Below are 997576 nucleotides of genomic sequence, written 5' to 3'. Positions count from 1 at the left end.
AAGAAGTATTTACATGTCATAACAGTTAATGTATTTGAAATATGTAAAATGTCTGGTAATGGATCTTTTAAAATGTTTAATGTCTCTGCTAATTCTTTAGTGGTATTATGTCGATTGTTTGTATATATATAATACACCAATCTGATTACTTTTAACAGTGAGAAATCTGGCTATAGCAGTTCACCAGAGTCCATAACTGCGAAAAGACCAGTTTTCGTTCTTCGCGCATCTCCAGTACGCATCTTCGTCCTGATTGGCGATACTCCCGAACGAAGTGGAAAGCGATTAGCAGAGAGCTCGCTGCGTTCCCCCACCATCTTCCAACCTGCGCGTCGCAGTTATGGACTCTGGTGAACTGCGGTATAATTACATCTTTTACAGTAAAATCTGTACTACTCTGTTTTTGGATATGAATAGCACTTTTATCTTTTCAAAGCATTAAGTGTTAAAATATATTTTCTGTTCTTCCATTTTTAAATCAATTATACACAAATCTGATTATTGAAATGTTTATGATGGTTTTGAAATTCAGGTGAAAATATTAGAAAAATAATCATGCATAATTTATAGGTTATAATGTGGTCGATAATGCAGAAGCTCAATCACTTTTATTTGTCAATACAAAATTGAATCAACTTTTGATTCAATCCAATACAATGTGTAAATTATTTTTGATCGAACTATTTTATAACAAAATTCTTTTGAAGTTATGAGATTTTATCAGTTTGTTTGGCTAAAAATGTCTAAAACAATCTTTATCTTTTTAAAAATGATTTAAATTTTATAATGAATGATGGCAGTAACATTTACAAATAGTTGACTAGCAAATATCTTACATGTGTAATATAGATTATTGAGGCTTTAAAATGTTCTGAAGGAGGAATTTAAATTATGCTCTTATAATGATTATAATCTATATATACTTGATAATCAGCTGTTATATTAATAGTGTTTCAAGTATAGCAAGTTTATTGATAAGAAAGAGATAGATTAATTAATTAAAGATTATTCATAGAAATTAATGATAGATTAATTGATTAGAAATATTTAATTAACCTTAATGGAGGCTTTACTGGAAAATATCAAATACTGGGACCGGAATAAGACTTTGTAAGATATATACAGACACAATAATATCAACTTTCATGGAATTTGTAAATGTCAGCATTTTGCTAGTGTTACTGTCATCTCTAACTGATTCTGTGACTCTGTTGAACTATTAATAAAAATGTAATTTATTTATTGTAAATAAAAAACATATATTTCTAAACAGTTTTATATTACATAAACTACATTAATACACATTTAACAAAACTTTGGTACACAGATGTGAAAGAATTAATTAATTTAAAATGTATGAAGAGTTGCAAAATGTATTGGAATTAATACCATAGTTTTCTATGATAGTATTGCAAGCATAAAAGTACAACTTTATGAATTACATGGTATGGGAATAAATATTTAATTTGCAATAAATTTGTATTACTTTATTAAAAATTGTAATCCTTACAATAAATATTAACATACATCATTCATCCTCATAAGCTCTTTCAAAATTCACCCATTTATTATTTCTAAAGTGGGGAAAAATATACGAAGGTTTAAATATTGTACAATATCGCAACGTTCCCTTAATCTAGTGGTTCCATTAATGCTATATTAAATAAACTTATCTTGCATCAAATACAACAACTATATATTATTAAGGAAAATAAGTTAGTTACTATGCATTATATAAAATCACATATTATTTGCTTTGCAAAATGAACTGAAATTTTAATTACAAAAGGATACGTCTCTTTGTGCGTTTTTTGTACATAATTCTGTATCCACATTCTCTACATCGAATTGGGTCTCTAGGTCGTATTTCATTATCATGATGACACTCTATAAAACAACAGAAATATTAGAATACATGTGTATATAATAAAATTTTTTTATAATCGATCGATCATTATCAATGACAATCACAATATCCATAACCTATACATAAAATGTGAGAAATTACAAGCTATTATTTACATTATACACATTACCTCCACAAATATATACCATAGCCTGTTTTGGAGTTGAATCTGATTTATTGGATTCCATTTTAAATAATTTTTCAAATACAGTTACAAGATACTTTCAAACCCATGCAATGTTTATAACGCTGACAACGTGTAAAGTGATGTAAAGTTCGTTAATCATGTAAACACAACCCAGGGAGTACACATACAAAAAAGGTTGAATATGCTTTTGATCTCGAGGGGTCCTAGATACCCCACGCTCCCCCTGTGGCTGGGGGGTTTAGAATACAGCCACGGTATCCCCTGCCTGTCGTAGGAGGCGACTAAAAGGGGGCGCAAGCGAAAAGAGTGAAGGCTAAAAGTATCGCGAAACAAGTATGTAGAGCTAAAAGTATGGCAAAATGTGAAACGAATGTAATGTAAATTTGAAAATGGCGCCCAAAAGGATTGGCAGTGACATCAACCTTGTCGGCGCGCGTGGCCGACAATTTTCGGTGGGCAAAAAGGGACCGCCTGATCCTAGAGTACGCCACCTCTATGGAAAGGGGAAAACTGTAAAGTAAAGTAAGTACAAGGTCTGCACGCTTGGCGTCCCTTTAGGCAAAATGGCGGTCTAAGTCAGCGGCGAAGGTATCCCCATCACTGGGTATGATGCTTCGAGCCAGCAGGCATTATGTTCAACTCGCAGCAGATACTTTTGTATTCGAGAAAAAACAAAATTTTCGTAAACAGCTAGTTGCTAAAGCGAGTCGATTCAATAATTAACCACTAAAATGAATAATGAGTTCGACCATATATCACTTACATCGCCGCAACCCTTCTCTGCATTTCTCACATTCTTGCACCCCTTTAATCCCCCTATGCTTTATACCCCTTTATCCCCTGCAACACTGCAACCCTTATATCTCTGCATTTCTTACATCTCAGCAACCCAGACATCTCTGCATTGCATTTCAACTAAAGTGCAGATGTACACGTAGGTGTTAGAGAAATTGTTTATTTATCACAATAAACTTGGGCACAACAATAAATTTATAACATATAAATGTGGTAGAAAAATGGGTTGGAAAGAAATTGGGAACTAAAATTAAAAACAAATAGCAGCATATGGGGAAGGGACACAAGGTAGTGGGCGAGGACAATAAGCTGGTAGACAAGAGGGTGTACATGGTGAACATGGCGATACACATGGTGATAGACAAAGTGGAGGGCATGATGGTAGACACGGAGGTGGACAAAGTGGCGGGCAAGGTGGTGGACATGGTGGAGGACATGGTGGAGGGCATGGTGGAGGGCATCGCGGACGGAATCTTGGTGGGGGTGGTGGTGGGCATAATGGTAGAATTGGTGGGCAGGGTGGTGGAACAGGTGGAGGGCATAGTGGTGGGCATGGTGGTAGGCATCGTGGTGGACAGGGTGGTGGACAGGGTAGTGGGCAAGGTGGTGGACATATTTGTAGACATGGTGGACAGGGTGGAGGACAAGGTGGACATGGTGGTGGGCAAAGGGGTAGGCACCGTGGTGTGCACGGTGGTGGACACGGCGGTGGGCATGGTGGACAGCAAGGTGGTGGGCATGGTGGACAACAGGGTGGTGGGCATGGTGGACAACAGGGTGGTGGGCATGGTGGACAACAGGGCGGTGGGCATGGTGGACAACAGGGTGGTGGACATGATATTATGCACGGTGGTGGGCACGGTGGTGCACATGGTGGCGGACAAGGTGGTGGACAGCATGGTAAGCACGGTGAACAGCATGGTACGCACGGTGAGCATGGTGGGCACGGTGAGCATGGTGGGCATGGTGAGCATGGTGGGCATGGTGAGCATGGTGAGCATGGCAGGCATGGCAGGCATGGTGAGCATGGCGGGCATGGTGAACATGGCGGGCATGGAGAACATGGCGGACATGGAGAACATGGCGGACATGGAGAACATGGCGGGCATGGAGAACATGGCGGACATGGAGAACATGGCGGACATGGCGAACATGGCGGGCATGGTGGTGGACACGGTGGTGGGCAAGGAGAGCAAATATTATAAGTTGTACAAGGTGACATACAACAAGGTTCGCCACAAGGAGGGCTACAAACTACTCTTTGCTCATTCGGGCAGCACGGATTTTTATTCTTATTGCAAGTCATTGTGCAATATGTAGCTAAAGCATCTTTTCTAGCTTGATCGGCACAGAAGAATTTTCGTAAAGCAGATTCCACATCATCTAATTCCATTAATTTCATTAACGCATTGCGTCCTGGACAGCAAATAGGATATAACTTTGTCATACACGCTGGTCTACCCAAGCAGTGCCACATCATACATCTATCTTGTAAACCATTTCTCTTGATGCACTCGCATCTGTATATAATGCTTGTTCGAAAATCGAAGCTTTTACAGCGTTTAAGAGGATTCTGTAAATTTAAATATATAACTTAAGAAGTAGGTATATTTAGAGGAGTTTCAGACTTTCCTCACTCCATATTTTTGCTCCTCATTTGAGACGAATAAATTTAAAAATCAGTAGATACTCACACAACAGAGGTACTCATAGTTGCAAGGTGCAGGAGGCTCGTCCCATTCGCATGGTTTTCTATAATAAATGATTTTTAAATTTATAAATATATCTACGTTTATTAATGTAATCTAAATATACTTACTGCATTTCCATTGATGAAATTAAACATTTTAGTTCACCTAATAATGCTCGTCTTCTTTCACAATTTGGATTCTTTCCATCGCAGGGCATTTTTAATCCGGATTATATCGAAGCAATCAACAAAAAATTTTTATTTTACTTTAATTTATGTAGAAATCGTAGAATTTAGATTTTTTTATGCGTTCATGCTGCACTTTAATGTACTTTTTACTCGATTAATTTAGAATTTAAACGTAAGGTCAAAATGGTTTAATTCCAGGAAAAAATCATAATTACTCTGAACATATTTACAATATGTAACAAGTGAATAATAATTTTATCTAAATATCAGTTGTTTGGCATTATTTTATATGAAAATTAGTTGTCAAAATTTGAAGTTCTTCTAACAGAACATAAATTTAAAAGAGAAAAAAATAGAAAAATGTCTTGTGGAAATCCTTGCCCAAATCCTTGTTCTCCATGCTGCCCACCTGTTGTCCAGTATTGCTTACCAACATGTTCATCGTGTGTATCTTACTCATGTTATCCGCCACGTTGCATAGCATGCCCACCACCGTGTAGAATTACAATATGCACACCTCCAGTGCCGTGCGGACCCTGTCCACCAAAATGTATCCCATATTGCCCTCCGCCATGCGCAACGACATGTCTAACTAGGACTGCAATGTGTCCTGTAAAGTGGACGTTTTAAATGTACATTCCTTAAATTTTATCATTTTGTCCGCTCGGCACGTAAGAACAACTGCAATTGATAGAATATATTATGATGGTTTTATTAAACAGGAATCCGATTACTGTACCTGCTCCACCTCTTCCACAACCAAAATACTACGTACCTAAACGACCTTGCCAAAGACCTAATTGTCTTCATAAACCAGGACCAATATGCTGCTTTTATTTGCATTGGCGTTTGCCGTGTAAAGCAGACTGTTTTGAAGTGTAAAAGCAAACAACTAACAATTTTGGTGTACATTTATTTTATGCTACTGAAGAATACAAAACTGTACATCAACTATATTAAAATACTGTTGGATTGAACATACACATTTAAGGAATATTTCCGATTATTCGAACAACATAAATTATTTAGATTACATATGTAAGTACTTCGTTATGTACAATGTATGTACAGAGTCGTGCAACTTAGATTTCTCTTAAAGAGAAGTGTAAAGAAAGAAATGTCCGACCCATTTGTCTACATTTTATGTTAGAAAAGTAAGATTAGCAAGAAATAAACTTGAAAGTATTGCTATTAGTTTTCAATAAAATACCACTTTCGTTTAATTTTGAAATAAGCTCTGCAAAATTATCTACCAGAATTTTGTTATCCAACGCGATTTCTTGTAGCCTTTTTATAGAAAATATTGTATTGCTGTCACGAAGAGTTTCTTCCCTTAATATTTTTATAATTTTTCTGACCTTTAAAAAAAACATTTTCGTTATGATGTTAACTAATCGTTAGTTTTTATTATTGTAAATTTATATAAAATTTGGTTTACCTGTTTCTTATCTGTTACTTTTTTATTACCCAAAGATTGCCAATCAATGATTTCATTATCAAATGTATAGCGTAGAATTTCTATTACATCCATAGCATCTGTTTCTATAGCTTCGGTGCGTAATTCCAATTTTGCTCTAGCCTGTAATTTTAAATTGATTTTTCTCAAAAAACAGAATGTGCATATTTGAAATTTATGTAAATGTTTAATAAATTTAAACCTCGGTTAATCTTATCATAGCTTCTAGTTGTCTATTATACACTGGTAAGCCACAATATTTATTGTTTTTCTTTCGAAGTTCTAAATAATAATTTTGCAATACTGCTGCTGCCTCTTTAGTTAATTTTGGTTTAACGTATTGTCGAGCATACGCAATATATTTTCGAAGAATTACATGTGGAATAGTACTCGTGTTTTCGTTTAAAAAGAATACAAGTCTGTCTCTAAAAGAGTATGCTTCAATAAAAATGATGTATTATAAAGAATGATTATTTGTATAAAATTACTTTTAATTACCTCAATGAAACATTCATTGTATCTGACATATTGGTATTTTGAAATGTACTATCTTGCGTGCCTTTAATTGTATTTAAGTCATTGTGGACTGACATCACATGCTTACACAAGAAATTATCTATATCCTAGATTGCAAATAAAATACGTAATGTTTCTGGATAATTATTACTAACGTTTCAAATTAATATTAATAAATACGCACTCTATTTGGTTGATCTAATAACAAAAATATTAAATCAAAACGTGACAACAGAGGTGGGCTCATTTTTAAATTTTGTAATAATGTTTTATTTCTATGAAATCGACCACTAATTGGATTTGCGGCAGCAAGAACTGAAGTTCTACTAGGGAGAGAACAAATTACCCCTGATTTAGCAACACTTACACTCTGCTGTTCCATTGATTCTAATAAAGCCTATAATCGAAAAATTTTGTTTTTACGAAAACTGTACTAATCATAAGTATTTAATTTAATATTTAAGGTAATAATTATACCGCATGTTGTTTGGATATTTTATCAAATTCATCAACACAGCAGCAACCCCTATCTGCTAAAACTAATGCACCTGGCTCTAATGAAAAGTTATTACTTTTATTTTCTTTTATAAGTGTTATTGTCAGGCCAGAAGATGTACTAGAGTTTCCACATACATATACACCTTTAAAAATTATTTTTGTAAATTATACAAAAATATGATCCAACAGGAATAGGATTAAGATAACTGAAATATACCTTTTGCAGCAACTCTTGAACATGCTTGTAACATTTGCGATTTTCCAAGACCAGGATCACCCACCATTAATACATGTATGTTTTCTCTTAACTCTAAATGTTCTGCATTTCCACTAAACAAACTTAATATTAATCCAGCTTTGACCATTTCATGACCATATATGTTTGGAGAAAGTGAATGTACCAAGAGTGAAAAAATATTCGGTGTATTATATACTTCCTATCGTAAATAATAAAAAGCATAAATATTAAATCATATCAAAAGCCCATTAAAGTGTAATAAATGTTCTGTATACCTTTATTGCTAAATAATCCTTTACCGACATTTCGTCGCTCATAATATTTTTATTTTGAAACTTTTGTTTATTATTCATTATGGTAATAGCTTCCATGTATAAAGTAAATTGACTTTTATTTTGTGTTTTAGCTGTATTGTTTCCCTAAACATGTAACATTAAATACGAAATTAATTATAAAATGTACGCGCATTTAATGTATACTTTACCTTTATAATTCCAGTTAAAGTGATATCATCCCCGGGCATACAAGTACTCACTAAATCATCTCTTAATTCAATATCGAATATCCGTGGCATGCTACCCTTACTGTTCTAAGTATGGAAGAAAGGAGAAGATTATATTAATTTCTACTCAAATACAATGATAGTAAAAATGTTTCACTTATATTAATAATGACCTGTTCGTCGCTCGAAAGTTCTTGTATCTTAATAATTTGAAAGGAAACAGTTCTTATTAATGGAGAATCTAATATTACACGAAATTTGGACACACCACATATACTACATTTCTTTGGGACTGTATAAATTCCCAGTGGCTGTTTAACCATTTTTTGCAAGTTACATTTGCGACACATAAATACAATCCATTCTGGGAGATGTTTCACATGACCTACTCTTATTACACAGCCCCTAACAGATATCAACTTTCCTGTTAAAAAAGATTTAGCTTTTAAAATGTTTTCTTTGCAGAATACCATATAAATACATACCATATAAACTTGCTTTCAAGTCTTGCAAGGATATAACTGGTTTATAATTTAATATATTTAATCTAACAGTAGACAATGTATTTATAATGTTTAAAAAACTTAAACTTTGCGTAGGTATTGTATTTAATACTTTCTGAAAATAAAATTAAATGACATATTTATTCAATGGATATATCCGTACCTTAAAATTATTAGTTATAAAAATTACCTGATGCATAGCAAGCTTAAAACAATTTAATGTATGTACAGGATTTTCATATATGTTTCTTTTAAAATCAGGCCACTCAGTTAAAAAATCTTGATCATTGTATAATTCACATATATCAATAACAAAAACTATCCCATTTTCTAAATTTTCTAATGAAAGCATAGTTGATAATCGTTGATGTCTATTTATAAAGTGTTCTACTGTCTGAACTTTTTTAACAGTATCAGAATTCTCTTCATATTCTGAAAGATAAATTATTTAATAGATATAATAAAAATATAATGTCCAAAGAAGTTACAGAAACATTTATAAATTAAAAATCATTCTCTATTGCAATTTTATCACATAAAGATGTTCCTACCTTCATCATAAAAAAATAACTTCCATCCATAGTAAGAAATATCAAAATTGATATAAGTGTCATATGTATTTAATAAATTGTTTGTCTCAATAGGGTCTAAAAATCGACATAGCTTTTGATTACTTTGTCTGTTTCCATCATCAGATTCTGCAAGTATTATAAATATATGTATATATATAGAAATATTCTTATAAATTAAAATCATATCATAGAAAAATCTTACTACGAGATTTGTTGGATATTTTTTTACTTGGGTACCACTTATTTCTATAAAAATCTTTTCGGCTTTTATCACCCATGTTTATAAATATTTATTATTATTCATTGCGTTTAAATGTTACATTAGCGCTATATAAGAAAGTGTGTTGAACAGTGACTACAGAGGCAAAAGACTGGACATGTCTTCACTTTCAAGGGGTTATAATTTAGGGGGTGCTAGACACCCCTAGACACTTCCTTTGATTCTTGTTATTTTACTCATTATTTTATCCCCCCTTATGGTCTCAAGTCCACCCCTTTCAATTATTAATTATTTTATTCTCCTTTATGGGTCAAACCCACGCTTCCTAATTATATATTATTTATTTCTCTTTATGGGCCTCGCAGGGCCCACCCTTCCCAGTTATTGTTTATCTTATTCCTACTCTTTATGGACCAAGACTTCCCTTTACAGCTATTTATTTTTTTTATTCTTTTCATGGATCTCGCAGGGACTACCTCCCAGAACTTCTTATATCACTGCATTCCTTACATCTCGGCATCCCTTACATCTCGGCATCCCTTACATCTCGGCATCCCTTACATCTCGGCAACCCTTATATCTCGGCATCCCTTATATTCCTATGTCTTTTATATCGCTGCATTAATTATACCCCCGCATCCCTTACAACAATGCAACCCTTACATCCCTGCATTCCTTAGATCCATGAGTTCTTTACATCCTTGCTTTCTTTACATTCCTCGAACCCTTGTATCTCCACAACCCTTATAAAAAATATATTATAATTATAATAAAACATTATGGTTCCAGTAAAGGTAAGTAAAGGTAAGTAAAGTCTCGTGAAAAATAATTTTTAATTGAAATTTTTGTGCAAAATTTAGTTCCCCTTTTCGCCGCCAGATGGCGCTGATCCGAGATCGAAATTTTAGTTCACATATTTCCCGCTAGAGGGCCAAAATTCCGACATGATATAGTTCCTTTTTTCGCCACCAGATGGCGCTGACTCGAGATCGAAATTTTAGTTCACATATTTCCCGCTAGAGGGCCAAAATTCCGACATGATATAGTTCCTTTTTTCGCCACCAGATGGCGCTGACTCGAGGTCGAAATTTTAGTTCACATTTTTCCCGCTAGAGGGCCAAAATTCTGACATGATATAGTTCCTTTTTTGGCCACCAGATGGCGCTGATTCGAGGTCGAAAATTTAGTTCGCATTTTTCCCGCTAGAGGGCCAAAATTTTAGGTTGATTTAGTTCCTTTTTTGGCCACCAGATGGCGCTGATTCGAGGTCGAAAATTTAGTTCGCATTTTTGCCTCTAGAGGGCCAAAATTTTAGGTTGATTTAGTTCCTTTTCCTACCGCCAGAGGGCCCTATGATGGGACGTAAGGGATGCAAGGACATGAAGCAAGCAGGAATGTAAAGGATGCAGTGATGTAAGGAATGTAGAGATGTAAGGGATGCAGGGATGTAAGGAATGCAGGGAAGTAAGGAATGCAGAGGTGTAAGGAATGTAGAGATGTAAGGGATGCAGGAATGTAAGGAATTTTTTTTGTAAAGGATTTTTTTTTTTTTTTTTAACGTGGGGAAATCTTGCATAAGACCCCCCACCGACCCCTGGGGGAGGGCGGCGGGGGAGTGTCAGATTCCTACTGACTAAAACCCCACGGCGACCAACACTGGCGCTAAAGGAGGACTCTGGGACCTTATGTACATTGTATATTACTCCAGAGCCCTCCACGCCTGCCATATTGGTACCCATCTGGGGTGCCTAGCATATGGCCGACACCGGGGGTCGCACCCTGTGCCGGCCTTTACTTACTTGAGCCGCATGTAAAGGCGTCTGGAGCCCCCACTCCCGACGCCAAGGGCCCGCTTTTGGTGGTGAAGCCATCATATCTAGTGTTGAGAGAAGGGCCCTACCTCTACCTCTACACCCTACCTCTTTGACGTCCGAAGACAGACTGACGCGCTTTAGCGCGAAGCGGCTAACTTATAGCAGTGACTACACATTCAACAAATATGGCAGCCCTAAGTTCGAGACCATTCGTGACATTAAATGATGGGGTTTAATCGTTTGGTATCAAAGCAATCTGCTATTACCATCAACGTGTGTTTAGAGTCTAAATTTTAAATTGTTCCATTGAGAAGTGTTTTACGTTTTTTATAGTAAGATAAGAGTCAATCGAAGTTTTGGGGGCACTTCAGACCCCTCGAATACAAAGGCATGTCCAATCTTATTGAATGTATAGTCACAGTCCTGTGTTTATTATTTTCAATATGACGTGCAATTGAATACACGTGTTGTGAATGAGAAATTCGAAGATTTATAACAGTGAAGTGTTAAATACATACCTTGTTTAATTGAAATATATTATAAACTGTGTACCACTGCATATATTTCACGGTAATCATAAAGAAATATTTCATTAAGATATAATATTGAAATATAACCTCAAAATTTGCCGATTTTGTTATATGTATATTTAAAATTGATGACTTATTATTTATGAACATTATCTTGCAACCCTCTTTATACAGATGCTTAAACAACGTGAGCCAATATCAGCATTCGCAATGTATGCTATGAAACGTAAGAATGTAGAACTATCTTCAAAATCAAAGAAATTAAAAAAAAGGCATGCTTCTCCTGGGAAAAAAAGCATTTCAAAGAATAATATTAAACGTGAAGTACAGGAGAAGACAAAGCAAACAGCTGCACAAAGAACTGTTCAACGCGCAAATAAAGTTCCTACAAATAAGATTCAAATCACAAAGAAAAAGAATGTTGTATCTAAAAAACCTAATCGCTCTGTCACTTCTAAGAAAAATAAAGTAGTTCATAAAGTAATACATAATAAGAAAAATAACAATGTACCAGTAGCCACTAGTCTAAAAGAAAAGGAATCAAAGAAGAAAGGAAAAGGTTCCCTTTTAACCATGAATACAGGTGTTGCAAAAATGAAACAAATTACACACAAGCAAAATAAAAGCAGAAAATTGAAAAAGGATGATGAACAAAAAGCTTACACTAAAAATGAAGTATCTGAAGAAGATCATCAGAATCCATTGATAACCAGCCACGTTATATTTGGATGGTTAATACACCCAATGAAAGTAGAGGATTTCTTTGAGTAAGTTCTAAACATACCTCTAACTTTTTTATTTTAATAAATAATCTATAATTCTAATTTCAGAAACAATTGGGAAAAAACACCAGTTCACATTAAGCGGAAATTTCCAAATTACTACAAATCACTCATGTCCACTCCAATGTTAGATAAAATATTAAGAGAATCTTATATAATGTTCACCAAAAATATTGACATCACCTCGTACGAAAACGGTGTTAGAGAAACACATAATCCTGTTGGTCGTGCGGTACCTAGTGTTGTTTGGGATTATTATATGAATGGATGCTCTGTTAGAATGTTGAATCCACAAACGTACATACCAGACTTATATAAATTAAATGGTAATCACCGTTTTAAAAATAAGTATGTAATTGTCGTAGACTGTAGTATATAATAGCGTGACTGTAATATTTTGTATTTTTAGCTGTCCTTCAAGAATTTTTTGGTTGTTTCGTCGGTGCAAATTCTTACTTAACACCGCCTAATAGCCAAGGATTTGCACCCCATTACGACGACATCGAAGCTTTTATATTACAAGTTGAAGGAAAGAAAAGATGGCGACTGTACAAACCGCGAAACGAAAGCGAATATTTAGCGAGGTATTCCTCAGAGAACTTCTCGCAAACTGAAATTGGTGAACCGATATTGGATACAATTGTAAACGAAGGAGATTTGTTATACTTTCCTCGAGGGACCATTCATCAAGGTGAAACCTTGGACGACACGCACAGTCTCCATATCACGTTGAGTGTGTATCAAAAAAATAGTTGGGGCGATTATTTAGAGAAACTGCTTCCTGAAGCGTTAAACACCGCCATAAGAACCGACAGTGAATTTCGAAAAGGATTGCCTCTTGATTATTTAAGACACACTGGCTACGTGCATTCTGGAAATCAGAGCAATAGCAAAGAAGAATTCAAAGCGAAAATAAAAAATTTATTTAACAAGTTGATAGATCATATGGACATGGACAAAGCTGCAGATATGATGGCTAAGGGTCATGTATACGATTTTCTACCACCAGCTCTGTTTGAAATTGAACGAGAATGTTCGGTTGTTGAAGATGGTGAGCAGATGACTGCAAATGGAGCAGTCAAAAATAGAGTAGAGATAGAACCCGATACTAGGATACGATTAATGAGATCTCATTGTATAAGGTATGATTTAACGAAGACTGAAATTAATACTGAACTGAAAAATATATATTATATATTGTTTTTAGATTGATTAAAGAAGATGAAACATTTAGAATATACTATTCCACCGAAAATTCAAAAGAGTATCATGAGTACGAACCACAATTTTTAGAAGTTAGCAAAGAATTCGTACCTGCTGTACAAGAAATAATATTGCAATATCCTGAGTTTATACGAGTCGAAGATTTGCCAGTTGAGGGTGAACATAATAAGGTAAGTTGAGAAATATAGTCAAGTCATTTATAAGAATATATGATTATTTTTTTTTGACAGGTACAAATAGCCAAAGACCTCTGGGAGAAATGTCTTGTCGTAACAGAGAATCCATTATGCGTTTTGGAGTGAATACATGATTTTACCTAATTTGTAAAAGAATTCAGTGACAAAATAAATACAGTAATTTGAAGATTTTTTTAAATGTTTAGTATTTTAATTTTGATATTTGTATACAAGGAATACCGACTGATATGCCGTTTAAATAAATATTTGTAACATGGTATTAGTATCTTAATTTTGTGATTAAAATTTCCAGATATTATAAGATAAATTAATCCCAACACATTAGTAAATTTCCTTTATTAATATATATATATGAAGCGCATTTTAGGTGTACAAAGTTTGTATTAGTTTGAGTGGTGAAAATATATTTAGGTCATTATTCAAATATGAATTTGAAATTCATAATTAATTTACGAGTCACTCTGTCAATTGAAAATGTATGAAATTATGTACACAGTATTATTTGATTTATATACAAACATACAATAGATATTTTGCGCTACAGGTAGATAAAAAATAAAATCGTTTTATCTTACCGATTAAAATTATATTAAAATTTATATTGTTCGTATATTTTAGAACAGTTAGAAATAAGTTGAATAAAGAAAATTAAAAAATACTGCTTTGAATGTGTTTTAGGCATGTCCCTTACCAATATATACCATTTATTAAAAACTTTTCAGTTTTCAATTTTCACTTTGTCATTTCTTTTTGCCTGAGAAATATGGTCTCTTTGTCTTCCAAGTACATATTCAACATATCCAAGGTACCCATCATTATCTACATCATCCTCCTTTAGTACCTTGTCTATCAGTTCTTGATAACAATAGATGAAAATAATTTATTAGATCGTTCAGATAAATAATTATTCACGTACCTACTATCCAAGGCAAATCATCTTCGCAATCCGCGCTTTTCGTCTCCTCGCTGAAGCCTTCACCTTTATTATTGGTCACTTTATTTTCGTGAAATGTATGTTGGATTGCATGGAGGATTTCTAATCCATCCAACTTGGCATTATTATCGACGTCGTGCACTCTATGATTAATACAGTAATTAATTTTCTACAATTATTTAAAAACTGGCTAAAAACATACTTAAAATAGTGGAATTCTATTTCTTGTTCAGTCATGTTTGAAAAATCTAATTGATCTGCCATGGATCCCATGTCTTCTTTCAAATGGCTGAAATTACATACTTATAGCTTTCATTTTCATTAAATGACATTAAAATGAACATGTATTAATATAGAATAATTGTAACAAGTAAATAAAAATTTAAGAAAAGAATTAGAAAAAAAAAGAAGAAAATTATTTTGATAGGGGTAGCAGTGATATTTAGGTCTAAGTGAAATAAAAAGAAACAATGTATGATAAAACAACGAACACATACTTAAATAAAATTGATATCGAAGGAATGAGTTAAGTGTGAACTAACGTAGCATCCTGAAGTAAATTTGCATCCTGCGTTATTTTAATGTTTTTCTGGGGAGAATAATGATGATGAGAAATGTCGCTTCGCGGATGATGTGGTCCACGAAAACCATTAGAAGATCCAATACATAGACCGATGAAAAGTGTGGTTAGCATTTGATCGTCTGAAACAATGTAAGAGATCAAAAATTTCAATTTTGAGAGATAAAAACAATTTTCAAATGTATTTGAGAAAAGTAAGGAAAGGGAGAATTGAATTAATTTGAATATTTGTAGTATCATGTATTTTTGCATAGACAAGTGGGGCACATAAATTAAAAAAGATGCGTGAATGACACCGCACGATACTTCTTGCCATGCTCAATGACAATAGGACCTGCTGGGACATATTCATCGTGTGTGTCGCCGTGGCACAGCCTACTGCCACTTCTAAGGGTTGAACAGCCCTTAGCTAGTGACAGATGGGCGGTAGAGGGGGTCCTAGTAATTATTATGCGATTACCCACAAGCCGATTGATTTAGATTGGACCCCGGGGGGTGCACGGTGCACGGCACTGGGCCCGTCTTCAAATTTGTTACACATCATTCGTCAGAAACTTCTGCAGTCGTTTGTAGAGTTACCGAAGATTCAGAGATTCTCTAATCCATATTCACCGTGTTTAATTGTCACATTGGGAATATTTATTGGACTTAGAATTTTTGTTAAGAAAAATATAAAATTGTGTATATTTTAATTTAAAGATAAATTTAAAAATAAATATAATATACAGTCTTTGAACAAAGTCAGTAGAGAATCATTTTATGAAAAAAGAAAACGAACAAACAGAAGGGGTATCGTTTTTCTCAGTCATGTTTGCCTGGTAAATTTGACACTCGAATATATGAAGAGAACAAACGAAAGATAAGTGAGAATAGTGTTAAAAGACGCGCGAGATTGACAGAAATCCAGGGTACTTAGGAATCAATTTTATATAGGCTTACGGTGGTTGAGCGAGAATACATATGTTGTGTAGGGGGCCTCAAGGGGCTTTCGATGCAAGTGGACCCCCACGGGGGGACGCGCACCCCATGTTCGTACGGAACACCCTCGATTTTTCCTCCTCGGTCTGGTGTCGAAATCTATAAATAATTTATATCATTTGGTCCATTCAACAAGAGAGCCCATATGTACCTGTGTCGACTTACAAGGGACCTGTGACCGTTTCAGATTTTTTTTTTTCTAGTATTAAGTACAGTGAAGAGCAAAACTGAACCAACAATAGAGTAATCGATAATAATATAGAGTAATAAGTATAATAAAATTAAGAAAAACAGTATCGTAGAATGATTTTGTAAATGTGATTTCAAATATCCCGCCTCTGAGCTCCAACATGTTGCAACGATCAAAACTACCTTTATATGAGGTTAGGTTAGTCTAACCTAACATGGAAACGAAGCCGGAGATTGTCATTCCACCCTGAATTCGTGTCAATTTAAAATGTATTAAGAAATCAATGAATAAAATATGTTCTTTACCTGAAGTCGAAAAGAAGAATTGATTAATTATCGATCCTCAAATTCCTACTTGATTTTTGTTTGTCAATATTTTTTGACAAGTGTTTTCGACTGGGAATTCTACAACGAGGAAAGCGCGTGACATTTATCGACTTTCTTCACAGAGTTTGCGTATTCGAAGAGTTGCTCGATGCTGATTTCTCCTCGGAGCGGGCTATTTTATTTTTGAATTTCATGCGGGATCGAAGATCAACGATTCTACTGAATTTTATTACGATTTAAAAATTAAATTTTGCAAATCTTAACTGCAATAGGTTCTCAAGAATAATTACACAACGGATTTTTATATTTAAGACCTGATACGTTCAAAATAAAATAAACTGTTAAATTTTTAATTAGCTATCTTGAATTACTATTATAATATAATAGTAATGGTAGATAAAACTCTTCAATTACACAATTCAATTGTACTTAATGAGTTGGTCACCTGTGAGCTCCATAGCAGTTTACAGGTTAATTATACTCTGTCTGACTATACATTGATATTACTACTGTGGTAGTCCAAGTAGAAACAGCTATATCTAGTAGATCACACCATAATACAAATTATCAAATATATTATAATTGAATCTTTCAATATAATGTTCAATTATTAGTATTCTTCAGTATGTCTGACTAAACCTGTATATTTTCACTGTGGCACTCAAAGTGAAAATGTGCACCTATAGTCAGACATATCAATATATTAATTATTAAACATACTATTGTTGAGGTAAAATATAAAAATTATAAATACTTTATACAGAGAAATAATGCATGAAACGAGAGGAAGAGAGAGGAAGAGAAGTGAAAAGAATCCATTGGCATACAAAAGATGCATGCAACTACCATAAGACAAAGATGAAAACCAGATATAGGGACAAAGGTGACAAAGGTATGAAAATAAAGAAAAAGAGTGTCGTTTGAGTTGGGAAAAGAGAATAGATACGCGTGTAGGAGAGAAATTGAAAGAGAGAAACCGCGAGAAGAACGAAGAGGGTGAAGTGGGTGGCGAGGAAGAGAGAGAAACAGGGTACACGGATGGGTCTCTAGTTGCCATGGTGACCACCGTCGCCTAAAGCTATGCTTTTATTGATTCCAAGCCGCAAACAATGTACAGGAGTGGATGTTTCGCTCTGTTCTCTCTCTATCCGTCTAGATAGTGAGGTATTAACGTATCCCAAAATACCGATACCCATGGGCACGTGGCCCAGAAAAGCAGGGTCAACCCGAAGTGAGCCCTTCGATTAATTTACAGGGAACAGGAGTCTAGCCTTTGCATCGAGATACGGTCACTTTAAACCTGCAAACTGCATTGGAATAACCAAATTCTTTGAAATTATTTCAGATTTCTTATTCGAACACAGTTGAACCTAAAGTAACAGGTGTAATTTAAAAACATATCGTAAATTAAATCAATCACTATTATATTAATAATATAAAATTAGTACAATTAAAATTAGAATTAGATTGTACATACAAAATCTGAAATTTTCTGAAAAATGCATCTTTGGAAAATAAAATTAGCAGCCTGTCAGGATCTTGATTAGGGGTGGATATAAAAGAAAAAGCGAATCAATTGACAAATCTTTTCTCTTTATCCGCAAGCACCTATTCAAAATCGAATCAATAACAATGAGTGAAACTACTGATGCGAAAGTCAGATCGCGATTGAGTTTTCTACCCGATTACAACGAACCAGGACCTCCTATCGTGATATCTGGACGAACCATGTACCATTCGGTTTTGTTCGTATAACAAAAAACAAATTCTTTTTTCGTATATCATTTATAAGGTAGCGGAAGGGGTGGTATTACCCTTTATCTTCACCTTTTATCACTTCTAGCCTCATCAAATTACCTACATTTTAAGCAAACTTCGAAGCAGTTTAAATTATGAATCAAAGTGTAAGGAGAAATATAAAACTGGAGGGTGGCATAGATCACTGTATGAAACTCGAATATACATAAGTCGCATATACTTTATCAAAGTGTTTTATTAATTAAGAATATATGTAGATATATTTTTTTTTATTTCGTGGCAGCTGGTCGATTGAGGCATGTCGCATTCTGACGCATGAAAATGGCCCAAAGGGATGCGCCAGCCATGATCGATGCTCCATCCGATCGGAGACTACCGAAACTGCCCGTCAAATAATATATTCATAGCTTCCGGATGGTTGAACGCGACTCTCGAAATCCACCCCCACTATCACTCTGCAACTACCCTCTATTTCACGTATCATCCTACGCTGCAGCCGCACGCAAATAGACTGTCGAATAATTATCGAAATACACTCTTTTCATCCCCCTATTTAAATAATCATCTCTGGCTAACATCTACGAATTAACCCTTTAAGATATAAATTGTCTTATCGTTTATCTCAAAGAAAATCCAGTTAATTTTTTTAAATCCACAATGTTTTACCTATAAATATTAGCGCACTGTGTCCCAACCCCCATATTGGTCCCTCGATCAAAGTGATTATAAATTTAAAGGGTGAAATTTTCCCGAAGATTGGCGGTCGTCTCCCAAGACCCGGCGGTTTTTCGTTGTCTATGGACAACGAAAGATTAGTGTCAACGAGGGTGAAGAAAAAAAAAAAAGAATGCGAGAGAAGGGTGTAAAAACCGCGGCAAGTCGAAAAACCACGATGCGGCATTACCAATTCTTTTCACTCGCACGCGTCCCTCCTTTTAGGTACGCACAAGGTGGATGGGCTTAGCTTTCAGGCTAACCTGGTTAAGAAAATATTTTTAAAATCATTTTCCGCGTACCTCGATGCAACAAGCTGGAAGGAGGAACGTGAATCAAGTGAAAGAAGAAGAGAGAAAAATATAGGGGGAGGTTTTATAAAATCATGTGTCTTCAATTTTGATCATTAATAACATTAATACGGTACCCCTTCGATAATTCCCTACTTTCTGGGTTCTACAGGCTGGCCTTTCTATAAACGGGAAATTATCGAACGTCTACTATAAAGTATACTATTTGTATAGAAATGTTTAATGTAATTTTTTGTACGAAAAATGGGAGAAATTTTTAAGATAATTTATCCAATTAATATTTATATTTATTTATCTAATAAAGTATCAGTAAACCGATCTCCTACCATCTCAGTTTTATATTTTACAGCAGTAACTGTATGTCCTTCGCGCACCTTTCCCATTTCACGTACTTTTAAACCAACCTCCCTCTCGCTTCAACCCCCTACCCCTTCGATGCTTTTTACGCTACGCTTTTCTCTTATTTTGAACCTCTCGTTGCTTTGGCCAAGAGTTTCCAGTCAGCGTTACGTAGAAAACGTTGAACTTGTTCGAGAGCTTTTTTCTCGAAAAAGAAAAAGCAGTAGCAGAGAAATCGAGGATATATGTGGAAGGAAAATGTCAAACAAATTTATCGCATTTTCGAGACGTTAAACCGTAAAAAGAAATTTTCCTTTCTTTATCGTTCCAAGCTGAGTAAAACGTATAATTAATTTTATTTAATTAATTTTCATTTTCATTAATAACTTTTCTACACGTAATATAGAATTTATCTGCTTTTAGATATTGTTGTGGAAACGAACGATTATTCTCTTTTTCTTTTTAACGTTTCTGTTTATTTGTTGGACGATATCAGTTTCAACCATAAGGTCGATCAAAATATCTTCATCGAATACTTAATTACTTTGATATCGCTATCTTGTAGATGGCTTGCTCTAACAGCCATGTACATTATATACAAGGAAGACTTATGATGGGGTTCCAATTTGCCGCGGGGCGCCGTCAGGCTGCGTTTAACAACTTTTTAATGGAGGCTTGGCGACCATCGCCTCGTCCTCCGCGTTGAAACATTAATTCTAACGGGTGTCGTCTTAAAAATAACTTTCTTATCGAATCTCTTAACATCAACATAGTATTTGTATAAATATCAATCTTCATAATTTTTACACAAATTTTAACATTTCAGTCTATTCATGAATCTGTCTCAGGGGTGAAAACATCCCCCTCGACAAAATTTTGTATCTTTACCAAAGTATAAAATAAAATTGATAATTTATTTAAATTAGTAGAAAATTTATCTCACGATTTTATAAAAATTACACTAAAAAGAATTTTATGGAATAATGAAATGTATTGTAAATAATTTTACACGAAACAATGAGAAAAATTTAATAACGAGTATCGAAGGTTTCTTTATCTTCGATGACTATTCCATTTATGGTGGAATGGTATCTGTCGATGGTTTGCCATGTCGAACGTGCCCATCGATTTTTCGTCCATGCACGCATGTACGGACGCATGCACGCACGCACAGATCCACAGAAGCTCACATTCGGGCCGAGCCATCGCTCGAAGCCCTCGTAGAATCAACCCCCGAACCCCAACCGACCACCCGCCCCCGCTTCGGCGACAATTCTCCACCCCTGATAAGCGTCCACTTTCCCTCCTGCCTCGTCCCTATCGAGCTACCCTTTGCTATCCAGCCAAGCCAGACCTGGATACCGTACATTCGGTACCCTACCCCTCTGTTACACTCTTCTCCTCACCCATCCACGAATCTTTCACCCTCCTCCACTTTCTGCATGGTAACTCGATGGAAGTGAAAACAAATTCTATTTTCAATGATATATCGCTGAAGATATGTGAATTTCAGTTTCCTTTTTCAGATCTTTCAAATGGAAATGATAGAGAAAAAATATTTGGAAATTTGTTTATCATTTAAAGGGTTCCAAGGGTGCAAACATATTTTTATTATTTTGATATATTATTTTTAAACATTCCAAGTTATTACCACACCCTGTATAGATTCATCCCTGAGCGAACTCTCTTTTTCCTCGATATTTCTCTCCCTCTCTCTTTCCTGTTTCCTTCATCCCTCCTCGCCCCCGCCCTTTCTAGCCGCCCTCCATCGTCCGCCCACGCCGCGTTCTCCACCTAACCTACCTAGCACAGCATCCGCGTTCTGGAGCTGCTCTCGCAGCTCTCGTAATCGCATTTGACGTCGCTATGTTTTTGTTTCAGAGCTGTACGTGACGCTTCCGCCCATGAGGGCTCTTGGCAAAACACGCGAGCAAGGAAAAAAGTACACCGAGAGGTAGCTGGGTGGAAAAAAGAGAAGGGAAAAGAAAACCGAAGCACGAGAAAGAATGACGATGACAATGAACGGTCGAAGGGAAGGAAAAGGTGGAAAGAGGAACTGTTGGAGGATCGAGAGATCGATGCTGAGTTACTTTCCGGATCGTTTGTACACCTCGTTTCTTTGCACCGTTCGAAGATGCTTTTCGACGTTCTCCAAGGATTTTTATTTTTACTTTTATTAGCACGCTTAGCTGCCGTCCAATTTTCCATTAAATTGAAAATTCTTTTTCATTTCTTTGGGGAAATATATCAGAAAGAAATAATGAATGAAAAAGTAAATGATTTTTGGGGGTCAATGGTGTCTGATATTTGATTAATTAAAAGAATGCAATGGAAAAATATTATTCTGAATAGCATTGGTAATTTTATAAATTTAATTTGGATGATAAATAATATATTAATTTTTATTTATATGACCCTGTCCATCATCCTGTATTCTTTGAAAAATGTCATCAACTTTTTAGTTGACCTAATGGAAAGAAATTCTATGCCAGCCCGTGACAAGGCATCAGGTTTGTCGGTGGCTAGTGTGACAGATTTCGACCACGCCCTGTCGATATGGTGTGAACCCCCTTTTCAGGATACCCCTGCACCCTCGATCGGGTGCATCGAAAATTCACCGGCTTTGATCTGTACCTACCGCCTCTTCTCAGATCGTATTTATCCTCTCCGTTGAGACGAATGCACGTCAAAGACAACCGAGGACAAACCCGTTCGATCGAGCCTTCGCGTCAATTTACATTGGAAAAATTAAATGGAAAAATGCGCTCAGATATTTTTGCAAATTTTGCAGAAATTAGATAAAGATTTTCCAAGTTTCGCTTCGTTAGGGGATGAAATTTCGGTAACGAATGAAAATCGAAACGATGGTTAAAGATTAACAATTACGATACTTTTCAAGGGGGAGAAAAATAGGCGTGTTTGGAGCTTTATTTTCATAAATTGCCCTATTCAAATAGCGAGCAATATTTTGACGCGGTTTTATCGGTGACACGTGCGGGGAACAAATTAGCAAGCACGTGTCGCTTGACTCTCTGACTTTTCGATAATAGACGCTTTTGTTCAATTTAAACCTTCCCTTGACTGTCAAAATGCCACACGTACCATTTTACCAGAGATATGTAATTACCATTCCCACTATTCTACCTCCTTTTTTATACCAACGTTGTCGGAACGTTTTGGCAAAAAAATGTTAATTCAATGTAGGAAACATTTTTTACTGCCAGCTGGATGTAAAATTGAATATTAAATTTCCTTTGAAAAAAGGAAAGAGTATCATGAAAAAATAAGTAAGTTTATCTTTACCTTTGTATCTTACTATGGGGGGTAGTTGAGCACCCTTATAAACCATGAGCTGCATATGGTCCATGCAAACCATAAAGTTGCCTTTCCAATCTCTAAGATCTGATCTAATCTATGTGATCTACCCTTTATAAATTAGATCGTTCAAACTGTATAGTCACAAACAGTGGTTTGACGTTACATGGAAATCCATGTGGAATTCGTATTGAATGCAAACGACTACACTTTAGAAACTCATATGTTATATTATACATGTAAAATTATTATTATTCTAGCAATTTGTTTAAAAAGAAATATATAACATTGCAAATACATTGAATTATCATTTTAACATAATGCAATAATGCAATAAAGGGTTAATGATTCTAATTAAAAATTCTCAAAAATAGAAATATAAAAATTGCAAAGTTGAATCATGGGAACATCACCCTGAAGAATAGCTACCAGATGAATAATAATGAAAAGAATAAGAGAAACCTCAATGGGGATGATTCTGCCCACTTGAATGTAAGTTTCTTCACAATCGTCAACGAAAATTACAGCCTTCGAAAACGGTGACACGCGTGCAAAGGGTGAGTTCATGTCCTTTTTTTTTTTTCATAGAGACTCGAAATTGCTCTCCTTCTACTACGGGATTTAACAAAAGGTGCACGTTTATCAAAGTTTCACCGTTCGATAACTATTGTGTCCCTGGCTGGAACGCGTTTTCCTGAAAATTTACGTCGGCAGAAAAGCGAAATTGTAGGCGGTAAAACAAAAGCCATGGAGAGAGAGTTTCTGCTAAAATATTCGACATAACTATGTAACTGCATTACGTTACGCTGATGCGATACACGGATACGTGTGTGTAACAGATGCTCTATCGAACAGCTCTGCGAACCATTATTCTATTTCGAAATCGTTTTTTCCATCCGTGCGTCGATAATATTTTCCATTCAATTTCATTAACTTCTAATTAAATCGATTCGATTAATGATTTTAATTGTTTTTAATAGCTTGAACAGTGAAGTATAGGTGAATCGTGAGTTACAAAATATATACAAGGATATTAACATAAAGTTAAATGATAAAATTGGGACTCTCTCCATGGTCCGCCATCCGAGGGGGTTAAGCTTGTTGCTTCCCAATTGATTTCACCTGGGTCATTTGAAATGGTGATTGAAATATTGAATTGAATTTTTGAGATGCCATTCAAGGGGCCATTTTTCAAACTAGGAATGATCTTAATTTATGACCTAAATACGAATAACATAACTAACGAACTGATTTTTCCCGTTACAGCGAAAGTGATGACCAAGTTTCTTCCTTTTTTTCACGAAACTTTTAAGAACTTCGAAGACGCTGAAGCTTTCGAAACTTTACGTTTCTCCTTTATAGAAGCTCCTCCTCGTACTCTTTGGTTGCTTCTTAGAACCCCACCCACCCTTGCTTCTTTCATTTTAGTTTCTTCATTCGAAGAGAACGTCAAACAGACGAATCAAAAGATTCCACCTTAAATTAAACAAATATCTTCCATTAGAAATTAGAATTCATCCTTAAACGAAAATATCAACGATCTAAAATTTCGATTAGAATTTCGAAGCTTACAACGAGATACAAAAAAAAAACGTGTCTAAAGAAGACGAAAGCGAATTAAAAAAGCTATCTACGATGGTCGGATAAAAAGTAAGGCAAGTCGAGTGAGAAGAAGTAGAAGAAAAAGATAAGGGCTGGTAAAGAGGGTGTCGAGTAGAGAGATGACACGAGAGAAGACGATAGAAAGGAAGGCGGAGAAGAGAGTTGGTGGAAGGTGTGCGAGTTTGATAGAAGGTACCGTCCCTCGGTTTGTCTGGTGTTAGTGGCAATGGCACACATCGGGCCATTCGTATGTGCGAGTGAGTTGGAAAAGGTAGACGACGGGCTAGGTGGAAAAGAAAATCGCTCGCAGGCTATTTTCCCGAGGAATTTTTATTGGTAGATCCGCCATCTTGGTAGCGAGAGTGGGGGCAGAGGGTAGTAGCACGGAGAGAAGGCGCGATTGGCGGTCGCCCGGGTAACGCATCTCTCGCATCGTCCAATAGGACCAGGCAACGAGAGTGCCTCGTGCTTTCTCGTTGCTTATCACAAAGGGTGGGGGAGGGGGGGATTTGAAAAGGGTACGCGTTCGGTTCTAGGCAACAACCTCTCTCTCCTCTGCCACTCGTACGGGGGTAGCAACCCCTCTAAACGTTCTCTGCTCCCCCCTCGGCAGCGAGGATAACTGCATTTCGCGGACAGAATCCCACAAGAACTCACGGCGAGCGGTCGCCCCTCTAACACGGCCGACTCTCCTATCGTTTCGGGTCTTTTTCATCAACGTAACGTGTACCCGAAGGAAGGGCGCGAAAATAGTCATCGCCGGACGTTTATCCGTCCCCGTGAATCTCGTAAATACAACTGGCTCGCGGCTCAGTTACCGTTCCACACCGGTCACGCGCCATTTCTCTAAACAATTATTTCGATATTTCAATTTTCAAGGGCGCACACCACCTTTGTACACCCTTCCCGAGACCCCCCTCCATCCTTCTCCTTCTACCAGCCATCCGACTCCACCTAATGCCATCCACCAGATAATAACATTTGAATTTCGAATCGAGGCCAGCTTACGATTAACCGTGTTCCTCTTCGGCTTCTCCTACTTGAACCCTCGTCGATCGTTCAGCAACCTCCACGTGACCGTTATCCTCGATCATCTTCCGTAGGAAGAATAGAAGTTAGTTTTTTCCTTCCATCTTTATTTCTCAGATATTTCGTCGTTTTACCTGGAAGAGTATTTCGTTAATCGTTGATTGGAAAAGACACCGAGGAAGAAAGACTTTGATTGTGAATGGGAAGTTGAAAGAAATTTGGAGAACCGAGGATAAGAAGCCTTCGATTTTCAAGAGGATTTTGAAAGATCGAAGAGGAGCTTGAAGGAAGATCATCTGGATTAGTTTCTCGGACAGTGTCGTCGGTATTGTGTTGAAGTGAACCTAAATGTGGTGACTGGAAGAACTGTTCCTCAGGTTCTAATATTCTGGATAATCGAAGGTATCTTTGAACAAAATCTATCATTACTGAAACATCGATCTGATTTTATGAAGATTAATTGATTTGTAAATGACATCAGCGGGATATTGAAGAAGTTCAAAGTGAATAATTATCGCTTGACGAAGAAAATTTTGATTAAGAAGGAAAGGAACCAATTGATCTTGTGGATTCTTTACAAGAAGTACTATTAAAAAATACTGTGAATATTAAAAATAAATCTGAAATTAAATTGGTATGTACATTTCATCAGAGGGGTGACTATTGATACAGAAGCAAAAAGACAGATTAAGGAAACACTAAAAAATCTTGTGAATTTATTGATATTAATTGATACTAATTAATAATCCTACTTGGAAGAAGAAGAAGTTATATTATCTTAGTGGTTCGTTCACAAACAGGACAATTAAAGAACCCTGTAAATATAAAATAACCAACCTCAAACCTGCCAATACTAACTTTCCCCTGGAATTTCATAATTAACGAAAACTCCTAATTACAAATAAGAGAAACCATTCGTACTCATCACCATCTTGCTTCCACGAAGATTAACCTTGTGAATATAAAAGAATAAACCTCATACCTGCCAGTACTAATTACATTCTTCAGGAATTGAATAATTAATGAAAAATTCTGATTAAAATTGAACCTTGTGAACCAATAACATTTACTTAAACAATCTTCCACTATCGAGATACTAATCTCCGATTGAAGTATATTTTTGAAAGAATAACCGATCTGGGGATAAAACTGCATAATTAGAAAGAAGTTGTTCCGCTTCCTCGAGAAGGGGGAGAACGTAGGATGTTCTAGTAGGTCGACGAAGAACGTTGTTAATCCTCTCGAAAGACCTCGACAAGGTCACCCCGGCATCACCCTGGCTAACGACCTGTCCGGAGGTACCGGGGGTCCCGGTTCAGGCGGCGTCGGTTCCGTCGGTGGCACCTCCGTCGGCGGAGGTGGTGGCGGCGGTTCCTCTCTGCCGACCACCGCCTTGAGCCTCGATCATCAACAGTTCAACATATTTCCGGCGATCTTCAGCCGTCAGTTGAACTTTTCCGCGGCGGCTGCCGCCAACTGCGGTCAGAACAAGCTGATGGACGAGTTAAGGCCGAACCTTGGATTGCTCGGCGTCGGCCTCGTCGAGAACGAAAGCTTTCATCTGAATCACAATCAAGAGAAGAGAAAGTGTAGCAGCACCAGCTCGAACGAGCAAGATTTTAGTCTGTACGGGGTACATCAGGGACTTGAAGCCAGCCCGCCAACGCCCGCCGCGACGCCCGGAAGGAGCAGCGTCGGGGCGACATCCACCGTTGGTAAGTATCATCTATTTTATCTATTTTCTATTCTATTCCGTTGATATTTGATGCTGGGGGAAATTGTAACCCAATTCAAAGTAAACAAGGATCCTCGAAAATTATTAATGGTTGTTTGATTTATGCATCGATGATGACTTTGATAGAAAAATGGACATCGTGTCGTCTCGATATAGACGAATTTTCCGCTTGTTGAGCTTCGAGTACACATGTTCGTCGACAATACGATCAGCCTAGGTGTTGACAATAGGGAGCGAGGGATAGACCATATGGTGGTACCTGTTCTGTGGGCTATTATTATGTGCCACTAGGGTTTAAAAGGGCTTAGCACTAAAGCTGTGATAATGGGGTTCGCACAAAGCGTTTTCATGTACACGTATGTCGAGTGTTGTCATCAAAAGTGTATTCTACCCAAATGAAACATAGTTCTGATTTAAAGGGCCATTTTTGATATTGGGCTTCAAATGGTCAATTTTTTTATTCCAAAATAGGAATTCTAAATGTTAGGATTCTAATTGAGCAATTAGTAATTTTGTATTGAAAATTTTAATGAAGGATTTAGGTAATTATTTTCGTTAAAGTTTGAACTTTAAATGTTATTTTTAATACTTTTATGTCAACAAATTATCTTAAATTTTCTATGCTCTGAAATCCCTCGTTTTTAAAAAATAGAAGAGTTTCAAGAAGAATTAAAGTTTCGTATAATAACCTACTAGTTTAACCGAAGAAAGTCCGGCATTTTGTTTTCCTCCCAAGGTCGGCCTTTCCGGAAACCGGATGAAACTAACTGGTAGCATTCTAATGCAAATGAAGTCTCTGCAATGTTGAATTAAGTGAGAGAGGAGGGAAGAGAGAAAAAAAATGAAAGAAAAGAAGCTGAAGAAAAAAGAGAAAGATTAATGTTGTTAACCGACGGGGAAAGGTTGCATCAGTGGATGAACGGATTGGGGTCAATTCTGACCCTGTTTTGAAAATAGATTACTAAGTACATCTACAATTAACACAAATAAATATAGAAAAATTTAAAAAATAATAGAATACTTTTTTAAATAACCAAATCTTCGGTGGTTACTTTATATTCGAATTCCAGTTTTAACCCTCGCGCGCGGACCATGGAGAGATCAAGGGATAATTAGCAATATCATGGACTTTCCGTGTCATTAAACATTCACGATCAATTTATACTACAATTCGTGGAAAAATAAATGGATAAATTGGCATTTTTCACACTAACTGGAATTTAACGGCAGATGTCAGCGATGGGCAGCTGCGTGGATTATAGAAATGTGCATCACTAGTAATCCCATGGAAAATGTCACTCCTTATGGAACGAGTTTCACCTCGTTAAAATTGTCAGTAATTATTTCTACCACGGTATTAGAGGCAGATGGTGCTTCAAATACAGTGATTTAGAAAAAGAAGACATTAGATGCTTGAAATAACCACCAAATAACTAATTAACATAAATCCTATAATCAACCCCTTTAATACTGATTGAATTTGATGACATAAAAGTATTTTCAAATACCACTTATAATACATCAAATTAAAGCTTAAATTATAACAAAAATAACTGTATAAATGTATCATTAATATTCTTAATACAAAATGGCTGATCATCAATTATAATAAACAATGATCAATTTCAAAATGTATAAAGTCCAATACATTTTAATGATATAAAAGTATGCTAATTTATGTTTCATTCCTTATTTATTCCTTTTTTTTGTAATCGTGTATGTATCGAACGTCGGTAGATCTACTATTGATGTATATAAAGGGTTAGTATTTAGATTGATAGAAATGGTGGAGGGATCAATCTTCAAGGAAGCGATCGTAAAATCCTCCTTGTCTTCTCGTTGAACTTGACCGAGTTTCACTGTTCACCGGGTAACGGGGCAAGGTATGTAAAGTGGACAGCATTCATCCTTGAACATTGAATCAGCATGTAACATGATTAGGTCATTAACGCCCTAACCAAGTTAGCATAGTGCGAGGGACTTCGCTCGCCACCGTTACCTCGACCGTATGTTCGTATGTTCGTTCATAAAGCCGATACCGTGAAAGGACCAAGACAAACCCGCGTTTCTCTCAATCCAGATCCTCCGTCTTATCGACAGTTTCTTGCATTCGAGACTTGACACCTTCGAATGCATAATTCTCTCATTTACCCACATTCTTTAATGCAATGGACATTTTCACAAGGACGTTTCTTTTTCTCTTGAAATCACTACAGATATTAATTTCATTTTTTTATTGAAAGTTTTTTATAAAATATTAATTGGACATGAAGAAATATTGTAATAGATAATAAAAATATCTAATGAAATTTGAAATGATTAACAATCAAATAGAAGCGTTAATTTTGGACATGTTCTTTTGCACAATTAAAAATAAAATGTAATTAGTGATTATTAAAGCACTGAATTAAAATTCTATTGGAAAATTATAATAGAAATAAGTGTATATGATTAATTCTCGCACGGCGGACCATGGAGAGAGGCTCCTCTGTTCAAGGGTTAATAGAAGGGTTACTTCTTGCACCATGATTTCATGACATAAAAGTATCACAAATGATTACTTAGGGCATATCAAATTAAAGCTTAAACTTTCCCGAATATAACTACATAAACCCTTCATGAATATCTTCCGTATAAATGGCTGATCGTTCGACTACAGAAAGCAATGACCAATTTCGAACTATATCGAGTTTGACACGATTTAATGACTTAAAAGAATCGTAAAATGGTACTTGTGGCATATCACTGTGAAGCTTAAAATTTGATATGTTGTAATTCTAGGGGCGGAAGGGGCTTTCAAAAAGTTAAAACCCGACCCTTGTGCTTCGAGTCCTCACATCGGTCATACTCCTACCACCGCCAGTTGTCCAACGCCTGCTCGACGACGGCACAGGACTACTTTCACACAGGTTTGTTTATTATTTTATTTTTCAACACCTGCTAATGACTAAGAGTTCACGATCAATCATGTAATATTGAGTGATCGGACCTTCAATGGTTAACGACAGCGAAAGTGTTTCAAACATAAGATCACTGGAGCAATTAGGGTGACTCTGGCTCTCCTCGTATAATCTTATTATAATTGCAACATGCAATGCAATTAAATGCAAACTAAATGCATACAATAATTAAAAGTAAGAAATAAAAATTGTCAGTAAAATTAGAGGATTCATTTTAAAGAAACATCCTAATTATATCAAAAGGGTGGTAATGTGGCTTTTTGTTATAATATAAAAATAATCAAGGGGTGATAATATGAAATTTTGTTGTAACATAAAAATAATCAACGGTGCCATAATAACGCCCTTTCATTTACCATTACAAATTACGAAACGAATGGTTAACTTACCTTCCATTCCACATTCGTTCTATGTTTTTTTCTTTTTCTCGGATAATAGTGTTTCAATTACCCCGATCCCGGTGCTTCCGTATAACGCTTCAAATTTCCCGTCGAGGTAGTTCTGATCGGTTGTACTACGGCCTTTCAATTGTTTCGCAGGAGCAGCTGGCAGAATTGGAATCGGCATTCGCAAAATCTCATTATCCGGACATATACTGCAGGGAGGAATTGGCGCGGTCCACCAAATTGAACGAAGCCAGAATTCAGGTGGGTGGTGCACTTTCTAATTGATTCAAAAGAAAGAACGAGTTAAGATGATTAACGTCCCACTTTCGTCGTGCAAAATAGCGACATGGAATTTCAGTGAGTTTTCCTATTATTAAAAGTTGTCATTAAAGAAAATTTTCCGCTTTCTTGCACGACGATTATTTTAATGTTCAAGATTCAAAGTAAATTTTTTTACTTTGCTCCTCGACACTGTACACATTTTTAGTACATCCTTTTCGATCATGACTCACAGGATAATTGAGTCAAAGATGCATGTGGGGTGATAGAATGAAATTACGCGCACAAATGTCGATCCAAGACACCCTCTGTCTTTCGAGGGGTCGCAGAACCGATCGCAGAGAATACAAGTATAATTATTTTTCTCGAAAAACATCCTTGCATGATGGTTAATAAAAAATAGAATTCTAGATATATTTCTAAAGTTTGAAAATTTGCGACGGACCATGGAGAGAGCCCTAGAAATATTGCTAAAATTTGAAAATTAATTTCTTTGAATCTACCTTGGACGGCGGACCATGGAGAGAGCCCTAGAAATATTGCTAAAATTTGAAAATTAATTTCTTTGAATCTACCTTGGACGGCGGACCATGGAGAGAGCCCTAGAAATATTTCTAAAATTTCAAAATTAATTTCTTTGAGCCCGAATTTTAATTAAAAATGAAATATTTTATAAGTTTGAATCACGATTGATCAAGGCACCGCTGTGCACGGGTTAAATACCATAAAAGAAAGGAGATAATTACACCTGAAAGCATCAGAGCGTAAGATAAAAGGTATAATAACAAACTATAGGGCAGCAAGTGCGGTTTCCGTCGACATTAAAGAAAGATGGACAGGGAGATAGAATATACCATCCATGTTTTGCTGCGAGCATTGCTAGCCCTCGAATTCTACACCGGGTACATATTAAAACAGTCAGTTCGCCGGTGCGTTTCGTTCTTTTGATATATAATGCAGGACGGTGTTGTTTGAGTTAAAAGCCCAGGAACCGCGGCGACTTAACCCTGTTAAACTGCGATGCCAAGTAAAACGCGGTTTGCTTTTACTCGTTGGTTATAATCCATGCACAAAGTGTCCAGGCCAGGAAGTGGCTTCGCCGATGCGCCGGAGACTTTCGAAATCATTCACATCCGCTTGAAACGTAAAACTGTCTCGCATGATGAAATATCATTTAAACAAAGATTGGTCTTAAAAATTTTTCCATCCATCGCAGCCACTGAAAATTTTGGATATTTTTATAAAATTTTTGAAAATTTTTCTTCCTCAATGACGAATAGTTATGGAATGTTTAAAGTTGCCGCGGTATTCGGGGTGTTCTGTGTATCGAAAGATGGCGGCATGCGAATAGGGTGTTCTTGGATGAAAGAGAAATAGGCAGGGAAGGACGGTGGCAAAGTTGAGATGAGTCGTGGGGGGTGAGCGAAGGGTGGTTGGGTGGCGCTGTACCGGAGGCTGCCATTATATCTGAGCCGCCATTTTAAATTGAATTTTCTCCACCCTAGATAGATCTGAAACGTCTCGGTCTTGCCGAGGTTCTTCCTTCGACGAGGGGTAGGAAATAAGGAAAAGAGAAGGTACGAAGGGAACCCTGCTACGGCTTATGTCCCTACCTTTTTCTTATCCGCGCAACCCCTCGGCTGAGATGGATACCCTTCATCCTTATCATCCTCGATAAATAAGCTCGGGAGAATGTTCGCCAGGACCCTTACGTGCACATACGCCGATCTGAAAAAAATATCGAAAAGTTAGATAGAAAAAGTATTTTGAAAAATTTTGTAAAATAATTTCTCTCTGTAACTTTAAAAGGGTTGGTTTAAATTATATATGAATAGTTTATTTTTGATTGAATATAAAATAGAATTTGTTCAAAACAACCCCTTTGAAATAAACCCTTTTCTCAGAATGAAATCATTCAAATTGAATTTCAGAATATGTTGTTAAGGTAATGTTTGAAATAACTGGTTGAAATGGTTTGAAGAAATAGACGAGAATCAATTTAAGAAGCGACGATAATATCCGCGATAATGATAATGATAAAAAAAGGGGTAGCAGCATCGTGGTAAGAGAATAATTCTCGAATCACCGCACAAGAAATCCCATTACGCCGAGTAAAAAGAAAGGTGAATCCGACCCACGATATTGAGTTAGCTGAGTTTTCATTCGACCTTTTTACTTCGATTCGACTTCCGATCGAAGAAGCCTATCTGTCGGCCGTTTTACAAGAAAATCAATCTCTCATCGAACGGAAAGCAAGTGAATTCATGAAAGAACAACAACCAACAGTGTAATTTTTACTGAATTAAAACTGAAAAATTTTCTAATTATAAAATTAACCATTTTTATTTTTAATTTCAATAAGTTAAAAAATCAGAAAATTAATAAATAGAATTTAATCTAGATTTGTCTATACTTTTGCAATTTGTATTTTGCAAAAGAGAATTCATTTTCTATCTTTCAAGCATAGAGAAGGATAGTTTTCACGATGATAGCGATGAAAGTAGCAGACATTTTCAGCTGTTCTCCCCTTGAGAAGTAACTGTATATACTTTCGCTATCCCATCTCCTTGTACTATCTTTCTCTATGTAGCGAGAGGGTAGTTGGGAGGAGAAAAGGAGGGTTGGGAGAGCACGGTTATTGAATTACGAACTCTTAGCTTTCCAGTTCTTGTAGGGTGCACGCCTTAAGGGACGCACAAGTATGTTCGCAAAAAGCTCTTCCAGAGAAGTTGCAAATAAAAGGAGTCATCCACTTTTACCGGATCTCTTTGGAAAAAAGACCTGTCTCTATCCGGTTAAATGTATCCATCAATTTATTCGTAACATATGCAGAGGATAGATACTACATTTTTCAACTCTCCTTTTCTAAACATCATCGAATCAGAGATTTTTCTATAATTTTTAATCTTTAAATTAACATGCCACGAGTGCCATTTTTTAATAATTTTATGTCATCTTTCTGTCACTCTAACGAAGTCAATTAAGCGAAGATATTATGTTATCCGACTAATGATATTAAAATAATTTCAGTCAAGTAATGTCCAAGTCTAGCGCGAATTAATGACTCAGGGTGATACGTAAATTGAAATTATGCAGGATACAAGTATCTTTTGTGCAAGTGCAAATCGGCTCGTGTGCAGTGAATTCAAATGCGACTCGCAATTGGTTATGCGCGGTGCTTCGCTTGTTCCCTGATTTCCATATGTGCAGTTTAAAATGATGTACCTAGGTACATATGTACAGAGAATATTCGTCGTAACGATTGCCAAGATTTTTAACACACTTTTGATAATCTGAGAAAAAAAAAAAATGTATCAGCCCTTAGTTGACAATAAATTACAATATTAAGTTGAATGATGAAATTAAAATAATATTAATACAATTAAAAATTTTTTTTAATTGCAGTTGAATTAGGAAAACTAATAATTTCCAGTGTCTATAAAATGAAACCCTCGAATCAAATTATTAAATATAACATCTGCAATGAATACTTTACTCTTTCAACTGTTTATTATCTGCTAATAAACCAAACTCAATAATTTCCCTAAAAAAAAAAAGAAAAAATGAAAACTCTTTCCATGGGTGACAGTTTCATCCCCTACGTATACTCCGCAATTCTTACTCGATTTTTCTTCTAACATTTCCTCTGGCGGAGCAGTTCGTGATAAAAAGAAAGCTAGAACAAGCGAACCGGAAGTATAGAAAGAGATAAAGGAAATAGAGGAAGCAAGAGGGTAAAGAGCCACCCCTCGTATGTCACCTACTTCACCACGCGATACTCTATATACTGAAGAGAGACAGGGACACAGAGTAGAAATGTCGATAAAACGTGTTGGCCAATGAGGAAGCTCCGAGTGACGTCATAGTCATGGCATTGGCCAATCAGGAGGCAGCAGTAACATCACTACGAGAGTGGAAACAAATCGACCTCAACCAAGGGGGAGGCTTTTCTGTTTCTAGGGGATGCTTTCGAAAGAGGGGTTTGGTTTTCGACGGTGGTAGGGTATGTGAAGAAGCGGTGGTAGGGAGGAGGGGGGGGAGGTCGGGAAGGGAAGAACCGGAGGGCGTTGAGAATATACGTGGGTGTAGGAGATTCATGGATTCGATGTGGATGCCTGGGTGTCGCTGGTGGCGGTTCAGGCAACCCCCAATATGGGTTTACTAATCCCGCGAAACAATGGAAATTGCCCGATGCAAAATGGCGATAGGTAAACTACTCTACCCTCGGGGAGTTCGATGAAAGATGGAATACATAGTATGTTTGAAATAAACGTGGATATTGATGAAACAAATTCACTGCCAATCTGACTTCTTTGTTTCAACAAAATTAACGTTGCCTGTCAAAATGTTAATTCTTACTTTCTGGAACAAAGAAATATTAAGTTTTACCTTTTTTTCTTCTGTTAATAGGTCTGGTTTCAGAACAGAAGGGCGAAATATAGGAAACAAGAAAAACAACTGCAGAAGGCATTGACTCCAATTCCGGCTTGCCAAGGTGCCATGATGAGGAATATCTATCCTGGTGCTAGCAGAGGATATCAGCCGTACCCTCATCCTCACAATAGCATAAATGGAATAAATCGCTATCCCCAGGTAACGCCTCCACATCTGAAACAAAAACATTCAATTTTGTTAGTATGGTAATTCTACAATTTTCAGTGCCCTTTTACCTAACTTTATCATCACATTACCAGAATAAAAATTAATATAAAAATGAAAGAAATAAAATAAATGAAATTATTAATATTTCACTGTATGTTTATATAAATTCAAGATTCATAATTTATTGGACAATTGATACGTCATAGCCAATAGGCAAATCCTGTTCCTACGAATGAATTCGATGCGTTTCTCGTTAATGATTTTAACCGAGGTATTAAATTGAAGCGCAGCTGAGCGTACATCCGGCGCATCGTTATCGGTCGATGTAGCTAAATTGCATTTCGACTGATTAGTTGGGTCGGACGGATTACCGAATGTCTACCGGTTTAATTAAGCCAATAATTCGTTGAGCGTATCGGTTTGCCAGAAAAAAAAGGGCTCAGAGGTTCCTCTTAATTGATCTTCGAAGTTCAAATTCCAGTATGGCCAAATCATGTATTTGGCTTAACATATCTTTTGTTGTCGTTTAACCTTTGGGAAATTGATTTCAATTTTATAAACTAATCATTTCCAAGAAATAAATAAAATTTGTTAAATAATGTCTAATTAAATATTTCCAGATGGGCACAACGTCCTATCCAAGTATGACCCAACCATTCTCTATGTCGCATTCAGCGTCGAATATGTCTGCAGTTACCGGTATGAGACAAGATGCAATGGGTGAGTGTACATAATTTTTAAAATTCTTAAAATTTCATCTTATTCCGTGTAAATAAATTTCTAATTAGATTATCGATACTAATGAATGGAAAATACCAATTAATTAACAGAAATACATAGCAAGAAAAATATATTTTCTTTGCGAATAAAAGATAATAGCAACTTGCTTGGATTTTCCCGTGACTCTTCCAGATACCTCGAGGTATTGGCGCGAGATTATCGAATGACTTTGCAAAACATCAGAACGGAAATAACGGGAATCGGACGTCGGTGCAAACGTTCGTTTCGTTCAGTCCAAGACGTTCTCTCCATTTCCGCTCGAGCACCGTCTTATATCATTTCCGGCGCAAGATGGAATATCGCTTTTAAATCGAATCAAGACTATTCGCAAATTGCCTTGCTGCTTCTCTTCGACTTGTTCGAGGCTTCAGTATAGATAGTAGCTCTATTAATATCCCAGCTTCTTGTAACGATTTAACGTCTTAAATGCGGCTGCAAATTAGTTGAAAGCTGGTTAAAATTGATTGAATTTATTAGTTTCGAAAGAAGAGAAAAGAAATTGAATTTCCATCTTTCGATCTCGAATAAATTTAATTTTAGATTAGAAAATTTGTCAATACTAATTTCCAAACAACCAATTACCTTATTTCAGGAATGTCAGCCGAGGACGAATGGTACAACAAGAGTATCTCTGCTCTGAGAATGAATACAGCTCATCACCCTAATCTAGCTGCTCCGATGCTGCAATATCAAACATAATTGTAATCCTATAGAAATTCGAACACAATTATTTGAGTGTGCATCCATGTTGCGAGACAAATTCTCGGCACCGTTCAAATGTGTTGCTTAAACGAGACAAAGGAAAAAGCTCGTTTAAACGAGCACGTGAGAGGAAGATAGCGAAGGGAAAAATAAAACGAAGGGCGTTTTGAAATTTTCGATAGGACTTACCAAGAGTATCGATATTATGATAAGGAATTTCAGCATTGATTATTCGCGCTCTCGTTCATAATCGTCTGACGTTTCTATCGTAATGTTAACGATATTTTTGGTAAATTAACATTGTTAATATCATTTGATATTGGTTATTTAAGAGTATTCGTGTGCGCCGCTATACATACACGCGAGTGGTACGTATATTCAAATTAAGTACACATATTCGCACCATACACCTAATTATTAGTGAAAACGTTTATGTACAGTAGCGAGCATGGAGGCTTTCCTAGAGGAAATGGTACTTTAGGGGAAAAAAGCTTCACCACTCGCGTGGCGCTATTATTAGTATTTTTTTTAGATTTTGAAACTTCCAAATTTTAGTTCTGAAACTTCAACATTTGAATTTGGGAATTTTTCTCTATAGTACCTTTTTCTCTAAGGAAGTCTACCATGCTCGGTACTGTACAGAAACTTTAATTATTCTGTACAAAGTATAACGTATCTTCATATTATTTATCAATTTGTTTTTTAAATTCATTCGTAGGCTCGATATTTCACTGTCAAGTTAAAAATTCTTTATTCTTTCTTTTATATTTCGTTATTGGTGTATAAAGTTTCGATGTTAAGCGACTAGGAAAGTATTTTGTTGTTTTGCATATTTATAGTATATGCAAAAAGGAAGTGGAACCAGACACATTCCACGCGAATCTTTAGTTTCTCAACAACGATTTAAAAAAAAGAAAGAAATGAGACACATTTTCGTTAATGAAGATTGTAAATAAAAGCGAGGGGTACATACACACACTGTAATCGACAGATATCCTAGAATATGCGATTTTTCAATGTCCTTTTAAAAATGTAAGCATACCTACCCTTAGTGGAAATATTAGGCATTGATTTGTGTGCTTATGTTGGCCAGAATTTGAAATAGAGGGTGGGAGGGCTGAACAAGGGTGAATAATACCTTGCGTTCAAAATTTGAGAGGCGCCAGGGGTTCGATTATAAATATCAAATTATTTTTTCTCATACGATAGAATTATTTTAATAAGGGAACATAGAAAAATAATTATCTAAAAATTTATAACACTAGAATCACCTAGATTAAAAATAAATTTAAAAAAATTGCTAATTTGTTTTCCACCCCTTGTTTTATTTTTAATTTAAAAGAGGTGACTCTGGTGTTAAATTCTAATTATGAAAAATTAAAATCACCATGGGAAACATAATTAAAAAATGATAAACATCCTCTTTTCAAGCTTAATATTTGAAAGATCCATAACTGTGAAAAGAATTATTTTCATTTGTAAAAGAATGATCGGTTTTCCCTGGCGCCTTTCAGTGGTGATATTTGGATCTGTCCAATCAACATTCGTCTATATTGGTGTCATTTTCTGATAACTGTCTAATCAATATATTGATCAAGAATCGAGCTGCAGACGACTACATTGTTTTTCGTGTAGTTAAATACTGCAATCTTAATACTAATATCGCTCGCGCTGTTCCACGCGAAATGTTCCTAAAAATTTGTAACATATCACACAGGACACACGCACAAATACACACTCGCATAAAATCAAACATGTGTATGCAATTACAATGTCATGCACATGTAAAACGTATACGTACACGTAACACTTTCACACGAACCGAAGTACATATGTCGAGGAGTAAAGATTTAAGTGAAATTAAAAAAGAAATGATTAAGTGGAAATGCATACCGGGCGAGCGTAATATAGTTTTAAGCAAGGGTCACGTATTGTACGTATGTGTTGTACATAGACTAAATAAAACTTACATTTAAAACTACAAGCTGTTGTAAAAATATTTCCTTCACAAAATTATTGGCACGTCTAAAAGAATTGACGTCTTGTGACGCCATCCGTTCGTAGGGTATGTCGTCTTATGACGCCATCCGTTCGGGAGGGATGTCGTCATATGACGACACCCGGACAGAAAGTGTAAAGAGTGGTTTTCTCTGAAAGTATATGAGGTATTGGATGTGTTTTAATAGATATTTATTAAATGAACTTTCGTCTACAATTTTAAGATTATAGACGTGAAAAAAATCAACAAAATGGCGACGCAGGAGCTTGAATGGCAGAGTCTTACTCTTTATGCAAGCTTTTGCACTGCGAAATCATAAAAATTGCAAACACAATTTTTTAATATTAAATTTTCTATAAATCTCTATCTCATCTTTTTTTTTTCATAATAACAGTAACTTTATACAATGTTTCAAAAGATCTTTCATTTATAAACACACATACCACTATTATACAAATTCTTTACAAATATATATTCTTTTTAATAAATAACTTTCATCGCTCATCATATGAAAAACACGACGAGTGTTTTACACATACTATAAAATATGTTCAATTTACAGTAATTAATTGAATAATAATTATGAAAATAAATTTCGAATAAATATGAAGCAACATTCTAACACACTCTTCTCATTTTATATAGTAACTATTTACATTTATCTTAACAGGTAATTAAATTTCCTCTGGATTGTCACTGTATTTTAAAAGGCACTGTTAAAATTTTGAATTTAATTTTAATTTTCTTTGTTTGAATTTAGTGACCAAATCAAAGTGACCCTGTAATCGTCGTACAGGGGTATCATATACAAGAATGTCAGATGAACATTTACACGTAACTTACACATCGGTTACACGTTCAATTACATCTTCATTTATCCTAGGCCTAAAACGTACTTAGGTAAATTGTACGCAAACCGAGGAATTGCCATAAAAACAGATACTCTGCAAAACAAGAGATAAAAAAAAAAGTAGACAAACATTATTTTCACTGTGGACAAGGAAAAAAATCATAAAATATATATTAACGTTGCAAATATTAATTTAAAAAGCATTAAATCAGACGTATTCAAAAAGTTACATACCTATTATAAGCGGTGTATGATAGCATCAGAGGGTTTAGATTTCAACCACCATGTTACAGCTTCCACCACCATAAATAATTATCTGTTATTAAATCTTGGGGTGATATCTGCTAGTGCAGGTATGTACAGGGTGCTCATTTTAATTTATCAACACAACTTAATATATTTACAGTATGTGTTACTTAATAAACTAATAAGGTAAATAATTCTTACCACGGATTTTTATAAATTTATAACAGCGTTAAAAATATACAAGCATTAATTTAATTACATTTAATATCTCTATCGTAAGTGTTTGCACTGCATCTATATTAATAACAAAATCTTTTTTTTTAATATCATATTCTTTGGTATAATCTGGAATAAAATATATACTAATGCTGCGCACTGGATTTCTGTTGCAAAAATTATGAAGCTACTTGCTTAGCAAGGAAACCTCTGGAACATTCGAATAAGATATGTATCTGATGTAATATGTTCATTGAATTATTTTATTAAGACAGCATGTTGGCATGCATTCATTAATCATCAATAGACGAAACTTCGAACTCATTACAGTTTGTTGCCACCTTCTCTGGTGGGTTACATAAATCATTTTTATCGGAACAAGACAAGGAAATACAAATGAAGAATTAAACAGACAGTAAATTGTGTACATATTTACAATGTGCAGATTAGTTAATTTACAATAATTGTTGCAACACGTTTAAGAACTTAATTTCTAAGTATTGTCATCAAGATTAGAGTGTTATAAAATATGGTTAATAGTTATAGATATTGTAATAATAATATAATGGAATAATTGAAACGATATTTAGCTATTTTAAAAGTTAAATTCTGTACCTATACGCATAATGAATACTTTTTTGACAATCGTTACCTATATTTCTTATTTGTTATTTAATTTTCTTTTGGAAACAACGAACTCGAGAGTTAATAACAAAAAAGAAAATTCGGATATAACGATTGCCACAGAAAGAGGTGTCCGCTACCTTAGAAGATAATTATTAATAGCCATGAATAATAGGTAGTATATTAGGAGTATACAAAGTATTAAAAAAAAAAAAGAAAATTTGTACATACTCCTAATTAATCTATATACAGAAAGATTATTTATTCTTCTCAGGTAAGTGCTCCGGTTGCGTGTAATGTGTATTAGTACTTAAAAGCATGTATCCATTTACTAACCACTAGGTAACAGCCATATTTGAGCAATAAGTGTGCAATAAACTTATCTAAAAATTAAACGTCAACCCGGTTTGTTTCGATATCGCCGGAATAAGAACGAATCCACCAATTCTGTACGTACGATAATGCTAGTCCATTGTAGATCCATGCCCTCCAACCTGTCCTTGTTTCACCATCTATCCTAGACTCGAGACTCTGACACAACGCTCTGCGATCGTGGCTTCTTCCACTTCGCAAATCACAAAGCAATCGCTTTCGACAGTCGTCGTTGCACGTCGGTCTTACAGGAGAATTTTTATAATAATTTCTGTAAAATAATACATGCCACAAAATGGTAAATAAATTTGCAAGTGGAAGAGTCTAAGAGTATTCCAGGTGAAGGAATTAATATTCAGGAGAATAACCTTATAGATACCGATACATACTTATAATAAAGATCAAAGAGCGATGGTTCATTACTCATTTTATCTATCAAAGAATCCCAATCTTTAGGTAATAACGACGGCATTTGATATGCCTGTCGTGCACTGTACATTTTATGCCAAATGGGATAATCGTACAAATTCGCCTCCTTTAAATTCATTACCCAACTTTCGTGATCCACGACCATCTATAACAAAATAAATGTATTTTTTTTTTAACTGATTATTTTAAGGTATTATTATAGAACATCCCACTGTTCTAATTTAAACTTACTCTAGTAGTCTTCGCATGATCACCATCTACATAGTATATCCTGTACCCTGGATTGAGATCAAAATAAGGGGTAACCGATGGCCCTATATAAGCTATACTGACAGCTCTTCCTAAATCAGCGACATCATAAAATAGTTCAAATTCGTCGTAGTGAGTGTGTCCAAAGAATTGGGCCGTGATTGTTGATTCGTACCTAGTTTCAAATTATTTATACAGTGTTATTAATAGTATATTTAATTATACGAGAACTTTATTATTTCGTTTTATCATCATTATACTAACCGGTTTATGATCTGATAATAATTTCTAGACCAGACTTTCAAACAGTCCGAGTGTCCAGGTGGTATATGACCGATAATATGAACTTTCTCGCCGTTCATCTCGGCACCTTGTAATTCATACACCAGCCACTGTAATTCGCTGACCGGGTCTGTGCTATTTATTAACAGCCACCAATTTTTATTGTTACAATAATTCATGTTCACAGAGAGAATTCTGAAGCCAGGACGAACTAGGACCGAATAAAATGCACCGCGTCTGACCGTGTGCGAGACACCGGCTGGTAACCAACGTCGCCAATTTTTATCCAGTGCATCGTACAACCACGATATGTCGTTATCTTTTGGGACAAACGGCGGTGGAAAGCTGAAAACGTTTATAAATCAATTACAATAATCAATTACAATCAATTGCAAATACAATAAATCAATTACAAATAACTGTTGATCATCTGAGAGTGATTAACTGGTGATTAACATTACAAAACTGAAAGAAACAGAATCGATTATAAACGCTGTTCAGAAAATAAAATTAGGAAAGAAAAACTCGTGAAATGTAGGTAAGGAGAGGGAAGCTATTTTTATTCTTTATTTCAAAACACTATTTCACCCACCGATGGTTTATGAGTTTCTGGAAAAAGATAATAAATAAACAAACTAACGTACCTATTAACTGGAGCACTTTCATGGTTTCCAAGAGCTGGAAAGATCGGTATTCCAGGAAACATTTCAATGAGCTGGTTCACCGTTTCGTGCAAAACTTTCAGATTTTCTTCTCGCGTTTGGTTCCATACGTCGTGTGGTGGCAAATCACCGGTCCATAGTATGTAATCTATATCCTAACAGTTAATCAATTTTATTAATTACGCTCTGTCGGTAAACTTATTGACATTGGAAAAGAATTATATTAAAAATACTTACAGAATGTGTATCGACAATGTGTTTGAGCATATGTTCAACGGTTCTTTTAGGGGTGTCACATTTTCTATAGTCACCCCATCGGCCAGCAGCTGCGGCCGGAGTCAGGGGTGCTCCGTTGGTCAATCTGCAGCATAATGGTTCGCTACATTCCGCATTGGCACCCTCTTGATAATATGGATCGTAGTGGGTATCTGATATATGAAGTACTTTGAAGGTCGGCGCACCTTCTTGAGGCGGTATAGGAGGTTTAACAGGTGGTTTGTTCACCGGCGGGAATGCCACTTCCCATTCGTGAAGAGGATTATAAGCGTCGTCGCACGCATCGCCGATCACGAAGCTACAAATCTGATTTGGTCCCATATTAACTTGTTTCAAAACATAGATGACTTCACCCTGAAAAAACGACCAACGTTGAATGTCTTGTCAAGAATCTCTGAAAGGTCCACGAAGAAACTTACCCCGAAGAGCAACGTCACTCCTTGACATACCCGTGGACTTTGTATATTAAGAGATACACAAAATTGGTAAATACTGTTCATTATTTCCTCGTCGCTCTTGCCGACCTTGGTGTAATGCTGAAGAAGACCCGCGCCAACCTTGCACGCTGTACAGGACACTTTTGACATTACCGACGTCTCGACTTCCATCATTACTTGCCTTAAATCTAACAACTTTAGAGCTTTATCTACAAATCCTGAGAGATGTCCACTCGACTGGGCGGACTCCATTTCCCATAGCATTCTTGAGTAATTATACTGAAAAATATAAATTTCTCCGGTTATTATGGAGAAATTTTTAGAATCGTTGTAGAAATTTATTTGAAAAAATAAATCTAAATTCCTCCAAGGAAAATCTAACTACGTTAAAACTTTCCGTGGGGAAAGTGGCTGACATTGGGTTACACGTATACCTGTAAACACGAATAAGAAAGATAGCAGCCGATCAACTTGGTGAAAGTATTTTGGCACTGAAAGTGAGAGTCGGCGACATCGTCACCGTTGAACATGAAAAATACTCGAGAAAATACGGAAGAATCGACTGTTAAATTCAATTTAACATTCGACACACTAGGGAATAAGAAAATGAATCTATCGTCTGAAGATCCCTTTGAATCTGATGTCTCCTGATAGTCTAATTGAATAGAGGAAAATGATTGATCTGAATGAATGGAATTTCCTGTTACCCGTGTAAGTTGGTCAGGACTGGTGCCATTAATGACCACAGTCTCAGCTGTTGGTGGTAGATCTCTGAGTTTATCAGTCAGAGGCAGAACAGTAACATCGAATCTTTCTGCGACTCTTGCTCTGGCAGCGAACCATTCGTCGGCAAGTTGCGTCCAGTTGGTTGCCATTATTTCCGCTTCTCTTTTCGACCTGTCTCTGATGGGATTTCCTACGTGAAAAGAAAATAAAGAAACTTTACCTTTTGTTGTTCGTTTACAAATAGAAAGATTACAAATTGTCTGACTATCAACGAAACTCGTCCTTTACGTAAGAAGCACAAATATAGGAAACGCAGTTTTATTTGTTCAAAACTGTTTACTCGAGTGATATTTTTGGTATTCGAATGTCATGCACTGACGATACGTACATTTTTTAATTTGTAATATTTTGCAATTATTTCTGCTACCATTAATTATCTTATCTCTGTAACACGTTCAGAATAATGAGAATGATTTGTTCAGATTTTAGAAAAGTCGTGTCACCGATGGTCACGTTTTTATCGCAGACACTTTCATTGTTGCAATTCTTAACTGCGAGAGATAAGAAACTTATCACTCTAAAAACAAAAGGAGGAAAACAACTGTAAAGAGCTTCGGACAGACAATATACAGGATGTTCCATGTAAGTGGGTCGTGCTTTAAAATGGTAGAGTAAAGATAAAACTAAAATGGTATTAAATGGAGCATCACCTGATGCATCCGTTGCTTCCGGAAGTGGAGGCGTTCCAAAGATTTCAGGGTCGCCTTCACTTTTTAAAATGAAATTATATACTTTTCTACACGTCAAAAGAAGCGTCTTTTTATTATCTATAAAAAATTAAGGCACTTGGGTCGAAAAGATAGGGAGAGAGTTCTCTCAATTTGAAAAATTTTTTCGGGAATTTTTAATTTCCCTTGGTGCCAATTGTTGCATCTTATTATTCTTTATAAAAAATTACTAAGGTACTTGGGTCAAAAATTGAATAGTTGGAAAGATATCTTAGGGAGAGACTTGGGTTCTCCCAATTTGAAAAATTTTTTCTGGAATTTTTAACTTCCCTTGGTGCCAATTGTTGCATCTTATTATTCTTTATAAAAAATTACTAAGGTACGTAGGTCAAAAATTGAATAGTTGGAAAGATATCTTAGGGAGAGACTTGGGTTCTCCCAATTTGAAAAATTGTTTCTGGAATTTTTAACTTCCCTTGGTGTCAATTGTTGCATCTTATTATTCTTTATAAAAAATTACTAAGGTACCTAGGTCAAAAATTGAATAATTGAAAAGATATCTTAGGGAGAGACTTGGGTTCTCCCAATTTGAAAAATTTTTTCTGGAATTTTTAACTTCCCTTGGTGCCAATTGTTGTATCTTATTATTCTTTATAAAAAATTACTAAGGTACGTAGGTCAAAAATTGAATAGTTGAAAAGATATCTTAGGGAGAGACGAGGGAGCTTAGAATTCTCTATCTTTATATTTATTGACGATACATTTCATATTGATAATCAATGATATACGATAAAAAGAAACTTTGTCAATACTAAAAACATTTACTATCTATTAAACCATCTCATCAATATTTTACATATTCAACCACGCGTTCAATAATATTGATCTGTTAATGTAAAATATTTAGAAAACAATGTACGTACCAATACCGGACTTCAACGTCCCAACAAGAAGAAGGATAATGATATTCTTTATAATCCATGTTTGATTTGGCATGCTACTTCAGACTCTGGTATTGTCAACTGCAACATACATAAATTAATCGTGTTATTTAATATAAATAACCCTTTCCCTAGGAAATATCATTGTAAAAATATCATTCAGTTGTATCATCGATACTAGGACACCTCGTATTCTGATAAATGTGTCATTGATTGAGGAGGATGTTTTAAATTTTGTACGGTGTCTGTGACTAACTGTTACTCTCAATGTAGGACACCGATGCATACTTATTTGCTTAAGATTTTTATTCGATCAATCATCACGAAACAATCGCTTCTTTTGCATGAAATTTTGGATCATTGTGAAAAAGAATATTCTAGAAATTATAAAGATTTTTAAAAATTTTTTTCGGAAAAACTTTCCAGGATCAGGGACATTTATTAAATGCCAAATGGAACTTCTGTTTCGAGCTATTAATACGTTAAATAGAGGAGCATGCAAAGTAGTCTATGAAATTGCATACTGAACGCATGTTCTTTCGATCGTAACGCGGTTATCGCTTTGCAGTGGGTCAGTGGGATCTGTTTTGGCGAAAGTTTCGATCGTATTTAACCGAGATTTCCTCGACATTTTCACAACGTTTACGACCAGCGAACGCGTTCAACGATTGTTAACAAACGAATCGGATGTTTGTTAAAAAAGTTTCTTTCCGTAGGGGGCCATCCGTGAACGGCACCACAGATATAATAATTCACTTACAAAACAGAGAAAGGATACTTTCACATAACCAGCACATCTCGATACATTAAGATGTGGTATAATTTTTCAAATTTTACAAACTTTTCAGGTCGCTTTTATGAATAAACTTGAATGGCACGAAATGAATAATTAGTCGAATTCAAGCCATCTGGCGAAATAGGCCTTTGATGTTTCCGGTATTCTATTAAAATTAATAGTAAATAAAATTTCAAAGGAAAGTTCATTGAATGGTACAAATGAACCGTGTTATTGATAATGAATAATTTCCAAGGGTACCATTCACTTGCCACGCAATTACTGTCATTCATTTCACTTCACTCTGCAAAAAGAGAATGAAAAAGAGAAATGGATGGAGAGAGAGAGAGTTTCACATCCGTTTTACCAATTTATACAAATAATATCCTATTCGTTCCGTGCACAAACGTTTCTTTATGAAAACAAAATTTTTTATCGCTTTTTAATTAAATAATGTTAAGATCACCCAATTAAGACATGTCAGGAGCAATTACTGTAAATCTTTATTAATTAACCAGATGTATCGATTATATTTTATTAATTATAATCATGAAAAAAGACATCGAGTTCAAAAGAAGAGAAAGAAATAAACGTATTTCAAAGTTTGGTGTTCTATTTTATTGAACAACTTATCGATTCAGGCTCGTCAATAAAAATAACTGTGCACCGAATTTATTAGTAGGAAAAGAATTTTAAAGGTTTGTCTGATGAATCAAACGGTAGGAATGAGCAAAAGAGCCAACTGGAATGAGCGGTTCACCGTTATTCGACCCACCAAGGGACATTGCTGTTGAAACAAGGCACTTTGGTTATGCTCGTGTTTCGTCCATTCGAAACGAAATCGTCGCGCAGAATACCTTTCGTAACACCTATTAAACTCCCCACCATCTAACTCAACTGTAAATAATCCATCCCGAGAAGTAATTTTAACTCCTAAAGCGAGCCTCGCGCCGTACACGGTATTCGAGATTCAAAAATCTGGCGCGCCTGCGCGCGACGCTTCTGCGCATCGGCGCCAAATTTAAATCTTAAATCACCTTTCATCGTTGAAGGTAAAATGATCTTTTAATGGGATCGATTAAAGAAACGTCGTTAGTGGAATCATTTTCATATCGATGGACGATAAAATCAAGTAATTAAATATAAGATTAAATAAATTTTCAAAACAAAAATGTACCTTATGTCGCAAGTTTTTATTGTCTCTATCAGTGTGTTAATAACCCCACTGTTTGGGTTGATATAAACTTTCACTGTGCTTCCTGGAAGTGATACAACGAATTGCATGGAAATACTATACTGAGAACTATCATGAAACAGAGGACATTCCTGTCATAGAATGGTATCACTTTCAAAGGAAGTTTATGAGCTATGCCCATGCCAATTTTCAAGTGAATCAGTTCAAGTAGTTGGTAAAAAAATATGAACAAAGAGGACTAATATGGTTTCATTATTTTCTTATCTCAAATCATTACCATATCAATGAAAGGCTTTGTTCTTTCATATAAATGATATGAATCTACTATCAGCTTTCAACAATGCAAATTGATATTTTCATAAATATTTATTGTATGTTGAAAAAAAAAATGATTATCAGAAATGAACGTCTTTGAATATTATTGAAGACCACAATTTCTCATGATAAACACACAATTGAATAAAGCATGGTCTTACTGTTATGTGAAAATTTCCCTTGCCCGTATTCGTCGGTGTAGATTGTAATTATGACGCCTCTAATAATTAGCTACGTACGTGAAATGTTCACACGAATCCTTTCAACGGTCGTGAAAGGTCTTCCTACACCTTAACTGTTTATGGGTCCACGTTCTCCAAAAATATCGTAGACAATTTTATTATTAATTATCCACAAGTGAAGTATAAGAAACAATACTGCCACTATTATTAATTATTAAATGTATATTCCCTCTATTTTGATTAATATCCTTTCGTTCTGAGACGTGTACGTTTTTCACGTTGAGAAGCAACTGTGGAATTCTCTAACAACCATATTCGTCCCTATAGTAACTAAAACAAAATCTGATTCTATCGCTTTGTCATCGCACACATGTTACAAAACACAATGCAGTAGAACGTATACTTATCTGAACTAAAGATCACGGCTTTTGAAGTTGTACAATTAATAAAACACGTGTACGGAACACGTGTTACTTTAAGTGGGGAGAGTTCTGGTTTTTCTCAATTTTGTAATTTTGAAATTTTGTAAATTTGAAGTTTTGGACTCTTGGAATTTTACAAATTTTAGATTTTGGACTTTTGGAATTTTGCAAATTTTAAATTTTGGACTTCTGGAATTTTCCAAATCTAAGATTTGAGACCTCATTAATTTTGCAAATTTGAGGTTTTACACTTCTAAAATTTTAAAATCTTAAAATTTTTAAATTAGACCAGGCCAACTGTGGTCTCTAGTCACACCAATGCATCGACGTCACTATATTTAATTGAAATAAAGGATTGATTGTATTCGGACATAATATGATATATATTCGGACAAAGAGAGATTTTCTTTTCAGCTCGATTAAAGAGTCATTGAATAATGCAGCTGAATGACATTTAAACAGGAAGCGGTAAATTTCATTGCTCGAGGTCAGTACACACGTGTCTAGTTCGTTCCTTTACATCACCCTATTACTGGAATTACACAAAAGCAGATGTGACATTGATCGTTTCTTCCTGAAATCAGGATTTCTTTATACTACAATTTCTTTCCTTGACTCTCAGTACAATTATGTATCCTTATCGATGAATAAGAGTAATGAGTACTCTTATGATAATTAAAGTTCAATAACTGACCATGTAACCTTTATACAGGGTAATTGAGATAATTAGTTGATTAATTGAATCAGCTTAACTGAAAGATATCCTTAATTACTACAATAAAAAGAGGGGGAAATTATGCAATGGGCTATTATTCTAACATTTTTTCAACATCGTTTAGAAGATTCTGCTATTATTTCTAAAGTATGCAATTAAAAAAATTAATTTTTTTTCAAAGAAAAATAGTTTTATACTATTCATTCAACGAATCGTTCTTGTGACCATCAACCAATCGTCCAGTGTCCGAAGTATCTAACCTACTTAATCCTCGCTCTCTCTCTCCGTGACGTCAGTCACTACTATCGTGAGTATCTTTATCAAGACCCTGAAGAGGAAGACTTTGGAGACCTGTTCAAAACTTGCTCCAAGATGTGGTATTTATGACAGACAAGAGTTACCTAACTGATATACTTAACACAGAAATTGCTCATTGTCATATTTCTTGCAGAAGAAACTAAGTCATTAGTGATTTTAATTCTTTTCATTGGAATTAATAAATGTTCCAATTACGATGATGCATTTTAATTCAGGTCACTTGAGTAACTTTTTACTGATTTGCAAGAAATATTCAAAGCGGACGATGACGGACTACATTGAATACAGTGGACTCTCGTTATATTGCCACCTGAGCGATTTGACTTTCAAGCGTATTAGTGCTACTCTTCTACCATCATAGCCTGCGAAAATGGTACAATTTTATTTTCCTATTCTTCTCCAATTGAAAATTTGAATCGCCCCATTTACGGCAATATAACGAGAGTCTACTGTATTTGATGTTATCTACTCTGATAATTATATTATCGACAATTTCCAATCTCACGTGGGAAATAAAGATGACTAATCAATTTCAAGCGATCTCTTAATCATTTCTATACCATTTTTAGTCAATTGCACAGCTTTGTCTCATTCCACAAATTCCAATACCCCAATTTGGAATTTTTTAATGAACTAGAATCATTTTAACAATACCGAGTACTGTGCATTCGACTTTTGTATCGTTAGTAGACTGTTAAGATGATTATAGTAATTCAAAGAGAAAGTAATTTCATTATTGCATAGAAGTTTGTTTCTATTCCCAGCTAAGAATTCATATCAGGTATAACTCGAAAAGAATTCCTAACAATATGGATGCAACATCGCTTTTATTAAATCAAATGAAGTAATCGCGTGTTTGTAGATATGCATCGCGTGTGATCATCAAATGACATGTTGGACTGTTGCCAACGTTACAAATAGGATATTACACCGTCCTCCGCTCACAAGAAAACGTGTAGGACGAAACAAGGGCAAAAGGGGTACTACGCGAACATCCACTGACTTCCTGCTTATATAGGAGCCTGATTAGTACACGTGACCGCTTCGACCAATCGTACGGGAGCTGGGGTGAGGCGCGACCAATCAGATCGCGTTTTTCTCAGGGGGCTTCTTCCCAGTGGAAGACAGTAATACCCTTATAAATTATACTTAAATACTTATTTGAATCTCAAATAAAAATCGAATTTTCAAATTTCAATGGGTTCACGAATATTCAAATATCCCAAAGATGTAATATCTTACACAATCAGCTTAATGCTTCATTGGCGCAATAATACGATTAATTTGCTAAACGTAAAAACATTACGAAACACTATTTGACCGTATACCTCTTTCGTTACGCGTGTTGAAAACTAAAAGGATTGCTGAAATGTTGAGTTGTGTGTTTTCAAAAAATCCGTACGTGGCTTCTTTTACACATGGGTAAACGTGTTTGATTGAAGCGCACGTTTCGAAAGTACCGTGTCGCATGAGTAAACGCTCGTTAAGAAAAGAAAAAAAATTCTTCAACGTGAAAACATGCCAACGCACATTCCATCCCTTTCAAATTGAACCGTTGAGAAGCAATTTCACTGTAGCCCGAATGATGGAGGTCTGGGCAACTCGCGTACCCGCGGGCACAGAAATTAAATAATTGCAGTACCAGAGTTCAAAACTCTCGGTACCTTATATGTTATTACGTGGCTACTGCTCTCTACGATAAAATAAATAATACGCTCTTAGGGGCACCGAGCTCTAATAATAAGATTAACCTTAAATTGACGGTCAACGGACATTTAAATAATTATGTAACAAAACGTGGTACAATACCACTTAAATAATTATCAAGCCTTTTAAATGCCCAAGGATAATCTGTTTCCACTGACAAATTGCAATCACATGTTACTCTTTCGTTAATAATCGGCTATTGCGAACGAAACTTATATCGATTTTTAAAACGTATATTCCTGATAACTGGAGAAACGTAAATAAAGTCAACAAACACAGATATATAATACTTATTAAAACAAACGATTAAATCAGCAAACTGTGACAAATGTATGTAAACAATATGTATAGCATACTTATGAATTTTTAGATGCAGAAAACAGCACGTGGTGCATAAATATATTTTCAAAGTTGCAAGTTCAAGGATGAAGTTGAATGCTTGAAAGAAACTTGGTTTTCTTCCTGTCAGATTTAATTTCGTGACATTGCAGGAATCACCCGAACGTTCGGCACGTTTTCTAGATCACCGAAGACAAGACGCACACTCACACGTGTTCGGTGCACAACACAGTACCTGCCGGAGGAAGACAACTCTCTTTCTTTGTTCCTGCTCCCCTCTCTTTTGATTGTTTTCACACACGCGCGGCAATTTCTCCGACCCATGCACTTGACGACCCTGCCGCGGTGACGTCTCAGCGTACACTGAGCGACGCGCACGCTCGGTTCCCCTAGTCATAAATTAATCTCCCCCCACCACTCGCCAACTCGGCCGATACAACGATTCGTTGCTTCGTCACCTGATATCCCTAGCGCTAATATTTTATTTATATTATTGTTATAAAACGAATGTTAACCCTTGCATTAATTATTTTTTGTTTCATTTGTTTATTCAGATTTTCTTGCGCATAAATACCAGTGCTATTTAATGTGATATTGTGCTCGAATCTGCTTTTATTTTTTGGTGACGATAGCAACGTGGAGATAGAAAGATGGCATGTGATGTTTTTTTTAGAAAAACCGCCAAGAAACATTAGCAACGCGCGCCAGCTAACGACAAACTATTGAAATACGTTTATACTTTAGATCAATTGTAAAATAGTAGATGGCGCGTGTTGTTAAAGATAAAAAGGCACTGTTACCTACAGTCACTGCCTTTCTTTAGTTACTTCCGCTATTTGTTGTTAGATGTCACCTGCGATATATTTTTAAAATGTATTAAAAAAGGAAATTAATAAATTAACATAAAAATGAGGATTATATAATATTTTCGACGCATCAGGTTAATAACTTTTAAATATATAATGTTCTCTATTAATATCGTTAAAATTTATATGGTTACACTACGATTAATGGAATCTTGATAATATGAATTCCGTGACAATTTTCAAGCATTATTGAAATATGTATAAACAACTATCACTTATCAATTTCATCAGCGGGACAGTAGGTAACAATTATCTTACGATTTCAAATTCAACATTCATACCATAAAGTTCTATAGGTACCTTGCACATTCACGAAATGTCATAGAATGCCCTCAGCGTGTGAAAAGTAACAGTTGTAACGTGTTGATTCAAAGGTAGAACGGTAAACTAGTATGAAAACCAGTATTCTCAACAAATCTATGTGAAACCTTATTTAGATAGTGTAAAACAGTGAAAGCTAGAGGTGTTCTACAAGGGTTAATATTTGAATGAGGTAACACTAAATATTTGACATTTTTAAGGAAACTAAGGAATTGGTTCACCATCTATTAAGCGTGCCATCTTATGATGACAAAGGGGTTGTTATGACAGTGTAATATGGATTTAGTAAATTAATAAACTAATGATTACAAAGACCCAGGAACTACTCTACACGAGGTCAATGCGTATTTTAAGTTATTTCGTAAGAAACCAGAAATGACGAATAATTTATAATTTCTTACTTCAATTTCTTAGTTTCTTCTGTTTACAAAATTGAACTGAAGAAGCGGTTCTGTTTATTCAAATTAGGAAGAGGTTCACGGTTATCGTGTAAAGGAACCACCGATGGAAAAAAATAGAAGGTTATTATATAAGATTTCTGGATATGACTCTTGATATTTTTACTCTTGCACAATCGAAATAAAATAAATATCAAGGTTCCCCGTTTAGCGCGGGTGCAATACCATTTCAATATTCATGTTGTGTAACCTTGTGCAAATATTAAAGGTGATTATACAGAAAAGAAAAGAAAAATTATTACCAAACAGCATTCCTATTATACTAACTATACCTGAAAATTAATTATTCCTATCCTTAATGATTCAACATCTAATTTTTAAAATATAAGAAAAAAATATCTTTTTCAAGAGAATCATTTATAAAGAAAAAAATAAATAAATTTATTCTAAGTTGAAAATTATTCTACTAAGTGTTCAAATACCACCCTTATAAAGGACACCTCGTACATTTTATTATGACCAACTTCTTCAGTTTTAAAGTGTTACTCGCGATTACACAAGCAATAAATTTAGGCAACGTAGAAATGTCAGAGCGATGAATAAATTTTGTCGAGGATCCTCTTTCTCTATGGTGGTGGTGGTTCGAGGATTATCTCCTTCCTTTTCTATCCTTCGGTAGGAAGTCGAATGTATTATTTTAAATAGCAGCATATTTGGGGAAAGTGAATCTTAGAGTTTCGTATAAAAGCACACTGGTATCATTCAGGGGACAGATTTGAAACCGCAGCTCTCAGTGGATTGTGTGATACCTCTGATTTTTCAAAATGAAGTTCTTCGTGAGTGTTTTTCACATTTTCATAGCTTTCTTCGTTAACAATTTGTGCTTCTTTAAAACATAGAAATAAGATCATTGTACTATTTTTACTTACTGTTACTATTTCTTCTCAAACCCTGTTTCTAAGTGTACGTTGAAGAAAACTAAAATCTCTGTTTCAGGTTGTTTCCTTCGCCCTTCTGGTCGTTGCCTCAGCCGACGTGGCTCGTCAACCACCCGCAGCTATTCTGAAACAGACCAACGAAGTATCACCAGACGGAACCTATTCTTTCTCCTACGAGACCGATAACGGAATTTATCACGGAGAAACTGGAACATTGGTAGCATCGAATAGTAAGGACGCAACCCCTGTCGTAGCCACTCAAGGACAATATCAATACACATCTCCTGATGGCACACCGATCGCAGTAACATACGTTGCTGACCAGAATGGTTTCCAACCTCAAGGTGAACACATACCGCAAATATCTCCTCTGATCCAGAAGGCTATCGAGTACATCAAAGCGCATCCACAACAAACCGAACGTCCCAAGCTATAAACTCAATCTTGATATCCCACTATCCTCATTAAATTGTGTTTCTTTTATAGAACATTGGTTAATATAAATATTTCTGAAAAGAAAAAAAGTTTTTATTTTTGTCTGATACTTATCCCTGCTTCCATAACATTTCTATATATTTTTAATTACCATCGATTGTCGGAGGATGAAATTTATAGGGACGTCCATTCAGTGATTCTCACAGCATTACTATACAAGGTAGAAGATTTGAATTAAAAATAAAATTGAAATGATTATATTACCAATTAATCGTAATTACGGTATATCTTACCAGGCGCGCCAGCTAACGTGATAATCATCGAATTTGTCGGGCCGATGATGTGTAGACTGGAAAAACCTACGGAAACAATGAAAATTAATGTGGTAAATTCTGTCAGTAGAATCTCGTAATCGCATTCTTCTGTCCATCGATTACTTTGAACGTTGGAAGTTTTCGCGCCTCGGTGTGTGCACGATTCAAGAACCGACTAAGCAATTGCAAAGGAAACTGGGAGATGATGAGAAACGATAGTCCGGTCTCCTTAGAAAGGGAGGAACCCGGGACTGTTGCGATTTTTATCTTCATCCTTTTGTTTACGTGAAACACGAGTGTGGACGTCGTTCATTAGAGCGTAACGTTTACGTATTTACAGATTTGGAAGAACGATCCTTAAATTCCAAATACGTCGAATTATAAATCTTTCCTGGTACAATAAGATACGTTCTCTAATGGATCTTCTAATACGTGAAAATAAGAAAGGATGAATCCGAGGGCGAATTATGTTAGATGCTCTTCTTACATTGGCCAATCCTGTACTGCATAACTGAGAGGTCGTATCACGCCTAAGCACGAGATTTGTATTTTCCCGACCCACCCATCTTCATTCGATATAGATTATCGATGATCCTTGAATTTATTCACCCTTTTAAATCCTCAGCATCTTCGGTCATTGTTCCTTTAGAAATAAACGCCTCTGGTATAAATTAGATTTTTTCAATTTAACATACAACAAGGTTTAATTAAAGTCTAATTAAATCATCATTTGTATTCGAACGATTCCTGACTCTCGGACGGCGGACCATGGAGAGAGCCCGAATACCCTTGGATATATTTTGGGAATCTGGGTCGCGATTGACTCAGCCTTTACTGTTCAAGGGTTAAACAAATGTAATGAAATTTATAGCGACTGTACGTTGGAATGTACGCATAAGAATGTACAGAGATATGCATAAATATCGGCGAATAATATGCGATTGTCTTAGGTAACAGAGATGAAGGATGATCATAATTGCGTTTTCATACAATTAGGTAAGGCGAGTATAGATCCGAGGGCGGTACTCTGTAAAACCTCGCGATGCTTTGATTCAACCTTTATTCGCGCGATACTTCCATAGAATCATATACAAGGTGTTCCATTAAATGCAAAATTGAATAGAAGTTAAATTTGTTAAAAAATGAACACCTTGTGTATTTTATAAAGATGTTCAGATTTAAATTGATACGCCACATGTGTGGGATTTTGCAATAATTTTGTGTGCAAGAATTTCTATGATTGAACAGATGAAACAATAACACATTTCTTACAAAACAACGAGACAAATGAGTAGAAAACAATGAGACAAATTGTCTGAGAGAATAATTTAATTTATACGCGTGTAGGCTCAAGTGTCACGATTTAGAAATTGATCGTTCATGACCAGTTTTACGTTTGCCCTCCCTTTAATGCCAGCCCATCAATTGTGTATTATAGGTTGGATATAACTAATAAAGTGGAAGAAATTCAGGCCTATTGAAATGCAAATATCGTTGGGCATAATAATGCCACGACGAGGCTTATAAATAGCAATTATAATTTCCTCATTTATTATTGCGAGTATCGATTAGCTATAGAATCCGATGTCCATTGGACCTAATCTAAAACTTCATACGTGACGTCTTATGACGACACCCGTCCATGGCGTTTGCCATCTTATGACGACATCCGTGTCGACTCTTTGGAATAAAAGGAAAGCAGTTGGTTCGTAAAAATGAAAAGAGAAACGAAAAATTCGAAAGGGTCAGAATGTGTCGGTGTTCAAAACAGGGAGTGTCGTAAGAATCGTCGATGCGGTGCAACGATTCGTTGGATCGTGCATCCTGCTCGTAACAGACGTCTAGTGAAAGGAATACGCCCTGTGATGATCCGTGGCAAATCTGACGATCTGAATCTTGTGCCGAGGTCATAGTGACCCGTGTTTTTACGAGACATTGCAAACTGGCTGATCTAATAACAGCCATTTGGCAGTCTGTATTAAGGGGTCATTCGGGTAATTAGGTTTCGAACAAACGAAGAATGTACGAACCTTGGAGGATACACTGAGGAATTTGGGAGACTTCTGAGAGACTTCAGAAAAAGCGAACTTTTTTTAAAATAAAATTAGCCTTCCCTTAATTAGAAGAAAATATAAGGGAAGGAGTATCCATTAGCAAAAAGTTTGCACTATTTATTAGTATTTCAAGGTCCTAAATTTTAAGTTAAACTAGGTAAAAGTAGAGCGAGATTCCTCGGTCAGGCCGGAAGTGGCAAAATAAAAAGATTCGGCTATTCTTTGAGATTTTGACCCACTAAACACAATGGCACATTTTCGATAGCTCCGTTTGGCCAGTACAAAAGTGATAGAGAGTCTAAATGCTTTAACCCCTTCTCAAGATTTTCAGTCCTAGGGGTGGGTAATAAGTAGGATCTTCCTTCTGAACTGGGCCAGATCCCTTTGCTTTATTAACATAATTAGGGTTCAATATCTTGCATTAGAATATTTGGAACCTGAAACATTGAAATCTTAGAATTATAAGGAATTCAGTCCACATTTTTGGTTTAAAGTTTCACTTTAGATACGTTGCAAAATGAATAACATTTCAATTGGCATTAGCATTTAAAAAAGTTCATCAAGGATTAAGAGATTCGCAAAGATGCACCTAAGCGTTCATATCTGCCCCCTCCAGTTATGAAGTTCATGAAGATGATCATAGATACAATCATCTTCTGTCTTATGAATAGACGAATATTTAAAACATATTCTCCCCTACAATTTCTTCGAAACAGTGGCGGGGCGGAAAGGATACAGAAGCAAAGTACTCTTGCCGCTTATAAAGCCTCATCGTGACACGTCTACTCGCGTACTTCTGGACATTGCCACACAGAACGAGCTCTTGTTAAGTCTCTTTACGAATAATTACAATTGAACCGAATCAAATTTCGTCAATCGTCCAGATTTCTCGTTTCGTTACGTGATAGATCCAGGAATTTCAATTTTAATCATTGTGCGGTCATCATGAAAAGTTTTGTAAGTGTTCATATTATTCTGTTTTTACCCAGTCAAAAATTAATTTCTTTTTCTGTGATTATGTGAATCAAAGGATAGGAGTGTTATAAAATATTTAAACTGTGCATAAGAGTTAGTAAAATATTTTTAAATTAATTTGTTTCATTTTTAATTAAAGATACCCCTTGGATTAATCCTACCGCGGATGGCGGACCATGGAGAGAGACCCAATTTTAATTTAATCTTGCATTTCATTTTCTATTTTCTTATTATTCAAATTTAATTTATCATAATTTTAGCTTCTTCGAATATAAATTTATCCTATGACAAAGTGACTACTGCAATTTAAATGAATTGTGATTGCTCCTGATGATACTATCATTTTAATTATATTTTCTATGTTTCAGATCGTTCTGGTGGGTTTTCTAACAATGGGTTATGCGCAACTCAATAGATATCCGTACAATCCCGATTATTATGGCCGACGTTTCGCCATATTGCGACAATCACAAGACTCCTCTCCGGATGGATCGTATTCCTACAGGTGAGATCGTCCTTCCACATCGTCGTGAACGTCGACAGACACGATAAGCGACGTCGAGGTACGTTTCCTCCAAAGCGATCTCGACACGCTCGGAGAATCTCATTTGTTCTCAATTTGAAAAACACCTACTCCTTATACAAGGTGTTCACCTTAACGCTGCATACAAATTTACCGTTCCAAGGTGAAAAAAAGAAAAATTAGGAAACTGAATTCTAAATCCAAAAATTAACACGTTGAATATTATGGGAGCCTTGGGTGACCAGCACCATGAATTTGGATAAATTACAACTCTTTAACGCAACTTCGCTTTCCGACACGTCCGACTTCCTTCGATGGTAATTGACCAGGTGCGTCAAGGACGGAGACATTTAAGGTCAACCTACTCAGGATGATGAAAAATATTGAACCTCTATTATCTCAATGAGAATGCAATCTTCTCAGTAGCCATTATCAATTTTTCCGGTAAAAATTCCACGTGGTAAATCGTCATTTTCTCACCGTGTACTTCCTCTGGCCGTTTTCATTCTTATATCAGATGAGTCAGGTTTCATTCAGAATATCATTTCTACAGTGTGTACCATAATACACGGTCAACATTGTCCCCGAGTGTTTGGCATCGGTAATAACGTTGGATGAAAAGGTTCTCTAATTAAATTGAATGTGAAAAACAAAAGGATAATGTAGAATATGAAAGCATGAAATGAAAAATAAAGAGAGAAAGATCTACAGTATAGTTAGCTGTGGAAAGATATATAATTAACTGTGATGTTAATCATTTGTGTTAGTCGACTGCGCAGTTAGCAATAATACATTGCACAATGGAATAATTACAATCGACCTAGCTACCTACTTTGTAGTCAGCATTATGTTAGTTCACTGAAACGTCCGTGTCTAGGACTTGGCCCCACCTATCCAATCTGTTGTTTGGCGAATCGGATAAAGCATCACCTTACGTGCTATGCGCAACGCCTTCCGTCAAGTCATTTGTCAGATCAATCATCTCGGTAGAGTCATGCAACGTTTCAAATTCCACCCTATCAATGGAAGATACTTTTTTATTTTATTTACAGTCATCGCAAAATGTTGTCACTCGTATGGTTCAAGAATTTCGACTGTAATTAGGGAGATGAACAAAGGCATAGGAACCTAAGTACCGTGCGTCGCCGACTTTCCGGACGGATAGTTGGTATCTATAGGGAAAGATAGTGCTAGGAATAAATTGACAGAAAAAAGAATTTCTATGTCCTCTATCACTAATTTTGAGAATTGGGACTTGGAAATTTTAAGTCCCAAAGTCAGAAGCCTAAGTACCGTGCGTCGTCGACTCTCCGGACGGATACTTGGTACCTATAGGGAAGCATAGTGCTAAGGGCAAGTTGATAGAGAAAAGAATTTCTATGTCCCCATTTCACTAATTTTGAGAATTGGGACTTGGAAATTTTAAGTCCCAAAGTCAGAAGCCTAAGTACCGTGCGTCGCCGACTCTCCGGACGGATACTTGGGGAAACATAGTGCTAGGAGCAGGTTGATAGAGAAAAGAATTTCTATGTCCTCATTTCACTAATTTTGAGAATTAGGACTTGGAAATTTTAAGTTCTAAAATCCGAAGCCTAAGTACCGTGCGTCGCCGACTCTTCGGACGGACAGTTGGTACCTATAGGGAAGCTAATACCTATAGTGCTAAGGGCAAGTTGATAGAGAAAATAATTTCTATGTCTCCATTTCACTAATTTTGAGAATTAGGACTTGGAAATTTTAAGTCCCAAAGTCCGAAGCCTAAGACGGATCCTCCTACAGAGAAGCGTAGTTCGAGGATCCTTGGTATCGGTAGAAAAATTCTAAAGTATTTACTTTGTTACTTAAATTAATTTTTTTCTTTCAGTTACGATACGGAGAACGGCATATCAGTAGCGGAACAAGGAGTCCCAAAATACTCCCCACCGAATCAAATCGAATCTGTACGAGGGCAATTCAGCTACACTGCACCGGATGGTACACCAATTTTGGTCACTTATACAGCGGATGAAAATGGTTTCCAAGCTAGCGGTGCCCATCTACCAACACCACCACCGATACCAGTCGCGATACAACGCGCACTGGCTCATAATGCAGCCCACCCTGAAGAGGATGAACTTTACAGAAGATACTAGAAGATCCTGTCACGTGTCACGGTTATAGGAAACGGCTCGTACAAAGCAGATTAACCCTTGTGTTAATTAACCGTTTTTATATAACACGAAGATGAGATAAATGTGAAAATTCGAAATGGAATTTCAGTGAAATTAGATTAAAAAGTAATTTAGAATAATTTGAATGCTTCAGTTATTGACACAAGGGTTAAAACAGTATAATGTTAACAAATATTGCTATTATGTATCATTTCTTGCCTATTTGTTGTTTATCATTGTTTATAAATAAACAGCCTTGAGAAAAGAAATATTAACAGGATTTACGTATAATGATATGTAAATAACTCTTTATGTACCTACAGTATGAAACAGGTATATTTTATAAATATACCGAAAGTCCGGAAATTATGTTATTACAATGCTTATAAATATTATTACGCTTTTATATAGTATCTAAGTACCGTGCGTCGCCGACTCTCCGGCGGACCCTTGGTATGTATCTATTTCCTTAAATTAATTTAAATATTATACAATAAACTATTTAAACAAGAACATAAATTTATTTTCTTTGTTTCTGAAAATTCCTAAACCCTGTACGACTATAAGACAATCGATTCAACAGAGTGAATCAGGGAAAGAATTTTGGATGACTGAAATATTTTTCGAATACTAAAAAATTTTAAGCTGTTAATTACGATGCTTTAATAAGCAGAAGATTTTAGGAAGAGCCGAAATGCCAGTTAGACTAACGTTAATGGTAATCGTAATATCACGCTAAAGGTGAGTCAGTGAAAGCAAATCATCGGTCTCTTGTCCATTACACAACGATCGACCGACCATCGACCAACCACCGACCAATCGAATGTTATAGCAGAAGGATTTGACGCATCCTTTCGATCCATAAATCAAATTTCATATTTTCAAAAATTACAAATTTCAACCTCTTCCCATTTATATTTATACCTACTCTTTCACTCCACAATTTCCTGTCCCTAACAATCTGAAACCACGAAACTAACATAGTTTGTTAAATAAGAAAAAAAATTAAATATTTTACTGTAATATTTCATCAATTATTAATACTAAACATTTCAAATGAAAATTTAAAAAAAAATACAAACTTTGAAAGTCCCATATGTATAAAAATATGAATTTGCATAAAAGAAGAAAAGAAAAATATTTTTTTTAAATTAATATTCCATTGAAGACTAAATCTGAATACGCCAAATGCTTCGCCAACAATGCAATTCAGTCAAGAATGATGCTACAGGTTGATAGTTCACTGGGCGTGAATATGACAGGATGAATTCCTTTCATCTTTCGTCACGTAATAACAAAAAAAAAGAGAGAAGAAGGGTAGAGCAGAAACGAACGAGTCGTTTGAATACCAGTTTGATTTCATAATTTATATATGGGTGGCATTCGTAGAAATTAAAGCATTCGCGCAAGTTATTCGTACGTCATCGATAGTTATCCTGATTCCCATGATGATTTTCTTTCATCATGAATTTTCATTCATCGAACCTTGACCCTTCCTCCTAAAGGGAAAAAGGAATGGTACAAGTGGTGATTAGTTCCTGACTGCCCTAATTATAATCAGAAAAATGATTTTTAATTTCTTAAATAATTGCAAATTAATAATATTCCAAATTTTAATCAAGGTGAAATATTTCGGCTTAATATCACGGTCAAATATCAAGGGGTCGCTTAAATCCAGTTTGACCTTTCTAATTTTATTAACCATGTCTGCTCAGGTATGCCCCATCATCTCAAAGGCTCATAAAGATACGAATGGAAGCGCATACCGTTGGAGTCCTGTCAGATCAACAATCTACTTACAAAATTATGTCAATAGAAACATTTAACTTTATTACCACCTTTGTAGTATACTAAATGCTCCAACCCTTAATTACATGACACTTTAGAAATTTATTTAATGATATGAAATTTGATTTCTAAAAAATTCTATTTCACCCCATGCTTAATAAAAATTAAATTTTTGCAATTTAAAAAAGAAATTGCAATTATAAGAAATTTATTAATGAAACCCCAAATTTGTACCTGAGAGGTCAATATGAGGGTTGAATTCAAAGGGTTAATTAAATTCAAAGTGACAAATTGCTTACTAATTGACTCACAACGATAGGCATACCATTCATACATGGTTAACATTAATTCTAATATGTAAGATGATGAGGAACAGAGTTAAGGTGGGGCAAAATTGTGAGGGCGAGTGTGGAAACTATGAAGAGAGAATGGTTAAACGTTATAGGGGAAGGGAAAATCTTCTTCAACGGCTTCATATAAATGTCGGCTCTACTTCTCCACCATACTGCAGATTCGATCTTGTTCAAATCGACAACAAACCGTCGTCATGCAGCACTTAGTGAGTGATTGTTATAGAAATTAATCGAAGAAGAATGAAAGTGTATCAGATTTTAACCCTTCGTTAACGTAACGTTCCATATTTCACTGTGTCGTATTTCTTGTCTTTGCATTATTTTCAAGAAATTTTTCAAGTAAAAAAGTGTTAATTATAATTATTTCTTTTCAAATCGTATGATTGCAGTTATTGGTCCTTGGTTTATTTGGCTGCGCGCTAGGTCAGTACGGTGGTTTTCGTGGTTTCCCGAATCAAAATGCCTACCGACCGACACCTCGACCAAATTTCCAGCAACCGACGCCTCAGTACAGGTAAGTAGAAGCAATCGTTCGAAAATGAAAATTTATGGAGATCCTAAATAGATCCTTGTTATTACCATTTTTTTAAATTAAAATGCTCTAATCAACGTTCATGTCTTTTCTATATCTTCAACTATTAATAATTAACTAACGGAACGTTTGCTGGTTCTTACAGTAGTCCTGGAAGATTTATAGCTATCCGCAGTCAATCGAAGGATTCGTATCCAGACGGTACTTATACGTTCAGCTACGACACCGAGAACGGGATTTCCGTTGCCGAAAGTGGACGTCCTCAAGGTGCTCCGCCAGGACAAGCCGAGGTAATACTGTTATCTGAAACAGTGAAATTATTTTCTTAAATTCTCCAGGTGTAAGTAATGTCCTTGAAAGAATTATAGAACAGATTGCTCTATATTTACATTCTGGATAATTAATCAATTGAAAAATGAAATCAAGTGGTAGAACCCTAGTCTCTATCTGGGACCAAAGTTAACTAATGAAAGATTCCTCCCTCTACTAATTATGTATGATTTTTTTAGATTGTTCAAGGTAGATTTTCCTACACCGCCCCTGATGGAACCCCCGTCACCTTGGAATACACAGCCGATGAAAATGGTTTCCATCCCCAAGGAGCACATTTGCCAACACCGCCACCTATTCCCGAAGCTATCAGACGAGCTCTAGCCGCCAATCCACCTGGTCCCGATAATTCAGACTACAGACAACCCTATAATAACAATATTTACTCAAGATATTAAATAAAAATTAATAACGAGTTCCAGCCTAATTATCCGACGTGATATCTGTACATACGTATGTGATTTTAAAAAAAAAATTTTTAAAATATTGATATCAACCTATCGCAGTCATTAAATAATACACGAATAAACTTTTCTATTTTGTTAACCTTATTTTGTATTATTTCCCATCGTTGTACCGAGAGGGCGTTTTAACGGTGTAATGTGACAAATGTATGCGAAAGAGAAATAAATGATATTTATTTTATGCATGTACCTATATGTAGTTTCTTTTTTGTACCTTAACATTGTGATAATTTTTTTATAGTACTTTATAATAGATAAAGAATCTGAAATCTTATTCATTGAAACCCAGAATGATAGATACGAATCGTAAGTCACGAACTTGTGTATCAATAGTAGAAGAAACCACGCTGGTTGAACTTCAATTACGTCACGCCTTTGACTGACACGTAAGAGTTGCGATAAAGGAACAGCAATCAGTTGAATACAGGTGAAAGTGTTCCATTGGATCTTCCAATATCTTATATTTTTCTACGGATTACCCTGGTCAAGGACTAACGCGAACGATCCAACTTGGGCGGTTCCTGCACTTCCTTTAAAAAGTTCATTCACATGTATAAGTAACAATGTACCGGTACATTTATATCGCGCGTGTTATATCACGATTCGTATTGTATCCATCAATTACATTCACGCAATTCGTATAAAGCGTCCCAGTTTATCTCCTGAACTATTTGTTTTTCAATAAACTTTGGTATCTTTTTTATTTAAAGGAAGCGGGAAGGAAAGAATGTCTCAACACTTACTTTATTTTTATTAAGGGAGGAAGTTCCAGATTAGGCTCTCCTAAGCTCTTCAAGACTCTTGATAATTCAATCAATTTCTAAATCAAAAATTTTAATTTTATAAAATTTCAATTAAAAATTCTTTTGAAATTTTTAATTTCTTCAATCTCCCAAAATCTCCCAACTCTCCCAGACTCGTCCAAGCTATCCTAAAATCAGGGCCGACCCTGGACCTAGGTCCAGGGCCCCCATAAGACGATTTTGATGTAAATGTAATGTTTACTCTTTACTGAGTAAATACTGATTACTCTTTGAAGAGATTTACTTTACTATAAACCGCTAAGAACGCCACCGCATTTATCTACACGATTGCCCCAAGAAAATAGTTCATAAATGAAATACAGAGGTCAGTGATAAAAGTTGTCGATTTTGCTTGTAATGTAACCAACATATAACCTAAGTTCTGACTTTAGTCAGTATCTTTAGAACGTAAACTAAACTTATTCGTTAAATACTCAAAAGAGATCAGTAAATACAAAAATGCCCGATCATTTAGGAGAAGATATGCGCAAAGTGAAAAGCGACGAGGATAAAGAAGAGAAAGAAATAAAATGTAAGCTATAAAGTTAAGTGATCTTGCTCATGCTTATTTCTCACTGTTCATCGTGTTTAATTAATTTTTAGCACTGGATGAAGGAGATATTGCTTTACTTAAAACTTATGTAAGTGTAAAAATATTGTAATACTTGTAATAATGAATTCAAGTTCATAAATTACTGAAATTAATGTATAAATTATACACAGGGGCAAGGACAGTATACTAAAAGTATTAAAACCGTCGAAGAGGACATACAAACGATAATAAAACGCGTTAATGAATTGACAGGAATCAAAGAATCTGATACTGGTTTAGCACCACCTGCTCTTTGGGATTTAGCTGCAGACAAACAAACCTTACAGAATGAACAGCCTTTACAAGTGGCTCGTTGTACTAAAATAATTAATGCAGATTCTGAGGATCCAAAGTACATAATAAATGTAAAACAATTTGCAAAGTTTGTAGTAGATTTAGCAGATTCAGTTGCTCCAACTGATATTGAAGAAGGCATGAGAGTAGGAGTGGATCGTAACAAATATCAGATTCATATCCCATTACCTCCAAAAATTGATCCAACTGTAACAATGATGCAAGTTGAAGAGAAGCCTGATGTTACGTATAGCGATGTCGGCGGTTGCAAGGAACAAATTGAGAAGCTAAGAGAAGTCGTTGAAACTCCTCTCCTTCATGTTAGTACCCTGTAATTAATCATTCATTTATGTATACACAATGAAATAATCACAAACATTCTATTACAGCCAGAAAAATTCGTTAATTTGGGCATTGAGCCACCTAAAGGTGTACTGTTGTTCGGTCCACCAGGCACAGGTAAAACCTTGTGTGCTAGAGCTGTAGCAAATAGAACGGATGCTTGTTTCATTCGAGTTATTGGTTCTGAATTAGTCCAAAAATACGTTGGTGAGGTATGTATAATAAAAATGTGGAAGATACTTAATTATATGCTGATTTATAAAATAAATGTCTGATGATAGGGCGCGCGTATGGTAAGAGAATTATTTGAAATGGCACGTAGCAAAAAGGCATGTTTAATATTTTTCGATGAAATCGACGCCATTGGAGGAGCTCGTTTCGATGATGGAGCCGGTGGTGATAATGAAGTACAGCGTACCATGTTGGAGCTTATAAATCAATTAGACGGGTAAATAATATTTTCTTCTTCAAATTTTTGATAATACAAGTAACGTTAAATATATATTACCTGAAACTTTGCAGTTTCGATCCAAGGGGTAATATCAAGGTTTTGATGGCAACGAACAGACCGGATACACTGGATCCAGCGTTAATGAGACCAGGACGTTTGGACAGGAAAGTAGAATTCGGTCTACCGGACTTGGAAGGACGAACACATATTTTCAAAATTCACGCACGGTCGATGAGCGTCGAAAGAGATATCAGATTCGAACTTCTTGCTCGTCTGTGTCCTAACAGTACCGGTGCCGAGATTCGTTCGGTTTGCACCGAAGCTGGTATGTTCGCGATTCGTGCACGTCGTAAAGTAGCGACGGAAAAAGATTTTCTAGAAGCAGTGAACAAAGTAATTAAATCGTACGCTAAATTCTCTGCAACTCCCAAATATATGACTTACAACTAAGCTCGTTATAAACTTCAGTAATTGGTTCCGAAATAAATATTTATATAAATGCCGTATCGTTGTATTGCTGGTTGATAAAATAATAAATTGAAACATCATTTTCCTTAATACTGCATTTCTTTTTATAAATGTTTTTAAATTTTATCAAAACTTAACTTCACTGGGCCACTCGGTTTGTTAATTAGTAAAGATATCATACCAAGTTCATCTCCATGCCAAGAAAATTTCAAGCGCCTACATATCTGCAGAAGATGAAACAATTTTCAGAAATATTAAAATGGTATTATAAAATGAAAATGTAAAAGGATTTACCTGCAATAATAAGACTTGCATGTTTTGTTCTGCAAAACGTCTAGCAATACAAGAACGAGGACCATGACCAAAGGGTAATAATACATACGGATGTACAGATTTTCCTTTCCTATCTACATTTTCGCGAAGCCATCTTTCTGGTATAAATGTATCTGGCTCGTTAAAATATTCAGGAAGTCGACAAATGATTTGATTCTGTGTTACAACCACGGTCTATAAACACAAATGACCAAGAAATCAAGCCAGTCCTTTATTGTATTTCGGTTTTCCAGTAAACTTACCCCTTTAGGCACCTGGTATCCATTAAGATTAACATCAGTCTGCAAAATACGCCCTATTCCTACAGAAATAGGATTTAAACGCAAACTCTCTTTAATAACAGCTTTGGTATAACTTGCATTTCTTAAAACATCTGCTGTTACTGGTTGATTGCATTCAGGTAATAATTGCATGGCTTCTGATCTCAATTTATCTTGAGTACTCGGATTTCTTGCAAGATGATACAAAGCAAAAGCAGTACTGTAGGTAGTCTAAAAGATTACAAATTTACTATTTAATTTGAACTCTTCCTAATTTTTATATATTATGAAGCAATGATATTTACAGTGTCTATACCAGCAAGCAGCATATCACAAGCCATGCCTACAATGTCCTTAATATTTAGAGCAGGATTTTCCAAATAAGCAGTTAGAAATGATTTCTTACAACACCTTGCTTGCATATCCTTCTGTTTACTTGATACCAGTTCCAATGCAATCCTAATTGTATCAATGAAACATAAAATCTATTGTACAATTTTATCATGAGAGTATTTAAACAATACTCACGTCTCCATGAATGTTTGTGCTTTACGTAATTTTTGGTACAACGGTGTGTCGAAAAAACGCCAAAATTGCAAACCATTGTCTAATTTTAAGATTGCACTATTTGTTGTGTAAGCAGCTTCAATTAATTTTGAACTTATAGAATCCTTACACCTTTCTTTTTCTGAGAAACTATTCAGTCTTACATCAAACACAATTAAACATGTTACTGAAAGAAGAAATATACAAATATGTAACATGTTAATAATAATTAAATTGAAACTACTATTAACAGAATATTACATTCAAGAAATAGTCGTGATAGAATTTCTAGAAAATCCTCAAATCTTTCATTGTTGCATAGTTCAACAAACTCTTGAACAACACAATTTGTTTCTTCCAGATAATTAATTATATCTTGAGGTTTGCTGGTAACTTTTTGAAACTCTTTTCGCAGTCGCCACCATTCTGGTCCATTCCTAAAATTCATAAAATAAAAATATGAATTCCATTCAAATGAAAATAAAGTTTTCAATCTTAATCCAGATATAGTTACGTGGGTAAGAGGCCCCCAGTGCTGTACACGTCGCTACGATCTTTTCGGTATTTCAGAAGAGCTAAATGACTTCTTCTTTCCGGATGTAAACCAGATTCGGCCCTGAAGATCTCAGCTATGTCCTCTGGCCGATAAACCCACACAACGTTTACATTCGGCACTATTTCTTCGCGTACCAAAGGACCGAAACGATTCAATTTTTTTCTTCCACTATCGTACAACTTTGTAAAACTATATTCACCTATATAATACAATTTCAATTAACATAAATTTAATCAAATCACATTGAAAATCTTATTTTATAAACAAAGCAACAACTATGGGAGCTAATATTTTTCAATCCACTGTATTAATTCTCTCACCAATTAACGGTAGATATTTATAAAGCGTTCCAATGATAGGCAATGATCTCGGTCCAGGAATATCTTTGAAAAGTTTCCCTTCAATTTCACACTTTCCTGGATTATCCGAATAAAATCGAACGTATACCTCCTTTCTTATTACACCGTTGCTACATTTCTTCAGTCGTCTATACATTATGCTTCAACAGGTTTTAAAATAAAAGAAAAAAGAGACACAGTGTTTGACAGCGATACAGAAGCAGAGTAGTCAGATCTGAGAGTTTGAGAGCTGAAACGTGTTCAAGAAAGTCCTCTCTTCCATTCTTCTCTTTCTTTTCCTCTTTCTTCTTCAGCTCGATTCGTACCTCTTCCAGGTCGCACATAGAATTCCAATGTGCTGCGTACCTTTGCATAAATTCGATACGTTCGCGATAAAATCGTTCGTTTATAGGTTTTCCTTTCCTGATAAATTCTTGAATAAAATTTGGATGTAGAAGCTCTGCTAAAAATCTTTTCAAATAAACTGAAATTCAAACTTAAGCTTCTCGTTCACTATTTTACATTATTACAATCCTAAGTTTCTTAGAATGTTTTAGTTTTCTTTTTTAAATAGTTTGATCTTGAAGAAAAATTGATCTAGTCCACGATATAACGTGCTCAGTAATGAACACAGTAATGTCAAGGACTGACTATGTTAATTTATAGACTATGAAGAAGATCTATGGTAATATGTATAATTATACAACTAACGATCTCGTTACAGATTCCATGATCCACATAGTTAGGTCTAGGCAAGTGCGAAACATGTTCAAGGACAAAGTGAAGGTAAAGTCAAGAGTGGCAAGGAAATCTATTTCGCTCAGAATAACACTGACGTAATTTCATTCATTTCTATGTTACTCTACTAACGATCAACTGAATTATAAATTAAATTTTTACAGGAAGATATACACTTCTGATGATCTATCATAATTATTCTTCATAGTCACTATTTTTTCAAAAATTACAAAAATTGATCAACGCTATATTCAACAGAGATAATGAGGTATCATCTAAAAACAATTATGCAGCGATGATTCATTATACAAAGAGAATATGAAATTAAGACTGAGAAATGTAATAGCAGGTTCCGTTTCACAGGGAACTACATCATCTATTTTGGCGAGAATAGTCACCAAAAATTTTAAATATTAAAAAAATGATCAGTCTATCCTAGAAAATGTTTACCGCCATCTGATCTTCAGTTCGAACGTTTTATAATATTTTCATTTGATTACGTCTATCGATCTACAGTTTGCGCGATGCTGTGTACCATGTCTCGGATTGTATAATAAAATCTGTAAAGGAAAATTGCGAAGGCGTAGCTCCGGTCTGCTCTCCCAAGTACGGATCCAAGTACGGGCACGTAGGCTTGTTCATGTGGGATTTTAACTGTGATTTGGCTTCGGCATGGTCGTCATTCGATCAGTAGTCGGATGTGATTACATGTGAGAGGATTGGTCTCTCTACCTCTGGATCCTTTCAGTCAGTAATAAGTGGTTCACTGATGTCCACTGTAACACCATTGAAAAAATGCCATCAGTACAATTTTTATTATTCCTTCTGGTAAGTTATCAAACATGATTTCATTAAATTTTCAACATGAGAAAAAATATACATTCCTAGAACAATAGCTACAACTTGCCACTCACTCTGACAGCTTTCTGCTGATATAGTGTATAGTAGGGTACAATGTAGGCTTCTATTGGGTGAAGGTAAGTCTAAGGGGAAGACATTTCCATCACTTGGCTTCAGTGTTGGGAGAACCCAGAGAAACAGTAGGGAGAGACAGGGAGAGACATTGTACTCCCAAATTACATTACATTTAAAATACAAAAATAAATAATAATAATAATTTATCTTATCTTCTAGAAATTTAGATCCTATTTAAATTTGTATTTGAATATTGAATTATGCCAAATATTACATCTTATAGATGTGATACCTGGTATACCAAGGATATAAAAGTTTCACTGTCAAAGACAAGGTTTCGTGTACACAAACACGTTCATTCAGCATACACACGATGTACCACAGAGCCGTAAAAGTGAAAGCGGTGCAAACGAGGGAGAAAATATGATCGCGAAACTCGGTCAATTGATCGCTATAAGATGAATTGGGTTTTCTTATACGCGTTTTTTGATCATGTTCGTCAGCTTTCGTCGGGCTTGGAATCACCTGAAATGAAAGAAAAAGTTTTAACTGTATTTTAAACATCTTTTTCTTCGTTTTAAAGAAAGTGTAATTAATTAAGTTCTACAATGTAAATAAGTGTAGGTAATTAGGATTTGCACAAATACAGTGGTGACCAAAGTTGAACTATGATCCATATGACACTCAAATATAAATAGCTAATTTTTCTAATTTGCATATTCATAAGAAGAGAATTTGCAAATTAATTATTTTTGGAAAATAATCAATGTCAATTATCATTGCCTCGGTCACCAGAGGGTTGATGACTTTCACTGTGCCTTTCCATCTGAAGAAAAGTTAATTTTCTTTATCTTTCCCCTTTCGCGGTACGTTCTTTGAGAATCGCTGCTCTAGTGTTAAAAGTGTCGTTTAATTGTAGAGCGACTATCTGCACCGGTACGTGGGCGCGGTTTTACTCGTTGGGAAAAGCGTTCTGAAGAAGAAGGGGTACGATAGCTCTGAAAACATAAAGCATCTATTCTGTTTCAGTTCCCGTATCGCGTCCTTTGTGCTCACTTCGCTGATATTCGCGCAGGTGATACATACGACATCAATAAAATAAGATAGGATAATTAATTAGAATCTTAATCGCTAATAACCCAGCCTAAAAGCTGATGCGATATTAAAATAAATACCTTTTCTTCATTTTCTTCTACATCTTCAGCAATTTTTTTTTAAATACAAAATTAGTATTTGTTCCATTTTTTATTATTTAATTGCATCTACTATTAAAATTCTATTAAAGAAAATGAAGCTGTGTAATATAAAATTATTAATTAATTTAAAAATTTTCTTCTAATTAATTAATCTCATTTGAAGGATACGTGTGATTTTTTTAGAAGTTTTATAAGGACGTTTTATAAAAATGGTGATTTATGTTATACTTCGACAATTATTATAACGACTATGCTTCTGCGGACGTTGAGTTGTCTGAACCTGTTAACGGTAGGTTTCTATATAAATATCTTAATAGCGTTAAAAATTTTTCTGAAAATTGTCTTTTGTATCTCTGGTACGATAACGTTCCAACGCCCACGCATTGTCACACTAAACAATGAAACTTCGATGATCATAATATACGAACAATTAATGAAACGTGTTGCGCATGTGAATTCAGAGCATTGAAGGACGTAATTTCATATGAAGAATAAACGGAACGCTTGGTGAATACGTATTTCATTAATGAATAAGATCATTACTGTGACACACATTCGAATGTTTAAGTAGAAACACCGTTGATGACGAATAGCGCGTACCGGAATGCGTTACCGATTCTATTAACGCGTCCATTAGCGTGAGGGTCATCATTGACCCTGCACCACAAATAAGCGACGCACCTATTTACATTCTACTGATTTAAAAGTAATCTTATAATATAGCGAAGAAAATTAAAATTTTTCTAATAGAAAATCAATTTGTCGAGTTAGGCTCTCCCTAGGCTCTCCTTAGGGTGCACGTCCTCTCTCAAATAAAACTCGCGCGAGTAATCCTCGAGAGCATTTCGCATACCTAGGCACTGTATTGAGAATGGTTGTAATATTTTATCTAAAAAAAGAAGAATATTTGAGATTACTGAAACGATTGGGAAGTGACGGAAAAATCAAGGTAAACTTAATATTCCCTGCCATTGTGTCGACAAATGATTTCCTCGAATGATACCTAAATCAAGCATTACAGATGAGAAATTACAATTACCAAGGTATTGTTCCCATAGTAGCTGTCGGTCATGGTATTTTCACCGTCACTTTTGCCTCACTTCCGTTGTCCTCAATATTCTGTGGGTCCCACAATTCTTTCAAATGCCTTTCTTCTTCTTGTAAACAATGTACGCCACTAGCGTTCTAAGAAGATAAGATACGTCACATCCTTTTAAACACATGACGCACCTGGTGAGTCGGCTACATATACTTTTGTTACAGGTTTCAGTTTCGTGTCTAAGCACGAGATTATCGGAAGCTGAGCAAAGTGGTTGGAGCTTCGATCCGAACACACAGTACCATATTCAAACGGACGAGGGACCAGAAAGGTATTTACGTTTCCAAACGTTAAACGGTCAGTATAGAAAGGAGAAAAGATTGGTCGATGGTACGGTGATCGGTACGGAGGGATGGTTGGACCCATTGGGTTATTTACGTCTTAAGGATTACATAGCTGACCACAATGGATACCGGATATTAAGGTAAACTACAAAACACAAAATGATAATTAGTGAAATTTTCAATGAAATTTCTTTGCTTTTTAATCAGGTCCAAAATGGTGTACGTAGGTAGGAACAGACCTATTTACAATGCTGTGAAAGAAACGAAAACGGTTCCTGCTCAGACTGGAATTCTAGTAGAACCGACCAGACCACCGAATCCTTTCAGGTACTCGAAACATTTATGCAATCATTTTGAAAAAATCTTTGGCTTTAAATTGATATATCACGAGTGGTATTTCGTGGTCCTCTTCATTCTGAAAAAAAAAAATAAATGAAGTTAGTGTTGAAAGAAACGTCACTGAAAGTAGATAGTGTGAAAGCATTCATTTCCGACAATAATAACTCGTCGGCGGTGAACAATCGGTGGAGATGCGGATCTCTGGCGTGACAAAACTGTGAAAGCACGCATTAGCGTTAATGGTTTCTATTTGTAGCGTATTTTACTTCTTGTCATAGAAAGCGATCAATTTGAAACGATATAAGCTGGCAAATAGAAAGCTTGAAATTTTCAAATCAACCTATGTTTAATTTCAATAATTGAAATTAATAATCATTTCTTTCTTTTCTAGACAATCGGATACGAATTATGTTCGTCCCTTACTGAGCAACGATATTAACTCGAATTATTACATCAGTTCAACAGCAAAACCAAAAGTGGACCTTTCTCCGGCATCGAACGACGATTATTACTATAATTCGAATCCTACGAGTCTTCCATCTAGTCCGCGAAATTTGAAAAATAATCAAGTTCAAAATAGTCGTTACAATTTCCTACCACGTTCGAACGAGCCATCCAGTAGGGTACCGCCGTACGATGGTACCCATACTGTTGCTAATGGGTTTCAGTATTATTTAAAAAGACAATACCACGAGGAACAACAAGATCCATCTGGTACCAACATTGGTTCCTTTGGATACGTTGATCCTTTTGGTATTAGAAGAGTTATCTACTACAAAACAGATCCACGAAACAATGGTTTTCTTTATGAACAAAATAATAAGTATGTAGGTTTGACGGGAACACCATACGATCCATCCTTAGCTAATTTATACGGACGGAAATTGAGAAACAATTAAATAATAAATTATTTCATTTTATGTACACTTGCGATCAAATTGGGGTTCCTAGAAAACATGGGGAAGCACGACCTTTTCAGCCTTCCCCATGCGCATCCACGGGAAGAATGCCGCTGCCGCGAAAGGGGCTCTCCTATATATAGGCCTGTGGCGGACCGCTACCGCTTGCGCGCAAGCGTCTGCGCGGGGAAATTTGAATTATCATTTACCTCCTTTTTGGTACTTTACAGTTATATACTAAATTACATAATATTTAATATTTAAAAGTTGTATTATTTGTTATTTGAAATTATCTTTTATGTTAATATAGTCAGAAATAAGTCTGATTTGATCGCCAGTGTACTATTACATTCATAATGAATAACAAGTATTTCAAATATATCAGCTTCGAGGCATCGGTTTATATTTCTACGATATATTTATGTGGGCATTTAGGGTAAAGTATTTTTTTTTATCATTATCAATAACAAAATAATTTGAAATGATTAAATTAGCTAGGACACGTTACTCTGACAAGTTACCCTAATTGCCTTAAGGCTTAAGCTTTGAAGCTTTATTTGAACGACACTTGACGAAGAGAGATCCTACGATTTCTCGAAACATCAACAAATATTGGGTGCCATGCTAAGTCAGTTTATACATTATTTATAATAAACATACATAATATTTAAGTTTTTAATGATTTAGAAATCCAATCTGCTGAGAAGGAATAAAAAGTTAACAAGTTAACGTGTAGAGTAATATCAATATAAGTAACTTTTTAAATAATTCATTCTTTTATCCTGGGTCACAATTGACCCAAGGTCCACCGTTTGAGGGTTAAGAACAAGTATAGGGGGAGAAATCACCCGTTTGATTTTTATACAGCAATTAGTATCAATAAAGTATCGATCACTGATCACTTAGACTGTTAATTAAAATTGTTGACTATTCTAAAATCTGTCACCCAAACATTGTTATTCCTAACCAGGAAAAAGAAGCGAATTCGCTATGTCATTTATTAAAAATATGTACATAATCAAATTGTGCATACAACATGGTAAAATAATCTTAATTCAACAACTTAATTATTTGATCTCAAACGTCCTATGTATCGAATATATAATTAACAGAGTAATCGTTTTTCATTTCCTTCGCATTTAAAATTTCTTATCGTAATTATCTCGTCGATCAATTTGTTGGCTTAAGGGTTGTGGTAGTTTCTGAGCTGCTTCGCGTGCATCCGCTTCCTGGAACACGAGAACAATTAAAAATTATAACAAATTTATCAGACATTAAGATAATAAAAATAAAAATATTCGAATACTTTCGTATATCAATGTATCCGTAGGCGTAGATTTAAAAAGTAGGAATTAAACACTCGAACGCGAAGAAAAGAAAGAGTTGCGTAGGCGAGAAAAAGTGACAGGAGAAAGGAAGAATCAGAAAGTTAAAAAAAAAAGTAGTGTGGGATGTACACTCTGGTCCAGAAGTCAAAGGGCACCATAGGCTACACTTTATCTTTAAAAAATCATAACTGTCTTAATATTACAATTACAAATTCTAAACTTTAATTTTAAAAAATTAGTACAAATGAATATATAGAATTATCAAACTTATAAAAAATTTCAAATGGTTAATTAGTAGCGTTGATTTGGACTGAAGATGGTAGCAGTAAGTTTTACGAGTTAGATGGTTTGTACCTCTTGCTGACGAATGCCAGCATAGATGAGGTCGAGGCCTTTCTGGATCTCTTCACTGACTGGCGGTGGCGTGGGAATGTGATCACCGGTCGCGTGAAAGCCAGTTTCATCGGCCGTATAATGAATGGTGATCAGTGTACCCTCAGGACTCGTGTAAGAGAAGCTTCCTTGTTGAACCAGAGCCTCTCCTTGATCCGCTCCTTCGCCTACTTTCTTGATGTAACCGCTCTCCTCAGCGATGATATTGTTTCCCGTTTCGTAACTATGAAGCAACGTTATTTGTCAAATTCCTTTAGAATAAAATTCTACATACCACTTATGTAAATTTGACACTGATGCAATAAATATTTCCACTGTCCTAAATTCAATTTTATTCCTCGAACATTTCTAAACGCCTTATGGTGTTGCACAATCTATTCATTCATGAAGCATCAAAGCCATGCAATTATGCAACGCATCGGTTGCAACATTTTTCGAATACAGAAATATAATTGTTACCTTGTTTTATAGGTGCCGTCGTGTTCTTGCTGTTTGTTCCAATGTAGGATTGGAATAGGTGTGGTGATAGATGATGCTTTTCTGTCATCGACAGGAGGATTTTGTCTCTCATCGTGGTAATTGTTACCACTGCGATAATTTGAATCCTGTGCTATCGCTAGTCCTACCAGTGTGATCAATACCTGATGCAATACAATTTTATTTCATTAATTTTACACATTTTCTATCATTTGAAAATTTTAATACAAAATTGTACTATTTTTATACTATTCTATTATAAAATACCGACGGTTTGTTAAAATGAATTTTAAATAGGGATGAGTCTTATTATACACAGCATTTACCGACCTAACGTTAGGAAGATCAGTGAAAGTAAGATGCCAATGCGGGTCATTTAACTCTTGACCTATGAAGAGCCTGCAGACGCGTTTACTACTTTACAGATGATTCTATTCAAGAATTTATTACACTGAATGAAAGTAAAATTAATAATATTTCTTTTAAAAAATTGGAGGAACACTGATTACTTGAGCTCCCTATTTAAAAATAATTTATTATCACTTATATCTTCAAGATTAATATTGAAGTGACTCTGGTTTAATAGAAATATTAATAAAGTAATAATAGTTACATAGAAGAATTCATATTTCTAGGATAAAATAATAATTTTTCTTTAATAATGTGTATTAGTAATTTTTATACTAAGAAATGTTAGATTTTATATAAATTACTCACGATAACTCTCATTTTTCTAGGAACACTTTTAAAATCGTTATGAAGATGGCAATTGAATTCGATCGTTTGTGACCTCAAGGAAGTAAAGGATTCTCCTTTTATACTCTCACCTCATCCCCACTTGAAGAAGTGATGGATCTCGAAAGATACATCGCCCAGTTTATAACAATGCTCCTTATAAATACGGCATTTGATCTACATATATGGAACAATTCAACGTTCTTTCAAATATTTATTTATTTGCACATCAAATATAAAAAATGAGTCAATGAAATAAATTTTTTAATGAAAAAATTGTAGCAATTTTCTATATCAAGTTACAACTTCTCAAAAATCGACAATTCGACACTACCTTCTTTGTTTTTACTTTGACAGTATATTTATTATTTTTTTATTAATGAGGTTAAATAAAATTTTATTTCTTTGATCCTGTAATAAGTCTTCGTTATTTATTGGCATCATGCAAATTTGTTCACCTCGTCAGTAAGTAACTCTATCATATACTAATTAATTTGTTACAAATGATGGAAGTGAATAATGTTCCATATAGGTCATCCAACCAACAGCCAACAATTCTCGATGAAAAGTGGAGAATTAAAGTAAGTTAAAATAAGATTTTTAATCCTAATAAAAATCTTAATTATGTGTGTTTTTCAGAAACGTCACGATGAAAATTGCAGTTGTTGCTGTTGTATCCCTTCGCCCATATGCTACGTAAATATAAAATTGTTTGATAGTTGGATTGCTATTTTAGATTATTTATTTTCTTTCAGAAATATGTACAGCCGGAAGTACCAAAGTCCTGCGCTCCAATACGCGTGAGTTTAAATAGTTAAAATTAGAAATTTCATTTATGCTTCAGCATTCATCACCAAAATTATTTTAGCGTTATTGGAAATCAACGATACCGATGGACGATAATACTACCTACCAGCTTTCCTATTGGGAAAACCCGAGCTCAAAAGTAGAACCTATTCTTCCAAAAGATTGTTTGGTCACCGGAAGTAGCGAAATGTCTGACCAAACAACGTACAATGTATAGCAACTATAGAATTTCTTAATTATTAATATAAGTTGTATTCCTCAACTCACTGACGCCACGTTTTCATTAATTTCTCTATTATATAATATAGACCAGTTACATGGATTATTTATGTGTAAAACCTGTATCGAGTATTACACCATGTGAAAAACAATTGCTCGGCAGAGGTCCAATGCAAGATGTTACCACTCAGAAACACGATTACACGTGGAAGAGCATAGAAACAACGCCACCTTATAAAGCAAGGAACAATATATACTGCAATCCGGCACCATTACTTGGTAAAAATAATGAGAAAATTCCAAGTGATAACGTCTTAATATAAGAAAGATACTATTTCTGTTTTCAGATGACACAACGTACAGACTTAGCTACTACGAATCCTGTTGCAACTCACCTCCTGAATCTTTTGCCCCTGTACGAAGATACATCAAGTCAGACATCCCATTCGAGGACAATACTACTTATAGGCTCAGTTACTGGCCAAATATGAATCCAATGAAAGTAAGTATAACGCTAAAGTGAATGAAAAATACTATGATATAATTTCAAAAAAATAATATCGAACCTTTAGGAAAAAGCATGGAAAAAGAAACAAGAATATACACCACCTATCTATCCAATCGACGGTTGTACGACTTATAAATTAAGTTACTACCCCAGCTGCCCTGAACGGCCATCGCCAATTCTCCCTCGGTTAACCGAGAATATTTTAAACGCACAGTGTTGTAACGATAAGAACACAATCTATCGTCTTAGCTACTTTGGTTGCGAAGATGGCAGACGAGACCCGATAGTACCGCCTGGCAACATTACCTTCTCTACTTGTCCGCCTGCTTATGACACCGTTCATCGAGTAAGAAAATAGATACTGGGTTAATTGTGATCCAAACTTATCCTGCGTTAGAAAAATAATATTAAAAAAAAGAAATGAAATCGGATAGAGGATAAAATAAAAAATGATATACATTTCAGATGAGCTTCGTAGGTAACTGGAATGTAAAACCACTGGAACCAATCACACCGTGTAGCAAACAAATGTTAGGTAGAGGACAAATACAGGATGTGACTACTCAAAAGCACGATTTCACGTGGAAGCAGATCCAAATGGAACCAGGTTCTCGTCCTAAGGATAACTTGGTTCCCCCATGTGGACCTATTGAGTGTATGTACTGATAAATTTTGTGTAGGATAATATTGATCATGACAGTAGTTAATAACATAGATTGGAATGTTGAAACATGAAAAATGGCATACCAATTTCAAGCTCCTATCATCTAACATTGATCTTGTATTGATTTATACAGGTTGCACTACTCATAGAATGTCCTATTTACCAAGTGATTGTGAATCACTAAGGCCTATTCAGTCCTATGCACCTATACGTGTGTATAAACCATCAGACATTCCAATGAATGGAGAAACTGTAATGCACTTGAGTTACCAGCCAGTAGAAGCAGGTCCAGTGGAGAGGATACGTGACAAAAATGATTACCATCCTCCTGATTTTCCAATTGATGTCCATACTACATATAATACAAGGTTTCAATCTATTTTCATCAGTTTATTTCAGTAAAAACAAAGAATTTTTATTTATATAAATTTTAATCCAACTTTTCTTCAGTTACATTCCACCTGGTACACTGGAACCTTGTTGTGTAGAAACAAAGGTAAATCTGTAAATATATTAACATAATCATAGACAATTGTAAATCAGTATTTACTTTTCATTAGGTTTATACAAATTTATTATTTTTCAGCCCTGTCTACCTTCGACCCAATGCTGTTGTTAAAACAAGGAACATTGCAAAGCCGACATGACAAATTGTACTGTGATTATTTGGAAAAATATATCTTTTCATCCACCATCCTTCATTTTGAAAAAAATCCTTACATCTATGTTGACTTCCAGCCTAGAAAAAGAAATAAGATGAACCTGAAAGTCATAATGAATGACATGTATTCTTATAGTTCTCTAAATGATATTTATTTCCAATACATTTTAGAGTCTGTGAACCGTCCAGAGGACAATTCTGCAGCGAGTCAGTCGCTGAGGATACAGTAAACGTTTAGTACATTACCGTTCGTATAATATCAATATTTAGACCTGCTTCTATGTCGTCGAACGATCGCATTTAAACATTTTCTCACATAATCATGTGCTAGTTAAAATGCCAGAGGTACAAGAAATTTCTTTCGTCATAGTCTAAGAAAAAAGAAAAAGACATTTTAATCTTTCTTCACATATCTACGCGCGTTTCCGATTTTTTTTTTTTATTTTGCACCTAGCACAAGTCACTACGGAATAGTAATAAATACTTATCATCTACTTAACGCTTTTTTTTTTCTTTAAATGCATACTGTATATGTATAGTAAGTTCAGAGGACAGGACGCGCAATTGTGACCCCTGTTCTTCGCTAAGAATCTTCGTATGCTTAAAGTATAATCGCAGCAGAAATATAGCGTTTCGACATTAGAAAAAAAACACGTGTATAATTTGGGGAACGGTGATACTTCTGCGGTAATTATACAGTATTTCTTTTTCAAAATCTTTGAATAATAATTTTTATCACAGAAAAAGTGAAGAGAAGAATTTTAAAAAATCGTAATTTGAATAGGAGATTTAGTTTGCAGACTCGCTTTCATATCACTTCCCTTTTTTTTGGTATCAAAATAATATTTCTGAGCTCGATACGAGCCCCATTAAAAAATTATCACAATTATTCATCAAATATCAGAGACAGATACTTAATTTTTTTGCTAGTAGTACAACTGAATAAATTTATTGTCGTTTATCTATTACCCTCGTTTATACTACTGTATATCACAAATGGAAAATGAAAGATTTTTGTTTTCTTGTTTTTGGCAGATAGCTATGATCCCTAAATATAGGGAGTTTATAAAGTCTCCAAATATTTCTTGGTAAAATATATACATTTATCCAAAGAAATATTAGCAGTTATTAATTACATTTAAAGATAAGGTAACAATTTTAATGTACTCTTCTGAAGTTTACCTTTACCATTTTTTGAACAAATATCTTGATCAATTTTAACCCCCTCGTTGCGTTTCGACGGAAAATCGTTCACTCTGAAATTTTATAAATAATTTATTATTAATATTTAAGAGCGTATATATACGCGATTCGTAGCGAGAGGGTTAAAGGGTATAGCAGGATAAGATGGTCAAAAGTGTCCTTCAGCCGATTTTATTTTACACGAAGTTTCAACCCTGTATCTCAACCGGGAGGGTAGTTAGAGGGTAAAACACGGTTTTTGCCATATTTTCCCTATTTATTAGTATTCAAAAAATCTGAAAAAATTCTAGAATATTCTAGACATACTTCTTTATGATTATAAATTTTTTCAGATTTTTCGAATACTAATAAATAGGGAAAATATGGCAAAAACCGTGTTTTTGATTTTTCCCTCTAACTACCCTCCCAGTTGAGGTACAGAGTTGAAACTTGGTGTATAACGATTTTTTTTTATAAGCTATTAAATGGTGCATTGCTGAATAAAATCGGCTCAAGGGCACTTTTGACCATCTTATCCTGCTATACCCTTTGTAAAATGATTCCACGCAAACGAACAGGAGTCACCTCGCGGCAATCGATGTCAATCATTTCTTCTTTTTTAAATATATCCGTATAATACACATACTTAAGATTGTACGTTATCGTATGCTTAACAGTATAAACATTGATTCCTCTCTCACGGTCACGCTCATTTACTCTATACACATATGTACACTGACCAACGATGAGATCCTATGTTTTCATTCGGCACAAACGTAGGATTACCGGTTGTACCGAAGACCGCAGAGGATCAACCAAAACAAAGAGTGAAGGCAGCTTAACGCTAGATGGATTAGAATATTTAGATTGTTTTTCCCTCTTATTCTTCACCGCTGTTCTTTTATATATATATTACAGATTGGCATTACACAGCGACGAGACTATTATTCGACAAAGTTTTATCGAACCACCTTCTACTTTTAACACGTTAAAGACTGCAGTGAAAATGGACACTTTATTTTTAAACAGCTAACTTTTGGAATTTCTGACTTCAACCCTTCACTTTACCAACTGTCATTCCAAATAATATTTTCCTTGCAATTATTCCAGTGTATCTAATTTAACTCCATCGCAGCATTCAACGCGTTAACAAGAGACAAATAATATAGATAGCGTCCTAAGCACAATTTGGTATGAAAAAGTGTAACAAAATGAATGGTTAATTTACAATCACTTAGACAAATTATAATTGAAAATGTAAATTGAGCTTCGTCCTTTTCGCTGGTAAAATCGCCTCTTTGGTCTTGTGTATACAAGTAATAAAAATAATAAAATAAATTTCAATTCGCTTCCGGCACATAAATCTCGTTTAGTAGCAACACACGTACTCTATACTCGGTCCTTTTTATATTCTTTTCTTTGTTAAGTATACATATATATACTTAATGACTAATAAATTTCTAAATTTATAATTCTATTTCGCAATACGTATATTATTCGTTCAAAGAGATATCTGTTTTGCACAGCTCGGGGAGGCCCTCTACTCCTAACTTCGTCACACTTGGCAGGAAGGTTCTTCTAACTTCGCAGCATTTCACGGAAAGGTCTTCTACTCCTAACTTCGTGGAACTTTGCGGGGATTTTCTCTATTTCTAACTTTTTGACACTTTGTGATCATGCCCACGGTGGACAAAGATGCATGAATACAGAAAACACGTGATTGCTTCGAGGGTAGAAGAGTATACTGAATAAGACCACTGCGCGCGGTTGCTCAGTGCCAGAATGCGCATGCGCAGACAAAGCGCATGCGCGGACAAAGGGCATGCGCACTCAATAGAATTAATGTGCGCAGAACCGAATGACAATTCGTCGTACAAGTATGATTTCTCGTTGAACGAATAACACATGAATTTATATGTACATATATAAAAGATACCTCATGTAAAAGATATGCACTATGAAAGTTTCACCAATATTATTTCTAATGATAATCAAAAAAATTTGACCATGACAGATTTTCAATTTGTTAATATTTTTTATCTCCGTCCCCGAAGAGTTGACAGTTTTCATAATGTATATCTTTGAGACAACCTACATATGTACTTGTATATACATGTACATATATATATGTATACAATTATTATATACATACTAACAAATAATATGGCATTACAAAAATGTACATACGCTCGTAACGACGGTGATTCTTAGAAGTCGATTACGCTAATAATACTATGGGTGTCATGCAATATTTAATGTCTCAATTGTATATCCTTACAAGGACCTATTTTACTTTTCATTAGATTGTTGCATATCAAATGATAGATTTCGAAATATAGAAAGTCTAACAAGTTTAAATCATATCAGATTTTCTATACATAAAAATTCACGATGAAATATGCAACAATCCAACAGCGTCCTTCAGATCAGGCATACACGGTAGGTAGTAAAATGGGCGCCAGGCGCTCATTAGGGCAATTTCATGTGCACCCCTGCTTAATCTTATCACAAGAGTTCCTATGATTTTTCGTTTCTTTCTCTTGAAACTGGTGAGAAATATGTATAGAGTATAATCAGCGTTGGCAGTACGGAAAAGAAATGTGCGCCAGATTACTTTTAAGGACATGCGACGAATTAGAGACTGAATTATTATTCTTCTTTCTTTGCGCTCTCACGCATATACATATTGTATATATAACACACAATCATTCATACTTCTGCGATTTTATCTTTTTTCCTGTATCCTCGAAATTGTGCATATATAATTCGATTAACTTATTCTACGTAGTAGAATTGATACACTCTAGCAGCAAGATAAACCAGTATCCGCTGTAACTCGTTACAAACGAATTACCGTGATATTCACGATGGACAATATACTTTAATGATTAACACTTTGATCATGATTGTCAACGTGTTAAATAGAATTATATCAAAGCCGTTTATTTTTTCAGACTCGACAAGATTTCTTTGGATATTATTTCTCTAATATATAAACATTTTCCTTCCAGAAACTTAAGTGCTCAATGGTCGTCGATTCGTATAGGTTACGATCGACCCAGTCGTCATACTTGACAGCAATTGTCAAAGTGTTAATCACCTGTTCGACTACGAGAAAGCACGTGTTTGACCAACAGTATTCATAGCTTTTAGCGTAGAGAAATTAGTTAGTTTAAATCTGATCCGTAATGCTAATTTAATTTATATTGAAATATATCTTATATCACATTTATTGTTTAGCATCGGCCTTGAAACCGCGACTCGCCCCGAGTCTTCGATTTCCTCTTGTCTGGATCAATTTACATGAAATCATTAACTTCTCTTTCCTCTAGCACTCTGAACAACGTATTCAAAGAATTTTCAGATTTTCCAAATACAAAAGGTAATTTGTAAGCTTCTAATAATCTGCTTAAAATTTTGTTGGGACGATCCAAAAAATTGATTTGCATTCATTTTAGAGCAAAAAAATGATAGGTAGAAAAATTCATAACCTATGAACGCGTGCCAAGAGGATGAAGATACATTTATGATTAACATCAACGTCTGCCCAATGTAAACGTTGAGGTTAAACACGAATGAACCCCAATTATTTCCTCGAAATTTCTTTCTTAATCCTTTGTTTTTCTTATCCAAGACTTCCTACCAAGGCTAACGACACTCGCGGTGCTGGCAGTACTAAAGACACTTGCCAATGAGTTCAAACTTACCGAATGTTAATCTTGTAACATGTGAACGAAACTGATCGGGAACATTCCTCTTCGCTCCGGTGCCCTTTCAAGGGCACCCTCCATCCAATTGTCATCGTCGGTTTGCTCGTTCGTAACGATGATTACCTCGCCTTCGCGAAAAGACAATTCATCCTCGTTGTCTGCCTCGCAATCGTACAACGCTCTACAACGTCGTAGACCGGTTAACGTTGAAGAGGTTGGCTAAAAAAAGATAAGCAATCGGGGGGAACCAAGGTTAGAAACTAGGAGCAAAGTGAACAACGTCCATCCTTTGTCCTCCATGGTCGAAGCAAGCACTCTTTTTTACTAATTATGTCATAAGAACATTTAATCGCGAGCTGAAGAATGCCTCCTTCATCGAGGTCAGCTCGATATTGGAAATTCTAGAGAGAAATATAGAAAAAGAAAGTAGAGTCTTTTCTCGAAGACCGTATGTATGCAGACCGTGCACGATTAACTGAGTAGATTCATTTTCTTTTTGGTTTTGTTTTACTGTAATTAGTGTGTCATGCATGAGGGAAATGGAGTTTAAAGAATTAGTGTTTCTAGAGATTTTTAAGGGTGAACATTATTGCTATTTGGGAATGAGAAATAATTATAAATATACTCGTCTATGGTACATATATACAGGGTGTTTGTAGAGCCATATTTTTTTGTATTAGGCGCGTATTTATTTTGCACAGTGGCGCCATCTGATTTTGACAAGGAGAATTACAAGTTCATATTTTTTGCGCTCCCTATCGGAGAAATGAAAAAACTCATTTTGAACACCTGTCAGTAGATGGCGCCACTTATTTATGGCGGTTTTTTAACTCTTTTTTTAAACATTGAATGAGGTTTCAACAATAAAAATAACTTTGTGTCAATGGGTTATTCTAAGAAAATAAAATAACATGTTTAGTTCACTTTGGTATCTATTATACATAAAGTTAGAACTAGAATTTCCAATGATACACATTAATTTCATGCCTGCAATATCCAATTTTAAGGATTAAACATAGAAAATAGAAGACAGCTAATTATTGATATAAAAATCAAGACATATTGTTTATTAAACACTTAAAAAGCACGTGAAGGACCACTAATACGAATTTTTGGAGAACTTTTAAAAGAAATTTTGTATTTCTAAGGCAGACAGCTGGAATCACAAATGACCTAGGTGTAGTTGTTCAAAGGGTTAATAACAACAAAACTATTATACAAAAAAAGAAAAACACGAATTATAATTAATTATCCTGATCAAATATTCTATCATGAAAAAACTGTACAGACGTGTTATAGAAATCCAGAAAGCGAATTAGTTTCGAAACCAAACAAAAATAGAAATGTTACAACGAAGACGAGAATGTTGGTGATTAATTAAACAATAAGAAAGAAAACGTATTAATGTTCGTTAGAAATTATATACCCAAAGCATTGACATGGAAGAACGATGGTTGCGGACAGCACGACTGATCATGCAAAGATTTACTACACTTGAAAAGAATCTTAAGGAACGAAACCAATAAAATGCCATGGAAACATCCATTAAATTTTTTTCCCATTTTCATGTACAAAAATACTCGTCTATATTATTAAAATAAAAAAATATTCAAAAATGCTGTTATGTATTTCGCCAACCCAAGGTTTCCGGATCCGCCCCTGGAACACTCCGTGTATTTTAATGAAAAATCATTGTAAATAAAAATGGTTCGAGGTGTTACATTGTAAAGAAAAACATTTCAAGTGTAGTAAGTCGTAATGTGGGATGGCTGATGTTTACCAGATTCAGATTTGGGAGCAAAGATGAAGGCTCCTCGGCGTAGCTCTCTAGCCTGGACCGGTCCCTTCGCTGTACCAACAATGGTTAATGACAAAACCATAAAGCACTGTTTTTGAAATACATGCAATGTCTAAGTGTTTTGAGTTTCTCTAATTTTTTATCCGTCGAAAATATGATCCAATCAATAAAATTCCTAAACAAATATAAAATGTAGACACTGTTCTTTAAATTAATTACACTGATCAACTTTGGTAAAATTAATATGCTACGATTCCAATTTCGACCCGCTTAGTTTCTGAAACGACATGAACGAATGATTTATGCAACATGGGAATATGAATGTGCAATATATCGTTACAAAGGTTGTAACGATGAAAGTATGATGATTCGTGATTTGATAAACACATAAAAAATACTAACAATAAATCACAAGTAACAAGTTGTGATTAACATGATATATACAAAATACCAAAATCTAAACGAGAAATAGGTAAACACGAATCGACGAGAAACTATTTGTTAATTACTACGTGGGATACAGTGATAGGATTAAAATCGTGTTAGTAAACATTTTCTGATAATTAGTATGTAATGTTAAATGAACGATTGTTACTCGAAACGAATGTATATACATACACGTAGGTGATGTTTATGGTGTTGTTAAAAAATCTACAGCACCGATGATTGATACGTGGCAAAGAAAGTTCCAAATATAAAAATCAAAAAAAAATATAAAATCATTTTCTTTTGTATCTTTATTATATTTATTGTGCCCGTCACCGATGGCCAAAACAATTTTATAATTACTTCATCTGTCTATAAATATCCACCAAATTATTCCAACTTACCTTGCGTGGGGGTGGAATGGGATTACCCAAACCATGATCCGAGCACATGGAACTTAAAGATTCGCTGCTACGCCCGTTACTCAGTCTGGACGAATTAATACCCGATGGGGCAGGTGGTGGCGGGTTCCTTGGTCTCTGTAGGGTTGAACTGTTCACCTTGTCCGTGCCTAACGAACAGAGAAAATTAGATAAATGATCTTAAATAAAAATTATTATCGGAAACGTTGAAAGAACCGGCTGGCAAGTTCGTAGAGAAGAAGAAGAAGTTTGTGTGAATTTTCAAACGCACCGTGTCCCGTTGAAGAATCTCCACTGGGCGATCTTTTATGATGTTGACTGTTTAATGTATTTAACGCATGTGGTAGAGTGTGTAAAGAATGCCCAGCTAAGATCGGTTCACTCGTTGTACGGCTATGCGTTGACGCTGCTAAGGACGCGGACGAAGGTAGTGTACCGTAATGAGAGGAGGATATACCACCTGTACTTCCGGCCGGTGGTGGTGGAGGTGCTACACGTTTCTTCAATGATCCGTGAATATTGACTGATATATCAGGCGCCATGGGTGCAGGTACTGGAACAGGAAATTCATTTCAACATCACACCTTGTCCTCTCTCGCGTTCTATCTGAAATATTTACTATTAATATCTCACCAGCAACAGGTTTCCTTGATTGCGGAGGTGGCGGTGGAGGCATTTGCTGTCTATTCGTCGAGGAACTTGGCGAAGAACCACTTTGCAAGCTGTCGCAAGTGCTACTTCGACTTCGTAACGTCACTGGTGAATCCCCTGATCCAGGACCACCACCGCCACCCACGTAAGACGGTGGTCTACTACGAGATTTTTTCTCCGGTGTTAAGCAACCATTCTAGAATAACAGAACAAAGTGTAAACTTTGATTTCGATAAAATAATATCCTTAATATTGTCGTTGATTCAACATACCCTGTCCTCGATTATCGTTTCATCGTCGGAGAAGTCGGTCGAACCTTCATCGTGCGAAAGATTCCAATCGATGTTAACATTGTCGAACAATGTCTTTTGTCTTTGTAAAGCGTGACTTAACTAAGAATATATGAATTACAGGTTACGAATGGTATTATAATTTACTTATACAAAATGGTTATACAAAATATTAGAGTTAATAATAATACTTTACCAGTTCTTTACAGGTATGATGACCCATTTCCTGTGCAATGTCCAATGGTGTTTTATCTTGTTTATTCCGATGTGTCGGATCAGCACCGGCTCGTAGTAACAATTTCATCGCTTCAGCCCTGTCGTGCCTCGCACAAAGATGCAATGCTGTTTCACCGTCGATGGTAGTTCTATCTATACCACCTGTAGACATATTTTGCACCAGAAAATCGATTATGTGTAAACTATTTCCCATTTCTCGCAGAATGGCTAAATGTAATGCCGTTTCGCCCACGTCCTGCAAAGAAGCAATATAATCTTCACTATAATATTAATTTTAGACAAAACTCGTATCGATTATAAATACAAAATTTTACCGATGTAGGCAAAGGTGCTGCCAGATCCACATTTTCAGCAAAAACTTGCAAAAGTTGTTGGAGATCACGATTATTAACGGCATGCTCTAAATCAGAGAGGAGATCCCTTTCATCCGCGCAAGTGTTCATCACGTATCTTTTATCCACGTATTTCGCCCTTATAAAATCGTATCTTTCTTCCCTGCATTTTACAGAAAATAATGGTAACAAGCTGAAAATGAAAATATAAATATTTCCACTTACATCGTTGATGTCGGTGTTGGTTTGTGATTGTGATGTAACGTTGCTTCCATTACTTCGTTGAACGCCTGGTTAGTCATGTTTCTTGCAAGAAGTAGCTGGGCAGTGCCCACGTTGTCCAGTGTCAAAGATTGTATTCGGGATATGTGTACTCCCAAATCTCGATGAATCCCGCTGCATTCTATGCACACGATTATACCGAAATTCGTAGAAAGCCACGTGGCATCTGTAAAATAAAAATAAATACCTTTATTAGCCAACCCGCATCTAAAATTGAAAATCTTGATAAAGGGGCTGTAGCATTTAAAGTTGTTTTACCAGGAAGCCAGGAAGCTGTAAAATTTACCGTTTTGCGAGGAGCAATCACAGCACTGATCATTTCCAGGTAACCTCATGACACATCGGATTACAGCCTGTTGGAGTTCGACTAAACTTGGATTTCCGCTTCCAGCCTCCGCCTTTCCGCTCGCGTCGAATGCTCGAAGCAACGCGCGTTCCTTACAATTAACCAAAACCGACATCCACGCTCGTTGATCCGCTTCGTCTTCTGCTTGAAAGTGATACGTTCTATTGTCTGCGAAGAAATAAATTTCAATTCATTCATCTCGTTCATTATCTATTATCCATGTATTATATTACCACTTACAGCTAATGAGATCAAAGCCCCGTTTGTCGTCCGGGACTAGCTTGATTTGACAGGTTAACAGATTCACCCTGGTAGGCGGTTTATTTTCATCCGCGTGACAGATGTCTAGATAACCTTCGGCTTGAACTGCACACCTCCGTTTCTGCCAAACTCTCCTCATTTTTCCTTCGCTTTTTTTTAACAGATGCCCCGAACGAGTTACACCGTGCTGTTTATCCCCTTGAAGCTGATGGAGCGAATAGCCTGCATTCGCGTTTACATTTAACTAAAAGGTACACAGTTTTCAATTTTCCTATGAACTTTCTTTTCTCCTTTAACAGGTAGTCACAAGTCGATTTCTTTTAATTACCTCTTTGTCGCAACCTGAGCTTCTCAGGAGATTTCTTAGCTCTGTTAAACGTCTTCTCTCTTCGTCTTGCGTTTGCCTAATCTTTTGTAACTTCACGCTGAGGTCAGCCACGTACGAACCAAAATGTTCGATAGTTTTTAGGCCGTCTTGAAAATAACTGTGAACAATCGACGTGAATTTTAATTTCCATTTATATCTTCCATTTAACTGATAAACTTACTTGGTTTGCGCGTGATAATATTCGACTAGATGCTGAAGAAGTTCGATTCCTTTCTTCGTCTTGATTTCGTTCACTTTTATAAGATACTGTAAAAAGAAACAAAATACATTTTATATAAATAAATCATGCGTTTGGTTGATTTTCATTTATCATAAAATGACGAACATCGAGGAGAAAGAAGAAAAAGAAGAAGGTAGAAAGATAAGTGTTGCGAGATCCAGATGTGTTTCTCTTTTTCGCAGAGCCTCACCTCGCACATTTGCAATTGAAACAATCTTCTCTCCTTCTCCATCTCGTCGGCGATCTCAGCAGGCGTAACTTCCGTCCGAATGAGGCCAGCCTCTTTCGCGTGTTGTTTCTTCTCCTTCTCGATTTTCGCGTATTTAGCCTCGTAATCCTTCCACGCCTTTTCAAACGGCCTCTTCAAGTCACCTTTCACACCTCTCAGGTCACCCTTCAGCACCGAGTCCAAAGGGAACATCACGATGTTGTTGATGTTCTGCATCTAGTTGAAAATTGTGTTAATTAGAGAGAACGTTAATGAACGAAACGATTTCAATGAGAACAGTATTAATAATAAATATTAATAATATTGTTATATAATAATATTAATAACAGGACCGATAATAATTTATATTATTCGTACACACCAAGGTCTTCATCAGAGCGCTCAGTTCCTTGGTGACGACCGCAAACTTCAAGAACGCCGCACCGATATCCGGTTCCTGTTCCTTCAAAGCAGCGTCCCCGAGCCTCTCTAGTGCCCTTCCAAGGTATACCTCATTATCCACATGGGCTATTGGGATAAAATAATAAATTAATTTAACTGGTCAAATTAAAATATCCTATCACTCGATATCGCGAGCTGGAGAGGTAACGTTTAAAGACCATGGCACACCACTGATCAATTTTTTAAGTAGGGCAATAAACGTATCAATTCATTATATAATTACTCTGATGATCAACTTTTTTTATTTATAACTAATGAGCGTAATTTGCCATCTGTTTTTCACCTGAACTGTGAAAGCGGAGAAAACTTTTCCCGTTACATTCACGTGCGGAATACGTTACATCTGGCGTTAACGGAGTTTAAGAAAGTAAGAGGGAAAAATCTGAAAGTTTCATCGTCGATGAAAATAATTTCTTTCATCTGTCGATGCCTCACCGTTTCCAGAATTGTGGATCGCTTTGATCGCTTTCTTCAGCTTCGTAAGCCCGTCTCTGTCGAAGTCCAAGGTCTGTAACAAAACAGGTGGAAATGAATTTTCCCCTACGTCCTGATCGTTCGTTAATTAGATTTGTATGTGTTACACGTTACGGAGCGGTATGGACAGAAGTGAAAGGCTGACGAATACTTCCGCTTATGTGATACTCGAATAAAGTCGTTTCCGATTCACGTATATTACAACGCTTTGCGTTAAGAATAAATTAAGAATTTTATTTTTTAATATACAAAATATTTATTATAACAATTATCAACTCGACAAAGGACCGATGAATATTTTTCAAAGGTCTAGGTCACGATTAAACGAACGGAACCGAAATCACCGTGGTAAACGGTTAATTAAGTTAATTAAAAATTTTATTTTTTAATACACAAAATATTTATTATAACAATTATCAACTCGACAAAGGACCGATGAATATTTTTCAAAGGTCTAGGTCACGATTGAACGAACGGAACCGAAATCACCGTGGTAAACGGTTAATTAAGTTAATTAAAAATTTTATTTTTTAATACACAAAATATTTATTATAACAATTATCAACTCGACAAAGGACCGATGAATATTTTTCAAAGGTCTAGGTCACGATTAAACGAACGGAACCGGAACCGCCGTGGTAAAGGGTTAATTAAGTTAATTAAAAATAAAAATTAAGAATTTTATTTTTTAATATACAAAATATTTATTATATCAATTAACAACGCAACCAGGGACCGATGAATATTTTTCAAAGGTCTAGGTCACGATTGAACGAACGGAACCGGAACCACCGTGGTAAACGAGGGTTCGCGCGAATGCAAACTTCCGGAAGGGACGATTGTCCAACAAACAATTATTGCCACATCAGCGTAACGTGCTTAACGACGCGTCGTGATGTATCTTGTCGCGATCACCTGGTTTGAAAAAGAAAAAACACTTCCTAACCACTTGGTTACGCGATACACGCGCGTAAGTTCCTCCCCATTGTCCGCTACCTTTATCTAGCCGTCTGATACTTATCATTGTATCTCCTGTCGGCTTTCAGCATTTACCGGCTCCGAGGAACGTTTAATTACCGGTCTACCTCTTTCTGAAAATGTTTACAATCAATGTTTGCATACGCGTATCGTGAAGATGCATTAACGCGCGGGGTAGTTATTAATAGATGTTCTGAATGATTTAATCCGTTCGGGACCACCTGGGTACATTTACTCCTATGGATACACAGGGTGTCCCAGTATTGATGGTACTCTGATAGGGGTGATAATGAGTCAAAAACATGGAATCAATTTTCTTCCATTTGAAAATGGAATTTTCTACATTAATAAAGTAAATATTAATTTATTATCAATTATAAACCTAGGACATATGATTCGTATCGAAATTCGTTCCATCACGATATAATAAGTGCTAAGGTACTTGGAGAAGATTCAAAGTTAATTTTTTCAAAAATAAAGCTTTTAATGAAATATTAATGGTACTCTGATGGAGATGAAAATAAGTCGAAAATATGAAATCAATTTTCTGCATTAATAAAGTAAATATTAATTTATTATCAATTATAAACCTAGGACATATGATTCGTATCGAAATTCGTTCCATCACGATATAATAAGTGCTAAGGTACTTGGAGAAGATTCAAAGTTAATTTTTTCAAAAATAAAGCTTTCAATGAAATATTGATGGTACTCTGATGGGGGTGAAAATAAGTCGAAAATATGGAATCAATTTTCTGCATTAATAAAGTAAATATTAATTTATTATCAATTATAAACCTAGGACATATGATTCGTAGATTCAAAGTTAATTTTTTCAAAAACAAAATTTCTGATGGTAAAATTTGATTTCCATATTTTCTCATGTAGAATTATATAGGGACATCCAGTATAATTCTGCACCGGGAATGTCAGTCCAGTCTTGAACTTATCGATCATTGTAGCAGTTTATTTTTTCCCTGCGAACACTTCCAATCCGTCGAGTTACAATGTAAAAAATCCAATTACTCCTCGATTAAATCGCGTACAATTGTGTTTTTCTTAAGATCTTAAGGCTGCTCTTCGTGCAGAGATGCTCAGCTGAACGTTTGCAAATCGGTCCAGGTAAACGACTCGGATACGAACGACCTACCAAGGTCGTACGGGCAAGAGGAATTCCTTTCGTTCTTGGTAGTCTCACCTGGTCGTCAGGTGAGATAGAGAGAAACCGAGGGAGCTGGTTTAGCGGGGCTAAGGTGCGCGTTCTGGTCTCTCGGCGATTCTTCGGTGATTCATCTCCTTTTTTCGTCCCAGTGTTTGTTGCACACTCGACGTAAGTGTGTCGACTTAACCCTTTGCACGCTGGTAACAGGGTCATTCGAGGCTCGGCGTTAAATCCATCTTTAAGGGCGCAGGACCTGGTCATTTTGAAATGACTATTTTTGTAAACGATTAAAAATTTCAAGAAACACTTCTGGTTCTTCTCAAACGAATCGTACCGTCGCCCCGAGGAGTCATTGACTTTCTGTCATTTCGTTCTCCCGTTTTATTCAACCGGTTCCAACGTACACAATAGAGACGTTCATCGATCGGAACACTTCTATTCTAACTTTCCATGGATATACGTACACCCTGCGTGACGTGTCCGTTTGGCAAACAGCAAGATACCAGACTGGCTAGGGAAAGTCTGTTGATTTAACTTTCCGTGTATCGACAACTTCGATCGGTCTCGATTGAACAAATTTCATTATTGCCGATCGAACTGTGTTGTCTGTTATCAGCATCCTTGGTGTTTCGTTCCTTTCGTCGCTTCGTTAACCCTTCACACCCTGCGCCGATAGCAAAAAAGCCTTATCTTCTTCCAATTCCTTACGAAATTATATTACGAGCCTCTATTTCGTTGGAAACACGTTTGGAAATTGTCATTTATCGGGAGCTAAACGTTAACGCGGCGAAATATCAGATAATACGAAACATCCTCGAGCAATAAACGCTGATAATGCAGGGTGCAGAATTTCCGTTCGACCGATCCGATTAAAACGCTGAAATGTTTCTCTTTATTTCGCTGGAAATTGAAATTCGTTGCGTTTCAACGAATTTTTGAAATCGTATCAAGCATAAATTTTCTGAAATATTCCTTGCGATTGAAAGTTAACGTTCTGGAAAAATACGAGGCAATCTCCCTACGGTTTAATCTCTCGCACGATCAGCGCTAATTAAAATTCAATATTAAAATTTCATTTACGAACTGCAGAGGTGAATTTACAAGGAAACGCTCGAGATAGTGTGTAATTATAAAACTGTAAATAAAAAAGAAACAATCCATAAATTAATCAGTTGAATTATACTAATTTCTTTTTTATCGTCAGCCAAAGCTGAATAAATATTCAATGTTTTGTTGAATCACATTACCCTAGCTAAGTATGATCTCATGTTTTCGCAATCTAACTATTAATACTACCTACGTTCAATTATATTTTTTAAACACGCTACTGTTAATGCAATCGAATGCTTCTTACTTATCCTCGATATAAAGTGTCTTTAACCCTTTTCCAGATTCACCACCCTTTCATTCATAAAACCTACGTCTCTATTAAAAAGAAAATATCTATCTAATAAAAGAAATCTAATAAAAAGTATAATAAAACATTTACACGAAGCTAACGTAGTATATATAGAGTTAATGTAAATATAGAAGGGAGGAAGATCCAGGAAAATACAGGAGAACGTTTCAAGCTGGTTGAACAATTATCAAAAAATGATCTGGAGCGTATTTAATGTATCGGTAACATGTAAATGACCGGTTACGCAAAATCCAATAATTATGCCGATGGAAATTAGCTTATTCCTCCGCCGTCTTCCATTGCGTTTCCTTAATGTATTCTTCAGGGAACGACCCTAAGTATTAGGAAGTCGGTAAAAGGCTATATTTTCTCTAGGGAAATTTTCAAATCTACTCGCGTTAACACATTTCACCCTAGTTCAGTCGAATCGCACCTGTTACCGCGCTTCTGCCGGTTAATTCGCGCGTTATGAAAATCGGGAAAAGACGCCCGAGAGAAACCGAGACGGAAGAGGCGACTGTTCTTCCGCTGGTTCGACGCGGCATACGAGAATAGACCATGGTCCCGACGGTACCAAAATAACCCGGTACGTGAATTTTCGTCGTGCCTAGTGTCGTAAGTGAGGCTGCTAAAGCGAGAAAGTGGGTGACTTAGCAGCCCCGCTCAGGGTCAAGAGTAAACGAACACGATACTGGGTTAGGCGAATTCCGTGCGTGTAATTAACATTCGTCAGAGGTCCGTTTCCATTTGCCTCGGCTCTGATCGTACTCTATCGAGTGGCTCCAAGAGTTTCCGGAGAACAATTTTCATTCCCGGTCGAATAATCATGCTCCATATTGTACACCGGCGAGCATCGGGTTCTCCCTAGGGAAAAAGACGACATAGGGGAAAGATATCAGTGAAACGTTTATACAGTCATTTTTGAGATACTTTTAACTTGGAATTGATATACCATAAGTATCATTTCATGATACTTTTATGTCATGAAATCTTGGTTGAATTTATACGCCTCGAAGTCGGTCGCTGTTTGCTATAATCTTTAATCAGTCCTTTTGTATTCTGAATATTTATGAAACGTTTATGTAGTCGTTTTTGGGGAACCTGGAACTTCAAACTGATATATCACAAGTGTTATTTTAAGATACTTTTATGTCATCAAATCTTATCAGACTTTTCATGTTTCGTGAAAACGTTTCGTGTAATTTAAGGAAAGGACTCGTCTGTGTAAACGGGATTAAAATCAAAGCGAACACCGGCGATTTTTAACTTACTATGAAAAAGAAGGTTACTTAATTCGATCAGTATTTTTTCTTTTTTTTTTTAATGTATGTTCGTCGATTACTCCAAAATGGATGGATCAATCGGAACGAAACGTTTTGCATCTTGTAGAGTATGTCTCCTGATTGGTCCCGTGGAAAAAACATTTTGCATTTTTTCATTGCTAACGATTTCTTCTTAACAAAATGAAACTTTTAGTAAATTCCCTGCATAAACTCCACTTCCGAGCGCGTGACACACTTTCCGCGCTAAGTTCCCTCTATCTGAACGTATTACAAAATACGCCCACGATTCGATAATATGCAAAACGTAAACGCTGAAACGACAATGTTCAACCTTATCAATGTTTATTGATTATAATTTACTCTAAACACCGGCACTATAATCACGTGTGCGTTCAATGGCCCAATTTACCTCATTACACAAGATTCGATTAACTAATTATTCTCGGCTCGAGAAATCATTGACAAACACTAAAATGATAAAAAAATGTTGAAAATTAAATTAAAACGTTAATAATATTTAAACCTTGTATAGATTATAAAAATAGAAATAGAAAATTAAATTAAAATTGTGGCTCTCTCCATGGTCCGCCGTCCGAGGGTTAAGTAAGAAATTATCTTATAGAGAATTGTAAAGGTTCATAAATTAATTTTACCTTTGTATCATTAAGAAATTAGCAAATAACAATGAGAAATGTCGAAACAATTGATCAAATAAATTGCGATAACAATAGGAACGTCATAAGGTAATTACTAAGGGTCCATCTTTCTCCTCTTCGAACCAATCTTCTTCCTAGGGTTAATAACGCTTAACGGTAACAAACAGACAAATATTAGGATATATTTAATATTAACATTTATATTTTTAATAATTTCTGTGATTTTGTTCATCAAGGGGGTTAGGAACTTAATTCCCCCTATATGGGGATTATCCGTGCTATACTCGTGTTCGCTAACAAAAATCGCGTAACTTCCACCACCATGAAAATAGACCCTAAACCGACATATTTTTGCCGGTGCAATCAGCAAAGGTAACGATGGTCGTTAAATTGTGAAAGACTCGAGCAGTAACATTCTTTGACTATAATTGCGTTCGCATAAAAAGAACCATTATTTACAGCTGCATAGAAGAATCCTTTTCGTTCAAACGAAACGTTTCGGTAGGATTACAATGTTGACTGTCTTTATTATCTTGTTAATTAATCGGATTGAAAATCCCCGCAACGTGTGACGCGCAGAAAAGTCAGACACGTAACCGTATTATTATAAAAACGTGCGCATAATACGTATTTTGATGACGGTAGAGTATATAAACAAGTATGAATGATCGAACGATACGCGATTGAGAATTCGTTTCGGACCAGTTATTTTCCCCTAGCCTTACGGGGACAAAATGCAGCAGCAAAGCGTGTCAGCATACATTGCCCGAACTGGAAGTCGTAAATCGACCGTGCGCATATTTACGACATCGATACGTGGAAATTGAATGTGGATGCAGGCCAGAGCCACGGCAAAAGTGGCGTGGACTTTTAAAGACATCCACGGGGGAAAACCCGATGCACTGGGCATCTTGTATCAAAAAAAGAAAATCATTATACCTATCAAGACGTATTCATCGAGGCGATCGTGAAACGCCCACGCACATAGAGCACGCGTTCGACCACCGATCAAAATCTTCGGTAAGGTTATACATGGAAACGCGGAAAGAGGATTTATTTTGTTTCTACTTACTTCTTCGAGGGATGTGATCGTTTGCCTGCATTGTGGCATCCGCGAGACGAAAGTAGACGTTGTAGGCGAATTGTAATCCTCTCTCGTCTCCTCGACGAACTCGCTCACGGCGATTAGGCCCGGCATTTTTTCTCTCTTTCCACCTATATTGCCCGGAATGATAGCGAACCCTCTTCTTTCTATTTTTTTTCTTTTTCGCCCCGAAAATTGGCACCTGGTGCCGTTCCACTCACTCCACTTTGACACTACTCACTTCACCGTTTCTCTCGTGCGCACCATAAATTCCGCGGGAGGACTGTCACCTTCTGTCTCCTCCCAATGCCGTTTCCCGTGACGCACGGTAAACGTCGTCCCGGTGCGACGAACGGACCCAGAGAAGAGCGGCGGGAGAAGAGAAGGCCGCAACCAGGAAGAAGAGGAGGGAAGGAGAGGGGGGGTTTGGTGAGAGGAAGAGAGAGAGAATGAAACTTTGAGCACACGGTCTGTCTTCTCTACCAGCGAGAGACACTTGCGCGACACGATTATTTCCTTAACATTTTGATCGCTTGAAGTTTCCCGCAATGACCGCGAGGAAACATATTCCGTTTCTTTCGCCTGTTCGCGCGGCTCACGATGCATACACACTTTCACGCGCGTACGCGACTGCGTCCCAGAGAAAACTTCCTTTGCACCTACTCGATCTAAAATCAACCTGATCGCCCCGAAACGTTATCCTCTACGGTCAAAGTTTCACTGAGGCGGCGCTGCGTACGCCCGTACCTTCACCATTGAGCATGTAATTCAAAGATGGCTTCCATATTTTATGGACGATGGTGTCGCCGCCTGGTGACGAAATCTTATTCTAAATTCAAACACGTACACCGAGGTTTTAATGCAAACAAAGCTACCAATGTATGGATTTTTCATTTTTATTACAGAAAGAAACATATTAAAGGACGAGGGTCTCTTGCATTTTAAGTTGTTTTTTACTTTTCGCTTTCACTTGTGCTGCAATGCGATCCAAGTCTCTACGACCCTGGCTAGTTAGCTTGCGTCCACCAAGTGGAGCCTTTTCAATCAATTTCAGTTGTTCTAAGCTTTGGAGAGCTTTGCGAGCTACACCGCCAGCAGAACGACAGAAATGACTAGGGTGAGTGCCATTACGTTTGCGTCCTCCAAAGATTTTTGTCACTGCTCCTACACCAATTGGACTACGAATATAAATGTGACGTACTAAAGCAGCACATCTTATATAGTACCAATCAGGATCATAGGGAGCAAGTTCCTTGAAACGTGCGGACTTCACGATGTCAACCCATTCTGGAACTCGCATTTTACCGGTCCTAAAATTTGTAACAAGTTAACCAATAAAATTTTTATCATATACCAATAGAAAATTCTTTTTAATAGTAGATCCTTATGAAAAAGTACTCACTTCTTGAGAAACGCGGCAAAAGCCTTGACGAATCTGTGTTGATCGACGTCTTTTAATGTCACGGAAGGCATCTGAAATAAATACGTAGAAATGTCAGAAACATTTTATCATGACATATGTAATTAATAATAAAAGCAATACAGTAATAAAATATGGAACGTGCTAAAAACATTTACTGTCTTATTTTATTAACTGTGTTACTTTATTTTAAAGATATAATACACTTTGTACAGAACTGCCAAAAGTTCGCACCTTTAGTTCAGAACCTAACCAATAAAGAACGCACTGTCAAGAAGCATGAAACTTGCAAGATGGTTGGAAATAATCAAGGAATTTTAATATATAGAAAGGAAGTTCAATGAATTCAACTCTATTTTAATTGATCTATTAAATACAATTACAATTACACTTATATATCTTATTTTCACGTTTGTGAAACATTATTTCATCATTTCTGTCCATGTATACAAAAGTGATAATTCAACTTTTTACTTATATCTATATATATTTTATTACATGCAAGTTATATGAATTACATATTACTAAATAAAGTATTTAATATTTCCCAGATATGACGATAAATTTTATCTATATATTCGTCATTTTGACCTTATCCTTCCTGATGAATGGATCATGATTGCCAGTGAGAAGACGTATCTTCAAGAGGCAAGAGTGAATTGTGATTATGAGTAGAATTTTGTTCAAAAATTTATCTAATCGATACGTCAAAAATTCGTTTTCTAAATTTATTTTCATTAATAGAATGAATCATACTAAAAGTACCGCGTTGACAGAACCAATTCCTTTTTCAAAGGACTTTCTTTTTCGCCAGGTAAGTTGATAACTGCGCAAGTTATTTTACAAATAGGTATAGGAAGTTTATTTGAACGTGTCTCGTTATCGTACTTACAGCGACATCTAGCGATTAAAAATGCATTTATGGATTTAAACAATCGATTTCTATGAAACATATTTTTGTATATAGATTTCTATCTTACTATGATTCATTAAAATTTGATATTAATTTGTACTGAATCTTAAAGACATGGAGATTTTTTTTAAATTCTCAGCTCTTTGATCCAGTATCCAGCACATATACTTACCTTCTGGCTGATATCAACAGTAGAACTGCAATTTTAATTGATCCAGTCATTGAATGGGCAGAACGCGATAAAAAACTTATCGAGGAGTTGGGATTAGATTTGAAGTATGCTAGTAAGTTGAAAATCATTTTCCTATCTATTTTAAAATTCTGTTTACCTTTTCCAATTTAAATTCAAACTTTACTTAAATATTGTCGACGATTGATCTGTTTCGATCACAATAAACGAATAACTAAATTAACAATCAATTCTTCTGATCTAATTATATTATCTCATCATGCGTGGGTTAAAGATCGCAAGAAATTGAGATTTCAACGATTTAATACCCCACATTGATATATACCTCTCGTACAATAGGTCAAAACGGTTCTCGTCGGTTCAAACTTTTCAACCAGGCTCTATTGAGTTCGAATAACGGCAATTCAATAAATTAACAGAGTGCCAAGTATTATTAAGGAAACTGAGCATTTAATTATTCAAATTGGTACTCAAAGTTCATTGAAAAAAAGGAGAGAGAAAAGGGTCTCTTAAAAAACATTTAATTACGCAATTCGTACGAAACCATTCGCAAAGAAAGAGAACACATATTAATTCTTCTTTTCTCTAAATTTATGAGTATAATTGCAAAACGTAATAAATAAAATAGCGCTGTTCCTTTTTATCATTTGCTTTTATCAAAATTAATGAAAATGTCTGAAAGCATCGTGTCTCTTCAAATGTATTAATATTAAAATGAATTTCTAGGTTAGCAAACCAGTCTATTTAAGTAAAACGATTTTTACAGTAAACACACATATGCATGCTGATCATATCACCGGGACAGGGAGGTTGAAGTCTTTGTTACCTGGATGCCAGTCAATGATATCACGTAAGAGCGGAGCTAAGGCCGATATACTCTTGGATCCGGACGAGCAAATAAGCTGTGGAAGGCATAATTTGCGGGTGCTTCCTACACCCGGTCATACCGAAGGTCAAACAATTTTTTTTCTTTTGTAATACCGAGAGCACTTGCGCTCAAGAATAGGGACGAAGGGGGAGTAAGATGAAGATGCAGAGGAAAAATTACTTCAGAACTTTATACTTATTTATCGAGTACACTGATATAAATTTCCTGAGTGCGGAGCTGTTCTCGGATGCCCGGGGCGAGTGTCCTGTAAACCCAGAAACTGAAAAAGTTTTTAATCAAAAATAATATCATCTTTGTGTGTTTTAATTAGGTTGCGTGACTTATGTCTGTCACGAACAAGGGATTGCTTTCACAGGGGACGCTCTTTTAATACGCGGATGCGGTAGAACTGATTTTCAGGTTTGTATAAAAAAATTAAAAGAGGATTATTCATGAAAATTCTACGCGAATTCAGGAACTTATTTGTTACAGGGTGGCTCACCGGATGTTTTGTACAAATCTGTCCATACGAAAATTTTCACATTACCGCCGAATTACAGGCTCTATCCGGCCCACGATTACTCCGGCAGAACAGTGACTACGGTCGCCGAGGAAAAGGCTTTTAATCCCAGATTATCCAAGTCCCTAAATGAATTTGTCGACATAATGAACAACCTTAATCTGCCGTATCCAAAAATGATCGGTACACTAATTTATTCTAGCGTAAAATCTGCTTGAAGCCTCCGACAATATTTATAAAGCAATATTTTTCCACGTTATAATGAACCTTGCCATTTCGCTGATTAAATTTTCAAGCGTTCATTATGGCTGAAAATTTGTTTACTTTTTTCAGATAAAGCTGTGCCAGCCAATAAAGTTTGCGGGCTGTACGAGTTGAACCAGGAAGAGAAACCATGAGAAAAATGAAGTCCTCCTCAGCGATATTTTTATGATCATCGATCGGGCGTAGATAAATTTAATTTTGCCGTTTTACGTGCATTACGAAAGATGCTTATTATGGAGCGAATAAAATTAACAAACTGTTTCGTGGCTCTCGGTAGATATTCATTCATTATGTATCATCCTGCGGGCTGAGTACCGTGCGTCGCCGACTCTCCGGACGGGTCCTTTGGTGTCTATAGAGAACTCATCTCGAAATGCATAGCAAATTATTAATTAGAAAAATAGTGGCGTGTGTACAGTTAAACCGAACATACTGTAATACGGTCTTTATCAAGCATCTCTTGACATTTCGTTCCGTTAACAACGAGCCCTTTTGATTTTCCTGCTTTTCCTCTAAGCCACTATAGAGACCTGGTAAAATTACACATTCCCAGTGACTTTCTAACTATTTTTCCTTTTTTCTTTTCCCTCTCTCTCTTTCTCGTTTGGAAGAACATGAAAACATACGAGTAGATAGCCTTGGCCCATACCTTTGCCTGTGTGTCGGCCACCGTACCCACTGGTTACCCTGGAAACGGTATCGATTTCAACCCTCAGCTATGCAGTAGAAACCAGCGGCACACCATGGGGGTCTCTTCGTCCCGAGTTTCGACAAGACAACCCGTTTAAACTACCCGATTACACCAGCCTCCATCTCTATTACTGCTTTGCATTTTCACATGCTTCGTAAAATCAGCGCATTATGACATCGAAGGGAGCGACTTGAAATTTTCACTGCAATTCACTTCAATCGCTTGATTAATTGATCCTGACGATTTTCGTTCATTCTGTTTACTTAGAGATATGCGGACGTCTTCGCCGTAAGGGGTAGATGTACTAAGGCATACAGGCGTTACAAGTGCGTCGGACAAAAGAAATTTTGTTCAAAAATGAATCAGTAATTATTAAACCAGTCAAAGTGGTTTCCAGTCGATAACTATTAGTATCGAATAGCTTATCAATAGACTTCCGGTTGGTAAAAGTATTCGTTTCGTTTTCGACTTCCTCCTCCTCGTCCTCGCTTCTATTACGGTATCGGAGACGAATATAAATGATGCCGCATCGTTATTCATTATTTGTTGTGTATTAATAGCACCGTTACCGGTACGTAATCATGATACTGTAATAGATGTATCTTATGCATACATTGTTAGTTGGAGACTTAAAAAAATCGGTGACAGTGATTTTTCTTGGTGATGCATACAATCAATTGTATATTGTTTTTTTCTGAGAATCGAAGCGTTCTAAGTAACTTTGCCATCGATTGGCATTAGCTAAGGTTTCATTTCCATTGTCGAAATGTAAATGGATTAAATTTGACGTTTAATCGAATATTTATGCGTTGACTGTGGGTCTTATTTCTTAAAATTTATTTGAAAAATATCCTTTTGTTATTAATATTTTATTTTGCTCTTCATTGAATATTATTCATTCTACTGACTGTTTTTATAACGGTAATTCACGATTCAATGGTAAAACTCTTGTTAAGAATAATTACCCGGAAGAATCTTATATAAAATCTAACAGTTACGTGCACGAGTCAAAGTGCATCGTTTGAAATCACGATATTCCCGCCACATTATTGACTGACCACTGCGCGCATGTGAATGCACCCTTCAACGCGGTCATCCAACTAAGACGGTCTCTGATTGGTCGAATCATTTCAGCGGCATCGGCGCCGCGCTCCGTCGCCATCTTGATTTCTTGTCAAGCGACCCACCCAGCAGCAGTGTCACAGTAGTACGCTGTGCTCTCGTATACAGCGGGTGAATGGTGTCCCGGGTACAAGTAAATTTGTTCAGCGACGTTTCTGACGTTTGTTAATCGGTGCATCGTCGGATCCTGCGTAAAAGATCGCGGTGAAGCGATATCGTCAAGCAAGGAATCTCGACGAACATCTTATCGAGGGAGTTTAAAAAGGGTCAGCCAAGGAAGGAAAGATGAAGGGGATGCTGGTGCCTGCACTGCTGGGCGTCTTGATGGTCTGCCGGGTCCAGGTGAGTAACAGTATCATTTACACGTACGATCGCGAAAACACGAAGGTAACGAAAGGTGTGAAACGAACGGGAATCGATCATCGTCTCGAATAATATTTTTCTCGTTGTCAGTTTCTCATTTTTTTTTTCTTTCTTTCCTTTCTTCTTTTACCTTGTCGACGAACAAGCGACAAATGTCACGCGCAACGCGCATCACGATCGATGTAGTGGCTACGGTGCACTTGTCCCGTGAATGGTTCCTTTGAAATGCTCGCCGATTAAACCCTGCTACCTGTCAATCGATGCCTCGCGATACTCGATGCGTTCATTTCGAGTGCATTACTAAACCGTCTACCTTGTAACGATCGACAGCTTCGTAGATTCTCGACGAATGTTTGCCTACGGTGAAGACTACGCGATCAAACGCCTACCGTACTCCAACGCTCTTTCCATGCGACCGAGCGGCATTAATCGAATCTGACGTTCTACAGTCAGGGATAAAATTAAGCGTACAAGTGGTGATAATCGATATTTTTCAAACTAAATAAAAATTAGATACACTAATCAATGTAAACAGGAATTTTAGTTGTAAGATATGTAATGAGTAATTGAATTTAAAAAACGAGACAATTTTATAAATTGGAAACCTGTCAATCATATTTCTTTACAAGCTTTCAGCTTCCAATCGATATATCATACATTTCTGATATAACAAGTCCTTTGATTTGCCATGGCGTGTCACTTCCGGAGCATCCATTTTAACAGGGTTAAATATGAATTCAATCTACTTTGAAATATTTGTTGTATAGTAATTAAATTTAAATTTATAATAGACATTTTTCTGATCAACCATGAACGACACTCGTGCCCGCAACTCGTCCATTTAATTTTCTCTCCGACTGTACATCGTGTACAATATCCGTCCTCGCTACTTTGCCGGCTATTTTCATCGTTAATGTCATGTATCGTAACACGGCAATGTTAATTAGTCGTTTTTATCGAGCAACCGTTTAAGATTTTAAATCAGAAACGTAGTTTTTCCTAACGATTAGAAACATTGCAAAGGGAATTATAAGCTGTCATAAACCGGTTGATTGAACGCTCTAGCAGTTGACACTAATTAATGGCTTTCGTTGCAACGAAAAGAGATACGGTGTAATTACGCGTTTACGATCGAACGTCACCTTTAGGGTTTTTAAATATCGTTTAAATATCATAATTTAAGCATTGGTATCTTTATTTGAAACGATATACTGTCTACTTATCAGCTGCGAAGTGTCATCTTTCGAAAACCGCCATAAGGAATATGGCGGCAAATTCAAATTGACTACTTGTTGTCGGAATACCCTTTAAGTGAATTTCACGTGCATCATACATCTAACCTAACTCCATAAATCGAAATTGTTAACAATCTTACTGGGTTAGCGTGCATGTTTCTCCGCGTTCTTCTCGTTTGCTCGTAAAAAATAAGCACGGACGCTTTTTAAAACGTTTCAAAGCGCAGCCATCCCAGAGGGAAGTAACGTTGTGTATGCGCAATTTATCACGCACGAACGAACATAAGCGAAACTCCCATAAGAGGCACAGACCAACTAGAGATTGCAAATACATACCTAAAGTCGTAAAACGGATTTGCTAGCGATTTTCTTGTTAACGTTAATTCCACGAGACAGTTCAATTCACGTGGCTCGTTGCGAGCTATCCTCATGAAATAGGATCGCGTGTAATAGAGGGGAAAGTCTGTTCTCGAAAAGTGTCCCGCCCTAAAACACATAGCGCGCCAAATTTGAATAGTATTATTACAATCGAAGCATTTTATTATTAAATTTATAACTAAATCAATTTATTCGAGATTTAAATGAAAATTATTTAAATTATCAAGAAGAAAATGATTAAAGTTCCTCGAATCATTTCAATTTTAACGTTTATATTTCGCTCAGCGTAATTACGATCTTCACCTAGATTCAATTAAAAAAGGCAAACGCGTGTCGCATGATTGAAACGCACGTTCAAAGCTTTTCCCTTGCTTTTCGATGTTTCCTTATTATAACCGCGGTTTCGTTTTTACCGCACAGCCGGAGTTTTCGCCGGATGGAGGTAAAAAAGAAGGGAGGAAAAAAAAAGATGTTTCGACGCTTTAAATGCACACTTCTTGTCCCCCATGTTGCCGAACGAGAAAATGCTCTGGTAATGGAGCACAGAGTAAATGAGGACGAAAGAGTTTCAATGCATTTTTCATTTTCCACGCAGATTCTTTTTTAAGGTCACCTTTCACGACGCTGTCTTCTTTCATTTTAATACCCTATACCCGCTTTCTTCTTCTCCTCTTCTGCTTTTTTTTTTCTTTTTCCTTTAATCGGATCGCGTGTTAATTCATTAACGACACCAGGTCGTTTCCGTGAATACAGATGATTTCGTGCCAGATATTTTATGTAGTTCAACATTAATTTAAATATAAATTCAGCAAAGTTTCTGCTCCGTTCTGCGAGGGTTAAACACCTTTCATCCCGAACGTAGTCATAAGACGTCATACCGCACAGCCGGCTGGCGTCATAAGACGTCACGCTCGACGCAGCGGGGTCACCGTACAATTATCGACCAATTTAACGACCAGTATCCTTCCGAATGCTTTAAATTCCATCATTTTCCTGTTAGCCTGTCGATTAAGTATTCGTCTTTCAAGGGTTTCGCCTCGAACAAGAGAACCCGAAGCTTTTTGATCGTTTCCCTCGAACAACACTCGGTACGGCGTCGCTTTCTATTCCGCCTCTGAACGCTTCAACAAGTTTAACAATACGGTGTTAATAAATCGCCGAACAGCTCGTAAGGGTCATTCGAGTAGCAGACGGTGCTTATAAATTAACAGCTACCACGACGACCTAAATTCCACTGTTCCTACGTAATTATTAGCCATGGATGCTTCTGGACAAAGATCGTTGGTTCTGATATAAAATCTGAAATTTCTTGGATTCATCTTCCAGAACATCTTAAGAAAAAGGGAACGAGGGTTTGATTTCGGTGCGTCAGCGTCTGAAAACTGTTCAGCACCGGTGTCGCGTGTGCTCGAAGCTCCTTAAGGCTGCGGTCAGATTCGCTTTAAGTGCATTAAGTAAATCCACTTAGATCGAATCTTATATAAAACGTCCGGTAATCAGCTTTAAAGGGTTGCATTCCCAGACGCGTGTCAAAGGAAACTGTCGCGAATCTTGCCTGTTCTTATCTAGGATAGGTGTAGGGAGATGGCACCCTTAGTACCGGACATTAGCTATGTCGAAAAGAACTGAAATGTGACAAAATTGTTTCAACCGTCAAACGTTTATTTTATCATCTCCTTTATTTTGACGGTTGAAACTATTTTGTCATATTTCAGTTCTTTAAAGCTAATGTCCAACATTAGGTGCCATGCAGTCCGATACTAGGGGAACTCTTACCACATTGGCTCAATCCATAGCGATATCATGCCCGGGTTGATTTTCGGCTGAAGATCTTCTTTGGGCATTGTCGTTATTAAACTGGGAAGATGCGTAGGATGATATTCGAGAGGGAACGAGCGGAAATGGGAACAGAAACGTAGCCAGAAACCTGATTTCACTCGATCCTGCTCGCCGAGAAATGGAGATCGGTAAGAAGCCTCTCTTGTTATAGCTCGCGCGACACGCTCCCACACGCGTGAAATTATTCTATGCTGGTTAGCTTCCAGACAAAAAAGTAATGCTCGATGTATGTTCATCAATGCAGCGCAAGTGAAACATCGTTTAACCCTTTCATCGGTGAGACGGCGTACGCAGTGTCGAGACCTCGTTGAAGAACGCTCTTGAAATCCTTGGAATTCGCATGCTCAGGGTAGCATTAATGGATCAGCTGAGAACTGATGATTATTTGGGACAAGAACAGTCATTGGGCTATACATATTTAGTCAGTTACGTAACATTTTCCATTACCATGATACGGAATAATGAAATATTATTTCTTCGGTTGTATTTGACTTTCTGAATGGAAAGAGAACCGAGCTATTGTATTTAAATTAACATAATAATACCGATATGCTATATTGAAAAATGAACGGATTTGCATCCGTTTCCACGGATAATGTATTTACGTGGTAACAAACGAAAATGTAAAGTCCAATTGAATAATTTCAATCGTAAATGGTGTATTAAATATCGCGGATAAAAAAACATTTATTGTGTATTCGTTATGATAATGTTCGTTATTGGATCTGAATTATTGAATATTTTGTGGAATTTAAATAACTTACCGTACAATGTTCATATTGGGACTCTCTCCATGGTCCGCCGTCAAAATTCCATGAAACTGGAAATGAAAAATTTTTCTTTATTTATTCCAACTGTTTCTGATGAAGGGCTAGTATATATTTTGTGGGTGGTCAGGGCTATTCTAGACCCCATTTGGCTACGCCAATGGATGCAGTCAAGGTGTGGCCAACACGTTATGCGACGTAAACGTCGTCGCGAATTACATCGAGGTGTATGTCACGATCTCTCTTTGCATTCTCCTCAAGGTAGTAATAAGAGTAACTGGTGTTGCTAGACTGGAATTCTGCTGGTTGATCCGGGTTACATGTTGATGAGAGATGATCAGTTATCGGAACGCTAGAACTGGTCATCAGCTATCATGTCTGAAAGATATTAATGAAACTCCTATGTAGCCATTTTCCTCAAACTTTAAACTTTAATTTCATGTACCATAAGTGTCATTTCGCCATACTTTTATGTCATGAAATTTTATAATTAATGAAACGATCAATTCATTGATCATTTCATATTGAATATTTGAAGCTCAATGCAACGAAGGGCTAAAATGCATAATAAAATTGTTATGTATTTGATAATTAAAGTCGTCGAAGATAAGAAGATTCATTTAAAATCAACGTTCTTACAAAGTGAAGTTAAACGTACAGTCTTCTTTCACTTCCAAGAAACTTTCAACTTCTTTTAAATTAAATCACGAATTTTGATTGCCCAAGGAATTGGAAGTCAGCGAGCAAGTCCCATTAGCAGCTGAATCCTGAACCTCCGATTTCTAAAAGAGCCTTCTGCAAAATTACTTAAGTTTCTTGTGCAGTCTGTTTTTTTTAGAAGGAAGTCATCTGTTCAGTTTGTAGAAGGATTTTTAAGAGAAAGATTAATAAAAAATTAATTTAGAACTTTACAATTTCACAGTTCTTACAATTTTAGAATCTTAGAATTGGAGATGAATCTTTGTAGAAGGATACACCCACCCTCTCTCGTACCTAATCGAATGCCAAGGGGTCTAAATGGACTCAACCACCATCCAAGTATACAATCAAAAATACTTATAACCAGTTCTTTAGTTTCAACATCTAATTACCTGTGTAACTTGTTTCGAGGCCTCTAGTTTAATACCTTTTATTGTATCGATCGATCGAGCATTCGAAAGGTCGTTCAAACGGTTTAGGAATTAGGGAAACCGGAAAGAACGCGATTATAGGTCGTTACGAGGGTATTCTGAATTCTCGATGGAAAGAGGGATTTTTGTTACGAGATTACCAGAGAGAAACAGGAACGATATTTGTTCTTCGAAATGGGAAATTACAATTTGATACATTCTGGGATTTCGTTGAAATCCTTTCATCCCCCACGTTTGATGTTGTGATTTTTCTCTCTGTTTTTTCTTTTAACACGTTGAATGCCATGTCACTCATATCTCCTTTGAATTATCAAAGAAAGCCATTATTTATATTATTAGAAATTTAATTACTTATCTAATTAAAAATATTTTTATTAAGTATTTGAACAAAATATACGAAAAATAATAAATAAAATTAAAAAAAAAAAAAAAAAATATCTAATGAAATTTTCAATAGCGTTTACCTGGTAGTCAATGTGTTAAAGGGTTAATATCTGTATTTGATCGATTCTCGTTTAAATATTCAACGAACGAAATGTAGAGGAATGGTTGATAGTGAAAAATCTTAGAAGCGTATAATTTCACAGTAGTTCGAATGTCAGTGTGCTTTCTGCATTGCAGGCAGTGTCGGAGAGGCTCGAGTTGGCACCCGCTGGAGGAAGATCAGAGCCCCAGGTGAGTACCACTTCAAACTTCACGCTTCCTTTTCCTTACGAATGTCATCGAGCCCTCTACACTCGGATTTTACATCACCGCGAAATTCACTGCTACACGTGATACGTTTGAATGTCACTTCCGGTCGAAACTCATCGACTTCCCATTCATCCCTTTTTCATACACGCGACAGAATATTTTCTTCGCATTCGTCCGAGCAACCAAATGAATTCATCTAAATTGATCTGAATTAATTAAATTAGCAATTACTGTAAACGGTTTGCGAAGGTGGCCACGTTATGCGAAGCTGGAGAGGTGTATCTGGCACAACACATGGGCGAACAGGGTCGTTGGGTTTCCTCGACCGACAAGAAGAGCTGCATGACAGACAAGTTAGAGATCCTCGAATATTGCAAGAAGGTAAGGGACTAATTAACTATTCGAATTAATTTTAAGAAACAGCCATGATGGACAGAAATTTGAATAGGTTTGATAATTCTACTAATAATACACAAGATTGACTGACATGTATTGAGAAGGATCATCCATAATTTCCTGAAATAAATGAAATGACGTTTCAATTTCCTGGGAATTGTACCATTGATGGATGCTCTGATTAACCCAAGTTTGGATTTACATATTCATTTCTATTAAGATAAAATTTACCTTTTAATTACTCCAATCATTTCTGACGAAGACCACCCAAGTTACGCCAATGGTTGCAACTGCATTCGAGTGCACCGAATGAACGCTGCAATCTTCGACGCTTTCTCATCTGCAATAAAATGTTCCCGTTATTAAATCCGTAATGCGCGGTTAATGGATGATCGAATTGATATCGTGTTCTAGGCATACCCGAAGAGAGACATTACCAACATCGTCGAGTCCTCGCACTACGTGAGGGTTAGTGGATGGTGCAAGCCAGGAAGGACTAAATGTAAATTGTCGCGTTGGGTGAAGCCTTACAGATGTCTCGGTACGTATGCAAATCTACGGAGGAAAAATCAGAAGAATTATTTCAAATAACCATCAGCTTCGAGTTAACTTTACAAGCTTATCCGTGAACGACCCCAGCGAGTGACTCTGATTCTCAGTTTCTGCCGTATTGATTCCTTTGGCTCGTCGAGTATGTTGTAGCGGGAGAGCCGGTGTTAAGGGGGTTCTACTCTTTAGCTTTCTAATTAAATATACTAATTAAATATCTTATACCGTTTCTACCTTATAGTCACGAAGGTTCTTAATATTATTTTTGTCAAACTTTGTATTAAATGGTTAATCCCGTTTAGTAAATAAATAAATAAATAAATATAATAAACAATGACCGGATTTTAGAATGCAGTCGCTCTCTATTCAGGAAATACAAGAAATGTGCTTTTCTTTTCCCAGAGGGACCGTTCCAAAGTGATGCGTTACTCGTGCCAGAAGGTTGCCTCTTCGACCATCTCCACAATCAGACAAAATGTTGGGAATCTCACCGGTAAGCAAGCAAATATCAAAGAAGACACTGCAACGCCTTTATTGTATCGATTTGCCTATCCGACACCACGTAACTCTATCCATCTTGGCACACGTTTCACCTTATTGGAGTTCACAGTTCGATAATCTCCTACTTGGAGTGGCTATTGTCATTGGCGTAGCTAGGATTTTCGTCTGCGGTAGACCAAGCTTCCTAGGTTTATTAAACAGAATTATAATTTTATAATTTTCCTAATTTCAATAATAATTTATTCACCCACTGACCTGGCCAGCATTGTTATTGATACGTTTATCAAACGAGCAGTACTGTAATTCGGAAATGTCTGTTTCAGATGGAACACAACCGCGGCAGACACCTGCAGAGAGAGAAACATGAACCTGAGGAGCTTCGCGATGCTGCTACCCTGCGGTATATCCTTGTTCTCTGGTGTCGAGTTCGTGTGCTGCCCGAAACACCTGAAAGGTACGTAACGTACGTACATTCTCATTCCACCATATTCATTCATCAACGGTTCTGCGCGCTGAATAGAGCTCTCGCGTTGAATTGCATGAACGAAGCTCAAAGAAAGCATTGGAACCTGAAAGATATTTGGTAATTACGTGAATGTAGTATAAACTTAATAAATCCTTAGTAATTTTTATTTCAAGAATCCGTCCGGAGAGTCGGCGACGCATGGTACTTAGGCTCTAGGCTAGACTAGACTTGTCGATTTTCCTATAGATACCAAGGCATGCTTTCCTAATAAATATTAACAACCCATCTGAAGACTCAACGACCATGTTCTGTGTAATTACCAAATATGTTTCATTGAAAGCCGCGAGTTTTCATAGATAAGTGTATATAGCATGAAAACGTACGCGGACATCGAATCGATCATTTCAACTGAACATTTGGCGTGCAAGAGAAACAGTAGGTACGTGTTATTGTAATTCGATCGACAAATAAAGAGGGCATTATTATTACGTAGTTTGATATCCATGTCACAGATCTCTGTTACCTTGGAACGTGTTCTTTCTGGTCGTTTTGATTTCTTTACACTAGGAACGAAGATTAGAGAACTCTGTTAGAGTAAGCGATGCAATGATAAAAATTTGCAAACTTTTGGAAGAAACCGTGAAGAAACTTTTAAAAACTTTCTTTGCTGGACATAAAAATGGCAAGTTTCGGAAGATTAAAGTGATCGCTACGATGGAAAGGAAGGTGAAGAGCGAAGGGAGGGAAAAAATATTGAAATGTATTCAGTATCTATTAATTCCTCGTTCGAGCGTCAATAAAAATTCTCGTTTCCTCGGCTTTGAGCCATTTTCAATCAAGCGTTACTGTAAGTGCTCAAAGAAAATAACTGTACGGGATTATTCGAAAAGAATGTATCGATGGGTGCTTGAAATACTTGTAACATTTAAAAATGTGTAAATTGTAGAGAAAAGGTAACAAAGTCGGATCCTTGACTTATTTTATTAAAAGAATTTCTCGTCACATTGTCAAATTGAAATAATCTTTATTTTAACACAAAGTCTACTGTATGAATTTTCATAATTAATATCATAAAATAGACTTTGTATTAAAATAAGGTAACCATACAAAAATCGAATAATTTGCATTTTATTTCAATTTGAAGATGCGTGACACGCAATTTCGATAACCATATATTTCTCTTCTATTGAATTTGACTGCGTCGTATAGAAATTCGCCAATGGAATCACGGTATTTTTCAAATAAGCTTGTATCTCGATTCTCCGTCTTCTTCCCGTCAGTTTCATCCCCTGTCACTTCTATCTCCCTCGCTCTCGTACAATCAATAACCCGTCCGTCGACGACTGCGCGCAACGTAACAAACTATGGGCACTATGCCTCTTTCTCCTCGCTCCTGCGCATCTTTTCTTTTCCACGTACGATACCGAGATACCTTATAGCTAATAAACCCGATCCAATATGCTTGCCCATCGTGGGAGGGTTTGTACGCCAGCCAATTCGCTGTACATACACAGGCGACCGTGTTACCACCCTGCGTACTTTTCAAATCAATAGAAACGACCGATGAATCACCGTCTCTCATCGTCTCGTCTACGGCAATAAAACTTGAAATACACCCTTTCGACAGGGTCGCGACGACTCACCGAAATTTCATACCAAAAGTATCTTAGTCATTAACGTAATTAAGGGATGGGCCAAGTTCCCAAACGAAAAACTTAGCGCAAAAAGAGCATAAAATGAATGTATCCACTTCCAAATTTTATTATATTTTTTTTCTAAGTTAGTGTCTTTAGAATTAAGGTCCTGGGAGCTCCAGCTACCCCCGAAAGTACCGTTTCCTTTGAAGAAACGTACGTACCGTGCAGAGTAAATATTTGTCTATCGAATGAAATTCTTTGCTCGCAGGAATTTGTTTATACCGTTATTTTTAAATGAGCCGAGAGTCGAGGTGGAAGGTTTTTTACCGCGGCAATTTTCACGGACGATCGAGCAAAGCGTATTTCCTCTCTGTACGTGGAAAAGCGAAGCCCCGGTGATTGGGTTCCGTTCTTTTCGATATCGTCGATCAAATCTTCCTGTTTCTTTCTACCAAAAAAAAGGATAGCCGCAGACTTTTGTCGATATGAACAGGCGCAATATTGTATTCCGCGAGAGAGAGAGAAGGGAGAAAAAAATTGCCGTCACAACCACCGCGTGACCCAGATAAAAGGATAGCGATGAGGATACGCCGGGCAAAGCTTTTGTCTGCCTTTGCAGAACTCGAGAAGTCAGCTCATCAGCGTGTCTATTCTCGGAGAATGGAACATCTCGAGAACCTAGTTAGCCAAGACGGCTTGTCCTCTTCAACATAACAGAGACAAATTAGAGTTTTTCAGGGTGGGGAACGCAACGAAAGCCTATGCTTCGCGAATTTCCAGATCCGCCTCCTTTACACGGGAGATCGTTCGCAATTCCACCGCACGCAGGATCGTTTCATCCACTAAAATAAGCGAGAAACGTAGAGTAACATTCTTTCATATTCAGCTTCATTTTCGAGAGAATTCAATTTAATGAATTGGAATTGAGAATAGAAATTTCAACGATCGTTTCCGAATGATTTACAGAGAATATGAAAGCGAAGAAACCGATCGACTTACCGATTCCGAAAGGCGTGGACGAGGACCTGGACGAGGACGAGGACGATCTTGACGACGAGGATGACATGGATGCCGACGCGGACGACGATGACGATTCCGATGCTGATTCCGAGGACGTGCTCAACGATCAACCCGACGATGACGAGAGCGACGAAGAGTATCTGGATGATTACGACACTACGACAAGGTAAATCCTCGTTATCCCCCTTGTACGATTAATCCGAAGACCCTTGTTAATCACTTGCAACGATCTTGTAGTCGATTACCAACAACGATTTCAACGACGGAGAAGCCGAAACTGGACGCCACCGCGATGCCGCTACCGGTCAGCACCAGCACGCAACAATCCCCTCAGTCTCAGAGCACACCTGATCCGTATTTGACTCATTTCGACCCTCGTTCTGAACACCAGAGCTACAAGCAAGCACAAATGAGGCTGGAGGAGGTGCACAAGGAGAAAGTGACAAAAGTAAGCGGTTGGTGTTATCGTTTAGCTTGGCCCTTTTACAGTAGTATTGCTTAGCGAGGGACAATGAAGAGTTTTCAAAGGGCAATTCAAATCACGCGGGACACTAGTGTCGAAATCTTTGTGCTACAACGTTTTCAGGTGATGAAGGACTGGAGTGATCTCGAGGAAAAGTATCAGGACATCCGTGCGCACGACCCGGTCGCTGCTGACGCGTTCAAACGATGGATGACCACGCGATTCCAGGAGACTGTTGCTGCTCTCGAGGAAAGCGGGGCCGCTGAGAAGCATCAGCTTAGCGCTATGCATCAACAGAGAGTCCAGGTACGTTTCTTGTAAAAGAGAATCAAAGAGAATTGAATTTCGAGGAATGGTAAAAAATTTTATAGAGCTGTGTTAATGTTGCAGGAAGCCGTCAAGCAAAGAAATGACGAGGCAATGTCGTGCTACACTGCTGCTCTGAACGAGACACCACCAAACGTAGGTGCCCCATTGAATTTTCTACATTTTCAAATAATAAATACTTACAAGCTTTTCTGTCTACTTCGTTCAGATGCATCGTATCCAGAAATGCCTGCAGAAACTTCTTCGAGCTCTGCACAAAGATAGACATCACACGATCGCCCACTACAAACACCTGCTGGACAGCAGCTTGGAACAAGCTCAGCGCGAAAAGCCAGCCACGTTAGAACACTTGGCGGAAATCGATAGAATCACCAATCAGAGTCTCTTGATGCTAGAACGGTAACGTGTCAGTTTAGTGAAACGTCGCTATCACAATGTATCAACGTGCTAGATTTTGAGAATTGCGAAAGAGAGGAACGTATTTTTGCCTTATAGAATACTATATGAAGGATTTTTTCGTTCGTTATTTCATTTAGGTATCCTGATTTAAGCGCGAAAATTGGCCGCCTTATGGATGATTACGTTTTGGCCCTCAGGAGCAAAGATGAGACTCCAGGACTGCTGTTAGCGATGACGCGAGAAGCGGAAGCAGCCATTTTAGATAAATATCAGGCTGACGTTACCAGCAAACAGCAGGGTAATTATTTACTCGGAGAGTAAATTTTTATTGCAATAATTTTTATTACAATAAAAATGTATTGTTCTCTTTAGAAAAAGAGCATCAGAAGCAACTTGAACGAGCACGCAAAGAGCAACGCAAAGCAGAACGTGGAGAATTACGTACCGAACAGGCGCAGCAAGAAGAGAATGACTCGATAAATGATAATAAAGATACTGAACAACAACCAGAACAACCGTCAGCAGTAGCCGCTATGCACAGCGAAGGACTGATTAGGGCAGCACATAGTATGACACATGACATTTCTCATTCTGAACCGGTAAGATTGATTGATAAATGTAATTAGTGATTTTTACTATGACAATAATATTAATTTGACAGTCCTTGCATTATCTTCTCAAATGAAATGTTTCTTCTCTGTTTTCCTGTTAATGCAGGGTTACTCTCTTAGAAGGGAGGCTTATCACAGGGAAAGTCGATCCGTCTACTTCACACTTGCGTTTGCTGGAATTGCACTTATGGCTGCTGCGATCGTAGGTGTCGCGGTATTTAAAAGACGCAGTGCAAGGAGCCCCCACAGTCAGGTACATTTAAATAACTATATCTTACTTTAAAAAACGAACATCATTTTATGAGCAATACTGATTTAAGTATCAGGTGTACACGGAGCGCAATAAGAACACTAAATTATATTATACGCGTGATTCTTAAACAGGGTTTCATCGAGGTTGATCAAGCAGCTACACCGGAGGAACGGCATGTCGCGAACATGCAAATAAACGGATACGAAAATCCTACATACAAATACTTTGAAGTTAAAGAATAATCGAATCACCTTGGTCTACAAACATTTTAATTTTGAAACTGGTCTTTAATTGTCCGTTCTTCAAGAATCTCATAGTATTTTGTTAGTGTAAGATATCTTTCAGATCCGAGGTTCTTCCGAAGATTGAGAAAAGAAAAAGAAATATCCAGCAAAAAAAAAAGAAAAACAGTATACAAATTTACATCTTACAATTAGTGATATATGGAAATAAAATCTGTCCATAGGGAGATAGGTATATATCGCGAAAACGGAGTATCATTGTTTCGTCGTCTCTTTATATCGCTGGTGGTGTACCACGACCATATTTAACGATCTACGATATGTATAAAGCAATGTTATAATTAGATATAACATTTAAGTAGATAGAAATGATATGAGTTTATTATCTGCTCGTACCATGAGAAATTATCTACGGGACAATGTGAAAGGAAAACAACACGCCAATGTGCCATATTATGGAAAAGCGAGATAAAAAGATAATTGTCTTCGGAAGTATCTCATACACGTTGTTTTCGTTTCGTTGTCATTTACAATGTTACCGAGAGAGCAACGAAACGCAGAAAGTAGCGCTGGCAATAATGAAAATCAATTATTACACTCGGTAATATCACTCGAACCGGTGAGTATATTTATAATAAAACAGAACAATCTCTCAATTGGTTTCAAGTGATTTGCAAACGAGAGAACAATACGAGAACACGACGTCTCACCGACACAAGCGTTCACGGTATGCGTGGCAGTTGCGCTCTTTGCTGTAATTTCTGAGTTCTGATATTTTTGGAGGTAGTAAATGGCAATAATGGTTACGCAGCTTAAATAAACTACGTGGAAAAAAAAAAAATAAAATAAAATAAAAGTGGTAGCAGCGGTAGCAGCTTGCACGGCGGCAACATAAATGTATAATCCGATTTAAGAAAAATGAAAAAGAGAAAAAATGTAAAAAAAAAAAAAGATGGCATATTACCTAGCACTATACGCGAAAGAGATTAATTAACGCTATGACACTCTTTAAAAATATCAGAACGGCGATCGATGCACGTTCACCTTCGTGATGCAGCTGTTTTTTCATCTCCGTTCGATTCCCACTGCCTGATTTTTTCAGCGACCTTTCAGTACTTAACGTCTACTTAGATTATACAACTTTATACTTAAGAGATTAAAAAGAAGAGAAGAAAGAAAAATCATGAACGTATCTAAAGTTTAAAAAAACAAAAGGAGCAAGATATTTTATCATTCCATAACACAAGAGTCCACGATATCTTATCCGAGGTGCTGTCCGAATGTAATGCACGGAAAATATTCGATAGACTTGTTCGACTTGGACGAATAACGTTCGTTGGGAAAAACGAACGAAATCGGAAAGAGTCACGCCGAGGCTGTCGAATAAGAGGAACAGTTAACTGGAGTTTTTTTGAGTGGCATTAGTACCTCCGATTTAGGTCGAATAAGTGGCAACTATTTAAAGCAAGCGTTTCTCTCCTATTTTCTTTTCATTTTTTTTTTTTTTTTATTTTTCTTTACCATTTCATCGTTCCTTTTCGAAAGATGGTTCATACAATAATTATCTTAGGATATTAATATATATTATAATATTATATATATTATATATAATATATATGAACGCGTATATATATTATATATATTATAACGATAATATATTACATGTTTAATGCTTATATATTTGTATATGGTCAAATGGTAGTAGGCTGCACTTTAGCCAGGGTCGCGTGGGAAAGCATAGCTTTCAATGATACAAGATTTATTTGCATGTTTTAATTTTAAACTGTACATTATTTTTAATCGTATCCAGTCGAACGAATCGTTCTGTATGTACAATTAAAACAGTCTTTAGCCGTACAAGTATTAAGGTGACCTTAACTTCTTACCAATTTTCTGTGAACGTTGTAATTAGTTATACCTATACATATATCGTATTTGTTTAATTTCTGCGAGAAATAAATTAAGCGCTATATGCGCAAACAGAGGACACTGAATATCCTTGGATTCCTATAAGCGCACGTGAAGCAGCTGCCTTCCTATTTAACATAAAATAAAAAAAAGTTTTGTCTCACGCAACTCCGGTGGAAGGATGAGCCGATAATAAAAAAAAAAGAAAAAAAAAATAAGTATGTATACACAGGCACACACATTCGCGCATCGCTAAGTGTTAAAAATATTTTAGATATATTATAAAATGATAGCAATTAACCGTAATGTCTATGGATACAACAAAAGCATAGCATCGATGCGTTAATAATAATATTCCATGTACGCGTGTGTGTGTGCGTGTGTGTGTAATATATGAACAGAATATATACATAGATATATACATGTATACCTATCAAATTAACTATACATTATGTACCTATAGCATATAGTCGTTGAAACGAGAAGGAAACCATTGACACGTCGCGTGTGTAAAACCTGACTTGATACGAATTCACAGATGTTGAAGAGTATACAATACACGTTATAATGTTTTTTCTTCGTTCAGACTAGACACTGTACTTTTTTTCGATCGTGATTTCTATCAGTTGTAAAAAAAAAAAAAAAAAGAAAAAAACGAGAATAAAACAAAGGTGGTATGCGATCATATAATGATTGACCTACGTTAACGGATGTGTTTTTGCTAATCGTATCTCTAATGATGAAGCACCTTTGAGCTAACAATGTTTATCAATCTACGTTGATAATATACAGGTGTACAATCAGGGCCGCCCAGGGGCCCCCATAAAATAATTTTGCGTCTAAGAATGTTTACTTGAATATTAATCGAAGTAAATGCAAATCTAAATTAGTTATACAAGCTTTTTATTAATTTTATAAATTTTATTTGAGGTACTTTTCTTTATGTCATATATGTGAAGGGGCCCTTTTTCGGAGCTCGCCTCGAACCCCCGAAATCTCTGGACCGGCCCTGTGTACAATCTTCACATGAAAAGAAATGGGAAAATTTATTTATCACTTATCAATTTGTAGCTTTCTTTTCAAAATGTACACAAGAACTGGAAGATTAACTTCCGGTGCGCGCGCATTTCGTTGCAGTAAAAATGGACGAATGGAGAAATTCCATTCGTGAGTTTCCAGAGTTTGAAGAAGGACGAGGTTGAATGATCGGTTTGTGTCAGTATGCGTGTGTATTTGTCTTTTTACACGCCTTTGTCTGAATACTGACTTAGGACAATACATCGACTATCTGTTTAATCGTCATCTGTTCAAATGGCGCGCGCCAGAATTCGGTTTTCCGGTTGTTTATAGACTTTGAAAATGAAGGCGCAGATTGCGAAATAATAAAGAAATTTTCAATTGCGCTAATTGTGAATAATCTAATAATGCTTTTACATAGCGAACGAAGGAAGAGGTTAGGTTATTTTAACGACGACCGTGGCCGCGGGGAATAAAAAAGCTAACGGTAGCTGGAGATGCCCCTTTGGAAGCATATCAGTTTAGGTCTGTTAATTTGACAATGTCATCGTCATCAGACTTCAAGATATTGTGAATTTGCATCGAGCCACCCTGTATAAGTTTAAGAATTGATTTTTGTAAAGAGGTAATAAATATCTACCGAGATAATTAACTTTAGCTTAAAGAAGAAAAAAAAGACAAAAGGGAAAAACGCGAGAAGTGAGGAAACGAGAGAAAAAAAAAAATAAGGAACAAAAGAATATATACGTCCTTTGCATAGCGGTTTGGATTTAGAAGTCGGCGAAATGGGAAATAATAACGGAACTAAACTTTATTTTTGCAGTTCTTTCAGTATAATATCGATTCGTACGATTCTATCGATTTTGCGTCTTCAAACCTTGATATTGCAACAATAACTAGAGACATGCGAGAGGTCCGATTAATAAATATACATATGTGCAATATTGATACTCGGGTATACGCCTACACGCAACTCTGTTTAGTTTTCGATCTTACGTTCCAACATCCGTCGACGCTTAAACAAAGCGATTTCACGCTCAAATCAAAGTTCTCTCCGATATCGCTACATTTCGCTGCGACGTAGAAGAAAAACGCGCTGACTTTGTAAGAAACAATCAACACTAGATGGAATTAGTCAGTATCTAAATTCGATTTTAAAAAATTGACCTTTTATAACGTCCATCGGGTTGGAGAGAACGGATAGAAACGACGGATAAAGAAACACAATTTGGGTTATATAAACTCAATAAATTACATTCTTTTTTTTTTAAATAATTGTAGGATCGGAAACTACACGTTTGCCATGGAACGTTTCCATGACGTTCTTCGACGAGTAGAAAAGTTACTAAACCGGAGGATTAAACTAATCCCCCTGTATCCCACTATTTCCATCACACAAGGATTTTCTCCTCGCCACTCACAAATTTTATCGCATTATTACACTCCGTGAAAAGAACGTATTGTGTTTGTGGATATATGTAATTTTACTTATCAATAAATAAATTACAAAGATTTACTTGAGTATCAACTCCTTTATAATAGCAAAATTAATATATTAATATTATTCTCACGTTACATGCCGCGGTGAAAATCGTTTCACTTTCCAATTACCAAATGGAAAGTTTGCAGTAAGCTTTATATATTCTTTAAAAAAAGAATATGATTACAGTAAAAAAATTAGATAACGAAATTCTCAAAAAAATATTGCCATTCCTTTGTCCTGGATATCTCTACATATGATTAATTTATCCACCGCCTGGTACGTAACCATGATAACTGCAGAACTGTCAGTTGCTCATTAGCCCGACAAAGTTGCTACCGAGTTGTTTTAATTCCCATAAGAATTATAATTGCTACCGAGATAAAAGATTACACGTATAGCTGGTAAGTCCACTTCATGCTTTGAAATTGATATATTATCAATTAAGAATAAACGATTGTAAGCATTCGAGGAACTATTTCTATTAGGTCAATGAACTTTGAACTGTAATTAGCATGCAATTGGCTATTGATAATAGATATCGTTTTATTAAATTCTAAATTTTTGTTTTTGTCGCATAATTAATAATAAATATCAACGTATAACTTTGAATGTATTTTGTGCTCTTTGAACTACTTGTCCGTATACGTATTCTAAAGTTTGTTCGTTGAAAACTAATGTTTGTATAGTGATACAACGATATTGATCCAAGAAACAATATGGCGACTCCAATAGAGATCTAAGAAATGTCAAATCCAAAATAAAAGCTGATTTCTAACGTAGAATATAGTGTTCACTAAAGAACTGATTTAAAGATGCATTATGTAGTGTAAATTGACAATTCTGAATAACTTGTAAGTGATTCGTACGTTACAGCACTGTAAATATCTTAACCTTAAAATTCTTGTTTCTGTTATTTAATGCTACATATAAGTTCTTATTGATATTACAGGCTCTACAGTTATTGTCTATTTTGAAACATTTAATTAAAAGATTTATTGCTAAATGACTAAAGAGGGGGCAGCTCAAATGTCGTTTGATGATGATTTTAAGAAATTTGAAAATATAGAACCTCTGCAATGGGGAGCATTGAGAGAATTATGCCAGGCTAATGAAGAATTCTTTGTGTCGCATCAAGATGAAAATGGTGTTAGGATCAGAGGTGCAGTTTTAGCAATATTAGAACATTTAACTCAGCTGCAACCTCTGTATAAACAACTTAGCAAGATTGCACCAATGTATGATTACGATATACAAACACCTGCCAATGGATATAGAAGTTTTTTAATTTTAGTAGATAGATGTATTGCGCATTCGCGTTTAGTTTGTCATCAAATATATTGTCAAAAGGATTCTATGTTTTTTCGTAAAAGTTATCATATGAGGTAAATATTGTAACTAGACCATTTATTTCTTTTAAGAGTACTAAATATTTCAGTATTTAACTTACCTATATTTACAGAGAAATAGAGGCATGTTCACAGTTGCTGGCATCTTTGTGTACTTGTTTAGAACACTTACAAACTCTGTCTTCATGGAGCGATTCAATGATAGATGGAAAACCATCTCTTTTTATAGGAGATGCTCACAGTCCTCAGGAAATTTTAAACAAAGTAGATAGCATTAATCAGTATTGTTTTTATGGCAGGTGTTTAGGGTTTCAGGTATTAATTGAAACAGATATATATATATATATATAAATTCAATTAATTCCAAGCAATTTTTAACAGAACTGTATTGATTTTAGTTTCATGATAGCTTGAAGCCCATTTTAAAAACTATAATGGTTTGTATGGCAACATTTAGCGAGGCATTCTATGCTAATGGTACATTATTAGCACGTTGCGCTAATTCTGTTAAATACATGTTAGACCCTGAAGCAAGGGCGCGTCGTATCGTTGATATATCCCAACACGCTGATATATCATTTTGTCAAGCCTTTTGGTTCCTCAATGAATCTGGTAAAACAATTCTTTTTATATAAAAATTGTAATCGTTTGTTTTGTATATTTCATAAACTATATATATTTTAGATATAACACGCAGATTACCGAATATAACATCACCGTCTTTGGCAATAAATCAAATAATTTCAATTCCACCCGAAGGATTATCGATACTTGCATTAGATGGGACAACTGTGCAAATTCCAGTACCGCACAGTCATATTGGAAAGAAACCGATACACGTTAGATTGTTAAGCTCGAAACGTCGTTTGGGAATGGTAAAGAGATAAAAACTTTATGGAATCTAAATTATTGCGTATAGTTAGTACAATGTTTATCAATTGATATCCTTACCCGTATATTTCCTTTAATCGTGTAGAAATTTTCATAGACCATCAGTTTCACTCCTGTGTAGTATATGCTTCCCTCAGGTTGGTTCAGGTGGAGTAGGCGGAGAACTGCATAAATCATCGGACGAGTTGATTATTCATTGTCATGGTGGAGGTTTCGTTGCGCAAACTTCACTGTCTCATGAAACATACTTAAGGGCTTGGGCTATCAATCTCGATATACCAATTTTAAGTATAGACTACAGTTTAGCACCCGAAGCCCCGTTTCCTCGTGCATTCGAAGAAGTATTATACGCATATGCATGGGCTTTAAATCATGCAAGTACATTGCTTGGAAGTACTGCTAAAAAAATACTTCTTGTCGGTAAGACGCGTAGCAACCAGAGTTTGAAACAAGCTGAATGTGTTAACTTAAAAATGATAATTTCATAGGTGATTCTGCCGGAGGTAATTTAAATCTGAGCGTCACTTTGAAATGCATACTATTGAATATTCGAAAACCAGACGGTATATTTATGGCATATACACCGGTACTCGTTGATTTTGTGCTATCACCATCGCGGTTACTTTGCCTAACTGATCCACTACTGCCTATGGGATTTCTTATACGTTGCCTGAAAGCATACACCGCTTCGGATACCAAAAAAGTTACACGGTAAATTTTATAGACAATAATAAATCTGATTTAATCGTAAACATTATTTATCGTTAACATTTAGTTAATTATATTTTTAGGGAGAGAGAAGGTGATGTTGCCGAATGTACAAAGTCAGACACAGAATCTTTTGCTGAAGTAAGCGAAAGTGATTTAATAGCATTAGCTCTGAGTCCAAATGGAGATGAAACAAATGATGCACACAAGTTAGCATCTTTACCATCTGACTCTACTTTGAATTCTGTTAGTTTAACTGAAGTTGATGGTAAATAAATGAATATGTTAGATGTAAGTATTTTAAGAATATAATTGACAATTGAAATATTCTTTAATACCATAGGAACAGAACATCTACGGGAAGAAGTGAAATCTCAAGAATATATAAAAAAGTTTTTAGGAATGAATTTAAATTCATCGACACATGTAGGGAACGGTGCTGTTAATACAGATAATAATTCAAAACATGATAGATCGTGGTCATTTTTTGGTTGGTCTCTTACGGGAAGGCACAGAGAATCTAGGGAGCTTGATATAGAAAACGTGAAAAGTCCTTTGGAAGAATTTGTATTTACAGTACCCAGGGATCCATTTTTAAGTCCTTATCTTGCAGCAGATAATCTTTTAGCAAAACTACCACCTGTTACAATGCTGGTAAATTTTTTAATGTTTGTTTTTTTTTTACTCAGAGTAGTATGGAATATTAAATACTTAAATTTATAGACAATGGAGCTCGATCCGTGCCTCGATGATTCTATTATGTTTGCAAGAAAATTACGATTGCTTGGTGTATTGGTTACGCTGGACGTATTGCCAGGATTACCACACGGATTTTTAAATTTAATACCGGTAACAATTTTGTTCTTTTATATCAAATAAATGTACAGTATCGAACATAATAGGCTTTCCCCAGAAAAAATGATGTCTCGGACGTCTGGATTCCCCTTTAGCCTTTCTCGGGTTCCGAGATTCCTAGCTTCATATTTTTTCTGTAAAGCCATTTTCCCAAGGAAAGCTTACTTTGCTCGATACTGTATACAGATTATGTTAAATTAATTTTAATTAACAGGTTTCAAAAGAAGCAAGCGAAGGATCAGATTTATGTGTGAAAAGAATTCAGGAGCTACTAGCATTATAATTATACATGCATCTAGCAAAATACTCATTTAAAGTATACATGTTAATATGTGGGAACAAAATGTTTCTTTGCTATTATTGTTTTTACAGATATTAAATTATAATTGATTGTTTATGTACAAAGACTGTAATAATTTATACTATTTAAAAAAATTTGCAATATTTAAACATTAAGTCGGTATGCGAACATGATAAATGTGTTTTTTTTTATCTGTATGTTTTACATCACACATTTATATTTTATTGATAATATATGCGTCTAACGTCTAATTTAAAATCATAGCTTTCAAGCATTGTACTTAAATATTAATTGTTTGATTTGTTTTAGGACGTAAAGTCTTTTGTAATACATGAGCATCCGCCGGTTCTATTCTCTTGTAATAGTGTTCCTTTGTTTCTACTATTTCGAATCCGAACTTTTTATAAAAATCGATAGCACCTTCGTTGCTTATTTGAACGTGACTGCAAACAGAAAATATAACACACAAATAATATTAATTATATATTTATGTAAACAATGGTGAACACCTTAAATAAAATTAATTAAATACTTACAGAAATATTGAATCAAAGTTTCCATCTTTGTTAACATAATTTAAAACATGCTGTACCATTACTGTACCAATTCCTAACCTTCTGTATGGATAAAGACATCCCAAAGTCATGATATACAGCCGCCTAGAATTTTCAGAAGTATCCACTCTGCAACAAACTGCACCAACCTGAAGCAACGAAATAATTTAATCATACTTTGTGAACAATATTTTGTTCAATAATATTTATCCATAAATGTAACATACCACTATGTCATTGTAATATGCAAGTTTTGCTAGTTCACCAGCCTCCAAAACATCCTTGTAAAACTTCTCATTGTATGAGACTGGAAATACTACTTGGTTTAGAAGTTTTAGTTGCTTTATATTATGCGGTGTTACATCTCCTAACTCTATTTTTGATCTGTAATAAAAAATTTGGGACTTCCATTATGGATCAAATATATTTATAGTACATGATGTTTTAACACTATTATAACATAAACATATTATGAATGTATTTTCTCTGCTGAGAACTAGATCTTACTGGTGTACTAAACAAAATAGTATAAACATCGAAAAAATACTTAACAAATTATTTTCTTTTATATTTTTTGTACCTGAAATTTCAAATTTATAATAGAAATGCTTGAAAATTCAAACTTTCAGTTACAGATTTAAGTTTTGTAACTAAAAGGCAAATATTTAATGAATATACTGTATATTACGAACGATATAAAAATCATAGATAATATATTAAAAGTAAAAAAATTAAACAACTCCTTTTTAACACTCTCTTTGTTTCAGGTGTAAAAATATAACCTAAAAATTATTTAAATTTACCTAGTCATATTAGGAAATACCAGAACTTCAACGTTTCTAGGACAAATGGTAACAACGAATATTGATATTAAATATTTTAAAAATAAAAGTACCAATAAATAACCTTAGCGCAAGATACGTTAATACCGCGCGGGTTTGTCTTTACACTTCCACCAAACCCCCGTTTTTCAGCAGTGACTACAGAAGTAAAAGACTGGACATGCCTTCGTTTTCAAGGGGGTAGATTAGGGGGTCCTAGACACCCCAAATGACAGGTCTGTGCGCAGTCACGGGGTCCTTGATACCCCAAAGGTATTAGGTCCGTGCGCAGAATCCGGGGGTCGCTGATACCCCGAATGCGATAATGTCAGTACACAGTAAAAGCTAACGGTGCTTAGGGGTCCCAGACACCCCATGATCGAATCAGGTCGTACCCATCACTATCTCGAACAAGTGAGTTTCACGATTTGTTCGCTTTTAGAAGTGCCGCGGGGTCGTCGGAACCCCAGCCGGGGTCTGCAGAACCCCAGTGTAGTAGGGCGGGGTCCTCGGAACCCCCGCGCAGAAGTGCGGCGGGGTCGTCGAAACCCCAGCCGGGGTCCGCGGAACCCCAGTGTAGTAGGGCGGCGGGGTCCTCGGAACCCCCGTACCGTAATCCGGTCGAAGCCATCGCTATCAGCGCCATCTATCAGGAACCCGCGGAAACTACCGACTAGTTTCCGATAGATGGCGCTAGTGCTTCCCTCCTTTCGCAAAATCGATCGGTAAGTTATCGAGTAGTTTGAATCGTTTGTGTATAGATCGCACTGCGGTCGAAAATGGAGGGCACAACCACCCCCTATAGATCCAACAACACTGGATCTACACGAGAATTTAAGTGACTTAAATTCTTATATTATTCCAGCCCTTAACTTCTTTTCTGGAGCCCTACTCCCGTCGCAAATGGTCCTTACGGCCATACCGGTTTCAAATCTAGTATTGAGAGGACTGGATTACCATCAACGTGCGTTGAACTGTTGCAGTGCGAAGTATTTCACATTTTTGTACCAGGATAGAGCAGATGGCGTCCATTCTCAAGGCAGAAATTCAAAACCCTTTGAAAACAAAGGCATGTCTAATCTCGTTGGATCTGTAGTCACTGTGCAATGCAAAGTGTTTTATATTTTGATAATAAAATTGATAATAAAAGACCCTTCGAAAACAAAGGCACGTCCAGTCTTGTTAGATTTGTAGCCACTGTAGTCACTGTGTAACGTGCATTAGTTTGACCCCTGGTTCGCTTGGAGCGTTAGTGTAGCTGCTATAGTATATATGTATGTATGTACATATATACATACAGTATCACCACCATTTCAATCTATATTATTCTACTTTTTTTTTAATCACGTATACACACACTTGCATATACACATATATTCGTGTTAACTAAGAATAATCAGATAGATAAAAATAAATATATCGATATGTGTATATTAAGTGTACTAACCTTGTAAGTGTATAAGGTAAACGATAAGGTGGGAAAAAAGTAAGATAAAAGATTAAAGGAAAAAGTTGAAAAGAGAAATGGGAAAGGAAAGAGAAAGATAAAGAAAGAGAGGGAGTGAACGGTGTTTCGGTGGAGGCGCTGTGCAGTGCCAGAAGACCGCGGCGGCGGTGGTGATTCAGACTTCTTATCAACCTCGAAAAAGTCGTGGAGAAGAATAGGGAGAAATTCGACATTGGGCGTCGATTACATGTACGCGATGAGGTGCCATTGATAAGACTTAGAGCGCCGCGTGGTTCCGCCTCCGCCGTGCCCAAACGCGGCACATTACGGACGTGTGGATAAAGCGGCGCCATATATACACGAATATACAACCGTATTTTTTCTTTCGAGAGTGCTGAAATACGAGAAAAAAAGGAAAGAGTGAAATCGTCTTAAGAACGAAAGAGAAATCCGTATACGAAGCTGGTCGAGAAAGAGAGAAAAAGTAGAGGCCCGTGGATGCGGCGCGGTGTCTGCACCCGTGCGTGAATCACGCTTCGGAGGTGCTTGTGTATATCTCTTGCATTCGAGTACACCCCATACCCACGACATTGACCCGTTCGTAGACGCCGTGACTATTCGCCAAACGGACAAAAGATCTTTCATAAATTGTGTCGATTTACCTTATCGAAACTGTCACCCACGAGGAGGGGCACCTTTGTTTCGTTCGATGTTCCCCACCGGTCGTCAAGTCTTTTAACCGTGCTCCTCGTATAATGCCGGTATCCGAAACGTCTTTTCGATACATCTACTAAATTAATAAAATTCACTTCTTTTCTTCATAATAGAAGTGAATGGATCTTAGAATATCGTGTTTTCAAGGGAGAACTTGGTGCTCTTGTCAACATAAAGGATTCTTTATTTACTGTGATTCGAATCCCTAATCTTTTCAAATTTGTGTAATATAACAATAAATAAGACGACTGTGGTAGGAAGTAATAGTATTAAACCAGCCTTTAAGTAATAGACGCACAGCAACATAAGATAGATTGGCAACAAAGAGACAGAAGCAGGGACAACATGTCAGATGAAGAGGATAAACCCCCTGCACCTCCTGTGCGACTTACATCAAACAGGTAATTTAAGTTTCAAATAACATGTTCAATATTTAATAATACATATCGTACTTCCTTAGAACTATTGTTAATAGTATGAAATTTTGAAGAAAGAAATCTATTAAAATTAATAGGAGTTACATTTCAGTTGATTTTGTATTAAACTATCATAAATATAATAGTGAATTGTGTTGGATTTATATGCTATGAAAGGTTGGCTTTAAGTTATGCATTCTTATTATTTTGTCTGCAATATGTAGAAGTCTACATCTCCCCCAAAATAGAGGAACAGACACTAATTTGGTGGTTGCTAAAAATAAAATCTTACAGTTCAGACGCGATGACATTCTGATGTGGGAGACCATTTTTTTAAGTCTCCATACGCAGTTATACTAAAGTACCTTATGATTATAATGTATGATATGCATATAATTGATCCTAAATAATATGTAATTTTTAAAGAATTTTCTTATCTGAATTTATATGTAAAGAACAAACATAATGTATAAATAATAACTTGGATACATTCCACATCAATATATGTCATTACCTGTGTATAAAGTATAAAGGTAAACACAGAAAGCTATTTGATCTGATCGATTAACAATAAGTTTTAAATATATTTCAGAGGTGAATCAGCACCTAATTTACCAGTGGATATGCGTCCACTACCTAAAGAACCTGATTCTGATGAGCGTAAGAAAAAAACCTTAAAAAGCAAAATGAAGGTAAAGGAGAACAAGGACAAACCGAATATCAGTTATCCCACTAATTTTGAACATACTGTACACGTCGGATTTGATGCTGTCACTGGTGAATTTACAGTAAGTCTACTTGCTATTTGTAACTTATTATCATTGTTCAAAATGCACTCGCTTCCTGCTTTGCTATTACGACGGTATGGAATATCCAAATAAACATTGTTTAATGATACATCAACTCTGTATCAGGATAACATTGTTTTTATGGAAAATATAAAATTCAGATGGATTTTTCATACCTTGAAAAACTTAAATTTTCATCACTTGTTCACACTTGTATGGACATTGTGGAAAAGTAATTTGGTAATTTGTCTGATGCTTCTTATACCTATTATTTTTTCACATGAAAAACTAACATGACACGTATTTCTTTCAAGCTGCCATTAAAAGTAAGTAATCTCAAAATGACCACAAAGATAATTTACCTATAGTTTTTATTATACATACACTTGGTTTTACTGTTTGTTTTTGTTGCAATTAAGAGTATTGAGTTACTATTTTCTTTATTTATTTACGATTTAGGAATTATCATAGTTTAGAAGCATAATTGCTTTAGTAGATTGATAGATGCTTTAGTCAACGTTGCATTTAATATTATTGCTTTCTTGCAGAATGAAATTTAACATTCGTTTGACTGCTTAAAATCTTACTATTTCTTCCTGGTACCGATTGAATTCTCAAAATGTTTTTATATTTGCACGATTTTCTCTTAGCTTCGAAAACATTGAGATTAATAACAGTATAAACATTGTATCTAGTATCAGTTTATTCCCTCCTTAAATATGTAGATGTAACATTAATATCGATTGTTTTAAAACATAATCTTTGATCCTAGGGAATGCCAGAAGCTTGGGCCAGGTTGCTTATGTCTAGTAACATCAGTAAACAAGAACAGAAGAAGAATCCACAAGCTGTATTAGATGTTTTAAATTGGTATGATAGTAGCAGTAAAGAAACAAAAGGTTCCAAGTACATGACAACAACAAAAATGGTTGGAGTAGTTGGTAAGCTAATAATATTACTCTAAGGATCAATTTTTTACCTGTACATTAGTAATTTAAAAACACCAAATTTTCATTTTTAGCTCCTATCGAAAGAGCAAGTAGCCCTAGAAGCATGGGTATAGGTGTTGGAACAGGTGTAGGAAATATTCGTGGACAAGCAATGTCACAAGCTTCTGGAAGTTCTCATTCCCAACATTCACTGAGCAGGTGAGTCTTTTGTACTTTTAAATCTATATCTAATACAGACATATTTTAATATGTACTGAGAAACAATAAAATTACAGAGTAAGTAGCAGTAGTCCGAGTAGTACACCAACCGATGCTTGTGCAACTAGTTCTGAACAAGAGGATGAACCTCCGCCACCACCGATTTCTGCTAGGCCAGAGCGTACAAAATCAATTGTACGTAATGTTTACAATCGACAATGTACCATTTAATATTATTTTATATACTCGTATAAATATTAAAAAGTAAACTTTTTGATAACAGTATACGAAACCGATAGAAGAAGAACCACCACCACCATTAACTACTACGTTAGGATCACCTCAACGAAATGGTACACCGCAACAACCGCATCAATCGCAGCTGGATAGAAATAAGAATCAGGCAACTCCCACCTCAACGACAACTGATCAAACGAGACCAACCCAAAGTGACAAAGCTAGGAAGAAAAAAATGTCGGACGATGAAATATTAGAAAAGCTAAGAACGATCGTAAGCGTAGGTGATCCGAATAGAAAATATACAAAAATGGAAAAGATAGGACAAGGGTAAGTTACAGCATACCAGGTTCATCTCGAAGAATATCTTTAACGAGTTTAAATATTTTTCATTGTTTATTTCTTCAGTGCTTCGGGAACAGTATACACAGCAATTGAAACATCAACGGGAATGGAAGTTGCAATAAAACAAATGAACCTTTCGCAACAGCCAAAGAAAGAGTTAATAATAAATGAAATATTAGTTATGCGGGAGAACAAACATCCGAATGTTGTGAACTACCTGGATAGTTACCTCGTGGGTGAGGAATTATGGGTAGTTATGGAATATTTACCTGGTGGTAGTTTAACGGATGTTGTAACTGAGACATGTATGGACGAGGGTCAAATAGCAGCGGTGTGTAGAGAAGTGTTGCAAGCTTTGGAGTTCCTTCATTGTAACCAAGTTATACATAGGGATATTAAATCAGACAATATCCTGCTCGGGCTAGACGGCGGAGTAAAGCTAACAGATTTTGGATTTTGTGCACAAATTTCACCGGAACAAAGTAAACGAACTACGATGGTTGGTACACCATATTGGATGGCGCCAGAAGTAGTTACGAGAAAACAATATGGTCCAAAGGTAAATATATTCGCTCCGATAAGAATTGAATTGATCATATTGCAATCTTCAGAAATAATTTGAACGTAGGTTGATATTTGGTCGTTGGGTATAATGGCTATTGAAATGATAGAAGGAGAACCGCCATACTTGAACGAAAATCCTTTGAGAGCGTTGTATTTAATTGCAACAAATGGAAAACCTGAAATTAAAGAGAAAGATAAATTATCAGGAATTTTTCAAGATTTTTTAGATCAATGTTTAGAAGTTGAAGTGGAGAAACGATCGGCTGCTTCAGAATTACTCAAGGTAATTCTAACAATATACATTTGTACAGGGTACATTTATTACGTGTTACGTTTGAGCCAATTAATGAAATAAATAGTTAATAAAATTTATACTTTTATGATAAATTGCAGCATCCTTTTCTGAAACTAGCAAGGCCACTTGCTTCTTTAACACCTTTAATAATGGCGGCAAAGGAAGCTGCTAAAGGTCATTAGAAGAGTGGTGTTTGTGATCATACAACGTGATTACAAAAAAAAGTTAATAATTTTACAAGAAAATAATGAATCACCCTCCCAAAACGGAACGGCACAATAATTCAATAATATATAATAAATAATAAACATATATAAATATATAAATATACATATAATATATGTAACATATCTGTAATTCATAGATATATTATATGTATTATATGTGTATACAATATATATATAGGTCATAGATAGATAGAACTTATCCGATACCTTAAAAAAGTATCGAGAAATGGTTTCAAAGTTTTTAAATTACTCGATTCTCGCATGTTGCGAGGAGGTAAAGTTAAATCAGAACTGTGAACGATCTGACGGCAGAAATCTAGTATTCCTCGACAAGTTTTTATTGGTTACAAAGAGCTCGCTATGATGTCTTATTAAAAATAGTCTTCAAGATAAAGAATAAATTGTACGAGTAGGGTTGTTGCCTGGAGAGCTCTTCTACCAATATTAAACTGGTATCGAGGATTTTCAAGTGACTGTCAGTTATTTTCTAAAGATATAAAACTAGTATTACTGACTCTAAAATGTGAAGATCAGAGTTAGCTACAAACACACATTATTTATAGCAAAAAACCTTATTAGATAATATCATAAAGAAATGTGAACAAGTACATAGGACCTATTCTAATATATTATTATGGTTTAACAAGAAATCGTAGAAGAAGAAGAAAAATTGGTCTTCGTGTCAGACTTATATTTTTTGAACGAAGTTATGGAGAGCAGAGCAATATGTTTTCAGTCTTTGGTCTGTCAGTATGACGTAGATATAATAAGCGATAGCCTAACTTGTTTTAAACGTTCTCAAGAATCACGTTCTTGTCATTAAATGTTAGCAGACATCATTATGTGTTATATTTAAGTTGAAGTTTTAATAGATTTAAAAAAAAAAAATATTTCGACACTGCAATTTTTGCATTATGTTAATGTGTATATATAGTACAGAAGAAAAAATTGATTTCACATATAACGAAATTTATGATAAATTTTAATACATGCGAAATCTTATTTAACGCTATTCATTTATAATTGTAAGATAAGATATATAAGTAATTTTTCTCATTTGCATCGCTGATTAGACACGTTGGGATATTGACCTTGTTACTAAGATATATATATATATAATTATAAGAACATCTTTTTATGGGCTAATTGTCCAGTTACGTGTGTTCTTCGATTACAGGTCAAATGTAAGTTGTGTCTCTAACGTGTCTTGCAAGAAGTGAACGGATGATCGACGAAATTTTAAAACAAGGTTCAGATATAGGAGCATTTTGTGACACTATAAAGTGCCTGTCTTGTCATGTTTAGACACGTGAAAAAACTCGCGCTAGATTCCTTATAATCTTGAACCATCAATGAAATGATTTAATATTTTGTTTAAAGCTAAGCAAATGCATACATACAAATCAACAGAAGATTATTGTTTCATAATATTCATATATAAAGAAAAGAAGAAAAAACACAAGGTTTCTAGATGGTTGTACTACATTAAATGTAATAATGTCTTTCCTAATTGTATTATGTCTTAAACATATATTACTGAAAAAAGAAACCTTGGGATATTCTTAGTTTAAGAAATACAGATTTTCGAACTTGTCATTTCTATTCTTTATCATCTTCATTATGTATAGGATTTTATCGTACATTAATGCTAAAAGAACGCCACGTGAGAAATATAATAGCTATCGAAGAGATTAATGACATATTATGCATAAAGTAAAAGAAATAATAATAATAAAAGAAAAAAAAATGAAAAAAAAATAATGAAAGCATACATCGTTTGGTAACGAATGATCGTATATGTAATAATATATTCATTATCTATTGAGTTTATTGTTTTCGTAATATTAAAAAGCCTGATTAGTTTTTTTTATAATAATCAATAATGTCTAATTATACTTGACAGACGAAGCAGCTCAGTTTGTATTGCGCTTACACCTAAATTTGGAGCTGTATGCTGAAGGATAAATGTGTATTTACCTGTGAAAGGATCAGGGACTATATAATATTTAATTGTATGAAATTTGTCTCAGTATTGCGCGAAAATATGAACTGTTACATTACTCCATTTCAGCATCTGCTCCAAATTATTTAGGTACTGTGAGCAGTGTTTAGGAGGTATAGAAAACAAAATAACTGTGCACGTCTAGTATTAATAAATAAAAAAAAACAACATACATTTGTGTAAAAGAAACTTGCAATTCAGGGTCAAAATTGACATTTAACTCGATCAGAAGTACTGAACGAGGTCCTGCATTTTCACAAATATCTTTAGAAAAAAAAATAACGTCCATTTTATGTCATTGTATTACTGCGTCAGTTATTAAGTATATTTCAGCTACAAGCAGCTATCTATAAGATTTATTTTTATTCGCAAAACCGAGTCGAATAAGGTGCAAAGTTGACTTGTCCATATTTTTGAAAAATGAATAAACCTTAATTAGGCATACAAGTACTTTGAATATTCAGTATTTATTTATGGGATAAACAAAAGTACAAAGTTGTATTGATATGCCTTACTGTAATAAAAGTTAAGTATTATTCGCGAAATTCAAGTAATTGTTATTATTTTGTTATTGCAAAAATAAAATAGTATTACAAGACCTTAAAATATGGACAAGTATAAACTGTTTTTGCATCTTTATCTCGGTTATCGTTCCAAGTGCATTTACGTATTCCCATAAGAAATGTATTATTGTCAGTTTAGAACTATAAAATAGGTTCCTACACAAATCAGATTAAGTATGTATACGCATGTTTTCAATACTCTTTTTATGATGTTTTTGAAAATGCTTTGAGATCTCAATTATTAAAAAAAAGAAAGAAAAAGAAAATCAGGCCTAGTAATGATGTCGTTATTTTATTTACATGTGTCACCAGCAATTTTCGGCTTGCAATTTATCAATAAAAATTTCCGTTTTAACTGTACCTCTGTAAATGAAATTGGCATTCATTATTACAGGGAAACATTTGGTAAAAATCTGATTTCTCAGGAAAGCTAATACTTAACAATGTCGAATTTAAAAATAAAGAAAAGCAGTAAATGAATAATGAATTATTGTAAAAATAATGCCTAGAATTTGCGTATATATTGTACTGTAACACGTTTTAGTTTGTTTTAAAACGTTACAATATAAGGAAACATTTTATAACAAAAAAAAATTCTTGTTCTTCTAATGATATTCCTCCTTCCACTCTAATTCTATAAAATATTACACTAATACTAATAATATAAAATTAAAGATCATACTTTTTGTTTTCTTAAATACTAAAGGATTTTCTATAGCAACTACAAAATAATAATCGTTCTATATAATTTGCTGTATTAAGACAAATAAATAATAATCATTATTTACATATTATATTCATCACATATAACATGAAAAAATAATAGAATGTTTTTATAAATTACTTCTTACACATTTTACATTAACTTATCAGATCTTTTATACACGCTAAATGTTTTATCTAACGTTCATTTAGATGTACAGAATCAGATCTAGTTTAAGAGTACAGTATTGCAAAAGTTAATCTGATATATTTTATCAACCCATAATATGTAAATATACATATTTTTTTATAATGAATCTATGTTTCCTAACGCACGGAAATATACTTAGAATTCATGGCATATGGATAATAAATAATTGCTCATAGCACACATAAAATAAATGTTAATATTTTGTTGAAAAATATTTGTTGTTAACATGTTTGCTTTTTGAAAAAGTACCAAAACTTTCACAGAACAACAAAGTAATTACAGGAAAATATAATTTGAATTTCTACAAAATTAATTTGTAACATTTGAAAGTCCCATTGAAAATTTTTTCCTATCACTTTTACGATGTTGTCTTCTTCTCTTCTCCTGCTGGATGGAAGTTTATGGATGCTGAGTTGATACAAAACCGTTTCCTTGTAGGTTTCGGCCCATCGTTAAATACGTGTCCCAAATGTGCACCACACTTTGAGCAGGTCACCTCGGTCCGCACCATATCTGGGTTTGCGATCAGCAGTAGTAGATTTCCACCAACTGTACGTCAATTGTCGACGCAGTTTTCGTGTGTCAATGGTGAGAGTGAAGTGGTGGTAGCGGAGCAATAGGAATACAAAGGAAATAGAATAGAGTGTGATTAAACGTAGAGACCAACACCTTGATTTGCGCACTTTAAATGTTTTTCCAGCAATAGCAGGACCAAGACAAATGAACTAATATTAATAAAAGCAATAGATCGATTGCGATAAGTATTAAAACCACAAATCTAAATAACTTTAAGGAAAAAAATAAATTTTAATAAAAATAATACATACAAAAGAAAAAGTGGCTACATGTTCTAATCAATACCCATAACATTGGTCCTTTGTTTACTCATCCAATTGAAGTTCTCCAAAATGCTCTTCTATATTTAACTGTCTTGGTAACTTAATAAAATAACTAAAATAATATTTGTCATTTTCAAGTACAAATTATTTAAAGCACATAGAAATAATTTATATTACCTTTATTAGAAGATTTTTATTTATATTATAATATAGTAGTATCACTCAAATATCTAATTATATTTAAAAAAGAAGCTACTTCAGAATATCATAAAACATCATTTATGCTTCAAATTCATAATAATAATAATCATATTAATATCATAATGTAATGTAAAGCAGAAGCTATATGTTAAAAGACTATATAATGCAAAAATAAGAAATGTTAATTTTCTTCCTCCATATGAAATACAAAAACGTTAATTGTAATACTTAACTATGATCTTAGTATATAATATATGATGTAAGTCTAACACAAATCACACTCTAAGCGATAACATGCAAGGTAAAGGACAAAAGGAGTACTGCCTTCCTTATACCAATACAATTGGGAAAAACTTATAAAAATAATAATATTATAACTATGCAACTTATTTTATTTTTATACATTAAAAAAGATACATGTATCTGTGATAAAGAAAAAAACTGATAAAATTTGAATAATATAATTTACATGCATATATGAAGTACCATTGTAAAATGTATCATAACATTTTAATAGCTGAAATTGTAATAGTTTAACCATACATTTGTGCTATTTATAAAATATCATAAAAAATTAAATAGAATGTAATAATTGTGGAAGGCTTAGGAATATCAAAACTAAGAGTTTAGGAGAGGTCTTGTGATAGAGCGAATGTAAGAAAAAATGAAGAATGTTTAAAAATGGTAAACAGATAAAACCTTTATGGTGATAGCATTCAGTGTTATCATTTATCAACTAAATTTCACAGCAAAGTTTATCTATGTACCACTTAAGCACATACTTTGAATTAATGTAGAATTGTATGCGTAATAAATACTGTGTTATTGTACTAAGAGTCCGAGCATAATTCTAAAAGAATTATCATTAAAATTAAAATTCATATATTTGCTTACCGTGTGAGGTATCTTTGGTTAATTTGACTCGTCCCTGATCCAATACTTCATTGAACGCAGGCCAACCACAGCCACTGTCATACTTTGTATCAGAAGAAAATAATTCTTGATCACAGATTATGCAGGTATACGTGCCTTTTTCATAGAATTTGTTGTAGCAACCGGTAAAAGGTCTGTATAAGGAAATAGAAAAGGTTAGAAGCATAGAGTAGCTTGTATAGTAGGAAGTTAATTATGAAGACCTATACTTTATTTTTAAACTGCTTGGTCATGACGCAAAGTCAAGCCAACACATGCTCTTGAAAAAGTTATTTTGGTCTCATGTCAACCTAAAAGTAAACCCAGTTTCCACCATACAGACAATATTTTTGGAAAACTGTATCACGAGTGTTGTAATATATTTTAAAGTATGCAATTCAGATTTTTAATAATAGATTATTAATCAAAAGTTATGCACAAGAAATAAAAATCAATAAAATTGAAATTGTTCATCACAATTCAAAATTGTGGCATTACTCATAAATGTTGCAACACAGAAAACTTATTAATAAGTTGCATGAAATCACTTTTGAAACATATGCAATGAATACCATAATCAATCGAAAAATATTGCTTATGTAGTAATTGAAAAAGTACAAATTTCCAAAAAATCTTAGGCCATGACCATAAAAACTTCTTCATGTAAATAAAAATACTTACATGTATGTGACTTTATAAAAGAAACACGTATGAAGTGATGCATACCCAGTTCCGTAAGAGGCAAATTAAATTCACGTCACATACCTTTCGGTCCCTTTTTCCTGTGTGACGTGCCACTGTATCGGCGTCAATCGTTTTTTTAACTCTTCCTTATCGATTTCTACAGTCATTTTCCTAATCGAGCCTTTAAACAAGTTGAAAAGAATATATCAGCAACTTTAATAACAGAAAAAAAACAACGCGGATCACTTGCCGCGCTTTCCTTACAACTATGCACTTATATACCAAGAGAACAGAAACGGCACTGCCGCCTGTTTCTTCGAGGCATGGACGGTATATTTCGTGACCTTGGGCTGACCAATCAGCTTCTCCGGTGCCCTGATTTGATAATTATGCTTTTTGTAATTACACGTGGCTTTTATTGTAGAAAACTAGGTGATATGATCAAAAAACAAAATTATAGGGGCGATACCATCAAAAGTACAAACATGACATCAATATTTGACAGGTTGACTGTCATAGTAAAAACAGCCGTAGAGGACACTATACAATTATCCGGGTTACGGACGTTCCATTTTTCAATTTAAATTTTCCGCTTCTTACTTTGCATAATAAGTATAATATTAATGTTACTTTTAATTCTCTTTTAATTCCATGGTTAAATTATATCAGTCGGTCACCAAAGACCCCCATTGTACTTAACATATTAACAAACATGATCCGAAAGAAGAAGGGTACATGGTAACTCATCTCTGGAGAACTTGAATAACCATTGTATTATAATAATTATAATGATCTTCGAATTCGGATGAACAGAAAAATGATGAACAGGTAAACACGTATTTTAGGGAATACAAATTTTAGAAATACTAAACTAACAAAGGAATACCGGGAATCCGTACTCATAGATTTAGAGCTAAGGTTATACAAAATGAATGATTCAAGTATATAAAAACAATTTGTTAAATTAACATGAATTTCGTTAAATTATAATTAGTCATAATTGGGTATACGTATCTTTCAAATTTGGATATGTGCACTGAACATTTAAAAATTACAAACAAATGATTATGAAACCTGTTGTATATAAAGGTTAACCCTTTTATAATGTACCATTCATTTAATAAATACGTAAGAAATACGTAATAAAATATGTTTAATTTTCTTAACAAAACAAACCTCTTTGAAGTATTGAATTCCTCGTAATCAGGGTTAAACATCGCAGACTTATCGGCAAGTTTCTGTAAATGGTATTCATCATTAAAATACTTGAAACTTTCGGTCATAACGCGCAATGTTTACTGCAATAGTGTTCACAAATTATTTTTAATTAAAAACTATTCTATATACAGTAAAGTATTATTGCATATTATTGCTGCTACATCATTATTATGCTTTATTGTATAAATACGGTCACGCCGTTTCATAATCCACCTGAAAACATTTACATGAATCGATTCTGTTAGTTTATTTCTTTTTTTTTGAACAGTTCTAAAATAAGATGGAATTACTCGAAATTAATGATGTAGAATTTTAGAACACATCTCCGGTTCGTATTTTGTGACCAATGGTAATGTTTCGCGTATAATATATACGAGTTCTTCTTTCACAGCGACCTCGACGCGGCAAATCTCGGCGTCCGACCTGAATGAAAGCGACTTTTTGGCGGAACTTCCTATAAATATGTTGTGCTAGTATCGTGAAGGCTAAGAACGATGAGCTTCTCTAGCGATGAAGTTAATTTCTTGGTTTACCGATACCTGCAAGAGTCTGGTATGTTTTTTCGAGTACTCATAACCTCTTTCTAAGTAATTGTGTACAACGAGATTTGAATTGTTATTGTTTATATACATCTATTTTTTAAATAATCCTTATGTTTCTTTTGTGATAACTGTTTATAGTAAGTAACAACTTGTTGCTTTGTGGATTATTAAGAAATGTAAGTTAAATATGATAGAGAGATACAATTGTTTGAATACATACAGAAATGTATTTGTAATGTTCATTATAATTGTCCATTTGATCATTTTCTTATTAATTAATATTTCTTTATCTGTTTTCTATAGGATTTCAACATTCTGCATACACATTTGGTATAGAATCACATATATCACAAAGTAATATAAATGGAGCATTAGTACCACCAGCAGCACTTTTATCAATCCTTCAGAAAGGATTACAATATACAGAAGCAGAGATATCAATAGGTGAAGATGGCACTGAACAGAGAATGGTGGAATCATTGTCCCTTATTGATGCTGTTATGCCTGATGTTGTTGCATCAAGGCAGAATCAGATTAATCAGCAGAAACAACAGGTGAAAACAGAAGTACAAGACACAAATGGGGAAGAAGGTAATTTGATCTTACTCTGTCTTATATTCTAAAATTATTCTAATATCCTGGTACACCCTGGTTTATAAAAGTAATTAAATTTTATAGACCTCCTTTATACACCAGGTACATTAAAGGACAGCTTTAGTTTATGGATCTATTAGGAGCTAATATATTTTGCTATAACAGTGACAGGAGAGTTCAATAAATTTTTATGTTTTATTAATCTATTAAATGATATATGTTGTTGAGATTAGGATATACACTGATATGGCAAGATGAAGCTCAATATTAATTTATAATATGTCTGTAAACTAGGAGCAAACAATATTCTTGATACGTATAATTATAAGAAAAAGAGAAAAGAAAGACCTTTGATAATTGTTAATCTATGGATTTGTTCACAGTTGTCACCTCCAATGAAGGTGTAGGTACAAATGAGAGAGGAGGAGATAGGACAGAAATGGAAGTGGATGAACAGCAACAAGGAACAGGAACAGGAACTACCGCTAGCGCTGTTGAAATTCCAGCAAGTAAAGCTACAAAATTGCGTGGTCATGAATCAGAAGTTTTCATATGCGCATGGAATCCAACAACTGATCTTTTGGCATCTGGTTCTGGTGACAGCACAGCTCGTATTTGGGATATGTCTGATAATTCTCAGGCACCGAATCAGCTCGTTCTTCGTCACTGTATACAAAAGGGTGGTACCGAAGTCCCAAGTAACAAAGATGTTACTTCATTGGATTGGAAGGTACAATGATTGTTACTTTTATTTCTAGAATTTTTATAGGAAATACTTAAACGTTCTCTATCTTTTCAGTGCGACGGTACCTTATTAGCAACCGGAAGTTACGATGGTTATGCACGAATATGGACAACGGACGGTAGATTAGCTTCTACCTTAGGACAGCACAAAGGTCCAATTTTCGCATTAAAATGGAATAAACGCGGGAACTATATATTGAGCGCTGGTGTCGATAAAACAACAATTATATGGGATGCTGAAAGTGGACAGTGTACTCAACAATTTAGTTTTCATTGTGCGCCTGCTTTGGATGTCGATTGGCAAACAAATACATCATTTGCTAGTTGTTCCACAGATCAGTGTATTCATGTATGCAAGCTTAACGTTGATAAACCAATCAAGAGCTTCCAAGGACACACGGTCTGTACCTATAAAACAATAATACTTGTTATTATAAATCGAATTAATTAAGTAACATTTTTATTTTGTTTGCAGAACGAAGTTAATGCTATAAAATGGGATCCTCAAGGCAATCTGTTGGCCAGTTGTTCGGACGATATGAGTCTTAAAATTTGGTCAATGAAACAAGATACATGGGTGCACGATCTTCAAGCTCACAGCAAAGAAATATATACTATTAAATGGTCGCCAACTGGCCCTGGAACTCATAATCCAAATATGAATTTAACATTAGCTAGCGCATCATTTGATTCTACCGTAAGGTTATGGGATGTAGAAAGAGGTGCATGCATCCACAAACTTACGAAACACACGGAGCCAGTGTATAGTGTAGCATTTAGTCCCGATGGTAAATTTCTTGCTAGTGGAAGTTTTGACAAATGTGTTCATATTTGGTCCACTCAGGTAAGATAGCCTTTCTATACATTAATTATAACATAATTTTGTACTTACTTTATCTTGTATTTAATTCTGCAGAGTGGTCAATTGGTACACAGTTACAAAGGTACAGGAGGAATTTTCGAAGTGTGTTGGAATAGTCGAGGAGATAAAGTTGGTGCTTCTGCATCCGATGGGAGCGTGTTTGTTCTTGACCTTCGTAAACTGTGATCGCAATCGTACTATAGACTATACTTAATTTTTCGGACTCATTACGGTTCTAAGTTACCTTCATTGCTTTCTATTTTGTTTTTTTTTTATTCGGTTCTTCATTTTCGAAAATACTGGCGACGTTATACAACTATTCGAACTATTTGTGCTTGTTGAATATGATTTAATAGAGTATTAATTATTTATATATAGGACTAAAATGGTTTAATAGTTTACGAGTTGATAGAATTTGAACATATATATAATGAAAATAATAAATTTCCTTTAATTATCTTCCCGATAATCTGTTAGAAAATGTTCACAAAAATAATTGTACATTAATATTCTCGATTGTGACCATTGTACAGTTTGAAACAGTTTGACAGTCATTATATTTTCAGAGAAAAATGAAATATTATCTTCATTCGCTGGAAGTGAATGAGGCACATGTTGTAATTGTAATAATACTAAGTATTATATAAACATTGCTGATAAGTAAAAAAAGAAAATAAACTTTTATAAAGAATAGCGCAGCGATACGACTTATTTTTTACTACATTTTTTTTATATTTTAATGTATGAAAGAGGTGAAAATTATGATGCATGATAAACATATTTTAAATGAAATTTATTTCAGTTTTACTATGCATCGTTTAATTCAATTCATAGACATAAAAAATCGAGGTGAAAATAAATAAACAACAATATTGTACAATTTTTTAAAATAAATACGTTCTACCTATATTACATACAACATTTTTAGTTATTCTTATACACGTTTTTTTTTTGTTTTTAGCAACAAGTTATATAGTATAACACATAAATAATAATCATGTGTAGGTATGTCTATATTCTAATATTAACGTAAACATCAGAAGCATTAACTTGTTTCATTACTATACTGTAAATTTTCTATGTTCTCGCGATAGTCCTAAAGATCATTTATGTTCAATATACAGCCAGAGGAATGATTAGCAAAAATCAATGAAGAACCGGATTAAAATGGATAAAATGAAAAACAGAAATTACATTCAATAAATAAAAAAAAAAAAAGAAATATAATTATTCCCGATGATCACAAGTTTCTCACATTTATATTAATTGTGAAAACATTAATGTTGTTTTACATTTTTAATACAACATATTAACACTTAAGACTAAAACTAGAACATTTAACAAATAAGTTACGCTTCGATGTTCGACGTGGACATGAATACAACTTGAAGACGAATACTGGAAACACAACATATACATATATTAATTTATCATGCATACAAAAGGAACTATTGACCGATTATTTTGAGTATATCCGCAAAATATGGCATTTCTTTGGTAACACTGAAAGTAGTCGAATTCTATTGTCACAATATTTGTTTAATTATGATAATAAAATAAATGAAACAAAAGCGATTGGCGTTAAAAAGCTTGAAATGTTTCATTGGAACATTTATTTTTTGATTGAATTCATTACTATTATAAACAAAATCTGTGAAGAATATACTTTCTACACCTCATTAATAGTATTTTCTCATTACTACACGTTCAGTCCTTAAAACTTAAAACATTAACATAAAGAAACATACATTATTAAGTTACATGTACCCAACATTGGATATCAAATATTAAGCGTGGAGATTACTGTTTTGGGCAGACTGGAACAAATCACAATACATAATACTGTTCTGTTTCATGGTGTTGCATAATTGAAAAGGAAGAAATAGAATATATTTGAAGCTTGGATAATCTATATCAGCTTTAGTTATATATTTTTAATAAAATCCATGTTTCTTATTCATTTATCATTTCTATTTCCCTCCTTTTCCGAATCCACATCAGGATGCTTACAATTAAATTAGCTGTTAAAACAATTAAAATATACAGAAGAATACTGATACATTCTATCCTTTGAACTAATCCTGCTTAACTGGAAATTTGATACGAACATGCTAATAATTACTTTGTGCTCGACGTACGAGACAATTTGCATATAATTCATGAATGTAACGCTATTAAATTATGGCTCCTGCACACCGTTAAATGTACCACATACATGTAAAACCTGAGGGGTATGACGAATAATACATAAACTATACGCAATTCATTAGCTTGTTAGATAAAAAACCGTAATATAGCGATAGTTGATTTTTTTTCTTCTTTTTATATATGCCTTTCAGAGTCAATTACAGTAAATGCAATTCGTTTGCCTGTACCTGAAACACATTATCATGAAAATACAAGCTGTAAGATAAAATTCAATACCCCATACGATTATGAAAAACTACTTCACAAATAAATTACCCTTCGAGTTGGCCCATCTTGTCTTTCTCGAAAGACGGAATCGTCCCTTTGTAGCCAATCTTGAAATCCACCAGTGATTCTTTCCGGTGTTACGTTCTGATTCTTTCTTTCTTGTTCAATCATATATTCCATCCCATTCTTTCGATCACCGTTATAGACAGGTAATGATCTTTTACCAATACTTTCCAAAATACGTCGATTAGCATCAATTTGTCGTTGATCCTGCAACGCCTTGCGTCGAGCAAGTTCCAGGAGAACCCTTTGCCGTAAAACGTCCAAGGAATTCACGATTGACAAAGATCCAATTCGTTTGGTTCGAACCACCGTTGATCCAGGATCGTTGCCCGAGTCAAACATCTCGTTCTGAAAATGATCAAACTTTTCTTTAATTGTACTAATTATACTAATAGGGAAGCATAATGCACAAAAACGGAGGGAGTCTTGAAAGTCTCGAGTCCCAGAGTAAAGAATCTCCGGACTGATGCTTGATATTTATATTTGGCAAAAAACGAATCAAATGATCGATCACTTCGCTTGAATAATCGATGTTAACAATCTTTTTTTTTTTAATTAATAGTCTTGGAAGATATTCGGGAAGGATATAATTAGAATTCATTCATTTAGAGTTTGCGAGGTGATTTAAGTAATGGATCGACCGAAGCCGATGTAAATATGAAAGTATTCTTATACGATCTTTACCCTCGCTTTTTATGAAGCACTTAATTTTTACTTTGCCAGAGGGAAAAAGCGATGGACAATTTCTTTGGAATGGGACAAAAACGAAGGTCGTCTTCGTGCGCGCCTACCCCTCAATCGTGTTAAGGTATTTAACATTAATCCCTGGAGCAACGGACAACTTTCTGTATTATAATACCGCAAGATAAAATTAAAAAAAAAAAGAACGTTGTTTTCGGCTGAATTTACATAATTAGAAGGAGAAAATATAAAAAATTTCACGCGACTTAATAGTTATGACTTTCGGCATGGTTAAACCATGAAAGGAAGGAAAAGTATCACGCGTTGCAGTTAAAGTTCATTGCAAGTTATAAATGCATATTCACGAACGTAAAATAAAAAAAGCCCCCTCCTCGTGTTTATACACGGTGATACGGACCTTGCAAGCCTACCACCATGAAACATTTTCCCGCTTATACTGCCACTTTTAACGAAACTTGCATAAAAGTATACGAAGAATGTTTCGAAACGCATTCTGATAGCGTCACACGCACGTGTAAGGTCGGATATTTAAGAATCAGCCGTTTTTTAATGAGCACCTTTAAAAGTCTTTAAACCTGTTTATATCTCTTCCAACGGGCGTGTTTTATCATCATGAATTTAATTGAACGAACCGTGCAACGATTTAAGCAGGTATTTCATAAGAGAACAACTATCTTGAAAATAATAATGGCAGAGAAACGATGCTTCTGAGATCGCTAATTAAACATGAACAGAGAATGGGAAACGAGGGTTCTTCTGATACACCTGCATATATTATTCCATGGAGTGGAATGCAAGAAATCATTGTTAAACGGAATTCTAATTACATTTCCAATTATCTACCCCTTTTTCATTTTGAAAAACACTTAGCAAATTGTTCTTCAGTAAACGTAAGAACAATTCCTCTATAAAATTTGTCTATACACTGGTTACCAAAGCCATATCTTTTTTAGAAGGTTTCCAGCTGGTCCATACTTGCTGCTGTAATTCAATGATCTTTGTATAGAACGTTGAATAAAACCGGAATGCAGAGAGCTGACCGTAAAGTTTGATTTTCTATACGACTCAGGTGAGATACGACGATCCATTCACGTTCTACAATTCAATCGTATTCGCGAAGGGAATATCGTGGTCGTTTCACGTCCAACTAATAGCTGATAGACGACGATGCGATCCAAATGCCATTATTTGCTGCACGTACATCCAACTTCGAGAATGCATCATCCTCCGAGATGATACCGTGGTTATACGCTTTACCAGACAATTCGCCCTAGTCGATTATTCGTTATAGATACAAGATATAAAGTATGGAAATTGATGCGGGGACGTAGATTCTATAAATGACTAATTTTTCTGCCATTTCTTGTACAAGAGAAAAGAATAAATTAACTTAAACTTGTATCTTTAATTTAGAATTCAGTAGACTCTCGTTATATTGCCTCAGAGCGATTTGACCTGCATGGATTTTCCCCCTTCGCGGCGATATAACGAGAGTCCACTGTAATGAAGTTTTGGAATAAAACTTGTATCTTTAATTTAGAATTCAGTAGACTCTCGTTATATTGCCTCAGAGCGATTTGACCTGCATGGATTTTCCCCCTTCGCGGCGATATAACGAGAGTCCACTGTAATGAAGTTTTGGAATACTAAAGCTTACAAATGTTAAAATTTAAATTAATAAGGTAAACACTTAGAAAATGAAAATTTGTAAAAAATCATCATACCTCCAAGTCCGGAATCCGATGGTCGACCAGAAGTAAAAATGGAGAATTATCCCGGGACAATTCTTTTTCTTCATAAGTACTGTAGGACATTGGACGAGATTTAACTATGGTAACGAATAAAAGAAATATCAAGACGTTCATGAATGTCATTCTTTTTTTAAACTTTACAGGTGAACGTATCTGAAACAGAGTAAAAGCAAACGTTCAATATAACGTTCAACGTGAAACCTAATTTTATATTAGACTTATGGAAATTGCGTGGAACGAATGTTACAGAATATTCTAGTTTAACCATACGCATAAGCGACAAATGCAAACGAGCGTATAAGTTCTATTTTTTTCCTACAACTTTCCCTTTCACTCAATACCGGACCCGATTTTTCCTGACATTTCGATTGCTCGATCGCATACCGATCGTATCGAGCTACTTGAAAAAAAAAAAAAAAATCAACTATTTGTCTGATTAAATCTAACACATGCGCGAATTCATTTATTCGTGTAGAACAGCTGCTGTAATTTTCTCGAATGTTCAATCATTTGCTACAACAGAGAAATCTTGTTAACGCGCAGCACTCTAGTTAGCATCCATTTGACTATTAATTAACAATTTGCGCGACCGTCTACTAATTACAAAGTATCCGCGTGAAAAAAGGGTACTTGTTAAAAAGAAAATAGAAATACGAAGAAAATGGATTTAACAGAGACCAACGAATTTCTACAAACGACGAACCAACGTAATTGGAAAGCTGGACGAGCAACCCCTAAATTACCAGGCGCAAATGAAGCCCCGGGTGTTAATGAACCCGTCGATGATGACGTTACCGACGACATCGTCAGTATCTGTATCGGAACGCCGACCCAGTTTCATTTACTATCGAACTTGACCTTATCGTTCCTTTCTTACACGTAGAATATAGATAATTTGATATATTATCTAAGAATTTTGAAAGAAAAAATGACTACATATTTATGAAAATGCATTGTCTCCCGCTAAAAGAAGGCTTACGCGAATAACGCAATCTGATTGGTCGCGCCTCAGCCCAGCTCGCGTATGATTGGTCGAAGCGGTCACGTGTCCTAATCAGACTGGTATAAAAGCAGGAGATTACTCGGTGTGTGCTTAGTACTCCTCTTATCATTGTGATAGGAGGATAGCACTTTTTTAAATAAAAATATGTTAATTTATTAAAGAAAATTGTTAAAGAATATGCTTTGCTGGTAATGAATATGTTTCAGGCTATTTCAGGGTGGTTCCTAAGGTGGCAACACGATACACAGGTATACATTTTTAAAAGCCGGAAGAAGGTGTATCGCTGCCGGTATGCTTTCGACGTTCTCATTTTAAAGAGAACCTTAAACTCGTCTGCGAACCTTAATTACGAACCGCGACGAGAACCGGAATAGAATAAAGGGTGGGGAACAGGAAAATATTCAGCAAGTTAACAAGCGTGAAATTATTTGCAAATGGACAGACCGGAAGGTGAAGTGGCAAGAGATGCTGTTTTACTGATCGATAAGATTTTACAAAAGAAATTAGAATACCTTTGTAACTGGTCTAACATCTTGTTAACTATGTTTTTAACGAAGAAAATGAACCTTTGAAAGGGAGCCAATGGGTTACAGAAAGTTGCAACTGAAATTATATGTTTATTCATGTTTCTCGTGAAATCATTAAATTAGAATGTCCCTCATAGCTGAATTTAATAAAACAGCTTATTTCTATGCTACCAGCATAAAATTTCAGGCACGTTTAAGATTTTCCATAAAAGAAGGTCGTATTTTTTGTTCCTGAAACTTTCAAATTTATTCGCAGATGAGCCACTAGCAGCTAAGAACTTAATCACAGCCTGCATTAATCGTATACGCATTATGAATATTTAACAAAAATTTCGTGATTTAATTACCGAGTGGTATTGAGAACATAATATTTAAAGAAACGGGAATGAGAAAGAATTTTACCATCCTCTTATAATTTTTAAACAATTTCTCTCTTCTTCTTTAACGCAAAACGTTCAAATCAAAAAATTTCCTTTCGAAAATGATTCTACGGTAAAATGTGAGAAACATTGAAATTTTTGTTTATCGTTCCAAAACAAAGTTTGATGTTTTAAAATTGATATGCAAAACCCAGTGTCGATATTTAAAAACACATATCTCTCTAAACCTCAAACGCGTATTTTCTCAAAACATTGCCAGAACCGTGTACGCGATACCTGCGGCAACAATTGACGGCTCGCCTTGAAATTTCGAAAAACCAGTAATTTTCTTTTGAAGTACAATCTTGTTGAAAAAAATGTAATTGAAACTTTGAAGAGAAGGACTGCGAAAATTTTCAAAGGAACGAAATAAAACTGTGTTCAAAAAAATACATTTTTTTTTTCTTATTTTACAGAAATCAAAATAGTAAAATCGTGTACATTCTGTCCCGCTGTGCAGGTTTTAATAAAACTGTCGTGTCTCGTTCAAATATTGATACTTTTTAATACGATTTAAAGGACGGAAAGTTTGAAACAGGTTTTAATTAAGCCTTGCCCAGAATTTTCTTGGGGAAAATCTGTTCACGGAGAGAAAAAAAAAAGGAAGATTAATAATCGTTATCAAGGAGGGTACTCGGTTTCGTTTTTGAGTCGTTAAGCCGAATCCCGTCGGGTTCCATTAGCCAGGATCGTAATTGAACAAACGATCACTGTATCGTCGTGTTTCCAAGTACACCCGCGAGCATGGAAACTCACACGGATACGAATCGGTACTTTAGACGAATCTCGAAATCCTGTAAATGCAAATTTGCGTTAGATAAAGCTAATCCCATTCTCCGTTTCACGATCGCCTTTTTTTTCAGCAGGATAAAGTCTCGCCACTTATAAATACGGATTCCGTCTGTCACTGTTTGTCAGCATTAATCGTTGTTAATTCTAGAGGATCAATGATTTTTGGGAAAATTAATTATACCGAACTTATCGTACGCAGACAGTGCATCAATAATTGATTAAATACACAATTTCGCGTCATTGAAGACCAATCTTGTTTTAATTAATTTTAAAAAGGTGAGAAATATAATGTAATGCTTTTCTTCATTCTCCGACGGCGGACCATGGAGAGAGCCACAATTCTAAATTTTGCAGAACAACGAATTAATCACTGATGCACTTAACGATAAGAAGTCGTGATAGTAGTAGTAATAACAATAGTAACATTTCCAGCGTGATGAGAAATTGTCAATGCATCAAAAGCCACAATCGTTACGGTGATTATTGTAAAGTGAGGAGAATTTCACTAAGGTCACCGGAAATTCATCGCAGATGGAAAGGGCGTACGAATTAATCCGTTGTATTGATTAATCGATAACGAACCGAAACTCCTAAACAAATAACTGCCCGGCACTAGGAGGAAGATAAAATTTATTTATAACTTGAACGAGTAAATTCTCGACGAGATAATTTAAGGATAAACCATGTTTCTTTAATTTTCTTCAAGCACGCTTCGGGCAATCTTAATGAAAATTCGATAGAGTTTCTTATTAATTCGAAGAAAACTGCTTTGAAAGCGTTTGAAAAATGCTCCAAGTTATTTTTCATCCCTTTATCGGTCGATCAAACGATAATTTCATTTAACATCGTATTCGCGTGAATGTTCACGCGAGGACCGCACACGCTCGTTTAACGAGAATTTGCATTCGCAATTTACAAGATGAAATTAACACGTCGAGTGTATACCCTCGTGATTTTCTTTTTCACCTTCCCTTTCACCGCAATATCTCTCGCTGGCAAATCTCATTTCAAAATCATTTCACGTCGCTCCTGGGAGCTGGATTGACTTTTTTTATGAAGACGAACAGCTATGATTGAACTATCTGGGCGCAGATTAATAGGCGTTTGCGTATAACAAAGTCTGACTGATGTCTACGAGGACGATATAAAAATAGTAATTAGCATGAATAATTCATTAACGAGATTTTAAGAGAATCAAGTAACACGTTCGAAACTTATAACATCCATAATTATTTGGTAAAGCTTGATATCTGGTTACCGGTTCAGAGCAACACGTTGTTCCCATCCCCGTTTCTCCACCGTATGGTTGTTGCCCCGAAGGGCGTAATTCTACCAGCATCGACGAGCAAAACAGCTGACCTAGGCCCTAAATCTTAGTGTGCTTACGATGCTTTTAACGTTATTTTAATCAATCCTACGAAATAAGGAAGGAAGGAAAGGTTCTTTGAAGACTTAATCAGACTTCCTTTTCGAGAAAATGAAATTTTGAAACGTCAATTTCATAAATGATTAATGTCGCTCAGATCCATTGTTATTATCAGAATAAAGGGAGATGCTGAAAATACGTTTACAACACCGACAAAGGTATCGCGCGTACACCGTTGAAATTCATTTCAGGAAGCAGTAGTACGAGTACATTTATCGTCAGACGCTTCGAACTGTCTTTTATACCGCGAGACGAACGATCTCCTATCTCCCACGGGTGCATTTTACACCTCTTCGACTGAAGCAAAGTTTCGTAATTTACCAGGAAGTTTGCACAATGTATCCTTTCAACGACTAGAAAGTTGCTGCAAAAGCTGAATAAACTTGAAATTGAATCGTCCGATGTATGTAAAGATAACTACCAATCGTATTTATTTCCTATTCTGAATCAGCAGTCGACATAAAAAAAAAAAGAAAAAAGAAAAACCAGTTTACCGGGAAACATAAAATGGTAAAAATAACAACAGTGATCAGTTATCGTTTTCATTCGCCAGTTTCGTCCGATACGGTTAATTGTAACGAACGCGTACCGGAATAACGATACGACAACACGACCTATTTCAAACATTGATATATACGTAAAAATCTTTCCCGTTTCAGCCTTGATGAAACGATGTCGAAGGAAATCGAAGGAAATACGCGTCCAAAGAGAAATCCTTCGTTCCTTGATTCTCCGTTAAATATTAGCAAACAGTGCTACGCGGGATAATTCGTTTACATCGATTCTTATGCAGGTCATCCGCCAGAAATATATACGTATCGAGGGAATCCAAGGCAACTATTCTTTGGTAAATTGAAGGAATAACGAGGCAACCAGGTGAAATAATTCCGAACGGTCTTCGCGTCCCTGGTCATTAAAGGTTCCACTTGAAACGAGAGAAATGCGATGAGAGATAAGAGAATACAGAAGGTAATAAGATCAGTATTCGGATCGTTTCGAAAAGAATCTTTATAGATCGTAGGATGGCTAACAATTTCATTAATGAAAGAAAAGAAAAATGAAACGTATGCGACAGAGTCGCGAAAGAATAGAAATCACAGAATTTACGTGTTTAATTTCTCGCAGTAAACGAAACGTCTTTCTGCTTCTTTTATTTTCTTTATGGCAACTAATAAGAGCATCCGAGGGAACGTATTTACTACTGTTGCAGTTGAAACGATTAAACGTAACGGCGTTGACACGAGAAAAAAGGAGAACGAGGAAAATTAATTTTCATTTACCAGCTGAGACTTGTTTTGCAAAGGGGAATTAAATATTTGCTGAAACTTCACCAGCAGCGAATTTCCTTTTCACTGGAGTCTGTTTAATGAAATACCTGTACACGATGAATTTCGTCGTACCGCATCCGTTCAATTCTACACTTCCGGTTCGAAAGTTAAACCGTGTTACAATTTCTTTTTCTCCCTTTCTGCTACTAATTAAACGTTCTACAAAAAAATATACAAACGAAAGGTAACTGTTGCAATTTAATAAAAAGATATAAACTCTATTTCAAGCGCAGTATTGTAAATTCATCTTTTCCCAGGGGATTCTTGAATTCTTTGCCTCATTTGAATTTCATGGCAAGCTAAGTGACCAACACCCTTGCGTTGGCGTGCAGCGCGTGGAACAAGCGAGAGATAAAAAAATATAGACTGGGAAGATGCGAAAAGTGTTTAATGTACCACGGTCTCGCGAACAGTGCCCGGTCGTTTCTCCTCGGTAAATTAAATTCGGTCACGTCCGAATGTTGGCGATGCGGCCGTAAACCACTACACACTGCGAAATTAAATCGCAACATTGCGTATTGGAAGTTAAATTATGAATGGATACCCTTTTGCCACGATCTGGCGTAACAATGAATCGTCCGTGTAAACGGATCCTTTCAGGAAAGCAGAGTAAGAGAATCCTTGGTATCTATTAAGGAAAACATTGTGGGAGATGTAATTTCCTTACGAGAAGGAAATACTAGAGTGCCAGGATTCTGGGGTATTCGCTTTCGTAAGCACAGCGGGAAAATTCTTGGTATTCTATGGAAAAACGCGATAGAATCCTTGGTATCTCTAGGGAAGTATTGGGTGAGCAATCCTTAGAGAACTTTTACCGATAAGGGAAAAACGTAAATGTAGTCCAAGAATCCTTGGTATCTATTAAAAATAACCGTGAGAAAAAATCTTGGCTCCGTGGGATTCGAACCCAGAAATCTTAAGAACACTAAGGAACTACCTTACCCATTACCCCAGTCATTATCTTCCACAACTATCACCTGAATTTTTCAATTTTATGGGAAAAAATCTAGGACACCCTCTGTGTTTTAAACAGAAACAGTGTATTCTTTTCTATTTAAGTAATTTGCTATAGGAACAATCGAGCAAGTTGAAACACGGATGATTGATTACGTTACTCGACCCATATTTTACAACAAATTCTTGCGCGTTTTTTTCCCCCATTGGAAAAATAATCTTTCCGAAGTTGAAACTTCGGAAATAAAAGTGCATCGGAAGTGTGAATTTTGATTAGACTTGTATACTTGATACGGTATATTTTCCTAGAGAGATGGATCGCGTTATTGCTGTACGTTCCGATGACCTAAATAAATGTCCGACCGTCTGACTTCTGTGTTTCATCGAAAACAAAAGAAAAAAAGAAAAAAAAAAGGAAAAAGAAAGTGTAATAACACGAGAAAATAAAACTCGTTTCACCGTCCACTGCTACGGGAACGTTTAATTTCTTTTTACCGAGCAGTTTGTTTCCAAGCGTTAGAATTTCATTCGACGATTTGATTTCCTCCACCCTTCTGATTCCGAATATGTTCGCTCTACTGTCGCGAAAATTTCGTTCCCTGATTATTTCACGAAACTTCAATGCACCAGGGACGAACAAAAAGTCACCGGTTCGAACGATACTTGTAAATAAAATAAAGCTTTTCAGGGCAGAGACTGGTTTCTACGATTTTTAATTTTATTAATATTCGTGCGATTGTAGGGATTTTTCATCGAGTTTGAAATTTAATTTTATAGTAATTGGTTAACGCGATACCTTTTCATATTTTCGGAAAATTATTGAAACGAAAATGTAGCATCAAATAAATAAGCGATGATGTTATATAAAATTTAATATCATTCGATAGTTGTTACTTGTTTAACTTTTGTTTCTGTTGTACTTAGAAGTTGATATATGCTGACTTTGTAAGCAGTTTAGCAAATTAAATGTTCAATCAAACGCAAAAGAATTAATTAATCCCGCGTTAATTATAAACATACGCTTGCTAAGGCGAAACAGTTTTTCAAAGGAAACTGAAATGAAATTTTGTAAAAAGTCTGTTTCATTCACAGGAATGTTATATTAAAACCAAGAAATTTAATTTGATTATGAAATTTTTACATTTGCAGCTATTCAATGTAAAATCAAGTTTGAAAAGTAGGACTAATTATACTTGGTCTCAAGAGGGTTATTCGAAATGACTTTTTGTGAAGTGTAATTACACTTGAACGGGTTGTATTTAATGTAAATTGGCTAAGGATTATGAAAATTCATTCGATGCGATTCCATCCCTTTGAAAACTCTCCCCTTCTTGGTTGATGAAAATTTTTAAGCTAAAGATTATAAGTCGAGTGAAAATTTCTTCAGACACTGAATACGAAAGTCACTTTGTAACTTTCTTCTAATTAAGTGACAGAAGATGTACGTGTATATTTTTTATCGCGATTATTAAGCGGACGAAAGCAGTTCTTAAATTCAAGGATTAATTGACAGAAAAGTATAGTGGAATATTAATCTTTTGGAAACGAATAAAACTTAAAAATCACCAAACATTACTTATGAAAGATTGTAATGATGCAAAATATTTTACTGCTTCCTACCGCTTTACAAAGTTATCCAAAAAATTTTAGGAACTTTACCGCATATTGTTGCACGCAAAGTTCTACTGGGAGATCTTAAAGTGAAGTATTCATGAAACGAAATTCCATGCGAAGCTGGTCACTTTTTTAAGCATTGACATACCATTAGATCATTTACGATTAATTAAAAAATTAATCTCTTATTTTATCAAAAGAAAAGGATATTCTGCGTAAACATACATTTTCTTCATATTTCTCAAATATTTTCCATACAATTTGTTTTGCAGATCAATTCGTTCGATTTATTTATCTCTCGTATTGAATTATCTGTGGAAAATACGAGGAAAAACAGTGGGTAACAAGGTTGCGTACAATTTCAGTTTCCATTATCGTTATCTGATTTCGTAGAATAACGTCATTTCCATTTCCCTATAATTGACGAAGAATAATATATACGGCAGTCGGGGCTTTCCACACGGCAACTCGTGACACGTATATCAAAGAAATTCTTTCATCGTTTCCCGTGAAAATTGTTGCTCTATAAGTCGTGTGCTTTAATATACGTGTGCATTGATTCTGAACTTTCACGACTACATAATCAATTTCTCCCTGTCACGCATGAACGAGGCAATACTGATCCTGTTGAAATATTACTTTATATTTCCAACTGACAGGATTCTAGTAACTAAATAGACAGGGTGTTATAAAAATCATAAAATATACGAAATAATAGCAAAGTTTTGCGAACTAATATACAAATCTGATGTAAAAGTATTGAGCTACCCTAAACTCCTCCCCCCAATCACACCCACGAGGAAGGGGTTGCCCGATTCCCCCTCCCCGTGGGCTTCCTCGGGTTCCGAAGGTTCGGGTGGTTGCAGGGTTCCAGGGTTCTTGGCCCTCGCCGCGGGCCGCCCCTTCCCTGGGCTACCACCTGTCCCCTACGGCGGTCCCGAGGAGACTGGCGCCTCAGCGGAGGAGGCCCCCTTTATATAGGCCTTCGGTGTAGCTCCGCCCGCATACAAACGATTACGCGGTAAAATTTGAATTGATATTTACTTTGTTCGTATAGTAAACGGTTCTAACACACTAATATCAAGTGTTTACCTTCACTACGAATATTAAGAAGAAAAATACGACATTTTTAGTGCAGACAACGTTGTTATTAACTGTATGAAATTCCCTCTGTCCATACTGCATGAAATATGTGCTTACTTTTCGAACTTACTCAAAAGGCGCTTCGAAAGATCGATATTTTTTAATATCAACCTACTCTTCATACATTTATTTTTCCTTGTCCGTACTCTTAGGATATACCGACAAAGTTTGAATAGAAAATGGCTTAGGAAAAAATGGGAGTACGAGTGAATGAAGATGCAACAGGACGATAAAGAATAAAGTTTAAGAAAATAATATGGAGAAGAGTGAGTTAGGAGAGTAAGGTGAAATAAAATGAACGAAAAGGAACGAATGAAAGGTACGAGTCGAATAAGTAAAATTTACGAAGAAAAATTAGACGTTTGCGAATTTTAGTAAATCCAGTACTTGTTGCAGCTTTGGCTAACCAGATTTCGTGGCGTCTTGCCACAATTTTTCCACGTTAACCTGCAACGACCGATAAACCTTTACCTCCTAGCTTAACGCGACAGAATCCCATTTTCTGTCGCGGTGAACAACAAAACCTTTATAACGCATGCCCGCAAAATAGACATAGCTGCGCGTATTAACGAGTCGGTGGTAGTGTTCTTTAACATTTCGAAGTACACCTTCTCGAAACCACGTGCACGTGGAAAACACCCGAGACGAACAGCTTTTCCATTGAAAATTCATAAACCCGTGGATTAAGGACACGCGTGGGAATTGCATGTTTTCATCCAGGAAGAAAACAACCGAACGATACGCGATGTAATATCATCATGCATCATCTTTAGCACGTCTTAAAACTCGGGAGTTTTGTATGATAAAATATTGGTAAACTTCATTGCCCGACACCTTACTTACGGGCAAACTCGTTACCGTCAATTTTTATTATTTTCCCTGAAAAACTACCCTTCGCAAAGGGGAGATACATTAAGAAATTAGAGAGTTACCGCTATAAAAAACGCGGGTACTTAATGGTACATCCAGGTAGGCGGACTTGAAAGGAATTCCTCACGATTTGTTAGGTATTCAGATGTAATCGAAAATGGAAGTTGCATAGTAGTCGTGCGAACTTGGGTCATTAAATGGCTCTTAGTGACCGATAAGATTGAAGTAGAATTATTTTATTTCACGGTAATACAGCAGAATACCGCGGAAGCGAAATTTAGAGCACAGAGGGAACATTTTTAATTCGCCATCCCTTGCAATTAATTTCTAAGAAAATTGTAATTTTGTCAATGGTTCTGAACCTGGCGAATGGTGCAATTAAAAATTACGAAAGTGCATTTCCACAATGAACCAGCGATAACGATTTCAACTATTGGCGCCAATTACCACCGATAATTCAATGAAACATCACCGTTGTTCACGGTAATTGCTTCTAATTTTACGCATTTTTATCGGTCATCCGTTCTTTTTCTATCCGGCTAAACGGGTCAATCTCGTACACGTCGCAGAATGATAGCACGATTTATACGAACGTATACTGCGAAACCGGCACGATTCTCGCGAGACTAATTACCGGTCTATCTGGAAAACCAGTTAGCCGATCCGTAACGCGGCTAATCTATCCGATTATTGAGGATAATAACCAGCAGTTCGATAATGTTTCCTTCCTCTGTTTAGGTACTCCCATCGAACACCATCAACAGGTATTTTACAATAAATTTATCTATCGAATCGCTTTTACTTCGAACAAATATATAACATCGTTAATGTTTCCTCATTTTAGTCTCATTAAAACTGTAACTGCAGTTCTACCACGGTCCGCATAATGTGTTACTTAAACTTGTCACGAACAGCCGTTTTGTTACGTTTCTGGTAACAAGAAGAGGCGCGAGAAACTTTCAGGCAATTAAATGAATCTTGGAGAAAGCATACCTTAGGCGAAGATAATTTATTGATAAATAAAATAGTTACACGATGCTGTTTGGAAAAGTATAAACGTTCCTTGAATATCATCGTGTTTAGTGTTAATCTAGCTTTGGGTAAAGCCGATCTCGATAATTTTATTATAGCCGGTTGTCAGCAATGCTATTGTCGCGATGGAACAATCGACGATATTCAATACCCGATCCTGACCAACGCTTCCCGGATGGGAAATCGATGACGTTCGAAACTTTCGACGGGTTCCCGATTGTCGGTGATCAGCAGGATTGAAATCCGAAAGAAATTGGATTAACAGCGACCGGCGGGATACACGTTTCCGGAAACGCAACCGATCGGTTAGATAGAAATACAGGAATTAGAAGTGCTGAAAACTTTGAATCAAGTTCGATGAAAAGTGGACAGCAATTTCGCGAGCTACTGAGATTGCTTTGGTATTCCTTTCGAAAGTCGTATCGCTTTCAAAGGGACAGGAAAAAAAATCTCCAATTTCTCCAGGGTTTTTTTTAAACTTCTACGAAGAATTTTTAAACTTCCCAATGACGCGATAGGGCAGAGCCAGGGCAAAAAATAAGAATCGGATTTCCAATTACGACAACCCTTTTAGCAAAACGTTTAACGAACTTTTTCATTTCACATCCCTTGCCTCGGACGGCGGACCATGGAGAGAGTCCCAAGACGGACCATTGAAAAACCCGCAATTTTAAAGTAATCCAACTTTTTTGAATTATAAATTCATTATTTTTCTGTACTACAAAAATTTACAAAAATTATCCTCATTCATTAGAACGTTCCGCTCCGTACTTTAAAGGTTAAAGGTTCTTTTGACCCCTGATTTATCTTAGCAAAAAGAAAATATATTAAGGTAGCCCACTTTGCTCCACTTTCTACCTTAATTAATTCTTTTTTTTAAACAGAATAACAAAATAGTTCGCATTTTTAGTTAAGTACAAACGGTAGAAATTTAATTTCTGTTTTATCTTCTGCAATTTATAGCTTGGTCCAACCTGCTGGTACACCCTACATGTTTCGAGACTCTGGTAGATTTGGCGAACTTCGATAAACGATCGTTCTTTCGTTATGGAGTATTAAGAGCTTCGTAAAGTTCATATAATATCCTGGCAATATTAAGTGTTGCCAAAGTGATGGGACGAGGAGATATAGATAAAGGAAGAATACGTGATGGTTGTTAAAACCTTCATGGTTTCCTTCCACCTTTGATTTTATGATCAACAGGGAAAGCATAAACCAGTGGTTACAGCTTCGATAAATTTCGTTATTTGATTATCTTTTGCTTGAACAAATTCACCTCAGCGCGCATAACGTAATTTACATCATGAACAATAACGAAACCACTGTATAAATCTTTCATACCGAAAGCAATGAAATTCTTTGTTCTTCTTTGAGAAAGAAATAAAAATTTCTGTTGTTTTCGATGGTACTCGATGCTTTGAAAAATAAAATCATTCGTTTTGCTGAATACGTAACGAATTAAAAAGGGTGGAATGTGGTATCTACGATTGTTTCAGGCCATCGATCATGGGATCTCGAAATGACGTTTGAATAAGAACGACAACGAATCAAAATCGTTGAACATAAATCCGTGGTGCACGTCAATCGACGCTCCAAGTCAGGCATATGAAAGCTTTACATAGTTTTGTAGTGCAATACGTGGAGGAATCCAATATTTTCAATACCCATGGGAATGATGCGATACGCGGTCCTATTTGGATCTAAATCCAATGGCAAAAATAAAGAAGAAATCGAAACCATTTAAGATAAACGTACTTTCCTATGACTCTTCCATTTACTTTCCTCATAATTGAATTAAGAAAAATTATTAAAGAAAAATTAATATTACAAGCAATGTTCACTTTTTAAAAATTAATATCCCTCTTGAAATTTCAATTAATTATTACCAGTCTTGCAGTATTTCTTCTCAAACGCGTGCAGTATATAACTGGTTATTAATTCTTGATCTTAATTCTCAGGTAAAAAAGAGAACGTGGAACATTCCAACATAACGTATGTATTTCTGTACGCATGATTTTTCTGTTATTATCTTCGTATTCGTATATTGTAAATTATGACGAAACGTAAATTGAAGTGAGTCATCATTGTACGCAGACCCACGGTTAGAGAACGGTAAATTTTCAAGAATCAAAAATAATTTCGAATTCTGAGAACGGGTTGAAGAGAAACAAAAATAAAGACAACAACAATATTTTGAACCTGTTCGCTTATTTAACACTGACGGCTTAAATCCTATAATTGATTGCAATTCTTCGAAGTGTCCTTATCGTTACCAAAGGATTTAGGTTACACTATTTATAGACATTTCTCTTATTCGCGCGCTCGAAATATCACTCTACTATCTGATTAATTGTCGAATCAATCTAATCTGTCTTATCTTTCATCTTACCGTCTCATCTGTCGTTATAATGCAATAAAAACATTTCAACTATAAATTCGAACACTTTTCTACTTTCAAATTCAATAAACAAAATGGAGGCGAAAAAGTATACTAATTTTTAACACTGCACTACTCGACAGACGATATGCACTAACCTAAAAAAAAAAAAAACACTAACTTTCTTCTTCGACTAACGCGCACAATAACTACACAATATACAAAAATGATAATATTAAAATATTATATAAAAGAAAACTAGAGAAAGTACTGCTTTTTGGGAAAAATATTACTGACTAACAGGAAGTGAAGAAAAAATTGTGCAGCACTTACTTTGAAACGATAACGATGTCGAATTGCTTCTTCGTCACTAAAAAAAGCTTCCCTTCCGATAGAGTCGCGAGGTAACTCGAAAAAAGCAATTTGTTGCGTTTAGATGGGAATGCGGTCGACGAAGAACCTTTTGCCGCTTATCGAAGCGTGATCCTGACGAAGCAACTTCCGGTCCTTTTTCAGCCCGAACCGCTTCCAACAAGTAGAGAAGTATTTCGTTGGTAATTTTTAGTTGATTACGATTTTCCTTTCGACGTCGAGGATAACAGAGCTGTTTCGTCCAGGGATAACAGGTGGCACGTCGGAGTTCCTCACCGTGCAGAGTATTAACGACGTGTGACGTCGACGGCTCGGTGCGAGAGGGCTTTTATAGCCAGCCGACTCGACTCGACTACGCTCGACACGACTTCCCACAGAACAGCTCTTGACCCCAGAAAACGATTTCTCCCCATAATTCCCTAACTATTGTTTCCTTTCATCGTACCACCACCGCGAACAATAGACAAAAATAAACACTTCAAAGTGTTCTAATATATGTTCAAATCTTTGGATATCCTCCTTTTATTTTAACCTTAAATCTAATAACCTATTTTACAATTTTTTTTTTTTCTCATTTCTAAGTCACCATATTAATATATCTTTTTTATCATCAAATTAGAGCCATACTTTGTAATTATTTCAACGCGTTACGCATGATGAATTCATAATTTAACTATTTGCGCATTGCACCCGTTAACCAGTTGCGTTTATTATGAAAATGCAGCATCTGCGTTAGCATCAAACTTTCGGTAATGAAGTTAATCAACATTAGAACTACTACCTATTATCAAATACCATAATCAATGATGTATTAATTATATTCGATAACTGTTCTGTTTCTAATTATTATAATATTCGAATGGGTAACGATGGAAACTGGAAGGCTTTTGTTTAAATATATCAATATGTTTCGTGTAAAAACAATGTTCATGAAAATTGCACCCCTATTAATCGGGAACGATATCATATATAAACAAAGCCACGTTTCGATTCATTTCGATTTTCCATTCTATCAAAGGTATTCAAAAATTTAAAACTTTGCACTTTTATTTACCCTCAATGTTTCATAGAAATTTTCTTTTTCAATTTTTCATGAAACAAAGTATTATTGTTATTCTTTAATATTACAATTAGAGATAAATAACACAGGAGGAAGTTAACTGAAATAAAAAGGGGAAAGAAACTATGATTTCAAGTATGTAGCTGTACTGGAACATCAATTTCAATTATGAGATTTCTCGTTCGAGCATTCAATATGTTTCTCGGCCCTTTTTTGTACCGAAATCAATCGGTTTAAAATGAAGGAATCTGATTTCTTCGTCCGAATGTGATTGCAAAAAAGGAAACCCGTGAATGGATATTCCGTTCTCGATTATAGCAAAAATACAGCAAATATTTTTATTTATACTTCATCTTTCTTTAGTCGGTACAATACTGACCCGACTCCACCGTTCAGGGGGTTGAATGAAAAATCCACGATGTTCATTTGTTTGAACCACGTTTATAACTCATTGAATAAATAATTTGAGAATTACACGGGTCATCGATAGACAGTAACAACGTACAACATCCCTAATGTCAACAATAGAGAGTGCATTTGGTATGGTATATTCTGACGAACAAAATTGACCGACGATAAGAGTAATTATACACCATTAAGCGTGAATTCATGCCAGTGAACATAATTAAAGTGGATAAAATTTTACATAATTTAAATATAAATCTGTTTCATTAGACGGGTCCAAACAATGAAAATTCATTCGTCCTGAATGCTTCGTTTAAGTTGCTTAAATGTTTTTCTTTATCAACGCTTTCTCATTATCTTTGAATTTCAAATGTTAATTACATTTAAAGCTTCTGCCTTCATTCTTTCACCATCCCTATTCTTTTTATTTGTTTTTAATGCTTTCATTCGATTACTTTTAATATCATTGTACATTTGTAGCTGGTATTCAAAGTAAACATGTTAAAAAAGAATATTTCTGGTATTACAGTATACTTCCTCTCCACGTGTAACGAATAAAAGCAAAGTATTATTAATATGAATATAATGATATAATTAATCTTTCCATAAATGCATCGTTATGTTCTAAATCCAATCAAACGATAAATTAACGGATTAACAACTCAGCTTAAGTTAAGTAAGACTTTTAATCACGTGAAGAAATAAATCATATTTTTATATTATCTATGTTTCGTCATGATCGAGTTATAAATTCAAGATATTCCCAAAATAACGTTTTTATTATTGTAAAATTGTAAATAAAACAGGGGACCTGATCCGTTCTGGATAAGAATCTTAGGTACATCAATGAGCATACTTTGAATGGCGCAATTAATTGTGCTAATTGTATAGAAAATTGAAAGCGAACGAACAGATCAATTCAGGGAAATAAGCATTTACTGTTGAATCGACAGGGTAATTCGGTAGTAATCCGATGAGAGAAGACGATAAAGACCATAAACCATGCCCACTTAACACCGGTCTATCGTCCAGACCTTTGCTCGCAGATCCATCAAGAAATTCCATGCTAAAGTAATTAAACCTCTTCATCAAAATGGCATTTTGTCATCACGCCAATGTTTATGGATTTATTGAACAGCAGAGTGTTCGACAAATACCGGGACTACAGTAAAATAATTAAAATTTGCTGAAGACTAGAGTTTGGGCTGACGACTAAATTCTCACAGTGGAGTAACTATCACATTGGGCCGACGGGATCGCCTGTTGCCGTTATGTTCACTATAACATCGTCCAACGATCAATCAGTTTTAGGAACTGGTTCATTGATCTCAACTAGACGAATATGGAATAAAATAATAGAGATTTTCATTCTACTCTCGACTATTCTTCAATACTTGATAAAATAATTGACCGTTCCGAGACTTTTGATAGACACTGTATCGTGGAATAAAAATTCCTCTCGCGAATTCCTGGCGAAACGAGAGGAATTCCCGCGTGAAACCGTAAAACAAATCTCGATCCTGTACGGGATGGAGCCATACGTACCGTTAAAGGTTAACGCTTTAATGGCGTCTTAGCAATTAAGAAAATGGAAAATAACGATTTCACTCGGACGTTACAGTGGCTGGAATACAGCCTTGCTTCGAACGTTATTGGACGATATAGTGTAAGGAAACGTTCCTGGTTTATCAGCACCCATATCTAAGCAACTGTGCCATTTGTGCACGCACTTTTCAATGATTAAACTATATATTTCATTCATTAATTTTAGTGTAACTTTACTGTTTACTCTGGGGTTGATCTTATAAACGAGCAAGGAGGTGAGACATGCTCTATCGTTTTTATCAGAATCAGTATTAAAAGGACCCATAAAGGAAAAAGAATACGGTTAAAATACTGTCTACTATTTTTTTAAATTGATCAACCCTCGAACAGCAGATACGTTAAAAATTAAAATTCGGACTCTCTTCATGGTCCGCCATGATACTCAATCATGTACAAAACTACCTTCTTTGAGAGATTGATACATTTTTCTACTTTCTTTCTATACAACCTACATACAGCCATGTATAAACGAATAATAATGATTAGTTCATCCATGGCGTTCATTTGCCGAGAAACCAAATTAATCGACAGCTTGTTCCCTGGCGTTGAAGTACCTTGTAAATAAAAAATAACGATCTTACCACTTATAGCTGCCATCCATTCTTTCCCTTAATCTCGACCGAGTTGATCAAACCTAATCAACAAACGAATTCGTCTGTTGAACTATCCAGAGATTACAGCTGATCCTGTACCTACGTTGACTCCACCCTTCGTATTAACCCTTTCGCTGCGAAAGGCGTGCACATACGTGGATGATATTTGACTGAAATGAAAGAATAAATTATTAACACTGACTGTTGATAAAAATCAACGGAAATACTTGGCACTCTCTGTCGTAGTCAATGGCGAGGGAGAAATATTTCCTCGCCTCTAAATCGAACGGGGGTAAATGATTGATCCCTTTTGTTACGAGGTTCTCTCGATAAAGTTTCACGGAAGAATGTAAATAAACTATTCGACATCTGCGTACGTGACCCTTACTCGATCATACTTCGATAGTAAATTAATTTCAAAATTAAATAATTATTTAGGGATGAAGATCGTAAATGAAGAATTTAATATCCATACTTTAGCTACGAATATTCGCACCCTCGTTTTCTCATATTATGATTTTTTGTTTGACACGTTTTGAAATATATGAAAATGAAAAATTGTTTCAACTTGTATTATTTTGTTTTGTGAAAAAATGAAGTGCTCCTCGATAGAGGAATTTTCAACTGATAATAACGAAATGGTTCATGGTGTTCTTTAACGCGTGTTAGCTGAATGTTCCAACGGAAAAAGTACACCCTATTGCCGATGATAGGCGATTTAATGTATTCAGTGGAAAACAGAAATCGCAGTTGCAGGGACGACGACCCCGAAAATTTGCGTAATTCCGAAAGGATCTGCCTACGATACGCACATTTTAGCTGGTTTTAGCTGGTAATAGGCATCTAACGCGTGGGCTCGTTGTCCTGCCGATGTTATTAGCATACTAATGCCGAATTTTCCCCGAGAATCGCGGCAATCTTTAGACAAATATTACGATTATTCAACGGTTGAAATAACATTTCGTAGAACCGAGTGCCGGCTTCCAAATGGAACGAAATAAAACGAAATAAATTTTATCATTACATCCCTTACTGTTCGCGCACGCGGAAATGCTTCAACTCTTAATATCGTATGCATATGTTTTTGGTACCGAAGGCAGAATAACACAATAGAATTTAACTGGGTCAAAGTGAAATTTTTAATAATGCAAATAATTCTATTTAATTAGTCGAACACATTCCTTTGTCGGTTTTTTATATTTTAATTTTTAATAATAAACTATTCCAATTATTACAAATTTATTATTTCTAATATCTACGTTAATTTAAAAAAATTTCGACAAATGCTTCAGAAATTATTACGATTTCCTTGAAATTTTTCTGCTTCATTAACGTCACATCGAATAATTATACGATTTTATTCGAACGATGAAACCGAGCGTACCAAGAGATTCAAGAATAATACGATTAATTGTCTGGGTCAAAGAAATTGTAAATTAAAAGGGAATAAGGATAACACCCGTTTCGTTCCTTCCTTTTTTAACAACTCGCGTTGTTCATCAGCTAATTACTGAACAAAATAAAGACGAAAGTGTAATTGAAGCTTGCCGCTTCATCAAACGTCAATACAAGGCAGCTTGCAACGACGTGGAGATTTTAATTAAAAGATAAATACAAAGTAAAGAAGAACTATCAATTTTTAATCAAGAATCATTGCTCTACATTCATCAATCTACTGTTTAAACATAGAAAGTCTGGCATAAAAGTGTCGCAGAATAATACTTTCAGTGTATCAATTTATAGCTGAAAGTTAATCAATTTGTGACCAATTTGTGTCAAAGAATAATGTGAATTATTAATTGATGAAAGAAATTAATTTTTCATGATTTTGATACTCATCTGCCATCTAGTGATGGTATCTGTTACAAAAAAGTACCTGTTAACAACTGAAATGTTTTACAATTTACACCATAGATGGACCACATGGTCAATAATCAGGAATAACATCGTTTTACAAAATGAATACACTTGAAATTGCTTGTATACATCGAACTATCAACGATTCTTATCCAATTTCAGCAGTTACGAATTATTAATAACAATAAATGTATTGCATGTGTTACGCGTTTACATTTTTCAAAATATGGCTAAGTCCAATGTGTTAGGCAACGCGAAAGAACAATCTGATTTAGAGAAAAAACAAGAATCAATCGATAGAGCACCTTTTCGTCACTTAAAAATTACTGACGCTGGAATTTTAGACACAATAGAAGGTAGAGAAACATGTAAACGTTGCTATAGATCAAGAAAATTCTTTTGCTATTCCTGTTATTTACCAGTCATTAATGAAAAGTATTTTCCAAGAATAAAGGTACCAACAATTTATTTCATACGTTTTTTAAACTATGCAGATATGAGTACTTTTTCATTTTTTTAGCTACCAATTAAAATTGATATCATTAAACATGCACGTGAAATTGATGGGAAAAGCACTGCGATTCATGCTACTATACTTGCACCAGAAGATGTGAGAATATTTACATATCCTGATTTTCCAGAAATATCAGACAAAGAGAAGGTATAGTAACAACACAGTTGCAATTATTTGATTGAAATTAAAATTTGGCCCTAATAATATCATCCCTTAGACTATTTTAATCTTTCCTAGCTCAACTGCAGTAACTGTAGAGTCTTTATTCATGAAGGAGGTTAAAGTCAATGATGAAATAATTGTGAACCAAGTAAGAGACACATTTCCTATAAAAAGAGCTATTTTTATAGATAGCACATGGCATCAAACAAAAGCTATTTACAAAGATCAAAGACTAAGAGGTAAATATAAAGATACTTTAATAATATGAATGTTGTATGAGTAACATTGTATCTTTGTTTATAGATTTGCAATGTGTGATTTTAAAATCTAGAATATCACAATTTTGGCGTCATCAAAAGAAAAGTCCAAGGTGGTATTTAGCTACAATTGAAGCAATTCATCAGTTTTTGGTAGAGTTGCACGCATGTGCATTTGGTATATTACCTGAATATGCTAATTTAAACAACTCTGAAGAAGAAACACTTAATGTGGAAAATTCTATAAATGATCACGATACAAATGAAGTATCTAAATTAGATCAAAGATACAAAGGTCAATACGATGATCTTCTATATTTTTTTAAATATATGTATGACAAGATTCATACTATGTATGATCACGACCAATTATGGGCATATAAAAGGCCATTGATGTAATTCTGTGATAATGAAACAAGTATTAATGTATTATATTAAATATAACGTTGTTAATAAAAGAAATTTGTATTAAGTGATTTAAATCTTAGTCGTTCTAAACGGTAAATAAACAGAGCCATACAGTGTATTACTGTTCATAATCTTATAACAAAGATAAGAAATATGACAAATGTAAATAAAAACATGTCTAAAGTGAGTCACAAGGTGACTCAGCAAAATATGTAAATCTGCAATAGTCTGATACAATTTTATACATTAAATAAATATAAAAATATTTTGATTTTATATTGCGATTAACATTGACAAGTTACATCACCATATCAAAAGAATCATAATTATAATAAATACACGTAAAAGTATTAAAATCTTCGAACAATATGTGGAGCATCAAAATAAAAAAGCGATACTTCATAAATAGCGGTAGATGACCTAATAGGTATTCCCGGTAAATCAACATTCAAATTATCCATTCTCTCAATACCATTTCCCCCGAAAGATTATAAAATACTTACACGTGTTTCATCGAGATGTAAAACATGATGATGAAAATAAAGAAACGATCTGGATGTACAAAAATATTCTGATCGGCGTTGCAACGTTTTTTATTCGTTTATTGTGTTTGAAAATAAACAATGAACAGAGGGGGCATGTACGGGAAAAAGAACGCTCCCAAACACACGGGAGGCAGCACGCTCGGTCGTGAATAGCTCGTGGCGACGTCACAGCATCTGCGTCCCTTACGTTCCGCGTCCCGCAGTGGCCGTCAACAGTCGGCGATGAGTTTAGTTTTCAAAACAAGAGTCTGGTCGCCACTCGTTGGCCGCACTCGCGTCTAAACGAAAACTTACAATATTATTGGAGACCAGTGATACGAAAGATCGTGAGGTACCCGAGTCTCGTGCGGCCTAGTTTCTTCCGGTGTTTTCGCCTTTCTCGTTAAAACGTGACGAAAAAAAAATGGACACCCTTCGCGAACAGGTGATGATCAATCAGTTCGTGTTGGCTGCAGGTTGTGCCAGGGAGCAAGCGAAACAGTTGCTACAAGCGGCGCATTGGCAGTTCGAGGTAAGAGAATAACTTTCCGCATCTTTTTTCCACCAAACATTGAGAACTTCACTATACTTATGCCCGGTCGCGGCTCGATACTTTCTACGTAAACAAAGGAAGCGAAAATGGCCGACCGCTCGAACGATACTATCGTTGTTTTAACCGTAAAGTACAACGTATCCGTACGGATTAAACGTAAAATAAAACTCGTTTCGATCCGCCCGATCGGTATTCCTCCATCGGTTATCACGAATGTTTGCATTAAAATTCGATTAGCGATTACGATTCGTGACTGTTGATGACCCAGTCGACACATTTACTACCACACAGGATGAAGTCCATTCATAAAAATCGTACGATGTTGCTAAGAGGTTTTGTTCGTTATTGTTGTTACGTGTGGGAATGTTTGTATACAATCAAGATTCTATCGTAGTACATATACGCTATGCGAGTTGCCGTTTGTTTTCGTATACGTATTTATAATTGTATTAAGCTAGAAATCTTAGTTTTAGACTTGGCTTTTATTCACTAACGTCGGTTAAAGCGTGCATTCGTCCTGCGTAAAGTTACGCCGTCTTAAAATAGGGTCACGCGTCTATATTATAACCGATTTCTTCAAACACGCTCTGCAAACAGACTTGGCTAATAACAGTTAAGGACAATGTTGACATCACGTGCGTCAATCGTGGACAATAATTATCTTTTCGGTAGAAGGTTTCCAAGTCTATCGATTAACGAAGAATCGTTCTACTAAAATCATTCTTCGTTACATGTAAATTAGATTACATTTAGCTCGTTCGACATATGGCAAAGTCGTGAGTTACTAACGACCTTATACGCGTCATTCGGCAGGGAACAGGAGCCGTGTCTCAGCATTCGATTAGAAGAAGGTTCGGTTGTTGATTAAAATTGTAAATTACGTTATAAAATAGAACGGGTCATTTATTGATTACCATACGCGATGTAAACAGATTTTGTTGATGCACGAACACGCATACCGGTGAGCGGCAAATTTTCAATCATCTATATTGATCAATTTAAATATAAAGAAACGATTACGGATAAGGTTAGAAATATGCTGTAACTTCATTTTTTCTTCCACCGCTACGCGAAATCAATGAAGTTCGTATTTCTCTGATATACAATACACGGGGAGTATCAATATTCCGCCATTCAGCTATTATTTATTAGTATTATCCGGCTCTTCTTTTGTGAAAGGTTTACATATTTCTGACGGTGGCGTATTTAAAGAGGAAATAGAGCAGGGAAATACCATTCCAATAGCTTCAATGAGAAAAGGTACAATTTTAACTCGGAGCATATATGTTTATCCAGCGACCAGCATTAAATTGATCTATAACAGCTAAATGATAGACGGCGAGATGAAATTGGCTATTATGCGCTACGTTTACTACAGGCCGTACACGATCGCAATGTGAGGTTAGAACAGGGACGGTCGGGTAGGGCAGTCTCTTGGAACAATGCGATACATTGTAATTCAAACAAATCAGGATATGGCATGCCATTTCAATTGCATCATTTAAAAAGTAAAAACCCTGTATCATACAGTAATTGTTAAAATTGTTTCATTGTTAAAAGATGTCAGAAAAGATCAACAGTTTGTAATTGTTTATAATGGAAGCCGGTTGCCGGTGACCCTCGTGGCCGGCCATCGTTGAAATTCTAACCTTAAATAAAACTCGAAATAAGGGGAGAGTCGTGTTATCACGGTAGAACGCGGAGAAGCAAAGGGAGATGAAAATTCAGTCCGTTCGTTGAATTCGGTCTGAAAACTTTCTCTGGCTCGGCTGCTAATGTGTTTAACAACAGATTACGACATAGGTTCTAATGACTACTGGCAAGTCTCTGTGTACGTTATTCCGGTACCTTTCCAGTCTCTCCCTCTCCGTCTGGTGCCCCTCCACCGGTATAAATACACAATACCAGGAGGTGCTTTCACGAGATTATCCAATGAGCGTATAACATCTCTCGATATTGCAAACTAGTTAACCCTTACCTCTTTGATCATATTCTCATACAGTTTAACAATGAAATAGTTGGAAAGTAAAAATCTTTTGTTGAAAAGAAAAAGTAACGCGACCTAATGGGATGATACGATAATATTCGATGGGAATCCATTACGTTTGGATCTAATTGCATAGTTACCAATCAAAAATAGTAACAGGAGCATTGTTATCGTTATCGTAACACCGATCATTGAGACATGCCATTGTTATCGAAGATCCTGTTCAGAGATCAACTTCCAAGCTAGAGAAGCGGCAAGATTACGACGATCCCATTGTGGTGACATCTGGCAAAGTCCATCTGTTCTGTTTTTGTCGCCGTCAGTGTTTCTCATCGTTAACAGGCCAGTACCTTCGTTTCTATTCGACGAAGGTCAGCAAGAACTCTGCTGGACCACGATAATTTAGTCGACGCATTTACGTTTCTTTCGAAGTTCGCGAGCTGAACAGTTTCACGGCTGATATCGTTACGTATTTACGTGTAAATTTTACTTTCAATTGTTTTTTGTTATAAAACAAAGCAGCGATAAATTTTTACATCGATAGTTGGTTCGATAGACCGTTCAAATAACGCGCCGAAAGCGCTCCGCAATTGTGCACTTCTGGCGCGAATTTAGGACCAATCAGAAACGGCGACGTTTCAGGGATGTCCGCGCAGGTCAATGGGATTGATTTTTGAAATGCAATTGTATCGCGTTGTTTCAGGAAATAATTCGTATCGAATAAGGGAAAGTAATATTATTTCAAATGGATATTTCTTATTTTAGTATTAAATTGATCTAGACCCGCGGTATGTTTTGTTTGTAAATAGCGTGACGGGAAACATAAAGGCGCGCGTTTTTAATTGATGCTTTAGGCGATCGGCGCGAAAGTTTACGACCGCAGATCAATGGCTTCGTATGCGCAACGACTTTTAACCATCGACCCAATTTCTACGAAAAATTTGCACACAATTCGTGCTCGATTCACGCGTACACGCGACATTCTTACCGGAGCTTTTTAATGTCATTTCCGAGAAAAACAATCAGGTATTCCTAGAGACTTCGATCGTGTCTCATTTAATTTTCTTCGAAACTGTTGTTCCCCATTTCCAGCAGTACGAGTTCTACATTTCAAGTATATCCACATTGGTTTCATTTAATTTCTAAAAAAGGTACCGAATATCGTTGATAACAAACAGTTGAAATATTTGATTATTCGATAAAACGATCACGGTTTGTGTTGTGTGTGGAAGCTTTCCACGAGCACATCGGTCTCGATTGCCTTGTATTAAGACAATCAGCAAGATTCTTATCGCTATGCTTGTTATACTAATTGAACTATACGTACGTTCATTGTTAAACAATGACTTAAACCCTATTCCTAATTTCACGTGTACTACATCTCGTTTCGAACAAAATCCCTGATCGATTTAGCGTAGAATGGCCCCTCGTTAATTGGGTATCATGGCGGACAGGGTAAGACAAGAATCTAGTGCATTGCAGTTGAACTGCGGTTCATATTGTAGCAACAAAGTATCGAGCCAATGCTTATGCCTGTCTCTGCAGTTAAATATTTCAACATCGTGCTAAGAAAGTCACTAAAGTTTCTACGTGTGCTAATATCTTTAGCTACTGTCCGACACGCGAGCAACGTTCAAAGTAACATTGTTTCACGTACAGTCTTCTATAAAAGTATTTGTCCTCCGCTCATAAGAAGTCTCATGTGACTGCACAGAGGCACGCGGGGGTACTACGCACACATCGACTGACCCCGTACTTTTATACGCGCCTAATTGGCACACGTGACCGCTTCGACCAATCACACGTCACGACTGAAAGTGCGTAAGAGTCGAGGTAGGAGCGCGACCAATCAGATTGCGTATTCACACGGAACTTCTCGCGATTGGTGGATATGGATTACAATTTTATATTTTATTTATGAAATTGCTTCTACTTCCGATATAGGGTTGATTAACTTCTATTAATTGCCTCGATATGCTTCTATCAAAAGATTATAATAAAACTTCCCTTTATACATTTGAAAATTATAAACTGTGAAAAGAATGCTAAAGCTTTGTTGAACGAGAAATAAGAGCGGATGCTTCGTGGAGGATGAAGTTATTCAAGCAGATGCCCATCAACGTCGTCGTACTATTTTTTTTATCAATATTTCCATATTTATAAAGGGCGAGACGCTTAACGTGTTTCCCTCGCGTTAACTTTTAAATAATAAGTCTTTCTTACACTCTGTGTTATACTTGGCGTGAAATAACCATAACAGTTTTCGTCAGGGAAACAAATTTCGCACGTGTAACCATTGATCGATCGATCCATTGAAATTCCGATGAATTTGCATAGATTTCAGCATATTTTCAATGGTAACGATATACTATTGAATCGTGTTTCACCTTGTAACACGATCTTATGAAAGGAACACGGTCGTTAATTACTATTCATCTGTTGATAGAATGTCATAGTAGTAATTTTATGGTTCAATTATTGATAAATGAAATTTATATTTTCTGCGAAAAGCGCTGATTTGTTTTGTGCGTTGTAAAATATTTAAAATAGATCAAGTGGCAAGATACAAATTGTTCCATTTGGCTTACAATTAGCTAATCCCAGTTTTTTTAATTTCCAGACTGCCCTCAGTATTTTCTTCCAAGAAGCAGCGATACCTCCTTGCGCGCAAGGACCTGGTACACATTTCGGCCAAGTAAGTCGACTTGTTACGTTTTTGACAAAGATTATCGGTAGTTCAAATAAAGCTTATCGCAAGTCTTGAATACTGTTCGTATCGAATCGTTCTTGTATTCACACCTGCATACAGTGAGTCGCAAAAGTTACTTACAAGAAATTCATATTTCCTTAAACTTTCAAAAATAATAAATCAATAATAAGAGAGGTAGAATTTAGAAAAATATACACGTAATCTAAAGCTCAATTAATTATTTTATTGAGCCATAATTTTTTTCATCGACTGTAGATGCAGCTATTTTTACCCTATGACGGACAACGTGTTAATAAATTGAGTTTATAGAAGCATATAAAATCATCCATATTATGTAAATGAAGCGTTTGGTCCGTTGATACGATCTAAACGAAAACAGCCTTTAGTGTGCTCTAGTGACATCAGAGTCAAGGTAGGAGAGAAAATCAATTCCGTTGCCTGACCTTTTACAGAATCTCCTCTCTTTTCAAACAGTTTATTATTTTTCACCTTGAGCTTCTTACGTTTAAATCTTTCAGTACGTTATTTAATATTAATTACTATTTGTACTGTCCTCCGCTCATATGTAATCTCGCGAGACGGTACAGGGGTAAAAGAGGATACCCCTTTACTACGCACACATTGAATAACCCCTTACTTATATACGAGCCTAATTAGAACACGTGACCGCTTCGACCAATCACGCGTCGCGACGTAAAGTACGCGTGAGCTGGGGTGGGGCGCGACCAATCAGATCGCGGTATTTTCAATGGGACTTCTCATCGGCGGAGGACAGTACTTTGAAAACTTTTTGCGTTCACTGTAAGTAACTGTTTATCATGAATAAAAACACTCAGGCTTGGTGCGATTACGTTAACGCAGCGTGTTAGATTGAAGATTCTCTTGAAAAATCTGTGGTATCGAGTTATCGGTATCAAATAAACGTCAGACCGTCTAAGGTACACATTGCTGCATCATACCCTTGTACAGATTTAAGCAAGCAGCGTTATCAATGTTGTAATGAAAAAATAAATAAATAATGTTGCACGATGATAATGTTAGGGAGTTTATGATCATAAACGAATTTCGCAAGAACAGACGTAACGGGTTAAAATGAATCACGGTGATTCAATGATACACGGGTGATGCACTTGAAGCGGGAAACTGAAAATAGTGATTTATATTTGAAACAGGATATGAAGAAAGAAACCTCTGAATTAAGGTCAAGGTGATTTTAATATGCGACAATTCACCGTGCTTTCTGGCGTTAACTGGTTCACGCTTATTCTTTTCCTTTCTTTACAAACAAGGAAAAGAAAAACATTGTACGTCGACGCTGATTTTCAATAACGTAACATTTTTTTGAATAACAAATACAGGATTTTTATTCATTTTTCGTGTTATTGTTATTGCATCGACGAGGCAACAATATGTTTATCGGCAGAACATGTTTCGTTACCAAAAGTTCGTTGAAATGTTAATTTATCGTTAATTGAAAAGATACCGCGCGAGTGAATAACAATTACTCATTCTTGTTTTTACATTGACAATGTTTGAAAATGTTTATTACTAAGTTGGAAAGATAAAAGAATGATCGCGGTGCCAAATAGTTGAGACGTTTCAGAAGTACAGATTATAAATAGATCTGTACGCGAGGCTACTGGTGTCTAAATAAACAGACTGAATGTTATTGTAAGTTATAATCTACAGACGAGAGGGAAGTATATATACATATTTCAAAATTGAAATTCATATTCCCAGTCGAATTGGAACTTGAATTTTTACCAAAAAAATAAATTTAATTAGCTGGGCTTCAAGTTCCTAAGGGTCTCTAGGGAATTTTCTTAAACTTTTCCCCCCAGCAAGGAAGTATAGTGCAAAAATATAGGTATCTATATAGGGAAACTTAGTTTCAGAATTCTAGATATAGCAAAATCTTTTAAAATGAAAAATTTTTCGATATAAATATTTCAGACTTAATACCTACCCCGTTACCTTGTACTCTAGTGATAAAACAAAAAATTACTCTGCACCCGAGCGGCTAAACACCTATTTAATAGTTCGAGCATGAAATAACTGAATCACTTAACATATTCACGATTAAGTGGTTTCATGTAAGATTAAATATCGCTTACGGAGATTACATCATTCCAACGTAATACAGAAAGTTATTAAATAGAAATTTCTCACTTGTCTTTGTTAATATACCATGCTTGGTAAAACATGTTGATCCTCGTTGCAAATGCAGACTGGGGATATAGGAACTTTATATCATCCGATGGATGACTAATAAAAACAACTAATTATGTTTCTGGCTTGATTAAACGACTGATATACATTTTAATTGCACAGTGTTGCGTACAACAGGAAATGGAGCCGAATTAAAAATTATCATCACACGTGACGATGGTGTGATCCTATCATGATATCGAAAGTCCTGAAAATAAGGATAGAAAATTGAAAATATTAAAGTTGCAATTTTGATTTTATTATCAGAAAACAGGAAATATCGAGTCTGATTATCAACCTTATCTGTTCTTAAACAACTTTCTTTTCAGTCGATTTTATCAAGATTCTGATAAATAAAAAATAAATAAAAATTAGATTTCTATTAACACAGCGTTAATTAAATTGCAATTATTTTTGTATCATTTCTGTTCCATCTTTTCCATATTCTTTATTGCCTTTCACTCTGAAAATATAAAAAATTTCAATATTTTTATCAAAATATCATCACTCGATATCCTATCTCTGATTTTTTTTTTCCTCGATTAATTTGAGTGGAATGTAAATATATCGTATTTTTTATATCGTCGACTAAATCCTCGAATATAAACAAACTGTTTTCCTTGAAATATTTAATATATTTCGTGTCACATATGTTGGATTATTTTCAATTAACATGCAATATATTCGTCGTTGTTATTATATCGCATCGCGACATCACATCGTAATTAACCCCGATTAACCTTTCATTAAGCTCTTTATCTTTCAGCTTAAAATTTCTACCGCATACATTAAACTATTTTTAGAACAATATAGTATCGTTAATTATATTGTCAATATAGAAATGAAAATTTCTTCAATAAATCACTCCTTTCATTTGATATTTGTTAACACTAAAGATAATGCAAATCACGAAATAAGTATACTGTTAGTGAAAAAAAAAAGAAAATATTGTTATCTATATAGGGATAGTTGTGTCAACAATCGTAAATAATGCAGGCCAGATTATGGTTACATCATTTTGAAAAATTACGAGTCAGATAGGAAGACGAGTTAGATATACGTGATAATAAAATCTTTGTTTTGTTTATTTTTGTGAAAGTGAACTGCTTAAATTCTTAGCTTGTTCTGTAATAAAATACTGTTAAATTAACTTGAATTTAAAAATTCAAATCCAATTAATGTTCACTTTGAGCATTAATACATAATTTTATTTACTGGCTAAACAAAATTTTACTACGATCCACGCCTTTGTTATCACTTTTATGAAATACAAACTATACAGATGTGTAATTATATCGAATTGTTGTGTAAGATTTTGATAAGAATATCAGGAAGTTGATACCGTTGATTTTTAATATCTTCATCATTCGATGCTACTTCATTGATAGATTAAACAAAGTCACTTCTTCTGTAAACAATCTTTATTATTGGAGCGGTTATTTTTTAACCTTCATGATTCCATCATTCATTAAACAATTTACATAGTGATTGAATTTTATAAAGTTCAATATAATTACTCGTGCGCGCTGCAATATTGCGTATCAAATTTTAATTGGTTAATTTCATGCAAGCCGAGTATTAGAATCGCGATAATTTTATCGATTGTAATACTGTTGCCGTGTTACTAAACACGTATTCATTTACTAGAAATCGTATTCGCGCAGGTGTTTTATTTAACGCGATCGTCGATTCATTTACCAAAGAAGAATTGTATTAATTTCACAGTCTGTTTCCGGGCGTTTGTATAATAACGAACCGTTCGGATTAATTAAAAGGCTCGTAAAACTACGTGGCATGACCATGTTGATTCAGCAGAATGAGTTCCTTTCTTAGCTTCTGCCACTTCAGGCTCGAACACTTTTTTCATGTGTGCGTATTTTTTTCTGCTGACAGTCTCAAAAGAATTTTTTTTCTGTCTTGTACATGATAAATTGGTTTTCTTGTACAAGACAAATTTATGAACAGTCCATAACGATGATTAAAATTGTACCAAAATTTTATTGAAGAATGTACAGTGGCGAGCAAAGTAGACTTCCGTACCTAGGGAAAATGGCGTCGCAAGGGAGGAGCTCCTTCAGTATTTGAGGGAAGGAGTACTATCCTCCGCTCGCAAGAAGTCTTGCTAGACGGTAGAGAGTACGAAGGGGTACTACGCACACATTGACCGACCTCCTGCTTTTATATCATCCTATTAGCGACACGTGACCGCTTCGACCAATCATACGTCACGACCGAAAGTACGCGTGAGCTGTGGTGGGGCGCGACCAATCAGATCGCGTGATTTTCAAATTCTCATAGGACTTCTTGTTAGACGAAGACAGTACTTTAGGTTTTATTTAACTGAAGGAAATCTACATTGTAGCCAGGTGTACATATCAGTCGATTTTATTTTCCCTGCTGATATCATGAGAATATTATTCATAAAACCAATTTTATTGACAAGTCAATGATATCTTATCTACGATCGCTGGTTGTATCTCTTTACATTGGCTGCGAGCGTTCTCTTCGGTCCGTATATACTTCAGTTAGCGAACTTCGAAACATTATGAAAGGCAGAGAACCACTGTGGACAGATAGTTGCTAGGCGTGTTACTATTCTCGGTCGGCGGCATTCCGATAAGCCGTGTGCCAAATCTCTATCCGACACTGGACTAACGACAACGTTCAAATTCGAATGTGAAATTCTGGACTTTTTAAGCCATTTTTATTTAAGGGTGCATGCCTAAGGAGGGATAAAAAAAGTATACACCTTAAGGAATTTATTTTCACAAAAATCTATTAATCTGTTTTAATAAATTACTGAAAGTTATGATATATCAATTTACATAAAACAGGAACTTCACATTTTATATGTCTAACTTCTGAAGCTGGGTCAATATGACCCTCTATTTATTGTACAAGGATGAAGGATATTCTGTTTGCATTTCTCTCTGTTTATTTATGCAATCATAGTCGGCTGTCAGCACACGTGCATCTTACACATTGTTACGTTCTGTCCACCTGGTACACCGACATCGCATTCAGAACCGGAAGGTTCGACGACCTTAACAACCGACGCGAGTTCTCTCGCTCGCAGAAAGCTTACTTTTGTTCCTCTCTTTTCACCCACCTTTACCATAGATTTCTATCGCTTCGTTACACAGCTTACGTAAAACGTTCGTTCGTTATTTTTAGCTTAACATAGGAGACCAATGTCTTGGTCTCTTCGTGTATCCGAAATACAAACAGGAAAACGGACGTAACTCTAAGACGATAAAGTCTCTTTAATCGGTCTAGGACAGTTAACTGCTTGAATTAGATGAATGGAGCACGAAATATGGTTTGCTTTTGCCCTTACACGCCAAATCCAGCGTGTAAAAGAAAATTATTTAACTTATCGATTTTTAAAGAAAGAATCTATGTTTACGACTAGAATACAGTCATGCGCCCTAGTCACGACCTAAATAATCTTGCACGCAATGCATAGGGACGTAAACAAACAAATCTATAAGTCAAATACCTCGATGATATGTTACCAGAATTTATAAAGAATATTCTCTTTTTTCTTCTTCTAGATAACGCCGTGTAATACACCAGCCACCCCACCAAATTTTCCTGACGCGCTTTTAGCCTTCTCGAAAATGTCTGCGGGCGACAAAACTCCTTCGGGTAAGTCCCATTTTACTATCATCATTTTTATGTGAGCTGTTTTACTTGAGCCGAGTGTATCAAGTTCTAAGTATTTAAATGTGTTTTAACGCTTGGATGCCTGTATCACGTATTCATGAATTCTGATTACTTTATTAAATACTAATAACAATTCAATGTTTTCAATTTCAAAAAGCGATTTTCTTCTAATTGATCGAATAATTTTAATGAAAATAAGAATAGGAAAATGATAATAATTACTTTCAAATATTTGATTTTTAATATTCCATTCATTGAGTATAACCGTATCGAGTGCGCATGCGCGGCCAGAGCAATATGATTGGACGCAAAGCCTTCTCCCGCTCCTCCTCGTTCTTTGTTCAGGGTATATATAGCGTACAATTTTATACCCCCTTTCAGTATGTTACCTGATGTTTCGTCACGCCAGAATGCACCTTTAACCAGTTTGAAATAAACTCTAACATTAACAATTATTATTTTTAATTGTATCAGGGACCATTTCTATCCTTATCCATGCCTCCAATTTTTCTGTACACCGTAAAAATTCAGTCGTTAGCCTTTATAAAATCATGCTTATTAGGCTTAACGATATCATCAATTTTGCATCAATTAGATATCGATAATCAATAAACGACACCTCCAGTTCGATGCACGAAGAAAGAAAATCACCTTTCCCTTACGCCTTCCCATGATGCAACTGTATCGCATGGATGCTTGAAAACCACTAACGCTTGCAAAATGTTATCAAAGAAGAAGAGCAACTAGGATGTAGTTTATCGTCGTTCGTCACAGCAGAATGAAAGGGATTACGTCGGTATAAACAAGAAATTCGTTCTGCTATTACAGGAATGTCGCCGAGCCAAAATGGATTGCATCAGAATTCGATGCAGACGGGGACCGCGGCGCAACACCATGGGGGACGGTGTAGCGTGACTGGGAACGCGCAACAGCAAACGCAAAGTCAACAATTAGGGCTAGGAGAGCCACAGAGATAAAAGAAACTGGTTATTCGGCGGCCCGTGCTCAAGATCCCGAGGTCGCACAAGATGCACGTAAACGGTGTTTGAAACAGGAGGCATGGTTTAAACGATCGAATTGCTCCCAGGGTTGTACACTGTGCGCCGCGACCGGTTATTATTCGATATTCGCGGGCCTCGTGTATTCTCTCATCCCTAGAAGGACGCATGGATTTTCCTGAAAAAAACGTGCGCGGAGAAAAAAAAACACCCAGATTTATTTAGCGCCCGTGTAGAAGAAACAATCTCTGTTTAGAGATCCAATCATTAATTGAATCACACACGGTATACGTGGATCTCTAGAATAGCCGGATACGACCCTCGATTGTTTATTCTCGTTATTCTTTGATGGTATATCGATATCGAACCGAACGTCGATCATGGATCTAGCCTGTCGAACCTCTCGAATACTCTCTTCTTCCGTCGGATAATACAGGTCAGAGGTTATGCGTGAAAACGATAGAGGGAGTGAGAGGAAGACAGCTGAGGTTATACAAAGACTATTTCTTATTTTTTTTTTTCTCTCCTTTATAAATGTGCTGTTGGGACGGTAGTTCCTATGATTATGAAAGACAGCGATACTCCTTAGCGCTTATAAAATTAGTATGCGTCCAGAATGCCGCTTGATGTAAATGAGTAGCGAGAAGCCTCCTCCACCGTCCCGGGTATCTTCCTTGTTGTTTCTCGATCTACAGACTCGCGGCTAAATAGGAAACGTGTGTGCGGTCCGTGAATCGCGGAAGTCAATGAAAAATTGAATATCGCTTCCACATCATAGTACAAAAAAAATTGCCAGCACTGGATAAGCGCTCAGCCAAGAACACTAGTTTCTCATTTATTTTTTCTTTCTTTCCTCATAGCTAAATGATGAACATTATGAAATGAATTTCGATTTTACTTGACCGCGAGTCACTTGGCTTTTTTGGGAAACGATTGAGCTTGATCGAGAAAGAGAGAGATTTACGTAGAAATCTGAGTTTGTCGGTATTGTTTTGTTGGGAAAACAAAATTTATTATTCATCCTCGAACGAAACGAGCGATGAATGAAAATACGAGGCTAATTATAATAAATGCGGAATTACAATGAATTGTTGTGTAAAAATATGTAAAAAGAAATTTACTGATTATGCAATGTCTACATAAGTATTTATGTAATGTTATTCGAATAACTATACATTTCAAAAATCCTTTCTACAGAGAAATTACTTGCTCAGGTAATATCCAGTGTAGGTTATTTTTTTCTACAGGAAAAAATCAAGCAGTGGAGCTACGTTTAGATGAGCTGTTTCATTGTCAATTGAATTTACAAATAGGAATATGAATAGATACATATTTCATACTGTTTCACAAAAAAAAAAATCTTATACGGCAGCTCGTGTAATTTATCAGGACAGTATATATATATATATATATAATAAAAATGTGTTTCATTTAATCATTATTATAGTATAGCGATCAATAATGCATCACTAAAGTTTAGCTTCATTTTCACATAAACAATTTATTTCCTACGACAGCGTATTTAATTTTGCGATACATCTATGACTTGTAATTAGTTGAAATGGATAAAAGAAATTTCATTGTCTAAAAAGTTATATTTAAAGTTTAATTAACTAGTCACAATGTGCAGATTTCTTACTTGCAGTGGTGTTTTTTTTTTCTGGGGCACCCCTAGGGAATGACGCAAATTGGACTTGCGTAAACGTGCCAGCACCAAACGCTTGTTTCCATGAAATGGCAACACTTGCGAGGAATTTGAAAATTTATTTTATAATATCTATAGCAAGGCCAAAGTGCCCCTAGTTCGGTCTTTAGTCTGTTGACAGCAGACGTAAATTTCCCCAGATTCTCCCAGAATCTTGAGTCGTAGCGAGTGTACGCGAGTGGGTCGTCGTTAATGAACTCGAACATTATCACAGTTGTCATAGAAGTCGAAGATAATCCCAATTCTGCGTGATTTTCGTAAGTAAAGTTAAAAAGCAATTTCTAATTTTGGTAGTGTTGTCACAGCGTCTGGGAATTTGTGTAGGAAACGATCATCAACGACGATGGTTCCCTTCCGTATCCCTAGCGTTGCATAGACCGCTTTCCCGCGGTTCATGTTTTATTGTGATAGTTGTTTTAATTATGCTGATTCGTTTGAGCTAAAAGTTTTGAGCATAGAAATTAGAAAGAGATGACAAGTACATCTTACATCACTGAGGTCAATTTCCCGTTGTTCTTTAAATATACTGGCGTCTTGCCATTGGTATCCAGGGTTATAATTCACGCTAGAATTCCGGATACAAACAATATTCATGAAATATGGCGTTGAAGTCTTGGCCATACCTCGTGAATAGACTCGAATCGATAGTTGATACGATTTGTCTCTATAAATCGTCATTTTGTTTCGGATAATTGTTTTCGAAAATTAATAAAAGATTTTTCGAGTCCACGAGGTAGTGTTTTGTATCTGGTATACAGTGATGTAGCGAGCGGTAAGATAGTCCGGGATCGGGAAAATTTCAGGATGTAACTTGTTAAGTTTAAGGACGGTTAGAATTATAATCTTGACAAATGTGAGAAACGTTATGATCGATATAATTTTTAAAGATGAAATAGTTCAGATATTTGAGTTTCGCTGCAACTTCATTGTGCGTTCATTTATGTAAATATGATCAGAAATAATGTCATATAAAAATCGATATGACAAAATGTTTTTTTTTTTTAGTAAGGTATACGCTTTAATATCATTTTTTTGTTTGTATCGTATAGACTAGTGTTCCGTAATTTATTTACCACGAAATATACTTGATACATTATACTTTGTTCTCATGAATGTAAAATTGAAAGGTAAACGACTTATTGAAATTACAATAAGCATAACGCGATATTCTGTTTTTGAATTCGAATACAAATTCCGGAACACTGATCTAAACTATCATGAAAATATTATTATGTTAAAGCTCTTATTATTATTATTATTGTTTATTTGACTATCAATAATAATAAATAACGTTCATGTACATAATTCTAAATAAAACATAAATAATGGTGCTTTCATAGACTTTTATATAATTTCATGTGACTCTCATTCACGCCCTTTGTACATCGAACTTGAAGAGAGACTTGCTTATGAACTTTTAATACAAACTTATTATGTACATGTAATACAATAATCGATGAGCTAATGAATACAAATACAAATGATGTAATGTAAACGTTATATAGTTACAGAAATGATGAAAAAACTAAAACTGTACAACGAGTCCTTTCGTTACGATAATGGTAACTTCCATTTCATCACTTCTTCTTTTGTTTCATTACAAAAATGTAACAAAGCACTAATAATTCCCTACAATATTAATACACATCACATGTTTATATGCAACATTGCTTGTTACATTTGTGTCAGTTGCATAGAAAATATATGTACAATATATTTAGTATATAATATTTGTGGAAAAAATTGAAAATCTCACTACTAAAAATCATGTCTTTCATGATGTTTCTACACCTCTACCTAAACCAGACCATCTATCTGGTACCGGTAAGAAATATCGATGCATAGCAGCTATGAAACGTGCACGATATTCTTCCGGTGATATTATCGTTGGTAACTTTCCCTGGCCACCTAATATGCCTGATTTCTTTACCATTGTTTCTAATTTCTTGTCCCAAGTGAACGTTCGTATATAGTCTGCAATTGCAATAATTCATTTGACATTCCATACTGAAATATATAATTCCATAACTTACCTATTATGCCTAGAACGAGCTCGTCCGAGTTTGGTTCCAAACCTACTAATAAAGAGTAATCCATCACAGAATTATCAGCCAGGAATTTTGTGTCCTGTTCGATGGCTCTGTTTAAAACTGCTTTGGAATGTGATCTGATATAGAGCGGCGAATCACAGCTCACTGAAAATGTATCTCGTTTTTAGAACGGGGGAAAAGAATTTGCGCACAAATCAGCATCAATGTTGTACCTACTGTTCAATAAGTTTTCATCCAATAATACCAGTTCTCCTTCGTGACATGTATCCTCAGGATTAACAAGCCGATTCCTCACCGATCCTTTCAAATCAAACTTGTCTGTTATTGTTCTTTTATAAAATAAATTTTCCATCACTAGAACACTAGTGCGAAGCGCTGCGTTTGTCGTATTATTTTTAAAAGATACTCTGTAAACGCCGACTATCTTTCCCAACAGCGTTGGCTGTTTAGTTTGTTGGCATTTTTCCATATAGGAGAAATAATTTGGTGCAAAATCAAGAAATATTTGCATTTCTAGTCGAGACATCTCCTTTATGATGAACCTGTCGTCTGTTATACAAAGAGATATTTTAGCAAAGTTAACATTTAGCAGTTTGTGTAATTTTAGCGGAGGGAGAGAGGGTTTCGCCTCCCCGGACACCTTTGGTTCGGGCCGGGGACCGCTAGGTGGCGGCGAGATAATCAGTGTTCTCGCTGGCGGTCGCCCAGCATGCAGTTCAAATGTTAAATGTTTCGAATTGCGGTATAATAGGTGTCTGGGGCAGGGATCGTCTGTTCTCAGCCCCGGGTCTGACAGACGCTCCCAAGACGAAACGCATTTTTCTCCCCTCTCCTACAATATTCATATAATAATTTAATACCTCGACTTTTACAAAACGTGCTTCCACTTTTTCCACCCCTTGCAGCCCACTGCACGCTTCGGCTCATGCTTCTGGTAAAACCATCTTCTCCGCATGGTAAAACGTTTTCTCTAAAAGCAGCAAATTGTGCAGCAAAATATATTCTACAGTAAAAATTTGTTGTCGCGTCATTGAATTGTACTTCAATGTAGTTCTGTTGCTTCGCCGTTTTCTTATCTTCATCGATCTCCGCAACTGTCGATGGATTTGGCATATTAGAATCCACAGTTGAAACACTTTTATCTGAATCTATAGGAGTCGCAGAATTTGGACTATTCCCACGGAAAAATGATAGAACGGACGGTCGTTTAAATTCTCCTGATTGTGTTATATCAGTAAAATTCTCCTTATTGTCCGGAAATTTTCGTTTAATCAACGGACTAGGATTTAGATCAGGCCCTTTTGTTGAACGCATCAACTCGTGCAATGCATGTTTGTAGTCGTGTGAATCAAGTGCATATGCAATTATAGATGAAGGCTCTGATTCGTATACCACTATAGGTACAACCGACCTGTAAAAAAATATCCCTGTTTATTTTGATGATCTTTAGATCATCTGCAATTATTGATTAGAATATGAAAATTATATTAATCATACCCAAGTGGAAGTAAGTGGTGTTCTAAATTTCCCAATGGATTAGCTATTGGCTGAGCTACAGAAACCGATGGTAACAATTGTGATAAAATCGTTTTCTTCTTTTTCTTTTTATCCGGCACATCGTCTAACGCAACAGGTAACACATCAGAGTGTGATCTTTGATGCATCTTTGGAGATCCCTGAACAACAATTTCTTCAGGAATATTACTTTCCAGAACTTCATTGTCCGAGCTTTCTAAACCTTCGATTCCCTGCAAATCGTGTTGCGCTGCTGCAATAGCATCGATAGCATTGTAATCAGCTGACATAGGACTTAGATCTTCAAGTTGCGATTCCGACGCGGTGTCTTCGGTTATATACCCATCTGTATCGATTATGCTATTGCTACCAGCGGTCAAAGATCGTTCGGTAAAACGTCGTGGTCTTTCGTCCTTCTTTTTAACAGACATTTCCAATATCTTTGCGTTCCAGTTGAACACAACCTCTGATATCAGTCGTTTCAAAATCACAATTCCATCCTCTATTCTGAACATCAAAGCTTGCACCTGTTTTTCAGATACCTTACCTTCAAGCTTTTTATTCTCCAACGTTGGAGATGTCAGTTTCAATTGAATCTCTTCAATTTTGTTCTTGAAATATTGCTGATCTTTAGTTAACTGCTGTTTCACAGCATTCAAATTATCCGCATCAATTTGTAAAGTTAACAGTTTCTCTCGTATTGAGGAGAACACTTCGTCTCCTTTTAACGCTATACTCTTCATCTCTTCTATCACATCGGCGTGCTGTTTCGGATCATACACGATATTTATCAAGGGAGGCGGTAAAGAGATCTCCCATTGCGATATTCTTGTGTACTTAAATACGGCCAGCATATTTTTCTTTGTAAAATATTGATAGTGATCGTGATGAAGCGAATGTTGACAACTATCTGTACCACGTCTTGTATAAGCACTACCATGGAAACGTAATTCTAGATATTTGGCAAAGGATAAAGACCAAGTGTCGTCTGACATCGGTACCACCGGTGAGACGCTTTTACATTTCATACACTTGCTCCACATTAATATTTGATTTGCGTTCTCTTGAGAAAAAGGCTCGGTGCTCATTTCGCTTAAGCTAATATGTATGCATCCACCGTCGTGGGCGAATCGCCGAACATGCTGAGCAATTTGTGCCCGACATGCCTGAGCAGGACACTTGTATTCAGAAGTCAAACAGTATCGTTCCAAAAAACGTCCCAGGGCAATGTCGTTCCTTCCATATAAATCCATATTGACTACCCATGGATTCACACAAAACGCTGGTGTATCGTTACCGGTATGGGAAAAAACTGCAAAATAATACGGATAAACGTTGATGGCTCGCAGGATCCAAACAATCAGGCCATACCGGAGTTTGATCGTTAATTTCAGACTGCATTATAATCTGCTGTTTGTCGGATAAAACGTTATTCGTTGGATACAATCTACTACCACATGCTCTAAAATTAGCTAATAACGCTTGTACTTCTTGACTATCAACGTCGGTAGTTAATCTCGCTTGAACAAACGGATGCTGAGGCTTTAATTTTAATTTCAATAATGGATTTTCTATTCTCGATTCTATCGACATGTTAGTCGCTTTAATCTCTTTCACTTTATCCACGAATTGGACAGAATAAAAGATTTCTCTTGGAAAGAAACTTCGCAACACGCAGTTCCTTCCTGTCTCTGTTTCCAAATACGGCACAGAAAATTTTAAATAAGGCGAAACACTTAATATAGTTCCTTCAAGTGCTTTCTTAAATTTGTTTAATAGCGGTAAATCGGCAACGCTTAAATGTTGACCGTTCGGACTAGTTTGACTGAAGACATCTTCGTCGCCTTCGTTTAAATACTGATGCAACGGATCGCTATGATCGCATATGGATTCTCCATAGATACGTTTCTCTTCCGAGGAAGCTTTATCTTTTATCCTCAATCTCTCAAATTCTTCTTTAGCATTTTTATTTTTCTCGTTAGCTTTACTTCCAAACAATTCAATTGTACTATTTGGATCTTCGCTGCTATCTATTCCAAGTCCAGTAGTATTATTTGGGCCATCGTTATTGATCGACGCGTTACTTGCTACGTTATCCTCTGTACTTTTTGTACAAATCACAGAAGTTTTCGTTTTAGGCTTAAATAATTTCAAAGTATCGTAAGGATCAGCATCTTCAGACAGTATGGAAGATATTTGTTTAACAGAATTTGAATTTAATATATTTTCAGTACAAGTCTGATCTGATACTGTATCTTTTACTGGTACGTTTTCATTACCTGAAATCTCTATTTCTATACTTTGTTTACCGTTTGATATATTCTCAGAATCTTCCTGAATTTTTGTTACTTTCAAAATTTCTGTACTATCCGTATACTCTTTATGAGTCGACGATGAATCATTAACTTCGTTGCTTTTAGTATGCACTATTTTGTTGATTTTTTCAAAATCTTCGGTATCTTTGTTTAACGTTTCATCTAAGAATGAATTATCTTTAGGCGATGGTGGTCTAGCAAATTCATCCATAAGAAATGATTTTTCAAGACGCCAAGAATAAGCAGCAAATATCATCGTCGAAGTTACGTTCTTTACTTTTTTTAATTCTGGTTGAGAACCACCTCGCAACAAGATTGTAGCTCCTAGATGTGGGTTTGCACATCCCTCAAAATACATCAATGTTTTGATACCATCTGGAAGGTAGAAATTTAGATGGTTAAAAATTAAAAATTTACACAAATTCAGATCTTTCGTTACTCACTTTTCTCGCTTGAAAAATTTCGTAAATAGAATTTTTTACATGTACCAAGCATGTATCTAGCACTTATATGTGCATCGATAGTGTTCACAATATTAGCACCGGTACACCGTGCAACCCTTTCGAGAACGCTAAGTTTTACGTTTAAAACAAGCGTTACTCCACATTCTCTAAGTCTATCTTGTGCTAATCTTGATACAGAGCGATGTACGAGCACAACATCTGGACCAAGTGCAGTAATTCTAGCCACTGTATGACCTAAATACTCGTTCTCCTTTAAATTAAATATTTTTTTTTATGATACAAAGTGATAATATCGACATTTCTAATATGTGTTAAATAATTTTTATCATACTTGTAACATCACCGGCTCCAAACTTAGTAGCTTCCCTTCTACACGTTGATACATAAGTCCACACTGAAGTAATAAAATTTTTGGATGAGCTATCATTGCGTTCATTCCTCTGTGTGCAACATTTTTCGTACAAACTACACCAGACACAATTTCACAATCATCTCTACCTCCACCTGGACATTTCTTTATTTGTACATATTGTCGAATATCTAAATCATCGACATTATGATTTAAATCTGGTCTAACGTGATCAATAATTTGATGAGCAATAGGAAGTATCACTTCCGACCAGCTCTGCGATAAACCTTCTTTATTAAGAAGTTGTTTGATTAATGAATCTTCGTGTTGTTTGTATGCTGATCTGTAATTATATATCTCGTTAATTACGACTATATATGTTATTTTATTGTGTACGATACTTACGTTAAGCATTCATAAGCATGAAGTTCTCCGAATACAGTTCTCAGATTTGTTGCTTTGTGCCAACCACCTTTTTCTTTAAATTCTTGTACTTGCAATGTATCGTTTAGAAGATCATCGGCAATTTTTAAATTACATTTATGCGATTTTACTGTGATTTCTTTCTGTTCGATTACACCATCACTGCTATTTACGGAAATTGTCGTTAAATCTTCCGACGTGGGTCTTTTCAATGTAACAGTGGACGCTTCCAAGTTTAAATCTAAATAGAAACTTGAACTAGAAGATGGTAAACGTCCAGTGCCTTGTTGCATGGAATTTGAAGGTTTTGTTTCACTTTCAGAATCTGAAATTTATATGCAGCAATAGATTATCTCGTATATATTAGAAAATAAAGTTGTAAAATGAATGCATTAGATTATACCAGTGGTTGAATCGTGTTGCGGAATTGTCTTTACCCATGCAGGTTCTTGGGCATCACATGTGTTCTGAGTTTCAGTCAACAAATCCATAGTTTGTATATGTTGCAATTTCACTGGTTTAAATACAGTCGCTGTGTCGCTAAATACATTGTCAGTAACTACTGGTTCAATGAAACCTGCTTCTAATAATGCCTGCCCAATAGCAGTAGCCTGCACACTGCAAAATATTAAGTATTAATATTTTCTTTGATAGGTGTATATTTTTTATACCAATCATTTATACCGAGTGGCTGCCTTGTTTTGTGCTATCATCCAGTTCACTAATTCATTAGCTAAAAAGCAGTTGTGATAACTTTTCAGTCTAATTCTGTGCGTCTGTAGGAGAATTGCTTGACTTGATCTAAACAGCTCTTCATAAATCATTCTCAAAGAGGCGGAATTTTGTAAAGCAATAGACCGTTCCTGGGATGTCAGATAACTAGTTGCCGACCTAAAAAGTATATTTATAAAATAATCGCATATTTAAACAGTCGGATGTGAAATAGGTATAAAGCAATACCGTCCAATAGCATATTTTTCTTCCATGTATCCAACACTTGGCTTCCTGCAAATTGAAGTATCATCCTCTACAGATTCATTTGCATTTTTCTGAGTTATAGGCGGTGAATCACTTCCATATTTAACTTGGAGATCTTCTTGTAACGCTTTTAAATCTGCTGATAGGTCACTCCTCATGTCTGATGATTGTAAATAAGATAAAACTACCTTACAGCAATACGTACAAACTCTAAGATCTCCTGTAATATAAATTTATTTAATACAACATACAGAAATGACCCATAATAAATATGCATCTATTGCTTCCATACCAGTGCATCCCATAATCTTTCCAGGTATCTGATCGCAACAACATTTTGAACAAAATATTTGACCACAAACGCGACAGTGATGCCTTCTACGAAATGTTGTAAACCGTTCACCGCATTCGTAACACTGTTTGCTCACATTATCCGGCATCCAATAACTTCTTAACTGAGAATCTTTGTATGAACGTAAATTCTAAACATAATTGATAATATAGTTGATTTGAATAATTTACATTGTTCATATAATACGTAGGAAAATTTCTTACATTGCTTTTTAAAGCTACAATGTTACTAATGCGTTTTAAAACATTTGGTAAACTTCTGCCTTCGCGAGTATCCAATGGAAAGTTCATCATGCTTGAGCTATCATCTTCAGGTGTTTTTTCTGTACTTTCTGATTGCTTCCATGACTCAGAATCAGAGGAGCTTTGCTCCTCGTTAGTAGAAGAAATTGTAGAATCGTCAACATTTTGTGAACCTAAAGAAAAGATGTTTATATAGGATATTTACCATGTCTGTATACAATAATAATAATAAACGAATAACAAAAGTATTATAAATGAGTATTAGAATTAAAGCACAGTAAGAAAAGTAATACTTACTTCTAGTGAAGCTAAAAAATTTTGAAAATAAGGAAGCCACAACTGGTTGACTTTCCTCGGGGCTTAACGGAGCAAACTCCGTAAGTTTGGATGGTGAATTCATATTCTTATTCATATTGTCCGATGCTATCTTCCTCTAAACATTTTTAACATAAAGTGTTCACAAGCTACTGTTTCTGCACCTGCGCTGACGAATACACACGGGGAGAAATGTTTTTGACAGGGATGTCAGATTATCGCGTTTATTTTATTTTGATATGCTTGAGATAACTGCAGATGGCAGCGCATACACGGTACGGGTTGATAGAAATGTTTTAGGCTATGTTGGTATTTCAGATTAAACAACAATCAATAAAAAATATATATATAATGTTTTATTAACAATTTTTGAATACAATATTTGTAATATATCACAACAGCTTTATAAAACATATTCAAAGTCTGGAGTGCATTCCACCAGCAGCTACAATAGTTTCACCAGTAACATATGAAGCATCATCACTTGCTAAAAATGCAGCAACACCTGCTATTTCATTTGGTTCACCAAATCTTTGCATTGGTATCATTGATAAACTTGCTTCTCCTGCATCCCCTTCTACAATCTGTAAACAATGAACATATTATATGATATATGTTACTATATATTTATATATGATTCATAAAAATATTTATAAACACTTACTGCTTGCGAGAATTTAGTTTTTATTATACCAGGTGCTATGCAATTAACACGAATTCCTTCAGATGCAAGATCAGCAGCAGCTGCTTTAGTAATTCCTAATAATGTTGTTTTACTAACAGCATATGCTCCTAGTAACTAAAGAATAATATATATAATAATGCTATTGTAAAATAAAATGAAAAAAAATTACTTACACTAAATGGGGTATATGCACTTATTGAAGATACAATGATTATTGAAGGAGATTTACTCTTTCTTAAAAGTGGTAAAGATTCTTGCATTAAAAGATATGTACTTTTGACATTGACATCAAAGATTTTGTCCCATACTTCTTCTGGAGTATCAAGAACCGTTGAAACACTGGGATTTGTAGCTGCATTTGATACAAGAATATCTAAACCACCATATTCTTTTTCTACCTGTAATGATATGAATGAATCATTTGTTTTATTTTGATAAAAAGCAAAATTTATAAATATTAATCTATAGATACTTAAAGTTGATACTTGCATTTTCAAAAAGCTTTCCTCTATCTTCTTTTTTACCAACATGACATGTGGTACCAGAAACTTGTAATCCTTCAGATTTGAGTCGTTCTACTGCTTTCATCACATTTGATTCTTTACGACTGCTAATTACTACCTTGGCCCCTTCTTCAGCTAGACGTTTCGCTATTGAAAAACCAATACTGAACAAAAGTAAAAGATGAATTAAGTTTAAACATTACGCATAATTTGTTGCTCTTAATTATAAATCACATTGAATACGTTATTTTACCCTTGTGTTGATGCTGTTACAACTGCTACTTTTCCTTCCAATCGTTTAAGATTCATTTTTGATAAATTCTGGCTAAATTTTCGCACACTTTGATTTAAACAACTGTATATCATAATAGTAAATATATTTAAAGTATAAAATACAGATGGAATGAGCTCGATAAATAATTCGAAACCTGCTGGAGAAGTTACATTGATAAGCAATGATGTATCCACCGAACAAAAAAATTATATATGTATACATGTACGCAGAATAATCGTGACATTGCACATTTTTATCACGATGATAAAAATAATTGACATAAATTAACTTATTAATTTACTCTGTTTTCTGTGCATACAATTTAATATTCATGTATGAAGTATTCTTTATTTATTAGAATTACAATGTAACGATATATTAAAGTTCAGCAATCTGTAAATCATCCATTTTAGCATATACAAAAACCTATGGATTTTCATATAAGCATATTATATGTATATATTAAATTAATAATTCTATTTATTACATAATTATAAGTAAATAAAAGTTAAATTAAGATAGGTGTTGTCCTATTTCGACCAATCAGAATCGTCGTTCTCGGCGATGTGCGCAGGTCTGCCTAATTACGTCACTTCCTTCCACAACTTCGTTGTGAGTGCACGCGTTTATAACAAAGTGAGATTAAATCCTATTACAATATTATATTAAACGGTATATTAAATATCAGAAGTACGAAAAACAGAAGGCAAAGTTGAAGAAAAGTCAAGATTTATGTTTTTTTACATCAATTCCACGTGGTCTTCAGAAATGCTTAAGGTGAAATCTTTTTGCTCTTGTCGTGAATTCAGAATGAGACTGAATCTGAATTACTTTCCCTTTATATCAATAATTTCTTTAATATTATTACATTTTTTCATGTTTTTAATACATTTTTCTCATAATTTATTGTTATAAATTGCAATAATTGATTTCGTTATTTTTGACTATACTGCCAATATAGATACAAATTAAAATAATATATTCTTCATTTATTCTGTTTTTATCACGATAATTTATTAAATACCATTAATATCCTATTTTTTTCTACTTTCTTTCCTACATTTTCGTGTTTCAAGTTGAAAAAAAGGAATCTTGACTTTATTTCAACATGGCGTCGATAATTTTCAACGAACTTTTCCCTTATTTCGATGCAATCTCAAATTTGTATCAATGACTATGATTGGTCGTTTCATTATGGCGTCCTCTTATTTCGACCAATCAGATTCATCGTTGGAGGGTAAGGTGCGCGGAGTGTGGCGTAGTGCGTCATTCCTCTTCGAAGCTTCGTCCGTTTGCACGTGTCTGCAACAAGTGTTATTAAATTGTCTTCAAATATTGAATTAAATTGTGTTTCGAGTGTTAAAAGTAAAAGAAAAAGAAAGAATAGCCGAAGAGAAGTCCAGATTCTTGATTTATGTCATTAATTCCGCGTTTTCTCGAAAAATACGTGAGTTGAAAATTTTTGCTCTGGCCGCGAATTTACAATGAGATTAAAACAGCAGAATCCGAATTGTTTTCCCTTGCATATCGTTAATTTCCTTAACATTATTGAATGTTTTTAGTACTGTTTTTCATAATTTACTGTTTTAAATTGTGAAAATTCAATAATGTTCTTCTTTTGGCATCGTAATATTGTAAGATCTGTTCGGCATCGAACCTGCCGGTCCGAACGATTCCGAGCAGTACCGAGCGTTACCGATCGGTCTTCGTGGGGTAGGGAGGTCTCGCCATTTGGCTCGCGAACGTCGAGCTGATAAGACGTGTTCGGAACGTCATTCCATACCGGTCGTATATAGGTACGCATAGCTTACCTGTTTTTCATAAATTATAAAGTTCGATCGTTTGTTAATCATAATTATATTGCTGTTGTTTAAATTTTATTTACATAAATTTGTATTTCTTATTTGTTACAGATATTTGGTTGATATAGAAACAACGTCATGACACTTGATATTGGTTTGCAACAATTTCATAAAGAATTGGTAACATTTTGATTTATTGTAATCAATTGTTAATATTTATTATCACTTTTTTTGCTGAGTCGTTGTTAGTTGTAAGCATTTTTAATAATTAATTGATACCAAAGTCAAGGAAGGAAAGATTAAAGAAATTTCTTTTTATCGATTAACACAAAAGGGATCATTAATTTTTCATTTTATTAAATAATTTCGTGCAGTAATTTAATACATGTGTTTTAAATTAGAACAAAATTGAAACAATTTGTATTTTACTGCACACGATTGCTTCTCTTCTACAATTATTAATTTAATTTTCACTATTTTAAACAATTTGTTTTCGTTAAATCATAGTAATTATATTATAATATACAGTTTTCGGTGCAAGTTTCAATTGAAATAGAATCACGTTAATAAGTCACATGCTAATTAATTTTCGGACTTCATTTATTGAAAAGAATTTAGATAATTTATAAATCATGACGTAATACAATTTTCAACAATTTTTGGTATGCTTACAACCTTAACAACGGAAATCCTCTACTTTAATAGAATAGTCTGTTATCTTTATTACAAAATGATTTTCTATCGATGTAATATTCATTGAAATAATTATCAACAGTTATTTAAAACATTTCATTTCAATCTAGAATCAATATTCAGCTTCAACAACATTTGTGTTCATTGAAGATATTTTACGAACACAGATATTTTCATTTACAAGTCATTAATAAACATATAACAGTGTTTCCATAACGAATGCTCAATAGAAAGAATGTTGTTTTTGTACACATATTTCCACCCATCCCCAACCTCCTCGCTAATCTTTTCTTCCAGGAATTGTTGTGACCGCGCGCAAGGCGGTCGGTAGAGTCAGTGTTTGTACGAACATGTTTTGATTTTTTCAAGGGTGAACTGGCCCTGAATAGAGTTGCGTTTGTACAATTAGGAATCACGCGAAAGTAGAGTCAGTGTTTGATGCGTATTATAAAATATTTTCTAGAGCATCGCGGCTCTGATTTACCTTTTTCCATCGCGAAAGTAGAGTCTACAATTGTTCGCCGAAAATTATTCACGGTCGCGTTACTAGTACTTTATATCTTTATTTTTATTTTTAATTTTTTTTTTTTAATTGCTCGATATATCCGGTATTAGAGTCACGGCACCACTGAAGAGGAGTCTTGGGTGATGCTCCACAAGGAAAGAGTGTAAGTATCTTATTACTTTATTTAATAGCTTTTAATTAAAATAGAATAATTTACAATTTCAAAACTTGATAATTGAGAGTTTTTTTTAATTGCTAATACTTTATAAAATCGAAACTTATATATAATTTTATTAGTATTAAAACCGATAATTTGCAAAATTAACCGTAATTCTTTTCTCTTTTGTTACAGATGAATTTTTTGATTTAGCCGAGTCCCTGGATATCCTGATGATGGCTTTCTTCACGACTTCCGTCTTGGTACGTCACTTAATTGCTTTTTATTAAAATAGAGTGATTTACAATTTCAAAACTTGATAACTGAGAGTTTTTTTTAAATTGCTAATACTTTATAAAATCGAAACTTATATATAATTTTATTAGAATAAAAACCGATAATTTGCAAAATTAACCGTAATTCTTCTTTTTTTGTTACAGATGAATCTTCTCCTACAAGGCAGCCTCCTACCTGGTGTTGTCCATCCTCCTACTTGACTGTCGGAAGAAGAGTATATCTGCGAACGGTGAGTCGCATGTTTTATGGTCCCTCTAGTGCCCAATCATGTCGTAGGACGAATGGTCCGAATCGACACGGGTTACTAGTTGTATACGTAGTTAGCAAGCATAGTGACCATGGGTATGATTATACCCATGAGTAGTAACATTTTTATTGTTTCATTTCATTTAGTTTAGGCTAGGTCTTCTTGTACTCCGCATTTTAATATCATTTCAATTCCACATATTGCAATAGATATTTATGAAATATATGAGTATATGAATGCTCTTAAATGTTCTTAACTGTGGAATTAGAATATTTTAATACCGAAACAATTTTATTTAGTTTGTCTGTAATAGAGAAGTACTATCTGACTTAATTATTGCGATAGTTCAAAGCAATATAATATTGATAGTATTATGTAATATGTATACTAGATATACATATTAATGATGCTATTATATTGATTTAATTACATTTTGTACATTATAAATTCAAATATAATTTGAGAATCTTTTAAAATTTCATTCAATCAATAGCGAAGTTTAACTTATTTACACGTTCACGAAAAAATGAACAATTTATGTGCAAGAAGACAATTCGTGACGGGTAGATTTCCAAGTCAGAGTGACCTATTTCAACACATTTTGCGTATTCTTGAAAATTCACTCTGAGGAGGGAGTCGCCCGAGGATGTTTTATTAATTTTCACAATAAATTCTGTTTTCACTACAAAGAATATTGAATTAGAGACATTAAATTCTTTTTTATTAGAATTTTGCATTTCTTAAATTAGTGTTGCGAAAAATTTCCAGCGCGAGAGTAAATATGACGATGCACTGACTAGTATTCGGTGGGAATCCTTTTGGTTTTTAATCTCACTCCTATGTATTATTTAATTAATCAAATTAGTTACAAGGATTCCGCGGCCTGAGACCGTGAACACCATCTCATGGGAGACAAACCCATGCATTACTAGGCCTTTGCAGGCGCAGTTTTAGAATACGGAGCATATGCAAATATGTTACCATATTCTAAACTGTCGTCCTTTTGTCTATACTATGGGCGTCCGTCAATCTGACACCGTTGGATGCAACGTGTTGGACGGGCGGGTAGCGCTCTTAGCGAAGGGGTGCACTCTGTCCTGGCGTTACGACGTCCAGGCGGGGTGGGTGGTATGTAGCGTCTGGCGTAAGACTAGGGGGCGTGAGACCCTTCGTTGCCAGCTGATATTAGCAGTGCACCATGTTTGCGTCATAGTTGCTCTATTTTTTTTTTTTTTTCAGTATTTGTTCTTAAAGCTTTATATTTACAAAGTCGAGTCACTTTTATTAAAATCATGAAATATTAGCCCGTTAGATGTTTTATGTACTAATCATGTTTGTAGATCAGGATTTTCAGGTTTAACCCCTTCCGTGTTTATTGCCAAAGCCCATTCACGTGCCCAGGTGCTACTTGGATGGGTAGAGGCAATGGGCACGATGACCTAGTTCATAAGAATAATAATTAATAAGCGGCTGGCATTGTGTTAGTATATCGTGCACGACGTAATTTCCACATATGGTGTGTGTGTTTTTAGGCTGTGGGATTGCGTCGGTTTAATAACTTTTTCATTTACTTTTAATTTGAAATAATATTTTATTCAACAAGATGTACGATGAACGTATAAACCAAATACTATTGTTATCATTACTATTACCATGATTATTACCATTACTATGAAATATTCTATATCAAAGTAGTTAATTAAATTTTGTAATTATCATTATACGCAATGATTGCTAGCCTTGCCAGACGATTTCAGTGAAAAATGGTACGTACCGTAGAGTGTGATGTGAGATGAAACTCGGGTGACGGAGGCGTCCCGGGACGTTCTCTCTAGTGTAGGTTCTTGCGCCCGGGTGGAGTGTATGGGGGTCGTGGAATGAATTTTTGTGAGAATGTGATTTTGCCTTTTTTAAATATAGCGTTAGGTAGGTAGGTAGTAAACCTTCTGGTGTGTGTGGTAGATTGTAAGTAGGTAGGGCCGGGACAGGTTGTCACAGTCTCTTGGTCGGGTAGGCGCGATTTCGCCTGATCAACCTGTACCTGGAATATATTTGAAGAATTGACGATACGATCGATACGAATGGAGTATGCCGTTCGCCTTTGATCTATCTGTACAATTTTTCAAATTTTTGGCGACTTCATAAGTCGTCATACGCGATCGCGATGGCACGAAACGCACAAGTTCTGCTCGAGCACGGCACGTGTGCACGAACAACGACTTATATAAAGTCCTTTTTCGTCCACGTGTCAATTAGAGTTTCGCGATTTTTCTTTTTTGTTGATTGTTTTTTCTTTTGTTTTGCGAATTTGCAAGTCTCGAGCTTTAGATATAAGTTTCAGGTGGGTGGACCGCCCGAAGAAAGAAAAGGCTATATGCCGAAGCGCCCTGACAAACTGTCTTTCAAGAGGGGAACTACTAATGATTTTGCATCCTTTTGGAAAAAAGGATGGGAAATCATTATCGTTACTACTTTGTCACTGTGCTTGCCTGTAGTTGTAGTTTTGTAATTTCAGGAGAAGAGGGGGCCCGTGACCCCCATGATTTTGGGCAAATCGCGTTTTCAATTTAGTGTTGCGAATATTGATCACGGTTCAATTTAGTGTTGCGAATGAATATCGATCACGGTTCAATTTAATGTTATGTATGCATGATTATCGCGATTTTCATTTAGTGTTGCGAACTTTAAATATCGCGTTTCTTTCTTGCATTGCTTTAAAATAGAATTTAACTTTTCAATATTGATTGCTTTAAGATTTTTTAGAGTTTTGCTTTTTAATGTTCATTGCTTTAGTGTTGCGAGTAAAAGATTCACGGTTTGAGAATCCCCTTTTTTTGCATTTTAATTGCATGTCTGTTAAAGATAGCGTTGCGAATGACATTAGCGCGATTGTTTCCCAGTGTTGCGACTTATAAATACGCGATTGGTTTGCATTAGTTTATAGAGTTCCCTGCTAATTAGTGTTGCGGTACTGAATATTCGCGTTTTGCATTAGAGTTGCGATATATGATGAAATGCCCAAAAACGATCCAGTGGAGTTGCCATGGTCCATAAGGCAGCTATGGACCAGCTGCCGTGATACAGCCTTGGATTGGCTGTACCCCTTTTTTAGATTAGTGTTGCGTCTTACAAAATTCGGTATTTTTGACTGAGTAGTGTTGCGTTACAGTTCGCATTTTCTCTTTTTTCTTTTTTTCAGCTTAGCGTTGCGTATAATGGAGCAGCCTTCACGCGTACGCTTTTGTACATATTATATAATTAATGAAATTAGTGTTGCGAGTAAAAAATTCACGGTTTCAGAATCCCCCTTTTCTGCATTTTAATTGCATGTCTGTTAAAGATAGTGTTGCGAATGACATTAGCGCGATTGTTTCCCAGTGTTGCGACTTATAAATACGCGATTGATTTGCATTAGTTTATAGAGTTCCCTGCTAATTAGTGTTGCGGTAATGAATATTCGCGTTTTGCATTAGAAATGCCCAAAAACGATCCAGTGGAGTTGCCATGGTCCATAAGGCAGCTATGGACCAGCTGCCGTGGTACAGCCGTGGATTGGCTGTACCCCTTTTTTAGATTAGTGTTGCGTCTTACAAAATTCGGTAGATTTGAGTAGTGTTGCGTTACATTTCGCGTTTTTTCTTTTTCTCTTTTTTTCAGCTTAGCGTTGCGCATAATGGAGCAGCCTTCACGCGTACGCTTTTGTACATATTATATAATTAATAAAATTAGTGTTGTGAATGAATTCGCGATTGTTATTAAATTAGTGGAAGTAACTATGACTCACATTCGGTGGGAGTCCTTTTAAGGATTCCGCGGCCTGAGACCGTGAACACCATCTCATGGGAGACAAACCCATGCATTACTAGGCCTTTGCAGGCGCAGTTTTAGAATACGGAACATATGAAAATATGTTACCATATTCTAAACTGCAGTCCTTTTGTCTATACTATGAGCGTCCGTCAATCTGACACCGTTGGATGCAACGTGTTGGACGGGCGGGTAGCGCACTTAGCGAAGGGGTGCACTCTGTCCTGGCGTTACGACGTCCAGGCGGGGTGGGTGGTATGTAGCGTCTGGCGTAAGACTAGGGGGCGTGAGACCCTTCGTTGCCAGCCGGTGTTTTGTCATAGTTCAGAATGTTTGCAATTTTGAAATTAGTGTTGCGTGTGATTTCGGTTTGTTTTATAGGGTTTGCTTAGGGATTGCTCTTATGGGCAGTCAAACTTTTCTTTTCAGGTTCCCCTGTACCCTCCCTCCCACTGCTACGCCTCCATTTTTTCTTCTTTCCATTTTTTAATTTTGAAAATTTTGAGCATTCGGTTATTGGAAATACTGTTAAATAATATATGAATTTAATGTTTTCAGAATATTATTAGATACGATAAAGTTTTAAAGAGAACTTTATTCAAAGTTTTATTTAAAATGGAAATTCATTTTATTTTTTGATGATTGGTGATAATTTATTTCAAGGAATATTTGTTCATTCGAGATAACTTATTAAATTTTTATTTTACTTTATTTAAACAAATGTAGTGGATGATCGTTGTTGAAGTTGTTCAATTTTAATTTTTGATCGCGATGTTTAGTTTCAAGCTTACGGAAAAGCTAATTAAAGTAGTGTTCTTTTATAAATTTTTAAATTCTTTTCCTGTAAACTGAAGTCCAATCGCGATTTTGTTTTAGTTTTACTATTTACAACAAACTTGCACTATAAAGGTGTATTGAATAATATAATGCAATAAAGTTGGGTAGAGTCATGGTTGTACGTACATTGCAATAAAATACAATTATTTCAATTTAAAAATTGCATAGTATTTATCGATGAATGAACGAGTATTAAGTTTGATAAAATGAAATAATTAATGTTCCTAACTCAAATCATTTATTTAATGACATTATACGTTTCTAAATCTTTTTTTTCTTTATTTTGGTACTGAAATCCAATTGATTTTTCCTCTTTTCATTGGAAATGAGTTATTAACAACTACTCCAATTTTTGTAAAATTTTATTTGTACTAATGCCTCTTCTTTTCAGCCATTAAATGTTTTTTTGACTTTGTATGGATTCAATTAATAAGTTTCTGTTACAGAGAAGTACATTTATAGGAAGTATGAATTGATAATTTGAGCTGGAAGAAATTTGATATAAAATCTATGATCGAAAGATGGAATTCAGTGAATCTAATTAAGATGATGTGAAAACGATTGAAAAAGGAAGAACTGATTATTTTTGAAAATTGTCTAATTCTTTTTATTTTATTTCAGGAAGTGTCTTGATAAGGATAAGAAAACCAACAAATTTGTTATAGGTATTCATTTATATCCCTTTACATTTTTATATAGCCTGGTTGAAAATAAGTATATAATAAGTAGCCTTAAGCACTGCAGTGTTTAATTAGATTTAAGTTTTATATTTAAGTGTATTTTTAAGATGATTACGAGCGCTCGTTTAAGTAGGTATTCTTAGTATTTATACGTACGTATGACAAATATGCAATTGCATATTTATTAATTACAGATCTGTAATCAATATAAAAAAAAATGTAGTAGGATTAAAATGTAAGTAGACAAGTAGATAGGCAGGTAGTGAATAGAATAATGCTCCTTTTGCTGTTCGTTTGCACAACAATGAAAAGCGTTTTGCAAATGTGCATCAAGAGGATGATATTGTTAATTGTAAATAAAAATTTGCATAAATGGAGGGTGGATGGGATGAGGACAGGGCGGGTCTCCGCCCGCAGCAACCTCCTCGTGGTGAGACCTGGGCAATCGTTATTATTTGGTGGATAATTAATAAATGCATCATTATTTTTATGGTGCATTTATTAATTATGTAACAAATAATACGAGCGAATTGGCTGCGAGATTTGTCCTTTATTTTTCTATTTTATATTTGTTATATTTTTTCAGCAACTATGCCTTTGAAATTGCAAAGTATACCTCCAAGTGGTAATGGAGCTGTATAACTTATCGACACGCGTGACACAAATATCTGCGGTTCTTGCATTTGCTAAATCAGGTGCCGTTTATAGATTTCTATTCTTTTGCAAGAGTTGACCGCATGGTGCAGCACCAGTTGAACGCGGCAAGTAATACCCAGGGCACGAGCATTCTGTTCCTTTCTGTAAAAATAAAGTTTTGAGAATTTCTGCTTCCCCTGTAATGCTCCTTTCCCTAGGGAACCCTATGTTACTCAATACAGTTCATTCATGCTTTCCCAACGTCCATCTAACCACGAGAGCAGAAGAATTTCCCTAGGTTGTCTACAAGATTATTCTCTCCCTGAGTTCCATTACAACGACATGTATTACAAGCATTTTTATCTTTACCGTATAAAATTACGTAGCTATAGAAACATAATAAAGCACTTCAAAAAAAAAAAGTTCCTTAGTTATTGTTTTTATGAAAATGTTGATGATCGTTCGTTAATAACTGCATTGAAAACTAGCTTAAACGTAAATAGGTTGGCATGTCTTATAACGTAATATATATACGTAAGTCGTGCCACGGGGATCCGTATTTGGATTTTTGTAAGTTCGGACGCGGTTTTCTTGAATTAAAAAAATGAAAGCGAAAGTAGCATTGGCAACTGAGCTAGTATGGAACAAATTGCAGCAGTATTTCGACGCTAACGGATCGAAAATTAAAATACACGATCTCTTTCAGCAAAATCCTAAACGCTTTGAAAAATTCAAGTAAGTTTTCGTCAGTCCTTGACATATGACCTTGACTTGACCTTTTGAGGGCAATTCACTGACAACTAAATTTAAATTTCTGCAATAATATGTTTCTTTAGCTATATTTATTTATAAGATTCAAATAAATAGTTCTTTTTACTGTTTGTTGAAATACTTATTTTTTTCTTAAAATAGCTTACATCATCTAACTTTATATTTTTCTTTGAGACTTGTTATTCGGTTTTTTTTTCATATGTTATTATGCAGCACAATGTCATTGATCATATAATTTTTAATTAGTCTAGAAATTCCTACTCCTGAGGATGGTCCAATCTTACTTGATTATTCCAAAAATCGTCTTACAGAAGAAGCATTTCAGTTATTATTGGAATTGGTATATATTATAATATTATATAAGTTTTTAGATTATATTAAGTTTCTACTTCTCCAATTATGTTTGAATATTATACATTTTTCATAGCGATAATTACTTCTTATAACTAATATAATTTATTAACTTAAAGGCAAAAGCACGTGAAATAGAAAATGCAAGAGATGCTATGTTCAAGGGAGAAAAGATTAATTTTACTGAGAACAGAGCAGTTTTACATGTTGCTTTACGTAACAGAAATAATAAGCCAATATTGGTTGATAATAAGGATGTAATGCCAGATGTAAATGCTGTGCTAGAGCACATGAAACAATTTACCAATGAGGTAAAAGTTTAAATGCTATACATTCTTAATTTATGGGATTAACTGCATATTCTTTATTCCACATAGGTTCTTTCAAAAAAGTGGAAAGGTTTTACTGGTAAACCAATTGAGGATGTTGTTAACATAGGAATAGGTGGTTCAGATTTGGTATGTAATATAAATATAATGATACATTTTTTAATAATTTGTATTTGATATGTGTGTGCACGCACGCGCGTGTATACTACATAATACACATATACTGTATGTATGTAGGGACCACTGATGGTGACTGAAGCATTGAAAGCATATCATATTGGACCTCGCGTTCATTTTGTCAGTAACATAGATGGAACTCATATAGCTGAGACTCTAAAAAAATTGAATCCAGAAACAACTCTTTTCATAGTAGCATCAAAGACATTTACCACTCAGGAAACAATCACAAATGCTACTTCTGCTAAACTATGGCTTTTAAATGCCTTGAAAAATGTAAGCAAACATTAGAAGCACATAATTTCTGTATGTACATAAGTAGTGTAAGTATTTTATTGTAAAATTTACATTTCATAGGATGCAGCTGTTGCATCTCATTTTGTTGCATTATCTACCAATACGCAAAAAGTGAAAGAGTTTGGTATTGATGAGAAAAACATGTTTGGATTTTGGGATTGGGTTGGAGGACGTTATTCGTTATGGTCGGCTATCGGTTTATCAATTTGCTTAGCCATTGGATTTGCAAATTTCGAAAATTTATTGAGCGGAGCACATTTTATGGATCAACATTTTTGTAGTGCTCCATTGGAAAAAAATGCAAGTATATCTTGAAATAAAATAAATGGGTTTATTATAATATATTTAATAGAACGTTATTTTACAGGCACCAGTTATATTAGCCTTACTTGGTATATGGTATCATAATTTCCATAAGGCCGAAACACATGCATTATTACCTTATGATCAATACTTGCATAGATTTGCTGCTTATTTCCAACAGGGAGATATGGAGAGTAATGGAAAATATGTTACACGAGCCGGCACTGTTGTAAATTATTCTACAGGTATTTTAAATATTGTGTGATAGTTATAAGGAAATGCGAGTTTTAAAATTTAATACTTACAAAATTATACTTAAGGTCCAATTGTGTGGGGAGAACCAGGTACTAATGGACAACATGCATTTTATCAATTACTGCACCAAGGTACTAGACTTGTACCTGCTGACTTTATAATTCCAGTAAAATCGCATAATCAGGTATTACTGAAATTCACTGTTTCCGTTTTTAATATTGGGACAAATAATAATGCATGGAAATATTACAGGTTCAAGGAACTCTTCATCATAAAATATTACTTGCGAACTGTTTCGCACAAACCGAGGCTTTAATGAAAGGTAAAAATGAGAATGAAGCTAAAACTGAATTGCAGAAAGCAGGAATGAGTCCCGAACAAGTGCAATTATTATTGCCGCATAAGATGTTTGAAGGAAATAGACCATCTAACACCATTCTTGTTAAACAAATAACACCTTTCACTCTTGGAGCTTTAATAGGTAAATTTAATGTACTGTGATATACTTATACTAGAATGTTATTCAAAGAAATAATTTGATTTTTAAAGCGATGTACGAGCATAAAATCTTTGTACAAGGAATTATATGGGATATCAATTCATTTGATCAATGGGGGTAAGTAGTAATTTGATTTTTGTACACAAATTTTCTTCATGTGAACAGTTATTAAATTTATTAAGTTTTATCTGAATAGCGTTGAATTAGGCAAGCAATTAGCAAAAGCAATTGAACCTGAATTGGAGGGTGATGGACCAGTTACAACCCATGATTCGTCGACAAACGGATTGATCTCGTTTGTCAAAACTCATCGAAATTAAAGTATACAAGTTACTGCTGGGGTACAATTTAATAGTTATAAATTATCTCAGTTATTGAAATAAAGATCATAAAGAAAATGTTCGTATTTATGAAGGTAACTATTTAATGTTGTAGTTGGTGATTGTTCGGTATGGTTTTTATTCATTTCGATCGTAGTTTAACTATTAAATTAGCACAAATGCATTGTAAACAATTAAATGTCATAATATATCATTATTATATGCAACGATAGCCTACTGTTTTGTGTTTCTAATGTTTATTAGTTTGTTATTTTTATAAACGTTGAATAAATATTATTATATCGATACTTTCATTTATTTGTCGTGAAAAATTTAACATATGGTATCGTAACTATAAAGTGGTTATTCAATACAAATGTATTAATTTTAAAATGAGGATACATTTTGTATTGAAAAATAATAAGAATTACATAATAAAAATTAAGTCTATTGTACTTTAAGCAATTTCAGCATCTATTATGTATTGTATAATGTGTAAGAGGAAAAAGATATGCAAGAGGAAATAGTGTGACCTCTCCAGTGAGTAAAGCATACTGTTCATGTTAGAAGTGTGGGGGTGTGGTTGCTCATTTATATAGAAACGTATGTATAGTCGTACTGGATAAACAATGGAAACTTTCACAAAAAAATATTTGCATCTCGAAGAAAAAATATTACAAAGCCTGAAAAATAATGGCATAGAATGTCGGTACGTTGTTGTTATTCATATAAATTCGATGTGAATGTAACATAACGATGTGACTTAACCTCGCAATGTATCCTAATGGTTATTTTCAATAAAATGTATTAAATGGTATTCAAAATATTTTCAGGGCAAAAGCTAACAGTGGATTATGGCTTGGAACCTTAGTAGGTTTAAGCGCATTTTTAACTATATTAAAGGAAGATAATAGCTATTCTGAAATATGCCTCATTGTAGGCCTCACAGGAATTGGTCTTGTTATTAGTTCTATATGTTTATACATAAAATTATCAACAAAAATGGTTACAGTTAGAGATTTTCAAGTCATATATTTTTTACCAGCTATAGTAACATCAATGTTATATCTTCTAATAGCAAATAAAGGTATATCAATTTATAGATTATTATTTTATGTAAATGTATTTTTGAATTTATTTAATTTTTATCATATGAAAACACAGATATACATGTGATTTTAATTAAAATTATATTTCTTCATTTATTGATAAATAAGAACAGGATTACTGGTGAGTGTGATATGGGGCTTAGGTGCAGGAAGCTTAGGTACATGGGGAGTTCTTCAATTGATGTCCATGTTTCCTCGTTGTTTCACAATTGGAGAAGCAACAGCAACTATGCATGGTTGTATCTTATTTCTAATGTCTGCTGTAACAAACTTGCCATTAAGATACCATCTACCTCCTATTCATGATGATGATATTGTTACAGTTATATTACAGGTATTTTATTAGAAGTTTATCAGAAATCATGGAATCACATATAATTAATAATTTATTGATACATTTTTAGGTTGCAATGTTATATGTCATGGCAATTTGTTTAATATCTAGTTGCCTTCCAATGTTTCAATCAACTATAAACTTTTACATAATGACAATCACTCTTTTATTGATTGTAGTTTTACCAGTAATGCATATTATATTGGATCAAAATCCTATAGTTTGGATGTTTTATTTTATTTTTAATAAAACAAGCAAGGTACATACTGATTATAATTTATAATATTTATAAACACAAAACTGTTTTTAATAACTATGAATGTTACAGATTATTTTAATTGGATATTGGGCTGTATGTTTATTGCTAGGTGTGGCTGTTGTTGCATATCAGATATTATTGAACAATCAAGCAACAACTTCAATCAGAAAAATGTTTCACTTATTAGCAGTACTTGTATATGTACCTGGTTTAATTTATGAACATATATTACTGTATTTTGCTAGTGGAGTTGTTATGGGATTATTTCTATTTCTTGAGGTATATTAATTTTTTATTTATTTAAAACCGAACTAACAAGTATAGGTGAATTGATAATTTTTTACTTTTAGTTACTAAGATACTTAAGAATACCACCCCTTGGAGAAATATTACAGCAAGGATTCTCTGTGTTTGCTGATGAGAAAGATCATTTAATTTCTTTGACACCTTTATACTTATTCTGTGGTTTATCTTTCCCACTTTGGATGCCTACCAGTAATCTCCCTTTGTTAGTTTTGCTCAGTGGCATTTTATCAGTTGGAATAGGTGATACTGCTGCCAGTTTCGTTGGTTACAAATGGGGTACCCACAAGTGGAGGAATTCAGACAAGTCTATTGAAGGCACAATTGCTTGTATTCTTAGTCAGGTTGGATTCATATGTTTATTAGCGTTTATGGGTACGTATAAATTAAATGGTAAATAATAATATCAAAGGAAATTGATAAGAAAGTGAATAATATTTTTTTTAAATAGGCTACATAGATAGTGGTTGGTTACTTTTGAGAAGCCTGTGGTCAAGCGTCGTTTTGTCATTAATTGAAGCACAAACAAATCAAGTTGATAATTTAGCATTACCTTTACTAATGTACGCGTGCCTGATGGTTTAGGTGTGTAGTAAGTACAAATGACAAAGCGCACAATAAATAGTAGTAACTGTTTTCGGAATAATATTACAATTTTGTTTATTTAATGTGATATTAAATCAAAATTGTAATATTATTACATTAGATTCATATTTTTATTCGCTTCTGTATATTTAAAAGATCAGTATGTACTTCGTTTGATGTACATACTATGCCTTCCTCGAAATGTTGTAACAAATTAGTTTATTATAAACAAATCAGTTACTAGTCAAAAAAAGAAAAAAAAGAAATTGGAGAATTCTTGGCAGGTCTTGTTACTTTATTACTGTATATTTGCATATTCTTATTTTATTTAAGAATGTTATGTTTCAAATGGGAAATAGTTCTTGTTCGTGTATACCACTGTTGTTAAGTGTTAAGTATATATGAATATTTATTCAAGTCTATTTAAACAACAGAATTATATGACAACATTAATGATGTCAATTTATATTTGTACACTTAAGTGTTTTGAAAAGTGTGTATATTTATATTGTTATGTCGATTTACATAACTTTGATATTCTGTAACGCCCAATTTACTCATTCCTATCAACGCATTTGTCTATTCCAATCGGAAGAATTTGTAAATGAAATTTACTTTTATTAATAAAGTATTTTTATAATTGTGTATATATTTCTTGTGTTCGATCCCTTTTTAATTACTAATCTAATATTAAAACTTTCAATATTTTCAGAAGCAGAGGATCATCATCTTAGGAGAGATCTGAAATATCGACGTCGTCCAAAACCTAATTTTTTGAAGCTGATTTATGGCGCACTCTATGATGATTTCAAGTACTATGCTGAGTTAAATGATCATTCACCAAGCTACATACTGCCAGTAAGTAAGTACATGATAGATAAATGTAGAACACTGACATTATTCGCAGCACCGACATCGATCTCCCCTGTAACTGCTTCCGGCAATACATGGACGTATTGTAATTACCTCATCGGTATTGTTTCGAAAATTGTAATTATGTTTTATTGTTTAATTTTATTATACTTTTATTGCTTCGTTTTCCTTACTGCACACCATTCAAATCAACCTCGAGGATTTTCCGTGTTTATCATGCATCTGTTGCACTCGTTGCATTCCAGTTAAACACAAAAGCGTATCGTCTTTTTCGAAATATCTTGCTCTCGTAATTTCTACGGTACAAAAGGCATCGTATTTCACACTGGTTGCAGTAAAGCGGAAAACAGGCAAGGATATGAAAAAGTTCTTGCAGAGATTCGAGTCATTGGAAAATGGCAGCCTGTTGGAGCTGAAAGAATTACACCCTTTTGTCGTGGCGAACATTTTTCCTTGATAATACTGATATCGGCCTTTCTATAAAGAACTACTCCTTTTAGGATATTAATCGTTACACGTGAAACAGATGTTAGCTTCATCCGGATCAATAACTGTGGAAGAAAATTGAAGGATATAAAAGATAAGAAATTGATAAGATTTCTTTTAATAATTTCACTGGAAATTAAAAAAAGGAAAATTGCCAGAGCGTAGAAACATCCTTGCGTCTAGGACTTTCGAAAATTCCCAGAAATTACATAATTCCCTTATCTGCTCTCTATTTGCGCAAATACTTCATGCTCGGAATAGGAAAAACGCACGAGGCTGAACATCATGTGACTGATGTACGTTCAAGCGAGACCGAGTTCTTTATATACATTTCCTAAAACGTACACGAAAAAGCATCGTGCACGAACGCTAGCTTTTCCTTGCTCTTGTCGTTAGCAACAAACCAGCTGTATATATCCTTATAAATTATTCAACGTGTTACAAATTATTACGTAAAGAAACGACTATGTATAGAAATTTTCTATGAAGAATTATTATTCTTTTTCGAACGTCGCGTTGTTGCTAAATTATTTCACCGAAATGGGAAGCGTCGAATGATTAGCGGAGAGACGTTGCCCCCGGAATTCGAATTGAATAAATCGCTGTCACGCTCGAGGAAACCTTTTCGTACAACGTACTCGAAAGAGGTACAGAAAGGTTTCATTCTCCGTTTCCTCGTGCAATCCCCTTAACGCGAGTGGATCGAACTCGGTGCATGCTCGAGCTACTCGTGAGATCGCATCTCTTCGCGTGATATCACTATAATGTCATACGTCGTAACAATAGCGGTACAGTATGGCCCGAGACTTACCTGTCACGCTACACGTGTATCAATGCACAGGGTGTCCAGAAATAATTAGTAAATCATGTTTTAAATTATTATTCGAAGTGGAATACGAATGTACCACAAAGATCATTAGTGAACACTAAGATTCTGTAGCTCTCACAGTTCACATGTATTAACTTTTAATCAGACAACTGGGTTGACACAACCACGAAGAAATTCGAAGGTTGTTCTTTTTTAATACCTTGTCTCAATGTACAAGGCATACGGTCTTTCTCAATAATTATTTTCTTGATGCTCGACGAGCGAAGCGTGTCGTAAACCTTGCAGCGAATTTTCATCATACGAGCGCATCAAGTGTGAATGTACAGTGTTGTCTAAAAGTTTTCGAGGACATGGTACATTTCCAATCGTGTCAATTTTATCTTCTTCGATTCTTCTACCGTGTTTATAGAAGCGTTAATTTTCTTTGTTTTCCATTTAATGAAATTGAGCAAATTGATTTGGAAATTTTTATCGTTTATTCGATAAATTGAATAAATTGATAGTTTTGAACAGCAATGTACATTGTTCATGAGCGTTAAATGACTTGCACAAATACAACTCAGAGGCTAGTGCACAAATTAGGAGAAAATTCTTCGAGATTTCGCAACCCTAATTGCTCAATTTTGAACTTTGACGTCAGACTACCTTCGCGGCAATTGACATGAACGCTCTGAGAGTTGACTGTCAGAGAAAAAATTCGATATTCGAGACTCTTGGCTTTGAAATATTCACAGGCTAATCAAACTGAAAATTGGCATGATATAATTACAATAGACATTAGAAGAAACTGGTAGCAAAAAGTTGAGAATTAATAGACTTCATTAAGTAGAAATCTAATTAAGTGATAAATCGATGAGTGTTTCATTAAAATAGGTAAAAGAAATGAATTAATGAAACTTGACCGCGTGTTGATAAATTGCAAGTGAAGAGGAGGATGAAAAATGAGAATGAAACAAAGAAAAAAAAAGAAAAAAAGATGAATCGTGCAAAAATTGAGTCACAGGCATGGATTCTCAGCAAGTTAACACGTAACCTACTGGTCACAAATGAAATATGTAGAAATTGGCAAATATTTTTATGGCGTGTCTGTTGAAAACACGGATATTGGATCATCAGGATAATATCAATGGCAATAACGAAAGGTGATTCACGTTTAATCGACGATGTACACGTGGACGAATCATTGAATTTCGTGGCACTCCTCACGTGGACCAATTCCAAGTGTTGGCTATTGATGCTAGAGAACCTGCGTCATATCGTTTGCGTAATTAGCAAAAATTCTCGAGTGCAATTTTAAATGACGCGCAATATGCATGCGAATGAGGAAAAGAAAAAAAAAAATTGAACCGATCGAATCTCGCAAAGTTCCGTTTCGAAATTAATTCCAATCGATGAATAGATGATGTGGCACAATCGTTTGCAACGTCATTGTTTCCCCGTACTGAATAATTATAATAACAATGCCTCGTCGACAAAAGTGGCCTCCTCGTCAATGTTCCTATCCAATTTGCGGCTAATTTTATGGACAAAAGAATATTCAGAAATAGTCGCGCGTGTTACACGGCGCGTTATATAAATAACCTTGTTATTGGAAGGGACGCTTCGTTTTAAATTACACAGGGGCTGAAATGAAGTAACGGGCCCAGTGATTGGACCGGCCCAGTTGCTGGACACTTTCCTCGCATCTAATTGGTCGGTCATTAGGACTGTCCAAGCCCTTATGTACCGCTACCGAGCTCGTTACCTTCCAGCGTGCACGAAGGGTTGAGGAACACAGGGGCACTCGAGTATCCGAAAATTTGGGTCGGTCTCAGGTAGCCGTCAATTAAATATTAATTATGGATCAATTATTTCATCGAATAAACTTATTTTTCCAATACTTTATTCAGGAAGTTTGTTACAAAACAATATTAAAATTCAAAAGTAGATCACTTATAATTTTTTAGAAGCAGAATAATTTATGTGCTAATATTCTAAGAATACACATTGGAATAAAATTCAAAAGAAGCCATAAAAAATTCTGCTGATACACGAAACAGAAGTTCAAGCTAAATCTATTCCTGAGCTCTGTTAATTTGTTACATTTCCTTTTATATCAATTTCGATTCGCATGAATGCTCTTTCGGTACATCGTCGGAACTTATTGAAATTACAGCGAATTAATGTGCAGATTCTTCAGAAAAATCGGATCAAGGCTAATCACTTGGAGAGCTTCATTCTGCAATTGGAAAAGCACTTTTTCGCTGACGCGGACGCGTTATCTCATCGGAGAGTTTTCTCGTTTTTCTGATAACGCAACGATACAATAAAGAAATTGAGAATACTATTAATTTTGAAGTATGCGAACGTTCAGGGGGTGGAACGCGAATAGCTTGGATTGTTGAGATGTTTCGTAGCTGATAGTTTGTTGGCAGATTACGAGGATGGTACGAAGTCTCGAGGATCCCAGATTCAAATTCGATATTCGAAATATTCGCACGTGGCTAGGTTCTCACGCCTACGCTCCATCTTCTCTACTTTAACAGTTTCTCCGTTGTCAGAACTCGGCCAGGCTTGCCATTTATTTCGGTACCCACTTTATCCAAACTTATGTCACAATCGTGCCGAGACAGGGTATTTTGGATGAAATCTACCCGACAAGAGAAATTAGAAGTGCCGTATTGAAAATTTTCCTCGTCGCCCCCGCGACGAATCTAGTCGTCCAATTATTTTTGGAATTTCAGAATTCCGAAATTCCAGACCAGGGAGAGCCTGGCTCCCCCCAGGAACTTAGGTCGCACCCCTCGCTATTCCAAAATTCCATTTCTGACTTTAAAATACCTGTACTCTAAGTTACGATATTGCTTATTTTACGTTCTGTCGACACCTGTTTATATTCCCATTGAAATAAATAATCTCTGACACAGAATGACTCAAGACAAATAAATTTGAAGAAGGATTGAATAATTATTTTCTTAGATCGTTTTTTCCCCAATTTTCAGATCCTTTAGAAATGTAAATAAATATTCAATGTTCTGAAATAAGAATGATCCATAAAATCGGGGCTTTTCAGCGATTTTTGCACAATTTTTTGAAATAGTTTTTTCTATTTTTTGTTTTCTTCTGTTTTATTATCAGTGAATTTATTATCATCTTTAATCCAGTTTTTCTGGTATCGATTGTCAAACTATGATAAAAAGTGATAGGAATAAGCATAAACATCATTTTTATCGTTAATCCATGAATAAATAAATTTCAACATCTAAAGAAGTAATCTTTTTTTTATATCAAAGTTTCAATACTTATCATCGAATTGTCGGATTACTGGTAATTCTTATTGATTCTATAAAACCATCATGTATCTAGGTCAAGAAGATATACTCTATTGTAAAAGAAAATTTTCTATTAGACAATTGTTAATTCGTAGTCAAATATTTAATACATTAGCGAAACAAACTTTCTCAACGGGGTTTTTTTCTACTTTAGAAAAGAACCGGTAATCGTTTCTACTTTCCCCATTCGTTGAGTAATTATTTAGATATTCTTATCGCTTAATTATGATAGTCCTTTAAATAAAAACAATTTTACGAAATGAAGAGATCGCATTTAAATTCGATTTACACTTTCGTTTTTTTCGTTACTTAACAACGCTTGTTAGTTGCGCAATTCCGATGAATATCTAGTACTCTAGATGAAGAAAAAATTGTTCTTTAAAGGAAAGAAAAGCAGTAATGAATTCAATTTTCATTTGCTGTTTCACGATGACCTGGTGATTCTTATCAAGTCATCTTAATTATGATACGCGTCCAGCATTCCAATGCAATGGAACTACTTCTGTTTGTAGTGTAAATAAAAAAGTACCGTCCGTTCTTACATAATTATTGACAAATTATTATCTGTCATTAGGTTATGATAAATATTCAGTTAGTTAAGAAAACAATCTTACAAAATAAGGAAATTCCGCGAAGGGGAAAAGAAAAGAAGATATTTAAATTTTCATGTACATAATTGTAGAATTTATTATGAAGTACATAGTTGTACTAATAATTATTAATGTCTGTTCCTATCGCTGGCTGATCAAGTGGATTATCACTATCGTTAGCTAACTTAACAGTAACGATAATAGTATTGGTAATGGCACTGTTAATAGTAACAGTAGTGGTAATAGTAATACTCCTCTCACCTTTCCCACCCCTAAATTTTCTACCTCCAATTAATTTAGAAACGACCGATTCCTAATTAAATTTTAATCAGTTGCTTCCCACTCAACAACCTTTACCATCAACCAACAAAAGCTTCCAAGTAATCCGCCTACAGTTCCATCCAACCATTCCCAAGAAAACCACCCTTCAACCCAAAATATTATCATATCTTTTACCTCGAAATTACCTTCCCAAAAAAAGATGATATCTATATCCAATACCGGAAGAGACGACCCATCCCAAATCATTCCTATACTTTCAAATATATTTTCTCTTCCAGCAGACGTTCGTTGGATATTGTTCCCTAAGAAACGTCCCTTGTTATTTCAGGTTGATTTCAATTCTATTTGCAGATGGCTGGCGAGAACAGAGCGGTGGCATTTCGTAAATTTCACTCGTTTAACCGTATCAGGCAGGCGTCGGCGGAGACACGGAGGGCCGAGGTGACGGAGGCGGTGGACGCGTCTTCCCGACGTTGACGCGATAAAACGCGCCTCAAAGGAGGGCCGGGGAACCTGGTGGGACCCTGGATTGACGTCATTCGATGACGTCAAGCAGGACCGTGCCGAAAGCGAGTAGGAACCACGTTCAAAACCATGCCGAACATCCTTCCTACGTGACCTACTCCACCTACCCCGACCACGATGCAAGAAAAGGATCTATTTATGCATCCCCCTGAACATTCTTATATCGACCGTCTGCCTATTGTTTCGTTAGATCGTCGTTATTTCGCTGGTATACAGGGAATTTTTTCGTTATTGTTTTCCATTGAATTTCTGCGTTACACGTTGCAAAAAACACTAATTAATCATTAACCCTTGGACGGCGGACCTTGGGGAGAGCTCCAATTTTATCTATTATTTTATTTTTCAATTTTAATCTTTCTCGGAGTATAGAAATAGCTTTCAGTCTTGGCACAGGGAAAAAAGTGAGGATAATTACAAAAGAATGGAAAGCGTGATCGTAACAGGCCGGTGAAGAGAAAAAAGATGGAACGTGTGAAAACGAAGGGAAAGTCTTCTTGTGAAACATTTATTTACCGTAAATTAGAAATCTTTGGATTGCAATTGAATCAATGTTAAAGATTAAAGGGAGAAATGAGTTTCAACAGTTATCATTAATGAATGATATCGAATGAAACTATAGGTATATGTCAGCTTTAAGTTTCCTTCACATACGTCACGAGAAAGATCAATCTCTGTAATCCTATTATATCCTGATCCTATTACTAGATGTTGTAATAATCCTAATGACTAGCGTGGTAGACTCGGACTTTCCATCGGTTCAATTACGTACTTATTTCCTTCTACCTTACTATCTTAAGTACATCGTTTCATATTTGCGATTCACCGTTGTGTACGATTTTTGATAACGATATCACTGATTTTTCACCTCTACCTCTGCTATTCCAGACATCTCGAATGACTGCAGACAAGTAAACATCATTCGCTAAGGAATCGTGAAAAAAAAAAGTAGGTCATGGATGAATGACAATAGCAGTGGTATAGAAATAAAGAATAAAACTTTCGAGTAGATGAAACGATGTCGATGAAAAAGATTTGAGGTTTGCATTTCTTTTTTTTGGTACTGTCTAAGTTGCTGACGGTGAATATCATATTCCGAAAATATAATATTCTTTATGGCTGATACTGTTCGGCGTAGTATTTCGGTACCGTTCAAAATAACTTGAAATATACATTTCCATCCAATTTTGTGAAATGACAGGAAAAAGAATATCAGAGATATAAGAATTCCGAATAGTAAAGTTCAAAAATGAATATCTGATAGAAATTTTCATATTTTAATAATTTTAGCCGCGAATAAATAAATACCTACGATTCTACGTATCTCGTATTCTAACGTAAAATCCAACGTCACAAGCGAATAACAATTTATTTGTTTTACAACGTATAAAACATACCGTCAACCTTTGAAAAATCGCACGGTGAAACGCGTCTGACGCACGGAGGTGTTGCTTTCGAAAAATGAAAAAAAAAAAAAAAAGAAAATGAAAACAAAGAGATAGAGGAAAATAAAAAATCTAGCGTACGCACCGGCGCGTCGAACGAAGAAGAGATTCTATGAGAAACAAAAACTATGTCCCGCAACTTAACCGGTCAGAACTTTCTTCCGCAATCGTCACGAGCTTTCGAGTGCATCACAACGTGTTTGGGGTTCGTCTGTTTTAATTATGACGCACTTGGAGCATATTACACGGAGGACGTTCGTGGCATGGTGCCGAAAATACGTGGACGAAAGTCCCGCGATGACGCTCGAAACCGCTCGGGGAAATGCGAGATTACGTTTCGTGTAACATGAATAAATTACATACGTGCGATGTTCAAAAAGTTCTAGGAATTTTACCTACCTCTTTATTCATTTACGTGAAATTTCTTTTTTTTTTTCACGTGCCAAATATTTAGGTCGATGTGCATTGTTAACTAAAATCATAGGGTACGTTTCAGGAATATAGTCACGAGTATAGTCAGACGCAGTGAAAAGATACGAACGGACAATTTTCCTAAGTATTTCATAAATAAACTTTTCAAATTATTGACGTAAAATAGCGAATGAGATAGATGTAATCAATGCGCGATACTTGTACTTATTAGTATTCGAATAAATAATGCATAAAGCTATGATTGTAAAAAAAGATTACTACGCTGTCATCGTAATGAAAATGAGCTTGCCAATTAAGCAATTGCTTCGTCCACTTCCGGTTACAGCAATCTTAAGAAAAATTATTTGAACAGAGTATATGAATATAGTATGATTCTACTATAACTTAATTTGAAAATATTATCTAGACGATCACTTATTAAAGTAATAACTCCATAAATAAAGTCCAATACTACGCTACAATCCAATAAAAAAAAAAAAAATTAGCCGAACGATCGTTCGAGTGGATAAAAACGTATTCGTCGATAACACGTAAATTACCGCTCATTATTTCCATTATTCCTATTATCTACCGTCATTATCTATCGTTATCTAACGTTCCAGTAAGATTTCGCTCATCTTCGATTGTAGGCGTATCTAGCCTCGAATACATATAAATTATTACGGACGTAATAACGTTCGCAAATGTAGAATGCCACCGCGCATGTTAATTTTACAGGCATAACGCTGTTACATCCCTGCGTGGGAAGTTTCTCGTGTAACCTTTGCTTAACACGCGATTCATTCTATTACATATATTTCATTTTATTTGTCCAGCCATTATAACTAGAATAGTTGTAGAAGTATACATAGATAAACAAATGATATTATTATTTACGAATGCTAATCTTCCATATTTATAAAAGAGAAAATTAGACTATGGGAACATAAAGTACATATCAAGGATAGAGAAAGAAAGACGCTGACAATTATAATCTTCTTTTTTTGATATTTTATCAGTCCTGATAACGAACAGTTGAAGGGTAATCGTCGGAAGTGGCCCCTAACCTGCCGCAACAAACGGCGTGCCCAGAGAACGGACCCGATTGGTTGCCTTTTTTCGTTTGTATAATGGTTGCCGCGCCATAAAAAAAGCGCTTGATCTTAACGTGATTCACGAAACAGATATACAGTTTGCATGCTGTTAAAAAGCGCTTACAGTAAAGAAGTCTGGTTTGACGTCAATTCTTTAAAAAAAAAGTTACCAGTATTTACCAGAATTAATTATCTACGACCGTCGATGACGGGGACGATCGTCAAACCGCTGACGACCGTCGAGAAAGAAGTTATCTATATAGATAAGGTGAATTGAAAATAGTGTGTATTTTATGTAATCAAATGGAAAAGTATTTCTAATAACGAGGAATATAAAATACATACTATATAGAATTTATATTGAAAATTCAGTGTATTTAAAGTGATGGTACATTGACTCCGTTGAGCAACTGTAATACGCTTTCTCCTACCCCCGAATTGCACGGTATCTCGTTCAAGCGATGAATCAAATTGTGTTTCTATGTAGTCAGCAATCTTCTGATCAACGTACGTACGTACATCGTATCAACGAAAAAAAAATGACTCGGGAAAAGACGAAAGAGGAGGAAGTCGATCGGTCAACCACGTGGTGGCATACGGGCTATTTGCCTTGCAATTACACCCAGGAACAATTAACGATGAGACGATAGTAGCACGTACGTTGACGTCAATTGTTGAAGATAACGTGCCTGCGCGCGCGCGCGCGTGTACATTTTGTAACCGTGGGGGGAACACGATGATAGTTGGTGGGGAATAACGATGAGAGGGTGGTAGTGACGGTAGTAGTGGTAGTATTCGCTAAGAATGGCTGTGATGTAGATAAGGGACGTAGAGGGAAGAGGAAGTACAGGGGCCGGCGACTCTGGCATAGCAGGGGGGTAGCAACATGGCCGTCGGTCAGTCGGTATCGAACCGTCGTATTGCGCGAAGCTCCTACGACCCCTGTCGTGGGAACGTTACCGTTCCGAAACGAGATTCGGGATCTCGTAAACGTGAAGGACGACTTCTCACCGATGGCATCAGCTCCCCGACCTTACGCACCCGTCGAGGTCGACAGCGCCAACGCGTTTCTTTCGCTTCATAAACGGTTCTACCGGTTCGGAACGTGTTGTACCCGGTAATTCGGGCCCGGGATCGAATGTAAGTTCTAGCGAGTATCTGTCAGCCAGCGTTGCCCGTACACACTTTGCTATATTGCTCCTGTTAATTCTTGGAACCAGTTTAGCAGGGTTCGATGTTCTTGGACTCGGTCTTTTTTTTTTTGCTGCGCTCTTTTTTGTTTCTTTTATCATCTTATCGAGGACTATCGACGGGTATCGATCCTGGACCCGTCGATAGGCAAGAGGTCGTTGTCGATCCATGACGTCAGTCGAGAATACCTATTGTACTTGTTGCAGGAAGCTTTTACACTTTTGTGAGGAAGCTTCCCTTTGCAAAAGCCTCTTCTGATTTTAGTAGTTTTACGCACAATATCTCTGACGTTTTACCTTGTACGCTGCACATATAACGCGCGAGCAGCTCTCGTCGAGAATGTCCTTTCCTAACAACACTATTTCTCAAGAAGCTTTTGAATTTATGTATATATGTATGATTTATTTGTTAATTACAGTATACGAATTCTTTGTGCAATAATTAGATTGCTTAGAAGCATTAAATATTCTAATTATTATTATTTTTTTTTTCCAGTGAGTTTGGATAATTGTAAGGTACAATAAGAAAATAAACAATCATTAAAAAATTTGTTGGCAAACAAATTTATATATTCAGTAAAAATGGATTCTGGTCAAAGCAAGAAACAAATTCGTGTAGGATTTTATGACATTGAAGGAACCATTGGTAAAGGAAACTTTGCAGTGGTAAAATTAGCTAGACACCGTATTACTAAGACAGAGGTAAATATTATTCAACAACACCTGTGCTAACTTTATTTTTATTTAAAATTTAATCAAATTTTCTTTCTCCTTCCTTTTAGGTGGCTATTAAAATAATCGATAAGACTCAGTTAGATCCTACCAATCTTGAGAAAGTTTATAGAGAAGTAGAAATAATGAAGCAATTGGAACATCCGCACATTGTGAAATTATATCAAGTTATGGAAACAAAGAACATGATATACATGGTGCGTTTAAATAATTTCAAAAATGTTTCAGAGATTTAGGAAGCTGGTGTAATTTTGTATTTTCTCTAGGTGTGCGAATACGCAAGCAAAGGTGAAATATTTGACTATATTGCACGATACGGACGAATGGGCGAACCCAGAGCTCGTGCAACATTTGCTCAAATACTTTCTGCGGTTGAATACTGCCATGCAACTGGTGTAGCGCATCGTGATCTTAAAGCTGAAAATTTACTCTTAGATGCTCAGATGAACGTGAAGATTGCTGATTTTGGCTTTAGTAATAGATTTTCTCCTGGAGAAAGGCTAAGTACATGGTGCGGTAGCCCACCTTATGCTGCACCAGAAGTATTCAGAGGAAAGCATTATGCTGGTCCTGAAATTGATGTCTGGGTGAGTAGATTAGTTGGCTGAAAATATTTCTCATCAAGAGTTATATATATCATTATTTTATTTTTGCAGAGTTTAGGTGTTGTATTGTATGTATTAGTATGTGGAGCACTGCCCTTTGATGGATCTACTCTTCAGTCCTTAAGAGATCGCGTTTTGAGTGGAAGATTTAGAATTCCATACTTTATGAGCACAGGTATTTCCCTTTGAGGAGCTAATATTTTTATGAATCTTATTCGAAAAAAGATATATTTTAAATGTTTTTGCTGCAGATTGCGAAAGTTTAATACGTAAAATGTTGGTTTTGGAACCCGCTAAGCGATATACCATTCCACAAATAAAAAGGCACCGCTGGATGGCCGGATCCGCGGACACTGTTTGTTCAATGATTATAACAAGATCATCATCGTCATCCATCCAAGAACCAAACGAGCAAATACTTCGACTTATGCATAGTTTAGGCATAGATATTACACGAACTAGAGAGGTACCTTTACGTGTATTTCTTTGTTTTATCTGGTGCTTGTAATATAATAATAATTATTAATTCAAGATTGTTGTCTTTTAACAGTCATTGAGAAACAGCAGTTATGATCATCATGCTGCTATATATTTCTTACTGTTAGAAAGATTGAAGCAACATCGTATTAGCAGTACAGCGAATAATACCTGCTGGCCTGGTGTTGCAAGAACAAAAGAGGATAAATTCAAATCAAGGTAAATTCATATTAAATATTTACACGGTATTAAGCGTTGCATTAATTTTTATTTAACAAGTGTTTTACTTGACTTCCAATCCTACCAGTCGGAAAAGCTTCTAACAAACGAAATGTTAATCATACGATTTTTATTTACAGCGATAGCTTAGTGGGACATTGATCTTAATTGATGGTGATGCATGTATTGAAGATTTAATCAGGACAGGTTGGGTTGGAAGCACTTTGCTGTGACTTTATTTTTGGTAATTGTGTTATTTTATTTTATTGCTTTCATTTCATTTTAAGTTATACCAATTTTTGTTACATTATAATTTACAATTTTATATATTTGAAAAAGTAGTAACGATCGATACAGCAAATATGAGACGCAAAAATCACCTGTTCGTCGCTACAGTAAACCGTTGTCGCAGGGAACATTGTGTGTAAGATATCTCCTGTATTTTCCTTCTAGAACAAGAGAAGATGCAACTCGAGGGGGAAAAAGGTTTAGCTCGACAAGTTCTTCGACCGATGAAGGATGTTGTAGCGCGGAAGGTGATTTAGAAGAAGGTCCAAGTGGCGATGAATTAAGGGAAGCTCAAATTAAACTCGAAGAACATAGACTAGGCCTAGATCATGATATCAGTCAACGAATTGACAGTCAGATAGTCAATCGAAGATTAAGCGATTATCAACAACATTTTGATACCCCACTTATGGATTCTATTGATCCTCCCAGTCGAACAACATTATTTATCGCGGGTGGTAGCGGTAGTTCATCGTCCGAGCTTTTTGAGTCTAGTTTTGACTCTGGTTGCCCACCGGATTACTCAGGGGCAAATTCGTTCACGAGTAGCTTACCTTCTTGCACACCTCCACCGCCTATGAGCCCATCGCCGATAACCGGTCGAATATCAAGAGTTTCTCAAGGGCGTAGAGCCTCCGACGGTGGACCTAGATTGTTATTTTATCAACAAGGCGGTGGTGATAGACCAGCGAAGCAACGAAGTATTCAAGGTATTGAAAATATAAATGAAACACTCGATCGTACAAATGTTTTTACCATAAGGTATTAACAACTGTCCTGTGTTTTGTTTGTAATAGATTCGGGTAAAGCTAGAGGCCATTTAGATCTTGTTCATTTGAGACCACCGTCTACACCGCCAGAGAATCAACCACAATTCAAAATTCGAGGAGACTCCAGTACACAATTACAATTGCTGGTTCAACAACGTATGTTACAGCAAAAACGTAACTTATATCATAGACATAGAGGTGGAGGAAGTCCAACCCCGCTACCTGTATCAACAAGTACTACGAGTAGACGCACTGAGCATGTACCTCGACAGGACAGTTACAAATTAGCTCAAAGAACACAAATCTTACCACCTTTATCTCAGGGACACGTTGATAGAGACTTTGTTGATAGAGAAAGAAAACGAGACGAAGAAAGATGGAAAAGTCTGCCATCTCGACTAGCAGCAGATTGTCAGTTGGCAGAAAGGACATTGCTGTGGAGCCAACAGGTAATTCTATAAATAGAAATTTCAAAAAATCGTTCGGATTAAACTGCCTAATAAAAAAAAAAAGTTATCGGGCTGGCATAAAAGAACGCAAAATAAAACTCGTTGGTATCTGTCCAATGATCATGACGTCATTGTTCTTTTTGGAACAAATTTAAGTCGTGCCAAAATTGTGAACTCAATATAGAGTATTATGTTACCGTTCCTTTTATAATGTTAACATTGTTGTGGGCGTGTATCATGTCCACAACGATGTATCGATGTACATATTATTATTAGTATTGTTTACTACATTAGCGACTAGACGTTACTTGTGATACGAGAGCACAATTATTTGTGTTTAGATGCAAATAAACAATTATTTTTCTTTAATTTGGCAATTCATTGTTCACTCTAATTTGCCTTACGTCGTGCATGTACCAATCCTCTACTGAATATGAATGTACAGTTAACAAAAAGAAAAAAAAAAGGATCTTTATTTTTAAGAATTGCACTGCTGTTTATACGTTGTTACATATATATGCGCCTGAAATAACAAAAAGAATTTGTTTTGATAACTGTGCAATGTAATTTTAAATAGTTACTTCTTTGCCTGTTAAATACACAATAGGACAATAACACCAGTTTATGCACTGATACACCAACAACAATTCCAAATAAACTCTTATCATGTATTAGCACAATTACGATATGAAAGAGCCCCCAAACAATACAATGTTAAGCTTGAAAAATGCATATGATTTGTAGCACTTTTCCGTTATTTAGCTTCCTAGATTTTATTTTTTTAATAGTTTATATAATAAAGATATATATATATATATTGAATAGAAAAATTATATACAAAATGTAAATAATTTAAAGAAGAAAATATATCAGGTGGGCCTTAGTGGAGGAGCATCATATTTGCCACCTGGCAGTGTAGGTGGCTTTTTATGGCCCACTGGAAGCAACCCTCACTCAACCATCTTCGAAAACGTTGGAGATCCAATGGAATGAACATCTACCTTGTTGTAATTTTAGTATTGGAGATTTTGAGTCTGAAAGGCTAGATTAGATACATAAAAAAAAAAAAAAAATACAATAAGCAGTATTGCCTTCCTAGTCTTTCCATATCAGTATTTTTATTTATATAATTATGTATTTTATTATATGTATTTTCTAAGTATCCAATAACAATGTTGTATACATTTCTTTGTAGAACAATTTCCTCCATGGTACTCTAGCTTTCATACACAAAATCTTTGATTAAATGGAAGGTACATGTTACTAAATGCCAAAGATTTATTCCTTTTGAATAATCTTCTTTTCTTCTGAAACGTCTGCTTGAAAAACATTCATATCTTGTCATATGTATTTATACAATCATATAACTTCATTCATAGGAAAGTTACATGTATCAAATATATACATATGTATACATAACGAAAATGTACTGTTATTAAAAAATCTTTGTCGTGTAGTAACATGTGCACCTGCCTTATTGATTGGCTGATTTTATCAGTCAAATATCCAATTATATCATAGACTGATAATTAACAAGAGGAAACACCAACCAAATTTATATTCATGAGCAAGTGGCATATGTCTTGCTTTACAATGGATATGTTTAATTGGAAGTACAACATGTATACTTGTGCATACATGAATGATAATTAATGAAGAACGTTTTTGGTGTGCTTCCTGAATACACTTCATTAAATAATAACAATGTTTTGTTCTCACATTGTCAATGTTAATTTTATTTTCATTTAAAACAAATAAGTCTTACCAAATAAAAGATAGAAAAAAAATGGATTATCTAACTTTAAAGCACGGTATTGCAATTATGATACAAGAGATGCAGGTATGATAATCTCTGCAAGAAGAGCGGAAATGTTACTTTAAATTAGATGCAAGAACTATGCCACTTATGCTTTTTTATGCAATTAAACGAAGAGTGGAGTTAAAAAATGAAAGAAACTACGTTAAAGTTTTTTGTTACACGTTTTTATTGGCAACTATTCCAATATTGTTGTACAAAACCAGATGTTTCATTAGACTCCACTCTTCATTATGATCGTTATAGCGAACTAAGAAATGATACAAACAATAAATAGTGATAATTAGTAGCTGCTGTTCAAAGAAATAAAAAAGAAAAGTGCTGCATTCTGCACAGATGTTTAATTAAAATTGTTGTATACATATGATCTTAAACGAGTAGTAATTGTTTGTATTAAAAATTAGATATTTTGTATAATTTTTATTTATTGCAGAAAATACAAATTATTTCAACTGTTTATAGGATATTCTTTTATTCAAAAACTGAACGATTCTACTTCGTGAAGTTCTTATACTATTAAATAGAAAAAAAGGAAAAATCAGTAATAAAGAAAATGCATAGAACCGAAAAAAAATGTTTTTACATTTGTATACGAATACAGCACTTTTTAAAGCAAATATATATTAGATTCTGGTAGTCTAGTCAGTAGAAAGCAATACCGGCCGCGCACAACTGACAACGACTTTAATATTCAAATTTTCCGCAATTTTTTACCCAACAAAACAATCAAACTTCGCTCAAAAAATCTTTTGATAAGTGAGAAAAAAAGTAGCTGTTAAGTTAGCATAATCTTGTCTCGGCAAATTGTTCTTAAAAAGACAGTTCAATTAAAAATACCGCAGGAATTGAAAATCGGTTTTGAACACTGCTGCGCATCATCATCTATATTCTTTTTTCAATGAATGCAAAATTGCATTAAATAAACATTATTTATTAACGTGGAACATTGATTTACTTCAACGATATATACCAATAAATTTCGCGAAACTGTTTTTATTAATAACAATAATGATTTTTGTAACAATTACATGACGGAATTATTGTTGGCCACATACTGCAATGCGTGCAACTACTTTGTAAAGTAATTATTTACTATCAGATAGTGACGTGTTAAACAAATATTGTACAATAATCGGATAATACAAATAACAATAAATAAATTGCAGTTCAAATGAAGGATTTTCTACTAAATGAAACATGATCATCTCGAAGTCATGTATGATGGTAAATAATTATTATTTAAAATCGCAAAAATATCAACAACTGTATTAATTGCGCGTATGAACATATTGAATAAAATCATATGCAGACTGCAAAACTGGTGCTGTCTATTGTTGCTTTACTTTATATTTTTTTCATTATAAATATCTAATACAATTCAAGGTTCTTCTTTAGTAGGTGTAAATATATCTGTGCCAGTTTTTTCAGCTCTAAGCCTAGCTTCTTCAGGTGTTAATTTTTCATATTCACTAGGATTCAATGGTTCACCATCTTTATTTAATTGGTTATTTTTATAATCCTGTTTAATTTTTTCAGCATATACGAAATTGAATAAGTCTTTGGCAGTGAATTCGCGCTGTTTAACATCCATACATTTATAAGAAACATATGGCTTTAGATTAAAATTTTTCATAGAAGGAACAACAAGCTCTGGTATCATTTCTGGTATGTTAACCCATTCATTACTTATTCTTTTTCCTGTTAGTCTTGTTCCTCTTCCTGAAAACATTTTTTAAATAAAATATAAACTGCTGGTTACCTTTATTTCAGTGATACAATTAGAAATACTTACTATCAATTGGAATATCAGAATCTGGATTTTTGGCTTGCTCTTGTTTAAATAGTCGATTACCTCGTTTATTATATAACTGTATCATTCGAAAATTTCGTTTACCATGACGAACAGACGAGGTTGAAATTTGTCGGCTTATAATCATACATGTGGATGCCATTACAGTATCTATATACAAAAATAATTACATTTTATTTCAATAAAATTTGATAGTAAGGTTATGGTATGTAACGAATATACTCGATAGATCTATTTTCAATTTTTGAAAATAAATTTCACTTAATTAATATTACATACTAATAGTTTAGAAGTATTACTATGTATCAACAATTAGTTCTCAATAATTCAATTGCTTATTGAACACATAAAGTATACGTATTACGCATCATACCTTCACAAAGGTTACCAAGTTTAAAGTATTAATTAGAATATATGCTTTCAGTGGATAATAATTAACGTATTATTCAATGAATTATTATTAAAAGTTAATAAGGGACCTATAAAAACAATAACTTATTAATATCATGTAAATATTTTATTGCATCTTAAAACCCTTATCGCATGAAACAATAAGTTATTGCTAGACGATTAAATTAAAAATATAAGCAACAATGCTTACTGTATTAAAGTTTTAATATTTATTTCAATTCCGTATTACAAACATAGGATAATTAAACAATTAGTTATAATATTTATTTTGAATTCTAAGTTCAAGTCCCTGTCGTACAGCATCTGCTTCTGATAGTATATAATACTGTCTTAACTATTCATAATCATTGCTCTAAACCATTACTGAATAAAAAAATATAATTATTTTTTTACAGCACAGTAGATAAGTTCTTATAATTTATGAAGTAATAAATATTATTTTAACTGATACAATCTTTATTTAAATGGTTTTTTATTAAACTAGAATAATCAGAACTTGATACTATTTATATGTTTGTGAAATATATATTTGTACATACAAAGATTTACGAAATATAAACGTATCGAGCGTTATTCGTAGTATAATTTTATTTATCTTGCGATACATACCTTGTTTCTAAAAAAGTAATTATGTCAGGAACTGCTCCGCATACGGAAAAAGAATTAGATTTAAGTAATGCCGGCCGAGGTGTATGGCTTGTCAAAGTACCTAAATACATAGCAAATAAATGGGAAAAAGCACCTGGCAATATAGAAGTTGGAAAATTAAAAATAACGAAGTAGGTTTCCTTCAATTTTGTGTCTGTTTCAATACTGTAATTTTATGAAAATATATATATTATACTTTGAATATGTTATTAGAAATCCTGGTCAAAAAGCAGAAGTATCTCTCAGATTATCTGAAGCTGTATTAGCATTAAAAGAGCCAGGAGAAGAAGAAATTCCAAAACAACATAGATTAGATGTTACAACAGTGACAAAACAAATGTTGGGTGTATTTTCTCATGTTACACGTAAGTCACAATTAATTATTGCATCAACCATTTGATTAATTACTGTTTTACAAATGTGATTTTTCTATAGCATCAAGTAGTTCGGATTCTATTGTCCCTGAAACTGAGAAACTTTACATGGAAGGTAGAATTGTACAAAAATTGGAATGTAGACCGTATGGTAAGGAGTTCATTATAAAACATTTAAAAATCTAACATAATATTCATATATTTGCATTATTTTCAGCTGATAATTGTTATATGAAGTTGAAACTACAGAGTATTAAGAGAGCTTCTGTGCCTCAGAGACAGGTTCAACAATTAGATAGGGTAGTTCAAAATTATAAGCCTGTTTCTGATCACAAACATAATGTAAGTACTTTATTAAGAAATGTAAAATCAAAGTACATTACTTTAACATACACTAATGTTTATGTATCTTGCAGATTGAATATGCAGAAAAGAAGAAGGCCGAGGGTAAGAAGATGAGAGAAGATAAGAACACAGTATTAGATATGTTGTTTGCTGCATTTGAGAAACATCAGTATTATAACATAAGAGATCTTGTGAAAATTACAAGACAACCTATTGTAAGTACATGTATCCACTTTTAAATATCTAATTACATACACAACTTCTAATTTTGTTCATTTTATTAGGTGTACTTAAAAGAAATATTGAATGAGGTTTGTAATTATAATCTAAAAAATCCTCATAGAAACATGTGGGAGTTAAAACCGGAATACCGGCATTATAAAGACGAAGAAAAATCTTCCGAAAATGCTCAGAAAAAAGATGATGAATCAGACGACGATTAATTCATGGTATTCGTATATCATTTTTATTTAGTTTTCATTTATTTAAAGTGAAGTTAAAAGTAAAATACAATATCTTAAACTTAAGGCTGTGCAACATAAACATAACTTTGACAATTTTTTAAATATTGTACATTTATGTTCTTATTAAGAAGGGAACAAGGTAATTAAATTATTCTTCTATTTTTTGACTAAACACGATTAATAATTAAATTAATTATTTCTATTATACTACAATTAAAAATTTTTTATTATGATATAAATTGCTAGTACATAAAATAAAATTGTAATCCTGTAAAGTAAATGTTTATACTCTATATATATAAAAAAAGATGCATTGCATTATTAAAGTACAATAGTTGTTACACGAATTTTAGCTATTTCTAATCCTGTAAATAAAAGGCACTATGTGTTGTTACACACATTAAAATATTTTAAAAATTATTTTTATTCTTGTTTACTATCTTACATACAATAGAAATAAAAACAACGTTTCTAGTTTTCCATAAATAAAAACATTATGGAATGATAACTTTAAATGCTATTTAAATGGCTTAAGTTTTACGTTTTTTTTGCTATGTAGTACCATAAAATGAGAATCCACGACTTAATACAATCTGTTTGCACGTATAATAATAGTTAACATAACCTGACTAGAGTTGATTGCACATTAAATTTTGTTACTGCATTGGAATGAACAATAAAATTGTGTCTTTTCTGTATCATTATAAATAATACAAATATAAAAATACATGTTTTGACACAAGAAATGCATAAGTACATTACTGTATAAGTTGGTATACCTTTCTGAAATAGGATAGTAATCTAAAGAAAGGAAAATGATTATTTTTTATAATATAAACAAATACTATTTAACATCAATAATATTGACTGAAAATCAAAATGCATTATAATACGTGTATGGCAGGAATTGTAAATGGTAAATGCTTCCAATATAACTGAAACATGTTCGTAATTTTTATACATCCATGCATTAATATTGGAAACATGATGTATAGACACATCAACTCTACTTCCTAGTATCCGATATAAACTATGGAATGTTTCTATTCTATTAAAACGAAGAATAGTAAATAACATTTCTCAACCTTTAGTTTCAACTATAACTACTGATAAAATTCAAAGATCAAAGATTTAACAGCTTTAGCTTTAGTCTAAAAAGCATTCAAAAGTGCAATAATACTTTGTGCGTGCAATTTTACCGTTTATCACACTTTTTCTTCCGAATACTCTAAAGTTACCCTTGGAATAAATTTAATATTCCAAAGTTACCTTAAACGTTTACAAATGCTTGAAACATTAACATCGGATGACAACCGCATAAAACTTTAATTCCGATTTCTTCATTTGCAGCAATAAATATAACAGATCCCCGATAAAGAATTTTCGACGATGAAATTTCTCCTTTACCGTTTATAATGATTAAAATACTAGCTGTACTCCTCGGAATTATATTATACGAAGATCTTCCAGGAGGTATCTAAAATGTATTATCATTTTTACATTATCAGTAACTAAGTTATGAAAAACATTTTAGTAAGAAAACCTACTGTAATTTTGGCAACTGCAAAATCTGATACGGGAGGACGAAATACTTCAGTACATTCGTCCTCGCGAGAAGGTTGAAATTTTTTTGCAGAAATTGGTTCACAATTATATGTTAACATTTCAATTAATGTTGGCACATCTTTTAATTTTTGAGTCAACCCGGAACGCACTACGTTGTCAGAACATGCCATACATTCAATGCAATCTGTAAACATATTTTTCAAACTTATAATATAGTATATTATACATATGTGTCTTAATAAACTTACCACCAGAAAGATATGCATGTGGTTCATTTGGTCCAAGGTATATAGCCTCACCAGGCTGCATTGTTACAAAATTAAAAAAATAAATGCCAAAACATCCTACATCTGCAGGGTAATCTAAGTACAGTCTTTCTAGTAAACTGGCATGTAAAGTTTGTCTTAATGACTCATCTAAAAAGTTTTTTGTTTTTTAATTTAAAACATTGCATTTACTATTATTATAAATATTTATTTCTCAATAAAATTTACCTAAATTAGATAATCTATCAAGTAATTTTCTAAGTTGCAGTGCTATCAAACCAGGATCACAAGTCATTAGACTATGGAAACATGTTTTCAAAGCCTTGCTAATACCAGTTTCATCTATTGTCATAAATTTAAGTACTTTATCTTCTCCTATCACAGCACGTAATTCTGGAAGAATTTTTAAAAACTCTTTTATCTCTCTAATTGGACGGAAACCACAGAGAGCCTCAAATGGTGTTAATGCTATTGCAAGCTCAGGTTTATGATTTGCATCTTTGTAAATAGTAGGATACTGTTGATGCAACTCTATTGCTTTTTCCTGAAACAATATTTAACGTTGCACTGCAGAACAGAAATAGAACAAGTAAATATTTAATATACCTTATTTGGATGTGCCTGAATTGATAATGCTTTATTCACAGATAATACTTTAAAAAGGAATGGTAGTTGTTGGCTAAATATTTTTAGAGTATCACTGCCTAATACTTCACTATTTTGTTTTATATATTCCTCTAAAGATATATTTGAGTCTTTCATGAATGAAGGGCCATTGGGATGTGTACCCATCCATAATTCGGCGTATGGTTTTTTTTCATCTAATACAAAATCTGAATTGGCAGATTTCATTAAAGTTGCAACTGTACTATCGATACCATGTTTTCCCCAATCATAAGTCTGTACTTTACATTTAAGTTCCATGTTATAAATATTTCTAAAACAGAATAACACTGATCATTATTAAATTCTTTAATTTTGCAAAAAATTATGAGTTTTTAGAGAAAAATCTTCTGCTTGTCAACTTTTATTTTCTAATAGTATCATTACATATGTTTCCTGTTAAAACGTTTGATTTTATTATGTAAAAAATAAAAACATATGCTTATAAATGTTTATAATATTACCTATAAATAACAAACGTCGGCGTATTTAAAGAACGAACGGTTTGATAAAGTTTATATAAACAATAGAGCTGATAAAACAAAATGTATACGTACAAATATGATTATTACCAGGTGTCTTGATAACGTCAATATTTCGCTCACATCTGTTATCATATTTACAGAACAATGTTCTGATTTCACTCTCTCATTTCCTTTTTCGAGCGTTTCTCATTGATCGTATTGATTTTCTAAGACATTTTTACGCTGAAACATATTTTATTCTACGCCCTTTCATTCATTTTATAAATAAGACGAATCCGACTATTCATAATTTCCATTGTATTTCAAAATTACAAGATTTGATTACAGTCATAAAGGTTGTATTCATAAAACTATAGGTAAAAAGAAGTTGAATAATGAATAAAGGATTAGGAACAATTTTATCATTTAATTCAATAGCAAAAAATTGTATACATCCAATGATTAGATAAATCATACAGAAATCATTATTTTTTATTTGATATAGTATAATAAATACATAAATATGTTTCGTAGCAATCTCGAAATCGAAATCGGAATCGAATTTGAGCTCGAACTCGAACTCGAACTCGAACTCGAACACGAATAACTTCCGGTAGAAGAGTTTAACTAACCTTTCTTACATTTGCCGTGTTCGGTGGCACTAGGCTTGGTGTAAAGGTATTACAATTATATTTGAATATTTATTACTAATTCTTTATAAAACTATAAAAAAGCATTGATAATTGTGCATAATTATTTGTTTTTGTTATAGGTTTTATTAAACAGTAAAAATGGTTGCCCAAAAGAAACAGGTAAATACTTTTTCCAAAGCCACATGGTAGTCTTCATTTAAGACAATATTAAACGTAATTTTTATTTACTTCCATGTATATAATAACGTGTAAATGCCCGTGTTAAGACACATTTTTATTTATTTATACTTTTAAGTCAAAAGAAATGTATTTAAAAAAAATCTTTATAGTATTTTCTTTATGGAGGTTAGACTGCTCTTTGTATAAACTTAGGATTCTTATTTATATGAAATCTCTTTGGTTCTTTGTTTAAACAGAAAAAGTCCCAGGAGGGTATCAATACCAGACTAGCTCTGGTTATGAAATCAGGAAAATATGTCCTAGGCTACAAGCAGACACTGAAATCCCTTCGCCAAGGAAAAGCTAAATTAGTCATCATTGCCAATAACACTCCTCCATTAAGGTGAGACTGAGATGTAGTACTCCTTCAGTACCTATAAATCAATATGAAAATTATCAATCAGTGTTAAATAAGATCAGTCAGAAAAATTATAAGATTTATAATTTTCATATTGATTTACATATTTGTAGTAGGAGTTCTACGGAGTAGTCTCACGTCTCTGCTTGTAAGTGCAGAGACAATACATATAAGAAATTGGAAACTTAAAATTCATAAATTTTTATTTTCTTCTGATAACAGGAAATCAGAGATAGAATATTATGCTATGCTGGCGAAGACTGGTGTACATCATTATGTTGGAAACAATATAGAATTGGGTACTGCTTGCGGAAAATATTTCCGAGTATGTACCCTTTCTATTACAGATCCAGGAAATTCTGATATTATCAAATCTATGCCGCTTGGTGAACAACCATAGATATATATTTTTTATTTAATAAAATTTTAAAGAAAAATTCTTGCATTTATCCTTATACCCTAACCTTAATTTAATTACAATGAGCGATAATAGTTTCCTGATCAGTATCGTATCATGAACGAATACTGTGTAATTTGTAAAGTAGATGTCACTAGTTTCACCTGACCACTTTTAAGCGCGAGGACTCGTGGTTATGATACTCAGGATTTGTTTTCTTATTTATAATTAAAATATGTCATTAATTAGTTATATATCATTTATAATTTTTTTTTGTATCGCTTATTGTGAGGAACAATATTGTCCTATCGATAATGTTGAAGGTTGCACTACTAAAAAAGAAACTAATAACTATAAAAAAGGTACTTATAAACATAATGTTCAAAAATGATGATTTTTCTAATACTGTCCTTTTTTCAGGTTCAGATGCACAATACGATAAATACCATCATATAATTGAAGAAACAAATGAAAATTATCAATCTTGCAATAATACTAACAATGTATGTTTTAAACATGTTATTATACATGATTTGAAACCTTTTAAAGAAAAAGGTATAAACAAAAATTTAATAGATGCTGCAAAAGCTAGGTATGTGTATTAATGTCAAGTGTGATAAATTCTGTTAATTGAAATGTGATATAATTTTTAGAGGAACATTTTATCAAATAGTAGAGGGAAAGGTATATAGGCAGAAAGATTGTATGTTTCCATCAAGATGTGGTGGAGTAGAGCACTTTCTTTTAAAATTAGCTCCTAAATTACCAGATATGGATTTAGTCATAAATGTGAGAGATTATCCTCAATCAAACAAATATTTTGGTGGCCCACTACCTGTGTTTTCGTTCAGTAAGGTAAACAATTTAAATTTGTAAAATTCTATATTTTATTTGTGAAAAATTTTTGAGTATTGTAAATTATTATAGACACCACAATATTATGACATTACATATCCAGCATGGTCATTTTGGGAAGGTGGTCCTGCAATTTCTTTATATCCCCGCGGCCTTGGAAGATGGGATGAACACCGTGTATCTTTAGACAAAGCCAGTAGAAGTATACCATGGGAAAAGAAAGAGAATAAAGCATTTTTCAGAGGTTCTAGAACGAGTTCAGAGCGTGATAATTTGGTGCTATTAAGCCGCAAAAAACCTGATTTAATAGATGCTCAGTATACAAAAAATCAAGCATGGAAGTCTGATGAAGTAACAAAGCTTTAATATTTATATTTACGCTGGTTTCTCGCTTTTGAAGCGAGGAACCAGCGTACATGGGTATATACTGGAAGAATAATGTTATGTTTTATTACAGGACACATTGCATGTACCTCCAGCTTCAGAAGTTTCTTTGGAAGCTCACTGTAAATATAAATACTTATTCAATTACCGAGGTGTTGCAGCATCATTCAGGCACAAACATTTATTTTTGTGTAGATCTCTAGTATTTCATGTTGGGGACGAATGGACTGAATTTTATTACGAAGCAATGATTCCTTGGATTCATTACATACCTGTTCCTAAAGATGCTGATCAAACAGTATTAGAGTAAGATCTTATCCATTTTTACTGTTACATATAATATATTTTATAGAGCATAGTAATTTTCATATCTCTTGATGCATACAGAGAGTTGATACAATTTGCAATCGATAATGACGAATTGTCAAAAAAGATTGCCGACCATGGACGGGATTTTATATGGAATAATTTGAAGATGACTGATATCACACAGTTCTGGAAAAAGCTTCTTGAAAGGTATTCTAAACTTTTAACGTATAAAGTTACCTTAGATAAAACTTTAATTAAAATTGAAAAAAAGAAACGATCTTAATAATTAGTACATTTATTTAATATAAATAATTTTATGCACTTTTTTTTTATTAAAATTCATATTTTATAATGTAAAGTATTAAGCAATAAAAATAATTTGGTAGTGATCAGATGTTTACTTAACTTTTACAATAAATGTTAGTTAAAATAAACTAATGTTTTATTGATACTGTACAATGTCAGAGTATAGCAAAATGTGGCAAGTTTCAATGTGAATCATTTTAGTGCCCTGACAGAAAATGTAACACAGATAAAGGCCTTGTACATCACATGTTATATTTGTATACTTAAAAATTTTTATCTAAGTATTTTAAATACAAAATTTTTACATGTATTACACTTTTTCTTCCAAAAAACGATTTATTTAACAAGTATTAAAAAATTGTACAAGGCTTTTTATGCTTCATACTTAAATGCTAGGTAATTCTTAAGTACTTAACTGATTATTTATAATAAAGTTATGGAAACAGTTTTTCGAATGTAATGAAACATATGGTAATGCGATTAGGACTTCATGAACGGATATGTACTGTTTTCAAAATGACAGCAGCTGCTCTTTTTCATGTACTACAATAAATCTCACATTTTATAACATGGTCATTAAGAATTAATACGTAACTATTATCAACATTGTTTATGACAGTATTATTTTGTATGACACAAGATGAAAAGAATGAAGAAAAATTTGGTTTAAAGGTAAAAAACAATATTTCATATTAAACATTTATAAGTAGAATAAGTCTAGTTATTGTTAATAAACACTAATAACAAATTTATGCAGGAAAGCTACACTTTATAATGTTTTCAGAACATTTTAAGGCATTTACCAGGAAGATAAATATCGTTTACTGGAATCATTACAATGAGTACTATAGATGTTTCTATACATTCAAGTTTTAACGTTAATAACATAAAATTCTAAAATGCATTCTCATGCACTTTCATAACACTTTGCATTTCCTTACATTCTGACAAGTATTTATATCTTATATGAGAAAAAAAAAAAAAAATTCTATAATACTCATAATACTGGTCAGTCAAGAAACCAATTGACCATTCATTTTATTTCCTATTTGTCATGTAACAACATATTTCAGTTCTTAGAAAATTTACATTCTGCAATGAATACGCAAGATAAGTGCCTTCAACAATTACTATGTGTACAAAAAACCATGATGTACGAATAAAGAATAAATAGGCAGTGTAAAAGGGTTTGATGACACAACGTTGCATGCGACTTAAAATATTATGTATAAACATATTTTACATGTTCTCGTGTATGTTACATATGTACAGAATGCCCTGTAAGATGCGTCGAATCTAATAACGAAACGGAAACATCGTCGACTGAAACACATCTTATAAAACATACTGCAAAACGCTTACAGACTACGAATGAAGCAACAGTTTTCAACTGTTCGCGCAACATTGCTTCGAATGGAATGATTGTTTTATGAGAAATAAGATAATAAATGAACAATCTTTAATCAGCTTGTTCATTAATATCGAAGAAAAAAAATACAGCTCATTATCTGTGAGCATGAATTAGCCATTTTGGCACTGTTTTCTCTTCGCCGTGTTCAACATACTTAACACATTTCCCGTTTGAGAAGTCAGTTCAAATATGTTACTGGTGTACATCCTTTCGTCGATGATTCCATCGCTTAATGATCGATCTCCACAAACGTTTTCTACGTGGCGGCAATGATTTTAGCGATGATCATAGTCAATAAACTGAACGGAAGATACCACCATATCGACCGTTTGAAAACGCTTCCCGCCGCGGAGCCTGCATCCTGATTGGACGACGTGACTAGCTGCTCGTCCGTTTCGCCTGTCGAATTTTATTAAAATCGTAGTAGAGGGGATACACGTAATGTTAAAAGAATTGTCGCTGATTGGACGGTTCACTGCACCAACATAGGTTCGCGGGTAAAACAACAGAAGTTGAATCGTAGGTTACGATCGCAGGTCGTTGTCGTTGTTTGGAACTTAGTTATGTCTCTCGTACGACATATCCGTGAACTGTGCTTCGTGAACCCTTTTATTTAATCCCCTTGATTATTTCTTGTTCCATTTTGTTGCCTTCTAACCCGAGTTTACGACTCAACGATTCCTCGAACGAACAAGTTTTCATTCTCGTCCGTTCACTTTTTCCCGAACCCGCGCGATTCGGAGTGCAGATTGTTGTCCTCTGGAAAAGCGAGTTTTTTCCGGGTTAATGGAACTGCGACTCTTCGTGGACGCGTATTATACGCAATTCCTGTGAATGTTCGTTTCGAAATTCGTCAACGTCTTAATCACGTCACGATTTTGTCAAAATTTGACAGTGGCGTATCTGTCGGTAAGTACAACTGACAAGGTTATTCGTTTAAAATTTAAGATTTCTGTGTTTCTCGGAAATTTCGTATCCGTTAGAGGCTTTTAAGATCATTATCAGTTTGAATTAATATTGATTAAACGATCTATCTTTCGGGAATAAACAATATTGATAAAGTAGGTATTCAACACACAAAACGAGAATGTTCCTTAATAAAAAAAAAAAAAATCGAATAAAAATATTTAAGGAATAACATAACAAAATTGACATCTTTTTGTGCACAAAAATCTTGAGTAATCAAAATCTGTAATAACTTGTCTTAGAAGATTTCTTACTTAAAGAAATAAATAAAATTATGAGTAATAGTAGCTGCTACATAAACCGTACCAAGGATTACCCGAAAATATAGTGAGTGCAAAAAGAGAACCGAGGATATAACATGCCCCTTGTAACAAAATGATTACTCGTGTAACGAAATCGTAAAATTAAAATACTCGTGCAAGTAAATCGTGTGTAAGAGAAGTAAACGAAAATACGTGCACGTGGAAAGTATGTACGTGCGTAATGTATATGGGTACAAAGAAAAAAAGAAATCTTAAATAAGAAACGAAAAACAAAAGGAAAAAGAAACGGGATCGCGGAGACGAAGGTTGGTTCGGTTTACTTTTTGGTTAAGAAGCGGGAAAAGAGGGAGATTGTACTGTCCTGCGATAGATCAAGTTCCAAACAACGCAACCATCCTCCGTATAGTTTTACCATGCATCCGTTTATAGTTTTCTTTACGTGCTATACGCGTGTATGTGTTACACATACACATTTTATTGCTCGATTCGTGCTGTGATACATCCTGATGCAAAAATTCGTGCAAAATTATTGATAAATGTATAATATGCATTAAAGTGATTTGATTTAACACAAATCTGTCAACAGGTGGAGCTCTCTGGGGTATCCAACTCGCTTGTTATCGGAAGAGCAAAGTCTTATATTTATTTTAATGTCTTACAACGTATCAATCATTGAAAATGTAATAAAATTGTTTATATAAAAATTCTACAATATGAAAAGTTAAATTTACAATATGAAAAGTCAAATATGTATACGGACGAAAACAAATTTTTGTTCGCCACGTTCTGATTGGTCGTTGCTTGAATACCATGGCAACGGGACGAGAGTGGGGGAAGTGATTTGGCGCCGAGAGCTCGCGTCGACAGGTCTGATTTAATCGGTTAAGTAAAATACTATTTTGTTTGAGAAACAATTTTCAATTATTTGGTAAGTAGTTAAAAATAGTATTTATAAACGTTTACTTCTTTCAAGCTGTTACCGAGACACCAAACGAGGAGTGTTAGTGAAAACAAGGCGTGCTAAGTGTCGAATGTAAATATCGATGATTCCGGAAGTGCTTGGTAGAGACGCGATAGATGAGTTGAACTGGAATTCGTTCGAAGTGGAATGAGGATTTACAGAAGAAGAATAATCAGAGAAGAGAAGAGTGAAAGGTGAGTAAGAGAAATAAAGAAAAGTAAGATGCTCGTAATAAGCAACAAAAAAGTTTAACATTGTAATATTTACTGTTTTCAGCAAACCGGGTCCGGCGACGGTGACAGACGATACTTTTAACGGTATCCATTTTTACTAATGGTAGGCAACGCGACTAATACAAGATATGATTTTCTTTTGTTCGTCTTTCTTTGAAGATGTACAAAACTTCATTTCCAGCCTGGCTAATAAATACTTCGGGCTTTGGATCGCATGCGAATATAATTTTTCGAATGATTTTCTTATTGGAAAGTTTACTCAAAATATAAGGGGAATATGGAGGGGATGTTTATTTACCTACAGGAGAATTTGAATAAAAATAATTAAAATGATACTTTTGCATATCGGCAGAAAATAAATCAATAATTTTTTGTTTAGAAAAATCACTTTCTTTAAATGGCTGTTAATATTTCTGCTCATATGCAATTCGACAAAACACGATTGGTAAATGAAGTAACGACGTGTTAAAGTGATTTCATGAATTCATTAGCAAAATAATCTTGTTTTCAATGATGTCCAATGATTTTACGTTTGTTAATGATTCAACTTTAATATTAGTACTACCACCATGAAACTCCCAAATCAAGATGATTATTACATTTTCAATTTTCATATTCACCAAAGAAGTTTGTGCAAACTAATTTACAATTTACCTTCAAATGATTGTGTATTGTGCAGTAATTAGTATGTATCATGATAATTGGAACCTTTAATAATGATTGTTGTAATTAAGAATGAAATACCTGTATCAGTCGTGTTTTAAAATTATTATCGAGTATTGTCTGAATATTTTGTATTATTAAAAAATAGTATTTAAATGAATTATTGCATGCACAAATTTCTTCGATGATTGAAAGCCCTAGGTATATAATAGCCAGGTTTTCGAGACACCAGATACTGTATCCTCGCCTTTTTTGCTTTTATGTAATCATAGTCCACTTATTACCACTTCAAACCTCCTATATAGAAGTGGAATAAGTTTATCCACTACTGAGTGATCACAGTACTTTTGTACATCTACAGATATATACATATATTTACAATATCATCTCATTACTTGGAAATATAAATATAATTCAGGAATTAACACTTACATATTCTTGTACTCTGATCGACAAAGAAGCGAATAACAATGAATATTTCTAGGGCAAGGTAAGAATCTGGTCTGGCTCGAATGAAGCATTCGTACCTGCGTCTAAAATGATGTCCCCGACGTCACCGTCTCTATCACCGTCATCGCTAAAGTCGCCGCCGACGGACTCCAGGATGCCGGCATGCAGAAATGAATCGTCAGGATTCTCACGCAGCCCTTGGACATTACCTAATGTTCCTTTGTTCGCTGATCTACAACCGAACCACCAGTAGGCCGTTGCTCTCGGGAACGCTGGGTCAGCAACGTCCACCTAAACATTCATCATCGTCGATCAACTAAAAGTAAGTGGCTTTTATCTTAAAACCATTGAATTTATATATTTGTACTAATCATCGAATTTCAAAGATACTTACAATTTAAATATAAGAAAGGTACTCACAGAGAATGTCCTATCGTTGAATCTGTAATAAGCGTCTCCTTTGAAGAAATAAGTGTGACCATGATAGACAATAGAGGCGTCGAGATTGTCCGGAACGCCTTCCCAATTCGAGATCAGTTTAGGATATGTGTTCTTCACTGGTGGTTTCTGTGTAGGATCGAACCTCCAGAATTTGCTACCCTTGTAGAAATAGATCTTCCCGTTTCCGGTCCAAACGATCGCGGTGTCGATATTATCAGGAATTCCTGTGAAACCTTCACTGATTTCCTTCGGGTAGTCACCGTCCATTCTCTTCCCCACGTATCTCCAATATTTTGAGCCCTGTATCAACATAATCGTTTATCTTTGAACAATAAGTTCAGCATAGGAAATTAGGTGACTTTTATAAGTTCTTCTTTTCACCTTGAAGAAGTAAGTCTTCCCGTTCTTGTACGTGAACGCAGCGTCTATGTTTCCTGGCAATCCTTTCCACGAGTGTGAAATCAGTTTAGGGTAACCGACTGCCACACCATCGGCAGTTAATCTCCAGTAACGATCGCCTGAAATTTATTTATTAATTTATTCTTAAAAAATGAGCTTCTTTTTATAAAATTCTGGTACCAGGAGTTGGAGAACAATTAGAAATAGTATTCGTACCTTTGAACACATACATGTGTCCCTCGGCAGAATTGAACATCGTGTCAATCTTTGGATCCGTACAAAGTTCCGTGTCTTCTTCACTTGGAGGTGCTACAGTGGTAGTTCCGAATCTTGGTCCGGTCGGAACACCGCTGGTACTCACCGTTTTTTTTCCGTATAGAGCCTATAAAAAAGGATAGGATTTTTCTTTAATTTTTTCAAGCACACCTAGCGATGAAAGAAACGAGCGATGGTACTTGCCTGAATACCCTGAATATCGTCGTCGTCCAATCGGAAATAGGGTTCGTAGCCGCGGTAGAAGGGTGCCATTAGGGCGGACTTAACGTCGCTATGACTCAAACCAAGGGAATGGCCAAACTCGTGGGCGGCTACTTGAAAGAGATTGGTACCGCGAAAACTGTCGATGGTCCATTGTTCGGCGTCGTCGAAATGGGCATCGCCTCCGTAAACAGGGAAATAAGCGTGCGCCAAAGTGCCACCAGGTCCGTCGAAAGGATCTCCGTCACCATGTTCGCCTTTCTCAAATCTAATCTCAATATGGACCTATGGAAAATTCAATTTGGAATATATGGAATATATATATTTTTTTTAATTTTTAATCTTCTTACTCCCCCGCCACTTGATCTCACCTGGCCCGACTTTTTTTGAATGAACAAGAGATCCGTGTAATCCGACCAGACTTTGAAAGCTTTGTTCAATTCGATGTCAACTTTGTGCTGCGGTAAATTTCTTGGGTACTTGCTGATCTTGTAAGTCAGTTTCTTCACGCGCCATCTCGAACCTGTGCCAAAATGATCAGGTTAAAAAGAAACATCAAGAGTTGTTCTCGTTCATTCAAGATCATTCAGTAGACTCATGATGCTCGTCCTTCGATGATCGTCAGCCTGGTATTTTCATAATTTATCATTTTTAAGAGGAATACGTTCTTAACTGTTTATATAACGCTTTGTGCAACAATTATTGTGCAACGATTTATTATTAAACTCTGATTGAAGGAATTGTTTATCGAGCGTAGGATTTGATATTTGGAAAAATGATAGTTTTAATTACAGATGATCGTTCAAGATTGCTTCGTCATCTTCTTATAAATCTATTATCTCCAGCAAACGACAGATCCAGTAGGCAAGGTTTCACTGACCAAGGACGATCATCATTCGTGTCTCTATTATTAATTCTTTCGTTACAGCGATTTGTAACCAAAATGCATTTGTATGCGATGCACATGTAAGGCTGCAATAACAAATTTTATTATAAATAGAATGACTGGTGTAGTAAAATTTTCCAGCTCACTGATGGGCCCTTTGTGTAGACGATAAATCATTTGAAAAATGGTATTTGTAATTTTCTCATCTGCGATGGGAATCTCTAATGTCGTTCTCTAATGGGTCAAACTTAGCCCTAGTATTACATGGAATTCCATAGGATGTACGGCTGGCTGATCCGCTGGTTCACTGAATCGGCGAGCCTTTTCGCGAGGTTCAAAGTCACGGTTAGGATCCATAGATCAATGATTCCTTGTTGATTTCAACGAAAAATATCCCGGCCTTTTTCGATGCGTCAGCTGCATCGGTGAATCAAGAGTTGATGATTTTTCTCTTCTAGGAAGAACGGGTCGATGGAAAGAGAACGGTCGCCTTATAGGTTGCGATTAATTAGCGGGAATCGCTGTTATGGGAAAATTGGCGTGATTTCTCTGATCATTGTTAATTAACGGGGTCAAAGAACAATTGCGATGACTTTTCATTAACGGATTCGTGTCTGGAAGGAAATTCTCTAGAACTCTCTTTGGGTTATTAGTGATCCATGTTGATTGAGATTTCGGATGTGCATTTAGAACAAATTCGATGGTTAAAAAATGCATTCAGAGCGTCCGACAAATGGCTGCGGTATAAATGTGCATGACCTGTTTAGGGTGACTGATTCTACATTGACGATAATGAGGCAGGAAGTCAAAAGTAACACCAGTGTACTAAACAATCCTTGTACCGTGAAATATTCTATTGCTCGAATCATTTTTTCAAGTATCTATATATTTTTCTATACGGTTTTTATTATAATAGTTCTTCAGATCAAATCTCGTTTGATTGCGATTTCTTTTGAAATTTTTTATTTCACGTGTTCCTACAGACATGAGTCGATTAGGTAATCGAATAATTGGTCGAATGTTATGTGATGGGTGCAATAGCGGAACAAAGTTTCTGGGGCCCAGGGCTATCAAACCTTAAATAAAATTTAATTGCAACGAAAAGGGCGCCCCTTAGATCTCCCCTTTATCCGGCGCTGGTTTCGTGAATTTCAAAAATTTCGTGAATACCATGGAAAACTAGTTACAATTTCCTACAAAATACTAGAAAATAATAAATTATTTACCTTGAAGAGCATAACGCTTCGATCTTCCAGATCCAGGTCCAACTCTGTCCTTAACACCACACCTTGGTAGTGCCATAAGTTTATACGTTTCTTCGTCAAATTCTCCTGAAAACAGATAAAATTTTCTATTTTAATACCACCGAACGATTATTTGCTTCGTTTCTTCGCTTGTTTCAATCATTTCATTTTAGGGTCCCACTTTGACCCTTACCTATTTATGGATCTAATGTATCATTCGTGTATCAAATGTAGGTTGAAATCGTTATTGATCGCGTGTATGCACGTACCGTTTTCTATTCGCGATCATTCGTGCATCGTGTGTGTTTCCTTGTATCTTGGTGCATATGCATCAATGCAACGTATATGCAAATGCATTAAGCTCCCTGCACACTCGGGACGAAATATCAAAAGTATCATCATCGATTTCTGACCGATACCGATCAATCTACCCCTTCCGTACGAATAATTAAAACATATTAGAACAATTTTATACGGCTTCGCGTTCTTGATTCAGTACGAGATAGTTTTTATTCGATTCGATCGAGCAGGTGTGCGATACACTTTAATCGTCGCGTCACGTGCAAACGAGTATGCCGTGTCACGCGACTGGAAATTGCACGGTTTATTAATACTACCGCGAGTGGAAATTACGGTGTATTAACGGAATAATCGTCGGGATTGATTTGAATACGCTTACGAATGATCGACTGGTGTCGGATGCGAGTTCTGAGTAGAATGGAGGTCGAGAGGAAACTCAATGGAGTATGTCGTAGATCGTTGTTCTTACTTTCAGAAATTAACATTTTAGATATTAATTATGCGTTATCTACTGCTTGCAAATGAAACAGATAAGCACTGTCATCTTATAATTAGACAGCGATTAAAAATTCAAAATTGAAACCTTTACTCTCAATTTCTTTTTAATTGAAATATTAAAATATTAAGAACAGCGAAAGGAATATGGTATTTGATTACAAATTATACTTCTATACGTAAAAAAATATATAATTGTATATGAACATTTTTAATTACAAGATTGAAATACAAATCACGTTTGTAGTTGTCTGCACGAAGAATACAAAATAGTTAACGAAGTTTCAATCGTGGAAGGTGTTCCATTTAACTATGGAAAACGAATGATCATTTGTCTAGCGATAACAATGATTATGGTAATCAAAGATTAGAACACAATCGTTTTACATGTTAGTTACATGCTGATTCGTGTACCTACTCATCACGGTACTGTTAATCATTATTATACCGAACACGTGCTTATGTAAATCTTTGTTGGAACAACAATGATTATTTTTCAATCATCCTATTTCTTTCACACTCCAAAGTTTCATTCGTTTCGAAACAGGAGTTCCATTGTTCTTATCGTTTAGCTTAATTTCCTCCAATATTCAGCCGAATAGAATGAAGCAACATTAGTGAAATCCTTTCTTCACTGAAATCCCAACTTTTTTACCATTATTTTCGTAACGATCAACGAATTTTTGCGTCACTGATTGTCCGTTCTGGTCGAAGAATCCATTCTCTGGATAGAAAAACCCGACAGATTCTTTGTCAACCGATCTGTTAGAAATTATTATGCACGTTCATCTTTTCTAGTTGAAAATTGCTGCTATTGAAATATAATTTTCTTTATGCGATTAAAAAAACGTGCCCTGACGACAAGGTTTCAGTCATCACGTTGTGAATCATTTTTTTAGCGCCACTGACGAATCTACCTCATTTCACCGAACTCTGAGTCATTCGTTCAGAGTATCATCATTGAGAATCCGAGAGGGTCTGCCTGATCTGTCTGGCGTTATTTTCCTCCATAAAATAAAGCATTTCCGGTTTTCATTCTTCTTTTTACATTATTCACTCTCACGTTTGGCTGCATTTTTCTATCATTTTTAACTCTTTAGGGTTAGATGGGTTAAAAACTGTCCCACTTTTTGCTTAATCTTTGAAATGAATGTTTTTTTTTCCATTTTTTCCAAAAAAAATTCTCTGCAACAAGGGTTTTTATTTTCTTTAAAATCATGTGCCTCAAAGAGTTAACTTTTGGACGACGGACCATGGAGAGAGCCCCAATTTTAATTTAATTCCATATTTCATATCATTTTCATTTTGAATTTTCATTAGAATTCAAGTTACCAGTGAATCAATGAAACATCCAAAACAGATTGTTATCAATCAGCTGTTAGTTCTGATCATTTGGAACGATCGATGACAAAGTGGCTTTGTTATCAGCATCTAGTTAGCCGGCTAGAAAATTGCTTGTCGCTGGTGATAACGGGTTATCAGTTCGGCCGGTGCCATTCCCTCGTGCCACCTTTGAAATCAACCACGGTATCCAAAGCGGAAACAATAATTTGCTTCTTTGTTCGTCCGTGTCCGGCTTGTTTGCCCAGTCGTCGGTGTGTCAAGGCTCGAGCCTTGGCAATGCTTCTCGAAAACGCATGTTTCAATAGCCGTTCCTCGCTAAATGATCCTCTCGATATTCTCAGACGATGTTTGACGTTCGTTCGTCGATTTTCCTTCCGTTTCAATTTATCCTTTTCACCTCGAAAATCGCACACGTGTTTTCAACCGGACGAACGGTCAAACTGGTGTCCGGTCTTTCAAGGTCTAGGAACGTTTAAAATCAGCTCTTTATTCGAATCCGGTCGGGCAAGTATATTGGAAAAGTGCAAGCAGACGCGTGTGATCTTTTTCTGCATCGCAAATCGATTCGAGCCTTTCGAGGAAATTTGCTTTGTTAGAATTTCTGCTGTCGTTTTTATTCTGCATTGAAATTAATCTTAAAAATTATTTTTCGTGACTGAATCAAAATTCATCGAATCCTCTTTATTCTTCCCAAGATAATAAGATTTTTGTTTTCTTCATTCAAATCACTCGCGGATGATAATTGTTCCTTTGAATCAAGTATGACGTACTTTCATTCTTTTGACGTATACGAAACGACTCTTGGAACTGGACTCTGATACAGTGCAACGATGTTTGTCATTGCGATTTACAATTAATTTAATTACCTTCTATGTGGCAAATTTGATATTGCATCTGTCTTTAGGTGAGTCATGCGTGAACGAATGCATCCGTGGGTATGATTCACGTACATACATAAGCACCCACGACAATCGTTAAACTCAATTTACACTTAGATATAATACGAGAAGGTGATAAAGAGATCATCTTTTGTGTTTCTTAGTTTCCCACTTCTGATATTTTCTTCGTTTCGTTAATTCAATCTAACACTTACCTGTTATATTTAATCCGGCAAAAGATTGAAATTCGGCGACTGCTTTCGACAGTGTGTCTTGAGATATAATTCCACCGCTCGTTGGATTAATTGGTTGCAAATAGCCGAATTGAGATAGGTAGTTCTGCAACAAATTAAGAAAATTTAATTAGCAAGTTTCTTTGATACTGACTTAAATTTTTCATCAAAAATTTCCGAGATTCAGAGACTCAACATATTCCTGATTAATTTTATACGAATATCTAATTAATTTTATACGAAGGGAAGAAAGAGCATGGTCGAACCGCTAGATTCGCACGTTGACGAACTGTAAATGGGACAGATGATGATGTCCGAGGGGATTGACCTGGCTGGTGACTGTAACGTCGTGTGATACTGTTATTTAACCGCAACGTGTAAAGGGAATTAATATTCTGGTGAATAAAAAACGTGAGTACGTGTTTCCGTTTTCCTCGTCTATCGTTTCGATGCTGAATCATAGGAAATTTCTAACTCTTCCTCGGGTTTCTTCCTTCGTTTCATTTAGAAAATAATATAATTATAATGACTAACTTGCGATAAAAAATTTTAATTCTTTTTGAGTAAATAACGGGTGACTCATTTGTGGGTGGACTTTTTTTGTTACCCAACGATTATCTTCTAATGGAGAAAAAATGCAATGGCACAGGAAGTTAATAAATTTAAGTTAACGTTTCGGGCGATGATGTCGATTATCGATAACGTTATCAACACTGTTGTCCCTAACAATCTAATCTTCCCGACGAGTAAAATTTATTTGTTAAAAATAATCATTGCATTATGCAGAGGTACTGTTATTATAGTTTCAATGCGTTTAATTGCACCGTGACAGTGAACGAGTTGAAATGCAACTGCAACCCTGAACAGGAGAATTGCATCGTGAGTCAGACACGATGCACCAAGTGCATAAAGGAGACATTCATTCGAACATTTAAAGTGCACGCGTTGATCCAGTGCATCCTTGCTGCACTCGAGGCAAATCCATCGAGACGTAAGCCTTGGATAACTATGAATCACCCTTTCAATCAAACCATATAATTTTTCAAATTATTAGATCAAAGAATATGAAGTAATATTTTCAAAATTATTTTAATATTTTAATCCGTTTTCCATCGCGAACCTTTTGGTTGAAATTTTTCAAGAAAACTGTTTTTAACGGGTACTTTCCATTACATACAATTTTTCGTCCTTCGAGTATTGTTTTTACCGTCGAGCCACGGTACATTTCTTTCTAAACACGTAGAATTTCGAGCAGGATTCCTCGAAACGAGCGTTTCAAGTGTACGCCGCCTAGTTCGAGGGAATCGTTATGTAAATCAACCTCTGCTTCTGCTCTTATGGATCTTTAACTCGCGATACACCATACGGCTACTCGAGATCGACGAAAATAAACAGGGCGATTTGCATAGAGAAAGAGAAACAATTTTGTCCTTGTTTTGAAGAATTTTTAACCGACACGTGGCTAAAGTGCACGGATTAAAAAGGTATTTATTTCTTTGAAAAATAAAACCTCGATCACGATCCTTTCGTTTCGTCAATGATTCGAAGGTTAAGGTGGTTTCGGAAATGTTTCGTAACGTGTAGACTTAAGAATGTTCGTCAGAGCGCGAGTTCCAGGAACGCGATGATTTTTATGAATGAACGTAAGTGGAGTAGCCTCGTACTAGCGCGCCGCGTGTGTCACGCGTGAATGGACACTCCTTGCACGCCCTCGTAGTAGAATAGTACAACTACTCTTTGCTCGTAGGCGCATGGAACTACCATTTCTGAATCATCCACAGGTTTTTTTCCGTTCGTTTTAATATTAATTCAAGAATTTCATCCTTGTACCGTGTATCGAATCGCGTAGGCGAAGATACTAATGATTTGAATATTAAAATTCTGGCTCTCTCCATGGTCCGTCGTCCGAGAATTAATTATATTCTATTTCTAAAGAAGAATCTCGACGAGCTCGGGTGTTAATTACCAAATTTTCTTTCTTTCAAAGATAAAATTCTAATTGGATAAGGTGGGTGTCAGTTGAAGCAAATTCTTGTGTGATTAGATAGACGATTCTTATTTTCTTTTCGTTTCGTGACAAGCAGATTATTCGAGACGACGTAACGTGACAAATCGCGGATATTATACAAGCATTCTATTGTATCATCATAATTCCTTGATATCTCTTACGTATTACAAACATCATTAATTTCCATACGTAAATCGATAGTTCGAAATTAAATTTCTTTCAATTTTTTTCCCCTCTCAAGTTTCGTCGGTGGAAGTTTCTTCTTCTCCTTTTCTTTTTTTTTTTTAACCAAGCTGATAATGTAATTCTTGCAAATTTACAAATCGATAATCGTCGTCGTTGACGTAATTACCGCTGGCTAGCGATTAAGGCAAAGCACGATACGTTTTATGTTCGAGCTACCTTGAGAGCCGCCTCCGAACGAGAAACGTGCCGAGCACACGATACTACAGTTTTAAATTACAGGGTGCTCGATTGTTAGTTTCAATCCGTTAGCCTTGGACATTTTTGCAATAACTAGAAACTACGAATAACGTGAGAATCTTTCGCGTTAATCGTCAATCCTTTCGAAGATTATGATTTTTTTGGTAATCTTCTAAATTCGACTGATTTTGACGAGCTCGTTGCGTTGTTTAAAATAAACACCACCGATGAGTAACTAACCACGATGATAAATAATTTGAGATGATACATCATGATTCATGTAGTCTAAACAAATAAATGGAAGATAGGAAATGTGTTGTAAGAGATACACTGTTTTGGTAATGGAATGATCTAATTCCACGCTCTGTTAACACATTGAATGCTACAAGGGTCACCGGTGACCGGCACCGCAATTTACACACGCGTGAATAATTAAAAGAAAACGATAGAAAAATATTATTTTAATTTAAGTAATATTGCTATGGTACAAATAACGTGAAATGGCAAATGGAAATCTTGAACTTTGAAATTAATTATTACTATTCTTAGTAATTAGGTGTTAATTATTCTTATTAATCAACGTGTTAAAAAGTTCAAATTCAATTATTTTGAAAACGAGAAATGTTATCCACGCGTACCATTTATTTTTACATGTATACCAGAAATGGTAACTCGCTTAACCAATCCTTCGCTCATTGTCAGTAAATTCGGTCAGATCATCGTATCACGTTTACCTGTCGAAAAGTTGACATTTTGATTGTTCGAGTTTATCGGGACTGACGTACGCCCTGTTTCCATGACCCGATTTGTAACTCGCACGGAATTCGTGCCTCTACCAAACACATCGCGGTCTCTAATAATCGCCGTTTTCTGTTTCGTAATGATTCTTATCTATCGCGCCTATCTTTTTACCTTTTCATAAGCATTGTTATGCACGTATACATGTGGACGCGTAAAAGTTCGATAGAGTTAATCAATGTTCTTGTCCTCGTTGAAACGAAATCCCTTCAGAAATTCATTATTCTTTTATAGTTCGCTTCTTTCTTTTTTTTCGAGGAACTTGTTGGGACGAATCGATTTTCAGGGGAATTTCTGCGTAGGCAACGCTTGATAAATTTAATGGTGGCCAGTAACGAGGTGAACCGTGTAACTGGGTCAACCGATGCATCAAGCAGCGACCTTTCGGATTGGAAGATACCGAGACACCTGAAAGGCCAAACGTGAATTCACCAAATGTAAATTCGTGTTTGTTGATCTTGAAAAACCGTGACTTTTTCCGGAATCGTTGAAAATCACGAATTTCCTAAGCTACTCGGTTTAATCGTTAAAGATTCTTACGGTTGCTTTTTATTATGGAGTTCAATTTTAGTTCACTGTCCAAAACGCAAATAGCCTCGTCGTACTTTCGTGATACAAGTTTCAAACGATAAAAAATTCAGTATTGATTTTTGGTTATCGCACAATGAACGTCGCCGTTGAAAGGGTTAAATTTGAGAAAGGCAGCACGTTGCTTGCATAATTCCATTTATCGCGCAATCTGCCTGATAATATAGGACATCGTGTCTCACGATAGCTACGTTTGTATACCCGCGAACCTTATCGCTTCACGTTATCAGTGATAACGAGCTTATGGAAAAGCGCGTCTTTCCAGTGAAACGTAACGAGGATTGAGAAAGAATCTCTTACGGCACAACAAACACGATTCTAGCAGTCTCAGAATCTTAATTTTCACGATATTAATATTAAAAGTGATTTAGAAAGAAAAATAATACAGTTTTTAATAATTAAATATCATAAAATTTATTATATAGCTGAGAAATATTAATAATAAATAAGTTTCGGTTCAAATTCTCCCGCGTACAGGTGCGCGCGCAAGTGGTGGTCCGCCACGGGCCTATATAATGAGGCCCACTTCCCCTGGGCCGTCATTCTCCCCGGTGATGCCGAGGGGGAAAGATGGGAAGGTGGGGTGTCGCCACTTTTCCCGGGGGAAGGAAAATTCGAATTAGGTAGTTTGATACTTTTGATTAATAGTGTATACGACACTGAATCATTGTATCCGAGCGTCCTTAAAGGGTTAACGGTGCGTCAAAGGTGCAAGATAGATCAGTTACTCGAGGAGAGTAAAGAAATGCAGAATAGGTATCGAGTAGCGACCCCGACCTTGAAGAGGTCTTTGTCGACGCGAACGACATCAGTATTCAACGCCTTCGCATCTTCTGCCGGTCGTTTCTTGAATACAAAAGTTATATCTCTCTGATCGTCCCCACCGTACCATTGTACCAACGGACAATATATTTTCGCGTTAGCGTACTCTCGCGATTACCTTTGTACTAACATTTTTATTATTTCCTTTGCCAACAATCGATTGCTCCTTTGTGCCGGTAATTTTCCGCTTGATTCGTGATCTCACGTTTAGTATACTTGAAATTTTCGAGAGGAAAGAAAGTAGGGAACGATGGTAAAAATTGATTCAATCGAAGGAATTGGGATGATCGATTTTTTTGAATATTAATCGCACGGTAACAGTGTATTTATAAAGTGAGGTCAACAGACGTTCGTAAAGAATTTCCCTGTTAAATAGTGACGTAGGCAATCATGGCGAGATGGTATCTTTATTTATTGTAAATATCGTCACGTAGCCGGCACAGGAAAACGCTGATCCGAACGATTGCATTCCGTTGGAAGGAAAATTTTTATCAAATCTTGGCTAGTATTTTGAAATATCTTGCTCTATTAATAACAAATGTGTTATTAATTTTCTTGAATTCATTAGCTACGTGTTTGCTAGCTTTGATCAGCAAAAATTGCTCGAATCACCGGACATGTACAGGTGTTTGACCCTAACTGACCTTACTCGACCCAGCGGGTCAGGTAAGAGGCCAATTTAAAATCTTGCGTGCACCTGTTCGTGGAATGGCTTCGAGATAACAGATTCCCGAATAACCTCGAGGCAACTTGATGCCCGTTTTCTTAATTCCTTTTTGACTTGAATCGAAATGTAACACGTAGGAGATTCTAACAAGGTTGTTTTTTTAATTGGAATTGACAATACCAGCAAAAGTTCATTCGTGCATCGTTTCTCATTAAAGAAATGATAATAGATTTCTAGTAAAAGAAGAACATTTTCTAAGAATAGATCTATTACTTCAAAGAAGAATTGTATCATCGCACCAAACTCGGAACACGCGATTATGAATAATAATAAGTAAACATGGATTCGCTGATAGACTTTCTATAAAAGCTGAAGACTATAAAAAGTATAACGTTGTTGTTTTTATTACAACGAAACAAAGAACCATTCTAATTAAAGATATTCATCGAAAACACTTAATCACCTCCTATTAAACATCATCGAACGCGATGAATTTCTAACGATGTTTAACCTTTCTCGATAACCCTTATTTACATCCATCGTATGGCATAAAAAAAAGGAAAATGGTTCGATCCGCGTTTGGATCGTTCCATTAGCAGCAACAGTCTTTGTGCGGTCAGTTGATACGAGCTTTTCCGGAACGTTGAATCACTGCAATCTTTTTTTTACAAACATAATATGAATCATTTGGTTTTATCGGCTTCTGGACGGAGTATCGAGTTGAGATTGGAAAATGTGAGGTTGTAGGTCGACAACCTCGAGATTTTCAAATGTAAACATTGATTGGAATAATTTTTTAATTGTGCTGTAATTAACCCTTTGACAATGGCGCGTTCTAACAGAAAATTAAAAAATTGAATTATTCAAATTTTAATTCTTATTCGGTGGTATTTCTTTTGAAAATTTTAAAGTTTTAAAAGTTGAATCTTTTGAAAATTTTTCTCGGCTCTCGTCATTCGAGCTATGCCATCAGAACACCCAGTGCAGAGACGACGGGTACACGTGTGCTGGTCTTGATCTTTGCCAAACTTACGCGTCGTGACGTCAGCTGACGTGGTTTGGCAGCAAGTCAGACGTTTCTTCGACGGTGAAGTCGGTTTTGCGCAACGGCGAGATTACAGTTCTCCGTTCGATTGGTTGTTCGAGGCACGTCGGGTAATGATCAACCGCGATTAGTAATTGTAATAAGACGTCGCCAAGAGCATTGCTATCTTTGCATTGGCAACTATCTTCCGCGAAGGTCCCGATAAGACACGGAAGGCGGTTTTGTGCGAGCGACAATCGTGTTTCTGATTCAATTTTTTCGCGTCACGCAATTCAAACAAGAATCGATCTGAATTTCTCAAACAACCAGACAACTTCCTTCTATTTCGTTACATTAATTTTTAACCCTTTGATGGAATCTTTGAATTTTTGCAATTCTAATTGAAAATTAAATTCCATGATTTTATAAACATCGATAAGTCAGCGAATTTACACCACACGAAGTCTGTTAAAATTTCAAAGCACGAATGATCGATGAATCAAAGGACAATCGCGTTTCCGTCCGAAAAAAGCATCGCTAATTGAACCGGAGTGATCGAATCTCGTTCGAGAGAAGAATACTCTCGGCCAGAGGCACCCGAGAGAAAGACGAATGACAAGTAGACAGCGAAGAGGTAAAGGAGCGAACGATCGCTGGATCGAGCGACGATGAGAATATCTATTGGACGATCATTAATATTCCGATGACGGATAAATCGTGCCGCGATTCCGAATCGAGGAACACGAAGGCCAACATTCGCGATCTTGCGCCTCGTGTATTTCCGTGTCGAGGCACATACATTATTTACCATTTCCTAGTATGATCCCCGTGAGAGAAAAAAGATGCGGGGCTATCGATAACTTGACATTTCGCCAAATCTCGTCAATTCTTTCCTCTTTTTCTTTCAAATTTTCGAAACAAAGAATCGCTCTTTTGCTTTACATGGACTTTTTTTTTATTTTATCAGTGGGAATACTTTTAATCCAATGAACTTCGAACAGGCATTATGGTAACTTCAATATGGAAATATTTATCGAATACCGATATTATAATTCGATGAATCAGCAATTAGAACCGTTTGGATAATTCATTTTCATTCACTTTGTCGAAAGCGAGCTTTAAGTTCAGTGCATGGAACGTTGCCAGAAGCTGAAAATTAAAGCTCTCTGTTCAATTGAGGCCATTGACTTATTATTGCTGTGTAAATTTTTGCTAGAAATAGAATTTTGTCAAGCAGAAAATTTCAAAATTCCAACGATATTAATATTAAAAGTAATTTAGAAAAAGAAATAATATCATTTTTAATTATTAAATATTATATTAGTATACGACTGAGAAATATTAATAATAAATAATATTCAATTTAAATTTTGCCGCGTAAATGTTCACTAGCAAGTGGTGGTCCGCCACAGGTCTATATATACGATGTTCGTTCTCCTGTATCGTCATTCTCCCCCGGGACGCCGACGGGGAAGGATGGGAACGCGGGACTACTAGGTATTGTGTATTTAACCACTGATCCTTGTGAACTAGCTCAAGGTTCTACTCAACCTTCGATTCAACCATAAACTTGAGTTATCCGAGCTTGAAGCAATAAAAACTTCTTCGAAGTTGTTCCATCTTAGAATTTTAATTCTTTCTTAATTAATCCATTCTATGCATAAACACCTGTCGTTTCACAAACTTTCCTATAACGTACCAGGGCTATCAAACCGGTGTTCGTTTAACTTGGCACCTTGCCAGGAATATAAATTCCTGTCAATTACAGGTGAGATTGTAGAACAAAGTATTACATGCTAAACCGACGCGATTACAATGTAGCATTAGTCTCTAATGATCTTCTTGTATCATCGATCATTTATGTTCGATTAGAATCTTATCGATGAACATTTTGAAATGATTTTTAGAAACGAATTCGATACAAGTGATTCAAGTATCATTCTACTGCCTACGTTCTTGACTCTTACTACTTGCAACGAGCATTTAGCCTAGTTTCCTTCGACGCAATAATTCCAGCTTCATATTTCGTGATTTCGTTTTGATCAAACATTCGACAGATTCCTTTGGAGTTTCTGGTTTAAGAACACGTGGGTTGCTGAAACTTTCCTTCGATTCGCGATGTGTATTCGTTATAATCTCGAACAAAGAATGGACGAAACGTAATTAAGGGTGTGAGGTAGTTTGTCGTGCTTTTTTCGAACCTTGAAGATAAAAGTGTTGGCGTTCGTATTTACCTGAGCAGATAATTACATCGTTATCGTGGCCTGAGATTGCTTAAGCACGAAATCGACCATTTGCAAACGCGATTTCAATGATCGTCGTTTGGTCAAGGTATTAATTATAAATCCCATTTGTTATCTCTATTGATTAGCAAAAAGTTTGAACGATTTCACAGACTAAGGTTAATTAAATTTTCTACGAGTTTCTTAGTGGAAAAAGAATGGAAGTTAATTTGATCGAGTAATTAATTACAAACTTGGATAATTCTTTTTTTACGTAACACCGTTGATATGGTTGTGTAAATAGCAATCAAGTCTATCGTTATCTTTAAATTTGGATTTTCTTAGTTAATTTTGAAATAATCTAAAGGATTATTTCTAGTAATGGTAGAAATTTATCTAATCTGATCATGGTTCAAGTTCTCAAGAAATTTTGTTGAAAAAGTAGAATATCAATATTGACATTTTCACGCCTAAACATTTATAGAAACACGATTCAATTCTATCAGAATTGAAGTAGAATAACCGGTTCATGATCAGACCATCTTCACTGTCTCTAATAGTTTAGGTAACAGGTTATGATAATTGATTTTTCTAATTGGATTCCTCGACTTTAACGTTAATTCTCTCTCCATGGTCCGTCGTCCGAGGGTTGAAATTCGTCGCTTATCGGTATCGAATTCGGAATTCCTCGGTAAAAAAAATTGCCACTACCGTAAGCAATTCTTTTCAATGAATCGAAGGTCGGTAACGAGTCATCATCGCGTAGCTGAACTTTGTTAGCGAAGGTAGCCAAGTGACGTCACATTGTCCGACCTTATGTCATTACGTTGGAAACCGGTCTCGGTTTTTTCTTCTTTTTATTCTTTTCCAACACGTTGCATACCTGTCGAGATACGTCGAATAGACTAAATTATTTATGCAACATTCCACTCGTTCTCTATCTAGCATCACGAGCCACCGCGTTGTCGTTGCAAATGCAATTGCACAATCGTAATTACTAATAATAAAATAATGGATCAACATTGACGCTTCGGGTTCTTTCAATGCATGATCGATTAGATTGAAAAAAAAAACTGGGCAATTCGATAAAGAAAAAAAAGAAAAATTGCAGAGACTAAAACCAATTAACGTTAATTTCTGAAGAGAAATTTTTCACGGACCAAAGTTCGCCGGAAAAGAAAAGGAAAAGAAAATTTATTCTCTCGTTGGAAAAGTTGAACTAGCAAAATAGGAAACAAAGTGAACGACGTTCGAACGCGATCGTGAATCGTTTTCTAGATAAACCTGGTGTCCATCGTAATCTGTATATCAGTGTCACAGAGATAAACGTTTCCTCCGGAATGTTATTCGCGTGGTCGAAAGAAACACGTATGTACCTACGCTACGTATTACTCATTCACGTATGACACAGAGCGCATAAAACGCGAGATTTACCGCGAATCAATTCTCATTCCCCGCGATTAACCACCTCTGGTCAGGTATCTTTCCTCTGCGCAGTCTCCGCGGATCGACTTGTTGCGTTCGGAACGGTTTGATTTTCCAGGAACAGCCGCGAAAATACTTCCGATCGCTAACAAACCGATTGCGCAACGCTCGTTTTCACTTATTGCCGGCCATTGTCATCGTTCTACCGCTTGGCATTAAGCTAATTTCTTCGAAACATTACGAAACACCGACGTTCTTCTAATTTTACAATAATAAAAACAAGATTGAACTTGAAGGAAACGTGTACTTACAAGTTTCTTTCCTTTTGTCACTGACGTGACAAAGGTTTGGTAGAACAAAGATATCTTTTGTTTCGTTCAGAAAACTCTCGTTGTCAGTGTCTCTGATGAGACATTGACTTTTCCTATTTTTCAAGGATTAATCACTAGTTTCCTGTATGGAGGCAGGTTGGTTGTCGTCAAAGAATTATAAAATTTTGAATATCGAAGCTACCAGGGTAAAAATTTCAAATGAAAAAGCTTGCAAATAAAAAATTTGGAATATCGAAGCTTTCAAAGTAGAAATTTCAAATGAAAAAGCTTGCAAATTAAAAATTTGGAATATCAAAGCTTGCAAATTAGAAATTTGTAATATCGAACCTTTCAAGGTAGAAATTTCAAACGAAAAAACTTGAAAATTAGAAATTTGTAATATCGAAGCTTTCAAGGAAATTTCAAATACCAAGCTTCGAAATGAAAAATGTTGAATACCAAAGCCTCGAAGGTAAAAATTTCAATTGAAAAAGCTTCATTAAAGCCTAACTCTTGCAAAATCATCATCCTGTCGTTTAATCTGAATGAACACTTACCATAGCCGCGGTCTGCGAGACAGTTTGAGCCTGATCGTTGGTCCTCACCCTCGCTACGGCGAATAGTATCGCGAGCAGGACACTTGCGGCACATCTTTCCCATCGTAAAAGACCACTCCACCTGGCCATCTTCCTCTTCTCTGTCCAACAACTCCGAACAGCTTGAAGAAGTACAGAAAAGCTGGTCCTTTACCGTGGACGATCACCGAGTATCTGTCGTACGCGACACAATCCCAGACACTGTCCGCACAACACCCGGTCTTCCTCTTCAACGATATCGCAGGATAACGTGACGTTTCTTAGCTACACGTGTCCTTTCGATCATTCGAAGTTTGGTCCGCGGATCGTTCCTCCTTTGAACGTGGCCGCCCGAGAAATGCTGTCCCTCTACCCTGACGATATACGAATTCGAAGAAACTGCTCTTGTCCAGGGTAGAAAGTTACGTGTAAGTCGGAACCGTCGTTGCCACGACACTATCGATTTCGTGTGTTGTTCCCTGACGGCTGGTTAGCTGGCCACTGGTTAGTCCTCTCCGACGATTAGTACGAAACACCCGGGTTTTCAAAGCTGACAGACGAAGGCACGCGGTATACCGATACGGCGTCTCCTTGGATTCTGACCGGCTGGGACCGGGATGAAAATTTGATATTTTAGGGAAATCCGCGAGGAGGAACGACGAAGAAACGATGAAGAGGCACGGAGGAAAGGACGCGAACCGTACGGGCAACTGGTACCGGACTCTACCGCCACTCTGAATTACAATCAGTCTGCCACTGACTTTTATTGAGGCCTCCCACCACGCCACTCCACCGTCCCAGACGTCGCAAGCGTACAATGCTACGCCAGCGAGTAGCATGTCGGAGGCTCGTCGTCAACCGTATTCTCCTCAGGATCATCGGTTTGTCGTTGTTTCACCAGGTTTCAGAGGAAATCTTTCATTCTCGATGATTTCTGTAGGTACATTTGATTTTGATTAATTATTTCAGCCGTGGTCCAATATTGGATCATTTATGGGATCTTTGTTTGACGAGGTTTAAGAGACCAATTTAGGGTTCTCCAATTTAGGCTTTTCATAATTTATGCACTGTTTGAAGTGCATAGATATATTGGTTCAATGGATTTTGGGTTAATTGTTGTTTGAAAAGGTTTGAGAACGAATCTCTACTTTTTCAAGATTTTTCAGCTGGCACTTTAATTGAGTATGATTTCCTCTTCGTATACGTTTATCTGAATCGATCGCAGCATATCAGGACTATCATTTTCAGCATTGTTCCTTTAATTTTGTCGTGCCAGGAAGGAAAACGTATTGTCTATCGTAGTCGTTTTTCTTTTATTTTTCATTCTTCCTGGGGCGACTAATTACCTCGTGCAATCTACAGATCGTGGTAATTGACACAATACCTTCGGTTACGTGTTCATTTGAAGTGTATCAATTCTATGATAAAAAATATAAAATTGTTCTTTTATTTCAACTAGTGAATCTAGTAATTTAACAGATGCCCATTGCGTACCACAGTCATGAATAAATGATTTAACGATGTCAGAATAGTTTCTGAAAATAATTCGACGCAAACAAAATACGATTTACATTTTTCGTTCTTCTTCTTACATGTCGTTCGCTTTCGAGGCTTTTCCAAATATTTTTCTTTTTATCCCGAATGAATTGAAGCTATGATCGCAAGAATCGCGGTGTGATACAATCGTATAAAAACGAGCCTTGTGAAACGAGGAATTGTTGTAATCTGTCGAGCAGCCACAATGGTTTCGCTTAGCCGCGCAATATCGGTGCAAAACACTATTTCGAAAACCTGTTTAACGATTTGTCTGTTTGCTTTTCATTTTAGAAGGAAATTGATCGGATCATTTCCTTGATTTTTATCTCGTTGATGTTGCGTAGGAAACATCGCACTTCAATTTATTGAATAATTAAGTTTCATGGTTCATTAGGTCTGTACAATAGGTCGTTAATGATTATCTTTCTGTTTTTCTTATCAAATAGTTGGTGCTATTTTTGAAGGATAAAATATAAGAATGATCTGGGGTTAATTTTGGATAAACATCGCAATCTTCTAATTTGTATTCACTTCAGATCCTCCAGAAAGAAGAAATTTCGTAGAAACTTAGGGTTCTTCTAATCTTCATTTTCTTTTGCATTTTAGTCGAGGGCTAGTTTTCATATTTTCTTTTTCTGTTCCTATTCCATAATTCTTTGCTGACCCTTCTTTCTAAAGAATTGCATAAATTATAATTTGTCATTGCAACACTCCACTTTCCTATTTCTAGAATTTTTCTAAAAGATTGTAAGATTTCTGGCAAATAATATCTCGATGATCATCATAAATGATTACCTTGAAAATAAAACTTGGAAGGTTAACACAAGGAAAAGCTAATTACAAGGAAAAGACGACAATGCTCAATTGAATGTTATTGTTCAGAGATTGAACAATGAATGTTGACGAATCCCTGTACGAATTTCATTGGCACCGGTATCAAGGAAGTGGCCACCCTGTGGGTTCGCATGATACATTTGTGAATCATTCCAGCTAGCTTTTCGAGCCTTCTTTCCATTCTTTTCCAAGAATCCTTTTTGCTAGATCCGACGACCGCAGGCTTGATCCCTGAATCGGGTTTCTTGCACGAAATCCGAATGCAGATGAACCTAGCAGTGACTAATCACTAAGCAAAGTCGGTGAAATTACATTTATCCTATAAGCTAACGAGGAACCGTCGATTAAACGGCAGTATGAACATTGATACGTGTTCAGAATTCCAAAATTACAGTCAAATTAATTTGTTAAGCGATAAGAAAAAAAAGAAGTGAAGTGTTGTAATATTCTCTTATGAATATTCATTGGATGATTCATTTCTAGAACGATACGAACCTAGTTTCTACATATGATACGATTTTTCAACCGTTATCGGTTGACCATGAGGGAAATTATCGGAAAAAATTCAGCACATGTACTCTTTCGACCGGAATTATGAAAACGAGCAGTATCTCATAGAAGGAAAAGTAAGAAAATTTCCTTCGACTGATTTTCTTCTACGACATTGTAAAGTTATTACAATTCTTTTTCACTCGAAATGATACGCATTGTTTTCTGCTATTTATCGGTACGTTTATCGTATACGTGCTTGCTGTTTTGTTTTCTCAACGCAGTTCTATGAAACAATTTGTTGTAAGCAAATTGTAGCATCGTCTTTCTGAAAATGTGGGAAAATTTATGTGATTATTCCCTTTTGATATTCGTTGAAATTATTGTACCTCCCCGTATCTTTCAATATTTGAAAAATTTACAAAGAAAGATTAAATATATCAAACAACGATAAAATGTTTTGGGATTTTGAACATGAAACCTTAACATGGTTTCTATCTCAACTTTAACAAGGAGATAGCATATGACGCACTCGGTGTGTCTTTAATTTTAACATGGATTTAGCATATGACACACACGGTGCGTCGTGAATTTTAATTTGAAGATTTACAATTAGTGTTAATTTTTATAACCGTAATAGGATGTTCTATTTTGGAAAAAAAAAATCAAAGCATAGACCTGGATATCTCCTATTTCTGAATGAAAGTCTTTCCAGTGGAAGTGGACGTGAGCCACATGAAACAAACTGTCCAGACCTATTTTGAATGAAAATAGGAGGAGAAAGAGAGACAAAGGGAAGAAGAAAGAGATCGGTCAGCGAGGTTTTATTCGGACCCAAAGGACATGTTCCTCTTTTTTCTTGACCCTGGTGACCCGACGATAGCATCGTCATTTCTGAATGCATTTGCATTAATTCGGTCCTAAGCCTATTTAAATGCAGCCGAAGCAAGTTTGTAATCCTATCTGGAACGTCTTGCAGAAAGGATACGCAGAATGCCGGCGTAGGACACGGAAATTAGCGGATAAATCAATTTCTCGGAACCTGATTTCCTGCGTGGCAGATTTTCAAAGAGTGAAATATCATTTGAAGAAGAATGATATACTCGTTCAAAAGGGACGCTCTTTGTTTCGTTTCCCGTAGCGAGAAAGGATTTTTTTCCCGAGAAAATCATCAATCACCAGAAGGAATTTGTTGTTTCATTTTATCGAATTGTTGATACGGCGTCACGTGCCAGTACAGGCGCCACGACTCTGCGTTTCTAATCAAACCATTCCTGCAGATTTTCCGAATGTTTCTCGTGAAATCGCTTTACTTTCTTTCTTCTTTTGTCCGTCGAGTATTCGGAGAAGTTACATGTTGCTATGAAAATACTGCGTACTAATCTTCGTACCTTTATACCTTTATATAACTATCTAAAATGAACTAAAGCGAGATTCGCTCTAGAGCCAATCCTAGCAAAAAGTTTGCACTATTTATTAGTATTTCATTTCTAAGTATCAAGGTCCTAAATTTTAAATTAAACTAGGTAAAAGTAGAGCGAGATTCGCTTTAGAGCCAATCCAATCAGACCGGAAGTGGCAAAAAAAAAAATTTAGCCATTCGTTGAGATTTTGACCCACTAAACATAATGGCGCAAGAATTTTTTCGATAACTCTTACCGTTTGCCTTGTACAAAAGTGACAGAAAGTCTAAATGCTTTAACCCCTTCTCAAGATTTTCAATCTTAGATACGACTTGGCTAATAAAAGAAATATTTCCCATCCAGTTTGATACTTTTGGCAGATAGTATATTTCTTTTGTCGCTATTAGACGCTGAGGAGATCCTTCTCGAGTTAGAAGAGATTTATCAAGCTGACCCCTTGTGTTAGGATAACATTCCTCGGATGGATCATTCGTTATGGGTGGGAAAGGGTACGGGCAGGAAGTTTCTTTGGTGGGCGCGGAGAATTTGCAAGAAAAAAGAAGAGCTGGTTCGAAGGGAACCATGAAAGACATGGTTCGGCCGCGCCTAAAAAATCATCTTCCAGCCAACCCCTGTTTCCTTTCTCATTGCCACCATACCCGACCCGTCTAATTTAAATCGTCCATCGATCCTGTCGACTCATCCTTCGTCATACCTTTTCCTTTCTTTTTCACTTGCATTCGCGACGTTTTTCTTTGGTCAAGGCTATCGCGTGACAACGACTCGTCGAAACGCGGTGGATCCCTCTTTAAGGATGATAAACGATCGACTGATTCCATTAGGAACGATAGAGATTCAGATTGGCTGGTATGCATTCATAGCTCGCTTTCAAGAAAGGCTCGTTTGCCATGGAATTTTTAATCAAATCAAATCGATTTAAGTACCTACTGGTATCTGGAATATCCAGGGAATTCGAGAGTTAATAGGAAAAATAGAAAAATTTTATTTTTCATTTTAAAGGCTGCAAATTCTAATATAAAATTTCTACTTTGAATTTGAAAAAATTAATGCCAGTTTTTCTTCCTAGAAAAGCGTACAATTTTTCCAGGAAGCGTTTAGGTTCACACGCGAATTGATGGTAAGGCCAGATCCAAGAATCCACTTAATTTCTTCGTTCCAGTAATAAATCCCGCTCGGCCCTCGATGAATACCATTATAGGTGGAAATTACATCGAACCCTCGTTCGATGCATAATCGAATCAAGTTAGTACTTGTTGCACGATAAAAATCAAGGGAGCTTCCTTGATGGATGAATCAGCGATTATGGCATCGATTCTTCCTGCTCACGAAAGGAAGCATTCGCACCTTCCTTTCCTTTCTCTTTCCATGAACTTGATGAACTTAACACGTTGGAAAGGGTTATCTTATTCAATACTGAATTTTCGATCATGCGATATCGAGTGCTTATTTCGAATCTCGTCTTTAATTATTCAATTTTTAGTGGTGATTATTAATGATTCCCATGGTATTCAACGCGTTATCCATAAGATGTTCTTTTTTTTTCTTTTTTTTTCAATTGGTCCTCATTCATTTACGTAGATCGTCTTGTAATCTATGGACACGATGACCTTTCAAGATGATCCATCGTGTTGCATTTCAATCAAACGGGAAAGGGAAATACGATGCAGATGCATCTTGCGAGCCTTGTGCATAATCATTTGCTCGATCCTTGCATTGGAATTATTTATTAGCAGAGCACAATTGGGTTGCATGTGACCGAGGACAGGAATGATCATTTCACGTGAAAACATGTTCAAGTAAGAATGATTGCGAGGAAGAAATTTGAAATTTCAATGAAAAAACTGTCCTCAACTTCTGTACAATAGACTTATGCTAAATTCACGTAACAGAGTGTAATCATTTTAATCGTCATCTGATGGAATTACGTGCAACGTGTGTGTATACGTAACACCAGAGGCGACAGCATTTATTTTCCACGGAGGAAACAAGGCAATTAACCTACGTTCAAATGAATTACTTAATTTTTCCTCCTGGTGAACGTAGAAAGAAATATAATATTGTATACACTCGATGCACGGTTTCGTTGGAATTTCCACGAGTAAAATGGACCACGGAACGTCTGTCTCTGATTTCTGCCGCTCGAGCAATTACTTAATTGTAACAGATTTCCTGTCCCTGCCTCCAACGCGGACTAGATTTCTCGCTAAGATAAGTAGCTCGTGCGTGCAGCTCGCAATTTCCCGATGATGCCGATGGGAAATGTCTGAAACGTGATTACTTATTAGAGAAAATTCGTGGTGGAAATTGCAAGAAATTTTAGACGATTAATTTTTGATGTCGCGAGGGGACGTGGATCATTCTTAAATTATTTGATTAGAAAATTTTTAGGGAAGAAATAAATACTGTCGCGATGCATCGTCGAAAATGCGTCAGCTTTTAGCATCCACAGTTGCTAAACTCGCCAGGCTGAATGAATGACTCACAATGACAGTAAGGTTTTTTCTTTTCCTCTTCTTCTCTTTTCCATGGAAGATTTTTATCCTTGCGGAATCGTTGAATAAGCAACGTTGCTCGGAGTCCCGTGAATCTGGATGCGTCGATTCTTGAGGAATCTAAAACGATCCAATCATTGATTCATCGTATCGATAACGATCGAGGATGATCAATCATCGATCGATTTCTTTTCGAAAAGTTCCAGATTTCTGAGAGTGTATCTTAATTAGTTCCAATTAGTTTCTCTGATTTTGGGAGAGAGTCATTTGTGAAATTTCAATTAATAATAGAAAGAGGAAGAAATTATATTTCTTATTAAATTAATTGCAAAGATATATCATTATTGACATTATTATGTTTTATTACCATATTGATTCATATTGGACACATTGTACTGTCATCCTGGTTTCTCGTCATTTTATTTCCGATCGATATCACGGATCATCGCTGATTCACGCATTAAATAAATAAACTCCTCAGACGTGTCAATTATTATAAATTATCTTTTATACTTCTATGTTACACTCCGTTTCATTCAAAAAGAAAATACCATTAGAGCCATATTATAATTAAAATCTTCGTCAATTTTTCCATCAAACTATCGAATCAGAAGTAAAATATTCCAATACCTTGCGTTGCATAATCAATACATTGCAACAAGATGCTGACAATTGTTCTTCCGGCTATTTGTATTTAATCATTTTAACAGGAAACAGGGTTTTTGACTTTGGTAAGCTTTCCGGTGAGTCAGATGGATAAAACGAATCAAATATAAAATCCTCCACCCCTTTGCAGAATCTCTGGTAATGGATCGGTTAGCAACATGCGCGAAACACGTGAGTCCCGTTGCGATTTATTAACACGAAATCGGCACGCTTCAGAATTCGAAAAGCCAGGTGCAATCAGGTTTCCGCGTAGCCGATCGTTCGATAAAAGCGATCACGTAGGCACGTGCCTGCCCCGGCTCGTTCGGTTTACAGATTTATGCGAACGAATGACGGAAGTGGGTGAGAACGGTGCAGGAAATCGTGTAACGATCGTACTCTCAATGTAACCGGCCACTCGAAATTCACCGCGCGAACTGGAGGGATGAATTAACGATTCCGTCACCCTGACAAATCCGTCGGTTAATTAAATACGAAATTTTGAAAATCGAGACTGAGGCCTCTCTGTACGTGCACCGACTCTGGTAAAGGAAATTAAAATCAGACATTTCAGAAGGATTCTTGAGGATATGTTTGTTGTTTTAGAAATTGAAAAATCATCGTGTTAATCATTTTTATAATGAGGGAAGTTTGAACTCTTTTAACATTGACGCACCGTATGCGTCATGCATTTTTTTTAATAGCTGTTGAATGCAAATCTTTCGCAAATTCTCTTAGAATACTTGTTAAGTATTCTCAGCTCGTTCAGATGGACGTTTACAAGGCAGTCAAGTATAAAACAGTTGCAGCGAAATCACGCTTTCTCACATCAGCGATGATGTAACTATACTTTAATTCCGAATTTCTAATCTTCACGGTCCTATTCACAGGCATTCATCGAAATGCATAAAATTTAGCAACGTTCTCTTTAAAAATTAACCCTCGATTCATTTTTACCGAAGGTAAATTCTCGTCGATACTAATTAGAGAGAAAGAAACGTAATAATGAAAAGCAATTGAAACCACGAAAACACCTGATCCAGCGAAGGTTTTCGATCCCACTGGCGGCATTTCGAAAAGCACCAAGGGATTCCTGTAACACGGCTACTTAACCTTGCGGGAAATCATCTGAATAATTCAACGTTTAATTCAGAAACCGTCTATGGCATATCTAATTTTGATGCGCAAACGTTAGATACATATGTATCCGCATGGGTGTTGAAGTAAGAACCTCGTCTCTTTAACGAGAACGTAGCTCTCCTATTCCGTCTCCTTTATCGTGATAGAAATATCTAAACGATGGAAGTTTCACTGAAATCGGTTAAGTTTCTTCGCGTCTAACGATCTTCGGGATGGTTGAAAAATTCGTGATCGAAGGTGATCGATTCGAAGGTTGAATATCGTGGGCGCTCGTAAATTTCCTCCCACGCTCCCCTCGCCAAATAGCTTCGCTGCTCTATAATTTCCCATTTCTACCAGGATTATCCAAAGTGAAAACGTCGTTTCATTCAAACTCGTTGTTCCACGAATTTCCAACGTGTTTCCTTATAAACAAAGCGGTGTGGATGAAAGAAAAATGTCCACGAGCAGAGAACGGCCGTGTCGCATTCCGATTTCGCACACCCTCCGAACCCTCGATTCCAATGCATTTATGCAGTGATGCAGCCGAGACGCGCCTTCCTCAGCAACGGGCCACAGCCGTTTCTTTTTCGTCTGTCGAACACCCATCTTCTCGGTCCCCTTTTTTTCTTTCGTTCATCGTCATTCCCCTCGGCACCGAGCGTCAAATACAAATTTCACCTGCCACCAGGGCGAAGTCAAAACACGGGAACGACGAAACGTGCCCGCAAAGCGTAGGCTCGTTGTTTTGCAGCAGACGTGGCGCGTTGACACGACCGGCACACGCGTGTTAAGTACAACGCCTCCTTGTTTCGTGCGGTACATCGTGCAATGTAACGTTGTTTTAACACGCCGGGGGTCATTCGTGGCCAGCGACGGCTGCGTCGCGACGTCAGGTCTGATATGTAATCAGCGCGCGACGCACCGGGTGCGTCGTCATTTGTAATACGCTGGTAATGCTCGACGCACCCGGTGCGTCCTCATTTCTAATACATTAGTAACACAGGACGCAACGGGTGCGTCGTCATTTCCAATACACTGGTAACGCGCGACGCACCAGGTGCGTCGTGTCTGAAATAACAAAATCCTCAAATTTCAATATAAAAATTTCGATAATATTTAAAAGCTCGATATAGTAATGGTGTTGGAAAAAATTTTAACGATCGATCGATCATCAATAAGTACCCATCACGAGTCATGAATCGGTGATTTATGCATCCTGCCGACTTATGGTCAGGACACGTCGTTGCATCGGTATGATGGCAAGGTGCAAACACCTTCCTTCTGAACTTTTTCTTTTTTTTTTTTTACGAGCGTGTGTATCACGGTGAAACGAGCGTTTATATTGCGGGGTGGACATTATATCGTTGGTGCATGATTCGCGAAGGGAAGCAGAGACAAATGGCGATCGGTGTTGGCCATGGGTAAGTTCAGTGATCCCGTCGTGTTCGAAACGCAGATCAGCCTCGTCCGGCAACGCGAGACACAACTAGCCCTGTTGTATGTATAGCGAGAGTACATGGGTCTCTTTGCCACACTCGTGTCGCGAGCAAAGAAGAAAAGAAAAAAAGGAGAGAAGCGAACTCTTGCGCTCTTACACCGAGAACACGGCCATGACGTGAAAGCAAAAGAAGGCATGCGTTACATCCGAGGCTGGTGAATGTCAATGGCTAGGGCACTTCTTGGAATTCCGACGAAAAATCGATGATCCCGACCGGTGGATCGATCACCAAATCATCAACCTCGTCCGTTCACCTTTCCTCTTTTTATAAACCACCAAATTCGGTTCCATCGATTTCGTTAGATTCTTGCAAACAATTCGTTCCTCTCTAAGTGTCGCGGTTCAGCCCAGATCAGCGACACTTTCAGGGGTATCGTTGTATTTCATTTAAATTGAATCAAACTTGAACTTGTGCTCAAGGTACCTAGGTTCGTTTAATAATAGTTATGTTTTTTTAAATCGATGCATAAGTTGGAACTATGCATAATTATATTACCATTGTGTCCTTAAATTTATCAAGGCTTCAGCTATGCTAATGTTCTTCGTTTAAGATTAATCTTATGCACATTAGGGCATAATTCAAAAAACATAATTTTTTTAGAGGACACGTTAAAATAACTCTTCTTTATTACAATGTAAACAATAATGATTTAAGGAGAATGATGGTAATGAGGCTATAAACGTGTTTCATTGTCAGAGCCTTGAAGTTTGAATATTTTAAACGATGCATATTTTCGTATTCTTCATTTTATAGCGTATTTATACTAGTTGCTTTCAAACATTTTACTTCACATTCGTATCCTTTTTTCTTCGAAATTTAATAACTGTAATCTAGCGCAAAATCGTTTCTCATTCGCACCGATGCGAATAACAATCTATCACTTACGTAATCCGCTTGTCTAGTTAATATTTCATCCTGTTATTTTCTCATCACTAACGACACATCGGTTGCTCGTAGACAACTAACAAATAAAAATTTTCAACGTATCCGTTCGTCTGGCGCAATTAAAAGCAGAGCCAGTAATTACTGGCGATTGTAGAACGCCAGTAATTAATCCTTTGAGTGCTATGGGCGCATATATGCGTCCGGCGAAAGCTATTTGTGTGGACTATGGGCGCATATATGCGCTTGGTAAAAGTTATCAGCATGGACTAAGGGCGCATATATGCGTTTGTCATTTTTTTCGATCTTCCGCGTAGTAATATTACAATTAGCTTTATGTGAGATGAACATGTGTGTGTTCCTTAGTAACGGCAATAAACAGAAACAAATTATGGTGCGTTATAACAATTATCTGTTTCTTTCGCGAAGAGTCGTAATTGTTGTCAGTCACGAAAGCTGTGGTTGTAGCAGTTGCAAACGCGGTACAGTAGTGCAGTGTATAATTTATTATATTACATTTGATTTATGACATCCCCGAAAATGTCGAGTAATCCTGAAGAATATATTACAAGGGACGACAGTGAAATAGGAAACGATTATGATTCAAGCGCATCAATGAATAATGTGTACCAATTTGCTCCTTTATCGTCGGATTCTGATGAAGATACAGATAACATTATAAATAATCGATTAGCTGGACGGAAAAGTATAAATAGAAAACGGCCCAGATTATTGAGTACCTCTTCAGAAGAAGAAGATTCAAATTTATCTCCAAATATCGAGAACTGTGACCAGACTGGAAGATTATTGTGGTCCAAAAATAATTTGTCGCCTACACTACATATTTTTGATGAACACAATTCAGGAGTAAAAGGATATTTGAATGCACAGTCAACACCCTTAGATGCCTTTCAAATGTTCTTTTCGGAGGAATTAGTTTCACAAATTACCACGCAGACAAACAATTATTGCAAATATGTACAAGAACATACAACATATAAAATGAATTCCCGTGGTAAGAAGTGGAGGGATGCTTCAATCTCTGAAATGTACCAATTTTTATGTGTTACAATGCTAATGCCGCGTATGAAGAAACTGTCTTTGAGAGAATATTGGTCTACCGATGAAATGTTGAAAACCAATATTTTTCGCCAAATAATGGCACGAGACAGATACATGTTATTATTACAAATGTTGCACTTCAATGACAATAATATAACAAATGACGATCCATTAACAAAAATACGACCAGTAGTTGATAAACTAAAGATATCCTTTTCACAATCGTTCACGCCATACGAAAATCTGTGCATTGACGAAAGTCTTTTGCTATACAAAGGTAGATGTTATTTTAAACAGTTTATACCTTCTAAGAGAAGTAGGTTCGGTATCAAGACATTTCTCCTTTGTGACTGTAAAACTAATTATATATTGGATTTTATAATTTATACTGGAAGAAAAACAGATATTAATGAAAATAATACAGCCATTGGGATTTCCGGAAATGTTGTAATGACACTTCTTCAACCATATCTGGAAAAGGGCCATACACTAATTACGGATAATTGGTATACGAGCCCACGTTTATTTACTTTATTACATCAACACAAAACCAACGCATTTGGAACTGTTCGTAAAAATAGAAGTGAAATGCCCCATATGGAAGAAAACCTGAAGAGAGGAGAAATTTGCTACCGGTCAACCAATATTTTATTGGCAATGAAATGGCGTGACAAAAAGGACGTCTGGATATTGTCTTCTGTACACGCAGCAAGGTTGATTGAAATTCCGAAAAAAAGATTATCGTACAGGGTTAAATAAGATAAAACCATCGTGTATCGTAGATTATAATTCTAACATGGGCGCTATAGATAGAGTTGATATGATTTTAAGTACACTTAATTCTGTAAGAAAAACTATAAAATGGTATAAAAAGTTTTTTTTCCACTTATTAGATTTAGCCATATATAATGCATATATTCTATACCAACATTCTACTGGTTCGAAACAAAAATTTAATGAATTTCAACTGGCACTGATAAGAGATATTTTACGAAAATACCAAGAAAGTAGAAGTAAATCAGGAGGAGGAAAAAGAAAGTCCGAAGATTTACCGTTTCGTTTAACTGACAGACATTTTCCATCAAAATGTCCTTATCAAGAGAGTAAAGCACAATTATCAAGAAGAAAATGCGTTGTTTGTACGAAACATAAAAGAAGGAGTGATACGCGATATGAATGCAGAAAATGTGATGTCGGTTTATGTATTGATAATTGTTTTGAAATTTATCACACACAAATAAACTATTAATTTTAGTGAATTTAAAGTATTGTATTATTTTTAGCAAAATAAACTTAAGGATTTAAAAGTAAATATTTTATTGTTTAAAATATAAGTTTGAAGCTTTTCCTATTTTTGTTGTATTTATTGAGTTTAGTTTTTATTTCTTATTTTCAAGTTATTGTAAATTTTACTGTTTCTAATAAATAATTAATGCTCGAAAATAACGTTCTTCCATTAATAATTTCATGCAGAAAAATTACAATAATAACTTATTATTGTTATTATTTGACTTAGTTACGCCTTGAATAGTGAATCATCAGAGTTCATGTTAGTGAAAAAGTATTCCGGCCACAGCGATCGCCAGCGCTAGGCGCGCGCCGGCCATGCGAAGCGTATAGGCAGAAAGTATTCAGCACTCAAAGGGTTAATATCCTCTACAATTAAAGGGACACCGTTTTCCGTGAAACAGTTCCAATTCTTCGTTGAAACAACTTCAAGTGTATTTCTATTAGAAAAATTCTCATTTTTCACTATTTCTACCGTTCCCCTGTTTCTGTTATTTTCCTTTTTCCGCTGCATCGAGCAACGTATTAATTAAGAATCATCCTGCATCCGTGGAGGCTAGTTATTTACGCGACCAAGGTGAAGTTCAGGAACGATCGCGAGAATGTTTCGACGAAGCAAACATTGGCTGAGAGGCGGTTTTTCAAGTGGCATATTAATTGCAGACATCTTGTCTGATCGGTTCTGTATCGATCACTCGAATGCACTCGGGTGCATGCTCTGTCTACTTTAAACGCGTGTTTGCTCTGCGTTGAGAGATCGAGAACGTCGTGTTACCGGGACAAAAAGGACCTTGAGAATCCTGCCCGGTGTCACCGACATTCCCACAGGAGTCATCCTCTATTATATTTAAATTGGGCGAGCGTGCCTCGCGCCCAATATGCAGCTGCACGTGTGCGCAGTTGCACGTGAGTCAATACGCGGCCACGTAGCCGAGCACGGCCCACGTTCCTTCCATTTTCTCTCTTTTCCCTTCCACCTCGACAAAGGATGCACTTTCGTTCGTCATCGGACGGGTCCCCGTTCGCCGGAAGTGCGGAATGTTAATTGCACGATGCTGTCTGCGTTAATATTTATGCTAATCGCTCGTATAATTAGGTGACAGGGGTTTCTTCAGCTCTTCTTTTTTTTTCCAACACCGAATTTTTGTTTGAACTTATCCGGTAGCGTTGTGTTCAGTTTTGCGGTGAGATTTGAATATTTAACGAGAAGAAAGTCAACAGAGATGAAGTGTTTTTTAAATACTTCTTCTTTTGTTACCGAGATTTCAAATAACACCGCTTTTTTTTCCAGTGAAGAATTTTGCACCTAAACGTCCTTCTTTTATTAGTTATCCTGATTTTTGCGAATAAAAGAAAATTTTTTACCTTTCAAACCGAAGAGACTTTCTTATCGAACAACACACAGGCAGAACATTAAATTATACTTTTATTATATTCATAAAAATTAAAATGTACACACCTTATTGTTTAAGTCATACTCGTATCAGCTTCTATGCAAGTATCGCAGTATGTATAATATTTAACAATAGAGGTATAGGTACTCTCGAGACGAGACGAGAATTTACGAAACGAATACATGAATTTCCAATTTCGGTTTTCCTTTTCTTTTTTTTTTTTTGGTTGTTTCTTTTATGTTGGTTTGGAGGAGGAGGGTGATACGGTATTTTGTTTAGCTTACATCCGATAATTATTAATATTATTGACTGCTTACAAAATAATACTATTACACAGTAAGTCATCTCTCGGTTTACGACACAGTTCCGGTGTACTCCACAGAATAATTATATCATTTTAGTCCCGCGGATGGCCTACGAGATCGAATAAAGTTTTATTTCAGTAAGTATATTCTGTCTGCGTTTACGGCAATAAACGGTGGGGGGGACAAACCGCGCGATTCGCTATAAAAAAAACGAAAGGTGAAATAATAAAAGAATGATTAGCTTCCTTCGAAGAAGTTACATGGAATATATCACCTACCTACACTTTTAATCATATATTTTCTTAAATTTTTTTTTCTTTTCATTACTTTTATCTCTCTTCACCGTCTAAGCACGTCGTGCCACTAGTGCGTACGCCTGCGATCGGATTTTTCTCTGTGCGTCTGATTAACTCTGTGTGATTAAAGGTCCGTTCACTCATTAAACATAGACACATTTTTTATAAATAAAATTCTCATATTCTAAATCGAAGATCGTTCAACGAAAAAGAGTACTTTTATATTTCCACAAAGAATACAGGTATTTCGAATAATTATTATGCCACACATGTGAACGGACCTTAAGGCACCTGATAACTCGTTCGCTATTAGCATTCAAATATAACATTTTTTTTTTTTTAATTATAAAATAATATAATTTTGAACCATGTATTTTGTATTTTATATTATTTCCTTTGGACTCTACGACAGACTTACTAATTATAATTAATTTTCGCTCTTAGCGAAAGGGTTAATTTTATTAAAAAATGTGAGGCTGATAGCGAACGCGTTAAAAGGTAGTCGCTGAAAAGTGATGTTAACTAAAAAAAGAATCATATACAATGCATAAATTGTCAGAATGAAACTGGTCCATCAAGCAGTCGGATAAAGGGTGTCGATTAGTTACATATGTTTTGGTACGGTATGTGTTTACACTCGTGCAAGTGAGCGATCACGTCGTTCAGTTCACAAACGGTCTCCGGGCAACGTGCACAGTAGCAGCAGCGTGCGCGAGAAAGGTACGATGCTAATTATTATCGATCTAATTAATGGAATTTGAATTTCCGTCGACGCGACGTATTTAATCGTTCTCTTTCTCTCTCTCTCTCTCGCTCTCTAATGCGTAACACGAAATAAAAAGTCGCCTAAGCGCCTTTTTCTCATCTATGTATTCTTACTTTATATTACACTGCCGGCTGGATCGTCGCTGCGATCGTGATCGTAACAGTGATTTTACGATTCGTTGGAAACCAGTCATGGTATTAACGTATTTACATCGCACGATTCACGTGGAACGATTTTTCCCTGACCAGCTTCCTTGAATTCTGTGTACAGTCAGGTTTTCGAGTAATTTGCAATAATTAGTAATTTATCGAGGGTAGAATTTTGATACTTGATTATATAGTAATTAACGATGGCATATTTGGAAAATTTTTCATTCGTGTAATCAAGTTTTCTTGCACTTTTACGATTTCGATCAGAGCAACGTATCGTTACAATTTTAGGACGGTTCAAGTTCGATTTACTTCGTGTTCTTATTTGTCAATGTTTCTTTTTAAATGAAAAAGTTACATAATTCTATATTGCAACAGTAACAAGATCCCAATCTTCATTGAATTTAAAATCATAGTCATCGTTGAATTATCTCTATTTAACAAAAAAATTAATTGCTATTGTCAGTAGTTACGTAAAAAGAAAAAAGATTTGTACGTTTAATTGACAGTTGAATGAAGTAAGGAAAGGAAGAAATGATATTTATAATTAATTATGAAATTCAAGTGAAAAGACGGGATAATTTGATCACGCGAGTGTATAATGAAATAGCAGAACATCCCGGAACTCGTCCTTGTACCGTCCCATAGTCTTATATAAGACATCCGAATAGATATCAGTTGAATGGGAACTGACTCTAAACACGTTCTCTGCCTTTAATCACGCAATGCAAAAATAGGCTTTCCTATTTCCGGTCACCTAGGTACCGGAGGGAGTGACACAGCGAATCTACGAATCTACAGAGAATTTCCAAAAAACCTTACAATCTATGTATCGATCATTTTCTTCTCGACTAATTTCTCTTGCTCTGCACATTCGAACAGATGTTATTCTACTTTATAGTAGCGCGAATTCCCGACCCATTGAATTTATATTTTAGCATCTTGAAAGCGGTAATACCGGTATTTAAGCATGTCGAAATATGGAAATACAGGTATTCGAGAAATCCCGAATCCGAAATACCGGTATTCGAGGAGTGCAGGGTATGAAATATCGGTATTTTCGGGTTCCAGAACTGGAGATATAAAAATTCGACCATCCTAAAATAAAGAATACCGGTATTCTATCGCTCTCAAATCAGAATACCGGTATTTAAGCATGTCAAAATATGGAAATACAGATTTTCGAGAAATCTGGAATCCAAAATACCGGTATTCGAGGACTGCAAGGTATGAAATATCGGTATTTTTGGGCTCCAGAACTAGAAATATAAAAATGCGACCATTCTAAAATAAAGAATACCGGTATTCGCTCGTACTCAAGTCAGAATACCGGTATTATAGTACCATAAAATATTAAATATCTCGTTTAAAAGTGTTCAGAATGAAAAAAAACTCCTTTAACCCTTTGAGTGCTGAATACTTTCTGCCTATACGCTCCGCATGGCCGGCGCGCGCCTAGCGCTGGCGATCGCTGTGGCCGGAATACTTTTTCACTAACATGAACTCTGTTGATTCACTATTCAACAATTACGGCTCTTCGCGAAATAAACAGATAATTGTTATAACGCACCATAATTTGTTTCTGTTTATTGCCGTTATTAAGGAACACACACGTGTTCATCTCACATATAGCTACTTGTAATATTACTGCGCGGGAGATCGAAAAAAATGACAAACGCATATATGCGCCTTTAGGCTATGCTGCTAACTTTCACCAAGCGCATATATGCGCCCATAGTCCACACCAATAGCTTTCGCCGGACGCATATGTGCGTCCATAGCACTCAAAGGGTTAAACTTATTTCCAAAATACGTGGTTCTTTGAATCGGGAATTCGAGAAGGTACATACAATGAACGAAAATTGCACGGTCGACAACGCTATTTGGTCGCACCAAGTTCGACGTAATGCAATGTACAATGTCAGCCTCCTTATCGTTAATACGCTAACAATAAACGAAGGGACGATGATTAGGGAAAGGGAAAGGAAAGGGTTGTGTAATTGGGCCTGAAAGCTGGTGCACATCGTGTACTATAGTATTCTTACATACTGTGTCGATAAACGTCTAAGTACCAGTGTGGTTGATGGTATTTTTTTTACTTTGCGCACGTACGTTTTTGTCTTTTGTTATTTGCTCTTTTCATTTTTTTTTCTCTCTTTACATTACATTAAAATATAACACCAATCTCGACTCGCTTACATTATACATATACATGTGTGAGTTTTTTTTTTTTTTTTAATGTATTTTAGCGATGATCGTTCGAACAGTCTCTCACCGTGAAGCGTTTAGAAGAGTTCCGAATTCAATATTAACGTGATTGCACTTTGTCGTAATTGACGACACTGGAAAATGTAGGCTCACTGTGGATAGCATTCAAAATTTTTCTTTAGAGGAAATTTGCAAAGGAATTAAATGCTCGTTTGTGAATCATTTTTGCATAAAGAAAAACAGGCCCAAAAATTATAAAATAAAATTTTTAGACGATATAATAATTCTTATTATACTACACAAGTAATTGTAGAAATATGGCACGGAACGTTTGAAAAATGATAAGTGCATATAGAAAGAGAGTGATGATTAGAGAAACGAGAAGAGTGCAGCATAAAATAGCAAAGGATTTTCACAGCCTTTTGTTATTTAGGAGAGAAATTCGTGTAGATTTTTTTAATATTCTGAGAAACTGGACCCGTGCAAACCATTTGTTTTTATTTTATTATTTTGGAACTTAGACCGTGTCTGGTTGCATCTGTGTTGGGTAATGTTAAACTCGGAAGTCTTCCAGAGACAGTTCGTAAAACCGATTGGTCGAAAATATTATTTCTAGAATCCGTTATGGGTACAAAGTACAGTTGCGAACGATTATCACATAGATAATTATAACGATAAAAATGGACATTGTCTTATCGTGGGATGGAATAGGCTGTGTAAGCTCCGTCAATGCTAGATGCTCCGCTGCAATTAAAAAATAAACAACAAAAAAATAAAAAAAATTGATATTTTATAATGTACATAGGGTTGTTCAAAGTTAAACGATCAAATTTTATACAGAATGCAGTCGCATGATTAAAAGAAAAATATTTTACAAATTATATTTCTTGATAGTTCCATAATTTAAAAAGAGGAGCTTAGATTTTAGAATGTTAAGAATGAAAATTTATTCTTAATTACAAAAGTCACATAAAGAAATTTGTAAGTTTTATTCACATTGCATAAAATTGAAATAAATATACACCATTCTTTATAACAGCAATGTTTGATTATTTAATTTTTGAGTACCCTGTATGTACATATAAAACAAAAATAAAATAATTGTATAAAACATAGCGTGTAAAAGAAACGATTGCAAGTTGTCGAAACTTTCTCGTTAACCCTTTGAGTGTCAAATAATGATGTTACTTTCATTTATAAAAAATTTTCTCTTTAATAATAAATGAATTCCAATATGTTATTATTATGTAAAAATTTCATGAAGATCATGCATGATTGTTGAAATATTTCATCTGAAAAATAGTCTGACACTCAGAGGATTAAAACTCAACGAAACGAATAGAAAAAAAGAAACAAATGTAACGTTAAAAGAAAAACTAAAAACCTGTTGTCTGAAACGAAGAATTTTATTATATCCTATGCCAGGCAGGCATGTAGCATCACTGTGACATTTATGAGTCTTAATTTTCTTTCATCTTTAATAATCTTGAATTACCAAAAAATGGACAGAGATATTACCGTTCGATCGCGACGTTTCTTTTCTCGTACAAAGACTCTTCTTTTTTTTTTTTTCTTTTTTAATTCACGTTTGTACGCGAGAACAAGTCCCATTTTTTGTCGCAACAAAGAAACGTCACGTTACGGTGTTGTTTTTTTAATTATTTATATTCAATAAATATTACGTATAGTAATATGTTCATTATTGATAGCGTTAGTATTGTTCTAATTGGACAGAAGAGTTATTTTCTTTTTTTTGTTCTGCGGTTGTTTCGTGTTGCTGTTGTTCACAATTTCTTTTTTTTTTTCGAATGAATTTATTTGCGACTACACCTTAATCGTTCATTCCTTTACTTTTCTCCACTTCTTTGTTTCGTCTTTGCTTATCCTTCGTTATACTCCACACAATCTATTCCGTGAATTAAAAAAAATACGTTATAGTTATTTGATTTTTCCCTCAGGCGATACATACAGTTGTGATTACATATATTTCGAGAATTCGCTTTTTTTTTTTTCTTTTATCCTAAAGAAGGGATTACATTTTAGTCGATTGAACGAGATGACGTGAATATCGTTAATTCATTTTTTTTTCACTGAGCTTAAATCGCATTGAAATCTGTATCAAATATATATATGTATATTATCAGAGTTCCTCGCGATAAACGATTAGAGAAGAAATTAGAAGGGATGGTGCAACGAAGCTTATACAGGAAAAGAAAGAAATCAATATAATTACATAAACGATGAAAGTGTAATAATAAAGCAAGCTCGGTTTTCTTAGTCGTTTTCTTTTCATTGTCTACTTAGCTAAACTTATAAACCTAATATTGCGATCCTATGTAACCATGTTGCATTCGCAGAAGATTGAGTTGGCCTAAGTGTTAACGTAATTAATGTAATTAACGTAATCTAAATTAGATTCTTTGCAAATTCGATGCTTTCCAAATTGGACCTTTTAAAAATTTAATGCTTTCCAAATTGGACCTTTTAAAAATTCGATACTTTTCAAATTGGATCTTTTAAAAATTTGATTCTTTCCAAATTGGACCTTTTAAAAATTTAATGCTTTCCAAATTGGACCTTTTAAAAATTCGATACTTTTCAAATTGAACCGTTTGCAAATTAAATTCTTTGCAAATTAGAATTTTCTAAATCAGATTCCATACAAATTGAATTTCTTCTAAATCACACCATTCGCAAATTACATTTTTTCCAATTTGCATTCCTTGCAAATGAAACATTTCCCGAATAGCATATTTTTCTAGAGTTAAAAATCAGAGGCTAATACAAACTTCTTTTCACCATGCAACATCCAAGTTCGACGCATCTATAAATTAACGCGTGTCATGTTCGCGTGTAATAAACGTAATATTTGCCGGGCAAAAAGGGGTATTTATGTTACAATAAAAAGGAACTTAACGGGGTCGCGCTAAAAAAATACAATATGTATATATATATATATGAAACAATTGTATACATATAAAATCTTTAAATTAATCTACACAACAGCGCGGTGATTCGCGGTCTTTATTTTTCTTTAATTCATGAATTTTGGCTGTCCCTGTTATCGATCAATTTTTCTGATTCACTTCTCCACAATTTAAATTACCGCCTGGTAATTTTGGAGAGTGTATCTATTAATTATTATGCATGTATTTGCGTTTATATTTAAATATGCCAGATACATTCTGATTTTATTTAAATGCGATTGTTGCTTTATGGAATATTTCCCTCTTTTATTTTTTTATTTATCAAAGTCGACTCGCCATCATTCGTCTTTCTCCCTTTCTTCTTAAGAATGTACAATTAAATCGGAAATTAAACGATCACTTTCAGTTTCGTGTAAAAATTAAAATGGCTCGTCAATACCAGTCGGTGAAACGAAAATTGTGGAATGCTTACAGATCGTTCGTTCTTCTCCTTTTTTTTTTTATATATATATAATTAAACATCGTCGTCGTCGGTGACTGTCGATATATAATTAAGGGCCAACCGTGTATCGACTCCGTTCCTACGCTACTGAAAAAATGCGAAATAGATACTAAATGCTTTTTCCATCTCAACACATACCATATTTTTTTTTTTTTTTTAAAATCGTTATCGATGGATTCCAATGCTTCGTGTGTGTGTGTGTGTGAGATACACATTAATGACCTAACGTTTCAAGTAATTATTTATAAGTATTAATAATCCATAGCTGCCCTAAACGTCTAAGGGACTGAAACACTGCTGCTACACATATCAATAGGCATGTAGCAATTAGGATATTTTTTTTTTTTCTTCTTTTGTTTTCTTTAGTGGCTTAGTAGTAGAACGAAGGTTACGATGAAGCGGTGTGTGATCCGTTTACTTGCCACGTGGAGAGGATCGTGTGCCGGTTGTTGAGAGACCTTCTCCTCGGCTTCGACTTCGGTGCAAGGAATGTAAACCCTCACCTGAAAGAAACACACCCATTTCAAACTAATTAATATTCGTATATAAGTGGTCCCGGGCATTAGCTTTATCGTTGTCATTAATTTTCCTTGAGATATCTATTCGACAGATTTTTATTTCACATACCTCTGCTGACGCTTCTGCGCATCGGTGCAGATTGAGGAAGAGTAAACGTGTAGTTTCTAAGTGCTCTGCCTCGTTTGTCTTGAATTAATTTGTCCACTTTCACGAATATTCCGCATTTTGGTCGACACGTGAAGTACCTATGGCCGTTCACAGCACCATCGTTTTTACCTGAAACATAAATTGAAGAACCCTCTTTAGAAACTCTCCCCTTTCAACTTATAAATAATTCTCTTTATCTCTTCTAATATTAACTCTGGATAAGACAATTTTTAAGCGAAGGAAATCTTACCAGTAGGAGCATCAAGTTCCACTCCTATCCACGTCCCAGACGCGAATTCTGTTGGACCAACGTAAGCTATTACACCTGAATAGCTGTAAGGACGAACCAAAACTGATTCACCAACTATCACCCAGTCTGGTAGTAGTGTCTCGACTCTGCTCAAGTCGTGTCTCGAACCAAATGTTGAACTCTTTTCGCTTACATCGTCTGTTAACAAAAGGCAGAGAAGAAATTTTTAATAGATATTCATCAAAGATAAAATAGATCTAATTTTAGAGAATAGTATGTATGTACCATCGATTCTTTCTGAGGAGCTGTTATCACCGTTTTCGTAGGGCATGCTAGGTTGCATTGATTGTTCCAGTCGTGCCGCAGCTTTGCTCTCTGAAACTTGTGGACGGACCATAGGGAATGAAGCTCTGTGCTGAGAACTCGTAGGCCTTCCTGTGTTGGCAGAAGCTTTTCTTCGTCTCACCACCTGGAAATTAGAATTGTAATTCCAAAATTGAGATTCTTCCAAATCAGGTTCCTTAGAATTTTGATTTCTTCTAAATTAAATTTTCTCCAATTTGCATTCATTGCATTTATTAATCAATAATTACCTTTCCCGGTGGTAATTTTGTGTGCACAACCGAGCTACCCTCCAAAGGACTATCTTCACCGGAATTCGACGTCTGACTAATTTCCATATCGCTTTTCCTCCGATTGCTTAAACTCTGACTCGGTGCATCCTTCTTCTGAACAGTTGCATTCGTCGAGTTGCTATTCGCATCGCTGTCGCTTTTCGTCGAAGATACAGGACTGTCCATATCCGCGTCCATGTAGGCACCCGTTTCTTCCAAGTTCTTCCTAGTTCGCTCTGCAATCAATTACACATATTTAATTGAAAAATCATTTCGTGATACGAATAATCTAAAACTCATTATACCGACCCTCGTTACAACTGCTCTCCATCACGTTCAGATTACCCAAAGCGTTCGTCACCTCCCCCATGTATTCCTCCGGCGTTTCCTCCACCAAAGAGCTGTCCATTCGTTCCGGTTTCTTCCCCTCGAGTAGATTCCGATACTCCAAATCCGGCGTTTCGTCAACGCTGATCGATTTCACGGAGATCGAATCCTCGGACGTGAGGTTCGTCGTCGACACAGCTTGGGAACCGTAACCGCTGCTGCTCATGCTTGGCGTGTTGATCTTCGTCGATTGAAGTTCGACAAGAGAATCCAGTGTGCGTGAAGAAGTTAGCGGTTTTACTGGTTTCGCCGGTGCCTGAACGTAATCGTGTGTGACTTGATTGTGACAACGATGCCATTTATTCGTGGTTATAACATGTCTTGGCGATCAACACCACGAGAAGAAACAATCTTACGCGAGATTTTGTCTGATTCTGAAGTATGGTTTCGTTAGAAATTATTTATAAAATAGGCAATTTTGTTTAGAAGCTAATATTGTTTGAAAAAAAAGAAAAAAAAAGTTTCACGTTGAGTGTTTCTTCTTTGAAAAGAAATTTTTGTTTCAATGCCTTCGAGAGTTCATCAATGGGATCATATTTGCTTTATTTAGTGTCTTTCAAGAATTTTCATGTGTAAGATTACACGGAGATGGAGTTTTAGTCTTACGGTAAGGGTACGTCTGACTAACGACGCGTTGTACTACTTGCCCGCGCGCTGCGCCAGTTTCAGTAGTACGAGTCAACGATAACTCCTCCTATCTTCTAATACAGGGATGGGCAAATAGCGGCTCGTTAAGAGTTTTTTGTGGCTCGTTAAGATATTCAGAAAAATCCGCCTTGAACCCAGATTTCCAATAAAACTGCCACTATTTTATTTTATTTATATTTATTGATCTTTATTTTAAAAGGTGCGGCTCTCGAGCCAAAACAATTGCCCACCCCTGTTCTAATACATAGAGTACTTGAAATTTCGCTTCGAGCAAATGTAAAAGTGTACTCTTTTATTAATAATTGAAAAAATCAGTGATGATAGTGAAAATGGAAAGGATTCAAAGTATCTAACTAAAATCTATGTAATAATGATTCCAATATACCAAAGAACGTGTACTACCTGATACGAGTCGTATTCCGAGTAATCAGCATCGCTCTTCTCTTCGTCCTCGTCGTTGATAGGCGTCGGCAGTTGGTTTCCAACGTTCGACGTTTCCTCGTGGAGAGTTGTCATTCGTAGAGCCAGTTTACTGCCAACCATATTTGGAGATGCTAAAACGAATATCGATAAATCAGATAGGAATACAGTGACCGATGGGAAGTTCGAATTGTGATTGATCGAATATCAGGGCCGATCTGGCCAATAAAATCAATTCCATTGTTGATTACAATTATTTCTCTTCGCTGGGTCGAACACACATTCTAATGTAATAATCGGGCTTATGAGTCGATCACACTAAGGGTGCCAGGTCGGTTCTGATATACATATTAGTGATAAATATTGAACAAAAGGAGTGTCCATGCCGTTCCTAAAAAAAAAATTAAAAATAAAAGGATAAAAATATATTCCACGTATTCGGTTATTTTTCTGATTATTAGGCAATCACTGGTTGATATACCGATTGATTATACAGAGTGCAAGAAAACTTTCTCTTCGCTGTATCGTCCCAGTTTTCAGCTATTCTGTATTTCAATAAGTATAATTTTAAAAGTTTGTTTACTTATCATATATTTTCTACATGATACATGGTTGAAGTTTCTTTAATTAGAAGAATATTTCTGTCGAGTGTTTTCCATGTGTAATGAGGTGTGAATCCAAATCATTCGTCTCGATCGGCAGTTAAGTAACTAACAATAAGGCTCAGAAGATTAAGCACATACGTGGAATATAAGGCAGCCTGAAATAAATATAAAACAGAGGTGAAAGAGGTACCGATTATAATTCTAAGCGATATAAAACATCGAACATATACGGAACTATGCACTGCACCATTCGGTACAGTTAGGCTGCAAAGAACGACATTAACTACCAAAGTTTCGATTGAAATAATTTAAAAAAAGAGAAACAAAGAACAGAAGACCGTGATTCTTAATGACGTATATTTATATATCTATTGTCACACTACATTAATTATTGAAATAAGGAGTAAGGAAACCAAACAGTCTACTAATCACTACTAGAATGATCGAATGGACTCTTTCAGACTTGCAAGTATTTTAGAATTTTTTTCCAAAATATTTTTACGATTGAATTTGTTAAGAAATTTAGCTAATTTTGCTGTCCACTCGGTTCTTAAAATTTGAAAATATAATTTTCTAAAAAATATAAAACAACTACAATGCAGTTGGTCAAATATAATTTTAATTACAAAAAATTCTTTTTTTTTTTTCAAAATAAAAATTGAGCAAGTTTGAAAGAGTGGTCAACAACGAGTGTCACCTACACTTGGCAGAGGTGGATTGTTGCAGACGTGTCAATGAGTTGAGATTCAGGTTGAGATTCAGGAAAGTTGGTCTCGCTGAAAGGAGATAGACGTACTGATTACACGGCACTCTTTTATATATCATTTTTCTTTCTGGTCGTTCACTAAAAAAAACACACTACGATCTTTTTTCTCCTCTGAATGGCGAGCCTTTTAATGACAGCCTTTTTTTTTCCTCTTTTTACAGGCTTGTACAGTGATCAATCATGCCTGCAGGCTAGAAGACACTGGATAATGTGAGGCAAACCACACGAAATGTACACTTACACGTCGTTTTCTCGATGGCTGATAAACATTCATTTGCCGATACAATTACTGTACAGGTAAGTGATAATAGAAACAGCAATAAGTTTTAAATTTATATTTCTTAATTGTTGTTTCTTATCTCTTTATTTTATTCTGAGGATCGAACGTTTTCAACTCGCCATTTCAAACACAAATCCAAAATGCACAAATAAAATTTCTAACATTTTTCTAATTTCTAATGTTCTGCCTCTCGAGCATAATTTTCAAAGTGACCTCATTTCTGATATAAAATTAAATATGAAATTATAGGAGTCGAGTAGTTAAACTTTAATTTATAAATTAATTATCCATATCAATAATTAGAATTTCGAGGTCATATGCATTTTGAATTCGTTATGAATAAATTAACTCGTTTCAAGCCACTCATTTGAGAACATTAAATTTGAAATATTTATCTACATTAATTATTTTTGATACATTATTAATTTAATAAAAAAAATCTCATACTTAATATTCCCCAATGAGTACCATGAGTCGAAGGGAATTCAAATGAAGAGATTAGTTTAAAGTCAGTGGTGATTGTCTCAGTGTTTTCCAATAAAGATTTGTTATTAATAGTATAGTTAATAGCGTTAGACAGATTCTATACCTTCACAAAGCATGCTTGACTAATTCTTCAAACGATCATCTCATGCATTACTAATTACTGTTTAACTGTTTCCTAATTATTTCGTTGACTTTAAACTAATTCCTCTTTCAGACAAAGAAAATGGGAATCTTGCTAATCATACTTCATCATAAACTTATACATATACAAAAACAATAAAAATATAATTTGTTATATTTTTTCCCATTTTCTTATTTAATTATAAAAGCATCAGCTTTTTTTCCTTAATTCTTCTGAAAAACAATTCGATATCTTCAACGAATTATTTCTTTAATTATCTATTTTAATATCAATGAATTCCAAATTGTTTTTCAAAAGTGAATATCCACCTAAATCATTAATCGTATAAATAAATATTTATGTATGTATATTATGTACACATATATGATACAGTTATCCTACATCTGTTTCTAAAAAGAAATTGGCTCGATAGCACATTCACAGATAGAGACAGTGAAATTAGAACAACTTTACAAGCGACTTTCTTCTCATTTCTTTTTCATTTCTTTCTCTTTTTCTTTTAAGTTGGTCCACTTAGAATTCAGAATTCTTAACATACAGAAGAAAATATGATAATTCATTGAACCCGATTAAACGCATTCGTGCGCGTTCAACGAATTAACCAGATATAAAAAGAAAACTATAGAAATCATTTCTATTCTAATAGAAAAGAATTGTTTCATATATCCATGCTTTCAATTTTTAGAAGATCCGTAGATTCGGTAGATTAAATTCGTGAATACAGTGCCGGTGAAACAAAAAGAAATAATGATTTCTACGGCGTGGTGATTCTTTTTCTGATATGTTTTTAACTTCAATCATTTGATATGATTCGATCAGCACAGATCATCGCATAAGAGAAAAATAAAATTTTTGTGAGCGAAGATACGATTCAGTGACTAGCTGGATGCTTTGGTACATTGAAAAACCCATTCGCATGCAAATACGGTGATGGATAGATAGCGTTGCTCACGATTGCAAATGCACAACATAAACATCATTATTCAGATAGAAAAACATTAACAATGTTCAGAACTGGAGTTTCGAATTTTTGTAATACTTTTCAAATACACAGAAATGCGGAAAAATATTCAAATTTATAATAATAATTAAGAGAAATTAATTAGACCTAAAGGCAGGAAATTAATTTATTTTCAGAATAAAGTTCCAGGTTCTGAATATTATCAATGTTACAAAAGAAACGTCGTCGATCAGGCTAGAAGCATACTTTTTGATAAACCTAATAAAATTAAATAAAATTAAAACAGACAAACAGACAGACAGACTCAACCACTCACGAGACATATGTATACTAAAATAAAGTCGTCACTGCCTGTAACGGCATCGATTATTAAATATCAATCAAGACTCCATTTTACCTGAGTTCAGAATGGAGCCTTGCGTGGGCCGAAATAGTTGTAGAAGTAGTAGAGACGTAGTGTTAAAACAGAGGAACAGAAGAGACAAGTTGCATACATTAATCTTGTTGACCTCAGTTATTTTTCTATAAAATTCGCTATTCTTATAACAGCTCGTTAGAAAAATGAAAGACAGTCTTAGATACCGTAATTATAAGTGGTGGAGCTTAAGTGTCGTTGCTAAAAAAACGCTAGGCGAATTGTTGGAAAGAAACCACCCTAAAGTGTCCTCAGGTTTTTAATCAAATTTTGCATATCGATAGATAAGAAAAAAATATTACGGAACAATTTTTTTCCCACTCATTCGATATCGCGCCAGTACTAAATATCCGATCACGCGATATCGCGTGCTCGATTGCCAGTGCTTAGAGATTTTGGCACACATTGAACGGTTGGTTTCTTGGCTCTTGTAATACTAAATAAAAAAAAAGTAGAAGAACACTGGCACTAAGAATATTTAAAAGAAATAAATTCAAGAAAATTTTAAGTAGCATCAATGTTAAATTAATTCAGTAAAGTGGCAAGTGAAAAATTTTAATTAAAAAGTGTAGTCTGCATCCAAAATAATAAAAAGAGAGATTTCATATACCATGATCTATCAACATGCAAAAGCTGATTAAAATCTGAGGGTGGTACATGGGGTGGTTTCCTTATCAGAAAGAATCAAGTTTCTTTCCTTTTTTTTTCTTTTACCATGCTCAACTCTCTTTTAGCCGCAACGATGATAATCGCGGTTTATGTATGGTACGTTTCTAAGGAAGCTGTAACAATTAAGATGGGTCCAACAGATTGTGCGAAAAAGTTGAACATAGCGTGGTGACATAACAATATGATAGAAGCTGTAAATAGAATAAATACGAGATTCCAGTGTAATGGTGTTGGCCGCTAATTAGGAAATCGGTATTCGCTAAACATTTTGTAAGGACTGTGATCAGAAAGTCTTTTGATTGTGTCTGTTCTAAGTGACTGCTGTTTCCTTGCACCCTGTCTATTTTTATTGCATTCTAGTTTGAAAATTAAACTTTGCAAAAATAGATAGAAAATTCATTTTTTGATTGCTTATAAATACTTGAGAACTCAGTTCAATTGCTATTTAATAAAAGGAAAAGAAAGTTCCATTTCTTATATAAGTACAACAGAATTGTTTTTTCAGTGACAAAAATATTAAATAAAAATTTGTATATGTAAAAATTTAGAGACCTAATGCAAGGAAACGCAAACGATGAATGACATGAATTTTAACAACAAAAAAACTCAAAGAACCAAAAGGGAAACAGATGAAATGGTTATTTTCCATTATCCAATACAAAAGGAATACATAACAGTGGAATTTTCGAACAATCAAAACTAGGGTAAAATTGTAAAAAGTGACTAAATATATATCATGGCAAGGTGATAATATATATGTATATATATATATAAATATCAAAAAACACTGCATAAGCCACATTTCAAAAAATGAATCAATAGAAATCTCTTTGGTTGAATATTATTTAAGAAAGCGAAAAATCAAGGCAACGAGAAGTGATTCAATAATCTCTCTAAGGCTAAGGTTCTTAATTAAAAAACACAGTGCCATTAAAATTCATCAAAGCGTTATTATCCATTTGATAATAATTCAATCGTGATCAAAGCAAACTAAGATGTTGCATTCATTAATAATGATGAGATCTCGCATAAGATAGTAAAAAAGAAGAAAAAAACAAGTTGTCAATTCTCCAACGAAAACATTGAAACGAATTTCAATAATAAATTCATGGGGGAAAGGGGTAAAAGTAGCAATCCATTTAGCGATAATAATTCTGCGTCTGATAGCAAGCTTCTCGTATAAAAGAAAAACAGCGTGATTAAATAAAAATAGTTGTCCTTTGCTATTTCATAAAACTCCTCTAACGTTTCCAACGTTCATGGCAAAAATAATGCTTGCAGAGCAACAGAACTTTCCTTGCACATAATCTTGAAATTACCTTTTTGTTGTCGTACTTTATGGTAGTACCGTTGGTTATTGTTAAAGTTATTATGAACAATAGTAAACGTGTTAATTCGATGTTACCATTTCGAAAGGATAATTAAGAGTGATGTAATAATCGTTCGTAATTGAAAATGGATTACTACAGAAAAACGAACGGTGAAACTAATACATATGAAAATGAGAAGATGAATGTATGAGTGAATTCTGTGTGAATAATAAGAGAAAGAATTTTTCGTTGATCGTTTAGTATCGTTTTATTAATAGTACCAATTAATTTCTTCATCTTCTATGATTTCTTATATCTCATAATTGTATAAAAATCATCAACACCTTATCAACCTAATTAATTGACTAAGAATCTACGACTCAATTAAAATGAAAAATTATTCATTTCTTAAGTTACAATGCTTATTTATTTATTTTGCAAATGGTAGGATAAGGTGTTAACAATCGTCTGGATAATTTCATTTACTCAAGAAATCATAGAATATTTATTTACTGAATTTACTCGAAAATGTATCACTATCGAATTCAATAAGTGAAAGGTAAATGCATGCTTACCGATTCCGAATGGCTTCGATGGGGTGGACACAAAGTTCTCCTCGTTCCTTGTATGACCCGTGGACGCACGTCGAGAGTGTAATAAACCGTTTAATTCGGTATTGAGATCGGTTACGCTCTCGGAACGTGTCACGTTCAAAGAATCCATCGACGTGTCGGATCTCATGATCTGCAAGCAACAGCGTGTCGTATCATTCACGTTTCTAGGTAATCTGGTTACCGTTGTTCAATGCATTCTCTAAATAAATCTAAATAAATCAATGTTGAATTTGAATGAGGAACAAATCAAATAAAAAATGATCCAATAATTATTTAATCAAAATACAAAATAAAAAACCAAATGAACTGAACTAAAGGATATAAAATCTATTTCATGTAATATAAAATTAAGAAAGAAAAAACAAATTAAACGAAAAGCATACAGTGCGTCCAAGACGGCGAAGAGGCAGTAGTACCTGCGAGAAGTTGGGTACACTTGCTGTCTTGCGCATAAGTGGTTGCCCTTGTGCTTGCAGCAGTTCTTTCACAGCAACACTTTGTCGTAATCGGTCTAAAGTCAAGATACTTTCCACCGCAGAAACACCACGTGTGTATTTTTCTAAGCAAACATCAGAAGCGTTAATTTCCGGGCTACTATTCTAAAATCACCCCTAATGACACCCCTGAGGCATATAAAATTCTTCATTAAAATTTCCCTTACCAATGTACGTTTCGCCATCGCACAAACTATTATCTTCACCGCTCGCTGCTATTTGAGCCAAACTCTCACGGTCCTCCAGTTCTTCGCTCGCCTTTGGTATGTTAGATACAACTTCGTAAGTGACGCCAGTTTGGGTCAAACAGTCTGTCCGAACAATTTTCTTGAAGATTCTGTCCGTGATGCTCTGTCTTTTGTATATGTTTAAGGCCAATCGTTTACGTAGCACCAGGTCCATTGGCGCGGGATGCGACAGACGTACCGTTGTTTTTAGAATCAGGAACACTCGCTCGTTGGCTGAAATATATTTTTGTTGTAGAAGGAAAAAGATCCGGATGATCGATAATTTAGTGGATCATGAAATATAGCAACCTACCATCTGTAACTTTGTTTAGATGTATGTTGTCGTGTATACTGGAGTCCCAAGCAGCAATGGCACACACGTCCTTTTCTACGTGTCGAATTATTGGTAAACTGTAAAATTTATTCCCGTGTTCCTTGGGCAAGATCGAGTTCAGCCCTGTCACAGAAACCTCCTCTCCGGACTGGTGAGTTGAGAGGTCGTCAGCTGTAGATATTAACATAAGAAATGATTTATGGTAACAGGAATTTTCAATAGCTGTAAAGAATGTTGAAAAGTACCATTGAGATCAAGAAACAGAACTGGAATGTGTGGTTCCATGCCTGCAGGAGGATTCCAATCAGCAGGAGCACCTGGAATTCCTGATCCTGCTGCAGGAACTAACACTGCGTTTCTTTCCTCTGTCAAACTGACCCACTGATCCACCAAACTCTGTTCCCTTTCTATATCTTGCTCCGTTTTATCTGTACACAGAAAATTTCATCAGGTTATGCAATGATTGTTTAACTAATCAGCATATCTTTCTGATAAGCATACCTTGTTTGTTGATCAGCTTCTGTATCTGTTGATCCAAGTATTGTCTCCTTCTCATCAACGCCTCGCTCCATTTCTCTCTTAATATTCTCAAGTCTTCATCTTGATAACTGTCCAATGGAATTTGCAGACGATTCCTTACAGACACACTGCCAACGGCTATGTTTAATATCGACTGACAAATTATTGGCAATGTTCCTGAGTTTTGTACTGGTTTCACGCGAACTTGTATTCGCCGTTGTTGCCCTTGCCGTAATTGATAAATACCCCCTTAAAAAAGGAACAACAAGCTTTGATCTTCAGTTCTCAATTTAATTATTCATCTGAAACACATACCTGTCCACATATCTTGTTTCACTACTACGTCAACTGGTGAATATTCTCCTTGTTCATTTAATTCTTGAATCTCTACCCACAGTTCAATCTTCCTCGTTAATTCGGACCATCTATCAGCCAGTGATCTAGCTTTGGCTAATTGTTGTTCAACTTCCCAGCCAGGTTTGCTTCTCGAGAAACCGGCGCTTCGGTGTCCCCAAACTTCTATGCTTAAGGCCCCTTCTGCATAGAAAATTGAACATCGTATAAATTTTCTTAGGATTTTATGATAGAATTTTCGATTCTCAGAATGGTCCCTTTACCAGAACAGTGTTCCATGAACTCTTCCGTGATGGGCACGTTAAAATCCGTCGTGTGATCAAACTTGAACACCAAAGAGTCTCTCTGTCCCATTTGACAATTGGAATTAAGCTGTTCGGTGTTATCCACCGCCGGCACCACTATTGGTTCCGGATGTCCATAAAACATATACTGACAAAACACAAAATGACTGAGGGACAATGGTAAACCGGTGGCTTGTTTAATGGTCACGCGACAGGTGATGTGACTCGATCCGGAGTAATCTTCGGGTTCCGACGAGGTACTGTCTGCCGATGATTCCGATGCAGCCTCGCAGATACGATCCTGTGGGAAATGGCCGGATATGCGACTAATCTCGACCTGCAGTCGTCCAGCGACTTCTCCCTGTTGGCTGATTATCGGCGTGTGATAGTCTAACCGTACGTCGTGAAACAGAACCTCTAAGAAAATATTCGCTACTCCGATTAGATTATGGTTCTCCTGTGACTCGTAGAAAGGATCTTGCGTTTTCCCCGGTAGCTCGTCCTGTTCGAAATAGAAATGTTTATTCATTCTTTCATTTTCAATTTCACGTCAAGTCGATCAGCTTCGCTTCTGACACCGTTATAATTGAACTGAAGATTTACCTTCATGACAGGTGGTCGTTGACAATTAGGATCTTTTCTGTCCTCGTACATATCCCGCATGTCGACCAATTTGTTTTCTAATTTCTCCATCGTCCACACCTGGCTGCCCGTGTTGATTCTCTTCACCAGAATCGCTGGCTCGCTGACGAATGCTCCTCGCTGAAAAAATACACTCTGCATGTCGGAGAGTGTGAAAAGTAAAAGAAACAGAAATAAATAAACGAACATAAAAGAAGGAAATAATAGCAATGAAAATATAGAACATTGAAAATTTCTCAAAAATAATAAAAGAGAATTTGTAACATAAGGATCGTTTAGAAGATTCTTCAATTTTAGACTTTCAACAGAAAAGAACAGAGTTCACGTCCAGAAATCTTAATAGTAAACCATGAAAATTTCAAGGAACACTTTGCTTTTTCTCGTATATTTTACCTTTCTATTTGGACTTAAATTATTCGGCGGAATTTGTAAAGTGACGCTAAACTTGGTCTGTTTTCCCATTTCCTCAGCCAAGAAGTTAGCCTCCTGCACCAAAGCGTTCGCCTTCAGTATGTCAGCTTTTAATTGACCTAAACTCCTCTTGAACATCTCGTCCCTCTCCTGCGCCCATTTCTCAACACGCATTTGAGTGGTCGGTGTGCAAGCGTGCATTTTACCGCTTTGACTACCCCTCAGTGGGTCGTACGGTACATATGGCGAGTACGGTGTCGAAGGAGATAAAATATTGCGAAGCTGTTGAAACTGTCGTTCGTATTCCTGCCTCTGCTTCTCCAGTGCAACCTGAAGTCGAAACAAAAATATTTCTATATTCAGCAGATATATGGTCACAAAATAATTTAATATTCCAAGTGGTAGTTCAACATTCTTAATTACAAACAGAAGTTGAAAAATGAATTTAACTTAAATTAACACCAGAAGCATTTAACGAAGAAGTAGATCAATACCAAAGACAATAGGAATCTTGAAAAGAATTTTAAAAAGCAGAAGTTTCAAGCATACCTGCTTATCTTCCTCGTGCTGCTTTTCTAGTCTCGCGATGGCTCTTTGAATAGGATCGTTCGACAGCTCGTTAAGCATCAATTCTTCTCGGGCAAAGTTGTAATCAATATTCTGAGCGGGCGTTTGAGGCTCGCTGTTAATTGCTGCGAACGTAGACTCGATAAGAAGGCAATTTTCTTTTTTTTTAATTCAATTAATCAGACTCAGGAAGCATTTACCTGTTGCACTTCTCGGACAGTTCACCCGGAAGAAATGATGATTGCCCCATACGATCCTGTCCCCGTGTAGTAAGGGTGTTTTCTCCACCACCTGGGTGCCGTTTACGAAACACCTAGCACCGTTTAATGGCGTCATGTAGAGGCCAGATTCTTCTATCGTGATGACACAGTGTTCAGGGAGGATACCTAATCCGTGTAATTGAATATCCTGATCGGTTTTCGCCGAACGACCTCCCACCAGAGTTCTTTCCTACAAAGTACACAAGGCTTTAATTTGTTAGAAATACCATTTTCTTTTATTTCATCTGAGAACATCCAATCGTACTTTCAGGTAGTAAACCAACAACTCGTTCAAACTAGGATCGTCGTTCAGATTGACGAGGTAATACTTGTTCTTCTCCACTTGGATACCAGAAGCTTGAACGCTGATCCCCATTTTCTCCAGGGCTTGCTGCCTTTCGTGCTGCAACCTCTCAGTTTTTACAAGCTTCTCTTCCCACGTTTGAGACATCTCCTTCATTAATCGTTCCGATTCAGACAGCTTCTCCGTGATGTCTGTGCGTTGTTGGCCCACTATCGAACCTTGTCCCTTTTGTTTAAGAAAAAGAGAAGAAGAATTTTTATCAAACTTCTGTCTTTACTCGATGATCGAGTAATAATAGTTCAATGGAAAACGAATGAAAGGTCTATATACAGTGGGTCTGTCTTTCAATGTCTACAATTAAAATTTCATCTAAAAACGTGACTAATTATTTTAATTACTTGTAACTTCTAAATAACATACTTAAATGTACAAATGTCATATTTTAAATTTTCATTATACACTCGCATAAAAAAGTTGAAAAATTATCCTTCATTATTTTTTTTCACGATTTCGACAAACTGTAATTATTTAAAACAGCAAAAATATCTTACTAAATTAATTTTTATAGCTTCTCAAAAATCTTCAACTCATATGGTCCAATTTTAAACGAGGTACTCTGTTTTAAATGGTGTAGAAATACTTTTTGGACCCACTGTATATAATACAGCGAAGGTGTTAATGACCATTAGTTCGTTTCAACGCGTCTCGATGACTCACAGTCGCGTGTAACAGCATCTCCTTCAACGTTTCCACTTCCTGTCTCAATTCCCGTATGATCCTAGCGTTCGGATCCTCGTTGACCACCGCGTGATTCACGATCCTCTTCGCTCTGTCAGCGTATCGAAGAGTAGAAAGGGTTTCCTCGTAGTTATCCGCCGCTGGAGATATAGTAGCCACCATCACTGTTTTACTGTTTCCACCGAGATTATCCTGAATTTCAAATAACCCATTCAATATTTATGAATTCGAACGCGTTCACAGCCACTGACGTAATTTCTATTTGATTTCTATGCAAATTCTCTTTGCAGACGAATTTGATCGATCTCTCTTGGATTTTAGTATTATTTTATGTTACATCGATACCTTTAACAGCCACGTGAGAACAGAATCCCTGTACGGCACAAATTTGTCCTTATTCTTATTACTTCCGGAATTCTGATCCGCCAGCTTTGAAATGACTAGACCCAACGTCGTTAGGGATCTGAAAATATTTTTATATTATATAGAAATATTATCTTGTGCTTGGAAAATATTTCATTTTCAATCAAAGAATTTTTACTTGTTTATATTGCTTCCTTCTTTAAGCCTATCGCCTACTGCTCCAGTTTTCACAGCCCTTTCGCTCCCCGCTAAGTCCACCAAACTCATCCTGGATACCTTCTCCCCGCTCACCCCGCTCTTCGAATCCGTCAATGTCTGCGTAAGGATCACAGAGAAGACCGCGTGCGAACGAGAACTCTCGGAATTCATATTTGTCGCTGCCACCGTTCTCGATTTATTCCCCTCCGCCATCAGATTGTCAATATCCTGTCGAATTAACGATCAATTTATTTACGGTTAAAAAATCGAAAAATTTTCGTCTAATTGATGAAACGAAGAAATTAAAATTATTTATCCTAGTTCACAGTCGATAGAACAAATTGAAACATATCACGCGTTATTGGTATGTACGAAACGTGTTTGTTGCATAAAACAGCTAACCACTACCTTCGATCCATGTAAAACGACCTGATTTTACTTTCTGAAAGGATCGTGTATCATTACCTTCGTTCAGTTTAATGTTCCTACCTCGGCTGGACGATCAGTAAAAGTCAGTCGATCGATCGATCACGATCCTGACGATCCATTGTTTCCTCTTTAATTCATTCATGAATACAATTTACACGATATCGTACTATCGATGGGTCATTCGAGGTGTTAATTCATCGTTAATCATTCGAAGCTATCGTCGTTCGAAAATTAATTAAAATAAGACTCTGAGATTTTGAAATCGTTGAATTTTATTTTCAATTGCTGTTTGATATCCGATACTCAGTCCAAGCAGAATTGTCTTTGCTATAGAGTTCGATCACGCAGAATGTTGTATCGTTAAAGAAATTAAATTGCTGAAGCACTGCAACGACAGATATTGATCAACAACAGTTTCCCTTTGGAACTGAGCCAATTGTCGGTCAAAACAAGTGATAAAGAGACATTACGCCGTTTTGTGGAGAAAATGTACAAATGTATATCTCGATGATCATCGAAACAGAGATATGGTTAAATGATACTGTTCGCAGTGATGTAGGTTTCCTTGTTAATATTCCTTTTGGTTTAGTCAATGGATTATCGCATACCTGAAAGGATGTGACTGCAAGTTGACTTAGTCCATCCACGTACGGTCCTAGGACATTGTGTTCCCTCACTTTGAGCGACTGTTTGTTCGGCTTTGGATCAAGCAGGTCGTGCACCTTTTCGTTGTAGATCTCCATATACGATACTTCAACCTTGTACGTGAGTTCTAAACTCTGTTGTTTCGCGATCATGTCGAATAAGTTGTCACAAAGACGTGGTATGATGCCTTTGTTCTCGCCGCTTCCCATCATCGTGTACGATTTCCCAGACCCTTCAAAGAAATCATTCCAAAATCCCATTAACACCTTCGTTACGTTACGCTAGTGACTCTTCAATTTTCATAGGATCGAAGATTACAGAAATTTATAAATTTCCAAATTTCTAAGTCCCCAAATTTCTAAGTTCCCAAATTACCAAATTTATAAATTTCTAGGTTTCAAATTTCCAAGTTCCCGAATTACCAAATTTCCAAATTTTCAGGTCTCCAAATTTCTAAGTTCCCGAATTACCAAATTTCCTAATTTCCTCAAAGGTCCTCAAATTTCTAAGCTCCCAAATTAGGTAACTAGGTAATTTAGGAATTTGCAAATATGCAAATTAGGAAGCACCGAACTCGTTCAGTTTGGCATAAACTGAGCTTCTTCTACTATATCGTCGTCTCCAAGAATCCTCCGCTCCTAACTCGCTCTTTGGCAATATAACGAGAGTCTACCCAAGGGAAACAGATAAAGCAAGTATTTGCAATGCCTACGAAGCAAAGTTTAACCCTCAATTGACACTACACCGTATTCTCAACCCTTAACAGGTTTCTCATTCTCAACTTCTTGCCAAGTTATCTTCGTCTTCGAGTCGATAAGTGCTTTGAGAGGATGATAAGTCGAGAGGTTAAATCCGATTCGTCGATGTCAAGCGAGCACCTAAGTGAATAAGAAAGACCCGCTAGAGCCTTTAGAAGTGCATAATCTGATTCTTTTTTTTTTTTTCTCTCTATTCTCTTCTCTCCTGGAATATACAAGCACGATTGTTCACGCGACAACGTTAGTCGTCGCTTCGGTCAATGTCTCTCTGTATAAGATCAACCCACGTTTACCATCGTTGGCCCCTCTAATTGCATTACTCGTCGCGTTCAACTATACACGAGCAGACAGTTATTGCGTCGGGGTTGGAACTCTGCTCTTATCAACAGGAATTAAATGGTACGGGGAACCTAAATGGGGATCGACGCTGAAAATCTACAAAGCTGTTTCAATTTCATATTTCTCCAGATAAAGATTTTTCCAATTCTTCAATTTTCTAATTGATACACTATCGATTGATTTATTTCACGCCACAAATACACGATTTTTTGAAGGACATGTAATTCATAGATCTATGAATTTAGGGCTATCTAATCATTAGATAGTGTTAGTGTGATTTTTGGAAAAAGGGTTGATTTCGAAACTCACCAGTTTGCCCATAAGCGAAGATGCAGGCGTTGTAACCCTGGAATGCATTGTCCAAAATATCACGTCCCAGGGCGTCGAACACCACCTCCTGGCTCGCGAAATTTTCTGCACTTGGGTCCAGCGAATGGAAACAATGATCGAACGCGAACGTTTTCGGTTTGTTCCTGCAATTAGACAAATCAAGAAAATATATCATTTTCATTCGTGAAACATATCGCGATCAATATGTGCCTTCAGATTTATTCCGAAAGGGGTTAATAATAATATGGATAAAAATTGTAAAGACAACTTTATTTTTCTAGATACTTAAAATTACTTTTATTGTTTCTTTCCTCCGCCAAATATTAACACGTCACTGATGGAATTAAAGCGTCTCAGCTTTAATGCAGTCGCGATATTAATCCATATATTTGCAATAATGGAAGTCCCAGGAGGTGCAGCGCGGAACAATCACATTGTATCAATAATTACATACATCTCACGGTATCTTTCATCAATTTATAGACGCCTGGGATTTCAGCAGCAGGAAAGCTGCGAATATTGCCACGTAAAGGGGTTGATTTCAAACCCTTTCCCTGCTAAAAGTATCTTCTCTATTAAATCCATTTTTTCTCGAGGGAGTAAAATGAAACGCTCAGATATTAATTGCAATCTTTTTATAATATTCCAATAATTATCCGCGATACAATGTACATTCTTATAATAATTATTCGTTACATCAAATTATTATAAAGTGCCACTTATGGTATATCAATTTGCAGCTTAAAAATTAAGGAAAATTATTGCAGAAAAATTTGATAAATTTTTTTAAATATGAAATAATTGAAATAATGGCTGATTTAATCCTTACGTAATAAAGTGAAGTGAACATTAGACGAAAGGTAAAGGTAGAAGAAATGAGATCAGATGGGAAGTGACAAAGCAATCTTATTTTTATGTCCTTGTTGAATTATTAGAAAAGTTGTCGTTTTCCATTGCACGGGAAATACGAAGGCTTGCTAGCTGGAAATGAAAACGATTTCCTCTTGTCCTGGATATCAAAGAGCACGACCCTGTCTCAACGTCAAAAAGCTCGATCCCGTTGAAAACGAACGACGTTCTACGCATCGACTCCCTATTGATTTCCCGTCGTATTTTCTACCCGAGTAATCAGTTTCCATCGGCTTTTCCGATTCTCCACGCGGAAAAAAAAACTGGAACGTTTAGTTCACCGGCGAATCATTACGGCTTTATTACTTAAGAAAGCTTGAAACTTGTTAGACCGAACAGGCTGAGTAATTAATGAAAGGGACCAAGAAATGGCAATTGAAAGCTGAATTTCTATCTCTACCTTCCTTCATTTTTTATTTAAACTGACGTTTGTGACTTCATATTTTATGTCGAAAAATTATTTCAAACTTTTCAGTTACTGTTTATTATAATTAATAATCAGCCATTTTATATAGCAAAAATTAATTAAGCGTTTATGTAGTTATTTTCTTCAGTCTTTAAGCTTTAAATTGATATATCGTAAACGCTGTTTCGTTATATTTTTATGTCATGAAATTGTCTTAGAATTTTTACGCTCCACATTATGGTACTTGTACGTTGCGATCCACGATCGCTCATTCCGTATTAAGAATATTAACGAAACCTTTATATAGTCATTTTCATTAGATTTTAAGCTTTAAATTGATATATCGTGAGTGCCGTTTCGCGATACTTTTATGTCACGAAATTGTGTCAGACTTTATCCGATATTGTACTTCGACATTGCGAAAGATGTACAGTGAACGGTTCATCGATAATACTGAAAAATTTACCATCTCGTTGATGTACACTTTCCAACTCTGTTCTCGTCCCTTCGATGTTTTATGTAAATCCAATATTTCCAATTTTTTTACACGCTTTACTTGGACGGTACTCGTTGCAAAATCAGCGACGAAAAAACCCTTGCCGAGTTAAATGAATACGATTTCATCTGAAATAGTCGTGAAAGCCTCCCATTTCGAATCGAATGAATGCCGCGGGAAAAAAAAAACCGCCGAGCTTCTTTAATATGCATGGAAATTCCGAGTGGCTGTTTGATTCATTCAACCGAGCCGAATTTAAATTCAGATTACGCTTTTCTTTACATCTCTCGCCCCGTTGTTTTGTCTATTTAAACTCTGTTCAAAACGATTACGTTCACTGAACAAACAATTCTCTGATCGTGAAAGCAATTTTATTTCTCACCAAAAATTTGTCAACGCAATCCTTTCCTTTTTAATTTATCATTTTCCATCAAATTACTATAAAACATTCATTATTAAAAATAAAATCGAAATAACAAGAATCAAGTATCTCCTTCTCTAAAAAAAAAAAATTAAACTCGTCTTATATTTAATGATGCTCGCAATTCAAATTAGTTTGATTACTCGATCGATCGACGTAAATCGAAATTCCCCTAATGGTATCGTGTATAATAAAAGTTTCCGTTCTATCACCGAACCAGGCTATGTATTAAGAGCAAACATAATTAGTTGAGCTAGTGATGTCGCCCAGCTAAAAGTTTACCCGTGACATTCTAATTGCGAACGCAGATAAACAAGGAGAAAAAGCAAACGCGTACAGTTTCTCAGCAGTGGGACAAAGTTAATGGGGACAGGTGTGGGATCGATACTGACCCAGGTGTATCTAGAATTTTTTTTTATTTTTCTTTTTCAACACGTTTCTAATACTTACCTGAATAAAAATTTCTAATTGATGGCATTGTTTTCTGTTAATTATTGCGGTACTATATATGTACTATACTTCGCTGTATTCAACGCGTTTAATAATTCATCGATCACGCACGATATTTCCTCCCTAAACTCGGAAATTTCGTTCAACTTTGAACTTTCATTCGATTAGCAAGAAAAGTAGCCAGGGGTACTCGAAAGTTTTCGGATCGGAAATTTTACGGGACACCATAGACCTCGGTAAACGATTTCGCGTAGTTCGAAATCGATTGGAAAGTTTGTTGGAAAGGACGAGCGGCAGTAAGCAACGGTCGTTTCCCTGCGTTTTCATCGGACGATAAAACTTTCTCGATCGGCCCTGGCGAACGTGCCAACAGACGTCCTCTTGGTCGTGTCTAGCCAGAATTGTTTCGCCGATCGGCGAGGATATCAACGTTTTAATGGCGTCTTAAATCTGCGAAAACAACGCGAGCACAGAGAAAAGTAGTTTGCATAATTACCGGTGGCACGCGTTTCATTGCTACGATTAAACCCTTCTCCTCTACTAAAATAGAAAAGTTTCGGAAGAGTAACGATCCTCATATTCTTCCAGCGAATCTTACAACTGAAAATGCTCCACTTGAACGGATAGTTTCCAGAGGAATGTGCCATTATTAGGTTGTTGCATATGAAATGGCTAATTTCGAAACAGGGAGAAATTCATGACTTAAAAGTAGCGCCAAATGGTACTTGTCGTGTATCAAATTAAAGCTTAAGATTTAAGGAAAATTGCTGTCTTAACGCAAATTAGCTGAAGCTTCGTTAGAACAGACATCAAAGAAAATCTATTAACCCTTCATTGCATCCTTAATTTCCTCAATTTTAATTAAAAAATAAATACATTTCTAAATAATAATAACTTCTGGCTTCTTTTAAAAATTTTTTTAATATTGCAAATTAACTGCACCTTTTTTTAACTTCCTCCACTTCTAATATTTCCACTCTTATATCAAAAGTGTTCCAACTCCTCTGAATCATCCACAGACACATCGTAAAATACCTGTCTCGCGTCCAAAGATTCCCTCGTCGATAATATCAGGGGGATGACACAGAGGGGTCGTTCACTCCCGAAACCGTCCCAGGGGTGGAGAGGTAAAAAAAAAGGCAGGGCGTAGTGGAAGAAGGCTCACGAAAACACTTGGCACACGCAAATTGGGCCGACCTCGACGGCTCCAAGAGATTCGTTTTCGCGTTTCTGGCACGATGTTTGCGAGACTTGTGTGCTAAAGTAGACGCAGGCCGCTCGATAGTCCCTGTTTTAATCGAGACCGAGTTCCTAACGGGTTGCATAGAAGGGTTGACCATCGCGTGACCGTACCCCTTCGACCTCCATTCTACCCAGTGTCCATTAAATCACTACCGTATGTTTCTGTTTTATTAATGGTACTGTTTTCTGACTTTATTTGATGGTCAAAGAATTTTTCATAAGCCTGATAGATTTTTATGAAAATTTAAATATCATGAGTCTCGTAAGATAATTAAAGTTATTTTCAATAGAATGAACCTCCTTCCACTCAGTGTCCATTAAATCACTACCGTATGTTTCTGTTTTATTAATGGTACTGTTTTCTGACTTTATCTGATGGTCAAAGAATTTTTCATAAGCCTGATAGATTTTTATGAAAATTTAAATATCATGAGTCTCGTAAGATAATTAAAGTTATTTTCAATAGAATGAACCTCCTTCCACTCAGTGTCCATTAAATCACTACCATATGTTTCTGTTTTATTAATGGTACTGTTTTCTGACTTTATTTGATGGTCAAAGAATTTTTCATAAGCCTGATGGATTTTTATGGAAATTTAAGTATCATAGATGGGTCTCATAAGATAATTAAAGTTACTTTCAATAGAATTAATTCACCCTGTATAGCGGTGATCTTTCAGAAAGGGATACAATTTTTATTAACACCCCATGCGAATGGAAAATATAGCTTTTCTAATATAGGTGAGCTTGAACGTCCTTCGACACGCGAACCACTGCAGTGGTCAGACGATAAGTAGTAAAGGTGTACAGGTGGTCAGACGTAACCGAATTGAGTGATTCACTGCTCTAGTTCGAATCTTTACGAGCCCTTTCGTCGGCCCATATTTCTTCGCTCGTGGTATTCTTAGTAAATGATTCATAGAAAATGAAAAAAAAAAAAGAAATACAGTAAAACCTCTATAAGTCGTCATTTTCCTTTTCTCGTCATTTTTTTTACTCCGTTTAAATCGTCAAAATTTCTCGGTCCCTTGAGTGACGACTTATGAAGGTTTTACTGTAGTAGGGAATTAAAAAATTGAAAACGAAAAGGTGGTAAAAGAACAATTTGCAAGAATTTCAATTAGAGAGACAATAGCTGGAAGCCGACTAGTGGTAGTCGCACAATTGCCTCGACAAAACGAATTATCCGTGGTGGAAGGCTAGGCTTTCGAAGGGACGGATGCAAATCGGTGAAAGCGGGGGCCGATGAAGATCGCTGCAGGCGGGTCGGAAGTGGCAGGGTGAACGGTGAATCGGGGCTTTAACGAAGGTAAACTTAATTAAGGTAGTTGTCGCTGTCGCAGCACAGGCTGCGTAGGCACAGGACCAATAAATCCGGCATTTCGTTTCAATAATACACCAAACCTCTGGAACTTACATTCCTTATTTCTCATTATTAAAATATTCATTTAAAAATATTAGTATCTCAGAATTTTTAAATAATCCTAGGGCGGACCATGGAGAGAGCCTCAATTTTAATTCAATTTCATATTTCATATTATTTTGGCTCTTCGAAAATTAAATCTGAAAATCATTCTCTTTTTCTATCCCAGCTTCGAAAGGCATAGAAATAAATTATCAACCCGAAGACTTTTCGCTCTTAGCACGGAATCGGTTAATACCGATCCGATAAAGCAGGACGATGTTTAATGTTTCAAAAGCTTATGAATAAAGGATGAAAGGGGAAAGTTGTGCCGGTCGATGGAGGAGTTTTTTCAGGGACGCTTCTATCTTTCTGTCCATTCCAGTCGATAGATAGGTCGGTATAAAACGAAACGAGGGGTTGAAAATCAGCCCTAGTGTCTTGGAATTTTCATCTATCCCCGTGAAAAATGTTCGAACGCGTTACACTGCGAAACTTTCTGCTCTCGTTCATTTTATTTATTTCGCTTTTTATTGGAAATAGCGATAGTCAATTCTGATGACGAATACAGGGGATTTCCACTGACGATGAGTCAGAGTTTTCATATTTTCCCTGATCGTGCGATAATTTCTGATCGATAAACGTGGGTTGGATTTCAAATTAATTTTTCATTCGCGTGTCGCGAACAATTACCGACATTCTTTAGATAAGTAATTTGATTGTACTATTTAGAATAATAGATTGAAATGTTCCCAAGGAACATCGGTTATTTTTAATTATTTTAACAACTTGATCCGTTGCATCGAGAGGTCTAATAGGAAAGGAGTAACAGGTAGGTGGCGATACAGCCTTGATCGATCGTGTGAGAACGCATCAGCGTTGCACCGGAAGTGGAGTGAAGAGCATTTAGTAGGTAAATTACGTGGACGTCGTTCATCGTCGTGGTGAGGAAAGATTTTTATTTCGATGAAACGGGTGGTGAATGAAATAAATCTTAGAACTAATTAATTTTTCAATTCTTTATTATTATTATTTATTACATCCTTTCTACAAAATAATATTGCGTACAATTTTCTACCTTTCGAAATTTAAATTTAAAATACAAGGAACTGAAGGAAAGGATTACGTAAAGGATGAACAGAGATATTGTATTATTCATTAGCTGTTATAAATAAGCTAAATCCCAGGCAGAGAATTTCCCAACAAAATAAGGGAAATCCTATGCGGAAAATACAGTCATTTAAGGTTACCCGGTATCAGGGTGAAATGGAAAAATTCTTGATCCTTGTAAAAGAGCACGCGCTTCGTGAGGTGAATTCATTAAATTGAAATAAAGGGGTTGAAACACGTCCTCAAACTGCGGCATAATTTAAACGTGGCATTATAATTGCGCGATACTTTGACCAAAGAAATTTTCTTTTATTTTACTTCGGCCTTTATGCTTCGAATCGTTCAAGGTTTTTTTTTTTTCTTATACACATTGTGAAAACGATTCTGCATGCAAATTTAAAGCTTCCAGGTTAAAATGAATTTACGTTAAATATCAAATGAATTTTAAACAAGTTTAGATTAAAATACCGATAAACAGGTAAATATTTTCTTAATCATTTTTAGATTGATTTTTCTTCAACGATTTAGTATTCGCTTATTTTTATCTCTTTGTCCACCGTTCAGTGGAATAAAACAGGTTTATAAAATGTGGTAATCAGGGGTTGATCGATTCTCGCCCGAGAAAATACTTCTTTAGAATGAAACAATCGAACAGAAACAACAATGATACGACCACTTTGAAAAGCCTCGCGATACAATGTCTCGTTAGCATAGATACACTTTACCAGTCTGGCAAAGCTTTATACCCTTTCCAAAGATTCTTCTTTTTTCCTTTCCATTCTCCCTCCTCTAGTTCTGCACGTCGAGGCGCCGTTTGAAAGCGTCGCAAAGCACAAGGTGTTCCTTTTTTCACTGAAGGAACTTGTGGCAAGCTCTGTGTCAAGTATCTGATCTCTTGTTCGTCGTCAAGGAGTTTTTTGGCCCTCTGCCAGCCATCTCCTACGCTAATATCTACTCCTCTCCGTTACTCGATTCGTATGCTAACTTTGTATAAAGTTATTGTCAAATTGTTAGTGATTAATTTCAGAATTTCGCAATAATGCGAATTCCATTATTAACACTATCATTTTCTGTCACGCTATGTCGTGTTTGGATTCTGATTGCTTTACCACCAAAACTGGTGGGGTCGTTATCAACGATTTTCAGATATTGATATCAATAATTTCAGATATCAATCATTTTCAGATATTGGCCGTCAGGACTGCCGGCGTCAGGAGTGGGAGCTCCTGGCGCCATTGCACGCGGCTCGGTATTGGCCAGAGCCTAGCGGGTGGAAGGGCCCAGCGGCTCACATTAGGGAGTGGGGTTTTAGTGGGTAGTATATTACCCCTTCCGCGTGGGATGAGTCCCACACTGCCTGGGCCCCCTTAGCCGAATACTGCCACAGGGCAGAGCATCCACGCGTAAGTACGAAGGAATTACCCTCCATTATCAAACGGTGTAGGCCACATACTTTCATTCTGTTCATCCCTACATTTCCTTCATTCATACATCCTCTTCATCCCTACATTCCCTTCATTCATACATCCTCTTCATCCCTACATTCTCTTCATCCCTACATTCCCTTCATCCCTATATTCTCATCATCCCTACATTCTTTTCATCCCTACATCCCTTACATCTCTGCAACCCTTTCATCCCAGCATCCCTTAAATCCCTGCAAACCTTATAATAAATATATTACAAAGACTGCTTCGAGTAAAGGTAAGTAAAGGTAAGTAGTTTTTCGCCAGAAATTTTGCAAAATTTAGTTCCTTTTTCCAAAACTAGATGGCGCTGATTCGACATTGAAATTTTAGTTCGCATTTTTGCCGCTAGAGGGCCAAAAATTGAGCAAAATTTAGTTCCTTTTTCCAAAACCAGATGGCGCTGATTCGACATCGAAATTTTAGTTCACATTTTTGCCGCTAGAGGGCCAAAAATTGAGCGAAATTTAGTTCCTTTTTCCAAAACCAGATGGCGCTGATTCGACATCGAAATTTTAGTTCACATTTTTGCCGCTAGAGGGCCAAAAATTGAGCGAAATTTAGTTCCTTTTTCCAAAACCAGATGGCGCTGATTCGACATCGAAATTTTAGTTCACATTTTTGCCGCTAGAGGGCCAAAAATTGAGCATGATTTAGTTCCTTTTTCCAAAACCAGATGGCGCTGATTCGACATCGAAATTTTAGTTCACATTTTTGCCGCTAGAGGGCCAAAAATTGAGCATGATTTAGTTCCTTTTTCCAAAACCAGAGGGCGCTGATTCGACATCGAATCAGCGCCCTCTGGTGGCGAAAATTTGAACTAAATTTTGGACGATTTTTCTCTCTGTGTGCAGGGACACAAGAGATGTAGGGATGTAAGAGATATAAGGGATGCAGAAATGTAAGGAATGCAGAGATGTAAGGGATGCAGAGATGTAAGGGATGCAGAGATGTAAGGGATGCAGGGATATGGGAGATGCAGGGAAACTAAGAATTCAGGGATGTAAGAGATGCAGATGTCTAAGGGATGAACAGATGTAAAAGATGCAGGGATGTAAGGGATACGGAGATACGGGGATATTGTAATTTATGGGTGGTCCTCGTGAGGAAAGAAATTACGTGCATTAAATAAATAACTCAAAACGGAAATTGTATAAATTAAACAAATAACTCGAGAAGAAAATTGGGTGAATTAAATAAATAACTCAGTTGCTCTTTTAAAATGATTTACCAACGCACATGAAGTGAATACAAGTTTATCTTACAATTATTTTAATAATGTTTCGATCTTGTACTAGTATTCATTAATTTACAAAAATTAGAGTCATACGGAGTCCAAATTGTGTCTTCAGTTGTCACTACGATGTGTGGTAAAACTGGCACGATTATGATGCCGGCTATGTTCTCTGCATGTAGTCGTAACCTCATCTGGGGGTATTTTGGACCCCATCAAATTATGGCACCTCGAAAACAAAGGCAGATCCGTTCTTCTTGTATCTGTGTAGTCACTGGTGTTTGTGACGATATAAACGTAGCGCAAAATTATAAATAATAACTAAATAACTTAATTATTTATTAATTAAACTCATTAATCAAGATCTTCTTCACCCACGTTTCACAAACAAAGCACTTCCACCGGAAATTGCAGCCGATGCAATTTTTCAACGTCTGAAAGACACACGGAATATCTAATTTCTCGCGATAACGAGACGTTCTGAGTTTATTCATGGAAATCAGCAAATTCCACATCAGTTTCGTGCATCCCAACAAAGTGCATTCGAGTCGCCACGCGACAGCCATTCACTACCTTAATCCTCTACACTGTTGGCAATGTTTCAAACGCGTTGCTGGATCAGCAATACGACTGGCAACAGCCATCGAATCGACGCCAAAAATCTACTCTTGTCCCAGCCTGATGAATCTTCTACCTGTTTTCCAGGAGAGTTAGGTGATTCGTCACGCCATTCTGATTTACCGTGCAACTATCTTTTTGTACAAGCTTCCTTTTGTTTTATGCTTGTCTGACACGTGAAATACATTCTAGGTGATTCATGAGGATCTAACACCTTAGACCATTCATATGGAAGATAATTTATTATCCGAATAATTATTAAATTTATAGAAGATTTATTAATTTTTACTATAATAGAATTAAAAAAAGGAAGCAATATTCAATTAGAATTAATTCATTTACAATAATTACCTATAGATCATTATCACCGCCACACCCTTAATTATTAAATTTATAAAGGATTTATTAATTTTTACTATAATAGAATTAAAAAAAGGAACAACGTTCATTTTGCAATATTCAATTAGAATTAATTCACTTACAATAATTACCTATAGATCATTATCACCGCCACACCCTAAATTATCCGAATAATTATTAAATTTATAAAAGATTTATTAATTTTTACTATAATAGAATTTAAAAAAAAGAACAACGTTCATTTTGCAATATTTAATTAGAATTAATTCACTTACAATAATTATAGATCATTATCACCACCACACCCTAATCTAATAATTTACTGAAACAAGTATCATTCGCTAACTGGGACGGACAGACATCAAGTTTCACTTCCGTTCTTATCTTCATCAGCCAGCCACTCTCGCGTTCCCTCAGCCCCTTCATCTTCGATCATGATCGCGTTAATGATCGCATCGCGTTAACATCATCCCTAAATGCATCGACTGCTTCGAGCGGGTCATCTTTCACGGGACGTTGAATTCAATTAACCGTAAGACGATCGTGTCGAAGCGTCGCTGTGAAAGCGCATGTACATAGATCGTAGATCAGAAGGGGGCTGTAAATCGAGCCCCGCAATATGCCTAACCCACCCCATAAATCCATGTGCGCCAGCACACCTGACCCCTGACCTTTCCCAGGATACGATTTTATTGAATTCCAACCCTTGCCCCTCCAACCCCTGGTTCCTGAACGATTTTCCACCGAATTGTTTCCGATTTAATCGAACCTCCTATCTTCACCCATTTTTTTCCCTACTTTAATGAAATATTTAACCTACTTTCCTATCGTGTTTCTAATAAAAAGTTGATTGCGGTTTTTCGATGACACTAGGCTGGCTAACTGATACGAAAGTTGGTGTGAAAGGTAATTAGAGTAAAGGGTAATTAAAAAATTCTTCGAATATTACTTGCTAATTACCTATTTAATTAAAATACATTCTTCAAGATATCGTTTTAATTAGAATCTCAACTATTTCCGTAAATTTAATAATAATATGTTAATAGAATACTAAGAAATTAAAGTGCAGTCTTTGGATGCACTTTGTGTGCATTTGAAAATATTTCAAAGAATTGGAATTATAAATTTTCTTTTATATAGTATTAAAGTTTCGTTATTATACCAATTGTGAAATAAAAAGAATATTTTTTATCGTTTTCAGAATCATGCAACGAAGCTGCTGTTCCAAAAGTCTAGGGAGTCGAGAGGGCGTCAGAAAACAATGCCAAACGAGTTCGTTGCACCGTTCCAAAAAAGAAGGCACTCGGTGAGAAAAGAGCACAAGCTGTTGCCCGTAGAAACAGGGGATGCCTCTCGGTGTGTGTACACGGAAGTAACGATGGACGTACGGTTGTTTGCTTTTGCATTCATCAAAGTCTCACCCCGATGCATGGATGCATCGGATTCCGATTGAATCCACAGAGAAACGGGCAGGGAAATTCGTGGTATATTTATCGTCCAGCATGCTATGCTCTTTTATGCGACAAAAGGAAACCCTACGAGAAAACCTGGCTGATGTTGATTCAGTTATTATACTAATGGATAGCCTTTGAATTATTGTAACTGAATTAAATAGAAAAATAAATTTACAATATTTTTATTAAATATTATCATTAGTTTATTTAATAGATAATTCTCTCCCTGGTCCGTCCTCTGAAAGTTCTGTATTAAATTTAAAAATAAATTTACAATATTTTTATTAAATATTATCATTGGTTTATTAGTATCTCTCCCTGGTCCGTCCTCTGAAAGTTCTGTATTAAATTGACAAATAAATTTACAATATTTTTATTAAATATTATCATTGGTTTATTAGTATCTCTCCCTGGTCCGCCCTTTGAAAGTTCTGTATTAAATTGACAAATAAATTTACAATATTTTTATTAAATATTATCATTGGTTTATTAGTATCTCTCCCTGGTCCGTCCTCTGAAAATTCATTCCAGCAGCACTTAGGTAAATCGAAAATTGTAATTTATGAAGAATTTGTGAAATTTCTGGTTAAATTGAAGAATAAATTTAGCCCTTAATCGAAGTCTGAGCGAAGGAAAGAAACCACTTATCCCCCTACCTTTTTCTCAGAGACCTAAACCTGAAACGGTCATCTCGTATCACCGAATGGAAATCCTTTAATATCACGAGATTGAGGACGGGGCTTAAACCCTGGCAAGATCGACTAGGCCGAATAAACGTGAATCGCCAACTCCCACACCGTGGACCAAGCTTCTGACTTTTATCCGGTATTAAGCCGGCTTTTTCATTAAAAGAGAGCCGTGAACAGCCGGCCTATTAAAAGCGATAGAGTTCCTCCGATACCACGCTAGAACTCGATTTTTAACCAACGATCTTTCTTGATTTACAATGCAAAAACTTCTGAGATTTTCATTTAAAAAAAAAAAAAAAAGAAATAAAAATATTATATATCAAAGAATTTATAGCAATTATAATTTTTCATTGATCATTTAACCAATTGAAAATCGAAGAAAATGTTTCCGATTGAAAGGCTCGTCAAGTCTTCCCCGGATGAAAGCGAAAAAAAGAGAAACGTGTTTTAGAAAGTCGGTTCGATTTCGAAAAAGAAGTTTTTTTTTCACGGTCTATCTAGCGGAAGCCGGGAGAAGTTTGACTCGGCTCGTTCAGAGGTGAGCCGCGCGTAATTAACCCAGATTCTTAATTAGTATACGCAACTTCGTGACCCCGTGGATTTTCCAGCGTCGTTTTCCCCCCTGTAAAAGAAACCCTAAAACCCCTGTCTCGTGTGAATTTAACACGTTCAGATTCTCAAAGAGCATATGTAATTATACGAAATTTAAGTCGAGTGACTTTAAAATTTATAAATCGACTTGAGAAATAATGAAATTGCTGTTTAAACGTTCAAACGTCGTCGGACCACAATGAAAATGAACGCATTCGATTAAAATTGGCGAACTTCCAGTTCACGTTTTGTTCGTTCATTCACTGATTTTCATTTTGCTTTTTTGGTATTTCGGGAAATTCGTGAGACGAATCGTTGAGCTTGACTTTTACAGGAAATTTCACCCTTTAATTTCACTCTTAACAATCGAATTCGACGTTCTATTATTTTATTTTATTTTAATAGACGGGACGAGTCCCATTAGTGTACATAAATGAATTTTACAAAATTTTACAAATATTGTTTTTTAATTATTTCTTAATAAACGGGATTAACCCTTTTGGTACGAAATTTAACGAAAACCTTCGTGCCTATAAGATTATACTGTAAACTAAAAGGATGATAGTTTTATTATTTATGCTTCTATATTTTTCACGCGTCGATCTTTTCGAAGCATCGATCGTATCAGGAAAAATCTGATAACACCGCTCGATGCAACACCACTATGCACCATTATTTTTGCGTAGCCCGATGCAATAGTGTGCATTACTATGCGGTTATGCGGTCATCGAAGTGTGCTGCAACCACGCTCTACGGGCATTCGTCGTGTATCGATCTCGTTTCGGTGAAAATAGAACGAAATGCAAAGAAACACGCGGCTACGATAGGATTTTTCTTATTTCAATTCTTCGAAACCCTTCGTCGTATTATATCGCAGATCCTATTTTTATATTTGTAAATTGGAAAATTAATTCAAAGAAATTGTCTGCGAAACGAACCTGCCTGTTCAGAAATCTCTTATATAATCCCGAGGAGTGCAATCTCGAGACTTCCGTTTCCTTCGAGCAGCAGATCAAATTATCAAGGAGACAAATCGAACGCGAGGCCGGATAATTTTCGATCGTTCAGATTCAATCCCTTCGAGTGTTAGCATCGACGGAGGGGGAGGGTTTACGTATCGTTTTCGAAGCTCGATGGAAAGTAGAACGGCCTGGATTCGTCCAGGAAGCGGAGCAGTTCCGATAAGACTGCTTCCTCTATGTACAACCACCCCCTCTCCCTGACTAAGGAAATTTATTCGGGGAAGGGGAGGCGTCGGGGTGAGTAGTTTAAAACGATGTCGCTATGTGGGTCAACCTTCTGGAAAAGGGGCCAGGTGTATCGGTTGTTCGAGAAATGCCAGAAAAGGATCTCAACCCTGTTATACATACATTGCGTGCCACCCGACGCCATTCTTATCGCTTAACCCTTCCGCGAAACATTATACCGAGAAAGGGGGGACGAAAAATTTACATGAGAAACATTGGACTATTAGGACGTAATTTTTGTTTGACGAAATTGATTATTGGAAAAAGAAATGTTTGATTTGGTATTATAAAAGAGATGGTCTGATTTGTCAAAGGTGAATACTAATTTAATAAAAATTTTAATTCATAATCATAATAAATTATAATTCAATTTGGAATTGAATTGGAAATAATATGAAGTATAGAAATAGATTAGAATTGTGACTCTCTCCATGGTCCGCTATCCGAGAATGAAAAAACGCATATATTAGGAAAAGGGTTAATAGGGGTTGCTCTATAATTATGTAATAACATGGCATTGGAAATTAATATTAAATTAGAATTTCTAACGAGTGTCAAATGGCTTTGGTGATTAGTATTAATATTAATTACTAATAACCTAGCACTGATAATTAATACGAACTTCAACGCGAACTCGATATATAATAAAAAGATAAACTTTCCAAGGAAAAGGATAAATTTTGAAAGGTAGGTCGAAATATTCATAGAAATGTCGCCTATTGCAACGGAACAGCCTATTTGTTCATCCCCCTTTCACACATACACAACCCCCTGCAAGCGTGAAAAGGATCCCCGTTGAATCTCGCGAGCTTTTCAGACGATCTCCAGGAAGATTAAATGCGATCATCCTCTTTCCCTTTTCCCTGTGGTGACGCGGCGAAAAGCGAGACTCTTCCCTTCATTTTCGCGGCCCGTTTGTGCCCGTACGAGCTGACGAACTGCAATTTGCATTGTGCCGGATGAAAGTGCGCACAGGAAGCGGTGCGACGTTTCGAAGGAAATGAAACTCCGCCGATTAAGAGAGTGTTTTTCGCCTACTTCAACTATCCTCGTCCTTATTACATTTTTACTGGGTCGCAGAGATATTCAAATGAAATTTAAACCCTCTTTACCTTCGATTCTTATTATTCTTATTTTTCTTTCATCGAGCATTGTCCGCCTAGCCATTCCCTCCATTTGGAAATTAATATTAAATTAGAATTCCTAATTAGTGTGAAATTGGCATTGGTATATTAATCACTAATAACCTTTTTTTTGTTTGATAATGGAGGGGAAAATATTTATTTATCAACTTCAAGGAAGGGAAGAAAATTGAAACGTCTCCGTAGACTTTTGTCGACACAACGGATATTCGAAGGTTTAATCGTACTTCCGATTTAAACGCGCGACGGATGAAGCTGCAAATGACATAACGCGTAACTCTTCACAATTACATCGATACAAAGCGACAAAGTGATACAAACATGCTTCTTCCGGCGATTGTCCCTACCACGATCATTACACCGTACTACGTGAACAGATTTACAATCGATCCTGATCAATGGCGATCGAGTAACAAGTTTCGTTTTCAGGAAATTAACCCTTTGACAATGAGGTGAATTTTCAGAAAATGAATTTTCAGTGTTTTAAACGTTATAATTGAAGAAATTGGGACAAGAAATTGTTTGCAAGTTATCGGGAACTTTGGAATATCCAACAGGACGTATTTACCGTAATCGAGTTACATATTTCTGACCTACATTTCCCGTGAACTTTCCACGAACCGAGAGGCTCCTGACGAGGAGATACAATGGAGCGAGGCAAGTTTGAATTCCCAGAAAATTGGTGGATTCAGGTCCGTGGGACAACGTCAGCCTACGGCTCTACGAGTTTCCATTTTCACTCTACCGTGAAATTAATTCAATCTCTGCCTCTTTCCCCCCCCCGTCGTTTTCCCAGTACACGACGAAAGACTCGATTAAGTGGACTTGCTCTGGATGGAAAACCTATTCTTCCAGCAAATCGTTCAACCTTTCTACTGTTTCTATTCATCGACGTTTATCGTTTTCATTAGACGAACGAAAAATTTCCAGAGAAAAATCGTTGCAATTCATTTTTCCTAGTATATCAGATATTAATAACGTCGTCGAGTTGATTTTCTTCTTTTTACCTTTGTCGATGGTCAGCCGTGCGAACGCGAACGCAAATCGAACGACAATCATCGTGGAAACTCGAGCGTGAAGTATGCGAAAACCGTGTGATTACTGTGTAATTAGATGCACGCGTGATTACCTCGATCGTTTTGTCAGCACGGTCTATGATTTAACGTTTAGTTTAACCGTGAAACGATCACGCGTCGAACGACTGGCCTGTGACTGTTTCAGAATAATTCAAGAAACGAGACAAAAAGGAAAATAAATGAAACGATAATGATAAATATTTTAAAGGTTTTTATTATTTAGATATCGGAAAACTGTAACATTTTAAAACACCTACGCGTATGGATTTTAATATATTAATCATTTGAAAATGAATAATTACGATTAGTTGGAAAAATGAAAAATTAAAGACACCTGTAATTGTCTATTTTCCTAAATAAATAGAAAATATAATAAACTATAATACTATTTGAAACACAAAAGTTTTGAAAATTAAAATAATATAAAGGATAGAGATAAATTAGAATTGTGGCTCTCTCCATGGTCCGCCGTCCGAGTGTTAAATAACTCGTTAAATTATATTTATTACTCTATCAGGAAAAGGGACAATCGTTGTGCAGAGTTCAACAACTGTTACCCTATCGAGATTCTAACTAAAAAAGAAGATCATTCTTTCTAACAGAGACTGTTTGATTAACTCATTCAAAGCATCAATTCTCGATAGGAAAACGAGCAAGAGAAGGGTTAACAGCTTCATGATTTTTTCGTTCACCGAACCGTACCGTCGTAATTACCCTCTAACTACGATGAACACTGTGAAAGTAGAACTCGTCAACCGTTCTTCCTTTTTTCCTTCGATAATTACTTCAGACGAGTGTCGTTCGCGTTTTAACTGCATCATTTCTCCATTAGAAAGAATCATAGAAACAGTGATAGACAGATTCGTTCGATTTAATGATATAACAGGTGTCTTTATCATGATGAAAGAATAATAATAAAAATAGTAATTTGGTTTAAATTCGAACAAACTTACGTAACAGTTTTACTCACTGGTTCTTTCGATCACTCACCTGAAACATAAAAAGAATTCTTCTGTTAGTATGTTATTAATTATTCATTTGTTAAGAAGAAAAATTAATTCCTAGGTTATCCTAAGTTTCACCGATAAAAAATATCTCAACAGAATATTTCAGTGAACAATAAATGAAAAACATTCATTTACTAAAACATTGACATTAATGAAGTTAACGCCCATGGGTGTATAATTAATAGATAAAAATTATCATTCCAAAGTGTTAAAGGAAATATTAAGGTCGTACAAACAGAGTTCATTCGAGTTACATTCCTTCGTTTCGATAATACCAATTAAAATTCTCTTTTATGATATCGAAAGGGAGTTTCGTTTCTGTTTTATCGCGAGACGTAGCTCGTTAATCGTTCGTCGAGCTTTCTCAAATAATGTAAACAAGAGGGTGCTGTTTATCAGAATAAAGAGAAGAAGAGTTGAACGAATGGAAAGGCGAAAATACACGATGGAATCAATCTTTCTCGCTTTATTTAAGAATTTACCAAAGGAACAGTTTCTAAGTACCGTGCGTCGCCGACTCTACGGACGGATCTTAGGAACATAATTTCTAAGTCATCGTTTCACTCCTTTGAAAGTGTGAAATTCTATCGACTCTATGGTGAAAGAATAAGACATTTAATCTACACCTTGACTGAAAAAGTGAAAATTTGCACGTTCACGAGTTCTGGATAAAAGAGACGATATCATTCCATAAAACCATGTTTAACCCTTCAAATACAAATCCTTTTCGAAAAGGAAACCTCAATTCCGCGTGGCAAAAGGCGAGCTCGCCTTTTCTCAGCCTCTCGCCGCCTCGATCTCTTATTTTTCCAGCTGGAAAAGATGCGATGGAAAATGCACGAGGAAGTATCCGCGCATCGGGGTTCTCGAGCGTATTCGAAATTCATCGAAAGAATGTAAATTCGCTTAAGTGAAACGTGCTTCTTCTCCTTTCTCTTACACTCGACTAGAATATTTATAATTAACTCATAAATATTCATCCTTCGTCGATGAATTATAACAAATTAAGAAAGTCGAATTCTTTCGATAAATCGATATCAAGATTATTTGAAGAAATTGATGAAAGGAAATTAATGGGTCAAGCAAATGTACGCCACGTGTTCAACGCGCGACAATGACTGTCTCTTTGCGTAAAAGAAACAAACGGTGGCCACCGTTCCTGTCGCTTTTATGTGCCTTTGGAACCACGCCGGCTGTCACTGAAACTATTCCAACCATTTGTACGTATAATTAAGCCTGGCTTTCCATATCCACCGCTCGTAATGCTTTTAGTTCAGCAACGAAACTTGCTGCTTGCCCAGCTTCATCCATCTTCAAATATCCTAGCTGAAATTTCCCTCTGTGCATACATCTTTGTCTTCTTCCAATTTTTTCTGCAAATTAATCTAAATTAATAGAGAACAAAAAGGGGAGAATACAGAGACGTTGCGTTTCACAATTGGCTAAGTGTCAAAGTGTTGAAGAATTTTTCAAGAATATTTGAAGTAGCAATTTTCACCAACATTCGTTCTACTCGATAAAATATTCTATGTAGCATAGAATATGATGGAGGACGATAACGTTGGTTCGACGAACTCTTGGAGGGGAAAAAAGAAAAGTCAATAGCTGCCGTGCTCTCGTGGGCTGAAGAAAAATAATCCTTTTCTACGTGTGGGTCTGCGAGAAGATGTAGGCGGCAGACAAGTTTGTCTGGATTATTTAAAAAAAAAAAACTGTTTCCGAATTAGGTTCGTTTTAATTATCACGGGAAAAGTTTATCGATTGAACTTTTCCCAAGGGAAAGGAAAAAGATGAATCTAAGAAGAGCGACTAATTTTAGAATAAATGTATTTTTAGGTACTGAGATAAAAAAGAAATTGAGGGAATAAAATTTGCAGAAAATTCCAATTGCTATTAAACGGAGAAAATCTAATCCCCTGCGACAATTAGCCGTTTGATTAATCCTTATTCGATAACCAATGTCATCGTTTCAACGAATTAACACGACCGGCTAATTAAGCTTCTCTCTATGCGAAACAGCTGTTTTGCATTCGCTGGCTGCGAGCCATTCGTTATCGGACCGCTATGCTTCGTCTCATTATACTTTCATTCGAGCCTCGATTTTCTTTTGCACTTCGACCGATCGATTACTTTCGATCTTCATTATCGCGTCTTATTAACCAGTCGATTGATCCTCCAAATTGCGCCGGGCAAATGGAAAGAGAATTCTTTTCAAAAATTACTTCGTACACGGTAAACTTGGCAATTCTAAAGAACGGGGAATTATCGAGCGTCTATGATTAAAATAAATTATTTATTATTTCTTAGAACAAGTTAATAATTTTATATTAATAAAATGAATTATATTTTGTCTATCATATATACTATTTCTATCAAATTTTTTCATTAATAATAAATAAAAACAAATATATTTATAAAATAGTCAAAATCTTTATTATTTTATTATTTAATGTTAATTGTGTGAAAAAAAATTTTTTCACTCAAGTGGATTCGAACCCGGGAACCAAAGATTTGAACCTCTATACTCTATATAGAATATATGGAAGAAAGGGTTAAGGGTTAATGAGAGAAAAGCAATCAAGACAAAGATCAATCAAAAGAGCGTGACAAACTTTTTCTAATAACAATAGAGACACGACCTTATTTCACAATCTTTCACGCGTTCCGAATGGATCAAAGGTGGATTGAGAACGATAGAGCTGCCGCTAGGAAACCCTAGAATCGTCTCAGTCCACCGAACCTATCCTAACGTCGTTGCTCAATTTCCCAGAACAACGGAGAACCGTCGCCGAATGATGCTTTTCGTTTCGAATGGGAAACGTTGCGGCAGACATCTCGATAAATTTCTCAACCTCGAAACAGAACTGGAAATTGATTAACCGGCGGAGAGCCCCGGGGCTAACGTTCATCGAAATTCGATAAATGCTCCTTCTCCAATCTCGAAACGATCGCGTTGTTACAAATAACCACGTTAAATAAGCTTTCGTTATGATTTTCACCATACAGATTATTTCCTCTTTATTGGACTTTAAAACACCAAAAATAACATCAGCGGATTTAATGGGAAAAATTGTCATTTTATTGTTTCTGGAGTTTAATATGGTGGGGCTTTCAAGAAACTGAAAACCGGGAATTAGAAAATTAGGATTTGGAATTTGGAAAATTGTAAATTAGGCTTTGTAAAATTAGAAAAATTGGAAATTGGAAATTAAAATTTGAAAACTTGGAAATTAAAATTTTTTAAATTGAGAGGTTTGATAAACCCCAAAATTCGAACCGAAATAGCACAAGAAGAATAAATTACTACAACCCTCGCGAATGATCCCTTTTCAAGGGACAGCCCTTAATAGCGAACAGCAGACACAAACGGGTTGCTGGCCTAAATACCAGCTGGGTTTGACGTTAATTTAACGGCACGAGGGCACATGGGTGGCAGGTGGGCGTTTCAATATGTTCAACCTAGAGAATCCTGCACCTTCAGGCTACTCGAACAAAACGCAAGGTCTTCGTGGTTCCAGATTAATAGAGAGAACAACCCCGAGGGAAATGATGCATCGATGTCTACGGAATGACACGGAAAATGGTCCGTTGAATACTACTGCCTAATCACGAGATCTTTCAATCGATCGTCGATCAAACTCCATTTCAAAAGGAGTTCTTCTAATTTAGATATTGAAAATGAAAATTTATTTAAAAATAATCGAGGGAGGATGAAAGTTATGGAACATCATGAAACTTGCATCGGTATCCCTTTTGAACGACGTCGATAAGCAGGATGATGGAACTTTCGATCGGATAACAGGGAAAGTTCGATTAAAGCGTCGAGTTTCCTTTGCTCGAACCTCCTTCGAGAGTCGGCGAAATGAGGCTCTCTTTAATGGACTTAACGCGCTGACACAATTGCCAGCTAAGGAGACAGGGCGTCGTGTGTCGTCGCGACGAGCCTGGATCCGGGATATGAAGTTCTAACAAGCACGATATAGAAAACGAGGGGGTGAAATATAGGGTGAAACGCGAAGACAAATTCCACAGCCAAATTTTCTTGCAAGCTCCACCATAAATTCTTACCATCTTTATGATGATATTCAGAATGAAATTCTCAAAAAATTTTACAAATTAAATCAACAATCCTTGGAACAAAAGCAGGATAAAACGAGTGTAATGAAACCTAAATTCTGTGCACGCGTGAACACTTTACATTTAAATTAAAATGAAATCTGAGATTTTAATTAAACATAAAAGGGATATGGAACAACGAACCACGGAGTACCGTGGTTGTTTTATCAAGAAAGCAACCGAATGCAAAGCAACTGGTATCTCGAAACGGGGTTAGAAAAAGCCGTAGCAAAGCCGACGGGGAAAACTCTTCAGATCCCTTCAGACTGGTCCCAGAAAGCGTATGTATACGAAACGAAAGCCGTTCTCTACCTCGAACACCCTCGCGAGGTCCCTCGAAGAGGCTGACTCGGAACAAAGGGACGGGTAGCAGAGGTTGACCCGTCGCTTTGCTTCCTTTATCTTGCCAGCAGAGGGGTAAAAGTAGGAATAATGGTGGCACAGTATGCAAAGGAGAGTAGAGACAAAAGAAGAGAAGCGAATCAAAGGGAGACAGCGAGGAAAACTCGCCAGGCTAGTTCTCCTAACTACCACCTTCTTTTTTTCCCTCTTCTTCTTCTTCTTCATCATCGTGCTCCACTTTTCGAGTTCCCATCCCCCTTCAACCCCTTCGAAGAAGGCACTTGACACGCGTGCTAAGTGCACGGAACCCTCCTTGGCCTCCCTGACCATGTCGCAAACCCAGGCCCGTTACAACCCCTTCAGAATCGAGTCATCGATCCTCCTTCTGCTTCGTCTCGTCCGGTCGAGACTCTAATCATCATAGTCTAATGAGTCTTGATTAACATCAACGTTATCAACAGGGTAGTGTCTTCGAGTTAACGAGCACTTCTGACATACATTATTCGTGCCACCTTCGAGATTCAACCGACGCTGATGAAGGGGTTGGAGATGGAACTGAGGGATACAGAGCTGGGTAGAATTTAGAGGAAAATATTCAAATATTTGAAATTTTTCATATTTTAATATTTCCTAATTGAAAGGATGCCAGGCAGCTTCATTTTTATTAATTTCATAGGGACTGAAAAAAATGTTTAAAAAATTCTCTTTTAATATATAGTGAAGTGTGAAATTCTAGAAAAAATGGAGCTGCCTGGTACTTGTACCCAACCCTTCAATTCTGGTTAAAAGTCATAAAATATGTATCAAAATTTTCTGGAAATTTTATAAAGAAAAATTGTTCAAATATTTAATTAATTAATTAAAATAATTAGAGCTCTAATTATTAAGGGTAATTAGTTTCTCAAAGAATTTCTCCCACGATAATTAAGACGTTCAGAAAACTCTCAAAGAATTTTCCGCACTGAAATTCTTTATAAAATCGAATAAGATGAATTTTCTAAACCAAACGAGCTTTCGAACATGATTTATCTGTCGCCAGTGACAATGCAGTCAGAAAGAAGTTCTAATATACCGTTTACGAAGACAAATAGCCTGGCGCATATTTTAACAAGATCTCTCGCGTGACAAGCATAGCGAGGAAGCTAGAAAAAAAAATACAACAGACAGAAAATTTATGGAACCAGGGGTGAAATATTGACGAGCAAAAATCGTTCTCGTAAGGGATCGTCTTTTTCCACGTATCAAATCCCCGAAAATAGCGTTCGCCGAAGCAAACACACGGGTGCGGACTCTGAAACGTTATTCCCGCTGAAAGGGTTCGTGACTACCTTTTATTGACCACTGGGAGAATCTTCTCCTCGGGAGCTGAATCAGGTTAGCTAGCTGAATAAACTTTCCTGCTGTACAAGATTTCGTTTCGACAACAACCAGTTTCTACCACTGATACGTTTCAGAAAGGGATGAAAATTATTCGGGGGAATTTTGCCCCTCGATAGATAGCTTACAGTAATCTCTTTCACTATATCACCAGCTCCAGCGAGTTTCCTTTCACGCTGGTAACGATTTCCTACTTAGAGACTTTGGAAGGAGCTCTTTCTATATTACCAACTTACTCTAAGAATTTTAACCAGCGATATAGCGAGCATTCGTAACGCAAAGACACTCGTATCCTGGCTACGAAATGAGCGAATTTTCGCATGAAAACTAAAAGCTCTCCATTGCCAGAAACTTTAGTTTAAAACCCATTCGGGAAGTTCCCGGGATATACCATCAGCCGAAGTAACAAGCTCCGCTTCTACGGAAGGAAACGAGCCGCGACGGTAACAGAATGTTCACCCTCGTTCCTTGGAATTAGACGGGACACAAGAGTCAGGAAGTGGATGAAGGAAAAAGTGAAAAAAAAAAAAATATAGGGCATCAGGGTCGTCCTTCAATTCCTACAATTTTCGTCCTCGACCCAACCGAATCCCGCATTAAACGTCCTCCCACCCGTTTCGCCCTTTCTACGCTACTGGCCTGCTTTCGTAAGCCACCGCAAAACCCTGTTCGTATCCCTTTTACCAGCGAATCTAACGAGGATGAGAAGGAAGAAAAAGGATTCGGTGAAACGGAAATCCTTGGATAATCGCGTTTGCATCAGATCGACGCGTAAAGTAAAGTTCCACAAACGGCGGACCATGGAGAGAGCCCCGAGACCCTTCTATGCGTTTTGTAATTTTCGCTCGCGATTGACTCAGCCAAAGTTCTTCCACTTTTCAAAAAAAAATCCTATTTTTATATAGTACACTATTCGATTCACGAAGAAAGCAACAGTTCCCTTTTCTCTTCGCAAATGCGAACGAGAGAAGGAAGTCGTCGCGCTATAACATTCCAGCAGGCAAGAAGTTCGCCGGAAATTGAATCGCGTAACTAAGACAGAGCCAGACGTCCGTGACAATAGCAAAGCTACGCTTCTCGACCGATTCAATTTCCAAGTTGCACGTACGAAGAGAAGTTGGTTGCTCGCTTCGTGGACGACAACTTTCACCAATCATAAACCCGTGAAAGTTTAAACTCGATACTAATATCCATACGATTCGAGTAACGGATGTACTTTGCCTTCAATTTCTCTTGCGTAGACTATGATTTTCTACTTTGTTCAAATTTAACACCCGTTTATATTGGTATAACTGCGTGACACACCGGGTGCGTCGTATACTTGGAATATACGTGACGTACCATATGCGTCGCTCGCTAAATAAGACACACCGTGTGCGTCCTATACTTGGAATATACGTGACGCACCATATGCGTCGCTCGCTAAATAAGACACACCGTGTGCGTCCTATACTTTGAACATAAATGACGCACCTTATGCGTCGCTCGCTAAATAACCAACTAGATAACGAATCTCTTATCACGAATGCTTCGTACAGTCAGACATTATCTAAAATTACTCGTCCTACGTGGTTCGTACGAGCTTGTCAGTCATTACCAGCCACCCAACCTTTCCGCTTAATATGTACGCCCGTATGTCGTAGACGACGTAAATGGGTGCAGATTCTATTTACACGACTGCTTCGCGGAAACTCTCACCCTTTCCTCGCTGAAACTAATAACGCAGTTAAACCCGGTTCTCGGTGTACGAGCGACGGTGGCGATGCTGGAACGTTTGGCACAGTTTCTTTCCGTGCGTTTATTGCCATGGAATTTTCACCGTGGAAGAAGTGGCATAGACGTTCTATACATAGTTCCAGCTAGAGTAAATACTTGTACTCTCGCAATAAACCTTCGTGTTATTGGCAGAACTTACTATTATGCATTGGATTACTGGTTCTCTTTGGCACCATGATGCGCGGTTTATATATGTGGGTGGATGTAGTATATGACACACGTGGTGCGTCGTCTATTTTACCGCGTATATGGCATATGACGCATAGGGTGCGTCGTCTATTTTACCGCGTATATGGCATATGACGCATAAGGTGCGTCGTCTATTTTACCGCGTATATGGCATATGACGCATAAGGTGCGTCGTCTATTTTACCGTGTATATGGCATATGACGCATAAGTTGCGTCGTCTATTTTACCGCGTATATGGCATATGACGCACAAGATGCGTCGTCTATTTTACCGCGTATATGGCATATGACGCATAAGGTGCGTCGTCTATTTTACCGCGTATATGGCATATGACGCATAAGGTGCGTCGTCTATTTTACCGCGTATATGGCATATGACGCATAAGGTGCGTCGTCTATTTTACCGCGTATATGGCATATGACGCATAAGGTGCGTCGTCTATTTTACCGTGTATATGGCATATGACGCATAAGGTGCGTCGCCTATTGTACCGTGTATGAAGATAGCATATGACGCATAGGGTGTGTCATCGATATCAAACTCGTTCTAGAAACATTATTCCTGATAAAAAATATTAATCAAGACTTGCGAATTTTTATCCCTTCGCGTATGAAAATATTCGCAACGGTGAAGTGGTACTCGTGGCGCCATCGCGTTCAACGAGCTTTGTAGTTTTCGAATATTAGTCGTTCTTTATCCGGATCCCCTTGTCCGGAACGTGGCTGCGTTTTTATTGAAGGTAGCCGTGTTTTACTGGTTAAGCCGAGAGACTAGGGTGGAATACGCAACGGTCGCCGGTCGAGGGGGATGAAATTTGTCGGAGGTTTATGACACGGTCGCGAAAACGCGGCTATTTCTGGGTTAAGAGATTCGGTTTTTCCCCCGATGCGCTACGCCCTTCTATTTGCGAGATACTCGAGTTGCTTGTAAAGCGTCGAGTTCGCGTTGAATTACCTCGTACGATGTTGCTACCACCGTCGAATACGTGTCTATTTCAGTTAATTTTCGAGGGTTTTCAGTTTGGATTTTATCTTCAGGAGTGTTTTCAGTTTTATTTCGTATCGTTTGAACTCTGATTTTTACGAGATTTGAGAAATTATTATGAATTCTGTATATTAAGTACAGGACGCACCTGGTGCGTCATTAATTCTATCGCGTACAGAGTACAAGAAGGCACGGGGTGTGTCATCAATTAATTTTAAATACACCGTACCTAAGTATCTAAAAATCTAAATACCCAAATATAAAAAAATAATTTAACTTCAGTTTTAATTAATTTTCAATAGATTTCAACTCCTTTCAAGAAAATATCTGATTATCCAATTGCTTGAAAATCGTGAGAAAGTTCTAAATCAAGCCGATCCACGTTAATAGTAATGATCGGCATAGGTAAGAAGCGGCTAGTCGTATAGAAACAGAAAGGCGTGTTTGTAACGAACGTCAGCAGCGAATGAGTCACAATGAGCCCATACATCGGACAAGATACTATCCGGAAAGCCGCTTTACACCGCTGATGCTGTTTCACGAGGCTGCTTGCTAACAAAAATGCACCTGAACAGTGCGACGTTTTCAACAAAGACCAATTATTTATCGCTACAGGCTGAACGAACAATGAATGCTCGAAACGTTGAATCACTTGGGTGTTAGTCAGAGTTACGTGGAAACCGAAATTACTCTTCCTGTTGCCTTGTGCTTTGCTGCTCGATACAAGAAGCTGTTCGATTTTAATTGAACTTTAGTGAAGTGAAATTCTTTTTGCAGCTACCATTTACAAGGGAAACGAGCGTGTAATAATTATTTTATAATGGCAATTTACTACCACATCAGGTACTCCAATTACCTCCATCAACCTGATCATCGATAATCCTTAATTGACTATTTGTTAGAAAATAATTACCAAGATAATGAACCCTACTTTCTTTAGTATTAATAACGAGTAAGCACTTAGATTAAATTAAGATATAAAATGTATTCTGAATAATTACAATTTTAACGTGTCATTCTGACACTGAAAATAATTAAAATTCATAAACTTGAAATTAAGGAACTCGATAATTTATTCAGAATTTCTGACGATCTAAGCTGACAGAACTTCGAGCAAACTATTTAATCTGATTAAAACCGATTTGCAATTCAGTTTCCTCTATTTATTTTATAGAGTTTGATAGTTTGGTAAAAATGATACAAACAGCTGTTCAACCACGTGACTAGATACTTAGTAATTTCTATTTCATTGTTGGACGTAATTGAAAAGCATTGTGCTCGACTTATTACAAAACTCGTTTGATTACGTAAGAATTGAGTTTGGTTACGCTTTGAAGGTGAGGAAGAAAAAGGAAAACGTATACACGTGTGCCGAGGAAATGAGTCAGAATTCGGAAATTCACGGCGATTGTTGAAGGAAGATTTCTATTTTGCATGGACGAAAGGTATTAGAATTCAGAAATAGTGGTGGGAATTATTTAACGTGGTCACTGTCAGAATTAGAAATAGGTATTTTGGTATTTAGGTATTTGGGTACTTGGGTGCTTGGAAACCTAGATACTGAGGTATTTGGATACTTGGGTGCTAAGATACTTGGAGATCTAGATACCAAGGTATTTGGGTACTTGGGTGCTTGGAAACCTAGATACTGAGGTATTTGGATACTTGGGTGCTAAGATACTTGGAGATCTAGATACCAAGGTATTTGGGTACTTGGGTTCTTGAAAACCTAGATACTGAGGTATTTAGATACTTGGGTGCTAAGATACTTGGGAACCTAGATTCTGAGGTATTTGGATACTTGGGTGCTAAGATACTTGGAAACCTAGATTCTGAGATATTTGGATACTTGGAGACCTAGATACCAAGATATTTGGGTACCTGGGTCCTTTGGAACTTGAGTACATAGGCATTTGGATACTTGGAGACCTAGATACCAAGATATTTGGGTACCTGGATACTTAAATATTTGGGTATTTCAACACCTAAATACTTAATCATATGAGCACATAAATGATCCACGAATGGGTTAAAAGAGAAAGTACCTTGATTTTCTATTTCCTCGCCATTTAATGATCATAATCACAGATTCATCGTATAACTGTTATGAAAGAGATTGCGAACTAGGTGAAAAGCAAGCCTGGTTTCTTACTCGAACCTTAAACACGCTCGTTTTTCCTCGACAAATGAAAGCGCGAATGATTGCAATGTTTCATGTGAAAAGATTACTACAAAGTGAATTTCGAACTAGAAAATCATATTTTATTTTGCTACAATGTTGAAGTTTAACAAAAATAACGTTATAAAGTTTCTAATAACACTTTTAATACAAAATCATTAATTTTCCATTGAAGCAAACAAGGAATGAATTTCAATTGGGATATTTCGAAACAAAATTCACTGATAATTGAACGTACAATACAGTGTTAATCTGACAAATCGTACGATCAATTAAAATTGTATCACCTTCAACCATTCGTGGATTTATTAAATATAGATACACCAACATTATTTTTACCTCCACTATTTCATCCTGAATAATGTATCATTTGAATAGCTGCTTTAATTATTGCTTGATTGTCAGCGCGTTTATTATGACACAAAGGATATTGAGAATTTTAATTGCCTAATTAAACATCTATTGCACGAAGTTATTGATAGCCCCATTTTCCCAGTGAACACTTGAAAAAGAATATTATTTACTTTTCTTTCTTTTAATTATCCAATTCAAGCATTCTTATAAAATAACTGTGGAATCTAGTATCGTGTATATTTCTAATAATCATCTTCCATTTGTATGTTTAATTTACATTAATTAAATCCAGTCTCGCGTCAGACATTCAAAATTCAAACAAAACTACACCAGCAACTTTCTCTTTATTATATTACACTGTGCTACACTAGAATTGAAATTCACCACAATTGTTACCAATTTCAAAGAGAATTTTCCAGTTCGAAGGAAGATCTGCGTGTGCTTGCTAACGAATCCTACACCCCGCTGAATCTCCTTCTTTTTTATTATATTACAATTAGTGAAAACAAAGGTAGAGAGAGATTACAAAATAGAATTCTGTAAAAAATTAATTACAGAATGCACAATTCTATCCTTGCCAATATGAAATTATTTTAACCGAAGTCGATGTAAGACTTCGGAAATGGGACGCAAGGGTCTTGAAAATTTCTAGACGACGTCGTTTGAAAATGTTTTACGGGAAGGAAAACAAGCGAACCGTCCATGACACGGATGGATTCATAAAAATTGCAACGGACGAGTTTAGAAACTGATCGATGCCAGGAGAAACAATCTTGCTGCTCAACTTCTTCATCTGCTCGACTCTCGATAAAACGGTCCAATTGCATTTTTACAGACCGACAAGTGTCTTATATATTTTTTATTTTAGAATTTTATGAAACATCTAAGAATCTGAAAAATCATTTCAAACAGGCAAAAATAAAATGAAACACTTTTTCTTAATTCTTTCAATGTATTAGTGGTGCGTGTCGTTTTTAACAATGAAAGGGTTAAATTCATCTACGATTACAAAACAACGAAACCGCTATCAAGTATTGAACTTGATCCAATCACCAATGGCTCGTTACTCGCGATGCAAGGTCCGACTTCTAATGAGCCAACACGCGCACGAGTTAATAATTATGCGCTTTTTTTTTTCTAACCGTCATGCCTGTTTATCATATCTAAAGTCACGTCGAGAAATCTTACGCACGCCCACTCGCGGTTACCGCAACGCTGGTAATTAACACGTGGAATAATTAACCGTGAATAATCGGGACACGAAGGGCAGTTTCCGTAAAACGTTTCCCTAGTACTATCTTATCTTGTCTAACTTTCTTTTGCATGATTACACAGGTATAGTCCCCGGGGTTGAAAAACTTTAGACAATTAATCTGTCACACGTGCGCTCGTGAAAATATCAAGTTTTGATTAATAAATTATTGGAAAATTTTATAAATCAAAATTTAAATAGTCGTACGAAAATTGAGCAGTTAATTAGCGAGAGGTTAATTAATTAATTAACTTCTCACATGTGTACTCGTGAAAGTGTTAAATTTTGATTAATAAATTTTTGGAAAATTTTATAAATCAAAATTGAAAGAGTCGTACGAAAATTGAACAGTTAATTAGCGAGAGGTTAATTATTTAATTAACTTCTCACATGTGTACTCGTGAAAGTGTTAAATTTTGATTAATAAATTTTTGGAAAATTTTATAAATCAAAATTGAAGTAGCCATACGAAAATTGAACAGTTAATTAGCGAAAGGTTAATTAATTAATTAACTTCTCACACGTGCACTCGTGAAAGTGTTAAGGTTTCATTAATAAATTTTTGGAAAATTTTAGAAATCAAAACTGAAGTAATTGAAGGGTTAATTAACGAGTGCACTACAAAAATAGGAAGTGGTTGAAATTTAAGGAACACAACTTGCCTATCGAATACCTAGTCTCAAATGATTCAGAACGGGGTGAATCATCGATGCAGATTGGAGAAAGCTACAAGCAGTTTATATACTTTCCGAATCGAACTATTTCAAGTTGAAGGATCCAGACCATGAAAGATAAACGATACTTCCGTTAACATTAATACACGCCAGAACTGGCAACCTGTCTAGGACTTTCTATCCTCTCGGACTTGCTATATCTCCCTCAAGATTCATGGGCTCGACGTCAGCTTCAATTCCGAGGAATCAGCGAAATAGGACGTCTCTAGATGCCTGTTACATTTTTGCAGAATCTTTTTCATAGGCCAGTTTCATACAGAAACGTTTCGATGATCCGTCAACAAACTCGTTGAGAAATAAAAAAATATATAAAACGGACCTACTTTGCATATCTCGTATGCTCATCTTGTATTTTGTACTTCTTTAGAATTCTGAATATTCTCTTTAGTACACAGAAGTTTGTTTTGAAACGATGATTTAGAATCTGCATGATAATCCTACATTTTGACTCTACTTATTTGTTTTTTATTATTTAAAAAATATTCAGATTTATGTTTCCATGTAAGTTTCCAGAAATTCTTTGACAATATTTACATATTGTAACGTAGAATGAAATGGAAAAGTATTTTAGAAAAAGAAATAAATAAATATTAATTCAAATTTTCCCGCGTAAACGTTTATACGCAATTGGTCCGCCCCCGCTCTATATATATAAGGCCCCTTCGCTACACAGTCAGTATCCCTTGGGACGCCAAGGAGTAAAGATGGAAGACCGGGGCATCGCCATTTTTCTCAGGGAAACCTGATTTAATCTCAAGTGTACAGAATAAAAAATTTGTAAATTTATCTAAGTTTAATAAAGCGTTAAATTTTCCTTTTGTCTCGTAATGAAACCTTCCGACCCAGTATCCAGCTCTCGAAATTATTATTCCAAAGCGTGCATACTCGTTGAATAATTTCAACGAGCAGCCGCACAATAGTGCTATGGATCCCGTGTGAATGGCCTGACTGAGAATCGTTCAATTATGCAATAACCATTCGTCCAACTTCGACGGAGGCACGAAACAAAGCTTCTCTATTCAACTGAAATTTTCCTTTTCCAATTTTCCTCCTAACCGATCGTAATCGAATGTCGTAGATCCTGACAGGACAGATCTACGAGATTAGATATAAAAATTCGACAGGGTAGGATTTCGAAAAATCAAAGGGTTAACAAGTTCGGAACCGGGGTAACAGGTGCACCCTTATTTCTGTGATTTATCGAGAGTAGATATACCCGAAACGAACCGAGAATGGTAAGACAGATAAAATCCAAGTGTATCGATCTTACACGTCATATCTCCGCGAACATTGCCAGCACTCGAGGCTCTTTCGAAATGCACTTTTGTCCCGGATGATATGGGAAATCGTTCGAGGACGTGTCATTGCAAAGTTTCGGGGAAAACAAGAGCTGACGCTATCTACGCTCACGCGTGGGAGTAGGTGGCACCGTTTCGATGCTGAACAACGTATTGTTTCACGGTTTACAACGATATCAATAATCTTTGCAAGCGAGAATTTCACAGAAGAAAATTATTCTATAGCTGCTATGACACGGCACGTGGAACTCTATTTATATCTTACACGACTGTTATTCAAATTGAAATATTTCTACTCGAAAAGAAGATATAAAAAATTATTCTCGACCTTATATAAATATTATCCTCATCGTTAAGTTGAACCGTGGGTAATCCCACGGATGATGGAATTAAAATTACAAATTAATTTTGAACGAGGTGGAATTGAAAATCACTCACCGTTCGATTTTGTCCATCGTGGTGGGATGCTGCAAGACGGTTTGCTGTCCGGACATTTCGACCACGCATTGCGTACCGAGTTCCAGCTCTGAAACAAAGAAAAATATAAAATTAGTCGAATTGAAAATATAGGAACTTCACGGAGTATGAAATGAAAAATGATAAGTACACGTATATATACGCTAATGAGACAAATGTGCAGTGTCTGTTCGGATGAGACGCGATCGAACGAGAATCCTTCTAACGGCAAAGGAAAAAAAAGAAGCGATGAAGCAACGACAGACAAAATGAGGGATGATCGAAAGAAACAAGAAGGCGTAAGAAGCAAGGTACGATACAAGGAAGCCATGCATGTGGTAACGTCTTATGACAGTCGCGAGTCATAACGCTCATAACATTCAACTCAACGTGCATACGTAATCGTGTAAGGCAGCAAATCCATACTAAACGACCGCTCGCCTTAACTTTATTCAAACGCTCGTCCGGCCGCACAGATCGATCCGAGTAACACATTGTGTTCATTCATGACTCACTGATCGCTTCGTACGAACCTTCTTACACTTTGAAATTTTCTACCAACTTCGCTTTTTACCTCCATCCATCGCTATTATCGATCCATCCCTTCACCTCGCTTAACACATTCCCTGCCACGGAGGGACTCTCCTGCTCTAACGCCATTTCATCACAGAAAATTATTACAAAATAATACTTGCGATACGTCGATTTAAAGTTTAAAGTCTCGTGAACATCACTGTATAAATGTTTCTTTGAAATTTTCAATTTAAAACGAATGGTTATTGATTGTATCGAAAATAATAACTCTTTGCCATTTGAAGATAAAATTCATGGAATTCGTTTTTTATCGAACATTATCACGAGGAAGAAAGTTAATTAGCAGAGGACCCATTGACATTTCCATCGGTGTTCATTGACTGGATGTTCACGCGCGAGCGCGTGTCGTACGCGGCGATTTATCGAGCGTGTCCACGCATAGCGAGTACCGTCTTAGAACTTCTAATTGCTTTTCTTACCGGATGTGTCACCGCTTTGACTGATTATATTTGATGATAGCAAACTTCTTATCCAAGTAATTAACGGGTGATTGTATATTTCATCGAACGCCAGTGAAAATTATTTATATGGAAATTAGTGTGCCATGGATGGATTGCGAGAGGATTGTGAATGGGTCATAGGCGTTCCATGAGTGCACCACGAATGGAACTTGAATTATTTCAATTCTGTTTTAATCCTTCAAGAATAATGAAGGATTCAAGTGTCCTCACCGAAAATAATGCAACAAAAAAAAAGAAGGAAAATTTCCTCCTTAATTTCATTCATCCTCTTTTTCCATAAGGTTAATGTTCCAGCTCAGTGCAATTAGATATATCTTTTAATTTCGTTGTACCCTCGTAAAATGTCGGTCGACGGAACAGAGGATAAAAAAGGAAATTTTAGAGAATAAAAGGAAAGAAACTTGTTCCAAAGTCTAATTAATTGAAGGAAGCACCAGTTCCTACTCTTTTCGAGGACACAAGAAAGGTATCGAAGCAAACCGTCCAGCGACTAATGAAAATTGAAGAAAGAATTAATGGAACGTGTTAATTGGCTTCTGGAGACACAAACCACCTTGCGATGATACTAAAAATGCACAGTATCTTTATTTAACGTTTCCAATATCCTGTGACCCACATAAATATACATCTAACAGAAAAATATATTTCTGAGGGGAATAATTGCAATTTCCATGTTTCCCTCCCATCGATCACCTCATTATTTTCCTTCCAAAGAATTTTCCTCTCAGATTGCTTCGAGAAGCGAACCAAGCATCTCGAGGCATCTTAAGTAAACACGGTTTTCGTTTTCTTCGAATCCATCTGCTGATCCAGGTAGACAGGTGTTTCATACTGGTTTCAGGTCCTCGTTACGCGAGGCACTCGTGGTAGAAATTCGAATATTTTTAACCCTTTGCTAGTCTCAGCTGTACTAGAATCTTTATTTTTTAATATTTATATCAGGTCTCCTATGTTAGTTGATATATACGTATGAAAATATATCATTCTACGTTTAGAATGATATTCAAGTGCTCAGCTTTTGCTGTGCCACCCAGTACATACACTGGCTTTAAAAAAATATTCAGGTACAACAAGGTGTATGTACTGTACATAAGGGAAGGCAAAGTAAAGCCTCTTCTCTGGTAAAAAGTAAACGCGTACACACAGGGAAATTGCGGTTCTCTTTTTCAAAGGGTGTGTTTCTATGTCCTTTCTCTATTTCACCCGGGCTTTTTTTTTACAAGCGGTTAAATAGAATAGCTGCTCTTTGCGAAATACGAAAAGGTATCCATAAGTTTTCATAAAAAATTTCGATCAAAATATGTTTTCTTACTGTAAAAATGAACGACTTGAGAGAGAATGAAATTGATAAATAAATGACCTTAAATAAACTGCTATTTCAAGAAACGATAACGATATCTATGAGTAACCGCAATGATACCAATGATAGAATTATGAATAATATTTGTTATAATTAGTCTGAAAGAGTAGATATATTAAACTTGAATTAATTGTGATTTTTCAAAAAATGAATTTTAGGAAATGATTCTATGAACATTGAGGGTGATTTTCAACCCTTGGATGGTTATACTATTTTTGGCACGCGCTAGCAAAGAATATTCCCTTCCATCTTCAGTTCAAGTGGTGTTAAAAAATAACACCACTTGAAATGATTCTGGGTTTCAAAGAAAGAAACGCAGACATGCTTCTCGAGAAGAGCTTGAAAATTATCCTAATCGCTCTTGTTTCCAATTTTAACATTTTCATTTGTTAATTTTAAATCTGATGAATTCAACAAATAATGATAAATGCGAATACAATTGCTACTCCAATATTATTTTAATAATTCCAGCAGTGTAATGTTCTTCGTTAAACAGAGTGACTAATACATGTCTTATCAATTTCTGTTTTCATACAAATTAAAAATGTAGTTATGCCAGCAGATGTAGCTTATCCTATGACATTTTATTTCAGAATGTCCAATATTAACAATATAATAAAATACGTTTCATTTACACTAAAATAATATGAAATACGAAATTAAATTAAAATTCAGGCTTTCTCCATGGTCCGCCATCCGAGGGTTCAACAGAGTATTTGTTAAGAATCGAAAATTTTTCTCTGTTTAAGGAATTTCATTGCATCACTGCTTTTGCAATACGATCGATCGAAGCCTCTTATTACTTTCTGAAGTTGTTGCAATAATTAAAGTATATAGTTGGAGTTCTTGATAACACTCGAGTTTCTTATCAACCAGTAAATTGAGTCTGAACCGCTGTCGCTGTAGCTTGAATTATTAGTAAATTTATTTTTCATTTTCCGAGTACTCTATCATGCCCAATTATTTCTCAATAACTTATCATCTAAATTATTAGGTATACCAATTCATTCGGGGCCTTTTCATTTTAATTACAAAATTATTTTATTAACTCCTTCAGAATATCTATAAATTCGGCAATCTTTCATCATACCACAAAGAAAATTGAAACTGAAGTACCGTTCCCGTGAAATCGTTGTTCGAATCAGTTCAGCGAAACTTCCACGAGGAATTATTCACCTGTCGCCTCGTGTATCTATCGAGATATCACGAAATCACTGATAACGGAGCGCGTTTATCAGCGACGCTAAAGTATTCCACGTTTTTTTCACGATAACCTTTACCTGCTCGATAGACTTAATGGATCTATTGATACGCGGCGCTAACGTGAAATATCATCGTCCTTTTTCGAAATTTCGACGCTAAATATCCGCTCACCCGATATCGCGAACTTTTCAGAGACGATACCCGTGTGCCGTAACACTCGAGCATCGCCTATTTACCACGCGATACCGCGTGAACGGCATCGAACGCGTTAACGAAGGGTGAAGAGAATCGGTAGCTTTGAACCCGCGGAAACCTTCCTCGGAATCCTTGGCCCAGATATTCGCACGTGATCGAATGCCTGGTCAGCGTTTGCGCGTATATGATCGAACGAGCCGTTATAGGATGATAGATAAAATGATGACACACCGTGAAAATCACTCGTCTGTGTTCCTCGAAATGCCCGCTTCACTGATTAACAAGTCTATCAAACAAGAGGGTCCTCGAAGGTTTTGATAACCCCAGGGCCCGAGAAATCCTAATCCGCTCCTATATGTAACTATAGCAGTCTTATTTTTCCCTATGAGAAAAATTGATGTCTAGGGTGCAAATGCTTCTCTTAGTTACAATCAAGAGTAGGAAAAACCAGCCTCCATTTGCACTTAATTTTAACCCATTAGCGCCAAAAATATGCATATACAGTGTGTCCCACGTAACTGGAAACACTCCAATATTTCCTAAACTATTAAAGATACAGGAAATTGCTTTGGTGGTCATTGCATGGTAAGATGGAGCAACATCTTGACGTAGACAAATTTTCTTTTGCATCATTATTTTCAAAAATATAATGGCAAAGTATGGTTTTTTAAATAGAACTATATATTTTCTTTCGATCATTTGATAGTGCTTTTGAAATCGAATCCATTAAGCTTGCATGTATACACTTGATTTTCATTTGTTTACGAGATATTGCACTAACAAATTTGGAGATTTTTCACGGGAAAAATTCCCTTCAGTGGGAAATATCAGCAGGGGTCCTGTTCGCGCGTAAAGTGCCGCGTGTTAAGCAGTACCACTTGAAATGAATACCACGGGCGGCCAGCGGGACGGCAGGCCCAAACCTTAGATGCGAACAGGACCCCTGCTGATATTTCCCACTGAAGTGAATTTTTCCCGTGAAAAATCTCCAAATTTGTTAGTGTAATATCTCGAAAACCAATGAAAATCAAGTGTATACATGCAAGCTCAGTGAATTCGATTTCAAAAGCACTATCAAATGATCGAAAGAAAAATATATAGTTCCATTTAAAAAACCAAACTTTGCCATTATATTTTTGAAAATAATAATGCAAAAAAAAATTTGTCTACGTCAAAATGTTGCTCTATCTTATCATGCAATGACTACCAAAGCAATTTCCTGTATCTTTAATAGTTTAGGAAATATTGGAGTGTTTCCAGTTACGTGGGACACACTATATATAACTTATCCAGCCAAAAATTAAAAAAAAAAAATTTGGCAGTTAATGGGTTAAAGGAACCGAGAGAGAGCCTAATTTAAAACCTATCATTTCCCCATATAATATGATAAAGAGAAATAACTTAAAGTTCTTTTGATAATTATTCCATTATACAAGATACGAGGTATTAGTCACCGATGACCTCCCACAGTCGATGTGTTAATACTACGATGTTGACATTATTCATGTATTCATTGTACGCGCGTAAAATTCACGGGCAATGCTAATGATGATGTTTAATGACGTACGCTCATTAACCCTTTTTCTACTAGAAACGACTGTAGTCTGTCGCGGAATGGTCACCGGCTGTGATAATTAAAACAGAAAATTTGCAAATCAAATCTTATGTGATAGTTTGGCTAAACTTTAGGAATCCAATGGTCCAAAAGTTATGAATATGTAAATTTCGATATTTTTAATATACTTTCAAGGTTAGTTCGACGCTATATTAGTGAATGATCTGTCCACTGAATGATATTGCTATCTTCAGACAGAAGCACGTGGGCGACGTTCATTTTGGCGGAATAATTCAAATGTCTATCTACGTGTATTTGCGCGTCCTAGGTTAGGTTAGTTCTTTTGACAGCATTCTGATACTCGACTCCGCGGACCAATCATGTTACAGATAGAAAACAATATGGCGTCAGACTAACCTGTAAGATACGCTAAAAACCCTCAACTTTAGATACATATAACTTTTAAACCGCTGAATTCTTAAAGTTAGAAAATACATTTTTGGATTCTACGCATCGATAACCATTAAATGGCAAATAAAAAGATCAATAATTTCGTGTATCTTAAAATAAAACTTAACCTAGAAGATAATATATTACACAAATATTGTGCAAAGTATGCCGCAGTTATATTAACGAAAATAGAAATGGTATATCGAATGCTGGTAGCGAATATGTTAACGATATGCTAATCAGGAGACGAACATTACCGCCTTACGTCAAAACGATCGTTGATAAACGTGGAGACGCTATCTACCTGCTGGTATCTCCTACCTAGAATACGGTAAAACGAACAAAAACGAAAGCAGAAAAACTTAGCCAGCTGTCAGCTGTTTGGCAAAAGAGAAAAAAGACTTGGCAACAATAAGAAGGAAGCCTTATTTTTTCCTCAAACTTACAAAACTAATTCGCGATAAATCATACTCGCGTTATCGCTCTCAAACGTCGCTTCAATTGTTTACCAAAGATACACAAAGCGAAGAGCAAAATTATACCGACAAAAATTATTATTTATTGAAAATTAAATTTTAAACAATTTTTAAAACGAAGTTATCTTGGTTCAATGATTTTCTAAGCTAACAAGTCAACAACGGTCTGAAGGAAAATCAAACATTAACGCACACCGATTTGTTTTTATCGAGTCGCACTGATAATCTTCACTAGAGATAATGAAGTTTTTTTTTTTTTTTTAAGAACTCAGCCTGTTTCTGATCGGTGAAAATTCAATGTCCGAAGGTCGTGGAGAGTAACGTCACCGCTGGCATTTTGGTCACATGTTTGTTCTTTGTCACGCGGTTTTGCCGTGCGACAGATGAACAGGTACGGTGCGAGATCGTTTTGCAGGAATGCGTGAAAACGGGTGGACAAAAGACCGTGAACGCTTGAAAATCTTCCACGGATCTCGCTTGCTGCGGTATCGGTATTAACGAGTATACAAGCTAGGGAGAAGAAAACGTCGCGGATGTATGACCGTAGAATCTATACTTTGGACAAAGAAGCGACAAAGATTCAACTAGTAAACACTAGAGAAGTGGGTCTTTGAAGAGGAGGGCTTGCAATCTACACTTTATGCACGCTTCCTTTTCATCGGGACACGAAGCTTTAGATAAGAGGAACATTAAATGATAACGAAGCAGTTAATCGTTTAGCAGGTGTAAAAGAGCGATTCGTGTATACAGAACCGATGGGAAAACGTCATTCTGTCAAAACGTACTCCGATCGTAGAACGGTATCGAAGGTCGATTTCGAAATCGTCAGTGGATAATACATTACTCAGAGCATGCACGATGATTAACGTTACGATGATGGGAGAAAGTATAGGAGAGAGAGTATAATGATTTCTTTGAAAATTACATACCTCTGCGATTGAACGGCCGAACCCGAACGGCAACCTTTATTTTATCCGTAGCCATGATTTCACACCGGTAACGCACACTGTATAATTCCTCGATCACAAGGAACTAGCTCGATGCTTTTGTATACACAAATATAATATTCACACGATCTTCATAGCGCTACATTATTCTCAACCCATACCGCGAACTTTTCATATTTTCAAACGACACTACGTCTCACCGAGCCCATGACACACTTCGCCATATTGCTTGAAACTCGTCGTGCGCCAGACGACGGTCGTCCGTCCTATCGAGTGAACGTACTTTCGAGAACTGCCGCTAGGAACGCTTGCGAGCCGCGCCGCTGTGACGTCACGCCGGTGGTAGGGAGAGCGCCTAGTGGGGGAACATTGAACCGCGTTATTCGAAACGCCCATTTCAATGACGTGTATTTTAAACTTTATCTATTTAATAAACCTCCCTATTATCTATAATTTATCGTTTATTTCTTTAAAAGAATTTCTTTATTATTACATATGTATATAATACCTACTTTGATTCGCGTGTACAAAAATTTTATGGCTTAAAAGTAATCTAAATAATTGGAAATTAGTATTAATTTATTAAATATCGAATTTCATGTTTGCTTGAAATTTATAAATGATTGGAGGATATTACCTTGCGTAGGTCTTGCAAAAAACACGAAATTCGCTTATTTTATGAAAAAACTTGATTTTCTACTTTCTTAATTTCACCATTTACCGTCAGATGGTGATGCTATGTTTTTAAAGCGCGCATTTGCGTTTTATTTGACGTGTACCTACGATCTTTTTATATATTTTAACGTAATTGTGATTTTATTGAGTATTTTTTAATTATTCATGTAATACTCTTACGTATTGTTTATAGTATGTAAGCTTTATCAAATTAAATGCGCTAAACTAACTTACTATTCGCTTCCCTCCAAAACTAAAACTCGATCAGTCTGCACTTACATTCCCGCGTTATGATAAAACTATGAGAACAATGAATGTTATTATATGATAATGTAATTGTATTGAAATACAAATAAAACAGTAGATAAGCAATAAACATTTTGGATCAAATCTTTTCATTTGTTATTAAGGTATTACAAAAGAATGTAGGTTATAGTTGCACTTGATATCTACTTTGTAGTATTAAAGGCGGCATACTGAAACAATTTAATTTAGTAACACACTTATATTTTATTTTACAGATGTTGTAAATTGTGGTTCCTTCACAAGAGGACAATCAAGATCAGTAAACAATGATTATTAAACTAGTCAAAGTAATAAGTTGTTCTTCTGAACATCCATCTTACCCCGTATCTAATCTTCTTCAGCATCGTTCAAATGGGGGGTGGAGATGTGCTAAACCTGGAGAAATGCTTGCTACTGTTGTCTTTCAGTTGGCAGAACCATCATGTATCACAGGATTAGATATTGGTAATTATCGTAGTTGTGTGATAATTGTTACTGCTTCTACATCAGCAGAACCTGACAAGTGGGTCCCAATTGTAAACCATCAATTTCTGACACACGATGAAGCTGCAAATGGTAAATTCAGAGATCAAGTGCAAATATTCACAAAGAAGGAACTTAATCCAGAGACAATAAAAATAAAATTTGACCGTGTCAAAGTAACTTGTATGCAGTCTGCAAATTTAAAAGAGTTATTTGGCTTATCTTTCATTGTATTGAAAACAGAAGTTGTGGTTGATTTAGGATTGGATGTATTTGGAAGATTTAAACTGAAACAGCCAGAAGAGAACAATGCTAAATCATCTCTGAATGATTTCAAAGAGAAATACTTGAAAATGATTGATAACAAGAAAACAGATTACAAAGGAAGTTTACTTGCAAAAGTCAAAGAAACTGGGATGAGTAATTTTTCTAAGAGACAAGAAGAGGACAGGGAACCAATGAAAAGACCTTTATTAGAAAAACTGGAGGCAGGAAAAGCTGAAGAAGTGTTTGGAAAGAAAGACACAGATTCAACTTCAAATTCATCTTCATTGAATAGCTCTAAAGTCAAAGATGAAAAAACTGCAACTGATGAGTCAGTAGTGAGAACTCCATTTGGGGATATTGTACCTTCACCCTCATCCAAAACAAATAAAAAGGACACAAAAAATGAAAATGAGGCTCATAATAAAAATTCTAGGAAACGTTCCTTAACTCCGGAAGAAAGTTCGTCAAAAGAAAACATAATTAAAAAGAAGCAAAATTGCCCTCAGTGCCAAGATGAATCAAAAAACAAAATTTGTAAAAATTGTGGAAAAGTGCCTCCACCCAAGTCTGTAGATATACCAGAAAGACCTGCAAAGAAGAAAGCTGTGAAGGCACAGAAACCAAAAAAAACCATTTTCTAAACTTTTTGAGGATGTTTCATTTTCACTCAGTGGATACGTTAATCCACAAAGGGATGAAATAAGGAGAAAAGCTTTTCAAATGGGAGCAAGGTACATTGCTGATCCTAATACAACTAATAAAAAATGTACCCATCTAATTTGTGCCTTTAAAAATACTCCAAAGTATCAACAGTTAAAGGACCATTCTAAAATTGTTTCACATGATTTCATTGAAGATTGTTTTAATGAAAAAATAAGGTAAAATTATTTTTATTCTAATCATTGAAAGAAAAGCAATAAACTCATATGTACATTAAACAATATTTGTACAGATTTCCGTGGAGGCGTTACGCTTTGGATAGAAAAGCAAGAGCTGAACCTGAAAGTGAAGAAGAAATTGTAGGTAGTTCATCACCACCAAGAACATCTAATGTATTTGAAGAAGATACTGATTCGGATTCGAATTATTGAACAATCGTTCATTCATTTTGCAACATACAAAAAATAACTGCTGGCACAGAACTTTACTCAATATGTACATAATCAATTAATTTTCATGTAGAAATATTTTATTTACGGATGAAATGTAATGAATCTGTTAATATAATCTCAATTTTTGTAAGCTTTAAAATACAAGTGAATAACTATAAAATGTATTTTAATAAAAATTGTTCCCTAACTTTTGATATTCTAATAAACATTTGAATGCATTATGATTCAACTTCAGGGATTCGTTTGTTTTACGTCACGATCAATTGTCATTAAACAAACTAATTTTATTAACAAAATGTTGAAAAATTTAACGTAAATTAAGAATATGAAATTCGATATTAATTTTAAACTCGGCGATATGTAACTTAAATTATTCAAGTATTGCACTTGTTTCCGGAAATCAAAGCAGTCGCATGCAACTGTCAATGGCGTAAACTGGAGAACTTCAAAACTGTCCATCATTTACGATCAAAATGGTTGATGAAAATAATACGTTCGGTTTTGAGCTTATGCAATCGATATATGATAATCAGATAGCGAAAAAAGAGGATGTTTTAATATTGTTTGTTCACTGGTATCTGATAAAACATGGATTCAGATGCCTAGGGCTTGGTGATTCGGTAAGTTACGTTGAAAATACATTTACGCGCAATGTCGCGCAATACAAACGTTTTGTCTAATAATCTTTTATATTGTTTGTTACTATAATTAAAAAGCAAGAACTATTATATTGTTTTATATGAATTTGTAGTACGTCATTTGTAAAGGTTATATCGTTATTTTTGCAAATCTGTCAGGCTAATAAATTGTCTTTTAAAAATGAAATTTTTAATGCAATCATCTACTGTCATTGCGTAATTTAAGCAATTATAAAACCTAGAAATATGATTCTTAATGAACATATGTTTGTTTCTTTCAGAAAGCATTTAATGATTCAGAGAAAGGCTGTGAATTATTGCCAGAAGGATGGAATACACGTCCAAATTACACATTTCGTTATATAAACAATAAAAAATTATATATATTGCATGGTATAAAATCTGATGAGGATCTGCTTATAAATCTATTGGTAATTAAAAATTGTATTTATATATTAGTATTGTTATTGATACCAGATTCTATGAATAATAATGAAAGTTATTAATATTTTACTTTACAGAAGGTTGATGATCAACATGTATCCAGTGCACAGTTTCCGATAAATCAAATTGTAAATAATCTTCATGGACCATTGGAATCTTTAATATCTTCCTATCAAAGCGTCATAAATATAATTCAAAAGGAACTTATTGACCCTGTGCTTCCTAATAACACTGCAGAGGGTTCTACTCAGACAACATCAGTATGGAGAGAACCACGCAGAACTGATTCTTACAGTACTCCTGATCCTTTAAGGGTAGGACCAGGGGGCTCACGTCCTTCATCTGTACCTGGTTTACGGTAATATTCGCATCGATTCATAGAAAATGAATATATATAATTTTTGCCTGAAAACGAAGAATTTAAAAAATACATGTCGTAATAAAGGATAACAGGGAAATGATCGAAGAATCGATGCGACTTTAATATAATACATTAGTAAATAATACGTAAAACATCTTTACAGACCTCTCGTGATGATATAAACCTGGAAGACATTTTATCACAGTTCGAAATTTGAATTTCTGTCATCTATTTTCAAGCACAAAAAAGATCAATCCCTTATTTATGAAAATTATTTGAATTAGAATTCTTAATTTTAGCAAGTACAGTTGATCCTACAAGTATTAAGGGTACAAAAGTTTTCATTCTCTCCATGATCTGTTTATAATGATAAATTAGCTATTATTTTTGTATAATCTTTCAAATTCTTTGATTAATAATTAATTATTAAAGTAATCACAATTTTGTCTAATAAAATGTATGTTTGTTTCAAAGGGATCCTGCTGCGGATCCTTTGAACGTAGGATCTGCCGATTTAAATCCATTCGCTCGTGGGGGCGGTGGCATGATCTATGATCCATTTCCACCGCTTCGTAATCCGGTTAATCCACGAAGACCGGCTTTAGGAGTTCCTGGAAGACTGCCACAGTTAGTTGAAAACCATAACAGCAATACAGTAGGCGCTTGATAATTTCCCGAATGCAAAGAATTATCAAACGCTTACTGTACGACATTTTATTACAATTTCTTTTCTTACAATATATCATAAAAATGTATTTATATTGCAGAGGAGCAGTTCCTCCTCATGCAAGGTTCGATCCTTTTGGTCCTCCTGATATTGAACAACCCAGACCACGACAGGATCCAGACAATGATCATTTACCTCCTCCTGGATACGATGACATGTTCATGTAAAACTAAAACAATGTACTGACAGGAAATATATATATCAGTTTAACGTGTAGTTTGTACACAACTATCGATCTTTATCTAATTTTGTATAAAAAAAAGAGAAAACAACGATATTTAAATAAAGCATTTCTGTTGTTTGTAAAAACAATGTCATGATATAGAAATATTTTATTTCGTCAATGTAAGAAGTGACATGAAAACATGGCTTCTTCACAAAACGACTTCCATTCTTTTTTTATTTCATTACTGATGTTTTACAATATAACAAAATTCATCATTTATAATTTAATTCAATTTCGTTAATACAGCGGTAGGTAGGAAATTACATTAACAAATTAAATACAATAATAATATAGTAATTCTTGTTTAAATTGCGCTAACTCGTTAAATTTATTTTTTTTTCCTTAATCGATTCGAAAAAGAGTGACTTGTTCTTATCCCGTTTACGTCGGTTCAAAATAGAGGATATTTTCTTTGCTACCTAAGTTGTTTCTGTTCTCAGTATTCGTATGAGTCGAAAACATTTTTATTCGAACGTAAAGTAAATGAAAAAATAATTTCCATAGTCGCCATCGTTAAAAAATATGGCAATTAAACGAAAAAGTTATATATACCCTTATATTTTTTTAATGGATCGTTCCTCTGGATAATAAAACGAAAATCTGACACAACGTTTCGATTCAATTCTTCGAGAATAAAAATACTCTGCGAGTACGGGAGATATTAAATATTCAGATCAAAATACATTCCTAAATACAATTTCACAATAAGATCTACCAATGCCCATTTGATTTGAAACAGTGAATCACACGATTCTTGTTAGTCCTGAAAAATATTTCGAATATATTATATCATTTTCCCAGGTAGCTCGTTTCACTAAGCCCGATTCATTTAATCCTCTTATAATTTTCAACCATTTTTTTTTTTCGCGAAAATTGTATCACAGATAAAAAATATTCACTCATATATGTATATTTATATATATACGTAATTACTTCTGACAGAGAAGTACATCTCGCTTGAAGAAGTGAATCGACGTGCAAAATTAAATTTCACATTTTTTAAAATTCGTTGGTAACTTTTCTTTCTTTTTTCTCAATGAATCCTAAAGTATACCTAATTTAAAGTATCATCATATTACTTTAAAAGGGTTATTATTGAGAAACAAAAACAAACATTAGCAATCGTGATAATCGTAAAGAGTAAACTAAATATTAATAATAATAATAATAATAATAAATTGAACAAGTAAAAATTATTCGTTCAATTTCGGATCTAAGGCTTGATAAGTTTCTTTTTTCTTATAAGAATGTCCCTCGTCCCATCCTCTGGTAAAAAATATTGCAGTGTTTTTTTTTAACATTACAAAAAAGGAGCTGTACCAGGTTCAAATTTCATTCCTAGTCTGCGATCACAGTGAATGTACTTGGTTTACCTAAAAAAGAATAATTATGCACAAAAATGGCAAATCTTTGATCACTGGTGACGCAACGATCGCGCAATTAATTGATTAGTCAGTTTCGTAGAAAAATGTCATACCTTACATGCTAATCATGAAAAGAAAACTAACGATACAAACAGCTAACGACAGTTCACATCACTCTTGTACACAATTCTCTGCCAAGTACGAAAATATTAAAAACAATTCACATATCATAAATACATTGTAGAAACGTGCGTACATTCACGTTAAATCGACAGACGCATGAAATGAATCTAAGTATTACATTCATTATTTTAGGAGCGAATCTTCCTTTTTTTTTCCTTCTATTTTTTTTTTTGAACACAGTTTAGTGTGGCGTACAGCGTCATCGACAATTTTACCAAAATTCGTGAATTACCGTTACAATAGATGCTTCACACAAAACGCGTATGCAGCCTTTTAAAATTTGTCGAATAAAAGTGGATGTTTAAAAATATTTTGGTGAAATTGTCGTTAAGCTACGATAAAAGTGATATATAACTCTGGTGTGATTTACTTCACTTTGTTTCGCAATATTTCGATATTTCAAGTTAACGCAGATTTCAAGTCCAGTAGAAGTTAAGAATACCCATCAGTTTGGCATGCCACTGGAAATGCAACGCAATATTTTTTTCTATTGTATATCGTGCTAAAATGTTTCCGAACTGATAATCAAAGATTTGATCTACCTATGAATCCATGTATTATTGATTGTATTTTGCAATATCTCCTTAGCAGATGCAGCAGTAATTAAAATATACATTGTAATTCAACGCTAATTGGTTAATTTAAATGTTGCAATTGATTTAAAAATTAATTTGCATTGATTGTATAAAATACTTGCGAGCTATTTCAAGTAAAAATAAGTATATTGCATAAACCACGCACTGTTAAGGAGATACGGTTTTGTAATGAATACGTTACTCCGATCTTTATCTGAAAAAAATCATGTAAGTATCATAATTTTTCATTCAAGTTATATGCAAAACACCTGTAAAAAAAATCTGGTCACAGTAATCTAAAGGCAAACACATTAAATCACTTTAAAAAGTGTTGACAAGATATTTATGCATTTTTCTGTAATCAATCTTATTGGGAAAACATAACTTTTTATTGCACTAATATCTCTAAACTACGCTTCATCATGACGGCTGTGTACACTCGTAGTACTGAAAAAACCATCCTTCTTACAAAGAAAAAAAAAAGAAATCATGCTAATTTCCACGTCCTTTGCTTCGTTTTTAAAATATTTAACATAAATAACGTATTAACTACTGTTTACAAATTAATTAATCAATTAATTAATTAAGTATTGCATGTTTTATTATCTTGGACCAAGTAAATGCAGCCTTCTAGAATACCTATACGTAATAATGTTAAACGAGGCACCCAAAGTATTACCGCATAACGCATAAAGTTGATCCAATTTATTTTATTGTACAAATCACGATCAGATCCATTCTAATTTAATTAACTGTTCTGATCACGTGCAAGAAGGTCTCCCCGGCTCGTTCTGCAACGTTAATTTAGTATAAAACATAAATACAAAAATTTTCGTAAAACGAAGAATGCAAATAAATCACTTTTCAACTGTTCGATTTAGAGAATAAGACGACGAAAGAGTATGCCTGTAAAAAATTTCTTTAGTTTAAGTAGTTCGGTTGCATTTCCATTGATAGGCCTTTCAGAACAGAGTCGATACAATTATGTCTCTTGTTATCAGGCGCGAAAACCTATACAATTAGGTATACCAATCAGTATGAATTAGTAACTTTTCACAGAAAAAAAAAAGGAAAAAAAAATCGTTTGATCTATTGGACACAGCAGGAGTTCTTTTGTCCATTTTTGAGCTTCAACCGAGATTTGGGACGATACTTTTCAAGATAGGCCAGCTGCTTCGAATTGATGGCGCCTCGTCTTTTACTGGAACAAACGAAGAAAATTCTCTTATAAGTATTTTTATACGCGCGATGAAGTTTCTCGGAGAAGTTGAATAATCGCGTCATCGATAACTTACTCCCTGATTAACGTGACTGCATCCTCGTACTTTAATCCAAGCTCGATAAGAGCAAGCGCAACTAAAACCGGTGCTCTACCGAGTCCTGCAACGCAATGCACCGCCACGCATGCATCAGGTGACTCGCGGAATCGATTTTTTAGCAGTTCAAACCATTCATCGATGACCTAATAATAAGAATTTATTTATTCCCATCGAAATTTATTGCATTTCCTACACTTATTTCATAGTAACGGAGTATTTACTTCGTTCGGTGGAAAAGTGCCATCGTCAAACACCAAGTCCACCACGTTGATCCCTTCAGCTTTAAGTTCCTCAACTTTGTACGTTGGTTCGCACACCCTCACTACTTCTTTTACATTGTGCTTTTTCAGTTCCTGAAACAACGATAATGTTTAATAATTTCCAATCTCGTAGATTCATTCGAAAATATTAAGGAGCCTACTTGAATAAAAGTATGAATGGTCTGATCATTGGGCCGATCAGTGATGAGGAACTTCATGTTTTTGTATTCAATCTCGGCGGGCTCGGGCCTGATATCCTTCACCCTCATGTTGCTCATTTCCTCTTGGACAACAAGCGATAAATAAAAAAACTCCTACTCCTGTGTGTATTGTTCTATAATTTCTTCAAATGACTTCTTTGTACGACACTGTTTCTCTTTATTTCTGCAATGTGTGCCACACTATACCCAAGCGATAAAGGCTGAATTTGACAACTTAGCCCATAGATGTCAGTCTTATAAAGTTGTTTTTCATTTAACTAATTGAATACTTTGTTATTTTTTTACAGAGGACAGAACAATGGGTTTACATGTAGACCTCGGAAAGGGTTGGTAGGGTGCGAATTTCACTGAAAGAGTGAGGGCTACGTTACATTAGGCGTTGTTGATATGCGATTGATTCCCACTTGGGATCCTCGACTACAATTCGGAAGATTATCTAAAAAGAAAAAGATACATTTGTCAGTAAGAGTTCGTGCAAATGAGTACCTTATGAAAATGTTAGTAGTATTAACTCTTACCTATTTGGCACTGGGTGCGCCTGAATCAGGTGCGCTCAGTATCTACAATTCTTGCATTTAATTATGTAAATTAACAATTGATTCTATTTAATTCTTCTATGTTTCGTATGATGACTAGCTGATGATTTTTCTTTTTCTTTTTTTTAACTTTGAGGCAACGATCCCAATATTATCAAATTTTCCTTTGCCTGATTATGATGTTTTGTTGTTTTTTTTTTCTTTTTCCTTTAATAATACCTAGTTGATTCTAGGATGTTTGGGCGTGTCTCTCTATTTGTGTTGAGCCTGGCAGTATTCTGCGCTATCCAGCTGAAACTCCATGTATGTGAGGATGCACTCACCAGGAAACTGCAACAGAAATAGAAATGAAATATTAATTAAAGGATCCCTTTATAAGAGCGCCAAGTATCTTTGAAAGATTTATCAATGGCGCTAGTTGCGCCCGATCTTGGCTGAGATATTCGAAACGTTTCACCAGGCGCCGAACAAAAACGAATTTTCTTTATCTTTGGCACAAGCGTTCTGTACCTATGCCAAACGAAACAGACAGTTGAAAACGTGTACGAGTCGAAGAAGTACTTCCGTCATTTTATGAATCTGATTTGAGGGGGTTTGCACTGATCGCAAATAGAAATGTCTAGGTCACCATTCCGAGAACATAACGCGATGTTACCTACAGCTGATACACTCGCGAATATAAAGTCAGAATATGTCATTAAATATTTGATTTTAATTTTATAACACTAAAGAAGAATAAAATATTTCATGTATTGCAGGGTCGGCCCTGAGATTTCGGGGATCCGTGACGAGTTCCGAAAAGGGGCCCCTTCACATCTATGACATAAAAAAATGTACCTCAAATAAAATTTATAAAATTAACATTAAAGCTTGTATAACTAATTTAGATTTCCATTTACATCGATTAATATTCAAGTAAACTCTTCTTGCTTTTTAAACGCAAAATCGTCTTATGGGGCCCCTAGGAGGCCGCCTAGTCTGCCTAGGCCCAGGTTCGGCCCTGATGTATTGCGCCTGACATAGCTAGTTACCTTTTTCAAATTCGAATTTTTTGGCGCGGAAAAAATAGAAAAATACTCACGCGAAAAAATATATAGATTAAAAAATACTAAACTTTATTAACACTTTCTTCTTTCAGAAACTTTATAATCGCAAGCACTTCCCATTTCCGTTTCGATAGAAACTCGACCGCATAGTTGGGTTAGCTCGATCGCGTAAGTGAAAATAAGCTCTCGACTGACAGGACGTCTCTTTACGTTTGTAAATTTGAAACGCACATCGAAATAAATATAGGCATCGATACAATCAGAGGGGAGACGAATTCCACACCGGCGTCGTTCCGTCAGGATGTCGAGACGATTTACGAAATCCCCTTTTTACGTAACGAAAGCTTCTTCCGAAGCCGAAGACGGCTGTCTTCATCTTCGAACTTGCTACGACAATCGGATGACGGATAGGAAGAGAAAGTGAGAGCGCTCGAATCGACGTACCGGAATAACCCGAATAATTGGCAGCCGGTATATGATCAGTCACGAGTGCTACTCTGCACTTTACAATGATGCTTCGTTTCAAGGTCGAATCCATCTTGCCAATCTTACAGTTGTCGATTATTTAATTCTCTATAATCCTTTACTCCAAAATATCTAACACGGTATATTCCACTAGACAAACGAACGAATTCGAATCTTAAATATGGTCACGTGAAAAGATAGATGAAATAAAAAAACACCCTAGGCCCTGGGGATTTTGATACTTCGACTGGTACGGTCGCCGTCGGTGAAAGTATTCAAAGATCAGAAAGATGTATTAAAAGCTCGCATTGTTAAAAGAAATGGTTTTAAAAGTAAAGCGGTAAAGCGTGTCAACGAATGGATGTGTGTAGAGGTCGCCACGTATCCGTCGTTTTACCGTTAGCACCTTCGGTGGAAGGCTAGTGGAAAAAAAAGATTCACTGAAATCAACCTAGAAACCTACTTCCTCGACATAGAATACGTTAGTCCCAGTGAAAACGAGTACGAACACGTCGCAGACAACGTTTATCTTTGTTTTTTTACTCTCGAGACAAGTGAAACTTACGAGCAGCATACATTTAGTTGGTTACAGATCAACCCTAATATACATACGTTAACAGTATGGCGTCATATGAACTGAAGCAGTTGGGGTCCGTTGACGCCATACCGAAAATTTCATTGGATCATTTTTTACGTTATAATGAAAATAATTATTTATATCTGAATACTTAATTTTTCTAGAATTTATGCACCAACGTTAATGCGGCAAAAATGGCGGGAAAATTCAAATTGAAATCGCAAAGTGAATACAAGGTTTTCTAATTCACTGTTGTTTCCATCATACAAAGAATGCGTTGCTATACCAAGCGACGTGTGAATTCAATGAATACGCGAGAAATGCATACAGGTGTTCTCCATATTCAAACAAGATAAATCGTGTGTGGGCTCATTATGGCCGCGAGCGTGTAAATTAAGGCCGTGAAAATCTCAGGACGGCGTCGATATAGGAGGGAACAAGAACGACGGATACATTGAACTTTCACGTAGCTATTTTCACCGAAGTGTAATTCAGCGAACTATAAATACGCGACACGCTGAAACACTCTACACATCACGGACGATTCCGCGATCTAGGCTGGGGACGTCGTTCACGGAACCGTGGAATTCTTTTTCAATTTGCTTATCGACACCTTCGATACGACCATTTCCGTATCGAAGGATATAGGTATATCTATCTTCTATGCGACAACTGAAACACCGAGTAGAGAAAGATTCTCTAGGTCTAATAAGAAAATCAATAAGGGTCTAAAGGCCAGTGTTCACATTCAAGGTGGCAATTTCAATGTATTATCTAGAAAGATAAGCGGCTACAAGTGAATCAATCGTTAAGAATATCTATAGCTTAATTAAAATATAATTATAACGTGTTTCTTAACCCTCGGATGGCGGACCATGGAGAGACCCCCCACCCAAGACGGCGGACCACGGAGAGAGCTACAATCATAATTTAATTTTGTATTTCATATGATTTTCTTTTTGTTTAACAACGATACATTTAACTGTAGTTTAATTATTGTGGTGGGAGTAACAACCTTGAGAGACATAAATCTTTAGTTAAAGCTATAACACACGACACTCACTAGTGGTTTTAGCCTCGTGACACTGGATGATGCAAAGCCGGCCGATTTTAACGCAACGAAATGCGTTCGATGCGCGTCAGACCGGGAATTTTAATGACTGGACGAGATGGAAAGTCATCAATTTACTCGCTTTTGATCGCCACTCAAGAAATAAATTTCATCGCGTAGCTAACACCGATAACCGAATATCTTTCCCTCTTTAGCGAGCACTGATAAAATTTTGCAGCTAAATATAGTTGTGCGCCAAGTTTCCCAGCGAATAATTCTTCCTCTCTCCCACTCTTTCCTTTATCATCAACGTTCTGATGATACTAATTGAAGATTTGATAGAATTTCATGGATCTTTAATACCTGATGAACTAATAGAAAATATTGATTTATGTACAAGGAAAAAGATAAAATGATTGCGCGACATTTTCCTGTTTCGCTTGTGTTTTACACTCTGCCAATAAAACAAATATTTTCTCAATGTGATAATAGAGATTATTTTAATCCCTTTCCTATTTGATTATCATTTTCCGCAAAGATTACCAAGCAGGAAAATGATTTTCTTAAAACAAAATTAGCCTGATCTATATTTTAGAACACTCTACGTTGCATCTTTCGAAACAACGGTTAAAATAGATACTTTCTACCGGAAACTTCCACGATTCGTCACGCGTTCCGTCTCGTATTATCGTGGAAAAAATCCAGCTCATCGATGATGGATCAGCGTTGTATATTTCCTTGATCGATCAGCGAAACAATGAATTCCGCGAGTTGATAAAAAGAATTCGACCGTTTCCCAGGAATTTCTCACGGTGACTTTCATTCGTCATGTTTGTCGAACGATGATGTATTCGTTAGGTGACCCCATCGTCGGTCTATTCGAATAAATTAAATGATGAACCGATGACCCGTGATAGTTACCAAAAAATAAGAGATCTCAAGAAAATTTATTCGAGTGAAACAGCGTTTATTCAATGCAACAGACGACGCACCTTATGTGTCATATAAAATGCATTTTATATATTTTAATGACACACCCTATCCATAGCACTCAATGCAGTTACAAATGCACCCTATGCGTCCTATATTATGCATCGAAGCGGACGACACACCCTATTCTTTATAGCAGGGTTTCCAAACTCTTTCTACAATGGAACACTTTGCAAACCCTGAAATTTTAATGGAACACTTAGTTTATTTTTTAGGTCGGGGAATTTCTAGTAAAAATTAAAAAAAAAAAAATGTTATTAAAACACATAATTATTTAGTAATTATTTTTAAATATAAAACATAGTTTGGGAAACCCTGCTTTATAGGATTCGATGCAACTGACGACGCACCGTATGCGTCATACGCTATCTGATGCAACTGATGCACCATCCATCCGATGCATTCATACATGACCTATGCACTTGACGACGTACCACGTGTGTTCTCCATCTATACAGTGCAACTGACGAGACATATGTACAATGCGTCCTGCTCCACCCGTCCGATGTAATCAATGACGCACCAGATGCGTCCAACTCTACATGATACAATCAATGACACACCCAACGTGTCCCGCGCTGTCCGACCCAACCGAGCGTAGAATTTTAAACAAAATTTTTTTTGTTAATCAGAGTTATGTGGAGTGTACAGGAAATGTTGAAGTGTGACTGATAGAAAGGTTTAGCTACGACTAACGATCATGGACGCCATGGAATATTTATGGTTCTACAGGGGAACCATACACCCCGATCGTTCTTCGAAAAGGCAATAAAGAAATATTGCGTTACAATTGCAGGACAACAATTTTCTTTATCTATCATCATTTTATCTCGTTTCTACAACTTACCTCCTAAGATCTCGAAAGCAACAGACGAAAAGCCGTCGTTCTAAGCCGTGTTTATTCGAGTCCGATCGGTTAAGCGCAATACAAATGCGTAAATTCGATGGGATAATAGTAAACAAAATTTTATCAACCATTCCCGGTTTAAGCTGTCGGTACGCGTTGCACTTTATCTCCTTCTGTCAGCGTTTCCCTGCCTAGATATTTTAAGCCGAACTAGCGAACTTTAAATATAGCCTCTCGCTAACGCTGTTTACCCTCGAACTTTCGTCTCGTCCGCGAGATTAATTTTCACGGTAAATATCGACGTTTCAGTGCATTGTTTCGCGGAAGATCGTACGAATACTTGGTATAACGAGTAGAAAATATAATTTCGACACGTGTCGGGAAGGGAGAAATGTATGTTGTTAGCGAGAATTGGCGATGGAACAATTTGGCACGCGATACGTGGAACACGAATCGACAGAAAAATATCTATGTTGCGTTATGTCACAAGATAATACCCTACGCGTGGTCGACATTGTTCTTTGCACATCATCGACGAACAAGGACGCTGCTTTGCGCGATACAAGCCGATTAAACGACAAAAATTTATCGCGATATTTTATTCTAAAGGAGGATCAGCTTGTTGGGATATCGTTTGAATGCTACAAATGGAAACCTTTACACAGGCTCGAGTTAAGCTTCGCGAAAGTTACAGAAACCATTGTGATGTTAAACAAGGAAATCCATTGTTAATTATCGCGCGAAGAGAATTCACGGGTCAAGAGTCATTGCGAATTATCACCGTTGGAGAGTTTATCAGGGATACGCGAGAAAGAAAACGCCTATGATGAAAATGAAATTTTCTGCTTAATGAATGAACGTTATTTCAATTCAGGTTGGCAAGAAACTTGAGAAAATACTTTCATTAACATCCTCTACAATTCTGTAAAAAGAATTTCGTAATTTAACCCTTGCGGGATTAAATTAAAACTAGGGCTCTCTCCATGGTCCGCCGTCCGGGAGTGAAATGTTTAACACGGATTTCGTTTCAAGTTAATTTTTCATTTCTGAGTTTATTGTTAATTAGAGGAGAGCGAGAAACAGATATACATATCAAACCTTGAAACTAATCTGATTCTGACGTCATACTCTTTATATCAGCTTCATTTTTTTCGTATTTGTATCTTCATGGTGCTTATCTAAAGAAACGGAGAAGCCGAATAACCCGTGCCAATATTTTACACCTGTCGAGAAATTATGTACGAGTTTTTGTGAAGTGCTCGATAACAGTGATAAACTAGGTATTTGATTTATCGACGTATTTTCACGGTCACGATCAAAATCCAATTTGAACTTTGACGTGTTTGCTCGATGCTGAATAAAATGAAATTTAAATATAAAAGATAGTCATCATTTGTACGGTATAAAATTGTAAAAATAAAAATAGCAAAAGTCGATGACCGATGATTAACCACAGTGGCAAATGACATAATGATAGAAATTTCGATATCTAATTAAAAGTTTCTCATCGCACATTATTATGATTACTTCATCTTTTAATTAGAATGAATCATCGATACAGATTCTTGAAAATTTTGCTGAGCTAGGAATACACACCCATCATAGATGATTCATTATGATACACTTATATCCCAGCAAGTCATACTAAAAGTTCCCTTATCTGTTCTAATTCAACTTAATTCCTATCAGCGAGATGTGTCGCTCTATAATTAAATAATATAAATACAAAAAGTGGTAATACTTAAAATAAATACAAATTTAAAAAAACAAATTGTATATAAAATTAAAGCATGAATGGACGGAAAAACTGGCTCGTTTTCCATGAAACGGTGCACATGGTCCTGACATCTGCAACGTGATCTATATTTATTCAAAAACACGTGTTTACTGAATTGACCCGTCTTCACCCTTCATCTATAAATAATTATTTCTTTTGTCATTGACCATTGTATTCGCAGATCTACGGGGCAGCATATTTGTCCGTTTTAATTATAGACCAAACATTCTAAGTCGCAGCTTTCATTAACTCGTCATCGTGGAAAATTCATTTTCCGGACAATTAACGTGTCGTTGTATCTGGCGCTTCTATTCCACCGTGATTATGTCATCGAACGACACAGGAAGCGTAGAAGAAACGCGACGAACCAGTTTACTGCGGTAACACGAAGAATCTGAAACGGCCCCCGATCGAATGACAATATTTTCACAACGAGTTATGAAGTTTCAAGATCACGCGCCGATCGCGTATCAATGCGTCACGGGCTCAAATTACGCGTCAATAACAATAAAATAAAATATTTCAAAGAAAAACTTGCTACGCGTTTTATACAACTTATGCAATTCAATAGAGGACGCACCGTATGCGTCATACGGTCGATGCAACAGATGACGCACCGGGTGTGTCGTACGTTAACCATCCCACGCAACAGACGACGCACCGCGTGAGTCACGCGAAGAAACTACGAACAGGGTCAAATCTGACCCTAATACGATGCTTAAAGGTTAAGCGCAACGTTAGGGGTCAGGCGCAAGTTCAATGTGCTTGGAGAAGAAGCGCGGCGATAAAAATGGCGTCCGATTACTTGGATGTACCGATCGGTAATTTAAGCCCCGATAAACAGCAAATGGATACCGCGCGGCGACCACGCACACACCCACATGCCGATTCTACATTTAGCCAGAAACCAGCAGACGTTTCGAGGAGAGAAAAATCGGTTGATCGATCACGCGTTGAACACACCAGAGAGACGGCTTTAGCGAGGACGGTATAACGCAACGAGAAAACACGTCGAGACTTGTTAAGAAAAAAAGCAGACAGGAGCCGGTGGTAGGGACGCCGCTTATTTAATTTTACTTTTTGCAACGCATTCGTGATAAAAGAGACTTACGTGAAAAATCAATTACCGTGGTCAGCTGATATTCAAAGTTCGAGAGAGAAAAAATGATGGTAATGCGTTAACAAATCGTACAATGTCACTTGAAACGCAGCCATCGAAGTTGCATTGAATCACGTTCGTTCGCGAACGCTCGTTCACCGAGGAATGCCAGATACGAAGAAAAAATGGCGCGACAAGTGGCCAGGCCTGTCGTAATAAACACTTTCGTTTAAACAATTCCGCTTAATAATCGATGCCTGTTAACTCTTACGAGGTAACGAGGTCTCGCAATGCCAAGGAATGCGTGCGACCCGTATGCACCGCGAGTCATGAATGGAACCATCGGGGTTACCGTTCAGGTGAAAATTCCGCCACGTGACCAACAATAGAGAGCGAAGAAAGTGTCGTAACAATGAGAAACGTACCTTAAGGTCATTTGACGACGAGCCACGCAATCAGCGTGACAAAAGGTGTACGTTTAGCCTCCGTACCCTTGCTGCACAGCGAATACGACAGAAAAATACGTTACAACACACTGAAGTGAACTCGCGCGTCACACAGTTGTTCAAGCGTTCGAGAAACGACGTGAGGGTAGCACACACGGTACACGCCGAGAAGTCACATCTTACGAGCAGCACTTGCACACAGTGTGTGTCGTACACGATGAGATTTCACTTGGTCAGGAATCCCCGTAGGGTCATAAAAAAACACGCTCTCTCTAGAGAGAGGTTTGAGAGTGAGAAAAAGAGACGAACGAACTTTCAGCAACTTCAAGAGGTGGTACAACACAACAACAATCGCTCACCCGTATCTCGAGAAACTTCGTTTGAGGATTCGCGCGCACAAGAGACACGGTCAACGGACGGCGGCAGAAAACTTTGCCCGGAATTAATGTCGATCGAAGCAGAAGGCGTACAACGAGCCGGGAGGCCCAGCAAACTCGCAGACAACTCGAATATCACGTTCACGTCGTGACGGTCGCATCGAATCTGGGCCAGCAGTAGCGCGCCGATGAAAATAGCACAGCCGACGAGACAGCTTCGCCTTCCTCGCACGCTCGCCCCTCTTTTACTGTTCTATGTCGCGCGCGCTCTTATCCCCACCACCGCCACGACCGTGACGCTTCACCTCGCCGCCGCGCCGACCAATCACGGCTCTCCGTCTCCCCCGTGACGTCATTCGCGCCAAATAGCGATCGCTTCGAACAACGTCTGAGCGCAAACAAACTCGAGAGAGTAATCTTGGTTTACCTTGCGTAATTTATGACCCGGAATCCAGGTGAACTTGACTCGAATACACGACAACGTTCAAATATTTGAACTTGCTTGGATGCTGGGAGTTGATTTCAAAAATTCGATTGCTCTGAGTAACGAGTAACTTGCGTAATGGAATGAACTTATTATGTGATTTCTTTAAAATCTTAATGAGTTCGATCTTTTTTAAATTTCACGTATATGTTACCTATAATATTTCAAGTTTTCTCACGAATAATTGTGATACTCGTATTATCGATAGGACTCAATTCGGTTCAATGAAACAAATTATGTTCCACTTGAATTTTTAGCACTTTACAACTTCGACCTCTAGATATCTCCACCGATAATTATGTAATTCCATGATATCTTTATATAAAAAGTAACTTATCGCTTTCGTACTCAATTAAATTTTAAGAAATTAATTGTTCTTTTAAATTGTTCACTTTGCCTCTCTGCAGAATATTTAATTTTTCAACAATGAAATAACACGAGAACCTTGTAAGATTTACTCTCACAAATAAAAGTTGATTCTTCGTATTGATTTACAACGAAATAGATCCTAATTATGAGACATTTTTTTATAATTGCATAATGATTGATTCGGAAGATTTCAAGCATGCCCCACAATAACTTTTCTATTCATGGTGACATTAAAATTAAACAATCCGATCACCACAATAATTAATATTGATAAAGAAGTGGAAATCAGAAATCGCGTGATTTTAAGCGAAAATTAATTAAGATAGAGCGACGTTACGTCGCCTAAACTTTAATCAGTTCAGACGGGTCGACATCGAAATATACGATTCCACGTGTTCCGATATAGATTATCACCGATAGTTTCCAATTCATAAATAACGTCGCATGTATCTTCGTTAATACCCGTACGATTTTAATATGACAGTTTGCCAGCTGTAAATATTGTTACACAATGAAGGAACTAGGAAAGTTATAAATTTACAATAAATGCTAGTTTGATGCCAAAGAAGAAACTTTGAATATTTAATGAATCGAGTTTAATTAAACCGAGACTTTTATTTTACTCGAATTTTGAATACTAAAACCAATTAAATTTTAGGTAAAATTTATGGGTTTATTGTTAACTTATTATCTTGTCTATAGAATATCGACCACCTAATTTCTCTAAGTGTATAATTTTAATTAAAATCTGATCCACGCGTGATACACTCCACTGCTAAGAGGTAATCTTAAGTAAGGATCTCTTATCTTCCACCTTTTTATTATCATACAATCACACTGTAGTGCTGCAAATATGATTTTTGCTTGCATACAATATTTAACGAGCAAATATAAACAAGAAGCAGCTGCCACTTAAAAAAAAATTGCAAATTGCATGTTTGTTTTATATAAAAATACCTGTAATGTATATTTATCAATAGAGAAATAATACTTCTTTTTTCTTTTCTATATAAAAGAATCTCTAATAGCACTAATTCAAAAGGATGCTCAGAATATTTATAAAAAAAGCTATAGAATATACTGTCAAGTAATTATAGAATACTGACACTTTATAGAATACCAAATATTTTTATAACGTTTAAAAATATTCTGAACTTTCATTCCATCTGTAGCCTTTTTAATTACTATTTTAAATTTGAACACTTTCCCGCGTTTGTGTGTTTCAAAAGTGGCGCGACTTTTAAAAATAAATCTTCAATTAAAAGAAGAGGAATCGAATTCGATTCGATTTTTTTTCCCCACGTTATGTTTTCCCAGAAGAAAAATATTATTCTTTTGGTAAAACTGTTACGATGTTACTCAGATGAACCGTAATACTACATTTAAAAAATTGTTAAAACATTGAAGTTTTCAAACATCAGCTTCGAAGAAACACAAAGAATTATTCGAGCAAGCTGTAAGTCTGTATGTAAAGCATGAATTTTCCGTTTGTACAAGTTTTGTAAAAGTAAATGGTTGCAGTACCAGCGTGTTTTCGTAATCTAAATATGCCATTCTCTGACGTAGCATTACGTTCCTAAAAATAAGTCAATGTCGCGAATCATTGACGTAAATTTACGTCTGTCTGGGAACAATTTATACCCATTAAAAAATTATATTAAATTCTGAAACTTCTTAACAAGTGTTTGAATTGGTAGTATTATAAACACGGTACCTTTGCGGAACATTAACGTTATGCAAACTAAATTTAACGCCTGATTGTGTGATCCATTCCGACACGCTGTGTTTGTTGAACACTGACATTATGTTAATTAAATTTAACACGCGATTAACTGATCAATTCTAACACGATACCGGCTATCGATTTCTTGTTAACTAAATTTAACGCTATACCGAATTCTCCGAATCAAGCCGAGGTAATTTTAATATTATTAAAATTATAGAATTTCAAAATTATATTATAAAATTATTATCTAATTTGTATCTGAGCATGATCGAGTGAAACTGTTTAATCTTGCCGATATGCAAAACATCCATGCAATATCAAGAAGAATAATTATGAAAAGATAAAGGAAATCGAAGACTTTCTTTTATCGTCTACGATCAAATATACATATATCTACTCTTATCTACTTATTACAATTAATTATTGTATCATAGAAGACGAATTGATAAGCCAAAAGAATAGTGTAAAATTTAGAAAATGATAAAGATAAATTAAAATTCTGGCTCTCTCCATGGTCCGCCATCCAAAGGGTTAAAGCCTTTGACGATAAACCCACCCTTCCACTATCATGGTCTAAAATAATACGTTTCCATCTCTCTTCCCCCCTTTAAATAAGAATTTAAATACTTGACAAATTTTCCGCTCCTACAGTCTCATCGGCAGTGATATAACGAGAGTCTGCTGTATCATTCATAAATCATCGACTTCCAGGTACGATCTTCACCCGGTTCTAAAGTTCTCGATGCACTCTGTATAGCTTTCGAAGAAAATCCTCGGTGAATCATGATAAGTGTGTCAACGTGCACGATAGCCGTACACGGCTGACCCTTTCCAAGTTGCACGCTATTGCATGGTGTTGCATAAGATTGCATAGTTTTCAACACTGAATGCATTGCGCAGGCCTAATAAACTTCTATTATCAAGCACATATTTCTAGTCGACGCGATATTTATGTGTAAGACGCACCAGGTGCGTCGTCCTCTATGACGCACCAGGTGCGTCCCACGCTGTTTATTCAGCGCAACAGATGGCATAAGTTGCACAAATCATACGTTACGTATAATCTGATTAATAAAAGAGATATTTAGAAAATTCTTCAACTGTACATCAACTGCGATAAGTCTCAAGAAACGCATTATCTTTACCCGTAGAAATAATGTTTATGATAAAATTAGGTGAACCCACCTTGACCATTTACGTAGTCGAGTTTAGATCAATGTCGTCCTTGAGGAAAATTCGATTCAAAAGTGACCTTCTGGTAATTGTCCGAAAGAAACAAATTTAGCTCAGGTAACAAAACCTTAGGCGAACCAAACACAAATTGTTGGTCCGTGTTGGGTAAGCCCCTATCGGATATTTATAAATAGCCTCTTCGAAGGGATTAACCGATGCGTGGAAAACAGCCACGTGAAACAACGAAATGATGAGCTTTTTCAGAGAAGAACGTAGCGAAAAAAAAAGGAAATTGCAGAAATAAAATCTATTACTTAACCCTTTTCCGAACTACTCCTTTTCATCTTCGAAAACAATCAATCAGGAAAATAATCGTTCGGAACGCCCTTTATCATCGAAAAGTATCTGGCGAAACGAAATTCCTCTCAGGCTTCACCGAGTCTCGTGACGTCACGGCTAGAGGGTGGCAATGGGTGCAACAGCATTCGGGGGTGGCGCGTGGGCGTAGCAGGATGACGTCGGAACGACGTCACTAACGGTTACGTCATAGTTTGGGCTGGTGCGTGGGAGTTTCGATTCGAAGCAGGGACGAAAGGGAGGACGATTCGACCACCCCTACACCGTTCTCATCCCCTGTTCTGTCGTTCGCGAGCTTTCTAGCGCACCCTCGCCGTTCCAGACGGCCAACGGGGGATTGAACGAGCGTAGGGCGACGAACCGCGGCCATTAGGCTCCGTTCACAGCGAAACCCTTTCAATTAAAATTTCATTGTTCGCCAATTTGCCACTTTAAAAAGACCATCGTTAGAAATTTTCTAATGTTTCTAAACTGAACATTTCAACACTTGCTTCGTTTATAATTTATCCTTCACAAAGGATAATTTATGAAATCGATTTCCAAGTATCAGAAAGGTAATATACCTTTACTTGTTTCGTTGTTCTTCAAGTGTTTTATTCGCGAAAGCTTGTTTCGTTTACGAGGAAAGAAGTCACGGAACCGAGGTGCTGGTTCGAATCGATATCCCAAGTAGGACACTGGGTTATTCGGTGAACGATGATAAGGGCCACCTCGAACCAAGGATCACGGCCGATAATGGTAAGAGTCATCGTAGAAAAACGTTAGAAATAACTCTGCGGGCCTAGCCCAGAATAGACGTCCGTGAAGTTGAGAAAAAACGTGGACTTTGAGGAAACTCGAGAATGTTTCGAAGGAAACTTTTACCATTTCATCGTCCCCTTGTAGGAGGGTGGAATTTTTCGAATAGAATAAAGAAAACGCAGTACTTGGAAGGCTTGAATAAAATTCACGAAACAAGATTAATACGTTCAGATAAAACCACATTCGCAATTTTAATTGCAAACGATTAAAACTAATTTCAGAGATATTCCAAACAAAGCCTGTTTATCAGGACAGATAATCGCAACGACAAACAAAACAGGTGGAATTAAAAAATGGATAAGAATTTGATCTCATCGATTAGAACCTTTTAATCTGATAGAATGATTTGAAATAATTTAGAGCTAACGAGACTTCGATATTTGGTGAAGGATTATAAAGTACTTAAAGGATTACTTTCAATAAGATTTGAAATCTTTTGTGTGACGGCTTTAGAAAGTTAGCAGACCAAAGTTAAATCCTAATTTTACACGACTGTTAACTAAGAATTAATTAATACAAAAAGGAGTGGTTTGTGAGACAGTGAAAATTTAACTCTCTGACGACGGACCATGGAGGGAGCTCCAATTCTAAGAATAATTTTACAAAGACGACTACTATTACCATTAGTTTCACTATTTAGCTTCATACTGTTGCACTACACATTCAGCACTACATTACTGCGTTATATCCAAAGTGTTCTAACAAAATTTCTCTAGGGACATATCATCTTATCGTGTAATCTTTAAAAGTTCATGCTGAGTTCACTGAAATATTTTACTCGAAATATCGCTTCAAATTAAATATAATTTTCGATAAAAAGTATCATAAAAATTTCAAAATAAAAAGCAAGGTTTCTAACAGAATAAAAAATAAATTAGTTCCCCTTAGGTGCATTTGTAATAAACTTAATAGGTACTTAAGTGCACCTTGCTATCGTCAATGTAAGGTGCACAAGATCATGTTACGGATCACTGATTATGAAGCACAGGTTCTGATAAATCAACCGATCAATTACACATGTTCCAACATTAATTGGGATCCCGTGCAATAATAAACAAAATGGAGTTGCAAAAATCATACAATATTGCTCTTTTCAGCTCTGTTGTCTTAACATTCAGCGGCCCAAAAGCAGGGAAATAAGACATTTTAACTGAGAAGTAGATTCTCGTACATTTACTATACTTCATCGTGTATTATATTAAACGGAACTAACCCTCCCTAAAATCGAACGTTAACAGCATTAGCATCCCCCTCTGTAATCGAAGTTGACGGGGAGCCTGCAGACACAGGCGATCGTTAAGCAAGGTCAGTGACACCGGTCATCCACCCGTCTGGCATTGAATATCCTTTTCGACATCTATTCCTCTCCCCCAGGGTCAGAATATTCGTATTTCGCGGATAAAACGTTATAGAATAACTAGGAGTTTTTTGTTACCTGACAGCGAACGAGCTTACGTGTTCAGCATTTTTAACAGGAAAAAGCAAAAGAAGTAGGTATCTTAAGATCGGTCGATCAATATCCCAGGATTTAAGAAAGTTGTTTACCTGAAACGAGAAAAAAAATAAAAATTAGTTAAGTGCCTTTAAATTTAAGCTTTCTTAAATTTTAAATTTCAATATCTTCCTGCGCTTTTGTGTATTTGAATAGGATAACAATAACGATTGTTAAAGAATATTCTTGAAAATATAAGAATTCCTGCGAAATAAATGAGATACAATATGAATGATACTGGAAAGTCAGTGTGATTGAGTAATACAGTGTATAAAGGGTTAAAAGTCGAGGACCATTCATTTTCCTTCAATTCATTTCATTTATCCAGTTTCAACTGACGTCAACTAGAGTATCGCGTTGGATCAACATCGAGTAACAGAATTTCTGAAGAGGCTCGTCGCGACCACTTTAATTATCCCGTTTGTTCGATTCATAATCGAGACGAGACATCAGAGGAACCGACGAGCTCTCAGTTCCCAGTGGATGCTATTAAACCGCCACGGGCAAAAATGGAGCCGGTTAAAAATAAGAAACCCGTTCAACAGGTTTCGAAATCGTTGCCGAGATTTTTACAGACCTCCAGCTATCACAAAACGTTTCGTTCATCGGAGCAACGCGTTATCGATTCACGGAAACGAGGCCTGGGTTAAGTATACCAGCGGTCGAACCAGACTTCCCTAGGGAAAATAGCGATATAGGGGAAACGGGAATTCTTAAGATCTTAATTTTGACGATATTAATATTAAGAATAATTTAGAAAGAGAATAATACAATTTTTAATTATTAAATATAAAATTCAATAAGTTTCAATTCAAATTTTCCCGCGCAAGCTTTTACTCGCAAATGGTGGTCCGCCACAGGTCTATATATATCAGGCCCACCCACTCCATCGTCAGTCTCCCCAGGGATGCCGATGGGGAAGGATGGGAATCGGGGGCATCGCCGATTTTCTCTTTTTTTGGAAAAACAAGAATTTTTTAAATTTTCTTATTGTTAAAATAAGGAAAATATTTTATTTTCTCATTACGAAAGGTGTTCAAAGATAGAAAAAATATTGGCGCAATTGTGTAACGATGATAATTATCGCGTAGGTGGTAATTTTCACCACTGCGTCAATAAAACTTGACGCACGAGATCGTAATGTGCAACAGATGCTAATGAAAATGTTCTTTCGTACTTTTCCGAGAGAATTTAAACGTTCCCATATTGCAGTAATGTATCAATTCACCGCGTATTCAGATTACACCAGCTGTTTCTATTGTTGCTAGACTAATTACCCGTAGTTAACAGTTTAATTGACGGGTTACGTAAGAGCAAAACAATTATGTACGGACATTATCGAGGAAGAATCATCGTCGGAATGATAAGTATCAAGAAACTTTGTTGGTTTATTTGATTCTCAAGTGTTTGTTATTCTGATAATAAAAACATGCAAGAAATTGAAACGAAGAAGCAAATAAAATAAAGTTATTCTTCCGAGATGAAAACTATGTCACGGATGTGATCCAACGCTCCCCTAATTAACCTAATTAATAAGTGAAATTCAAATACTCTCACCTAGTTCGGATTTCAAGTAACTTCAGCCTTTCAATTAGCCCCGCAGTTGAAAGGTAGACGCGCAAGCACTTTGTTGGCCGATGGTAAACGACGAAACAACGTATTTTTCACGAATTCAATCGCCCGTCGTTTGCTCGGCAAACAAAGCTCGTCGAGTGGGTGGAAAAACGAAGAAAATGGGGGCAAAAAGTGTATAAAATTGCGCGACTAGTCACCGTGACGGCACGAAAGCAACTTTTTTTCTCGTTGCTGCATCGAATGAACCTCATCAGAGTTCGGAAAATAACTGGTCGCTGATCTAACACGCTTGATTTTAGTCTCGAAACTTCAGAAAATCGCTTTCCATTTTTATCTTCTCAAGATACAACCTTTCAACCCTTTCGAAGATACGCTAACTCTGCAATTGCGAAATTTCTCACTGCTCCAAATTTAACTCTATTAATGTAAATAAATTATAACCTTCGAGGCCTCTAAAAGTTTCAACACTGAAACGATATTTGAAACCAAACCGCTACAATATACAACGTCCACTCGAAATGATTGCCAACCCATCACTTCGGACACCCGTCTCTATCGGGTTTATTACCGTGTTTGCATAACACTACGATCTCGAATGACAAAAACAAAGGTGTTTGCACGTGAAACATCATCCACGCTTGTTGCGTCTCCGTTTAGAAAAGCAGCAAGGGTGGTCCGCCGACACGACTCCCTTTATCAACCCCACTGAATCGTGTATCAACAATGAAACGCTTTTGAAGTGCCGAAATTTCAACTGTTTAATCCTATTTATTTATCTTTCAGCTATTGTGGTATCACGGTGGAAAAGATAGTAAGGAAGAAGGTTCGAGAGGAGCAACAGGCTCCTCTGTCCTTCGGTGAAATAGTAGCGCGAATTGAAAAGAAGCAAAAAGGGGAGGCGACGCGTGAAAGCGAGAGTGGCCATGCGACCGTCTATTTTCGAGAGCTCTTTGTCTTACCCTTTCGGGGCACAGGTGTGTCACGTCGAGGGCGTTTCTTTCGCCGCGACTTTTCACCTCGTTCGACGAACGTTATCGCGTGTTTCCGGTAGATAGGATACAATGTTACCATAAATTGATTCGACGGCGACGTGGGTGGTAGCCCGACGCGGATATCGCTTTACAAGTGCTCGAGCTGCACCCAGTGCAACGATCCTGCTTCCTATCAGAAATATCTGTATAATTTTCTATTATTCCAAACAAAATTGTTTGCTTTTGAATTTATAATACTATGATGGTGGAAGGGTAGCAATTCGACGGCGGACCATGGAGAGAACCCCAAAACGGAGTCTATTGTGTAATAGATTTTTAGCACAAAAAATCCTACCACTTTTCTTTTCACCAGAATGCTTCCAAATTTCACAGCTACCATACGACAAAATGTTTTCACCTTTTCTTTCACGAACGACGGCAATAGGTTCCCCGAAGCGGAAGCTGTTAGATGCACCGACGAATCCCGAAGATGGGCATGGATAAACCCGAACAATGCATCCCGGAGGAATGGTTTATGACCGAAGAATCCTTGCTCTTTTCTCTCCACGCAGATCTGACACGTGTACGAAAAGAAAAGTGGCACCCAAAGGACCCAAGGAAATTTGTTTGAAATTTGTCTTCTAGATAAGATTAAACGCTTTCAAAATAAAAATTTTGAAGTGGAAAATAAATTATAGACTTCCTCTAACGTTCAATCACCTATCTTCCTAACAATAATTTTCCTTGGAAACTAACCAACCTTTTTCCCAGAAAAAAAAAGAAGAAAAGGTCATCGCGTACGAAGAGGAGTGAAAAGGAAGTTTGAAGAATCGTAACCAAAGAAGCTTGCTCGAATGATGATGCACACGGGTAACCCGTGGACCCGTCTGCTCTTGATAGTAATTTAAATCTGACACGTGGCTGTGATAAAGGAAAGAAGAAGCGTCTTGGAGAATAATCTCGAACCGGAGGGTGGTTGGTCGCGTTCGCCAGTGGAAAAACGAGACCAAGACGAGACATATATCAACCCTGAACACTCCTCGTGTTACGTGCACTCTGATGAACGCGCGTGTGCACACATTGTACCTATTTCGCGCTTCGTTTGCTCTTTTTTTCTGTCTAATCATTCTATTGCTGAGAAACCTTCGAGACGAAGGTGAAGGCTACGGAACGAGGCTCTTTTCTCCAAGTGGCCGATATTATTTCTTATTTTCGCCTTATATAGAAGAAAAATTAACCCTATGGTGTATTATCTTATAAATCTTTGCTGGATAAAATAATATCTATAATTCTGCCTTCGAAGGGCGGACCATGGAGAGAGCCCCAATTTAATTTAATTTCCTTAGAATTATTCTTCTTTTGAACGGTTAAATTAGTAATTATCTCGAGGAATATTTGCCCGTTTGAAAGGAGGCGACATTCAACGTACATTGTTATCGATTTTGAATGGGATACGCGATGAAACGTGCGTTTTGTCGCGTAACATACGATTGTGGTTAATGAGGAGCAACACGGTTAGAATTCTAGTATTAGCTTCGCGTTAGCCACTCCTCGCTTCCTGTTCCGACCGTTCACCGTTATGTAATGTAACGCAATTTACATAACAGGAAACTAGGTTCGATTCAGCGAGTTGTAGGCGTTATTGGAGGCTGTTATCACGTATCGACAACGATATGTAAAGCTGAACGATCAGCCCCCAGAATAGACTCACGCAGAAATGGAACATTTCAATTGACGCGAATAAATTTTAATTAAATCGGAATCAATCGCCAAATTGATTAACTTCAAAAAATTACAAATTTATCGATCAATTGCTTTGGAGGTACAATTTTAAAAAATTCATCAATTGAACGGTGCAGCCGGGTTGATTATGACCCAGACCTACAAAATATGCCACGTGGCACAATTTTATGAATGAAAATTCACCACGCTCCATTTGCTTTCATTTTCATCCATCCTGGTTGAAAATAAAATAAAATAAACCTGTACTCGTTCCCAATCGCATTCTACGTCTACCTCAGACCGGTAATTAAGCTTCTACATCGCGGTTTATTTCGTATCAATCGATCGTCAACCTTGACACATTTTTCTCTCATTTTATGCGTTCTGGTTTCGCAAGGTTGCCTCGAAACTAAAAGGAAGCACGTGGGACCCGTATAACAATGGCTGAACTTTACAACTCTTCCACGGATAAAAATTCGATAAGGAAACGGTTACTTCCAAAAAATGACAAATTCATACAAGCCAACCGAAAGGTACTTACGAACGTGTAAATGCGTGACACGCGTGTATTCGCAATGGTAACGAGCACCTATGTATCGGCAACAAAGAACAATAGCCCGAGAGGTGAAACAAAGGGAGCGTTTAGAAAACACTGACGAAACAATCGAGTGAATGCCGATCGATAGTCTGCGTATCTTCCAGCCCCGTTTACACTCTGACTATTAGTTTTATCCGCGAAAATCGCCATTAAAGAAGAAAAAAAAGAGATGTTGATATTCCAAAGAGAAGGATAAACTAAATTGTAACAATAGAAATTCGATAAAAAAATTTTTAAAACGACCGGTATTTAATTGATATGGTCGAAACCGATAATGAGGTACACGGTCGACGTTGATCGCGCTGAAAAAAGTAATTTTTCAAAATGGTAATTGTTCACAATGCTTTTTGACGGTCAAGACAATGAGATGCAAGATCCAGTGACGTGTGCTGAATTTAATAAGCATCACATAAGTGAAATACGACCAGCCGTAATCCGATGTCCCGCGTAAACTAGATGCGCACGTGGTCTTGTAAAGTGACACGCCAAAGAGATAACAAGATTTCTATTCAGAAAAATCATGCTCTATGTTATACGACTCCGTAAGTCCTAGATGAATTCTCTGAATGTATATCTACAAGAGTTTGCAATTAGAAAAATTTCCTGGATATGCCGTTCTATAATTTTTCCCGCGGGAACTGTACGGTAACAATCACCGTGGGCTTCTCCCGGGAGAATGACGGTGCAACAGAGATGGCCCTATATATATAGGAGCCTGTGGACCAATCACGTGCGCGCAACGTTTACGGGAGATCTGATTGGACGTTTATTGCACTATTCATACTCCTTGGTTACAAATTATATTTTGTAATATTTATTTATTGAAAATTGTATGTAATAATAAAAATATCTTTAAAATTAAGATTTAGAGAATTTCTGTTTTTCTTATAATTTTTTTTAAGGAAGTCTATTTTGCTTGGTACTACACCATTTTGTTTAACTTGATTGCTGTAAACGGATGTAGAGGAAATGCAACACCGAGTTGCTAATATTTTTTATTTAGGGAACCAGATGATATTCCACGCGTAACCGCATCCTAACTTACATGGCTTTGTAACAGTTGCACGAGGCGCAAGGTGTCTTGTAATAATGCGATTCGTGTTTATCGTTCCCAGTGACGTCAATCGAAATACGCACAAGCATGTATGAAAATAATTTCTGCCGCCGCTATGCTAATATTTTATCAGAAAAAATGAATACAACCGTATTTCCTAATATCATAAATGCCGAATATAATACCTAACCTAACCTAGACTGAAGTCGACTATTAAATTATAAATGCTACTCCTTCTCTATAATTTTTGTGCCAGTCGGTGACATTCATTTGGTGCCACTTGTGCTCGAAATAATTGCAAATTAATGGACTGCGGAATGGTTGAAAGATGCACGCACGACCTTGCGTTATTTGACGTCATACGACTGGTGAAACACGTTGGGGACCATAAATGTATTCTAATTTATTAACATGGCCGTCGAGCGAGACCCGCAACGGCCTGACATTATTTTAGTTTCACGTTTTTCAAACGATTCACAGAAACCAACTGGTTCGTTCGTGACTCAAGTATCCTGCGATATATCGATCTGATATCGATTTCGATTCTTTACGATTTTCAATAAACAGGAAATTGTATCGAAATGTAATTTCACGCGACACGCGATAGCAGTACAGCGTGAATCATTTCGCAGAATGACGCAAAATCATGACATTGGTCAACCTGATAATTTCGAAGCAACCAGTATATCTATACAATATGTTTTACATTTCTCCCTGATAATCGTTCGATCGATTCTTTCCAAGTTCAAATATAATCTATACTTTGATGCATCAAACTTTGTAGTCAAAAAATAACATACACGTTGTAATAAATGTATTCATTCAATAAATACATCCACAAGCTATGACGTTAAAATCTTTGACTACTTAACCTATAAATCTGATGTGCCACGCTTGCCAGTGAACGTTAAATTTTCATTTCAGTTCATAATATGAAATGGATTTATAATTAACTTTAATTTATGTAACAGCATGTTCGTAAATTAATGATATATTATTAGCTTTATTTTTTAAATATGCATTCGTTATACCACGTGGCATGCATTCACTAATATGTACGCAATTTTCAGAAACGTATTTAAAAGCAAAAAGGAAGTTGTAACTCACAGCTAGAAAGCGGAAGTCCCTTTTGTAACCAGATGCTCCAATGAACGATTGTTAACGCGAGGACAACGACCAGTTAAAATCGATCTCGCGATCATCGTAATGACCCATTAAACGCGAGATCACAAACTTTGCGAGAAATACACATCCACACGTTTTTCCTTCGTTTGAAACCGAACTCGCGTGATTCTGCCATCTTAATTCGCGCGTAAGGAAACAACGACGTCGAGGTTAGCTACCGTGGCAGGATATCGCGACGGTTGAAAGCGATTCGATTTCCGCGTGAAACGGGTGTGCCCGCGCGATCGATCATCGTGGATCGTTGTAATAAGTGTCTACGATGCGATGCAAAACAGAAGCACGCGTGCCCCTGGCGTGCACTCCGCGTGTTATCCATCCGTCGTTCACCACCAGCCCCGACCGCCTGTCACTCGGTACACGGGCAACGGAACGCGTTTTTTTCAGCCCCCACAATCGTCTGAACGAAGGAATGAAGGACTACTCCATCATACGTATAGCCTTCCGGCGCATGGCATGCCGTGTCGTCCGGAATCGTTCACGGAATTTGCGGCTGGTTGCCGTGAAACAATGCGGACGGTCTGGCGTGAAAGTTTTCTCGAGGGAAACAGGTCGGGGATGATCGACGAAAAGAAACGCGTCTTTTCGACGCCTACCAATGGCTAGGGATTATTTCGAAACGAAGGGAAGAACGAATGGGCAGGCTATGGTGGCGGCGGCTTTCGACGGGACGCCAGAGTTCGTCGTCCGCGCACACACGCATTTCAGAGCATGTACAAGGCGAGGGGCCGATTCGTGCACGCAAAAGCGTGTGCGCGCGCGCGCGCACACGTACGCATGAGGTCGCAAACCGAGTAGCACACGTAATGCGAATATGTATAATCTACATATATATGTATATATATAATACACACACACGCACGCACATATACAAAGAGAAGCACGCAGCCAGACGAAGGACACGCGCGTGTAACACGACGGCTGCCGCGAATGCAACGATCGACTTTTTCGTCAAACGGTCAGCCACTCGACGCGAGAACACGTTTTCGTCGGACGAATTACCTTTCTACGATACGTATTTCGTTTAAACACTCACCTGAATCGCCATACACATTGAATATGGAAGGTACGGTGGGGCGTTCGTTAGCGAAAACGCGACTCCGTAGCTGACAGAACACACTGAACACTCACGTACGTCCTCACGCTAAAGAAGCCTGTGGACAACTGACGGAAATGGCCGAACAAGGCCGCGAGGTGGCTACAGGCGTCCCGTAACGCGATTGGTCGGCCACTCGTGGCGCGCAACATTTAAACGGTCGCCTGGTGACGCACGCGATTTTGCCGACCAACAAAGTTGCGAAACGTTATCTTCGTCTGGTTTTTTTCTTATTGACCAATGGGTGACAGTTTATGCTCTCTGGCTGATCAAACGAAATTAATCGTTGCATCGTTTTCTAAGAAAGCCTTATATCGTAGAAACGATGTTGTAATAATTACACCGACCTGCGACAATTTTTTTCTAGAGTTAATGTATGTCGAATGCTAGTTTGTTCGATTAAATTTCGCGCCTTGCAACGCCCCGAATAATTATTATACATCGACGACACGTGCGCGAACCCGGCTATTTTTATTTGTTTGACGTAGGTCACCCGTACAAGGCGCGTCTAATGAACAGCGCACAAAGAATGTGCAAGTCTGATAGAGGGATAATTTTATAAAATAATTTTTAAAGAATATATCTTTAAATAGACGTTCCTTTTTATAGGTATGATTCAATAGAATGGTATGGTAATCTTTTCGGAGAAAAGTAACGTTAGTCATGCAACATTGTTCCGGTAATAATACGTCGCTTTCTGAGAAACAATTGTAATCATTAAATTTCATCAAAGCAATGACAAAAACATGAATTTACACTTCTTTAAAAATAAATTTCCCTTCTTTCTAATTTAATAATATTAATAAGGTATAGGGTTTAACAGTTTTCAAAACATTTATTCATTGTAAATACATTGTTTGTGCCTTACTTCTGAGAGAGGGAAATAAAAAGTTAAGTTTCGACCAGCGGTGCGAAATAACAACCACGATCATCGTCGTCGTTATTTTTTAATCACCGGGTCGAGGGAGAAGAATGAAATAAAAATTAATTTTTCCGATTGAATCAGTGTTCGTTATCGAACCTAAGGAAGAGATTCACGTGTTCGATACGAAAACAGAGAATATTCTCTCTAGAGAATAAAAGAAAAACCATAAAACAGTGTCTTCTCGACCGCGCACGCACAACATACTTTTCTATGTAGGATTTTAAAATTATGTTAATCGAGAAAACGATAAATCAATCGACAATACGAGATTCTCTTACATCTAACATGATTTTTATAATATATATATATATATTTTTTTCTCTGCAAATTACGATCGTCCGTCACCATTGATTTTCACGCGCCACTTGTACCATCGTCAGCGTTCCTTATGAATTACGCTTCTTTTTTTTTTTTAATCTTTCATTTTTTAAGGCATATTATTTCGAGTGTTCAACAACGGGATCGATTATGATTTTTCCATCGATTCGCGTATCAAAAAAGATTGATTTCCGATGGACAAACCACACCGACCAGGTGATTTGCTCGTCGACTAAATTCAAGCGATTTCTTTTTGTAAGAATTCGTACAATATTCGATATATAACAAAGTAACGTACAGTGTGTATGCGTGTGTATGTGTCTTTGTTCGTGTAATGAAATGGCATCGTTTTAGAAATTGCTGGAATCAGACTAAAATGCTTTCAGACTCATTCAACATAATCCTTTTCATCATTTTCAGACAAACTTTGGTCACATGGATACAGGACCACCTATGTTTTATAAGTTTATAAATAAAATCCTCCTTCCTAAGAATTTTAATCATTCCATATTGTTTTGAATCTTAATTGATCGTTCAAGGCTGCATACTGCATTCCTTTATATTTTTCCCAAATTTTGTTGCTATGGAATTTGATCAAAAATTGCTATATCTACAAATTTAATTGTAATTTTATTATAAATGTTACTCAAATTTATAATATGGGGCCTTTTATAATTTTCTAAAATTGCAATTCATAGAATCTACAAAATGTACACCAAAGTGTTAAATAAATAAGAAACCATCCCAGAACAATATTAATTTAAGATGATTTCCATTAATGGGCTCAGTCAGAAGCAGCCTTGGACGATAATTAACTTCAATTTTCGAGGCCCAAAGTATTTGACTCGCAGAAAAGATCGAATTCATTAAACGGACCTCTTCCACGAATTGTACAAAGAAAATATAATCGTTTATCATTCTTAGCAGATCGTAAACACTCGACATGGTGTACCTCTAAATTTTCTTTACTGAGCTTTTATAATATATCTCTGAATTCATAATTCTCAGGACACTCATCTCGTCTCTCCTCCCATAAGCAAACGGGTATTGCTTTTTTTTTTCTTTTTCACGAAACTTCGCATAGAACCATTTCTATTCATATCTTTATATCACTCTTATCAGTACCGTTCTAACACGTCTCATATTGTTCTGTTTATATATTATGGTCCCTACAAAAAATACATTACATCTATAAGCAGTTTATATTAATCATATACAATAGTCAATATCTATGTACACAACATTCTTTAATTTAATTTTCGTCGCTATATTTGTTTTAGAACTTCCTACCTAATACTTTAAACGCAACCCTCTCTAAACTCTGTTATATATATATAATTTTTTTTTTTTTTTATAATTTTCTTTTTCTTTTATTATTTCGCTTCTGTTCCTTTTTTTAACTGTAACTTGGGAATGTGTTACGTACAATAAATCAAAATCGTACGACCGAAAAAGAAAGGAAAAAGAAACAGAAACATATATCGTTCCTGATTAAACGTTTAATAAGCTACAAATAAACGTAATTAAACTAACTAACTAAAGATGAGTATACTAGTATAATAGATAATCAAAGCGCTGTAATAATAATAATTATAGAAATAATGATGGATAAATGAAATTGAGAATAGATATTTGTATGAACAAGTTCTGTGCCGCTTGAAATTGAAGATTCATGGCAAACCAGCATTGAAAAATATATAATGCTTGGTTGTAATAAAACTATAATTATACTATGAGTTTCTTTCACTTTGTTTCAATGTTCGATTATATTAACCCTGGTATCAAACCATCGGACGCATTTAAAATATAAGAAAAACGATTTTTGCACGCTCGCATGATTAGCTACAAAATATATAATACCGAGAAAATTATGTATAAAAAAAAAAAAATGATTTAAGTAACACGATCTATGTAAATATTGCGCGGGAGGCGATCGAATCGTTCGCACCCTCTCGACTAAAAAAATATCCTCGTAGAAACAGAACCGTGTGATCATTTGTTCGACGATCGCAAATCCTAATTGAATCGCGTACTTTACACGTAACGCGTACTCTTTCATCCCGATTTTGCTCGATAGAAAATCGTTCTAACTAATTTTCTATGTACAGTTGCGGCGGATGACGTGAACAATTGACATCCCTCCTAATCACTCGACAAGACAATGCGTGAAGGCTGATTTATATCATTTGTTTAGATAAATAGCATTTTGTAGAAAAAATAATTTTATAATATTAGCCAGGTTTTAATTTCAATAACAAGAGTGTGTAGTATAACAAGAAATGATAAAATTCCTCTGGATTTGTAAATGGTTTCAATTAGCGATTGTAAGAATACTATTTATCTGAATAAATAATATAATTCAGTCTGTAAATTGCAAATGAAATTTGATTCGACGCGCATTCCTTTCCCGCTTTCTTTCATAATTTCCTTTTCTATTATTCACAGCACATTTTTCCCTTCTTTAAATCCTCTACACACGTCCGGCAAAGCCTATCGTTCGACTTTGTTTCTATATCACAAAGTAGTTATGTATAATATAATAAGTTCTTGACAATACGCGGTTTAGGAGAGATCATCACGGCCTCTTAAAATCATTCGAACGATCGACCCTGCGGACGTTACACGATCGTTCATACATCAAAATTTTCCCTCTAAAATATATATATATATATAATAGAGTAGCGTGTAACTACACATTTTGAAAAATTGACAGTGACGCGGGTCAAACAGCGTGCGAGATATATCGGTACATATGGTTAAGTGTTTAAACGTAAGTAAATGCTGTAGACAACGTCAGCATATTAGTTTATCGAGACCGTGTAAAAATTAAGACTATACTCTTTCATTTCTCTTTGCTTCATCCTAATTTAAGCATAATGTGTGTGTGTATATATATATATATATTTATCTTGTAAAACGATTTCATACCCCGAAGCGACTGAGAAAAACGGTTGAAATCATGAATTTCATGCGAATAGAATTCTCTTATTTATCAATCTGGTTAAAACGTTCATTGTGGTAAAATTTCTTCGGTTCAACGTTACTTTGCTTAAAACAAAATTGAGCTGATAGGAGTAACATTATATTTTTCTTTTTCTTAATTTTCTCTCTTAAGCTAGGATTCCTTTTTTTGTATTTTTTTCTTTTTTTTTTGCACTTACTCGTGTCTCTTCTCTATATATCTTTCCACTGAATCAAACGGTGCTTCTTACACCCTATAGAATTTCATTTTCCTGAGTGAGTTTTCTTTTTTCTACATAGTTTCTTTCATTGTTTTGTTACATCGAAATTGATACGAGAGGCATTCAGGTACAAAACAACGAGCGGACTCTCTTTAAGAAGAAGCGAGTCCAATGGTGTAAAATCGGATTTCCTCGATTGACCCTTGCGAGGCCATCGTTCGTCAACTAAACCTCGATTGTTCCTCTTACATACATCCTTTCGTTTCGTTGCTTGGAAGCATAATTCGCTCCTACGCAGAGGACACGAAGTGTATACAAGAAAACGTAAATAAAGATTCGCACGCTTGCATTCGAAGTTCCGAAAGCTTCTTAACTTTGTAGTATCGCTCGATACGGATCGTTTCGGAAGGAAAGAAACGTTAGAGATCGTGTGTCGCTTCGTTAAAAAAAAAAAAGAAAAAAAAATAAGAAGAAAAGAAAGCGTGATTTCGTCGACTTTCCGTTTGCGAAGAATAAAAATCGTACGGCTATTGCATCGTGTCAAAAAATTATCTTGTAAACGAGTTTACGATCTTACGATCGTCGTGTTAAATTCTATTTTTTTTTTGTTCTTTTTCTTATACATTGCTACACGTTAAATTGACTACTTCATTTTTTTTTCTTTTGTTTCATGAGAAAGCCTAACGCTATAGTTATAAAATAAATCGCAGTTCTCGATCTGCAATTATAATGATATTCATATTTATAGATAGTTAAATCTATCGTTCGCTTAATCAGTTATATTTTTTTTTGTTTGTTTGTTAAATATACGTTTGTCTAGTCTTGTATTTCTTAAGGCAGGAATTTTTATATTTACAGTGTATCTCTTTTGTCCTTGTTGGCCATTCCTTTCCTAATTTTTCCTTTCGCTCGTTTTTTCTTTTTCCTTTTTCCTTTTTCAAACCGTGCAAGGCTCGTTTCATCGAAACTCGTTTCAGACAGCGCTTTTTTTAAGTTAATTTCAAGCTGCTTTGACCGAAACGAGCTGTAGTTCACCTATTAAGTTCCTACTTATTGACATATATATCGCATCACCGTAAAAATGTACACCCTAGTGATATATATATATATATATATTAGTTCCTAAAAAATAGCCAAACCATAGAAGACAAATCTGTGGCAAATCATTTCGTCCGATAAAACCAGTGTGATTCCTCTTTCACGCAAAAATATTTGTCATTCGGCGCGCCGAGTGTATGCGAGAATAGACGATTCACTTAACACCTTCAACGTAATTTAAATCTGTATTTCGATAGTGTACGGAACGATATGAGATAATTCTTTGTCTTTCGAACTCGTTAAAAAAGTATATTAGCACCATACGCTTGTGTGTGTGTGTGTACAAATCACTCGAGCACATTTTATTCAAAGTTATAATATTTTACCCCCTTAGAACCCTTTGCACTCCAAACAAGTATCTCAGGTACAATGATTTAGTTTTGAACTACATTCAGAAAATTTGTACCAGTTTTAGTATTGAAATAATGAAAAATATTCGCGAACTTGTCATTTTTCACAATCTGTATTTTCTGTAACGATCATTTTAAAATTAACCAGAATAAATGTACTATCCTGTTTGGAAAAATCGAAGTGCAAAGGGTTAATAATATAGGTACCTTGTACAAAGAGTTAAAAAGGTAATAATTATGACTTACATAGGCGATTCTCCGCACCATCTATAATTTACAAAGGAACTCGGGTCTAAAATTAATTAGGACCCTGAAACTGAAGCTCCAAGTCTAGTATATCTCTACTTATTCCACTCTTTTAAGAATGAAAGATTCTAAAGTAACTAAGATTCTATCAGAATAAACTGCTACAGTTGTGCAGAATTTTTATGGCCTTATTTCAATTTCCTGTAATACTATAGACTTTATAGGCTTCATAGTATACACACTATAATACTCTATTCTACTCTATATGGTAGAGTTGTAAGGGGTCATGCAATAAATAAAACCCCATTCACAAAAAACGCTACCATCACTTACCTAGATAACCTATTACGAAGGTGTCAGGTGTAAGCACGAAGAATTCTAAAATAAACAAGCATAGGTTATGTCTCAACCTTTTGCTTGATAATTTTCCACAGCGTTTGCTGCTTCTACATTTACCTATTTACTGCTCGTGTGATTGAACTGACGAAGAAAATTGATATGTAGTACTTAAATCGCCCTCGGCGATCCTAAATTCAGTACATTGTATTCAGAGGTACAATTGAAACTTAACCGTGCCATAATTGAAGTAAGGCCCTGTAATCAAGAATCAATAAGTAGAATAAATAGAGTTAAACTAAAATTGGACCTTCGATTCTAGAGGTGTTTGAAGGTCCGTCGTTTCTGTAAGCCATGATCATCATCTTCTTAAAGTCTCATAGTTGACCTTAAAACAATTTGCCACAGACTCGTGTTATCACCACTTTGATATATTCAATTGCATAGCCACTAACACGAGATAAACATTAAACGTTCCGTACGAGCTTCTCCGTTTGACCAGCGGTCAATGGTTTCACCTCTGTGTCTGGCTCTTCCATAGCTAGAGGTGCTTGCCTCGTGTCGGGAACATCAACGTTCATTGAATTCTTCGATCGATTCCCTGTCTCCGTCGAATCCTGCGTTTGATTCGACGAGCCAGTCTCCTCGAGATTCGTCGATTTCGTAGGCTCCGTTGGTGAAGAGATCGATGACGGTGTGGGTACCTCCGAGTTAGGAGAAACACCGTCCCCATCTCCAGTGTTGTGATGATGCGGTTTCTCTTCGAACACTGCAACATTCCGGGATAAATAATATCCAATTGCCAATTGCTACCTTATCTTACCACCTTACCAATTGGCAAATAAATATTCTCTAATCAAGTGGACTTAACTAACAGCATACTCACATTTGTCAAGACTGATAATTGACCCTACAAACTCGTTAACAGTGAAAGACGGCGCTTGGTCTTCCATCTGTCTTCTCCTCCTAACCAGCCACCAATCGATAAGGAACAAAGCCAGAGCTAAAATCTTAATGCCGGCACAAAGTCCAACATATCTGAAAACATTGAAAATGATTCGAATTGAAGTTGATTCATCGACTCAAATTATTTCCAAGAGCTTCATAACAAAAATACCTATATCTAAATTGCTCGATGTCGTAAAGAAGACATCGTCCACCTTTCTCTCCACAAGTGCTTTTCCAAAGTAAGCACGTAGAGTCAATTAAGTTACCGAATAAAATAGGAGCAGGTATGTAACCGAACAGTCTGAAGATTACGAATTGCATGCCCAAAGCAAACGACCTCTCTTCTTCCGAGACTGACCTATATTGAAAGAGAATGTTCAAAGTCATATATATAAAAAAATACAGTTTTAATAACTGCGTATAACTGTACAAGGATAAAATTCAAACTAACCGCAACACTATCATTAATAGAGGCATCTGAGTGATAGCAACGATAAAAGTCATAAAGAAAAGTAAGATTAAGAAAGGGAATATAGTTCTGCATGGCGAAGTGCAGGGACCAGCAGTGGCTACCGGTACCACAGTGACTTCCGCGAATTCTGGTGCTGCGGGAGGCAACAATGTTAAATTTCCATGTATACCTGAAATGAAAATAGAAAATTGAAAGGTAATACAGAGAGCTTACAAACTAAACTCCGCCGGAAGCGATGGAGTTTGTATCAAACTTACATGCGCAATTAGTGAAATTTGATTTCGAACTGAAGGCAGTGCAGCCTGCATGACAAGGGCTGAAATAGGTGAGACCGTTGTTTCCACAGACCGGCTCGACGTCTGTCATTCGACATTCGCAACCAAAGTTGCATGCGGCAGTGAGATTAACTTGAAAGGGCTCCGGGCCCTTCGTGCTGCTGTTGAAGTACGGAATAGTGGTCCCAGCCATCTTAACGTTGTCACAACCGAGGAAAAAGAGGAGGCCATAGCACACCAGGCATATGATGTTCGATACGAGAACGAACTGAACCGCTCCCTTCGGTCTTAATTCTAAACGTTTGAGCAAACATCCGCCAAAGAAGATTCCAATACAGGCCCCCGGTATCGCTATAGAGCCGGTGAACACACTGGCTTGACTTTTTCCCAGACTGAACTGAGTTTCCAGGTATTTGGGAAGGAAAACAACGAAGCCAGAAACGATCACTAGCTCCATGCATGCTCCCAAACACGTTACCACGTACACTGGATTGCACACCAACCTCCACATACTTCTAGGAATATCTGTAAAAAAAATTTTAATTCCACTTTGGATAATTCCTTCTCAATTTTCAGCCATTTCAATATCGGGGTAACTAGGATTCTTTTAGAGGTTGGGGTTTCTCAGCTTTATTAACAGAATTGTGAATAAAATCGAGCAGCTTTCTAGGATTTAATGAAAGGTATACAAGATAGCACCTTTCACATCTTTCCCGTAACCACTATCATCGAGTTTCTCCTTTTTTGGTTCCTTGCATGGTTCCTTCTCCTTCTGCGACGCCGATTTAGTTTTCTCGATGATTCGTATTTTCTCCTTCTCTCGTTGCAGAGTTTTTGGAAAACTGAAGAACGGAATTGCCACCAGAATCAGGAGTAAACCGCAGAGTAAGAATCCTCCCCACCACATGCCAACCCACCTATGATCACCTGGATCTACATATAATTAATTAGTAATAAAATTCTTTTATAAAATTGCAAGTTAACTGGATATTTTTCTGATTACCTATACTAATTATTGTTCCGGAAAAGGAATCCATATGAAATGATAACAAATAAGCTCCAAGAAGGAAACCTAAAACTGGTCCAAATGCTGCCATACTGTACATACAACCTGGAACAATGAAACAAATGATTTGTGTTATTTAATATTGCACGCAACGAGTTGGTGATATTTTTTTAAATAACATACATTCTTACCAATATACAATGAAGCACTTTCTGGTCGAACATGATCATCTATGTAAGTGGTACCAAGGGTAAACAAAGGAGAACCACCACAGCCTAATAATAACTGAGCAAGTACAAATAACATAACAGGGCCAGCTGTAGATGGAGATCCTTGAATGCAATTATCACCTCTTAAATTGTTGTGAGGGGCCAAAGGTGGAGATGATAATCCAGACGACAAACGACCTATGAAATCAGGCGAATTGTCTTTTTTTTTCATTCAATATCAAACTTTTTACAGATACAATGATTAATTTTTTCATTAATTATACTCTCAAGCTAACTTTAATTGGTATTAAAAATTTACCCAATCCCATGTCCTGTTCACGTAACGAGACCCCACGACAAATATTATCAGAACTGGAATTATTCGCGGCTGTCATCAAATTGGGTTCAGCTGTGAAATGTGGCACCATAAAGATCATCGATCCCAGTCCCATTATAACAGCGCCTGAAACAACCACCAATCTTATTTAAATTTCCATAAATAAATGGAACATGCAGCGCACTTCCAAATACTTGTTTTTCGAAAATAAACCTATCTATGACAGAGAAGTTTATTATATAATTTGATTTCCTTACCAATCGCTATCCACACAGGTATATGCCTCCGGCTACCTAGATAGCTGACGAAGATGACGGTGATGACATTTCCAATTTCGTAGGAGCTAGCAATGACGCCTGAAAGGCTGGACGGGATTTCGAACCTCTTCTCAATGGTTGTGATCACAGAATTAATGTAACCTGAACTAAGTGCTTGTTGCAGCGTTACGAGAAACGAGAGAAGGAACACAAACACCTACAACAAAAACCATACAGTTTCTCAGCAACAATTTAAGCCTTGAACATCGTAGCCTGGGTCAATCGTGACCCAAACTTATAAAACATATACAATGATAATTTTTAATGATTTTCAAAGGAACAAGGTCAAATTTAGAAAATGAAAATAACGTGAAGTATAAAATTAAATTAAAATAGGGGCTCTCTTCGTGGTCCGCCATCCGAGAGTTAATTGCTAACGGTGTCTATCTTTACAAATTAATTAATTTTCACGCTTTTTTAACGTGAAACGATATTGTCAATCGTTATATAATTTACCCTGTATGTCTGACTACGGACAAAAACAATTTTTTTCAAATTAAATTTAATTGGGATCGTGTAGGAAGTTCGTGTTGCTTTTGAACGAGGAGTATCTATTGTACTGGAAAAATAATAGTTCGGCTGAACACAGTGGACGTCAGGAAGGATCATCGTTAATGCGGGTTAATTAAACCTTGAACCACGGATGATGGAAGACACGTGTACAGGTAAATCAAACATATTGTGTGATGTATTTTCACTGTGGTGCTACGAGTGTCGCAAAGTCTCTGTGTATTTCAAACACTTGTGCACACAAGTGGATTAAAAATACGTACGATAAGATTGTGAACATCATCAATCTCCATGGAATAGGAACAGAGTTGTATTTTTTTTTAAAACGCGTTTCGAGACATGTGAGTGAATATTGGCACAAGATTTTTTTTATATTCAAAGCAAAGTATTTTTTTCAGCTGCTTTGGAACTTCTTTTGAAAGGAACATTAATAGTTATTTATTGTAACCTTTGGAGAAAGGAAAGAATTTTAAATTTCAAATTTAAAAAATTTAATATTCATTCATTTTTTTTAGATGTGAACTCAGAAATGTATCCTCGTGGATTTTTAATGAAACAAGGAATCCTTGAATTTCTTGTATTAAAAAAAATTCAGATTCCCATTCATTTATAAAAGCAACGTAATATTTTTGATCAACATTTTTAATTGAAAAAAAGAAAACAAAGGTAAAAGTCTTCTCTTCTTTAATGAATTACAAAAAAAAACTCATTCGGTTGATAATACCGATTTTTGCTTATATCCTTCCTGTCGGATCAAACGATTAAACCCGATTAGATAAGCAGCAGGTTTATCGATTCGATACTATTGTACCCTTGAGTGCATTTTAACTAACGAAGGTAAACGCCGCATTAACGATGATGAGAACAGGATAAAACGTTTTTCTGATAATGTTCTGCTACGCTTAATAAAACACTGGAAACGAAAATGTTTGAAGAGGAGCGTTACAGAACTTATCCTTGTTTGATTTTTCAGGCAAGTACAATCATTGTACTTGCATAACAAAGTGTTTGCTTTTAACAAATTAACAAGAAACTTGGAAATTTTAGACTTTTAAAAATTTGAAATATTTACATTTGGGAGATTTACATTAACAATCGTTATCGATGACGTTAGCCCAACTTTTGATGACTTAAAACCTCCGACGGAATGTCAGCTATATTTCAATGTCGTGTATCCTTTCCAATGGTGACTCACGACACCTGGTTTGTACATCCGTGAGTACACCGTACACGGTTAAGTCCGCTATGATACATCATCGAAGCAAAAGCTATTAACAGAGTTGGCCCTGAAATTTTGGGGGTCCGAGGCGAGTTCCGAAAAAGGGCCTCTTCACATATATGACTTGAAAAAAAGGACCTCAAATGAAATTTATAAAATTAACATTAAAACTTGGATAACTAATTTAGATTTGCATTCAAGTAGATATTACTCTTCTTGCATTCTAAGACGCAAAATCGTCTTATGGAGTCCCTGGACCTTGGAGGGCCCTATAGCTATTAACTGGTACACTGGAAATGGATCATTTTGCAACTAGATTCTCAAACGAATCCGTTTAATTAAAATTAGCGGGTTAAATTAATCCTACCTTTGGTACCATCATTTTCGAGTTAAAAAAAAATGATGAATTACAACTTAACGAACCTTTATTCCGGCGAATCTCTGTATAAAGGCCGGCCTGCAGCTCAGGATTCCACAGTCCTTCGAATCCGGATTAAATGGTGGAGTTTGTGGTCTCTCTTTCTCCGTTCTGAGTTGGTCGCAAAAAACAGAAACTTGTTAATGATTTGTAGATAATAAAGAAGGAAATGAGAAACAGGTATGCTAATTTCATTGATCCTTTGATTGCAATAAAATTATTCATTTTTTTCTTTAATTTATAGAATCATTTCATTATTCCAGCTAAAGTTATTCAAATTAAGTTAACCAGCTGTAATTCTATCAATCCTAATTCATATCTATTTTTATTCTAACTCGAGCAAGAAGGTATATGCCATCTACTTGGCGTTACTTCAAATCCTTATTTAAAACAAATCCTAAGAGCATCAAGTGAGATAATTCTTAAAAGGAAATCTGACTCTCAAGCTTCGTGTCCTTCTATCTTCTCAGATCGTATCTCGCAAGTATTATGAGTAATTGTTTAAAAATAAATCATAGTCCTTGTAAAGGTAATTTATTGCAATCTAAGGAACAGAATATGATTGAGAGACTTAGAATCAAAGGGATGCAACAAAAATATAATGTTATAAATAATTTGATTAATTAGAGTTAGTAGAAACGATACAAATTAAACATTAAATTTTTGTTCCAATCGATGCTGTTTTATTATTTATTTACAAAAACGATAGGAGATTCGTGCTGTGTTTACCTGTCCACCATGGAAGCACTTGGATTCCTGCTGTGACATTTGATGATAAAATCTCTGAAAAAGTGTAAGAAGAAGATACGGGAAGCATGAATATCTCGTGCCAAATGACGCACAATGAATGCGTGCATATAATGTGTTAATTAGACATTTCCACAAATGTTAATCGTTTAATATCTACAATAGGCCACCGGTGAGGCATGTATTAAAAACCCCAATCACAGTTGTCGAATGATTACAAAATTCTCGATTTCGCGATCAAAGAAGAAGTTTGACCGGATAGTAACAATTACAAAAGAGTCTGTAATCTATTTCGTACACGATAAATGTGTCACGGTCGTACTTTCACTGTTTGCTATTTCAGAGGGGAATTACATTGCAATTTTCAACGGACACTCATTCGTACGCCATTTCTGTACGGAAATTTGGCAAGAGAACGGTGCGTGCTGCAAAAATGTTTGATTTCGTAATAAAGAAGATCGCCGAAATATTTTTCGTCACTCGACAACAATGGCTTTCTCTTTTTCTATTTCTCTCCATTTCGTCCAAGAATGATCACGTTTTGCTCGCGTTACGCACAATCGTTATTTTACATAATCTACTTAGCGGATTCAGTGAGCAGAAACTGTTTAACTCTTCTCGCAGTGGAACGGAACGAATAACTTTGTCAGAAACATTACATTTATTGATTCAACGTTGATATTTAAAATGTACTACATTTTTTAAATACAAAATTTTATTAAAATTCGAAGATTTTATTTTTATTTATTCCTTATACAATAACGAATTTGATTCGAGGCAAATAAAACAGTTTCGAGCTAAACGCGTCGCCCGAGGCTGCTGCTAAATTGTGAAAGGGTTAAAAGCTAGAACGTACACTCGATGAAAGAAAATGCTTTCGAATGTGGTGGAAATATAATCACGAGCCTTTGTACTATCCTCGAATACTGAATGAAATAAGGGTACTATCGTAAATCTTTGTATGCTTTCTCCCTTTCTGCCAGGAACAAAAGGCATCGTAATCCTTTGCATTCAAACTGTTTCCAGATTCGTTCAGATTCATTAATTGTATAAAAAGGTGGTATAAACTCGAGGAATATTTAAGCAGAAATAATTACCTCCGGTTTCCCTTTCAATCGTTGAAATTTCATAAATAATATTATATAATAATTGATAATTGTCGACCTGGCGATGATCACCAGGAGGTGTGAAATATGTCGAAAGTGTACGACAGATTCCGTACAAGTGAGAAATTAGTTCACAGAGCAAAGGAAAACCGATTACTCGAAGCAGAACAGCTGCATCTGCTAATTAATCTTCCGAAGAAACACTTTCCTTTCGTTGGTTTATTGTTTACTCTACCAAGAAGTGTAACGATAGCTTTAAGTGTAATCCACTCCATTAAATTTAAATTTTTAAATCAAATGAATATAGAAAAATAAAATGGAGAATAAAAAGTGTTAGCAGTGAATTATTCCACCGTTTAATTTCACTCATCATTAGCTGTGTGACGCAACAACGATCATTCATGAATCACCGTGCAATTCATGCACCACTTCAACGATGCCCGAGATTTTTGGCAATGGCGCATCGAGATGTCTCTTACCTATGGTCCACGAGGCCAGAACTGGGATTTCTACTGTGACACCTGATCACAGTGTCGTGGGTCAGTCTGCTACCGGTAGCCTGTAATGGGTCCGTAGTTTCGTCAGTGGCTGTCCCTGTGCTCTCCGCATAAAGCCCCGTCATCGCGTACATGCTTTCGTTTCTTCGATGCCCGGCATGATAATTGCTGCCGGACTCGGACCTGGAAAAAAAACGTGAGAACGGGAGGGTCAGTGGACAAAGTTTCATTTAACCCTTTCGTTCCAGGATGCCTCAAAAGATGTGTGCACCGAGAATGCACTTCCGTCCGGATGGTCGGCGACGCACGGTACTTAGAAATTATTCCCTCTGTCTCGAGTGGAATTTTGATTTATTTTGAAAAAGCGATGTAACTTGAAATGAATTTTGGAATGAAAGTGAAAGAAGGAGGTTTCATTTGCTGGAAATATATCTATAATGGTATCAGTAAAAGGAAGATCTCTACAGCCTGACAAATGTAATTTTCAGTGCTTCTGTTAACGAATAAGGGTGAAAAGAATCCTAGAAGCCTCTGAAACACGCTGAACCTCTATTTAAACATTACACGTAGACCCCTTTAAGGATCGTGTTGCTTAGGAGGGTAACAGGAACCTCCCCCGTCTTACTCGAATTATCTCTGCAATGGGTACGCAAGAAAAATTCGACAATTTTTATTAATGCAATTAATTTCAAGACGTCTCGGGATTATTCTGGTAAGCGTGAAAATTGACGAGTAACGCTGCTTTCAAACTTTGTTCCATTGGAAGTGGGGGACAAAGAGGAGCGGACCAATTTCCCTGGTCCGCGAAGAACAGCCTCCTCGAGTGGCGAGAAATTCTGTTCACCGGTGTAAAATCACCTTTTGTGCCCGAAACCACCGCCGCTCTCGTTCCTCTTGTGACCACTCTCGGATCGTTTGTGGCCAAAGGCACTGGATATGCTCTCGGCCCGCTTGTGACCGCTCTCGGAACGTTTGTGGCCGATGAAACCACCGCCGGACTCGGTGCGTTTGTGGGCGAACATGCTCGAACTCGAGCCGTTCCTCTTGTGCCCGCTTGTAGACGCCATCTCGTCCTTACCTACCGCTTCCTTTCCTCCCTCGGCTTCCTTTCTAACCAGTTCGCCGAATTACCGCTTCCAACACCACATTTTTCGCCTCGTGCTTCCGCTGCCTGAAAACACAAAACGTTTCATTGTTAAATAAAATTATTCAAACCCATCCCCTTAATTCGCTCTAAACAGTGAATCAATTAATTTCATTGTAAAATAAAAATTTCTATAGTTTAATTGAATAGAAAAATAAACTTTCAAAATAGGTATAGCACATATGGATTTTTGGAACTAAGGAATGAGAGGGGAAGGAATTAGTATTTGTATACATTTCATAATTCTCTAAAATTATTTCAGTTTTTCTCTATATATAGCAATAAAATCGTAAATGAGTCAAATTGATTCGGCAATCTTAGCGTTAACAGATTTCGGTGAAAGCTGTGATGTAATTCGTTTCGTTCGTTTCTACCGGGACGACGAAACCTGTGTACGAGCCATTGAAAAAGCGAATCCGCGTGTCGACACCGTTTGATGCAATCGTGAGATCAATTGACATCTCTATATTGAACGGTTCAACGAACCTGCTTCCGTAAGGTCAGGGCCGTTCAGCAAGGCGAACGAGCCGCGAGTAAGTAGAAACTCTGTCATCTTCGTTAGAAAGAGTCACGGATAACTGTATCTGCTCAGTTGCGCCCGTCTAGCGTGTAGTTTCCAGCTAACTCGAGGTGAATTCCATTGTAAAACAACAGGAATTGTTACCAGACAAAAGAAACTCCAAAGATGCGCGAAATTAATTCAAATTTTCCCGCGTAAACGCGGTGGTCCGTCATAGGACTATATATAGGGGGTTCCTTCCCGATGCATTGCCATTGCACCCGGGGATGCCAAAGGGGTAGGACGATGCTAGGAACGATGAAATTTTTTTTGTCGCGAGTGTAACAAAAGAAACTCCAAAGTTGCGCGAAATTAATTCAAATTTTCCCGCGTAAACGCGGTGGTCCGTCATAGGACTATATATAGGGGGTTCCTTCCCGATGCATTGCCATTGCACCCGGGGATGCCAAAGGGGTAGGACGATGCTAGGAACTAAGAAATTTTTTTTGTCGCGAGAGTAACAAGCCTTTCGATTAAACTCGCGTAATTATCGCGTAATAGACTCGGTCCTATCGACGTCGCATCGATTAATTCGACGCCAATTAAAGTTCCGAAACCGACGAACTCCGGATCGGTCCAACTTCCGCAACTAATCGTTTTGGCCGCTCGTTTTCTGCGTTAATCGACCCTGATTTATTTTCGTGATCGACCCGCGCCATTTCTGGCACAATCGCGAATCTGCCACGTGTCTTTCTATATCAAGATCCATCGAAAAGTTTTTACAACGTACGCGGCTATAAACGTACTTTTTTCAACTTCCTGCCTAGTTTTTAAAGGTTGCGAGGAGACGAAAATAGATCTAGAAAAGTATATTGATATACGTTGATGTAAAATAATAATAATTAATATAGATATCTTTCTCCAACGTCCCATATGTTGCGTCAAGGAATTTCTAGGAAAATTGGATAGAAGTATCATCTAGCTAGTAGGACACTTATGTAGTTGTTCAAAAATCAATTGGTTGCTCAAGGACACTTTCTCGACAGTGAACAGCGTCACGAGTGTCTTCTTTTACAATCTCGGAAGAAACTAACTATTTCTCAATAAATTCGGAGAAAGAAATCTTGCCAAGTTTTATACCCTGTTCATTAACATAATTAATGATAAATCATTTTTTTTAATGACTGAGAATCGAGGCTGAAAAAGAAATGTACAGAAATTTTAGAAGTTTGTAAAATTATCCCCCCAATAATTGATTAAATTGCAAATTAATTATTCTAATTTTCTCCATTATTTTAGGTGTGAAAGAAAATAATTGACATGAAATAACCGGGTTCTTTAAACGACGACCATCGGTTTTATCAGCCAACAAGACACGTGGAACACGTTTTTTTTACAGATGATCGATCACTCGCGACCTTGATTTCGTACTAATGAAAAATTGAAGGAGGCTATGTTGCGCAGTATAGACAGCTAACGAATTCAAAGTCAGGGATACATCGTAATGATCGTTTGGTATAGGAAGCTCAGTGGCTGCCTTGGCTAAAACCGCATCAGCTGTTGACGTTTCATCGACTTCCGGTCAGGTCTGCTGGTTAATATTTAAAAGGCTCTATGAGAAGTGTGAAACATTGTTTCTAGACTGAAACTATGGTTTATAAATTTGAGAATAAAAAATCATTGAAAATTTTAGTAATTATGTAATTACGTAATTATTTGTTGAAACTGGTAATCAGCCATTTTATATTAACATTCTTAACGAAATATTTATATAATAATTATCGTGAAACTTGAAACTTCAAACTGATATATCGTAAGCAATATTTTATGATACTTTTATGTCATTAAATCGTATCAGACTGCTTATGTCTTGGGTTCGTCTGATATACAACAGTCTAGTACATACGTCAATGTATGACTTGATTGTCTATATGAGTCATCGAGCGAATTATCTCTGGAATATAACATTCGCCTGTTATTGTTTAGTACAGATTGCGAATAAACGTGAAAAAGAAGAAGAACAGATTGTCGAGTAAACGCGTCCGGTACAGTTATGTTGCGAATATTTGCGCTGATGAGAAAATGTATAGAAAGGAATGAAGCTGTTAACGGGAGCCATGTTCAGTCTCGTTTTAGAAACACTTTCAGCTGGCCCTGTTGGAGCACCGTTAAATTCAACAGAGATCCTTTTTTATTGTACCGTTCGATGTGTTGACTTTCGAACAGCCTTGATTCATCGTTCGCCAATTATATTAGCTCGACGAGATTCTTCTGGAAACTTTAGTCGAACCAGTTTCTTTCGAGAATATTTAATTATGGATACCTAGAAATATGGATTGACCTCATCAGCCTCCTAACATTCTAAAATTGTACTGTCCTCCGCTCACGAGAAGTCATGCCGAACGGCACAGGGGAAGACGGGGTAGTACGCACACATCGAGTAACCCCCTACTTTTATACCAGCCTAATTGGTACACGCGACCGCTTCGACCAATCATACGTCGCGACTGAAAGTACGCGCCAGATGGGGTGGGGCGCGACCAATCAGATTCCCTTATTTTCATAAGACTGCTTATCAGTGGTCGATACATTTTTTAAATTCTGAAATTCTAATATCCTGATATTTTAATACGTATTCTGAGGTTCTAAAATTCTAATAATAAAATTCTAAGATTCTAAAATTCTGAGATTCTAAAATTCTAATAATAAAATTCTGAGATTCTAACATTCTGAAATTCTAAGATCCTAAAATTATAAAATTTTAAGATTCTAAAATTCTAAAGTTCTAAGATTCTAAAATTCTAAGATTCTAAAATTCTAAAATTCTAAAATTCTAATAATAAAATTCTAAAAATAAAATTCTAAGATTCTAAGAACCCCATTGCTAATGACTTAGAAACGAATGGAAGGCAACATCCATTAAAAATAAAGCAATCACCGCAATGAACGGTTCACGGTCTTGATTGATGGAGCAAAGTGACTATGAATTAAAGGTAGAGACTCGTCGCATTTTTCCCTGTAACCCAGTTCCTGACCTTCGATCCGTTATTCCCATTGCCGGTAGGATATCGTGCGAGTGCAGGCTGGAAAAGTGTGCTCGGATTCGGCGAGAAGTTGAAATACGGCGTTGCGGTACGATATCGTGCGGTTCGCGGCCGACCGAAAGGCTGACCTAGTGCCCAACCCATCGCTACCAACTTGAAGACCTTCCAGCACGCGAGGAACCATTCGATCTACACGTGTAACGATGAACGGTCACTGCTAGCGATGGGATTCGAACCATCTCGAGACACGTTCGATCAAACGTTATTAACCCTTTCAATGCTATCCTCAAATATAGTCACCCTCGATATCACTGAAAATACAAACGCGTTTCTATCACGAAATTTCAGAAATTTTCAAATTTTATTACTTTAAGTTATGTAACCAGACGGGTTCATTACCATACACAGACGCCGTTTAAATTTCCATAAGAATCCATAAATTAACATAATTTTTAATTACAGACTAAAATTTTACACTCGAGTAACGAGGACTCCTTTCTCTAAAAAAAAAAAATCTGAATTTGAAATTTCATACAATTGATGTTATGTAAAAATTCACAGTAAAAGCGAATAACACGCGAACGAATCGAACAAACGTCAGTGATGATAATTGGCCGATCAAGAACAGAAAACTTGCTTAATTACGCGAATCACGAACAACGGCATACTCTGAGAAAAGTTCGGCAAACTTTCGTCAGCTCGAGGCTAAACAATGGGTAACATCGAGAATGAGACGTGGCTCGTAACGGGACACCCGGTATATGTACATCGACCAGGCCGGAAACTTTTGGCACCGCGATAATATATCGCAATACGGTACTGCAGAAAAATGTAATGCGACGACCTGCTGGGTTCATATAGATTATCTAGTATACCTGTACGGTTGGAGCTTGTTAATTCCCTGTTTGAAACACCGGAGACCTAAATAAAGGGAATTACCGAACACCTACTCTACCTGGGTCATAAGACATTTATTGATCCTCGATAAATCATTATGATCGTAGATATGCACCTTTTTGCCGGTACACAGATGCGACATTATTAATATTAATGACTGGCTATAAAACCGTCGCATAGAAATCAGTTGACCCGCAGTTGATTGCACGGTTAATTTATATTTAACCATTTGCATTATAACAGGGTTTCTCCATTGAATTTGCTCCCGTTTTATATTGTATGAAATATATCATACATATGTCAATATTATATTTCAGATGATTCAGAATTTTAAATGATTTACATATGATAGAAGTGAAAGAAGATTTTTCTTTCTTTCTATGGAATTTCATCTCGTTTCTTCTTGTTGCAAATTTGATAAAATTCCATACATTTATCCAACATGTTATAAATATACATCAAATGATTATTCTTCATCCCGCTAAGAAAAGGTAATTTTTGCGCAAACATTAAAGGATCAAGTGAACGTAAGCGACCGTAATATAATAATTCAATTTGATGATATAACGAAGACGAGCAACGTGACATTGAATCGTGTAAGGAAGTACGAAACGTCAGCGAAAATCCGTGAGACATCGCGAACGACAATCTTTTTAGTTACATAAACGTGTCAAATGAGGAACTATTTACGCGAAATAACTTCTATCCGATTCTTCTGAATACCTGGATAATCCTAGAAGATAATGTCGTTAAGACACTTTTCACGAATAGTTTCCTTTAACGCGACGACCATAATCAGGCCAACATTTAATTACGCAAGAGAGCAAACTATAAATGGTTCTACTTGTTAATTAAATAAAATTTCTAACTTCCAAACAGAATTTTTCGAAAGATTATCACTTACGAATGTCTACGAAGGATTTTCATGCTACTTTTACGACTAATTAAACCACCGTCCGAGTGTTTAATGTACATGAACTGAATCGCTGTGTTCAGGAATGAGCGAACGATTCGCTCGATGCCTCTCTAAATATAAATCGTTTCCTTGAGAAACTCGTACCCGAGTGGCTCACAATTACACGGGTTACTGAAATCTCTTCATTAGCGGCTGAACAAGAACCGTTCTCGTTGCTAATGTGGATCAGCCGCGACGGATGTGAACAAGATCCAATGATTTCAATGAATCCCGACGCTTATCCTACGTCGTTCAAAGTTTATATAGATTTCTTTTTAAATTCCGAATATTTTTCAAAGCTATCATAGAATTTTCCAATGCTACCCCTTTAGAATATTATTAATTCCAAATTTGATAGCTATATAATTTTTGCATAACTCAAAGATTCTAAAGGTAAGCTGTGAAATTTTCTCCAGAAATCTCCCTCGCTTTTCTGGTGAATTTGCGAATCGAGCACAGGTAGGAAGACGACAAAAGAACCGTTCGACTTTTGCGAGAAAAGGTGGATCTGTTCTGTTCGGGTTGAATCTCGAGCAGTTTAAGCGGCTTAGATTGCCTTTGAACGGGAAAACAGCCATAATTCAAGTCTATTGAAATTGGATAAAGGTCTCCCTAATGTTTCCGTAACGATCGACAATTGTTGCTTGTCGAATGCAAATTTGATTACTCCAATCGCAATGTCTAGCGAAACGTTTTTAATTCATAAAATTAAACCCTTAAACGGCGGAGTGTGGTCTCTCTCCATGGTCCGCCGTCCGAGGGTTGATTACAAAGAACATTACCCTAAATAAATCAGCGAAACTTCTATTATTTAGAAGTCACAAATTGCTACACGTGTGTCCGATTGTTCTTGCTTGATACTTTTTCACGGTCGACGACAAAACAACAGAGCTATCGAAGAAAATTACGATAGAAGCTGAACGCGAAAGAGCTGGGAAACAATCGCGTTTTTTTCTCTCCTTTTTTTTTTTACAACATATCGACAACGTGACTTGTTACAGTCGATACGAAGAGAGAGAGAGGACAAAAAAGGAGATTAATTAATGGAGCACAGAGGAAAATCTCGTTCGGTTCTTTCCACGATCGTTAGCCGTGCGATAAAAACCATGGCGCAATCTACTTCGTCCACGCATTAATCTCGTTAACTTTTACAAACTACTGATCTGGAATTAGGAACGCAGAACAGGATTAAACATGATTAGTTTCATCTCATCTGTTCAACAGATGCACCTAATCAGTCACCGGTTAGACGCTGGTAAAACCTTCGGTACGTTCTATAATTTCAAGTGCCTTCTTCAAACATCGCATCCGGATACCTGATTCATAGCAAATGAATCCGGAGAACGCGTTTCTTAAGGTGAGCAACACGGACCTACCGAAATAAGCGAAGGAAATAACTGTAAAGCGATCATTGAATCACGATGACGAGGTCGATGATTCGCAGCTAGGCATAAAGGAATAAAAGAAAAAATATTTATCTCGGTCCTCGGCAAAATTCCCGTTCATTAGCCTCTACTTCAAATTAGCATTATGAAAAGGGAACAGGGTGCTCTTGCGTACACTTAATAATTGTAAGTGTACCAAGACCTACCCAGCTGGAGGTTTGATAACGCGATATCAAACTTTTTATTCGGCTTCTTTCACCGGTAGGTGCACCCCATCAAGGGTTTTCGGTGCCTTTGGACCGGTGCCAAAACTCGCTCTGTACAATGCTAATTCCTGATCGCAATGTCTCGCGGTGCCAGGCGAAATTATGCGGCTCGCTCTGCCAACCTTATAATGCTTTATAGCCGGTGTTCGAACACTGCCACAACCGGCTTATCGTATCCGACGTCAATTCAACGAAAATACTGTTTTCATTTACGTAGTTGGCTACCCATCACCGGATACAAACACGATTGGCAAATAATTTTTTTTTCTTCTCCCAATTATAACATGGATCATAACGCTACTTAATTTTATTATCCAATAATTTTTTTTCTTTCAGATATTTATTTCAAGAAAGACTGTGATACTAAGAATTTACAGTATTATGTAAAACAGAGTCTGTAACAAAGTATTCGTTTAATAACATTTATACAAATGCTGATGTGTCTTTTGTCTTCTATCAAATATGAAAAACATATGTTTTTCATACAAAGAAACAGATGTTTTTTATGTTGCCTGATAACAATTGATAACAGTTCAATAGTTTGGAATAAAAAGATAACACTTGTATTTCATTTCTTTAGAATGTACAGTACCGAGCATGATAGTCTTCTACAAAGAAAATGGGAATGCCCCCTCCCCAGAGGTCCCATCCCTTCTCTTCGGCGGTCCCGAAAAGAATGAGGACGTAGAGAAGGGGCTTCCCATATATATAGGTTATCGCTCCTCAGCGCATGCGTATAAGCGTTGACACGGAAAAATTTGAATTGCATTAAAGGTATTGAATAATGCAGCGTATGTAACACCTATACAATAATACTTTATTTATATCGTGAATGAAAATTTCTAATTAATTCTTAAGTCGTTCGCTCTAACAGCGTAGAACTGGTATTACGTTTTAATTAGCACGAGAATCCTTAATTGACAACAACTTTCACGCCTACGAAGCTGTAACCTCGGTAAACATTTCGCGGAAAGACAAAGCTTTCGTTACTTTTTTCCATGAATCGAGAAGGTTTACTTATTTCATTCGTACAGATTACGGATAAAACTTTGTTAATGAAGCTCAGTTTATCGACAGACTGAAGTAATTAATCACCGCGTGAAAGTTCATCGGGTTTTCTATAAATTACTCCGATAAAACGTATCCTCGCTTATAAGCTGATAATATTGATTTATTAGTTTGTTAACGTAATTAAAACCAATTAAAATAAAAATCGATAGAAAATAGAAAAGTCTGATCGTTAACAGCCCTTCGATATAGCATCAATAATTTCAGCCTCCCTTTGTCCTCGTTAATTACTGTAATCAATTTCTTCTATTGTAAGGAGATAAATGCCCGTTCGCGTTTGAATACAAATAAATGTCTTGTATTAAAGGCTGGTTCGTGGAAAATCGTAAACAATGAAAGCACATAAAGGCTTATCTATCGCTTCGCTAGCAGATTCATCGGAAACGATCAATATTTTACCACACCATCCGCAAACTGTTCGAATTAATCACTTTGAAACATCTCTGCCTTGCTCCAATTAACTAAAACTGTGATCTATCTACATCGAATATTAAGCGATCAAGCCATGCTGTTTCGATTGAAAAATATTAACTGAACCAAGTCAGAAGATTGAAAAATTTAATAAAGCGGTACATTCTGTGATTACACTAGTCTAGCTTACTTAGCACCCTTGGTTTACAGGATACAGGGTGCAATCAAAGAGTTAAAAATAATGATTTTAAGAGATTGAAAAAAAGTTGCTACGTTCGAAGGAGATAGGAGGTCGTAACGATGCGTGGGTGCCACGTACCTCACACGTGTGTATACAATAGAGAAGCTGAGATTCTTGTTGGTACTGTTACGTGGGAGGCCTTTTGATTCTTTTTCTTTCACGACGGCTCGACTTATTTTTAAAACGACATACCACCCTGCCGGACAAACGACATTTCTCCTTCATAGGTCGATTGAGAAAAAGAAAGAAGCTTTGATGGAATGTGATCAACCATTGCTTATTCTGACTGTGTAACCATACGTGTACCCACGTAAATAGTCTTCCAGAGGAACGTAACGATCAATGAAAAATTTCATAAATTAAATCAATCTAATCAATTACTTTCTATGATAACTAAATAAACTTTTCTATTAGACGTATTCTTATGTGTGCGATAATATAATTCATAACTGGGTAGATGTGAATCAGATCTCCTTAGAAACTGACGTATCACTCAAGAGTGAAGAAATGGTGATTATGCAATGAATGTTGCTTTGACCTAATTTTTATTTTTACAGAGGATTGGCAAACATGAAACGTTGTATATCTTCTAGATTGAAATGCTTTGGAAAAATAATTTATTTTCATTGCTTCGATATGAAATTGTATTTTAATTATAATTAATAGTACCATAGAATTTCCTTTTTTTTTATTTTCAATATTCTAAGCTTCTCTATGGGTTCATCAATTTTCTTTCAATTCGCAGCAAATGCTCTTAAATTATGTCACTGTTATTCTTACCAATGGTACCGTAATATATCTCGCTTAATGACGACCACATTAGCTGTTCGTCCATTTTCAGCCCATTCCACGGTTACCAGTTACCATTTTATTGCCACCATCCCAGCAAATGTACGAGAAGTTAGCGTGTATGTACAAACGATTATGGCTTGAAAATAGGGCAAGCTTCAGCAACAGCAATTTTCCAATTCTGATTTTTCTATCATTATTTCCCTTCTGTTCTGGGCATATCGATTCTCGCATCGTTAACCTACCGAGTCTCGATAAATTATCCTCAACCTCGACCTACGTGCATTCGATTGCCAAGAGAAAACACGAGATTACGGTAACCGGTGAACTTTCACTAACAGAATTGCTGATCGACTTTAAATACCGTCATCGTGAGTTTTCTATTCGTTTACGAGGTTCTTCGCGTGGAACCGAAGAGATTTTTACCAAGAGATTAGCGACACGAGAAGAATACAAACCCTAATTTTAATTAATTAAGCCCTAAATCCCTACAGATCCACCGAAAGTAGATCAGGCTTTCCCAGGAAAAATGGTGATCTCCTGGGCGCCCGTCCTTCCCCTTCGGCGCCGCGGAGGAGAATGACGATGGGTGGGAGGAGGCCTCAAATATATAGACCTATGGCGGACCACCATTTGCGACTAAACGCCCACGCGGGAAAATTTGAATTACTCTGTTTATTTGTACTTATCAATTACCTACTAAATTTTATAATATTTAATAATTAACTCTCATATAATAGTCACACGATTAAAGATTAATAGATTAAAAACTGACCTGTGAAAGTGCTTTTCAGCTGTTTAAATATGGATTTTGTACCATCTTCTTTGAAGTCCTGATAAACGTTAAACAAAGATGAGTATTTTTGACTGACCTTCTTTGTAATACGCATACAATGTATCTATCAGACTTTCTCAGAAACGATAAGGTCCTTTCTAAGAACGAGAAATCACCGAACGCAAACAGTTGTAATCAATTCAGAAGCTAATGAAATGTTTGGACGCGAACGAATGGTCGTCTGGTAAGACGACGATCCGAAAGCGTCAGCTGTTACGCAAACGTTGCTGGTTTACGAAGAATCGTGAAAAGAAAATTACGGGACACTCTCCTGGATCGATTCAATAACCGATCGACCTTAGCCTCCTTTCACGATGGAATGGGGAAATCGGCAATTATGGCGAACTTGTACTTTCGCCGCGTGCGTGTTACATAGCACGCGTACATACCACCGTAACAGGTAAATACGACAGGTGGTCATGTCATTTGAACAACATTCAGTGGTAACTGTTTCGGACATCTCTTTGAGAATGATATTGCGATGACATCTGGAACAAAGATGTTATACCATAGAGTTATAATTAATTTTGAAATATTTCTCGTGCCATTTTTCAAATACAGATGCGCGGGAAAATATTCAAATTTAAAATAGTAATTAAGAAGATTCACACCTGATTCTTATCTCTAAATAAATATTAACACTGTCTATTCATGTAAGAAATAATAACGAACCGATTCGAATCGTTCAAAGACACAAAAGAGGAGTTAGACCTAGTTCAGATTGTCTTCTGGTTAATCACAACTAATTAACTGAATCGAGGCTAGGATATGAAGCTTAGGTGGATATCATGGAGCATGATGCAACGGTTTATAATGCTTCCAGCAGATAGCTACACGCGTGGATCTGGAACAGGAATGTTTCCGTACGATTGCCGAGCAATTTATCCGGAATTTTTCCCAAGCAAAGAACACGTCGATGGATAAGAATTACCACGGGCTGACAGAAGACAAACGTTTCCTGTGTCGCGGAGAATTTATTTTTGCTTTGTTAACAATGGAACAACTGGTGCTGCTTACGAAATAGTGTGCACATGAAATTTTCCATTAACATATTAATACCTGAATTTAACGTGCCTTCTGTTCCTACAAATTTTCTTTATCTTTTTTCTTTTTCAAACAAAGAGAATTTTATTCTTCTTCGAACGGTTTGTTTTGCCCAACTTGGAAACACTCCATAAAATTTCTTTCCAGCCATAAAGGAAATTGTTCTAGTACTAAAACCGAGAAGGTACCAGCAGACAATTCACCATCGTCGACTCGTAATAAATATTCCTTGGTGAATAACTGATTTCTTTGCCTGGCACAGCAGCGAACGACAGTGGAAGAGCATGAATAGCCCCGGTGCAATCGAGTGTTAAATATACGCCTATAGAATATTTTTAGGCGTAGCTTTGCCTGAAATCGTTTATTCTATTCTAAGGAATAACGCGAAGTGTAGTCGTCCGTGAAGCAAGTATTCAGTACTCGATAATCATTTATTTCGATCACCTAATTCATGACTCTGATTCTTTTGTTGATAATTCTGAACTGATAGAAAAGAACCGACTCCAATTCGTATTTTAACGCAGCGATGGGAAACTGCATCCGAGGAACAAATCGGTTTTTGCAAACTACGATGAAATTGTTTACGATAATCGAAGCAAACTATCCGGAGGAATTATAATTAGCAGAACTGCTTTCGCGGGGAAATTTCAGGTATATTACCTGGGAAATTGAGTTGCAGCTTTTCCACCGGCAACGCTGATCAGTAAACGGATATTGAATTTTCGAAGCATTACGTCGGGATTGTGGGACGTAATCATTGATTAATTGCTAATCAGAGCCAAAATTAAATCATAATTAAACTATGAAAATGGCGGCTAGTAACATCCTAGGATCCTAACATTCTATTAATTAGCAAACAACATTTCTACCGATTGTTTATATTTTTTTTTAAGCCAGGCTCAAATTACTCTATGGTTTCTTGTTGATGTTACAGGTGCAATCAGTGTCCAGAAATCACTATTTCTTAGTGGTCGATCGAAACGCGACTTTGTGAAAGGAAAAGTTTCCCGTAAAAGAACGAAGCCCTTGAAATTCTTTCTCTATACCGGCGTTGATCCCTGGCGATCGTTTTTTCACGGGAAGATGGATTATCCTGAAGGCGAGTAGGCGTTCGAGCGCTTTGTGAAAGGAGGCGGACGCGTAACATACGAACGGTTATCCTGTCCTTTCAAAACGAACGTTCTAGATACAAATATTATTCGAAGTGAATCGATACCAATAATAAAATGCTTGTGTCTTTATTGGTTCTACTTTGATCAATACCGCTGGACAATTGCTCCCTCGCGATTGGATTGTTAGAAATTTTTATTGATTATACAACATGATATTTATAAAAATTTATCCCAACGTTTAAGCGTTATTTTGTAACACTTTTATGTCACGAAATCGGGTTATAATCTACATGTTTCCTAATCGTCCATTTGATATGCAACAAGGCGAGATCCTGGAGGGAAGTTAACAATGAGAATTTTGAAGAAGTCAATCTCATTACTTTCTTTACATACCACGTATGACAATCTACTATCCTCAATTTTTCAACACGAGAATCAGGTCAAATTCTCGCTATCTCTGAAACACAATGAGGCCATGTTTGCATCGTCATCATACTGATACACTGATTAATTTGTATCGTTCAGCAATCGTTGAAAGCTTCGAGAAGCGATGCTTATGAAACGAGAATTATTTTCTAATAATATTGACAAAGTTTCGTTTTGTCGAGACAACTTTGGTTTTGATATTTTTTTTAAATATAGCAATCAGTCAATTAACAATTGTTACTTCTGCGAAAGCGACGTCGTATGACCATCAAACTGAGCGTAAAAAAATAAGAGCTACGTCTAATTTTCTCGAGCATAACGGCCTGTCGTGAAAGTCATCGCAAATACAATGACAATGGCGGTATTTCGAGCTTGTCTCGATTAATGCTGACCACGCACCACACTGGAATTAGCTTAGTCGTTTCTTCTATTCCCTTTCATAAATACCGCGGACCTTTATACAGTATGTACAGTTCCGAGCAATGTAGCCTCCCCTAGGGAATATGGCGGAAAGAAAGAATTTTCAGAATCCTAATTCTGAAGATATTAGAAAAAGTTAATATAATTTTGTAATTTTAAATATTATAATATTTATACTTATTCTTATTAGTAGGATTTTTCCCTAGAGCGCCATTTTCCCTAGGGAAGGCTACATTGCTCGGTGCTGTACAATATCAATCATAGTGTCCGTTCGTCTAGTGTATTTTATAATTTCAAATAAATTATTCAAATTCTAAATTATTGAATATTCGAAAGCTTTTATCAGATGATTATGTTAATTACTTTAACGCTTTTATTAAATAATTAGATTTATGATATTTGCTGCGGTTAAACTTGGACTCCAAAGTCAGTGCTTTTTCCCTAGACGAACGGACACTATGATTGATGTTGTACATAAATCGCAAAGAGAAAAATTCCCAAGTCTGCTTTATTAGCTTGGCAAAACAAATATTTCTGCACACTCTTTACGAAAATACATTACATAATGAAGAAATACACGACACGATAATGAAAGAATTGTTCAGGCATAGGTATACGTGACTTTCAGTTTCAATGGTGTCAGAGACGTCGAAAGTTTCGACGAGTTTGATTACTAAATCGCAAGTCGAGGCGACGTCTTCCCACGATGCACGTACACCGTGGAATTCATAAAAGTTTCTGATAAATTTTCTCAGACCTAACACCGCAATTTTTCTTTCTAAATTATATTTTGTTACCGACCGATTCGCGCCAATAGTAGCGACGCTTACTATTAGCCGGAAACGGAAGAACTTGACCTTCTCCCTTTTCCGTGTTACTAGAACCATGACGGACCGTTGCGAATAAAATCTCTCTGTACTTCATCTACAGGATTCATGAGCTAACGCACCGTGAAACCTGAACCTCAACCTTGCACGTTGAACGGACACGCATTTTTAACGACAGGTTACCGGTACCGTATCGAGTGGTAACAGCTGGCTGCTGAAAATTAACCTCTCGAAAAAGAACGCGACATCCTTTGTTCCTAATATCGACGATCATATGCTACCTTCCCATATGCGAAGGTGTACTGCACTTTGTCGCAGCGTGGCCGACGGAAGAGGCCGTTATCCTACCGTTAATTACAAAAAATACATTGAAAAACCTCAGTAACATTGAAAATGTATAGAATATGACGCTACAACTCTTCTAATTTACAAAAAAATTTAAATAATAACACTGGCACTGAGGATACACGTTTCCCGCGAAATTTGAATTTTGAGGTTAGAATCCGGAAATTCTAGATTATTCTATACCGATTCGTACATATAGAAAAACTCGGATTTTTCCCTATGTTAAAAAATTGGGATAGGTAAATTGTAAAATTGTGAAGCACGACAAAGAGAAAAGATGGCTCGCGTTTTTAACAATAGCAGGACGCAACGGTTAACCGGCCTGGTACTAGTCAACTAATTAAGCCGCCACATCGAGTTGTCAGTTTGTTAATTGGTAGACCGATTAAAAGCACCGTTGAACGCCTTGGATATCGTTTTGCATAGGGCAAGGTCAGAGTCCTAAGGACTGTACCAGACGACCGACGATACAGCCGGATTCCTCTTACCCGGTGATCCGCCGCGGTGACAGAGAACGGAGCGGATATAAAAATAGTCTTACAGACGCCGAGGTTCAAGACCTCGATGTATAGATAACGACAGTACTACGATAATCTTATCCATGTGGAATTACGGCACAGCTGTGTTTTTGCGTGTAAACAGCGGGAGAGAGGTGAACGAGATACCGTTGACGTGCGAAAACATTCGAATTTTGTGAAGATACGTATACCTCTCTCTTGTCTCGAGGATGGCTGTGACACGGGAGAGTTTCCGTTCCCTGTGTTTACCACGAATACGTGCAAACGCACACACTGCGTAAAGAAGATATAAATCTAAGGGAGAACCGTGCGCGAGATAACAAAACGCGGTTCACTCGAGTTCGAGGGGTTTCGTATGCAGGAGGAGACAACAAAAGATAACGAACGATAAGAATCTCTTTCTCAACAGGCGATACCTGTACGGAATCTCGCAACCGGATTACGAAAAGTTTCTTCTGACCTATTTCTGAAGATGCTGCACAACACACTTCCGGGGAGTTTTTTTTTTTCTTCGCTTGAAAAATATACGCCGTGTACGCGAATAGCACGAAACATTCGTCGCTCGGAGAAGCGTCTAGAGATTCGTGTTTTTCGTTTTGAATTCTGATCTTGAAAAGTAGAAGTGTGGGTAATTTCACGGACACGAAATGTAGACGTTTGTTTCAGGAAGATTCGAAAAAGGTCACTTGACTTTGAGAATAAATTGAATGTTTTCGAACGTACACGATACGAGAGAGCGAGATGCAACGAATGCTTAAATAGATGCTGTCGTAAACTTACCGAAAGGACGCTTGAAGCACCTCACGAAACTCCTTTGTATCCAGGGCAGTGAAAAATCCTCGTGGTGACACCGCGATTAACGAGTTTTGCATACATCTAAACACACTCACTAACACTAAGAGCCGAGCACTAAACGAATTTTCGCACACGTCCGCCTTGACCTCACGATCTGACCGGTAGATCGGCAAGAATTTCACGAAAATCACATTGATAACGTTCGACCGTCAGCTTGCTTCGGAGATCATAGACCAGCTGTGTTTTTGCCCGACCATTGAGGAACTCGTGCATGCGCACTAGGCTCACCGACGCCATCTTAACTTTCTCGGGAGTAGGAATATATACCGCGCGTAATTTGAACCGTGCTGCTTAGAACAGCCGATTAGTTTATCAGTACTACTTTGTTAACATACGTTATTAATTTTCTAAAATTGATGATACGAATTCCTAAGGAAAATACTACTGTTATATTTGTATTTATTATTATGCGAGAAGGGTTTTGATATTTTTAACACATTTCATTCTGTAAACGTAATGAATGCTTTAGGTTATTAATAAATGTTCAACATTAAAATAGCATCGGGCAAATTAATGCTTCAGGAACTATAAATTTAAATATCAATATTACTATATATATGAAAGCACATTCCTTTAAAAATAATAAGCTATTTATACTTCGATTACGTATAGCCGACATTTTAGCAAATTCATTTTGAATGGAAAAGTTGAATGAGATGAAATGGATGTAACAAAATGTTTTACATTATGTAATAGAATAAATGTGAGAAATGTGTTTCATAAATAAAAAAATTGGGCCCCTCCGGGATTTGAACCCGGGACCTCCTGCACCCAAAGCAGGAATCATACCCCTAGACCAAGAGGCCTCGTTGGTAAGTGTTGTAATAGCAGTATTGATAAACAACAATATCATGTACTTTTATTTATATATATCAATTATCTTTATAATCTCACTTAGAAAACCCACCTCATAATAATACTATTGTATTGAAAATATTTATAAAAATATACGATAAATCATTAGCGTCACATATTTTTGAGCTACATATTTGCAAGTCCTCATATACGTACCTTTAATAAAATGCACATACATATACTAGCACAAGGCTCAGTTATTTAAATTAAACACTTATACATTGAGTTTTCAACACTTAATTTTAATTTTAAAACTCAGAAATGTGCAGTTTCAAAACAGTACCTGTTCCGTTATCTAACGGGGAACGGAGAAACTAACGAAACTAACGAATCCAATAATTTCTTTTTTTCCAAGCAATTAAAAACGCTCATACGCTATTGAAATAAATAAAATATCCTACAATCTGAGTATAGTTAAAATAATACCACCACAGTATAATTAAAGTGTTAAATTTGACAATTAGAACACGTGCACTTACCGGAAATAAGAATTCCGCAGCCATCTAGTGGCAGACTACAGGTACTAACCATGTTGCTCACTAGTTTTTTAATTTTGTCATTAACATTACTTCCACTTTTATGGATAAAGGCATAATTGTATTACATTATTTATTCTTTATTAGGGATACTTCATTAAAAATGATACAAGGATTATTAATTGATATATTTTTTATAAATGTATATTCACAATAATAGTTAATTGATATTTTCGGGATATTAATTTTTTTGTAAGCGATAACATTATACAAGGAGTGATATAAATTTTATAAAAAGGAATTTCTTTCAGACTTATCCCTGTGAAACAACAATTTACAATTTAATTGTTGAAAGTAACAATTACACCTTACAAATAAGAGGAATACAGAGATGTGTGATCACTTTCTTTATCTCAGACATCAACTGCTACCATCTGTGGTAAATATCTTTCCTTCAGATTTAATTGACAATCGTTAAATACCACATTTATAATTATAGGATATTGACATAATAAAAATCACATTCAGAACAGACAATAGTATAATTGTAGACAATTTTGTAAGTCTTTTTCGATTCGCATATAACTGCTGCTATTAATTTCTATATCATATTACAAACAGCATAATGATATACATCTTAAGTTAATACTTGTCAGTACATTTTTATTGATATCAAAATCTAACGAATAATTATATCGAGTTAAGAAATACCGTTCAATAAACATCGAAAAAGGACTACAAAGTGCACTTGCCAATTGTTTCTCACACTTGGTACTTATAGTTTTCACATGTAGAACAGGATATATATTTCTTATCGAATTTCGATAATAAAAACAATTATCTGAGCTTTTTTACAATAGTTCTGGCAGTGAACAGCTCTTACAACACACCCTATATATTGCTATTTGTATAAATGTATCTGTACAATCCTAAACAATTGTCGAACTAAATCGTCTCACTTGAGTAGCGTAGTTTAGTTCGCTACCACCATGTTTTTATATTTCAAATTTCCCGCTAATATGCAAATTTTATTTGCACTTCCCTTATAGTAAGAATAAATTAGTGTACCTGTTACAAATCCTTTATAAAATACTTACGAGTGAAATAGCGTTTTCCCCGGTAATCGTAAACGATGACTACTAAAGAGTAATAATATTAAATAAATACCAGTCTACTTAATTTACATCGTACATCTGCTTACTTACACCGTAGCGAAATATAAACACAGTTATCAAACACGTTCATATGTATATACATACATTACATTGATTAGTCAATATATCCGCATATGAAATTTAAGTTTTTGCTATTAAAAGTACACAGCTGCGCATTTGATTAAAAATGCATTAATTCAAATTGAAACACTTTCGCGCGCAACTCCACCCGCCCCTACGTAACCTATAAATGTGGCGCAATTACATTGACTAGTAAATGTAAATGTTTATTGAAATTATACTTTTACTGCGTATATACGCTAAATTGTTTCAAATACCGTTCCATTACGAAAATATTTATGGTCTTGGCATCCTTGCTTAATTATATCTGAAAACACCAGATGTCGCACCATTGACATTTATCGTTAGTGCTCTCTGAGCAGTCCAGGTTGTAAACGGTGTTTCCCTCCATTTTTAAATAAGTCAAGAGCAAACACGTTATCTTGAAACTGCAGTTATTTTCTTCGGTAAGCTGTATTAACATTAAAAATCTTCCATTAAAACAAGATTATTTACTATATCGAATTCAATGGAATGCGGTATTGCGTTTTACGCGTCAATTATAGGATTTATTGTCGCCGGCGTGGTCGGTGTTTCGTGTGATGTATCGTTTAACATTAACGTCGTCGTTGGTTCTTCCCTTGAATTTTGATCAGCTTGTCTGCTTCCAGGTGGAATATACGTCCACCAGGCTAAGAAAAAGAAAAGAAGGGACGCTGCCTTGCCGATAAAAGCTAACGCCAGCATGTACCTGAAAAGAAGTTCAACAATGGTGAGTGCTTTATACGTATTTGCGTACAACATTTACCCTGCTTTTAAAAATCATCCGGTGCAAACCTGCTCATATATAAATTGTCATAAACGAGGCAAGCTCCTCTGCCCTCGCATGTCTCGTTCCACAAGATACAAGTATCGTCTATAAGAGCACCAAAAACCATGGGTGCTGGTATGGTGCCCAGTATCCTAACTTTAATCCACTGAATACCCAAAGCGAACGACCTTTGGTCGTCTCGAACGACCCGAAGGGTCGCCGATAGTGCTGGCATGGTGCAGAGAAATGTAATAAGCATATTGCAAAATGCTAGGGCTATAAAGGGCCACAGATAGGAACACGACGTGTTGCAAGTTGTATTTATCGCCTCGTAGGTTATAACATCGCTTCCGGTAGTTAAGTTAATCGGTGGTGCGCGTATGCAGGCGCAGTCCGAGTATACCTGTGAAATAAGAAATTTTTAAGAGATTTTTAATTTATATTCAAAGCGAGATTTCGCAACAAAATCCTCGGCAATGTTTTACCAACATAATATACAATTCCAACGAGCAAAGTGTATATTTGTATGCATACTAAATAAGATAAGGAATGTTACTGACTTCGACGTCGTTTATCCGCGTTTCCTGATAACATCCTGCATGGCACGGAGAATAGTACGTGATTCCATCCACACCGCATATTGGACTGAATTCTGATCTTGAACAACCGCAGTTGTTATTGCACGCGGCATCCAACGAGAAAGATTTTCTGAAAAATTATTCGATTATTATTTAAAATTTACATTCGAATATTATGAGTTAAACGTATAAACCCTTAAGCGACGTACTTGGTCTGGCCTGGATAGGGTACCGTAACTCCAGCAAAGTTCAAATTCGGGCAATTTAAAACGAAACACAAAGTGAAAGCGATACAGGAAGCGGTGGCCAGCAGACAGAACTTCAAAATCCCTGAACAGGGCAGATTAAAGCGTTTTATGAGATAACCACCGAGAAAAGTACCCCCGCCGCCTGCAGGCACGGTCACCAAACCTAAAAACAAAAAATCAAACGCTTTCATTTACGCGAGTCGCGTACAAGAGCTTTTGAAATTTCATGGAATCGCGTTCAAATACTGCTGGATCGTAAATATCCCTGGGGATCGAGTATGCAAAAATACGTATAACACTGGTATACACTACTGCTCAAAAGCCATTCAGGATTCACAGGTATTTAATATTTAAGCTGTTTTCAAATTGTCATCAAAAGGGACATAGAAAATACGAATCGTTTCAATGGAATTTCTAAAGCTTCTGAGAGACAATATATGTTTGATCGATAAAAATGAAAAAACGTTTAGCTATTTAGCGTAAAATATGGTCGATCGTAGATGTAACCAGGGGTGGGAACGATTTTGATTGATTATAACAGAAAGTTTCAATATTATTCACCCATTAGTAACGCGGCTGAGCTAGCGCTGACGTTGAATTGATTTTCGATCAGCTTCGGTAGAAACGCAGCGAAACCAGCTATAAGTAATCCTTCACTTGCACCTGCCAGGTTCAACATGAAAAAGCCCGGATTACCGAGCAGATCGGTCAGTGCTCGTGGCAGTTCGCGTATTTTTGAAAATGCCTCCCCGCTTTCGCTCGAGGGGGATTGCTTCGATTGCTTCTCGTGCGCTTCCGATACTCTTTCCTTGGCTAATTCCTCGGAACCTAGAAAATTGAAAAGGCTGATTTTCCTAGCATTTCATAAAAATCCTCTGTTTTCAATAAAAATATAACTTGGTACCTGGCAACGCGGGAGGAAACGCCAAGATCGGTATAGCAATGACGAAACACAAAACCGCAGCCCCTAGAAAACCTATCCACCATGCTCCGACCCACACGTTACTGTCCGGTGTTAAACCAATTCTGAAATGATCGCAGAGTTCGTTAGAAAAGAAACGCATTAGCGTAACTAGACGTTACCAAGCAAAGGGTTAAACCGATATTAAGGGAAACCCGGTGAAAAAGTAGGACGCGGTGTGCGTAAATAAAGGAACGGCGAAGGATACCCGGTGAAAAATGTAATTATCCTGAAACAGTAGCAACGGTTTCGTTCCACTGCTTGGATAGAACGGAATTACTTCTCCGGCATAGAAGTTCCGGCTTAACCGACCGATTTCCTCGCGCTTTTTTAATTGCGCCCGCTCAGAAATTCCCAACCGACCACCAGGCTTCTGCAACTTTTCCGACAAATTGCCGGTCCACGAGTATGTACAGTCGAAAGCTATTTCCTTTTTTGCACGCGTTCCTGGACCGCAACTACCCCTATCTCTCTCTGTTGCCTCGATAATTTTCCCTCCGGGCAAAAGTACGGTAATATCCGGCCGACCAGACGTTCGTGACAATCATAATCTTCGAGGCTAAACGAGGATACATCTTTTGGTTCCTCGATCGCATCAATTTTCGGCAAAATTTTTCATTAAACCCTCGTTAGATAAGTTTCTTAATTATGGGGTTGAAATTGACTCGTACCCATTGCTATTGACGATTACAAGAGATTCCTTGGAAATCTCGACGACAAATATAGGATATGCTATAGAGAAGGAAAGCGAAAAGTGAGAAGGCGGAAAACTGTGAAAAGTAGTTGGGAACGAGCTTTGAGCAAGTTGTGCTCGATGCAGCATCTGCCGTCTCAGAGAAAACTCTTTTCATTTGCCTGCGAAATTAAACGCATATACGATCTACTCTCAGACGTAAGCTTGCACAGCCGGAAGTGGCCGTAACGCAAGCAGTTACCCTTTCTTTTTTCTTCCTCTTCGTACCAACAGACGTCGCGTTGGAAGGAAAATGTAATTGCACTCGTCAAGAAATGCTATTAATTTTATTATCATATCAAAAGCGTTCGTTCTTTGATGCTGGAAAGGAATCGATGAGAAACGAGACGATTTATTTGCTAATTATTAAATTGCATCTCCCTCTGTTTCCAATAAAATCAATCATCTTTATTTCGAAGTTCTTCGAAACTTGGAATCTTTACGGATAATATTATTATATTTCATTATTATTTCTCGATTCTTTTACGCTCTAATGTTCTACCGATAAACGAAGCAGATATTAGCTTCTTCAGATGAAAGTTGCGTTTACTTCCGACGGGCTGGACTCGTTTTTTAACAGCAAAACCCGACACAAGAGGTGATTGATTGCCCGGAAATGGCTGACTAACCGTGCGATCATCCCTTAGCAAACTTAACCGCATTTGCTACACTGACACCAAGATTATCCTACTTTTCTATCCATAAGCTTCAAAAAAGAAAAAATGGATAAGAATAGTAGCACTTCTGATAAATTAAGCAATTTTACTTGTAATCAAGACAGAAAAACGTTGTATATCCACCTCTGGAAAAAGATTCCTACAGAAATACATTCCAGTTTATCTGTAACACGGTACACAAGAGAAATGACGGAAAAAAGCATACGGGAAGCGAAATCGATAGCCGAGCCATTTTAAAGTAAGATTCGAAAGGATGGAAACCGCTGTTGGAAATACTTTACACGGTCGACAATTCGATTTACCATGGTTTGCGCGACGGTGGTATACGTCTGAGCGATAAAATAGGCAAAAAATCAAATGGGGGTGGGAAGAAAAGAGAGAGAGAAGGATGGTGGGTACAGGAACGACGATTAATTCGATTCTCACGTGCATCGCGGTGGCTGGAGTGACTCAACGAAAGGGCTCGGGACGTTCCGTAGGGAGACGAGTAGACAAATGGAACTTGATTGTCCTCTAAGTGTCGGGGGATGAAGTGACAGTTTTGAAGGGTAACATCGGCGTCATCGTCAAACATTGGTTCACCGCTTGACATTTTCCCCATGGGGTGTCCGTGTACCACGGGGTTATATGCACTATTAATCGCGTCCCATTATACGCTCTAATGGGCTGCCGGGATATTTTCAACGGGGTAAGATCCTCCATCTTTTAAGACGCGCCCCCCTTTCTATTAAGGAATTTTGGAAATTACGAAAATTTCACGGACGCTTTTCTCGGATGGTCTAACGAATTGAAACAAATTAATTGGTACTGCGAGACGCGACGATAAAGAAGGGAAAAAAGAACATCGAAACGGGCATCCTCATTATCGTCTAAAGGACAAGAATCCAGTAATTAAACGTCGCAAACACGTCTAACGATGTTTCCTCGTCGCTCCGGGGAAGCGTCCTTTCAAGGCAGAGATGGATTATAAAAATTCGATACACACCGGGTTCTGTTTGCAAAGCTTTGCAGAAAGATTAATCAAATTTTTGAATAATTTTAGCCGATCTGAAATTGCTCTTTTTGTTCCAATTTTTTGATCACTAAAAATGTCCCGAGTCTGGTAACGCGTCACGAGGATCAGGAACAGGATATACTTGCATTCCACCGGATGTCAGTTATTCCATAGAGCACACACGTTTCTCGTGTAACCGGAACACGAGTGCATACCCGCACACCTATCTGTCGGACAGATCGGAGCAAACAGCCGATAAATCCTGGCGAGAATTTAATAAAGTTACCGTGACGCGCGGCTAAACTCTCCCCTCGGAGAGGAGGGAAAGAAAAAAGCGGGAAACGCGTTGAACGTGGCAACGAGAGGCGACAAATTCCGATGGTGCAACCCATTACGCGTCATTCCCCATCGGCATTCGACCGCTATGAACCCCTTTACATCGTGAAACGCATAATGAACGCGGACAACCTTCATTGTCCGTCCGCTGTAATTCTTTTTACTTGCTCCGCGAAGGCGTAGCAATTAAAATCTCCTGACGACAGAGAAAATATTTGGAAAAAATATGAATTCACACTCACTCGGACGGGTCCACCGTGAGGAAATCCGTGTACAGCTTCAACAGTTCGCCTCCAATTACGTAGCCTAACGCGGGTCCTATTATGGCCATCGTGTAGAAAATTCCTGAACAGAAGACATGTTTCTTGAAAAATTCAGATCTCAATAATGTAGGCGTTTAGTGGAAGGGGAAGACGGTGAGTCTCCCCGGACGCCATTAGCTTAGGTCAGCGACCGCCAGGTGGCAGCCAGGTGGGATTTGGGTCCTTTCTCGCTAGCGGTCCTCCACCATGAGTTCCAAAAAGCGGAGTTATAGGCGCCCGGGACAGGGATCGTCTGTCTTTTGGCAGACGATCCCGAGACGAAACGTCCTTTTCTGTTCCTACAATTCAATTTTTTGAGTGTTGGAGACCTAAAAAATTCCTTACCCACGTACACAGAGGACATTTTCTTCGACACGTTCTCGTCTATGTAGGTGACACCGAGAGTGTAAAAAGGAGCGGAACCGGCACCGTGAAGAAGTTGAGCCATTAGGAAGATAATTAAGTACAATCCACTGTACGGCTCCTGGTCTGTTTGACCCATGGATCCATTACAGGATATCTGAATAATGGGAACGCAAGGACGAGTTTATGGTTTATTAATAAATTGAAAATTATTTGGGATGCTCACTGAACGGGACGAGGTGTTATTCACCCTCTGACACATGTTTTCTGATTGCTGGCCACCTCTGTAAGGTCCGGCAAGGTAATGGGGAGACGCGAATAGCAGACTTCCTATTCCTAAGACTAGAACTCCTATACCTATATACCTGAAAAATAAATTCATCTGTAAAATTCTTCTCGATCGGAGGATATCGATCTCTACGAGGGTTATCGATTATCGATTAAGGATCGAACCGTCGAGGATACACGGGCGAGGGTAGAAAGTGTCGAGGCAAAGGAACGAAATGGAGATTAACGTCGACACTGTCGGCCCGGCTGACGTTAAGATTAATATTTATGAGAACTGCCGGGTTGAACTGATATCAGTATTAATATTAATAGGCAGGACAATGGCCTGTACACGGGCATACGTATATTTCATTATATAATCAGTCTCTTGTTATTTCACCATTCTGAAATAATGTAACTTTTTAACATAATGTTTATGAGAATACTTTTCAGCAATTTTCATCAATAATTTATCATTCGTTCATTTTTGTCAAAGTATTCTTCGCGTTTCAAAGGGTTGGTGTTGCGGATACATATTTCAAAACTAAGGGATTTAATTATTCATATTGCAAGTGTAGAATTTCTTGGTACCTTGGTTTCGATGCTTTCGAACGTCCACCTAGATAGCTAACTGGGACAAGGATCAGAAAACTAGCTATGTCGTATCCTCCTGCTATCAGACCAGTTTGCGACGACCTCAAACCAAATCTCCTTTCTATCGTGGTGATAACGACGTTTACAAAACCGTTCACCACCATTCCTGGAAAATAATAACGCACCTTGTGGGTATAAAAGAATCATCGTGCCAGTTACAGATTAAATTGAAAAATATCAAAGCAGAGATCTGGAAAATATTCCATTTCCATGACGCAATAGAATGATCTGTTAATTATGTAATAAATTTCTTAGACACGATCAACCGGTTAGACGAGAGGAATTAATGATTATGCAATTCTTAGACTATGAACTGAAAAATATTATTTCTAACCAGAAAATAGATGTTAGAAATAGCTGATGTCATTTTCAATCTATCAATCACCAACACATGGTGACTTCCTTTTGATTTATTTTATTTATTTCACAAATGAATGATCCTTTTTCAATTGGAAAGAGTTCGATTTCAAATTCAAAATCAATCACTCCAAGGCTATTTTCAAATCCAGTTGAAACCATCAGTTATTTAAACCTCTAATTATATTCAATCGTACACGTAAAAGTGAATACTCCAGGTCATACGTTCGCGTCATTGATTTCATTGCAGTTCGAAAATAGCCGTTCAATCGATACACGAGCATTTTAATAATATCCTCGATCCGTGTCCTCGTTCTCAGCCAGCGATAACGTCGGTCCAGGATAAAAGCTGTCCTCTCCCGTTTTGATCCTCTGTATTCGGCAAAGCAAATCCGCGTGCCGCGTGTAAACGAATCAGAAAGGGTAAACTAATTGAATTACGTCTCCCCTCTGCGACCCGGTATCCGCTCACCCTTCAAGAAATCGTTCTCTCGTACGTAAATCTATTAAACACTTCTTTCTCACGAATATACAGCGCTAATCGACCCCCCCCTTCAACCCTCGATCGAACTCGTTCGATATAATTCGAAGCTGCAAACAAACCATAGACGGGGCGTCGAATTACAAACAGAGAGGCAGGACACACGGTGTTCCATCGTATCGACTGACAAAAGCATTCATCTGTTTTTGATAAAAATCATTTTTGTTCGATGAATTCTACCGAAGGACCCTCTTTGGAAATTAAAAAATTTTAGTGATGATCTATTGCAATATTGCAAAATATTAAATTTCCTATGGGATCAATTGATAGCTTATTAATAATGATCGATAATATCGTTAAGACGAGCGAAGCAGAATGTAACGCGACATCCGGTCCTCGTCAAGCCGGAAAATTAACCAGCCTCGTTTTCCATTGTCCGGTTAATAGGAGAATTTTAATTAAACTCAGCCCATCGAGCGGTGGACAATTTGTTTCTCCAGCTGCGCGAGCACCAGGATCTCGATACGTGTACGTGCGTGCACTTAGGCCTGGCGAACTTACAATTCTCGACTTATACAGACTATTGCCGGCGGCCTATTGTCCGGCAATTTGTTCAATCCCGTTCGCCGCAGAGAAGGCACGAACCTCCACAGGACGATTTCTTTTGTCGTGCCCCGAAGAAGGCAGAAGGGGCACGAACAAACTTGTTTAAACTAAGTACCTCTACGCTCTGCACTGTTGTTCGCCCTTTTCTTTAACTTCCTCCCTCTCTCCCTCCCCCTTTCCTCTTCATCTTCACTGTAACATCACCCTACCTCGACCTTCGTTTCCTATACGAGTTCGTCCGTCTCCCTTCTGTCGACGTTCACCACCCTCGAACGTGCGTCAACCTCCTGCCAGCGTGCCGGAAAACTCGATTTCCGGTTATCGTCAGTCACCGTCGACTCGCCCTGCCATCCCTTTCGGATCTCCCCGTGAAAGCCTCGAAATTGCATTCGAATGCACGGCTATTAGTAACGCCAAACGGCGATATCGAGTCAATCAGCATACGCTTTCGATGGAGAGAGAAACCGGTTGGATTATGTGGGAAAAAAATCAGCGTAGATTTGTTCCCGGTATCGGGGAAATTCTGTTTGACGAATGTGACAGAGAGTTTCAGGACAGAGTGGTCTTTCGATGCGCTCGTCGTCGATGGATTTTTAATTGATCGCGATTTTAATTTATGACAGAGTGCTTCATTTTAAATAAAATTTCGATATAACGTGATACTGGAAAAAGTATTAGATATGTATTTTTTTCTTTAAGAGTAAATAGCCAAATTTTTCCTAGAGGGTGGAAATAGTCCTTACTGTAATTATTAAATCAAATTTATATTTCATACCTTGTATTGCACCTGTCCAACACAGCCAGAATAACGCCCATTTCGCGGTTCGAAATTTCTGCAAGGAGATGGGCCTGAACCATAACCAGCCACACTTTGGATTATCCGTCGACCTGTCCGATTCCTTCGGCGCGTCCGGCTTTATTTCCGGTTTCCTCGGACCGTCTCCGAACTGTTCCGGAAAACTAGACAGGGTCTCGTGCATGTCCGGCACCGCCGACTGTAAATCATATTATTCAAATGATACCTTCACCGTCCAATTGTGTCGATTAATCTTGAGACTAATAAATAATTATTAAGGATAATTAATCGAAGCTTATGCGGGTAGATTCTGATATTGAATTACAAGGGAATTGTTTAAATTACTAATTGATGAAAGAAATTCATTTATACCTATGTTTGCGATCGTTTTCAAACAGGTTAGAATTGCAAATACACTCGGGGTAATTAATTATTGGAAATTATCTGGAGGATAGCAAACAACTCGAACTAATGCATTCCTAGTTTCCAGTTTAATATCTCATATTTTATCGTCGTATCTCCGACGCGAACTCGTCGGGGCTTAACATGTTGAAATGATAAAGTCATGTATATAAATACGATGATTAACAGGTTATATTTAGCACTGTTTATTGTGAATTAATCTATGATTCATTCGATATAATTAGGTCATTACAAATGAAATTAGCAAGTTAACTAGAAAGCTGTCAACAGTTATAATTTTGTATAATACCAATGACAAAGTAAATTCAAATTTTCCCGCGTAAACGTGACAGGGCCAGATTCCTATATATACAGGGCCCACTCCCCTCCATAGTCAGTTCTCCCCGGGATGTCGACGGGGAAGGTTGGGAAACAGGGAGATCACTGTTTTTCCCGAGGAAAATTAATTTAATCGCAAGCGTTATTTATGGAATGACCCGATATCTCGCCTCCTAATTTTCTAATCAGGTCATCGAACAGTTTCCAATCACGTCCCCTATTAAAATAAACATCGATTCAATTCAGAGCACTTACGCTGAATGAAAATTTATCCCTCATGATTGTTGCTCGCTTTTCTCTCTTTAAGAACAACACAAAGAACCACCTTCTTCAATCTATCAATCCGATCGCGACATTCTTCTCTCTCCTCTTCGACCGCCAGTTAATTCTTCTTATCAAAAACAATGAAAGTTTTCTAAATGGTCCCAAAGGAAAGTTCCCTCGTGACGATCAAAAATCCATCGAGCGTGTCTCGTTCCACGAGGTTGTTTCTCATCGCGAGAGAAAGTGATCGCGTGGCGTATTGAAAACGGAACTTCCGGTCGTTGGTCACGCTCCGTTGTCCGTGAAGCTGAGAGTAACCGCGAGAAAACTCTCCATAATTATCCTCGGATCAAATGAATTCGTTTTTTCGCGACGAGGAAAAGCTTGCTTTATCGATGCTCTGTCATTTGTCAAACTTCCTGGTAGCAGACTGCATCCGTTTTCGATACAACGCGTCTTACAGTAAAAAAGGCTGGAAAAGTTACCAGGAACGTTTTTTCTCTCCCATCGAGTGGCATCGTTTATAAATCCTTCGGAAGGTAGATAAGCGAACAACCACCTACTGTTTCACCTTATCTCGCATGAAATATTCACGAGGAAAAATTTATAATTCTCCTCGAATCGCACTGAATTTTAATCCCCTCTGTTTTCTTTTTCATTGATCACAAAAACGATCTTAATTGCACCGCCACCTTTCGAGACGCTTTTCACACTTGCACTGAATTTTCTATTTTATTATCTTTCCACTAATTTTCCATTTTTATTTGCAAGTTTCACTATTCTATCGTACCAATTTCAATTTTCACCCTTTAATGATTTTCTACGAAACTAGCAAAACCTAATCACCGCCAGATTAATCGGCAAGTTCAACAGGCGATCGAGCACGACGTTGTTTCGTTCGAAACGGTTCGGAGTGCAATTTTGACCCGTACCGACTAAGGCCGCGTGTCGCACGCGACTGAGGATCGCGAGCTCGTGCTCTCAGAGTTTTCCTCGCGGAGTTAAAACGCCGTATATGCTACTACTACCGCTACTCCGATACGACAGACACCTTCTGTCCTTCTCTTTCCTTCCCCTCTCCCAACCTTTCCTATACATCTTTCTCTCTCCGATCCTATCTACCTCCTTCGTTACACTTTGTCCGTGTTTCTCCCACCTTTTCATCCCCCTCCCGATATATTTCTCTCCCTCTCACGCTTGCTCGCTCTTTTTCATCTTCATCTACCCTTCGCGCACCCTACAGACTACCTTTCCACCCCTGTTGAACCACCCCTACTAGCTGTTGCTTCGGTCAAGAAGCGAAAAAAAAAACAGCTCGCGCGCAACGATCTGATAAGACTCATTAATTCGCGTTAATTGCAGTGATAAGGCGACCAGCTGGTATTCTGAGACCTGTAAGTTGTTTAATCGCATGGTCGGCTTTGATCTTCTTTCTTGAATAATTTTATTCAAGTAAAATTGCATTACACTTTTCTCAAAGTGTAATTGAAATATTTTTATATTTTCACATAAATTCTTCATTATCTTCGATCAATTTACAAACTCCACCAAAAATAATCAATGTAGAATGAATTGCACAACAAGTAACAGGCTGGAGGAGATTAAAACCACGGTTGAATGAAACGAAACAGTTATCGTCGTTGCGTAAATTGCTTTCCTCGACTTTTGACCGCAGTAAAACGAACAATCCGAAAGCGAACTAAATAGATAGGACGCAACATCGCCGTCGGATGAGACCGATAACCCGAGTTCAAACTTTACTATTACTATTTTCCTAGCTTGCCCGCGTAACGAGTCTCTTAATGTGCCGCTGTATCGAGAAACGCATTTGTCTTCCGGCGTTCCATTAACGAACCAAGCCGGTTGCTGGTCGATTTCAGACACCAGCACCGGTGAAACGAGCGAAAAGGTGAACGCGATAAGGGTCACGGGAGGACAGTAGCTACTTACACGCGGTTCGAGGAGAAGCATGAGCGAGGAAAACGTTAGAGAAGCGAAGGGAATATTTTATAGAGACTTCCGGACGCCACGAACTTTCTCATATTTCAAGACGAGGTAGGTCAGGCATGGTATCAACCTTCGGGGACGTGTTTCGAATTTATGACGGTAATAACCCAAGTATGCAGACTCGAAAAGTTCCGAATAAATCATGCCTGATAATATTGGTCATCTTCGAGGACCACCTAGCTTTGAGATTTTGTAATCATTAGGAAAAGGTAAGTCGATGGAGAATCCTGTTCCGAGTCCTTAAATGAAAATCACTACGGTGGCTTAATTATAATTAAGCTGACTGATAAAGTGGCGAAAAAATGATTAATCTTAGGAAAGAGAATTTTTTTAATAAAAATCCCCCCTGAATCTTGGTTCCTTTTTGTCGGATGTAATCTTCTTGTAAAAACGCGATCAGAGCCGCGTGGGCGTCAACCCGGGAAGTAGATATTTGAGAAAACACAGGGGGATAAATTACTGCTGTGTAGCTGGTGCAGGAAGTGGCTCTGAGGATGACTTTAATTATGCGGCTGGAATTACCATCGTTTATATGAATAATTTTTGTTGCATTTTAAGCCGGTGGTTCCACGACCCTAAGGCTCTAAATTTCCACAGTTCCAAAATTCCAAAAAGCAAAGTTTCTCCATCAAACTTTCACGAAAGTCCCTAATTTACCAAGGTGCAAATAACACGAAAGAGACATTTGAAAAAGCAGCGTTCCAACGATGTTTCTGCCACGTTCCATGGAATACGGGAAATCTAAACAGCGAGATCGCCGAAGGCGACGAATCGAATATGTCGCGTTCATTAAATGGACATTCGTGGACGACTTGTTTGACCAACGGGCAGACATTAACGTGTGCTCGAAGAAAAAAACGCAATATACGATCGGCGTGTGTCCAGATTCGTTTGCTCAACGCAAACGTGGATCGTGCACGTTTGAAAAGCGGAGAGGGATAAATACCCTTTCGGACAGAGCAACCGGGGCACACGTTATGCCACGCGACCGTCTCGACATAAATTTCATGGATTTAATAAAGATCCATGGCTTCCGTTTTCAGGGGTGCCAGTTCACCGCCATCGTTCCGCCTCCACTGATGCAGCACTGCTGTTTCAAGCATGGAATCGACGATGCGAAAATATTATACAATTCTACTTCACCGTTTTTTAAATTTATCATGGAATTTAGAGGATTATAATATACAAAAGAGGGAAAAAATTTCAACCCCTTGTGATATATCAATCTTGATACAATACCTGTATTCAGAAATTTTTAATTTTATTATAATGTATTTTAATTAAGTTATATTAATAGCAAAAGTTAGCTTAATACATAGTATGTTTACGGCGCGTGTCACGGCTCTACACCCGTGGGTGGCCCTCAGGGTTTAAAGGAAGTTTTCAATAATTTCCTATTGAATTTATTAACGCCTACGCGTTAGGTTTCAGGGGCACGCGTTAAGTGATATGTCCCCTATATTATGTTGCTCTTCTGACAATTTACTTATTTAACGTTTGGAAAAGAAGAAACGGTAAAAGCATTTATTTCAGTTCGACAAGTTTCTTGAAATCAGGTCGATCTGTTCTGTACCCATCCGATAAATAGAATATTTTATAAGATCATGATGGATCGTAGTAGATGGTTTTTAAAAATGGAACATTATCGATTTTACCCGCGCAACAAATAATAGACGTCCATTTCATTTAATCTCTAAATAAAAATCGACATAAATTTCTGGAGAAAAATTCTTTTCTCCTTTCCCTAAAAACAACAAACAGCTGGTTCATTATCTCACCCTCGTTACGTTCGCCGAAAAAGAATAAAAGAAACACAAGTTGCATTAAAGCGTTTGTTCCCCTCCACCCATGGTTTTAATTAATCGATAGCAATACCCAAGGTACCGACACGGTTTCTCTTCTTCCCCCCCAGGTAACAGATAAGACCACGAAAGAAAAAAAGGGGTGCACGTTCCGGTGTAAAATATTTCTTCGTTCAAGTCGCGACGATCGTCGAGTGGCGAGCGACTCTGCGAGAGAAAAGCGGCAACGATATTCTTACACGGCTGGGTGTAATGGAATACATTTCTGCACTTCTCTGCTCTCCGTTTTCCTCCGGTTCCGTCGCTTCTCGTCCCTCGTTTCGCCGCTCTTTCGGCCGCACTCAACGGCTCGCTCGGTTCGAAATGAAAACGAGCCTCAAAAGAGCTTTGTACGCGTTTCCGTCACGTTCGATATTCGTGCGTTCTTTTACGCCGTCACGTTTCCCGTCCTGCAAGGATTTCTCGCCGCGGAGAAAGAAACAGAGAGAGCCCAGCTTTTTTTTTTTTTCTTCAGCAACATCTACCGACTGACGTTTGTCGCCTAAATTTCTTTTCTTCCGATCCCTTTCTCCTTTTGTCCCCGGCTTTCTTTTCGAATCGAAGCTCGCGAGGGTGGCATCGTAATTAATATTCGCCGAGAAAGCTCGCGAGTAATGAGCGACCCTTTCTCTCCTTCGTTCTCCTTGAAAAGTGGGCTCCGGGGTTGCAGCTCCCCTGGATTTTCTGAAATTTTTCTAAAATATTCTGGTATGTATTTATTTTCAGACCACTGTACCCTTTCAACTCCCTCGTTGCGCTTTTGTATTACAACACCTAGCGGAAAGTTTCCGCGGATGTTTGCACGCGTAACGGGTGGCTGTGGGCCACACCGGTGCATTCCTAACGACTCCATTCAGAAGTAACTCGATTTGTGGGCGAGTATAAAGTGAGCACGTCAAACAGCTTGTTAATCCAGATTAAATGGCGACCGAGCGGCAAGCAGCGTTTCTCGCAAAACCCGCTGCCAATTATTTTGTCGGCCGTTTCTCTTGAATCGTTCGTTCGCCACTCTGTCCCCGGCTTTTTCCCATCCTCTGTCGTTTTCATCGACTAACGAATGCTGCAACGAGCCTCTCTCTCTCTCCCTCTGATTCTCATTTTCCATTTCACACGGGACAATGGCGCGCTCGCTACTTGTCGTTGCTCCTTTCAAAGAAAAATCCAACGCGAAAAAAAAAGGAAAAAATATAGATACCCGGACGATTGATTGAAATTTTGCGGTCGATCGTGATTAATAAGCGCCACCGTGGACTTCTTCTATTTCTTCCACTCTCTTTTGATTTTCTAGTCTTCTCTGTTTTTGAGTACACAGTTTGTTTCCCGTTTTCGCGTGCACGGGACTGGTTCACCGGTTAGCCGATCAACGCGCTTGTTTCTCGGTATTCAAAGGGTTTTCGATTCGCCGCGTAAAGGGATTGCCGCGTTGATATCGAGTGGAAAATAAAGCTTCGTTTTCCCAGAGAATTCGGTGACTTTTCCAATCGGATCGAAGAGAAAGCTCGTGCAGTGTGTTTGGTCACTTGGACTATATTGGATCGGAAGGTCGTGCTTCCCAGAAATCATTTATTCAATCGCTTTCATCCTCTAATTATTCATTTGTAAATACTACCATCAAAATTATGGAACATTACTTTTTTGGGAAAAGGTCTAGAATGGAACAGGTTCGAAAGTTTAATCCGTTCTGATCCTAGCGTTCTTTGAAAACGCACCTGTGCACCCTCTGTCACGATATCGTCAATCCTAATCCTACTTTCGTAATCGTCGCCCCGTCGTTCCCACGGATTCTATTTTTTTTTTTGGCCACGGACCATTAATTTCGACGATGCTCGTCCTCCATCCGCCCATCCAGCTTCCTTTCTAACCATTATTTTTCTCTTCGACATCTTCGTGATGGCGTACCGCTACTCCTCGTAATTGCAGCACAATCGTGGCCCGCAGGCATTAACCGCGCACGACTACTATCACGGGAACAAACGGCTCGGCGAAACCGTCTCGTTCGCCACTGATAATACCGAAGGCAACGATAACAATGGCCGAGCGATGGGAAAAAATGGCTGGGTAGAGGAGGTGACGCTGTCTAAAGTATGTGGACCGCTTGAAATTTTCGTCCTATATTCCGTCGACAGATTAGACGAACAATCGTGTTGGAGAAAATTGGAACCTTCGTCGAGCGGGAACGAACAATGTCATTTTTTGGGCGTTTTCGAAGTAAAATGGTTGAAAAGTGAATTTATCAGATTCTAAGAAGAGATTCCTAATTTTTGGGGTGTGCTATGTCCCTCAGGGATAAAATTATTTTAGAATCTTAGAACGATAAGGGGTCTATTTTTTTGGAAGGGCGTAGATTCATCAAACACCACAAATTTTTCAAATTACCCAACACCATCGCAATTAGAATCTGGAAATTGCAGTTCGATCGAATCAGTCTCCATCAACCGCACCTCCCTCAACCACGGAAATGAACAATTACGCTGTTCATCTTCTCCCATAAAACACTCATAAATAGAACAACAACACGATTCTTTCATCAACAATTTTATCGTGAAAGAAAGGAAACATTTTCTCGTTTTTCTTTTGTGTGGGGGGATGTATCGAGGACGGCGCGAACTGCTTTCACAGGCTCCTCTTAAATGAAAACTAGCATCGAGATCCCAGAGCTGAATAAAAGAGGGCTTCGTAAGCTTGGAACGAGTTTACGTTGCACCGTATTGTGCTAGCCATTCAAGCTGTTCCCTTGCAATACACGTCGCCAAAGAATTCGGCTTGACTTTTATCCGTAACCACTTTCAGCTAAGAAATATTTTTTGCTCAAACATCCTGCTTGATTCTTCTTATCTTTTGGATTTTTCAATAGCCTCATTCTTCATTTACTGTTACCAAAATCTTGGGAAACTTGGAGAAACACGTGGCCTGTTATTTAATAAAGAAATAATGCCTTTTTAATGGAGTAGCTTTACGATTCAGGGTGAGAAATTAAATAATTCATAAGGGTAACTTCTTTTTTTCAAATTCCACCGTCAGGGACTTTTCAGACGATTACTTTGAAAATGATTCGAGTAAAATGTTGGCTTGGGAAACACTGTTCACTTTATCTCTCCAAGGTGTTTTTCGCAGATTTTTTCCCGAGCAAACAAAGTTCCTCCTAATCTCGCGGTTGATAAGCCAACAGTTTTGCCAAGCTGGCGTCTTTTCACGGGATATCCCATGGGTATAAACAACTGCAATATCTTGCTACGTTTTACCTATCCCAGTGGCTTCTGGCTTCGTGAAAATTTGCATTAGACTTCCTTGAAATTTGCATAAACACATAGACACTGTTTTCAAACTTCCCTCTATTCTCTCGCGAACAAAAATACTAATATTTGTTTCTATTTAACTTTCCATAAGTGTTATATCTTCCTTAAAATTTGTAATAATATTTATTCAATTAATAATCTTGCAATTTACCTGTGTTTTAGGAGCATCGTACGCAAGATTATCGACCCCAGCCATGATTCTTCTGAAAAATAAGAAAATATTGAAGTAAGTAAATATATTTATTCGTACAAGTATATCGTAACATCGTGTTCATACTGCAAAGAGAAATTCAGTGCATTCTCGAACGGTAAGACAATTGTTGAGAAGTGCGAATGAACCGTAATGGAGCCGGTATCAATCGAAGTAACAAGGTAATAGATGCTCTGGTTAAATTATTATGCAGACCATATGGAATGTCTTCGGTCAAAGTCTCGAAGGGCTTAACTTTTCTCAAGGATGAAATTATTACTCGAAATTAACAATTAAAGTATACTTTGACCCTCGTTAGTTGTTCAACATACGCCAAGTTTTAAATTAAAATATCGGAAATTTATGCCTCATTATCCTGCTCGATGTGCATAAACAAAAATATCTCTCAGACGATCAATAGGTTGTTCTTATACTGACAACGATGCTATACGACAGTAACACACAGACGAGCAGCGTGTTTATCGAGAAACTCACTTTCCCCAAGAACATCGTGAGCAAAGCCGTATTTCCGTCTTTAGTACATTCTCTCGTAACGGGATATAATCACGAAGGTATTAAAGAGCAGACATTTTGTTTCTTCATTACTAACCTAATTGTTACTTCCGGATGTATAAACATTTATTTACAAATTTAGATCATCGACAGATGATCGTACAACGAAATAAATTTGTTTAAATTTTCAAAGTTAGAGAGATTAATTGATATCATTAATTTTTTGAAATAAAGTAGCTAGAAATCTGGGAGTACACAAGTGGTAATGTGTTTCTAGTAGAATACACGAAACCACGAAAGATTAATATTTCTTTCTCCTGCCATTTTACGATAATTATCGAGAGAGACTGGAAATCTGTAGACATAGTATCGCATATATTATCAGGGAAAATCTGTTTAAATGTTTAAACTTTACGGTTCTAAAGCAAAAATTGAGGAACGGATCGAAAAAAAAGCAGCCCTGCTTCTTCGAAGTCCAAGAGCAGACTGACTGACCTCCGCGCGATGCAAGCGGCTTTATCAGATGCATCTGGCCCATTTACCTAGAGCTGGAGTAACGAGCTCTCTGATTGGCTGAGTACGAGCGATAAGACAAGCGCAGCTATCTGATTGGTCCTAAGCGTTTATTCGGTAGGACTATTGTAGAAATAGCGTATCGTAATATAACAGGCGCGAGTTTATAATTCTACGCGGAATTTATACCATCGAAATGGTTGTACATCAAAAGATATGTATTTCCTTCCTTAATCTCGTTATTCCACACAGCCATTCACCATTCTAATCCGTTGTTTCGTGCTTTTTATCATCGAAAGAAGCGACCCAGGGATTCGTGCTTTATCGCGAAAGAGAAACTGCATTCGAATCGCGCCTTGCTGACAGCACATTTTATTTATCGCTACCCATTGCAAGACCTTCTTGTTGCTTTCATTTCGTTTCGTACACAACGTGACAGGAAGACTGAAAAATATTGGACGCGTACGAAAGAATTTTCAAAGTAAACAGATAATAATGTGCACTGTAGAGAAATGAAAAATTCGAAGAAAATGACACTGTTAATAAAGCTAGGGGACTTGGAATAGACTTGACCCACCCTCAAAAAGTCCTAATTAAAAATCATTTATTTCTTACCTCAGACTTGATCACCTTTTCACGATCTTCTATCAGTTTATATCAATTCAATGAATGAACACATCACGAATAAGTGAAATTATACCACATGTATCACGATATCATGAAACAAGGTACACCGTGTTCCTTGACGGTGTTTTCAGCTTGCTCGTTAAGGTGACAAGCAAATGTGACTGGAATTTCCGGGACGATGCTTAATTGTATCACACAGCTGGGACGGATCGACACGTTAATTAATTCGCGTCCGCTCGTCGCGTTTCTTCTTCTTTTTCTCGGTGATGTCGCTAATTAGCGAGCTGACAACCACCATGAAGACATGTACCTGCACACCGTCTATTCCGACCGTTGTTCTGCTTATAGACCCAAGTTTGTTACCCCGTGCTCTCTGATGAAAATAGATCTGCTAATCGCGATACCGACGTTAATGTCACGGTCTACCTTCTCTTTTATCATCACTAGTTCGAATTAAATCATTGCACTTATCGTTAGGTCTCGGTCAAATCGAACTCGACACTGTATTTTTAGAGTAGTAGAATCTTTTTAGAACAAACTGTTAATTTTATAACAGAGATCGCTAGTTTCGTGCCAGTTGGCTGTACATCTTGACCATGGTAAAGTAGAATCGATCTGCTACGTCCTTTTACTATTCTATAGAATTATACAAAGACAGAATTAATTTATCATGAAAAAATCAATTCCTTCGCTCTTGGAAATTAAATAATTTTACTGTAGGCCTTTCAAACCTCATCAAACTCCACTAATCCTTCTCAAACTTCTTATTAAAATCACTTGATTCTAGAAAATGCACAGTGCTCTATTTCTTTATATAAAAAAGACCTTTCTGGAGGTAAACAATTCTCAAGTTATTGACGACAACTCTTCGCATTGTTCTGGATCGATGTCACACCGTCGTATCTCGTCTCGATCTTTCCTTCTTCTCACGATTTCTGTTGTGAACCGATCACATCGACGGTGTCTTACTGACTGACTAAAGTCAGCGAAGACACGACGAGCAGGGCTGTTTGCATAAGTATACAATCGTTGAACGACACTTTCAAGGTAGCTAGAATGTGTTCCCAGATATTTAGGTTTCACCAGGCTCGATAATGACCGGTTATGATGACGAAATTCTTGCTGAATCCTCGGATTCTAATTAACATTTCTGCCTTTTCAACCATTCGCAACTATCACTTTCAGGTTCATAACTTTCTTTTCGTAGGTTTTACAATTTGGAATATTTTTCAGATTTAATTTCAACGTCGAATGTTTATCTTTATTTTAATCGCATATTCATATAAGAGAACAAATTACCGCCTCTAAGAATGATTTACAAAACGTGAGACTATCTTACGTAGATACAAATGATTAATTAACGTTCGTTAAGGAGACTTCTAATTTTACAGATATCGCGGAACGTTCAAGAAGAAGGTAATTACGGTAGATTAAATTGTCGTGCAATTCTAAGCTTTCAGAGGCGAATTTTAATTAAACATTCCAGCAGATATTTGCGCGTATACTGTGTTACGCTGGTGGTTCCATTTCGATGAATGCTACAGTATTTTATTAATTACAACACTGGAATGTTATTAACAATTTGTTTATCGCGTAGCCAATTTCGAACCCTAAGATATAACATTGCTAAACGAAACTTGTTTAAAGCTTATTATACCAAATTAACTTACGTTATATTATTTGATTCGTCGATAATAATTGATAATTAAAGAATCATATAATATGAACATATTTCAACATTGAATAACCAGAGATCTGATTTAACGCCAGAATGAAATTGTCTATTTAAATTTCTCCTATATTATACGTTTACGATATTCCATTATTCGTCCAAGCTTCTTTATGCATTATTCAAGCAAATTTCACGAGCTAATTAATTGCCATCATTTTTCAGGCTTGATTTAAAGCTGATCATTTTTAAAGTAATTTCATTTAAAATTATTTTACAATGCTCTCGCGTAATTCACGTTGTACGATGATTATAACAAGTTTGTACTGTATCGTAAAGTAGGGAAAATCTAGATTCGTTTAAATGGCATAAAAATAAACAACGTAAACCACGAATAGGATAACGACGAGGAGCTAAGGGCACACCTGAAACCAATCGAGTCACCTCCAAATAGTACAAGTATTGTCCTTGCTAGCTGTGATAATGGTATCACCATTGTACGAGAATGCACAGCTGAAAACATCGTCTGTATGGCCTTCCAAGGTTTGCACGCAACGATTGTTATCTAAAGACCATAATTTCGATGTTCTATCCGAGGATGAGGTCAGCAAATGTTGCCCGTTTGGACTGAAACACACTGATTTCGAATTTTTAGATATAATCAAATGTGTATCTCATTAATTTTCTGGGATAATTAAAAATGATATTTTCATCAGTTATTGATATAATAGAAAGGGTTAAAGGGTTTTTACCTTTTGAGACTTCATCGCGATGACCTTTCATGGAAGCCAATTCCTGAAAAGAAGCGACCACGTCCCAGACCCTGGACGTGGTATCACTGCTCGCAGTCGCCAGCTTTTTCCCCTTGTTATCGAAGGTCAAGTCCAGGACCTCGTTGTCGTGACCTCGGAGAGTCGCCAAGCAGGAGTTCATCCTGGTATCCCAGACTTTTGCTGTTTTGTCCATCGACGAGGATGCAATTAAAGAGCAGTCGAAATTGTAGATGCAATTTGATAACTCTGAACGGTGTCCTATTAGTACACTCGTTCTCCTGAAGATATAATAAATTTCAGGAAATTTCTAAGAGTCCTTATTACACCTAGGGTAATGACCTTATAAGCGAAACTATATTGAATCTACCTTAGAGTTCTTACGTCCCAGATGCTGACAGTACCGTCAAAAGAACCTGTTATTATTTGATTTCCGTCGTTGTTAAAGTGCAGAGCGATCACTTCCGCTGTATGACCCTTTAACGTTCCAACTTCGTCGCCTATGAAAAATATGAAATATTAATTCTCTGCTTTCGCGGATGAAAGGAATTCTACCTGTTCCCAATTGGAAAATTTTCGACGTCATATCCAGAGATGCTGTCGCGATTTTGTTGTGGGAGGGTGAAAATTTTGCGACCACTACTTCACCCTCGTGACCCCACATTGTCGTTAAACAATGACCCGTTCGAGAGCACCAAATCCTCGCTGTTCTATCGAAAGAACCTGTTACAATTTGGTCGCTGAAAAATAAATGAATTTGTTTTTAACGTTGAAACTATCGAGCCGAAACGATGAACGATCAATGAATTTTTCTTCCTCTTATTATTTACTTAAAGAAGTCAATGCCTTCTTTTATTGCGAATTAAACGAAGTGTCGGAGAAAGGGTATATGTTCGTTTCCGGTCGACGATGGTACAAATGAACGGTAAGAGGAATACTTAAATTAGACGTACGAAGTCGGGTTGTTGAAGGACACAGCGTAGACCACATTCTTATGGCCTTCGAGAGTAAGAAGCTCTTTTCCACTCTCAATGTCCCAAACTTTACACGTTCTGTCGTAGCTGCCTGTCAGGCATCTGTAAAAATAAAAACGATAGTTAGTGTTTTAAAGAAATAACGATTTCCGATATTAATCTAAGAAAAAAGAATTTATTTCTAGAGATGCACCGGGTAACAAAGAGGCTATCTTCGTAGAAACTTCTCCGAGAATGTACAGAGTAATTCTGAAATGGATGGTCAAACTTTGGGTAGTTGTTTCACTCATATTAAGGATGAAAAACGGTCCATGAAGCTGGTGGTAAAAGTACTTCTTACTCGCAACGAGCGGAATTCCGTGACAAATTTTTTCAAAAAGTTATCTTGGAAGAATAGCGGGAAGAAACTCTTATCATTTGTAATATATCAATTCTATAAAATTAAAATTATTCCAAAATTTGACCATTTGTTTTCAAGCAACCCTGTAGATATTTCGAGGTGGCCATTTTTATTTTCTAACAAATTCCTGTTTAAAATTTCATAATTTTACACCGTCGAGGTGTTGAAACTTTGAATCAATGCTGGAACAATGTTAACCGAGAGTACCTTTTACCTAGTTTATCGAACGCGATATTCGTAAGGGGTAGAAGATGGGTCTGCAAGGTTCTGTATTTGTAGTAGCGTTTCGCGTTTGTGTCGCAAACTTTGGCTTGTAGCTTCTGCAGGGTCTCCACTAACTGCTCCATTACACTTTCGGTTATTACGGGCTCCGTCGCTTTTATACTCTCCGCTAATGCTCTTATGTCCGTTCTGCAAAACGACACGTATACAACTCCCCTTACTTCCCTTCCCAGTAATTATACAACAGCGATTTTATTATTTCTAAATAATTTTATGTTTAAATTCGAGGTTCTAATATAATTAAAAGTATTTAATTACTCTGCCGATAGATCCAGAAGATCGATCATCTTCGTCTTGACGTCACCGCCCTGTACGTACTCCAAGGCGAGACCTAAAACGGCACCGAGAAAAAGGAAAAACAGATTGCGATTCCAAAATTGGCGCGGTTGGATTGGTATACCTGGAGGGAAATAACGAAGCAAGAATTTCAACAGCTTCATGTGGACATCCCAATTAAGCGTCGCGTCCGGTGTTTTAGACAGCACCTGGATTGCCACCGCCGGGTTTTAATTATAAAACGTAATCGGTATGGCGCGACTGCGAGTCGCACGAAACTGTGGAGGTTTGTTTTTTCTGCGGTTGACAGTGTAGTGATCCGCATCCGTCGGTCGCTGACTGCCGACTGTCTTTGTCCTATCGAGTAATCGAAAAAATAGACGAATTTCAGTGCTATGCGTTACCAAGGCACGCTTGATCGATTCTACCCCTTTATCGTGTCGGAATCTCGTGACTAATTACCAGCACGGGATCCTGAACAACGCGGGAAGTATCTGAATGATCGTACACAGTCACGATTACGATGTTAGAAATTTTGATGGATTTTTTGTTCGACAGAAGGTCGTACACTGAGCTGCATGTACCTTTTGTTTTAATGAACGTGAGAATAAGTGTTTTGTTATTGATTTAGATTTTATTTCGTGCATTTTCTAATTTCGTATCGATGCGCATTTTGAAAAGAGTACCCCTAACGCCATCGGTGGCGAGTGGCGGAACTGATAGAGCAAAGTGGACATGTCGATATGTTACCGACTGTCGGCTAATAGAATGTCTTTTAAAAATATTTTTTTATTTTCATTCACACTTATTCGCGTTTATATAAAATAATTATTTTTATTTCGTGATTATTTCAGAAGGAATGGAAATAGGAAGAAAAACAGTATTGTATTGTATAATCGTTGATTGCACATTGTTAAATTATCCTTTCAATTATAAACAGCTATACATTACATAATACTATGTAAGTATTTTTTCTATTTTTTACCAATTTCAATTCATACATCAAGTTTCATTTATGTAATGAAATATAATGCTTCCTCGAGCGGTAGCCCCTGCTCGAGGGTTTCACAGGTTCGCAGCTGCGCAGGTGTATCGCCGGCACCTTCTCATTAACATCTTGGCCAAAAAGCCAGTCACGCCAGTAGAAGGATCTGGTACGGTCAAGTCATCCTATTGATCTTCATTCGCTAATACGTTTCGAACTTACGATAAGCTGTTTGATATCGGATACCCTTTGTAATCTGAGGAACCAAGGAAGTGATCGTTGAACAGGACGATGCAATGGGCGAGGGCAAAAGCGACCGTTCCAGCAAAAGGTAACGTCTTATCCTACTTACTTACTTCGAATAGCTTCGGCGGGAAACGAATTGCAGGCTATCGAACTCCTAAGGTTTAACGAACTTCTGAGGAAGAGACTTCCTCAAAAGCTATTTATAGAACTCGCTACTCTGTCTGCTTTTATGACCTCCTTACTCTTACTCGTTCAATGAAATTTTCTGGATTTATAAAGTGATCCATGACAAGAATAATAGTATCCTTCCTTTATCCCTAATTGCTTCCTAAGAATGTGAAAAATATCCTTCAAATCCAATGGACACCCTTTATTCTTATAAGCATAAAAAAAAATATTTTTCTTTACTAATAATAATTTGATGTTACCCGAAGATTGAAGAATATTGATCCTGAGGGGAATTCGGTGAAAGTAGATGTTAAATATGGAAATTGAGGGTTTCTAGAGGTTCGCTCGAATTATCATGTAAATTTATGGTGGATTCGTGTTTTCGTGGCGATCGAACAACGAAAGTAAATTCTCAATCATTTCTAATATTAGAGGATTCCTGTGGCTGACACAGATATCTTTAATCACTATGCAAATATTTTCACAATTATTTAGGATCACTTAAATGTATCAATTCTACTCGATCGCTTAAAAAGATTTCAAACAATAGATCAAATGAATACCGATAACGAGTGTCTCTAATCTATACGTTCGAATCGAAGTTTAATTTCCTGTCCTCGGTAAAAGCATCCCCCACTTCAGCTATTCATCATTCAAATAAGCGTTAAGTGCTTCCACGAGGTCTTCAAGTTATATCAGACTCTAGATGGGTGTTCAATTAACGATAAATTAAATTTTACTTTTTCTAATTTTCAATTCTTTTGAGGAGGACCTGTCCTTTATCCTGAAAAATGAGAACTGGTCTCCCCATATTCCAAACAAGCAACAACGATGTTCGATTGTCTCAATGCGATTACCGGAAAGCTTTCTAAAGCACGTGGCCTCCTTACTTCTTTAAAGTATACTCGCGTGCAAACATTGCCAACGAAATGCATCGGGAGATCAAATCACGCAAACCGGTAAAATTACTGACCATACCAGCTGGAAGAGCTGCGTGTGCGTGTGTCAACGCGCCAGTGACTATTATTTGTCCGTTCGAGTAAGAATGAACGAAAATCGGGGTCACCGGGCCACCACGTTGGACCCCACGTCGCGTTCTCCACCCTCGTGGCTAATAATTCGGCACACGAAACGGATACCGATGTAAAGAAGATAAGTCAAATTTGGATAGTAGTTATTTCTAAAAATATAAAAAATAATGGAGGCTCAGTTGCTCGATGTTTCTTCATCGCAATCTGTCCAAAAGTAATGGCAGCGATGGGATTCGAACCCATGCCTCCGAAGAGGGCCACGCTACCTTTTACCAACGCCATTTGTTTATTGCAAATTACATATAATTAATTTTTTTTCAATTAAATTAAGGACAAAATTAAAATTGTTCAAAAGGAGCTGATTAAGATGAAAAACGGTAGACGATTAAGAGAGACTCGTTCAGAATTTCAGTGTAATGCACCCTTTCGTTTAAAGTCTGGATAGAATCCAAATCCGTATCAATAATGAACAAATGCCTGGTATCGGGGCCAATTTGTAAGAGCACCGTAATTGTGTGCCAATCACGAAGGAACGTTAGTCAATTACACTCGATTCCTTATTTTGTAGGTCATGTTAGGGTATTGATTATTGAATGGGCATTTCTTTCAATTAATTACTCTCAAAAATTCTCTTTTTTTTCAATCTTATAGCATTTTAAAAAAGCACAGTAGGATGAAAGATAATAAGAAATATGTTTTGCATATTTTATCTTTTATAGATGATGCTGACTGCCCTGGGAATTAAAATAAAAATGTTTCTTATCTACAGAAACGATAACTCTTTAGAGAGGAGTCTGAAATCAAAAGCAAAAATAGCAGGAGATAAAATATGAATATTTTTATTACCCTCGATACCACACGAAAAGTTATTTAATTTTGTTTAAATAAAATTTAATTTAGAGAATAATTTAGAATACCCCCTATGTGGTAGCTGAGACTGTACTTGAATTTTGATAAGGTAGACCAATTTAATAATACTTTAGCTATCATCGATGATGTCCGGGGTAATATCTAAACGTTTCCGTGCACTTCAGTCGTTACGTTACAACGAAATTTCTTTTTCAGACCGCTCTTCGTAGATCGATGCGTCGTGTCTAGGAGGCTTGCTGTGTAAAGGCATTTAGCTTCGTACCACCCTTTTCCTGTCCCTCGTTTCACCCTCTTCGCGCAGCCCCGCCGCCCCCTTCATCATTCCACAGCTTCAGTCGAAAACCACTGAAAGATTTCAGTCCGTTCCGGGCATCCACCCGGGTCGGTGCTCCATCATTTCACGTTTACTTCGTATCAGACTCACGACAAAAGATTATTTTTACCAGCAAGTTGAAAATATGATCAGACACGATATTAAATCTATTTGGAAATTATTTTACTTAATTTGATATTTTACTTAATATCATTTTGTATTGAATTGAAATGAAACTGAAAGCAAAAAGCCGGCTCTTAAAGTCACACGTGCATACGTGCAAAGTATAAACAAGTAGAGATTATTTTTTGAACCCACGGCAAAATCGACGTAAAATGAAATAATGCTCCAGAGGAATTTAAAATTATTTATTTTTAATATCGTTTGATATCTTCCCAGGCAAAGGTCCTCCCAGAGAGCCAACAAGTCATCCTCGGACAGTGAGCTAGCGCAGGGTAAAAACAAAGGGCGGAAAAGCAAATCGAAGGAAAAATGGCCCTTACTCGAAGGGCTGACGGTCGATGAATTGGTTCGTTATCGAAGAAGACGCGTCGAAGGACAACCGAAAGACAACCTTGGAGTTTGTCCTGAAACGGAAGGCAATGATCTCGTCTCCGAATATGGTGAGGCGTTTCGTGCGAAAGGCGAGGAATCTCTAAAGGTTAGCGTTGTCCAGATATTATTTCAAAGATGTTTGTGAAATTATCGAAAAAATGAAATATATGATCTAGTTTGGATCATTGGCGTAATTGGGCAGGGGCCAAGGTGGGCCATAAATGTCGACTAGCCCCCTCGCTATTCCCCAATTCCAAAGCTCCTGATTACGCCATTGATTAATGTATACAATGTACTTCTAAATTCATTAAGCAACAATTTTCCAATTCATAGATGTACCCCTTACCGTAGGAAAGTATCTGGTTGGAAAGAAGCGAACGACTCGAGGATCTTCCGTTAAAGGATTTCGAAGAAGGTGGAAACAACACGGATGAAGAAGATCTTGATGAACAAGATAGAGAAAATATTGAGCTTCCAAGTGAATATAAAGTAACAGAAACTGCTGGGGTACAGAACAACGATAATACAATGGAGACTGATAATGCAAATTCTAAAATTATAAGCCATACCAATCAACCGTCTTTAACTAGAAGGTAAACTTGACATTCGTTGCTGTCTATAAGCATTAGGATACTTGCAACTGCTGTTAGTAATTTAGAATTCCTGTTATTTTATATTGGATCGATTGGATAAGATAATTGGATAAAGTTAAAAATCTATAATTCTATAGTTTTAAGACTCTGAAGTTCTAGTTATGCCAATGGCCATAATACTATTCCTTCCTCTACCATCTTCATCTTTAATAATTTCTTCTATAAAGTAACAGTTTAATAGGTCGAATTAATTTGAATTATAAAATAGCAGGAGAGGTGCATTAAAACGAAACGGAGAACCCTACCCCGATACGGAAACGTATTCATCGTACGTGGCTTACGAAGGTCAGCATAGACCCGAACTCGCCCGTAGACCTACCTCGTTAAAGATGGAAGGTGATATGAACACGATGACTGAAAAATGTGAAAAATTCATCGAATGGCTAAACGTCAGTCGACCGGAACTTCTGCGTGTACCGACGCACCTGAAACTCGAGGGTAATTTTGAAAGCTCCACGGAAAATCATGATAAGTATGTGCCATTTGTAGGGGTACGAAGGCCGGAATTATTGAGACGGAATACGAATTTGAAATTAGAAGGGGAATTTAATTTCGTAAAGGAGTATGCTGATGAATTCAAGAGACACGATAATAAAGGTAATTCTTGCAAATTACACCAACGCGTATACCATTTATTTTGTATTATTATTCTGTGTTACAGAACGTTTGCCACCAAAGAAATCCGATAATCACTTGAACGCTGAAAAGAATCCTCACAAAGAGAACAACACTGATAAGATGAATAACAATTCTCGTGGTAAAGAAGTGCAATTAACCATCGAGTCGAAGAAACATATAGTAGAGGAAGAAAATAAAAAACAGAAAAAAGAAATGGAGATGGATATGTTGATTTCAAAGTTAGAAGATCTGAAGAGTGAACCGCTGGAAATTCCAGAATACAAGGATGCATATAAGGCAAATTTACAATTTCTTTTTATGCCATATTAATTTTACTATTAGAATTATATAAACGAGAAATGTCTTACACGCAGGATTTCCCTAGAGAGAGACCTAAGATCGTAAAACCTGAAGATGAAATAGGACGAGCAGATGGCTCTAAAATATCTTCGTCTCCTACGCACAAATTTACAGCGAAAATTGATCAGGATCCAGAATATAAATCTAAATACTTGGATTATCAAAGAGATTATCCTGTCTATCGGAAACCACCACCATCCGTGAGATCGACGCTGATTCCTACGGAACATAGCCCTCGTTTTGTTAGACAAGGATCTAGGAGACACGATTATGAGCTTACCAGCGAGGTACAATCTCAGTACGTTCCTTACGGTCGTATACCAAGAGTTGAAACTCTAAAAATGCCAGCAAATTTACGTCTAGAAGGGAATATAGACCTTGAGCCAGAATATAGAACAGCTTATTGCACGAAACGTGATTATCAGTTATGCACCGAACCGAGAATGCATCGTAGACGAGACCGTAGTTTAAGTGCTTCCAGACATAAAGAGAATTATTGGATAAATAGTAACGTAGAACAGTTTGGTTATAAGAATGCAGCTCAAGATCAAAACGCGTTTCAAATAGTGAACACTCGAGTACACGAGGATACCATTTGCGAAAAACCACCGCCACCAACCAGTCGAAGGTTTGTATATAAATCAAAATTAATTGATATAGAAATAATTGAAATAAGAATAATTGTTATATAGAGGTTCAAGATCTTCCCAAATCCAAGCTCAAAGAGCAATGCAATCAGGTATGGTGGAGTGTAATACAAAAGATCGATCAACCAGCCCGACTTATCGACTTCACGTGTGTAATGTTGACGATGAACAGGGAGGTTTTCGACGCAGACGATCGCCACTTCAGTCTTCCGGAAGGATGTATAATCCTTCGCCTAACCATGTACTTCAAAGTGATACTACCAGACCATATTCTCCTAGTTTTGGAAAATCCGCTAAGCAACACAGTAATGATCAATCATTTGTTATTTTGGATAATCGAATTTTCGACAGGAACAAAAATGAAATTCGTAGAAGACGAGCAGATAGGAATTATAATATCGATAGTATACTTTCTCATTCTAAAGGGAAAACTAGGACATCAACAAATTGGATGCCACCGTGGTACGATAGTACAAATACTATTTAAAGCATTATAAACAATCTTTGAAACGATTAAAGAATAAAAAATAGCATCTTAGCTTTCTTCTAGTATAGATTTTTTGAGCCTCCTGTAAGTTCGACCCGATAATTATACATGTAGGCGCTTCATTAATATTCTTAATAAAAAATGGCTGAATGCCAATTACAATAAAACAATAAATATAACTTGTAATTTTCAGTCTCTTTTATGAATATTTTAAACATTTGCGATTGTAAATTGAAGAATTTGTAGTTTACTTATTTTTTAAGATTTTATTTATTTAAGGCTTTAAATTTGTAAATCGTCGCTCTTTTACGATTAATCCCAATTTATCCCAAAAGAGTAAATTATTAAATTATTATTAGACGACCATTTTCTCTAAAGAACCGTCGAATATAATTCAAATATGAATTTCAACCTTAACTGAGCGTGCGCAAATTAATTCGATTTGTATACTTTTGCCTACCTTCACGTTCCTTACCGCAAAACTATAATAGGAGTTTCGTTAGAATTGTGTGCGAGTGTTTACGACTAGAAAAACATTAAATTTCAAAGGTTTCTCAAAAATCGAATAGTTAACAACAAATACTTTTAAAAATGTCAGACCCAGAACTTGAAGCAATAAGGCAGCAACGATTAGCTCAGTTGCAATCTCAATATAAGGTAAATCAAGTATATGATTTCTGTCAAATACAGATTATTTTTAAATATTATAAATAACAAATTATATAACTATAGAGGTAAATCAGAATAATAATTGATCGTATGTAAAATCATTAGAATATCAATTTAACACTCTAGTATAGTTTCAGTTCTATGCGATTAAACTTATCTTGTTGAAGTTACTTCATCAAAATTAAGCTATTTATAATTGTTATTTAATTTTACTTCATTTAGCCTGGCAATGCAGAGAATAAACAAGCAATGGAAGAGAAAATGCAACAGATGCAAGAGATGAGAAATTCTATTCTAACCCAAGTATTAGATCAGTCAGCCAGAGCAAGATGTATGTTAATATAGTATCATTTTATATATTCAGTTATATGCAATACATATTTCTGTTTTAGTAAATACATTATCTCTTGGAAAACCTGAAAAGGGTAAAATGGTAGAAGATATGTTATTAAGCATGGCACAGAGAGGTCAGTTACCTGGTAAACTTGGAGAGAAAGAACTTATTAATTTGCTTGAAAGTATAAATCAGCAGACACAACAGAGAACTGTTGTTAAGGTAGTCATGATGTTTAACATATTTGTTTTGTCTTTTGGAAAGAAGTGAAATTAATGGTAAAAACTAAATTTCAGTTTGACAGGAGAAGAGCAGCATTGGATTCTGATGATGAAGATTTATAACACTTATAATTGTTACATGGTTTATGAAGCAGCGACAAAGCTTTTCTGATTTACTTTTTTGAATAACAATTGAGGTAACAATACACAACTATACGCTTAATTAGCTGTACATTTTTATTTTTTACAATATATTGAAATAAAAAGGAAAAAATTATGTATTGAATTAATGTTGATATTAATTTAGGTGTCATTTTCAATTATGTATATTATAACTTGTTAGTTATTTCCATTTATTTAGTTTTGTTCATTTTATTTGAGATTATTATTTAAAAAAAAGATTTAAATTATCACCTTTCTTTATTTAATATAAATAAATACATATTCAAATCACACAATAGTTTTCTGTTTTTAAGAAAAATCGTTTTTAGATGCTTTAAATCGAGCATCTAAAAAAATTTATATGTGGCAACTTACATAAACATTTCGTAGTATTTCAATATATTTATACAAACAAATATACATTTTTGGTTTCAAATACAATTTCACGGAACATTATTTACCATTCATATTCTTTACATAATTTTTTAATACGTTTTATATTTCATTTACTTACAATACAAGACAAATCCTCGGAGAGATTTAAAAAAGCTTGTTTAATTGTATAATTAGTATTGTCTTGCGAAAGTTCCGTTTACCCAAGATAATTTATTTTTAATATTATTCTATCTAACGTATAGAATATTTTCACTTTGTCAACTACGTAAACAATCGATATTACAATTTTTCACACCAAAAAATAATAAATAAAGTATCAGAAATTCAGAATTTTTTATAAATTCTAACTAAATAAAATTACGAAATGTAAAAAGCTAAATAAAATATACATCCTCTTTTCTTTAAAAAAATTTCTTAAGTCTAATACAACAATACAAGAACCAATTAGTTTTATTGTTAGTCTTTTTTCATATGATTTGCTCCTGGATGATCTACAAAATCACGCAATTAAGACACATGTATAATTTAAATATGTATACATATCAATTTTAAAAGAAAAAATTTTACCTTCTTCATCATCGTCTGCGTCTAAAATATCTGGACAACAGATACCATAACATATTAACGATAAAAATCCAGCTGGTAAACCAAATAAAACCATTGTCAAGATGGGATTACCCATCCACATCGCTGTAAGAGTTGTTTTTAGTTCGAACCATGATCTATAAATACGTATTAACCAACTGTTTCCGCCATATCGCTAAAAATTTGAAATTTTATTATTAATCTTCTATAATAACACTTCAGTATACAAAGATAATTCTTTATCTACCGGAGCACTTTCATTCCGAATCTGCTCTAGAAACAACTCTATCACGTGAGGAGTCAGTTTTTCTGTTTCGTCCTCTGGAATGTGATGGTGGTTTGTTGTAGTGTTAATAACAATTAAACTTGGTAATGGCAAAACCATCATTGCTATACTATTGACTAAATCAGGACTAGCTATCCAACCAAATTGAAAATGACTGGACAAAAAACGAAATTACAGTTAGTACTTGCAATGAAAATTTAATAAAAATATAACTATAATGGCACTTACTCGTGATATTTTCCTCGTTTACTTTTAATTATAGATTCTACCATATCTTTGAACTGTGTCATATGGGGAGGTACTTCTTCTAACTGATTTTCCTCTACCACTGCCAAGACCAGATTTTTATTTGTTAGAAACAATTGATTTATATTTCCTCGTGTAACTTTCGGAAATGTAGGAAAACGTTCTGCGTTTATCCATTTGTATACTGTTTCATTTAATTTTTCTATATCATCTATATCATGACCTATATCGTGAAGTCTTAAGATTAGTTAGTTGATATATATTTTGTAAATCTCAAATCTTTTATATGTATTACCAGTAAAATTATAATGCAAATTTTCTTTGTAAACGAACAATGCCGGAGTCTTTTTTACAGGAGCATGCTGACTGACAACATTTGGATGAGACTGATAGAAAAATGCATGTGGCTGAAACACATCTGCAGTCTTATGGTAAAATTCCTAAACATATAAATTTTTATAATTCATATTTTATATTAATTGACTAGTGAGGTATAAATTAAATTACCCATAATAATCCAGATCTTTCTCCAACGTACAAGAAATATAAATCGCGTTCGTTTTTTATTGTTTCAAAACTTTGAGTTTTTGTTATTTCTTGGACAGGTGGACCACTTACTCTCAATGCAAATTTTACTATTTCATCTCGCGTTCTATCCCCGTGATATACAAATTCTTGCTCACCTTTTAAACTGAATATAAATAAATGAATAAATGTATATTGTTATAGATACTGAATTTATAATATAGTAATGAATTTAACTTTTCTTCTTACAACAGAATTGTTGGAAATCCTTTAACTTTAAATGCATGAGCTACACTTGTAAATCTAGTACAATCAACCCGGCCTACTCTTATAGATGTTGCATGTAAATGTTGTGCAACATGAGCCCAAATTGGTTCCAAACGTTTACAGTGTGCACACCATGGTGCATACATCTAGAAAACAATACATGAAGTTTATAAATAATAATTTTACATTTATATGTAACTTATGTGTTTATACCATTACTAGCCATTGTCCATCTTTATGGATGTCCAAGAACCTACAAGATAAAAGCTTCAGTAAGAACATCAAGGTGCTTCGTATTAATAACAGTAGTACTTTGGTACTGAGTTTTACCAAATTTTTAAAGTAGAGTTAATCATTTTGTACCTGTCACTTAACTCCAGTACACGTGATGCTGTTACCTCAGTGAAAATACCTGGAAAATTTATTTACATTTTAATAATATAAATTATACTTATACTATATTGAATGTGCTGAACATTAAACAGCACTGAATTATCGATCGATCACGTTTGAAGGTTATAAAATGTACTTTATAATAAATTTTTTATCATTAAAGGGAATTGCAGTTGACAAATAGTTAATCTAAAGAAATGTATATTCACCATAGAGGGTTGCGACGAGCACGAATTTCGTTATTGTTACCATTGCAGCAACAGGACTCTTAATCGGAGAAAACCTGCTTCTTTTACCGTGTAAGGTCCAAAATATTACGTTTAAACGATTTATTTTCACATAATCATAATGATTAACATTTTTAGTTGTGTAAATTGCAACGAGAATAAAATTCAGCACATCTTTAACATGTTTTCGTTTTACAACGCCACACGATCCTCATGCCGGCTCCTTCTGAACCATCCTGAATGCTGACTTTTGTATTTTAAATCCGACGTACGAGGTCTTTATTCACTTATGAAATGCATAGAGAGGGGAATAAAAAATGCACTAATTACAAATTTAAAATAGGTGAATACCTTTTACAGAGATTATCGAAAACTACAAAATTGAAAGGCGATCAAGTGAAGAAGCAGCCACAGAAATTTTTATCATATTTGTTTTAATATGTTATTTAAAACAGTGTGGCGAAATTCAATTACAAAATATTATTAATTGAATCACTCTGCGTAATTGTGTTACCATACCAATTATTAATCTTCAGGGAATTATCCACGCTGCAAAATAAATTAATTGGTAAGTTGAATGCTAATGAAAAATGATATTTATAGAAACAGGAATTTATTTATACATTTTATAAATAAACATTGTGCACCTCGATCGAATATATGCAAATAAAATTATAAATCTTTGTCGGTTGCAAATATGAGCGTATAAAAATGTTACGAGTTATCAGATTTGATTCGTATCTTCGGTTTCCGGATTGGATTCATCATCATCATCAAAATCCTGAAAGATTTTTAATTTATCTCTTTCGCTAAAAATAATTGAAAGTCATATATTTTTTGTTTATAAATTTTTAACAACTCACGTATCAATTTAATCGATAATTGAACTATCAGTAAGATCGTTAAGTAACATTATTAGAAAAATATAGAACGAATGGACGATATTGAAGAAGAGCATAATGAAGAATATGTATACATAGCAAAAGAATAAGAAAGGTATGAAAATAATGGTAACACCAATAGTTGCCAATGTTGTCAATATACTACCCATATTATCTTTTCTTTCACGAAATTCAATTTTTAATTCATATGTAACGAATTTAGTATTAGATCGAATTTTCTAACTTCTTATTTTTTACATACTTAATGGAACATATTTTGTAATCAAAAAATTGCATACCTCTTCTTCGTTTATCGTACCAATTGTATTGATATCGATCAAGTTAAATAAGAGTATAAAATAAATTGTGAGTGCTGCGTTAGCTAAATTCGTTAGGTATAAAGAATATAAATATGTTATATATAAGAATGGAAGAACAACTAATTTCAAGTAAATTATAATTATTCCTCGTAAAAAGTGTCCCATATCCGAGATGTAAAGATTCTGTGTAGACATCGGGTTATTTAACTAGCTTCACTTATTTTTCAATCGGTACCGATTCATGTTTTCCGGAAGTAAACAATTTTTTATTTTGAATTGTTTTATTTTGAAATGTATAAAAAAATATACACATAAATAGATATAAGAAACAATAACAACACACATCTCGCAAATTATTAATTTATGTAAATATAAAATACTGAATTATGTAAAGGTACTGTATACTGAATAAAATATTTAAGCATCGAAGGTAGACTTCGAAAAATCATCCCGAACTCAGTGTTTTAATAAATTATTTTAAATCTATCTTCTTCCTAGGCTTTGGTATTGGGACTTCATTCTCTATAATAAAAGTTGCATTGCTAGCCACTGAACTATCACTGTCAGAACGCTTTGCAACATTTGATTCATTTTCTGTATCACTTAAATCTCTATCCTCAATTATTTTTATTGATTCTTTATCGATTCTTTCTACAACATAAGTCCCAGTACTACCAGATGAATTCGAATCATCATTCTTAAAACGATTATTCTTATGAAAAACTAATGACTTAAAATTATGTTCTTTGGGTTGAATAATGAAACTGGATTCCATATTTTCATGTGGTTTAGTTTTCACAGTTTCACTGTGAACTTTAGTCTTCTGATAGTTTGTTGCACTATCAGAGAAAGTCTTTGCATGATCGTCTTTAAATAGATCATGGCTTCCTATTTCTTTAGCGCTTTTTGATCTCTTCTTCCATTTTGTATCTTCCAACGTTTTGAGTTCTATTACTTCCTGTTTATCACTGCTCGTCGCAGTTGATTCCATATAAGAATTCTCATTATTTAAATATGCTGATTTGTTTTTCCTTGATTTAGTTCTATTATTCTCTACGTTTTCGCTTAAACTCGTTAAGGGTTTACTTATACTGGTTTCTTGAATGAGATTCCATCCAGACTCCACGTCACCCGGTGATTTTGATGTATTCGATAAAATTCTATCAATCTTCTCAATAATATTATACAAACGACTAGCACTTTTACTTTTTAACGTTTGTCCAGCTTCGTTTAATCGCTGAAGTTTTATTCTTGCATTGCTGTACTTATCACCTTTCTCTGAAGAAGCACCATCAGGTGATTTATAAAGACTAGAATTGTAACTATGACTAGACTGTAAGCTTCTTTCTTTTGAAGCATTCTCTGGTATTTCATCTTTATCTTTCAATCGTGCTTGCTCTCTAGATCTTACAGAGGTGTTTAAAAATCTCACAGAAATATCGTTGTTGTTTACAGTACTCTCAGTCTCTCCAAATATTTTTAAACCTACATCTTCTCCAGTAGCGTCTCTGTTAAATCGTAAAACTTTCACTGGCGCGGCATTGCCGAAAGTTGAAAAAGCTAATACATGATCGTAAGGATGATAGTCCACGCAAGTAACAGCTCGACAGTTTCTGTCAAAGGTATATTCAGCGAGCAAGTTTCCAGTTTCTAAATTCCATACGTTCAACGAGGAGTCTTCACCACCGCAAAGTATCAGACTGCCACAAGGAGAAATACAAGCTGTTGATTGTATCCTATAAGCAATATTTGAAATAAACATGATACAGTTTTTAATATAAACTTAAAGTAGTAATTAAGAAGACGTAATGCTCAAATACCTCTGATTATTTAATTCATTGTACTTTTGTAATACTACACCAGTTGCAAGATCCAACATTCTCAATCCATTGTTTCTCGAATGAACAAGAAGCCTGGATTCTAAAGGGTGTAAAACAATGGTATTGATTATGACTCCATCAATATCTCTAACTCTTATCTTTCTTGATATGTGCCATTCTTTTCTAGACGAAATTTTCCGACTTTTCTTTACCGTCCATACTATTATTATCCCAACGCTATCTGCCGTTAATAAGTTACTGTTCTTCTGAAAGCACATAGAATTTACAAAACCCTCGTGGCCTTCTAATTCTTGGCTGAGGTGACGATTTTTTAACTTTTTATCTCGTATCCAAATACGTGCTATCTGATCGTAACATCCTGTTGCTACTATAGCAGGATTTTCAAGATCAAATTTACCACAGTACACGTACAACGGATGAGGCATCATCTAGGGCAAAGGAAATCCAGTTTTAATTTAACTTCTGCTTCTTCTAAACGTGGATATTTAACCAAGTACTTGCTAACTTCTATATGTTGTACAATTTGATTTTCTACATCCCAGATACGAGCTGTTTGATCAGATGAAACAGAAAGTAGAGACTTGTCGTCGTTAGACCAGTTTAGAGAATAAACGAAAGTATTGTGTCCTGAAAATCGAACATGGATCTTCTTCGTTTCCACCTGACAACAATTATTATTATTATTATTGTTGTTACAATTATCATCATAGTGTTTTATAGTTGCATTTACCTCGTAGACAATGATAGGATAATCGTGTTCCTCGGAGAAACTACAAGCCAAATATTTACCCTCGTTGCTGAAAGCAACGTAGAAACACCCATTTTCACTGGTATCGGTTTCAAAAATAGTTTCATTTGGTATTTTGCAAGATTGCGCTGCTAATCTTGTCCATTTTGGTAAATTTATTAAGTCTGAAGAACGTACGGACGTCTTTTGTGTTTCGTTTGACGCTTTTGATAAATCATGTAAAGATAACTGTTGATAGAAAACAGGTTCTAACTTAGGTGGTTCGATGGATGCTAGAGTAATAAATAAGCTGCTGGGATATTTCTCTCTGGTGTTTGATTTCCACCATGTGTACACCTGTGAACGGTAAATTATTATTAGAAACTGAAATTCCAAGTGATGTAGGGCATGTTAATTTTACTTACTTCACACGTATGAAGATTTTCGAATTTTCTCAAGTTTTGTCGAGGTTTATACAGTTGTAATCGAACTTTTTTATTAATATGTAAAACATTATTTCGTCCTACGGGTTTCAGAAAAGCCCATGCAACTTTGCACCAGCAACCTTCGTGTCCTATGAAAATAATTCAAATAACATTAGATTTTATACATAGAAAAGAATTTAAAAACATATAAAACCTACCAAATTTATCATAATTAAAGCTTGCTTCTGCGAAACTCAAAAGATCAACGATTTCAAAAAGAATTACCACTTGTTCGTTGTCCACCTTCAAAAGTGCATCGAAATCATGTTCAAAGACCAGCTCTTCCTCCCACACTGGTATCATAGATTTATTCTCTTTAAAATCAAATTTACCAGTTATTATGGGCTGTAAATACGTAGCAGTACCATGTTCGCATTTTAAATATTTCCCATTCTCAGCATTTACAATGTGAACCTTTACCATAGGATGTTTTGTTATATAATCAACCTCTAACATATCCGCTCTATGGATCGTTACAGATATATACTTTGTATCAGTCTTTTTCTTCTTCTTTTTCTTTTTTGTATCCTCCTCGACACGAATGGACGGAGTATGCGAAGAAGAAGAAACATTTTTACCAACACTTTTCTTCTTATCCTTTCTGCTTTGTGATCTAGAGTGATGCTCTCTTCTTCTCCTATTAGATTTTAATTTATTCTCATAACAAGCTTCTGTTGCACGATTCTCATCAAGATCCTCGTTTTCAGTGGAGGATATTATACATTCGCTAGAATTTCTTAGACGATCCTTCTTAAAGTCATCCTCAGACTCAAACACCGAATGCTGTTTACGGTTCCTTTTACTTTTTCCCTTTACAAATTCTTCAGAAGAATAATTATCGTCAACTTCTTCCGAGCTCTGTGAACTATTTGAATTATCTGAGGCATCATTTTTATTGGAATGTTTCTTCTTATTCCTTCCAATAAAATTATTGAACCGCTTGTTATCTACTGCTACATTGTTCATGGAGTCGTTTAAATTTTCTACTTCATTTGAAGGATTTTTATCGCTAGAGGAATCTTGAGAACTTGGATTGTCAACTACAAGAAGCTCATCTTCCAACTGATCAACTTCTTTAATTTCAATCTTTGGGTCTTCGTGATTGTGATCGGTTTCTATTCTAAGAATTTCCTCGTTCTCTGAAAGAAACGCTTTATTATCGTAAACGGAGAATGATTTTTGAGTCGATGATTGTCGTATCGCTGGCAATGATCTCTTTCTTCTATTCCAGGGAACATTTCTCGCTTCCGGTAAACGTATCACACTGTTGTCTTTCGACCAACGCTTTCTTGCCGGCTTCTTCAACTCCTCCACAGGACTTTTTATCGTAGCCCATTGCTTTCTGCTATGAGATTTTTCCTCGACGTTTTGTTCATCTTTTTTATAAGTTGAAGACTCTTGAAATTCCTCGATTAAATCTAACGAATCGATAATCTTTATATCATCCTGTTCTTCTTCAAAGCTTTCACGTTTAGACGGACTAATATTTGATCTTCTATTTCTTTTATTCGTTTTGGAAAAATATTTTAAATTATTCAAAGATATGTCTGCAGCTTTTTTATGTGACTCAATATTTTCAATATGTCTCTCTTCTTTATATTCTCTATGAATATCTACAATAACATCCACTGACTTTGATGCCAGTTTTGATAAATCTGAAGAATCCGCGTTACTTAATTTCTTTGTTTTATTTGTGTTGAATTTTTGCATTTCATGATTGGATTTGTTTATAAATGATGTTAAATTCATGTTGTCTAAATGCTGCTTTATCTTCTTCTACTTCACTCCAAGGTGAATCATCTAAGTCAAGTTGCCAGGATGAGTTATATTTTCTTGAGATAAGAAGAAAGTTCTAAGGGATCATTATATAGTGTGCAGAACCTGCTTTCACTGTTAAAGGAAAATAAACATGAATTTACAAATAATTTATATTTTATTGCATTTTTTGAAAAGCACATTTACAACATAAAGATTTTGTATGATACAAAAGAAAATGAAGCAACTGAAATACTGCTTACTTGTTTTTCCTTTATCCAAGTAGTGCAGTAATAGAAATTAATTCAACATTTTCTTTTCTACTAATACTTACATTGAAATTATTTTATTGATACATAGTTTCCCAGTCAATACTGAGTTTTATATACAGAGGTATTGTAATTATCTTCATTTTCGTGAAAATTCCTTCTGCTGATACATAAATTAATATGATTGATTAGCTTTTTTACATCAATAAGCTTCATCATTTAAAGTTATTGCCATACCTAAAACAGTGACTACTACCGACAATATGGCACCGGGGTATCAGGGACCCCGATGTATCGGTGGCGCTCTCTGTGTACCGACATATCATTTTGGGGTGTCAGGGACCCCGCCGCTTTATTATGCTGGGGGTCTGTGGACCCCGATTGGGGTTTCGAGGACCCCGCTGTTCTACTATGCGGGGTTTTGAGGACCCCGTACTTGTAAATAATTAAGAAATTATTCACTCACAAACAATGTAAATGATATATTTGTAAATCACAAATGATTTCCAATCAATTACAGTTAATAGTTATCACAAAATCTGTTCATTATAAAAAATTACTAAAAACTTCCGGCTCACATCATGACTGAAATAAAATTGCTAATTACAAAAGAACTAATTTGTCACAAACGTTAAAAATAGACTCACAATCAATCCCAAATGAAATTTTGAACGAAATACACTAAGAAAAATTAAAAATAATCATATTTTATTATTTCTTCCGGCTAGCTTCATTATAGATATATATATACATATTTATTTACAGTTCAATATTAGTTTTGGACAAAGCTTTATGTTTAATTTATCAATATAAATCCATTTAGAGGCGTCATGATCAGTGATAATTTGATACTATAATTATAATTACAAAACAAATCATTTATAAAAGTTTTTTAACTGATTACTTCATTTGTTTCTTCTTTTAACATTTCCTAATAAAGAATAACAAATTTGTTAATCAAAATAAGGTCTTAATACTTGATTTGATGTTAAACTATATGTTTTAATGGCAATTTATTTATACTTACTGCTTTTATAGCTGTTTCATAGTCTTCTTCACAATGCTTTAATATATTATTTACATTTGAATTAAGGCATTGGGAACTTACTTTCTCTTCTGTTCTTGTATTTATTGTTGAAGAATCAATTTCAACATTGGTATTTCGAAGGGATTTCATTTTTAATCTTAATTCTCTGTTCTTAGCTTCTATTACTTTTTCCCTGCGTGTCTCTCTGTCGAGAAGCTATAAATTTTAATAAGATTAGTTTTATAATAGTAGTATTTAGTATAGCACTACAATTTTGACGAAACTTACTGCTGTAAATAGAAGCTTATCATTTTTTTGATTAGTTGTCAATGCTTCTGAGAATTCGAGTAAAAATACTGTTCCTTTTTTATTAGCAACTGCAGCTAATTGTCCTTCTTCGTGCGGTTTTACGTAAGTTAAAACTTCATCACAAACCTAATATGTATTATTTTTAAAATATTAATAACGAATATAAATAGTAATTAAAGAAACATACTTTCATGCTAAGAATTGGAGAATCTTGTTGAATCAGTAGATCCCATACATCCAGAGTTCCATCCATTTTTATTAAAAAAAATACAGAAAATCGGGTTACACTCCATGCTCCACCTGTTAAGAAATCTCTGTGACCACTAAAAAATAATTTTAATAACGTTTTAATACATAGTTTTCATGAACGTTAATAAGACAAAATAAAAAATTTTAAACACATTTACGATGTCCAAGCAATACAAGATTCCTTGCAATCTTCAGACCATATTCTCGTTGTCCAATCGCCAACAGTCAGAAAATTTTTAACAAAAGTTGGATTTCTTTCTAGACTTATCACAGGTCCATATTGTGCTTTGAATTTAGTTGCAATTTTCTCAGCTGGAGTTTTACCTTTACGATTTCCTGATATTACTATTCCTAAAAATATAAAACATTTTTATACGCAACAAACTTAAAAATACTAAATTAAACTTAAGATCATTTTACCATTTTCAAGACCACACATAAAACGTGTACCCATAGATGGTTCGAATTGCAATGCTGAAATTCCAATTGCTTTATCAACATTTTGATTATCAGGCTTGCATAAATCTATTACCAATGTTTCTGTAGGTGCTTGTAATTTTCTTATATCCCACCACATTATCTAAAATTCATACTCTCTGTTATATACTTATAATATTGTATATTTCTTTTAAGTACTTTATTTTACCTGTCCATCTTTTGAAGCGCTAAAAAATTCAGTATTAGTTTTAGAATTTATCCATAGGACTTCATTACACACATCTCTGTGACTAGACTGAATTAAACTTGTTTCAACTGGTTCTGATCCTTTCCTGATATCCCAACAAGCTACTTGTCCAGTCGTTAATCCGCTGATCAATAGATTGCTATCTTTGGGATTGTATTCAACTGTTAAACTTGGACAACATGATTTCAGTGCTATATAAGGTGTATTTGGATTTTCTACAAATTCAGGATATAGTCATTTGAACGCTTTGATTCACGTATTTTCAAAGTATCTAACTTACCCACATCCCAAATGTATGATAAAGGTTTGTCATTGACTCCATTTCTAAAATCATCAGTACAGTAACTAGCTGCAAAACGATTTCCTTGATCTGGTGACCAGGAAAGATGTGTTACTCGTCTCTTTATTGGTAACACATCACGATATACATTAACTGTCCGTGAGTATGCTCTTTGTACTAAGGAAGTTGGTTTCATATAACTAAAATACTGTTCATAGATGTTACAAGCATTATTTTGTAATACATATTGTTCCATTGGCTAGAACGAACATATTATTAGTGTTAAGCTGTAATAAAGTATTAAATATAATGGAAAATGTAATTACAGGTAACAATTGAAGCATTGTGTGAATGTACAATTCATCTTTTTCTATTTTACGCTTATATCTCACTGTCTGTTCTGTATCCTTCACATTTAAATCCTTTGGCCAGCCACCTTCAGAATGATACATTCCACTAGATTTAAATTTTGCAGTGTTTGTGTTTACCTAAAAAATATTAATGACAATAGTATTGTGTGACATAATAGCATCTATACATATACATATATCATGTAACTTTAATATTTATCTGTACCTCATGAAGAGAATATATCTTGCCACATTGAGTTCCCTGCGTTGAGGGATCTACTCGAATATAATTATTCATGTACTCTGAATGTGGTTTGATATCAGCTTCTATTTTCTGATAATTTGAAAAATTACATTGTTTTCCAAACTGCTGTCGCTTTTTTGTGTAAGTATAATTTACATTCATGTTCTTATATTTTAATATAATAAACGCGAGGTTTTAATAATTATTACAAAACACTTTATTGAAATTAACTGTTTCTTTTTTTTTTCAAAAGCTTTGATATAATTCTTAACTTAGTATCATAATTATGTTACTTATTATATATTAAAGAATTACGCTGAGATACTGTATTAAAAATCTGCATATAATATCTATTAAAACTTTTATGATTGAGACCAATACACTCAATGACTGTATATATCTATGTTTCTTAGTTACTATAGTAACATCTAGATTAATTTATAGATTTCTCAATCAAATTTCTTGAAATCTTTATTTATTTGTGCTTACTAATACTGGAATCTTTGGATTTAAACCCTGATACAGAATATAAATCATTTTATACATTTTAACATACTCTGATTGTGTAGAATCAGAAAACATTTTCATATTAGGAAGTACTTCTTTTAAAAGCATGTCAATTAAACTTTTAGAATAATGTATATGTTGTAACTGTTGTAGTAATTCAAAGAAAGATAATAAGTAATTTTTATTTGTATAACATATACAACACATCATTGACAATCCTAAAAGAAAATAACGGAATGTATATAATATTTATACTTAAAAAGAAAAAAGAAGAAAGAAACTATACCTTTAAAATTTCTAATGTAGGAAAGATCCCATATTCCATTTGACATCCATTCTGTTAAATTAAGAACAGGACATAGTGGTATTTTTTGCACATTTGATTTCAAAATATGCGCATTATCAAACTCTTTCATTCCAAACGTTTTCCATGTAGATTGTAATTCAGTATGAATTTTTTTAATAGCACTAGAGTTTAATACTTCTTCTCCGTCTTTGGAAAAAAGAATTTGAAAGAAAGACATGTATTTAGTAAGTAAAATTATATCATGAGATTTTTGTACTGAAGTTTTTTGTATAACTTTGTCCTGCAACAAACATATATGTACACATATCTATATACGTCGATATATAAATTTTATTTTTATAATAGTATGGAATTCGTCACCTACCATTTCATTAAATTTCATTAAAAATTTATTGACCATCTTTTGCCGTTTTTCATTATTAACTGACTTTTTTGAAAATTCAGTGTTTAGATATGTTTGATAAATTTTTAACGGTTTAATTATTTCTCCGGGAATATTAGATGCATTAATACTGTCTACAACATCAATAGTTACAAAATTTCGTTCATATTTAGATTGCGAAATTACATCTTCATGTGATGGACATTTTGTACTATGCATATCAGAAAATGAATTATTAGAGTTAGATGAAACTTTTTGTATTAAATATTTCAATTCACTGGTTGATGTTGCAGAAAATCTATCATCAGATTTAGTACATCTTAACTGCACAGAAAAAATCACATATTCCAAAATTATTAATTAGGAATATACAATATACTGATATAGGAAGCAATTTATGTATGTACATCCATAAAATTACCTTTGACATGGAATTAATGGATTTAGTATTCTCTCCCACCTTACAATTATTATTATTATGCTTGTTTATTTCACTCTTATTTTTAATATTGCTTTTGTTTATTACAAGAAAGTTTTTAGTTGTCATTAATTTTCCTGAGCGTGCTATCAATTGTGTATCATAACTTTTTATCTCCTCACTATTTTTTATATCTTCCCTTGCTACTTTACTTGTTGATCCTTTACTTAAATTTATTTTTAGGGTATCTTGCTTCACGGCATTAGTATCTTTGTTAAAAGGTAATTTTTTATTGGTAGTGTTTAAAGCTTTTTTCCGTTTTTGTTCTCTGTTACCTAAATTGAGCAACAGATATAATAATTAATCTTCTATTTAATAATGAGAGCAATGTTTAAAAAAATGTTACCAGCTGTTTGGGGATTATAAATTTTAGACACACTAAGACATTTCGAACTTTTTCCTTTCGTTACATTAAAATATAGTTTTTCTCGTAATTCCTGTGTTTGTAGTAATGTTCTACTAATTCCTGCAGCTATTTCTTCAACTTCAGTTTCAGCCTTTTATATAAAAATAAAATTGGTAGATATAATTTTATAATAATAGATCACATAAAATAATTATTTATGATAGTCTTACTTTAGGACAAGTGCAAATGTTTTTACTAAGCTCTTGTTGATTATTAACTTCCTTGCGCCATGGTTTTAAAGCGAAGATAGCTTCATTACAATTTGACTTTAACACATGTTTTACATCTTCTGTAAATATAAATGCTTGATGCAAGAATCCAATTAATTCTAAAAGGTCGAATGTTTGTTTCGTTTTCATCGTCAAATCTTCTTGTTCCTAATGAAGAAAAAAAAAATAAAAATGAGTAAAGAAGAGATAATTAATCATTTAATAATATACAGTAAACTATCATTAAAACATTGCATATCGCTCAAAGTGTTAACTGCACTCCTTTTACTACCGTACTACATATAATATTATATATATATATATGAGTACAAAGTATTTATATTTTACAGTTTCTCTTAATATATATGTTAAATTGTTAACCATTAAATTATCAACTGAACTATGTATTATTTATTGAAATCTGTTTATGGGAATGGTATAACTATAAATATCGTACATATTTATATATTAATATATAATAAAATTTCTTTTACAAAAATTTTACTTATTTGAACTAAAGAAACCATCAAAATCGCTTCTATTTTAAATGTTTACAAAATTATGCAATGATAGAGAATTTTAAATGCTGTAAATGGAAATGTATTTGTGAATCATAGATTTTAGTAAAACAACTCTTTAGAGTTTCTACTTTATCATAATAGAGACAATAATTTTTATTATATATGTGTTGTATGAGCGCATACGTGTATATATTTAATAAAAAACAAAATTTTCTTATAAAAATAAAATACGATTCACAACTTTACGAGAATCTTAGCTTAATAATTTTTCTCGAGTTCACCTTCATACATTCAACATCACAAGATACAGATATTGTATCTGATATTAGATTCCAAAAAGTAAAAATAAAAATTCACACAAAAGAAAGATAAGAATGATACGAGTGGCACAATCGCCTTACTCCTAAATTGTATTTTGATATAGACGTTACGTTTGTATTACATGTATATGTAAAATACATTTGAAGTATAACACATATAAAATAAATTGTTTTATCCAACTATGTGCAATTTATCACATCAGATACTCAGTCATATCGAGCACACATCGGAATAGAAGTTGCCAATCGTATGCACATTTGTTCTCATATACATGTATATATATTTCATACATACATACATACAAGATGATTTTAATAGCAAGTCATTCTCTGGTGAAAGTGAAAACAGAAAAAAAAAATTGTTTTTTCTACCATCACTTTAACAGAGTTATAGCTCGGCCAAGTTATTAAAATCATCCTATACCAACAAACCGTATGTAAAACTGCAAAGAAATACTTAATAAGTACTTGTACACTGAATATCCAATCAACTGAAGTCTGAAATAACAAAATGATGATGAATGATTAAAAAGTTTCCTATAAATTAATATCTTTCAAGCAGAAATACAAAGTTTATAAACAGCAAGTACAAGTTAAGTCTCTTTATGATGATGTATGTTTTATAATTCATCTTTTCTTGGCACATCATCATCTTCATCTTCCTCTTGAGCCTGCAAAAGACAAATGTTACAAATTTGTAATAAATATAAAAACTGGATTGATATTGATTAAATGCGTATACGAACTTCTTCAGCAGCCTGACCGTAAGTTCCGCCAGATTCAATAAACTTAGAAAGTCCTTCAAGTGTTCTCTCACCATTGTATTCTACAGCCTAGAAGTTAATATTATTTGTAATCATATTCATATCGCTAGAAGTTGATAAAAGAAAAAGCAAAATCTTTACTTCATTAGTTTCCTTTTTGAAGAGAGTAATCGTAGGGTAATTAATAATCGTTATATTTTCTAATTCATTTTCAGTAGCATCCATTTTTGCTATGACTAAATCTTCACTATCTTTGTATTTTTCTCCAAGCTGAAAATATATTAAACTTATTCCTTCTGAAGATTTCTATTAACTATGAAAATAAAATATATTGTAGTATAACATACTGCTTCATATATAGGAGCTAATTGCTGGCAGTGTCCACACCATGGAGCATAAAATTCAACTAAAACGTCCTTGTTTTTATCAAATGCAACTTCGTGGAAGTTAGTACTAACAAGAACTTTTACGGGGTTCTTATCCCAATCCTCAGGTAATTGTTGTGTAAGCAAATCTCTTGTTAATTTATCCTCAACAAAATCAGTTACAAATTGCATAACACTTTCACTAGTTAATTCGGGTTTCTCAGGTTTATACTTGATCATATCTCTTTCCAGTTTGATGATCCTCATGGTGGGTGCTGCATCTTTCTTCATACCAAAGAATTCCAAGATCCTCGAGTGATCATCCTCATCAGTATTAATTGTTACAAACAAAACCTGGATAGATGTATTCCAATAACGTATTAATATTACCGTTATCAATATTAAAATTTATATATGTTAAATTTTCACGTATTTACCTCTCCACGGAATTTCTTAGCTGGTTCCTTAACATGTTCTATGTATTCTTCAAAATGACCAGCTTCTTTACTAAGGAAGAGAAGACAGTGACTCTTGACATCACCATTGAATATTTTTTGTGCAGTCTCTTGATTAAAATCAACAACTATAGGCAATGAATGTACAGAAATAAAGCTTTGTAATTTTTTAACATCAAGTTCGTCGTTGTACTCATCTCTGCCCTCATCGAACTAAAATTCATATTAATGAAATAGAATACTAAGTTACTGGATAATTAATAATAATTATAGTTAATTACCTTCTTGAACAATATAACTTTGCCATCTTCTACTTCATATTCCTTGAAAACTTCCTCATTACTACTTATACCAAATGCATGATCATGAACAGCATTAGCAACTTCTAAAAACACCTTTGCTCCCTCAGATTCTGTATCCTAATTCATGCAATGAAAAATCAGTATTCATGTTGATATTTTATAACATAATTATATTATTTTAAATAGAATATAAATAAGAATAAAACCTTGAAAAATCCAACAATTGCAACATTATTTGCTTCAATAAATGATTTAACATCTTCAACTGTTGGTAAATCTTTAGCAGCTGGACCAGCTTTCTTTGTTACCCAATTTATAATATCATCTGCTTTACGACCACCACTATAATCAATGACATGGCCTTTACGATAAAACTTAAGGGTGGGATAACCACGAAGTCCGTGTTTCTCAGCTAATTGTGTCTCTACAGTTGCATCAACTTTAGCTAATTTTATAGGAGAATCAGTTTCTTGCAATTTCTTTGCTGCCTTGGCATATTCAGGTGCCAAAGCTTTGCAATGTCCACACCATGGAGCATCTATAATATGAAAAATTAACAATTAACAATTCGCAATTAACAAATAAATTAAATTGACAAATATAATTGGATATAAATTAATAAGTTTTCTTATTTTTCTAATTACTATGCTACTACAGATAATCAATTATAAATTGTAGCACACTGTTTTCATATAATTATTCTAATAAAAGATGAATGCCGTAAATATAAATAAATAATTCATATGTAAATTCTGAATTCAAAATTCATTGATTCATATATCAATCATATCAAGTAAGAAATTTTAATATTGTCAACAAGTGTAATCAATCTTAGGAACCGGCATCTAAATGGTGACGTGTAAGCGTTTAGCATCTGGATCAACTTCAATCATATTTTGAACATGTATATAAAAAGAAAGAATAAAATAACGATTCTATTGAAGTTTAAATGCAACTGAAACTGTTTGAAACGATCGATTATTACTTACAAAATTCAATAAGTATGTAATCATTTTGTTCGATAGCCTCCTCAATATTGTCTTTCGTCAGCACTAAAACCTCATCTTCGGTTTCAATTTTAGCAAGAGTAGCAACAAAGAATGATATTACAGTGAACGTTAACACAAAGAACTTCATGTTTAAATGAAGATAAATATTATTTGTAGATGATTAATTCTGCGGCAAGTAACAAAGACTTGTCGTTCTTATTAAAAAACTGAATTTGCCGTTATAATATTGAAATTATAGACACCAACACCATTCGTTGAGGAATACGAATAAAGTGATCAACTACAGTGATGTTGAGAACTATACAGTCAGTAGATCGTGGTTAATGCGTGGCATCACCATTCATCGTGGGAGTTGCTGATTGGCTAACATTACATTTCAGAATCTGGTAGGATGTTAACGCGAGATTACTATAGAACGTTTGATTCATCATCTCGTTCTCTATTAATGATATGAGTTTCTTATTTTATAGGAGAGATAAACATATTTTGTACTTTTTGTATGGATCCAAGTTCACGATAATATTTGTTTATTACTATATATATTTATGTTATCATGGTCACATGTGTGCAACGAAAAAGAAAACAAATGATACTTATCTGCACTATTTTAAACAAATAACAGGTTGTAATGGCTAACTGATTTTATTACTTTACAATGATTACTTAGTAATTAATAAAAAAAGTATATAAGAACTATTTTTTTGTTTTATACTCTCTCTATATATATAATTGAACATTTTGTTACTGTAAAATTTAATAATTAAAAAGAAATTTTAAACTATGTACAGCACATTTTATTCAAATTTGATTTTGAAGAAAATTATTCAATATTTACAGAAATGTTACTACATTTATATATATATATATATATATATATATATCAGTTCTAGTTTAGTTACTTCTTTTATAGTTAGTTTATTTGACTTAGGTTGAGATAATGCAAAACTTTTTCTTTTTTTGACTTTTCAAATTTTTTAAAATTGTATATAAATAATTTTGATGTTTGTCACATGTATTTGACATTTTAAATGTTGTTAATCTTTTGAATTAAAATTTCATAAATTTAGAAGACAAAATAATGCACTTATATGTATGTAATATGTGAAAACATTTTTCAAAATCAAAAATAATTTTGAAAATATGTATTTATAAGTAATAATGCATTATATAACTGCAATTAAAATATATAACTGTCTAAATGAATAGAATAAAGTCACAGTTTAGTTGTTTGCAGATAGTGGAGCTGTCTTGCATTATCTTTAAAATAAGGAAATTAATGTGAATTTGTTGGCAAAGATGACATCGTATACAGTAACATCTGAAATATTTACAGAAAATAACAATTCTTCTATAAAAATAAAAAATAATTGTAAGTTCATTGTTCACCATTATTTTTCTTATTATTTTTGTGTTCTTCTAAATACATATATTGTAACACATATTGTATATGTATATAACATGTTTCTAGGTGCAATAACTAACTTTATTTTTAAGTATCCATCTTATATGATAAAACCAAAATATATCAATGAAGGTATAATTTATGACAAAGATGATGACATAGATGTAAATAGGCAACAAAAGGGAAAATTAGGAATAGGTATAGTATTGATTTCTATAATTGACTGTATGCCTTAAAATTGCTTAACTGTTCAATACATGAAATCATATGTTTAATATTTATAGAACACTACATATCTACAGAATTGCAACATGTTGGATTACAAGTATGGCGAGGTGCCCTGTTATTAGCTGATTATATTTTATCCAATCCTGATTTGTTCAAAGATAAAGTAGTTTTAGAATTAGGTGCTGGAGTTGGCTTAACTAGCATAGTAGCCAGTTTTCTGGCTAAAGAAGTAATTTGTACAGGTAATAAAAATAGTAATCCTATTCTATTAAAATTAAACATTAACATAAAAATATTAAACCTTATTTTTATATTCTAGATGTTGATATCAAAGGGATATTGAAATTAATACGTAGAAATTTTATACGAAATAATACTTATGTTAAATCTAAACTTTATATTAAAGAATTGGATTTTTTAAATTTAAAATGGCCAACATTTTATGAAGAAAGAATAAATGAAGCAACCATTATTTTAGCTGCAGATGGTGAGTAATGAACTTACAGATTTAGGATAAAAATATAAATAAATGATTGATAAAATCTTATATTTACAGTAATTTATGATGAAAATATAACAAACGGATTCGTCCAAACATTAGCAAAGCTTCTGAATTCAGAAACATCAAAAACTGTCTACATTTCTTTAGAGAAAAGATACGTATTTACTACAGCTAACATGGATACTAGTGCACCAATGTTTGAAGAATTTCTAAACTGTATTGAAAAACAGCAATTCAATTGGCATATTGAATATATTAAAATAGATTTTCCACAATACTTTAAATATGATAGAGTAAAACAAATGATTCTTATAAAAATAGAAAACAAATAAGTGAAATAACTTAATATATGATAGTAATGTGCATGTACATATATGAACTATAATTTCAAACAGTATTAAATAAGAGGTTTAAGAAAATGTACGTGATCTAGGATATAGCTAATGGCAATAAGAAAATAATTTACATTTTCATTCATTTGTTTAATCATGACAAAAGTATATGCAATTTTATAAAAGGATGTATATATTTTTAAAATAATAAATACTTATATTTTTATGTATGTATTAAAATCATTGTTATTTATAATCGTAATAATGTTAAAACATATGATAACTTAATTAACTGTAAATTGATTTCTGTATACGTGTAAGAATTCAACTGTCAAAGGAAGTTATTTAATTACCAATAGCACTTTGTAATTTATTATTACGTTTAGAAGAATAAAGAAAGAATTTTGACGATTTCAAATAAAAATGTAAATATTTTAAGTTATTAGGTTTCCATATTTATTGTATTTTTTTTTGTATTTACAGCCTAGAATAAGTAGTAATATTAATGGACAGTGATTAAAGTCGTTCGAAGAGAACGAGATTTACTAAAAATCAATACTTGCTATGTACTTAAACAAGATCAAGAACTTCAGCTAATTAAATTACAAAGAAACGTCACGTACTACGTACGGGAATGTAAACGTTTCTTCGAACGATTATCGGCAGTAAAGTTGCGTATATTACACTTAGGATAAGTTAATTGTAATATACTAAATTTCATCCACAAGTTTGTCTGAGAGAACGACAATCGGCAAACGAATTATGTTAACTAAAAATTTTTCAACACATAAGCGAGTACAAATACTCAGTTGAAAAAAAGAAACCCTAATTGGCGATAGTCACTCTCACATTCAGATTTTTCTTGCTTCATAAAGGCACTTTTATATAACACTTCATTCCTCATTTTTTGGGTAAAACTTATAATTTACAGCCTCAGTTTTATATGGAATTAAATTTACAAGGTATATCTGAAGTAATTGTACCAAGGTCCCATCTTTCAAGAGATTATGTACTAGCTTTTCTAATTTCGTATTAACTTTAGATATTAAATTCATCTATCAAATAATTTAAATGAACATTACACAAGAACTACAATTGTTTTATCGTATAAAAGAATAAGCTATCATATCTAAGTATGAATTCAGTGCCCTTGTTTTCTGTACTTCTGTTTTTAAAATTGTAAGTATACGAGGCAATACAATTTTATTTAAGCAAATAAAAAGCTTTAGAAAATTGGAAACATAAAAAGCATTATTGACTAGACCAAGAAAGAACGGGTATATTATATTTTTATGAAATTAGGTTTTCGATTACGTATGTTCAAAAAAATAAATTTTTTTTTGTATCCACATTCAATTATTTCCAAATTTTAGTTAAAACTATGGGAATTGTTTACATTATTTTTTCTTTTTTTTTAAATTTGTTGCATACTTCATTTTTACAATTACAATTTTCAAATTCATAGAAAATTCATCTAATGGCTAGAGCAATGATTATCAAATATTAGCTAAATGTCAATCATCCTAATTATAATTATATTCTTTGCAACAAATACCGTACAAACGCGTGCGCAGTTAGGTTTCTCTCGGTTAAGGACAAGTGTAGGAGAAGAAAGATGCTTCCTATCGGACTCACCGTTATTTTTTATGTGCAGAATAGGTAACTTCCTATCATCGTCTTCCACGCTTCTTAAACCAGTAAATGGCTTCTTCCCCTACACTTCTCTTACATCTTCATTTAGCCGACAAAAGCCTTCGTTGCACGCGGCTGTACAAAAATGTACAATTAGTAGCGTATGCATACTGATTACTAATAGCTACTTCCACTTTGGGGTGGTTTTTGGTTAGCATTACCACTATTCGATACTGGATCCAAAATCAATTTTCTTCTATGATACTCGGTAGTCGCATTTTCACTGGCCATTGACTTTCGACGTAAAAGTGTCGTATTCTCTGAAATCTGAATTATCGAATTTGTACTTTTACGTCGAGTTGGTATATCACTCGCTTGTCTTCGTCCTGTTTCATTTTGATTGGATATCCCATTAGTGATTGACACTGTTGTAGAAGTTTTACTATTAGTAGTATTCGTTATACAAACTGTAGAAGCAGTTTTATTCGCACCGCTTTGCATTGATGTAAATGTATTAGCATTTTTATTAATAGAGTTTTGTATTGTACTATTATGATTTACAGTCTTATTCGATGTTGTGGACATCATGTTAGCATGTTTAGTAATATTATTATGGATAGATACCGTTGTTTTTACGGATTGCGAATTTGGTGAACCAAGAGGTAAAGAGGTTTTACGTCTTGCATTAGAATTTGATACGTCACTATTAAAATTTACTTTAGCAGTTGTACTATTTTGTTTAGTATCTAAAGATGCATGAAAACCTGAACTAAGCCATTTTTCAACTTGAGCTTCGTGCGACTTTTGTAAAACTTTTCGAATATCACTATTTTCACCTCCTTCCTTCATTATCTCTTGTAATTTTTGAATTGTTTGATATAAAACCACAGGGCTAATTAAGCCAAAATCAAACAAACTACACATATGTAGAACAAAATTACGATACAAATTTTTCATGAGCAATTCCTTTCCTTTAGTTTCTAGAAACATTTGGCAAGCCAATGGTATTTGACAGTCTCCTACATAGCCATATTTCATAACGTGTAAATTCCACATTTTCATAAGTTCTTTTTCTCCTTCGTTTACGTCTGTAAAATCATCGATCATCATCATCGTTTTAGTTTGCAACCATTTTGGATCGTTTTCTCCTTCAGAATCAATATCCATTTCTTTTGGATATATAGGCAAACATGTGACAGTATGATGATATAATCTAAAAAAAATTTGCATGTTATATTTCTTTGATTGTATAATAATTGGTAAAAGATATATTTATTATTTGTACCTATTATGTCCTGTAATGTAAGGTCTTTGGCTTTCGTACTCATTTTCATCAAGCTCCAGAAATTCTGAAAGACTTGGTTTAGTTCTTTTTGGGCGACATACTAAAATATTTGTTACACTTGTACGTCTTGTTGGCCCTGTTCTGGAAAAAGCTACGCTAGAAGGTTGTGATATCAATTCATGAGGGCTTCCTGCATAGGAGCCATCATAGCATTCGTTTATTGCTACGTCTATACGAGCACCTTGTGGAATTGGCTATTAAAATAAATATGATTTATTTTACAACAGTTTTGTAAAATTAAATATAACATGTACTGTAATGGACACCTACCACATATGTGAATGTAAATCGTGAATGACATAGTTTTAAGTGTTTTAACAACGAATAGAGCTTTCCACAATCTAACGAACACCAAGGGCAATGTAAATCTTCGCAAGCTTCTGTTTGTTGACGACTATTATTATTGTACAGGAACTGGTAAACTATTTGCTGAGTACCCGTAGAAGTGTCCAACTTTTCACTGGGTGTTGTCATTCTTGAAGAGTTAAGAGGACTAGGTGTTGGCAGTGTAGAATTGTTATTATTGTTAATACTACTATTATTATTTGTGGAAGAACGTTCTAGACCAGCTAAAACAAGGATATGAAATATAAGTTATATTTTTCTTCTTGCGTTTACTTTCATACGACGTATAAATAACTTACTATTTACTGATCGATTTTCTTTATTATCACCGTTTGGTGCTGTATGTATCGGAGATGGTCTATCAACTAAACCAGTACTCGGTTCAGTCGTCCAATTAAGTCGAAACTTTAATGTTGGTCCTTTGCTAAATACTTCAAAAGGACCGCATTCTTTGATGTCAGGTACAGACTCCCAAGAGCTGTGCTTCTTTGGGCTAGATCGAATATTGGTTTGTACTTCTTGTAAACCTAATTCATAATCGCCATCGGTCAACAAACATCTATTATGTTTGTCATATACTATCAGTTCAGAACCATACAATTTTACTTCTTCTCCTGAAGTTTTAATAGAACCAGTAGAAGACTTACGACGTTTTTGAGCCGGTTCTGAAAAATTAAAACAAATACTGTGAAACTATATTATGTAAATTAATATATGATAAGGTTTTACCAACCATCTAAATCACAGTTATGCATAAGGCAGCCAGTATTTGATGTACAATAAACTCTAAGTAAAAGCATATAGGTCTTTGCTACATGACCATTATTTAAACTGAAGCTCTCATTAGGTATAGATATAGTAGGTACTTTTGGAGGTGGTTGATTTTCACAAGGATTTATTGGAACTTCGCTTGTACCAACAGAAACCTGAAATAAAAAATAATTAAAACACATGTAGCAATAATTATTAGTTTTTATTAATTACTAAGTTTAAGAAATCATACTTGCCTGCATAATTGGTGAACTCACATCTTTTCGTTTTTTGTGACATATTTTCAATAACAATGTTTCTACTTTTACTGGATCTTGAGGTATTTCAACTAAATATCATTGCATTATCGTAAAAAAAAATTTAATTAATGGAATTGAAACTTACATATAATTAACATAAAAATTTTAACCAATTTTGATACATGTTTACCTTTCTTATCATAAAAACCTAAAAAAGTAAGAGTCATATATCCACGAACACCTGGGTTTTCCTCTTGTTTGTTTTTTGACATTAATTTTTCCAATATCATGTCAGTTTTAAATCCTCTTCGAGACTTATGACTTCTGGACATACGTTGCTTCATGTAAGTTAAATTTCTATATAGAAATATTGGCTAAAAAAATTACATAAGATATTTAAATATAAGCATATAAAAATGTGAGACAGAAAACAATCAGTAACTTCAAAAATCTATAATTTATTAAACTGAATTTAAGTTAAATTATAAAATAATAAATCTGTATACCTACCATGTACAATTATTAAAAACAAGTACATAGAAAGTATCAAAATATTTGAATAACTATAATTGCAATGTATTGCAACCATCAAAAAAAAGTTCACTAAACTATTGGTACATACAAAAACATCCAATACATGTTTTCGTTCGCTTCTTGTAATTATAAATAAATATTTATCATTTTACTTTTTATCTGGGATGTACATTATATTAAAACGTTAGAATATTCAGTTAACACTTTGAGGATAAAATAAACTATAAATAATTATAAATTAACATATAATATAAAATATAAATTAATTGATTTTTACTCACTGAAATTTGGTTTCTTGTGCGTAAAAATCGATAAATCTGGGTTGGCTCTGAAAAATAATATAAATACATTATAAAATAAAAAATTAATAATACAGATTAAATATACATTTAACTATACATAATATATAAATTTAAATATTATCTTTATGAACATAGTTATATTTTATTGCATAATAAAGTGGATAGTGTAATTAAGTTCCGCTAGGTGGCCCGGAGGTTAACGTCGTTCTCGAAAATGAAAGGATTCATGGAGAAGCTTAAAAAGCCGAATAGAGAAATGTAAAGCCGATCTTTCCGCGTTTAACAGGGAGGTGATGACACGGTATTTCTTGTTTCTATACGAGAAGCCTGCATTTTTTACGACAAAGCAGGTTAAACCTTTCTGATCCCTTAATTTTTAAATCGCAAGATTATTATATTAACAAATCATTTTTAATTTTCAAAATTATTTAAAAGTTTTAATTTGTAAATATTTTATCATTAGTTAAATTTTACAACTGCATATTTTATGAAAATGAAGATTAGTGTGCAAATTTTACAAGTTTAATTATGGAAACAACGCTAGTAAAATTTACCAGTATTCAAATTTAAATTACTAATGCATTAAAGGGAATTGTAAAAATATACATATCGGAAGCCTCGAATATATGACACGGGGCCATCAAAGCGTTAATAAAAATTATAAATAAAAGAATAAATGTACACCTTAAATGCAATTATCCATTAATGTAAAAACATTAACCTAAAACTCTGCAACCAAGAGTTTTAGTTGACATTTTAATACAAAAAATATTTAACATAGATCTTAGATGTTTAATTTTTATTTAACTGTAGCTTGACAATTATTGAATTGGTTGGTTTACAATTTTTTCTGTTTATTGCTACAATTCAATTTAACACTTATATAACGTTCATCCTTTTTCTTTACTTATAACAATTTTTACAAAATTTATTACACTGTAAAGAGTGGACGAAAAGTCGCTTTACCCATCATAACTAATACAATATAAGAGAAGTAAAAACTTATAAATTCTCAATACAGTGAAGCGATTTTTTTGGCCACCCTGTAAGAATTTATTTCAACTTTAATTAATATTCTTGAAATATATATTTTTATAATATTTCAAATAATATTAGTTTATGTGATTTTTGTAACAATTTGAAAGACGTGTAGTCTTATCAATATCAAAACAGTATTACACGTAAAAAGATTGATAATATTGAAAAAAATTAATGTCATAATATATACAATCCTCTCGTGTATATTAAAAATTTTTCATTCAATCCAGGTTTATCTAACTAAAAAACTATAAACATGATAAAAGAATGACAGGTGTCGGTATGAATTGACGTAAAAGGAGGGAACGAAAAGTAGCGACGCGAGAATCGGCGCTTGGTACATTCTAACCAAATGGGGTTATGTACGATTACAGTTAACATTGATAATAAATATTCACAAGAAAAGTAATTGTTAGCCGTTCAATCGTTAAATTTCTTGATATTAACTGATATTAAATCACGACAAAACATGGAAAAGGAAAATTATATCTGTAAATTCTTACTTTCGAAGGCCTGCAGGAATAGCTCATGATCTGCTTGTATTTGATCCATTCGAGGACCTCTTTGTCCATCCACTTCTTTCTCCCGCTTTTTCGGCGGCATTTTCACGTGATTTCTTATTAAATATCCTAAGAAAACTTATTTTGTCACGTGAAAATACAATGACAATACCCGCCCCGCGCGAAATCTGCGGCGCTCAGCCTGCAACTAAAGCGCACTCTTATATCACTATTAATTACTAACACGACCAATCATTTGTTTATCAGCGCCAAATGTAAATGCCTTATTGTAACAAACGTATATTATAAATATATCCTGCTATTATTATATTATTTATTGATATTAATAGTATAAAGACAAAAAAATTAGTATAACTTTTATATCATTTTAAGCATTCTTCTTAACCGATGTTTATGATATGTATTCTGACAGGTGCCATATCAAAAATGTATACATATGTTATAATCTATAATTTAAAATATTCTTTATTATATAAAGAATGATTAATCATTTTATACAGAACATATTTATTTCGTTTTAGGATTATTAAAATTTTCTAAAATTTCTTCTTTTATTTTTGTCATTTCATTTATTAATTAAATTTGTGTTTATTTTATCTACAAAATATGTAAAACTTTAGTATATAAGATAATATGATTAAATATAAAAACTATAAATGCAATTAAAGTATTGGAAAGTATGATACAACTGTACATATATCTATACAGAAGAATATATGTATTTGCATTATATAGTGCATATTTATACACATACCTTTAAACAACATTTTATTAATATAAAGATTAGTGAAATTCTTTTTTAATACTTTTTTTGAATTGATGAAACATCGAACATGTATCAAAAATAAAAATACTGGTTATTCATCCATCGAACGTAAGCGAAAGCGCAAATGAATTATACGCTTTCAATAACCTATTCCCGTACATTTTCGTGTTACAAGTAAATAGTGACCTTAAAAATTAGATTACTTTTTGTTGATGCATTTCTTGAAGTTATATTTTACATTTCCGTACTGTAATTTAAACTAGGATAACTTTTTACTACACTTAATGATATTTACAATAAAATTTTAATTTGTTTTATATTATAAAAAGATGAAATATAACATATTTCGTATTACAAATGTACAATTTGTGCAGAAACGTTTTTTTAAAAAACTTCAAGTAAGAGTTAGATTTGCACCTAGTCCAACTGGTATGTAAAGTGGTTATTTAACTTATGTGTTTTAACAATTCACTGTAAAATAAATTTGGAGTTGTATTAATTTTAATTCTATTATTATAAGGGACTTTGTTTTTTTATAAACAATTTATTGCCAATGTATATGAAATATTATATTTTATTTCTAGGTTTGTTACATATAGGAAGTTTACGAACTGCATTGTATAACTATTTATTTGCTCGTTCTAATAATGGCTCATTTATCTTGCGGATCGAAGATACAGATCAAGCTAGATCTGTACCTGGAGCAATAGAAAAAATTGAAAATGATTTATTATGGGCTGGGATTATACCTGATGAGGACCCAATAAGAGGTGGACCTGTTGGGCCTTATATACAATCAAAACGACTTGAAATATATAAGTATGTTGTCTAAATGTAATGTTTTTTTATATATAAACAGAAGTTGGACAGATTATCTTTAAGAACTGTGAAGAGGTAAGGAATATTGCTTCCCATTTTTGCTTCTAACACATACATTTGTTGCTACTACTATGTTAAAATAAAATAAAATGATCACTTATCACTTTGTTCTTAGAGATAATGCTACAGTAATGCACTAACCCAGTCACTGTTGTATTTCTATTAAAAGTAATGCAGTATTAAATGAAGGATGGTATTTGAAACTTTTGCTTTTATGCTGTTAAATATTTTTTAGCTTGTTTAAGATTAATCTTCAAATTGTCTTTAATGTATTATTTAAATTATTTACATTCTTAATATCCAATCAAAACTTTAATGCACAACTCATTAAATTATAGGGAAGAAGTGCTTAAACTAATAAATAATCAATCTGCATATTACTGTTTCTGCACAAAAGACAGATTGCAGTTATTGAGAAGAGAAGCTATCAAATGTGGACAAGTGCCTAGATATGATAATAGATGTCGACATTTAAGTCAGGATGAAGTAAAACAAAAACTCAATAAGGGAGATCCTTATTGTATTAGATTTAAAGTACAGTAAAATACTATTAAATAATATTATCTTACTTAACTGTAATTTCATAGGGTCATTCTTGTACATCATTGCAGTTATCTTCTGGGACAGAAAGTTTTGATGATGTAATATATGGTAAAATAGAACATGATATTGCAAGCAGGGAAGGGGATCCAATTATTATTAAAGCAGATGGTTATCCAACTTATCATTTTGCAAATGTTGTTGATGATCATCTAATGGGAATATCCCATGTGCTACGAGGAATTGAGTGGCAAGTATCCACTCCCAAACATATAATGATGTACAAGTAAGTATAATGATTACTCTATATTCACATCTTCTAAATTTCTAAGTTGCTAAAAGTTTTGAACATTATTTACTATTTATTTTAATAAAATTTATAATGAAATCCTATTTTCATAGAGCATTTAATTGGACCCCTCCAGTATATGGACATTTACCATTAATACTAAACCCCGATGGAACAAAACTATCAAAAAGACAAAACGATATAGACATTGCATATTTTAGAAAAGAAGGGATTTTTCCATTAGCAGTTCTAAATTTCGTTATTCATGCAGGTGGTGGTTTTGATAACAAAGGTGGAGCTTATTATATTGATAGTTATGAAGAACTTATTAAACAAGTATGGTTTTATATTAAAGTTTTAAAATATTTAAAATTAAACATTAGAAAAAGTTTAATAAATCATCTTATTTTATTCTATTTTTGGATTGTTTCAGTTTGATATTTCCAAAATAAAAGTGGCTTCTAATAAGCTTTTATCTGAAAAGTTATTAGAATTTAATAAGTTAGAAATATCGAAACTATTAGCAAATGAGAAAAATAATAAATTTTTAGTTGAACGAATTAAGAACCTAGTCATGGAAGCATTTCCGGAAAAGTATGGAATTATTTTTGCACATACTTTTTGTTATTATTATTATTTAATGCTTATGAAATATTTGAAAACATCGTTACAGAAAAATTGATGAAACTTTGCATTTAGATGATCATCATGTAATTAAAACATTGAAATGGGCACAGAATAGAATATCTAAGTTGAGTGATCTAGTATCTCCACATCTGGCCTTTATATGGATACTTCCAACCACATCTGTAGATAAAATTCATTCAGAATATTCAGGTATAATTTTTATTTTTTGGACTTCATTATATAATAAAACTTACTATTTTTCGTTACAGACGTACTTAAAATATTAAAGGACAAATTGCTTGAAACTGATGCTGAACATTTTAACAAAACATGGATAAATAGTTACTTAAAAGAATTTGCTAATGAGCATGGAGTTCCATTTCCAACATTGATGAAACATCTACGTCTTATTGTTAGTGGTTTAAAGGTAAATATTAAATATTGCAATTATTAATTTTAAATTATTTTATACAGCAAGAATTTTTATATTTTTAGGAGGGTCCGCCAGTTGGTGAGATGATAGAAATTTTAGGAAAAGATACTATTTTATTTAGAATAAATCGCTATATTTCCTGAAATTAAACATACCGTTAATAAATTTTTCCATGAGCAATATAATGAAATTTTATAGATATAACATCGAATAGAAAATGTTTAAATAGAATAAAAAGCTTAGATATCTAGTCAGTTTTTTAATGAAGTTTATGAAACACCGATCTTTTTTGTGTATGTTGAAAACCATCAAACCATTATGTATATATAAAATAGACCACTCTAAGTGCCATCAATTTGTCTTTAAAGTTATTAAATATATACGTTTTTTTTATTATTGCAATAATATGTTCTATATTAGTTTGATTCATTTTAACACAAAATGTACAGATTTCACAATGTACATTATTAATTATAGTTGTAAATATGACGAATATACGTTTAAATAATTTCAGACAATAATTACAGACAAAATATTAACTCAAATATTGAGTATTGGACAGGGGTTAAAACGCGTGCATAACTGTTATATCATTTATATTTTTTAAGTATTGTGAAAGATGTTGGATATACACAGAAGTATATAACAATCAAATATTTAACATTATATAATACTGTAATATTGTTACCTGAATATAACTTCGAATTTCGGCTATAAGTAGTCTTAAATGAATATCACATGCAAGTTACTTTTCTGATTGACTATTATTTACAATATCAGATATACAGTTTGGAATGCATAATACAATTTTGTAGTGCATTATAACATCATGTCAGTTAATGAAATACATTCAAGATTAGAAAATTTAAGAATAGGCACTTTTGTCTTTGCAGTTTTATGTTGAAATTAATTAATTCTTTTATATATATATACATCCATACACGCATTTACATAAAAGAGTTAATTAATTTTTGGGATTTGAATTGAGCATATTTAATAAGATTCAAAAAGGCAAGATTATAAAGCACTACATCAAATTATATAGTTTGGAAAAATTTGTTGTTATATTGCCAACATTATTACTTTATAGTTTTTATTCTAAAAAGAATGGCTAACACTATAAATTAATACCAATTAGATGGTTTCAAAAAATTAAAAAATATGATATACCATATGTTGCTATGTTGAGTTATTGATTTCTTTCTTAATATACTTTTAATATTTTTAGTTTATTGGTTAATAAAGTTCAATATGTTTCGTAAATTATTTGCACTACTAATCAAAATGATAAATGATAGGTATTGCTAAGCTGGATAAGCTTCAATAAGATTACTGACATTTAGTAAGAAGAATTTTTTTAATTTCATTGTTGCACAGCTGTAAAATTACATCACAAAGGAGGAACTATATAAAAACATCTGCTTTTGTTTTATATGTATATACATTACCTAATGATATACAATAATGTAAGATAACAGTAAAAAAGAAAAAATAATTGTAACTTTGTTACTTGTAAATTTAAAAAAACAACACTTTTTTTTATAGAGATATAGAATTTTTATAAAAAAGAGTAAACTCATACATCTTTTTACTTAATTCTGGTTACACAATCATAATTTACAAATCAATAAGAAATTAAACCGTTTTTAACATGGAGATTATGCAGATGTTATTACATAGCTTAATATTTAGATATTTAGTGACTAGTAAAAGTTATGAAAATTAAGTAAATATATATATATACACAAGTAGGATTTAAACACTGTAATATATAGAGTACATATAATTAAGAAGTAATAAATTCTGATGCCATTCCTGCTCTAATGATTCAGATAATAATAATACATCTTTGAAAGATAACAATTGTCTATTTGTGTTTATAAATTAGTAGTAATAAAAGTAGTGGCAATAGCCATTAGGTAGTGCAATACTATTAGTTTTATGTGCTTATTTATAAGAAATTATTTTCTACTTAATGAATGTACTATTTAGAAGAATTTCATATATTTAAATTTTGTCAATCGCGCCTTCCTACTTTGCCTTTATACTAACGGCATCCTCTTCAAACATATACTTACATCTTAAAAATTTGTTTTCTCTTTCTTTTCCAGTAAATTTGTACATGATATTTTTATTGCCATTGGCGGGTGTTTTACACACGTTCTTTTTACTTTATCATTGTCAATGTCATTATTATCATTATCATGATTGTTAATTTATTCTTTCAATTGTTATACAGAGCGGTGCACGTAACAGTTACAAGTAATAACTGTTTTTGCAGTGTAATTAGACAAAAAAAAATGTTGCAGGAAGGAGGTGAATAGTTAAAAATGTAAATATGTATATATATAGTTCTGTTTAAAAAAATAATACAATCGTTAAAATGCAAAAAATGTATGATCCTACAAATGTAATACTATTTGAACCATTTATCTGGTTTTTTTTAACGTTGTTTTCTAATTATACCGCAAAAAAGCTATGATTTGCAACGGTTACATAGTTTACCCTGATCATACTGATTAAATCTCACTTTCATTAGATATTGTTGTGTATTAAAAATGTTTCTTTGAGTATAATTCAAATGTGATAAAATACTGTAAGTACGAAGTATTGAACATATGTAAAAAAAAATTTCAGAACATTTTACACGTATACAGTGGGATATATATGTAAATATATGTATATATCTTTTGTATGATTAAGCACATGTGCACATATATGTATATGTGTATATACTTTATATAATATAGTTTAATATAGATTATGTGAAATTTTAAATATAAACATAATAACAATTGATTTTAGTTTACTGTTAACATTTTATGCACACAGTTGTATTAAATTTAAATATAGTTTTATTTTAAAAGTATCTTGTGTATATATTGTGTATATATATACATACATACAGTACATACACATTTATACTTTTACGTAAAAAATTAAAGTCACATCAAATTAATGTAAATTGCAAATAGAATGTACTTATATAAATTATATAATTGACAATACTTATTTCATACCTAATATTTAGAATGTAATTTTTAAATATATTAATACTGTTTTAAGTAAACTTAACATAATATATTCCGAAATTCTAAATATTTATCAAATTTATCATTATTTATCAAATGTAAAAATTGTCAAATAAAATGCAAAAACACGTATTTCTAAACTTATATATGATTTACATTAATACGTAATTTTTAAAGTCTTTAATTTTTGTACAATATACAAAGGAATAAATATAAATGATACTGTTAATTAAATTACTTTTTAATAAATTATTATACTATTAAAATCTTACTCGTTTTATAAATGCATAATGAATATTACGTTTGTGTTGTCATTGCATTTAAAGGTATTGTATTAAGTATGGATATAGCATGCTTAACATGAAGTCAATTTAACAATTTGGCACTAATAACATTATTTTGTCACAGAGTAGTGTAGAAAATAATTTTTTTTTTTTATAACACTGTTACGTCACAGTAAGTGTCCCTTTTTATCAGAATATCTACATTTTGTTTATATTGCATATTTAGTATTACATCATGTTTGCGATAACAGCGTAAATACCCACTTATTTTTCTACTTTCAAATGATTTCTGTGCACCAAAAAAATGTAGTATCATTAATGTATCTCCGTAATTCTGTATTTTCAGATAATTATTAACTAATATAATATATTATCTATTGATTGTATGATTTATACTTTGAAATATTTAATTAAGTGTCGTATACCTAATTATTTAAATCATTAATAGCTTGCAAGATTCTTTTAACGTGTCCTACTTTAGTAATACCAAGTTCTTTGAGATCTCTACGGGCTAATGATAATAATTCCCTACCTCGTATATCATGAGACACGAATTTATCAGTATATTCAACCAACTGTAGACTTTCTAGCCAAGTACAAACTTCTTGTACTCCCCATGTAGTAACTTGTTCCCGAACAGGGTGTGCTCCAGAATTACCTCCTGAACGTCGGAATTTTAACCAAAACAAACCTTTGTGTCGATTCTTTTTATCTCCCTTTTAAAAAATAAAAAAACATTGATAAATTCATATTACGTCGATTTCAGTACATATTGTACATATTATATCAAATACTAGTAATCAAATAAATTTACAAATTTAAAAACATATACCTGTTCATCTGATGGTAAATTTTGTAAGTATACTAATCCTGTACCACCTTCATCAAATGTACATTTTTTTAATTCTTGTTCCATACTGGCCAGAGAAAAAGACAAGTTATTCTCCAAACCTTCTCGTAATTTCTGTGTTATATAAATTGAAATATTAGTAAACTTTCGCAAAAATATAGAACTATAAATTATTTACCAAATTATGTGCTTTATCCCTAAGTAATTCGCACGAATCTTCGTAAAGTTGTCTTGCGCTTGATACCAATTCTGTTACAACCGGCCTTAAATTGTTCTGTTAAATAATATTTGATGCAATTGATTTGTATTTATATTTAAAAAATATTAAAAATTTAATTATAACAAAACTACTAACTCCCTGTAATATTTTTCCATCGGGATGAACTTGTTCAAGTGCCTGGGCTGTTCTTGCTGCGACTTGATACAAATCAGCTTCCAAGCTTGGATGTGATATAATAAGAAGCTTCACCCATTTAACTAAAGTTGTAACAACTTCAATAAAACCCAGTAAAATATACATTTCTTCTTCGTTCAAATGTGATGGTTTACCGATTACTGGTAAATGAGACTTTGATTGTGATTGTAATTGTAATTGTGCACTGTTTATAGTAGACACTGAATGGGATATTGCATTAAGTGTATTGCGTTGTTTTTCCTCCCACGTTTTTAAAGATGTCTCCAATGCCTGCATTTTAAAGTCTATGTTGTAATTACTTTTAAACATGCATACACCTAACGGTATCATCAATCAATATTGCTTACTCGATTTCGGTAAAGCATTTGCATACGGTTTTTATGTATAATGCGTATAATACCGGGCCTCTGAATCCATGCCTCACCATCAACTTGTATGGGTACTCCTTCCTCTCCCAAAATATTAATTTGAACCGTTTGACACTGTGCAATTCTATGATGCTGCAAATTAATAAGTCGTGATGCAGCCATTTGTACAGAACCAAACACAGCCACAACTTCTAATATGCGATCGTCAAACGAAGGCGCTAAAAACAGGTCTCCTTCTTTCGTGCCTCCCCAAAAATTTGTGCCACCCATAAAACTATAAAAGAAAATCATTTAGTAAAGTATAAATATATATAATTGTTTCTGTATTTATACCTTGGAATGTTTAATACAACGATTCCTTGTAAAGACGGTAATGGTATACGTTGACCATCACATTCTAATTGTACTCTTTGTTCAAGATTTTTATATGTTTTTTGTAACAATTGTTTGGATCCTAACACACCGTACCACATATAGTTCTTTGCCCGTGATCGGCATTTCTCAGGATGTTCTTCTCTTTTATGATGAAAATCAAGACTAATTTTTGCATCTATACCAATTCCAAAATAGTTGTTCATAACACAACGTTCAAAGTAACCTTCCCTGTATTAATTAAAGAAACAATTATTTCTATATATGATATAGACATAATAGATTTAGTTAGTTTCAATGTAACTCACATCAAAGTTTCATCAGGATCCATTAATGGTGACACTGCTGCACAAAGTGCATCTGCATTTGCAAGCAATGCTTGACTAATGAGACCTGTTCCTCCACTGACATCTGCAATTGGATAATTTTCATTAAAAAAAAATATCTAAAGCATGTTAAATACGTATTAAATAATTGAACAAATTTCTATAAAAATTTTTAAGTTGACTATTTCGCATGATTCTAATTACAATACATATACAGAAAGATATATACTGCAAAAAAGCGAAACGTTTACTTACTTGGCCACATAGGTAACTGAACTAAAGGATTAATAATTGGAAGTTTTTTAACATCTTCAGTTTTGTCAACAGATTTTACTCTTTCATGGCGTAAACTTGCATTGGAACCATCAAATCTTGCAGCTGTAGCAGCTAAAGATACTACTTCTGATGCTTTTATCAAACTTCCACTGCTAATTCGTCGAGTTGCTTGCGGAGAAAAACCTGATTCTGGTAGCTCTACACTTACTAATTATTTATGAAACCGATTAATAAACATATAATAAATAATTTATACACTAAAATAAAAATCCTCAACAATAAGGAATACAACTACAATGAAAAAATCGGGGATGGAAATGCAGAGTATTTTATACAAAAAAGGATATGTATAAGTTATAAAGTTATTGCTTATTTAATATTAAGCAACTAGGAAGCATTTTCGAAAAGATTACTGGTCTATGAATTAATGTATGAAATGTTCGTTTCCTCACATTTTTCCATGCTTTCATCATTATATCGTCTTAAATACGGACTCATTTTATATCCCCCGTCTGAATCATGTTGACTTTCAATTGATGCCGATGGACTAGGAGGATTAATTATAACACTTATCGATGGTGGAAAATTATTAGGTTTTTCATTTGTTGTCGTAGTATCTGAAGAAACATTAAAGCAACATACAGGACTTAATAAATCAGACGTTTTGCCATCTCGAGAATCTTTTAATTGGTTAATATCATTACTGTTCTGTCCAGATGATCCTATGTTATGCTTGCTTTTATTCTAATGGAAATTAATATAAGATTTAAGTTATATCTCTGCACATTTGAAATAAGAACTATATAAATGAAAAAATATATATATCTAAGTAAGCAATTTACCTCAGTTTCTATAACAGAGCTCTTTGTTATTTGTTTTCTAAATGATCGTTTAGCGATATCATTGCCTTCAACGAACTGAGCTATGCTACAATATTTCTGTGGTTTTTCCATTTGCTCAGGTTCAAGACCCTCTCTTACAGAGTCATATTTTTCCCCAATATTTGTGCTATTCACATCTTGTCCAAGAGAACTTAAATCATCGTTTAAACTTTCAGAATTTTGTACGTCGCTAGGAAGTATGTCTGAATTATCTGGAGAATCAATGTGCCCGATATCAGAACTATCAGACCTTTTTGTAGAATCAAATATGTCGCTATTTATACGAGCTAAAATAAATACATCAGAAAATTTACAAATTTTTTTTTATAGTTATCTAAACTTTTATCGATACACTTACCAATTTCACTTTCACTATTTCGTATCATATAATTCTTAAAATCCAAAGTATCAGAAATTGTACTATCTGTACTAATGATACTATTACTACAGCTACCTCTACTTGTATCAGTTTTAATTCTATTTTCAAATTTCTGAGTATGTTCTGGGGATATATGTCTAGATTGAAATGACTCTGTGTCAGGAGAAATTATAGTATCTTGCATAGTAGCATCATCTGAAGGCGAGCTCGTATCAAAGGTAGTTCTTGTAACACTAACTTGAAAATCTGAAGAAATTTCTATGTTATTAGATTCAGATAATTGTTGATCATTAGACACAAGATTTTCTATTTCTTGCTGATTGTTCATAGACTGAACTGTAGGCATATCGAAATCAAGAGAACTGAAAGCATAAGCCAATAAAAATAATTTTCATTTTCTGTTATTAATTTACATATGATGTCAAAATTAAGATACCTACTCTTGTGGTAAATTTTCACTGTTTCGTCTACTATCAGCAAAACCATCGGGAGCGGGTAATGTTAATAGCTCTTCAGGTTGAGAATCTCTCCTAAGATCAGGTATCGGACTTAAAAAAGCTACATTAGGAGTAGGGCTATTACATGTTAAGTTATCTATATTTTGTATAGAATCTATTAATGGTTCAATAGATAAATTGTCAACATGGTCCACTTTTAAACCAGGAATATCCAATTGTTTTTTACCTATAATATATTTTTTTTTATTTATAAAACCCAACAATAAATGATCAAAAGGATTATCGTTATATAAACTTACTTGATATTGAATTTAACACAGTACTATCATCTAATGAAATACTTGTATTTGGTATCTTAGTAGTATGTTTTGTGTCTGTATTAATTTGATCATCAATAGCCACTTGGGCATACTCCACTAGATGTCTTATTATCCGTTTCAAACTATTTGCTCTACAATTCAATAAAGATGACTAAACATTTTATTCAGTGTCCCAAGATAAGTACCATTTGAAATAGCACTTAAGCTACTGATTCTAATAATAGAAATATACCAGACAACGTAATATTTAGATAAAACATCAATTTCAAATGTTTATGTTTTTAATCAAAAAATAAATTAAATACTAATGAATCAATCAAGGTGTAATGTACCTTGATATTACACTTTCTTTTTCCGTAAGTTGCCTTCTTCTTTGAAGTCTTTTTAAATTTGTTATGTCTTTTTCTGGCTTTTCTAGCACTCCTTTCTCACAGCTATCAGGTGAGACAGAAATGTCAGTATTTAAAGTAATATTATCGACGTCTTCTAAATGTTCAGTTAAGTAACGTTCTTCTTTACATAATGTTTGTAACAATAAATCAAGCTTGTTTTGAAGTATTTTACATTTATCATCCATTTGTTGGTCCTCGGAGTTTACATTCTCCCTTATATATGTTGCAAAATCTTTTACTGTGTCGCACAGAATTCTGTAAATAAAATTTTTCATCTCATCATTTACCACGTCATATTTAATATACTACAATAGTGTATCCTTTGTAAAACACTTACCTAATACTAGACATAACTACGTTTTCCTGATCTGACTCCAAAATGCTTGTTAGGTGAGTAATAACATTATTCTCATATTGATGAGCAATGTTTGACTTTAACATCGTATTAGATGGACTTAACTCATTTTTTGGGAATGGTAAAGATATGCTACGTTCAAAAGTCATGATACTCCATCGATCAAGCATTTTTGTGCCCGCCTTTTCATATTTTTCTAACAATTGGGGTAAATGAGCATCATCATCACAAGAGGACCCCCAACCCAATACACGTGCTAAATCATTTCCTGTTCCCAAAGGTAGCACTCCAACTTGACACTGCTTCTATTTTAAATTTTTATGTGAAAAAAAAAAAAAATAATTATATTAAAAAATTTACAAAAACATACATTAAAAAGTAGATAACAATTATACATGTGTATAAAAATCCCAAAGTTTATGTAATAATTTATTACCGCCATGTAAATAATTATTTGATACGTATTTATGTTAGAAGGCAAAAATTATAAATACGAATAAATTACATAAGCTTTGAGAAATAATTTCTATTACTGAGTATGAAAACTTTTATTTATTATACAACATACATTACAAATAAGCAAAGCAATAATGAAACATTCAGAAAGAGATTTTTGGAAAAAAATATATTGTATAAGTTTACCAAATGCTTTCCAACATAATCACCATTTACTGCAATACATTTTTCCAACTGCTCAATCCACTTTTGAATGCCATTAAAACAAAATTTCCTGAGTATCCAGAGTACCAGAATTTTATGCTTACCGAAATAAAGATAGAAGTTTCAATTGAAATAAACCTTGTGGTAGAATGTCTCCGTGTAGTGTACAGGGAATTCCAATATAACTTCTTTAAAAATTTGAAAAGAAAAAAGACTTTCAACTTAACTTTATTCTCTGACTCAAAAATTGATGAAGGTAATAAAAAAACTTCATTGATTTCCAATATTTGTTGGTTTAAAAAATGTAATTTAGAGAAGGATAAATGTTTCTGAACAATAAACATATTTTTCAAATTACGAATAAAGAATATATATAAAAAAAACCATAATAGTAACATTTCATCTTATAATAATAAATATTCATACTATTTATTTAAAACATTCAAGAATTCTAAAGAAATGCGTGCTTGTTTTACACTTACCATCTACAAATAAAGTTAATGAAGCTTCACGCATACAAAGAATCCTAATACCAAACACCAGTATCATCTGAAATAAAATTATAAAAGAGACACGCCATGCTGTGGAAAATATTAAAGCTTTCTATTATTGTTCACTTAATCCTTCTGTGATACATAAATAATCTGTCTGATTATTTATAAACAATAAACATGAAACCTTAATTAAAAGGAAAGTAATAGGTGCAAAATATATAGAACTCTTTAGAACCTATCTTTTTTTTATTAAAACTTTGAAAAACATACAAAATATATACAATAATCCCAAATATATCAAAATAACTTTTTAAAACAAAATAATATCCTTCATTTCCTCGACCACTTCAAACACTGAATGCTAATCCATTAGAGTATCTGTGGGAAAAATTAAATTGGCAAATACTATAACACCAGTAATATACAAATTTAATTTTTGCAACTGTATTAAAACAGAAGCATAGTAAAATTTCTATAACTATGTTAGAAATAAATAAAAAATGAGCGACATAGATACTATAATTACTTATTAAAGGACCAAATGTTTCGTTAGTTTTAAATGTATATTGCATTTTGTATTAGCTACAAAACATTAAGTTAAATTTTAGTAAAAGTAAACTTTATATTATTTATTAATTGTAACAAGTAGAATATTTAATTATTTATATATTGGCTAATTAACATAAGTCACACCTATTTCACATGATTCTGAATTGTACTGAATAGTAATTGAATCTGCACAAAAGGATTAAGCAAACTACAGTATAAAAATATATGAAAGGATATTATAACATTCTAAACAATCATAATAAAATGCAAACATGCAGTGGTAGAAAACTAAACTTTATTTTTATTTTATTGCATCTGAAATGCACTTTTTTACTCATGTCATTGCACGATTTCCAAATATATTTATAATATTTAATGTTCATGCTGATGTATGTGCACATGAACAAATTTCAGTATAAATTCTAGAGAGCATTACAACCCCTACATAGCATAACCATATTTAATATAAATTCTCTCTCTATATATACAGAACGTGATTAAAATTGAAATTCATGCAATTAGTTAATATTTACAAAACCAAAAAATCATGTAATTTCCTACTTACATGCATCCCTAAACGGTCAATTTCCGAAAGAACCCAACCAACAGATCCATCCCCGCTGCATACCAAAATCCGAAATGGATCGAAATGACGAAATAATCTCAACCTATTTTATAAAAAGTTATTAATACATAAAAGTTAATTAATATGAAATTACCAAATAATTTACAACAAACCTTACCCTGGTCCTGGTCCTCCTTTTATAAGATCAAATACTTGTGCTGGATTTAATAATTGTTTGAATCTTCTAAGAAATTTAACACCTTGATTGTCACCAGATTTACTATTTACAAATACTAAAAGTGGACTGCATCCAATAGGTCTAGTAGCTTCCCAAGCTTCATCGCTACCTATTGAATATCAATGTACACCATTTAAAATTAATCTAAAATATGTTTATTATTTTCCATAGTAATGAATACTGTATTTCGAATGATTGTCAGCTTGAAACCTAATCGCAACTATTAAACAATTTTGAAAGAACAATATAACAATAAGTGTGGAGTTCAGGAAAATTCCCGGCAAGCCGAGGGTTTTGGGATCGGATTTCCCAGTAAAAATTTAAGTTTCACTTTACTCCTGTTAGATGTATTATCACAATTTTATGAATAATGTTACCTATACTATGCAATGCTGTCGGAGGAACTACACTCAATTTAGCTGGTCCTAATGGACATTTAACACCTATGACAGGTCTACATGCTGTATGTACTGTAGCTCTACACCATAAACATCTCCAATCTTGAAGTCTAAATAAATGAAGTAAGAAATGAATAAAAACTTTATAAAATAATTAATACACGATTGCTATAACAAGAATTTATACCTGAGTACAGAGCCACAAGTTTTCTCACATACTGAACATTTTGAGGATACAGGTAAATTGCCTTCCATCCACTGATGAGGCATAGTAATGTTCTAAATAAAAAAAAAAATTGAATTTTACTTACATATTATTATTTGCATTTATTTGTTTCTATAAGTTGAATTATATATTTTATACATACCCCATCTTGGTCCTCAATAATGTCCTTACCAATAGATGCCAATGTGGTCCACTTGCAATTATTTATTGCTTTTATACTACATCGTTTGTGAACCTTATATTTGCATATTTCACAACTCAAACCATGAGATGTAACACCTATGATACACGAATTAATACTTACGTATTATTTCTAATATTAATATCTAGAAAGTAGAAATTAATAATAAAATAAAAATTAATTGAAATAAATTAGTTTATACAATTTGATAATTATTTCTTTGATGTTTCTGAATGTTACAAGCTGGTACTTAACATAAAAGTTGCACATTTATTTGAAAAATAAATTTGATTTGTTGTAACCAATTTTAGGAAATTGAAATAATTGAAATAATAAAAAATTACAAATGAATGAATGAATATTTATATTTACCATAAAGAGCATCTCTGCAAACATTACAGTATATTCGTCTTGCATGACTTGTTGCATACCAATGATGATTACCATTTAGCATTTCGGCAATATCAGAATCTGTTTGAGGATGATTCTCTGTTACTGTTCTTATTGCATTCAACCAATCTTCCATTTCTTGTCTACTTTCACCACAGAGAACCAATGATCGAAATGGAGTTATCACCTAACAATGAATATATAATTTGTTATTACAATGCAAACATTATAACTAAAATGATTAAACTAAATTTATACTTTATTCGATAACTTTTTACTGCTATGATTAAATACATGTATTTCAAATTACTATCTTCAACAAAATATTTATGAAACAAGTATTACATTATTATATGATAAAAATAAGGATAAGATGCATTGTTCTCCAATGCACAAAGAATTAATTGCCTATAACATGATTTATTATGAAATACTATACAGATATAACAAATACAATAATAAGTGAAATATTTAGACTGAAACATTAACTGTCACATAAATCTATCAAATTAACCTCGTGCACGTATTTTTTGTCGTAAAATGAAACATTACCTTGAATCGAGAACGAGTTCTCTGTTGCTTTGATGACATTTGAATTGTAATTTCAGACACAACATTTGAATGCGTATGATTTGTACGTATCTTGAACAATTACAAACATTACATTTAAATAACAAAAAACGACTTTTGAACATACGAAAAGTATTATAGGAAAATGCATAGACCATCGGAACAACCAAAGCAATAGTTGTATGCGCGATGCTCTTTTCTTCTTCTTCAAGCCATTGCTGTGTCCTATTTTCCATGGCGCATGTCATGTCACCTCGTTTATAAATAAACATCTAAACGAAAACGACATACATTATCGTAGCCTTATTATAAACATAATTTCTTTCAACAGCATTTTTTTCTTAAAAGCCATTTAGTGGAAGAAAGTAATTCAGAAAACGCAGAAAAAGGGAAGGAAATACCTATTCAATGTTTAGGGATTCGAGCATTCAAAAAGGGGTTCAATAGTACCAATATAAATATACATATATTTTACTTTCAGATATTGATTATATAATTAATCTCAATTTCGAAAAAGGTAGTGTTTAAAAACTTACGGAATTTATTAAAATCAATAAGAAACGTTTTACAATTAAACGTAAAAGAAATTGGATTGATTATATCTAATACACACAGTTTATGATATTTATTTATAATACAATAAAAATACTATATTTTACAAATTTATTTAAAGAATTGATGGAACATTTGTATTAACATTAAGTAAATTGCACTAAGATGTATAAGGTTTCTTATGCTTGTTATATATTCATTTTATATGCAATATAAAATGATACATAAATATAATTATACATGAAACAACTTATACATTATATTCTTCAATATTAAAACTTTAAGTAGGAGAATAAAGTGATTAAAAAATTACAATTAAATACACACTTCAGGGAAGAATAGAATCCCGCGTCATGACGGCTTACGTCGATCGAGCGCTCTTTGTAATATATTTTCAATCCGTTAGTGGCGCAAATATCACATTTTTCTGATGATAAACTACTTACTGATTAGTTTCCGCATGTTCCCGATAGATGGCGTTCCCCTGTTTCGAAAAATCGATCGGTAAGTTGTTCAGTAGTTTGAGCCATTTTTGCATAGATGGCGCTAGGATTGAATTTTAAATATTTTAATTTATGGCGGTCTTTTTAAATCATAAGTTTGTGAATATAAGTTTGTCAAACAATTATTTAAATAATTTTCTGATCTTGTGCTGATTTTAACTGATTTCTAAAAAATAGAATCGAAGGTAGTCAAAACTGTTTTCAGATAGGAGTGCCAGGTATAGAAGAAAAGGGATTGGTAAAACTTGCACGACTATAATACTAACTGTGCTCTGTATGTACAAACCTATCCTCACCTCGGGGTGTCTGAGACCCTAAAAATCATGACCCATCGAAAAGAAAAGTTATGTTCAGTCTTTTTGTATCTGTAGTCACTGCTTTCAGAGAAAAGATTAGAAATTAGTCAGTATCGTGTATATGGTTATACTTCTGAAGAGATTAGCATTTGGTGGATTGTAACGTTACAATTAATTAATACAATATATAATAATGATCTTGTTAGAGATACATAACAGAATACTAGAGGAAACGTTAACTAATAAAATAAAAAATGCTTTGTCAGGGTAAGTAAAACGTTTCCTTTTTTAAGTTTCAGATGTTTTACATATTTCTAAGATAAAAGTTAGAGATTACAAAGTTTGGGCGGTGTCCGTTTTAAATATTAATAATTTTCGTTTATTATAATATGAGGAAATTCGTTCCAGTTAAGCACATATAAGTCCCTGTTCAAGTTAAGGCAAAGGTTTTAAACTCAACAATATTTATTTGTATTATGTCAAACAATTTTTATGACATCTATTATGCTTGATTCTTTAACTACTAATAAGAGTATTCTGATAGCAAATATATGCTTTTTATTTAATAACTAATTGTTTTTTTTTTTCAGTCACAAGCCAGAATCTACAGACGTTGTTATAGCAGATTTTGATGGAGTTTTATTTCATATTTCTAACTTAAGCGGTGATAAGTCAAAAATTAGAGTAAGTGCAAATAGAGTATAAATAATTTTCTCTACATAATAAGTTATTTGTAGTACAATAACCTCTGTAATATATTTGATTATATTTTGTTAATGTATCTAATTTTTAATAGATAAGTATTTTACTTAAATTTTATAAACAATTACAAGAACATGGAGCTGATGAATTACTTAAACGTGAATATGGCTCTTATCTGATAGCTCCTGAAAGTGGTAAGTAATTCAAATGTGAAACCATCAGATATGTATAATTATTCTATATGTAGTTATCTAAATAAATTTGTTATTTCTCTTCTTAGGCTACAATGTTTCTGTATTAATAGATTTGGAAAATTTGCCAGATGATTGGGAATCATTGGTTAAGAAAATTGCACTTTTAAAAAGACATTGTTTTGCTAGTGTTTTTGAAAAGTATTTTGACTTTCAAGAAGAGTATTATGATTCACCAGGTACACAGTTACAGAAGAGGGCAGTCATTCAATATAGAGATAAAGAAACAATGTAAGAGCATTCTTTCATCCTATAATGAAGCATAGTATAAGTAAAGAATAAAAACATATATTTCATATTAAGGTATGTTGAAGCTAAAAGTGATAGAGTGACAGTGGTATTTAGCACAATATTTAAAGATGAAGATGATATGGTTATTGGAAAATTATTTATGCAAGAGTTGAAAGAAGGAAGGCGTGCAAGTCACACAGCTCCACAAGTTCTATTTAATCATCGCGAACCACCGCTCGAATTACAAGACTCTGAAGCAGCAGTTGGAGATTGCATTGGATACATTACATTTGGTAAATATTTTAGTCTGTAAGAATAAATAGAGTTGTACAAGAAATATATTAAAATCATATGTTTATCTCTTACTTTTATCCTTTCTATTTTTATAGTACTATTTCCAAGACATACAAACAGGGAAGCTCGTAATAATACCATTGACTTAATACACATGTTTAGAAATTACTTGCACTATCATATTAAATGTAGTAAAGTATACATTCATTCAAGAATGCGCACCAAAACCACAGACTTTTTAAAGGTATTAAATCGAGCGAGGTCTCAGTCGAAAAATACTGAAAAGAAGACAATTACGTAAGTATATATTTCAAAACTATTACTCGTTGGAATTTCGTGAATATGCTACGTTTCCTGTGAACATTTTTATATTTAAAAATGTTATATTTTACAGGGGTCGAACGTTCATTAGAAAGGAATGAGTGCAAACGTAAAGTTACATTCCTAATATTGTTTTACTACAGGATAAATGACAGAAGATTCATTTATCTTTATAGATTTGCTAGAATCTCATTGATTTTCTGGCAAAACATATTGTTTGTAATGGAAGGTTTTAACCCATAAAATTAATGAGTTAGAAACTTCCGGTATTTGAGTTTTATCACTCATTGTCTCTAAACAGTACAATGTTCTGTAGAGAAGACTATATTGCTGTAAACATACTCGAATTGTTATATATGCAGCAACGAATGCATGATTAAAAAGTCATTTTATATTGAAATTCTTAAAGTAATGCTACAAGAATACACATAAAGTCTTCAGAGAAATCAGGGAATATACTATAAACGAAGTTAAGAGTTTATCTTCTGTTCCACTATTTCTGTACGTGAAAAGTACTGTTAACCTCAGAATATGTACAATTGCATGTTCTGTTTCTTTTTAAAGCATAAATGTATTTTGTGTTTATTCATTTTACGAAAATTATTTTCTATTTAGGTCCACGTATAACGAAAAATAAAAGTAAAAAAAAACGCGTGGATGTTATAAACTAATACATTGATATATCATTTGTATGTTTAACATAGCACTGTGTTTTTGGATAAATTATTTTTATTGTCCATACTCTTATTAACGTATAATTATTGTAAAATAATAAAAGTATTAATTCTGTACAATAGGTAAAATAATTATGAAACCTGTGTTCATATTAGTTGAGGAATACTTATCTAGCTTTATTACGAGAATAATTAACGTTATTGATTTGTAAATCGTAAATGATTGTAAGGGTTGGATTAGGACGCAAACAAGGGTGTGCCAGATGACTGGTATTCATTAATAACCACACCCTTTTATTTAACACTGCCGCGAAAGCTACAGTATGTGTCTCTTACAGTTTCAGTGAGAAGTGTTCTTTTAGATAGAGTATACTGCAATATCTTTTCCAAAACTTTGTTATAATAATTGTTTTTATACTTACTTTATAATTAAATGAATTTGAACTTTTCAATGTTAGTACAAATTTTGTAGTATTCAGACTAATGTGTACTATAAATTGCCATCGAATTTTTATCATAATTAAAAGCCTACACTCTTTATGATGTGTTGTTAATACAGTATTTTAAGTAAAACATATCGTTAATCATACTTAAAGGTACAATTATATATTATTTTAAATATCCTTTTTTTTTTACTACTTCATCAAATTTATTTGAAACAAATAAAACTTATTAAACAACTAAAATTTTTCAGTTACTTATTATGAAGAAAATGGATGAGGCAACTATCACATCGATTTTGTCTTCCTCATCTTTTTCACCATGTTCGCCTAATGAAATAGCTATACGTCCAGGAGACTGTGTCGAAGGTGGTGTTGAAGAATGGTTAGAAGATGAAGCATTACCAGGGTTTCGTGTTTGGCAACTTGCTGGCATTATTCTTTCTATCTTACTTAGTGTACTCATTGGACTTTGTTGTTGCTTTCGATTTAGAGTACCACGAACTAAGCAAGAAATAGAAGCTGATTATGTTAGAAAGAAGATAACAAAAAGCTTTAGACATGAATTATCCAAAATTAGTAATACAGAAATGGACGATATGGATTTGAAGAAAGGTAAAGAAACACTGCTTAAAAAGTGATATCAGTATACAGAAATGTTAATTACTCTTAATAAATATACTTTTTTTATCTATTATTAGCGTTATGTAAAATCCAAAATAAGTTTGAGATGGAAAGTCATGAAGTCCAGAGGGATCAAGAAACAACTTACGAAAGTATACATGGATTAAGATCAAGATTCAGTGCAATGTTCAACAGGATTCACTTCACTAAAGAAGAACATATTAATACTGATACTATAATTTAGTTAATTTACAGGGATAAAATTAACTACTATATGTATTTAATTCCAAATAATTAAGTTCTGTTGAATGTAATAGAATTGAAGAAACAATACATAAGTAAATTCTATACAATATTAAGTGACTAAATATAATCTTTATTTCATGATTAAAATACAGAAATCAAGTCACCTTACATGCAACAATAATCTATAGCAAAAGATAATACACTTTGGAAAGCACTTAATGGGACTATGATGTATATTACCTACCACATTATGCTTTATTCGTTTATATAATTAGCCGGTTAGTACTGTTAAAAGTGCAGATTTTTTGTTACTATCATTAAATCAAATAACTTTTTATAAATTATATGCAATGTAAGTGAAAAGAAGAGAAAATTATAGTACAAACTTTATACGATCGTTAATGACTAAAGATAATTGTTATATATTTTTTAATGATATTGTTAACATCATTCTTGCGCTTATGCAGTCAAACATTATTTACATAAGAACCAAAGTCATTTAGATGAGCTACAATTCTTATTGTCTCTCTCTATCTTTCTTTCTCTTTACCTCCTTTTTGAAAAATCAAATATTCTTATACTTTACTGCATATTCTGATAATTATAAAATTGTGCTTTATAACAATGATAAAATAACAAGTTCTGGAAATATAAAATAAAACATAATGGAATGTACGTACTCATAAAAAAACATTTATTGTTCAATAAATATAAAATTAATAGTATAACTGCAAAACTAAATCAAACATACATTTGTAGAGAGTATCACGGACAAGAATAAACTAGCAAAAAAGAGATAACAAAATGTCAATGTTATTGATAAAAATCTGAAAACTCAAGAATATAAATTAAGAAAAAAAAAAGTAAAACTCATCTAATCGTTCTTTTTAATATGAATTTGTTTGCAAATATAAATTATATTTCTCACAGAGAAATAAAATTTTGTAGAAGAAACATGACGTCATATACACATCGCTCACACAACGCTATACACGCACGCATATAGGAATGATTTGATTAATCATAGTACCTTAACTACTTTAATGCTTCTTCCATTTCAGAAAATGAATCTAAATCAATTTAATAAAGAAATCTAGATTCTTAATCTATATTTTTTTACGTTGTACAACACCAACTGGTGTATTATTTTCATATTTTTAATAATATCACATATAGTAGTTATTCACATGGAATATTTTAATTATATTTTGATGTACGCATTAAAAAGTCTAATATTTTCAGAAACTCGTATGGACCAATAAGACTTTTCTTTTGTAAATAACATCCAATTAAGAACATTATGGATGTTTAATATTTAAAAACCAGAGGAAATATATTTAACTAATTAATGAGTTTTCCATTTAAAAAAATGTTTCTTTTTAATCTGCTTGTATATATCTACTTCTTTAAAAGAAGTAATTTAACAGAAGTTTTTTGATCGCTATTGTTTCTCATTAGATCCATACTGTAACTTGATTTTTGATTTTAGTATAATAAATTTCTATAAGTAATACCGCTATAAGGGGGCGAGATTGTAATAGAATTGTTCATTTGGAGCAAAAGGTATGTGGTTTCGTTCTACTTATAAATTAGCAAACAGTAGGAAAAAGCTTCACGGACTAGAGGATCCAATAAAATCATAATATACAATATACACATTATTCAAAAAGAATTTCAAATGATTGTATATTGTGCAAAAAGATTTTCATAAAGTGAAAGAACTACTTATGCTTTTTTTAAATCTACCTGCATGCGTTCTTTCGGTACATTCCTATTTATAGTAACAAAGAGGTACAGACTGATTGACATATAAGTGTAACAATGACAGGATACCTCTAATTGATGAAGATTGGGAACTCACTACGAGGTAAGAGGTTTTCAATAGAATTTTAGCATTTAATTGCGCTACAAGACCACTAGCAACGATTATGCTAAATGGCCATTTAAGCGTACCTTCACGAGATTTTATTTCTCCACCATGAGAATTTCATTTTCGGGCTTAAGTACTGAAAGCTGATCACCGTTTGCGGAATCAACGACAATATTGGTAAGAAGTTTCCACATGTACGACTTTTTGGTTCATCGTCTAGCGATTCTGTTACAGGCTCGCTCATAATATTATGATGAGGCGTGGAATACGGATACGGTGTTGAAAGTGGATTACAAGTAATATGTACCTCCCCCATGTTCCATTTATTTTTAGTATCACTCGAGTCGTTTCCTTGAGTTGTTTCCAAAAGACATGAGAAAGGTACCTTTTTATCTGTGGAGGTGATGGAACAATTAGAAATATTAATTACACGATTTTCGGATGCTGAAACATTAGTTTTACGATGATTAAGCGCTGAATGATCTAATACAAAGTTTGATAAATTCATAGATTTTAAAGATGCTTTTCTATAGACTTTTGATCGTGTGAGGGGTTTGATTGTTAATTGTGGTGACGATACTGATCGTACAGAGTAAGGATTAGTACCTCTATTAACATCCATATGGTTCTGCGTAAGGTGCGAATCACTACTATTTGTATTTAAGCACTTATTTTTTATAGATACATCGGGATTAATGGATTCGGGTGTGGATGTAATTACTGGATTCGTGGGTTGTGTAATATTTGACACAATATTTCCTTGGGTAATTACAGAATTTTGTATAGTGCACTCGTTAGATTTTCTTTCATTATTATCTTTTATATATTGAGTAGATACAAGATCATGGTTTTTGTAAATACTTGCAGGTTTTAATATACGTATTATAGATTGATTATTATATTTCTTTGCTTCATTTATGGAATTGGATAAAGATAAAGAGGTTTGAGAAAGGTTTGTGCGCGCTTCATTTGTTCCTAACTGATTAGGATCGAATGAAGCGTCCATGAACCCTCAGCTTGGAAATCTTGAGTAAAATGCACAGGTCAAATCATAATTCTTGAAGCGGCAATATTGAACATCTGTACGCAACCAATCGCCAGAACATTTGAGATAATCAGTTTGCTCCAAATCACGTGGACAACTAGCAGCTATTGATTCTTTGTTAGCAAAGATAGTAACAACGAATTTTTGTGGTTTAAAAGTATTCAGCACACGTCGTATTATTTCCTCGTACGATGTTTCTGGAATGTTACTCTCAAATGAAACATAGGAAAATTCTGGTTCTGGTGTAATGTGAATAGTCATGTAATTTCCCTGTAAAATATTATTATTTGTACATGGGACACACTAATTGGAATTAATAAAGATGCAAATTAGCCAATTTTTAACAGAATTACTTACACTTTTAGATACTCCGTTCATTGAATATCCACACGGTTCAAACAAAAAATCGTCTATAATCATATTTGGAATAAGTTTATCAATTCCTGACTTCTGAGTTGCTTCATCTGCTGAAGAGCATACTTCTCTAGTGAAAAGAGCCATTACTTCTGGGTCCAAATGAGTCATGAGGATTTCTAAAGTTTGATCTGGTTCTGAAGGTTCATCTACTGATTTTTCTCTGTTTAAAGTATATAAGTACCAACAATCTGAATCTACAGAGCCCAGACAATAGGCTTCCCCATCTAAAAGAAAGAAAATGTGTCAATTAAATTTTATTTGACAATTTTTCTTTGTAATAATCATATCCATTACAGTGAAACTTAGATGTATGTAATATGAAAAAACATAATTACCAGGAAAGAATGTATCTAGCAAAGCAACTTCTTCTTCAAATGCTTGATGCGGGGATATCTGTAACTCCGGTTTTTTATAATTTTTTCGTGAATAAAATACATTCTGAAACAATTATGTCAATATAGTATAAATTTCTTCTGGTTTCATTTCTATTTTTTTTCTTTTTACCAAAGAAATGAATGGTTTAATCATAGAATAGTTAAAATAAAAGTAACTGGAACATATACAAATAAAGTAACATAGGAGATACTAAATTTGAAATGATTTTGGACAAATGTATTTCATGTATAGTATCATGGGTAAGAGAGATCAATAAACCAAGAGGTAGAGATGTATCCTGTATACTAGAGGTTTCCTATATATAGACATCACTTATCCATGCACTAGGTCAAGTTATATAGCTAAGTACTTTCAACTTCAATTGGTTTACAGTAAGTGATAATTGTTGTAAGCAACAATTATAAATATTATATACATATATGTATATTTATACTGTACTGTACTTGAATAGAACAATAAGTGTTACCAAAATTGATATTTTTAACCAACTGATGTTTTAACATAAAAATATTAACTGGCTGCTCAACTGAAAGAAAATCTTACCTAAAAGGATTACTTAATACAATTGAATCAATAATAAAGCAATTAATAATACAAAGTAAACAGTAATAAGACAAACTGTATACCTCCACTTCTTCGTATCCAGTATATTCTTTGACAAGCTCTAAAAGGGGTTCCAAACATTGAAGTGGTGTAGTTGTACCACATGTTTTCAATATAAGTCTGCGCTTTGATAGGAACATACTGCTCTCACTGTAAAATAACAATTTATATTTATATAGTATTTAACTATGTCAATATTGTTTTTTCTTATATAATATTGTAATATTTTGTATAATTTATATTATAAATATATAAGCAAATAAAAAGTATGCAAAAATATGAATGAATTTAAATGAATATTAAATTATGTTAATTTCTATGCATATAATCTATTAACATATTTATTTAAATTTAAATATAAAAACTTCCTGCTAATTTTCATTGTTAAAAGCTATTAAATTTTAGAAGGAATTTTAAACAATTTTAACGAATCTTTATTTACATAGGCCAATGTTTCAAATTCAGCTAAAAAGTTTACGTTATTACGTCTTCTCGTATGACATCATCGTTAATCAATATTTCAGAATAATGACGGATAAAATACACGTTTAGTTTCTAAAATCTACAATTTATTATGTCTTCCCTATCGAATATATTACTCTCAAGGCTAGTGATAAAGAATTACAGAAAAAGCATAAATATAGTTTCAATAAACATAAGTTGAAAGAAACTATGGTTGAAAAAAAAATTTCAAGCATTTTATTAAAAATCATTTTGATCCTTTCACACATGTTTTTGGTGCAAATAATGGATCGAAGGTTATCAAAGAATGAAGGATATTAAAAGACATTTATTTGGCTTCTACTGTAAAATTATTTTTAGCTTGAGATTTAGATGGTATTACGCGTGGATACAGGGAAGTGAAAATTTTGCAAATGCATCTAACATTGTAAATATTAAATAAAAAATACGATTTTATAGTTACATTAATGTATAAAGAAAGGAAATATTCAATTGCAATTGTCAAATCATCATCCTTTGATTTTTCTTTTCATCAGCACGTGATTTCTTAATCAATTTAAAATCTTTCCACATTTTAAATTGAAAGTATGCAAATAACGTAATTTTTTGCTAGAATATATTAAATACCCCATGGGGTTATCGGCAATATTTCGTATAAACATTGACCCTAGATTTTCTCCCTACAAATGCAAGATAAATGAAATACACGAAGCGGATTTATTAGTCGGAACGAAACGTGATGATAAGCGGCAGACAGATAAAACGGTAAAGTACAGTGACCATAGGCAAGATAATTGTGATATTGATTGGAAACGATAAAATACTGACTTTTTCTTTATCTACAAAGCTGAGTATTCAGCTTCAACGTTTCATTTCTTTTACATTTCCTGCAAAACAACAAATTTATTTTTTCAAAGTAAGAAACTTTCACCGTTTGAGTATAGAATTTCTTCGAACACTCTTTAGGGTACCTCGAAGACGACGATGTTAACTTTATTACAAAATTATTTTCTATTCTCTCTTATTACTTCATTGCTTAAATATAACTTCCAATCTTTTGTTTTAAAATATCGAGTCACGCTAGACACATTTGCAGCATTTAATTTTCGTTCTAATTATAATTTGTAAATCTGAAGATTGCCAAGGACAAGTTACAACCTCATGCATCCAATCAGTAAATAGCTAATTAAAAAGTATACAATTATTAAAAACAAGTATAATATACATATTACCTTTATAAAAAAAAATTTTTTACAAAGAATATACTTCCTATCTCGAACACATGATTTGTTAAGAGATGTAAACATATGTAATTGATATATGATTAAATTATTCACGCTAAATTAACGATGCATAGATTGATTCAACATATACAGCAGAGTTTAAGCCGATGATTCTTAACTTATTTTGGCCATCATACGTTAGAATGTTATTTTCTCATTTAAGTTTGCAGGTAATGTTATATATCTTTAAGGATTAAGTGAAGCCAAAAGAATAACAGAATCGCATAAGAGAGAAGCATAAAAGAAAGCGAGCATCAAGATACGAATAACTATTATGAACAATTTCAACAGATTCGAAATCCTCGTTGGTTGAAAACTAACGGGCTTAATGAAATATTTATATAATATCATTACCTGAGGACGTAAGCGTCCACTTGCTCGGTTCGGCAAATACTGATTATCTCACAACGAACGATCTTTAGTAACGACTGCCATTTCCATCTGAAAAAAGAAAACAATTCATGTTTACTAATCCTACGTTTCCATCGATTCAAGCCCACTCTATTTACGTTTGACTGTTGTACAAAACTGTGGTGCAAAATTGAGTCTATTATAAAATCGTATATCTCTGATGCTATAAAAGATAAAGAATAAAATAAAAATAAAATATAAAGATAGAGAAAAGATAATTAAAATCCAATCCAGTGATAAACGTTGACTCAATTCTGCTCCGTACGGTATGTGAACATATTATGTATAAATGTTTAAGACTCTATTGAAGGAGACGAAGAAAGTAATATGAGCTACACTGAAACGTAAATCGTCACCGATGAATATTTGCAACACCGATAACAGTCCGGCTGGGCTAGCCAAAATAAACAGAACGAATCTACAAACGAGTCAGCACTTACCAATGTTAGAACGAAGAGATTATTGTGGTTCCTGTGTATGAAGAATTGATAAGAAGAATTCCTTAAGTTATCCTTCTCAGATTTTAATAAACATTCGCGTGTTTATATAGATCCTGTTACGTGCTACGATGCCTTATTTCGATCTATCCACGCAATAAGCTACTGAACACTATTCCAATAATTATGCGATATTAAATTAAATTAAAATTATGAAAAGTTATCGCATGAATTGTAGTCTACATCTTCAATGAAGACTATTCGAGTGACCTACTTATCAGTGGGTCAAATGTGGGTACAACGTGTCCACAGAAGAGCGTGTATTTAAATTTCTACAGACAAAGAACTTAAACTTTTGGGAAATTTAAAGAAGACAGAGGTTCAGATTAGCCTTCGAAGATGCAGCCACGCAAGGCATTGGCAGTTCATTGCATGAAAGCTAGCATATATGATTAGCGATAAGACAAAAGAAGTCATGATTTAACTGAAAAACACAAGCCGTTAAACTTCAAACGAGCTTTTCGAAAAGGTGTGCATTGATGTGTCAGGCTTAAATTGACGGATTACCTTGGAATTTAAAATAAACATTGAGAAAAATGTTCGCGTACAAAGAAACATTCTCAACAGTTTTTTTCTAATTTACGTAATTCACAAATTTGTATACAACGAACTCTTCTTTTTATTCATTCAAAGCGACTCTACACCTATCATCTCTTTTCGATGATTTTAGCTTCGAGTCCCAAAATAATCTCAAATTCTAATCTCAAATTATAAAGTACCATTTTCCCGAGCATAATATTTAACTACAGATTACAATAGAATACAAGGGCTGCACGTGTTTTAATCGTTAGATATCAATTATTTTTATGATATACTCGAAATAGCTATAGATAAGTAATCAGATTAATTTATTTACGGGTTAAATTTGATCCCTTAAGACGGATCCTTTGATACAGGTTAAATTTGGCCTGTAATGATGTTATTATAATTGTATAGTGAATTTTAAATGTATACAGTGTCAATCATAGTAGGGGTCTCCAGGGAGAATGATGATGAAGGGAAACTGCCCCTCAGTATACAGAAGTCTGTGGCTCTATTAAATTTTATAATATTTAATCACTGTACAAGGGTTAATCAGTTGTTTAGAAACTTTTGGTGGATAAAGACTTGTGCTGCAAAAAAAGATTATAAGAAGAGAGTGTGCGGGAGTCTGATATCGGTAATAATCAAAGAACACGTTGAGATATGAAGCGTGAATTCTAAGAATATTTAAAATTACACAACTTCGTCGTCGTATTAACCAGGAAATCGGTTCCGACAAGCTAATGAAGTAAATGAAAAAAAGAGTTAGATAAGCAGTTCAATGAAGTGATGACTAGTTGAACGCGTTAACACGTTTTGATAGTTTGTTACCGAATTATCTACAACTGCTGACTATAAATTGTTTAATAATACAGAATTCATATAATCTAACCGTTTATACTATTTCAGGAAGATGAAAAAAATGAGGAAAAACGATTATTCAGTCTGAGGATATTATAATTAATACATTCCACGCATTTACGTTTAGATAAGATATTCTTGTTATTTGTATCAATTTTGCAAAATTTTAGCATTTTTTATATGCATTCAATAATGGATAATTATAGCACTATAAAATAATATTTTTCTATTGTAATACTATTTCTATTATAGTTAAATTTGTGTGATAAATACCAAAGAGATGTGTAAGGATCACGTGTCAAAGAAGATAAAATGATTTTCCTAATTCCACACTTTTATCTTTCTATTTTTCATTTTTCTCTTATCTTGAGAGCTTAGAAAAATTCTATTATATTTTTACCAGTTTCTCGACTATTTCAAATCGCTTTGTGTTATTTAAGAAAATTCTCACTTATATTATCAGTGATTATTTTTTTTATACAGCGAATTAACATTGTTATCAGTATTAACGATAAACCGTTGGTTTTAATCTACAAAATATTTCACACATATTTATTTTTCATGGAATAAAATACCGAATATGTATCAGTATTATTTCGGCCGCGAAAACGAAACGATCTACGTGTGTGAAAAAGAAAATGAAATTCAAATGTCAAATCTTAAAAATAAAATTTGTTTCTTCGTGGTGTCGAATTTTATTTGTTTTCTGTGAAAACGGAAACCGATATTTATTTTACGCGCGCGATGTGTAAATATTATATTTTATTTGTGCATAATAATTTACGCACTGCGTTTAATGATAGAATAACAAAACGTGTTAAAAGTAACAACAATGTATTAAATGTTTAATACTGATAATGTGAAATTGTGTACATATGTGTATTTATACGTGTTACGACCCGGTTTAAATTACGCGCCTGGAAGTTCGGCCATCTTTAATTGCTCATATCTTGAATACGTAGCCGCAGATTACAAAATGGTAACAAAATTATTCCATTTCTTCTAGTATTTTTTTAGCTGAGTAATGAAATAACTGATTATATAAAATAAAATGTTATTTTCTATATGAACTAATAATTTTACATGAAATATTAAATTAGTAATTTATTTCAGACAATTCTTATTTCTCTCAATTGGTTTTTGTAAAAATTATAATTGTCTAAAGCTAAATAATATATAAGTATTTTTCTTTTCTCGTTGAAGAGAATGGAAATAAAATAATTACCCTGACTATTTCATTATGTCTTCTTCTTTGTTCATAAAATATTTTTAAAGAATTTCTGTATATGATTTGATATGTGTAAATTGTACAAATATATTTTAAACAACTAGCGCTATGCGTTTCTCGAAAGTACTACGCTAAGTAATAATATGTGAAATTTGATAATAAAACACTAGGGAATTTTAATTAGATGTTGTGACTAAAAATAGCAAGAGATATTTATAAAATATTATAAGCTTTCAGAGGAAAGTTTAATTTATTTGCTCGTGAGAAAGTAATCGACGCGATGAGAACTGCCATTGGCGTTTATACTATCTACAACTCCCATGGTTTCAAATTTATCTACGAATTACATTATTTCGTTAAATAGACCTCTAATACATAATATATTCTGGAAGAATATTACTAATATCAGAATGATACCATAGACAAAAGCATTGTTTCACTTTGTGTATATGATATTCATTATCCTAATATCAAACCTTAACTACAGCCTACTATTATACAATTTTCATTTAACAGCATATTAAAACTATAATTCAATGATGTCGTAATATAATTGACTAAAACCAACGTGTTCTGGGTAAAATATAATAGTTGGTCATATTCAATTAAAAGAAAAGGAAAAAAGTATAAAGTATGTGTATTTGTAACACTGGTCATTCTCGAATCAATGTTTATTCCAAATGCTATTAAAATCCTAGAAAAAAGGGATAGCATCGGCGTTTATATCTATTTATATTCAATTTAAAATAAGGAGAAAAGTGATGTATATACACATCACAGTCACGTAGCCTCACTTTAAGCGCTCGGTATTACTGGAACAAGAAGGTGGGCGCATCGATCTTCGCCAAAAAACGCGACATATACACGCTACTGTACAATTCAATGTATTCAATATTAGTATGTCGTCGGATTACACCTTATTAACGAAATAATGGTTTTCTTTTCAACTAAACATTTGATGGAATGTTCAAGGATCGAATGAAAAGAAAATCACAATGACTTTCATGAAATATTAGAATTTCATAGTTGTCCCTTCCAAAAATTGACACACGTGAGAAATTAATTTTCAAGCAAGTGTTAGGTTAAGCACACTAATGATTATCAGAACATATCGCGAGGTACCGGCGATATACGATCATGGTTGCCAGGCCGGTTTTATTTGATCAAAACATTTATTTCAATTAAAGTACGTGTCATTAATAAATTGTTAAGATTTACGATACTTCGAATTATATTACGTTTTAGTAAATTAAATGCAATTTAAATAAAACTGAAAATCACGAAATTTTTACTAATTCCTCCATAGGGATACTATTATACGAGAATGAAAAATTATTCTAACATCCTATATGAATAAAGTATTTTTAATGAAAATATGGAATAGGATGGATAGCTAAATAGATTTTGAGGATTGAATGTTTTAACTTACTGTGGAATTTGCCTGAGATCGCCCTGCTTTCTGTTTATGCTATTGCTGCTTGTGAACCAAATCTCGAGCAGTTTCTCCACGCCTTCGAAGAATTGTACACTGTCGGCGGGGTCGTCTTTGGTAGTTGCCATCTTTTAGAGGCACTAAATTTGATTCACAATTACGATATATGTGAAAACAAGCAGAAATTGTTTCGTTGAGTTTGTGTTTCGCTCCAAATGTACGATGAACCACTCCTCTCAACGAACTTTGCTTTACTACTGAGAACAAGTGAACGAGCAATCATATTGGCGGTGATCTCTATCTTTCTCCTTCTATTTCGCGTGCGCAGTATAGTGACTTCTATCCTTCTATCTCTTTCTCTTTCGTGTGGCGTCCTTTTCTAATTGGACCACTAGCTAGACCAATCACATATCACATTTAACGCAGGCGCGGTCATATCATTACATTTCAAATAATACATATTTCAAGAATATACTAAAAATGAAAAACTTTATCTTTTTAATATAAATTATTGAAAATTATAGAATATATTTTTTGACGAATTCAAATATTAATTAAATGAATACCTAACCAACAAATATACGCTTCTATATTTGTTAACCTATGAATACCTAACATATTGTTATAAATACTTCATAAAAGCAATAATAACCAACAATTATTAAATAAAAAATGTTTAGATGAAGTAATAAAATCTATTGCATGTTGATAAAAAGTACATTTCAGAATCAAATTTAAATGTTATTCATTCAAAATGAATTGTTACACAATTACTGTATGATATAAATTTATCTATTTTATTTTTTTCTTTTTCTTAGGAATAAATTTTTGTTTTTGGTTTCCTTGTTTTTTAATTAATACATCATCACTCATTGGTTCGATAATTTTTCCCAAGGTAGTTTTAACAGGAGGTTTGATTAATTTCTGGAATGAATTTTCTGGTACAAAGTTTCTACCAATTGGCATTCTCAGGCTAGCTTCATAATCTTGAACAGTTGTAAACGGATGCGGCAACTCATTAACCAAATGTGCCTTTATTTTAGACTTCTCTTCTTCAAATATTATTACATCACCTTTATTCTCATCCTTACGAGGTATATCTTTTGGTACTTTTATAATAAGGCGTTTTCTTTTACGTCTTGGTGCCTTTACATTCTTTCCACCCCAATTACCCCAACCTGGTAGAGTTAAGTCAATGTCTTTCGGTCGAGACTGTTCTACCTAAATATAAAATTTATACGTTTTAAAAACAATTAATAAACAACTAATGTATAATAAAAACGTACCTCTTGTTCTTTTTCTTTTCTAAATTCTTCTACAACATCATCGTCCGCAAACGCTTCACTTATTACATTATACCTTTCTTCTTCATCTTCAACATCATCCAAAGCGTCATTACCTTCTAAAATATCAGCTGGAATATCTGTTTTTAATTGCTTAGGTTTTACATTTATGTACTTATTTGGATCTATTTCTACTTTAGACGTGTTTGATTTATTTACAAATAATACATTATCGTATTTAATATTTTTAGAATTCTGTAATTCAGTATCTAATTCTAAACTTCCGTTATTGATACTTTCGATTAAAGATGAATCTATGATAGGTCTCCGATTTTTAGCTTGAATTTCAAGTCCATCAAAATGATCTTTTTCGTCCTCGATAATATTCTTAAATTTACTCTTTCTTTTAGCTGTGATATATTTCTGAGTAACCTGTTGCAATTTCAATTTAATCTGATCATTCATTTTGTCTTCCATAACATCAAACATTTTATTTATTTTTTCAGTGTTTGAGTGACCAGATGTTAAAGAATTAGATACATTCGGTGCATGATTATTTTCTAAGAATTCCACATTCCAAGCGGAAGTAGCTGTAATATTATTTGATCCGTGTAATTTAGCTTTTTTATCCATTTTCTTATTGTTGTTAGATAATTTCCTGTTTATAGTGACATTAGATGAACTATGTTTTATAGTTTCAGTATTAGAAGCCAATATTTTTTCATTCTTCTTATGGTTTTGTTTTTTAAATGACTCCACATTACAAGTACTATTTTGATCTGTAATTTAATAATGGAGTTTATTTACCTTAAAATGTAAATATCTTTTTCACTAAACAAGGTGCCCCACTTAACTTGAACATGTTAAATATCTCTGTAGTTGATAATGTAAAAAATTATTTAAAAGTAAACATTAACAATGTTATACAAAACCCAAAGAACCATACATTTCGAAAATTGTTCCGGGCTCAAATTAAGCAGAACACTTTGTATATATTTTTAATTCTTTAAACATGCCTTGAAAAGTAGAAGTCTTTAAATGTTCTAATGGAGTTATTTGATTATTTGATTTTTGTTTTGGTATTTCTTGAACGTGTTGAATTTTGGGAGATTCTGTTTTAGAAACAGTATTGTAATGTAATGTAATGTTGGAAATATCAGAATCTTTTAAATTTTTGGAAGAAATTTCTGTTTGTTTATTTTCAATTTCAGTTTTGTTTTTATTAATGGTATCTGACTCTTGATTTTTGAATTGGCTCTTCTGATCATCCCAATATTTACGATAACTGCTAATAAACTGATCGATTTCTGATTCACTTTTAGTGTTATTAATCCATGGATTTTCTTTGTCATTCGATGATCGCAAATATGCAGTGTAATTTATATTCTCGTCTTCTTCTTCACCATCTTCTTCTCTATCAGTCGATTTTTGTAGCTTTTGTGTTAATTCTCGGCTAATTGATAATTGTTGTGCAAGTTCTTGTCTGGTCTAGTAGTAAAAAAACGGAAGTATTATCAAATAATATTTCAAAATGTTTTTTATATGTACTTACTTCTTTATCATACTTTGCCATAATTAGCTTTGATTTAGCCCATTTCCCTGTATTTTTATGTCTTAGTGACATTCGTTCTTCTGCTCTAGTTTTATCTAACTGCTCAAGCTTTTCCAATGCAGCTTCTGGATTAGTTTTTTGTAACTGTTCAAATTCTTTTAATTGTAGTTTTATTTTCTCTTTCTTTTGAACACGGTGAAATTTTTTACTTTTAATTTTGTTTTGACGACGAGCCCTTGCTTCTTTATAAGACTAAAAAGGGATAATATTAAATTTTAGAATAGAACTATATTGACAATAATTTAAATTACTGTAATATAAATATCCAAACCTGTTGTGCCCTAATTCTGGCTGCTTCTTTTCTTCTCATAATAACTTCGTTTAATGTCAATTTTAATTTATCCTCTTTCTGTTCAATATTTTCCTTTTGTGGTTCCAATAAAGCAAGCTCTTTTTCTAAGTCTGACTGTATTCTAAATCTTTTAACAAATTCTTTAGATGGTTCTAATTTCATTGATGGTTGGTTTAAAGGAAAGTGAAGGGTTTCTGCTGTTCTGTTTTTTGTTATTATAGCATTCCATTTCTTTAGTTCTTTCTTTGCATTTTCAAAACCAACTATGCGTTTTATCTAAGGATAATTTTGTCTCTTTATAGCAACATTTTAAAATATTTTATTATACATTAAACTCTTATTATACTGCTTCTTTTACAGCCCTATAGCCAGCAATATAGCAAGAATTTATTGCAGTTGGATAAGGTATAAGACAAAACATTCTTACTCTTTCTGCAGCAGGTTTTTCCAAGGGTTTCTGCAGAACACGGATCTTTCTTTTCGCAGATTCTAGGCTTTTAGTAACATCAAGATGATGACCCTTTTTACCTAACACCTTAGCTAAATCATGTACTCGAACAGTATCTACATCAGATACTCCACTTTTTACCAGATGAAATTCTGATACTTCTAATGTAGGTTCACTTCTTTCTGCCTTTTTAACCCTAACAAAGATTTAAAAGACATGATTATTTTATTTTTATTATTGGTTACTATAGGTTAAGTATCAGTTATTGCTATTTACCTTTGTCCTTTATCAAGCTGCGACACCGCATCAAGTAATTTAGAATGAAATTTTGATACATCTTGCTCTGTATCGTCTAAAAATTCTAAATCACTCATTTTTCTATTTTTCTATATAAAAATTCAAAAACACATGCTTCCGTTCTGGAAGCAGAATAAACTTACAGTCATGAAAGAATTAACACGTTGAATCCGAAGGCGCTCTCTACTCCCAAAATAAGAAAAATGTGGAAATTTTTCAATATATAATTAATTCCCTAGTATTTATTTATGAATGTAGGAATATTACAATGAATATTGTTGGTATATGTATTTTTGAACATTATAACCTTTAAACCGCTTTGTGAGTTGACATTAAAGAGCAACTTTTTAATTAAGGTTATATTTTGATTATTATTTATTAAAAGATATTATGAAATGTGAACTTTTTCTCATCATATATATAAAATGAATTTACTTATAATATCAACTATAAGTTGTGTGTTAGAATATGTTGTTCCAGCTTTAATTAAATACGTAAGTATTAAAACATAGATGATTTTATATTCTTAATCATATTCTTTTATTAATTGTTAATTTCATTGCAGATTACGTCCCGTTTTTATACAATGAATAAACAAGATATAGAATTACGAAATGAGTTAATTAACTTGAAACAGGAAATGACTGGAATATCTATTGTAGATGAATTTTCAAAGTATGCAAAACTTCAACGTAGATATAATAAATTAGAAAGTACCTTAAAAGAAAAAGGTAAAATAATTGCATTATATATAAAATATTAATAAATAATTGTCAAATTTATATGTTCATTATAACAAGTGATATTTTTCAGTAAATGAGCGACTGTCTTCCAGAAAAAAAGTACAAATGTATTTGACATACGGTTTCCGCTTATTAAATGTAAGTACCACTTTTTTATTTGTTTTATATGACTTTAGTATATGTAAGAAGTTTAATTTTACAGGGTTTATTCATGACAATTTTACTATATCAGCATAGAAATAAACCTGTAATAACTTTACCAAAAGGTACATTATGGCCAATACAAAGTTTATTAAGTTGGCCATCTTATCAAGAAGATTCAATCTCTTTGTTTATGTGGCTAATAATTGCTAAATTAGTTATATCTACGTGTAAAAAAATTGATGTAACATAATATTAAAAATTCAGGAAATTAAATTGTTTATACGCAATAGAATAAAGGTCTTTCAATATGTGCATGTATACATGAATTTACCAAAATATTTAAACAAATATAAATCAGTGTTTTAAACAAGGATAATAAGTTTTACAAATATAATAGCAAAAAAGTGACTGTATTTCGTAAAAGCTTGAGTAAAGTACATAATATATAATAATGAAATATATTTGCATAATTACTGATAAGTAATAATTCTAAATTTTAACCTAGATTTTAACAAAATTTCTGTATGTATGACAATTAATACACTTATATTTCATATAACGTAGCAAACAATATATTATTTATCTATTTTTTAGAGTATTTATGAAACATCTATTTCATAGAACCCATAAAAGAATTTATAGTTTCTTCCGTTAATTGTTTTAGGGAAATATTTATTATTTCATCAATATCCTTACTGTTTTAATTTAGTTTTCATGTTTCATTAATTTTTATTCTTTTTAGTGACTTTATGATTTAAGATGGTGACACATATCTAAATGTTATATATATAAATTGGTATCATGGGAAATTTCAATAATGCAAAAATTTAATTTTCTTTATAACTTAAATGTTGAATTACTAAATAAGGAATAAACACGTTGTTCACAACATATTTTTTAATAACAAATTGAATCATTTCACGATTTTAATAGTTTTAAGCACCAATAGTAATTAATAAATGTTCGAATTATTATATTATTACAGCACAATTTTGTGCTTACTTTATCACATTCAGATAAACATTGATTGAAAATATTTTATACATGACATATGTTATAAGACAGTTAATGAAATTGTAAATAAAAAAAAAACATATTAACTTAATTTTTAAACAAAACATTTTCAAAAACCAGTAAAATCAAACAAGCAATATGCATATCACATAGTGGTATGTTCAACAAGTCAAGTTAAACAAATACGATGCTTGTAACATTGATAATACAAACAGAAAGGTATTTGAAACATTTCAAAGAGAATATTACAGATATCAATTATCTTCTCAAACGTTTTAACATATCCATAAGTAAATGCAATAATGTGTCATGTAAATGTTATCTTCAATGTAGTATTAATTTCAAACACAGTTTGTGTAAGTTAATATGTAAAATACTGAAGTTATGTGATTGTATATAAAAGAAAAGAAAAAAAAAAATTAAATCAACAGCATTTAACAATGTTGTAATATAACGAACATTCTATGAAAAATTTATAATAATTTAGGATAGCTTAAAGTTTTTATTTCATTTTCCGTTGACAGTTCTTTTTTAACCACAGTTGCGTATTTATCTTCAAGGCATATTAATTTTTTAATTAATTCTCGCTCTCCTAATTTCGTTATAAACATTATTCATACAAAATTATTATGTTTTCGTATTATGCTATATAGTTCCGTTTCAAGAATTAACATTAAAACAAAAAGAAAATATTTAAATTTAAATAAGTTACATAGTAACCATTATAAAAATATGTTTTCTTACCACCTAAGTACTTAAATTAACGATAAACTTTTTTCGTACTATATTTAAACATCGAAAAAAATGCATTAAGCTTGTCATAACAACAATGAAATATAAAGGAAATTAGAAGAGCGAGATTATAATAATATCTCTCCCTTCCTTAACTTTTATTTTGTTAGATTATTTTAAAGCAGATCAAATATTTATAAGTGATTATTTACTTTTTTTCGTAAATACTGCTTTGTATCATGTTACGAGAAATATTTAAGCGATTTGATATGAAGTACAGAGCAATTTATAGCATATTCATTTTTTTATGGATATTTTTATAATTAACATATATGCACTGTACTATGAATGTAAAACAATTAAAATGTTAAAAACTGAAATTCATTCTAAAATAACTTTTGATGATGTTATACAATCACATAGTACAAATGCATCAACAAAAGTGTTATTTTATACGAATACATGATGAAATATTTATGATAAGAGAAATTCAACTGACTTATGTTTTAGTAATATCCATTGGTGAGCCGCCAGTTGCATTTGTAGTTGCGTTTGCAGCGATTGGTGGACCAGTTGGACTTACAATTGTTGGTGGGATTGCAGGTTTAACAAATCTATCTGATGTGCGTCTATTAGACATTACCACATGGGCCTGTTTGTCAATAATGAAATATTAAAAATTAATATGAACTTACAATATTTTACGTTTTGAATTTGTTATTTATATTATTAATATTACTACTGACATTTTATTTGATGAATTATTTGGCTAGAATGAAATATAACTCACAGTGGAAGGAGGCGATGAACTTGCAAATGGAACTGTAGTATGCTGACCACAAGCATAACATCGATTTGTATTAAATCCTTCTCTGGTCGCTGAACCTATTAAAATAACATAAAAGTATTTAAATTTTTGTATAAAATAATTACAATAATATTTGGAGAATAGTAAATTGTTAGAGTTACCTGGACTTAATGGTCTAGAGGAACTAGGTGAAGGATTGTACGGTACAGGGCTAGAAACAGTACGATTTCTTATGTTTACACCGGACATCACGATTTCATTATAGTGCCGTTCTTCTTCCATTTCCAAACTAATAAATAGGTAAAGTTTCAGATTAAAATACAATACTTTTACAATTTTTATAATGCAATTATTTACCTAGATTCTGATTCTGAAAGATGTCTACATAAAGCTTCGCGACGTTCTACTTCTAGCTGCAGTTTTCTTTGAAGTCTCAAGTTTTCTTCACGAATTTGTTTCTCTTCGTTTACATATCGTTGCATTTTCTCTGTATCTAATTTGAAAAATAACATACATTAGACAATTTAGAAACCATATTTGTTATTATTACAATTGAATTCGTATTTCTGTATGATAAAATTTCTTACGTTCTTGTTGCGAGATGAGCAATGTATGTCTTAGTCGGGCTACTTCGCTTCTTAAAGTTTGAATATGTGTACTTAGACTAGTAGCAGTATCACCATTATTAATTTCTCTCGGTGAAGCGGGATCCGATACAGGTTGATCTAATTTTATTTGAAGCATTCGTTTCTCTGCCTCTAATTTATCCATTCTTTTCCACAATTTGTTTACTAATGCTTCTTGCTCTTGCTCAAGTGTATTTTCAAGTTCAACTTTCTCTCTGCGTAATTGCTCTAAATTGCTTTGTTTAGCAAGTGTTTCAGCTTCAAGCTTTTCTATTTTTCTCATTAGTTTATTTACGAGACATTCTTGCTCTTGTTCTAAGGTTTGTTCCAAACGACATTTCTCTTGACGCAATTGATTCAACTTTCTTGACAGATCATTTGTTAAGCATTCTTCTTCTTGTTCATAATGATGTGCTAATGTTTCCTTTTCTTTCTTAAGTGCCTGAATTTTCTTTAATAATGTATTACTTATAAATTCTTCTTCCTGTTCAGCTTTAGCTTGCTATAATATAATCCAATAAACAAAACAATAATATTACTACAATATAAATATGAACAAATTAGTGTTAAATGTAATTTCTAAAATTATTTTTAAATTACAAAGTACATTTATAATACAATATAGAAATTAACATATACATGGGAAATGTGCATGCATATGTATATTAATATTACAGAAATTTTTTATTACAAGTTAACAGAATAACATTTATATTTAAATCTACAGATTAATAAACTTTTCAATATAATTATTTCATAATTTCAAATTAATGAAAAATATATCTAATTTGTATATTGAACAATATTATGCAAAATAACATTCATTACATAAATTGAAACTGTATGTCATTGATTTGTACTTCATGTGTCAATACAGAAACCATAACTGAATGAAAGATTAAAATCTAATTGTAATAAACCTGAGAAACAATAAAATCAAAAAAATGAATCTTTTTTCCAAAACATTCTGTTTCATATTAAATAAATGACTATAATTTCGTAAGAAATTATTAACTACTTATATATAACAACAGAAAATACTGAATATGAAATAGTATATGTAATCAATAAATGTGTCGATATATTACGAATTGAAATACTAAAAATACAAAAGCAACTTACTATGATGACAGAGGCTTGACGAAGACCACGATTCTCCTCCTGCAACGCCTTTACTCTTAATTTATACGTTTCAAGCTCAACTTTAAGAACTCGATTATGCTGTTGCAATGATTCAATTCTTTTTTGAAGTTGTTCTCTAGTTACAGGAGACGGTGGCATCATTATCGGTCCTCCGTCGATTGAGCTTGAGTCGCTTTCAGATGCGCTATCACGGTCAGCCATTTTTCTTAGACAAAAATTTCTTAAAAAAGAACTTACTATTCTTTCCTTTTCATTGCACGCTCAAGTGAACACGTACAATACGTTTTCTTTAACACGTAAATATGCAGTTTTTCGTTAGAACTTCATTACTTTATGAGAAAAAAGCGTTATATTACTGCATACTACCGCACGACATGTGCTCTACCATAGAACGAATCAGCTGTTTGATTCTCCATGAATTACTTGAGAAGAAGATGTCAAATTGTACTTTGAAACTGTAATTCCCTAGAGTTTAGATGACTTTTTATGAAAAATATGTTTCAAATAATGATTAAAGCAAATTACAAATTAGATTCATTACGATATCTTCATTATTTCAAACATTAATCAAGTATTTCTAAAGAAATTTACAAAAATTGCAAACAGGGCGGAACACATATTACTCTGCAACTTCAAGCTCCATAAACAAAGAAATAAGAAAGTTGTTTTTGTGATGGACGGTTTGTAAGAAATTTGTTGATTTATTATTGAGGTTATAATTTTTTTAAATAAACATGGATGCAGATTTTGAAGAATTATCAAATGATACAAATCTTATTGCAAGAGTCACACAGTTTCATGATGCAGCGATGAAAATCGAAGATACAATTAAAATGGCTACAGATCCAGAAATATATGAAAAACTCTCTGATGAAGATAAAATTCAGTATGATCTATTGATGTCTTATTGTTTAAATAGTACGTTTTGGATGTACTTGCGTGCAGAAGGTAGAGTGTATTTTTTGTTTTTACATTGATAATTTATCTATTTTTTATTTATATTTTATATTCGTTTAATTAGGAGTGGACCCAGCAAAACATCAAATAAGATCTGAAAATGAACGATTGAAAAAGTCTATGGCACGTGCAAAACAGATCAGTGATAGAAATAGTCTTATGCCTAGAGTGAATAAAGATGTTGCAAAAAGATTTGTAAGAAATTCATTATGGGAAATAAATAAGAAAAAATAACATAAAAATGACATGAATGCATTTGAACTTGGATCATAAATTAAAGTGGTTTAAATTGTTTAATGCAAAATACTTAAAATATTATGTATGTTCTATTATGTACATATTTTTGTATTTAAAGAAGGAAACAATTTCATGTATTGTATAATGTACTAGGTTCTACACAAACTCTATATTATACACTGGACATGTCATAAGTATATATAAGACACTTTTTACATTTGTTTACCATTGTAACCTTGATAAACTTTGCGATCTCGTTCAAGTCAAAAATACTTCGAAATGAGAATAACTGTAACAGTAAAGTACTCGAAAAATATATTTTTCCTTTGATACAAATTTTTCATACTCTTTTTTATTAAACAAAGAAGATACAATAATATAAGAAAAGTTGAGTGATACTTGTTTTCATAAAACAGTGAACTAAGTTTAAATATATTATAATTTCAAATAAAGGATAAAAGTTCTGAAAGAATTTTACATTTTACAACAATGGATCAGTAAGTAATTTATTAATCATACGCATGGTCATGTGTATGCATATATACATATAATTTCATGTTTTAAGGATAAATAAATGCTTGGAAGAATTAAGAATACAATCTTCAGGACAGCATAATGAAAAACAAGAGAACTATGTGGCTGGAAAAATTAATAATGTTATTAAAACATTAGATATAGTAGTTGTAAAACCATATTCTTCTAAATATCTTTTATATTTTGGAAGTCCTTTGTTTTTGAGTAGTTTAAATTATTCAGATTGTAAATCAGACTACACATTGTTAGGCTACATAGATGATATTTTTGGATCTATTGGAGAACCTATGTATTCTGTAAGTGTAAAATGTGATCTAACAAAGATTTTGGATGTTGAGGCTCCGGTATATTATTTTCCTAATAATCCAAGTACAGCACATATGTATGTGGAGTATATGCTAGATGAAACTATAAATAAAGAAAAATATAATATTAGAATGTTATCACCAATTTGATGTAGAAGATACTTTCTTTTTCATTTTTTGTACTATTACTTATATATGTACATTCTATTGAAATTTTTCAGTTATAGAACTGTATAGAACTTGTTTTATATAGAAATTGTAGAAATTTAAAACTAAATTACCATTAAATGGTTTATTTTTCTTAATGATTTGTGATCATTTCGTCATGATAATAAACATAGTACGAAATAATAATTGCTTTTATTTTTTAATATAATTCACCTATCAGACTATTTAATTCTTCAACCTATAATTTAGATCAATTTTCAATTTATATACCCATATATACATACATGATATGATTATACATTGTGTAATTATATAAAGATGTATTCTATAGAATACATACATATTTCTAAAATATAACATCATATTTTAAAAATCATCTGGCACGTATTATACAGTTATTAACTATATAACATGTCATCTGTTAAAGCGCTAGTGTCTACAATTGGCTCACAGTACCGTTAAAGCGTGCTCCGCAGCCGCTATTGCTTGGGAAGTGCCCGTCGTTCTTTATAACGTATTGTTTATTATAATTTTAAAAATTAATGACAACTTTTAGAAAATTTATACACGCCGTAATAAAATTTGAATCTGTATTTTTATGTTTAGTAAGTTCTTTTCCATTTAAATACGTAACACATTAAATTTTCATTCTGTTTGACTAACTGCCACGTATATACATAAATGTACATATAAATATACAAAAGTAAAAATTATGTCAAACGAAACTTCTGAAATCCCAAATAAACGAATAATGACGGTATGTATCGACTAAACAAGTTCTACATATATTTAAATATATTTTATGTCATAGTATATTGTTAATTTTTGTTTAAATAAAAGTTTTTTTTTATATAAGTAAATGCATTTATGTTTGTGTGTAAAAGAATAAATAAAGATATTTAAATAGTTAGAAATTTTTAAATATAATTTTTTTAAGTTTCTTGTTTAATATCTTATTTTATAAAGAATTCCATTTTTTAGACTTGTTCTAATGTATCAGAGCAAGCACATCATGTATCAAGAGCAAAAAGAGGCCAAGCAATAGGAAGCGTAAGAGGCTTTCGAGGATGCACAGTTTGGTTAACAGGGCTTTCCGGTGCTGGAAAAACTTCTATAGCTTTTCAAGTTGAAGCTATTTTAGTTAATCATGGAATTGCTGCTTATGGCCTTGATGGAGATAACGTAAGGAGTGGTTTAAACTGCAACCTTGGTTTCAGCAAAGAAGATAGGAAAGAGAACATAAGGAGAGTTGCAGAAGTAGCTAAATTATTTGCTGATAGCGGTCAAATTTGTTTATGTAGCTTTGTATCACCGTTTGAAGAAGACAGGCAAATGGCAAGACAAATTCATAAAATGTCTGATCTTCCATTTTTCGAGATCTTCGTCGATACACCCCTTAATGTATGCGAAGCTAGGGACACGAAAGGATTGTATAAAAAGGCGCGTCAAGGAGCTATTAAAGGCTTTACTGGAATAGATCAAATGTATGAGAGACCAGTAAACCCTGATTTAGTGGTAACCACTGAAAACTGTACTCCAGAAGAATCAGCTGCAACAGTTATAGATCTTCTGGAGAAACAGTGTATTATACCAGTGCTTCAAAAACCAACAATACCGATACGGGAGTTATTCGTTCCAGAATCACGAATATCTTCTGGCAAAGCAGAAGCAGCTACTCTTCAGAGCTTAGAAATTAGTGAAATAGATGTACAATGGCTGCAAGTTTTAGCAGAAGGTTGGGCTGCTCCTCTCACTGGTTTTATGCGGGAAGATCAATATTTACAAGTATGAATTTTTCTAATGATGAAATATAAAATAATAATAAAAACATAAAATACTTAAACAATATTTTTAGACTCAACATTTAAAATGTCTCCTTGATGGAGATAAGGAAGTTAATCAATCTGTTCCCATAGTTCTTGCGATACACACGGAAGATAAGGAACGTTTGGATGGGCTTTCGGCTTTCACGCTAAAGTACAAAAATAAAGCACTTGCAATATTACGTAGACCGGAATTTTATTTCCATAGAAAAGAAGAAAGATGTGGATGGCAATTTGGTACTAATAATTTAGGCCATCCGTATGTAAAAATGATTCATGATTCTGGAGATTGGTTAGTAGGTGGTGATATTGAAGTTTTTAAAAGAATTAGATGGCATGATGGTCTGGATAAATATAGACTTACACCGAATGAAATCAGAACGAAATGTAAAAAAATGAAAGCTGATGCTGTATTTGCATTTCAACTTAGAAATCCTATACATAATGGTCATGCATTATTGATGCAAGTATGTTGATTTGTTATTTACATATATGTATATTTATATAATAAATCTTTGTATTTTTTTCTACTTTTCTATAGGATACTAAAAAGCATTTATTAGAAGAAAGAGGATTTAAAAATCCTGTACTACTTTTACATCCTTTGGGTGGTTGGACAAAGGATGATGATGTACCATTACATACTAGAATTCTTCAACATGAGGCAGTACTAAGTGAAGGTGTTCTAGATAGTAATTCTACTTTATTAGCAATTTTTCCAAGTCCAATGATGTATGCTGGACCAGTTGAGGTATGAGTTATACGTATATAACTACAGTACTTTTCTCCGATTTATAATTTGTTATTTATTATTAGGTACAGTGGCATGCAAAAGCTAGAATGAATGCAGGTGCTAATTTTTACATTGTTGGAAGAGACCCAGCTGGTATACCACATCCTAACAAAACTGTAACCTTAGATGGAAATCTTTATGATCCTTCTCATGGAGCTCGAGTTCTGTCAATAGCTCGAGGTTTGCAAGATCTGGAGATCATACCATTTAAAGTTGCAGCGTATGATAAAAGGCATAAAAAAATGTCCTTTTTTGATACAGAACGAAAAGGAGATTTCGAATTTATATCGGGAACAAAAATGCGTAGTATGTATTTTTACATATATATATCTAAAGTGTTTATCTAAAATGTAATAGAATTTCAAAGAATAATATTTATAATATTCTTTTACAGCTTTAGCAAAAGTAGGTGAAAATCCACCTAATGGTTTTATGTCGCCTAAAGCATGGAGTGTTCTTGCACAATACTATCAAAATTTAGAAAAGTAAAAATTATAATTGATTATAATAGAACAATATTGGTACTTTAATTGTTAAGGATAATAAGTACAATAACGTCTTCTTTTATCAAAACGTCCATTAAGGTTTAGTTTTTGAATTATTAACGAAAAACGTCAACCAATTAGAGCGCGCATAAGGCGCATGCTCACGCGCAGAAGTGTCGGTTACGAACCAACGCGGTTTCCGAGCAGTTTGTTTCCGACCATGGTCGAGGCCGGTTGTCATTGCGAATATTCCTGCGGCTGATCCCGCTCTGATTAGTTAGTGTTTTTAATTAATAATTTAAATACTAAGCTTTAGCTAGCATTTTGGTAAAGGAAACAGTTGTTCAGAATCACCCCAGCTACCACCCCCTGAAAGGATGTTCAACCGTAGCCGGACACCCTGTAGATTTGTATGTATATTTGTACATTTTTCTTGTATAGTACAAGGATTCTAACATTTACCTCTGCATCAAATAAGTTAATACTTATTTGCATTTATTTTTAACGTAACGTATATATGTTTTTATTTTGTATAAAATACAAAATGTAATACACACTTTATCTGAATATACATAAAGTGTTTATATTTATTAAAAGAATTGTATATTGTCAACTTCAAATTATACATAATTGGAATATAAATTTATTATACGTATGCAGTAAAAATTTTTAAAATGCAACATCTAATAGAAAAATATTTGATATTCAAATTCTTTTATTGCCACAATAAAATACAGATAAGATTGATGGACAAAAAGATGAATAATATAAGAAAATAAATATAGAAATTAAAATGTGCAATTTCGTTACAATTAGGAAAGAAACAAATTTGTTAATGTATAACTTATAGTAATGTGTGTAGTTGTAAGATGAAAAGTATTCTTGTAGTTATAATTCAATTAATCATGCAGTATGTCATAATAGATTTAGTAAATATTAAATTTTCTAATGTAGTACGTAGAAATAACAAATTTAATGGCAATTTTGCAACAATAAGAAAACGAAGATTTTTAGTAGTAAAAAAATCTTCTAATTCATAATAATATAAAAATGAAATATCATTATAAAGTAATGCAAATGGTTTATTAACTAATTATACTTAATTACACCTAAGTGATGTTTAAACTAATGAGCGTTAATTTTGTAATGTATAAAATTTTTGTCTTAAACGTACAAAGTTATATTTGAAATATATATTATATGAACGTATATTACATATTGGACGATTTTCCTATGCAATCAAAAAAAGAAACCAAAAGTATTTGAGAAAATATTGGATCCCTTTTTTCACTTTGCTATATTTATAAAATGCATGAATAATGGGTAAAAATAATTATCACCCATACTTCATAAATTAGGGAATGAAAAACACTAATGAAAAAGCTTATGTAATTAGTAAATGTGACAAACTAAAGAAATTTCAATCGTATAGTTCACAAATAGGCATATGGTTATGAATAATGTCAGTTTTATTAATATCGTGAAATTTATATTTGTATTATTAAGTAAAATACTTGTTTATCTTTTATAGATTTGTACAAAATACTTTATATCCATACTACAGATATTTTTATTCATTATTTATAATGAAACAAAAAATTTTGTATTGAAAGCATTATGAGGATAAAATCTGTTGTATCATTATTTTTTACAATCTTAGCGTGATTTTACTAAGTATCTTCATACAGTAAAATAATCTTACAAAACTGCAACCTTAATAGCAAAATGTTATTTTGACCTTTGGGTGTATAGTTAATATCCTAAAAAGTTTGAAATCTATATATGTTTCAAGGAAATATACATTTTTAGAATATGCTGTATTTGGGAATGTGATTTACTTCCTACAATTTATCCCAAATAAACAGTTTTTTAAGTGTATAATTAACCACAATAAAGTTGATTATTTTTTCTTTACAAAGAATATCGCATATATAGAATACGATACTAAATTCAATTATTATACATAATAGATGCTGTAGCTAAATTGACCTCTGTATTTGCATCAGACAGATCAGGTAAAGACAGCATAACTGGGATCACTTGGATTTTTCCTGAATCATCTTCTTGCTGCAAATGAACTACAGCACCTGATTGTAGTATTTCATTTGTCATCATTTCATCTGTTATTATTTCTGCGGGTTCAATATTGTCCGCCGTTACTTCTTCAGTATAAACAGTGGTATCTTCCATGTTCATTATAACTTCCGCTGCATCCGAAGCTTCTCTAGACGTTTCTTCATATTCCTATTAAAAAGATGGGTGGATTATTAAAATTTCAATTAAAATATCAAATACTGAATATAAAATATAAAATTATGATTATAAATAATTATAATTAATACCTGTTCATATACTTGTTCATATTCTTCAGTTATTTCTTGTTCTTCAAACTTTACTATTTCCTGTTCTTCAAACTTAACTATCTGTTCTTCCTCGTACTGTTGATCTGTTTGCTCTTCGTATTCGCCCTCGACAATTTGATGCTCTGCATTAGTTAAACTTTCTTGTTCGTGCTCAGAACAGGAAGAATCTTCCTGGACTTTAGGTTTAATATTTCTCCCAGGTACTATTCTTTTGAATCCAGATCCTCCTAAACTTTCGTGTCTTCTCTCATGTTTGTTTTTGTCACCTAAATATTTAAAACGTTGCCTACACACACTACAAGAGTATGGTCGTTCATTAGTATGAGTCCTTTCATGACATACAAGAGCGCTAACTTGTTTACATCTCCAAGGACAATATCTACACTGCAACGGTCTTTCATCACTGTGTCTATTCTGGTGATGTTTAATCAATTGTATTTTCGTTTTCAAGTTAAATCCACAAATTTCACACGTGTATGGCCTCTCTTCAGAATGAGATATCATATGTGTCTTCAACCTGAGCTGATTCACAAATCTCTTCGGACAATGTGGACACGGTAATGTTCCTTCTAATCTGTTATGAGTCACCATCATATGGTGTCTTAATCTTACTTCAGAAGTAAATGTTAATTCACAATCTAAACACTTCATCGGATCTTTCTCCATATGAGTGTTTTTAATATGCGTTCTTAAAATCATTTCTGTTTTAAATGTTTTATTACAGTGATAACATGACACTCTTTTCTTTTCCAGTGCTCCATCCGTGTCTTCTTTTACAACACCAGGAAGAGACTCATTGTGTATATGAGACATATGCCATTCTAATGATCTAGTCGAGATCATTGATCTGTTACATATGTGACATGTATACTGTCTACCATCCTTGTGAACTCGATTTCTATGTATAACAAGTGTCGAGTGGTTTGGAAACTTTTCACCGCATACTTGACACGAACATTCTTTTAATCCTCTACTATCAGTTTTCTCGTGTACTCTCATATGCAATCTTAAGCCATCTCGCCTATTGAAACCAACACCACAAGTGTCACAACGATACTGACGCTGATCTTCATGAATTCTTACATGTTGTTTCAAAGTTGAACTATTCTTAAACATTTTGTCACAGTGTGGACATTGAATGGTATACGCTTTATGAGTATGCATATGCTTAGAAAGACTATAAAATGGAACTAATTTATGACAAACTGGGCATTCTCTTTTATTGCCAACCGGTTGATGTTTACGTATTCTATGATGTCTAAGACTCGCAGGATTTTTAAAGTCTGCTCCGCAATCCTCGCATAAATAGGCCCTTAATGTTGTATGTACTGACTTTAAATGAAAGCTAAGCTTCTGTTTGAATGCAAATTTTTTCGGACACTTTGGGCATTGATATATTTTCTCCCAGCTCATGTGTTGGGTTTTTACATGCTGATCTAGAGTTCCTTGATGTTTAAACTTTTCACCGCATACATCGCATAATTGTCCATACATATTATCGCAATGTTTCTGCTCATGCTGGCGTTTCTTTCCCTTTGAATCTAACATCACCTCACAGTATTTACATAATAACTTTTTTATGCAAACTACGCTGTGATTTCGTTTTGCCTTATTAGTTGGAAATTCTTCCATACAATCTTCGCAAAAATGCATAATTTTATAATCGTGCATCTTTAAATGCTCCTCGAGAATATCTTTAGAAGCAAATGTTTCTGGACAATAATCACATTCCAGATAATTTTCTTCTGGAATGTAATCTGCTGGTTGACTTTCGTCTATTAAATCAGGCAAATTGTTTTTAAGCACTGCATTATTTCTATCCTCATAAAGGGAAATAATGTCTTCGTCTTTTAATCTTGTAATTACGATTTTACGTTGCTTTAAATAATCTTGAAAATCCTGTAAATTTTTTTCTTTCTCCCCTAAAATTCTTGCCAATTTTTCAATATTTCCTTCTGTATAAGATTCGTCAAGTTCTTTCTGCAAAGACTCTTTTTTCTTCTTTGCTTCCTCCCATTTTAGTTTAAGCTTTGCTAAACGTGATAAATACTCCTCGGTATTTACATATGATTTTTCATTAGCGGATTTTTCTTTTTCTGGTTCCACAGTATCCGTACTATCATTTTCAATTTTTGGAGTACAATCATCTTCTTCTTTAATAAATTGTACGTTTGCAGTTGATTCGTTTTCCGCATGCGGAGTAAATTTCTGGCTATCTTGACTTTCGTTACGTTTGAAGTAACGAGTTTGAGTTTCTTCGGACTTTATAGGGAGTGAAATACTAGCATGTCCACCTAATACCTTCTCCCGTTTTTTCTTATATTCTTCTATTTGTTCTTCTATGATCTGTTCTCTTATTTCAGACTTTTTTGTCCGTTCTGGAAACAAATCCTTTTCTTTTGTAACAAGTGTTTCGTAGCGTTTAAAAATTTTATCCATCGGTTTAATTTCAAAAGGCTTTTTTCCCAAACATTTATCATCTTTTTTCTCAAACGGTTTATCCATTTTTTTTACTTTCACTAATAATATTTCATTCGGTTTAGATCCCTTTACTGTAACATACATAATTCCATCTTCCTGGTTACTATTAATGTTCAAAGAATTATTTACATCTAACTTTTGTACTTTAAAATCTTTATGACCACCATTTTTATCAGAAACACCAGACTGATTTTCGTCTGTTTCTTCAGACAAGTCTTTTCTAGTTTGTAATAAAAGTCTTCGTTTTAATATGTTTGGCTGTTTCGTGGATTCTTTTGTACTTTCAGCATTACATGCGGTCTCAGTCCTAATTATATTTTGTGGTTCACAAGAATGATTATTATCTTCTGTATCTTCTATTTTAATGTATGCTTTTAGAGATGAATCATACTTATATGTTGTTTGATTACAATCAGTACTCTCATTATCTGGAGCTGAGTTATAATCGCAAAGAAACATTGATGGGGGATATTGTCTTGGAATATTTTCTTTCTGAATATTTCGTCTTTTTACAGCTGGTGTTTGTACAACTACTTCATCATCAGATTCTGCTGCATCAGAACTATCAGGTTGAAAAGGAGGATCATCCGGATCGAACTCTTCTATAGATTCATTATCACTGTTTTCTTCAATTATCATTTCTTCAAAAACTTCAACTTCAGGCTTTTCTAACTCTTCAACATTCACTTTTCCTATTTTTATACAGTGTAAATTATCTTTCACTGGAATATCCTCAGGTACTTTTTGTACAAGTACCTCTTCATTATGTTCCTTACTTGTAGATGGATTGAGGAAATTATCTTCCACAATATTCTCTACATGTTTTTCAATACGTTCTACAGATTGCATCTTCTTTGCTTCTAGATTTCTTGTTGCTGTCTCAGTCAGAGTAAAATGAATGGACTTTAATTTAACTTCTGCTTTCTTAATTTGCATAAAAAATTTATAACTCATTTTCAAATCACAAATACAGTCCATACACATTTGAGTGGATAAACTGTCATATGAATTTATTTCTTCCAAATGTTTAATCTGTTGACTTAATCTCATCTGAATACCTTTCTCACTAAAAATATCAACTAATGGAAACTTTAAACCAGCACAAGTCCTACAATATTTTTTCAATTCTTGTTTAGTTTGCTCCAATATAGATAACTTTTTTTGTGCAGATATTTTGTTGTGCAACGAAATTTTAGTTAACTCATTCAAACTATTAGCATCGTGAGTCAATAATTTCACACGTGGTGTTATCTTCTTTAATTCATTTATGTCTTTAACTTGTCCAAATGTTTCTTTAGTGGATTTACACAGGGGTTTAATATCACTGTCATATGCATTTTGACTGTTACTATCACTAGATTCAAAATTATCTGGTTTTACTTCGCTATAATTATGATCCTTGTTATTAATTTCAATGCGCTGCATCTTTGATCCACTTATTTAAATTTTTTTCATTGTACATATATATGTCCTAAATATGTATGCGCAAAAGTTTTATGACCTGAATAAAGAAATACAAAATATAATTTTAATTCATACTTTAAGAATTTTATGTAACATGACATTATAAATAAAAATATCTGGCTTACCGTTGTATCATGCTGTTTATGCATGTTGTATGTTAACTACTGTATATATTGTATATCATTATTACAAATTCATTGATTCATACAAAATTGATAAAAATATGTTCAAACAACTTAATATATATTATCGTTACTTAAGAGCTGTAGTAGTTATCGATATTTCCAAAGTTCTAAATTCTACACTGTTATTTGTAAAATTGATAATATTTTGAATCTGTTCTCTTAAAAATGATTTAATATCTTTATTATCAGCATACGACAAATACGAAATTACATTTTCATAATCGCAGGTATTCATTTTTCATTTAAAATTGAGGTTAAGTAAATATAATCATAAGGAGTGTGTACTCCTGCACATAAACATAATGAAAACGTGATCGGTGTATGTTACACCGATTTTTAAATTTCTTAAATTTTACCTTACAATACTCGTCGCACGGAAGAGTAATAACGTTATTCAAAAGTTTTTCTAAACTCTTGCTAATATAATTTCTTTGTAATGTTATCCAGATGGCGCCGTTTAATGGCGCCTATGGCGTATGTTATTTTCGACCTACGCAACGGACATTCTACAGTTCCGAAATTCATGACTAGTTTTCAATAGTCATAGAGTATTTTTGTATACAATTATAACGCATTACAAAGATTCATCATAGAGTAGAATTCGAGTAATATAACTTTCGTGAATAAAAACGATTAATCTACCCGCACTAGGGAACGAGAATTCGTGCCACGTTCAACTATCGTGTTCTGAAATTCCTTTACTGATGCTATGACGTTGTTAAATTCGTAATGGCCGCGATTCTATCTTTCGTATTAAAAATACAAACGATAAAAAATCTAATTTAACTGTTATAGCACCCGTACATAGAATGATAAAATATGATTTTAATAAAGAAACAAAATTTATGTTTTCTTTATTTATTTTATTAACAGATTCAGATGTTTATCGCATGCTCGTGTAAGCAGCCGCGAAATTATGATATTTGAAAGGTTGAAATTGAAAATTTACTAGCTTTAATTGTTTGAAATAGAACGGCAAAAATAACAGTAAAATACTTATAAGAAAGTAAATAGAAAATAAATAACATAATGAAATGTGCAGGTATGGACTCAGATTTTTAGGTTTCTTTTAATTATTATTCGTTCAACGAGATCATACTCGTTATACGACGAGTTTCGTTCGTTCTGCGCATGTAAGCTCTGATTGGCTTAAGCATGCCTCGTCTGCGCAAGCGCCCCGAGGTATCGCGCATATACCCAGCGATCTTATATTCAGTATACCCTTCGACCTTCGACGTTGCTAGTTCTTTGTTCCTTGTTTTCAAATATTTTTGTGCACCATGTATACGACCACGAAGTTAGAGGCAAGAGTGGAGGGCCTTCCTGAGCTGCGCGAACAGGTATGGCCTTTCGTTATATGAATAACAACTTTGTATTTTCTTTAGCATTTATTTAAGATATTTTATTTATAAACAACACATAACATGTATTTAAACAATAAGGGTATTTTAAAATAGAAGTATTGGAATTGTTTCACAATATTTCAATGATCACAAACTTTTATGCAGCCAGGTCGAATATTATTCTAAACTTAAAAAGACAAGGAACGGTACAGTCGAACTGCATGAATTATTTAACTGAAACTACGTTATTTCTTATACAAAATTGGTCCTTCATCTTCATTTCTAATATAGTGATTTTTTATTAATAAAAGAAATAATAACATCGGTAAAAATATAGATTTAGATTGTTGCTTTTTAAAATATATATCACAATTGTATATTACAAAAGATTATGAAACCTCTAATAATATACTCAACATTATCACATATTAAATTTGGTAATTTACAAATCGAATCTATGATTTGTAAATTGAAATGAAAAGAGTTTCAGATCTTGAAAATATGTTTCTCAAACACAAATTTCATTTTGCAAGAGTAATGAATATTCTGGAATACTAAATTTTCACTGTCTTTTTTTTTAAATGTTCCATGATAATACTGTTTGTTCCTTTTTTTTGTTTGCAAGCAGTAATACCCTTACTCTTAAAAATGTAATTTTTTTTGTTCAACTTCCACTTACTTTCCAAAATTCACTTTGTGCTCGAGCAACATGTTATTTTCCGGAGGCAACGCAAGGCATGCTCTTAACATATTTTCAATCGCAGCTCGTTGTCTAAATAATGCATTTACTACTGGTGTTCCTGGGGGTACTAATGGTGCTTTGCATAGATATGATAGTATGGAAAGTACACTGTGAAATCCAACAAATTCGTCCTCCGTATCCGCTTTTTTAAAGGTCATACGTGAGCAAAGTTCCGCCAAAAGAACCAAGTCTAAAATTATTGGACTAGCTAACAAAGAGTCCTCACACGTGTTGTGTATCACAATTGTGTTCTGTCCTCCAAGTAGGATTTCTGATGTGTACTCATCCATTGCCCGTTTACTATCACCTACCAAAAGACGAACTAATTAGTCTCATATTTCATCTCATGTCTCTGGATGACATGGTAGTCAGCATATTAATACATATGCATATTTTTTCATACATACCAACATATGGAACATATTTAATAACAACACAATGATCTGGCTTCTCTCCAGGTTTGTAGAGAATTCTATTTGATTGTACCATGTCATCTACGACATTACTTTTTGAAATCTGAAAAAAGATTAGATTCCAATGTTAATATAAATTACTTTTAAGTTAAGCTTAGTAAATAAATTACCTCTTTTGATCGAAATTGTTGAGGGGCAGATAAATTATATCCATCATTATTTCCAAGGTGGTTGTAACTAACGATTGATACTGGTTTAATGCCAGCAGACACTAGAAAATCTACAAGCACAGATTTCAGTTTTGTTTGCCCAGATTTAAAGTCATCACCGCTAATAAATGTTTTGTGTTTTTCTGCTAATTCCAAGGCTCCTGGCACAAAAGTGTTCTGAGGAGAGCCATTGATATATGTACACTGGAAGAACATGAAGTATATTTTAATATATATTACTGACAACACAGTTGATAATAGAAAAGAAAAATGAACAGTTCTCTTACTCCTTCTAAAGCTGCTGCAACAGCAAAAACAGTACTGGGACTAATTTCTGGGTGGTTCTCTTTTATAGCTTTTAATAAATTTTCTGCTGTATCATTTATACCTGGAATGATCTCCGAAAATCGTTCAGTATTAGCAGTCCACAGTATAATTACTTGATCTAATTTCTTAGCTGCTTTAAAGTCTGCAATGTCTTTTCTAATCTGTTCTAAGTGTTCAAATTTTGTACCAGAAATTAAATTATTTGCTCTTTTCTCCTGGAAATATGAAAGCCATATAAAAATTTAAATTTGCTTGCAATTAATATATCAATAAATATTCATATAGATTAAATAGTAACAGAAAAAAATTAACTAAGAACACTTTACCTGATTAGAGGCAATAAAATCAGGATAATATGTACTTTTTCTTGGTTTCATATGTATCATGTGTGGTATTAATTGCTTTTGTAAGTTAATGTCCAAGACCTTTGCACGTTGCATAGCATCAGCTAAATTCATGCCTGAAATGTCCCAGCCATCAAGTTCAATATCATCTGGGTTAACCATTGGAAGCATCCAAGACATTGGAACAAAGACATCTTCTTTGTTTCTTTTTCCCAATCTGACAGTAGATGCTTGAATTAAAGATCCATACCTAGATATTTAAATAAAAAGCATACATAAACGTATTATTTTATTTAAATATAAAATAATATTACAGTTAGAATGGTAAATACCAATTCGCTTTTTGAATGCCATTCTTTGTTTCCCATGTCAAGTTAAGCTTATTTGCTAACAATGCTGCAGTAATAGTTGTACCATTATTTCCACCCCATCCTACTAACATTAATCCAAGTTTTGGAACTTTCAGTTGCGTTCTAATCAGCAACTTTGTTGACACAGGTGTCACCTATTATAATAAATACATGTTTATATTCTGTAATATATTAATTTCAAGCGTTTAAAATAAATAATATTACGCGTAGTAATTGTTAGTATTTGTATCCAAGCATTTTTCTGCTAGTACACAGTGGTGTACAACACAGCATTTTTCAAAAAATGAAAAATTCATTTCCAAAATTAAAATCATAGCGTTTGAGCAGCTGTTCATTTTTTTATTATATTTGTTCCTTTTCCCTAAAAAAGAATTTTTCAATACAAAACCTGTAAATTTGATATTTATACAATTTTTTTTTTTTGTTTTGGAAAAAACCTTCCAACCTTAAAAATATTTATTAAAGTATCAGCATTTTTTCTTGATAAAAAGATATTCTGTAAATGTATTTAATAGAGAAATTGATTCAGTTATAAATTTAAATTTCTGTTACTCATTGGACAAGACGAATTAATCATTATAATTTATTAAGGTTTTATCGCATATGTATAAAGCAAAGCCGATACATTGGAAATGCAGAAAACTGTAAACTACTAGAAGCGGGTATTTTAAAGATTTTTCTTAGTACTGTTATTATTGTAAATAGTGCAGCTTTATGTTCTATCTTAATATTATTCTTCCAAAATGTTACGAAAATGAATTTTCGCAGTGAAGAATCGTTCTACGCAAAAATATGTTTCCCTACAAGAAAAGAAATAACATTTGCTCAGAGTCACAATCAGTCTAGTGGAAACACGCTAAATTATTATTGGTCAGGTTTACCGCTAAATGTAATTACTCGATGACAATTTCAAAATGTAATGAAACCTGTTGTTACACCCATAAAAATAATTGCAGCTAAAAAGAAACACAGTTGTAGAAGGAACGTTTTTATATGCTTACCGTATATTTCATATCATCGTCTTCCTTAACGTTCGTTGTTTGATACTCGTACTGTGCCTCCATATAATCTTCTGTGTACTTCACCTTCGGCGAATCGACGCGAATTTTCAAAGCCATTTTGTATGATATTAAATTTAAACACTGACCGTAAGAGTTATGAACTGGATTTTCGAAAAATTTCTTTGGAAAATATGTGTTTCCTTAGAAATATCGAGTTCAAGGATTATAGATCGATTGGAATGAAACTGACGGTAGTGAAGTGATGTATATATATACCAACGGTAAAGCTAAGGTACCGATCAGTACAATTGCTTTTTATAAAATAATTGTTTTTCGACAGGTGATACGTGATATTTGCGATGCAAAGAATAAAGGAAGAATTCGTAGTCAAAATGAACGTAAATAACACTCGAAGGTGAATATCCAAAACGTCGTGTTCGTAGCTGAAACGTAAATGTCCGGAGAACGGACAAGCATGCGCTTTAAAAGAAATGGCGCGGCAGCCCCCTTCCACCCCCAGTTTAACTGGAACCTATTATATTTGGTTACTGCTCGCTTTTTATCAAGCTAACTGATCTAACATAAACTAAACATATGCTTCGTTTGCAACTTCGTCTTCTTTCTCATATTTTTTTTCTCCTATCACCTTATAGGCACATCCTGTTTTTACTTTATCTTCTAAATGTGTGTTAGTTGAATATTTTGACGGTTTCAATCGTTTCTCATACGTATACGTATTTCTCCAACGTTCTTTCGTTTTCCTTTTTTATCGGATCTTATTTTAAATTCCACCTTCAACCGTGTTTATACCGTTTTTGCGTTACAAATTATTCATAAATGTTATTTTAGGTAAATTAATTATCTTATCATGCAGGGAACGTATAATATTCATCTCTCTTCCGCTTTTTGTAATTGTTATAGGATACACAGAAGATCTCGAAATTCTAGAATATTTATAACGTTTCTTTTTAACAAAGAAAATCTTGCTATATCATGAAAGCTAACATATATTAACTTCCGTATTTATGTTTAATATTTTAACGTGTCATTTTATTTATAGTTTTTTTTCTTATATTATATGTATATTATACATTATAGTACATTTTTTAAAACTGCATCCATAAGTTTATTTTAATATAAATAATAAAACTATATTAAACAGTTCCATTATCAGAAATGATATCTCCTTGTTGTCGTACAACTTCCGGAATACAAACAAATGTTAGATCCTCCAATGATTTTTGTTCTGATAATCGAATAGTTATCAGCTTAATTCACCTTGAATAATACATAAATACGTTTTGTATTTTAAACGATCATTGTTGGCCGGTCTGTGAACTGTTCAATTACATCACGTGTAGCTGGAATGCATAGATTGTTTCAATCAATTGGCACTCGGTGCCTCTGGAACTTTCATAATGGGAGAATTATGTTGCCAGGCCATTCGTAAGACGACCCTCGACAAACGATTATGAACTATAATCTGTTTACAAAGGCTGATTTTATCCAACTCAACGTTACCATTCGAGCCGTTTCGTTTTCATCCCAAGAAACAAGCATCATTACCTATATAATGTACATAACAAGCATCGTCGTATGTCTGGAAGTGTTCCGGATCGATCAGTATTCGAAATATAATACTGATAACAATCTGCTGATATCGACACGTCCGTTATGACAGCAGAAACGTTCTCCAGTTAACCAGAAACACTATTTTTCCTATAAATATCTGAAAATGGATCAATAAATTAACACGTTCAACTTGGCAAATGATAATCAGAAATTCTATTTCTCATATATTCAAATAATCATCCAAGAAGTTTAATCCGTAAGATTTTAAAATTACGTAAATTTCAAGTAATTCATCAGTTTAATCCTATCTTGTGCAATTAAAAAGAAAACAAAGAATTCTTTGAAACAGCCAAGTTTATTTCATAAGGCATCATTGAGGAAATAACATAATGCCTTATTTCAGATAGTCTGTTCTTTCATATGGTAAAATGTTCATCTTTCATTTAATAATCGTAAAGGGTTACGTAATTTGAATGATATCAAAATTAATTCTATTTTATCTCGTTATGTATTTCAATTTTACTTTAAATATTTACTTTTCAAAATAAATTGAAGTATTGGAATAAATTGGTACCAATTGATACGAAGATGGTGTCGCACCATCTTTAATGATTGTTCCGATATATGTATTTAAATGTTCATAATGTATTAGAAATTTATATCGGTATATTCAAGAGTATCTTCTTTCTTTTAAATCAATTTTCTTAAATATTGAGGGTGACGGAGAAAAACATTTTGCAGATACGTAATCAGTGCATAAGTCTAGAAGGAACAGATACCTACCAGACAATATTATTAAATTGTACTTAATTAATTTATTTACGTTACAAATGAGATTACGTAAACCTATCTTAAATATTAAATGGAATTTAACCGACAGTTCAGTCCATCATTCGTGAAGGGTGATAGTTGAACTCTGTCCAATACTTAAAGTAAATTGAAGTAGAATTGGACTGTGGGAACGACCATCATCATACATGTACCAACATAATAGTCATCAACAACTACCTTCAAGTTCCGTATCCCTTCAATTTGAAATTTATGAATACTAAAATGTTTTTATATATGAAAAGTTTCATAAGATTCGCAATATTTTAATGATTTCAATATTATAAGATTTTATTGAAGAAAACAAGATGTTCCCAATTGAGATTGTTTCATTTTTCTTTTATTACTTTAATTTTCTCCTATTCATAATTATAAGTAATATTATGCTTAGATATTATGTAGTACGTATTTAAATATTTATGTATTAAAATCAATCAAATGTATTTATTGATAATCGTTTTATGTATATAAATATATAGTATACAAAAAAATAGTTTAATATAATTTTATAACAATTAATCTTCTTCAATATGCAATAAACAATTTCATGTTTATATACTCTTATGTATACAGGTAAAAAAAAGAGAAACATTTTTGTTAGGTTAGAATATTATTTGCAATCGTGTTTTGACAATGATATTAGTAACAATCCATTTAGTTATGATAATATCTCATGACAATTTACATATAATAAATGAAACAAAAACTATTGTATACATATTTGTATATTTTTCTTAAGATTATTTTATATAAATGTATAATAATGTATAACATGGCCACAAAAAGATGTCAAACTTAGTAATATTTTAGACGATTACAATAATTGGTTTCAACATTTCAATGAATGTATCACTACAATATATTTATTTATATCGAATTAAAAGATGTAAATGCAGAAAATGATAAAAAGTCAAAATTAATTTCACTTTCAATGCATAACACAGCTAGGATCTCACAACGTCATTACTCTTAATTTTACAAATTTACAATCTATTATACTTCTACTTAACATCTCTTTATCTTCAGTTTATTATTACTAAATACATCGCAAGCAAAATGAATTCATTAGTACATATTAAATAAAATTGTCACAGAAATTCATGTCTTGCTTATTTCAATAATGCGTTACATTGTATAAACATATTTAAACGTTCAAAATCGATTGTTTTAAAAATTAGTATCGTATATATTCAATTTTTACACATTTAAATAAAGATTGAAATTTTCGATTCATTACATATAATGTAAAATGTAAAAGAATAACTACGTGTTGCGTTTTGTAAGTTCAGTATGTTACAATTTTTTCATGCAAATATTTTTCAATAATTTAATCTTGAACATATACGATACATACATCTGAATATCTCAATTTTATATACTCTGCATAAAGAGTCTTTGGTTACAAATTTTTTTTCTCAGAGCAAGGGAGACTCTTATAAAACATCTTGTATTTAAGCACCATCTTTCACACAAGATGCAAACTTCTTATATTTTCTTAATGCAAATTCAGTTTCTAGTTAACCATGAAAAAGCTTTAAGAATTAAGTACGTCAATGTTAATGCATATAAAATTTTGTCTCTTTGTTGACGTTGTAACATATCAAGTTCAATAGCCATTACACGTCGATTTAATTTTCCTACTTGTCGACGTAAATGCTGTATCTCTTCACTAGGTGGAAGAGACACATCGAGTGCGCTATATGAGGGAGTTTGTTCTCTGAAAAGCAATAGTTCATATCAATTTTTGAAAAGAAAAATAGGTGTAGTTCTGTAGACAAATAAATAAATTTATACCTGACATGCCTAACTATTTGTGTTTCTGTAGGATATTGTCCATGAGATCTAGAGGATACTGAATCCTTAGCCTCTGTTAAATATGAGTTTGGATCTTCTTCATCAACAGCAGGGAAATAGTGATTATCCAATGTCAAGATTCTTGGAGGAGTCTATTGATAACATACAAAATTATATATTGCTTTATAATATATGATCTGTTAAAAGATTTTATTTGCATTTAAAAATATTTACCTGTACTCTAACTAAGCCTGGTTCAGGTGGTAATACTGCATTCTCTAATGTAATTTCTCTAGGAGGTGCTTTTGTTCCTACATGTTGCTCTTGTCCTATGTTACAAATTAATTATATCTTGTATTATTTCAATAAGATTATTGTTATTTAATTATTGATATACCCATATCAATGGGTATTAAAAAATATTGTTCTTCATATTTACCAACAACTAAAATTCTATCTGGAACATGCATCTCAAATTTTTCTGCTGCGACCATCTGATTCCAGCTAGAGCCATTTGTACCAGCTACTTCTTCATCCGTGTAATCACCGCTCACACGAATACTCTTTGGCACACGCATCTTCTTATTAATGTCCAAAGTAAAATTTGGGTCATAAAAATTGTCAGCTTCTCCATTAAAAATAGGACTATGTGCTTTTGACATTTTACTAAAAAATAAAAAACAAAACTTCAACTTAATCTTAAGTGTTATCAAAACATAAGAATCAATATGGTTAAACAATATAACAAAATCAAATTAACTGCATATTATTATTTGGAAAAATAAATGTAAAATGCTTGAAAGAAACAATGAAACATTTGTCAAGCATTATAAACCATATTCCATCAAGTGAAATGCAGATTTACATATATATTTTTTTATTACTAGTGAACTAGATAACTAAATAATAAAGTAAATTATATCTGATTAGCTATTTAACAGTATAATTATAGTAAAAGAATGCGATGACGACACAAAAGAAAATTTACTTTAACCGTTGTGTAATAACAACACAATCCAAAAAGCTGTGCCATACATAAAATTTTTTAATAATAATTAACAACAAACAGATATAAATATTGGGAACATTAATCTTACAGGTAGCTTACCTTTCAAAGCTTAACTTTTTATACTTTCTCAATCGTTGAACACAAATTCTTGGGTGAAGTTAGCCGTATAATCACAGTGTATAATGTCGTGTGCTAAATCAGTGCCGTTCACAAGACCCTTTAGGGAGCTTTTGCAAAGCAAAGTGATCCGCATATGCATATGTGTCTACATATATTTATTGCCCAATCTCACGTAGAGATTAGATATGTATTTGTTTGAAGTAGATTTGAGAAAACCACATAATTGAGAAATCGTTAGTTGTGTTAGAAAGACTTAAAAGAAAGGAGAATTTTGGGAACCAAAGGGGCTCCCCTATGTACAGCACTGTTGAGAACTGTAGCAATATAATAATCGATTTCAATCAAACTCCCGCCAAAATGACTAAAAGCACCTGCCATTGAAACCTCTAATAGTTGTTTTCATTTTCTTCTTTTTGTATATAAAATAAGAATCTTTATAACTTTTAATAGTTATTATTTGTAATACTTTCTGACACTCTAATTCTGTGAGAAACATGAGTGATGTACAATGTAAGTGTTTAAAAACTGGTTGCATTAATACCGCTTTTTCATTAAACATTAACATTTAATAAAATATATTACAAATTTGTTTAGCACCCTCAGCAAGCAGAAGTAAACGTCAAAAGATTGATAAAACTGGAAGGCTATCAGCTTTAGAAAAATTAAGACAATTGAAGGGTAGTAAACATAAATATGAGGTTGATGAATTGGAAAATGTTTATGAAGAAGTTGATGAGAAAGAATATACTAAAACTGTAATAGAAAGACAACATGATGATTGGATTATTGATGATGGTAATAACTTTAATATGTTTATAATTGTATAACAAATAACAAGGTTAATGAGTATTAAATTATTCTTTGTTTTAAAAGGAAACAGTGGTTATGTAGAGGATGGTAGAGAAATTTTTGATGATGATTTAGATGATGAAAGCATACAAGAAGCAAGAAAGCATAAGGTCACAGGACCTAAAAAAGCTAAAAAGGATAATGAGAAGAAAAGGAAAGGAAATATTCAAAGTATGATAATGAACATGCCTTCTAAAAAGAAACATGATGTTGGACTGGATCATGATAATATCTTAGGAGATTTAATGTCTGAATTGAAAAAGAATGATACTCCAAAGAAACCAGAATCAAGAACTGTCAAAAATAAATTCTGTGTTAACACTCAGTCAAATAAAACGTAATCAATTTTGTTTTATATATTTAATAGGAAATTATATTTTAATATATATGACGTTAAAATGAATTGTGATTTTAGAAATACTTGTCCAGAACAAAAACTACAGTCAATTTTGGAATCTGATAAAATACAATATCATAATCAGACTGATGATGATTTAATAATGTTTGATAAACCAAGGAAGACAAATGTATTTAAACAAACAGAATCAATTTGTCAAATACAAAGTACTTCAAATCAATCTAGCAGTCAGATAATTACAGATGATGATGAAATTATTGATAATTTAAACACAACAGTATCAGATGTAAATTCAAAAGAGAATGCTAAAAATACAAGTAGTAGTCAAGTAATTGAAAGTGAAAGTGAAGATCTTAGTCAATTTATTAGTGATGTAAGTTCTCATGTTCTATTATGGATTTTAAAATAAACAATTAATGTCATACTTGTTGCAGTTCAATACAGATTTTGAAAGTAAACATGTTGATCATGTTGAGAAGTCAGTACCATCTGTCATTCAAAAAAACGAAAAAAATAAAATGCTTAATCCACCAGAATGTAAGAAAGACATTGAAACAGAAATGTTTGATTCCGAAAGTTTTAGTAAGATGTTAGATAGTGACTTTGAAATCCAAACTCCAAATGTTGAAGTATCTACAAATACTACCGAAGTGCCTTTACCACTTGTAACTAATGCAAATAAAGAAGAAGTATTTAGATTCTATTGGTGGGATGCATATGAAGATCCATACAAACAGCCTGGAATTGTGTACTTGTTTGGAAAAGTTTTTGTACCATCTATAAAAGAATATCGTTCTTGCTGTATAACAGTAAAAAATATTCCGCGAAGAATTTATCTTCTTCCTAGAGCATATGTATGTATGAACATATTTTCTGTTACAATTTAAATTTAATAATAATGATACAAATTTCAGATAAAAACTTCTTCAGAGGAAAATAATGAAGAACAAGCAAATACGATAGAAAATGTATATAAAGAATTTAATCAATTTGCAAATAAAGTAGGAATAAAAGAATTTCGTTGCAGTAAAGTTTTAAAAAATTATGCTTTTGAGCAGGAAGGCACTCCAGCAAAGTCTGAGTACTTAGAAGTAAGATATTCTGCTCATTATCCAGTCATGCCTTCTGATTATTCTGGATTATCGATAGAACGTGTTTTTGGAACAACTGTAAATGCTTTAGAATTATTTCTGATAGAAAGAAATATAAAAGGTCCATGTTGGTTAGATATTAAGTGTCCATTGCCTACTGGTGTACAGACCAGCTGGTGCAACATAAAGGTATAATTTAATTTTTTTTTATACAAATCGGTAAAATATTAGATATTGACGATGTATTGCGCAATATAATAGGTAAATTGTATGAAAATGGAAAACATATCTGTTTTCTCTGAGTGTCAAACATTACCACCGTTAGTAATGATGACTTTGAATGTACGAACTTGTTTGAATGCTAAATCACAACAAAATGAGGTAGTTATGGTTGCTATACTCATACATTATAAATATCATATTGATAAAGAACCACCGAAACCACCGTTTCAACAACATATTTGCCGTACGTCAATTATTTTAATTATTTAACATTATAAATATGTCTTTCATGTGTAATAAATACATTGTTTCAAATAGTAATTACACATCCGCGCGACATTCCTTGGCCAAGACAAGCGCGAGAAATACTGTCAAATATTTCATATACTAAAGTAATGAAATTTGAAACAGAAACAGATTTACTTGAAGAATTATTAAAAATAATTAATACAACAGATTCGGACTGTTTAATTGGATATGATTGTGGCTTTCAATTTGATATATTAATGCATAGAATGATAACATTAAAAGTTTCAAATTGGAGTAGACTTGGAAGACTAAGACGTTCGGCACCTCCTTTTATCAAGGTATAAAACTGAAATATCTTTACAATGAGTCATATAGAAAAATAAATAAAAAACTATTTTCAGGGAAAGATAAATTTAAATCAAGTAATAGCTGGGCGTCCTACTTGTGACATACAAGTTTCAGCTAAAGAATTAAATCTCAAAGTTAGAAGTTATGATTTGTCATCTCTTTGTACTGCGGTATATATTTAACAATTTTTGAATGTTATATAAATCTTTACTAATATTTATTTGAATGAAATAATTATTTTCGTAGGTGTTAAAAAAGAAAGAAAATGAATGTAAAGAAATAAAACCAGGCGAATGCGCGTCATTTTACAATACAACAAATAAAATAGACAATTTAATTAAGATAACATTAACAGAAGCATTGTATATTCTGTCCATTGTTTTCGAACTCAATGTTCTTCCACTTGCATTGCAAATTACGTGTATTGCTGGTAGGTACATGTACATGTTTCAAACAGTGAAGTTCTATACACAGCAGATTTGTTATAAAAATAATATTTATTTAGGAAATATTATATCAAGAACGCTAACAGCAGGACGTGCCGAGAGGAATGAATATTTATTATTACATGCTTTTCATTTAAAACAATACATAACACCTGATAAACGAATTACAAAAAAAAGAAAAGGTGATGAAGGTATGTATTCAATTTTTAAACATTTGTTTATGATATCGTTATAAGTAATTAATGCTATTTATACAGAACATACGGGTAGAAAAAAAGCCGCTTATGCTGGTGGCTTAGTTCTTGAACCAAAAAAAGGATTTTATGATAAACTTATTTTATTAATGGATTTTAACTCTTTGTATCCCAGTATAATTCAGGAATATAATTTATGTTTTACCACTGTACCTGGAGCTGCATATGCTGATAGTGCGGTAAATTTATTTATTTATTACTGATCGGATACGTAATATGCTTCTATTTATAATCATATATATGCAGGACTTATCTATACCTGAATCAGGGTTGGAACCAGGTGTAATTCCAACCGAAATTCGTAAATTAGTTGAAAGCAGAGGAGAGGTGAAGAAATTAATGAAAACGCCAAATATTTCACCCGAATTAAAAATGCAGTATAATATTAGACAACTGGCTTTGAAACTTACAGCTAATTCTATGTACGGTTGCTTGGGTGCAACTCATTGTAGATTTTATGCCAAAGGACTTGCTGCTTTAGTAACAGGTAGAACATAAAATAAAATGTTGTACTTATTTCGTACTTATATATACAAGTTGTATACTTATCTTTTAAATATTATTCTAGCAAAGGGACGAGAAATTCTACAACATACAAAAAGTCTAGTTGAAAAATTGAATTATGAAGTCATATATGGAGATACCGATTCCATAATGATAAACACAAATATATTAGATTATGAAGAAGTTGTTGTTGTTGGAAGAAAGGTACTATATTGTTAACATAAATATTTAATTCGCTTAATATTAATGAAACTTATATTTAGATTAAGCAAGAGGTCAACAAGTTGTATAAACGGGTAGAGTTAGATATTGATGGCGTTTTTCGATATTTATTACTTCTACAAAAGAAAAAATATGCTGCGGTTACAATCACAAAATTGCCTAATGGGCAAATAGAATTATCCCAAGAACATAAAGGTTTAGATATTGTACGAAGAGATTGGTGTCAGTTAGCTTGTGATGTTGGGAGGTAAGTAAAACCTTTTAATAATTTAATAAAATAAAAAATTAAATAACTATGTTTAATGATTGTTAGAAAAATTTTGGATCAACTCCTTTCTGATCAATCAAATGAAAATCGATTGGAACAAATTTTCCACTTGTTACAAAATGTTGCCAAAAATGTTCGAGAAAATCAAGTTTCATTATCATCGTTAGTTATAACAAAACAATTATCAAAAAATCCACATGAATATCCAGATGCTAAACAAGCTCACGTACAAGTTGCTTTAAGATTAAACAAAGAAGGAGGTAGGATGTGGAAAGTTGGCGATACTGTTCCGTATATTATATGTGACGTATGTGTTTATTAACATTATTAATGTTTAAATTTATCAGTATCTATATTAAACATATAAGCATTTTACTAGGATGGAACAGATAAGTCTGCAACTGAAAGAGCATATCATATTGATGAATATAAGAAGAGTGATACTTTAAAAATAGATGTCAATTATTATTTGCTAAGTCAAGTTTTTCCTATTGCTCTGCGAATTTGTGAACCAATCGAAGGAATTGATGATGTTTTGCTAGCTGAAAATTTGGGTAAATTTTCATCATCTTATATAAATTATTACACATATACTATAAATAAAAACTTTCACACCAGGTTTGGAGAAAATTTATAAATCTAAAAGAATAATACACGAAGAAGAAAACAATGATATACCGTTATTGGTAAATGATGATAGATTTAAGTATTGTCTTCCTCTGAAATTCAATTGTACAAATGAAAAATGTCAATCAGAAATTATAATTAAGGATGTTCTGACTGAAACGGTGAGAAATTATCAATTTTTATTCATATATTTTGTATTTTATAAATAAATATTTTACACAATTTCTAATTATAGACATTTTACAGCCTACTGGTAATCAGTTATCACTTGCTTCGTGTTCAAATCCGGACTGTAGAGTACAACCATGGACATATGTTAATGCTATACAAAATGCGATGACACTCGCTGTACGAGAAGCAATTTCTGAATATTATGTGGGCTTGTTAGAGTGTGAAAATCCATTGTGTGGTGAACAGACACAAATACTCCCGTTAGGTTTTTGTAAAAAATATCCGACTTGTAGAAAATGTGCAGATGCTGATTTACATAGGGTGGTAAGATAAAAAGTTAATTATTGCTCTTAAGTACTTCAAATATATCAGAAAATAAAATATTATTTCCTAAAGTTTTCAGAAACAAAACTTTATAATCAAATGTGCTTTTATCTTCATCTTTTTGATGTAAGTCAGCCAAAGTACAAAAGTGAGTATTTGTAGTTTTTTGATAAAAAACAAACGCCTAACAAAAAATAATAAATACATACGTTTGTAGATTTATTGTCTCAGCGTCCACAGGGTATGAGAGAAGCATATGATTCTTTGAAGGAAGCAATGGAAAAAATACTTAGGCGAAATGGATTTTCTGTTGTATGTTTGGATACAATATTTTCATGTACTAATTCACAACAAAAAACACCAAGTTTACATAAAAGTACTTTAGATATATCAGATGGATCAGACGATGAAATGGTAAGTAAATAATAAGTAATAAATTTTCAGTATAAATAAAAAAGTAAATTATAAAATTAATTTCTTTTATTTCAGTGAAAATAATCTGTTATATTATCCAACCTATATTTATTATAAAAATAAAGGCTTCTTCTTTTAAACATCTTACAATTAACTTTGCATTGTTATATTTGAATGTTACTTTTTTAAATACTTATAACTGAAATATAAATATCTTTTTACGTATTTTGAATATTATAAGGAATAAGTCAAGTTTTAGAAGTTCGCTGTATATTTATACTTTCTAACAAGTTTTAATAATGATATCAGGTGTACTTTATTTGCGTGTATTTAGACGTAAAAAGAAAAGTACTTCAGAATTATCTAGTTTTGTATATTTATCTTAAAATAAATAATATATCAAGATAAATTTACAATTAATAATATTTTTAACGAATTTTTATATCAATAAATACATCAATATTTTGATATTGATTTTGCTCTTATAATATCAAGATATTCTGTTAGCTAACCAGAAACATATTTCATGTTTATTATTTACTATATGGTGGTAAACCAAACACTTCAGGTTGAAATTCTTCAAGACTATTTATTATTAATGTTGGATTTTCAATATAATGTTTTGGTAACCTTGGATCTGGAACCATGATAACTTGCATTCCAGCACTAAGTGCAGCCTTTACACCATTCGGAGCATCTTCAAATACAAGGCACTGAAAGAATAATTCTTGGTTTAATGATAATAGTAAAATAAAATTTATAAAGGTATAAAGATGAATTATATCAAACCATTGAAGGATCAGGATTATCAGGAAAACGTTTGGCAGCAACCAAAAATATATCTGGTGCTGGTTTACCCTGAACAACATCAGGATCAGAACCTCCAAGAACTTTATGATCAAACAAATCAAACAACTCTGTCCATCTTTGAGTTTTTAATTTAAAGTTCTCTTTGTTTGAACTGGTAGCTAATGCAATTGGAACATTATTTTCTTTTAAATGTCTTAACAATCTTTCAGCACCTATATTCAGGTAAATTTTAACATAATAATTATTGCAATTCTATTAATATAATTTATTTTTATAACTTACCAGGCATAAGATTAGCAGAGGGAAACAATTCATGATATATTTGTACTATCTCAGTTTCAAACTCTTCTACTGTCATAGGTAAATCTAACATTTCAATTGTAGCTTGGGCAACAGCTTTAGTTTTAAAGCCCATAATTTTTGCTTTGTGCTCCCATGTAAATTCTTTTCCATAGCGATTTGCAATACGATTAAAGGCTTCAGAGTAAAGTGTTTCTGTATCTATTGACATTTTAATAAGAGATTATTTACATCATTAATACATGTACTATATACAATTCATTTAATTCGCTCATAATTTATAATTTATATATTAATTTGTAGAAACTGTGTTGAAGGTAGTTTTAAAATTTTATTTTTCTTTAATAAAAATTATATGCATATCTTTTTATATATAAGGGTGTATGTACAAATTCTAACACAGCTTCTCAAAGTTAGGAGTAAAGCACGTACAAACTCACGCATGATGAGTGCTTTTTTAACCCTTTCATTGACAGTAGAATCCGCTCATACAGATGCATGGTGCATTTTAATTTATATTCCTCATATTTCTTAATAATTGCCATTGACATTTTATTCATTACTACACGTGCATAGACAAAACAAAATTACTATATTCGCATAAATATAACATTCATATACAGGTTAATTTCTGATATACAAATTATTATATGATAATCAATTTTGCAATACACATGTTCAAAACATTTTTTCTGATATGATCTCTACGTTATTTGTGTTAAACAAAAATGATCTTTAACGAATAATTGAATTATTATAACAAAGTTCACGTAACTTCATAAAGTATAAACCGCTTACCAAGTAACAATCCGTCCATATCAAAAATACAATGTGTAACATTTTTATACTGATTTCCCGACATTTTTCAATTGATTTTATATAATTATTAGAAATTTATATTGTTGAACAATTTTACTGCTAAACCAATAAAACTTATACAATTTATCTGATAATTATTAACGCTACTCGCGCCGTGCCGAATTAGGGAGTGAATTATGTAATACATATAGTATATGATATAATTCCAACAATTTGATTGGTTTCACAATTATTTTATATCATTTTCTTTGATTGCATAATAGAATATTACATATGTATTACACTCTCTTATAATCAGGATTATATTTACATATGTTACATATAATATACATATAACAAAATCTTTATTTACAACTAAACAACGATAACAATATTAATACAAACATTTTTTAACCACATCATTACTAACTATATTATATTTATTTATAAATAATGTATTTTTTATTATCGTACATTTTTCATAATATCTTAGACAATATAATTACTCTATAACTGTTAGGAATATGAAAATCGATGAAAATGGTTTATACTCTGATGATTCTTGCTAAAACTTTCAAGTTCTGCTTAGAATGACGATTTTTGGTAAGGTTGTTTCCTTGTCGATCAACGGATGACTGTTGATTACAGAGAACCAATCAGAACGATCCACGAAAAGTTATCTGGTTATAAAGAGTGAGGTAGAGAATAGAGCGATTGAACTTTATAAGAGGAGGTTGTATACGTTTCAATCATATATCTGACAGATTTATCCAGTGAATAGTTTTACAGAAGAAACTGTAAATATATGATTACTTTGCTAAGAAACATGCAAGCATTTTTAGGTACGTTTTTTAACTCAATATGCATACTCGTATATACTATTATCCTTTATAACTGTACCGTTAGGTTTTAACCGGTAGATGTTTATTTATCCACGTCAAATATTTATTTTTATTCGACTTTATGTAATATTTCAATACTTTTCCTTACGCTATTTCCGTTCAAATTAATCATTTTTATGCTTCTGTTACTTATAGGTGTCCTAATATTAATTACTGGAGCTCATTCTCTGTACTCCTCCAATTCCCATGTTATAGATCTAAAACCAAACAATTTTGATAATTTGGTATTAGACAGTGATAATGTATGGATAGTGGAATTTTATGCCCCATGGTGTGGACATTGTCAACAATTAACACCTGAATATGATAAAGCTGCCAATGCTTTAAAAGTAAGTTTTATTCTTGCAATTTATGTTTGTTTTATTGATTCTTTATTGATATGATGTCTTGTAAATGTGTATGATGAATAGGGTATTGTAAAAGTTGGTGCAGTAAATGCAGATGAGCATAAATCTCTTGGGTCAAAATATGGAATTCAAGGTTTTCCAACAATTAAGATTTTTGGTGTTGATAGTAAACCAGAAGACTATAATGGGCCAAGAACTGCAGCTGGAATTGTTGATGCTGCTTTGAATGCAGTTAGTCAGAAAGCACGTAGAGCTTTAGGTGGGAAAAGAAATGGTGGAGATTCTAAGGTAAATCTAGGTAATATATAATGAAAATGGAAAAAACAGTTAATAAATATTAATAGGTCTTCTATTTTTCTTATAGTCTAAAGATTCCAAAGATGTAATCGAATTAACAGACGATAATTTTGATAAAATGGTGATGAATTCAGAAGACATGTGGTTAGTTGAGTTTTATGCACCATGGTGTGGTCACTGCAAAAATTTAGCTCCCACCTGGGCATCTGCAGCTACAGAGCTGAAAGGAAAAGTGAAATTGGGTGCTATTGATGCTACTGTAAACAGAGTTAAAGTTAGTAATTTATCTTAAGATTAATCTTACTTAAAATTATATGTTATTCTACATATGAAATATTAATATTACAGGCTAGTCAATATGAAATAAAAGGATATCCTACTATCAAATACTTTGCACCTGGTAAAAAGTCGTTTGATTCTGTACAAGAATATGATGGTGGCCGTACAGGTAGCGACATTGTAAATTGGGCACTAGAGAAATTGGCCGAAAATGTTCCAGCGCCAGAAGTAGTTCAAATTGTAAATGAAAAAAGTTTAAGAGACGCATGCGAAGACAAACCATTGTGTGTTGTTTCAGTTTTACCACATATCTTAGATTGTCAGTCAGAATGTAGAAATCAATATTTAAAGATTTTAAATGACCTTGGAGAAAAATATAAACAAAAGATGTGGGGGTATGGATAAAACCTTTCAATATTTACTAAATGGAGAAATTTATATCTCATAAAAATATATTTTTCTTAATAGGTGGGTTTGGGCTGAAGCCGGTGCTCAGCCTTATATTGAAGAAGCATTAGAAATTGGAGGTTTTGGTTATCCAGCATTAGCTGCTGTAAATATAAAGAAAATGAAATATTCATTACTGAAGGGTAGTTTTTCGTATGATGGTATAAATGAATTCTTGCGAGATCTAAGTTATGGACGAGGTGGTACAGCTCCTTTAAAAGGAGCTCAGTTACCTCAAATTCTGGAAACAACATCGTGGGATGGTAAAGATGCTGAACCTCCCCAAGAAGAAGACATTGATCTCAGTGATGTAGATCTTGACGAGAAGGATGAATTGTAATTACAAAATCCGGGTTTTCTCAGAAACGTGTGCACCATCATATAAATGTGTTAGTAAAAATAATTCGATACTTATTTTTATATAACATCATTATTCTGAGTTAATACAACTGCATATTAATGTACAATAATGTAGCGTCATTACTATGATATCAGGAATATTCTTTTCATCTAAAACATATATATTATCATCCTGTTAGTCACGTATCAGTCCTCAGGAACCTTACATGTATTACATTAAGCGCTTAGATCAACTCTTCCACCGAAGCTAACTTGAAAAAACTTTAGTCTGTTTATTCCGGTAAAACTGAGTATAACTTGTTTTAAAATGAAATTAAACTGATACATCGTTTTTATTGTGTAGGAAACATGCATTATTAGGAATGCGTCCGAATATTTTTAAGCAATTATTTGTACATTTTTTAAATGGTAGATTATACGAAGTTGTAAGACTTCATATTAAAAGAAAAACATGTACTTGTCCTCTAATTGTATTTAAACTAAAACTTTTTTATGAAAATGTTGTAAACGTAAAATAACAATACATAACATATTAATGTGCATTCCATAAGATACTTTAGTTCTCCCTACAATGGGACCAAAGTAATTACTCTCATTACATACACAGTACTAATTTTTAGGTTTATTGAGATCTCATTATTTGACTGAGTTATGTCACGTCTTCCATCGTGATTATAGCAACAAACTTTATACCGTTACTTAAATTTATAACATAGAATGTGTTTATACTTTTCGAGAATTTAATCATTTTCTCCTTTATACTTAACTAATTGTAATCCTAGTTTAAGTTTTTATTAAATAAATTTCACTATAAACTTGTAATATATTTTATTGCTTTTTTGTTTCATTTAATTTTTGATATGTTGATTCTAATTTTTAGAAATCAGTTAAAATCTGCTCAAGACCAGAAAATTATTAAAATAATTGTTTGATAAACTTATATTTTAAAAAGACCGCCATAAATTAAATTTTTTAAAATTCGATCCCATTGCCATCTATACAAAAACGTCTGAAACTACTCAACAGTTTACCGATTGAGTTTGCGAAACAGGGGAACGCTCTCGCCACCTATTAAAAAACAGAGGAAACTACTTGTCGACTAGTTTCCGCTGTTTTCCAATAGGTGGCGCTAGCGGTCCCCTGTTTCGCAAACTCAATCGGTAAACTGTTGAGTAGTTTCAGACGTTTTTGTATAGATGGCAATGGGATCGAATTTTAAAAAATTTAATTTATGGCGGTCTTTTTAAAATATAAGTTTGTCAAACAATTATGTTGAGGGTGTTAAAATTGTTAAAGGAAGCCAAAATTGTGTATTTTCAGTTGTGAATGCGAGGTACAGTAAAAGAAGAACTGGTAAAACTAGCACGACCGTCACACTAATTGTGCTCTGTACATGTAAACTTAAGTTCGCCTGTGGGTTTCTAGGAACCCCATAATCAGTCTTTTTTGTATCTGCGGTTACTGCTCCATAGAATCTGTAGTCACTGCAAAATGCTATTTTCAAAAGGTTAAGATCTTTAAATAATGATAAACTTTTATGTTCACTTGCATTGTAAGTTTGTAATGTCATATCAAGCGTTCCGATTTACTGCTACTAAGTAAGTTTTTTAATAAAAATGGGCACAAAAACATTAAATGACATTCACAATGATATCAAGCAATTAATATCAACAATAACTTCTTTTGAGGTAAAGTTTATTTTAAACAATCTATTTTAAATGAAGATTATGAACATGATTTCACGAATAATTATAAAAAATCCTATTATATTTTTAGGAAAATGAAGAAGGATTTAGAATTTGTGAAAGATTTTGTATGATAAATATTAAACATCATCGATACCTATCTGTTAACAGCACTACTACAAAAGAAGCAATTAAAGCTCTGATCACAAAGTTTTCAATTCATGGAAAATATGATGTAGCAAAAAAATTCAAGGAACTTGTTGATATATTTTTATCCAGTTTTGATTTTGAACAACATCCACAATATGATTTGCAATGGTGTTTGTTAACTCTCCTATTGGAATTAGCTAAAGAAACTCATAAATCAGATTTAGAATGTTTGACATTAATACGTGGAGAATTTACTTTCAATGTAACAAGTGAAAATGAAAAGGAAGTTCCAGATGAGATTGATTGGGCTGAATATTTAAAAGAAGGTCATGAGAATTTTTTTGATGACTATAAAAGTGATACAGAAAGTGTAAATATTTTTCATTGGATACACTGAAAATATACTATGCGATATACCATCTTTGTATAAAATGTTTTTAACAGGAATGGTCAGAAGATGAAGAAGATACTGACAATTTGAGTACAAATTTTGAAGGATCTACAGGTGTTACAAATACAGATAAAACAATATGCATACCAAATACTGAGAAAAAAAGAAATCAATTATCATTAGCATTAAATGAGGAGCTTAAATCTAAAAACTGGTTACTATCAAATGTTCAAAATACTTGGTGGAATGAATTACAGTGGAGGAAATATCCAGTTAAAAGTAGAGTCTGTGATGCTCATCTTTGTGAAATTTGGTACTTATTTTATTTAATTTTGCTTTAACAATGTATTAAAATATTTTTCATTTACAATTAGTAATGTTAAATAGGCATAAAGCAATAGAAGGAGATTTTTACTCAATTGGAACACTTAGTGAATATTCAGTGTGTAGAGAATTGTTGTGGATGTTTCATGCTCCAATGCATATGGTAGTGTTTCAAAAAAGTGGAGAAGCAAAATTTTCCATCCATTCCAATATATCTATACCCAGTTTAACAACTGTAAGTATATAAAAGTAATTTACCAAAATATATGTTTAATGAAAATATAAATTCTGATTATTCAAAAATGTTAGTCCTAACAAATTTTAGGTTGCTTTTAACAGTATTCTCTTACCATTTTGTGAACATTTTTCAATAATATATGATATAGAAAAATTTGGAACCGATTTATATGTAGAACAGGATGGTTTAAATAAAAAACCACCTTTGACTTATGAAACATACAATTCAATTCTTAAACAACACGTAATGAAATTTAAATCTGAAATAATTGATATAGAAAAAGAACTTATGAAACAAGGTATAGTCAAAACTTTTATAAATATAAAAAGTTTCTAAAATTTGTGATGTTAATTATACTGATTTTTAGATAAAACCTATACACTTTTATCTTTATCATCAGTCTTGAAAAAAAATTTATACAATTTAAAAATTTTACATCAAGTTCACAAAAAGGCTGTATGTAATTGGAGGATTTATCCGAATTGGAAATGCGCATCAAAATTATTGTCGTCTTTGTATTTCGAAATACAGAAATCACATAATCAAGAAAGAACAAATATTTGTATCAGTTTATATTTATCTAGTCTTACTGTATATTTAAATATAATTGACACGTGGTTAAGCGAAGGACGATTTGAAGATTGGAGGGAAGAATTTATAATTGTCAGGTAAGAATGTTAAATATAAAAAGAAATTAAGAATAATAAATCGTGATTGTTTTTTCATTTTAGAGTATTGAATGATATAGCGTTAGAAAACACTGAGCAATATGAAACATTTTCTTTGAGACCTTTGGATGGCATATGTTTATCAGATCCTATAATGCGATTTTTAATAAGAAAAGTACAACATATTGGTCAAAGTATTGAGTTATTAGTATCTCTAGATCGTATTACAGATATATGGAAAATTAATATTGGAAATGATGGTATAGAATACTTTTAATTTTACTGTTCATATAATAATAATTACTACAATACTTAATATTTTTGATAGGAACAAAACCATCCCTAGTTGAAGAATTTTATACTAAATTAGATGTGGAAATTTTGAAGTATAGTAAATGTAAGCCACATAAAGAAATACCTTCAATTAATGAAGATGAAGTGAAAGAAGATAAGCATAACGAAGACATAGATAAAAATATCATACAACAATTAACTGAATTTAACAATCCATTTTTATTAAAAGCTTTAGAAGATTATCTACCTTCTGAATTATTAAACAAAAGTAGCACTGATACTTTTATAGCTAAATGTCAAAGTAACACAGTAAAGAGTAACAATATATTTAAAAGGTATTTTTGTAAGTTTAAGAAGCATTCTACTGGAGATGTTTTATTTTAAATGCAAAATATAATCTTTTAGACTTGAAGAAGTATCAGATTATATATTGCCATTCCGAAAAATATTAGAAAATATTTTAGCAGAGATTTTAGTTACACGTTATAATGGTGCCAGTAGATTAGTGAAACACATGATGTCAGAAGAATATAAATTGGAATCACATTTAACATTAATGAGATCTGTTTACATGATGGAAGCTGGTCATATCATGAACAAATTTTATCAAAAATTATTTCACGAGGTACAAATAATACATCTGTTTTTTATTCAACTTTTATTATGTATGTTTCATATTAAATTTTATTTAGATTGAAACCAACCAAATGTGGAATAACTCGTATTTTCTATCGTGTATACTTGAAGAAATCCTTTCTCAATGGTGGCCGAACTCAAGTTCGCGTTGGTCTATTACAGTTTCTAATACACCTACAAATCAAGTATTAACGGCTGTAGATAACATAACATTACATTATACTATAGGCTGGCCTATGAATATTATTTTAAATGAAAAAACTTTTATTAAGTATAATGAGATATTTAGGTTTCAGTTAAAATTAAAGTGGGCTTTATGGACGTTAAATAATTTAAGATTTAGTGGTAAGATTTGATAGGAAACATTTATTTCATGCTTTGCAAATAGCATAGTGAACTTTGATATGTTTTTAGATTTAGAAGGATCAAAATCAATGTATAAAAAGAATAAATTAGAACAATTTCATATAAGACGAATTGAAAGTTTGCGATTTTGTTTATTACATGCAATTAGCTCAATACATACGTATTTATCAGGTCAAGTGCTACAAAATTTAAGTATCATATTAGAGAAATCTTTAATGCAAACTGATAGCCTTGATGCAATTGTATCAGGTAAATTAATCTAAAAGTTCTTAAATTTATTGATATTTAAATATATATTTCAAGCATATATTCTAATTGCAGTTCATAATGAATATTTGAAAAAAGTTCATGAACATTGTTTGCTAACAACGGAATATGAAGATTTGATGGCTACTATAAATAATGTATGTATATATCGTTTTGTCATTTGAAATTGTATGTAATTCATTCTTATTAATTTGTATGTTTATTTCAGTTAATTGAAATGTGTAGTCATGTTCGATCTCGATGGAATTATAAAAAGTTAATGTTTATCAGTGAAGAATTAGATGTATTGGAAAGTAGCTATAATAAATATCACACGTATCTTGCTTTAGCTCTACACAATGCGATACAGAATAAAGATGCGAGTTACTGTAAGTCTAAAGCTATTTTAATAGTTTCATACAATACATAAATCGTGAAATTAGATATTTGGTAATTACAAAAATGTATGTTAATTGAAATCATTAAATTTTTTAAATTACTTTATTTTCAGTGACTGGTTTAAGCTCTGCATTTAACTGCAATATGTCACGTGTTTAACGCTAATACGCTTACATATTAAGTTTTCATAATTCTTTAGCATTGTGTCTATAAAGAAAAAGTAATGCTGTAGTAAACATGTATTACCATTAGAAATTTTTTAATTATTTTTTATATTAATAATATGTATTTATTGTTATCTTTACTAATGTTATAGAATGTGTTCATTCCTTGTATATTTCTACAAATTTAGATATTTATAATTTATATAGTATAATCAGTATGATTATAAATATCGTATTAAATAATTTTAAAATCTTTTGTAAAGTAAAAATAAATTTTATTTACATTTTTTTTTTAACTCATTACCTCCCTTCCAGAATCCAGCCCAATTCCTATAAATTCTTTTTCAGATGATTTAATGCTACAGTATCACATTAGCACAAAAGATGAATCGATAGAAAATGATAATCTTGTTTATCCATTTAATAATTTTAATCAGAGTCTATTAATTGAAATAGCCTATCAACATTTACCACCATCAGGGCTATCTATTCCAATTCCAAGAATAATTCATAAAACAAACTGGAATAGAAACAGGTAAAGATAAGAACAAAGAACTAACAGTAAAATATATAAATATTTAAACGTTTAAAATTTAAATGTTTCAGCTTCAATTCTGAACATTCCTTACCTAATGATATTAGTCTAAATGAATATGAACAAACGTTTTCGTACATACGGTGGTATCAATTAGAAGAAAGTATGGTTACATTTGATCTGTTGTCCACGCAAACTTTATATGAAGAAATGAAGGATCTTATTGATGATGATAATTCAGAAACCACGTGATAATAAATTGAAACAATTATTTTAGTAAATAATAATTTATTTTAATAGATATTAATGGCGTATATATATACATTTACGTGATTTGTTTAATGCAATTTCATTAAAAAAGTTGATAAGAAATAATAAAGTAATTACATCTTTTATTAAGTAAATACCTATGAAATTAAGGTATAGATAACAAGATCGTGACTTATTCGCAGCATGTAAAATAAAATGGAAAATTGATATGAACAATCTTCGTTTTTGTTTAAAAATTTAGATAAAATATTTTGTGTACAAAAATTAACTCTGTGCAATTACAATAGTACCATTTTGTCCCATTGTTCCACTTTGTGATACTGTAGGTGCATTTGAAGTTTCATTAATAGGTGGTGTTGAATGATTATTTACATTTGTAGCTGTTATAGTTTTATTACGCAATTCAAAGACTTGCTGTATGGCTTTTCGAAAACAGAGAAAGTTATAATCAATTACACCTACAAATTTAAAGAAAAATTATTAAAAATGTTTAATAATTCATGTGTTTACGTTATTCAGTAATAATGTATTATTATAATTACATTACCTTGCCTATCGAAATTATCTTCGCGTAAAATACAAACTAGGGCCAAGAATTTATTAACTTCTCTTAGATACAAAATTGTTCCATTGTTTAGTTTAATTAGGCTAGAACTCTGATTATCAAATGCTGCAGCCTCTAAATCTTCTCTTAAACTAAAATTAATATAAAGTCAATCACATGATATATATATATATATATATACATATAATGGTTTCATATAAAAGTTATTAAGGCATACCCATATATACAAGATACATCAATAACAACATCAATCATATCACAGCAAAGCTCATAACTTTGCATGTCTACAGGAGAGCTATCAGTAGCAATATAAATTTTAGATACTACATCAAATAAAAATGCCTTTTCAATTGCAGAATTCTGTAAAAAAATTGTTTATGATTTTTTCAAGAAATAGAATAAAAGGAGTTATAATTATTTTTCTTACTGATATGAGTATGTTAAGTAAATTTTCTAGAGTTGGTAACTGTGGTATCAGCTTTTGAACAACTTTACTAAATGCTTCAAATATACTATGATCATATATAGATGTCAAATGAAAGCTCAAATGTATCTGATCGCATCCTGAAATATATGCAAATTTTCATATGTTGTTAATGAAATAAAAGTGATTTTTTAGCTGCTTTTGTTTACCAGAATCTGCAAGGTCATCATTTGCTCTAGTATGTATGTCTCTTTGTGTTTCCATTTTGCAATCATCAGACAAACCATCAACTTTGTGTATGAACACCTCAAATTTTATTGCCTGATTAACTTTGTATGCTTTTGTAACTGTTAAATGAAGTTTATTAAGTGCTTCCATGTAATCATCTTGAGCATCAATTACAAAAACCAATGCTCCACAACCACCAAATATCATATCACTGTCAAAAGTAGGATCAAAGAAGTCAATTTGTCCTGGAAAGTCCCAAATTTGAAACTGAACAAAACTAGAGTTACTTATATCATCCTTAATAATCTTATTTGTGCTTTCCAAGAATAATGTTTCATTTGGTGACATTTTATGAAAGACTACTTTTTGTATTGATGATTTTCCACTTCTAAAATAATCATTCATTTCATTTAATCAATAATTGATGAAATAATATTGCAATTTTTAAATATGGTTAAAATCTAGATACCTTCTAAGTCCCATTAAAAGTATTCTAGGTTTTTGTTCCCCTGCCAAGGGATCCATTGATTCTTCTGTTTCTCCATCGAATGGAGCATATCCAAAATCTTTAGGGAAAGAACCTACATCATAACCTGCTTGATATTGATCATCATCATCCTATAATAATAATATTTTTACTTATAAAAATTATAACAAGTATTGAGTAATTATAATACTTTTAATATAGATTGTTTGCACACTATAGGAACTACTAAACATTGAACAAATAAGTTGAAAGTTATTTAAATGGTACTCAGATAACAAAGAGAAATAGTGTTAAGTAAAAATAATTTTATCAATAAATGAAATGAGCTACTTACCATATTCTTACTTTATGTATTTTAGATTATCTTTGTATTAAGGTAGACTATTTCCAGAAATTCTCACAATACTACAAATAAATTGTGTGTTAATAACAATTAAAAATCAGTACAAATTAGACATATATTTGCAAGTGCGTGGAACCATACTAAATTATATACAGTAATTATTTGATACAATATCAATACACATATCAGTATGACACATCCATACACAAAAATAAATATTCATTTTCAATCATTTAACTAATTGTAAATGAAGTTTGTCATTCATTAGAATAACATCGATACATCTTTAATGAAACAGATCATACTTTGTATTAATTGATTACAATGATCATCTTCATAGTAAGTACATGATTAAAGGAGTACAAATTACAAAATATAAGAATGTATTATAATAACTTTATTATTATACGTGATTACAGTACTGAATAAACGGTGTAATGAAAATAGACACGAATACAAATTACCAATCGTGCAACTACATATTTCTCTAACTATATCGCCATTTTTCTAACTGTACTTGTAACTTACTTCACGTATCTCATGTGTTTCTGTTTGCGCGAAAAACGTGTAGAACGGAATGAAATAAATGTGAAGAGCAACGAAATTTTACGAAGATACAATTGCATAAAATATTATAGTAAAACATGAAAGTAATTGTCGCAACTGTGTAGTTATATTTTATAAGCTAAAAAGCTAGGAAATGGCAGAAATTTCGAATTCCACTGTGTTTACAAACGATGCATCTTCTACTGGTGCTTCCGATCTTCTTCAACAAGCGTTCCAACAAGTTGTTGACGATGATGATCAGAACAATGAATTCGTCGCATTTTTACAAAATGACGACAATGATTCTCAAACCATTCACTTGACTCCGGAACAGGCAGCGGCCTTAGGGTTAACTTTCGAGGTAAATTCGGGTGAGGAGGTTATGTATCAACAGGATCAAGATAATACCATTTCAACTCTACAACAGAATGTTTCAACAAAGAATAACATTAATATACAGGACCAAAATTCGTTATCTTCTCAAGATTCTATGACAATTGATCAGTTAAATTATCAACCAGAAGAAGTACACAAGTCTAATGTTAATGAATTGATTAAAACAGAATGTATTGATTTCCAAGAATGGCATATGCAAAAAGTGCCCGATAATGAACATCTTCAAGTTCAAAAATTTGATAATGATTTATCATTAGAAGAAGTAAGCTTACATGATCAAAATCATGAAACTCAATTGATTGAACATCAAAATAATATGATTCAACAGAATTCAGGTACACAGACAATAGTTTTAGAACAATCTAAGGTACATGCAGTAAAGACAGATGTTGCACACATTAAAAATATTCATGAGAATGATTTACAATATACTATTGAAGACAGCGTAGCACAAAATCAACTTAATACAATACCTAATTCTCAGGCACAAATCTTACAGAAACTGCCTGTGATTTTACCATCTTCACAATTTATTATAAAACCTGCACAAACTATACTCAAGCCAGCTAAAAATATTAGATTATTTCAAGGTTCAAACAAACTTACTAATGCCACTGTTAATCCTATTAGTACTGTACATTCGCTTAATGCCAATTCTAATCCTAATTCTGTGTTACTTTCAAAGGCAACTATATTAAATAACTTGTCCCCACAAATAATAAAAGCCACTCCCATAACAGCTCAGTTATTAAATACCAGTGGTATATCTGCACAGCTTTTGAACACTTCTCAGATAATAACGGGTACTTGTGAAATACAGAATCAGTCTGTCAGTACACCGCATATTACTAATACTATAGTAAATTCAATGTCTGGAACAACACAGAATCTTGTTACTTCGCAAATACGTTTATCGCCGATTGTAAAAACATCTCAACCTCTTCAGAGAGGAAATGTTCAACAATTTTTAACTCCGGTACTAAAAAGTACATCAAGTGTGCTTCCAAAGACTAACCAAATTATAAACAATACAAGTGTAGCAACAGCTATTCCTGCACAATTTTTGAAGTCAGTACAAATTCATCCCCAATTAATTAAAACAAAAGCCACGATTAGTAAGAAAACTGCTATAGCAACTGGAATGCCAAAAGCTACAGTTAATTCAAGCGCACCGGTTGTGCTTCGTGCTGCATCAATCGTTAAAAGTCAAGATTTGAAAACCGCGACGACAAGTTCTACATCTATTTTAAAACCAACTCAAATTTCTTCAACACCAATATCTATCTTGAAACCTCAAGCAAAAATTGCATTTAATAATTCAACCAAGCAAAATGTAACTGTGACAACTCAAAATGATACTAACATTTCAAACAACTCTGTAAATGTTTCACCAAAATCATCTATTGTCCAACAAACTGGTGTACTCGAATCTGGTAAACCACTGCAGAATGAGGCTATTAAACATAAACTTAATCTCATAGTAAATGGCACAAATCTTAAAATGAATAAAAAAATTAAAACTACTCCAATTAAATCAACAGTACTAAGTGAATCTTCGGACGCATCTAAACCACTTGGATCTAGTGAGAATCCGATACAAATAGTACAACAAGGACAAACATTTCATAGGTATTTAAATAATTCATGTATAATACGTTTTTAGTTCTTTTTTAATGACACTGTTTATATTTATTTCAGTATGCAACGTTTGACACCAACACAATTGAAACAAATAGCACATGTGTTGCAACAACGCAGTCAAGAAGCAGCTGCTTCAAATGAAAGGGTTGTATATAGGTTAGTACATACATATATAATGTATTAACCTTTATAACTAAACAATTAATATGTCTTCAGAGTTGTATTTCCTGAAGAACTGGATTTGCGAATTAGAAATCCTAATAACTTATTAAAAAGCCGTGGTGGAAAAAGAGGCAGACCGAAAAAAAGTGCTGTTAGACCTTCTTCCTTGTTACCACCTAAGCCACCACCGATTCCTGATGAAGAACAAGAAGAAATAAAAGTATAAACGATTTACGCCTTTCGTAAATAAAAATACATTCTGCGATTTTAATGTAATAATATTTTCTTCAGGATGAAAGAAAAAAGGTTGTAGCCAGAACACGATCTGGCAGACTTTCTCGGCCTCCAAGGCACATGGTACGAGATTACAAACATTTACATCATTTAGATTTCCTGCAACCTGATTTAGACGATTCAGACGGTGGTTACAGTGATTATAATACTAATAACGATAAACTCGAAGAAGAAGAGTCTCCTAAGGAACTATTAACAGGCTTAGAAGTACCAAAACGAAAAATATCAGATCATTTTAGATGTCCTACGTGTAATAAAATATATTTAGGACGCACTCGTATGGCGAGGCACTTTGAAATGCATCCTGATCATGGTAGTCCCGAACAACTACCTCCCCCAACGCCTGAACCTGAATTAAAACAAAGCGGAGGACAAGATCCTTTGAAACGTAAGGGAAAGAAGCGGGGCCCTTGGGCATACGTTACACCGGAAGCTAAGTCAGAAAGACGTCAGATAAAGTTAAGAGAAGCTATTTCTGTATGCGAAGATCTTGAGATAATAAAGATAGCAGCAAAGCCAGTACTTAATGCACAATCACTGTTTGATCTGTTAGTACTAAAATCAGAAAATAATGTAAGAAATTTTTTGGATGAATTAAAGCAATTAATGGACAAAATACGGGAAAAGGCTGGAACAATGTTAACAAGTATGAATAGCGACGAAGAATCAAATAAGGATTTGATTGACATCAGTGAAGAATCTCTTTGTGATGCTTTGGGTCTTAATCCTGGTTTATATAAAATTAATAACGAAGCTCTGAAGAAGGTTGAGACTCCTATTTGTAGTACATATGATAGCCGGGAACCTCCGCACAAGTTACAGAAAATAGACAATTCTGAGGATGGTAAAGAAAATTTGGAAGAACGAATGTCTAGTGGATTTTCTGAAAGTTCAGATCTCAGTGTCTCAGACTTTTTGACTGATAGAAGAACCGAGGCTGTAACAAATCCTACTTGCCCAGAGGTACTCTCTGCTTTAACTTTGATGAGAAGAAATCCCAGTCCTGTAAATAGTACAGAGAATAATAAATCTAACAACGTCTCGAAACTTTTAATCTCAAATCCAGAGATTCAGAATCAAATATCAGATAATCCCGGTTTTCAAAAGGTCGATATCAGTTCGTCAAAAATTTCGAACTACCAAAAACCAGAAATTCGTAAAGAAAGTTTTACGAAATTAGGGAACAGTTTAGGATCAACAGATTTCTGTAAAGTTGATGGTAATTATGAACAATCTAAGTTAGAGCATATAGAGCAAACTTTCATTAAATTAGAACCGCCAGAACAGGGTTTTGTTAAGTTAGAAAATGGTGCTATGGAAACGTATCCAAAACAAAATGATTTGAACAGTATAGAAAATAGCACTCAGAACTTGGCTAAAGGGTTTCAAAAGTTAGTCTCGAAAATAATTCCTATGACTTCGTCGGATATGAATTGCATTAAAACTGTATCATCTGATACAAGTTCTAAAGTAATGCCTGCTACATCTAGTTGCAAAATTTCAGACAACCTAACTATGCTTCAAGATACGGTACCAATAATTTCCAATAATTGTGATACTAATATATTTGGTAGTTCAGAAAATTTGGATATGTCAAAAATAACTCAGTACGACCATATTGCACACTTAGATATTTTAAGTACAAGTGGAGTGATAGACAAAAATCTATTAATCGATGAAAAATTAGTTGAACAACTGCATCTAGTAGATCAATCAAATTTAGTCGATGAATTAGTATCGGAACGACTAAAAAATATTATGCCAGATAATATATTAGAAAATAATTTGATACCAAATAATTCAAATTTAGACGCGGATCTTGATTTCGAAGCGTTAAGCGAAGAATTTAATAGGAATACCAGAAGTTGATTCTTGGATAATTTCCAGCAAGATGTTCCTAAAGAAATTGAATTAATATGTATAGTGTATAATAATGTTAAACTTATTATACAATTGAAATTGTATAATATGTATGCATATAATTACACAATGGTGTAGATATTTTTTTATAGAATTTCTGACAGTATAACAATAACACTGTAACTTCCATAATTGAACAGAGAATATCAAATATTAAAGTAATATAATACATTATTCTCATATGTGTATGTAAATAAGACTGTTTCTGTTATATTTATTGTGGATAATGTATATTTCGTATTCAGAAATGACATTAAAAAATTATTCATAGCATATAAAGAAACTTTACTATGTTGTATATTTTTTCAGTGTAAACGAATTTTTATTATTACACATAAATATTTTTTTTTATTTTTCGGTAAACGGTCTTTATAATCATACACATAATGCAGTGAATATTTTCAGTTTAAGATTAGTTTGTAAAAAGACTCGTATGTAATTGAATCAAGAAGTAAGGAACTAAATCTACTAGAATGATGAATTGCATATTATAAAACATGCATGCACTCATTCATATAACTCCCACTCCCACATTCAGACATACGTGTATATATATATATTTTCTGTAAATATAATTTTTTGTAGTTACTAGTTATACAATCAGATGAAAATATATTATCATAATTTTTTTTAGTTACAGTACTATTAAAATGATCATGCACAAATTATTTTCTGAATCAATTTTAGCTTTCTGCACCTATGATTGCAACCTATTAATTTTTTAATGATATTTAACAATATTTACTACTTTCAGTGACTATGTAAATTGATAAATAAAATAAATTATATTTATACTGTATTAATAATTTTATTACGTTGAAAAGATAAAAAAATAATAACATTGAAAATTACAAACAACTATTAATGAATTACACTGAATTGTCTATAGCTTTCGTATAAAATATTATACAACTAAAAATACTTTAAACATCAAGAAAATAATTCCATCCACATTGTTATAGCATTTATGTATAGCAGAAATGATTAATTTTGTATCTATCTGTAAATATGTATTATACATATATAAAAAATGTATTGATACAATTAAAGGTTAATGGTACTAGTAGTATTAGATTAATGACAAACTATAATCAATTGCAATTTATCATAAACTACATAATTTTACAGACTTAGTTCCTTGTGTTGAAGATACATTATCCAATTTGTCTACATTTGTAAACCAATGTATACCACATTCATACTACTTTTTTGTGATCTCAGATACCAATTACAAATAAAATTTTCAATTACATACTTCTTTTTTTGTGAAATTATATAAATGGTGTTTGAAAAGCCACAAATAAATGATCATTCTGTTAATCTTTGTTTTATTTCAATAGTTATAAGTTATTATATAAATACAAAAAGAAATAATTATAAACATGGAATCGTTTTTAAGATAAGAAAATACTTACCCAAATAAATACCAACAATAATTATCTATGCCCAGTTTCTATCAATAATGATTCCAAAGATGTTGTCAAATTTTCTGGTACTAATGGTTGATGCACCCAGGTAGCAAGAAACAACATTTTCCAAGATTCTGTGTAATAATGAGCTACATCTTCCAAAATTTTACGTTTTATCTTTGCTTCTTGATAGTATGTGTTGTATATTAATTCTGCTACTTGTTCTAAAAAACAGATATATAAATTACCTTTTTATACCAGTTATGTTTATGAAATAATTTCATATTTATTTGAAAGATAGCATATAGCTTTTTATTAATGGAACATGATCATATGTACCAAATTTTATATTTGGCCATGTTACAAATAGCTTATCCTTGGGTGTTTCTAAAGATGCTGTTACTTTTATTTGATACGCAATATCACCTAGACTCTTCACAGTATTATCCTGTGGAAAAAAGTCTGCTTAAATTGTTTCTCTTTTAATACAAAGATGTATATTTAAAACATGTTTTACCAGTGCATCACAAACATCTTCCAATTTATTGCATAATTCTTGTAGAGTTTGAGAATACGATTCATCTTGTTTTAGCTGAGATATGTTTTTTAATAATGTTACTCCTTGTAAATGAAATGTATTCCAGTTTTGTATATTTCCATGAATATCTGCAGCTAAATCTCGTATATGACGAACAGAACCTGTTAAGTTTCTTCCTTGTGTTGATTTTGGAGATGAAATTTCTGTAAGTTTAATTGAAGAAAGATTTTTATATTCGTTCCTACATTACATATAATTTTTAGTACAAATTGTTTGTACTTATTTACGTAAATTATTTAATTTACAAAGAATTATTTGAAAGAAAAATTAATTACTTACTACTGACAGGTGAAAATTGTTCTTTATTCATTATGCCTGTACAAACCTCTTTCTTGTTAATATCACCTGTTGTGATAAAATTGAATTATTATGTTTCCAAATACAAAATTAATGAAATAAAAGAAACAATAATTCATATATAATACTTATGTAATCAAAAATAAAATATAACAAGAACAAAGTTTCTTGTAGTATAATTATTACAATGTAAAATATTGTGTGATGATACAAAATACATGAGTATATAATTACTTTCGATATTACAATACTAATAAATCGTAAAAATTAGAGATTAAGTTTTCTATTTACAATAATATATTTACAAAAGGTTCGAAATACCATCTTACTGGTTATTTATTATGAAATAAAGTATTATGGAGAAGCAACCAATGACAATAGTGCTTCTAAACAATCCGCTTATGAAGACATTAATTATAAGAATAACACAAAATATTACAACATTTTAAATATAATCTGATTGTATTAGACATGTAAAATATACAATCGATCGTGTTTTCTTTTAAATTTTTACGATAATTGCAGAGAATTTGCCTTGTATTTAAAAAATGTTGAAAGTATATCATGCAGATGGCGCAATGGTACACTTATGCGGTAAAATTGAATTTAAAATTAGATGCGCGTAATTTAAAAGCAACGAACAAGCATGCGAAATATTAATATACAAAAAAGTGACTGTCCTTTCATACAAAATTAGATTTTAAATAATTTTTACACTAAATAAGGTACAATGTATTCTTAACTTTAACATTTTTCAAGATACACATTTTCTTTCAATGTACTAAATACAAAGAAAATTTAATTAACAATGATACATATCATGTCATGTGAAAATCAAATGAGAATTAAATTGCGTATAATTGTCTCCGTTGTCGTTCCTGGAAATGTGACATTGACAATATAACTTAAAAATAAATGCAGCATAATGCATGCCGATTGTTTCCAGTTTGGTCAGTAACCAAATTAAGAATCTTAAATATCTTGGTTAAAGTTCAAACTACGAAAGGAATGTTACACGCGTGATAAGACAAAAGTCAGGAACGTCTGTTCGATGCATCGTGTTGGCTCTGTTACTTTTGTTCGAGGAACGGCCGGGGAACAAGGTCACGCAGGTAAAATGGCAGTCGCCGAGCGAACTACGACCGCGTCTCGATCGTAACTCCGTGACTTGATAAACGAAGAAGAATGAACGTGTTTCTTGTATTTCGAGAATTTGTTTCGAAATCGGCCTCCCGTTCACGGGCCACGCAATAACGTACCGGCATCTCTTGACCGTGGTTTCTCGAGGCTCGACCAATCTGGTTAGGCGTATTCCAAACGAGTCGCTGCGAACACGATTCAGGTTCTCCCGTGTTCGTGCAAATCTACCGGTGTAAGATCGGAATCGATCAAGCCACAACGAAGCTTTCGAGTCGCGGAAGGAAGTGGAAAGTATTGTACTTGTGAGACGTGTCCGTCGTCGAAACCGGATTCGTTTGGTTAGCGGTCGGAAGAGGCTGGATGGTGCTCGACTTTTTTCGGTGATTCGAATTCGGAACAGTTCTTTTTCGAACAGGTGCGAAAGAAAAGAGTTCCGACCGGTGACGTAACTACGCGGAATGATAATAGATACAGAGGTTAACCGCTTGCGTTCACGATCAGATAAACAGATCGAAATCGTGCTTCGTGTTCGGCAACTCGTATCAAAAGGTGCGCCCAATAAAAGGTTTCGCTGGTGTTCGGTACTCTGTGCGAGATCTTCACTGTTACAACAATGAAAATGGAGGTAAGTGTCCTGGATGGATTGTCTTTGATATACTATCAAACGATTATTTCCAATCAACAATATATATCATATGAATTAACTTCTTTTTTAAAGCGCGCAACACCTGACTGACGCTCAGGTGTCACTGTATTCAATATTTATGTCTAACGTTAGGTACCGTTTGAATTGATCGGTTGGTAGAGCGGTACTTTTCGATGCTAATGAAACGAAGGAACGATATTAGAATTGGTAATTTCTCTGACGAATTTTTAAGAAGATAACTTCGAACAGACGTCGCGTATCATTTGTCTAAACAGAATTCAAAGATGCAGGGAATTCAGTCGTTCGCGAACGACTGGTCAGACGGCTATTCAAATCAGTTTGTACGCTATTTTCGAATGAGAGCATTTGTTTTCAAAAAAACGGTGACGAAGATAATAATAATATCGAGTCTGATGGAAATTTGATCAAATACCGGAAAAGGAGGGTTCAGATGAAAAATGCTAATTAACGGTTGCGATAAGTTTACAGTTTGTGGACAAAATTGATCCATACGCAAACTCATCGTTAACCTCGTGATTGCACTTGTACGCGTTGAGAAAAGAACCGGTATTGTACAGCTCCTCGACATAACGTAACAGAGCAATTTTTTACACGCGACGAATTATGTAGCTCGCGATAGGACGCAAGACCCGAGGTGTTTCACACCGTACCCGCAAATTGGTACCGTTTGAATATTTATTAAATTCCGCGGGCTTAATTGCTGCAACTTGAAGAGTTGCGTTTCACGGCTACATTCGATGCTGGTTTAATTTAATTACATATAAGGTATGTGGGTCGTCGTCGTCGACTGTAAACGTGGTTAGTCCCGTTTCTAAAAGCAGTTCGACAGATGTTTCGATGATAAAGGTAGAAGAAATTAAAACAGCTGTTGCGCTCCCGTTTTCTTAACGACGATGACAGTGTTTGAGGAAACAGGCCCATATACACTACCGTCAAAAAGTTTGGAAACACTCTTTAAAATAAATATCTCATTTAAAATTGGACCAAATCACTCGAGGTTTTTTGAGAAGTTATACAAATTAATTTACTAAGATATACAATTTGTCGAAATCTTCGAGAAACCTCAAGTCATTTGGTCCAATTTTAAACGAAGTGCGAATACTTCTGTGTATAGCTGTATATTTCTTTCTTAACAAACCAGCAGTGGTTCCCAATTTTGAAAGAAGCTAATTTCATCTACAGACGAATATTTTCTTCTTATATTTATAATAAAAAAATATCTCGATCCATCCTTTCAGAACAATGATTCCCAATTCAATTAATTATATATCTTGATCATTTTTACCGGGTGTATCTTTGAAACTAAAGAAGTTGCGCGAAGTGAAAATTTGTAATCCTTCGTTGAAATCGAGCGTGTATCATCGAACAGGAATTTTAAGTCGGTCATCGATACAGATAAAAACGGGGGATTCTATCGAAAGAAGATAGGAGATGCAGCAAGACTCGTGGCTCATTTTTCTCTTCCCATTTTTTTCTTTTTTTTTTTTTAGAAAGGAAACAGACACGAGTTACAGTTAAGCAGTCGTACTAGTCGGTGTTCAGTTTTCAATGAGCAGCATTCCTAACTGCTCGAGTACAGCTGCTCACCTGGAAACCCTTCAAGAACTCGTTTCAGTAATATTCGGTTCCTACGCGGAAGCGCGGGTGAAACACCTGAGTGAACTTGCTTCCTACCTGTGAACCACAAAACCATCGGTTTCTTTCTTTCGGACACATATTCTGATAAATATTCATTTAATCGTCGCGATGGGAATGGTACAAGTGAAATGATTCGATGAGACCGTAAAACTGTGATGAAATCGTGTTCGAAGTTTCTAAGGTAATTGTCATAGAGATGATCCGTTTCACTGAGCTTCTAATTATTCATGCCTAACGCATCTTGCGATTTCCATTCAATGAGATCGTTCTCTTTGCGTGAGAACTCTTGCTAAACCGATAAAAAAAACGTTCGAATCGCCTTTTCTGTATAACGCAGGGGAACGAACTGAATTTCATGGATGAAAGAAATACCGCGGTTAAAGAACAGTAATTGTTCTACTTAACGTTTAATTTATGAACAACACTAGGACTTTTAATCTATTACATCGGTGAAATATTTTATTCAGTAAAAATGCGAAGTAATGTCAATAAAAAATATTTATCTTAAATTGTAGAAAAGAAGATATTTCGAATCAGAATCTTATCGTTATTTATTGTCTAGTGAGTCACCTGAGAGGCTCATTGAAAAGAAATTCGCGATCATCTGTCGATCGGTAATAAAATTGACCTTGATTTTCATATACGGTTCCTCGTTTCAAAGCGTTAAATGAAAAATATCAATTGGGTGATATTCTTTATTAATGTCTCTCTTTAACCAGTCACTGAAAATCAAACAACAGTCATCGATTGCGATATCAATTGATAAAACTTGATTAAGAACGGTCAGCGTAGATAAAGCGTAAACTAACAGTTCGATTGTTCGTTGAAACAAAGTCCGGCAATACGCGGATTCGTGTTACCCGTTCGGTAAGTTGGAAAAACAATTTCTCATTCGGTTCTCGTTTTACGACGTAGATTAAATAACACGGCGGAACATTGTAACAACCGTGGCGCAATAAACGGTCAACAACAAACATACAATAGAAGGTGTGCATCTTATTTATTCTTCCGAAAAGTGAAGTAATAATTAAGATAGTTCTTAGCCAACGCATTAGATTTCTTGTATAATGCAAAGATTTTCAAATATCCATTATTAATTAAGATGGATCCCTTAAAGAACAATCTTAGATCACGTAAACAAGCCACGTTTATGATAGACGTTCGTTCTCGATCAGAAAATCTAATTAGCCTGGTTGCGATAAAAGTTTTGATGGATCGGAATCGGTGAACACGAACGCGGTTGTGTTCGGCTAGTTTTCTGGAATTTGCTTCCCGTTAGCGGGACGCAAAGGTAGCCTGGAATTTGATTCGTCTCGTGGTTTCTATTTTTTTTTTTCTCTGTATCTCTCCCTACGGACAAGTCAGGGATCCAGGGACCCTCTGGTACCGCATTGAAAATCCCTCGACCGCGAAGGTGTACGGAAAGCGACGTTTAGACCGGTCGCACGGTTCACGTTGAAATTAGAATGAAGGTCCAGAGGGTCAGATTGCGTAGCCGTTAATCCGACTTGAAACACTGACTTCTGTAATTACGAGGATCATCAGGAATCGCAATCATCCGACGTGCGGTTGAACGAACCCTTGCATCTTCTAAGATGCAAGGTAATTTTTGATAGAAATATGATGTAATCACTGTTATTAGCGTAACTAGAGATCCAGGCTGAAAATGTGGATTTCTTCTGGTTAATCGAATTCCATTTGGTTGCATACGCAGGCAGAGCATAGGTTGGAGCAGCTGAAGAAGGCGACTGACAGAATACAGAAAGAGATCGAAGAGGTCACGGAGAGGGAGCACGAGCTGAGGAACGTGGGCAGCATTAAAACCACATCCCACGAGACGGTTGATTCCAAGGTACGCCTCGGTGTACACTCAGGTGCAACGTGGGCTTCTCTTGGTTAAGGGTAGAAGTAGTGGGATCTTCCATCATTTGCTTTTGATCTTGAGAGAATCCTGTATTTGCTAAGGGTTTAAGTTCTTCCAGAGTTCTCCTAAGATCCGAAGCAAATGGTGAAAGGATTCCTCCTGATACCTTCTCCCTTAACTATGAGAAGGCTACATTTCCCCTGAACGTAAACCTTGATTATGAATAAGTATAGAGGAAGGAGCTTCCCACCACTTGCCGTCATTAACATAGAACCTCCTATCTTTACAGATAAAGAATATGGACAAATAAGGCGAGTGATGGATTCTTCCTTCTCCTACACTTCCCTTAACTAAGAAAAGCCTTAGTTTCACGATACTGTACATACGTATATTCTTGCTCAAGGTCGTTGAATGAAAGAGAGAAAAAGTATACGGCTGATGGTATCCTTATAGGGACGAAATGCATCAGATCATCGTATAGGAGATGTCCGTGAACGACAAGGACGATTATATACGCTCGGTTACCGATTTAATGATTCACGATCCGTACAGTATTTCAATCTTGTTAGCCGCGTGATCGGAATAATTTTCATCTTTCGTCTTTAAAAAATTTCTTCTCCTAACGAGTATCACGATATCTCACGCAGAGTTCTTCTTTTTAGATATTTCTTTAATATAGTTTGAAAGCAAAGGACAGAAAACGAATCTGTTGTTAAACTATAGTAAATTTTGTTATTGCTTCAGCAATACAACGAATCTATTTTATTATTATATTTATAATCGCAGTGTAATTGCATTACAAAAGCGTACATTTATTTTCGTAACACGGTTGGAGTTTGATGGACATATCTTATCTGCTGATACGTTAAAGTGTATGTAATGCCGTTTACCGTAAAACTGTCTTTTTCGTACATGACGCGGCTATTGTCGCCGATAATAATGATTAAAAATGCAGTTTTCCCGGTAATCTATGCTCGCGAAGAGTCTACCGTAAGTTACAAAGGTTGTTTTATTTAGTACGCGTTACACTTTCTCGTGCACTCTTTTTAAAATAACTGAAAATAATAGATAACAAATTCTGGCGTTACAGGTACGACGAATGCCGCAAGCTTTAACTTCAGGAAAGTTAAAGAGAACAACGTCCACCCCGCAAATTCTGGAAGCAGTTAGTTTAACTCCATCGACACCACCTTTAACGCCAAAGATGACGAACGGAGTGATATCCAGTCGCACAACACCGACACCTTTACGTTTCGCGACAGCACCCAGCCAAAAAGGGTTGATGCATAGGTATAGTTTTACTCGTTAATTCTATCGATATTCTACTCGACACGTTCAAATCAGAAGCATCCAATATTTACTTGTGCCAATTTCATAGGTTTTTGGCTACCCGAGGGAAAATTTACAAACCGAAATCCACTGTTAACGACACACTGACACCACCTACCACACCTACTATCACACTGAATCCATTGAGTATTAAAGCTTTCAACAAGAGTCTGGAAATTCAATTCGAACCGGACGACGAACCTAAGAAGCCGCCGGTCAGGAAAGGATACGTTCCGGTGGAAGAAAAGATTCAGAAAGAATTGCATGAAATGAAAGAGCGAGAAAATGAGCTCAGGTACTGATCTGTTTTGTTAACTCGTTAATTACCGTAAAGATATTTATTACAGGAAGAAAAGAAACATAAGTGTATTGTTGTCTTTAGAATTTTTTTTTGTACTTTAGGAGTATTAATACATTATATTTACAATATCATTTTTCTTACAATTATGCGTTTTCGGATCTAATGTATCATTGAGGTAAATTATGAGGTGATACTTATATACACTACCTTCGTTTACTCAGAAAATCATAACGTACGTGTACGTATTTTTAGATTAATGCGGTCGCAGATGCTGGCGAAATCGCAACCAAATTTATTAGATATTGGAAACGACAATGATTCGGACATATATGATGGTTCGAGCTCTTTAAGAAGTGGCACCTCGTCTAACACTTTAAATGAGGATGAACTAGAAAAGGAAGCTAAAGGAAAGCACAAGGTATAGAAATATTTATTTTTATAACGTGTCTAATACGTATTTCTCATACGTTGAAATGTTTTAACTGATATGTACATTCAATAATTCATTAGCCTAATCCACGACGCCGAAGCACCCTCATCGCGCAATGGGAAAATTTGATAGCTGCAAAAAAGGAATCGAACGATAAGAACAATGAGAACGATTTAAATTTCTAAAAAGTTTCTACGCATTGTAAAAACTAAACAATCAATTTTTATCATCGTTCTTTGAAAGTCGCTAACAGGTATGGTAAGATCAGCTGAAACATTTCCATTACCCTCAGCATTCAAACCTAACACAGTACCACCCTTACTATACTGATATTTATCAGTCTGATAAAACAACCTTTTTCATATCAGTATGTAACTCACCATAAGTATAATACGATGAGCATATAATGTTTTATTCTTAAAATAATTATACGCATCATGCATTTTCGGGCGACGCAACAATGCATGTCACGATTTATAAAAATACTTAACAGGCACACCAATACACGTATTAAGCAAAAACTTATCATAATGACGATTAATGTATCTACCGCAGTGTTGTTGTCGGTGTCCATATCAGTTCCAGTAAAATCCATAATTTAATCAAAATTTTTACTATTTTTTCTTGTTGGTCTTTATTTAATTTTTTTGATCCACTTGGTTTTGATCTGTTGTATTTTTTTCTTCATCAGAGAGTTCGAATTATATTTACCTTTAGTTGGGTATTGTCTCTGGAGCTGTGTGGAGAAGACTGATATGAAACTAAACATTTAAGTCATATTTATACTACCCGCTACTGCCGCCGCCTGTCCTCCTCCACGCAGATTTTTATAGCTTACAAATGCGCGCGTGCGACAATGGGTTTTCATTTTTAAAATATGTTTTATGCCAATATTATTGGTTTTGTTCATCTGTTCAACTTGCGTACTAATTTATTTAAGAATACGATAAATATTTATTCAAAAGTGAAAAATTTACCTGATTAATTATATATTATATTTAATGTTTTCTTTTTTTAGAAGCTTTCAGTATTAAAGAATAAGCTACACTAAAAATAAAATTATCCCTATTATTTTTAAGTATTACAAGCATATATATCTCATATATTTGCTTGTTAATTGTAATATATCTATTACTATACATATTATATGTATTTCTAACTATGTATTATGTACTTAATCAGTTGTAAGGAATAATTACATATATGTATGTTTGATTTATTTGCATATGTGATAGTATAATTCTAATTACATATAAGGATAAAGGATTAGTTTGTGCAATCATTCTTGAGTTAATAAGACGCGTATGTTAAACTTTGTTTCCTTTCTTTTCTCCTAAATATATTAAAGATAAGTACAAAATAAATCCTTTGTACTTGTTCCATTTTTACGACACCTCACACTGGTAAATAAAAAGACACAATTTTGACTCCCTTTGATTCTATTTTTTTAGAAATCAGTCAAAATCGATAAATTATTGAAATAATTCTTTGACGAACTTTTATTTTAAAAAGACCGCCATAAATTAAATTTTTTTAAATTCGGCAATAGCGCCATCTATACGAAAATGGCTCAAGCTACTCGACAACTTACCAATCGATCGAGAATGTTGCCGACTAGTTTCTGTAACTTCTCGATAGATGGCGCTGGTATTCCCGTTTGGGGAAATCGATCGGTAAGTTGTCGAGTAGTTTGAGTCATTTTCGTGTAGATGGCGCTAGGATTGAATTTAAAAAATTTAATTTATGGCGGTCTTTTTAAAATAGAAGTTCGTCAAACAATTATTTCAATAATTTATCGATCTTGTGCTGATTTTGAAAAAAAATAAAATCAAAGGGAGTCAAAATTTTAGGCCCTACATATAGAGGCCTTGGTCTTGCGGAGCATCTCACAGATATCATGTATGTGTGAAGCAACACCACACTCCAAGCAGCCATTAACACGACTTATTTTAGTGTGGGATGGTGTGGGACTAATATTGACGTCTGTGCACGTGCTTTCAAGCGATATATAACAGCTATGGATATTTCAAATAAAAGGAAAATGACAGATGACGAGATTGCAATTTCTTTACTAACAAATGTTATTGAAGATGAAAGTAAATATAAAATTAAGAATATAACATTTATGTATGAAATTAGGTTATATTTTATCATTTATGTATATTAATTAAGTCGTTTAACTTTTTCTGTTTCAGCTGTTGAAATATCACACTATATAAAAAGCATATTAAATGGACAATATGAACATGTTATTAATGATGAATTACCTTCAAGACTGCGTACAATGTTATCTGATACTGTTAATTTTGATAAAATAGTGAATGAGAGTATAGAGAAAGAAGACATGCATAATTTATGGCTAAGTATTGGAGTAGCTTCATTATTATACTTTGTTCAATGCAATTGGACTGGCCCTCAAGTAACTGGGGACATTGAATGGTTAAAAGTTAAAAGAAAGGATGTACTTAAAGATTTATCTTTGCATGATGAATGCAATGCAAATGTTAAAATGCCAGAACTCCTTTATTTTTCTAAGATAATATTCTCTAATAAATTGTTACAAAATACTCATAAAAGCTGTATTTGGTGGTTGTTGAGAGTGAAACTTTTGCATCAATTTATATTAAATGAAACTTCTGGTGTACTATACGAGGAGGCAGAAGAGTTAATTATTCAGATTAATAATTTGCCATTATTGAAACATGTTTATTGTAAAACCTTGTTTTATATTGAGGCTGCACAGTTTTATTTCTATTATAGAAGAATTCAACAATCAGAAAAATATCTTGAACTTGCTATAGAAGCAGCTAAATTAAATTTAAAGCTAGAAGGTGTACTGGGTAAACGTACAAAGTATCAACAAGAAGACAAGGCTCAACTATTTTTAAAAGTAGATACAGGAGATAATCAGTTTCCTTCTAGAGATTGTAAAGATTTACCAAAATCTTTGGAATTAAATGATGATGTCAGATTGGAACATATTAAGTTTGCAGAAAATATAAAAAATGTACAATTAGGAACAATTGAAGAAGCAATAATATTAGCTAAATAGTAAATACATATTTTATATTTTATTAAAACATTAATAAGAATAAGTGTATTTAATTACAAATTTTGTTTTTAATAGCACTCAGTTGCGATTATCACAACCAAAGGATAAATTAACAGATGAAGAATTGAAACCTTATTTAACCGTAAGTATGTTTATCTTTATTATATTTAAATTAATTACTTAAAAAAAATTATTTTATAGGCAGTAATAGATAGTACAAAGAATTGGTCTTTAAAAATGGCTGCTCTTTATTATCGGTGTATATTAGAATCCACTGATAAAAGAGCCATTGAACGATCGATGATGCAAATGGAGTATTTGATACACGAATTGAAAAATTCAAAAGTTTCCGTTACAAATAGGATAGATATGTTTTTTGCAAGTGGAGTGAAACCAATTTGGCACTTGGAACAGATGTGGGCACAATTAATGTTAAGTCTTGGATTAGTAAAAGGAGCTTTAGATGTGTTTTTGAAGCTAGAGCTATGGGAAGAAGTTATTACTTGTTATAATCTGTTGGAATTGAAACATAAAGTACATTTCCTTAATTTATATAAAACATTTTTATATACATATATATACAATGAACAAATGCACACTTTGTTAATAATTCTAGGCAGAAGAAATTATTCGCCAAGAAATATGCAAAAAGCCAACACCTAAGTTATGGTGTTTATTAGGTGATACTACTCAAGATCCCAGTTTTTATGAAATAGCATGGAAGCTGTCTAATGAAAGAAGTAGTCGAGCTCAAAAACATTGGGGATTTTTCTATTTTACAAAGAAAAATGTTAGTATATAATTATTGTAAAATCATATATGTATTGAATTCTATTGTTTAATCATTTAAATAAGTCCATTCTATTGTTTTATTTTCCAGTATAAAGAAGCTATACCACATTTAAAATTATCAGTTGAATTAAATAATATTCAGGAGGACGTTTGGATAAGACTTGGCTTTGCTGCTTTGGAAACAGAAGATTGGAAATTAGCAGTAACAGCGTATAAACGTTACTGTGCTTTAGAACAAACGGTGTGTATGGTTCCTTAGAAGCACTTATTCAATATCAAATATTCAAGAATAAAAAATTTTATAAATTAATTATAGACATTTGAGGCATGGAATAACTTGGCAAAAGCTTATATAAAACTTGGTGATAAACCAAAAGCTTGGAAATCTCTTCAAGATGCTATCAAGTGTAATTACGATCGTTGGCAAATTTGGGATAATTTAATGATCGTTAGCATTGATTTAGGACATTTCTCAGAAGTAAAAATAGATATTACTTTTAAGAATAAAATAATGAAACCTTTTCTATTAAAAGTTAAATATTTTTTTATATTTTTGTAGGTAATTCGATGTTATCATCGTATTTTGGACCTCAAAAATCATCATTTAGACGTTCAAATTCTTAATATACTAACCAATGCTATACTAAATAATATAAATGATTCAGAGGGAAACCCAGCGCAGAGGTTGCTTCCCAAAGTTTTAGAATTATTTGGAAGAATTAGTTCCTTCGTACATAATAATTCAGATGTATGGAGAATGTACGGACACCTTACCGCACTTAAAAATACAGATACCGATGATGAAAAAGCGGTGCAGTACTTGCAACAAGCACATCGAGCTGCCGTTTCAGATCCTAAATGGTTTCAGAAGGAAGAATCAACTACAAAAATATTGCAATTATGTTGTACATTGGCAGAAATGTATTTGCAGTGTGCTTCCAAATGCGAGGATAAAAAAAGGAGAACACTATTAGGAAGTGCAAAACTATCTCTTCAAAGTGTCGTAAAAAAAGTTAAAGATCAACAGTGGGACAATGACAAAATTTCTACATCCTTACAGAAAGTGGAAGAATACTTAAATACTGTAATAACTGAGTTAGAAAAAATGAAATTGAACAATTTATAGACATTAAATACTATACATGCGTTTATATATGTTTTATTTTATTTTATAATATTACAAAATTACAAATATGTATTTTATATAATAATTTTATGTAGATATATACGTCTAATTATATTCTATGGTTATAATTTTTCTATAGCAGATCGTTTCGATATCAAAGACTTTACTCCATTACTCATTGTCCCCTTAGCGCCAATCAAAAATTCGACTCCGCCATCTATGTAATAACGGCAGAAAATACTCGGCAATTTACCGACTGCAGGATGGTCGATCAATAAGCGAGCAAGTTATCGACTTGCGGAGTAAATTGTTGAATAGTTTGGGCCATTTTTGCATAGATGGCGCTAGGATCAAATTTCAGGTCTTCTGATTATCTTCTACTATCTATAGGTACTGCTTGCTACAACCTGTTTGAAGAGAAGGGATACGGAGTGAATATAAACCCCACATTCTGTTGAATGGAATTATTTTATTTTACAGCTAAACGAAAGTCGAAAGTCACATAAATCTCAACAACTCGGATTATCAAATATATTTAAATTTATTTTTATTCTTGAAAATACGATAGTTGACCTTGCGCAAAGGTTCTTTAACTATTTCTTATATTTTATTTTTAAAAATAGAGTAACAGACATTTTGCAAATTGTGATTTGTTTATAATAAAACATTTATAATCAAATAATTTCTAATTTCAAGTTCTTTTTAGATGGCATTTACAGGAAAAGTTGTGCTAATAACTGGAGCTAGTTCTGGAATTGGAGCAGCAACTGCAATACATTTTGCTCAACTTGGAGCAGAACTAGCATTATCAGGACGTAATGCACAAAACTTGAATGCAGTTAGTGAAAAATGTAAACCTAACAAAACATTTATGGTAACTGGTGAACTAACCAATGAGGCTGATGTTAAAAATATTGTTGAATCTGTTGTCAAACATTACGGTAGATTAGATATTTTAGTTAATAATGCTGGTGTATTAGAAAATGGATCAATAGAAAATCTTTCATTAGAACAACATGATAGGTATAAATTTATTTTTGAAAATTAAATTTTATGAAAGGAACATGAAAACAATATACATTTTACAGAATATTTAATGTGAATGTACGCTCATTGATGCACATGACAATGTTGGCTGTTCCACATATAACAAAAACTAAAGGTAATATTGTAAATGTATCAAGTGTAGCTGGACTAAGAGCATTCCCGGGTATTTTATCATATTGTATGAGTAAAGCAGCAGTTGATCAATTTACCAGATGTGTAGCCCTTGAACTTGCACCAAAACAAGTATGTATTATAATTTTAAATTATTATCTTTAACATTGGTCTTTATACAAATTTACTGTTTGATTTGTAGGTACGAGTAAATGCTGTAAATCCAGGTGTTGTAATAACTAATCTGCATAAAAGTAGTGGTATGACAGATGAACAACTAAAGACATTCTTTGAGGGTTCTAAACAAACCCATGCACTAGGCAGACCAGGCAATACTTCTGAGATTGCAAAAGCAATTGCATATTTAGCTAGTGATGATGCTAGCTTTGTTACAGGTGTAACATTATCTGTAGATGGAGGAAGACATGTTATGTGTCCTCGTTAAGAATATTGCATTATTTAAAAGTGTTATATTTATACATTTATAGAACTGTTTAATATGCAAGAACTTAATGTTCCTAATAAATGTAATAAATTATGAATTATGAATTATCTGAATTTGTATTATTTTATAATCATTTAGTTTTTTCAGTGTATTGTATAATTGGTAAATAACAATTATTTTTAGATTTTCGATTTCTTTTTAAATTTAAGTGAAAAACATACTAATATAATTTTCTGAGAAGTCATACTGTTGTTTCATAATACGTCAATTAAATATAATTCTTGCATGGACTTTAGTTTTTATTACTAACTCAGATATCAATTATCAACGAAACGTACATACATAAAAAATATTCACTGATAACCAGTACCATATGTTCGATATTTGTTCATGAAACAGGGAGCTGGAAATAAAATTTCATATAGGTATATTACAAACAATTAACTTTCATTTTATAAAACCAAAGAATATGTTGTATTATATATTAGTCATTTTAAAGCAAATTCTTGTACAGTTATGAAACAAATTTACATTAACTGATATGCAAACTACGTCACCTAACCAATTCTTTATCTTCTGTTAAGAACACTTAAGACTATATATATAGTGTGAAGCATTAAACATATGACAATAGTAACAAGTTAAACGCGGCATTAATTGTAAGATACATACGTTATGTGTACCGAAAACTTACCGTATTTTTTATCTGGATTGGTGGTCAAAGGTTTCGGCCGAGGTTCCAAATCTTTAGGAATACCAACAGGTAAAGCCTGAAATCGGAATTTTAATTAATAAATTACACAATTTATCAATTAACAGAAAATAATAATTATTTTAACATTGTACAAGGTAGTATAGAATCTTGTATGTGATCAATTTCTAACTAAAAAGACACAAGTATTTGTTCTACGCATACCTATTGGCGGGAACATATAAAAGATGTAATATCAATCTGTAATACACAATTTTATTTTTTGCATAATGTTTTTTCATAGCAAATCTTGAAGATAAAGTAGTTGAAGCTTTACCTGATGATTTTAATACTGGAGTTTATTATGGATGGGCTTCTATAGACGGAAATGTTTATAAAATGGTTGCAAGTATTGGTTGGAACCCATTCTATAAAAACGAAAAGAAGACAATAGTATGAATTTGAATATATCTTATATATTATTCAACATTTAATATTTAATAATTTCAAATGATTAGAAAATGTTATTATTTTAGGAAGTACATTTTCTTCACAAATTTGAAAATGATTTTTATGGAAAGCTAATTAAAGTAACTTTCCTGGGTTATATACGACCCCAACAAGATTATACTTCCGTTGGTAAGTACATAATTACGTAACAACCGTTTAAAAAAATTAAATTATATATTTTGTTTTTTTAGAGGAATTAATTAAAGCAATAGAAAATGATATTACAATTACTGAACAACAATTGGAGCAGCCACAAAATAAGGCTTATAAAAATAACAAATTTTTTACAGAATAACATATTCGTATTTGTTGATATTAATGCATAAAAACTTACTTTTATAGAATTGACGATATTTTCTTATTTTAAACATAGTTTAAAATAAATTTGTTAGACAGTATGTGGCAGTATTAAAATATGTAAACTTTATGAAAGTAAATTTACCATAAAAAAATATTAATTAGTAAATTGAATGATTTAATAATTTATACATATAATTATTTGTATTTTATTCATTGAATAATATTTGTACATTTATCTATATAATACAAGATAAATAAAAGTACAAAATTATTTTGATATACGTACTTTTACAAAATAAATTATAACAATATGAATATTTAATTCATATCTTGTGTTGTTGTTGGTGGAGGAGGTGGTGGCGGTGGTGGTGGTAAAGGTACCCATGGCATTCTCATTCTCATAGGAATCTGAGACTGCCAAGGCATATTTGAATTTTGAAATCTTACATTTGAAGATGAATTTGGACGATTTTGAAATGATAAATATCCTGGAGGAATTCTTGGAGGTACATTAAAAGGTATTCTAGGATTTAAAGGTGCCGTTGTATCGTCTTCGTTATAATAATTATGCGAACTATAAAAGTTTTGATTCATGCTATTCACATATTGCATTGATTGCATCGAAGATGTTCCATATCCATACTGTTCGTTATTCTCTGAATGTACATTTTGTGGCCAATTCTGATAATGTGACCACAGACTTTGAGACTGATTTGCAGCATGAGGAAAAGGAAATTGTTGGCACTCTCCTCGTGGATAATATCCTTTTCTATTTTTTTGTGTATTTCTACTCCATGGATGATTTGATTGCCAACCAGTAGTAGAATCTAAACATATAACTATTATGTAAATTTGTAATTAAATATATGTGCTGCTACACAGGCAACTTACTTGAAGTACGTTTACGTTTAAGTGGAATATCAGTTTCATTCGAATTATTCGTTTGTTTTGCCTTTAATTTTTCATAATACGCTCGTTCTTCTTCATCATCTGAAAATTCTGGCGGTTCATCTGCATTTGCATCAATACCTTTAATTCTGTAATGATTATATGTCATAAAGTCCATTCGGTTTATTATATGTTAAAATAAAAAGAAGATCGTTATTTAGACTTACTTCATTATTTCATGTAAAAATACCAAAGAAGTATATTCGGTATTAGGACAATAATAAACAGTCATTCCCACTTTAATATCACATTTTTTTATGTGTTCAGAATTATTGAACCGCACACAATAATGAGGCTCGCTCACTTGCCCAAAAACATCAAATATTTTACCTAAAGTTCTTTGCCCCCTTTCAACAAATAAGACTGTGTCTAAATTTAATGTTGGTTTACCAGCTTTTGGTTTCACAACTACTAACTGTTCAACCATCCATGCAACCTGAAATTTTTATTTGTTTTACTACATTAATTTATTTATTTGTTAATTTATAATTAATAAATACCTCGCCTAATGGATCACATAATACTTCAGGTACACTAATTTGTAATTCTTCAATTGGTGGTAAATCATCTAATTCACTCTTCATTTCATTACTCTTCTGCCCTTTTGTATTATTTTTTTCACCTTTTCTACGAGTTTTAAGAAGTTACTCCTTGGTTTCATTACATAAAAATTTATAAGGTAACTTACTTATTTGTATTGTCATCACTATCTGATTCATCTGATTGAATTGATACTGAAGAACTACTGCTACTAGTAGAATCATCTTCATAATCACTGTTTTCACTAAACAAAATTTCTTTGTTTTGTCTGTAAGTTTGCATCTGTGTCCCTTTTAAGGACACATTTTGATTATTTTCATGTGTATCAGAAATATCTTCTATTTCTGAATCTGAATTATTATATTCAACAGCAATACTACTAAGAGAAGATACCTTATCATTTGCTGTTAAAAATATAATATATTTTAATTAAAAATTACAGTTCTAAATGATATAAAAAAATACATTTTATACACTTACTTTTGACTGCATTGTTTTCATACACAATGCAAACATCGTTGTCTTTGATACTTGGACTTTTCAGTAAAGGATAATTCTTATTCTGAACATGTTTTTTACTTTGAGTTACATTTAAGAGTTCAATGATTTCTTGTTGTTTATTTGTATTACCTTTTTCATTACTATTTTGTTTACTTTCAACATTTTCATCAAGTAAAACTACTTTACAGTTACTTGTGATTTGACTTATTTCAGAAACACAATTTTCAATGTTTACTTGCTCTGCTAATGAGAGTGTTTCAGTACCATTTGATGTACTATTACCTTTTTCAATGTTTAATATTTCCTTAGATGATTTGTCACTTAAACTTTTATTATTTATTATTTTTTCAACTATAACCTCATCTAGATCCATTGTAATTCTATTTAATTTTCGTTTAATTTCAAGTATTATATTTAATAATAACAATTTGTAAAAAGAAATTTCATACTAAAACATAATGATATTAGAAACTGTACAGAACAATGTATTTCTCCTAAGTAAACTTATAAACCTTACATAAACACATTCATTAGAAGCAACCACGTGTATACCTATTCGAATACGACTTCATGTCGCTGACTGAAGCGTTCCATTTATTTTGAGAAACTATTTTTAAATATTAAACATAAACTATATTTAAATATTATAACAAAATAGTACATAATTTGTTTTTCTAATTCAATATTTTCTTTTTAATTCATTTAATTAAATTATATAAAATGTGTATCTAATTGTGTAATAATTTTGTAGAAGAAATACTTTTGTATAGTAACAACTATATAGATTCATATATTTATTTAAGTGTATACTTAGAAATTTGTTTATATTGTCTAATAATTTTAATTATACTGTACACTTACTTCTGTAGGATAATACCATAATCATAACATTTTTTTTATAAGCACATAATTAGTATTAAATACATTTATAATATATTACATTCTATTCTCTTGTTATTACATTAACAATTGTCTGTATAATTTTCTTTCCATTTTGATAATTTAAAAGATTTAAAAGAGGATCTTTCATCTTTTGTTCCAATAATTTAGACAATTCCATTCTTACTCTTTGTAAAAGTTGGGCCACCTGAATAAGATAAAAATAATATTTGAAATGTAAATAAAATATTTAATTTGCATTTTTGTATAATACTAATATTCTTACCCTATGTGATTCAACGCTGAGTAAAATCCAACCATCTTCTAATGACACAATAAATATTCCATTATGTAGCTCTACATTTAACTCATAGCCAGAAAATAAAATTAATGGTAAAAGTGGTACCATTGAAACTTCTTTAATAAATACTTTGCTTGTCTTAATTTTTTCTTGAAATACTAGATATGGACTAGGGAAATGACCAACATGGAAGTTGACAGAAGATGGATGAATATTGACAAAACCATCATTTTTAGTTTGGAATCTAAGTTCCTTAGGCTTTGGCTGCATTGGTACTGCTCCAACAGATTGTACTTGAAAGGATTTTTCCGGAGTAAAAACTTTAACTACATTAGGATAAAGAGCTGCACAAAGTAAACCTTGTAGAAGTTTATAATTGTCATTGTTGACATTAAGTTCATATCCAGTAATTTCCAAAATTTTATCGATGTTCGGCTGCCGTTTAGGTAAATCAATAGGAATAAATCCAAGCGAAACTAATAATTCTAAGAATTGATACTTCATATCTGCCAAAGTATGCAATGTACGCACAGATAAATAATTTTCATTAGCAAAAACTTGTCCTGCATTATTACTGCGTGAACATGATTCCAACCATTTCTGTCAAATGAATCGGATAAATATAAATATCTTTTCCATGTTATAATAAATATTTACACATATATGTTTACCTTATAAGCCTTAAGAATAGTTAATTGATCAGAATTAGCTGTAATAAATTCTTCTTTAATTTCAGTTTTGTGTCTCTTATCAAATGGTATATTAAATGGATTTTTATAAGATAAATAAGCTGCAATAGTAAGTGCAGAATCAAGGCAACAAAATATTGCTCCAAATAATATTAATTTCCCAATCCGTATATTTACAGGCAGCATCGCAAGGTGATGGCCTAATGGTGTCAATGTATATTCAGAATTAAATGCACCAACATCTTGTAAACGTTTGATTGCATTAGAAATACTTTCAGTTGTTAATGGCTCTATCATTTTACCTGCAAATACAATAATAATGATAATTAAATTGTATATAAAAGCATAAAAAAAGGAAATAATTATCGTTATTACCTAAAATTTTGTGAAAGTCTACTTTTTTCCCTTTATGTAAAAGTTGGATACGTAGTAATAAAGGTTCTAACGGAATCCTTAATATTTCAGGTACTGATTGGGCTGTAAACTGGTACTTAAATCTGGTAAAATAAAACGTTTTTAATAGAACACTTACTCGTTTATTACCACAGAATGTAATGCATTCAGTAATACCTGTACGAAGTATATAAATGAATACAAATTCCGGGCATTACACGGCCAGCACGACCTTTTCTTTGTACTGCATTTGCTCGCGATACCCAGCATGTTTCTAAACTTTCTATGTTTTGATTTGAATTGAATCTAGTTTCCTTCATTTTCCCACTATCAATTACAAATACACAATCATCTATAGTAATAGATGTCTCAGCTAAATTAGTGCTTAGCACAATTTTTCTAACATTTCCAGTTTTTTTAAAAACTAAATTTTGCTCCTCATTTGACAAAGATGAATGTAATGGTATAACAATAAATTTTCCAGTTTTTGGTGAAAGTTGTTGATTCTCGTTCAACAAATCTTTTAATGAAATAATTTCAGCAAATCCAGGTAAAAATACCTAAAATTATAATAGTTCATATAACAGATGTAGATATAATTTGTGTACTTAGGAAAGTATACTTACTAAAATGGAACCTGTTTTTGGATAATTATGGTCTCCAAAAATAATCCATTCTAATGTTGCCTCTATAAGTTCAAAATTTATTCTATCATGATCCATAACATATAAATTTTTATGCGTTTGTTTGTTGTAATCATAATATCTAGAAACAATCTGTATTAATGATAAACTTTCATCCTGAACGTATTCTCTGGGTGCAGGAGCAGTAGGACCTTCAATTTCTGCAATTTCTAAATCTGTTTGCAATTGCATCCAGTCACCTCTAATTTTACGTGTAAATTTTGAATTTTCCTCAAGTATATAATTTATTTTTTCAAATACATCTTCCAAAAAAATTTGCTCTACAGGAAATGTTTTTCCTGGAATGTGTAAAATAGGAGCTTCTTTGAAGTATGAAGAAAAGATTTCTGGTTTAAGCGTTGCACTCATGAGTATTACTTTTAAATTCGAATTTTTAGATAATAATTCCTTTAGAAGCATCAGTAGGAAGTCACTAGATAAAAAATAATAATATTTGAGTAAAAAATAAACGAAGTGGTATAATAAATAACTTACCTTTCTGCACTTCTTTCATGAACTTCATCAACAATAATATGTGTCACATCGGATAATTCTGGATTAACAGATAATCTTTGTAACAAAATTCCAATTGTACAAAATGTTAATCTCGTTTTGCTGGAAATTTTGCTCTCTAATCGAATTTGATATCCTATCGTGTCACCTATTTGTTCATCTCTTTCTGATGCAACTCTTTCAGCAACTCCTACTGCGCTTATTCTTCGAGGTTGTGTACATATTATATTAATATGTTCTTTAGATTTCGATCTATTAAGAATCCAATTGTCTAATAAAAATTGTGGTACCTAAAAAATTATACAATGTAAGTTCAATACAAGATTAATTAAATTCATAATATCCTGATTACCTGTGTACTTTTACCACATCCTGTTTCACCTGAAATTATAGTAACCTGATTTTTATATATCACTTCTAAAATGTTATCCATTTTAGACCAAGCAGGCAGTGTTTTTCGGATTTCTTGCATTTTTTTGTATCTGTGGTTTGTTTGTCTTTCTTTAAAACTTTCTTGGATAATATCATCTTTTTTTAATGTCTCTTCCCATGTAATGTTATCTCTATTTTTTCTACTAATAGAACCTAATTCATGATGTGTAACCTCATGTACAATATTTTCATTTTCCAATTGCTTTGGAAACAGTAATTCGCTTTGATCTAGAAACTGTTCTTTATTTTCTTCTAAATATTCTTTTATTTCGTATTCATTCTCCAGAAGAGATATTACTGAAAAGATAGAAGGAGTTCCATCTGCGGATAACGATAATGCTTCGTCGTACAATCTTCTTGCTATTCTTAAGCACTTTATACTAGGAAATGTACCAATCTCTTTATAAAAATAGAAATATGGTGGTTCATATGGATATTTACAACCTATTAACATATTAATAACAGTATTTTGTAAAATAAAATATTTAAAGTATTGTAATTAATTGATTTAAATGGCTTATACCTTCAGGAAATCTTATTTCCAAAGTAAAGTATGGATGTTCCTTTTCCATTTTTAATGCTTGTGGTTGCTGATGCGAAAATCTACATTTATTACCGAATCTGCATGTCTTACGAAGAAAAAATTTACAAACTTCTTTCTCTTTTTCTTTCTTTGGTTGTTGTTTGACCGTTCTGATTTCCTTTTCTATTTCATCATTTCTCACTAAATAGTCCAATTCAACATTTACTATCCAAATCTGATTTCTTATTACTTCAATAAACATATCTCCATAAATAGATTCAAGTGCTTCTTTTTCTTCCTGTTGCTTTTCTAATAAATCTGTGACATCAATATCATCAAGTATCTTATTCTTTGGAATATTTTCAAGCCCATAATATTTATAAAATAAAATCTCTAAAGATTTTCCCACATCATCTTCTGCATGCATTAATGCTTCAACACAATGTGACTGATGAAAACTAAAAATAAAATAACAATATTTATAATGTACATTATAATTATTAAGAAATTATTTTTATTATTTGCTACTTACCCATAACTTGTAAGTTTAGATGTAGCAAATTGTCTAACGATTTGTTTTTGAGTATTAGGTTTATCATCCTTAGAAGAATAATCAACTATTTCTTTAATAACTAAGTTACCTCTTTCCATCCAATATTGTTTGCTTAAGTTTGATTTCTTATCTTCAAATTCTGACGCATTGGAAAGTTTAAAACTCTATTCAAAAGTTATATTGATTTCCCATAATGTTTTACAGAAAAATACATAGAAATACATTTAAAAGAATTATGCAATGTACATACCGAACCATAAATATGTTTCAAAGTATCAAAAAGTTGTCGTTCAGATTCTTCTGACATTCTTAAAGTTTGCATTTCAACTTTAAATTTATCTGAACCATGGAAATTATTACTTTTTTCTTTATTTCTTCCTGATCTGTTAAATGCACATAGATTTGGTTAATATCAATTTTTATTATAAACTAATTGGAACATATAGGATACTTTATTGATGAACAATTCTTGACTCACGTGACATCTTTCTCCAAATTTCCTTCTAATGTAATATCTTCCATTAATTGAATAGTAGTATGATCCATTTTTTAACACTCAATATAAACTTACTGTATATAAATAAATGTAAGAATAGTTTTATACACTTCCTCTGGTATTTATAAAATGTCGAGGTTAAGAAATGTTAAATGTGTAACAATGACAGAAAGAAATATTTGAAGGAATCCGTTTTTGTTTATTAAATTCCTAATTACACATAAAATAACTAGTTGATTAAGGTGACAAAATCTAATTATTTATATATGTCTTGCTACTTCAAGAAATACTATTAAATATTGAAAAAATAAATAGAAATTTATTTATATAGTTTTTAATTTATTTCTATATACTATATTATCTTAAATGATTCATGATTTGTTTTCAATCTGATGAATAACTGCTTTGTTATAACCACAAAGTAGCAAAACATTTCCTTCTGGGTGCCATCGAGCATCTAACGCTGTAATATTTCGCGGAGTTGGTATGCACCTTGCACTACTTGGTGTCCATTCAAACATGTGCGCGCATTCGCAAAATATTAACATATGAGCACGTGTGGGATTCCACTTCACAGCTAAGAAAACAAATTCATTATAATATGGACAATATTTTTACAATAAAAATGAACAAGATACATACACGTAATGTTATTTTCAAGAAGCAAATAATCAAGATAATCCTCGTTAATATTCCAAACCCATAATGTTGAAGGGTAAAGTTGGTGTTTTATAGCCAAATATTGGCCGCAAAAACTAAATACTAAAATATCAAATTTAGCAACTGAAAGCCTGTCGATATTATCCTTTTTACCAATTTTTATATTTATTGGTCTTTCCGATTTCTCTTCCACTATAATCGTTTTTTCATTAACGTTAGCGATATTTATAAAAAGTTTTATATCTATAATGATGTTACTTACGGATATGTTTATCATAAAAGCTAATATTTTTATTTGTCTGTACTATAACATCTTTGTATACTTTGTTCAAATAATTTTCTTTAATTACTGGGTCAAGATACAATTGTAAAAGTGGTTTCCATGTTACGTGATTTAATAATACGACCTGCACAAAAATTGATATTATTAATTAACTACGCATTTATAAATAAATAAAAATGCATACCATTTCATTAAATCCTGCTACAGCTAATAACTGTCCACTGGGCATCCACGTTACATTTTCAATTCCTTTTAATTCTTTTTCATAGGTGTATTCTATTTCAGATGAATTTAAAATTTGCGCAGGACAAAATACCGCGATATCTCTTTCTAATTTATTTGAATAAATAATTAACTTTGCTTCATCGCTAAAGGAACACCATATACATAACAATTCGCTATTTGGCGACCAGCATATTCCATCGATACTATTCAAACGTCCACATATTAATTTCTAAAATTAAAAAATTCGAAATAATATATTTGAAAAATTTACAGAAGAACTTTTCTTTCATGTCTAGGAATTTTCGCTTTAAAAAGGTATCATCTTTTAAAATGAATAAAAACAGCGGCGTGCATGGCGTATTGTTAGTTTTCTAAGGTTAGATTATATGTTCACAATCACTGTATGTATTAATTAAGAATAAAAAAGATAATGACAGCATCTTATATATCATGTGCCTGTAATCGGGTCCCACATTCTACTGATTGGGGCAAAAATGGACTTATTTGTTACGCAGCATGTCATGCAGTTGCAATTTATGATCCATTTGTTTCAAAAATTGGCAAAGTAACAAATACACTTTACCGACATAAAGAGCGTATTAATACTTTACGATGGATTAAGCATAGAAACTTACAAGCTGAATTTGAAATATTATCCAGTTCAGTAGATGGAACAGCTATCATATGGAGCAAAATTGATGAATGTTACAGACATACGTCTATTATAGAACATGGTGACATTCTGACATTCAGTAATTCACTGTACCTTTCTGATGATAATTTTCGCATTAATGAAAGCTTTCCAAAACTGTTGATATGTACTGGATCAGTAAAAGGAGATTTAAAATTATGGTTGAGAAAGACATGTGGCACTGTAGAATGCTTTCAAACAATTACATTTGGAACAAAGCTTCCAATAGAAGCTTGTTTTCATCATCTACCAACAACAAATTTACCACTTTTAGCTGTTGCAATTGAAAATTCAACAATTGAATTATATGTACCTACTTACAATGTTCCAGAAGAAAGTAATTTCATAAAAGTACAAGTTTTAATTGGACATGAAGATTGGGTAAGATGTATGGATTTTAGTTGGGATACAGAAAATAGTATTTTGTTGGCAAGTGGATCTCAAGATGCTATGATACGTTTATGGAAAATATCTGTAAACAAAACAGAATTATTAAATGATGAGTTAAGTCAAAAAGAACAAATATTTGTAGTCAATGATAGAAAGTACAACATCACTTTGGAGTCTGTATTATGTGGCCATGATGGCTGGATTTATGGTGTACATTGGTATCCACAGCAGTCAAATAAGAATAATTTAAAATTATTGTCTTGCTCGTTAGATAAATCTATGATTATATGGGAATTAGATGAAGTAACTGGAATTTGGTCTGAAAAAGTAAGAGTAGGTGAAGTTGGTGGTAATTTAATGGGTTTTTATGGATGTAAATTTAGTGGCAATGGATTAAATATATTGGCACATGGTTATCAAGGATCTTTTCATATCTGGGAATATTCAGATGATGTAAAAAATTGGATCCCAAAGTCGGTACCAAGTGGTCATTTTGCAGAAGTAGTTGACCTTAGCTGGGAACCAAATGGAAGGTACATATATCTAAAATTAAGATCAGATAAACTTGGTAATATTTAATTTTATGTTACAGGTTTCTTGTAACTGCAAGTACAGATCAAACAACAAGAATTCATGCACCTTGGCAAAATGAAAAAACAGAATTTTGGCACGAAATTGGACGCCCACAAATTCATGGATATGACATGTCCTGTTTAGTCATGTTAACTCCCTGCATGTATGCTTCAGGGGCTGAAGAAAAGGTTGTGCGTATATTTACAGCTTCAGCAACATTCAAGAACTGTTTAATGAAAATTGCCAATGTTGATGATTTTAAAAATATGGTAGCTGATAGTGCATCAGTACCTGCTCTTGGATTAACCAACAAAGCAACATTCGATGATAATAATAAAATAAGGACTGAAAATCATGATTTGAAAAATGAAAATTATATTCCTCCAACAGAAGAAGAGTTAATGCAAAATACATTATGGCCAGAGGTACAAAAACTATATGGTCATGGATATGAAATATTTTCTATAGCTGCTAGACATGATGGATCATTATTAGCAACTGCATGTAAATCAACATCATTCGAATATTCTGCAATATTATTATGGAACACAAATACATGGACACAAACTCAAAAACTCGTGTCTCACCAGCTAACAGTAACACAAATGGAATTTTCACCAAATGATATATATTTAGTATCTGTATCTAGAGACAGAAGGTGGTCGTTATTTAAATTCGACGATAATATGTATACCTTAATTGCAGCCAGTTCAAAGAAAGATAATCTTCATAGTCGTATAATATGGTGTTGTTCATGGACATATGATTCATCTTTCTTTGCGACTGGTTCTAGAGACGGAAAAATAGGAGTTTGGAATCCAAATTTTAAAGATAATAAGATTATTCCAACTACAAGTTTAGATTTAAAACATTCTGTAACAGCACTTGCTTTCTCTTTGCAAAATATTTCAGAAAACTCTCACATTTTAGCAATAGGATTTGAAACAGGGTACATAGAAATACAAAAGATGAAAAGATCTTTTGATAACTGTGTATGGGAAAAATATATTATACTTGATTCATCTCAAGCACATCATTTAACTGTAAAAAGGCTTAAATTTCGACCACAAAAGGAACATTTAAATACCTTACAACTAGCAAGCTGTGGATCTGATCATACTGTTAAAATATACAATGTAAATATTTCAAAATTAAAACATTTATAAAATAATTGCATTTTTATATAATAAAGTAAAAAATTTTAATTATATTTAACCACTTACTTTATCTAATTTCCATCTATCAGTCTTATAAATTTCTATTTGATCTTCACCTTCATTTGAAATTACTACTGCTAATTTCTTACCATTTGGACTTACATATAATTTTTTATAAGAAGACTTTACATTTTGTATATGAGTTACACTCAAATTTTCCAAGGACCATATTGATATCTGAATCTAATCCAATAATTTTAATGATTATATATATTAATGTTAAAATTATGTATTTACTTACATTGAAATCTGAGAATGTTAGAATGTGTCTACTATCAGGAGACCAGTTAACGCTTTCTAAACCATCACTGCCTTCAGTAAGCTTAAATCTCCATTCAGGGTAATAAATAGAATACACCTGAATAATAGCTTTTTTAATATTTGCACATACAATGTACTCACTATTTTTGGACCACTCTAAATACTGTGATAGAACAGAAGACAATTGTCTTGTTATAAAGTATTTTATTCCTTATAATAGTACTAAATATTTACAAATATAGAATAATAATGTATAAATTTGTCAAACATTAGATCATTTGAATTCCTACTTCCTCTACATCGTCATTTTCCCTAAAAAAGTCTATTTTGCTCAATACTATTTGTTTAATTTCATATGCACTAACCTCAATTATACTTGGAAATATAAACGAATGAACAGTAGCTGCGGTTTTGCTACTTTTAATGATTAAATTCGCTTGATATGCAACTGCGAAAAATTGTCCATCTATAGAAAAATAACATAACTGATTATTCACCCGTACAAAACCATTTTCTGCTTCTGATGACATCGCGGCTTCGTTAAATAAAATGTATACAATGCAAATAGATCACAAACCAATTCCACCATACCACCATCGTGAGACACGATGATGATGATGATGATGAAGTGGATAACGATTCTAGCATATCTGTAATAAGTACGTTTTTTAATATGAAAATAGTAATTTTAATATTATATATAACTGATATAAAATTATTTTACCAAAATGTAAGAAAAAAGAAAAATCCCATGAACTTAAATCAAGTTCTGGTTTTGATGAATCAATAGAATCTCACAGACGATGTATGTATTCCGATTTCTGTAAACAAACAATTACTTTTTGATATCTGATTGTTACTATTTTTATTAGCTACTGTAAGATCAATCCGAAATAAGGGTATCGATTTAGCATCACCGTGTCCGAAGAAAAATAAACAGGCTGTAACACCAGTATGTTCTCCAAAAATATCTTCAGTTATCGTAGTTTAGCTAAGGCTAAAAAGTAAAGTATAATAAATAAATACATGCAAATCGATTTTTTAATTATTTTAATAAAACTAATGATAAAATACCTTTTGCAGTGTATCTATTTTCTTAACTGTACCAAATGGTAAAGACAGTAAAAAATGGACTTTATTAGAATTTTAATTCAATTTGACTTACTTAATTATTTTTGACCCTAAGTTTTTATCTCACAGTATTATCGTGTTCATTGATAATTAGTTTTAAAAAATATTTATTTAGATGAAAATTATAAATACGTAAAGTAACAGTTAGATGGTTGATGGTACTATATTACAACATAGTATCTTTATATATATCACATTTAAAAGATTAAACAGAAATTAATGTAATTAATTACATTAAAATGTTTTACAGTTTTCTCCTATTACTGTAAAATAAGTTCATACATTTATGTATGCTAGCTGAACTATAATGGTAATTAGGACACTGTATTTTATTATGCATTTGTATACAACAGATACACTGTATGACACTATTACTCTGTGAGAAAGACTAGTGTAAAAATCTTGTATATTAACAGATGTTTGACACGTGTATCACTAATATTGAAACAGATTTGTAAAATTTAGTTATCGTTATACCAAATCACGACTAATGCTACGTTTAAACGTCATAGAACGTACTTCGGTTCCAGGCTTTCCTGATTTACAAGAATTAGAAGCATTAGGATTAGGAGTAGGACTTTGAGAAAGAGATGCTCGTTCATCGTTAGTACTAGATTTTTCTCGTTCTAATCTTTGTTTACTAAATTTTCCCATTCCTGGGCGATAAATTTCCATGGCAGGACGATCCTGTTAACATTTCTTTTTTTTATTAAAAATATTCTAGAAATGAAATTTTTGTAATACGGTAATAATAATAAAAATGTACCTTATTTCGAATCCTACGTTCTAATCGAGGATCTTTCTTGTCTTTTTCTTTTTCTTCGATTTCAGTCTTTTGTAAATTATTTTGATCCCCGCCATCTAAAGACTTATGTCGCCTTAAATAATTCCCATCTCCTGTACCACCTTCTCCCCCACTTTCAAGTGAACTACGCCTCTTTGTAACTTTCGAATCTTTCTTTTCCTGAGAATCATCATTCTCGTTATTATCTTTATTAATATTTTCATTAGACTTTGATTTTTCAATATCTTTATTACTTTCATCTATCGTTGATGTAGTTTCTGTAAATAATTTAATAAACATTATTATAAAGAGTCGACAAATAATTATCAATATCTCTGTTTGATACCTGTTTTCTTCTGCTCTTTCATTTGTTCAATATCTTGGATAGAATTTTGTAGTAAAAGCTTGTTTTCATTATTTTCCTGTTTCTCTCTGATTTTAGCGACTTCAGTATCACTTACGGATCCCCCTCTGTCTTTATTTTCATGTAAATCAACTTGGGACTCTTTTCTTGGAAAATCTTCGTCTTCAATTCTTGACTTTATGTTACTTTCCATATCAACATTAAACTCTACATTTTGTTTTTTGGTTTCTGCAAGTCTTTTCTTCTCTTGTCGCATTTTCTCGTAGCTTTTACCCCTTTTTTCCTCGATTTTTCGATCCCTGAAATCTTTAATATCCTCTTTGAAATCATATTTTCTATCATTGCCATCAATTCTTCTATCATCTTTTATTCCATCTCTCTCATCGCGCCTTCCATATAGTTTTTTGTCCTCATGACGTCTTTGATGTTTTATTTCTCTATCCTTATTTCTATCCTCAATTCTTTCTCTATATCCTTTTGTTATTGACTTCGAATCACGATCACGCGGTATTTTTTCACGTAATTTATCTTCTTTCTTAATACGATTTTTCAAATCTTTCGGTGAAAGCTTATCTCTTTCCTCTTTATTCTCTTTATTATCTTTACACATTTCCTTATCGAGATCTGGATTTTTCAATACCTACAACAAAATGAAATTTTTATTTTAAATAATGTATCTTTTTATTTAAATTTGTATATCAGTGAAACTTAGTGACATATCAATCTATGTAATGAATTACAGTAAAGAAACAAAGACCTTTAATATTTTTTTCTAAAAACAATTTCTCTTACAAAATTTAATGTATACAAACTAAACAATAACAAATCAATTACATTATAATAAATCCATATAAATTTGACATACAATAGTAAACAGAAACAATAATAGCATTGAACTAAATCGCACAAATAGCAAATAATTCATTTCCCCTCGTGACTTTTTAACGTACAGTAAATAAATACATAACGTAAATTTCCCTGCTAATGATTTGCAGTTCCCGTTTCATGAATTTTTACGATACGCTGGCAATCTTGATTCACAAATTACTTTGAAAGGATAAAGTTTCTGATAATCGAACATAGCACTGCAACTTCTCGACTTTGATACTTCTGCCGGTATTTGCATTTTCCATGTTTTATGCAGATTAGTGAATTGAGATTTTGATAATGCAGAAAAATAATTTTTATTGTTAACGTAATGAGATGCATATTTAGTATTATTATAAATATAATTATTTGTAATGTTATTCCAATGATTATAATTATTCTTCCTATAATTAGCATCTTTATCTTTATAATTTTTCTCATAAATGTAAAATAATCTCGGCTGTTTATTAGTATAATGCCAGCGCTCATTAACACGAGTCATACTTCTAACACAGTTTATGTATACTTCTGTATTTTCATTTCTGTAAAATTGTTGTTGCACGTTTAATGAATTTTTGCTCGCTTGTGTTATGTTCTCTGTTCCATTAGTAGAAATTTCTTCTTTTTGTTCACGAGTTATACTTTTAGTAGAATATTCAAAAAATACATCTTCTACCTTGCCAGTTGGAGAAGTAGAAAGGAAGGAATACTTGCTCTGGTTATCTTCAATATTATATACGGACTGTAGGGTGAAAAGATTAGTATCAGCAAATACAGTAGAGAATATAGTACTTAAAATTTATGAATAAACCTTTCATCGTATATTTCTTTAATTGCTGTTTCATTCTATACTGTATTTGTCATATTTAGAATTAGTTCAATCTGGATCAGGCAATGATAAATGAAGATAACACAAGATATATCACCTTAGATATAATAGGATCTTCTTTCGTCCGTCTTCTTTCTAAATCTCTTCGTCGTCTTTCTTCGCGTTTTTCATCTCTTAGACGCTGCTTTTCTTGCTTACGTTGTTTTAGATATTCCAAAAGAGGTGTAGTTGTAACTTTTTTTGGTGTATCTATTTGTGACAAATATTAATTTATAAGAATTCGTTTTATACCATAATGTTGTTTGAGCATATTCAAACAACTTACTATCAGGTGGTTGATATGAGTACTCTGTTTTTGGTTGTGCTACATTAGATTCAGCTTCTTGATTTTTAAGACTTTCTAAGAAACTTATATAATAAGGATCAGATTCTATTGTACCACATTTTAAATCTTTCTTTTTCCCTACTCTTTTCTTTGGTAACCTTTGAAATGGTGCAAATTCTACTACTGCTGGATATTCTGTACCTTTTGAGTCGACGAACACATAATTATCAAATTTTTCTCTGAACATAAAGATGTCTTGTTGTTCAATAAAATTGATATATGCACGTGAAAATGAAAATTGTCCCATGTCAGCTTTAACAAAATAAAGATAATCATGTTCTGGTAATGGAGAAACTTGCTCCAGGAATTGATCCTGAGTCATAGTTGGAGGTAATCTTCTTATTACTACCTATAAATATATATCATTGTTTTTCATTCTTAGCTAATATATAAGAAATTATTTCTAACAATAATTACAAAGACATTTTTGAATGACCACCATCTCATAAGTATTTTTTATTTTTTAATTCAAAAAGTGGGACAACTGTATAACTTGTTAAATTTGTTTTCATTTTAATAATGTTATCATAATTGTCCATATCCAAAATATAAATTATTTTATAAAATCTGATAAAGTATTTTACACAAGATTCATACATAAATAATACTTTTTTACAAAATTATGTTATAAATCGAACATAAGATTTCGATTTTCAATCTGTTGAATACAAGACATTACATGTAGTCAAAACATATTTTATGTTTGTAGTAAAAGGGCTGATAAATTTCTAGTGTCATTTTAATTGAATATACCTTTGTCATAGGCCGGCATTTCTCTTTTTTATTATCTTTAATTTTTCCAACATCTGGAGAACTAGTTTGTGCTTCATTTTGTGCGGCTGACTCAGATTGTTGTGTTTCCTCGGTCATTGTCATCTACATTTATTTAATTTCTTGATAACTAAGATCTATTCAGTGTCAGTTCAATTCACTCTGGTTTAAAATAATATTCAAAGCATGCAATTTTCTTTGAAATATCAAAATAAACGTTTCCGTTTACAAAGTTTTCGCGGCCATCTTGATTCACATAACCATAAAGGAAGAAAACTATTGGTTAGAGAAAAAAAACTTTCATTTAATGGGGAATTTTTTAAATATACGTCTAGGGAATTATTAATTAAAACCTAAGATAAAACAGTTGTTGAAATCTACAATTTTTATAAAACAATTTATTGTCTAACTTTTAAATATTTAGATTAATTTATGATACATGTCATAATTTACATCATAAATAATACTTAGCAATTAGCACTGAGATAATGTTTTCTTAAACCATTATAAAATAAATATAGAAGTATAAAAAGAAATTTTATAGGTTTATATATTTACACGCAAATAAAATTTACAGTCTTCTATAATTATCACGCTGTTGCGATTGAGATCCTGATGTTAAAGTTGAATAAATAAATGGTAAAATTGATGCTAACGCTAGACAAAGACCTATTACTGGTCGATACCACACCCAAGCAAAACCAATTACTAATAAACTAATAGACATAGATACCGACATTGTTAAAGATTCAACTGCAATAATTCCACACAAGAACGTAGAATTTAAAATTACTGTTCTCAATATATTTGCTAAACACGTTGCTGCTAAAAATAAAACCAGCCAGCCAAGTCCTCTGAAATAGTCATTCATTATTTAATCACCTAAATTCAAGAAAATGACGGAATGTTGAAACATATTCAGATTACAAACAAGGGTTACCTAATACTCCATGTACGCCAATAATTGTGTACATGTTCTAGATGAAACATTTGATCTACTGACATTTTATGCTTTCTTTGGAGTAAAATTTCTTCTCCATGTGATGCAACATACGGTACAATAGTTCCCTTTTGTAACATACCAACTATAGAATATAAATCTCCCCCTTTCCCTGCATACGAAAATTGTATGCGTATATCCCCTACCTATAAATAAAAGTATAACATTTAAATCTACAGAAGATTTAACATTGCATGAAAATTGCAATAACAAAAATTATACCTGTGGGTTCCATAAATCAGCACTGTGATAGTACAAACCAGAATGCATTTTAATATCTTTACGTTCTGGTCTCTCATCACTAGTAACTTCTACAAAATCATTGAATCTTTTTTTTAACTCAGTTCCCAGAGTAAATGCTCCAATTTTAACTTCATCTGCAATTTGCACCTGACTTTTAATAGGCATTTCTTTTGGATTATGATGACCAGTTCGGATGTAAAAATGATCAGAATCAACAAGTTTATCCTTCCATTCAGTTGTATAATAATAATGTTTCTCTTCCTCTGTCACTCCACCAAAACTGATGTACAAACATTACTATGACACAGATGAAGTAATAAATAGGTTTATAGATTTAGTTGTAGAAATTACCTTCTTTCTTCTTCTATCTCAACCCACTGATACATTTGAACTCTGCGTTTTAATTTCACACTTGATACAATTACTCCATAATCAGGTTCAGTTAATGGTTCTGATATTTTTAAAGCTCCTGATAAATATATCAAACGTCCTTCATATTCAGGTAATACTTTCATTGAATTTGGAAGTACTGCTACATTACGCAAAGCTTCATCTAAAGAATGTGCTACTTTCACTGCTCTTCCCTATAATTTTATAAGCATATTCTTGTTGTTCACATTTATTCATTTGCTAAGATACATAAATATTCACAAACCTCATTCCAAAATAAAAGGCACATGCCAGTTGCAAACATAATAAGTCCAATGATAGCAGTGAGCCATGACTCTCTAAATTGCTCAGAGACTGTCATTGGAACATTTATTTGGGGAGGCTGTCTTCCATTGACTCGATTTTGATGAATGGGTTCGGTGTTTGCCCTTTGAGGTTGCCCATTTTGCTAAAATTATATTTTTTATATTTAAACTATATTATTCTATATGAATTGCATATAATATATAAAAATATTTATGTGGATTGAATATTACATACTACATGCAATAGGTGTTATTGCATTAATAAATATACACATATATAGATAAATGTTAAGTTAAATAACTGTTTAAAATTTTGACACGTGCTTTTTATGCTTACATTTGCGCGATACATTTTAATAGATTACATTACGTGACAATTACAATATTCAACTTGTTTATTAAAACTGATAGTTACAATATTTTGAATGGAGTTCTAAATAAATGTTTAACGTGTATACATTGATGTCCCATTTATTCACGAATTGGTACATCCAACATTACACTATAAATATTACTATTACATTGTGTATGTATATTAAATATAAATGTATGCAATTACACAATTTTGCTGCAATTTCGATGATGCTATGAATCACGTGCAAATCACTGCAAATGCATTGCAGTGACTACAAATACAACAAACTGGACATGCCTTTATTCTCAAGGATCATGCTTTTGGGGTCTTAGGCATCCCCAGCTGAGATTAACGATAAGTGTGCATTTACAGAGCATAGTTGGTATGACAGTCGCTCTTCTATCACATCTTGCATTCACAACTAAAAAAACACAGTTTTGATTCTATTCTTTAGAAACCAGTTAAAATCTGCAAAAAACCAAAAATTATCAAAATAATTGTATTTTTAAACGACCGCCATAAATTATTTTCAAAATTCGATGCCAGCGCTATCTATCCCGAAATGGCTGAAACTACTCGACAACTTACTGGTCGGTAAGCAAGTGTCAGGACACTGGTCGGTAAGTTGTCGAGTAGTTTCAGCCGTTTTGGTATAGATGGCACTGGAATCAAATTTTAAAAATACTTAATTTATGGCGGTCTTTTTAAAATACAAACTTTTGACTGATTTCTAAAAAATAGAATCAAAGAAGATCAGAATTGTGTCTTTCCATTTGCAATTTCATTTTGTAATTAATTTATAATTAACGCGTGACACCATCGAAAGCTTCATAATGAAGTTGCGTTAACTTGCGTTAGGCTGTTGCAATGAGAAATGTTTCACGTTTTTATACTAAAATAAAGCAGATAGCGCTCGTTTTCAAGGCATAGATTGACCCGTCTAAAAACGCATGTCCAGTCTTGTGTCACCTACGAAGCATATTCGTTCCGGTGTTAGTCGTCCAATGTTAATTAAGCGTGTATAAGCTTAAAATATTAGAAAAGAATATGCCTGTAATATGAAGTGGATAGTAATTTCGTGTATTTTATGTATATTTGGATGTTTCAAAGAGTTTAGACCTTCAGAATCTTTCGTTACCGATTATTTAACAGGACCATGGAAAAATTTTACAAATGTTCAAGTAAATATCGAGTTTTTTTGTATATAGTAGTTATATGTAATTACAGAAATTGTTAATTCAAAAAATAAATTTATTTATTTAAAAATAAATGACGAATTTCTGTTATTAAATTCTTTATTTTTAATTATCATTCATTTTTCTTATATATTACATAGTAATTACAGGATCATCATTATTTTTCAGGTAAATCAAGAAATATTTCCTGTTGCAACATATTCTTATTTTGCAACATTAGTTGTTATATTTTTAGTAACAGATTTTGTACGATATAAGCCTATCATTATTTTGTGTGGTTTCTCTGGTGCTATCACATTTCTTTTGATAATGCTTGGAAAAGATATATTAACTATACAAATTGTGGAGTTCTTTTATGGCTTGTTTTTATCTACAGAAGTGGCTTACTATACATATATTTATGCTAAAGTTGATAGGAAACATTATCAAGAAGTAACTAGTCATACAAAAGCAGCATCTCTTTTTGGTCGTTGTATGTCTGGTATTGTTGCACAATTGACAGTTTCTTTTGATATATTAGATTATCATCAGTTGAATTATATTACAGTATCAGGTATTTATTAAAATAATAATTTTTAGACTGATATGAAATAGTTCATTTTTATTCTAATAACTCAAATATTAAGAAAGAAATTTATGAATTAAAAATATTCAAAAACTATGTAAATTATAGATATTGACAATATCTTTTTATGAAAAATTTGTTTTCCAGCTACTTCATTTGCAACAATATGGGCATGTTTTTTACCTTCTGTTGGTCAGTCCATTTATTTTCATAAAGAAAATGAAAATTATGAAAATCATGATTCTTTAAATAATAATGAAACAGTATCACAATCATACAGTTTAAGTGAAGTATTACATAGACCAGAACAGCACAATAACAACAATTCTCCCAGTACAAATATTTCATTGATACGTAAAATAAAACAAGCTTATATTTTATTATGGAAAGATTTTTTGCAAGCATATTCAAATAATCATGTTGTAAAATGGTCAATATGGTGGTCATTTTCTACTTGTGGATATTTACAAATTATCAGTTATATACAATTACTTTGGCAAACTGGTGTGTCACATGGAGATAAAATTTATAATGGAGCTGTAGATTCTTTATACACTATCATAGGTGAGCAAATATCCTGTATGCTTTACACTCAATATAGTTTTTTAGATACATAACATGTAACTTTAGCTGCTTAGAACAATGTAAACACTATAAACAATATTCAGTCCAATTAGAATTATTTAAATCTTTTTACATTGAACTTTCATATTTTTATATTGCAATTTAAATTTAAAAAAGAAGTAATATCCTTGTTTCTATTACTAGGTACAGCTACTGTTTTTTTCATTGGAAAGATACCATTTAATTGGTCTCTGATAGGAGATGTAGTAGTATCATTCATGTCATTTGTAGAAGGTACTTTATTATTAATTTCATCATATAGTTACAATATTTGGTTATTGTATGGTGCTTATATAATATTTGGAATTATTTACCATACAATGGCTACTGTTGCAAGGTATAATCTCAATGAAATTTAATTAAAAAAGGTGCAGTATTTCAATAAAAAGAAAATAGTATCCTAATTTGTCATGTAATTTTATCATTTACAGCTTTGAAATTGCAAAATGTATATCAGAAGATAGTTATGGTTTAATATTTGGTGTAAATACCTTTATTTCACTATTATTACAAACTATATTAACCCTTATTGTAGTAACTGGAAATTTAAATTTAAATATCAGATCTCAGGTAAGACTGGAAGTGAAAGATTTAGCATAAACATAAGTTAGCTATAAGTAATTAGTAGCCAAAAAGAAATAAAAGCATTATATCAAATTTTTTTTAATTTTTTGTTTAACATGTAGTATATTAAATTAGTGTATCTATCATGGTATTAGTTACATGTATATCTGTAGTGTTAAAACCTATATTGTATCTTCTTTCAGTACTTTGTTTATGGTGGTTACTTTATTGTAATAGCAATACTATATACAATAATAGGCATTTTTAATATTGTAAAACACTGTAGAAGAGGTACAGAATTCAATATTTGGGTAAATGATGAGAATACCACAGTAGAAGTACGTCCGGAAGAAGAAGTAAATTCATCCAAATTTTACAGCTCTAGTTGATACTGTAATTATTTATAAATTCTAAATATATTGCTCCTTTTACTGGTGCAATATTTACTTAGATAATAATAGAAAATGTAGTATTATTTATATTTAATAGATAATCATTCAAAAACAGTACAAATTTTTATTGTTATACTGTTCATTTTGCAGTATAGGTGAATGAACTTTTACCTGTTAAATGTATTTCCTAAAAACACTTAATTATTATGTACTTATAGATGCATATCTTTATTGATAAGATATGCCCAATTTATAGTATTAAATATAATATTTTTTCACAGATTAAAAAAGAATGTAGCATAAATTACATAAATGTTACTATTAAATTATTTAATTAGAAAATATACAGTGTATATAGATGAAATATACAAAATATCGATATTGTTAAATTTTCGAAGGGAAATCATTTTAAAATATACTTTATTAATTGTTATGTTTAAAGAATATACTGAAATTTATTTTCATAGAGAACATGGTTTTTTTAAAAGAAAAATACATTTCCTACTTTAAAGTGATCCTATTTTTCTTCAAATATCTTTATTTACTCTTAATTTTCTTTTACAGAAAGTAAAAGTAATTTTATTGTATTTAAAACATCTTCTCTGCACTTCTAGGAAATAAAATATTTTGTAACAATTTTTTTTAACAATGTTATTGTTATTCTTAATTGAGAAACACACTTACAGATGAGAATGTTTGAAATAAACATTTACCCAATTCACGACGAGGATTTGAATTTTTATCAAAGTGTTTAAACAATTTCCACCAAACTATACAATCCTGTATGCTTTGTTCAAAATTTCGATCAATGCGATCGGTTGTTTCGTTTCGTACAATAGATACAACAGAATTCATTGATTCGTCTTGAATTAATTTTGAAAACATACAAGGATAGTCATCGCAATCATTTTTATTATAATGCAATTTATCTAGTAATGAACTGCCTTTTAAGCATATTTGCAATATCTGTAACAATTTATATTAAAGGTCGAATTTTTAGACATCTAAAAAAAGAAAATTATGTACGAGTGTTTACCCGGTCTTGGGGGACAATAATGGGATACGATTCGAACAAACTCGTGTCTAACTTATCAAAATCTCTATTTGTGTCAATGTTTGATGTTTTAGAAATACGACTATCACTTACTGATAACATTAATCCTGTCCCTAATCAAGAGTACATAAAAACTGTGATAAATACCGAATGATATACAATAGATAACATCTAAGGTTAATTATGAAACCAAATCATTTACCACGATAGTGTAAGATCATTATGTATACTATCACTGTTATCATTATAAAAATATGTTGCAATTAAATGAAAAAAGAAATTTAAAATTATATGCGAATTGATGCAAATTTATCGGTTTGTTAAATATTTTCTTTGTATGGGTTGACGATTGAAAAAAAAAAAGAAAGGCTTTATGAATCTGCTTTTAATTGATATTATAGATATAGTAGATTTCAATTAAAATGTGTTATTTTAGCTCAATATTTTTTTCCAAAGACGTATTCCATACAGTATTCAATTTTTCTTTTGAGTAATCTTTAGAAAACAATACTGATTACCAGATCATATCGCGCGGAGGTGGCACGCAGAAAATATAATTATTAACGTTATACTTTCAATAGCAATATAACGCTGCGTTATTGCAATCTCAGCGTTATCATTTTAAGTTATTTATAAATGAATACATGCTTCAATAATCCAAACGTGGATTCGTACTTGTCAATATTTGACAGGTGTCTAATAAGTCTGAACAGCTGTGAGGTCACTTTAGACATGTTTAGACACTGCTTTAAATCACACCGTTCAAGCAATAGCGATGCGTGCCATTTTACGTTTTTACATTTTCGCACCATCTATCACAAAGCAGCGGAAACTCTACGATAACTTACCGACTGTCTGAGGGATCGATAAGTCGATAAATAGGAGTACAACCCTCTTTTCCGCTACTTGGGGGCGTCTGGAACCCCCAAAATGGTGACCCCCCGAGAACAGACATGTCCAGTCTTGTTGGATCTGTAGTCACTGTCTATGCTTAATGATAAAATTCAAAATGTGTGCCGTACAAATTTTATATTGATGAAAATGGCAAGTAATTCTGTAGGACGTAGATCATCTACTAACCCTGTACGGATATCTTTGATCGATAGGGAAGACAAAAGCTTAACACGGACTGATTCAAGAAGAACGCAAACGTTGATACCAAAGATTTCTATAACTTCAGTTGATAATTGTCATATACCCAGACCGCGAGGTCCGAGTATAAAAGGAACAGGTAAACTCTCTATTTTTCACGCAATTATAAATTCCACTAGAACTCATGCAGCACTTCCAACAGGGTGTAGGTCTTTATCAGCTGATCATGCTAGCAGTACTGTTCCAAAAGGTCCAAGAAAGGACTCAAGACCATTAACAGGTAAAACGTCATAACATTATTAGTGATGTAAAAAGATTTTAAATTTTATTGTTGTTTTTAAAGGTAAAACTCCACTTCGTCATGCTCCTACAACTCCAATTACACCTAGAGGACTTCCAACAGGACGAAGATCTTTATCAGCTGATCGTGCTAGCAGTATTGGTGCAAAAGGTCCAAGAAAGGATCGAAGACCATTAACAGATAAACCTTACCAAGCTCGTATGCTTGCCAGAATAGACAATTTTTTTGCTCTAAATCATTATTCCTCTATGCTTAATAGTAATGGTAGCTTGAAACCCATTACCTTGAAAATGTTTGTAGAAGTTACTGCTCATTTAATGAAAATATTAAATGTTAAACAAACCCTTACAGTTATCAATTATCTAGAGGAATTGCCAAAAATAGGAAAGAAACTTCATTATCCAGGCATTATTAATAAATCTTGGTTAAGAACTGCGAATGCTATGCATTCTTGGCCTTATGTTTTGGGCTGGATCAGCTGGTTAGTAGAAATTTGTGAAGTAATGGAAATAGCTTCTCAAAAATTTAACTTAGAAAACTTATCATTCACGGGCGATCAGAGAGAAGCCAAAATTAATAAAAATACTTTCTTCTCTATGCTTGATTTTTACAATGCCTGGAATGAAGAAAAACTCGATGAAGAAGCAGCGATGGTTGAAAGATATTTACAACAGTTTGAAGAGGAGCAAGGAGTTACCGAACAAATGTTAAATAATGCATGCTCCGAATTAGATGAAGAAATGGATAAATTCCAAGTAGCTGAAGAAGATGCAAATAAAATTGATGAAGAGGTGAAGCACCTGCAAGAAGTATTGTCGTCTTTGCAAAAGGAGGAATCAAAACAATTAAATGAAATTGGTGCAAAAGAAGAATCCTTAAAAACAATTAATTCTGAAACAGAACAAATAAATGCTGAGTGTGATGCATTACGCGAACAGATTCGTTTACAAAAAATACAGCGTGATGAACTACTTTCAACTGTTAAACAACAGCCAATGACAGCAGTGGAAAGAGATAAAATTTTGGAAAAATGTTTGGAGATTGAAAGATATACGAACCTATTTGACGAACATTTAGAAGATATACGAAAGGAGTTGTATACTACAGATATTAAATTGGCATCTGTTAACAATAATGTAACCAAAGCAATTCTCAAATATAATAAAGAAATAATATTTATGCACCTTAGTGACAATATAGGTGTACATTTAGAAGAATTAAAGATGCCAGAAAAAGGTATATTGGATCCTCAAATTATGGAAGTATTAAGATCTAAAGCCAGTTCATTGAATAATCTTAAAGAACTACTAAAAAGACGAATTACTGAGAAAGAACGTTCGTTAGAAGTAAGTTTCAATGAATTGGAAAATCTTAAGGAAAAAATGAAAATCTTGGAAGAAGAAAGTAGTGATGTTGCTAACAGAATTAAGGAAAAAAAAGATCTTATAACTAAAATTAAAGCTGATGCTAAAAATGAAGAAGCAAAATTAAAAAAACAAATAAAAAATTTGCAAAATGATATTAAAAAAATACAAGAGTTGAAGCCAGATATAGAAAAAGTTTCTGCAGAATTAAAAGAATCAACAGACAAGCTAGATGCAGTTCAGAGAAGAAAAGAATATATAGAGGAGTCTGCAAAATTATTTTTTGATAGATTTTATAAGATTTTAGAGGAAAACAGAAGCGAACTTCACAATATATTAGCGGAACGTAATAAATAATTTACATACAAATGTTTTAAAAATATCATTTTTATATACAATATACTTTACATGTACAAGTTAAATAAAATGTTTACTCTTGCATGTTGTTTATTTATGCATTTGTGTGTTTCATATTTTAGTTGTATACGCTATATATATATAAGAATTAAAAAAAAAAAACTATCGGGGTGATATACTTCAAGTTCGTTTTAATTGTAACACGAAAATAGGAAGTGTTAGAATCGTTTTAGTACATGTCTATACAATTTTAATTATTTTTATTTACAATAAATAAACAAAAAAACGCAAAATTTTCAGATTTAAGGTTCATCGTATGTATGAAGTATGAAGTATTTATCGAATTATATATTTAAATAATTTTCAAACTTAAGAGAATACATATACGCGCCTTTGTTATCTACCCCTTCTGTATAATATTTCAATAAAATGATTGTTCAAAATTATTCAAACATACAAGATGGTGTACACGTGGTAAGCACCAGGATGAATATGCTGGCAAACATCCCGACACGTTATGGTAAGTTTTCGGATGTAGATAGGATAAAAGTTAATTCAACGAATTAATTTTGAACATATTGGTTAGGACTTAATCGATGTATTGTGGTATTTATTTAATGAATAATATTGTATTTTTTGTTATTATAGCATAATGAGCAGCAAGGTAAATGCTGGATGCAAAACTGTTGTTGCACGAACTAATAAAAATATATTGGAAAATAAGCAACATTTGGTAATGCAAAGTTTTTAATGTAAACATTTTTAGGGTTATAATTATATTTTGTTATACTGATAATACTTGTGTATTGTATTTGTAGCCTACATCTGAAACATCTCAAGAAGGTCTTATATTATATGATAACTGTAATACTTTAATAGAAGTTTGCGTTAAAACTAAGGGTCGTAAACGTACATCAACCATGGTTAGCAGCAGTTCACCTAGTCATAAAGGAATAGAGGCAAAAAAACGACCTAGTAGTAGTGGTGATTCTCACCAAAGCTGGGGTGGAATTTTGAGAGAACAAAATCGGGTAGCTCTAAAGCAAGGTTTGCAACAATTAACCAAAAGAGCATCTGGTTCAAAGTCATCAAAATGTGGAAGTGAATCTAGAGAAACTAAAAAGCATTCCTTAAATCATCAGAAGCATGAAGTCAGCATTTATTTAAATATTTAATAATATACTTACATAAAGACATTAAAAAATTAATTTGGAAATATTAAATTTTTTACTATAGCATAAACACTTGGATGAAATTCCTGTAAAACAATCAGTTTCTCAAAAGAGAATTGAAGATCATATGAAATCCACACCATGTACTACAGTTCCATCAAGTACCTCTATACCAAGTACTATGCAAGCTATAATGGTTTGTGACAAAGGTGTGCAGTGTGGTGGAATACTAGATTATTCTGATGAGAAATATGGTGTATTAAATCCAGTTCGTACATTAAACTTTCTGATGACAGAATTGAAACATTTAGTAAAAGATGAGAGAGCTAATAAAATTTTAAATGATATGGAACAAATACTCTTTAGAATTCCAATAGAACCAGGAAAACCATTTCCTGTGGTAAGATTAATAAATAAAAAAATAAAAAAACACATTATTTATCTATTTAATATACTAAGAACGGGTAATTTGTAATAGGATCCAGAAGCTAAGGCACTTTGTACAAAATTAGAAGCTACTACAATTCAGTTGGAAGAGACAAGTAGAAAAATGAATGCAATGTGCGAATCATTACGCGAGGAAAGAGATTCATTGCAAAGGTATAAGTTTTTTATAAATACTTACATTCCGAATTATTATACTTACATAATTTTGTTTATACTAGGCAAGTTCATAAACAAGTATTACTGTTAAACGAATCTCGCGAAAGACAGTTAGACTTGGAGAGCACTATGAAAACGTTGAAACAAGAACTAGAAGAAGCAATAAAAATAGCCCAAACTAGAGATAAAACGATAAGTGAATTAAAGAAAGAGATAAAGGGATATGAATTTTCGCAAAATGTTGTAGCAGATTTAAGGATTAATCTAGCCGAACAAACGGAACTTGCAAGACAAAGGCATTTAGAAGTGCAATATCTAACTCTTGAGAAAGACAAATTTTTTGCCTTATCTTCATATAAAGATTCTTTATTGATTGAACTTCGTAATGCTATCAAGTTAGTTGTATTATCATTAAGCTTTAATTAATCCTGATAGCATTATAAAATAATTATTTTAATTTTATATCACAGGGAGTTGCAAAATCACATCGCGGATCAATTAAGTGGTTTAAAGAATATCTGTATTCCCGCAGAAGATGCCAATCTACATATTTCATTGGTTCACGGAGGTCTTGCATGTTCATCGCCTACATCTATGTCTTCACAAGATTCTAATGTACCTACTTCTTGGCACGATATGTCAGACGTTTCTTTGTCTACAGTGGATCATAATCCACCTAAAAATGGGAATGTACAAAGATTTACGCAAAAAACGAGCAAAGCATTAACTGTTTCGGAAAGTCAAATGAAAAATTCGGATAAGAAACGAATGAAGAATGTTAGGGAATCACAGACTAAAGATTCTGTCAATTTAGAGTTTATTAGCTTACCCGGAGGAGAATCTTCTCACACACTTTTACCTTCTTACAAGGATCTTGGTTATACAGAAATTAGCCAATCTGGTAAGTACATTCGATATGTAGATATTAAAAATACTGTCGTAAATTAAGAGTATAATATTTCTTTCAGTTAACAAGGGGAAAGAAGATGTAGTAACAACGATTGGTAATGAGAAAAATGATGGTTTACGGAACTCTAAGAGTATCGGTAAAATATCATCGTCGGAACATTCAAATTTGTGTCCCGAGAAAGAAACTCGTGTAAAAGATCCACCTAAATCTCAACAATCTTTGGAGCTAAATAAAAAACAAAGTTCCGGGAAAAAGTTGCATTCAGCAGAGGATGTTGCTAACACTTTAAAAAACAATTTACCTCACAATTTAATAGGTTCTAGTATAACGGAACAGTTTCAAAATATGTTCCATGACATTAGGGTTCAAAGTAGAATGCCAGTTAATGTACCAAGTCCACCAAGGAATTATCCCCATCCTGATTGGAGCGATAGTACTTTGCCTAGTATTAGTACCGCTTCAGAATTAAATGTGATACAATTGAATGACACTTAAGATTATATTAACTTTTTCAGCAAAGTAATATCAAACATCGTTACGCAATTAAATTATTCTTTATCTAAAAACAAAGTTTTAACAAACATATAAATCGAATTATATTTTTGTGACCTCGACAATTTTACAGTATATTTTTAAATAATAATTTACAAGAGATACATATAGTATAAACTGTATCAATTTTTGGCTCAAAATGTATTTTCCTACTAATATATGGTGTGTATATATATATATATGTATGTGTTTATTTTTGATTTTGATTTATAAGTAAAATTTGTACACAATAATATATATATATATGATTTAAAAAAATATTGTTTATAGGTACAAGTTACATTATTGATTAAAAAAGATGATACAAGAGGTGTAAGAAGTTACATGTAACATAAATGTTACAGTTATATTAATTGTACATAAGCGAAGGAAATCCTTCGGGGTAACACATTGGTGTTAATACCAAAGCACATAGTGTGGTATTGTTATTTATATAATGTGAAATTAAATTAAATGGAGATTTGTATTTTGTTTATAAACATGATGATGCATTCCATTGACAATGCATAAAAGGTAGCATAAGACTGCACATTTCTAAGAAATTATTGATAATTTAATTGATATTTTGATAAATAAAAAGAGATGCGTTCGCTTGTAACAAACAGTTATTCTTCATATTCTCAATCTACAGTCGGCAAATTCTTGCTAAGAAACCAGAAGGACATAATATAAATATGGCATGAAAACCCAGATGTATATATATATATATATATATATTTTTTATCACATATGTATATATACAAGTAAAGTATAATACTTATATTTTGTAAGTCTTTATAGGATTAAAAGGGAACATTTTAGTACACGTAAAACATTCATCAATTTTGCATAAAGACGTCTTTAAGTACATATACATGTTTCCCAGTAAGCGTGTACATGTATACTCTCTTTTCTTCACGAAAAATTCGATCATTCTTTTTATTTATTTATTTTTTTCTTTCTAGAGACCGAGAAACGTTCATTTACTAACAACTATCATAATACAAATACAGTCCTAACATTCGATACGTGTAAAATAAGTAATGTTAATCTCGAAACGATAAGGACTGTCTTTGTATTTGAACGACTTCGATGAAGATTGCGATAAAACGTGAAATATTAAAAATGTTTATTTATACGCGTTTGATTTCACGAACGAACCTTCCTCGATTAAATTTCAAACAGACTTCCACTCTATTCTCAATATGTTTTTTATTTTTTCTTTAAATCCATGGAAAATTACAAATACGAATTCTCACGACATTTTTCTCATTCTTTCATCGAATTGAAAAAAAAATCACATTGCATTCGAAAACGATGCGAAACACTTGCACTCTCGAAGAAAATTCCTTCGTATTCGCGAAAGATTAAAGTTCCCTTGTCGGATACGTATACTTTCACGTACAGGTCAGTACGATTTTTCTTACGGCATACTCGAGGTGTCTTAAAAACATAAACTATTCAATTTATTAATGTTTCCCGATGGTCATCGTGATTAACCTTAGAAACAGTTATTCTTAACTCATGATATAAAAGTTTTCTTACCCTAAGAAGAATGTAGAAATCGAAGATCGCAATTACATAGTAACAATTTTTTGAATTGAAACTCCCGCGATAACTCGAAACCCTTGTCGATCGATATTTCGATAAATTCTTTCTTCTTTACAGTGGAGGAAATGTACAGAGCAGACGCGTCCTCGTGGTTGCCGTGAATTCGAAAAATCTTTCGTCAAAGTACATAAATACTTGGGTTCGTATATTATTTCATTATTTGTCGTACGAAATTACCAACCTCTCGGTAATAATCTACGATTAAATCACGAATCACAAACGTTTCGTTATTTTTTTATGTATTGTTATCGTAATGACTCTGAGGTAATTACGTATGTTCATAATTTAAGAAAAAAATCAGCATTCATTCAACATTATTCTGAATTCTTTTCGGGAAATATATCTTCAAATCTTATTTCATATTATAAAATGAAATTTTCGTATAATCCCACTTTGTATCGATCATCCCATCGGGGATTGTGAGGTTAATTAACATCGATTACCATTTGAACAAGCGTTTGGCAGTTACAGAAGAATAAAAATTTTGAAACTGCTTCGCGCTCGTCTTGTTGATCATCAATGTTATGTATAGAAGGTAGTCGCACGTGCTGTTTACATTTGAATCTAGACGCGAGGCGGTCGGCTCATTGTAAAGCGGGTCAAAACAAAATGGCTTTACGAACACGCAGTTGGCTACGGCGCGTGTTTGGATACGAATCGTTCGAGTCGAATAACGTACGAAATTGCGTTTAATCGTGTCAAATCGGTAGTACTTTCGCGATCAGGTTACTTAAAAGTGCTCAAATAGTATATTTATAAATCGCGAACGTGTTTTTCGCGTGTGTAAAGTTTGTGAACAAGGAAAACCGAGGATAGATGAACCGACCACACAGCCATGGTTACTTCCGGCATATCCTTCGAGGGGTCACAGACATCGAAGGGTAAGTAAAGGCAAAATTACTTAACAATTAAATAGATTGCAACTAACAGCACATTGAAAACCTTCACGTATTACATAAATATGTATATTTGTGTCTATGTTGGTGTGTATGCGTGTGTATGGACATAGCTATCTTAAACACATACGTTACAATGTTTTCATTTTTTTCATTTTTCCGATCGATTTTTGCTTTTGATTTTCATTTAGTCACATGAATTATAACGAAAATATACAATAGGTGAAACGTATTATATTGGAACAAATGATTTTGAAGCGTTTTTTAGACGCTTCGGTTTGATTTACTTTTCGTCGTCATTTTCGCCGCCATATCCGCCATCTTGTTTAAATCGAATTGCATCGGACAATGTTCTTTTTTAGTTCATACGCTGTCTTTGTATTTTCTCATGATCTAAGAAAAGAATAATAGGAAAAATGTTGCGCACAGTATGATCACATAAAGATTGTGTTCTGTATACGTGTGAAACGATCGACGTTTATACAATAATAATATCACTAGCGTAGACTGCATCTGTTGTGTCGTTCATACAATACAACTGCGTATATTACAATAAACGATCGTCGAGTAGAAATCGTAAAATCTTGAGTGTGTCGATTAAAAATGAATCCTAGCCGACTTTGTTCAATATCCTACTTAAATAGTCTCAACTATGAAATATGCTTGAATATAGCTCAGATATCGGAAGTGATATAGTGGGCTGTTGTAAAAATAAAAATTTAACATTTGTCATCTTGAGGTTGCATATGGAAGGACATGTTTTATTGTTTATTGTACGTTATATACTGCTTTGTTCGGTGTAAAAATATAAAGCATTTCGATTACAGACTTCGTATGTACGGGCGTTGCCATTGTTACCAAGTAATCGGCAGTTATTTACGATAATCTCATTTTCCTTGATGCAGAGTTGCACTTAAATATTTCAATCAAACCAATAAACTAATCCTTTAAATCTACTCAGGTTAGGTTAACCTAATCTTCATAGGGAAGAATTATCGTAAATTAACGTTTCAATCAAATTCAATTACTAGTGACATCACTTATCGAATTCTTAAAGTAATCTATAACAGTGTTACCGATCGATAATTTTTTTTTCATAAAAAAAAATTTAACCAGTCAAGGGGCCTTGCCGCTAGGAAAGTGTAGAAATACAAAAGCAACATTTCTGTTGTTGTATAGGCAAGTTTGAAAAAATTTGAAAGAAAACTGGTTAATTAATCGATTAAACTATGAGGGAAGTCTATCAAAAATGTATCCTCAGTGCAACCCAGTTTCAAGAAATAGTCTCTAACTCTCTCTCTCTCTTTCTCTCTCTCTCACTTTCGTTCATCTAACAATGGCCCAGGCTATGGAGTTTAATAATTGCTTTTACGTGGCAATGATAACAATATGCGTGTATAACAAATGTACTTAGAAACGGTTTCACTTGTGCTATTACTGCTCTCTGGCGATAAAAATCAGATATCATTGTTCAACTGTTGGCTCGTAACAAGGGGCTGAGGGGGGTAGAGTTTGTTGCTCTTTTACTGCGAGTTTATAAACACTATACACTTCCTGATTGTGCGCCCAAAACATGGCGTACGGACCCGTGAACAACGACGACTGGTCACAGTCCGTCAGGCGCGCAACAAGACACGCATTCAACTTAATGTAGATTACTTATAGTTAAACGTGTTGATTCAATAAATGTTTATGTATCAAAGGTGGCCAAACTACGGCTTTTTAATAGCCTTACTATTAAGCATTTATTTATGCATTTATGAAATATAAAAGTATACAAAACAAGAAATTAATTAGCAACTTCAATAAGAAATTAGTAAAAACTATATTTACTTTATTAAAATATATGCATTCTCATGGAAAGGTTTGACCACTATTAGTACATACATTTATTAGACAATGTATCCACATATTAATAAAAGCATATTAAACATTTTTGCTAACAAACTTGTATACCAATCTGTGATCTTTAATGTGGATACATTGACTAATAAATGATTTGCTGAACCAACACTTTTACTGTGATATATTCACTATTCTTTGTTCTCCTCCAGTTTGTTCTTTTTCTTCCCTTAAATCCGAAGAACGTTCGTGTTTCTCGTATTGTAAAATTAACGAACCTGTGGTCCTATATATTAATGATTCCCATTTTTTTTTTCTTTTTAATTCTTTAAACTGTTTCCTTTTTGGGTTTCTGCGTATACCAAGAGAGATTCGCGCAATATAGTATCGTGATTAACATCGACGCATAAATAAAGTTTTCGTCTTTTTTTCTTTTTTACATTTACTTACCAAAAACACTAATTCCCACGCTCGCAAGTCTCGATAGCTTGGTCTCCGTGTCGTATTGTTCTCGGTATTTTGTATACCGGGTATCCCGAAACGAATCTTACCCGAGATATCTTTTAAACGGTAACGAACACAGAGAAACAAATTTTCTCCGTTTTTTTTTTTTCGCGATCGTTTAATTAAAATATCAGGTCACATTTATTTCGCGACACCCTGTACGTCGTATACATATATATATATATTATAATATATTCTTTAATTCGCCTTTTCTACCAGCGAAAATGGACATTGAAAATTTCGTAAATTCTTTTTCTTCGTTTCTCGATCGATGTATCCCAATACTTTATTGCTGTACAACGCGTATATATACATATGTATATATATATATATATATACGTATAGAAATATTTTTCTCGTGCATTCTAAAAATGATTAATCGTATCGAAACCGTGAAGACTTGAGATCGAAAAATCGATAAAGCTCGAGGAATTAAACTGAAAGGAAATGTTGACTGTACGTGTATACTGTGTGTAGGTGTGGAAAAATTTCGTTGAATGGACGGCCAAACGAAAATTAGCAATGTTTGTGTGAACACGTGTTCGAAAACAAGCGTACCTTATTAATAATAATAACGAATACAGTCTCTAATTCTAGTCGAGAGAATAAAAAATCGCCGCTAATCTTCGTTCCAGCGATCCACCCTTAACGATAATCAGTCGATGTGTATTTTAACCCTTGGACAGTGGATAGAGCGGTGCCAGCTCAAATATGATCCGATGAAATTTTATAATAATCAAAAGAAAATATATATTTCTTCATAGTTTCTGATACTTCGATATATTAATTAATTTCTAATGTTTACTTTCGAATGATCGTAGTGTTATGTACTGGATCACGAGCGAGCCAACATTCGTCGTCCAAGGGTTAATTTAAATAACGCGCGTTCGCCTCCCTTCTTTCCTTAACCCTACTATTATTACACGATAACATTTTGATTAAATGACACGTGTCGCGACGCGTGCAATCTCACGAGGGAAACCGTCTTAATTATCGAATAAAATAAAAAGAAACAGAGATGATGAACATCGTGGCGCGTGGAAAAGTTGAACAATCCTCTTGCAAGACAGATTTCAGGCCAGCACAGAAACAGCATTTCGATTGTTACGGCGTATACTGTGATTTTCGAAAATGTGTACAGGATGATTAAAAAACAATTAAAAAAAAGAAACAGCACTTTGATTGATTTTCACAGAAATCAAAAAATTAAAGTTGCAAAGATACGATAAAATTTTCCAATATTATACGTTTATAATTATTATTATTTAAAATTGCGATAAGTACGTCTATTAAAAATATAAATGAAAAAAAAAACAAAAAGAAAAGAACTGCGAGGGGTAGAAAGGATAGAAAATTAAATCAATGACCCTGAAGTTTTTCAATCATCCTGTACAATAAAATGTCGCTATTCTCAGGTGAAGCCTGACTATTGTTGATCGTTCAAAGGTGATGGTATCGAATGATTAGCATAAAAAGAATGATTGTGCGTGTCGCGAGCAATCGAGTCCGTCAGATTCCTCGCCTGTCTGTTATCGGTAGAATATAATGCAACGTATCAAAAATATGCTGAGAATCTTTGAACCGAGGTGTTTCACTTTGTAATTAGTTACGCGACGGCAAACCGTGGCAACGGTTTAGTCTAATTAAGAATGGAAGCATGCTGAACGAAACCGTTTCCGTCTCGCTCAAAAATCTTCTCTTCTCTCAGGATTGTCACTTTCTCGCGTTCTCTTATCGATACATTGTCGGAACGAGCTTTGAAAACAGTCATTTAAATCCTACGTATTATTCATTACTCTGTATATCACACACATCCATTCTTTCTTTTATCTTTCCTCTTTTCGCATAAGTCACACTGAATTACGTATTCTTCGGTAGAGCGTGGAAGATGCTTGCAAAGTTCGGAGCACCTGCGCAATATTCCTATGTACACAACGCTGTGGTAACAAAATCTTAACGAAAAGTCATTCATACCTCCTCTTTTTTCGTTTACAATACGATCCATAAGTATTTGGATACGCTTTCAGCAGAGTTACTGTTATAATAATTATATAGAGTAATAAATTGAAAGCTTGGTTTTTGGGAAATTTAAAATGTTTAACAATTTCCGGTCATTTATTGGTAAGACTTGTAACATAAAATTCGTGTCTATAATGTTAATTGATATAAATCCATTTAGGGAGGATTTCATTAGAATAACAATCGAGTCAGCTTTCAGCAAATACTTATGGACGATAATGTACATCATTTTTCTTTGACTCTTTTCATTTTGTTCGCGCCTCGCTACGACCCTTACATTATTAATACGTATAATTTGATTTAGCGTGTTTGTTGCTTCCTCGCAACAATCGACGTCGTATCGCCTTATAAAAATTGGACCTGTTTCATTTCATTTTTTTTTTTTTTTACGTACGATCGTCTACGATCCGCTAATTCCTCCTCGATTCTCGCGGAGATCTTTTCTATATCTTACGATTCATTGACGATTTTGCGGTTCGTACCAATCACAACGTTCCTTTAATTCTATAACAACGAAACAACGTTAGAAACGGATTTAAGAGGAAACAGACGGTAGCCTTCCGACCGATAAGACTTTTGCTTGGTATATTATTAGACTACAGTTAACAATGCGATTGTAAGCTATGAGATCTATGGTAAATGATCGCCATTCATCCTTTCGTTGCATACAAAGGGTGATCAGAAATAATATTCCGAAGAATTTAATTTAAGTCATGATAAAATGGACTACAACTTTTCTGTTAAAATAGCCGATAAAAATAGATAGTAAATCACACGATAGATTCTGCAACGAAAGAATCAATGGAACAAACAGTTTTTGTTCAACAGACGAGACAGTTTTACGGATAAACGATAAATGTAGATGTTATCGATCGAAAGGTTCGAATGTTTCTTAAAGAATTGGTCTAGCCTACGGACGAGAAAACAATTTTTACGGCTAAGAGAATTAACAATGGTGTTTCTTGGTATCGTATCGGCAAGCCCGTTTTATACGAGGAATATCTCTCAACGAAGAATCACTGGATACGAATAAATGGAAACTTTTCATCTCGTATGAAAACTCTGGAATAATAGAAAAAGAAAAGAGGAAAAGAAAGAATGCATCGATATAAAACGGGCCTCGAGTTCGTTAAAATTCTATTCATTTACAATACGTGTCCGCGTTCCACCCTTTGCGAGCATTTTATGGTTTACCTTCAATAACTACGCTTTCACACAATTATCGTATTTCTTATCTTTTAAATACGAGACTCTGCCGCGACGATTTTAATCGACAACGCGGCCGACGCGACGCGACGCGTTATCAGCTGTTTGAACATCTTGATTACGGATTTCAAGTTACCCTTTCGTGTCCGTCCGCATCCGTATGCCTTTTCTATAATTTTCAGAATTTTTCTCACTTTTCTTAACGGTAAACTTATTTGAAAGCAACGTTTGGAGTTGCTTTTATTTTCTATTATTTTAATCACAGAACTATCGCATTTAAATTTAAGTATTTGTCCGTTCTCTAAAGATTAAATCACCGTATATGTTGTATGCCGGTGGCTGATTTTTCCCCTCTCTACGTGTCCGTTCCACGTTACTTCCATTTAGATACGCGCGTATTTCGAGCGTACAATTTCGAGCGCGCAGCTTGAGTTCTCCGACTCGTGGCTACACGGCTCGGAGTAGAAAAACGTTGAGAGTTCGATTCGAAGGTCGGCAGGAGTTTCATTGGCAGGTAGCCGGTATGCAAGGCGAAAAACCGACCGGTACATAAACAGTTTGACAGACTGGGAGGGACAAACGCTCGGCACCGTGACCCTGCGAAAACAAAGCGTATCGATCACCGAGTCAGCCTGATTGACTCGTACGTCGCACAAGCCTGGCTAATGATCCACCAAGGACAGCCCTAGTCGCAAAAGATCGCGTTCCTGATCGTTGCTCGCTGAACAAAGCGTGCTTTTCGTTATTCCACCTTGTTGGTTTACACTTTGGAACTTTATGGAACGACCCTTAGCCTTCATTTTCATTTCAATTCTTTATTAATGTTTTTCGACATCGGACGAAAGAATTCTCGATGATACCCATGAAATATGTCGATCGACAAACGAGACGACGAGAGATGAAACATTAACGGTCCGTTTTCGTGGCTGATTAACCTGTTGCTCGCAGGTTGTTTGTCGCTGGTTGAATACGAATAGATTTAATCGGACTAGCAAAATCAGAGGGATATTATGCGAAACTTTTGCGTAACAAGTTGGAGAGCAAGAAGCGTCCCTTCGCGGTACACGTGTTACCCGAACTACCCTTTATCATCGCCTAGGGTTGCGACGATTACGCTGGAATTATGCATGGGATTTCATTAAGCGCGTTCCCTCGTGCAAATGATGATTGTAATTAAAGGTACGACGAGTTTGCTATCAAAACAGGTCGATCAAATTTTTCTTTCTCAAGAGTGGTAGAAAGAAAGGGAATTTTACCCTGGAACAGTAATAATTAAAATGACATAAATTTCCAAATAATTATTAGAAGGAGATGTGACGAAGATAAATTAGATTCATTTGGATATCGGAGGGATCCTTGAGCGCGGATGCTGTCGGTAACGCTTTCTAGTTGAGCAACACGCTTAGAAAGCTCGTTGGTACACGTGTAAAAAAAACACACACAACGATGTCCCTGGTTTAACTAGTTCGAATTTTGTGGCGTGGTTAATTTATGCAATTGGAACGATCGCGTTTCCGAACGAACCGACCGATCATTTTCAAGCCTATTAAAGAGAGGAGAGACTTGTTGGAACGGCGCCATCTCTAGCGCGCCACTTTCAAACGGCGAGGGAGACGGGAAAAGGGAATAAAAAGGCGGAAAAAGCAAAGAAGATAGCGAAAGGACGAAAGGAATGAGGCGAATAGATTTCGCACGATGCCGATCCATGGTTTTCGTGGTCGTTTCGTGTGTTTAGATTTCTCCGTTATGCGTTGCATAATCCCGTGGCCGGGACCCCTGGTCGAGCAACAACAAGAAAGGGAAAGAAAGAAAGGAAAGAAAGAAAGAAAGAAAGAAAGAAAGAAAGAAAGGAAGGAAGAAGTCGGGAATGGAAGACGGGGGCGAGGGAGAAGAAAGAAAAACAAAGTTGGAGCAGGAAGTGGCTGGCGTAAAAAGAAAAGCCCCGGTAGCTGGTCCGTGGCGAGCAAGCGAGTGGAGTGGAGTAGTAGGCCAAGTGGAAGTTCCTCCGAGTTGCTCTCCTCTCTTCCGACAGAGAGAAAGAGAGAGAAGGATGCCGACCTTTTATTTCGTTCGAGAGAGTAACTGTCAGCCGGGTATTTCGCGTGGAGGCAAAATAAAGTATAAAGGGTGTTTGCTGCGTCGTATATACGCGGATCCAAGTATGGACCAACTTCTCCCACTCTGACCTCAGGATCGTCTCGACCACCTTTCGTCCTCTCTTCACCCAGACCTTTCCTCTCAGTCTCTCTTATTATTCCATCCTCCTCTCTCTATTCGCGTCTGGCATCTTTCTTCGTCTACTCTCCCGTTGCCACTCCTTTTTTATTCTGAACACTCTCCGGGTTCCTTTAGCCTTGCAGACGCTTCTGGCAGACGAGGCGCGTTTTGTTCTCAACTTCCTTAATTTCACCTTCCGGGGGCCCCACGGAACATCTCTTCGTCCCTTCTTTTTTTCCCCCCCGTTCGCGATCCCTCGCTCGGTCGTTTGGTTATCGATAGAGACAAGGTCGATCGAGAGAGTAATCGCGGTAAGCTTCGAGTGAGTTTTGCTTTCAACACGTGCTGAGAACTCTGATGACTGTAATTAGCCGCGCGACTAGGCCTCCATCCGTACACGTCGCCTCGCCGTCGTTACTTCCTCCGCGTGATGTTTAAGATCATCGGTAAAGCAAACGAATGCAGGCCAGCTTCTAGTTTCGATAATAACACAGCGATCGGAAGATCGTGTTCGTATAATCACTCGAAACGACGGGGATGATCCCCTTCCGTGGAAAAGCCTATTTCTGCTCCCAGTTGCGTTCGCCCTAATCGAATTTATCCCTTCGAACGCAATTGTTTTTCTCCGACGTGTTCACGGTGCCGCGTCCTGGGAGAATATGGAATATCCTGGTTCCATCGAGGAGAGTCGTAGCCCGATTATCACCTCCGTCGCCGATGCACCGGTTTACCTACCGGTAGATGCAATCAGAGGATCGGAATGTTTTTTCACGGGGACGAGCAGCAGCGGGCAAGGAGATGCTTCTTTCTCGCGGGGCTGCTGTTGCGCCGAAAAGGAATTTTGCTCACGTGACCAGGGGAGGACGAGTACGCGGCGAGTTGCGAGCCGTCGCGACGATCGTCGTGGCAAGTTCACGAACCTTGAACCCTTCTTTAGCCCGTCGACTCGTTTCGAGAGGGCCGCGTGACTGGCGATCTCCGGATGATTAGCTTTCCGTACGGGACCACTCTTCTTCCGTGCCTTTTTTCCCCGGCTCCATTTCATTCCATCCGTGCCTCTTTTTACCGATACCCCTCGAGCAACTCGATGCTGCTGAAAAATCATGGATATTTTCGTTCTGTATCTCGGTGGGACAATTATGGGATTAAATGTCGATGCGCAGAGAGACAGACAGACAGACAGACGGAGGGACACCGGTGACTCATGGAGTCTCAGGAAAACAGAGATCTCCGGTGCGTTCACGATCGATCCCCCATCTGCCCGGTGCGGCAGCGAAAGAGGAGAAAGGGAAAACGACGTGACCGCGAAAACACGAATACCATAGGAATGTCACGAAAACAATGTCGGCCACCTGACCCGCGGCCCCCAAGCGCATCTGTCTCCTTCTCTTGCGTCGATTACAAGTTTTCTTGGCCGCCACGCCGCGAGGAACGTCACGAATCGCCAGACCCCCGACGAGACAGCGAGATTGAGAAACGCTGTCGAAGAACGAGACGGGCCGACTCAAGGCCGAACCATGGTCCCACTCCCCCGCCAACCCAAGAGTCCGAGTCAAGGGCGTTCCCCCCACTATCCGCCCAGTTATGAGTCGGGAGACCCAGCAGAGTCTCCCTGCTTCTCCCTCTCGTCTCTTCGTCGGGGCCCCTTCTCTACTTCGTGGCTAGCCAGACTCTTTCTCCGGGTTACTCTTGTCCCTCTACGATTATCCACTCTCTCCTCTGTTTATCGTGTAATTTTTTTCTTCAACCATCTCCATCGTACCCTCCACTCGTTGCTGTTTTCTTTGCAGATAAGAAGTGAATGGGAACTCGAGGATTAGTCATTTTGATGATCAGTTTGGAAAGTGTTTCCACCTAGGGGTGAATCTTCCTCGTCGCGTTTATTCCGCGCTCTTCTCGGAAGAGACTCCTTGTTTAGGGCCATTTCTGCGTCTCTCCTCTCTTCTTTCCGTAGACTGTTCCGCGGACGGTTCTCCCTGTGTTCGTGGTGTCCCGCGTGAAACGACGCCTTCCTTTTTCTGCGTCGCTTTTTGGCCCGTCTCGGGTTCATCGTAACGCCCTGCTGCCGGACGATGCTGCTTCTTACTCGACATCCGTCGTAATTGCAATCACTTTGTTCCGAGATCGTTACACCGTTCGATTCGCGTTTCGAGCTGGGTTCACCGATTGCCGATATCGTTGCGAGCGTTGCCTCTCTCGTCGGCTGGATTCTTCCCTTCCCCGGTCAACATTCTTCATCCGCGTGCAGTCCCGACGGGTTTTCGGGCGTGCACGATGATCCATCATTCTTCGCGCCGTTCCAATGCCTCTCTCGTTCGCTCTTGTCCTTCGACTTAACGTTTCGCGCAGCACCGAGTCCTGGATTAGTCCTCTCTGCTTCAGTACGATCCTTTTTTTATTTAACAATGTTAATGATTGATCCAAAATGACGGTCATTGTCTCCATTTCTGCACTTTTTGCGATTTTTTTATCACCAAAGATGGTCCGCTCCATAATACCATGTATTTTTTGGATGTTCGGTAAATAGACTGCCCCTCGGATGAGAAACCGAACCGGTTCCTTGGTACCACACGAATAAATCATGCATCGATTAGAAGAGACTTGCCAGTAGAAAGAAGTTGCCCTCGGGTGTGATTGAACTTTCCATCGTTCCGAAATTTGTTAATATTATCGATCGATTAAATTCCTTGATGAGACAACACCGTTTCTCATTATTTATATAATTCGTAGCTTTTAACTTTTGCCGTCAGCGATCCAGATCGCTGACGAAAGGTTAAAATCCAAGCGTGATAGTTGATCTTGGATCGATGTAAATCGTGCAGGTGAACGGACAGAGCAATGAAATCGGCAAGGACCGGGTAATTACCAGCCGATACGTATATATGTACTCGTCGTTTCATTCGTTTTTTCTCTTGGTTAAAATTTCGCTGCACTCATTCTTGCATCACCTTTGCTGGCCACGGCTGGCCACGGCTGGCCACGGCGGGCCCCGCTGGGCCCAGGACTCCATTCAAGGACACAATATTCAGAAACCGAAAGTGCGATCACGCGAAAATCTAACGTCCCGCCGAACCGGTCTAACCGGATTCGGTTCTGCGGCTGGTTAAGATGGTACGGCGATCGGTGGAGCCGCGTAAACTCGTTCCTCCGTCATTTTCGGCAATAACAACATTAACGCACCCGCTCGCCGGATTACGCTCATGAGAATTCGACAGGGAGTCTTATCTTTTCCACGATTACCACCGCGGTCCGTGTCAAAGGTCGATCCTCGGTATCAACCGCGGCCGTCGTCGATCGTCATCGTTCACAGACTTCTTCTTTTTGCTATTCTCCATAATTTACATACGTATAATTTCGTACGATCATCGAGCCGAATCTTTTTCAATAAATTGATAAATTTCAGTGGTCTTCGTAGAATCGCTTTTAAAATGTTTTCCACTTCTGTCCAAAATAATGATTAACATCGTCCTTTAAAAAACCCCAAGATCATCAGATCGGATTTTCCCTCTGGATCGGCAGAGGTCGAAGAGAGGAAAAGAAGATGTTTGAACGCATCGAAAGGTCGGATCGATCGAAAAGTTGGGAAGAGCGATTGAAGAAGGTGCGCGGGCCAGACATAACGAGTTTGAGAAACTCTGCCGTCTGCGAGGAGGTGCGCGACTGCACTTGACTTTCCAACTTCACGAACGGCATGCACGGCTACGAAAGTCAGCCGTCTCTCCCTGGGAGATTCCCTGTAACGCCACGGGAAAAGGGACGAAATTGAAACGGGCGAGGGTTCGAACGGAAAGAAGATCGAAGAGAAAAGGGTCTCGAAGATTAACCCTTCAAGTGTTACAATGGACGTGTAAACACGTCCGACAATTGAACCGATGCTAACATTGTGGAGCAGTTGATACGTAGTCGTTAAACCGATTACTCTCTGCCGGTGATTTAATTGCCTGCCCTTTGATTCTTGAACGGAAACTTTTCTAAATAAATTCGTAAGTCCGTTGACTCGGTTCGAACTTACGGCGATGAGTAAGAAGCAAGGGGTTAAGGTCAATCGCGAACGTTTTTCCGACATTTTCCAAGGAAGGCAAATGGTTTCCGTACCCGCAACAGATTTGAACGCACCATTCCGCGTAATGAAGTTTAACGTCTTCTTTCACGCTGCGCGGCTGTATTTAGCCGGTAAGTAAGAGGAACGCGTTTGTATGAGTGTGTAAGCAAGCCACGGTGCAAATAATCCAAATCAAGAGCGAACCCGCGTTCTGACAAGTGGCTGTTCTGACGTGGCCGTGCAAAACTGGTTGCACCAGCGATGGAACTGTTTCCGAGCCCGCTTTGCCGCTCGTTCCCAGGATTTACGACGCGCCGAATTTATTCCCGGCGAATTCGATTCGACGCGGACGAACGTTCAATTATTTCTCGCCTGTCTCCCTTGGATTTCGTACGACCCGACGCTTAAAATGCGTCTCTCCTCTTTTGTTTCTTGAATAATTATTAGAAAAAATACCGAAGGTAAACGCAAGGTACCTTTTATAAAAATGAAAGTTCAGATCTCAAAATTCTAGACGGAATACTCTCGGTTGGATAGCTTCGACTTGGCTCCCAGTCGTCCGTTCTGTTAATTATAATTCGAATGGCGTACGATGTATCATCGAAGTAGGATAGCTTTAGATTGGTTACACTAGTAGGATTAGATGGATCGAGCAGGGACGAAAAGAGACAGGGAACAGGAATTTTGATCGGTATCTCTGAGTGCTTGCCGAGTTCGAAGCGAATCAGAATCGTGCCATCGAGAAGACACTCGTCAGTCACAAAATATTAAGAACCCGGTTCCATTGTAATTTTGCATGCGACTTGAACAGCAACGAGAACTGTACCTAGACTTAACCAAACTAAGGAAAAAATTATCAAAAAAAAAAAGAAATTAAATTATTTTTTCTGTCGCTTATGCGTTATTACCGTTAACGCCTTACCAACTGAAAGCTCGTCAAGAGCTTTCGTCAATTAACCTTTGATCGTTAAAGATTCTTCTCTAAATCAATGGAAATAATGAAATTGTTACAATTAACGCGTTAATTGATACAGTGGAAATGGCCGTGTGTAGTTCGTCACGGTATAATTGCAATTATTCAGAATACGATCGTTTTGTTTTTCGATTTGAAAAAAACTACTGTACACCGCTGCGATCGCGAAATTGATTAAAATTAATCAAATGGTAGGTAAGGTGTTGAACGGTGTATAAAAAGAAACGCTCGAGCTGGATAATAATTGAATGAAAAGCAGAAAAGAAAGAAGCGCAATGAAGATTAAAATACATAAGAAAATAGATTTTATTCAGAATTTATTGAGTGATTTTGCGAGGAGTTTTCTTCTGTATGTTTTTTCACGGTTTTTTTTTTTATTTAAAAAAAAGGAAAGATATACTTTGTTATATCGTTTTCGTTCTCTCTCTCTCTCTCTCTCACACTCTCTCTCCCTATCTTTCTCTCTGTTTCGTTAAAATACGTTACAAAAAAAAACAGTGGCTGATTCACGATGATTCGAAGAGAGATCGAATAGAGAAAAATACAACGGGATGAAACGAAATTTTGAGCTAAAAAAAGAAACAAATATTAAGGAAAACAAAACACAAAGAGGTCAGTCTTGGCTCAGTGGTTCGCTGCTCTCGTTGTAAAATATCGTATAAAATCGTACATACAAAAAAAAAAAAACACGACACAATACATCACCGGCGCCACACGCGTCCGCTCGGTGATCCCTTGTCTATCTTTTCACTTCCTCCTTTCTTCCCTATTATTTTTACTGTTTTTCTGTATTTTTCTTTTTTTTCCATTTTAACTCTTTACATTTACGATCGTGCGAGTTCCTTGTGTATACATATAAAAAAATCTATATATATATATTTATATCTTATTTATACGTACACGTACATAAATAAGAAACGAGTTACGCGTGCGTTGAAACACTAAGTACACGCGAAACAAATCTGATGATCACGGGAGCGACGGGAAGGAAACGGATGGACGAAATGCACGCGACGAAAAAAGAAATGCGGAGGGACAGGAATTTTTGTTTTCATCGAGCTTACAAAAGCGCGCGAACGGTTTATCGTCGCGTTATAAAGGTGGAAAAACACCGATAACGTATCGATTATTATCGACAGTTTTCACTATCCACCTTTATTAGAACATTCGACGAATTAACAGAAATGAATAGCAAATGTTTTCCAACCTGGACGCGGAAATTTCTTTTTACCTCTTCCCTGTTCCCTCGTTATTTTCGTTTCGCTTTTCAATATAAAACTCGTATAGTAGTTTTCAACGCATCGCGACACGATCCTAAAGTGTGTACGTACGCACATCCGTAACGTATTGCACCTGCATCGGCGTCCGCATCGAAGGTTTTTAAAGCTAAATTTTGAAAACGAGATCTCGCGGTGTGGTGGCGACGTTATTGTTACGTCGCCGCTTATAAATCAACCCTATCGCTGTTAATTGCGAAAGGATTAACGATACAACTCGCGTATAAGACGGTCGTGAACGGTGTGTTGGGTGAATGAAAAACAAAAGAAGAGAACGAACGCGAGCAGAACGTAACTAGAATAAAAGAGAGGAATCGACAAGAGAAAAAGAGAGATGCGTGTCACGGGTCGTGTCATCCTGTCGCGAGGCTTGGTTCTACGGAACCGTAGCCCTGAGTCTTATCAAAGGGGGGTAGGGAGGATGGAAAAAGAAAAACAATAATTTACATAATCGTTATAGGTAAATATATAAAGCTTATAACCTAATCTATGTTGAGCATTCAGTGGACGACGAGGATGACACGAGCCAACGGTTACACTCTCTAAGTTTCGATAGCACACAACCGAAAATCTAGCTGGATGAGACAAGAGAAAACAAAATTACAAAAAATTACAATAATAATAGTAATAATAATAATAATAATAATAAAGGGGATAAAAACAAAATTCGAGAAACACTGATCGCCTTGTTCTTCCCTTCTGGTTTACGTATACAGACGTATATGTGGTTGTACGTGTATGCACGTGACGTTTCCGGTCGCCGGAAAACGTTGCGATCCATTTCCTTTCAGGAAAATTATTGAAATAATTTAAAAAATAAAAAATACATCCTAATTCTGCCGACGTGCCTAACGTTTATAGATAGTTGAACGACGTCTACTATCGCGAAATAGTTATTCGATCGACGTCGGGACGACAATTTTCCCTCCCCGTACAGCGTCGTACAAAGAGGCCAGGACAAGAACGTTTCGTCGAGGCCGGATAATCCACGATTACTCGTCGTGCCATACTGTACACATTACAATAGAGAAGTCGCTTATAAATAAACATTAGAGCAATAACATCGTATACGTGTCGACGATAACAATCTCGTGGATCATCCGATCGGCTGCTACCCTTATCTTGACTTTTCCTCTCAAAGTCTTATCTTCTTCCTTTCTCTTATTATCGCTATAGTGAATCGATATCACAGTACCTGTATTGCCACCCACCCACAATTTTTTTTTCTTTTTCTTTTTCTTCCCCTTTTGATTCGACAACGACGGTCGAACGAACGTGTTTCGTCGATCGAAATGGCACCACACAAGCTTCTGACGTCGTCCAACCAGTTTCGAGTCGGTTCGCAACGAGTTCTGGCGACCCGCGTATGTATGTGTGTGAGAACTTAAAAATAAAAAATAACGTGTCCCTGTGGTCGGTGCCAGGATCAGCTGGCTATCGCGCGTTTTGCAAAGTACGGTTCGCGACTTGTATAAAATATTTATATTTATATATATATATATATATTTATGTATATAAAGATTAAACTGTTTAAAACCAATCCGACAACGTTTTCTTTCGCGACACACTATAAATAAATATATAGTATGTATATCACACGACCGATTTTGTGACTGCGAGATTAAGAGTATAATTAAGCATAAGCACTAGTAGTCGATTAACAAAATTAAAAAGATAGGGGGCAGAAGGAAACGAGAGGCACGAAACAATCTCTAACAAAGGGTACGATGAAAATGTATGCTTGCGTGGGTGGAAACGATGGTGGAAAAGTAAAAAAAACTCTATAAAAAAAAAAAAAATAGGGAAAGAACGATACCAACCACTGCACCGTATGCAAAATCTCTCGCGAAAGAAACTTAATAATAATTAATAATTAATAGCGGTAATAATAATAAGATATGAGATGATATATCGCTACATCGAGTACGACGAGTTAGAACAAATAATAATAATAATATATATAAAAAAAAAACAAGGATTCATTCGTATCTACAATTTGTTTACAACAATTAGTCGTTCTTCTCTTTTCCCCTTCTCGTCCCTTGGCAACCGAGGGTCGTAAATACTCAAAAGAAATTTATAAAAAATTTATAACAGTAAATGCAAGTAAATGCGAATGCAAATTAAAAACAAAATTCTAGCTTGAGGGATTGAAAAATTGGTGGCAAATGTCTGACTACACACAGCTATTTCTACTGCGACCGTCAACCCGTACAAAACACGAACAAAAGAATAACAAAATTTGCTGTCACGAATTTTAAAACGGGACAGAAGACCAACCAGCCACGTTAATGAAGATGTTTACACGCTCGTGTTCGATTAATGAACGTTTCCAATGAATGATTGTCTTTTCGATAGAGCACGGCAATGTTTACTCGTCCGCCGACAAACACCTAATAAACCAATTATTATTTCGTCGACGAATTATATTTTCGCACGTTTCACGGGAAAATCGTTCTGTCACCGGGCTTGGAAAGATTGAATTATTGTTTCCACACGTGGCACGTATTTTTCGACGGACCAACAAAAAAAAAAGTGAAAAAAAAAAAAGAGGAAACACAATTCGTGGATGACCGAAAGTTTTTCACGAGCGATCATTAGCCGTTCGTTTCTTTTTTAATGGTGTCGATTGACTACAGTCGAAAAGGATGACCTGGAAATTATGAGGATACTCGTAAAATTTAATAACCTCGTGAAAAGGCATACGGATATCGACGATCGACGCGGTTTTCCGTCGAATTAAACCACAGTAGAAGTCGATGATACGAAAACATGTAACGAGGAGGAGCGTCGTAAAAATCTGCGAGAGTTGATTTAAAAGAATACCGTAACGATAATACCCGCGAATCACGAGAAAACATCGCTCCTTTATCTTACGAAGATGAAACCTTTCCTCTTGATCCACCTTCGGTGTTTTGATTTTTATGCGCGTTCCCGGTTAACGAGATAAAAGAAAGAAAAAAGAGAACAACGAGTACAATAAAAAAGAAAAAACAACGGTTAAAAAACGCTTATTAAACGAACGATCACATCGTCGTCGTATCTTCCCCCCAGCTTTTTGGCGCCCCTGTTCATCTTGTTTTTTTGCATTTTTTGTTTTCTTCAACTTATAATATATATAAGTAGATTCTCTAATAATTTAATGAGTCGATTAACGTGGCGCCTGACGACACGATCTTCATTCATTCATTCTTCTTCTTTTTTTTTCCACGATTTCTTATTTCTTCTCCGTCTTCTTTTGCATCATTCTTATTTCATCTCTACTCCGCTCTCTTTCCTTTGTTCTTTACTTTTCTTCATCTTATTCCACTTCTTTTTAGTACTGTATCAGAGTATCGATAATTGCAGTTCTCAATATAATTAATTAATTAATATACCATCCTAAAATACGGTCAAATCACTGCCGCGAGCAGCAATTCCGAGGCACTACGAACAGGCCACAGAGAATATGGCCGCACAATTATTCATCTTCAGATCATCTCTGTGTCTAAATGATAAAAGACTAACTGTAGAACGCCTAATATACGTATAATCGTAATCATATACTTATGCATCTCGTCATCTATAGTTTATAGATCATATATATATATATTTATATATATATAATGTACAATAATTAGAGAGATCACACGTCTTAATATAGAAATTTAAAAGACTATTCTCTAGTACGTTGAAATTTTCTTCAATATTTTGTGTGTGTTTGTGTTCGTGTGTGTTCCTTACTTTTCTTCATCATTTTCTTTCATTTTTTTCTTTTTTTATCATAATATTGCCACGAAATATTTATTCATTTCTTCCTTCTTTTTTTTTTTTACCGGCTGATGTGATGATAAATTGCGTTATTATTATTATTACTATTATCATTATTATTAAGTTTCGGATGAGCGGACTCTCGTGAAAGTCTTTTCTTCGTTTTCTTCTTTTCCTCCTTCTATTCTCGACTGTTTCATTTTTGTTTTTTTTTTATTTCGAGCTATACTCTCTATCGACTAAACCCTACTTACGCTACTCTACGGTGTCTCAGCCTTCTTCCACGTTCCCTCCTCTTTCGTTTTTTTTTTTTCTTGTTTTCATTGTCGCTTACCTAGTGTTATAATTCAGCACCAATCTGATTTTAAAACCGATTCAAAATATCATCATTATAGTTAATAGAATAATATAACCTGTCGTATAAATATACATTCAAATATTACTATAGTATACAAGAGTCGTACCCTCCCCTTTTTGCGCAACTAGCGTCGTCGTCAAAAACTTGTCGTACCTCGAAGAGAGAAAAAAAAAGCAAAAAAAAAAAAATTATGGCTCAGCACACTGGAGGGATACGCCGTCCTCGTAAATCCTGCCTAATCTCTCTTCTTCTTCTTCTTCTTCTTCTTCATCCTTTTGCACATTTTTCTCCCACACTCTTTCTTTCTTTTTTTCCTTTACCTTCTTTTATTTCTTTGCTGTTTCTTCTTCAATTTTTGCCTTCTTTTTTCTTGTGTATCTCTTCAACGATCCTTTACCCACTCTCGTATCCTCCGTTCGGCCTTCTTCCACCCCCGCGTTCGAGCATCTCTTTCTCTCCTTCTTTCACACACGTAAAGCATTCACGCACTCACGCACTTCTTTTTCGCGCCATTTCAACGTGCTCTTCTTCTTTCTTTCTTTCTTTTTTTTTTACCTTTCCCCGTTTTATTTGTTCGTCGAAGTGAACGGCTTTACATATTTACAGGCATTCCTCTCGTGGTCGTGTATTCACCTTCCTCTATCGAGGCAAACGTATCTTCCTCCCATGGTATCTCACATTTTGCCGCTTCTTCTTTCTCATTCTGTTGCTTTCCATTTCTTTGTCTCTTTAAACATAGGCAAGTTAAATATCGTATCACAATCGTTTAGATTTTTTTTTTAAATTTGTTTCATTCGGGCAATGTTCTGATCGAGATGGAACATCAATATTAACCCCCCCGTGTGTCTTTACGAAACACGGCGTATACGAGTATGCGTGTTTTCGTGTGTCTGTAGTGATGTGTATTTATGAGCGGTGTAACGAACGACACCTCGGACGGCCTGCCTGCGCGCTGAACCACCGAACTCTCTCGAGCTATTCGCGTATCCACGAAAAAAAACGCGACAAGGTACGTCGTTAATTCATTTAATATATATAAAAAATACGTATCGGGGAGGTTTTAGGGGAATAGACGAGATTCTTCGTTGGTTGATTCACTCAATCGACGCCGGTGATGTGCTCGACGGTGAACGACGAGAAAGGCTTGGCCGCACCAAGCTTGCCCTCCTCTTTCCCTCTCGAATCCCTCGACAGTCGCGTAGCTCGTTGGATATATCCGACTGGATTTACTTTCTATCTTGCTTAAACTATCTATAGTCATTGTGTTACGCCGTGGTAGAACACGGTCTCGGTTGGCTGCGTCCGGTGAAGCAGAGTATTCGTCAGGTAACGATGATCGGTGATCAGAGAAAACAGTTGCTTATCGTAAAGTGTACTTTGGCGATCTCCGCGACTGTTGGTCTACGTTCGTCGAAGGAAAAGGGATCAGGCAGTTTGAGCGTAGAAACGGAAAGACGCGTATAGAAGTTGATGGAAATAATGGGAAGCCGGTCGATCACCGTCGAGCTCAGTACTAGCTGGCCGTGAGGGGTTCCGAGGCTGCGCGAAGCAATGGAACGAGGAAAGTAAGCGAATCGCGAAACGAAAAGAAAGAGGCTAGTAAATGCACGATAAATGTCACGGGTAGTGTTGCTGGATCGGCTGCTGGCTGCATCGGTGCGGCGCGACACTGGACGTGGTTGCTGCTGCTGCTGCTGCGACTGCTGCCGCTGTCGCGTCGCTCTGTAACGCGTGACCGAAGCATCGCTGAAACCTCAGCGGTATTCCTGCTTGCTAGTAGGCGGCAGGATGGACGGTTAGTCACTGCGGCGGCAGACCAGTCGGTGGTTTGAACTCGCCGGCAACGGATACACCGTTCGCCTGAGCCGGGAACTGCGCCGTCGACACTGGCGGTTGATGATTGAACGCGGGCGCGTAACATTGCGGGAAATAGAGCTCCGGCTTGACGACCGTAGGCGTGAGACCTCGTGGCACCGGTACAGGACCCAGACCGGCCGGTGTACCGGGTGGTTTCGAATCGCTGCTCGAGTTCCTACGCACCTTGGCCGCGTGCGGGTTCATATGGTTGTCGATGTGCTTCTTTACCTCGGGTTCGGTGGCGAAACGCCGCCTACAATTCGGCATCGGACAGCAGAACGGTCGGTCACCCTGATGGGTGCGCGTATGCTGGTCCAGTATCGCCTTCTGACGAAAATCTTTGCCGCACTGTTGACACTTGTACGGTTTCTCGCCGGTATGGATACGTAAATGTTGATTCAAGATGGTGCGTTGACGGAAATTACGTCCGCAGTAGACGCAGCCGTACGGCTTTTCGTTCGTGTGTATGCGAAGGTGTTGGGTCAGGTGGGACTGTTGCCTGAACCTTTTACCACACTCCGGGCAGGGATACGGTCTCGACTCGATGTGTATGCAACCGTGCTGCAGCAACGTGGACTTTTGCTTGAACTCCTTCTGACAGATCGGACATCGTACGTACAACGGCATCCCCGCGGAGCGACCGTGTTGTATCACGTCCGGTAAACAGCTCTTGGTGCCGCCCTGTTGCTTGATATACTGGAGAGCACCGAAGCTGCCGGTTCCAGCGGGACCGAAGACCGCGTGATTGCCACCCTTCGGGTCCTTGAAGTAGGCGGGATACTGGATGGAATTCGCGTCCGGCGCCGGGCTGAATGCTCCCGACTGGGTGTCCGTGTCACCGAACGTCGATGCAACTTCCTCTTTTCCCTCCTCAGGCGGGAACGGCACGTCCTGCGGCCAGAGCGTCGGCGTCATCCCGTTCTTGAAGATCAGATGCGGGCTCACGTCTGCAACAAACATACGAATCTGTTCATCCTCGGCCTACCAGGCGGACTCTGGTAGCGGAGGAATATTTTTGTTAGTTGCCCGGACTACGGTACTACGCGCGGCCACTAAACAGACTAACTACAACGCCCCAGCGGCTGGAAGAATCACGAATCGCGACGAATGCACCAAAAGTACCCTCTTTTTATCTTTTACGAATAGTAGTCGCGAAGTCTAGGGAAGTTAATGAAGCAACGCGAGACTTACGGTCGTTGACCGATTAGGGATAACCAGGTCCGAGATCCACCTCCTCCACCTTCGCGATAGGATGCGTTTAGTAGGGAAGTTAGCTGGAAGTGAGGTGGCGTTAAAAGTAGATGCGATAATTATAGTTGCGTTAAGTATCGTGGTCGAATCGAACGATATAGAGGGCGGTAGAATTAGATGGATCAGATTAAACCGAGGATGCGGGAGATCGGAGAGGGAGGCTGCTATATCTCACAGCTCACCAGCACTCTTGCGTCCATCGGCCAACGTGGCCGATGTTTCGATCGATTTTCAACGAATTCGCGCGTTCGATCGTGTGATTGATTCGTTTCGAAACGAACAAACACCCGCGAATCGCGTCTGTCCGCTGGGAACCGACAATGGGTACCAGGAGGGGACGGTGGATAGGGAAGACGATAAGCAGATAAAAACTAGCTGGATGAAAGAACGCAAAAACAAAAGGGGGATGATTGGTTAGTTAGCTGAAAGATGATCGTCGAACGAAACGAATGGCGAATGGATGAAAGACGATGATGCGACAAGTATCGAACGGTATTATATTCTATTTTCTCAAATGATGACGATGAGAGAGATGACGATGGTGTGGCGGCGATAGTAACAGTAAAGAACCGGTGAATGGGTCATGTGTGGTTGTGGTGGACGCCCTCTGGGAGTCTGGGAGGCAGAGAGAAATGCTCGCCTTGGTGTGTGCGGACGTGCTGATTCAGGATCGCCTTCTGACGGAAGTGTTTTCCGCACTCCGGACATTGGTATGGCTTCTCACCCGAGTGGATGCGCAGATGCTGGTTGAGGATCGCACGCTGCCGGAACGTACGCTCGCAGTAAACGCAAGCGTACGGCTTCTCGTTCGCGTGTATGCGAAGGTGCTGCGTTAGATGCGATTGTTGCCTGAACCGCTTCCCGCACTCTGGACACCCGTATGGCCGACTGTCCGTATGGATCCGCTCGTGTTGTAGTAGCGTCGACTTCTGTTTAAAATCTTTCCCGCAAGTCAGACACTTGAACAAACGTAGATCGCTGTTCGCTCCTTTTCCCGACTTGCCGCTCTGTTGGACGATGTCCGGCAAACCGGTGCTCATGTTCGGTGCCCCGGGGCTCGCGTATTGATGAGGATCCAATGTGGGCCCACCGTCTCCTTGGCCGAGGGACGTAAGCATTACGCCAGGTTGTTTTAAATAATGTAACGCGGAGAAACCACTCGGTGTGAGCATGTGTGGGGGTACGGATGGCGATGGATGGGGCCTGGCCTCTTTGAAATAGTGCTGTGGATACTGCTGCAGCTCTCCAGCGCCAGGAAAACAGTCGGTACGGTCCACTTCGTGCGGCGTTAGTTGTTGTTGAGGCGAATGATCTTGTTGTTGAGTCTGTTGTTGTTGTTGCTGCTGCTGCTGTTGCTGTTGAACTTGCTGCTGCTGCTGCTGTTGTTGCTGCTGCTGCTGTTGCACTTGCTGTTGCGTTTGTTGCTGTTGCTGCTGCTGTTGTTGTTGTTGCTGTTGCTGCTGTTGTTGAGAGGTGGCTTGACTCGATTGTATGTCGTCGTCGGGTGGGGTTAAGGCTTGAGGCTCAGGCGGTGCCGAGGGGTACGGTGAGGGCACGGGAGAGGCCAACGAAGGCGGGGGACCGCTTTCTCCTTCGACAGGAGGACCACAGGCCTGCTGTGGACTGCCGGACGAGGAGGAGCCCTGCTGTTGCTGTTGTTGCTGTTGCTGCGGATACAGTCCCCCGTCCTGGAGAGATCCCGGCCCCGGGCCCCATTGCCCCTGGGGTCTCTCCATGTTGTCCTTGTACAATACGTAGGGCGCGCCAGTATCTGCAATCAGACAAGTCGAACGAACCTTTATCGATGCGTGCTCGTGAAAAGTAACAAGCGTCCGGTTTTATTCTTTGTTCGGTAACGGGAATCGTTCGGCATCCGATCGACCGGATTCGTCGTTAGGCTCGAACCTACTATCTACGCCTTTGTACCGAAATTTTTCATCGATTATCTAATCTGTCCTCGAGGTTTTAGCAAAGGTTCCATTGGGTTAATTCTTTCGAAAGTGGGAGAAGTGCTCGGAAACGCAGGTCTCGCTTCGTCAAGTTTCAACCTGATTTGGTTGATTCGATTCGCAAAACGAAAAAAGAGGGAATCAGAGGTTGTTGCAGGGTTGTCATGTGTCTTCTCGTCGAGGCGACGAACGATCGTTCGAAGCCTGACCGTATCGCGTTTAATCTACGGCCAGCTAATCGCGTTTCTTTCGCGGCCAAAGTAACATTCGCGCGGTTTGAAACATTGTGTCGGATCGGTTCACCGGGCGTACGCTTTCTACCACGTTGGATCGACCACGTTCCTGGTCACGCATGGTCAGATACGTCCGGTTCGAGCTTCGCAAGTTCAACGGCTGTTATGCAGGTCGGATGAACGCAGGGATACACGTCCCTGCGAATGATTTATGAAGTGTTCCACTGTGTATCTGCGATGTCGAATCTCCCTGCCCTTCTGTCCGCGTCAAAAAAAGTCCGCTTTCTATCTCTTTCCTTCCTCTTACCTTCCCGCCATCTTCTCCTCTCGCTTTGTTCTCTTTGGATACGAAAGAAGTCTAAATGATTCGAGCGACTCTATTCAACAGGTACGGATCTTGGTATTTAGAATCACAGAAAGTTGGATTACTGTATCAATGAAAAGCCGAGCTTGATTCACGCACCTGATAGGAAACAGTACCGAGAAGTCAAGTGTCCATTGGTAGGACCTGGATAAAATCTCTCCGCGGTATCACCGCCACAAAACCACAAAGACACTTGCTTTACTTAGAGAGTTTCTATCCGAGGTGAGCAAACTCGAGAAGAAAGAAATCGAAGCGAAGGATGAAGTTCAAGTTCAACAGCTTCTCTCTTAGCTAGACCAGCAAGAAATCGAAGAAGTCTTGAAAGTATAGAACGAATCGACATGGAAATAATTGCAAGCATAATGCAGAAGTATAATTAAGAGGCTCGTGGACGACACGCGGTCCCTCGCAATCACTGCTATCACGTCCAGCTGCGTTACGATGAAAACAACGAACGGCGGCGCATCTCGTGATTACGGAATTCGCGTTATGCAACGTTACAACAAAGTGTTTCTCCGTTTTATCGGATTAATTACCTCGCTCTTTATACTCCAACTCTTTCGTTTATCCACGGTCGGTCAACGTTTGCCCGTATATTCGCGAGTGCCTCTTTCAGGCTCCCTTTTGTTTTTCTCCCTCGGTGCACTGACGCATCGACGGATTATCTTAGCCCGTTCGTTTATTAATATGTCGGAGCCCACGCTTTCTTTAATATCTCTTTCTTTCGAGCCTTGTATTCCGCTGTTTCCCAACCGAAGGGAAAGAGCACGTATCTATTCGCGGCGGTAGAAACGCTCGCTTTTGTTGCTCGTCCACGGACGATACGGTTTCAGCGGTGACAAGTGTTATTGAACCTCCAGGCGGAAAAAAGATACGACAGCCACGCGGACAGTTCGACCGCGAGCGTTAATTGTTGCAATAACGACGGTGAACGATCGGCGAGCCGCGAAACCAGCACGCGAGACTAGCAAGTTGTAGAAAAAGATCGCTGGCAGGGCACGTAAAACAGAAAAACCATGTGCTCTGATTAAAAATTTCATTACTTTAGAAACGTTAGACGCATCTTCTTGATTACATCGGGGGCTCTTTCAAGATCATTTAATTAATCTTCTCGTCTTTGGTAATTAAACGAAGCAGCGGTATTACAGCTTCGTTTGAACTTCCATAAATCAGATAAATCGTGGAACGTGCATCAGTTCGTCGAGCAGACGTATCAAAAGGCATGTGTAACAATCGAACGGCATCGGATTGATTCCTTTCGTTCGCGTTCAGAGATAGAGAAGGAAAGAAAGATGGCATGCGAGGGTTCGGATTAATCGCGAATCGATCGCAGAATCGCAGCCGATTTGACATTAATGGTCGTCGCGTGTTCCATCTTCCTCGACGGAACGTTTAAACGTTCGTCGAACATTTCTTTCTACATTTTTTTCTTCTTTTTTTTTCAACCTATTCTGGCGGAGAAAAGTGGTAACACTTTTTTCAAACACGATCCTAGATTCATATTCAGAAGTTTTGGATGTTTCGTGGTGGAGCACACGACTGCGATTCATTTTTTCTTTTTTTTTTTTACCCGCTACCACGTTTTTATTTCCTTATCGCGCGACGTCAGGATTGATCGCTTGCATCTACATAACATTATCGCTTATTTATTCCGCCGGCTGTTACTGAAACGGTCTCTCGTATCATTAATTACGTTAATGAGTTTGCACGAACGTGCACGTACTTGCGTGTTACGTCTGTACGCGTGCGGAAGTAAACGTGTGTGCGTGTATTCGCACTCGCGACCCGTAATCAATAAACAAGTCGTACGATTCGTATTAAGGAGACTCGCCAGACGAACCCAGCTTCATTTTTTTTTTTCTTTCTACTTTCGATGCGTTTCGGAAATCGCGACAGGATGCAATTTCATCCCACCGTTTAGGGAAAGATGTCTCAACTTGTCCGAACATAAATTTTCCGTGAAAATGAAATTTTGTGTAAACAAGTTATTAATGAAACTGGTTACACGGATGCGTTCAAACGTTTCGAATTATTCGGGGAATAACCGAGAAGGAAAACTTTGTTATATTTTTTATGCAAATTCCGCGGTCAGATTCAAGCATTTTTATTGCATCGTATGGAAATATACGATAAAAACAAACGCGCCAATTGATTTTGTATACCGATAGTTTTTCCAGTTCGCAAACTTCTAATATTTTTCTTGGAATTGCTATCGTTTTTCTAACGAAGAGTGAATCGATCAATCTGATCGAAACGAGGAAAAATATTGTTTGCATAATTTTTCTGGTTATTTTCGACGATTATCCCGTTGCAACACGGGGAAATATACGAAAAGGATAAATACGGATGACGATGTTGATCTCTCATTAGTCTTGTTTGAAATTTTTGTGCACAAAGAACGAAACTAAATTCTGAATGAAAAACACATCGATTATTTATTTACGAAACGATATTATGTTTCCATTGGTGAAAAATTGTCTGTCTTCGTTAAAAAGCTTTTATCGAAACGGAATGTGTTACATCGGTTTACATAACTTGTTCGGTACGCTTCGATATCTCGTTCCAAAAATATTATGTTCTCTAGAAAGCGATAATCTGTACAATGCGTGTTCGTTTATCAAACATTTCATTAGGGGGAGAGATTTTATTTTCTGAATTTTCAGCTAAGCGAAACAAGTTGAAGCGAGTTAGAGGAAACATAGTAGCGAAGTTTAATCTGCTTTTCACGGCATTGCCGGCCGAATGCGGCGGTGCAATTTTAAACGAGTGCACACTCCCGCCAATTCGCGTCGGCCGCGTCGAAGGTTGATATACAGATTTCGCGGTGAAGGTCGGTTTACAATATCCGGTATCCGAGGCTCGGTATTCCGCGAGGTATCTATCTTGCTTTCTCTTCGACGCTCGCTGGTCTCGACGATGCACCAGACTGCGCAAAAATAATTCTCCTCCTCTTACGAAAGGTACCAACGAGGCTTTTCATCGAACGATATGGCAAAAATTATATAACGTTAGTAAATTATGAAATAATTTCGAAGTAACATTACGAGCAAGCTTAATCAATTGTTATTAATTCGTAATAAGCTGAACAGATTACGACGTTATAATGTTTGTTTCGTTCGGTCAGCGGTTCGATTATTTCGAGAAACATATTTTGAAGCAGTACCGTAACACGATTCCGAGGTTAATCAATTGTCGTTAATTTGTATAATGTAAACAGATTATTGGACGGGAATTAATCGGTTCGTTCGAGAGCACAGGTGATTGTATAATTATCTTGAACGGTTTATTTCGGTGCCTCTTTACGGTATCAGGATAATCAATCGTTGTTGCTTCAGCAACCCTTATTTTTAAAACAAGGATAACGTATCGTGTATCGCCATCATTTATTCTTTTATGAAAATAGCTGTAAAGTTATTAGAATATTCTTAAACGAACGCTCGTTCATCGGGACGAATCTCTTTTAATTCTCAAAGAGTTTTCAATTGGAATTCATTGAGACGCTACCGTCTAACTATATTTACGAACAGCCGATACGTTCATTTATTTATTCATTCGATGATGTAGAAAGTTGTCTAATTTATTGGCGAAACAACGGAAGACAGGTAATATTTTTATCGAGGACGTTTAATTTCATAGAGATTCCTTGGCCGCCCGGTGAAACCGGTTGCACGCCAAAACCTTTTATTCACGCACACGCGTGAACACGATTACAGGGGATTCCTGGGGCCATATTGTTCGTATTTTCTTTCCATCGGGATAGCTTGCAAAAACGTGGTTCCTCGTACAACAGGTACTGTTCCACGATTGTCCCATCGGCACCGGTACAAGAGGTACTCTTCGACAGCGAGGACGATTCAGGTGAGAGGAATGCGTCGCGAAGTGACCTTTGAATGAAGTTGCAGAAAATATGGATGAAAACAACGTTAAAAGGAAACGTTATTCGATGTCCGGACAGGGAATCCTGTTTTTCCGTTTGGACACGTGGAAAATAATTGCCGATTCCTTCTCGCGATTCATTTTGTAAGACGGATATTTATTTTATGATTTCACTCATTTTTTATTTTGAGTGCCAGGAACCGCGAGCAGAAAGTAGAGAAGCTCGGTACTTTCGCGCGTAGACAAAAGAACGCGGTCTGCTGATTTTATTATCGGGAAAAGCGGGTTACACGCCATTAGTCTCCTCGTAAAGAACGACTCATTTTCTATTTCATTTACACAAGTTTCGATAGGTTTGATTTTGAAAAACTTTGCCGCAGAAACGCACGAGAAAATATAACCGAAAGAGCCGTATCAATTGAAGACGTTGTTAAGTTAAAGTATCTGATAGGACGGGTTCTTTCTCGTCCAATTAAATTTTCAGATGCTGTTGATCGCGGCTTGTTTGCTCATCGAGAGTCAATAGTTCGCATCAGGAGCCTCTGAACACGCGTTGTCCGCCTGCCACGAAATAAAACGATTATTTGTCTCCACACCATCGACCCATTATCCCGATGCTTTCTACGCGAAAATCATCCCCCTTTCGCCCAGCACGATTCCCCGAAACCGATTATTACCAGTCGCGCGACCAACGCGAACCAAATGATTCTTTAACGAGATTTCGATCGCGAATCGCGACAACGCTCGCGGTGCATTAATATTTCGCCACGTTTCATTGATTTTGCAAATTGCACCCCCCTCCGAACCGTTCGAACAAAGCCAGGAAAATGAGAGAAAAAGGAGACGCATTACGTTGATTTCCATTTTTCTGTCTAATGAATCGTTGTTTTCCTACCCATTTTTATCGCCAACCTTTTAACCCTTTATATTCAACCATCGGTCCGTTTCATTCGATTTTTCGACGAATTACATGAAATTCGTAATTGTAAATAAAAATTTCCCACGATTGGACGTGGAAAATGTACGATGTGTTGTTTCAAAATTGCAACGATACATGGAAGGTTAACGATAAAAAACAGAAGGGGCTGGTAAGGCGAAGGGGCTGCTGGAATCGCGCGTTAATAACGCGAGAGCAACGAATCGACACAAATTCGATAGAATTTTTTCCGCTCTGTTGCCGGTCATCGAATTATCGAGTAGCAATTGTCGCGTGTTGTAAATTCGAAATCGTCGCTAATGAAGCGACCCGTTCCCTCGGGATTTCATTCCCGTGTAAAAACGAGAAGTACCGAGCGAGGATCGGGTTGAAGGAGGTGTCGAGGCCGATTTCTCGAAGGTCGTGCATTCGAGTTGGCCGCGATCTTTCGGCGAATAGAAGCGACTCGGTTTAACGAGGATGAATTGGACAAACGAGGCGAACCGGCATCGCAGAAACATCGCGCGAGAAGCGACCGAATTGCTGGAAATCTACCGCAAAAATCACCTCCTCCACGCATCCGGAGAACACTTTCGCGATATTCCTTTCGAGTTGCACGCGTTTATACGCTCTCGCCGAATCGATTGCTTTTTCCTCAACGAGATTGTTGAAGCTTTTGTGCTGAAAACTTCTCTTACCGCCTGTAAGCGTGAAAATATGAAGACTGTTATTGGATGTTCCATTGGAGAATCCATCTTTACCGTTCCGTTCGTAATCTTTCGACACTATTTGTCACGCGAGTACAAACTTTAAACGTTCCTGTGATTTATTATGGTTTCGATCAAATCGTTGCTTGCCAATGATAGTGGCATAACTCAAAAAATTTCTAATTTTCCTTTATCGCATTCTCCTAAAGAGATATCTCTTGTTTTTGCAAATTGCAACTACGGAAGTGCAACATTTTCCTTTATGACGTTTTTTTCTAACTTGAAACAGAGGCATAGCCTGACCCAGTTGCCAGGATCACCCTGAATATTTATCAGTGAAACGTTGATGAAACTTTCAAGCGAACTTCAAAAAATCTTCACTAGCTTCGTTAACGATTTTCTTGTCAAGATTCTTCCTGTTAATCTTTCTATGAAACACTAACTGATAACGCTATCAAAGTTGCTTGTGTTTACGATTCTCTATCGTCGATTCAGCAATCAACGATGCTTTTCTTCTTATTTCTCTTATTCCTTAGTTCTAATCGCTTATCTCGCAAGATTTTCACGAAGTCCCTTTGCAAACTGCATTTCCTTGAAAAAAAAAAAGTTTCAAAAACACTGCTCCATTTTTCTAATTGAAGTACCTTTACTTTCGGTAATTAATATACTAGTCGAAATTCTTCTTTAATTCTTTAGAAGATTGTATAATTGACGGATTCTCGTTTCGTTCACACCGGATGCTTTGACAATAGACAGAGGAGTCGAGGAACAGTTGAACAGACACTTGTGTCAACAGATTTGCACGGATCGCGAAGAAATCTTGGCGACAGAAACGGAATGGCTAATTGCAAGAAAGCCGCGTTCAAAGATTTCCTTTGCATTCACGGGACGTGAATTTTTCATCTGCACTCTTTTCCATTTTTTTCTTTCTTTCTTTATTTTTTCTGGCCAGGCACGAACGCTGTCTTCTTTCGTTCCTCTTTGCTGTACGTTTTTCTTTCATAATGGAACGACAGAGTTTTTTTGAAGACGTTCCTTCGGGATAATTCAAGACGAACACGAACGTGAGAATTCTTTTACCATTTCTTTTCTCTTTTCTTCGGTAGATGCTTTTACTCGTAGGTCGAAGTACCGAGTACCCGGGTCCAGAATCGATAGCCCTAGCTTAGAAGAATCGGCTTATGAATAATTCGCGATATAATTACACGGATGTTGGACGCGGCTACCAGCTGCATCCGATTGAACGTGACCCTTTTCGATCCTCGATGCCCTTTTCGTTAGGAACAACGGTTACGTTAGCCAAGTTCATTGAATGCTAAAGGCTAGAGGCGCGATAATTGCCATCCGGAGACAAAGTGGACTTTGACGAGGAACTGCACGCGGCTGGCCGATTAGAAAGCACTACGTTACGAGCGAGATTATTGAGAAACTGTTGGAGAAAAATATGCAAGCTTTTGTGTCGATGAAATTTCGAGAGGAACCGAGGACTAAAAAAGGAGAGATCCTCTGAAAAGATTCAAACGATTTTCTTCGACGAGCAAACCAGTTGTCAATGAGGATAGAAAAAAAAAGAAGAGGAAAGAAGTATCGATGAAAATTCACTGAACACACAATTCGATGCACGAGGGGTGAGATTCCACGGAAGATTCGATAGAAAAGTTTCCCGTAAGGAAGTTCCGGTTAACTTACGCGAAACAACGAATCGAGGATGCATTTTTCATCCCCCTGGAAACGGTTCTCTCGATTATCAACAACGAAATTTCATTGCTAGCATCATCTAAATAAAAGATTCCGAACGCTTTTGGGATGGTATAAAAGTAGACGAATTTTCCCGCCAAAACAGCGAGTCTCTATTTCAATGATACTTTCGTGAAAATTTCTCCTGTATTTACTTGGCACAATTTTAAGAAAACGATGTTGAATCGACTTATCCACTCGGGCGATATCGTTGAACCCCTTTAAGAGAAGAACACGTCCCGTAGCCTTACAAAGGGATGCGAGCGGAAGTTGAAGAGGAAAAAAGGAAAGAGCAGAGAGGAGAGGAGAAGAAGTGATCTTCGAATTCGATTTGACGCCGTGTAAAAGAAATTTTCCTAGCATCCTAACGGAGGATTCGTTCGATGCTTTGCCGTACTCGAACAAACGAGTGTCATTGATTTTTCGGAAATGACTGGACGATTACGCGGTCGGGGACGACGTCTTTACGATTTGTTTTGGCGGCGTGGAACGCGCGAAGAGAAACGAGAGAGGGTTGGAAAGGAAAACGGCAACGAACAGAGAAGAGGGGTTGGAAAAGGGAACGAACGAGGGGGTAACAAAGTGAAACGAAGAGAGAACGAGAGAGCGAAGGAAAGAGGTAGGGTGGGACAGGTGGATAGAAGGAGAAAGATCGAAAGAGAAAGAGAGAGAGTAGGAAATGGCTCGTGGTTACGCATGCGCGCTTTTTTCGTCAGACAGCATTTTTAAAGATTTTTCCTCCCGTAGCAGCTTGCAGATTTAAGTCGCCAGGTCGATCCCGTCGATTCTCGAATGCCCCGAACGCTGCCTGCACTTCGTTACACCACGCGTCCGCCCATTGCGACTCGATGGAATATTTTTTCCCCTTTTTTTCATTATTATACCGTCATTCTTTTATTCTTCCTACGGAAAAAAGTTCGTATGGACGAACAGCAAGGATTTTGGACGACTGTGGGAATTTTCACGATTTTCAACCTTTTCTTCGTTCGATCGTTATATCACGGCAAATTTTATCATCAAAATTTCAGAATTTTATTTTACGTTATCATTGTTTCGTTTTTGGGTTCAATTTTGTGTGTAGCAAAGAGGACTTTGAAAAATTTGAAAATTCTATAGGAATATCTGGATTTAATTTTTGAAATTCTGAATCAGAATACTGATCGTTTCGTTTATAATCATTTCATCGAATTAATTTTCTGGTAGCAGTGACGAGTTACTACACGGACAGTTTGTGTGTTAATATTCTGTGCTGCAGCTTCTGATCAATATGACACTCGAAATTCTCCTTTAGTGTGTTCTACGATCGTCTTTGAATATTCATTAGTTTCGATGTGACGAGTGGTTATGGTCAATTTTAGAATGTCTACAATTACTCGCACCCTTGATATTCGAAATTCATTATTTGAAGGGTGGTTAATATCTCGAAAGGATATTTGATTTTCAAGTATTTCGACATTTTTTTTCAAGCAACGACTATAGAGGACAGGATGCTCGACGAAGAAGGCGTGGAATTCCGCCACTTTTGCCGTTGCTTCTGATCAATATGACACTCGAAATTCTCCTGTAACCCTTCATAATATTCTATAGCGATCCTTTAATCAGTGTGAAATTCTCCTTGGTACAAGTTCTATTATACTCAGAACATTGAAAATATGTTATTTTCAATTATGTCTTCGAACAAGTCATTTTGCTTTAGCAAAGATATTAAAAACAGAGAGCCTTAGGCATTCCTCCTCCGTTGAAAATTAATGTCAATCCTCCGAGCAGTCAAAAATCGCCGTGCAAACAAATGTTAGCGAATATACATGCAATTTGTAGCGTTTGATCGAATTGAATAAAGTTGTATTTGAACAGTTGTTCAAGATGATGCAGCTGTTAAGCTGGTGAACGATGTCAGTGATCAAATAGCAATCAGTAGACACTTTGTTTTCTTATCTCGGCGATTTCATCGAAATGATTTTCGTTCGTTCGATACGAAAATAAAATAATTCTGTTAGGTAACGAAGAATGAAAATAATTTAGATTCGGATAGATTGAAACTGAACAGCAAGGTTAAACGTTTCCCTCTTGTGCGTACCACTTGAACCAGTTACAACTTTCGACGGACGCATTATTCCGAATAAATTGTTCGGACGAAATTTGTTCGGTTTTACGCGGGATTTCATGCTGTTCCCTCATTGAAATTTTTCTCGGTAATTTTCGTCGCTTTGCCACAGAATCGTGCTCGATTACACCGGTCCCGTTTTGCCACAATTTAATTACTGTCTGTAATCTTTCGCGTTTCACTTTCACCACCTCTCATTCTGCCTTTATTAAAATTCAATTTTAATCTCGATTTTGTACTCGCAGAAACAAGAGTTTCATTCATCGCCGACGTGTTTCATTTACCGTTTCAAATCGCGAACAGTTTAAGAAAGAAAAAAACGAGTAAAGTTGCACGAGAAAGTAGCAAAACTTTTTTTTTTTCTTCATAGTATCTTGTTCAATTATAATCTTTGAAAAATATATAAATTATTCCGGATAAACGTTCTAAGGAAACTTTCCCTTTTTTCGGTCGATTTCAACTTTCAAATTGTGCTTCTTTTGTATACTCTAATTATCTGCTTTCGAACAAAATTCAAGTTATTCACTTTTTGGATGATTTCACTAGCTTGGCAATTAAATTCGCAAATAGTATAATAACAGAAACGATCGTATCTCTAATAATTAGTGCCAGTTAAATAGTTTCATCGGAAAAAAATCTGACCATCGTAGAAATTAATTTAACTAGAAACGTTAATTAACCGTTTTCGATGAATTACCCCGAAGATTGTGGCTATAATTCTTCTCTATGAAACTATATAATACGATTCAATCTCTCTGCTACTAAATCGGGTAGAAGTCTTAAATCTGGCTATCCTTTCGATAATTGGGGTGTCTCATCTCTCGAGTCTTAACGAGGATCCAATTAAATCCAAGACGCGTAGGTACACGAAGAAGAAGAAGAAGAAGAAGAAGAAGAAGAAGAGGAGGAAGACTCATGACAAAATTTACGAGGGACTTTGTCCAGCTGGTGATCGCAAAATCGCCAGCAACTAGAGTTCTGTTTGCTCTCGAAAGTGCTCGGTTAATTGAGCGAGTGAAAGCTGGTTCGCGGGCTCAAAAGTGAAGGCGCTGTCTCGATATGCGTACAATAAAAAAAAAATATATATCGGATGTTGCGATCGAGGGAAAATCTAGTCCACGCATCCTGGATCGTCAAAGGATTATCATCGAACGCCACTCCTGAATCGTGAAAACGTTGATCCATCATGATTCTTCTCGATTCATAAATTACAATCGATTATCTACAATGTAATATAGCCGCTAATTTGTACCTACTTTGATTAGTAGAAAAATATGAAGGCAAGACAAGATCTACGATCGATACTAAGCGTATGCATCGAGCACGTCTCGGCTATCCGATTACGTTCGACGGACCACGTGCGTGAAACGTGCCTGACGTCTTCAGCTCGTGAAAAGTACTTGCTATTCCAACTTGGAAACTATAGACGGAAAATTTTACGACTGTCTTTTCCTATGGTCCACGAAATAGGAGAGAAAAATGTTGATGGTTAAATGGAATCGTTCAGAAATTCTTTGCGACACCTTCGTTGCGAACCGAAGTCTTAATCACGAGGTTTATCAATACGAGGGCAATTAGTAAAAATTTGACTACCTTAATTTTTCATATTTTATCAATTTCTCTATTTTTTATTTCTTGGAGTTACATAACAGATTCGGCTAATTGGCGGCTCAATAAGTTATCATCGAACAGATGACACGTTTCTGTTCCCATTCTCATTCAAGTTCCTCATCGACGTCGGTTCGATCGTTTCGTCCGCGTCCTTGCAGTGTCGTCGTCGACTGGTCGGAGCATCGGTCGCTTAAGATTCTCCGTGAACGCGGCTGATTTAATCGTGCGCGGATAACAATACCCGCGGCTGCACGCGACTCGGCATATTGAACTTTCGCGTCGTGAGGAGAAACAGAAATGGTCGTTTACCGGCGATAACCGCCTATTGGCGAGGCCCGTGCAGGCGCTAGAACTCCAGACGACCGACGAGACTGAACGCGAATCGTTTAGAAATCACTTTGTTCCTTAAATTCGACGATTACCATCGGCTTTTTTTTTTCTATCCTACGAAAGGGTACGGTCGCGATGGTCGACGAGCGCGAGGAAAGGATGCAAAGGCGATCGATGGATATCCTGTGGGATTAGACGGAATGGAAGGGGTGGGATTTTGTTATTCGACGGGGGATGATGGGGGCGAGGAGGAGAAACGGAGAACACGCGCGACGGGTAGAAACGGTTGTATCGGCAGGAGGCGCACTCAGGAGTTAAAATCACTCGTCGCTCGCGGAAAACATTCATTTGCAAGAGCAAACATTCCTCGCTATTTATCGAGTGTCAGAGGGAATACCTGCGGCCCATTTTCGTATCGAGCGTCGAAGGGACCCGATGAGAGGAGAGAGAGAGAGGTGCACGTTGGACGCGAGGGTTGGGTTGGACTGCGGGGGTGAGGAAAAGAGAGGGAAAAAAACAGGAATCGAGCGCAACAAAAACATAACTTTTCCGCGATGGCGGCGCGAAGGGTGCTCGAGAAACGAGTGGTCCTTCTCTAGTATTCCATTGGTGTTATATAGCTCGTCAGATCGAATGTTTGTTTTCAGAAAAATAGACAGAAACGAGAGGAGAGAGCGAGCACCGGCGATGTTAACACCGTTCGACCCCTCGCGCGCCCACCGGCCTCCTCTTCTAGTACGCATTCACGAAGCCCAAAACGTCGCGTGCTTTTTTTCCCCGCTTTGTCCCGCGTCTTTTGTTATTCCCCACCGGTCGAGGCTTCGTTTTTTAACACTTTGCTAGATCGAGCCTACCTTTCCCGTCAACGATTCGCGTTTGAAAATTTCCGCCTTTCTAAAATTCGCGATCCTCCGATGATCAACCCCGAAACAACCCCCTGCGCGCCGATACACGCTAGGCGTTGAAAATTTATCAAAATCCGGTAGCGAACTACTGACGATGTTTCTCATCGGTGAAAGGTCTTCCGATAGAAAGGATTCGCCGCCGACTTTATTCCGTTCGATCGAATCCTCTCGTTTCCTAAGACGCGCGCGGTTCTTCCGCTAGAAACGTAGCCAAGAATCGCCCTTGTATCCGAAGGAATAAGAGCACAGCTTATCGGTACCGCTTAGAGACGTACGAAAACGAAAACACGAGCGGGAGCCTGCTGATTGCTCTCGTACAGTCGTTTCTGGCGTCGATTCGAGGCAAGGTTAAGCGAGATCGTGGAAATCGATAGAGATCCACGACTCGGCTTCTCCTCGTACCGTGGCTGATAAATCAACGATTTATTCCCATCGAAGATACCGAGCCGTTCTCTGAACCATCGTTCATCCTCCGACGAAATACAGAGCGGAGATCAGTTGCGCGATCGAAACGAGCGCAGATTTTCTGCTCGAAACAGAAAGCAGTCGTTCCCGCGCCCGCCTCTTCGTTGATACGAACCAACGCTCTCTCGCTTCTCTTATCGTCAGAAGTCACACGATAAACCCGTCGACGTTTATTCTCCAAATATACTCTCGTCTCTGTTTCTCTCCTCGCGAATCTCTCGCCGAGAGATCGATGCTAATTGCGCGGCCTATTCAACAGGGAGGGCCTTGTTTCAATAACGAGAAATTGCAGAAAAAATCCTCAATTCGATCGGGATTAAGGTTCTTTTACTCGCTGCATTTCGATACCTGTAGAATTTCGATTTTTCGAATATACCAAGGATTTGATTTTTAAATTTTACACGATGCCCATGCATCGATCGTATCGCTGTTAATGAGCTACCGATTACAACCAACGCCGTGGAGATAAATACTTTCGATAACGAATCGCATCTGATCCCGTTGCAATTTCGAATTCAGAGCCGTCGTTTTCGTGAATGTTAATTGCATAGTATCCAGGTGGATGTTTCATTTGAAATGTGCCGTATGCATTAACACGTTCGCTGCGAACCGAGGGGCTGCGGACGTTCGCCGGGTGAATGAAATAAATATTAATATTAATATCATTAGTATTAATGTTGATAGTATTAATTGAGTGTGACGCGGATACGCGTCGGACACAGGCGGCCGTGATACCTTTTTACATTATTATTCTTAGCCGAATTAACGATGCGAATTATGCATTGAAAAATGAACATCCGTTGATATACGGAATCAAAGTGTTATTCGAATTAATCATCGATCATCGATGACACCCATAGCGATGAACGCTGAGCCCAAAAAACGGTCAGTTTTTTTCAACATCCTCCTCGATACGTTGTTTTGTTTGTTCGAAACGGTGGATCGTAGAGTGTGCGATTATTATTCTCGCGTAGGGTTCGTCGGTTATCGGTCGTTTAATGATCGTACGCAAATCGGAGCGCGAGTCGATGCTGTGTGTTCGAGGCGAGTTTGATGATAAGCGGCGCGTTTCTCGGATACAACGGCGAGGGAAAAAAGTATGAATTCAGACGAAGGGAAAGAAAGAAAGAAAGTGTGTTGGTAAGAAATCGATTGAGAAAAGTTGAAGGTGACAAGTACCTCTGAAATAAGCAAAGTTCCACAGACCGATCATTTGGAGTTGTGCTGGTCCAAGTTGGGAAGCCAGGTTAGCGTGGCTAAACGAGAATCGATCGTTTTATTCGTCGCGATTGACTTTATACCGTCCAATAACGATCCAAGATCACCGATCGATGCCGATATCCTCGTCATGTCAAACGACGAAAATGATCCTGTTTCCGATGACGACGACGATGACGACGACGATGACGACGACAAAGTGGAATATCACGATAAACCTACAGCAGAGATAACGTTCACTCTTGCCAGTCTGATACCTTTCTTCTCTCTCTCTCCATCTCTCTTTTTCTCCTTCGTTTTTCCCCCTTTTTTCCTTTTCCTTTTATTTCTACACGAAACTAGATTACAAATCGACGCTTTCGTGGAACGAAAACAAGTGAATCACTTTACTTTCGCCGCGAACAGATTCCTTTGCACAGGTGCGCGACGCGCTCCTCCAGACACTTTGAAAACGTTCAAAATCTTCTTCTCATCGTTCACTCGGCGTTCAGGTACAAAGAAGAAATCAGTTTCACGGTTTGTTTTACAACGATCCTGTCAAAAGACTTTGGGACACTAACAAGATGAAAACAATCGCGTTTCAGTTCGTTTCAGAATCGTTCAATCTCCGCAAGGTTCCGTAGAGTCGGCGATGCTTATAAATTCAAACGAGAACCGCGCTCCGCGGATATATTTGAATGGAACAACACTCGAGCACCGTTCGCGAGGATCGAAACTCGTTCTCGGAGCGGATTCGGTTTCAGCCTTGAAGGTTTCGCGGTGTCGGCGACGCACGGCGCGCGTATTCGAACGGACCGCGGATTTTCGTTCGGTCGAAAACACTCGGGGTAACTGGTTGTTTGCGAGGAAATCTCGACTCGGGCACGATCAGTAACGTTCGTATCCTCTTTATTGGCACACGATCGAGGCGTCGAAGCAACTGGTCACTGATTCGGTTCGCGTCTCGCGTGGCCGACACGAATGCACTCCGTTGCGATCAAACGCATCGTCGCGATCGGTGAACGTTGAAACACGATTCGACGTCCCAGACAGTTGGATAGAACCGGTGATTCACGTGCACCACGATCGGCGATCACAGCCGGCCGATCATCGTTGCTAGCTGCCGCCAGCCAACGTCTCACGAGGGCCGTTCTCTCTGTCGGTCACGAACAGCACGATCATCGCACGAGTCCTCCTCTCCCGTCAGCAACGTTCACCTTGACCAGACGACGGGATAGCGATCAGCGCTGGCTGACAGAAACCGACTCTTACAGCACGGTTCGAAACCGATCGGAAACGAAAAAAATTCAATGGACCCACGATTTTAAAACGACTTAATCCGAGAAACGCGAGGCGCGAGATCTCGTCGAAAAAATCATCGAGTAACCCTCGAAAAACTGATTTACTCTTAGAGCCGAGAGAGAGAAGAGCGTGTTTCGTCACTCTGCGCTGGCCAGACGATAATTTCAGAGGCGATTAGATGACCCAACGGCGACGATAGTAACGAGACCGTATTTTGCGGATCAGTATGATCTCTCTCTTTCTCTTTTGCTCGCTCGTTTGCTCTTTCGCCTCTCTGTCTCCCTTCCACTTTATCTCTCTCTCTCTTTCTCTTATCCCTCCTACCACCTATCCCCTCCCCGCCTCTCTTTCTCTCACTTTTTCCTTTCTCGCGTTTTGCAAATCGCCGGAGCAGACGATCGCATCGTCGGATACCGAGATTCTTCACGGTCCTTCTCCTTCTTTCTTTTGCTTTCTTTCGTTCCTTAGCGATCCCCCTTTCTCTACCTAACTCGAATCTAACAACACGTTTTCGAACACTCTCTTGTTTTGCACGAGACGATCGTCGTGACGACGTGACGCGACGCGAGGCGGCGCGAAGCAGCGTGGTTCAAGCAAAGAGCACACACTAGTTTAGAGTAGCAGGCACGTGTCTAGCCAGCGGCGTGTTTTAATCGGCGTTGGAGGAGCACTTCTCCGCTAGTAGGTGCCGGCCGGGGTAGCCTCTGTCTGTCGCGTGTACCCTACACGCGCTGCTACATGTGTGCACGCGTGTATACATTGTGGGGGAGACGGTGGATCAGGAGGGAGCAGAGAATAGCAGAGTAATGTGTATATATATATATATATATGTATATATATGGTATATGTGTGTACGGAGGAGCGTATACGCGCGCGTGTAAGAGAGAGCCGTAGAGCGAGGAAAAGGAGGGAGGGCGGGAAGATTCGAAACCGCGCGTAGATCGCGGCGCGCGCTCGCGATGACGTCGTCGTTTTGGCAAAACGTGGACGACGCACAGGTGGGCAAAACGGTCGCGTCTGCACGATTTTCTACCGATACCCGCGAACGATGCACGCGTTCGAGCATGGTAAAGAACGGAGACAGGACGATGCGTGTTAGCTGGTACTCACCGGAGTTGTAATATTCCTTAAAGTAGCGTGTCGCCGCACGTTGGACGATCGAGTAATACAAGTTCACGTATGACGTCGACTGGTTCTGTGCCGAGAGCGCCATTTACACTGTTTATTCGTCGCGCGTTTGTTCACAATATACCTTTTTTCTCTATTCTTTCTTTAAAACTCTTCTCGCCGGTTTTCGTTCCGGGACAGAGCGACGTTACGTGGATGCGTGTTACCGCGCCGTTCGTCTATACATGTATGTATACGTGGGTGGCAAAGTGTCGTACAAAAGCGTATATAACGTAGATCCGAAGCGCGCACGTTCGCGTGATCACGGCGGGCAAGATGTGACGTGACGAACGACAAACGCGCGAAACGTGTGTCTGCTCGTTCGTTCGGCTCACGGTTTTTCTTCTCTCTTCAGCTCTCCTTTCGCGCGTTCCTTCTTTTCCTCTTGCCGATTCTTTATTACGTCGCGATCCCTCCGTGTAAACGAGATCGTTTCGAATCACGAGCGTAAAAAAAACTCCGCCGGAAAATAAAATAAAATAAAAAAAAGAAAAAAAAAAGAAAAACAAAAACGAAGAACAACTTTTCTTCTTCTCCTCCTCCTCCTCCTACTCCTCCTCGACCGGTCCTCCCTTTCGATCACGTTTTTCCGGTACGGCCTTCAAGCAGCGAGACGGTCTCGCATGCCGGCTAGAGGCCCGCGACTTTGATCCTCGGCACACTCGCTTTCGGGTTACCCGCGCCGGTAGACACAAACTCGGTAGACTCGGCCTGAGCCCCCCCGAGTAACTCGCCAAGACCGAGACACTGGCGAGCTGCAGCGTTGCCACACTTCCGTCGCCGCGGTGCGCGTCCACGGAGTGGGGATTTCTGGACTGGTTCGGCTTTGGGATGGTAGACAGCGTCGTCGGGTGGAGGACGAGCGGAGAAGGTGCCGGCGTTGAACGAGAGTGGTGATGGTGGCAGGGGCGGATTCACGCGAGTCCGGTTCCTCTCCGTGAACCGAGATCCTTGATCGTGGCCACGGGACGAAACTTTGCCCACGGTGAACCCCTCTAGGACCCCCTTTCCTTCTCCCTGTCCCCTGCTACCTCTCGCTCTTTTTCACCGTCGCTACTGCATCGTCCTAACCGGCACGGCAAATTGGGGTAGCGTGACGGGCAAAATTTCGATCGTTCGCATGCAGACGATTGCCGGTCAACGAGTTCCTCTTGATTTTCTGGTTAATTGGATGCCAGAGAGTTTATACTTTGTTCGCGGCTTAATTACAGATCCGTCGGACTCCTGGTGCGTCCTGGTCCCTCGGTGGGCAGGCTCGCGCACCGGGGACCGGTTTAAGTAATTTTCGAAAATTACCAGCTCCCGTGTGTACGCCTCGGGAAAAAGACCCCTATCGCCGATTTGTATCGCGTCTCGACCAAGGAAAAGTTTGAAAGCTAGGATAATTATATTTTTGGAGGAGAACATTTATGGAAAATGGTATCTCTGTTTGGTACCGATCGAGGACGATCGGCCGAGAAATCGGCGCGAGAATCCAAGGGCGGCAAAACTCGAAGCTCGCCCCTGGCGGATGGAACGGAGGGTGGTGGCGACGGCGGTGGTGGTGGCGTCGGCGGCGGTGACCGCGTCAGAGGAGAGTGGGCCACGGAGGAGAGGAGGCGCCGTGAGCCAGAGAAAGCGAGACGGACCGAGAGGATCGAAATGAGTCGGAGAGAGACAGTTATGTCCGTTGCACGAACGTAGAAGGGGGTTTGATAGCGCGTCGGGTGGGGGCAACCAGTCGTTTGGTGGGGGTGTTTCGGCGGAGAAGAGTGTCCTCGGTGGGAGATCCTCCAGTCTTTTTCCCTCTTCCCTCCGCGGTTCTCCTCCCTTCTTCGTCCCTCGCTCCCTGGCCGATGTAGTACCCCTGGTTGCGCGGTGCGCCGTGATGCATCGCGCTGCCGGCCGCCTCTGCGAGTCACAAGGTATGCTCGTGCCACGAATACGAACTGCCTCTCCCAAATCAATATCAGTCGTCGAAAAAAAAACGCGACTCGGCACCTATAATTGCCGAACTTCCGCGATAACCGTCTCTTCTCTCTGTCGGCCGTCTCTGGCCGCCGCCTCACCGCCTCGCCGTCACGGGGGCGACACAACCGCCCCTAACGGCTACGTTAGGTTAGGTTCACGCGCTAGCTTGATTAGGGCCTCCCTCCGTGCACCCGTAACACGCACGTTTCCCGCCACCCAATGTCCGCGCACGATGATTTCACTGACTGTGCTGGAGGCTGCTCGTGTAGCCACGTGCACCCAACGCGACACGTTCGCGCTTCGTCGTTCGAAGGTTATGCCTGATGCTGCTGCTGCTGCTGCTGCTGCTGCTGGTGCAGGGAAAACAAAGCGGTTGCTGACGCTTTCGCTCGCACAAAGCCGCGTTATCCTCTTGTCGTTGTTTCGCAGCCCAGTTTCCCAAACTGATCTCATCGAGCACGTTACTGATCCCAGTTTCGTTTGAGAAAGATTCTTGCCGCATCCCGGATGTTTTTTCGTCGGCGCGGCATTCGGGCAAACATCGCGGAATAAACCATTATTGTGATGCTCGCGGGCAAGCTTGACAATGCACCGTTGTGCCGAGCCGATTGTGAGTTATCGGCCGCTGTAACGGCGGTGTACGATAACAACGCTATTCGAACGAGCTTTTACCCAGGGACGTCCGAAGCGTAGGAATCGAGTTTTCCCTCTGCACTTGCAGGACTATCACCGTTGTTAAAACGACGAGCTAAACGCAAAGGCTAGGTCCACGCGCGTTCTGATCGTTCTCAAAGTGTCTGACGTTTTTAAATCGCAACGAAAGACACCAGGGAAGAAAGGGAAAAGCTCGTAGAAAGCGAAGAGAAGAAGAAGAAGAAGAAGAGGACGAAGAAGAATGGAAAGCAGCGGAGCAACGTACCGGCCGAAGTTCTCGGCCACGAAACGAATTTAACGATCGCTCTGGCACATGGAAAGAGAGAGCCCGCAGGAGGAATGCCGTCGGTGGCTAGATGGCTGCGCTGCCGTCCCGAAAGACGCGACCAGCAGAGGAAGAAAAGTGCGCGTTAGCAGCAGCAGCAGCAGCAGCAGCAGAACGGCTCTGCAGCCGTGGGCCGCCTATATTTATCCGAGGATGCAATATTTGGCTGCGTCTTCTAGAGACTCGACCGGCCACATTCGTCCCAACTTCGAGCGCGCGGATGGGCGCATGAACGAACGCAGCCTCGGAGCATCAGCCTACACCTATCTCTTTCTTTCCTTCTCATTCTCTCGCTTTTTCCCCTTTCTCTCCTTTCTCTCTCTTTCTCTCCTCCCTCCTCCCTCCTCTCACGATCTTTCTTTCTCTCTTTTTTTTTTCCTCCTCCTCTTTCCTCGTGTCCTTCTTCATCCGCCTCCTCTCTTCTCTGCTCCTTCTTCAGCTTTATCACAATGAGCGACCGCGTGTGCGTGTCCGTGTCGTTAGGCAGTAGCTGTCGGTGCAGGCGTGGTTGGTTCCTTGCCCTCTGTCGCGTATTTATATCTAGCGAGTAGAGCGAATGCATTGCGGCTCGCTTCTTGTTTGCCGGCTCCGCTCGCTTCTCTCTTTCTTCGTTTCGACGACGATGCTCGCGGTCGACTCGCTGCGCTGGTCCACTCGTCGTCTCGCTTACACGCCGCGCGGCCCTCGTCAAACCTGCTCCGAGCAACGTTAACGCCTAGCGCCGGCTAATCACCGGGATACGCCGATTTTTCTTTCTCTCTACGATCTACTTACCCGTTCCTACCGATTTTCCCCCATTTTCTACTACCCTTCATCGTTTTTCAAACGAGCCTATTCGAAATGAAAATATTCATCCTGAAATATTTGTAGAAAATGGCTCCTGGTTCGATAGGGGTTTCATTTGCAAACGTTCCGCAACGATCGTCTTTAGGAGAAACGAAGAGAGCCGGTCGGAAACGAATGGAGAACGCGTACGCTGCAAAAAGTGGACCACGAGAACGGTCTTATTGGTCTTTGGTTCCATTATAGCATCCTTGGTCGTGTATTACCATTCACTTTTTGTTCTAGCCGGTCCTATGGTGCCCCGTTAAATCCGCTCTAGAACGAGCACGTCTCGCTTAGCGGTTCGCGTGACGAGTTATAATTTCCAACAGTGTTGCGAAGAAGCAGCCCAGAATGTCTCGATTTGAAAGGCATCCATAATTTTACGACATCCGGCGTCGCACGGTTGACGCGTCCATCAGCATCGCAACCGTGGGTATTAAAAGAACGTGTAATCGTGAGATTACCCGGTTATCCAACTGCTTCTGCTCGCTTCTTCTATCATCCGTTTCGATTCCTCGATTCGAGGAAACCATGGATTAATTATGTTTTTTCCCGCGTAGAAGTATCCCATCGCGGCGTTTCGTTGAACCGCTCTGGAATATGTATGCTCCTTATACAGGGTCACCGTAAATTCTACCTTGTACCGCGAAATTACAGTGATCGGTAAGCTGGAGCGCGAAATAAGAATAGAATGTTTCGTGGATGCGGCTCGTAAGCAGCGGAAATTCGAAACGATTATCTGTGTACTTTGGCTCGACGTTATAGTAGAACCATCAATGGAGCAAAGTAGTTGGCGTTTGTGGTAATGGAATTATTATTAATATTTGGATCAAGATACAGTTATCTCCAAAATCAATAATCCTCGTCGAATCATCCGTGTCCGTGTCACCGATGGTACTTTTCCAAAGCGCGCCGTTTCTCGCTAATGAGCCAGTCGATTTATTTTTCACCTCAGACAGGCTATTTACCACTGAAAACTCCGGTTTTCTTGCCTCGCTCGTGGAACGGATTTCTCCCAGCAATCGACGCGTTCGATTATTGGTAATTAAGCAGTCGCGTTTACCGCGAGATAAACGAAGGGGCAATGGCTCGTAGTCCCGGCCGATCGTATAAACATTCATTGCGTTTCCGATCTCGTCTACGCGCAGCGACGAGGAAAGTTTGTCTCTCGCCTCGTCTGCCCGCGATCCGCCTGATCTACTGAAAACGAGCACGATACCCTTTCCGAGGAAATCAGACGGGAGAAAGAAAGATGCACTTGCATTTCTTATGCACGTGTTTCTTCCTTCGTTTATTGAAACTTAAAGCTTAATCCATAGGGATTCTAACGTTGAACGGCTAATTTACAAACACGTATCCTGAAGAAAGGAGGAAAAGATTGGGGATAGGGTGAAAGACTCTTAGAAAAGAAAGATGACAAGTTGTCGTGGTTGTAAGGAAAGAATGACGCGACGGAAGGAATCGTGCCTCTTTAAAGTATCGGGAGCAATCTCCCCCCGGTTGCCACTGTTACAATTTCAAACAGTCCTGGGTTTCATTTATTTTTTATCGGGGAGAAGTTTGTTGACCTTGCAGTGCGAAACGCCAGGAATACATTGGAGCAGGCAGGAAAGTGGGGTAGAGTAGACGCGGAGGATGGCGGTGGTGGTGATAGTGGTGGTGGCGATGCTGGCGAATACCGTCGGAGGGGGTAAGGGACGTCAGGGTTGCGAGCCAACGATGGTGAGGGTTGCTAGAGAAAGAGTGGGATGAATCGGACGGTGAGCAAGTTATTTCGCGCGAAATGTACATTGGCCGAATTTGGCTCGCTGATTTTTCTTTTCTCCTCGCCTCTTTCTTCCCATGCTTTCGCTAAATTTGTCTTACGACGCGTTTCTAGTACGCCTCCCTGTAACATCAAGGATAATAATTTTCTAATCCGATATTTAAATTTGCCATTTCAAATTATACTAACATATAATTTTGATTTATCTTTTCAGAACTGGCGTACCGGATATCGAAGATCTTCGTCGGTAAGCGAATGCACTTATAATACAAGTAATCATTTTTCAAAGTCACTTTAAGAAAGTAAGTACTCGCGTTGAAGTGTGCAAGATTAAGATAGAAGAAGTTTATCATCGACGATTACCGGGACAATGATAACGCGACGATGAAGGATAATGATACCCGAGATGTTATTACGCGTACAAATAATGGCGGATTTGATACACCGTCGTAATTATCGTGATTCCCTGTAATATCCGCAATGTCTCCCCGATGTCTCGCTTATTAATCACGGCGTTACAATGTTGCACGAGATTATGTATCGCGCAGAAACGATCGCGTCCCGTTCGTGAAACACGGCCACTAAATTAAAACCGTCCTTGGCGAGGGAACGTGTTTTTCGCGGGACGATCCGGCGACTAGCGATGAATCAAACTAATTAAATCGTTCTCCCACGCGTTACGATTATTCTCTTTGAAATCGCGACCAGCCTGTATGGCTGGGATTCATTCTTCGACAACGCGCTCGTAAGCGTTGCTCGTTTTTCGATGCTGGCCCCAAGAGCCTCGAGTAATCGAAGGACGTAACCCAGTTTCGTTGGGGTAATCGTAATAAACACGTTCTGCGGAAAAATACTCGACGATTCGCAACTGGTTCGAATACGAAAACAGCCAGAAGCATTGTTCGTCTGGTTCGTCTGGTTCGCTGGATGGGCCAGTGAATTTTCGGCAGTTTTTGGGTCACTCGGCGAACCGATGGCTAAAATTGAAAGTACAGGGGGCTTAAAAGCGAGCCTAACCACGGGTTAGGTTAGTCGTTTGGTGTTCGCGTGTCTGTGTCCGGTCTGGCCCCACGTGTATCTTAACCTCCGCTCGTACGGCTCTTTCGCGAGTTTTTTGACTACACGAACGAATCTCCGGGGAACTCTTTTGGCCGGCACGCCGGTTGAAACCGAATTTAGAGCGTGTAGTGGTAGTGAAAAGGAGTAGCCGTCTGAAGAGAAGGGCAAGGAAGAAAAAGAGAGGAACTCTCTTGCTCGTAGCCGCAAACTCGCGGCTGAACGGGCAGCATAGGAGATTCGTTATACGGCGCGCAGGATGAAAGATACGGCCGTACGACGAAACGAAGGAAAATTATGAGCGGGTGCTAACGCGAAGTAATATTTAATGCGGCAGAAAATTTTGCCCCGTGCGGCGCGGCGTGCGGACCAACGTTGCGAAATACTCGTGATTTCTCTCTTCTGTTTTTCATTCCCTCTCATCCACCGTCTCTTCTTTATTCCTCGGCTTTTCTTTTTTTATTTTATTATTCTTTTTCTCGTTTTCGTACACGTCGTTGGTGGTACCTCGAAGTGCCGTGCCGGTAATTAATGGCGTTAATATGTTTAACAAAGGCAATTAATATCCAGGATTGGCAAACAAACGAGGGAAGCGGAAAACGCGGGACGCGTTGGTCGGAAACGAAACAGCCCACGGTTTTAAGCTGTAAATTTATGACGAACCAGACGATTGACGTGTTCTGATAATTAACACGTAATAGCATACCGTTAATATTTCTTCTACAATTGCATATCCTGCAATATTCATGCGTTCCTCTTTTTTTTTCGCCGTTCCACTACTGGTTGCATAATAACCCGCTCATTAACTTTGCAATCAGATCGAACCGTGTGTTGGCCATCTTACGTGAATAACCGCGCTTCTTTTATTATTCCTACATTGTGTCTATTTTTCAAAATGTATTCATAACGCAACTAGCGCGCGCTTTAGCACCGATTACAGCGATGGCCGTCAGGATTCGCTCGACTTTTGCCGCTCGAAATTTTCGCTTCGCGGAGTTTGCCTACTAGGGTTCCCAGAGTAGGGTAAAATCATGCAAACACTTAATCATTTTCGTAGTCAAACAAATCAACACCTAATCAGTTCCGCTAGGGTTGAAATTTACGGTACCGCTTTCCAGGATCAAAATGAAATCTTAAGGCGTGTGACAAATTACGTTCCTCTTCTTTCATTCCACTGCTATGCTATAAAGAAAAGTAATCCAATGGTACAATAATTAAATCGCATCGCAGTAAACGATCAAGTGGTCGTCCGGGGAAGGCAACATTGAAGAAGAAGAAGGAGAAGAAGAAGAAGAAGAAGACTGAACGGGGCCGAAGTGAAGGGAGTAGTAAAAGAAAGAAAGAAAGAGAGAGAGAGGGAGGAAAAAAAGGAGAGAGGTAGCTATGGTGGCTTCGTGTGCATAATTGCCGTGATTATGGGTGTGTCGGTTCGGCCCGTCTAGGTGCATACACGCATTCGGTTCTCTAGATGCAGCTGATCCTCGGTGCGTGTGTAACGGCGCAGCATCAGCGATGCAGCGGAAGCGTTGGCAACCGCGCAACGGCGCAGACCGATGCGCAGCATCATTATCTGGAGCGCTGCTTAGCGAAGAGCATCATCCATGTTGCTCGTTAACTCGCGTGCATCTCATATGAATAAACTTCTTTAATTATCGCGAGTCGGCCGTCGCGGTCGGGGGAAGCAACGCTCGTCTTGCCTTGGCTTGCCTTGCCTTGCCTTGCCTCGCCTCGCCAAGCCACGCCATGCCGTTTCAACGAATTCCTTTCGAGTCTCCGCCGCGGCCTCCTCGAAACCGCCTTCGCCATTGGCACACTTTGCCTTTCGTTCGGGGATTGTACCGGCCTTTTTTCGCCTGCTTTACAGCCGCCAGTTTCTTACGTCTTTCGTATCGGCCCCGACACGCGTCTCGGTTGCGCGCTATCCGGCGCGCGCATCCGCTGCCGCGAAACCGGGCGACGCGGGAAAAATTTGAAATTCAAACGCCTTTTTCTGCGTTCATTTCGTGCAAACAGTATTTTTGGATGAAACTTGTAGATATCTGTTCGAATTCGTCGCGTTGTTGTTCATTTTCCACGGTCGAGTGGCGCAGTTTGCTGCAGTCCACCGAGAGGATCAATGCGTTTACGTGTTTTCCTCTTGATAACGCGCCGAAATCGATGACGGTAATTACGTAGAAAGCTCTGCGTGTCGTCGATAGAGAGCTACTTTGCCGGGATTATTTTGCGTGGAAACGGGCCGGCACGCATGATTGCCAGACATTTTCTTCCTTAATGATCGACCGTGCTAGTTACGTCGCGAGCACCTTCGAGGAACTTGCGTAACTTTGGTAATTACAAATCTTCTATCGTTGTTATTATTATCATTACCCCGCTGGGTTCTTTCCTAGACGCGTAACAGGCCACGCGAACGCCACTTATCTCCTATCGATCATCGTACTTTCACATTTTTCACGAAACTCTTGTAACAGCTTGGGGTGAAACGAATGTTTAATCAGATTTATTGGTATTCTTCTTTTTTCTTTTATTATTGATTTCAAAATCTAAACAGCGTACGAATGCAATTTGAAATCAGGAAATGAAAAGGAAAGAGCGCAGTGATCCAGGCGAAAAACTTGGCTCGTACAACGGTACAGGATTTTTCGTTAGCCAATATTTTAATTAGTGGCGGATCGGTCGGTTCCACGGTGTCTGGGAAGGGTAGAGGTGGAAAAGGCCGTTCCATCGAACGTCCAAAAAATCGAGGATTAAAATTCATTTAGCATTAACAACGACTCCCGTCGAACGCACTCCGTGTAAAGGCTGCTCCCTGAATCTATATTCAGCACCGGTTCCACCTCTCGGTTACCATAGCTAGCCGGAGAGCTAACGGCTTCTCGATTTTTGTGGGATTTTATCAGGCAACGGGCAGCAGAGCTACGCCCGCCGATGCGTATATGCACGAGCTTGCGCGCAAAGAGAAGCAACACGAGGAAAAATAATAATAAAAGAGAGAGAGAGAGAGAGGGTAAAAAATGAGAGCAAAGGAAAAGAGGAAAGCATAAGCTATGCGATAAAAAAAAGGGACAGTTAGAGGAGAAAGGAGGAACGAAGAAGAGGAGATGGAGACGAAGAGAGAGGAAAAAATGGAGAAGCAACGTGAAAACAAGAATCCATGCGGCTATTGCGGCTTCCGTTACGCCGCGGCGCGGCGTAGAGATGCTGTTGCTGGTTCGTTCGATCTCTGCGAGTCCAGAAACGAAGCCAGGACGATGCTTCGAACCGGTTTCCAACTCTCGATCGCGTAAACGAAGTGACAGCCTTTTCGAAACAGGCTTTCCCGCCCTTCGATCGTTCGCGAAACGGTGCAGGAACCCGTAACGATTCATCTTTTACACGTGTTCGCCATTTCAATTGCAAGGGTTTTTATAGTTTCATCTAAAACTCCCATGACCGAGGGAAAGTATCGTATTTATTTTCTCGTAAGGGAAGTATCCCACCATTTGCCTTCAATCTTGGGAGAAGCCAATTCATTCATAAACATTCATTTTAATCAATACGAGCAATTATTTTCGATGAGGAGGAGCAAAGAAACTCGAATCACAGGATGCACGTCCTCGATTAATCGCTACGAAATCAAACTTTTCCATGCGAATTATTCTCGAGATAAACACGGGTTTAGTCGATTTCCTAGCGAATAATCGATCTCTCCAGTGATTAATCCAGTTTTCTTCCAGGCTCGATCGTTCGATTGGCCACGGCTCGTCTCGATTGACACGCCGATCGCTCGTTAACTCCGTTATTGCTAATCGATCGATCAGATCGACGTGTACGAAGCACGTAGCGAAACACGGAGCTAGAGGTAAGGGAAGAAAAAGAATAAGCAATCATACGCAGAAGTTATCCTCGATCATCGTTTTTACGGTTTCATACACAGAACGCAAGGTTCGAGGGTAATTTAGATCGACTGCCGATCGAGTTATTCTCATTCTTGAATTAATCTCAACTTCAGTAATTACTCGGGACAGGATGTTTCGGCTGGAAGATAACGCGGTTCAACTTTCTAATCGTAAACGCGGACAGGGCTGGCCTGGAGCCGCGGAAACTGTTTACGCTTCGATACATGCCTTTTTGCCTTATCATTCTACTCTTTATGGTCTTTTGTATAACTTACTATGGTACCTGCACGCGTTACGACCCATCTAAGCTTTCATTGTGCCGAGTTTTTCTAGGAAATGATTAAATTCTCAGTTAGAGAGAGTAATTAACCGTGTGATGGGTTGATAATTCGACCAGTTATCCGTGATTCTTCGTACGATTTGACTGACCGAATAAGAAAGAGGCGTCGGATAAAATTCCTCAACAACCGGCACAACGGATTACGCTATATTATAGTTGTATAACAAGCAGCGCGTAACACTCTTAATTTTCTCCAGTTTGTACGGTAATAATATACGTACGGGCGATTTGACGTAGCCGAAAAAGGAGCAACGAGATTTCGTTTCCTGCAAGCGCCATTGCATCGCATCGCATCGCATCGCAACGTCTCGAGGTTTGCTTTCTTCTTTTTTTTCCCTTTGCAACGCGTCAATCTCATTCGCGTAAATTTCGCCGCTTGCACACGATGTTCCTGCTGCTTCTGGTCTGCCGTTCGAAGCAACAACTTCGACATGGCAACGAGAGAGAAATGCGTAAACACGAACCAACCAGCAACGTTGTTCCGTGAAACGAAGAAGAAGAAGAAGAAGAAGAAGAAGACGTAGAAGAAGAAGAAGAAGAAGAAGAAGAAGAAGAAGCTGCCAATAGTTGTTGCGCCGGTGCATTCCCGTTCTACAAAGTTAATTACGTGGCTGACGCTCGTTAGCGAAAAAAATCCAAAGGCGATAAATCATAGTGATAACTGAAATACATTTCTGCTCTGCTAAGCGTAAGTGGCGTATCTCTGAAATGTTCTGCTCTGCTCTTCGTTTTCAAGACATTAACGGGTCTCTCTTTCTCTCTCTTTTTCCCCCTTGTCTCGCGAAATCCTTGTTACGGTGTTGTTTCGAGTGGCGCCTAGGATGTTTGATTAAAAAAAGAAATATTCATCGACACTGCCAATTACTTTCCAACTGTCTCGATAATATCGTCCCGCTAACACTCGATACTCGCGTCTCGTTTAATATTCTAAACGCAAGCTCCACGGTTACCAGCTTGTAACTCGCTTCATTCCACGCGGATCTCCCTCGAAACACGTTCGCAAGCATGAATTACCCGCATTACCACCGGAAAGCCCTCCAGTTATAACAGTTTACTCGCGACCGAACCAATGAAGTCGCGAATTTTTCCTCGAGACTATCAATTTGCATGGCCTCGTAGATGAAACTATGCTTTGAGGATCACCAACACCGTTATATCTGGTTCTACGCTGTCTCGAATCTAGGATTTAAGATCTAAGATACTCGGTATCTGTAGGAAAGCATGGTGTTAGGAATAAGTTGACAAAGGGCCTTGACTTACAGAGCCTACAGCCCAAGTACCGTGCGTCGCCGACCTTCCGGACGGAGCGTGGTGCTAGGCGTAGACGAAATCTTAAGTCTCAGAGCCTTAAATTACATCGATCCGTTACAAATGACGAGCAAAACAACACTCTGAACGTACAATTTGCGGCGATATCGAACGCGGTTGTTCGATAGACGTCGAAAGTCTTGCGCAGGAACGCGTGCAAGCATATAATTACGCGCACGGGCGAGGGGACAGGCTAACGAAGTCTGCATCGAGGATACGCCGAACTACACGATACGAAAACTGCTCTGACGCGGAGGGTTAAGGGAGGAAAGCGGCCATGAAGCGAGAGACGAAGACTAGAGGTGACAGAGGAGAAACTAGTCGGAAGAAAAAAGATAGGAACGTTCTGTGAGATAGGAGGCGGGTGAGAAGAGGGTGGAAACGGAGAAGATATTCTTGGCAACGACTGCGATGCAACAACTGTCCCCATCCGTCATCTACCAGGCAGTGCAAGAGGCCCACGGGAACACGCTGCCCGTCCCTCTTCTTAGTTCCCGAACCAGAAGAGGGGAAACGACTGTAATCATCGAGATCTCGGCTAATGACACTACGCTACCGACTCTCATTACGACGTTGTCGTCGCACGAATTTCCGAGACTACTCGGGAAAACGGCCTGTCTACATCAAAGTCTCGAAGGAGATGCTCGGAGAAGTGTCTTTGGATGTTCGAGAAAGTGGATGGTAGATTTACAAGCTCCAACCGTTACACCTGTTTCTGGATGAAAATTATTATCGTCCAGTAGCAGTAGGTACTCGGGAGAATAGCCGTCCAGAGGGAGACTTCCATCGAGTTTCCATCATCCTCGATGACTAGATGAAAATTTGGATAAAATTCTTACGCGTACTCCGGTCGCTCGAGTTCCAATCATGATCGCGCTTCCATCGGCTACCATTTATCATCCCTGTATCGGTAGATAACACTCTCGATATCCATCGATACGTCCAGTAGAAACAGACCGATAGAAAGAGAAGACAAGTGGAGAACAGCTCGGCAATGTCAAGTTCATCGCTTCTAAATCGACATTCCAATCCCTGCTCCATCATACGAGACGGATCAGGCATAGTCAAACATCATCTTCGCTCTTATCCGTCTCTGATTCTGATAGTCTACCGAACATAAGTGCACGTTGATTGACCGATCAGAAATCAGGAAAAAATATCCTCTTTCTTGCTTGCCACGAAGAATATCTTCAGACGAAAAAGAGAAAAAGAAGACTAGAGAAAATGATTCGCGGATCTGAACCTACGGCAATCGTGTCGCGACTCTAAATCCGTCCTCTGCGCACGATCTTATTTTAGCGAGGCGTCGGCTGGTCAGAATTCACCCCTAGAAACGGTCCGAATGGAATTCTATTCCAGTTCGACGAACTCTCGTCGGTCGTCGGCGACGCAACCCGTGCACGCGTCAAACTCTCCGCGTCCAGTGTTAAGGACAGCCAGAAGAAGCTTATTCACCGTCGCTTCTCTCTATTTTCCAATTGCAAATAATTCTCTCCTACTTTAAGTCCGATGAAACTTAACGAATTCAACTAAATTAATTACCCATTTCCGGCATCAATTTCGTCGGTGTATAATTACCAGCTCGGCGAGTTAATAAATCAACGAGGAATAATTCAAATGCCATCGCGCGGCACTGACCTTCTTGATTCGAAGTGACTTATCAAACATGCTGGAAAAGTTGTTCGATTAACAGCTTGGATATCTTGCGATAAAATTGTTAGTTTGTATGGCTCGATTATCCGTCGCTGAACGTTGGGTCGACTGTGGTGGATCCCTGGCCATTCGATCATCTACGCTCGATGCGTGTGGAACGAGTCTAGGCGTTCTAGTAATGGGTTCGGGCGGGTGTGTCGATCCGCTCGGGCTAAGGTAAGCCGGTTAAGAGAGCGTTCGAAAAGAAAGAAGCCGACGATCGGTCATCCTGATGCATATACGCGTTCCTGATGCGAACACACCGGACGCATGGACGTTCAAAGAGAGTGTAATGGTAAAGGTGTATACCTCACGCACACGCGCTTCTCCTTTTCTATGTGAAATCGCTGAACCGCTCCACTAGGTCTCGGAAATTGAAATAGCGTTATCCGACGACGAGTAACCGTATCTGGCTAAATAATTAATCGCCAGCCTTAGAGACCCCTGAACGCAAAAGTGCATTGTAATCGATAAGTAGAAGAAATTGAATGGTCAAGATGGAAAACTGGGGAACATGAAAGCATCCATAGAGAAAAGTCGATCGAAATTGTACGATCGATAGAGACGCGAACGATCGTACAGCGAACATTTTGCATCGTCCGATATGTTATTAAGTAATTATCCTTGAATTATGATCAAGACGAAGTAGTTTCGAAGTAAATTGGACATCGTTCGGCTGCCGTCGGCGTGCATCTTAGAAAAATGATTTTTAATCGAACGCTGATATTAAGCTCAGCACGGTGCTGTAATAAATCCGCGACTATCCTCGATACCGCGGAATCTCTGGCGAAATTACGACCGACTGGCCATGGGATTAATTGCGTTCTCGGTGCCTTTTAAGCCGCACCGCCACCATCCCTCCTCCTCGCCATTTAATTTCTATAAAAGTGTTCAGAGAATTATGTGTCATCGATTCGATACTTTTTTATGTATCTTTAATTACATTATTAAACACCAATCATGGAGAAGGTTCCTTCGTTCCATAAATTAGAATGTTATTAAAAATATTATTCCGAGTTGGAATTTTTCTTTACTTTTAACTACGTTTCGGCATCGTTATTGCAATTAAAGGGTTGATAAGGATGTTATAATAATGAAAATGGGGAGCAGAGTGAACGCAAAGGAAGACGGAAAGGGATGATTTATCGTCGAGGATATGGCGCATATATAGCGCAAATTTAACCGGTATATCGAGCCGAATCTAGCGCATTGTCACACTTAACCGTAGCCTTTCGAGACCGACACGCCTAGCCGAGTTTAATGAACTTCTACGATCGTCCGGCGATGGCTGTTCGCGCTCGAACTAGCCGCGGGAATAAGCCGTTATCCGAAGGCCTGACCTACGCCGAAGATTTCGAGCAACGTAACTCATCATTATCTAGATAATACGCGGGGCTCCGTGTATGTACTCTGCTGCTGTTGCAAGATGAATCACATCCACGCCCGATGGGATGCACTCGCGGACTCTCCACGCGAGTGCTTTCACGTTCGCGGCACGCTTTCCATCCAATGCTGAATTCTTCGCCCGCGAATAAATATTTCCCCGACTATCTGTCACACTCGGTACATCAGCTGCACAGACTTTCTACGTTTTCATTTCGATCCTGACTGGATGACAAAAATCATTAAAAAAATATCTTTTAACATCAAACTCGAGGATTTCTATATCCGCTGATATCGGAGCAGTGATAGTCAGTCAGGCAAGGCAACAGTGGATGTTCAACGTGTCCTGGTAAGACAGGAGAAGAAAAAGAAGAAGAAGAAGAAGAAGAGGAAGAACTAAACGCACACATAGAACAGTGTCTCTACATTGAAAGTTCTCTATAATCCAGCGACTGATTACTCGGTCGTGTCGTGCCCGCCCATTCTCCGGCTGAATTTTTCCTGCTCCCTTTCCTCTCACCCTCCATCGCGATTCTCCTCCTTCCAGATCTTTTTCTCTTCGCCAACTGCAGGCGTGTAACCGTTGTAATTAGTAGCTATCCCCGTTTAAACGTTTCTAAACCATGTATGCATATACGCGCATAGAAAAGAGAAAGAGAGAGATAGCGAGAGAAAAGTGTGCCTCCGATGGTAGCGGATCGACGGATCCAGAGGAAAGGGGATGGTGGTCGATGGAAAAAGGGGATGGCAGGAGAGAACGGTCGATCATACGAGTGAAAAGGTATCAGAGAAAGATGGTATATACCCGGAGAGAGGAAAAGCAGATAGAAGAAGGGTGGTGGATATGGTGGTGGTGGTTGGTGGTGGTGGTGGTGGTGAGCAAACCACACGGCGTCGTAGCTGCATAACTACGCGCTTATTGCACTATTTTCACCATGAACCGATACACGTGTGCTGGAATACCCCCTCCAACGATGGCTACCGCGCATTTGCCTGCTGCAGGATCAAATAGGAGGGCACGGAAGATCGACGCGCGCGCGATCAGAGAGGGGGATGAAAAGGAGCAAGACTCGTGTACCGAGCGAACCGTGGAGGGGGGCAGAGGTAAAGTTAAACGCCTCGTCCTGTCGAAGGATCAACAGGCGTCGAGGACGTATGTTCGATTTGGAAAATGCTGAGAGAAAGGAGCGACGAGGGTAGCCGAGGAGAGGGCTGGCTCCGCCGGAAGACGTAAGACTGGTTGATGTTGGAACGCTGCGCTGGGACGTTAGACGCCGATTTGCTTTTCCTCTTTTACTCTTTTCCACCTTTTTTTCGCGACACGCCGATCCGCTCTCCTTCTAACGGGAATATCCTCACCTCGAACAGGGACACTTCAATTATGCAAATTCTCGCTACGATACGGATACACGCTGCGACAAGAACTGTTGGTAGTTTTAGGGTTATCGATTCGAATCCGAGGATAGGGACTTATCAGAGACAAAAAGAAAGCGAATCTTTTTCTTATCTTCCACTTCTTCAGCCTGTTAACCCGGTGCGCTCTTCTTGTTTCGCCAAAGGTTCTCGTCTTTCTCTCGTGGCAGCTTCGTTCGCGTGCTTCGTCTTCTTCTTTTGCCAGGGCAGTTCTGTTTCTGGCCTGGGTTTTTTGCTCGTTCCCAACCGGGGACAGATCGGTTTCTTGCGGTGTTCCCGAGCCGATTGCGTGCGTAAGTATCGGGCCAGTCGCGATGGTTAATGAACTTACCTTAGCAAGAGCCTCGTGTTTCAAGCGACGCGTCGCGACGTGCGCCCAACAGGGTCGCCCCGTGTCCTTGTTCAGCATCCTTTTCTCAAATCAAATCGGATAGGAGCGTATTAAGTTTTAGTCGTTCGAGTCGATCCATCGAACCTGTTATTCCCGTCGCCAAGACGAATCGATTCGAAGCAGGAGAGGCTTCGTTGTCGCGTTCGAAAGGATCGAATCGGTTTCCTAGCTGACGAGCGTGGTTAATCGCCGATCGGGATCGTTGACGCGGCTTCGGCGACTCGAAGTATCCACGTTCCATTTCTTTCTAGTAAATCGAAAGATTTTGTTTCCGTTTTTAAGAAAATTCTCTCAGTTAACGCTTGTGAAATTGTTTCCGAGTTAATAATTACGATAGGAGAGCGAAATATCCGCTGATTTCTAAACCGAGAACACGCGTGTTTCGTTCTTTCGCGACGCTCGATAAAAAGCGTCGATGGAGATCCACTTTCACGTCCGCGGCGAGATGCTCACACCCGTCGATCATTTGTAAACCCGGAGAACGTACAAATCACCGGTGGAGACGAGTCGTCGAGAAACGAAAGAAACCCGAAACATCGTCGGATCATTACGCACCGCGCAAGAACAGAGCCACTTCTACTTGCTGCAGATAGCAAGAAACTAGGAATACTAGGCTCGATCCTCGTTCGAAGAAGATTCTTAGATCATCGGGCAACTCGGAGGGATACGCGAAGGGACCGAAGGACTTCATTGATCTTTTTATCACGCAAGAAACAATCGCCACCCGGACGATCCTTGAAGGACTTCATTGTGCAGTGAAAGACGGCCAGACAGTCGCGTTGCCCGAGCCGTGCGATCGGCGAAGCGGATGTCGATCGGTGTCCGAACTACAGGAGCAAATGGAAGTGGATCGTTTGCAACGGAGAAAATCTGAATAGTCATACGAGTGGAATGGTAGAAGCGGGCAATGGTTCAGAAGCTGAACGCTTCCGTGTGCCAGCAACGACGCCGTGGGCGATGCGGTCCGTACGACTCTTCTCGACGAGATGCTGTCCGTCGCGGTTCTTCACCTTGAGCACACGCTGCTCTCGTCGAGCGTATCCAACTGGAACACCTGCAGCGCGAAAATTTTTGGCGCGGTTTCCCGCGACCCATTCGACGATTCCATCGACGCGTTAGTCGAATTCCGGGGGAATAATTAATTTCATAATTATTTTTTTTCTATTCTTTCGTTGTTGCGTTGGAAATCGACTCGTCGACTTAAAACGCGTCTAAGCCCTCGCTCTCTCGGATCCAAACATTTTTAACCCCGCGTTGATCGATAACGCCATTAAGCCAGCCTCTTCAACGCAATTCAAAGTCTACGGTTTTACGTCGAGCCGGGTGTTCCGCGAACCGAATTACCAGCACGTCCGAAGGAATGCGCGTGGAAGAGTGATTTCGATCACCGGGCGACGAGTGGCCGCAAAATCGAGCTCCATCTAATATCCCCCCGAGCACCGTTAATAAAACAGTAATATGGAAAGGCGTGCATAGGTGCGTGTGCAACGGAAACGGTGCTCCTTCTTTCCCTAGGCTTACTCTCGCGATATTACGTTAATATCGTAAGTACGAGAACCGATAGGAGAGCTAATACCGTGGAGAGATTACGCGGCTGCCAGTTAGCCTGTAGCTACACTCCGGTAAATACAAGGTGTCGAATATTAGCGACGTTAAAGCTTTGCGCCCGATGATCCTTTCGTGACGGAGAAAGGGTTAATCACCCTTGGTAAGATAATTTTCCGTGACACCCTGTATAATGGTACTGGATCGCGCGGATGAACGCGAGAGAGTAGAAGTGTAGGTTGGGCAAAAAGCAAGGAGGCAAGCGAGCAAGCAAGCGGCCAAGCAAGGAGGAAGGGCGTCGGCCGGCCTCGCGAAGCGCCACTCGGTCAAGCTCACTGCCATCATCTAGAATCTAGATAGCCAACAGCCGCACACAACCAGTCTCTGTCTACACTATACGTACGCGTTAACCGTGTACCAGCTTCTAGGACTGCCGGTCAACCTTGCCTTGCCTTACCTTGCCTTACCTTGCCTTGCCTTTCTTTTCGTTCGAGGGACGTCGAGAGAGAAAGAGAGAGGAGAAGGAGGACCCTATTTACATCTTTGTTTCTCCCCTTGAACTCTTTCTCTCGGTTGGCGGCAACTCGTCGCCACGGTATGCAGAAACCTCGACGTCCGTCGAGAACGACGACGGTTTCTGAACCGATGCCCAGGGAAAACGTATACGTAGCTTTCTGACGCTCGATCCTTGTCCCTGTGTACCGGGGACCTGTTTTCTTGTTGCTCGGTATTAATCATAGCTCAGCGAACAGAAACCTTCCCCCTGGTTATTGATGAACGAATCTCGCTGCCTCTTGTGACTTTTTTATTAACTGCTACCTGAAGATTGCTTGTTTTTAACCATTCTTACGTACACAATGTTCGTGTGGATAATTCGAGAACATTTTGATTGGTTATTGAAGGATTTAATCCTTGAGTCGCTGGTCATCTCTAATTGTTTCAATCATTATTCCTGTAAATGCTAATTAATTTCCCAGATCCTTGTGAAAATATTAGAAAATCGCTTAGAATGCGTAGATTATCAGAGTCAGAGCTCATCCGGCTTCTAAACTTCTTTCCTATCCCCGTGTTATCAACGGTACTTCTGTTATCGTATTCACGGATCGGGAACGATCCGCAGCAGGATCGCAGCTTTTCATCGTTTGATATTTAGCTAATATCGATGCCTGGTAACCGGCCCGTTTGTCACGGTGCAATGAGTTTCGCGGTCTGCACGCGTGTTCGATCCGGAGTAGCTGCAGCCTCGCCCAGATCCCGTGGAATTTTCATTCGACCGACAGCAGGCTTTTTAAGCCGGTCAGATCCGGAGGGGCAAAAGAAAGAAAGAAAGAAAGAAAAAAAACGGTCGCAGCGAGTGTAAAAAGAAGATTCACGATTAAAAGGTTCTCGGGTAGACGTCGTTGATCTTGACGGCGCGAAGAACGCTCGCGTAAATATATTTTATTAAGGCTGCAATAATATCAATTATCACGGTGGATGGCTGGCCGGCAAAAACATGATTTATCGTAATAACATCCCTCGACCGCTCGACGTATTTATAAGAGGCGGCCATCGCGCGACGATGAAGTTTTCCTTGGATAGAAACAAATTGGACTGATTTTTCTATCCTTTACTGTCCGGCTTGCTTAAAATGCGCGGCGCACTAACGACGATGCGATTATCAAGATTATCTTGGAACTTATCAAGCCAGGACCATAGTTTGATTGAGAAATTGCACAGCCATGTTTCCATCGTATTTCGACGGAAGTTCGATAGCTGGGTAGCCGCTTTCTCGTTTTCCTTTCGAGACACTTACCAACTCTCTTTCTCTTAATATTTTAAATAACTTAATATTTTTACCCTAAACCCGATAGAAAATGAATTCTCTTGTTCAGAGAGGGTTGGTAGATCGTAACACGATCGGCGTAGTTGGAAACTGATATAAATTAGTACGTCGACCAACCGGGGGCATTTATGATAATGAGTCTCATTAATATCGCATGAGCCAGATAATGCCGACTTGTTGTATACCGTATTTTTTCTTGTCACCCCCCCGCGACCCCCTTGGACCTTCCGTTGTTTGCGCTCAAAGCACAATTATGCGGCATTAGGTTTCCACGAGAGAGGCGAACCTTGATTTGGGGCAACAGGTGCACACAATACGCATGCATAATGCACACCCAGCACATGTAAACTGTCCTGCACGAGGCGGTGCACCCACACCAAATTGGCGTTATTAAATTTACATATACGAGGGAAGTGCTCGCGCGTTCCAACGCGAATTAAGCGATTCTTTCTTCCGTTTTCTTTTTCACCTCTCTTCCTGTCTCTTCTACCGTCTCTTCTGACGGTGACCCGTTATCCGAACACCTTCCATCTCGAGGATGTCGCTAATTAAAGCGTTTAACCGTGATTTATGATTCGATCGATAGATTCTCGTTAAGTTCAACACGGAAATCCATGAAATCTTAACGACGGGAGGTTGGCACAGGTGTCATCGAAGAAACACGACCATGATCGCAGCCGCGGACGCGTTTCGAATCGGTTCGATGTATATTTAGCGCGTGTCGCGTCTAATTCGGCATTCGATTCGTCGAGGAATGACTAATTCGACGATTTCGTAGACGCGAACGTTGCTCGACGTTTCAAAGGGATTTTCGCGTGGCGTGTCGAGGGAAGGGTAGGAATTTGACCCGTTGAACTGGATAGTGGTCACGAGCAGAAAGAGTAGCGTGAGTATCGGAAGCTTTGGCAGTGGCTCATGGTCAAACGGATCGGAAAAAGTTGTCTCGTGGCCAGTTGCCAAAATTACTTTCCCACTGTTCGATTAATTTTCAAGTTAACGCGTTGCGTGGCTCGTTTCTAAAGAAAACTCGCTTCTCTTCTAACTTGAAACATTCTAATCCCATAACCGGAATATGCAATTCAGTAAATGCCTCTTGTCGAGGATTAGACTTCCCTGACTCGTTTCCCATTGAATTTGCATCGAAACTCTCATTACGAATAACCGTGCAGATTTAATAGCGAGCTTAATCAAACGTAACACCATGATTACTAGTTAGATGCGTTTATTTCTTGAGCCAAGTACACTAAAAAATGTAATACAAATGCGCATATATACCTATATTTAATAATGCATAAGATGAAAAGTTGAGATCGTATAGAAAATCTGTGTTCACTTTTGAGGCGAAGCTCGATGGCGGAGTACCGTCGAGGAGTTCGTCTTGATTTAAATGCGTGCGAGGACTATGGTGGCGTTGCGTGGCGTGCACTTGTATGCGTGCTACTAGAATAGCAATGCCGAGTTATTTTCAGGTGACACTTCGGAGCGAAGAGGATTCGTGCGAGTAATGTCACTCATAGGCTTTTTCAACTCGTTTAAAACATCCCCGCTTGTATTGCTCGCGCTGATCGATGCGTGGATTCTCTTCAACGTCCGATCGATCCTTTTCTTTCTCTTCTTCTTCTTCTTCTTCTTCTTCTTCTACTTATTCTTCTTGGAAATTCGATCCAACGAAGTTTCTGAAATTCATTTGTATCGATCGCGAATCAAAATAGGTTGAATCGCAAAAATGAGATATTCTTCGTATAAAATTCCGCCCTTTAGTGCCGCAGTTTCGAACACGAAATTATCGTTGACCGTGGAAACAGTTGCTCGGCAAATAATAAACAGCGATTAAAGTAAAAGCGTGTCCGTATGATACGTGAAAGGGGGCGACCGGTAATTAATCTGCCGCGGCTAATCCGTCGCGGACGCGGCCGTGCGCGCGGGAAACAAGAGAAAGCATTCCTGGAGAACGCGGTGTATGGCAGGTCGAATCGCGTTGTAAAGTGAATGCACGCACGGTCGAATACATAAATGCAAATAACACACGTGTGATGGCAAAGCGGAGCGTGCAAGTATCACGACTAACCTGTTGCGCGTCATTCATTTTGGTACTGATCCAGTCAACGTTTGTTTGAAAATCAATCCCGCCCGTCTGTCGGCCAGCTGATGAAACCGACCAATATTTTGTAAAGCCCCCCAATCGGTTCGGTATCACCGTCAAACGCCTGTTCTTCGAACCGACAAATTTTCTGATCAAATCATTTCTGTCACCGGGATCAATAAAATTAATGTACCTTTTTTCGGTCGGCGAATGTTCAATTTGCATAAATATGCGGGATGAAACGATTATTTAAACATCTATAAATTATTTAGCGTCCAGGTAGGCGCCAATAGCGATAAAAAGATGAATGCAGAGGCTTGGTAACAGCACGCAGGTTCATCCCGTTAAGGTGATCGCCGTTAGAAAAAGCTGCGAATCGAGCGGAAAAATGGGAACAGATGATCCCTTTCTCTAATCGTTTCTTGCGCAACGATCCTCGAGTAATCGATGGCAAGAAACTTATTTATCGCATCAGAAGCGTACCGGTTCCTACTTTCGATCCCATTAAAACGCGATTGGCATACGATGACCATCTATTCTGTTCTGCCGATGGAAATGTTATCGCGTTTAACATCGAGGTAATTCGATAAAAAAAAAAAACGAATGCAAAGTCGTCGCGCCGCTATTTGCACCGCGAGATACAAAAGTCCGCTCGAAAGAGAAGTGGACTCGTTACCGTTGACTCACGCTCTGTAAATCTAAAAATACGCGACGAGCGTCGTGGAAAAGCGTCGAATAAAAAGAGGAAGCGTCGCTTCTGGTACTGGAGTAATCGTAATCCGCTGGTTAATCGAGTTTGCGTCGCGGCGCTAATCGTCCACGAAAGACGGTACTCCATTTTTAAAGTGCACCGTTCTTTGATGTTCACCGAATCGATGCCTCTTATAATTATCTATTCCCTTTCGTATCGGAAAAGGGATTAATGACCATTTTTCAAATTCTAATTAATAGAAAATAACTGCCGGTATAAAAAGAGAGTGGTAGTTGAAATTTCTACGAGCTCGTGATAGCGGTGGATTCGCGAACGCGTCTGAAAGGAAGGTAACGATGACGGTCAGCTCGCGTGCAGGAAAAAGCGGAAACGAGATTAATAATGCAGATGAAACGTCGAACAATTGTATCCTTTGTGTCGGTCGCGTTCGCGCTCGATTTACCTCGCCCGATAGAATTACTCGGTTCTTCGTGCGGAGAGAACGTTCGAAAGAAAGATCCATTCGTGTTTTCTAAAAAAGAAAATTAAAAGAATTTGAATTTCTCTAATGTTAGATATTTTACGAACGAAAAACACAAAGGTGATCGAAAAACACAGAGGGCAATCTTTGTCCAAGAAACTGATCGTTATTCCATGCCTGTGCTTACGTCGTTCGTTACGTTTACCTACTTCCGGAGTTTGTCGGTCGAAAGATAAGCGAAAGTTCGGAAAGTTCGGTGGCGCGGAAGGAAAACGGGAGGAAAATCGGCCGAGTCGAGTGAGAAATTATCGTAGACGGAAAAGAGGAGAGGGATCGGTTATCGGTAATTGCGATCGTCACCTCAACAGACGTCAAGAGACGTTTCCTTCCTCTTTTCCGGCATGCCAACTTCCTTCCCGCCTCGGTCCAAGAAACCACGCTATCGATACGATACGAGCAGCCAGGATTTCTAGAAGTCCCCTTGGATGCAACTCCGCTTGTCGCCTCGAGCATCGACCCACACAGATCGCAATCTCTCTCTCTCTTTCTCTCTCTTTCCGCGAAATATCGACGCGTTCGGTTTCGATACCAGACGCCTTTCGAAATTTGCCCGATCTTTCGAGGCGACGATTTTTCTTACTCCACGGATTGCCCGCCAAATTGAAGTCCCATGGAAACTCGGAGCAAAGAAACGTTTGAATGAAATGGATTTTCAAATGGAAAATGGAAAATTGAGAGGAGAATGAAAGATACAAACGTAGAGAAGCAATGTTTCTCTTTCGAATTAAGGGTATAAAGATGCAAATATTCGTTCAGGATTGGATAATATTATTTTATTAACCCATCGACGATATTTACGTATTCGCGAATGTTAATCATAGTTAGTTGTAGAGAACGATTAACAGGCGGGTAAGGAAAGTTCCCTTAAGTCGATATAACTTCTAGCTTCGCAGCGCTTTCATGAAACTATTTAGCCACTTCCATCGACGACCAAGAAAGTGATTGGATAACTTCGTCGCTAAACGAGGAACACAATTAAAGTTACAATTAAGATACTAATCGAACCGGTCTCTCTCGCGTCATTCACTCGTCGCGATTTTCAAAGAACGACCTATCGTTTGGCTCGTTCTTCCAAGGAAACTCGTCAAATCGTCCGCATAAATTTGTTCAAATTATACTAAACAATTTTTATTCAACATTTTCTTCTGCTTTCCTTATTGCTTATAGCTAACTGGATTATCGTTATGGTATTCGTCGAATGACGCGCGCGAATCGATCTCTATTAAATAATTCATTTAATGCTTTCAAGATTAATTTATATTCCACTGTGTTGCGATATTAATTCTCTGATAAAATCTGCGAACAGAGAATTTCCAAAGGTGCCGACGGCTATCTAACTCGCGAAAGGATACTTTACTGCGTATTGACGAATAGGGATGAAATCAAGAATACATTTCCAAACATATTTTTCCGATATACTTGGATCCTGTTTCTAGCGGTCACTCTACTTTTCTGCGTAATTACTTCGAACACGGAAGTTAACCCGCGTCAGCGTGTATAATTTTCGTATCACCTCGGTGTGATACAACCGTTTCTCGATTTCTCTCTACGTAACGAGCTATGATCTCCTTAAAATGACAGATGACATAACGAGACAGTTTTTTTCCCCACGAAAACGGGCCGAAAATTCTCACCGCTAGCTTTCAAATATTAAGAGCGAACGGAGATATCTGTGCGGCAGCGAAACGCAATCAGAATAGTAATTAAGGATTCGGTTAACGCTCGAAGCGCGAGCGTAGAACGCAACCCAATTTAAACACACAAAAGTGCACGCTGTGCTAGCGAGGGGAGTAGAAGGAAAAAGAGGACGGGTGGAACGAGGAGATGCAACGGCAGGGTGGAAAAGGGAGGACTCGTTTCTTCGTGTCGTACGGGTGCGCGCGTGTGTGCAGACGACGCGAGATTCGGTCGCGTTCCCGCGCGAAATCGAGTCGCGAGCGCGCGTGTTGGATGCAGCCGCTGCCAAAATCTCCTTTCTTCAGCGAAGCAAATTTATTTCCCCGTTTCATTACTATTCGAGGCTACTTTTTTTTTTTATTTTCACAACGAACGCGTTGCAAATTCGAGCAAAAACTGGAAACGGATTTTCACGAGTCATCGGTCCTCTTAATTGGTTTCCGAGTACGATGACGTCAGGCTTGGAAAAAAATTCGACGCAACTCGAACCCGTTGGAACGTCGCGTCGCGGCGAGGTTAGGGCGCGAGCACGCGCCCGCGTACGCACACTCGGCCGCTTTTTTTCACGAGGTCCTTGCACATTGTCAGGCGTACGCAAAACCCGACTCCCTCTCTTATACGTGCATTCTTTCGATCACGCGTGTACGTGTCGCGTATGCACACGCGTGCACACAGCTATCGGGGGGACGCGTGTGCGCGTTCGTGTCGGAGACGATGCACCGCGCCACGCCGCGCCGCGAACTCGGCTCTGAAAAGTAGGGGGAGAGGGAGAATTCCTGCGCCCTCCTCTCTCTCTCTCTCTCCTTGGTCCTCCGTTGCTGTCGTCTCTGGCTGCCCCTCTGGCTACTCTTCCTGTCCTCCCCTCGGTCCTCGGTCGGTCTCCTCTCTACCTACACCCTCCGTCGCGTCGTCGTCGGTGCTGGTCGACGAGGTGGACGGTGGCGCGCGCGAGACGCGCTTACACCATCAGGCCGTTTCGAGAGAGTAGCAGCAGGTGGACCAAAGGGGTCGGCGAGGGACAGGGAAGGAGGAGGACTAGGGTAGCAGGAGGAAAGCAAGAGGGAAGCAAGTGGAAGAAGGAGAGAGGGAGAAAAATCCGGCGGTGGCCAATGGGACGGAGGCTGGGAACCCCGAGCGGGAAGATCCGACAACGTCGCCGTGCAGTTTTTGTTTACCGCGCGCGCTCCGAGGAGAGCGCGTAAGCTGCTCCTGCAGCAGCACCACTAGCAATGCTTGCACCAGCCAGCAACGATAGTAGCGACGGGGAGAAGCCAGCAACCAGAAGCGCGCCACGTCTCTCCCCGTCCTTTTCCATCCTTCTTCCCTTCTTTCCTCTTTATCCATCTCGCGCTTCCGTTCCTCTCTCTCCTCTTTCGCGCTCTTCCTGCCCGTTGCTCTTGCTACGCTTCGACTCCTCCCGCCGGACACCGTGACCACAGATATAGGGTAGCAGGCTGTCTCCACAGGCACACGGGTCGGAAAGAGAACAAGAAACGGTGGACGGTGCCCACGATTTTGATGTTAGTCGATAAAATTATCCGCGTTTCTTTCGTTCGCGATGCTCATCCTCCTTTCGCGTCGCGTCGCGTCGGCCCGGACGCCGCGCCGCGCCGCGACGCGAGTCCTGTCCACGCGTCTAGCCTCGTCCCATCGAATTATCGTCTCGCGGATGGAACAGCGCGAGATCCCGTTCGAGATTTTGCTCCAGCTCCGGCCCGACCTCCAGCGTTTTAATTAAAATAATTAAATCGCGAGGGTTGGCGCGCGGGCGCAGTCCGATGGCCGAGCGTCGCGGAAGGAAAAGTAATTAAAAGGAACGCCGTCGGCTTTTCCAGCAAGTTACGCGCCCGTTTCCCGATTTCAGGCACCCTCGATGATGTATGACCGGCGCTTCGGGTACCAGTTTTCCCTCGCCGCTAGCCGCGACGCATCGCTTCGTAAAAACTTGATTGATAGTACTGTTGCCGTGCTAAGTTTCCTCCGCGATATTAGAATCATTCGTACCGTGAACTCGTATCGTTTTTCGGAGTTAACGAGCGAAATCGTCGCTTCTTTGCGCATAAGCGGTGAACCTGATGAATGGCGCTTTGCACTTACCTCTATCTCTATCCCGATGACTTTCTAGCTTTAGATTTAGATGATTTCATAAGTTACGAACGCGCATAACGATTACTTGTGGTTTGCTACTTTGATTCACGATGAATTCACTATTCATTTTAGGAAAATCCTTTGCGGAGGCGTAAATCCTAGTCGTAACGTTAAGCAAGCAGTTGGCCAAAGGCTAATTCGTTCCAACAAGCCTCCCCCGATGATGAAATTTATGATATCACTCGAAATTGAGGGCAGAGACGCGTCTTAGGTGGCTTATCGCAGCGGCGCCTTTTGCTGACGAGAGATCCGCGAGCGTGGTTAACGATTTTCGACTGCACCCGGTCGAGATCGAAAGATTGCGCGGGTACCTTCTTAATTTATGGTCGAAGCGGGTAACATTTCTCAGCCACCCTCGCCGGGACCTGGCCATAACTCCAAGATCGGCGCCAGATTCAACGTGGAACGAAGGGAATTTTGCCAAACCTGATGCAGATTGATGGGATCTTTTAGCCGATGAACCGCGGAAACCGTGTCCTCTCGCGAATTCAGGAAACATAGCTTCTAATCATTTCTTTACTAATTTTCTACTTAAATGATTCAGAAAAGAAAAATATCGAAAACTTACCTCAGTTTCTTCTCTTCTCCTCCCTCGGTTTTCTTTCAATTTCTTTTCACTGTTCGGATTCCTTAAACGCCTTTCTTCTCGCGTTTAATCCTCTTAAACGTGTCGCTCTTTAAGTTTCAGTTACTTTAAATGTTTCTCTCTTCTTGAATTCCGTTTTTGAAGACAAAAATCCCCACCTTTTTTCAATTCGAAGAATATTCACTTTCCTGGTCCGTTTTTTTGGATGCAGAAAAATGTGGAAATCCTTGTGTCTGAAGAACACATTCTTGGATCATTAAATCATTTAGGATGTGGTAAAAGTTCACAAAAAAATATAACGATTGTGGATAATCTCATAGTTATGCTGTTTCCTACGGCCTACGCACATTCGTTTTTACTGCATTATTCACCGCGTTATTAATCCAAATGTCAGTTTTCAATTCTATCTAAAAGCAAATTGACTATATTTTCCAAATACCCGTGAAACTGACGAATATCAAACACTAAATGCTGAATTTCAATATCAACATTTTTCCAATCGAATCACGTAAATCTTTCAATAAACAAGAGGGTGATTGTTTTTTCTCTTTATTTCGGATCGTTTTAACTTCATCCCTCGAAGTTGAAGTGTTCTTCATCGATCGAACGTTTAGGAAGCTCCGATTGAAGTTTCATTTTCCAATCGAACTCGAAACAAAGCCGAATGACGATTGTCGGGACGGATCAGGAAAGTTTTCGGAAAATCTTTTTACAAGCGAACAAAAAAGGTATTTCGAAGAAGAGTAAATTTAGCCGGTGTAATATTTTACTAGGACAGTGAAGCAGTGGCGAGTGAACTGCTCGTTTTACAATCTTCCGGAGTGTTCTTCCTTTCGTCGTTTGCACCCTTCCCCGTTGGCCAGCTCTTCGAACCAACTTTTTGAATGTAAAATGCCACACTTCCTTAAGTAAAGCCATTTTACGTTGCGATGAATTCACCAACGACATTTTCAGCCGGCATGAATCGTTGCTATTCATGAATTATTTCGTCGACATTTGGCAAGACGAGGTAAGAAGCGGAAGGAGGAGGAGGAGGAAGAAGGGAAAAAGAGATACAAGAAGGCGGGCTGACGAAAATTTTTTTTCAAAAACATCCCGCCTCCAAAGTGTCGTCGTCCCGTAATGATACATTTTCTTTAACAACGCGCGTGTAAAGCGGAGGGAGGAGTTAACAAGGTTGAAAATGAATAGAATCATTCGTAGATGAAGCACCTGGACCCGCGCGCCCATACAATTTCGCTGTGAAAACTTCTTTAGAAAGCCGACAAAAAAATTGGGAAGCTCTTCCGTAGAAGATAACGGTAGTATCTCCTGGCGAGAAAAAAGAAGGCAATAAATTAAATAGCAATTGCTTTTCATCCGCGGATAGATGCTGGAAATGAAGGAATTCATGAAAGGATAAAAAAGTCTTTCGACGAAACGGAAGATTACTATGCGTAGAATTTCCAAATGAAAGCTATTGCTAGGGTAAAGAAATGCGAAAATCTGATTGCGGGAAAAAATGGAGAAAAATCGGGTAAGCGAAATGTCGAGATGGCAAAAGAGGCGCGTAAGTTGGCGTCGCGCGAGCCACAAAGTCGCCGGAACGTTTCGCAGCTGCGGGTGGTAGAACGTTGCTATAAATTACCGGTGCACCTCGAATAGACTCCTCGTGTGGCGAAAGTCTCGTATTCCTGTGTCTGCCGTTGCTTCTCGCGTTCTTGCTGGCCCTGTTTGTCGTGTCAGGGCCGATTGAGCCTCGACGTTCCAGAGAAAGTAGCCAAAAGGGACCAATTGTCTAACTTCACCGAAATTCCTAATTAAAATTTCGATGCATTCTACGTACGAGTTCATCGCGATTACCGTGACATTCATACGCGGATGCCACCTAAATTTCTAATTTCATTTCATGAGAAAGGGCAAGAATTTCGTAGACGGTTAATTTTCGAGTAAATCGAATGGCGGTAGGAATTGTGGTTTCGTTCGCTTGAACGTTTACGGGTTTTTTTTTCTTTTACGTTCAACCGTTACTTTTCGTTACTTTACACAGCTGTTCAGGTAGGAAATGCGATTCGCGCTCGGCGCAAAGTCGAGATAATCGTTCTCGATGACACGCATCGCCGGCCACCGATGATCGGGAACCGCTTTCGCGTTTCCTGTGCGTCTCTATTCACCGCTCGATTATGCTCATTTCAAGCCGTCGAGGTGTGTTTATGACGCATTGTTGCTTTTCCCGTGGGGGAAAGCTTGGGTCCGATCCTTTCAAAATTGAATTGTTGGACAATCCAGATCGTAGGGAATAGTAATAACAAATCTTCTCCATCTCCTACTTATTATTTCTATAGATAAGTGTTCAAATAACCCCTTACATCCGCCTATCATTTTAAGATCACCATTAGAGATCATTCTACAAAAAATGAACCGAACAACATTCGGTCGAATAATCGCATGCAGAGCAATTAACACGTTAAACGAAAGAACATCAGAAAAGCTCGTCCCATGGCGAGTTAAATTTAACGATCCAAACTCCCTCCTCTTCATCAGTTAGGTGGTATCTGGTGGAAAATAAAACACGACGCCGCGGAAATTCGGCCTAATTGTGGAAACACTGCGCAATTAGCCGGAAAAGGGAGCGGCGGCGAACTTCTCCTCTGCTAGTAATAATCTCTCTCTTTGACTCCTCTTTCTCTCTCTCCCTCTCTCTCTCTCTTTGTCAGTGGAAGTTGCGATGCTCGAAACAAATTTAAAGGAGGCCTGCCGCGAACCTACGAATCGTCGTTTGTACGCTTTCGACTTTCGAAGACGGGACGAGGATGGAAAGTAAGGTAGGCGAGCGAAGAAGAAGAAGAAGAAGAAGAAGAGGGAGAGGAAAGATGTCATCAACCTCGGAAGGCTCGCCGTGGACGGTGACTAACTGTGCAAAGTTTAACCCTTCTCCCTAGAACCTCCCCGACGCGGACAGAGAAATGTCGCGTATGCAAATCGTTGCCGAGGAGGTGAATGGTCAGCTGGGAAAGGAGCAGGCAATCGAATGTTTTTCGGCCAAAAGGAAACTGGAACGCGCGTACCAGGCGAATACGTTTCTATCCCATTGAAATTTCTTTGGATGGCGGAAAGGGTGGAGCATAAATTGTTGATTGTGTTTCGAAGGAATAGTAAATCTATTATTTCGAAACGAAATAAATTAGCGAGGACATCCTCTATACGTTATTCAAGAGGATGCATTTATACCAACTCCCTTATAACGACGACCGATACAAAGTGCGCATCATTATCGCGCGACGAATGGTGTTTTGAGAAAAAAGAAATTTTTTTCAAAGAGATCCGCGTTTTCGGGGCGAGGCTGCCTTAATTGCTCGCTTTCGACGAGAACGCCCCGCGAATCTCGCCGGTCCGACGATAGCTCGAGGTTCGTCGGCACGACGCGACGCGACGGGGTACGGATCGATAGAAAAATGCGCGACTTTTCGGCAAGTCGACGCAACTAGTTTCGGCAAGTTAACGCCGGAACGAACGAGACGGGGTGAGCGTATGTAAATTAGAACGACGCTCCTCGAACTTTTCCGAATTTCCAAAGTTTCACGCTATTCTCTGCCGCACGAAAGTTCACGCACAATGCAACACACTCGTCCGTTCGCTTCTTTTTTATCCTTCCTCGCGTACGTTGACTGACGTTCATGAAAAAAAAGGGGGCTCGTAAAGTTTGTTTCACGAAGAACTCGCTGAAACATGTAAAAAGAGAACAGAGCTTTTATTTTTCAAGTTTCTTTAAATGACTCGAACGAGCACAACCACCCTCAATAAGGTAAATAAAGCAATTAAGCAACTTGAAGATATTCCGATCGCCATTAAAAATGTCTAACATTTTGCTATTCAGACATCTCTGTACTCCGCTAAATAAAATGTATTTTCCCGGAGATTGTCTCGAATCTCGAGTGAAAAAAAGAAACGCGTACAACAACAAAGGAAACAAACAGAGGCGAGTTCTGGAGAAGAAAGCTCTTGCTCGAATGCAAGCTACCGTTTTTCCCTGGCGATTCCGTGGATCCGAATGGCTCGAGAGGCTGAATAACCGAACGGCGATACAGCAGCCTTGATAAAGAGACAATATAACGCAAAGCAACAGTTCCGTCGTCGCTTTGCTAACCTTCTCCCCGTCTACGGGACAAGTATAAAGGAATTTTTCCCTTAAGGAAATCGTACAGGGGCTGCTTGTTGCAACGAGACGATGCTTTTGAATAAAAAAAAAAAAAAAAAGAAAACTCGAACGCTTTTGCCTGCCGGCCAACGAACCGGTCACGATACACTCGGAAGCTACGGTTTTTCATCTACCGCCATCGAAAAGTATACTACATTCGACTTTCCCCGTTAAAACAAAAGGTACGTTCGGTTGCTTTTGTGCGAAAACGAGAAAAAAGGTAAACATCTCTGGGTTAGGGAAAAACAAAAAATGAAAAAAAAAAAGGAAAGGAGAGAGAACCGATTTTTCCTCTCGCGGGGCTTTTCGCTACTCTTTCCATCCGTTTTCCTCCGAGTCGGTTTCGAGGAGAGGGCTGGTGTCATGAATAAAAGCGGCCACGATCAACGGCTGCCTCGAGACGAAAGGTATTACCCTTCTTTCTCCGTAAACAATGCCGCTCGTTTTTCCATTTAACAGGGGCGGGAGAAGTTATTCATAAGCCCTTCAAAAGAATCGTCGACGAGCCAAGCGGAAGGGTTGAAAAGGGTTAAGAGGGTCAGAGAAAGATCGGACAACAACGGAGGGAAAGGAGTCAGGGAGTACTCGAGCGAAGTTGGTCAGCAGGATGAACCAAGGAACACAGACTACGACTACGACGACGGTGACGCCGACGCCGACGACGACGACGACGACGACGACGACGAGGAGGAGTAAGCCGGCAGGGAGAGACAGTAGTCCATCTTGCTCTTCCTGTATCTCCCTTGCTCTTTTCTATCTCTCTCTTATCGCCCTGTTCCCGTCCACCTCCCTCCTTTTTCTCTCCCTTGTTGACTGTGCGAACAATGCGCGGAAAAGTGTGCGATAAGAGAAAAAAATGGACCGCTGCCATTATGGAGTTCAGGGCCACTCGAGTTGTTTTGCTTCCACCTCCGCAAAGGAGCCTCGTACAGAGGCAACTGTGCTGAATGAATCAGTGAGCGAGAGGGAAGGATGTTGAAGGAGGAGCAGCCTGGAGAAGGGAGCCAAGGCCTGGAGGATGAGAAAGGGAAAGGAAAAAGGAGGAGGAGGAGGAGGAGGAGGAGGAGGGTGCTTTCACCACTAGTGGCCTAGACTTCTTCTTCTTCTTCGTCTTCTTCCATCTCCTTCTTACGGTCCCGTTGCCGTTTCTTCGTGTCTACCACCGAGTTTCCTATGCATTTGCAAACTGCCACAATTGTTTCTCTTCCACCCTTCTTTCTCTTTCTCTTTCTCTTTCTCTTTCTCTTTCTCAGTTTCATGGTTACTCGAATACCACAGCAACCCCCTCGGATACCCAGCGTCCTTGTTTCCCGCCTACTTTCTAACCTCCCCCGCTTTTACCCAACTCGTGTGTATTCATCGTTCGCAGCATGCTTTTCTTCGTAGCCGCACCGTGCGGTCTGTAACTTGGAAACTGCTCGAGAGCCCCCGGGGATGAGATGATTTACGCGGGGTGATACTTCTTGATTAGAGGTCGCTGTGTTACACTTTCGCGCCGCTTACCGGATCTCGTTGCCTCCGTTCCGACTCGGGAATTATCGCGATACCAGCCCGCCTTTCTTCCTCTTATTCTTTAGAACGAGAACACGGCGAGCACTTGTACGCGTCGTTGGTAAATACGTCGAACTGTTAGTCGAACTATCGCGGAAGAAATTCCGAACTTTAAGACGGTCCTTTCTTTTCAAAGAAATCTAGTAGATATAAATTGGTATGAGAAAATATTTTATGCGCTAATAGAGCTATTTGAATCATTCATAGATTCTTGCTGTGCTTAATTAAACCAAGGAAATCTGGAACTTAATTTACGGTTCGTGCCCCTGTAGCGATGCAACGGAGCGCGTATGCAACGGAGTAAAGTGGGTTGCAGCTTTTCAGGCGCTGATTCGTATCGTGTTGCAATATGAAATTCAATCCTTTTTAAAATTATTAATTAATCTGCAGATAGAAATGATATAGAAAACTCTTATCCGCGATTTTTTTCGAAGTAAAAGAATACAGTAAAGAAGTGTAACGTCGTTTTGGTCTACAAAGTGACATGGTCGGGGGTGTATGGAGTGACAGCCGCGGAGGCGCAGGAATTACCATAATCCTCGGCGTTAGTGTTGCGCGCGCGTGTTGGATAAAAAAAAATGCATCGTCCAGCGGTCGTTATTGGGGAATACAGGGTTCTGGTTAGGTTCAGGAGAGCCGGTTACATCGGCCGCCGGACAAAAGGGCTTTGTCGAGTAGAGACAGTGACAGTGATCAGACCGTGATGAGTGACAATGACGTCGGTCGGCTGTGCTGCAGCCCATTATTCCACCTGGCAGAAAGCTTTCCAGTTTGGCACACATCGAGTATCCAAGCGATCACTTATTATAATCATGCCGACCGTGTTGTTGCCGTTGCCGTTGCCGTTGTGTTGTTGTTGTTGTTGTTGTAGTTGTTGGCCATGGCTGACATCAGTGCTAAAAGAGGGTGTGGAGGATGACGAGGGGGTTGGAACGGGATGATCACTATTGGCTGATCAGCTTCGTCTCTCTCTCTCTCTCTTCCTCTTCTCGATCAACCGCTCTGATTAGTGATTAGCGCGAAATCGCGGCAGCTCGTTCGTACATCGCCCGGATGGTTGCCAGTCTCGGCTCACTGGCTTCATTCTTCTCTCCTAAGCTATTTAATTAATGCTGAATTCTAAAAATACCGACCGTCGTTCCTGCCGCCCCTTTTGCCCGCTGGACAACCGAGTAACGAACGTTGTTCGCTGCACAGGGAAAAAAAAAACGTTTATTCGATGCTAGAATAACCCTTTCGACAGACATCGACACGCTACCCCTGTCTTTTGTAATCGCAGAGATCGTGTCGCCTCGGTTTCTTTGAACTAAAACAAAGCTAAGTTGCACCTGAAACACACACGGTGTTCGTGTACTCGTAGGTAGTACTATTGCAGCTCCTAAGTATAGCTCTTATGTTCGAACGAGCAGCTAAGTAGACGCGTTAACACGGTGTTAACCTTTCAGCCAGGTGAGTCACTCGAACGCGGTCGGATTCGCTTTTCGCGTGTTATTAAGCGGAGAGCTGAAACGCGTGCTGCATCCCTAATCTGGTACGCTCGCAGCCGCACGAAATGATCGGGAAACGCGCCGCGCCGCGCGCCGTTTGTCCGTAACCACCTCGTTAAGTCTAACAGTCATTGTTTGAGAAAATTGATGTTCGCTTCGAAGTAACGTCAGAATGAAACGCTTCCGAGGCGTATAGTTTGCTTAAGATTGCACAAGCATTAATTTCAACGTTAGAATTCCCCATCAAATTACGTCCACTTACGACGAGGAAAGGAAACAAAATACAACGAATAACGATCGGAGATTCGGCGGTCTCCCATTTTCCATAAAAAAAAAATGCACTCTATTAGTCAACGTCCCTTTCAAACCTCTCGCGTATCTCTTACCGATTGATTTTTCTATTCAACGAGACACGAACCTTCGAGCAGTTCAAAGGATAATCGTACCAATTACGATATGCCGCGTTTCACGATCGATCCACTTGCAGCGATCCCAATTACGACCGGGGGATCCCTTGAACGCGACGAAAATCCGCTCAAAGGAGCCTAAAACCCACCCCGTTGAAAATACATCAACCTGTCCCTCTCTCTCTCTCTTTCTCTCCGTCTCTGTATCCACCCTTCGAATCTCTCGCATCCCCGTGAGTAATTGAATCCTCAAAAATTCCAACACCGAGGCGACCCGCAGGTCATCGACTTTGCTTCTCTGAATAGCGCCACGTAACCCAAAGGACGCGTCCCTCGAAGAAGGCTCGTGGGACGTACCGGATTTATTGCATAACAACCCCTGAGTCGGCTGGTGAACCCTTGGAAGTTGCGTAGGTCCGACGGTAGAGGGTGCTGGATAGGCTCGATGATCTACTTGTTGAATGGCGAGGAGAGGAGGCAGGATATTTCTGAATGAACGAACGACTGAATGGGCCGCCGCACATGGCATAGGGTGCCTACTTGACACCGATCCGTAACCTCAACAATCGAGACCGCCTGTCTTCGACTGCTACTGCTGACCTCCTCCCTCCACGTTCTCCCTTTTCTTACAAATACGCCGGCGTATCGGGCAATTATCGGTACGCGACCCTTTTCTTTCGGCGCACCTTTTATAGAACAAGGTAAACAGATTGTTCAATATGCATTGTGTTTTCACGCGATTAGCTCAACGTCGCGATGAAAAAACAGGAAATCCCTGCGACTTGTTAGTCAGTCGTAGGTTAACAAACAAGGAAACTGTTTCTTCGTTATGATGTAAAAAGATAATTGGTCATTTTCAGATTGCCAATCGATACAAGCGAAATGGGTCTCGGAAAGAGATATCGTCGTTGTTATCATGGAAACTGAAAAGTCAACCCCGAGAACCTTCCTCTCATCTTATCGTACCCGGTCATAATAGTTGGTAAGTAGTTTAAGTCGTTTATCGGTTCCTACCAGCATACCAATTATCTCCAGCCAGATGTTGAGAATTTTGAGGCTTGCTAAAACTTTTCGATCGCGTTACTACGGAAAGTCCAAGACAATGTGTCCCTTGATACCTCCTCACGAGATTACCCATCAAAGTTAATCGATGCCACTTTCGATTCGAATAACTTTCCAAGGGGGCATTATCATTTGAAAAGGGCCATTTATAGAAATCGAAATTAATCGACCAAGGAACTTTATTCTCCTTTCTACTAAATTTATGTTTTTTTTTTTTTTTAAACAAATGAAAAGAGCAAAGTAACGGAAGAAAAACAGGTTTGTTAGTTCAAACAAGATTGTCCTCGGTTGCGGTTTAAGCGGTCGTAAAAAGAGCAAGAATAGAAGACGATTTAACGCGAGAACGTAACGCGTAAACGCGAAATCAATTGGAGAAATAAAAATCTCGAGACGTCTGAAACGACGCGACGGCCACGGTGCGTTGACACGCGTTTACGACCACCCTTATCCACGAGGAAATCCACTTATCCTTTTAACGTGTCCCGACAACTCGGCAACGATCGTCGTTAAAATCCGTTTAACCCTCGCGCGACGAATTAAGCATCGACCTCGTTAACTCGAAATTAAATCGCCCCCGTGATCGTGCGACGAAATTAAAAACAAAATCGAGAACAGCGTATAACAACAAGGTAAAAGAAGAAAATAAAAACGACCCGATAAGCGTTCGAAGATCGCTTATCGCTGTTCATCTAACCCCAAATAAAAATGAAAAAAAAAAAAAATAAAAAAAAAACCGAAGTGGAAGTCGAAGAAATCCGAACAGACGTGCTCGTCGATGCCACTTAAACGGGGTTAAATCGTTTCCGGACGAACCCTTCTCTTCGAACATCTTCAACGAAAAGAAGGGGGGGTGGCATCGCGACGCGAGCCGGAAGGCAAGCGTCGAGGGTAAAAGATCGTCATGCACCATCATCCGAAACTCTTTTGAATATTTTCGTAGAATAAAAAAAAAAAAAAAAAAAAAAACAAAAAAGAACAGAAGAGATAAAACGTGGAGGACGAACCGAAGGTAGGATGAGAAGAGAGAGAGGGAGAGGAGGAATGAAGAGGGTTGGAAGGTAGCGATGGTGTGGGATAAATGTGGGTGGTGAAGGGGGTGTTAGCCGGGGCGGAGACGGTGCATTACGACCGGGACAGGGCATGGCATGGCTAGCTCAGGAAAGTACAGGATGTGAGAGGAGGGGTAGTTGATGCAGGAGGGCGGTTGCCCCAGTAAAAATCGATCCTCCCCACTCTTTTCCTACTTTTTCCCCTAGAGAGGTTTGCAACCATGAGAGGATGGGGCTACGAGGGTGGTAGTCAGGGGGTGGACCACCAGGGGTGGTCGTGGTGGAACGAAGAGGGGTGGAGGGCTTGCAGGGTTACCTACAGTGGCTCACGAAAGTATTCGAACGCATGCAGTTAAAAAGTTTTTCAACAAGAAAAACATACATTTAGACTTTAGTTTTCAACGTAATGTTAGAAATGATATAAGACACACGTGGTAGGATTACAGAAGTTCCCTCACCTAAGATCTTATTTATTTTTAACAGGATGTAACATGGAAAATTCGAGTCTATTACGATATTATTAATTATAATTTTTTAATTGTTTTTAAAAGAAGAATTTTTTAAAAAATTTTCTAGATAAAAAAAATAATAAATCTTCGATGTTTTCTAACTGACGAGGTCAAGAAGCCTTCCCCTTAACCTTTCTAGGGGTAAGGTGCACTATACAGAACCAACTGCACCCTTCTTCATAGGATCACCCTAATACTTGCGCAAACGTCCATCCTATTTGTGTGTTGATCCACGTGGTTACCACTGAGAAGCGTATACGTATGCGTGCACAGCACACCTCATTGACGACTGCAAACGCCTCGAACTTTTGCAGCGTCTTCACTTTCGTGATGTTTATGACGGCGAAACGGTGTCAGAGCGTCGAGACTCGTGGGAATGAAACAACGAAAGCGAGACTCCCTGTGACGTTACTTTGACGGCTGTTTTCAGTTCTGACGGGATTTCTAGTAGATCCTCCCCTATCAGGAACACCCTTAGCAAAGATCCCCGTCGTGTTAACACGTCTATACGTATCACTTGTTGGAGAAATTCAGATGGCGAAGTTATTATCGTTTGTATCCCTTGTTAGAACATTTCGATAGATTAAATTACCTGTAACATTCCATGGATTTTATAAGGGGATGAAATTTAGTATGTATTCGTAAATCCTAGTCGGTTTCGATAGAAAAGTTTCAGGGTTAATGGAATCAATTCGCGAGGCAAAAGTTTGAAAATATTTGAATGAATCGAATTAAAAAAGTATCCAAAGTTGGCCGGGTATTCTCAAGCTCCCCGATCGTAAAGCAGCGTTTCAGCGAGACACGGAAAGACGGACGAAACAAAGGAACAATCCGAAAGTTAAACGCAAAGTTAATTACCATTAAAGCAACATCAACAATCGCGAGAAGCAAAATGCAAATAGTCATGAAAGTTTGAAAAAATATGAGCAACACCGTTCGAATCGGTTTCCTCGCGGCGGCAGGGGATTAATATTCCTTATCGAGTTGAAAGTTGCGATCTAGCTACGCGTTCGCGGTCCGCGACCTCACAGGGGGGGTGGTAGATAAACGATAATTACACTTAACTGCACGTGAGCCAACGGCAACCGTCATTTACTTGGTCAACGATTTTCATCGATGAATTAAAAAAAAGGGAAGAAGAAAGAAAGAAAGAAAGCGGGAAGGTAGCGGCGACGATCAAGAGACGATTTGAAAAGGTTGGCCCATTTGTTGCTCTCTTGTAGAAAACTACCCTTTACAGGATTTCCAAAGGTAAAAAGGTGCTCGACTCGGTTCGTAGTTCAAGATCAGAACGAGACGATGAAAAGAAAACTTTACTTCGCGGCAATGACAAACACCTTAACCAGATTTCATCCCCCCCTTTGGAATGCTACCCTTTGCAAACAGAAAGAGATCATAAACTCTATCCCATTCACGGAACAACACAGTGAAAAGTCTCACCGATTCCGTGGAGAAACATTGCGATTCAGTGGCCTAGAACTTCTCCGAGGAACCGAGGAACTCTACGCGACCCCAAAAAGAAAACGCATAAACCTAGCCTCGCTCGTATATTTCTTGGCGAGCCAAAAATTTTCCTGATCCCCCGACGATATCCAACAACCGTGTGCCACTGTACCCGGTGCAAACTTGTGTCGGTGTATCTGTGTGCTTCTAACCCCGTGTCTGTGCGGGTGCACACGCGATAGTCGTGTGGTTCCACGTTGAAGAGGGTGAGCGGTACGCGCGCACCACCCTCCTTGTAGGTGCACAGGCTGGCACGAGGGGTGGACGCGTGTGAGTGTCGGGTTGCAGTTGTATGCGGAAGCGCCGCCTCCGCCGTCGCGGCGCTTCTGTCGTCCGCTGCAACGATGAAAAATTACCCAGAAGCAGGGTTGAAAGAGGGAAAAAGAGGAAGAGACATGGAAAGGTGGGACAGGGTTGAAAGAGAGAAGAAGAAGAGGAAGCGCGACGGAGGGAGGGGGAGTGGGAGTGAGAGTGAGAGAGAGAGAGAGATAGAGACGGGGGCAGAAAGAAAGAGGCTGCTGGTGAACAGAGCACCGGCGGAAAAGAGGGAAAGAGAAGAGGATAGACGAAGCGGTTTTTTCTCTAGACCCCGAGCCCGAGTCGTCTAGCGCTGAGTTCGCGAGCCTGACAGACAGCTGCAGCGGAGCCCTGATATATCGACCGGGCCACCTAACCAACTACCCGCACTCACTATTATACACCTGGCCACACACACATGTACACTGGGGCCGAGGGGGAGGGGTAGGGGGCCAGGCCACGCGGGTAGACATGCTGGCGTGTACGAAAAAAAGCCGGCACACAACCACCAGCCTCTCTTCCCTAGGTGGGAGCCACTCTTTACGCTCTTATACACTCAAACACGTACACACCGAATTTTCTCTCTCCTCTCTTCCTTCCTCTCTTTTTCTATTTTTTCTTTTTTTTTTTTCTTTTTTTTTTTCATCCACCGCGTTCTCTTCACCCTGTTCTCTCTGTCTCCGAACAACCCTTCCTCTTTCTCTCTCTTTCTTTCTCTTCTTCGGTTAGCCCCATCCTACCGGTCTACTGTCTTCATCCCACACCAACACCCTTGCCAACGGTATATATACCCAATCTCTCTATCTTTCTTTCGCTTGCTCGTTGCCGCTTCTATCGTGGAAAAAGGGTGGTTGCTAGAGCGAAAAAGGGTGGCCTCCGGTGGGATGGCTGGGGTGAGTAGAACAGGCCGGAGGATCAGCCAGCTAGGAAGGGGAGAGAGACCGGTACCAAACCGGGGGTGGACAAGACGAGCGGTGGGTGCAGCGAACGGAGCCCAGTCAGCTCCAGGATAATTAGATCCTTTACAGGTTACCAATGATTGATAGTCTTCGAAATACGTACCTACCACCCTCGCTCTCACCCCCGTTGCCTTTTTCTTGCACGAGTACGTGGTCGTCGACGTGCACGTGCACTTATACAACCGAACGAAAAATGTACAGGTGTGTATATACGTACGGTGTGTACACACGTGTGTATACGGACATAGGGAGCATGTACGGTTTCGTAGCTCGTACGTCGAACTGTGCGAGAGACCATCGGGAGAGGGTGGATGTGTACGATAAATGCGAAATCCCCTTCAGGGACGATTACGTCCTACTGAGCTTCGGCTGGGTCATGACCGACCCTCCACCTACCTCCCCCTTTCTCTTAGCTATATCGCCTTGTCTGAGGGAAAAAAGAGCTACGGAATTGTTGGACTTCGCCACTTGGCTGCACCAACGACGACGACGTCGACGATGCACCACGACGACGATCGGCAAACACCATAGAATTCGATCGATTCTTTTCACCGAGACATCGTTCCGAAGGAATCGTCTTAAACGATCATTCCCGTGCCACGCTTACGAACAAGCATCGGGCTGGTTTTAGGACGAGCCAACGGTACCGGCAGATCCTTCTGTATTGAAGTTTCTACTCCGGATGAATGGGCTACTTCTGTTTTTCTTCTTCCTTTGCGTGGCTGTTTCTTTAACGTTCTACTCTTACAAGGCCGGTTATTCGATCGTTCTCTCCTCATTCTGATTCTTCTCTTCGAGAGTTTTTACTCTCAATGAATCGAGTGCTTTTACTTTTTTTTTTTTTTTTTCATTTCCACCACTCTTTCTTTAACCTTCTATCTTTAGAGGGATGCTTGTCGGACAGTTGGTACTGTTGCGAAATAATGAGAGTAAAAATAAAGAGATTGAAGTGTAACGTATAATAGGTATAATAAGATGTTAAATCTCTTCAATTTCTTGTTCTGTGTAGGAACGAACAAGTTGAAAAGGAGGAAGTTGCCACGCGACCAAGTTATGCGTCTCATATATATTTATCATTTCCCTTGTTCATCCACTTTTTTATTAACGATAAAAAGAAAAAACAGAAACGATATCCCGCGTGTGTAGGACCCGTTTGTTCTTATAGTTTTTATTTGCCGCACGGGCCCGCTTCAATAGCGGCTGAATGGGCGCGCAAATACCATAAACTTCATCAAATCACGGTTTTCGATATTAAATTTATCATCGGCATTGATTGCTTACAATGCACCGGTGTCAACCGGTTTTCAATAGTTCCGAGACAAACGAGATTCCGATGAAACGTGGAAGTACCGCTTAATTCTTCGTGTTTTTATCCGGCTAAATAGTTAAGTGATCGCTGGCACGCGCGTTTCTCTTATTCTGGACGAGGATAAGAGCGTTCTATTATCACGAGCATTCGATTGCTTGCGCGGTTGCTCGTTAATCCTTGATTCACGTGAAACCGATCGATGACGTCAAGTATGAATAGCTGAAAGAAAGGAAAGGAAAAAAGAAGCAACGGGGTACACATTTTACCCTAAATCGACGAGTAAAGCGTACGCTCCTTGACGTCAGAGAGAAAACGCATCGCCATTGGTATCTGATTAGCCGATCAACGCGTATCCGTTGACGTCAACCGGTCGGCTGATTTCGCGGTATAAACTCGTCGTATTTTGAAAATCAAAGGACGAAATAGGTGGACGCGGAACAGTGCGTGGGTGAATCGATATCTCAATACTGAGTAGAGAAACAATCCAAAGATAATTATTATTGCTTATCGAATTAATTCAAATATGATTAACCCTTTGCGATTGGCAGATTTCTCTGTTGGGAATACCCAGCTCCTAGTCGGGGAAAATTTAGTTTTTCAGAATCATTTTTCCCTGATTAATTTTGGAATCAATTTCGCGGTGGTAAAATAACGCGTGGGATGTGCGGAATGTGTCGATTGTTCTTTCAAGACGTGTCAAACGATCATGAATAATAAAATCAAGATAAATCTTCTATGGGGCATTTCATGCGAAATCAGACACCTTTTGGAGCACCATTTTGCTGATTTTGCTGAAATTAAGATATGTTGTAGGTTTTAATGATATATAAACGTATCTCGAAGGATTTTAATTATTTCAATTGAAAAATTTTTATTAGGTACTCCCATATCTCCACTGTAAGTTTCTAAACTTTATTATTACGTCATATAGAAATGCAAATGACATGGCTTCTGTGCTTAAAAAACAATTGCAAACCAGTAATTGTATGCACACCAAGCAAGTTAGGTCATTATATAAATTTTAGTTTCGCTGAAGGTATCCGGGGCTGCTCGCCTTTTTTCGAACAAGGAAAAACAGATATTCCAATTTATTCCTTTTGCTAAAGTGACTTAAGAAATATGTTTTTTTTTTAAGATATAATGAATCAAAAAGACCTTATATTTATTACCTGAATCATCCATAGATCTTGCTTCTCTGTATTTTTTGTATTTTATTCAAGTGTCCGGGGCTACCCGCCCTTCCCCTACTATATTTCAAACAGCTGTAAAAATTTTTTAAAATCCTTCGAGATACGTTTATACATCACTAGAAACTACAACCTATCTAAATTTGAGCAAAATCCGACATGATGCTCCAAAAGGTGTCCGATTTCGCATGGAATTCCCCTATGACATTTGCGAAGCGCCGCCTCTGTAGTGTCACCGACCACAAAGAGTTAAAAAACAGGCTGAGAAAGGTGTATAAGAGGATATACTAATAAACGACTATCATTAAAACTTTCTCTGAATCACTATTTCAAAGATCAGAAACATGTTAATAGTGACTAATTCGCTATAAATTTCAATGGCATGTTCTATTTTGACTTTCACTGTATATAGAATGAATAACTTCATTATGCAAATTAATCGACGGAAACCCCGAAACCGGTATACGGCTCTGGAATTTCTCGATAATGATTTCTCGAAATCATTGACCATCTAAATCTAACTAATTACCAAGTTTTCTGTAATCGAATAATAAATCGAAAGAAAAGCGTTTTGTGGACTGTGAATGGTCGACCATCTCGCGAGACAAGTATCGCACCCATCGTTGGTTAATTACTAAATCTAATGGGATTGTTCGCATAATGAGTGTCGTCGGTGGCGAGCCAACGCGACGATGTCCATCAAACAGGCCGGACGAGCAACTTTTTCAACCGGCCGGAAATTAAAGTAGCTCGTCGAGACGTTTTACAGCACCCCTTCCGTTTCCCTTTTTCTCCCTCTACGATCGTTCTGTTCGTTTTGTCAATTACCTCGATCGTCCACACCCCATCCTCCTGCTGTTGTAAGGTGCTCGTTACCAGCGTTCAAATGAGTCCAGGACGAGTGCGTCAAGTATTTGGTTTTTTCTTCTTTCTTAACTTCGATTTTACAGTTTTCTTGACGCACTCGTCGATCGACATATCGCGCACGATAACTCGTGCCTAGTTAATGATACGTTGATCATTGATGGATGAATAATAATTTATTTATAGTAAAATCGCTAGAATATCCGGATATTTTAGAAGAATTAAGTAAAAACATTTGAAACATTTTCGTTTCTGCTAATATTTACTGTTTATGAACGGAATACTTGTTCGATGAGTTTCCTTTGTTCAAGGAAATTATAATAAACGATATTTCAGGAGTTTTAATTGAAGCTTGTACCTACCAAGGGTGAAGCTCTCCAGAGAGGCAAACAACAGTAACAAAATAGAAAAAAGATAAAAATATGAAAGTTTCGCGTTCCTATTTGCACCGGGGAAAAATATAAAATTTCAGTGTACCGAGCCGCAAAAGAAGCGGGAAATACGCCGTTCGTGTTTCCGCTCGTTATGAACCCTTTAACGGCCGTTATTCTTTCGAAATCCGATACCAGAAAAACTGTTTCCCCTCCCTCGCCCTTTCTATCGATACCTTCGCCTCTCTGCGCCGTTAATTGAAAATATTTTTCACCGGCCAGCGACAATGTAGAATAAAATCGATGGAAATTTCCTCGTAAGACGGTCACCATTTGCAACGATTCCACAGACCTTGTATTTATTCGTGTTTTTATTTCATTAAAATATCATTTGCAAAGAATAATTTTCAAAATATTGCGCTAAATAAGATTTTCAAGGAAACTTATTTTCTCCAATTAATCAGTCATTTCTTTATTAAGAATATCGATAAAACGTTATTCATACAGTCATTTTTATTAAACTTTATATTGAATTATGGGAGATTAAATCACTCAGCAGTTTTTTCATTTAAAAAAAACTAACTTTATTTCACGAAACAGGAAAAACACGTCCAGCTCTTCTAAGATTTTGATTCGACTCTCACAAGAAGGTTGGTGTCCGCTTTTCTAAACAAACGTGTTTATGATCCTGCCTTGGCGATAGTCTCTTATCTTGGGTGACGAAATCCAGATTCATCTGGTCGTCCTTCTGTCGCTTTTGTTTAAATTGAACCTCAGGCATTTTTGCTTACAATATAGAAATATTATCCTAGAGTACCCTAAGTAATATTTCAACACTTTAAACTTTAAATTGATATATCACAAATGTCATTCGGTAATACTTTTATGCGTTAGACTTTCTACGTTTGAAGCCATTATTAATATCTGTACGCGCGTTGAACTTTAATCCTCCAGTAATCAATGATTAACACAAGAAAGCAATCGAATTTTATTCACCTTTCTGTGGTAACAAAGAAAAGAAAGAAATAGGGTGCTGCGTAAACAGTAAACAGTAAAAGGAGTTGCATGAAGGTGGTAACACGATTATCCATCATCGACGGCATCCCCGTGAGGAATTGCGGCTAGGCTAGCAAGGATAAAACGCGTCTCCCGTGTTCCTCGCTTTTCCATTTTCCGCGAATACACACCGATGACGTTTCGGCCATTTTTCTTTCTCCGTAAACTCCGTGAATTGTCGCTGACGTTCAACCAGGATGATACTGTTACATTATATACAATTCAAGAATACATACAGGCATCTAAAGACAGGAGGAAATGGGTAACTGGTGACGTCAAATGCAACATGAACTTAAGAAAGGTATGCTTACGGGGAGGCTGGTGCAGATGCGGTGGCATCAACCTACGCACAATGATCAAAAATCCCACCACGGGGAGAGGGACAGTTCACTTTTACTAAAAACCTATAAAACCCAGAACGCTTCGCGTTCATCCTCAAACAATCATTGAAGTTTGACCAAACTTGATCTATTCCGTCCATTCCGGTCTAACATAATATAATAGTAGACGATTGTGCGCTGACATCAAATTAAGATACAAGACGCTTGTGCAAATATCGAAGAAGCAACCTGAAGATGTATTCCAAGCAAAGCCTGTCGCTTATCAAAGGAGGAGTCCTGTGCTTGTTGGTGATCTCTTTCATAGAGAAACAACTGTACTCAGAAGCCAAACCATCAGAGAATGCAGGTGAAGAATACAACTTCATAAAACAAAATCAAATCAAGAAGGATCGACATACCTTTGAGATGGAACAACTGCGGCACACGTCAAGTTGCGCTTACGTCGTCGAACCTGTCAGTAAACGCGGTTATCGATTTGCCGAATTGGAAGAATTGTACGACATCAAGTGCGTGAATATCAGTCAACCTTGCTCAGCTATCACATGGCCGAAGCACAAGTGCATGCAAACTTTCAAGACAATCAAGATAAGCAACAATTGGAACGACAACATGATAATCTACACTGGTTGTGTCTGCGCTTACAACCACCATGGCAGCAATAAAACCAGTCCTGGAAATACTAATCAGTAATTCCGCTATGCGTGTTATTTATATTTAGTACTTATTGATTTACATTCCAGATTAGTATTATAGTTGGCTAATACTAATCTTCCAAGCTTAAATCCCTCGATTCGATTTAAAATTAGACATTTGTTAAGTTAAGGGTTAGCTTAGGTTTTATTCGACCCTTGATAGTTTCAATTTAATTTCTTATTTCTCAAGTCTTTCATTTGACAAATGTCAAGGGTTAAGCGCGTTAAGTACCATATTGTTTCCTCTGTAGTCGTGAGTCACCACCGTTTTTGTTCCTAAATCTGTTACAGTAATGTTTCACTTACAAGATATTTGTTCCAACGATACCTATAGTCGTAATACCATGTTGTAACACAGTTGCAAGACAATCACCATTAGAAGTCAATTATAAGTGAAAAATACTCAGTGACGTACTATTACAGCGGGGAAAATCTTGTTTTGCTCAATACTCGATACTCCACGGACAAATATACCCGTGCAATAGGTATTATATAATTAACAATAATTATAAAATAATAATGTTTATGCGTTTTATCGACGAAGCAATGTATCAAACATAATATTTATTTATTTATTTATTTATATATATATTTCTGTGAATCTCTTCCGTGACTATAAATGTGATAAAGGTATATTTTTTGTACTCTTACCAATCGTCTTTAAATGGTGAAAATAATGTACAACTAATCGCTTAATATTTACTTCCTTTTTATAAATTTATTTAATAAAATACAATATCTGTTTGCTCAATAACCTGTATTATTTCTTTCATATAGAACCACATGTTATCGACTTACAATTAATAAGTGGAAATTTGCGCCCCTATAATCCGAATAAAAATTAATACAAGTATAATATGTAATAAAATGAATAATATATTAATTGTTAACGTCGTTTGTAGATATTAAGTAACTTATTCATCTCAGCGCAATCCACAACCTGATGGAATTTCTTGCTCGATGTTCAAGCTATCTTTTTCTTTAATTCGCTTAATTGACAGCTGATAGTACTCACTTTACGTTTCTTCAATGAGATAACACCGAAATATTTGTTATACATTTTCCGAACCGCACGATAACAGTTTCATTGTGATCCTGATTGACACTTCTAATTTGTGAAATTATTCTAGCTTATTTATTTATACAAATATTCGTAATAATTCCAAATTAATAGACTTTTTAAAACTCAACAAACTGGTTCTCACCATTTCGGAATCAAATTCGAATTGAACTTTATTGACAAGGAATCCGTACGTTCGTCAGGTGTGATTGTTGGAGATACCGTTCGTTTGTTTCTGTGCAGTTACAACGGTATTAAACGCGTAATTCGATTTCAACGAATTAACCCTTTGACTATACGCTAAAAATCCGATTCGTTTGGTAGTGGAAAGCGTATGTCATTCGAGAATACGCAACGAAACAAAATTCCATTTTATTATATGCTACCATAGGAGTGGAGTTCAATTATTACATTTCATAGATTGCAAATATTCTCTATATTCTTTTATCCATAGAATTATTTATTACGATTGAACAAATATCCAAGGATCGCGCAGCGTCCGCGTTGATCGTGATTGATCTACTATAGATCCACCGGTGATTCATTCGCCGAGTTCGAATGTCGATCGATAACAATCATCGAACGAAATATTCGTAATCTGCTATGACACAGAGGGAAATTCTAATTATTTAATTCGAACGACCCGTTTCCTGTACCGTCGAAGAGCAAGAAACTTTCATGTGAGCGCAATTCGCGTGCTGCTTCAGGAAATTCCACGGGAACACGCGTCCATTCCCAATCGCGACTGAATCAGCTTTTAACGGCACGGGTATCAGCTGTGTCACACTCGTGGCGAGTGAATGTCGCACGAGGAAGATTCCCACCTTAGCCATTCTAAGGAAAGAATCATTTCGGTAGAAATACATATGTATGTACAGTGTGTCCGCGCTAAAGTGTGACAGACGTTTTATTTCGTAACTATTGATGATAGGAAAAATTGTTTATATGGAAATTGCACGGTACAAGGGGGTCCATGTTTTGGCGTGAACGAAAATTTATTTATATTATTAGTTTAAAAGATATGATGGTCAAGTTTCGTTTTTTAAATGGAACTATATATTTTTTTTCACATCATGTGATAGTGCTTTTCAAGACGAATTCATTAAGCTTTAATGTATACACCCGATTTTAATTAGTTTTCAAGATATAACGTTTACAAATTTCCCGATTTTCAGTAGATACGTTTCGGTTTGAGTGGCAAGTCGTAAAAGCGGCCCTATTGTTGCGGTTTCTTATTCTTTGGGTCTGCCGTTTCTAGCGTAGACCCCCGCTGAGGCACTGACCGCTACAATAGGGCCGCTTTTACGACTTGCCACTCAAACCGAAACGTATCTACTGAAAATCGGGAAATTTGTAAACGTTATATCTTGAAAACTAATTAAAATCGGGTGTATACATTAAAGCTTAATGAATTCGTCTTGAAAAGCACTATCACATGATGTGAAAAAGATATATAGTTCCATTTAAAAAACGAAACTTGACCATCATATCTTTTGAACTAATAATATAAATAAATTTTCGTTCACGCCAAAACATGGACCCCCTTGTACCGTGCAATTTCCATATAAACAATTTTTCCTATCATCAATAGTTACGAAATAAAACGTCTGTCACACTTTACCGCGGACACACTGTATATTCATTAACCATTCATACTTTTCGTCTTCTCCTAAATCGAAATCCTTTCCGAGGATTGACAAGACAGGTAGATGTAACAATTTTTCAAAATTTCACTTGGTGCGCCCCATTCGTTGCTCGATCACCGATCCTTCAAAGAATTGAAATATTTTCTATGAAATGTTTGCAAACAAGCACATAGAATAGATCACCTCTCGATCGTTTCATTGAATCCGAGGATAGGGAAACAATGTTGCGTTCGCGACTTGATTCTGTTGGATACCACCTTCCCTATCTCCTGCAAAGGGCAAAAATCACATCTACAGTCACTCCGTTTACTCCCTATCTCCTATATTTCCCATAAACAATCAATCATCCTCGTACTCATCCTGCCTCGCCTTCTACAGTTAGTCACCTACAACCTTTGTCCTTTCCTTTCTTTGACCCTTCGACACTGCCATTCTCATAATACATAAATAGATGCAGAATTTGGGAAAGGAGCGCATTTCGTCACGCAGTTTGTTACAATAAACCAGTTTACGAAAGTATCTTTGTTGCACCGTGATTCCTGCAACCCCGGTCTCCAACAATTCTTAGAATATCCTTGATCAACCAAATCCACTTTCAATGGTTCGTCGCGTACCAATGTCGGTTTTGTTTTTCTACCGACGCGACGTTGAAATGTCTGTTTTGCAGAAAACGCGATGAGAACGTGACACCGAGCCCGTCACGATTGTTGTATCATTCTAACATCAATTAAAGATTCCTGCGTTTCTCTGAAGCGATCATTTTATTAATTATGACGTCCAGTACGCTCCTTCTGTAGGTGTTCGATCTTCTTTCCTGTTTATCGACGTACCTTGTATCGCGATATTTACGTACAAGGAGAACTGTTGCATATTAATAGATCATGCTGTTACGAATCTTTCTATATTTAGTTTCAAATTAACCACTGAGATTAGCAAGTTGACTTTTAATTGAAACCTTCGATCCTTGAATGTATCATATGTTATGGAGATAAGGTGATTGGGTGTGGGAACTTTTTCCATATTGCCGTGCATATATCAATCTTTTTTGTTAATAACTTTTGAATAAACAATAATCGTCGACTTAAACCTATTGAATGTTACTCAGGAGGGTGTCCTTGATAATACTGTTAAACGAGCAACTTCGTAAACCGGTTATCAATATCTTCTCTCGTATACTTTCATTCCACATTCACGCTTATATTAGAATGAAATTAGGATTCTTCTTTCTCAAAAAACAATCTATTTTATTCAATAAATATTTCGTCGAATGATTAACAAGGGAAATAATTTGAACGGAACATTGTAATAAGAACAGAGAAACAATAAACAAACGTAAGTTTGATTCATTCGACGAACAAATCTGGCGACAAATCGCTCCTATTCGGAAAGCTCGCGTGTGTACCGCTTTTCAGCACAGATTCCGTAGCGACCACGCAAGCTCTTCGAATACACTCGTTCATCGAAATGTTTGGGTGATAAGCTTTGAAGTACGCAAAAGCACCCAGAAATGCATCTCCGGCTCCCTAGGAAACAATTTTGATCATGTTTCGAATGACAATTTCATTATTTAAACAGAGCAAGAATCAACGAGCATACTGTTGTGTCTACTGGCTGAACACGCGTGGTAGGGACCAATTTAACGCTTCTGTCGTCCTGGGATGCATACGCTGCTCCTTGCTCTCCAAGAGTAAGTATTACCGTATTGCAACCTTTATCTAACAATATGTTGATTGCCTGTTCCATGCTCGAAGATCCCACAAGCTCCACTCCGGTCATAGCCTCTGCCTAGAAATGCACGCATTAATGTATGTACCGATCGAGATCAATCCTGGGCCGATTCTAATTAATTAAAAGAAATATTCTGTTATCATTGTAAAGTGTTTGCTTTCTCAAACAGTTACGTGACGCTAACTTGCAGCGGTATCATATGAGCCGATTCACGAATACCTCAGTTTCGTTAACACAGAATACATCGCAAAGTTTCAACAATTCCGGATCAATTATTTTTGTAACAGGAGCTCCATTCACTATCGACAGACCTGCTGAATTACATTACGTGTAGTTATTATCGTGATTTCTTGAGAGAACAACGAAGCATTTCGAGATGCGACCAACCATGGAACTTAAAAAGCCTTAAAGCGTGTAATGTAGTTTCTATAGGTGTCTCGAATTGGCATAGTAAAACGTTGGCGCCCTTAATAACGTCGATTGCAGAGTCCACGTGTTCCGGACTTAAAGCAGCGTTTGATCCTAATACAGCTACTATGCAATTCTCACCTGAAATTCAATTTCATGAGAATGATTTTATTTTAAAAGTTGTTAAAGATATAGAGACAGTTTCTAAACGCAGTTTATTGCTTACCATTGTCAGCAACAGTTATATGTGCTATTCCACTGTGTTGATTTGGTTGTATTTGGACATGAGAAGCATCTATGTTTTCCTTCTTGAATATCTTTAAATATTCTTGAGCATATATGTCACAACCTAACTGTATGAAAAATATGTTAGAATAAGATTTGCTCAAGTTAATTGTTTAAAAAATGGAATGTTTATTAGAATCATACAGAAGCAACAATTGCTGTCGAAGCACCAAGTTTGTTAGCTACTATACATTGGTTGGCACCTTTACCACCATACTTTATCTCATAATTATGACCAATTAATGTTTCACCAGGTTTTGGTAAACTTGGAGAAAAGCTGCAACAGATAAACCAGTTAAAATTAACAAATTACTGAATTAAAATGAGTAAGTGATTCTGTATGAACCATTAAAAGATTATATACTTATGATATTATTATTACTTACCAAGTAAAATCAATCATACATGAACCCACGACAACAATTCTTGGAGACATTTTTAATAACTGATTTGATCAGTGAATTGTGTTTCTATATACGCAGAAAACTTTTTAAAGGTTATGTAAGTACTGACTTTCGTTCAGAAACTACTTTTCTTAATAAGAAAACGAAAAATATTCTTATGAAAGATTAAAAGTCGCTATCTGCTTTTATCGCAATTATCGCATAAACCAACAAAGACATTGAAACGATAAACAATTTGTTTCGACACATACATAACCTAATTTCTGTATAAATATATTTCATAAAAACAATAAATTCAGTTTTCAGTAAAGTTAGTTTAACAATAATATATAAATACAATTGTATCATTAACAATTTAAAGTTTATTAATCATAATATTTCCAAAATACATACATATATACATATTTCATTAAACCTTAAAACTACATATGACCCTTATCAATTTATATATTATATACATACATACATATATGTACATATCGGGATTGATTATAGTTAACTTTCACAGTCTAAAATTTATTATCATAATCAGTCATGGAAAATAACAAGATTTCACTAAAAAAAAAGTAATAAAATGACGACTGATACACATTTTCATTAAATTATGTAAACATACATAACACATTTCAGAACACTGTTCTATTGCCATCTATCAATATATAAATGAACTTTTTAGTTGAGACAACCGATTATTTACCATCAATAAAACAATTTTTTATTAAGAAAAAATCTAGAATTTAATAAGAAAATATTGTATATTTTCTTACAGTGGTACCGAAGTAAAGCTGGCGCGGAATATTAATATTTCTTAACAATTTGTATCTTAAAAAATTGCTCCCTATTTGCTCCGGGACGGGTAAAACAGATAGAACTGTCATACCAACTGTGTCTTTGCGTCCTCGAGAGAGGTCAAACCTACCTCAGTCTTATCGCGACCGCCGAGGGATACGGATCGAGCTGTCAAACATATACCGGTACGGGACAGGCTGCAGTTTAGAATATAGGACACGTCCCCTGATGACGTCACCTATATTTTTTTGTAGCTTATCACACAAGGTGTTCATATATGTAGACCATAAGTGCCACAAATTTTTTTTTAAGCGTCACAATACTTTTTTGTAAAAAGTAAAATTCCAGCCCTTTCTCATCTGTCCCGCTTAAGAGGGGGGCGCCTCGTATTGTAAACAATAGAGAGGGTCCTGGGGGACACCTTGGTGGTGATTTCATTTGTAGAAGGCGTGGGAGTCGGGAGTTATGGGAGGTCAAAGATCAGGACATTCAAAATTTCTGAATCTATCACTACATTCCCTATATTCCTGCATCTCGTATGAGCCGGCATTCCTTATACCTCGGCATCCCTTACATTTTTGCATCCCTTACATCTCTGTACCCTTTATATCTCTGTATCCCTTATACTCCTGAATTCTCCCTGCATCTCTTGTATCCTTTCAACCTTTATAATAAATATATTATAAATAATATACTTATGGCCACTGGTTCGAGTAAAGGTAAGTACAGGTAAGTAAAGGTAAGTAAAGTCTTGTCAAAAATAATTTTAAATTTAAATTTTTTCAAAATTTAATTCCTTTTTTTGCCGCCAGAGGGCGCTGATCCGACGTTGAAATTTTAGTTCACATTTTTGCCGCTAGAGGGCCAAAAATTGAGCAAGATTTAGTTCCTTTTTCCAAAACCAGATGGCGCTGATTCGACATCGAAATTTTAGTTCACATTTTTGCCGCCAGAGGGCCAAAAATTGAGCAAGATTTAGTTCCTTTTTCCAAAACCAGATGGCGCTGATTCGACATCGAAATTTTAGTTCGCATTTTTGCCGCTAGAGGGCCAAAAATTGAGCAAGATTTAGTTCCTTTTTCCAAAACCAGATGGCGCTGATTCGACATCGAAATTTTAGTTCACATTTTTGCCGCCAGAGGGCCAAAAATTGAGCAAGATTTAGTTCCTTTTTCCAAAACCAGATGGCGCTGATTCGACATCGAAATTTTAGTTCACATTTTTGCCGCTAGAGGGCCAAAAATTGAGCAAGATTTAGTTCCTTTTTCCAAAACCAGAGGGCGCTGGTTCGACATCGAATTTTAGTTCAATTTTTTGTCGCTAGGGGGCGCTGTTTTTTCGAAAATTTCGCGAAAATAAAGGTGAATTACCTTTACTTACCTTTACTTACCTTTACTCACCTTTACTTACCTTTACTCGAAGCAGTCTTTATAATATATTTATTATAAGGGATGCAGAGATGTCAGGAATGTAGGGATGAAAGGAATGCAGGGATGGAGAGAATGTAGGGGTTTAACGGTTGAAGAGATGTAAGGAATGTAGGGATGAAAAGAATGTAGGGATGTAAGGGATGAAGCGATGTAAGGAATGCGGGGGTGTAAGGGATACTGAGATGACCTTGGCCTATTATAAAGGATAAGATTATATAAATAACTGGAAAAAGTAAAATAAATGGGGTCCTCGGCTGAGACCCAGAAGAGGGATATAATCATTAATGTAATTCCCCTTCGATGAGCTTATTTAATAAGTAAAAAAAAATAAATGAAGTAAATTAAATAAACTCTGGAAAAAATTATACTGGTTGTGCCCTCTTCATACGGACCTGGTCTGATAGTGGGGTTTGAAGGACCCCGAAACACCGGTAACTATCTTTGCGTACCGACATATCATCTTGGGGTGTCAGGAACCCCAAAGCACCAGTGACACTGCATACCGTCATTTTGGCATCCGGGGTGTCAGGGACCCCATTGCATCAATAGCGCTCTCTTCATTACCGACCTGATATTATCTTGGGGTGTCAGAGACCCCGTAGCACCAATACTGTATATCGACATATCATCTTGGGATATCAGTGACCCCGGTGCTTAGGTGACGCCACTGCCGTAACGAGGGTATGAAACGCCTGTGGCAAGTATTTAACTTGTGGCACCCCGTAACGCAATAATGACAAAAAAATTAAAAATTGTAACGCAACAAGTTAAATTTTACTAAATGCTCTATATATACCGGTAATTAATTTAAATTATTATTGAATAATAATGTTGAAATCATTGTTTAATTCAATTTATAGAATTAAATCAAGAGAAGTAAGTAGTATATCTGTATTCGTCTTTTCTTGTCTTCATAACCTTTTTGTACATAAAAATCTATTTCAATAATACAATATATATATTTAAATGCTTTTATCAGTTAATGATATGATACAATATACATAAATGATTTATTGTATTAGAGTTTGTGGATTCAGCAGTTGAAACTATGTTCAACACTAGCAAAAGAAAATGTAGAGAAGAACAATGAAAGCACGGACCAGTTGTTAGAAAAAGAAAATGAAATTTTAAAAGTAATAAATAAAAGTAAATTAACACAATTGAAAAGGTTAGTGTACATTATATTATTTAATTTCTAATCAAGAAGTATTGTATAATTACAATTTGTAGTTTGTTTATTATATTGGTGTATTAATTTCACAGATACATTGAACTTCCCTATGCTGAGATGATAATATCATGTCGCGACACAAATGGATCCTATAAATCATTAAATGATTTACTATTAAGGAATAAACTAGAGTCTGATATATTGAATACAATTTGTCATTCAATTTTGAATTACAATTTTAAGCTGAATAAATACAAGAAATATAAAGTAACTCCTGAAATAAAAAATATACAGGTGCAAATATACTAGAATAAAAAGTAATAAGATATTACTTTGATTTAATATTAATTTATTTTAATATTACTTCTTGACAATAAAGTAATTATATTAATGTGATTTTCAAAATTGTTTTAGATACCAAAAACTACATTAGGTATACATGTAGGGCACACTTTATTAAGCTGGGCATTAGTAACCAACACTTTTGAAGTGTTAGAGTGGGATTGCACTCCTTGGTTTGATAAGGATCCTCGAAGCAATTGTTATGACATTATCAAATTAGTAAATGTCTTAAAGTTGATACGTAAAAATGTAATTGAATGTTTTCTTTAAGTATTATCTGTATTTTAGATAGGCTCTATTATTCCAAAATTACCCATATGCGATTGCTATGTAACCGAAGATGTTCGTCTGTGGCACATAACAAATAAAAATATGGTGTACTGTCAAAAACAATTAACTGTTGCAATCATGGCTTGTCTAAAAGTAATAGAAAATCAAAGTATGTTAATAGTATTAATGATATTTAAAAAATTATGAACGATATTTTATATTTACTAAAACATTAATTTTATAAAATGAACTTTTTAGGATTGGATGCTTCATCGGCACCAGTAAACAGCATATATGTATTACCACCTCGTGGATCAGCAATATTTTATAATCTTATTGTTGGTTCTGAAGTAATATCTCCAGATTATGTTATAAGAAAGCTTATAAACGATGATAAGAAGACAAATAGTGATGAATTCACAGAGGTATACTTAAACGATGCATTGAAAAATAAATACTTAACAGCGATCGTAGATCGACGAGAACAAATGAGTTGGTCTCTTTTAAAGGCTGCAATGTTTGTACAATTAGTTAAACAGTCTACATCAGTTTAATAAAAAGAGAATGAAAGTAATAATAAACTCTATTATGTTTCAAAACCTTGTCATCTTATGTTAAAAAAAAAAAAGAAAAAAGAAAGAATCAGGGAACTTTGCATAAAGTAACAAAATGAACGTGTACAGGTCCATTCATTTATTATATATTAATTTTCATTATACTATCTATTCATAGTACACCGTACGTCTAATATTTCTCGCTTCTCGAATACAAACTCATCTTGAACAAATAAACAGACAAGTAAACGATCGTCAGAATGGTAGCGGTAAAGAGTTCCATTTACCGAAGCACCCGTACCATTACGAGCGATGAGTAAGTATACGAGAGCAAGCGATGACTGTTTTGTGAACATAGTCAACAAATTTATATGGTCAACTAAAAATATACAGGTTTGAACAATATTTTTGTGCTCAAATTTACAACGTCAAATTAGGTACGTTCGTTCGATTCAAAAAAAAAAAAAAAAAAGAAAAAGAGAAACACCGCTACTAAATCCGGCAGTGATGCTGTAGAAGAAGCATGTAGCTACGTATCATCGTCTAATCGAGTATGGGTAAAGCGCACCACGGTTCTCCACTTGCATGTATCCGAAACGTTAATTTTTCGGGTACAATTCACATTGGGGTGTTTCCGTAGAACAATAATTTGAAGTAACAACAATTGATTTAACGCAAACATTAGATCTCATGCACCTTTGGTAGGACATTGAATCCAATCTAGTGTGCTAATGCGTCTTGTATACATATTTCCCTTAAATTAAACCGAATCCCTTCAGATAAATAACAATACATACGAAGGAATTAGCAGAGTATCCGATTATTCTTATATTCCCTTAGATATCGATATCTGATGATTGGGATTTACACGTTGCAACGAATTAACGAGATTTTCATTATAACGCCAATTTTTCACGGTGGATATCATTTATGTTTACAAACGATGCTTATTTACTCGAGTTTCTCGATCGCACATATACAATTATTATATCTATGAATCGAATAATCAGAAGTATCAACCAGTTATCTCCTTATTCACTTTGATCGTCGATGGACTACTACTCTTTACCCTTCCAATTCACTAGGGCTGTCGTCGAAGCACGACGATAGAGATACAATACGCTATTATAATTATCCTATGTGATTGCACGCACCTCTTTCAAGTGTTTTACTCGCAATCGCATCGCTGCCAGGTTAACGCAATTATAATCGTTAAAGTAATACCCGATCAGACCAGCTGGAAACGAGTCTCGGCATATATATTATATATATATATATGTAGATTGACATATCTAATATATATAATTCTGTGTATATAATATATCTATATGTATATAATACGTATGTGCACGTCTGTTACGCTATAACACATCGTGAAACGAAAAACCGTTAAGTACGTTAATAATAATTACTATTCCTTTGTTTGTTTGTTTTTTTTTTTTTATAGTTTACAACGCTTTCTTTTTCGTTTTTTTAAATCTTCTTTTCTCTCTCTCTCTCTCTCTCTCTCTCTCTCTTCTCTCTCTCGCATAACCGGAGATGATCTTACGCAAGCGTATACGTGTATAAAATCTAAATCCAGCTTAAAACGTACACATCTCTCGTGGACCGCGCATCGGAAGCGATATACAATTGGCTCGCCTCGAATATGCAAAACAATCACGGTTTGAGCATCAAAAAATACAACAAGGAGGGCAGAAGTGTGTATGTGTGTGCATGTGGATCACGAAAAGTAACTACCACTAAAATTATGCTAACTTAAAACAGCAAATAGTACGATCAATTTATTTAGCGTATCATCGAATATCGTAATCTTTTTACTAGTAGACATTTTCTTTCTCTCTCTCTCTCTCTCCTCAATAAATACCAAGTGCAATTGCAGTGACATCATTTTCACGCATACAAAAATCAACATATACTTCGACGAAAGCACCTTAATAATTTCTACAATTAAAAATAAAATATTTCATTCGGTTGTTATGCACCCAGGCGCAACGTAGGCTTCTCGATCCTTGGAGAACCCGAGGAGCGCCTTACGTGGAACCTCCTTTCTTCGCAGACAAAGAATATGAACAAATTCCTTCTTTTACGCTTTTCTTTAAAGCAAGCCTAAGTTGCACGAAACTATACAGACAATTGTGTTCATCAAGAGAGTTACTTGACGATGATAGAGGACGATTGTCGGTACGCAATCGAGTCGAATTACTCGTATTGCTTTTAGTGTATTCACCGGTCAAGAGTTTGAAGATTTTTGACTGATGCAAACGTTAAGGCTATTATATTTGATAGGAAGTTCTTGCACGGACAATGGGATCGCGTGGGTGGCGACAACGAGACGGTGAAATTTACATCTTTAACTTATTATTTTATACACACACATACACATACGCACAGGCGATCGTGAGCACGTTTGATACGCGTGGAATCATCGCGTGTAGTAAGGCGAATGATCTTTCAAAAAATTTTTCTTTTTCCCCCACAGAACTAGAGATAACACGAGAAGACTCGTATGAGAAGGGGAGAGAAAAGCGTTAGGAAAATAGTCGCGAGCTTCCTTTTTTCATTTTTTTTCTCTCTCTCTTTTTTTTCTTCTAAAGATACTTGGTCCAACGCCAAGAGACTGTTACACTTAGATACGTGCAAGAATGGGTTTATCTGGAACGGATGTTCGATAGTAATACACCTGGAAATTGTACGCGAGGGGAATGGTGTTCTACTCGTGATGCGATTTCGACTAGACTGGTGACGATAGATATGGAATCGCGTCGATTTGAAGCAACCTGGCACGCTTCAAACGAGCACAACACGAATAAAGGAACCGATGGCACACAACTTGAAGTGTACCTATTACAAATTATGTAACATTCATTCGCAACGCGCTTTTGGATCAGTTGTTACATCTACCGCTCGATTACCTTCAATGACAACGACACGAAACAGGACGACGGTTCATGCAAATCAAGTATAATAAATTACTGGCTCGGTCGTCGCAAACACACATACACGCACACAAGAGCGACACATAGGAGAGAGACAGACCACCACACTATTAGATACACACATAGTAAAGTTGAATCGGGCCGACTCTAATTAAGCGTTTATACATTTAATTCATTGAATCTGTCGCCTCCGCACAGATAAGTACTTTTGTTTAAATGTACAGGGTGTTTTGTACCAGCTGCGACCCATTTCAATGGTGTACAACAAATCATATTTTATTTCCTTTTTTTTTTTCAATTTTTTTTTGTCCCATGTGTTACAAAATACCCTGTACACTTTTCAATTCAGTGTGCAATATACATGTATGTTTTTCTTGATAATTGCCCGATTATTTTTTCCTATCTACTCGACACGTTAACGCGATCGGAACTTCTAATCACCTTTCATTAACGATGCAATCAACGATCGACCCTCGAGTGGCGTAGCCGGATCAATTGTGACCCAGACCTCGGGACCCATCGGCAAGGGTACCCCCGAATAGAATTAGAGGAGATTTTTAAACAAAAGCGATTTAAAATTTAGAATTATGTTAAATTAAACTTTCATTCACCACCGTCCGAGGGTTGAAGTTTGGTCGAGATAATTCCTGAATACGACGATATAATTTTTCTAAGTTCTCTTTTTATTTCTCTCTTCCTTCTAATCTGCTGTTTCTGTTCGTTTGGAAGCTGCCGCGACGAGAGGAGACGTCTTTTCAGCGCAAATATAGACTTAAGATGAAAGGAATGAGATACACCGCCGAAAATAATATCACAGCCTGGAGACACGGTGGAAGACTAAGAAACACGGCTAAAGGGTTCGTTAAACTCGAGAGAAATTTAACAGAATGGCACGTACGTTCGATAGAATATTACTCAACGAGATTGCAACGATAATCTTAAATAATACATTCGTTGAGAAAAGAAAAGGAACTGGAACAAATAATCGTTCAAAAACAATGGCTCGACGACGCGGAACACGTTCGCCGTTTTTTAATCCCTATTGCTATTTGACTTGCTCTCTTTGCTTTCGATACGCTAGTCTCCTCCTCCTTCCCTCCTGTGATTGTGATATTATTTGGAAAGTTGACCACTTATATAAGTGAGTTTCAGTCGCACGATGAATACATAGCATATATATTTTTTTCTTTTCTTTCTTTCTTTCTTTCGTAGTTAATAATAAAAATTACACGTACGACCGTATCGCGAGAAGAAAACGCGACGGTCGTTAAAAAAGTGACTAGCAACACGCACTTGTTCGCACAACGTTTAAATTAGTTTGAAACTGCTTTTTATCACGATGCCAGACGTATATTATACATGTATAACGTGTACCATAGACGCGTAACAAAAATAGGTTCATAGGTTTCTTTTTGGTCGATATTCGTTAACAGGATTCACCAATAAGACACACATGAACAGGTTGAAGACCAGAATGCTCACCCATCTCTTTTACACTGTCGTATAATGTGCTTTTTTTCCCTCCTTTTAATTAGTATACAGCGAGTATAAAGATCTTGATAGATAAAAATACGACGGAATTAGAAAAAACGTGGTTCTTATTTGTTTGTTTCGTTTAGCACCTGCGATCGATCGCAACACCAGGTGTCTATTATAATTGTACAATATAATCGCGTGAAAACATATGGTTGCGCATTCGAGTCTACAATGAGAAGATAGCTGGTTCAATTAATTAGCGTTTCTTTTTTACTTTTTTGCTTTCCGCGATAATGGGACAAAAATTTGGAAAATAAACCAGTCCGTTCATGCAAATGACGTAATTGCGAATGTTGACAAAAACGATAAGTAGAGCGTGTTATCGATGATATGATTGGCATTTTTTTTTCTATTGAAAATGAAAAAAAGAAAGAAAATAAGTATAATATATAGTTTCGCGATTGAAAAAATACGACGATGTGCGCTACACAGCAAGCATTCTATTTCGAATCGTAACAAACGATGGTAAGCGATAACAAATATAGATAATATACGCACAGACAGATATAATGATGCGCGTATACATCTATATATATATATATTATATATATGAACAATTAAATAAATCTTTGTTGTATTGTGCGCCACACACGACTGATGCATGTCTCGTAATACTTTCTTTTTTTCTCTGATCGATGCAAAGAGCAAAAACTGATTAAACTAGGAACATGGGAATTAGGAAAATCGTTCTGTTAAATGTAATGACAGAGAGATACTTTCTACCGAGGAATTGTTACACGGAAATATCGAAAGTGTTTTCAAACGATATCCTCCTTACCCTCCACCACCTTTCTCACCGAAGGATGAACATAAATGCTTGTACGTTCTTTATAGAAAATAGTTACTGTTTCCCACGTTTAAAAAATTGCAGTATCATAGGTACTAAGTAATTGCTCTAACTTGCCTGTTGTGCTCTTTGCCTTTTTTTGTTAAATATTTCAATCTTTCTAGCACAGCTTTATAGCTGTGATTCGTGAAAATACACCGGTGACCAAGAATTATTACTATTTTTTGTTTTGTTTTGTTTATCCAGTGTATTTCCATATTAACATTTCTTTCTTTTCATAACTAAGCTAATAGTTCGACGATAAGCTATCAATAAAAATTCTCCTTCTACTTGGTGAAGAGAATGTAACGCAAGACACTTGAACAGTATCTTGATCATCTTCGATGGGATCGTGAACGATCGTCGAAGCGATTATCGAAATAATTATAATCAATCCGATCCTTAAGATTGAAACAACAGCTCCCAAGAGGTGTCAAGTATAAGAATAAAGAATGGCGTTGAAAGGTACATCGTCTGAGAACTGTGTGCGAGGAGTCTGGTGATACGTTGCCATCACTTCGAGTATTTCCATTCTCTGTTTTTCATTTTTTATATCTTTCATTTTCTATGATTCAATGAAAATCTTACTTAATACTCAGACTTCTATCTTGTTAACGTTTCGAGCACACGACAAGATAGGCTAATACTTCTTGATCCGATGCAGTCTTAAGAGAGTTCACTTCAGTACTGTGATGCAGACACGAACAATCGAGATGCCTACAGTTTTGTTTCTTTTTCGAGCTTTTTTTTTCGTGTGTTTGTGTTTTCTTTGTGTATTTATGTATGTGTGTGTGTATGTGTGTGTGTTATAGGTACAAACTTGGTAACTATTAACGACGATTCTTACTGGTACACGTCTAAGTGAACAGTCATTACGAAAGTCGACTCGAGATGATGCTTGAAAACATGCGGATGAGATTCATAAAGTGGGTGGTACAAGTTTGTGCTCATTTTACATTACTGTACGAAAGATTGTTGTCTACCTTTAGTACAGCAGTGCAACGTATCACTGTCGGCGAACAGTTCATCGGATATCGGTAATGTTAGCCTTGCTGCCAAAGATTTTGACTAGCTGATCCTCGTAATCGTCGAAATTACGCTTCATAAGCTCCATGCAAGGCCCAAGTAGGCGTTCGAAAGCTTCAACGTCCAAAACTGAAAAAGTTATTTTAGAAAAATCATGTGTCCCGTGACCTGATGATCAATTGTCTCGCGTATCTCTAACGATCTATTCAGTAGAGAAATTTCTAACGTTTCAACGTTGATTGTATTACAAAATATAGAGACAAATTGATAGTATCAAGTTACCGCAGAAATTCAATCTACAAAGGTCTTCTAAATCCAAACCACGTAGGGGTCCGCGACCAATTTTTCGCCCACGCTAGCTCAAAGTTCAACAGAAAGTAATTTCGTTGGCATTTAGAATATTGGAGATACGTTTACCAATGTATAGAAGTTCTACGGGTAATTCGTCTAAATTTGGCTACTTCTTGTCTTAATGTTTCTTTAAGCTTACGCTCGAGCGAGGGTGGAAAGAAGGAAAAAAAAATAATTAACATCGAAGGAAAAAACTTACAGGCCAGCTTTACGTCGCCCACAGCGTAGGCCGAAGCAGCGCGAGGTTTGTGTGTCACGAGCGCTAATTCGCCCAAATAACCGCCAGCGGGAACTCTGTTAATCTGCGGCATCAAATAGAATACCAAATGACATCTATACAATTGACAATGTAATTAAAGCGCTAGTCTCCTGGCAGCCATCGTACCAGTCTCACCGTACGGAGCTATGTAGGTCAATGATCGTCGCAATTACATTACGCGATGGAAAATGAAAAACGAATAAGTTAACGTACCTCGATCTCGCGACCGAAATCACCGAGTATGGTGATCCTGACGACGCCGTCTTCGACGAAGTACATCCCATCGGCCGTGTCACCCTGTTTAATTATTTGTTCACCGTCTGAGTACTGTTTCGGTAGCAGAGCATCCGCCAGATTCATGCGTTCGTACGGCTGATAAAAGAAAATCCGAAAATCAATACCATCAAAGTTACAGTTTAAACAAAAGCAATTTATTCTGTTGCGTTTATTTGAAAAAAAAAAAAAACTTACCTCGAGGGATTTGAGCATCGGGACCTTGTTGATAAGATCCTCGTACATCTTACGCTTCTTGTAGGCTGACTTGAGAAGAATACGCCGGAAGGTGTGTCTGTCCATAGCCCATAATGTACCGGACGTGATGGCCTTGATACTAGCTGCTCTTGGCATATTGTAGAGAAGTGCCAGTTCACCAAAAGCACCACGATCATCGTACGTGTGTATCATGGATTTAGCGCCCGATTGATCCTTAACGTACACCTCGAACTTTCCTCTGAAACCAACAACGACGACCATTGAATCATCCCAATTGTTTCCCATGAGCGAGTTTCATCGCTTTGTTCACCCGTCTCTCGCTTTGTTCAATGAAATTAATTGATACTTCGAATGCCGTGGGAATTATTGGTTACCATTGACGTTATATCGATAATACGAGAGGATAAATTAACAAATTAAATTGAAGAACTGCATCTCCAATTAATAATTTTTTATTATACCGCGTAATCAAGACACCGAGGTCTAATTAAACGATCAACCAGGAATATTTTACCTTTCGATGACGTAGAAATTGTCACCGTCATCACCTTGCCGGATAATGTATTCTCCCGGCTGTACGCTCTTCTCGAACATCGCGTCCAGCACGTCCGCCATTTGTTCCTGCAAAAGAATTCGCGCGATGCGTGTGTATGCGTGACTTGAATATTTCATGACTAGCAAACCTCTATTCTGTTTTCTAATATTAGAGAACAACGACGATAATTGTCCCGTAATTTTCAACTCGCTTGATATTCACCGTTCTCGGCTTCGAGTCGTATCTTAACTTATATCCGGTCAAGGTGAGTCCAATGGACTCGTAACATTTTTTTTTTTTTTTCTTTTAAATTATACATATGCATTATATCGTAATCTTTATGTCAAAACTATGAATGCGTAAATCTTCAATTCTTTAGTTAAGCATTGGAATAAATGTATTTCTTTTCTAATTATCGCATAGATAAAATACCTTGTATAACCAGGACAAAAGTATCCAAGGATACGATACATTAAAAATACCTTTTAAAGCGAACATTTGAAAAGCGCAGCACAGAAATGCAAAGAATCTAAGGCCGTTTGCCTCGTGACGTTCTTTTCTATTTCTAATCGTTTCAAAGCTACAGCCAGCGTCCCAGTTAGACACGGGATATCCTGGTATATGATTTAAAAGCGGTAAACGTTCCATACCACGCGATAGTTATCGAGGAATTGAACGATCTCCAAGAGAAATTAAAAGTAACCGCCGGGAAGAGTGACACCATCGTTACAGGTTTATATTTGTCCCCGGTGTAACTTGGCCTCCTCTTCGCAAGCATCTGAACTAGCGATCGGATGCAGTCCAATATGTAAATAACAGTTACAAATTCAAATGAATCTGAATACCCGTGTTTCGCTTGATCGAGTTCAAAGCACTCGTAAAAGATTTTAATCTATCGCGTTTAAATTTGGGTCTACTTAAACGTACGGCTTTTCTCAAAATATTTATAGAGTGCGAATGTCTGAATCTACTTGTGAGACACTTGAGACGATCGCTAGTTTAGATCTCAGGTTGAGCAGATTACACGTATTGGCATTTCCACGAGTTGGCGCGAATCCTGGCCGCACTGTATTCCTATTTCGATTACGCACGAACATCTGTACGTAGGTGCACGAGTGCGTACTATGTTTAACTTACCTCGTCTAGGGCCCGAAACAGAAGAATATTCTTGACACTCTCGCTGAGCCTCTGTCGTTGCTCGTCGCTCTTCGGATGCACCATCTGCAACCAATGAAATCGTCGTTAGTCATACAAAACGGGATCAAAGTTTTATGTATTTATGTAACAGGAATATTTCGAGTGTAACTGTTCTAATAAAAACTCTCACCAATTCATTGTTTATCGTGTAATTAATGCGCATGTCCCGTCTTGGTCTCTTCCCTTTTTCCAATTACCGACTAACAAACGGGGAATAATTGAGTGTATAAACACGCTCGCTCAAAGTAGCCGCGTGGATTGTTCAGAAATTACGATCGTCACACGGCACGCATCGATATTATAACTTAATTGCAGCATGATCGATCGATAACGCTAGGCCTGAATATACGTGTCCGTTATAAAAAGAAAGGGTTTTCCATTAGATACGCGTGGGTAGATTGCACAGTACGGTAAGTTTAAAAAAAAAAAAGGAAGAAAAATCGAGCTCTAACGATCTTACGTTTCGTTTACCAGCAGCCGATACGACAGTGAGAAAAATAAAATCTGACGACTCCCGTTGAATTATTATGGTGGTACGAGTTTAAATTATCTTCTAGCTTGAAGGGTACTATCGATGTTCATAGGAAACGATACGTCGAAGGTTACTATTATTGCTTGGCCACAGATGTTCTGCATCCTCGATCGGCTTTTTTTAGAAATTCAAACCGAGGATAAACAAATCTAAATCGTGTTTCGTTTCGTGTTCTCTGACCTTTCCATTCGGACGGCGCTGGCCAGTTTTAAAAAACGTCAATCGATCTTTCATTGTTTTTATCGTCGCTCTGTTTTCCCTTTTCTCCTTTATCTCTAGAAGAGGCTTCGGGTTTCAACCTTTAGCTTGCTTTGTTTGCCTCGTCGAACACCTGTTACTATTGCAAAAGTAACGAGTTCTTTGCTGATCTACAACACGGCTGTTACGTGTTCACCTAGTAAGAAGTAGCGCTTCAATTGATTCATCTGCATCCTAATAGCGAGATAATGTTGAACGCCAGTTTAAACGCGTGCAATTAACGATTTCTCAAAGTTTCTCGGCGTACCTAGTTTGCAAAATCACAGTGTAGAGAGTTAAAGTTTTGTAGAAGATGAAACGACAAACTTAAAACACAGACTCTGCTTCGAGTGTTGGGTGACGTTATCTAATTACTGAGATTGAAACGGGATGGAAATTGAAAACCTTAGCAGAAGTAGATTTTCGAGCTGGGTCATCAAACTGAACCAGATAAACGTTACAACTAAACGTCCATTAAAAACAGAATGGTTAATTATGAATAATGAAAATGAAAATATGTAACTTACTCTAGCAGGAATTTGGTATCGATAAATCAAACGCTATGACTAGAAAGAAAAATGATGAATTTAACGTTTCTCGCATGATGGAACTTTTGTTGTACCTTGTTGAGCAATTAAGTCGTTCGAGTAAACGACCCTCTAACTATTTTAAGCTGCGTATCACGTTTTAACACAAGGAATAATCAAATCGGCTACCTTCTACGTATGCGTGTGCATCTACAGAAAAACATATTGCGTGATTCTGCTTGAAACAATGTCTAATACAACTCTCCTCATCCTGTAAGGAAAACCGTTCTCCCTGCATATTATTTTCCCCGGTTTCCGTTGGATCACCCGGTACGTTCGGATGCTTCTTCGATCAATTTGAACAGCCTCAGGTTCCCGATAATCGAGATCCAACGCTGCCTTTTGAAATGCTTTCGAGCAGTACGATCCCGATCTGACGGCCTTACCCGTCTCCCTCTTTCTTGCCGTCTCTCACCATTTACGAACACGTTCACGTGTACGTACGTATATGAGATACATATGTAAGTCACGTCGGTACCAGGTTATCGAACACGCGCTCTGACGTCACAAAGGTACATCGCTCGCATCGCCGAGCAAAGTAAATCATCTCGTTTCGTCACCCGCACAGCCTGAGTACGGTGTTTCGATGGGAAAAAAAAAAAAAGGAAAAGTTACATTCTATATTTCAGGAACGATATATACGGTGATCATCACGGGTATATTCAGAGGATAAAATACTGGCCTCAGTCGAAACGGTAACGTCTTCTGGGAACCACGTGCGGTTTCTCCCTCGAGCGATCCACTCGTTCTGTTATTATTCGAACGAGTCATAAAGCATCCATATTTAGCTTTTATACGCTCCGTCCACGTGTCTGTCCTCCTGTGTACGTATTATACATGTGTGTACAGATGGATAGAATCATACGTGAAACCCGTTTAGTTAAACCCTATCCCTTTTGTCTCGTTCCGATATACCGGAGTAAACGGATTTTTTCGATCCCTCCAAGACTCGAACGTATTTAACTCTGAAAGACCCTAAAGCAATCGCTCTTTGATACGTCCTCCGCATCGTGGTCGATTCTTGCCGTGTGGTCCGATTAAAACTGAATCAATCGATTATCGATTCTATACAACACGAGGATATACTATCGACAACACGGTTCCTTGCGTAATGTGCCGAAAAAGTATAATAAGGAATGTAGGGGAATGAAAAAGGAATGTCACTGAAAACAATGAAGAAACAAACAACAGGAATTTAGAAAGGGAGAAATTAACGCACCTTGACTCCATCGTCTTCTTCGTCTTCTTCAGGATTGTAAGCTTCGGCGAACACACTCTTCCTTCTGGTCGCGAACCTTCCGATCGGCGGTTCTGTAAGGAACGAAATAAATTTCAGTGTATAATTGTAAAATGTAAAACTGGACAGGCTGTTTTTCTTTTTTTTTCTTTATCTTCAAGGTACAAGTTCTAAAAATATTCCAACGAATCATAGATTACACGCGACAGTAATTGTAAAGAAAATAAATTTGAAATTTTTAAATTTTAAATTCGATAGAAAAACTTTGATCCAACACGGCTTCAACGCATACCGGTTTCCATTTGATATAATGCGTATGCAAATTTTTCACAAAGTCACACAAGAATCACTGAACACACTGCTGATATTTCTGACACAAAAGTTGTAGTAAAGTTTCGGAAGTTGATAGATCGTTGCTAAAGCGCGGTAAAAATCATAAAACGTAAGGTATATCGCACGGGTACCAGAGGAATACCGGACGCGATGGGAAGTCGCATCCCGAATGAAAATTCGCTGGCTTACCTTCATCGACGGACTCGTCCGGCGTAGAAGAGCAGGTCTGCGCAGGGGCCGGAATTATCTGAGTTTGACGGCTTTCCCGAAGTTGCGTGAAAAAACCTACGGCATAGTCGATAATATCCACTGGTTGCTCCAACAGATAGCTAATCGTGAACTCCAACAGAATGTCCCGAAGCTCGTCTGGCACTGTAATCTTGCCAGCGTTACGTTGACAACTCATTTTTTTCTTATACACCGACGAAAAAAAAATTGTTCCAACACCGCACACTACAATGGCATACACGCCGGTAACAGGCTTGGCAATGAATTCGAAACTAAAGTCTAATTGTATCGCCGCGTTAGATACGACGTTAGATACGATTCGATGTGTCACTTGTCAAATGCCGAAATTTCTATCACGTACCGTAGCGAGAGGCCAAGAGAACGTAAGCCCCACGCGTTCCACCCACTTTCGCGCTGGGCTACACTCTCGGCACAGCTTAAACGCTTATCCGGTTTTGCCGAATCGTTTTGCCCCCTTTCGTCATCAACTTTCAACGATTTTTTTCTCCGACACTACATAAAGCTGCGCGGAACATACGACGGGCCAAATTCAGGGATGCGACCCAGTCGCAAAGATGGCGACTATTTCAAGGCGCGGGTCTTAACGTTAGCAGAAGGATCACGATAGATGTTTCATTGTTAAGCCCCAGGCAAATTTCATATTATTGCAACGAATGCAATTACACAAATTCCTGATCAATATTCGATTCTATGTCGCGATTATACGATTGTACGACTTTTAAAAATTATATTTATATACAGAATTCATTTAACCAATGAAACTTTTACTATTTGATATATCGCTCTGTGCAACAGTTCTCTTATTGGGTAACGAACATTTCGATTGTAACACAGTTGAACGCGTGTTGTGTATACGGTTTGACGAGTAATTATTTCTATTTCCTTGTCCTTAAGTCTAATTCTCATTGTTGCGCAACGCCCCCTACAGATATTTGTACGAACCAATTTCTGCTAAATTTGGATTTCGTAAGCGATTCTGTGTTCAAAGAGAGATATTTTTAGCCATGCTTTTAGTTAACACGTGCGACTTTTTGCGTGAAAAATAGAAGTAGTGTTAAATAACGTAGAGTTTATTTGTAACGATTATTTCGGTACTCACTGCAGATAACCTTCGATAGTATTTTAATGTCAATCTGATATATTGACGTTTATTCCTTGTGAACAACAGGTTCACGAATATTTGGTTAACTCAGTGTAAACAAAGATAAACGCTCGATACAAAAGATGGCGGGAAAAGAGCAATTCGATGAATTTTTAGGTGGTTCTGAAAAATTACCAACTCAGGTACACATTATGAAACTCGTTTCCTCCAGAGCTAGTGAAATCGCCGCAATGACATATTCTATAGGTATGTCGCGTGATATTGTTATTAAAACGTAAACTAATTTCATGAATTTCTACCATTAGTTGTCAATTAACAAACGTTCGAGTATATACCGTCGAATTAAAATTATTTATTTGCAGAAAATCCTCAACAAACGAAACTGGTTTTTCAAAAGCTTCCCGTCTACATGCGCAGGCGCATTATGTCTCATAACGTAAAACGGTTACCGCGCAGATTAAGGGAGGCACATTTGAATCAAATGATTAAATCCGGATTGCCGCCCAAAATTAAAAGGCCGTCGCGCAAATATCGTAGACGACCTCGCAACTTATTATCGGAGTACAATCGAAGACAACGAAGCAAGATTTGGTTGGAGACTCACATTTGGCATGCCAAACGTTTTCATATGACAGAAAAATGGGGCTACAGAATCGCGAGCTATGCAAATGATAAATGTTTTAAGGCCAATTACCGTGCTGTTGCTAAGCACTGCTTGATGCAAGATATTTCTTATTATACGTGTATTGAAATAAATGGTCCAGAGGAAATATTAAAGGATAACTTAAGAAGTCATTGCAACCCGTACGAATTAACATTTGCTGCGAAAATTTTTATCACTGGTGTTCGAGAAGGCACTGTAATGTTTTTTAAAAAAAATGGTTATCCTAGATTTCCAATTGGTCATGTACACTTTTTATGGAGATCGAATCAATCTAATTCGAGAACAATTTGGATCTGGGTCCATCCGTCTTTTCTTGATGATTTTGTTGCCGAAATTATATGCAGTTTCGAATTTAAATCAAGCGAAACTGAAAGTGATTATTTTAACGAGCAGAATTGTAATATGAGTATTCATAAAAATACTTTAAATCGATTTCGTTTTTACGGTCCGCTGACGATCAGCGTTCTAACAAATGCTCTTCATTTACCGAGATTCGATAAAGGTTTATTTTCTGAAAAAAATGATGAAAATGTGATAGAAACTGAGAAAGACCAAATGGATTATGAAGAAGAAATTCAAGAACCTAATAAGTCATGGCATATTGAATATTATGAAAATCAAGAAAATATCGAGTCTTTAAAAATTCAAAGACAGTTGTGGGATGTATTGAAAACATTACAGTCTCCTAGTCAGTTGCCACCAAATATTGTTCTTGGTTTTACAGTCTTAGATCCAAGATTTCACCTGCCTCAGAAAAGAATTAAAATGCAGAGAGATGTACAGGCAATTGAAATGATGCCAGTGCCTCCTACAAATGCAGATTCAAGCCCAATTTGGGAGAAAGAGATACGAAAAAAAGTTAGTAAAGGTTGTGCAACAACAAGTGCAATCAATAAGTTAAGAAGCAAGTGTTTAGTACCCGGTGTAGATAATGATAAATACTTTGATGAAGGAATTATGGCAAAGATCCCTATACTTATAATTCAGAAACCTGGAATTGGTAATACAGGTAATCTTTGGTAGCATTTTAATTTCAGCATAAATATATTTCAGACTAATGAACATGTTATTTTTATAGGCTTAAGTTCCAGTATAGATATTGTACTCCCAGCTAATTGGGCAATGCCATTTTGGCTTTCGTGTATATTTCGTTGTGTAAGAGTTGGTGCACTCAGGGAATCACAATCTATAGCATTTGAATATGGAAAGATGCAGTCACCAGATATCAATGATCCAGACACGCCTGCTTATGCACGAGAAGCATTAAGTACCAAGTTGGAATTAAGAGAAAAATATTTTCGTTATCCACCGAACAGGCGTGTAAATTTTATTAAACTTGGAATTTCTAGTCCTTTCTTTTGCGAATGGAAACTCTTAATGAAAGAATGGGCAGATACAGAAGAATTTTTTGTACTAAGAAATCGTAAATTATTAAATTTGTTACAAGAAAGTTTACCAGTTAAAGAAACTAATAAAAGAAAGTATAATAAATCGAGCAGTCGTATAACAGATCTTACGGTGCACGATGCATTTATAGATAAAAATTGTCTGGTTCGTGTTAAGATATCTATTTTACAAAAAGGATGCCCTAAAAGATTTGCAATGATCTGTATACCAACAGTAGAGGACGTAAACAAGTTTCAACAAAATAGAAAATGGTCAGGTCCAATTGAAAAATTGAATAATGATCCGAATGAAACTGTGCGAAAAAATTTACGAAAAACTCACTTAACTTGTTTGAAACGTTTGAAAAGACAAAGGATACGTTGTAGAAAGACATTAACTAATAACTTGAGCAAGATGTTAGGTAAAAGCTTTCAAGCTATCGATTACGAGAATAAAATCAAAAATTTATTAAAAATAGGTCACACAATGGTGTGTAAGAACTATGAAAAGATGTCACAGTTGCATCTTCCAGACTGTACGAATGTACGACATTCCTGTGATAGAGAAATTATGGGCTATCTAACTATGGGCGATTTCTCCTTTGCGGAAGCAAAAGGCATAGGTTTTGGATACGTAACATTAAATTCCTTAATTGATCTGATTAACAAAAAATACAATTTCGTTCTTGTCAGAAACATTCAAACAAGGCAGTATAGAATTGCTAGCTTAGATATAATAAGTTAACAAATGTAAACGAGTTATTATTAATCAGAATATAATATGATATGTAATGAAACATAATGAACGGCGCACTGTTTTTAAGATTTGTTTTTTTAAATGTATATATGTACATAGTTCTTATCCTAATAAAAAATGTTCACTACCGAGAGAAGTTGTAATCATTGCTATTACTGATAACGTAGATAAACAGTAAGAGATTATATACAATATATGTGTGCATTTATCATTAAGTCTGATAAGGAGTTGTGTATATATATGTATATATATGATTCAGTCTATTAGAAAGGTTGGTATTATTGAGGTATTATTTGATTATAACCTGCTTAGAACATTATTTACATTTGGTCAAATAAGCTTTTGCAAAGATCGCATTAAAATGACACGGGTAGCTGTGGTAAGTATATATATACATCATAATTTATAAAGTATATATATATATATATATATATATCATAATTTTTATAACCATATTGATTGCTCATTATTTCGACCTTTTAGGTAACTGGAGGAAATAAAGGCATTGGATTTGCCATTGTAAAAGCACTTTGTAAACGATTTGATGGAGACGTATATTTAACTGCTCGTAATATTACCCTTGGGCAAAATGCTGTTAAAGAATTGGAGGGACAGGGTTTAACACCAAAGTTTCATCAACTTGATGTTACAGATGAAAATAGTATTTCTGTTTTACGTGATCATTTACAGAAAACATACGGAGGACTTGATGTTTTGGTCAACAATGCTGCAATTGCATTTAAAGTAATTATTCGTTAATTTACTATATCGTTTCTTTTTGGTAAATATATACATTTTGTTTTATGTATAGATGAAGGCTACAGAACCCTTTTCTCTGCAAGCTGAAGAAACAATAAAAGTAAATTATTTTGGCTTAAGAAAAGTTTGTAGCATACTTTATCCACTCTTGAAACCACACGCACGTGTAGTGCATTTATCGAGTTCTGCTGGCCGTTTATCATTAATTCCTGATGAATCGTTGCGTAAACGACTTTCTGATCCAAATCTTACTGAAGAGGAATTAGATAACATCATGCGTGAATTTGTTAAGTATGTTGAATTATAAAATTAATTAATTAATATGTTGTCATAGGCTATACATTCTAACATTATGGTCAAAATGTTCTTTCAGTGCTGCTAAAGCCAATACACATTTGGAAAATGGTTGGGTAAATTCTGCATATGTAGCAAGCAAAGTGGGAGTATCTGCTTTAGCTAGAGTTCATCAAAGGATGTTTGATTCAGATTCTAGAGAAGATCTTGTAGTAAATTCTGTACATCCTGGTTATGTAGACACTGACATGACTAGCCACAAGGGAACTTTAGCACCTGATCAAGGTGCTGAAGCTCCCGTATTCTGTGCATTACTGCCAGAAAATACAGATATAAAAGGTAAATATATTTGGTATGACAAATCATTGGTAGATTGGACAAAAGATGCATAAATTCAAAATAATTTGATTTGGCATTATATACTTTTATATACTTGTTATCTATATCAAAACATTAATAAATATTCTATCACATTATTTTATATTTCTAAATGTTTCTGCATTTTAGTCACATCTATTTATATGATTTAACATTCCTGTTCTTTATATAGCATAGCATTCGCAATGAAAAATCAAGTTTCTTAATATTACATATAAATTCACATAAAATTATAACTTGTACGCTTATGTATTATTGTTGACTTCAGTAATATAAAATAAATGATTTTTAATTCTATTAACACTATGAACTATCTTGCTTGAACTGCCGCTTCTTTGCGTGCAGCATCTTGTAATAATTGGGTATCCACCTCATCCCCTGGTAATTGTACATATCGTACTACCGATCCACGAATAAAACAGTTTTTTACGGACAACTAAAATATAATTTCAGTTCGTATCATAACCTTCTTCATATTAAGCTTAAAATAAAGATTATGGAAGTTACAAACCATGTGAGGGTATTTATCCGGGTCTGTTACACTTATATCAGTTAATTTTATGTTAAGATACTGATCTACGGAATGCAGCGTGCCGCAAATACTGGAAACAAAGACTATTAGATTATATTTTTCAACATCGTTATACAATTTTTTTCTGCTAAACTCACCTGAGGTCATTTTTTAATTCTACAACCACGTCCTTTCCAATTAAGGACTTAAAGAATGAATAGAATAACTATAAAATATAATGAAATAAAGTTGCATGATATTGTTAAAAAATAGATAAAGGTTAACCCGCCAAACGGCAAACCATAAACTTACCATTTTGAACCAGTAAAAAAAATATTTAATTGCTATTTTTCGACTGTACTATTTAATTAACATAATGCAAAAATGATTATTATTTAAATTGAAGATTATGTTTGATTCTATTACTAACAAAGTTTTTATAACGACTCCGTATACGTTAGAAGTTTGGAATCGTTTCGTTGAATACCGGTTTCAATGTTTTTCTTAACCGGTGATTTTAATAAAAAATATTAATCTTTATTTTAACTTGTGAGTAAACTATATATACTTATTGATAAAATTTTAGATAAAAGATAAAAGTTAAAATGTTATTCGATAACATTATACCGGTGCCTGATTGTATTTACTATATAAAACATTTCAACTGTATCCTACGTTTCATTTGCTCATGTTATACTTGCTGATTGGAGTTCTCTTATATTACCTACACCTCAACCAATCGTTCTTTGTACAATAGTCTTAAGGAATTTCGTCAATAACGTTTTGTCAAAATACATTTTAGCATACGTTGTTGTGCTTGTGTGGGTGGTTTAAATATAATCTGAATTATTTGTTGGTGAACTGATTTATAAAAATATGTTACCTACACAGTAAGATCACCGTTTTGCGGTTGGTAACAGAAGGGCGTTGACATTTAATCAAAAAGGCAAAACGCGAAGATGCGTCTGTGACATTAATTCGCTAGTAACGATTACATTTTATTCTTACAGTCGATTTTAGATTAATTAATTGAGAAACATGTCAATTAATTTAACGAAAAATAAAGACGCTTTGGTGGGTGCTTGGCAGAACGTAGTCGACGATAAATCGTCTACTAACTGGTAGGCTTGCACTTTCTTCCTTTTATGCTATTTCATCGTCCCGGCTATGCCCATTCACACGAGTCATAGAAAGAACACAAATGTTCAATTAAATTTGTCAATAAATAGTTTTCCTATGTTTCATAAATCCTATTTTCACCTTTATCGATCGATATAAGTAGCGTAAGGCACGCGATTAGTGCTTACAGTAGCGAAATATGTATTCTATAATGTTCGTAGATGCATGCATTAAAGAACTGTATTTAAATTTTTTAAAATGAAATAGAAATATTTCTTTTTAAGAAAGATCAATAATACCTTGAAAATTTTACAAACATTATAAAGTACATTAATCAGGTAAATATTATTCATAGGGCTGTATTTGGATATGAAGGACAAACTAACAACTTAAAAGTTGTTGGTACAGGCAATGGTGGTTTAGAAGAAATGATTGACCGTTTAGATAGTAGTCATATCATGTATGCCTTTTGCCGAGTAATAGATACTAAAACCAGTTTGCCAAAATGTCTTTTAATAAATTGGGTAAGAATATGAAAATGAGGGGCTTTTTAAATTGTACTTGAAGTAATAATAATACCACAACATTAATTGTATATTGTTATATATGTATATTTCAGCAAGGGGAAGGAGCACCAATTGTTAGAAAGGGTACATGTGCAAATCATATTAGAGATGTAGAAAAATTATTGAAAGGTGCACATATAACGCTTACTGCTCGTTCTGAAGATGATGTTGAAGTAGATTCCATTATGGAAAAACTTGCTAGAGCAACAGCTTCTGCTTATAAATTTAATGAGCCTCGTGGTGAAAATGAGGGTAATACAGCCCCGGTTGGTACCACATATCGCAGGTACATATCTATGCTGTGTTGTATATAATAATATTAGAACTCTGGACTAGAAGAAAATGTATATTGCAGAGTAATTCCTGAACAAGAAATAAATGCAAGCGAACGTGATCAATTTTGGCAAAGAGAAGAAATGGAGGAGAAAAAAAGATTAGAACAGGAGCGTATTAAATGCGAAAAAGAACGTCAAAGACTTGAAGAAGAAATAAAATCTAGAGAGGAAAAAGAAGCGTTGCTCAGAGAACAGAAGGTAAATAAATGTATTTACAATGTTGTATTGCATTTAAAAAATATCGACGTTTTATAGGTCACTGCTAAGGAAAATTCAATAGCACGACAGAAATTGGCTGAGCAACGTGCCGAAGCGGCAAACAATTTTCGTAATCAACTAGCAGCAAGTCAACATTATAGCAATGATACCGATGATGATCATAAATCACGAAGCGAAGAATTGCGACGGCAAAGGAGTAAAGAGACACAGCAACTGATAGCTCAAAGAACGATAAATGCACGAGCCATTTTTGAACAAAATTCAGCGGCTGGTCAGATGAAGTCATCTTCGACACAACAACAATTCGTACCGAAGAACAGTCAGGTAGAAGCGGCCAAAAGGGCATTTGAGGAAAGTCAACAACAGGAATTATCTCATACAATGGTACAAGAGGAAATAAAAACGGAACCGAATAAAACGCATAATGTAGATACAGTAGTTAATGCTGCCTCGAATATATCTTTAATTCAAACACAGTCTCAAGAAACAAAAGTAGCAGAGACACAACAGGAACCTGAGCAGGCATCATTGATGAAAGAAGTAGTTACTGAAAATGAATTATATAGCCAAATGGATGGCCAGTACTTATATTTTGATCCAAATAATGAAGGAATGAAAGCAAGAGCCTTATATGATTATCAGGCAGCTGATGATACAGAAATTACCTTCGATCCCGGAGATATTATTACGCACATAGATGCTATTGACGAAGGGTGGTGGCAAGGTCTTGGACCTGATGGAACCTATGGACTTTTTCCTGCTAATTATGTTGAAGTTATTGAATATAACACAACATGATAAGAAATGTACTTGTGAAAATAGATTGTCCCCTTTTCTAATTGAAAAGACACTATATTTGCTTTTTGCATATAACAAGTGATATTCAGTATTTTTGTGGTTCTGGTGACTGCACTTCTTTTTTTCGATAAAAACGTTGGACGTTATTTATGTAGGCACGACGTATCCCGAGGAATGTAAGAGAATGAATTATGTTTTAAGTATTTAATGCACATTCAGTAACGAAGGAATTTAATATTTCTAATAACGAGCACGCGAAAAACGAATATTGTTGATATTTTAGCGGACAAGTTATTAAAAGTGAATAGTCTCACAATGCCAGCTCATAAATAAATGGCGAAGTACGTCTTCCCATATTCAACGTCACAAATTAAATAAATTAGTGGCAAACAATATATCTTTTTATAACGTTCTACGTCGAAAATCGATGCGCTCATAAAAATAGCGTGTTTAACAATTTAGCAAATACCCTTAAACATATTAAACTTATTTAGGAATATGTTTAATTCTTTAAATAATAAATTAAATTTGTTATAGTATACATTTGACGATATTTTAGCCTGAAATACCTTTTCATTTCATCAATTTTGTATCATATAACAAAATTCGTATTTTCATTTCATACGGACACGTTGGAATTAAGAATCAATATTAAATCGATTGTATTAAACTTATTTTACTATATGACATAGAAATTTTTACAGGTGAGTGATTTTATCGAGTTAAAATAGAATCACAATATCGATCTTACGTAAATAAAATAAGTAAAATCATCTGCGATAATTTTGATTTTGAGTTCCACTTCCACTACCCCCAGCATGACTTAAAAATGCTAAGTGTCCCTTTGGACATTTATTTGCATAATGACCTTTAGTTCCACACTTGTAACAAGTTACTTCTTCGAGCGGTTTTTGAGGACCCCGCGGAGGAGGTCCATTGTGCATATTCATATGATGTGCTGCATGAGAATTACCTTCTATTTCTTGTCTAACTTGAGCTTCACGCACATCAGGTGGCATTTTATTACAATAAATAGCTTTGTGCCCACCTTCTCCACAAAAATGACAAGTAATCATTACCTTTTTACCCTCTTTAGGCTGCATATCTTGTACCGCTGGTAATTCAAATCTTGGGCTATAATAGAAATCATTATAGTATACCTTAAATCTAATAGAAATTCAAATAAAAAATTAAACTTGTGATGAACTTACTGCATGAATTTACAATTTGGACCATCAGGACAAAACCCAGCTAAATATGCCATACATAAAACACGACGGACGTGTCGATGTCTGCATAGTGGTCCATGTCTACAGAACCCTCTATCATACCAAGGACAATCTCTAACTTTTGTTTCTGGATCGATGTGTAAGAATGGGCATTCCTTATTGTGACAAGCATCTAACAATTCATAACTGATTTTAACATACCTATACTGGAGGAACTTAATAATACCATTAAAAGAAAATAGTATTAAAAAAATATAGGAAAGAGCTTATTTACAGGCTTATGATAGATGTATACTTAGATGATAAATAAATTTGATCATGTTTCAACTATACTTACTGAACCTAGAATAAAAGTAACATTCTGGCATTTTTGTCATATCATATTCATGTAAAAATTCACATTGATCACCCTTCTTACAAAGGCCTCTTAACCAATGTTTGCATACAATTGTACGGTCTCCTCTTACATGCCGAAATGGACAAGAGGCTCCTTTAACACAAGTTCCTCTTGGATAAAATTGGCATACTGCAGCAGTAGATTCTAAAAAATAAAACATTTTGTAAGCTGATATTAAATAAATTAACTGTAAATAAATGTAACATAAATATAAATAAAAAGCAATAATATTGTATAAAAAATTATTAATGAAATACACAGTTTTTATTTAATACACAAACAACAGTGATATTCATTATTTTTAATTGAACTATTTCGATATATTTATATTGTTAGCTTTCTTTACATTCATGGTATAACCTAGTTAAGTGTGTTAACAATACACATAATTATTACGTACTGTCCATTCCTGTAAAAGGTAAAGGAAGAGCTCCATACTGTTCATCGAGAGCAACTTCAATATCAAATCGCATATTATCTACGTTTGCCACTATACACTCCATTATTATTTCAAGTTTTCCAACAGTCACAGTCAAATCACTCGTTTTCTGAATACACAACAGTCATTTCCATTTGTAAGATACTCTATAGTTTAATATTCATTTTCGGTTAGTTATGTGTATCTTAAAATTAGTTTTTTATCATTTCTCATTGAAAAATAATCGCGATTTGCACTATTTGTCATATAAAGAAAATTTTATAAGCATCACGTCTTCTTCTATGCAGAGAAACATCATTCCGCACGTGTGTTGATAATAATCAGTGACTAACTGAAAGCGTCATCGCACTTAGACGTTAGCGCTCTCTGTAAATTCTCGTCTATTATTATTTACTGAACGTTCTCGAAATAGAAATTCTCAATTTTTATCTAATTTACGTTAATTATCTTTTTATTGTTAATTCACTAAAAAGGCTCATAAAGGCGATGAAATTTTAAAAAGACTGCTACGAATTAAAATTTTTAAAAATTCGATCCTGACGCCATCTATACAAAAACGTCGCAAACTATTCGACAACTTACCGATTGATTTGAGGGGAACACTAGCACCACCTATCAAAAAGTAGCGGAACCTTCGTGTCGAGTAGTTTGCGACGTTTTTGTATAGATGGCGCAGGGATCGAATTTAAAAAGTTTATGGCGGTTTTTTTAAAATACAAGTTTGTGAATACAAGTTTTTCAAGCAATTATTTTAATGATTTATCGGTCTTTTGCTAATTTTACTGATTTCTAAAAATAATAGAATCAAATGGAGTCAAAATTGTGTATTTTCATTTGTGATTGCGACTGTGCTCTATACATACTGACTAAACCTCACTTGGGGTTGCCTGGGACCCCTAAAGTTATGATTCCTCGAGAACCAAGGAATGTTCAGTCTTTTTGTATCTGTAATCACGGCGTTACATCATGTAACACCGTAGTTTGGAGGGGGGGCGTTGCCAACTACTTCCGGAATGAAGGACCGTCCACTTTTTGGTACACGCGCAATGGAGAAAGAGCCATTTTGTTCGAAGAAACAACGTGGCAGCCGGTGTGCCCGGTATTCTTGTAACCATGAATATTCGTAAGTATTATCTAACTTTATACTATTTTTAAAGTTTTTCCTAATGTATGTGAAAACGCGAACAAAACTATAGTATTCATACATCTTAAATGTATCACCTTACGAACCTATTGACCACGTTTTTCTAACGTGAATGCAATTGATTGTTTGATTAATTAGCACAACTTGAATATAACTTCTACTGGTTTAAAAGTATAAAATAACATCCACGCTTTAATCCAAATTTGCAAATACTTAGCAGAAATGAAATTATTATATTCGACGCTACGCGGTAACTAAACGAGTGCATGGATCCATTTCGATCCGTATGATACGCGTAACTTGGTAATTCCACAAAACGTTGATCATAAGAAGATAAAATTATAAACAGTTTATTCTCTTCTTTTTCAGGCCTACTATTATTAATTACCGTCACGTATGTAACTGTCTGCCTCTCAGCGGTAGAATTACTACAGTCAACAAATTCTTACTTAACAAAGGCTGATAGTGCGCATTTAAAGAAAATTCTTGAACCAGGTTTAACATCAAATGATTTATCATTTGTATACTATGCTGTCCATGGTTATGGATTTCTTGGAGAAGCTTTACCAAACAAGCAGGTTAGATAAGTGCACGCATATAAGCATGCACATAGATGTGCATGTAACTGTAAACTTGTTAATTTATGATGAAAAAATGCAATAACTGACATATAATGATGTTTAGATTAGTCTTACTGACAAACTATTTCTATATTAAAATTATCAAAGGATTAATTTGATAAAAGCTTTATAAAATGAATATGTTTCAGGCCATCTGTGATTATCTAACAAAAGTTACAGAAGGTGACAATCTTACAACTGAGAATGCATTTTACATTGCATCTGTATGGAAAACTATTGGAAGTTGTAAACAAAAACCTGCATCATCTGTTGTAAAGGTATATACTTTTCTTCCCTACCTTTGTCTCTCCCTCCCTCTCTACCTTACTTTCAAACATAATGATGTTTTATAAACTTTCGTTCTACTGCAATTATACATTGAAGAAAACTATTTTTACTGAATGAAAATAATAATGTAGATTTTAAATCCTTTTCTTTACATTACAAATATCAAAGAGGAAAATCTTATTTGTTTAACCAGGTACTTATGAGTACAATAGAAAAAGATACTTCCAGTATCATGGAATTATATTATGCAGTAGATGGACTGACTGCTTTATCCGAGAAATTGCCGCGCGACAAGGTTGACAAAGTAATCAAAGCAGTACAAAGTACTCTCCAAAAAGATGACAATTTATGGAAGTACGATTTATATTATCATTAATATGCTCAATCTTTTAATATTACAAGTTTTTTCAAATGAGTATTTTACGAACAGCCTAGGTTACACTTTTCACATCGCCTCGGATCTAGGAACAAGTGGTTCGTTCGCGTTGAATCGTATCGAAGATGCAATTATACAGGCTGACGAAGTAGATGGACAATATTTACAATTTGAAGGTGGTCTTTCCGTGACTAGTAAGTATCTGATCCACTGCAGTTAATATTTTGTAGATACGTGATTGATTTTTCTCGTAACAAATTATTTATTTATTAGGTTTCTTAGTAAATGGTATATTTAAACTTTCCAACACACTGAAGAAGAAACAACCATTAACGTCTCAGCAAACTGTTAAACTGGCTAATTATCTTCTGTCACGTCGTTCCGTACAGACACCAAGAGGTGTTACCAATTTACTCTCAGCGTTAACGACTTTAGCAAACAATGATTACGAAAAGCCAATCTGCGTAACGCTAGCCAACGAAGGAATTAGCATTTCTACTCGGCAGCCTTCGGTCACTGTGAAAGTTTGCGACCTTCTTGGCAATCCGCTTGTCAGCGTACCGAAAGTGGTCGCGAACTCGGCAACGAGAGTCGGTGACGACGTTGCCATTTTGAGTAAAGAAAATTTCCAGCCCTCACCAAGCGACAAGTAATTATCAACTCTTTCTCTAATCTTCCCCAATACTTTACCGACTTTGTTTCATTTTTATTTCAAAGTTGGTTATACCTTGGGGTATAATAATTGTTGATTCTACCCTTTGACCTTTTTTCATTCAAATTGTGGAAAGGTCAAGAAAGTTAACGAACAAGTATAACTTTATCTTATAAACGGAAATCATTTGAAACATTGTTTCATAAATGTATTGAATCTTAGAACGTTGTTTGCACTGAATTTGATGGAGAAAAAACCGGAACGTGGATTTTATAAAATATCCGTCGCGGCAGGATCTGTGACGAATACTGTCACTGTAAAAGTTCTCTGCGAAGTGGTAGTTGATTACTTGGAAATCGGTACTGCCGACGCCGATCAAACTACTCAGCCAAAGCTTACACGGTAATTTATATTCATCGAATAATCCTACTATTGCTTTTTTGAAAGTTCAAAGCACATTGTACATTTTATGCTTAATTAATTCCAGAGCGACATATCCAAAGAAATTGTCTGAAAAAATAGAGGCCGATTCTCAACAGAAGCTAGTAATGCGATTTTTGTTCAAAGATGGTACTATTAAGAAACCTATGCGCACCCATCAGACCTTTGTACGACTTTCTTCGGTGTCTGATTCGAACAACGATAAGAAGGAACGTGAAATTCTGTTAGTTGCCGAACCAGATGCATCGCATCTTTATAAATTCGATATGGTAATTGTGCACTTGTTTCTTTTATCGTTATTTGATTTCTACCGAAATTCTTGAAGAAATACTATTTCCCTATCCGAAACGTTTCAGCCAGTAGGAAGTATGGCAGCAAATTTTGATTATCAAAGCGGGGATTACAATGTGGAGCTGATCGTTGGCGATGCAGTATTAAGTAATCCTTTCCAGTGGACAATTGCAACGGTCAGTTTAAAATTCCCTGAACCGACTTCGATCGAACGAGCAGACAAGAGTGTCTCTAAATACAAGTCCAATATTTACGAGACCAAACCGGAGATAAAGGTACGAAACGTCCTTTTATTACTTCTCTTCCACTTTCACTGAAGGTAAAAATAAAGGTACACACCAATGCTCGTTAGTGACAGCATTTCGTCTGCGATTCTGTCACCTCCTTATCATTGGGATAGAAAACCTTATCGTCAGATACGTATTACATTTAACGTTCAGTACTTTGAACGCTAATCGTTGGTCTGTTCTGACGAACACTTTTTAAGAGGACTAATATTAAATTAGCAAAAGTTAGCAGTGCATAGAGAGGCGGCAGATTAATTTTCATTTTTTATATGTTGTTTCAGCACATGTTCCGCGAGCGCGAAAAGAGACCTCCTGCATTTGTTTCCAATTTATTCAGCGGTTTGTGCTTAGCTCCAGTTCTTTTGTTACTGATTTTGTGGGCCAAACTTGGAGTGAACATATCAAATTTCCCAATTTCGGTTAGCGCGCTTACATTCCATCTTGGATTGGGAAGTGAGTATTATCAGACACGCATCATCGTGAAGCGATTTTTGCCTAGGATATAAGCAAATTAACGGTTATTAATTAATTTGTTTTCTACTAGGCATAAAGTAAAAGATGAATTTTTCGCAAATGCAACTATGTTTTAGGTTGCATTTGTAGCCCAATATTCACGACATTGTTATCTTTTTAAGTGGGCTTAAATCGTGGAGCGATTACAAGTTGTCGTTGAGCAGTCTATCAATAACTTTGATCTGTTACAGGTATTTTCGTGCTCTTTGGAATATTTTGGTTGAAGCTGAACATGTTCGTCACTCTTCGATATCTTCTTGGCCTTGGTGTCGTTACTTTCCTCGCAGGCAACAAAATGTTATCGCGTATAGCACATAGACACAAGTTACGTTAAAATGTGTTACAGGGCAGAATAAAATGTTTGCCCATTTTAATGAAATCATTCATCAAACGGAGAGAAGAAATCGGGAGAATAACGTAATCGATCGATTACGATGCAACATCAATTTTGTAATACAAGATCATCGACTGTGCGATAGAGCGATGATATTTTCTATCGCAGTTAGGCGTAAGCAAGATAGTTTTTAAAATAATTTCTGTAGCGATTCTCGGTGTTATCGAGCAAGACTAAAAATATTCAGTGCGCACCTATCATTCCATTGCTCTTGTTATCCGTTAACCGTTGATGTATGTGTGGTCTTCAAGAGAATGTGTAAAAAACAACTTGAACAAAATATACAAATTCTTTACATTTCGTTGTACGATACCTTATTTTTAAAACCATCATCCACGAAGGTGTTGCATTCTTGATATAAAAACAGTCACATAGCTGTTGGTTTTAGCAAGCAGAGATAGTGCTTAATCGATTTCCGTAGATCCCTCGCTTCCGCCAATAATTGATCTCTTTCGACGTGTAATTGTGTGGCGATTAATTGCGCGAGGCCTAGACGATGCCAAAACTTGATCGTATTTTCATAGTCTTCCAAAGCCTAGAAATGTTTCTAATTACTTTAGTACGTGTATGGATCATAGATATGTAATAAAATGAATCGATTTCTAACCATTTGAAGTGAAAAACCTTTGATTTGCGGCAAAGAGGTTTGTTGAATTTCATCGATAACATAATTACTCATGGTTTGAATGATTTTTTCGTCTTGAGTTTCGAATCTTCGACATATTTGTAAGTACGTGAGCATACGTTCGGCCTTGTTTATCAATTTATTAAATCGTTCCAAAGTTTCATCGTATTCCCTGGACATCACCGTTGCTTTACGTTTATCTTCCTCTCTTCCTGTTAAATTATTCAGGGAGCATGTAACGTTTTTCCTTATTTAGATTTTAAAGATAAAATTATTCGCATACCGAGGACAAAGTGCTTATTTTTCTTTCGATAGGTAGCGTGAAAGAAATCCGACTGCTGGATGACTTCTTGTAGTTCCGTTGTAGCGTCGGCCTTGTAAGAATGGATATTATCTCGAAATTTTGCGATCTCATCGAGAAGAAATGCGGTACGTTGCCACTGCCGGATTATTTCCTGTCGATCGGACTCGTCCTTCCTTCGAATCGCTTCGTAAGCTTTCCGTCGATCCACGGTACCTATACCCAGGGGGTGGGTGAGACGCGTACGATCAATCAAAAGGGGTTCGTTTAATAAAAGTCTCCTTAACGATCACGTACTTTTGCGATAGTCGGTGAAAATGTTTCGTAAATCATTCCAATGATCTTCGAGCTGTTTTTGAAGCAGACCGCTGATTATTCTTCTTTCGTTTTGTCCATCCTCCGTAAAGGTATCGATCTTACCTTAGCCATTACAAGGTCATTCGAAATGTGTAATAAGAGGGGTGAACAACCGTGTATCACAAGTAGATAAATAATTAATAAATCAAACCTACCGATCGCAACACTTTTAGCAATGTTTGCCGCATTTTCGTCTCGACGATTTACACGCCAAACGGTTTTATGTAAACCATTTTCAGACGCGTTCCGAGAGTGATCGATTCTTTCGAATTCATGGTTTTTTGCTGCCAACGCTTCCTCGATATTTCGATGGAAGATGTCATCGATGCCTTTCAACCGCGCCTCGTGTATCTGGAGAGATCGATCGAACGTTTCCACGCGTGCACCGTTCGCACGACGACGCTGGTCCTCGAGTTCTTGTAAGCTGTCCAGCAGTAAACTGATACTGCAAAAAAGCATAGGGAATTTCCGTGATTAATTAATTTTTTTCCCCGCTTTTTTGCGCTCCCGCTGTCTCTGAGATTGCAAATGTACCTGTAGTCCTTGAGATCGAACGTACGCTCCACCGTTTGCCAAGCTATTTCCACGTTCCTTCCGATGTCTGGCAGCTTAATCTGCGTAAGCGTCTCTCGCCAAAGGCGGCGGTAACGTTCCGTATTCAAAATTCCAAGTTTCATCTCGTGCAGAAGCATTTCTTGTTTGGGATCCCGCACGATTTCCTCATCTTTCTTTGCTTTCTTTTTCTTCTGTGCCTTTCGCTTCCGTTTTACAGGCATTTTGATTCACCTGTCTCATAAACTGTTCTTCCCTCGATACACAAATGTATTATACAATAAACACAGAAGAATAATGTAAGGAACCCGGTCGAACAGATGGTGGACAAGTTTTGCAATGCTGCAGCATTCGCGAAAGAATCATTGGTCCAAAGAAGGTATGCTAATTGACACCTGCCCACCGAAGTTTGCTTCAACTTAAAGCCTGAACGTTAGTGAATCGAGCTGGAGAGGGATAGAAAGACTCGTGGCATGTTCAAGGTCGTCAAAAGCAAAGAGAATCGATCAACACAGCATCGACCAGTGAAAGCTGATGGTCAGTGACGCATCCGTCTCTCTTTTCTCCAGTTTTCAACGGATAAATCACATCTGATCACATCGTTCTTTACGCGATTCAAGAATGAATCAACGCACCGGCCGTTAATTAACCACGGCGTCGTAATAAATAAACAAGCGATTTAATGAGAGGTTAATGACCCCGTTCATCCACGATCATCCTCGCTTTTTCTTCAAAGGTTTCAACCGGTTGGGAGGCGAGTTCAACTACGAAGGATCAAAAGTAGGGGGAAATGGTTAAGCAAAGATGATGCTTGATAAGTCCGAAGAGGAGGAGATCCGCGAAATCCGGTTTTAAAATTAGAATGATCCTAGTAGAAGGGATAAAATCTGGACTTCCCGCGTATAAAAGTCTTCCGCTTTAAAGCCCGCGAACATTTTCCTCGTAAAATCAATTCCGACGAAGTTAGTGTTTCTTCTTCCATTCTTTCGCAAATACATTCTATGTTAAACATTCATTTCACTTGTAACTTTCTCAGATGAATCCGCGTTACGTTCTCGTGCTGGTGGTGCTGTTGCTGATCGAGTGTTTGCATGCTCGATCCTTGATCGCGCCGGAAGAGGATCAGTCGATCACGCGAGAGGATCGAGCAGAGGAGACGGCGGTTTATCGAGTGAAAAGAGCTCCAATCGGTAAACTTGCTTTGCTCGGAGGAGCAGCACTCCTTGGAAAGAAGGCTCTTTTACTCGGGGGTGCTGCGGTAGGTGCTAAAGCCGTGGTTGGCGCAGGACTTCTCGGAGCAGGCTTGTACAAAGCTAAACAGTGAGTAGAATCACTATTCGCAATGCTTTTCAAAGATCATTCGTGAATTACACGCATTGCTTTCGTTGTTTCTTGTAGATTCGGGGGTGGTTACTCTGGCGGGTACAGCGGTGGTTATTCTGGCGGCTACGGCGGTGGTTATGAAAGCGTCTATACCAGCGGATACGGGCATTACAACCACGCGCCTTCTGTTTACGTAGAAGAATCAGCTTGGTATTAATAATGACCGATAGTGTTCATGGATATTTGGGTTTATACAGAGAAGAAATTCTATGCAATAGTCAGACGCAACCACCTGAAAAGGAAAACGCAAAGTTAGAGCTCAAGTTTCTTTTTGCAATCTGAAATAGAATTGAACATTAACATTCAACTTTTGCTATTATTATCATTTTCGAGTTTGTCTAAATAAAATGAACAGTCTACGAATATACCCACGCATAGTTCTTGATCTCTTCACTTTCCTTCGAGTATTTTTCTTCAAACGTGCAAAGTGTATGTAACCGCTAACGTTTACGTTCAAAGAATACCACTGTACGTGGTGAATTTCACCCGTGACGTGTTGTAACACGGTACTCAATTTCGACGAGTGACGATTCGGTAAAAACCGTCGGCGTGAGTTTGAAAACTCGAGTATGGTGAGAATTGGGTAACCCGTTCGTTGGGAGGTAAGACACGCGGTCAAAAATATTGCGTGATGGATTTCCGTTGACGAATACGCAATGACTCGAAACGATGCAAGAGTACGAAATCGAAATCGAAATTGAAATTGAAATGGAAATCCGAATGGCAATTGGAACGTAACTACTTCAAAGTATTAGGGAATCTATCCGTAGCTATCGACATTATCCATTCATGGTTGCACTCTTTGCTATTTATCCTGCGATTCGATAAGTTTCTATGATTTTTTTTTTAACGAAAGAAGCGGGGTGGGAGATCCGAATTAGATTGGTCAACGGAATACGATAGGATAAAAGACGATTCATTATTATTCAATGATCGTTTGTCGAGTTCGTGGTACGAGTGAACACATAGCCGCAACCACCAGTCACGTACGTACGTACATACTTTAATTTACTTACGTCGAATGTAATGGGTTTGGAACGCGGATCATCGATCTCATTTCCCCGGCTCTCATAAATGGTCACGTACTGGATTACGTTTTACTATTGTTACGTATCGATTCATTGTCATTGTTCTAATCCATCCTTTTCGTCTATGCAGCAGGCTAATGAAACGTTTAGAGCTGTTTGAAAAAAAAAAAAAAAATGAAAACGATAAAACAGGGTAGAATAGTACCATTATCATGATAATTTATAATAGAAAATTGAAAGATTATATTAAAAAAATAATTATCAATATCTCTACCAGGGTACCATGTTAAATATCACAATTTACCATGGTAAATTTTCCAATTTGATATCAGGATGAGAAAGTTACTGGCAAATTGTAATAGTTGCCGCAAAGGAATGCTAATCTTCAAATTGGCAATCTCTATACCCGAATCGTATAATGAACTTGTTGCAATTGGTTCACCTCCAATATCGAACATCAGAGGAACGCGGATAGAATCGTATTGATAGGTGGGAGAATTGGGTGGTCGAAGGTAGGCGCGACTGTATAAAATCAAAGGGGGCTATCGAAATGGTATCACACGAGACAACGCTCTCTTTACGTTTCCGATCATCGCTAACCCGTTCGATAAACCCAGAAGACACAATGGTAAGACAAACCAACGAACGTTACATTGGACGTAAGTAAAAAATTGTAAGTCCGTATGCAATTAAATTGTTCCACTCGACAGGTGCATCTATCCAGCGTTGCAATTCTTGCAATTACGTGCTGTTGTTTGGTGATGTTCATCAAAGCCGAAGACGACAGCTCGTTGTCGGAACAGAGTCAATCAACGCTGTTAAATTACGATGCTGGTGAAATAAGGGGAAGCGATGAAGGGGATGCAACAGCCCCTTTAAACAGGCAAAAAAGAACGCTTTTCTTGAAAAAGAAATTGATCGGTGCTGGTCTTCTAGGATTCGGTTTGGGTATCGCGAAAGGGTAAGCAATTTTTCTCTATATACATACCACCAGCAGTTCCTGTTGGAAATCTTTTAAACGTCTTCTCATTTGTACGTCTGCTTTCAGGTACAAAGCAGGATATTATTCGGCACCGGAAGTACGCCACGTGTATCTGTCGCCACCCCCGGCGTCCACGAAATACGTTGAATACGTTGAGAAGCCTGTTTATATTGAAAGAATAATCGAAAGGCCTGCTCCAGTTTATAAACCCGTACATGTTGAATACAGAGAGTCTTCTCCTTATGGGTGAGCATCGTTTATCATGGACTGTCTCTTCTATTATAGGAGTATGAACAAAATTGTAATTTTAATTTTGTCACCTCTGTTTCAAGGAGCTGGTAACATGAAAAACGCATGTTGATTATGATGGATATTTGGGACGATTGCTGTGGAATTAAAGATAAGAGAGCGTATAATATATTGTAAATACAAAGAGCGAATAATATACGTATGTTTGTATTTCTGTTGAAATTTTGTCTTTTCTCTTTTTTTTTCCCTCTTTCTAACATATATCTCTATAATTGAAATTGATACAATCCGAGCAAAATGTTGCTCAAACTCGTTGTTGAAAAACAACGTTACTTTAGAAAGATAAAAAGTTCTCTAAACATTCATTTTATATTTCATCCTCGATAGTATCATCGTAGAAGATAAAGAACACGGACATATATAGCACATTAATTTCCCTAAAGGCATTCAAAAAAACATACTTGCATTTACTTGCATTTTACACCTTATACCGATCAAGTATTCTTCTCTTTCTTTTTTTTTTCTCATTTATTTTCACGGTAAGAAGCTTTGTCAATGTCGGTATAATTTATTAACAGGACGTTCAATTTAATACCATGATCTCGTCACAAACAAACGAACTTATTGAAAATTTTCCCACACAAATTTGTCCATGCGTGTACATATTCCGTGATTATATACACTTATTCATATATAATTAACATAAATTATTGCATGATCACACGAGACACGTTCGCGTGTGCCCTGTTGGAATTCATTTGCCATATATTTTATGCATGGTATGCGATATCAACTAATATTCTTATCATTAATTTCGATATATTCATAGAATTCGCGTAGTTGTAGGACGAGGGGAAACGCGGAAAAAACCAAGAAAATCGTGTTCCCCTTCATGATGAGTTATCGAATTATTGTCTACGATTCGAACGTGATGGTATGGTTGTACCAATAAGAAAAACTAAGTAAAAGAAACAAGAAAAAAAAGAGAGAAAGACATAACTTAAAATCATAGATGTATCAAAAATTCCTTTCACAGCAGATTTGTATAGAAATAAACATAAAGAGTAATTATTCGAGTCGTTTGAATAATAAGAAATAAAGAAGTGAAATAATAAAAAAATTGATATACCCACAAACGTTTGTACGTAATTGAGATTGTCATCCGCGATAACGAGTGTAAACTTTTTCCCTCTGAATTTTCATTTTGTCCAATTGTCGATCCACGACTGAAAAATTGTAGAGAAACGGTGATGGACAGACGAAAAATAAACATACATATCGTTTTCGCATCGATGGATATTTGCAACGAGTTCCTGCTCGTCTTGCAAAACAGGGCGATTCGATGCTTGTCACGAAATGTTCACGATTTCTCGATACATGACGATTGTCTCGTTTCAGCGACATTGAATCTTAACGATGATCGATCTGAATGCTCTTAACGTAACGTCAAAGATTCTACAGAGAGGGATACCGAAGCTGCCTGTCTATAATGTTGCAAGAGAGGAGCCGGGGTTGAAGGAACTTCTTCGATGCGTTCCAAATCGTTTGCCGCGCCAGCGCTGTTTTGTTTATACAGTCTAGGTGTGTTCAGATTTTGTTGCTGCTGTTGTCGTTGTTGCTGATGGTAACTGGTTTGCTCGATGAAGCTAGCGCAAACAGCATCATCAGGCCGATCCAAACTGAACTGTCTTTTCAAGAAACGACACCCTGTACTTCTCCCTAAGATAGACAAGAAACGAGGAAGACAAAGGAAAGTTATACCACCTCCTAGAGTACGAAGGAAAGAAAAATAAAGTATAAAAACGATGAGATTTACCATACTGTTCGTTGGGAGAAAGGCATCTGTAATGATTATACGGGGTGCTTAAGTCATTCTCGTCGATGTAGCCAGTTATTCTTCGATGTCTCGGAGGTGCTGGTCTGAAGGGGTTCGTGGCTGAGCTTGAAATCGATGCGAGGGAAGTGGTAGACGCGCCAAGAACCGTCGTGTCCGTATAAAATATGCTGGATGCTCCAAGAGACGCTTGATTATCGCCGGAGGTGCTTTTCGTTACGTTACTCGGATCTACGTTACCGGTTCCTCTTTCGTTCGACTTATCTTTCAACGAAACGGTAGAGATATTTGTCGGTGATTTTCCAGAAGAATTCGGACCGCTAGCTTTATCATCCTCGATGGATACTGCAACGTTACACGTTCTCGTGTCATCCTCGTTATTCTTGTTCGCGTTTGCACCAATCTCACCACTGTCCGATTTTCCGTCGATTCTTTCCTTCGCCTCTGCCTGTGGCGCGTTCGTTTCATCATTAGTGGTCAGATCCTCCAATATCAGACTCTCGTTTAACCTTTCGTTGAAACAGATTGAAACTAGTTAGCAGTAGGTTTTGATGAAAGAATACATTTGGACATTATACATATGTCAGGCTATCATGCACACATATATTTCTATCATTCAACTCGCTGTTTGTTAACGTTCACTTACCTATTGTTTTCCCTGAAGATGGCGGCAGTATGGCAACAGATAAAAGCATTAAAAATCTGAAAAGCAAACATCTCGAATAAAGATCTACCAAAACATCTATATGCAAATGCAATGAACGTTACCGGAGTTGTTAATGTTGAAGAATGTTCGAATCTACTTTTGTTTACTCACTCACCTCATAGTCGCAGGATTTTACAAAATAGTCAGGAGGATTAAAAAAAATTAAACGAAACTGAATCGACCTGAATTGAACTGAATGAAGTGAACCGAACACACAGCGTGCATTAGCGAAAAGACTTACCCGAAAATTGGCGGCGTTGGAAGTTCCTTATCGAAACCTTGCTTTCCTAGCAACCAATAAGTAGGCATCCTTCCTTTGCCTTTCACTTCCGTTGAGCCACGATATTCAATGTGATATCCACCCACCTGGGTGAGTCGATCTCTGGTCGCTTGACTCAAGTGTATACGCCAGGGTGCACCGGTTGATTCCATTCTGGACGCGGTGTTCACGGTATCACCGAACAAGCAATATCTTGGCATCGTTAAGCCAACCACACCGGCACAACACGGACCTACACGTTTAGGAAAGGATTAATTAGGATTGAATTGATTAATTTATAATCAATTTCCAAACGTAACGACACTTAACCGGTGTGAAGGCCAATTCGGAGTCTCAGTTGAGTATTTGGCAGGTGTTTCACTTTGAACTTTCCACTCTGATGCAGTAAATCGAGCGCCATCGTAGCTATTTGTGTAGCATGGTCGGGTATTCTTACCGGACAGCCACCTACGACCATGTAAGCGTCTCCAATAGTTTCGACCTGTAACGTTAGAAAAAGTTGTTAAAGTACTTAATATTTAGGTATATTACTTTCAATCACCTTGTACACAGTGTACGCGTTAATGGTTGCATCGAAACAGGTATAAAGATCGTTTAGAAGATCGACCACTTGAAACGGGGTGGAATGCGCGGAAATGGTGGTGAAACCAACAATGTCCGAAAAATAAATCGTCACTTCTCGAAATTCCTCAGGATCGACGGGCATGCCCAGTTTCAATTTTTCAGCAACGGAACTGCAATAAAATTCAAGGGATCTTAGCAAACAAATCATCGGTATTCGAACCGATACGTGTAGAATAGTGCACCTCGGTAACATTCGATTCAATAACTGTTCCGTTTTCTTCTTTTCCATGTCCAACTGTTCTGTACGTTCGCGTATAAGTTCCTCCAGATTGTTCGAGTACTTCTCCAACATTTGAAACATCGTATCGACAAAATTGACTTTTCTGAAAATGATAATTAATAGGGACAATTGTCTTTGGGAAAACGAGGAAATTTTACCTTCCATGGTTGAGTTTCTTGAAAAGATCGTGAACGTCGTCGTAATCGGGTCTCATATCGGCCGCTTCTGCCCAACATTGACGCATAATGTGTATCGCTTCGGGAGGCGCGGCGCCTTTACTTACCGAAGGTCTGATCAACGGTGGTGGTTTCATTACTTTTTCGATTATCTCTGTGGCAACGCATAAAAACACTACGCGTTAAAAAACCTCCTTTGAACTACCTTTCCCTTTTCTTATTACCATAAACTTGAAGTATTCATTTCTTATCAGTTACCTTCCGGGGAGAGAGAAAGCATGCAGAACGGTTCTCCACGAACTACCACTTCCTGCATGATAATGCCAAAACTGTAAACATCTCCAGGTTGAGTTCCCCTTTTTCGTACATTCGGTTGCCTTAACAACTCGGGTGCCGTCCATAACAGATCTGCCAGCAAACATATAAAATCATTGATTCATAAAGTACAAAATGGTACAACAAATATCGCACCTCGAGCGGTTTTTGCTGGAGGAACAATGTTCTGCGCTTCGTAGAAAGCGGGTAGTCCGTAGTCGGTCACTTTCAGAACCCAACGAGCATCGATTACACAATTTCGCGAAGTTAAATAACCGTGTACTCGCACTGGCGTTCCATGAAGATATCTCATACCCTTTTGAACAGAAATCGTCAATTAAGAAAATGAGCGAGGTGGTAGCTGCCTCTGTGTTGGTGAAATATTTCGAAAGGATTATTTACTCGCACAAGATCGGTGAGTAAGGACAATCTGAAAGACCAATCGAGCTTGATCTCATCCTGCATCAATACATCTTCCAACGATCCTCTCGAACAGTACTCGTAGACGAGACAAGGCCTCGTCGGTTCGTTCAAACATCCTATCAGGGGATTCAGATTTTCGTGTCGCAACCCGTGGATCTAAGAAACACGATGTGTCGTAAAACGTGGAATGTTGAAGTCTTTAACTTGATTTGAAAGATATCCTTACCATCACCAGCACGTCCATAGCCTTGCTCTTTAATTCAAACGTCCCCTGACCTGGCAGTTCTTTTAGTTGTACCAAATCACCCTGACGAATCGTAAGACAAACAAGTATTAATCGTAAACGTATGAACACTGGAATCGGTTCGCGTATGCTCACGTTGTATCTGGCACGCGGGTCTTTGAAGAAACCGTGACGACTGAGGTTCCCGGTGCTTGTCTTCAAGCATGGTTTCAACGAGGACACGCTTCCCAGTTGGAGGAGATCAGGCTTCTCCATGTCGGGACCACCGAATTCTTGAAGTTGTTGCAACCAACAGCACAGCATCGTTTCGATGCTCTCGTCCACCTGTAATATTGTTTTATCGGACGGTATCGTCGACAACGTCTTCGTGTACATACATACAACCAGTCGAGCATTCTTTGTCCTCTTATGCCGTAAACGTTCCTCCGCGACTCACCCTTCTAGCATCCAGCTGAGGAGCCACTTGAGGGAATACGAAATCCGACGTTGTTAATATGATCTTGTACGGCCCTTTCGACATCCGCCTCGTAACCAGCCTTTTCCTACAATTTAAACGTTTCAACTGCAATTACCATACGATATATGATAAAATTTAGTAAAATGTCTCGTACCTAATTAGAAGAGCTGCCAATATCGCGACCACGGTAAGCAACATCGATCCCAGAACGATGCTCACGATGTGCGCGATACGAAAGGCTGATTCGTCCGAAGTATCCTCTGAAAGAGAATATCTTGATGTATCAATAAAACTCAAAACGACGTTATTTTCATTTATTTCCTGAATCCTTTACCCGTGCAATCGAAAATGGCGTACACATTGCCGTCTACGTTACATTTGAAAAGATCGGTATCCTTCGTATCGCGGAACGCTACGGCGTTAGTAGATAATCTCCGGACGGATAACTTTTCTCGTCTCTCGATAGTGATCATGATGGGCTTCCAAACATCATTGCGCCAATCCAGCAAAACATACGTATAAATTTTGTTATTGAAGGCATTTATACTGGAATTGTCATCGTATAGTAAGATGTTGAGAGTTTCGTTCAAACGGTCCATCAGCGTCGGTACCATGTACTCTTGTACGCCCTCGTACAATTTCTCTACATCGTATCTGTGGACAAACGCGTCTTTTCAATTTTCACCCTGTTTCAGCTACCCTTGACAAATTGAACAACGATAATATACCTATAATCGAGTGGCGTGATTGTCAATAATCTTTCTAGGAAAGCAGAGCTTAAATTCTTTGGCGGGAAGAATCGACGTTCATCGATTTGTTCGTTCTCCGAAGTTTGTAATTTCTGCTGTAACAGTCGTCGTCGCCTCCTTCGACGTCGTCGTCTTCGTCGTTGTGGTTGTTGTTGATGTTCCTGTTCCTCTTCCTCCTCTTCTTCCTCCTCTCCTCTTTCTTCTTTATATTCTTCTTCCTCGTCATCTCGTTGCTTCTCTTGTTCACCCACTTGCTCGCGACTATCAACGCTCAATTGTTCGTGCGACGCGTTCAATGTTGAAAAATTCCAGGATAATAAGTCGGAAAACGTAACGGACGTGGTGGAATCGAGGCTGTAAGCTGACGAATTAGTGTTCGGTAGAAAGAGATCATCGTCGACGGTGTGTACGATCATGATCATGGAGTTCCATACAGAATTGGAAGACTGCTGCGCGATGTCCAGCTCGATGAGAACACGAGACGTCAGGTCGTTCTCCTCAGACGTGGGAAGGCATAATATGGTAACTGTGGAGAATCGGATACGAAGGGAAGTTTGAAGAACTTCAAAGGAAGAAACGAACTCACCTCTACGAGAGATGTTGTAAGCAGGACGAAGAATTTGCCGAATCTCTTGAAACGATGCTCTGTATGGTATTATTGCGCGATACCGCAATACACTTCCTATGCTTCGAAGAGAATTCAAGAGAGCTCTCTCTAGACTTAACCATGGTTCGCGATCTGTAATTGAAATTTGCAAACGATCCATCCAGATCCAAAGAATGTTTCTAATTGCAAGCAGCAAATTTACCTGTTCCTATTACCATTACACTCTTCCACTGTAAATGAATCAGCATCTCTGTTAAGGCTTTCGCTATCATCGGTAAGGAGGGAGATAATCTGACGACGGACGAGAATTCTCTTTCTTCCAAATCTGTCTGAAACAAACATTGACCAAGTCATTGTGGGTACATGGGATGTAATCTCTACGTATTCCTTAAATCGAGAAATGTCTCGGACTTCAACATTTATTCATCCATCGCAGAGTTATTGTTTAATTGCTTACTAAGGGACAGGTCCATGTGAAAAGCGGTATGTTCCAGAGGCGTGCAAGTTTAACAGTAACTTCGCACATTGGCGAGTCAAGCGCGGCTACCAAAGCTTTCACCCTTCTTTGTCCAAGTACTCGTAACAAGGCATCGAGACCCCAGGTTCTAGTTTCGCAGGATTCTACAATTTTGGAAACTCAATTACACCGTTTAGTTACTACGACAGGAAAGTATAATAGAAAAATAAAAAAACATACGAGAGGAGGGTATAATGGTAATTTGTACGTCGAAATTAGATCGATCCAAGTAATCTTGGATATCCGTCGAATTCGTCTCAATGTCGTCGCAGTATTCTCTCAAAAACACCATTATTTCCGTTTGAAATTGATCATCGTTGACTTCGGTTGTAGTCGGTACGTAAGAAACACATGGAATTTGTTCGCTATTCAAAGGAAGCAAATAGCCGGGCAGGATCACCATTGAGATCCACGACCAGAGCCAGCGGAAAGAGTTTCCGGCCATGTGCCTGCAACCCTATTTACCGCTCGCCCACGCTTATCCTCCTTTGATAGTCTATTGACCCGTATCTATTTGTCTCCGTATTCGTCTTCTGCTACTATCCTTGCTGCGTACGAAAAGAAAAAGCACAAGATCATTTGTAAAACCGACGGAGATCCTTCGTGTCCGGTCATTTTTTATTATTCAAAAGAAAAACTTTTCAATACTCGCTACGTTATTGACGTAGAACGATCATTGATTCCTTCAAATATATATATATACATTCTACCGCAGTCAAATAATTTTTCCGCGCTATACAGATTTTATTTATGGCGAGATCGATTTAACAAGCGCGGAAGTCCGGAACGACGCAGGATAAACCGAGTTACTAGAGCATGCACGATCTTTTCGTACAAAAAGGTCTACATAATCTCATTACGGTAAATTAATTCGCTGTAAACATTTTCCACCGCATTTAATATTCACCGTTACTAAAAATATTTTTCAACGATTTTTCGCAGCTGCTGTTGCCCTGGCTATTCATAATAAAAACACCTTGCCGTTGCAACTTAATGGATCTAAATAATTCAAAATGCTTGAAATTTTTATCGGACAGAGATAGATAACGAATGGATGAACGATGTACGAAAACGAAGAGGAAAGAATTCTCTGTTAGATTGATAAATTGCATCGGTACCGATCGCGATCAATATGTAGCTCAATAGCTAGCAGTGATAAAGAATCTACGAATAGACTCTTCGGATAACGTCGAATACTGGGCGAAGTTAATAAATTGGAATAAAGGAATGCAAAAGTTGTATATCTTTTACAAGTACCATTTGATATGTAGCATTGTCGATTGTCGCTTTTCGATTATTTCTATTAAAATAATGAAAGAATTATCAAAGAAGTATTGGTCTCGCAGTTATGCAAATCGGTCAGTCCAATGTTACTTCGATGCCTGATTAAAAAACACGATGGTAGAAAAATATTGTTTAAGTAATTTTAATTGAAAACGTTGGAAATACTAGCATTTAGACGAAAAGAATTAATCGGTTCGTTATAAGATGCGAATCACTCAGCTTTCAGTTAAGGCTGATGTACCGTGAAAAGTTTACGGCGGGACAGAGCAAGTACAAGTAGGTAATTAAAAGTTTACGCTCATTGTCAGCTCGACGATTCGTCTTACCGTTTGTCTGTTCGCGAGAAAGAACAACGATGAAATAGTTCCCTCTTCTTTTGCTTGCGTATGTACCAGAAGGGGATGCGTGATGTCAAAGACGTTTTGAAAATACGCATATCGTGACTAACCGACAACAAAGTTACGTTTTCGTATTTCGAACGTCCTCGATTTCTAATGTAAAACGAATAAAATACGCGTGTCAAAGCGGAAAAGATCGAAATGAAAAGAACACAAACGTTTTGGACAATCCGAACGCCACGGCGTTCGGTATCGAACTAACGTCGCGAATGCTACCCCTCTACTACACATGCTCCGCGTGACGTTATCACGAGGGAGCAAACGGTTGCTCGCGTCCCGGGGAGCCGAGGACGAGCACCATCACGCAGATCCACCCGCACCCGTTTCATTTCCCGTTGCTATTACACCCTTCTCCAGCTTCCTTTTATTCACCATTCCACCCTCCAAACTATCCTTTACCTCGTCTCTCCTTCTTTTCCTCTACTATCCTTTTTCCTCTTAATAATCTTATCGAAATGTTACTATTTGGCCAAATCTGAAAAAAGTCTAGCTATATCTAACAGTTTATACATACATATACATAGTAAAGGATATGCTTTGAAAATTACCTAAAATTTAAGTTTTGAAACGAAAAATATTGATATAAAATTATGTTAATAGACACTGATTCATCCGGATTATAGAGGTTCGCCCTTCTTCCTCTTAAGGTGTTGATGGCTCCTACTCTATAGGCTTCTCATAAAATATTTATGCATATACTCTTTAACAACAAATGGAAACCTATTATCTGCTGTGTAATGGTAGGAAACCTGTTATCTGTCGAGTAATAGGTATCTATCTTTGCATAACGTTAAAATTATGTTATTATTGAACTGTTAATCAGAGGAAGGAAACAATTGAATAATTTGTGTAGTAATAAAATAGATAATATTTAATATGTGTATTTTATATAATTTTACTTGCATGTCAAATAATACATAATTCCCGAAGTGTCTTTTAAATGATATTAATTCAGATTTTCTTTTCAAAGGATCTTTTAAAGAACAATGCAAGTATGGGTGTTAGAAACATAATGTATGTAGCTGTATGTATAGCCTGTTATAATTGGAATAACAATCATGCAATGATGTTATATTTGTGTATATATCTATGTGCATTTTATATGTTTACCTTAGATGTAAAAAGCATATATAGCGTACTTTATTTCAGATATGAAAACAATACAATGGGGATATTTTATTGGTCCTGTGCTTGTATATAAAAGTGCAGAGGAGCAATCCTTTATGTTTAAAATGGGCATCCCATCATTTTCTAGTAATTCTAGATATATTACCTTACATGAGAAAGTGTCATATATCAGATACACGTTTTCTTTGTCCATACATGTAAGTATATCTGCATATGCATACGTAAAGAGGGTTTGCTTAATATTAACAATACAAACTTGCATATGCATTCATAAGAATGTATACATCTACCAAGTATTGTCCAAAATGGACTTGTATGTCATATTGTTACTATAAACATTTGATCTAAATATATTATTATACGACATAGATGTTAGAGGAATCGATTTTAAAATATTACCAATTGATTGTCATTCAGGGGACTACATGGGACCTTCTATCATACTAATTTTCATTGTACAATAATAAATGCTGCGTCCCAAGCACAAAAGTGCCAGTAGAAATGCACCTAGAGAAAAGACTAGAATTATAACAATAATAATTGTGTACTTATTACGATAATTAATCCTTATATCAAGAAAATAGATCAGATAAAGATCATTTCTTATACTTACCAACATAAGCTACATAAATTCCACCGCTAGTTTTCACATATGTATGTGTACCAACCTGTAAACGAACATAATATTAGGATTAACGACCTCTCGTTAGGAAAAGTATGAATGAAAATAAGAATAGAAAGTCCATTTCTGACAGTCCCTTATGAGCTATATAAAATATTTATTGAATAATTTTATAAAAATATATTATGATAATACTTACAGTCACAGCTATTGCAATTACTAGGACTATTATTCCAACAATAATGAATGCAATACCTCGACCTCTAGCAAAATCTGGACCAACAGAAGATATTTTTCGACAATGTGGACATCGAGCCAAAGCATTATTCAAAGTATTAAACTAAGGGATATAAAATGGTGCATGTTAATTAAAATGTACTGGTGTATAAAAAATATATTCCCATTTGATTCTTACCAAAAATGTGTCATGACAGTGAGCACAGCATACCCTACACATTCCAGGCATGGAAAGAACAGGTGGTGTAATTGGACTTGGAGCAAGATTAATAATACGTTTACAATTTGGCCTTGGACAAGCGATACGTTGCGAAGAGCTCTTACAAATTAGTAAACAATTACAGGGACAACGAACATACTTCTTTCCTGGTGGTGCATTTCGTATGGGCTAGAAAAATAATAAATACTTTTATTATCAATTCATTGTTGTTCGCTACAGTGAACTTGTTTATGAACATACTGTAGCTTCATTGCATTGACCACATTTGACAACATGTTGGTCCTTTTTACCAGATATATCTATCATAGCCTGACAAACTCTGCAAGTAACCATTGGCATACCACCTGATTGAGTGCATGATTCGTATGGAGGTGGTAACTCATCAGGACCTATTGCAGGTACTACTGCACTGACCGTCAACTGTGTCTCATCTAATGTTAAATATAATGGATAAATCAAGGAACTGGATTAAACAAATTTAATCCTTGCACGACTGAGATCAAATATTATTTACCCAAATCACTCGCTTGTGAATTGTAAATGACATTATCGTTATTTAACAACGGCTGCCGTTCACCATTCCTCCCGTCACCCATGTCGATCTATTAATTTACCCTTAACGACAACAATTTGTTTCGAGTATTGTTTGACAGTACTCCCGGTACTCCGATGACAAGGATGACAAAATACAAATTTTTCTAACACCTTCCGTGGTTCTGCCTGTTTGTAGAACAGAAACCGTTCTCTACAATGGATATGTCCCGTACTAATACATTGTCGATCTTTAATAGATTGGTTTAGGAATTCTACGAGCACTTTGACATTTTTCCACGTTGGCTGCCCTGTTACTCAATAAATAGTGATGTTTTCGATGCGAATGTATTTTAAGGTTATTCCGTTCTGTTTTTTTTAATAATAACAAAGATCACTATTAGTTAAATAACGCTATCATGAGAGTCGAAGATTCTTCCGAGAACTAATGTAATCTGCTTGTAAAGCATAATACAACGTTTATCAAACGTTATACTGACACACTTTAACCAGTTACGATCACTTCTTGTCCGCAACTGCATTCCCCAACGTTTACACGGCTTTTCAAAAGTTTGATTGCTATTATATATCGTTAAAGCGGAAGTATTCGATCATTGGAGATGTATTATCTATATATATTATACGTATTATCTATACATTTATGTAAGCATTCGTGATACACATAAGCAGCATGTGTAACATCTTTTAACCTTTTTTGTTTTGTATAAACATAAACAAGTGATATGGAAAAAATAACTCATTTATGGAACATAAATCAGTTTATAACAAAACTGAATTGTTCGCAAAGTAAAAAGTTGCAAACATTTTACATGTAAGTTATATATGATTTTTGTAACCTTAGGTTTAATATGTACATGTATTAAACAATTTTATTGTATTTCAGAGAGAAATGTAAAAGAATAAGCAAAGGAATACTATTACCATCTCAAAATTTTAGTCCCTCTGTGATGTGTCCATATTGTGGGTCACTTTGGAATACAATAAAACATAGTATTCGATTAATGCAAGGTAAACCACTTTCTAAATCTGTTAAGAAGATTATACATTCTATGAACAACAATGAAAAAAGAATACCTAAAGTTCGTAGAAATCTGGTAGAAAAATGCTTAAAAAATAAAAGAAATAAGTTGCTACTGAATTGTTCAGTTTGCTTAGAAAGTACAAAACTACCTTTTGATAAGCCACAGAGGATAAGAATACAGAAACCTAGTTTAGAAATTAGTAAAATTGTACAAAAACGAAGAAAGAAAAGAACCAAAGATAAATCTGCTGGTTTAAATATTTCTGGAATTTCGAATTTGAGTACAGACAGTATCGAGGAAGAATTGAAAGAAACAAACACAAAAAAAGTAGGAGGTACTACAAACTTTATTACACCAACTCCAAAGTTAAAGAAACTAAACATAAATAGATTAAAAGATATTGTGAATCAAGGTGCAACACCTCCAAAGAGAAAGAGTCTACATAGTTTCTTAACAGAACTCTGTTAGAAATTAATTTATTATCAAAGTATTTTATAAAAGTTCTATTACTTATTATATAAGGAATATTTGACACATTTTTTCATTAAAAAAAAAAGAAAAGAAAAAATTGTATTGTAATTCAAAAATTTCTATCCTCAATTGACAAAATCGACTCTTGTACGTGCATGAATCATTAAATAATTGTCAATTTTTATTTCCTGTAATTGTAAACTGTTCTCTACAGCATTATCCATATAATAAAATAAATACACTATACATCATGCATCAAGAATGAATCATACAAAGTCGCGCGTTAATTGTTCTTCTATTTACTCCAGTGGAATCTCTTTTCGTACAACCTGTAAGATAATCAAACGTTATATTCTCTCTAATTAAACATAAAAAATTATATCTTATTAACGGTGTAATTCATCCACAGAACGGTTGTTTGGTATAAGGTAATGAAAACAAAAAGGAATAGAAGGTGGAAACTGAATACTGACTTAACAATTCCCGACCGTTTTCAGCGGTATTACACGTATGCACGTTTTTCGACTGTGAAAGTCATACGCGAAGGTCTACTTTCATGCATTTCGTGTTAATTCGGTCAGTGTGTCGAGGCAGAAGAAGAGAGGAGAGGAGTTGTTAGTCACCTGAATGCACGCCTCGAGATAATCCCGCTCGGACATTTCCTGGTCCTTCGCAGGGGGAACTTTTCCCCGACGGCGCAGTTCTTGCTTGGCGTCGTTCAAGTCAAAGATCGCCACGGGATCCAGTTTGCCCTTCAGTACCAGGCCCGCCAAGTATTCAATGTAGTGCTGCCTGCGGGGAAAAGTACCCAGAATTTAGTCGTGCCACGCACGATTCTCTTTCGTTTACCTCGATCAAGTCCATCCTGTAATGTTCTGGATCACGACCATACCAGTTTGATGGCAACTTTATCCCAGCGCGTCTGACACAAGTCTCAAGATCGTCTATATTTAGCAACGAAAGTGGTTCCAGTTGGGTTTGCCGGATCAATCGGACTAGATACTCGATATAGTGAATCCTGAATATCGAAGGACACGTTAAGAGGAGACTATGATAGGAAATCATTTCTTTCTTTTAACATCTTCAAGTATTCTCTTTGTTGTTATGTCTATTATTTTAATGAGCAAGAAAAGAAAGATCGCCTTGAAGATGCTAAAAGAATTGTCCCATGCAGTAAGTTCCGGAAACGGAGTTGATCTTTGATGTTCCTTGTAGCAATCAAATGGCTGTTCAAGGTCATTATAAAGTACACTCGTCTTATTAATTACTGTATCATTAGTTATTCACTCTTTGTGTTCTCCTTCACAAAGCAGCTGAATCACGCTGCGAGAGTACAAAAGAAATTACGTCATCGTCACAATGGAAAAAGTAATCTTTTAAGTAGCCAATTTATTTTTTGGTACAGCATCAAATTAGTACCAGACTTAATGCATATTCATTAACACTTAACGAAGAAGGGTGTATAAAATGATCAAAAAGGTGTCGCTAATAACGCATGCAAAAGTTTGACAGAATTACCTGCAGAGACCAGCGTGTCCCTCGACCACGTCCGAGTTGCATATCGCGTCCACGACACCGGTGGGAGTTTCTTTCTGCAACTGCACTTTGCACTTGCGTTCCCCGGCCGGACCGTCTGTATCGTACTCGATTCCATTATCTTTTAACAGCTGTTGCAACTGCGCCGGCTCCTTATCGCGAAGATAAAAGAGACAGTTTCGCGGATGATGAGCGTGAAGGCCCAGTTTCGCGCAATAAGGACTGACCGAGCATTTCGCTCCCATCATGAATGCCTTGCCACAACCGCAGCAAAACTCGTATTTGCATTGACTGCACGTGAAGTGCATGCAACCTGCAGGGAATTTGTGATCCAATAATTATGTTAAACATGGTCCACTTAAAAACACCGACGATGAAGATCCTATTCAACATAAGGATAATGGTATTTTGTTAAATCCACTCACCTCCTCGTGACAAAGAATAACGAAATTTGCATTTAGGACAATCTATCCCATTATCAGCCAGATGCTTAGCTAAACCTGCGGCTTGATTATCCGGGTCGTTCTGATCTTTCCAAGCGGCGAATTGCTCGCACGTAATTCCTTGGTGCTGTTTCTCCCACTGAAAGTGAAATTGATCATTCCGGAGGATGTAATTTCCGTTTACCCCTTTCGCTTCGCCGCGTTTCTGAGCACTCGACGCGTTTACTCTTAATTTCCTAAGATACGTACCGGTCTTCGACATTGCGCGCAGGTGACCGATCGACAATCGGGACAAATTAATCGTTTCTGATCCGGATCCGCGTAAAATCCGCTCGAGCACTAAAAGCAACATACATCAGATTACTCGAGGTGCTGAAGGATAGAGAGGTTCGTTAATCCTGCACAAAGGAAACACCTGAATGCACCACTTGAAATTGGGATCCTGCATCAGCGTTCTATCCCTCAGTTTCCTCTGGAAGAGTTCGTGAATAGGAGGATCTAAAAGTGTCTTCAGCTGTATGTCGAGATTACTGAAGTACTCGAGCACCTCGTCCTCGTTCGCGTCCTTCAGATTAGGTTCCTTGCAGAACGGGCAAACCGCGTCGGTGATGTTCCTGTCGCTGATCTGAATGGTGAAGTAATTCTTCGCGCACTCGTTGCAGCATCGATGCACGCACTTCAGCATCGACACCATCTGAAACGATACGAGTTCACTGGAAGCCGCTCTTCAGGGATTAAACTTGATACAATTACCTGACTCATCGCAAAACGACCGGTGCAGAGCTCGCATTCTTGCTGTAAGAAAGCCAACGCCGATTCCACGCTGGAGCATTCTTTGGCCGCTTGAAGAGCCTCGACGTCTCCGAATTTCAGGGCCAGCAAACTGGCGGCCACTTCCGCTTCGTCGTAATTCGACGCTTTTCCTTCGGCCAACAGACGACGCGCTATTCTCTGCAAACGCAAACGAACCTTTCGAACTTGAACGTAAAAGGGTCGAATAAATGATTCGAGCGTCCTGAAATCGATTGATGGACAATGGTACACGCGAATAGAGGACATGCAAAACGACGAAGAGACTAACACCAACGTCTAGAAACGAGCTCTCGACGCGTTGACGATGACATCGTGATCGAAATGTTAATATCGTGCTTACTCGTTAACGTGCGAGCCACAGGAAGTATTAAGGAACGTTAATACGTTAATGGGACGCACAGCGAGGAATGCAAAACGAATTTTCCGAGTTGCTCGATGCTTGCGCGTTTCAGATATTCCGTCGAGTCTTCTTCGTTTCGACGACCAGCTAACTGGATGATGAAAAAGTTGTGTCTTGCGATATTAAATTAAACTCCAGTCGCGGTTTCCTCGTGAACGGCACAAACCTCGAATTCTAATTTATCCAAGCAATTATTCTTTTTTTTTGCTGAAGCAATAAGCGAATCATTAGTCAAAACAAAAAAAATCAAAATAGGAGCACTTACCTTACCGACAGTCTCTAGTTAAAAAAAGAAAAAAAATCAGCTTAAGATTACAGTCAAAACAGGGTTATCAAATTGTAAAGGGTTGCTTTTTGCTCTTCGTTTTTTGTTTTTCGGTCACTTGATACGTTTCGAGCTGTTTGTAGACATTGGCCGACAATTGATTCTGACAACTGACGTCTACTGACCTCCCGTTCCGTTTTGGGAGATACCCCTGTCTTCGAGTTGCCGCTTCTACTTTCCACGTACTCCCTTTCCGATTTCTCTTCGCCCTCGAACCGATGAATACAACTGGCTACCAGGGAGAATCGTTTCTTCGACGTTTCTCCCTGATCCAACCCCCTATCGCAGCCTGTACTCGCTCTACGATTCGCTTTCGTTCGTTTCTCATTCACCCCTTTCGACATTTTCACCTCACCCTTCGAAACAATCTTCTTCCGCACCTTCCCAATACAATTATTACTTCTTTCAAGCTTCTTCTTATTGTTAGTCTTAGCAGATTTCTTTTTAACAGTGTCGCTCGAAGAGGTACCATTTTTTGGTACCTCAAGGGTGATTTTATCTAATTTGTAAGTCTTCTGTTCGTCGGCTTTCAAAGTTTCATCTTCGGATGTTTCGTCATTAAAACTTCGTTCTTCATCCTCCTCTAATTCCTCTTCTTCGTCGAGCGACCAGTCTTTCACGTCCGCGTAAGTTTCGCTGGAATTAGAGGTGTCCCGAGCCTCGATATCGCTGACGGACTCGTTCTCGGATCCCTCGAATTCCGAGTCGGATATCTTAGCCTTGATCGCGTTGATGGTCTCTTGCAGGAGGATCTCGGCGTCGGTTAATTCCTCCATGCTGTCCAAAGCGCTGTCGGAAAATTGTTTTTCCGTGCTGGATATGTCGGATTCGGCGGCGCTTTCGAATTCGGACGTGGCATTGTCCGAGGTTTCGTCCAACGAGTATTCTTCGCTCGATTCGCTGTTACTCGAGTCCAAATCATCGGATAACACCGGATCTTTCTTAGACACGATTACCTCTGCGTTGCTCTTCGAGTCTACCTGGGATTTCTTTTCATTTCCAGGTTCTTTGCCCGCAGGAATCTGGATGGTAGGATTTCTTACAGCTTCCATCTTCTTATTCTTGGAATCATCATTGATTTTCACCGATGTGACTTGTAGTCGAGATCCAATCTTCGAAACGCTCACCGGAGCAATTTTTCTTCCGGTCTTCTGACTGGGCGCCATGGTGTTGTTTAAACCACCGGTACATACTCTATTGGAAATTTGCTGTGGACTCTTGGAAGTCGGTTGCCGAAGATGACGTCTCGCAGTGAACACAGGTATCCTCGAGAGGAAAGATTTTGGTTTCGAATTCTCTTTCACCCTCGGCGGTTCGTTAGATTTCCTGTCGTTGGACTGCATAATTGATTTCTTTATCTGCTCGCAACCCTTCGACAGCGTCCTCAGGATCGTCGATCTCTTTTCAGGAGTATTCAGGGCGGAACTCTTTGGAATTTGCTTTTGTTTCGTCCACGAAGCTTTCGCTTTGCTTGTGACATTTTCGATGAGGACCTTCGGGCTGCCCTTCACTGGGCTCTCCTTTGGGCTCCGCCTGAACAGGGTCGGTCTGCGGGTTACTTCGCTGACCTCTTTCACTTTTGCGGCCGTTCTACATCGCGGGCTAATTTTTCCGAAATTTCGTCGCGGTATACCGGTCGGTTTTTTCACCACTTTCACGGGAGACCTCCTTCTGGCGACCTTCTTCGCCGGAGATTTGGATCTCTCCTTCGTCGGCACCTTCTTCCCAACTTCGTTCGCATCGACTTCATTATTATTATCAACGTTAATTTCGCTTTCTCTTGTAATCGTAACAACTTCCTCGATTACGCTCTCCGTTTGTGACTTCATCGATTCCTCGATGTCAGCCGAACTGATTTTATTCTCCGGAACGCTGATTGGCGCACAATCGTTCACCGCAATCATCGGGGATTCTGTTATTTTGATCTCTATGATTTCAGCTACTCCGGGGGGCACGTCGTTAACATGGATCTCATCGAGAAGACCGTGCTCTGTTTCATTTTCGTTAGAAAGAGGAAGAGGTAACGATTGGGACGTATTATTATTCGAATCTTTTGCAATACTTTCATCTTCGCAGGAAGGTTTGCCAAGATTTTCACACAGTTTGGGATCTGAACGAAGGGGTTCGATTTTTGTGCTCGAGTTCGATTCGTTAGAGGATGTATCGGTTAGGTTATTAGGAACAACCGGGCTTGCTGGAATTTTGTTAGTATTCGTAGAATTCGGCTTGTTAACGACCGATTCGGCGGCCGAAGTATGCGAGTTTGACGAGGGACCGGTAATACGAGGGCCACTTGAAATAGTTAAAATTGTCGTTCCGGTATTCGCGAGTGCTTTCCAAGCTTTATTTGCATCGAGGCTGTTTGATATCGAGCAAGGGACCGAGGACAGAACCACCGCCTTTGAATCGTTCGTTTCAATTATTTCCTTCGAATTCTGCTTCGGAATTGTTGAAGCATCGTTATTGGCTTCATTGGAAGATGGGTTTTTTCTTAGTTCATCGATTTTCTCGCTGGACGTTGATGTTGATTGATCATTCCGTTCTGTTTTTGACTGAACATTAATTTGCTGAAGGTTTTCTTCAGAATCGAGGGACTTGATTCCAGAAGTTATTGGACGAGTATCGATTTTATCCTTCGGGATATGACACGCGACAGAGATAGGCTGTTCCACTTTTTCGGATACGTGCAACGGAGTTTTTAATATTTCTTGGACAATTAGTTTAGGTTTGTTGGAAATTTCAAGCTTTTTGGATTCTCTCGAGTGCTCGAGAATATTTTCATTGGATTTGGAGGAAATTTCGTGTGGAATACTTTCAGAATCCTTCGAAGTTTCAGAGGCTACTGTTTTCAGATCCGTAGAAACTTCTTCAGCAATGTTTTTCGAATCCTTTGAAATTTCAGGATTTACAGAAACTTCAACAAGGATTTCAGAATCCTTGTCTATATCAGAGGCAAGGATTCCAGAATCCTTTGAAGTATCTTGCTCGACATTTTTAAAATCCTCTGAAATTTCAGAATCCTGAAGATCCTTTTCGATACTCATATTCAGATTCTCAGAAAATTCCCGCTCGTCTAATTTCTTTTCAACGTTAGAAGGCTCGGTAGTGATAGTTAAACACGTTACAGACAAATTAGTCGTATTACTTTGAAGCAATTTGTGCTCTGAATTAACCAGAGAGCGTTCGTTATCAGCAACCAAACTGGCATTAATTAATTTCATACGCTTATCATCGGTGACCCTAGTTCCTATGTTAGATGATTCACCGACACACGACGATGACGTTTCGCTAGATAATGATTGCGCGCCAATGGTCTCGTTGTGTCTCATTACGTTATCAGTCGTGAATGATTGGTCGTTCAAAGATGCATTGTTAGCTCGAGAATCTTTGATGTCGTTCACGGAAGAGCTGTCTGCTTCCTTTGACGATGACGATGGATCATGAATCTCAGAACTTCCGTCGAGACGATCGACGGAATCGGATGAATCGTTCTCTATCGACGATACCATACCTCGTCGAACGTTCGACACCATTTCTTCTTTAACTTCCGGAGAACTTACTTTGTTCATCGCGGCTTCTTTTATTTCTTCCCGCGATTGCGTTACTTTCGCTTCGTCATTAGGAATCTGACTATTGTCAAATGTCTCCGCTATCGTTTCTTCTTCTACTCTACTAGAACCGCTATTGTCTTTCTCTTGTGTACCTACCCTTTCAAGATCGCGTAGTTTCTCGATGTCTTCCGCGGTCGTCGCAGGCTCCACCGTGATTTCAGCTCCCCCTTCCTTCGTTACAATTTCTTTCTCTTCAATTTTATTTTCCACCGTTTCGGTGGAAATTTGAACAGGCTCGATATTCAATCTTTTCGGTGAAAGCATCTGCATTGCTGATATAAATGGACCCAATAGTTGTTCTGGTAATGATTTCACAGCGGATATCAGTGCTTCTACAGAGGCCACTTGTGTTTCGCTGCTCTTCTGCGAACTCTCTTCATTAGCATTATCAATAATTAATTGTTCAGAATTTTGTTGCATCACAGGATCATTTTCTACTTTATTTGATTTATTCGTTGATTCGTCAACGTTTGGAGTTTCAGAAGAGGATTTGGATACATTAATTATGTTCTGCTGGGATTTATCTTGTTGGTTTGTTAAATCAGATTGCTGATTTTCCGACGAATTTTCTGCCATGTTAGATTGCAAGGGAATGCTCGATGAAGAGGAATCTTTATTCGCGTCCAGTGTCCTTTGTTGAGGATCTGAAACCTTTTGGGACGTTTCGTCTTCTTTCAAGCGTGAAGGAGCAGCTTTATCTACTTGCACGCTGCTTTCCAGAGGATCTGAACTCTTTCGGGACATCGTTTCGTTTTCTTTAACGCGCGAACCAAGCGATTCTTTGTCTTCCCTTTCATCTACTTCTACATCCACACTTCCTACGCTTACTTTCGAAACTACATCGTTTGCTTTGAATTCTACATTTGACTTATCTTTTCTCACACTTGAGCCGGAGACGGGTTTTTCTTCTGAATTTTCCTTCTCCTTAAGATTTTCTGTTTCTTTTCTCTCATTATTTGTGACTGAATTTACCTTCGCTGTTTTATCGTTCGAATTTTCTTGCAGCAAATTTTCTGCAACACTCTTTTGTACATTTATTTCTTCAACTACCGTTTCATTTTCTACTTCTTTCTGTTTGTCAGAAACTAGAATTATTTCCACTGTTTCCTTTTCATTTAAATTTCTCAGAGAATTGTCATTTTGAATAATTTGATCAGCTTTTTTAACAACTGAAGTTTCATTTTTTATTAGTGGATCATTTTCATCCTTATCGGAGATTAAAATTTCTCTTTCTTTTAAATTATTATTTTGAATACTGTCTTTGATGTCGACAGGTTCGTTCGCTTTCTCAACTATAACATCATTATTAATCATCGGTGTTTCGATTTCATTTTCGAGGGGTCTCTTCGACTGCTCGTTCTCCAATGTCTGAACGTGAACAGTCTCGGCTAGATCGAGGTGTTGTGCGGCCCTTGGGACCAGATTTGGATTAATTAGAATTCGATGGTCAGCGTTACTTTCATACAGATTATCAGGCTTATTACCGAGCGTGTTCAGGGGGTCTTTGTCAAGTTGCCAGTTATCGGTCAGTTGTCTGAGGGCTGCCAGTTGCTTTTGAAAGTCGGCCTGCAACGCGACGAAATTTTCAACGATTGGTGATATTACCTGCTTCCTGGCTTCCGAGTCCGACACGTTGGAAACCTGTTCGGAAACACCCTCTCCACCACCGACCGCACCAGCCGCATCTATAACAATCAACATTTCCTGATTACTTTTGGAAAATCGGAGAAAGGAGAACGGCAATGTTCGCCGAACCTTCCCGCGGTGCAGCCTCGTCGTTTTCCACCCCGACCGGAGGACCCCAGATCCTCATCAAGAAAGGCTTCAATTGATTCTTTTGCAGCTCGAACAAAGCCGCGTCCTCGGCACCGGCGTTGTTCTCCAACGCTTTCACCACCTCCGGCATAGCGAAGTTGCCTTTCTTCATGATTTCCTCGCACTGTCAAAAGTTATTTCAATTTCTCGTCAACGTGTCTCTCAGAAACATCCCTTAAATTCTTTACCTTTAACTGTCTACGTTGAATCGCTATCGCGACAGCGTTCCAAACGTCTCCTTTCGTCAGTCTTAAAGCTTCTTTCGCTTCTGCGGCCGAAAGCACCCCTACATTGTTCTCCTTCAATTCTTTTCCTTGAGTGGTCGCCAGAACCTGTACCGTTTCCACCAGATGAGGCCATTGCGTCTTCAGCCAGTCGATAGGGTTGCTGGAACCCTGCGACAAAGCCACTTGAACGTCATCCGTCGAGTAGCCGTGTCTCTCGGCCTCTCGCAGAAGCTCCACGATCTCCAGACCTTGACGGGTCAGCGTCGAAACGGTCTGCGAACTGGGGCCAGCCTCCAGGAATCTCGGCTGACTGGATTCCTGAAACACCAGCGAAATTCGTCTGTCGATAATCGAAACGATTAAACGACGAAAAAGCGCAATGAAAGATACGATGCAGGATCGATGAACAAGAAGGATTCGATCGTCGTAAGATGTACCTTCTGTTACAGGCTTAAGACTATATTAAGACTATTCTATAATAATCACACATTGTGTATTTCAGGGATGATCGTTGGAAGTACAGGTGAATATCACGTTCACACCGAGGCTACGGAATTTTTCATTAACGAATAGTGTTAAATCGTGGCGAGGATTAGCTCGGATTGAAAACCAATGATTCTCGAGGGATAGCTGACAAGTTTACCCTGGAACGATAATAAAGGTGGGTCGAGTCGATGGAGTTTCGTCGCGTACGGTCCCTGCTAGGAGCGGCGATCAGTTGCTGAAGATATTGTTCCTGAATCGTGTGAGGATAGAGCTCTGGACTGTTCGCGAATCTGCTTTGTTCCTGGAACAGACGCTCCGTATCGTTCTTTTTATTAAATCATTGAAATATTAATAAACGACAGTGTCTCTCCCTTTTATATCATTGAAATTTTTCTTCCAATCTCTAAGCGATCAAAGAAACATTCAAGTTTGAAAACTTCAGCTTTAGATGAAAGGAAGTTCGCGAATCTACGTATTGATTTTTCGTTTTACCTCTGCGTCGCTGTCCTCATAATACAATAATCCCTTCGAGGCGGATGCAGCTCTTACGAAAGCTGCGCTTCCTCTCACTGGAAGATAGTCGTACGTCTGAAAAAGTATATTCCCCGTCCAATAACATTCACGTTTCTTCTTTCCTTTACTCGAAACGACAGTTTCTATTTTTTTTCCTTACGAAATAAAATACACCCGTCTTACTTGAGTGGAGATGCTCTGAGGCGGCGGCGAGGTTCCGGTGGAAACCGAATGGGTTTTGGAAATTTTTTCAAGCATCGGTCGTTGACTTGTTCTTCTATCGTTCGCAATATCAACGTTATCGGTAGACTCTGGTACACTGCTCGTTCCTACTGTGGACTCATTTTTCGTTACCGAAGAGCATTCAACGAGAGGATTTTCTTGCGTATCTGTAAATTTAATCAGATCACTCTTTTGGAAACACATGTTTTTAACACAGGTAGGTTTGGACTAGGCTTAGAAATTTTTCAAGGATACAGCTAATGGTTCATTAAAACAATTATTTTCAACAGACTTTTAAAATTACCTTTACGACGAAAGGGTTAAACTTCAATCCAGAGAGGATTAAAAGGAACTTGCACGAGGAATACGATCAACTGATTTTGGATATGGAAAGAACAGTAGCCAAATGCACGCTCGTGCTTGAAACTAGCTCCTCTTGAATGAATAATAAGTACGTCAGACATTGATCGAACACGGGATGAGAATAAAAAAATGAGAGAGAGTGGCTTCATTTCAAATACGACTATGCATTTGGTTTCCACCGAGCGTGTACGAAACAGTTTGCACGTCTCTTTATTATTCATCCAAGGGTATACATCGACAAAGGACAATCTATTCGTTCTTGACTTTCGTAAAAAAAAAAGAAGAAGGTGGACCAGGAGAAGGAGAAACATTCAAGAGAACAGGTACAAATAATCATGATCACTGATTCGACTTGGTACCAAAGGAAAAGCTGATTTTGCGTCTTGCTCTACCTTTGTTCTTTGCGGAACCGCTATCTCCACTTTCCTCGCTGTTCGAAATTTTTAGTAAGCTCGTTCGTTTTTCCAAATCGGAACTCGGATTGCTCACGTTGCTGGACGTGGTCGCTGACTCGCTTTTAGGAGGTTCGCTTGCGCTTGGGACATCCTCGAAATTTTCGGGGTTACTCGGTGGTAGCGCACTGCTCTTGGTTTTGCAACAAACCACGCAAACGCGATCGTTCACGTCGTTTATGAAGGTGCAATGCTCGCAGGCCCATTCCTCTTTCGGTATCTCCATCGCGATCCTCTCGCTGACATTTTTCGGTGACTTCGAACGATCCTCTATCGTTTCGCGTTTCTCCGGAGGACTTTCTTCGACCCTTTTTCCCCGTATCTCTTCTTGATTTCTGCTACCGGGTCTCGATGTCTGTTTATCATCGCTCTGAGGAATTCTCCTAGGGACAGACTCGCGAGACGGTGTTTTCCTGCTGCTCTGATTATCAGAAGCTCGTTTGGCGGGAGATTTATCAATTTCATCGACGGAAACGTCTCTTCTCAAGGAGGGTTCTCTTTTCGAAGGTGTCTCCCGATCTCGGGACGGATCGCGGCTTCTTTGATTTCTCGAGGAAGGACGAGGCACGAGCTCGTCATTATTTTCTGCTTCCCGGTTTCTTCTGGAGGACACGTCTCGCGAGGTAGTCTTCCTGGGGGTCTGCGTGTCGCTGTCGATGGAGGATCTTCGGGAATCTCGGCGAGAGGATCTCTCAAAGTCGTCCAATCTTACGTCCCTTCGAACAGAGGAGGCTCTTTTCACCGGGACATCGTCTTCATTCCGTCGAGCGGATATTTCTGCCTTCTCGAAATGATCGTCGGAGGAGCTGGTGACCCTGGACGATCGAGCCGGTAAGGTGGACCTTCGATCCGACGACTCCTCGTCGGTGCTTCGTCTTCGACGATAGCTACCGTTTGGAACGCGATCCAATCGCGAATCTAGTTTCGAGAGTCTCCGTTCGTCTTGGTCGTAACGTCGACGAGAATTGGTGGTGTTTTGCAGCGGTGGGTACCGTTTGCTGGAGTGACCCTCGGACCATTGATCCTCGGTGCTCGTCATCCTCTCTTCTGACATTAGGCGCCTGAGAGCAATATTATTAATAATATTAATGAAAATTGCCAAAATTACTGTCGCGAATTTCAACTTACTCGCGACGACTCCTGGGTAATAAATTCCTAGGAACCTCGTCCTCGTGATAGCTCCTCTGTCTGACGCTTCTGGACACGCTTCCCCGTCTGCTTCTCGAGCTGCGCGAAAGCCTGTCGTCGAAGTCCGATTCGCCGGAATCCTCGGAGCTCGCGTCGGAAGGCGATCCTTGCGATCTTCTGGATCGCGATCTCGAGGCTAACGATTTCCTGGATTTCATACTGGGCGAGGGCGAGGCAGCCCTGGATCTTCTGCTGGATTTTAAGCTTCTCGCGGGACTGTGCGCTCTCGACAAAGAGCCTGGATAATGTGGTGGAAGCATTTGCGACGGAGGATATCCCATGGGATATGCCCACATTGCTGGGTGGTTCAAACTCATCGTCGAACCACCCATGGTCATGTCCCATGGGGGATTCGGTGGGTACCACATTAGGGGCACGCCTCCTGGGCCCAGATGAGCCATCGATTGAGTCTGAAGAATAAAATAATCGCCCACGGTTAGATGTTCTCTCGAAATTCGAGGTGTAAATGCAAATTACCTGATGCATTCCAGAATTCCACATTTGAGGCGAGGATAAATCGCAAACGCTGGCCGACTGCATCATAGATCTAGGCGGGGGCGGAGGTGGAACCGGAGGCGGCAGTTTCGGGCTGCCTAAGCTAACTGGCCTTGCGTTCAACGCGTCTCTTGAAATGTCGGATGAAGTGTGTCTTCTTCTGTTCGCGTCCTGAGCTCTCATCGCTTCTTGGTATTTTCTGTACCTCTCCTGAACATTTGCAGCAGGATTTCATGTTTCGTACTCGAATTTCGAGGAGTTCCCTCCTCGTAAGAGAAGCTCACCTGAAGAGTAGACATCTTGTCGGTGCCTGTTCCCGATGTAGATCCATCGGTAGAGGGTGAGTTGACGGCGTGCATGGATTTCGACACGGTTTTCGCGTCTAAGGTAGCCGAGAGTGGCCGGCCGGTATTCGGTAGATTTCGCTTCAAACTGCCGACCCTCTCGATCAAGGAGAGATTCGTGGATCCCTGGTTTTGCGTCGATTTAGCCTAAGCGCGAAACCTGAACTTTATTACACGATCGGGACTGTAACCGTAGTCGTCACGTGTCGTCGTATTTCTCATCTTTGAAAATTCTTTGTTCTCTTTCGTTTCTCTTTTTTTTTTTTAACAGGACGGCGACGAGAGGAAGGTATTCGAAAGAAAAAGGGTTGGCGCGTCTTCACGGCTGAAGGTAGCTCGAGCAGGGCTAAAATTAAATTGCGTCGACAGGCGAGGCTAAATCGATGATAAACAAAGCGTTAGTAGACAAAGTTAAATGAAATAAAACGACAGTGTTCCTGATGCTGGATCAAGACCACTTGCAACTTAAATAATACAAATTATAAATAAACATTGGGTTAATTTGTGCGATGCTGTAAGCTGAAACTAATGTACATCGTGTGCATGTTAAATAAACAGTGAAAAAAAAAAAGAAATAAATAAAAATAAGGCGCATCGAATCACCCTGTTCACCGTAATCATTCGTCCTGCCATATTCACCGTGGTGTTAATTGTTTTAATCAAAGCCCACATATGATGTACGAAAGGCAGGAAGCATAAAATTGTTTGGTATCTCGTCTTTTGCAGCCATTGATCGTCGAATCGACAGTGTGAAAGAATGAACGGGTTCAGTGAATACGGCAGTAGTGTTTTGCGGTAACGTGGTGTATTAAAAAGAAACAACGACAATATACAATAAAATCTGTCAGCATCTTGAGAAACAACTTAAACATCTATATAAAAATTCCTTCACACGACTGACGGTTGCGCTAAATAACAATCATCGTTGCCTCGGTGTGACGTGTTCCTTTTTCCCTCTAGAAACAAATCGGCCGACGTTCGAGAAGTCTAAGTACATGATATAAACAACTAACAACAATTAACAAATAACATCTCCAAGTACATTTCGTCGAGGACGATACGAATCACCGGAGACAAAGTTGCGACTGATGGTTGTTCACTAGTCAGGCTAACAGAACAAAGGGTAAATGCATGAAATTTTTAAGGGATGGGCGTCTATCGCGGGCCAGTGACATCGGATGAGAAAATTTAGGAATCGATAATGCCCGCCTTACTACTCGCTCCTCTAAGAAGATAAAAAAATATGATTCGCGACTTTCGCAACCTGGTTTCCGCTGAACTCGAACGAATTTCGTAGCGAGCCCCTGATTCGACTCGGTATCGCCTTGAGGTCGACGAGGCGAGGTGAGCCTGAAAGAAAATTCACGAAAAGGGATGAAAGCGTCAGGCCAGGTTGCATCCTACCTGAGCGTTCTTGCGATTTCGTCTGGGCGGAGGGATCGGTGGTGGACTCGACAGGTTCTCCCCTTTCGGTGGCAAAGGCGGTCGCGTTTTCGTCGCGAATTCCGTCAGGATTCTTCTTCGTACGTGGCCTTTTCTCTTTGGGTGCTTATGGTTCATGTCGTCGCAGGCCTCGCAGTAATTGCCGTTGCAGATGTCGCAACGTGCGAACACGTTCTCCGTGCCGCATAATGCACACTTGCCGACGTTCGGTGTCGAGGACTTTAGAGGTTGCGGTCGGGTGGGAAATTCGATGATCTCGTAGTCCGGGTCACCACAGTCTCCGGAGAGCGAGGGTGGCGGTATCTTCGGTGGGGTCGGTGGTCGTCGTTGCTGATGTTGTTCCGTTTCCTTCTGCTGCTGCGCCTTTCGGAAACCGAAACGTTTTCTAGTTATTCAACTCGATGGGACGAGGGAGGGAAAAATGTTGAAGTTAGGGTGTGTTCGTACGCACCAGTACCCAATGGGGCATGGACCTTGCCATGCGCAAACGGGTCGATGGGTTCGAGATGGCCATCGGGCGCCATTTTTCAGCTCCCGGGTTCTGGAACAGATTTCAAGCTTTGGAGAACGTTTCACACGCGGTTCACGACAGATCTTTTTACATGCAATTTCGAATTGGGCTGACAAGCTGGCAGCGTCGATGACTCGTGTTCGGCTGCCAAGCAATGCCAAGCGTGAATTCATGTCATCGCACCTTGGACGAACCGCCGGTGAATGCGATTTCGCAGACGCACAATCGAGATTTTTCGAGTGGATCCTCGAGAAAGCGTGACGTCACTGGGCCGGAAGCGGCCAAAATCGAATCTATTTCTGGGGATAAAAAAATCCTGTTCCGCGTCTAGAAATAAAACCGAGCCGAATGGCACGCGACACCGGTTCGTACGAATACACAGAAATTCGCAAGCGAATGATCGATCGTTCGTTCAAACGTATCAAGGATAATGTTCGTGTTTGTTTGAACAACTTAACCCGATGCGAATGAAATTTCATTTATTTATAAAAAGCGGGAAAGGAATAAATCGATCGTTCATCGTTCGGCTGCGATGAGACTATTCCCTGGGTGGAAGAAAAAATAATTTCACGATTCCAGTCCAGTTGAGTTCCACATGCATGAATTAGAATCTCGAATTAGAGCCATACGTATCTTTAGAACGTTCGCCCCTTCTGTTCTTCCCGACGGTTCACACTCTTTTGTTCTATGCTGCTATCCGATCTACTATGCGAGCAACAAACCGTCTAATTTCCAAGAATTACAAAATTAGATCGCGCAACGATAGCTACAAACCTTCTTCTCTATCCACAGATACAGCTAGAGAAATGAATTCCAACAAGAGTAAATTTTAACAATTTCTTCGCCTGTCATAATCGTAACAAGTTTACTCGAAAATGAAGAGCATTTTGATACAAAAGAATCTATTTACTCTATCAGACGCTATTTCTTGATGAAATTGCAAAATTCTAGAAAAGTTGGAAACGTTCCAAACTCTAGCCCCTGCCCACCAGACATCTTCTATAAACAATTTTTTCAGCCACGTAATATTTCCTTGGAAACTTCATCATCTTCCGGTTAATGATCCGACAAACTTCAATTAAAATTCAATCTCGAAGACGTTTAAAATCTAAAGACTCGTTTAATAGCTGGTGATCGAACATGATCGATAGTTTTGTTGACACGTGTCACGAATCGCGTATCCCTGCGGAAGTAGGCGAAGCTGAATCCCAATCAACTAAATTAAGTTTCTAAGCTCGTTTCCCTCACAGTTTAGCGCAAGTAGAATGAGATCCAGATGCTTTCGCCGCGATAACAGTCATCATTATCCCGTGTCTTTATAAACAAACTTCGTTTCAGCTATGAAATTCGTCACTTTTTCTCGATACGATAGAAACGATAATACGAGGACTGCCCTATTCTTTAGCTGTATTCGCAAAATTAAAATTTGAAGGTTTACAAATAGGGAATCGAAGGCGTCACATTTATAACTCCAGTAGCGAACGTGTTAACGCGACGAGTGAAGGGTTTAAGAGTGTTATACTCTAAGGGTGGTAATGGAAAAGGGCAAGCTAGCAATATCTATCCCTAAGATAACAACTTATTCAGAAGGTCTTAATGAATTTCGCGAGAACGAAACGCGTTTAGAACTATCGAGGAAATGGAGGATGTCCACGCGGTGGAAAGCGGTTCCAGGCCGATGCACCATGTTATCAAGAACAGCACTAAGAAAACAAAGGACGCACTGTGGCACGTATCGTATCGTATCGTATCGTTACGTACGGCCATGATGCGACGGATAATGCACTCGTGAAAGGAAGATCGCACTCACATTCATGTGGGACCACACGAAGGCGATTTCTCCGATTTTCCTCGGCAACTGGTCGTCACGGTACTGGCTGCTTCCGAGCGTTCGGCAACGTTCGCCTAGAAGGAGAGCTGGTTGCATCGCCACCAGCCGAAATCTATTTCCGTAACGTGGCTGCTGGACCGATGCCACCGTTTTACCCAAGTCTCCCCGTTCGCGTAAATATATCAGGAGACGACGGCACGCAGCTTCTCTAGACCGACTTCTCTTCAGGGTATACGCAACCCGGTCGCGCCTCTTTTGAACGGAGCTCTACAGGGATCTTGATCTTGTTTTTCGTTCGCTCGAATTCCACGGGCAACGTCGGCGAAATTGGGACGTTCGCGATATTCGTGGCACACGTCGGGCTACGGTTAGGTTTAACGAACCTTTTTCTCTCTCGCTTTTCCACGGAAAAACGAGATGTCTTTGATTTTGTACAGCGAACGCGAAAGGGTTAACATACGTTACTTGTAACCTGTTAAAATACTCGCGATGCTTCTCTCGCGGAGAAGAAAGAAACGTTCGATAAAGGTACAAATTATCGGCATTCCATTCACGGTAATTCCTTGGTCGGCCAAGGAAGAGGGGAAGAAAAAGTATAAGGAATGCTCGAAAGGCGGAACGTACGAGCTGGAAGTCGTAAAATTAAATACAGTCAAGTGTAATTACATGCTAACTGTGCTCCTTCTTATATTTGCATCTGTATTATATCGAGGTTGCATCATCGCTTACAACTCGCTTCCCACGTGCGTAGAAACGCTCGCACTCGCGTGGGCATCAAATGCCGGATTACGTTAGAACTTTGACTTCTTTCCTTCTCCTTTCAAAACACGAGAAACGGCACGAAAACCGTCGACAATTTATCGAATCGAGATCGTTATCTTAACAATTCATTTCAATAATTTATCTACCTGTTTTCGATTGAAACGAGGAAAGGTTTGCACACCTACGGTATATCCACCTTTTAGATGATCTCATTTCAGATATCTTTATTTTCTTTTATCGTAATAATTCTTTTGCGTCACTTGCCTTCTTTTTCTCCAAAAAAAACAGTCGAATACTATTATGAAATCATTTACATTTTTCGAAGACAGTAGCCGACTTTCTCGATGAACATACGGTTCATCGTCTGGCTAAAAAGTCCACGCACATTCCACCGAATTGTGTTCCCGATGCGTCAGTGAAAGTTGCGGAGATAAAAGAAGTAGGCGAAAAAACGATGCCAAAGCAAACAGAAAGTCACTCTCTTCCATCGTCTACAATTAACCGTACAAAATTGCAGTAAATCGAACAAGTTGTATCGATGTACGGAATATCGTGTATCGCGTGGCATGGTTCACGGGAGGATTTAAAAGTGATCGCGTCGAGCATATCCTAAAACGGCGCCCACCAATCTCGCCGAGCATACCCACCACTCGTTCTCAGCTTTCTTTTTTCCCATCGGGTATCGATCAGCCGTTCGAATGAAAGTAGTGAATCGAGACCGCGTTCCAGCAACCTCGAGAAATTACTAGGGCCTGAAATAATCATCCATTATTAACCCTAGAGTGGGCGCGTAGAGTATATCCGACTGACGCGATGATTAATGTTAAATATTACAGTCATTATCGAACCTGCAGAGATCAATAAGGCTTTAGTTGATTATTTTCACTTGGAAAATAATATTTCTTATCTATTAGCCGATGATACCAGGGTATTTAGATTACAAGATCGATGCAATGAAAAATTGCAAGTTTTGCCTTTGAAATTTCACTCGATCCCTCGGATCGATGATCTTCGTGTTTACTCCTGACACTATCCGCTTAAATTAGGTCTTAAAAAGGTAGCCGTAAGAGGCAGTAAAGAAGAAAAGAAAGCAAATTCGTTCGCAACAAAACGTTTCCCAAGGAACATGTGCGAGTATCGGTACAGGTGAGAGAGAGAGAGAGAGACAGAGTATCGCCAGGTGAGCTCACGTAAAACAGTGATACCTACACACCGGTTCAGGCCACGGTTCTCCAACGATAGCGCCACCTGAGAGCCAGAACGGTCCCTCAAAATGGCCGTCCCTCTCACCTCAGATCTTCCTGGAACGTCGAAGGAAGCAGGTGGCGATATTCAGGTTCGAGCTCTCGCGTGGCCGCCTCGCTTGGTGGCGGAGACCTCATTTTCCAGGTGGCGGACACACGAAAACCGTGCCAGAAAACGTTCGTACGCGTGGTAGCGAAGGTCGAGAAGCAACCGGAACAGCCGTGTGTAACCGTGAACCATCAACGAAACTACCATCGTAGTTTCAGCCTTGTCTCTCGACTAACTTGCCGGCAGGTGAATCTATTCCTGGAATCTTCCTACGTCCTTCTGTGCGACTATTCGACAAGGTGCGCGCGAGCGCACGCGCGCAAAACACGAGGTCCTCTTCGGCACCTGGTGACTTCAATGCCTGGCGCGGCGGTAACCGGAACAGGAAAACTCGCCGGTGGATATTGTGTACGATTTGTTCGCAGTGTCGTGCTTCCTGCTAGGTGAACACGCCTCTTCGGATATCGAGTAAATCGTGCCCGATCGAGGAACACGGAAGAAACAATAAAGAAACTCGCGAAGAGATGGTCGAACCACACCGGGAGCAGCGTCGAGGTTTCTCGTGGAGCACGCTCGCGGATATGGAAGCATGAGAACGTGAGTATCGCTGCTACCAACGGGGAAAGAAGGGAATCTGGCCTTGCCTCAGCATTTTTCCATCCTGCTACAATTGTTTGCTCCCAACAATGACTGCTTCGATATTTGCCTGGAGAACATTCCTGCCCAGAGACACGATCTTCCATAGCGTTCCCCCGAGCTGAATTTCTTTCCATTCATTTATTTCGCGTACCACGGGGATCGGTACACGTGTTTGACAAATCTGATGCGTCTCGAACTGGTTCTTGTTGGTTCATCAGAATTGCAATTCGCTTCTTGGCATCGATAATGGCATTAGTCAAAAATAATTGAAATGTCTATACAGTAGAGAATCATGGATCGACGATTCATTATAGTTGAATATTGACCACGAAATTTTGTTCAAATTGACCCAGATATATCAGAGAAGGAATTAGTTTAGAAGGAAAAAGAGCGGAAGATTGGCAAGAGACGAATTCAAATTTAAGGATGACGGCGAGTCGTGCAACTTGTACCAGGTACGTTCGATGTGCCCGTTCAATGGAATGCCTGTTATTCACCGGTACTTTCGCGCGTTAAGTAACCAGACAAACTGTCGCAAACACGGGAACACGCCTTTTTTCCAGGGGGACAAGGATGCCGTTAACCCGTCAGCTCGCGTCCACCTATCTACGTATTCTCTTCGATTCACCTGGATAAAGTTTCTCGTTTCTTTGACTCTCGATACACGCCAGTTCCTTTTTTCTTTTTTATTCCCTCGATCGCGCGTGCGTGTCGGTGTGCGCGCACGCGAGTGCAGGCATAGGTGTGTACACACGCGTGGAGTGTAAATACCTAGGAGAAGGTGGGTCAAAATGGGGACACACCGGTGTTCGAGCCGAGCGTTATCCAGTGATAAACGAGGCGAGGAATGCGATAAATAATTTTCACGCGCGTGACGTCGCGAATTTTCGACGGATCGTGTCATCGGGCCGAGATGCATATCATTTTGATCGGACGGGAATGAAAAGGGGAACGGAAGCGGGAACGACGATGGGTCGTTCCGAAACGTAGAAAACATCGATATTGCGTCGACGAAATCGTTCGGGCCTGGCGAGCGTTCGATGAATGAAAAGCGACGGACCTCCGTAATTGGAAGCGTCGCGTTTTACGGCGATCGTTACGATTTCCTCTTGCCAGGAGATTGCGTAACGTGGCGCGATTGAAATGCACGCAACGAGTTGTTGATTTATTCGCGTGTCACGGGAAAAATACGATGTTTGTGGCTGGAGAAAAATGAAGGGAAATGGAGCGACCGATGACGAGGGGAAAATTTATGAGCATACCGGTATACGTTGACGGACACAAATCGATCCTGCCCGTTTCTTCGTTAACCCGACGATACGAATGAACCTAATTATCGCCCGTATGAAGATTCTAAATACTTCCGCGTTCGTTACGTTTCTAGTTCACGAGCTTTTGCAGGTAAATGAAAACGTAAAGCCCTAAGGAAAGCTACCGCGCGTCTGTCGCGAAACGAAATGCTTTCTCCGGATAAGACACTCGTGCCCGTTCTCCGGAAGAAGAGTCATCCAGCGCGTTTCCTTGCCACGGATTTACTCGCGGGCTGAAAATCATCGGGATCGAGGGGCAGCGGTTGAAAAAAAGAATCAGTGCGTGTCGTTGCGAGCGGAAAAGCAGGATTCGTTGATGCGTGAGAGGAACTATCCTGCGTTTATTACGGTATTGTTGTGTGCACGCTCGCTAACGGTGTGACGTAATCGCCATTGTGGTCGTGCAACGGTGCAGAATTCGTGGAACCGTCGGAAGAAGAGAAGAAAAGAGAGAAAAAAAAAGGGAAAACCTCGATCGTTTTATGTAACAGGATCGATTAGACGAATCGGTGAAAACGGGGGTAATAATTTTCGAAAAATTAGCCACGGTTCATTTAGAAAGTTTTCGCGTCCGACCACGCTCGGACTTTCGTCTCCGCGCGGATACGCTTTTCTCCTCGATCGCTTCGATGATGTAATTTCAACGTTGAAGGAGATCGAAGAGGCGTGCGTGAACGTAGGTAAGACGGGAAACGAGCATGAATGAAATACGCTTTTTTTCTTTTTTTAAACGGAGGTCATCGTGGATACGAGAGAACAGTATGGAAGAGTTAACGAGGACGCGAGGTTCGTTCACACGGGCGAAAATTTCGATGACGTTATTGTGTACCGATGGAACGAACCTATCGCCAGTTACATGGCCAGGACGCGTGCAAGGAGGTCGCTAAATCTGTTGCAATTATCCGTTCGTTAGGTCGCCCACTATGAAAAGTATTGGCAACGATTCGTTGCAAAAGCAGGAAAGTGTTGGCGGCACGATAATTTTTTTTTTCATTTTTTTGCCAACGTCGATGCGTTTAGTTGATCCTTTAATCGCTCACGATCGTGATGCTATCGCCAGTTGGATTTTCTACCACAACTTATCTGCGTTTCTTTCTCTTTCCTGGACATCCTGGCAAACGTAATTATCGAGAGTTGGGAAACAGCCTCGGTCTGATTCGCGCGAGACTTTTGCATTACGGTAATTACCTCCAATTAAGGCACGCGTTTTGCCAGTATCGTTGAATTTATGAAACGTTCCTGCACTTTGTAAAAGGAGAAGATCGAGCTGACACGTTTTCTAGTTTCAAATGATATCGGATCAATGATATTCAAGTTAGAAACGAGCCGGTCTAGTCGAATCGTGACGCGTTTGTTTAACAAAATTACCGACTCGTGTTTCTTCGTGTAAGATTGTATAATTGTTCGCTGCACGCGATTCATTGCCCACTTTTTCTTTGCGAACGAACAAATTACCCAACCTGATGTCTTCATTTCTACGAGTATATGAAATATTAAATTGTAGAAACTGGGACATTTGCTTTGAACGGTACGCGATAGGAGCATTTTATTTTCCAGTGCTCCGGCGTTAAAGATTTAACTATTGACCCCGAATCGAGCGGCAGAAAAACTGAACGGTGCTGTTCGAAAACGGACAGAGCCTTTCAGTCACGAGTAGTCGCGGCTCGCAACGATCCGCGCGACCGCGTTGAAAATTTGCGATCCGGTCGATCGGGTCCGCGTCTATTACCGATCTCGCTCGCTTTTTCTTCCCCGATATTCTCGCCTATCTCGCTGACTCGAAGTCGTTTTACTTGCCAAGGTCGCACGTGCTGGCTTCCAGAGCGGATTGAAGGCAGCAGATCGATCGGGTTCGATCTAGATCAATAGCTGAAGAAGAGGATACCTCGTTCCGAGACGATGTATCGGCCGAATTTCTACGAGAGCACGTGTCTGAGATGCGCTCAGACCGTGTACCAGGTGGACAGAGTTGGTCCGTTGAAGGATTTCACCTTCTTTCACGCGGGTTGCTTCAAATGTGCGATCTGCGGTACCAAGTTGACCCTGAAGACCTATTACAACAACCAGCACACGATCAACGACAAAGAGGTGTACTGCAGCAGTCACGTACCGAAACCGGGTCCGGGAACCTTGGACGGGTCCTGCGTGGGCATCAGGAGCGCCCTGAACGTGCCCAGGAGCGGTTACGTCAACGAGCAGATCAGAGCTGGCGGGGCGTCACCCCGAGGGGTTTATCCGCCTTGGTGAGAAATCATTCCTTCTTCTTTTATTTTTTGTTTTTCATTTTCTTTTTTACGTTTAATTATGTTCCTTTGCCACTGTTCTATCTCGTTATCGCAGCTGCATCACGAACGGATGAAAAAATACCGATCGGTATTCGTGTCGCATTCCAGTCCACTGGAATTGTTCAGCCTTTTGTCGAGCAAAGGCGGCTCGATGAAATAACAGTAACCGTAATAAGGAAATTAGTAACACGTAACGCGAAGGGGCAGTTAGTTGCAATGGAAACGAGGCCGGTTATTTGCATTCTCTCCTTTGTATATACCGCTTACTACCGGAAGTAATAGGCGTATCAGGAAAAGTGTCGTGTCCTCTCGTGACACGTCGCAGGAACGTGTAATTTTCGAACGAGCGCAACGTGATCAGCGCTTAATTAAACCTTCTTAAATCGCGTTTGATGATTCCAAGGACGTGGCTGGTCGTACGTAATCGGTATCGTTATTCCAAATGTTACAGGTTGAATTACGATGATGCTAACGCAACAGTGAATCACCATAGTAACCTCTGGTAACGAAAGAGTTAAAGTTCATGCTTCTTTTTCTTTTTAGAAGAATTACAAAACGGTTGCGATCAGGAGAAAATGAACGGCTCTTTTACGTTTTCTGTGTTTTAATGGGATACTCCGGAAAGTCGATCGACTTGCCTCGCGTTCGGTTTCACCACTTTCCCTTTGGTGTTAAATCGAGATCCTCGTTTAAATGGAGTATCGATGGAATTCTTTTTTTTAAGAATTTCAAGATGGTATTTAGTCTACTGTGGCGGTCAAAGTAGCGCAGAAATTGCAGAGAAGCTTCTTCGAAAGTTACCATTTTACGTTCTACTTTAGTTAGAAAGGAGTGCGATGAAAATTAATCCTCCCCTTTCACATGGAAATTAACAAATCGCTCACGTATCTCGGACACTTTTCAACAAGTTCACGAGTCGTGCTGAATTTTTCTCACGAACCTCGACGCGACAATTATTTCCTACAAACACACTTTGCTCCCCGGTGATCCCCGAGTTCCATGTACATAGGCGACGGTCGACTCGGTTGGTTCATCTTCGTTACATAACGCATCGCCACATTGGCCTTAATCCGAGCGAGCCTCGAACAAAGTCAGAAACCGCGATTCCTCGCAAGAAGTGCACTTGCTCTTCGACCGGAATGTCAATGGCTGACCCGATTTCCTGGAAGTAACTAGCCTCTTCTCTTGAGATTCTTCGTTGACCATGCGTTCATTCTTCGATCGATAAAGAGAGATATCTTTTTCTCTTTTAAATTACACCGACTTACTTGGCCTGGAATTTCGAATAATAGATAACGGAAGGGAGAAGAGCTTAAACTTGACGGTACCTAGCGAAGGACCCGAGCGGTGGCAATTTAGCGAAACACCTTTAATCCAGATTAATCGAGGATAGAGATTCGAATCGAATTAAAATTGCTATGAAATTACTAAACCACAATCGTCCGTTCGGTTAATTCCACGACGAAGACTCCGTATTAACCAGCTTTTACCGTAATTACGGCTGGCGGCTTTAAAAAACGAGCCAACCAACGACCTGTTGCGGCGTTCGGGAAATCAGGCAGCAAACGACGCGGAGGAAGAAGAAGCGCGCTTCTATCGCGAGAATTCCTTGCTGATTTCTCGAATCAATTATTTCTTGACTAATCGACTTCGATCGCCTGATCGAAGAATCATCAAAGGAATCACGTAACAGTCGCATCGGTTATGTGAAAATCCAGCGTCGATCGGTTAAATGAATGTGTTACACCTCTGGCTCGTTCTCTCCTCCGGGGTTCATTCACACCCGACGATGCTTCTCCTCCTCCTCTCTGTCTCGCGTGAACGCGCGCTCCTTATGTAAGCCGGAGGCAGCTCACGAAACGCGGCTACGAGAAATTCTTCGAGATTTCTTGCGCGTTGCACGACGACGGAGAAAACGATCCGGACGATAAATCAACGCGTCGAGATTTCGGCAGCTCGTGCACAAACGACTTTCGAAAACCGCCAGTCGACCAGGGAATTTGCAATCCTCTCGTTTCTTCGTCCTCGAATATCCGGTCCATTTGTATCATCAGTTACGTCGTTATACCCCTTTACACGATATCGATCTTTAATCGATCAGCTTAGAGAATAGAAACCGTGAAAGGCCGGAAACTCTAATTCCTGAAGATGCTAACCTACTTTTTTTCCTCCACGATTTGCGTAGAATCGTCGCATTTGCATGGTAAACACCGGAAGTGGTAATAACTATGCGAAGGAATCACGGTTAGCAGAGGTTCTTCTAGGAAGAGTAGACGACCGACTTTTGATCGATTCTTTTCTGTCTGTCGCGAGGAGAAGCTAGTTTCGTCGTTACTTGGACGATCCCTAGCCCCCCTGAAGACCCGTTGCATCATTTTGTTGCAGCTACGATAATGTAGACTCGCCTAATTGTGCCAGGCACCTGAACGGACACGGTTCACCACCAGCCACGAATTCCTCGCAACGGGACGTCCACGGGAACTCGGCAGGAGGAGGAGGTGGATCCTCGCCGTACAACCATAATTATTCCGGGGACGGAAGCTACCAGTATGGCAGATTCGATGCGAGCGCCCTTCACATCGCCCATGCCCTTAAGCAGACCGAGCTACAGAAGGGTTACAGCAAGGCACGCGAGAAACCCATCGATTATTATCTGGTGAGTCATTCGCATAGTTGGTGAAATCATTCGTCACGGTCAACGCCATATTAGGTGCGAGTTACCTATTCCGTTCGCGAATCCGCGCCAATTAAAAGGCATCGGGTTAATTACCGCCACGCTCGGCATCGTTTTATCGAAATTATTACGAGCTCGCTGCTTTGCCGAGATACCGGTGCTTTGCTCTCGTAAAACGCGTTCCCACTCTGCGGATCGGATACAAAGTGTGTTGCAGAGTTACTCTGAATTTCATTCGATCGTTTCCTAAAAGCTCATGAATACTTCGGAAACGAGAATAAAGTCTCTTCAGTGGAATTTTAATTGTTTCAACATTCTTTCGAAGCACGGAGGATGTTATTTGAATTACAACATTTCTGGACTACTTAGCTTCAATTACTCTCCGCTAATTAGGATTACGAACATTCCATCACCGTTGAATTCGTTCACAGGTGTTTTCCTCGAGTCGTACGTAGGCGATTATCGAATTCCATAATGATTAATCGTCAAAATTCGTCGATGCTGCTGATAATATGTCCACATCCTTGCGCAGCTAATTAAACCACATTCGTATAACGTTAACCGTAAGCGAGGCGGTAGAGATCGCGCGCAAGACGCAGTCAAATATCCGGTTCAGCTCGTTCTCTCGCGTGGCACAATAAAATCAGGTATTTCGAGGGTGTTCAACGACGCGTAGAAGATCGGCGATCGGTGATTAACCAGAGCGAGAGACGGCGAGAGAAGCGGGTGAATGGATTTTAATGGAAAATCCTCGTTTAGCCGAATTTCCGAGGCGTACAGGTAGGAATGCGAGGGCGATGCATTCCGTGTCAGCTTCGGTGACTTTCGTGGCGGAACGCGCGAAATCGGCTTGACAAGCGAGGAATGCGTACCGCGGCGAAAACGGACTCTACATGAAAATGAGATTGTCGTTGCTTTTCCCATCGGGCCGACATAATATAAGAAGGCCGAGCCGCTAGTCGCTCCACTATCTGCGCGCGTTTTCTCCTCAATCCGCTTTCGCGGATCCCGCGAATCCGACACGAAACCTCTCCCACTGCTAGCTATTATAATAATACGCGTCAAAAATTCTTGCCTCTATTTTCTAGACGAAAAGAAAAGAAAGAAAAAAAGAAAATTGGAAATTTGCTCGTAAAGCATCGATCGGTGATTTTCTTCTCTTCGCAAGAACGCTCGCCGATTTCTACGATTCGCGGAACGATGGATTCCTCGAGGATCGGTTCGTAGTCGTTCGAGCGGACAATTTCGTCTTCCCCGACGACTATTCGATCGCAAGAAACTCGACGTCGTAGCCCCGTGAAGCGTAAACGATCGCAAAAATTACTCTCCCCGAGAAGTCTACCGCTTCTCTCGATCCTTCGTTTTCGCGTTCCTTCCTCGCGTATTCTGTCAACGTTTCACGCGATTGATAGACTTTCTTACACGCTTCCAAGGTATCCGAGAACAATAACGATTGAACGTCCACGTGAACGTAGCTCGTACTGTTACTACGGAAGAAAGCGTGTTCCGTCTTCTTTTCTCTGGGTTGGCCTCTACACGCGAAGAAAAGCCCGCAGAATCGTTTCCGCTTGCGGTACTCTACTGCGCTTGATAGTTAATTAGAGAATCGTAGCTGGCCTGCGGAAAGCGTTTCCACCAGAGAAACAGAGAGAGAGAGAGAGAGACGGAAGGATTTTTACCGTGCGCGTATCCTGTTAAGGAACAATTGTGGCTTACCTCTCACGCGTCTTTGCGAACAAACGACCCATACATGCTAATTGCAATCACTGTCGCGGTCAATGGTATACGAGACTCGATCGATTTTATTGTTACTTTCTTCTGCACCTTTTTGCTGCTACTTCGAATCGAGCGGTTTCCAGCTCGAAATGGAATGTTGCATGGAAACGAGATTAGAGTGGTTTGATAATGGAATTATATCGGGCGCAAAATACCACTTTCGGCACCTCAATTTGAAGCTTAAGCTTTTCTAAAAGTAACCCCGTAATCGTTTCGTCGATGTTCTTAATACGGAATGTGGAAAATACATTTTCCCTTGTGTACAGAGATGTAGATAAAGCTTCTCCATTTATTTGTTTGCTTTAAATTTTAATTTACCACTCCATACCGCCCTGCTAATCATCATTAGTTTTAATAAGAACGTTCCTTGTGGGTGGTAGAAAAATTTTCTTATCTCGCGGTTGAAAACAGGAAGCGGATAATCTTGTGAACAATGTTTGAGTTTAATTAAGAATAAGTGTGATAAAAATCTGGTGTTTGCAAGCGAATAGAAGGAATTAACAGGGAGGGAGAGATTTTCTTCAATATCGATCAGATGGAACAAGCTTTTATCGAGAGTAGTCATTATCGATACGCGTCGAGGAGTTAAACATTTTTTATTTGAGGGAAACAGCAAACAGAAGCAAGAGGATTCGCGATGAAATCTCGGTTAACCAGTCGCGCGAGGGAGCATCGAAGAAAATTAGTCGATTACTCGAATTAATCTCATTAGCAGGCTTTTTTAATAACTCGTCAAAGTACAAATGAGCATATTTTTATCTGTCCCAAGAAACGTTCCTCTAAACAGGAACTATTAGAATTCTGTCGAGTGGAATGTTGATTAACCAGTCGGTGACGGGGGAAAAAGTTAAAGGAAATTACTTCTTCAATGACACGAGTAAACAGATTGACCGAATTAATCCTGTTAGCGTGCTTTCTCGTCGTCTCGAGGGCAAACAAGACTTTTACCAGACCTGTTCGAGCATTAGCAACAAACGAACGACGATCACTGATTTCAAAATAGAAACTTCTCAATTGTTGCGAGGAATCCGGTCTCGGAAAAGAAAAGAAAAAGAAAGAAAGAGTAATTGCACCTGTCGCTGCAACGGACTGACGCTCGTCAAAGCAATTTTAGCAAATTCAACCGCAACCTTCTGTATAAGGTGTTTCAATAAACAACATCGAATTTTCTGTGTTTGAAATGTCAATGCACTCCAACATTGTCCTTATTTATGGTTATTCCACGCAACAACCTGTAATGTCGTGTCGTAACCGTAACGCAAGCTTAGATTAAAGAAAATCGCTTGAGCAATGCCAGACCAAACTCGAAGAAGCTCTTTTTAGCGCGGATTCGCTTCGTTTCGTCATTTCTGCGAGACGAGATCGTGGGAACGAATCGACGAACGGTAGATGTCCACGTTGGGATCCTCTCGTGGATCGTGGAACGTGTGGTTTCCGGCGCGACTGCCGTCGGAATGAAAGCAGAAACGCAGCGTGAAAGTAAACCGTACAAAAAACTGGACGAACACCGGCTATGGGACGTTTAGGAACGGCCTCGACCTTTTGATAAACGAACGCGTTTCGATTTAATTCCACCTACGTCTGAATGAAACTCGTTCGAATGAAAAATTATTGTAATTCATAATTTTCTAATTACCAGGATCGGGATGAGCAAACGCGTTTGGAGATGAAACATCGCAAAGAAGAGGATGATTTGTACCGGAAGTTTGCTCATCATCGCGAGGAGGAGGACAGACGGATTCGAGAAGAATTCAGGGTACGTAGTTTCGATTATTTTATCCGATTCGAGATTAAAATGTCGCGTTTCTCTATTGATCAGGACGAATGGGAGAAGGAATTGGAACAGCTATCGGCCAGATGGGAACGCGAAAAAGGCGGAAGAGTTCGAACCCAACAGTTCCAGCAAGAGAAGGAGGACTTGGAGAAGAACATGACTCTCCGCAGGGACAAGAAGAAGGAAAGTCTCACGCGCAAAATGTTGGAGCACGAACGGTACTCATTACCTAATTAAACTGATTCTATGCTGTGCTACTTGAAGTACATCGCGGGTTCAAGATGGGGTTAATGCTGTTGCATCAATCGACCTACCTTAACTTAATGTTTGTTTTAAGAAAAGTGCCATTTGTGTTTAATTTTTGGTATTATAGAAAATATTTTTAATATAATAGAGCCTTGGAATGTGGAGGAGAGATGATGACTAAAGTTTAAGGGCCAGAATGAGTCACCTATATTGGGATTTCAAATATCTTTTTTATTTCTGATGATACGACTTCATTAAAAATGAATGACGTACATAAAATCTAGAGTCTGACCCCTCTAATCAATATCCTTCTCAGCCGCTTCGTCGTATCATGCAGAACAATAGAAATATTTTAAATTCCCGTCGAGGCAAGAAATCAATGTCCCATGCGTCGATGGGAAGCCAAACGCAGGATCGTTACAAATTAAAGCATTTTCAGTGTACTTTGTCTCCCTGTTGCGAATCGAACACAATTGGCACCATTAGAGATTCCTCGTTAATACCATCGGCGAAGTTCTCGCAATCTGACCCGCGGCTATTTATTTAAATTCGTATCCCGAATTGCCAGGTTTGTTCTGAAATTTCCAGAAGAGACGGAAACCTCGACAATTCTCGTTCGTACAACTTCTGATGAATTTCTAGGGCCGCGACCGCGGCGTTGGTGGAGAAACAAAGCTCGGAGATGTTGGAGCTGATCAACGAGGCGAGAAGCGAATATATGCGTCAGGAGAGCCTGTATCTCGACGAAGGGGATGGTTATACCCAGGAAGCACCGCCTATGCCTTATCCGTCGCGAGCACCACCCCCGCAACCTCCAGCCCTAGCCAAGTATCACATCTACAATGATCCTCTGGAGTTTGCTGACATGGATCAGATAGCTATTTCGGTAAGCCAGCTGATCTCCCTTTCAGCCTTGAATCCTGCTGTAAATGTAATATCGACGAGCCTAGCCACGCTTACAACCTCGGAATTTTAAACGATCCTTCGTATCCGCCGCCATATTTTCATATATTCCTTGCCTTTATCCGATCCGCGTGCACGACCAGTCCATCGGTAATCGATTTACGATCATTCTTTCATTCAACCCCTAACTTTACCTACGACTTTCAGTGGTGGCCATTTTTATGATCGAGGATAGAGCTGGTTAAGGGGTGATTCGTGAAATTACACATTGTTAAAGTTTAAGGACACTTTGAATAATTCTAACGTATCAAGGGTTATTCGACTACCTTTAACCCTTCTGTTTTCCTTCCAATAAATCAGGTAGCTCAAGAAGACCAGAAAACGTTCACGGATTTAGTGCGACAGTTGGTGAGCAGATGCGGATCGGATATAGAAAAAGCTAGGACAATATTCCGATGGATCACCGTGAAGAATTTGAACACCATGCAATTCGACGAGAATCTGCGAGGAGACACGCCTATGGGTTTGCTCCGGGGGATCAAACACGGAACGGAAAGTTACCATGTTCTGTTCAAACGACTGTGCAGGTACTGTTTCGATCCTTACTTAATTATAAAAACTTGCAAACAGTTGGTTCGCAGGGTTTCCTTTGATTTCGCAGCTACGCAGGTTTGCATTGCGTGGTGATAAAGGGTTACAGCAAGTCGGCCGGGTACCAGCCAGGGGTTTGTTTCGAAGACAATAGATTCCGTAACAGTTGGAACGCGGTTTACGTAGCTGGTGCGTGGAGATTCGTTCAGTGTAACTGGGGGGCACGACATCTCGTCAATGCCAAAGAAGTTCCTCGTCCTGGTCAGCCGAAGGCCAAGAACGATAGTCTCAGGTGATTCTTTTTAAAACAATATTTGTCTATTCAAATTAAATAATTACTCAATCCTATAATAATGATCCACAGATACGAATACGACGATCATTACTTCCTGACCGATCCACGTGAATTCATATACGAGTTTTTCCCTCTTCAAGAGGAATGGCAATTGCTGAAGCAACCGATTTCTCTCAAAGACTTCGAGGAATTGCCTTTCGTCCGATCGTTGTTCTTCAGGTGAACTGAACAATTATTTAAATTATGTAACCGGTCGGTTTGATCTGCAAATGTTTGTCTAGTTAATTTCTCCTTGCACGTTCCGTTCGTGCACCAGCGGAAAAAAGAGACGATTTATGTAAATTTCGACAGGTACGGCCTTTACTTTCCGGATACGAACACGAATGCCGTTATGTACACGGATTCAACGGGTGCTGCGACCGTCAGGATAGCCATGCCGGCACACATGCAGTCGTCCCTGATTTTCCACTACAATTTGAAATTTTACGACAACGACGGCGACGGATACGACGGTGTGTCGTTGAAGCGATTCGTCATGCAGGTAATTTCCAGCAACTTCTTCGGGGGGGTCAAACGAAAAAAAACACTTTTTTTTCCCACGACATTTCTACGGTTAATTACACGGACAACATCGTACTGGTGTTAAACTAATTAGGGAAATACATTGAAAGGAGGAGATCCTTTATGAGAGAGTTTTAAGAGTCAAAGCTGCTAATTAATTGCTTGAAATTGAAATTAATTGACCAACGAGAGGAACTTGCGATACCGCTCACCGATTATTGACGTTTGATATTTGCAATAATAATAATAATATTTGCCAATATCGAATCCTATTCGAAGAGTTCAAGTTGGGCTGAAATGTATTTCTGAAATTTTCTGAAAATCGATGGATGTAACGGTTAAAAAACGTCTGTTCACAGTCTGTCGTTGGGAATATAGTCGCGTTCCGGGTGCACGCCCCATGTTCGGGGGCTTTTCTTCTCGATATATTCGCAAACGCTGTAACGCCCAAAGAATACTTAACCGGCGAGCCCATGAAGTTCAAGAGCGTGTGCAAATTTAAGATCGCCTGCGAGGAATTGCAAACAGTTATGGTGCCATTACCAGACTGTGCGAGCGGGGAATGGGGTCCCACGAAAGCCACCAGACTGTTTGGCCTCATACCGATTACTCATCAGGTACGTACGAATCACCTGTTATTCAAATTCACTTTATAAAGTTAATTATTTCTTTTTTTTTTAAATATAATCGCAGGAGGCTTTGGTGTTTGCTGGTCGCGAATTAGAGATTCAATTCCGTATGTCGAGACCCTTAACCGATTTCATGGCGACGTTGCATAAAAATGGAATCGAAGAGAAACGATTATCCAAATACGTGGCGCATTCGATCGCCGACGACGACATGGTAACTTTCTTCATCAACTTCCCAGAGGAGGGTCAATACGGTCTGGACATTTACACCAGGGAATCGACCAGTCCCGCTAATGTACCTCACGACATCACCGGTGAAAAACATTTACTCACGCATTGCTGCAAATATCTGATCAATTCCAGTAACAGGAATTAACAAGTATCATCGTGGAAGATCATCTCACGTGATTATGGACTAAAAGGTGCTGCAAGTTCTTTTCTCGAGTGACGTGTAAGAACTAATCCGCGAGATTAGCCTTTGCTTGCCAGTTAAAGTACACTTAAAGGTGACGAGCATAAAAGGTGGTGTTGAAGAAAGCAAAGAAACGGTACAATTGCTTCTTTCTTTTTTTTTTTTCATTTTGAAAGGTGCGAAGAACTTTGAAAGACGTAAGAACAATTCCGAGCCGACGCGCTACCTCCACGTTCTTTGTAGTTTAATAACGATAAGCCTGTTGTGCGAGTCTGGGTCGCGATCGACCCGGCCAGCATCGTTCGAGGGTTAATCGTTCGTCGATTTTTCCACGATCGTTCTGTATCGTTTGTGTTTGTTCTCGCGGGAAAGTTGGCAATTAAAAGTTAACCAGCTTTGCGGCTCCCTCTGACCGAATTAATCAAACTTTCTCGCCTGGGCTCGAAGCATTAATCCCAATTATCCCGAGTTCGTTTTAATTCAATCCCGGGGATCCCGTTTTGTCCCGTTCGTTCGAGTGGTTGCACGGAAATCGGATCAACGATTTATTTGATCGCACGAGGTGCTTTGTGTATATAAAGTATGCACACGATCGTTTCAATTTTCTCTTATTTTAATAAAGTCGACATTCTCCTTTCGGTGAATACGCGTGCTTTTATATTATTTAACGACGATTCACGTGTAGCATTCCTTTCTCTTTTGTTGCAAACGATCGTCACCGCAAAATTATGCTTGTTCTCGATGATGAGGATGATATCATGGGAATACGCGATCTTTCAGGGATCGTTTTAGGTGTATACGGCTTTTAAAAATGTACAATTTTGCGGCTACGGTGGTTTTTCAAGTTCAGGTGCTATATATTGCTAGCTGCACGATTCTAGTTATTCCTTGTTTACGAAAAAGCGTGGAAATGCTAAATTTTTTATATATACTTCTATGAAAAATCTTTTTTGTTGAAGTAGTTTGTTCGAATGCTTTGAAATTTCCACGTTTTTGATAGTGTAAGGATCACAAGTTACGTCGAGACCCAATGAAAATTGTTTCTATCATTAATAGGCTATATAATTGTTAATTTTTGTAATATTAATATTATTTTTCTTTGTCTTTGTTGTTATTTGAAATTATAACGACGCTTGCGTAAGAATGCTTTCTCGATTCGCGTGGAATAAAATATAACTCGAGCTTAATATTATCTCATTGTTTCTATGTAACGAGCATGTAAATTAATTTTTATACATATTACAGATGTGTAATAACTCGTGTTATTGTAAAAAAGCAATTAATAAAATCTAATTTTGTGGAAATTCAGTAATATTTCTTTAAACAATTTACTTAACTAAAAAGAAATAATGGAAATATAATTCTTACCTTTTCTACTGACGATTGTAGCGCATTCAAAATTTCCCGCTATAGGTTCATCGCGTCCCCGCCAGACGGCAGCAGTTCCCACAGTTCTTTTTCCGCGCCAAAACGTGGTCGGTGCCTGCGCAGTAAAACGTGTTAATTAAAACATTAATTCGTCGCAAAGTACTTAAAAACGTATCGATATACGAACAAACGCGAAGTTTTATTCGTTCGAATGTAAATTCAGTGCCCTGGTCAACTATTTGCTGCGAATTCAGACGAAAGGTTAATCACGCCCCATGAACGACAACGAGACCGGTGAGTTTGCCAACTTTTTACGTCATAACTTTAAAATTACACTTTGATAGAACGAAATATGGTCATAAAAGTTGAACATCATTACCAATGATTATTATTCGATCAAAGAAGCAACGAGTACCGATTCATACTTTTCGAATTCCAAAAAATATTAACTTACGTATTCCCGTACTTCTTCCATCCGCCATTTTACTCTGATCTCACGTGGTCGCGTTTGAAATACACTCGTAACTTAAATTCCGTTCATAGCTGACCGCATTACGATGTTCTCTTATAATTATGAAAAATTTCACGACCGTACGTTTATTAAATGTCGTTTCCGGTTTATCGTGTTTCGTATGCGCATACATGGTCCGACGACAAGGGCATATCGTAGATATACACGTTCTCACTGATGCTCGCACACAGTGTGTAGGGCTTTGAAAAATCAATTTCCAACATTTACGAGCAATTAATAGAGTCGAAAGCGGCCAGACGGTTATCGATTTTCCTGATATCTGATATTAGAGGAACGTGTTTGAAAGTTAAACGTCCACGGCGTCACGTGACGTCGTGGCGCCGCGACGCCGTTATACGATGCATACGAGACAGCGCGCTCTGTCGGTATATGCGATAAAATTATACTTTATAAAACACTGCCCTCTGCACCGAAAAACCGACTGCCCTCTTGCACTGTATGTATAGAATTCTACTCTCTCTCTGTATGGATTTACGGATACATATTTATCAGCAACCTGAACGATTTATTCGCTGAACCGTGCGACTAGCACGATTGCATACCGTGATCAGTATCTAGAAGAAAATTCGACCTGAATATAGGTTACTTTAACTTTCTCAAGTTTAGGTGTTGAAAAACTATAATTTAAAATAAATCTTTCATTTTTTAACGATCCATTTTGCATAAGTACTTATTATTCGTCCAAACGACAAGTTTGGAAGCGAAAAGAGGGGGGATAGCTAAAACTTATCTTCTTTCGAAGCCGCTAATTAAATAGCCACCAATTCTGGCTGTCCCTTTAGCGGCAACTTCCGGAATACGTCCAGCCGGAATTGGACGGGGACGGGAAAGAAGTTTTTCTATCTCGAGCGCCACTTGGTGATTTATAGCCGGTTAAATGGGCCATTGTAATTGCAGATGAGGCTATTTACTATTGTCGTTTGTATTATTGTAAATGACAGCGAAGACGGTGCACGAGAATGGTATCGCTGTTAACTGAAACAATGGCTTTTCGTCATCGGAATATCTCGTACTAATAATTTCAGCAGACGAGTTAGGAAATATTAATGTTCGTCTTGGTAAATTTTTCTGAATTTTTTCTGAATTTAAGATTAATTTATGTTTTTGTCAATCTTTGACATCGTTACACGTAGATTTGGTCCCACGTTTTAATTTACTTATCGCACGTTCTTGGTCATGAGAATGTCCTTGCCGGTGCAAATGTTTGCTCTTCAGCGAGCAAACTATAGTTTTGCAAGATAAATATTTTTCGACATACTTTCACCAAACAGGCGTCCGAGAAATTCGTTTACTCTTTCCTACAGGCGTGTTTAAATTGTTTAAGTGCAATTTGCATTTTTTGCAAATTTGCAATTTGCAGTTCGGTTCTCATTGTCGGATTAGAGAAGGCAGAGGTGGTGGGCGGGTGGCGGGCAAAAATGGTACTCTCTCGAAAAGGCAATAGCTTTTACGCGAGCGTGCGAGCGTGTATTTCAAGCGGACGGCGTCGTCCACGAACGACGGCCACTCCTCCGGTCGGGCCTCCGCGAAATTTTAATGCGCTCGCGAAGAAAAAGTTGCCAGAGACGTGAACGCGAGCCTCTGATCCCAGCACGACAACAATCGACGATAAATAAACCTTTGTACAAGGTGGGGGACCAGGTTCGCAATTATTCGGAGGTGTGCCGGGGATGAAGGGCACGGGGATGCGTCAACTTTCGCGAGAATCATACTATATGACCGAGGTTGTTACCGCGGATGCTTGATGGGAGATTGAATGCAACGTTAACCGGGACCACTTCCTGTGGGGGTGGAAGAGTATCTCTTGCCTGGTATAATTCACGGGTTGAATGTTAAATGGCCTCTGTGCCCGGGGATTTGGAAACTTCTTCGAACATCCAATTTTTAATTACTCAGATTTCAAAAACGGTTCCACTGATTGCAAAATGCAACAAAACTTTTCTAATCCGCGTTTCGAGATATGCCGTATAATACACGCGGTACCATTCGAGGGCAACCCCCTCGCGCTTTGCCGAGATAGCGAAAGAGCAAAGGGAAAACGTCGTTCGGAGGGTTGTGTGCGTCGGAATATCGGGCATCGAAGTGGCGCGATGTTTTCGAGGGTGGCGTGACCACGGTACCGTGAGTCACGCGCGAAACGACTTCAACCCCCTCCGCGATCCTCGCGAATCCGACGCCGACGTCGGCGTCGTTTATTTGTAATACCCACGGCACGATACGACCGCGTTCACCCTCCTCGTCCTAGATAAGACCGCGTTTTCACGCTCCTCCATAGACATAGATATTTGACGTTGCATACCCACGCACGGTTCATTCTTTTTCTCCCCCTTTTTATTCGTCTGCAACGATTCTGACAGTCGGTGAGTAGACGAAATCGAACGGTGCATTATTTATGGGAAGTGGAAGTAATCTGGCATGTTTACGAGTTTCGAGATAGGGGATGATAATTAGCGTTGGATAGATGTGGCTTCTTTGGGGGGTTACACTCTGGTTATTTTTTCATTTGGAATATCTGTTTAAAAAGTAGAGATGTGTTTGTAAAATGATACATTTTTGATTATCAAAAGAACTTTGATCTGTTGCATAAAAATTCAAAGATCGGATTTTACAATTAAGCTTGATTCGTGATATTTTAGATGGCACGGATTTTTCATGCTTCTAAATAGACGCGTATCATCAGGTTTGCTTTCAAACTGACTTGCAGCTAGCATAAACAGATTGAAAAATAAATATTGCTTTATCTGATGTACGCAATGTGTACGTTTGCTCGCTGTTTTATTTCGTTGTATAAATTCTAAGGGGAAAAACAGGCAAATTAAATATTGGCCTGATTCGCGAGGAACTAAAAATTGTAGTTAAATATTTCGACGCTTTCGAGAAATATTTTCTCCAAGTTTCACGCATTTGTCGAGTATAGGAAAACGAGATAAAGATTCCATTTCCCTTTTAACCTGAAATACGACTCCCTTATATCTCCACGATTATTTATGTTTCGATGCATAAACCGAGCTCAAAGCTCGGTTACTTAATAAATAATCGTTTCATATAGGATTTCCGCCAAGTCGCATCCCCTTAAATCATCATTAAAAATAAACGCGGGTCATAGAGATCCATGCTTGAGCTTGCGGAAAAGAGATTCTTCAAATTAAGTAAACCGAAGGAAGAATTTCGTAGCGTAAAATACACAGGTGGATAAATAAATGAAATCTCTGCCCTCCTCTCTTTCCGTTTTCTCTCGACTGAAGAAACAAAATCATAAAGTTCAGTTTTTATCTCTCTCTGGTAAATCGATGATTGAAAACAGTTTTTGCGGGCAGTTATGTTTGAATAACAAATACCTCCTCGTTTTTAATTAATAGCTTTCGGATCGAACAGAAATTTATTCGTAAAATATTTTGGTGGGTAAATAAACGTATATCCGCTGGTGGGTTTACCGAAATTTCTGCTACGTATCGTTTGTATCTTTTATTTGTGAAATTTGTTGCCTTTAATGATGGTTATTCAGCTATCACTTTTCGGAAAATTCGTCGATTCGGGCTATTTATCGTCCCACCCAATTTTTCATCGGCTATTCACGATCGAAAGGGGTGAGAAGCTCTCTCGATTCTCCTATCCACGCAGAAAACCGCCCCTGTTATCTTTGACCGGTTCGAGTATCGGCTGCACCCGATCGCGAGCGAATCCCAGATCGATCCGATCGATTGTCCGCGGATTCTCTCGATTCCTACGACGATAACGCATCCGTTTCCTCGTCGTGGCCACGAATTTTCTTTCGAGTCGTGTCAGAATACTCCGGAGCATCGTTTCCCGTCGGCTGGAGCTTAGAAAAAGCTGCGACCGCGATTGGACCGCAAGATTGCACCCTGCCGAAACGAAGCGTGCGTGTCTCGGATCGCACGGACCTTTTCCTCTCCCTCGGCAATCTTTCCTCACTTTCTTTTCATCCAGCTCGTCCGGACTGTTCTTGGCAGCGGCGGCAGATGCTGCCGGAATTTCAGCGATCGCTGCTGATAAGCTGGCGAGAGGAAATAGAAAACAAGAAGGCTCGCTCCTTTGTGTGGGAAAGCAGATGCGCCCCGCCGCTTAGATAGCGACCAAGAGGATTTCATTTTACGCTATCTAAAATGTTAAACATCCAAGAACTACTATCGTCCACGAAAAAATAACACTCGAACAATTATGGCGCAAAGGGTATAGAATGTACGAAGGAGAGAGCAGGAAGAATATTAAATTAATGAACACGTTCGTTGATGCCGCGTGACGGGGCTGTTAAAAATTCTAAGATCCTCGTTGGTTGGCTACGTGGCTCGGATCAAGTCCATTTGGCCGGTCGTCACGACGGCATTATGCAAAAACGAATCTTATTTTCCGGCTAATAGCGAGCCACGGGGAAAAACGGGGCACGCCTTCCTGGTCACTATTATGGCGATATAATGTACTGAGACGGCTGAGACTTTTTATGGCGGTGCGTGCGAAATTTATGTGCAATATGTGGCTCATCGTTTCAACGAAAGCCGAGGATAAGGTGGAGCAACGTGGGGAGAGAGAGAAAGAGAGAAAGATATAAAAAGGAACAAAGGGATAGGAAGTCACGAAACACACGGTGCATAATGTCGACGACAAGAACATTCCGAAAAAACGACTGAAATATTACAACTGTCGAGATTTATGAGACGGTAAATACATTCTCGGTGTATATTTAATTGGATCTCTCCCCGGTTCGCCTCGTTTCACCCTCGACCACCGCCACGAGGGGGACCAGGTCGGAATAGTTCGAACGTTTCTCGATTGCCTCGCGAATTTCCATAATCGCTCGTATTTATCGCAAAAATTCAACCGTCTTCAACCGTCTCGCTCGTTTCCACGGAACTCTGTCGGCAAGGTCAACAATCTGCATCGTTAAAATGCAGAGAACGAGGGAAACCCGACGAAATTTCGTTTCATCCAGCCGCATGCTAAGCACGGAATTTTTGTAAGACTTTATTACCGGTAACAACGTTTGTAGAAAGTTCCGTTGGGGGAGAGAAAAGAAACTGGTTGACGTTCGTTTCGCGTTAACGATACCGTTCGTTCAAATACAATCGTGAAATTCAATTTTGTTTCATCGTTCGTACAAGTTTTAGCGAGAAGCTTTCATCGATATTGGTTATTTATCGATGGAATTTCAGTTGCATAATTTTGTATCTTAAATAAGGGTTAAGGAAGTGTGCATTGGAAAGCAGGATACGTAAGAGTTTCCTCGAAAAATTCTTCTGGAAATAGCGTGTGCGTCGAGACGACTATTTTGTACATGCAACGATATTCCATGCGATTTAGCTATCACGAAATGTCCTTATGTAAGTTTGCTAGCCAGGCTGACTCGAAGTGCATTGTTTTCCAAAGTATTCGTCGGGTATGCGAAACGATTCGAAGCATCCGATTATTTAACTAAAACGTGGTCGAATAAGATACAAAAAAATTCTTCAGAAATTGTTCTTTAGAAAAGCACATTACCTCTTATAATATTCCCAGCTATCATTTCTCATTTCTTAATTAAAGAGACTGATTAGCGAGATCAGTGAAAATATATATTCTGGGATTATACGAATTTCGATATCCCCTTTGTTGCATCTTCAATCAGAATTTCTTCTTATTCGTTCAAAAACGTCCCTTTAAATTTGCTACACCGATCTCGTACGCAATCAGCTAGAGAACTGGCTGATTTATATTAAAGCGAACGGAGGAAAGAAACTAGCAACGTGCTGATCGAGTACAAGAATCTTTGGTTAATGTTTTATCCGGTCCGCAACGAGATTTTTATGAAAACGGAATAATTGCTATCCATCTGGTCCGCGTTTCAGGCCGACGTTTACCATAATATCCAGGACATCCGATTTAAATTCGCCGAGGTATGCGAGCACGAACGAGGGAAGTTAGGTTTTTAGAAGAGCACAAAGGACCGATTGATAAAAACTTTCAGACGACCAGGAATTTCGTCCGAACGCATAGGGGATAATCGGGTAAACACTCGAAGGATCGGAGAGAAAAGATATTTATACGCGAAACGCGTGGATTTTTCTGATTTCATCGATGCGCATTGAAAATAAAATTAAAATTCGTTAATCGTAGGCCATCAGTGTCGACATAAATGTACCTACTTGTTCGTCAGTCGGATGGTCATGCAAAAGTAATGCGGAAAGTTTCGTGGTTCGCTTTAATTAGATACGCGATGAGTCAACGACAGTTATCCGTCAACGTTACTTGCATAATAATATCCTTCGAATATTTGTCCTACTTCGTTTGAAGTCTGCTGATCACTCGCGAAATTATTCGCCCTCTATCGATCAGATTCCTCGACGTCACCCTGTGCTATAAAGTTTCAGAGAAAGGAAGGAGAATTCTTTTGCTTCTCCTATGAAACATTTAACAGTCTCTCATATATTTTGCATATGCATCGAAAAATGTGTCCGGATGCTTGAATTTCGGAATCGTGTCACCCGGTGACTAAAAATAAAAAAGGAAAGAATAATTTTGCGAGTTTCGAAAATCCGAGGAAACATTAAAATGGTTGCTTAAAGTTTCACCATTTTTACAACGTCGGCTCGGGATCCTCTTCTACTTTTCTCTCTAATTAAGAAGCCGCGAATAAAAATATTCTATAGTAACCGAGGAGCAAGGAACCAGAAATGGAAACGCGCTTTTTTAACAAGTTCTGCTTGAAATTGTAGTTCTTGATGAGCTGTTGAAAAAAGAAACGCCCGTTTCCGAGATAAATAAAGTTAGAGATCGAGATTCCGAGATCTTCGGATCGATAAGAGAGGCTGGAATCGACACGGTATCGCGGCGAAAAGTATTAATAAAATTTACATTTATTTCGGTAAGCGGTTGGCAAAATTTTCGAGTCAGTTTTCTTATTTTATCTTCTCTCGAATCACCCTTCGCGGAATACTAAAATATCAAGGATTTGAGATCGAACCGTATCTTGTTTTCACCTTTCGTCTGGGTCACCCTGTATACGTTTACCGAAGCGTGTCCATCAAAGCCGGAAGCACCCCTCGACCCGTTCATTTGCATATTAAAAAGAGAAACGCCCAGTGTTTCGGGCGCAGCACGCCCCCTCGCAAGCGAAAAATATCAATCAGTCCGGTACGAAAGGTCGAACCGTGGGTCATCGTTGACCCACGCGGCCCGTTAACCGTCAAACGATCGACGAGATTAACGATTTAACGCCGATCGAGGACGCGTTGGCCAGGGAAATAAATCGGCAAATAGTAAGCAAGTAAATATTCCGCTGGCTGGAAAATTAACCATCGGTGAATGAATTTAGGGGAGGTCATGACGGACGTCAGGGATGTTTGTTCTGCCTGGGAAATGACAGCTGACCCGCAATCCCGGGTGCTTCGAATCGCTTTGCCGAGAGGGACAGAGAGGGCTCGCGAGTGACAGAGACGGATAGCTGAGGGTGAATCCTTTCTGAACGATATAATGGCTCCAAGTGCCATCGACGGAAATGAATCTTTCGCTCGCGAACAGAGTAATGCACTCTTCATTATCTAATGCCGACCCGATCCCGATCGGCACTTTAAGGATTATTTGGAAAATCCTAAATCGTTGAAATCGTTTCGCACCCTTTTCGCAAAAATCGCAACCAGACTGCGAAATATATCTAAAATTATATTAAAGTTCGTTCCACGCAAAAATCCTAGTTATTCCAATGCAGACGAGTTAAATATAAAAATTTCTTCGATAAAAAAAGGAACATCAAGAAACGTGATTTCCTCGTACAGTATTCACCGTAAATTCCATCGGGCCATCGGGCGCATAATCAATCTTCTTTCGATCGATGTTAATATAATGCCCAAGCACTGCATCTTATTACGTGTCCATCGGTATCGAGACGCGACAAAAAGAAAAAATGGATATTCCTCAACGGGTAGTCGTTTACGATAATAAAAATTTCGATAGTCCATCGTGCACGCGGCGTCTCATTAGACGGTATAAAGACTTAATACGATCTCATTATGGGATAACGTAAGAGCCATCAAAATCTATCTAATCCGTCGAAGAGCGTCGCTCGAAATAAACGGAAATTAGCGCTCGCGTTAAATATCCAGCTGGACGATAATTTACACCTTTGAACGTTTTATATTACTCGCCTGGTCGCGAGTTGCGCGCAAAGATGTCGGCGGGACGGACACACGAATAAATTAGACGTTTGAAAATTAACAAGCCCTCGATAACCTTTCGGCTGTATCGAGGAAAGAGAGAGAGAAAAAAAGAAAAGAAAGATGGAAATATTTATGAGCAGTGGAAGACCTTTCGAAAATTGTCGATGTCCTAAACAGGTTTGAACGTGGCGTCAGATCAGACGCGAGATAAAACAGCGTCGGTCATCGGTTGATTCGCTTTCTGCCGATCAACATCTCGGCGAGTCATTTTGGGCTGGCCACCGATGGGAACACGGTGAATAGTTTGATTCGCGCCGGAAACCGGTTTTTATCGAACCGTATCCGCCTCCTCCACCATCTTTTTTCGCCCGACAATTTGCCTGCACGTCGATGCTTTTCGCGCCGATTGATTTGCCCGGACGTGTGGCCCAAAGGGTTTTTCAATTTTCACACCTACCCGTCCGATAATTGACCGTTTCTCTTTCGTTCCTTCCTTCTTCCTTTTCTCGCTTCTTTTCTATCGGTTGACTATGAATCGTGGGTGTTCCGAGTCTCCTAGTTACTTCCTACGTTATTGTAACAGAAATTCAATTAAAAATTACTATCTACTCTTCGAATAATAAATCAATCGTAGAGTGCAAGAATAGTGAGAAACATTGATTTGTTTGCTAACGTCTTGTCGCGATACAGATTCAACTATTCTTTTTCTGAAAGAAAAAGATTTGATCATGCTTGTTACCTTTCAATACTTTCCTTTTGTCATATCGAGGTAGATGCAAATTGATCGGGGAACAGAGTGCACGTTCAAGATAGTATCGTCGATAAAACAGTGGAAAAAGAAGGAAGAAAAGTGAAAGAAATACAAGTGAAATGTCGAAGGAAGGAAAAATTGACAGGTACACGGTGTTCGCTACAAAGCGTATTGTTTTTACACGATCCTCCCTCTCTGTACGTTACATCTGCTGACTTCTTTCTTAATATAAATCAACGGCCACCAAAGTTCTTTCGATTCGTGCCATTTTTCCGAGCGCGTATGAAACAAACTTGATCTCTCTGTTGTTTCGTATTTTTATTTTAACGCCGGAACTTATTCGTCGTATAATATTTGTCTCGCTCGGCAAACAGGAATCGGGGAATAAAATTTGAACGCGGATGCAGGTAAAAAGTAACCCAGATACGTGATCCGTGCAATTCGTAATGATTACGGAAAAATATGATTTATAACATTCATTGTCGAAGGAAAATATTCGCGAATTTCTTGCGCCATCGACGAGTAATGGGAGGAAAATAAAAAGCCACGCAGCTATATCAGAGAATCCAAGGATGAGATTCACTCGAACGGACAATTCGTTTTTTTTTTTTTCTTTTTTGTCCTCAAAGCACACCTCGCTTCCTGGTGACCGTGGCTTAAGTAACAAGCTTCTGGTAACCATAGACCTCCGTCGGAGAGACGACTTCGCGTTTATGGTTTACGGGTGCTACAGGCAGTTCGGGCCCCTTGGGTGGGCCCACAGATGCGTGAAGAGAAGAAAGGAAAGGGAAACATTGTGCGTCACAACAAACTCCGTCGGTGTTTCTATACAACCCCGAAAAGTCCCCGAGATTTTCGAACGGAGAATAAATATTTCTGCTGGTTATGGGAGGAGTCGGAGTTTGTGGATTTGAGGGATTGCGAAACGACTTTAAACGGTTTCGAGGGATGACACTTCCGGTTTGCTGAAGGAATTAACCTACTCGAAACGAATGAAAGGATAAATAACAGAGAATATTAGATAGTTTTTCAAAAATTCGATGAATGAAAGGTTACAACAGATGGCTGTTGTTGACTCACCCCCCATTGATTTCAAGGGATTCTTTTAGTAAAATATTTCTGTCGAAGCTACCAGATGTAAACAGTTCCTTTCTCAAGGCTGCAAAGTTTCGCCAACATTGCAGGTAGCTGCACCAGGTTCTAGGATGACACTGATACTCAATACTACCTTAAGAAACGTTCTGACACCGACAGTGGCCTTGAAAGTTTGAAATATTGAACGACTAAGCTACCTTTAGGTTCGCAGACAAACGCGAGATACTGTGACACGATCTGGGAACGCGTTTCTCTATTCCCTTTTTACCCTTCTTCCGAAATTCTCTTTCGTGAAAGCGTCGCGACGCGAAGCTGCGACTGGAGTAAAAAGAAAATCGTCTTGTAGGATGTTACTTCAAGTTTCAAAATTTCAGAGATTATTTCTCTTCTCCGTTATTTTTTTCATTTCTAACGAAGATGAAAGTAGCGTACCATTCATTACGCTCTAATTTGACCGCGATCTGGGTTGTCTTTCGCATTGTCCTGGATCCCCCTGGAACTCGTTCGTGTTTCTCGTAACTCAGTGGGTGCTCCCTATACACGCGATCGTCTAATAGGAAACATAACCGTTTCCTCTCTGGAACATCCAGGACTCGGAGATAAACGATTCGTCTCGGACACGGTGCTTCCTTTCAGGACGTTGCGTTTCAATGACGGAAGAAGGGTTACACACCTCTTTTTCTTACGTCTACCCCATCCTTTTTTTTTCCATTCTTCTTCGCTCGTTCTGCTTCTCTTTTTTTATTTACCTCGAGGGCATTTCCATCGCAGTGGGGGTGTCCAGTCTCGAAGTTGCTCACAATGAGAGCTAAATTCGAGGTTCTTTCTCTCTTTCTCTCTCGGAGACCTTAACCAAAGAGAAGATAGTCAGATAGGGGGCATATAAAGGAGAAAGAATCTGCAACAATGAGGCAACAATGAACCGACGTGCACCCTGCTGCCTGTCAACCGACGGACTTGTGCATTTTGTGGGAAGCCCATTTATATATTTTCCTAACATACCTGACCACCGTGGACAGAGTTTCTCAAGCTTTCTTGCCCGTCGAACCGTGACAAAAATCTATAATTTAATAGCCAGACTAGCGCGAGGATCGTTATTAACGCGTGAACGAGCATCCTTCGAAACGTAATTACATAGGTGAGCTGAAAAATTCGATTGGACCGTGCTAGACGATAAATTCGCTACGTTTCCTTGTTTTCTCTAGTATCAATTTACTTTCCTCCTCGGTAAAATTGTTAAAACGCAGAAAATAACGTTATTTAATAACGCGAGGGTGAATTCAAAATTGCTTAGTTAATATAGACTAGTATAATTCTACGTTTCGTGCTTTGAATGTAAAACATGGTCTTAATTACTCAGAAACTTTCAGTCAGAGAAGATTAAAGTTGAACTAAAGCGGCAAAAGGAAGCGTGGTTACCTAATCCGAGAAGCTCCTTTCGGTTTTCAAGCTTTTAATAATTATTTAAATATCCTTCTAAACCCATTGAAAATTCATTTCGAATATGATCAGGAAAAATCACGAGATCGTTTCACGACAGGGGTTTGCATTCTTGTACAGTTTTTCGAATGACTTTGGTAATCTTTAAAAATTCTCCAGTTGAGGATCGCTGGTTTCGTTTCTTAAAAGGCACGATATGGAATAATAGGATTACATAAACAACGGCAACAAGGTATTGTGGCGGGAAGGTAGGCAGGCAGAAAGGTAAGGAGGAGGTAGAGCATGGAAGATGGTACAGTTGGCCAGGGAGAGACATTCGCCAGATTGCGTTCGGTATTGAGCCGGATACTTTGTGGATTTCGGACAATAAAAGCACCACCACATCTGACCGGCAACGACATCGGGTGTCGTCGTCGCCTTTAGTCAGCTACCCTTCGATCGCGCACTTTTATTCAAGTAGCGACACGCCGGTGCTTTCTATAAGGGCGCCACCGCAGCGTCACCATCACCACCCCACAGGGGACTTTTCCATGGTTAGATGCATCCTCTCCACCCCAGTGTAGTCGATGGCCGGTGCATTGTCAAAATATTGGCGTCGATCGGATCGCGGCAGCTTTTGTGCCTTCGTCTCATGCCCCGACCTGACTTTTTCCAACCTTTCCCCCCCGCTCTCCCCGAATTTTCTCAAAGACCCATCCCTACCACCCTTCTTCTCTACGATTCTCTACCTTTTCTCTCGCGTACGCGTGTCTCCTCGCTCTTTTCCATTGCATTTTTCCCGCAGACTCGCGCCATTCCACACACCTTTGTCCCGGAACGGCGATCGACACGAGGTGCTTCAAGATCCACGTAGATCTATCGGTTCCTCGAGCTACGAATTTGTGATCTCACGGGGAAGCATTGTCGGTTTGCATGAATCGCGCGAAGAAGATAAATGGTGGATCTTCCTATTCTTGCTATTCTCTTTCAACGAAATTTTCGACAGTTGACGTAGGAACAAATTTCCAAGTATCCGTATTCCGTCGTTCGAAAGTTATTAACATTTATCGTATATTTCCGTGTAATTTTCTCGTTTTGTTTGAAATAATCGATCGAAGCTGCAGCCAGTGGCCTAGGAACTCGGATACGCGTATCATATTCGCCCATTGTTTCTAATACACTTGACGAAGCAGGAACATTGCGTACCAACACTACGATTTTGTTGTTACACATGTGCGGTGTACCAATAATTTTCAGTACATTACCTGGTTGTTCTGATATTTCTTACGAACAGACGTTGTCGACAAAGAATGCGAAAATAATTATTACTCAAATAGATCCTTGAAACGCTTGTTTCTGTTCCTCGCTAATGACACTGTTCCCAGATTTGTCGTTTATAAACTACCGTATACAATTTAAAAGCGCTGTTAGAGGAAAGATAAACGGCGACGATATTCAAAGGGAGAGAATAAGAACAATTAATTTTACCGAGTAAACGGGCGAACGGGAAAAGTCGGAACCGGAGGCAATAAGACGCTTATCGCGTGCGTTTTTTCTTTTCTTCTCTTTTCTTTTTCTCACCCGCGTTCCATCGTCTCCTAGGAATTCAAAGAGACGAGAACGACGCTAAAAAGGGGCTCCATAGAAATCGCTTATCGTTCATCGTTTACAAACGTCCCTCGGCAGACCGCAAACTGCCGGCCATAACCGCGTCGCGGTCGAAACAGTTTCACCAAACGTACACGCGAAAGCCTGTGTATGTACACCAGCTAGCGTTGACGTTTCTTACGTCATGTGGGGAACAACAAATATCAATTACCAGGACGAGCATCTTCTGCTTGTTCGGAGAGGTTCTGTGGTGAACACCGGCGTGTCTTCATCTCGGTTGCCAGAGGTGTTTGTCGAGTTCCTTTAGAATCGTCTTTTCTTTTTTTTTTCTCTCTTGAAAATTACTTTCGTAATTGCTGCCGCTACGGTGGAAAGAAACAATTCGTGCGGCACATGGCTAGGATAATGCATCCTACTGCCAGGGATTTTATTTTTTCTCCATTCGAAGAAGAAAATCTTATTTCAAACGTTAAGCTTCGCGAACACGTAAATCTACATCACCTCGCTCGTTCTACGACAATCGTACGTAAGATCCATTGTCTTTTCTAAGGTGTGCCAGAGTCGCATAATCGTTGCATCGAATAGAAACCGATCGAATCGTATGTATTCTTGGCACGACGAACCCCTTTGTCGAAACGATCGCACAATCTTTACCCGACGATTATAATTATAATTGATACACCGCACGCGACGCGTACACGCTTCGATGACTATTAATAAGCAACGGAGCGTCTAATTGGCTTGGTAAGCGAGCACAAGTATCGTCCATACCGTGGCATTCCCCTTTCTCGATGAAACCTCTTTAGGGCAATCATGAACTGGTCCCCGCCATAAGCGGCTTCGCTAAACGATTCACGCTGTTTGCCGCCGGTATTAGCCGCATTAAACACCGCCTCGTACGGTCTCATCTGCATGAACCATCTGACATACGGCCGATTGAAACGATTGCCTCCCCATCTGCCGCCCTTTTTCACCCCCTTCCTTCGACTCCCATCCCTTGGCGAGCCGATGAAAGCGAGATCAGGGCCGTAGAGCCGATTCGCATTCCAAAATTCCACGCGTCTTTACTCGCATCGGATTTCATTCGCCCTCGCTTCCGCCCACAGAAACGATATTTATCTAACGAGGCATAAGCGTTACGAGACAATCTGGACACCGATCGAGGCACGTGCGAATTTTTTTCTCTAATTAGAACGTTCTCGCGCAAATCGGTTTTCTTCGTTATTGAAATTCTTCTGGGTCATCTGATCGTTATTCGAACAATTACGAGGTGTCACGAAAATTCGTAGAAACCTGCGCTAACAATGAGTCACAGAAGATCCCGACTTCCTAATGTACCCTCGTTTATCGTTAATTTGAAACGTACACACTGCAAGAGAATGTCTAAGAGATGACTGTCTTCAAACATCATTAACATTTCCCTCGAAGCGGAATCGATCGTTCGATTCTTAAAATATGACTGACGCAGAAAAGAGGAGAAAGAAAGAATGGTAGAACTAAGGGATGACGTTAAAAGAAACATTTCGTAACGCCACATTCTTCATCGACCGTTTAAGAAGGTTTCCCACGTGAAGCATTCGAAGCGGTTAATCCGTCATTTCCATAGGGGTTTGTAAGAGAAAAGCAAAGAATATTCGAGGAAGGAAATATCGTGGTAGAAATGGGTTAAAATATTAGCCGCGACAAGGTTGCTCATCGAGCGAAGAGAATACCCCTGCCTTTTCATCATTTTGTTTCTTTGGCCCGTTGAAGGGCCCAGCTTCGGCGTATACGGTGTGACGGATGCCAGAGTATTTCTTTGGTAAACGTCTCGCGTTCTTCTTGTACCGGCCGGTGGCGTATTCCCTCCTTTGTTCCGCCCGGTATACGTACGAAGCGTGACAAAACGCGACGGACTTAAGAAAGTCCCCGCGTTTTGTCACGCGGCAACATTTGGACGACATTCGTGGCAAACGAGTCGTGACGACGCCGGGGCCAATTCCTCGGCTGAAAAGAATATTCACAATGGCCGTTCCGCGGCTCATCCTTTATTTTTAACGTGTTCTATCCACGATGGATACCATCGCCTGCTTAACGCGCACCTTCAACCACGCCGCGTGATAATGAATAACCACCGAACGAACGAACGCTTTCGTCACATGAAACCAGCATCCTTTTCTCTTATTTGTAATTGTTACCTTTTGTACACGCGTTTGAAATTCTATGGATTTCATTCGAACGTTTCTTACAATCGTAGGATTATTATTGGTGTTAAAAGGATGAGCGGTTTTCGTGGATGAATGGTTCGAGAGACCAGTTTGGCCTTCAGATTTTAATTGATTTAGGACTAATTATGATTATACTTTTATTGAAAGGTACGTGATTACCTGTTAGCTTCGAGGTGTTGCAACAGCTGATGAGATTGTAGGGTTTCCAAAAAATGTCACTGAAATTTGCTTGCGATAATAATTGCCGATATTCGCTTTGGAAAACTTTCGTACACGTATTGACTCGAGGAAGGCTCAAGAACGAATAAATACGATCCCGCTTCGACTTGGTTTCCGCCGCGTGCCGATAAACCGAGTGTTTATGCAAAGGGATTATCCCTTCCTCGAGCATCCACGCGTAGCAAATTTCAGCCAAACGATTAGCCATAGATTTTCAAATAGTATTACGCGATAATTAGTAATGTCACTGATGTAAATAACTATTACATTTGATTCGACGCGTAACAGTAATATCGTTAATTAGTACATGCTTATCGGGGGGCGATGCCTTTATCGCGTCGTGAGTCATCGGTGACCCACGGAGAACTTGTTTCAGGCTAATTGATATATTCTCTGTTACGAAACGTTTCATAATATCCTTAAGTGATATATAATTATCATATAGAATGCGCTTGTCATGATTTAGTGCAACGATAACTTTTTGTCACCATCGAACATTTTCAGAATTTTCCACTGGATGTTAAATTTAAGATTCTTTAGGGTATCGTGTATCAAGAGTGCATAGAAAAAAAAGGATTATTGTCGGTGGAGCGTGGCGGTTTAAAAGATAATAATTGTCCCTAATGATCGAAGCGGTAGCACGATACGCTCCTGGGTCTCAAGCAGGGCACACAAATGTTAAACAAGTAACAACCCTTCGCGATGAAGCGCGCCCCACTGTGGTTCCTTTTTTCCTCTTCCTCCTCGACCCTTCAATTTAATCAGCCTCATTCAGTGTACCGCGAAACAACCTGCCACATGGTGGCCATTGTAGTACGTTGGATATTATTAACGACACACACTCAGCACGAATCGTTTCGTCAATCTCCTGCTTCGCGTCTTCCTCTTCACCTCTCTTCCATTTTTTTTTTCTTTATTCTAGTTCCGCCTCTACGTAGATGTACTATCACCACCGTGAATAAACATCGAAACCACCATATGCACTCTTGTGCCTTCTTTGTTGTTGCATTAGTGTCATTTATCCACCCTATGCGGTCGCGTGACTAAAATTTCCCGCTAGAACGACCACCACTTTCAACCCCATCGGGACACGCGTCCTCTTCGAAAACCCGCAATGTTTATTTTATTTATTCTATATTCGGGTATCGATATACAGTAGCGTGGTCAAAGTGTTGTTCGGTTATTGCAATTAATATTCCATGTTTGTTACGTTCATTTTAATAACACAAACACCATGGCTCGGTGTAATATTGATTCCACGATCGTATTTTATCGAAACTAGCGGATTTTCGTTATTATAACAGGGAGATATGTTTTTGTTTATTCAAAGGGTCGAATTGAAAGCTATTGAATGCAATTATTCTGAGGCTTTTGTTTATTCAATCCTGTCTATCGGGAAATGCTTCTGTTTATTTGCACATTAGGTAAATTATTTGCAATTTCGAAATACTATCATTTCAATCATAAAATCGTGATTCTCCAAGGATTCATTTACGTAAGATGTAAACGTTTCATAGGCACGTTGGAATCATTCGTTACGTCAGAAAATACAAGCTCGCGTTTTTGTTCAGGATATATTTGGTCACCGTTAGAGTTACAAAGAATCTTCAATCCTTTAAAGACTTCGACTTGGATCTAGCGTGGCCGGCATTCCGGAACTGTGTCCCATCAAATTTAATGGCCGCAATAGAGGACACGGCACTTGTAAAATAAATTACGCTGTTTTCTTTTTTCTCCTTCTTCGTCGTCGTCGTTTTTTAACGACCGTCGCGTCTTAATGTTACAATAAACGTCCACGGGGTGACTGATTGATACTCACAATAGAAACTGGCTGCTAGTCGAAATGATCGATATCATCTTGCGCGGACAATATGAGCACGGTTTACAACCGATGCCAGCATGAGAGTCATTTTTTAAACGGCTAGTTTCTCGCCCGTATCGGTTGTAGATCGATGGGAAATCACATGGATTTCAGATATTTTACGAGTCGAGTCGTATCCAGTGGACGGAAGAAATCAATCATTAATTCTTTGAAAATTAATGAACTTTTGTTTAATTATTGATATATCGTAGGATTATCTTAGGATTAATAGGCATTCGTGATTATGGTGCTTGAATTTTTAATACATATATCATAACATAATTGCTCGAAATAGAGTACGATGGAACGAAGTCTGAACATTACCCTAAATAGTTTTTAACGACCGAGTCATCGATCAGGATCAAGTTAGGGGCCGATTATTTGACGAAAACTCGTCGATTGTCGTAGTAAATTCATTAGACAGGTGGGAAAGTGGTGAAACGATTAAAGGATAGTTTACTGGATGCTGGTACGAAGACAAATCGAACGGAATCGAGTGTCGGACCGCGATCGTTAATCATCCCAACTGCCACAGTCATCTTCGTCATTATCATAATTGTTGGCTGCCACGGCGCGGAGCCGATTGATTCGTCGATTTTCACCGATGCATTCTATCACATTCAATATTCAATCGGGAATTAAATCGATTTCATAATCGTGCTCGTTAGAGGGATCCATGGTGTTGCATGGATCGTTATTGAACGATCACCGTGATTGTATTTTCCCTTTCAATTATTTTCAATTTCGCGTGTCGGTGGATGTATCGATCATTGCTGTAAAATTCTATATTATCAGACTATATTTTTTTAAACTCGTGAGAATAATATTATGAAAATAATAGATGAGGGTATTCGTTCGACACGCATCCGCGGATAAAATAACACTCTTCCAGGTAGTCGGGTTGAAAAGGGGGCACAGGGTGGGTCCTTAAACCCTTTGTCAGGGTTGGCTAGCAGGACAAGAGCAACGGTGCTTGTTCTATAACTACTTTGACACGTTCCCCGTCGTTGTTGTCAGTGAGTTTCGCCTTAAAGAACGGCGGGATGTCGTGTACCTCTCAGCGGTACATCGGCGTCCCGTGGTTCCTTAGCACGAAACGCTTGAAAACGCTCGAAAACCAGCGAGATATCGAGCCGATGTCGCTCACCTGACCCACTGATGGATCGGATTTATGCGAATAACAAAAATCTGATGGCTCCTTCAGACACAATCGGCGATCGATCAATGTAAAAATGACATTGGACGGATACTCTCTTATTTCGTGACTTCGTTTCGATATTCAGAGCTTTTGATGTTTGAAAATATTTGGAGTTCTCCAATAATCATTTGAAAAGTTAATTAGGATGGATTTGATCTTTGAATCGAATTGCAAAGATGCGCATTCAATGATGCACCGTGGCTTTCTCCTCGGTGATGCGCATTTTTGTTCCCACGCAATATCGGAAACGATTTCACGTGGATAAAGTAATTAGCGATGATATCGCGAGATTGAACCGTTGGAAACACGTGCATCGCCCGTAGAACGATGAATTTACTTTATTACGCGGGTCAGATAAACCATACTGGGAAATATTACATGGGTACATCGCATTTTCGGTGTAATCAAGTTCGGAACAGTTTTATCGTTCATTATACGCAATGGGCTGTCGATGAGTAGATTATCGGAGTCGTTTTAATGAATTTCATCGATATCGCGTACGGTTGTTATCGTCATAGCTAATGCGATTCCTTGTCGCTCGTTAACCGACCGTTTAATTATTTTATACGTAACGTTTGTACCCGATAATGCATCGACCCTCGGATGATGTTTTACGAGTTGTCGAAAAATGGTAAAATTTGTCTGCAACGAGCAAAGAACCAGAAAGCCTTAAATCTTCTCTCCGAGGTAGATTTGTATGTACACGCGCACGGATTTACGTTGGTCCATTTATAGGGGTGCAGCAACACCGGGATCGTTGTCCACGAATCAAAACGGAGCATTTGCGAGTCGATATTTCGGGGGCGCTGACATTGTTGCACCCCGTCGAGATGCCATTAATCCGACACTCTCCGCGGCGGCATCTCGCAATCTGTGTCATCCACGGGGATGCAACATCACCGATTCGTATCTTGGTTATACGTACCAGGGACTAGGGTGCTTTTCATTGCAAAAATATCTCCAGCCATCTTTCGAAAAGTTATTTCAAGATAGCAATTGGGGAGAAGATAACTGTCGCGATGGAAGAGGGTGTATCTATTGCAGTGACGTGTTTCTTGCTCCAAATTGATTTCAACAGAATAAGTTTCGGTTAAGGTAGAATCTTTTGGAGATGCATTAATGGAACGAAGGACTCGAGGGATGGTCAGCCCCGTCTCAAGGACGTCTTCGATAAACCTTTCGGAGAAGTTAGGTTTCTCGGTGTACCCGACCGGGGTTGGTTCGTTCGTTGTCGGGCAACTTGTGCATCGAATAGCTTCGAAATAGCCGATAGATATTTACCTCCGGGCGTGCCAAGTATTCTCGAAATTACACGAAACTCCCCGGATATCCGGGGCCTCGCGTGATCCGTGAACGACGCCGGGAATTCGAGCAGCTCGCCGCCAGGGAAACTCTCAGACCTTCCGCGCGGATTCATCGGTATCTTCGACGCGTCTCGATCCTCTATCTAACATAGCGAGTATTAATCTCGGTTACCCTTTAAATATTCATCCTTTTGTAATCTTAGAGTGATTGCGATCCATTCGGAGGTGTCGCCGGGTTATTCGATCGGTTTAGACGAGCCATCTGGCAAGCAGCGACCGATTGTCGAAAATTAGCGGCTGCACCAGGTACGTCGAAGAGGCACGCGCGTGCACTCGCGTGCATCCCGGTGCACGCAACGTTGACGCGGCGATGAAACGATGCATACAGGGGCGGTCTTGCAGGCGGTCTTTCCACCAGCAAAGCTCCGCCTGCGAACATTGCTACAGTGCATGCACGAGAAACGTCACGGTGTCGGTCGCGGTGCATCTGCCGACACGTTTCAGGTATCCGAGGATGCAACTTGCCACGTGTCGCGACCCAGTCGTTGGTATGCAACGAACGACCGATCGTAAGGCGGGCGAGAATTTCATAAGCGCGAGCTTTTGATGTCTGTCGGGCATGTCGATCATACGATTTCCCGAAAGCACCCTTCCACCTACAAGTTATCAACAGTGTTAACATTTTCTTCATCCCTCTCCCAATCTACAACCCATTTACAATAGCCTTTCTCTGATACAATAAGAGATCATAATCGAATCTCGTTCACGGTGCTCCGGCAACGAGCAAACAATCGGCACTGAAGGTGAAAGTAGAAATTCACTCTCCAGTCACGTTCTCCACAAATCAGATCAGTTACCTGTACAATTTTCAACGCGATACACAACTGCGCTGTCTTAGCAGAATTGTTCCTTGGAAACAATAATCTATAGAAGAAGAAAGAGGGAACAATAACGTGTCCACCCGGGTTGCTCGCAGAGGGTTAAATGTATTTTCAATTCCGTTCTCGTTTCGAACTCAAAGTAATCATAATAATTCGATTGGATAAAAATGCGATTGTATAGTTCGTGACTTCTATTGAAACTTTCTACCGGATAGCATTCAGGTGTCCTGTATGCTAACGTTCCGGTGCATCATGACACGATAGAGTTTTCCTCGTTGAACCAGCCCAGATGAGCCACGAGTGAAAGTGCACCGCGTTCGGTCGCCTGCTGGTCGTCAGTTGGATCGATCGATTCTACACGGAAATCCTTAGGTACCGTGGAATGGCCGATAGACGACTTCCGTCGACCGATCGGATGTACGTGCATAGGTGGCCGTTTGCTGGCCTATCTACGGAGATTCTCGCTAACCTTGCCTCGCTAAAGAGGATTTCACGGCGAACCGTTTCGCGCTACTTCCACGGGATTTGCCCTGCCAAGCAAAGGATTAGATTTTCCGGAGAAAATTCTGGTGTTTGAGGTAGACGCGAGAGCAGGATATTAAAGAGGATATATCAAGCGTTATTGCGCCAGTTCGCCGTGGTTATTCGAATAAATTTTCTCGATGAAACGTTGCGGAAAAGGTTTCACGTTGTTGCCACGAAATATCTCGACCATATTCGAGCTTGTATACCGTTACTGTTGTTAGTTTACAAGTTTCCATAGGGAAATAGAATTTCAGTCTCTTTCTGCAAACAATTTCAATTTTCTTCCACGCTAGAATACATTAGGAAGACGGATATCTGATTTCTTCTTTTAAATTATTTACAAAAGTTGACTGCAAAGTCCTCGACGAATTTCAAACGAACATAAAGAATTTAATTTCTTTCGGAAATCTTTGTTGCAAGTAAATTATTGCAAGCACTTTAGAAGCATCGTACGGATACCTTCTTTATTATTTAAAATCGATTTATCGTCCATTGTGGGAGCGTCCAATAAAAAGGAACGAATCTTCAAAGGGACGGAGAATTTATTTCTCGAGTTATTATATTAGCTGTCCGGTTCGTTGTTAGCAACGAAATTGAAAGCTGGCAAGTATCGCATCCTCGAATACACCGGGTCGTAACGAGGAACGATTTATGCCTCAATATATTCTCCATGTACGGTCAAGCTACTTTTTTCACGTCGCTTCGAAAACGCTTTATTGTTACACGATTGAAGAATAGAGCCGGTGTAACGAGGCAGGTTAGAAATCGTGAACCGTTCGAGGAAGAAAGTGTGCCACGAAACCGCCTCTTCGTTCCTTGTAAATCTAATGAAACTGTAAACTTCACTGGACCACCTGTAACCCGTCTGCTTGCGGCACGTTGATGAAATCGACCTGTTAAGCGATAAAGTCAACGACCAACCTAAAGTAATGCTCCTTCTTTCGTCCGACGCTCGGAGCTTCGTGGAATTTTTCTAATTTCATTTCTTATTTCGAGCTACTCGTATCTCATTGAATGGCAAACTTTCTAACATTTCGAAAACGTTATCGTTCATTCGATATGCAACCACCTAATAGAATCGTCCGATCGGTGTATTTTGGAATTCAAATGTTCAACGGAGACGTAGGAATTACCTAAGCCATTGTTATCTCCAACTGGTTATCTTCTCTGTTAGTCCAAGCAATTCTCGTTAATGCGTTCCCGATTCTCCACGATTAGCTTAAGCAGCCGAATAACGGCTAGTACTTACGTCACCGACGCGTTTGAAATTTTCCTCGAGTACCTCTTCGGGTACTCCGAGAAACGCGATACACGCCGAATTGTCAGGGTAGTTTTGAAAAATTCAATGGTTACGTAAGCTATTACGAGGGTTGTATCGGATTTAAAATGATTTTCAACGCTTTCAACGACGCTGAACGGCGAAAGAAAATAGAAACAACTTGATTAAGCGATTCAAGTTTCACCGGTCCGAAAGCGTTTGACCGAGTTGATCAAGGATTCCAATTGGCACGCGAGTCGGTTAATCTTTGACCGGGATCACCAGGAAGTGATATCGCCTTGACAACCCGTAAATACGTAATGAAGTGTGGAAACGCGGCGTGCTCGGCTCCGTGAACGCCTCCATTCGTCATTGTGCGCGCCATGCCGTGCCTTCGAATTTATAATCTCACGTCCTCGTCCGGCACACTTCTGCTCTGATTCATCGTCTTACCTGTGCTCTTATATCTCTTACTTTACTTTCTTTCGAATGTAAGAAGAATAATGATGTTGATAAAGTTTGCCAGTTGAGATCGGATCATATTACGCGTCAAAGTGAATAAATGAAAAAAAATCGCTTGTGTAATATTTATCGAACTTTTATCTACTTTCAAAGTTTGAAAAATTTCTGATTTTTTCGGGGATTCCTGGCATAGTTTGAAGACCGCAGAATAGATGGCGCCACGTATCTGGCTAATGTAATTCCTCGAAACTACCCCTAACGTGAAAAGAACGTTTCGATTTTAAAAAAGGAACTCTTTTGTACGGTATTTTCAATTCATTCGCGTTAGGATGAGTATTGATACCTGTTTACATTTGTAAAGCTGGAAGTTGCGTTTCTGGATCACACGGAGGGGAAACGAAGAGGTGTTAATCTTTCTGGATCGCATTGAATGGGAGACGGTAATGGGTGTTAACACGTTCGGTCAGCATCCCTGGTAGACTTTTAAGTATTATCGCTCACGAAACTTGTCTAACGTACAAATACCGTGTTACTACTAAGTGTGTACTCGTTTTTATCAAATTGGAGTGATAATAGAGAACGCTTTTTCTTTCGAGGGTTGAAAAAAACATTATAAAATAGAATAGATTTTTAATTTTTCCGTGCTCGTGCATTATCCCGATGAATCTTCCTTTGTCGTTCATTAAAATTCTTGATGATAACAGATTACGACCTCACAGAATCTTATCCCCCTAATGATCTCTGAATCCTCGCGATGGGAAATTAGGCAATTAAGCGAATAGTTTAGTAAAACGCATCCTTCGAATTCTCTGTGTTTCATATTTCTTCCTTTACGCATACTTTCTTCGCCGTTCATTCATAACGCTCGTTCGAGGTTGCACGTTCGATTAATTATACCTTATCCAAGCGTACCAGCGATTCCCGTTCGCGCAATTACAAAGTACCATTAAGCTTTCTTTTCAAATAGAAAACCGTATTTTTCTTCCCAACGATCAACACGGTTTCTCGTTTCTATCAAAGAAAGCTAAAAACTTTCAACTTCGACCATCCCTCTGTTAGAACTCTGCCACTCGCGAAGCGGTAAACCCGAACAACAAGGTGTGTTTCATCGTTCGATCGTGAAAAAACTTGTTAGAAAAGTCCTGCCTCTATTCCCCCACTCTGGCTAACCGGAAGTGTCGAAGTACAAATCATGGTTGAAAAGAAAGGCGGTGGGGCGAGATACAACAAATCACGAGGGTTGTCCGTTCGAAAGCGTAAGAGGACGAGGAAACGGCGAGGAGACAACCCCGTTGAAGAGTTGTTCTCGAGTGAAGAAGCCCGAGGTAGAGGGGAGGGAAGGCTGGAAGACGGGGGGAGGCGCGCCGGTTGATAAATGCGCGTCCGTACTCCTAGGAACCAGTTTGGTGTTTACCTAGTAAGTAGTGTTGTCAGTCAGCTGGTTTGTTGCATCTTCGCCGTGGAAGTCTCTCGGTGGCTGGTTGTGTGCGCGCGTTTACGGAGCGGAGCCGAGTCGGACCGGGCCGGGTACGGGACGGGTATTTACTATAGCGGCGCGGTGTAGCGTATTCAACGGGAGGGAATTGAGTCGGGGAGAGCGTTGGAGGGATAGATGGTCCGGGTGGTGGAGGTAAAATTGGCCCATGGTGGGGTGAAGAGTGGGGGGTTGGTACACGCCGCTAGTCATACAGGGTGCGTGAGCGTCGTTGGAATAGGGATTCGGCGTCGGAGTCAGTTGCCGTCCGACGTTCTTGGTGGAATGTCGACGTCGCGTTTCGATCCAAGTCCGTACAAGTCGCGCACGTACTTTCTCACGAGGAGCAACGCGCGCTCTTAACGAGTTTTTACACGCGATACGAAGCGTCCTCGTGATCTCGTGGTTATGACAGATCGGTGTTCGCGTTCCTCGTTCGAGCACCAACACCGTCGTCGGACTAGTTCGATTAGCGTTCTCGATTATTAGTGTATCGGTCAGTGTGAGATCGCATCCCTGCCGACGGCGGAGGACTTGGCTAAGTTACGCTCCGATTTTCCTTCCGTCGTTCGCGCGTTTCGAAACCGATCGAACGAAGTGGTGTTGTGTCGAGTGACTATGAGTGCGTGACGACGGTACGAGGTTGTTAACCGATCGCAAAGCAAGTCCAGTTGTTTCGAAGAAGACGAGGAGAATGGAATCGACGCAGCGTCGTCCGTTGGCCCTGTTGGGGATCGTCTGGTGTCTGTTGGCCAGCAGTGGTCCGATCCACGGACGAAGCATCACCAGCCTGGAGGCACCGAGCGGGTGCGAGTGGAAAAAGGACGGAGACGAGGGAGAGAAAGAGCTCGGGTGTAGGGTCAGGACTATCGCAAACGTGCCCGGTCTAATTGGCAATCTCTCGGCCATTCAAGTGGACTCGATCAGCTCTTTGGCGTTGGAATGCAGCGACGTGTTGTTCTTCGAGAGTCAAATAGACGGCCCCCGCGGTTTCTTCTCGCCGTTGCCACGCTTGCAGAAGCTTCGCGTGGATTACTGCAAGATCCGCAACCTGCCGGCCGGTGTATTCTCCTCGGCGCACAATTTGAGAAGTTTGTCCGTGAGAACGCACAACGGCGACTGGTCGGCCATGACTTTGGAGCTGCACCGTGACTCGCTACGCGGTCTCGCCAGCTTGCAGCATCTCGATCTCTCGGACAATAATCTCTGGACCCTGCCGTCCGAATTGTTCTGCCCGGTCCAGAGTCTGGCCACTTTGAATCTGACGCGCAACAAGTTACAGGACATGGAATCACTCGGCTTCGCCGACTGGATGGAATCGTGCACGCCTAGCCTGGAGGTGTTGGATCTGAGCAACAACGACCTCGCCGCGTTACCGGATCGGGTACTGAGCAATTTGCGAAGCCTAACGGTGCTGAGGTTACAGGAGAACGTGATCGACGCGGTGGACGATCACGCGCTCGCCGGTCTGACCGCGCTTCGTTCGTTAAACATGTCCAGCAACAAATTGGTCGCTTTGCCGCCGGAATTGTTTTCGAAAACCAGAGAATTGAGAGAACTGATCTTGAGCAACAATTCGTTGACGGTGTTGGCACCGGGACTCTTGGACAATCTCGCCGAACTGCAAGTACTGGATTTGAGCAGCAACGAATTGACGAATCACTGGGTGAATCGAGACACGTTCTCGCGATTGGTGCGACTCGTGATTCTCGATCTCTCTTTCAACGGGCTGTCGAGAATCGACGCCCACGTGTTCAAGGGCCTGTACAGCCTTCAGATTCTGAAGCTCGAGCACAACGACGTCGAGATCCTGATAGACGGATGCTTCGGTTCTTTGACCAATCTACACTCTCTGACTCTGTCGCACAATCGGATCGCCAGGTTCGATCCGGGACACACGATCGGCCTGAACACTCTCGGCCAACTTTTCCTGGACACGAACAAACTGAGGACGTTGCATCGTCACGTGTTCGACAACCTGACCGGCTTGCAAGATCTCTCGCTGAGCGGCAACTACCTCACCGAGATCCCGTACGCGGTTCGCGTGCTACGTTCGCTCAAGACCCTCGACCTTGGCAACAACCACGTGTCCAGAATCGACAACGACTCGTTCGCCGGTCTCAGCGAACTGTACGGTCTACGATTGGTGGACAACAAGCTGGAGAACGTGTCGCGTGACGCGTTTTCCGCGTTACCGGCTCTTCAAGTGTTGAATCTAGCGAACAATTATATCCGTCACGTGGAGCAGAGCGCGTTCGCCAGCAACACGGTGTTGCGCGCCATCAGGCTGGACGGAAATCAGCTAACGGAGATCCGAGGTGCGTTCACCAGCCTCTCCACCCTGGTCTGGCTGAACGTCTCGGACAATAAGTTGCTGTGGTTCGACTACAGTCATTTGCCGACCAGCATAGAGTGGCTCGACATACACGCGAATCAGATAAGCGAGCTGGGAAATTATTACACGGTGCGGAACACGTTGCGTATAAAGATGCTGGACGCGAGCTACAACCAAATCGGCGAGATAGCCGAGGCGAACGTGCCGGACAGCGTGGAAACGTTGTTCCTGAACAACAACAAAATACGCACGGTCGCCTCCGGTACGTTCCAGCAGAAGAGGAGCCTCCAGAAAGTGGTGTTGTACGGTAACGAGATAAGGAATCTCGATGTGACCGGTCTGGCGTTGCAAACGGTACCGGACGACGTTGAACTGCCTGAATTTTACATCGGTAACAATCCGATCTTGTGCGACTGCACGATGGAGTGGTTGCCGAGGATCAACGAGATGGCCCGTCTTCGGCAATATCCTCGCGTGATGGATCTCGATTCGGTCACCTGCGAGATGGTTCACGCTCGCGCCACTCCGCGACGACCTCTGCGATCGTTGAAACCGAAGGACTTTCTCTGCCGATACGACGCGCATTGTTTCGCCCTCTGCCATTGTTGCGACTTCGACGCGTGCGACTGCGAGATGACGTGCCCGGACAATTGTTCGTGTTATCACGACCACAGCTGGTCGAGCAACGTGGTGGACTGTTCGAACGCCGGTTACAAACACGTGCCGGAACGGATACCGATGGACGCTACGGAGATCTATCTGGACGGGAACGAGCTCGGCGACCTGGGCAGCCACGTGTTCATCGGTAAGCGTCGCTTGGAGGTGTTGTACTTGAACAACAGCGGGATCGCGGCGCTTCACAATTTCACGTTCAACGGTGTGGGCGCGTTGCGCGTCCTTCACCTCGAGGACAATGCCCTCCGCGAGTTGCGCGGCTTCGAGTTCGATCAGCTCGAACGAATGTCCGAATTGTATCTGGATCACAACGCGATCGCGACCGTCGGCAACACGACATTCCGAAAAATGAAGAATCTCGAGGTGTTGCGATTGGACAGCAATCGTATCGTCGACTTTCGACCGTGGGAAGCGTTGCCGAGCGTCGGGGACACGGCGAAAGTCGCTCTCGAAGGAAACGCGTGGAGCTGCGAGTGCAGCAACGCGGCTAAATTGCGCGGTTGGTTGGCCGAGCATCGCGGCGATCCGGAGAAGATGTACTGCCGCGACGGCGTCGAGACTCTCGCTCAGGCTATGAAGCGTTGCGGCGATCCGTCAACCGAGGCTGTCAGCCGTGGAATTCAGGAGATCCCTCTGCTAGGTGGTAACTTTGTGCCGCTTTTAGCCGGCGCCTTAGTGGCTGTGATCGCGATTTGCCTCTTCGTCGCGCTCGCGTTTGCGTTTCGCCAAGACGTTCGTCTCTGGGCTCACGCGCGATACGGTCTGCGACTTGGGAAAATGACCACGCCGCCGGACGAGGAACGGGATCGTCTCTACGACGGATACATCGTCTACAGCGAACGCGACGAGGACTTTGTCTCCAGATTCCTGGCTGCCGAACTGGAGCAATCGGGATTGGCACTCTGCCTTCACTGGCGAGATTTGCCACCGGCGAGACCGCAGGAAGCGGTGCCACCGGCAGCGGCAGCCGCCAGACGCATCGTCATCATCTTCTCGCCCGTCTTCCTCGCGAACGAGTGGCAGCACGCGGAATTTCGTGCCGCCCTGAGGACCGCGCTCGAGAACATCAGACCCAGTTCGAGGAAGAGGCGCGTGCTCGTGTTGCTGGCCACCGATGCGCCCGCCCGTGATCCGGAACTTCAGCTGTTGCTACAGACCTGCACCGTCGTCATGTGGGGCGAGAAAAGGTTCTGGGAGAAGCTTCGTTTCGCCATGCCCGATTCCGTTGGCAAACGGCGGGACAGCAAGAAGGTGAACGATCGAAATCGCAAACCGACTCGGTACACCGCCGCCCCGTCAGCCGGCGACGTGTGGAGCAAGCCTAATGGCGTTTTGGTCGCGCCGGTGCACGCACCCACGCCCACGCCCACCCAATCCACCTATGTTAGCTCCGCGTCCAGCAGGACCGAGGACGAGGACAGCGGCGCGGAACATCAACATCAACTCCAACATCAACTCCAACACGGTGGTTACAGCGCGTTGCACACCGGAAACGCGCGGCCAGCTAGCCTCTCGTCCAGGGGCAGCCATCTTTACAGTACCATACCGGAACCACCGGTACCAACGGCACCTCCTGGCGAGGTCTTGACGCATCCGGCCAATCCTCGTACTTATTTCGTCTAGTACAGACGATCCGCTTCCATCGTCCATCGCGATACAGGATGGACGCTGATCGAGGCTGCGATTGTAAAAAGTTCGTTGTAGGCCTGCGAGCGAGGAAACGGTGAGACGATGACGACGATGATGATGATGATGTTGTAGGTATTTGTACAGTGTCGTTCGTTGCTCGCGATGGATCGACCAACGTTTACGCGAATCGTGTCGATCCGTTTGCTCTTCCACTACATAGAAAATCGGTCGCGAAATCTTGCTCGCGCTCAACGAAACGAGAGACTTTATCGCGACGAGGGTATCGCCTCGCGAGAAAATTACGCCAATAGACGCGAGGCTTTCGCTCTTTCGTTTACCTCGACGTACGTAAAGGTGATTGACGATCGACGAACAGATAGATTTATTTAACTCTGCTGATCTAATTTGCACCGATCGATTTCTTATTTTCTACACTCCTGGCATACGTTTTCTTTATCCAGACTAGTCAAGACTTGTTTGAAAGTTACGAATTCTTCTCCTGATATGAATAAAAGCGAATAGAACTGCAGGGTTAAATATTTACTCCTTTGTAAAATATAGGACACCGTGATCGAGTCATTTATTTTTACCTACCAGCCGAGAGGAGAGATCATTTCCTTGCGCAAAGATCTATACTTCTACGAATAATAATGTATATGTGTATGTACACAGTGATACGCGAAGAGAGTAAGCTTTAGGTGATACATAATGGCAGTCAATGAGGACATAGATTGTAATTATTATTCTCGTCGGTGATTAGAGCCTAACACGGACGTACGCAACCCCGGTTCGAAGTAGATTGTTATAGTTCTTCTTCGTTGTTGTTGTTGTTGCACGATTAATGGTCCAGGACACGTGTTCGCGCTGTATATTTTCCGATTCCAATGATACAGAGAAAGATCGTGGAGAAAAGTGACTGGGAAAGGCTCGAATTCGAAATTTTCAAAGTTGTCGAAAGTTTCTCGCGCGAAACGAGGAGGATTTCGATCAGCGGTTTGAAAAATAGCCGTTTCTCGTTTCGTCAGTTTCACCCGCGACCGCACACCTCGATCGATCGATCGCCGTTGCGACGCACCAGCTGTTTCGCTTTCTCATCGACCATCTCGTTATTTATTTTACGTTCGACGAGAATTTTCCTCGATTATTCGTGATTTCGTTTTTGTTTCACAAACTTTGACTATCGATACGCGTTTATTCTTTCGTTACCCATTATTATACATTATTCTTTCTGATTTAAGCACTATGCTCGAAGTAATCGAAAACGTCGTCGACTGTTAGTTGAAAAATTCTTTTATTTATAGACTTGGAAACCAATGTCTCCGAATTGTTTCGAGCAGAGTTGTTAAACGTTCGCAAGCTCGCGTTCAAACATTGAATTCTATCGTTTTTTAATGTTATATAAACGGTTCAGAACTCGGTGCTCCTTACGTTTCGTTTTCTTGAAAGATGTTACACAAACCTCAAGTTTTCGATTGTTCGCCGGGAAAACGCGGAAGCTCGTGTTTCAGAAATTTTCCGAGGGAATCTGTATTTATGTTTCGAGGTTCATTTTATTTCCAAGACGATCGTTTACTTTGGCGATCGAAAGCGTTTCAATTTCTGATTCCGAGTATACTTTTTTTAAACACTCCAAGAATACAGCTGAACGTTACATAATAATATTTAAAATTTTCTTCAAGTTTTTTCGTACGAAATTTGCGGTGTCGGTCACTGGTGATCATCGATAATAATTAGCGCGTCGATGGAAAGAGAAAAAGAAATAAGACGAGAATGATACGTCGTCGCGTGTGCTCCAAATTCTCGGGACGACCTGTTCTTCGTACTAATCGTATATACATATATTTTTCTTTCTTCCCTCGAGAAACGGAGCAATCGCGACCCTAGTTCTCATTCCTGTCGCTCGTTCGTCAATTCATTAGTTAGCGAATGGAGGGATATGATAATCGATATGAATCGTGTTTGATTAATTCGAGAGAAAAGACGTCTAGCGAGACAAAGCACACCTCGTTCCTAAGATTCACGACTGTCTTGGAGAAAGCAACGGTCGCCAAACGCTTATTAGTTTGTAAGTGGATCCTCCTGTAAATAATTGTGTATATCTAATGAAAAACATTGTAAATAATTCACGCGCACACTTGTCGAGCACATCAAAGTGGCCAGGCACTTGTACCTACAAAAATATAGGGCTGGTCTCGTACGAGGGCCGTGTCACGACTAATTCGAACAATTTCCGAATTCTGTACTCTATTGTTGTAAATATGCTCATCGGATCACGCATATACTATATATAAATATTGTATTCACGATCTGTTACGTGATTATTAAATTAATTGCCACTTTCCATTTCAGCAAAGAACCATGAGAAAATAAACACGTTTGTTTTGTAAAAAAAAAATAAAAAGAGAGATTTAAATATTCTTTGATTCCTTTGTCAGTTCCCTTTGAGAAATTAGAAATTTTCCTAGATTAAGGTAGTTTTTTGATAATTCACCGAACCGACAGCTCGTCGAAAACTTTCCATCGAGAAAATTCAAATTCCGACTTGGTTTTAATTCACCCCGACGTTAATAGCTTCCTTCTCAACCTGTTTCGATCTTGATTTCGATCGTCCAGAATGCGTCCGCGTTAATCCAAACCGTCCCGCTTTTCCTGCCTGAGCGTAACTCAAAGCCGGCTACGTTTTCCCACGCGCGCGTTAAATAAACGCGGACGTTAAGCGAGCCAGACGGCTTGGAAAAAGAAAGGAAGGCATGGAAAGACGAGGAGGAAGAAACGAACGAAAGAGCGTGGAGGGGAAAGGGGTTGGTGGTGGCTCGAAGATAAGCAGTACGCGGAATAATTTATCGCATTACTCGTATCGCGGAAAACTGCGACGCTTCTGGAAATAAAATGTTAAATACGGCGGTTACATGTACCGTCGCCAAGAACACCTTTATCACCACGGTCCACCGAGCAAAATAGACCTTTCCACGAGGCTAGCCGTGATAACACCGGAAACAACCCCATCTCCTCCCCGAAAAGAATTACGGTGCCGCGATTCGCGACGCTGCAACTGTGAAAATATTAACCCTTTACTTACCCTCTGTCCTAGTCGTCTGGCAATGTTTTACTTTTTATCCCTTTCTCGCTCTTTTCCTTTGCCTAGAGAAATTAGATCTTGATTAAAGTTTTTTATCGATCTAGTTAGTCTGAAACGACGGAGACGCGAATCAATCGACACTGATCGCGATAACGTCAATCGCGAGGGGCTGCAACCCCTTAGGTTCGCCGTTTCGAACGTGGCCAAGAGGGCAACGAACACTCCGACTCGTGGAATTTCGCGTTACACGGTCAGGTCACGTTCCCGAGCTAGATTCGAGGGCATAACTTACGGTTCGCCCGTAAGAGGATGCCGTGGATCGGCTTTTTAAAGGGTCGTCCTCCGTGGACCCTGGCAAAGTAATAGTTTTATCGTGGAGCAAGCACGAACCAGAGAAATCCCAAAACGCTGCGACTAATTTATTTTTTATATTCACTCTAAAAGCGATTCGAATGAAATTGACAAATTAGGGTGGAATTTTTCAATCTCTCCGAAAGACGAAAAGCATTAAATTATCGATCCGATTAACAGACGGACGTCACACTTTGACTGTTAAACGCGTCCACACGAGCCACTATTCCGCTCGATATCAGGCTGCTCTTATTATTATTCCATTTGCTCGCGGCACAGCACGGTCGGCAAATGTAATTTGCTCGAGAGCATCCCACCGAAGTCGTAATCTCATTAACCATGCTAGGCGACCCGCCACTTTTCTAGCATTCGTGGCCGGTGGTCATTCAAATATTTGACTAGCAACCACCTTTCCGCACGCTTAACCCTTTCTTCGCGACCACCGTTTGCGCGATGATCAAGATACAGTCGCGGAAAAATATATATATTTTTAATCACTTCTACGAATCGAACGTTAAAATAACTATTCCCTTTATTTAAAGATCCCCGAAACGTTTCCTCGACGAATTATTTCCAGGAACGGTGAATAGATTCGATACAAGAATGATGAGATGGAAATTTCCCGGTGCCGTGTTTAAGAGCAATATTCCGTGCAACGAAGATTTCCTCGTGATTTTAGCAGTATTTCGAGCTTCTAAATTAATCAAGAGTACAATGGCAGAGATTTCAATCGTTTACACACGAGTTTAATGAAAAATCGACCGTTCCCTTTTCTGTTCGGTCGTACACGCTCGACGGAACGCTAGAACAAATTGAACGGCTGTAATTGGAAACTGATACCGCCCCTCATTATACTCTCCTTATCGGTTTTAATATATTCTCATTGTTTCCGGGTTGCTTTAATCATCTTCCGTCAAATGCGTAAAGAAACTCGATGCAACAACATTCTCGTTCCGGACACCGCACCGGTTGCCCATGGGATTCGTTCGACGTCGAGGACGTCCATGGTCGGCAGATAAACGCGTTGGTAAGAGGGAAAGGAAGCGAGTGCCCGGGTCTGAAGGAGCTGATAGCCCCGTTGTCCGTGATAGCCAGAGGTACAGGTCGGTGTTATCGCGAACACCGGTACCCTGTACGCCACAATTTCGAGGCTCATTTATTTACCGCGTGGTTCACGGGCGCCTCCACCTACCGAAAGACCCTTCTTCAGTCAACATCGCAGTTCGTTTCATTTTTATTTCGATCGTTTCCGCGACCGACGGAATAAGCGGAGGCGCCGCTGCATCAATCAACTGTCGAACGAGAGGCCGCTAATTGCACCGGCCACAATATCTTGATCAATCGAGCGTGGGGCGTTGGAATTAATTAGAACGATGACGTGCTCGCCGGAACGATGTCGGCTAATGTAGTCCGAGGACGAAGAGAGTAGAGTGGCCGGTCAGATAGGCTATCTTAAACGACCAGTTTTCTCTTGCTCTTCGCCAACGGAAATAAGAAACGTTTCTCCCATCCCTGGATAAAACGAACAAATTGCACCCCCCGTCGCGAGTTTGGCGCCTGCCCCGACTACCCTGCTGTTAATACGATTCCGAGATAAATTTGCAACGCGTCTCCGCGCGACGATAAGCAATTTTATCGGTTCTGATGGATTCTATTAGCCAGGCCACGGGGAACTTTCGTCCTCGTCTACCTTCTGTCGCCTACATCGATCACTCGAAAGGATTATTTCTTATTTTCCGAGTTTCTTTGTTTCGCGGATTAAACAATTTCATTATTTCACCTTCGATGTAATAATTGTTTGCATATTGCAATTTGATACCGTATCAATTGTATCGGCGATGTGTAAATTCAATTCGTTTGGAAGATAGAACGCATTATTCACCGATACGTAAATGGTAATTACAAGGGTGTAATTAACATATATCAGCTACACGAACACCGACATCATATCTGTACCTTTACATTTTAATCAACATTATTACAATGAAACGCAGAATTTAATTCAAAATTGCTCGTTACGCGATCATAGTCAAACAAAAGAAGTACACGAAAAATAAAAAACGAAAAATTCTCTAGATAAATTCAATATCGCTCTCTGTGTAATGTTTACGATGCTGCTCTACCTGAATCGGGGCCGGCTAATCACCGGAGGCTTCTCGAGCCGTCAACAACAACACTCGTCGAGCATCGCGTTTATTTTGACCGAGGCGTTCTCGAGGAGCGAGCAACATCGACATTCGTAATTGTATCGTGGCGTGCGTTGTCAGTTTGTCGCGGAACGTCGTGTACGACGGTACGGGGTGTAAGGTTTTCGAAAGTCATCGTCGCACCACGGGTCCAGGCCACGATTACCAAGTTATTCTGTATTAAGTGGCCATTCTATCGCCCTCCTCCGGCATACCTTATTAGGACTGATTACGCCATAACGGCCGTCAACTCAATTCCCCGGCTCTCGGTCGTCGTCGTCGTCGTCGTCACGTGTTCAACGTTGACGAGTCGAAAAACTGCATCGTAACAGCCGTGTTGGAGAGCTAACGCCGTCTTATCGTGTTTTTTCCATGTGAAAGGTGTGAAATGGCTGCCTGCTCGAGCCCTGGGTGTCACTCGTCCTCCAATCGGTGTACACTGGAAGCCGGATTATCGGGACACTCCGTTTAACCGATCATCCGTATATCTCGTACACGCATCTGGACGCTGAGGAAACTTGCTTCAAGGTGAAGACGCGGTGCTGTATCGTCAAGGTAAGTCTTTCTTTTTAAATATCTTGCATGCGCCTATGTACGATAGCGAATTTGTTTTTTGACAATTACGTATGATTTCGAGCGAAGATAGTTCTTTTATCGAAGGAAGAATCCTCGTTTTTCATTTCGAAAACTTCCACCGCGTTTAGCTTCACCGAGAGCGCATTCATTCTCGGCGAACAACAATGTTTTGCGGCTTAAAAGCAACAATTCCCATGGTAAAAAGAAAGTCGAGGAGGAAAAATTTGCTATCGTTCGCGAGCGATTCGATCGGCAACGAACGGCCGACTGTTCGAATAAGGTGCGAAAAAACGGTTACAAGGAGGAACGATAAAGGGTCTAGGCGAAACGATAACAACGAAAACGTTGGCTCGTATTTAATTTAGGAAAAGCATTTTCATGGTGCCCGCAAGCGTTTGCACCGTGAAATATTATAAGTGTCAGCTAGCAGACACAATGGACCCGAAAGCTTACCATAAAAATGCGGCTCCGGTATAACCCTCTGCCACTATGCCCCCTGTTCCCCTATCGACTCGGCTAAACGACCGGCAAAATCAATATCGAATATAAACAAGCAACACGTTCGAATCGAAGCAATTCTAATAAGGCAATTTTAATAATAACCCAGCCCACCCTTCGCGTGCCCATTCATTACTTTCGTATGAACGAATTCGATCAGCCAAACGATCCGGTTTACCGTTAACTTTGTAGACCTCGATTAGACATCTGTTGCTATCATTTCGGTTCACTGACTAGCAGAATTTTAATGAAATTTTCCACTTGCTGTCTTGCATAATTAACGCGGTATTAATATTATTCGTTAGAATTTTCTTCTCTCTATAGAATAGAAGCATTATTATTCGAAAAGATTTCGTTTAATCGGCCGGGAGTATCGTATAATTACCGAGCGGAGGCGTTAGCGGGCATAGAAGCGGTGAAACAATTCGTTTCATCGACACTCTAATTGCTTTTCGTCAGACTGAACAGGGACGAGCAAAGAACTCGTTTCAAATGGTCGGGTAAACCGGGAGAGGAGCTACGACAGTGTCGTAACTTACCTTAAGGCTCTCAAAGTAATTTCGATGCAGTGGCAAGTGTCGCAGAGATGCACCCCTACGGCTAAATCCTCGCGACATTTCGGCGCTCTCGATTAACGTAACGTTGTACACCAGCAACATCGGCTACCTTGCCTGCTAATATTAATTAAACGAGCTCGCTCATCTTTATTAACGCGTTCCACGCTCGTTTCGCCCCGTTCTACCTTCTACGCAGCTAAAATCGTGACAATAGCTTTGGGAAGTATTAACAGTTCGTAATTTTCAACTATATCCGGCTAACAAACTGGTCATTTGCGAAGCGACCTAGGGTTGTTAACGTTCGAGCGAATAGCAGGAAGGTAATTACGATTAATAAGGGTTGGAAAGGAATCGTAGATACTTTAACGGAATTAAATTCGTGAAATAAATAATATAACGAATTGATCGATCGCGAAAACGATTAAAAAGAAAAAAGCAGGGTGGAAAAGAAACAAGAGGTAGAGTAAAGAATAGCCGGAGGAAAAACGGTGACGATGCTTAATTCGCAGAAAGGCCACTTATTAGCCCTAGACGCCTTCTATCCCGAAGAGCACTCGTGAACGTCGCGACTATCGCTTCAATTGTCGAAGACAAAAGGGCCGGCTGCGAAGGTAAAGGGCGTTCGCTCTCGTTGGATGCTCTTCGAATAAAACGGACCATTTGGCAAGGGCCGGGATAAGGGTGAGAGAACGAAGGGTAAATATGCAAGAGCACCCCACGTTGGTCGCTTTCTTCCTTCGAGGAAAGAGGACGGACAGAGTTGGAAACTTTACTTCGAAACGCCTTTACTCTCGGTAGTTGTGTTATTACAGGCAACCCCCGTAACTTCTCTTTCTCTCTCTTGAACGACGAAATATCAGCGTCAGCGTGTAGATTCTTCGAAATTACCGCACGACGCGTTTTCGAGCGTGACATTAGGAGAAACCGGTGTGAAAATTCCACAGCCAGCAGCAGGAAATTTCCTTTTCCTTCGATTCTCCCTTAGCAAAAGTCGACGCTGGCTAATTTATTATCGGCGGATCGCGCGTGCAACCGGGCTCCAATTATATGTTTCGACGGTCGAGAGGAAAACGTGGAAACCCTTATAAATAGGAAATTTCCAACGCGGGGGAGGTGGGAGAACAAAGGTACGTCGGCGACGGTATTTCGCGAAAATTCCAGCTTAAAATTATCCTGAACCGAGAATTTCACTTGGTAAGGCCAGCTGATGTAAATATGGTGCAGCCTGGAACTGGGGGAGAGAGAGGAAATTCTTAACGTGCCGTCGTAAGACACGTATCGTTTCAATATAGCGAATTCGTCCACCGTCTTTCCGTTCGTACCTTCCTCGATTCTCGGCGAACAATAACGTTCGTCGATAATTAAATTTTCTTTCGATTATCCGCAGCATCGGAAACTCCGCGGAGATCCGATAAAACCTTGCGAGGAATAAATTACCCTCCGGCTAGAGGAGAAATATGTAGATTCGTAAAGAAAAAAAAGAAAAATGTCGATCAACCTTCGAGATGTTTAATATTTCATAAAAGATCGCTCGGACCAAATAACGACGCGTCTCGTTGAACGACAGACGTTTAATTACAAAGTGTTCTTTTATTGCGGACCAGCTAGAAGTTTTCAAACTAGCGTTTCCGTTCGAAATCCGCGGGAAAGGAGGAGAACTCGAAAGACCATACGTCATAATTAAACAGAGTCGTGGGACAGGACCACCCGGATCGTGGGCCACCCCTATCCATTAGGCTCTATTAAATCAAAACGAACGACCAGCGAATAGCTACGGTCGGGCGTGTTCATGAAATCGACCGTTTCGGATCGTGAATTGGCTGCCGATCTATCCATTCGATCGAAACGTTGCACGCTGAAATAATTGGAAGTTGCAAACTCCCTTGTTTTCTTCTCACGAGCTGATTTATAGTTTGTTACATCGCGAGGGGTAGATAAAAGTTTCCTTTGTATCGCTTCATTGATTTCGTTGAAATTTTACACGCGTCACAATAGTAGAAAATCCCCTTAACAATGAGATTGTATGCTAATGTCTCGGAGGTTAACCGAGTGTTGATTGTAAGGTGATTTTACTGGGTGAAAATGAATCAGCAGATTTTGAGTAATTGCTCGAGATTTGAAGCTCGTTTGCACGGGAAACGTGTTGCGTGCCGAAGTTAGATGGTTTGCAAATGAAGTTTGTAAAGATCGTGAAGCGAATGGTAAAGTTACTTCATTGAATATCTCAATGAATCCTCGATGAAAATAGAATTGAATGTTATATTGATTAACTTACACCGAATGTTTTATTAAATTATGCTAACGAAATGGGAATTTACGAGTTTCTGAAAGTTAATTAGATCGCTTGATTAACGGCTTGAGAAAGTAATCAACGTTTTATCGTGCATGTATGACAAGCGGAAACATAGCTCAAGATTTATAGGCTTTCTAAAATTAACATTTCAAAGCGTTCCCTATATTCGTTAGTGTAATGAAAATCGCAAACCCGTTACAATTGACAAAATCATTTGTTTTCATAAATTTCAAATCAAAGATAAAGCAAAACTCCTTAAAATCTGAAATTTCGCGTAGAAAAGACCATGTGTCAGGGAAACATGTTTCAAATTTTCACCGAGGACGTAACAATAAGTGGAAGGTGGAGAAAACGTCTGTTTCTCAGCGAATTATTCAGCGTGTCGGGTCGAAGTACAGATTTCAATGCGTCACCGTGTTGCCTGGTGGATCCGTCAGGGCCGGCGAAACGTTGTCACGGTAGCCGAATTTCGAAGCGATTTCCTCCTCCACAGATCTCGCCGACAATGATCCCAGATGTACGCGTGCAACTGACGTCCTTTCCTTTCGCTACCAGCCAAGGTAGAGGGTGGTTCATAGAAGCGAGCCTCGTGGTATCCGGTTAAATTGGTCATGGACCGGAACACGTGTTCCCTGCGATCCCTGACGAATCGTAGCTGCGTTTTTCCCACAGAAAGAAGAGCGTGTTCCTGCAACCTCGTACAGTTTGCTCGAGGAAAATTTTATTATTAATATATATATATTTTTTAACAAGTTTCATGGTCCCTGCTCGAAGTACAGCGGAATCTTGGCTATCTGGTCACAAAGCGGACTCGAGACGGGCAAATATTGCTCGAGTGTCACCGTAAGATGGCAAATATTTTGTTTCTCGTCGCTTGGGAAACACGATGTCGCGCCAAACAGGGGATGCTGGAAGCGTTTGTTGTTTGCTCTAAGCTCCTTCTCGCGAGATCATTTTTTCCCTTTCCATCTTGAACGTTTGTAAACTGAAGAAAGAATAATTTCGTTTCGCAACAATTTTCTGTAGAAGAAAAATAAAGGTGGCAGGTGATGTAATTACGAGGTCAAAGGGTTAATTATTCGATGGGAACGGGGACACGTGTCAAGCGTTAACGAGATGACCCGATAACGCAAATTAAATGGCACACCGGATCGCTTGTTAAAGGACAAGCTTATTAGAAAGCTCGTCAGTTTTCTTCGCGTTTTTCTTTATTTTCTTCCATCGAGACGCGGATAGGAAACGTGCTGCGGAATACATTTTTCCGAGACTTTCGTAACGAAGCTTGTTGCGCGGGAATTCCTAATTTTCCGATAAGAAGTTAAGGATCGCTTTGTTTGTCAAATCGTTTTAGTTAATAAAAATTAAAATCGTCCATAAATAGTAAGAGAAGAAGGAAAGAGAAATGATTGAAAAACACGAGAGGAAGTTTCGAAAAATCGTTTACTAACGAAATACGAGTCGAATAGGTGGCTCGAAAGGGCAGCTGTTCGATCGTGAACCGACCGTTCCGTGCAGATCCTGAAGGAAAGCCTCGGTTCCGATGGCGAAAGCCAAGTCCTGATGGAAACTGACTGTGGCAGCGATCTGCCAGTGACTGGAATCTCTCGGACGTTGGAATGAACAGGCAAAAGGACAAACTTCATGGGAGATGCCCCGTGAGCGGGCGAGACGAACTCGGATTAGACATGGGTTATGGGGGTCTCTGCGCCACCCGGCTTTTCGGCTTCCATTCACTTCAGGATCCCTCTCGAGTGGATACACCGACTGCCTCCGTCCAATGCCTTTTTCTCGACAAAATTCACGGGAAAACGAGGAATTTCCTCCTGATCTCCTTACAATTCCTTAACTTTTTACTGGATAAATCAATGTTAACGCTTGGAATTTTGTTTCATAGAAAATCACGTTCTTCGTTTAACTAACACGTGGTTTATCTTTCTAGAAATTGTAGTAGGTATAGTCGAGGTTCTTTTTTAGCATTTCATACTTGTAGAATGATATCAGCGTTTGAAATAGACAATGGCTCGTTCTGAAGCAGGAAGCAGAGGAAAATCCATGCAAGAGAGAACGTGCCAGGTTTACCTGACGCACCTGATTACGAGTGAACGACCCTGTTTATACATACAAAACGGTAGCTGAAACGTTGATCGGTTTCTAAAAGAGCAACGCCGAGTTGCGGGTAAAATTAGCGTGAACAGCCTCTTACCACGCTTCAACCAGCTTTCGCTCTGCTTAGATACCGATAAGTTCGGGTTAAACACACCCTCCGTAAACCTTTCATTCGCCTTTTCATTTCTCTCCATTGATTCCGTTAACAACGTGAAATCAGCCTTTTTTTATAGAAACTATTTGAAAAAAAGTATAATTGATTCGGTCGATTCAATTTCCTTTTCCTTTGACAAAAAATTCGGTGCAACGTTTCCTCGGGTTTAATAGAGTTTACTTGGAAAGTTCCTGGTCTTTCTGTAATCGTATCACGATATTTTATTCTCGAAAATTTTCGAGTACTTTAACTATAACGATTGTACGCTGCTCTCCTGACGATGCAGGCTTTCGATCAATCCCAATTTCCCGGAAGGAAACAAGGTAACTGGCACTGTATCGAATGAGAGAGCAGGGTGCACCAGTCCGAGTGAATTAGGGAGTCAGACCCACTATTGTGCGAATCGAGCAAATGATAGATGAACCGTCACCTGAGAAGCGAGACACTGATCGTTTGGATCATGAGAAAGAACCGTAGAATAGATCGTGGTGTTCGACAACGAAGGGTAAAAGGTACCAATGGAATGGTTCTTCAGAATGTTGAACGTTTAAGGTATTAGCAGAAGTAGCATATAAAAGCTTTCCAATTAATGAAAATCCTCTTAGTTGGAAGAAAGAAAAATAATTGCATCGACACCCTTCTAAAGGGTACCAGAAACGGAGGCGATCCGCGCGTTTAATTGCAAGGAAAGGATCGTCTTTCGTAGGAGGGAAAACGCGCGGAAGGTGAACGCTAGTAAATCACAGGATCAAGCAGCCGGGTTTCCGCGGTCGCCGCTATTATCCCTTTCTGAGAAATGTTTAACTGAATTGCCGTCGGTAAATCGATGCTGCAGTTAGGCATTCCATCCGTCAGTCCGTTCGTTTCGCGTTGGGAACGCGAGTTGCCCTGTCAAATAAAAGCCTATATTTCGAAGCGGCTCGCGTTTCCCGGATCGGACGATCCATTTTCGCGAAGCAATTACTCGGTCGCCGCGAGGCCAGAGCTGGCTCGTCGTTAACTTTCGACGCTCGTCGATTCTCCGCCTCTGCCTCTGCCTCTGTTGAAAACGTTTCACGATCCCGTTGCCACAACCGAAGCGAGCGGAGAGAAAAGAAGAAGAGAAAACCGGCAAGGTGAAAAACACGAAGGTCGGCTAACGGCGGATAAGCGAGACAAATCGTGGTCCGGCCACGAAGAGCCTGGAAAGCGTGACGATTAACGCCGTGGCTACGCGACACAATCGAATCCGAACTCGAGCTTTCCGGCTAAACACGCGTGAAGTCCCTCGAATCCGCGGCGAAACGACAAAGGAATCCTCCTAGCCCCAGGTCTCTTCTGACCTATGGAAAGTTTCGGACCTGACGTCTAACTACGGAATGACTCGTCAATTTTTGCTTCCCTTCAAACTCTGATGGATATTAGTGAATTTCTTCGGGGATCGATAGTGGATCGTTCTTGTAGCTCTGTTAAATCATTTTTAATATCTACCTTGATCGTCGTAGTTTGATAGAAAATCAAATATTCTTATTGTAGGGGGGAGAGAAAAATGGTGTCATATAATTTTATACGCCACGATAAATCATCGATTTTAAATCATCGAGCCGTGATTAATGATGGTGACCGGTTAAACGTGATTTATGCTCGGTTATTCTCACATTCACAGAGAATAACAACCGCGTTATGTATGATAATTGAATAGGTTAAACGCGTTAAACTGAAAGTTGAAATTTTCGTTGAAAGTCTGCCAGAGTTTCCTGAAAATTGTAGGAAAATTCTAGGGTGACCCGAATTTTCGTGGTAACTAAAACGATCCAGCCGAATTTCCAGACGTTTCGATTGCATGGAACCCTCTGCCTGTTGGTAGTTTCCGTTTCCGGTTCGTCGCGAACGTTTGCCCGCACAAAGCATTTCCCCGGGATCCAATCTAATTTCTCTGGAAAACGTTTAACAGGTTCCTCAAACGTAGCGAGCTGCGGCGTCGCGACGTCTTAATGGAACGTCAGGTTTATTCTGCGCGCTGGGAATGTTCGTTGCACCGGAAGTGGCATGGAAGTTCGCCTTCCTAATGGGTTGCTCGACAACCCAACCCAGTTTATCGCGTTCGATTTTTCGCGCCCGGTCGAACGCGACAAAAACTCGTCGGATCAAAGAAACACAGAGAAGGAGGAGAAGGGACACGATGGGATAAGAAAGAAGGAAAGAAATAAAGAAAGCGACGAGCGGCGAGCAAAATGAAATTGATGGCGCGGACGTCGCGTTTCCGGTCCGCCTTTCGGATCGAGACGCGCGCGACCACGCGACCAAAGAAGATGGAAGACGATGGCTTTTTCGGACGATCGTTCAAAGAATTGAAACGCGCGCACACCGACACCGAAAGTGTCTCGAAACATTCGTTTCAATTTAATCCGTGAATCGGATCAGACGAGTTTTAAATGATTCTTCGTTTAAGCATGACGAATTAATTTCGAGCAAAAATATCGATCCCAGTGATTTCTTGCAGAGCGATCCTTCGGGTTCGAACGAAACACTGAACTGGATTACTTTGGATTTTTAGTTTATTTTCTTGGAATTATTTCTCTGCGAGACTTTCTTAATTATACGTCTGATATTATTTCTCTGGTGTACCATTCGTAAATCCTGCGAGAACGCGCAAAAATAAACGATACTCCAACGTAAGGAAAACAAAGAGACCGCGAACCCTCGTATAATTTAATTAGAAGTTCATTAATGAATTACAGTGTAAGTTCGCGGTTAAATCATTCGCGCAGGTGTATCGCGAGCTCTGCTTATTTACTTGCCAAGAAATCTGAAAGGAAAGCGTGAAAGAAAGCTCGTAGAAAATGAAAGCAGATTACTCGGCAAAAAACGAAAGGTATCCTCGATGGTTAATTGATTTGACAGGGAGCCATGGCGAAAGCGTAATCGCGCAAAGTTCCGCGAAAAGAGGATCGAAAGGAAACAAGGGAGTCCCATTGACCGCGATTAACGCATATCGAGTTTCGAGTCTTTCTTGCGTGGAGCTGATCGCGGTTTAAAAATCGAGGAAATCGGCGAAGAAAGCATCCTAAGAACCAAGTAAAAACGCGTGACGTCCCTGCGATCTTACCTATGCCGCAGGGGACCACCCGCGCGCAACCTGCGTCAATTTCTTTTCTTTACATCCCACCTACTCCGCCCCTTTTTTCCTTCTTCTTCTTCTTCTTCTTATTCGTCGATCGTTCTCCGCCCGTTCGACGATTTCTCTTCTCCTCGATATTTGAAGAACCTAAGAAGATCTTGAAGAGACGCGCTAAAATTCGAAATTACCCGATTTAAAAATACCTAGCATTCGAATTCCATGAACTGAACGCATTTGTTTTGAAATTGACTCGGATTTTCTACAAATCTTCATCTCCTCCGCCCTTCTTCTTGACTCGTCCCCTTCGGTTTCGTCCCCTTTGCCGATTTACGAGTCGGGTAGAAAGTAGAAATGGACAGCCGGCTCCTTTTTCTGGGGCAACGTGTCGCACGTGGTTCCTGTGTCGGAGTCGTCTTTCGATGCTGACCGTGTTCGACGCCACCCGCGCCGACGCAACGTCCGACGAGATAATAGAAAATGGTAATAATATATTGCATCGTAAAGCAGGATGAAATATAACGGGCCCTGTGTCTTTCTTTTTCTCATCTTCTTCTTTTTCGGATGTCCGCTCGATACATGGGAGACGGTAGACGGTTCGCGAGCTCGGGGTGCCTCGTATATTCCGCCCTGTAATCCGGGCATTCGATGGAAACAGTTTTGACTTTCCTATGTTTCACTTTACCGGCTGCTTCGAAATGATTTTTAACCCGGGTATGAATTATACTTCGGATTTCAGACACGCGTTGATTGGTTCATTAATTATTTTTTTAAGAAGATTCGAGAGGATTTTTGGGGATAATTATTGTTTCAACGACAGGACTGTTGTTATGTTTCTTTTTAATTTACGCAGAAGTAGAAAGAAACTCGTGTTGTTTTTCGTCGTATCTCAGCGAGAAACTGGAAAACAAGATAACTCAGGGTAAAAGAGAATAGTGGAAAATATTTTCGATGGCAATTTCGATCATTCGCCGGCGGCCGGGTTATAATTCCGTGGACTTTCATTTCACGCCCGGCCAACAAATGTCCCGTGGCACAGCTGTTTTTGACAAATCCAGTAATCATATTTCATTCCCCGCCGGCGAAAGTTCACCGGCTAGCATCGACTGGCCGTATTCAACGATTTTCAACAACCGACCACGCGTTATCGCGCGGGCAAGTTTCCGCGATTTTCATCCTCGCCGAACAGAAAACGAAATAAAATCGACGAGAGAAAACGCTTCGCACCGAAAGTTCTTCTTTTTTTTTTTTAATTTTTAAACGAAAGAATTTCGCGTCCTTTCGTCGACGTATCCTCAACATTTTCATTCCACTAGCTTCGCCGATATTCTTGAAACGAGAACGAAAGTTCCTCCTTTGTTAAGATTAACTCAGGGATCGTCCGCGTGATAAATTTCGATTACGTGGTCGCGGCAAACCCTGGAAGGAAAAGGGTTGCGTCTCGGCATAGGAGGTGGTCGGTGACCGGAATAATTAGGATCAACGGAAAAGAAAATATCTAAGCGTGTCACGTAAGCCGAGAGGGTTTTCAAAGGAGCCAACCCTGGCACAAATGTATTCACAGCGGGGTGGTCCAAGCGTGCGGTAAGAGTCAAAAGACATTACCACAAAAGGCCGCGGAAACGGCCCCTCAAAAAGGGGCAGTACCGTTCTTCCGCTGACAATTAGGAAGCCGGATTAGTATAACGAGTTTTCCTGCCGTTTACGTACGAGATGCGTCGCGTTAAGACTTCTAAATGTCGACTGGAGAACCGCGTTACATTGCCACGAGGATCCCGGGGAGAAACACCCTTTTCTTTCAGTTAGCTTGAATATCAAACTCACCGAAGGAAGTGCAAAATGAAATTTTAAACAATCTCTTTTGCGTTCTCTATTGATTTTCTCGAATAGAATTATTTTCTCCCCGAATATACTAATCGATCCATTCTGTATATAACAAAAGTCAGTTTCAAAGTGGCATGATTTAATAATTCGTCCGTATTCTCAACTTCCCGGACCATTAAAAGTTCCGTATATCCTCGGTGTATTTGTTATTCGAGCCATCTCGAAACGGGTGGAACACGGTTTGTTTGGCAAAGTTGGTCACACTCGACTCTCGTCGCGCATCGATACGATCGAACAGGACGCAATTCTCTTTGTCGTCGAGATATTGCTTCTCGAAGCGATTGCCGGACGCTCGGTTCGAGCAATCGCGAGATTGCCGCGGTTTTTCCGACTCGTCGATACGCGTCGATGAGTCGGCCGTTTCCGCGACTCTTTACCTTATTCACGGCCGCGTTTTCATGCAACCATCCTCTCCTACGGCGCGTACCATGGTCAGAGAGAACGCCGTGGTTGGTCTTTGCGAGAGAAGAAGAAGAAGAAGAAGAAAAAAAAGGGAAAAGAACCCATAGTGGAAATTGCTGTTACGGCTCTGCTCGACTGAAAGCCGATGCACGCTTCTTCTGCGAACGGCAGAAAGAGAGAAGAGCGATCAGCATCTTCCCTCGCAGCGTACTACTCGTACCCCTGACCATTATCCCTGCCCATGGATCTAGCAGGCTGCTCGAGTGACGTTGTCAGCCGAAGAATTCGAAAATGAAAGTCCTACGTTTCGCGGAATCGAATGAAATCCATGGAAAGAAACGGTAGACAATCTTGTCGCTTCGTACGATTGCGCATGAAATTCTGTTTGAAAGCTTTGCAATTGAGCAGAGAAGTTATTAAAAATTGATACCCGCGGCGACAATGGACTCTAATCTCGTTAAGTAGCGTTTGTTTCGACACGGCTTACGGATCTGACGAGAGTACCGTTCAGGAAGATCGAGGAACAGGCAGGTCGTGACGAGGGAACGAAGGTACTTTGGCAAAAATTGCCAAGAAAAATGGTACCTGGGTTGACCTTTTAATCTTCACGGACATCGTACGGGTCTGTTCGTTAGCTCCGCGATACGAGTTTCGGATGTAATAAACGTTATTGATAGAGATTCACGAGGCAGATGATTACGAGTAACAGACACCTGTCAATTGGACGTTCCTTTAAAAGCGTTGCCCATCGTCGTCCAGCACCGATGAATCACTGGACCAGCTGATTTCCAAAAATGGCCAACGTTGTATATAATTATTTCGAGATACGATACGTACTTGGCGACAAGCGTACCCTCGCGTACGAATCTTCCTACGTAAAATCAAGATAAATGGTAAATCAACTTTTCGACACTGAAAAATTAAACATTATCGCGATCTTCTTTTTTTTCTTCTTTTTTTCATTTTTACACGTCTCGAGTTATAAGCTTTGCAAATCTTAAATACAAAAGTTTGACTCGTTCGAACGGCGCGATAATGAGGGAAAATTTATATTATTGGGAAACTTACGTTATAACTTTCTCGATAAGTTTGCTAACGGTACAAAGTTTGGCATCATTATTACGCGATAAGCGATCAAAATCGACGTACGATCATCGAACGAGAGTGCAACACGGTTCCAGCTAAATCGAGGGTAAACAAAAAGGATAAAGAAAAGCGGAGCAACGGAAGGTTCGAAGAGAGAAGGATCAGTGGGCACGGACCACGGACGCCTGTTAAAAATGGCCGGCGTAAAGTGCACGGAGCGTGCAATGGTAACCGGGTGGAGGATCGGAAATACGAAAGAGGGGCCTTGGTAAAACGGCGAACGCACGAAGAGGAGGGCAGAGAGTCGTTAGCTGCCCCGGGCCACGGCCGCCATATTTTATTACTTAAACGGCATGCCGGGTAGGTTGTTTGTTGGTTAAACAAGGAATTAATGCCGCGGTAATCTGTCATTACGGATACTCGTGTAGAAGGACCCGTGGTTGCATGCCGTTCTCTCTTCTACATTTTTCTCTCCTTTCTTTTCACTCGAAACGCTTCTCTTTCTAGTCGATCCTCGCCGTTTCTCTCGTGCCCCGCATAATTCCCGATTAGTTGCTTACAAAAAATTGTCCCCTTTCTGGTCGCTTGATAAAATGTCGGGAAATGAATAACGGACGAATCGATCTTTTACACCGTATATTTTCGAACAATCGACTTTTTAAAATGAAAGACTATGCATGTAAAAGGGAAATTTCCGGTGGATCTTAAACATCAGGATGGAAAGGCTGAACGTTGCGGCCGGAACGCTGGTATTTGTCGAAAGCAGTGTTAACGCGGTGATTACGCCTCCTCCTGCCAATTACCAGACTCTTGCTCGGTTGCTATACCGTGATAATAATCGACTATCCGTCCAGTATAGCCGAGCCTCTTCGTGTTATTCAATCGCTACGTTCAACACGCGAACTGGTGTATTCGAATCGACCACTCTGCTTAGAAAGACCAAGTCTTCCCGATAATCCAACACCCGGCTATTAGCTGAATTTCGATGGAACGCGATTGAGTCGTTTTCGTTTACCATCGTTCTTTTTTCCCCCGTTTCGGTATTCCGGAACTAGGATTTTTCTCCGTTGCTGCCGCGATGACAAAGTTTCCAACGATACGGTAGCTCGATGTGGGGTGTCTGTTAGGTAAATTGGTTGAAACTAGGCTATCTCATTTCCACGTGTCGCGGAGGCGAGAAAATTCTTTAAGTGCCCGTCGGGAGTTAGAATGTTTAGAATGGAAAAAGTCGGCGTGGATGTGTATACACGTGTCAGAATGGCTTAGTGGCTGTTTGTAAGTGTGTTTACGTGTACACGAGGGTGAGCCTTCTTAAGGGCTAACGATGCGTGGTAAGTGAGAGATTTAGGGCGAAGCCGTTGCAGGGCAGCCAGAGACTTTCGAAAGAGCATTAACTTGAGTGCTTAGAAAGAGCACATTTTCTTGCTAGATTTATCGCTGTTATTTAATCCTCCCGTTTTACCTATCATTGTTTCTCACGATACCAAACAAGTTATTCAGCTTGCCGTATATCAAATTCCGTAAAAGGTTTAACACGATGAGATGAATAATAGTGTTTGCTTTCACTGAAAATTGTCGTTCGTTAAATTCTGATAAATAATTCTATGAAAAAAAAAGATAAAGGTTCGAGCCAACACGATATCCTTTATCCGTTTGACATTAACAACGACACGTGGCTGTTAGAGGAGGAAAATCTGTCAATTTTCGGGATCGACGTATCGAAATTGATTAAGAGGCTCGTTAACGAGTCTCGGAGCAATGTTTAGAAACGTTTCGACATGATGTTGATCGAGGTAGAAGAGGATGTGGCTGGTTGGAAACGTCACCAGAAATAATCGACGTCTAGCCCCGAAGGCGATACCGATCGTATTGGGAACGAGCAGCTAGCTAATTGTAGCGAACAAGCGACGCACGCTGCTCGACTGGCCTCTAAATGCAGGAAATAATGCATTTCGTGAGCCAGTCAATCGGTCATCTTATTATGGGGACTCGTCGAACGATGAGTAGGTATGACTATGCTAGCCGGATCATCGGCTACGGACAATTTAATTGTTCGAACTCTGAGTGGATAGCAGCTGCTTTCTCTTCGCCTAACAAGCCGGTAATAACCCGTCTCTTCCACCTATTCTTCTTTTTCTCTAACGTTCTTCCGTTCTTCCTTTGCCCCGCTATAATATCCTGCTCGAACATTCTTAGATACTTAACGTCGTTTATCCACTTTTATGATCTAATTGGTAGCGTTAACGCGAAAGAAATTTAACGTTAGATTAGGGATAATAAAAAACGTGAAACTTTATTAGGGATGACAGTATGGAAAAGTAACCTTGACTGGCAACAATTGTTTGCTATAGACAGTAAGAATGAAGTTAGAAGGGGCATAAGCGTGAAGCTGGGATTTACAAACGATCGCCGGGCTGTCCGTGAAACAGCAGGTGCTCTCGTCAAAGAAATCGAACAAAATAACGCTCTCCAGCCACGTTCCTCTCTTCCTAATTCCATCTTAATCAGCAGGATCGTTCGCTTTGATCCGAGTGAGACTGAAGAGACTGAAGAGACGTGGGTCCGTTCTCCGCGTCAGGAATCGGTCGTTCACGCGTATAAAAGCCGAAAGAGAGAAGATAATCCTCTTGGATACCTTTGGACGCGTCGTTTCGTTGGCAACGGGAAAAGAGGTAGAAAACTTTACTCTCGGCAATCGAGTTGATTTGCCAGCCTTCGTCGAGTACCATTAACTTTATTGATATTTATTCTTCTGAAATTCTACCGAATCGTATTCCAGGAATCCTGTTCGTATCAAAGTTATATTTAAACTGTTCCTAATCAAACTGCGTACCTTATTTGCGGGTCTTATCGTTCTTTGTTTAAATAAACGCACCCTGAGGACTCGGTATGACCTCGATACCGCTTACCTCGTATTTGGACGAATTGTAAGGGAACGAATATAAGTTCCGGCTGATTGGCTATCCTAATAAATTCCATAGCGAGTGTAATTACCTCTCGTGTAGCTCTATCTGATCGATAATCGTTAACGATCGGCCGAAAGGGTCGCTGAAAGAAATGCAGGAACCGAGGCCGAAGCCCAGCACGGGTTCTCCTCTCTGGAAAGTGCATCAGAGCTCGCGATACCTTTCCGCGGAATAATGCGAATTATAGGGGCACCGAAGCAGCCGGGGCAGCGATACATCGGTCCGGGAATAATGTAAAATAAGTTTGCGAACAGGTAATGGCCCTTTACTTTACTTTGCCATCCTTTGAGATAAGAATCTCCTGCGGCGAATCGCGTTCCGTTGCACTCCGAAAGCTCGCGTCGAAGAAGCCCGCAATTATCCGACAGAGAGATCGATGCCTGTTCCTTGCGTTTCTCTTGCCCCCCTTTCCTCACCTTTACCATCCCAAAAAAGGATCCTCTCGTTGTTTCCTGTCCAAGTACACGGCTTTATGATTCCGATAACGCCGCGTACTGGGTCGGAATTCCGACGAATAGGAAGGAAAAGTATTTTTAAGCCAAATAATTTTGCAAATTAATTCATCTTTTCGAAATTCGATCAGTTCGTTTCGGCTGACATTTTCAGTGACCCGCGCGACAAAAATGAAAATCAACTGGATATGTAGGAGGAAAAGAGAAAGAGAAAGATAGAGGCTCGTATATAATAATACAGGTCGTGATCGTTTCCCTGGGCAACATTAATAGTACTTATCTTCCGTACAGCGTACACTATACGTGGTAATTACCGTCCAATCTTGGAAGGACCACCGGGTCTCTACGATATAACTCTTGCCAGTTTGCTACTTGAAGGCGTGCGTGTTCGTTTTTCGACGAATCCCTTTTTGTACCATCTTCTTTATTTTTCATCTTCCTTCCCTTCGTTCTGCTATCCTCTATCTTCGTTCCACGAACGAACGAATGGAACGTCCTATGAGAGCGGCTCGAAACGAGCCTGGATTTAAATTTAATTTAACGCTTTCACGTACCGTCACGATAACGAGCCACTGACAGCCGATTATAATAATCATCGTAGGAGAAAAGTATCTCGTGGGGATGCGTTTCAGGGCCGAACAGAGCTGTAAAGTCGACAGATTAACCCGTCAACGGTGTCCGATTCGTTTCAACTTGCTGCGTTTCTACATCGAATCGCTGGCATCTCGAATCGAAGAATAATTAAATATTCATCGGGGTAATTGATATTTCCTGATATTTCATGCTATTTTGACAATTTCTTATTAACCTTTTCGTAACTATCTAATATATCATTCGATACACCCTTAAAATTATGAACAAAAAATTTAGAAAAAGTGTCCTTCTACTCCTAATAACGTTTCTCCGTTGCCTTTCAATCTTGAATATCTCGTTTCGAAGGTCCCATACAGCTTTTACAGCGAGATAATTGCCTGATTACGATTTCTAACTGCGTCCCAAGCCTCAAAGCTGTCCAGAGCGAACAAATGAAAGGAAGAAAAGGGGTTCGAGGGAAAACAATATTTGAGATCCTTTCGCCAAACAACTGGCAACTCGTAGGGAAGGTTACAGGTATTTATACACGAGGAAAAAATTAGGAGGCCCGTAAACTTTCTTCGTGACGAGCTTGTCGAGTGTTCGAAGTCAGATCGGTGGAAGTAACAGGGAACAATAAAAGTTACAACTTAGCCGTAAGGTTAGGGTTAGAATAACGGTGGACGAGCTCTGGTTGCTTGTTTAGGACGGAAGTCTGTCGGGGAAACTCTAGCGGCGGCGTTTCCTTAAAGTCGTCGGAAATTACTGACCAATTGTTTGTTTGGACGGTGCAAGGCGTAAACGGGACCGTTAACGAAAAGCGTTCACCTCCATAAAACGGCATAATGGTGGACGTTAAAACGATTTTCCTGCCAGGTCCGGTCAAAACGTCCTATTTAACAATGAAATACGACCGACCGTGGCAGATGCAACGTAATGAAATTGTAATAAGTGACTTCGGACACGTGCGGGGTAAACATTTCGAGAGCCATAAATAATAGCAATTTAAATTTTCAATTTGAAGCAACTTTGAAGCGAAAATGAAAACGAACGCTTTCCCATAGAAAGGATAATGCGAACACGTTAATAGTGAGAAGAAATGTAGAGCGAGGGAAGCGAAGGGAGCGTTGGGGTGCGATAGCTTCTATCAGCGACTTCTTGCTCGAGAGGTTCGTTAACGGCCGCGTGAAACACACAACATTCCAAGTATTTATCGGCTTCCCATTAATAGTCGAGCCATGGTGTGTCGCACAGTTGCTCCTCGCTCGAGTGGAGACCACTTAAGGGGCTGAGAGAAGTAGAGTAGCTAGCAAGGTGCAAGGATACACGAAAGACGATGATCGCCGCCAGCTGTTGTCTCTTCTCTGGATCCAACGTGAACGGAAGCGTTAACAACGAGCTATATCTACAAAGTAGCATGGTGTCGAGGAAGACCCCGAAGGCGAAGAATAAAGTTCCCAAGTCCAAATTCTCTCCATCTAATGATATTTCAGGCGAAAAATCCAAGTTTCGCTAGAGATAGAGAGAACCAGAGTCCAAGGTCCGTGCGTTATCTCGGTAGCAGTTAAAACACAACCCGGATCCACTCGAAAACTTTCAGTCCGTTCGACGAAAGGTTGATCTTGTTAAATATGAATACCGGAAGGCAACGTGTAGCTCGATCCTGTATTTCGAAAGAAAACGAGACGCTTCCCCCTGTTGCTGTCTAACAAACGTCGACGAACAGGAAGCGGAAGAGGGACACTTTTTCCTCGCGAACAGTGATTCTTGGAATATTGATTTTCTTCCATCGAACTTGTTTCGAATTTCCCGAAGAAATTGTTTTACAAATCATCCAGATTCAATTCACTTTCCACTCGAAGCTTCCATACCCAATTTCGTACGATCGATAGGGAAAGATCAAACGCAACGACAAGCTTGTTTTCAACAACAAATTATACGCTAGACGGGATAGAGGATCGAGAGAGGTGCGAAGAAAAAAAAAAAAACAAAGAAGAGAATGCTTAGGGGGGTGGATGGATGAAAAGGAAACAAAAGATCGAGCAGTTTTCCAGCATCGTCCGTGGGGTTCTCTGTTTTAATGGCAGTCGAACCACTCCCATGGCCCGCGAGTACCTGAAATATCGATCTAGACAGGAACATCTTGAATTCTGGTGGCCAGGTAAGAGGCAACGGTGTACACCGATTGCTCGCAAGGAAACGATAAGGCTCCTCCATCCTCCTCTCTCTATCTTGCCTCTTCCAGGCTATTCTCAAGTGGGCCAATGTGAACGGGCCTTTGTGATGGCATAACGAGCGTGGAGAGCCTCTCCCATGCCCCGTGTAATCTGGTCTTGGGGTAATTGTACGTTATACCGTCCGGAGAGGCTAGCGAGAGAGCTTGCGAAAAATCACGGCTCATTCGGGAACTGGGTGCAAGCCTCTCTTCTCGTGCTCCTCGACGAACACGAAGAAGCTGAGAAAGACTGGTATGGAGGAAGGAGTAGAAGAGGAGGAAGAAAATGATGGGTAAAGGAAGGACGAAAGAGAAGATAAGTGGAAGCGGGAAGAACACGAAGACACTGGAGGACGAAGAATGGAGAGAAGGTAAAGGAGTAGATGGGAAGAAAGAGAATACGGCGAAAGAGGGAAGGAGATAGGAAGTATGTGTGTGAGAATGCTATCAGCGGACTCTTCTCGACCCAAGGACCACACCGCGAGACCACCGTGCGTGCCTTCTCTTCTCTTCGCCAATATATCCGCGATCAAACATCCAAGCGAGTGGGTAAATACGTGAGTTGCTATGATCGAACCAATTTCCTTACTGTCCCGCCAAATTGGAACAGTTACGCTGAACGTCACGTCCTCATCCTCCACGAATGGTACACGCGAAACGCGAAGGGACCCGGACCCGAATCGATAACGTTGCGAACGAGATCAACTACGGAGGACAATTTTCAACGGATGAGCAATCGATTATTTTAACCGGCGTGGGCGTTATACGTGTCTCGAAGTTCACTTGTGAGTTTAGAAATGCCCTGGGCAAGACAATCGTGCTGACAGATAGACAGTTTGCGGATACCGAGATAGAGACAGAGAGCTTGCGGTTTCCTTCCACCAGATATGCACCGTTTCTTCTGAGTAACTTATCTGCATTTTTTCTCGCTACTTTCTCTTATCTCTTTTTCCCTATCACCGGATTATTTGCGTTTAGTTTCGCCGTAAAGTTACATACTTTTGTGGAATATTTCTTATTTCCAATGGAGTTGATAGATCGCTTTCTCCGATACTTGGGGGGTGAATTTTTGGAAACACGATTCTTGTACCATAAACGTGATGCATCATTGTATTTGATATGTAATTATAGGATCACTTATCCAGACTTTGTTGGCTAGGAAGGTGTCTTTTACTTTAGAAGCCTTCACTCTGCAACGCGATCTAAACGTATCCGATGCTTGGCTCATTTTCTTGAATTATCTAGAAACACGAACCCCTTATTGCCGTGAATACAGTGTAGCATGGCATAGCGTTCGGCTAACATTGCAAAGTCATAAAGCTCGTGTGAAATTCAGAGAAAAAATTACTCTCTGCTTTTTTAAATAAATCTTTTATCTATCGTTGATCTATTTAAGAATTAAACACGGTAAATGAATTAAATAATTCGAAGAACTTTGGATAGTTTATTTTCGTAATTCCAAGTAATCCAAGTAGTTTCATTGCTCGAATAATTTAAAGAGCAGAAAATATCAAACCGTCTACGATATGAATTATTCGAGTAATCTTAAAATTCAATAAATAATTAAAAATATTCCAGTTACTTCGTAATTCGTAAATGAAATATCTTACAATAATAAATATTACAATGGTAAGCTCTCTTGTCCCCTAAATAGCGACTGGTATTCGACAACCCCTTCTGAAGGTGGTAAACGTCGACGAGAGGAGGACTCGTTAAGAGAGTGGAGGCAATCGATCGGGCACGGTTGCGCGAGAAGCGAATACCAAGAGACAAAAGAGGGACGAGTCTCGCTAATAAATACACCGTCAGGAGAAAACATAAACGTCCTTATCCTCGTAGACGGCTAGCGACAACGTAATAAGCGAAGACGAACGCGAACGCGAACGCGAGTCAGCCCGAGGGGCTGGTGGCCGGATGCTAGCTCGCGGACACTCTCGTTTCCACGACGAGGACCGCTCGTCCAATTACTGATTAACGATCTCGCCTCCGTAGAAAATAATTATAAAAGTTCGAAGAATGCCACTTAACCCCGGGGGCGCATAGCGCGACACCGATAGAAGAGGAGCAAGAACCAGCTAGTCTCCTTTCCGCTTGCTCCCCACGATAATCCCGACCTACGACCCTCCGGCAAAAGGTACATCGCTTTCGATCGAGCAACCACCTATAAAGCGATAAATCGCGGCAAAGCCACGTTCTGACCCGTCCCTTTTGATGGTTCTGTTCCTCTCCTTCTCGGCTGCACGCCGCGGCTCGTTTTAATGATGCGACCAGAAGAGCGTCGCATCGGAAACGTGTCCTCCGGTTAACCGAATGCATCGATACCATTCCCGATTTCCGGGTTACACCGACGCGTGCGACGTACAGGATTCTCGTTGGATGATAAATTATTTGAAAAATCAAATTTGCTTTACACTCGAGTTAATGAAAGATACCCCTAGTCGTACTTTGATCCCATTGATTCGTCACGACTCGTTTCTTCATCAAGTTTCGTGAAAAGCTTTGAAAGAAAGGGACAACATCTTAACGTAATGTTGTTGTAGTTAATCTCTGGAGTTACGGCTGTTTTTCTCGCTCTTTGTTGCCGTAAAGTTCGCAGATAAAGAGATCGGGAAGACAAACGGTACCGATAGCAACGCGAAGACAAAGTATTACCCTTATCTATGATTTGTGTGTATATAGGATAAAAGACATAACCGTGGGCTAGAATAGTTCGACTTTTCATCGTTTCAAACTTAATAAAAATTGCGAGGTTGAGGTGTTTGATATGCCAGGCGAGGTGGACATCCTCGATGTCCGATTTGTTCGTGTAATTGTTTTGTAACTTCCATGCAGCTCGCGAACTTGCACGCGTACATATTTTTAATTCGATTCAATTTGCTTGTTTAAATTCTGAGACGAGATATCGTGTCGATGAAACGACCGGGGAATCGCTTAACGCATCCTGGGGGCTATCGCCGCGAATTTCATTCGTTCTTAGGAAATGATAGGCTTCTCTAATCTCTTCCAGCAATACAGGATACTACATGATTTTAATAATTTCCCAGATAATTGACAATTTGTCTTTCATACGAATACAGGCGACCATTGTTCGACGCTCCAACAAACAACTGCTCATTATTCCTCCGTAGAAATTACTCTGCCACTGAAAGTTTTTCTATTTTTCTTAATTGCTCTCAAGTATAGAATCGCGATGATCAGCTTTTTCTTAGGATCTTTTTACCTTTTCAAACAAACTGTTGGGAAACTCGAGCCTCCAGGTTTTCCGTTAACCAAGAAAAGGGCCACGTTGCATCCGAGCGTACACGAGCCATCGAATTCGATTGCTGGCCTCGCACGTACGATTGCAAATCAACGAGAATCCGACCCAGGTGTTTTCCGTGCACGTACAACACGCGTTTCCTTTTACGTGGCTCGCACCATCCACGCACACAATCGCGAACCCGTGTACTCTTGCGGCAATCTTAATACCGTCATTTTTCGGACTCGCCGATAATTCCGACTAGAGATAGTCTCACGAAGATAAGCTGTGTGTACCTCCTCGACGCAGGTGCCTCGCGGGCCGATTCACGCGAAAGGGGTTGAGGCCGATGGAACGGGAGAAAAGAGAAAGAGAAAGAGAGTATAGGGGTATCCGTATAGGTAGAGAAGACAACAAGCGGCCAACGTAGTCCGTATCCCTTTGTTCGACGCGTGGCAAGATAAATTCAGCTAATAAATGACCGGGGGCTATTTACCGTGGCGGTAGCGCCTCGTTATCCGGCTCAGGGACGTATATATACACTCGCACACAGTCGCACGGTGTTTTGCAGCATTTTGAGCACGACTCAGTATCGGTAAGAGGCCGATAAATCTTGAGCCTCTCCGCTCCTCCGGGCTCCAGAGTCATCCTGCTCTCCGTGAGATGCTCCGCTCTGTCCTCCCTTTATCTTTTCCCTCCTTCTTTCTCCTTTCCGCTCGGCTGACTGAGAGGAACCGGGCTATAATGGAGAGTATCGGTGCACGAAGCTTGGTACACGGCTGGAAATCCTTCGGTATACTAGTGGTCATCGAAGCTATAGACGTTCGTGTGCGAGGGTTGTACTTGTGTACGTAGAGAGAGAGAGTACAGTTATGTCCGATACTTAGGAGGGCGGGTGGGTGCTGGTCGTGAGGACGCTGGCCGCTATCGCGAAATCAGCGTCCGTCTTAATTATCGCCCTTAGTGTCCTCTATCCTCTCCCTTTCTCTCTTCCCGACTTCTCAGCTTCCTCTTTGCACCTTCTTCCCAGATGCCCCCTGCCTCTTTCTCTTTCCCTCTCGCCCGCTTGCCGGCGATCTCACGGTCTTCTTCTCTACCGCGAACACCTTTAGCAGTAGGACAATATCTGCAACGGCGAGCCGCGATACATCAGCTTGTTGCGAAGCGTGATAGGGCGAGGCGGATGGAATTCGCAAAAATCCGTGAAACATCCGGAGGGAGAGGTGATTCCGAGGCGGTGTCATGTCGCCTTGTAGTGGATTTTAGATAACGTCCAGAACTATGCTACGAGTGACTGCCTCGCGAGGGTTTACCTCCAAACAAGGTACGTCCCTATCTTTTTCAGCTCATCTGTTTTTCTCCGCTTGATAAAATAGAGAGCCACGAAACGGTGCGTTTTTCGCTTTCCTCGGCCCTACGATAACGCGATGCGCTTTCCGCAAATTTGTTTAACGATAAGTTGACGCGACGGGGAATCGATCGCAAAGATTCTTCTATTTGGAATTTCAACGGTCCTTGAAATAGTAAAATGGAACAGCGTAACACCTGGCCATTAACCAAATCCGAATTCCTCCATTTAGGTAATTCGAGGCTCGAAACGAAGTCTGCGGGTTAAATATCCTCTGTTAGAGCGGTTTGAACCGGGCATTGGCAGGACCGCGAATGGCCGCAAGTATTTATCGAAATTACACGAGAAGCTCGGAGGAATGCGGCCCGAAAACGTTCCCTTTTCGATCGACTCTATCGACGCGTCGCGATGGCCAGGGAAAGGGGTCGTTTTAATAATTCACCGGTGGAACCGATAGCAGTCGCGGAAAATAAAGATGTAGGCCCGGGACGGCCATTTTTCCTCGTTAATTGAAGGAAGCAAGCCCTTTTGCTTGGTAGATCACGATAAGCTTCGAGATCCACCAACCAAACAACAGCAACACACCGAGGGGAGCACGGTTTCTGCAAGAGAGGAGCGGCTTCTTCGTTCACCTTCCTTTACCGTGTACACCCTGCTTCCTGTCTGCTAACCATTTCTCTTTCCACCGTGTACGAATACATCCTTGTGCATTGTGCCCACGATAATGACGAAGAACGAGGGAAGAAAATTATCTATTATCCCTGAAGGAGAAGGAGAAGGAGGAGGTTGATCTTCGACCGGCTGAATCTTGCAACGGAGCACCACCGTTCTCCTATCCTCCTATCGTGAATTTCAAATCTTCTTAAGGGAATTGCATGCCTTTTCTATCCTAACATATTCAAACATTACCGCTTTATTTACACTCGGCTGCAACATTGATTTTCTCAGGCTTTAGACGAAAAATAAGTGTACGTATTTTCGAGAATTCAAAGAGATTCTAAATTATAAAAAGTACTTTGCAAGTAAATAAACGTTTATAACGCGATACCGTGGTGACACGGAAGATGGCACGAACAGACAGATGTTCTAGTAGACTAAAACCAACTCCTTTGATCGATATAATCCAGAATTCGTACGTTGCGCCGCATACTTTCGAGGGATTAGATGCACGGTACAGCCACGTGCAGCCGGTCGTCATCGATGACAAAAGTTCCGTTGCAAATCGAACGTTCGCCCTCGATACCTTCGACACGTGAGAAGCGTCTAATTAACCGGCCCGACCGTTCGCCGGCCTCAATTAGGCCAATTAATTCGTCTCGTTACGGTGCCGCGCGCATTTGCATCCCCCGCGTTTTTCACGAGCTTAGGCCACTTCGCTTCTGTTCTTCTATTTAATTGCTCTAGAAATTTTCTTCGAACCTTCGTCACGACGTACCGATTTTTTCAGATATCCCCGTGAGAATCCTTTTTTGAGCCAGCCTGTATAGAAAGATTTTCCGCAGCAATTGGAACTTTTGTCGTGGCACGTTCATCAACGGATTTCTTTGAACGTGCTCGCAGGGGGGCACGTAGCGACGGGAAGTTTAATTCAATCAGAAAGGATCGGGGAGCGTGTGCGCGAAATCGCGTACCATAATTCCCATCCTGGCCGGGCTATCGGCTTTGCTGAAAACTGTCTCGAACTCGTCTCCGCCGATTCCCGACAGTCTGGAAAGTTCCGGCATTACGGCCAGCATTTTTCCTTTTACCGTTCCGGATTAAAACCCGACGAATGACCAGCGAAAATAGCGAAACTGTCTGCGCCTGCTTTGTACCGACCTACGGGAACAAGTGTATCCCGAAAGAGCCGGTCGCTTGCTTGGATTATCCTCTCTCTCTTTTTTTCTTCGCGATACTAATTCCTTTGTTGATTTCGAAAAACAGATTAAACGACCTTTGATACGGTTTCGAGTTAATTATTCGTTAACGAATTCTTCTATAAGCATTTTATAAAATATGGAAAATCGGATTCTCATAGCGATTTCGTGCTGCCCCGTGGGATTCGAGTAGGGCGCGCACCCTATTCGAGAAAGTTCAGCTTTTTTATAGGGCCGAATTACATACACGATTCACGAACATGTCGCTGGAAAACGGAAATCCCTTGTCGTCGCGAGCCGTTCGATGAAAGGCGTACGATATCGAATAACTCGAATTTTCCCAGACGGAATACGTTTTATGATTCATACTGTACCGTGTTATTTGCGAGGGAGATCCTTTTCCAGAAGATTTCTCGAAAGATTATGCGAACGTTTACGGTAGCGCAGATCAAACACGCTCGCGTAAATTCGAAACGGTAAATCATTTATTAAACATCGGGAGCCTTCTGTTCCGGTAAAATATCCTTGCTGAAATACGAAATATTCTGCACGGTTTTAATTACAATATTGTACGATGAAATTCAGTGACGAGGTGTGTACAGAATTGAACGAGGTAACTCGACGATGCAGTTGTTCGCGTAATAATTACCAGCATATTACATTCTCTACGTGTAAATCGATTTTCCTATTGTCGTTATTGCTTTAAGCTTACTCGCTCGGTTGACTGTGCACTTTTAATTACTCTCGTTTAATGTACCGTCATAGTGTAGGTCACTTAATCTCGGTAACCTGGTTTCTTTTCCTCTAAATTAATGAATTAAGATTAACGAGAGGAACGTGGAAAGCTTTCGAAGTTGGCACACTTCCACTCGTTACCTTAGAAATGAATAATTTCTGGTGTCATGTCGGTTATCGATGGCCCATGCTCGGGGTTCGCAAGTTTATTAACTTTCTTCGTTGCCAGTTATCTCGGTGACTCGGCTCAGATTAATAATTTATAAATAAATAGGGAATCGACGAGATAACGCGACCGACTGCAGAACGAAGCGAATACCCTCGGACGCGAAATGATATTCGATGTGTAATAATAAAACTGCACGAGTGGCCGTGTACGCTTCCGTCACGGGTCACGAAAAAAATGCTAATTCCATTCTGGCGAACGATTCGACGAGTTTAACACGCGATCGCTAATTTCTTTTAGCCCGCGACACGTCGCGACGCCTTTAACGAGCGTAATATGCTAATTCCTCGAGAGACCGTTCGTATTGTATTTTGTTAATTCACCGTACGAGTCAAGCTTTTTCAACCAAACACTGTTAACCCTTTAACGTTCTCTGCCGCGTACTCGTCACTTTAGTACACACACGAATTTCATTTCAGAATTTATCGATAGCTTTTCATAATCTCAAGAGTATTATGAAGACAGCCGTCGCTGTAAAAGATACAAAAGATATATTTCCCTTTTATCTGAGCCCAGTAAATAGTCTCTGATGAACGGAAGAGATCGTTTGAAATTATCCAAATGTAACCATCGGAGCATCTTGGAAGAAGAAAAAGAAGAAAAGTATATTTCCCGATTCTTTCGCGACAAAGGAAGAAAAGTGCCGGGCACGAGTTCGATCGTCGCCGGGAATCGAAACCCATCGATCCCTACCTGTTTCCCGGTTGGAAAGATCGAATCTCTTGGAAGACAGAACGCTCACCCGAAGAGGTTTCACAATATTGTCGATGCCGAGGGCTGCGATTCGAGGGGGTTGGTACAGAGGGGGCAACCCTCGTCACCGCAAAACTCGAGTGAAAATCGAATTCTCAGGGCATCGAATGACAATTTGGCCCTTCGAACGGATAAACCCAACTAGCCAGAGCGAGATGGAAAATAAGGAAAGAGGGCGAGTGAGATAGAAAGCGACGACAGGAGGAGGGAAAAAAAGAGATAACGATGGGGAGGGAGGTGGTTGAAGGGAAAGAGAAACGATGTCGTCTAACGTTGTCGAAGAGATGTTATCATCGCGGAGGAGGTTACAGCACGACAGGGGCGTAAGCGATGAAAAGGTGCCCGGTACTAAGCACAGTCTAACAATCGTGTCGCGCATTCTTCTCTCTCTTTCTCTCATTCGACGATCCGCTCGGTCCGATAGTTTCGACAGAGTTGCAATTTGCTCGATGCGCTCTGAACGCCCTTTCTCCTCCTCTTAAAGGATCCTCCACAACGGCTCGCCACGACAATGAGATTCTTATCGGGATCAGAAACGTTTCCTACAGACCTTCTCTCGCTCGTCTCCTTATGCAGCTGTATCCACGACAATTGTATTTCCATCGTACGTGTACGGTCTTACCTTGTTTCGCTTCTGTCTTTTCCTCTATGGCGAAACTTTTAGATAAAGCTCCGATCGATTCGAGTAAAAATGCAATTTTCAATGGGCTCGCGCTACTGCTGCCGCGTTCTTCCGGGTAAATCGAGAGAATTGGATGGAAACATCGAAACGTATGGTGGTTTGTTCGATAGGAAAGGTACAGGAATTGTAGCGCTTTCTTTTGATGAGATCTGGCAAAAGGTCGTTTAATCGCCAAATTACTTATTTGCAATGATCGTTGATTTCGTTTAAATAACACATCTTGATTATCATTGTGCATCTACGTATACGTTGGACGTACCAGAGAACAGGAGCACGTATGCAATTTAGGTCAACGAATATAATTCAAAGTGTTGGAAATTACAACAATAGACTCCCCAAACTAGCGCGCCTTCGTTTCACGGGCTGACACGAATAACGGCGCGCTCGTATCTTTACCATTTTCCATTATTATCCGGCAGTCGCGTTAAAAATAACACTCTTAATCCTTCATTTACCTCGAAACATTCTCGTTCGCTCTCGATAATTTCCCACCTGTGAACGTTTCATTCGACCGTAAGGAAATGAAATGAAAAGCGTATCGACGAGTTGGTAGAAATCGCGTCGCGTTCTCTGTATTTCGTTGCTGAAATACGAGCTATTCCGAGTCGGATCGTTTCGCGGGGAATAAATTGTTGGCCGATCGTATCCTCCGCGGTGGCGAGGCACGCGATACTTTTCCCCGGTTGTTCGCAAAAAGAAGGGAAAAAGGGAAAAAGGAAAGACGGGGAAGAGAATCGTATAGAGCACCGGCGGCGGTCTCGCCAAAAGCGTCTTCAACTTCTCGTTTCTCCGGCTGGTTTCACCGAGCCAAAAGAAACGCTTTACAATGGGGCCGGGGTTGTCTCCTCACCGGCGACTCGGCCCATTATTTATTAAAGATCCATTCTTTTTATCAGCGGGGGATAGTTTCTCTGCTCCTGTCTTTCACGGACAGCCCACCGCCCTGGAACGCTTGGAAAACTTTTACAGCCTGGAAAAGAGATTGGTTACAACGTACCGAATACCTATACAACCCTCTTCCTCTTCTTTCTTTCCTCTGATGGACTTTGCAGAAGATTCAGCAGAGACTTAGATCTGATCGATAGCGATCTTATTATCCCGCGAAACAACCCGCACGTTGATTAATTTTACCATTTCGAGAAAAATTTCTTAAAAGCATAAGAAATTAACAGCGAGGTTCGAGGAGAAACGTGTCTATCATCGGCCACGTGTACCCACTTTTACAAATTGAATAGGCTAATAAAATTTTGTGATCTGCTTTGAAGATTCTAGTAGAAAGTTGGACGCGTTCGTCGAAGTAGAAAACTTTTCGATAACAACGTTTAACACTTAACGATTCCCTGTCTTTCGCTAAATTATTCCCCATTATTCGATCCTGCTTAACCGGCGACGTGTCGTTTCGATGGCCAACGAAAGTAATGAAAAATATACCGTGTAAATGTTTGCTCCGTTCGCCGAGTCACTGTTGTTTTTGCGACTGAATGATTGCCGGGTGAAAATCAAGCCGTGTAATTAAATCCGTTCGGATATTTGCTGCGAACACATACGCGTATCGTGTATGATTTTAATGACAGTTTATAAACATCGTGTAAAATATCGGGCAGGTGAAAATTTACTTCGATCCGTATCGTTCCCTTCGTAAAGGAAAATTTTTCTTTCAATAAACAATGCAGTGTATCTATCGCTGTCGACGTTTTCGCGCAAGTTTTTCACGAGCGTTCGCTGAAAAGTCGGAAGCTAGGGTACACTTCCGCAGAACGTCCATAGCGACGGGGGGAAAAAAAAAGTTGGCCGATGCTTTCATCGAGCCTCGCCTAAGTGCACCGTAACATCCTCGCTCATTAACCTCTGAATGATTATCCCATAACGCTTTACCTATTGGCTGAAGCTCGCCAGGCTAATGCCAGGGATAGGGCGGATCGATATTGCGACTAAATTAAACGTCGAGTCCGAGTAAACTTCTCGAGAACGCAATGTGCCACGGTAATTTCATTCGAGAATACTCGCTTTTTATTATCATCCCTTGGATAAACTGCTTCGATTATCCCGTCACGCGATTACCTCGAACGTGTTCAATGAACAAGGCAAAGTATTGTAGACGTCTTACAATAGGAAAATTAAATTGGATAATTAGAAGAATAGCTAACGAAGAGAAGTTATTAAAAAAAAATAATATTCAGAATCGAAACGTTTGAAATGTTAACGAAAGTCTCGAAGGTTTGCCACGCGAAAGGGTTAATTGTACGAAACGAAAGGAGGCACGTAAATAATTTTTCGAGAAACATTGCTATCCTCGTTAACCTTGCAATCCCTGATACTTAGTTCTCTGGTTACTGGCCCGGTGAAACCGACTGTTCGCTCTTTACGAGCCCGAGTGTAGTAATGAAACATTCCTTTCTTTGCGAGTCAACAACGCTGAGCAGTTAATGCCAGTGTAATCGTTTATTTGAAAGAACTTATTTGAAATTTAAAACACCGGCTGCAACGTGTACAATTAACAGTTAAAGTTATTCAATTTTCCTCGGTAACGACACCAACGCAATTATTTAGCGTCATTGATGTTTAGATCGTTCGAATGTTGAACGGTAATGCTACCGGTGTAATATTAATAGTACCGACGGTCAATGTAAATGACGTTGCTGATACCGTGGGTATTAATATTATTTCAGGTCTGACTTACGCGAAGCCCGTATTAATGTACTGTAATGTAACTTCTGTTGCCTTGCAACTGATGTATGCGCGTAATAAATCATCGTGAATCTTATTTGGACGAGCAGACACTGGCTCGTTCAACAGGTCTAATTTGCGAACCATCGTCCCACGATAACTTCACGTGGAGAACCTTCCTGGTCAGGGTTTATTATTTATTTTACTCGACGCTAGATACACCCCGGTCTCATTTTCAAAAGCCAACCCAACCTCTCTCTAATTACATTTAATCAAGAGACCTCGAGTACTTGCCTTCGCACGATTCGACAAATCTGAATTTTATTTCATTATACCGCGCTATTGATACAATATAAGTTTAAGTACACGACCGCCTGTTTAACAAGAGTGCGAGCCGGATTGGCTGGCGGTTAAATACATTTTTTATCTTTATGGAGTGGTACAGCCTTTTAATGTCTTCTTCGAGTGGCCGGCGCGTTTTAACGAGGCAATGAAAACGCGTTGCCAAAAAGATAAAAGAACTATTACACGCGATTCGTTGTTAAACTCTTGTTACCAGTGACTGGAACTGCTACCGTCGCTTGCACCCTGCGTTTTTCACCGATTAAATCGTTCTATGAATTGCTTGCCAGGGAACACTCGTAAATCGGTCGGACGGACAAGGATCTTAATCGAGGATCGTTTAATAAATATACAAATTATTCTTTTTTTTTCTTTTTTATTGAGAATGAATACCTATAAGTTTCGAGCGAAACATTGAGCAAAAAATATTAGTGGAAGAACAAATCCGTACGGACGTATCTAAGCGAGAACACAACGATTCATGGATCGCGATCGCGATCGTTCCCATTCATCCGCGTGATTCGTGTTTCCCCTTTGATATCTCTTTGGCATTCACGGCTGGTCGTGTTCAATGGCGAAGATAAATCGAAGCCTTTAAGAAAAATTGCCCCCCGGTCCTTGGAACGAATTTTATCTAGCTGCTAAGCCATCGATACCGATCCACCTATCTCTCTTTACGTACATTAATAACCCCGCGACTTCGTTAGCGGCTCCCCTTTTTATCTGTCGCGATAACAAGTTGGACCGAACTTTTGGTCAATAGGAAGTTGGAAAATAATTTTCCCGAACGAAAGGGACCCTCGAAAATCTCGTGGAATCTTTGATGAATTTGTAACGCAAAGTTTCTTGCTAATTAATTATTGATATCACTTTCCTTTGAGTTCCAAGGCATCCGTCAAAGTATTAAGAAAATTAAAGAAAACTTCATAAGAAGTAAATCAATTATATTTCACGCTAGGATACTTGGATTCAGCGGAAGGCTCAATGTTGCACTCGAATCGACGTGCAACGATAAATATACAGGTATTTTCATTATCGAACGCCGACAGCCAGCCGCTCGTAAAGTCTTCGCGAAACGAACCACGATGATTTACTATGTTTTTTCTTTTTCTTTTTCCTGTCTATCCCTGCGTTCGCCTCGCTCTAGCTTCCTCGTCTACACCGCTTGTTTCTTTGGCGTCGAACAAGGATCTTATAAATTTGCCTAACAATACGAGAACGTCTATATTCGTGTAGATTCCCCTAGAAGTCCTAGAAAAAGAAATATATGATGGAGGCGGTGCCACGCCTCGTTTATTCTTCCCGAAACCGCTGTCATTCCTCCAGCTGGCTCGGACCTTCGATGCCTCCTCCACTTCTCCACCCATTCTGGCCTGTATTTCTAATTACAGGCCGCCGCGTTTTTCTTCGACCTCGAGATGCAACGGTCAGAGTTTGAGAACAGCCTTCTAAATAGGATTAGAAAGAAAAATTAGTGATTTTGTTCTCGTATGTTTCAGCCGGCGTCAATTAGCAACTTGTCCCTCCGCTTGATCGAACGCTTTTATTTCGCTGAAAAAAATATTAATTCTTAGTATTACATCAACTACACGGTATTATAAATTGTCGAGTACGATTCAATGGTTTCGAAAAAGTTTTGATGGACGGAGCCGAATGAAATTCAGCGAGAGCGGCTCTGAAGCTCGTTTGCATGACTTTATTGCACGAATCGCTGGCAATATTAAATCGCATGAATATTTAAAGATACGTCTACGTTTGTCAGGCAAACTTCCCTTATATTATTACCCTCTTTTTTAGCTCCATTAAACGCGCTTTTAATCGGCCCGCTAAGCTGTCGCAACTTGGTCTGCCTCGGCTTTTAAACGGACCGCCTCGATTTCTTCGTCTTCGTTGAAAACTTTTCTGCAACAAAGTTTCGCCTTAATTATTCATCGATTTCGATGCCCCACGCCCTCCACTTGTATCCGATAATTCGATCGTACAATCGTTTCACGTTCGAACGAGTTATTATATTCTCCTGGTACGAAACTTGCCGGTTCGCTTGTTGGTACCTCGACTCGCAGCTGAATCATTACGAGGTAATTGCATAATTACCTACAGATCGAGCGTTTATACGTAATTAAATAATTTCCAGCGTCTTTTTGTTAACTTGAAAACCGTGTGAACGAAATAACAACGAGTCACCGTGATAGAAAACATCCAAACAAAATGCATAAAAGGAGATTGACGTATTAAATCGCGTTTTAATCTTCGATCGAGGAACGCGTTAATAGTGTCAGAGCGAATATTAAAAAACTCGGACAGAAAGCGTGGAACAATTATACGAAGAATTAATGAGCGGCTACGTTTTACTTCGCGTCCGTCGCGTTGTTTATGTTGCAACGCGAACAAAGTCCTGGCAGGTATCCGAGACGAGAACGTCCGAAAAGCACTTAAAAATATTGTTCTTGCCCCGCCTAGAGAGTGGCGAGGTTGCTTTAAACATTTTGCCTTGAATTCGGCCCTCGTTCGAACTACGGTTAAGGGCGTGGACTAAGTAGCCCGTCGACCCGTCGTTTATTCCCTGTTTAGTATCCCTCTTTTTCTCCTTTCTTTCTTTCCTTCCTTCCTCCTTTTGTTTTTTCGTTAATTGCAGCTCCGAAGCAACGAACCAGAGGAGCACGCTTCTCACCTGTTGCAAACGTATAAATATTACAAGGCCGGCGCACCGGTTGTTGTCTACGATTCGCCTAGTTCCATAAACCAACGGAGATAATCATCGCGTCTGTCGCGAACGGGGACGCAAATTCAAATGACCCCGGTCGTTTGTTTTCCTCGTTAAACGGGAGAAGCGTTCGAGCCGGAAATTAATACGCCCCCGTACGAAAGGGTTTTATAATCGGCGAAAAGGGGGGGAGTCTCTCTACCTGCACGGATATCGGCTGTTTCGAGCGTAGGAACGCGGCGAAAAGAAAAAGAGAATCGATTATCCATCGGTGAATTATGATAATTGCACGTTTAATTCGTGGTAGTTTTATTCGGGGGGACGGTGGAGAACGGTTGGCGCGTGGTAGAGAAACGAACCTTGGCTTCTCGAAAGAGGAAGCTCTTTGCACGCGACCGTGTTAATTTTAAAACCATCCAGGCTAGAAACTTTACGTTAATTAACCTTCTTGCAACTATTATTACTGTTTGCGGTTGAATTATTTTCAGACGAACGAAGGTGGAATTGCTTATGATTTCTGTTTACGTCAAATCTGCCTACGATTTTCCTAAATTAATTGAATCTGCACATTCGTCGCCTGCGTCTAAAAAGGGGCAAAGAGTGACTCGATAAGATGTTCAATTATTCGGAAACCGATTACAATCTAAAACGACACATCAATCAGCTGATAAAATTGTACGTTCTTCAAACGGAAATAATAAGGAAATAACGTCAATCGCTCTAAAACTGAAATAGCAAGGATACAATTAGAGAATAGGTACATCAATAAAATAGTTTGATTTGTTTCTACAAACGGCATAGAGCTCTTTCCGGCGTCGACGTTTGTAACGTGATTCCCGAATGAAATACTGACGTCAACACCGGACAACCGACGTACCTATCGGCCACGATATCAATTTAGAGATAGACCGGAAATGGAGGCAATTAAACTTTCAGGATAGGGCCAGGTATCCCCCAAATCGTTTCTAATCTTTCGATCTCCGCATTGTCCTAGGCCAACCCTGTTTGGTATACCTCTTCCTTTCTCTATTTTATACCCTTCTATTCTATCTTAGGTTAGATTTTTCCTAAGAATGAAAAATCCTTAACACCACTACCCTTCGTCAAATTAGGGTGAAATATTTCTCGACACCTGCGTTAATTCTTCTCCGATCACCTAGAGGGTTAATCTTTCGATCTCCACAACCCTTGGAAAACCGCGCGAAGAGATTCAGAGAAAATTCCCTCTCTGTTGGCGCAGAGGATCTCTTTGTCTCTCTTCCTGTCCATTTATTTCCTCTGTCTGTGCAGCGAGCGCTGGCTCGGTCGTCAGGATCGGTGTATCAGATTTCCGATGGCCGTGGCATACGTACTCGGCCGAAGGTAGATTAGATTTTAATAATGCAATTTGGGTTTACGGCGGTACGTAGTCGAATGAAGGAAGGAAGGAAGGAAGGAAGGAAGCGAAAGGGGTTGGAGCGAAAGAGAAACGTAGAGGATTGAAGCGTAGGGTTTGCGTTGGTTGGTCCGACTGTAAAACGAGCCGGTTTTCGCCCCGAGGAAGCAAACCAGAGCGGGACTACGGGCTCTGGTAATTGTTAGAATTTGATTGGGCCTCGACGTAGCAGCGAGCAACTGCCGCAAACGTGTGCGGTTCGCCTCTGTTGGCATCGGCTATGAGTTCCAATGTCCCCGGGCTGTTCGCGGAGCTGCGTGCGAATGCGAATTTCAAGCCTTTCCAGGGAAATTGATAATAGAGCTAGGCTGCAGGGTAAGGGGCTGCAAGTACGATAAGGGATGGATAGGAAATCGTTGCGGGAATCGCGGTTGTACTCGCAGACATTCAAGATACGTATGGTGAAATCGGTCAGAACCCAAAGCGTATGCGAAATTTAATCGTGGAAACAACACTTTAGGGGAAGATAAGGAGCTTCCTTGAGACGGCATTAAACGTTAAAATTGGGGCTGCCATTACGAGCAGTTGGATAAGGATGATGCTATCGGGGGGTGAAATTTCTGTTCGCGAACGCAGAAAGCTTTTTTAATTCTCGATCCTGCTTTCAGTTTCATACACGCTCTGTTTCTCCGCGAGGTACCTTTTGTTCCTCTGATTCTCGAATATTTCCAACCGCGTTCTATATTTTAATTTGCACGAAGATTCGTTCAGAAAGGGGACATCGAAACTTTGAAAAAATATATTTGTCCGATCGTTAATTGGTAGCCGTGATGTATCAGCTAACGAGGCGTATATCTAATGCAATCGTCTGCTAGCGAATGATTAAAACATCATCGTTTATTGAAATAATGCGAACCAATAGTGGTGGCCAGCTGGTGACGATGATTTTAAACGGGTCGTCGAAGGTATATTAACATGGTTCGAAGTCGGAATGAAATTGCGAATTTAGTCACGCGCGTTGCACAATCTACCTGGTGAACTTGATCTCGTTATTATGAACCGTCCCCGCGTAATATGATCGACGGCCAACGGAATCACGGCTCGCTTCCGGCGACGGGTGTTTGATTTATGCGAGCCAGGTACGAAATTTCAAATCCCGAGTTACACTCTCTGGCGAAAACCCGATCGGCGCAGTTTACGATGATCGCGTGCGTACTTGGTGTTTTGCATTTCGTACATCTCCGCTTCCATTTACTTGATTCGGCCCGGTGCACCGCCCTTAACGACCCGGTCCCCCGTTAAATTACGCTAAATTATTAAAATATGATAATCTGCCGGCAAATTGCGCGGGGCCAGATGAAATCTTCGCCCTTCGTTAAAAACGTCATCGGGCTCGTTAAGGTCGATATTGATGTAGCGTTGATCGAGAACGGCTAACGATACAGCTTACCCACCGCCCCCTACGAAAATGTTCAATTCGACGCAATCGTTTCAATCGCTTTTCGTGAAAAAATATTACTTTCGCTCGTTGACAATTTTATTCGATCAAAATATTACGTATAACTCTAATTTCGACGAGTCTTTCACTTCTCCGAAGTGGATGCCAATTAAAAAACTTCGTTCCAAATATATAATATTAATTTAATTTACCGTAACTCTGCTGATTCATGCGCATCTAGCAAGTTTCTACGACGAAAAAATTGTACTTTCCTATGGTAATTAGGATTACGTAGCAAAATCAAAGCGTGGCGCTCATTAAAAGGTAATTAAGGTCATCCAGGTAAGGATGATCAGAGAAAACGGGCGTGTTAAACATTTGAGATATTATCTCGAGAAAATCTGCCCCATCCGAATTATTTCGATTTAATCAATCGATGCAGCTCGAAAAACTTGCAAGTTCTAGGTTAACCTGAAAAACATGTTCCATATTAGATATTTTTACACGAATTCACAAAGAAGGAACTACCTTGACCGTTTCTCCTCGACCGTCACTGTTTCTCGCCTTCCAACTGCAAATAGATTCACAGGCTATCGATTACCAATCGAAGTGAAAATAAATTTTAAGAAACGAACACCGTTCTCGAATCCAATATCGGATAATACCGATATAAGCTCGCTCCTTATTACTTAATAACGTTTACTCGTTTCCAATCTAATTAGCGACATAGTACAACCAGAGGCTATTAAAAAATCATACGTACAAGTTGTTAGAAGGATAGACCTTCCTATTCATCCAATGGTTAATTACAAAATAAATGAGTCAAATTTGATTACGAATCAAAGCATCTCTTGGTAGCGATACAAATTAGCGAACATCTCAACGAAGTAAGTCGAATGCAATCGAGCGGTAGAATCGAAGAATGGTAGGATAACAGTGGAGGACCATTTTCGTGCATCCTGGTCGAATGTTGGTGGGCGAATTGAAAGAAGAGGCTCGGCGAAAGGGCAAGGAGAAGAGAAAAAGGAAAGCGAGGATTAAAAAAAAAGATGAAGAAGAAGAAGAAGCGACGAGGAAGGGTAGAAGGATGGAACGGGGTGCAGGATAAGGAGAAAGAGATAGAGAGGCGCAAGTGCGGTAGCAGGAACGGTCGGATAATTTATTATGGCATTACTCAGTGGCGGACACCTGAATGGCCAATGGGGAGGGCCACGTATGTGTGGCTGGCCGGTGTGTCCGGTGCCTGGTGCTCGCATAGTTGATATTATTTAGCCGGAACGGGCGCGAACGAGGGAGATAGAAGGAACGGGAGGTGGGAGAGAATGCACCTTAGCCGTGGCCTAAGGTCCCGCAACGCATAGATCATCCGGAGGCCGGGTATACCGGTTTCGTGTCACGTGCATCCACCATTCGACTCTGCGAATTTGCGGACACGACCAACAGGGAGAGAGAGAGAGAGAGAAGTAACTGCACACGTTCGTGGAAGACCGCCACGTCGAGGGCTGTGAACACCAGCGGGGATTTCGTTGCTCATTGATATGGACGAAGACCTGGCTCGACTGAGATTAACCGACACGCGTGTTGCGCAATACGTCTTGTTAGCGGTGCACGCTGTTGCTTGCATATCCGCTCTGCACCGGCTAAATTAACGCGTCTTCCAAGGACCGGTTAAACGTGCCGTCAGGAGAACCATCAGAGCTGATTTTTCACGCGATTCCGGATGAACCTCTTAAAAAAAAAAACCGGGATGGATGATAAATAAATTCCAATTAAATTATATTCAAACGCAACCCTTCCAACCGCAAATAAATTTTTAAAAAAAGAAGAAATCCATATCCTGACGAAGGATGTCGCGAATAGCAAGCAAGTCAGCGGGCAGGAAGGGAGCGTGGGTGAGCAGGGTGGGTTTCGAAGAAAACTTTACGATCGATCGGGCGGTTTTCTATTTGTTTTTAAAAGGGACTCGTAAAAGGTTGGCCGGTTGCTCGGTCGGCTGACATAAAATGGCCCAGTGGGTGTGAAGGGCTGACAGGCCGGGGTTATACGGACCATCAAGGTTGCACAATCTGTCATAGAGGGTTTGGTGGGGCGGCAACCTGTTGCTTCATTGTTACTCGAGAGAAGGTGCATGGTAGCCCGTGCGTATATAAACTGCCTTTTCTCCTAACGGTTGCACACAAGAGGTGGCCATAACGTGTCGCGGTGTGTCGCACATCCGAACCGACTCATTTTCGCCGGCGCTCCCGCCACCAGAAGCTGTTTGTCATTCTCCTGAAAACGTCGCTTAATCCCGCGCCTTTCTTCGCCACCTTCAACGAGCCGCGCGAAACGAAACACCCTTGGAGAGAAAAAGATAGAAAAACTAGACACGAGTAATTATCACCGCCCTCAACGCGATCGCGATTTCACGATTCAGGGTACCGTCGTAATTTTTTACATACAATTTTTATTCCCGCGATGCACTCACGAAAATAAGGAAAGGAAGAATTGGTTTCTGCGAATGAGCCAAGGGTTCCAGCGATCAGCGATGAAATTGCATAAAGGCGATAATTGCATCGTAAAGGAAAAAAGGGGGGGCTCCGTCTGGTAGGAGCAAGTAATTGGCTTTTCGTCGCGTGTTTGCCGAAGCACGACGTCCTGTTTCATTAAACTGTTCGACCCGAGCTGCTGGGAGCCGATTCGGTAAGGATTCACGGTTCGATGATCACAACGTCACCGTGGATCAAAAGCTCCACTCTGAATATATCACGTCTGTCGGGAAAGTTCGTCCATTTTTGCTCGCCACCTTCATTTCGCCAGCTTTCAGAGAATTTCTTCTCTCCGTCTACCCCGTCCGTCTGTTCAACCACCCCCCGAAATTCAACGGAGACTTTTATTAAAATTATAATCGTCCTATCGGTACGTTGCTCCGCGAAATCGTTTAGGGAGGAAAAGAATGCACTTGAAATGCAGTCGCACCGACACTGTGTTGCATTTCGCGGCCATGACAGACACGCATTCCCTGTCTTTATTGGGTTCACTGCACCATGAAATTGGCTACTTTCACCTTCGCTTGTATATATAATGTTTAATCGAATCCTAGTTCGAATCATCGGAATTTCCTCTTAGACACCGGCTTGCACGACGTCGCGGCGCTTTAGTCACGCATCAGGGCACTTTAATATGGGACACTGATTATATGTACGTGTATCGCGTTCAGAACCGTTCAGCCTTATCGTAGAATTACCGTCGAAGATTGCTTTCGAGGTGTTTGAAAAAGGAAATAACAGGATGACGTTATTTACGTTTCTATTTTTTCCCCTTTCAGACGTCACGAGGCGTTGCTTTTTCCTTTTTCTTCCGTGTATCAAGGAATTTAATAAGCGACACGGATTTCAACTGGTCAAGCTTATTGTCCACGTACACTCGTTTCTCTGAAAACGACAAACTTCCAAGATCTTCTCCCGTTAATACACGCTTGGAAAGTTTGCGCTTTCTGTAGGAAACTTGGAAACATTTTTTTGTAACCTAAGGTGTTGAAAGGCAGCAACGCGTTTGATTATTGACTCACGTCCGTTCGCATTTTATTTTTTCTCGTTACAATCGCGATACTTCTTAATTGCATACTTCGTTATCTCAGTTCTCACATATTCAAACGTTGTCTCCTTTGTTACGTGTCCCGAATCTTTTCTTTATTGTACAACGATCTTACATAATGTTTACAACAGGTAAAAAAAGAAATACAATGGCTCTTAAATTTTGTGGTGTAAAGAACAAATTGACCAAGTTCTACTTTCACGAAGTAACACCATGAATTAAAGTCTGATAGATTGACAAACTGATTGTTAACGATAAAAGAAGAAAGAAGCACGAGGACAAGTGGTTGTTGCACAAGCGGCAAACTATTATCACAAACAATTATCCTATCCGTCCCACTTCGATCCATAAGTAACTACTTCCTCGAAAAACACGGGAAACGAAGAGACGTGTTATTAAACAGTCATTAAGAGTCTGGAGATGAACCGGATAAGGATATCGTTGACGAAACCACCCAGAGTGACAAAATTACAAGGCGAAATATTGAAACTCTTTTTAACAGATTTTCAACCCTTGGTAGTTTGAAACTAAGATAAAAAGTATAGTTAAATTTCTCGTGTAAGAAAGGTGCAATATTTTGCAAAATATCTTAAGCTATATTGGCAAAGTGGGAAGAGCGTGGTATCTGTAAGTCCGAAGGGATTCGCTAGCGCTTGCACCCCCCTGATACGTACCGGTTGCCGTCGAACCGGGCCAGAGTAGCGCTTATCAAAAGCACAGCTTCCGGCCGGAAACGCTCGAAACTTCTCCCTCGACGCACTTAAGAATCTAATAAACGGTATCGCGACCGGTCCGCAGTCGACCGCATGCGTTAAGACTTCTCGCTTATTGGCCCATGCATTCTCGTTTCCAGGGCCGCTGGATGACGGAGTTCAACGAGTTTCCCCGTTAATTCGTAGTTGAAGGGTTTTCCGAGGGCATACGCAGGGCCAAGGGAAAAGGACGAGATACCATCTGAACCGTGGTGGTTCTTGCCTTTCCTATGGAAGCGGCGTTCTGTCTTTCTTTTTTATTTTTCATTAACTTCAGTAGCAACTTCCACTCTTTAATTTGTAGATTGCAAACCCTTGGTAACCGAGGTACTTAGGTACTTCAAACATTTTTCTTAATAAGGACTAACCAAACAGACGTTTTGTGTTTCAGATTAACGAGGGGTGCATCTTTTCTCGAAGCCGAAACCGGATGTAAACTGGGCATTCTTCCAAACGCTTATCGATCACAGACGACACGTGCCTCTACAAATTGGGTAAGTCATGAAATCTTGAAAAATACCAGTCTCTCTTCGAAGTAATTTAACGCGGTACAGAAGCAGTAACCCAAGCTGTGCCCAACCGGAGGGTTTATAACCCTGCTATTCCGGCTATATCGCGAACCTCTTGTTTGACTTTGCAATTGCACCGCGCCGCCCGGCGAAATGCAACTCCTTCAAACGTGTTTCACCAGGCAATACGGTGAAAAAGACCGGCCGGCTAACTTTTTTCCTAACGAAAATTTCAAAGCAGCTTTTCCAGCCGGCTACCCCGAAAGAGACCGGTTTTTAAGTAATCCCCGGAAAAAAGGGGTTTGTTTGCGCGAAAGGTACAGAAGCTCGAAACAGATTAAACGGCATGAAATGTTCGACGGTGATTTTTCTGAAGAATATTCTGCTTGATGCTTAGAGAAGCGTTAGTTATAAAGACACTCGACTCAGAAACAAGGCAAGGGGGGCGCGTTTCCGTTTCAGCTGGCAGGAAGTGACCGCAATGAAAATCGCGAGTCGACGGCGACGAAACGGCAACGGTCGGATGATAAAAACTTTGTAAACGCGGTAGCAAGGCAAAAAGGTCAGTAACGTGGCGGGGGAGAGAGAGTATTGATCCGGCTGGCCGCGGCCCAATTACAATATTTTATTGAACTATAACCGTGCTCGGTTGTCGAACGCAGAAAACTGTAACGCCGTTTATCGCCTCGTTCCAACAGATTCGAAAAGGAAATCGTAAGGGATCTTGTCGATCGACGATCGAGTCTAACTTTCAGGGGTTGAAGAAATTTAGACAAAGAATTTTTCAAAGTTCAAATCTCCAACACTTTTCCGACTAACTGGGGTTTCAAAGGGTTAAGAAACAGAGTTATCAGCCGAAGGAACGTCGGCATGGCCATAAATTAGGTATAGACGTGAATTAAAGAGGATGTAAACGGAGCAAGGATCGGTAGATGGACTTTTAAAGCGACTCACGTTCGGAGAACCGGTTAGATCATGATGCCGGTGGTGGTGGCGGTGGAGATCCGCTTTGGATGCTCTCTTTTCGGCTGGAAAGGGGCTGAAGTATGCCTGGCCATTATCATCGATGTTGCAGTTCAATTTTGCCAGTCGGTGGGGGCAAGTCTGTGCAACGTAAGTGAGACGGCTACCCTGTGGTTAGGGTGTGACGAACGAGTGTACGTGTCAGCACTGCAAACCACCCTCATTTAATTTGCTGAGAGCCACTGTATATCAGCCAGCTTCCTCCGTTTGCTTTCGGATGGAAAGGCGGCGGAAAACTTTGCTGCGAGCCTCGTTTATCTCTTCGTCGCTCGATTACAATAATGACTTCGCTTCTCTTTCTTCTCTGTTCGGGTACGCGGACAATTTGCGCGTAATCGCGTCACGATACTCCTCTTCGCGAACCATTGCGATGGTTTATCGATGAAAAGTTTCGAAAAGAACAAGCTGGTATTACTGGGTTAAGGAATTGGTTGGTCTCAATATGAACATTGTTGAAATTGTTGAAATTGTTGCGATTAAAAGTAGTTTCATTCATTTCTCTCCACTATTTTCTGTTCAAGAGTTTTTATATTCAGATTGAAAATTTGATTAGCGCCGACAGGTATAAATGAAGTTTAATAAGACATTCGTTATTTAGTAGGTACCAATTATTAACGTCCGTCAAAGTCACACCTGCTGATTAAAGAGTATTTCGTTATCCGAAAGATTGAAATGATTGTTTTTGTATGGAGAAGCGAGAAATCTGTTTCAATTCTCGAATATTTTATAAATGTTTTATTAATTTTTTCCGCGGTTCCTCGTTATTTTAACAATTTTTCATATTCATACCGGGAATATTAAGAGCGTTCGCTGTGACGAATGAAGCCATCCGCTTAATTTACTCCCAAGCTAAAGCGAAGCTATTCGTTAGTAATAATATATCAAATATTAATTATAGGTAACGTCAATCAGTTCAAAAGAATTAATTATCTAATTATGCATGTTAAGCATTTTGCGTCATAGAGATTCCATAATTTTGACGCGCGTTGTTACCGGATATCTCTTTGTCCTTTCGTTTAATGCGCCATGCAAAACGATATTCGTTTTTCGTTCTCGTATTAATTAACGCGGATTGGATAATCGCGATTCCCGCTGTAATTCCGCTAAAATCGCGGACGATGGTTGCGAGCGCGAGGAAAAACGGGGACGACCGTGTAACATCTGATAGAAACGTTTCCCGCGGCAAATTTCATTTCGGCCGAATATCATTTAACGCGAAAGTCGCAAACTCTGGATTAAATTTCCGCCACCGTTCTCTTTCCCTTCGTCCCCTACGATTCTCTCTTTCTATCCCAGCCGGATATCGCGAACCGCACGCGGTAAATCCGAGAAGCGTGCCAAACAGGCAAACTTATAAAACGCGTTTACCCGCCGCGACATTTTAATCTATTAACGCGATCGAATCGCGCAGGGACGATTCGAAAAATTAAAACGGCAAGTTCCACGCGTTTTGCGTTCAATTTCGAAAATTGAGATAGGCCACATTTCGGCCCGCACCGTTCTTGAACTCATCGATACAATTATAATTCGTCTGTCGGAGGTTTGCTCCGCTCGAATTTCGTTCGCCCGTGACAAAAGAGAACAACGCTGCGGGCGACGATTCTCGAAATTGAATCTGAAAAGTAAATCGAATCTGGAGGATGACAGCCGCGATATATTGAATTAAATAACTCGGTTATCATCGAATAAAAAAAATAAAAAAAATAGAAAAACGGAGTAAAAAAAAGTGAAAACGTTATTGCGCGCATTTCGCGTGCATTTTTGACGAATTTCTAGCTGGTTAGAGGTTTCGTAATTTGAATTCGCCGGCGCGCTTTTCCGCATAATTTTTACTTGAAATTACACCGGCCAGCAAGCTCGCGGGACCATTCTAATTAAATTTGCGGTGCCGTTTATCAATCCGAATGAAGTACGGTTTTCAGGCCGGTGCGTGCCGTGAATTTTCACCGTTTCGTACCGGCTGCGTGCACGATTTCCCGAATTTTCATCGGTTCGATAGATTTTTTAACGACGCCGCCGGTCGCGCGATAACAACGTTAAGGTGAACAAAATCGAAAGAGATTTCGATCGATGTAAGCGTTTGTTCTCCTTCCGGCAGGAAATTCGTTCGAACCGATACGAGCTTTCGGCGATTCTTTTTTTTTTCTCTCTCCTCATGCTGTTCGTGATTTATTTGACATCAAAATTGAATTTCCAGAACAATCTCGCGTCTCGCCTTCTTTTCACCTGCTACGATCGAAATCAACGAATAACGCAAAAGGTTTTTACCTTGTAAATTGGCGGGATATTTCAGAGCGTTCGCTTCCTTCTAAAATATTAAATTAAGGTGAGGTTGAAAGAACGTTTTCAAATTCGATCGATTCCAGGAGGAAAACGTAGCAATTAGCGGGAATAAGAACAATCGCTTCTGGAATACTGTTTGAAAGCATCGCTTTAATAATTTTCAATTGAAACACAGTCGGATGAAAAGGTTCGTTCAGCATCCGCAGCTGATAATATTAAGATGTACGTCGGATTAATGGGATATTTAATCGGTGATGAAATTAATCGCGATGTTGATCAAACGTCGAAACAGCAGTGAAAAGGACGCATGGTACACGGTGAGGCCACGTTAATTCGCCAATTACTCGGCCAGGAAACGGACTTTTATTAAACGTAGAACAAATTAAGCTGCTTTACAGCGAATTACGAACGTTAATTGAATATCCTTTTGCTATAATGATAATTCCTTTGGCTGTAATGCTACAAAAGCCCGTTGAAAGAACCGGTAGGATGAGTTTCCCTAGCTTCGAGAGCTAACCGGCGAGTTTTCAAATCCCACTTTATTTTTTAATATTAAACATTTAATGCTCTTACCTCGTTTACGATGTTCGATAAACATTCTCAATTATTAATAACGACTACAAAGTGCACAATTACCTAGCTTCGATGCATCACCGTCAGAGACAATGAGGCTTTGTTTTGCCTTGACCACTTTGTTCGCAACAATTCCACAGCCCCTATTTCGCGCAAATTGAATTTTTTAATAATTTATTAACTTGTTGAAATTTTCCATCTAAATCGGTCATAATCGTATCGGTTATTCTTAAACAGCGAAATGAGGTATAAGTTTAAACGAAATCGTTTCGAAACGATGGCTCGTTAGGGGAGAGGGTGCACGAGATTCGAATTCACGCGAATTCGCATGCGATTCTAATTTTCCTAATTGCCTGACGAGCGGTGCCTTTCGTAGAGCTGAAAATAAAGTCGTCACCGTTCATTTTTAATCGTTTCAACTTTATCGCGAAGCTACGAGGGGGATACGTGGTCTCGGGTTACGTGGTCGTTGGCGTTATAAACGTGCCGGGAGCGAGCAATTTCGCGAAATTATGGCGATCCGGCTGCCCGGTTACGTCGCACTCGTGGAAACGGCCATTAATATCGAGCGTGCTACCTTTAAAGTATGTAGCTGCTTTCTCGTCTTTCTGCCCTCTTCAACCAGCCGCGCGGATATCAAGCTATCAGTTTTAAGTTGACCGAACTAACAGTTCGTACACGAACACCCCCGCGTTTCGCCGTCTTTCGGATCGCGAGCTTCAAACGTCCCGTTCTTTTCCACCTTTCCCTCGTTTCTCTTTCTTTTTCTTTTTTTCCTTTTTTGTTCTTCGTTTTTGTCCGATCGCTGGCAAACGAAAGCAACGCGCGAGAAGAGGGAGAAAAGAAACGTCGAAGCTCGATCAAAGAGGAATTAAAGCTTTTTAATTCACGGTACATCGGGAGCCGTTCGATCGGAAGCAATATCGGTGATTTAGTTACGTTCGCACGTGAATCCGCGAGAACGATTCCAAAGAACCGACTTTATCGCTGTTAATCATCCTGGAAATTGATGAATTCACCGAGTTTACCTGCTATATAATTCGATCTCTCTCTTTTAATTCATCGTTCGGCCGCGCAACGTCTATGAAAATATGAAATTTATAGAATTTCAGGGTAATTTTTCCATAGATTCTCCGAAAGAATCCTCGCCCTTCTTTTTTCCCCTTTCCAACAATAGTCCCTCCCTGACAGGTAAAACATTCGATGTCATAATTAAAACGACGTTCTTTTTTCCCACCAGATCTGGGTTAAAGCTTGAAAACCGTATTCACCAGTCCCAAAAGTGTGACTTTTAATCAGTTCTCTCGGTAGACAGTTCTACTTCGGAATGAAAGGGGTATTCGGTGTAACGAGGGAAACGTTACGTTTCGACGACCACTGAAATTCGATCATTCGTAAATGAAAAAATCAATATACCAGCAGGTGTCGATCTTGGCTGATAATTTCGCAGGTAATATCGCGGGGAAATGTTGCATTCGGGAACTTTGGAAGTTGATAATCGAAGTTCCTCCCGGTCCCTTCCTCGACGCGTTAGGAACAGCCTGCCGAGTATTTTGAAAACTTTTCCACCCTGCAACGTTTCGATAAAACTTGAAACAGTTCTACGCGTACAGTCGCGCGAACGTGTTACGGAATTCCGCTTCGTTTTCAGCACGACGAGCCGTTACGAATTTCATTATCCACCAGAGTCCACGCTCGTCCATCCCTTCGATATTCCCTTCTGTTCTTTTATTTTCTCCGCCAACGCAACGTTTCTAGGCGTTGACAATTTTCACCTACTTTCACAAACGACGCTGGCCTTTGTTTCTTATTTACATCGCGCCCTTTTAACCGGGATCTATTCTCATCTCGACACACGGTGCAAGCAGCACGTGTCGTCCGTTGTCGAGCATCGCGCGAGTCTGATTCTGATTCAACGAAACGAGGATAAGTTTTTACGTAAAGGATGAATGAAGTCATTACGCGTAACGTTAGCAAGGTCTCGTTTATAATGCGCATCAATTATCTGCTCCCTTATACGCTCTAACGAGTTGGAGTACAACATAAATTCCATAACAGGCAGCGTCTCGGAAGTTCGCGAAGCGTGGAAAATCGTCGGACGCGTACCTTTTCGTTTTCGTTCTTTCAACGTTGTTCGGTAAGTTGCCAACCTCGGTACGATTCGTAGGGAAGTATTTTTAAAATTCTATCGAGCCGTGGAGCGATATTAAAGTAGAAAAGTATAATTGGCCAAGGGAATATTCTACCTTTGGATGAAAAGAAAAAGGGGGAAAGCTTTTTCGTCGCAACAAAGTTAGCCGTAGCGGAGTAATAAGATTATTCGTAGGCAAAGATTAATGGTTCGAGCTTTGGCAAAAAATATGATGATTTTAAGTTAGCCTTCGGGGCCGGTTGTAGTCGAAACTCTCTTTTAGTACCTCTCTTAACTTTCTAATGCTTTTTACGTGGCCTGTACCAGCCACTATCAGCGCTAACAGCAAGTTATGAATACAGAGCTAGGTTTCTAAGTGCATTAAATATGCAGCTCTGATAACGGCAAAAGAGATTAAGGAAGGTATATAGGGTGGCCAGCATACAGGTACGCGGTGGCGCGTTTTATGGCTCGACACTAACGACTTCAAATGAAGGGAAATACAGTGAGACTGCGTAGAAATAACAAGCTTTGCGAACTTCCCGCGATATTGTCTTTTACAACCACCTTGCGCAACACTCGCGTTAAATAACACCGAACGTTTACGCAACATCGTTTTACATCAACGATCCTCTTTAATCGACGAGCGATACCCTTTTTATTAAATTTTCCTCGGCTAATATCGGCTACGTTTTTGTTTTTTTCAATTATCAGGCATTGTTCTTTCAATTTAAGATTGGTAGCTGTTTTTAAATAGAGTTAACACGATTTAACCCTTTTTCCAACTCTCCCTTATCTACCTTTCCGATACGCTTCACGCGTCTCCTCGCTCGGAACAACGTCTCCGGACGTTATCTCCCTGTTTCTTCGTTGAAACGACGAGCCGATAGCACGCTGACGATGACAATGTCAATTACCGACAGCTCGATCCGCGTAAAAACAGTCGTCGTTCCCTGTAATTCACGCGGAACATCCTTTATTCCCGTCACGCGCCGCGAAAGCGAGACCGACAAAATGCTAATTCGCGTCGAATTGAATCCTCCGTCAGTTTCCTTTCGAAAGAGAAACTCTCGTTCCGCGGATAAGCCTGGAAAACTCGCCGGTTAGTCATCGTCCTGGATACATGAAGCGATCGAACAACGGATTCGAAGAAGCTACCCGTTAAATTGCTTCCCGAAATTCGTTCGCCAATGACAAGATTTCCCGGCAAGTAACTTTCTATCGCGAAGGAAGTTGGATAAGAAGAACAAACAGGGGACAAGAAGTCTCTGGGATTCGCCATCAATCATCCTCATGCCACTCGGACCAATAGACGCCGTCGTGCTTCTCGCTTCTAACGATCAAAGAAAACGAAGAGTTGAAGGTTACAGAGGAGACTTTGTCAGTTCGAAAATCGGTCATCGGCTATGCACACTCTACTGTAATAGAGGAAGCTTTGTTAAAGACAAAGGGAATTTAACGACAAAAGCTGACCGAGACGTTTCGAATCAGTGTACTCCGATCGAACAAGATCGAACTTGCGAGCTAATATTGACACGTTTCTTTTTCTTAAATTGTGTATCATCGAACGGTTAATTAAACGCGGACGATTTGACGAGGTCGACTAATGTCTCGTTAAATATTCAAAGGAAGAAAAAGCGAAGAGGAAGGGGGATGGTTCGCGTGGTGCTCAGAAACGCGAACGAACAAATTACGAAAGCAGCTCGTTATTCGTATTCGTGAACAGGCTAAATTCAATTTGATAATGTTGCCCGGCGATGCAATAACTTTCAACGAAGTCCCCGAGGGAAAGTTGCAGCGCGTGCACTCGCCTTCAATCTGCTCGTTGGTGAAATTGCGAAAGCCACCAGTTTCCTTCCTCTCCCTTGATTTTCGATCGCCAACCGATGAGGAGCGGAACGGAAAAGCAAAAGAACCAGCTAGTGTTTTACGTGCCGGGGGAAAACTTTCCATTAGGAAGTCGACTGCTTCTCGCGACGGGACAGTTCTTGAAACATAATCTATAACATAATGCAACAAATATGTAAAGTTACCAAGTGCAAACGAAAGAAAGGAGATACAGAGCCGCATAATCGTCGCTTCGATCAGCTTCGAGAGCTTCGAAGTCTATTGATTTATTTTACGATGATCGTAAACTCGATCGGATCGGTTCGGTTCTCGCGTTCCTCGCGTTCCGTCGTGTAAGTCATCGCGCGATCGGGCTCCGCGAAAGAGACAAGACAGGCGGATAGGAAATAAAAGAAAAGCGAGAGAAAAGGAAGTCTCGGTTCGAAAAGCGCGCTTGCCCTCTCGCGACAAGTCCGAAAGATATATCGTCGCGCGTATATTTACGAGGAGCCGGAGTTATAAATCACGGGTTCGTCTGCTTACCAGAACGCCGATGGAAATGGTAGCGTCTTTCTCTAACCCGGGTGCATCAGCTTCGAACCATCTCGCTCGTACGAGCCACCCCGTCACCGGCCAATGCCGGCCGATGCCGGCCTAATGGTTTTTTCGATAATTGTGTAACTGTTTCACATTGCTGGCCGGTGAAACACAGCCACTGTAAACGCTTTAGCCCGTTTAACGAGCCTGCTCTGACACGATCCCCTGGCCCTCTCGTCTACCTTCTACCTGCGATATACCTCCGCGTTCTCCATTCATTTCCATTCCGTCTCTCTTCTGACGCATACGCGAAACCCGGGACGGAATGAGAATCACCTTGGCACGCTTACCGTCACGCCCCTTGTTTCCCTCGCATTTTCCTCCGTCGATTATCGCGGATACGATCGCCCTGCTTTTCGTTTCCTCTCGCCGATTCGAGAAACTTGCCTCAACTTTTCGTTCTAAGAAGCTAATCAAGCGAGATGTTGATGAGAGAAGTCGAAGGGGATGAAAATTATCGTGGATACTGTAGAAAAATTCACTTCCAACGAGGTTATTGCTTTTCGGATATAAATCTGAAGAATCCATTGAGGATTTAAGAGGGTGAAATTACTCTTTAGGATATAAATTGGAGGCTATAAAAGATCGAGGAGGGATGGAAAGGTTCGATATTAAGAAAAGTGCGTCGAAGAGATTGCCTATGAAGAAGTTGCAGGATTCTGCAAGGGAGAAAAGCGTGCGTTATGGTCGACGGGTGGCATAATAGTTAGCGAAATCTCTCGAGCTCGTCAGATGGTAGTTGGGGAGGAATTATCGTGGCGAACGGCCGTAAATCGTGGCGCGTTTGCAACTTGGCGCTGCCACAGAGTAAATAAAACCGTTTTCTCCCTGTTGTGTAACTCTTTTCCCCACCGATAAATATTTACGACCGCGACGGGCAAACGAGCTTTATTATGTTCCGAGCAAAGTCGAAAGGGATCTCTCCTTAAAATTCTTGTCAGCCTAGTTGAAGCGCGTGTTCGAAAGCGAGACCGAAAGAGCTACAATGGTTATACGGTTCGTTGTAAATCTTAATTCCTCCCCGCTGCATTTCTCAAACATACATCATCGACCGGGTTCTCGGCTTATCTTTAGTGGCCCGGTGTAAAGTCCCACTTATAAAGGTGTTTCCGACAACCTTCGAGGACCGAACTATGCCCCTTTTTGTCCTCTCTTCATTTTATCTGCGTCTACATGCAACCTTTCGACGTTTCTTTCCTCCTTTTACGACGTCACAGTTTAACCGCATCGATGATTCGAGCGAAGATTAAATTTTTAATTTAATTTAAAAATTTTGTTATCATCGAATGGAATGGTAAAGAAATCGAATTGGCAGGAGGATTCACGTAAGTAGCAGGCAACGGATCGCACGCGAGGAGCGCTTTCCATCGCGAATATCACAATTCATGTTCGGCAAGCGGATCGGGAGGAACATTTCTGCCGGATCCGCGTTGTATCCGCCTTGGGTTACGGGCTGCCAATAATTTATAATGAAACGCCATATCTTTTGTTGGCCCGAGAAATTGATTATTGCCTGTTGTTTCCTCGCCAGCGAATCAAATTTCACGCTTGTAAATCATGTGGGTTTAATATCGGCTCGGTGGTGTTGCACCTCCCACCTATCTTGACCGAACGCTCTCATCCTTCGCTTTAGTTTGACGTAGCGCACCCTCGCACCCTTTCCATCCTCCTCCTTTCTCGATCGCTATTATACCGTTTCGCGAGCTTTCTTGCTATCGACGAGTGTTTGCGCCGTTCCGACCTTGCCCACTAATGGTCCCGGCGAGAAGTATCGCGTTGTCGATATAAACGTCCCCTCGACCCCCTGGTCGCGATAAACACTTTTTGTCGTTGGCGATTTTCCAACATCCACCTGTCCATTCTTGCCGGACCGATTAAGTCCTCCGATCTACCGGGCTACCTTGGACGTTTTTATCGACGGATAAATGGAGTCGCGAGCAAATCGAGGCGAAACGAATCCGATGGAATTTAAAAGTCGCTCGTTTCGATAGAGATACACGCGTGAACTATAAGAAGCCAGTGCGCTAGTCGGAAATGAACGCGAGGAAAAAAAATGTCAAATGCAATGTCATCGAACGAGAAGGATGGAAGGAAAATGGGTTAATGCGGGGTAATGGAGGTCCTATTGTACGCGAACCGGTATTGGAAATTGCAAGAGCCCCATATTCGTTGAAATATCTTGATGAGCGATAAAATAGTAGTCTGCAGGACCTTTTTTTTGTTTTTTAGTTAAAACTCATTTGAAAAGAGACTGAAAGAAATTCTTTAGTCGTTTCGAGTCTCGAATAGCTGCATAGTAATGCTTATATTCTCTAACTGGCTGTAATTGGCGTAGAAAAATTCTGAAAGTAGGTTCAATGCTTCAATTTCCTGAACACCTGACGATATCGTTTCTAACGAGGCAGAATTATGCAACTCGATTCCGTAATTTCACCTCTGGCAAACGTTTCATTTCAAATTACCCGAGCCATTTAACTGTCCGACAAGCAAAACCGTTTCGCTCGGTTCTCGTTCTACCGATCGTGGACGCAATTACACCGAGATTACTCCGAAAAATCGGTGCAACAACGAAACGATTTGTTCCCCTCTACACTTTCATCGTCGAAATGATATTTCCTTCTTCTTTATCCTACGCTCCTCGCTACCGAACGCGACAAAGACGACGTTCAGTGAACCGCAAAGTGTCCCGAGCCACGATCCTTTCGATCCTTCATCTACGACCAACCGGTAAGCCCATTGTTCTCGACAATGAACGGGCAACGTTATAAATACGAATAAAGCGGAACATGCAAGTGCAGAAATCGTGCGATCGATCTATCCACCGCTTATCGCTCTCCAACCATCGAGCCTCTTAATTGACGCTTGCGCAACGTTACCTCTCTACGCTTTGCTAACTAATGTCGCAGCGAATACCGGGCAAAAACAGGGCAACTGTATAAATCATAACGCGTGTTCTCCGTTGGCCAAGCGGTTAACAAAGTTCAAAGGAAATTTCATTAGCGACTTTATCGAAAACCGGTTCGCCATCGACTGTCAATCAAACGCGACTAATCGTGTTCCGGTCTGAATTCGAGCCACGTTATCGTCCTTTTCGATCGCGATCGCGGTTTTCTATATATTGTTTTTTTTTTTTTTTCAAACAGGGGAACGAAACGGTGTGTCAGAAATTTAACGGGGAGTCGGTCAAATTCCGCATACCAGATTTCCTACAAATTGCATTTAATCCTCGGAGCATGGAGCGGAATTTGATTTTTCATCGTACGAAAAACAACTGTGCCCGAGTCACCTGAATTCCGTAAAATGATCTTTGAAACGAGCACCTACGACGATTCTAAAGGTGTAGTAGCAGCGAATTGTGAACGGGTTCGGAATGAATCGACGCGTTAAAGAATGGCCTCGACGCTCAATGAACGGTTGACGATTTTCAACGGAATCACTTTCTACCGATCGTTGCGGAGAACCATAGTGACTGTGCGTTTGATACGATGAATGCGATCGTTGTTGCCTTCCTTTGGCGAAAACACGATTCGCGGAACCGATGACGAGGGACCGAAATTTCGAGTTAAAGATAAACTTTATTCGCTGCCTTGGAAAAGGGAATTCTTCTAATCGTCGCGAAATAGAATGTCGCGGCGAAAGAGTGATAGCAAAAGGAGAACTCTTTCGTGGCTCAACCTTGACCCGGTGTCGTTTGATAGGTTTGACCTGGAATAAAGGGAAATCAGGGCAAAAGAGGATCGAATCCGGGGAACAGAGCCAGAAATGATGCATAATCCTCTGCGTGGCGGTTTTAAACTCTCGCTACGTGTACGCAGCCGATTAGCGCGGATGCCGTTCTGTCGACGATAATCCGAGATTATTGTTATCGACGTGGATCACGCGGCAACACACTCGAAGCTCGCGCTAATGCTACCAATTTATCGTTAATTGATATCGAGTCAATCAGGAATGTTTCTTCTCGAGGGAAAATTATTGTGAAAACGTTTTTCAAAGAATATCTAGAGCTAACTTCTCCAGAACGTGTGGAACAATTGAGAAGGGATCAAAGTAGGACACGGGTAGCCGAAATGAAATTCTTGAGATGGGTTAAAGGACACTCGACACTCCGAGAGCAGGTGAAAAATTTAAGATTTTCTTTCGTGAAAGGTCGGAAAGACATCGATATGTTTTTTAAATGAGGGACGCAAGGTCGGTGAAACTAACTTTTCCCTATAAATCTACTGGAAATAAATATATTGGATATTTCAGAAGATCGATCGGTGGATTAGACGAACCTACGAAAAAAGAAATGAATTTTCATAAGTTTGTTTACGAAAAGAAATTTAGCTTTCCACGGACAAACAGATACAACTGAATTCTCGGTTCGCTAGCTCGTGGGAAACGCAACTTTACGCGAGAACAAATGACCCAGCAAACGTTACAGCGGCAAACAAATTCTGCTCGAAATGAACTTTACAGGCCGTTAAAAAAGAATGTTGTTTCATCGCGTTCCGGTTAAGCGAACAGCATCGTTTTTGATCGTGCCCCGGCAAAAACGAACCGCGAAACGGAAATTATTACGCACGATCCACGGGTACGCTTGCTCGATTAGCATAGATCCCGTTTCGTCAGCGGTAATCGAAGCTTATTGTTATTCGCTCGGATAGCTCGAAGGCCAGTTATATTTACTCGAGACTCTGCTTGATCACCGATTGTCCGCGCGAAACGTATGCTAAGATAACGACGATCGCAACCACGGCGCGCCTTCGACCTCCCGGTAAAATGGAACGAACGATTTTTATGCATGGAAAATCGGTACCGATCAATGGAGCGACATACCTGTTCGCTGAATGCAATAAATCACCTTAAGACACTGGAATGTTTTTCACGCGAATAATATCGTTTTTATTGCGGCTGCGATCGTTCGATCGCACCCTCGTGTTCTCGGGGGCGGGTAGAAAACGCTCGGTAGCGCCCAGTCATCGCGAAAGTATTAATATCGCGCCGTAAACGACGTCACTATTAACCCTTTACACTCGAGGGTGATTCACGCTCGCTCGTCACTTCGTCGCGCGACAATTAACAAAATTATTAGCTGCAACGTAAATAAGTATCTCTTCTGTCGGCAACGATATTTTCGCGAATAATACCAATGGTTCACGGTCCACTTTGCGATGTACGAGGAATACAAAACGATCGACATCGAACACACACACACCCAACCCTGTCTCCGTTTTATTTTACGAGTGTATTTGTATTGGACTCGATTTGTTTCCCGTCCTGCGTTTCACGCGTGACGCAGAGGGCCAATATGACATATTCAGTTTCCGGATCGTTAATAGCTCGGATATGAATTTTTCAGTTGACCGGATTTCGAATTGGATGTTGAACGGTTACCGGTCCGACTAAATCTGTCGGATGCATAGAGAACCGTTCTTTTACCGCTTTACTTCTTTCTAATGAAATTGTCGATAACATTACGTTAATTACGATTGATTCGATCCACGAATCAGCAATTCTGTTCAATTGTTAATAAACGAGAGTCACTCGATATCTAAATTTGGTAGATAAAATTGGTTAGGCAAAGTACAGCGAACGGACAATCCAGTTGCCTGGGCAATTTGATTTTCGACCGGTCGCGATAGGGGTAGTTTTCGACGAAAGGTTGGATCGTGGACGAAGTTAACTGGAAGACAAAGTTGGCAAACTGAGTTTCCGTATTGTTGGCCGGGCACAGTTGCAATTTCTGCCATACCAGCCGAAGAAGGCGACGAAGCTATTGTTTGCAAAACGTGCGCACGATAGCTTTTATCGTCGCCGCGTTTCGGCCTCGTATTTGTTATGCAAGCGGATAACGCGAGTCTCGGCTCGTTTATTCGTATTTATTCCAGGGTGCGTCTGTTCCTTGGCCAAAATCAGTTCGACAATCGGGGCCCAAGTTAAACCCGGTGAATCCTTGACTCGAATCTTGTGGGATTGTGAACTCGAGGCCCAGAGCTTTTGTTCGAACTCCGTATATTCGGTAAATGTAAAAGGATCATTATAAAATATTTTATTAATCGATAAACGTCGATGAGTGTGCGATGGTAGGAGCGTAAGAAAACAGTGCCCGTTTGGTAACAATCGGAGGATCGAGCAATCGGGTCGGTTAATTGGGCACAAATTGGCCCTTTTACGATCGATCGATCGGTCCCGATAATCGGTCAGCATCCAGCCCGTAAAACGTCGCTTTTACGACGGCGATAAATCGCGAATGGTAATTGATAGCGGCGCTTACAATGCGCGGTTAACAATGCTTTACGGAACGGTGGAAAGACCGTCGGCGAGGCTACCCGGGGCCAGGAAGTTGGTATTGGCGCAAGGACGTGGAAACAAGGACACGGTTTCAGGTGGACGCGAGCTGCCCTGCATCCAACAATGGCCCGGCTACAGGAGCAGCAACAATGCCTCCCTCCAGCCCGCCGCCGGTAGCTGAGGCCACTTTGGTTAATTAATTGCCGGCCTCTTTGTTGACGAACGTGTTTGCTCCGACACCGATCCCCATATTCCCCTGCTTTCTGCCTGAATTAATTAACAACAATTCGCCTGCCGCGCTAAAAGTGGTTAATTTCGAGTCTGGCCTGACCCAGAGAAGGTAGCGAGAAACGCAAGCTTCGTGTAATTTTCCACCTCGAGATATTCGCCGGAGGAAAGAGAAAAGTAATTACGTTCGTTTGTGTGACCGGGATCGCTATTAATTCGTGATTCCTCCTAGAGAATACCCACCGCGACCGCGTAGCAATTCCACGTGATAATTGGAGTCAAAGGGAAGCCGAAAGAGCTGAGAATTTCCTCTCGACTACTCTTGTATTAAGGATCAATTAGACCGGTAACGATGTAACAGAGTTGGACTTCATTTTTTCTTAATCAGCAATTGTATCAGCTTAACTCTTTAATTTATATTTTCAATTTAAATATTCTCAAAGCTGTATCTATAAAACTACTCGAGATTCCTCTAATTGAGAACTAGTACAAACTAGTCCAATAGCCGCGCGTCGTCAAGGCGGAGGTAATTACGAGTCTCGCGACGATGAAAAGTAAACGATCGTAAAACAGAAGGAAAGGTATTTCCATCGATTTCCATTTCTTCCTGTCTCATCGAAAGGACCCGACATGACGCGAAATGTGCGACGCGGAGAAAGGGTGGAGAAACAACGGCTGAAAAACGAAAGGGGAAAAAAAATGTAATTACAACGGGGAATGATAATGAAGTTTACATTTTAATAACCCGCCGTGTCGCCAGATGGTCTCGAATGCAATATTAATACATTCCCCTCGCTGCGTTTGCAGCAACCGTGCGAAAAGCTCGTGTGTGTGTGTGTATGCGCGCACCCCCTGAACATCCCTGTAGAACGCGAACACAAATAAACAAAGGGAAAGAGAGAGCATCCGTAGAGGAAGAATAAGGCGAAGAGAATGTACGTGAGGCGAGGTGTTATTGCATTTCGCAAAGAATGCAGTCCACGGCGTCATAATATATTTGCACGGACCGGAGCGACCCGGGGCTACACGAGGACGCGTCAACGCGAGGCTTCCCGACGCCGACGACGACGACGACGACGACACGAATCTAATTTATAAGTTATGAGTCTGTCCTCTGCCGACGATCGTCCCGTGGCATTTTTTTCGCAGATGCCTGGCCCAGGGCCGACTTTCAATTTGCAACTGTATACCATCTCGCCAAGCGAAACAGCGACGGCTCGTAACGAGACAGATTTACCGAGCGTGTTCCTATCTCGTTGTCTGGCAGATTTGTACGCGTGTGCAACGGACGCGCAATATCGTCACTTGCTCGTTTCGCTTCCTTTTAACCGGGACCGGAGGAAAAAAACACGGGGGGTAGTTTTATTTAGAGAAGAAACGTTCTTTTTATCCTCTCGGTAGAATTTGAACGTCGGAAGAGCGGTGGTTAAATCGGTGAATTTCGAAGCGATTCGGATTTTTGCTCGATACCGCGCAGACTGCGAACGATGGGAAAATTATCTTGCAACGGGGAGTTTCGAATATCAAGCGGATACACTAATAATGCCGCAACATCTTTGAGATCTGCCTTTGAAAATCATTTAACGAGCGACGTGACGATAGCCGAGTTTCCCAGGATCCGAGGCAGGGATCGTGATGGTATTCGACGATACCCAGCCGTAACGTTTCTAAACCGTGCAGCCATTAATGAGGATGGGTAGACTGTCTTTCGTACTATGTAACACCGTTTCAACCTATCGGCTGAATCTAAGAATACCGAAGGAAAAGATAGAGAAAGAAAGAAAGAAAGAAAAAGAGGAACGGCACGCGATCAGCCCTCTAACTAGGATCCACGTAGGCGTTCCGACAAGATTTTCCCGTAATTATCGAATCTCGTCTCGGGAGGAGAGAGAAAAAAAGGAAAGGAACAGGGGAGGAGGAAGAAGAAGAACAAGAAGCGGCAGTTGCGAAAGTAAATGGCTGACGGCAAGAAGTAAGTGGCTGGAATGATTAGAGAGCAGCAGCGGAAGATACCGTTCATTAAGTCATTTTGCACAGTCGAACCTCCGCCCACTGGAGGAGGGTTAGCCGGCCGAGGCGGGCGTGCAAAAGCAAACTGGCTGCCAACTTGCTTTTGTAAAAAAGTAACATTAGCTACAGCGAAGCCTAGGGCAGGCTAAATCTCCATCTCCTTCATCGGCCCTTCGTCTCGGATCATCCTCACCCTCTCGCTACCTCGGCCCACCGTGCTTTTCCCTCCTTCGTTCATTCGCTTCTACTGTGTCCCAACGCCGGCTTTCATCCACCTCCCTCTCTTTACGCGTCAACTCGTTGCCTCGATGCTAATTAACCTCCTCTCCGAACAGTTTACCGAACTCCGCGAGCGTTCGTTGCGATTTTTTCATCCGCTTCGATCCCCGATCGAGCATTTAGCATCCTTGTAACTCGCTTGAAAAGAGTAATTTGCCGCTTGTCGAAGGTAAACGCGCGAGGATCGAGAGGGTGGAGAAGAGGGGGTCGCGCGAATCGCGTCGGGCAATTGCGGCCGACCTGATGGCCATTATCATATTCCTCGCGTATCATATCGAATTTATGGCTAATAAAGGCCGATCGAATAACAGGCTTGCCGGGTCTCGAAAGATTCGAGGGTGGACGGAGGTGGTAGAAGCCAGCCAGGTCCCCCGGTTCTTCCTTTTCTCCCGCCTCGATTCGAACGTGCTCGTTCGCCACCATCCGACCAGTTGGCTCGCTTTATAGTCATGCCAGTTGGCAATGGTGGCAATTGATATGCACGCCATTGATATATGGGTGCATATTTCACAAGGTTGGCAGAGCCACGAGCTCTCTCCGGTTTGTTATCTCGCCCGTTTCTATCCGGACCTTCTCTGTTTCGCTTCTCTCTTTTTTTTTTTTCTTTCCCTTCCCACTTCTTTGAACCCTTTGCTTGGCCAAGCCGGAGCCAAATCGGCTACCAATACGCGCAATGAATTATAACCGGTCCTTTGTTAAGCTGCTTGACGCGTCTTTGATTGGAAGCCCGTTGCTTCCACGAAAAAATCAAAAAGAACGGTCAGCCGAGCTTACGCGAAACATACGACAGACCTTTCACCCCCGACCAAAGACCTCTCCAATAATAATCTGTCCATGGAGGAACGAAATTTACCTACCTTCTACCCTGTACAAAGTCGAAAACGACGGAATATCGAGCGTATATCGTTCCTTTTCTTTGCCAAAGACTGGAAAATCTGAACTCTGTATCTCCGCGTATGCATATTTGTCCCTTAAATACCGGATGATATAAATCGCGATACGTTCCTGGAAACGAGTTGGTACATAGCCGCGACGTGTTTCCGCATTGTTTCGAACCGATCGGAGGGGTAGAAACGGCGACGAAATAAAACGCGTCGCCATCTATGATGGCCAACTTATAAAGCGGATTATCGGAGCGAGTTCTCTATTGAATAAATTCATGAGCACCGCGTCGCTGCGGTACAATCGGCTATAAATTACGCCTGGGCCATTTTTGTCAATATTCATAACGCGCGTAGTCGCGTGACGTTCGCACTCGATACAACTTGCCGAGATTCCTGCCGACTTAGAAAGCAAACGCGAACGACGATCTTATCGATCGAATTCGGTGCTGGTTTAGAGATCGGTTTCCAGTTAGAGAATTCAGTAACATTCTCCGGCAATAAATTCTCGGGAAACGTAAGAATGGCCTTTTCGTTTGACGTGGCACGTACGAGGGCAGGTTCGTGAGTACAGAAAAATGTCACCAACTTTATCAGGAGTCACGCATTCCCAGAAGGCTTATCATCGGCTACCGACCTAATTATAATTGCCGTTCTGTGTTCCTCGGGCTCGTAATGATAATACGTTTCACTGTTTTTTTTTTACATTATACACGCGGCGGAGTCGATGAATACCTGGAAGACGCGAATACTCTGCGGGGGTGTTTCACGAAGGCACATATAGAAAAAAGAAAAAAGGAATCTGTAATACGGAGCGGCGTAACGCGAGATACATAATTTCCAAGGAACACGTATAGCTTAATCTTTGGTTAAAAAGACGAGGGCAAGAGGGAAAAAGAAAATCTTCGAAGAAAAAGAAAAATCAGAGCGTATATCGTTCTACGGCGAACTCTACTATCTAACGTTGCACGCGATACACTGCTTTATTTTAAGCCGGTCGTTTAACCTTTAGACAGTTTTTTAATTTCCCGTCAACTGAAAGGTCTCTGCTTGTCCGTTATTGCATTCGCGATAATTAGATTCCATTCACTCAAATTATGATCGACCAGGGACGAGAGTTTCGCGATATTTTGACAAGGTCCGTGGAAATGCGTTTTACGGTAAAAGAGTTGCATTCCGAGGTAGTCCTCGAGGAACGATAACGATCGTAGAAAGGTCGTTTATCGAAGGAAGCTTGTTCTGAAAGTAGAAAGCAAGAAGAAGAAGAAGAAGAAGAAGAAGAAGAAGAAGAAATCGAGCAGCAGGGTGCGGTTTGATGTGGTGTTTAACCGCGGCTGAAGGTACACCCATTAAATCAATGGCAAGCCTTCTGGCCTGCTTTCCGGCAAGAAAACTTCAAAAGACGTTTCTGCCAGGGAATACGTGTGCCAGGCAGAAAGGATACGGTACACATCGGGTTTGCTTTTTATGAACCGGTAGGAAGATAGGATTTCCGTACCGCTGATTTGGTTTCTACTTCCAGATTTTACCTTTTTTTTTTTCTCTCTTTTTTGATTTACAAACACAAAAGGCTAAGAAGACGACTTATCCGCGGAACGGGCACCGTGATCCGTGAAAATAAGTCAGATAAGTCTGAAAAGAAGAGAAAGAAAAGGCAAAGGAAATGGTAGAGAGGATATCAAAGTCACTGGGACTGACGCAAGAATACTTCCTGCCGATGTCTAAGGCTATCGATTTTTGAAGACCGTGCTTCGCTTTCGTTATAGATCCAGCCCCGAGACAACCGGAATAAACCGAAGGGAACGTGTTCCTCGACGACAAAGGGAATCCTTTGATCGAAAGAATCAACCGGCAAGACAACTCTAAACGAATTATTATTGGAACCTCCGTGTTAGTCGTAGACGTTGGAAGATTTCGTATGCCGGCAATTTCAGTAAATTTCTAACCGCTTCTAATATCAAACGTTCCTCGTTCGTCTGAAGGAAAAGCTTGTCCAACTAAGCGTTGCTGATGAATCTAATTAGCAGCTCGCAAACGAAACACGCAACTTCTCTTTTACTTCAAGTTTATGCTCCTCCAAAGCGTTTACGAGTCTCGGAGAATTCAATCTCCCATACGTAGGAACACTTTAGCTCGTTCGACTCTTGAGTGAATCAAACGTTAACAGAAACGAGATCAAGTTCAGTGAACACTCGAAAAAATATTTCGACGATACGTAAGTTACTTTCGAGAATCTTAGATACTTTGAAACGTTTCAATCTCTTATTATACACTTCAACTTTCTTTCCCGCAAAACGTTTCCTCGAAACACTGCTCGGAGTCTGTCCAACAACTTCTGTCCCAACATTCTTCAAGGATATCCTTAAAGAAACAGCAGACGCGCTTTTGAGCGAGCGGAATTGTAGGAGAGGAAGAGGGTAGAGCAATCTAATTAAAATATCATTCGCTTGTACGATTGAAGCTCCGAAAGTCGGCTCGTCCGCCAGCAACTCGTCCGTTTTTCTCGTCCGCGTTTAATCCGCGTGAGTGCACGACAGAGAGAGCACAGCTGCGAACGAACGCAGGCTAAAGAATCCGTGCCCGACGCGATGCGAACCGCGTCTCCTCGAAACATCCGTGGGATTAGCGTGGCGACGTTGTTCTAAGTTCGGGACATGTTTGGAGAACGCTGCGGAGGGCTGTGCGTGGGCGTATGGCGAAAAGCCAACGCCAGACAGCCACTCCGTTTCATCCGAGTCGGCCAGACAAATCGTTCTGTCTACAGGTTGCCTCAAAAAATATGTCGATAGAATGGAAAAAGGGGTAGTATTGATATTAACTAAAAAATTGGAAATCTAATTCTTTCCCAATGCTCTCCTTTAACTAAATTTTACCGAATTTATTAAGGAAAAACAAAGTTCCACCTGCTATGAATCACCCAGTATAAACGGTGTCCACGTAACGTTCGTATGGGTGCACGGTTCGTGAACATAGACCGTGGTATCCGCACGTGTCGTCGTCAACACGGCCACCGGATGGCTGGCATTCGAGGGATATGTAAGATTCCAACCGCCCACATGACGACAAATTGTTGCTCAGCTGATCGAGCCGACCCTCGGCTCGTTCAAACTTTAAATCTTTTTCCGACGGTTTCCGTACCATCCAGCCCCCTCGATACACATTCGTATCGCGTGTGTGATTCATGCCACACACCGTTCCCCGTAATGACAGTCCGCTGGCAAATTGCTGGCTCCGGCACGGTTCCCGATGATTTATCAACCATCGCCACCCGTGGGTCGCCGCGATTCTTCCACTTGCGATAACGCCGATCCATTTCTTTGATTTCCGATCGAATTGCTTGATCGAAGATTTAATTGGAAAATAACCATCCTTGTGTACTCTGATTTCTCGGTGATGCGCTCATGGCTTAAAGAAAGTGTGTTTTGAAAACATTAAATCAGAAAAAGGGTTTCGTAAGAGAAGCATGAGAATCATATGTCGCATTGATGAGAAAAAAAGAGAAAAATTAATCGTAGTTAAGTCAGCATCGCGGAGGCACACTTTTTCATAGTAGAAGTGACGCGTGGGTGCTCGGAGCATAGACTGTTCGTCTATCTATGTGTGTATGTTGGAACACCGCCACGTCCGCATAACGTTCACACGATGCAATATTTCAGAAGGAGGATCCTATTAGGCAAGCAAGTGGTTTCACATGCTTCCATGCGGTTCCCTGTAATCACTGGGCACACGTGATAAGCCAACCAGCAAAGCTTGCTTTCAGCGCATAATTACGCGTGCTGGTTCAACGGTGAGTCGTAATAATCAACTCGATATAATTTAATTAGCAAACCGTTTAATCGTGATCGATATGCCTATAATCGTGAACTATATGATTTTGTATCGCGTTCTAAATGAAGCGTAAATAATTATTATTTTCAAACGAATGCAATGTAATTTTGGGGAAACTACGATAAGGATATCGCTCTAATCACGGGTATCACTGTTAATGCGTTCGATAAGGGATACGCGACGGGTGACTGAATAAAAAGGTTTCGAAAGAAAGAGGAACATCGCGGCGTTAATCCCTGGATCTTTGAACGAGGACGTGGCTAAGAAATAATTCTCTCGGTTTTTGCGCGTGTAGTTACGAGGGAATTAGGGGACACTAATTTATACCGTAGACAGAGGAGAAAAAGCCGCGAATGTACTCGGGAAGGAAGCGTACTTTAACCAGCCGAGAGATAATCCAGAGGCTTACGAAGCCGAGGACGGATGACGAGATACGCTTTACGACTTCTCCGTCAAACTTTGACGGGAACAGAACGAACGATCTGTACACGGGCTCTTACCCACCGCGCCGCGCCATCAACATTTTATTCTTGGCTGGTGTCTTATAAATAAATACGGCGCGTTTGCAACGCGAGGCCCTAAATCAACCGAGCGAACGATCGAACCGCTCGTCAGTTCCCTTTTGTTTTTTCCGAACGGCTCTACCCAGAAACGGGGGGAATAAAAATATCCAGCACGAATATTAGGCTGTAAACTGACTGTGTCTCTCGCTTTATGGGCCACCTTGAAGACCGTCAATGGAAAGCGACACGATCCTCCTGTCCTTTTCTTCTATTCGTCACCAGTCTTCCCATATTTGATCGTTAATTAGAGATTAGAAATTATCAACGCGCGATTAACATTTATCCACCGTAAAATGATAATTTAATCACGGTTTTACGGCACCATTAAACTCTCTGCCGTTTATCTGGATTCTAAATAAAGCACTCGAATCGGTAATAAAGATACGCGAATCTGATCCGTGACTAATACCTGTGATTTTTATAACCGAGAAACAAAGGTAGAATTTTTATGAACATTCGATAGAACAAAAGACTTTTGATCCATCAAAATTTGTTAATTAAAAAAGATCTCCTTTACAGAGGAGAAATGCCCGCAGGACACAAAGTTTCCACCCCCTGCTCCCTCGAAAGAATCAAAATTAGGTCACGCGTCTGATGAGTCTAATTTTACAAAGTTCTATTAAAATCAGAACCAGCCACTCTGATAGGTTTCCACGATAGTTTGCAAGCTTTTAAGGGACGAAGGGATCGATCGATCGGTGAAATGCCTTTCACCGGTCACGATAATAGCTCTGTTATGGCTGTGGTCATTAGACTACCGGATACCTACACCGTATATTCATAAAAGAGTCCTTAGGATCGCGTGCAAGATTGAGCGGCGGTCGAGCACGAAAATATGATTCGAGTGGAAGGGTAGGCGCGCATTTTATCAAGGACCGTTTCTATCTTGTCGAGAGATCGTGACGTATCGATGCGGCCCTATCGACGCGATCGTTCACTGTCACCGCTCGCGTGATCCCCTTATTTTTTTATTTTTCCCTTTCGAATTCGTGCATGCTGCTTCGTTGGTCCCCTTTTCGAACCCCTAAAACGGTACCGAATACAGGTGTACCCCATCAGAATTTCTCTTCTTTTCTTTTATTAATTATTCGCCTTAAAAAGGCCAGGATAATATCATCCGGCTTTTAACGAGGCGCTGACGGATCCTGGAAGGGGTTGTAATTCACGGGGTGCGAACCGATGCGTCGGGCGAACCAGACACCCCCCGGTGGAAGTACGCGGACTTTTGTGCACTCGCTCGCGGTATGCTTTTGAAGTAGACTCCCCGCCTACTGTTTTAACAGCTCCGACCCATTTTATACCTGGGTGTCAGGAACCACGGCCTGATATTACGTCCGAGGGGGGAGGGAGTTGCGTCTTTGATGTCGCGAACCGCTCGTATTTCGCGCTGCTAGTCATTTCGCTAATTCTTCGTCTGCTAATTGAGTCTTCGACCCTGTTAATTCGGTCGCGAACGCCTCGAGAAACCTTTGTCGCGATCGAGGAGGAAGGAATCGAAGAACGCGTAAGGAAAAAGGCACGATCCTTTGATTCGAAACAAAAGAATCATCCGGGCTCGAAATAACGTCGTCATCAATCATCGAACAAGTAACAAAGCTCGCGTCAAGCTGACGCGCTATAACGTTGAACCGTCTCACAGTCCCGACGGCGCTGCATCTCGTAATGATCCGTAAAATCCAACCGTTCTCGCATAAATTTCCATATTTCCGTCCGTCGAGTATCACGCTTTCTCCTCGTATCCAGCCTGCCGTGCTGCAATACACCGAGTACCCTCTTCTCTTAGTAGTTCTGTGTGTGTGCATACACCATCGTGACGCAACAGCAACAACAACAACAACACTCTGTAAAGAGGATCGTAGCTTACTACTCCCATGCACAAGACCTGCTCGCGAACGATGCACAGACGGAACAATGCAAATAAGCCAATTACGTCAATCCTGAGAAATCGTCGAGCAAAGAATGAGCAAAGGGAAGGGGAATAAAAGGAAATCAAAGGCAAGGTAGAGAGATCGCGAAGGGCCACGCCAGCACCAATACCAGCAGAAAATGCAACAGAATGCATGCGCGATGCATTAGGTAATGATATCGGCATTATGGCCGGAGCGTGGAACGAACGATATGACGAACGGGCCGAGGGATTGGAAGAGGGACCCATCGGGCCCCATCGAGCCCCATCGAGCCCCATCGAGCCCCATCGAAGGAGGGCCAAGGGGTAATTATACAAGCAAACAAGGGGCGGTCCCAGCAAGATTATAGGGTTCCTCGTAGCTGCCCCTTCGCCCTGTCCCTTCTGGCCCCGACGTTTGCCCGTAATTACAGGGCCAAACTGCTCTCCCTGCGCATCCTCCCCTCTCTCCCTCGAACCTCTCCTCCAGAGATGCCACCCGCTAGTCTTCTTCCTCTTACACCTCTTGTTTCTCATTTTTCCACGTCTATCGATATCGGTGATTAGCGATGAGATAGGGATTCGGTTCGATATGCATTCAAGAATCTCATTGTCAATCAATTCCGATACAAATTGCTTTCAAAACTACAGAATAATTAATTAATGGAATTTTCTTTAATTTTCTTTTTTTTTTTCTCTTTCGTTTCATTCGATTATACTGAATTAGCGATACCGATCATCGATCGAGCAAGCAACAGTGCTTGTTACGTTGATCGTTTCCAGTCGAGTTGAAGTTAATTCGAGGAGGAGGACGAATGATTTCGGACGGTCAGGTTGTTCGAGTCTGCCAAGGTAGATTGCACCGAGCGCGGGTTTATTTTGAAGAGACCGAATGCACGAGTGTACGTACAGGAATTCAATTTGTTCCTTCGTCGCAATTACAGAGCCAAATTGTTCTTCGTGGCATCCCGAGCCGTACGTCTTTCGCCACTCCTTGGAAATACCGGCGGGGCTAATCTCGCCTTTTTCCTTCCATCTCGTCTTTACTCCACGCGTCCTCGTCAAGCGGTTAGAAACTTTTGTCAAACGAACCGACGATTTTCGCGAAGGTTCGCTAATGAAATCTACGTTCTTCCATTATTTTCTGTTTTTAAGCGGTTGTAATTAAAGTGGCCGGGGATTTATTTTTCAAAGTAGGTATATTAATTTCTGGAGTAAAACGAGACACTCTGTGTAATTTGAACGAAACGAGCATCGCCCAACGAAACCAAACAATCTTTCATTATTCCGAAAGGCATTTTCACGCATCCCCCGCTGCGAAATGTATTTTCGGCCGAGCTTTCCATTCACTTTTGTTTCGCCGATGCTGCAGTATTTTTTAGAACGGATACCCGCCGAGATTTTCTCTCGGGCTGCACCGTTGATCATCTCCGGAATTGTTTTTATTACCGATGCATAAAGAACGCGTTCATTTATCAAATGAAACAAGCTTTGCATTACTTGTATTACTTTGGAGAAATAACGGTGTTCGGTGACGATGATGCCTGGAGGAATGGACGAGTAAACACGGTCGTATTACAGGAAAGTTGCACTCTGTAATCAGTGGCTGGTTTAATTACCTTTAATTTGCCAACGAAATTTATGCAATTCCATCGGCCACCCCGGCCTGTACCGCGTTGTCGATGTATTAATTTTAAATCGCACCGCGTAACAACTTTACGATCATTGCATAATGGATCGAACGATAAACGAAACGTGATTTACAGCCGCGTAATAAAATGCATTTTATAGTTGGCGCGACGAGGACAGCTGCAACGGGGCTGCTATATGCATTTCGGTGAACCAAAACGAGAGACCGATGACGAACAAAGAGGGAAGCGGTTTTTGCCGCTTGTAGTTTCGTGATAAAAACCTCTAGCACCGTGTCTTTCGATGTTTCGATTAAATATTCATTCTCATTCAAGCGAGACACTTGTTGCTTACAAATAGAAACCATTCGCTGTGTACCATTTTCAACCGGTAAACAACGAGTCAATGAATGCAACGAACTGCAACCAGTTCGATCGATGCAACTCGAGATGCAATGAAATAAAGTAACAAAATTCATTGAGTAACCGAGATAGCTTCGTATTTCTTCGATTGAATAATAAGTGCAAGGAATATTCTATTGTTAATTTCTTTTCGAATAATTGACTGCGATTGGCGAAAATAAATAGTTGAAAAAATACAGACGTGTACAGGTTTTCGCGTTAAAGGTAAGAACTGGTGCGCGAATCCGTAAAAGCGTGCAACCATTTCCGCTGACTTGTTAGCATGTAAGACACTCAATGAAGTAAAAAGCGTACATTTACGTCAAAGTGCTGGCTCGCAGTAGAAAGGAGACTGATAATGATTTATTCATACCGCGCATTTGACTTCTTATCCTTTTTCAACCTCGAGTGCCTTCCCCTTATGAAATACAACCTCTTTTTTTCCGTGCCATAGAAAACAATATATGGCTTGTAGCTGTGCTTAGAGAATTCTCTTGCAATTCAAACCTCCGTGAATAGCTACTGTAACTACCGATGAATTAACTACTCGACGGAGCTGAAGTTTCATTCATAAGAAAATGAAACTAATTAAGCCGTTATCCGCGTTACGGTTCTGATTCTTTTTCTTTTATCTCCAGTTTTTTGGCAACAACAAAATTCTAAATAGAAAATTTTAATACTCGTTCCTTGGAAAATTGACTCGGAACGTTACTCCCCTCGAATTTCCTCTGATATCGTGCAACAACCGTGAAATCTGCTTTTGTATTTACCACGTCAGCTCGCGTTTCCGTGAAAATTGATGACGGAACATGCGGGCATTTCGGCAGGAGGCATCGGTATTGGCAATACCAATACCGTCTGCATCTGAAGTTCAACTTAACAAGCGGGGGAGACAAACTTCCCCGGAATCCTACATCGCGTTGACGGTTTCTGTTCAGACTAGCTCGTTCACTTCGCCGTCTAACTTCGACCTACTTTTCCTCTCGGTTTCAACTCTATCGGGAGCGTGGCAGTCACGAAACCGGCAGCGCAATTTAAATATTTTATATGCAAGGCAAACATATTTTAAAAAGTGCGTTGATTCAGTTAATTAGCTCGACCGACATCCTGAAAATTGTACAACCAACTGCTGTTTTAACTTCGATAAACTTGTTTTCGTTTTTCCTTTTTCCTTTAATCGGTCGACGTTATCAAAATTTACCTCTTTAATTTTATTTTCATTTTTTCTTTTTTTTTTTTTAAATTCTACTGAAACAACGAAATAATTAGAAACAAAGCAACGCGCGTTTTATGGTGAACGATAAATATTCCGGATGGTTCCTTTGGAATATTCGTCTTGGCACGGTTATCTGGCAAGCAACGAATCCAGCGGACGTTTATTTTTGCACTCGATAGACCGATAATTCATAGCTACCGTAGAGATTACGTTCCTTAGCCATTGAAATCGCGGATCGATCTCCGTTAGATATCCATTAGAAGTTCCATTAGAAAATTTCTGTACACCGAATATCGCGAATAACGAGGCGGGGGTTGGTTAATCTAAATCGGCTGGCGTGGTTGCATTTGCAGATTGCGTCGCCGAGAAAACGGGATAAAACATTTACGCGGAGCCGGGGAAAAAAAGTTGCGTGTAAAGTAGGAAAAATATGGGACAGGGATAAAGCGAGCGACGTCGAGACAAGCTTTTCGAGGGCGGCTGAAAAGGGCGAGCGCAGACGAGAAGAGGAAGACGAGAATGGAAGTGGAATTCTCGGATGAAATTTCTTGGCGCATAACACGAACGTACCGGCATCGTTCGGCTACATGCTCTATGTGTGTGCCAGCCGAATTACGTCTCTCTCTTTCTCTCTTCTCTCATTTGAATAAACGTAGCCGAACGACACGGAGCGTACTCGTGTCTTTGTTTTACGAGCGGACGAAACGGTGACAAGGGAAACGGTCCGGCTAACATCCGAAAGAGGCGTTAGACGTTGTGAAACGTGAAATATAAATAAGAAAAAAAGGCAGGGAAGAGCGAGGGGTTAGGGCACGAGACAGGCGGAGCAACGACCACGATCCCGGCTCCCCAGAACAACAAAGTATCTCTGTCAGGATAACGCGAAACGTGGGTGGATCATTTTGTGTATACGCGTCACGCGACTCTCTCCGTTCCTACCTCTGCTAGGACTGGGGAATGTGGGTTCAAAAACCGCATATCGGGAATACGATTCACCTTGTATTCCCTGATCGAGTGATACGAAGAGAGAACCGAAGAAGGACGCGGATCCTGGCTGATTTGAAGAAAGCACCGGATACACTGGCTGAGGGAAACGAAGCCTGATGCGTCGCGTCGAGAGAATACCCTTTCAAAGGATCCTCCGCGTCTGTACGTTTCACGATATCTCTCGATTTCAGCTCGAGATTAAAAATATCATCGATACTCTGCGAATGTTGTTTAATTATTCCCGTTTGAACGAACCTTGATTCGCAAAAAATAAAATCAACGACCAGCTACGATATTTACCTGATAGAAAATTTAACCCCAGAGAACTGGCTTACTCCTTTCGACGCTGAAACGAAAAAGGAACGGAGCATTGCATGTTTCGCGCGATTAAATATTGCGATGTAACTTTTTGACCCGTTTCTCAACTACCGACCACTGAGAATTTTCAATTTAGAGTTCTGTTTTCGGAATAACCCGATGCAAATGGTAGAAAAGATTTCATTTTCATTTTGCAAAATTCGAACGGCGAATTTTAATGAAAGTTCCATTGAATTACGACGAGTCTGTCTCCTCGGCTGGGAAAGTAAGAAGAGAAATTGACTGGAATCATAATTGTGTTGGGCAAAGATTGCCTGCAAGCCAGGCCAGGATATCGTACATAAAATTCTCTTTTACGCGGTTGCGAGACGATCGCAGGCCTACACCGTCGTGAATCGTGTACAATATTAAACAGACAAGCAGGAATATTACAGGAGCGGCGTGGGGTAAATTCGCATGGTTATTTTATGCGCTGCGGACACGGCGTTTCACTGGCCCCGAACGAACGTGTGTCTGTCCCAGCCGACTCGACAACTCCATCCAGCTTTCCATTATCGCGTCTCCTCGTGATCTATCAATCTTCAGCCGCCGCCGCCGCCGCCGTCGTAATAACAACTGGGCCAATTTGCATGCGAACCTTCGCATTAAGGGCCCCGCGCCGGTGTATCGCAACGACGGTCGTAAGAAACGAAAGCAACGATTGGAATTCATCGGCGTTACAGCGATCCTCTTTGCTAATTTTCGTTACGCTCCTCCACCGACTCGATTCCCTCGGTTAGACGAATTCCAAGGAGAAACCGACAACGACCAGCGATCGTCGTTTCTTACCGATCTCTTCTTCTTTTCCCTCTGGCCGAATAACGCGGAGGAAGCATGCCGCGGAACGCGGCAATTTCTTCGGCGGGGAAAGCGCGTTGGAATCGCGGCGGTGCTGGAATTTTACGAGGTTACCAGGCGCAGAAAAGCATTTATTATTTGCGGTCTTAGAAGCGATCCTCGTTATCCTCGTTACCAAAGGCGAGCGCCTCGACAAGAAGCCTTGGCCAACAGAAGAAGAAGAAGTCGAAAAGCGGTCTCTCTGGCTGCGAAGCTGCGGAACGAGCCAGAGGGACGTAGAACGGAGGAAGAGAAAACAATAAGACGAAAAGAGGTGGCTGAGGAGGTTGAGGAGGTTTGAAGAGGACGAAGAGGAGAGAAGGATCGAGGAAAGAGTAGATAGGTACTGGCGGCAGAGTAATAACGGACTGCTCACCATGATTATAGAGCACGAGGCAGCCGGTACGTTGCTTAAATCAACAGAGAACAGAGCCGGAGGTTTCACCTGCCGAATCAATTTTTACCTCGTTTCGTGTCTACCCCTCCTGTTCTCTCGCTCCGTCCTTCTCCTTCTAACCTACCCGTTATGCAGACGCTCTTCACCCTGCATTATACCGAGCGTGACCGGTTTTCCTGCTTACCGATTGCTTTTTCACCGGATCGCAGAACTGAAATCCTCCAACCCTTTCGCATCGCGTCCACGGACCTTGCTTTTTTCTCTCGACCTCGACGGAGATGAAATTGCTCGCGGATAGGTCGGACGACTTTTCAAGGACGATATTAATATTCCTCACGGACGCGTTTATTTGTCATCATCGAAGAGGCAAGGAAATTATCGACTCGTTCGTTGATGATCAAACGAGCCGCGAAACCATCGGACGGCGGACCAGGGAGAGAGCCGCGTATCGATGCAAATATTCTTTCGAAAGGAAATTCAATTTTCCTTTCGTTCGTGTAGAAGGTGTTTCATAAACAGCCTGGCAAAGAACGTAGCTACGTGTATTGGTTAATTTATAATGGCTTCGTTTTACCGTGTACAACACATTCGCAATTTCTGTGGACTTTGTTAGTCGAGTGTGCTACGGATAAGCTGCTGACAAGCAACCTTAACGATCACCCAGTTTCTAAGTTTACTTAGAAGCTGCTCGAAGTAATTCGTTCCGTAGTCTTGCAACGAGTACACCGAGGGAAGGAAAATTTCGCAAATGTACATCCTGTTAAGTAACGCTCGCCGGTGATATTTAACTTCTAATAGCGTCTTATACCCGGCTCGGAAGAGATGGAAGATAATCGAAGTTTCTTTTCGAAATCCTAATTAGATAAATAAGAAGCCCTGTATTTTTCCAACGACTGACCCTACGGCACCGTTTCTTTGAATCTTCCTGTACGCGTACGCCCTCGACGAACGGGATATACATCCTTTTAATTCAATTAGCTTCTGTTTCTTTGACAGCGTCCCTTTTATATCAAACGCATCTAACCGCCCATCCCCTTCGGCGCCGGGCTATCCAGCTACTTCGACCGCATTACGTTTCATTTTCATTAAAACGCAGAAAAGTTGTTTGACATGGAGCAAAACGAAAGGGAAAAAAGAACACGCACGTAAAGGAAGCAACAACGACAACGCGAATCGTAGAAACGAGGAAGCACGGTTGAAAGTTATCGGTCGAGGCACAAAGGATCGACGCAACAACACCATCTTCTTTCGAGCAAGGTTTAAAAGCTTCCCGCGACATTATCCGGCAAAACTTTCGCGACGATCCAACGAACATTTCGAAATTTACGAATGCCGGCTACATTATTCAGGGGCGCGAGAACGGGGGGCACAATACGGTTTCCTTATTTCCTGTCGACTATGTACCTTTCTTTGCGTCGTCCAAGACGAGACAACGCGGTCAGGTTTATGCGAGGACATGAAACCAGCCGTGGGCAGGGTATCGACGACTTTACGTCGAGTCAAGAGAGCAGCTTTTTCCCTTTCCCTTTTCCACCCTCTCGCAGTCATGAATTTTCTCTATTCGCGGTTTATGACCTCTTTCCGTTCCGGGAACAACGACGCTTTTCACGTCCTCCAGCGGCCAAAGTATTCGTAGACTGGCCGTCTTCAAGCACGTACTTGACTTCGGTCTGCGGCTTCGTCGTTAGACAAGGATACGACCGCGATACCCACGCGAATAGTCCTCTTCGACCGCTCTATACATCTGTCCGCCGGCGAATTGATTCCCCTCGAATCGGTGATTTCGAAAAAGTCCTCTCGTTCGATCGTAAATTACCGAACGACAGCTGGTTGACGCTAGAACGATCGGTTTTCGATGAATTCATTTTCATATTCGTTAGAGGAATAAATCAATAAAAGGGAAGAAGAAGGAATTTCGTCCGAATTTCATCTGAGGAATTATCTCCTGCCAGCTTATGCAGCATCGTTCGAAACGGGCACTCGTTATCGCGCTTTCGGAATTGTAGCGATAACGAAAGCTATTCGAACGGGAGAGCCATCCCGAAGGATATTCGGCCCGCGAATTAGCGGTAGTTCGATGGTAGAAAATTTTATTCGCTGCTATTATCGTCGGAGTGGATTCGGTTCGGCGAGCCTCGGTTTCGAATACAGCTGGGGAAATTTCATCGGCTAATGTTATTATCACGACCGTGACGAGTCGGAATCGATTATTAATAACGCGTTAACGCGTGCAACGGAACGTCGAGCGTTGCTTTCCGCTCGCGCGCCGCGAGGTCTGACCGGAAGTGAAAACTCACGGCGCGAAATAACGCGAAATCCGTTCGACCTGCCGGTTATCAGACGCGACGAGCCGATGGAGATGCATTAACCGAACATTAGCTTTTCGGTACCCTCCCTTCCGTCCCTCCACCCACACACGATAACAAACCGAAGAGATGTCGGTGTGTACACAGGGCGAGAGCGACTTCGATCCATTCGCAGCTGCCGATTCGCTCGAATCGCACGTGCGCCGGACAGCTTAAGTAAATTGGAGCGCGAGTTGCAAATTTACTCGAGCTAGCCGCGCCATTTCATACGCGGCATTGCTAGAGATTCGAAAGCACGGAATAGTCCAACAGCTGCCTCGACAAGGCTTTCGATTAACCGAACGAGATCAAGGCCCCGGCGAAATTGTCCGTTTAGATTTTTCGATCGTTTATCAATCAACTCTGCCGAGTTTCCCTATAATGGATCTTGAGTTTTCGAAGGTAATGAATGGAAATGAATTCGTTCTATATTATAGAAATAAATAACTGAGAATCCTATCAATTTCCTGATTAAAAGCAATTAAAAATGACGAGACCGAATAAGGGAGGGAAAGGAGGAAGGAACTCAATAAAAAGGTGTTTCCCGGCTAGACGAGTCAGGCTGAAAGGTGCTTTGGGGTTTCCGAAGGGGAGATATGATAGCCAGCTCATGACGGTCCCCGACGAGATCCTCCAGTCTACCGTGAAATGCATTACGTATGCATCGCGCTATCACGCTAGGAATCCGAGGCCAGACATTCGCTAATTCACGCCCGCGCACCATCACTCGGGATTTCCTCGAGCGGAAACTGGTCCACGCCGGAAGACGTATAAGTCGAGCATTATGAATTCCCGCTCGTGCTCCGGCCACTTTGTTCGCGCTTTTTCATCCCTTTTCTTTATTGAAATCGACCGTCCCGCTCCGAGGGAAGAGAAATTAATCGCGAATGCCACGCGGATACGACGGAACGAGATAGATCGATCCCAGCGCCCTGTACGGCTTCCTAATTAGTTGGCCGATCTGGAACGATCTGACGTGGAAAATTTCATTCGTTTCAGGAAATCGTAAATCGTATGGCGCGTTCGATCTTCCATCGGTGCGCTTTGTCATAGTTGAACCGAAGAAACAGGGATTTGCATAGTTTTCGGATTCGTCCGGAAAGTCGGCAACGCACGGTTCTTATCTCGATAAACTAACAAACGTGTATCTTTTTGCGGTTCGATGTGATTCTTCTTCCATCATTATCACATTATTACCGTGATATTTGAATACTATTACATAGTTTTGAGCTTTTGAGTACAATTGTAGGTCAAATGCTCGTCGCAGATGAAACTGTTCTGACTGCAAAGTCCTATAAATCAAGATCAAAGGGAGATCGTCCATAGATTTCTGCAAGTAACCCAGTCGGCAGCTAGCCGGACAGTGGCTAATAATTAATCAGATTAGGACCTATTATGCCTATGTGCATGCACGTCCATTTCGAGTGTAATCAGAGCGCGCAGGGTCAATACGACAAGGCTGCGGAACGGTGACGGTGAATTCAGATTCATTATTCACCGGTGTTTGATCACTTTAACCCGTTTCTTAATAAACCACGATCAACTCGAGACAGAGATACTCTTACTTCGGTTTTCAATATTTTTCTTTCATTTCGAGGAAGCTTCTGGCGAAACTTCTGTTTCCAAATATCATTCTGACTGACTCGAGTTTAAAAGTGACCTGTAGTTGAAAAGTTTATCGTCGCAATTTTCTTTTTCTTCCTAACGAAATTATATCATTTTTTCGTCCCTTTTATCATTTCTATAGTGTACAACTGAAATTGTGCAAATTTCAATTAATTCGATTCGCATAATAGATGGACAAACATAAGAGTATAATGTTCCTGCGGAGAACTTGAAATGGTAACGGTACAATGGAACACGAGGAGAAAGTAATCGTACAATGGGAAAATAGGCGCACACCGTGGTCGCGATCGATCCCATTACATTTATAATTGTTCAACGATAGCCGATCACCGCTATTATGGTCGTGCTGAAAATGTGTCTGTAGGTTAGTCGGAAATCTGGATCGACCTCGGGATGACGTCGGTTTAAATCAAATTAATTGTGGTTCAGCCAGCATTGCCCGATGATAGAAAGCTCGATTGTAATCGCGCGCGAAATTAAATATGCAATGCGAACGATGCCAAATGGTGTGGCGTGTTTCAACATTTATTGACTTACCAATATTAATAGATAATTGAGGCTGGAATACACCGGGTGCTCCGTAATTACCGGATCCATCTTTCCTTTTATTTTACTTAAAAAGATAATATCAAAATTTCAAGGTACTAAAACAAACTGTCGAGATGTTTTCACCATCTTCGTGCCACCCTTTTATTTCATACTTTTGATAAATCTCTATTTTTCCTTCCGTGCTTTTTTCTTCTCCAACCACCTTCTTTTCTTTTTTTTAATAAAAACGACACTTGCTTGCCGGTCCGTTAGGTCACGAACATCCCCTTCGCGGGCGATATTTATGCCCTTACGTCACGAGAGAAATATCGTACGACGAGAATCTTGCGAGAACGCGCGGGTGCAGCAAGCGTGTGTACATACGTACAAGTATGCATTCAACCGAGTGTAAGAACACACGGACTTGGAACAGTTACAGGCAACTGTGTGCCGCGTGTTTTTGTCCGTGCGTTAATTAAACTCGAACTTCAGCAACCGAGTGCACACCGAGAGAGCCAGACGTAATTTTCCGCTGCGTGACCATTCCGCTTTGATCCTCGGCTCGAACCTATTCCGGTCACTTTTCAGGCCAACCCGAAAATGTTTTGCACCCCAAGTTTCGGAAGTTCGCTCGTTACTTTGCCCTGGAAACGCATCGCGATCGAGGTTAACTCGATCATCCGTGTATTTTCACCGATATCACCGGCTATCGGTCCCGTCGAAAAGATCGATCCATTATTTGCATGATTCGGTAATTCATCGATTTATTCTGATAGAAAAAAAAAATCGATGATTTTTGTGGAACCTTTCGAGGCACCTTGTATATGGTGTAACGGAGCACCTTGTTCGAAGCGCACGGTCGCGCCGTATTTCACTGGAATAAAGGGAGGCCATAATCGATCAGTTGGATGTTGAAAAGCGGCCCGAGCAATTTCGCGCGGAGATATATACAGTTCGACCTGTGTTACCTCGGCGAAGAGGGCAACTTGCACCATCGAACGTCAGGTCAAATGCAAAGAAGCCGTTACAACACTTTGCATCTCGAGCAACTTTCTAATTTCTCAATCTCCCCGAAAAATATTCGGTCTACATCTATCCGGAAAGTTTCCCTCTCTTTCCCCTCGTTATGAAACCGTTCGAACTCTCTGTTCCTTCGAACCGAAGAACTTGTTTCGCGTCGAAGGCTGGTGAAAACAAATTCGAGTGTCCGGCATCGATAAAAGGAGGAGAAAAAATCGCCGCTGTCCGGGCCGGTCAAAGGAACGACCTGTAAGAAGAGTTAGCAGGCAACATTTCTCATGGCGAACCGTACCATAATCAATCCGTTGGATGTTGAAAAGAAGCGCGAGCTATCTCGCCTAAGGATCCGAAAGCAGCTCTCGCGTATTCCTCGTTAACGAACGCGCGATAATTTCCGCGACTTCGAACTGTTTTTATTAGTCGAAATTGTATCAAATTAACGATCGTTTTTATTATTCGTCAAACTGTCTCGCGGAAAGCTTGAAACGCGTATATCGGAATGAAAGGATGACGTTCGGTTGGCGTGCACGAGCCGCGAGATTGGAAAAATGTAGATTCCACGAACCGCGATATTTTCACGCGATACGACCAACGGGATCGATAGAATAATAAAAATAGCCAGTTTTATTTATTCGCGAAATTGTAATAGTTTCCCTGTTTGTACACCGCGATCGGTTTCTATGTTTCGATCCGGTTACAGCGTATTCTCTATTTTCATCCCCCCAAAAAGACAAAAGATTTAATTGGCGCTGGAAAGATCAACGTCCATCGCTCTTGTAGCTAATTGTACCGATAACAAAAAGGTAAACGCGATTGTTCAAGAGCGGGAAAAAAGAGGAAAATCGAGCGATCACGGCTTTATCGTGGATCGCGTTAGAAGGAAAATCCGATCGAGGGGTAAAAATCCTTGCTATTTCCATCCAATTAGCACGCGTAATCCCTTTCTATTAGGGAAGAGTTCGATGGAACGTCCGGTAGGATCGATCGAATCGTAGACGGAAGGAAGAAACTGGCTGGGTGAATCCGTTCGGACGAGGAGAAGTGTGAGAAATGGCTTTCGGAACAGACGGGAACACGTATACGGAGAGAAAAGAAGGAACCATAATCGATCCGGCGTGCGCTGAAAGAAAGGAGGCGCGAGCTATCTCGCGTTCTCGTCGCTGGAAGAGAAGAAGGAGCAACGATGTGTCCAAGACTTCAGGGATGGTGTTGCGGCCTCTCTCGCAGCGGGAAGTCGAAAGTTCGTGCAGAAGGGACTACGTCGGCGTGGTTGCCGGTTAACTAGATGCCAGCCGAGATTCCACGGTGAAGGGTTGGACGGACGGTGCTGGCGGAGGTAATCATAAAGCTACGAGACGGGGCCAGAACGTCGAGGAAGAAGAGGAACGGGAAGAGAAAGAAGGTCGAAGAAAATAAGGAGAAAGAGTTGAAAGAGGAAGAGGAGAGGATGGCCCGAGGGCTGCCAGTGCGGCCTGGAAGCGTGTCAGTAAATTTAACTTAACCGAATGCCAGGGCATAAACCCTTTCTTTTCTTTCTTTTTTTCAACTCCCCTCTTGACCGCTTCTTCTGCATCTTCTGCATCTTTCAAATAAGTTCTGCCGCTCGTCGGTACGCGTCGATCACCGAAACCTTCCTCGTTACGGAGCCGAAAGGAAATTTTCTATAAACAGACTACAGGGAAAGGGTTGTAATAAAATCTAATAGGATCGATGGGAAAAAGAAGAAAATCGAGCGACGTTGTTTCCTGGAAGATTTATTGACTGAACAATTTAACAAAGGTCCATTGTTAATTCATTGCTCGGTGTTAGACTCGGTGGGTCTGGTTCAGGCTTCGGTCGAAGGATAATTTATTCAGGCAATCGGAATTCAACCGAAACAGAAGAATCTACGCATACTGCAGCGACTACATACCGTCTCGACGCATACCACCTTCGTCTCTTTAACTGCCTTCCTTCCTGTTACTTTAACTGGCCACTCCACGAGTCTACCATCTCCGCCTATCCTCCTAAACTGTTCCTCATCGTTCAGCCTTTTCGAACCGGGTCCTGAGCAACCCGAATTACACACCGCCACGATCACCAGGATGCTTGGTTCGTTCTCACTTTGGAGATGGTTATCGAGAGAGGCTGGGATCGCCTCATCGACGACCTACGACGAAGGAGGAGCACGTCGCGTCGCTCCACGAAGGTCGGAGGTTGAACGTTGCTCGATCGACAGCTGCCAGGAACTCGCCTCCACCTCCTACGTGGCTGAGATTCCACGGCAAGTCACTCGATGCTTTTTTCTCTTGCTCGATTTTGCTCGACGAGAAAACGCATCCTCCGTCTCGACGATCGACCACCTTTCAAGATTTTAAGTCGATCGAGAAGGCGACGAAGAGAACGGAAATAATTACGAAACGATCCGACGACGATGCGAATATCAACAATGGGAAGATCGAGAGATCCCGATGGGCTGGCCAGAAATTTCGCGCTCTTTTAATTACTTCCCGTGAGAGCTGGAAAAAGGCCTATCGATTTCCGTCCAACCGTAATTGAGCTCTGCCATCTTTCTCATTTCTCTTACCTTCCTTCTCCGCTTCGCCGTTTTTTAATCCCTTTAAACCGCCCGAAGAAATAGGGTTTGCGGTTTGGCGTGTTTGCTAAATAAACGGGACGCTCCCGCCTCTTTTCATGCTCCCCGCAGAAAGACAGCATACATTCGTGCTCCGTACATCGCGGTCCATTAAGCGGCTAATAAGTGGACAGAGGCTGGCTTACCGGCTAACACGCGCTCCACCTTCTCTTCCTCCCTTTTCCTTTTCTCACCACCATCGTCGTTCCGCTTTTTTATACTCTTTTTTTACATAGTTTCTTCCATTCTTCCATGGCGCTTGTATATTTCTCGTCTTTTTCCCAAACCGTGATCGTTTATCCCTGATTTCAAACCCTCCCTTTCTTTGTCCCACGCGACCGTTCGACCTTAACCCCTTCCGTCTCTGTCATTTCTCACGAATAGCCGCTGCAAGCTGCGTTATTTGTACCGCGATAGCACACTCTCGCTCGGGTAGATCAGGGAGAACGAAGAAGAACAGAGAGTGTAAAGAGAAGGGTGTTGGTGAGATGGTGTGTTCGAAGGGACCCATGGTCCCTACCGAAGTTTGTAACTCCTTTTGCATCCAATTAAGTCTCGCGCAATAACTTAGCTTACACGAGACGCCGATACCGAACGAACTACCCTCGCCTCCCTACCCGTCACCGCAGCTGGATACGGAACAATGTATATTCCGATTCTGAATTTCGGCACAATGGAAGTTCATGGAACTGCGTATATTTCAATTGAAACTTCCGGTAGGCCGTGCAACGCGTCCTCGTATTAATTGAGGCCGATTTGTAGCGACCAAGCTCGAACCCCCTCGAAGATTCTTCGTCTCGAAGGAACCGACCGATTCGAAGCAATTAAGGGATCGTTTTTGAAGAATTTCAGGAAATTCATTTAAGGAAACTTTGGAAGGTTTAATTGTTTCGAACGGCGCGTTTGTATCGCTTTCGAAAAATCGAAAGTTCCCCGGGGGTAATTATTATTTTGCCGATAGGAAGTGACCGATATCAGTGGAAAACGATGGCCTCGCTTCGAACAGAGGAGAGAATACGTATCAGTTTCGAAAGCCGATACACAATATCGCAAGGAAGTTAGCGGGTCAGTTATTGACAGTAGCGGACCGTCGACCATTATTACCAGCATCCAGTCCGAAATTCATAAACGTTTCGCAAGCTTGTCGTCCAAGGGTGCAGAAGTTTAACACTCGGGCTCTAACGAAATCTCCCTTCCCCGAACGATATTCCAATAATGCAAACAACGAAAGCAAGCGAAACTATTCGCAGCCGAGCGCATCATCGCTTTAAGATTCGAGTACGGCAAGTTCATCCAACAGGCCGGAAGTAGAAGATAGTAGGTCAGTTATCGGCACCTCTGGACCGTTGTTACTACGAGCTACGAGCATAGTTGCGAGAAACCTCTTGTGCAGCAGTCTCGTGCAATAATTTAGGAGTAGCCGGATACCGATACTGCAGGGACTAACTGCCTCTCTCTCTCTCTCCCTCTGTTTAGCTCCTTGGTACCAGGAACAATATGCGCTAACCGCTTCGAATCTTATCCTTAATGCCTCGGCTTAATGTACGCCCGTATACATATATCGATCTCGTTGATCGAGGTGGCTGGTATGCACTAACAATCTCGTAAATTCGTGAGAAAGTTAATTAAACGAGTCTCGACTACCGTGGTCGGATGTAAACGTACCAAGTCATTCGATTGTACGAAAGATTAATTAGGTGAAGAAGGGATACTTCAGTTTTCTACTTGGAAATTTGGAAATTTGGAAATTTTCTTTCGACTACCGTGGCCGGATTTTCGGTTGTACGAAAGATTAATTAGGCGAAGAAGCGATACTTCATTTTTCTTCTCAGGAATTTTAGAATTTGGGAATTTTCTTCAAGGAAAGAAAGAAAACAATTTATTTGTCGCGGTGGTCGCTATTTCGTTAAATCTCGATCGGTTCGTACCCGTTGACTTTTAATTATCAACAGGCACGAGTCGAAGCGAAGGAAAGTAAAGCACGCGATGTAACGATGTTTGAACGCATTGCGAGGTGGAATTCGTACGGGCAATAGGAATGGTTATTAAAGCTGATGAACGGGCAACGGCATAGCCCCGATTCTTTTTTGCTGTCAATAAAGTTGGCCGGCTGACAATGAGAAGCAACGAGCCCATATAAGCTGGTAACTGACCGCGAAATTAACCTCACTTTAGAGAGGTATGCGTGCTCGCTCGATCCTGCCACTTCGTGTTATTTATTAACTGCAACAGCGTCCAACGAAAGTTGTTTAAATTGGGACAGATTGGCGTGACGTTCCTTGGAAAGGCGAATAAAACGCTTCGTGATAACGTCCCTAACTCATGAATATGTCGCGTCGTTCTCTGGGCTTTCCTTTTTTTCGTTTTTTTTGACCCTTCCAGCATCAACCCTTTCGAGTTATTTAATAATTACAAGAAGAAAGATCTGAGAAGTTTAAAATAAAGGGAAAATAGCGTTTTCGTCGACCTCGTTATAAAACTAACATAAATTCCGACTAAAAACATCACCCCAAGCGGTGGAATCAGAAAAAATGTAGCAAGGTATTATTCAAATAAGAACAAATTTGCGTACTCGACCACTTACCTTTATTACATTTTCAAAAAATACCAGAGAACAATGTGGAGAAATCAGAAATGCAAAAAATGAGCTCGGTTAAAAAGGATTAAAATTCGTGTGCAACCGATTAAAATAAGAAATTCGTGTTATAAATATTTAACGCGTGTACATTAAATTGAAAGCATGACACGGACGGTTTTACGGAAATTACCCCATAAGGGTATAAGAAACGGGGAACGTAAGTCATTAAGGTACCGTCGAACAATCTAATTGACAACGAAATTAATGCAGTCAGGGCCAATTTATTTATCGCTTACTTCTGAAAGCTCCTGCTGACACTGACCGGTTGCATTCGTTATTAGAGGCAAATACGATAATGATTAATGTGAAAACCGGTTCGACGATGCAACAACTTAGAAAAAGCGACCGAATATGGTCGCTGTTATAGCCGGCACACGAGAAAGTAATTCAAATTACTCGCGCCTCGGCACGGATGAACCCTTTCGGGTGGTATCGTTTCGTGTCCTTCTTTAACGATGAATTTTGCAGGCTAGTTAATTACACTGGCGAGAATACGGCTAACTAGATTTCAGATCGAGCTTTCTGATCCCCGACAAATCCAGGATGTTCACCTCTGATGCCGCGCCGGAGGCTAATTAAAATTAATAACAGCTAATTTTTCCTTGTTAATCGAGAATCCTCGACGGGTAAATTCGAAACGCAAACATAATCCAGCGTTATAATTCAATAATCGAGTTTCGTCCGGCTGACCCAAACCTTCTAAGACACAACGAACAGTTTCCGTGTTAATTAGAAAGGCAATTCTCCGCAGGGCTCTTAACGATTGTAATGCATAGCATCAGAGATAGAAACGTCAGATGCAGGACGTCGAGCAATCCATCACCGAGCCATTTCCTGCCCGCCTGTCTGTACAATGTAGTCGAGCAGGCTGGAAATTCATCGAAAAACCACGATCCATTTCTTCGTCGCTTAATCGAACGGCGTGTCACGAGCGTTACCCTTCGCGCCTTGAACGTTAGGGTCATTTTCACCGAGTATCTATTCTATACGTCAGAAACTTAGTCGATGCGACTCCGTATCATTCATCTTCCAAGAATGAACCGGCAAAGGTCGTCCGGTTAAACGGAGACAAAACAGAGCAACGAACCTCTTAACAAGAAGGCATCGCTCCTTTGCATCGAAATTGTTCCACAAGTTCGTGCTTACCGACCCTCCGCTCTCTTATTAGCCGAAGCAAAATAGCAGGGAATAGTTGAAACTGTTCCCTCGCCGCCCGTTTTTCTCCCATTTCATTCCTGTTAATCGAAACGCGGAAACTTGGTAGGAAGCGTGTTTAAAAATTTCTGAACGTACGCGACGATAACACAGCGCGATAACGCGCTCCACCTTCGAAAGAGAATTCCTAATGCGACACGGATAAACCACTTGCCAGATAGTTTCGCAATCTCGAACCGAGCGGGGTCGACAATTCGAGACAGACTCCTCTGTCTTGTCTGTCGCGCGGTTCGAACTTACCCGCGAAGCGTAAACAGATTAAAAGAAAGAAGGAGGAAGTTGTTTCGCGTAAACAAGAAGATTCATTCGCGGCTGCACTCGAATTTATTCAATATTAATATTTCCCTAATGCGATCTTTGTTTTTATCGAATTTCATTCAATTCGCGGTCAGCACCGCCTGCAATTAATTCCCTGCTAGATATTGCACTCGCGTGACAGCAACGCGATTAAATTTCGCAAAGAGGTGTCTCTTCACAAATTTCCTTGTCGATCTCTCATCCCTTCTCAAGGATCTTCTCCTGCAAACAGCAATGCATTTTGATAGCCCATTGTTAGAGGAATGGGAAGGGTGGAGGGAAGGAAGCAGAGAGCATCGAAAAGTTTCGAGAGGGCGTTTCGGAATGGACACATAACGGCGGAGTTTGCCTTATTCATGAGTTCCATGGTATTCCAAGGCTGGTATAACTGATGGAAGACGGGGTTGTAAGGCCACGATGGCCATGTACCAAAGTTGTATCAACGAACGGGCTCAGTCCTCACCGCGTAACGATGATAATATGCTACGTGCCTCGTGTCTGAAACGACAACTATCCGAACTGAATACAACCTCTCCCTGTAATCGTACATCCCTCCCGCCTCCACCCACCCGAAGCTTGTTTGTCTGCTCGTACCACCCAGTAGATGCTTCGACACCCACTGGCACCTATATACGGGGCGCCATCGAGTATAAACTAGAATTTATCTTCTTCTTTTTGCTAAATTAAAAGGTCATAAATTCGAAATATTTTCGAGGGGGACAGTGTCCTTTTTTTTCTCGGTGCTTTGCTACCAGCAAGAGCACTGGTAACAGAAACTCGTTGGTTCGTAGTGGAGAGGCAGGATCGATCGACGTCGATTAGACCGAGAAATTGCTCTCGCCGATACGAGCAATTCTTTTCCTCTGAATTCGTAGCCGACCTCTCGCCTCCCCGCTGCAATTACACGCGCCTGCCTTTAATGAATCGAACCATTGTACGGGGGAATCGATGAATTCTTGCGAATACCGTATCGATATACGCGACGCTTCCACCCGTCAAATTTATTAAATAATTATTCTATGATATTCGGTTGTGACAGCGTTCGAATTTATCTAGAAAATATCCTCGGCAAAGCAAACGCAAACCCGATTCCCTCCGAAAGATTAATTGCGATCGTTTCGTCGAGAAAGGCGAGCATTCAATAATAAACGGATTTCTTGGGGATGCAAATGAAGTATGCATGCGAGGCACGTTTGAATATTCGGAAAGGCGGAGGTCCGTATCGGTGCGCCTTTGATATCGCATGAATTTTTCCTGTCCTCCTGAGAAAAATCACGTTGGCCGAGGCTCGCCGAGAGGCGGATAACTCAGAAAGAATAACATAACGTTCGCTGATTCGTATGCCAGTGCTGTCTAAGGATTTTTAGGACACTCGGCGCGGCGCGGCGGTTCGTTCTTAGTCACACGTCGGTAAGGGAATCGGTACGTGACATTAAGCAGTAATGCCACGTGGCACGACCGTCCACACGGCACGGAACAACTTGAAATAGTATTACGGTTGCTCCCACGTCACGCCACTACCACTTCTGTACGGTTTGTCCACCTTCAAACAGCCTCATCCCGAATGTACAGTATAATATGTCACGGGCCGCTTGACAAAGAACCAAAAGGAACCACCGAAAAGGGAATAAAATTCCTTTGCGTGAATTTTAATTGTCCGTTTCAGTAAAAAAATAAAAAAAGAAGAGGAAACAACAAGTACGACCACCACGGGCGACGAACAAACTGTCGGTACCGCTCGATATCCTACTCGACAATATTTTTCTCCGCTCTCTCTTTTTCCTCTCTTTTTTTTTTTTTATTTCACAGTTTAATTTATAGAGTGGATAACTGGAGCCTCTCTCTGACACACAATGACAAGTCCGAAACGCTCGAAAAACGGAGTGGAAGTTGTTTACTATAAAACGGGTTGACCAACCTGTGTTTACCTTCGACGAGGGGAAAAAAAAAAATAAAAAATGAGAAATGGTTTTTCCAATATCGTCGAATGATCGCGCGCCGGCTACGCGTGAAATTTATCTAGCCCACGGCAGCGGCCTCGATAAATAGATCTCTCGATATTCACTCGATTTTAAATGTAAATAGACCAGAAATCACGAACGATGTTCGGCTGGATCGTTCTTTGCGAAACGAAAAATATACATACAATCGAGTGCAGGCATTGTTACACTCACTTATTAACAAAACTTTGCCAGCTTGTAAAGCTCGTCGAACTGAACACGCCTATACCACCTTTTGGGGGCAGACGGCTAATTGTTTAAAAGATATTAACAATTACAGTTAGTTATTCGCAATCTAGACATCCACGATTCAAATCCTTGGTTCCCAACATTTTTTTTTTTTTTAATGATAATTTGTCCCTTTCTGAATAACTATTACATAAAAATTATCATAAAAAAAGAAAAAAAAATTGTTGGGAACCCAGGATTTGAACCGAGGACCTTCAGATCGCGAGTCATGAATCCGCTCCGTGGTTAAACACATGACTCGCAATATAAAGGTCCTCGGTTCGAATCCTAGGTTCCCAATTTTTTTTTTTTTTTTTTTTTATGATAATTTGTCTCTTTTTGAACAATTAAAATTCTATATTCTATTTTGAATAACACTTAGAAATTTTAGGGGAAAGAATTTTTATGTTTTCGTTTCCCTCGTTGCACCCAAGTGTACACGCGACCTAAATAACATCGATGACCCTGTTTGGCAGCCACGTGTACCTTGCCTAATTCCCTCGCTACGTGTAAATATGTGCTTCCAATTACCATCGATATTAATTACGTGTTTGCCCTGGCGAATGATTTTATTAACGAGACGCGGTTGAAAGCGAAGTTGAATTTCCGCGTGACCGAAAATAAAGAAGAAATTCATAGAGCGAGAGAAGAGTCTTTAACCGATTAATCTCGAATTGGTTGCGCGTATTGTACAGAGTGGAACGAATACACTCGTCTTTCTATTCTTCTACAAATGAAAGCACGCAGGCAGCAATGCCGTTCCCAGGGATTTGCCAGAAATTCATTTCATTTTTTTTCTCTCTCAAAGAGACACGAACGCTCTGAAAAGATTAAACTTCCCTTCTTTTTTTTGAAAAAATAAAAACACCCCGGTCACGGAAATTGCGTGCACCGATGAGACGAGAAGATAACGATATAACATTTCAGTGAACGATAAATAAAAAATATAAATTTAGGTACACTTCTATAAATTTTTCAGCAAAAATACTTTCCTGTACAAAGGGTTAACAATGTCCTGGGCAAATTACGAACCTGGTTACCTTAACTTACAATCGGTAACGGCTTTGAAGTAGACCGCATCCTTATCGCTTTGATTGACGTCCCCTTTTCGTGGTGCTAGAGGCATATTTACATGAAAATAAATGCACCTTGCCAGAACTAACCAGGAACACGTACGACGGGGGTGAAACGGAAAGGACGATGGATTCGATTCGACTCGTGAAATGAAGCCAACCCGAACGGCTGGTAAAATAATTCTACAGGTCGTTTGAAAATGAGAAACGAGTGGGAAGAAGTACGAGAATAATCATGATCGAGAGATAGCCGGTGCAATATTTTTCCTTCTTCTAACAAGAGCCGAAGCTCTTCTAACTCGTCTAACTCGAAGAGAGACATTACGCTTGTTTCCGATGTATAAACCTTGTTGTTTCGATGCACAAAGGGTTATTATGATCGCGGTAGGTTCGGTCCGGATAAATAGTAGCAAACAAACTTATCGCGAAATCGTGATTCGCGATCGCGTTTTGCACATAATAGCCGTCATAGCGTACGACAGTGGAAATAACGCGGAAAAGCCGTGCGCGGAACGGCATACGGCCGTATTGTCTGACAAATATAGTCGCGAGTGCATAGGACGTTGCGTTTCTAGATTTACATATCATGAGCCTCGATCGCATTGTACGATACGAAAGAGCCACGATGTTTCGATGTTAATTTATAACCGTTGATTTTATGATCGAACTCGTTCAGCTCGTACGAAAGAATTCGCGCAACATAGAACCGGTGGATATTTATTCTCCGTGTCGTAACGTAGGACAGATTTACAGAGTATCTATCGCTGCGTCATAAATCGAGGGAGGAAGCGCTATTAGCCGAATGTGTCGTTCGTTAAGCGTACCGGTGTGGAATTTTAATTATTTCAAACGATCGGCACTCGTATTGTATCGGAGATGGAAATTATCGTGAGACCGGTTCGCACGATCAATTTTTCTCCTTCGACAAACGTAACAGCCATCACCTTTGATCAGGAATTTAATTGAAATCGTCTGGCGTGGCAAGGAGACGAGCTAGCCGTCTAATGGGATCGGGGCTGAATTTATCAATCGAAAAATCGGACGCATCGAATTAAAGAAGGGATCGAAAGCACGTGAAACGCGATGACACAGCCGTTAGTCACGGCCCTTCCGAGAGGCATTAGCTCTCCGATCCGCTCGGCTACATGCTCGAGCGCGAATTTCGAAAAGGTTCGACCGGTTCCGTGAGCGAAACCTACGTAATCTCGCCAGTCGTGACAGAGCCGCGTTAAGGTGCGCATCCATCGGCGCGTGTCGTCAGGGGGATAACAATAGAGGACATTTGGCGAACCGTTCGCTGGGATACCGGTGTTAGACACACCTTAAGAACGTATCCGGTGTCTTTGTGTGGGTGTACACGTGCTGACAACACGTGTGTGCGTGTGTAGGAAGGTGAGCAGAGCTATCTAGGCTGAACCTTTCGAGGTTGACTTCTTGAGACAGTGGAGCGGAAACAGGAGACGTATAGCATGGGCTCCGCGAGGCGAGTTAATCCCTTGAGACAACTGGGAGCCACGACGTGGAATGGGAATGCCGAGGGAAAGCCGCTGGTGTATTCTCACTCGCTACTCGACAATGTTATTATTACGCTCCCTCCGTCCGCATTACGCGGCATAATTTATGTTGCTCTTTACGTATAGCGTAACGCGAGCAACTTGTCCTTTTCACGTGTACACACGCCGTAATAAATGCATATAATACACTCTATGACCGTAATCATTCACTCGTGTGATAAACACCGGGGCACACCGTTCGAGGATCCAAGCTTCCCCGAGAAAAGCTGCTTTTTGCCACCCCCGTTCGCGTCTCGTCGTCGGGAGAGAGTACGTCTCGTTAATTTTTAATCGTACGCGTAAGTACATCCTTCGGCAGTAGAAAGAGTAATGATTCCTTGGAAAAATGATACTCGAAATTCGAAATGGTTATTCGTGAAGATAATTAGAATTCCCCGAGTGCGATTGACCCCTGAAAGCATCTTTTTACCACCTTTCCCTCGTATCCGTCCCTTTGATCTACTTCGCACCAGCAAATCTACTCGGCTCGCCAGTACACGCACACACACACGTGCTGTCTATTTGCGGGCAGCGTAATAATTCTTATCCGCGAAACAGTCGGGCTGGCACCACGCGATATTATTTCATGTGCTTAGGCGTCAACAGGATCGTAAATAGCAACGTCAGACGCCGACGCCCGCCCCCGTGGTTTCGACTGACCGACGCGTCGCGTCACCAGGCGCACCATCAGAATCGAGATGTTCCTTCGCGCTAGGTTTACGATCTTTTTCAATCACGAAAATTATTACGAATAGCCAAAGAAGAGGAGAAAAGAAGAATCTAAATAGAGATTGTCAATTCGCGTTTGAACGCAGAAGGGTGGATCGAGGGGTGAAATCGTCATGAAAAGTCCGTCTGCTTTCTGGCCGATCGTTTGGCTGACAAGGAGCAGTCGAGTTTAACCGGTGCTTTTCGTAGCCGTATAATTTCTCCGTGTTAAATGTAAATTCATCCTCCTCCTTCACCCTCCTCTCCCGGAGGGTACACCGTCCTCGAGTACGTCCATGGGCTCGCGTGACTATGACCGCGACCACGAGCGAATTTATACCGAAACCACCAAAACGTGACAACGAGCAGGAACGTTGCTGACGACCGGCAAGTAGAGGGAAGTAGAGAGAGTAGCAGAGGGACGGGACGAGTCTTAAATTCACATTAAACATTCATCGGGATAGAGGTTGCTGACAGGAGGCCGATGGAACGGAGATACGGGCATTCCTGATCGAGCTAATGCGATACTGAAAACTGGTCGAGGTCTTTCGCTGTCGACTTTTTCTTTTGTTCGGCTTCCCTCTAAGTCCCGGCTAACGCTCGTTTCTACGAGCTTCCATCAAAAATTCCTCCGCTACTTTGCGGACAAAAACATCCCCCTTGTTAAAAATATATTTATACAGAGGATCCTTTCTCAACCCGCTCGAGTCCGATTCCCTGCTGCTGAAATTTCTTTCCCCTTTAAATCGCAACCAAACGACGACGCAACGCGTGCGTCGATGGCTTTGAAAGAAATGTGTCTATAACGAAATAGCCACGCATCGATGCATCCACTTGGCTAAGTAAAAACACCGACCCTCCAGCGAGTTGCAAACGTATCCTCTGCAAAAAGCACGGAATAAACGCGTTTCCACGGCATCGAAGCGATCTTGAAATTAAACCGCGACGCTGATAGCGGGCACAGGGTGATTAGATCTCGGCGCAACAACGGCGTCTTGGAAGAAAGTAATTCACGTGCCGAGCGGAGCGGATAAGAAACCGAGAAGAGTACATATATTTATTCCGTTTCTCGCGGTCGGCTAACGTTAGCGTTACGACGACTGAACCGTGTAATAACGAGATGCGAGCTATCACGGCCAGTGTAATACGAAGACGGGATAGGTGGCGACAAATATCAGCATCAGAACGGGCACAAAGAACGGGCAAAAGACGCGTAGAGAAGCTGAACCGAGCCGAGAAGCAGATGGATAAACTCGTTGCACAGATCGTTTAGCCATCGCCCGCGGCTTTTTCTGATTGCTTCTCTCTCTGCCTTCTTCAGCCCGTGATATTATACCGAGCAATTGAATTTCTTACACCCCGCTAAGTGCTTCCCGCTACCATCGTTTCCGTCTCCGTTTCGCTCCGCGTTCATCTCGACTTCCAACTCGTTACATCCACCGAAATTTAATCAATCGACATTTTAAACCCGCTATCGATAGACCCGCCGCGCAAACGAGAATTCAGAGTAATTCTCTGCCAACCTACCGTGAGGAAATAAAGGTCGCGATTTAACCCCGGTCTAAAGCAGACCGATTCCATTATTCAATTTCTCTCCGCGATCACGTTATCCCGCTTGAAAAACGAACCGTACGCGACAACCGATCGCACTCCTATACCTTGCATTATTAACTGGAATTAATTATTCGATGATACGAAAATTCGTTCCGAAGGGGGTTCCAGATGATTTTCCAGGAGCACGTGCGTCACTTCCCTTACGGCTTTTTAATTACTCTTTTCCCCGAAGCGAACGACTATCGAAAGCCAGGAATACGTAGAAAATCGTCTTGGACTATTTTTAAGATCCACCCCTACGCGCAAGATGGCGCCTATTTATTTTCCCGCTAAAAGTAGTCGACTTTCTCTACGCGCCATCGCATCCGTCATTTCTCCTCTTTTCTCCTCGTTTCTTCTTTAAGTTCAAGGTAATCGAGCTCTCTTGTTTATTTACGCCTGTACTCGAATATAATTCATCGGTGCCCTCGTTGCTTCTTATTTGTAAACGGGAGCTCTTGCTGCGAGGTTCTACGTCAAACCCGGTCGTTGCGAATTTATACAAAGGATCTTTTAATACCTGTCACTTTAAGATAACAGACTGAGATTTATTAATTGCTGGTGTATTTTCAATTCTTCCAACATTTCCTGGGTGTCTATATTTTTAATTTACATTTGCGCCTTATTATTAGATACCTGTTGAACCGCTAACGAGCGACAATTAAGAGGCATTTCCGCGAGGCTGGAGAGGAGAAGGATTAAAAGGGGACGAGGGCGAGGATAGTGGGATATTTTTGGAGGAGCCCTAAATTTCGAAGCGACCGCTACTCGCGCGATTAACAACACGTTGCGAGCGATTTGTCGGCGTTCCAGCACGAAGAAGCATCGCCACGGTCCCCGACGAAAACGAGCGCTACTATTTTTGTGCCTTCTTCCATGAGATACGCTCGTCGAGACGCGATTAGTGCTTCCAGAGACGGCCGAGACCATCTCCGCTGGTGATGTATTTAAAGGATCAATTTTACAACGGGCTATTATGCTGTACGTGTCGCGTTCGAACAGTTGTTCTTTCAGCTCGGTGAAAATAGCGACACCCGAGGGTAGAATCGTGTTGAAACTGTTTTTTCAATTTCTTCGATCGTATCGAAATCAACATTTCATTATTTTCGAAAGCTATCGTAAACGATCGCCGTAAGAAATACGGTTATCAGGTGTAGAATCCAAGAGTGAAATTAATATATCATTCGTGGAACAAGGCGTGCTACGGGTACAACACACATGGCTTCGATAAACTTCCACGAAACGACGCAGCTTCTTGAAACGAGCCGAGTTTCGCACATTTCCTGCACGTATGCATACGTAGAGCGAAAGCCACCCTCGCAGACGGAGGGAAGTTTGAACGCGAACAGCTGCTCGACTCGAACGGGTATCAGAAATTCATTTGTCCCGGCTGAAGTTGAGGATATAATTACTTTCAATTAAAGTGCTACGAGCTTGTAATATTTATCTCCACCCCGATTCAATTAGTTCCTCGTTTAAACTGTCCACCAATTTCCCTTGTTATCGTATCATTTAATTGAAACTGCATCGAGACACCCTTTCGACGGCTAGGTCTTCCTTAAATTACGTACGATTTCGATCGATGAAAACACAATGAGAAATATTGATTGGGATTATTTTTAAAACGCGTCATCGGGACTTTGAACGCGTCGATGTTGCATGAAAGTTTCAGCAGCGTCGAGGAAGCCCCGCGACGTTCAACCCTGTATGTTCTGATCGGCTTAGCTCGCGTGTTACAAGGACGCCTGTATAATCGAAGACGAGCGGAGAAAGTTTTAGTGCAATGTGGCTTTCATCACCGCAGGGAAAGACCGTTGCTCGACAAATGAGACCCGGTGACGTAGCAGCACGCTGCGAACACGTTAATTGGACAGGTATTATTAACAAGATCCCGCGTAACGCTTCTCGGGTGTACCCCCTAATTATCCTCTAGTTTTTACTCCATAACCGATAGATAAAGATTAGCGATCGATCTACCGAAAGTCACGGTAAATTTCTCGTGAAAATGGAAAGATTGCGAGGAGAGAAGAAAATGAAGCAATTAATATTGCAGAATCAATAGAGGTAGCACGCTTCGCGACAAAGGCGTCGGCCCAGTATGAAAACGATCGGTGAAAGTTTGATGAAAGGCTTAGCAAGGGTTAAGCTCCCCTTTCGCTGTTCCTCCTCGTTGACCAACAGAAATATGCGCGGAGAATTTTCGCGATTGCCAGAACAACGAAGGATCTGGCATTCGATCATGCCTAATAAACGTTTCGTCCTTCTCCCGTGTTCCCGGAATTCCAGTCGAAGGGATTCCCGAATTCCATGTATTCCCATCCACGAAGTCGCAACGGTTCCTGGAGAACCGAGGGAGACATCCAGCCAAGAAAAAGGAGAAAGAAAATACGAAACGACTGGGTGCACCCTTTGGTTAGCGAGGAACAGGGAAACCTCGGGAACAAAAATCTTCTGAAGTCCACCGACCAAGAGCGACTGATTCGTGTCGCTCATTTCGGGCGTGAAAGAAAAGATAACACCTTCCCTGACTCTGGCCCGTGATCGTAAATTTTTACAACGACTACCCGGTGTCGACGTCTCACGAAATTCCCGAACCATCGGCGAAAAATCGAGAGGACCATCTCGAACGCTCCCGACCTGATGCTTATCGGAGAACCCTCGATTGTCTCGTTTATTATGCGAAAGGTAAGTCTAATTTGGTCGAGCCTGGTCATCTTTAATCGCCAATTAATCGATGTTAATCGGAGAAAAAATAATTTTTGAAACGTCTAAAAGACATTTTAACACGAGGAAGTTTATCGACAAGATGGAGACGTTAAAAGGGAAGCGTCGACGTCGTATCCGATCCCGATGAAAATCTCATTTTCGACCTTTGTACCTTTTTTCCTTGACGGGCGGGTTGCCGGTAGATTTTGGTCGAGGGATTGGACCATCTCCACGGTGGAAATATCAAGAGTGGCCGGTATTATTGGGCAAGATGAAGTTATTTGGGTTAGGTCGGGTCGGGTTGCGTTATTGTCTGTCCGGCTTCGAACTAGCTCGCGTAATCATAGAGCAAAGCTCCTGATCCTCCTACTCGCTTGTGTATATGTCTCCTCTATATTGTATATATCTATACATACAGGTAAGACGCAAAATGTTACGTTTCCTTGCCGTTCCCGGCTTTTCCTTCCACGACCGGCTGAAATTGAAAAATGAAATTGATTCCGGCCCGGCCTTTGCAGCCTCGTGCACGCTCTTATTAGATCTATTTTCCTCGGCCACGTCTATGGTCGTAAAGTTAAAGCGATTAAAGAGCACGCGGTAAAGGTTTTTCTATTTTTTTTTTCTTCTTTATCACCTACATACTATACTCGCAGGATCGGCCGTAATTATTTTACGACGGTGAATACTAACGTTTAATTTGAAAGAGTATGAAACGAGCAGAAATGTATACCGAAATTACAGATCGCATTCGGATGAAATTTACCCTTCAGATTTTTCTATAATCCAGGGGAAAAATGATTTAATGGTAGGGGTATAAAATGAAGAACATAAGACAGATAATTGGTGGTCGATCAATCGAGCCGGAAAATCCGAAGGTAATAAAAGGCGGTCAGCGAGGCAAGAACTAACGGAGAGGGTGAAACTGGACGGTCTTGGTGAGGTGTAAAAAAATCAAAAACGACCGGGACACGTCGCGTCCTGGTCCCCCTCTGATCGAGCGCGTAAAAAAGCGAAAACATCGATGGGAGTAAAAAACAATACCCTTAGCGAAACAAAACTCGAAAGCTGGCGTCGCGACCGACACGGGTATCGCTTAAAAAAGAAGGAATCATCCTGCCGGTGAACATGGCAACAATTTATTAAGGTATCCTTTTCCAGCGGGCCTGACAAGTGCCGGACAAATTGAGCGTGCGTTAACTCGATGGATGAATACATTCCGGTTGATGCGAATGGTAGGACTTCAGTGACTCTCAGTCGGCATTAATATGCTCCGTTATCTACCTGAAATTACGGCTATCAGACACGGAAATTAGCGATAAGAATTATGATCTCGTTTCTGCGACAGCTGAAACGAGCGATAGAGCACGCTACCGCCGGTTAATCGTCAGAAGGAAGTTAGAGCACCAGGGTCTAGTTTACTAGGAATTATTTTATCCAGATGAAAGCCTAAGGGAAAGCGGAGAACAGGCGGTAGAAAAGTCGATTTCTTCTCGACATGTGGCCCGATCAGGCTCGATCGGTGAAAACATCTGTTGAACGAGAAAAATCCGAGACATCGTTCGAGCGCAACGGGCATATTTATTTCGGTGATTCCCTTTCGACGAGGAGGCTAAAAATTGAATGCCTCCATAAATCATCGCCGATAAGAGAACGAGTTCTTAATGTGAGGACATCACCGCTACCAGGACCCAAAGTTTCACCCTGTCCTTGTATCCTTTCCCTACCCTTCCCCCTTTTCTTTCTAACCCCTTTTCTGGACCACCTCGCGTCCACGGTTTCACCTTTCCTCTTTCTCTCTGTCCCATCGAGTGTATCGTTGTACAGGATCTACCACACCAACCACGCACGCGGCACCGCGGCGGGTTTCTGTTTCTTCTCTGTGTGTATCCTTCGCCGCGGGATCAGATAAAAAGCGGAAGATGGGAAAGCGAGTAGTGGAAGGAACTCGGTTTAGTTTGTCACGATCGTTTAAAGGACGGCCGGCCAGGGTAAGAAGGAACGTGGCCGACGAAGGAAGAGGCGAGGATTTATTGGACTTGTCGCGGAGAAGAATCAAGACTCGTTGTGCTTGCCACGAGACCAGTCCTCTACCAGAAAGCCAATTAAATCGGTCGACAGTCCCAAAAGAGATTCTCACTCCCGTCCAGCTCCTACGATCTCTCTTTCTTTCTTATACTCTTTTTCCCCCCTTCACCCCGCTGTGACCTTTAATCCTTTTCGCGCGTTTATTTCTCGCGCGAATTTAAATCGCGCGTCCAATCTTCCGACCCGATACGACATGCCTCGCGACTAATGTCCAGCCAGCCGAGAGAAGGTTGGATGACTGTCCGTATTTTCGAGAGATTGATCGGTGCTTCGCTAAAAACACGATCTCTCTTCACGGCGAGACTTCCCTGGAACCGGTGCATTTCGAACTTCTTCCCGCGCTCCAGCTTCGTTCATCGACGGGTCAAAGGCAATAAGGTAAATTACCCCTCGAAGAGTCGTTGTTCAGGAGAAACGGACTGAACAACGGTACTGGCTAAAGTCGACTGAATTATTCGCGATAGTTGGTCAACGAGATCGTTTCTAACTGTTAGCGGTTTTCGAGACGAGGATAACGGTGTCTCGCTACCACAAATCGCTCTGTCCACTGGACGTCTAACGTGTATTCAAATACGGTCCATGATTTTATGATTCTCGAGATACGCGCGCAACTTTTCTATACGGTTGCTGGAATAAATCAAGCCATTTCCGGTCAGACCGGAAGTGCCAGAAAACGTTTGGCCCACTAAACGTTTGGCCTGTACAAAAGTGATAGAAAATCTAAACGCTAAAGATTTTCAATCTTAGAAACGGGTTGGCTAATAAAGAGAATAGAAATCTGCGTAAAGTCATCAGGGGTGAAGGAAAGTTTAAGCGTAGCTTATCTTTCGAAATCCGTTTCACAAAGGTGTTAGTGAATTTTTCATCGGGAAAGCGTCGCCTCAAAGGAGGCAGCCTCTTTTCACCGAAAGAGGAGCAGACACTTTGCAGAAAGGTGCGTAGATTTTTTTTCGCTAGCTCGTTTCGGCGCATTCCTTTGCGTAGCAAGGGGGCGAAAGGAACGGGGGCTATCGGGGGCTTTGAATGCGAGACCGCGGAATAATTTATATGGAAAGTGAGAGAGGGAGAGAGTGAGACGCTTCTTGAGGAAGCATTGTACTTCGACTTGAATTAAACATCACCCCGTTGACTGTGAGGTTCTGGCTGTGCCTCTTGGCGATGTCGTGACTAGAAGCTCCGGGATAAAGGGGAATCAATAGGGGCGGCAGGAAGTAGGGCTGCTACTATACAAACAGCCAAGGTATTCCGTATCCCGTGGGCCGTACCTGCGTAACGAGACAGAAACGACCACTTGCTCTCCTATCGGTACCGATTTATTAATATTACTCGGATCCTTTACAAATTTCGATCTTTCCAAAAAGCCCTAGTCTCTATCGAAATTCCTTAATTGCAACAATCAATACCTTTTCGTTAACAGAAACTCCTTGCTCGGGAGTGCAATTTATTCGATTCCCTTGCAGAGTACAAATTAACAAACAGGTTGAAAAACAGGTTGGCTGATTTGTAGAACACAGATAGTCTGTTGAAAGGAGCGAAATCGAGTATTTCCCCCAGCGGTCGTAACGGGCCGGTGAAAAAAGGTTCGCTTTATTGGAAGAACAGAAGTCGCAAATTAAAAAGCAGTGCCGAAAGATTTACGTCTTTGACTTGTATTACGTTGAAACGAACGTCGGGTAAATACGATAAAACGGCAAGAAATTTCCTCTGTTCGTTTCTTTCTCTTTCACGTGGAATGAACGTTGCATGAAATAAATGAGCTTGATGAACCGGCACAATACACCGCACGAGAGATGCATTTTTCACCCGTTAATAAGAGATAACTCGCGGAGCGCACGTGTTTGATTTGCATTTTACTTTGCACGTCGAAAAGTCCTTATCAATTTCAAACGTTCACCACATCGAACGAACCAGCGAGCCGGTTACCAGCTGGACACTTATCGTTGACCTAAATAACTACGGATTTACGTTCTATGCCCGCTCGTAATAATGCTATACCGTTGGGACACGATTTTCTTTCGAAGCTTAACCCTCGAGCCGGGTCAATCGTGACCCAGACCTACGAAAAGTTACAACGCTTCGTATTCTTTCGAATTAATAAAATTGGCAATTTTTGCTGCCTCAGAGGCCAGAGGGTTAAAAATGGCACGTGGCGATGGGAGAAAAATCTGCCATCGAGTTAACAAGTTGCGATACGAAACGTGGTGCATTCCGTTCACCGATCGAACCATGAGCAACCATCTGCCCAGGGTGAAAAAAGGGCACAGCTTGGTCGACTCTTAAGTTTCACGTGGCTCTCCTGGAAGCTCGTGAAAGATAAAATTGACTGATGTGCCAGCTCGTGTCGTTCGATCTGATTTTTTTTTTTCCACACTTGGAAAGCGACACCTCCCTTATCTGAAACGTCTGCCGTCGACCAGACGTTGAAAAGGCGACGATAGCCGACTGACGAGGAAACGTATCGACGCGTCCGCCTCCCTTTTGATGGAAGAACCACAGAAAATTTCGCCACGTCTAATAGGTCTAACGAAATACCAACAATCCTCCTATTCTCCAGGCTACGAGGATATCGTGAGAGAGTATTTTCCTAACCCCGGGCGAAATTCTTCTTTTCGACGGTCGGTCGCGATCGGGAACCTGTTCAAATACGTCCGGGAAAGAAAGTTGACGCGTCCTTGCGATTCCATGGAAACTAATCCCAGTGTTTGAGCCGGTGAAAAGCGTGGAGGAACCGGGACCAAGTTTTTCCACCGGTCTATTCCTACCCAAGTGCTTCCGCGGGGTAAAGAAAGAGCATCCTGAAATAATATTTGACCGATTTCGTTGTTCGGGAATCTGGTCGAGACGCGCAGGAACAAATGAGCAACAAATATGTATACAAGTCACTCGACGAACGAGAGGCAGACCGCAGCTGCCTGCGCGCCGTAGAGGATCCCTCCTTCATTTGCATCCAGCTTGTCCGCGGTTTCACGTTGCGTTTCGTACCGTTCGGCGAATTGCTCAGGTGCGACAGAATGGAAATAATAACGAGCAGGTGCGGCTGGCCTAATTAAATTTCCCGCCTAACGCGCGCCGCTTCGCGATCGTACCGGCAATCTCGAAAAAAAATTCTTTTCCCCGTGTTTCTTTTTCCTCGGTTTCTTTCTTTTTCGAGACCATATGTCTCGGCACGCGATATTTTACCGTCGCATCGTGTTACCATTTTTTTTTTCCAGCTACGCCCTTACCCCCTTGTTTTTAAACGACAGATTGAAACGAAAGCGGTGGATCGAAGCTCGCGTGAAAGTCGTCCACTTTCTTTACCGTTTTCCACCGTTCGACTTGGCTGTAATTTTGATGTTTAACTAGGAGCCTAGCTTTGTCTAGGCTCGGATTAAAAGTCAGCCAGTCATCGCCAAGTCCCGCGAAACGGGAAGGAATATAAATTTATGGATGATAAAGTTTGACGAGGACGATGGGAAAGGAACGGTCCTGCAATGGTTTCAATGCGCCCGGAGGCGTTTTACTTTTCGAAGAACTTTGTTTTCTCACCGAAATTCCGGCTGGCAGCTGCAACAACAGCATCGAGGCTATGCCTATCCTTTCACTGCAACTTTACCTTTATAAACCGAGTGGAAGTTCGGGGACAAAGTACGGACGCGGAATAACAGGAAGATACGGAATCCTGTTCGCAGTTCGCAGCCGTACCTATATAATTTCTTTTTTTCTTCTTCTTCCCTCTTTTCTCTTTTCCCGAGTTAAGTACGAGCAACCTTGGTCGCGGAAATTTCGAAAGTTTACTTTCGTTGAGCCGCGCCGCGGGGAAAAGCGTCGACGATCGAGCATCTCAAGTCCGAAGGAACGAACAATAGCGAAGAATTTAACCCCTTTCTTACTCGTAACGATTCCCTTGAAACGTGATCGATTTAATTATGAAAGGATTAAACGCGAACGCGTGCCTTTCGAAAGGGTTTCATTTAAAAAAAATACGATAAACGTGAAATTTCATGAACGTTACTCTCGTCCGGTTCTCGCTCGATACATGAAATTATTATTTGAAAAGCTCTTCTCATAATGTCGAGAACATTTGCTTTCCCGACCAAATATTTGCCGCTAGCCGCGGGACGATTTTAACATCTCAAAGCACACACGCGTATACACCCATCGGTCCGCTATGACGAACCGTATTTTTTTTTTTATTTTTTTTATTTAAAAAACCTTGTATTCCATTGTGTACTCAAGAATGGTCTCCACGCACGCGGCTCGTATACAATGCATAGAGAACCAACGAGAGTCCATTGTTTCTATTGTTTGTCTACGCGTTGCTCCGCGTTGTCTACGAATCTTTCGTTTAAAACACGAATTTCCATACGGTTTTCGTGGTTCCTGCTGAGACTGTTTATCTTTTCTTCACCGTTCTCCCTCCGTTCCCCTTTCGTCCCGTACAAATGATCGTCCGTTCCCTAAACGGAATTCCACCATTTACCGTATCGTTAAACACCCATTCTCCCCCGTGTCTATGGGCGACAATCAGACCGGCAATTCCTAAACCAGCCGTTAACCAGAATCTCTATCGTCGATACACACCACGTGGCCCGACAGACAACACCGAGCGCGGCAACAAAGCCTCGTCTCGGGAGAAGATTCGTGGAAATCGGCAACGAACAATCGGCACAATCAACGAGCAACCCTCTGAGCGTAGCTTCGCGACGATTCGCGCCCCCTGCCATCGTCTCCCCCGAAAAGATGCCGTGAAAAGTGCGAAAAGTTCGCTTTCTGCCCGACCAGCATCCGACAATTATCGCCCCGGGGGTTGAGTCCACGTTCTCCCTGGTTGTAACACGCTCGTACACACACAGATGGTTCCTGCGGATGAACGATGAAAAGAGGAGGCTGGAAAACGGGAAGAAGAGGGAGGCGCGAGCGTACAGATCATAAATTATCGGGCGACAACAATGGGATGAGGAATCCTCCGTATCTGCATGGCGACACCAGAGCCGAAAGGGCAAATATTTACACTGGCCGGTGGCAAAACTCGAAAGTAATAGATTCGAGATGACTTTTCATTTAAACGAGCACAAAAGGTAGCGTAGCCTCCTCGCAGCCACCCGCTGGCTTGCGGCCTGCCAGGACACAATGTCCTTTCTCTCCTGCCGCCGCGCCACGCCGGTCTGCCGCAACTCCACGGCACCCTGAACCATTTCCATGCAACGCATCCGGCCTGGGGGCTACGAAATGTCGCTTTGTGGGCCAGCCGTTTGTCAAACGAACGGACGCTAATTGTTATTGCTCGCTAATTTCCTGGATACGGATCCCCAACTTTCCTCCAAGTTCGTGCGGAAAATACACGCGCCCTATTCGAGACGCGTCACCCAACGTTAGCCTGTATGTATTAATATTCATTTTGTCACGGTGTTTGTTAACTCGGCCCTTTTCACGATCCCTTCTTATGGGAAAACGCGATCGCACGAGATAGAGAGTACTTAAAGGGTCCATTATTAGAAGGATAAATGAACGCTATAAAATAAATTGCGAAACGGAGAAAACGAACGGCAATTGCCGGTACGTGTCCGGGTTACGTTCGATAGGAAAACATTTTACGGGAAAGCTGTTCGTCGCTGGCAGATAATTGTTATCGCTTACCGATTTTCCAGATGTCACCGGCTTTGAAATCTGAAAAGGGAAATATCTGTCCACGATACGTTCCGAGAGATTTATCGAGGAAGGGGAAACGGAGTTCGATTAAAAGTCACCTTTTCATTTCAATAACATTAACACGAGCAACTGGTTTACAGGTGGAGCTGATTTCCAAGGCGGTAACGAGCGCGTTCACAAGCTACTGTCCCGCCTACAAACACGAAGGATCAAAGGATCGTGGCAAAGGATGACAGAACTTGCACGATCTTTGCGGAACCACCTCCGTTACCGACAAAGACGCTTTGTCGACCAGCCTCGTTTACGCGAAAGGTAAACGCTAATTATTATCTCTCGCTAATTTCACAGGTGTCGCGAAGATTGAGGAATAATTGTGAAAGGCCACCGCCACGAGAAATGTTTTTGGAAAAGCGATTTAATTACCGAGTCGTTAAGTATAATTAATCAAATTCTGTTCTCCCAAATATTACCAACGAAAGTATAGAACACGTTCCGACATTAATCGTCGTGAAACAGTCTGTTCCTCGTCGAAGTTACACGCCACCCCCGATACATTACGACTTCCTGAAAGGTGATCAACACCCTGACACGTAACACACGAGAACGTGTGTAAGGTCCTCGAGTACGCGCGAAGAGGGGGAAAAAAAAGGAGCTGAGAAATCGTTATTACTGTTTCAGAGACGGCAGAGACAGCGGAACAGCTGTCCTTGACATTGAACATACTGCGGTATGCGCCCACGCTTCCGGTCGAACGTGATCGCGGAGGTGTGAGAGCAGCTGTGACTTTTAACGAAGAACATCCAACTTCTGACCCCGTCATCATCGATACTTTTTGCACCATGACCTCCTATAGAAGAAGAAAACATCCTCGACGACGTCCTGACATTTCCCAGCCCAACGGTTTTGTCCCTTTGTGAATTTATAGAGCGTGCTCTCCGGAACTTACTTTGTCGCCTGGCTTTCTATCCTCCTTATTCTCACTCGATAACCACTCTCGACGATGCTAATTAAGTAGGAAATTTTGCATTTAATATGATTCGAAAAAAAGAATTCTCAAAGAGCCGAAGGTCTATGATTACTTATAAAAATTCATGTTTCAGCCGCATATGGATGACACGAGCAAAGTGTTGAAACGAACTCTGAAAACCCTTGGAAAATAAGCTCTATCCGTTCTCCTTTCGATCCTCCGTATCTTCAAAGGTTATTCAAAGTGTCGCTATCGCGGCGATGTCGAAGAGAATTTTCGGTCAATTTTCTATAGCGAGATGGTACATCGTTTGACGCATCGACGAAAGTGTCTGGATGGGAAGAAAATGCAGGATACCACGAGGTATGTACCTACTTTATCCTATGTCTCGGAACAAGGAGAAAGATGCCAACGGACGGATCAAATTCCTTGAGGAGGAAGTGTTTGAAGAGGACGGGCCTGTACAGAGCCGGTCGGTTGCTAATGGCTCTGCACACTGTGGCTCGAAAACACGCGACGCGCCACGTAATGTTCGCATACAGATACCTTAGACCGAGTATTAATGCGATAACTAACAATAACAAGGTTCAACCCTCTCTGGTGGGCCTTGGAACGGTACGAAACCCTGTGAAACCTCCGTCTATGTGTTTTCCTGATTCCGGTGCGGCCAGCCTCCGGCAGAGACCGAGGCTCCCTTTATAGGTCGGGACACGACACACACGGACAACTTTGATCGTCGTGTTACACTGTGGCGAACCAGCGATACAGTCGACGTTGGATAATCCCTTTTCGAGTAGGGACCGAAGGGTACTTTACCTCCGGCCAGGTTTGCTCTCGTTCAACAATCCCTCCTCGACGTTCTTTCTCGCCTTAGGACACCGAAAACACCCGCTCTCCTCGCCGAGATTTCCCTTTTCATTATTGTAATAGATGGAACGCGTCGTTTCAAACCGCGAGAAACCCATGACGCTTTTATCGTTCAACGACAAAATTTCCATCCTCCTCTCGATTAGCTTTCAGACAAGATCGTTGGTAATTAGGATTCTTCATTTTTACTTATTCGTTTCTAAGTGGACACGTGTTTCTAGGAGCCTAATATATGCAAATGTTGGACTAATCGCGTTAATCGGTACCGATGTAATTGCAAGTCGCCCTCGTTTGACAATCCCTCGTTCCTGACGATCTCACTCGCCTTAGGGTATCCAGAGTAAGATTTCATTCCAGGATTACGCTTTCTCATTATCGTTATTAACGAAACTCGCGTTTCTTTGCTCGCAGAAAATTGAGCTTTAATTTTCTTCGCACAAATGCACCGTGTTTCGGTGCATTTTTACAAATTCCAAATTTGTAACAACCCTTCGCGAAGGTCAACGCGGCTCCGGGTTCGAATGGGGGTGAAAAGTTTGCCGCCATCGTGTGCGATTTCGTAGACCGATAAGGGAGAAGTTTTTTCCTCCAAGAATTCATAATTTTATTAGGAAAAAATCTGCCTCCATTCCGAGGGTCGTTCCCGTCTCGTGAAAGTTTGACACGCTCGCTATCGGCCGCAACTTTCGGCGCGATAAAGCTCGCTAAATTCGAAATTACCTCGAAGAAAGCTTGCTCCTTCCTTTCCGAGTTTCTGGCAATTAGACTTCTTTTCGTCAGGTCGCAAGAGCGAAAGTTTCTTATACTGGGAAGATTGAAAAATCAGCCTCGAGGAATCTTTCTTTTTCTGGTCTCAAACGAGCCGGAGGAAATGTTTGATCGTCGCGTTACAGTTTGGTTAACAGGCACGACCGATACGAAGGGAGAGGATAATCTCTTTTCTGAAAAGAGATTCCGAATCTCTGTGGTAGTCTCACCTCGAGGCAGGCAGGTGCTCGACCACGTACACAGAGCACCCTTTTTCAACATTCTTCTGGTCCCGGCTGAAGACGGTTCTCGGTGACATTGTTGACCCTCTGCCACATGGCGTTTCGCATATGGCGCACGTTCTACGTGTCGGTTATTTTTTATACACATCTCGTAGATGAAATTCAGCACGCGGCAAGGTGGATAGAAGAGGCCGACAGATTGGAGGCTGGCGTCGACGAAATCGGATGATTACAGCTGCGTTCGATTTTAATCGAACAAATTCACTGACTTCGGTTAATCTCGTTAAAAATTTCAGGAAAGACAAGACACGAGACACGTGCAACGCTCAGAATTGTAATATAAAAAATAAGATGTATAAAGTGTGAAGAATCGAAAAATGATCCCGGTAAATGGGAATCGTGCCTCGAGGTAAATGAAAAGATATACGGTGATCTGGTTGTAGCCGATAAAAGTGGGAAACTTCAACCCCATTACGTATGCCGGCTACGATTCCCTTCGATGCATCCGCTCTAAGGTTTCTTACTTGTTCCGTAAGTAGAGCCGGAAAAGGATTAATATAAGCACGGAAGAGGGTAAAGTCAATCGTGTGAAGTCTCGCGTAAAGTGGTGTTCGTCCATGGAAATCGAGGTAGTTTAATCAGAAAACTGCAGGGAACGGGGCTAACGTAAGTACCCTCCATCGTTGGAATGTAGGGGCATTTAAGTAGATGGAGGGTATAGACCCCTGTCTACTCCATTTGCTTTCAGCCCGAGGGACCTCCCCGATATATATCCCAATATTCTCGGTAACAATGATGAATCACTGCAGAGCAGCTCTTGCACAAGAAGTTGCACATCCACTGCGCTTGTAACGTCTCTCTGCAAACTCTCTCTCTCTCTCTCTCCCTTGTCCCCTTGAATACTCACGGACTTGGTTTAACCGTAATAATGCGTTCCAGTACTTGGTACAGTTACGTAAAGACAGGACTGACGTAACCAGTCGGATAAATAAGTGCATCTCGTAGCATTAATGCTTACTCTGAAAACTTTCCGAGTATTTGCTTTCGCAATATGAAAAGAACCGGCGCGGCGAAAAAACGAGAGATCTCTTATGCCCCGTTCGTGGTAGCGTTGGGGGTTGCTCGCGAATGTTAGACGTCGACGTAATTTTAATTAAGATCTCTAGTTAAAAAGTAGAATTTATATATTTCAACTCGGATGTATATACGCGTTTCGCATCGATTTCGAAATTGGCGATCATCCATAAAACGAAACGGTATCGGTGCTTTTAATCTCTCCGGCTCGCCACATAAAATACAGGGGACATGTATAATGCATGACAAATCATTCTTCCCTTGTTTGCCGACCACGTAATCGCGTGTATGCAGCCAGCCGATCGTTATATTTCTTTCGCGAAAGCCCGTTCCCTGTCTAACTCGAACCTTTCTCTCGGCATTTCGTTAAATCTTCATTTACAGTCGCGACGTTTCATCTCGCGACATGCAGGGAGCCGCGAAAGGGAAGCGTCGAAGAAGAAGAAGAAAAGAGAGGAACGCGACTATTTATTGGCACGATAAATCAAGAGCCGAGGCCGCGTACGCGGCGACCAATTAGCGTTGGATGTTAAGATCGTTGGGTCAGAGCCCATGTAATAATGACGAATCAGTTCGGAGCCGGTCCGCTGGCATAGCTGACTGCCTCTCTTATTAATAAATTCGCTTCCCATGCGACGTCCTATGAATCATTCGATAGGCAACAGGGGAGATTCTATTAGACTGATTGCTTTATGCTTCCATGCTTCAACTCGCGCCTATTCGTCTTCCTTCCTTAGGACCAACAAATTCGTTCTCCCTAAACCAGCCCATTTTTATTCGATCCGACCGAGTTACCGGTAAGATATTCGATCAAAGAGGGTACACGCGCTAAGAGATTGAAAAATTTTCAATTTCTCTGATGAGTTTGTATCCTGAATAGCGTGAATTTTAATCGTGACACGATTGTGCAGCGTATTAATTGAGAGAGGAAATATTTAATTAAAAATCGTCAAACAGGTTCACACGCGACACTCGATGCCTCTTGATGCGACGCATCGTTTCATCCCGGTTCGACCTAGTTTTAAACTTGATCATGTTAATTTCGAAAACGTGCGACATTTACGGTTTAGAACCACCGAGTGGATCGCGAACGGAGCACGAGCGGACAGCGAACGGATCGGGATTTAACTTCCCTTATCCCCGAAAACTCGCACCGAGATGGTAGCTATCTTCCGTTAAATCATATCTCATCCTTGGCTGGGATTAACTCCCCTAATTTATTGACTCGCTTTCAAACAGGGGCCCTTCAAATCCCCGTGACTCGAGGTTAACATTGTTTCGCAGGGGCGAACCTCGTACAAGGATATGCTAAGTCATCGTACAGTCAAGCACCGGTACTAATGTACATACCACATGTTTGTAATCGTCGGTGACAAGATACTTTATGCATATTCGTTACGGGCAGAATAATTGACGAATCGTCGTACCGATAAGAGGTAATTGGAAACACCGAATACATTGAACTAGGCCCTTCTCAATAATCCCTTTTTAAAATTTCACTTATCGATCAAAATCGAGTTACTTATAAATTTTCTGTTTTTGGTTTCGAACGATTGCACGATTCAACCCCCATAAACTATAGTTGACGAGTAATTATTGAAAAGTAAATTTGAATACTTTCATTTCACCAGTATTCACGGTAAGAATGATATTTTTTAAATAACCGTTCATTAATTTACGCGTACATTTAATCCCTGGTGTTATTCGCGCGCATTAGCCACTAGCGCTACCTGCCGAGAAATCACGCAACTATTTTACCCGCAATATCATCTTCAAATTTTCGCGCTATAAAACGAATCGTGCATAAATCAATAAAACCCTGAAAATTAATAATTACAGACATGGTAAAATGAAAAGACAGGTTAAATATTCTGAGATGTAGTTTTATTCGTATGCGAACAAAAATGATCCATTAAGATATGTCGCTGGCATCGTTTAAAGTATAACATACACGCACGTTTACATAATTTCATTGTCGTCCCATTACATGATATAAAAATTGTTGTTACATCATCGCGATAAATAGAGTTGAGGTTTTACATTCGACCCTTTAAACTTCGAAGCGAGCACATTCTTATATACAAAATATTCTTCATATTATTTATTACTATAAGTATGTTCGAGTAGAGATATGAGTATGAAAATTTCAAGTAAAATTGATCGCGAAAATTGTTTCGTCTCCTTTTTTTTTTTTTAAATACGCGTTTAACACTTTCTCGTTGCCGACAGCAGCTCAAAATTCCCGCAAATGTTTCGCAAAATTTATTATCATAGTCTTACGTGTAAAAATTTCGTGACAACCCTCCCCCGTCTTTTTAAGCACCAGATACCTCATAAGGTTTTATATCTTTCACCGATCTGCACGATTTCACAAAATAAATACTGGGCTCGATTCCTTACAAAATATATGTATCAGAATATTACACTTAATGTAAATGTACATGATAAAACGCGTAAAAAATATACCATGAGTTCCTCTATCGAGAGGCACTAACGACAAGGAACACAGAAGTGTTACATAGATCATGCAATGTTCATACATTATCATATATTCAATTTTGCACTTGTTAGAAGATTCGTTTGTCATTCGGTACCTGACAAACATTTTAGTCTTAATTTTCCACTCGAGAATTAATCCCCTAAGATACGTGTAGGTATAACCGGGAACATCTGATGCAGATGAAATTATACAATAAATAGTAAAATCGTTTTGCGATAAATCAACTTATCGTAAATATTTATTTGATGATTAATTTTAACAAGAATAAAAAGAAAATGTGCTACCTCGATTTTTAGCCGACTCTCAACAGCGATAAATTAATTATTCAGAATGTAAAATATTAAAAACGTGATTTTTTAAAATCAAAATCTCGTATATACAGATTGCAGATACGCCTACACGTATCTAAATATATCTCGCAAAATTTCCAAACACATTTACACACACGATACGCATACGTACGATTTGTGTTTGTGCGGATTCAATTAATTATCCCTACAATTATAGTTACAGGCAGAAACTATACTAAATCAGTTTGGGATTGCTAACGAAATACAATCTAATACTCGCTTAAAACTATTACGTTAATTAAAAGAAAAAAAGGTCGCGTCGTACTGTAAAATGTACGCGGAGATACTTCTGCCTTTAATTGGTACAACCATTAAACGGTTGGCACGTTGTCATCGAATGAGCGTAGAAATAGAAATTACACGTCTACGTACGACTTTTTTTTATAGAATTTTGAAATAATCATTTTCTCTACGGTGACCGATTAAAATGTAAAAAAGTTCATTTTAGCAGCACACTTTATTGATATAAAAATTCATTATTACGTGCCGCACCTGTGCCCACTTGATCTTATACGTACACACGAAAAGCAGATCATTGCAATGTGATTTGAATCATTTAAATATACATATATATCGTTCCTTTTTTTCTTTTTCTTTTTTTTTTTTTGTTTAAATTTCTCATTTGCGAGTACGTGCTCGTATTTACATTCAGTATTGTAGGTATTAACAATCGCTAAATAGTCGAGTAGTTAATTAATTCGAATAGTGGATGGAATGAGAGTATTGTCAATTAAAAATTAGGATATCACGGATCCTCGTGAGATTCCGAGTTTAATGATTCCACTATTCTTTAAAAAGTAAAGTGTTCGAATGATATATACTTTACATTCACGGTATACACAAATTACCAACTATAATATTTGCACGTTTACAGTGTTTTAAACACATATACTTTGTTATAATTAAACATATAATAATCCCGTGTAACTATTCGCTGCAATCGCTCTGTTAAAAGCAAAGAGGAGTAACTTAATAGAATTATGCATTCTTATAACATTTCATTTCATATTATGAAATCAGCTCCTATTATACTTTACAACACGTCTATTTAGATGTAATTAAACATTTTTTTTTTTAGATAATTAGTGTGTGTGTATGTAACATTAAGCCATGCTATAAGCAAAGTTATTGCGATGTGCTTGTATTTAGAAATAGCTATTCATTACAATTTAATTATTCATTTAACACTATACATATACACATCTTTTTATATATATGTATATGTATATATATTGTACTTTGCATGCTATTTTAATATTTCAAATAATGCAAGTATAAAATTATTAAACATGAACACTGATTCTTAATAAACGAAATGCCACTCAACAAGCACATACAATAAGCTTACAATAGCTAAATTATTCTCAATAGTAAGTTGTTCTTAAATTTGAATATATTTTCTTTTCTTTGTTGCAAAGGTCACTTAAAGTACAGGACATTGGATTTATTTTTCTTTTTCATATTTACAACCTAATATTTCTAAATCATATTTATCGTAAATAAGATACAACATAATATTATGTGCCAAGAAAAATTTTGCTTGTTCGCATTAATGCACAAAACAACTATATTTTAATTAGCTTTCAAGCAGTTATTTATAGGTAGATAAGGTCTTGGTATAATTTTATATTATTTGTATATATTTCGAGATATTTTTTCATTTACAATGTAGCTTGTATTATTCAAAATTAGCTTTGTTCCTTAGATGTTGTTCGTTTAATTTACTTTTTTATTATCAAAGTATAGTAGAGTTAAATCCTTTATTTCATATATGACAGATATTTTTTTGTTTGTTTCATATTCAGTACTATTAAAGCTTAGAAAGTGCATTGATAATATTATGTATTAAATAATATATTTAAATTATTTGTTTTTCATCAGCTATATTTGAGTTTCGAAATTTGCTGCACTCTGATACAGATATAATGTGTATATTGTGGCACATAATTTTATATTGGTATTATATTTATTAATGTATTTATTATTAATATCGAAGCTTTCCAAGACGATATAATTTTCCGTTTATTTGTGATAGAATAAAAGTACATTATATTTTAGTTGGACATAATAATCTGAGCACATATCTGAGTATTTCTCAAAATGTTCATTACAGTAAAGATCTATCATGTGAAAGATACTTGAAAGTACACTAATTATAGTGTAATAATATATATATTGGAATATACAACTTGACTGCTTAATCTTGAACCCTGGCAGGGTTTCAAGATTAAGTGGTGTAGCTGTATTTGTAAAGAAACAATAAAATATATGTAAATTTAATGTTGTGTGACCTCAAAATCAAAATATTTTATTATTTTCAACTTTCGCACAATTAACTGATTAAAATATGCTTACAATTTTACAGGAAGCTCTTACATTTTTCATTTTTAGTATGTTAAACGTTAAATATGTTATAAATCAATTTTCACGAGGAAAGACTTTCAGTATCAATTTGAAGAATGTAATGATTTATTCTTAAAATATGCGAAATTCATGCATGATTTTTATTGTTTCAAACATTTCTAAATAATATTAAAATTTTTAGCATAAAAATATCTTTTATCGATCACAATACGAAAAATAGTATTTGAGATTCTTTTTTTTTTTCTAAATATGACTACATTTGCATATTCTTCACTATAATTCGTAAAATTACAATGAAGAAAATTGAGCTAACATTTGTTGGAACGTTGTTGTTCCAACAGTAGTAGACATTTGACTAATACTGTTGAATAAAGCATCTGCCTGCAAATTTTCTGGCAACCTAGTAAGAAACTGTGCTCCATGTACAAAATCCATCTTTAATAATTCTTCTTGATACAAGTGTAATACACCAAGTGCTGTTCTGAAGAGGAACTCATCCCCATCTCTGAGAAAAACATCCCAGATTCTACATGCAACATCCAGAGGCATCGCTTTGGCATATACAGTATATAGCCAATCCAACAAATATAAATCTGGGCTAAGACCAGCTACTGTAAAATGAGAAAAAATTTTTGGCAATTTATGTGCAAGTGCACTAGAATACACCTTGTAGTAAATATCCATTTGCTTTTGATCCAGTGTGAAAGCAGCTCTGTGGCAAGGATGATTTAATAAATTAGCAAAGCAAGTAAAGGCATCTGGAGGTTCCATGTTTAATGATAATACAGCACCTATAAAACTCATACCTTGCACGTAACCTACATCAGGTCTATAAACTGCATAGGCTGCCAAAATACCTTGAAGACTATGAGATAGTGGTCCACCTTCTTGAAAGACACATAAGCTGGGAAACGTACGAGACACGTCTAATTTGATTGCAGCTAATGGTTCGCTTATAGAATTCGACATTGCTCTGTCTAAACATATGTTATAAAGGTGTGCTGTTATATTTAAATTATTTGGAATAGCTAATTTCCATACTTTGCCACGAATACTCGGTGGAAGACCACGCCACCATAATTCGCGTACTTTCTTGGAATTTTTAACACTTTCGAATTTAGGAAGAATATGTACATTCCAAGTATTAGAGTCTTCTGCTAATCTTTCTTCTTCTTTAAGCTGTAATTCTCTTTGGTGTTTACGCTCTTTCTCTTCTCTTAATTCCCTCTTTCTTATGGCTTCTAAAATAGCATTATATTGCTTACGATGACGTTCTTCCTCTGTTGCATTCTTAGCTGGTAGATTTGCTGGTCTAGGCTGTTGAATTAAGGCTAAACTTCCTCCTACTTTATCTATATTTCTTGATGGACTACTTGTAGGTGTGGATTGTTGAGAATCTTTGTTTTTCCATAAGAAAACATTTTTTGAGAAGAGCGTATTCAATCCCCAACGCTTAGACTTTTCAGCCTTTTCACCAGTTTGCTGATCATCAGAACTCAGAAAACTGCCAGAAGGAGACACTTCACTAAGGGAAGACACAGTACTGCTACAAGATCGTGGTAAACTGTTTCTAGGACTACTACTTGCACTACCACATTCCAATTTGTTATATTTATCTTCTTCAACTTTAAAATTTTCATTCAATGATTCTTCCTTATAATCACATGGAGAATCCAAATACTGTGATTTATAATCAAGTTGTGGTTCATTAGATTCTTCCAAAGAATATATTTGTTTTGTAGTAGGATTGTAAGCTAGAGACATGCTCTCCAATGCATGACTCAAACTAGTTCCTGCAACTCCTACAGATACTATATTACCAGCATCATACCATTTATTTTCTCGTATATGGACACATAATGCTTTTGTTTTAACAACAGGCACAGAAGCCACATCGCATGCTAAAGCTTCATTAACATTCACACTGTTACAAGATATAGAATTTCCATTCAATGACACCAACTGTTGTTTACCAATCTTTGGAACAATATTATTTGCAACATAACAATTGGAATCGCGTCCAGCTACTTTCAGTACTTGGTAATTGTTTGACATATTGCCACAATGAGATACAATACAGGGAGAAACATTCTGCGATGTAATAGGATGATTATTTCCATTTATATGTTGAGATGCAGGATTCTTCATGATTGGTGCCCCTTTCTTAATCTTATTAATACATTAAATGTTTCTCTACTAAGGGCAAACCAACAAAAAATCAGATTTGCATACAGGATGTCTATAAACTTGTATTTATGCATATTTTCTCATTGCTTTTGAATAATGTGATGAACATATATCACTGATATTTATAAGCATAACAATTAACTTTGACATTCTTATTGCATTATAGTAATTCTTCTTATAAAATTGTCTTAGATAACCATTACATCATGAAATTTGCTCCTTCATTGATAACGATGAAAAACAAATTCTGACCTTAAATTTTTCAATCAAATTGATTATCCATTGTAAAGAATGGTCCTTTCTTCAACTTTTATGTTCGCACAATTTTCGTTGTGTTCAATAGGTTAAGATGCATTCAGACAAAATACTTTTGCTTCATAAGCAAAAACAGTGATACACGTAAGTGTGGTATAATTCCATTGATAAATATTTAATATAATGATACTTGTATAGTGCGAGAGAAACTGGACCCTTGATTAGACTGACAAACAATATATGTATGCGTATGCATCAGTATGCATACAACACACAGAAAAGAAATGTTACATTTCTTATTTCTAATCGTAACAAACGTGTTCAATAAACTTTGAACTGATATTTTAATTAGAATAAAATTATTCTAATTTTTGACAATGCAGTAAGCCACGATGGAAACTTGAAACGCGTGGTCACTGATCTTTACTACCGTGACTTTAATGTAGTCACGTGATCCGATACCATTTCCCATCATTACATTGACATTTGCAACTTTTTTACTTATAAATAATTATTTATTAAAGAATAATAATGATAAAAAAGTAAAAAATTCAATGTGAAAAATAGATATATTGTTCTTTTAACATCATTCTTTATTTCATTGAGGCTGAACTTTTTATTATGAATGCATGTTAACTATTTTTAGATAATTTGACATTTTATACATTGAAGACAATTAAACAATTATAAATAAGACAATTAAATTTAGTAACTTTACAACGCAACGAATGTTGAAAGATGTTGAATGACAACTTTTTTATAGTTGAAGACTGCACTTTAACTTACAATAAAAGTCCCTAGGAGAACTGTCTCAAAACAGCTGATTGTAGAAATTGATGAAAACGAAAAATTGTATTAATTGAAACGCTATTAAAAAGTAGGTTAAAAAAGGTCAAATATCAGTCGCGTCATTGTCAAGTCTCAATAAACAGTTGTTATTATTTTAGTGAAATATAATTGTTAAGTGTGAATTTTTTTAATATAACAGATGTTTATTGTAAGAAATGTCACAAATTGATATCCAGGATTTATTTGATAAAAGCAGGTAAAATAACTATTTATATGCAACAAATATAAATAATATTATATTAATAATAGTAATGATCTGTCATGTTTTTAATAATAAATAATATTGTAAAGGTTCAGTAGTATATGTAATCAACTTTCTAAAATAATGAATTTCATCATCATATGGATACTTTTTAATTGAATAAGTATAATATTGGAAATACAACTATATTAATACTAATGTATAAAATTGCAAATTATGTATGAAAAATGTTATTTATAACAAATTGCATTGCATAAGAATAGTTTGAAAATATATTCCTGTTATATATTACTTATTTTGCAATAGCATAAATATAACAGGAACAGTTGTTTTATTTATAGAGATGAAAATATTCATGAAAAATGTGTTCAGATTTTGATGAGTATCAAGTAAAATATACTTCATATTATTCTCATCTTACTAGTAATTTAATTAATAGCAATTTAAACATTATAATATTTAAATAAAATACATTATTTAGGTTTCCCAGTGGTTGGCATCTTGTGACTATATTTTTGTATACCCCAGTGGGTCTTTTACTTGTATTACTAAGATTATTAACTGCTTTACAACTTTGGCTCCTTGCAACTCTATTACCTGACTGTAATAATCTAAGAAATTTTTTAAGTCATGGATTTAGTTTTGCTTTTGGAATTGTGGTGAAGATTCCTGAAGGTGAAGTTAAAAACAAGCAATCGAGAATTATAATTGCTAATAATGTCTCTGTCTTGGATCACTTTGTACTATACAAAGCTACGCAAGCGCTAAGTCCCAGTGTATGGGAATTACCACCAATGCTTAGCAAGACACTGGGTCTACAAATGATGGATATGACTAATAAAGAAACTTTAATTGCCAATATAAAACAGTTTCTTTCAACATCAAAGTGCAACATTGCATTGCAACCTGAATTTGGTACAACCAATAGTCGTGTTGCCTTGCTAAAATTCAATTCTTGGCCATTTACCATAGAAACATCTGTACAACCAGTTGCAATCAAAGCATGGAGGCCAGAATTTACATCTATTCGTTTTTCTTCATTGGCATCCACATGGTGGACTGATGTCTTTTGGTTTATGTTTGTTCCTTATACAATCTTTACAATTAAGTACCTGAAAATCAAACAAAATGCAGATCCTGAAGTACTAGTAAGGGAAATAGAAAAAGATATAGCAACTAGTCTTGGACTTAAGACAAGTTCTCATACCGTATCAGATAAAGCAGAATTTGAAAAAACGCTGCATTATGGAAAAAACACAAAATAGAAGACTTAATAGAAGTTCTCCAAATTCACAAGTCATACATAGTATTGAGATACAGAGAATGGTACAGCAAGTCAGTGAAGTGCTTCCATTGGTCCCTCATAATGTAATTCTTAGAGACCTTTGTATGTAAACAAATAATTATTTTAATTGTAATTATTAACATATCGTGTTAATCGTTTTTAAATCTAAAAATATTAACTTATTACTTTTACAGTAAAAACGCGTAATGTTGATATTACAATTGCCAATATACTAGATGGCATAGTTACTTATACTCCAGATTCAACTCAAGCAACAGCTACACCATCAGTATCATTGAATCAATTACAAATAAGTACAGTTAAGGATAACAGTAATGTAGGATCTTCTTCCTTCCAGGAAAGAAAAGCTAAAATGATCAGAGAAGCTAGAGAAAGGTATATTCAGAAACATGGACTTAAAAATTGCTGACATTCTTATTGCAGTTATGTTCTGGTTATTGTATCTTTATTAAAAACAACTATATATTGTTTTTGTCATATGTGTATTTACTATTACATAATGTGAATATAATTTTATTTCTAAAATATAATAATACATTTTATAATTACCTACCCTTTTATATACACATATTATAACACTATTATTATCAGCAATTTCTGGAAGACATGTTTTTATTTCATATATGTTTAACTGTTATTGATATTAATTATGTAAGTAAAATAAAGCTTGTTTATATATGTGCTTTACACAAAAATTAATAAAAATGTATAAGAAAAATAGAAAGAAGAATGCATAAATAATTATACTATATTATTTGTAACATTATTATAGCTTATAAACTATGGAAGACATTCAGTTTCACAAACAGTACATTGTGCTAAAACAATATACTATTATTACTTAATTATTCGAGATTATTGCATATAGTAATATATTAATCCTGATTATTTCTATTTTACCAAAAATTACTTAGCAAAAATAAAGACAAATTAAAAAAAAAATTACTTAATACTTTTTGATCTAGTTTTCAAAACTAGATCAGAAGTATCAATACCACCCATATATTTATACGAAACCCCGATATATTGGCTCTAGAGTATTAAAAGAAGTAACAAAATATATTAACGATTAATATTTCCAATACATACATATTTCAAATCAAGGAAATCATCAACACCATGTTTAGAACCTTCTCTTCCTAAACCTGATTCTTTTACTCCTCCAAAAGCAGCTTCAGCACAAGAAATTAATCCTTCATTCACACCAACCATTCCAACTTCTAATTTTCTTGCTACACGAAATATTTGTGATATATCTTGTGAATAAAAGTAACCTGCTAAACCAACAGGTGTATCATTAGCTTTTTGTATAACTTCCTCTTCAGTTTCAAATTTATTAATGACAGCTACTGGTCCGAAAATTTCTTTGTTATATATTTCCATATCCTTAGATACATTTGTTATAAGTGTAGGGGCATAGAACAATGGTCCTAATTCAGGTAGTGGCTTACCACCACAATGTACTTTTGCTCCCTTTTGCACTGCATCAGTAACTAGTCTGTGTACCATATTCAATTGGCTTTCTTTAATGAGAGGACCATGTGTAACTTCTTTTTTACTACCATCACCCATTTTAATGTCACTTTCAATTTTTGATAGAAACATTTCAATAAATTTATCAAATTGACTAGCTTGTACAAAAAATCTGTTTGCAGAAACACATGTCTGGCCGGTATTACGAAATTTACTTGCCATAGCACCTGATACAGCTACATCCAAATTAGCAGTATCAAAAATAATGAATGGTGCATTACCTCCTAATTCAAGGCTAAGTCGTTTCATAGTTGAAGCACACTGTTGATACAATAGTTTTCCTACAGCTGTTGAACCAGTGAATGATAAAACTCTTACTTTCGGATTCTCACATAATTCTTTACCAACAGCAACAGAATTTTGTAGGCTTGTTGTAAGTACATTTAAAGTTCCATCAGGAATACCTGCTTTTTCAGCAAGATCAGCTAATGCTAAAGCAGTAAGTGGTGTATCTTCGGATGGTTTAATTACACATGTACATCCAGCAGCAAGAGCAGCAGATGCTTTACGGGTGATCATAGCATGTGGAAAATTCCATGGTGTGATCAAAGCAGCTACTCCAACTGGTTGCTTTAACAAAAAAAGTTCTCTAGTAGGTACTGGTGGTTGTAATTCTTCTCCAGTAATTCGTCTACATTCTTCTGAAAACCATTCCACAAATGAATTTCCATATTTAATTTCTGCTTTAGATTCATTAAGAGATTTTCCATTTTCTTTAGTCAAAATTTGTGCCAAATCATCAGCATGTTTCACCATTAGATTATACCAATTTCTAAGTAAATCACTTCTTTCCTTTGCAGTTGTTTTACTGAATGTTTCAAAAGCTGCAGATGCTGCATTGATTGCTACTCGAGTATCCTCAACATTCATATCAGGAACATTATTAATAACAGATTTATCAACTGGATTATAAATGGGGAATGTATTTTTGCTTATTGCACTTATCCATTTTCCATTTACATATGCTAAATCTCTTAGCAAATTCAGTGAAATACGATTAGCATTATGAATCATTATGATGGTAATCTGAAATCATATACTTAGTTCAAGACATGGCATCAAATAAATTAATATTAAACAAAATGTTGTAACATTGTTGTTACAATATGATTATTATAATACTGTTATTACACTATTGTTATTTATAGATCAACAATCTATAAATTATATACAAATTTATATACACATATGAAATACTAATACAATTTCACACTTACCTTTGAATAAAAGAAGGAAGACAACTTATATTTTCGATCTAATATGAAATTCGTTTATGAGCGGTTATTTTCAAGTGATATTACCAATGCATGTTATCAATTTCATCTGCAAATTGTCCTTATATAACTTGTCGCTACTTTACTCTGATTAAGGGTGTTATAACGTTTCAGTGTATTCTTTGATATGCCATATACATAGCCGGCACACCGGCGTCCCTCAGTCAATAAAAGTGTTATCGGGTTTAATATTTTTACAGCAAGATCACATTCAAAAAAGTAAGAAATATATAAGTATTTTGTACATTATGAGTACAAATACGAAAAGAACCATTTATGTAGGTAGGGAACTATTTACTAAACTTACTTTTATCAATGTAACCTATTTTAACCTGTATAATACATGTTGGAATTTATACTACATATTTAATTCATTATTTTAGGGGGCCTAGCTGAGGAAGTTGACGAAAAAATATTACATGCGGCATTTATACCTTTTGGTGAAATAGTTGATGTACAAATACCATTAGACTATGAATCTGAAAAGCATAGAGGATTTGCTTTCATTGAATTTGAAAGTGCAGAAGATGCAGCAACAGCAATTGATAATATGGTACATGTTTAAAACAGCATACATATCTGTGTGAGTTATTTAATAACATAGTTTTGCATAAAAAATAATGCATATTGCATTTTCATTCATTGTTATAAAATCTATAGATACATGAAGTAAATATTGATTCCATTTATCTAATCATTGTTGTATTTATTATATTGATTATATATTAAAATCATTTAATCCATACATCTGTCAAACTTTATCTTTAATAAACAGAATGATTCTGAGCTGTTTGGACGAACGATAAGGGTAAACATTGCAAAACCACAAAAAATAAAAGAAGGTTCATCAAAACCTGTTTGGGCTGATGATGCATGGTTACAAGAACATGCAGGTGAAACACTTAAAAGTGATGATAATGCAAATTCAGCAGATGCAGTTCAATGCAAAAAGGGAAAACAAAATCCTCAAGTCTATTTTGATATTACTATTGGGAAACAAGAAGTAGGTAGAATTATTATGATGCTGAGAGCTGATGTAGTACCAAAAACTGCTGAAAATTTTCGTGCTCTTTGTACACATGAAAAAGGATATGGATACCAAGGAAGCATATTTCATAGAATTATTCCAGAATTTGTATCCTTTATTTATTCTCATTACTTTTTTTTTTATAAAATAAAATTACATAAATATCCTTATATAAAACGTAGATGTGTCAAGGAGGAGATTTTACAAATCATAATGGAACAGGAGGTAAATCAATCTATGGAAATAAATTTGATGACGAAAATTTTGAATTAAAACATACTGGACCTGGTACTTTATCAATGGCAAATTCTGGTCCAAATACAAATGGATCTCAATTCTTCATATGTGCTGCACGTACAGATTGGCTAGATGGAAAACATGTAGTATTTGGACATGTTCTGAGTGGGTTAGATGTTCTAAAGAAAATGGAAAAATGTGGAACTAAAGCAGGCACTCCTACTCAAAAAATTGTTATAACAGCTTGTGGAGAATTAACTTAAACAATTTTTAAAATTTATCATTTCGTAATAATTGTAACATAAATCTTATGTGAATTAAAAAATTCAAATATTTTAATAAATCTAAAGCATGGTTTAGTATTTCTTGTAACTATTATGCTTTTGATGGTACAAGGAGTCTCTAATAAGTTGTAGTAAAAGAGGGATTCGTAAAGAAGATAAAATAATCTCATTTAGGGGTATTTATGGCCCCAAAAAATCATACCCCTCAAGAACAAAGACATTGTCTAGTCTTTCTTTATCTGTAGTCACTGCCTGTGTTCGACAGATTTTTTATTATTATTATTGTTTTAATTAAAAAATTGTTATTACAGAATTCATGTACTATATCTTTTATACTAGTTTTAAAACGTTACATCTTATTACAGGTTAATTTGAAAATTTATAATATATTTTGAATGCATGGAATATATAAAATTGAACCGCTGCTTATATGAATACAGGAACGAAGGAACGAATACAGTGTGTTCATGTGTTCCAAGCTATCGTGTGGTATTATCGAAAACTCTAGAGTCTCTCTAAATTTTCACGCTTTTACAAGAAAAATTTGATCCTGTGATCTATTATTACATCGCGCTACTACGAACAAACTACTTAGTAAAACTTTCGAAAGGAGGCGAACTCCACTAATTCAGTGGATTGTTCTCAAAACTGGAGTAAGAAATGGTAATTCACCTTTTGTTTTGATATTTGTTTACTTGTAATCGACTTCTCATTCTCTTCTAATTAAATTTTCTTACTGTTTCTCTTTTATATTAACAATTAAAAGTTTGTTTCCGACTGAGTTTAAACTTGTGAAAGCATTTATATACTTGGTTTTAGATTTGACAGTATTTTTCTGTATTTTGTATTCGTTTCATGCCGGTTACAGAAATGAAAAACATTTATTTTCAAAATAATGCATTATTATTATTATTATAAATTAAAATCCTTAATCAGTGTGTATTTCTTGATCGTTATTTTTGCTTTCAAAATATACATAACCAATAAAATTTGGTGTAAATAATATGTTATTTGCTTTATTAGTAACTCAGTTGTGTTTCTTTAAAGTAACAAATTAGTAAATACATAGTTTAAATAGAATTATGTTGATTTTTACAGGTACAAAACAAAATGTAATACATATTTTTATTTTCAGTCTCACACAATATTACTCGTACAACCAGGCAATAGACCTGAAACAAGAACCTATTCTGATTATGAAAGCGTCAATGAATGTATGGAAGGTAACAATATTTTTTAGTATATTATTCTGTTAACATCGTACATCATACAAGTAGATTAAATAACTATTGAATCTTTACATTTAAATGTAATAAAATAAAAGTATGGTACAATAGATACAAATCAAAGAATACAAATTATATATTTTTTTTAATACAGGGGTGTGTAAAATTTATGAAGAGCATTTAAAAAGGCGGAATCCAAATACACCAACCATAACATACGACATCAGCCAGCTATTTGACTTTGTTGACCAGCTTACAGATTTATCATGTCTTGTTTATCAAAAATCTACAAACACATATGCTCCCTACAACAAGGACTGGATTAAAGAGAAAATATATGCTTTACTACGTCGAGCTGCTGGACATAGCGAATAATTAATGAATAAAAAATAGATATATGCTTTTTATGTATAAGATAACTTAAGTTTAAGTAAAGATCTATATTACCGTTTGTAATAATAAATATATAATCTAAAAATATTTTAAACTTTTTGAACTATTTACAGTGAATTCATCAAACTGCGATGATAAATTCTTGATCATAGTTCAGAACTTCACCACTAGATGGCTATGATCGCGTTGTTTGACAGTTTCTAAAATTACCATTCTTAGGCGTAGAGTGCGCAACGAAACACTGACACAGACCAGGAGCGGATTTAGAAACTTTGCTTAGGAGGGAGAAATAATGGTATATAATTTTTTTGTATACGATTTCAATCTTATTTATATTTTATTTATCAACATTTTTATCGAATAGTAACTTAATCAAATTCATATTATCATTTCCCATAGCCCTGCTCTGGATTCGCTACTGAGCGACATCAGTATTTCAAATCACGAGACAAGTTAAATTCCCATAAGATGATTAATGTATTCTATGTATACTTCCTCTGTGACGATAATAATTGTCAACCACACAGCTATATAATAAAAGTACAACAAAAATGAAGTATATTAAACTTTAGAAGAACATATTTTATACGAAACATATTAAACATTATATTTATGTTGATATTATTTGCATAAAAAAATACTTTTATGCAGAGTATGATTACATTAAAATATATTTTCTGCAAGTAATTTTGATGTGATTTATGTATGTATATTAGCAGTAGACACAATGTTCAATCACCTATTGATACATGCGCTTACGCAGATATTGCATATATATACATACATACATAAATATCTACATTGAACATAGTAATATAAAAGAAGGTAAATTGTACATATCGCACACTGTTTTACGCATTGCGTTTGTGCATGTTTGTGCACCAGTGTCTATCGTTAAATGCAGCAGTTTTACCAAGACAGAAAAAAGCTAAAGTTATATAAGATAACGGGCAGTGAACGAACATGTTTGATAAAGGAAGAGCTCTGCATCAATTTTAGATAACGTTGAACTACTGCAGAAAAACGATTGCTTCACTTGTCAGTCACTTCTGAACGTTGCATTGAATTGCATATATAAAGCAATATATTTTATTTAAATTATAACGTTATCTAAATTACTGTTTGCAAATAACAAATTTACAAATAATTTAATATTTTCTGTTGACAAGTTGTTACTGTGTTGTAATATTAAGTTTTTTCAATGGAAACTATTCGATAGTATTTAACAACGGAAATCATTGTATTTCGTACACTTTAAATGTTATTAGATATCTATATACGTGTAAAATATCTGAGATTTTCATAATTACACAGGTTGAAAAAAAGTTTACAATAATTACGAGACCGGCAGGATGTCTAATAGCAGGAGTGAAGTTGATCCTTTCAGCGAGATACCGATGGAATTCCAAAGTTGCGAAGGTAAAATTATAAATATTCTTTCTAATTATCTCTACAAATATTTCAAATATTATTATCGTATAAATGCGAAAAACATGAAATGTACTTCTTTATTTATAGTGAATGTCATCTATGTGAAAATTATTTGTATGCGCAAAATATTTGCAACTCTTTGTCTATATACAAAATTCAGTAGAACGTGCAGTGATTGCGCAAAAGTGCTGCAGATAAAATTCTTTTTAATGTTTATCTAGATTATTTGATTAATACGTAATAAAATTTAATCGAATTCATATGAATTTGAATATCTTATAAGGTTTATAAGGAAAATTATTAAAAACGAAAAAACATATGTATTTTTAGAAAGATGTTTTCAATATGGTTTCCTTAATATTTATGTAAATTATTATATTTCATTATTTCTTATCACATATTTTTAAATTAATAAAATATAAAAATAGGAATTCTAAAGTAATTTTTAAATAAGAATTAATAACATAAGTTAAACATTATATTAATTATAAACTTTAATATTTAAAGGAGTTACACAGGTTGCTGCAGAATCACAATCAAAAACTGAAACATGGAATGTAACAAATGAACCAGTATATGCAGAACCTTTAACGCCAGAACAAGTACGATGGTTTTATAGAGATGGTGTTGATAAAAGATGGGTAGAATTCTGTGGATATGACAGTTTAAGAATTGAAAATGCTTGGAGAAATTATCAAAATTTGCTTAGCAAATGTGATAATACAATTCAGAATACTCTTCCTGTTGAAAAGATTGTAGTTAAAGGAGGAATGTATGATGTGGAACTTGATAAAATGAAATGTGTTTCTATTTACTGCCCAGGTACATATTTTATTTTATCGAATCACTGTAATATGAGACAATTTAAAAATGAAAATTTGTAAGAAATGTATTATAATAATTCAGCAAATAAGGTATTATTTTATGTTACTTCTTCATCACATAATGAATAGACTTTGTGCTGCACTTATTTTCTTGATTCAAGCAACATATGTTATCTATATTATATAGATTGCTTTGTTCTTGAATTTATTATGGTAAATTATATTTTACCATGATCGATTAAAGCATAATACCATATGGTACTTTTTAAAAATTTTGGGTTACATTTCTATGTATTACATAATATAAATATAATTAACATTCACTAATTTTATTTACAGGTGAAGAATGGGAAATTATGAGAGGTACTTGGTATTATGATGGTAGTTGGATACCTCTAGAATTAGAACAATCTAAAGTTATAGAAGAAGTACATCTTAATCTCTTTCAAAAGCAACCTCCGGATCAATTTAGTTCAGGATGCGATACATCTTCTCAATCTTACAAAAGTATGTTTTTAATTATTTCGTTTAATATTTATGTCAGTATAATGTAATTCTAATTAATATATTTTCTAATTCAGTATTACACACAGAACATTTCCCTGAGTTCCATGTTGATTGGCATAGCATAAATGATGTGATATTGTACAGTGAATATAGACACAGTAAATTAATGCGTAGTGTTACATCAAAGCTGGGCTTTGCAAAAAGTAAGTATCTTTTCACAATTTATTCATAATGTAGTAAAGGCTTTGTCTAATATTTGTAAATGATAATTACAGCAACAGGTTATCAGCTAAGAAGGGGCTATAAAGTTGGTGCAGTAATGGAAGATAAACCTAATGATATTAATCATCTAGTATTTGTAGTCCATGGAATTGGTCAGAAAAGAGATACTGGAAAAATTATACGTAATACGACATCGTATGTAAATTATAATTTGTTGCATATATTTATAATAAGGCTTTCAAAAAATTAATTACATTTAATATTGAAACAGGTTTAGAGATTGTGTAGATTGGTTAAAACAAAAATATTTTCCTAATTCTAATAATAGAGTAGAATTTTTCCCCGTTGAATGGCGTTCTTCGTTAAAGCTTGATGGTGGTAAGGGAGTAATCTATAAATTTCCTTGTAGCTATATATTTTTTTTTGCAAAATATTTCATATTTTATAAATATTCTTTCAGATATAGTAGATGCTATCACGCCATATAGCGTATTAAGTATACGACATTTACTAAATACATCGGCGATGGATATTCTTTATTATACAAGTCCTCTTTATGGCGGAGAAGTAAGAGCTGGTTTACAAAGAGAGTTAAATAGGTTGTACTTTATGTTTGCAAGTCGACATCCTGGGTGGAAGGGAAAAGTGTCAATTTTAGCACATTCCTTAGGATGTGTGATTGTTTATGATATTGTCACAGGTTGGATGGGTCCAGATACCAGACCTCCATCTCCGGAAACACAAGAAATTTTAATGCAACGATTACAGTTTCCTGTAAGCATTCATTTCTAATAATGTATTATCTTACAAAGAAGTATAAAAAAAAAACCTGAGACTAAACCTTTTTGATAATTGCAGATTGAAAATTTGTTTTGTTTGGGTTCCCCGTTATCTGTATTTCTTGCGCTACGTACCCGTACGCCATCTAATAAAACAGATGTAATGCCGCAAGGTTTATGTAAAAGATTTTACAACATATTTCATTGGTCCGATCCTGTAGCTTATAGAATGGAACCTCTTCTAGAAAGAGGTTACAGCAAAATTGAACCTGTTCTTATTCCACCGTACGGAGGAGTTGAGCGCCAACAAACGGAACAAGTACCACCTCCAACAGTGAGTAGTGCTGAAGAAAATTTTTCTCCTACAGGTATATTCACTGTTTTCAGAATAATAATTTTTTAAGAATTTTATATATCTATATATCTAAATTGGTATGACAGAAAACGACGAAAGAGAAGAAGTTCCAGTAGATATATCTAATCGCGCTGTAGATAAGGGTTGGAGTCTTTGGGGTTTAGTGCGAGCCGGTTGGAATGCCAAAGAGGGTGTTTCTTCACCAATTCAACCAGGTCAAGGTAAAAATACCAGTTTCAATCAACGTTACAAATTGTATAATAAATATTTTATTTAAGTATTGTTTTAATATTTATTAGAATTAGCGCAGCGATTGGATTACGTACTTCGAGCAAGTTTAGGAAGAAATTATTTATACACAGTAGCAGCGCATACAACATACTGGAGTAATTACGACGTAGCTTACTTTGTGTTGACAAAACTTTTCCCAACGTTAGAAACATGATGTTGGTTTGTATATTTAGTATGGAATTTTATTAGGTTCTATTGAAGTTTACTAGTCGGATGTAGGCCTTCAAAATCGAATGTTAAAAACAGGCCTACCATCAAAACAATCTGTGATAATGAAAAAAAAAACGATACAATAATGTAATAGATTCTATGTAATCGTTTTATATTGCTCGCATAATTTAAGATTAATGTGGTCGAGTTTCACAGTTTAAAAATTACATATTTTTATATATTTTATGAGATAACTTGTTTACATTTAATGTGTTAATATAATTACAGAAGTAATCTCATCTTTACTTACTAATTTTTGATGAAAAGAATAAATTTTGCAATTTATGTTGAATATGATAACATTTGTCTAGAATCTTACATTGAAAAATTGTAATTTATTTTTCTCAGTTATAATATTAATTTCGCGATGTCAACAATAAGTATAATGCTGTAATATAAATATCTTATTACAGTATACAACATATTAAAATTATGATCGCGTTATATATAAAGATTACAAAAAAAAAATTATTAATAATAATTGATAATTTAGAGTAACCAATTCGTGCCGTAATAAAATTAAAAGATGTCTTTTTGTATTACGCAGCGCAAGTATTTTTTGCAAAAAGTTGTTAATATACGGCTGTAATATGTGTATGTTTTATTACATACATATGTTGTTATACAGATTTTATTTTGTTACAAATATTCATATATTTTATTAATATCAGTATATATGTATGTACATGTATATAGGAAAGATAGGAAAAAAAGATACATCAAATTAATTTGATTTGTTCGAAACTAAAATTCATATTCACCAAATGTTTCTTTTATTTAACATACTAATATTCCATTTTATTATAAAAAGTGAAACTCGTCCTCCATCCTGAAAGTTTACTGGAAATACGGTAAAGAACAACTTAATTATATCGACCAAGAGCAGTGCGCAAATCAAATAAAATATCGATATTTGTCTTGTGCAGTTATCTTTGAATCTATTAAATGACAAAGTTTTCCATTAAAGTTATCTTATAGGTATATTTTGTCAATGCTAATTGTAACAGTATTGTTATCGTTATTAGTTTTAGCAACAATTTTTGATATGTACAAACTTTTGTTATAACTAATTGTAATTTTTGTGTTATCAACTTTCACAAGATTCTGTTTTCATGTACTGCTTTATAACATTTTTTTTTAATTTTCTATTTGACAAAAATGTTTCTTCTATTAATTTTTTACTTAGCTACAAAATTATAAACAGTGTAATACAGCAAGTACGTATATGTATATTACTTTGTAATATTTAGTTCGAAATAACATATTAATGTAGTATATACATTGGTAGGTGCTAAGAATTTGTTGAACTATTTATAAATTGAAAAATCCGTCAATATATTCAAATTTTGATGGTTTTATTATATTTATAGAACCGACTAAATTGGTGCTGTCCATATCTAGATTCTTTTCATGGTTTTATCTACTCTTATGCGCTATTAGTAGAAACAGAAAACATATCATTGCTGAAAATAGTTATGTTTAGTATAATAATACATATTTCTCACGGATGAAGTGATATCTGCCAGTTATAATATACTACAGTAACAGCTACAAAAGAGTAGAAGAAGTAGTTTATTGTGTTTCATAACTAATAATAAGTTGGGCAGCACAGTATTAAATAGTACTTTAGAAAACTTGTATACAAATGTGTTCACATTACAATGTTACAAATTGAAACGATCAGTTGATAGAAAATTTAATAACAATGCACTTCTTAATGATTATTATATAAAATAAGGAGCTTTGTCCATAATATACAATTTGGTAGTATGACAATAATACTAAAGAATTTCTCAAATTACCATTATATCGAATTTTAAAAACAGAGCACGTAATAATACGCGTGTAGGAAACATTTTTTGAATTACTAGCGCAAAAGACGTGTAAATTGAAACTAAAATATTGCTAATAAAGTATATACATTGTTATATTAATAAAGTCTCAAGTTTAATGTTTTAATAAGATATTTAATAATAACTTCAAATTCATATGAAACCAGAGTTATTAGAATATTTCATTAAAACTTATTTAACTTTAGGAATTCATTCAACAGAATTCTCATCAGTCTTTCTTAAATTCAAAATTTAGTACCATATACATCTTATATGAATATATTATAACATGAATATGTATGTTAATAACAACTTTTACCGTAATAAAAGAGACATTGTATGCATTCCTACATACTTAAATGTTGTTGTGTTACCTACAAACGTTTCTTTTTTATGCAGTATGCAAATTGTATGCACATACATACAAGTAATTTTCTTGCATTTGTTGATTTTGGCATCGTTTTAGGTACTCAATATGCATAATTATGTATAATTAGAATATATTATTAGTACCCTTGCGCAATAATAATTAAAAGTTTAAACTTTTCAAGTAGGGAATGGATGCATATGTAACTCATTATCAAATAAATTTATTTTGAAACGATATAATGTATAAATATAGATTTTAACTTTTCATTATGGCTAATCTAAATTTCCAGATTTTCACGAACGAAGTAAATTGATTTAGAATGAAAATATTAAATTCAAGCGGGCATCAGGATTTGCCTATTTACAGGGGAAATAAGGAGAAGGAATCTCCCACCACTTGCTTAACTCGCTTTTGTTTTTTACTTGGGAAAGTGAAATAGAAGCAGCACTAGAAATCAGCCATCCTCTTCTAACACATAGAAAACGAGCGAGTCGGGTGAGTAGTGGGAGATTCCTTCTCCTCCTTTCCCATATAATTGAGCGAATCCTAGTGCTTGTAACTGCAACTTGCACCTCCGTATTTATGCGCATTCCAAGAAAAAATTATTCAATATTTTATTTTTAAGTGATCTTGCACTTTGAACTGTAAAAAAAGGTGTTATATAATTCATAAATATAGTTGAATAATAAAATTTGACTATACTTCGTAACAGAAATTGTATTCATATGCCGGACAATACCTATTCCAATTGCCGGTGTTCATGATGTGATTTGTATAATGTACAAGTAACGTTTTTTTAATCAAAAAAAGTAGATTTTATATTTACAATTTCTAAAAGTCATGTTTTTTTTGTAAAACTGACGAACTGGTTGTACTGTGCATATATAGATGTTATGACATTAACGTATGATAAACGTGAAAGATTCATATGATTTGGAATACTTCATATGAGAAAACACAAGAAATAACGGTATTTTATTAAATATATTTATATAAATTAGTTGTGTAACTTTAATATAAGTGTTTTTGAGTGTGTTTATGCAAAATTTGTTTAACAAACGTATAATTATGTACAAGTATATTGTGTGACATATTTATTAACATATATATTATATTTACAGCATAATGAACCATATACAAAATAGTAATTTAATTGCTGCTGCCATCGGTGTGACCGTTGGTGTTATAAGTGCAGCTGGTATTTTTATTTATCATAAAATTTTGGAAAACCAACAGCATACCAGTACAGTTGGTAATTTAGATGCTGCTAATAAAAAGATTGTTGAATTGCAAAAAGAGTTGGAAGCATTAAGGTATATTTTTAAATATAAATACTTATTATTTAATACTTATTAAATACTTATTAAGTGTTACTTAAACTTAATACATATCACTAATTTCTTCTACTCAAGGTTACAGCAAAGTCAACAAAAGAAGAAACGAAAAATTTCACGAAAATTTACCTCAAATGACAGCACTTATACAGTAACAGATAATGACACAGATATCGATGCCTTTTCCACAGCAGACACAGATATTGGTGATGATGAATTCTATGACTGCTCTGATAGCGAAAGTGTTATTGGCGATAATGATATGAGGTTAGTTTAGTAGTACAATTACGTGTAATATAAATCAGTTGAAGTTATATGAATAGCACGTACGAGAATCTGTAATTTATTCTAGTAAAAATGTGAATCCACTTCCTGAAGAAAAAACATCTTAAGAATATTCCAATTGTAATGTTTCATTCATGATTTAAAGCATGATTACTTGTACTAATTTGGGAAGTTAGAATTTGATCGTTTTGGCAAGTAAAATTTATTTTAAAAATGTAGAAGGAAGAGATTATATGTTCCAAATATAGGATCTCAGACGAACTGAACCAGCTGGATGTAATTCTGAAGGAGATCGACGAAGATGTGAGTGAACAGTTTAATATCAATGTATACTATAAGCTACAGACACTGGTAAAATCTCATGAAGATAATGTAGAAGTAGTATGGAGATTCGCGAGAGCTTGTTACGATCATGCAGAGGCCGTAAACGATACAAATATTAGAAGAACACTACTCCTTGAAGGTGAATATAAAATATAATTTCATCCTATAATACAATAAAACTAATAATTTATTATTACAGGAATTGAACACTGTGAGAAAGTTATTGAAGTTCAAAATCCTCATTTATTCAAGTGGTATGCTATACTTGTAGGATTAAATGGAGATTACTTATCAACAGCTGAAAAGATAAAGAATGGTGTTCGGTTTAAAAATTATGTAGAAATGGCCTTAGACATGCGGCCGAATGATTCTGAATTGCATTACCTTTTAGGAAGATTTAAATACGAAATAGCCAATTTAAGTTGGCTTGAGAAAAAGGTTTATTTTCTGATTTTAAATATTAAATAATATTGAATGTTTGTTCGGAAATTTTCAGTAATCTTTTCATTTTTGTATAGGTAGCGGCAACATTATTTTCCGAAGTTCCAAGTGCTTCTTATGAAGAGGCACTTGATCGTTTTGAAACGGCAGCAAAGCTTGGACATAAAACCCCACAATCGCAATTATATATTAGCAAGTGTTATATTGCATTAAAGCAATATTCACGTGCAGTTGATTGTTTAAAAGAAATTTTAGATCAACCCTCATTAATAACTGAGGATGAAAAAGTACACGCTGAAGCGAGTAAACTTTATAACAAATATTTTGGATATTGTTCATAGCAACAAAAAATGTATTTGTACATCCCATTTGCATTTAGTAGTCGTGCTACCCTTTCTATCTTTCTCGCATACGCGCGCACGTACACGAAAAAAGAAATAACAAAATATAGCCTATTCTAAACAGTAACATTAAATAGCTCGTAACAAATGATTATATGGAACACAAGTACTATAAAACTTTGGAAAACATTTTATCTACTATAGCAGATATTACAAACATTTTATTTAAAGTTTTGTGAAAAAAATGTAATTTGTAAACATTTGTATAAGAAAGTACATGTTAATGGTGGAAAATTTTGTAAATGGTTAGCGATATGTACCTTATTTGTATAAGTTAGTAAATAACATTTTATATACATATACATATTGATTGAGGCTACTGGATTTAGTTATTTTCTTAAAAACGGTTTGTAGAATTTATTACTGTTGATATTTATTATATAAATTTTCTAAATAATACTTATATATGATAAGAGTAATGACACATTTTTATGTAGTTAAATTGCAGTAACTTTTCTGAATATTTTTTATTGAACATTCCACTAAAAATATTTCATTAAAATTATAATTGAAATCAATTTTTGTTAATGTTTATATAATCTATGCAATGCGTAGTAGCTGGTGTGATGTTAATTAATAATTCTTATGTTGGGCTCAAAATATTCAAGGAAGATATTGATAAATAATACGTTTGATTATATAAATATGAAACAATCGTTTTTAAGATACTTTACAATGTTTTCATTAATGCAATTGAAATTCTGTATTAGAAAAATTAAAATATAAAACTGGTATTAAAAATTTGTAATATAATCAACTACAACCACTATGTACAATGACTAACTTTACTTTTTTAACATAATAATTTAAAGGAAAAATTTATAGGGGAAAAGCTGAAGTTTTATAGAGAATTATGAACATTTCCCTTGTTTTAGCAGATCAATAATGGTCCAACACAGCATCCCAGAGCTCAGTAGGCATTGGGTGGAGAATGGGGTGAAAGGGGTAAAGTATAGAGAAGCCCCTCTAGTAAGATAGAAGAGAAGCCAGAGAAAACATTTGAGAAAGAGTTAGTGGACACTGAATGCTTGAAAAAAGTGGTTCATTCAGAATATACACATGATCAAGTAAGTTCTATTATTTAAATCATAATTATATTTTAATCTGTGTAATGTATTTTATTTCCATCCTTTGTTAGGTGTCAATTTATAAATATAATTCTAAAGATCTATTTATAAATTCATAGGTATTTTATTATTAATAAAACATTATTTCTTTTAGTTTTTACATTGTAATTCAATAATAATGATATAGATCTCTGCTAAAGACATTTGAATAAAAACCTAATTTCAATTTTCATAAGTACTCTTATATGTGACATATATAAACAAGTATTTTATTATGTTTTCTTTTAGATATATAAGACACAGTTTAAGATGCGTGGACTTATACGTGGAACTTTATACTGTGCACTATGGTATGGCAGTGTAGTAGCTGGTTTTTTATTTATTGCTTGCCCTATGTTACCACTGTTATTCTTTAGTCCTCCGAAATTTCGGAAATGCGGTGATCGTTTGTTTTCCTGTTGGGAACTTTATTCTACAGTTAGTAAAAATATAGTACAGTAAAATAACTTATTCTAATTTATTACTTCTTTAAGTTTAAACGTATACTATATAAATAAAACAATGTTTTTTAAAATGTTTTAGGCTCTTTTAAAAGTATTCGGTGTAAAAATTTTGGTGTCAGGAGATCACATATCCCCAAATGAATCAGCTATACTTGTTATGAACCACAGAACACGAGTAGATTGGAATTTTTTATGGGCTGCAATGTATCAGGCTTGTTTGCCTAGTATAGCAACCCATAGATTGAAATTTGTTTTAAAGGATCCTATACGACATATTCCAGGCCCAGGTAAACTGATGATAATAATAACAAAATACTAATCCTATAAAACAGTGTATAGCATTTTATAGAATTATTGTATAACAGGATGGATAATGCAGATGAATGGTTTCCTTTATATAACTCGTCATTGGGAAGAAGATCAAAGTCGACTATCACGTACCTTGGATTACTTAGTGGCCCTAGATAGACGTTCTCAATTACTTATATTTCCAGAGGGAACTGATTTGACTAAAACTAGCAAAGAAAAATCAGACAGATACGCTTTGCAGCATGACCTACCAAAATATTCTTTTACGCTTCATCCGAAAACGACAGGATTTAGTTATCTAGTACAGCACCTTCAGCAAGCAGACTACCTTGACGCTATATATGATTTAACTATCGCATATCCAGATTATATTCCGCAATCCGAATTAGATTTACTCAGAGGTAAACTGCCGAGTGAGGTACATTTTAATATTAAACGAATACCGTCATCAGATATGCCAACACAAGAGTTGACACTAAGACAATGGTTAGAAGAAAGGTGGTCCAATAAGGAGGAAGTCTTGAAACAATTTTATGAAGAAAAGACTTTCCCTTCTGATATTTGGCCATTAACAAGACTGTTTCCTTTACAAGTTGCATTTGGTTTCTGGAGTATTTTAACAGGTATCATTTTTTATTAATCGTTATAAATCCATAGTAATAATTTATAGGAATTCATGGTATTATTTCTATTTCAGGTGCTGCAGTGATTTTACTTATTATTTCACCATTGTTTCAATTATGGGCATTGATTCATTCAACTTTCTTTGTTGCTCTATCATTCTTCACTACAGGCTTTAGCCAACTTGAAATTGGATGGTACTGGCGTTGGAAAACGCATTTATTAACAAAAATGTGTAGTTATTAAAATTTAAAGAGCGATATTTAATGTGAGTACACTTCGTTATTAAATTAAAGTGTTCATTTTTTTTCGTGACATTGCAGTAATTGCTATATTATATGGTATATGTAGAAACACGTATTTGATAAAACCTAATCTAAGTGGATTAATATAAAAACAGATTGCTTTTTAATATTGACTGAAATACTTACATTCTGTGAAACAATAATTATACTATTCTCAAATTATAAAACGAAGGTATTAATATAACGTACAAACTGAAAAATGATGCAACTGGTAAAGTTACAATAAATTTATTGAAATGTTATAATCGAACTTAGCCCTCTGTAGATTATTTGATTAAAAAATAAGTAGTATATGTATTATACATTTTGAAATTCTAGACGGACAAAAAGTTATTAAAATAATTTTGTGATTTCCTACTTTGTGATATTTCTTGACAATATCGATCAATTACATCTTTTTTTTTTGAGAATACAGTTTTTTAATTTATGTATTAGTACAATACAATATTGTGAACTATAGAGGGTTGAAATCAGTTGACAAATTTTTTAAACAAAGATATTTTATTAACACACATACAATGGAATAACGTATGTATTCAGTATTAATATATATGTGATGCAGTTTCAAATTACAGAAACATTTTTTCAGAATCACTGTCAAAGTTTTCTGTAACTTGAAAATACCTGATGTTTATGCATGGAATTATGTGTAAAAAATAATTAGTACATAAATAGTAGATATAAATAGTCGAGATTCTAGATATCGTGATTGATTCAAAAACGTTGATTTAATACTAACAACAATCAGTTTTGAATTAAATATATTTTTACAGTCATTTTTAAACTTTATAAATATAACTGTACCAAAATATTGAATGGCTTTTTGTTGAAACTTTTATGAAGTGAAGTGGACTCCAATAAATTTTTGAGGAGACAGATTTTCTTTGCTGTTAGTAATCTGTATAGTAGCTTTTAAATGAAGTTAGTTTTTGACATCTACAATTTTATGAAAATCTTTGATATATCTCTATAATAATTTCAACATTATAGATGAATATTCTTTTGAATATTCCTTCTGAATTAAAAAAAAAAAGAATATTAAAATCAATCTAGCTAACAATGAATACAGTGCCTCATTATCTCATATTCCAGAGCACAAATGTAAATATGTGTCTTAAAAAAATTACTAATGGGAAAAATTTCTAAATATTAAAAAGTTTTAAAATTCGAGGTATGAGATAGTTATGCACTTTCTTAAATAATTATTCTTCAAATGCATTTTAATAATATATGGTTTTTAGTTTATTTGCTAAATGAAACAACATAATAAATTTCATTATGGATTCATTTAATAAAATTAATCGTAAAATAAAAATATGTAATGAATGTAAGTATTTGAATGAAATGTATAGTACAGGATAAAACTGTTAAATGTATAACTATAATAGCAGGTGAAACTCTATTTTTCTATAGCAGTATGGAAGTTCTAAATATAAGTAAAAGTGAATTCATGTGCCAAAACGATACGTGTATTAATCTACCTTTATGAATGTTATTCAGAAATAATAGAGAAATAGTAATTTCGAAGGCGTATTTTAAGGGATGTTTATTCAAAACATTGTCAGTTTTTAATTATCAAATTGATATTAATGTAAGTTTTATTTGCACTATTCAGTAGAATAATACAAAGAATTTTGATGTTATCAGATTGTTCACAAATTGTACTCTATGTTTATTGTATAGTGTAAAAAATTGTTCTATTCAATGAAATTAAAAATTTAGATTTACTGTATATCCTTATAAAAATTAGCAGAATCAAAATAATATAAGTTTCTCGCTGTATTTCGTATAGTGACAAATATAAAGTTTTATTGTTGTATAAATGTGTACGAAATTAGTATAGAATTGTGTAAATAAATAAGACATATGTATATAATGTACATTTGTACCATCATTTAGGTTCAACATTTATTTGAAACAAGACCGAAAAATTATTAGAATAATTATTTAACAAACTTATATGTTAAAAAGACCGCTTAGAATTAAGTATTTTTGAAGTTCGACTACTACGCCATCTATACAAAAGCGGCGGAAACTATTCAACAAATTACCGACTTATCGACTGAACTTCCGACAGTCGGTAATCACCCCTTCGGCAGTCGGTAAGTTAACGAATAGTTTGTGCCGCTTTTATATAGATGGCGCAATAGCCGATAGCTGGGGTGTTAGGGACCCCGATGCATCGATGGCGATTTCTGCATACTGCCCTTGTATTGGGGCGTCAGGGACCCCGATGACTCGATCTGCATATCAACATATCACACGGGGTGTTAAAGACCCCAAAGCACCATTGATTCTCTTTCCATATCGACATTTTGGCATCCGGGGTATTGAGGACCCCGATCACCCTCGATGCATCGATGGAGCTGTGCGTACCGCCCTGATATCATTTTGGGGTGTCAAGGACCCCCGATGACTCGATCTGCCTATCGACATATCCTGGGGTGTCAGAGACCCCGATGACTATCTGCATACCGACATATCATTCGGGGTATTAAGGACCCCGAAGCACCGTTGACTCTCTGTATCGACATTATGGTATCCGGGGTATTGAGGACCCCGATGCATCGATGGCGCTCTGCATACCGTCCTGATATCATATTGGGGTGCCAGGGACCCCCGATGACTCGATCTGCATATCGACATATTATCCTGGGGTGTCGGAGACCCCGATGACTTTCTGCATACCGACATACCATTCGGGGTGTTAAGGACCCCGAAGTACCGTTGATTCTCTTTCCATATAGACATCCGGGGTACCGAGGGCCCCGTTGCATCGGCGGCGCTCTCTGCATACCGCCCTAATATCTTGAGGTGTCAGGGACCCCGATGATTCCCTCTACATGCCGACATATCTTGGGGTGTTAGGGACCCCGAAGCACAGTCGACACTCTACATATGTACCAACATTATGGCATTCGGGGTATCAAGGACCCCGAAGCTAAAATTATGTAAAATTGTGCAAACACCTAACATCGGAAATCGCAATAAACAAAAGCAGGTTCATTAAAGAGAATAAGAAAATGCAGTAACTGTTTTGGAATTCATCTATTTATTTGCTTCATTAACAGATAATCATATATTTTCACGACTAAATCAAATATCTTAAATAATCTTCCTTTTATAAAATGGATTTATAGGGCTTGGTATAGGACTTGCTTTTAGAACGCCTGCACTTGGTTTTCTGTTTGCATCAAACGGTATACCTGGACTTTTTTGAATCTGTAAAATATATTCAGATGTATGTTGAGCTGTGTTACGTTGAAGAGCAATCTTTACTCGTTTTTTAGGGTTTGAATCAGCACTTATTTTATGTTGCATTTTCGCGCTTGTTGTTCTCTGTAATGTAAAAAAATATTAAGAAATAAATACGATAATTTAAATTAAGTTAGTTAAATAATACAGGATGTAAGTTAAATAAATAACATTCAACTTACACTCTTTTCATTTTCTAATTTTTTTAATACGGGTACTAACCACGTTGGTTGTTTGGTCAATATATTATTTTTTTCACTATTCGAATCACTTCCATTACTTAATGATAACGATGAAGATGAATTTATATTATCAGAAACATCCCATTTGTCAGAAATTGTAAGCGTCGTTGACTTCTTCCTTTTGACCGGTGATATATTTAAAATACTTGCACTCGTAGTTTTATTTCCTTTTAATTTTAACTTTTTACATTTCTTAACTAAAGGTAGTGATTCTTTTTTAAATTTACAATTACTATTTTTTCGAATAATTTCTGCTGTATTGCATTTTTTGTTCTTCAAATCAATCGTGTCTTCATTTGATTCTTCTGAATTTCTTAAATTATTGGTATCACTCATTTTAGACTGTACTTTCTTTTTCTTTTTTATAATTTTTTCATTTACTTTTGTAGTACTATTTTCAGCATTAACATTTTCCAACCCTTCTTCGGTAGATTCATCTTTCTCGTCTTGTATCAGTTGTTCATTTTGTTTCCTTTTAAGCTTTTGTGGCTTATCGGAATACAGTTCTTCTTGAAATTCTAAAAACCGCTTTGCAGCTAACTTTGTATTCGTATCTCTTTTCCGTATTTCCGGAATTACTACTTCCTTCACACCCACTGGCATTTTACCTTGTGATAATTCTTCAAATCTATAAAACGTATATTATTAAAAAATGTAATACCCTTCTATTTTTTTATACAAATAATACCTACTCATTAATCAGACGTCGTAATTGTCTACGCGACCTTGCTGTCGACGAAGGATGAAACTTATACTGAGCTAATAATTCAGCAATCTTTTTAGGATTGAAAAGTATTTGTGGTAATTCAACATCTACTCTACCAGCTCTTGGATCTAATGGTTTGTTTATGTTACACTGATTTTGAAAAGGATTCTCTTCTTCTACTTCATCATTATCTTCTATTTCCTCATCAGATACTTCAATTTTATCCATGACATCAATAGAACCAGTAGGAAATCCTGCCTATATAAGAATAATGATACATAGTTATGAAGCAACTATCAGTCTTAATAATTTCGATTTTTCAATACTCACAGCTCTCCAAGCTTTAAATTTGTCCATATAATCCATGCCAATATCTGACTGAAAGATTAAATATCTAAAAATATGTTTCATAACATGCCCAATTCGTCTTCCATCATCCATCCTTATAAAATATGTAACAAATGGTTTTATAAGTACTGTAACCACATCTTCTGATATGTTTCCTTCACTGATCTATAAAATTATATATTTGGAGTCAGATATTTATTACATTTAATATTTAATAACTTTACTTTTTAAAACTATATACCTTTGCAAGTTCTTCTAAGAACACCTCTGTTAAATGCATATTAAATCCAATACATACTTGTGGATTGATCAAACAATTTTCAATTATTTCAGAGATATCTTTTATCCATTCCATATCCCAATTTTGGTTTTTACACATTTGAAATGTTTGCCTAATTACCCTCCTAGCCAGCTATAGGAATAAAGAATATTTCAACATATGATAACATTAAGAGTTTATCAAATAAAATATATATTGTAATATTTACCATGGAAAATTTATCTAACCTATACTGATCTATACCAATCCATTCTATACCTAATGTTTCTAGAGCACATGTAGTATATAACAATACTACATCCTTAGAATTGAAACAGTGCACCAATTTACTAAGAGATTCTGCTAATTCTTCTTGAATCAGTGGTTTATCCGACATCCACATACAATAGAATAAGCCTTTCCATAATCGCATAAAATCTAATTTTGTAAATGCTAAAAAAGAAATAATATTAATGACAGTAATATCAATTTAATACATTTCTAATTTCAATCAATACTAACAATTAACTCACCGAAAGAACTTACAGATCGAACTGTCAACCATTTTCTTAAATTTTTCAGTACTCTCTCTCGGACTCTTTTATCATTACTTGATAATAAACGAACGAATTTAATTTCTTGAACAATAACAACTACCTTTTTATCTTTTACATCAGTTGGAGTTACTTGTTTTTTCTCCTTCTGTTGTACTTGTTGCATTGCTTTTCGTAATGATGCACGTGCATTCCGCTGCACCTTTTTAACCGCCATTCGTAAAAATAACAAACCTTTTTTAATATACAATTATTTTTAGTTTACAATTTATGGCCTATACTTATGTTTATACATAACTGTGCGACACAGTACGAGACACTCGAAATTGCATTGCTTTTATCAATAAAATAAACCAAACGTGCATCGTGGGTTCAGGTTCAGGTCCTCCAAACTAACGTATTTCGTGCTTAACCTGGTCACCACAAATAAAAAAGAGTGGTCATGATTTTAGGGATCCTAGATACCCCGAAGGTGTTGAGGAGGCTGATGGCGCATGCGCAGCGATCTATAAATTAATCTTGTGTATCCCTTGCAATCCTTGTATATATGTATGTATGTACATACATCCCTGGCATGCATTGCATATCCATTGCACCCTTTGCATCCTTTGCATATCCGGTGCGTATCCGTTGCATCCTTTGCATATCCGTTGCGTATCCGTTGCATCCTTTGCATATTCTTTGCACCCTTTGCATCCTTTGCATATCCTTTGCATATCCTTTGCATATCCTTTGCATATCCTTTGCATATCCTTTGCATCCTTTGCATCCTTTGCATCCTTTGCATCCTTTGCATCCTTTGCATCCTTTGCATGTCCTTTGCATCCTTTGCATATCCTTTGTATCATTCTTTGACCTGAACTTTTCTCGAAAAAATAGCGCCCTCTAGCGACAAAAATGCGAACTAAAATCTCGATGTCGAATCAGCGCCATCTGGTTTTGGAAAAAGGAACTAAATCTTGCTCCATTTTTGGCCCTCTAGCGGCAAAAATGCGAACTAAAATCTCGATGTCGAATCAGCGCCATCTGGTTTTGGAAAAAGGAACTAAATCTTGCTCAATTTTTGGCCCTCTAGCGGCAAAAATGTGAACTAAAATTTCGATGTCGAATCAGCGCCCTCTGGTTTTGGAAAAAGGAACTAAATCTTGCTCAATTTTTGGCCCTCTAGCGGCAAAAATGTGAACTAAAATTTCGATGTCGAATCAGCGCCCTCTGGTTTTGGAAAAAGGAACTAAATCTTGCTCAATTTTTGGCCCTCTAGCGGCAAAAATGTGAACTAAAATCTCGATGTCGAATCAGCGCCATCTGGTTTTGGAAAAAGGAACTAAATATTGCTCAATTTTTGGCCCTCTTGAGGCAAAAATGCGAACTAAAATTTCGATGTCGAGTCAGCGCCCTCTGGTGGCAAAAAAAGGAACTAACTTACCTATACTTACCTTTACTTACCTTTACTTACCTTTACTCGAAGCAGTATTTATTATATATTTATTATAAGGGATGCAGAGATGAAAGGAATGTAGGGATGAAAAGAATGGAGGGACGAAAAGAATGTAGGGATGAAAAGGGATGCGCAAAGGATGTCAAGGGTATGCAAAGGATGCAAGGAGTGCAAGGAGTACAAGGAATGCTAGGAATACAAGGAATGCAATGGATGCAACAGATACGCAACGGTTGCAAAGGATGCAAAGGATACGGAGATGAAAGGAAGGCAGTGATGTAAGGATACAGGTATACAAGAAATAGGGAGACTCAGTGATTTAATGGTAGTCACCGCGAGGCTCATAAAAAGAATGAAGAAATAAATATCTGTGAAGGGAGGCCTTGGTCTATAAAGAGGAATAGGATAATAAATAAGTAGGGAGCGTGGGTCTTGGCCCATAAAGAAGGATAAAATAATTAATAATTGGAAAAAGTGAAATAAAAGGAATGGTCGGCCGAAACCCAAAAACGGGATAAAATCATAAATACCCCTTTGAGGAGCTTATTTAATAAGCAAAAAAAATAAATAAGGTAAATTAAATAAACTCCGAGAGGAAATTAGAGGTATATGTATGTTTGATAAGTTGATCCGCATCCCTCGGCTGTCGGTATAGAACTAAGGAGGTCTCTCTGATATTGAGAAGTAATTACTCAAGTAAATAAATAGATAACTGAGAAGAGAAATTACGGAGATTAGATAAATAACTCAGAAATTAAATTTAGAATCAAAAGGAGTGAAAATTGGATCTTTTGAGATGTCAGTCCGAGGTGCGGTAAAAAAGGGACTAGTAAAACACATACGATTATCATACCGGCTGTGCTCTCTACGTGCAGATGTAATTTCATCTTACGGTGTCTGGAACCCCATAAATCATGATCTTTCGAAAACAGAGGCATGCTAGTCTTGTTGGATCTACAGTCACTGGTTACAGCACGAAATACGGTAGTTTGGAGTACGTGCATGGGTTAAAAAACTTAACGTGGAGCGATTTCAGTTCTACCAATAGTAATCGTTATAAATTTTATTAGATTTTTAATTGAAAATACTAACTTTCTTTTAAATTAGGAACAGAATGTTGCACATAAATAGTCTTCCAATTATTCTATACAATTACACAACTCATTGAAAATTGTTTACTTGATTCTATATATGTGTATTTTTAATCAACTAGAAACTGGACTTAAGAATCTCTTCAGCATTTTGGCGAAATATCTAAATGCAAGAAATTAATGCACCTGACGCGCAACTTTTTTCCTCAGAATGAAAGATTATATTAATATTCTGTAAACAATATCGTTGTACGTTTATGTTCAATAAATCAAACAACGATGAATAAGGTACAATTTTGTTTTCGATCATTGGAAAAGAAATTAACAATTTTGATAATTTACAAAGAACAATTTTTAGAATTTCATTATTATTTTTATAAGTATTTCTAAATATTTCATTGTATATTATGAACGCATGTTTATTTAACATAAGCTGATTAATTTAGAAACCTTATAATTATATAAAAAACGTAAATTTATTTTCACATATAAATTAAGGAATCATTAAAAATGTTTGTGTACATTCATGATATTTAAACATATTCTTTTTAGATGCCACGATATCCATCAGATTGTAAAGTCTATGTAGGAGATTTAGGAAGTAGCGCAACAAAAGAAGAATTAGAAGATGCATTTTCTTATTATGGATCATTAAGAAATGTATGGGTAGCCAGAAATCCACCTGGATTTGCTTTTGTTGAATTTGAAGATGCCAGAGATGCAGAAGATGCGATAAGAGGACTGGACGGAAGAACTATATGTGGAAGACGAGCCCGTGTAGAACCATCCAATGGTAGAAGATTAAGAGACAGAGGATATTTCAGAAGAGGTATCGGAAGATTATTTCATCCTGAAGACAGATGTTATGAATGTGGCGAGAAAGGTCACTATGCTAGAAATTGTCAACGTCTTAGAAATATTCGTAAAAAGAGGTAAGTATTAAAAATAATTGTTTGAAGTAAATCTTTATGGCATGCAAAAAAATATCAGACAAGTAAGCAAGAAATATATATGATACATAATTTTGTTTGAGAATGCTTAAATGTACAATGAGATTAATTCAGAGTAATAATATTTCTGTAAAGTTCAGATTTGAATATCCTCGATGCAAGTATTTAACAGTACTTAAAAATATGTTTGTAACATGTAATAGTACTTTGTAATAACAGATAGTACAAGTTATACAGTATCAAGAATGATACTGATGTAATACTGCCCATTTTTATAGGAGATGCAGCTGAACAGGCATACACATGAGAAATGTGTTGCTACTGAGATTCTCGTGAGATTCGCCTTGGGTTCGCTTTGTGACGCTACGTAGTTACAGCGTAGAATTCTACGAGCAACAGGGGGAAACTTGGCCGATGGAGTGGCTAGTTCTGCAAACTACAATTCTAATTAACATCACCTTAAACTGAAAGCTTTTGAACATCAGTGTTAACGGTATCTCTGGTGTATTTTTTTTTTTGTAGCGTCACTGTTTCTACCGAATTATTATGATAGATCTAGTGGTCACTGAGAAACTAACTTTGAACCATCTCATCTAGCCACTCTTCGTCCATACATCTGATATTAATGTACTTTCATCTGCATAACTGCTCATCTGTTCCTCTTTCCTGGTATTATCATTACATATTATACACTTATTTGCAAAGAGAGTACATAAATAATATTAGAAAGGAATAAGCATTATCGATTCTTTATATTGTTATATAAATTGTAAAAAGTTTACAAGATATTGACATTTAAGCAATTGAAGACTGGAAATCAGTATAGCTGGATAATGAAGACTGACTAAAAGAAAGAAATTATTATATACATAAATTTTCACGTTTACTATTTTTATGTGAACATGAAATAAATTGTATATTTACATTTTTCCTGAGTACTTGTCATAATTTTTGCAAGCCCAATAATTTGCTAAATCGTATCAAATATATTTTATATTATGTTTATGGTAGAAATACAAGATAATTAAATTCAGAAAAAATTTATAACATTGCAGACCGTTGTGATACAATTATTATTTTAATAAAACATTTATTTTAGATCTTACTCGAGGTCTTATTCACGGTCAAAATCACAATCAAGATCACGGTCTCGTTCACGTTCTCGTTCAAGATCAAGAAGTAAGCATTCAAGATCTTCGTCCCGTAGCCGTTCTCATAGTAGAAGCGACTATGTCAAAGAAAAACGTCGTAATAAACGGAAATCTGATTCCAAAGATAATAGTCCGCGCAGAAGTAGATCTAAATCTGTTTCTAGATCTCGCAGCAAATAATATGGTGTGTATTCTTTTTAAAAAAAAAAGTCGTTTTTATGTTGGTAATTATTCGTTCTCTCAATTACAATGTTTTAAACATAATTTCGTTTAATCCTTTGAAACGTATATGCATTTAAAGTATGTCATTTATGTACTCGTATTATTGTTAACAATTACTAAAACAAATTAAAGTATTAATACACACCTTAAGCATTTATAAAGTATTTATCAAACATTTACTTTCATTTTTATTCTTGCTAGAAGTATTTACAATGATAGTAGTAGAAATTAATTTTTTTAAATACATTCTGTATTAATCATTCTTTCTATATTAGAAAGATCTGATTTTTTAATTCTAAAAATATATAATTTTTATCATAATAATATTAAAGAATTCATGACTATCAAATGTAATGCACATCGCTTCTGAAACTAATATGAATGATACCGTCTACGAGGATACGTTGCATACGTAAGGAATGTTTAAATTACCAAGAAGCAATACCTATATGTTACGTCGGATCGTAGAGAGGTAAGGAAAATCAGAAAGTGGGGTAAAGAGTGAAAAAAGAAAAGAATACGTAGCGATGTATGTAATTTCTTGTTCATACGATCTTTTGTAGCGAATCGAGAAGCCTTGTAAGTTATTTAAAATATCTTCATACGTACGAACTACGTTTTAAAAAACTCATACTTTTATTTTTCAGTATACGTTATTTACCTCAACTATTAAAAAATTCAACAAACAGTAATATAACTTTTTAATCTTGTTCTCTATTTCTTAATTAACAGTTTGCATGAAATTTGGTTCCAGTATTTCGTTTAATTTATTTCAAACAGTGTGAAATTAACTACACTTGATTTTGAATGTGACTTGTCAACCTTTTAAAGTATATTATAATTACCATTTTTATGGAAAGATAAGTTGTATCTAAATGATAGGTAAGGTTTTACTATGTTTTACAAGGCATGTGAGTGCAATAATTTAAAAAATTATTTAAACATTATATTCTGCATGTTAAGCGGGTAACATTTTTTGTTTTATATTTTAATACCGCTAAACTTTGTATTAAAAAAATGTAACAGAAAAAGGATTTCTTTTTTCTAGAAGAGTACAATTTATAAAATAGTGGAATGAAAAGGTAAATATGTTCCTTCTGAAAATCATAAAAATCTAAAAGAAGAAATAAAAATATGTATTATTTAAATTAATGTATTTAAATAAAAATAACACTTGTAATTCACTTTCTAGGGTATCAGATATATAGAAAATTCCTTGGATCCACCGCTGGAGGGTTTTAAGAAGTGGGGTAAGGTGTAAGGGTGGGGAAACTTAAGAAGAAGGAGAGGGGAAGCATAGAGATCTGTAGCGACGCTTCGTAAGCACTCATTTGGTTTTCAGTCACGTATTTGTGATTCAACAGTCTGTTTTATGAGTCGTTTTTACGCTTATATATTTATACAACATTTATAATTTGTACATCTTGATCGTATGCTCGATAGTAGATCAAAGAAAGCAATGAAAAGAACAGGAATATTGAAATACAAAAAAAAAGTAGTAGCAATGATTTTAGTAAAGTAGATCACGGTGTGAAGCTATCCTGTTAAAAAGCGTCGAGCCAATTACCCGAGAATCAGGTTCAATTAAAAGGCGAGCGACAATCGTCACGATGACTGCTGCATACACGAACAATTCTACCAGCCAGGAACAAAACGTAGAGACAGCCGGTATAATTAATAAAACATTGAACGGCAAGAAAGAGCAAGTGACGCCTGAGGAAAACATTGAAATTACTTCAGCAGAAATGATAAAGGTTGCAACAGGTGGCCAGGATCAACAAGAAATCCCTGTTAATCAGGAAAGATCTTCGCTTTGCGTAGAAGAATTAAACGAACAGAAAGATGAAGACAACGGGGAATATAAGAAATCTATTGAAAATCGCGAATATCTCGACGATACCGACGCAAACGAAGATGTGATTTCTAATACGAATGAAATGAAAGATGAAGTGTCGAAGGATTGTGAGCCAAGTGCTTCGAAATCGCTCTCTAATTTGAAAGTCGAGGCTTTTCTCATCGAGTGTGACTCTCAAGACGCGATGTCGAGAACACGTGGAAACGATTTCTACACGAAGGATAGTTTCAAATTACAAGAACTGCAGACCTCTGTGGAGAATATTATTACAGAGACAAGCGATATTTCGAATAATCCTGAAAGTTGTAACGGATCGTTCGAGGATATTGATATTTTTAACGATCCTGAGGAAACATACGATCCGGAAAGTGAACTGAATTTTCACGAAGCCGTACGTGCAGGGAACGCCAAGTGCATCGCGGCGCTTCTTGCAAGTGACTCGGTACAAAACCTGGACGAACCGGATTGGAATGTTTCAGGTGATCCACCTTTGCTAGTGGCTGCTACAAATCATTGTTTGCCCGTTCTTAGGTAAGAAATTTTACCCGATAAGTTAAATATCCCTCAAATTTTTCATTCTTCCAATATTTCTTTCTGCAGGATTTTTGTAATATTATATTTTGATTGAATTCGAAAAAAACAAAAATTCTGATAATATAAAAGATAAAAATTATTGTTCTTGTTTCACAATGTATTAAATAAAAATTCAAATATTTTGTAGGGATAAGTTGAACGATCTAATTTTATCGATTTTACCGAATTCTAATTTTGTCCTTTCGATTCTACCGGGGAATCTGCTGACGTCGTAAAAAATATCCGAACATCGAAATCATTTCGCGTAGTTTTACTCGTGAATCATTCTTAAGAATTTTTACCGTGGAAGTTGCTGAATATTCGTGAAAAGGTTTTTGCTTACACGCCACACTATACCTTTCTTGCCCCATACTGTTACCAGATGTTCGAAACTGTTCGGTTCCCGAAAGAGTTTTCGAATCTAATTTCACGGATACGCGAAGAAAAAAGAATTTTTCCACGAGAAATATTTTTCACAAGAACAATATAAAATCATAATTTTGTAATCTATATAAAATATCGTTTCAATAATTTGAGAAATAATTTAAATGAAACCTATTTTCCAAATAAAAATATATTACAATTTGAATTTGATAAAATGAAGAGTAAATAAAAATGAATAATAAAATGTTTAATTCATAGTTTACTACTTGCGAACGGATGTGATCCAGCTGTGCGTTCCCCTCGAGGTGAAACAGCGCTTCATCGAGTGATCTTAAATGGAGGACCAGGAAACGTATTACAATTCGTGGGAGAACTTCTGAAACATGGTTGTCCGTCAGGCGTTAAAGAAGCTGGAGGTGGCCTGACTGCGTTGCACGTATTAACTAGACAATTAGCTCATGCTCAAGGATCGAAGAGTTTACATCATAACTTCGAAGCAGCTCTGAAGACCCTTGATTTATTAGCACGCGCTGGCCCGGTAAACGCGAAGGATCACCAAGGCCGTAGCGCCCTCCATATATTAGCTTCCTCCACTATCTTCGGTACCAATAATCCTATATTAGAAATCTATAGCTACAATGCTGAAATATTATTTTATTTAACCCTGCTGCCTCCCTTTCAGTTTATATGACCCCTAATGAAAATTACATTTTCATATTACCTTTTATAATCCTTAACAGCAGGGTTAAAGTAGATACGTTGAATTGCAGAAAATAATATTTCTCATTTTCATTTCTGTACTCCGTCCAACTGATACATATCTGTTCACTTACAGACAACAACCACAGAACAGAAATTGAAGCGTTAATTGAAACATTGTTGGCTGCTGGCGCCGATCCCTCATTGAAGAACGACCGTGGAGAAACTCCTTTACACGAGTGCCTTGAGTGCGGTGCTTTAAACATCGCGTTTTTACTTATATCGCATACACCGGCCGGTATAATGTCACGTTATGGTGAAACTCCGTTGCACATTGCCTCTAGAAAAAATTATGTCGACATGGTTGCGAAATTGTTGGAACACGGAGAGGATCCTAGTGTACAAGATGCCGGTGGTAATACACCGTTGCATCTAGCTTCTGCGAGAGGTTTTCATCAAACTGTTTCTCTGTTAGTTACGTCGCCACTTGCACAACTAGAGAAACTCAATACCGAAGGGTTGACTGCCCTTCAAGTAGCCGCTGAAAGTGGTTTCGTTAATGCAGTAAGATTGTTGTTAAAAGCGGGCGCTGATCCGAGCCAAACGGTTCATTATTCCACGACGATTCTTCATCGTCATCCTGATATCTCGATTTTAATAGATCATGAAATGAGTAGACGTCGTCAACTCGCAGCTTGATTTCATAACAAATCCAATCAAATATTCTACTGAATTGAATTTTGTTTTTTAACAGGATTTGGGACTTAGTTAAATTGATCACAAAGTCGATTATTCTAATAATCATATTATTAATATTCACTGTGTTATATAAAACAGACATTGATAAATTTTCAATCATTGTTGATATTGACCTTTCTATGGTGCTTACTTTTATAGCAGTGAATAGAATATCTACTTTAAATTTGTTATTATTTCACACAATTAGATATATCTTATCAATAATTTAAATAGTACTACAATAGAAAAATGTGTAGCCTGTCTTTAATAAGTTTCGTTAATCTTTTTATAGGACACAAAATTCATTAACTATATTTTTACATAGGAATTTGATAAAAAATATTAAAATTAGATAATCATTTTGAAGTATTCTAAAAAAAGTACAATTTGTGTTTATATATATAAACTTATCATAAATCATTGTAATTCATATGTATATATACTTTCTTGTTATCGAATTATAAGTAATAGTATTTTTTTATTGCTCAATACTGTGTCTAGTATTCAAATATTTCAAACTAGAACAGGAATAATTAAAATTAGATTAATGCCATGATCTTTGGCTGTGGATGAAAGTGCCTTTTAAAGACTGTGTGATATCGAAATATACGATTAAAATAAAAATGATTATTATCAACTCAAATACTGTCTTATTAATCATACCTGAAAACTTCTTATCATCACAAACTAGAAAACGGAAATTCGTGCAAGAATTTCTTAGGATTTACGAAATTGATATTAAATGCTTCAGTAATTAATATTAAATAACTGATGTTACTTATTACATACTTGAGTATCTAATGGTAATTAATACTCACTTATTACATTCATATTTTATAATTAAAAGTTTAAATCAATGATCCCATTCTTCTACTTCGAGATCTTTTAACTCTAGCCGGAGCTGAAATAAAATTGTACAAATATAATATCCATAGATTTAACATAAAAAAGAAATAAAAATAGTTACGTTTTTCTGAAATTTCCCACGATGTAAGATCTGGGCTTGTACTTATTTTCTTTTTATTATTCTTCGTTCTACTTCGTCTAACGTGGGGAGTCATCGGAAGTGTTGATTTATTTAAAACAGAATCATTATTAACTTTCTCTGTAACAAATCACGTACGTTAAAAAATACAGTTATAAAAAATAAAGTATTGTTAAAAATTGCCCATACCAGAAAATTTAACACTTCGACGAGATCTTCGCTTATCGCCGTTTACATTTAGGGAATTCTGTAAATCCTCTTTTCCCTTATTTTCAGCAGTAATTTTAGCAGAATTCCTTCTTGTTTTCACTGATGGAGTTTTATTTTTGTTATATTCTGATTCAAATACATCGATAGACATTTTTCTGGGAGATTTACTGGGTGTAGGTGTGTTTGCCGAAGTAATAATTCTATTCCTTAAAACTCTTATGCTTTCATTGTGTTCATTCCTTTCTTTATTATATATAGACATACGGTTCTGGGACCTTTCTTTAGATTCATTTAAGTCTGTATTTTCTATATCTTTGGGACTTTTGTCCACAGCATTTTGTCTTCTTAAACTCCTTTGTGAGGATGGTGTATTGATATTTTTATTTGAAGTTATAAATGGTTCTTCCATTTTTAATATTTTTACAAAGGGTGATATAAATCCGCTTATTCTGGCAGGTGACATACTTTGCAGAGTTACTCTGCCAAATAATCGCATATGAGGCAATCCTGCTGGAGGTTTGAATTTGTAATCTGCAGGTGCAAAAGATTCTGGTCTCTTTTGTTTTTTATTTACAGACTTTTTATTTTTAGGGGAACGGTTTGTTGCTTGTTTTGTAAGAGCTTTATTCATTAATCTTTTCTCAGTTGCTCTTGTTACTCTTTTTGGTGGAGATGCAGGAGTTACAGTCCGATTACGTACCATTCTACGAGTTACAGGCTGTAGAGCAGATTGATTACTTATTGGAGAATGTATTTTGTGACGAACTACTCCAACTACAAAAGGTGGTTTCTTTTTCATTTGTTCAAGCTTTCTGCGTCTCTCGCGTTCAACTTTCCATTTCATTAATCTAATGAGACGATTGTTGACTGCAGGAACCATTTGTGCTTCTGAAAGTAAATTACAATTAGATTATAAACAATGACGATAAATTTTGAAAATACCAAGAATCTCTGTACAAACTTTTATTCCTTGGACTATTAGGCTCAGAAATGGAAATGTTTCTGTTTGCATTAAAAGTCTTTGCTCTCCGATTCTTACGCGATTCTTCGCGATTCTCAACCCGAAGAAATCGACCTTCCTTTGTGTTTCCCCAACCAAATTTCCTCGCTTTATACTGTTGTTTTAAAGTTGACATTTTATTTAATACGTAAACACTTCAGATTACAGTTAAAATACTTTATTACTCCAACAGCAGATCTTAACCAAATTTAACAGAAAGCAATTTGAATTACCGCACGACGCGATCAGACGCGATGTTATACCAGTGTCACCAACCATGTAGTACTAAATTGTAAATTCCTGAACCGGATCCGGATATCATGTGGCTAAGAAACTAACGGCGTTAGGCGGCAGTTTATTGAAATTTGACTTTCAATAATATTTCCAATCGTTTGATAAATATTTCGAAATTATCTATTTTTTCCTATAATCATTATAATGCATCCAATAAAGAACAAGAGTACCTATCAAAAATTAATGCTACAAATAGCTAGCTTTCTGCCACAAAAATTGCGTCCTGTCTTTTTACATCCTACAGGTTGAATTTTACCAAGCAAGTTTTATTAAAAGACTTCATATAATATTGATAATTCTTTAATTAATAGGACCTACCACGGTATTTTTTTGGGGACCAACTTTTAAGTGGTGTTTAGTAATTGCAGGAATAGGAGATATTAATAGACCTCCAAATACGATTTCTTTGTATCAAACTGCAAGTCTTATGCTTACAGGTGCTATATGGTCCAGGTATCTTGTTTTCAATAATTATAAATCTAAAATAAATAATTTACCTCACTTAGTAGTTATTTATCTGTTAGATATTCATTGGTAATTATCCCAAAGAACTATAATCTACTAAGTGTAAACGCGTTTACCAGCATGACCGGAATGTATAATTTTATACGAGGACTTTTGTATCAATTCAAGCATAGAGCCGAATAATAAATAATGTACATACAAATATATATTATAAAAAAGATTTACAAACATTCATGGTTTTATTTATTTATTTCACGGTTACGCTGACTATTCGTATATCGTCATAAGGTTTATCAGTTTTTGGATTTGTTTTTACTTGACTAATGTTCTGTACAACTTCCATCCCTTTTACTACTCTGCCAAATACAGTATGTTTGTTGTCCAACCATGGCTAAAAAGTTTTAAAAATGTTATGTCAGCCGATATACAGAATATAATAAAAATGTTACACTAAGCTCTCCCCTAACTTACAGTTGGCGTCAAAGTAATGAAAAACTGGCTGCCATTTGTATTTGGTCCAGCATTGGCCATACTTAAAGTGTACGGTCTGTCATGTTTTAAGTGTGGCCTAAATTCATCCTCAAATTCGCCTCCCCATATACTTTCTCCACCAGTCCCAGTCCCAGTAGGATCACCAGTCTGAATCATGAATCCCTTAATTACTCTATGAAATATGTGTCCATTGAAATAACCATTCTTTGCATGGACACAGAAATTCTCCACCGTTTTCGGAACGTCTTTCCCGAAAAGATTCAGGTGAATATCTCCAAAAGCTGTATGAACAATAGCAGTATCGTATATCTTCTGTACATTGGTAGTTTCTGTAGATGAAATAATGTCTTCTTTCGATGGTCTTTCATTGAAAACATCTCTATCACATTCTTGACTTTTAGTGTCTTCTGGTTCTCTTCTTGTAAACATATAAAACCTATTCTTTTTGTAAGCTGTACAAAAGAGAGTTGGATCTGAACGATTCATTTCTAATGTGGGATTCTCAGAAGCTTCCATTTCTACAGTTACAGCGGCGGATTTTCTAGTTTTTCCCTGTAAATATTTAAATCATAATAAATAAAAAATGAAAGACAAATTAAAACGTGTTAAAGATATAGAAATACATAAGTACCTGAAATAAAGCGAGTTGCATAGGACGAATATTTTCAGGTTTTCCCATAATTTTGATACATCGATTTGTGTATAAATTTACTAGTTTTACACCTAACATCGTACTATATAAAATCATATAACCAGATTCATCAAAAACTATATTTCCTAAATTTGTTTCCGTCTTGTCTAATTCTCTTTCTACTGCCATTCTGAAAATCATAATAGTAGTTTAGTCGTTTTAGTTATTTAATATATATATATTTAAATAACGTTACCTTCGTCCAAACTCCATATTTGGTAGTTGTTGGGTCGTTTGTTGCAACTCAGTAAATCTTTGTAACGTTTCGTCAAATACTCTATACAATTTTCCAGTACGAAAATTAAAGACTCTAACTTTTCTGTCTCCACTGAGAGAAGCAAATTTTTTGCCATCCGGTGATACCGCTAAACCACACGGATAGGTTTTATTTTTTGCGAATTCAAACAGATCAGTATCCAGTTTGGAATCAAATGACACGCATTTAGGAAATTTATATTCCATTTTCGGTCCTGTCCAGTATTCTAAAATGCCTGCTTTGTCCACAGAAATACATGTTTCATATACAGGATTGTACTGTCAACAATTAACATTTATATAGAAACAAATTTATGTAAAAGAACTGATAAAACTATAATACTAATATTAATTTTTCTTACTTTCATAGCAACAACAGGTTTAGTGTGTAGTTTTTCAAACACATGTAATGGTATACTAGTCCCCTGTCCATCATAAATAAAGATTTTATTTGATTCTTGAGCAGAAACTGCTATAGCAGGTATTGCATCACCAGGGGAATATACCCACTCACAGCAAAGTGGTACAAAATTTAGCTTTATCATATTGATCATATCTTAAATAAAATTATTCTGATTAATATACAGATCAATTTAAAATAGATTGATCAAGAAAATACTTACCAAAATTAATGACATCAAAAATTTTCATTGTTTTATCTAAACTGACTGTACATGCATGAACTCCATTACAACTAGCTGCCATAGATTGTATAATCGTTAAATGTGCACGAAAATGTTTGACAAATTCTATAAGCTCTTCTTGTTTTTTTCCAAAATTTAACATGGCCATCACAACTAGCAGTTAATACAAAATTTGATCTGTATTGATAAAAACCAAAGATTATTTTAAGATTGCTTTTATCTTGAAGTATTAAAATTTATTACAAATGTTAATAAATACTAACTTTGTTACCACAATATGAGTAATTACATCTCTATGCATGTATGATTTTTCATAACACTCGCAACATGGTAAATTGTCTGTGTATACTTGTTCGTATTCCAAAACTGAAACAAAAAATTTAAAGTTAGTTCATATCTTTTTCATAACAATGTTAAAATTTTATACCTTACAGGAGAATAATACTTGAATAACATTCAAATGTTAAGAAAAGGTTTGAGAAACGAACCTTTGTGTTTTTTTTGAGGTGCAGCTTCTGAAGGTAATGGACCGACCCACTCTTCATCATTGTCACTTTCATGCTCTCTTTTAATATTTGACATTGTTATAAAAACAGAAAAAAGTTTACCAATTTATATTACAGACGTGTTTTGAATACAATTTGTATGTTACAACCAACGTGATTTTTCTACTTCATTTTTCTGTGGCGCTTCGGTAGTTGATAATATGTGTGAAGTTAACTGCTAGCAGATTATAATTATATGGAAAGAAAGTAAAGAATAATCATCATTTCTGTATCACAAGCAATCACAAGACTGTTTACTGTTGAAAGAGTCATCATTTACATTAAAACCAACTGATACTCTTGTATGCATCAAAACATTTATAACATGTATCTGATACTGTTTAATAATCGATGAATAGGTTACTGTATTTCACTTACATTCCCTATATAAAGTTGTATTATGTTTGTGATTCATCAAATGCTGTAGAATAACCTCGATATGAAATTTGACATTTGACCACGTATTTGACGTATGTGAATGATATACTGCTATCATAAAAGCAGTGGAAGTCATTTGATTACATGACTATATTATACTATTTAATGGTTTGTTATAGGACAGATCATCTACTCGACCAATAATTTGTAACAAGTTAAAGAAATAATTATTTAAATTAATTTTACATCAATTTTAAGTTTAATATTATCAAGTCAAAATGAAGAAGAAGGTATGTAGATTTTTGTATTTATATAACATTTTACTTTCTTATATTAAATCATCTGTTTTACTTACTGATGTAAAATTAACATAAATGATGTTTTAGGTGCTGTTAATGGGTAAAAGTGGCTCAGGGAAAACAAGTATGCGTAGTATAATATTTGCCAATTACATTGCTCGTGATACTCGCCGTCTTGGAGCAACAAGTTAATACTAGTTTCATTATTTCATTGAATATTATTGTTAAAATTAAATACTTATTCAATGGTATCTCTTACAGTTGATGTAGAACATAGTCATGTTCGATTTCTTGGTAACTTGGTGCTGAATCTTTGGGATTGCGGTGGTCAAGAAGCATTTATGGAAAATTATTTTGCATCACAGCGTGACAATATATTTAGAAATGTAGAAGTTTTGATATATGTTTTTGATGTTGAATCAAGAGAATTGGATAAAGATATGCATTACTATCAGAGTTGCTTAGAGGCAATATTGCAAAATAGTCCTGAAGCAAAAATATTCTGTTTAGTACATAAAATGGATTTAGTACAAGAAGATCAACGAGATATAATATTTAGAGAGAGAGAAGAAGATTTGAAAAGACTTAGTAAGCCACTTGAATGTACTTGTTTTAGAACCAGTATATGGGATGAAACATTATACCGGTATGCCATTATTAATATATGATAATTTCACTTCATATTATTTCAAGGTTTCACATAAATTATTATATGTAGGGCCTGGTCTTCAATTGTATACATGTTGATCCCTAATGTAAAAGAGCTTGAACAAAGTTTGCAACAATTTACAAACATTATTGATGCAGATGAAGTACTCTTGTTTGAAAGAGCAACGTTTTTAGTAATTAGTTATTGTCAAAGGCAACATCACAGGGATGTGCATCGATTTGAAAAAGTGTCGAATATAATAAAACAGTTTAAATTAAGTTGCAGGTAAATTTTAAGAAAAGTACTAATTATAATTTAGATCAATTATAATTTGCAAATATATTTATAAATCATACTTTCAGCAAATTAGCAGCTCAGTTTCAAAGCATGGAAGTTAGAAATACAAATTTCGCAGCCTTTATCGATGTATTTACGTCAAATACATACGTAATGGTTATTATGTCGGATCCCGCTATTCGTAAGTGTTTGTAACTTAAATCTTTCTTTTTAAAAGCACTGACATTTTTTTCATATTGTTTCAGCATCAGCAGCAACGTTAATTAATATCCGTAATGCACGAAAACATTTTGAGAAACTGGAGCGTGCTAGTCAAAGCTCAGCATTAAGTAGATAGAAATCAGCTCGACCCAGGCGCGTTGTCACCCGGGTCCAAACTATTAATCATTATTAAATAAAATAATTTCTCTTCAGAAGGAAGCCAGCAGATTGAAAGTGCAGTTGCATGAGAACTTTCGTTTTCTACTAATCAAACTGAATTAATAGTTTTGTTAATGAAGTAATAATTTCAGTATACAATTTTTAACATACCATTATTAATAGTACAAGATCCTTAAGATAACTCGTATTATTTTCCAGAAGAAAAATTTCAATTCTTTCTAATTTTCTTAATACAAAATCTCAACGAATACATACATAAAATTATTGATAAGTATGTACGCTAATGGTGAATGACAGAAATAAATTCCCGCTAACTTGAAATTGTGCGCTATTGATATTGTACTGGGTGAATATATATTATTGTTTACTCATGGTAAATACTCTTTTGGTTATTAGATAATATATGGTTTCTTTTCCTGATTCTACATACGTTATTATGTCTTGTTTCTGTATAGCAATTATTCTAATCTGTTATAAAAAGATCTATTTTCCTACATTACATTCATATAATAATAATAACAATAATAATAATGTATTTTATAATATATATGTTGTATCATAATACTTAGATTCTCTTGCAACATCAATAAAATAAATGGATCGTGATTATTTTCTTGAATTGCGATGGTATTCATATTGGATTATGTACTATATATTGTACAAAGTTTTGATTCTATGGTATCTTTTAACGCAAAAAAGACAGATATTAAATTTATATAAGTTCATTTAGTCTTATTTACTAAGAAAAAATGAAAGAAAAAAGATATTGAATAATAATTGCTTAAATATGTATCGCTAATTTGTATTTTTTATCTGTACAAATAAACATGAAACAAAATTATAGAAAAAAAAATTTTTTTATATAGTGTTTCAATAAAGGGATACGATAATTATGTAATATCTACTTAATCTGCTCTTGTAAGATAAATGAATTTAAAACTGCCGCTTCAATAATGGCGGTCGTGTATTGTCATCATTGCAGGTGATAAAGCCTAGTCAAAGTGTCTATAAACACAATTATGGATAGAATAATCAAAGGAATAATACAGTATAGAAAATGGCATAGGGAAGGGATGGTGAAACAATTTCAAAAAGTTCGAGATCATCCCGAGGTATGTTAAACTTATTTTTCTAAGTTCTTTCTTATCAGCTTATAGACATTTTTTGTGGCACTTTCACGTGTTAATATATATTAATAATTTATGTATATCAAGTGGAAAACTATTTGTAACAGTATTTTGTATATTAATTATAATAAAGTATAGTTAAATTCAATCAAAAATACCCTTTTTATATGTTGTATTAATATTTACTGTAAAAAAGGATACTTCTTTTTTTTCTATGATCTTACCACGTCCTTGAACTAAAGTGTCGCTAATGAGAAAAATGGAATGCACACGTGTATTTTATAGCGCGAAATGCAAATAAATTTAAGAATTCTTTCATCGATTAAATCAATTTAATTATTTATTTTATATGTATTTGAATTTATATTGCATATCTATATGTATATGTATGTATATATTGAATATTACTAACTCATAATAAAATGATATTTACTTCAAATCTGTATTAATTATTACATTAACACTCACAAAGTTAATTAATTTGTATTTTTACTCTTATCACAGCCGAAAGCAGTATTTTTTACATGCATGGATTCTCGGATGATTCCAACTAGGTTTACGGAAACAAACGTTGGAGACATGTTTGTCGGTATGTTTAAATATTTATTTTGCTCAATATTTTTCTTTTTTATCGTGAAATTTATATTTTTCAGTCAGAAATGCCGGTAACATTATTCCTCATCCTCAACATTTTGTAGACGAATTAACAATGTGCGAACCAGCGGCTTTAGAACTTGGTTGTGTGGTAAACGACATAAGGCATATTATAGTATGCGGGCATAGCGATTGCAAAGCTATGAATTTATTGTACGCGTTACGAGACGAAGAATTTGCATCCAAAGTATGCATTTGATAGTATCGTATGACTTTATTTTTCATTTTTTCAATCTATTTATGGTAATTGTGATGTGTAGGTGAACAGGAGGATATCGCCGTTAAGAGCATGGCTATGCGCGCACGCTAGTAGCAGTTTAGCGAAGTTTCAACAACTCGAAATCAGTGGCTTCGATCAGCCGATACTTTTTCAAGCTGAAACGCCATTACGAAAATTCGTGGCCTATATCGATCCCGAAAATAAGTTCGCCATAGAGGATAAATTGTCTCAAGTTAGTCAAAGTATAATTATCAAATATAAAAGACGAACTTATTTGAAAACCTATACATAATGTCTGTTTCAATTTCAGGTAAATACTTTGCAGCAATTGCAAAACATAGCTTCTTATGGGTTTTTGAAGAAGCGCCTGGAGAGGCACGATTTACACATTCACGCCCTATGGTTCGATATTTATACCGGTGATATTTATTACTTTAGTCGGGCTAATAAAAGATTCGTTGAAATAAACGAATTAACCGAAACGCCTTTACTCGGAGAAATTAAGAAATACTATTCATAAATTATTTTATGCTTAACACGTTCGTCATCGGTATTTTATTTTATATGGGAAGTCGACGTCGTTACACATACGCGAGGCTGGTAGCGAACGTGTTAAACAGTAGTTTTCATCGAGGAGGAATCTCAACATTTCGTGGATTAAGACTGAATAACGTCTGAGGACGTTTGATCGTAGAATAATTAGATTCTCGTTCAGTCGAAGATCTTTATAATGTACCTGGATACGAAAGCAACAAGCTCTCGCCTTCTTTTTCTATTGAGATTCATGGCCATGAATGAAGGAAGATTATTGTTATATTATTGATAAATATTTATACTTCACGTAGATATATAGATGTTTTAAAACACATTATTATTTATATAGAAATTCACACATAGCATGTGTTCATATAAAGATATAAGGATGCCTGGATAAAATGATTTTTTTCGACGAATATATTATAATGGTAAAATATTTTTTATATCGTTATATGTTACGTACGATTTTCATGTATGTATATGTATATTTTTTTAACATTTTATAAAAATTGTGTATGTACTGAAAGTAACTTATATGTACTTACTACGGTAATAGTAAAAAATACATATTTCTTGTTATTGGGATGTTCGGTTTGATTCATTTAACGATCCACTTGGTTTCTCAGCTATCTGGTTCGGTATACTTTTACGCTTGAATCGCGCAAAGTTTGAAGTCGAGGTATAAGGAGTCGGAGGACGTACCGTACTGACGAATGGATGCTTTCGTGGCCAGGCGAACTAGAGCGTGCCACTCCCGAAAGAGAAAGCAAAACAACGAACTAAGGTGCAGAATTAGGATGATGGTAAATATGGTATCGGACGTTCGAGTCGATACGTTCAGACACTGTGCGATACTCGCAAAAAGAAGAACTTTCAAACAATGTGAATGTTATTTGCGATTGGAATTCTTTTCTAGGATCTACTTTTGAATCCTTATAAAACAGATGTCTGAAAATGTCACAATGGTAAAAGAAAACAGTTCCTAATTAAGGAATATAAAACGTCCAGGTAGTTTGGTAACTCAGGGAACTGAATGCAAATTTGCAATTTCTCCTTTTAGTTCCATAATTCAATATATACATAAAACTTGCATAAATCGTTCGGAGAAGTATGTCTTCTATAATTTACGAGTAACAGCGCATCTAGAAGCGTGGTTACGAGTCACGAATACATACGCGAATGCCTCTAAGTTAGACGCGAAAAATGGCTCGAGTTGCTCACGCTTTTCAGTATGTTTCACGGTAAAAGTGAAGAGGATTTTGCTACTGTGTCTAGGCGAATCGTCGAGTTGGTCCGGTTAGGCCGGTCTACCGAGTGTGACGAGCACCTATGCCGCGGTTTGCCGTCAACCGGAAGGTGGGGAGATCCAAGAATTTCCTTGGTCTCACAGGAGACACCGCGTCTCTTTCCATCGATGTGTCTCGCACCCCACGGAATCACCGTTGGCACACTGGCCTGAATCACACCGGGGTATCTATGACACTGGGAACAGGTGTGAGTACGAGTGTGTAGTACGGGTATTAAAAAGTAAAATCATCCTGCCTTTTATTCTTCTCATCGTAAGTGAGATTTAGAGCGAGACATTTTTTATGAGACCAATTTTTTATCCAATTCATAGATAACCGTAACGTTAAATCGGACTGCCGTTGCAGACGATCCAAAGGGGAAGGCATTCGGCAGATTTCCTTTTGAAAACTTGTCGAGACACAATGACGGTATCGCAACAAACGTTTTAAAGCGTGCACAGCGGCGAGTTTCCGCGGAGAGTGCCGCATTCGAATTGGATTCGGTTACGAAATTCAGGTGCACGGTAGTCTTCCGGTCCGTTTACCTGGATGGATGAACAATGTTGTTTACAGCAGAGAATTGCGTAGTTTTGCGGGCCAAGGGTCGAATTACCGAGTTTACCGAAGCCCGCGGGGGGTGAAGCAGGAAGTCAAAGACGAGAATCGACGGGTTTTCAACCCTCTGTTCACCGCAATTCTACCTCGCACCTCGCTTCCGCCTTCCTGTCTACTCTACGTTAAGTGGCGGAACGGGGTTCATTGAAAATTTCGTTGAAATATCGCTCGGCAATTTTGTTTTTAAATATTTTCTGTAAATCCATTTCGATAACCTACAGCGTACGAATTTCGGCTCGGCTAGATAATTAATTACACGGATACGACTTGGTTAATTTTTCTATGGTCAACGAGCGTTCCTTGCCACGAAACAGTGCTCGTATAAGAATAAGGTTTCGGAAAAATATACGACCGTAACGAAGTAGTAATGCCACCGGGGGCTGTAGCGTGTTATGCTTCGGCACACACCACTGGCCACGCACTCTTTTTCTTCGATCGGTCTAAAACGAAAGAACAAAAAGAAAAGAGAGGAAAAAAGGAAGCAGAGATCGGTGCGAAATCGTGACATCGTCACCATCTCTCATTACGGTTCGATTGATAGATCAGTTTCAAAATTTCGCGAAAAACAGTTTTTTCGAAGTGAACGCGATTCGACTTTCTCAATAATCGCAATCGCATTCCTTCTTTTTTTTTCTTTCTTCCTTTTTCTCAGCTGAGTCATTGATTATCCAGCCTTTCGATGTGTACGCTGATATTGCGTAAACGTCTTAATTTATTTCCTTTATTAAGTATACTAGATTTTGAGTTTTTGCTAAAAGATTAGCGAAGTGAAGTTTTGCAAGTTCGACGTTGCTAAATACCTATCCTGTTCTTTTTATTTTACGTACCGTAAAATATGCAAAAATTCTTCAATTTGTATAAATGAAAATTTCAAGCATGATAATGTTGCGTTAAAAAAGGAACAGCGTGTTTCTTCGTTATTTGACCCATTTATCTTTCTTGCTTGTACGTTTCGAAAGGTGTTCGATTAATCAATCAAAGAACACTGTGTTAAGAAATCAATCATCCATTTAAATATCCTGAGATTCACATTAATGTATAATATCAGATAATTCAACAATAAACGAGTTATTTTCAAACCGTTCGACTTAATTTGTTTAAATCCCTGAACCAAGCGTGTCAAAATCAAAATCAAGATTATAAACCATAAATTTTCACGACGGTTCACGCATCCTATTACTTTAATTGGTCTCAAGAAATCGGATAGAAGGAGAAGACTCTTTTCTCGGTGGCTGGTCGAGCCAGAATCCTTACGTGTCCGTGTTCCCGTTTCGAAGCCTTGTGTTTCGTGCTCGAGTAAAAGTGAGTCCCAGATAAACGGTATGTAATGCCGTAAATATATCTCGTAACACACAAAAAAAGAAAAAACGTGGTTCCGTGAATTGTTCGTGTCAGGTAAAATTAGAAACAGTGAACCGAAGGGGTGAAAAACGAGAAAAAGAATATCTAATTAGGTGGAGTACAGGATGAGCCTGGTCCTTTTGCCAAAAATTATTAAACTAGAAATAGATATTTAAATCGAAATGCAATGTTCAATTTAATTAATTATTTTTTTTTTATCTGGCTCATTCTGGACAAAATTTTAACTACGCCAATGGGTATGAACTATCGTTTGCTCTTTTCTTCCTCCTTCGGATACTATTAATGCGCATCGTTGGATTTAGGTCGAGGAAGTCACGAGTGGTGCGAGTTTGACACAATTTTCTCTGCTCGTCGGTCGAATGTCAAGGTGTAAGTCTTCGTCATCGGGTCTCGCGTGTGTGTCCTATTCGCCGTCTCGAAATGCCCGAAATTCTAAGCACGACCGTTAGACTAACGTTTAACTGTATAATCGTGGCGCAACTTGTACGAAAAAGAAACTTCTATCTTTCTTCGTCTGTTCCTCTAGCGATCTCGCTTCGCCCATCGATGAATTAATGAGCTCAACATCGTGGATACGCGTGTCAGAAATCGTTTCACGATTCCTTAGTAGAGTAGTAGGTCCCTTCTGTTAACCCTTTCGTGACCGAATTAATCATTTCGGAAATTTTGACGCGAGGTAAAACTTTATTTACCCCGGATACGGGGGTTCTTATTGTACATGGAATATTTAATATCGTCGAAGCATGATGCGTAAGTAACTCGATATTGCATCAACGAAATCACTCGGTTAAGGGGAAAAAAGTGATTTTGAGAAAAAAGGCGAACGAAAGGAACGATCGTGACCAATCGTCCAGGTCGGTGCCCAATTCCTCGGTAGCGTAGATAAGTAGGTATCCTCGAGAGCTCTCAGCAACTCTAGAAGCAGGTTTTTCTAAGCGTTTAAGTAAGATTTTTGCGCTCCGATTTTATATAACGTCGTTCCCTTGTAACCGCCACGCGTTGCGCCACGGTATCGCGTAAAATATGCTCGTTCGCTTTGCTCTCCGCGACCATATCCACCACGGCTACCTTACATTTACGGACCGATCGGAATAAAAATCGCGGTAAATCTATTGGATGGTTGTTACTCTATCGTCGTTGATGTCCTCTCGCGTGTTAGCTAAGTGTGCAAGTGAAAGCACAAGTCAGAAGAATTACGCGGACGGCACGAAATCGACGAAAGGATTAACGCCGTTTCCTTGAATTATCAAACTTGACATCGTTTTACACTTCGACTGGCGCGTTATCTTATTTTTAATTACCCTTCGATTACCATTTTTTTTGTTTTTTTTTTCAGCAATCGTAACCCTTTGGCGAAACACATTCGAAAGATATGTTTCATAACAATCGGACTGTTCAACGGCAGAGTCATGGCACGGCACATTCGTGGGTTCGTTGCACTGTCTGTTGTTGCAACATTTTATAATTAGGCCGTAGCTACGCCGCCGTTACGTTCTGCGAGTGCCGGGCAAAAATAGACGATATCATTGGGGGACATTCGACACACTGCGCTGCCGTGAATTGGCCAATTGCCGATCTACAACAAATACGATCATTTTTCCTCGCCGGGAACCGAAGCGAAACGACCAGCGGAGTCCTTCGTTGGTTCGCAACGTTCCATACCGCAAGGACTTATCAAGGACGTTCTACATATTTAGAAAGAAAAAAGAAAAAAATGAAAAAATAAAAGTTCACTTAAATTACCATTCTATTCCTTTTGCATTGCGTTAGCTGAAAAATAATCATCTTCTTTTGTTAAGAATCTTCACTTCATAAGATTCCCTCTATTGAGGGTGGCGTAATCTAGGGACTTGTATCTGTCCCTTTTTGCCCAACGAAAAGTTATCGGCCACGCGCATTATCGCGCCATTTTCAATTATATTGTTCATGCTTCTGTACTTTTAAGTCCACTCATCTTACTCCCTTTTAGTCGCCTCTTACGACAGGCAGGGGATACCGTGGCCGTATTCTAAGCCCCCCGAGCCACAGGGGGTCGAAACGCGACCATGATCGTAGAGATCATAGAGAAATCAATTACCGATCGATCTAATCTCTTCTCCTCCCCTTGACTGATAAAGGACACGAACCGGTAGACGCGTGTACCGGTGCGTAGGTCGTCGCTGCGTGAGCGTACAAGTTCAAGAACAATGGCACTTCACGATCTGTATAATGTAGGTACAATTTTGCCAGCCTACAGTGGCGGCTTATTGTGGCGGCGGCGGTGGTAGTGGGCAGCTCTCGTACCACTGACCCACAAACACACTTACCTATGTTATACTATGCTGCTATATACACTGCTGTTCAAAAGTATCGAGCATATAATCGTTATAAATTAAACATCATTTTCAATAGAATTATTCGAATCTCCGTTTCAAAATACATCGACGATATGTCTCTAACAAAACCATAGTAAGAATTATTAAAGAGGTCTGATTAATTGAAAAACAGAGGAGTATTCGAAACTTTTAAACAACATTGTACGGTAATGTCGCTGTACCTTTAATGCCGGTACACACGCGTTTCCGCTTCGTTAAGACGCTTGTATACGTCGTCCTTGGAAGATTTACTCGCGGACCTGATCGCACTCCTGATGGCGCTTCGTGAATTTTTCATTCGGACCATGTGCCAACGTGTGCACCGAAAGTAGTCTTACATCTGTAGGGAGATTTATAATAATTAAATGTAAAATTTGGGAAAATATTTGCAGAGTATTTATAGGAGCCCAGAATGGAATAGGATGAACGGAAATTCATATTTCAGTAAACTAGCGCGAAGAAACACGAATCCGTGAAGATAAATTACCGCGTAACTGTTCCGACAGAAAATGGACGCGTTCTATACTCCCGCGTTTTACTCTCAATCTCGATTGACCCACTTGGTAAACAGGACAAACTGGAAGAGCAAGGCTGGGGTCCTGCATAACACGAAGAAAGAGAAGGCCGATTCGACTCGACGCTTTTTTTTTCTTTTTTCTTTTTCTTTTTTACTATCGTCGCGAATCGCCAAGACGAGGATGAGGCAGGAGACAGGAAGCAACGAGACGGAAGAGGAAACTCGTGTTTAAGATCTCAGCCAATTCGTTATCGCAGCCACGGCTTTGGATACCGCGACCCACTCTTGGTTTCTGATGCCAAACAAACTGGAAACAATCTCTTCTCTTCTTCCCGAACGTTCAGTTTGTGCTCCAATTGACCCGGCTACCGAGAACAAAAGCTTAGTCTATCCTGATAAATCGCCAACCGGATATAATCGCGCGCGACGTGGCTGAGCACGGACAGAATTAAAAAGACGGCTCGAGATCGGTAGAAGTGTACAAGTTTCGAAATAAATTGTTAATTTTCGATGAATTTAACGTACAATCATTTTGTCGCCTCCGACGAGACACTTTGTTCTCGTTTCCTTTCGCAATGCCGTTCGTTCTACATCGAGTTAACATGATAATTAATAAAAAGCGAAAAAAAAAACCTACGCTCGATCCTCTGCTTCTTTTATCGTGGAATTTAGGACACTTTTTTGCCGACGATTCATGATAAAAAGACTTTACGATACAAATTTATTTTTACGATCCAGCAACTGTACATACCAGAATCAAACTAGTCGTCCTTGTTCCGTCTTTTTTCATTTATTTTATGAACTCAGTCATCCTAGGACCATGCCCGAAATCGTACATTAAATTCTAAGCCTTTTTAAACAGCTCTATTTTTGAATAAACGCAAGGTGAAATTTAATAGCGCCTAGATTCCATTCGCATGACTAGGGCGCACGAACCCTTACCTAGTTAATTTTGGAAATTTTCGAAATCGGGATGGTGTTGACTCGACTCCGTGTATCGCACCGTTGTGCCCAAATTTCTCCCCCCTTCTGTATACCGAAATCCGGAACCTCGTTTTGGTGTACGGGGGCCGCTACACTCCACGGAATGTCCTCATTTTTTTCGGGGGCCTCGGGGCCTCGAGGTTCCGCGTGACTTCCTCAACGTAAGAACCGGGAAGAAAGATGTATCTACGCGTCCTCGTCCCTTCCAAAATTTTATCTACGTCTTCTGCCACTACTATTTTATTTTCCTCGATCATTGCCGAACCTGATCGAACCATCAGGTGTCGCTAAAGAACGGCTGTTAGACAGGTGTTACAATCCCATAACTTTTTCTTAATCCGATTACCATTTCAAATTTGCACGCGATACCGAATCAGCGGGCATTCATCGTCGAGAAGTAACGACGAACGGAATTGTTGAAAATAAAAAAGGAAGCAATACGCTTCGCGCATATTTATGTAACGATAGCAATGGCTCTGTACCGAGGAGCGTGTAACGGCAATGCGAGTAAGTTTCCTCGTAAGTTCGTGTAACATCCGTGTCGTTCGCTATGGCTACCCGCCACCCAGGTTACTATCTATCCCCTCTGTTTCTTCTTCTTCTTCTTCTTCTTACTATCATCACGCATGTACACTATCACGTACGCCTGTCTACGTGTAGCCACGTGTGCGTCACACTTAACGCCTATCTCTAGCGATGGACGAACGTGGTAAGGATAGAGCTCGATGCGTTCGACGCGTATACCACGAAGAAGTTTCACTCGGTTCTTCGCTTCGACTCCGATTTCTCGGTGTATCGCGTACTTACGTATATAAGAGCAGCTGTTTTAATCGGAGAACGGCCAGCCAAGTCCTTGGCAAGGCCGATCGAGACATCATCGCCTTTTTCCAATTAGCACACTTCTGGTTATAATCGGTTCCTACGAACGGAATAGCTGTCATCTAAATAAAATTATTTCTTCTTCCCTTCGTGAAATTCGAATGGAATTTCGAATAACTTATTGTTTATTACACTGTGGAATAGGAGTTTGAAAATACCGCAGACTGTGAAAGGGAAGAGCGGTTTCGATTTTGGAGATTTATGACACCTGGGACCTGGCCGCACCTTGTATCAGCAGGCACTGGTCAAAATTCAATTGGCTACGTGCACAGCTTCCTAGGTGTCGTAAAATCCGATGAAAGGATGCTCGGTGGCCACATCTAGGCCCACAGACAGTTTTCAGCCGATTTACTACGGTCAAGTTTTACAACGGAACCCTGCCATTTCTCGCCCCCGCGGAATAGGTACAATCTTTTCGCATTGTTTAAACGAAAAATCAGCGAATCTAAATTTAAAACTGAAAATAATAAGAATCATTCTACAAGTGATAAATAATCTTATGGAAAAATTGATAGCTTCAAATTTTACCGAAAAAATTGTTCCCAGGAAATTCGGGGTATCTGTAATAGTAATCTGCGAAGTACGCAAAAGTGCACTTTTTACGACGTTTTATGACATTATTCGAAGAATCACATTATCCCCTGGTCAAGGTCTCGAGATGCATTCAGTCAGGTGTAGGTACCGGGCAGTTAATGGTTGTCCAGTGGCCACATCGAGGGCCACAAAACCGTTCATCCTCGCAAAACCACCGTAAATTTTCAGTCGCGTTTACTCTGGAAAACCGAAATCTTCTTCTGTCCTGTCGGCAAAGAATCGTCGGAACATTTAAGTGTCATCGAGATCCGTGGAATTATTTACAACCAGCTGTTTCAAACTACCTGAACCAAATTCATCTGAAACGGAAGTTGGACCATTTTATTCGAACTTCCTCGAACGTTACAGTTTCTGCGACGCCTGTTTAAAATCTTCGCCTAGCTCATAGAATACAATTACTTAAATCACCGTTCACACATGATCGTTTCGCAGACGTCGGTCTACGTGCGCGAACCTACTTTCTTAGCGTAATAAATTTTTGATATCTCCTCGTAACGATCGATGGTCCATCGGTGTCGACTTTCTTCCACGCATAAGTGCCGCGATTAAATGACGATGCGTGTTTCTTGAAAACAAAATCTACATTTCATACGCAACAGTATCAACGAAGAATTTATATACGGTTCTGATCTTTGTCCGCCAAGTCTGAGGTTGGTCCACTTTCGTAGAAGGCACAATTGAGATGGCAGTGGTAGATGTCCACGGTGGCATCGCGAATCCGTGTTTGGTGTTTCGAAAGAATTGAAAAAGACCGTGTCGAATGTCGCATGGCAAAATATTTTAGGTCGCGGTGCATGGAAACTGTGACCGTAAGAAATCGCGTCTCGCAATATTTAGACTCGTACTACTTGCAACGGGCGGCCGAGCGACGCGACGCCGACGGCCGATTATTCACGCACCTTTTCTTCCCGCCATTTTTCGGCCTGCACCCGGAAGAGGATTCCTTTCGGGTCGTTGGACCAACAATAAAGGAAGTCTTGCTGAGTTTCACAGTTAAACATTTTCCTTGTCCTCTTGTCTACGCGGAAAACTTCCGGGTGGTCTGGAAACGCATTTTTCTTTCAATTATAATCGCCATGACCCGCATTTGAACTCGCGATCTTTACGTTTCAAGTCATCTAATTGCGAGATTCTTTTTGCAAATCAAGAAACAACGTTGATTTGTTCGGCCTCTGCGAGTTTTATTACCTTCCACCTTGAAGTGCGTGCGAAGTGTCGGTTGAATCGTTTTAAACGACCATCCGAGTCGCCTCGATTTCTGTAATTGTTTCCTTATGGGGTCCTTGTTACGAGCAATGACACGAGGCCGTCTGAATTGTTCAAACTAAAAACTATCCTTCGTGGATTTTTACAGGAGATAATAATCTATGTTCAACATACATTTTTTATCTCGAAGTTGGAACACGATGACCCGGAAATAGGAATACTGTTGAATCTAATTCCTCCTCTTTTAGGGAAGTTCATAAAATACGGCACGCTTCCTTCGCTATTTAAACAAGGGTCGTTACGGGAAAATACGAAGAATTGCGTTAACACCTCGTAACATGTGGAGGAGCAATATTTTGAGAGACCTTTCCAAAGAACGAGACAAAATGAAGGTAAATATTTGGAGGCAGCCGGTCACGCGTGCCATTCTCGACGCGTGACCATTGTAAATTATGAAAGATTCGTAATAAATCTTTGACACACGTGTTTCTTCTCGGTGCCTGCCACGTTCCGGGTCATATTGCTCACGTGTCCATCTATTGCCACTTTGTACCCAAATTCGTCCTCTCATCAACGACCAACGGTGCAGGTAAGCATCGAAGAAACAGCTGTTTTAGTCTCGTGAAAAATAATTACTGAACAGCAGAATTTTTATTATATCGTTCTGAACCAGTTTCTAATTATGAATAGAAAATTTAATTAATAATTCACATCTTCGTATATTGAAAATTAGATTAATTAATAGGATTTTGGTATTTGTACGTGTTCGTTCATTGAATTGTCGAGAAAGGTAGGCGTACTGCTGGGACGCCCTCAGAACGTAAGGGTGGCAAAATATTTTGACAGCGCCACCTCGAGACACCCCGAGCGTAGAAAATTTATGGCACCGGGGTTTAAGGTTGCCTGAGATCGGTACAACCTTCCGAGCATCATTTCGAACCGTTAGAATTTGCGATTTTATTGCTACCAATAAATACGTCCTCGCGCTGCCGTTTTCCTGACTTTTACAGACAATCACGAGTGATCCTTACTTATGCCCTCTTTTCAGAGACAATTCTTGCGTCGATCCTTTAAGGAGGACCTTGAAGAGAACCTTCTTCCTTGCCATTAGAATAAATCAAAACGCGCAACAATTTGTATTTCGCGAATTGAAATTCATCAATATAATCGATAACCGATCGCTCCCAAGGCGTTAATGAAAATCTCCTCGATGGAAAGAAAACGTCGGCTCCCATTGTAATTTCAATCGCTACTGAATCTTCGGATAAGTCTCTCACGGTTCACATACTTTAAAATAAACTTGCAAACAATTAGGTCGATCTGGTTAGCGATCTTCGCTAAGGAGGAACGCGGTCGAGTGGTACCACTAGTCGCAACAACGAAAGTGTAACCGACTTGTGCCACGAAGTGGGGCCTTAGAATCGAGGGAAAAAGAGGGGCCACGATGTAACGAGCATCGTAGCTGGTTACATTGCGTCAAAGAAAAATGCCCTCACCGACGGTTGCCAACCGTTTGGGGGGCGGCGACGGTCCGCTTCGACGCCTAATTAATCGAAAGTTATACAACAATTATTATGACGCAAATCGCTGCGATCCGTGGCGAGTGCGACTGTTATGCCGTGCCTCGGCTGTATTGCAATCACCGTGGCTAATTAAAAGTTCGATTCGAGGAGGATCATGGCAACGGAGAATCGCGAATGCGTTAACAAGATACTTTCAAAAATGTACGCATATTTTTGGGCAACCGACCGTCGTGTCGTAAAGGGACGAATTGTACCGGGTAAACGGCAGGATTAGGTTTTAATTTCGGGAGAAAAAAAATTTGTTTGACCCAAGATCCTTTCGTCACCTGGAGTTCTATCGTCGAGGACCGTGTCGATAGGTCGGTTTACTGTATTTTGCAAACTAGCGGTAACCTGTATTTTTTCTTCGCTCCGAGATTCCCGAAAGTCCCGTTTTTCATCTGCCCGAAAACGGACACGATTGTCACGGATTTGTAGGGTAACTGTAAAAGGGTTTCCCGTTCAAGGGTTACATTTTTTTCTACACCATCGACATTCGCGTACCTGGTTGTACATTTTACTGCCTTTAAGAAACGGATGGACTTTGGCGTAATTTCGAGTTGCGTGCAAAAAATTTTTCCTTCCCCTGTAATCCGAATTTCTGATGTAATTTTTAACACGAAATAAAAATATATCGTCTCAACCGAAGAAGCGTACGAAAGGGTACGCGTGCATGCGCTTTTACTTGTTTCCCTGTCCGTTCGCTTACTGGCAATTGCGTGTGTTTCTCTGTGGATGTGTCCAGGTGAAGGTAAAAAAAATTGCAAAATTCGCGTCTCCAATTAAATTCAAAACTCGCGCACCGACCGAGCCGTAGTAAACGCGAATTCCTCGTTGACCAATTCACGTTAAACGCGCGCAACCCTCATCTCTATCTCTATTTAAATCTTTATAGTATTTCTATACTGCAACAAGTTTGTTAAACGCGTCTACTTGTATCTACTTTGTCTACTTTACATTAATTAATCATAACCCGTGTCTTAATCCCGCAATAAAAATTTGCAAAGAATCGTAATTGAATTTGTCACCACCACCGGTTACGCTTCGGCGAATATAATGACGGGTCAAAATTGACCCGGTGCTGGTTGGTGGAGGGTTAATAACCATCGATAGAGGATCCACGAAATAGCGTGCAGGTGATGGAAGAAGAGCAGTGAGAGGAGAAAGAGGTGGAGGAGGAGGTGGAGGAGGAGGAGGAGAATGAGAATCTGGGGGTAGGAGTTAGTTGAAGGTGGGGGGTCCACGGTACCCCCGGCTCGGTACGCAAGGAGGCCTGTCGAAGTAGGGGCCCCTGTCGGTCGGTACCGCGTAAGACCCCTCGCAGTAAGGGCCCACAGGCCATCCAGTTCGTTTCTTCCTCGCCTACTTTTAGGAATTAGTCGCATCTCGTCCGGCGCCAGGCGAGCGAGGCCTCTCTCTTATTCCTTAGATCGACAAGGCCTCCCTCCTCTCTTTCTTTCTCTCTTTCTCTCTCTTCCTCTCTCTGTCTCTCTACCTCCCCAGTCTCTCTCCCTCTCACTCCCTTCTTTCACTCTCCTTTACCTATCTCTCTCTCTTTCTCTCACTTTGTCTATCATTCTTTCTTCCTATCCATCCACACGACTTCGACCTTATCAACCGGAACGTCTACGAACAAGTCTACGAAGAGTGGTGTTCGGAACCGGAAGAAGCGTTGGACGTCCTCGTTGGACGAAATTTTCTCGCGACAAGTGATCGTGACCGGCGGAAATCGTCAGTGAGCCAACACTGTGTACACAGGATTCGCTCGCGATTCGGCTAGCGGACGAGATCGTAAAATAAAAAAATAAAATAAAAAAGGAATAATTAAGGAAAGGTGGATAGTAGCAGCCGATGAAGTGTACCGGGAGGCTGATGAACGATCGGCAGTGTTCGCGGTGGCAACGGAGGACACTGGGGACAAGGTCAAGGACCCTGTTCCAAGGCAATTCTACTTCCTGATCGACGCTGAAATTCGTCCGTCGCGACGCGAGATCGGTCGTGGAAGGACGCCAGGACCGGAAGCGAGGCAGAACGCGCTCGGATACTCGAGAAACAGAAGAAAAGGAAGACCGCAGTGAAAGTTTCGTGGTCCTATCTTGGCTTCCGGTTTTCTCGATCGATCTATCAGTGCGTGTATCGATAGACAGAACTTATTCGGTGATCTTGTGACCCCTCCACTTTTCGTCGTTTCTTTCTTTTTTCCTATTTTTCAAAAGGAATACATTTTTCTTCGGCTCTTTTACACCATTTCCTCGGTGTTCCGCCGTGAGAGGTGAATCTTGTACAAAGTGATATCTTGTAATAATCGACGAGAAGGAAACGGATCCACGGGTGAACAGTGTCTCGTTCTGTGAATAGATTTATAAGAGGAGGTCCTGAGGACATCAACAATTCCACTCTGGATACCACGCTGCTCATATGTAAGTCCGATATCCTTTTCTATTCCCTTTTACACCCGTTCACGTCGTAGTATAAATAATACAAAAAAAAAGGCAAAGAATCATTTCGAGCGGAGCTAGGCTAGACATCGTTGAATTTTTAGCGAATCGATTCACTGTACAGAATTTCTTGTACCACATACGTCACTCGAGTTACCACGCTTTCTAACGATAGAACCCGTGTCTCGTATTCGCGATCGAAGTTGCTAATACCGGCCGACTTTTTTTTTTTCTTTTTTCTACCATCATTTTAGAAAGAAATTTACCAAGTCCGACGAGCATCGTCGTGTGAAAGAGGATTAAATAAGTCGACGTGGCTAGTTATCCTTGGCCTTTCTTTCGCAATTCTCGTAAGGAAGGTCAGGTCTACTCGTTTGAACCGAGCGGAATTCCGTTCGGAAATTCTTTCCAGTGTCACTGCCCCTGCGACCCAGTAACTCCCTCGAAATCTCAACGACCCAATCGACGATTTTCGCGTTCGGTTGAAAAAGAAATTCCCAAACACGATGGAAATATCGTTATCCTTTGGTTCGCTTTCGAGAGGCCGCTTCGCAACGTGTCAGTGGGAGCTGGCACTAAAACCTAACAGTAACGGGTACTGGTAACCGTGTCATAAAGGAGGATCCTCGCCAGCACGAAAGCATTTCGGTATTTCGGACCGCGTGCACCCAAAGTATTCGACGATCGAAATTTCACGGTGAAATAATTATCGATCGCAGCATGCGAATCTTTGAACATTCTGTTAGGAGTTGGGAAAAAACGTACGAAGACTATCCTCGTCCACGAGATTGCGTCACGAATGAAATCATATATTCAGTTAGGAAATTCAGTGGAACAGGTGAAGGGTGTCAAAATTCTAACCCGTTGAATAATAACCAGGTGTAAAACCGTTTCTGGAAGAAATTTATTTAACCAGGTATCACGGTTCGCGATCTGCCGCGTGTCGCAATGGCCGCTAGACGTTTCGAGTTTCTCGCTGTTTCCAGAACAACAAATCACACCAGTGTCCGGGGAACGATCTGGACCACTTTGTATCGAATAAATTCTGTTCTTCTGGCATAGAGGTATTCTAGATTCCAATTTCATCGAGAATCAGAGGAGGAGAATCGCCCTTGACCAAACACGGTCGACGATTAGTCGTAATTAACGTTTCTCGTCGGTGGTCATTCGACATTTCGAAGTCGGCACGGTTATTAGGGGGGGACATAGGACTACGGAAAATCGACGGAGACGAAGGAATGAAATTTCACCGAAGCGGCGTAGATATCTCGCAAAGGAGTTACGATTGGCCAGTGTCAGTGTCAACTCGTGCTCTGAACTCGTTGATTTTCAATCGGGCTAGAAAATGAATTGAAAATTTTCGGGAAATCGAATGGAAAATCGGTAGGACGAAAGAGAAGAAGCAGATTCTATTTTTACGAAACGATGAAAACAGAATAAGAACAGATTATTCATGGCAAGATGGGGAAGGAGACCCGAGTCTCTCCCCGTAAGGAGAGGGAGATCCAAGTCTCTCGTTGTAAGAGAGAAAATAAAAGAAGGATCGGAGAAAAGAGAGAGAATTACGAGAGGAGAAGAAAGGGAACGCAAGAAGGAGAAAAGAGAAAGAAGAATCGAGGAGAGAAGGACGAGAGAATAACAGTGTAGTGGGGTTCTGTTCCTAGTGGTATCGCGGTGGCTGGAGAGTAGGTCAGTGTACCACATTAACCGGTATTCTCAGCAGAGAAGGGGGGCTTCCGACTCGTCAGTTCCGCAAGCGTTTATAGATACTCGCAGCTACGTCCACGCTCGCTTCGCTTTTGATCCATCAATTTTATCGCTTTTTTCACGATATACGAGTAGCGATACCTTGCAGGGTTTCAGACCATCGTCCATCCCACCATCGAAGAAGAAAACTTGTCTTACCGTGTAATTCGGTATTCTGTCTCCTGCCTCGTCGCTTCAGAGTTCTTCTCTTTTTTTCTTTTTTTTTTTTAAAAGAATGAAAATTTCGTTCCATCGACGACCCAGATTGTCCGCGGAGGGTTAACCTTTACCTTAATGGTTGCCGCACTTTCTCCGTTGGCAGCGCGGTACCAGGTTCGTCGGTACGCACCTATGAGCTACGATGCATTTTGATGTCGACACTCGGTCGAATACCGGAGCAATTTCCCTGCTGGGGATCTCTTTTCGTTGATAATTTCACGATTTTTCTCTCACGTCCGACCAATTCTTTTCTTTTATTGGTAATTGCATGGAAATCTTGATTGTTGACTCGAAAATCGTCACGTACGATCGGCAAAGTACGTTTGACGGAATATTAACGAGGCATTACGAGATTCATGGACTGAAAGATAAGGTAGTTTACCGTAGGAATGCGAAGCATTACAAGCGTCGCATGTTTTTGCCGGCATTCTAATCTCCGATTTCCATACATCGCAAACCGAGTTTCCGCTTTATTTTTCGATCGATCTTCGAAGGAAAGGTTTTCTTCCGATTAACCCACGAAACCCACATAATTGACGCTAATCGTACAACGAGTACTAATGAACGCGTTAAATATAACCGCGATTCGAATATACCGCTATAACAGATAACAGATAATACCCTCATTTAACGTATCTGCCTTTGAAACGTATTAATGCGAAAGCTGCCGGCAACGCTGATCGACGCGTTCTACACCGTCCTGCATTCCTCGACTCTGTACGATCCCTCGACCTAACATCTAAATCGACTTCCGTCGTTAAGAAAGAAAAATTTCTCAAGAGACTAGAATTTGTTTCGAGACTTCTCGAAAAGGGACGAGGAATGAAAGTTGGGCCCGCGATCGTCGCGATATTTTGTACATTTTAAAAAGCGAAATAACCAGGTCGATCTCGTAAATTTATCATTCAAACCGGACGACGGAAGAAGGATGGAAGTGAAAGATGGAATTTCACGTTTAACTCCGTCTGGTTTTACGCGTACGCGGAGACGATTGACGAGGCATTCCCGGTGGTGCTACCACCGCGGGATGCACAGGGTATGACTCGTTTCCTCTATGTGGGTCATCTGCGTGGGGAAGCGAGATTCGCACGCGCCATTTTTCGCAACGAAAAGGAAAGCCATGGCTCACGCAGCTAGCAAAATCCGACTGGTTTTGCGTAGGCCTCCTCTCCGTCGAGGCGCAACGCGTAACGGTGCTTCGACCTACTTCCGTTCCCCACTGTAACCTCCCGCGATCGGATATAGTTTAACCGGCGTATAGTGGCGCGAACAAGTGCCATCGTCACGTGACCGCTCGCCATCTTCTTTTTCGACGCTTTCCGAAATCCTCGACTCGATCCTGGAATGCCTTTATTCCATCTAATAATCCCTAAGGTTACGATCGCAGATATACCCCGAGGAAAGATAAGAATGGCATTTAGTTATTAAACGCTAGGAGGATCGTGTTTGATTAGCCTTCGAAAGATAACGAAGGGTATTTCATGGTTTTCCGGAATGCCGTTACCTATCGAGTGTCTTTCGATGTCGAAGAATAGGAGATATCGTTGACGGGACGGGGCAAAAGTGGGCCAGGACGTAAACCGCAGCTCGCACGCGCCATTTTTCACAACGAAAAGGAAAGCCATCCGGACAAAATCTAGCCGATTTGCGTAGGATTCGACCGTGCAGTGGGCTGTAACGGTGCTCCGGCCTACTTTGGTCCCCCACTATACGTGAGCGCGAACGCGATCGCGGTATAGTTTCGTCGTATAGTCACGGATACAAGTGTCCGTGATGGTACGTGTGCGGACCAACGATGCAGGTTCTCCTTCGTTCACGTACTATCGTATATGCATCGATGGCCATTTCGTTTCAACCGGTTCCCATATTTCTATGAAACATCGAATGTAATACCGATAAATCGATCCTATCCTCGGTTGACGATGTTCTCCATTACCGATAGATTCTAATAGATATCGTAGCTACCGTTTCCGTCGATGGTAATAATTTAAGGGAACAACCATAAGCGGATACATCGACGATACGGTTGCCCGCAAATCGATGCAGCCGAATTGGTCTTTGGCACGGCGTGCGGATACCCGGTGATCCCATTGATAAGTGGCTCACCGAGACATTGTCGTAGGCCCGAAAAAGTGGGACCTTCGGCGAGCCACGAGCAGCCGGTTTCCTCGAACGTTGGTGGTGGCTGCTGGGTCTGACGGTCGAGGCCTCACGAGCAGCGAATCCACGCCATTGGATAACGGTACCCCGGTGAACACGTCACGGGCCGAGCAGAGCGTTCCCTTCTCCTGCCGCGGTACCTGAGTGTACCTGGGGCCCCGAAGTGGGGCCCTCCAACGCCGTCTACCCATCCACTGGCACAATCGACAAGGACGGCGTCTAAACAGACGACAAGGACGGACACGGCCACGGCGTGTTCGCCGAGAAACACGCTCGGTGGGGCAGAAAAAGAATGGCAGGACAAGCTGGAGGGAAAAAGAAGGAACCTCGTGGTGGGCATAGCCGGACCATACGTACGTGCCGACCATTTGCATGATTCCCATGACGTGCTCTTACGGCCACGCGGATGTGTCAATCGGAACGGGGAAAGAGAAAGAGCCGATTCGCGTTTTTCGTCCCAGCATGCGCGCGGATCGTCGGGTTCCTTCGTTAGAATGGAAACAAACGTCCTTTTGTGCGCTCATCGTCGTTGCCGAGTATACTAAACGTTACCGTAATTTTACCAAAAATTCTTTACCTTTGCTCCGTTATCGTAACGTCCATATTACCAGAACAGACGCTCGAGGCTGTTTCGATCTGTACAGGGTAGCCTGAACTTTCTATCGAGAAGATGGTCGCGCATACCTCGGCCTTGTCTTTCCTTGAATGAATATCTTCTTTTTCCTTTTTTTTTTCCCCCTCGCTTCTTTCTTCTTTTCATTCCACGACTGTCGATAGTGGACAGGAGGCTATTTACAACACGAAAATGTATTTTTAAACGCGGCAATTTGGTTGGTCGTGTGTACCCAGCCGTGGCTGGCTAGCGTGCCACTAACCTAGTTAGCGAGAGCAAGTCTTTCTTCTCAAGAGAAGTGGTATCTGCCTACTTAACTTTACGATGCATTACCGGTGTACATGTGTGCTTGTACCTGCGTAAAAATGATTGTTTATAAAGTATAGAACAGTTGATTCGCTAGTCTTAATTAACATACGTATTTATTACTATTGTCACTCGTTTGAATTTCGTGTAGTAAAAGGGTGACTTACGTGACTTAACCCTTTGAAATGATTGCCAGCATTCCTATGGAAAATCGAAATTCATGTTACAGGTCCCCGCGGGGCCGTTGGCGGTTGCAGCACCCCCGGCAGTAGAGTGGATCCCTGGTGGAATCCTGGTTCCCTCTTCCCCTCGACCCCTGGGCCCCCAAGGATCGACGAGGGGGCACCGGATAACGGTAGCGGTGGTTTTCAATTCTGTAGTCCACCGAATCGTAACGCGAATAGTCCATCATCGCACCAGTCTCAACAACAGCACCAGCAGCAACATCATCATCATCATCACCATCGTTCCAATCAACGGCATCACCAGAATCAATCGAACGCGAACAGGAACATCTGTACGAGCTACAACATCGGGCCGGGTTGCTCGTCTTCGTGCTCGTCGTCGAGCCTCGGTCGTCAGGTGGATACGGTAGGGCGAGGTACTGATGCCGTAGGTTCGCCAAACAGCGTATACGGCATCGCCTCGTCGTCACCGGAACCCTGTTCGGCAAGCAACCTAATACTTTCGGCGCTCTTGACCACCACGTCGTCGACGGAGGGACGTAATCAAGCGTCGCGTGCTGGTCCGGTGACCAGCAGCGGGCACACCGGCGCGTTACCAGCCGTCTCGACCACGTCGCACACTTCAACCAGCACCGGTCGTAACATAGGCGCCGTTGGCGTCACCTCGCCAGATTCCTTAAACGGAATCCTATCGTCTCTAAACGTTCGGATCAAGACGGAGGAGTATTCGAAAATCCGTTCGGAGGAGCGAAGAACGACAAGCGCTATATTTTCATCAGCGTCAACGTCGTTGTCTTCGTCCTCGACGTCCACCTTCAACGCTTCTCTGCTAAGCTCGTTGCTGTCGACATCGCGGATATCGACGGCCACCTGCAGGAACGACAACGACGAGGACATTCTGCCGCGATCGTGCATCAAACTCGAGTATCCGTCCGCGGATACGCAACGGAATCAGGAACAGCAGCAAGAGGAACAGAATCCGGTGCGGAATATCAAGGTAGAATACCCTCTAAGTCAATCGTCGCAGGACGTTCTGGATACCGGCGAGGAGGAAGAATTAACCGCCACGTCGCCATACGACATAATCGCCGGCCAAGCCAGGTGCCTGTCGAAACATACCGGCGGCAAGAGTCAAACAAGTTCCTTGGTCAAAGACGTGATCGTACCACCCTGTACGGGCGGAGTTTCACCAAACTCCGACATCGTGATCGAGATGAAGTACGAGACGCAATCGGGTCCACCGGCAGCGCCGCCGCATCTCACCTCCTCCGGGGTCGAGCCGCCTCACAGTAGCCAGGGAACTGGGATCGTGGTCGGTGGATCACCTGCCGAAGTGGTCGGCGTGGACAGTCTACTTTTGTCGCCGTGGGGAGCGACTGGACCGGATTTCCTGGAACCTCCCGATGTCAAGCAAACGGCAGCTGGTCTGCAGGATGCGTGGGACACTCTTCTCCTCGGTTCATCGGTCGGCGTAGCATCGGCCCAGTCGTTGGCCGAGTTAAAACCTCTTCCACCCTTCACGGGATACACGGGACACCTGAGCATCAATGGAATACCCGGTCATCATTATCACACGATAGCCTCGTCCGCTCAGAGGCCCTCCTTACCTTCCTCTTCACCGACATCTTCCTCGAATCAGGAATACTACGAGTCTCCCGTAGTATCCTCCAGCACACCGTGCCCTCAGGGTAGTCAAAAGCAACAGCAACAGCAGCATCACCAACACCAGCAGCAGCAGCAACAGCAACAACAACAGCAGCAGCAGCAACAGCACCATCATCATCACCAACAGCAGCAGCTGCCGCAATCCACTCAGCAAGTAGATTACGACATCGAGGACATAGCGGAGATCATCGGTTCCGCGATCGCCGACACGACGGTTCCTGGTGGTGGAAATGGGCCAGGCTCGGAGCACGATCCGGACGCGTCGCGCGACTGGATCGACATCGCCGAGTGGATCGACACCGCTTGCTCGCCCAAGGCCCAAGAAACAACCTCGCCCAGCCCTTACTCGCAGATATACGCGACGGCGACACCCTCCACCCAGACCCAACAACACGGATCGACATTGCAGAGTCTGCTGACGCACGGTTACGCGCCTCTGCTCAACGCCAGGCTACAATCCGCGAGTGCCGGTCTCCAAAATGCCTCCTGCGGTGAAACCCCCTCATCGACCAGTCCCTACCCACCTGTCAGTCCACCCGGCAGAGTCTCCACCTCGTGTAGTCCGGATCACTTGTTGCACTCCTCGTTCGCCGCACCCTCGCATCCGAGAAAAAGGTCGCGACCCACCCCGGGCTCCCAGAATCCCTCGAAGAAGAGTCCTGGGACAGGCGCGACCGCGCTACCCTATGGCACCGAGTCCGGATTGATCGGCGGCAAGGAGAAACCCGTCCACAGGTGCTCCATCTGCAACAGAGGATTCCTTAATAAGAGCAACATCAAGGTACACCTGAGAACGCACACGGGGGAGAAACCGTTCAGGTGCGAGGTGTGCGGCAAAGCGTTCCGACAAAAGGCGCATCTGATCAAGCATCAACAAATTCACAAGAGGATCGGCAGGGATTAGATTCGCGCAGCATCTTTTTCTCAGAGAATGCTTCGAGTGTACCTAACATTTTACTGTAAGTACCTAAATGGCAATGTGGATCGGAAGTGAGCCCGATCTTTTGAAACTTTTGCATTATCGAGGGATGCCGCAGGGCCAGCCTTTAACCGGATGTTCAACCGTGGAACACGAGGAAGACGACAAGAGTGCAAAGTTCTGCAGGTGCGATAATCGATGACGATCGGGACACTGGTAGATGGGTATGAAACCCTTTTTATCGAAACTCGAGCAACGCGACGGTTCTTTCGCGGGGCCCACGTATGTTACGAGGAATACGATCAAACGGAAGTGAGATGATCTCTCGTGCTGTGTTAATATTGACGACGTTATAAGTGAGTGAAACCCACTGTAACACCGTGTGTAAATATCGCTAAATAGGGCACACGCGTATGCGGGTACGTGCGTATATGTACACGTAGAAGAAGAAATATGCCGAACGTTCGAACATAGAGAGTATATATATACATATGCATATAGATAGTTAGATTGTAACATATATAAAATATTAGACGTAGGAAGGAAGTGACGAAAACTACGAGAGGCGGGGCCAAGCGTATGGACCTCGCTTAGGATGTACCTAAGCTCTTCCAAATACGTTACTCTTTATTTTTATTTTATTACTTTTTTTTTTCCTTTTTTTTTCAGAATAGATTCTATCGCTTGTTCTCTTATTTATAATGCTTTTATATTATA

The 997576-nt window shown here is 37.3% G+C and overlaps 126 protein-coding genes, 6 long non-coding RNA genes and 1 other non-coding gene across 278 annotated transcripts; 71 read left to right on the top strand and 62 right to left on the bottom strand.

The window, feature by feature from the left end:
• Positions 1 to 1472: 1472 nt before the first annotated feature.
• On the bottom strand, positions 1473 to 2198 carry LOC114874493 (DNA-directed RNA polymerases I, II, and III subunit RPABC4). Its single transcript, XM_029183808.2, has 3 exons — positions 2037 to 2198; positions 1795 to 1887; positions 1473 to 1692 (listed from the first exon to the last, which is right to left on the bottom strand). Exons 1-3 carry the CDS (start codon positions 2092 to 2094, stop codon positions 1670 to 1672), a joined length of 174 nt encoding a protein of 57 aa, XP_029039641.1. The 5' UTR covers positions 2095 to 2198; the 3' UTR covers positions 1473 to 1669.
• A 295-nt stretch (positions 2199 to 2493) lies between these two features.
• On the top strand, positions 2494 to 4256 carry LOC114874492. Its single transcript, XM_046286026.1, has 2 exons — positions 2494 to 2576; positions 3067 to 4256. The coding sequence occupies exon 2, from the start codon at positions 3120 to 3122 to the stop codon at positions 4167 to 4169; it is 1050 nt and encodes a 349-aa protein (XP_046141982.1). The 5' UTR covers positions 2494 to 2576; positions 3067 to 3119; the 3' UTR covers positions 4170 to 4256.
• A 1369-nt stretch (positions 4257 to 5625) lies between these two features.
• Positions 5626 to 9382, bottom strand: LOC114874491 (DNA helicase MCM8-like). The gene is made up of 14 exons (XM_029183805.2): positions 9216 to 9382; positions 8993 to 9139; positions 8632 to 8873; positions 8424 to 8556; positions 8112 to 8362; positions 7921 to 8025; positions 7712 to 7855; positions 7416 to 7635; positions 7178 to 7341; positions 6885 to 7097; positions 6683 to 6807; positions 6387 to 6609; positions 6167 to 6307; positions 5626 to 6086 (listed from the first exon to the last, which is right to left on the bottom strand). Exons 1-14 carry the CDS (start codon positions 9289 to 9291, stop codon positions 5889 to 5891), a joined length of 2382 nt encoding a protein of 793 aa, XP_029039638.2. The 5' UTR covers positions 9292 to 9382; the 3' UTR covers positions 5626 to 5888.
• A 2064-nt stretch (positions 9383 to 11446) lies between these two features.
• Positions 11447 to 14045, top strand: LOC114874494 (ribosomal oxygenase 1). Of its 2 annotated transcripts, XM_029183809.2 has the most exons (6): positions 11447 to 11617; positions 11752 to 12344; positions 12408 to 12685; positions 12769 to 13501; positions 13567 to 13753; positions 13814 to 14045. In XM_029183809.2, the coding sequence occupies exons 2-6, from the start codon at positions 11752 to 11754 to the stop codon at positions 13883 to 13885; spliced, it is 1863 nt and encodes a 620-aa protein (XP_029039642.2). In that variant the 5' UTR covers positions 11447 to 11617; the 3' UTR covers positions 13886 to 14045. The 2 variants fall into 2 exon arrangements, with proteins under 2 accessions (XP_029039642.2, XP_029039643.2); XM_029183810.2 differs by lacking the exon at positions 11447 to 11617 and having other exon boundaries at positions 11638 to 12344.
• A 54-nt stretch (positions 14046 to 14099) lies between these two features.
• Positions 14100 to 31005, bottom strand: LOC114874495 (multiple coagulation factor deficiency protein 2 homolog). Of its 5 annotated transcripts, none has more exons than XM_029183816.2 (6): positions 30941 to 30999; positions 25836 to 25990; positions 15257 to 15416; positions 14917 to 15003; positions 14697 to 14857; positions 14100 to 14635 (listed from the first exon to the last, which is right to left on the bottom strand). In XM_029183816.2, exons 3-6 carry the CDS (start codon positions 15406 to 15408, stop codon positions 14499 to 14501), a joined length of 537 nt encoding a protein of 178 aa, XP_029039649.1. In that variant the 5' UTR covers positions 15409 to 15416; positions 25836 to 25990; positions 30941 to 30999; the 3' UTR covers positions 14100 to 14498. The 5 variants fall into 5 exon arrangements, with proteins under 5 accessions (XP_029039649.1, XP_029039647.1, XP_029039645.1 ...); XM_029183814.2 differs by lacking the exons at positions 25836 to 25990; positions 30941 to 30999 and adding exons at positions 16234 to 16371; positions 16768 to 16960; XM_029183812.2 differs by lacking the exon at positions 25836 to 25990 and having other exon boundaries at positions 30941 to 31005.
• LOC114874497 (homeobox protein unc-42) lies at positions 27032 to 38539 on the top strand. Its single transcript, XM_029183817.2, has 6 exons — positions 27032 to 27571; positions 30373 to 30500; positions 31091 to 31198; positions 35627 to 35809; positions 36439 to 36538; positions 37191 to 38539. Exons 1-6 carry the CDS (start codon positions 27352 to 27354, stop codon positions 37295 to 37297), a joined length of 846 nt encoding a protein of 281 aa, XP_029039650.1. The 5' UTR covers positions 27032 to 27351; the 3' UTR covers positions 37298 to 38539.
• Positions 31130 to 35719, bottom strand: LOC114874498. Its single transcript, XR_003789109.2, has 3 exons — positions 35606 to 35719; positions 32830 to 32944; positions 31130 to 31214 (listed from the first exon to the last, which is right to left on the bottom strand). It is a non-coding gene; the product is annotated as an uncharacterized LOC114874498 (long non-coding RNA).
• Positions 38540 to 39473: 934 nt separating the features above from the next.
• LOC114874490 (sphingomyelin phosphodiesterase-like) lies at positions 39474 to 52659 on the bottom strand. Of its 5 annotated transcripts, none has more exons than XM_029183802.2 (11): positions 52323 to 52659; positions 46320 to 46418; positions 44650 to 44858; positions 43925 to 44221; positions 43467 to 43859; positions 43212 to 43384; positions 42550 to 42912; positions 42268 to 42460; positions 41997 to 42181; positions 41693 to 41878; positions 39474 to 40243 (listed from the first exon to the last, which is right to left on the bottom strand). In XM_029183802.2, exons 2-11 carry the CDS (start codon positions 46390 to 46392, stop codon positions 40174 to 40176), a joined length of 2142 nt encoding a protein of 713 aa, XP_029039635.1. In that variant the 5' UTR covers positions 46393 to 46418; positions 52323 to 52659; the 3' UTR covers positions 39474 to 40173. The 5 variants fall into 5 exon arrangements, with proteins under 5 accessions (XP_029039635.1, XP_029039636.1, XP_046142064.1 ...); XM_029183803.2 differs by having other exon boundaries at positions 52541 to 52659; XM_046286108.1 differs by lacking the exon at positions 39474 to 40243 and adding an exon at positions 40601 to 41618.
• Positions 52660 to 54714: 2055 nt separating this feature from the next.
• LOC114874550 (larval cuticle protein LCP-17-like) lies at positions 54715 to 55264 on the top strand. Its single transcript, XM_029183919.1, has 2 exons — positions 54715 to 54726; positions 54887 to 55264. Exons 1-2 carry the CDS (start codon positions 54715 to 54717, stop codon positions 55262 to 55264), a joined length of 390 nt encoding a protein of 129 aa, XP_029039752.1.
• A 3125-nt stretch (positions 55265 to 58389) lies between these two features.
• LOC114874511 (endocuticle structural glycoprotein SgAbd-1-like) lies at positions 58390 to 61554 on the top strand. Its single transcript, XM_029183840.2, has 3 exons — positions 58390 to 58588; positions 58975 to 59111; positions 60994 to 61554. Exons 1-3 carry the CDS (start codon positions 58577 to 58579, stop codon positions 61259 to 61261), a joined length of 417 nt encoding a protein of 138 aa, XP_029039673.1. The 5' UTR covers positions 58390 to 58576; the 3' UTR covers positions 61262 to 61554.
• Positions 61555 to 63614: 2060 nt separating this feature from the next.
• LOC114874510 (endocuticle structural glycoprotein SgAbd-2-like) lies at positions 63615 to 64680 on the top strand. Its single transcript, XM_029183839.2, has 4 exons — positions 63615 to 63626; positions 63810 to 63934; positions 64098 to 64242; positions 64462 to 64680. The coding sequence occupies exons 1-4, from the start codon at positions 63615 to 63617 to the stop codon at positions 64678 to 64680; spliced, it is 501 nt and encodes a 166-aa protein (XP_029039672.1).
• Positions 64681 to 65876: 1196 nt separating this feature from the next.
• Positions 65877 to 67786, top strand: LOC114874542 (26S proteasome regulatory subunit 7). Its single transcript, XM_029183909.2, has 6 exons — positions 65877 to 66081; positions 66153 to 66190; positions 66273 to 66755; positions 66825 to 66989; positions 67059 to 67225; positions 67300 to 67786. The coding sequence occupies exons 1-6, from the start codon at positions 66009 to 66011 to the stop codon at positions 67676 to 67678; spliced, it is 1305 nt and encodes a 434-aa protein (XP_029039742.1). The 5' UTR covers positions 65877 to 66008; the 3' UTR covers positions 67679 to 67786.
• On the bottom strand, positions 67777 to 70864 carry LOC114874541 (cytochrome P450 302a1, mitochondrial). The gene is made up of 8 exons (XM_029183908.2): positions 69712 to 70864; positions 69350 to 69590; positions 69097 to 69272; positions 68818 to 69022; positions 68595 to 68748; positions 68272 to 68520; positions 67991 to 68203; positions 67777 to 67920 (listed from the first exon to the last, which is right to left on the bottom strand). The coding sequence occupies exons 1-8, from the start codon at positions 69884 to 69886 to the stop codon at positions 67813 to 67815; spliced, it is 1521 nt and encodes a 506-aa protein (XP_029039741.1). The 5' UTR covers positions 69887 to 70864; the 3' UTR covers positions 67777 to 67812.
• Positions 70865 to 71169: 305 nt separating this feature from the next.
• LOC114874543 lies at positions 71170 to 75870 on the top strand. 3 transcript variants are annotated; one of them, XM_029183910.2, is made up of 5 exons: positions 72379 to 72457; positions 72762 to 72867; positions 73842 to 74101; positions 74169 to 74288; positions 74692 to 75870. In XM_029183910.2, exons 2-5 carry the CDS (start codon positions 72829 to 72831, stop codon positions 75197 to 75199), a joined length of 927 nt encoding a protein of 308 aa, XP_029039743.1. In that variant the 5' UTR covers positions 72379 to 72457; positions 72762 to 72828; the 3' UTR covers positions 75200 to 75870. The 3 variants fall into 3 exon arrangements, with proteins under 3 accessions (XP_029039744.1, XP_029039743.1, XP_029039745.1); XM_029183912.2 differs by having other exon boundaries at positions 72407 to 72457; positions 72742 to 72867; XM_029183911.2 differs by lacking the exons at positions 72379 to 72457; positions 72762 to 72867 and adding an exon at positions 71170 to 71295.
• A 455-nt stretch (positions 75871 to 76325) lies between these two features.
• On the bottom strand, positions 76326 to 80707 carry LOC114874546 (endocuticle structural glycoprotein ABD-4-like). 4 transcript variants are annotated; one of them, XM_046286158.1, is made up of 6 exons: positions 80652 to 80707; positions 80414 to 80580; positions 78115 to 78309; positions 77380 to 77561; positions 76882 to 77143; positions 76326 to 76428 (listed from the first exon to the last, which is right to left on the bottom strand). In XM_046286158.1, exons 3-6 carry the CDS (start codon positions 78124 to 78126, stop codon positions 76339 to 76341), a joined length of 546 nt encoding a protein of 181 aa, XP_046142114.1. In that variant the 5' UTR covers positions 78127 to 78309; positions 80414 to 80580; positions 80652 to 80707; the 3' UTR covers positions 76326 to 76338. The 4 variants fall into 4 exon arrangements, with proteins under 4 accessions (XP_046142114.1, XP_046142112.1, XP_046142113.1 ...); XM_046286156.1 differs by lacking the exons at positions 80414 to 80580; positions 80652 to 80707 and adding exons at positions 79973 to 80054; positions 80125 to 80215; XM_046286157.1 differs by lacking the exons at positions 80414 to 80580; positions 80652 to 80707 and adding exons at positions 79554 to 79672; positions 79768 to 79836.
• LOC114874548 lies at positions 78639 to 80993 on the top strand. The gene is made up of 11 exons (XM_029183918.2): positions 78639 to 78713; positions 78772 to 78828; positions 78888 to 78932; positions 79001 to 79150; positions 79248 to 79437; positions 79506 to 79660; positions 79731 to 80012; positions 80132 to 80321; positions 80464 to 80698; positions 80781 to 80826; positions 80917 to 80993. Exons 1-11 carry the CDS (start codon positions 78639 to 78641, stop codon positions 80947 to 80949), a joined length of 1458 nt encoding a protein of 485 aa, XP_029039751.2. The 3' UTR covers positions 80950 to 80993.
• Positions 80706 to 99974, bottom strand: LOC114874540 (arfGAP with SH3 domain, ANK repeat and PH domain-containing protein). Of its 10 annotated transcripts, none has more exons than XR_003789117.2 (20): positions 99231 to 99974; positions 92642 to 92714; positions 92127 to 92272; positions 91727 to 91981; positions 91477 to 91562; positions 91257 to 91413; positions 90908 to 91172; positions 90608 to 90835; positions 90265 to 90487; positions 90022 to 90202; positions 89667 to 89942; positions 89453 to 89572; positions 89163 to 89376; positions 88801 to 89082; positions 88512 to 88678; positions 87664 to 87732; positions 85881 to 86102; positions 81156 to 82247; positions 80927 to 81069; positions 80706 to 80832 (listed from the first exon to the last, which is right to left on the bottom strand). XR_003789117.2 is itself a non-coding variant. In XM_029183907.2 (17 exons), the coding sequence occupies exons 1-17, from the start codon at positions 99354 to 99356 to the stop codon at positions 85887 to 85889; spliced, it is 3084 nt and encodes a 1027-aa protein (XP_029039740.1). In that variant the 5' UTR covers positions 99357 to 99971; the 3' UTR covers positions 82786 to 85886. The 10 variants fall into 10 exon arrangements, 1 of the variants encoding a protein (XP_029039740.1); XR_003789118.2 differs by having other exon boundaries at positions 81238 to 82247; XR_003789119.2 differs by having other exon boundaries at positions 80927 to 81362; positions 82174 to 82247.
• Positions 99975 to 100122: 148 nt separating this feature from the next.
• On the bottom strand, positions 100123 to 101450 carry LOC114874547 (40S ribosomal protein S19-like). 2 transcript variants are annotated; one of them, XM_029183916.2, is made up of 3 exons: positions 101419 to 101450; positions 100645 to 100715; positions 100123 to 100552 (listed from the first exon to the last, which is right to left on the bottom strand). In XM_029183916.2, the coding sequence occupies exons 2-3, from the start codon at positions 100713 to 100715 to the stop codon at positions 100159 to 100161; spliced, it is 465 nt and encodes a 154-aa protein (XP_029039749.1). In that variant the 5' UTR covers positions 101419 to 101450; the 3' UTR covers positions 100123 to 100158. The 2 variants fall into 2 exon arrangements, with proteins under 2 accessions (XP_029039749.1, XP_029039748.1); XM_029183915.2 differs by lacking the exon at positions 101419 to 101450 and adding an exon at positions 100897 to 101196.
• Positions 101260 to 103685, top strand: LOC114874544 (persulfide dioxygenase ETHE1, mitochondrial). The gene is made up of 6 exons (XM_029183913.2): positions 101260 to 101476; positions 101715 to 101859; positions 102532 to 102717; positions 102965 to 103053; positions 103126 to 103336; positions 103487 to 103685. Exons 1-6 carry the CDS (start codon positions 101330 to 101332, stop codon positions 103549 to 103551), a joined length of 843 nt encoding a protein of 280 aa, XP_029039746.1. The 5' UTR covers positions 101260 to 101329; the 3' UTR covers positions 103552 to 103685.
• Positions 103686 to 105279: 1594 nt separating this feature from the next.
• LOC114874465 (amyloid-beta-like protein) lies at positions 105280 to 122936 on the top strand. Of its 3 annotated transcripts, none has more exons than XM_029183756.2 (15): positions 105280 to 105572; positions 111564 to 111617; positions 111885 to 112016; positions 112446 to 112572; positions 112983 to 113073; positions 113405 to 113535; positions 116151 to 116370; positions 116442 to 116652; positions 116791 to 116973; positions 117058 to 117129; positions 117203 to 117393; positions 117591 to 117691; positions 117766 to 117992; positions 118111 to 118257; positions 118389 to 122936. In XM_029183756.2, the coding sequence occupies exons 1-15, from the start codon at positions 105516 to 105518 to the stop codon at positions 118497 to 118499; spliced, it is 2055 nt and encodes a 684-aa protein (XP_029039589.1). In that variant the 5' UTR covers positions 105280 to 105515; the 3' UTR covers positions 118500 to 122936. The 3 variants fall into 3 exon arrangements, with proteins under 3 accessions (XP_029039589.1, XP_029039588.1, XP_029039587.1); XM_029183755.2 differs by having other exon boundaries at positions 105281 to 105572; positions 116800 to 116973; positions 117531 to 117691; XM_029183754.2 differs by having other exon boundaries at positions 105281 to 105572; positions 117531 to 117691.
• An 86-nt stretch (positions 122937 to 123022) lies between these two features.
• Positions 123023 to 127014, top strand: LOC114874463 (hormone-sensitive lipase). 2 transcript variants are annotated; one of them, XM_029183752.2, is made up of 12 exons: positions 123023 to 123308; positions 123594 to 123758; positions 123857 to 124289; positions 124367 to 124568; positions 124652 to 124865; positions 124938 to 125128; positions 125282 to 125564; positions 125633 to 125855; positions 125936 to 126120; positions 126196 to 126506; positions 126576 to 126701; positions 126922 to 127014. In XM_029183752.2, the coding sequence occupies exons 3-12, from the start codon at positions 123910 to 123912 to the stop codon at positions 126988 to 126990; spliced, it is 2184 nt and encodes a 727-aa protein (XP_029039585.1). In that variant the 5' UTR covers positions 123023 to 123308; positions 123594 to 123758; positions 123857 to 123909; the 3' UTR covers positions 126991 to 127014. The 2 variants fall into 2 exon arrangements, with proteins under 2 accessions (XP_029039585.1, XP_029039586.1); XM_029183753.2 differs by lacking the exon at positions 123594 to 123758.
• LOC114874467 (probable N-acetyltransferase san) lies at positions 126895 to 128551 on the bottom strand. The gene is made up of 4 exons (XM_029183758.2): positions 128366 to 128551; positions 127790 to 127946; positions 127545 to 127711; positions 126895 to 127451 (listed from the first exon to the last, which is right to left on the bottom strand). The coding sequence occupies exons 1-4, from the start codon at positions 128371 to 128373 to the stop codon at positions 127289 to 127291; spliced, it is 495 nt and encodes a 164-aa protein (XP_029039591.1). The 5' UTR covers positions 128374 to 128551; the 3' UTR covers positions 126895 to 127288.
• A 1203-nt stretch (positions 128552 to 129754) lies between these two features.
• Positions 129755 to 136786, top strand: LOC114874534 (serine/threonine-protein kinase Pak). Of its 3 annotated transcripts, none has more exons than XM_029183895.2 (9): positions 129755 to 130945; positions 131553 to 131748; positions 132521 to 132689; positions 132770 to 132896; positions 132986 to 133091; positions 133180 to 133463; positions 133542 to 134037; positions 134107 to 134325; positions 134436 to 136786. In XM_029183895.2, exons 1-9 carry the CDS (start codon positions 130890 to 130892, stop codon positions 134517 to 134519), a joined length of 1737 nt encoding a protein of 578 aa, XP_029039728.1. In that variant the 5' UTR covers positions 129755 to 130889; the 3' UTR covers positions 134520 to 136786. The 3 variants fall into 3 exon arrangements, with proteins under 3 accessions (XP_029039728.1, XP_046142203.1, XP_029039727.1); XM_046286247.1 differs by having other exon boundaries at positions 132983 to 133091; XM_029183894.2 differs by having other exon boundaries at positions 129757 to 130945; positions 132974 to 133091.
• A 1120-nt stretch (positions 136787 to 137906) lies between these two features.
• On the bottom strand, positions 137907 to 142035 carry LOC114874537 (methionine-R-sulfoxide reductase B1). Of its 3 annotated transcripts, none has more exons than XM_029183898.2 (4): positions 141855 to 142035; positions 140760 to 140859; positions 139977 to 140149; positions 137907 to 138591 (listed from the first exon to the last, which is right to left on the bottom strand). In XM_029183898.2, exons 1-4 carry the CDS (start codon positions 141934 to 141936, stop codon positions 138401 to 138403), a joined length of 546 nt encoding a protein of 181 aa, XP_029039731.1. In that variant the 5' UTR covers positions 141937 to 142035; the 3' UTR covers positions 137907 to 138400. The 3 variants fall into 3 exon arrangements, with proteins under 3 accessions (XP_029039731.1, XP_029039733.1, XP_029039734.1); XM_029183900.2 differs by having other exon boundaries at positions 137907 to 138555; positions 141855 to 142026; XM_029183901.2 differs by lacking the exon at positions 141855 to 142035 and adding an exon at positions 140961 to 141780.
• Positions 142036 to 142287: 252 nt separating this feature from the next.
• LOC114874535 (F-box-like/WD repeat-containing protein TBL1XR1) lies at positions 142288 to 145331 on the top strand. Its single transcript, XM_029183896.2, has 6 exons — positions 142288 to 142448; positions 142742 to 143029; positions 143416 to 143762; positions 143832 to 144176; positions 144252 to 144620; positions 144693 to 145331. The coding sequence occupies exons 1-6, from the start codon at positions 142391 to 142393 to the stop codon at positions 144822 to 144824; spliced, it is 1539 nt and encodes a 512-aa protein (XP_029039729.1). The 5' UTR covers positions 142288 to 142390; the 3' UTR covers positions 144825 to 145331.
• Positions 145332 to 145410: 79 nt separating this feature from the next.
• LOC114874538 (diuretic hormone 44) lies at positions 145411 to 170938 on the bottom strand. Of its 2 annotated transcripts, XM_029183902.2 has the most exons (5): positions 170791 to 170938; positions 167078 to 167259; positions 149543 to 149722; positions 147102 to 147464; positions 145411 to 147013 (listed from the first exon to the last, which is right to left on the bottom strand). In XM_029183902.2, the coding sequence occupies exons 3-5, from the start codon at positions 149690 to 149692 to the stop codon at positions 146984 to 146986; spliced, it is 543 nt and encodes a 180-aa protein (XP_029039735.1). In that variant the 5' UTR covers positions 149693 to 149722; positions 167078 to 167259; positions 170791 to 170938; the 3' UTR covers positions 145411 to 146983. The 2 variants fall into 2 exon arrangements, with proteins under 2 accessions (XP_029039735.1, XP_029039736.1); XM_029183903.2 differs by lacking the exons at positions 167078 to 167259; positions 170791 to 170938 and adding an exon at positions 163388 to 163722.
• LOC114874536 (tRNA-uridine aminocarboxypropyltransferase 1) lies at positions 169006 to 170488 on the top strand. Its single transcript, XM_029183897.2, has 4 exons — positions 169006 to 169400; positions 169467 to 169607; positions 169678 to 169861; positions 169926 to 170488. Exons 1-4 carry the CDS (start codon positions 169173 to 169175, stop codon positions 170276 to 170278), a joined length of 906 nt encoding a protein of 301 aa, XP_029039730.2. The 5' UTR covers positions 169006 to 169172; the 3' UTR covers positions 170279 to 170488.
• A 117-nt stretch (positions 170939 to 171055) lies between the features above and the next one.
• Positions 171056 to 184079, top strand: LOC114874539 (UBA-like domain-containing protein 2). 2 transcript variants are annotated; one of them, XM_029183904.2, is made up of 4 exons: positions 171062 to 171343; positions 175972 to 176046; positions 181824 to 181917; positions 182764 to 184079. In XM_029183904.2, the coding sequence occupies exons 1-4, from the start codon at positions 171236 to 171238 to the stop codon at positions 182910 to 182912; spliced, it is 426 nt and encodes a 141-aa protein (XP_029039737.1). In that variant the 5' UTR covers positions 171062 to 171235; the 3' UTR covers positions 182913 to 184079. The 2 variants fall into 2 exon arrangements, with proteins under 2 accessions (XP_029039738.1, XP_029039737.1); XM_029183905.2 differs by lacking the exon at positions 175972 to 176046 and having other exon boundaries at positions 171056 to 171343.
• A 1882-nt stretch (positions 184080 to 185961) lies between these two features.
• LOC114874533 (1-phosphatidylinositol 3-phosphate 5-kinase) lies at positions 185962 to 193900 on the bottom strand. Its single transcript, XM_029183893.2, is given in 15 exon segments — positions 185962 to 186612; positions 186672 to 186833; positions 186906 to 187238; positions 187550 to 188100; positions 188187 to 189514; positions 189516 to 190894; positions 190963 to 191233; positions 191315 to 191675; positions 191738 to 192080; positions 192159 to 192373; positions 192440 to 192646; positions 192716 to 192953; positions 193026 to 193215; positions 193289 to 193500; positions 193625 to 193900. Coding segments are annotated over 15 exon segments (6105 nt in total). The 5' UTR covers positions 193740 to 193900; the 3' UTR covers positions 185962 to 186412.
• A 76-nt stretch (positions 193901 to 193976) lies between these two features.
• On the bottom strand, positions 193977 to 195436 carry LOC114874471 (dehydrogenase/reductase SDR family member 4). The gene is made up of 5 exons (XM_029183762.2): positions 195084 to 195436; positions 194817 to 194994; positions 194501 to 194725; positions 194307 to 194441; positions 193977 to 194226 (listed from the first exon to the last, which is right to left on the bottom strand). Exons 1-5 carry the CDS (start codon positions 195194 to 195196, stop codon positions 194059 to 194061), a joined length of 819 nt encoding a protein of 272 aa, XP_029039595.1. The 5' UTR covers positions 195197 to 195436; the 3' UTR covers positions 193977 to 194058.
• Positions 195437 to 205290: 9854 nt separating this feature from the next.
• Positions 205291 to 208375, top strand: LOC114880448 (glucose-6-phosphate isomerase). Its single transcript, XM_029196458.2, has 11 exons — positions 205291 to 205500; positions 205783 to 205876; positions 206007 to 206198; positions 206265 to 206345; positions 206454 to 206669; positions 206751 to 206990; positions 207058 to 207238; positions 207314 to 207432; positions 207501 to 207729; positions 207798 to 207864; positions 207944 to 208375. The coding sequence occupies exons 1-11, from the start codon at positions 205370 to 205372 to the stop codon at positions 208065 to 208067; spliced, it is 1674 nt and encodes a 557-aa protein (XP_029052291.1). The 5' UTR covers positions 205291 to 205369; the 3' UTR covers positions 208068 to 208375.
• An 89-nt stretch (positions 208376 to 208464) lies between these two features.
• On the top strand, positions 208465 to 211304 carry LOC114880449 (dolichol kinase). Its single transcript, XM_029196459.2, has 7 exons — positions 208465 to 208776; positions 208901 to 209154; positions 209290 to 209510; positions 209581 to 209769; positions 209839 to 210048; positions 210120 to 210447; positions 210524 to 211304. The coding sequence occupies exons 1-7, from the start codon at positions 208697 to 208699 to the stop codon at positions 210655 to 210657; spliced, it is 1416 nt and encodes a 471-aa protein (XP_029052292.2). The 5' UTR covers positions 208465 to 208696; the 3' UTR covers positions 210658 to 211304.
• Positions 211305 to 221324: 10020 nt separating this feature from the next.
• On the top strand, positions 221325 to 228175 carry LOC114880442 (serine/threonine-protein kinase par-1-like). 3 transcript variants are annotated; one of them, XM_029196448.2, is made up of 10 exons: positions 221325 to 221640; positions 222187 to 222392; positions 222473 to 222619; positions 222689 to 223009; positions 223079 to 223202; positions 223279 to 223493; positions 223578 to 223723; positions 224177 to 224721; positions 224809 to 225230; positions 226089 to 228175. In XM_029196448.2, exons 2-10 carry the CDS (start codon positions 222273 to 222275, stop codon positions 226221 to 226223), a joined length of 2175 nt encoding a protein of 724 aa, XP_029052281.1. In that variant the 5' UTR covers positions 221325 to 221640; positions 222187 to 222272; the 3' UTR covers positions 226224 to 228175. The 3 variants fall into 3 exon arrangements, with proteins under 3 accessions (XP_029052281.1, XP_046142130.1, XP_029052280.2); XM_046286174.1 differs by having other exon boundaries at positions 221326 to 221640; positions 226104 to 228175; XM_029196447.2 differs by lacking the exon at positions 221325 to 221640 and adding an exon at positions 221855 to 222085.
• On the bottom strand, positions 228024 to 229960 carry LOC114880446 (39S ribosomal protein L41, mitochondrial). Of its 3 annotated transcripts, none has more exons than XM_029196456.2 (3): positions 229877 to 229960; positions 228839 to 229006; positions 228024 to 228765 (listed from the first exon to the last, which is right to left on the bottom strand). In XM_029196456.2, the coding sequence occupies exons 2-3, from the start codon at positions 228996 to 228998 to the stop codon at positions 228425 to 228427; spliced, it is 501 nt and encodes a 166-aa protein (XP_029052289.1). In that variant the 5' UTR covers positions 228999 to 229006; positions 229877 to 229960; the 3' UTR covers positions 228024 to 228424. The 3 variants fall into 3 exon arrangements, with proteins under 3 accessions (XP_029052289.1, XP_029052288.1, XP_029052287.1); XM_029196455.2 differs by lacking the exon at positions 229877 to 229960 and adding an exon at positions 229230 to 229405; XM_029196454.2 differs by lacking the exon at positions 229877 to 229960 and adding an exon at positions 229136 to 229223.
• On the top strand, positions 229479 to 232553 carry LOC114880445 (general transcription factor IIF subunit 2). Of its 2 annotated transcripts, XM_029196452.2 has the most exons (7): positions 229479 to 230046; positions 230129 to 230280; positions 230351 to 230440; positions 230507 to 230631; positions 230706 to 230849; positions 230919 to 231083; positions 232449 to 232553. In XM_029196452.2, exons 1-6 carry the CDS (start codon positions 229898 to 229900, stop codon positions 231075 to 231077), a joined length of 819 nt encoding a protein of 272 aa, XP_029052285.1. In that variant the 5' UTR covers positions 229479 to 229897; the 3' UTR covers positions 231078 to 231083; positions 232449 to 232553. The 2 variants fall into 2 exon arrangements, with proteins under 2 accessions (XP_029052285.1, XP_029052284.1); XM_029196451.2 differs by lacking the exon at positions 232449 to 232553 and having other exon boundaries at positions 230919 to 231518.
• On the bottom strand, positions 231295 to 234513 carry LOC114880444 (mannose-6-phosphate isomerase). 3 transcript variants are annotated; one of them, XM_046286176.1, is made up of 6 exons: positions 234166 to 234513; positions 233537 to 233867; positions 233159 to 233474; positions 232913 to 233080; positions 232646 to 232848; positions 231295 to 232575 (listed from the first exon to the last, which is right to left on the bottom strand). In XM_046286176.1, the coding sequence occupies exons 2-6, from the start codon at positions 233852 to 233854 to the stop codon at positions 232369 to 232371; spliced, it is 1212 nt and encodes a 403-aa protein (XP_046142132.1). In that variant the 5' UTR covers positions 233855 to 233867; positions 234166 to 234513; the 3' UTR covers positions 231295 to 232368. The 3 variants fall into 3 exon arrangements, with proteins under 3 accessions (XP_046142132.1, XP_029052283.1, XP_046142131.1); XM_029196450.2 differs by having other exon boundaries at positions 234151 to 234512; XM_046286175.1 differs by lacking the exon at positions 234166 to 234513 and adding an exon at positions 234058 to 234129.
• Positions 234514 to 234643: 130 nt separating this feature from the next.
• Positions 234644 to 235724, top strand: LOC114880447 (60S ribosomal protein L30). The gene is made up of 4 exons (XM_029196457.2): positions 234644 to 234735; positions 234830 to 234869; positions 235127 to 235272; positions 235510 to 235724. The coding sequence occupies exons 2-4, from the start codon at positions 234849 to 234851 to the stop codon at positions 235685 to 235687; spliced, it is 345 nt and encodes a 114-aa protein (XP_029052290.1). The 5' UTR covers positions 234644 to 234735; positions 234830 to 234848; the 3' UTR covers positions 235688 to 235724.
• A 40-nt stretch (positions 235725 to 235764) lies between these two features.
• On the top strand, positions 235765 to 237549 carry LOC114880443 (O-glucosyltransferase rumi homolog). The gene is made up of 6 exons (XM_029196449.2): positions 235765 to 236046; positions 236105 to 236276; positions 236338 to 236539; positions 236612 to 236890; positions 236997 to 237229; positions 237311 to 237549. The coding sequence occupies exons 1-6, from the start codon at positions 235920 to 235922 to the stop codon at positions 237513 to 237515; spliced, it is 1218 nt and encodes a 405-aa protein (XP_029052282.1). The 5' UTR covers positions 235765 to 235919; the 3' UTR covers positions 237516 to 237549.
• A 107-nt stretch (positions 237550 to 237656) lies between these two features.
• LOC114880439 (matrix metalloproteinase-14) lies at positions 237657 to 260798 on the bottom strand. 6 transcript variants are annotated; one of them, XM_029196440.2, is made up of 10 exons: positions 260028 to 260798; positions 249165 to 249288; positions 245915 to 246019; positions 244174 to 244325; positions 243785 to 244087; positions 243542 to 243707; positions 243308 to 243444; positions 242906 to 243226; positions 242563 to 242776; positions 237657 to 239348 (listed from the first exon to the last, which is right to left on the bottom strand). In XM_029196440.2, the coding sequence occupies exons 1-10, from the start codon at positions 260154 to 260156 to the stop codon at positions 239206 to 239208; spliced, it is 1794 nt and encodes a 597-aa protein (XP_029052273.2). In that variant the 5' UTR covers positions 260157 to 260798; the 3' UTR covers positions 237657 to 239205. The 6 variants fall into 6 exon arrangements, with proteins under 6 accessions (XP_029052273.2, XP_029052276.1, XP_029052274.2 ...); XM_029196443.2 differs by having other exon boundaries at positions 242695 to 242776; XM_029196441.2 differs by having other exon boundaries at positions 239257 to 239777.
• LOC114880441 lies at positions 239785 to 242608 on the top strand. Its single transcript, XR_003790070.2, has 3 exons — positions 239785 to 241333; positions 241416 to 241475; positions 242520 to 242608. It is a non-coding gene; the product is annotated as an uncharacterized LOC114880441 (long non-coding RNA).
• A 10342-nt stretch (positions 260799 to 271140) lies between the features above and the next one.
• On the top strand, positions 271141 to 272789 carry LOC123987884 (piggyBac transposable element-derived protein 4-like). Its single transcript, XM_046286190.1, has one exon. It carries the CDS (start codon positions 271494 to 271496, stop codon positions 272787 to 272789), a length of 1296 nt encoding a protein of 431 aa, XP_046142146.1. The 5' UTR covers positions 271141 to 271493.
• A 2127-nt stretch (positions 272790 to 274916) lies between these two features.
• Positions 274917 to 280954, bottom strand: LOC123987880. Its single transcript, XR_006829519.1, has 2 exons — positions 278026 to 280954; positions 274917 to 277630 (listed from the first exon to the last, which is right to left on the bottom strand). It is a non-coding gene; the product is annotated as an uncharacterized LOC123987880 (long non-coding RNA).
• A 911-nt stretch (positions 280955 to 281865) lies between these two features.
• On the bottom strand, positions 281866 to 339208 carry LOC114880438 (kinesin-like protein KIF13B). 6 transcript variants are annotated; one of them, XM_046286167.1, is made up of 29 exons: positions 338895 to 339208; positions 331654 to 331741; positions 299273 to 299436; positions 297830 to 298098; positions 296773 to 297020; positions 296577 to 296694; positions 296211 to 296423; positions 295455 to 295718; positions 295130 to 295379; positions 294912 to 295054; positions 294345 to 294692; positions 293913 to 294086; positions 293289 to 293811; positions 292987 to 293208; positions 292654 to 292920; positions 292398 to 292580; positions 292132 to 292323; positions 291759 to 292052; positions 291481 to 291656; positions 291059 to 291227; positions 288487 to 288504; positions 286156 to 286230; positions 284832 to 284983; positions 283704 to 284037; positions 283374 to 283630; positions 283066 to 283249; positions 282781 to 282978; positions 282492 to 282659; positions 281866 to 282367 (listed from the first exon to the last, which is right to left on the bottom strand). In XM_046286167.1, the coding sequence occupies exons 1-29, from the start codon at positions 338947 to 338949 to the stop codon at positions 282279 to 282281; spliced, it is 5835 nt and encodes a 1944-aa protein (XP_046142123.1). In that variant the 5' UTR covers positions 338950 to 339208; the 3' UTR covers positions 281866 to 282278. The 6 variants fall into 6 exon arrangements, with proteins under 6 accessions (XP_046142123.1, XP_046142126.1, XP_046142124.1 ...); XM_046286170.1 differs by having other exon boundaries at positions 291514 to 291656; XM_046286168.1 differs by having other exon boundaries at positions 293913 to 294071.
• A 231-nt stretch (positions 339209 to 339439) lies between these two features.
• On the top strand, positions 339440 to 341921 carry LOC114874694 (DNA repair protein XRCC1). Its single transcript, XM_029184219.2, is given in 4 exon segments — positions 339440 to 340012; positions 340109 to 341244; positions 341246 to 341500; positions 341575 to 341921. Coding segments are annotated over 3 exon segments (1479 nt in total). The 5' UTR covers positions 339440 to 340012; positions 340109 to 340159; the 3' UTR covers positions 341714 to 341921.
• Positions 341922 to 341992: 71 nt separating this feature from the next.
• On the top strand, positions 341993 to 344216 carry LOC114874695 (proteasome inhibitor PI31 subunit). The gene is made up of 5 exons (XM_029184223.2): positions 341993 to 342354; positions 342654 to 342803; positions 342894 to 343174; positions 343652 to 343804; positions 343945 to 344216. Exons 1-5 carry the CDS (start codon positions 342208 to 342210, stop codon positions 344069 to 344071), a joined length of 858 nt encoding a protein of 285 aa, XP_029040056.1. The 5' UTR covers positions 341993 to 342207; the 3' UTR covers positions 344072 to 344216.
• A 2-nt stretch (positions 344217 to 344218) lies between these two features.
• LOC114874696 (PRL-1 phosphatase) lies at positions 344219 to 371943 on the bottom strand. 6 transcript variants are annotated; one of them, XM_029184227.2, is made up of 7 exons: positions 371804 to 371943; positions 363609 to 363718; positions 348571 to 348918; positions 347993 to 348488; positions 347793 to 347924; positions 347548 to 347714; positions 344219 to 347453 (listed from the first exon to the last, which is right to left on the bottom strand). In XM_029184227.2, the coding sequence occupies exons 4-7, from the start codon at positions 348107 to 348109 to the stop codon at positions 347342 to 347344; spliced, it is 528 nt and encodes a 175-aa protein (XP_029040060.1). In that variant the 5' UTR covers positions 348110 to 348488; positions 348571 to 348918; positions 363609 to 363718; positions 371804 to 371943; the 3' UTR covers positions 344219 to 347341. The 6 variants fall into 6 exon arrangements, with proteins under 6 accessions (XP_029040060.1, XP_029040058.1, XP_029040057.1 ...); XM_029184225.2 differs by lacking the exon at positions 363609 to 363718; XM_029184224.2 differs by lacking the exons at positions 363609 to 363718; positions 371804 to 371943 and adding an exon at positions 356866 to 357501.
• Positions 371944 to 372673: 730 nt separating this feature from the next.
• Positions 372674 to 403704, bottom strand: LOC114874601 (solute carrier organic anion transporter family member 3A1). 2 transcript variants are annotated; one of them, XM_029184032.2, is made up of 15 exons: positions 403386 to 403703; positions 387238 to 387550; positions 386362 to 386562; positions 384759 to 384812; positions 384035 to 384140; positions 381823 to 382039; positions 381548 to 381691; positions 381211 to 381426; positions 381017 to 381124; positions 380713 to 380946; positions 379996 to 380538; positions 379718 to 379907; positions 379436 to 379624; positions 379205 to 379356; positions 372674 to 379087 (listed from the first exon to the last, which is right to left on the bottom strand). In XM_029184032.2, the coding sequence occupies exons 2-15, from the start codon at positions 387444 to 387446 to the stop codon at positions 378786 to 378788; spliced, it is 2865 nt and encodes a 954-aa protein (XP_029039865.1). In that variant the 5' UTR covers positions 387447 to 387550; positions 403386 to 403703; the 3' UTR covers positions 372674 to 378785. The 2 variants fall into 2 exon arrangements, with proteins under 2 accessions (XP_029039865.1, XP_029039866.1); XM_029184033.2 differs by lacking the exon at positions 384759 to 384812 and having other exon boundaries at positions 403386 to 403704.
• A 490-nt stretch (positions 403705 to 404194) lies between these two features.
• On the bottom strand, positions 404195 to 404266 carry Trnap-ugg. Its single transcript has one exon. It is a non-coding gene; the product is annotated as a tRNA-Pro (tRNA).
• A 1167-nt stretch (positions 404267 to 405433) lies between these two features.
• On the bottom strand, positions 405434 to 426118 carry LOC114874604 (solute carrier organic anion transporter family member 4A1). Of its 4 annotated transcripts, XM_029184040.2 has the most exons (14): positions 425893 to 426118; positions 425150 to 425797; positions 423470 to 423521; positions 415149 to 415368; positions 412867 to 413035; positions 412235 to 412373; positions 411991 to 412165; positions 411586 to 411688; positions 408547 to 408668; positions 408204 to 408470; positions 407604 to 407805; positions 407377 to 407524; positions 406843 to 407219; positions 405434 to 406756 (listed from the first exon to the last, which is right to left on the bottom strand). In XM_029184040.2, exons 3-14 carry the CDS (start codon positions 423512 to 423514, stop codon positions 406555 to 406557), a joined length of 2169 nt encoding a protein of 722 aa, XP_029039873.2. In that variant the 5' UTR covers positions 423515 to 423521; positions 425150 to 425797; positions 425893 to 426118; the 3' UTR covers positions 405434 to 406554. The 4 variants fall into 4 exon arrangements, with proteins under 4 accessions (XP_029039873.2, XP_029039872.2, XP_046142193.1 ...); XM_029184039.2 differs by having other exon boundaries at positions 425150 to 426118; XM_046286237.1 differs by lacking the exons at positions 425150 to 425797; positions 425893 to 426118 and having other exon boundaries at positions 423470 to 423541.
• LOC123987917 lies at positions 406383 to 429615 on the top strand. Its single transcript, XR_006829526.1, has 4 exons — positions 406383 to 406472; positions 406677 to 406777; positions 423481 to 423544; positions 429526 to 429615. It is a non-coding gene; the product is annotated as an uncharacterized LOC123987917 (long non-coding RNA).
• On the bottom strand, positions 426406 to 430245 carry LOC123987915 (dynein assembly factor with WDR repeat domains 1). Its single transcript, XM_046286238.1, has 7 exons — positions 429515 to 430245; positions 429182 to 429385; positions 428554 to 428676; positions 428156 to 428340; positions 427971 to 428100; positions 427583 to 427881; positions 426406 to 427467 (listed from the first exon to the last, which is right to left on the bottom strand). The coding sequence occupies exons 1-7, from the start codon at positions 429694 to 429696 to the stop codon at positions 427271 to 427273; spliced, it is 1320 nt and encodes a 439-aa protein (XP_046142194.1). The 5' UTR covers positions 429697 to 430245; the 3' UTR covers positions 426406 to 427270.
• Positions 430246 to 430398: 153 nt separating this feature from the next.
• On the top strand, positions 430399 to 436521 carry LOC114874602. 5 transcript variants are annotated; one of them, XM_029184034.2, is made up of 8 exons: positions 430399 to 430493; positions 430582 to 430848; positions 433545 to 433806; positions 434052 to 434293; positions 434562 to 434950; positions 435015 to 435268; positions 435346 to 435959; positions 436024 to 436521. In XM_029184034.2, the coding sequence occupies exons 2-8, from the start codon at positions 430814 to 430816 to the stop codon at positions 436463 to 436465; spliced, it is 2238 nt and encodes a 745-aa protein (XP_029039867.1). In that variant the 5' UTR covers positions 430399 to 430493; positions 430582 to 430813; the 3' UTR covers positions 436466 to 436521. The 5 variants fall into 5 exon arrangements, with proteins under 5 accessions (XP_029039867.1, XP_046142192.1, XP_029039868.1 ...); XM_046286236.1 differs by having other exon boundaries at positions 430400 to 430493; positions 430576 to 430848; positions 434565 to 434950; XM_029184035.2 differs by having other exon boundaries at positions 430400 to 430493; positions 430576 to 430848.
• A 427-nt stretch (positions 436522 to 436948) lies between these two features.
• LOC114874607 (programmed cell death protein 5) lies at positions 436949 to 439798 on the top strand. Of its 2 annotated transcripts, XR_003789126.2 has the most exons (5): positions 436949 to 437122; positions 437357 to 437465; positions 437527 to 437690; positions 437765 to 437886; positions 439720 to 439798. XR_003789126.2 is itself a non-coding variant. In XM_029184047.2 (4 exons), the coding sequence occupies exons 1-4, from the start codon at positions 437057 to 437059 to the stop codon at positions 437810 to 437812; spliced, it is 387 nt and encodes a 128-aa protein (XP_029039880.1). In that variant the 5' UTR covers positions 436949 to 437056; the 3' UTR covers positions 437813 to 437975. The 2 variants fall into 2 exon arrangements, 1 of the variants encoding a protein (XP_029039880.1); XM_029184047.2 differs by lacking the exon at positions 439720 to 439798 and having other exon boundaries at positions 437765 to 437975.
• On the bottom strand, positions 438091 to 441062 carry LOC114874606 (protein disulfide-isomerase TMX3). The gene is made up of 10 exons (XM_029184046.2): positions 440759 to 441062; positions 440520 to 440568; positions 440370 to 440409; positions 440139 to 440302; positions 439872 to 440055; positions 439660 to 439804; positions 439347 to 439587; positions 439080 to 439272; positions 438815 to 439007; positions 438091 to 438738 (listed from the first exon to the last, which is right to left on the bottom strand). Exons 1-10 carry the CDS (start codon positions 440799 to 440801, stop codon positions 438704 to 438706), a joined length of 1287 nt encoding a protein of 428 aa, XP_029039879.2. The 5' UTR covers positions 440802 to 441062; the 3' UTR covers positions 438091 to 438703.
• Positions 440965 to 442432, top strand: LOC123987918. The gene is made up of 2 exons (XR_006829527.1): positions 440965 to 441051; positions 441137 to 442432. It is a non-coding gene; the product is annotated as an uncharacterized LOC123987918 (long non-coding RNA).
• An 11-nt stretch (positions 442433 to 442443) lies between these two features.
• Positions 442444 to 447662, bottom strand: LOC114874605 (jouberin-like). 2 transcript variants are annotated; one of them, XM_029184044.2, is made up of 7 exons: positions 447049 to 447662; positions 445189 to 446920; positions 444971 to 445119; positions 444549 to 444902; positions 444324 to 444479; positions 443798 to 444246; positions 442444 to 443713 (listed from the first exon to the last, which is right to left on the bottom strand). In XM_029184044.2, exons 2-7 carry the CDS (start codon positions 446777 to 446779, stop codon positions 442450 to 442452), a joined length of 3963 nt encoding a protein of 1320 aa, XP_029039877.2. In that variant the 5' UTR covers positions 446780 to 446920; positions 447049 to 447662; the 3' UTR covers positions 442444 to 442449. The 2 variants fall into 2 exon arrangements, with proteins under 2 accessions (XP_029039877.2, XP_029039878.2); XM_029184045.2 differs by having other exon boundaries at positions 447120 to 447662.
• Positions 447663 to 447745: 83 nt separating this feature from the next.
• Positions 447746 to 450377, bottom strand: LOC114874570 (dynein axonemal intermediate chain 2). 2 transcript variants are annotated; one of them, XM_029183956.2, is made up of 10 exons: positions 450181 to 450377; positions 449931 to 450092; positions 449605 to 449863; positions 449286 to 449539; positions 449060 to 449219; positions 448798 to 448990; positions 448578 to 448713; positions 448370 to 448516; positions 448082 to 448297; positions 447746 to 447985 (listed from the first exon to the last, which is right to left on the bottom strand). In XM_029183956.2, the coding sequence occupies exons 1-10, from the start codon at positions 450358 to 450360 to the stop codon at positions 447947 to 447949; spliced, it is 1746 nt and encodes a 581-aa protein (XP_029039789.1). In that variant the 5' UTR covers positions 450361 to 450377; the 3' UTR covers positions 447746 to 447946. The 2 variants fall into 2 exon arrangements, with proteins under 2 accessions (XP_029039789.1, XP_029039790.1); XM_029183957.2 differs by having other exon boundaries at positions 449286 to 449467.
• Positions 450378 to 450667: 290 nt separating this feature from the next.
• Positions 450668 to 451796, bottom strand: LOC123987916. The gene is made up of 3 exons (XM_046286240.1): positions 451377 to 451796; positions 450992 to 451292; positions 450668 to 450923 (listed from the first exon to the last, which is right to left on the bottom strand). Exons 1-3 carry the CDS (start codon positions 451611 to 451613, stop codon positions 450670 to 450672), a joined length of 792 nt encoding a protein of 263 aa, XP_046142196.1. The 5' UTR covers positions 451614 to 451796; the 3' UTR covers positions 450668 to 450669.
• An 888-nt stretch (positions 451797 to 452684) lies between these two features.
• LOC114874571 (protein disulfide-isomerase) lies at positions 452685 to 456495 on the bottom strand. Its single transcript, XM_029183959.2, has 8 exons — positions 456204 to 456495; positions 455421 to 455752; positions 455194 to 455331; positions 454895 to 455125; positions 454440 to 454811; positions 454234 to 454362; positions 454075 to 454161; positions 452685 to 453999 (listed from the first exon to the last, which is right to left on the bottom strand). The coding sequence occupies exons 1-8, from the start codon at positions 456349 to 456351 to the stop codon at positions 453949 to 453951; spliced, it is 1488 nt and encodes a 495-aa protein (XP_029039792.1). The 5' UTR covers positions 456352 to 456495; the 3' UTR covers positions 452685 to 453948.
• Positions 456496 to 456527: 32 nt separating this feature from the next.
• Positions 456528 to 459112, top strand: LOC114874572 (methyltransferase-like protein 22). Of its 3 annotated transcripts, XM_029183961.2 has the most exons (7): positions 456528 to 456610; positions 456695 to 456846; positions 457459 to 457593; positions 457693 to 457824; positions 457911 to 458096; positions 458174 to 458341; positions 458411 to 459112. In XM_029183961.2, the coding sequence occupies exons 3-7, from the start codon at positions 457521 to 457523 to the stop codon at positions 458686 to 458688; spliced, it is 837 nt and encodes a 278-aa protein (XP_029039794.1). In that variant the 5' UTR covers positions 456528 to 456610; positions 456695 to 456846; positions 457459 to 457520; the 3' UTR covers positions 458689 to 459112. The 3 variants fall into 3 exon arrangements, with proteins under 3 accessions (XP_029039794.1, XP_029039795.1, XP_046142195.1); XM_029183962.1 differs by lacking the exon at positions 456695 to 456846 and having other exon boundaries at positions 456543 to 456610; XM_046286239.1 differs by lacking the exons at positions 456528 to 456610; positions 456695 to 456846 and adding an exon at positions 457225 to 457314.
• A 5-nt stretch (positions 459113 to 459117) lies between these two features.
• LOC114874569 (polycomb protein suz12-B) lies at positions 459118 to 465705 on the bottom strand. The gene is made up of 9 exons (XM_029183955.2): positions 465398 to 465705; positions 463836 to 463882; positions 463211 to 463394; positions 463018 to 463109; positions 462744 to 462936; positions 462310 to 462675; positions 461936 to 462234; positions 461606 to 461859; positions 459118 to 461533 (listed from the first exon to the last, which is right to left on the bottom strand). The coding sequence occupies exons 1-9, from the start codon at positions 465495 to 465497 to the stop codon at positions 460498 to 460500; spliced, it is 2571 nt and encodes an 856-aa protein (XP_029039788.1). The 5' UTR covers positions 465498 to 465705; the 3' UTR covers positions 459118 to 460497.
• A 398-nt stretch (positions 465706 to 466103) lies between these two features.
• Positions 466104 to 469232, top strand: LOC114874619 (probable glutamate--tRNA ligase, mitochondrial). Of its 3 annotated transcripts, none has more exons than XM_029184074.2 (9): positions 466104 to 466610; positions 466766 to 467000; positions 467399 to 467594; positions 467672 to 467886; positions 468003 to 468225; positions 468323 to 468483; positions 468563 to 468726; positions 468786 to 468943; positions 469012 to 469232. In XM_029184074.2, exons 1-9 carry the CDS (start codon positions 466511 to 466513, stop codon positions 469090 to 469092), a joined length of 1533 nt encoding a protein of 510 aa, XP_029039907.1. In that variant the 5' UTR covers positions 466104 to 466510; the 3' UTR covers positions 469093 to 469232. The 3 variants fall into 3 exon arrangements, with proteins under 3 accessions (XP_029039907.1, XP_029039909.1, XP_029039908.1); XM_029184076.2 differs by having other exon boundaries at positions 468991 to 469072; XM_029184075.2 differs by having other exon boundaries at positions 466105 to 466289.
• Positions 469233 to 469528: 296 nt separating this feature from the next.
• Positions 469529 to 482308, bottom strand: LOC114874614 (diacylglycerol kinase eta). 9 transcript variants are annotated; one of them, XM_029184063.2, is made up of 23 exons: positions 481911 to 482308; positions 481341 to 481545; positions 480930 to 481066; positions 480749 to 480840; positions 480541 to 480671; positions 480104 to 480272; positions 479926 to 480028; positions 477640 to 477962; positions 477243 to 477557; positions 476890 to 477041; positions 476573 to 476816; positions 476112 to 476494; positions 475715 to 476040; positions 475577 to 475616; positions 475325 to 475489; positions 474852 to 475079; positions 474579 to 474681; positions 474232 to 474501; positions 473878 to 474172; positions 473471 to 473800; positions 473294 to 473389; positions 473098 to 473229; positions 469529 to 472981 (listed from the first exon to the last, which is right to left on the bottom strand). In XM_029184063.2, exons 1-23 carry the CDS (start codon positions 481947 to 481949, stop codon positions 472691 to 472693), a joined length of 4569 nt encoding a protein of 1522 aa, XP_029039896.1. In that variant the 5' UTR covers positions 481950 to 482308; the 3' UTR covers positions 469529 to 472690. The 9 variants fall into 9 exon arrangements, with proteins under 9 accessions (XP_029039896.1, XP_029039893.1, XP_029039895.1 ...); XM_029184060.2 differs by having other exon boundaries at positions 475325 to 475616; XM_029184062.2 differs by having other exon boundaries at positions 475325 to 475616; positions 477640 to 477959.
• A 1013-nt stretch (positions 482309 to 483321) lies between these two features.
• On the top strand, positions 483322 to 485869 carry LOC114874598 (probable actin-related protein 2/3 complex subunit 2). Its single transcript, XM_029184027.2, has 7 exons — positions 483322 to 483546; positions 483870 to 483963; positions 484076 to 484175; positions 484262 to 484463; positions 484536 to 484756; positions 484853 to 485054; positions 485152 to 485869. Exons 1-7 carry the CDS (start codon positions 483473 to 483475, stop codon positions 485177 to 485179), a joined length of 921 nt encoding a protein of 306 aa, XP_029039860.1. The 5' UTR covers positions 483322 to 483472; the 3' UTR covers positions 485180 to 485869.
• Positions 485870 to 486268: 399 nt separating this feature from the next.
• On the top strand, positions 486269 to 487171 carry LOC114874600 (transmembrane inner ear expressed protein). Of its 2 annotated transcripts, XM_029184031.2 has the most exons (3): positions 486269 to 486348; positions 486447 to 486807; positions 486894 to 487171. In XM_029184031.2, exons 2-3 carry the CDS (start codon positions 486456 to 486458, stop codon positions 487058 to 487060), a joined length of 519 nt encoding a protein of 172 aa, XP_029039864.1. In that variant the 5' UTR covers positions 486269 to 486348; positions 486447 to 486455; the 3' UTR covers positions 487061 to 487171. The 2 variants fall into 2 exon arrangements, with proteins under 2 accessions (XP_029039864.1, XP_029039863.1); XM_029184030.2 differs by having other exon boundaries at positions 486269 to 486807.
• LOC114874599 lies at positions 487172 to 489938 on the bottom strand. The gene is made up of 2 exons (XM_029184028.2): positions 489539 to 489938; positions 487172 to 489325 (listed from the first exon to the last, which is right to left on the bottom strand). The coding sequence occupies exons 1-2, from the start codon at positions 489936 to 489938 to the stop codon at positions 489018 to 489020; spliced, it is 708 nt and encodes a 235-aa protein (XP_029039861.1). The 3' UTR covers positions 487172 to 489017.
• LOC114874597 (S-adenosylmethionine decarboxylase proenzyme) lies at positions 489848 to 498394 on the bottom strand. Its single transcript, XM_029184026.2, has 6 exons — positions 498087 to 498394; positions 493493 to 493579; positions 491417 to 491543; positions 490730 to 490832; positions 490335 to 490618; positions 489848 to 490247 (listed from the first exon to the last, which is right to left on the bottom strand). The coding sequence occupies exons 1-6, from the start codon at positions 498215 to 498217 to the stop codon at positions 489945 to 489947; spliced, it is 1035 nt and encodes a 344-aa protein (XP_029039859.1). The 5' UTR covers positions 498218 to 498394; the 3' UTR covers positions 489848 to 489944.
• Positions 498395 to 498770: 376 nt separating this feature from the next.
• LOC114874624 (U3 small nucleolar RNA-associated protein 14 homolog A) lies at positions 498771 to 502200 on the bottom strand. Its single transcript, XM_029184083.2, has 7 exons — positions 502001 to 502200; positions 501704 to 501920; positions 501256 to 501552; positions 500925 to 501176; positions 500389 to 500860; positions 499376 to 500151; positions 498771 to 499310 (listed from the first exon to the last, which is right to left on the bottom strand). Exons 1-7 carry the CDS (start codon positions 502096 to 502098, stop codon positions 498882 to 498884), a joined length of 2541 nt encoding a protein of 846 aa, XP_029039916.2. The 5' UTR covers positions 502099 to 502200; the 3' UTR covers positions 498771 to 498881.
• A 129-nt stretch (positions 502201 to 502329) lies between these two features.
• Positions 502330 to 503218, top strand: LOC114874633 (guided entry of tail-anchored proteins factor 1-like). The gene is made up of 4 exons (XM_029184094.2): positions 502330 to 502515; positions 502587 to 502752; positions 502835 to 502902; positions 502967 to 503218. Exons 1-4 carry the CDS (start codon positions 502447 to 502449, stop codon positions 503156 to 503158), a joined length of 495 nt encoding a protein of 164 aa, XP_029039927.2. The 5' UTR covers positions 502330 to 502446; the 3' UTR covers positions 503159 to 503218.
• Positions 503219 to 503299: 81 nt separating this feature from the next.
• On the bottom strand, positions 503300 to 507632 carry LOC114874628 (coiled-coil domain-containing protein 6). The gene is made up of 6 exons (XM_029184088.2): positions 507211 to 507632; positions 506050 to 506590; positions 505820 to 505955; positions 505624 to 505751; positions 505445 to 505539; positions 503300 to 505306 (listed from the first exon to the last, which is right to left on the bottom strand). The coding sequence occupies exons 1-6, from the start codon at positions 507430 to 507432 to the stop codon at positions 505154 to 505156; spliced, it is 1275 nt and encodes a 424-aa protein (XP_029039921.1). The 5' UTR covers positions 507433 to 507632; the 3' UTR covers positions 503300 to 505153.
• A 189-nt stretch (positions 507633 to 507821) lies between these two features.
• On the top strand, positions 507822 to 508761 carry LOC114874635 (nuclear nucleic acid-binding protein C1D-like). The gene is made up of 2 exons (XM_029184096.2): positions 507822 to 508179; positions 508253 to 508761. Exons 1-2 carry the CDS (start codon positions 507966 to 507968, stop codon positions 508420 to 508422), a joined length of 384 nt encoding a protein of 127 aa, XP_029039929.1. The 5' UTR covers positions 507822 to 507965; the 3' UTR covers positions 508423 to 508761.
• Positions 508762 to 508864: 103 nt separating this feature from the next.
• Positions 508865 to 509569, top strand: LOC114874634. Its single transcript, XM_029184095.2, has 2 exons — positions 508865 to 508922; positions 508991 to 509569. Exons 1-2 carry the CDS (start codon positions 508915 to 508917, stop codon positions 509412 to 509414), a joined length of 432 nt encoding a protein of 143 aa, XP_029039928.1. The 5' UTR covers positions 508865 to 508914; the 3' UTR covers positions 509415 to 509569.
• A 325-nt stretch (positions 509570 to 509894) lies between these two features.
• On the top strand, positions 509895 to 513742 carry LOC114874625 (bifunctional 3'-phosphoadenosine 5'-phosphosulfate synthase-like). The gene is made up of 6 exons (XM_029184084.2): positions 509895 to 510189; positions 510414 to 511217; positions 511288 to 511722; positions 511797 to 512006; positions 512072 to 512354; positions 512443 to 513742. The coding sequence occupies exons 1-6, from the start codon at positions 510145 to 510147 to the stop codon at positions 512535 to 512537; spliced, it is 1872 nt and encodes a 623-aa protein (XP_029039917.1). The 5' UTR covers positions 509895 to 510144; the 3' UTR covers positions 512538 to 513742.
• Positions 513743 to 513979: 237 nt separating this feature from the next.
• On the bottom strand, positions 513980 to 519840 carry LOC114874623. Its single transcript, XM_029184082.2, has 3 exons — positions 518967 to 519840; positions 514876 to 518878; positions 513980 to 514777 (listed from the first exon to the last, which is right to left on the bottom strand). Exons 2-3 carry the CDS (start codon positions 518800 to 518802, stop codon positions 514484 to 514486), a joined length of 4221 nt encoding a protein of 1406 aa, XP_029039915.1. The 5' UTR covers positions 518803 to 518878; positions 518967 to 519840; the 3' UTR covers positions 513980 to 514483.
• Positions 519841 to 520894: 1054 nt separating this feature from the next.
• LOC114874626 (inositol-3-phosphate synthase 1-B) lies at positions 520895 to 524297 on the bottom strand. 2 transcript variants are annotated; one of them, XM_029184085.2, is made up of 7 exons: positions 523777 to 524297; positions 522737 to 522909; positions 522387 to 522654; positions 522021 to 522275; positions 521695 to 521937; positions 521519 to 521627; positions 520895 to 521418 (listed from the first exon to the last, which is right to left on the bottom strand). In XM_029184085.2, the coding sequence occupies exons 1-7, from the start codon at positions 523891 to 523893 to the stop codon at positions 521045 to 521047; spliced, it is 1539 nt and encodes a 512-aa protein (XP_029039918.1). In that variant the 5' UTR covers positions 523894 to 524297; the 3' UTR covers positions 520895 to 521044. The 2 variants fall into 2 exon arrangements, with proteins under 2 accessions (XP_029039918.1, XP_029039919.1); XM_029184086.2 differs by lacking the exon at positions 523777 to 524297 and adding an exon at positions 522980 to 523127.
• A 2872-nt stretch (positions 524298 to 527169) lies between these two features.
• On the bottom strand, positions 527170 to 529178 carry LOC114874631 (transport and Golgi organization protein 11). 2 transcript variants are annotated; one of them, XM_029184092.2, is made up of 5 exons: positions 529079 to 529178; positions 528410 to 528636; positions 528205 to 528299; positions 527971 to 528122; positions 527170 to 527893 (listed from the first exon to the last, which is right to left on the bottom strand). In XM_029184092.2, exons 2-5 carry the CDS (start codon positions 528630 to 528632, stop codon positions 527683 to 527685), a joined length of 681 nt encoding a protein of 226 aa, XP_029039925.1. In that variant the 5' UTR covers positions 528633 to 528636; positions 529079 to 529178; the 3' UTR covers positions 527170 to 527682. The 2 variants fall into 2 exon arrangements, with proteins under 2 accessions (XP_029039925.1, XP_029039926.1); XM_029184093.2 differs by lacking the exon at positions 529079 to 529178 and adding an exon at positions 528959 to 529034.
• A 226-nt stretch (positions 529179 to 529404) lies between these two features.
• LOC114874622 (DNA polymerase alpha catalytic subunit) lies at positions 529405 to 535593 on the top strand. Of its 2 annotated transcripts, XM_029184080.2 has the most exons (22): positions 529405 to 529609; positions 529694 to 529894; positions 529973 to 530285; positions 530364 to 530679; positions 530741 to 531160; positions 531221 to 531586; positions 531659 to 531863; positions 531938 to 532206; positions 532270 to 532386; positions 532463 to 532646; positions 532722 to 532853; positions 532920 to 533095; positions 533163 to 533403; positions 533485 to 533624; positions 533684 to 533889; positions 533956 to 534217; positions 534290 to 534464; positions 534529 to 534698; positions 534784 to 535032; positions 535105 to 535180; positions 535250 to 535446; positions 535522 to 535593. In XM_029184080.2, the coding sequence occupies exons 1-22, from the start codon at positions 529594 to 529596 to the stop codon at positions 535522 to 535524; spliced, it is 4434 nt and encodes a 1477-aa protein (XP_029039913.1). In that variant the 5' UTR covers positions 529405 to 529593; the 3' UTR covers positions 535525 to 535593. The 2 variants fall into 2 exon arrangements, with proteins under 2 accessions (XP_029039913.1, XP_029039914.1); XM_029184081.2 differs by lacking the exons at positions 535105 to 535180; positions 535250 to 535446; positions 535522 to 535593 and having other exon boundaries at positions 534773 to 534975.
• Positions 535594 to 535851: 258 nt separating this feature from the next.
• LOC114874630 (pseudouridine-5'-phosphatase-like) lies at positions 535852 to 537661 on the bottom strand. 2 transcript variants are annotated; one of them, XM_029184091.2, is made up of 5 exons: positions 537355 to 537661; positions 536997 to 537118; positions 536539 to 536757; positions 536236 to 536468; positions 535852 to 536159 (listed from the first exon to the last, which is right to left on the bottom strand). In XM_029184091.2, the coding sequence occupies exons 2-5, from the start codon at positions 536998 to 537000 to the stop codon at positions 535980 to 535982; spliced, it is 636 nt and encodes a 211-aa protein (XP_029039924.1). In that variant the 5' UTR covers positions 537001 to 537118; positions 537355 to 537661; the 3' UTR covers positions 535852 to 535979. The 2 variants fall into 2 exon arrangements, with proteins under 2 accessions (XP_029039924.1, XP_029039923.1); XM_029184090.2 differs by lacking the exon at positions 536997 to 537118.
• Positions 537662 to 538068: 407 nt separating this feature from the next.
• LOC114874629 (protein disulfide-isomerase A6 homolog) lies at positions 538069 to 540808 on the top strand. Its single transcript, XM_029184089.2, has 6 exons — positions 538069 to 538196; positions 538392 to 538585; positions 538667 to 538891; positions 538968 to 539174; positions 539249 to 539574; positions 539648 to 540808. The coding sequence occupies exons 1-6, from the start codon at positions 538160 to 538162 to the stop codon at positions 539964 to 539966; spliced, it is 1308 nt and encodes a 435-aa protein (XP_029039922.1). The 5' UTR covers positions 538069 to 538159; the 3' UTR covers positions 539967 to 540808.
• Positions 540809 to 541353: 545 nt separating this feature from the next.
• LOC114874620 (gamma-tubulin complex component 5) lies at positions 541354 to 545732 on the top strand. Of its 2 annotated transcripts, none has more exons than XM_029184078.2 (14): positions 541354 to 541674; positions 541763 to 542191; positions 542266 to 542525; positions 542600 to 542771; positions 542862 to 543072; positions 543142 to 543442; positions 543506 to 543702; positions 543771 to 544071; positions 544142 to 544361; positions 544429 to 544717; positions 544787 to 544987; positions 545084 to 545142; positions 545214 to 545373; positions 545496 to 545732. In XM_029184078.2, exons 1-14 carry the CDS (start codon positions 541603 to 541605, stop codon positions 545540 to 545542), a joined length of 2919 nt encoding a protein of 972 aa, XP_029039911.1. In that variant the 5' UTR covers positions 541354 to 541602; the 3' UTR covers positions 545543 to 545732. The 2 variants fall into 2 exon arrangements, with proteins under 2 accessions (XP_029039911.1, XP_029039910.1); XM_029184077.2 differs by having other exon boundaries at positions 541355 to 541674; positions 545060 to 545142; positions 545496 to 545731.
• Positions 545733 to 545800: 68 nt separating this feature from the next.
• LOC114874637 lies at positions 545801 to 546389 on the top strand. Its single transcript, XM_029184102.2, has 2 exons — positions 545801 to 546082; positions 546154 to 546389. The coding sequence occupies exons 1-2, from the start codon at positions 545904 to 545906 to the stop codon at positions 546332 to 546334; spliced, it is 360 nt and encodes a 119-aa protein (XP_029039935.2). The 5' UTR covers positions 545801 to 545903; the 3' UTR covers positions 546335 to 546389.
• Positions 546390 to 546540: 151 nt separating this feature from the next.
• LOC114874574 (ras-related GTP-binding protein D) lies at positions 546541 to 548798 on the bottom strand. 3 transcript variants are annotated; one of them, XM_029183965.2, is made up of 8 exons: positions 548705 to 548798; positions 548391 to 548461; positions 548039 to 548187; positions 547551 to 547957; positions 547345 to 547481; positions 547135 to 547277; positions 546900 to 547048; positions 546541 to 546810 (listed from the first exon to the last, which is right to left on the bottom strand). In XM_029183965.2, the coding sequence occupies exons 2-8, from the start codon at positions 548391 to 548393 to the stop codon at positions 546617 to 546619; spliced, it is 1182 nt and encodes a 393-aa protein (XP_029039798.1). In that variant the 5' UTR covers positions 548394 to 548461; positions 548705 to 548798; the 3' UTR covers positions 546541 to 546616. The 3 variants fall into 3 exon arrangements, with proteins under 3 accessions (XP_029039798.1, XP_029039799.1, XP_029039797.1); XM_029183966.2 differs by lacking the exon at positions 548705 to 548798 and adding an exon at positions 548541 to 548687; XM_029183964.2 differs by lacking the exon at positions 548705 to 548798 and having other exon boundaries at positions 548391 to 548687.
• A 96-nt stretch (positions 548799 to 548894) lies between these two features.
• On the top strand, positions 548895 to 554678 carry LOC114874573. Its single transcript, XM_029183963.2, has 4 exons — positions 548895 to 550970; positions 551040 to 551138; positions 551199 to 551364; positions 551436 to 554678. The coding sequence occupies exons 1-4, from the start codon at positions 549100 to 549102 to the stop codon at positions 553305 to 553307; spliced, it is 4008 nt and encodes a 1335-aa protein (XP_029039796.2). The 5' UTR covers positions 548895 to 549099; the 3' UTR covers positions 553308 to 554678.
• On the bottom strand, positions 549276 to 557009 carry LOC114874577 (cyclin-dependent kinase 2-interacting protein-like). Of its 8 annotated transcripts, none has more exons than XM_029183976.1 (6): positions 555849 to 555919; positions 555645 to 555710; positions 555285 to 555508; positions 555107 to 555215; positions 554774 to 554991; positions 549276 to 549363 (listed from the first exon to the last, which is right to left on the bottom strand). In XM_029183976.1, the coding sequence occupies exons 1-5, from the start codon at positions 555880 to 555882 to the stop codon at positions 554795 to 554797; spliced, it is 630 nt and encodes a 209-aa protein (XP_029039809.1). In that variant the 5' UTR covers positions 555883 to 555919; the 3' UTR covers positions 549276 to 549363; positions 554774 to 554794. The 8 variants fall into 8 exon arrangements, with proteins under 8 accessions (XP_029039809.1, XP_029039815.1, XP_029039810.1 ...); XM_029183982.2 differs by lacking the exons at positions 549276 to 549363; positions 555849 to 555919 and adding exons at positions 551257 to 551338; positions 556922 to 557009; XM_029183977.2 differs by lacking the exons at positions 549276 to 549363; positions 555849 to 555919 and adding exons at positions 551257 to 551338; positions 555968 to 556374.
• Positions 556566 to 564343, top strand: LOC114874575. 6 transcript variants are annotated; one of them, XM_046286313.1, is made up of 7 exons: positions 556568 to 557427; positions 560822 to 560959; positions 561261 to 561282; positions 562062 to 562261; positions 562350 to 562595; positions 562854 to 563019; positions 563112 to 564343. In XM_046286313.1, the coding sequence occupies exons 4-7, from the start codon at positions 562071 to 562073 to the stop codon at positions 563214 to 563216; spliced, it is 708 nt and encodes a 235-aa protein (XP_046142269.1). In that variant the 5' UTR covers positions 556568 to 557427; positions 560822 to 560959; positions 561261 to 561282; positions 562062 to 562070; the 3' UTR covers positions 563217 to 564343. The 6 variants fall into 6 exon arrangements, with proteins under 6 accessions (XP_029039800.1, XP_046142269.1, XP_029039803.1 ...); XM_029183967.2 differs by lacking the exon at positions 561261 to 561282 and having other exon boundaries at positions 556566 to 557427; XM_029183970.2 differs by lacking the exons at positions 556568 to 557427; positions 561261 to 561282 and adding an exon at positions 558994 to 559288.
• Positions 564344 to 564984: 641 nt separating this feature from the next.
• LOC114874612 (tetratricopeptide repeat protein 27) lies at positions 564985 to 568028 on the top strand. Its single transcript, XM_029184058.2, has 8 exons — positions 564985 to 565127; positions 565227 to 566082; positions 566159 to 566225; positions 566285 to 566617; positions 566700 to 566873; positions 566964 to 567116; positions 567192 to 567353; positions 567435 to 568028. Exons 1-8 carry the CDS (start codon positions 565049 to 565051, stop codon positions 567999 to 568001), a joined length of 2391 nt encoding a protein of 796 aa, XP_029039891.2. The 5' UTR covers positions 564985 to 565048; the 3' UTR covers positions 568002 to 568028.
• Positions 568029 to 568395: 367 nt separating this feature from the next.
• LOC123987620 (3-oxoacyl-[acyl-carrier-protein] reductase FabG-like) lies at positions 568396 to 569711 on the top strand. Its single transcript, XM_029184057.1, has 4 exons — positions 568396 to 568585; positions 568708 to 569024; positions 569090 to 569291; positions 569362 to 569711. Exons 2-4 carry the CDS (start codon positions 568708 to 568710, stop codon positions 569602 to 569604), a joined length of 762 nt encoding a protein of 253 aa, XP_029039890.1. The 5' UTR covers positions 568396 to 568585; the 3' UTR covers positions 569605 to 569711.
• A 324-nt stretch (positions 569712 to 570035) lies between these two features.
• LOC114874613 (riboflavin kinase) lies at positions 570036 to 571233 on the top strand. The gene is made up of 4 exons (XM_029184059.2): positions 570036 to 570367; positions 570600 to 570748; positions 570832 to 570934; positions 570997 to 571233. The coding sequence occupies exons 1-4, from the start codon at positions 570280 to 570282 to the stop codon at positions 571098 to 571100; spliced, it is 444 nt and encodes a 147-aa protein (XP_029039892.1). The 5' UTR covers positions 570036 to 570279; the 3' UTR covers positions 571101 to 571233.
• A 161-nt stretch (positions 571234 to 571394) lies between these two features.
• LOC114874700 (H/ACA ribonucleoprotein complex non-core subunit NAF1) lies at positions 571395 to 573787 on the bottom strand. Its single transcript, XM_029184234.2, has 6 exons — positions 573074 to 573787; positions 572742 to 572997; positions 572554 to 572680; positions 572221 to 572489; positions 571997 to 572142; positions 571395 to 571932 (listed from the first exon to the last, which is right to left on the bottom strand). The coding sequence occupies exons 1-6, from the start codon at positions 573465 to 573467 to the stop codon at positions 571424 to 571426; spliced, it is 1701 nt and encodes a 566-aa protein (XP_029040067.1). The 5' UTR covers positions 573468 to 573787; the 3' UTR covers positions 571395 to 571423.
• Positions 573788 to 573875: 88 nt separating this feature from the next.
• Positions 573876 to 578830, bottom strand: LOC114874697 (putative ATP-dependent RNA helicase DHX57). Of its 2 annotated transcripts, XM_029184230.2 has the most exons (12): positions 578539 to 578830; positions 578311 to 578443; positions 578040 to 578224; positions 577508 to 577965; positions 576905 to 577428; positions 576535 to 576842; positions 575983 to 576472; positions 575534 to 575916; positions 575339 to 575460; positions 574946 to 575265; positions 574260 to 574874; positions 573876 to 574181 (listed from the first exon to the last, which is right to left on the bottom strand). In XM_029184230.2, exons 1-12 carry the CDS (start codon positions 578604 to 578606, stop codon positions 574038 to 574040), a joined length of 3750 nt encoding a protein of 1249 aa, XP_029040063.1. In that variant the 5' UTR covers positions 578607 to 578830; the 3' UTR covers positions 573876 to 574037. The 2 variants fall into 2 exon arrangements, with proteins under 2 accessions (XP_029040063.1, XP_029040064.1); XM_029184231.2 differs by lacking the exon at positions 578539 to 578830 and having other exon boundaries at positions 578040 to 578199; positions 578311 to 578402.
• A 66-nt stretch (positions 578831 to 578896) lies between these two features.
• Positions 578897 to 583946, bottom strand: LOC114874701 (WD repeat-containing protein WRAP73-like). Its single transcript, XM_029184236.2, has 8 exons — positions 583581 to 583946; positions 583222 to 583506; positions 582837 to 583019; positions 582602 to 582778; positions 579684 to 579953; positions 579479 to 579623; positions 579199 to 579408; positions 578897 to 579133 (listed from the first exon to the last, which is right to left on the bottom strand). Exons 2-8 carry the CDS (start codon positions 583384 to 583386, stop codon positions 578928 to 578930), a joined length of 1356 nt encoding a protein of 451 aa, XP_029040069.1. The 5' UTR covers positions 583387 to 583506; positions 583581 to 583946; the 3' UTR covers positions 578897 to 578927.
• Positions 579960 to 582581, top strand: LOC114874698 (probable elongator complex protein 2). Its single transcript, XM_029184232.2, has 2 exons — positions 579960 to 581338; positions 581398 to 582581. Exons 1-2 carry the CDS (start codon positions 580155 to 580157, stop codon positions 582542 to 582544), a joined length of 2331 nt encoding a protein of 776 aa, XP_029040065.1. The 5' UTR covers positions 579960 to 580154; the 3' UTR covers positions 582545 to 582581.
• A 352-nt stretch (positions 583947 to 584298) lies between the features above and the next one.
• On the bottom strand, positions 584299 to 588243 carry LOC114874699 (regulator of nonsense transcripts 3B). Its single transcript, XM_029184233.2, has 6 exons — positions 587970 to 588243; positions 587157 to 587565; positions 586929 to 587080; positions 585118 to 585775; positions 584754 to 585049; positions 584299 to 584674 (listed from the first exon to the last, which is right to left on the bottom strand). The coding sequence occupies exons 1-6, from the start codon at positions 588090 to 588092 to the stop codon at positions 584459 to 584461; spliced, it is 1854 nt and encodes a 617-aa protein (XP_029040066.1). The 5' UTR covers positions 588093 to 588243; the 3' UTR covers positions 584299 to 584458.
• A 276-nt stretch (positions 588244 to 588519) lies between these two features.
• LOC114874586 (transmembrane protein 43 homolog) lies at positions 588520 to 590559 on the bottom strand. 4 transcript variants are annotated; one of them, XM_029183998.2, is made up of 6 exons: positions 590485 to 590559; positions 589886 to 590068; positions 589582 to 589814; positions 589210 to 589510; positions 588928 to 589133; positions 588520 to 588841 (listed from the first exon to the last, which is right to left on the bottom strand). In XM_029183998.2, exons 2-6 carry the CDS (start codon positions 589979 to 589981, stop codon positions 588559 to 588561), a joined length of 1119 nt encoding a protein of 372 aa, XP_029039831.1. In that variant the 5' UTR covers positions 589982 to 590068; positions 590485 to 590559; the 3' UTR covers positions 588520 to 588558. The 4 variants fall into 4 exon arrangements, with proteins under 4 accessions (XP_029039831.1, XP_029039830.1, XP_029039832.1 ...); XM_029183997.2 differs by lacking the exon at positions 590485 to 590559 and adding an exon at positions 590263 to 590478; XM_029183999.2 differs by lacking the exon at positions 590485 to 590559 and adding an exon at positions 590341 to 590478.
• Positions 590560 to 591197: 638 nt separating this feature from the next.
• Positions 591198 to 593938, top strand: LOC114874585 (thiamine transporter 2-like). Its single transcript, XM_029183996.2, has 6 exons — positions 591198 to 591461; positions 591645 to 592029; positions 592189 to 592605; positions 592810 to 593002; positions 593097 to 593235; positions 593433 to 593938. Exons 1-6 carry the CDS (start codon positions 591339 to 591341, stop codon positions 593616 to 593618), a joined length of 1443 nt encoding a protein of 480 aa, XP_029039829.1. The 5' UTR covers positions 591198 to 591338; the 3' UTR covers positions 593619 to 593938.
• A 48-nt stretch (positions 593939 to 593986) lies between these two features.
• Positions 593987 to 595543, bottom strand: LOC114874691. Of its 4 annotated transcripts, none has more exons than XM_046286024.1 (4): positions 594878 to 595470; positions 594658 to 594788; positions 594306 to 594587; positions 593987 to 594228 (listed from the first exon to the last, which is right to left on the bottom strand). In XM_046286024.1, the coding sequence occupies exons 1-4, from the start codon at positions 594918 to 594920 to the stop codon at positions 594169 to 594171; spliced, it is 516 nt and encodes a 171-aa protein (XP_046141980.1). In that variant the 5' UTR covers positions 594921 to 595470; the 3' UTR covers positions 593987 to 594168. The 4 variants fall into 4 exon arrangements, 3 of the variants coding, with proteins under 3 accessions (XP_046141980.1, XP_046141979.1, XP_046141981.1); XM_046286023.1 differs by having other exon boundaries at positions 593987 to 594231; positions 594878 to 595469; XM_046286025.1 differs by having other exon boundaries at positions 593987 to 594231; positions 595351 to 595468.
• Positions 595544 to 595658: 115 nt separating this feature from the next.
• LOC114874618 (kinetochore protein ndc80-like) lies at positions 595659 to 597854 on the top strand. The gene is made up of 3 exons (XM_029184073.2): positions 595659 to 595906; positions 595970 to 596047; positions 596111 to 597854. The coding sequence occupies exons 1-3, from the start codon at positions 595663 to 595665 to the stop codon at positions 597787 to 597789; spliced, it is 2001 nt and encodes a 666-aa protein (XP_029039906.2). The 5' UTR covers positions 595659 to 595662; the 3' UTR covers positions 597790 to 597854.
• A 104-nt stretch (positions 597855 to 597958) lies between these two features.
• On the top strand, positions 597959 to 699424 carry LOC114874617. The gene is made up of 11 exons (XM_046286272.1): positions 597959 to 598309; positions 598438 to 598522; positions 598608 to 598940; positions 599026 to 599361; positions 599440 to 599561; positions 599627 to 599959; positions 600035 to 600465; positions 600533 to 603497; positions 649405 to 649437; positions 680227 to 680348; positions 699338 to 699424. The coding sequence occupies exons 2-8, from the start codon at positions 598442 to 598444 to the stop codon at positions 600967 to 600969; spliced, it is 2073 nt and encodes a 690-aa protein (XP_046142228.1). The 5' UTR covers positions 597959 to 598309; positions 598438 to 598441; the 3' UTR covers positions 600970 to 603497; positions 649405 to 649437; positions 680227 to 680348; positions 699338 to 699424.
• LOC114874666 (zinc finger protein 768-like) lies at positions 622009 to 644153 on the bottom strand. Of its 2 annotated transcripts, none has more exons than XM_029184163.2 (3): positions 643615 to 644153; positions 625449 to 626579; positions 622009 to 624504 (listed from the first exon to the last, which is right to left on the bottom strand). In XM_029184163.2, the coding sequence occupies exons 1-3, from the start codon at positions 643715 to 643717 to the stop codon at positions 623501 to 623503; spliced, it is 2238 nt and encodes a 745-aa protein (XP_029039996.1). In that variant the 5' UTR covers positions 643718 to 644153; the 3' UTR covers positions 622009 to 623500. The 2 variants fall into 2 exon arrangements, with proteins under 2 accessions (XP_029039996.1, XP_046142227.1); XM_046286271.1 differs by having other exon boundaries at positions 625533 to 626579.
• On the top strand, positions 688316 to 691225 carry LOC123987924. Its single transcript, XM_046286274.1, has one exon. The coding sequence runs from the start codon at positions 690108 to 690110 to the stop codon at positions 690561 to 690563; it is 456 nt and encodes a 151-aa protein (XP_046142230.1). The 5' UTR covers positions 688316 to 690107; the 3' UTR covers positions 690564 to 691225.
• Positions 694495 to 696465, bottom strand: LOC114874658 (ribokinase-like). 2 transcript variants are annotated; one of them, XM_029184156.2, is made up of 7 exons: positions 696079 to 696465; positions 695837 to 695969; positions 695634 to 695760; positions 695387 to 695548; positions 695219 to 695310; positions 694868 to 695056; positions 694495 to 694794 (listed from the first exon to the last, which is right to left on the bottom strand). In XM_029184156.2, exons 1-7 carry the CDS (start codon positions 696126 to 696128, stop codon positions 694615 to 694617), a joined length of 933 nt encoding a protein of 310 aa, XP_029039989.1. In that variant the 5' UTR covers positions 696129 to 696465; the 3' UTR covers positions 694495 to 694614. The 2 variants fall into 2 exon arrangements, with proteins under 2 accessions (XP_029039989.1, XP_029039988.1); XM_029184155.2 differs by having other exon boundaries at positions 695219 to 695313; positions 696079 to 696464.
• A 1352-nt stretch (positions 699425 to 700776) lies between the features above and the next one.
• Positions 700777 to 713531, bottom strand: LOC114874656 (cAMP-dependent protein kinase type II regulatory subunit). Of its 2 annotated transcripts, none has more exons than XM_029184151.2 (8): positions 712929 to 713531; positions 712389 to 712480; positions 709754 to 709837; positions 708596 to 708702; positions 708061 to 708319; positions 707803 to 707961; positions 707530 to 707632; positions 700777 to 707108 (listed from the first exon to the last, which is right to left on the bottom strand). In XM_029184151.2, the coding sequence occupies exons 1-8, from the start codon at positions 713143 to 713145 to the stop codon at positions 706978 to 706980; spliced, it is 1152 nt and encodes a 383-aa protein (XP_029039984.1). In that variant the 5' UTR covers positions 713146 to 713531; the 3' UTR covers positions 700777 to 706977. The 2 variants fall into 2 exon arrangements, with proteins under 2 accessions (XP_029039984.1, XP_029039985.1); XM_029184152.2 differs by lacking the exon at positions 712929 to 713531 and adding an exon at positions 712699 to 712917.
• A 344-nt stretch (positions 713532 to 713875) lies between these two features.
• Positions 713876 to 718624, top strand: LOC114874650 (carbonyl reductase [NADPH] 1). 2 transcript variants are annotated; one of them, XM_029184143.2, is made up of 4 exons: positions 713876 to 714336; positions 714453 to 715763; positions 715833 to 717275; positions 717380 to 717416. In XM_029184143.2, exons 1-3 carry the CDS (start codon positions 714213 to 714215, stop codon positions 716882 to 716884), a joined length of 2487 nt encoding a protein of 828 aa, XP_029039976.2. In that variant the 5' UTR covers positions 713876 to 714212; the 3' UTR covers positions 716885 to 717275; positions 717380 to 717416. The 2 variants fall into 2 exon arrangements, with proteins under 2 accessions (XP_029039976.2, XP_029039979.1); XM_029184146.2 differs by lacking the exons at positions 713876 to 714336; positions 714453 to 715763 and adding exons at positions 717708 to 717946; positions 718029 to 718624 and having other exon boundaries at positions 717028 to 717275; positions 717380 to 717640.
• Positions 718558 to 719461, bottom strand: LOC114874665 (U6 snRNA-associated Sm-like protein LSm2). Its single transcript, XM_029184162.2, has 4 exons — positions 719151 to 719461; positions 718997 to 719064; positions 718839 to 718929; positions 718558 to 718763 (listed from the first exon to the last, which is right to left on the bottom strand). Exons 1-4 carry the CDS (start codon positions 719151 to 719153, stop codon positions 718638 to 718640), a joined length of 288 nt encoding a protein of 95 aa, XP_029039995.1. The 5' UTR covers positions 719154 to 719461; the 3' UTR covers positions 718558 to 718637.
• Positions 719462 to 719547: 86 nt separating this feature from the next.
• LOC114874653 (drebrin-like protein) lies at positions 719548 to 722414 on the top strand. Of its 2 annotated transcripts, XM_029184149.2 has the most exons (6): positions 719548 to 719747; positions 719849 to 719959; positions 720313 to 720481; positions 720577 to 720809; positions 720879 to 721056; positions 721114 to 722414. In XM_029184149.2, the coding sequence occupies exons 2-6, from the start codon at positions 719877 to 719879 to the stop codon at positions 721873 to 721875; spliced, it is 1425 nt and encodes a 474-aa protein (XP_029039982.1). In that variant the 5' UTR covers positions 719548 to 719747; positions 719849 to 719876; the 3' UTR covers positions 721876 to 722414. The 2 variants fall into 2 exon arrangements, with proteins under 2 accessions (XP_029039982.1, XP_029039981.1); XM_029184148.2 differs by having other exon boundaries at positions 719548 to 719959.
• A 104-nt stretch (positions 722415 to 722518) lies between these two features.
• On the bottom strand, positions 722519 to 724401 carry LOC114874659 (cleavage and polyadenylation specificity factor subunit 4). The gene is made up of 4 exons (XM_029184157.2): positions 723902 to 724401; positions 723442 to 723645; positions 723087 to 723276; positions 722519 to 723009 (listed from the first exon to the last, which is right to left on the bottom strand). The coding sequence occupies exons 1-4, from the start codon at positions 724002 to 724004 to the stop codon at positions 722646 to 722648; spliced, it is 861 nt and encodes a 286-aa protein (XP_029039990.1). The 5' UTR covers positions 724005 to 724401; the 3' UTR covers positions 722519 to 722645.
• A 550-nt stretch (positions 724402 to 724951) lies between these two features.
• On the top strand, positions 724952 to 729243 carry LOC114874652 (dolichyl-diphosphooligosaccharide--protein glycosyltransferase subunit 2). The gene is made up of 11 exons (XM_029184147.2): positions 724952 to 725063; positions 725454 to 725662; positions 725854 to 725982; positions 726186 to 726346; positions 726423 to 726562; positions 726642 to 727017; positions 727243 to 727422; positions 727508 to 727730; positions 727818 to 728027; positions 728321 to 728492; positions 728744 to 729243. The coding sequence occupies exons 1-11, from the start codon at positions 725054 to 725056 to the stop codon at positions 728884 to 728886; spliced, it is 1953 nt and encodes a 650-aa protein (XP_029039980.2). The 5' UTR covers positions 724952 to 725053; the 3' UTR covers positions 728887 to 729243.
• On the bottom strand, positions 728449 to 731009 carry LOC114874655 (dynein regulatory complex subunit 2-like). Its single transcript, XM_029184150.2, has 7 exons — positions 730764 to 731009; positions 730385 to 730674; positions 730170 to 730292; positions 729855 to 730088; positions 729554 to 729783; positions 729260 to 729481; positions 728449 to 728534 (listed from the first exon to the last, which is right to left on the bottom strand). The coding sequence occupies exons 1-6, from the start codon at positions 731003 to 731005 to the stop codon at positions 729314 to 729316; spliced, it is 1287 nt and encodes a 428-aa protein (XP_029039983.2). The 5' UTR covers positions 731006 to 731009; the 3' UTR covers positions 728449 to 728534; positions 729260 to 729313.
• Positions 731010 to 731666: 657 nt separating this feature from the next.
• Positions 731667 to 732531, top strand: LOC114874664 (prisilkin-39-like). Its single transcript, XM_029184161.2, has 3 exons — positions 731667 to 731743; positions 731818 to 732101; positions 732180 to 732531. The coding sequence occupies exons 2-3, from the start codon at positions 731818 to 731820 to the stop codon at positions 732319 to 732321; spliced, it is 426 nt and encodes a 141-aa protein (XP_029039994.2). The 5' UTR covers positions 731667 to 731743; the 3' UTR covers positions 732322 to 732531.
• On the bottom strand, positions 732310 to 734328 carry LOC114874667. Its single transcript, XR_003789132.2, has 3 exons — positions 734181 to 734328; positions 733181 to 733344; positions 732310 to 732396 (listed from the first exon to the last, which is right to left on the bottom strand). It is a non-coding gene; the product is annotated as an uncharacterized LOC114874667 (long non-coding RNA).
• LOC114874662 lies at positions 733687 to 734442 on the top strand. The gene is made up of 3 exons (XM_029184160.2): positions 733687 to 733820; positions 733903 to 734153; positions 734241 to 734442. The coding sequence occupies exons 1-3, from the start codon at positions 733743 to 733745 to the stop codon at positions 734422 to 734424; spliced, it is 513 nt and encodes a 170-aa protein (XP_029039993.2). The 5' UTR covers positions 733687 to 733742; the 3' UTR covers positions 734425 to 734442.
• On the bottom strand, positions 734421 to 744038 carry LOC114874648 (retinal guanylyl cyclase 2). 6 transcript variants are annotated; one of them, XR_003789130.2, is made up of 23 exons: positions 743186 to 744038; positions 741756 to 742123; positions 741516 to 741679; positions 741261 to 741387; positions 741038 to 741190; positions 740431 to 740977; positions 740037 to 740356; positions 739857 to 739962; positions 739682 to 739787; positions 739381 to 739569; positions 739228 to 739308; positions 738981 to 739157; positions 738735 to 738894; positions 738522 to 738671; positions 738246 to 738417; positions 738050 to 738190; positions 737785 to 737977; positions 737553 to 737724; positions 737205 to 737475; positions 736904 to 736915; positions 736240 to 736766; positions 735557 to 736142; positions 734421 to 734509 (listed from the first exon to the last, which is right to left on the bottom strand). XR_003789130.2 is itself a non-coding variant. In XM_029184136.2 (23 exons), exons 2-23 carry the CDS (start codon positions 742018 to 742020, stop codon positions 735859 to 735861), a joined length of 4254 nt encoding a protein of 1417 aa, XP_029039969.1. In that variant the 5' UTR covers positions 742021 to 742123; positions 743186 to 744038; the 3' UTR covers positions 734569 to 735858. The 6 variants fall into 6 exon arrangements, 5 of the variants coding, with proteins under 5 accessions (XP_029039969.1, XP_046142225.1, XP_029039968.1 ...); XM_029184136.2 differs by lacking the exon at positions 734421 to 734509 and having other exon boundaries at positions 734569 to 736142; positions 736240 to 736602; positions 736666 to 736766; XM_046286269.1 differs by lacking the exon at positions 734421 to 734509 and having other exon boundaries at positions 734569 to 736142; positions 743186 to 743732; positions 743806 to 744038.
• An 84-nt stretch (positions 744039 to 744122) lies between these two features.
• LOC114874660 (type 1 phosphatidylinositol 4,5-bisphosphate 4-phosphatase) lies at positions 744123 to 746561 on the bottom strand. The gene is made up of 6 exons (XM_029184158.2): positions 745979 to 746561; positions 745705 to 745895; positions 745423 to 745632; positions 745207 to 745347; positions 744999 to 745053; positions 744123 to 744892 (listed from the first exon to the last, which is right to left on the bottom strand). The coding sequence occupies exons 1-6, from the start codon at positions 746058 to 746060 to the stop codon at positions 744807 to 744809; spliced, it is 765 nt and encodes a 254-aa protein (XP_029039991.1). The 5' UTR covers positions 746061 to 746561; the 3' UTR covers positions 744123 to 744806.
• Positions 746562 to 746705: 144 nt separating this feature from the next.
• On the top strand, positions 746706 to 747895 carry LOC114874661. The gene is made up of 2 exons (XM_029184159.2): positions 746706 to 746827; positions 746900 to 747895. The coding sequence occupies exons 1-2, from the start codon at positions 746739 to 746741 to the stop codon at positions 747504 to 747506; spliced, it is 696 nt and encodes a 231-aa protein (XP_029039992.1). The 5' UTR covers positions 746706 to 746738; the 3' UTR covers positions 747507 to 747895.
• Positions 747670 to 798111, bottom strand: LOC114874647 (E3 ubiquitin-protein ligase lubel). Of its 14 annotated transcripts, none has more exons than XM_029184129.2 (22): positions 797964 to 798111; positions 782046 to 782160; positions 762637 to 762726; positions 762147 to 762548; positions 760683 to 760889; positions 760381 to 760608; positions 759844 to 760313; positions 758656 to 759776; positions 757862 to 758067; positions 757658 to 757753; positions 757323 to 757490; positions 756641 to 756997; positions 756393 to 756576; positions 754734 to 756322; positions 750242 to 750439; positions 749904 to 750182; positions 749738 to 749827; positions 749471 to 749627; positions 749028 to 749358; positions 748402 to 748527; positions 748133 to 748301; positions 747670 to 747838 (listed from the first exon to the last, which is right to left on the bottom strand). In XM_029184129.2, the coding sequence occupies exons 3-22, from the start codon at positions 762697 to 762699 to the stop codon at positions 747809 to 747811; spliced, it is 6471 nt and encodes a 2156-aa protein (XP_029039962.2). In that variant the 5' UTR covers positions 762700 to 762726; positions 782046 to 782160; positions 797964 to 798111; the 3' UTR covers positions 747670 to 747808. The 14 variants fall into 14 exon arrangements, with proteins under 14 accessions (XP_029039962.2, XP_029039964.2, XP_029039953.2 ...); XM_029184131.2 differs by lacking the exons at positions 782046 to 782160; positions 797964 to 798111 and adding exons at positions 762880 to 762995; positions 764507 to 764592; XM_029184120.2 differs by lacking the exons at positions 782046 to 782160; positions 797964 to 798111 and adding exons at positions 762880 to 762995; positions 764458 to 764527.
• Positions 766520 to 781970, top strand: LOC114874649 (hillarin). Of its 3 annotated transcripts, none has more exons than XM_029184140.2 (12): positions 766520 to 767179; positions 770333 to 770774; positions 773202 to 773472; positions 776906 to 777022; positions 777086 to 777258; positions 777929 to 778172; positions 778550 to 778776; positions 778851 to 779072; positions 779145 to 779294; positions 779427 to 779616; positions 779996 to 780253; positions 780330 to 781970. In XM_029184140.2, the coding sequence occupies exons 2-12, from the start codon at positions 770431 to 770433 to the stop codon at positions 780639 to 780641; spliced, it is 2508 nt and encodes an 835-aa protein (XP_029039973.1). In that variant the 5' UTR covers positions 766520 to 767179; positions 770333 to 770430; the 3' UTR covers positions 780642 to 781970. The 3 variants fall into 3 exon arrangements, with proteins under 3 accessions (XP_029039973.1, XP_029039975.1, XP_029039974.1); XM_029184142.2 differs by having other exon boundaries at positions 766521 to 767179; positions 773235 to 773472; XM_029184141.2 differs by lacking the exon at positions 766520 to 767179 and adding an exon at positions 769607 to 769711.
• Positions 798112 to 807242: 9131 nt separating the features above from the next.
• LOC114874616 (toll-like receptor Tollo) lies at positions 807243 to 813991 on the top strand. Its single transcript, XM_029184071.2, has one exon. The coding sequence runs from the start codon at positions 807681 to 807683 to the stop codon at positions 811617 to 811619; it is 3939 nt and encodes a 1312-aa protein (XP_029039904.1). The 5' UTR covers positions 807243 to 807680; the 3' UTR covers positions 811620 to 813991.
• A 3322-nt stretch (positions 813992 to 817313) lies between these two features.
• LOC114874645 (peptidyl-prolyl cis-trans isomerase E) lies at positions 817314 to 936709 on the top strand. 3 transcript variants are annotated; one of them, XM_046286259.1, is made up of 9 exons: positions 817314 to 817796; positions 858184 to 858286; positions 908577 to 908882; positions 918507 to 918678; positions 919045 to 919377; positions 919467 to 919696; positions 935467 to 935636; positions 935859 to 936218; positions 936293 to 936709. In XM_046286259.1, exons 6-9 carry the CDS (start codon positions 919669 to 919671, stop codon positions 936608 to 936610), a joined length of 876 nt encoding a protein of 291 aa, XP_046142215.1. In that variant the 5' UTR covers positions 817314 to 817796; positions 858184 to 858286; positions 908577 to 908882; positions 918507 to 918678; positions 919045 to 919377; positions 919467 to 919668; the 3' UTR covers positions 936611 to 936709. The 3 variants fall into 3 exon arrangements, with proteins under 3 accessions (XP_046142215.1, XP_046142214.1, XP_029039950.1); XM_046286258.1 differs by lacking the exon at positions 908577 to 908882; XM_029184117.2 differs by lacking the exons at positions 817314 to 817796; positions 858184 to 858286; positions 908577 to 908882; ... (1 more) ...; positions 919045 to 919377; positions 919467 to 919696 and adding an exon at positions 935280 to 935365.
• On the bottom strand, positions 924131 to 930418 carry LOC114874638 (TBC1 domain family member 14-like). Its single transcript, XM_029184103.2, has one exon. It carries the CDS (start codon positions 929623 to 929625, stop codon positions 927766 to 927768), a length of 1860 nt encoding a protein of 619 aa, XP_029039936.1. The 5' UTR covers positions 929626 to 930418; the 3' UTR covers positions 924131 to 927765.
• On the top strand, positions 930724 to 932746 carry LOC114874641 (lipid droplet-regulating VLDL assembly factor AUP1-like). The gene is given in 4 exon segments (XM_029184112.2): positions 930724 to 930964; positions 931452 to 932202; positions 932204 to 932357; positions 932450 to 932746. Coding segments are annotated over 4 exon segments (1182 nt in total). The 5' UTR covers positions 930724 to 930923; the 3' UTR covers positions 932686 to 932746.
• LOC114874640 (succinate-semialdehyde dehydrogenase, mitochondrial) lies at positions 932740 to 935119 on the bottom strand. The gene is made up of 2 exons (XM_029184111.2): positions 935027 to 935119; positions 932740 to 934835 (listed from the first exon to the last, which is right to left on the bottom strand). Exon 2 carries the CDS (start codon positions 934821 to 934823, stop codon positions 933339 to 933341), a length of 1485 nt encoding a protein of 494 aa, XP_029039944.1. The 5' UTR covers positions 934824 to 934835; positions 935027 to 935119; the 3' UTR covers positions 932740 to 933338.
• An 86-nt stretch (positions 936710 to 936795) lies between the features above and the next one.
• On the top strand, positions 936796 to 938337 carry LOC114874646 (enhancer of rudimentary homolog). The gene is made up of 3 exons (XM_029184118.2): positions 936796 to 937294; positions 937767 to 937854; positions 938012 to 938337. The coding sequence occupies exons 1-3, from the start codon at positions 937292 to 937294 to the stop codon at positions 938230 to 938232; spliced, it is 312 nt and encodes a 103-aa protein (XP_029039951.1). The 5' UTR covers positions 936796 to 937291; the 3' UTR covers positions 938233 to 938337.
• Positions 938338 to 938380: 43 nt separating this feature from the next.
• On the top strand, positions 938381 to 945055 carry LOC114874639 (phospholipase DDHD1-like). Of its 6 annotated transcripts, none has more exons than XM_029184107.2 (11): positions 938381 to 938545; positions 939565 to 939669; positions 940189 to 940503; positions 940845 to 941012; positions 941087 to 941215; positions 941288 to 941429; positions 941506 to 941612; positions 941695 to 942008; positions 942093 to 942381; positions 942455 to 942589; positions 942668 to 945055. In XM_029184107.2, the coding sequence occupies exons 2-11, from the start codon at positions 939603 to 939605 to the stop codon at positions 942811 to 942813; spliced, it is 1812 nt and encodes a 603-aa protein (XP_029039940.1). In that variant the 5' UTR covers positions 938381 to 938545; positions 939565 to 939602; the 3' UTR covers positions 942814 to 945055. The 6 variants fall into 6 exon arrangements, with proteins under 6 accessions (XP_029039940.1, XP_029039943.1, XP_029039941.1 ...); XM_029184108.2 differs by lacking the exon at positions 938381 to 938545 and adding an exon at positions 939086 to 939288; XM_029184105.2 differs by lacking the exon at positions 938381 to 938545 and adding an exon at positions 939086 to 939490.
• A 100-nt stretch (positions 945056 to 945155) lies between these two features.
• Positions 945156 to 948584, top strand: LOC114874643 (regulator of microtubule dynamics protein 1-like). Of its 2 annotated transcripts, none has more exons than XM_029184116.2 (6): positions 945156 to 945566; positions 946193 to 946384; positions 946484 to 946672; positions 946939 to 947153; positions 947214 to 947452; positions 947533 to 948584. In XM_029184116.2, the coding sequence occupies exons 2-6, from the start codon at positions 946197 to 946199 to the stop codon at positions 947794 to 947796; spliced, it is 1095 nt and encodes a 364-aa protein (XP_029039949.1). In that variant the 5' UTR covers positions 945156 to 945566; positions 946193 to 946196; the 3' UTR covers positions 947797 to 948584. The 2 variants fall into 2 exon arrangements, with proteins under 2 accessions (XP_029039949.1, XP_029039948.1); XM_029184115.2 differs by lacking the exon at positions 945156 to 945566 and adding an exon at positions 945591 to 946041.
• A 192-nt stretch (positions 948585 to 948776) lies between these two features.
• LOC114874642 (lysocardiolipin acyltransferase 1-like) lies at positions 948777 to 951931 on the top strand. The gene is made up of 5 exons (XM_029184114.2): positions 948777 to 948923; positions 949212 to 949400; positions 949506 to 949713; positions 949792 to 950358; positions 950433 to 951931. The coding sequence occupies exons 2-5, from the start codon at positions 949233 to 949235 to the stop codon at positions 950600 to 950602; spliced, it is 1113 nt and encodes a 370-aa protein (XP_029039947.1). The 5' UTR covers positions 948777 to 948923; positions 949212 to 949232; the 3' UTR covers positions 950603 to 951931.
• A 1763-nt stretch (positions 951932 to 953694) lies between these two features.
• LOC114874584 (ribosomal RNA processing protein 1 homolog) lies at positions 953695 to 956443 on the bottom strand. Of its 4 annotated transcripts, none has more exons than XM_029183991.2 (7): positions 956005 to 956443; positions 955701 to 955924; positions 955454 to 955624; positions 955195 to 955377; positions 954851 to 955122; positions 954099 to 954786; positions 953695 to 954000 (listed from the first exon to the last, which is right to left on the bottom strand). In XM_029183991.2, exons 1-7 carry the CDS (start codon positions 956240 to 956242, stop codon positions 953767 to 953769), a joined length of 2010 nt encoding a protein of 669 aa, XP_029039824.2. In that variant the 5' UTR covers positions 956243 to 956443; the 3' UTR covers positions 953695 to 953766. The 4 variants fall into 4 exon arrangements, with proteins under 4 accessions (XP_029039824.2, XP_029039825.2, XP_029039826.2 ...); XM_029183992.2 differs by having other exon boundaries at positions 956018 to 956131; XM_029183993.2 differs by having other exon boundaries at positions 955994 to 956067.
• A 1969-nt stretch (positions 956444 to 958412) lies between these two features.
• Positions 958413 to 962145, top strand: LOC114874686 (serine/arginine-rich splicing factor 7-like). 5 transcript variants are annotated; one of them, XM_046286304.1, is made up of 4 exons: positions 958413 to 958510; positions 958677 to 958842; positions 959107 to 959486; positions 960604 to 961027. In XM_046286304.1, exons 2-4 carry the CDS (start codon positions 958834 to 958836, stop codon positions 960833 to 960835), a joined length of 621 nt encoding a protein of 206 aa, XP_046142260.1. In that variant the 5' UTR covers positions 958413 to 958510; positions 958677 to 958833; the 3' UTR covers positions 960836 to 961027. The 5 variants fall into 5 exon arrangements, with proteins under 5 accessions (XP_046142260.1, XP_029040033.1, XP_029040035.1 ...); XM_029184200.2 differs by adding an exon at positions 962070 to 962145 and having other exon boundaries at positions 958464 to 958842; positions 960604 to 960839; XM_029184202.2 differs by adding an exon at positions 961926 to 961948 and having other exon boundaries at positions 958464 to 958842; positions 960604 to 960839.
• Positions 962146 to 962150: 5 nt separating this feature from the next.
• LOC114874682 (ankyrin-1-like) lies at positions 962151 to 965769 on the top strand. The gene is made up of 3 exons (XM_029184192.2): positions 962151 to 963263; positions 963948 to 964291; positions 964525 to 965769. The coding sequence occupies exons 1-3, from the start codon at positions 962488 to 962490 to the stop codon at positions 965085 to 965087; spliced, it is 1683 nt and encodes a 560-aa protein (XP_029040025.1). The 5' UTR covers positions 962151 to 962487; the 3' UTR covers positions 965088 to 965769.
• Positions 965770 to 965880: 111 nt separating this feature from the next.
• Positions 965881 to 967606, bottom strand: LOC114874683. Its single transcript, XM_029184193.2, has 4 exons — positions 967283 to 967606; positions 966301 to 967209; positions 966094 to 966231; positions 965881 to 966027 (listed from the first exon to the last, which is right to left on the bottom strand). Exons 1-4 carry the CDS (start codon positions 967455 to 967457, stop codon positions 965975 to 965977), a joined length of 1275 nt encoding a protein of 424 aa, XP_029040026.2. The 5' UTR covers positions 967458 to 967606; the 3' UTR covers positions 965881 to 965974.
• A 661-nt stretch (positions 967607 to 968267) lies between these two features.
• Positions 968268 to 970746, bottom strand: LOC114874681 (peptidylprolyl isomerase domain and WD repeat-containing protein 1). The gene is given in 9 exon segments (XM_029184191.2): positions 968268 to 968471; positions 968552 to 969124; positions 969204 to 969393; positions 969460 to 969797; positions 969881 to 970074; positions 970142 to 970289; positions 970291 to 970339; positions 970426 to 970528; positions 970651 to 970746. Coding segments are annotated over 9 exon segments (1833 nt in total). The 5' UTR covers positions 970745 to 970746; the 3' UTR covers positions 968268 to 968327.
• Positions 970747 to 971282: 536 nt separating this feature from the next.
• LOC114874684 (ras-related GTP-binding protein A) lies at positions 971283 to 973032 on the top strand. The gene is made up of 6 exons (XM_029184197.2): positions 971283 to 971375; positions 971472 to 971571; positions 971646 to 972030; positions 972103 to 972318; positions 972396 to 972511; positions 972576 to 973032. The coding sequence occupies exons 1-6, from the start codon at positions 971364 to 971366 to the stop codon at positions 972665 to 972667; spliced, it is 921 nt and encodes a 306-aa protein (XP_029040030.1). The 5' UTR covers positions 971283 to 971363; the 3' UTR covers positions 972668 to 973032.
• A 606-nt stretch (positions 973033 to 973638) lies between these two features.
• On the top strand, positions 973639 to 975834 carry LOC114874685 (beta carbonic anhydrase 1). Its single transcript, XM_029184198.2, has 5 exons — positions 973639 to 973823; positions 974343 to 974427; positions 974492 to 974679; positions 974753 to 974944; positions 975023 to 975834. Exons 1-5 carry the CDS (start codon positions 973731 to 973733, stop codon positions 975230 to 975232), a joined length of 768 nt encoding a protein of 255 aa, XP_029040031.2. The 5' UTR covers positions 973639 to 973730; the 3' UTR covers positions 975233 to 975834.
• Positions 975835 to 993463: 17629 nt separating this feature from the next.
• Positions 993464 to 996844, top strand: LOC114874693 (ras-interacting protein RIP3). Its single transcript, XM_046286189.1, has 2 exons — positions 993464 to 993524; positions 994287 to 996844. Exons 1-2 carry the CDS (start codon positions 993464 to 993466, stop codon positions 996842 to 996844), a joined length of 2619 nt encoding a protein of 872 aa, XP_046142145.1.
• Positions 996845 to 997576: the final 732 nt, after the last annotated feature.

This window comes from Osmia bicornis, chromosome 6 (assembly GCF_907164935.1).
Source record: "Osmia bicornis bicornis chromosome 6, iOsmBic2.1, whole genome shotgun sequence".
NCBI lineage: Eukaryota > Metazoa > Arthropoda > Insecta > Hymenoptera > Megachilidae > Osmia > Osmia bicornis.
The sequence above is the reverse complement of the archived record's forward strand: the minus strand, read 5'-3'. Positions and strand labels throughout refer to the sequence as shown.

Bases quoted from the DNA above. Each gene is read 5' to 3' on its own strand.
- LOC114874493 (XM_029183808.2), bottom strand. From the start codon at position 2,094: ATGGAATCCAATAAATCAGATTCAACTCCAAAACAGGCTATGGTATAT. The intron at 1,888-2,036 runs GTAATGTGTATA...GTTGTTTTATAG, and splicing joins TATGGTATATATTTGTGGAG to AGTGTCATCATGATAATGAA. The intron at 1,693-1,794 runs GTATCCTTTTGT...AATAATATATAG, and splicing joins CAAAAAACGCACAAAGAGAC to TTGTTGTATTTGATGCAAGA.
- LOC114874492 (XM_046286026.1), top strand. From the start codon at position 3,120: ATGGGGAAGGGACACAAGGTAGTGGGCGAGGACAATAAGCTGGTAGAC.
- LOC114874491 (XM_029183805.2), bottom strand. From the start codon at position 9,291: ATGGGTGATAAAAGCCGAAAAGATTTTTATAGAAATAAGTGGTACCCA. The intron at 8,363-8,423 runs GTATGTATTTAT...CTTTTTTAACAG, and splicing joins CTTGAAAGCAAGTTTATATG to GAAAGTTGATATCTGTTAGG. The intron at 6,808-6,884 runs GTGCGTATTTAT...TTTGCAATCTAG, and splicing joins TATTAGATCAACCAAATAGA to GATATAGATAATTTCTTGTG.
- LOC114874494 (XM_029183809.2), top strand. From the start codon at position 11,752: ATGCTTAAACAACGTGAGCCAATATCAGCATTCGCAATGTATGCTATG. The intron at 12,345-12,407 runs GTAAGTTCTAAA...TTCTAATTTCAG, and splicing joins AAAGTAGAGGATTTCTTTGA to AAACAATTGGGAAAAAACAC. The intron at 13,502-13,566 runs GTATGATTTAAC...TATTGTTTTTAG, and splicing joins ATGAGATCTCATTGTATAAG to ATTGATTAAAGAAGATGAAA.
- LOC114874497 (XM_029183817.2), top strand. From the start codon at position 27,352: ATGGACGAGTTAAGGCCGAACCTTGGATTGCTCGGCGTCGGCCTCGTC. The intron at 27,572-30,372 runs GTAAGTATCATC...TTGTAATTCTAG, and splicing joins CGGGGCGACATCCACCGTTG to GGGCGGAAGGGGCTTTCAAA. The intron at 35,810-36,438 runs GTAACGCCTCCA...AAATATTTCCAG, and splicing joins GAATAAATCGCTATCCCCAG to ATGGGCACAACGTCCTATCC.
- LOC114874495 (XM_029183812.2), bottom strand. The intron at 14,858-14,916 runs GTATGTTTTTAG...TATTAATCATAG, and splicing joins ATAGAATTCCACTATTTTAA to AGTGCACGACGTCGATAATA. The intron at 14,636-14,696 runs GTACGTGAATAA...ATTGTTATCAAG, and splicing joins TGATTTGCCTTGGATAGTAG to AACTGATAGACAAGGTACTA.
- LOC114874490 (XM_029183802.2), bottom strand. From the start codon at position 46,392: ATGCCAAATCAAACATGGATTATAAAGAATATCATTATCCTTCTTCTT. The intron at 44,222-44,649 runs GTAACAGGAAAT...TATATTTTTCAG, and splicing joins GTCCTGACCAACTTACACGG to TATAATTACTCAAGAATGCT. The intron at 41,879-41,996 runs GTATGTATCGGT...ATTATTTTACAG, and splicing joins CTCTTTGATCTTTATTATAA to AAATTATTATAAAAATTCTC.
- LOC114874511 (XM_029183840.2), top strand. The intron at 59,112-60,993 runs GTGAGATCGTCC...TTTTTCTTTCAG, and splicing joins GATGGATCGTATTCCTACAG to TTACGATACGGAGAACGGCA.
- LOC114874510 (XM_029183839.2), top strand. The intron at 63,935-64,097 runs GTAAGTAGAAGC...TGGTTCTTACAG, and splicing joins CAACCGACGCCTCAGTACAG to TAGTCCTGGAAGATTTATAG. The intron at 64,243-64,461 runs GTAATACTGTTA...TGATTTTTTTAG, and splicing joins CTCCGCCAGGACAAGCCGAG to ATTGTTCAAGGTAGATTTTC.
- LOC114874542 (XM_029183909.2), top strand. From the start codon at position 66,009: ATGCCCGATCATTTAGGAGAAGATATGCGCAAAGTGAAAAGCGACGAG. The intron at 66,191-66,272 runs GTAAGTGTAAAA...AATTATACACAG, and splicing joins TTGCTTTACTTAAAACTTAT to GGGCAAGGACAGTATACTAA. The intron at 66,990-67,058 runs GTATGTATAATA...GTCTGATGATAG, and splicing joins TCCAAAAATACGTTGGTGAG to GGCGCGCGTATGGTAAGAGA.
- LOC114874541 (XM_029183908.2), bottom strand. From the start codon at position 69,886: ATGTATAGACGACTGAAGAAATGTAGCAACGGTGTAATAAGAAAGGAG. The intron at 69,023-69,096 runs GTAATATTCTGT...TTCTTCTTTCAG, and splicing joins ATCACGACTATTTCTTGAAT to TAACATGTTTAATTGTGTTT. The intron at 68,204-68,271 runs GTAAGTTTACTG...TTGTGTTTATAG, and splicing joins GATACCAGGTGCCTAAAGGG to ACCGTGGTTGTAACACAGAA.
- LOC114874543 (XM_029183910.2), top strand. From the start codon at position 72,829: ATGCTTCTGCGGACGTTGAGTTGTCTGAACCTGTTAACG. The intron at 72,868-73,841 runs GTAGGTTTCTAT...CTTTTGTTACAG, and splicing joins GTTGTCTGAACCTGTTAACG to GTTTCAGTTTCGTGTCTAAG. The intron at 74,289-74,691 runs GTACTCGAAACA...TTTCTTTTCTAG, and splicing joins AGACCACCGAATCCTTTCAG to ACAATCGGATACGAATTATG.
- LOC114874546 (XM_046286158.1), bottom strand. The intron at 77,144-77,379 runs GTAACAATTATA...GTTGCTTCATAG, and splicing joins GACGGCACCTATAAAACAAG to TTACGAAACGGGAAACAATA. The intron at 76,429-76,881 runs GTACAAACCATC...CTCGTGTTCCAG, and splicing joins CTGGCATTCGTCAGCAAGAG to GAAGCGGATGCACGCGAAGC.
- LOC114874548 (XM_029183918.2), top strand. From the start codon at position 78,639: ATGGAAGTGAATAATGTTCCATATAGGTCATCCAACCAACAGCCAACA. The intron at 78,714-78,771 runs GTAAGTTAAAAT...TGTGTTTTTCAG, and splicing joins ATGAAAAGTGGAGAATTAAA to AAACGTCACGATGAAAATTG. The intron at 78,933-79,000 runs GTGAGTTTAAAT...AAATTATTTTAG, and splicing joins AGTCCTGCGCTCCAATACGC to CGTTATTGGAAATCAACGAT.
- LOC114874540 (XM_029183907.2), bottom strand. From the start codon at position 99,356: ATGCCGGGCCTAATCGCCGTGAGCGAGTTCGTCGAGGAGACGAGAGAG. The intron at 91,563-91,726 runs GTGAGGCTCTGC...TTCTTTTTACAG, and splicing joins TTCAATTGCAAATGTGCGAG to TATCTTATAAAAGTGAACGA. The intron at 90,836-90,907 runs GTAAGTGGTAAT...ATTTCTTCGCAG, and splicing joins GGGCTTTGATCTCATTAGCT to ACAATAGAACGTATCACTTT.
- LOC114874547 (XM_029183916.2), bottom strand. From the start codon at position 100,715: ATGCCTTCCGTGACATTAAAAGACGTCGATCAACACAGATTCGTCAAG. The intron at 100,553-100,644 runs GTGAGTACTTTT...TACAAATTTTAG, and splicing joins TTTGCCGCGTTTCTCAAGAA to GACCGGTAAAATGCGAGTTC.
- LOC114874544 (XM_029183913.2), top strand. From the start codon at position 101,330: ATGAGTAGAATTTTGTTCAAAAATTTATCTAATCGATACGTCAAAAAT. The intron at 102,718-102,964 runs GTCAAACAATTT...TGTTTTAATTAG, and splicing joins TACACCCGGTCATACCGAAG to GTTGCGTGACTTATGTCTGT. The intron at 103,054-103,125 runs GTTTGTATAAAA...TATTTGTTACAG, and splicing joins GCGGTAGAACTGATTTTCAG to GGTGGCTCACCGGATGTTTT.
- LOC114874465 (XM_029183754.2), top strand. From the start codon at position 105,516: ATGAAGGGGATGCTGGTGCCTGCACTGCTGGGCGTCTTGATGGTCTGC. The intron at 112,573-112,982 runs GTACGTATGCAA...TTCTTTTCCCAG, and splicing joins GAAGCCTTACAGATGTCTCG to AGGGACCGTTCCAAAGTGAT. The intron at 117,394-117,530 runs GTAACGTGTCAG...TATTTCATTTAG, and splicing joins AGTCTCTTGATGCTAGAACG to GTATCCTGATTTAAGCGCGA.
- LOC114874463 (XM_029183753.2), top strand. From the start codon at position 123,910: ATGACTAAAGAGGGGGCAGCTCAAATGTCGTTTGATGATGATTTTAAG. The intron at 126,121-126,195 runs GTAAATAAATGA...TTAATACCATAG, and splicing joins TAGTTTAACTGAAGTTGATG to GAACAGAACATCTACGGGAA. The intron at 126,507-126,575 runs GTAAATTTTTTA...TTAAATTTATAG, and splicing joins TACCACCTGTTACAATGCTG to ACAATGGAGCTCGATCCGTG.
- LOC114874467 (XM_029183758.2), bottom strand. The intron at 127,712-127,789 runs GTATGTTACATT...TCGTTGCTTCAG, and splicing joins CATATTACAATGACATAGTG to GTTGGTGCAGTTTGTTGCAG. The intron at 127,452-127,544 runs GTAAGTATTTAA...TTCTGTTTGCAG, and splicing joins AACTTTGATTCAATATTTCT to TCACGTTCAAATAAGCAACG.
- LOC114874534 (XM_029183894.2), top strand. From the start codon at position 130,890: ATGTCAGATGAAGAGGATAAACCCCCTGCACCTCCTGTGCGACTTACA. The intron at 131,749-132,520 runs GTAAGTCTACTT...CTTTGATCCTAG, and splicing joins CTGTCACTGGTGAATTTACA to GGAATGCCAGAAGCTTGGGC. The intron at 132,897-132,973 runs GTGAGTCTTTTG...ATAAAATTACAG, and splicing joins TCCCAACATTCACTGAGCAG to AGTAAGTAGCAGTAGTCCGA.
- LOC114874537 (XM_029183898.2), bottom strand. From the start codon at position 141,936: ATGATGAATACCATTTACAGAAACTTGCCGATAAGTCTGCGATGTTTA. The intron at 140,860-141,854 runs GTTTGTTTTGTT...ACTTGTTTAAAG, and splicing joins GAATTCAATACTTCAAAGAG to GCTCGATTAGGAAAATGACT. The intron at 140,150-140,759 runs GTATGTGACGTG...TTCCTTATACAG, and splicing joins CAGGAAAAAGGGACCGAAAG to ACCTTTTACCGGTTGCTACA.
- LOC114874535 (XM_029183896.2), top strand. From the start codon at position 142,391: ATGAGCTTCTCTAGCGATGAAGTTAATTTCTTGGTTTACCGATACCTG. The intron at 143,030-143,415 runs GTAATTTGATCT...ATTTGTTCACAG, and splicing joins AGACACAAATGGGGAAGAAG to TTGTCACCTCCAATGAAGGT. The intron at 143,763-143,831 runs GTACAATGATTG...CTATCTTTTCAG, and splicing joins TTACTTCATTGGATTGGAAG to TGCGACGGTACCTTATTAGC.
- LOC114874538 (XM_029183902.2), bottom strand. From the start codon at position 149,692: ATGACATTCATGAACGTCTTGATATTTCTTTTATTCGTTACCATAGTT. The intron at 147,465-149,542 runs GTATGATGATTT...GATCATTTTCAG, and splicing joins ATCGGATTCCGGACTTGGAG to AACGAGATGTTTGACTCGGG. The intron at 147,014-147,101 runs GTAATTTATTTG...AATGTGTTTCAG, and splicing joins AAGATGGGCCAACTCGAAGG to GTACAGGCAAACGAATTGCA.
- LOC114874536 (XM_029183897.2), top strand. From the start codon at position 169,173: ATGGCTAAGTCCAATGTGTTAGGCAACGCGAAAGAACAATCTGATTTA. The intron at 169,608-169,677 runs GTATAGTAACAA...ATCATCCCTTAG, and splicing joins AAATATCAGACAAAGAGAAG to ACTATTTTAATCTTTCCTAG. The intron at 169,862-169,925 runs GTAAATATAAAG...CTTTGTTTATAG, and splicing joins CAAAGATCAAAGACTAAGAG to ATTTGCAATGTGTGATTTTA.
- LOC114874539 (XM_029183904.2), top strand. From the start codon at position 171,236: ATGGACACCCTTCGCGAACAGGTGATGATCAATCAGTTCGTGTTGGCT. The intron at 171,344-175,971 runs GTAAGAGAATAA...TTTAATTTCCAG, and splicing joins CGGCGCATTGGCAGTTCGAG to ACTGCCCTCAGTATTTTCTT. The intron at 181,918-182,763 runs GTAAGTCCCATT...CTGCTATTACAG, and splicing joins GGGCGACAAAACTCCTTCGG to GAATGTCGCCGAGCCAAAAT.
- LOC114874471 (XM_029183762.2), bottom strand. From the start codon at position 195,196: ATGATATACAGTTGTTTAAATCAAAGTGTGCGAAAATTTAGCCAGAAT. The intron at 194,442-194,500 runs GTAAGTAATTTT...ATTATTCTTTAG, and splicing joins GTGCATATACCCCATTTAGT to TTACTAGGAGCATATGCTGT. The intron at 194,227-194,306 runs GTAAGTGTTTAT...CATTGTTTACAG, and splicing joins AAACTAAATTCTCGCAAGCA to ATTGTAGAAGGGGATGCAGG.
- LOC114880448 (XM_029196458.2), top strand. From the start codon at position 205,370: ATGAAAGCGAAAGTAGCATTGGCAACTGAGCTAGTATGGAACAAATTG. The intron at 205,877-206,006 runs GTATATATTATA...ATTAACTTAAAG, and splicing joins TTCAGTTATTATTGGAATTG to GCAAAAGCACGTGAAATAGA. The intron at 206,670-206,750 runs GTAAGCAAACAT...TACATTTCATAG, and splicing joins TTTTAAATGCCTTGAAAAAT to GATGCAGCTGTTGCATCTCA.
- LOC114880449 (XM_029196459.2), top strand. From the start codon at position 208,697: ATGGAAACTTTCACAAAAAAATATTTGCATCTCGAAGAAAAAATATTA. The intron at 209,511-209,580 runs GTATTTTATTAG...ATACATTTTTAG, and splicing joins TTGTTACAGTTATATTACAG to GTTGCAATGTTATATGTCAT. The intron at 210,049-210,119 runs GTATATTAATTT...TTTTACTTTTAG, and splicing joins GATTATTTCTATTTCTTGAG to TTACTAAGATACTTAAGAAT.
- LOC114880442 (XM_029196448.2), top strand. From the start codon at position 222,273: ATGGATTCTGGTCAAAGCAAGAAACAAATTCGTGTAGGATTTTATGAC. The intron at 223,010-223,078 runs GTGAGTAGATTA...TTATTTTTGCAG, and splicing joins GTCCTGAAATTGATGTCTGG to AGTTTAGGTGTTGTATTGTA. The intron at 223,203-223,278 runs GTATTTCCCTTT...TTTTTGCTGCAG, and splicing joins TCCATACTTTATGAGCACAG to ATTGCGAAAGTTTAATACGT.
- LOC114880446 (XM_029196456.2), bottom strand. From the start codon at position 228,998: ATGGCATCCACATGTATGATTATAAGCCGACAAATTTCAACCTCGTCT. The intron at 228,766-228,838 runs GTAAGTATTTCT...AAATGTTTTCAG, and splicing joins TTCTGATATTCCAATTGATA to GAAGAGGAACAAGACTAACA.
- LOC114880445 (XM_029196452.2), top strand. From the start codon at position 229,898: ATGTCAGGAACTGCTCCGCATACGGAAAAAGAATTAGATTTAAGTAAT. The intron at 230,441-230,506 runs GTAAGGAGTTCA...CATTATTTTCAG, and splicing joins ATTGGAATGTAGACCGTATG to CTGATAATTGTTATATGAAG. The intron at 230,632-230,705 runs GTAAGTACTTTA...TGTATCTTGCAG, and splicing joins TTTCTGATCACAAACATAAT to ATTGAATATGCAGAAAAGAA.
- LOC114880444 (XM_046286176.1), bottom strand. From the start codon at position 233,854: ATGGAACTTAAATGTAAAGTACAGACTTATGATTGGGGAAAACATGGT. The intron at 233,475-233,536 runs GTATATTAAATA...ATATTGTTTCAG, and splicing joins TTCAGGCACATCCAAATAAG to GAAAAAGCAATAGAGTTGCA. The intron at 233,081-233,158 runs GTAAATTTTATT...AAAACTTTTTAG, and splicing joins TGATAGATTATCTAATTTAG to ATGAGTCATTAAGACAAACT.
- LOC114880447 (XM_029196457.2), top strand. From the start codon at position 234,849: ATGGTTGCCCAAAAGAAACAG. The intron at 234,870-235,126 runs GTAAATACTTTT...TTGTTTAAACAG, and splicing joins TGGTTGCCCAAAAGAAACAG to AAAAAGTCCCAGGAGGGTAT. The intron at 235,273-235,509 runs GTGAGACTGAGA...TTCTGATAACAG, and splicing joins AATAACACTCCTCCATTAAG to GAAATCAGAGATAGAATATT.
- LOC114880443 (XM_029196449.2), top strand. From the start codon at position 235,920: ATGTCATTAATTAGTTATATATCATTTATAATTTTTTTTTGTATCGCT. The intron at 236,277-236,337 runs GTATGTGTATTA...TATAATTTTTAG, and splicing joins ATAGATGCTGCAAAAGCTAG to AGGAACATTTTATCAAATAG. The intron at 236,891-236,996 runs GTAACAAAGCTT...GTTTTATTACAG, and splicing joins AAGCATGGAAGTCTGATGAA to GACACATTGCATGTACCTCC.
- LOC114880439 (XM_029196440.2), bottom strand. From the start codon at position 260,156: ATGGCCAGGTGGAGTGGTCTTTTACGATGGGAAAGATGTGCCGCAAGT. The intron at 242,777-242,905 runs GTGAGTACCTTT...ATGAATGTTTAG, and splicing joins TCAACGATAGGACATTCTCT to GTGGACGTTGCTGACCCAGC. The intron at 239,349-242,562 runs GTACGAATGCTT...AAAATTCGACAG, and splicing joins GGACATCATTTTAGACGCAG to GCGAAACGGACGAGCAGCTA.
- LOC123987884 (XM_046286190.1), top strand. From the start codon at position 271,494: ATGACATCCCCGAAAATGTCGAGTAATCCTGAAGAATATATTACAAGG.
- LOC114880438 (XM_046286167.1), bottom strand. From the start codon at position 338,949: ATGGCTACGGATAAAATAAAGGTTGCCGTTCGGGTTCGGCCGTTCAAT. The intron at 299,437-331,653 runs GTGAGTGATTTT...GTCTAATTGCAG, and splicing joins ACGATGGACAAAATCGAACG to GAACAAACCGAAAACGTTCG. The intron at 293,209-293,288 runs GTAAAGGGACCA...TTTTCTATGCAG, and splicing joins GTTCATGGAACACTGTTCTG to AAGGGGCCTTAAGCATAGAA.
- LOC114874695 (XM_029184223.2), top strand. From the start codon at position 342,208: ATGGTTGATGAAAATAATACGTTCGGTTTTGAGCTTATGCAATCGATA. The intron at 343,175-343,651 runs GTAATATTCGCA...TTTGTTTCAAAG, and splicing joins TCATCTGTACCTGGTTTACG to GGATCCTGCTGCGGATCCTT. The intron at 343,805-343,944 runs GTTAGTTGAAAA...TTTATATTGCAG, and splicing joins GTTCCTGGAAGACTGCCACA to AGGAGCAGTTCCTCCTCATG.
- LOC114874696 (XM_029184227.2), bottom strand. From the start codon at position 348,109: ATGAGCAACATGAGGGTGAAGGATATCAGGCCCGAGCCCGCCGAGATT. The intron at 347,715-347,792 runs GTAAATACTCCG...TCTTATTATTAG, and splicing joins GCACTTTTCCACCGAACGAA to GTCATCGATGAATGGTTTGA. The intron at 347,454-347,547 runs GTAAGTTATCGA...CGTTTGTTCCAG, and splicing joins GCAGTCACGTTAATCAGGGA to TAAAAGACGAGGCGCCATCA.
- LOC114874601 (XM_029184032.2), bottom strand. From the start codon at position 387,446: ATGGCGTCTACAAGCGGGCACAAGAGGAACGGCTCGAGTTCGAGCATG. The intron at 384,813-386,361 runs GTAAGAGACATC...ACACTTTTTCAG, and splicing joins TCTGGCCTCGTGGACCATAG to AGATTTTATCATCAAATGTC. The intron at 379,908-379,995 runs GTAAGTTTGATA...TTTTCATTTCAG, and splicing joins AAATTTCACTAATTGCGCAT to GTATACATGGAAATTTAACA.
- LOC114874604 (XM_029184039.2), bottom strand. From the start codon at position 423,514: ATGGCTGGGGTCGATAATCTTGCGTACGATGCTCCTAAAACACAG. The intron at 415,369-423,469 runs GTAAATTGCAAG...TATGATTTACAG, and splicing joins ACGATGCTCCTAAAACACAG to TCGGCGGTGCCGGACATGCA. The intron at 406,757-406,842 runs GTTTGCACCGGA...ACTTCTTTTCAG, and splicing joins GACAATTTATATATGAGCAG to GTACATGCTGGCGTTAGCTT.
- LOC123987915 (XM_046286238.1), bottom strand. From the start codon at position 429,696: ATGAAGCTGTTGAAATTCTTGCTTCGTTATTTCCCTCCAGGTATACCA. The intron at 428,341-428,553 runs GTACGTCTAATT...TTTATTTTTCAG, and splicing joins TCCTTCAACAACCCGACTTC to CGACCAAATTGTAACAGGTT. The intron at 427,468-427,582 runs GTAAAAACCCTT...ATTCGAAATCAG, and splicing joins TCGCGATGAAGTCTCAAAAG to TGTGTTTCAGTCCAAACGGG.
- LOC114874602 (XM_029184034.2), top strand. From the start codon at position 430,814: ATGGGCGAGGGCAAAAGCGACCGTTCCAGCAAAAG. The intron at 433,807-434,051 runs GTTAGCGTTGTC...CCCTTACCGTAG, and splicing joins AAGGCGAGGAATCTCTAAAG to GAAAGTATCTGGTTGGAAAG. The intron at 435,269-435,345 runs GCAAATTTACAA...TCTTACACGCAG, and splicing joins AATACAAGGATGCATATAAG to GATTTCCCTAGAGAGAGACC.
- LOC114874607 (XM_029184047.2), top strand. From the start codon at position 437,057: ATGTCAGACCCAGAACTTGAAGCAATAAGGCAGCAACGATTAGCTCAG. The intron at 437,123-437,356 runs GTAAATCAAGTA...TACTTCATTTAG, and splicing joins AGTTGCAATCTCAATATAAG to CCTGGCAATGCAGAGAATAA. The intron at 437,691-437,764 runs GTAGTCATGATG...ACTAAATTTCAG, and splicing joins AACAGAGAACTGTTGTTAAG to TTTGACAGGAGAAGAGCAGC.
- LOC114874606 (XM_029184046.2), bottom strand. From the start codon at position 440,801: ATGGTAACAATAACGAAATTCGTGCTCGTCGCAACCCTCTATG. The intron at 440,303-440,369 runs GTATAAACACAT...ATTGTTTTCTAG, and splicing joins ATGGACAATGGCTAGTAATG to ATGTATGCACCATGGTGTGC. The intron at 439,805-439,871 runs GTAATTTAATTT...TTATATGTTTAG, and splicing joins AAAGATCTGGATTATTATGG to GAATTTTACCATAAGACTGC.
- LOC114874605 (XM_029184044.2), bottom strand. From the start codon at position 446,779: ATGAATTTAACATCATTTATAAACAAATCCAATCATGAAATGCAAAAA. The intron at 445,120-445,188 runs GTAGGTTTTATA...TTATTTTCATAG, and splicing joins CTTTAATTATGATAAATTTG to GACACGAAGGTTGCTGGTGC. The intron at 444,480-444,548 runs GTAAATGCAACT...AATTGTTGTCAG, and splicing joins ATCCTATCATTGTCTACGAG to GTGGAAACGAAGAAGATCCA.
- LOC114874570 (XM_029183956.2), bottom strand. From the start codon at position 450,360: ATGAATGTAAATTATACTTACACAAAAAAGCGACAGCAGTTTGGAAAA. The intron at 449,864-449,930 runs GTAATTACATTT...TGTTCGTTCTAG, and splicing joins CAATGCTTCAATTGTTACCT to CCAATGGAACAATATGTATT. The intron at 448,991-449,059 runs GTAAAATGATCT...TTATATTTTTAG, and splicing joins TATGTGTGGTCTTGAAAATG to GAATAGTAATATCAGGAAAT.
- LOC123987916 (XM_046286240.1), bottom strand. From the start codon at position 451,613: ATGCATAGTACAAAATGTCCATCACATGAAGATGTAATTTCGCAATCT. The intron at 451,293-451,376 runs GTAGGTGACGAA...TGTTTGTTGCAG, and splicing joins TAATGAAATTTAATGAAATG to GACAAAGTTATACAAAAAAC. The intron at 450,924-450,991 runs GTATAGTTTCTT...ATTTTCTTTTAG, and splicing joins CTACATTAGAAATTTTAAAG to GATTGTCAATGATGTGTTGT.
- LOC114874571 (XM_029183959.2), bottom strand. From the start codon at position 456,351: ATGAAGTTCTTTGTGTTAACGTTCACTGTAATATCATTCTTTGTTGCT. The intron at 455,753-456,203 runs GTAAGTAATAAT...TTCATATTATAG, and splicing joins TTACATACTTATTGAATTTT to ATGCTCCATGGTGTGGACAT. The intron at 454,812-454,894 runs GTAAATACGTGA...ACATCTATCCAG, and splicing joins CTAAGAAATTCCGTGGAGAG to GTTTTGTTTGTAACAATTAA.
- LOC114874572 (XM_029183961.2), top strand. From the start codon at position 457,521: ATGACATCGTATACAGTAACATCTGAAATATTTACAGAAAATAACAAT. The intron at 458,097-458,173 runs GTAATAAAAATA...TTTATATTCTAG, and splicing joins TAAAGAAGTAATTTGTACAG to ATGTTGATATCAAAGGGATA. The intron at 458,342-458,410 runs GTGAGTAATGAA...TTATATTTACAG, and splicing joins CATTATTTTAGCTGCAGATG to TAATTTATGATGAAAATATA.
- LOC114874569 (XM_029183955.2), bottom strand. From the start codon at position 465,497: ATGCCGCCGAAAAAGCGGGAGAAAGAAGTGGATGGACAAAGAGGTCCT. The intron at 463,395-463,835 runs GTGAGTAAAAAT...TAATTTTTTTAG, and splicing joins GCACAAGAAACCAAATTTCA to CCAATATTTCTATATAGAAA. The intron at 462,937-463,017 runs GCAAGTATGATT...TTTTTATTTCAG, and splicing joins TGAGTTCACCAATTATGCAG to GTTTCTGTTGGTACAAGCGA.
- LOC114874619 (XM_029184074.2), top strand. From the start codon at position 466,511: ATGAAATATAACATATTTCGTATTACAAATGTACAATTTGTGCAGAAA. The intron at 466,611-466,765 runs GTATGTAAAGTG...TTTTATTTCTAG, and splicing joins ATTTGCACCTAGTCCAACTG to GTTTGTTACATATAGGAAGT. The intron at 467,595-467,671 runs GTACAGTAAAAT...ACATCATTGCAG, and splicing joins CTTATTGTATTAGATTTAAA to TTATCTTCTGGGACAGAAAG.
- LOC114874614 (XM_029184060.2), bottom strand. From the start codon at position 481,949: ATGTCATCAAAGCAACAGAGAACTCGTTCTCGATTCAAG. The intron at 481,546-481,910 runs GTAATGTTTCAT...ATTCATTGTTAG, and splicing joins GAACTCGTTCTCGATTCAAG to GTGATAACTCCATTTCGATC. The intron at 480,029-480,103 runs GTAAGGTTTGTT...TTTATAAAATAG, and splicing joins AAAGGAGGACCAGGACCAGG to GTTGAGATTATTTCGTCATT.
- LOC114874598 (XM_029184027.2), top strand. From the start codon at position 483,473: ATGATCTTGTTAGAGATACATAACAGAATACTAGAGGAAACGTTAACT. The intron at 484,176-484,261 runs GTAAGTAATTCA...TTCTCTTCTTAG, and splicing joins TCTGATAGCTCCTGAAAGTG to GCTACAATGTTTCTGTATTA. The intron at 484,757-484,852 runs GTAAATATTTTA...CTATTTTTATAG, and splicing joins CATTGGATACATTACATTTG to TACTATTTCCAAGACATACA.
- LOC114874600 (XM_029184031.2), top strand. From the start codon at position 486,456: ATGAAGAAAATGGATGAGGCAACTATCACATCGATTTTGTCTTCCTCA. The intron at 486,808-486,893 runs GTAAAGAAACAC...ATCTATTATTAG, and splicing joins CGATATGGATTTGAAGAAAG to CGTTATGTAAAATCCAAAAT.
- LOC114874599 (XM_029184028.2), bottom strand. From the start codon at position 489,938: ATGGACGCTTCATTCGATCCTAATCAGTTAGGAACAAATGAAGCGCGC. The intron at 489,326-489,538 runs GTACTAATCCTT...TCACCTCCACAG, and splicing joins CCATATGGATGTTAATAGAG to ATAAAAAGGTACCTTTCTCA.
- LOC114874597 (XM_029184026.2), bottom strand. From the start codon at position 498,217: ATGGCAACTACCAAAGACGACCCCGCCGACAGTGTACAATTCTTCGAA. The intron at 490,619-490,729 runs GTAATTATGTTT...TCTTTCTTTTAG, and splicing joins GCTAGATACATTCTTTCCTG to ATGGGGAAGCCTATTGTCTG. The intron at 490,248-490,334 runs GTAAGTAATTCT...AATATTTTACAG, and splicing joins TGAACGGAGTATCTAAAAGT to GGAAATTACATGACTATTCA.
- LOC114874624 (XM_029184083.2), bottom strand. From the start codon at position 502,098: ATGAGTGATTTAGAATTTTTAGACGATACAGAGCAAGATGTATCAAAA. The intron at 501,921-502,000 runs GTAAATAGCAAT...AATCTTTGTTAG, and splicing joins CAGCTTGATAAAGGACAAAG to GGTTAAAAAGGCAGAAAGAA. The intron at 501,553-501,703 runs GTAAGAATGTTT...AATTATCCTTAG, and splicing joins AAAAACCTGCTGCAGAAAGA to ATAAAACGCATAGTTGGTTT.
- LOC114874633 (XM_029184094.2), top strand. From the start codon at position 502,447: ATGAATTTACTTATAATATCAACTATAAGTTGTGTGTTAGAATATGTT. The intron at 502,753-502,834 runs GTAAAATAATTG...GATATTTTTCAG, and splicing joins AAGTACCTTAAAAGAAAAAG to TAAATGAGCGACTGTCTTCC. The intron at 502,903-502,966 runs GTAAGTACCACT...TTAATTTTACAG, and splicing joins ACGGTTTCCGCTTATTAAAT to GGTTTATTCATGACAATTTT.
- LOC114874628 (XM_029184088.2), bottom strand. From the start codon at position 507,432: ATGGCTGACCGTGATAGCGCATCTGAAAGCGACTCAAGCTCAATCGAC. The intron at 506,591-507,210 runs GTAAGTTGCTTT...ATTATATTATAG, and splicing joins GTCAAGCCTCTGTCATCATA to CAAGCTAAAGCTGAACAGGA. The intron at 505,956-506,049 runs GTAAGAAATTTT...TTTTCAAATTAG, and splicing joins GCTCATCTCGCAACAAGAAC to ATACAGAGAAAATGCAACGA.
- LOC114874635 (XM_029184096.2), top strand. From the start codon at position 507,966: ATGGATGCAGATTTTGAAGAATTATCAAATGATACAAATCTTATTGCA. The intron at 508,180-508,252 runs GTAGAGTGTATT...TCGTTTAATTAG, and splicing joins GATGTACTTGCGTGCAGAAG to GAGTGGACCCAGCAAAACAT.
- LOC114874625 (XM_029184084.2), top strand. From the start codon at position 510,145: ATGTCAAACGAAACTTCTGAAATCCCAAATAAACGAATAATGACG. The intron at 511,723-511,796 runs GTATGTTGATTT...ACTTTTCTATAG, and splicing joins GTCATGCATTATTGATGCAA to GATACTAAAAAGCATTTATT. The intron at 512,355-512,442 runs GTATGTATTTTT...ATTCTTTTACAG, and splicing joins ATCGGGAACAAAAATGCGTA to CTTTAGCAAAAGTAGGTGAA.
- LOC114874623 (XM_029184082.2), bottom strand. From the start codon at position 518,802: ATGCAGCGCATTGAAATTAATAACAAGGATCATAATTATAGCGAAGTA. The intron at 514,778-514,875 runs GTATTAATTATA...TCTTTTTAATAG, and splicing joins ATGAACAAGTATATGAACAG to GAATATGAAGAAACGTCTAG.
- LOC114874626 (XM_029184085.2), bottom strand. From the start codon at position 523,893: ATGGCTTTGAAAATTCGCGTCGATTCGCCGAAGGTGAAGTACACAGAA. The intron at 522,276-522,386 runs GTAAAGTGTTCT...TCATATTTCCAG, and splicing joins ATTTTATTGCCTCTAATCAG to GAGAAAAGAGCAAATAATTT. The intron at 521,938-522,020 runs GTAAGAGAACTG...ATGTTCTTCCAG, and splicing joins TTGCAGCAGCTTTAGAAGGA to TGTACATATATCAATGGCTC.
- LOC114874631 (XM_029184092.2), bottom strand. From the start codon at position 528,632: ATGTCAAAAGCACATAGTCCTATTTTTAATGGAGAAGCTGACAATTTT. The intron at 528,300-528,409 runs GTAAATATGAAG...TTTGTAACATAG, and splicing joins AGATAGAATTTTAGTTGTTG to GACAAGAGCAACATGTAGGA. The intron at 527,894-527,970 runs GTATAAATTTAT...ATTGCTTTTCAG, and splicing joins CAAATAGTTAGGCATGTCAG to AGAACAAACTCCCTCATATA.
- LOC114874622 (XM_029184080.2), top strand. The intron at 532,387-532,462 runs GTATATATTTAA...TTATTTTCGTAG, and splicing joins TGTCATCTCTTTGTACTGCG to GTGTTAAAAAAGAAAGAAAA. The intron at 535,033-535,104 runs GTAAGATAAAAA...TATTTCCTAAAG, and splicing joins ATGCTGATTTACATAGGGTG to TTTTCAGAAACAAAACTTTA.
- LOC114874630 (XM_029184090.2), bottom strand. From the start codon at position 537,418: ATGTCGGGAAATCAGTATAAAAATGTTACACATTGTATTTTTGATATG. The intron at 536,758-537,354 runs GTAAGCGGTTTA...AAATGTCAATAG, and splicing joins TATGGACGGATTGTTACTTG to ATACAGAAACACTTTACTCT. The intron at 536,469-536,538 runs GTAAGTTATAAA...ACCTGAATATAG, and splicing joins CTCTGCTAATCTTATGCCTG to GTGCTGAAAGATTGTTAAGA.
- LOC114874629 (XM_029184089.2), top strand. From the start codon at position 538,160: ATGATTACTTTGCTAAGAAACATGCAAGCATTTTTAG. The intron at 538,586-538,666 runs GTAAGTTTTATT...TATGATGAATAG, and splicing joins AAGCTGCCAATGCTTTAAAA to GGTATTGTAAAAGTTGGTGC. The intron at 538,892-538,967 runs GTAAATCTAGGT...TTTTTCTTATAG, and splicing joins GAAATGGTGGAGATTCTAAG to TCTAAAGATTCCAAAGATGT.
- LOC114874620 (XM_029184077.2), top strand. From the start codon at position 541,603: ATGGGCACAAAAACATTAAATGACATTCACAATGATATCAAGCAATTA. The intron at 543,073-543,141 runs GTATAGTCAAAA...ACTGATTTTTAG, and splicing joins AAAAGAACTTATGAAACAAG to ATAAAACCTATACACTTTTA. The intron at 544,072-544,141 runs GTATTTTTGTAA...ATAATCTTTTAG, and splicing joins AGTAACAATATATTTAAAAG to ACTTGAAGAAGTATCAGATT.
- LOC114874637 (XM_029184102.2), top strand. From the start codon at position 545,904: ATGCTACAGTATCACATTAGCACAAAAGATGAATCGATAGAAAATGAT. The intron at 546,083-546,153 runs GTAAAGATAAGA...TAAATGTTTCAG, and splicing joins ACAAACTGGAATAGAAACAG to CTTCAATTCTGAACATTCCT.
- LOC114874574 (XM_029183965.2), bottom strand. The intron at 547,958-548,038 runs GTATCTAGATTT...TGATTATTTTAG, and splicing joins CTTTTAATGGGACTTAGAAG to AAGTGGAAAATCATCAATAC. The intron at 547,278-547,344 runs GTAAGAAAAATA...ATTTTTTTACAG, and splicing joins TACTTAACATACTCATATCA to AATTCTGCAATTGAAAAGGC.
- LOC114874573 (XM_029183963.2), top strand. From the start codon at position 549,100: ATGGCAGAAATTTCGAATTCCACTGTGTTTACAAACGATGCATCTTCT. The intron at 550,971-551,039 runs GTATTTAAATAA...TATTTATTTCAG, and splicing joins CAAGGACAAACATTTCATAG to TATGCAACGTTTGACACCAA. The intron at 551,365-551,435 runs GTATAAACGATT...TATTTTCTTCAG, and splicing joins AAGAACAAGAAGAAATAAAA to GATGAAAGAAAAAAGGTTGT.
- LOC114874577 (XM_029183976.1), bottom strand. From the start codon at position 555,882: ATGTATTTTGTATCATCACACAATATTTTACATT. The intron at 555,711-555,848 runs GTAATAATTATA...TTATCACAACAG, and splicing joins ATCACACAATATTTTACATT to GTGATATTAACAAGAAAGAG. The intron at 555,216-555,284 runs GTAAAACATGTT...TTTTTTCCACAG, and splicing joins AAGATGTTTGTGATGCACTG to GATAATACTGTGAAGAGTCT.
- LOC114874575 (XM_029183967.2), top strand. The intron at 562,262-562,349 runs GTATAGTTTTAC...CCAATTTCATAG, and splicing joins CAAAAAGGGTTGATGCATAG to GTTTTTGGCTACCCGAGGGA. The intron at 562,596-562,853 runs GTACTGATCTGT...ACGTATTTTTAG, and splicing joins GAGCGAGAAAATGAGCTCAG to ATTAATGCGGTCGCAGATGC.
- LOC114874612 (XM_029184058.2), top strand. From the start codon at position 565,049: ATGGATATTTCAAATAAAAGGAAAATGACAGATGACGAGATTGCAATT. The intron at 566,083-566,158 runs GTAAATACATAT...TGTTTTTAATAG, and splicing joins GCAATAATATTAGCTAAATA to CACTCAGTTGCGATTATCAC. The intron at 566,226-566,284 runs GTAAGTATGTTT...ATTATTTTATAG, and splicing joins AATTGAAACCTTATTTAACC to GCAGTAATAGATAGTACAAA.
- LOC123987620 (XM_029184057.1), top strand. From the start codon at position 568,708: ATGGCATTTACAGGAAAAGTTGTGCTAATAACTGGAGCTAGTTCTGGA. The intron at 569,025-569,089 runs GTATAAATTTAT...TACATTTTACAG, and splicing joins TCATTAGAACAACATGATAG to AATATTTAATGTGAATGTAC. The intron at 569,292-569,361 runs GTATGTATTATA...TTTGATTTGTAG, and splicing joins TTGAACTTGCACCAAAACAA to GTACGAGTAAATGCTGTAAA.
- LOC114874613 (XM_029184059.2), top strand. From the start codon at position 570,280: ATGTGTACCGAAAACTTACCGTATTTTTTATCTGGATTGGTGGTCAAA. The intron at 570,749-570,831 runs GTATGAATTTGA...TTATTATTTTAG, and splicing joins AAAACGAAAAGAAGACAATA to GAAGTACATTTTCTTCACAA. The intron at 570,935-570,996 runs GTAAGTACATAA...TTGTTTTTTTAG, and splicing joins ACAAGATTATACTTCCGTTG to AGGAATTAATTAAAGCAATA.
- LOC114874700 (XM_029184234.2), bottom strand. From the start codon at position 573,467: ATGGATCTAGATGAGGTTATAGTTGAAAAAATAATAAATAATAAAAGT. The intron at 572,681-572,741 runs GTAAGTTACCTT...TAAAACTCGTAG, and splicing joins AGTGATGACAATACAAATAA to AAAAGGTGAAAAAAATAATA. The intron at 571,933-571,996 runs GTAAGTTGCCTG...TTATATGTTTAG, and splicing joins TAAACGTAAACGTACTTCAA to ATTCTACTACTGGTTGGCAA.
- LOC114874697 (XM_029184230.2), bottom strand. From the start codon at position 578,606: ATGGATCATACTACTATTCAATTAATGGAAGATATTACATTAGAAGGA. The intron at 577,429-577,507 runs GTATAAGCCATT...ATATGTTAATAG, and splicing joins GGAAATAAGATTTCCTGAAG to GTTGTAAATATCCATATGAA. The intron at 576,843-576,904 runs GTAATCAGGATA...ATAATTTTTTAG, and splicing joins GATGTGGTAAAAGTACACAG to GTACCACAATTTTTATTAGA.
- LOC114874698 (XM_029184232.2), top strand. From the start codon at position 580,155: ATGACAGCATCTTATATATCATGTGCCTGTAATCGGGTCCCACATTCT. The intron at 581,339-581,397 runs GTACATATATCT...TTTATGTTACAG, and splicing joins AGCTGGGAACCAAATGGAAG to GTTTCTTGTAACTGCAAGTA.
- LOC114874701 (XM_029184236.2), bottom strand. From the start codon at position 583,386: ATGTCATCAGAAGCAGAAAATGGTTTTGTACGGGTGAATAATCAGTTA. The intron at 582,779-582,836 runs GTAAGTAAATAC...TTATTGGATTAG, and splicing joins TAACATTCTCAGATTTCAAT to ATTCAGATATCAATATGGTC. The intron at 579,624-579,683 runs GTATGCATTTTT...ATTTTTGTGCAG, and splicing joins TAGCAGGATTTAATGAAATG to GTCGTATTATTAAATCACGT.
- LOC114874699 (XM_029184233.2), bottom strand. From the start codon at position 588,092: ATGACAATGACCGAGGAAACACAACAATCTGAGTCAGCCGCACAAAAT. The intron at 587,566-587,969 runs GTATATTCAATT...ATATATTTATAG, and splicing joins AATGCCGGCCTATGACAAAG to GTAGTAATAAGAAGATTACC. The intron at 585,776-586,928 runs GTGATATATCTT...ATTTTGTTGTAG, and splicing joins AAGATCCTATTATATCTAAG to GTATTGAAAAATCCAGATCT.
- LOC114874586 (XM_029183997.2), bottom strand. The intron at 589,134-589,209 runs GTATAATTTTTG...TTTTATTTATAG, and splicing joins CTGATTTATGGAACCCACAG to GTAGGGGATATACGCATACA. The intron at 588,842-588,927 runs GTAACCCTTGTT...TGACTATTTCAG, and splicing joins TGGCGTACATGGAGTATTAG to AGGACTTGGCTGGCTGGTTT.
- LOC114874585 (XM_029183996.2), top strand. From the start codon at position 591,339: ATGAAGTGGATAGTAATTTCGTGTATTTTATGTATATTTGGATGTTTC. The intron at 592,606-592,809 runs GTGAGCAAATAT...TTCTATTACTAG, and splicing joins TTCTTTATACACTATCATAG to GTACAGCTACTGTTTTTTTC. The intron at 593,003-593,096 runs GTATAATCTCAA...TATCATTTACAG, and splicing joins ACAATGGCTACTGTTGCAAG to CTTTGAAATTGCAAAATGTA.
- LOC114874691 (XM_046286023.1), bottom strand. From the start codon at position 594,920: ATGATAACAGTGATAGTATACATAATGATCTTACACTATCGTG. The intron at 594,789-594,877 runs GTAAATGATTTG...ACTCTTGATTAG, and splicing joins AATGATCTTACACTATCGTG to GGACAGGATTAATGTTATCA. The intron at 594,588-594,657 runs GTAAACACTCGT...AAATTGTTACAG, and splicing joins TTATTGTCCCCCAAGACCGG to ATATTGCAAATATGCTTAAA.
- LOC114874618 (XM_029184073.2), top strand. From the start codon at position 595,663: ATGCTTAATGATAAAATTCAAAATGTGTGCCGTACAAATTTTATATTG. The intron at 595,907-595,969 runs GTAAACTCTCTA...CACTTCCAACAG, and splicing joins TCCGAGTATAAAAGGAACAG to GGTGTAGGTCTTTATCAGCT. The intron at 596,048-596,110 runs GTAAAACGTCAT...TTGTTTTTAAAG, and splicing joins GGACTCAAGACCATTAACAG to GTAAAACTCCACTTCGTCAT.
- LOC114874617 (XM_046286272.1), top strand. From the start codon at position 598,442: ATGAGCAGCAAGGTAAATGCTGGATGCAAAACTGTTGTTGCACGAACT. The intron at 599,960-600,034 runs GTTAGTTGTATT...TTTATATCACAG, and splicing joins GAACTTCGTAATGCTATCAA to GGAGTTGCAAAATCACATCG. The intron at 600,466-600,532 runs GTAAGTACATTC...TATTTCTTTCAG, and splicing joins TACAGAAATTAGCCAATCTG to TTAACAAGGGGAAAGAAGAT.
- LOC114874666 (XM_029184163.2), bottom strand. From the start codon at position 643,717: ATGGCGCTCTCGGCACAGAACCAGTCGACGTCATACGTGAACTTGTAT. The intron at 626,580-643,614 runs GTGAGTACCAGC...GTCTGATTGCAG, and splicing joins TAAGGAATATTACAACTCCG to ATACTGGCGCGCCCTACGTA. The intron at 624,505-625,448 runs GCGAGCATTTCT...TGTTTGTTGCAG, and splicing joins GCACGTCCGCACACACCAAG to ACGTGAGCCCGCATCTGATC.
- LOC123987924 (XM_046286274.1), top strand. From the start codon at position 690,108: ATGTATTCCAAGCAAAGCCTGTCGCTTATCAAAGGAGGAGTCCTGTGC.
- LOC114874658 (XM_029184155.2), bottom strand. From the start codon at position 696,128: ATGTCTCCAAGAATTGTTGTCGTGGGTTCATGTATGATTGATTTTACT. The intron at 695,549-695,633 runs GTAAGCAATAAA...ATTGAATTTCAG, and splicing joins TATAACTGTTGCTGACAATG to GTGAGAATTGCATAGTAGCT. The intron at 695,314-695,386 runs GTTGGTCGCATC...AATGTAATTCAG, and splicing joins AAGGCTTTTTAAGTTCCATG to CAGGTCTGTCGATAGTGAAT.
- LOC114874656 (XM_029184151.2), bottom strand. From the start codon at position 713,145: ATGAGTTGTCAACGTAACGCTGGCAAGATTACAGTGCCAGACGAGCTT. The intron at 708,320-708,595 runs GTAAAATATTCC...TGTTGGTTTCAG, and splicing joins AATTTCTACGTCATCGAAAG to AGGAAAGTTCGAGGTGTACG. The intron at 707,109-707,529 runs GTAAGTTTTTTC...TAACTTTTTCAG, and splicing joins GGGCGACGTAAAGCTGGCCT to TTTTGGACGTTGAAGCTTTC.
- LOC114874650 (XM_029184143.2), top strand. From the start codon at position 714,213: ATGGCGGGAAAAGAGCAATTCGATGAATTTTTAGGTGGTTCTGAAAAA. The intron at 714,337-714,452 runs GTATGTCGCGTG...ATTTATTTGCAG, and splicing joins CGCAATGACATATTCTATAG to AAAATCCTCAACAAACGAAA. The intron at 715,764-715,832 runs GTAATCTTTGGT...TTATTTTTATAG, and splicing joins ACCTGGAATTGGTAATACAG to GCTTAAGTTCCAGTATAGAT.
- LOC114874665 (XM_029184162.2), bottom strand. The intron at 718,930-718,996 runs GTGAGTTTAGCA...CTTTGTTTCCAG, and splicing joins GAATTAAAAAATGACCTCAG to TATTTGCGGCACGCTGCATT. The intron at 718,764-718,838 runs GTTTGTAACTTC...ATTATATTTTAG, and splicing joins CGGATAAATACCCTCACATG to TTGTCCGTAAAAAACTGTTT.
- LOC114874653 (XM_029184149.2), top strand. From the start codon at position 719,877: ATGTCAATTAATTTAACGAAAAATAAAGACGCTTTGGTGGGTGCTTGG. The intron at 719,960-720,312 runs GTAGGCTTGCAC...TATTATTCATAG, and splicing joins GATAAATCGTCTACTAACTG to GGCTGTATTTGGATATGAAG. The intron at 721,057-721,113 runs GTAAATAAATGT...GACGTTTTATAG, and splicing joins CGTTGCTCAGAGAACAGAAG to GTCACTGCTAAGGAAAATTC.
- LOC114874659 (XM_029184157.2), bottom strand. From the start codon at position 724,004: ATGGAGTGTATAGTGGCAAACGTAGATAATATGCGATTTGATATTGAA. The intron at 723,646-723,901 runs GTACGTAATAAT...TTTATTTTTTAG, and splicing joins ACCTTTTACAGGAATGGACA to AATCTACTGCTGCAGTATGC. The intron at 723,010-723,086 runs GTAAGTTCATCA...TTTCTATTATAG, and splicing joins CCAAATTGTAAATTCATGCA to CCCAAGATTTGAATTACCAG.
- LOC114874652 (XM_029184147.2), top strand. The intron at 725,983-726,185 runs GTATATACTTTT...TTGTTTAACCAG, and splicing joins CTGCATCATCTGTTGTAAAG to GTACTTATGAGTACAATAGA. The intron at 728,493-728,743 runs GTGAGTATTATC...GATCTGTTACAG, and splicing joins ATTCCATCTTGGATTGGGAA to GTATTTTCGTGCTCTTTGGA.
- LOC114874655 (XM_029184150.2), bottom strand. From the start codon at position 731,005: ATGCCTGTAAAACGGAAGCGAAAGGCACAGAAGAAAAAGAAAGCAAAG. The intron at 730,293-730,384 runs GTAGGTTTGATT...GTAATGGCTAAG, and splicing joins TGCTAAAAGTGTTGCGATCG to GTAAGATCGATACCTTTACG. The intron at 729,784-729,854 runs GTATGCGAATAA...ATAATTTAACAG, and splicing joins AAATAAGCACTTTGTCCTCG to GAAGAGAGGAAGATAAACGT.
- LOC114874664 (XM_029184161.2), top strand. From the start codon at position 731,818: ATGAATCCGCGTTACGTTCTCGTGCTGGTGGTGCTGTTGCTGATCGAG. The intron at 732,102-732,179 runs GTGAGTAGAATC...TGTTTCTTGTAG, and splicing joins GGCTTGTACAAAGCTAAACA to ATTCGGGGGTGGTTACTCTG.
- LOC114874662 (XM_029184160.2), top strand. From the start codon at position 733,743: ATGGTATCACACGAGACAACGCTCTCTTTACGTTTCCGATCATCGCTA. The intron at 733,821-733,902 runs GTAAGACAAACC...TCCACTCGACAG, and splicing joins TAAACCCAGAAGACACAATG to GTGCATCTATCCAGCGTTGC. The intron at 734,154-734,240 runs GTAAGCAATTTT...GTCTGCTTTCAG, and splicing joins GGTTTGGGTATCGCGAAAGG to GTACAAAGCAGGATATTATT.
- LOC114874648 (XM_046286269.1), bottom strand. From the start codon at position 742,020: ATGGCCGGAAACTCTTTCCGCTGGCTCTGGTCGTGGATCTCAATGGTG. The intron at 739,788-739,856 runs GTACGAGACATT...TTTAAATTGTAG, and splicing joins TTGGCAGCTCTTCTAATTAG to GAAAAGGCTGGTTACGAGGC. The intron at 736,143-736,239 runs GTAAATCTCATC...TGTCTATCTTAG, and splicing joins TTCTCCCAACGAACAGTATG to GGAGAAGTACAGGGTGTCGT.
- LOC114874660 (XM_029184158.2), bottom strand. From the start codon at position 746,060: ATGGGTGACGGGAGGAATGGTGAACGGCAGCCGTTGTTAAATAACGAT. The intron at 745,896-745,978 runs GTAAATAATATT...ATTTAACATTAG, and splicing joins TTCACAAGCGAGTGATTTGG to ATGAGACACAGTTGACGGTC. The intron at 745,054-745,206 runs GTAAGTATTATC...GTTCGTTTACAG, and splicing joins TAATTGCAATAGCTGTGACT to GTTGGTACACATACATATGT.
- LOC114874661 (XM_029184159.2), top strand. From the start codon at position 746,739: ATGGAAAAAATAACTCATTTATGGAACATAAATCAGTTTATAACAAAA. The intron at 746,828-746,899 runs GTAAGTTATATA...ATTGTATTTCAG, and splicing joins AAGTTGCAAACATTTTACAT to AGAGAAATGTAAAAGAATAA.
- LOC114874647 (XM_029184120.2), bottom strand. From the start codon at position 764,512: ATGAATGTGAGTGCGATCTTCCTTTCACGAGTGCATTATCCGTCGCAT. The intron at 760,314-760,380 runs GTAATTTGCATT...TTTATTCTTCAG, and splicing joins GGAATTCTGGAATGCATCAG to ACTCAATCGATGGCTCATCT. The intron at 759,777-759,843 runs GTAAGTTGAAAT...TATTGCTCTCAG, and splicing joins TTACCCAGGAGTCGTCGCGA to GCGCCTAATGTCAGAAGAGA.
- LOC114874649 (XM_029184140.2), top strand. From the start codon at position 770,431: ATGTATCGGCCGAATTTCTACGAGAGCACGTGTCTGAGATGCGCTCAG. The intron at 773,473-776,905 runs GTGAGTCATTCG...TCTAATTACCAG, and splicing joins AACCCATCGATTATTATCTG to GATCGGGATGAGCAAACGCG. The intron at 778,777-778,850 runs GTACTGTTTCGA...TTGATTTCGCAG, and splicing joins CTGTTCAAACGACTGTGCAG to CTACGCAGGTTTGCATTGCG.
- LOC114874616 (XM_029184071.2), top strand. From the start codon at position 807,681: ATGGAATCGACGCAGCGTCGTCCGTTGGCCCTGTTGGGGATCGTCTGG.
- LOC114874638 (XM_029184103.2), bottom strand. From the start codon at position 929,625: ATGAAGAATCCTGCATCTCAACATATAAATGGAAATAATCATCCTATT.
- LOC114874640 (XM_029184111.2), bottom strand. From the start codon at position 934,823: ATGATTCATAATGCTAATCGTATTTCACTGAATTTGCTAAGAGATTTA.
- LOC114874645 (XM_029184117.2), top strand. From the start codon at position 935,332: ATGAGTACAAATACGAAAAGAACCATTTATGTAG. The intron at 935,366-935,466 runs GTAGGGAACTAT...TCATTATTTTAG, and splicing joins GAAAAGAACCATTTATGTAG to GGGGCCTAGCTGAGGAAGTT. The intron at 935,637-935,858 runs GTACATGTTTAA...TTTAATAAACAG, and splicing joins CAACAGCAATTGATAATATG to AATGATTCTGAGCTGTTTGG.
- LOC114874646 (XM_029184118.2), top strand. The intron at 937,855-938,011 runs GTAACAATATTT...TTTTTAATACAG, and splicing joins CGTCAATGAATGTATGGAAG to GGGTGTGTAAAATTTATGAA.
- LOC114874639 (XM_029184107.2), top strand. From the start codon at position 939,603: ATGTCTAATAGCAGGAGTGAAGTTGATCCTTTCAGCGAGATACCGATG. The intron at 941,430-941,505 runs GTATGTAAATTA...ATATTGAAACAG, and splicing joins ATTATACGTAATACGACATC to GTTTAGAGATTGTGTAGATT. The intron at 942,382-942,454 runs GTATATTCACTG...TTGGTATGACAG, and splicing joins AGAAAATTTTTCTCCTACAG to AAAACGACGAAAGAGAAGAA.
- LOC114874643 (XM_029184116.2), top strand. From the start codon at position 946,197: ATGAACCATATACAAAATAGTAATTTAATTGCTGCTGCCATCGGTGTG. The intron at 946,385-946,483 runs GTATATTTTTAA...CTTCTACTCAAG, and splicing joins AAAGAGTTGGAAGCATTAAG to GTTACAGCAAAGTCAACAAA. The intron at 947,154-947,213 runs GTGAATATAAAA...TTATTATTACAG, and splicing joins AAGAACACTACTCCTTGAAG to GAATTGAACACTGTGAGAAA.
- LOC114874642 (XM_029184114.2), top strand. From the start codon at position 949,233: ATGCGTGGACTTATACGTGGAACTTTATACTGTGCACTATGGTATGGC. The intron at 949,714-949,791 runs GTAAACTGATGA...ATTGTATAACAG, and splicing joins ACGACATATTCCAGGCCCAG to GATGGATAATGCAGATGAAT. The intron at 950,359-950,432 runs GTATCATTTTTT...TTTCTATTTCAG, and splicing joins TTTCTGGAGTATTTTAACAG to GTGCTGCAGTGATTTTACTT.
- LOC114874584 (XM_029183991.2), bottom strand. From the start codon at position 956,242: ATGGCGGTTAAAAAGGTGCAGCGGAATGCACGTGCATCATTACGAAAA. The intron at 955,123-955,194 runs GTGAGTATTGAA...ATTCTTATATAG, and splicing joins AATTTAAAGCTTGGAGAGCT to GCAGGATTTCCTACTGGTTC. The intron at 954,001-954,098 runs GTAAGTTGAATG...TTTACATTACAG, and splicing joins AATTAGAAAATGAAAAGAGT to AGAACAACAAGCGCGAAAAT.
- LOC114874686 (XM_029184200.2), top strand. The intron at 959,487-960,603 runs GTAAGTATTAAA...CATTTATTTTAG, and splicing joins AGAAATATTCGTAAAAAGAG to ATCTTACTCGAGGTCTTATT.
- LOC114874682 (XM_029184192.2), top strand. From the start codon at position 962,488: ATGACTGCTGCATACACGAACAATTCTACCAGCCAGGAACAAAACGTA. The intron at 963,264-963,947 runs GTAAGAAATTTT...TTTAATTCATAG, and splicing joins CATTGTTTGCCCGTTCTTAG to TTTACTACTTGCGAACGGAT. The intron at 964,292-964,524 runs GTACCAATAATC...GTTCACTTACAG, and splicing joins AGCTTCCTCCACTATCTTCG to ACAACAACCACAGAACAGAA.
- LOC114874683 (XM_029184193.2), bottom strand. From the start codon at position 967,457: ATGTCAACTTTAAAACAACAGTATAAAGCGAGGAAATTTGGTTGGGGA. The intron at 967,210-967,282 runs GTTTGTACAGAG...ATTTACTTTCAG, and splicing joins TAATAGTCCAAGGAATAAAA to AAGCACAAATGGTTCCTGCA. The intron at 966,232-966,300 runs GTATGGGCAATT...GATTTGTTACAG, and splicing joins TCGAAGTGTTAAATTTTCTG to AGAAAGTTAATAATGATTCT.
- LOC114874684 (XM_029184197.2), top strand. The intron at 971,572-971,645 runs GTTAATACTAGT...TATCTCTTACAG, and splicing joins TCGCCGTCTTGGAGCAACAA to TTGATGTAGAACATAGTCAT. The intron at 972,512-972,575 runs GTAAGTGTTTGT...ATATTGTTTCAG, and splicing joins TATGTCGGATCCCGCTATTC to CATCAGCAGCAACGTTAATT.
- LOC114874685 (XM_029184198.2), top strand. From the start codon at position 973,731: ATGGATAGAATAATCAAAGGAATAATACAGTATAGAAAATGGCATAGG. The intron at 973,824-974,342 runs GTATGTTAAACT...CTCTTATCACAG, and splicing joins AAGTTCGAGATCATCCCGAG to CCGAAAGCAGTATTTTTTAC. The intron at 974,428-974,491 runs GTATGTTTAAAT...TATATTTTTCAG, and splicing joins CGTTGGAGACATGTTTGTCG to TCAGAAATGCCGGTAACATT.
- LOC114874693 (XM_046286189.1), top strand. From the start codon at position 993,464: ATGGCAGGACAAGCTGGAGGGAAAAAGAAGGAACCTCGTGGTGGGCAT. The intron at 993,525-994,286 runs GTACGTGCCGAC...AATGATTGCCAG, and splicing joins TGGGCATAGCCGGACCATAC to CATTCCTATGGAAAATCGAA.